Source organism: Lepisosteus oculatus, chromosome 25 (assembly GCF_040954835.1).
Source record: "Lepisosteus oculatus isolate fLepOcu1 chromosome 25, fLepOcu1.hap2, whole genome shotgun sequence".
Classification (NCBI taxonomy): domain Eukaryota; kingdom Metazoa; phylum Chordata; class Actinopteri; order Semionotiformes; family Lepisosteidae; genus Lepisosteus; species Lepisosteus oculatus.
The window spans coordinates 2,337,820-3,491,252 of NC_090720.1; the positions used below are offsets into that span (position 1 = coordinate 2,337,820).

The 1,153,433-nt window shown below is 40.8% G+C and overlaps 24 protein-coding genes and 8 long non-coding RNA genes across 86 annotated transcripts; 16 read left to right on the forward strand and 16 right to left on the reverse strand.

Moving 5' to 3' along the window:
• Nucleotides 1-239: 239 nt before the first annotated feature.
• On the forward strand, nt 240-243,126 carry casz1 (castor zinc finger 1). 15 transcript variants are annotated; one of them, XM_069184059.1, is made up of 23 exons: nt 240-339; nt 52,668-52,795; nt 71,541-71,664; nt 121,967-122,019; nt 194,694-195,281; nt 204,883-205,762; nt 207,151-207,261; nt 207,615-207,680; nt 211,464-211,554; nt 214,781-214,945; nt 217,852-218,024; nt 218,887-219,728; nt 224,678-224,810; nt 225,636-225,699; nt 226,730-226,893; nt 227,525-227,647; nt 228,085-228,408; nt 230,315-230,513; nt 231,165-231,336; nt 233,977-234,125; nt 234,420-234,648; nt 235,371-235,697; nt 237,822-243,126. In XM_069184059.1, exons 5-23 carry the CDS (start codon nt 194,738-194,740, stop codon nt 239,099-239,101), a joined length of 6,036 nt encoding a protein of 2,011 aa, XP_069040160.1. In that variant the 5' UTR covers nt 240-339; nt 52,668-52,795; nt 71,541-71,664; nt 121,967-122,019; nt 194,694-194,737; the 3' UTR covers nt 239,102-243,126. The 15 variants fall into 15 exon arrangements, with proteins under 15 accessions (XP_069040160.1, XP_069040158.1, XP_069040159.1 ...); XM_069184057.1 differs by lacking the exon at nt 240-339 and adding an exon at nt 4,099-4,624; XM_069184061.1 differs by lacking the exon at nt 240-339 and adding an exon at nt 5,011-5,096.
• Nucleotides 243,127-249,965: 6,839 nt separating this feature from the next.
• Nucleotides 249,966-254,581, forward strand: LOC107075520 (uncharacterized). Of its 5 annotated transcripts, none has more exons than XR_011183593.1 (5): nt 249,966-250,121; nt 250,998-251,432; nt 252,002-252,062; nt 252,648-252,750; nt 254,445-254,581. It is a non-coding gene; the product is annotated as an uncharacterized lncRNA (long non-coding RNA). The 5 variants fall into 5 exon arrangements; XR_011183592.1 differs by having other exon boundaries at nt 250,998-251,200; XR_011183591.1 differs by lacking the exon at nt 252,002-252,062 and having other exon boundaries at nt 249,966-250,202; nt 250,998-251,200.
• A 450-nt stretch (nt 254,582-255,031) lies between these two features.
• Nucleotides 255,032-259,230, reverse strand: LOC107075539 (uncharacterized). The gene is made up of 3 exons (XR_001477047.2): nt 258,111-259,230; nt 257,271-257,370; nt 255,032-255,121 (listed from the first exon to the last, which is right to left on the reverse strand). It is a non-coding gene; the product is annotated as an uncharacterized lncRNA (long non-coding RNA).
• Nucleotides 259,231-266,717: 7,487 nt separating this feature from the next.
• Nucleotides 266,718-351,128, reverse strand: pex14 (peroxisomal biogenesis factor 14). 2 transcript variants are annotated; one of them, XM_006642085.3, is made up of 9 exons: nt 350,667-351,128; nt 344,820-344,867; nt 315,607-315,691; nt 300,960-301,085; nt 294,067-294,152; nt 288,529-288,631; nt 282,168-282,265; nt 271,619-271,710; nt 266,718-269,214 (listed from the first exon to the last, which is right to left on the reverse strand). In XM_006642085.3, the coding sequence occupies exons 1-9, from the start codon at nt 350,700-350,702 to the stop codon at nt 268,752-268,754; spliced, it is 1,137 nt and encodes a 378-aa protein (XP_006642148.2). In that variant the 5' UTR covers nt 350,703-351,128; the 3' UTR covers nt 266,718-268,751. The 2 variants fall into 2 exon arrangements, with proteins under 2 accessions (XP_006642148.2, XP_015192695.1); XM_015337209.2 differs by having other exon boundaries at nt 271,619-271,713; nt 350,667-351,125.
• A 60-nt stretch (nt 351,129-351,188) lies between these two features.
• dffa (DNA fragmentation factor, alpha polypeptide) lies at nt 351,189-359,795 on the forward strand. The gene is made up of 6 exons (XM_015337210.2): nt 351,189-351,514; nt 353,144-353,302; nt 355,287-355,435; nt 355,650-355,866; nt 357,142-357,278; nt 358,297-359,795. The coding sequence occupies exons 1-6, from the start codon at nt 351,421-351,423 to the stop codon at nt 358,498-358,500; spliced, it is 960 nt and encodes a 319-aa protein (XP_015192696.2). The 5' UTR covers nt 351,189-351,420; the 3' UTR covers nt 358,501-359,795.
• A 5,832-nt stretch (nt 359,796-365,627) lies between these two features.
• Nucleotides 365,628-377,583, reverse strand: masp2 (MBL associated serine protease 2). Its single transcript, XM_015336880.2, has 11 exons — nt 377,488-377,583; nt 376,888-377,104; nt 375,916-376,093; nt 374,427-374,558; nt 371,967-372,163; nt 369,713-369,860; nt 369,032-369,150; nt 368,723-368,801; nt 368,192-368,317; nt 367,816-367,890; nt 365,628-366,951 (listed from the first exon to the last, which is right to left on the reverse strand). The coding sequence occupies exons 1-11, from the start codon at nt 377,493-377,495 to the stop codon at nt 366,164-366,166; spliced, it is 2,067 nt and encodes a 688-aa protein (XP_015192366.1). The 5' UTR covers nt 377,496-377,583; the 3' UTR covers nt 365,628-366,163.
• A 2,305-nt stretch (nt 377,584-379,888) lies between these two features.
• On the reverse strand, nt 379,889-383,244 carry LOC107075516 (uncharacterized). The gene is made up of 3 exons (XR_001477033.2): nt 383,046-383,244; nt 382,124-382,335; nt 379,889-380,151 (listed from the first exon to the last, which is right to left on the reverse strand). It is a non-coding gene; the product is annotated as an uncharacterized lncRNA (long non-coding RNA).
• A 16,543-nt stretch (nt 383,245-399,787) lies between these two features.
• Nucleotides 399,788-401,842, reverse strand: LOC102690104 (somatostatin-1B). Its single transcript, XM_006641984.3, has 2 exons — nt 401,728-401,842; nt 399,788-400,206 (listed from the first exon to the last, which is right to left on the reverse strand). The coding sequence occupies exons 1-2, from the start codon at nt 401,827-401,829 to the stop codon at nt 399,979-399,981; spliced, it is 330 nt and encodes a 109-aa protein (XP_006642047.1). The 5' UTR covers nt 401,830-401,842; the 3' UTR covers nt 399,788-399,978.
• Nucleotides 401,843-402,984: 1,142 nt separating this feature from the next.
• Nucleotides 402,985-416,628, reverse strand: srm (spermidine synthase). Of its 2 annotated transcripts, none has more exons than XM_015337292.2 (8): nt 416,198-416,628; nt 414,195-414,315; nt 413,197-413,289; nt 411,853-412,006; nt 411,403-411,486; nt 410,800-410,945; nt 410,205-410,327; nt 402,985-403,159 (listed from the first exon to the last, which is right to left on the reverse strand). In XM_015337292.2, exons 1-8 carry the CDS (start codon nt 416,326-416,328, stop codon nt 403,130-403,132), a joined length of 882 nt encoding a protein of 293 aa, XP_015192778.1. In that variant the 5' UTR covers nt 416,329-416,628; the 3' UTR covers nt 402,985-403,129. The 2 variants fall into 2 exon arrangements, with proteins under 2 accessions (XP_015192778.1, XP_006642046.1); XM_006641983.3 differs by lacking the exon at nt 402,985-403,159 and adding an exon at nt 408,120-409,240 and having other exon boundaries at nt 416,198-416,626.
• A 1,172-nt stretch (nt 416,629-417,800) lies between these two features.
• Nucleotides 417,801-431,341, reverse strand: exosc10 (exosome component 10). The gene is made up of 25 exons (XM_015337040.2): nt 431,019-431,341; nt 430,394-430,530; nt 429,894-430,017; nt 429,217-429,321; nt 428,770-428,935; nt 428,529-428,637; nt 427,926-428,001; nt 427,729-427,839; nt 426,969-427,112; nt 426,014-426,204; nt 425,723-425,879; nt 425,264-425,412; nt 424,744-424,794; nt 424,023-424,134; nt 423,553-423,603; nt 423,262-423,337; nt 423,085-423,182; nt 421,704-421,799; nt 421,520-421,594; nt 421,051-421,156; nt 420,250-420,323; nt 419,578-419,761; nt 418,810-418,874; nt 418,291-418,364; nt 417,801-418,203 (listed from the first exon to the last, which is right to left on the reverse strand). The coding sequence occupies exons 1-25, from the start codon at nt 431,142-431,144 to the stop codon at nt 418,173-418,175; spliced, it is 2,688 nt and encodes an 895-aa protein (XP_015192526.2). The 5' UTR covers nt 431,145-431,341; the 3' UTR covers nt 417,801-418,172.
• A 349-nt stretch (nt 431,342-431,690) lies between these two features.
• Nucleotides 431,691-529,640, reverse strand: mtor (mechanistic target of rapamycin kinase). Of its 3 annotated transcripts, none has more exons than XM_015337039.2 (59): nt 529,573-529,640; nt 527,109-527,270; nt 526,691-526,799; nt 526,297-526,529; nt 525,387-525,587; nt 525,159-525,293; nt 524,350-524,625; nt 523,869-523,977; nt 523,381-523,564; nt 522,642-522,770; nt 522,022-522,266; nt 521,462-521,677; nt 520,826-521,031; nt 520,406-520,528; nt 519,847-519,930; nt 519,541-519,651; nt 518,903-518,995; nt 515,018-515,152; nt 514,532-514,661; nt 511,033-511,283; nt 509,213-509,299; nt 506,957-507,124; nt 504,799-504,911; nt 503,836-503,998; nt 502,960-503,052; nt 501,837-501,983; nt 499,977-500,119; nt 499,075-499,237; nt 497,196-497,341; nt 463,266-463,341; nt 458,735-458,874; nt 455,760-455,860; nt 454,294-454,409; nt 450,607-450,684; nt 450,292-450,399; nt 449,765-449,890; nt 449,213-449,344; nt 447,300-447,415; nt 445,417-445,534; nt 444,757-444,954; nt 444,197-444,297; nt 443,263-443,359; nt 442,816-442,914; nt 442,235-442,357; nt 441,354-441,536; nt 440,864-440,998; nt 440,226-440,400; nt 438,759-438,894; nt 438,049-438,196; nt 437,442-437,564; nt 436,367-436,449; nt 435,576-435,648; nt 435,314-435,388; nt 434,944-435,079; nt 434,596-434,661; nt 433,667-433,747; nt 433,132-433,212; nt 432,459-432,564; nt 431,691-432,044 (listed from the first exon to the last, which is right to left on the reverse strand). In XM_015337039.2, exons 2-59 carry the CDS (start codon nt 527,226-527,228, stop codon nt 432,029-432,031), a joined length of 7,659 nt encoding a protein of 2,552 aa, XP_015192525.2. In that variant the 5' UTR covers nt 527,229-527,270; nt 529,573-529,640; the 3' UTR covers nt 431,691-432,028. The 3 variants fall into 3 exon arrangements, with proteins under 3 accessions (XP_015192525.2, XP_069040018.1, XP_006642145.2); XM_069183917.1 differs by lacking the exon at nt 529,573-529,640 and adding an exon at nt 529,212-529,305; XM_006642082.3 differs by lacking the exons at nt 519,541-519,651; nt 529,573-529,640 and adding an exon at nt 529,212-529,303.
• On the forward strand, nt 484,911-490,295 carry angptl7 (angiopoietin-like 7). The gene is made up of 5 exons (XM_006642001.3): nt 484,911-485,495; nt 487,741-487,841; nt 488,168-488,362; nt 488,725-488,923; nt 489,301-490,295. The coding sequence occupies exons 1-5, from the start codon at nt 485,120-485,122 to the stop codon at nt 489,468-489,470; spliced, it is 1,041 nt and encodes a 346-aa protein (XP_006642064.1). The 5' UTR covers nt 484,911-485,119; the 3' UTR covers nt 489,471-490,295.
• Nucleotides 529,641-529,872: 232 nt separating the features above from the next.
• Nucleotides 529,873-534,519, forward strand: ubiad1 (UbiA prenyltransferase domain containing 1). Its single transcript, XM_006642081.3, has 3 exons — nt 529,873-530,409; nt 531,831-532,442; nt 532,741-534,519. Exons 2-3 carry the CDS (start codon nt 531,887-531,889, stop codon nt 533,226-533,228), a joined length of 1,044 nt encoding a protein of 347 aa, XP_006642144.2. The 5' UTR covers nt 529,873-530,409; nt 531,831-531,886; the 3' UTR covers nt 533,229-534,519.
• Nucleotides 534,520-535,531: 1,012 nt separating this feature from the next.
• On the forward strand, nt 535,532-604,414 carry mib2 (MIB E3 ubiquitin protein ligase 2). Of its 6 annotated transcripts, XM_069183958.1 has the most exons (20): nt 535,532-535,668; nt 545,038-545,510; nt 556,164-556,473; nt 559,504-559,675; nt 577,038-577,144; nt 580,557-580,751; nt 581,434-581,576; nt 582,690-582,797; nt 585,246-585,350; nt 585,590-585,752; nt 586,656-586,789; nt 587,071-587,219; nt 587,610-587,766; nt 588,818-588,972; nt 594,572-594,698; nt 596,235-596,459; nt 598,171-598,349; nt 599,513-599,706; nt 600,287-600,352; nt 600,788-604,414. In XM_069183958.1, exons 3-20 carry the CDS (start codon nt 556,251-556,253, stop codon nt 601,027-601,029), a joined length of 2,844 nt encoding a protein of 947 aa, XP_069040059.1. In that variant the 5' UTR covers nt 535,532-535,668; nt 545,038-545,510; nt 556,164-556,250; the 3' UTR covers nt 601,030-604,414. The 6 variants fall into 6 exon arrangements, with proteins under 6 accessions (XP_069040059.1, XP_006642044.2, XP_069040057.1 ...); XM_006641981.3 differs by lacking the exon at nt 545,038-545,510; XM_069183956.1 differs by lacking the exons at nt 535,532-535,668; nt 545,038-545,510 and adding an exon at nt 535,948-536,043.
• A 3,851-nt stretch (nt 604,415-608,265) lies between these two features.
• Nucleotides 608,266-614,509, reverse strand: LOC138225105 (uncharacterized). The gene is made up of 3 exons (XR_011183683.1): nt 614,293-614,509; nt 609,771-609,931; nt 608,266-609,276 (listed from the first exon to the last, which is right to left on the reverse strand). It is a non-coding gene; the product is annotated as an uncharacterized lncRNA (long non-coding RNA).
• On the forward strand, nt 609,333-620,491 carry mmp23ba (matrix metallopeptidase 23ba). Of its 3 annotated transcripts, none has more exons than XM_006642080.3 (8): nt 609,333-609,783; nt 614,843-614,982; nt 615,417-615,556; nt 616,074-616,241; nt 616,720-616,884; nt 617,940-618,050; nt 619,145-619,271; nt 620,087-620,491. In XM_006642080.3, the coding sequence occupies exons 1-8, from the start codon at nt 609,649-609,651 to the stop codon at nt 620,259-620,261; spliced, it is 1,161 nt and encodes a 386-aa protein (XP_006642143.1). In that variant the 5' UTR covers nt 609,333-609,648; the 3' UTR covers nt 620,262-620,491. The 3 variants fall into 3 exon arrangements, with proteins under 3 accessions (XP_006642143.1, XP_015192540.1, XP_015192539.1); XM_015337054.2 differs by having other exon boundaries at nt 609,335-609,585; XM_015337053.2 differs by lacking the exon at nt 609,333-609,783 and adding an exon at nt 610,390-610,832 and having other exon boundaries at nt 614,847-614,982.
• A 2,459-nt stretch (nt 620,492-622,950) lies between these two features.
• On the reverse strand, nt 622,951-637,758 carry cdk11b (cyclin dependent kinase 11B). Of its 4 annotated transcripts, none has more exons than XM_015337250.2 (20): nt 637,687-637,758; nt 636,068-636,198; nt 635,758-635,873; nt 635,313-635,440; nt 635,049-635,199; nt 634,576-634,715; nt 633,904-634,026; nt 632,827-632,922; nt 632,126-632,233; nt 631,408-631,482; nt 630,925-631,124; nt 629,981-630,071; nt 629,481-629,602; nt 629,217-629,322; nt 628,990-629,111; nt 628,572-628,679; nt 628,087-628,203; nt 627,277-627,425; nt 625,634-625,823; nt 622,951-623,775 (listed from the first exon to the last, which is right to left on the reverse strand). In XM_015337250.2, the coding sequence occupies exons 2-20, from the start codon at nt 636,176-636,178 to the stop codon at nt 623,683-623,685; spliced, it is 2,346 nt and encodes a 781-aa protein (XP_015192736.2). In that variant the 5' UTR covers nt 636,179-636,198; nt 637,687-637,758; the 3' UTR covers nt 622,951-623,682. The 4 variants fall into 4 exon arrangements, with proteins under 4 accessions (XP_015192736.2, XP_015192735.2, XP_015192734.2 ...); XM_015337249.2 differs by having other exon boundaries at nt 632,827-632,925; XM_015337248.2 differs by having other exon boundaries at nt 635,031-635,199.
• A 3,007-nt stretch (nt 637,759-640,765) lies between these two features.
• Nucleotides 640,766-658,075, reverse strand: slc35e2b (solute carrier family 35 member E2B). 3 transcript variants are annotated; one of them, XM_069183858.1, is made up of 10 exons: nt 658,054-658,075; nt 651,713-651,820; nt 650,816-651,267; nt 650,100-650,235; nt 649,345-649,472; nt 648,312-648,432; nt 648,150-648,203; nt 647,398-647,470; nt 646,507-646,652; nt 640,766-645,222 (listed from the first exon to the last, which is right to left on the reverse strand). In XM_069183858.1, the coding sequence occupies exons 3-10, from the start codon at nt 651,093-651,095 to the stop codon at nt 644,988-644,990; spliced, it is 1,173 nt and encodes a 390-aa protein (XP_069039959.1). In that variant the 5' UTR covers nt 651,096-651,267; nt 651,713-651,820; nt 658,054-658,075; the 3' UTR covers nt 640,766-644,987. The 3 variants fall into 3 exon arrangements, with proteins under 3 accessions (XP_069039959.1, XP_015192522.2, XP_006642142.2); XM_015337036.2 differs by lacking the exon at nt 658,054-658,075 and adding an exon at nt 656,426-656,866; XM_006642079.3 differs by lacking the exon at nt 658,054-658,075 and adding an exon at nt 656,293-656,413.
• LOC107075559 (uncharacterized) lies at nt 656,965-666,811 on the forward strand. Its single transcript, XM_015337037.2, has 9 exons — nt 656,965-657,093; nt 658,698-658,791; nt 659,308-659,479; nt 661,291-661,439; nt 661,818-661,994; nt 662,506-662,622; nt 663,191-663,277; nt 664,087-664,234; nt 664,490-666,811. Exons 1-9 carry the CDS (start codon nt 657,080-657,082, stop codon nt 664,507-664,509), a joined length of 978 nt encoding a protein of 325 aa, XP_015192523.2. The 5' UTR covers nt 656,965-657,079; the 3' UTR covers nt 664,510-666,811.
• Nucleotides 666,812-668,312: 1,501 nt separating this feature from the next.
• Nucleotides 668,313-694,465, reverse strand: nadka (NAD kinase a). Of its 8 annotated transcripts, none has more exons than XM_015337031.2 (12): nt 694,345-694,465; nt 687,998-688,212; nt 684,373-684,456; nt 677,839-677,968; nt 677,557-677,665; nt 677,020-677,105; nt 676,270-676,372; nt 675,733-675,887; nt 674,293-674,392; nt 672,433-672,590; nt 672,221-672,303; nt 668,313-671,224 (listed from the first exon to the last, which is right to left on the reverse strand). In XM_015337031.2, exons 2-12 carry the CDS (start codon nt 688,183-688,185, stop codon nt 671,077-671,079), a joined length of 1,344 nt encoding a protein of 447 aa, XP_015192517.2. In that variant the 5' UTR covers nt 688,186-688,212; nt 694,345-694,465; the 3' UTR covers nt 668,313-671,076. The 8 variants fall into 8 exon arrangements, with proteins under 8 accessions (XP_015192517.2, XP_006642141.2, XP_015192518.2 ...); XM_006642078.3 differs by lacking the exon at nt 694,345-694,465 and adding an exon at nt 692,743-692,946; XM_015337032.2 differs by lacking the exon at nt 694,345-694,465 and adding an exon at nt 692,301-692,411.
• A 1,208-nt stretch (nt 694,466-695,673) lies between these two features.
• On the reverse strand, nt 695,674-745,323 carry gnb1a (guanine nucleotide binding protein (G protein), beta polypeptide 1a). Of its 6 annotated transcripts, none has more exons than XM_069184072.1 (11): nt 744,913-745,323; nt 713,530-713,638; nt 709,940-709,978; nt 708,511-708,617; nt 705,195-705,258; nt 703,550-703,712; nt 701,224-701,290; nt 700,450-700,651; nt 699,939-700,155; nt 698,441-698,556; nt 695,674-697,570 (listed from the first exon to the last, which is right to left on the reverse strand). In XM_069184072.1, exons 2-10 carry the CDS (start codon nt 713,584-713,586, stop codon nt 698,450-698,452), a joined length of 1,023 nt encoding a protein of 340 aa, XP_069040173.1. In that variant the 5' UTR covers nt 713,587-713,638; nt 744,913-745,323; the 3' UTR covers nt 695,674-697,570; nt 698,441-698,449. The 6 variants fall into 6 exon arrangements, with proteins under 6 accessions (XP_069040173.1, XP_069040172.1, XP_015192586.1 ...); XM_069184071.1 differs by having other exon boundaries at nt 744,772-745,322; XM_015337100.2 differs by lacking the exon at nt 744,913-745,323 and adding an exon at nt 744,187-744,271.
• A 7,744-nt stretch (nt 745,324-753,067) lies between these two features.
• Nucleotides 753,068-754,056, forward strand: LOC138225042 (uncharacterized). Its single transcript, XR_011183596.1, has 3 exons — nt 753,068-753,151; nt 753,650-753,795; nt 753,888-754,056. It is a non-coding gene; the product is annotated as an uncharacterized lncRNA (long non-coding RNA).
• Nucleotides 754,057-757,221: 3,165 nt separating this feature from the next.
• LOC102691846 (calglandulin) lies at nt 757,222-761,317 on the forward strand. Its single transcript, XM_015337238.2, has 5 exons — nt 757,222-757,324; nt 757,971-758,145; nt 759,050-759,194; nt 760,435-760,535; nt 760,936-761,317. The coding sequence occupies exons 1-5, from the start codon at nt 757,322-757,324 to the stop codon at nt 760,980-760,982; spliced, it is 471 nt and encodes a 156-aa protein (XP_015192724.1). The 5' UTR covers nt 757,222-757,321; the 3' UTR covers nt 760,983-761,317.
• Nucleotides 761,318-761,658: 341 nt separating this feature from the next.
• Nucleotides 761,659-765,024, reverse strand: LOC107075588 (transmembrane protein 52). Of its 2 annotated transcripts, none has more exons than XM_015337236.2 (5): nt 764,839-765,024; nt 764,593-764,636; nt 764,425-764,469; nt 763,971-764,146; nt 761,659-763,294 (listed from the first exon to the last, which is right to left on the reverse strand). In XM_015337236.2, exons 1-5 carry the CDS (start codon nt 764,872-764,874, stop codon nt 762,861-762,863), a joined length of 735 nt encoding a protein of 244 aa, XP_015192722.2. In that variant the 5' UTR covers nt 764,875-765,024; the 3' UTR covers nt 761,659-762,860. The 2 variants fall into 2 exon arrangements, with proteins under 2 accessions (XP_015192722.2, XP_015192723.2); XM_015337237.2 differs by having other exon boundaries at nt 764,883-765,021.
• Nucleotides 765,025-786,586: 21,562 nt separating this feature from the next.
• On the reverse strand, nt 786,587-840,236 carry cfap74 (cilia and flagella associated protein 74). Of its 3 annotated transcripts, none has more exons than XM_015337235.2 (39): nt 840,187-840,236; nt 839,277-839,414; nt 837,544-837,637; nt 836,645-836,794; nt 835,330-835,428; nt 834,425-834,529; nt 832,885-833,058; nt 831,711-831,821; nt 829,838-829,940; nt 829,325-829,482; nt 828,587-828,806; nt 828,058-828,252; nt 824,263-824,436; nt 823,653-823,771; nt 818,130-818,196; nt 817,041-817,130; nt 815,203-815,376; nt 814,629-814,779; nt 814,148-814,251; nt 811,785-811,907; nt 811,276-811,397; nt 807,649-807,777; nt 802,780-802,867; nt 799,283-799,456; nt 798,307-798,440; nt 797,340-797,616; nt 796,784-796,936; nt 795,425-795,582; nt 794,707-794,841; nt 794,113-794,222; nt 793,598-793,653; nt 792,900-793,019; nt 792,132-792,287; nt 791,164-791,284; nt 790,533-790,687; nt 788,263-788,389; nt 787,866-787,993; nt 787,178-787,312; nt 786,587-786,967 (listed from the first exon to the last, which is right to left on the reverse strand). In XM_015337235.2, the coding sequence occupies exons 2-39, from the start codon at nt 839,380-839,382 to the stop codon at nt 786,848-786,850; spliced, it is 5,115 nt and encodes a 1,704-aa protein (XP_015192721.2). In that variant the 5' UTR covers nt 839,383-839,414; nt 840,187-840,236; the 3' UTR covers nt 786,587-786,847. The 3 variants fall into 3 exon arrangements, with proteins under 3 accessions (XP_015192721.2, XP_015192719.2, XP_015192720.2); XM_015337233.2 differs by having other exon boundaries at nt 814,623-814,779; XM_015337234.2 differs by lacking the exon at nt 840,187-840,236 and adding an exon at nt 839,752-839,995 and having other exon boundaries at nt 814,623-814,779.
• Nucleotides 840,237-852,344: 12,108 nt separating this feature from the next.
• Nucleotides 852,345-870,523, forward strand: gabrd (gamma-aminobutyric acid type A receptor subunit delta). The gene is made up of 9 exons (XM_006641973.3): nt 852,345-852,860; nt 862,788-862,903; nt 865,266-865,333; nt 865,755-865,975; nt 866,195-866,277; nt 866,682-866,819; nt 867,177-867,332; nt 867,908-868,119; nt 869,509-870,523. The coding sequence occupies exons 1-9, from the start codon at nt 852,793-852,795 to the stop codon at nt 869,818-869,820; spliced, it is 1,374 nt and encodes a 457-aa protein (XP_006642036.2). The 5' UTR covers nt 852,345-852,792; the 3' UTR covers nt 869,821-870,523.
• Nucleotides 870,524-871,541: 1,018 nt separating this feature from the next.
• On the forward strand, nt 871,542-877,660 carry LOC102691449 (transmembrane protein 26-like). Of its 3 annotated transcripts, none has more exons than XM_015336953.2 (4): nt 871,542-871,798; nt 873,773-873,994; nt 875,016-875,130; nt 876,129-877,660. In XM_015336953.2, the coding sequence occupies exons 2-4, from the start codon at nt 873,801-873,803 to the stop codon at nt 876,753-876,755; spliced, it is 936 nt and encodes a 311-aa protein (XP_015192439.2). In that variant the 5' UTR covers nt 871,542-871,798; nt 873,773-873,800; the 3' UTR covers nt 876,756-877,660. The 3 variants fall into 3 exon arrangements, with proteins under 3 accessions (XP_015192439.2, XP_006642138.3, XP_015192440.2); XM_006642075.3 differs by having other exon boundaries at nt 871,543-871,798; nt 874,986-875,130; XM_015336954.2 differs by having other exon boundaries at nt 871,543-871,798; nt 875,052-875,130.
• A 2,100-nt stretch (nt 877,661-879,760) lies between these two features.
• Nucleotides 879,761-885,596, forward strand: LOC107075524 (transmembrane protein 26-like). The gene is made up of 4 exons (XM_015336899.2): nt 879,761-880,158; nt 881,746-881,979; nt 883,156-883,282; nt 884,607-885,596. Exons 2-4 carry the CDS (start codon nt 881,777-881,779, stop codon nt 885,150-885,152), a joined length of 876 nt encoding a protein of 291 aa, XP_015192385.1. The 5' UTR covers nt 879,761-880,158; nt 881,746-881,776; the 3' UTR covers nt 885,153-885,596.
• A 95,229-nt stretch (nt 885,597-980,825) lies between these two features.
• Nucleotides 980,826-991,127, forward strand: LOC107075542 (uncharacterized). The gene is made up of 3 exons (XR_001477050.2): nt 980,826-981,016; nt 981,219-981,319; nt 990,657-991,127. It is a non-coding gene; the product is annotated as an uncharacterized lncRNA (long non-coding RNA).
• Nucleotides 991,128-1,008,884: 17,757 nt separating this feature from the next.
• On the reverse strand, nt 1,008,885-1,014,338 carry LOC107075541 (uncharacterized). The gene is made up of 4 exons (XR_001477049.2): nt 1,014,294-1,014,338; nt 1,010,867-1,010,927; nt 1,010,258-1,010,311; nt 1,008,885-1,008,977 (listed from the first exon to the last, which is right to left on the reverse strand). It is a non-coding gene; the product is annotated as an uncharacterized lncRNA (long non-coding RNA).
• Nucleotides 1,014,339-1,014,406: 68 nt separating this feature from the next.
• LOC138225079 (uncharacterized) lies at nt 1,014,407-1,016,847 on the forward strand. The gene is made up of 2 exons (XR_011183663.1): nt 1,014,407-1,014,550; nt 1,016,143-1,016,847. It is a non-coding gene; the product is annotated as an uncharacterized lncRNA (long non-coding RNA).
• A 10,614-nt stretch (nt 1,016,848-1,027,461) lies between these two features.
• Nucleotides 1,027,462-1,075,121, forward strand: ajap1 (adherens junctions associated protein 1). Of its 4 annotated transcripts, none has more exons than XM_015337271.2 (6): nt 1,027,462-1,028,328; nt 1,053,166-1,053,917; nt 1,065,202-1,065,289; nt 1,066,285-1,066,527; nt 1,068,639-1,068,769; nt 1,072,300-1,075,121. In XM_015337271.2, the coding sequence occupies exons 1-5, from the start codon at nt 1,028,300-1,028,302 to the stop codon at nt 1,068,709-1,068,711; spliced, it is 1,185 nt and encodes a 394-aa protein (XP_015192757.1). In that variant the 5' UTR covers nt 1,027,462-1,028,299; the 3' UTR covers nt 1,068,712-1,068,769; nt 1,072,300-1,075,121. The 4 variants fall into 4 exon arrangements, with proteins under 4 accessions (XP_015192757.1, XP_015192756.1, XP_015192760.1 ...); XM_015337270.2 differs by having other exon boundaries at nt 1,072,787-1,075,121; XM_015337272.2 differs by lacking the exon at nt 1,027,462-1,028,328 and adding an exon at nt 1,029,304-1,029,417 and having other exon boundaries at nt 1,072,787-1,075,121.
• Nucleotides 1,075,122-1,153,433: the final 78,312 nt, after the last annotated feature.

Here is a 1,153,433-nt window from a genome sequence, read left to right on the forward strand (position 1 = left end):
CTTCAGATCTGTGGTATTGCTTAAAAAGCTAAGTGAAATCACCGTTCAAGATTATCTGAAGTGTTCTGACTTTCAGCGTGACATTTACGTGCCAGACATTTTTCCGATGCAACTGAATGTGTATCGCCTGCTAACTCATATCCAGCAGCACAAGTACTGTATATAGTATGCGGCCATTTCACCATCACCCAGAGGGTGTCATGTTTGTCCAGCACTCTCGTTTTTTGCATTTCTTGCATTGGCGTTGTACTGGCAAGACAAGCAGAATCCTGGTCATCCGATCCAGTCCATTTCAGGGAGGGTGGCAGAAAAGTGAGAACCAAAGATCTCTTCAAGAAGGTAGTTCCACATTTTTCCCCTTCCTACTATGATTGCACTGAGCTTTCTTTATGTGTCCTTTCACAGGGATGGGGAGACCCCCATATAAGGAAGCTAAAACTTAAACCAGACTCAACAATCAACTAATATCTTTTTATTCTCTCCTTCCGTTGACAGATTTGATGCTTTTCACGTTTCACCTGGAATTCAGGCCTCTTCTCACACCCCCCTACCCAATCACAGGCTTTCCCCTGCTTTTTGCTTGTTATCCCTCAATCTCTCCTCCGCACCTGTAGAAGGCTCCATAGCCAGCACGTTTCCTACTTTTCACTGTGGAATTAACCTCTGCTTGCTCACTTGGATCCTTCTCCTGCCTTGTGATTAGCTTTTAATGCTATATAATTAGCCGTAGCACTGACAGGGGAGCCAGAAAGTCTCAGGTTTGTTGGATCTGTCCATGGAGAGAGGTCTGATTAGTCACCAGATAACAATAAATGTACTGGATCATTGCTCAATGAAGAGATCCGTGGAATAATTCATTGATATTTTCCCCTTTTTTATAACCCTCCATTGCAGCTGTACACCCTGTGTACACATTTAAGGAGAAACAAATTAAAGAATGGGCATGCGGACTAAACTCTAGAGCAGCAGTCTGGTATTAGGACCAAGCGTATCTGCGTTGCGTGCATTGAACAGATCGATTAGCCTGATGTTGCGATGTAAAGCTTTGAAAATTGGGAAACCGTCACATCGGGGATTATTTGTCAGAAATTCCCACTGTCTTCTAAGGAAGAGGTTGGGAATCTTTCAATTGCGTGGTCTCAGTTAAGAATCAATTTTAACATGCGTTGAGCCTGATGAAACTGTTTTTTTTGTGCAAGATTTTGCCCAAGACATTTAAGAAGATGATACAATAAATTGAGAAACCTTTGTTTGCCAATAGCGGTTGCCCTTTGCGATTATTTTTCTAACCTCTCCGAGTTAAAATAAACAAATCAATAAGCTGTAATGTAAAGGGATGTTTGTAAGCACACAATTATTAAAACCCTGTGCAGAGTTTGTGAAATTAAATATTAGAACAGGTTTTCCAAATCCACACCAGAGAAGTAGAAACGCTGATCCTAGATGCAGGTGTGGATGTCTATAGAAAATCATCTTCTTTAAGTATGCAATTTAAGCTAATAAACTAATGATTGAACAGTACTACAGTTTTTTTCTTAAATATTTTTAATTGCATAATGAGTTGCTGGATAACTCGTTATTTTATGGGAACATGCACAATGCTTCAGGATGACAAGAAACTTTTGTAGTCTGTCTGGGCTCTTGATGCTGTTCACAACTGCAATGCACATGCTGTGCTTAAGAACAATGCAGGTATTCATCAGCATTAAATATGTAACATTATAACAATATCACACTGAAAATAATAGGATAGGGATTTGAACTATGAACATGTGTTTTAATATTTATAAATGGGAACATTTCAAATTGGATTTTATTCAGTATTAATAGCTTGCAATGTTAAAGGCTACCCCTTTATTAAAAGAAGTTAAAAGCTACGTTTTATAAAGCTCAGATTCTGAGCACCTTGAAGAAAGACATTTCTGATGTCAAATTAATTTTACTTTTAAAGGCTGATGTATCTTTTCATGAACTTTCTGGATTGGTGGTTGCCAAAGAAGTGAAGCACTACAATAAATAGAGCTCTACAAGCAAATAATATCTATTGATGTTTTAAATTATTATTAGTAGTACATTTATTTATAGCATAGTCCCACGTTGCATAAAACTTTGTTTGGATTTTCCATTCTGCAAAGGTGCCTCATGCAACACAATACATTTCAGTGGCTTTTTGAGCAAAAAAATCTCAATTTATTGTAAACTCAAATATCTCTAACCCAGGGATTATAGTACTACCTGCTTGGATAGTTAGCTATGCCATTGATCTCATTTGAGATTCTGTATTATGTAGAACACAGCGCATTACAAAAACTGCTAATTGGCAATAATCTGTTTGTCAATAGTTAGAGGACTGCAGAATTCAGATAAGGAAAATTTCAGGCTTAAAGTACATTATCACATCTTTTTTTATTTCTGTGGGCTAGGCTCCTGAAATTCCACTGCAAGTGTAACATACATGGATTACTGTGTGTGGCAAAATTATACATCAAGTTAAAAAAGACATGGTCATTAATTTCATTGGGCTCCTTCATATGCCATGCTGGATAATTAATAAAGCATATGCAGTTTGTTATATTCTATATAAAAATCAGCCTTAACCTACAGCAGGGAAATGGAAAGGTTCTTCACCAGTGTAAGGTACCGCATGCCCCACAATTGTAACCTTCCAGATCTTTTAAAGTTAAAATTCATGTCATTGTTTGATAAAGAAAAAAAACAGCAAAGACTGTTAATGTTCCTCCTTTCATTCTGACTATGTACCACACATGCTTAAAGAGAACAGACGTGTGGACTAGAATATTCAACATGATTCTTTCAAGCCACACCGGCTAACAGATCCTTATCCTTGGTCATACTTGCACTGCCTGTGACTTCCTGTTTCTGTTGCGTGCTGGTGATGTTCCTTCAGCTCCGGTCTGCAAGGAACTGCTTTCCACTGCTCCAGGCAGCCAGATCTGTAGGGACACAAAGTAGCATGTCCCAGCAGATCCTTATCAAATCTTTAAAGCATCATCATAATGCTAAAATGTTCCAAAAGAGTTTTTTTTCTTTTCCAAGATGACTGAAATGCTTGGCTCTGCAGAATTTGGAGCTGTAGACTTGATTGTTTGTTAATTGTCACAAATAGCTGACCTCAACATGTAACTCCTGCTAAATCTTTTATTATTATCGGTATTGTCGCAGATAAAACAAGGTCAGACCCAATGAAGACCTGCAAGACAGCATCTCACTTCTCTGTCTCTGCCATTTTTTTAACAAAGCACATCTGACACTCCTGATGTGTACAGTATCTGGGGACTGAAACATTGTAAAGGGTGTGTTTAGAAACGTGAAAATACTTTCTGAAAAATTACCTCCACTGCATGTTTCCGTTTTTTGTATGGGGAAGTGAAAATATTCGATTTCAACAATTATCCAGGCTGCCATAATTTCTTTCGCAGTTTTGCTCAACTCAACAGAACTTGTACATTGTGTGGAAAAGGGACTGAACACGGTCATCTTCCCTTTTGCTCTGATGAAATTAACAACTATCCAATGAAATAGAAGGATTTTTTAAAAATGCACTTATCACAATATATGTAAGGCTGCAGATAGTGTATCCTGGAGGAAACATTTAAAATGTTTTATTTTATTCAAACTTTCCTTATAACAGTAAAATATTCTGTATTTTTGTTTATTTGAATTGAAGCTATAAACCGGGCTTCCACTGTATGAACTTCCAGAGCTGTTACAAAATGTTTGAGGGGACATTATTCCAGGTGGAAATGGACTCTTTTTCTAGTGGTCATAAAAAGGTTTAACATTTATATTGTAAACTAGGTGGATGCTGCACATTGGTGGTGGTGGAGGGGAGCCCCCATTACTTGTAAAGCGCTTTGAGTGGAGTGTCCAGAAAAGCGCTATATAAGTGAAAGCAATTATTATTATTATTATTATTATTATTATTAAACTAGATTTTTTTAAATGAAGAACAAGTTCGTGTTCAAGAAACAAAGTTATCCTAGAATAATAAGAATATAAAATAGTTAATGTCATGCATCTTTGAAATGGGTACAGAGCTGTCTGGTCTGAAATAATAGAACGCCATTAAAATACCATTACTGTAGTTCCAAAACAGTAGTTTTTAACGTGGTCGTTCTAAATTGGATTTCTTGCAAACATCGTCAGACTTGTAAATAAGGTGGAGTTCTGTTCCGAGTAATTATCGGTTCAGGTCGGAATGTTTTCCCGATTAAACAGAAAGGGAAAGCCTGACCTCTGTTCCTTACACACACTACATAAATCTGCAGCGCCGAGAATCGCTTCCCCCAGCATTTAAAGGGAAACTTGTCACGTTTGCGATTCCTGCCGCCCCCGCCTCCGGACTCCGCTCCGGCTTTTCCAGGTCGCCGCTGCTGCTAACTGAAAAATTCAATTAAGGATTCCTCTTCCCAGTTTGGAGCGGTATCCATGGCGGGTCTTTCCGGCTGCTCGCCCCGTGTTAGAAATAGGAAAATGCAATAATAAAACAAGAAAGAAAGGGAAAAAAAATGAGGCAACTTTGATCACGCATGCTCCCTTAACGTCCATCCTAAACACACATTTTCCTTTAGTTGGAAAGTCACCGAAAGCCGCTGAAGTACAGGTAAGACTTTTTTCCTCTCACCTACTGTACAGTCCTTTTACAAATAATATCACTTCATACCTCAAACGCGGAGCAGCGTTAAACTGCCCCTCTTTTTTTTTTTTTCTCCCTCTCTCCGCCGACTTTTGGTGCAACTGAGCTCGCCTGTGCCATTTGGGGGTGCGTGTCGGTGTGACAGTGCGGGTCAGTGGGTCTCAAGGGCCGGTTCGGGGCGTGTGGACCCCCTCGCCGCGAGCGGCGCCCGGGTCCTCTCCTGGCGCAGCCGGAGCGCCAGAGCGGCTCGAGACGAACAGCCCATTGGCTCCGAGCACGAGTCCGCGGCTGCAGGTCGTGCGCTCCAAACTTGCTGGGAGGAAAAACCCGGGGACGTCGCAGGACCCTCCGAAAAGACAAGCCTGTTACATTGAACGGTGTGCGTGTGTGTGTGTAAGGGAGGGGGAGAAGACTTGCTGAAAGGAAAAAAAAAAACTAGGTGTGACTTTATTGCAACTTTTGGCTTTGTATAGTCGCCGCCGGATGATAATTCATTGGTGCCAAACAGAAAATTAAGAGAGACCCCAGCGCGGAAGGGGACTGATTTCACGCCGAGCGGCGGAATGCCGTGCAAAAATTGAAAGTTAACTACTGTTGTTGTAACTATTTTATTTATTTGTATCTGTGTCTCGGCGAATAATGGTATGTTTTCGCTTTGCGGTCCTTGGGAATGACAACAGCCCGTTTCGGCAAAGTTGTTTTATTTCTCCCCCCCGCCTGCGCGATGGGTAATTTGCATCGGCTGGTTTTAATCGAAGTGTTGGGGTTTTTTTTAAATACTTTTTTTTTTGCTGGGGGACATAACAGGTGTCGTGGTGAGGAATCTTAACTGGCGGTCGGTGGGTGGGCTGTTTTCTGTGAGCTACTTCTGCGGGAGAATTGTTGGGGCAGCACGGGCGAATTCAGATGTTTACTGCGCCAAGTTGTGCACGCCGTAAAAGTAAACGCGGAAGAGAATTTTGCTCAAGTTAATCATTTATTTGTGAGTACAGAAATTGATCTGTTTCCACCTTCAACGAAAGGTGTTCTCAACGTTCGCTTTCAACTGAGAAGAGTTTTAGCTCCGAGAAATGCCAAGTTATCCTGTCCCCAGGAGTGGTGGCGATTTTAATCTTCAATTTAACACTCACTGGCGTTTTCCCTGATTCCCCAGCCCTTCCTCTCAGCAAGTGCAAATTCGAATTCCCTGAAATCGTGCTGTTTATCCCCTGACAAGACTCGGTATCGCTTCTGTGGGATATTAATACAGGCAGCTCGCGTTGACCGTTTTTAAAATATATAGAGACCCTCCGGTACTCCGGTAAATATCTCCCAGTTCATTTAAGTGGTAAGAGAACTTAAATTGCAATTGAACCAGCTTTACTTTCAGTTTTCGAAGCGTATATCCGAAAAGTTATCTCCGTGTTAACGCCAGGCGCTCGGCGGTTGTTTATTGTTGGAAGTTAGTAATCAAATTTCCTGAGATCGTTTTCCTTTTGTTTAATTTATTAGAGTTATTTATTCTGTTGATGATAATCTGTTGCTGGTTTCTATGGAGACGTTAAACTGATCTCTTTTGAGAAATTCAAACTCCATATGCCCTAAAACGTTTAAAGGGACAATGACCTTTTCTGTCAAGATCACTTCTTTATTTTTGTAAACGTCGGAGCGTGTTAACCGAGATCTGAGCGATTTCGAGAGAGACACTTACACCCTGACATGTAGATAATTTGCTCATATCCCGTTCATAACCTTAGCTTGCCTTTAACTCCCAACCACGAATACCTATACACACTGCGACTTTTTAAAACCTTGCTCTTGTTTTCAGGCAGCACATTCTGTAACACTTAAGTCTCAATTTCACCGTTATATCTCCAAAAGTGCATTATTCACCTTTTTGTTAATTAAGCTGTCCAAGGTACCTAACTGTATACCCTACTTATATCATAAAGGAGTTAGATCCATCCCTTCTTTACAGTTAAACTGGAATATTTGCTTCTTTAGTTTTATTTTTTAATGTATGTTAAATTAGAAATGTCGTAAGACGCGCATGATGTCTTCTTTACAGTCCACTTTGAAATGGGTATTTTTTTTAATGTGTGGATGTTGAAACAGTGCTCGATAATGGTAATCAATGCCTGTTGATAGTAATTTCACACACCCTAGCCTGTATATTGTGGGATAAAATTCAGTATGCGAAGTACAGTCTTGACACAGTGCACATACATGCACACAGTGAGATGCAGGCTCGCTGTCGTTTTAATTTAACCTTTCCAGTTCGCCTATAATGTGAGAACGGTGGTAAAGGTGAGAACGGTTTGCCTAATCAGTTTTTATATTTTTTAACGGGGCCAAACGCAAATGAAATTCCGAGCCTGAACGTTGTCACTGGAAAAAACGGGTCCCTTGCAAATTCGCAATTACGACACTGCTAAAGAAAAACAAAAATATAGGAAATAAACCAGAGCAACAAAAGTTTCTCAGAACGTTAAAATATATGTGTGCATTATTACTGTTTTTCTAAAGGCGATAATATAAATGCGCTGTTTTTTTTCCAGGGCTGTTGTGTTATTGAGTCAGAGGACACAAAGATCATTGCCATTACAAAGCTTATGTTAGTTACCTTATCTGTGCCGCATGCAATTTGCTATTATTCCTAATAGAAAAAGGGCCCAGAAAGTAGCACTGTAGCTTTAAGCTCTGGAGTTTGCATATTCTCTTCGGATCTTTCGCCTTTGCTAATTATTGTGTTGTTTTCAGAGCAAATATGTCATATCCATGGCGACCAGGAAGGTTTATTGTCTTTCTGAAGCAATAGCTCACATAAGTAATTAATGACTTCTTTTTTCCCTCCTCTGGCTTTGGTTAAACAGATCATTCAAGGAGAGCCATCTCTCCCTCTCTTTTTAAAAAAACCCCGCATGTGACATTAGAACATTAGGTACAACGTAAAACAATTTTTCAAATAAGTCAAAGATAGTTTCTTTTTATAATCATGTGTATGATTTGTTTGTAGTCAGTGCCTGACAAGGTCGTTACAAAAAAAAAAACATGCAGATTTGTTTGGTTACAGCGCTGGTATTCTGATCTGTTACGAACAAGCGATGCTGTTTTAATAATAAGTTTTTAAGAGAAAACAGAAATAGCAACTTGTCACCATAGTGCAGCGAGCGTTACTCCACGGTTGACGGTTTTAAAATGCTCTTATTTATTTCAGTGGACAATGCACAGATTAAAATGGACTATATGAGTTTTCACAAAACAGGTGGTTAGTTTTTTTTACAGTTTTTGATGATTTTATCTCAAAAACAAGTAAAGAGAGATTTGTTTAATTAAAATGAATGTTTAGTGAGAAGTCATTCAGATTTCTGGTTTCATTCCATCCCTGTTTCTGACGGGTCATTTCTGTTTTCAATATGTAACTGAAGTCCTTGGTGTTAGTATTTGCACCCTGTATCTTCTTTTAGATAATTAACTGAAACGTCTTTTGTACCACTTGCTGGGGTGAATGAAAGTAAATCGATGAACTTAGAGGTGGCATTAATGGAAAGTAAGTAAAGTATAGTTTTAACAAAAAAATATAATTATTAGACTGAATACATTTGTGAACATCTTTTTTTGTTACAACCCAGAGTGCACTATTTTATGACCCTGAGCCTAGCTGAATGTTTTATCATGATAATTCTTTGAGAATTAAGGGTGTTTTGGGAGTTATTGTACCCCGATAACTTTCTGCCTGAATGCGCTCAGTGTACTGAACAGGAAGGGTGTATTTGTCCACTGTGTTGGAGGCTGGGGTTCACGGTGGAGCATTCTGAAGATGCTGGTACATGTGCTCAGTGTGTACGGTCATGCCCTTCAGCATGAACACTTGGGGCCCAGCTGTATCTGTCCGGAGATGTATTCCTGCATGAGTCTCCTGTCTCCATCACTCTTCCTAAAGTGTGGAACATTTGCTCCTCAGAGACTTGCTGGAGGTTTTCTCAAGTGTGGTGATTGAGTACAGTGGGCCATTCACAAGTTATTTTTAACTTCCTAATACTACTGCTACTACTATGTTTTCCGTTCATTTCTTTTTTAATTTACTTAAGCATTCTTAATTGCTTTGTGAAGCCACTGCAAGGGGAGAGTCGTGTTTTAGTTCTGCAGATTGTTTTCATTCATTCCGTGGAACTTGGCATGTTTTGTGCTCTATTGGAAAAAAGCAAGACTCTTTTTTTGTTTAATGGGAAGGATAATTTTTGTCATCTTGATTAGGAATGCTAATTACAATAATAGTGGTTATACCGGTATACCAGTGTACACGGGCCAGGATCTTTTCTGATACTGATGCATAGATGTATGTTAATTAAGGTGGTATTAGCAATTAGTTAATGAAGCTCCCTAAATCTGACAAAATGAATTCATGTGCTCTGTGCATTTGTGACTGTAGGGGGGTTATAGTGAGAAAATGCAAAGCAGAGGAATTATTTCAGTCGGCCTTAAACAAGTGTTGTGTTATTCCTTGGGACAAATGTAGTTAAAGCTTGAGCTACATTAGTCCCTATTTCTGCTAGGCTGGATATCATACAGAGAAGATGACCCCCCCTCCTTCCCACCAACATGGGGTGAACGTGATTGATCGTGTTAAAAGGACAAAAAGATATCAAACAAACTACAAACTTGCAAACTCGCACTGTAGGAGCAAAAGGTGTTTTAGAGCTTTTTAAATAGAAACTGGCAGTTCAATTTCTCAGACACAGCAATGCTCCTTTAGGAGCAGCAATAAATAAAGCAAATATTGTTTAAGGCTCTCTGGGTTTTCACATTAGGTACATAATTAGTATTGGATGGCAATGTGGTGCCAGGATCACCTTCAGGCTGGGTGGGTAGGCATGGCAGAAGGGGTGCCAATTTGAATAGTCCTAAAACCATTGATATAGTATTATTTGGGTAAGCAAATAAATGTAAACACAGAGTCTTGTTTAATTTTGCTTCATATATTCACAATTAAGTCACCGTTCCATTGTGAACACCGACAACACGGCTCGGAGAATGAAATGCGTTGCAGTGTGTTCATACCGGTTGTGTCTGTGTTTACACAATGGTACTTCTTTTAACAGGTCCAGCAGTAAAGGGCATAACGTTTGTAATTTAAAATAAACTGATACCCAGTACTGGCAAGGAACCAAATGGAAGAACTTCTTTCTATAAAAATCGTGATTGGTATTATAGTCTTGCCATTATTATCTGATTCTTCCTGGGACTATATTGACTCTACTGTCCTTTTTTGTTTGGTGTTTTGATTCTCAACTGTGGAGCCACCACTTCAGAGGAAGACTGAGAAACAGTTAAGTGGTTTGTATCGTTTTTATAAGCAACTTGGAAAGTGTATTGCCTTCAGTTCAGAAACTCTTAAGCTTTTGATTAGTTATTGAAGAGTGTATTGGGTAATAATATCCCTATTAATCACTGAAAATAAGCCTTGCTCAAAAACACTCGCTGGTCCTTTTTCGTGGACTACCTAATAAATTGATTTCGAAATACCCCTGAGAAGATCTCTCTCTTTTCTTCTTAGCAGGGCAGTAGGTGGTTTGCCTCAATATTCTGCGTCATTGTTGCATACCTCTGCCTAGTGCAGAGAGCTCAGAATTAGTGCTGTCTTTTTTTTCAGCACACGCTTGTCTTGACCTCAAACAAAATCCTACTGTTAGCAGATGCTGCAAAAGAGTGCAAGAATGTGACTTTTCAAAGTGATAAGTTATTTGTACCACTGACCCCTTTACCCCACCCACTTCTCATAACAGGCCAGCACGTCTGCTTTCGTGTTTTCTTTTATTAATATGACATTTTTTTTTCTTCAATGCTTGGGCAAAATCGTTTTCTCATGCTTGATCGACCATTAAAGAAATCCAGTATAATTGAGGTGCGGGGTGAATTGCTTTGCCTGTCATTTCCCTTGACATTGGCCTGTCTGGAAGGGGAAAAAAATCATAAATAAATAAATTAACAAAGAAACAACCAGCATAATAACAATAAAGGGGAAGAATTAGCGAACTGCTGCGGCGACGGCTACATAAACCCGCGGTGTCCCGGCTCTGCGCCGCGCTTTGCCTGCAGCAGTTTGCCCTGGTTGCCTTTGAAGGAGGAATCTGCACAGTGCAAAAAGAGCCGGAGAGAGAGAGGGAGCAGAAACAGGGAAAGAAAGGGACATACTGCCCCTTCCGAGCTCATTAGCATTCTTAATAAGTCTTAAGGAATGAAGGAGCATTGAGTCTAAATGCTGGGTAATCCTGACGCTGCTCAAGGTGAGAGGAGATGTGAGGACGTGCAGACTCCTTCGAGGAGACCGGGGGTCACGGGGTTAAAGCTTGGGAGTTTTAGGGACATGAGGCGCGGCCGTCATCCTGTCTGAGGGTGCGGCGACTCCCTCGGACCGGACGAGCATGGGCCAGCTGGGCAAGCTGTGGTCGTGGCTGTCGAAAGACCTTGCGTCTCGTCCTAAACCGAGACGTGCATGGGCCTGCCTTTGGCATGGACCTGCATGGGTACTATTTGTGCGACAGGCTTGAGTGCCGGCAGTTTTGTATTTTAGCGTGAAACCGTGAAGTTAACTGCAGAGGGAAGTGTACGCATTTGTAGTTGGAGCCTACGGTGGCAGAGGGTTCGTCTCTGCTACCAAAACTTAAATTGAGTTCACTCCCGTGTTCCTCATAAGTCTTTTCCTTAGGTTACTGGTAAAATAATCTGCCAGTCACCACTGGACAAGGAATTGATTCTAAAGTGCACACAAAAAGGAGTTATTTCCGTTAAAATGAGCTTATTTAGAATTAAATAATATTGAAGCACCCACATGACATCGATCAGCTTATTCCAGTGGCAGCTGGATTTTTCTCGCATATCCTTCAAAAACTCCTTCTTTTAGACACCAGCTATTAGAGGAATTTAAAACATTTTTCCCAGGTTCCTGCTGCAGCCATCAGCCAGGCTACTGATGTCCTAATCCAGCAGGTTAACATGGAGGCTGCAGAATGTCTTTTGTTCAAGTCAGAAGAGCACTGCTTCATTTTTCATGCCTGCTTGCTCAATTTGGGCTCAGTGGAAAGCATTGAGTTCTCGTCTGAGGTTAAGGGGAAATGGGCTGCAAATTTAAAATTTGGCATTTAAAATGAGGGCTCCTTAGGGACATATTGTATCTGATTGACTTTGGAACTGCCTACAGATTTGACCTGAAGTTGCTGAGGTTTCGGAGTGATTTAGAGAGAGGCACTGACGAAGCTAAAACTATGCAGTTTGGGGAAAGTATGTATCAGGAATCTCCCCTTGAAACACTGTTATTTCACCAGTTTAAATGTTAATCAGGAATTAAATGTATTATGCAGCTGTCATCTGTATGTTAATGGATGTAAATAATGTCTTATTAGTCTGGTTTAGATTTGAATAAGCAGCGAAACTAAATAAAGGTGCATATATTCACACAGTATATGCTACAGAAACCACACACACAGAGTCCTTAGCCAAGATTTTTGATACCGGATGATGAAACCGTGTTATTTTTTGTTGTTGTTTCGAAGATTTACCCCTTAAGAGAGTCCTCCCTTGTGGCCCTGGTTCATCAAAATATCAGTTGCTTTGAAAATTTACCAAGAAAAACTCATAAATATGAAGGGCAGTTGCTAAAATCTTATCCATGCCAGTAATGTGCACTTTGATTAAAGTGCCTTTCAAAATAAGGGTGTACGCAGGAGTCCACATTTTGCTGTTTTTTTGTTTAGTTTGCAAAGATTGATCAAAATAAAAAAAAGAGCCAGCGTGCTTTCCTCCCGGGATGCGGTGAAAGACTGTATCCAATGGTTATGGTGCGTCAGCCCTTCAATGCCAAGTGACTGTGGCGCGCAGCACAACACGGGTGCCCTCCCTTCGCTACACTGGGGTGGCAACTATTGCCCGATTCCACAGGGGAGCGGGAGACACAGAGAGCAATTGCCATGGTGATCCAGGTGCCCCCCCCCCCCCCAACACACACGTGGGCCGTGGTGCCTTGTGGTGCATCAAGGTGGGAAGGATTTCACAGCAGCAGGTTCTGTGAGCTTTTCTTCCTTTACCTGGGTATCCTTTGAAGTTACCGAGTTCTTCCATATGTTGTCAGGGCGCAAGCTTCTACAGGAGAGACTGTCAGGCAGAATCCTGTTGAAATCCATCACTCTATTTAACGTTTTGAGCGCTGTGCTGCTTTAGGAAGAGTTTTTTCGCCCTGAATTAAGCACAGTCAGAAATCAAGGTAAGACTTTTTGAATAAACATCGCGGATACTTGAGGGCTCTGTTAGGCACTTTCTGCTGAGTTGTAGAGGGATTTAGTGATCAGGGAGGGTGTAAAAAATACTGATTTTAATTTTTTTTTAATTGCTCCACAACGGCTGCTCAAAATTGGGAGCTGTGGATTACAGAAAAACTCCAATGGAGGAAAACCCTTCAGTTTGCTAACTTACAGTAAAACAGGGAACATTGGCTGACGTGTTATTCAGTCCTTTGAGCTGCGGAGATCAAGCCTTTGCTGATCTGAAATAAGAAACTGGCTCAAGGAGTGAAAAACACAATCCGAAAAAATCGCGATAGCCAAAATACCAAGATTGTTTTTCTCCGCTAGAGGATAGCGCAGCCTTCCTGGGAATTCGCTTCAAAGGATAAAATAAAGAGTTTACACCTCACCTGCCTTGGCAGAAGCTGTTTCCAAAAGACCTTAGGATATAGAATCAGCTTACCATGAGTTGTTTTTGCGTTGTTGTGTGACTCACATTTTGGTACAAAACAAAAAGGAGAAAAATAACAGTGAAGATGAGAAGGCTTCTGAAATAACCCAGGACCTTTACACAACTCCACTCCTTCTGTAGTACACACACTTTGATTCTTTTGTTCATCACCTCATAGGTGATGGAATAAAACAGCTTGGGCTCAAGAGCACCAAGACAGTTCTTTAAACTGCTGACCTGTGTCTGTAAATCTAAGTACGACACTGGGACTGTGGCTGAGAAATGATATAAAAATAGTATTGGGAACTTCAGTCACTGTGCTCTGCCAGCTTGATGGCGTCTTGAAAGCACTGGAATTCTGCCATGTAAATGTACAGTTGTTGGAAAAAGATAAGGGCTTAGACAAAGGTGGATATCACTTGCAAAGATTTGTGTACAGAAAGTCTGTCTGGCAGTTCTTCTGTGTTTCATAAAGCCTCTTTTCGTTTGAGCTGCGCTTAATTGGGCATCAATGAAGCAGATCAGCTGCTCCAGTCCTTTAATATTTTTGTTTTAATTCTGGTGCTTTGGGAATCGGTATTGGACTTTCTGAATTTGTGCTGTTCTCACTCATAATAAGTAGTTTGATGAACAGATCAGGTTCTCACTGCCTCCACCTGGAAAATACAATTGTAGATTCATTGATCTCTTGTTAAATATAGGAGACATTTCCTTCCACCAAAATGTAAGACCACAAGCAGCGCAGTAATTTAAAATACTGTATTAGTATAGAGCTAGGTGTGGATATCTGGTCAGTTCCAGTAGCTTGTCTTACGAGCTTGTTTTTCAAATACAACTTTCATTGACTGGTACAGAGTGCTCTTTAATTCACCATTCTGTGTTCATGTGGCATTCAGCACGCTATTGAAGTCTATGTGATTGTATTCTTAGTCTGAATGCTGCGGCTCTTAAAGTCTGGGCTCTCTCAGGGTTTATTTAAGTTCTCCCGCACTACTGCTGCACAGAGAGGATATGCATTCAGTTATCAATGCCACCAGTACTACTGCCGCTGATATTAATAATCCAAGAACACAGTCTCTGGCCAAAACAGACATCCATGAGCTCCTGGGGCAGGTGTTATTCTCAGATCTCGATGATCTGGCAAGCTGACCTTTGGGAAACATCACACTTATCACAGCCTCAGCCTAAGACAATCTTAGCACAAAGTAGGATGGGACCATGTATTTTATTACAAAATATTATAAAATCTCATGGAACACATTTCACACCCTGTTCAAGCGTCTCTTGTGGCTCCAGTACGTTTTTGGATTGGATTTGTGATGCTTTGGCCACGTAGTGTATTAATATCAATAAAACCAGCTGTTGCCAGTTTTCACGCATGAACCCATGTGCACGCTGAAGCCGATGCTTCTAGTGGCAAAAATGAGCACTTGGGTTTGCAAACGCAGAGGTACGCATCTGCCTGGAGTAAAGTCCAACAGTTTCAAGCCTGCAGCCTGTGCGGTCCGAGTGAAGGAATCGCAGTTCCTGCCCTGTACTCGAACGCCCTTGAGAGTCAGAAGGAAGAGGGGGCTGGAGTATGACAGCAGCCTGTTGAAAAAAGCCCACTGTGCATTACTTCTGCAAGTCCCAATTATAATAATGATCATCATCGTGCTCATCTGGCACCTCAATGCATGACATGTCCTTAGTCAGCAGCTCTTCCTCCAATCCTTTTACAGACGCGGGTCAGCGCACGAGTAGTCTCTGTCCAGAAGGTAGGCACTAGGTTTCAGTCTGGGCCTTGGGAAAAATCTGGACAGCCTGCGCTGATAGACACTTCTCTTCACAGCTGGGGGAGGGCTGCTGTACAGTCAGGGCTTCATGTCTACAACCTTTATAAGATAAGATAAGATCACGTTATTGGCCATATACAATTTCTTGTGTTAGGAATCTGTCTTTTCACATACCCCAGCTTGCTCTTCAGAGACACACAGACAGGGAGAGAGAAGCTTGGGGTCAGAGCGCAGGGCCAGCCATTTATACAGTTGGGGTTAACCCCAACTGGAGCAGTTGGGGTTAAGGGCCTTGCTCAGGAGCCTAACGGAGTAGGATTCCTTTGACGGCCGCAGGATACGAACCAGCAACCTTTCAGCCACAGGCGCAGATCCTGAGCCACAGAGCCACCACACTGCCCAGAATGTTTTTTTATAACATATATCCTGTGATCTGAGCAGAACACAAGTTGATTGCACAGAGACTGCTCCCGACATGCTTCACCGTGCTACACTTGTGGTTTCATAGGCGTTCCTTTCTTTCTTAATTTCTTTCCTTAGTTCTGATGTAGTTTGATTTGTGGGAGGACTTGCAGGCTGGGATAGTGCCCTGAGTCCAGCCTGTCTCAAGTCCATCTGCTGCCATGAAGTCATTGGGTCTTGCTGAAAGGCATGTCCAATTTGCAGCCTGTTTTGAGAGAGGGAAGATGGGGGGGGCTAAATGAAAGGAAATTAATTTGCAGTCAACAGGAATGGTTGGATCTAAAATCTGCAACAGGAGGTGAAGTTGGTAGCATCTATCATTAAAAGGAGAATTAATTTTTCTTACAATGACGCTTTCTGAGTTGGAAAAAGAATTGGTAACTTTTTCCTTGAGTGGATTTATTTAACAGTGTCACAACTACTTCATAAACACTACACAACATGATATAAAAACATGATTCATTGCATTTCATAACAAGAAATACTTTCAGCTGAAATCTCAGAGCAGAACTCCAGGAAGAGAGAAGTCATGTGAAAATGAGGAAGACCCCATGAAGGACTTCAGAGCTGACAAGGATGTTCTACTGATACAGCTCAGTAACAGCAGTCCTAGTATATTTTGGTTAAATTTGATTTTCTTACAGTATATGCCTGTTATCTTGGTTCTGAAAAAGTTGTGACAGGGTTATGTACCCCCATTCAAGTAAGGTGTGAGTACAAATTCTCTCTTGGCAAATTTGGCTTTGCACGGTGACTTGTTTCTGTATTTGGTGAAATTTGCTCCATACTTCCTGTTGGTCAAGTCTTGTGGCTGAAAAACTGAAGTGATCTTTGAAAACAGGCAGATTCATTCATCCTTTTCTGGACAGAAACCCCTGTTATTTGAATTTTTATTTAGAGTTTTGTGTTGTGAGGCTTTACTTGATTAAAGGAGACGGATGAATGTTCCGAAGTGTTGCAAGTTGGAAACAAATTGGGTTCAGCTACAGCACTGAAACTGTCTTCTCTGTCAATACGTGCTATAGTAACCTCGTTTTGTTCCCTCATTTTGGCTGCACTGTGCAAATTTATACAGGATTCCTCTGAAGGAGTGCTCTTGATTTGCAATTTAGAGATTTTTTTTTTTCAGAGTAAATAATTTTTCATCAGAATTGTTAGACTAGGCTGCCAGAAAGAATTTCTCGCTTTTACCTTCTCAATTAATTCAGAAATCGATTAGGAGAACGGTAACATACCTCCATAGCTCAGACACTACTGTGGTAACATGGTGACAGTGTTTTAAAGGGGAAATCCTCAGTACTTATTATTAATGGCTGTGTGGTACAACGGCCTTGTCTTGCAGAAGGTCATAGAAAATGTAATCCTATAAATTCCTTAAAGAAAAGTTAGGATTATTTAGCATGTTATGTCCTGGTAGGCTTGTGGTACTGTGCAATGTTACCATCTGTCTTGCCTTATTCTCTCTGCAGATCTGTTAGCTTCAAATCACCCGAGCTGGAGAGCTTTAAATGTAGTGGTCATTCTGGGATACATTATACAAAATGTGACAAAGACCTCCCTTTTATGTACAAATGCTAATTAAATGTTTACCCCATCCTAGCGTTGCAGTGGGAAAGACTTGTTAGCAATTTGGCAGCTTATCAAATTGCATTTTAAATGGAGCTATTTAAATATGACTGAATTCGGCTTTTCTGAATGCGCGTTGTTTTAAATGAAGCTGAAGCAAGATGCCGTTTTGCAAAGATCACACTTTAAGCAAAACAAGCAACTTTGGGATATCAGTTCAGGATTGTTTTGTGCATTCATTAAAAATATTTATTAATGTTGGAAATTTTATGTTGAAGTTGCAAATTTAATTACTTAAATTAAGAAACGGTACATCATTCACTATTTCCTTGAAAAGGAGGGGAAAACAGCGGGGTCCTTCTTTAATGTTCCAGTGGAGGTTGTCTCTCATGTTGTCCGAATAATTTCGCTAATTGGAATAAAATGTGCAGTCTAGAAAACAGAAGAGCCCCTTGATTTGCAAATGAATGTGGCATTACACAAATATTTTATTGCTCTTAATTTAAGCTCAAAGCCTGACAGAAAAGGCGATTTCTCCCAGAAAAGCTTGTCAACAACTATGTTTGTCCAAAGAATTCTGCTGTATGAAGCTGTCCTCCTGCATTTGGTATACATCGTTAAGTTCATGCGAGCCAATCAGATTGGCCATTTACTGCACATTCCAGAACATGTTAGCAGAAAAAAACAAATAACTGTCAAAACTTGTGTGCCTTTTGGGGCCTTTTTGTTAGCAGATAGGGTTTAATGTGGCATTCCTGTGGTAAAAGGGATATATAAAGTTGGTTTGATCCCAACCAGTCATCTGTTGAATCTATATCCTTCATACGACCATGCTCCTAAGACACAAACTCAACTTTAAATTTCACTTGCTCATATAACAAAATTAGTCTATGTTCAAGAAGAAGATCCTGTTTCTTAAACAGTAGCTTTTCCTCATGGGAAAGATTAGATTAGATTTTATGCTCCATTAGATTTTTAGATTTTTTTATGCTCCTACAGAAAGTTTGCCAGTGATGAGCTCAGAGTAGTCCTTTGCTGTCAGATTTTGAAGGACATTTCTAAATAGCCTAGAAATGATCTTTGGATATTTTTAGTGTTTAATGTTACTAAAAATAGCATCTTTTAAGAATTTAAAACTTTGGGTTGTGTGAACAAGCTACCTAGCCATGTGGTTGAATTTCGTAACCTTGCTTCCTTGAAGACCAGATGGGCCAAATGCCCTGCCCTCATTTGGAGCCCTTCCTGAGTTCTAGAATCTGCAAATCTGGAATCTGGAGTTCTTGACTCCTCCAAAAGAGCTGAAATAAACCAACCAATAGATATGGATGGAACCCACTAATGGCAACTTCTGTATGTATGCCCATGGGTTGCTTTGCTAATGGCTGTTATAGGACATCCTACTAAATTTCCTTCAAATGATCGAAACAAACCTTTTTATTGAGTAGATGTCCATTGTGTAATAAGACACAGAAGAAGGTTAAAATAAGAAGGTTAGTATGATTTTCAGTGCTTTTATGCCAATGGAAGCCCAGTTCATTAAGAGATATCAGGGGCTCAGGGGCATTTTGTGCTGTGTGGATTAAGCCTCTTGTTGAAACTGCCAGGCGTGCCAACCATTTGAGCAGAATTGCTCTACGTCACTAGAACGCAGGTCTGTACGATACGACAGGGCAGACATATTCCCAGTTTAGCTGCTGTTCTGCACAGAAGACGTGTTAAAACTCACAAGGAAGGCATCAGCCGTGCCTGTCTTGTGTGTGTGCTGATCGGGGTTCTCCTCAGAGGACTGGTGTAACCTGGTGGTTTCTGCACATGACGAGAGGCAGAACTCTGAGGCTCGTTTGGACTGTAATTAAAGTGTCGGTGATGCAGTGATCAGAACAAGCCCTGACTCAGCTGGGGGCCTGTCCCGTCTGCAAGTCCAGCGAGTCACGCGGGGCTGGGAGCTGTGGGCGCCAGGGACTCAGTGGGCACCAGTCAGTGGGTGTCGTACTCGACTGGAGGCAGTTCGTGAGGTTTCTGAGAACTTGCAGCTGTGTAGCAGATTGTGACTCAAGCCCTGCACTGTGTGCTTAACTGCTGTCCTCCCAGGTCTTGTTTTTGAAAGGGCAAGATTAGAAATTATTAAATAATTTATTTTCTTTTTTCCCCACAGTACCGGTGTATTTCATTATTTAACCAGGGTGGAGTATTCTTAAAATAAGTTAAGGTGTAACTGGGAGGAGAACCAAGAATTTTTAGTGCTGTGTCAACACATCGTTTGTTCACAGAAGGAAAAATACACCAAAAAAAAAGAAACATGGAACCTGGATAAATATGTTTATGTGAATATGTTTTTTTTTCTTGCACTTGTTCAATTAGATGAAGTTAAGAAACAACAGGATGAGCACCTGTTCGGGGAAGCTTAGCCTTTATCCCCGTCTTCTGTAGCTCGAGCTGAGAAGCTGGAACTCGGAACCTCTCTCTCTCACTGAGCTTCTGCTCTTCAGAAAGCGAGGGCTTGCTGTTGTTTTAAAAAGCAACTACTCATGCCAGTCTCATGTACGAAAGCACCAAGAGGAGCTGGATGAACCCACCCTCTGCACTTGGTTTCTGATGATTTGTGTGCTGGGCTTGGGCTCGGGGACTTGTCTGGAAGAAGGAACACCTCACTTTACCCCAGCAACCCCCGCCAACATGCTGTGGTCGACGCAGATTTGCTTGAATCAAGTTCTGACTCATAAATTTGCAAACTGACCTGTAGGCCTTTTGCACCATGCTGAAGTCTTAACCCTCCTTTCCTTTAAACGTTCTGCTGGGTTTCTGAGGGAGGCTTTGCAATCTCACTAAATCTAGACAACAGGGTTGTATTGTTGTAGGTATTTGTTTTTGTTTGGTGAACCAGAACACACCAGAGCTCTAGAGAGACCAGAGCACAGGTTCGTATACAACCTGAGTATTGATTAGCAAATATTGTACATATGCTAATTGTACAGTGTAAATGAAAGGATTGATTGCCTGAATGAGTGATCATGTAAAATTGATCAGGAATGGTCATAGTCTTAAACGGAGACTGTAAAGGTTAACACATCTTTTCCAGGAGGGTAGTATTCTGTGATGACCATGCCATCACTAGAAAAACAGTTATACTCTTTTCTTAAATCTAGGCATCTTGTCAAGGTGTCCTGCTTCATGAGTGATGTTCAAAAGAGTGTCTTTCTTAGCCTGTATTTATCAATACCAAGGACACCAGCTTGGCCATGACCAAAAACTGATCTTCTGAAAATTAAGCTTTAGTCCTTGATTGAAGGAAAAACAGAATAGTAACAATGTATCGTGTTTCTGGAATCTCAACTTTTAATTCTATAAAATTAAAAAACAATAAATACTACTGTAGCCATGGATTATGATATTACTGTCCATCATAGTCACAGAAATTTAATTAATGTGATATTAATTTATTTTTTAATTAATGGGAATAAAGTTTTGTTATGAACTTTTTTGGGCTTCTTAAACAATAGTTGAAAGCTGCCTTTAGGAGCATCACTCTTTATCTTTTTAATAAAAAAACGACTTGTAGAAACTTTAATTAATAAGGGAGTTAAAGCTTTACAAAGAGCAGGGAGTAGGGTCTTTATGGTCGGACGTATTTTTCCATCTGGGCTATACTCCAAAGAAACTAGTCAATTAGAGGCTTAAGCTGCTGAGACAAAAAACGTTATTAGTTCTAGCAAAAAGAATAATAGGTTTAAAAAGGTTTTGCTTGAAATGCAGGCACTGTCCCAAGTCAAGCCCCGTGTCTTCTGAATTTTTCATATTTTTTAATTGTGAAATACCAAGCAGATTATTTTTTTTCATCCCCATGAAGTAATACTGGTTCAGTGTGAGGCGTTACGGTGAGCAGTCAAGATAAGATGAAGATAAAGTCATCGAGAGGAGTAGAGATTGACTTGCTCCTATTCATAAAAAAAATGCAAAATAAATGACAAGTCTGGTCACATACTGTTTAGCTTTTTGACAATATTGACGAATAGAAAATGCTGATGAGGGCATTTAGTGTGATTAAGCAAGGTTCTTGTTTCAGATTAGTGCAAGAGACTAGCTGGGGCCTTAAAAGAACACATCACCTTTAATTTCATAAGGCGGATGGCTGAAGCCTTCTGTTTCATAGGAACAATTGATTCTGACCTAAAAAAGTCTCTCTAAAAGTTATATATTGTTGCACTCTAATGGTTAGATAGATTGTGTGTCAGTGTGTTCTTTGATATTAATGTATGGCATCATACAGAATTTTCAGCTGCTGTATTCAGCCATTTGTTTATCGAGCTGGGCAGTTATTTTTAATCTCTTTGAAACCTTCATTTAATTAATTTGAACATAACATAAGCAAGGCTACACATGACAGGAGTCTGTTCAGCCCATGGGTCTGAAATAGCCACTTCTTGAAAGAAGCCCCACTAGCAGCTTTGTTGGACTCCCACAAGCCTGTGGGTAAAAACGCATGTCCTCTTTTGAGTTTTACATTCATGCCACTTGTGTCCTGTGTCCTTGTGTCAGCATTGATCCTTAAAAACTTTGAAATACTTACGTCAGGTCCGCTTGACTAAAGATCAGTTCCTCTGCCCTGTCCGCGCAGGACATTCCTTCAAGCCTTGCAATACACCCTGCTGCTCTTCTTTGATGTGACTCCTGGTTCCTTCATCCTTCCTCCCTGGAGATGAAAAAGCTGCGAGGATGACAGTGTAGAGGCGTCTTTGTCACAGACTCTGGCCTGCGAAGAGAAGAGAGAATGCTGGCAATACTTACAGTAAAAATGATAACAAAACCCAAATACTCTAGACAAATGGGGTCACATGGAAATTGTGATTATCTATGACCTGTTGAACCAAAACCATTGAAGGTTCATTCTCAGTTTTAATTTAGTAGTTTAGTACTTTCAAACACTTGAAGGGTGTTCGAAAAGGACCCACAGCCAACATTATCAAAACTGTTTCTTTTTCAGGTGCAGTAGTATCAAAAGAGTGGGTGCCTGTAAGAACAAATATTTTTGGCATCAAATTGGCTGGAAAATGAAGATAAGAAGACGGGTTAGAGATGGGAGGAGGGATATTCGGCTCATTCCCATCATGTCATTGTTTATTGACCCTCTGCCCTGCCACTTCTTGAAGGAGCTCAGAGTTGAAACTTTAGCCATCTGGCTGAGAAACTTGTCCCAAACTCTGTGTAAAGAAATGTTTCCCAGTTCCTATTTACAAATGAATTCACTTTTCATATCTGTCCGTGCCCATTTTTCACTACTGAACCTGAAGTAGTGACTCGTGTTTACTCTTGTGTCCACTCTTTCATTCAAGTTTGAAGAGATTAAGCTCCTTTGCTTTTGCTTTTTATAATCAGCTGTGATTCAGTGCCCAGAACTGAACACGATATTTTAAACGAGGTCTTGCTCGTGCTTTGTGAAACGTGTTTTGAATTCCATGGTCTTCCCTACATATTCAGGTTGCTGTTTTTATTGGTTTGCCACATTGTCTTGATGAGGACACAGAAGAATCTACATAAACATCGTGATCCCTTTTGTGTGTGACTTTCTGCAGCCCAGAATCACCCCTGCAATATGTGTCTGGTATTCTTATTTCTGTGTGGATCGCTTTGCATTTGTTAGCACTAAACATCATTTGCTAAATCTCTGCCCAGTCCACATGGAGCCTGGGTTTGGAAGCACATATCTGATTTATCCTTATAATGTACAATAAAATGAGTAATCACTTGGTAGATGAGCTGGAATCTGATCTCTCATAGATCTGTGCAAGACGTGCATTTCACAAAACAACACAAGGTCTGTGATGACTGGCATTGGTGTACTGAGATCATTCAGGTGTGATACAGAGCATTTTATCATGCCGGATATGGGCTCTTCTGGTTGGCTTTATGTGCAGAAGTGGTCTCCACAGCTACAGATTTGGCACTGCTGTTATCATGGAGGACAGAGCAAATCCAGCACATGGATGTAATTCTGTTCCCAGATGGAAAATACTCTCTTTCCTGGGTCAGGATGTGCAAACCAGGATTGACTTCATCTCAAAATCAACTTTCTTTACTTTTGGCTGAGTCTGGGATTTGTTTGAATTCTTCCCAAAACCCAAGGCTTGGCTTGAATGCCTCTAATTTCATCCCGTTTCACTCTGCAAACTACATTTTACTTTCTTGAACATAATACGTTTACGAAGGGAAACTGGAATTCCAGACATTTTTTCCAATGAGAGACCTGTGCGCAGTGGAGAGATGACATGGTGTGTGAGAAGGTAACACGCTGGATGAATCTCTAGTGACTAGGACTTGAGAAAAAATGCCGATTTGGTCCGCAATTGCTACTTATGAAAGCAGCATCACAGGAAAAAAAAATTCAATTCGATTGAACAGACAGAAACTGGGTGTTGAGCAGAATCCTTTTATGTGTAAAGTGGGCGGTGGCAATGATTGTTGTTTAACTATTAGAATACTTGGAGGAAATGTCATTAAATTAAAAAAAACTGCTGGCAGTTATGCGTCTTTTGTCTTTTTTTGCCACACCCTGAACCTGTTGCCAGAGGCTATTCCCTTTAAAGAAATGCAAATGTCCTCAGCGCAGTGCACGGCATGGCTCTGTTTGGTACCCACAGTATCGGGTATGTTTTTTTTTTTAGAATCCTAATTTTCTTTTGAGTCTTTTTTGAGAAATTGTTATGGCGGGGCAAAGATGTGTTGCACAACCTTTTATTCTGCTGCATCATAATGGACACTTTAGTACACAGCTGTCCCAAGGAAAACTGCATTTGTTACACTGGATGTGTAGTGTTTGTAGGATAATATATGTGTAACCTTCAGGTAGGAATTGCAATACTATAACGATCTCACGGCGACTGAAGATAGATTCTGGGTCCCATTTAATAAGCTCCTCACCTTGGAAACCCAGAGGTGAAAAAGCATGTGCCCGTGCAATGAGGGGTACCAGTGTGGCGACGTTTGGCAGCAGCTAAGCATCCTCGGTGATTGTGTTAGGTCAATCCCAATTAAGGTCACCCTCCTTTTCTCCTGCCTCAGTGTGTATCTGCAAATTAATTGGCAGCGTTTATATGTTTTGTGTTGCAGGAGACCCATTAATTAATTGTTTCTGCTTTCTTTTCATCATAAAGAGGAGACTCCTCGCCAAACCATAGGCTTGCACTTAGTTATTATGGTTTAATAGCCTGCTTGCCAAACCAGATATATTTTACTGTGAATGCTGGTTCAGATCAGCGAAGATGAATTGGCTATTAATTAGAGTCATGCTGAGAGGGCACTAGGGAGATACTACTCATGGCCTGCAATCAGTGTCAGTGTTGCTCTTTTCTGTTTTTTAAGAGGAGGGCAGAGGGTGAGGCGAAAAGATTTAACGTTAAAAGTAACCTCCCTCTGTGGCTTAGAGTATAATATTTCAGACCTGTTCTTTTAAGCTTGAGCTTTCCGTTGTCTTGCGTTGTTTTTTAGCAGCAAATTGGAGCGGATATCAAAATTCATTGCGTATTAAACTGCACTGGGATGGAAGTCTTGTTATTTAATGCCTCATAGACAAAAATGCTTTGAGACTTGAAAGCTATCACAGAAATATGTGTCACGGGTTTGATCTGTGTGGAGAATTATGTCTTGGCCTTCGTTTTAGGAGAACCGCCGGAAAACCCTTCAATCATGATTAATTAAAATACCCTTTAGGAAAAGTTCCATTTTCTGCTCATCCATACTGGATAAATTTGTCAAAACAAGAAGATATATGTGCTTTTATTGCCTGACACAATCTTAGCTGCATCCATATTGGGGACGTGGTCTGTGCTATGTGACTTTGTGGAGGTGTCTCTGTCGTTACTCACACTGATCATTCAACAGTCGGTTTACAACCCCTTTTGTTAAAAAAAAAACTTGTTTTTTTTTTCGTCTGAGTTAGCAGAGTTATGGCCCATCTATGCAAATTGGGCATTTTGACAGTTTGTTATTCATGTCATTGCCTTTTTAAACACTTAAAGGATATAAATTAAACACTGACAGGCTCGGTTGAAATTGCCACTAAATATTATTAAATACTTTAACAAGTTCCTTGTAAATATGCCTTAAATGTTTGAAAGATATGCAGGGAGAGAAATGGCATTGCATCAACTTATTAGAGGCAATAAAATAGCAGTGATTTATACCCAATGTGGAACAACTAGGGTCACAGTTTTGCTTATCCTGTTTGCTTCTCTTGTCTTGATACAAACAATAAATGCTGTCGCGTTTTGTTCCACCCTTACAGTTTTATAAGTCACGCAATGCGCACTCTGGACGTCCCAGGCTTGCAGTGGCGCAGATATAACACGAGCCTCAAACGCTGTGTGCACGTTATCAAGTAAAGAAACCTTCACTCTTTCATTTCATTTAGAGAAATCGTCCCTCTCCTGTGAAACATAAAGAGCAAAACTTTGAAAAAGAAGGTGTCTGTGCCCACCAGTGGTTTTTGGTTGGGTGTGATTTGAGTGGAAGCCAATGTGGAGGTCTCCCAGCACTGCCATGAAACTTCCACCCCTCTTCCCTCAGTCCAGAAAAAGCGAAGGTTGTTTCTGTTGATCTTTGCGTAAGAAAGACTCAGAATCTTAGCCACCGACACCAATTGATGCTTTTAACACGTGCTGTCTTTTAGGTAAACTTCATAATGACACAATTATTTGAAGGCTGAAAGGAAACTTCTCTAGTGGTGTAGCTAGCAAAACGAGATGGCTGTCACCGCCAAGGGGGTGGAATAAGACGCGCGCCGCCTAAAACACCGTTTCATGTGCTTTTCGGTGGTGTGCGTTATGGTGAGGAGAATTGAGTGGGAGCTACAGTAATTGTGCTGTTAAGGGGAAATGAATGTAGGTGTTGGATGAGCACCAGGTTTGGCAGTTCCCACTCCAAACACCGACGAGTGTAATAGAAATTCTGTCATAACTGTCTTTTTTTTTTGTCAGATTTCCTCATTGCACATCATTTCATTATTTTCATTCATTTTAGGCCACGGGTGTGCAACCTTTCAACCACAATTGTGTAAGATTCAGGCTATTACAATTCACAGTGGTCAGGGCTGATCAGAAGATGTAATAATTGGGTATGTAATGAGTCTTGAGGTTGAATTAACCAAAATAGTTCCTCCCTGCTTTATTCACGCATTAGTGAGCTGATTCCCTCCAACTAGTGGGTTAGGAAATGGGCTGTCTTACACTGCGGCGGTGTTTTCACCAGTGAAAAGCGTGGGGCTGAAGGCTGAGGACGAGGCGAGGCGAGGGGGCAGTGCTTGCTGTGGTAAGAAGAGCCAGGTGGATCTGCTGGAGCGCTTCAGGCTGCTCTCTGACATCATCAGAAAAGAGGGGACCGACAAAGAGGCAGTACACAGCCAGAACCTGTATGAAAAGTAATTGAGCTGTCGTTTTGAGTTTCTCGATGCCTGCTTCCATCTTTTTGGTGTTTTGAGGCTTTCTTTTTTTATGTATGTGAAAAAAGAGAATATTGTTAAGTCTCAGCATAACTGCAATAAAATATAAAAAAAGAGGGGACCACATGCTTTCACTCAGAAGCACGAAATTCTGAGCGGCCGAGCCAGTAGAATCTCTTGCCCAAACTGGAGATAGGACATGAAATCAAGCAGCGCCAAACGGACTGGGCACAGGGTCCCTTGCTAGCTGTGTGTTGGGAGACCTAATGATTTTCCATATGTGCCCGAGAACTGTGGTTCTTCTTGATCGGCCCAAACCTTCCTGCAGGCAGTGTAGGTCTCGTGGTCTATAAATGGACAATGGCTTCAGTGCTATGATATTCTCAGTATCTGCAGGAAAGGTTTGGTGAATAGTGTGTTTCGGAGGATGGGGTGCCTAGTTATCCTCTTGCTCATGTTGGTAGTAAACCCAACTTAATTAACAAGCACCTGTTTTCTGACTGGGTGGGCGAGTGAGATGTAGCTCTATAATCTGAACCAGATATTGCAAAAATAGAGGTATTTTTCTAATGTTCCTATAAGATTTAATGTTTAAATGTATATTTTTTGTATCTTTGTAGACTCTGGGGGCATTCCCCTGTTTGGAGGACAGGTGTTTAATAGGATTGGCGTGCCGTGCTAATGTAAGCAATCAGCGCCCACTGTCATCTGTTATTTCCAGATGTTCGAAAATGTTCAATTTTCACTGTAAAGTTAAAGCTGTTGCAGTTTATTTGCTGGCCACAGAAGGCAAGTTTGTAATTTATTCCATTAAAAACAAATCAAAAGCTTTAACCAAAAGAAGAATATTGGCACTAAAAATAGCAAAAACGATGACACAATAGTGGATCTGGATGTGTGGTTTGTGGCACACTTTACAATAATTAAAGGCCACATTTTTAAAGGACCAATACTCTGCTGTACATGTTTTAAAATGGCGCCATGCGCCAGCACAGTTTTGGATAAAGTTATTAGATCACCATTTACATATCTCTGCCTGCTTTAGAATGAAAAAGAGAATCTGCAATAGTTCTGTTTGTGTAGTCTGATCCTCAGAGTTCAATTCTGTAGGAAAAGCAAACAGGTTTGAGATGAAAGAAAAGACTAAGGTTTCACATACTCACTCAGAGCACTGGAGAAAAGAACATAACTAAAGATATTGGGCTTATTTTATGCTCTTTTTGACATTTTAAATTTTGCTAATTTCTCATTCCAAATTTGAAAGCTTGAGCAATTTTTTTCAAGCAGGAATTGTCAGCGAGGCTTAAATTATTTATGTGCTTGCAGTACAAGCTCATTGTAGCCACACATCTCCTGTATCTGCCATTTGGTGCAAAAAGTACATGAAACAACAACTTTAAAAACCGGTGGATATGTAACGGCTTTAATAATTAATGAAGGCAGTTTTCACATGATTAAACTCCGCTAGGAATGAAAGGAAATCGGGACCAGCAGAAAGACTGAGGTAGCTTTTTGGAAAAGCACCCCGTCTATAGAATGAGAGGCCAAAGCAAAGTTGGAGTATTTGGTATTCGGTGTGGTTTCTGGTGAAGTGTGTGTAAACACATTAGAGTAGCATTTGAATTGCCAAAGTAGGTGAAATATTTTATTTAAAAAAAAAAAGATTTTTAGCATGCACCAGCACCAAGGAGGGTGTCTTCAGAGGTCCTGAAAAAGTTTTCCATTACATCCAAAAGCATCCACAAAACAGCAGTTTATATTTGCCGATTTGTTGGTTTGGTTCACTTACTTACAGTGTCCCTCTCAATTGTCTTGAGCATTCATGCAATCCAGCGAGGGGCAGTTTGGTTTTGGAGTGACTTAATCAGCCTGAGATCACGGGGTGTAAGTTGTCACATTTGCAGAGCAGAACAGTCCTGGAGGTGTAGGGATTTTCGGGCTTCATGTCCTCGTGGCCCAGTCTGCGGTCGTTGGAGAAGACTCTTCTCTCCTACCTGCCGGACGTGTCTGAACACATCATTCTTCCGCCCAGCTCTGGGAGGGCAGCCCTGTCAGCAGGGTCGTGGGGCTGTGTTTGAGCTGCAGGCTGTGAGCATCCCTCGTCTGGCAGGCTGTAACCTTGCCACCAGCCTCTTCCTTCTTTCTTCTAAAGACTGGGAGCAGCAGTGACTCAAGCCATACACACAACGCACCTCGGGGTGGGGAGACAGAATAGCATCCAAAAACAGGAAAAGATTTAAGTTGGACAGCAGGTACGGGCCTAAAAATCTGAGCTTGTTCCTGCCGCGGGTTCATTCCATTAGACCGTCTTGAGCACAGGAGCTGCTGAAAGGCTGAGATTGTATCTCTTTAGATTTTGAAATAGTTCCCAGTTTTTTTTTTCCAGTAATGCTAAAGGAATCTCCAATCTGGATAAGACTTATTTTGTGTTTGTCCTTAAAAATCCGTATGGTAACCAATAACACAGCAGTCTTCAGATTCTTCTCCGTGTCTTTGTGTGGAAGCTGTGATTGCCGTTGGTTTTATCCGTTCGGCCCTGTGCCAGCGTGGATGTAAGTGCTCCGTTTTGGTTCATGGTTTGTTAACATGAAGTGCTTTCCTGTCGAAAAGAACTGGTCATACTATTTTACAGCTATGTGATTCTGGAAATAAGAAATAAATTACGTTTAGTAAATGGTGTACATAATCACTAAACCTTGTTTAAAATTGCGCATTGCATTTCTTTTTCATTTTTATGTTTGATAATTAAAGATTTCAAAGTTAATTGTCTTTGCATACGAGTAGCCATTGTAGCGTCCTCATGGAGTCCTGGAAAAGACTGGGAATTTACAGTATATTTGGATAAGATGAAACCAGCTTCCTGTCTCAGCTCTCTAATTCATGCAAAGACCTTTCAGGACAGGACTGGGAACTGGACTGATGGCAGTCATTTCTGAACCGTTTACCTTAGTCAAACTCTTTGCCCCACGGCGGCGAGGACACTCCTGCCCCGGCTCCGAGCGGAATCCCGCGCGGTCTCAGAACGGCGGAGAGGCGGGCAGAAATCGGCGCCTCTTTTTCTTTCTTTCCTTCTTTTTTTATTTGCACATTGTTTGCCTGCAAACAATAATCTGTCAGGGAACCATAAAAAACATATCTATGCAGATGAAGCCAACGGTCACAATCCATCACCCAGGAAGAGCTCAGTTTATTGCCGAAGGGCGTGTGGCCCTGCTGGGGCCGGGAGAGGAGCCCCGGAGGAGCAGGGGCTTGATCTTCTTGAAAATGCCACAATAAATCGCCACGCCTGCGAATGCACACATGATGAAATGTGCTCCTAAACTGCCCTGATTTGTGAGGGCACCTTGCAGATTTTATTTTCCACTGTTAACATTTTCATTCTTGCATTATGTATGGTGCTGTGGGCCATGGAAATGCTACCAACACATTGCCTGAGGGATAGCCACACACACAAGGCATGAGCAAAGCCACAGCAGGCTCCGTGCTCCCCTCTCGCCCCCCTGCAGGACCCCAGAGGTGTGCGTTCGCTTTTATTCTCCCCTTTTTAAGGAGTTCACTTTCTGAAAATAATAACGCTGATATTAATGATCCCGGCAATACTGACAGCGAAGGGGAAAAAAGCGCGAGACTAGGTGTCGGACAGAAGAGCTTACTCATTTTCTTCTGTGCGTCGTGGTGTTGATATGCAGTAGTAAACTGGATTAAAGTGATATGTGTGCTGACCTGCAAGCCCTGTATTATTTCTGTGAACAACAACAAGAAATAGTTTTGCTGTGTGTTGCAGGATGTTGGAATGTTTTGAGTTGGGGTCTAGAGGACTTTTCTGGTGCAAAGGGTTGCTGGAGTGTATATAATCATTTGCTGCTCTGCACTCAGTGGTTATTATTTTAATTGGAAAGAACTTTCAGAATTCGTTCTGTGTTCTGTGTTTTTATGTAGCAAAGGCCCCTCTTTGACTGTATGATATTGTTTTGGTGGTTTGCTGATTTTCGGGATCTACAGCACAAATCAAAGCTCTCTGCGAGCGAGTTTGTTTTTGCTGCGAGAGAGCATAGGTGAATGAAGCTTACATGCAGCATAGCTTTATTGCAGGTATTGCTTTTCAAGGAAAGAGTGAAGATGAATTTGTTTTTGAAGCTATAGAATCTTTCAACTTGTTTGGCTTTGCCTCAGCGCATGCAGTGCAAGCTGTAGAACTGCACTCTGTATCACAGTGTGGATCACATTGTTAACTATTGTGTTGGGCTCTGGTTAAATAATAAGAATATCTTGCAGTGGGTAACAGTGCAGGTAGAATGAGTTCAGGAGACCCCAGCAGAAAGGCATTGTAACTGATGGATAAATTATGCAGATTTTTTCTCCCTCCTCAGGAATTGACTCATTGCATTAACCACACTTAATGAGTTCTGACCTGTCAAATACAGGACAACCTAATAATTAAGAACCTTGAGAAATCTCATAAGAACCCAAAACATAATAACCCAACAGAGGGAAAAAAAAGAGAGAGAGGCTCAGTTTAAGGTGGTGGGAGATGCACTTGGGTAAGTGTTCTGTGCTTGATATAAAGGAGGAAATTAGTCTGGTTTGAAAACTGGGTTTTCTAATCTTTGTCTTCTTCCATTATCTTAACCAAAGGTCTAGGCAGAAATTTAGAATAAAGACTAAAATCTCTTGGAATATTTGATATTATCCAGAAAAAATGTAACAAAGATAACAGTGTGTGAAAGTTTTTTCCTCTGTGATAGTAATAGAGGCTGTGCTACATATAGGGGATTTCCTTCATTTTGCAAACGATTTAGGTAAATGTATGCAGCAGACTGTGTGTATATACAATTCCCTGCACAATGCTGGTCTTCCTACAGCTCATCAGCGCACCACAGCTGAAACAAAGCAGAGCTTTGCCTGCAGCTGGTCATGAGTGCCTGGGAAACAAATCTGAAGCATGACAGAAGCATGTGTTTAACTGTGTTTAAAACAAAAATTAGAGGGGAGGAACTTTTATTGATCCTACCTTATCAAGGGTTTGTTTCAGGTGACTGGCTTTTAAAGTTAACGCCAGATAGCTTCGGTTTGAGAGTGAATTTTGCCGTGCTTGTGGGTGGAGGGGTAGAATGTGCTCAGATACTCACATTAGTATTTTAGATGTGCAGGAGCGTTGTTTTCCCAACACAGCCCCTTGTATGCAGATGAGTTAGTCTTGTGTGGTGTGGTTCTGTGGTTTTAAATATACAGTGCATTTGTTTGCTCAGTTGATAGAGCAGAGGACTGCAGTGGAAACGCATGGCAGTTGGGTCACTGATTCAAATCCGGCCTGAAGGGTGAGGCTGCTTATTCACCAGGAGGGCCGAGCGGTCTCAGGGTCTTTGCCAGGTGCGGGTTCGAATTTCGCTCCTGATTTTCTGAGTCTTCCCAACTTTGACTTCATCTGCACCTTTGAGAGTCCGGTACAAGCTACATAGCCGAGTTGTTGAAGCCAATAAGTTGGCTTCTTTCAAGAAATGACTGGATGAGATTCTTGAAATAATTAATTAGCTCCTTACTACAAAATGGGCTAAGTGGCCTCCTCTCGTTTGTAAGGATTCTTGTACTGCAGGTGTTATTACACAATAATCACACGTCTTGTGTCTTTATACAATAACTGCCTGTGTGTTTACAATGGCAGTAACGCAACAACAACAGTGGAAGTACATTTAACACAAACTTTTGTCTCACAAGATTATTAATGTGCAGTTACGCAACAGCCACGTATTCATGATAAGTCTAAATTATACCCACGCACTCAGATCTGTTTATCCGTCTGGAATTCTTAATGTCTTATTTGTTTAATATGTATTCATGAAAGAAAAAGTAATTAAAACCTTTGTTGTATGTGAGTGCCTTCTGTTACTGGATGCAGTAGAGAAAAGGCATGCTTTTTATCTGGGTTTTACAGTGTGTAGGTGTGGTGAAGGCTATAAAATTGATTTTGGTGATCGGTTTTCAGTGCTCTTTGCTCTGCAGAGGAATCTGAGTCCTGTCAGGTCTGTTCTCTTTACATATCAAATGCTAATGCAAAGCCATGGAAATTCAGCTTGGCAGCAAGACAGTTCTGCACGTGTCCATGATAGTACTGGAGAATCACCCTGCTTGCACGGCACTCATCCCTCTGGAATAAAGACACCGCCTGCGGTCTAAAAAGACACACTGACATAGATGAGGTTGTTCACAGAAGCTGTTATCAGATATATAAATGTTATCCATCCATCATGATATCCCATTTAAGGACGATTAAACTGCTTGTTGCTGGATCTTGGTGTCTGGGGTTTGGCGGCTGGTGAATGCAATCACACATTAATCCCTGCAGTCGGTAGGCAAAGGAAGTGGCCGCCCACTGGAAGAGATGAGATGGCATTTTATTCCGTGAACCGTGACAAAGTCCGCCACCGGCTTGTCTGGCTCACCTCTTGGCTTTTTGTTATCAGGGAGCTTTCATTTAGTTTATATCAATTATCAATCGCACAAAATGACTTTTAGAAGACAGATGTTCCCCTTTTACAACTTGACCTTTGAGTCGGTGTGTTTCTTTTTCTATAAACGCACGCATGTTGATAAGGAGAATGAGCAACATGGCAGGACCTCCACTGGAGATTCCCGTCCAGGACAGGGTGTTGTATTCAGCCCCTCAGTGAGAGCAGCCTGACTGATTTAAACAGACTGCTCATGCTTTGTGTTCTTGATACGAGCAAGCAGGCGTTTTCCTTTGAATATTGTAAACCCCGTAAGGCGCTCGGACCTTGTGCCAGGCAGAGTACATCACATGACCTTTCCTGGATGACCTGCTTAGGAAGGTGTGGCAACTGACAAGCCGACAGAGCTTCCTGTGACAGCTTTTTCATTTGAACCGGGATGCACATACGCAACACGAGAAGAGCTGCACTACACGAGCGCTGGCTTAAGCATCACAAACGCTGGAGGGAAAATTGTCCAGAAGAGTCTGAGATCAGCTTCCCACTTGAGCTTTAGTGCTGGAGTAAAGCCTGCTTCCCCTTCTTATTGTCCATTATATTGTGCATTTGTTGTTCAAAGTAATACCGCCAATATTATGCTCTTCAAAGTAAGACAGGAATCAAAAGGATTTTCTTTTGAACTGAAAGAAAAGGCATGCATTTGAAGAAAGGGCATGGTCAAATAAAGTAGTGCAATTGTTCCTACTTGAATTCCACATTTTTTCCAGTCAAGAGACACTTGTCATAAAAAAAGCTCCTAGAGTCCTTTGAATGTGGGGAAATGGGGATTTTGTCATAACCATGATCCCGTCATAGTTGTGATCTTTACGGCTCGATGATAATTAGAGACTGACGGAGTTCTTTTTGTACTAGAACAAACCCATTAGGGAAATGAGGAATGTTTTACGAGAGAGAAACAAAAACGTGTGATTTCCTCATTTCAATTGCATTAATAGCAGAAAGAAATGGTAGATCTGGTTCCAGCCCTTTGGCGCCTTGATAAACCGTTTCTGGTCAAAAAGAACAAATATTTAAGGTATCTGAGGCTGTGATGCACATCTGTCAAGCAGCCCAAGGGCAAAATCCTGCACACAGCGAGGCACCGTCATGCTGATATGGGGCTTCACTGCAGCAAAATAAAATATGGCTCAAGTTTTCATTAAGGTGCTATTGATTAGCTTTTCCCGGCTATGAATTATGGAGAACATTAAATAAAAAGGAAAATATTTTTATTACTTTTCACAGGCCATGCCAGAGTCCTCGCTTTATCTCACACCAGGCCCAAACAGGCATTTTGTTTTGTTAAATTCTTGCGGCTCCCATGAAGCAACCGAGGTTATTTTTTCGTTTAAAAAAAGCTTTGTGTATCTTTTTTTCTCCTCCGTGCGCGAGTGTGTGTCTGGTATGAATGCTAGGTGGGGCTCAGCTGGTGGTCATGTGACACTCCTCTCGTACAGAGGCTCAGTCTGCCCCGCCAGCACCTGTGTGTCCATTCACTTTCGCTAATTCCCTTTCAGTGAGACGGCGCGTGTGAATAGCCCCGAATAAAGAGCAGGTACTTCTGAATTGCCAGAAAGTCTGCAAAACTAAGAAAAGGCAGAGCTAAAACAGCATATAAAATTGGCAGCCCTTTAGGGAAATGTAATGAGTCATCGAAAGCAAATCTAGTTACTTCAGTTTGCAGATGCGTTTTTTTTTTTTGGAGAGGAGAAACAAATGCAAAATGTCTGCAAGATTTACTGTTAAGACATAGTCTTATGATAGGCCATAATCAAAATAAGCGTATTGCATTTGAAACCTGCAAAAGTTGTTTTTGAATAGAGGAGCCCAGGTGATGCACTGGAAACACTGTCCTAGCTCATAACAGAGACACAAGGAGAAGAATCCCACTTCTTGTGCTTCACTTTGACTAAGCCTTTAAATCAATTACTTGTGTTGCATTGAAACCAAACTGCACAGGTATAAACAGATTGGGGTTAATAAATTGAGATGGGGGGAGTTGATCTTGATACCCTGTGGAAACTGGCTGTGTATGGTGGGTTTATGGTGCTGTACAGGCTAGTGAGTCTTGAAAATTTCACTTTTCAAATTTCATGGAAACTCAAGATAATTTTCCAAAACTATGTTTGGTCTTTTCCAAGCCTCCATCATCACCTCTTGTACGACTTGCCCCTTTTAAACCTTTGCAGTTTTGCTTAGGACAGAGAGAGTATGTTTTTTACTCTGCAGATTAAAAACCTTTGAAAACCACCTTGCAAATACTTTTTGTAACAAGTCTGTTATGCATCCACTGTCTCCTGGGGGGATTTTTTTTTTAAATGTACTGACTAGTTTTTTTTCTGCCTGGGATTAAATATTTAAAAACTGAGGGAAAAAAAACACAACATCAAACTAACAAAACAATCACCAGCTGCTGCAAATTTGCATATTTGTTCAAGCTTGTGAAGTGCTCTTACCTTAGTTTTCAGGAAAGAAAGGGACAGGAACTTTAGCAGACCTGTTTCACAAACCTGAGTAGGTAAGAACCAAACCTTTCCTGAGAATAGAACCATACTACTATTGAAAATATCTTTCTGCATATTGATATGATTCATGTTTAGTCACTCTGTGATAGTTTAATTACCAGTATGCTTGCAGGAAAACCACAGTTAATCATTAAGAAGTTTTCTTTCAAGGCGCATAAATGAGCAGTTTTTCTTTCTCCTAGACCTTTTTGGCTTCCTTGTTGTCTCTTACATGAATGGACAGTGTCCACAGATCCCCCCTGATTTTGTTAATGGGCTCTGAGTTGTTTGCTTCACAAGTTCCACCACAAAAATGCTACATCACCTTCTACATTTCCTCAAGCAAATAAAGAGACACATTTCTTTTAGCTGCTGTTTGTCAAAGAGGTGTAGGAGTAAGTGTGCTTTAAAGTCACCCCTCAGCATTTTCATAAAAAAATTGGCACACATTTCCTCTTTACCAGACACCTGTGGAACGCCTTGACTATTCGAGATGAGAACATTTTTATTATAATAATTACAAGTTTCAAAATCTCCCATGAGGTATGCCATCGCGCTTGTTTTTGAAATAAATGTATTCGTTGAAATATTTCGTACACCTGGGGTTTCAGGTAGAGCCGGGGGTCAAGCGTCGTCTGAGCTCAAGCCTGACCTTTGACCGGGAGCAAGGTCAATTCATTTTGTAATTTGTGCCATGAGCGGTATTTGACTTTGATGGTTTATTGATCAGCTGCCGTGGATTCAGCAGCATAGGCAGATGAATCCCAGGTAAAAACCAGCTATTTCTCTTGTACACGCGTGCTGGGCGAATGTAATGGGACCCTTAAGACACGACGCCACCGGGATACTATTACACAGCCGGCGGTCCTGGTAAGTCCCGCAGGCTCCCGCCATGATTCAGCTCCGTCACGAGGAAGAGAAAACCCCACAGACACGAGAGCAGGGAGCTTCAGGGGTAGGCCGACGTGACACAGCTCGAGGAGAGATGGGTGGAAAGCAGGGAGAGTTGGGAGAGGCAGGGCCCAGGCTGGGAGGGAGCAGAACCAGCCCAACATTGGCCTCTGCATGCTTTTACTCAGACTGAGGCAAGGGAGGTAGTTCTCAAGGCTGGATTTTACCCTGTATCTCCAGATTGAACAGTGGCTTTGAATTATTTCAAAAAAGCGTTTACACCTTTTAATGTTGGTGGGTGAAATGTCAGCTTTTAGCTGCATAATTTTATTTTTTAACAAATAGAGCATCATCTTCAGACAATAGGGAAATCCCATCTGACATTAGTGGGGAAAAAAAGAACATTATAGTTTTTCTAATGGAAGAAATCCAGATTTCAAAATTAATATTCTGCCGATGAATAATACTGAACAAATTCATTGCCAACAATAGTAATGTTCCTTGCAGGACTACTTAGCTGTAGCCTTGTGTGACCCAAGGTGACCTGACCAGGCAGGATTGATGAGTCATTATCTAACATAAAACAAACTGGATTCCATTCTTTCTGAGGAGTAATTAAAACGCAGATTGGAAAAAAAAAAGTGCTCAAACTCGTTTTTCAGCAAAATGTGAGCCATACACAGAAGAGATCGCAACTGAAGTACAATAGTTTAACCAAAACATGGTAAGTCTGTCAAAACAAAAGAGCTTGGCTGGTATAACTCATGGGGACGGGACACAGGATTCGGATATTTTTCACGTAGAGTTCGTCAGCTCCATCTGTTTCTCTGACGTAGTTGGATGTCCCTCTCCTTTCCTTGGTCTAGATTTGCTGTTTCAGTAAATGTTCTGCATTGTATCCCAGAGTGGACTTTGCTTCCCTCGGTGCACGTCTTCTCCCTTGTGTGCTGGCGACGGAAGCTTACAGATTCCTTGCTGTGGTGCAAAACGGCACTTTACTGTCCAGAACCCGCAACACGGTTTAGTGCTGCAGCCTTGATCTAGACTTTTCAGGGACAGGACATTATTTAGTCTCGGTTAAAGCACAGGTCTGCATCATTGTAGTAATAATGATTTGGCAGAGGAGAAGGGCTGGCCGCGGTCTGTCTTTGCTTGCCTGTGTTTATGGCTGTTGGATTCCTTAGAAGGCACTCTTGACAGGTCTTATGTACATTTTACATAATGTAATAAAGTAAGTTTTGTTTCAGGATAAATATTTGCGAGAGAGAGAGAGAGAGAAATAGATGGGCCACATACATTACTAAAAATAATTCTTACATTTCATGAAAAATAAAAAAGCTCCCAACAAACTCGGTATGGTACCTTACATTTTCCACACCTTTATTTGAAGCTGTTTGAGATTTTCATCAATACAGTCGTTTAGACCGTCAGCCATTCCTCTCACAAGATTTCAAACGATAACGACGTTTTTTTTCGGAAAGACTCTTGGTTTACATTTTTGACTTGACTTTTTTTTTTGGACTGCTATACCTCAGAGGCCACTGCAAGCTATTTACCTCCGAGCGAAAACTGCTCAGGCAAATATGCCCATGGAGCATGCCAGGTGTTTAGCTTAGGATTCTTTTTTTCCGGAAGACAAATGGAAAAGTGCCACTGCACTCCGAGAAGTCATTAATAAAAGTTAGAACTCTTATACTGTTGAGCCCAGAACATAATTTTGCAGCAGAATCTTGTTGCACGATGAAGCATAGCTTCCAGTTTACGTCAACAGGTAATTACAGATTAGCTGGCTGAAGAGGTACAATCGCCATGAAACATCCAGAATGGGAGCAGAAGGGAATATTTGCTTTTGTCTGCCGAGTGGATTGATGGAACGAAAGGTGTTGGCTCTTGAGTTGGAAAGTTAAAATAAACTGGAAAGTTCTCTATAGACAGACCTCTGGGGGCCATCGGTAATATTGAGGTAATTTGCAGAGCTGCCTGTGTTTCAGAGAAATCATCTTGACAGCAGGATTTAAACCGCTTTAGATCCTGGCGTTTGTTCCAGATTGGTATCATGTTGCTTATCTGGGGCGAGATGTAGAGGGAAAGGCTCTTCTGGTCAGAACCACGGCTCTCGGGCTGGGAAGAGAAGTGCCTGCCATTTGGGTAACTTCTGCTGCTGCTCCTCACAGCAGCAAGGCTTAAGGTCCCAATTAGGATTCCAGGCTTGCGCCAGGACCATTTTTCTAACAGATTTGTCATGAAAGCCAAATGTTAGTGGAAGTTCAGGCTTGACAGCTGAAGCCCAGTGAAGGAAGCGAAGGATAGAGAGGGAGATTAAAAGCAGTTCCTACTTATTACAAGTGGAATTTCCTCAGACTTGATTGAAGTTTCACCATACTGCTGCCACATTCAGGCCCACAAAGGATCTCCAAAGTTCTCAAATTTGAAGCGAAGGAGGGTGGGGCGAGTGGAGAATATCAAAGTGACAGGAAAAGCATAGATTTCTTTTTGACAGCAGTAACCCAGCTGCTTGAAGAATTTCAAAGAAGTGTACTTGAGCTCTTTACTGAAAGTTTTAGAGTGAAATGACTAAACCAGCCTGCAACTACACGCGCTTAGAAAATACGCACATCCTTTACATATCAATCTTGCTCAATCCATTGTACACATTATTTAGAAAACTTATAATGTGAAAGATTATTTAGAAATGTATTTTATGTGCTGCATTATAATGTGTAGAAAAAGACTATTTGGAAAAACAACATCAAAGTGAAATACATGGGGCGCTTGATTTTAACTATATAATGAATGGAGGTCAATTATTAGAAAAACGAGTGAAACTCAATATTTGGCTTGCAGAATTCTAGTGTTATTGCAAATATTGACATAAAATATATATGGGAAAAGTAAAATGGGAAGAAAAGACATTCAAAGCTATTTACCCTTTCATTTTTTTAAATTAATGGAACCTCTTAATGTTTTGCCTCAAACATCAATCATACAAAAAAAATCCATTGTTGCATTAACCCTGAAAGAATGAACAATAATAATAAAAAAGCCATTATAGTGCTTCAGCATCCCTTCCATAAATCTCAGAAATAAACTTAGTTCGCAGAATGTGTCATTTTAGGGCCATCTGTGATGCTGGGGTTCTGTGCCACCAGGCCTTAAACAATGAAGCAGTAACTCAGAAGATATTGTTGTCCTAATTTGAGGTTGAAGCATTTTGCTGTACTCACAAATAAAATATATAAATAAATAACCCCCTGTGTGTTTGGGCCCGGCCCTACATTCTTTTAGACAGCAGAAAACAGCATTGTCTTCAATAGCCACTCAACGCGACATTGTAAATCACTTGGAAACACATAAAAACAGGCATCTCAGGAAGATTTACAGTAACACTACAGAGCCTTTTAAACAAATATTAAAATAAGGCCAAAACAGCACTGGGCGACTCGTTTAAGAGGTCTGTGTCCTTCACTGTGCAGGTAGGTACAGTGTGTTGATGGCATGAATTTCCATTCAAATTAGCACTTGATTGATGACGTGACACTCTGCTGAGTTCGGAAAGGGCGTTGTGTGTGCCGCAAAGGCAGTCGCTCCTGCCTTTGAAAAAGAAAGTGGTAGAATTAGTCATTTTTTCACTCCACAGAGTTTCATCCCAGCGATGTCCCCTGGTATAGTAAGCAGTTCTAGAGTGAGAGTGAATGGGATATCCCCACAAGGCTAGGAGCACAAACGTGTGTTTTCTATACCTAGGTAGTTACCTTAAGAGAGGTGTTCCGGGATCTTATGGATCCTAGCCAGAATGCGAAGGATGTGTGTATTGAGGATGTGGAGATAGTCCGTCCGGACTGTGGATAATACTGTGAAAAGCAGCTCTGATTTCCAGACCAGAGCTACCTGGGCTCATCGGGCCAGGCCTCATCCTGGTGACCAAGGCGTTCAGGTGACGAGAGCAAACCGGGGGTCCGATATTGGTCCACGGCAGGGTTACTCCTGGTCCCCACTTGTTCAGCTGGAGAGACTGGAGCAACTGGGGTAAAGTAATGCATCTCATTCAGTTACAATAGCAAGGTCTGAACCCACCACCCACCCGTTCTGAGGGAATTAGGAGAGGATGGGTGTTTTGGATTTCAGCTCAGTGACGATAATGTGCTGTTGCCTGTGTGGTTTTAAGCATGAACAAAACGGTGAATAACTTTTTACAACTTTTACAAAAAAAAGTTGTGATATACTGTACGTGACGGAATGTGCGGTACCTAGGAGTTCTCCGTTTATTTCCTAATTGGGATGTTTCATTTTATTTTAATGGTTACTGTGGCAATGTTTAGTAACAAGGCCTCTGTAGTGTTCAGTTTGGCACCCATAGAAATCACATACTGTCATCGCTGCTTAAAAGTAAACTCCTAATACAGGTGCCCTAACATCATCAATTGTGAAAGGAAAATAGACAGATACTTCTTCCACAGCCCTTCCAAACAAAAAGCACCAAACACAAAGACAGATCCAGTGTTTGCATCGGCAGTGATGAATTGCATTAAGCTGGCTGTTCGTCTTCGCGCATTGCATGAATGGTATGTTTTCTATTGCGTGCGCTTATTTGCTATGGACTGGACATCTAGACTAGTCTGCAAGGAAGAAGAAAGCAGTGTGTCCTGCTCACAAACTCTACAGTCACTCGTGCGCCACAGCTCTTGTGTTTGAAGCTGACTTTCTGAAAGGGAGTCTTCTCGCTCTCTTGGTGAGCTGGAGCCGATCCTACCAAGTAAGACAGCAAATAATAAAGCCTTTTATTTGGCATCTTTGGAATATAAGTACTTAACTGGGGAATGCAACAGAACAAATACTTTTTGGTAAAATACATGTATTTTAATTCCTTCAAGCAAAACTAATTAAAGATGACACCTGATTTGCATAAATAAGCATTATCATTTGCATGGAGGCACAAGGGAATGTGGTAAGAAAAGGAAAGCAATATTTTGCATTCTGCTAATTTCATTTTATTTAGGATTTAAGCTTAATAAAGATTCATTTTGGTTGTGAAGCGAAATAATCAAGGGGGAAAATTGAACTATCTCCAAAGATACAGCAGCCCCTTTTCCGAGGCCTGTTTTAGCCGGAGAAGAATCCTAATGGAGACTGACTCTGCCTGGCTTTGGTCCAAAACGAACTCCTTCTTGAAAGGTAAAATTTCAGAGCCCAATTTATTAGTATGCAGAACTGGCACCAATTGGAGAATTAATGGCGGTGACTGATAATGACTGTAATAGTGGCACAAATGGGGTGTTAAAATAGCAAACAACGGGCATAAGGCATGTAATGGGGATTTTATTAATTGCCAAATGAGCCTCTTTTGCCACTTCAAGGATTTACGGTGGCAGTGCCAGCCTGGCCTGCAGAGCCCTCTCTAATCTGAGCTCGAGGAGGTCATGTCAGGAACCTGACACGTGCTCTCGCTGAGCTGCGCGATGACTGTCGGTGCGGTGCGTTAGTGACCACTGCGACCATATCGTCACACCCGGGAGCTTCCCAGGGAGGAAAGGTATCTCACTGCCACAGGCTCAGTCAGACATTTGTTGTGCCCAGAACATTGCATTATGAACCACCTTTTATAAACACATATTCTTAATAAACTGAAACCATGATCTCCACAACAGATGCTCCGTGTCTGAGCATCTCATCTGTTTTCCGCAACACTTTAGTTTAGGAGCTGCAAAGTATCTTCACATGGACTGATCCCTTCTAATGATGGATTTTATGATGATTAATACAATTCTGATTGTTGTCATACGTATATAAATGTTTTATTAACAGATACTTCAATGTTAATAACTTCACAGAAATTGCATCCCTTAAACTACACCGCTGCCCTAATTTCTGACTTTTTCTTGAAAAAAAATTGTTTTTTGCTTCCTGCTCAGGTGCAGTTATCATACTGCTTATAATTTGTTAGTCATGTTTTTCCGTAATGGACATATTTTCATTAATGCCATGTGTTATACTGAAAAATTAGATTTTGTTACAAACTGCTTTTTTGGTCATTTTTATTCCTGTGAAAAGTAGGTGCACCTCTCTGGTGTCAACATAGCAAAGTGTTCAGATTTTGACTTCTTAGTTTTTTTCCATTTGTCTTGATAAGTTGCCTTGGGTGTGGGCTCTGTATGTTGATGTATTTTTGTTAGAAAGTGAGCATAATCCTTCTATTTGCGCAACTTCAGAATTGAGTGTAAAATGAAGAAGAAACCATATGGCAATCATGTTAATCTGGGATAAGCTTGGTTCTTGGTTTAGGTCCCAGAGAGCACAGAAAAACAATGCTGCCTCATCTTTGACTGGGAAAATCAGCTCCCAAACTATTGGAATTATGTTTTGGGAAAAAAAACAACTCTTGTTTTCTACCTCTAAAGTAGCACTAATTATCCCTGTGAAAGTTTACTGCAGTAAATTAAAATGTGTTTTAACCACATTTTTTCTGTGCTTTACCACAATTGTTCACAGTCTGTGTGATTTTTATGTGCCTTTATATCCTTTCCACACATTTACCATTGTCTAACACTTTCATGAAAATAAGTTTACTACCTTTCATGCTTTTTCTGAAATGTTTCTTCCATCACCTTGTTCAGAAAAGTCAAGATGATGAAAGTTGTCTTTTTCAAAGTTTGATTCTGTCATAATTCTGGAAATATGAAACTCAGTCTCTGTAAATCAGAAAACATTACTGAAACCCCGGAACTCACTTATTACTTAAAGGGATGTACATCTATTTCAAAGTGCAAATGTTAACCTTATCAGGTGTTCTTTTTACTTTGACTTTATAAGATTAGATTACATGCAACACATTACTGTTTCTATTCTTATTCAGAGTCCTCAAAGTTAATTTTTGTTGTGTGTGTTTGACTTGAATAAAGACAACAAATTATAGAAAAATAATCAGAAAAAAATAGACGATTTTGATAAATGTCAAAAGCAGAGATTCACCCCGGGGAGGAGAGACAAATTGATTTGTGACAAACATGGTACAACTACCATAGTAAAGCTTGATATTTTTTGTATCTCATGTGTGTGAGTATGTGACTCTGTTTGCTCATTGATAGATCATTGACAGACATAAGTTGATTAAAAAGAAACCTTTATTGCCAGCTGCTTCCCTAATGGATCCAAGACTTTAAAACTGAAAGAAACAATTAGAGTTTTACAGCTTTGTGGGCACCACTGCTTTCTATAAATCAGGTGACGGGTATAAATTTTCCAACAAAACAGTTGCCCCTCGCATGTGTAATCAACAAGTTGCTAAGTGTGCCATCTGAAGCTCGTTTGCAATGATTCCACCTTCCTAACTCCGCTTAAAACATTTTGAACACTGTCAGATTTCACACGTGCAGGGGGGTCTTTTCTTTTTAAATGTTTAAACAGACTTTTGTTGAAAATAGAAACTCCAGAATTTACTTTTGGCAGTGTATTGCAAAAAAACACTAACGGACTGTGGTACTCGCTCATTGTTCAAAAGTGTCAAATGAGCCTGTCATGTCAGAATAAAAAAGGAGCGATCTTCTGGGCCTTTTTTATCATGACAGAAGAAGAACGGAAAAAAGTTAAGGGTTTGTCCTTTAAAAAATTGTTCTGCACACACATACCGAGAGAGGAAAACCATGCAAGGAGAGCAGCTGGGTTTTATTTCATCAATAAAAGCAACAGTAGTTGGAAGCCTTTGATAATGTTAATAGATAAAAGAATCAAAGATCCTATTACATCTGGAAAGAGATGGTAGAGTTTTGATCACATTATGCATCCGATAACAACATTCAGCATGAAAATAAGCAGGTTTCAATGTGTTTTTAAATGATAAAAGATACTGCGAGAAGGATACTGTAATTGGGTATATTTAATTGTCAGACAAGATATTTAAAGAAAGTAAGTCTTCAACCCTAATTTCCCGAATTACTGTTGTCTTATTACATTTAAAGCTCTGTCTATCATTTTAAAAGCTCGTTGCTTTTCATTTTCTTAGGAGTGTTTATTACTAAAATTGTGTGTAGAAATTTATGATAACTGTTTTTTTTTACTCGTGCACAGACAATTTCTGAGTTCATTTTTACATAATTAATCTTTGCTTTGCTTTAAGTCGAAAAATACTCACCCTTAATGGAAAGGTCATTTTGTTAGCTTTGCAGGCCAAACACTATATCGTAACAAAGCTATTTGTCGGTTTGAAGTGTTTGAAATGTTCGGAAATGAATTTGGAAAGTTAAGTTAAGACGTGCCAAGCTGAAGGCTTGAATGCCATCCAAGCAATGGCAGACAAATTTGATAAACTCATATACAGTAACATTGGAAAGGCTGTCTGCTTTGTCAGAAAGGTTAAGACAAAGTCATATGGAAATTGGCACACATTTTCGATTCTTTGTATTTAGTTAAATGCACAGGATCGTGTGGCTCCCAGTTTGGGATATGTGTGTGCAAAACTCCCCCGACCTTTGCTGACTGTGTGCACTCACATTTTCCTCTTAAAATAATGTTCTTCTGGTCAGGCCCGCAGCTGCATGGAGCAGTGCAGTACTCGTTGCCCCCCATCATTGATCTGCTCAGCGTCTGTTCCGACAAAGCCGCCCCCAGCTTCAGGCCTTCTTGCGTCAGTGGTTGAGTGTGTCCACAGAGCCTCAGGCACAGGGATTCCAGCTGCTGAGTCAAACGGGGATCTGAAGTGCAACAGCTCCACAGTTCTGCTGGAAAAGCCAGTGAGTTTGAATCTACACTTTCTCCAAATGAGAACTGTCAACAGGTACAACACCGGCCAGCTTAGATCTTTTGTTGGACAAAACCATCTCCTGTTAGTTATTGTACCCACACTTACACTTTACTCTGAAACACATTTTCTTTCTTCGTTGCTGTCTTACTGTACCTTTTAAAGGCTGAAAGAGGGGTTCTAATTGTATACTGCCGTAGAAGTATAGAAACCTCTGCTTTTCAGCATGTCTTGGCAGCATTAAGCTGTGCCGTGCTGTGGTATACCAGGTGAGTTTATACCTTAACTTTTGCTTTATGTTCTCTAACAGTTCCTCCAGCAACACATTCACTGTTTAACATTTTAGATAAATCTATGAAACAGATTTTCCCACAAAAACTGTGTGTGTGGGGGGTTGGGGAGGTGATGGTCTTTACTGACTGTCTTCAAAAGCCCTGTGACAACCAATTTAGAGGAATGAGATGAACCCATAGCAGCCTAAAATTGTTTTGGAACAATTCCATGGGAAATCATGGTTATTTTCATTAAAAATATTGAAATATTGCAAAGACTTCTAAAAGATTTTCTTGATATGTCATTCTACTGCCAAGATTCCCTTTTTTCTGACAGCCCTTTTAGCTCCTTACAAACAGAATTAGTCCAATAACTAAAATAACTGAGTTAGGGATGCATTAAATACAATATATTTAACTTGAAAGGACATTTAAAACTGCCACAGCAACTTTTGAAAGAAAGCCACCAGTATTCTTTTTTGGTATATAATCTTATTTGAAAATAGAGCTCTGGATGTTTTTGGTGGAATAGATGAAAGATGTAATATTTCCACACTTCTGAGAATGAAAATACAGTATATGTTTCTGCATCTCAGGATGCAGTCAATTCTATTTTGTCCCTGTGTTTTCTGCCTTCTTAGGCCCAAACTAACATTTTATTTCTGTCGTCATATTTCTTTCTGTCCTTATAATGATCCAGAGATGACAGTTTTTTTATGGATCAGAAAAATTAGAACTAAATATAATTTTGAAAGAATTTTTTAGACCTCAAGCCAAGGGGCAGCTTCATGGCTGATAGCTGAGGCAGGCTGGGCTGGGGGTTCCTGTGAAAAGCTACAGAGCGTTTTACTTTATGCTTGGGTTTTTCATGCTGAACTGCTCTTCTACTTCGGAGTCATAAATACAGATGGAAATTTCACAGATAAAAAGGAACCCGACTACAAAGACACAACCTGTGCAAGCAGGCTGCCTTCAGATGCACCAGACACAAATTTCACTTTGTTTGATTGGTACCAACTTCAGGATCCAATTACCCTGTGATATCAAAAGTTAATTCAGGTATAGGCAGCCTGGGTGCTAACTTGAAAAGAGGAATTAGTATACGTGTTTATGAAACTTAAACTAACGTGGGGCTTTTATGATAAAAGGAAAGAAATCCTTTTTGAGAGAATCTGAGATATGACTGCACTATAGCACTGTCTCAGAGCTGCAGGCAATACAATTTTCTATCAATATTAAGAGAGTGTTCAGTGGTGTGTGATCACTGTATCAAAGCTGATCGAAACAATTGAAAGTCAGACTTACAGTGTTGCTGATTAGATGAACAGTGTAATTCTTTCTATGCTATAAGAGGTTAAAAATAGATTCTGTCAGAAGATATTTCAAATATGTGATTTTTTTCTTCTCCCTTAGAAAATCCTGCTGTATGTACCGCTCTGCATTTCATGTTACTTTTGTTACTTTTCCTTGTTGTTGAAATGAAAGCGTCTTGCCTTTTATTTTATTTTATGGGATAAATGAATCTGGAATTGGTTTTGCATTTTTCTTTGCCTTGATCTGTAATAAATGAGAAGATATTAGCAGTGCTGCATGTGATCTCGTAAACCTGATGATTCTTCTGTTTGAGGAAAAAAGCTGTACCAGAGTGGGCTCAAATTTGTAGTAACTAGTTTTAAATATGCAGGGTGTCACAGAAGGTTTAAACATCACTTATATCATAATCAGAAAAGATTGTGCCATCTAGAAGCTTGTGCTATTAGATTTTTCCTTTTGTGTCTTAGGCTTTTGTGTCACGCAGTAAAATACAGAGAGCATCAAGGCTGTTATGTCAAAGATGAAGCCTAAAGTTGTCTTTGAATGCAGCTAACAGTCTGTCCTTGCAGGTTTTATTGAATTAACAATTCATAAGGTAACAGCTAAAAGTATTTTAAAGCAAAAAAAAAGGGCCTGTTGACATGGAAACTAAAATATGCAAGGCAGACACACCCATTTTATTTAATGTGTCATTCCATTGTTTTTGTAAAATACCAAGAAACACTCAGGCTATTAAACTTTAAACGTACGGTCACTCCTGGCTTTCTTCCTTTAACCCCTGAGTACTTTTCTCAAAGGCGTGCTGACTGGACGTTACTGTGGGCCTTTAAAGGACACTATGCCATCTCCCTTTGATGTAGTTTTGAATCACCCTCAGGGGGTAAATGAACAAACAAGCATCGTATAAACTAGATGTACCGGTAAAGTAAGGGCATCTGACGAACAAATGGACTCTTTCTAGGAAGGATTCCGGAAACGAGGCCTGCCTCTGTGGTGTCAGGGGCTCACTGTCTGAGAGACAGAAAGAGGATAATGTGAAGCAGAGAACTCTCCTGCTACTTCATCGATTTTGGTTTTGCTCTGGCAAATCTTGCACAGCAAACCCCAACATCTGTCCGGCTGTCATTCCGATTAAAATAAAACCCGTAGCTCTTTTGTTGCACCACGGAGGGTAACTGTCGTTTACTGTACTGTATCTCACCAGACGCTCCGTGGCTCTGCGAGTGAATGGCTGTTCTCCAGACGACGAGCGCTGCAATCTCCTACTCCTTGCTGTGCTTACAAGCGGTATAACTCTTTCAGCTGAGCAGCACGGTCAGCCAATTTCACTCCACTTGTCAGGTCCCATCTCCGAGAATGATTGACAGCCTCCCGACTGCTTCTGAACACTAATTCTGGTACCCAGCTACTATAGCGAGTTATGAGTGGTTTATGAGTATGGCCCCTGACCCATATCTTTTAGTAGTATCTCACTGATCTCTGTCTGCACCTCTTTCTTGTCATTCACATAAAACATGTACAGCAGCCTGGCCTGCAGATGCCCAGGGAAGTTTGCACTGATGTTTCTTTTTTTGAAAAAAAAGACAGCGTCGCCTTAAAGGAGCCTACAGTATGTAAAACCCTGAGCATCATTCATGTAAACGACCAGCAGAGATGAAGTGCTTTATTCCTGGAACTGGAGGACTCTGTGCTCTTGGGAGTTTAGCAGAATTTTTTTTATTATTATTATTTCTGTTTTCAGGAGGTTGTAGGGCACAGCAGTCCAATAGGCGAGAAGGCAGCTCGTGGTTATTTATGACACGCACGCAGAATCCAATTGGAAATATGTCACTGATGGGGTGTAAAAGGACTCTGAGGGGGTTCAGACATGAAATGCCTATACTTGTTAATGAAATATGTATGAAATGAGGGCAGACAAAATTGAGACAATAGAAACACGGAGACTTACACCATACCCTTTTCCCTGTTTTTGTGGCAAGTTTTCAAATTTCCATACAGCCAGGAAGTTTTTCATCAATTAAAATCACTGCTGGGACATTGCAGAACTGAGGAACAGAGGGTTGTGATTCTGTTCTGTTCTGGAAGATACCCGTTTAGGTGGGGCTGAATGGAAAAGCAGCAACATGGATAAGTGGTTAGGGCTCTGGAAGGTCACGGGTTCGACTCCCTGGTGGGACACTGCTGATGTACCCTTGAGAGCAGTGCTTCCATCAGATTGCTCCAGTAAATCACCCTACGGTATTAAATGGGTCTCTAGGTCATTTATGTAAATGAGAATTTGTTCCGCATAAATAAAAAATAAAAAAGAGAGCAAGACTTACTGTGCTTATTGCCAAAGAATGAAAAAAAGAGGAAGTTGAGAGACGGTTTGCTTTTAGGGTAATAAAAAAATCTGGCTTTCTGGTGCTTTTGTTTATCTCTTTTAAATTACCTGTTAGATGGGTGTGTACATTTTTGAGAGTTTGTGAGATCATGCTTAAAAAATGTAATGAAAAACATTTTCATGTCATGACACATCAAAACCTGATTTTACATTATGATCTGAATTTTTATATCAAACTATGCAGTCTCCAAACACGTACATGTGCACTGTTCTGTTTTTTTTTGCTCCATCTTGCTCAAACCAGATCTCAGAAACATCATATTAGAGTGAATACTTTTTTCAAAACAAAAACAGGGAGAAATGGGAAAAAACAATATAAAAAGATGAATGCATTTGCTGTCTTCTAGTGCTAAAATGTTTTAGAAATATTTCACACAAGAACTTTAGGTAGATAACCTTTTTCATGCATTATATATATTAAGATTTATAATACACACTTTATGCTATGAGGAACATTGACTGTACTGTTCAAGCAATGACTGCAGTTGAATTTGAACCCTGGAAAGTGGATTCAAACTCAGGGTGAGATGTTGCTGTATTTGACTGCATTTGCAGACCCACAGAAGTCCTGCTGAATTGGCACCATGCCTGGCACAGAGTGAGATGCACCAAAATGTGTGACCTGAAGCCTTGTGCTCCAGCCATACCTCCTTGCTGGATGCAGTCCATAAGGATTTTGTTCCAGACAGAGGAAACCCATTGCATTTGAACCTTGGAAAAAAAGACATTTCAAATTCCACCTGATATCCTGTATTATTTGTCAAAATAAAGCTGATTAGCCAGGCTTTTTACGCAGCAGAGGAAAACACCCGAAAGCAACTCATTCAATGGAAAAATAAGTATCCCTCTCAATGCAATATTAACACATTACCTTTCCCTTCTTGAATTTAGCTGGACCTGTAGGTGTCCAACATGCAATTCAGCCTCCCCAGCCGACGTTTCCTCGACTTGGGTGTACTGAGTTTTTGGTAGATGTGATGGCTGTGGCGCTGGCCGATCACTGCCAGCTTGTACCACACTGTGGTGTATATCAAGACCGAGCCTCTGTCAAAGCTACTGTAGAAGTCGCCGTTTCTCGTTAAAAAAAAAAGCATCTGAATAGCACGAAAGAGCATGCATCTGCCCTTTTTTTTAGAAAAAGAGCCATTGTGGGACTGTAGTTGTTCAGTCTGGCATCTAAACAGCAGTCGTTTTCACTCTCAGACAGCTGTTTTCCTCATACATGTGGAATATAATTTCATTGTTATTTTGTGCTTGGGAAACAGCAGCTGTTGCACGCAAGTCGTCCAGAAGCACAAGTTTAGAACAAAGTGAAGAGAGAAAAAAAATGTCGATGATGAATAATGAAACTGCTTAATTTACTTCAAATGAAACATATTGAGCCTTTACTGTACTCATGGAGCTGTGACTCTGTTTTTGTCAGTTCATTTAAGCATTTAAGAGTGCACTTATAACTTCACATCTCCTTTTGTGGGATCCCACAACTTATCTATACTTGCTAGATGAAGTGTTTTTTTTTACCATGAAAATTACAAGACCAGGAGACCAACCCTTTTAATTAATTAAAAAAAATTATTCTTCCAAATTTTCAGTCTTGCAATTTATTGTTTATGCAACTGTGAAGGGTTCTGACTGCTTCATTTGGACCTTTCATGTCTGTCATAGGTTTCAGTTTCCCAAGCACAAGCTCACACTTGAGCTTCTGACCCATATGAACAGAAACCCTTGCACACAAACCCAAGTCCAAACAGTGGCTTTCTAGGAACAGAGCCTTCCAAGCGAGCTAAGAGAATTAAAGGGAGACTGACCGACAATGACTGGCTCTCTCTTTGAGCTGTTAGAATACACAGGGACATCAAAGGCAAGTTCTGTTGTCACAAGCAGTGTCTAAAGAGGCTTCACTCTCCGCAGACAATCTGAACACGTCTATGAAAAGACAGTTTGTTTTAGCCCTGGTGGGGAATGCAGAAGTCTACAAATGTGAACCTTTTGGAAAAGGGGGGATTCACTAAAACGTCCTCGCAGAGTTCCTCAAAACCCCCCACTTCAATCACTAGGCCTTACAAAGATTGTGTAGATTTCTATCAAAGTCTTTTATTTCCAGTGGAGTACATGGGCCCCTGGTAATGAGACTGTTTTCAACTCTGAAGCACAGTTTTCTCTTGGAAGGAGAGCATGCAGTGATATAAAACATAGTCAGAGCTCAGTGTACTTTCATCACTCTCAACGAGCAGCTGGATTTGTGACATTGATAGTTTTTTTTGCTCTCGAAACATTGGATGTAGAAGTGTTAAAAAGATGTTGAGTAAATAAGGGCAGTTCGATTTATGGGAGAACTTGCCATGTTAATGAGAAAGCTCAGGCTATCCTTCTAGACTTGAGGCAGCTTTGACTTAACAGATGTCACCTGTTTTGCTGAGAGCAGTTTTCCTTTAAGCTGCTGTCCCGAATTGACATGACAGATTTCCCCAGTAAAGCGCAAAGCATCAGCTTCATCCTGATGATGTTTTTCCTGGAATTGTTTTGTTCCAGCAGCATAAAGGCCTTAGAAATGAGTACCGGTAGATGGGACATCTAGGTTAACTCTGTGTACCTGCTGATATTCTTCAGAAATGTTCAATTGATGTCTTTCTAAAAGGTAATCAGAAATGTGGGAACCTGAGGTAAATTGAATCACAATGGCATTGATGTGTAGTGGATGGTTAACATTTGGCTTCTGGTGTCACTCAGGGGCCAAGGTTTAATATGACTGTCAATCCACTGTAACTGTCTCCTCTATAGCTCACTAACAGCGTTGTCTAAGACTCAAAGAGCTAAATTGTTGGGCTTCATGTGTAGTTTTGTCAGATCTCTGAAGACCAAGACTAGAAACTTTTTAAAGAAGTGGCTAATCAGGGTGGAGCAGGGCCTTGTCAACTTTTGAAATAAAGAGAAATCTGGACACAATCAAAATCACATTGAGTGTCTCCTTGACACCTGACCAAAAACACGACATTACTATATCATCTATGCTTTGGGTGGCAGGAGATCTCATAATGATAAGGGTGTAGCTAAAGCAAATAAGAAAAAAAGACTAAAGTTTGTAGGAACAGGCTGTTATTCAAAGCAGAAAAGGTTTGGAGACCGAACAACATTTGCTTAAAACAATAATGCCTGTGTCTATGTATTTGTTTGATTTGTCAGCTGCTTCACTGAAATAAAAAAAATGTATGTTTGCTTTGAATTTATTTTAAGAAGTCCTAACCTTGTTTTCCAGGAGTCATAAGCCTCCAGAGTGTGATTTTCTGCTGTTTCACAAAACTCCAGGAGAGGGGCAGAGTATTCTTTCAATCGGTATTTGTAATTTCAACCAGGCTTGGGCTCCTTTTTTCTGTCTTATACTCTTGCTTCCATTACAAAGCTGGTGCTACTGCTTGTTTGGGTTCTGATTGCATGGCCTCCCTGGGAGTCAGACAAGCTGACGTCTTTGTACTCTCTCATCCTGTTAGGGCCCGACAGGCCAGCTTTCACCAGAGTGTCCTCCTGCCGTTCTCATGAGAGCGAGAGTCTAGCGCGCTGGCGAAGCTGCGGTGCGAATGAGACACTGCAAGGGCGCTGAGGCTCAGTACTCCGGAAGGTAAGGGAGTCTTCTGTCTCTTGACACTTCATCTTAGTCTGATGAGGACTGATGAGGACGGGATACTCTCTTCAGAGGTCCGTCATCAGGCTAGATCAATTGATTATCATTTGAAAAAGACAAATACCACCAAGAATAGCCAAGTGATCTAGCATCCTGTCTCTTTGCCACTTCCTGATGAAGGGGCACCAGTAAGACCAGTACAGATTATAGAAAAATCCCAATCTCCAAACAGGTAACAGTATGTGTAAAAGCTCTGTATTGAATTCCCTTAATTATCTGTACTGCGCTCAAGCTTTGATGCTCCGGATACAGAACACATGGGGCACATTCACGTTTTACAGATTTTAAAAGGAATGACTCAAAATCAATCAAACAGAAGGAAAAGGAAGTGCAAGTTGTCTTTTCTATAACTCAGAATATAAAGGTATAACATACAAGTAAATTTGTAAAATGTTTTCAGCTGGTGACTCATACAGTGGGTGTCACAGTGGCACAGTGGTGAGCATTGCAGACCCGGGTTCAATTCCAGACCAGGGGTGCTGTTTGCGTGAAGTTTGTATGTTCTCCCCGTGTTTGCGTGGGTTCCCCTGGGTGCTCTGGCTTCCCCCCAGAGTCCTAAGACACATCGGTGGGTTAATTGGTTTCTAGGAAAGCTGGCCGTGGTGTGTGTGTGTCTGTGTGTGGCCTGTGATGGTCTTGTACTCATTGCTTGCTGAGATAGGGTCCGGCTCTCCTATGGCCCTGTATTGGATAAAGCAGTTGGAAAATGGATAGATGCATGCATACATTATCTTGGAAACTGCCTAGTACACATTGCAGATCGGGCTTGAAGCACTGAAGTCTGCTAAACAAGTTAAGTGCAAAGCTTGCTTTGCTTACTGGACAATTAATGCCATACCTAAAGAATGGATCAGGTTTATTGGATCGCTCCTGTATCATGTGCCCTGTGAATTCTGATAATGTTGTTTCTATTTTCACAAAGTGTAAACCATGGGGCAAAGGAGCTCTGATGCGACACCAGTTACTGAATGCAATTTCTAAATTGCACCTCTGGAACACAAAACAACTTAATTGTTTCGCACTTTATACACTAGCAGTGCACACAAGTCATGATGCCCCCAAGGCCTGCATTAATTAAACAATGAAAACTCAAGAGGAAGTGCTGTTAAGCAGGTGTCTGTAGGCCCAGGCAGAGGACATGCTTTGAAAAACCTTTGTTTCTTGAACACACAGACGCACAAACTGATTTCCCTAGAATTGTACTTTATTCATTTGGCTAAAACACTGTCCTAGGGCGAATTTGGGGTTATTTTTTCTTGCAAATCAACAATTACCTTTAATGGTACCTGGTTACTAAATTTGCTTTATTCTGAACGCAGGCCTACTGACAGCCTTCTGAATATATACATTTTTTAAACCACTGTCTTTATAACCTGGCCTCATTTGTATCAAGAACAAGCCTACTGTCAGTGATCGGATGTTGTTAATACTGTTGTGTGTACAGTAGGATGTCTAGAAAATGATACTGAAGAGACCATCCACTCAGTAACCGGTGGACTTTGTGTGACAAGCTGTCATGTTCTGACTTTCTAAAGCAGCTAATATGCTGGTCCTGTCCTGGAGGCAGGGATTGTTGGAGATTTTGATCCTTGATCCTAACTGCACACGAGGTCCACTTCATGCAGTTTGGAACCGTCTTGCTCCCCTCTTGTGGCGAAACACGAACAGCCCCTCTAGTGGATGGGGAACAATGATGTTCATGCCCCAGGGGCCGTCACTGCCAGAAGGAGTACTCCCTTTAACTCGTGTTAGCATTGAAAATCGACAGGGACAAACCCTATATTCCCCTGGATGGCCACCACAGCTGCTGCAGACAGCAGAGGCATGGGGAAGCGCCAGGCGGGTCTGTGAAAGATTCGTGAAATCCTAAAGGAGCCCTTGGCCTCTGCAGAGGTCTGCAGAGATCTATCGGGGCAGCCAGATGAATATTGGATGTGCTGGGAGGGTGTCTGCCAAGTGCTGGTTAATGGTAGCCCTCTGGCCCATTTAGGAGAATGTGCAGAAAATTGAGGTTAACAAGCGTGTCCAGTGTGGAGCAGGACTGGGAATTTCTCAGCCATCTGCAAGGGCCTCGATCCAGCTACTTTTTCTCTTATGCATTTTGTACAGGCAGACACTGCCAGGATCAGGCACCGAGCTAACAGTGTAGCTAAGACAGACCTCCTCAGTTTTTAAGTGCTTAAATATTATAATACTCTGTTTTTATTTAAATGATGTAGTTTTCACAGGCAAGAACCTGACTGCACAGTTTTTTTTTAATTAAAGCACATCCACGCAAGTGACTGATTCATCAACCAATCTGTCTGTCTGGGTATTTCTGTCTTTTAACTGCAAATATGCAAATTGGCATAACTGCGTGGTCAAGATGCTCATGTGCAACGTAATACCGCAAAACCTTCAGATTATTCTCTCCCACCCTCATTATGATGTCGCCCTAGGGAGCTAAGCATTTTTGCGTGTTATAATAAGGATAGCTGATATAATGAAGGTCATTTTAATCAGAGCTAATGTGCTTGGGAGTCAAAATGCAGTAGCCTTACATCAGGGCTAGTACTGCCATGAAGAACCCATGAGGCCCCAGCAGATATTGTTATCTTTGCTAAACTGACTCTAATACGGCCTTGTAATACGGTTTGTCTTTGCGGCAGGTTAACCTTTTCCTGGTGATATCAGGCACACAGAAACGGAGCTGACTGTTTGTGTGTTCAGCTCAGCTTAATACCAGCTCTTCCCTTGGAAACAGGAAAATGAAGTGCCTTTCTCTTTTTATATTTTGGCAAAGCACAGTAGCCTAGACAATAACTAATTCTAAGGCTTCATTTTTTTCCCTAACATTTCAAAACAGAAGAGGCATCTAGAACGCACCAGTAAGAACAGACATTAATAAAAACTTCGGAAGAAGTCAGCAGCCCTCGACACTTCTTTAAAGATGTAAGTTGAAAATTAAATTGGAGCAGGAATTGTGTAATGTTTTAAGACGCACTGCTCCAGAGATGTCCTTTAAATTTAATCTGGTTCTCCAGTCACCAAGGACATGCTAAATAAATCTCTTCTGTTATTGTTAGGCCGGTGTTTTCTCAGTGCGGAGCTGTGGGCGGTTTTTAACTGGTCCTTGTGTTGTGTTCTTATTTTTGTTTTTATTGTTAAATCATCCTATCATGATACTGCTTGTTTAGTAACTTTCCTTTACCGTTAGTAGGTGTCTTTTTCGTTGTGCTTCCTGCTTCTTCTGTTAGGTCTTTTCACTGCTCCCCTGCCGCCTTTTTAGGGATGGCCTAAAACGTGCGCTCGTTTCCGCTTCGTGGGCAGAATTTCACCCCACTGCTGCGGCCAGTGAATGAGTGAGCAGGGCTGATGACTTCATTTCCCTCTCGCCTGATTGGTTCACCAGCGGCTCTTTGACACATCTTTATTTCTGTCATCTCCTGGGTTCTCATTTTAAACACTCGTACCCCGAAGCTCCCTTTTTTTTTTGCACAAAGACGGACCAGTGTACAACTGAAGTAGATGTGAAGGTTTCCTCCACCTCTGCAAGTGTGACCTGGACAAGCCAGATGTCCCCAGATGTGCCACATGTGTTCTCATGTGAGGGTGCATTATGGGATTATTTGATTATTGCATAGGAATAAGATTTAAATTTATTATTTGTATTAATTAATTGTTTTTTTTTGTTTCATACCCCCTCAATCTCTTGGGTTGTTGGGTTCTTCCCATCTTGGGAACACCAGTACCCACACACAGAGGATGAATAGGGGCAGAAGAGCTCACCTCATCGAGTTCTTCATCTTGCAGCGCTCTGTGCCTCTCCTGTCACTACAAGCCTGTAGGCACCTGGGAGGGTGGTCTAATCCCAGCCCAATCCCTGACAGCCCCCTGGTCATAGCTGCAGAGTCCCACGATCCAGACTCACAATCCCTACACGTGGATTGCAGGGCCCCGCCTCGACGGGTCGAGTCTCACATGCCCCTCTGAGGCGAGCCCCGTCCCGCATTGGGCGAGCGTGACGGTGGGCGAGAGCAAAGAAAAGAGAAGCTACGCCGAGCATCAAAAGAAACTCTTCTTTTCATGACGGCAATCGATTCACAAAGGTCTCGTTGTGGAGAACGGCAAAATCGTTTTGTAGCAGGCGCATTGACTTTTTATTGAAAACACAGGATCGATTGACAGGGGTTCTACCGTGAGCGTCACGGGCCAGGAGCGTGAACAGCCACCACTGGAATAATGAAGTGGTGCACCAGGTGGCAGGTACTGTCTTGTGCGATATAATAATAATAATAATAATAATAATTGCTTACACTTATATAGCGCTTTTCTGGACACTCCACTCAAAGCGCTTTACAAGTAATGGGGATCCCCTCCACGACCACCAATGTTCAGCATCCACCTGGATGATGTGACGGCAGCCAAAGTGCGCCAGAACGCTCACCACACACCAGCTCTCAGTGGGGAGGAGAGCAGAGTGATGTAGCCAATATCCTACTGCTCTCGCAGAGCCTGGACAAGCACATGCTTGTCCCATGTCAGCCCAGCTCATCCCACGAATCTTTGATGGGGCTCACGGCTGGTGAGCATCCGTGGCACACTTGACAGGTGGCTTTGTCATCTGTCAAGATGCGTGAGGATGTGTGCTGTCCAGCTGGTATATTGTCACGTCCTACAGGAAGGGCAACAACTGAGGTCCCGGGACGTGATCACTGTAGGCTGTGTAGCTAGGCTGCCGTCAAACCCCGTGGAGTTCTGTAGCAACTGTGCACTCCTTCTCGGGTCATCCCACTAGGACCTCCACACTGGATTGGCCCGTTTGACACAACAAGGAGTGTGTCGTTCTGCGCGTTTGTGCCACTCTTGCTCACGTCCATCGGGTTGGCCTGTAAGGGATTTTGATCCTTGCCTCCACTGCTGGTGGGTCCACTTGGGTTGACTTCATCTAGCCTCCCACATCCCTATGTCAAGAAGTTATTGTTTTCTTGACGAGCAGAGTTTATTTGTTTGTTCCCTTCTGTGTGTGTCTTTCATGATTCTCACCAGGCTTGACGCTCGTCATGTTAAATCACCTCTGCCCAATCAGTTCTGTCACTAATTAACAGCGACAGTCACTCGAGCGAAACACGATTAGTCATGAGTGATCAATTACTCAGTATCCAATATCCACACCCTTGACTTTTCCAAAAAACAAGCGCGTGTTTATAGAGTGAGAAGTTTCTGATGCCGATCGGTATGTTAAACAACAACAGTTGCAGTGTTGGAAGTGGACCTCAGACAGAAAACGTCCTGTGTATACGAAGGGCATTGCTGGTTTGGATGAGACAGAGCACCTCGGTAGCCTTGATTATTATGAAGGTCTCAGGAAACACAGGGTCAGCAGCTCTAGAATGGAGCTGATCTCTGTTACCGAAAACTTCCTGAAGTCCTAAAATTCTTTGAGTCGTTGGCCAAATACAGTATCTGAGCCACCGTAACCGATAAATCGACTGCTTCCTAGGCAGATATTTGTATACATTCTTGAGTCTTCATAAATTATTAATTGTATTTATATTAGGTCAGTTTTTTTAAAAAAACAACAAATTATTGGCATGTAGTTCTCAGGATGCATATAAAAGCCTGGGTTAAGGTTTTATTATTATTTTTTGGCTGTATTTGAGGCGGTTTCCACTGGGGGAAACTGTACTCCATGGTCTTAGGAGACAGATGGCATTTCTTTTTTTTCCAATACATCCAGTTAAGAGGGATGCCACACTGTCTAGCCAAGATTGTTTATTTTTAAGCGCTGTATTCCAATGGTGCACATTAAACCACCAGCAATATTGAGAAAACATAGCATACTTATCCCATTAAATACTGTATCAGATACACAGCATTTTAAAAAGAATGGACAGCTTGATACTTCCTAATATTTTTAGCTCTGTTGTACTGCCCTGCTGGTCTCCACGTAGCCAGAGAGAGGCCTTAATCTAAGGTGTTAAAAATATATGCTGTGCATCTGTGTGATTTTGGTTTTGTTTTTAATATTTAATAAGGCTCAACAAGGACGGCACAGTAGCACAGTGGCTAGCATTGGTGCCTCGCAGCTCTGGGGCCCTGAATGCGGTTCTTGGGGGGGCTGTCTGCTTAGCGTTTGCACATTCTCCCCAGTGTCACGTGGGTTTCCTCCCACAGTCCAGAGACATGCTGGTGGGTCAGTTGGCTTCTGTAAGAACCGGCCCAGGTGTGAGTGTGCGCTGTCTGTGTCAGTGTCTGTGTGTGCCCTGCGATGAACTGGTGTCCCGTCAAGTGTGTATCCTGCCTTCCGCCCATTGCTTGCTGGGATAGGCTTCAGCTCCCCTGCAACCCTGAATCAGAAGAAGCGGTTAGAAAACGTAAGGATGTAAAAGACTTGACGACACTTTACAGCTATTCGACAATAGTGCTCCCTTTCTTTGCTTCTTTAAATGTAAAACCCAAAACATTGCCAAGCTACTCCCTAGAAACTATATTCTAACTGCCTTTCTTCACATTTTTATTGTTTGTTGTGACATTAGTGTAAATGGATACCGGGCATTGAGTTATACTGTAGGAGTGGATAAACTTGTTCTTCTCTGCGTTTTTTGTTGTACCTGAAAAGACAGATGCTTCTTCAGCATGCCTCACCTCCGTTGCCAAGCTCTCAGCGACACTGAAAAGCAAGGATTTTAAAAGTCACATATTGTTTCTTAAAAGACAGACCTGAAAGCTCTCACTGGCTGTCGTAAGCCTCACCAGCCTCAGCGCACCTGTACTGTAGTTACAGAAGAACAGGCAGTCCTGCCTGAAACCTGCAGGGCAGTGTGACAGCGTCCAGCTCGGTCCCGGACAGCCGTGCCCTCACAGTGAGCGGACAGCCCGGCTCCCGCACAATATCAACACGGCTAACAAACCCAGGGGGATCTGTGATCCACTTAGACAATTGCAAAACATAAAAGCTTTCCTTAAAAAAGACAGCGGAGGGGAAAAGAAGAGAGAACAGGGGCTCTTTTCATTCTTCCCCCTCTATAAAACTCTAACCTCTGGCAACGGCCTGCCCCTATCATTCAGACTCCGCGCGGCTCCTTACAGGTGCTGCGGACCCAGTGCAATGATCTGTTTTGTTTCACATCATTAGTCCCATCTGCTGTGCAGGCGCAGGCTGCCTGCTCTCCGGCGGAGCTGCGCGGTGGCCGGGGGCGATCTGGGGTGGCCCCGTCCCCACGGCTTGGGCCCGACCCCGGCCGCCGCTGCCAGCCCCAGCCTCCGCGCGCCTCTGGAGGAGCGTCTCTTCTGATCCTTCAGAGGGCTTTTCAAAAAGGCCTTTGTGCGCGGTATTTCACCCCTTGTGATCCTCTTGACAAGAGCATGGGGAAACCGCTTCTGCTCGGGCTGACTCGCCAGAGACATTCAGCAAAGACATCTGTCGCCATCAGATATTGTATATAAGGCGCTGGATATTTCTCTTGAGCAGGCTTGTTTTGCTGTTTTTCCGGTTTTTATTTAGTCCTGTTGGATTTAGTCCTGCTTGCCTTATCTTCAAGGAGAGAGCTGTTGGATGAGCGCACAGGCAGGCTGGGTGGAAACCGTTCCGCCAGTGCGAGGGGCACGAGACAGCTCCACACACATCCCTGTTTACAGACTTCCTGTGTAAAAGTTTTATTCGTGCAAGACAATGTTTTATTCACGATTTTGATGAAACGTAAGTCATGAGCAGTGCTGACTGCGGTTGGGCAATACACATTCCGACATCTGTCTTCATCAGAATTATTTATAGCCCAGAGGAGAACTGAGGAAGACAAATGTCAAAATTGGTTTTCTGAGTCTTTTTTAAGCTACTGTGAAAATCTGCATGTGTATTCATCTAAGGTGTAAAAATCTGTGTGTGTGTACTTGTTGGTAATGAATTCAGTATACCTTTTTTATGCCAAAAACCCCATAGACTTGTTTGCCTACCGAATGCAAATGATACATCCTTTTCATAACTGACCATCGTTTTGCTTAGTAAGTTGTGTTTTCTCAGTTTTCAGCTTGTCTGGTAGAGACTGACTGATGGCTGCCTTCTCCGAACGATAGTTATGTAGTTTAAGGAGCATGTCACATCTTTCATATCAAATCTGATTAATCCCTTGCTCACAGAAGGAGTCAGCCGTTCACTACCTCCTGTGATGTTTTTTTCCCCAATTCTTCTCCCAACCAGACAATTCCTCAGTTTTATGTGACCTTATGATGTCACGCAAGGAATTTATCAATTTGATGTCACACTCCTTCCTTTTTGCCCAAAAACACCGTCAGTGAGGAGGTCCGAAGCACAACCTGTGTGTGTTTTGTTTCATCAGCCTCTCCAGTGTGTTTTGTGCATCACCTCTTACACAACAGGTTTCACTTTGTCAAAGTAGGTGCTGGACCGTATTGTAAGGAAGTGTCAGAAGACACTTAACACAAACAACTTGGATTCAGAACTGGCACTACAGGGTTTAGAGGTTATATTGTTATAGTATATGACATATATATTGTATTTTGGTAGTATGTTTAGATCCTAATTTAGTGTAATTTAGTGTAACCTTTAGGGATTTAGTGCAACCTACCTAGCTGAGAGAAAGGCAGAATGACTGTAAGGTTGAGGCCGACCCAACCCCCCTTAATCTCACAAGGAATGAGCCAGGGAGCTGCTACAGGGGTCTGGATGGGCCGGTGGGAGGAGTGTGAGAGAGATGTGCAAAGGGAAGTCCAGAAGATAAGATGTATATCAATGTATGCAGGAGAGAAGAAGTGTGCGAGACCAGAATCTAACCTTCCCGCGGACCTTCTGTTAAGCACTCAGTGGTTTCCATTAGTTTGAGCATTTCCTGCCTGTATGCTTAAATAAAGAAACACTTAAATTCCAGTTATCCCTGGAATCTGAAAGATGAGAGGGGTAATTGGAACAGCCCTTGAATAAAAACTAAGTCATATTTTCCCCTTTCCTGACTTGTACTACAGAAATATTCACAACAATGACACTGTAGCTCCACATGTTGAACTGGAGCCCTCTGTGTCTGAAGGTCATCTATCGGAGCCGAAGTCAGCAGCGCCATTCTCTTTTCCAAAGACAGACAGTTTAACGTGTGAATAAGGAGAAAGGGAAAAAAGCTTGAGCGTTCGGTTATCATATTCTGGATCAGAAGACGCAGAGGAAAAACCCGCTGGCCTCCGAGGTGAGATGTGATGGGAGAATTCAGCGGCCAGGCCTTTGACACCTCTCATTGATCTCCAGGCTGAGTAATTGGCGGGGTCTCGGTTTTTGGCCTGCTGGCCCCCCGACACTGACCTGGAGTTGAACTAGCAGCTAAATCACAGAGCCGTGCTGGAACTGTGCCATAATATTCTTTATGACAAAATCAATGTTTAATACATATTTGGAATAATCATGAAATTTGTCTAAGTTGTAATTAAGTGGTCTTAAGTGGCCTAGTCCCGTTGCTGAGAGGCTCCTCCCCCTGTGGTGGTGGTGGGACAAGTTCATAAATAATGTTCCCCATCTTCATGTGCCGTGACTGTGTTCTTGTGACATGGCCCATTATTGTTACTGCCTCTTCCTTCCGGCTAGTTGGTACAGTTCTGTTTTTATTCCCACGAGAGCAGTTTTTTCCACATGGAGACCTGTTGGCATCACAATGTGTTCTCGAAGATGCTGCAGACTTGTTGTGAATTCTATAAAGTTTGTAAACCAAGAAAATCCTTTTTTCTTCCTCTCTATTACTGTACAACTTAGAACACTGGAACTCTACTTTATAAGCTGGACAATGAGGTCTAGAATGGGGACTTGGCAGTAGAAATTCATAGGGTCAATTGGAGCAGCTGTAACGTGGTAAAAACCCAAGGTGTTACCAAGAGGCATTTCTGGGAGTCAGGCTTTTCCAGTCAGTTCTCAACTTGTGTTTGACATGCGTGCAAACAAGAGGAGTCCATGATGCCCAACCAGCTCATGTGGTGGGCCTCAAGCCTCTTCTGCCTCGGAAGCACCCAAACGCAATCAAAGAATTTGTACAACAGCTGTGAAATAAACAGTAGAACAAATCTAGTGGGTCATTTAAACCTCCCTTTTGGGGGTGGTCAGTAAGGTTAGAAGAAACAGCACTGAAAATCGACCTTGGAGAGGCTGGTTCTGAGAGATCCCGCCACAAGTTCTGTCTAATAGAGTGGAGGGCGGAGGAGCAGATTGCCCAGCGTGCAGGGCAGAGTAAGTGACACTCCTGTGTTCGATCACCTGCTTCAAGTGCTCCAAAGTGCTGTATCTGTTGGACTGATTATGAAATAAAGCTGCAGAAAAGGGGAATATTTAGTTTGAATTGATTCTATGAAAACCCCAGAAGTGAATTTGCTTTCATTTTTATAATATTAATGGGGGGTGGGGGGTGTATGTGTTGTGTCAGTTTCACCTCTCCATTACTTTATCCATTAGAGTGAAACTGACTGATTTTATTTCTTGCGCCAAGACTGGCTCTATTTTCTGTGATAAAATGAAAATTCAAAAAGCTTATTAAGACTGAGTGACATCCATATCTGAAAGCCAGGAGTAAAGTAAGTCATCCATATCTGGTTTCAGTTCATTTTTGCTCAATTTCCCTTCCGTGATCAAATATTTCACTTTCCAGTACGGCCCTAATGGGAGTGTCGGGTTAGTGAAGCCCTTTTTATTCCGTTCTGCCCATTATGGAGTCTGTGCGCAGTGTTTCAAATTTCGCCCTGTCAAAAAACGAGAGCACCGTTTTTTAATCCGTGCAAAATCCCAGTTGTCGTTAACACATCACCCCCGGATCTCAGTGTGTCGTGCGGGAAATTTAATATGTAAACTTTCCTGCTGTTGTTTAATTAGTCGGTGTAATGTATACTGGTAAACCACAGAACTGGAAGACCCCACCCCACCTGTCCTAGGAGGACACAAAGGTTTGGGTGTGCAGCTCAGGGACAATGCAGAAATGTGGGGCATGAAGGAGAGTGCGTCATACTGCGTCCAGGCCTGCATGCTGCTCGTTCCTCATGAGCCTGGAAGCTTGACCTCTTGTTCAGCCGACAGAGAGCAAGAGCATCGGGGTGCAAGCCTCCCTTTAGACACCCACGATGAGTGTGAAGGCACAGTATCTCTTTGCGGCATGAGGTTTCTTTCACGGTATTGTTGGAACCAGTTTCGCACAAAGGTGCTGGACGTAAAGGTCAAGCAGTCGCATCAGTGAACGCTCCTCTTGGGGGGCTGGTGTTCTCCAAGTCTCGGGTAATGGCACAGGTATGCTAGAGTGAGGGCCTGTCTTTCATCTCTGAATCCATTGATCACATTAGACTGGAGACACTGTCCTGTTAGACATAAGCAATGGAAAATGCCACAGCTAGGGTTTGTTGATATCTCCATCGAAAAGTCCCTGACATTAGAAAAACAGTTAAGCCTTTGGAAAGGAGATGTGTAATAATACAGATTCTTCCCTAGCAAATTTGCATTGTGCCTTTTTTTTAACAAGAGGGTGATGACATCAATAACTGTAACTGCAGAATATGAATAACCTGCCATGGGCTATAACATTTTCTTACAGGTAACATTACATTTTATTCCCTTACAAAGTTCAAAGAAAGCCAAATTAGTGCTTTGCATGACACGCTTGCCTTTTTATTGAGCGCTTTAAAAAAAGTATACATTTTGAATGTGCGTGCCACAAGTGTAGAAATATTTGCACTCTGATTTTTCAAGTACTTATCGCACTTTAGCTTTAGGTGATCTGCAGCCCATATTTGTTCACCTCTCTGACACATTAAAAAAATATTTTCTAATCCTTTTGGCTAAAGTCTCAAATTGTACACTATATCTACATTCTACAATGAAAAAAAAAAAGCTTTTTATGGTAGAGTTACTCTGCAAAAATCTCAGAAAAACCCAAAAGAATCACCCATTACTGTTGGTGTCTCAGGTTCAAATGCCTTCAAACATCCTTTTAATAAAACAAGCTCAGCTGCAAACTCTAAAGGACCACTCCTGCAGGCAGCCAGATATTTTGAACCAGTCCGGCCCCCCTGAAAATAGCCCCCCTCCTGCTACAAAGCCATTTCCCTTTGGTTCCCTCTGGGGAGTCTGTATTATTCTGTGGGTTTTATTTAATCTTGTTGGGAGGGTCTTGACTTTTTTGATATGTGGCCTTTGCGAGGCCTCAAAAAGAGTATATTTATTTAAACTTTAGACACTACAGTAACACAATCCATGCAGTGTTTCATGTTAGTCTGCATCTTTAACCCCTTGTCCTCAGTAGAATTTCAGGAATTTTTAGTCCTTTTTTTTGTTTTTTAATCAAATTGTGTTTTTTTTTTTAACTGAACTGCCAGAGGAAACTGTTTTAAGTTTCCAAATAAAGGCATTCAAGATAGACAGAATTGGTTTGTTGAAACGCAGAATTGACGTGCTACAGCAGCATAATAACAAGCATTTAATTTCATGCTCTGGTGTCTGTTGAGTTAGCATCACGGCCCGGCAGAAGGCAGGTATAAATTTCAGAGGCATGTTTGCTATGTTGGAGCACAAGAAGATGTGCACAATTACCCATGTTTGATTTTTCACTTCATAACGTGTGTTATGAATTGAACTTGGGGGTAGGTAGTAAATAAGTCCATAAGTTGGATCTCAAAAAGTCTTGAAACAATAAGCATAAGCACCCCTAAATCGAAGAGTTTCATCTGTGAATTACGCAGTGGTGACAAATTCAAGTTTTGTGGTTAACACCACCTCTTCCCACAGCACTGCGATCTTTAATCTCTTTTCAGTTTTGATTATTTTTATTTTAATCTTTTTTTTCCCGCATGTGTTTCAGTGCAATACCACTGGAAAAAGTTTCCCTTCAGGGGTGGATACCATTCCTCCCGTAGAACATTAAGAACGAAAAAACCAGACTTAAAATTTGAATTGCACATTTAGCTCTGGGTGGGCCTGTGCCTGCCTGACCATCTGCCTGCTTGTCACCCTGGCTGACAAAAAGAAGAGCTAATGAATGAGGGGTGGCAGAGCCGCACAGCCCTTTTTACTGGAGTGCATTACTCTCCTCTAATGTAATGTGAGCCAGATTTGTGCACTAAAGGCAACACAGCCCTGCCTTAACTGAGTGTACATTAGCTTCACCGGTGCATTTCGGCCACGTCTTTTTGTTTTGGTCAGTGCGATGCACTTCGGCACAGGTGTAAGCTGGTCACAACAACCTTTTCCTAGCTGTAAAATGAAAGGGGACATCGCAGTCTTCATCAGAGCCTACTTCCCTTGCAATCACCCCCAAGTGAGTTTCAGTTATTGTCAATTTTGCAGTGCTGAGCACATACAGTACATTCTGACACAGCACGCTGAAAAAATGTAATCTAATCAACCGTTTACAAAATGACAACTTTTGAATAGTAACTTTCAAAGTGGATTTGTAAAAAACATCTATGCAATTGATTTTTGTTTGTGAAATGTATTGATCCTCATAGCTGCTTAGCTGCAGCTGTTTAACAGGGAGCTGTGTTCCAGTGCACCTGCTGCTGGACAGGTAAAATGAGTTATTCCCAAATTGTACATGGAAGAGGTGTCCGCTTGCTTCATGTTTTAATTGCTGAAATGACATTCCCATGAGATTGCTCCGCAAGTCTTCCAAAATATACTAGATTGTCCTTTATTTTTCTGAAACTCTTATGATAAGATTTTAAGTATGATTTTTACACAAAGTATTTTGTACATCCTTAGATGTAAGACTGATAAGTAACATCAGTATGATTTCACCCACCCGTAGTCTTTTTCTGATTGATTCCGACTCGGAAAGGGGAAATTAGTGATCTTAGATGAAAGCTAGAAAAGAGGGCCGACACATTAACTGACCTTGCTGAGAGGGGGGCACTGTTTGTCCTGTTCCATTACTACTTTTTACATCATTTCGTGGAAAGTACTTTTCTCGCCACCAGGTCAGTGCAAGAACACTTGTATCGTGGCCAAGATATTACCGAACCATTAAACCTTTGCAACAGAAATGGCCTCTCCGAGTAAAGGTTTTTTTTCTTGGTGCAGATGCATCAGAATTGCTGCCAGACTGCAGTACAGAATGGAAGTTTGAGCGGCTACTTATTGTGTTAATGATTCCTCGTCCTTTTAAAAGTCATCATCCTCATTTATAAGTGAAGTTACCGAGGAAGGAAGGCCCCCTAGAGACTGCATTCATCAGAAATCCCTCATGGTGAAGGAGAAAGATGCTTCATCAGAATGAACCCTAGACAGCTCAATGGAGGACAAAGAGGACCTTAGAGAGGCTATGTCTTTATGGGTGAACTAGAAAGTGTGCTTTTCAGTTAGGCTTGTTTCCTTAAAGTCTGTTTAACAAAAGCAACAAGTGATGCCTAAGGCCACAAGCTGGAGACGCCTGTGAGAATATGGTACACGTGTACATGGAGTAGAAAAACATTTTCAGAAATGATAATGAACATTATATCAAATATAAGTTGATATTGACTGGTTTGGTTTCTAACAGGTTGGGATCCACAGTACATTATGTGCCTACTTAGTATCAAGATCACCTTGTTTACGATGCGCTCTCGTTGAACATTTCCTGGTGTATATAATTAGACGTTATGCAAAATAAATCAGGTTTAAAGTCTGTGGCTTTTTGGGCCAAACTCTTAAAAGTCAGCAAGTCAGAAATCCAGGAAGAAACACATCTTTGCACAGCGTAATAGTTTTAAATCAGTTGTTGATAAGAATCTGGTTTAAGATTTTATTGATGTGCCAAATTAAACTTTTTTAAAGGATTCGTGGTGAACTTTTTCTCATGGGAGTGTATGAAACTTTAATCTCCTCCTGGCACGTCACTATATTATAACATTAGCATGTGGCCTGTGTGGTTAGTATTACGTTCTCCAACGAATTACAGAAAGAAATTGGCGTAACAAAAATTGGACAAACATTAGACTTTGGCAAGCCCGAATCTTGCCTGGTGCGCACAGATGAAGCAGTGATTGCAGACATTGATGGTTAGTTTGCACCCTTAAAGTGAAATGTCTATTTCTTCAGAATTCTGTCTTTTTTTAAATGCAAAACTTTAATTAAGCTTGGTGGAGAAAAGGAGACGCATTTGTGACAGAGATTGAAGCATAAAAAGAGATAGGAATTTTTAATTAAAAACTAAAGAGGGGGATTCTGCACAACATGAGGAAGCAATTTGAAATGTGAATTTACAACCTACTGTGTGTTTTCCTGTCTTTGCATCATATGCCAGTGTTTATTTACCCAGCCGCAGTGTGGCTGCCTCCTATTATATAGTTTGTTAAGTTTTGTTTCTCTGAGTCTCAGACTTTGCTGTAGATCATAGGAAACACTGAGGGGTTGCTGCTCCAGGGCTTTGAGACTCTGCCAGGATCTGGAGTTAGAGACAGAAAAGAACAAAAAAGAATGAAAGAGCACTTTTTTCCACTAGGCCCCGCAGAAAACAGATAGATGCTGATAAATTTATAAGCATCTGTGCAATAAAAACTTACTTTTCCTCTTTTCCTGGTACCAGAACTTATGGGTCCTTTGAGAATGAGCTGTTCTAATTAAAATACCTACATTGGCAAAATCATTAAAACTAGGCCTTCTGTGCACCAAGGTACCCCTGAAAGTAAATGCAAGGGAATAAATGAATAACTAGACTAAAGATTATTAAGCATCCTCACTGTTTTTTTTTCGGATTCCAAGAAGGGCTTGTTTCATGAACAGCCTGTCAGATATTTCTTACAGAAATGTCTTGCTGGTACGAAGTCAGAGGTGGACGAAATCTAACCTTGTCCTGATGTCTCCTAACAATTTCAGATCAAGTCTCAAGCACCGTAAAATGAAATGTTGCAGGAGAGGCCAGAACCGGATCTCTGACCTTTCTAAAGCAGGAGGCAGTAGCTTCTCTTTATTGTTGATGATGTCACCACATGACAGTTATTGACGTTACTGCACAGAAGGGATTTTAATTTATCCCATACTTGGTTTGTACAAGTAACAGAAAAATATATAGAGGAGACAAGACGGTTGAACAATCGAAAATAAAGGCATGACAATAAAATGGGAAGGACATGACAGTCCCCTCATTGGGAGTTTTTTTCTCTTGATTTCACTTGATTGTACTCAAGGTGCAACGTTTCTGTTTATACTGGGCTTTTAATTTCAACCACAGTGCTTAACATCAAAACAGCAATGGGCAGTATGAGTTAAAGTAGTTTAAGACAATTTGTACAAGCTGTACTGTAAACAGTAGCAAGAGCATGATCATAATGACATCCACTTAAAGCTTAGGGTCTAGGTGACTTTAAGAGTCTGGATGACATCATCTAGGCTGAGATTATATGGGGGGAAAAATTGAATTCCAGAAGGAATGAGCTGATTTGTCCAGTACATGCTGACCAGCTGTGAGATAAGGTACATCACATCATTTTTTTTGTAATTGTCATACAAGTTCATCAAATGACACTAGCAAGCAGGAATACTGTAATTGTTATGGGAATAAAATCTCGCTTGGAGCGCAGCTCTGTGATTTTTGTCCCTTTTTTCTTGTTCTGTAAGGGTATACTGTGGTTAAAACCGTTTCTCCTTGATTTGCGTTGTACTAGCTGGTATAACGCACAAAGCCTTCTTCTTGTATTTTATACCTGTGTCTATAAAAGCAGTGGCCTTCACAGTGAATAACTTAAAGCCACCTTCATTTTACTCGTGTTCAGGTCTGCTTTGGTCAGGTCAAAGAAACGAGAAAGGACAAATAACCCCGTTGCTAATGGTCGATTAAAAAAAAATCCCTTTATTAAAGTTCACATCAAGCTAACGAAGTCATTTTATCATGTTGTATACCATACAATTGCCCCCGTACACACACATTCACAACCAAATTAGTTCCTTGTTTACGTTTCTCAGACTTGTGTTAAGACATTGCAAGAGTATGGCACTGATTGGGAAATTGTAGCAAAACTAGCCTAGAAGTATCTGGAATTGTAGTGACTGCTGGGACGGAGAAGTCCGGAAGGTAACAGATTTTCTTTTTCTCTTTTAAGTAGATGTAACGGGTTTTATGAGTGCTCGGCATTTCGCTAGAACAGAAAACCATTTGCCAGCTATTTTTTTTTAAATTACATTATTTACTCTTTTCCCGGGCGCGTCAAACCCTTGAAAGGTGCCGGTCTAATTTTAGAAATGATGTTCACCGGCACTTCCAAAATGACAAAGGGGTCGTCGGAGAACACAGTGCCGCGAAGAAATGAGTAGTTTTGAAAGCAGCTGTAAAATTCAACCGAACCACTTGAGGAGAGTGACGCAGTAATAACGGTGGGTTCCCAGTTTATAAATTGTTTCTAAAAGGCTTTTATTCCACTCTAATTACATAACCCTTCCAGAACACAGTCTGTTTTGTCTAAGAGTTCTTAACTGCATCACGTCTTTAAATTAAGTAAAACAAAGTCTTAGAATCCATGTGAAAAACGTCCACCTGTTCTTTAACGCTTTCATGTGTGTTTCTGCTGTTTTCGCTTATTAGTCGGCTTTTCACATTGCACTTTTTGACACCTTATAAATGACTAGTTGACTAGGTACCGGATTGTTTTTGGTTAACAAAGGTAAAAAAGTTTCAACGGAACAAGAAAGGTGTTAAGCCAAATCTAAAATAGTGTAGCCCAATGGAATCGTTGCTAAATCGTTTGTTTTATTATTAGTAGTCAGTCGTAGCATCGAATTTAATAATAATAATAATAATACAATTGTAAGTATTTTTGTCAAACGTTAAGTCTGAATTAGTGCTTGGTGAGAATCGGGAAACCAACAACAGGTTGTTTTTTGAAAAAAAAAAAGATCAGTAATAAAATTAACACCAGTGATTGATTTTCGATTCTAAGGTCTCGCTCCGGGAGGCGTAGAGGTTTTAATTTGCGGGGATAAGAGGAAATTAAGCCAAATGCTGTTTAAAAAGTCGACAGAAAAGCTGGGACGTGTTTTTACAGTGTCCGCAGCTGTTGTCTTCAATAACCACAGCCGGTGTCGGAGCACGCGGCCTGCATCCCTATCGGGTGCAACGCGATCTCTCCGACATAAACCTGCAGCTCATAGCTGTATATTTATTCAATTATTCAGTTGCCGTAGAACTTTTTTTTTAAAAAAATCTTATTTCTTGCAGGTTTGAACCCCCCCCCAACAGAAATCACTTCTCATCCCGGGTTTATTTACGCACAGCAAAGACAAAAATAAAAGCTGTGGAAAAAAAAAAAACCTGCTGTCTTGGAAAAAAAAAAATGGTTATCCAAGGACTGATTAGATGACACGCAGAGTGTATTAAATTTTGCAGACATTTTAACAGCAATATGCAAGATAGTTAGAGTCCCCCGGGGCAGTAGGATTTTTTATATCCTTCACACAAGGTCAAAAACCCCTCTGCCTGTGTGTCTGTGTGTCAGAAGAGTAGAGGGAAAGGGCCATTGTACTGTAGTGACTTGGGAGAGAAGTACAGAAGCAAAGCTAGGGCATTTTTCGGTCTCTTGTTCTGTGGAACTATCGGTTTTAATTTCACACTCCGTCTAGCCTATATAGCAGCGCAGAGTTTTGTTGTTGTTGGTTTTTTCTCCAAACGCACGTGAAAAACGAAGAATAAAATACGGGGGTGGTGGTGCTGGGGGTGGGGGGTACAGAAAACCGTAGGTGAAATGGGTCTCTTTTCTTTAAAAAAAGGCAGGAAAAAGAATCCATCTGGCCCATGAATAATTTAGATGGCTCGAGCCGGTTCCTGTTGCTGTTCTGTTTGCGCTCCGCTCTCCCCTCTGACATCCCTCCCGAGGCGTCTCGGCGCTCTGAGGTAAGTAGGACCAGATACATCCGAGGCAGTCGGGGATAGGAGTGTGTGCACACCGAACAAGTTATTTTATTATTATTATTATTATCTTTTGCGGCTGTGGTTTTAAGCAGCGGTCTGTTTAACTGTTTCAAAGAGATGGGAGTTTTTAGGACCGGGGTGCATTTTAAAAAAAAAAAAGAGAGAAGCACTTTTCTTTATTTGTCCTAGTTTTTTTTTTTTAACGTTGTACGAAAAGTGTTGAAATCGCGGTTCGAGAACGAAACGGACCCCCGTCGCCTCCAGTTGAGGGTGCGAGTGCGCGTGGGTGGGGGGGGCGGGCGAGCTGTGCGCCTGGCGTGGGCGCGCGCGCCCCTGCTGTCACACGGGGGAGGTGCGCGCGCGCCTGGTGGTGTGCAGTCCAGCTGCCCAACTGGGCGACTGCATGCCTGTGCCCGGGCCCTGCTGGGGTCCACGACGAGATGCGTTGTCTTTTTTTGCTTCTTTTTCTTTTTTTCATCGCACGTCAGCATGTGCCAAAGACAGCCGTTGGACACACAGTTCAATTTACAAAATACATCAATATTAACCAACAGGTGATGGTCGTGGAACTACTGCACTGCTGTCTTTATTGGATTGATTCGTAAAATAATTTAAGACAGCATCTTCCGTAATCTGTTAAATACTGTTTTTCTCCGTTCAATATTTTAAATTTACAGAGCTTCAGAGTGAAGGAGCATAATGCTGGAGCTGGTAATACAATGAAAAGCTGACTTGTTCCAGTAGATTCAGACACTGGCCTGCATTACTGAGGTTATATCAGAGCTCTGCAGAGAAAGCCTCTGAGGCCTGATCTGCTGGCCTGCGCTGGTCACAGGTAGTAGCTCCTGCTCCATGCAGAGTCAGAGAGCAGCTCCTCTCTAATTGTTTTCCTGAGACTAATCCCCAAGGGTGAATGCACCACCACCAGTAGCAGGCCTAAGTGCTATTTTACAACATTTTCTTAAAACAAAATCAGTTGTGTGCAAGACGATGAAACTACTGCAGACTGGTGCATTGTGAACTGTTCTGGGTCTCAGCCTCCCCTAGTAAACTTGTCTGTGCAAGTTATAGCCTTGGTTTGGAAGGCAATAGCATTTTGTTTTAAACCATGCTAGGTTTAAAACAAAATGAGTATGTTTCCTTATTGAATGATAACATCTTTTGAATCCGTGCCTGTAAAGTTATACTCAGATTTCCAGCATATGTGGTGTTGGAAATGTCCATTCTCTCATGCATATGAAATAAAGACATTTGTGTTCAGCTATATAAAAAACAGAATTATGCATATACTGTATCACTTGCAAGTTAAACATTGTGCAAGTTAAACATATGAATATTCTTTTCAGTGATAACTAAAAATACAGAACAACAGCATACAGTATTGAGTTTGTACACTTTCAAACACTGTGAGATTCTTCAACAGGTTTAAAGCTTTCCCTGGACAAGCAACAATTAAACTACTAGTTCCTGCTTCTTATTCTGCTTCTTTTTATTTAAATATCTGGGCTGGTGAGACACCACAAGGTTTTGCAGTTGGTAAAGTTTGTAAATAGTTTTTATACTTGAGATATTGCTGATAAATGTTTTCTGTTTTCTACTGTTGTTATGATGCATTAGTTATATATTTTGAATTAAACAAGGACAAGAACATGTACAAAATAAATGTATACTTTCGCAGACTTCAACACAAGCTCTGTAAGTGTTTTAAAAAATCCATTTGATGCGGTGTTTTTATCCCAGAGTGCCTGCTGTTCTTACGTGTCTACATATTGTGATTTACAAACTTACGGTACACCTCATTCAGCCTAATTACATGTTCACGCTTGTTTGAACTAAAATTAAACTCATTTTACAGCTACAATAAAATCATCAAAATATGGGAGCAAGTTCACTCCTGTTCCACAAAGTTATGTTGTTTTTCATTTTATAAAATGAAATTATCATTAAAACAGTGCGTCTGCTGAATGTGGTGTTTCTGCATTTTTTATATGTGTAAAAACTATAATTCCGAGGTCTTTCCAGGTCTAGATATTCATGACCATGATGTCAGTAACACTGAATTGTTAAACATGCATATTACAGTACTTTCTTTCTGGGTAAGTTCAGGGTGTTGACGAAGTCCATTTAGGGCTTTCTTATAGGACATTTCCAGTTATTCACCAAATCAAGTAGCAGATTGCCAGCAGATTTTGAGGCTGTTACTACAAATGATATTGCAAGCATTTTTTCTTAATAAGTGGACTATAAACTTAAAATGAATTAATTGCCAGTTGCCCAATAGAACATCAACATGTTAGCTTCTGTGTTGGTTGTCTGTTTTAGTAAAACATATTTCTTTGCAATTAAATCAGGAAGCTGATATCATTAACTGGTTTCTATCTGAGCTTTTTTATGAGATTAAAGAAGAGTTGAATTTGCTTTTTGCTGACGTGTGTGGTAATACACTTTTACACTGTGAGTGACACGCACATAGTGAACGTGTCCTGCAGTGTGACATAGTTACGTCATCGGAGTTCAGTGGTCAGATATTTTCTTGATTCATTAAATCAATCAGTATGACATAGTAGTGTGGTTTTTAAACATTTTCCTTCTGCCGTGTTCCACCTAAAACCAGATACTGTAGGTGTTCCCGTTGTCTTCGTACAGAAGGAAATAATTGCTGGCATCAGTTTTGGCTCGTTTCAAAATTATTCGATTTGCATTGAAAATATCCTCATATTTTTAGAGTTCTTGCGTTTGCGCTGCGATTTGTTTTTATTCCGTATATACTGTACGTATGAAAATATGCTCGGTATCTTGTTCTGCTGTGGCAATGAGGAAAATATTTGTGCGTATACACACCAAAAAGAAAGCAACAAAAGCCTTTTTTTTAAAGCATTACACAGTGGAAAAACATGGAGGGAGAACCCCTTTGTGGTATTAAAATCTGATTCATTGATTTCCATCCCTCTGCTATTGTGTAAGGCAGAATCAAGGGCACACTAGAAATGGCTTAGGGAACAATGCATTCCTGCTGCAGGTGCATCAGCCCTTGCAAATACTCCCAGAACCAATTGAAAATCAATTGCCAGGTAAATTTTGGATCCATAAAGGGTCAGTGTAAATATCTGAATATCCCGCTAATGTTGGACTGAGCTGGGACCTTCCTGGACCCTGGTGCTTGTTGGCAGGGGCGCTGAAACTCATCCGTATCAGTTAAAGTAATCTGGGTCAAGTCGATGCTGTATCCCTCAGGCCTTTCCTAAACGCCCTTCAGGCACATCTGGAGCCAGATGTGAGGTCCTGAGTTTTGCAGAGCTCTTCCGTGCCTCAGAAGGAAACAAACAAAACAAAATGAATAACACAGGGATAAAACGAGCTCAGAGCAAAAGGCATCTTTTCCATCTAAGTGCAGGGGCTCTTCAGCCCTTTTCTGGTCTGGTAGAAGGGTTCACCAGTCTGAAAAAAAAAAGACACAGCAAGAAACTTGTAATATTGTAATGCTCAAGCTGATGGTTGTGATTGCTTTTTAATGTTATTTTTAAATAAGTGGGGCCACCAGATTCGGTCAAGGCATTTCCTGTTGACACACGGTAAGCAGAAGATCGAGCAAGGAAGTGGGCTGACACACTCGGAGAAATGCTTCTAGGCTTTTCCCGAGGCTAGCTCCCCATTTGTGAATCCACTGTACTATCTGCACTGGATTTACAAGACCTACACTGCTGGGGTGTCCCAGCAAAAGAAGACTAAATTAAGAAGGGAAAGCATGGAGGTTGTTCCCTCTCACTCTACCTGTCTAGTTCTTCACAAGCCATGTTTCTCGATTTAACAGCCAGAAATACAACGACCCCCCCCACACACGCTAGAAAGCCAGACCATTGCATGTCGAGTGCCCAGAATTGCAGATCGCTCTTCGTATAGGTGCTTTAACTACTGCACCTTGCTGATGGTTATAAGAGCCCTGACCGCCATGGCTTCAGCAACTTAACACCCACAAGCCTCTGCTACCCACAAGCCTCTGCTACCCACAAGCCTCTGGGTCATGAGCCCCAACTGTTACACCACACACTCTTCTCACTTCAGGAGCAACTGCTCCCCTTTCTCCTGGGCCCGGTCTGCATGCTTGTGATGGTTAATGACAAATATAAAGTCCAACATCAAATCTGTCAGCGGCGAACCCTTACTACAGCACGGCGGAACCTTGTTCCCCCGTAACGGAAACGCGGCTCTGAATGCTAAACATTCAGATCACATCACGGCGTTGAATGCTGTACACCTGCTGTGCTCTCATCACCATGCTTTTTCTTTCTGCTTTTAGGTTATGACATGATTGTTAAAGAGCAGACTTTATATTGCATTTATGTGTCAAGAGAGAGGTGGAGGTTTCTCATTCTTGTGCAGTACTGGAATGTTTGTAGCTGGTATTCCTCGTTAAACATATTTGTGGTATTCTGTTAACATTGACTAAGAGAACTTAAAAAAAGGTTTTTCCTAAAGTGATTTTCATAGAATAATTACTGCTCAATTGCGAGAAGAGCTGACCTGCATGTGGCCTTCTCTGCACTAAAGTTGCAGGGGAAAGAGGTGTTCAAAATGAGAGAGAGCCTACTTGAACGTTGCTCCTGCTGAACAATCAAAACCGATGTGGGAGTTATTTAGCAATTATGCATGTTCAGAAATAGTATTAATTGCCTTTTATGAAGTTGGCATGAGGTCATATTTGAAAACTGTTCTTTTATATTGACTGTTATGGGAAATTCTGTTTTAATGATCATTTCAGCAGTGTCACGGTTGTCTGCAGCTGACTTGCTCGCATTGGCATAATTTATTTTAAAATTGTCAGTTTTATATTGTGTTTATAACACTTGCATGTTTTGGTACCTGAACAGATTGTGGTGATATTCCCTTGTGCACTACCTGTCTCAAAAATGAAACTTGTTTACTAATTGTTTTTGAAAACATGGTAAAAGCAGAAACCTGGGTTGTCAGCAAGTGTCCTGGGGTCTAGGACTGGGAGTGTCTAGTGGCACCTCTCACTAGTGCTATGGCAGCTTACAGTGTCCCTCTAAGTCTGAAAAGCTCATTAAAAGACCAAGTGCAACCTCATGTAATCTACCCTTTGTTCCTCAGATGCCACATCAGGTTCACAGAGTTAAGGCCTGGAACTGCCTCTGAACTGGAAGAAGTGCTGCTACTGCAAGGTCTCCAGTCACATGCAAAATTCCCCAGCTGTGAAAGAACCAAGCTGGTTGGAAAAGAGACTCTGTAGGTATTCTAAAGGAACATGTTTTTAAGTGCTTTCATCGAAGCTAAAGGAAAAAAAAAAGAAATTGTGTACATACTGGTTTGAGTCCAGGGTTTGTAGAAATATGCTGTGTAGACATAGAGATAGTCAAACAAAAGCCTTAGTGTGGAGCCAGGAAGCAAACCTTTCAGGTGTTTATAGTGGGAGGTGCAGGATGGAGACAGTACCTGCATCAGTCCCAGAGTTCCTCTGTGTCCTTTACAATGTTCTTCCAGCTCTACTGTCAGAGATACCCTGCAGCACCACTGCCTTAATCTTGTGGGTGTGACTGCCTTTTTATTTGTTTATGAAACGGTCTCTTGTGTTGTAGAAGTCACAACTTTTTAAAAAGACTATTTTTCCTGTTCTTCAGTTTTAGCAGTAAAGGACTGAGTGGAGCAGTGTCTAGTGGGTAGCTGCTCTGTGTCTTTGTCCTCTGTGATGTTTCAATGCAAAAACATTAAAAAATTGTGTTTTTAAATGAATTTGTATTTCTTGAAGATTGACTTGATCTCACATGTTGCTGAAACAAGTCATGGTAAAATTCAATGGAGTTCCAGCTTGACCTTCCAGTGGACTGCTGAAGGTGGTGATGGGCAAGACTGTCGTGGTCACTTCGGTTTTCAGAACCCACTGCTCTCAAAAGAGGAAACGAGCCGAACAAAGTTACTTTTGACACTGTGCCGCCAACAGGGCACAGCCCACACCACGTCATGCAAATGCAGACACGAGTTTGTGTAGCACCATAGCTGAGCGAGAGCTGAATTATGCACAAAGTAAGAACATGGTATGTGCAGTATAAAGGCCTGAACTGCAGTGACGCTGGAGTCAGCGTGTTGAGCTCCAGCCCAGGCAGGATCCTTTTTACTCTTGGGCAAATAAAGTGAATTTTGTGTCTCCTTCTAGCAGGGAATGGCAGGGATGGGTAGAAGGAATAGCTTGGTGGCCTGAAAGGGTTGAATTTCTCTCGAAAGCGTAACGATCTGAAAGGGCCTGTATCCACTTACATCACTGAAAGCCTGTGCTTCAAAGTAAAACAAAACAAAAACACCTTTGGAAACTGAAAAAGTACAGCAGAAAAAAAACTCCCCCCCCGTGGTGCAGTGATAGCGATGGCTGAACTGCACGTTTCAATTTTGGAAAGACTTGAACGGTTCAAGTGTTATGGGCAACAAGTAAAGAGTTTTTTTAACTGCTTACGCACAGAGTTTTCCGAACAACAGGAGCAAAATCCAGAAGCCCAGAATCTGTCCATTGCATTTGTTGAGACAGCAACAGTGTTTAGTACTACTTACTGTGCAACATCTCTTAACCCCCCTCACCAGCTCACTCTGGTAATGCTGGCATGTAGACAGAGCTCTCTCTCTCGTGCACACACAGGCGCGTGTGCGTTCCTGCTCCAGACTGGTGTCTTTATCCAACCTCCAGTTGTTTCTCTGGGCCGCACGGCCAGCCACCAGACTCTTGCAGGCTGCGTGTACAAAACAGGGGACCGTTTCTGTGAGAGGCATGCTTCCTGATTTCTCCCGTGTAACCAAGAGACTCTTCCCAGAGTTGGGATGAGGGGGAGAGAGAGCGAGGAAAAAGAAAACACGACAGGCCCTCTGAGTCCCAACCTTTCTCTCTCCTGGCGCCCTGCGCTAATCAACCCCTATAATTTATGCAGAAAATATGATTTATATTTAATTTCACTACACTTGCATTGTTAATTTGAGATGTAATTAACGCGTCGCCACGGCAACTAATTTCGCAATGCCGTAAATTATCGCCGCCTTTTCATCAAAATTCAGTTACTTTGGCTCCTGTGTGCAATGTACTGATGCAATTAGGTTACCGGGGCAACCCGAAAGTGTTCAATTTCTTTTGTGTAATTGCAATGAGGCAGAAGTTTTTATATCAGAAGTCATGTTCGCTTTTTTTTGTGTTAACAAAGAGCACATCCACACGTGGGCTCTCCGGCAGAGGCGCGCGGCTCTCCGCGGTGCGTGCTGTCGCGGGGCCGGGCCGCCAGGGCCCTCCGGAGCCCCTTCCTCCCCAGCGCCGGAGCCCGGCGTGCCGGCCGCTGTCCCCAGCTTTGGCCTTTCGCTTTGGCCTTTCGCTTGAGAAGTATTTTATTGATTCAGTGGCCTGCGGAGATTCTTTTTTTGGGGGGGGGGGCGGGGCTACGACCGCGCCGACAAATCCGAGACGGACAGCTTGAGTGTGCACGCATGAGAACGGTCCCCGTGTGCAGACCGGTGTGAGGGTGCGTCTGTGAAAGCGGCCCCAGTTTCTGGGTGTGCAGTAGTGATAATGGCCTCTAAACAGCAGGCGTGGGGTGCACCAGTGAGAAGGGTCCCAGGTTTGGTGCCAGTCGGGTTGTGCATCGGTGACGGTGATCCTGATTTCATTATCAGTTTGGTGGTGTAGAAGTCTCAGTTGTGAACACTGATAACACCCCCAGTGTCATTACCAGCCTGAGTGTGCATCGGTACCCAGTTTCAGTACCAGCCCTGTTGTGCAGTGGTGTTAATGGTCCCCACGTCATTAGCGTCCTGGCTGTGCAGCAGTGACAACAGTCCCAATTTTCATCCTGCATGTACTCAGTAAGCAGTGCCCTCTGGGTCAGCAGTGCCATGCATTTCGAATTCATCTCCTTCTCTGGTGTGCAGTCGAAATATCAGGTCATTGACTGCTAAGCTGTGGTTAACTGAAAAGGTAATTAAATTTGTAAGCAGGATTTTTGAATCTTTTTAGCCTCTTCAGTAATACCAGAAGGGATTAAAAAATGTGCAGAAACACAGCTGCAGTTTGACTACACCGCCAGCAGAGGCCAAAGAAATTCCGACCTACTGGAGTTTTAATAAGAATCTTTTAATTGGCTTTCTCATGGCTGCATATGTTATACATTCAAAATGACAATTATGGAGAATACAGAACAAACAAAATCCTGTGCTTGTGTGATATACACTTTTGGAATTTCCTCAATTATGTGACTTTTGAGCAAGAATAATACACCATGGCCCCCTCTCCTGATTTTTCCCGGAATCTTTTCCACTGGTGTCTTTTCAGTCATGACCTTTTGGCCAATATCAGGACTCCTGGTCACGGCAGGAGTTCATTTTCAAACGAACGTGTGTTGTGTATCTGCGTTTGCAAGAGAAGGAGATTCCCCTGATAGGGCTCTTTTCCTCTCCTTGTTGTCCCTGCTGACACCAGACAACAGATCAACATTATTTATAAAGACAGGCTAATGTATAGAGAGTGGGAACAGTGGATCTCTGGAGAGGGCCGAGGGGCTGCTTTGCAAAAACATGCTCTTTAAAAGCAGGATTTCCAGTGCAGCTACAACATGGCACATTGCAAAAACAATGTGTTCCCAATGTCATCCTTTCATTTCAGTACAGGGCAGAGCAGTTCAGTTGCTGCAAAATGTAAATGTTTGTGTTTAAATAAAGTGGCGACAACATGATTTTTTGCACCGTGTTTTTTTTTAAACCTTTTTCAGGTTTGTTAATTATTTAAAAACGTATGTAAAGATGCTGCTTTAAATGTGATGGAGAGCCTTGTTTTCCAGGTTTTGCTTTCTGCTGTACTTGACTGTGTTTCAGTGGCGTTTGTGGGTGGACAAACCGGGTTCTTTGTCAGAACCGAAAGCCCTGATGTGAATTATATGCAGTGTGTAAAATAACACTGGCTTGAAAATTGGTCATAAATTGATACCCCAGATTTTCCCATAATGAGTTATTGGATGTGCAACCAGAACTAGGACTGTGAAAACTGTAATATATATACTATATATAAAAGTTAAAAAAATCAACTGGCAGGTAATGCCATTTTTTATTATTTGATGTTTTTATTCAAAGTGACTTATATTTGTATTTATACAACTAGGTATTTACTGGAGCAATCCTGCTCAGAAGGAGGAATTTGAACCCGCAAACTTCTACCTAGGATGCAAGAGCCTTAGACTGTTCCTCACGGCTGCCTGACAGTCATGCATCGAAACGTAAAGCTGCAGAATTGGTTTTCTTAAGAAAGGCAGCCATTCATAAAATATTCTTGTTCCAGAGATTAATTATTTCTGTTTGGTAATGTCATTGATTTTCTGATGAAAACTCCTAAGATCTCTAGAGATGGAAACAAAGAAGGAATTGTGTCATGGCTGTTCCAGTTTGCTTTGGTTGTCTCGCGATGACTTACCAAGCGTAGGGACTTCCGAGCTTTCCTGTTTTAATGTTATATTTTTTTTCCTCTTTTGTTCATTGTGTTAGTGAAACTCCTGGCCTGTTGAACACAAGGAGATGAACGGTGTGTTCAAGCTTTCTATTCCTGGATGTGCAGCCTATTTAAAATCTGCACATGGTCCAATATATCCACCTGCAGCTCTAAAACATAACATGAGGATGAGAACCACCACTTGGTTACAAGCTAATAAATCTGATGGAAGACTACCTCTAAATGAGATCATTCTAAGTTGTTTTGTTACCCTAAGAACTTTTTTAAAAACGGAAATATATGGTATTAAATAATTTACACCAGCTCTCTTGCTGAGGTTTCTGTATTTTAAACATGAGAAAATAAGATTCTGTTTTGTGATATTGTTTCGCTTGGTGGAACTTAGGGATTGAAGTTCATTTTGATTTTAATTGGTCCAAGGTTTCTCCTTAAACCCCCCAAAAAACATATTGATTTTCAAGGTCTTGCTGAAATGAGCACATTTATTTGGGCTAGAGACAGGTCTCTTGAATTTGTCTTTCAGGTTTAATGCCTTTAGCTTGACAAGTCTGCTGAAATATTCGGAGTTTAAATCAACAAATGCTTCACACGAACGTATTCCTCATCAGGAATGTATCAGTTGTATCAATGTATCAGTGTGTCAGTTAATAATTATTATGTGTTAAACAAAAAATCCTTTTTTTCCCAGTGTGGTTGGCCTCAATAGCAGCCATAGCTAGTCTGAATTTGAGATGAAAACTTAATTTACTGATAAACATGTCCGTGCTCAGATCCAGAGTGTCTGTTTCAGCAGGTACATGCCAAGGTTCACAGAGAGGTTTTTTTATTCCTCTCTAAAAGCTGAGAAAACCCACTGTAGCGAGGAGGGCAGAGAAAGTAAAACACTCCGGAGGAGTTCTTATACGCATCCTTTTCCTTCCTTAAAAAAAAAAAGTTTATTTTACTTGTTTATTTATCCAAATCTAAATTCCGCGTTTGCTTTTGTCGCGTTTATTCCCATTTTACCAGCGCAAGGGGCCCTGGAAGACGAGTTACCAAGGAACACAAAATTTTAATTAGTGTATTTTAATCATTCAGGCTTTTCGAGCTAATCCACAGACCCCTGAGAATTCCCAAGATGCTGCTCTGTGCTGCTTTACCATTTATTGTTGAGTCTATTATAATTACTGTTAGCAGGTGGGGGCTGGGAGACGTTTATTGTGTTTTTCCATCTTTATTATAATTACTGAAAAAAATTAAAGGATGCTGTTTCATTAAGTTTGGAAATGATGCCATTTTTTCCTCTCTCACATTTACTCCCTCTCTTTTTGTCTGTTAATGCCATTATGTTCTCTTTAATTTCAGAAATGTATACATCACGGTGTGCATCGTTTGACAAATGTTATGTAAAAACAATAAAGAAAAGAATAAAAGTTTGATTTTCTTTTAAAGGAAGTGCTTAAAATGTTTTGGCAGTGCGTTCTGTTTCCGCTAACTCATTCTGTAGTTAATTCTTTGAAACGTCAAGTGAAGACAAGGTTTAATTCATTAGACTTGGATCCGAAGTGCTGCACATCGTAGCCAGCAGTTAAAATACTTTTTCTCTTCATTTTTCCTATTGTCAGCAGTAAATAAAGATAAAGAGTTTATAGTAAATCTTTAAGCCTCCAGCGCTCCCTGTTCAGTTGGGAGTTTGCATCCTCAACAAATATCTTTTTTTGTGTGTCATTTTTTATAATTGCATGCTAAGTATTTGAAAGTTGTACAAATACCAGCAGTAAGAGATTAAAACTTAAAACAGAATTATTAAAATATCAAGTGTTCTCACATCATTTGTCATTGTTAAGTTTGTGAGTATCAGGGGAAGTCTGTGAAAGAACCCAAGATCTGAGGCTTTGAACATGTGAATGTAAGAAAGGTGAAAATAGAGAGGAGCCCATCTGGCTCAACTTGAATGTTGGCTGGTACTGTAGCTTATTTGAAAGTATCTAATAATTGTCTGTCCATTTTTTAAAGGGTCCCGCAGAGTCAGTTTAAGCAACATGAATTAGGCCGTGGTTCCAGTCTCCCAGAATCCACTGTTTCTTTTGTTTTCCACCTTGAATGGTCCTAAACCTAATTTCCACTCGTGTCACAAGCCCTCGTGTTGCTGGTGATCTCCAGGCTGTCTCTCCGAGGTGGCATAGTCAGTGCTTTTCAGTATTTGGAATACCTGAATCAAGCCCCCACACAGTTTTCCTCGTTCCAAGGCTGAAATGATCTCATGGGTCATGGGTGCAGTTTCAAATATGTAGTGCATCTTAAAAATTAACTTGAAGAATAGAGCGCTGGCTGTATGTTGGATTTGGACTTTGTAGCTAATGCCCAGTCTTTCACATTAAATTCATCAGCTGTGGAAAGAGATAAGATAAGTAATAAGATGGGGAAATAATCTTTCTGTGTGTACATTTTTTTCGTACTGAGAAGTCGCAGCAAAAATAATTTGCAAAGGAACAAGTAATAGGTTTATTCCATGCTGAAAAAAAGAAGAAAGAGAACACAACGTTCAATGTTTCGGCCAACGTTTCGGCCGTGGCGCCTTCTTCACCCCTGAAGAAGGCTCCACGGCCGAAACGTTGTGTTCTCTTTCTTCTTTTTTTCAGCATGGAATAAACCTTTGCAGCCTACGCATGCTGACGCAGCTACCCGCCTGAACTACGCAAAAATAATTTGTTTGGCCCCTGTCTTCTTGTTGTATATTACACAGGGTTCTGTATTTTCCCTTTATTCACAAAATAGCGAATGGGGAATATCTCGTGCTCTGTTCTCATTCTGTTTAGAATTGCCACAATGTGGTTTTAAGACAGCTTTCTTGTGGAGACTCCTCTAAGGATCTTGGAGAGAATGAGATCTCCCACATGCCCACCTTCAACACCTCACCTCAGCCAGAGACACGACCTGGCTCCAGCGAGTCATGGCTCCGTTACACACAGCACATACTCTGCCTGCTCCCTAAGAGAATGCCTCTGCTGTTTGAGCCACTCTGTATTTTTCTGAGGTGTACTGGCACCACTTTCAGGAGTGACGTTGTGTGTATCATTTGTGCAAATTCCAAAGTCGTAGTCTTTGTGAATTTCAGTGTATGCCAGGGCCTGGAAAAGGCAAACCTTAAATGATCAAATGCTAGAGATTTGGGCTCCCCCCTTTTGAAACCTACTCCTTGCTGCTGCCCTTTGAAGCTCGGCTTGTGAGGACTGACTGCCGTTTCTAGAATTCTTTCACGTCCAATGTGTATTTAGCACCAAATCATGGGGCTATTCTGGGGATCTTTTGGAAGGGAACAGGAAAAAAAAACAGTTTGTCATTAAGAGTGACTGTTTTCAAGTTTTCATGAAAAATTCCACATCCACTCATGAGATGGGTTTCATGAGAAAGCAGAAAATATATTTCGGGACAAATCCTGGGAAAAATTAATTAATAGAGCTTTGAAGACAGTGAAAGGCCAGTGTAATGCAATTATAGAGTCTTTGTGAAGTGTCACAATTTTTGGTGTTATAAAATCACACTGAACTGGTAGGAAACATACAAAATGGGAAACAAAATTCTGCAAGTCTTACGCAACCTTTGCAAGATATTTCATTTACATCTTCATTTATCAAACCCACGTATTATTTAGCATTGCCTATTCTGTGCCAAAAATACTGCCCAGACGGTTTTGATTTAATTGAGTATTGTGAGCGTGATCAGATTTGTGCCACTAATGGTTTAGGGTTTTTTTTTTCATGACTAGTTTTACCTTATGAAATTCTAACTCCAAAATAAAAAAAAAGTACCTTTCATGAAATTGCTGAACATCCGGTTTCGCACCTGTTAATGTCTAAATGTGCACACCGGTGTTGAAACACTGCTTTAGCACATGTTAAGTGGCACTTTTGTTCCACTTTTATTTTGCAATCAAGCAAGACAAAAATAGGAACATGTTCCGCAGAGACAAATAAAGGGGCCAACTATTGTTTATTCCCATCACCTCAGACAAACCTAATTATAAAGTAATGCTATAAACTTAGTTTCTCTAGAAGACTTTGGGTAAGATATATTAATTTGCAATATGTCTCCAGTGCCAGGACATTATAATTGTTACTGTATATCCTGAATTGTTCTGGGTTTTCAGAAGGACCAGATACTGCATGTGAGTAGCTTAGGTTTGGATCCTTATATTAAACAGTTAAGGTTATATGGTGTCAACCAACCAGCTAAATAGACTTTGTGCTTTCAGTAGAATAAATGTGTTAAAACATATCAGACACTTTTGAATTTATTCTTTATAGTAGTCACCATTTCACATTTAATGACAGCTTTCTGTTTCTCTAATGATACCTCTCACCTCTTGGTTGAGAATTTTTGCTGTTTAGGGTTTCTGAAGGAAAGACTGCTTACAGGTTCATGTTGCTGCAGCCTGCTGGGATGGATTCCATACTGTAAGAGTCCATTTATTTGAGAAAAAAATGACAGTGTTCCTGGAGTGAGACTTGAGAAATAGCAGGCTGCACCTTTAAATTTATGTATGCCATATAATTATGTTAAATCCTGAGTCAAAACAGGTGTATGATACTATTTTGAAATTTATTTACCTCGGCTTATTCATCAAAGAAGTCTTGAGGCAAAAGGTGAAAATGAAACAGAAAAAAAGGGCACTTTGAACTGAGAGCACTCCAGCTCAACTTCTTTTCAGTTCTTCCTGACAGACTTGAAAATTAAAAAGAGTTTTAAAGAAGCTCCATTTCTAAGGCTTACCCCTCTCGGAGTCTCCTCCTTCCTGCTGGGACCTCCACCTGTCACACCTGATCATGTGACGCTTGTAAAAAGGCAACAGGAACAGAGATTCACTAACAAGGCCTCTCTGCAGGGTTGCCATGGGGACCGACCAGCCTTGTGTTTGATGCTGGGCCTTGCCAGAAAAAGTTTCAGTGTGGGTTAAGTTTTGTTTTTGGGGATTAGGGAAAAAAAGAGGGAGCAAAAGACTGTGTAGTTAAACGTTAATCCTCATTTTGAAACCAGAAGGTAGTGTGATTGTTATGTCTGAGTTTAGGCTTTGAATAATAATAATAAAAAGTCAACCTTTCATATAGCGCTTCAAGGTTTTTCTTTTCAAACCTGATTATGGTGCACGGTAGGGACAGAATAAGGAACACAGGCGAGTGTGTTACACAATCTGGGATGAGGGTACAAAATGTTTCTGTTGGTTCAAAGAAATGGTGACCTAGAGCCACATTACAGAAGATCAGGTTACACAACTGTACTCCAGTTGGCTTTTTGTAGGTGACATAATAAAAGCAGTAGGTTTTTCTGGATCTAGAGCGCTATTAAATCATTGTTCTGACTGCTTTTTAAAAGACGTGATTCTTAAATGATACCTGTTTATAGCATTATTTGCAGTTGTTAAAAAAAGTGATTGTAGGGTATGAGGAGTTGTTACTGGAAATACGTTTCAGTCAAGCAGTGCTTTCTTCACTGGTGTAATTAAATAATCGGTAGCTGTGACTACTTGTTTTTAGTGTGTCTGCTTGGCACACTATTTGCTTTTGCTGTCGTATGTGCTCACTGAATCCTGTTGAATAACAACACATCAGTGTCAGTTTATGTATGCTACATTTGGCGGTGTTGAAGTTTTGGTGCCGAGCAAACAGAAAAGAACATGCAATTAGCATCCCCGATCAGACTTACACAGTTATACAAATGAGGAATGCCCTTCAAAGGGATGACATATGGTTTCACTGTTGTGAAAAGGCCTTTCCATTAAATATTCCATCCTATTAGTGTGTGTTCTGCAGTTGTATCAGGAATGAGGTTGTGCAAAACTAAAGCTTTATTTAAAAACTGTACAAGTCCACTATGGGATCATGGATTTCCACTTTTCTGGGCCCCCATGCACTGTATTGGGAGGGATCAGTAACACATTGGATGAGAGTATAATCTCCTGAATAGTGACTGGAAGCAGTTGCAGTGGTTCTGTTAAATGCAGAAGGCATGAGCAAGGCCAGTGGTTCTGTGTGACTTGATGCCGTACTGTAGTTATGTCTGGCCCAAGCAGCACAGCATGATCGAGTCTCAGACCCAGGTCAGCTATGAGACGAGGCCAGCTTACTGCTATGGGTTTGAACGCTTTTGAGAGCGGCAGCGACATCACTATTATACAGTAGGCTCCTTGTACACTATGAGACATAAAACTTATTGAGGAAGGGAGTTGAGGGCAGTGATCTTCAGTTCTTCTCATAGTAAGTTTTAAAGAAGTCCTTCAGTTAGGAGCAGCACACATCAAAGAGGGGCTTGCTCTTATCCTGAACATTTTTCTGTGATGAGTGTGTAACACCACTTGTAAAGTTCTTTCCCTGAAACACATTTCCTTTAGTTCTACTGCATTGCTCATGGCTTGCAGTAGAGGAAGTGTCAATGAAAGCCTACTGAACGCTGCTAACGTTAAAGTGCACAACTAGTGTGGCGCTATCGTTTTGCTAATTTTGAATTTTCTTCCCCTTTCTTAGAGATTTGAGTGCTCACTGATGTTTTAGTGACAGGTGAGTCTGTCCACCTCACTCACAACCTTGAGCAAGTAAAAATTAAAACCTGTCTGTTGGAGACTTAGCCAGCTACCATTTAGTAGTAGTGTGAACTCCGTTTCAAAGGTTAATATCAAAATCTGGAGTGAATTACCTTAAAATTACTTACAATGCTATTAAACTTTCTGAACTCTTTTTGTTGTGGTCATAAATTAATTTGAAACGGCAGCTTTTTGAGAAATCCTATAAGACGGAAAGCCAAAAAAGAAAAGAGAAGGGCTCTTTAATGCTGTCCTGGCAGGAGAACATGTGTCTTATAAAGAGGAGAGAAAGAAATTAGGCTTAACTGGAAACATATGGTATTACACTGGAGGAGAAGGCATCCTAAGAGGATCACGACAGAGCGATAGAGACAGACAGGAAAAGGCACGTGTGGCGGTTTGGGTGGAGGATGAGGATAATTTTGTTTTGAAGCGTAGATACAGCCGAATGTTGTTAAAGGGACAGTGGTGGATGAGTGAACTTGCTTTAATCAGAGCACTTAGGCTGTAGTGTCAATGGTCCCCTCCCGTATACTTATGCAAGCCTTGGTGTGCTGTAAGCCGCTGAGTTTTCAGTGCCATTTTAGTGCTTGATGTTTGCAGTTATTCTCAGTAAAGCAGGTGCCCTTTCAGTACCTGTTCCATTTTGTAATTAGTACATCTTTGATAGCTCCTCTTCTCCCTTGCTCTGGTTGTGTGTCCAGTGCAGCTCAGTTTCTTTGTGCCTTGATTCAGAGTGCTGGACTCCAGGTACGGCACTGTACTGATGTTGCCTGCGGCCAGAAGTTATTTCCTGTAGAGCAGCTTTTTTAAAGTTTTCCTTATCTGTTACTTTTCATGTGTCGTTCTTTCTGTTTCCATTCAATCTAATTTTAGTACCTTTAGGGCTGCACTGACCATTCAGCCTCTAGATCGAGGTGTGCGTGAAAGTCCCTCTGTTGGATTGTGCATGGATTGGAGTACAGATCCGTCTTGATGCAGTGACCGAGTGGCTGTCATCATTTGTATTAGTGAGGCAGGAAAAAGGAGCAAAATAACATCAAGATATTGCAACAGAGATGCTGCAGAGCTTCAGTACTCATTGAGGAGGTCATCGGCAAAGTAGGAAGTGGAAAACCCTCAACAGAGTTTTTGAATAAGCATGTCATTCTTTTTTTTAATGCACTTTTATGAACAGGGTAGTGGGCTGAAAGTTGAAACACCTGTGTAAATGAAGGACATCAAATATACAGTATTGAAAGCAGGGGCTTACACAGAGGTGTGGCTCATGTGTTAATTAAGCAGATAACATTCCAGCAGCAACACCGGACAGGCCTGGTTGCCTTTAATTATGGCCAGCATGGCTCAGTGAGTTTGAAAGCGGGGTGATTGTTGGGGCACATTTGACAGGAGCTTCAGTGACCAAGACAGATCAGCTTGCTGATGTTTCATGAGCAGTGCAGTCTAGGGTAATGGTAGCATGGAACCCGGAGGGGGAGATATCATCAGCAGAGGGCAACAGTGTGAGGAACCGTATAGTGCATTTGAAGTGCAAGGCAATACAGGTGTGCAACTTCAGATCGTTTGAATGCAGCCTGGAGATCAAGCAGTCAGTTTCGGCAAAAACAATCCACTTAAGAACTCTGCAGAGTGGGATACTATAGTCGGGTTGCAGTGCACAAGCCTCTCAACACACCTGGCAGTGGACTACCTGCCCCTCCATACAGTGAAGAAATGTGACATTGTCAGATGAATCATCTTTCAGCATGTTCGCAACAAACGGACAAGTGCACATGTGGTACCAACTTAACCAACTCTATAGCCCTGAGTGTTTGATTCCACGTTTTCCTGGCATGGTCTGTGTGCCCTCATTCCCATAGAAGGCGAAGTCAAAATGAATCACTACGTAATGGTACTGAGTCACCATCTTCACCCCATGCAGCAGAGTTTCTTTCCTGCCGAGAGGGGTGTCTTTCTAGCAGGACAGTGCCCTCCGCCACAGAACCCAATATTGTGATGAACATCACACTGATGTTACCCTTACAGTATGTCATGGCCTTCACGGTCACCAGATCTGAACCCATTTGAGAATTCAGGGCATATTCTGGAATGATGTCTGACGTTCTCCACTATCAGTCAGATGTCAGTTGATTGATTTTTTCATGGCAGAATTTTAATTTACCCCTCCTGCAGACAGCAGGCAGTGTTGCATACAGGCTGTATTGGCTGCATGTTTTCACCCAACACCTTATGAAGTGAGTTTACTTTGGTGTTTCTGTTGTCTTGCCCACTACCTCTACCCTGCAGCCCATTCGAATAGTAGCTTCATATGGTACAGTTGTATTCATGTATGACTTTTGTTTCAAAAGAGATAACAGGTACGTAAGTATCAGTAGTGATTGTCACAGCAAAGGCCACAGTGTGCCATGGGGTTAGGATCAGAGCTTGGCTTACATCTTTTGGAACAGTGTGGGAATGTGGTTATAGTGCTGTATGTACAGTAGCCTCTATGAAGGTGTGATGCTGACTGTATCAGGCTACACTAAATAAAATGTGACTGCTATTATGTCTCAACTTCTAAGTGATATGAGGCCATCTTGTGACAACAGCATGCAGAATTGTGCCTCTTGCAGCCCGGGATAGTGTATGTTTGAGGTGCAGTATTACTTGCAGCACTTGAGGTTCAGATTCGCCAGTTAAATTAGCCATAGTGGTAAGACTGCTTGTCTGTACTGTACACAGATCTGCTGCCTAAGTAACCGTGTCTGCTCGTACATTAGTGGCAACCGAGGCAAGCAGCTCCGTAGGAGTCTCTTCAGGGGTGCACACAGGACTGACAGAATACTGATCGAGCTGTGTGGAGCTTTGATGATTCTTTAATAATGCATTAGAGACCATTTCTTGCACTCTTCTACCTTTTTAAAAAACAAAACAGTTTCGGCAGTTTCCTTATTTTTCTACAGAGCAGATATTTACTAGCGGTTTTAATGAAAGCGCACTCGGCTCGTAATGAAGTGATATTGCTTTTGGAAGTCACTGGCAGGAAGGAAAATATAAATATAGAGTGTAGTCCCCTTTTTTACATGTTAATGAAAATTTTATACACATTAAGTTTAAGATATTACAGGACCCAAAAGGGAAATGCAGTCTCTTTTCGAATTATGTCTTTAGACGTGTGGCTGACACCCTTGAGAGATGGAGGTAATCACCGCACCAGAGCCTCGTAGAAGGATGTCGCGGTCTCAGTCTTCCCTTCTTCCCTCTTTGGTAAAAGGAGTTCCCTTCCTTTGCTCATTTCCAGCAACTAGGAATTTGTACTTTCTGCCTATCCCCTCCTTTATTCTTTTGGTCCTGCTGTTTGCCAAAATGTTTGTGCTCTTATGAGTAACATCCAGTCTCAATGAGATATTTATTTTATGGGTGTTCTTTATTGACATGTGGTACACATTAAATGGTAGTTTCCAAGATTTACACCACATTAAGTAATTTGTAAGTTATTCTAAAGTGTTATGTGCAGAAATTCAGAAAGCTGAAATTCGAAACGCATCACACTAAGGGAGAAGAAAGAGAGCTGAGCTTTTAGGGAAAAGACTTTAGGTGTCATTGCTCCTGAAACGAGATCCTATTTGTCTTTCAAAGAAAATTTGTTTCTCACATAACTACTGGCTAGGTTTCTCCTGTTCTTTCTTCAAGATCCTTACTGCTGAGTGTGTGCCCCTTGTAATGTAAACAGCTCGCCTGCTTTGTAGAACTGGGGGCTTTCTTTTGCCCTTTTTATTGTACAGGATTTTAGGATTTTTGCCAGGTTTTGAGAATGACATGTTTTCTTTTGGGGGCCAGCATGTTGGTGTGTTATTAAATTATAATGGAATGTTTTTATTATTCAGAATTTCAAACACTAAATCAGCAACTTGCGTTACCCACACGAATTGCAAGCAAAGTGTGGGACTTGTGTCCCGCTTTGTGACGTGGAAAACATTTGACCAGGTTTGCGAACCCAGCGCTGAGTCCAAACCTCCTGTGCTTTTAGCTGGAGGTATTAACTGAAAAGAGTTTTCTCCAAATAAGCACATACTCTATAATGAGGCTCCCTTTGAGTAATTATGCTTAAACCAAGGCCCACATTTAATCAAAAAGGTGACCTCCCAAAGGCAAATTATCAACCCAGTTCTCGATGTCATCTGGTTCCATTCTATCGGGTAGAAGGTCAAAGCGTCTGAGTTCTAGAAATCAGCCGTGAAGTACTGCAATGTGTGATTTGAGGGTTCAGTTGATCTGTTGACTTGATCCTGTACCTGTAAGTCTCATGCTTACAGAGGAGAAGGCTTTAATCAGGTTTGGAGTTCCGCACACGATAAAAATACAATGTTCATCATCTAAATTGTTCACTCCCTCCTCTCCAGTGGTGTGTGTAACAGCATGAATTTGACTGAAACTATTTTTAATCATTTTAGCCTTGATATAGAAACCTTTATTGGCTCTGTTTTTTTTTCACACTGGTAAATACTGCATCTTTAGTTTCCAAAGTATTGTTAAAAAGGCATAAAACTCTAGTCCATGAAGGTAGTACCCTGAGGAAAAAAAACTATCCCTTTTCACCAGTGTGAGCTTTATATAATATGCAAATCCAAGTTTAGTCAAATACTTTTTTAAAGAAATAATTCAATAATTGCTTTTTATGCTTTTAAGCCTTTCTCATATTTAAAAGGTAGATCTGCAGTCAGTTTTCCATGTGTAGGTGTTGAAACAATTGTTCATTTACACATCCCTAAAATAGCAGACATACCAGACTTGTAAGAAAATTAGTGAATTTAATTTCCTTGAGTAATGAAAATGTCATGCACCATTTAATAAAACTCCATGAAAAAAGTGAACAGTTCATACATTCCAGATAGCTGAACCCAGTGGATTTGGAAGTCCTGCTGTTGCCTCTTTTGATGTTTTCTTTCAGTTTTGTTTAATAATTTTTTTTGTCTGATGCAACTTCAAATTAATCGCAGAGGCCCGTTGTAAATATGAAAATGGAAGGTGTTTGGTGTCCCCATAACTCACGGTACTGCAGTTTGATGTCACTGATAGCTCTTTCCTTTCAAACTGGGAATTATTGTACGTTTATATGAGTTTGTCTCATCTTCAAGGTCAAAAATGTAATTTTTGCTCTTTCAAAGGGTTATAACCTTAAAAGGGAGCTTGACTTCTATCTGGGGTGATTAATGAGAGACTCGTGCATTTGATGTTTCAACTGTGACATTTTAAACTTTAAATATTTTATATGCATACCTAGAAAAAAAAATTAAGATATGCACTCATGTGGAATAAACGGTATTGCAGAGAAGAAAGGGGAAGGCCGAGCTGGGTATCATTTTAATAGAACAGTTAGAGTGCAATGGTTTTTCTTGGTGATTTTTATTTGAGGTTTTTATGTGTGTGCAAGCTGATTTAAAGACACACTAAATCATCGGGGATGGGGAGTAGTGGATTATGCATTTAATCAAGTTGCAGGCCTTGGAACATTAGAAGCGGAGTAGCCAGCAGATCTGAAGGGGTAGCCTTTTCCTTCCCCTCCAGAAACAAGCTGTGTTTTCACGCCATTACTTAGAAATAAAACAACAGTAATAGAAAAGTCTATCAAAGTTAAAACCTACATTCATTCATTTTCACTTTAGTGAATTATGTAGCCATCAACTAATCATTGCGTGTTAAAAAATATCTTCAGTCTTAGAATAGAGTCTTTTTTGGTTATTTCTTTGTCCCATTTAATATTTCTTTTGTTGGAAAAGTGGCTGCATTGTTAGTTCCCAAGGTCTGTTACTTAACGACTCGTCAAAACCACTGGAGAGGAAATGAATGACTTATTCCCAAGACTTCTTTTTATTTTGTAAAATGCTCAAAAAAAAGCTTAAACATCTTGTGCTAAACCCCATGCTAGGCTGTAGCTTTAAATTCCCATATCAATGTTAAATAAACAAATAAAAGAAAACTGCATTATTATTTTTTGTTTTCTGTTCATTATATATTGATACATACAACACATTTTGATGCATATTGTATGATGACTAATGCAGAGCTATGGAAGTCAGAATGTTAATGCCATTATTAATATTCCGATTCCTGTGGAAAAGCCAGTCCTGTATTTTTAATGAATGATATTTGTGTGTTATTTTTCACATGGCGCATTGTGTGAACTAGTTCCTGTTAGAACCCGGACTGCAGACACTGGGCGAGTTGGTGGCCCTTCCAGACCTGTTCACATGACCTTGTATCTTTGCCTGCTTGTGTGTGCAGCTATAAAGAACAAAAAGAGAACAGGCTTCAGGTTTTCTTCATGCCCGCTTCTAAAGCAAATGGGCTTCATGCCTGTTTTTTTCTTCTAAGACAAATGTCTGATATGCAAGTTTTGTTTGTGTAGAGGGGCCCAAGGCATCTGGCCATCCCTAACTCATGCTGTCAGAGCTTTTAAACCTTGTCTTATCGCCTTGCCCAGGCTGGGCCGCTGGAGATTAGAGCCATGTCTTGCCCTTGACGCCACCTTTGCCACCTTAAAGACATCGGGTAGGATTGACTAAGCTTTGCACCGTGACGAGAATAGGCTGTGACCTTTTTTTTTTTACTCTTCCAATGTGAAGGTAAACTTATGCGTGCCCGAATCAGTGCAAGCTATTTGCAAGCAATTCTGAGTTTCTTCAGGGAAAAAAGGAAGGTTGGACTTTGCTTCAGTGACGTGATAGAGTAAATGTTCCCTGTTGTGTCTTTCATCCGATAAGCAGCACTGTGTAGCCGTCAATCCAGTGAAGCAGCTCTGGTTTAAGGGACTGCCTTAACGGGCTTGTAGTAAGGAAAATTTAGAAAAGCATGTGGTTGTTTCCGAAGTATCCAGGTCCGGAAAGCAGTAGGTGAGTTTGCCGAGACAGACGAAGGCACAAGCACATTCTGGGCCTTGGTATCGCCAAGGGTCTGTTCCTTCTAAAACCGCTCTGTTTGACAAAGTGGGAATCCTGCAGGTCTCTTGTTTTTCACTTCAGTTTCCACCCTGTCGTGGCATTTGTCTACATAAATTCCATATAAAATTAAACTGTCTTCAAAAGCTTGATGGCTCCTGCTGTCCTGTAGGACAACAAAGCTTTTAGTTCAGTTTTTAATTTTAAATGGTGCAGCTGTTTGTCACTGACAGACAAACACAATGGCATAGACCTTTTATCTGAATAACTGTCCACGAGTTAGGGAAGTATAAAATAAATGAAAAGAACAAAAACCACTGAATGCATCAGAAAATATGGCATTATAAAGCCTGGAACAGACAATGAGATATGTTTTAGTTGTGTTTTTTTTCATCTGTTTTGGAAATAGTTTTGGCTTCATACTCAAAGCCATTACAGCCCCAGGCTTCAGTGAGTTTTATGATGAAGACATAAACAAATGCCGTAAATGCTGCACATTAATTATGAAAGTTTGGTGTATCTGTAATAAGCAATCTTAATGAAACAATAAAAAAGAAACTTGATGAAGATTTGGTTTTACTTAAAAGGCCTGAACCATGTTGTGTGTCACTATGTCTGAAATACAGAACAGTTAAATGTGAGTCGTGCCATAGCTGATACTGATGTTGTTGTTTTGTTCTCACACAATGGCCACACTGGCTTTCATCCATCAGGCACCAAACCTGTTAAAGACAAGCAAGTTTATGGCTTTCAGGAGCCGTTTTTTTTTTTGTTTTTCCCCAGCAGTTTCTTTCAAGGGTAACTCTCCAAACATGGTAACGCATGTAGTCCCTGACAAAGATGCAACTTTTCTTTGCAGAGGGTGTGATGGCGCGGTGCCAGGGCCTGCCTGGCAGGGGCTGTTCTTTCACACTCCCTCCCATCACCTGACAGGTCAGGCTGACGTGCAGAGATGCTTAACCAACCGACATGGAAGTGGAAGAGACAGGGCAGATGGTCTTGAGAAATGAGACACGCTGCCCAGGCATTGTCGAGTGCGCGGCTCTGGCGTTTTGAAGCATAGCGCTAAGTCTTTAGGCAGCAAGATACGGTTACAAGCCCCGTGGCAGGGCGGGTGTAGGGTAGCTGCCGTCCTGAGAGCTGGTACTGTACTGGAAACGCGCGCAGGTGGAGGAAAGGTGTCTCTCTTGTAGTGGCACTTAAGGTGAATGGAGATTTGCAGAATCTGCTTCTCGCAACTCTGCACTAGACCTGCTCTTCACAAGATCGCGTGTCGAAAACGTGAATGGCACTGAAACTACTCCAGCGCCGCGGCGGGAGTGCAGACATCGCACATTTCGAGTTCTCCAGAACTGAAGCACCCATGTGGCATCTTCCATAGGTTTTATCAGCGAACGCTTAGTGCTGTCTTGCCTCACTTGAAGGGGGGAAGTACCGTATCTGGGTTTTCGGTGCAAGCCTGTCATACGTTCGCCTTCTGCATGCTTTGCCCTTAGGATTGGACACACGGACGGTGCTCAGACTTTTTGCAGTAATCTTTCTGAAATTAAGTTTGTGAGAAGTGGTGGGGTCAGGGGGTATAAAAACATGTTTGCGGAGATAATTGTTTAGAGGGGCATTGAGCCTGTTTGTTGCACCTCAGATGGCTTTGCGATGTCCTGGCATGCTCCTGGCTGTGTGGCTCTCGTAAGCATGACAGACATCAGCAATTGTAGTGGTGCCTGCCTTGTTCAGTAGCTGTTTAGAAATGATGCCTGTTGCTGTGCATCGTCTCTGTCTGAGTGCCTACTGGGGCTGGGAATGGTTTGTGATGGTGCCTTCAGTCCTTCACCCTAAAAGTGCTCTGCCATTGCCTCAAGCATCTCTGAAGCCCCCTTTAATGAAGTGAGATCTGAGAAGAGCTACTGCAGAGGTTAAACTCCTGTTATCAGAACTAACCTTGTTCATTGTAGTTACATGTCATCTGCACATCCCTGAAGAAAATAGTTTAAAGGTGAAAAGGGTCCTGGGAGTTTTGGGATGCCCTGCAAAGATAATGTTTTAGTAATAAAACAGTAAATATTTGTGAAGAAGCTGAAAATAATAACTTTTGAGCATTTACACTTTCAAGAAAATTTTTATTCTTCTATCAGTTTGCTCTTGGGAGGGATTAAGGCTTGCTTTTAATTTTGACTGGCACTTCTCAGATCTTTGCGGCAAAGAGACTGATGTTGTGAGTCTGTGCCAGGAAGGGCTGGCCTTATCTGGAGCCCCTGGTTCGTGGAGGAACAAACCGCTCAACCTGGAATTCATTGGAGATCTGCTTGCAAGTGCTGCCAGCCTGTGATTGCAAGACAGGGCCGCTCACTTTTGGAGGTGAACGATTACATCACACAAGCCACATTTAACTCAGCTGACACGGGCTGTCGAGAATTGTGAGCTACGTCAATAGCGTAATCTGTAGGTTTAGGTATTGCTGCTGTATATAGGTATAGTGATGGTTACTGCATAGGGGTTAATGTGTATGATATTCATATATGGCACGATACTATATAACATAGCAGCCATAAGCGTTTTGTTAATGGCATTAGACTTCAGTGCAATTCTGCTTCTTAATGTCTGAGAAGGCTTTTTTCAGAAGCCTTGTTGAAATAAACGATTAGCCTCAAAAAAAGAAACCCATGGTATCTTAAAGTGCAGTTAAACACTACATGGCTGTCTCCTCAGCATGCCTGAGCCTATTTTGCCAGTTCCCGCTGAATCCTGAGTCCAGGAGCTGTCAGGAAGATGAAATAGAGGTCCGTGCACATTATCTGGAGCACATTTAGGAAGTCCCAGATTAGCCACTAATGAGGATTTCTTTGAAACAACACTACAATATTGTGAGCATCTTAGGCCTGAATTCAAAGCAATATCGGAAGTGTTTAGAAAGCATCCCTTTCTTTGTCAGCCCAGTCGTCAGTCAGCACCTCTTTAGCCCCTCTTATTCTGAGGCGGCTGATTGCTGTTTTTACAGCCCCTGAAGTGTTACTCCTGGGGAGGCAGTAAATCAGCGCAGCAGCCTTGTTCATCTCTGGCTATGGGATGAGGTTTTAAAAAAATAGAGCTGTATTCGAACCAAGCTAGTTCTTCCTGAACAGTCCCTCTTCCCGTAGAACCCCGGAGCCGATCTTGTGTGGATTTGTATCCCTACTTTTGGAAGTTTTCTCTTTCAGTCTGGAGACAGATACAGGGGCTACAACACTCCAGCATGAGTCAGATCATGGTTTGTAATGTGTTAGCTGGAAATGCAGATCATACACAAAGGCATTAAAGTACAGGGATGATGCAGGCCCAAAAGTATATTGCTCTGTCCATTAACCAGTTTTAATAGCTCAGCTACATTAGTGATTTTATTTTTACAGTAATAAATATATCATTGATTGACACTTTTGTCTAAGGAGAAGATATGCTGCATTAGTTTGTTAACCATTAAGGCTGAGCTAGGAGTTAGAAAAGGTTTACAGCTACAGTAAAATATATTGGAATGGAGTACAACTGGGGTGTTACTGGTATCACTAAAAGGATGATCTTAAAAGTGTGTCTGATAATTGACAGATTTTTTTCTTGACTTGTTAAACAGCTGGGCTGTGAAATGAAGCAGCTGATATTTTCTTCATCAACATCTTTGTTTTAAAAACATGTTTGTCCAGATTGGACAGTTTTTACAGAGAACAACAATTTCAAGAACAATTCAAGCAGTCATTACACACAGGGTGTGTTAGCTACCTTGCTATATTGACACATATCTGAGTAATTATCTTTAGTTTCTTTAAAACGTCTTATTTATATACTTAGCACTCGATACTACGTAAAAGTATATTTTTTTGATTGAACTGAACTCCACTGGTCATTAAAAAGAAAAAAAAAGAAATCTGGTCTTTGTTTTATAGATATCCTGGTGTACCCAGAGAAGTATGTTAGGCAACAATAAGATACATACGGTTTTGTAAAAACTGTTAATGTGCCTTTAAATTTATTTTTTGAAAGCATTGATTGCCAAAATTGCATAATTTGGGAGGGACTCAGAGCATCTTACAGTGCTTTAAAGATTTGTGCATTTTATTGTGGGGTAAAAGATCTTTTTGGCGCAAACTGCTGAACACTAAATATTCAATTAGTTTTTTCTCCACACAGAGTATTACAGTTTGAAATGGGGAAGAGGGGAGCATTTAAAGCTAAGCTCTTGCCATCTTAAAAAAAACCGAGACTGAGCTGAGACTCAGCCAAGCGCTTTGATATATACTACCCCTTTGTAAATAAATCCACAGAAAGTGCGAGGGAGAATTTTATCTGAAATTTGGTATTTAGGAGATTTGGAGTGAATGATGATATGTGACAATCAGTCACAGCAATTAGTGTTACTGTTAAGAGGGCTTTTTGTTTTCTCTCACCCATACAGAATGTCACAAATAAATCCTCGCTTGCATTTGCATATTAATTGGATCTGAGACGTCAAGCATCTTTCATTAAACAAAATGATCTGCATATTTGGAGACATAAAATAGTTTATTTCGATGTGGGAAAAGAAGTCATTGAAAATTGACCGCACATTGGATGTAAACTTTGTGTAGGTGTCGACTGCCTCCTATTAACCCTTTCTCTTTGCCGGAGGCACAAAAACAGAACTGTTGCTGGCTAGTAAAGGAGCAGAAGAAAGCTTTTCCTGTTTAAAAATAAAAGCTCTATTGTGGAGTGAGGAATGCACAGTTCGAATTGGTAACTGTCATTTGCAATTTTTTTTCAGTATACAGATGTTTAAATATTACATACTGTAATGCCGGCTGTTGGCTACAGGTTCTTCGAGGCCGGAGAAATTGATGGTCCCGAAATAGTGTTCCCACCTGACTGGGTTTTCCCATGCACTAGGAGTTGTCGGTAAAACAATAGGGAAAAATATGAAAGAACTATTTTTTTTAAATATGTTATTTTTTTCTGGCCAGAGGAAAGTACAGTAAAATTACAGCCCCAATGCACTAAAACATGTAGCAAGAACCCTCTTTCTCCAGCAGGCTGTATTTTTAATGTCGCGTAACAACTCCATCTGCTGTACTTGTATTGTACAGTATGTCTGCCGCAATTCAGGGGTAGTGATCAGGAAAAGCATCTCACCTCACAAAGGTGTGTCTCACCTACCGAGGTGAAATCACTGGCTTGAGAAGGGCGTTGAATGGAGAGCCGGCGTGCTGCGGTCCTGTCTAGTCGAGACTGTTAAAGTATGCAGTAGTAATATACAGTATGTGTGAAGCTGTTGAGCATTCTGACAAAATTTTTGCAAATCACACTTTTTCTGTGATATCCTAGTCGACACAATGCTTTCCTAAAGTAAATATTTATATGGTACTGGTTGCTCAGCATGCGAGTTTATTTCATTGTTTTTTTCCATTATCTCTGTTCAGTTACCCCCCACCCCTTCAGATCTAATATAAATAGGCAACTGAAATGAACCCACAGGAAATCTGGTTTTCTTTGGAGCTGCTGCTTGTCAGACATGGCTGTGCTTTGAGTTTTCATGCATGTTTTTGTTGCTGTTCAGATGAGAAAATTGACATTGTTTGGTTAAATGTGATTATGGCAGAAAGTGACGGTAGCAGACAGGCTGCGTGCTGCAGGGTTGGCGTGGTTAGGGGCTAGATCTGTGCATAATTACATGAGGTTGTAGGGGAATATATCTGCAGGATTATGCAAATAGAAGTGCCCCATGCAGAATTCTTTTGAACTCCTCAAAACTCACATCTGTTGGGGTTGCAAACCAGACAGGATCACTGCCTTCTGGAGTGCCTGATTCCTCTGCGTTTCAGAAAAGTGTGCAAAGGTCATATAAAGAATAAACAGATTTTTCCTGGATAGAAGGAATTCATTATTTTAAAAAAATGGTTACCTAGGAAGCACTATAGCCCTTGAGATCAGTTGCTGGCAACCAGATCCAAAATTAACTGCACTACTGGACACAAGAGGGAATCACAGTGGACAGAAGGACTCACGCTCGATATTATACAGTTGAAAATTATTATGCGCTACTAATGAAGTTATTATGAAGGAAGTTATTTTAGTTTCTGAAATGTTGACTATTTTTAAGTGTATAGAAATGTATGATATTTTACTGTAAGGAATAACCTTTGAGGGTTTAGGTGCCTTATTGCTTTGTATCTGTCTTAAATGTGAGGTTTTTTTAATTTCAGCCTAGGCTGTTCGTGACATGAGCTCGCCTCTTTCAACCAGCCCAGTATTACCTGGTGAGCTGCTGCCAATTCTATTCCAGAAGGTACAGTCCTGGGCGGAGATGTTTGCCAATTGTACCATAGCAACCAAAGTCACCGTGACCAAGACAGCGTTGAGCATACCAGATTACAGGGCAACCGCGGGAACAATTAGGCTGAGACAGCACGCCTTCCACATGACGTGAAGTATGTATTCTCCAGGCTCTTGTTTTTAAACCAGAGACCCTGAGAAAGGTTGGCGCACACAGTTGTTTTACATCTAGTTCCCTTCCTGATCTCCTCTACGCAGGCAATTCCAGTGCAGTGACCTGCAGGAGGGCACAAGACAGCACAAGTTGCTCATCTTCACCGAGCTGAATTAGTCAGGTAGACGGGTCTGTCAGTCCCCATGACCTTGGAGAGACATCAGCCCTTTGACAGCAGTGTCAGGGTTTGTTTATGCAGCTCAAGTAAATTTTATTTTTTATTTTATGCCTTAGGTAAACCAGACTATAAATAGTATAGCTCTTCTTATTTATTTGTTGTTGTTGACAAAACCTGTGTTTTTTAAATGTTCCTGCTAACTTTTAATGGGAAATGCTGGCTAATTTAGCATCTGATGTACAATCTAGTTATCGCTCCACATCAAACAACATCCAGTTCGGAACTTGTTGCAGATGTTATTTAATTCAATAGACCAGGCTAGCAACATGCGTCTTGTCTCCTTCTTAAGGATAGCTTTGCTTTTTTAAAAACACATTGAAAGCTTTAATCATCATGTTATTGTGCTGTCATATTTGTAATTATGATTGCTTATGAGTGCACACTTAGAGTAGTTTGTATAATAATACAAATGCAAAATGTAAATATGCTGCTGTCTTTTAAAACCTGACATAAATTTATTTTTATATCCTCTAATAACACACTTTTATCTTACAAAAATAAGCGCTTGTGACTGCCAAAAGTTCCACTTCTTTGATGTGTTGGCTTTGCTGTTTGGAGTACCGTCTGAAGTTATCTTGTTCTGATATTAAGAAATCTTTGTAAGCCACCAGTTCTCGAGCTGGTGTCATTTTCAATCGCAGCTGTGTTATGAGCATTCAGGGTTTATTTTATCAGTATCCAAAGCGGTAAAATGCAACTCATTTTAGCAGCTGGTTTCAAATCTGGCTGCTCTTGGGCAGCACATGTTAAATAATAGCAATAATTTCTGTTCCCTTGCAGAACGTGGCTGTGAAGCAGGGCAGCCTGTTGCTGTTCAAGAGAAAACTGTCAGTGTGTGCCTCCCTCACAAATGAAAGCCCATATGTTAAAGCTTTAGAGCAGGATTAGCGCAACAGGAGCTCTTTTCTTAGAAATTTTAAAATTCTCTCAGTGGTACATTTGGTTTTATTGTTATTTTATGTAATTTTAGTTTAGAGTGTTCAGGTTGCTTCAGAATTTGCCATCTAGATGGGAGGATCATGTAATGTTAAAGTGTAAGTTTTTGCTCTACTTCTGCATCAACTACTAACAGTCCTTGGAAATTGTTGAGTTGAGTACACTACACTAATTTATTTCAGACTCGGTCCTGCCAGTCCTATTATTTCACCAAGAGAAATTAGATAAAGTGAATAGGATTTTTGGACTTGATGAACCTTTTGAAAACTGTGAGAATTTAAAGGCTATACAATACTTTAAAATCCTGTATTTTCTTTTTAGAAAGTTAAGTATGTGCCCTTGAATGTTTTTTTTTTATTTTGTAAAAAAAACAATTTATTCAGACTGATATCGCTTTGAATTAGTTTAACCTTGTTTTTTTGTGTGTTGTTAGTGTTACATTTGTACACATAAAATTGTTTAGCACGATTTTAAAATTAAGATTCTTTTTATATCAGGTTTATGAAGGAGCTTAAAGGGTTTTAAAACTGTAACTAATAGAGCTCGCCTGCAACATTTTATTGTCATTATTATTAGTCAGCACCCCCTTTCCTAAGTATTAAGTTTAGTTTCTTTTTTTAAAACCTAACGCAACTGTTTTGACATTTTGATCCACATGCCACTTCTAAACTTGAAATAACACTACTGAATTCGTTTTGCTGCCAAATGCAGAAGTTGTCCCAGTGGAAGAATCTTAAGATTCTGCTGCTGCTCGCTCCTCTTCTGAGCTCTGTCCTCTCCATTAAGAGTGTAGAAGTTTCTCAAGTTATTTTAAGAGTTCTGTATTGAAAACACTTTTCCAAGCAGCTAAACTTAAAAAAATAATAATTTTTCCTTCTAAGTGCAGCAAAATTGAATTGAGATGACAGTCTCAACAGGGACATGGAGAGAGGGCGTGGTGGCTGTGTTGCAGAAGGAAGAACACAGGAATGTAAGAAGGGTTACAAATGAGAGAAGGACATTTGGCCCATCTGACATATTTGGTTACTTGTAAATTCTTAACACGCAGGACATCTAAACCCAAAGGCAGAGAATGAGTTTTTTACTGTCCAAAAGTTCATCGTTTGCTGTTTAAAATGCTAGGGCGAGGGGTTTTATGTAAAATAATAATTTTGGGAACCATAAAGGATGCTTCTTAAAATTGCCCGGAGTAATGCTTTTCCTTTCCTTCTTTAAAATGTTTGAGCTCATTCTAGCTTCTGACCACTTGTCAAGAGGGCGTGGGGATGATTTAAGGAGGACAGTCAGAAACATGAGCTTTCATTTCTGTTTTTTTTTTCTTGCTAGTTGTTTTTCTGGCTGTCTTCTTTTCACAGTTGCTGTTTGCTTTGCTTCCTGGCATATTTCTGTGAATATTCTGAAGGTGGTGTGAGTGATTGCATGGGCACAGCCGAGACGGGGAAAGCCAAAAAGACAAAAAAAGGGACAATTCAGGAAATCTCAGACATAAGGCAATCCGGAGTTCTTATAATTTCAGTTTCCTTTTTAAAAACAGAAAGCTAAAAGAGGTCAGGGATTGTGTTTGATTATTATTTAACTTTTCCTCTGTATTGCCCTAGATAAGAGGACAGTGGTAAAATCACATCACTTTGTTTCACAAGACAGATTGTGTGTTTTTCAGCGGAATGTGCCTTTTTAAGGAGCTTCTAGTGAGACTGCAGTGATGAATAGGAGCCAGTCTTCCTGTAGAAGAAGTCAGGATCTTTGAAGGAAAAGTTGGAAATTTTGTACAAATGAAAAGAGCATGTTAATCGTGATGACCATGGAGACCAAGATTTTCGAAGACTGGTTTTCTATACACGTGAATTGCCATATAAATGTAGTTTGGTTAGATTTAGTCACTGCAATATGGTGAAGAGTATTCTAGTGCTGACCACTTACAGATCAATCAGATCTCCTTTTCCATTTCCCATATCTCCTTTTCATACCATTTTCCGTAGCTAGAAAGTGGTATGCCTATCTGCAAAGGCTATATTACACTGGAGATATCGTGGGTCAGATACTAGACAAACAACCTGCAAAGAGCTCCTTTTAATTGTACAGGAAATATATTTGTGTCTCAAATAATCAAAGTGTTTTGCTGCACAGATATCTTCTAACAGATAAATAAACAGGGGAAGCTGTGAGTGCTTACAATGTTGGGTGAGCGTGAAAGCTGAAGTGTTGCATTGACTGCAAACAGTAGTTAGTCACTGCTTTCTTGTTTTTTACAGTACCTCTGCCTCCTGCCATTGAGGAGAATTTACTGCAGGGGCTAGGAGAGGGGAGGGTTAATGCTTGTTTTCAGTTTTATTCTACATTTTTTTAGCTTTTTTTTAATGAGTTTTGTGACCTTCTGTAAAGGAACATTCTGTATTAATCTCATTCCTCAAAAAAAAAAGACAAACAATGACTGCATTCCCGCAGAGCCCAATGTAGGAAGTCATATTGAGCCGTATCAAAATTAGATTAAAAACAACAGAAGGGCAAAGGAGGGCAACACTGAAAAGAACAAAAAAGAGGTAAAAGCAAGTTTTGGCATCAGAAGGCAAACTTTTTAAATATAGTGTGAAGGTTAGCTTTATGTCTTAATCTATTCCCCTGATTCTACTTAGTTTTTGTCTTTCTAGGATTATTTAAGGCAGACTTGAATAAGTCAAGGCTAAAAGTTTTCAAGGTTTTGAGCAGTTCTGACACCAGTGTTCAGATGGAAAAAATAAAGTGCCGTCATTTCTTCCCTTCGCGGAGAAACAGCAAAAAAAAGGAGCGTGACTTCTGAGTATGTTAACACACCTGTAAAGAACGCATTTCTGTTAACCTGCTGAGTGTTTTAAGAGGCAGGGATGATGCAATAAAAGCTGTGCTGAGCTATGATTTAAATAAATGTAATACCACCTGAGATCTTGCAGACTGCTCAGGGCTATGACTTTGATGTGTACTGAAGCTTCCTCCCCATAAAGCAAAATAGAAAGGTAGACCTACTGTACATGTTTAAAGAAAACTCCAATTACCATGCAGGTTTGGAGCTACTGTGCCATGCTTCATAGAGCGATACATCAGGCAAAATCCTGTACAGCTCACATTTCAAAATGTTGCCTGAAAGCACCTCCAGTACTATTGAGAAGGAGCCCTTGTTGTACTGTGATCTGTTTACCAGACTGATACGCTGAGCGGTACTAATGCTACCACATGCTTGCACATTTTTTAACTTCTACATCCCACTGTTTTTTTGGATCCTATAGGTTCACGCTGGTGGGTGCTGCTGACAAATCTACAGCTCTCCGGGCCAGCCTGCCCAGGCATCCACACATGCAGAGAGAGAGAGAGTGAAAGTATTATCACACACACTCGAAATAACCCAGAAAGCAGGCGGTCCCATATTAGGTAATGAATCTCTAACAGAAAGCAAGTGAACAAGAAATTTATTGACAAGCCACTGTGACTGTGGGCCTGCAGATAGAAAAAAATAACCTTAGCCCTGAACTGCTTCTCTACCCACAATACTCTTGCTAAAAAAAACAGGACCCAGTGTAGGCTCAGTTATTTATACAATACTGTGAAGCAACATTAAGGTTAAAAATATTTTAAGATTCAAGCTTAAATAATATCAGATGCAGTGAAAAAAGTCTGTTTCTGTATTGCTGTTTCAGCGTTTTTCCCCCCATTCACATTTTCAAATCACTGCAGTCTTGATTAGTTTCACTTTGAGAGAGGTGTTTTTCAGCAAAAGGCTTTCTTTGTGGGAGAGTACAGTGTTTGCTTTGCAGTACGTTCAAGAGTGGTAGGCTTTTGTTTGTAAAATATAAGATCCCAGGCCATCTTTTATCAAAAAGACATAAATGTTTATTGGAAAAGGGTTTTTCCAGTTCAGCACTAATACATTTAACATCCTCTTAGAAGAAAAACAGGTTTATCTTTCAATATATAACAGTTATTAATGGTTTAAACCATAGAAAACACCAGATGCTAATTTATGTAATGTAATAATGTAAATTAGAATCAACACACTTAAGCTTATTTCATTCATAGGTTTTCTTCTGTGACTCAAGAGTTTATTTGGTCACCAGCATAAAATTGTCTCAGAATTGTCTGCATCTTTAAAAAAAGGTCTTATCAGATCACTTGCACCCTTTTTGTGAGATAAAATTGTTCTGCAAATGGACTTCTGTTCAAAAATGCTCTTCAGGTTTCCTTATTTATTAGTTGCTTCCAAAGCACAAGATGGTTAAAATTTGGGTTTCTTTGTACATTGCAATACTGATCTGATATCTGTTGGTTACCTCCTAAGAAGTGTGCAGTCAAAACAACAAGCGGTTGCTATTTGGAAATTGGCTTTTGTGAACAGCACTGAAAGGCTAACATACAAAGCTACAGCTGATCATATTTCATAGAGTGGTGTAGATAAAGCTATATAGCATTTCATTGCAATGTCATTGAAAAAGCTAACATTACAATTTTCATCACTACAATGGAAAGTCAGCCACTGAGGCACAGCCTGATGTTAGAATTGATCACAGGATGTGTTAAGTCTTTAGACTGCTGTCATTCAATGACAATTAAGTATGTCCTGCAAGGCACAGCAGTAGACCAGGCACAGTTTATTTTTAAAGGAATTGGCAGTGTATCGTCAATAACTGCTGCGAGAATAATCAGAATGATATCCTTCACCTAATGCAACAGGCGGGAGATTGGTGCAGTACTCAGTATTTACATTCCTGTCTTCTAGAGAACAATGTGATGGTGCTTTTATACAGTACATTAACAAGCAGCAACAAAGACAGTAACTTTTGTACAGTTACTCTTCTAAGATTCTTACCGAGTTGTTTTCCTTCTGAATCAGAAAATAAAGATCATCTTATACCTTCTTTTGGCGAAAGTGCACGCTCTGCCTTTAAATGCTCAGCAGGACAGCAAGATAAGGAATTTAGTGACTTTATCAGAAATGCCACTGTTTAATTTAAAGGGGTGAGGCACTTAGGATCTGGCACCAGCCTTTCAGTCTAGTGATAAATTTGCAAGAAAGTGGAAAAGATTGCCGCCTGGCTAGATTACTCAGACACAAATATAGAACACAGTGTAACTGGACTGAGTCAGGTGCTCCTTTAACACAAGTGGCTTATTTTCTGATAGTCTAGAAAGTGCTGCTTTTATTCGTGGATTGATTGCAGCACCTGATTGACTGGAACAGTAAGTGTTCTGGGTGGTTAATCCCGCCAGGACTGAGGAAGGCTGCTACTTAGAACTACAGCATGCATGTGTTTAATAGAGCTGAGGAAAGTTACAGCTCTGGGCTCACCAAATATGTCGTTATTCTGTATGGCATAGTATTCCAGTATACAAATAAAACTAGTTTTTCTGTTTCTAAATGTATTTCCTGGTTGACAAGTTTCAGGCCTTTATTATCCTATACTATAATATACTGTATCCTTGTGTGCAGTTCTAGTATTGTTCCAGAATGCCATGAAAGATGAGGAGAAAGGGCCAGCTTTTAGAGAGGATTGATTTCCTTTTATGCTTTTTTAATCACCTGTAATATTTTGTAGCTTTTTTATTTCTTGTGCTGTATACACCCTTCCATTTGTCAGCCACTAGGTACAGTATGCTTCTACCATGCAACAAAACAAGACAGCTCCCCAGCGACTCTCTGCTTTGATTTCGCGGTTCGCTCCTGGGTGTTCAGTTGTGATAGCCCTGCATTCAAAAGAGGTTTATTTTAAATAAAAGGGGGAAGTAAAAAAAGCATCTGAGTGGGGCAGGGCAGGCCATGCCTGCTTGGATGTCTCGTCAAAGGGTGAGGTGTAGTACACGCGTTGGGGATCTCAACAGCTGTTCGCACCTGGCAGCCCCGGCCTGGCTGGGAGTGTGGGAGCGCCGCTCGGCCCAGCCCGGGCCCGGTCTCCGGTGCTGGCTGGGCTCTGTGTTTCCTCTCGCCTGAAGCTCCGCCGCGGCTCTCCCTGGAGCAGTTGGTTGTGCTGGGCCTTGGCTGCTCTCCATGGCCTGTTTGATGTGGTTTCCAGAAGGCCTGAACTGAGGTCCCGCGCCACTCTTTCTGTCAGCAGCAGACCTGCTGTCTCTTTAGCCTCCATTGACTCCTTTTAACCTCCTCTTACCTTTTATGGTATTAACCAGATGCTTGTGCTATTGTTTTTGTTATCTTTCCAAATTAGGAGTTGATGTCTTCTTTTTCCTTTTTCTGTTTTAAGTCTTTTTTTTCTCTCTGAATTGTTCTGCTTGCCCTTGTTTTATCATAAAATTAACTACTGTACACCTGACTTCGTAAAGAACAACTGCTGATTTCCGTTCCTAGATAGCCCTGAATTCCCAAGTTATCCTTTTTCAGTATTTGGAGTGTAAAAGATTTGCTGCTGCTGTTAAAAGCACTGCTTGACGAGCTTGTGAAACAGTTTCAGCCTTTGAAAAGGAAGACATTGCACTGTACAATGGAGCGGTGGCTCTGTGGCTCAGGATCTGTGTCTGTGACTGGAAGGTTGCCGGTTGAAATCCTGCGGCCGGCAGAGGAATCCTACTCCGTTGGGCCCCTGAGCAAGGCCCTTAACCCCAACTGCTCCAGGGGCGCCGTACAATGGCAGACCCTGCGCTCTGACCCCAAGCTTCTCTCCCTGTCTGTGTGTCTGTGTCTCCTTGGAGAAAAGCTGGGGTATGCGAAAAGATGAATTCCTAATGCAAGAAATTGTATAGGGCTAATAAAGAAACATTATATTATTATATATATATACATTATATGTACTGGTGACACTAGTCATTAGAAAAAGCCCTCGCTGTAGGTGAGGCTCTGAGAGAAGTTGAAGTGCAGCTACAGACTCTGTAAGGGAATCCCAACACGATTAATGAAGTTGTTAAAGTGGGCAAAACTCAGAGGCAGGAAGAAGCATCTGTATGCCAGGCATGGTGGTGAGTGTTTTATGGATATGTCCTTGTGTGCAACATCTTCATCATCACAACCAATTCTAAAGGTAACAATCTTTAAAAAGTTGACATCACATTTTTTCAAGATTTCAGGATTTGTGAGTGCCCTGTTTTTTTTTTAAAGAACTCTGTACCCGACCAGCAGGAGCTCCTGGGGTGGGGATGGGGGGGTTCCCTCCCTTGTGTCAAACAAGAGCAGCATTTTCAATTTGGCTACAAACAAGCTGTGAAAAGGGGCTCCTAGAGGCTTCTGGGGAAGGGCCTCCACTGTACTGGAAGGACTGAGCTGTGTGAGTCAGAGAACGAGAAGGAGATGTCCAACAAAACGTTGCTCCCTTATACATCAGCACTAATACTGATTAGTTAAGCCCAGGATTCAAGATTCAGGATTCAAAACCATAAGAACACAAGAAAGGTAACAAAACAAGAGAAGGTCATTCGGCCCATCAAGCCTTTTAATACAATAGAACTAGATTGTCTTATTAATCCTAAAGAGCTGTGAAGCACCCATATTCGAGACCTACTGTATGTGTCCTTTTCACTGCACAGTAAATGTGGAAATGATGGCAGTGGCGTATTCTGCAGCATCTGGGGCCTGCCAGTGTTCAGGCGAAAACATGACTAATTTGCCCTCTGGCTACCATGTTGTTTGCAGGTAGTTTTATTTGCATAACCAGCCTTAATTCAGGCTTAAACGTTGTGTTATTAGCGTCTCGGGGAGCTCTTGATGAGATAAAAACCTAAGTGGAGAGATGCACTCTTGTTGCATTATTGCTTCAGTCCTGGCTCATGGCAGTGCGCTGTTTAAGTGGCTATTACTGAGGGCTGAAGGGCCCTTGGACACGAGCTCGGGCCGGAGGGAGCCAGTGTAGTGCCTCACCTACTGCATGCGCCTGGAAGTCCAGAAAACTGCCATCGTACCGGCAATGGCGATGTAAACAAGCTGCACCAAGGAAGTTGAACCGCTCAGCATCTTTGAGTTCACCGGTGAAGTTTTCATGAAGAAGGCATGCGCATATACACATATAAGAAATGTTTTGCTTTGTGAGTTGCATTCTCAAGGTGAATTTGGAATCGCAGCCACGTTAACTACATCTGTGTAACATGAGGTGAGGTATTGAATTGTAACCACAGTGTCTTACCAAAACCTCCTCTTGTATAGTTGGTAAGATTTAGAGCCTCTTTCTTAAAGGCTAAAATAGTTCACAAGGTATAATACCAAGACTGTTATTATTGCAATCTCAAGTTACCCTAAATGGAATATTTAAAACCATGCTGGTTTAGGAGAGGGTATTATCTCTCTCTTTTTGTAGCACTTCGGCTGCCTTGAGATTTTTTTACTGTGTGATAATACCAGAGCTCTGAAAGAGACACACAGATTTCCCAGGTTAGAGGAATGATGCACAGTTATTGTCTTTTTTTTACTGTTTACTTATAGCATTCAGACTTGAAGCATTTCAACCCACAAACCCAGTTATCAGAGATTTTAGGTCACAAGGTGGAATTTTGTTCTTCTCAACCTGAAAAATCGAAGAGAAAGGAGAGGCCAGTCTTTGTCCCCTTTTCCGTGTGTTTTTATTATATCCCGTGCTGTGCGGGCTGCACTCTTGGAAAACGCTGGCAGAGCTGCAGTTTATATTTACTGGATGTGGATTTTGAAAGGGCCGTAGCCATGAGGGAATCCATAATGTCCCTACATGGGGAGATTTCCTGCATATGAAAGGCATGATACAAGTAAACCGATAGGCCAGTGAAATATTTCTCACTCCAAAAAAAATTCCAGAAGCCAGGGAAAGGGATATGCTTTGGATCGGGATCCTGCCAAGAGATTGTTTTGGAAATAAATATCCGTTAGCAAGTGTATTCTGAGTTGTAAACATGGCATTTAGCTGGGGGGAGGGTGCATTTTCAGACCAGTCTGTAAGGACAGTTGGAAAACGGACAGCATTTTCTTTTAAGAGCTTCATCAAGTTTTAATACCTCCTTTTTTTATTTTCCTGCAAACATGCAACTTTGAAGGAGGCATCAGTGCGGAACCAGACAGCTGCAGAGATACAAGTGCTGAATGCAGCCGGGGCACAGGGAGCAGGGAGCAGGGAGCAGGGCGGACACTCAGAAGCACAGCACTGGGAAGCCTGTTGAAATCCTTCGCTTGTGTCTCGTTTTCAGGAGCACGCAGACGCGCTCAGAGAGCAGGCACTGCTGTCGCGTCTCTCCCAGCCAGCTCCGGGGGTTCGGACCTCGGTCAGAGAGAGTGCCACTTTTTATTACTCTGTCACCTTCACTGACAGCCCAGGGCAAAGGCTGCACACTATTCTACAGGCATTAGGAGGAGGGATTGCAGTGTTTAATTTTGATATTACCTAGCATTTGTTGCATGTTCTTAAAATTGATAATGTCCTTGGAGGTTTTTCCAAAAGTTCTTTGAAGCTTTTTTCTGCTGACCTCTGGGCTTCAGCCATTAAATGATTTGACTTTCTGCCACGTGGTCCAAAATCTGGAGATTGTCGGGTTGGTGAGATTTGATTTAAAATCAAAGCTTACATTTTGTTGTATCCCGGATCAGTTTTGGGTATTTTTCTCCACTTTTTGGGGGGAATTTGGCACTTTATTCCCAATTGACAGAGATGGAATTCTGTAAAGACTCGGCGCAAGATCCAGATATAAGCACTGCCTTACGCCACCCTGTTCATTTTTCCTTGCTGCTGTTCTTGTTACACTAGCACAACAGCTGCCAGCCCCCTTAGCCCAGAAGCTGTCGCTTCTTAAATGTTACTGGGGTATGTCCTCATATGTCATATGGCTTTATTCCAGCTCCTTTTTGCTAATTCAGATGCTATAGGTAGAACGTGTGTGTATATATAGACTATGAAACTATGTTTAATTCTGTAACACAAACTTGTTTATGTGTAGAGCAATTTGGTCATTTACTCAGGACTTCGGTATTGTACCCCCTGTTCTCTGTCTTTCTCTGTGTACAGGCTGTGATTTCCTAGAGTATAATATTTTGCCACAATAATACCTGCAGATTATATTAATTTTTTTTTTAAAAAAGGGATTAAGTTAGCCAAGGCAAGAATTAGAGCCGATGAGACTTTTCTTTATGTTGCATTACTAATCATTCCTGAGCAAAGGGAATAGACCTTTCTTGCCTGACAAGGGGAGTAAACTTGAAAAAATAGGGGGTGACTGGAAGATCCTTGGGTAGATGTGTGTGTGTGGGGGGGTGGGTGTAGTGCACTCGTATTTAATTTGATGATTGAAGTTTTAGTTTTGGGGGAAAAAAGCCACAATATCACAATGCAGAGTTGACAAGCCTGTAGCTGTCCTTGCTCTGAGAATTGGACGCAGTTGCAGTTTAGTTCCCATTTAACCAGGCTAATACATGTCTACTCCGATTAGGATTAGTAGGTGTAGCATGGAATCAGGCAGGGGCCTAGCAGGTCTGATAATCTAATAAATCAAGATAAAAAACTCAGAGATTGGTTTACTGAGGGCCCAGATTTACAATTGGAAATCTCAGAGACAGGGATTAGTTCAGCATTTGCTGCTGTTACACTCACAGAGAGAGAGAGCGAAAAAAGGGCAGTGAAGGCTTTATATTGTAGGATAGACAGGAAGTGTAACTCGGAGTGACAAGGTCAGGATAGGGCTTGTACAAAAGGCTTTGTTACAAAGGCAGATTAAAGGGCTCTTCCACAGTTTTTACACTTTTGGAGCTTGTAGAACATGTTGGGAGTTAATCCTGTCAGTGCAGGAAGTGAAGTAGGTGACAAGGGAAGAGGGACCCGCCAGAGACATTTCTGAGGCTCAGTTTGCAGCAAATGTGGTTTGGTAGGTCTGCCTGTCCTCACTCAGTATGTTCTTGTGTGTATGCATACACAGCGATGACCTCAAACAGAATGACAGATTAGAATTGCCATCATTGTTATAGCTTCTGCTCCTTATTCAGTTTAATTCCGCTAAGAAGCAACCACGCAAATTCAAGTTATTGTGGGTCTGTGCTTCACAGCCAGACTGCAATAGAGTGGTTCTCCTGTTTTTTTTATGAAACTGCCTGAAAAGCATGAAAGGGAGAATGGCTGGCTATGCTCAGTGTGAGAGCAGTATACTGTATTACACTCTTGTGTGAAACCTGTACAGAAGGGCTCCCCTCCTGCGAGGCGGCACAGTGTCCGATTAACCAGGGAGCTGATCCGCTGGCATGGCTGCTGTTTGTAGTTTGGGGTCCTGGGGAAGAGTCATGAACATTGTTGTTCTTTGGGCGGGGTGTGTTTGCGAACCACTTGCAACTACATCTTGCTGAAGAAATATCAGCAAGCAAACGGCAGTGCTCGAGACACCTGAGCATCCCTGAACCATTCCAGTACACTTTAATTCTCTGCTAGATGGCTTGACCTACGTTTGGGATAAAGGCTGAGGTGGATCTTTGCAATCCTGGACATTTAACCCTCATTCTAATCAGAATCTTGATGATCCCCAGTTGTTCAATGCTGAAAAGATGATTTACTTGAGTTTAGAGCTCACTGTAAACTATCAGTAAATATACAGCACTCTTCCAAGGTTACAAGTGCTCTGAGAACAGAGGTTGTTGTTATCAGCTGGAAGGTTAGGAATTCTGAGAATGCGTTGATTTTCATATGTGTACATGTAACTGCATATTGACTCATTACAGTTTGAAAAGCTCTACAACTTTAGAGACATAAAAATGCTAATATATTCTAATTGCACTGGAGCACAAGCAGAAATTCAGCTTTTCAATTCCTTTTGCTACACTTTGATTTCCTTTTTTATTCATTGTTCAATGTGTGAGAATGCATCTCGCCCCTTTTTAGAGCTGTTCCACCTATGTTACAGCTTTATTTAAACTGAAAGCATTTTCTGGGACATTGTCTTATGCTTTTTGCACATATTAAAATAAACATAGTGTTAAATGTCATTGAAAAAATAACCCAGAATTCACAGATGAAGGATCTTTATTTAATTATTCATCGATATGTCCGCAAAAATAAATAACTGCTACAGTTGAACATTAATAGTTTGGTCAAAAAGTTAAGTTTGACACCTCTGTCCAGTTTTTGTTTCCAACTACTTTATATTAAGCTTGCATGGCAGAGTTCACCAGGTACTGGGTCTTGTTACACCTGTGCTGTGAGGCCTGGCCATTTAGCATAGGGGAATTATCCTCTGTCTGGAGAGTGGTGTAGAGTGGATCTGAAGCCAGATGTGCCTCTGTGTAGCCATGTTCAAAACCTAGTGGAGGTAGCACTGAGCTCATCACACTCGTGTTTTTGTTTAGCTGGTTCTTACAAAGTAGCTTAAGAGCAAGGTGTTAAGGTGGTCAGTCAGTCTTTTTTCTTGGTGCTTGTGCCCCTGAGGCACCACAGAGGTTTCCTCATACACACAGTGTGGTGACAGTATTCCAATTCATGCTTTTTAGAACTAGCTTTATTTCTAGATATATTCATAAAAGAATATGGAAGCATAGAGTGAAATATACACACAAATTTAAAAGGAACTTTAAAAATGCATAAAATGCTTATTAATATACTGTATTTAATAACTTTTTGACAAGGTGCAGGTTGAAAAAGTAGAACGGGTATCTTGAAATTACACAGTTTAGTATAATAGTAATGTAGATATTCCAGCCAATTTGCCAGAACTTTACTGGGCATTGGAGTTGGTGATGTATGGCCACAGGGCACACAGGATCACTCCTGGAAGGAGGGGCACATTTGCACATGTAGAAACCAGTTCAGAAACTGACCTGCAGAAAGGGAAACTGCTCAAAAACGTCTCAAATAAAATGAGGTGGTTGAGATGCTACCTTTTGACCTTTGAATATATGTCAGTCAAACAATAATTTAAAAAAGTAACTGGAAATTTGGAGATTTTGTAGCTTAAACCCAAGGAGCTGATCTAGCGTTCGGCTGACACAGGCTTTGAAGTGATTGTGTGACTTGATTGAGTTCTGTGACAGATCTAGTCGTTTTTAAAAGGAAGAACTGAAAATCTTATTTTTTTCATTTTCTGAAAATTGCAGTGAAGTGAGAATGTGTTACACTTATATTCACTTTATTGGCCTGCTGTTGTAAGTTAATATAACTACGAGGGCTGGTCATTGTTGGGACAATAAATAAATAAAATAAATAAAAGCCTACTAGTCTCATGATTGTTTTATTACAATAAAGAAGAGCTAGGCTATTGTATGGCCATTGTTGAACGTGTAATGGGCTATTTACCAGATCAAATGCTGAGACTTTGTACACTGATAGCTGAGCTTGTTTGGGGAGATCAAATGCAACAAACTGCCTATAACATCCCAATCAATACAGTTCAGAAAGCCAGGCTAAAAACCTAGCTTGTCCAAAGAACACATTTTTCCTCCTCAGGAAACTGTTAGCAATATCATTTGGCAATTAACGAGGAAACGAGAGAAATAGAGAAGCCAATTACTTCTCTAAGCTAGCTAAAGGCCATTTTAAACTGTGTGCCCATGACATAATAATGTTTATGGTAAATATTTTAGTCGGAGCGAGTGAGTGCTTGGTGTGAGAGGGAGAAAAAAAGGCATCAATCTGAGACTGAGAATAATTTATTAAGATCTGAGATGCGCCAATTATGTGGAAAGGACCAAAAAGAAAAAAAAATCAAACTCTCCAGGAACCGCATACATGATTGCAATCTTGATTAAATCCCCCTGGATCTAATGAGTTGATTTTCTGCTGTTAATATTGCATCTGCTGATGATGGATTCGTTAAGATAATGGAACGAAGCTAAAATATAAATGACTCCCTGTCAAGAAGCAGATTTTCGTCATTTTCCTTCTGACATTTCTACCGGAGGGATTTGAAGGGTCTTTTTGTGCAAAGAATCACCAGATCTGGAATACTAATTTTTCATGTACTATAATAACGCTCCACAGTCCTCTGCCCCCTCTGTAAATATATCCTATTTAGTTGCAGATGTGACAGAAAAACTAAATTGAACTTTTTATATCATAAAATAAAAGCTTAAACCCCAAACCTGATATTTCCCTCGAAGATAACCAGGAAACAAATTCAGGTTTCTTGATCCTGTTCCTTCTTGTGTTGTTTTTTTTGGCGTTCTCTAATTTAGAGACGGCATACAGGCACATGTTTAATTAAAACATTCTAAAACAATAAGGTACCTTTTAATTTTCTCCATGTTTACCAGGGAAATTGAAAGTTAGGGAAGCCAGGAAGCCTCTTTGTGCAGCAACACTCAACCTCCTTTCACATTCAGCTAGAATCCCAGAGAATTTGTGATTTGAAGTTAAGAAAAAACATTCATATACCCACCTCTCTGTCTGTGCATCCATCTGTCTTTCTTTGCAAATCAACTTGACGTCAGTGTTTCCCTAAACTCAGGGTTTATTTCTCTCTCAGAAAGATTTGCTTGGCTGCAGCAAGTGTACTGGTTATGAAATGGCTTGTCCGTCTGGTCAGTGAGACAAGTGAAACAGCGAGCCTGTTGCACTTGGGCCCATTTTATAAAGAGCTGGAATGGGGATTTGCTGCCTGTGCTCTTCACGACACAAAATAATTAAACATTCATTCCCAGTAGCCGTGTGCAGATTATCGGTGCTGATTGGCATATTTACCCCTGAGCCTTACCATAGAGCAACACGAGGTGAGGAACTCCAAGACTTGTTTTTTCAGATTTTAACGTGCCAGGTCTTGTCCAGATGTCTGTGGCAGAACCTGTACAAATGCCGGTGCTTTTAAAAATGTTTGAAAAACGCAGATTTCCCCCAAAAAGATGGATCGGAGGTGACGTCGTGATGATCTGATGGTCATGTCCCGAGCGAAAGAAGGGTATGGGAATCGGAGCCTTTAGGATATGTAACTCTTACAGATAAGGATAATCGTTTCTTCGCCACAGCTGTTTTGACTTAAGGGGTTGGTGCCATTGACTAGCTCCTGTTTTTAATTTTACACCGTCATGTACCAAGGTCAGCAGCTTTATTAAAGGAGCCCGATTAAGCAGAAAGGGAGAAAAAGAGGGGAAATAGCAGTGTCCCCTTTGAAAAGAAAAAAGAGAACATGTGAACTGCTGAATGTCTTCCTATCTGTAGCCGGCCTCCCCAGTCACTAGCTATTTTATAATCATCTTAATCGCTATTGTTGTCAAGTTTCATGCTCGGGCTGACCCTTCTTTTAGGAGATTATTGTGCTGCTTTTTTCTCCTGCTCTCCCCCTTTCCTTTCCCCATGGTATTACCAGGGAAACTGTCTGGTTGGGGCTTGCCCCCGGCCCTCTCTTCCCTGTGTCATTTTTTTGTCCTTTAACATGGTTTTCCTAAAAAGTTTTTTAATCAATCAAGTATGAGGCAGAAAATAGGCTTTGTCACGGCTAGGCCCCGGGTCGTGTGATGCTTGCTTAGCATGGTGACAGGTCCTCAAAAGGGATAAAAAGGAATATTTTTTCGGGAAAACCTCGGTTTCCATGGCGCCGCCACTTGTTGCACATCTCCAGCCTTTCTTAGCTCCTGCGTGGGCCCAAAATTTCAAAGAGGGGGACAACAAAAATTAGAGCAGGAGGGATGCATTTGGCTCAGAAGGCAGCTGCCCTCTAGACCCTTGCTGTCTTCTCTTACAGGCAGAGGAGAATAGGCTGCAGAATTGACAGCCAAAAAGAGGGCCTGCTAGCTTCTGTCAAAACATGCATAATCAGTGGTATTTAATAAATGTTCAATTTTTCATTGTCCCTTTCCCCATTCGAAAAGTTACTCGGAGAGGACACATAGCACTTGACTGAAAAGGCACGGTAGGAAAAGGCGTTCGTCTTAAGGACTCTGATAGTATTGCTTCAGATTCATATAATTAATGAGGGTTTTAATTGGGTGTGTGGCAAGTAAACTAGAGGGTTTGTGTTGTGTTTTCTTTGTGCACCACAATGTACTGGGCAGGTGAAATCAGTAGACTGGCTGGAGCTTCATTCTCAAAGAGGGGACTACGTTTTTGAAGTTCATTTTTTATGTAACATGGTGTTGGTCCTTGCTTGCTTTTGTGAACAGAGAGGGGTAATCTGGTGACATGCACTGTTGGTGCCACAGTGCTGTTTAGAAGCTTATTTAAAGCACATAACAAGTAAATAAAAATGCGTGTCTGGAGAATCACATAAAGGCATGTAAATGAATTTGGACGTGTTTGCTGATACAAAGAAAAGTTTAACGAATGCAAGGTTTTGCATAAGGTGTGGTCAGGGCTAACCACGTTAGTTTAACATTACTTTGTTAAAAGGGGCTTCTGCATAAAATTATATTAAGACCAGTCTGAGGTGTTTGTACATGGTCTTTTTTAGAGACAATAGGGTTTGTTTCATACCTGCCTCAGAGTGTGCGGTCTGTGAGTGTGTTTAAGACAGTGAGGTGTCTTTCTCTCGTTTTTTGAAAAACAAATCTTGATGGGGCAGGTATTTTGTGTGCCAGGGCTTCCTTAAACGATTTGCAAAAATTTCCATAGCACCACTCCGGCACACACCAGCAAACCACGCAGTGCTTTCATCATTGACTTTCGACATCCGTAATGGAAAATTTCATTTTTGTGTTTTATTGACCAAAGAGAAGTCTTAGTCAGTAAAGTTTTAATGTGTTCTGTACACCAGCACAGGTTCATGTAATACTGTATATCAGCCCCTACATCTGCATGCACTAAGTGTCAGAAAAAGCTCAAACCTTTCTGGGCTGTTTACCCCAATTGGAACGTCCTTTGATGTAAAAGTATTTTACAATTTTAAAATCTTTAATTGGGAACTTCATTTTTGAAAATGTATTTTTCAAGACTGTGATGCAAACCGATCATTCACAGTTCCTTCTTCAATATCTGTAGACCGTCAAGATGTCTAGTACATACATTTTTTCATTTGGAAGAAAACAGAAACCTGTTTTTCTGCACTCCTCTTGTCATTTTTTGCAAAGGTTAGGAGCAAGCTTGGGGGTATTCCTTGATAGTGAATTATCATGCAAGGCATGTGTTTTTTTTCCTGATGAATATATTAAAATTATTACTGTGCAAACATAGTTTCTAATTACTGACCTGCCTGCCATAGTACTGCGCTTTCTTTATGGAACTTTCACAGCCTTGTTTGTTTATCAGCACCAGTGAATGCAAAACAGTCCAGGCGATGTCATCCCCAGCCCCGAGAAGGAAGCTGGAAATGATTTTTTTTAAACAAAAATAATCAATTCTAACGTACCAGTCTGGCTGGTTTACGTTCCCTCTGTACACCTTTACGTGTTTGCGGTAATTGTTTATTTCGTGATTCCTTTTTTTAATTTGTTTCATTTGAAGACTGGTTTTATTTTCACTTTAATTTTTTAATTTTTTATCAGGAAATGTAGTAGTTGGATATTAAATTGCACTCTGACTTGTCTTTAGATGAGTGTAAATGATGATAGAACACCTGGTTCTATCGATTTATTATTATTATTATTATTATTATTATTATTATTATTATTATTATTATTATTATTATTATTAAATGTACTATGTAAGATATGTTTTTGAACTGGAGCTACCAAACAGATATGTTCAGTGTATAATGGCCGAATATTTGCCAACTCAAGATATCGTGACAATGAAGGATTCTGACTACCAGCGAAACAACTGCCTGCCAAAGGTATGCCAGGCAGAAATGTTTCAAATATGCCCTGCACTGTTCCCATAAATCTGCTTGTACACTTATTGTTTCTAAACTATTTCAAATATGGGACAATAGCAACACCTTTACACATTCCTGTGTTTTACAGGCGTTTTTATATGCTTTGGTGCTGTTTAGCAGGTTTCTCAAGTAAGAAAGCCAATATTTTATTATTTTTTTTCCATTTTATGTATTCACATGGGTGTGTAGACTTCTTGCTGTTTATTTCTCCTGCCTATGACATACACGGCTGTAATGTGCTTTCAGTCTCACCTGTTCTCGGAACACACCGTGCAAGATTGTTTAAGGGCCGATCTCGTTATTGTAGGGTTTCTTTCCTATTATTGTAGAGTTTCATTATGTGCGTGTTTACACAGGCTGAGGTATCACAGAGAAAAAGTTCCTTTTTTTTTTTATTTGGCGCGCACACGGTTTGATCAGGGGGATTGATAGGGGCTGTAATTTAAAGAGAGGATACTGCAGCCTGGAACAAAAAACAATTAAAGGAAAATGAAAGAAAAGCCCCCAAGGGTTAAAAATAGAAAATTAGCAACATGCATGCTGGAATTTACGGCTCCCACATCCAAACTTACTTTGCCCACATTGTTATGTACGATTGAATCTGTGAGTTCTTCCTCTAAGCTCCTTGTCACATTTTGACTTAATGAAGTGCAACTTAGAAGGGAATTGGGTTCATCATGCTAGTCGCACGCTGCTCCCTTGTTGTAAAAACGGGGGCGGCGTGGGACCGAAGCGCTACAGCGCGAGTCGTTATCATTCCGGTCAGTCTGTTTAACACAAAATTAAACAAAGAACTAATTAGTGCCTCATGAATTAATAACTGCACTGTTTCTGAGTAGAAGTTAGGTTGCTGAGGGGAGATATAAAATAAGTAGGAAGATCAGGTTAGAATTATTAATACTTTTTTGGTTACTTGTGCTCTCTCAAGGTTACCAAACTTTACAAACAGCTGTGCAAACTCAGCTGCTGTCACTTGGACAATTTAAAGGGGTGGGGTGGCAGTAGCTGCCTCTCTCCCCACCACCACCACCACCTCTTATTTTAAAGGAGAAGCGAGCGCTGGGGATGATGAGCTTTGAAATGTCAGAAGAGAAATCAAACCCGCCCCTCAATCAGGGGGGAAAAAACAGCCCGTGCTCGTTCCTCACCCCTTCGGAGAGAATCCGAGAATTTACGAAAAAGTAAAAGAGTCAGACCCTCTTGTGCAGCATCCAGAGGCTGAGCCGTCATCGCGCTGAAGCAGCCACAGGAAAATGTATTTCAGTAGGTAAAAGGCACACCTTTCAGGCTGAAATCTGGGTGACAGAGGGTCTTAATCATTGAGAGCCAAAATCTGCTGTGCCACTGGGTAATAGATAGAATATTATTTACCTGTATGTATTCTTCATTTTCATTTTGTGAAAGTAGTACTTGCTGTTAAACTTTGCTTGAAAAAGCATTTGATTTTTAGAAAGACGTGTGCTGAGATAGCCGTGCTCCGAGTGTTTGCTTTTGAAAGAGAAGAGCAGCTCGGTCTCTGGTGTTAAAGGCGCAGGAGTGACAGGGGTGGACAAGCAGGAGGAGGAAGGGGTTACAGCTGGATTAATTTTACTGCCCCTCTGAATAGGCGTGCAGCACCGGGACTTACAAAAAAGGCATCCAGAGCTTTAATACAAAGATCTCCAAGGTCATATTGGCTCATAAAATCCTCCCTTCAATCAGATTGTAGGATTACTGATTCTAAGTAAATTGGCATTATTCACCTTGCATCATTGCTAAGCTGGGCTGAAATATTCAGAAAACTGGTTAACCCAATGCTACACCTGCTGTCCTCGCTGAGGGGAGACGCTTGACAGAGAGGGGGTCAGCAGGTGACTTTCACCTGTCGGGTTGAGATACAGTTACCCTCTAATCCCACTGTCTTCAGTAATATATTGAGGTTAGTTTATTCCTGAGTGGGGGTCGGATTATTTGAGACAGTGGCACAAGATTTAAGTGCAGAGGCTGTCGGCAAACAAGTCTGTACATAATATGTATACTGTATGTACTGCATGCATGTTGTGCATACACAGTTCAGGAATTTGCTGACTTCTATTCTTGTTCTCTTTCCTTTTTCTTACAGGATGAAGTAATTTCCAGTAAAGGGTGATTTGCTCCCGCAAAAAAGAGACAGAGGTAGGACTAATGCACTGACTGTTTAATTAACGATTTCCATATGGAAATCGGCAACACAAAAAAGTGTCTCTCTTAATCCCTTGGCATCAGTGCACCTCAAGTTGTCAAAAAAAATATCCACTGACTTTATTAGAATTGCAAAAGTCTTGTATCCAGGCTGTTCAAGATTAAATGATATTGTAAGAGCCGGCGTACCAGAGCAGGTGACGTCGCCGCCCTTCCCTGTGATAGCGGGACTACAGCTACTGGGCTGGGGAGAGATCTCTCTTTGGCTCACCGGGCTGGGTCCCTGCTGAGCGACGCGGGAGTCCCGGGTTCGAGCCCCCGATGGTGGGGGGCCGACCTAATGATGCAAGGGCGCCCGCCTGAGCCCCCGTTGCGTTACAATATGTAACACGAAAAAAGAAATGTGCAAAGGGTTCCTGGACTTGCAGAGACTTCCAGTTATATTTGGTGGGTCTGCACTTTCGAACTATCTCATGTGTCGTATGCTAATGGTATTTCCGATATGTGAGCTTTCGCAGTTGTAAAGAAAAAAAAAAACAGGAGCTGTCATAGTGTGTTTCTCTCGATCAGTTTCTAAGGATTTCAATTAAAAGTGCTACCGTAAAGAAATATAGCACTGTCAGAATGCAGTGCTGGAGTATATATTTGTAATTAGGGCAAATGCACTGACTTCGCCTGTGGCCTCCAAGTCACTAACAATCTGGGAACAGAGAGTGATGCTGTGTGCTGTATCATGTCATAAAGAATGAAGCAGCACTGAGCTCTCTTCATGTCACCTCGGGGCAGCTGTGCCATGAAACAATGGAGACAGAGTTCATCCCAATCCTGTATCGATATCCGTTAACGTAAACTAAAATGGGTACGCACAGGACTCATCAAAATAAGTATTTTAAGGAAAATGAATGAATGTGCGATATGGAAATGCAGTATACCAGTATATGGACATATTGAGAGGCACATGCTTTTGAACTGATAAACAGGTCAGTCACTCAGGCTAAAAACGATTGACTGACAGATCGAGAAGTAGACGGACAGTTTTTTGTTTGGTTCCAAACTGGACTGAGGAGTGACCTAGGCTTTTCAAGTGTTAAGAACAAAAAATACAGCTCTTTCCCCATTGCCTTAATGATTCGCTGCTGCTAACATGGGGGAGAAAGCTGTATAGTGAGGAAGCTCAGTGAATTAAATGCTGTCATCTGAATGAAACCAGAAGACTTCCAGCCCCAGTGTGTCTTTGAACGGGGAACAGGCATGCTAGCTCAGACCCCTCTTGAATTAGAACCCAATTCTCCATTTGCTTCATCCCTAGTAGCTGGAGTGTAGTTCCTTTAATTGGGTTTTGATAGATTTAATTCAGCTAATCAGAAAGAAACTCATCTGGCTTTGCAACGGTGCCTGCATGCATTCCTCATTCCACAAGGATCCCTAAACTCGGAGAGAGAGTCTCCCAGAACTGCTTCCCTCCAAAACAGTGGGATGAGAATTAAACTGCTGAATTTGTTGTCATTGGTTCTTGCCTTCCTTAGGGAGTCTGAGTCTTTTAATTATGCTTGGAGCAAAGAATGTTGTATTGCTGTTTTAAAACAACACAATACACAGCTCCTTCTTTCCCTTTTCTGTCAGATCAGCCTAAAATTTAATGACTCGGATAATAGTATGTTTGGAGAGCAGACATGCTATAATTTTTGGGGAGTAATCACAAGATTTTGTTTCAGATCTGGACTGGAGTTCTGTCTTAGCTTAGCAGTCGTTGAAAAGTGTAGCCAAGCTTTAAAAACAAAAGACATGTTAAGGGGAATAAAATATGGGGAGGAAAAACATTCTCGTTGAGTCTGTGGTAAACCTCTACCACTGAGCAAATATGTAAATCCCAAAGATCAGAATCTGATATATATATTTCCTTGAAAAAATAAAATCTGGGCTTGCTAGGTCTGAAGTTAATGTAGACTTTATCATTTATTACTGAACCACAGCAAAGTGATCAGTCAGTCTTGTTGATAATCAAATTGACCGTGAGAACAGATCTGGTTGCGGTCTGGTTGCGCAGACCATATCTGCCCTCCTACGCTGTATTCTGGACTGTAGGGTCGACTATCAGTAACCTGCGCGTGCACAGGTTAGTGCCTGCTGAAAGTGTAAAAACAAGTGAAAAGTTTTGTTATCCGTGTTGCATTTGCAAAGTTTTAGCAAAACCAGTACAGTCCAGCTACCAGTCCAGCTGGAGACAAGACAGCGTTCAGTGCCTCCAGTACTGGAGACTATAGTTGATGTGAAAAACTAAATTTGTGTGTCTTTCATGAAAGTATTGTTCTGGCAGGTTTAAGGGAAACCTTTGTTCAAGAAAGAGAAACACTAGGGCACGTTTTTACACTGGGGTGCAGGGCTTCACAAAAGAGGGCAAAAGGAGGAGAGGACAACTGTATTTTTTGTCTCCCCAACAGGTTTGAATTATCTTTGTTGGTCTTTCCTCTCTTTTAATTTTTTTTTTTTTTGGGGTGGCCATTGTCAGTTTCTCCACTGTGTCAAAAACAAGTAAGAGCAACATGGAAACAGCCTCACTGTGTAAATATTTATGATGTAACATCTCCATGTGAATAGACTTTCTTCAGAATCCATCCATCATTCCTGCAACAAAAATGAACGCCCTCCTCCCAGTGGCTGAACTCCATAGGATCCTCATTCCCGAGCAGCGTGTCCCCCTCTTCTCCGAAGTATTTGTTTTTCCTTTGACTTTCGGCCGTCCAGCTGTGAGGGCAGCTTTTCTGTTGCCCCCCCCAGGCCTTTATTCAGAAAAACTTCAAAGCCCATTTCCACCATTGTTTCTCCGACGTGGTCGATGGCCCCGAAAATGCAAAAACAGAAAAACGCGATGTAGGTCAAATTAAAGCAGTTGCGCTTGTGTCCCAGGGATGAAAAAAGTGAAATTCTTACTGTCATGTTGTAGAGTCTTGGTAACGTGTGGCTCGAAGACGCGTTCGTTTTGTCTTTCTGCTCTCGTCCTCCTAATGGGGCCGAAGCTGAGTTCCTCTCCTTCCTGTAAGAACATCCCTACGGTAGAGGGAAAGCTCCTTCCCTTCCAGCCATTTCTTCAGTCAAGAATGCCCACCCAGTGGAACAAGTGAGGTACATACCAGTCATTTAAAACCAAGAAATCACTCTTATGGAATGTTTCCACCTTTTTACTATTTTTTAATGAATGGAAGGTTTTGAAATGCGGTGACCTGCAGTACTCCAAACTCCTTTGTCTGCAGCCTTTTTATTTCATACTGCAAGCTTGAGCAGGCTTTGGGTAACCTGAAATTCAAATAATTGTTTAATAAGTACTGCGAGCCTCATTTCAAAGAAAAAAAAATGGTGAATCTTTTTTTTCTTTAAGCGTAACATCAAAGGCAAACCGGGGATCCATAGTTCAAAAACCCAGTAGCGGTTGAGTAATCACCAATGATAAAACCAATTAGAAAGAACCGCCTTTAAATGCTGTGAGATGGTTACTCTGAAAACTAAAATTGCATTTCAGTAGTTACATATTTTCAGCAAGTGCTGTTTGGACCTGCACTGATAGCTTCTTACACTGACCTATGTCCCTTATCCCCTTTTTAACAAAAGGAACAGATAGCAAATAAGGCCTTAGCAATGAAGGGCTGCTGTCTTGTGTTAAGTACTGTTGCTGTCTGTGTTAGAATCTCTTGTATGGTTTCTCAAGTGGAAAAGGGGGTGTATTCCCTTTAATTTGATGCATCAGAACAGCATTAGTTCAGGCCGAGCCCAGCCAAGATGAGATCTCTATCAGACATGGGTGATTCCTCCTGTCTGCAGCATATTGAGGGACATTTTAGGAGTTTTTTTCTTGCGCAATTTCATGCAGAAACCGGGGTAAAAAAAAAAACAGGCGTTCCAGATATGAGTCAATATGAAAACATTTCCTCTCAGGTTTTGCAATTTTATTTTCATCAGGGATTGCTGAAAGTTAATTAGCATATTGTCTCTGTTTGCAGTCTGATCTGTGGTTTGAAAAGTTAATATGGATTAGAAGTTCAGGAGCTCGATAGAGCGATCCAACTTTATCCATTCATCTCAAATGATGAGACTTCACCTCGACGCGTCTCCCTAAAATAATAAATGCACTTGTCACTTTCACAAACAGAAAGTGTAATATTTATAATTTCACCACCCGTTCCGATTATTGATATGCAGTCTTTTGCAACAAAAGAGAAAAAAAGGAGAAATTCAGGCATTGTCTCAGAAAAGGACTGCAAACTTTTTTAAGGGAAATAAATCTGTGAGCAGACCCTATGGGGCTGAGTCATTTTTCTTCTTCGTAATGTATCTGTTTACCATCAAAGGAAAGTAATGATTGTGTGTTAGTGGCCGATATATTATTTCCAAGGTTGTTAAGTGGTGAACGGAACAATTCACCATTAAAGAACCATTTAGCGTTTTGCATTGCTTTCGTCTGGATTTTCACAGTATCTCTAAGGATGGATGGTGTGTTTCTGAGTGGCTTCTTTTTTCTTTCCTGGTCCATTCAAGCTTTCAATACCTTCCTCTCCTCTCTTCCCCTTGCTTCTTTTTTCAGCAAGCAGGACGGTTTTACTTTACTCCTTTGTCATCCTAATTGATTGCATTAACCTTTTGAGTATTGAATTTCCAGTGCATCACGCAGGGCACAATGTGGAATATTATCATAATCCTTCCAAGTAATGGACACACTGCAATCAACAATTCTTTAGGAAAAGTACATCTTTGAAAGATGGAATGTCTTATTATTTCCAATCAAAAGGCTCCTTTGGACTGCTAAGGTTTGGGATGCTTTCCAGTTTATTGAAGCCTTTTCTTTACTTCCAAAACTCAGCAGATTCAAAGCTTTTTTTTTGAAGGTAGACTGCAATTACACACAGCTTTAAGTACTTTGGGAAAAAATGTGTTTGGGGGAAGCCAGTTTCTGAGTTTGTGTTCTATGATAATAAACTTGATAAAGTACAGTATTTTCTGGTTATGAATAACATGCATTATCATCATATCCCTCTGCTGTTGTATTAGAGTTTGCAGTGTTGGGCTTGATCAGAAATGGAATTATCCGCACTCTGACATTATTTCTTTATGTTAAATTTGTCAGTTAGTTACTGGTTGTTGTTATTGAGTTTGGCACTGATTACTTAATTGGGGGGAAGTTGTAATTGTAATTAGCAAAGGACTCCAACGTTAAACCCGTCATCCTCTTACTGAATCATACCTCTTACTGCTTTAAAAATACAGTATATTGAATGTGATAATGAATTTTGTCTTAAAGTCAGGCTGCATTTAAACAGTTTTATTTTTAATGACAATTCATCCCCAATAAAGAAGTATTTGCACCATCCTGTGAATGCAGAATCTGTAGGCCGACAAAAAACAAGTAAAAAAGAAAAACAGTACCCCTGCGTTTTTGGTCAATTGCATCTGTACTTACCTGGTTTCTAGAAACTGACATTGTTCACCACTGACTGACAAACCTGCTTGGTGGTTTCAGACATCACTCACCTGAGATCTCCCACTTTAGTGTCACTGAGGAACACAATTTAATCTCCTTTACCCACTTTCCATTTGCCTTCTGTGGTTGAGTGAGGAGCAAAGTCATTTTGCTTCTCATGTAATAAGAGTGTTCACAGCAGCTTGTGAAATATTTGAAACACTCCTCTTTGTTCTGTGTCCAGACTCTTTCTGCAGGCTTTCATTACCCCTCTTGAACATATTTGGGACATGTTGATCATAAGCATGAGGGGATGTTTCGAGGTTTTTAAATATATATATTTATAAGAGGCCTGGATGTATACAAAATAAGCTGTAAGAAGTGTACCGAGAGAAATTAAAAATACAAAAAATGATATTGGTTCCAGGACTAATTTAGTGTGTTTTTAATGCTTCTTGGTGTAATACCTGCAGAATTTGAATAATCATTTAACTACAAAGGCTTTTGTTAAGATAAAAAAGCTACTGTTCTGGAAAAAGAGAACAAGAATAGAAGTAACAGTTTTGTTTCTGATCTTCATCAGTGATATAAAACAACCATCCTTTTAACAGAAACGTTCCATCTATTTGCTGTTGAACAAGAGTTGTTGACACAGTTTTAGCTGAATTTCTGAATCGTACAAAGGGGTCCCTTCCTTATATGGAACTGTCCCAGACATGGCCACCTGGCTTTTCCAACAGCCTCTTTTGTATTTCAGGATTTATTAAACAAAACACTGAAAACTGGGGGGAAAAAGAAACTGACTTTTCAGGCCTAAATAGAACAGTAAACATCAGCACAAAAGCATTAAATTAATTGATTGTTGTGCAACAGGCAGAAAGCTGTGTTATCATGTTTCCGTGGCAACAAAAAATTTATTGTCAGGTCGCTTAGATGAATTGAAGCAAAACACCCTTTAATTCATGGCAACTCTATTATATTTTTTCAGCTAGGAAAAAAATCAATTGAAAGGGGCCCTTATGTGCAGACAGACACAGTTGTTGATCAATAATTATTTTAAACAGGGTGACACAGTAACTGTTATGTGAAGCTTAGGTTGGTTATTTGAAGAGCTGTTTTGTTTAGACCTCCAAGAAAAAACTACTAAAAAAAAAAAAGAATTTGCACTTTAAGTGCTGTGGATTAATGAAAGTCTGCAACCTCCCCTTTTCCAGCAATATCTTTCTGCTGTTGGTTTTTGCTGCATGTGAGAGAAGAGGCACAGGTCAGTAGGACAGGTCAAGGTCAATGGAGAAAACTCAGAAAAGTGCTGTGCAGAGTGTGACATGCCCTCCAGGTTAGCACACCCCTTGCGCTTCCAAAGCATGTAGTTCACATAGAAAATTAAAAAAGAAAATCGAATCTAGTGTAAGGTGGAGCATTGACATTGATATCAGGGGATTGCATCAAACACCCCTGCTGCTGAACCTCAACGTGGGCAGTTCATCAGGAGGTGCAGATAAGAAGATCAGAAAGCCAGACACTGTGCTTTTCTATATAACAGAAACAGCATTAAACAATAAAAATATAAATGGGTGACGCCCTTATGAGAAAAGAAATTGAAAGCATATTACCCGAAACTGTGACGCCTCTCTATAGAAGGATGGCTCGCAGGTTAATAACAGCCAGATCACGTGTTTCCTGAGGCCTCTGATATTGATGAGGGTCTAGGCAGGCTTAGGGAACTTTCATTCATTCATGGTGAAGAGTGAAAAATAAATCGGAGGGCCCAAGTGGAAACGACATGGAAGTGCTTCTCTAACTAAGGACAAGGGGAGCTTTTCTTACACAAAGCATGGTGGGTGCATGGGACAGCTTACCCAGCCATGTTGTTGAAGCTGATGCCCTCCCTGTCTCCTTTCAGGAAACAGCTGGATGAGGTCTTGTGATCAATTAATTACTAATTACCAAACGAGATAGATGGGCTGAATGGCCTTCTCTCGTTCATGATGTTTCTTATGTTCTCATGTTTTTACGTTAGAGCAGCCCAGTTCATTAAAGAACTACATGCTGGATGACAGGCTGTTTCCACATGAATATCTCATCCTCCGATGAGCAGCACCGTGCGGGGTTTGTTACATTCAACCACGGTACAGTATGTTGATTTTGAAGGCCGCAGCCTCTCCCAGACTGCCTTTAAACTGGTCTCTGCTGGGATTCGAGTTTCTTCAGTAGATCTGGTGTGGTCAGAACTAGAAGTTTATTTGAACAGCTGACAGAGTGTATTGGATTTCCTCCCTCAGTTCTAACCAGCTGTTCCTCTGTAGTGGGCTGCAAAAACCGTCAGTGTGTAAAAACTGCAATTTTTTAAACTAATAATGGTGATAGAAAATCAAAATTCGTTAAACAGGACTGAGTGGAGGACACAGAGTAATTAAATAGCGCAGGTGCTGGCAACACCACTGGAAAATTATTTATTTTAAAGAAAGTGGCAGAGAGTGGCTGGACTGTGTCAGAGGAATCCCTTCTTGTTCTCATTATTTCTCCTGTTTCTCTCTGTCCTTTTCAAAGACAAATATAGAAAAGTCCTCTATTGATCTAATCTGGTTAATGCTGCTATTTTCAACAATTCCATTGAAAACCGCCCCCCCACACCTGCACCTCCCCCCATGTCTGTCACCTGCTCCCTGTCCTGTGGATTGGATCTGGGCAGATCTGCAGCAGAGGTACAGTAAATCCCCAGGGCTTGACATTCTACCCCCCTCTGTCCTTAGCGGAGGGCTGGGTGGGGTTTTACTCTTTGTCATGGCCATCCGATGTGTTGTGCTAAGACGTGCTCTAGGTATCTCTCTCCTCCTCAGATCCCCCTACCCTGATTCATGGGACATTTACTTTTCCAAGCCAAAAAACGGAGAGATCATGGAAATGATATGAAATAACCCAGACTGCACGAAACGCACCTGTCACCTGACGGTGGCTCAGGACCCAGAAGGTGGTGTTTCTTCTTTCTGCTTTCCAGAGTGGAATGAATCTTTTCTTGACTTTGAGTAACATGGTAGCGGTAGCAGAATTTAAAAAAATTGTCGAGGCCCAGGCTACTGCTGCTGAAATTGTTACTGATTATGATTACAAGAGCATGGACAGAAGTCCTGTTGTGTGTACGTCCAATGTATGTATTCATGTGTTTGCAGTAGGTGCCTCTAAATCTAGGTTCTTTCATCTGCTTGGAATCCATTAAACACCTTTTTAAACTTATTTTTAGAACACAAGCATCATAATTCTCCTTATTGTTACTGGGAACATGCATCATTGGTATGTTTTACTGTGTTTTGTTTATTCATGTGAAGAATAGATACAAGTACAGTACTTTTTACAATTAAGACAGTGTTTCTCATTTCTGCTTGAGAAGATCCTCCCATCTTCTCTTGATTATCATCCTCATCTCCACAATCTTTTGGTCCTGTTACGATCAATAAGAAATAGGCAGTATCAGTGCCCTTTCTGAATTACTGGTGAATTGTTCCAGCTGAGATTTGTACCTTCTCGGTGAGCAGTAAAGGCCTGTTCTCTCCTCACTGACACTAATCCACTGTGTCCCTCACTGTCTGTTCCAGTCACGTTCCATATCTAATAGTTGGTTTAGAAGGAAGTCTGTAGCCTGCGGGGAGAGAAGTATATTACCTCTTTAAAAAGCTGTATTTTTATTGGGAGAGCTGCCATGTTAACTGTGCCCTTTAAAGTATTTTTAAAGCTCCTTTTCTTTGGAATATGACACTTGATGTCAGGAATTTTCGTGGTTCTTGTTTCACAGCTTCTGCATAGAGTGTATATCCTATTAGCTAAGGAGCAGTGCTGTGATCCGCACAGTATTGTTGCTGATGTTCCTATATTACAGTGTGCCTATGCTGAATTTTTTAAGATGCCCCATGTAGTTCACCCTTTCAAAATTTAAGCTAATCTGAACAATAAGAAAATTTGCATTGTTATACTCCATCCGACAGGGAAAATTTGTTTTAATTTTTTCGAGAGGCCTTGAGCAAGCATGCCATTTGTGATTCTTGAATAATTTTCTGGCACGTATGGCAGTTTACCACAGTAAATTTGCATGGACTTTTCCGCAGTGTTCCAATGCGTTTACCATGCTGCAATTTCAAACGTGTCCCATTTCACTGTGTTTTACTACTCTTGACCTCGTTGAACCCCTGGAGGAAAAACCCGGCTCGTCGTTGTTCTCGGGGTGGAAGAGCGCCTTGTGTCTTTTTATGGGCAGAGTTTGCAATCGTGGAAGGTCAGTGAGCAAGAGCAACACTAGAGGAATACATCCGAAGTAGTGTTAAGTGTCAAGACTGTTGTGGGATTTTAAGAAAAAACGGTTCTTCACTGTAACAACAAATGAAGTGCCCTTCAAGGTGTTAAAAGGAAAGACTCGTGCATCATTTCAAAACAGGTACCAAAATTACGTAATTCTTTATTACAATATGTACAATGTTACTCCTACAGTAGGAGAAGGTGCTTCATAGTAAAAACAAGATTTTGAGCAGAAGACTAAATGTTAGAGACTATATCTGCAATAAGATGTAAGAAGCCCAGCAAATCCCTCGTTGTGGCCTGGCTCCAGCGTGAGGGGTGAGGTCACCACGTGTCTGTCCGTATGGAGCCAGCGCTGGCCCGGGCACTTCCTGTGTGCCAAGCGCCATCTGCATTTCCTTGTTAACGCGCCTTCACATCCGCTGGAGGATTAGGAGAAAATCCCCAGGTTTTTTGAACCAGTTGACAAATATCAGATTTGTCTCTAAAAATTAGCTCCATCCATATCTCCCGCCATATGACACACAAAAAAGATTATCTTTAATACCCAGCCAGCTTGTGTATGGAAAAAGCAGATTAAAGTTTCAGTTTAGCAATATTTACTCAGCCAGTTCCACCAGGCACTGCACTGCACTGCACTGCACGGCCCTCGAAAATGACTTTTTTTTATTTTGTTCGTTTTTAGCTGTTGTAAGATGTTTCATCTGAAAACAGATGAAAGCAATATTTGTCTAATTCGTCATCATGGAATCCAGTGTCTGTATCCTTTAAACAAACAGTGTGAAGAGTTAAAGAGCCTTAAGTGAACAATAGCAGCAGGTGTCCTTTCAGCCGTGCTTTGTAGCGTCAGGAGAATGCTGCGCTGTTGTTTCAGTGGTCTGTTGGCCCAGGCCAGGGGGCGGGTGGGAACTGGGCCTACTGTGTGACCTGAGCGCTGTTCCATTGTCACGGCCTCAGTGGCTCTGGGTGTTTGATGCAGCCCGTAGCGGCAGAAACACCGCCGTCCTACAAAAAAAAACAGAGCAGAAGATTTTTTTTTAAAATAAAACTTAATTACGGGTTTTTTTTTTTCACTTTGCAGCCAAAATCTGTACCTCCTGGGTCGAAGCGTGTGTGAGTCTGATGCACAATAGCACCGTCCTGCTTTAAAATATGGCACTGGTTTAAAATATGTGATTTGGCATACACAAGGGTTTCGTTTGCGTTGTTCAGATGAATTGCAATTTGCACCCCCCCCCCCCCTAATTATAACCAAATTGCAGCTTTTAGGTTATGTTTCAATGCGTCTGGGGCTTCAGCGCAGCTAAAAGAAAGGCCTGATGATTCTCTTTATCCTGGGACTCCAGTTGTGCGACTGTCAGCATTACCGAGTATTTGGGATTTGAAGTCTTGAGGACAGGCTTTCTTAAGCCCTCCGCTAAGTCAATATGTTATCCGTCTCCATTTAATTATCATGCACATAATCGGCGTCCAGCTCGCTCCCTCAGCCCTGTGGAGGAGCGAGAGTTTCTGCTCTACACCTGTGCTGCAGGTGCACTCCTTGCCTGAGTCCCTTCCACTGCGATATTTATGGGTGTCTTTGGACACCAGGGGAAACGAAGGTGTCAATTAGTCAATTAGAGCACAGTGACTTGCAGAGTACTCATCGAGAGACCCGGTGTGCTCTAACAAAGTAATTTCCCAAAGCTCAGGAGTTTCCATATTCCAGACTGACTGTAGACTGGAACGCTGAAAGAAGGCCTGTGGTTTTTAATTGTATTTTCTAGTTGATATCTTTTTTTGATAAACAATTTCCTTTCCTGGTTTTTGTTATTCTGATGCGAGGATGTGCGTTTTTTCTTTTTTTTTCCGATTTAGCTTAGGAGAATTTTATAATTTAGTAATTAAAATCTTTGATAGGCTTTAGAAATTGCAGCTAATTGAATTTAATGGGAAGATGAATTTCAATTTTATTTGATTACAGAGACCCCTGGCATAGGTATTTATGGAAAAAACTGTACAAAAATATGCTGTGTGGGCTAAGATGGCATAATAAAATTAACGGTAATCGGATTTCTCCGTCATGAATTTCGCTCTAATTTCACTATAATTTTCCATTAGATAGCTGGTTTACAAATATTTGCTCATCTGCGATGGGAAAAAGCTATCTGTCTAAAACGATTATGGAAAGAGCCTTCAGAAAGGTGCCTTTTTTCTGTTTGCCTTTTAAAATCCAGATTGCGAGGGCTCACAATTAGGCATATTGCATTATGAATGTCTGCATCCGGGGAGAAATGTTAAAAATATTATGATCAAAAGACAAGAGGACAAAAAGCTGATAGAAAAATGCTAGAAGTTTTAGGTCAGTTTGGAAAGTGGACGTCTGAAATAAAAGTGGAGTACAATGTAAAATGGCATAAATATTTGTAATGTACTATTCTAAAAGCTGTGTGTTTGAAAGAATTTATGTACTGACATATTTTTACGAGGAAAATTGCTTCACATGCTGCGCCAGTTCTGCAGAAGATAAGTGGTGCCTTTGGGAGATGAAATGAACTGAACGCTTTTGCTAACCAAAATTTTGCGACAAATCAATAGAATCTGAACCTGAATGAGGCTACTTTCAGAAATATCAAACATGGCTACGTTAAATTCCTACAGGTCTTAAGCTTGCCACCTGTGTTAGCATGCATTTACAGTAGTTGTGAATATTTACCTCTTAGGAAAAACAGGACTTTTTGCTTGTTTAAAAAAAAATGCAAATGACAAATGTCAAAGCATGCAACTGTTAATGTAACCTACAGCCTTTGGTGCGGTTTCTTAGTTCCCCAAAACTTGGAGAGCCTACGTGTTTATTTAGCATCTAATTTCCTAAAGGTTTTGCAAGTTTTGTCTCCAGGCCTGAAGAAACACGTGGAGACAACGAGAGACTTGAGCAGACAAACAAGAAAACAAACAAACGAATAAAAAGGAGCGTGCAGGAGAAGCGGACCCTGGAGAAAGGCAGGGTAGCTATTGTGAGGATGGGCCGCAGTCATTCTGCCTTGATCCTGAGTCTTTTGTAAGACCGCCCCATGTCCCCTCATCTCCTCTCCAGAAGCCCCCCCCTTCCTCTCCCCAACATGCTCTGCCCTGCTGCCAGAGACAGCAAGAGAGTTCAAACACAATCTAACTCTCTCCAAAGGTCAGATTTCTCACTCGGCAGGTCCCCCGGCCTTTCCCACAAAAGCCAGTGAATTCACATCTTTCAACTCAGCCCTCGCCTTTGTCCCTCTGGAACGGAGCACTCCGGCAGACCAGCACCCCCTGGAGTGCAAGGCAGGGGACTGCTCACCGTCTGCCCCGGCTTTCCCTTTGACTGCTGCCCCCCAGTACCCCTCCCCGAATGCCCCCTGCACCATCCCTCCCTTCGCTGCTGCAGTCGGCCTTCTTTAACTTGCAATGCCTCTCAACGAAACACCTTTCTTTTTAAAAAAATAATGCAACTCCCCCCCCTCCCCACCAAAGAACAATTGCACTTCCTCCTGCGCTCTGTACATCAGCCCTTGCTTGGATGAAGTGCACTATGTAAGTGCAGTGAGTTATTGTTGTCGTTTCTCATGTCTTTCGTCGTGAGTTACAGTAAGTGCAGTGCTGCCGAAGCAACAATTTCTGTTGCCGCGTGGAGAGAACATGAAAAAGTTTTAAAAGTGCTACATTTGTTCCGGACGTGTTAATTAGGATGTGCTACAGTCGTGTTAAACCTGCTGTCCTGTCCTCGACATTTTCCCTCATCAATCTGTAATTTCTTTGACAGTTGGGTGTTGCAGAATAAAATGATGATTGTTCCAGTTGTGTTCTAAACTTATGTGCCATGCCTCAAAGTCTTTTTTTAACAGGGAATTGGAAAGGATTTGGAAAAAGCTGCAAATTATGGACTCCTACCAGTCCATATGAGTAAAAATTATATACAAGTGCATGCACACATTCATAGGAAAGCAGTGAAACCTGTGAGAAAGGTTTATGGAAAAAGTGTGGAATCACTGTTGTAGGTTGGTTTTATGGCTTTAAAACTGTGAATTTATATAACTACACACCTACTGTATTGCATTACATAGCATCATATTCAAACCATACAGTATATAAAATACAGCCTTGCACCATAATAACATAATCAGACTATTGTGTGTTTTTTTTTGCCAGGGTTCATTAGTTCAGGTTGTATTTCATACAAATCTCTTTTTGAGTTTTTGCTTCAAGAAGCCTAATTAGTTGCAGAAATTATTGTACACAAACAATTTTTGAGCTTTTAAGGCCTTTTCAAGGCTTCCTGTTTTGCTAGTCCCTGGAGCTCCACACAACAGATGTCTCATCTCCAGCTGAGCTCCTAAAATACACATCTTATTTGCCCAACTAATACATTTGTAGTCGTAGCTCCCCTAATTGGTACTTTATACAACACTGTATTTAGGCCTGTTTGAACAGTTCTGAAAACAGTTCTAAATTACGTTAAATTAAGCGATATTTGTGCACTGCTGTACCTTGCATTTTGTAGTCTGCTTTGTTTGCAATTTAAAAATGAAAGAGGTGGATTAGAAAAGGAAATACTGGTGTAAAAGCCTCAAAAACGCTGTTGATCCACTAAATGTGTTCTTGTACAATACATTCTGTTTAGTGCTGTGCTTAAGAGGCTTTCACATAAAAAGGGACGTTCTTGTGAGGGTGTGTCAACGGAAAACAAAAATCAGTTATGGCATTTTGGCTGATTTTGCTTCAAAGGTGCTGTACTCCCCATGCTCTTTTGATGAGAAGGTTTGTCGGTGGAGTATTAAAAGTCACCGAGAGGTAATCTGGAGGTAGGGTTCGTTTGATGTCTTCAGGGCTTTATTAAGAGCAGAAAGACAACCTGATCTCAGAACAACGAGTTAACAGGGAGTCGAACTGACTACTCTTCCACTCACTGGCCTGTGTTGCCCACTTCTCAGTCCCTTTGCTACTTATTCACAGGCTCCGTTTCTGTGTCTGGACGGGTGAAATACGGACTCTGTTGTAGTAGCAGCTCTTCCGTGCTCAACCTTTCTTTACTTTTTGCATATATCAAATAGGAGGAGACGTTCATAGTGTTGTTCAAGCGTGAGTCATGATCAAAATTGCCAAATCAACCAGAAACCTGTTTTCTTTTCTGAATGTATACAGTACTTTTTTCAGTAAAGGATTAGGCTTTGTTATGCCATTAATGTAGTTCGCCAAACAGAGCATTTCCGTGTTTCGATGCAGGGAGTGTGTTATTGTTGTTTTATTACAGTAACCTAGGACTTTGAACTTTGTAAATTATATTGCTAGCAGATTACTATTAATACAAATAAAATCCCCTGAGCACTGGCTTTACTTCCACATCTCCTGTTTTGTTATGGATATTATATATGGAAGAAATATGTGCTTAGTGTGTGTCCCTTATTAATTGTTTATATGAATAGATAAATACAAAATATGTACAAGTATGTGAACCTTAGAAGCATTTTTGCATTTTGCTGTGGAAGAAACTGCCAGGCAAATAAGGCGTTTAACTTATAAAGTATTCATTGTCACCTGGTAACGGATTGCAGTTTATCATTTCACCTGAAATTACAATGGAAAGCGATACCTTATCAGAAAGAGAGAGGGAGCAACTAAGAGAGGTAGAGGAGGGAGAAAGAGAGGGAGAGGGAGATGGTGGTTGGTGTGGAGGGGTGGGGGGAGGTGTTTCTCAACTCCAGGAATGCACTTTTCTTTCTGATAATTAACTGCTGCTGGATCGGATTACGAATTTGAAGCCAGTCAGGTTTCTAATCAATATTTCCCTCTTCTTTCCCTTTAAAAAAAAAAAGTCATAAAAATGGTTTCAAAGGTAGGCACCGCCCGATCAAAGTATTTTTAAAATATAATAACAGTCTGGAGGCCTTTTCTCCTGGCTCCTTCCTTCCATAAACCTGCCTTGTAGAAAAAGATTCTTTTCTTTTTTATAGAAAGAAATGCATAAATATGTAATGAAAGGACTCTGAACATTCCCATTACTCTGGGAGATTTGGGAAGTTCTAATTTAAGATCCATATTAAAACCCACATAAATTAGATTATACTCTACCAATGAGAAAATTATGTATTTTGAAAAAAGTAAAATATTGTTCTCAGGATATGTTTGCCTTTGACTGTTTTGTGTTATTTTTTTAAAACCTTCTTCGCGTCCAGTCCTCTACAGATTGTCTATTTTTTCACACCTTTCCTTTCTCATTTAAAAAAAAAAACACACTTTGCCTTTGTGTATTTTAATACTGTTGTATTTCAAAATGTAAGTTTTCCATGTTAATCTGTGAAAAGGGCCGTGGAAGGCAGACCAGCAAAATTAAGGCTTTTCATCTTGTTTTTCTGAAACTGCAGTTTGGCAGCATAATTTGGAAACATTTTTTTTTTCTGTTACATTTTGATTCCTTCACTAGTGAACAATTTATGTAAAAAAACTCAAGGTTTCTTCCTGCTCATTCCTGAATGTGGTGAAAATGTTTTCTGTCCAATGTGTTGTACACAGTCACAGCGTTTCGAAACTTCAGATTAATTCCTTTTTGTGTGCCACACAACACAAGACAAATACAGGAGAATCAAACAGTGCAACTCCCTGTCTGCCTTTTATGTATTTTGTTATTTGTTCCAGAATTATGGCTTTTTAAAAAATGCCGTTTTCAGTGCCCCCCCACCCCCCCTCCCTTTTTTAATAGAGCGAATGATGGCTCCACCCCATGAGAGTTGAAAGGCTAGTAGACCACAGAGATAGAAAAGGCCAGCCCACTATGGGAAAAACTGCCAGGGCTTCTCCTCTGCTGTAATTTCCTATCTGCTTGTTCTGAGAACATCACCAACAGCTTAGCGTGTGTGTATGTACGAGAGAGGGAGGGAGAGAGAGCGAGAGAAAGAGAGGGACTGCAAGCGAGGGGCAGGCTCAGCTTTCTTTCACCTGCCCCCCATGAAACCACAAGAAGGAGGGGCTAAACCTGCAGCTGCCAATCATCTTCATTCATGGCAGCCGGCATTATCTCTCTGTGCAAACTATTGACAGATTACATGTCAAAGAGTTTAGTACATTAGTGAAGGAAGTTTTTGTTTTGCTTTTGTTATTTTATTTTGTTGTTTTGCCTTTTTGTTTTTACCTGCTTCTCCTCCTTTTTGCTCACTTCATCCTAACCAACAGAGTTGAGTAATATTATGAAAGTTACATGTCTGAGTGGATATAACTTCGAATTCCCTGAATATGGTAAGTGCTCTTTTTATTTTTGATGTGAGTGTGCGTCTGCGTGTGTCTGTGTATGACAGGGCTAACTTTTGTACTTGCTGATGTTTGACAAGTGAAGGTGAGTCGCTATCTTGAAGAGTAATTTTTTGAAGCTGTTCTGTAACTGTAACTTGTGAGCAGAGCCTTACTGAACCTATAGCCTGTGAGTGACGGCATGCAGGGACTAATACAATATTAAGTGCGATCAGTCTCTTTTCAAGTGCTGATGTCGCCCTGCCTGTGCTGTGAATGAAAGGCACAGAAAGGGATTCCCAAAACTAGATGAATTTTCTCCTGTTATGGCCAAGTTTATCTCATCCGTTTCAGTGAATTGATAAAGCTGACACTCACATTTTGACTGAAGAAGAGGTGAGGGAAGGAACGGGATTTTTCTTCAGTTTTTTTTTTTTAGAAAGCGTGAGACTGTAAGTGAATGTTTTGGTTACGTGAGCCATGGTTTTGGTAACTGTGCTGTAAATTAGAGCTGAAAGGTGCCTGTCTGTGTGTTGTTTGGGGGGGGGCATGGAGCTGTCATGAAAGAGCAGAGGGAGCAGCTCATGGCCTTAGGGACTGTCACCAGGGGGAACGCAGCAAACGCAAAAAGTGCCGTTAGTGCAGCCGCGCTCCGGTTCAACGGGCATTTACTCCTTTTAATTCCACCTGTTTCTCCTGTTTCATCTGTACTTTCGCAAAGTTACTACTGTCATAGTCCGGTCCTGCGATTTGTTTTAAAACACCAAAAAGACAAATTGGATTAGGAGATGTCAGGAGGCAGCCCAAATCTAGCTGAGCTTAAGGTTTTCCCCCCAGATGGACTATTTGTTGCTTGGAGTCCAAGTGGAAAGTGAACTGGCAGAAAGGGGGAGAGAGTGTGTTGTTCGGGGGCCTGCGTGCCGTGTTACCAGTTCGCCAGAGCCCTCTTAGCTGTGTGCCGCTGGGAGCTGTGGGTTTTCTGAAGTTGAAATTGCCTGGGTTATCAGCAGGTTCTTTCTGCTGCTCTGCAGTCGCCCAGCTAGTTGTGTGACTTGTCTAGAGACAGCTGGCGCGGCAGGGCTCGGGCCGATTTAAAACGGTTCGTTTTGTCTGAGGAGATGAATTCCTCCCGTGTAAGTGACTACTGTAGTACTCCAGGAAATGTCTCTGTCACCAAGGTAATAGTCTGTTTCATAACCCTGAGTATTTTTTAAAATTCTTCCATGAGTCGAATGCCACCGATAAGTGGTTTATTTTGAATTAATCTAGGCTTGGATAATAAAAAAAAATGTTTCTCTGTAAATTTTTGTATTTTCAGCTTTTTATTCCTGAAAAATGTTCATTAGTAAAGGTTAAGTGCCTCTTGTTTATGAGAGGATTTTCTGTAGTGGATTATTGACAGAACCTGCCTCTCCCTGTTCACTGGCGTTTCCTCAGTGACTGCGGAGAGCCTGTTATTTTTTTACCAAGTGTTCGTAATGCACCTAACGTTTTTGTTTTCTTTTTTCGATTGGCCTCTTCAAACTCCTGGTTATTTCTGTAGCCTTGGGAATGGTAAAAGTATTCTTCAACATAATTTCAAGTGCTAACACAACAAGCTGAAAGTGACAATTAAAAACGTCCTGGTTGGTATCGAGGAATACAGAATTTAGAATAGCTGAAGAAAGAGAAGAACACTCGTTGTCTTTTTAAGGTCAGTCAGATAAAGTTTACAGTACTTTACCAAAAAAAGAGAATTTTGTTATTTTAAGTTATTGAGTTAAAGGCCAGATGTTTATTTTTTATTGACCTTGGTTATCTTATTCTTTTTATTTAAAAAAAACGTAGTACTAATCTAAAAATGTGAAACTGGCTCTGATGTAAATACACCTTGGGCTGCGATGTTTTCTGGAGAAGTGTAGAATAACGTCTTTATATTTTAAATGGCAAATGCAACGTTCTTTACAGATCATAACAGGCAGTGATTGTTTCTTCTTCAGAGACTAGGCTGATGTAGCTGTGGCTCCTTTAATCACCTTTACTGCACTCCTGAAAAATGGAGTCAAATGAACAGGAAAAACAATCCAAAGTCTGTAGCCTTTAATAACCTTTACCACAATTTAGCAATAACCGAATCAATTTGATGTCTTAAGCAATAAAAAATGCTGTTGCCATCCTAATTCTCCTGCTCCTTAGATGACAGTAAATTTACATTTTTTAATTAAACTAGCCGGAATTTTTATGAGGGGGCTGGGTTATGCTAATAGGAATGTTGTGTACTGTAGATTAAGAGAGTTTCGAAATAAATTTAGCAGGAGCCATTAAAAAAATGTAGCCAATGTCTCTAACTCCCTTTGTGCCAATTTCTCCAGGGGAATTCTTTGGTTCCTGGACTTGTCAAGGATGACTGATTTTTGGCAATGAGGAGATTAGTATCATAATGTCAACTGATGCAAATAATTTATATGCTCATATATATTTTATACATCGTCAATTCGCTGCAGAAAACAGGACGAAGGAAATTTTTTGTACAATTGACATCACATGCCCAGACTAAAACTTAAATCCAATTATGGTGTCACAGACAATAATGATTTTGTCAAAATTATAAAAAGAAACATTAAACTTTTTTTTAAATAAATGACAACCTGAGATGGAATTGTGTCTCAATTTTACAATTTTCACCTCATAGGCAGGATCTCAGCATTGTTTTTTTACCAAAACAAAACTGATGAAAAAATAATTCCTAATAAGCGTATTCTTAAAAATAAGGTTGTAACATTCAAAATAGCATTGTTAACTATTAGAAAGATCATGTCTAGAAGCAACAGTGCTATTTAAAAATTCTATTTTTACTGAGTGTTTCCAGTTAATTAGCAAACTCATAATATTTCAAGAGTTGAATATGTCCAGGTATATATAAGTCGGTGTAGAGTAAAATTTAACCTTTAAAATTAGTGTGTGAAAACTGTGGTTTAAATGTACAGTACATCGAGCAATAGTGGGAATTAAATCACTTAAGTTTAAGTTGTGTATTGAGATGCTGGTTCATTTTGTGCACTTTTGTGGTAGGTTCTCATCTGTAATTTTTTAATTTTACTTATTTTGAAGATTTACGAGTGGGCACCGAATTGTTACATTTTAACAAAATACTACTAATTGGAAACAGATATGAGACATTCATCTACTTATTTTAAAGTGCAGTATGTGTCATTAATTTTGGTTTTTAGTGGGGATGTCATAAAGCTGTGCTTGAAAGTAAAGAAATACAGGTGCTGTGCAGTGGCTTGCAGGGTCACAGAGAGGTTCACACTCCACAACATGACGTAAGCTGCGAAAAATATTCTTGTTAATTTCCTTTAATAAGAAAAAACAGCCTTTGAAATGCCCCGTTACACCACAGCCGAAACCAAGCGTATCACAGTCAGCTCTCTGTGCCGAGGTCGGACTTCCCAGCGGCCTGTCCCGTCGGAGCGAAGCCGAAGAGAGGGCACATCCAGACAGGGGGTCCGTCCGGAGGGTGGAGGGAACTCAGACGGGCCGGGTCGCATCGTAGCCCCCCCCCCTTCCTCCCGAGCATCTGTGCGCTCGTCCAACAGTGAGATCATAATCAGAGCCTCGCAGCGCCCCGTCAGCAGCCCAGCTAACGCTCAGGAATGAGCAGCGTACTCCGCAGGGAGAAACGGGTCGCACCTTAGGGCTTGACGAGTTTTATTAGGGAAATTAACTGACTCACTTTTTTCATATGCTAAATATGTGGAATTCCTAAAGCACTGGTCGGGTGTAAACTCCGAATAATCAAACTGAATGTGCGGCCGCCCGGCAGAGCTGGCTGATGCGCACACTCCCCGAGAAGAGGGGTCATGCAGCGATGCTCAGAGGTGTGTCACAGCTCTGTACCGTGCAGTGGGCGACGGCGTGAGAGGAGTGGACAAACACAATGCCAGGGAGTTAGAGGGGAAGAAAGAAAAGGTTAAATTTAATAAACCTTGCCTCCTCTCAGCAGTGGGGGGATAATTACATTAGTGGAATTTAGCATCCATTCTAATTATCTAGATAAGAACGGAATTAAAAGTGTGACAAAAGTAATATATTACATTGTCAAATCCTCCTCTTTATTTTAAAACCATCCCCATATTAAATAAATGAATAAATAAGTAAATTGAAGTGCGTATGCTATCTGTCTACTGCTGTATGTATTTTTTTTGCAGGGGGAGGGTCAAAATAAAAAAAAAAATCTTACGTCTACGATTATAAAGAAACGAAAAAGAGGAATAAAGAAGCAATTAGCGCACTGTAAAACGTCTTGTTTGTGCGGCCCGAGCCTCCCGTGATGCCTGCCTAGAGTGAATTTGCATGCTTCAGTTATTGAGGCGCAGTTATTAGGACGTCTGAAAGGAAGATTAGGCAGCAGCAAAATGCAGCGGTTAATCCTTTTAAATGTGCCGGGGGTCTTGAGGTGCGCCACCCATTGACAGGTTAGCCTGGAAGGGAACCGGAAATGCCTTCTCGTGAGCCTCAAGTGGACGCGCCACTCCCACCTTGAGCGCCACGGGCCTGGGCAGCTCGGCTTCAACCGTGTGTCGCCGGGCCGGTCCAGGCTCAGCAGAATCGGGGCGAGCACAGGAGGAAGCCCTGCCGTGCAGTAATGGACCTGGCACTGTGAAGGATCTCTCCGGTCGGTCACGTGTGGCAGGGAAGGCGCGGAGGAGGAGTGTTGCCCTGTACGGCGCTGGGGGTAGACAACCACCGAAAAGCGTCTGAGATCAACCAGAAGCGCTTCAGTATTTCAATATAATACGCTGACCTTGAAGTTGAAAAAGTACAAGAAATGTGGTTCTTTTTCTTCTTGTGTACTACTTAGGCTTTAAAAATCTCTTGTTTTAGTCGAATAACTCCCCCCACCCATCTGCCTCCCTTTTGATAAACAGCCGAGATCCCAGAAAAAACTCAATCCACAATCTTTTAGGATCAAAATGAAATCGGTTATGTTATTTTTTTTCCCTTGCTTTTTAAACCAAAAATGAAAACCCACTCTTATTCCTGTTCTGTCACCTTCAGCGAGCCAATGTTTGCTTTAGTAAGTCACCGATCCGATATCCTGTCCTCTTTGGTAATTGACTACAAACATGGCCCGTTGTGTTCTGAGCTCCTCCACGGATTGTGTGCCTTTTTTCCCCCCTGAATGTGACATTCTATTCAGTTGGGTCACTAACAGCCAGCACCAGCAATAATTACTGTCGATACATGATAAATCTGCATCCCAGCTGTTCCACCCTGTCACTGGCAACAGATTGGGAGAGAGCAGGGGGCTTGTGAGTTTGGTGTTTGACTGAATTTTTTTTCAGCCCTGAAACTTGATAGGATTACATGGTCTTAGGCCCCACACCTGTTAAGAAGCTGTTAACAGAACAGTTGGCTGTCTCATGGTCAGGGCTTAGTGGAGCTTTTTTCCCCTTCCTTTGTGAATTTCCTCGGTGCGGCACGGTAGCTAGCAGCCTTTTGTACACGCTTAATAAAAACAAAGCCCGTCAGAACATTAACGTCCTGGCAGTAGTCTCCTCGTGGGTGACCCCCTGGATCAGGGTGTCCCAGGTTCGATCACAGCCTTTAACCACTTCCCTCTCTGTCTGCTCCATCCTTGTAAAAGTCCTCAGTTAAGGGAATTTTAAAAGGACATACATTTTTTTTAAAAAGAAGCAATTGCATTTATGTTGTTTTGCAGTTCCTGAAGGACAGGTGGTGCTGCTGCGTTGGATTGGTTTATATAAATAAAACGCTCGCAGGACAGTTGTGATTTTTGAATCCCCCACCCCCCCCCTCAGCTGTGATATTTGAGAAATGAGACAAAAGCATCTTCAGCGCTTTGGTGCATCTGTCACATGGCGTGACGTCAGCATGGTTTTATTTATAAGGTTTTGCACGTAATTCTGTTTGATGAATTTATATGAGCGAGCAGTTAACCCTCCAACATGACTTTTTTCTCGCCCAGTGTCTTGATGTGATTTGGGCTCTCTGCTGTCTCTACCCTGTGGATGAAGGAAAAGCCATGTATCATGTTAGCAAATCGTGGGCAGTCTTTCTAGTCGCAGTCTGCATTCCAGTACAGAAAACCTACACATTAACTTAACTAGTTAAGTACAGTAGTAGCAAGAGTCCTGTCAAACTCCAAAACTTACCGAGCTCAATCCTGAAAGATTACCACTTTAGCACAGTGATCCTTTCATGATTATGTGTTTTTATTTATTCATTTGACTTACAGCTTTAACCCAGGTGACCTAGAAATGGCACAACCACACACAATGGCATATAGATAGACATCTATATAATGTCTATATAGAAGGGGCTATAATCTCACAGATAATTGTAAGAAAAAGTGGAATAATGCATTAGTCTGATAGACCACAAACTAATGTATCCAGACAGAGTCCAAACTTACTGCAAATGTGTGGGACAAGGACAAGGCCAGCATGAAGTTTAAAGACTGTTTTTAGCCTAATTGGGTAAAGTTTTTTTTTTTGCATATCCTTGAAAATTAATTTATTCTGAGCTGAGTCCAGAGGTGTTGTCTGGTGTGTGTGGAAGAGTATGTGGAATTTCCACACTTTGTGCGATTGAGTTTTGTATTAGTTATGAATACAACGCTTCAAACAAAGCTCCTTTCATAAAAGTCACATTCTTTTGAATCAATGGTTATATAACCGGTTTCCAGAAGAACCATATATTTCTTTAAACTAGAACAGTCACATTGTTACCTTCTGAGAAAGACAGTAGGGAGAGAAGCACCAGGCTGTGACAAAGATAGAAGATCCTGTTCTTAGCTTCTTCAGCACTGTGATAGATACTCAGAATACTTCAATATGAATTCTGATTCCATCACAGTCTGCATCAATTAGTTACTGACTACCAAACAGGCTAGCTTCCCTCGTCTGTGACCTTTTTTATCTTCTTATGTTAATAATAACAGAAGACGCTGGAGTTCTCAAGAACTTCTGCTACTTTGCACCAGTTACAGTAGGAGGAAAGTGTCATTTCCATAAATATGATCTTTTCTTCTGAGTAAAATAACGTGTTGAAGTCTTAATTGTTTGGACGATATATTTCGAGCCCCCTCTCGCCCTGCCATTCCCTCTCCTCTCCCTTGATTCATTTCAGCCGCCTGTCCTCAGCTTGCAGGAAAATGGCGTTAATTTTTTTATTACCTGTTTGACTCTCCAGCCTTATTACTCTAGCCCCTTAATGTTCTCTGTAACCGTGGAAACCAGATGAATAAACGTCCGCAAAGAAAATGAGATGATTAAACAGGTCACCCTTGCAAAACAAATTCGCTTGGTCGAGCGCAATTTGTGTACCAAGCTCCTGTCTTAACAGTTTGCTAACAAGGGGATTGCTCACTGGGGTAACTGCAAGAAAGAAACAAAGGAATATAAAAGCAAACATTACTCTCTCATTTTTTTTATCTCTTCTTTCTTTCTGAATGTACAGAAATTGAAACAAAGAGACTAGGGTATACTTAGAATGGCTTCTGTGTGGGGTAGAAAGCACAAGCTATCTTTAAAGTGATATTATTGGTTTTATTGAAAGGCTCTTATTCCGGTAATCACTGACAAAAATATGCATTTCCTGTAAAACTTAGTAATCTACCTTCTCAGTAAAATAATGCATTTCCTCTTTACAATCATAAAATACGTATTTTATTTAGATTTCCTGTCCTGCCCTTCCCTCACAAAGGAGGAAGCCAGTGTGCCTCAGGACGGTCCTTTTAAACTCGGATTCTAGAGCAGGCTCGTAGCACTCCCCAGACCCAGCGCTGTGTACCCCAGTTCCCGTCACCCGCTCTCGTTGTCCTTCTGTAGAGGTACGGGAGTCGTATTACTACCAGCATAGTGAACTCTTCTTATTAGAAGTGTTTCCAAAGTTCAAGCAGCTCTTTTTAACCTTCTTCAGAAGCCACATTATGAGGTTAAAAAAACTGAAAAAAATCTCGCTTATCGATGTGGCAATATTTTATTACTCATTCCTGTACCACAGGACTGCTGCAGCAAGGTGTTCTTCCTCCTTCAGTACTCTCTCGCTCGAAGTCTGCTGTCAGGAGCCCCCCCACCCCCTCCCCCGCACTGAATTTTGCTTCATTTGATTAAAGTTTTTTCTTCTCAAAGATTTTTACAAACTTTTCCACCCTGCCCTGTCAGACACGCGCACACACACGTCTGGGGCCCTGGGACAGTCCGACGTGGACAGATGGGGCCTGTTTGTGCACCTGCGCCCATGTAACTGATTCGAAAAGGCTCTGGTGGGTGTTCAGAAGACCTCCCTGGATGCCCTGAGCTGTTTCAAAGGCAAGAAAGTCATGCTACTCCTCTGCAGTACCCTAGTCCACGAAGCCGCCATGACCAAAGATCATAAACAGCAGATCTCTGTAGGTATGCGCTCTGCTGTTGATGGAATCACTGTGTCAGCCGCCCATTTTCGGGTAAAACTCTTGACTTTGGTGCAGAAGAGCTGCTTTTGTGGTAGTGTACATTTCAACTCTTGTCAAAAGCTTAGCTTCTGAATATCGAATTTCGTAACCGATATGTTCTTGGGTCCTGACTACAAAAAAAAAAATCAGTACAGTCAGGTTGTACCAATGCCCATGTCTTTGCTGTAGTAAGTGACCGTAGTGCTGGAGAGTTAATAGCAAAGCACTGTAATTAACAACAGCTGCCACCTGGACTGTCTTGACCATATTAGCAAACATTGTTGGTTCAGTACATTTCCACCCAAAGGTAGTTTGAAAAACTTTGGCAGAGTTGCCTAGAGAAAAATGGAATATATCCATATCTGACAGATAAAAAACTGCAGTTGATCTTTTGTCCTTTTATTTTCAGCTACGCCTCTCCTCCCATTTATGGTTTAGTTTTATAGGTCTTTTTTATATGCCTTATCAAAAAATATTTGATGTAAATACAGCAGAACAGGCCTGAAAAGTGTTGTGAGCAAATATTACACCCATTAAGCAGGGCACCGACCTTGAGAAAGAATGCAAAGTTGTAAGGCTTTATTCACGAAAAACAAACCTTTAAAACAATATCTGGAAAAGTGAGGCTCTTTCAACAAACACGATTGGACGGCTTTTTCTTTTTTATGCTCTGATTAGCAAAATCAACAAGAGTTTTTTATGTAGACAAGGATTTTTTTCCAATTTGTAAACTTTTCCATGACGCGTCATGTTTTTTTTTTTCTTTAATTTGTTCTTTCTTTTTTGTACCCTGCTAACGATGAGGCCATTAATAATAAAAAAAAACGTATCAGACCGTCTCAAGAAAAAAATAAACCTGATTAGCTTGCTTGCGTCATACAGAAATACAATGAAGAGAAGTAAAAAATTTTAAAAATCTAGTTACGAAAGTCCAGTAGGCGTACAGATTCTGAGCTGGAAGAGGCGATCCTTCTCTCCTTTGTTTGTCAAGTGTTGTTCCATGTGTGGGATGGTGTTCAGAGCTATACGTTTGTCTGCTAAGGTGTGAGGTGTATCGGCACTGATGTGATGATGCCTTCATGGGTTTCCTTTAAGTCATCAAAGCCACTCAGAATAAACTCTGTGGCTCTCTCCACCCACCTCCTAGGAAGGCTTCAGGTAGGCTCCTTACATCTGGTTGGTTTTTCGGTGAACTCTAACTCTTCTGAGAGACTGGCTATATTTCCTCCTTTCCAAATCTTTGACACCCTAATGTTTGAGTTCCAGCCCAGGTCTGTCTTGAACGTCCATAATCAGGTGCCTGTCATTGCTGGAAGACCACTACAAAATTACTTTTTTTTTTTGCTAAGAATAGATGTACAAACCCCTTCAGAATGGAAAGGGATTTTGCTCGTGCTAAAACAGTTTGGATGTTTGCCCATTTTTTACAAACACCTTAAAAATAGAGAGTTTCCTATCGTTAAGCATAGTCTGTACTCAGAGAGGGGGGGTGTTTGTGACTAGGCTATCACAGTTCCTAAACACACACCGGTCGGTTGTGATTTTGAAGGACGAGAATCCCGGCTTCAGACTGGAAGACGGAATTCTCCAGCCCCTCTCATGGATAGACTGATACTGAGTCAAATTAGTATGCTGATTTCTAGAGAGTCTACAGGCTTTATTAAGCTGTCTCCCGAATGTATTAGCTTTATAAGAAGATGCAAAAATTATGAAGGCATTATTTTTATGATTGAATATCATTGGCGCAGCACAAAAAGCTCCTTTTATTGTGCATAGAAAAGGAAAAAAAAGTTGGCATTGAAATTTAGAATTTCAATTAGCTCCATAATCTGAAACCCCCTGCTTTAATGGAGGCATTTTCTGAGCAAGAATACGGCAGTACTTGTAAAACATTAATTAAGTGGAAATGGTTTTTAAAAGAATCAGTAAAGAGGGCTTTTATACAGCCCCCCTCCCCACCCACCTACCCAGAAAATAGGACATTTCATCTCTGTCAATTGGTTTTTAAATACATACCAATTTAAAATAACTCTACACAAAAGATTACAGTTTGCTGAAGTGAAATGTATTCACACAAATGTGGCATTTTGCTGAAGAACTGAAACATATCCCTCCCAGAATTTCACTCAATGCCCCCCTTGAAAGGTATTTTTTTCCTATGTTACAGTACATACAGTACAACCTAGTGTATTATTGATTAATAAATGTTGTGATCCTACTGATTTACGGTGTTCCATAAAAAATATGCTAAATATCTTTTATCTTTGATGCTAGGTGAACAGTAAAATAAAACATTGATTTGTCTGAGCTTCCCCAATTTCCCTTGCCTCTATCGTCAAAAACATAGACAAGCTCATTTTTTGTCACATGAAGTGCAAATCTGTAATAAGGCAGGTGGGTTTTTTCAACTTCTGAAAAATTAAACAATTGTAAGACCTGGCATTACTTGTAAAACTTTTCTACCCTTCTTTTAAGTCTTCTCAGTTACAGTACATTCATATAATGATGTGCTCAGATCAGTGGAACCCAGTGGAAAGGTTGTATTTGTTTGTTTCTCCTCAATGTTTTGTTTTCAGTTTCAATCTGGTTTGTCCTGTATTTAAAATCAACCAATGGGCATTCTCTGCTGGGAGTCTGTGGCTACACCTTGTGCTGTTTGGAGAAATGGGCATGGGATTTTGGCTACTTTCCGTTGCCATTGTGTCCAAATGATTTCAGTTGAGCTTTTGACTTTTCCAACACAATACTACAGTAGTTTTGACTGTTATTGCTCTTTTTTACCAGTGGTTACAGCTTGCCAGAGAAGTTCAGTGTTAAAAAAACAAATAGAAACTAATACACATAATGCAAACAACTCATGGACCCTGCAAAACCAACTAGAGCTTTTTTGTTCCTGCATTTTGACAAACAAGTAATCAGTGCAAGAAAGTGATTACAGCTGTTAAATAGGCCTAATTAAATATCTGATGATGCTCAGTTGCTTTTAATTGTGTTTATTCTTGAGGACAGTGGGTGCTCGTCGTACGTGAATCCTGCCCCATTGAAACCTGGAGCCATGCTGGGCTCAGAAAAGCCTCAGGGGGGTCCAGGGGTGATTTCAGAGAGCGGAGGTGACAGAAGAGTGGTATCTTGGTGCCTTTTGCTTTTTGGCACTTTTTTAATATCCCGCAGGAGTATCAGGGAGAGAGCCCAGTGAGTTGACAGCACAGGTATCTTATAGTCCATTGCATTGTTCAAGTCTCAGTCTGCTGGAGTCGTACGTGGACAGTTGGTGCCCAAGAAAGCTTAGCTTCTTTAGGGTGAACAGAACTGTTATAGCACTTTTCCATAGATATTTTATAGCAGAGTTCTTGATATACTGTTATCTGTTGGTTTGGGAACATCAGCAAATTACGATAAGCTGGGGATAATATTGAGTATAATAGCAACATCATTGGGGTAAATCGGATCAATGTAAATGCTCTCTATGAGCTAAGAGTTCTAAACTAAGCACTGAAAATCTGCACTTCTCCCATCTGGCAGGTACCTCAGTGCCCCAAGGTACAGGAGAAATAGATCTTGAAACTCATTTATCTCTTTTGAGATTTCACCTTTGAATAATGCAAAATAATTGTTTTAATTTATTATAGTTTAATGTTTCTGACATTGGACCTGTTTGTCCTGACCTCCCTGTTGGAGCTGGTTATGTTGTATTGTTGTGTTGCATTTTGCCGTAAAACACATTTCCCCCTGGTGGGATAATATTAAAGGTTAAATTGAATTCAAACCTGCAAGGGGTCAGGTGGATTCCATTTGAAGTCATTTTAAAGTAGAAATCGTGAATAATCATTATTTGGTATTTTTATCAATTGAACCTTCTTCTCATTCTTATTAATAATATCATAATCATCTCAAGAACTGCAGCTGAGAGCATCCTGAATCTTTAATGAAAATGGAAGAATGTAATTGGGAAGACAGCCTGTAATATTCCTAGTACACCAGAGGCTTTTATCAAAGTTTACTGTGGTACTCCCTGGTAAAAACATGGTAAATTATGGTCAAAAGGCATAAAGTCGAAATATAATGAAAGCCTATCATAAAAGAAAATCCAGATACAATAGTAAATTTACCGTAGGAACTTGTCACAAGAAAGGAACAAGCTTTCCTTTTCTGACTCATATCAACGCTATAAATCTCATTAGCTGCAAAGATTTAGCTGGACATAATCTGCAGACCAAAGGCACTGGATGTCCTTCAGCTCACAGTTGAGAAATAATAATAATTGACTCATTTCTGAACTGATTTGTTAGGATTTGACATTCAAGGATACAGTCTGGCAAGCGTACGTACAGTATATAAAATATCCTGAGGTTGGGAAATTTCATCCTCTCAATCTGGGCAGGACTTGATGAGTTAATATCCCAATCAAATGATTAAAAATAGCAAGGGTCGAATTTCAAGGCACGCAGTTTTCTAGCAGTGCAAAATCTTGCAGCCAATCGCTATGACATACCACCCGGCAGTAAAATACAGTATATATGTATGTTCTAGCAATATACTGAAGGAACATGTGCATTCTTGTGTGATGAAGGATGAGGAGGTGGTGGGGAAGAGTGAATGGGTGGGAAGAGGCAAGATAAGGAGGATTGTATTTAAATGATTAAAATACTAATTTTGCCTTATTAATGCCATTAGTGTTATAGTCAAGAGGGATCAGATCAGATAACGTCCAAAACAGCCATTCTGTCTCAGCCTGACAAGTGAATCTCATCCATAAGGATTCCAGCAGTGTGGTTTCACGAGTGTACTGTAGCTCTTACAACTTCGCTAAATTATGTCAACCAACATGCTTGCCACGTTGTCTGTGTTTGTATTTATAGTATATGTCCAAATAAAAAAACAACTCTTCCCTGGTATATTTACAAATGACACTGACTCACATAAAAATTCAAGGAGCTTTTGAACCTAAAGTCTTAAATGTCACTGGCTGTATAGTACAGCCATGGTCCTTTATATAGTTCAGCTGTCAGGCACTTTGCCTCTGTTCCTCTGAGGTAGGAGGAGAATACTTTTTTAATCCTGATTTGAAAACTGTCAGCGCTTGAAATATAAAACTTAAAACAACTGCCTCTGCTGGCTTTCCATTCTGTGAACTTATTTGGACGTGGAAACTGACACAGGTCGGGCAATTTTCAGTTTCGTAAGATTTCCCATTCTGAACGTTTTTTTTATTGGGTATTATTTATTAATTGAGTTCTGTTCCTTCAAAGGTCCAAGTCCAATCTCATTAATCCTTTTGTGTTCCTCTGAGAAGACAAACACTGGTGGGTATTTGAACAGAACAAAGACCCTTATTAGTGGAAAGTTCTCGCTAGGTGACATTTATTTCCTACAGTTATAGTTCAGCTTAGCCTGTGGACAAACCAGTTCAGTGTCATTTAAAAATTATTGACATGAGGGCATGAGATACACCGCCTTACCTCTAAGATTTTTTAAATTAAAACCACAAGCTTGAAAAGCTACATAAGACTATATGATTATTGTATGTAGTGAAGCAAAAACAGTTTTAAATGAAATTAAAAGATTGTTATAATTATTTGTATAATGATTTTAATTATTATTGTTCAGCCCTGTAATCCTCAGCCTGTTTCCTAGAGTCCAGTTTGGGGCCCTCTGAGAGTTTTAACTTCCCTGCCACCAGGAGTACAGAATGTGGCTCTGTTAATAATGCACAGCTGAAGGAAGCTGCTAATGGACAACAGTGTGATTAAAGATGACAACGGATGACATTTCTGTGTCGAACCCTCAATGAAAGCAATGCCAGGAACAAAGCGATAAAGTAGTGGCATTTCACATTAAGCATTTGGTGCCATCTTTAATAGCTACAGCCAGTTCTTTTTCCCCCCAAAGCCCCCACTCTCCCTCTCCCTCTCCCTCTCACTCTGATGTAATTTGCTAAAAATTAAGATGGCATTTCGGAGTCCAGTTGCTCAGTTTAACAGGTGTAGCTCCTGTCTCTTTTTCCCCCAATAACATTTTAAAAGGGACTCAGTCACAAGCTAAATGCCTTGGATTTAGGGCAAGGCTTCAAAACAGTTGTCTCTGTTCTTTAAAATAAAAACGAAGAGAGAGGGCAAACGGGCCCAGAACAGTTGTTCTGTTAGGTGAGAAATGTTCGGCCAGCTGGCTTGCCGCTCATGGAAGATTTTTTTTTCTATTTCCAAAAAAAGAAGAAATGGTCATTTGTAGCAACTGGAACTGTACGAGTTGCACATTCCCTAGCTGAAGAATGTCACACTGGATTATCTTTGTCCAAGAGCCGGTTTTAAAACACATGTCGTTTTCCCCCCTAGCTTTTAAAGAGCTACACCACCTACCCCGCCTCCCAAAAAAGGAGAAACAAATTCACTTTATCGTCTCTCGATATTGAATAATAATAGCCTTGGTTTTTCAGGAATTTTGGTGGCGTGTCTCTCACTCATTCTAGTTGGCCTAACAGGGCAGCTTTTCGGACATGTAACTCCGACCTTTCCCTGTCCTCGTCCTGTCTCTGCACCTCGCTGTGACTCTGCAGCTCCTGCCCTTCTGCCTCTCAATACTTCTTCTCCCACCTCTCTCTCTATCCATCTGTATCACGTCTATCTGTCAGGCCGCCAGTGTCTGTTCCAATTAGATTCCACTTAATACGTGTAACCTCGATTAACGTGCAATCAAGCCCATATAAATCACATCCTGTGAGTTCCCTCCACCACCACCCATGTTGGTGTGCATCGGTTTCTCACATCTTACAGGTTTGCACATTAGTAGAAAATAGCATTATTTCAAGGTATGGTCTTCTTTTTGTCTCTTCTGAGAAGTTTTTTGACAACATTGTGGAAGAAATACATCTGCTCTACCAAGCGCTTTCTTTCGGTGATTGTTTGAGGTGTGCCTCAGGAGAGCGGCCCCTCTCTTTCTGCGTCCCTCTGTCTCTCCCTCCCTTCTCCCTGTCTCTCTGTTGTGGGTTTTTCTTTCTCTGGAGAAGCCTCTGAGCGCAGTGGGAGACGGAGACAGTGATGTCTGTCATCCACCAGCCCCCTCACCCCTCCCTCTCTCACCATTCCCTCGGGGAGGGTGAACTGGCAGGTCCTCTGTGCCAGTGCAGGAGAGAGTACTGTGCTTCCAGTTCAGTGACCCCTGGCGAGCTGTGGGCAGGGATAATTTACTGAGGCTGCCTTCGCCACTGACTGGGCTGGAGCACGAGGGAGCGTGGTCTGGGAGTATGAGGGACTGAGGAAGGAGGAGGGCACTATAAAACAATGCACATGGACCGACCAGACAAGTGTGCCTGCAGAAATACTGTACAACCCGCAGATGAAATAACAAAACTTAAGAGCTCTTTGTGTTTTGTTTTGAACTTTATTCCTTGTAGACACCATTTGTTTACAAAAAAGACCTATTTCTTCAGAATTGACCTGGAAAACAGAAAAGGTTTGGAAAAATATCCATCACTGTGAAGAAAATGTTTTTGTCCAGAACGTCGGGGGGGGTCTAATCATAGAGGTGCGCACGTCACCACGTTCATCAGCACATGGGGCAGGAGGACTGGGAAAGCTGAAGTCCCAGTGAAGTATCCCAGCTGGGTTGCACATTCTCTGCTCTTCTGTCTGTTCCTTCCTGCCGAAATCCAGGTGCAGAGAGGGGAGAAGAGAATCACTCTCGGGGATAGTGAGGTCTCAGCAGCTGACTCTATCTGACGAGTTTATAAGATCCTCCAGTGCTGATCGTAGGTGTAATACCTACTTCTGCCAGTAATCTGCTCGTTGTTTTCAGTCTGGCCTGGAGCAAACATGGGACTTGAATCTCCTCTGAATTAGGGCTGAAATTAGTCAGAATAGGTGGAAACAAACACTTTCATTATCTTATTTGGCGTGTTGGCTTGTAACTTAACAACGTTGATAGCAGTACATTAAAGAAAAGCTCCTTTTGGTTACAAACATGCACTTTTTTTATTCACACAACCCATCTACACTCTTGTTACCAAGTAACATACGCAGACTGAACAAAGAAACAACTGACAGACCTAACTACACGTTTGTATTAAAGGTGCGCTGCTTAATTAAAAGGGACAGCGAAAACAAACCTGTTAGAAAAATTAACTAGTCACAGGTGTTCGGTAAGTGGAAAAATATAGGCTAAGGCATTTCAGAACAGCCGTACTTGCTCTCCAAGCTGTGGCAATTAGAGAAAGACCTGGGTCTCACTCACTTGTTATTTCCATGAGTTTCTTACTAGTTCAAAGGTGGCTTCAAACACTGGGTCGGTCTCTGTGCGGAGCTGGGCTGAGCTGTGTCAGGAGTGGGTATTTCTCAGTGCTTTACAGAAGTCATCAGCACTCACTCTGCCACTTGTGCCTTCCACCTGTGTACTTTCCACACATCTTCAGTTTCAAAAGCATACAGTATGTATATACAAATGGACAGTGTAGCTTTCCTTTGCATCTCATGCATTTCAAAGTAGTATATCAGGGTCACATACAGTATTTAGGGTATCGACAAAAGAAACGACTGTTCTTTTTAGATATCTTTGATTCAGGTGGAGAAGAAGTTCTTTTTTGGGTGCTGCTGTGTTTTGTTTTCGAGTGCTTTGGTTCATGCTGCAGCAATTAATGCTGAAGCTTAATGGTAAAGTTGAATCTGACAGGACCCCAATTCACAGTTCCAGTTCCCACCCGGTTGTTCAACGTGTGTCCTGGAAGGTGGGACGTGAACACACACTAAAATAATTTCACATTCTTTATTAATATTGTGTTAACTGAGACTGTATTTTTTATAACTGTATGATTAAAGTGCATATCCCTTGAGAACCTTTTATTTCGTTGTTTGAGGGAACACGCCCAAGGATCAGAGATAATAGTTGTATACATATATTTTAATTAGATGGGGCGATCAGAGTATTGCAACACATCCACCTTCTGGAGTTTTGAAACTCACCTTTTATCCATACATGGCAAACAAAAGCCAGGTTCAGTCCTATGGCTTTGATGGATTACTCGTCTGGAATATTCGAATGCATTCACCACAGCGCAGGCGTGTACGCCATTCCTGTTTTGTACTTTGTATAACTGGAGCCTCGATAAAAGTTGTAATCAGCTGCCCCTTACATTCTGAGAAAAGGGCTGGTTTATCTTGCGTTCTTATCTGTAGTACTGAAATGTTATACCCAGTCGTTTTTTTTACAGCACCTCGGTTATGAAGGAATGAGAGCTGGGGAGAGGAAGAATGGCATAAGATAGATATGGATTCAGTGGAGAATAAAAGGCAACAGCTTGAAGATGTTCTGCTTAAAGCACAGAACAGCTTCATCCCAAGAGTAAGCAAATCAAAGGCCAGAAAGCAGGGGCCCATCTGGTTTAACAAATCAATTAAGAAAATTATACAAAGAAAGCGCTTTATAACATGATTGAAAAAGAACAGGAGCCATTTAAAAAAAATACATTAAAGAAATAATGAATTGCAAGCATGGGTTAAAAGGAAGTTGTACAGGCCGAGGGTGAGATGGAAAGCAATATCACAGCAGAGGCACCTCAAGAATAATGTTTTTAAGAAAATCTTTTTTTCAGCGTTGTAAAAACAATGTAAAGAATAAGCAGATGATGAGGGGATATCTGGACAATGAAAGGGAAATGACTGATGTATTAAATTAATATTTCACTCAGGTGCTCATCAAGGAAGAAACTGACAACGAGCCTCACACTGAGGAAAGACAAAGGTCTTTATTAAATAATATTCACAAAGAAGAGGCAGAAGTGTTACAAGTACTTAACAAATCTCCAGACCACGATGGTATTCTTCCAGTTGTACTTTAGGGCACAGGAAACTGTATTCATAGGCAGCTAACAAAACCCTTCCAGCGTTCACTCCAGACAGAGGTAATACCCACTGACTGGAAAATTCCTAATTTAGCGCTTAGCCATAAAAAGGGTGACAAATCCGAACCATGTAATTATAGACCTACAAGTCTTACTTCTATTACTTAAGGTTATGGAAACAATGTATAGAAACAAACTAGGATCTTCTGTATGGTAATAGCAGTCTACTGGAGAGTGAGCATGGATTTGGAAAAGGTAGGTCTTGCTTATCTAACAGGTTTGAGTTATTTGAACAAACAATAGAAGTAATAGATAGGGAGTATGTGGTATATTATCTTTAGATTTTAAGAAGGTTATAGAGAAGGTTCGTCATAAAAGAGTAGTTCTCAGTTTTCGAATTAGGAATTCAGTGTGAATGCTCAAACTGTGGTGGTGTAATTAGTGGAGTACCACAAGGATCTGTAGTAAGACCACTGGTCTTCCTCATTGATATTAATAGCCTAGACTGTATTATAGTTAGCAAATGACTCGAGTTCAGAGGAGGATTAGGAAACACAACAGAAGTGGCAAAGGAAACTCAAAATTATTCAGACAAAATTCAAGACTCATCTGGACAAGTGCAGAGTTATTGTAATTTGTTTTCTGTAAAGCACTATGGGTAACTCAGACATGAAAAGATCTGCAACAACTACACCACCAATAATAATAATAATAATAATAATAATAATATGAAATTGATAGTCCTCTTGCTTCCTCTCACCTCTCTTATACTATTAAAATAATTTCGTGAAAATTTAACTGCTTAAGATTCACAGTTTTGGGTCAGTACAAATAGATAATTGTAGTTCTAACTATAAGAGAAAGGATCAGTTTTTACTTGAATTCTGACTCATAAATTGGTCATATAAAAGAGGAATTATTGTGATACTGTGAAATTTCATTTTTTCTTCCTGCATTTCCATGAGAGGTTGTGTGTTTTTCTAGATAAAAATCAAATATTTCAAAATTTCATGCTGGAAAAAATAGCCCTTGCGTGTCATCAAGTTCACCGCTGTCATTCCAAACTTTAAGCTCAGCCTGTTTTGAAACACGGCAATTCTTTGTTTTTCTTTACAAAACTGCTCCCTCTCCTTTTTGTGTTTCTAAACCAAAGAGCTGCAGTGATAACAATGCCACGCTGTCCTTTTAAAGAGAAGACAGTTTTCACTAAAAAGTTCAGATAATTTTTTTCCCAGAGAAAAATAGGGAATAACACTGATTAGTTTTAGCAGCTTCAGCCAGGCGATGGGCGAATATAATAAGTGTTTTCGCAGACGTCACCAGTGATTATCTCCTCCCCGTATTTTGGGTGAATGTAGTGGATTTAGAGCCTCGTTCTCTATTGTGCTGACATCACTCTTTAACAAGCAGAATTAAATCACGGCTAAAATCATTTGAAACTCTCCCAGAGTCTGCCCGAAACAGCTAAACAATGAGCGTCTGGGAAATTTAAAGAGAACGCTAGAATGTTTGGGGAGAGGGCGATGAGGATCGACAGAGGGGGGGTCTGTGTTTGAGTTAGTAATTATTAGAGTGTGAGACTTTATTTGGCAATTTCTAACAAGGTCATGAAAACATCAGAGGATTATTTGCAAGCTGGCCAGCGTAGAATGGGAATGCAGTTGAATGAAGTAGTCTAATATTATTTTCTTTCTTTAGGACGTCTTGCAGTGTACAGTTTAGTGACACCAGCTGATAAACTTTTTAAAGGTCTGCACAAATAAATGTGTACATACTGTACTATGTGGTGAAGCACCATGGTGGCTTGAGCAAAGTGCAAGTTAACCTGTTACCTGCAGTCTGAAGTGTCTGTCATTGCATTAAGCACCAGAGATTTTCACACTGTGGGTCTTATGCAGCTGTGTTTTCCAAGATTTTTGCATTGCATTTGGTAGCACATGCAGCACAGCATTCCTGGTTGCAGCAGAATAGCAGCATTTGTTTAACATTTTTTCTATGTTAAACAAAACTATACTTTCTTGCCTATGGTTGCCTTTGGGTGTTAAATTAATAGTTTTCAGCATTTCTAAGGAGATTTGTATGCACAGAATATGTAAAATTATATTCTCTTAGTGAAGAGAATATAATAATTTCCTTAATAAAGGAAATCTAACATGGACATTTTGTTTGATAATTACAGCTTTGTGCCACCATGGTATAAGAAAGAAGCAATCTGTTCTTAGTTATTGAAAATGGAATGAAGTTTTAAGAACATCCATCTGACTTTAACTCTGCTTGACAAGCGAACTCTTGTTAGCACTAAAACTACACTTGTGGAACTCGGTCAGCCAGCAGCTCTTGCGACTGAAAAACCTTTATACACAGTAAAAGAATCAAAAAAGATGCCTATCCCCTCTCAGATAACTCCAAGCCAGGAGTGCTTTAAAAATCCGCTTTGTTACCCAAGACAGGAATATTGAAAGCCAGTCAGCGAGCACAGCCAGTGTCGTGCTAACCAGGGCTCACTGACAGCTGTAAGAGTTGGGCTGCTGAGCTACTTTTCAGAAGCAGAGAGATGCTGTTGAGCTGGAGCAGAGACTAGGCATAACCACGGTGTCTGCACTGTTACTGCAGCCCTGACAGGCTGCCTAGCATGAAAGTGAGGAGAGTGGTTGGTTGGTGGGTGGGGGTGGGGGTTAGGGTAAGGAGAGGGGAGGGGGTTACTCGTGGATGTGAGATGGAAATTATCCTATTAAATTGAATTAAAGAGGCAGTCTTAATTTACCCCAAGAATGATGGATTTGGATAATTAAGAGTGTTAATGGGGAACGGTTAAAAAGGGCAAGTCACTGCCAATGGAGACATAAAGGGGAGACACGCCACCCCTAATAGTACCAAATTGAAGCCATCAGGACAGGCTTTTATGTTGAAATACTTGGTGGTCACTTAGGGGATTGCTTTACAACTTGTGACAATTAGCTTAAAGTACTGCAAGTTCCATCAGTAAATCAATCTTTCTGAACCTGTTCTGTGTGCCCCTGTGCACCACCTGTGCGAGGGGCTGTAAGTGTTCAGAGGTCCCGGGGTGCAAGTTAAGACGTCCGCTATGAGGATGCTGTTTCGGTGGGCAGAGGGTGAGTCGGACCCGGAGGGAGGCCCGTAGAGTGATCGCATAAATGGGTCGGTGCTTTCGTGGCTGTGATCAGAATTCGGCGCGGGCTGGCCCCCTGGGTGACACCCTCGGTGATTTTCAGTGATTGAAAGGGGCGAGACAGCGGACAGGGCCTGCGGACTGCATCGGGGTGCGCTAGATTGGTGATGATGCCCAGGCCTTGGGCCCTACCTGTGATGGAGGGGAAATCTGGACGAGTCAAGCAATTGCGTGGCCTTGAATTCTGACCAGAAGAATTTCAAATCATGAGACAGGGTTTTCAGAGACACCAAGGGCGACTGACGCTCAGCCACAGAAGCTTCATTTTATTTATCGGAGGCACAGTGTAATCTGTAATCTTCAGCTTGTCTGTGAAGAAAAAAACAGACCCAAAGTAAAAGACTAGCAACCATCATCTTAGACCATGGAAACTTCCAATAAATAATCCAAGTGTTTTTTTTTTGGCCTGCTTTTTTAAATAGAGGGCTATGGTTTTGTTAATTGGTGTACCAAAACTGAGATAAACGCATCCCAAAATAACAGCATATAAACCACATTTTTGTCTGTCCATTAAGAAAGTAAATGTGATACATGCATAAAAGGAAATAAATGCATTTGCTGTGTGCTGCCCCAGTGCTTGCAGTTTTTGAAGGACCACATCTTTTTTTTTTTGCCATGATACTTTTCTCCTTTAAAAAATTAACACCAGTGAAGGGAGAAAAAAAAAGAAGAAAAAACAAGCAATCTCATCAAGCGAGAGCCGTTTGCTTAGCAAGAGCTGACAGTCTTTGTGTATGTAAATGAAGAATTTAGACTAATGGAGTTGAACCATTTCTAATTTTGTGATGGCAAGAGGATTTTGATTGAAAGTAATTAAGCAAGCTAGCTGTAAAATTAATTAAAGCAAAAGGAGGGGGGGGATTTTTATTGGATTGGATAGCGATATAGTGGCTGTCAGACAGGGGGACGAATGGGGGTGACCTGGATTCTCTGCCCTCCCTCCTCTCGCCCGAGACTTTTATGTCACTTTAATCTCCTTAGAGCGGCTGGTGTGCATTTGTTCGAAATAATCAAGGAAATATGGTCAGAAATTGTCAGCTTTCAGATCTAATTTACCTGACAGCCTCGTGTGTGTGTGCGCGCGCGTGTGTGTGCGTGGCAGATTTTATTCCCCCTCTCTTCGGCTTTCTGGAAAATGCTTTTGACAGTGTTGAAACGGCTTGGCTCCTTGCAGGAAAAAAAAAATGAGTGGGGTTAAGATGCGCCCCTCATACGCGGACGTACATGCACACACATCTTCTGTCTCCCACACCTCTTCAGCCAGTGCGGTTCTGTCGTCATCACTGGTGTCCGGGTTCTTGAACGGCGCTGTTGCGGTGAACCTGATGCAGTGGTCTGCGATAAAGCCCTCTTAGGTGTGGCTAACAAAGAAACTTTGAGAAGTATGACATTGCAGTGTGGTATTTTTTTTTGTCCCATTGTGTCGGACAAAAAACAAACAAACTCTGAAACAAAAATGTCCCAGGCATGAAGCAGGGGAAGACAACATTAGAATTTTCCGAACTGGAGGCCCAGGATCCAGGATGGAGACTCAGATGAGAGACGTCTCAGGAGAACGTAGTGGATGCTCACCCATCTGGACCCGACTTTTCAAGCCTGTACCCAGTGTGGTGACTATGGACATTGAGTTCTAGGAGGTGTTTGGGATGAGATATGAGGTAATAACTGAGGTCTTGAGTATTTGGTCACTAAAGATCCCAGGACAATGTAAGAGAAGGGTTGTAAATCTCCACTCTTGGCTTGTACAGTCTGGCCTCCCTAAAGTTTTCCTTAGTTCATCTTTTGAAGCGATTTCTCATTTCTCCTCCTGATCCACTCTCTGTGTAGCGAGGTTACTGGTGTAGAATGGCTGATGGGTGTTACCCGGGTTGGTGCTGACCTTCGGTGGCAAAAGATGATGTTCCTTTCCTATCTGCAAAGTGCTTTGGAATCCTTCAGGATAAAAAATCTCCAGACGAATGCAAACAATTAATTATTACTCCTTGCCTAGTGCTTGATGAATCAGATTAATTTGGTGAACCATACTGCACCTCCTGTGTTTTCCTTATACCTGGGGGATCGTAACTAATGTAAGACGTTTGTTCACCATTACAGCCAGATGTCAACTAGCAAACTATTATATATGCAAGGCTCAAAAATGCATTTGATCACTGTAAATCGATTTGGCATTATGTTGCATGTGTGTTGCTGCAGGATGTGTGTATTTTTTATTTATTTCAACGTGTAAATCGTATTAAATTACTAAGTGTCCTGTTTAAATGTCTAACCGTGTGACTGAAGACGCGTCTTGGCCCTGCATTAGCTGTTAAAAGGGGCTCCTCTTTGTAAGTTTAGCCCCCCTAATAGAATTGAGAAGACAGTTCTGAAAGAACCGAGGAAGTGCCAACCATTTTTTAATCCGTGAAAGATCTGTCAGTAGCCGTCTGCTTTGAGGCTCTCAGGAATAAATCTCCATTTCCCTCATTGGAAAATGGAATCAACAGCAATACATATTTGTTCAGACCTCACAACTGTGACAGCCACCGAGAAGCAGGACAGGCAAGGGCTATTAGCTTAACGGCATGTATCCTTTTCAAGCTAGAAGATAGGAAATTGAATTAAAATTAAAGCGAAAAGCGTCCGTTGGAAAGTAATAAAATACATAAGTATTATGTCAAATCCTCATCCTCCGGGTGGAGGCTGAATTTCTAAAGTCTGTCGGCCTTTGGCACTGCGCTGATTTTATAGCCATGGGCTCCCTGGGTTTCAGTCCGGCGCTTTCAGCAAGATTTCTGGAATTCCTGTCCTTCTGCACACGCTGGCCCAAGCTCTTCCAGGACCCCCGAGGAGACATTTAATTAAAGCTGATCCCAGCCGGTCCTGTGGCGACCCAGGAACGCCTTGCTGTGGAGGTGCAACGTTGTGTAGGGGGGCGTCCGGTCAGCTGTTGGTGCGGGGATGCAGGAGGCCAGACCCCCTAACGGGATTAGGAGCTCAGGAAAGTCAGGAATAGCGCTGTCTGCGACTGTCTCCTACTGGAGTCCCGTAGACTCCTGTCCCGTTCATTAACGATTGTTGCAAAAGGTGGAGCAAAGTATCTCCCCTCCCTCCTTTAATTAAAGCAAAGGAGCCCCAGGGACCAGCCTTCACTGGGCTGCTGGAAAGAAGACATGTCTCATTTTTGGGGGGCTAAGGATTGTTTATACAGTATCCCTGCTTGTCACCCATGTGACATCAAAAAGCCAGTCAACTGCATAGTCAACTGCATAGTCAACTGCAGTGGTACAGATTGCAAATGCTGTATGGTTATTCTGCAGTATTTTATACTGTTATTTAGGATAAATGTGTGTTTTTTTTGTTTTAATAATATGACAATATCCTGCCCAGAGAATAGCTCTGGTTGCTTGTGCTGCCAGTGATGCATAGACGGTCATGGTGATAAATCATATTGTAATGTAATATGAAAGGACAAAGAAAAGCAAAGAAGTCCTTAAAATGCGATTGTACAATTTTTATAATCAGTCTGTATTTGAATTGGCACGGTAGGGGTGATGTGACAGTTTTAAACAGGTTTTTTAAAGTTGCATTTATTTTGCCCCCCAGTAGTTTCCCTCCTTGGCCCCCACCTCCTCCTCGTCCCAGTTTCCTGTCTCCAACCCCCTCACTCTCACCCCTAGCTTCGAAATGCCCCGTCTTCCCTCCCTAGGTAGACAACCCCCTGCAAAGTGCTACACTGTCAACAAAGCTTGTGCCAGAGTAGTTAATGTGAAAATCAAGCACCTCATGCACGTTCATGTGAGAGAGAGAGAAAGACACCTTTCACAGCCAGCAGAGCTTTCGATAGAAATTAGTTTCATGCGATATGTAAATTTACGCAATTGAAAAAAGGGGTCTTTAAGTGACAGGTTGATATGTGATTAAGCAACAATTAGAGAGCTGGAAGTAAGAGATGGCAGTGGGTCACGAGCAGCGTGGCAGAGCTAAAGGTAGAGCCTGTTGAGGAAATATCGACGCTGGAGGCCAGGAACAGGACCCTAAACAAATTAGCGCTTGCCAGCCGTCAATAAAGCCTGCGAATTAGCGGAGATTGAGGTGGGGCGCAGGGACTCAGAATTCCAAGGGAGGATCAGTTCTGAAGTTGCTGGGATCATCGTGGTCCAGATTCCACGGAACGGAGGTGTCTCGGGAGTGGGGGCGTCTCCAGAGGAGCAGGCCCCCAGATGGCGTGAACTCATCGGGGTTCAAGAGGTTTAGCAGCAGCCTGGAGACAGAGGCGTTTTCAGCGCAGTACAAGAGCAGTGGCACTCTGGCAGCAAAAACACTGTTTACATCTCGTCCTCCTCCAAGCTGAGACTCAGTGTGATAAGCATGATCATTAGATACGTCTGCAGCACTAAGACTATTGTGTGAAATTTCTCTAGCTCCAGAGCCTTGAATGGTTATCTGGTGGTTTGTCTGTCTTTTTGAGCGAGGGTATGTATAACCGTCTTTTAAGGACAACATCATTCACTTCATGAAATGATTACATGCCTTAAGTTAACAATAACCCTCTTCTCCCTGAAATAAATGATTGGATTGCTGCACCTTACTCCTCAGTAGTTTCGAGTTTATTGGAAGGGCTGAAATACACTATTTGAATTAAATAGCAGAAAAGGACAGACAAGACTATTGTGTAAAACATGGATGAAATGTACCACCTGTTGCAATGCAATGCGTTTGCTTTTCTATGAACAGCCACCTACCCACATTTTATATATTTTTTATATATAAAAATGCTTGGGGTGACTCCTTACCATTATAATAATCTATAAACCTCTTCTTTACTCAGTTTTTAACTGCAAGTAAACTTTTTCTTCTATTCTTTCATCTGAAGCCAGTGCAGTTGAGACCTGACCTCTTTGTGGCCCACCAGGGGTCACGGCAGAGCCTATAAAATCTTAGGTCTCAGGAAGTGGAGGGGTGCAGGACACTATTTCGCATAATGAGACAAAAAGGGCAGGAGATGACTTTGAAAACAGATGGCACAAGCTCTAATCCCCATTGATGCTGCGCTGGTCAGTTGTGAGCGATCAAGATTTCCTAGGAAGCCCTGAAAACCTGAGCTCCTTTCCCCTGGATGACCTGTTTTTTCCCAGGCCTGGCAGCTGTCCATCCTTCTTCGCTGCAGAGATGTTCCTCTCTCCTTTTCTTCTCATTTACACCGTCTTACCTCGTTTTAAAACCTCATTTTAAAAAGCAGTGCAAGTAACCCCAGTTTCCACAGTAACTCTGACTCAGTAGCTTCACCATAACTCTCTCTTCCTGATCCAGATAATTCAATAGTTGCTGCTACGTTTTTTTTCCTGGTCTTTTCTTAATTAGGTGACTACATCTTTGCATTAAGGGATCTTAAAAGAACTGTACATTCTGTCCCACTCTGTAACTACTATGCCTTTACAGTTGATGTGGACATGAGGCCAGGGTTCAGCCTAGAAGTTACGATTTTGAGAAGAGCTGTTGAAGTTATAACCATTTCCAATTCATGGCAGTGCACTGTTTTATTCTGGGGTTTTTTAAGCCGAGGTTCGTTAATGCAGAAAGACCTTAGTTCCTGCACGAGTTCTTGTGCTGGCGATCAGGGTTATTTCATTGAAGCAGTGGTTTCAGATCTGTGACATGAGACATAGGGATATTCCAAATCAGGAGTTTAATAAAAACTGAAAAAGTACGATTTGCAATATCATACAGCTAGCCTTGGAAATAACCTCAGACCGCACGTCCAGACAGGCCTTTTAATTTCTATAATTCAATGCCGTGGAAGGAACAAAACAGCAATTTTGACCTCTGTACAATTTGAATCATATACTCAAAACCTAGCTTCATGAAATTAGCAATCCTCCCGTGTTAAATAAACATCACAAATGACATTAGTATGGAGTCCAGACAACTATAGACCTAACAGAAACCATCTCTGTACTCTACTAACTAAAAATGTAAAAACTAAAGCAGAATAAGGACAACTTACAGTAACTGAAGTGTGGTAGAAAAACATTTCTTCTTTATTCTCTCTTTTTGTGTTCCTCATTTATAAGTTATTCATTCTAGAACATTTCACATAAAGTATGTGAGATATTTATAAAATTGGAATGCAAGCGTGCTGTAGTTCCTATACCCTGTCCATTTGTAGCAAATGCTAATTAAATGTTAATAACATAGAAGTAGTCACATAAAAATGACTTAAATCCTGTTGTTGTAGTGACTCAGCTGCAGTTCTTGCTGTTAAAACTCCATAACTGCAGTGAGCTTTCTAATGGAGCCTTCAGCCTCTTAAAGACTTTTTTCTCCTTAAAATGCTCCAGAATACTTCCTAAAACATATTTGCACCAAGACAGTCCCAAAAAGAATTTCGAGGTTTGTTATAGTCTTACACAAAGTGTTAATTTTCATATTCCTTTTGTTTAATTTTATAATAATTGTAATCTTTTATGCACAGTGTTTTTCATGAGACATGAATCTGAATCCATTTAACGATAAACATAATATCTGCATAAACAGATATTGGTGATTGGTGTCTTTTTTTAATTAATTAAAGTCTGAAACTATCACCCAAGATTCTCAAGATCAACCCCCAATACTCCCAATGATTTTCCACCATGACAAACCAGAAGCAGAAGCCAGCACCTCATGACCAGAGAATCGCACAGAATCACTTTCTAGAGCACCTGTTTGTGTCGGTGAACGCCAACACCATAGCCTTGGCCTCAAACAGAGGCCAAAAAACTACATGGAGAGTTCTGACTTCTTTATTGCTCTCTGATAGTTGCAAACCATATTCTTTTACTTATGTTCTCATGCTTGTTAACTGAAAATGGTCGCTAGTGAAGATTTAGACACCCCTATCAAAAGCCTTCCTACACTAACAGGTGTAGTGATTTTGTGGAAGAAGATGGATTAATACTGCCTTCTCATCTGCTCTGAGTGTGAGGGGCTCATTGTACCACTATCCTGGGGGCACTTGGAAACTGTGTGTAAATGTTTTTTTTACACACAGTTTAAAGCACCAGAACCCCCCCCCAGTTGTTGTCAATTCGAAACCTAAGTAGAAGTTCACAAATATTTCCTTTATCTGTTAGTTATCGTCAGGGGCACTGAAATATCAAGATACAGTAACAGCCCATCAGACTTATTTGGATATATAACTGCTACAATGAGTTTCAAGTCGGAACTCATCTTGGAATAGATCTGAATCAGATCGGTTCATAGTAACAACCATCAAAGGTGTGAATTATCAGCGATTGATTAAAAAAATCTTAAACCAGCTGAGTTTGATTTGCTGGATCTTTAAAGTAGTCTCACTTGATAGACCATAGTAAAACATCAGATTTTGTTACTGTGTAGGTAGGGTTTTGTGCATTTTTTTTCTAAACTTGCTGCAAAATCTTTTCGATGACACAGACACATGATATGCAGAATCTGTAGTGTGCAAGTTCAGTGATTTTTGCTAAATGCCAAAATAGTGCCGTGCAGATTCTTAGAAGAACAATCTTACAAGAAAAATACTCTCCCCAGCCTGGAGGTGTAAGTTTGTGGGAGTTTGCTGGAGATGAAAGATGTTTTGCACTGAAAAATGATCGTTCTGGGAAAAATACGTTAAACTAGAAGGAAATTTCTCAAAAAATATTTTTTAAGCAAGGTCTTGTGAATTATGAACTGTACTCGGTACTTCTTGTTCAATTAAAACCACTTTCTTAAATATTTTCATGAGTCCACACTTACAATCACCCTTAGTTCTTATTAATTTTCATCTGTATATCACTACTGAACTTCATTATAGCTTATGCCTGTCTTCACCGTTTCCCCCTGAACCAGCAGTTAAAACCTCACATCTTTAATTAGATGAAAGCTCTTTAAAAGACATTCGGGTGTAGCACCGACTTAGGTTGCTAAATCATTCTCTGGACTTAAAGCACAAGATTTTATACTGCTACACTTGCACCTTCTCGTTTTTTTTAACACGATGATGTCAGTTTCTCTGATGCTGTATACTCTATGCTTTCAAAACTTGAAAAGATGTTTTTTCTGAAGCAGCAGAGAAATATTTGTTATAGACACAGTACGAACTTGCTGTCCACACTGTTGCCCTGAGCTCTTACTTGGGTGGCATGTGTGCTCCAGGTTTATTTCAAGACTGAAATGCGATTGTTTTAATACCTTAATCCAGTTGTCCTTGGCATTCAGCATCTTGAGGAACCAGTCCAGTAAATTCACTGCCATGTCATTAAACTACCTAACTTGTCCTTTTCCAGCACATTATCTCTGTGTTGTTATGTAAGTACCTTTGAGAGAAAAAGGTATTTATATTTCCTGGACGTTTGCTACCAGCTTATGATGAGCTTTTACTTAATTAAGTCTCTAAGTCTATTAAGTGCTTTTTATGCACACATCACAAATGTCAAGTAAATATAAAAATATTTTAAAAATTAAAAAAATTGGTTTAAAGTCAGCATAACAACTATGCTATAGTACAGCTTCACCTTTCAAAATAAGCAAATATGCTTATTTATGCTTAAATAAACTCTACAGTGGTGTTTTCACGGGGGTTTTAATATAGGATTCCCTCTGAATAATATTCAGACTTGTTGTAAATGTGTGATACAGGAAATTAGCAACCCCCCATGCAGTGAAAGACTACACCAATAGTCCCAGCGTTGTTTCTCATGAGAGGAGGAGTAAACCCTAAAAGTAAAAAAGGAAGAAAAGCATTGAAAAACAAATGTAGATAACATTGAAATCGTTACTCATGTATTAGATTTCACGTATTCTGAGTGTGGGTGTGTATATCTGCAGTAAAAGTTCACACACTCATTGGAAATAGCAGGGAAGTGGCGGTACCCATTATTTTGTAAAGGGCAAAATATTTAGCCCGTGACAGTGTACATGGCACATACATCCAAAATTTATTCCTTTAATTTAAATGGAAGCTCTCCCCCCTCTTCAAAACACCCATTGAGTTTTAATTATAGTCACTGAACTGTATTCGTTTAGACTGGATTCTAATCTGTTAGGGCCTAGCTGTCAGATTCTAGCCTGGGACACCAGCAGAGTGATGGCTGCCCAGTTTGGAGATAGGCCCCTGGGGATAGTTAACCCTCACATTTCCCCTGCTTGTCCCAGATGCCACATCCCATTGTTTCATAGAAAGGTGGTGGGGAGGGGCTTGATATTAATCCTTGCTGATAGATTCCGAGATATTTCATTTCAGAACGAGCTTCTCATTAAGTGCTTGCCTTCGTCAGTGGGCTTCCGCATTAGGTTCAAGTAGAGGAAGTTATACAAGTGCATTAGGGAGCTGGCGAGAGACTATTTTCCTCAGTCTTCAGAGTTTTATATATCTAATGTACTTTCTAGGGAATTGAAAACAGGGGTCAGTGATTATACGTTTTAATAATTAACTCGTGTCCGGCCTAATTGTGCTTCTTAAGGCCTTTGACAAGGGCTTGATGGTTTATAGCTGGCCTGGGCTGGCGTAGGTATGCTGGAGGGGTGTACAAGAATTAGTGTCTAGCCTCGTGTTTGTGTGTGGAGCTCCAGCTGGGTGTGTTGTTATTCTATATTCTCTTTTTTTTTTAAAAAAAAGAGAGTAAAAAACGTGCTTAGTGTAACTCAGAAAGTGCTATGAATGCGTGACCTTTTCTCTTGTGTTGCCTGTTTGGTGTGAATTTTACCTTTTTTTGTCCTCCGCCCCCTCCACATAAGCCCCCTCGCCACATTCACAGAAAGCTGGGTGGGTGAGAGAGAAGTAAAATGCTTAAAAACCTTTCTAAACCGTTCTAGGAAACAACCTACAACTGCTCCCAACATCTCAATTTTGGAAAATCTGACCTTTTTCATCACTGGCCAATTTGCACAACTACTTAACACGACACCTTTAAAAATGAACAGCTCGTGCGGGTGCTTAACGTCGTGTGAAAGCAGGAGTCCCGTGCAGTAATCTCACTTGAGAAATCACACGAGATGCTCTTGTCGTCAGTGTTTTCTTGAACAATCATTGTGTGATTTCCTGATTTCACATGTCACGCTCTGCCTTGAGTACAGTAACACTTCGCTGAGGTGTAGTAGCTGGAGCAGCCTTTTCCTCGCCGCGCGGCTCATCTTGAGGTTGAAAGCTGCCAGCCCTTTCTCCTCTGTGCATCACAACAGTAAACAGCCAGCAGCTCAGAGGCTTGTGAGAACAACGAGATGGAAGGGATTGCACCCTGTTGCTTCTCATATGTGTGGGGATCCCCACTTCGTCACCTTCACCCCAGAGCCCAGGAACAGAGTAGCCCCCACAGTTCAGCTCGCTGAACTTGAATTACTGTTTAAACGAATCGACAGCCACTTGAGCAGGAAGCTCTCTTTTACAGCCATTTCTGTGTAAACTCATCTCAGAGTTGGGGGAACTAGTGTAATGGAACCTGGTGTTCTGTGTGGGGATGGTTAGTGTGGGACACCGACTTGTCCTTTTTTAATAGGGGTTGGCGATGAACATGCTGATGAGAAAAAAAGGGAAAAAACTTCAACTTGCCATGTTGCACATGAGGGTGAAAGACAGAGAATTGTTACAACTTCATATTACCCTTTTAGTAGTCAGTGATTCTGGCACTTACAGTACAGTACAAAAACTTTCCGTTTTAGTCTGTAATGGAAGGTAATTTAATAACTGACAAATCAGAACTCGCATTAAATTTTTTGAAAGGCGTACTTTTGTTGTTATTTGGTGTTTCACTCATCTGGTGCATTAAATGGTGACAGATTAGTTGTTTTGTTGCTGTGGAAGGAACAAATTCATTCTTTTACAACACCTGTATTCTGAGAATTGACAACAGATTATGCTGCCAGTTAGGTTCAGTGTAGGGTTACGAAAGAGTATCACAATTACTGTCATTGAACTGATGGATAAAATGGTCCCGTATTGTTAAAAAAAAACAACTTTGCCACAACAGGGCTGAGCTGTTTTCATGCAGTTGGTTGCTCGGTTCTCCTAGTAGCCTGGAAACGAGCTTTCCTGACAGACACACCCACGCACAAATAAACATAAAAACCTCATTTGTTAGCCTCTCGTTTCAGCAAAGTCGAAGCGCTGAAAATTGCTAAAGAAAAGTTATGCTTTGTCAAACGATGACATGTGTAGCAAAGATGGAGCTCTCATAGAGCATTTATTAAACCATTCAGCACATTGTCACAGTAAGAAACAGGAGGCGCTCAGAAATCAGATTACCCTTCATTGCGCTTCCCCATGTTTTGCAGTAAATAATTAGACTTACAGAGAAACAGAAATTAAGCCCCTGCAAATTAATTTTGATCTTCTCAAGCTAATTAGTTGTAGCTTTTAAGAAAGTATTGTGCAACCTTCAGTTGGTTGTGCAACTGTTGTTCATCAGAGGGACTGAAGGCCTTTTAAAAAGGTAGTCGAAGACATGCGGCTCAGTTCCTGTAGGAAAGCTGTTGCTGTTCGTGATCTCCTAAAATCACAAAAGGAGCATTTGTTTCCAGCGCTTCTCTCTAGATTAGCCCAAAAGTCTGCCGGCCGGTGGTCAGTATTCCTGGGACTGTTCTGTACCGAGTGGGCACTCAGGTCCAGGCTGTGAGGTGCCGGATCGAATAGCTTCTAAACGGGCGCCACCCCTGGTCAGTGTCCCCCTCTGCGTCCGGTAGGGAGATGGCTCGTGTGGACTCCAGGTGCAGGAGCAGAGATGGGGTCACCCGTGGCCCCGGCAGCCCCGCCAGCTGACCACAGCCATCAGGCTGGCCTCCCTGGGTCCCTCCTGGTTTCCCGCTTTCCTTCACCTTGAAATGGGGAACCTTGAAAGGGACTCTCATGAAGGGATGCAAAGTTTTTTTTTTCGCGAGAAAAAAAAAAGAAAGAAAATGCCAGTGCCTGTTAATACATGAACAGTTTCAATATGCTGATGTTTTCTTTTGCACACTGTTTCCTAAATTGCCTTTGACTGTGTGCATTGGTAATGAAACTTTATGTCCTTGCAGGAAGGACAGCTAGTCCATTCCAGTTAAGTCCGGTACCATCTCCTCTTTCTGGCTTTTGCAAGACTTTTTTTATGCCCTGCCTTATGAATAAATGAAGCCTGTAAAGCAATTTTTTTTCCATATTTGTGTAAATTGCTTTAAAAGCATTTTATCATGTCATAAAAAAGCACAATTGATCTGCAGAGCCTAACCCATTGGACAGCTGTGTGTTTTGTTAATGGCCACTTTGCTCCGGGCGGCTTATTAAAAAATTTATACATAAATGCTAAAATTGCATAAATTATTTAAATCCAAAGTAAGCATTTTCTTTTTTTTTTTTGAGGTGGGGGTGTGTGTGTGTTTGGGTGCATTTACTATAGTACTTGAAGACGTACACTGCGTCGCACAGGAGCCCAGATGCACGAACACAGAGGCGCAAAAAAAAGTATATATTTTTTGATGACTTCGTCTCAGCAACCACGGAATGTCACCCGTATCCCGGCTGATTGTACTTTCGAGTTTTATGATGTTTTTTCATTGATTTGTTTCCTCGCTGCAGCTGCCGACCTCTATTGAGGGACGAACGTAATCAGCGCTGACGCAAATTAGATGGTTATTCGTTTCGAAAATTGACAGAAAAACAATAAAAAAGATGAAATGCTCCCAAATCAATAGATATAATGAAATTCAAATAATCCGAGAGATGAGGTCTCCATGGCAACTGATAATGTGGAAAAGAAAACAATTTAATAAAGGACAGACACGCTTTGAAAACAGATTGGGGGGGGGCGTTGAGGGGGGTGAGTAAAGGAGAGAGAGGGGAGAGCAGGCAGGTTGGAGGGCCAGGGATGGGAGAGTGTGTGTGTGTGTGCGGTGGGGGGGCGGTGTCAGTGGTGTTGTAGTGGTTGGTTGGTTGGTTGGATGTTTCTCCTGTGAAGGATCTGTGTCTGTCCCAAGGACGCTGGAATAATTAGAAAAGCTTTCAGGCCAGAAAGTGCAGATTCAGGTTTTAATACACAAAATTATTTCAGGGGCAGTGAATCGGAAAACCATTTGTTGGTGACCTTCCTGACGGCCCCCCTGCCAGTGCAGGGCAAGATGGAGGTGGATGGGATGGCTCAGCAGCCTGAGTTATGGCGTATTTGTGTTTTTATAGTGGCGAAGGGAATGGAGTTGGACTGGAGAGGTGTGTGTGGCGGTGGGAGGGGGGGGGAGTCAGGGAGAGATGGGGGGTGGAGAAGAGGAGTCTGTGTGGCTAAAGGCTTGACTGCCAGCAGCTGGAACAGGAAGGAACTAGGGAACAGAAAGGAGAGAGAAGACGAGGGAGGGGTGTGTAGTTTGGGGGGGGGGAAGCCCGGCTGTATTTACAGATCAGCAGCTTGAAATCCGTTCGGACAGGCGCTGTGGGTTCTAGCGCACTGACAGGGGAGGACGGGGGCAAGGCAGGCTTGTTGTACTCTAAAAAGAATTGACCGAAATCAAAACAGGAAATCCTCTTTATTTTATTATTTTGAAAGCTGAAACAAGAGGCGCTTGCTGCAGTAAAAAGGAGGAATTTGGGGGCTCTGCTCTGTGCTGTATCCCGGTCCACAGTCATGCCTTCAGATGGGCAGGTGTCAGGTGGAGGAGAAAGACTGCATGGTTAAATGTGCATGCCACAAGCACATTTTTAGTTATTTTTATTGTTATTCAGGCATATAGCTCTTTTATCCAGTTTGGTTTATGTTGCACTAAAAAAAATCCAGAAATCCGATACAGATGCTTCTGGGTTTTATGACAGGAACTGGACACTTGGAGTATTTTACTGCCATTGATTTTGAAGGGTCTAGTAACAGCAAATACCTCCCAGAAATAGCACATTTCTCTCAAATTGTTCACAGAAATTGACTCTGTGTATTTATTCAGTTTTACAGACTTCTGCTTCATAATTGCTCTCACATTTCGCCTGCATTTGGTTAAAAAATACCTTTCACCATATGAGTGGATATCAGTGCTACTCAGGTTAAGTTTGCTTTATCTTTTTGAATTATGATGACAGTGAAGGTGACAATTAATCGGTTGGTCGTGCTTCTTCGCTTTTATAGGAATATCTTGTTCTTGTGAATCAGAAAGCATATTGCAGAAGAGTGCTCCTTATCATTCTACAAGGAATCAGTTAATTAAGCCTATACGGAAGATTTTGGTCCTAGGTAAATATTGATAGCTGTAGGAGTTTGATATTCGGATGACAGATGTCATTCCTTAAATTTAATACTTTAACAGCTTGATTATAGGCTATAAAAACTTCCCTAATAGGATGTGTTGTTCAGTTTCATAAGAGTTTGGCTTTGTCTCTTTGGCTCGGTGAGCCGGTGCTGCACGTACTGTAACACTAACCAGAAGAACAAACACACTGCCTAGGAGTTTATTGTACAAGCTAGCAACCCAATTGTAAAAAGTCTTCATTTCAGTTCCGGTTGCTGATGAATGCAGTAAAGCCTAATAAATGAGGGATTTAAATCCTTGAATCTTTGTGTCTCCTCCTTTTCCATATTCCAGGAATTGCAGCCAGCTGGAATTTCCTTATTTAGTTATCATGCAGCAGTGCAGAGTTTTAACACTTGACAGGCACCAAGTGACCTGGCAGCTGTCCTGTGGTCTTACAGACCTCAAAGAGTTAAATGGCTCTGTTCTGTCTTGCTTCAGCGTTTCTGATATCACCTCTAGTATCAGCTACTTAAATACAGAAATGTTCTTCTGAATTCCCTGTGAATATCTTAATATTTACACACCACAAAGCGTGTAATAGAGACACCTTTTCTCTGTATTTATCCTGTTTTTTCCATTTAAGGTTCTGTGTATAAAAATATTTCTGTGTTTTTCTGCAGTAGGGGATTTTTGAAAAAGTATTTTTTAAGTTCTTCAGCATTGTCCCAAGTTCTAATCTGTGTTACGGTACAGCACTCTGCATGCAAATAGACTTCACACAGTTCCTAACCAGAGCCCTGCCATTTGAAAGCTGCAGCTGAACCTGAAATTCAAGCATCCTTAAGCCACCTGAAGTTCTAGTGAGATTCAAACAGTGAAGACCTTAGAAAAGTTCCTCTTTTGTTTAGAACTGTTTTGTTGTGTTTAACGTTTTGCACACACAAAAAAAAAATCACTGAATAAGGTCAATGAGGAAAAAAAACAACGAATTTCATCCGGTTTCTTACAGTCTGCACATGTCAGAAGTGTCAGCAGCGCAATTAGTGTGGCGGGGTGTCTCCTTTCCGAGCTCACGCAGTCTGCTTTCCAGCAGGCAGCGGCGGTGCTACAAACCTAGCGAGGTTTAGGCTGTGACACTCCGTAACACAATCCTTTTCCACTGCCGCAATAACGCCTTCACGCACTCTCTGGCAGGCAGGCGTGCGGAGGTATTGTGACACTCTGGCAGGCTCAAGTTTGGTGTGACAACTTAAAGTGTGGGGTAAGTGGCCCCCTTCCTTGGGCTGTTTTTCCACACTAGCTATTGAGAGCAGAGGGTGGTGAAGGACCCCTACTGGTAAAGTAGGTAAACATGTATGGCTCTGACATCTGTGCTGAGAAAAAGAGTTAGCGGAGCACAGACAAGGGAGCCACACAGAGAGAGGGGGAAAATGCCTTGTTTCGTGGAGAGAATTGCACCACAATTGCAGGGAGAAGTGAGACAAAGCAATCTGGACTGTCTCGTTCAAGGTAAGACAGCTCTGAACGCCAGGCACAGTGGGGAATTGAGTTCATTACGTAATTAACACATTATGTAGCTGTGAGAGTTTCTTCTCTGTGCAAAGTGGAGGTGGTTCTGTGTGTGTGTGTGTCTGTGTTGGGGGGGTGGATTGGGGGTGTTAGGGTGTGATGTCATGAAGTTTTTTTCTTTCTTGGTGGGGGATTAATTTAATAACTGTACTTTACTGAAATGCCAATACCATATAATAATACCACAACCAGTAATAATAATAATCATTTTCTGCAGTTCAATTAACTTTTACTGGAGAAGCAATTAAAGAAACAATGCAATCAAAATGATTTATAGTATTATTATTATATTTTTCTTGTTTATCACCGAAAAACTAGGGGGAGGGGGGAAGGAGCCAAGTTAAACATCCTGTCATTGAATTTCATTGTTACTTTTTCTGTCTTATTAACAATGAACCAATTCAATAGGCATTCACAAGGCTGTTAGCATGAAAAGCAGAGCTAAGTCATTGTTGTGCAATTCCAAAAGATAGAAATTGTACTAGCTACTTTAAATGGTATTTAAACAGTTATAGAAATAATTACAATGGTTTTAAAGGCATTGCTGAATCAGAAGTACAGTGTATCAGTCATGTGTTGACATTTTTATACTGATTCATTTCATATTCCAGGAATTCAGGTGATACTAAGTGTGGTTCATGTCCTGAAATTAGCATATTATTCAACAGTCTTAGAGACTGTTAAACTGGGATGATTTTATCCATAGGCTTCAAAGTGGACTGAAGTCGGTTTTGGGAAGGATAATACACTTTGTGTTTCTCAAGTTTTCCCCTTTTTTAAAGTAGAAATTTGTAACTAACCCCTTATCCCCTCACACACAAACACACACTCCAAGTCTAGCTTCTCGATTTGTCCCGATTGCCACAGTCTGGGCTGTGATATCAGAAGCGCTTTTAGGAGCCTCCAGTAATCTAGTTAGAAAGTTTTCTGCTATCGGTCTATGTTGTTTGTTTTATGGCAGTTTAGGCCCTGTGCATGAAAGGTAAAGTCAGAATTGAGTTTAGCTTCTGTTTCCTTGGTGACCTGACATTGTTTCTTGAAGGGACTTCTTGGCTTGCTTGTAATGTATTAGTGCGTGTGTGTGGTGTGTATGTGTGTGTTTTTTGCTAACCAGATAGTTTTTTTCTGTTTTCACTCTGACCCAGTGCGAGATTGATGACTGAATTGTAGAGTTACATGTTAACAGTAACGGCTGATTTATAGAGATACTTAGGGTGAGTGAGGCCGCTCAGACATTGTGAGTATAGAAAGATACAGGCCTTTTAAGTTGATGCAGAAAACAGCTTTTTTCTAAAGTAATAATTCTGATTGCAGAGGCAGAAAGGGGGCCGAACTTGTAATCTAAACCAGAGGTGTGTCTGACCCTGGTGTTATATACAGCGAGTGTACATTGTGTTGGCTTTGTCTGAAGTATTGTTTATTTGCTTCAGTACGATTTCCTTTGAAGAATGAGCTTAATGGAAAATGGGACACATTGCAGTTCCTCATTGGAATCCAGTGACTTTATTTTTAAATTCTTGTTAATACTGGATGCGCAGCTCTTTAGTGCTCTTCACTGGCTGAACACTAAGGCTCACACAGTATTACAGAAAAATGCAACAAGTGTGTTTTTTGGCAGACGCTGTTTGTGCATTCTGTACAGAAACGACATGTGCCGTTGTGATGACTGCTTTCTCGATCTGGCTTGGTTCTCCCACAAACAAATGTAAAAAGAATACTCAGCTACATTCAGATACAGTTTTAAAGATTCATGTGTTCTGAATGCGATCCACTTTGTTTTTTTCCCTATGAGCTTTAGAATAAAGAATAGTGCCTCCCTAAGAGCAGAATTGCTTTCATTTTTCCTAACCACCTTTTAGACTGAGTGAAATGTTTCTCTAGTCCGCTGAGGGACGACTTTATTTCTTACTAGGGATTTAACACTCACTCAGCCCCATCATAAATACAGATTCCCTTAGCAGTGGAGCAGTCATAATTCATTTTCTAACTCTATGGCTAAACTGATATAGCAGAGGAGGGTTTATTTATTTTTCTATTTTTTGGGGGGGGTTTCTTAACTCAAACCTGGGGTAGATTCTAGGAAACAAGAAACAGACATTTTTCTGCCAACTAGACCTTGCATATTATTAGCAGTAGCATCATCGTCATCGTCATCATCGTCGTTGTCATCGTCCAGTAACAAAATGAATGTATTTGAAATGGGACATGTGTTAGCCTCCTATCTCTAATTGGTGCTGGTGTATTTAAACCAGCTCTGAGTGGATCATAAGAGCAGCCAGCTGGGTGGATCTTCAGAAACACATGCACTGCACAGATTTCCAAAGTCTTCCGTTTGGTAGAGCCACAGTTTTTAACATTTCAGACACAGTCCAGCCCTGTAGACATCACAGTATCCATAGAAAGCTTGAAATCAATGGAGACCTGTTACCTTTTGGTATAAATGCAGGCCAGGCTTTTCTGTGTATTCTATGTTTCTGTTAATTTCTCTGCTGCAAGCAATTCCACTGTTCCCAGTGCCCCCACCCCCAGCTCCCACCAAGCCTGATCAGTTGTATTCCTTGAACAAAACCCATTTGAATATCCTCACCTTTCGGATAATTTTATTTATATTTGTCAGCCAAAGATTCCATAAAGATAAAACAAGAAGACGCATTGTGTTTGCACTGTTGATGAGCATTCATGTTATTTATTTTTAAAAGAAGTCAACTGAAAAAAACTCTTTAGTCATAGCAAATTTCTGTTTTATTTTTAGTTTAGTCCAAAACATTTTGTCATTATGTGAATTTACAACCTTCCAATTTAGAATTGAATCTGTAGCAGAATCATAAAATGAGTGGAGAGAAAAAAAAAACATTTGTTTCTCTTGTTATGGATTTAAAAAGTATTTTTTTTAATATATTTTTTAATAAATTTAAAAATTATTGCAAATGGGTGCTTTTGAGTCAGTCTCTTCTCCTACCTTCTCACGAGGAATCAAAATAAAGCAGGCTGAGGAGCTGGGAGAGGGAGTGAACAATTTCTCAACTGGCTTGTGATTTTCAGAATTGTTATGCCTCATACTGTAGTTTCTCACACATTTGTAGTGCACTGTGCTCAGAAGGCAGTTCCTGTCCAGATACCACTAATATGTGCTGTGTCATTCGGAAGGCCTACTGGCAGATGATGTGCCTAGAAAGTTCAACACCCATCCAAGGGTATATATTGTCTTCCAAAGGTTCACTTTATCTTTTTGCAGGTACCGTACCTTAATTGAGAATCATGTTTTTGATACGTTTCTACTTGATACGTTTCTATAAGGCTGGTTACTGGCACCCACTCGGAAATGTTCGGCCTGTTTTTGTTGAAGATTTTGTCAGGGATCGCTAGCGCTTTACATTCAACGGCTGTGTCTCAGGTGAAATATTGGCACATACCGTACTGTATGTATCACAGCATTGAGACTTGCTGGGTTTTTGGATAAGCTCACACCCTGCAGCCTGAGACTCATTCAATAGCCAGATTAAAGCAAAATCTTTTTTTCGGTGTGTTAGTTTTGTTATTGCACTTGGTTTCGAAGAATATATCACAAACTGATCTAGAAAATGCTTTAGAACTGTGGCTCATGAAATCCTCTTTACTTTGGAGACTAAAAAGTCTTTGGACACTGGAAAATTGCACAAAACATTCTTTTTGTCTATCCCAATATTTAACAATTGTTGGATGAAATGGGAATTTCCTGCTTGTTGTTTTTGTCAGTGTAAATGACTGGGACAGCCTGACACCCAGAGTGTTCACTGCGCTTGAAATCCTGTGAAGTTTAATTTTCAGGTTTAATTTCTTTTTGTTTTGCTTGTTTAAAAGGACTGCTTCAGAAAATTAAAGTCACTGTTGGGCACCCACAGATAGCCTGATATGTGCTTGCATATTAATCTGTTTGATCTTTCTATCCGATCTTTTCCAATTTTCACACCTGGATCTCACTGGAGAGTGCAGAATGAAACCGTTCTTGAAACAAGACATTTCGGAAAATGTGCTGAAACGAAAGGTGTCGCCTTTGATGAAGGTACCAGTTATAAAACAGAACGTTATTCTGATAAATGATGCTATAAAACATAATTGTGCAGGGTTTTTTATTGCAAAACCTCAGACTGCTGAGTGGCAAAAATAACGACAGATTCTTATTCTGTTTGACGTGATGCCCTTTTCCTTAAGTGCTGATTTACATGAACCACGTTTTTAACACAACTTAACAAATACCTGTTTTAGAAGCATGCAAATCCTGCCTTGAGTGTAAGAAATTCCTACTGTAAAATGAGGTGTGACAGTGTGTACAAGACATAATTTCCACAGATACTTATAAATGCTTGTTATTACCTGTATTTTAGAAGACGGTCACCCTGGCAGAGAGATTTAGATAGAGAGATTTAGAGCAGGATGAGGCTATGAGCTCGTCACTGCCAAAGGCAATCCCAGCACACAGGATTGATGTCTGCAGAACACTGGCATCCTTACTTTTCTTTGGCATCAGCTGGGCACGGGACTAATTTGATAAAGCAGCACGGACTAGTGCCACCACAGCTGGCATGTTGTCAACTGCGTCACAGAGCCTGGCGAAAGACTGTCGCTGTACCGATCTGTGGCATTAAAGAATAACCCCACGTCTCACCCCACCACCACCACCAAAAAAAAAAAACAACAAGTGTTGTTGGTGAGGTAATTACTAGTTCTATAAAGAGCCAGTGGAGAATCATGAAGCAGCTTCTGGAAAGGAGTAGCACACAGATAATGAAGGGGTAGCACTGTTATTCTGACAGTGTTAATCTGAAAGCACCCTGGAGAAGGATGCCCATGTTATTTACTCTGCCTGAGAAGCCGTCAGCCAGCACAACAATATCGTTTACCCACGTACAGTAACTGCTACCTTTTCCTGATCGTGAGACATTCATTAAAGGTTGCTTTCAAGCCTTTGTAATGCAAGTAGCTGTGGGAACGGTTTTCATCGCCTGTGCTCGTCTCGAAGGGAACGACAGAAAGTTTTGCGTTTGCTTTTCTTCTTTTTACTTCGAGTGCTGTTCAAGCATTGCAGTGTGCAGGCACGCAGTATGAATATGCAAAGCACCATATGGCAAGAAGCACGCTGGGACTAGGTGTGTCCAAAAGGTAGAATTATGCCAATACATTATTCTTCTCTCAAATTACCATTATGATGACCAGCCATGGTTCACGATGCCCTGAATCAGCTCCTTACGTTTTGTAAAATAGCAGGTTAAGAAATTGCGGTCGCATGGAGCAGCAAAGTATAGAGCTTTCTAGCTGTGATTATATTTTTAGATTTCAGATGGTTCCCCGGTACAACTGTGATTAAAAGTGAAATTTCTGACACATTAGGATGCACACGGGAAGTAACCTTCTCCAAAGCGTTCATTATTAGATGCATGACAGACCTGAATATTTATAAAATATGCTTAAATAATTAATAACAGCAATCTGCTACAGTAATTCATCAGATTTGCACTTCAACCGAGTATCCGTTTTCACTTTAAAAAAAAGGGAGGAAGAAGAAGAATATTAATGTTTCTGAAATTTAAAATGGGCCCTCTGTATTTTTCAAGCTGAGATAAAGGGAGAATTGTATTAAAACTACATCATTCAATCAGTAACTGCTTTTTGTAATTAAAAATACCAGCTTCAGAATTGTTTGTTGCCAGCTGAAGAACCCAATATAATAATAATAATAATAATGACATGTTCTATAGTGCCTTTAAAAGTAGCTTCTCAAAGCACTTAACAGAAAAATAAAGTTAAGGAGAAGAGCACAGTTGAAATTAGCACAATTCAAAGAGGTGTTTGAAGTGCAATTGTAGCTGAATGGGGCAGACACAGAGCTGATGAAGTAAAAGCCTTCCTGAAGAAGAAGGTTTAGAGTCTAGATTTGAAAGCACTCGGTGGGAAAGTGTCCCCCTGATATCCTAGGGGTTGATTTCTGGGGCACAAGCCCTGTCCCCCATAGTATGTACACGAGCTATGTAGACGGGGTATAAACAGAAGACCAGAGTCTGATAAAATGAAAGCAGTCATGAAATAACATTTTCTCACATTTCATTGTGAAAAGGTTTAATTTCTACACAGTTATGAAAACCTATGTATTATGTCAGTCAAAGATCATTCAGTGCTGGTTCACAGGTTCTGTTTTGTGGTCATACCAATAGCCTGCACTGTAACTGAGTCAGCAAGCCTTGCTTCCTTTCAGATTTCTTTGTACAGAAGAAAAAAGATGGCACACCTTGAGGTTAATTTCAGCTTCAAGGTTTGTTGTACAAGGCAGAGCAGCTAGACTCTTTCTCAGATCTCTTTTTTCACAGTACATTTGTTTTTCAAAAAACATTATGCAAAAACGTACACTCAACTTTTGAAACAAAAATAATTCAAAAGAAGTAGAAAACAAGTCTTGTTTTTTCATTAAGTACAGCAAAAAAAATATGAAAACAGCAAGTTTTCTTAAAAAAATCACAATGAAGTAGTGGTTTGGGTTCTGGTCTGCTAATTGGGGGAGGATCTGAACTGGAGGATCACAGGTTCAAATCCTAGCTGAGACAAAGCTGCTGTACCCTTTACGCAGAATGCACTAGCAGCTGCAAACATGGGTCCCAAAACATATACAGTATGTTAAAAACAAAAAAAAAGGATAAAATTTGGATTATTGGATAAAAACGGGGAGGAAAGGTATCTTAAAGAATCATAAATAATGTAATGTTGTTTGCAGGAGATTAGCCATGCTAGAAATGATATCTTTCCTATCCTCCTGACTGCGGTTCAGAAGGCGGCGGTGCTCCAGGGCTCTCACACTCGGCTTGAATGCACTCTGTCGCCCCACACACTGCTCCACCGCATCGGTGCAGCAGAGGTTTTGCCAGGAAGGCAAAAGATGAGGCAGCGACCTAGAGCTCGCAGCCAGCCGTGAAGTCTGTCGAGGATGAGCCCCGCTGTAGTTTGGGGAATCCCCCGTGGAAATCATGTCTTCAGGCACTGGTAAACATGGGAGTCGAGCAGCAGGTCTTTCCCTGGCATAGCTGCTACACTGCAGAACACTATTGCCTTGCTTTCATTAGCACGTACACCAGTTGTGGCTGCTTAAATAGCACACCTTTTACCCCATAGAGGTGCAGACTGAAGGACAGGGGTGTCCTTGGGCAATCAAGGGAAAGCACCTTTTCACAGTGACAAAGAACCGCCGGTACTTCTGAAAGTAAAAGCTAAGGTGTATGCCTATTAAAAGGAGCAGGGGAGATTTTTCTAGACCACAGTGGAATTAAATAAAAAGTTTTTTTTTAAATCATTATACAGCATAAGCCATTACACGTGCATACAAATATACATGGACTTTTTATGTCAAATACACCGAAGAAGCTGTCGTTTATCCTGAGTTAATGGCAACATTGTGCTTATAAAATATATGATGAGTTCTGTTGGTTTAGAAAAAGTTTTACAAAGAGATGTCACATGATTTGCAGGATAGGCATTTTGTGTTTCCTAAAATCAGTTATTGCTTAAAAAATGTAGATAGCCTGTCTTTGGCAAATGAACCGGTTCCTCAGCTTAATCTAATGGACACCTGTAACTACTTCTTCTGCAAAGTGGGGGGAAAAAGCAGAGAGAACATTTTAACGGTGGTCTGGGATCAATGTTGTTAGCAAGGCATCCTGTCTGGGAACGAATGTTTTCAGTTGATGTCACCTCTTCCTCTCATTTCAAGGAGAGAGCGCAAGAATAACATTTTAAGCAAACAATAAAAAGCAGGCAGCTATTTTGAGGAAATTGCTCTAAAAACATTGACTGCACCACCAGTCCTGGCCATCAGAAAGCTGTGTATCTGAAAAACAAATTTAAAAAGTAACCTTGGAAATCAATTAAGCCTTCCCTGGAGGTAAAGGGTTCTCCCAAAGAGAGGCTGTCTCAGTTTTTTTCCATTTTTTTTTTAAGCACAGCTTTTGACATATAGCTGCCCGTCCGCCATCACCCTGCCCTGGCTAGGTTGCTCTGCGGCTCTTCAGTTTTTTTCTTTTTTTTCTCTTTTCAGCTGCAAAGTGCCTTATAGGCCGTCAGAATGTCTTAGGAGTCTTGTGAAAGAAATGCCACAGCCCATTTCTCTGTTATGAAATTCATATGCTGGAGAGAAGGACTACGTCTAAACATCTAAACAGAATGCTTTTTAGGTTTTGCATTGAGGTTATGTGAGAGGGTGGCCAGTGATTGACATCATACAGTATGACAGCGCTTCATATCAAGGTTAACCTAATGCACAAAAACCACCAGATAGAGGCCAGCAGCCCTCTCCTTTCTCTGCCTAATTCCTCTTAACTGCAGGGCTTGAGGTGGAAGTGAACTCGGTCCTGCGTCTGTGAACTTGGCATTACAGGGCCTAGTCTGCCGAACGCACCAGGTGGAGATTTCTGCACTCTTAATTGATAACTAATCGACCGGCTTCTGTTGTATTTTACCCTGGAGAATTGGTCCTAATGGCAGAGTGGCTTACTCAGCAACGCACTCAAGAACTGGTAAATTAAATATATCCAAAAGATAATGAGTTAGAGTGACAGCCAGCACTGGGGCTGCAAGCTTCCCCCATGCGCTTGTCTGCACTGTAGCCCCCTCTCCCTCGTCCTCCCTCTCCCTCTGTGAGCCTGGCCGGTCGCTAACTGGGGATCATCGTGATGAACGCCGAGCTCGACCAGTTAATCTGTGCAGTTATTAGCTTAAGGGCCCTTCAACAGCGGACTGATCCCTTCGCTGTTTTCTCCTGTGTTCTTGTGCCGTTGTCCTCCTTTTTTTTCCTGTGTGAACCGTTCCTAAAGTACGTTTCTAGCAAATGCCACCGCTAAGAAGACACACCGGGGTCGCCTGCTCTTTAATTTTGCGTCTCTTTTATTAACCTCCTTTCCCCGAGCTAATACTTGCACCCAGCTGGTGGGCTCAGGTTGTAATTCCCCTCCTTGAGCCTGACAGACGCTCATTAATGGTGACAGGGCCTGAAGAGAGCACAATACAGAGAAGATTGCACGTTGTTTTTACCCAGCTCGTCCCTTTTGCTAACACTTCATGTTTGGAAGAGGATGTGGTTTCTAAAACTTTGCCATTGCTGCTCTCTAAATACAGGGATAAAAGGCAATCCGAAGTACTGTCAAACCTTACTTAAAATGTGCATTTTCCAATAATTCAGAATTTGCACTGTCTATAAAGGAATTCATGTCAACTCACTCAATTCGGGTCAGTGATTTAACCTTAGCCTTTTTTGTTGTTTTTATCACCCTGAATATAAACACACATTAATATTTCTTTGGTTTAGTTGTTAGTGGTTTCTTAAAAAGCTAGAGCCCTTGGTTATATGAGCTTTTCTGAAAAAAAAAGTATATATTTAAGTGCATATCTGACTGGGTAACTGATAAGAGACAGTCATAAAGCTTCTGATAGTATTAGTCGCTCCGTTATGTTCTCTCTGTGAAAACCAATAAGCGTGCTTGTGATTAGACAGAAGCGTGCATTTCACTTCAGAGCTCGCCTTCTCTGGGTAATTGCACTCCAGTTAACTCGTTTCCTTTTCCTGTGGCACTTCAAAAAAGATTTAAACATAAATCTATGCATAAGCGTATGTCTTAACTGTTTCATTCTCTCCTGCTTTCATCTCTTTCTCTCCTTTTTGTTTCTCCTTGGGTATTACCGTTTGTTATTGTTGTGTCGCTGAAGAATCTCGCACTGGCTGCCAGGCTCTCCAGCTCAGCTGATAACAGCCAGAGGATATTGTTGGAAAAAGTCAGCCTGGGTTCCACAAGGTCATCCCAAAGACAGCATGCAGTGTGCAAGGTCACATTCTAGACTAAAAGCAATAAGTGCTTTATTGATAAAAATGCAAGCAAGCAGACATGTAGCTGATGTATTAATAATATAATAGATTCCTGTGTGTGTTTGTGTGCAAATGGTTTTTATAACCGTTTTTTTCTCTTGTTCTGGTAGAAGTGGAAAAAGTCCTTTTTTAATTTTTGTTTTTTTAGTAAGGAATTAAAAGTGTTGTTTTACCCAAAATGCATGCTAAGACATCAAGTAAAGCCTGTCTTCCTGAAATAGCCTCCTTCTAAAAATGGAACATTTGTTTTTTTTAATGATAACGTACTGTAATTGAGTGTACTTTGACAGCTTGCCTTCAAGGATCAATCGTGCGCTTGTTTGTGTGTGTACATTTATTTAGGGCAAAAAGATCTGTATAAATCTGATGAATGCTTTCTGTAAATAGTGTCTTAAACTAGTGTGGTTCAGGAATGAAAATTGGTATAAACGGATATACTTTTTTTTCAAACAGGGTTAGGGTTTTAGACTCATAGTTCAAAGTTAATGTAGAAGCAAATATTATTTCTTAACCATGCTTTCTCTATTACAACATCCTTTGTTTCAGTTCCCTCAGTTTGGTCATTAATAAACTGCAATGTTGGTGACACTTTCGAACTTGAGAGAGGAGACAACCAATATCTGTGTAGCTTACATCTTTTTTCCCTGGGCTTGAACTAGTCTCTCTGAGTCATGCCTAAAAGACTCTACATCATTTTCAGAGTGGACACTAATTCCGGCAACCTTGAGCTTTAGTCACGGTGTGACTTTTTTAAAACAATAAATTAATACGAACTGGTGTTGAGAGCCAGGATCTGAGTAGCTCTCTAGCCAGGAAAGTTGATGGCAGTTGGGAAATGTGTGCGTGACCCATTCTGGAGATTAAAGCTGACCGAAGAGTGAAACACAGCTGGACTTGCATTTCATGTTGTTTTTGATTTGTGGATTGAGGGACAAACGCCATAAAAAGGGTTCAAAAGGTGCCGTCAAAGCCTGCCCTGTAAACAGAGAGCTCTCCTAGCAAGAGAGAGCCATTTCTCCTGGGCCAGCGTCTCCTTTCTGTAACAAAAGCTGAACCTAGCGAGCTCTTTTTACCAATGCTAAGACATTTAAGAAGTAAAAGATGAGAGAATTGCTTCGCTGCACCACCTGATTGCCTTTCTTCACTTAGTTATTTTCCATATTCCCAGTATAAACTTTTCTATGATGTCTCCTTTTTTAATGTAGTTGGAAATGGCATTGTTTTTAATTATCAGAACCCAGAAATTATTATTATCGCTTCTGACGCGGCAATTAAAACTTCAGGTCAGACGCGCAATGAGCGGTGATCAGCAGAGAAGCCGAGAAGTTTTAATTAGACGATCAGAAGCATTAATGCACAGAAAAAAAGGTGTGCGCTGGGAAATTAACGCGAACGTCTTAATCAGGGTTACCGACTCCGAAGAGGAGTCAAGTGAACAGAGAGCAAAAAACAAATCATTTCCGCACCACTGGGACAAATCTCAATTAAATATGCATGCAGAAAATGGAAATTTTAGCATCAGCATAGAGTGTTTAAAAAATACGGCAAAATCTCACGACAGGGTCACAGACCTGCTTATTGTTATTCTCGTGTAATGAAAATGAAAAAGAGGCCAAACGCAGGGGTCAGGGTTCCTGGTAAGCGGAGTATTTGTCCATCAGTCCCTTTCTGCTCTGCTGTGTTGGGCCGAGACACTGCCCCAGAAGGAGAAGGGGGAAGGCAGTCTTCCTCCCACAGTCTGCACATCAGACCAATAAAATAACAGGAGCTCCTCGGGAAACAGGAGCACAGAGGGTTCGCTGAAGGCACACGCCAGGCAGGGGAGCCAGAGCAGAGGCAGGGACAATTAATCTAGACCCTGTTATGAGTTTATAATATTTTACTGGGCTTTTTCAGGCCCAAAAAAAACACTTTGACAGGAGGTACATTAAATAGTAAAAAAAAAAGCGCAAGAGTTGTCCAGACTTTTCCCAGATGTGTTTCATATTAATTAAGTGAAGTTATTTTTTAAGCTCCTGTGTCAGTCAAGATGCCTTGAAGCCCTGCAGAGTTTCTCCCCGTCCTGTGTTTCCAGGGCCGCAGCCCGGCTTGCGGTTTCCAGCCTAAGCTGACACGGCCTAGTCAGGATTCAGGACACGAAGCCCTGAGAACACACTCGACAGAACTTTCTTTTCTTTTACCATCTGGTGACGCTTTCTTCGGGGCCTCCCGAGCCATAGCCATAGGGCCACCCAGCGTCAGGGTTCGAGATTTCCTTGACCTTGAGAGCAGTCGCGGACCCGTTGACGCAGAAATGCTGTGCTAAACGCCATCGGGTCTCTGGCTGTTACCTGTTAGCCCTGCGGCTGGGAAGCCCCCTGAACAGCCGCCGTCCTCGCGGTGAAGGAGGGGTCATAGCCAGGACACGCCAATCCAAACACTCATTAGCGAACCACTTCACCACTCCGTGCCCTACTCCTAATATGATTAAAGTCAGCTCACGTCTGTGGAAGTAATGGACTTCCAACAGTGTCATTAGGATTTAAAAGACCACTTGATTGGGCATAGATAGCACTCAGGCACACAAACAGAAATTTAAATAGAATAACAAGATATGTAGGGCTTCAAGTAATGCTGGCCACAGTGGAAGAAACAATTGCCTGTTTGGTTGTTTACTAACTAAACTGTAACACATGTTGCTGTTTGCTTTGAGTGTGGTACTGTATGTAGCTTTCAACAAAGCAGTTTCTCTTTTTACAGTCTCTTGACACAAACCTGATACTTCTGGGTGGCAGTGCGTTCACGCAGATATTGAGCATAGAGTCTGGATGAGGACAGGACAGGACCTTTTGTAAGATTTGGTGAAAAGACACTCTAAAAACGAACCCTCTGTATTTAACTTTGAGCTTGATACTTCTCTCTTGTTTAATAAATGCTCTGACAGACGTGGAGCCTTTCTGTTCTAGATTTCTGTATTACCTGAACCCAATCAAGTGTCTGTGTATAACGGCAGATGAGATGGAGTTTTGCTGGAGTTATCTTTTTTTTTAACTAGTTTTATAACTAAAAGTCCATGTTCCTCCAGCCTCCCTGCCCTTTGAACAAAGATTGCCAATTGGTAATATTGTAAAATGTTAACTCTGCAAAGCCTTATTAATAACATGGGAGCTAAGGTTACAGAAATACTGTACCTAAAATAATCTGTCAACAGTCAAACAGCTCTGTAAAACTGCAGGGCCTCACAATGTTTTAAAAATAGTTTCTTCACTTTTCTCAATGTTTTTTGCCTTATAAGCCCATGATGAATATTTCAGCTCCAAAGGGCATCCCGTAAAATCCTATCACATTACCAAAAAATGGCACGTCTAGAAACCAAGTGTTTTAGTTAATTTCTGCTATACAACAAAGCTAATTTATTTTCTCGTTTTTCTTACAGAGATGTCGATTTCGTCACACACCAAAGCGGTCGGTGTGTGTAAGAATATCTTTGTTTTCATCGAATTGCTTTGTTGAAGTAAAAAAAAATCGGAACCTCTTATACGTTTTAAGAAAAGCCCCAGTAAAAGAAATAAAGTAGTTCAAGTTGTTTTTATTTTTTACCTTTTTTATTCCTGCATTGGAGTGTGACTCCCACCCCAGAGATTCCAAAGGTTGGCCTTCCACATGTATTCTTACTGATTTTGCACCATTGCCTATTATTGTGCACACAAACGACTGATTCAAGTGCTAGGGTGTAACCATAGCAATTTCTATTGTAAGATCTTAAGCGAACACAGTAATCCGAGCTGCAGTTCATATTAAGCTACGTAAACTGATAGCAGTGAGTGGCTTTCAACCAAAATAATCATTTAGCTTCACAATCAAGTTGAGAAGCAGCATGCTGCTTGCTTCCATTCCCTTTGACTGTACAAGGTGGGGAACGGACCAGAGAAATGTGACAGTAGCCGAGACATCTGCATCTAGTCTTTCTCTGTAGTAACGGGGCTCCTAGCTCCCTGGGCTTGCAGTAAACATCTTTCAGTTTTCCTCAGCCTTCGATCTACAGTATGAACGAGGGAATGGGTTCTGGCTAGGCTTAACTACATTTGTATATGAATGCATTTTATATATCTACTTCCATATATTCATTTTCCCATCACTTCATGACATTTTGAGCTTTTTAATGGCCTGTTAGATGCTCTGGCCAAAGGAGAAAACGTTTAAGCAGCTTTTCACGAACCTGGAATTTATAGGAGTTTAAAAACAGGAGGTTTGCAGTGGTGAGCCAGAACTGAGCGCTCACACTTGTTTGTGAAAATGCACATAAATAGGCAGTAATGGAAAGAAATAGCATCTTAGGGGTCATTTCCTACAAGGAAAGTAAGATTGCAATGCAAAGGAAGTCAGTAGTTAAAGCATGAAATACGGAGCGCAGTAAACACAGAGATGACCTTTACTGTTACGCCCAAATGACCTCAATCTTCCTTCAGAGGTGTTCTGAAAAAATACTTTAAAATTTATGTCTTCCACTTCCTAATAGTTTTTCCAGCTGATTTTTTTCCAAATTGCTGTCCTTTAGACAGTGACCTTTTAACCCTGGTAGGCGATTGTCTAACAAAAAAAAAAGTACAGTCGCGCTGTTTATATACAGCCGTCTTAAGACTGGACACGGCTCGTAAAGTCATTGTCTTGAAAGGAAGCCGTGGATGTAAATACTGTAAACTGGGAGATCGTGTGCTGGGGTCCTGTGGAGACTGTAAACTTGCAGTTAGAAGGTCTGACATAAAGGCTGGAATAAATTATGGGCCGATTGTGGGCAGGTTCCCCTCCTTCCAATGATGACTGGATACAGCACAAGTAATGTTTAGATAAACTGAACAAGAACACAAGTTCCAGTTAGAACCTTCCACTGTGTCCTCACCTCCACACTCCTCCTCTGAAATGCATGCCCATCATGCACCATGGGTTTCATTAGTGAAGAGTGACATACAAAGTGTTGATTGTTTTCCTTCTGCGTATTTTTTATATCATTCGATTTAATTTGGACCCTGACGGACATGTGTGATGGATTGATTTAACAGAAAAATGTGACACTTGTTAAGAATCTTCCAGACTCTTGAAAAAAGGAGAATTGTCAACCTTGAGCTTCCTGTTAAATAAGACAACGCATGTTTTACAGAATCTCCAGTCACATTATTTGCAGGATGACTTTGACCTAATACGTAATGCAAAAATGTAAAATATCACTTTATGAGACACGTTGGTTTTACAGTAGGAGCATTAGGAGTTCTGAAGTATTGGCTGCATATAAATAGCCCCAGTGGCCAGATTTCAACCCCAGAAAGAAATTCCAAGGGATTAATATGATATATGTAGCTCTTGAACTTGCAGGACTTGGTGTATTGTGAGTTATTTACAACACGATAAAGATCTGGACTTGGAGCAGGCTTGATTTCAACATGGAAAATCCATTCAGCTGAGCGATGTACCTTTTAGTGAAAAGATAACTGGATCAGATGCAAAATGCTAAAAAAAAGATATGTATATCTTCATAGCTGTAGAAAAAATAAACCTAACCAACTGCCCAAGAAGGCAGTTCCTATTAAGTAAGACCATCTATAGTGATGGTATTCTGCACTTAAAAGAAGAGAAGGTGAATTTCTTATCCTTGAGAGTCCAGTTCTCGGTAGTGGGGTATGTGTGTTTTGTAGGAAACATTGCGATAGAAGAAAGCACATGCTATGATCTGAGTAGCAATGTGGTTCAGTTATTTTGTAGTAAAGGACACCAGCATGGTAACAGGAAGTGAGTACTCTTAAATAATAAGTTTATTGCTATTATGAGTAATATGGTGAGTGTTACTGCTCCTGTTTCTCCTAATCTGCTGTTGTGTGTCTCATGCTCTGTTCATATCCCTGTATTTCATGATTAGGTGTGAGAATCCTTTTTCTCATGGCTTTGACTTTGGATTGGATTATCAAAAGAGCTGTGATTGGTACATTTCCACTGGATTTTAAGGAATGAACGAGGAATGCAGCTGTCAAGAGAAACCAGTATTCACATGGCCATCCTTCATGCTTTCCCTGTACAATAGACACTATTCCCTAGAACCTTAAAACATAAAAGCAATATTTGTCGTAACTCTGAATCGGCAGCACTAACAATACAGTACAGGAGCCATACAGAGCTGGCATCTGGATGAAGCCTTCTCTCTAATCCGATGCAAGGTTATGCATAGTGTATATTGTTTGTTGAACAGCACAGATGTGTCAGAAGTTTCTGGGGTTTGTTCTTTCTTGGTGTATTCAGAACATTCATTCTTGCAGACAAATGATAGCTCAGGAATGTTAGTAAATCAATGCAGAATTCTGGGATCCAGGACTGTCTTTTGCAGCTGTATGTTGATGAAGGTCTCAGCCTTACATGTTACCTGTTGAAGGAGACTCCCGTTTGTTTTTTTGTGATTAAAGCAAAAAGCTGAACTGAACTGAAGCAAAGCCATACATGCCACTCATAGCCATCTCATTTTCTGAGCGCGCCCTCATCAGACAGTTAGTTACCTGCAGGGCTGCACTGAATCAGCAGGTCTGAAAGTCTCTGTGTGGTTTGAACCCAAGACTACCATCGAGCAGTGTGATCTGTTTTCTGAAAGGGGTCTGCAGCGCTGTGTCCTGGATCTGTTTCTCTCTTTCTAAGGGGGTGGGATGACTCAGCTTCTGTTCATGACAGGCAGGCTGTTGAATAATGAAAATAAAAACTGAGAACAGACACTCTTACTGCAGACATAATATGAGATCAGCCATGAGATAAAATATTAAGACCACCTTTGGTTAAAAAAGAAAGAGGGTCTGTATACTCAAGAAGCTTTGACATCTTCATCCTTTTTCTAAATATTTATAGATTAATAACTCATGAGCTTGCGTGTGTGGCTGTGTGTGCACGTGTGGTTCTGGCTGTGGACTGTACACGCTCGATCATAAATACAAATGCATCTCTCAGCTGAAATAAAAGGCAAATGGCTTTATTTAACCTTTTTACCAGATCCCTGCGATCTGCAGGTAGCGAGAAGGAGAGAAGCTGAAAGTGAAAGCTGGCTTTGGGGTTGAGAGAGAGAGAGAGGGAGAGCTGAGTGAATTTGTTTGCTGAAGTTGAAAAGGCAGGAAGGCAGTAGCTGCATGATACAGTTTGGGCACTGTCAGCCCATCTAGAGCGCAGGAAAGGTAGAATGCCGAAGTGGTGTCACCAGCACTGGAGCTGGAAACTGAAGGGGGACTGGATGGAGCCTGACAAGCGACAGAAGTTCCATTTCAAGCTGTCAGAGTTAAAGCTGAGCAGCCACCTCATTGGCACGATTTCAGCCTCTCTCGGTAAAGAGAATATAAAATTTCACGGTGTTTTTATTCCACTGTCACGTAAAGGATTATATTCTGTCGGAATGACTGCTGGGAGCGTTGCTGGGGGTCTGATTTATATCTGAAATGTGGTTTTCTGTTTGATGCTCCTCGAATGGGTTTTGCATTGACTAGAACGGAACACTGTGAAGGTCTGCGCTGCCGCTGTAGAAGAGTGACTAACAGCTACTGCATTTCTGTCTTATCCTAGAGGGGTGTCAGTTTGGGACGCTAAACGTGTAAAACTGGTAGAGTGTGACACAGATGGTGATAAAACTGCAGAATCCGTTGGATTGTTGTCAATGAGCGTAAGGTTTCACTAATAACTGGTGACTAGAGGTGCAGTTGGTACAAAGTCTTTTTTTCATTGTGAAATAAGATTGTAACACTTTGTGGTGACATTATAACACTTTCCAGTGACACTCTGGAACAGGACAACCTCTTCAACTGAGTTAATGGAACAGGTAGATTTGCACAGATGAACCATCATTTGTCCTGTACTGGGCTGTCATTTCTTGAAATAACACTCTTCATGGTGAGATTGAAAAAAAAACAGTTATTATGTTCTTGATTTTTCAGAGAATGTGTCGCAAGAGATAATAATAGGTCCATAAAGTTACATAACTCCATTCAGTGTTTACTGGCTCTAAAACTTTTTGTTTTTGTTTGTTGATCCAGGTGTTTAAGCATTCACTGAGGGTATTGGGAAGACAGTCTAAGGAATAGTATAATTAATTTTTGATTTCCTAGTGACATGTGAATATATGTGCAAGTACATACAGTTCCAAAATCATAAATGAGTCTCTTGTATTAAAAATATCAAGGATATTCACAAATGTATATAGGGTGACAACTATCATTTGGTTAAGTCTGGCTTCTTTAAAAATAGTTAACCCATTGTAAAGAAATTGGGCACTCATTTATCCAAGCATGAGATGTGAAATTGAAATAACTAATTTTAAATATATCGTACTGCAACTGTAAATACACAGGACATAACTTATGTTTAGGTATATAGTTCTGCAACTGCAAATATGGAGCATATAATTGTGCTGATATCATTATCAGTGCATTTATTTTGCTATATTCTAATCCTCTGCATATAAAGGAACACTGTCCAGACAACACGACTTTCAATTCCAGGGTCCCGCAAACATCTGTACCGCTGGTGTGTGCTTCTGTCTTATATTAAAGCATTTACAACCAGACTGTTTTGTGTTCTTTCTTTAAAATTGAATACAGTCTTAATTATTGTTTGTTTCTTTTTCTCCCACATGGCTGCCTCCCTCAAAAGCTGAAAGAACTTTATGCACTGAAAAGACCTCAGGAAAATCCAAGATGGCCGCCAAAAGGAAAGGTGGCCTAAAACTGAACGCTATTTGTGCCAAACTGAGCCGGCAGGTGGTGTATGACTGCAGCTCCCAGCAGGCCGAGGGGGAGCTGAACCTACAGGACAACAGCGAGAGGGAGAGCTTGCACCGCGAGGAGCCCGAGAGGGCCGACGCGGACTTCCCAGAAGGCTCGAGTGCAGGCCAGAGCTTTGAGGATGACCAGAGGAGGCGAGAGGCCATCGAGAAGTGGGTGAACGGGGATTATTCGGAGGAGCCTCCCCTGGACCACGGGGAGGTGGCGGCGGTGGCGGCGGCGGCGGCGGCGCGCAAGCCCGATGCTGCTGAGGACGGCCCCCCCGAGGGGGTGTACATGGTCCAACCCAAGGGCTGCAGCGAGGAGGAGGACAACGCGGAGGAGCCCGACGCCCTGCCGGCAGCGCGGGACGGCGGTTACCACGACGACAGGGACCCGGAGGACGCCGCGCGGAAGGAGGAACGATACGGCTCTTCCGGTGAGGCCGCCATCAGGCAGGCCCCCTTCTCCACCCCGGGTACGTGCTCCTGAACCTCTCCCGTCTCGTCTTCTCATCCGCTGGGCCTGTGTGGGCCGTGGAGGATGTCTTGGCATCCCCCTGTCCAGGCCGGCAGATGTCCTGCTGCAAGTTTGGTTTTAATAGTTTCGGACGCCAAAACTAAAAACTGCAGTGTCATCACTGTTTTCCCCTCTGTTGTCTTGGGTCGGGCTTGTTAGGGATCTGTTGATCAGTGGAGTCCTCAAGCCCAAAATATGTCAGTGCCCTGGTAAAATACAGGTGTCATGAACAATAGAGTCCACTATAGGAATGGAGATATTAATTCTCCACATTCAAAAACTACCAAAACTTAAAGCGCAGAAGATGCAGAGTGATTGAAATGTTACTGTGAAATAACACCTGAAAATCTAAATGGTAGGAAACTGCTTGTATGATAAACTTAAATGCATAACTGCTGATAGTGAGTGATTTCCTCATGCACATCAAGCCCAGCAGCACATATCAGGTTTAAATGGATGCAGCACCATTTTAATTGCATTCCATGTTCATCGCTGCTCTTCAATGATGCAAAGCCTGCTTGATTGTGAAATTAAGGCAATTTCTTCTTTTTTAGCGGTTTTCCTTACAAAACATGTTCCTTGCACTTTTGCATTAATCTCTTTTCTGCTGCAATTTTGAAACATCTAAGCACGTCTAATAAAAATGAATACAGTCATACCTTCCCATTAAAAAAGTGCGGTCTGAGGCAGCAGGTTGTGCAAATCTGACCCACAGCACTGAAACACGCCCTGCAATCTATTAGCAAATGCAAAGTCATTCAATCCATTTGATGCCTGAGAAATCTATGTGCTTAGAGAGAAACTGTCAGATAATCCTCTAATTGTACATTTTCAGTTGTTTTAGAGATATGTATGTACATAGGCTTAATTGCAGAGCAATTGAAACAGAGTTGTTGGCATAAACATGTCTGAGAGAACAGACGTAACATCAGCCCTTTACAGCTCAATGTTTAACAGCAGCAAAAAACAGGTAAACTTACATCATCGATCCTTTGTTTCGAGATATTCCTGGGGATTAGATTTAAACCTCTTGCATCGTCAAAATGAGTGTTGATGGGTTTCCATTGGCACAGGCCTGGTGTGGATTTAAACTGTGTCAGTCTGGGTTCGATTTGTGGATGGAGATCTCTGAGTCCTGATGAATATCTCGGATTGCTGGTTATTCATGCAGTCTGGGTCAAAGTTGGAACAAAGGTATCTTTTTGTAGAAAGTTCCCCAGTTACCAGCGCTAACCCATTTCCCGCTGGATCAACCAAGTGGGGTCAAGCTGTTGCAGGTGCAGTGGAGACAAACGTCCGGGATGTTTATAGAGTGATGGGATTCATGGGTGTTAAAAAAGAGCATGAACGGTTTGGTCAAGAACAAGCTAGAGGGTAGCTGAAAATCAGTCATCTTGAGCGCTGCACGTGTAAAGCATCTGTGACTCAAAATGTGTAGTATTTAGTCAGTCTCTAATGCAGCTGTCAGAACTATTACCTTTGGCACCTTAATAGGTCAGCTTTCATCAGCCTTTTCAAATTGAGTTTTAATATTCAGAGGATGAAGATGTGAGTTACCAGGTAATAGAAGACTCAGGGAAGAAGATGCAAGAAGGACAGGCGGGGATCTGTTGTGTGAGTGAGGTTCCCTCTTTTAGATGAGCCCGGTGATGGTGGAGTTTTCGAATGCAGGCAAAACACGGGATATCCAGTATTTTACAACAGGTTTATAATCATGACCCCTGACTGAAGAATTTGATCTAAGACAGCAGGCTTCAAAAAAGAAATCACTTCCAACTGCAGCTCAATACTGAGATGCAACACATTTAAAGGTTTAGCTGGAATCTTCTTTCATACAATATAGACTTTTTTGCCTGCAGCTTATTTTTTGTTGTTTGTTTTCCCCTCTGTGAATGCTTTGAAATGTTTTTTTTTCACACCAGACAAGTTGCAGTAGCTGTGGCCTCTCTTATGGAAGTGGGACCATGAGTTCTCAGAAAACATAGCTTTTTTTCCGGCAAATGCAAGAGCTTTGTGGTTTTAATTAGTCATTTAGTATTTATTTCATGGTTATAAATGGAGTTTCTGTAAATATGTGTTTGTGTTGTGGAACATACCTTTGCACTGAAAATGTATTCTGTGTTTGAGCCCTCTCTGTACAAAGAGAGGTGCTTCATTGTCGAGAACCTGTCTTCTGAGTTTTCTCTGCTCTGTCTGTAAGTAGGGCATCTCTATTGCCATGTTTCTGTAGAGCTCACAATTAAAAGAGTCTGATTTTTCTCTGCCGTCTTTCAAAGCCTGATACAGCACGCACATAATTATGCATATAAACATAGTGGCTTAATTATCTCTCACAACATCAGTGACAATGTAATTAACAAACATTGCAAGATCAATGAGAGAAACTGTGACCTTCAAAACATTTAACTCCTCGCATAGAAACACAGCAAGGATTTAATATCTGCAGAACTCCAGAATATTTCTTCAGTTTTTTTTGTGTTGCACGTTGTGTGCTGTGAAACATACTGCACCATGGCAGCTACACAACAAACCTATCAAAAGGATGCATTTTGCCACTTGCTTGCTGACCAAGATTTAAATTCCAAATTGTACAAGTTATCTACACCACTATCATTTTTTTATTATATTGTCATTGAAATGACAATGCCCTGAATTTGTGTTCTAAGACATGTATCATGTTAAGGCATGTATAAAAGCAAGTGATCTTCTGATTTTTTTAAAATTTTGTTTATGGTAGGTTGATACAGGAAACGATAAATGAATAATAAATTAATTTATCTCAGAAAAAAGAACAGCCAAGACTTAAACTGTTCAGCAGACAATACTAACGGTTGGGCATTTTCTGAAAGACACATCATGAATGCTTGAGCTGGCACCCCTTTCTGAAACTGATTTATCGTGTGCAATAAATGTTGTGAGTTTGACCTACACGTATATGACCTCACTCGTCATAAGAAGTGGGCGTTAAAATATTGTTGTGAATTAACTTATTTAAGATAAGCGGCACCAACGCTGTGCTTTCCTGCAGCCAGATTAGCTTTTAAAATTTGTTTTTTTCAGAAGCCTGTGCTTGAACACAATTTTTTTTTATTTTACCTCGAAAGTTCCTCCTGAATAATCCTGTTCGTGTATCAGTGGCAGTTCCATGTCCTATTCCTTTTTGAACTCCAGTCTGATAGGTGTTACTTGTGCCTCAGTTTATGTCCATGTTTGGTCAGTAAAAAGGGAGATATAGTGCTCTTTTGTTATCGCATTGTTGAAAAAAAATGTGCCCTAATTGCTTCAAACATAGTCAAGGCCTGTGTATGTCGCGTGGTGGAATTTGCCAACATGAAGTGCAGAGATTAGGGGCACTTCTCTTTATATTCCCCAGCCACAGAGCGAGAGATAGAGGGAGAGAGAGTGACAGAGCCCAGCTTCCCAAATCATACAGTTCACTGGATCCCAGGTTCCAGAAAGACATCCACATAACATCATGACGAGGACTTACAAGGAGGCGGAAAAACAGAACCTCAGGGAAAAGACTGTTCAAACAGTTTCTACCTTGCTGTGTTACTCTGCATTCGTTGAGCCCATTCATTCTCCAGGCTTTGGCTCTGCAGACACTGGCGGAGAGTTTGAACCTCGCCTCCACAGCCCTGACCTGGATGAGACCATGTCTACTCACCACACGCGATGCGCTGTCCCTCTGTTGACGTGATTTCAAGGGCAGCGCGGGGCTCTTTCACACTCCAAAACACCATGTGAACCAAAGAAGGGGTCATACTCTGGTCTTATGAGGCTCCAAGTAAAGATCCCCTTTACCTGACCCAGTGTCAGGATTCTCCCCCTGCAAACTATACCATACCAGTTAATCACTTTTAATAAACAGTAGGTTTGTCAGTAGTGCATGATTCTAAGCACGACTTTAACTTGTTTTAATCTTTAATATTTAATATTTCTATATGAATATATACTGTAATTGTGAATGGGCTGCAGGAAAGCAATATTTGCCTGAGGGGGTAATGAGAAAAAACAAGTAATGACTGATAATTGGGAACGTGAGCAGACAGGTGGGACGTTCTTTATACCTTATCTCATTAGGAGAGAAAAGTGAAGTATTTTGCTAAATTAAAGGGCGGGCACAGACACATCTATACCCCCCTTGCTATATATTACCATGTGCTGAGTCCTTGGTATTATATGGCAGGTTTCTCTTCCAAACAGAGAACAGAAAAGCATTTCCTGAAGGGCTTGCACAGCCCCCTGTATGGTCAACATGCTACCCACATCAGCGCCACCATTGCCAGCTCTCGCATTCAGTGTGAGGAATCCCAAAGAAAGACTCGATTCAGGCTGTTGTTTGTAAAACATGTGTTGCAATAATTGGAATGAGGGTGATCGTGAGAGTTTATCTTCAATTTGTTTCCACATCTGTAATTTGAATTTGTACTTTCAAAATTGCAACAGGCAGTGATTCAGCTCCTTTGCCTGTTCTTCAGGCTACTGTCACTGATGGGTATCCATAGGAATAAGAAATAGATTTGTTGTTGTTTTTTTTCCTTAACTGAGTTAAAACAAAACAAAATTGGTAGGAGGTCAAACCCTAATCTCACCCACCTTCTCCTATACATTTACAGTGCGTACATATACATATCTCCCTTTTTGCTCACTTGCTGGTGTGTTTCCCCTTTGTGTTCCTTCCTCCACCCCATCTTCACCCCAGCAGCAGCTCCCTGGCTCATTCTTCGTTAAAGAAGGGTGTTTCAAAGGCCCCCTGGACAGGTTGTTGTTGTTCTCCTTAGACAGCCGTGTTACCCCAACACTGAACGCTATTCGAATTGCACCCCTTCTCCCACCTTTATTAAGGTTTTCCGAAATGTTTCTAAAGTATTTATGTATCTCCCTACACTATCATTCACTAAGTGTAGCTTTTTAAACTACTGAATTGAAAGTATATTTTCCAAGCCTATTGACCTACTCTTTTGTACCAGCAAGAGGTAGTTAAAGCTTCTAGCACATTAGATCTTTTAGGATGAAAGATGTGAGTGTTTGCTTCTACAGCTCCATAGATTTAGAGAATGAATTAGTATTCACTAAACTTAGAAAGGATGTAACTGTCAAATTAGTGTTGTTCAACAGACAATATTTATTTCCGCTTAATAAATCGGTGATTGAGTTTCCTTTTGTAGCTGAAAAATCCCATACCTGTTTCACTGACTGAGTGCCATCAACCTTAAACATTGGTGATGATCAATCTGTTCATGTCATGTCACAGAGATTGTCACTCTCTCTCTGTTCCCTTAGTCTGAGCTTTAAGAAGCATGGGAAAGGAGTTTTAACAAGTATGATGGGGGATTTAATGATTTGTTTTTCTGAAAATGTTAAAAAGAAAACAGGATTTCGCCTGTGCACTGACATTAGAAAAGGGTGGTATCAGATTCAAATTTAAAAGACATATACTGTATATAGTATATAGGCTAACCCCGGTGTCCTTGCCAAATTTCCCATTAGCATTTACCAGTCATGGCCTCCCAATAATCCCCATCTCTGAACTGGCTTTGTCACTCTGCTCTCTTCCCCACTGAGAGCTGGTGTGTGGGGAGTGAACTGGCGCATCATCCAGGTGGGGCTGCACATTGGTGGTGGAGGGGATCCCCATTACCTGTAAAGTGCTTTGAGTGGAGTGTCCAGAAAAGCGCTATATAAATGTAAGCAATTATTATTATTATTATTATTATTATTATTATTATTATTATAGAAAGGCCTCAATTCTGGCTTCTAAGAGCCATGATTTGGCACACTAACACAACAGTGCTACTGAAACCCTGTCAGTTTATCAGCACTTCACAGGACAAATACCCTGAGGAAACCTGAGATCAGCTGACACACTTGTTTTGTTTTATTTTTTTCTCCAAAGGTTTTCAAAATATTTTGTCAGCCATAAATTTATAACTGGTTTCTCGAGTTACCCTGTAGAGCTACTCTGAACTCTGAAATTCTGGAAAAGGTGAAAGTCGCTACCTGAGGCCTTGCACTGGCATCACACTCCCACGTTCCTCAGGGAAGTAAACGCTGACGTTGGAGCTGCACCTCAGCTTCCTCATGAAACGTTCCCCCACTCTTAGCTGTGGCAGTTCTGAGTCATAGAAGAGGTGGCTCATGTAGATGTTTCCTCACCTGCTACCTGCAGAAATATCTCGGCTGTTACAGGTATGCAGAGACTACACCCTCTGGACATGAACTAAGCCCTGTCGTTTTTGTTCTAATTGGTTATTCAGTTTTATTCTACTCAGACCCTAGAAAACAAAACCCTCACCGTGCATACTGTCTGTTGACATTACTAGAAAAAAGTGTTTGGCCTTGTAAGAGAGGACTGTTGTCAAAAGGAGGGGACAGTATCTTTGCGATGTGGTCTTATCGGCCATTTCTCAGTGATTAAGGCATTTAAATTAACAAAGAACAAGGGGTTTCGCATGCAGGATGTGGCTGCCACAAACAACTGATAACATAATCAGATCCATATTAATGTTTTTTTTAAATAAAAGTTAATTATCACAGGACCCTTGCAGTCCCTTTGTCTGAAATCTGAACGTGGGTCCAAAGTTGTTGAGTGCATCGTTACGTAAAAAAAATCACTGAAAATACTCTTTAAAAAATGCGAAGAAACCTTTTGTTTCCTCAGGAGATGAGCATGAAGGGAGCTAAGTCTGTTTGCCCTTTTCACTTCTGCTTTGAAATATTCGCTGATTAAAGACTAGACGAGTGTGTCATAACCATAAAAATTATGGTAGTGTTTTTTATTGGGTTTTTTGGGGGTTGCATTTTTTGGCTGTTATCATGTGCGTAGGTGAAAATGATGTAAACAAATTAAGCTGCAAGTTCAGAGGCAGGTATTAGTGACACTGAAAGAAGGGGGAACATCATGTGAGACCCCATCTGTCTGTCCTGTCCTCTGCCTTTTCTCTTTCTGCCCCATTCAGTCACAGAGCGGTTGGAAGAGTGTGCTGGGATCTACTCTTCTCTAAAGGGCCGCAGTGGAGACAGTTGTCGTTTCTAGTATACACATTCAAAGAGAAAACAAACTCGTAGGAGTAGCTTTCCTTTGAAATCCGAAAGGACATTACACAGTACATGCCCTGTTAGTTTGGCAAAACGTGTAATATTAACACCAGATCGGATGGCTATAACAAAACAAATAATAGTTTCAAGAAATAACAGACGCCAGTTAAAAGGCCAGTATGCACAGAATTGTGGGCTTTACATGGCTTTTAAACAATGAACTGCAATCCTACTTTGAAGAAAAAAAGAACATGACTAAAAACATCTGTGAAACAGTATCAATTATATACTTGTTGTAAATTGCTCCTCTCCCTTCCTTCCTGTACTGTAATTTAATAATCTGAGGAGCGGTACAGAAAAAAGTACCTTTTCTAGAATACTGTCTGTATACTTTTGTATTTAGGAAAACCAAATGGGCTGATGATGTTAAACAGTAGTCTTATGTGTGTTCAAATCAACATTGGACAGTGATCATTTCTGCAGGCATTTATGTAGGCCTCTGTGGAGGAGCCAGTATGCAACAGCAAGTGGTCTAACAAAACATCCTGGAAAAAAGGATGAAAAAACTATTTCCTCTCAAATACCTGATACATTTCTTTTCAATTTTTCATGCCTTTTCGATCTGACGGATCTCATTTCATATTGATGTGCCACCCGGAGAGGCAAGCGTGATGCCATGATGGAAATTCGGGGATTATTTTACAGGCCAGGAGGAGAAATGAAAAGCCGGGAGAGACAGATTTAGCAATAACACAGAAATCCGAGACCAAAGATGAAATTTTGAGTATTAATTACCTTCTCTGCAGCTAGTGTTACACCTCCCCGTCTAGGGTGCACAGCATATGAAGAAAAAAAGCCTTCAAATAAGTGGTGGAATGGTCTGGGCTGTTGCTGGGACCAGACCAACACAGTGGATGGAAGCCAAAAGTCTCTATAGCTTTTTACTGCTGCTTCACTGCACCAGTTAGCTGGGTCGAGCTTACTCACACCGCCTGCCCCAGGGCCTTACTAAAGGCAAAAACTGACAAAAGGCCAAGATTTTCAGAATTTGCCTGAATGAGAGTAAAAATAGGCTTTTTATGGCCATTCTTTCTTTTTTCACTTTCTGATACAGCGCATGCACAACTCCTGTGTGTGGCTGTGGAGAGCTGAGCCAGCCACGGCGATCTCTCCTAATGCTTTCAAACAAAACCTTTATTTCTTTTTCCCCTGACCCGGGTGAAAGTTAATGGGCCAGAATTAATCTCTACATAACGCAATTAAACTATACATTTACTCCATTTCCATATGTCCTTGGGGAGGGTGGTGAGTTTAATGGACTCTTAAAATAAGAAGCCGCATTTTAGAGCAGAAATGAGCAGGTGCTGCCCTTTGGGCTTGATAAAAATAACGAAAAAGGGGAGAGTTTGTAAGGGTGCGCAGTGAGAAAAAGAAAATAGCCCAGGTTGTACTGATGAGGTTGTCATTGGCAGATTCCAGCACAGGACCTGCTGTTGTTTTCCAAAAAGCAAAACGAATGACTTCAGAATCACATTACACTGTGCAAAATGTATGAAGGAAAACAGGCACTTAAGAACTCCCTTAAGTAAATATATTTTTTTTCCCAGAAGACCAGGGGCAAGCACCTACCGTTTATAAACTGATCCGGTTATAAACCGTCATTACCAAATAAGACGGGACAGAAATGAGTACTGCCAGAGCAACACAGCTGAATATGTCAAATATTTCATTTTGGAAATCCCTTTTCATTCTGCCCCCTGAGGCTAAAAGTATCTTGACTAAAAATAAAGTAGCGGGCGAATGGGAGACGACAGCAGCAGCTGTGGGTTTTGATCGCATCGTAGTTTTAGTCACAATTCATATTTTTCTTCAGAATAACAAGGAAGCCCCCCCCCCAAAAAAAGGATTTGTGCATTTGATTGCTGAATGCAGGCATAGGTTCAATATTGATAAGATCTCTAGCTATGTGAGTTCCAAGGGCAGTGCGTCTATGAAAACTTTGTTTAATGTACTGAGAAGCCATCGACAGGAACATTTAGTGAAATTGATTCCAGTGACATTGATGACCTCTGCTCTTTTCCTTGAGCAGTAATTACCTATTTACCTCTTTAGTTTCTAAAAAAAAGGAGTTAAATGTAAGTGATGTGCAGATGAACAACAGAGGAATATGTGCGCTGCTTCAAAACTACATTCTCCGCCATTTCACTTGACAGGTTTCTCTAGTTGCACATCTTTTAACACAGGGGCTGGTATACAGAAGCGGAGTTCAGAAACACAGACGATGAGCAGGCAAAAAATGTTTTATTAATCCATCTGGTCAGATTTTAAGAATGAGGACGGTCGTGGCACAAGTATTGTATAGTAAAACAACAAGCCGCTGTTGTTATACAGTTGGATTTAAAGAAGTTTTGCCCCCCTCGCAGCCTTTTTCTTCCATGGCTGGGAGAACGGAGATGGCGTCCATTCCTGTTGCCCTTCTCATCCTTAAACATGTCTTCTGTCTCCTGTGTGTCTTGCAGGGGAAGCCACTGCACTCCGTGACTATGCAGCCAACACCATGAACGAGTTCCTTGGCATGTTTGGTTACGACGACCAGCAGGTGAGGGATGAACTGGCCAAGAAGATAAGCTTCGACAAGCCGAAAGCTGCTACCTCAGACTCCTCCTCCCTCTCCAGCGAGGAGGTGACCCGACGGGCGCGGTTCTCCAAGTACGAGGAATACATCCGCAAGCTGAAGGCCGGGGAGAACCTGCCCTGGCCTGTGCAGGCCCCAAAGCCTGAGGACTTGAATTCCAAGCTGGCCCAGGAGAAGGGGGCCCTGCTGCAGGCCGCGGGCCGGCTCCAGAGCCCGGATGGACAGATCTTCCCGGGGTCGGCGGACCCAAAGCAAGGGGCGTTGGCTGTGGCCCCGGCCACCTCCTCCCAGATCCAGACCCTGGCTTCCCGGGCCTCCAAATACGACTTCTTCATCCAGAAGCTGAAAACGGGAGAGAGCCTGAGGCAGCAGAACGGCAACAGCTACAAGCGGCCTTCCAAGTACGACCTGGAGAACGTCAAGTTCCTGCACTTGTTCAAGCCCGGGGAGGGCAGCCCAGACATGGGGGGCGCCATCGCCTTCAAGACCGGCAAAGTGGGGAGGCCCTCCAAGTACGACATCCGCAACATCCAGAAGCTCATGCCGGTGAAGACGGAGCCTGCTCTCCTCCCCACCACGCTCCCAGCTGCGCCAGGGACCCCCGGAACGCCCGGGGCCCCCCCGGCCTCCACTGCTGCTGCTGCTGGGGCCACAGGGGTCCCCGGTGAGCAGGCCACCCATCTCGGCTTCAGCGCCTCGGACTACATGAAATCCAGCTTCTCCAAAACCGACTCCATCACAACTGGAACTGTGTCCACAGTCAAGTAAGAGAGCCGTCCTGGGCTGAGCTGGGTGGTGTGGAAAACTAGAGTCTGTGGCTGCTGATAGGAGTGGCTAACATTTTCAGATTGGATGTATTATTTCTTTCTGTTTATGTATAAATAAGCATGTTGTACTTAATTTTATAGTTTCCATTACTCAATTCCTTAAAAGTGCTTTTGAAGTGAGTCATAACTACTGCATGAGTGACAGAGCTCAGTTTGGCGGTGTTTTTTTTTTAATCCTGCTGAGAAATTGTTCAAAAAGAAAATTTCCTAAGTGTTTTCCTCATAACGCTTGTGACTGCCCAAAAGACGAAGCAGATTAAGACAGAATTATGAGAAAGATGAACAAAACCAAAACCAAAAAAGAGATCTATTTCGGCCTTCTGTTGTCATCTGCATTTTGAAAAGTAGAGTCGCAAAAACATTTTGATGCTGAGGTGAGATAACGTGCAAATTACTTACATGTCTATGAAGTAATTAGATTTAACTTGATCACTGCATAAACTGTGAAAAGACTTGGCATTTGTTTTCTAGTGACCTGTTGACAATGTGGTTTGCCACAATATTGCGCATTTATCAGATATAATAGTTCTTTAACGCAGTTAAAGACTCTGACATGCACTCTCTTAAATGTCCTCATATTCAGCACATCCCCTGCTCACTCACTATACGTTTTCTTCCAATGTAAACTGTAGTTCTATTACACTGTTAAGTAGAAATATTTTCATTTATTTATTTGTACCAGTTGCTGTTTCACAGGGGTACAGTACATATTTATAATTATTGCTTTTACCGCAGTTCAGAGAAGCTAAATCCATTCACAGTGGTGGGCATTGTGTTAAAGAGCTGTCAGGCCCTATCGCTGTGTAATAAATGGCTGAGGCCCCTGGGTGTGTACGCAATATAAATACGCAAAATAATACTGCAGCGTGTGTCCTGCACAGCCCTCAGTGTCAGCAGAGCTGTAACAATCCTCAGCTTAATTACTTCAGAACCATAACTAAATTCCTGGAGAGCGGCGACGGTCTGAAATTGCCCGGTCGAGCCGTGTGAAAGCAGAACGGGAGTTTGGAAGCAGCCCGAGTACGTTCAGTCTGCTTGGCCGTCGTGCTTTATGCGCTCGATAATTGACCTTGTCTTTCGTGAGGGGCCATCACATTTCAGCTCAGGATATTTAACTGATGCTGCGGTCAATTATCCGCCAGGTAGAGCCCGCAGAGCCAGCGGCGGCGGCTTCGCTGCAGCGGTCGTGCTCAGTGCCCAAGGGCTGTCTGTGTGTGCTTGAATTCAAGATCCGCCCTGAGGATCTTGGATACTCTCCTTGCCTTGAAAAGGGGATCTCAATTTTCTAGTCAAATTTGGTCTTATGTACCCCTGTACCATTACAGGTTTTGCAGCCCTTCACAGACAGTATCAGTGGACTGCCCAGCAAAAATCCCTTTCCAGTCAAGAACAGCAGCAGAGCAAACATCCATTTCCCATGATCCCCCTTTCATTCTGTGAGTAGAGTGTGGAGTGGTAGGGCTGCTCACCTGCAGCCACAGACACATTTGAGCCACGATCTCCTTCTGAGGGCTTTTGACCTCTTGCATACTTAATTTTGCATAAGTGCACTCTCCAAAAGAGCACTAATGATTTGTGCTGCGTTTTTCCCCTTTATTGTTGGGGAGCCATACATCAAAGTGTGCTTATGCCTCCTTGATTCATTTGTCTATGAAAACGTTACACCTCAGAAATGTATATTGATAGCCCGAAGTTTGAAATTGCTTGTAAGTAAATATTGTGTCAGTTTGTTTATATTAACGACAGGGCCGTTTCGCATTAATCCTCTCTCTTTTGTGCGCTGCATTAGGAATGGACTGCCGCCCGAGAAAACAGTCACTGAAGATGTCAACCTGTACCAGAAATATATTGCCAGGTATGCAAATTTTCTGGTTTACAAAGGGGTTCTGGAAAGTTTAAAATAACCTCTTTTTAATTGAAGACATATTTTATGCAGTGATAAAGTTGGATGTAAATCTGAGAAAGAAGTTTTGTGCATGGTCAATAAATTCTGAGTAATCAACAGTTTTATGGACTCAAGAAGATGAATTTGAAAGCTGAGCAGAGGAAGATGATCTGAATTCTGAAAACTGTGAAAGGCCCAGGTGGCCACAAGCTTAAACTCCTTTTACGTGTTCATTGTAAAAATAGAGCATTGCACCCTGATGTTCAGATAAAACAAAAAATAACATTTCTATAGATTTTTTAAATTCTTGCCACGAAGCTCTCTTTAGATCTGGTGTCATCTTTTATCAGATTGCCTGCATAAACTAAAACCTAAAAACATTACTTACCTTAAATAAGTCAGTAAGCAAACCTTAAAAGCACATGCCTCTGATGACTTTAAAAGTCCTCTTTGCTGTTTTTGTTTAAAAACATCAGGTGCTTCATTGGCTCTTTCCAGATGGTGTGATGGGAATATTAAATGACAAATTGTTGTGAGTACAGGACAGGTGATAAAAGGTCAAAGGTTAAACCATTGCAACAGCTGCAGGGAGCACAAGATCTGAACTGAATACTCTGCAAGGAGCTCTGGTTCAAAATATTCTAATTGCACAGCCAAGTGAGCGATAATGTCTTGTGCAGGACTTATCCCCAGCCTTCAGTACTATAGTCTCTATTCATTTGAAAGTGCATTAAGGTGAGTTTTTTTGTGTTTTGTTTAATTGTAGTTCTTTTCTAAGTACAGTTTCAAAAGGAAAAAATGCCTAGTCTATTAATGCTTAGATTTCCATGCTGAAACATGAAGGCCACAAATCAAAGCTTGCAAAATGATAGACACATACACTTCCGAGTGCACACGCACACACACACAAGCTTGCACAAAAAAATCCTCCTTGGACTGATTACATTTTGCAAGAAGATTTAATTAAGGAATTTTTAATGAGGCTTCTACTGGCACTGCCAAGAACTGTTTTGATATTTGCACTGCATAATGCATAAAATTTGTCTAAACATCTCTGCAGTTGATGTGCAGGGTGGCAGGAGATAAGCTGAGATACAGTTTCAATTTCCGTATTGGGTGGTGGTGGAGGGGGATGCTGGGCTGAGGGGGGAAGGAACACAGAAAAGGGCAAAAACTGCCTCAAGCATCTGGGGTCTTGCCTCTGGAAATTCACCCCTCACTTTTCAGACTTCAGACTAATGAGCCCACACTCCAAAAAAAAAACGATTCCTTGTACGCTAGGTGACAGTGCTTTATCTCCTCGTGTCGGACAATTCTGAGGTTTAATGTGCGCCCTGGTGCTATTTAGTTGCTGTTTTCCCCTCTTAAATGGTTTTGTGCACCGACCAATTCTCTGGACTTTAAACCATGTGGCTATTGTAATATGAGATGCATTGCAATCTCTGTATCGTTGCCATATTAATATTTAATCTGTGAGTGAATAGCTTTGGACAATTAGCCCCACAATGCAGTGCATTCAGGTTGTCCAGAGGCAAATGATACAGCAAAGAAATACAAGGAGAAGTGTGCAGGCTGTCCCTCTTGTTTTAGTGCACATGTGCATGTATTGTGTGTGTGGGGGGGGTAGGGGTGCTTCTTTAATTTTTTTTATCTTTTAGAAAAAGCTGGCGTAACTGTTTAATACAATATCCAGCACAGCCCCCGCACCACCCCATAGCCCCCCCCCCCCCCCCTTTAAAATGCTGTGGATTTGCTGTTCAATTAGCTTAATGAACTCGGCAAAGTGATCACTAAAAGCAGCCCTGGGATAATCCAGCCCTGCACTGAAAAAAAATCTCTTACTTAGCTATTTTTTTTTTCAGTGGGATTTTTTTAGTGCTTTAGCAGATGGCGCTTTTGGCAGCAGCAGTGCAAATGTTTATTTGTGTGTTTTTAGCTATAATTGGAGGTTTTTAACAGTCATCATCGGTAGGGTTATAATGAGGCCGTAAACACTTGGTAAACGCGCCTCTTTAACTTCTGACGATTCGCAGGAGGAAAATCGACAGTGAAAGCTGGGATATGCAAACAAAAATGAAATCAGGAGTTATGCATTAATGTTTTTTTATTAATCTCCAACCCTTTTGGATTAAAGCATCACCGCTAACCTGAAATTACATTTTGGCAAGGCTGTAAACGGTCTGATTAATTAACTCTTCTTAGAGTTAGAGTTTAATAGGAGTCTAACAAAATGTTTCCGGAATGAATTGATGTTTTCTTTGGAGAAATGCGACTGAAGAAAAAACTTGGCTGTGTGCTGTACAGCACCTCAGAGTGTGATCAGGTGTCTGAAAGTCTGTCTTGTATAGTAACTGAAAATGGGTAATAACCTTTTCATGCTGTATTGGAGCATGAGGACAGGTTTAAATGAACAGCACGGCAGCAGCTCTCACAGTTATTTTGTCACAGACCCAGAAATCCACGTCTTATTTCTGGATAAATGATCAAATGTGTTATTTTGAAAAAAATTTTTTTTCAAAGTAAATTGCAAGTTTTGCACCTGATTCTCCCTTGTTGTTGAAATTTAAATGGGGAAAAAAAGAGAAATGAAAAGAAGAAAAATGAGCATGAAGATGGTTTCTCGAGCTTGCCTACCGAAGAATTTTGCATTCAGCAGTTTTCACTGGTGCTTTGAACCCTGGCAGAGGTCCAGGAACTACAGCGGCTGGTTATTCACGGCCGATTTGGGTTATTTTCACTTTTGGACACTTTATTTTGTGCCAAGCTGCTGTGCTCAAAAGGAAACAGTTGCCACCAAAAAGCCAGCTTGAGCCCATCAGCTTCCTTGGCCCTCAGTTTGACCTCAGGCAGTACAGATTCCACATGGGTGTGGAGGGACATGCTTCCCAAGCAGACTCGGCCAGTTCGCTCCACCGCAGCCAGCTTCGTAATTGTTCAAACGATCTCGCTGATTATAATTTAAATAATTAATGAGCTTGCCACAGTAAATGACTGTAATGGTGCAGACTGGAAGGGTCCCAATTTGAGTAGCAGTCATTAAGGCATGAGGTATCCAAACCTGGTCCTACGGATCCTCCACACACTCTGGCTTATACTTGATCCCTTAGTTCGAAACAAAGCTGTGCTTAGGTCAAGTCTGTAAATGCACCTCCCTGTAGTGTTTCACTGTTTATCGTGAAGAGAAGTGCGCGGGACCGACTATATCAATGCTTTGGAGCATTCTGAACACTTGGATTGGGACCCTTCATGGTCATCTCTGTTCATAACTGAAGGAGTTCAGTTCCTTCAGCCTGTCAGTGTGGGACATGCTTTAAACCTTGGAATGTACTTGCACATTTCTGACCCACTCCAGTACAGCCATATCTTTTTTGTAATGTGGTAACCAGAATTGTCCAGAATATTCAATATCAAGGTATTACTAGTTCATTTTTAACATAAAACGTCTCGATGTGTTCTTATATGTATTAGAGCAATTAACAATCTTTCTAGGAGATTCACGTATATTGTCATTATTTCCCACTTTAGTGTCATCACCAAAGAGATCTCCTTGCAGGCCTGGTTTCCACTGCAATCTTGCTTCGGTCTGATGTTTTTCTGCTTATATTCCTCTGCAATGTTGGCAGTGGCGATTTCTGGAGCCCCGGAGACTTCGGTTGCCTGTTGTTGAACTCCCTGGTTCAGGAACAAGTGCATGCTATCCCCACACCAGTTGTGTCTCATTCCCTAATGGCAATTGCTCTGAATTGCTTTCAGGTTCTCGGGCAGTCAACACTGTGGACATGTGCACTGTGCCTACCAGTACAGAGAGCACTACCATTGTTTGGACCCAGAGTGCAACTACCAGGTAAGTGAGGCAAGTCAGCTGCACACAGTGCGTGAAAAATCTACAAACCAGATACCTGAGCCCATTAGACCAGAGTTATCTCAACATCACTCTCTTCAGGGCCGCAATCAGAAACTGGCGGTGCACCGATCACTGGGGTTGTGCTGGCTTAATTGCACCATAGCCAAATAACCAGGGTGCAAAGATAACAGTAAAGCTAGTGTTGCTGCACAAACAGTTGTCCTGTTGTGCCAAGTTACAGTACAACTGGGCTAAGACAGGGTGCCGGGTGTTGCAGGATTCTGGGCTGGCGATACAAAGTGTTCAGCTGTGCAGTGAAGGTATTCAGGGTTGTAGAAAGATCCTCTTCTGTTACATCTTCATTTCTTTGCATATACCCCACTGTGTATAAGCGAGGTGAGTACAGTACATACAGTAAGAGACACAAGAGTGTCCCTCCCTCTTTAGCATGTTTTTCAGGGCTCTACTCAAACATTTTGCCCAGTTTAAGCCAGAAACAAACCAAACTTGTTGTATGAATGTAAGTATGGCAAACCAGTCAACGTGTGTTAAAATGACTGGAAAGAGCAGAAACTTAGTTCCATTGGTCCAGTTTTCGTATCACGCAGGGGTCTGGGTTTCTACAGAGCAGAGCAGATTATTCGGTCTATTAGGATGACAGAGCAAGAGTGCTCTCGGTCAGCTGAAGTAGCTGCAATAGCTTGGTTTTGACAAGTCCGTTTAATCAGAATCATAGGTGTGCTCTAACTGTTTTGTGTTATTGAAGAGTTCTAAAAAGCCTTTTGCTCTGCTAGGAAAGCCAGAACTGAGTAAGGTAGAGTGGGAGAAATCCCTCACTTCCCCAGTCTGGAGGTCTCTCTGATCTGCACCGCACACATTTCAGTGCTGCTTGAGCTATGACTGTTGGCAAACATCCAGTTTGTTTTAAAGCCACCCAGAGGCCTGGTTGGACTCTGACAATTGCCCTTTATTTAGGGTTAATTGTAAATATGCTTGAAATATGGTTTTCTTTTTTTCCCAGTCTTCCAAGACATCTGCTTCAGAGTTCAGGCTGCCTTTAATCCCCATTCACTTTATTAATCCGGTCGTGTATAGAGAACAAAAAAAAATAGGTGTAAGAGACAGAAACACAGACAGCGTTCATTTCTCTGCACAGATGGTCAAAGGGAAGTGTCACAGGGACGGGTTACTGAACAAAAAAAAATCTAAATATCCCCAAAAAAACTGTGATTTTTTTCTTATTTAAGTTAAAAAGAAATGTTTTATTTTTAACAAATTAAGTCATCACTAGTCTAATCCTCCGCTATAATCTCAGGATGTATTTCTTATTCTTGATAACGGATTATTTTCCAAATGGGAGGCATTACAGGGAAATGGCGCCAAACTACTTTACAGTTGAGGGGAAAAAAAGAGTTTTTCTATTCGATGGCTTATTTTTTATTTTATTTTGCTGGAAAAAATGCAATATGCATGTCATCACAAAATAGAAGATGCCTTGCATGTGATATGTGGTGAAAAAACGTTGTTTTCTTAGGTGTGTGTGTTATACTCCAGTTGTGTACATAATGCTATTGAGTTGCCTTCGGTTTAAGAGAAACCTTTTCTTTATTTGAAGTGGCATGCCCCTTTTAATTTTGTTATAATAAAGAAAACTTGCAGACCTGTTTTGGATTTTGGTAATGCTATTTACTTGACACTTGAATCTGCTTTCTAACTAGGACTCAATTAGTTTTTTTAGAAAAGAGTACATAAAGTGCTGTGCTGGTCATTTATATTCTTCGGTGTCGATATACTGCTAAACTTTCAACCTCAAATCAGAAACCCTTAAAGTGATAACTCACAGAATGTTACTTGACACAGATTTGGAATATTATCCTTCTGCTAGCTTCCAATAACTCCCTTAGTCAAGTTCTTTCCTTGCAAAGTTATACTTGTGTGCCCCTCAGTGCACCAGACCAAAAATACATGTGATGGCTCTCTGTAACCTTGTAAAGACCTAGCTAAATACATGTGTTTTATTTAACATTTTTGTCTTCACTATCCCCCTTTTTATTGCTGATGTACATGGGGTTTCAGTAGCCTTCATATGCCAGTGCTTCATCGTGCACATGACTTATTTTCGTATGTTTTAGAAGAAGCAAAATAACAGGTTGTGGCCATGTCATCAAATACAAATATCCCAGCCTGGTTGGTCGCAGGCAGGTCCCTGTTAGCATTCTGCTTTATGTGCTGTCAGTGGGAACCATAGAGCAGTGGAGTGCAAAAACTAATACATTAAAATCACTATGTGTAGCTTTCTTGATGTAAAAAATATAGCACCTTTATCCAAAGGGGAATAGTTTCGAAAGATGATTGTTCTTTAAACATCTCTCTGCCACCACCCTGCTCTTTTTCTTCAGTCAGCTTGAGTGCTGAAAAGCGATGGATGAAAGTTGGACAGACACATTGATTTATACCAAAAAGCTCTTGTTTCAGTTCCTGTAACACCAGCTGAAGCCCAGTTACAGAAGAAGGGTTTTCTCCCGTATCCCCTGGAGTGAATGTTCTGCTCTTTGTACTGTGGCGTCACTGTGGTGCGTGTAAGTGTGTGGGCGTGTGTTTGGAGAGTGGAGGGTTCATTTCAGAGAGAGGGCCCTGGTCATTTCCATCACTTTAAAGCTGTAACCCAGCCAGAAACCGACACTTTTCTGCTTGGATTAAAATAGGAATAATTGCTCAAACATGAAATTCCGCTAAGAAAAAGCAAGAAAAAAAGATCACGGTCTGTTTATTTAGCTCTCTCGTTTGCCTTATCTCACCCCACCGCACTAACACAAACACATCTGCAAGAAACAGAATATATTTTCTAAAAGCCAAAAAACGTGGAAAGCATGATCTTGCATTTCAAATAGGCTGCGTTAATTGAGCGATGCCTTTAAGTAAGAGAGCTTTACATTCAGAGCACATGAAAAAGAACCGCTCGCAACATGCCTGTGTCCGAGCACGCCCCTCAGTCTCGCCCCCACCTCCCAGCCCTCACGCGCACCCCCCCGACAGAATGGATTTGGAATAAATAAACAAACAAGGCCGAGAGTGGACTGGGACCACTGTGCTGGCTCCAGTCAGCCCCGTGCGCTGCCAGTTGGCTGCTGCGTCCTGCAGGTGTTGCCAGAGCGATAATAAAAACGACCTGTTGCCGGTTTTCTCACAAAAAAACCTGTTGCTGTGTCTGTTCTGTCCCTCGCAGAGATTCACCAGTAAGCAGGACGTGATCCGGCACTACAACATGCACAAGAAGCGGGACAACTCCCTGCAGCATGGCTTCATGCGCTTCAGCCCTCTGGACGACTGTAGCGTCTATTACCACGGCTGCCACCTGAATGGGAAGAGCACCCACTACCACTGCATGCAGGTAACCCCCTTGCGCAGAGGCTGCCCAGGGCGGGCCCCCAGCACACAAGGCGGATCGGCTTTTCTTCCTCCTCCTCGCATCCCTTGCAGAGTGAGGTCAGGGGTCGTAGAGTTTCAAGATCCCTGCCACTCTGGAAACGGGGGGGTGAAGTGGGACCTTTTATTTCTTTCCCCCCCCACCATCACCGTTTCTCCAGAAAAAGACACGTTCCTTCCCTAACGCATCGAAGCAGTTCCCCTCGCGTGCCCGTCTCGTGCTATCGACGCTTTTGGGGGAGTGGGTGTTGAACCGCTCGCGCACAGGTGCTCCGTGTGTAGGGAGACAGAAACGCCCCAGTCAGGTCATTCACTAGGAACATTCGTTAATGCCAGAAGCAAGAGGCTTCACATCACTTCACCTGCGAATATCCCAGGAACGGGCAGGTAGGGGAGCAGAGTAACCCGTCTCGCCTTCTTCTGACAACAGCTGACAAGCTTTCAGTCCGACTCTGTCCAGTGGTGGTTACTTCACTGTACTGGATTATTCAGCACTGTCTATCACAGCCCCGTGTCTCCGGGACTTGATCCAACACTGTCCTTTCACTGGAGTGCTCCTGCATTGCTAATTTCCCATTCCAGTATTTTTCCACGGGATTTCTTTTCAGTAGGCAGCAAGTGAGAAAAACAGTTAAAAGTCAGATGCAGCCCTGAAGAGAGTCCGCAGTCTGCGTGTGTCTTTGAAAGGTGTGATTCATGTTTCAAAGGTTGTGATAGGTTAACTGTGGGTGTTAGCCCTTTCTGAAAACTTAGTACTGCAAGGCCGTGTGGGCATGTTCTGAATTATGAAAATAATACCAAAACAAATAGGAAAACCTTGTCTTTTATCTCTCTCGCCACTGTTGCCAGAGAAAGATACGCTGCTGTCAGAGGCAAATCAAGAATTACACTCAGGGCTTCCAGAGCAATTTAGATGCACACTGTTTAACTGCATCTATAAAAGGAAATTATGGTTCTTCCACTTTTTCCATTAAGGCTAAATTACCATTTAAGAGCAGTTTTCATTCGTTTGACAAAAGGTGTCATAAAGTAAATAAAAGAAAAATTAAAAGGATGAATGTGTGTTCCCTCTCTGTCTCTTTCTCCATAATTGGGATGGATAAAATTCAGTTAGTTGTTTATATAAACTTAACATTTTTCATGTTTTAGTACCAAGTACTGGGTTGAAGATTATTCCCGACCAGTTTTGTTTAATTCTTTACATCTGCTTATTTTCAAGGTGTCATGATGCTGAGTACTTTCTTGCAGGCAAAAAAAGCAGGGGGGTACAGATGGCTTAGATATATTCTTTTTTAAACCCCCCTAACGGCATAATTGTTATTAGACATTTCAGCTCTTGTTTTAACAGCTCTGAGAACGAGCAGATGTTGGCACTGCTTCGTGTGACTTAGTGTGAAAAAACCAGAGTGGCATTTTTTTCATTGTTTGACTCAATATGGTGAAGTTGCCCGCTTTGCTAGGGAGAAAAGTGCCAGGGATGATATACATTTGCTCTTTTTAATTCAAACATTCACTGTTTCTTTTAAACCCTGACGACTAAGTGCTGCAGAACGAAACATTTTAAAACCAGCCCAAGTGACATCTGCCCCGACTTCCTTTATGACAGAGAAGCTTAAACACTGCTGGGGACTTCAGCTCACTAATGGACATGGCTGTAACAGGGGTCAAGGCCTTCTCTACTGCCTGCCCAACTCATGCTGTATTTGTAAAGGGATATTGACTTGGGCGCAACATTTTAGCTCATTTCAGAAAAATGTACCATTAATACCATGGAAACTAGCAAGGTGTTATAACACCTCATTTATCTCCACCACTCATTTTGATTTATGTGGTATTTTTACTATAATGAAGTGCTGCTGTAAGGGAAGCTTGAAGATCAGTTGCATTACCAAGCAAGTTAGTTTGTACACTTCATAGCCTATATAGGTCACCGGAATCTTCCTTGCCCACATAAAGCTCCTCTTTTTCAGATTGAACTATTTTTATTTCACTGCTCACGCACTGGTAGTGTTTACATCAACCTACAGCGTGAGGTTCAGTAAATTAGCACAGATAATGGGGTTGTCAACGAGCAAGACATCAAAGGTCTGCTCACTCAGTAGAGTATGTTTTAAAGTTTTTTTTTCTTGCTTTAAAAAATCAAGTCTTTTGCCTTTTTTTATACAAAAGGCACTTTGCATCATCAAACAAATGGGCAAACCTAGGACAACTGAGCCTGGTCATCTGTACCTTTGCCCTGAAGAATGAGTGTGTGCTTTTGGGCTGGGAAGACTATAGGTGCTGTGGGTTACAGAGCAGCTATCACCTTCTAAAGCATCACGTTACCAGAAATACTTGACTGTGCAAAGTGACACAAGCCTAGACCACAACAGAGGAAAGGACCCTTGCAGCAATGAGTCAGAACCTCAAGCGGATACTATTTCAGTTTGCCGTGGACTCATAGATTTGATTCATTAGTTGTTTTTAAGAGGAGACATTCAAAACCTGAACCTTCAAATACAAACGCTGGACCAATGTGTATGTAATTATTGATTACGTTTATTGATCTGCCTTGCACTATCATCCTCTTTAGCTTTGCAGACGTCCTAGATATTACTGATGCTGTACAGGGTTAATGCACAAATGCATGAAGAGCAAAAATATCATAAGTCCCTTTTTTTAAACAGGAACCTGTTTTTTTTGTTTACAGTTGTAGCAGTAGCTGAGTAAAAAGGTTAAATGTGAACATCCACTGAGAAGCACAGAATACCTCAACAATAGCCAAGAAAGTCTGCTTATTTCGTTCTGACATTGTCTTGGCCAGATTTATGTGCTTGCAGTTATATTAAAGATTCTTTCATGTCTTATATTCTCCTTACTCTTCTTCTGTAGGTGGGCTGCAACAAGGTGTACACCAGCACTTCAGACGTAATGACACACGAGAACTTCCATAAAAAGAATGCACAGCTCATCAACGATGGCTTCCAAAGGTTCAGAGCCACTGAAGATTGTGGCACAGTGGACTGTCAATTCTATGGGCAGAAGACTACACACTTTCACTGCAGGTGAGCTAGCCTAATAAGCTGTAGCTTAGAGACTTTTTTTTAATGCATTCCCACATTAGGTTCACCTAGAAAAAAGCAAATGTTTTGTAATCATCTGACAATGACATCTGAGTCATCATTACACACTGAGGTTTAAAGCACAACATATAAAAATGAACCTCTCTTGAGCAACTATCTTATCATTTTCAGTTAAATGTTTAAAAATGGTGTTACCTTCATGGTGGCAATATGAGGTTTTTAAGAATTCAAGACTTTTTATCTATTAAACTTAGCAGATTTCCTTTAATAGCATTAGAGGTTAAAGGCATCTAATTATGGTTTTCATAACAAAACATTTTGTGTTCAAAACGGATGTAGCTGCAAAGGAGGTCTCTGCAAACTGGTGTTAATTAATCAGACAATAGCAGGGGCCCTAGGCGTGGTGTACTGGCTGTGTGCAAGAGCAGCAGTAGGTACCTTCCTCTGCTGTAAGGAAAGTAACAGTTTAACTGGAATGTGAAAAACATGCTTGTTTGTAAAACACCCAAGAAAACATGAGCCTGGTGATGATTCATGTAGGATAGGATTAGGATCAAATCTGATGCAAAAAGAGATCCAGATAATACATCCTCTGTGAAACATTTCATAAGCCATTAGTACCATGAGCACTTGCACTCCATTGATTGTGCATGAAAGGTGTCTTCTCTTCACCTATGAAGCAGGTATGCCACCTTTCCATCATTGTTGGTGTTTTTTTATCTAATTTGTCTTCCCTTTCCTTTTTGCCTATTTACAGTATAGAGGATAAAAGTAATAAAGGGCTTTGATTCACCTGTGAATCTCCTTTCCCTCTCCTCCTCCTTCTCCCCCCTCCCAAAATCAGGCGCCCCGGCTGCACCTTTACCTTCAAAAACAAGTGTGACATCGAGAAGCACAAGAGCTACCACATCAAGGACGACGCGTACGCCAAGGACGGCTTCAAGAAGTTCTACAAGTACGAGGAGTGCAAGTACGAGGGCTGCGTCTACAGCAAGGCCACCAATCACTTCCACTGCATCCGGGCCGGCTGCGGCTTCACCTTCACCTCCACCAGCCAGATGACGTCCCACAAGCGCAAGCACGAGAGGCGCCACATCCGCTCCTCGGGCGTCCTGGGCCTGTCCTCCTCCTTCCTGGTGCCCAAAGAGGAGCCCGACGACTCCAGCAACGACGACCTGATGGACTTCTCCGCCATCAGCAGCAAGAACTCCAGCCTGAGCGCCTCGCCCACCACGCAGCCATCCTCCTGCGGCCCCCAGCTGCTCCCCACCCCCACCACCGCCGTCGCCTCCAGCCAGACCATCAAGCCCACGGCCGCCCTCCCGCCCGGCGGCAAGGTGCCCAGCATCCTCTCCCCGGCCCTGCCCAGCGGCGTGCCCGTGGCCCTGGCCCTCTCCAGCCAGGGCCTCTCCGGCGCCAGCCCCTTCTTCCCGCTGCTCCCCCGACTTCCCCTCCAGCTCCCGGCCTCGGCCGCCGGCATCATCAGTGCTTCCAGCGCCCCCCCGGCGCCCGGCGCCGACCCCCAGAGCGGCGCGGCCCAGGGGGAGGCGGCGGCGGCGGCCACCCCTTCCTCGCTCATGGCCACCTCCATCATGGAGAAGATCTCTGCCAGCAAGGGCCTGATATCCCCGATGATGGCCAGGCTCGCAGCGGCCGCCCTCAAGCCAGCGGGCGCCGGGGACGCAGGTGGGTGAACAAGACGGGGGATCTGGGGCGCGCGCTCCGTCACGGTGTGGCCTTGCCCGTGAGCTGGTCAGATTGAGTTCCGGTAGGTAGCAAGTCTGCAGGCAAAGGAAAGGCCATGCAGCTTCAGTATAACGAGAAGAGGAGGCATTTGCTCACCTGCACTGTCAGGGTCAAAGCCATTAGGAAAGTGACTCTGTACATTTATCATTTCTATCGTGCCCTGTATGGTTTTCTAAGCATTTAGGTGTTTTGGTATCAGGTATTTTGTGCTGTAGTGCAAGGAGATTACAAAGTGTCATTGGAGCGACATCTCTCTCTTGTCCTCAGTGAACTTTGCGAGTCTGTGTGGAGTCCGGCGTGTACATTTTTTTTTGTCTTAGTAGTAGGATAAGCACTGACTCCGGTGTCTGAAATGTAAGCTAATGTAATAGAGGAAGGCCCAATTTCAAGTGATACGAACACACAATTTAAGACGACAAAAACAACTCTTCAACGCGGGACATTTTCCTCCCTCCCTGAATTGATGACTGAATTGATACCTACATCACATCAATAGATAAGTGTGCTGGCGGTAAATAACAGACCCTCTAAAATCCCCTAATAACATTGGGGAGATGCTCTTGGGGCCTGAGTTATACATGTATCCTCATCATTTTTCGTCTTATCACTGCCTGCCTTCGTTCTGAACAAATGGAAGCCGAATAAAATTACGTCCAGAAATTGAAAGTACAAAACATTTTTTTATGCAAGCTGAAATAAAAGCAGAAATCATTCAAGAAGCAATTACGCAGAGCTCTTGGGATACCTGGGAGCCAGCAAGGCAGTAGTCCAATGGTGTTCTCCTTTGCCTCGCATTTCAGATGGGAAAGACAGTCTGTGGTTCCTCCTCGTCTTCAAAATTACTCCTACAAACATTCTGCTGTCTGTCTAGTACTGATGCGCAACAAGATGATTCTTAAACTAATGGGCCCTTGTATCGTAGATGGTAATGCATCTACCTGTCCCTGTTTGCATGCCCCATTAATTTGGAAAGACCATTTTTCAAGGTGCACTGAAGTGGACTTGTTACAACCAATTAGGACCGGCGCAGTTCTCACTGTCCTCTTCACTAGAATTGACGGCGCTTCAGCAGTTTGGTCTGTAATCCTTTGCATCCTTCCAGTCAGGGAGGACGCTGGAAGGCCCTTGTTCCCACCCTCTCCAGCTCGTCCCCCATCTCCTTGGTAACCCGAGTCTACCTTGAGACTGTGGCATCAGATCCCATCGCAGCCTCTTGCCTTGCAGCACACCTTGCTGCGACATGCAGGCAGCTTCTCCCTCAAGGGACCCCGGGGCAGGTCCTTCCTGGTGCATATCTGCTCGGCGGAGTCGGGCAGGGGCAGGTCTGCAGCTTCACGAAGGCAGGGGTTACTTGCCCTTTCTGTTACAGGGGTGCGCTGTTCACTGGGGAGAGATCAAGGGGGAGAGAAAGTGAGTCCGCAGGTAGAGAGAAAGGAGGAACGCAGCTTCACATGGCTCGCCATGTGGTCGTTGTGGGTGCCCCCCTTTAATTAGGGTGCAGTAGGGGAGGAGAAGCTGCCGTGGTGCAGGTCAGAGGGCAATGGCTCAGTCCATGACTTCAGAGGGGGGAGAACATTATAAATCAGCCAGCTGCTCGGATCGCAAAATAAAGCATAACGCTACAACCAGTGTAGAGAATTGTCTTGCTGAGGATTCTGTGTCGGGTGCTGCAACATTAAACAAGTCTTCAGGCTCCCAGCTGCTCTTACTTCACAGCAGATTTCCTTCTTGAATTGAACTGACTGAGTGCCTGTGCTGTAGCAACCTGCAGAGTTGCACACTTTCCTGTTTCACATTTCTCAATTAGCAAATGTGTTAAAAACTATTTAGCCCAAGAATATAAGCTTTAGAACTTGTTCTCCACAAACTTTCTGTGGCACGAGAACATGCCTTTAGATTGTTTTGTTCAGTGTGGCCTTTACCAAGTCACACTTTATGCCATGAGTAAGAAGTTTTGTACAGTATGTTAGCCTCCTCTAGAGTGGTGTGGAATGACAGCATAAGGCTTTTTATCTCAGGTTGGTCATTTGACTCATTTTGCTAGTTAGTAGTAAGTGCACTGATGTCGAGATCTAAATGTTAAGGAATTAAGTGTTGGATTAAATCTGAGATTTGGGGAACAGTATGATTTTGAAATAACTAGACAACTTATATATTGCAGAATATGGCTTTGTTTGGTCAGTCTGTTGATATTTGTTAACATAATTTCATTTTGAAGCATTCTTCCATGTCTGTAATAGAATACATACATACATATTTGTTGCTCTACAAAAGAACTTTATCCATTATGTTTTTGTTTCATAACACCTTAGCTGGTAATATAAACGAGGCCCATTACAAAATGGGCCAAGATAAAGTTGTTTTCAAGGCCTCTTAGCAATTTTAGAAGAACCGGTTCCAAGACTGACATTATTTCACAGTAAGCTTTCAGCTGACAGAACGGCTGCTGGAAATTAGGTGTTACTGATCTGGTCAGATATACCAGCTTTGCATAATAACTGGTAAAATGCCAGGCAGGAAAACAGGCTCTCTCAACTTCAAACCCATCAGTTGTAAATGAAGAAAAACCACAAATCACATTATGTTGTTTAGATGTCAGGGAGACATGGGCTCTCCCAGGCTTTTGCTTTGCTGTGTTGGAAGTTGTTCCATTTCTTCTGGTGTCCAAGCACACTGCGAATGATACATTTTATGCAACCCACAATCCCAGTGGGAGATCTGTGCGCTGTTAGAATGCGGCTTTCACTTCGCTGCTGAATTGTGCTTCTTTTCTTCATGTATTTTATATCTGAGCTGGACAGTTTCATAAAACAGGAAGAGGAAGAGTTGAGTGGCAATACCATGGCTTTGTCTTCAACGTGTGAAAGATCTCAGACTATTTTAGGTGTTCTTCAAGCCCGTTGGAGGGAGGTGATTCAGAGTGGTTAACAGCTAGTGAATAAGTTGCAATTTTATTAAATTTGATACAGTGTTACGGTGCAATTTAATTAGATCATGCAGTTGCTGCTTATGTGCATTGGCTGTGTTTTTGCTGGAGACAGCTATGTAAGTGGGATGAAGTTACATACAGAATAGAAGATTATTGCATTAAAAAACACAGATATTCCTGTTCGGTTTCTGTTAATCTCTGTCTGTTTTACTTCGGGCGTTGTATATGTTTATTTTATTGGTCTTTCACACCAATTTGCCCAAAAGTGTTTTTCCTAGTTGTGGTTTTTTAAAAAAAAGACCCAGACATCTTAAGGGTATACTAATTAGACACGCTGTTACAAATGATCTCTCGCAAGCATTGTAACTTACCAGGAGTAATTACATGGTAGAGCATCGTTCCTGGATAACTTCCAGCAGAACATTGCTTTGAGATCAACTCAGTTATTTTGTGTGCTGTTTCTTTTTTGGTCTTTGGTAAATTTGTTAAGACAGCTGCAGTCCAGAGACATTTTTTTAATTGATTTCCTCTGGTTTTTCTCCAACAAATGCTGCCCTGCCATCGTTTCTGCACTAAGGGCAGAAGCAGTCTTCTGGTACTTCTCTGAGTTTCTGACATAGACAGTAGACAGAGGCTACCCCACCTCTGCATGTGTTCAGTGAAATAGGTAAAAAAGGGCAAACCCAGGGGCACTTTCTGTCCCAGCCCTCATCTGGGCCTGGAAGGCTCTGTGCAGCTTGGCGTGAGATGGGTCGATCTGTTTATCCAAAGGCTATAACTGTTGATCAATGACCGAGCTGGATTTGACACCCATACTGCTGTGTGCTTAGATGGGGGCTGTGGTGGATTAACCTCACCCATTGTCAAAACAGTTTAAACCTACACCAGTGACAAAACAAGACTTATTTCTTACATTGGAATAAAATAACCCACTTTTCTCTTCATATTTCATCCACTGCCTTGTAATGAAGTCCAGGCCACTCATGGGAAGTCTCTCTTTTTGCAGTCGGAGGATTGGATATGTGGGTATAAACTTCTATTTCCATCTAACCGGGCCTTTGGCCCGATAATACAGAGGGTCTTCCTTCTTCATACTGATCAACAGAGCACATCAGAAGAGAACCTGTCTGCGGTAGACCAAGCGCAGAGAAAGCTAAAGCTATTGACTCTTTGCCTGTCGAAACGCCTCACCAACCTTTTTTCAGTGTCCTCATGGCTTCTGAAACTAATCACTGCTGATTCACTAAGCACCCGATTCGAAAGGTCGTGCCAGGGACTGCTTTCCCATTCCTTCCTTTTTTAATAAAATACCACTTACTATCTACAGAAAAGCATGGCTTTCTCTCTATAGCCTGAGGATGAATTAATATTTTAGTCACTTGGGGATTGTGGAAAGAGCCGGGGCGCATATTCCTGTCAGCATTTTTCCCTTTCTCCTTTCTTTCCCTTTTTTTCACTACTGCCTCACTCCACACATCCACAAAATACCTATCCAGGAAATCCGATCGAGAGGTCACGCTATTTGAACTGATCTGATTGGCTGTCAGCTTCAATCTGACTGACATGGCAGATGTTCCTTTTGGGCATGCTCAGTCTTGGTGGCCCCTGTCCGTTGCTGGGGTAACGAGGACAGCTGACGATGGAAAGGGAGGGGGGTGACCAGTCTGAAACTGCCACTTTTCCTCAGCGTTAGCATTGCATTTAATGAATAGTTAAGAGGCAGCCTTGCAAATGAGTTATGACAAGCGCTGCTGAAAAAGGAGTCTTTTTCCCTCATTCTCCCCTTTCTCTCAATCACCGTTTAAAAGCCCGGTAGCTCTGACGGCCTGACATAATTTTACAATAATTATCACTCCAAGTATTCTTTCAGCTGGGACAGAAGTCAGGTCAGATCTCGTCACGGGGAAAATAGTGCTGACCAACAATAACTTTGTTGTTTTTCTCTTCCTGCTCTCCTCAGGGAATGGGCAGTCAGCTCCAGGAGGCCGGTTTAATCTGGTTCAAGTGAAGCAGGAGCCTGTGGATACCACCTCTGGAACATCCCAAGATTCCCTGCAGGAACATAGCTTGGACCTGAGCAAGAAAGATCACAGGTAGAAAAAACACAGCCTCATTGCAGGAAGCACTAAAACCTAATAAGCACTAACACCCCACTAAAAACCCTAAATGGCTCTTTATATAAGTATTTTCTATTAAGAAAGGGGTCTGACCCCTCATCTTGTATCCGGTCCAGTCTGTCTGTACATGCCCGTTAACTTAGGCTAATTTGCACATGGACTTGTGCTGGGAACTGGATTCCTGTTTGGTTTGTGTAGCCCATGTTGAGGGTGGGGCAGCCAAGCTCATTCACACATCCAGCATGTTTTAGAATTATTATTAAAGTCAACGTGAAAATGTTGTTAACGAGACGGTTAAAGACAGGAAATAGAATTGGCTGCCCATAAATTCTGGCATACCTGTGTTACAAACAAACTCTGCAAAGCTCATGTTATCAAATACCTGGGGATGAGGATGAGGATGAGGATGGTGTGTCAGGATTTGATATTTACTGCACGTGACAGACATCAGGCGAATATGAAGCAGGGGTTTTAATTAATTTATTCAGTATTAAATTTCTTCTGTGTATCTCCTAATCCTTCAAAATTACCCTGTTTCTTTGACTTCACTTCAAAGGGGCAGGGAGGAAGGTGTGAGGTCTATATTTTCTTTAACCCCAGGTAGAATTTCCTAGAGTTATTCCCTGAACATGAAAGTGCTGATGCGACTTTGAACCTTACCCCAAGTTCCATTTTATTCCGTAGCCTTTCTTTAAAAAAGCTGTTTTTTTCCTTCTGTTTTTACCAAGTCCGTGATGAATGTTAATATTTACTGTTCTCATGCAAATCTTGACTAAACATTGTTCATTTTCCTTGTTCCAGTAATGAATCAAATGGACACCCTGTTCCAGGAAATACATCTCTTTTATCCTCGCTTATGAATAAGGTAAGATCCATCCATCAAACTGCTTTCAACCCAAGACAAATTAGCAGGACACAGAGGGGGCTGTTTGTTTTTTAATGTTTCACCGCTAATAAGATGAGTTTGTACCATTTAAATTTTCAAGCCATTTTTCATACAGCATAATTTCTGCCCACCGCTCACAAATTAATATAATGAACTGGTAGTGGGATGCAATGCCAGACATATAGAGACGTTTATTTTTTGATGAGCTGTTTTGAACCGTGCGTGTGATTTTTTTCCCCCTGTTTATTTATGGAGTTTGCAAAATTATTTGCTTAAGAAGAAAAAGAAAAGTCAGCTTCATTTCGCCAAAAATGAAGGATGAGCAGCAGTCTCAGAACCAGGGGATATTTCAAAGCTGTATGTTTTTGTGGGAATAAAGATAGACTTGCTTTTAATCATCCACCTCTTCTAGGTGGAGAATATGTGCACTATGCATTACCCGGGACTAGCTAAGGGGGTGTTGCGTAGTTCACCATATCAGTGAATGCGTGCGGACAGAGTTGGGGGGTCAGGGTTTGGGTGAGCCCCACTGTAGCTGTGGCCATTGAGGAGCACAGTGTTCCTGCATCGGTCACTGGGGAATCCTTGACATTGTCACCCTTCTCCTCGTTTCCTAAAGGAAATCTGTATGGAATTCCATCCAGCATGTTCACAAGAGCAGAAACATGCAAATGCACTATTTACATAGGGCCATTGGTCCCATTCGGCCATTTTCTATGTACGTACAGTGTAATCTGAATGCTGCTGTGTAATAAACAATTACTGTCTACCCTTCTAATGTAAAACAACATGCTGCATCAGAGTAACATGAGCATTTAATCCTATTCCTGACCATAAGGCTACTTTGTGAATTCCCATCATCATAAAATGTTTTAAAAAATGGCATTTTAAATGTATTCAAATCCGACCTGTTTTGTTCAGTTAAACAATTTTTTTTTTAAATAGTCGGGGGGGGGGGGATCACCGGGGTAGCTGGGGGTGTAACCTCTCTGGGTGTCCCGTCCTGCAGATGTCGCAGGTGAACCCAGCGTTCATCAGCGCCCTGAGCCTGAAGACGGAACTGGAGGGCAGCCAGCCCGGAGACAGCTCGGAGCTGGCGCAGTACCTGAGCAGAGTCATGAAGGTGCCCGTGCAGGAGAAGCCCGTGGAGCTCTGGAAGACCTACCTGAGAAGGTAAACCCTCGGCTTTCGCTTTTTAGTTCATGTTGTTTCTCTGCGTTTATCTGAAACGTCGTACCCCCACACATCCAGTCGGAACGCAACTGCTCGTCCTGAGGAAACAAAACGATCGATCGATTAATTCGATCACATTGCATTCGGCACATGTGGCTCGCTTGGTTCCTAAAAGCTTATTGATCCAAGGTCCTGCCGTTTCTTGAAAGAAATCAGGCTAAGTGTGGCTGGGTAGCTCCTTCCACATTCCTGCAACCCTCAAAACAGCACTTCACCTTAGTATCCTCACGTGTCCTCTGGTTTGTTTTTCACTTGTGAAAAATATACGTACATCATTTTTGTTCTAATTATTATATGTCTCTTGTTCAAAGTATGCAAACTATATATGGTTTTTATATTGTTGTTGCGTTCTTAAAGTTTAGCTTTGACTCCACAACACATTACCTAGCAGATACGTCTTGGTATCTTTTTGAATCAGCTCATGGACGTTTACTGTAAATGCGATGACAACGTGATGTAATGTGAAGAAGCACGCTGATCGCTGTCTGGGTTTTTCAGTTTTCTGAGACGAATGAGACATAAGCTCGAGCAGTTGACAGAGTGTGTTTTTAACTCAACCTTTTCCTGTTAGGTATGACACCGAGGACTTCTGCGAGGCGCAGTGCGACTTCTTGCACAAAGTCCATTTCCACTGCCTGGTGGAGGACTGTGGGGCACTCTTCAGTACCCTGGACGGGGCGGTCAAGCATGCCAAGTGAGTCAGGACACTCCGTCCCGGGGCGCGGCCGTCAGGTTTCCATACTGACTGCGCCAGTACCGCAGAGGGAAAGGGCTGCGGAATTGCGAAAAGAGGATATTTTTTTTCCCAGGGCTGTCCTGAGCTGTCCATAAAAAGTTTTAACTCAAACTTTATGGACCAGCTAAGTGAGTGGCACCTAAGCCTATGGTGATATTGCAAGATTTCATTAAAATCAGCCTCTTACCATGACACCCAGATTAGGCAACGCTCAGAATAATAGTAAATGTTGTAAAGAACCCCTGGGGTGAAATAGATTTAATTTTCAGTTCCTCTTGTTTTTCTTTGACTGTAGTTCTCTAAACGAGTCACCGCCATGCATAGAGAGCGTGTTTTCCTTTTAGCTTGTGTGCTGGACAACTGACACAGTGCCGCGCGTGTCCCTGTGTCTCCAGCTTCCACTTCCGGGCCGCCCTGAAGGTGAAATCCGAGCCCCTCGTCGCCCAGGCGGGCGAGAGCAAGGACTCCGCCGAGGGGGCACCCCACCAGCCCCCCTCCTCCGTCTCGGCCGCCATTTCCACCGCCATGGACGTGCCCACCATCACCCCGACAAGCGGTTTTGGATCCGCCCCGTCTCTCCTGGCCTGGAAACACATGACTGGCATCTCCCAGCTGCCGCCTTCCGTGCCCAGCCTGCCAGCCACGTCCCTCCTGGCCACCACGTCCCTGGAGAATGCCAAACCACAGGTCAAGCCGGGCTTTCTTCAGTTCCAGGACAAGTAAGTGGGCCAGAGGACCAGCACAGCAACAGAACTAAGAAAGGGTACAAACAGGAGAGGACCATTCGGCTAACACAGCCTGTCCGTAGTTAGTGATTTATTGATCCAAGGATCCCATCCAGCCATTTTGTGAATGAAACCTGAGTATCAGCTTCAACAACACTCCTGTTCTCAGTCTTAAATGCACCTCCACATTTCTGCTTGTGCTCTCTGGTCCGAGTTTTTCAGGGTTCGTTCAAAAGAAGCCCATTGGGTTGATTGTGAGTACAAGTTGCAGCCCCTCGTAGTCTTCGCTGTCCAAGTGGGAAGATGTTCAGTTCGTTCAGCCTGTCAGTGAAGGTCATTCCCTGGAATGTGTCTGGTTGCTGTTCTCTGGACAAATTCCATAGAATTCATATACTGTAATTATAACATGGTGACCAAAATTGTACACAGTATTCAAAATGAAATTTAAAATACTCTAAATTGACACTCATTGTGTGCTCTATGACCGGAAGTGGTGTGAAGAGAATTTGCAAAGTTGGTTACTTCTTCCTCAGCTGCAAGTGTTCAGGATAGGTCAAAATATCCCATAGACACCTTATGCTGTGGAACCACTCTGGAGTGGAGTTTTTAAAGCTCGGCAAACAAGTCCTTCTTCACCTCTGCTTCCCTGACTTGTAATTCTCTATGCTGTTGCTTTCCAAAAACCTACAGGTATAAGTACCATAGTAAAGCCCTCTCTATGCCTGTCATTCTGCATCCTTCCTGCAGCTCTTCTCTACCTGTACAGCCACCCCTTGATTAACTCTGCAGGGGGTCCTGGCCTCCCCCTCCTCTGTGGGTGAGTGGTCAGCCCTCGGCCAGGCCAGGCAGGGTAACACCAAGCCTCGTGACTATGGCTCACTTCTCAAGAAACACTCCCAAATGCAGTTTGATGTTGAGTGTTGTTATTCCTCTTGAATCACTGCCTGACTCTTCCGATAGCAGAGTCTTTGGATGCACGTATACAGGTGAACGAGAGAGGATTTGCTGAAAGTCCGAGTTCTAGAAAGGAAAACTTCAGTCGGTCATTAGCTGGGTGTTGTCCAGCAGAGCGAATAGCACAGCCCTTGGGAGCTTAGTGGTACTAGGCTGCAGCCAGCTGTCTTGGAATTTCTGCTGAAATGAGACCACATTTTGTGCAACACGTGGTGGCAGCAGTGGGAAAAGCAGAGTCCAGTGTGGGTGGAAATGTTACACAAAGCTGCCCTTTGCACACAGGCTGTGGGGTCCTTCCCTGACAGGCCCTGGCCTCATGCTGTGTAGAGGAAGTTTGGGTTCTTTCTGAGGGCAGTGATCCTGGGTTAATAGCTCTACAAATTACCAGGCAACATTCAACATCTGCAAAGCCATCGAGACCACTGAGTGATGACCCTGCCTGTGGAATAAATGGCCCACTTTGAAGTTACTTATGGTGTAGACTCTTGCATAGCTTAGATTTCCTGAAGCAGTATTGTATGGGGCTTCATGTCTTGTTTTTTATTGAACTATTTTTTCTCTTGAGTTTACCTAGAAGAGGAGTCCCTGAGAAATGTAAATTTAAGAGATGCTGTTGTTCATAACTGCTCAGTCACAAAGTAGCAGATGACACACACTGTTGTACAATTATTATCACTGAGCTTTCATCTTCATTATTCCCAAAATTATGTATAAAGCTCTTTTCCTTATAATCTTATCATTGGACTAATTTGATTTGGGATAACTTACTAATGGTAAAAGTATCCATTTGTCATTTTGGAAATGATAAAATAAGCTTTCTTGTGGTAACCAAGTGCTTCCGTTTTCTTCTTTCTGGCCTCGTCTTTTATGCAGTCTCCTGTTTATTTTCAGAGGATCAATCCATTGAACAGATTCTTCAGTGTTTTCTATTGTTTTGGCCTTCCAGTGATCCTTGCCTAGCCACGGACTGCAAATACGCAAACAAGTTCCACTTCCACTGTCTCTTCGGAAACTGCAAGTACGTGTGCAAGACCTCGGGGAAGGCAGAGTCGCACTGCTTGGACCACATCAATCCCAACAACAACCTAGTCAACGTGAGAGACCAGTTCGCATACTACTCCCTGCAGTGTCTGTGTCCCAATCAGGTGAGAACGCCTCCGGCTCCGCAGGTGGTTAGGCTGAGTGGTTTAAGGTTTTTGTCCTTCTCGGCACAAGGACCGGCCCCTCTCCATATCCCGCAAAACCTTCTTCTTCTGTCTGAGTGCATCTTAAGGAAGAATCGCTCCCCGCCCCTCAGCACCCCTCTCAACTCCCCGTTCGGAAAACATCTGATATTCATTCATTTATGCGTTTAGACCCCTGCCCCTAGACGTACCCTCCCGAGATGAGCACATCTTGTTAGTCGTTCTCCTGTGGGACGCACAAGCAGGGAAACAGATGGCAGTTTGGAAACAGGTTACAGCGAGTGGGGAAGAAAGCTGGCTGTGTAAATTAGAGACAGTTTTAACAAAGCGTTACAAGGCTCCGGACCCTTGCGGTTGGCACCACGGTGTGTGGAGGGGGGGGGGGTGCGTCTGGAAATTTGCCTGCGGTCTTGGCTGGAAGGAGGGTAGGAGGCCAGTGTCGGGTCGGAGCGCAGGGATGTGAACGATCTTTAAGGGTCCAAGAGTACCAGCACTCTTTCGCTAGAGGAGAGGAATTTGCGGCACCTGTCGAGAACCCTGACTTTATTCACCTCTAATCATTTTGTGTTGATTTTGCTTTTTGACAATTTCTCCACCCCCACTCCCATCTAGCAATGTGAGTTCCGGATGCGGGGGCACTACCACTGCTTGCGCCCGGGCTGCTATTTCGTCACCAACATCACCACCAAGCTGCCTTGGCACGTAAAGAAACACGAGAAGGCAGAGCGCCGGGCAGCCAACGGGTTCAAGTACTTCACCAAGAGGGAAGAATGCGGCCGGCTAGGTAAGAGCCGAAGGGCAAAGGGCAAAGGGCAAAGGGCAAGAGAGGAAGGGCATTGAGGCGTCTCCTGGTGAGCTGGCATTACCTGCTGCCAGGCCCTGAAGGGTGGAGCGCCCTGGCTTGACACGGTGCTCCAACTGCATGTCACTCCCCCGGGTCTCGGGGCAGATCCACAGGGGGCCCCGGCCCGAAGTCCCCCCTCTCGCAGCCTGCTGTCCACACCGCTCTGGGACCACATGGGGACATCCTGCAGGAGCAGCTCACGCCTTGACACACAGCACACCAATTACACAAGCAGGCAATAAAAAGATCATTCTTTTGCTGGTTTGTATTTATAGATTCTGTGCTGGCTTAGCAACGCTAAGATATCAAGCGCCCCGGAGCACTGCACAGCAAATTCATAGTATTGTGAATTAGTGTTTATTTTAATTATTATTTTTCTGTTTCATGTGGCTATGAGCCTTAATTTATGTCAATTAAATAAAAATGTACAGAAAATTAATATTTCAGTTTTGCAGGGCAAATGTCATTTCATTTGCCACAAACAATCAGATGAAAATAATCTCACACTTGTGCTCGTTTTCCTTTAAAAGATATATTTATGTAGTATGTAATCAGTATGTTGTCTTTATTTTAAAGTAGGTTTAACTTGACAGGAATGAGCAATTAGACATGTTTAGTTAATTACTGTGCTTGTCTAGCTCGGTTTGTTTGTGCTTCTGCATTTTTTCAAGATTGAATCATCACGAGAAAGGAAAGTTTGTTTTTTTTTCTGTCTTTTGAAGCAGCTTTGCTGGAGGTAGAAGAAAATAATCAAATTGCTATGCAACCGCTGGCTGGTGCCCCCTTTTTTCTAGGTGCTCTGAGCATTGTGTGGTGAAATAAAAACAGAAAAGTTATCAACTCATTGAAGAAACCAAGCAGTCAGTCATAAAGAATTTATAGTTTAAGCAAGCAAGCAGCAGTATCCATGGTAACCATTGTCAACAAAACCTGAGTGCTACCTGAATCTCCCTTTACAAAGGGCCGTTACTGTTATGTAGTCAACTTTGCGTGTTTAATGTGATAGCCGGTTCACACAAAGCAATTTGATGACACATTGCATTGTACGGCACGCTGGGCACCATGGCAACAGACGAGTCCACACCTGCCCTACACGGTACTGTTTCAATTATTTCAGTGTGCTTGATTCGTAATAAAATTATAACTAGCTCGCCACAATATTTGATTAACTTACGAAAACCAGTAACTTAATTTGAATTCATATAGCAATTAGAATCTGTAAGCCTGCTGTAAAAAAAAAAGACGCAGCCATGGGTAGATTAAAAAATTTAATATAAAAATAATTTTGCATTTACTTGAGTGGAACATGTAGACTGGGGGTTTTGCCTCATTGCTTTTCTAAAGCTTTAAATTTATTGATATGAAATTGTTTAAATGCCAAGTAGAATAAAGTATGCCCCAGTAATAAAAGTCTTCCACTTCAGCTTTAAAAACTGAAATACTTTTTCAGCTATCCTGTTGTCTAATTTGGGTGACATTATAATACAGACATTCGTTTTGCTATTAAACATTTTAACTCGTCATGTTTTACAGTCGTCTTTGCAAAATTACGTCTCTTCCTTATAAACATGCTGCAGGTTATTTAGTCAAAGCTATTGAATGTAATTCCCGTTAGTGGTTAATTTTGGTTTCTCGGTAAAATTACAGAAGTAGAAGTTTTTAAAGAAAATGTTCCAGTGTATGATACTTTAAAACATGCATCAATTTTTAGACCTTCGTGTGAAGATAAATTGAATTGATTGGGATAAATAGGAATTGTAATTGAGTGGCAGAAATGAAAATTCAGAGCTGATAGTGAAGATCAGATATTCTTTACCATGGAAGTTCTGAGATTCTAGAGTCCAGTGCCTCTGCTTTTCCTCTCCTCTGTTCATCACTAGCTGGCTTTTAAACTTTCATCTGGATTTAAAGCCTTCAAGCCCATAAGCACCTCTGGCCAGCAAGAAGATGTGGAACAGTGGGCTTCTGTCATATTATTTACCTACACTGTAGGGTTTGTTTGGAAAAACATGAGCCGGAACCTCAGGGACAAAATACTGGACACATCAGAAATCCTGTTAAATCCTGGGCTCGGTACAGCAGTTTTATCAGTAGACTTTCTTTCTAAATCAGGGCCCAGGTGACTTGTGCAATCCCTAAACAGGTTTAATTTAGGTGTGCCTCTCACACCAGTATGAGAGAACACACCCGGGCAAGGACCTTAAAAACAACTAAATATTGAATGGAATGTGTGAGAAAAGTTTTATTTATATGGGTGCCAATATCCTGTATTGTAGGAGCAAGATATTGCAAACGATCAGTTGCCTGTAGGACTTACAGGTCCGTCATGTTGCTCTGCAAAAAATGTAGCCAGACCTGAAAGCAGACACGAGTGATCGGTATCTGTATTCTAATTATGGTTTAACTAGATTCCGGCTGCTGCCATCTCTCAGATTATTTTTATTTGTGGATAAGACAGTAGTTGCACATTGTCTTCATGCAGAGCTGTTGGACTGTGTAAAAGACTGTCACCTGACGTGACCTTCGAGTTTGAATAATAAAAGTTGTTTTGTTTTTTTTTTTACTTTTTTCTCTTTGCAGGTTGTAAATATAACCAGGTGAACAGCCACTTCCACTGCATTCGGGAAGGCTGCCAGTTTTCCTTCCTGCTCAAACACCAGATGACTTCCCATGCCCGCAAACACATGAGGAGAATGCTGGGCAAGAACTTCGACAGGGTCCCGTCCCAGGTACCGCGACACGCCTGGCCCTCCCGCATGAGGACCCAAGAAACACTTGCAGTACCAGCTGCACACTGCACACTTTCTGTGTGTGCAGAAAGACAGGCACCTCACATTGAATTACTGTGCACCTGCAGCACGTTTCGGACAGGCTGATTGAGCACGTGCTTGATGTCTGCTTGCAAGAGAATGGGTCAGGCCGTGTGGTCCAGTTCAGCGATAGCAATGCCTGTGCCGTGGGGCCTGAATTGTGGGTGATTGTGCTGGCCGTGTGGGAGTGTAACAGCCTCTCCGCTGCCGCAGGTGGTCTCTCACGCCCAGCGGCAGGACGATGTCCAGAACATGGCGGGCTTGCCGGGCTCCGCGGGCGGGCACTCCGGCCTGAACCCCGGACTCTCCGGCATGGTGGACGAAACCGACGACTACATGGACTACATGGGGGGCGGCAGCCCGATGGGGCTGTCCTCCGAGTCCTCGAACCCGGACCGCAGCTGCACGAGCACCCCGGTGGGCAACGAGAGCTCCCCTGCAGGTAAGAAGCCGGCCCTGCTCTTTTTCACATCATGAGAGATCGCAGTTCTTTTTTTTTTTCTCTCAGGGGGCCTTCTGTGTCCTTTCCGTGGTGAAGTTAAGGCCTGACGTCCTACTTGCAGGCAGTGGTACATTTTAGAAAACCTGCTGTACATTTGTTTCCTGTGGTTAGTTGTCAGGTGAAAGGCTGATGCTGATGAGTTATCTATCGACTCAATCTAAAAACCAGCAGGCTGAATTGTCACCATATCCAGTGTATAATATCTGTAATCTGTAATTTTCTGACAGGTATCAGACTATAGAATTATAAACTGATTTCTAAGTCCTCAAACCTACTTTCCTCCTTTTTAACCCCTTGCAACTTCATTGCAGTGATGGCGTTAAAAAACACACAATTAAATGTGTTGGGTGTGGTCATTTTGCACAGTAAAGATTAGGGCTGCAGCTACACCAGTTTCTAAGTCACTGGAAAAATGATGCTAATGATGGCTTTTATTATGGCTTGCCTTCATTTGATGGGCTCATCGTCTGTTTTTTCCTAATGACAGTTTTGTTTTTTAATGTTATCTCCATTTTCATCTTTGTTGCTTGGGCTGTTGTTTGGGTTTTTGTTTCATTTTTTTTGCTTTCTTCCTTTTCTTTTTTTTAAAATGTCTTTCCCTTCTGCCCTACCCTTGTCTGTGCCCCCCCCCCCCCCATTCCTCGGACGGTCTGTCTGTATAGGATCAGGCTCCCTGGTCTCTACACCTGCTGCCTCCACTCCCGCTGACGCTACCTCTACCCACAATGCACCTCAACCTCTGCCACCTCCGCCTCCTCAGCCACAGCTCCAACCTCAGCCTTCATCTTTCCCTCCAGCCCTCCTCCGGCCTCCTCTTCCCTCCCTCCCATACCTCCTGTCTCCATCCTGTCTCTCATATTCTCTGCTCAGCGCCACTCTCGGAGCCACTCGGAGCGTTGTCATGCCAACCAGTACGCCAGCTTACAGTCCAATCATTGCCACTCCGTCTCCGGTTAAAAGTGACGTCCCTATAGTACAGGATGCTGCAGGTACTTGTCCCAAATAAACAAACAGGTGACCTTGGGTTGTGTACAGTAAGCATAGTACGGGCTTAGTCCCCATGCAGAGACCTTGTCTGAATCCAAAACCTGTTGACTGAATTCAATAATGCCTCTCCAATGGTAGAAAATATAGTATTGTTTTTCTTGAGCCACAGATGGTACCATTTTGCCAGATGGACCAAAAGGCCTCCTCTTGTTTCTAACCTGTCTTACATGTATTTTAACATTTTTGAAAGTTCTGAGTAAAAGAAGTCATGGTGTTAAAGAAAAATCTGTAGCCCTGACTTCGCAGTGCACTGCAATGAAGTGGCTTAGACAGTCATGCTGTTTCTCCGTTGTCCAGAGACCTGCCGTGGGGATAACAGACTTTAGTAGAGGGAGTTTGTGCTAATGCTGTTAGTCTTTTCTCGTGTGTGACATAAAACCACCTCATATCACTTTCAAAGCAGCAGGAAAAATAGTCGTGGTGTGTTATATGTTAAAATATTGTGCTACACGATTGAAGCATTGTAGTTCTGTCTCTGAGTACCAGGCTCACTTAGTGTGACCCCACTGCTTCCTGACAAACACTCATTTTGAGTTCCACTGATTTTAGGAAACCAAAGTTCTGATAGAATAGCTCCCAGCTTCTGATGTCTTCGTACTGAAGGGCAGTGTTAGATTGTGAATCACTGAGGCCCCCCAAGGTGCTGTAGCTCTGCCCAGCTGTTTCCAGCTGCTGTGCCAGCACAGTGGAGAAGGGGCATCATGGCTTTGCTGCACTTGGTACAATGTGTCAAATGTTTTCTGTAAATGTAAAGATCTAATACTGGTAGACTAAAGACTCCTAACATTATTTCTTCTAATATTGGTGTAATAGTTATCATAATCAAAGTTTGTGCATTGCACTTAACAACACTGGATGATTACATGATGTTTCATTTATGTAAGTCAGTTACCAGGGAAGAAAAAACAAAAGTTTATTGGAAGAAAAATGACATTATTCTGCGTGTACTGTACGTTATTATTTTAAATTTGCCCTTAGTCTTCTAGCCTTTTCTTTTACATATGCGTAGTTTTAGACAAATGCACAAATAGATCAACAAATACTTACAGCAGTCACTGTCTTTCCTGACTGTGCAGTTGTCTAATGGGCTTTAGTTTTCTGCAATCTGCTAAGTAAAGCTGCAGAAACGTGCCCCTCATAAACAGCACACCAGGCAGCGCTGCACCATCCATTAACAGCCACTTATTTTAATCGTGTTTAAAGTTTTATCGAATCCATTGATTCCTATACAGCCCGGCAGGCCCTGGGTCACCTCATTAGCAGTGATCTGAGCTGGTCCCGGAAGAATTACCACCCCACCTCTGAAATAAGATCAGATCTTGAAGGGAGAATTAGATGATCCAGTTGTACTACATAAACTTTTATCGGTCAGGTACCAAAAAGCATAATGAACAAAGGGCCTGATCTACATTTGCAAATCTTTAAGCTGCAGAAAGCTAGTTAGGTGGTTCAGGAGGCTATTGCTGTCAGGTGGACACGATTCAGTCCAGCCTGGTTTTTAAGTGTTTTTTCTGTTGCAATTACTCCTTGAATTGCTGAGAGTTTTCTAGACCAAATATGAAATATGTTTTACACATGGACCTTACCCACACAAAACAGGCCACAAAAGGGGAAGATTTCTGATGGACAAAATACATTGTGTGTAGAGAGTGAATACCTGTGACACTGATGATACCCACTCCTCTAGCCCTTTCCCATCAGTTTCCTGTCTAAGCTGGACGTGCTGGTGTGGAGGGGAAGCGACATTCACTTCCCCTCCTGAATGGCTCTGCTGCATTCAGTAAAAGTCAGTCGGCAGTTGCTACATGTAAATGGTGCAGAAAGATTATGCAAACAGGTCACAGAAGTGAAAAATCGAAAGGTATCAGATCAGTAAATGAATTGAGTAAGTGGGGGTTTTTGCTCTTAGGGATGTGGGAAGTGGAACTGAGTTTTGAGATTCTGTTTCTGATCCACGGACCTCCTGGTGTCTGTGTCCACATACTATATAACCTCACAGCACGAAGCACGCGGAAGTGCTCAGGGTATCCGCCGCTGGTTAACGAACATGTCTCCCTCTCCTTTAGGGAACACCATTTCTATGCCCACTGCCTCGGGAGCCAAGAAGCGCTTCTGGATCATCGAGGACATGTCTCCCTTCGGCAAGCGGCGCAAGACGGCCTCCTCACGGAAGATGCTGGACGAGGGCATGATGCTGGAGGGTTTCCGGCGCTACGACCTGTACGAGGACTGCAAGGACTCGGGCTGCCAGTTCTCCCTGAAGGTGACCCACTACCACTGCACGCGGGAGAACTGCGGCTACAAGTTCTGTGGGCGCACGCACATGTACAAGCACGCCCAGCACCATGACCGCGTGGACAACCTGGTCCTGGACGACTTCAAGCGCTTCAAGTCCTCGCTGAGCTGCAACTTCCCCGACTGCCAGTTCTCAGGCAACAGCACCCACTTCCACTGCCTGCGCTGTGGCTTCCGCTGCACCGACAGCACCAAGGTCACGGCCCACCGCAAGCACCACGGCAAGCAGGACGTCATCAGCGCCGCCGGCTTCTGCCAGTTCAGCTCCAGCGCCGACTGCGAGGTGCCCGACTGCAAGTACAAGCTCAAGTGCTCCCACTTCCACTGCACCTACCCCGAGTGCAAGCACACCGTGGTGGGCATGTCCCAGATGGACTCGCACAAGCGCAAGCACGAGAAGCAGGAGAGAGGCGAGCTTCCTTCCGTCTCCCCCAGCCGGGAGGGGCTTCTCCTGGCCGGGACGGCTGTGCCCCCCTCCGCCGCCCTGCCCTCCACCTCCCCCGGCACTCAGGCCCTCCAGCTGGGCAGCAGCTCCGCGTTCGCCCCCGGCCTCGGCGCCCCCTCCGAATACGACCACCAAAGTTCTTCCATTAGCCTGGATGGTTCCCTGAATTTGGGCACCGATGCCAACAGCTCCCTCTTCTTCCTGAAAAACCCGGCTGGCATCGGCCTCAACGACTCTCTGGATCTGAGCAAAAAGATCCAGCACAGCCCCCTGGACCCAGGCAGCTCCAGCGGCCACCCCCTCGGCCTGCCGGTCCCTCAGGACGACACCACCGCCACCTCAGGGGACGCGGAGGACGACCTCTCGCCCGAGGAGGAGATGAACGCGGAGGAAGACGAGGAAGACGAGGACGAGGAGGAGGAGGAGGAGGAGGAAGAGGGGGAAGAGGACGAGGACTTGAACACAGACTCTTACGAAGACTCCGTGCCGGAGGCCGAGGGCCCGGCGGAGGAGAAGGATGTTGGGGGGAGCTTCGATACTTCCACAAACCATGCTGACGCTTCCGGACAGGCTAACGATGAGACTGTCCCGCAAGAATTACTGTGAGCAGTGAACGCGACACACGGGATGAAGATACGTCTTTAGAAAATGAACAAAAGAAATGAAAAGCGGCTCCAGATATAATACTGAGGACACCAACCATAAAAACCGATGGCCCAAAATGATTAATTGCGATGTTTACAAGATGACCAAGATTATTAATTTAATTAACGAGCGAAGCCCACTTGCACACAGGGGGGCTCCAGTGTAAACAGTTTGCTACACATCAATCCTTCTTTGCGTGCGTGCATGTTTGACTTTTATTTATTTCTGTTTTATTTTATTTTTCTAGTGTGTGAAATAAACACCATAAGGGAAAAAAAATATATATATATGTGTGTGTGGATGTTGATATAGTTGCTATACAAAGGAAATTGTTGACGAGTTCATTAAGTGAACTGCTGAACCCTTGCTACCAGTAAAAGGGAAATCACTGTATAAATATATAGAGAGAGATATATATGAGATGACGCGTTGGAATAATTTATTTAAATGAAACACAAAATGCATTATTATTGTTGTTGTTGATGTTGTTCTTGTTATTATTATAATTGAAGTGCGGGGTGCTCTGCAAAAACTGTGGCTTGTGCCCTTTTCCGTTGATCCCTTACAACGTTATTTTCTGTTTTCTGCTCTTTTTTTTAAATACTGTGTTTACTCGTTAGGACAAGGTCTCACTCCTCGACAGTAGCATCGGAGACTTAGTTCCACGAGAGTCGCACACTTCCCTCATCTTCCGCCGGGCTCAACTGTGGCTGAAAACTGTGGCAGATGGCCGTTTTCACAAGCTGAATTTAACTCCGCTCTGATACTGCTGGGGAGAGCAAGGGAGGGCCGCTCGTGCCTCGCCAGTGACTTCCCCGTGCAAGAAAAAAATCAGCCCCCCCATTGATTCGGATTTTTTTCTGACCCCTTCTGAGCCAATCAGTGTGCCCAGCAAATCTCTCTTTGCATGACCGTTCAATGATTTTCATAATCAGTATTGCCTGTTGCCACAATACCAAACTGCATGAGAGCACTCGGTCAGAGATATATTTAGATACTTGATAAGAGAATACACATGAAAACATGACATGTCTCCCTGTGGACATCACCTATAAAACCGCTCACCTGAAAGGGGGGCTTTTGTTCAAAAAGTAGGTCCTTAGGTACAAGTGAGAGTGGCGATGATGCTACTGACCAGGAGTCGAACAGGCCTAGCTTGTCTTCCTAGCCTTTTAGAGTGAACTGTGGGTTGGAATCGGGTATTACCATGGTGAGAGAGAAATACTGTCTGGACATTCAAAAGACAAAAGACACAGAGTGGCATTACGGCGGATTTCAAATGTAGCACGAAACTCTGGTGCAAAGCAATATTGGGGACAGTATTTTAGCACGCTGCCTGGACAGGTTGGGTAGGACGACTCGGTTGAATCTGGGAGGTGGATATACATATAGCAAAAGCGATGCACTTTTGCATAAGCAGAAGTATACGATATAAAATGACAGGCATTGTTAATCTACAGGATTTCCTTGTTCCACTTGTAATTCCAGATGCTTTTTTTGTTTGTGTGAGTGTGTTTTTACAAAGGAAGTCTGCATATCTAATGGGCAAAAAAAAACATTATGACACATTTATTCCTGTTCGGCATTTATTTAACTGAAAAGCTCACATACAGAAGTCACCAGGGCTGTGTTGGGGGATGTAGGCGGGGTGAGGTAATCTGTGTAAGAAATGTACAGAAAGAAAACTGTATATTTTTATTTTTTTCTAAACCATGAGAATGGTTGAACTCAAATTGTAATGGTTTTATTTAATATTTATGTGACCTTGCAATGAGAATTAGGCATTTGTTTTGCACTTTTCTAGGGTCGTTTTTTTACACCATTATAGTACAGCATATTTTAAATCTTGTTTTTAACAGGAAAAAACTGATATAAACTGTTTTGAAATCAGTAAGAAATGATTAGCCAATAGCAGTTGGTGCGACAAAGAACTGTTGTTCTGTCTCTTTATTTAAAACAAAGACTGCTTTTATCCTCTTTCAGAATTGGATGGATTTGTCAGAGAATAAGGCTCTTGAATGTCTCGGAGATGGTCAGTGGAGAAACACTAATGAGGACTGTGATTTAAATTAAATTCCTTATAAAAGAAATTAAAAAGACAAATAGTTATAAAAGAAAAATCCTGCTTTTGTAGCCGAGCCTGTCTCTTGGTTGAAAATGTATGACTGTATCTTTCAAACTCAAGAATGACTATGTATTTTATTGTGTAAAAATAAGGAGCACCAAATATGTCAATAATGAACGTGGTTCTGAAAAAACATGGTGGGTAATCATGTTTGGGTGATTACTTTAAAAAATATTAACAAAAAATGGGTTGTACAGTATTTTTTCTGTAAAGTCTATATATATAGAACAAAATGGTCTTTAAAAAGAAAAAAACTTCCCATAAAACAACAACAAAAAACAATCGAAAAGTCTGAAATAGTCCCAATATAATTTTGGTTGTGTGTGAATTTTTTGAAAATTTCCCCCTTAGACATTAGCATTAATTAGGGAGTTTTCAAACACCCTGATTAGGGCCATGTATGTATTTTAGCACTGATAACAGCTGGGTGATTCAGTTTTTAACTTGAATTTTGTATAAAAATAAGAAAAAATTAAAAATATTTTAAAAAAACTACACAAAAAAGAAGTGCAAATTAGATTTGTTAATATACGTTTTTAGTTAATTTAATACCATGTTTTTGTCATTTTTTGTGTGCTTTTAATTTAATTTTTACTTTTCTGTTTTATTTTTGTGTTTTCTTGGCCTGCCTTTCACATCACTGATTTATTTAAAGCATTTTCTCTCAGTCTGAAACTGAAAAGTAAGTACAGTAATGACTTTGGCAGATTTTTTTTAAGAAATGGATGCACTTGGATGAATTTTACGTGTGTAAAATAGTGAAAATTTGTAAAAAAGTAAAATAAAAACTATGATATAACAGTAAAAAAAAGCGCTAACTGGTGTTTCAGCCTGGGGATGTCATGTGGTGTGTGCGCATGACATCATGACAAGTGTCATCATGTCACAGATGTCATCATGACATGACAAAGGAGCAGCGAAGAAGCATGTTGTGTTTGTGCGAGAGAAATTCAGTCTCCACTCTCCTGAGAGTGCAGACCCTCTTCCAGGCTGGCTGCAAGAACTTTCGGACTGCCAGTCATTTTTGATAGCTAGTGCGTCCCTGTAGCAGCAGTCAAGGAATATTTGATGGCAGTTACCTCGACTGCATTTCCTACCACTGTGACATCCCTGACTGAAAAAGAAGAGGCTCTTGCTATTCCAGACCGCAAAGAAAATGTCAAACTGGCGGCGAGGCTTACGATGCCCATGCTGGGGAAATGAGCCTGTTCAGACTCAGGCTTTGTCCGTTTAGCTTAGTTCTCAGAAACTGACTTTAACGATATTAGAGCAGTTTTTTTTGCCTCCTCCTCCCCACCCCCCATATATTTCTTCCCAAGGACGAACAGTAGTTACATTGTGTATACTTTTGTTTTTTGCTTTCCTTCGTCTGTCCCAAGAGAGATTGAAATAAAACATCTGCTCCTTGCAGATATGGAATCAACAATATTTGTTGTCGTTTTGGTATGGACCCCCCTCCTCCTCCTTCTCCTCCTCCTCCTCCTCTTTGCGGCTTCAGATGACACAGAGCTCACTTGTGCAGAAACCCTTGTCCCGGACTTCCCTGCCCGCCCCAGAGAGACTTCAGTCCAGCGCTGGTACCGGCCAGTGAAACAAGTCCGAAGAACTGGGTATCTGTAACGGATATTCTCCGAAGGAACGTCAAACCCTACTGGTGCCAGCTGGGGGACTTCGAGTTGTTTTGTCCCAAAAGGAGCAGCATTATTTTATTTGTTCCTTTTTAGCAAGTGTCTTGACTTGGCTTGAGATGTAGTGCAGTGCCCGGCGTTCTTGTTTTCTCCTACAGCTGTTCATTTCTTTTCTCCTTTCTGTTTTTTTTTTTCCTTGTGATGTTTCTTTAAATAAAAAACGGGTAAACGCATCACCATCTGTCTGCCAGCTGGCATCCTGTATATAATCTAGAATGAAAAAATAAACATGAAAATTATATTAAACAAAAACCAGACGGAAGCGACCTCCAAATCCTACATAGGCTGCTGCTGAAACGACAGATCGTTTTACTGTTTTAATTAACCAACAAAGAGACGGGAAAAAAAGCAAAAAGAAACTGGATTAAATGTTTGTTCTCTGTAGAGTGAAATAAAAAGAAGATTACTACAATGTAGCAAAAGAGGAAAAAGAAAAAAAATTCTAGCCTTTGTAATATATATTGCACATTAGGACTAAAAGCCATCTCTAGCTCATATTGAATTTTAATGTGTAATTTTATTTTTATTTTTTCTGTGGAGAAAAAAAGGCTTGATTCACAAACACTCTGTACATGGAGGCAACTCTTGACTTTTTTATATGATTTAAAAAAAGGATGAAAAAAAAACAAAAAGGTTGCTCCGATACTTGAATCTGATCTCTCGGCACCTATGTTATTAATAACCGAATATTTTTCCACTTGAATTTAGTGCTGTTAGAAATTTAATATATGTGTTTTATTTATTGTTTTTTTTTCTGCATGACTGATGCAAGGGTTGAGATTTTCACTCAATAAAATAAAAAAACTGGAAAAAAAAGCATAGGCCAGTTGCCTCTTTTAATTTTTTTAGTCCCGTAGATTCGATTCCCTTCAGTGAACATGTGGCTCTGAAGTGTCAAGGGTGGGAGGAGGTCCATGAACTCGGACCACAAAGTCTGCACCTAACCTCTACAATAGAAGGGAACAGTCCATGCTGTCACACTGCACTGGTCAGGTCTGTGACATCAGACATGATATTGTACGTGCACTGTGCTTCCTCCAATGAGGCAGTGAGGTTTCTGCAGTTACTCTTCATTCTTGAGTCACAGGTGCCATATGTGTTGGATTTTTGTAATACACCAGAAACAGGTTCTATATGAGAACCGCCTGCACATCATGCAGCAGTGATGGCAGGAGCTGCCAGTAAAGGGAACATATGACAGGTGTGCATGTCTGGCATATGCTTGAGCTTTCTGGGCTGTGATAGTCACATGGCTCATACATAGCAGATTAGGATGCAAACAGATGAAAGACTTGTAAATAGCAGCTTTGATTATGATCACACAGCCAAACCCATGTGAGATAACAGTTGGCCTTGTCTGTTACGATGAAGGGAAAAGAAAAGCGCTTCGTGGATATCCTACAACTCAAGGGCAAAACTCCCTTCTCCTGGTACAGCTCATAACATCAGGACCTTTCCCGTTCGTCAGACATCCTTAGTTTAAAAATGACAGTAATGGAGAATATGACTGCGGACGGCTTAGGGAGAGGAGTTAGTATCATTAATGTTGGCCTGCATTCATTTCGTGCTGAGTTTCCGGAGCCGAATTCTGGGCAATGATGTTGTCCTTATCTGGATGGCTCACTTTGTCCTTGGCATCTGAAGGAAATGTTATGGATTTACTAGAAGTCCACATTTAGCAGGAAGGCACACAGGTGTGAAAAAGAGATTGACGAATTGATCGCGGAGTAAAGGTGGTTTTGCAGGTCCAGCTGTATGGGGTCCAGACACATGAACTGCAGGGCAGTCCAATCTGATTCTGCGCCCGTTTTCTTTTGGCAGCTTTTTCTAAAATAGTATGTCTGTCAGCCATGTGCAACGCAATCACCGCCCTGTATAGGTTAAATACACGTTCAGTAGAAAGCGCGCCTGTGTACCTTTCTCCTCCATGTGCTGTGTTGGCACTGGTAGCCCATGTGCAGCACCGAGGATGGGGTTAGTTCTGTGGATAGGGAGCTCATGGCTAGCTGTCACTGAATTCATGTTAAAACATCGGCCCTGCTATTCCATTTAAAGCAGGGGAGCCCCTGGAGCACCCATACCTGTGTACAGCATTTGAATTTTACTGGAAAAGCCCAGCCTTTCAGATCTTTGAGGATGTAGTTTCTTGTGTGTGGTCACAAGAAAATACAGGCTGAGAGTAGACAAGGTCATGTTGTTTCGATACTAAAGCCACAACTTGACAGGTTTTTGTTTTTAGGACTGTTTTACAATGGAAAGGCGGGAAATAAATGGAACTCATTCAGAAACTGCTGTGGGATTGGTAGCAGCTGTTCCATGAATGGGAAATTAGGGTCCCACACCCCAAAGGAACAGAGAAAGAATCTGACACACATTCAACCAATTTAACATTAACAAGCACTTATTGGAAGCAGTGCCTCATGACAGCCTCACAAAGCCTGGTTTCCCTCTGCTGCTAACTGGCCTGCATTCACAAACAACACACACACGAAGGTAAGTTTGAAATCTTCCATTTTTGAACACATAAAGCACGTTATCACACCTTCATTGGGATCTTATTGGAACAGCCGGGATTTTTAAGATTCTCTTCTAAAACAATAATGCCAAATTTGATTGCAAGTAAGGAGCCTGACTCCGCTGACAAACATTACTGCGAGATGAAAGGAGGCAGTTTAAAAGAAGACTATGACAAAGCCTGTATATGTGGGTGGTTTTAATTGTGTTCATTCTTGCAGTGGAGTCCTTCCTGTCTATTTACAAGCAGGGAAATATCAACATGGTAAAGGTCATCTCACAGGTTTTTTTTACTAGCGACAGTAGTTGTGGCTTGCAACCAAATAAGCAGCCTATAGTCCGATATCAAAAGCAAACTAAATTCTGATCAAATCCAAATATCCTGCGTTAGCACCTCTGTGTTCTACAGATGTTTGTATCGGAACAGCCTGTTTTTCGTATCGGTTTCGTATTTTTAAAAGGTATGTAAAAGAAGTGGTGAGAAAGATGAGTCACATCTGACAGTTATTTTCATTAAACAATATGAAAGGCACCCTATCCATCAACAGGTTGGCACACAATACTCACAGAGCAGAATTTGGAACTGTATATTGGGAGGCAGCAGTAGTCTTGGCTAACTTAGTTTTCTGACAGCCCTGAACTGGCAGCTACATCCTTTGAAAGCCGTACATGAATTGTCACAGAATAATCTTCCAGGCAGCCAAGCATATTGAACAAGCAGAGAGGCGATTGATATTTTCTGGTAAATCTGTTCAGGGCTCCTGCACGTCAATTACGTTGATTATTCTGCAGAGATACTATTCCCATTCATTGGCAGCATCCATGCATGCAAATAGGAGGCATGCCCAGTGTGTCACAGCTTTGAATAAACAAAAGAGGAGTTTCATCTGAAGACTCCCAGGCATTCTTAGGTGGATCATTTCTGGTTTTGTAACATTTTTTTCTTCCCTTTGTAGAGGAAAAAGATGGTAATCATGATGCTTATAAGAGCTGGGCTGAAATTCCATTAATGTATTCGCAGCCCAGCTTGGCTAACGAACCACTTTTTGGCCAAGATAAAAATTCAACAAATGAGTTTTGAAACAAAATAGCATTTTTAATGTATCTCAGTACTACAGTAACCACGAACCTAACTCCGAAATTTAAAAACAAAAAGGCTGAGGATTTGTGCATAAACGCCTCTAAATGTTTCCCAAACATCCATTTAGGCCACCAGGATTAAATGCAAATATACTGCAGGCCCAGGCTATCAGCTGAACCACTCCGGCCCTGAAGAGAGCTGTGTAAGGCAGCAGCATGGAGCTCTAAGCTCAGACACTCTGGACTAACCAGGCCAAGGCCAGGGCCCAGATCCTCAGTGCTGTAGTAGCCTCGACTGGCTAGGTTGCTACATTAATTGTTACCGTCGTTGTTCCACTGGACAGGAGCAGATAGGAGGCCGTGCTCACCAGAGCAACGGGAAACAGTCGGGGGACTCATGCGGCACTAAACCCAGCCAGACTCCCCCGGTCACGTATTGTACAGACTAGCAGCGGTTCGGCGACAGAAGCACTCTGGCAATGCAATGCCAATGCGTAGACTCCAGGAGGTGTCACGATGTTCCGTACGAGGGTGTCGCAGCCGAAAGCTAACGGTAACACAGTACTGCTGCGACGTGCGTGTGTTGTCTTGTGATTTTGTAGCATCTTAATGAGGTGATAATGTGTACAAACCCCCCATTACCACCACCCTCAAGTAACGTCTTCTAACGGCGTGCTGTGGTGAAAGTAGATTTTTGGTGGGTTTTTTTAGATAAATGAAGCCACCGAGGCAAAAACAAAATACTTTCCTTGGCTCCTGACACATTGTAAAACAGAAATAAACAGAGAGACTCCAGACAAGGGCGGGAAGGTACTGTTCTCGGGATGTAAAGGCTATCCTAACCCCCACTCCAGAGCTGAAAGTGGTGTTACAGCGTTTTGTGTTCGCTGGTACAGTAATAAACCTACAGGTACAGTACCTGTTGTGACGTTTGACTCCCAGTCAAATGTCATAAAGCAACACTGATGATCTGCCTAATCACCAGACCAGGCGTTGCAGATGAAGGTCAATTTTAAAACCGACAAATGAAATGACAGGCTGCAACTCTTAATTCCTAGTTTTATAGCTTTGAACCAATTTTTAGTCTTAAGAAAAGGCGACAGTCCAAGATTTGGAACCGATTGTGGGTAAATTGTGCAACATTATAGCGCATTGAATTGTGTACTTGAAATAAATGTGGTCACAAAGCGTACAGTCCCACTAAAAGCATCAACATTATTTATAAAGAAAACAAATTCATATGTTGCATTTCACATTTAATTTCGCAGTGTCAGACCACGTTCATTCGCGCAATTAAATCACCACGACTTGGGGGTCTAGATTGATTAGCCGAAACAATTCATTAAATTTAATTAAACGTATATATTCATTAATATTATTTCTAATTATTATTTTTTAGATTCATTGGAAACACGTAATGGTATAATTAATAAATATATTATATTGTATAGCGCACTTAACAACTGCTGACAGATATTTATAAATTGAATGTGCGTTAACGCCAGCGTTTCAAAATGTAGACAAAATGTTGTTCTTGTGTAATTACTGAGTGTAATTTACCAGACAAGAACCATCATTTTGAAAAGTTTTCCTTGATGAACGCTTTTCAGAATTGAATAGTTTAGGTAAGGCTTTTTAGAACAGATAATTACTGATTTTTTTTAAAGGGCAAATCAACTGCTTTTTTCTTCCTTTACAGTGCGAAATGAAAAGCTGAATGAACTCTCAAAGCTAATCCACTATGTGTGCTGACTACGCTGTTAGTATGTTACATAAACGTTTAGTCAGAAATAACAAACATTTCATACCATTTGTTTTAGTTTGTTAAAAGTATGTTTCATGCCATAAATTAGTCATCCCCCGTGTTTAGCAGGAGTTTGTACGAGAGCAAACAAGCAGCAAGTGGGAACACGAAAGAAATGTATAAAACTGTTAATCTCTGCTGGCCGGGAGCCAAAGAGCCATTAGTTGTCGAGTTGTTTGCTTAAAACCAAACCAGCAGTCTCTAGGGTTGAGAGAAACTGTTTTTGTTTTCAACACTTTATAACTTCATCCGAAGCTGCGATGTGCAGCTGAAGGCACTGAATCACAGAGCCCCTCTAATCCAATTCGCCAGACTCAAGATACACTGAAGTACCGGGCCCTAAAATTGGTTAATGTGACACGGGTCGGGGGAGTTGAGCGGAGCTCTAGCGACAAACCCCAGCAGACGTGTTGACTGTGAGCGGCGACGACGCGAGATTGTTTCAATTAACCAGTACAGAGATCTTTTGAAACGACCATCGTAATACCCTGTAGCTCTCAAGAACAACACCTGGCTCGTTCCTGGCTTCACAGAACCTCTGAAACCTCCTACATGGATCACAACTTTATTACAGAGTTACAGTTGAGCCAGAGCCTAAACAGATTACAGCTCCAAGGCAAAATATAGACTGGATGAGACACCATTCCATCACGAGGCAAATTTTAGAGATGTCAATCAACCTAGCGGGGAAGATAACTCTCAGGACACGGGAATATGGAAAATCATCTTTTTTATTCTCCGCAGCGATGGTAGAGGCAGCACTTTAACTCTCTCTCACAACCCCAGGCTGTGAACCCGTGAACTGTCCCTTTCCAATCCAGATTTTTCAACGACGAGGCTAAGGAAATTAAATTGGAAATATGAATGACAATATCTAGCTTAAAAAATAACATCCCAGTGTACAACATTAAAATAGTGGCTACTGCAATTTATAAACTCCACAAAATATGTCAAATAAAGTTAACACGACACTAAAAACTATTTAAACAGCCGTCTTTAACAAGACTTGAATGCAGCCGCCTCCCCCTTGAAACATTGCATCCAACAGTGAGATGTACTTTTTTTTTAAATACGAGAATATGAAAATGAAGATGACGCTGTTTTTAAACGTCTTGATCTTTGCTTCGCAGTTACAATACTTGCTTGGGCTTTCGGCTCTGCTAAAAACAGTTCAGTTCTTAAGGAAACAAAGACTGGTTTCGGCTTGGAGAAAACTTAACCCCAAAATGCGAGTTTGTCTTCATGGCCCAGTGTAGTTCAAATAAGATAAAGAGAAAGGCATGGCTATAGAGCATTGAAGGAAGCCAGGATCCGGTAACCACTGGAAATTAGAGTTCGTGCTCTACTAAATCACTTTAGCCCACAGCCCAGTCGCCGCCGGTTCGAACCCACCCGGGTCCGGCTAAGCTTTGCACCGAGGGGAGTTTTCCAGGTGCCCGTTTCCTACAGGGTCGGCATTTTTTCCGGGGGGGTTTCGTTCCTGGTCACTCCCCCTAAAAACTGGGGACATTTCGCGGGGGGTACGGGATAAGCGGGTTCTAATTAAAAAATTAAGGACTTCGTGCCACTGCAGAAAGGGAGGCGACCTTTGACGTCACTCTCGCCTTCGCCAGTTTCCCTCTCGCGCGGGTCAGGTCCAAGATGGCGGCGTTTGCAGTTTGTGAGCTTTCCTGCTTACGCGTTTTAAATGCCTTTATTTTCTTTTATTTCCCCCTCTACTGATAACAAATTCGAAGTACCTGTTGATTTTGAAGTTCCGCCGGCCTAAGGGTATGAGAACTTTCTAAATGATTTCCTTTCATTTAATTAAAAATGTTTGAGGCCTGTAGTCGGTGACGGAAATTTCTGCAGGTGTGTGATTGAATTCCCGCCGTGTGTTTACCAACTTTACGTGTTAAACAATTTAATTAAAATATGCCTAGGTTGGGTTAACCAACGTTTGTAGAATAAAGAGCGCATATCTTAGTTTATATTACAAGTGTTTAAAGTCTTAAGTTTGAACTTGTATTATTTTTTCAGTTTTCCTTGGCGAGGAATGGAGGTGTAACCTACATTCTGTAGCTGTTGATAGTTGTTGAGTACTAAGGTCTTTTACTGGCATAGTTTTGTAGGACTTTTGTGGCTGATACAGTTTCTAGAACCGTGGGTTATAGCTTTTGAAACCAATTGCTTAATTTTCTGAACTCGTTCAACGTCGTGTTTATTAAAGTTCCCACTCCCCACCGAAATAAAACACAGCAGTTTCACTTCCCAAGAAGACTTAGTGATTTGTATTTAAAGTCGGCGCTCGTTTTTAACCTGTTAAACTGTTGTTATTTTTTTCTGTTCTCTGTCAAAGATAGATCGAGGCGTAGTCTGTTTCGTTTGTTGTGTGGACGTGGTAATGTTTCATTTTCAACGAACTCTGAATTCCAGCGCCGCTTATGATGACATTTTCTAAAATTCTGTTTTATTAAACTAGATCATGCCGATTATATCGACAGCACTACAGATATACTGAGCATAAAAAGTAAAATCACATAATTAACTTTGCTGGAGTTACTTATCAGGAAAAATGACCATCTTTTGTAGCAGGTGCACTGACTTCTTATCGAACAGACCGGACATAGGTCAGTTCAATATGCTGATTAACATTCTCATCAACAGGGGGACTCCTGTGGAAGCTGCATGTAAATATTGCATGTGACCACTGCAGGAAGCATTACATGCTGCACATTTGCAATGCCAGCCGAGCCCCAGGTTGCAGACGTTGTCTTGTGGGATCCAGCCTGGACAAGCATGTGTCCGTTCGCTGGTCACTGAGCGCTACATGCCCTCATCCCTCCTGCGCTCGGTGGAGTTTAGGTCTGGTGAGTAGGGGCTTCGTGGCTTTGTGACTTTCACCATGCGAGACAGCTGGTTTCACAGGAGTGGCATGTGGACACAGGACAGCACGTTGTCCTGCTGGAATGTAGCCCCGTCGGGATGAGGCCGCAGAAAGGGCAGCGAGTGAGGAAGCCAGGAGAAGATCGGTGCAGTCAGGTGTCCATCAGACTCTGCAAGTGGATTTCAATTGCAGCTAGAACAGGGGTTAGCAACCTGGTTTGTATCACATTCCACTTTTTCCGCTGTTTAATTTGTAAACATAACTCATGCCACCTACTATTACCTGGATTCAAGGGTTCATAATTTTGCAAAAATGTATTATAAAACCTTTAACAACCAGTTTTTAATCTTTTAGATGCCTATCTACAGTACATCACCCACAATGTCTCATATACGTCACTGAAGACTTCTAGCTGAGACGTGCGTTTCTAATTTTAGCCAAAATATCACTTTTTGTTGGCCAAGCCAACATATCTTCAGCAGATTGTAAAAAGCGGTTCTTCAAAAAATAGTCTATAAATGACTTTCCTTTGTGTGCAATACAGTATAATGCTGCTGTGTAACTTACCTCAGTGTAACTTTCATGTCTTTTTGTACACATCAATAGGCTGTCTTTTTGACTCAACATATTTCTGTTATATGTCTGGCTCTGCAGTCCCGAGATATGATAATGGTGATTTGTGTTAAAATGTCTCAAAACAGTTGTCTCAAACTAAATATGCAGCTCCGGTGCACATAGCTTCTCCTTGTGACACAAAACCATGTTTTTCTTTCAATTTGTCAAGCTTTCTTTGGCTGTGACATATTTTGAAAGGATTAACTTGCAGCAACATCAACCATTCAACGGCAAGTGTTTTAGCTGTACATGTCCTTCCAAAAACTTAAAATTCCAGTTCTTTCTCCAGGTGTGCCGTATAAATGGCTGACCCTGCACTCTGACCCCAAGCTTCTCTCCCTGTCTGTGTGTCTCATGGAGAGGAAGCTGGGGTACACGAAAAGACAAATTCCTAATGCAAGAAATTGTTAATGGCCAATAAAGTGATCTTATCTAAACATTGTAAACTTTATTCTTAAATGAGTAGAACTCCGATATATTAAATACAGTTGTAAAGGGGTCTAATGTCAGACGTACTAGTGCAAGGTTATAGATGTGTTAAAGACAGCTATGATTAAATCCTATATCTTGGACTTCATTGTAGCAAACTAAATTTGTATGGACTCATGCCTGTGTATCATTGTTTCTCTTCTCACCTGACAGTTGTCACTTTGTGATGCTGCTTCATGAACATGTACATGTACAAAGTACAGTTCTTCAGTAATGCACAGCAATAGTAAATTTGAACTGTGGGGGGAAAAATAGCTTTTGAAACATTTTGTCGAAGGCTTGCAAATTAAATGGCGTTTAATTACATTTTTTGTCCTGTCCTTTAGATGAAGAGAGACAGTACTTGGTTATTTACACACGACGACTGTAAGTCTGGTTCTGCCAAGTCCTGCCTGTTGTTGAAGCGTCTCTCCAGCGAGATTCACTCTGGTAAGTGTTGTCAGGGTGATTTGTTTGCTTTAAAATGTATACAAGGTAGTGGACAAAAAACTGGAAACACCAATGTAAAGCCAGTAAGGAAGAGAGCTGGGGCAAAATGTGTGGTCTGTAAGGGCTGTATGTGACGTAGCATAGGATCTACCAGTAGTTGTAAACCTGCCGGAGGTGTGTGGCACTGTTTTTCCATGAGCAAGTCAGATCAACTCACGCTTGGTTGAAGGAGGTAGAAAATGCTATTTTGGGTGTCCAGAGATATCCCAAATGATTGTGTTCAGATCTGGTGACTGAGAAGGCCATGACATAAAGATGACATTGTAGTGATGCTCGTGAAACCATTGGGTGTCCATGTCTAATCTGTGGATGGGAACATTGCCATCCTGTAAGGCATCCCTCCCAACAGGAATGGAATGCTGAAGCATGGAGAAGGTGATCACTTATGCTGTGATTAGCATTGACCTTGCCTTTGCCATTGATAATGTGCCCCACTTCACAGAACCACCAGAAATCTTCACTGTTGGAATGGAGCACTCAGGCGTATAGAAGAATTAATTAGGCTGGAGCCATATGTGCACTCTTTTTTTCAGGAAAATGCTGAAGGATGGATTCATCTGACCTATCACATGTGTTCTGTTCTTTGCATCACTAGACTTGTAGACATCCATTGCCGGATGTGATGAAAAGTCTGGAACTTATGTTATACTGCTCTGTGGAGTTTTCAGTGGACCATTTTGGATGAAAGTGGCTGCCTTTTAAAACCAGTTAAAAACGTGACATCAGCCTTTGATGTGCAATTGCTCGTGTGTTTTGCCATGCAATTCAAATTAACACAGGGATTTTTGAGTATGAGCTTGTCCCCTTGGTTAAATGTTTTTCCCACAAGGCTTCATGCTGGCATCACCTTAAGGCATTGTTGCTTGTGAAACATCAGCAATTAGATCTGTCATAGTCACTTAAGCGCCAGTGGACGCCCCCCAACAATCACCCCGTTTTCAAACTCATGGAGGTCACCTTTTGTAGCCATGCTAGCTGTAAATATAACCAACCAGGTATGTCTGGTGGTTTTATACATGATCCTTAAAGCATGCCGGGATGTCATTTGCTTAATGCACAAGCTGCACTTATGTGGATGCCCCTGCTTACAATATTCTTGGTGTCCCTCATTTACCCAGGTGTTTCCATTGTTTTGTCAACTAGATCAATTTCTTGCTAAATTTAGAAATTTAGCTAATGCATGATTTTGTTTTAGCACTAGCACATGCCTATTACATCATAACTACATGATGTGAAGCAGAGTTTTGGTCTGCATGACTGAAATTTCAGATTGTTTGAGCTGGCAGATGTGCTTCTTTGAAGCAATTAATTGAACTGATCTCACTAATGGAAATTAAGTTTTTAAACCATGCTGGGCAGAACAGCACCAAAACTTGTATATCCCTTTATTTTCAGTGTCAGTGGTAGAGCTACAGGTGCACTCCATTCATTTGTACACATTGTGCTTTATATAAGAATGCAAGACTGATTTGTATTTGTATGGTATGGCTTCATTGTAAATGAAAATGAAAGGCCTGTTCATTTTCAGTTATGTTGGTTTACTTCAGAGAACAATTCTATTTTAAACTTGTTTGAACTGTTAAATGCTTTATCATTAAGTGAAGGAGTGTTAATTTTCTTCTTGTATTGTCTAGGACACTGATCCCTGAAGACAGCTGTCAAGTCTGGCTGCGCTGATGGGACCTGGATCCACACGTGTCCTGGGGAATGTTCCGATCCTGTTGCTCTGCGTTTCTTTTGTTCTGTATTCAATAAACTGCTGTTTGCGCTAGCTGTTGAGTGTTTGTTGTTTGCAGGTTGTGCTGCTCTTTGTGTACTGGAGGAGCCAGGGCTAGAAAAGTGCCAGGTGAGGAACTTGTCCCCCCAGCTTACTGCCATACTCTAGGCAGCCAGCAGGCTCTGCAAGCAGGGGCTTTGTTGCGTGTGCTAGATATTGCTTAGCAGCACCTCTTACTTGACCCAGATCACGATTGGAGATGGGGGAATCTTCTTTTTGCAGCAGTGGGTGCAGGCCTCACAGGTGGGGGTGTGGCTATTGGCCACAATCCACCCCCAGGTGACTGGGCCCAAGAGAGTCCCTGGGGAATATCTCCCTTCATTTTCATTAGCGCGCTTGGTTAATTAACTAAGACCGCTGACACTTAGCTGGGCTAACACTAGAGGTCAGTACTTCTTGCCTGTGGGTTCCAACACCAACCACAGAAAAAAACACAGCCATAACTTGAATTAAAAAACATTTTAATAATAAGCTCCAAAGAGGGACTCTGGCATGTTCCTCCAGGTAACCGGGTCCTTGGTTCGTTGCCACCGTCTGAAATGACACGGGGGGGGGGGGAGAAACCACAGGCTCATATTAGTGGACCAGTGTAGACGTGAAGGACACCTTTTTTCCTTTTTCTCAGCATTGAAGTGTAAAATGTCTGTTTCCTGCTCATTTTACAAAGGAGGGGAGTGGACAACGTTTAAACATGCTACTCATATTATTTTGCTTACTTGTCATGGCAACAAATGACTTTTTCAGTAGCAGAAATGTCTATACCAGGCAACTCAAAATTTAAAACAGTCCTAGTCGTTACTGGCATTTTCCACAATTAAAAACTTCAGCAAGTAAGAAGATTATAAAATGACTAATCTTGGATATACGTTTCAAAGTTAGACTACACAGTTAATATTAATTCTGACAGAATGAAATGAATTGTTCAACTCTGGGCAAGAATAAAATTAGTTTGTGGTCTTCATCTGCTAACACACATTTTTTACAGAGAGCAATGACATTTTTACTACCTGTTAAAACAAGTAACCTATTGCAGTTTCTGAAAATTAGGCAAGAAATGTGCCATCACACCCATGAGACCTTCCCCATGCAGGCTGGAAACCATCCAGTGAACCAATTCAGTAGCTCAAAGGTAGTTCTTTAAGTTTTGTGTGGTCAAAACTACTTTAAATAGTCAGGTAATTCCCAGCCTTCACAAGCCTGTGATCTGTGTGCACACTCCATATAATGATAACTTCGGACTTTCTGTGCAAAAAAAAATCATCAGTGATTTTTATATGGAGAGTCTCAATTTGTTTCAAGCATTATATGACATAAGAAACAGCAGTACTGTGGGAGTGCGATGCATCTTAATTAACCAGAAGTGGCTATGACCCCAATTTAAACCAAAATGCAACCTCACTTCAGATAAACGTTCATCATTTCAGACTGTATAGTTCCCCCCTACCAAGTCCACAAAGCAAAATACCTTCAAGCCTATCTCATCCCCCCAGCCAGTAGGAGGCTAGGGCCCTCACTGCTGACAGCCACAGGTTTTGATTGAAACCTTCCTCGATCCATGTATGCAAGATAATTTTGCATTTCTTACTTTCTTGTAGTCTTTTGACATTTGTTTAAGTCATATTTAAGCAGCATGTTATTTTTATGCCTACATTTTAAGCAAAATGTATTCAAAGTGCTGGGCCTGTGCCTCAGATACTGTACATTAAAGTCACAATGTAGATAAAGTTGCTCAATAAATTACCTTTACCTGTATGCCTGCATGCCAAAATCCAGAAAAAACAAGCAAATCGTGTGCATTGCACAACTAGTTTGAAGCAGATCTGTTTGAGACATTGCTGCATAACCCTGTAAAAATTTTAACTACTTACGTACAGAGTATTTAAATACAAACTACAGTGCTGTCAGCACTACACAGCCTGCCTGCATTGTGTCCATGCTTCCAATGTGAATGTAGTAACTGAAAAATGTTTTGTTAAAAAATCTCGGTATAAATCAGGATTACATTGACATATTAGGGCTGGGTAGCTACAGTGTAACCACCAACAACAAAAAAAAACAATATTATACTAAAATATCCCTGGGAGCCAGATTCTCTTTTCCAATATCATTTGCACAGATGAGTTAAACTGATTTTATTTTGTCTCAGACGGAGGGTGATGAGAGTGGAGATGGTCAACAGAGATATTTTAAGAAGTCTCTGCAGCAGACAGTATATGAGCAGAGAACAGATCGCAGAAAACAATAGGATATATGGCACTTTAAGGCATGGGAAATCTTGTATCAGCAGAAAGTTCCACTGATTTTAAACAAAGGGGACATCTGAATGACCTGAAGTATGAGGTGAATAAAGTATGCTTTTGTGCAGTGATCTTATTGACAACAAGAAAAATCTGAACCAGAAAGGTGAGACTACCTGAATAGCTATTGGAGGCACTGCATATGGATCAAGAAAGCATCTCCTAGATCTAGCAAACCTGAAGAGATCCAACAAGGAAATCCCACTTAACTGGTGCGAACTCTACAGTGGTCTGACAGCTGTCACACAGCCCTCTCTCTTTTGCTTTGGAATTATAAAAGATTAGCAGTTTTGTTTTTCCACAAAACAAGATAACCTTCATGAATTTCCGGCCCCTCAAGGCCACATACATTATTCCACATTGTTAGGGAATATTTCTTGTCTCACCTGTTTGAGAAGGGCTTGGGGAAACACTTCTTTTCTCTTTGTGGTGAATCTGTCCGTGGTGGCAGACTGCAGGGATGGGCCACCCAACACTTCCCACTCCCTGAGAGGCAAAAGTAAACAGGGGGGAAAATTAAGCCAATGCTTCTTGCATACTTGCTTATTCTGAAACTGAATTAATACTCAACTCATCATGCCCTCACCAGAGAAAAACTTGTTTCCTCTGAAAAATTAATAATATTACCACAAATGTAATTCAGCCATGGTTGTCATAGCAGTTCACGTGTCTATTTCTTTTTGTTTCCATTAGTGTGGTATACTTGGATGGCATTATCGTCATGAAAATTAACGTTTAACCAACAATATTCCATTCCCACTGATCACTGATCAGATGGTGGTATAGCGCATTACACTGTGTCCTGTGTCTGGGCACAAACACATCTCAGTATAGGAACTTGAAAAAACTTCTAATCAATAACGGTAACGTTAATGTCAACCTTTAATAATTTGTAACATGAATTTAAGCTAATAATTAAATATCTAAAACGTATACCTTGCAATGTTGTTGCTAACGTGTTGAAACAATAAGGATATACAACTTCCCTGAAAAAAAACGTTCTAGTTTATCCAAGGCTTAGTTAGAATTTGATTTTAAAGTAGTACAGCACGCCATTGTACTACATTACCACAGTCACAATGCTAATATTAAAAAAGCTGACAAAAGTAACAACTATACCCGTTTGTTAACGAAACGACACAATATGAGCAACACATCTAGTTCAAAAACAGCTTCACCAATTTTAATTAAATTCATGAGCATTAAAAGTGGAAACGCTGACTTACCTTGAAGACAAAAAAAACGGTCTTCTCTCCATAAAAACCGAAAACAACGCTAGTTCGGATTTACATGGGGAAAAAACGTACATGCAGCGTACTCGACAGGAACATTTCTATCCGTCAACAATAAAAGGAAAAAACATGCATATATGAAAAGTATTCGATTTACAGAAACGCAGGCCTACTCGATCCTCAGCGGTTTGGAAAAGCCGCCATCTTGTGCCCAGGTGTTGCTGATTTGGACGTCCTCTCACGCCGCCCCTCGTAACGGCGAGAACCGCAGTTCAATTATACTTTGTTTCGCACTGGCACCAAATTGTGCTACACAATTAACAGTTACGAAATACAAAAGTGTACAATTATTGTCAACTAAACGTCTCGGAAACGGCGCCATACCATTTCTATGCACACTTTAGACTTGCGCTCTCCTCCAAAACGAGTTTCGAAACGCTTCGCGTTAGGGGGGGTCTTCAAGAGGCCTTTGGTTATAGAAAGTCCCAAGCACCCACGGAAACCAGCTTACGAGAGCTGTACTACTTTGTGCAGTCATCTGTTACTATGATTTAAAGCCAGCATATACTGTACGCAAGCTTTATTTCTGATACGCTAACACTATGCCCTGTACGAAACAGTGTTGTTGAAGGATTTACAAATATATTTTCTCTACCGCCTCACGTACGTAATGCGCATGTTCGACCCGATCCTTAGTTGTATATACTGTATATATCAGCTAAAAATCATAAATGAACAGTTAATCCCTCTTTAACAGATAACATAGCCTACCGTTTTTTTTCCAGCGACAGGAAAGTTGCTGTTGCATAGAATAATGTTTTGTCGTTTCCATACATATTATTCTTTTAAATAAAATTTTGGTTAAACTAACATCCTTTATGTATGGTAATAGATTCTTGAATCGTTTGTAGCCTTACATAATGTCCGTATTTCTGATCGTTTATGGGACCACATGCTGCGAAGCGCAATTCACACGCTTCTTTGTAGAGACTGAATAAAGCAGAACCCATTACGCACGTCTACAGTGCATAAACATTATACTGTAACTCATGTCAACGAATCTATGCCTTTACTACAGTAACCAAAGACAGAGATCAAACACCACTGAAAGCAGCACAGGTGATGGCTTAAAACACGCATTTAAACTTGAGCTTCGCTAAAGCCTATAAACAAAACAACAACTACATTCTCTATAACGTTAAAAAGTGATTTATTTTCATCTCTTCAACACAGAACACTGCCAGAGGAGACTGAGTGAAGTATTCAAAATCCTCTAGCACACTGACAAAGTGGACTGGACTCGACTAGACTCTTCAGAATCAACAGTGAAACATGACCTAGAGGACACAAGTGGAAATCGGGAGGAAGTGCACAGGAGGAGTACCACTACACAAAGGATTGTGGGGGGCTGGAACAAGTCAACAAAGCTGATACACTGGCTTCTTTCAAGAAAGGGCTGGGTAGGATCCTTGGATCCATGAGGTACTAGTAACCAGGCGAGCTGGATGAGGCAAATGGCCTCCTTTCTTCTATGGTATCACACGACACAGGTGAGCCACAGACTGACAAGCAGGTCATCATCATACTCAGCAGCACCGGCAAGTTTTCTGTTGTGGTCGTGTCCACGATGTTACAGCATGAAAAATAAAAGGAGAGGGATCAGTGCAGGGGTCAAGGACTGAACTCCTGCTCAAGAGAAACCTGAACGCAGTCAGTGGAGTTTGTACTTCAGGACGTGTCTGCACCAGCGGGCCCAAGGCCTTGTGGAAGCCATGTGACCTGCTAAGCTTGTAAGCTGGTATCAGGAATGCCGCATTCAGTGTGAAATCCCCTTATTTTTTTCTTGTGAAACTTGTCAGTATCACGTTGAGCTCAGGAAACGGCTGCCAGAAGATTTATGTTCGAATTTGTTAGTCAAACAAACGTAGTTGTAAATGAATTCAAATGTAAATCCAGAGCCGAGCAGGCAGATGATATAGGTGTTAAAAACAAAACAAAACAGGAATTTTCCATAAAGGCGATATTCCAATGACACAACAGCTACCTCCGACTTTAGCGGATGTTTAGCGTCACCTTCATCGCCTTTGCATATCCTTTTACGCTCAGCTATTTACTCAGCAAACCAGGTTGTATTCAAAATTAGAACCATTCCTATTTTTCCCTTCCAATAAAATGATGATATGCGTGTTGTTCCAAAATATGGCTGATGTGTCCTATCCTAGTGGTACTATTTGTAGAAAAGCTCTCTGTTTGAAGGCAGCTGGGATCTGTAAACTATCAATGCACAAACTACAAATAGTTACTGAACTGGTAAAACTAATCTTACGGCTCAAAAGCATTATACAGATAAAAGGTATATTGTTCAATATGCTGTGTATTTGTCTTAGTTTTCTATGTACTGTAGGTTGGGAGATATCATTGCAAAAATTCCACATGCATAAAACTGATACATTGGCTCACTTTCAAAACACATCCTGTAGCTGAATATTATATGATACTTGTGTTTGCACATAGATGATACAGAAGGTGTATCTCAAACTACAGGAATGGAAAAAAATGAAAGAACAAAATCTTTGATAAGAATGTCAAGACCAATGCAGAAAGTCCTTGAAGAGAAGGAAAACTTAAACATTTTTAAAAGGGTGGTAATGCTAAATTGGTGTAAATTTTCCAACGCAATGTGTGTCCATTTTGGATGAGGACTACAGTGTTAGCTACAGTATAAGAAGCAATTGTCCACAAGGTTAGGTGGTTACCTGCACATGTAATCAAACCTGTACAACCTTAACTCAGCTTTTCTGTTTATGATTAGCAACACAGAAAATGATGTGTGTTTGTTTTTTTTATCAGCTTGTTTCATATAAAAACAAAAAGGACTTTATAAGCCCTGTTATACATTATATCAATGTCAATACATTAAACAAAATAAAGGATATCCTGCATGGCATTATGGTCATAGTGTCTTGGCCTTACTTCCTAAAGAGTCGTGTGTTTGTCATTTTGTCACTTAACTGGAGCTCATTCTTTGAAGATGCAGTGGAAAATACTTTAAAACGAAACATCTTGGGGTGAAGATGGTTTAGGGTTGACCACATCTTTCGAGATTAAAGGCTTCTAATGGCCTTGGAGACTTCCTCCTACCTGCATGTTGCTGGAAACAAATACTCAATCATGTCAGACAAGCTCACCAAGATGACAGCGAGGCCTCAAAGCAAGATACACAGTTAGCCTTTTACTGTACGTGGGAAGCAAATCTACCCACCTACCTGTTACAGCTGGCTGAACCAGGTGTTTTGATGTGCCTTCTGGAGTGTGTCAAAAATAATACAGGAGCATTTTTACTTTGCCAGCTCAGGTAGATGACGCCCTCCTGGTAGGAGATCTTGCAGCCAGCAGGAGAAATGAAGGAAACCTTCCTCTGAACATAGAGTTGTACAGTGAGCAGTGAGTTGAACAGTCCTTATATGCTTATTATGGGTCATTTATTTGCATTTATAGTTGACACTGACAGTGAAGAATGATTTTGCGCATCAAATCACAGATTGTCTGTCAGTGCAACAAGCAAAATTGGGGCGATTCCTTTTTCTAGTAGCAGATGATCTACATCAAACGCAGTCAACAGAATCAACAGAACAACAGAATCCTGTGAAGAGCCACATAATAACATGGCCTGTTCTGGTGTTGCAGCTGTGCCCTTTGTGAAAAGGAGAGTTAAAACAGGTGTGATGGGGCAGAATTCTAATCCTCCACATTATAGTTGTTGATCACACACAGTCACCCACACTTGAAAGTCTGTAATTTAATATGGAATACATCAGCAATGTGACATTTGCCGCATGGAAAAGGCAAAGCTTGGGAAGATTTTGACGATGCTATTAATAGAAAATGTGCATCATCAACTGGGGGTTTTCTGTTACAAAAGGAATTTTGACACGACTGCAGCTCCATCCAAAATGGGTGCTAAGGGCCCATCCAGCGATTCTGTGGGTGTTTTTGGGAATATAGGAATATATGGATTGTGTTTCTCCGGGGACGTGTTCGCAACAGGGTCATCCCTTGGAGGCTGGAGAGCCATCGGGGAGCACAAAAACACACACGCCCCCAGCTTCGTGCTGAACACACACACAGGCCCCCAGCTTCGCACTGAACACACACACAGGCCCCCAGCTTCGCGCTGAACACACACACAGCCCCCCAGCTTCGCGCTGAACCGGGGCACCTCCCAAAACAACAACTTTACACGTGGCAACCCGACAGCGAGGGAGAGGGGGCGTCCTCGTTCCTGACAGGGGACCCGCAGTGAAAACAAGCAGCACGGAAACAGGAGCTGCCCAGCCATGAGCTGGAACCGACACCCTGGCTTCTTCCGAGGAAGGCCATCAGGCCAAAGGCCCTTGAGTGCCCGCGACGGCACCAGGCGGCCTACGTTTTCAATGGGACTTGGCAAGACAGAAGTCGGAAGGCTGCTGCGGAGGCCCGTGTGTGACAGGGACGATATGTCAATCTCAGAACACAGAGTCGCGCTAAAGGCAAGGAAAACATTACCTGTCGCTGGAACCGTAAGAATGACTGAAATGGGTCTGCTGACCTGTTCTTTCACCGACTCAACCTTCTCCCTCCCTCTCCCTCTCCCTCTCTCTCTCTGCAGCATGCTCCAGGAGCTATCCTGATGTCCTCTCTGATGGTTTGTCTAGCTCACAAACATGGGAAAGTGGTGCACCTGTTGCTCCGGCAGGGCCTCCACAGCTTCACGCTGGCCGGGAGTGTCGGCAGAGCCGAGCTCATCGATTCCGCTCCTTGCAGACAGGGTGTGGCTGTTATTATCGAGCCATTATGCTTTTTTTCTCTCTCTCTTGCCCCCGTGGCTCCGAGTCTCACGACAGTGACGACCACATATTTGTTGAATTCAAACTTGAATGTAGGCCAGGGGCAGCTTCAAGAGAGTGCTGGAGGAAACCTGATGCTGCCTGATTGTTGCGAGTTTATGCAACAAGTGATGACAAAGTAGTTTATGGCTTTCTGTGGTCTTCCATGCCAGAAGATGAAGCCATATACAGGCAGCTCAGCTCCTCATGTTCACAGTAAAGGATGGGGGTGTGTAGGGGTGTGTGTCACCCTAGCCTTTTTGTTACTGTGGCTTGTTGACCCCCGATGAGCTACCTTTCACATTTGGGGCCCGAGTCTCTGAAGCGACGGCCTTGTAAGGTGCAAAGACTGAACCAAACTTGCCGAAATTAGCAACAAGTCTTTTCTTCCCTCAGCATGAACAAAATAAGTCCATCCACCCTTCCTCTAAGCGCTTCATCTAATTCTGGGTCACAGGGAGCTGGAGCCTGTCTCCGCAATCAACAGGCACAGGGCAGGATACAACCTGGACAGGATGCCAGTCCATCGCAGGGCACATACAGTACAGACACTTTAGACCAGGCCAATTTTCCCAGAAGCTGATTTAACGACTAGCTTGTTTTCGGACTGTGGGAGGAAACGGGAGCCCCCAGGGGATACCCACATGAGGAGAACATACAAACTCCACGCAGACGGCAATTGAGGAATTGAACCCAGAGCCCCAGCACTGTGAGACAGCAGAGCTATCCCCCACACCGCCATGCCACCCACGAAGACAGCGCATTACTTTCACTCCTGGAACTGTCTCAGCACTGTCACACTATTTTCACTTGACTGGTAAGAATTCTCAAATGATAACACTCATACTCACTCATGCTCACTCATGCTCCCTGCCCCTCTCCTGACTCACTGTTTTATCAAGGGGACTCCGGGAAAATTTCGTTTCTCCGTTCGGGTGAAGGTGGGCTTTGCCAGCATGGCATCAGCTGGAATGACCAGCCGGCAGTAGTTCATGAGAAATAACAAGAGCTCCGAATTAGATGCGCTGAGGGTGTGGATCGAGTAATTTCAGTACGGTGACATTTGCTTTAAGCAGCCTGGTCCAGGGGCAGCCCCTGGGTCACAGGGCGAGCAGGCTGGGAGCCCCCTGCAGGGTGAGGAGTTAACCAGTTAACCAAGGGGCAGCTCCACTGAACAACTTGGGGACGTGAAGATGGGGTGGAGGAGGATACTTCACTGTTTAAAAGAGGGGTTTGTTGATGGTAAATATTCCTAGTGAGTAATGACAATGGAAAGCTGGGACAAATGAGGCTTGGTTATTGTCATCCCTCCTAAATGTAAGGACTTCATTTAACAGCAACATTGACCTACTTGGCACAAAATCGCCTTCACTTTCCTTAGTATTCTAGGAAATAAAAAAAGGCTCACAGGTGTAGGGTGAATAATTCTGTGCCTCTTGTCTTTTGTAAAGTGAGGTAAAAAGGTTTTCACTTCTTTTTTTATCACAGACTCAAAGATATGATTGTAACATGTATATGTAAGATTACCCAAACTCGCCATCTTTCTCACAACTGACTCTGTTCATTCACAACAAGCAATGGAAATAAATGTTAGTGATTTCCTTTTTTTTTTACAAAACAAACTTAAAAGACCCCTTTAACATTTAAGGTTCTGCTTTTCTCCGTTTGTGGTTTTATTTCCTTTTGTTGTCAGCTACATGGGCTGCAGCAAAATAACCCGTGAAATGAGCGTAGGGGAAGATGCAGATATAAAAAACAAGATTTATTGCAGATAAAAATGACCTTGGTAACAGAAAAAAAAAGTAGGCACTTTGCTCACTTTTGACGTCTTGAGGTTTGCTAGTGGGAAATGCCAAGAAAGTAATGGAAATTCAGGCTGTTTTTTTCTCCATTTATTGCAAAAATGACAATTTTGTATTAGTATTTTCTCTGATTCAAATTTCGCTAATAAAACTAACCACCACAAAAAGTTTAAAACAGTGTAAGTAACTACTTGAATTACTATTTGTTAATATATATATAGCTAACCCTGTAAAGAGCCAAAAACAGAAACTGAGGTCATGCGCCGCAAAGGATTTGATGTAATATTGCAATGTAATATATGCTTGTCTATAACAAAGACTGAAGTACCTCAGAGTAGAGTCCATTTCTAGGCTGGAAAGAATGCATGGAGGTATGGAAATAACAGATGCTAAACTTTGACTCCAGGGTTTAGTTATGGACTGCCACAATTAAAGAACAGTGCAGTTTTCATACTGATCTTTAGTATTGCACACTGCATAGGCTGCAAAAAAAAAAAAAAATTCCCACGTGCAAAGGGTGATCCTTTTCTGGAAGGGGGAAACATACGTTTAATCTCTAAATCATTTTTTATTTGTTTCATGCAATTTTTAACGTTTTAAAACACTGAAAAGGAGTCAGTAAAATTCACCACTGTATGGCCAACACAAACTGAAAAATGTAGTAGTCTCTTGTCACATTAAATTGACTATGGACAGCCACACCTGGTGATCTGGCAGGGGACGGCTAAATACCCTATCATTGATCAGTGGAGACACTCAGCCTTCTAACCTGCTGAGTGCTCAGTTGAGGAGAACAATGCAGCTCAGGCCACATCAATACATTCTTCTATTGAGTGGTCTACGTTTAGCAGTCAGATTGATGAGCCTAAAGCTTTAAACTCCCTTGGTAACGCAAGAGACATGTGAAAAGCCAAACTATGCTTTTAGAACATTTTGGTTCTTGAATAAGAACAGTTGCTGTTTTTAATAACTACAATAGTTCCCCCTTTTCAAACAAACGGCACATAGAGGATTGCCCATCCAATAATATATCAGGTCCCTCCCAGGCCCCCTTAAAAATGTACAAAGAAATTAGAAATTGCATCAGATGGGGGCTTTCTGAATGAGAATGCACGATATATCCCACAGGGCACTAAATGATGTACAAGTGCATTTATTACAGCAGCCCCAATAAATCTCAGGTAGGACTGAACTCATGGGAAAGGTTAATGGATTACAAAGGGATGTGGTATCGAACCATCCAGAAGTTTATACACCACATCAATACATCAAATGCTATTGATCATTTCGTCCCTGACAGATAAATTAAATTCATAAACTTGATAATGCACTGGAATATTCACTCGCCCTACTTCATTTTTTAAAGGGTGTCATTTTAGGCTTATTGAGTCAAATAGTTTTTTTTTTTTCCCCAAGAACACTGACAAATTCAGTAAGCATTAATTTCAAGGAGAATAAAATGCCAGTATACCCATCCTCTGTTGGAGAAAGAGGCTAGGAAATCCGTCTTCTAAATAAACCCTCAAACTTGAGATGCTACAAACATCACAAAAGTGTACTTTCTTCCGAATTCACGATGGCAGAGTCATACAACCATTTATTTTCCTTGTGTGCTGTTTAAGCTTTAACTGATGTGGAAAACATTCTGTCGCTTCTCACTTGGACTCTCTGCCTTGAAACTTCCCCTGCCAACGGAATGATGTTTTCTGCACAAGTATGACAAGACACTACGGCAAAGTGCAGTGAAATCAGCTTGCTGTCATAAACTCTCAGCACCACGATTTCTTTTTCATGAATTTGTGTAACTCTACAGATGATATCATGAGTTTACAAACCACGTATCATGATTTTCTATAAAATAGTTGAAGAAAGTTGCAGTTGCTATTGTTACTAGTTTGCAACAGAAACAAAGTCTGTACTTCAAGCATGTGGTGTATTGTGTTAAACCAGATTTATTACAATTATATACATTTTCTTTTGATATCAGCAGTTATACATAGTCACAATTACCAGCTGACAGCTTTCAGTTAGAAATCATACTGCAAAGAGAAACGCAGAGTTGTAAAAAAGGAAAACCGTACATTTAAAATCTCCAGCAAGCATTGCATTTTTAAGCTGGTAACAAATTTGTGCTAACGTTTGAATGTCAACGAACAGCTCCTCTGCAAGGTTTATTTTTCAAGAAGCCTGTGAACGCTATCCAGGCAGGTTCATATCAGTCACTATCTCACTGTTGTGCTTTACTGTGTGACAGGTGAACTCTGGCAACAGCTGGACACATATGTCAGCCACACACTCATAGACAGGGACCTGGCTTCTGGGATTGTACATCTTATTCTGCTCTTTTTTTTTCAAGATTACTCATCACCCTTTACACAATTGTTTTTAAAAAAAGAAAGTGTCATGTCTCTAAATTACTCAGTGGGTTGACTGAGCAGAAAGGCAAGAAACAGTTTCCGGAACAAAATACAGGTTAGCACTTGTTTTAAAAAAGGAAACAAATGTTGCTGCAGCAGACTCTTCCCTCTTAATGCCTCAAAGTATTTTACCCAGCCTCCTCCAGCTTTTTCCATGAAAACGATTTGTTAATAGCAGAACAGATACTGTACTTCTCACTTGAAGGATCTTCTTGTCAGCTGGGTGAATGAGTAATTTCATTAGTGAAAAATTCATACATTACTCGGCACTCAAACTGCAGACTGTCTTCATTCTCTTTTCTCCTGCCCCCATGATTTTCATAGGTAAGTCCCAGTTTAAGGCAGAAGCCCTAATTGCTGCTTGTGAATCCATTGTACTACAGTTTAACGACAAAAACGGTGGTGCATGCTAAGATCATTCACAGTAGGCGGGCAATATAATTTGGACTGGAGGGTCTGTCATGTAATATAACAGGCTTTCAGTATTAGATTTCAGATTTTTAGCCTCCCTGACATTTCGTGTTGCATGAACTAAAGCATTTGTTATTTGTTGATCATTAGATTATTAACACACTTCATACACGAATCAGCAATGCCACCTGAAACTGAGCAAATGCACCAGCCTGAAACGTACTGATTTACTGCGCACATACAGAACAAAACAGAAGGCTAAGGAAAAAACCTCACCTTCCTCCAGGGTTTGTGGCTCTGTCCTTTGTAACCGTATATTCCTTGACTGAAACCAAGTGATTATGAAACTAATCCAAGTTTCTATTTTAGTGAATGTTAGAAATAATCGTAACGTTCAGGAGTTTCCTAAGCGCCTGATGAAGCTAGCACAATACCACACTTTTCTTCCTGCTACGTCTGTGGGGTGCCAGGTGGTTTGTCCAGCAGGGACAGGCTATGAAATAAACTTAAATTAATAAATCTCACTTACTGAGATAGCTGACTTGGTTGCACAAAAAACAGCTTTTAAATAAGCACAGAAACATTGGTCACCTAGTCTGTGACCTGGTGTTAAAGTGCATTGGACAGGGTTGTCGATATTCTACCTCTTTGGTGTCCAAAATTACTCACTGAAGCCCCCTGTTTGAAAGAAAACAAAAAGTCAAACTACAAGATTACCCTAACAATTTGGTTATGCATTAATGTAGTCTATAGTCACTATGTTCCGTGTAATGTCATTCACAACAGTTACTGGTTTTTCATGTCGGTCTGTTTTGCAGAACTCTGTGTCGAGCGTAAGCAGGGAAAAAATAAAAGGGCCAGACTCTGCGCTGTAGTGTAGTCATCCTGTGCTCTGAGAAGATCCACAAAGAAAAACCTACTGGCCCAGCCATGCAATAATGTTGCACCAATCTGCGTGACGAAAACTGAAAATCAAGCCACATATTGTACAGGACACTGCAGACCCCCGGTCCAGGACCTGCAGTCACGCATGTTTCCAGCCTGCCAAGATGCATATTATATCATACAGAGAAATCATAGAATCAGAGGTGTCGTAATGGCAGAGGACAAAAAGCGATTCGGGGAGGGGAAGCGCCGCACTCAGTCCACTTCGCTCTCGTTGCTGGCCCCCTCCGGGCGCCGCAGCTTGTCCACGTGCTCGTTGATCTGTCCGTCCCCCCCTCGCCGGTCCTCCGTCTGCACGGGGAGGGGCTCCTCTTCGTCCACGTGGCTCACGTCGTCGTCATCCTCGTCGTCCTCCTCCTCCTCCTCCTTCCTCTCCTCCTCCCCCTGCACCTCCATGCGCACCTGCCCCTTCACGTCCAGGGGCAGCTGGCCGGCCAGCGGCCCCTCGCCGGCAAGGGCCTGGCCCCCCGCCGGGGCGCCCGCGGGGCTGTGGCCCTCCTTGACGGGCGAGGAGGAGGCCGACTCGTTGCTGACGGGGGAGATGTCGCTGCTGCTGTTGTTGTGGTTGACCGAGGGGGAGCTGCTCAGCGTGGCCGGCTTCAGCGGGATCTGCCAGGACGGGATTTTGGGAGCCGAGGGAGACGCGGGGAACTGCCTCCTGGGAGAGGGAAGGGAGGAATCAAGACAGAAGGGAGTCGCTGAGGTTCGCAGGGAAAGCTCGGCACGTTTTCAGGAACCATTCTGGACCAAAACGCTTTTTTTGGTTTTGCTCACACTTTCAGAACTAAATCCTCTGCTTATAATAGGAGTCACACAGCATCAGCATGCAGTAGTGCCTAAGGACCGAGGGATAAAACTGCTGTTCCCCAAAGAGTCACCGACAATATTTTCCTTTAATAAAATCCAGCGACTTGTGGATTACTGACAAATGCTGCGCTGTGTGAGCTTTGCTGCTCACGGAACTACTCAGGATACTCTCACTTCCAGGATTCTGGTGGAGACGGGAATTTTGGTCAAAGGGAGGCAGTGTGCACATAACTGCACTGCTTTTTTAGGAAGACTCAGGTAGATCAAGCTGTCCACGCCTTTCACTGCCCATCCCTCATCCTGGTGCGTGTACAGTACCAATGTGGGAGTGCTGGTCCTAAACTCTCAAATCTTTTATTACGACGGAATCATTCAGTCCGTTCTTCTGTTTTCCATCTGCTGTGGGACCCTACTGGTCAGCCACCCCGCCCCAGGCACCCGCACAGAGCACTTCAGGCCTGCTCACAGCTCTACTGCAGTCTTTTCAGGTGCAGGCAGTGTCTTGACTTCACCAGCAGAACAGGAAGGGAAAAAAAAAGGCAGCGGTGGGAGTTTCCATCACCTCAGCATCTCTTCACAATACAAACAAGATGATGCGCACATTATTCATTATCATCATAAACGCGATCAAGAAATTTAATTTGCCGATTTCGTTTGCTCCCACATTATAAAAAATGCATACTCTCAGTTTTTCAAAAAGCACTTAGCCACGCTGGAAAGGAACAGTAAATTCATTCTAAAGACAGCACTATCCCCCCCCCGCCCGCCAACCAGCTCCCCCACCCACACTCACACCCTGGGGAGTATTGGTGGGGGGGGGGGGAGTTCTAAACAAATTTCGCCTACTTTTATCATCCTCGTGGCAGGCTGTTTGATCAGGGGCGAACCATGCTTCAAGCACACAGACTAACAAAACACATACAAAACCAGAACGCTATCTGCTCAGAGACGGCTCAGGGGCGTCCTCGCTCTCCAGCCCCGCTGGCGGCGAACGCGCATTTGTATTGCAAAGCGGCTGCTGGCGAGGGAGCCCGGGCGCCACGCGTACAGCACGCCACCGGCTCAGGTGAAGCGCTGTCACTCAGATCAAAGAGTGCCCCCGCAGGGCCCGCGTGCCCTGCCCTCTAGTGCCCTGGAGGAGAGCCAGGCAGCAGGGAGGCCCCTCCCAGAAGTGCCCCCCCCCCCCTCCCACAGTGTGCCTCGCCATCCCAAAGACTGTCCCGTGAAAAAGCGCCACAAGCTGACCGGACCGGCAGCGCTCTAAACTACCAGGAAACGAAACAAAAGCTTTACAGTCACTTTCTCCGCTGCTGTTGCTGCTCCTGTCTGTGTGTCCCTGGAACGATTTTTTTTCTGACGACCCTTTACTGCTGGGTCCAAGTTTCAGCGCCTTGTCTTCCCCTTCCTCTCGGAGAACCAGCTCATTTTAAGAAATTCACAGACAGGTCGAGGTTAATTCTGCCTTTCACAGGAATTACAGGATTGAAACAGCTTAACCTAAGGAAACATGGAGATGTATTCCCAAGTTGTCTCCAGTGTGATGTTAACCCTTGATGACTGTGCTAGAGTTTCTGGCAGCTATAAAAGTGAGCAGCGCAAAGGCTTATGATGAAGCAGGGGAAAAAAAAAAAGTGGGCCGAGAAATTAATTTTAAATAAACATGTAAAACAACCAAAACTCCTGTACCCGAGAAGCGTTGCACAGAATGCTTTAATCTTCCATGATTTTTAAGTGTAAACAATTGCTTAAAAACTTCATTTGCATGACGAACATAGGATCAAATGAATATTTATGAACGTTTAAAACTGCATACATTTCAGGAGAGCGAGAGACAATGATCTGTCGTGCGCAGGTTTCTTTCTGTCTGGATGAGAGGTGCAGAGGAGTGTTATCAGACCTGAGCCTGGGTTTAGCTGCACAGGGAAATCAGGCTCTAGGCCTGGCTAACAAGACCAATGGCAAGAGAATCTTGTGCAGAAGGAAGCTAACGAAAACCTGTTGTGCTAAACAGGTAGAACTTGCAGTTATCAAGATCGCTAGAAAAAGATTAGATCACTGCATGCTCGTTCTGAATTCTTCTTTCAATCCTATCAAGTTAATCAATGCTTGCTCTGTGTGTTTCTCACAAACGCTTATGTATCACTTGATATTTACTACATTTACTGTGATATGATTTCTGTGATTCCATGTGTGGGAGTTTCAACACCAACTTAAACCACAAAAACAAACACAACAACGCAGCTGTCTGTCAGTACCTGCTTAGGAGAAGCCCTTTCAAGGACACAATCTCGGCTTTCAGCTCGTTTATGGACTGTGACTCAAGCATTCGGTCGGCTGCAGAAGATGCCTGCTGAGAGAAAAGAAAGAAAATGTGGGGGTTATGTAAAGTTCAGTAAATTGTGTTGCAGAGCAGACGCATTTCCTTTTACACATGAAACACTGGAACATCAGAGCCAACTGCACCGACACCCAAAGTACCCCTCAAGAATGCACACATGCTCTGCTTTTCACCTGTTTGCATAAGTTAGTTACCCGTCAGTGCCTGCAGGTCGACTCAGCAAACAATCACCTCTCAGCTTCCCTGAAGGTCTATTTTTTTTAAAAAAATTGGAATGGGAATTCCCAATTTTTTCTTTTATTACATGCCCATAAAATTGCGAATCGGCACATTTTCCAGTCCCTTCCTCCCTGGTTCAGTACTGGGAGAGATAATGTTAATAATAATAATAATAATGTTTAATAATAATAATAATAATGTTTCTTTAATAGCCCTTTACAATTTCTTGCATTAGGAATTCGCCTTTTCGCATACCCCAGCTTTTCTCCATGGAGACACAGACAGGGAGAGAAGCTTGGGGTCAGAGCGCAGGGTCTGCCATTGAACAGCACCCCTAGAGCAGTTCCTTGCTCAAGGGCCCAACGGAGTAGGATTCCTCTGCCGGCCACGGGATTTGAACCGGCAACCTTCCAGTCACAGGGGCAGATCCTTAGCCCCAGAGCCAGATCCTTAGCCACAGAGCCACCGCTCCGCCCTAAAAAATGCACACAGTCTCCGCTGACAAACCCCTCCTGCAGAGCGGCTCAACATCTGACAGACTGCAGGCTCCACCGTGCCCGACGGGAGAGCCAGTGGTGCTTGGAGAAGCAGCGGATCCGTCGCTGATGTCACTGCAAGCCAGCGGGCACCCAGAGAGGTACTGGGGGCTGCCGTCTGCCAGAAGGCCAGGAGACCCCCGATCGACAGTGTGTGCTCCAGCATGCCCAGTTGGCTAGCGACTAGAACCGGGCTTACACCAGTTTACACCTGGATCACAGGGCTCAGGCTGCAGCTGTCAGCAGGCACCTGTGCTGCCCAAGCCGTTCTGGAGCCCCTGCTTTCGATTTCCTATACAGTATATGCGCTTCTTCTCTGCTGGGCACAGCATCAACCACACCAGCACATTGCTTGGGGCTGGCAACATTTCCAGTTCACATGCATTTCCCTGCAACAGGAAAGCACACACTGGGATCGTATCAAGGCAAATCCTCTAAACAAAAAGTCCTACAACGATTGGGAAAATAATCTCTTCCACACAAGACCTAAACCAGGGACTCCCAGCAGGTGTTCCAGAATCCAGTAGGTTTCCCTTTATTTCTCTTTAAGTTTCATTTTACATGCTTTTGTTAGATAAAAAAATTTCCATTTAATTTTGAGACCCCCTACCTGGAGTCCTGAAACCCTCTCCTTTAAATGCCTTTTTTGAAGAAAAAAAAATATCTCCATAGCGTCTTTGGTCCTGCTCAAATGATATATGGTGATATATGGCTATGGTGATATATATTTTATTTTTGTATATATTCATTACAGCTCAGTAAGTTTGAAACATTTGCATCACTTATTTAAACAGAAGAAATATTGCGCAGAGGGACACAATGTCTTATCAAGGTACTACTAGTGCATTGCCCAGAGCCCATGACATGAGATTGGAAGTGAAAGAATCTTGCCTTTACCTACTTAAAAGTTCGCAAGGTTTGCAAAAGTCATAAGAGTGGGACATTCCTTTCAGGTGGAAACATGACATCTCTTGTCCTTTCAAAGACAATTTTCTTGAATGCTCAAAATCTACTCATTTTATCAAGTTCTAAATATATAGATATTCATATGTGTATATAGCTATGACACGATATTACAGTTTCCTAGTACATGGAGTTCTGTAAAACAGAAAAAAACAAACACCCATTTGCCGTTCGCCTGATTGAAAGATCTTCCAAAATGGTAATGAGAATGAATCATGCAATTTTTACATAATTTTCCATATCCCCGACCGATGATTTGAAAAAAAAGGTATTTGATAAGGTGCATGGTGGATAACAATGGCAGCATTCATCAGTAATCCACAAGTCACTGGATTTTATTAAAGGAGGGTGTTATCATCGACTCTTTGGCATGAAATGAATTGCTGCAGGGAGTGTTAGCTAATTGAAGTAGCCTTAATGTATTTGAATAGCAAATGCCCCCCAAAAATATTTCTTTGTGTGTTTGAAAGTGAAAAAAAAAGCACAGTAAAACTGCAGAGCAAGAGATCTTTTCCAGCACTGCACAAGAAGCTGGCAGCCAGAATCAGACACACTGGCTGCCGAATGACCGATTCGAGAGGCTTTTCTAAGCTGGACTTTCATTGCAGGGACAGGGCTATTCAAACCTGGAGCACTTTTTGATAACATTGTAACTGCAGCTGAAGGACCAAGCAAAAGGGAAGAGAATGTGCACGAAACATATATTGTTTGTAACAAGTCACTCCAAGAGAATGAGAATTTGTAGTTGATGAATTGCAAAAAAAAGCAACTTTTTCTTTCTCCATTAGTTTTGTATGAGAAAGTCCTGGAGCTGATGGGGGTCTGACACTTAAAATCAAACACAACGCACATGTGTTTCTACAGTTCTATAGGCAGTGACAGCCTGGGGCTGCTGGTCACCACAGATGGAAATGAAAGATTTTCCACACAACGAAGGGATTTGATACTGAGGTCAAATTTGACCTTTATTCACAGCACAAAGCTCACATTAAAAAAGCAAACCCTTCCAGCAAAAAAAAACAACCTAATACTGTCTCTTAATTGTTCATTAAATGTAAAACTATAAATTTAAAGTCTCAAAAGGTCTGGATGCCAGTTTGTATTCCAAATCTTAAGAAAACGCCTACCGCTGACAATATATAATTTTTTAAAATCAGATGTTAGTTTTTTAAGTACCCCATGTTTTTGTGGAAAACAGAGGATCAACAGCATACAAACAAAAAATCCGGGGCCCTTTATATAGCTGTTGAATGGAGTACAGCTGTAACTAAGGAAGAGCAAACTGAGTGTTGGCCTTGGCAATTGAAGAGTCACATTTTTTTTTTGGTGACTTGGTAAAGTAATAAAGAGTAAGACACCCTGGGCCAATAACACAGCCCCTTCTATCACTTTTGTCCCCACACTCTTCACAGATCCACAGCAACATTGAAATAGGAATAAAAAAACTTTTTTTATAAAAGAAAAAAATGTACAGATTGTAAAATGAGTGATAATAGGAAAAAAACACGACATTGCAGTCTTAATAGCACTACAAAGACAAATTCATATTATTCATAACTACTAAATCCAAACAAATAATGGATCATAATTTATTCACTCCCCTGTAGGTAGCATTTTGCAAATCCTCCTCTGGCATAGATTACAATTGACTACAATTAAAATGACTAATTTATATTCATCCAAAGCAACATACTGTACTTTGGCACCCACTTTTACAGCTGGTAACGATACGAGAGCATTTCAGACCAGTTACCCTGCTCAGCAGTGTGTCCCCCTAGGATCTGAACCTGCAACCTCCCAGCTACAGTACCAGCCCAGAACCCTGACCAGTGCCCCACCTGGCTGCCCAGATTGCTCTAGGTCCCTCCGTTCCCATCACACGTTCCCCTTGCACCGAGGTCTGGAGGTGCAGTTGGACAGGGGAGGTACAGTAGCTGGTAGTTACAGTAGATTAGTTTATGTGCAATTAACTCATTCTTTGTCACTTTGGTCACTATGCTTTGGTCTCCCGTCATGCTGGATTATCTGTTTGAGCTTCTTGACAGAGGGGACCAAGGTGCCCTGGTACCTGCTGTAGCTCATGATTCCCCCGGTCTTGACAGGCGCTCCAGCACAAAACAAATACACATCAACCCCAAAGCCTTCTTCACATAAGCACCATTTTTAACCAAGCATGATACCTGTGACTGTGTCCAAAAAAAAAAGTATTTCATTTGACCATAAGACACTCTGACAGTGATACACGCTACTACTGAATGCCTTCTGTATGCTACCTCCATTTATACCCCAGGGAAACCTTCGTGGGATTCTTTATAAAGTTTCTTTGCACTTCCATGGAGCAGAATGTTATAGATTTGTTTTCTGGGATTCAATTATTTCAGACAAATATGACTTTATTCTGTGCAATGCTCTTACATTTACAGTGTAACATTCTCAGAATTGTTTTAAAGCAAGACACATTATCTAATCCGTAACTCAATATGTTACGTGATGCCTTTTGTTCCTGTTTCACTAAGGGTACGAAACTGCAGCCATTTCAACAGCCAGTGATTGCCTGGTTTAGATCAGAGGCCCCACAGAATTCAAAAAGCTTTAAATCTGTTAAAAAGCACAATGTAGAGATGAAGGAAATTACTGTACATGCTGAAATCTACATAACTTTCCTGAGGCCAGTCTTACCAGGTGCTGCCTGAATCGCATCCAAAGAACAACAGCCTCTTAATGAACTGACCCTAATCTCTACGCACAGTATCTCTAGTCTCCAAGGTCAAAAGGTGCTTTGTTGTCCTGCACATCTACCTACCCCTTGCTGAATCTACCGCACATGGAATGATCAAGGTAAATGTATAGGGAGTGGAACTGAAGATCAAAAGTTTGCATCCCATTCCCAGAGCTTGTAACCCTCAGCTGAGCCGATGGAAGTGCAGGGCTCTTTGAACTGTCGGTGGGCCAGTGCCCTTGCTTTACGATCCTTAATCCCCCAGCTTCCGCAACTCTGATGTGAATGAAAGGCACGCCAGGCGGAAGGTATGGATTAAGCTACATAAGAAACAGTTATTAAGGGTCCCTGATACACCAGCGGCAGCTGGTTTGAAAGTTGACACCCCTCACGGAGTGGCACGTGTGATAACTTGGGCTCCGGTCCTTTTTTTTAAACCACTTTACACGTAATTAAATCTTAACGAAATTAATTGAAGCGGGTCTGAATGGGATCAGGCTCAATTACAAACTTGGGGGTGCGCTGGGGTGTGTGGAGGAGGTCGTGGCTTAGCCACATATACTTTTATTAAAGCGCAGGGTTCTCCTGATACAGTTCTGTCTTGGACGGTACATCTGATAAGAGGTGCCCTTAACTTGCTCTGATAAGAGCGACCCCACTACATTAAGCCCAAACCAACCATGCTTATTAGAGCCTTCACCTCATTACTACCACCTTAATCCCCGGTTCCCAAAGGCACTATCATAATAAAGCTAAAATGTACCTCTCTCTAATTTTAACTTAAGAGCGGAGAAAATTAATTGCTTTGGAGGCTTAGTCTGGGTTCATACAAGAAAAAACACAGAGCAACTGACTGCTTTGAGCAGCACACCATGTTGTCAAACAGCATATTCATTTAAAAGCTTACTTTTAAGTACAAAATGAACCACAGAGTCATCGGCGGGAGCTATAAACTGCTAAAAAGGTCTGCATTATGAACTGTAAACCTGCTAACGGGGCTGTTAAAAACCACAAGGGAGGTTATAAACATTTTTTTAAAACTTTCACTTGTTTAGCTAGTTCTGCGCAGTTTTAAGAGACTAATTAGACTGCGAAACAAGTGCACTGGGTAACAGCAAAACATATGTTTGCCTCTGGCCTCCGGCTGCTCAGAGTTCAGTGGACAGGCTGTGTCAGCAGGACACAGGAGCCACACAGGAGCCACGCAGCCCCGGTGTCCCCTCTCCTCTCATACTAGTGGAACATCAGATTAAACTGCTTGCTGTAAGAAGATTACATGTCTGCAGGCTTCTCAAAAGATGCACCAAACACAAAATAGATCTAGTTAAATCACTTGTAAAGTTCGCAGAATTAGCAGCCAGTGTTTTTTTTTTTTAGTCAATGCATGAAATCTGTCAGCGTACATTAAGATTCCATGTGATGTGGTGTCCAAGCTGAAAGGATAGCCTTTCTATAAAACTTGTAACTGGTCGGCAGGGTTAATGTGAATGAGAAGGAAGCACCCTGGCTTTTGAACCATACACAAAGCAACTTGTTGTGTGCTCCCTAAACAAGACACTTTCAAAGTGGCTTAGAACTAACAGAATATTCCAGGAAGTTTCACTGTTGTTGCACACCTGGGCTCCTCCTTATCACAGTCACAGCAGGTGAGAAGGGATGTTAAAATGGAAATGTGCTCCTGAACCAGAAGCAGTGCAGAAGACGGTGACAGTGCTTCAGTGTGTGTGTAGGTCCTCGTGTGTAAGTCTGCCATTATTCTGGCATAGTGTGTTTTAGAATGGGTAGACTCCAAGAGCCAAACACTGCTTGCAGTCTCTTAGATCTGTCCAAGGACGAGATTTAAAAACAACAGCTTGAGACTCATTGTTCTGAATGTAAGGCAGGACAGACAAGGTGAGTGTGTTTTGTGTATACCATCAATCAGAGAGCAGAGGAAAAGACTGAAGACTGAAGACGTGTATGCACTACAACTGGTCTCACAGTTCCTCGCTCGCTCTGAATGGCTGCATCTGTATATTAAAAATAAGATAGCAAAAACGAGAAAATCAAAATGTGCCTTAAGGACTTAGGCAAAGAGCTAGCAACACATTTCTGCTGATCTACCTCTACGTGAGTTTATCAGAGGCATGAGAGTGTTGCAGGTAAAGCAGGTCCCTGAGTGCCAGATGAAACGTGCACCACCCCAACTCCCTCCTCTCCAACAGGCACTTTTATTCCAACAGCGCACACGGGGAGCAAATGCATGAAAATTATTAAGGAAGAGAGGAAGCCCTAATCCTGGGTTTAAAAATAGCCCCTCCTGCAAGGGTGTATTGCAAACTCAGAACTGGCTTGGCTGCTATTTTACTGCAGACACGCTGCAGACAACAACATCCAGGAAAACAAATACAGCTGGAAAATCACAAGGTACCTGTGAACACCAAATTGAAAACAAATAACCAACAGTGCAGACTAAGTTTGGAAAAATCCCCCAATCCTTCATGCACTCTCTGATATTGCCAATAGGTGAATTCTTCAGATGCCTATTTTTTCCTGCTCTAGAGTTTTATATTAAAAGATAAGACTGCCTGTAAGATATTTAAATATACTTTTTTTGTCTATTGCACTGATCATTCACAGTTCTATAAGCAGGAGTGTTCTGTTACAAATTGAGATGTTCTGTGCTGTTTGTCTACTACAGCATATGTTGTCACAATGGTTAAATTGAAATACAATAGAACAATTTATCTGTTACTGATTTCAGTGCTATTTTCTCTTCTCAAAATAGCTGACTGGTTTAGAAAATGTATAGGCTTTGCTTATTTATAAAGAAGCAAACACCTTGCTAAACAGGATGTAGCTCGAAAGACACTTAATTCAGTCTAACCACCAACTATTTGGTAACTGAAAAATAACATGCATGCGGTCCTGGCTAAAAACAGAAGCCTTCCATATATACACAAATGTGTGTATGCATATGTGCATATATAAATACAAAAATGTGTTAGTGCATGTATATATAGGATGGGTTCTGTACACTGTAATCTGTACAACCGCAGTTTCCCTGTCTGGAGAACGAGGATCCCAGAATGTCTTCAATATTGGAAAAGCACACATTACAATTTAGTGGTTGAGAAACTATAAGAAATGTTTACTTAGCAGCTGAAGAAACAGACGTTCCAATGTGTTTTGGGTTAAATGTGCATTTCCGTGTTAAGAGCTTTAATTGTCAAGACTGGTGCATTTCGTACTGCAAAGAAAAACCCTAAAGCCAGTTCAAAAACCGCTAACTGAAAATGATAAGTAGCTAAACAGCCGAACATGTGTTCTTAATCACACGCTCCGGACCTGAAAACAATTTCCCAATTTCCCTTATGGCTTGACACCACAGAGTTCCACGTCTCCAAAGAAAATTTAAGATCAACGCTACGGCTGTAAAAGTGGAGTTTATGATTTGTTTAATGGGTGTTTTGATATGAAATATACTTTTTATACAGTGCAGCCATTCCAGCAAGGCCTTCACTGCAAAGGCAGCAAAAAAAACGTTTACATTTAAGATGGGGAAAATGCTTCTCCATCTCTCCAAGTCTGTTTTTTTCATTACCCATTCAGATTATTGCACGTTCAAAGACAGATGCAGAATGCCACAACTTGCAAGGCTTCACACAGAAGGGAATGATTCAAAGCAATGGTTTCGGGTCTTCAGAATACGAGACCTAACAGAACTCTCCTTAATCAAGATCTGCTTCAAGCTCAGTCTCATTAAACAGTATCTCATCATGTCATTTTAAGAAGGGAGGCTTTCAAATGAGTGTGCAGTTTTTAAGCTAACACACAAAGTGGATGCCCACTCCCTCCCCCAAAACCTGCCTCTCTCGAAACAGATGTGAATGCATATGTCTTTTTACATTATCCATATGGTACATTCAGACTTCCATTTGCTTAACAAGCTATGGACATAAACCACTGTCTGAATCTCTATTCAAATGTTGGTTTTTAGCTATTCAGTAAATGGCTTACAACATTATGAGGAAAGAGAGAGAATACAAAAGCACATTAAACCTTACAAAAACAAGCAGAACTTGTATGAGCGCAATTAAGAATGTGACAACAAGGTCTGCACATCAAACTTCTATTCACTGTGATGCAGATGATCAATTAAGGACAAAAAGGAACACTGAGAAAATTTCATCTTTGCAGGGAGACACTGTTCATTTAGGCCACATGTCAATATTCAAATGACTAGAAAGCTGCTTTAGTGGTATTAACTAGTGGCAATATAGACCACAAACCCATTTGGGTGCCCACCTAATAAGGCTGAGCTATTTTTTAAAAAGAAACAAGTATATTGGGCCACAGAGAGAGAATGTCATTCAGAGACTAATCGATTAGTTCTTATTTGGCCGTGTACATACACAGCCACTAAAGGCGATGGGTATAGTCATAGTAGAGAAGATGGGCACAGGATGTCATTGGGGCGAAATATTTCTTTTATTATTTGCAGTATTATTAGGCAGAGCTATATTGAATATGAATCTGTTGACAACTGTGTTCAGGCTCCAAGCCACTGTACCTGTTCAAAGTGTCCAAGTGGCCAGCGTAACTAATTAACTAATCCGTGATTTGAGCTTCTGGTGTGTCTCGGATTATTGGACCACTTAACATCATTACATTCTTGATTACCAAGGTCACAATTCTGTGGCTGTTGAACACTGACAGATTGACCGAGCTACAGGACACGTCCGTGTGTGGCAACAGGACAGTACTATTCCATGGGATTATTATGGGAATTCAAGATTTGGATTTATTTGGTACCCCAAGTGTGCACGTGTATGAAAGTTAAAAATTATTTAGCTCAAGCATGAATCATGTTTTCACCATTCAGTTAATATCATATACTCGTATTTTCAAATCTGGCTTTTTGCCTGCTAAAAGGTAATAATGTGGGACCAGGAGCAAACTAAGAGGACTGGAACCTCTTTGCAACCCATTACTCAAATGCAAAGTGTCGAGACAGCGTCCAGTTTAAAATGAAAACCCTGCAGCAGTGATCTTTCAGCACTTAGAGAGGAGCGCGGCTGGGGGATATCTGAAAATCACCACTTTGGTTTCTGTGCTTGAGACTGAAAGGAGACCTTCACGTTGGTCATTTCCGTATCTGAACCTAGGCATCAGGTGGATGAGAGAGCACATGGAGACTCCCCTTCTTGGGAGGGTGGATTGGAGCAACTGGGGTACAGTACCTCACTCAAGTACAACAACAGGGCCTGTAGTCGGGACGTGAACCCACAACCCACCAGTTATGAGTCCACTATGCCTGTTGTCCTCAAAAATACCCACTATGCTTCTTCAATTTATCTGAAAAACCCAAGAACTTCTGATTCAGTGTTTAAAGCTGAAAATCTTGAGAGAATGAATAAAATCATACACATCAAGTCTTTTCCTTGAAGGAACTGGCTTCCTATATTAAGCACAATAAATGAAAGAATACAGTATATGCAAAAACATAACTGCATATGTAATGTTTTAGTCAAATGCAGGAGAACAAATATTGACCCATTCTGAAAGAAAGAAAATACTGCAGAAAACATTTGCATAGTTCAAAAAGTAAGCAGAGAAACGCTGGAATTACACTCACAAATGTTTTAAATTAACTTGTTTTTATCAGCTACATATTTGTGTTGTTTCTTGATGTAAAGTATATATTTGTGCTGCACTGGACAATACAACTAGAGTACTTAGAAAAGTAGAATTTCATAACATAAAACATCTAACAGTGATTTAAAACTCTAGTCCTGGAGGGCTGTGGGTTTTCATCCTACCTCTGCGCTTAATGACCTGACTTAAGTGAAAGACTAATTAGCTTAATTGGACAAGTTTAACTTCTCAGTGCTTGATGATGTAAAGAGACCTCAAGCGCCTGCTGGGCTGTGGACCTCGAGGGCTGGAGATGTGCACCTACGATCCAATGACAGTGAGCTGCTTGCCAGGCCTCTGTGGCAGAAGGTTAAGACGCTCAAACCGAAGGCACGCAAAGACGGTGTTGTTACCTCTGAGGCAGCGAGCTCCTGCGACAGCTCCTGTATCTTCTGCTGCTGCTGCACCAGAAGCTCTTGCACTGAGGCCAGAGTGATCTGCAACTGCGTGACTGCATCAAAACAAACAGACAGTCATCACTAAACCACGGAGCACGCCTGTGTGAGCTGCCCTCAGCGCCCCACTCCACAGCAAAGGCAGGCGCTCTTGACTCCTGCAGTCCGTGCCATTACAGGACTTCAGTCATTCCCACGGCATGAACTCCTCACAGGATCCGTGATTGCTCAGCTGGCCAAGGGGCTGAGCATCAGTTTGATAATGAGGGAAAAACTCGAACAAAAATCTCACAGAGGAATAAAAGGCAGGTTGCCTGCATGTGCTCTGTGGGGATATCCCTTAACGGGGTGCAATGTTTTTTAAAATAAAAAAAACAATAAAAAAGCTAAAACAGGATTACTTTTCCCAAAACAAACCCATTTGGGTGCCCACCTAATAAGACTGAGCTATTTTTTAAAAAGAAACAAGTATATTGGGCCACAGAGAGAGAATGTCATTCAGAGACTAATCGATTAGTTCTTATTTGGCCGTGTACATACACAGCCACTAAAGGCGATGGGTATACAGCCATAGTAGAGAAGATGGGCACAGGATGTCATTGGGGCTAAATATTTTTTTTATTATTTGCAGTATTATTAGGCAGAGCTATATTGAATATGAATCTGTTGACAACTGTGTTCAGGCTCCAAGCCACTGTACCTGTTCAAAGTGTCCAAGTGGCCAGCGTAACTAATTAACTAATCCGTGATTTGAGCTTCTGGTGTATGGTGTAACATCATTACATTCTTGATTACCAAGGTCACAATTCTGTGGCTGTTGAACACTGACAGATTAAGATTTGGATCTTGCATGTGCTCTGTGGGGATATCCCTTAACGTGGTGCAATGTTTTTTAAAATAAAAAAAAACAATAAAAAAGCTAAAACAGGATTACTTTTCCCAAAACAGACACTATACATTATGAGCCATAGTTCCTGGTGTGGACTGTGAAACCCTTAAATTGTATAGCATAGCCCAGGAGGTTTCTGCTTGCTGGCCTAACCTGCCACAGTCCAATATGCTGTTTTATTGACCTTGATAATTCAAATAACTGGTTACACTAAAGTACTGTAATGATGTTGATTGGAACGACCACAGATTTTTAGAGGACCTGCCACAGGTACAGAACCTTTCCACACACATAGTACAGGCCTCTACAATACATCAACAGCTGAAGTTTCAGAACAGTAACAACCAAATAGCTTGAGCAAGAGCATAGATACTGTATTTCCTCAAAGCATTTAAGAGCTCAGGTGGAATGAAAAATATGCAGTGGCCTTTTTGGAGTGCAGTTATGCACTACTGTCCTATGCTGAAGAAACTGGCTGGATAGATACTCCTGACTGGTTAGAACTCCCCTGTCATCCCTCTTCTTTCAAGAAAACAGCTGAACTGGATTGTAAGATAATATTTTCATCAAAGAGAAAACTGGAAGGTTGCCTGCAGCATGGTTGATACAAGCTAAGCACAAAGAAACTTCGGATAGCAAGTAAAATCAACGAGGAAACGATGCAGAAAAGGTCATACAATTCTGCAACATTGCACTGACTGAGTGAGGAAGGGGGATTAAAAAAGGTAAAGGAAGCCAGTCAGACAAGCTTAATTGGATCAATGGCCTGGGATGTAAATGCAATCCAGTTGCAAGTTATTCTGAATGTCTCCAGTTTGAGAACGCAGTAAGCCATCACTTCACACTGCCTAGATAAGCAATCCTCAGGTAGTACTGCACAGCTCAGACCTTCCTGGCTCTAGTCAGATCTTTCACCAACGCCTGTTCTTCAAAAGTGTCAAGCTGTTGCCCACTCTGTCATCTCATTCACCGAGCCGCAAGTGAAAAGAAAGCTCATTGGTTAAAGTATAACCCAATCCTACACTTTAAACAGACAATGCCAGATACCACACAACAAAAACTCCTTACCTGACCTATTTAAAGCAGACAAGCCATGATCTCTCTGTTTGACCTCTTTTTACTTCATTTACAGTTGCTTAGTCTCAGTTTCCTATCTTTAATTGAGTCAGATCGTTGAAGGACAACACAAAAGTGAATTTATATAACAAAAAATATATAAACATATACACATCATCCGTGAGAATTTATGTCTTTAATATTTAATACCTTAGTACCAATTTGTGCACAAAGAGGATTTCTTATTTCTCTTTGACACGTCAAAAGACAACTCCAAGACTCATAAATGAGCACGGTAGTGTATAAGTGACTTCTAATGCATTTACCGACACAGCCTGTACTGTAAAGTACATTTTGAAGGAGCACCCAGAAGGATCTGGTTAACTACACGTATTGCCAACTTCTCAAATTAGGTACAGAAATTACATAGAAATGATCTGAGAACTGTTTGCAATTTAACCATAGCATTCACAAGTTGACAAACGGTCTTTTTCTTTTTAAAGCTGAAACCTCCTCTAAAAGGAAACACATCATGTTAAACTGGCTTAAGTCCGAACTGACTATAACAAAACCGAGAGTGTTTTTATTTTTTTTTAAATTTTCTAAAAATCTTTAAAATGCACCAGCAATGCGAAGTTTTTGACGGCAACATATGGTGTAATTTTTATACACATTCAAAACGTCCACTATTGTACCTGCAAACACCCCCTTAAAGAGAGACATAGATTTGTGAATCAGTGAAGACTGTGTTGAATTGAGAAGTTGGTTCTGGCACTTTCTTGAAGTCCAGGAACAAAATCATTTTCAAACAGTCTAATGGAATTTTCTTTTATGCTAGACAAACAGGTTCATGTCTAATCTTGTGTCTGCCTTTATATTAAATAACTGTCTACACACTTCCATTAGCTGACTAATCAGCAACCTTAATGCATCCGAGATCCTTCAAACAACTAACAAATAAAATCCTTTTATACACAGGGAGAAACAGACAAAATTCCCCTTCCTAATCCCAATAAATATTGTGCTCCTTTCCTTGACTTTGAAGATTAAATTATTTTAAAATCGCCGAAGGTACAGGAGATAAGGGACAAATAAAAGGTAATAAAAAACAGCATTTGTGCAATAAAGTGGCATATCATTTCAAATAACATTGACTGTAGTTAGTTTCTCACCAGCTCTACTAATGTGCTTATTCCCAAACAATGCATTAAGTTTTCAAACTGATTATATTACAGAAAACCAATAAACATTTGTATAAATCATCCAAAGCAAAGTGTTAAATCAAGTCTAATTGGTTTAACATCGAGAGATACTGTACTGGTCTACTCTTCACATTTTCAAAAGCCTGTTAGTTTAAGGCTAAAAAAAGCAAAGAAAAAAAATGCAATTGCTTTTCAATAAAAAGGTCTTTTCACAGTAAAGCATATTAAAGCCTTTTTATACACAGATATCAGAGGATCATGTTTCCTAATGAGGATCGCATGCGGTATGTTTGTGATGCTGGCTTCTGAGCTTTAGCAACAGTTGGTGATGCAGCCTCATGATGTATGGAGAGTGTGTAAAGGGGGCCATCGGTCTTGCCTCAGAGGTCTCAACCTCTGAACTGACGACATGATGTTGGAAAGTGTGTAAACCGCAGTGCCCGTGGGTAACTGGGTAACTGAAACGGTTCCCACCTTTTTTATTTTGCCCCGTAAGAACCAACGTCAGCATTCACTGCGAATTCTTGACATGTACAAGAGTCAAGCCACACGATAACCAGCACCCTTGAGAAGAGTGCAGCTCTGTTTCTCCCACAATTCTGCGGTGCCCATGGCAGAGGCATGTGAGAGCCTCCCACATAACTACCAGCATCAGGGCCCTGCATGAGTCACAAGGGCAATAATGCCAACTTCGGTTTGGGCATGGTGTTTCGCAGAGGAGATCTGTTAAGTAAGGAAGTCACATTTGAGCATGGCACGGGCCCTTAGGTATGTTACCGCTACTAATTACTGTTATTAAAATTACCTTCGTCATCTGCACCGACAAAATAAATAAAAATTAGACAGCAGACTAAATAAAGGTTTTATTATACGCACGTATACAGTGCGCTCCACAAGTACTGGGATACCAGGTTTAAACTGGGATTTTCACTATGAAATCAAGTGCACTAAAAGAGTATATGTACAGTACTTGTAGTTATGGTCATTTGAAATCACTGGGTTGAACATCATGTTTTTGTCCTAAATTATCAAATGTTTACCCCCAAAATAAAACATATATAATACTGCACTTGTATCATGGTGACAAATACAAATTACTCGACTGTAAAACAAAAATAAGTTTTGATTTTGCTGTACCAATACTTTGGGAGGGCACTGTTTATGCTGTATCGTTATATCTAAATTAAAAACAGTTTATATAATTGCAGAACCTTATGTGTGGGCTCACTTACAGTGCTGGTATGAAAAGCACAAACAACATTTAGTCAATTATTTAGAGAATGTTTCAGTTTAATGTGCACTACACATGTCAGAGAGCCTTGTTCATTCTTGAAGAGCCAGCTGGTCACTCACAGCTGGGTGGACAGCCTTGTAGTAACAGTAAGTTATATTACGGCCTGTGTTTGCTGAAATGCTTACAGAACCCATTTGCTATAGTTCCAAACAGCCATGTAGGTGGATACGTCCTCCAGGTTTAGGGATTGAACACAGCAGCCACCAAAACGGGGAAAATATTAATTCTGAACATGTTACTCTGAAGCTGTATTAACTTTACAGGTAACAAATTATACTTTGTAGGATTGCAGTCATTAGCATTAGACAGACTGATAATTTAATAATTTCCATTAAATTAAATGCCCACAATATGGAGAGTAGTCAGTAGTTATGAATAAATGAAAAGATAAATAAACCTACAGATGCTTTAAGTGAGAAAAGGTACATTTTCCTACAGTGGGAACTGTGGTATGTTCATGCTACCAAGGTTTCAGTTTCAAAAAAGAAGCAAAAAGAGAAACAGCAGAACTTATCTCAAAATCTTGACTATAATGATAAACAAAGCTGGAATTATTTATGCTTGAAAAAAAAAACAAGAAAAAAAAGGGTAACATTCACTGAGGAAATGTTTTTGCATAGCCGAGTCAAAATGACAATAAAAAGAACTAATTTGTTAACCAGATCGACAGGAGCGCACAAACTTTGCACGCAATATCTCACATAATCAAATAAAAAAAAATAAAACCAGTGCCGGGCTGATGTCACGTAAAGAATGAAAAACCTGTGTTTTTTATGGTATCCTTAGCACTGTCATTTTGTGCCAAGCTGTAGTTATATCACAAAGAAAGTGGTGAAATTCATCCTTTATAGAGTGAAGGTAGCTTCCTCTGCTAATGGGATTGCTGACTTTATGTCTGCTCTGTGCCCTGAGCAGCCCTGTCCTGCAAAAAGCTGCTATTCAGTATCAACTGATTAACCCTGAGAAACAAGGACTCTAAGCAGGAGAACGTCGGCTGAGAAATACATATCACATGGCTTGACTGCAGAAGTGTTTTCCAAAATTAATCAATACTGTCATATATTTTTTTGCAGTTAAACTAAATACATTAAAGAATACATTAAAGTCAATTTCATGCCTTAAGTACTTCCAGAAACCTCTCAATATACATTTGCACATAAGCACATACATATATATTACTTTAGGAACTGGTCACTGAATTATGAAGTCCAGGAAACTACAAATCAACGTTTCTTACAGGAAACATTCTGAAGTGCTACTTTGCAGCTCAAGAGCATAGAAGGTGAAAACTCCACAGAACACAAAGTGCACAGTAGGTGTTGGAAAAAAAAAAGATTTTGTCAGGAGTTTTTCCATTCAGCAATTTTTGCTTTTTCAGATTTTTAAAATATTTTGTTCTACAAAGATTAAAACAAGCATGCCAACGCTGTCAATGAGATGCTAAGAGGTTTAGCTTCCCAGATGTCCCCAAAGATGTTTAATTGTGTCTGCGAGAGAGGTACCATCTTTCTTTGACGGGCAGGTATTAAATTTCTCACCTGTCCCAAGAAGTGACACACCTGTCACCGCTGAGTTAATCATCAGCGAGCTCCGGAGGCCCAGTGAGAGCAGCGCACTTCGGCGCAGAAATTAAAATGAACTTTCTCGCCCATAAAAAAGAAAAAAAAATCGTTGTCATTTCGCTCCCCTCATTAATATTCCGAGGTTAAGAGCTTTTCAGTGAAACGTAATTAATTGAGGCTGAGCCGACAGTAAACAAGCAATTTCAAATTAAGCCAAAATGACGGGAGCGTCATTTGTAAATGTGAGCAGATTTTCACGACAGATAAATGAAGGAAAATGTTAAGGAGGAAAACTGATGAAGATATTAATCTTCACCTGTCTGTGTCAACGTGCCACTCATCTCCGAAATGCTGGTCTCGATTCTCTGCAGATGCTTCTTGTCCTCTTTGCTGCCCATAATGAGAGGAAGGATATATTTCTGCAATTAAAAAACACGACACACCATTAGAATCCACCTAAAAAAGGGCACATTTAACATCTCTGCAGAGAGAACTAGAAACTGTTGCTGGAAACTCCTCAATGCAAAGCCCTCCAATTCACTTAATTTCATGATTTGGGATTTTGCTACAACCAGATACTTAATTATTTAATTGATCATTAGAAGGATCATTTAAAAGAGCATTTAAGAAGCTGGCTGTATCATGGCTCTAAAAAGGAGTGGACGGAAGGGTGTAAATATGTCACAACTCTACTGCAGTCATGCAACAATCTTCCTGTATTCCCAAAGCAGGCACCTTGTCATTCTACATGGAATCAGGCTTCAGGCTTCATGTGATTCCCCACATATGGTGAATCAATTGTACATGACTATGTTGTCTGTTTAGAAACCTCCAGGAAGGCTGAACAAGGTAAAATGTGCTGTTCATTGTAAGGTGTATCAGACCACCTCCAGCTGGACCTTTCTGTCAGACCTGCAAACCACCTGCAAGCGGCACGAAGCACCCACTGCAGCGGTGTGTGACTTCAAGGGAGACTGGTGCTTCCCGGCACTTTGGAATGGAATCTGTAGGGCTGGTGCCACAATAAGGGCATCAGGATATCAGTAGGAATTAACATTTTCAAAGATGACCTAGTGTAAGTAAATGTTGAAAAGCCCACACTCCAAGTTGAGGTGCCTGCTTTAAAGACTCTATAGAGTCTTCTGTTACAATGAGCTGTGCACTTTCATTATTATTTCTCTTTCTTAAAGCAAACCTTTATCATCTGGTCTCAAGAAACGACCCGCACTGAAGAAAACCAGACACGAGCAATACATATTAATACATAAAATACAGATGGAAAAATACAGCGATTGTGCAAATTTAAAAAAACTAGGAGGTAATTCTCTGTTTATCTGATAGAGACCAAACAAAATGGCAGGTGAAAACTCTAAACAAGTTAATTTGTCTTGCCAGGATTAAAACAAAATTATAACAAAATCCATGCAGCATACATACGGAATGGGTAATTTATACAGTAAGATGGCCTATTCAATTAATTGATCATAAAAAATGTGCGCTTGTCGCTGTGGGCCATGAGGATGTTTGCCCTGTGACAACACACAAGAACGACGCACTTGGCCATGTGTCCAGGTGTGTCCCGTCCTGATCCTGCAGCTCCGTTGTGTTGGCAGGTTTTCTATGTTTCCTTAAAGCATGAGCCCCTGTAGAGCTGGGAAGGACAGGCACCAAACTGCCATAACCCTGACCAGGAATAAGCAGTTGTCTGATAACGGATGAACCTTCATCTTCCCGAATCCTTCATGATCTTATGCTTTTTCAATATGTGGAAGGTAAAATTGAAAGATCTGGGTATTCCAAAATGGGATGGTAATAAAAAAAACAGCAGACAAACAGGTAAGGGATATTTTTAAGCCCACTTTTGTATATCTTAAGTATAAATGTTGCCCAAAGTAAGGGAAAAGAAAGAAATAGAAATATTCTAGATGAAGGCGTGTCCTGAGAATTGGTTTCAAAGCAGGATATTAAAGATTTCCCACCGCTGTGGAAGATATATCCAAAGGAATGGCAGAATAAGAAGAACATGGAATCAAACACAAAAGGACAAGGAATAAGATGAGCGAGGAGGAGATGCTTATCTGCAAGCCGCGTTCTTCAATGTAGGCCATGAAGACGTTCGCACTGTGACACACACGTGAACAACACATTTGGCCATAATCTACCCTGGAGGGATTGTGCTTTCAAACTGCATTTTTAAAAACAAGCTGCATTTAAAGTCATTGTCTTGTTGTTACATTCCGAGCGAAATGCTGAGCAAGAGGAGATGGCACAGATAATGCTGCAAAAGACCGGGTGATGCAATCAGTGCAAGTGGGACGACCTTCAGACCTGGGTCAGACTGCGCTTCACTCATGCAGTCATGCAGCGCATTTTCCTTCATTTCTCAAAAGAAACCTCCAAATCCAAGGTTTTAACACCATTCCCAAGCAGTATTTAAAATAAAAGGGTATTGCTCTCCTTCATTAAAAATGCATGACAATGATAAGCTTACCTGTCAACTCCTGTTTCTATACTAAGAATACAGACTTTGACTGAAAGGCAAGGAGATTACTGTAGACAGATTGTCATGCCAGAGGGCCTCCTCAATTTGGTCTTTTTTAGTGTCCTCTCATTTGCTGAGCAATAAATTTAGCGTTCCTCTTCATGAAGCAGGAACACACTTATCACAAGTAGAGCATATTAGTATTCTACTATGCATGACCTCTAGATGAAGTGACCAACAAACATTTCATCCTTTGAGGCAGAAGAAGGGCATTTAATCTAGCGCTGCAATAGACTCTCTTACTTAATTCAGCACAATTTGACTCAATCGTCTGTCTTTAGGCCAAGAACTGAACAACAAGGCTGACTTCAGGTCAGGACTGAGGTGAAATCATTAAGCGATTCTGCACACGCTCTGTCTGCGCTGCTCTGCTATCACACGCGTCAACCTTGAAGATAACAGCGTGCCGGGGAGAGCCGTGTGGAAGGGAAGAGAGCGGGGGAAAAGGAGCAAACGGGAGGCAGCCCTTTTCTCCAGGGGACGCAGCACTCGTTTCGCAGGGGTGCCGTCGCTCCCGAGACGTAACCCCTCAGAAAAGCAGCAGTTTTCCCTTCGCTTCCTTTCAGCCACCAAGCGAGACGAAGTCCTGGCTGAGGCTCTCTTGCTGACAGAAGATGAAGGACTGCAAGCTTAACGGCCCGCTACAGCGCTGGCGTCCTGTTCTGCTCGGTGTGGGGAACGGGTCCCCCAGCCGCAGGCTTCGGCTTCTCCTCCCCTGCCTCGCTCGCTGGCGGCGGGGGAGTGCACGCCGAGGCAGGGTTTTCACTCGTTAATAAACACTCTGAAGTTGAAAAAGATTAAAAGAGTGCCAGCACAGTGTAATTAATACGCTCGCTGCTGTGAGCCGTGTTTACAAGCTGTTCCATCGCATTAATAAAGTGTGCACTGTCCAGCCACATGGCAGGACCTGCTCCTCAGTATGACAGTAGCAGAGCAACCCCTTGCAGGAGAGCCTGTTCCAGGGGCAATGACCTGCTATCCTTTACTGATACAAAAGGAAAAGAAAGAAGCCTTACTGCACAGTGGCTTGAGAATATTTCTACAAAAGCATCTCATCTTTAAAACAGAATTTAGACTTTTTTTTGTGAAAAAAATAGGGTTAGGCATTCTTCTTTTTTTTATTTCTGGAGAGAATTAATACAATTTTTTTTCCCCAAAAAGGAACACAAAACACACTTCTGTCTCCCTATGAATGACGGGGCTGCGCCCCATCATCTTTGAGTCACATGCATGTTTTCAACTCCCAGACCCACTAACCAAAAAAGCAGAAAGATTTCCCTGGTTCAAACAAAAACCAAATGACTTGATCTAATCTTTTTAATAAACAATATTTTTTTTTCAAACAGTTATGAGTCATTTTGTCATGAGTCTCCCCTTTAAAAAAAAATCATCGCAGACTCATCTTTGATGTTCTTAACAGTCATTTGTGAAACTGAGCTCTCTCTATACAGGACTGGTGTTAATTTAACCTCCAGACAGTTTTCACCCTCAATTTTGCTCTGATGAAAATCATCATTTTTTTGTCACTTCACGTCTAGAGCTCTAAGCCATTTAATAGGCTCTGGACGCTGACAAAAGCAGAATGGGTTTTAACAGAAGTGGGCTACTGGTACGCTACGCAAAGCACTCACACAGCTGACTGACGCCAGCCACACACTCCTCTGACTGCCATGCGTCCACATGAAATGAAATGCTGAGCAAATTTGTAGCCTGAACCCCCAGTGAAAAGGCTAACATCCTGCCATGAGAACATATGAGTGCTGTAACCAGCAGTTACATGCTGCAGTCATCCCGGATAGCTGATGCAAACTTCTGCTCTACCTATAAAAGCACAGTAATTGTCTCCACATGGCAACAACCAGCCCAGCAGCATCAAGGGATTAATACGCTGTAATTTAAAAATAAAAAAACAAGGTTTCTGCGAGAGCGTAGGACCAGAAGCGCTCTTTATTGACATCAGAATATGATAAAAACAGTTGTGCTGACTTGCAGGGAGGAGAACGAGAAACTGGAAAGGATAAGTGTGAGCTGTGCTGGCAGATCGTTTCAGAAGCCAATGAAAAAAAAAGAGAAGAGAGAGAGAGAGATGAGCTCATGTTCTTGGGACAAATAAGGAGGCTGCCCACAGAGCCGATGAAGCGATCTATCGAATGTCTGGCCCTCTCGCCTTCTCGTCAAAAAGGTTTAGAAGTCTATAATGTAACCACAGATTCGAAAAATATAAATCCACTATTAAAAAAAAGTGCTGACAAGTACTATCGCATCTCCTAGGAAACTTTTAGAACTTCAGAAAAACAAACTGGGTCTTCCAACCACGTATAGCCCCCTCCTTGATAGTCTAATTGCCCTTCCTACACCACAGACAAATGGGGAGACATTTCCCCGCTCAGCGACACCAGTGTGTGCATTTGCCCGTTACAGCTGGGGATTTCTCACACAACGAGCACACCCCACCCTTCTCACAAAGCGCTGATTTCTTTGAAAAACGGAGAATGCGCAGCTACCACTCAATCGAGCCGAAGCTTTTTTTTTTAACTGTGCCTTTTTTGATGACCAGACGATGCGTTTCAGAAACATTAAGATGCAAAGAAAAGGAGCCTGTGAGGTTGAGTATGAATATCCGCCTATTTGCATATCTTATGCAACACCAATGTGTTCAGAACTATCAGAGCAGAACTGCACTAGATTACATTAGATCACTTTATTGGCCATATACAATTTCTTGTATTAGGAATTTGTGTTTTCGCATACCCCAACTTGCACAGAGCGCAGGGCCAGCCATTTATACGTTGCCCCTGGAGCAGTTGGGGTTAAGGGCCTTGCTCAGGGGCCCAATGGAATGGATTCCTCTGCCGACCACGGGATACGAACGGGCAACCTTTCAGCCACAGGCGCAGATCCTTAAGCACAGAGCCACCGCACAGTCCCAAACGACTAAATCTGAAGAGGATTTCAAATCTCCCCATGCAAATCTATCCCTTTATTTACCCCGGGCTGGAATGCTGCCCTTTCCCAGACATGTTACCAATGCAGTGTCTCCGGCATAGCTCTGCCTTAGTGCGTTACTGATGTGTACACCCCAGGCAAACACCAACCCAAGAGCCAGCCCTCCCGCTGCAAGGAGCGCCCAGATCCTGGACAGCCCTGGCAAGTGATGTCAGGCTGAGACGCGCATCCATCAGTGACAGGAAGCAATGTCCAGGGGGGGCCTGAAACGCCATTCCAGAAACCAACTAGTGTCTCTCTGCTCTTGCAAGTTCACTGTGGCTGCCTGCGCTGCTTTCGAGCTTTGCCATGAAAGGTGAAACGCACCTGGTAGAGCTGGTGGAAACCAAAGGCCATCCCCGCCATGATGATGGCCAGAGCACCATAGTCCCGCCACCTGGAGCTCGCAGCATCTAGAGGAAATACAAGAGCTCAGTCAGCGAGGGTGGTTTTAGACACAATGTGCCCCTTCAGCACTGGGCAGTCAGTGATCAATAACATAGGACAGTAACGATATACAGTGCAAAACCACCAGGGCTCAACAACTGATGAGCCATATTTTTTTCCCCAAAAAGTAAATAACAGAAAATGAAATCAACAACAACCACAAGGTAATACTATATATAAATATATTATTCTAACTTGGACCTATGATGTATTACTAACACAGAGAGAAGAGACTGCTGTTTTATGTTTAAGTCCCAAACAAAAGTATTTGGGGAGTCCAAAAAATAATTAAAATCAATTGTTCTACTGAAAGATACATTGGGGGTTCAATTTTATAATAACACAGCAGATTAAATAACAAGATTTTGAGATCTTAGATATTGAGATCTATGAAATAAGCTTCAAATAAAAACCAGCATGTATGAAAAACTAATTTCATGATATGACGTTGATTGCAGATAACATGTATTTCATATGTAATTAATTTGTTGTTCATTACTAACAGATGTAATTGAAAACATCACATGAATAATACATAATTATCAAGTGATGCAAAACAAATGAGAATGATTTAAAAAGCAAAATGAAGAATGAAACTGTCACAAATAAATAGCACAGCAGAAGTGACAGAGGCAGAAATAGCAGAGATGTAACTAGATAAAAAAAAGGTGAAATTATCAGAAAAATCACAGAACGCCTCCTTTTACAGGAAAAACCCTGTGTGGGGGCTATTTTGGACAAAAGACAAGGGAACAGGAACTACTGCAGCTGCCCCCATGCAAGAGGTTTTCAAAATGCAGCAGAACAATCATGTAAAGAGCTTTGCAAAATTCTTGAATTACTGCAAAATATCTGAATTGGGCCAAGAAATCCTTCCCGAAAAAGTCAGTGATACCTTAACAAGACGATTGTCTCTGTAGCAAAAAGGAAGATAGAAACACAAATAAGTAACTGGGGTTTTCCGCTGGTTTCTTGGAAGAAGCCTGATCGTTTGAAAAAAAATGTATATGGTCAGACAAATCTGAGAAAGTAGAAAAGAATTAAAAGCAATGTTCCTTTGGCCCCGTGTTGAACTGCAATGTGGAGTAGTGGTTAGGGCATTGAATTCTAGTCCCAGGTGATACACTGTTACACTCGCAAGCAAAGCAACAGGACTGTTATAGCAAACCCAGCTGTACAAATATGTTACCCAAGACAAAGAGGCTATTTTAACCCCTACAAAGCCCTAAATAACTCAATAACCATGGTAAGAGTGGCATGAGGATATTTTTTTCTTCTTCAGATCTAGGGTAACTTGGAAAATGGAGGAGAATCAGTAAGTCCTGCAAATTGAAAAGAAATGTTGCCATCACATATGGCACCCTTGTACGGAAAAGCTTGTACCCCCTAACCCGATGCCATCAGATCTCAGCAAGGTTGGGTCTGGCCATTATCGCAATGAGAGACTTCCAAGAAAAAAAAAAGGGTAGTTTCTGTAAGGGGGGGATAGTAGGTGACACTCTTCCATTCTGGACCAGAATTTCCATTCCAAACTAATGCCACAGTACAGTGACCAGGCATACTACTCTGCCAGAGGTGCCATCCTTCTGAGGAGGTCTTAAACTCAGAACCTGACTACTTGGTCATTGAAGATCTCCTGGTTCTTGGTGTCAGAGCAGAGGTATTCACCCCAGTGTCATAGCTAAATTTCAGCCCAGGCCTACACAGCCTGACCTACATCAAGTTTCCCCTTATAATGCAACTAGTGAAGCAGCTGCTCTGTGAACAACCAGCATTATTTTAAGGATGTAGCACAATTGGACCACCTCTTCCTGTCATTTAAGAAGTTAAACTGTGGAGATGGTGGTCATTTCTGTTGCCTGCTAAAATCATGAAGCACATCTTACCTCAGAGCTGTACTAATGACAGGCACAAATTTTAAAATGAGCTCTACTCTGACCAATCGCGCCACATTCTGTTCGAACACATTCATCACCAAAATATGATTCAGCAAAGCTGGCCACATCCCTTTGCTCGAAATTACCACCCGTTTACAGAAATTCCTGTTTTTACTTATCTCGACTTTCACTTTTTGTAAAAAAAAAAAATGAAAAAGGTCACCCAACTCAAAAGAAGAAATAAACAAGACAGAGACAAAAGCAGTGAAAATAGCTGCAAAAGTTGAATTTCCTGGCAGTAACAATACGCAAAGGAATTCAGTGTATGTGTATGTGTTTAAAAACTGATGAAAAAGAAAAAACAAAGGTTTAAACAAATTTAATTTTCTCAGGTATGAAATGGAACAAGGAAAAACAAACAGGCAAGGATGACCGGCCTGTAAATGATGCGGAGATTATATTTTGTCACGTCTTATGAAAAAGGAACATGCCACATCAATAATTCCACTGCCAGCACCTTCTTCCTTCACTGAAATGACATAAACTAAACGCAGTATTAGGAGTGGAAATGAGCCCCACAGCCTCAGGGAGTAATGCGACCTTCACTGTGGTTGGAACCATAACAATACTAATAAAAAAGGAAGTGACTTCTTCCTGCATAGCAAGGAAAATCAGATAAACGCTGCTCGTATTTACTTACCTGGCAACATGAATTGCAGTGCAATTGTTTTGCATACAGGTAACTGGTACAAGCTGAGCAATGTCCGGCAGGCTGCTAATTATAAACCCTGCTCTTGAAATGTACCATTAGTTACCAGAATTAGGGAAAACAAGAATGTTCAGCATGTTTTTGATCTATTAATTGGAGTCACCTGATGTTAGTGTATGACTTTATAGCTATTCTAAGGTGTTCGCCTCTAGCAGGAGGGAAACCTTGGTTTAGCTTGTAACTGTATCTGCATCGGAATTCTACACAATTGACTAAGTCCTAGACAGAGGCTGCACTGATAATTTGGTCCACTAATACAAACAAATGCTAAATCAGTAAAAGATCAATCAGAAGAGCTCTTGATCTTAACTTATGACCTGTCAGGACTTGAAAGTCCTGCCTGCAGAGAAAATCGGTCTACTGTGAATCTGGGCTTCTGGCTTGGGGGGACTGCAAAGTAATATTGTAGACATGAGATTGCAGCATCGAGGTGGACACTGGCCAGACCTCATCTCCCAGAGAGCCAGACTGGAACTGTGTGGACACTACATAAACTGAGTAGATCTTGGCCACACTCAAGGTGTGCACTCTGCAAAGTTTTCCATTGTGTGACTGAAAAAAAGGAGTTATGTTTTGAGTGTCACTATAAATACAGTAAATATAATGTCTTTTTTAACGAACTCTCGGATCACTGTCGCTGAATCGCAATTCAGTGAATCTCACTGATCATCCTTGAAAAATGTGTAAAACTGATCAATTATGTATTCAATGAGACAATTAATGCACACCTTGTAGAAAAGTATTATTCGACAACCTAATGACATCAGAATACTAAACACAGGTGCAGACAGGCCTGTGATTTCTAATCTCCACTGTCTGTAAATAGTTTTCTATCAAAGAAAGCACTCCAACAATATATTAATACTTCTTCATTTTTTAAAGCCAGACCAACAATTCTTTCCCTAAATACTTAATCCCACTTGAAAGACAAATTCTTATCCCTCACATCCTCATCATCTTCATTGAACAACGGAATGAGGTCCGCCTGTGAAGTCCTGTTTTCAGCTTCTTCACTTCCTCTTCCTGGCCTCCATACTGGTCTTCTCCTGCCTCTTGGAACTCCATTCCCAGTTTGGAATGTCCCCATTCTCACACGGCCATCCCTTCTTCCTCCTGTGCCCCCCCCCCCCCCCCGTCCCATCCCAAGATGTACATTTCCATCTCCGCCTATGCTTTTAGCTTCTGGATGAAAAATGACACGTGCCTTTGTTAATTTAACATCCCATTCCACAACTCCTAACCCAAAGTGGTTTTGTCTTTTTTGTGTGTTTGTCATTCAGCTGGAGTAGACTACACCTATAATCTTTGGAACTGCGAAAATGTTTCCAATTTTCCACTAGTCTTCCATTAGTAGAACGACAATGAATTCAGACCAGAAAAGAAATGACTTTTACTTTAATGGCACTTAGAGATCCACCCAATTCTCCACCTGCGGCACAAGCTCATTCATTGTCTTAGCTAGCTCTCGTGGGAAAAGCAAAAAATTAGGTGTCTGTTCTTAAAAAGAATAAGAAAAATGAACAGCAGCGGACTGTAGTTCCGGGTTCGATTTATAGACTATGTCCAAGCAAATATTCTACTTCATAAACTTAATTTATGTCAGTGAAAGCTCTAAATGATAAGAGCCACTGTCCATCAGAGCTGTCCCTCTGAGTTAAAAGATATGTTAGTTTTCTTACCCCAGGGACTGTTCGAGTATGGCCTCTGGGTACATCGCCAGTGAAGGATCAGCAGACTCAATCTGATGCCCCCACACTAACCCACGTGACGACTGCACTTTCTAAAATTATTTTCCTTTTTTTTTCTAATTAAGATTTGTATCCCTTGTAATCCAACAATGTGGTTTCCAAGGATTTGGCTAATGGCTTGTTTGAACTAGTCAGGCTGACTGATGCTTCTAGCAAATAATCTCATGTCAAATAAATGATATTTTATGTAATAAATTACAGCTACAACTAATTCAAATATCATTTATCAGATTTATTGTCATTCATGCAAAGTCTTGTTTCTTCAGATTAATCAAAACCAAACATTCTTTAATTTTTTTCCCTTGGTAAAGGTTCATTGCCAGTGCTTGGCAAGGAAATGAAGAGGGGGGAAAACAACCACAAAGACAGCACATAAAAAATCTCTACCCTCATGTGGAGGAATGCTCACTTGTGGAAAACAGGCAGAAATTGAACCTTTTTGCAACAGACACAGGAGATAAAGCATCCTGTGCATTACCAATAGTGAAAATTCCCCCCGATAAATTATCAGAACGCAAATCTGATTTCTGAACTTCACAGAAAGAAAAGCACATTCGATCCCTTGCACTTGCTTACACACACTGGGCTTCTTCAGAAAACCCCAGGTGGGCCAGATATGACTTCTGCACCACTGTGCTAAACTGAGCTAAATAAGGATTTAAAGAAGAAGGAAAAGAATGGGCAACTAAAACAGCTGAAAATTGAACATTTTGTAATGGAAGCAGTTTTTTGTCACATTAAAGCCACCCTTTACCACTGACTCAGCACAGTACGCTGTATAAGAAGTGAAATTAACCAAAGGAAAAAATAAATAAAGCTATGGAAAGTCTGTTGAGAGAAAACCGAATGTTCCTTTTTGTAAATTATGTCCTTTTTAAAAACATTTTAGCAGGCTTTTGCTTTTGCACGGTTGCCATTCAACCAAACCCCAGGTGTCACTGTGCAGGCGAAGGGAAGCCTGACGGGGCCTTCTGCTCTCTTATCTCTCCTGAGTTCAGCCTCTGCAAGAGAGACAATGCCTCAGCTCCTCCATCATGGAGGTCCAAAAAGGCTCCCATCTGTGGGCTCGTCACCTCCCACCCCCCCCCCCACCATCGCTTTTATTTGGTCACTTGAGCTGCGGAGCTCACATTTTCCAATCTTCTCTCAAATTTATTGGGTTCAAGAGAGGCCTAGCTGTCCTTCCACATGTTGAAAATAGAGATCAGAGTATCCATTACTCCGACAGAGATGAATGCAGTTCCCTACACGATACTCATGTAACAAGGACATCAAAATAGGTAGCCCTCTCTTTCTGAATGACCCATGTGTGAGAGATGCAACATTCTAACCTCATTATGCAGCTCGCTTATAGCCGTTTTGATATAAAACCCACTATATCCAGGATGGAACCTAACTACATTGCATCCCATCAACACCACTTTCATTACAAAACATGAAATGCTTGGGAGTCAAGGACAGTGTTATAATAAATGAGGGTGGAATATATCTAAAAATCATTGTCATACAGGTTAGGCATTACACAGACTTCATTCTGCATTGGTAAATCAGCAGGCAGCGCTCATAACCTCTGGGTAATAAAGATACAGGTTGGGAACCTGCTGGAGATCTTCCTATGAGAGGTGGTGAGAGAGTGGGATGTTGTGCAGAGTAGGTGCAGTTGGATCCATTTGTTAAATAATTACTGTAGTAACAACATCTGTGCCAACATCATGATGATTGGATTTTTTAACAGCTCATCAAAGATCTGATGCTAAAGGAAGGGTGTTCACAGAGTTATAGCATATATTTTGCATCAATGTATTATGAAACCTCTGTTACGTGATGCCTCAAGTGTACAACAAAAGATATCTATCAGCTTAGAGTAGGAAGTTGCAGTTCACTTTTTAAATCTCTGAATGATTAATTAAACTGATTCACTGTCAGTATCAGAGCTCCATCATTTGACTTATATAAAAAGCATATCAGCCAGCTTTTTTTCTCACTATACTCAGTAAAGTCAAAAGCAAGGATTTCTGCATTCAGTAAAAGCAATTTCTGCATTTAGGCTAAGCATGCGTATTGATTTACAACAGGGGTATCCGATTCCGTTCCTGGAGGGCTGGTGTGTCTGCAGGTTTTCTAGGTCTCTTTAAAGCAGCACCAACTCCATTTGTTAAGCTGGTCCAATTAAGCCAATTAAGCCAGGTGTAATGAAAACCTGCACTCCCAAGACAAGGACTGGATACCCAAGCTAGGACTGTAGAGTTGAAGCACACAGAAGAAAGTAATTTAGTGTACTGCGCAGTTAATCCAGATCAGCCTGCTGATGACCGCAGGGCTCTTGACTGTCAAACCAGGATACCGATTGTGCAAGAGCCAGGCAGCTCTGGTACTCACTGTACTGCACGGGGGCCAAGTGAGGAGGATGCAGCAGGTGCTGGGGGCTGGCAGGGGCCACAGGGAGGGGCTCTTCGGTACTGCCTGAACGCTGGAGAGCCAGGTCCACTTCCTCATCTGTCAGACCTGGGTGAGAGGATACACCCGAGATTAATAGACCCACAATACAAGCCATTTTTATCAACCACTCTTACATGCCACATTCTCGATGCAATACAGAATTTCAGGTGAATTTTCAGGTGAACACAGGCCTCCACTGTGTCCTTTCACAAGCACTTGACCTTGAGATTGTTTAATGCCAAAACTGGCCATCAAAACCAGACTGCTATGGAAATAGTGCATTACCATTTACGGAAAAAACATTTCCCAGAAAAATACCAAATAGAGAACAAGTCTAAAATCCAATGTGTTATCTCCATTTCAAATGTGTTACAGAATTTTTCAATGTCACAATAATTCAATCTTAAGAGTACTGAATAATTTTACTAACAATTAAATTGAAAAGAGCTCTATTACAGTCTGTTTTTGCAAATTGCACACCATGTTCATTTGTACTAAAAGTAACCTTACTGTTGCAAAGGTAAGATTTTGTTGCTATTGTTTTGAAATAGTCTAAAACTTTTTATAGACAAGGGAAAATCGTGCATATCAAATAGTATACACTGCATTTCAATCATACCAAGGAAATAATTAAATAAGGTATAATTGTTTCACATAACACCACAGGAAGATAAAGGAACAGGACCTTCTGAATTTCACAGCATTCAGTAATGCCAGTATCGCCTACAATACAATTCAGTTAAAAAGAAAGGAATGGTTCTTTGCAATATACTTTTTAATGATTCAGTTCAAGTGTCAGAAAATTGTGAAAGCACTGGAGGCAGTAAATGAGCTTAAAGGAAAAGGTTTTTCAAAAAAGCAAAACATGGTCTACTGGAAAGACACATTTAGTTAGCCATCTTAATGCTTTTTCAATCATCCATCACAGATGACTTTGTCTCCAGTGGGCTAAAAGCCAAAGGTATGTCAGTTGCATACCTGAATTTTGAGAAAATATATGTACCTTAATTGACATGAAGTGCTGCACTCCTCAGCAAACAAACCGAATAAAACAGTGCCCTGATATTTTCTGGCACGCTACAATAGACTTACAAATGTGACAGACCTTAACAATACTTAACAAGACACTGGTACAATACTTAACAAAAGCACTTCCTACACGGCACTGCTAGAACTAGGTGACTGACAAGAAACAGCTGTGGTTTCATTTAAATACTTTTAGTTCCCACCCGTTTACTGAATTAATTAATACCTAATACTGTACTTATGTGTACGTGTGGACTGAATATTTTAGCACTTTGGTATCCTGTGCTGTCCGATAGATATGAAAGCAGATTCACGTCTGGTTCTCGTAGTTCGTTTCTTGCTTTATTCTTCTCACCTCATCTTCCACATATTCAACCAGTATTTAAAATCAAAAACACAACATGGGCGGGGCTCCTGTCCCAGTTAGAGACTGCGTGCGTGGGAGGCAGCTACTGAACGCGCGGAGTGCATGATTCACATTTACCCTCTAGTGCCACTGTGGCATTGATGGAATTTCAACCTTCTGCTGGCTTCATAAAATGATCATTCATCCAGCTCTGCGATCTTTTGGGCACGGGTCACAAAAATGCACGAGAAACACTCAGAGCGGGCTTGGCCCAGTGCAAGCATGACGCAAGCTGGACACTTTCCTAGACGGAGGCAGAAACAAAAAATGTTGAATAATTTAAGACACGACTGGCTGTGTGGTCTTGATGCCAGTCAGCTGTGGCCAAGGCAGATGCCAGTACACATGTAGCATGGCACGATGCTGGGTGTACCAGTCAGTGTCCGGCGTCCAGTAAGCTATAACTTCTACTAGAATTCTGATCTGCAGATTTATCCAACCTCACCAGACACAACGGGGACAGACTATTGAGTGTGGAGACAAGTATTTATTTTACTGTTAGAACCCTCAATAAAAATTTCCTTTAAACGATAAAATTTGCCTTGTTGAGGAATATATAATTTCCCTTGCAACGTCCGTATTATCCGTGTACTTTTCTCAAGGGGAAACGAACCCCCAACTCTTGTGACAATCCTGGCTCTGTAGTTTACCCGGCCTGTGATTTCTAAGGAGGAGGTGGTGGGTGGAAGGACAAGGAAAAAAAAAAAACAACAACTACAAGCAAATCAAATTTAAATACAAAAAGGTGGAAAAAAAGGGAAATACGAAATTTATTACTGTATCCAAAACCTGTGGAATAACCTTTAAGACCCCTATTTCCCATCGACCTACTCCTAGATGAATTTTTTAAAAACATAAATTACATCTAATGACGACACCGTAAAAAAGAACAATAATGGAAAGCTATTCTGTATTTCATTATACTGTATTATTTCGTGCACCTGATACACACAGGCCCTGTTTATGAGTTAGTGCATTAGCAGATGCTGAACTGAAGCATTTGCTTTGACCTTGCTCTTCTCATTGGGGCATGAAATTACGGTGGTGGCACCTCAATATTACAGCTATAAATACTGTAAACTGCATATCTGGGCTACGTTTTCTATTGTCTTTCAACATAAACCTGATCGGTATTTATTTAAAGGAAAACCCATTGCCCGTCAAATAATTTATGGCTCTGTTTTTCCAGGCTTTCTATTCATAAGGCTTTTTTTTTTTTTTAAAGGCACACAACCTCTGTGTGAAAATGGCATTTCTCCCAGTTTTGGCACTTCTGAGGTTTATGGGTTAAGAAAACAAAATTGAAAAAAAAAACCCATACCAGACAACCAATTATAAAATTGCTTACTAAAATATTTTTTGGTGCTAAAAGGTGAGTGTTGTTTTATCGTTCCACACAGCCTGAAATATTAAGTTGTCCTTGACTTAAGATTACTTACATTTTGAATCTGAAATAAAAAACAATGTCAAGGGTTGTAAATAGATGGAGGTCGACGGGTTACTGGAGGCTAGTATGCAACTTTAACCCCTTTCTTGCATGGCTTCTTGTAGCTATCCAGGCAGCCCGGTCTTCTGCAATTACAGTTTTGCTTGACACCTGCCTTCTTTAAATAACCGCTGCTTTCAAAGTTGATCCATTCATGTATTAAAAAAGGGCACTTGGAGAATGTGAGTCTGTGTCCAAGTATTACTGCCGGGCTGTAACAACGAGATGGGGGACAGTAAGGGTCCAGGTGACTTAGCCAGGCCCGGTATTACAACCACGCACTGTATGCGATGCACTTCCCAAGGCCTAGTAGAGATCCACATTGTCCAAAAAGCAGCCTTGCGCTTCTCCTTCCCATCATCTAACTACCTGCGCCGGCTTGATGCCAGGAGGGGGAACCAGCTTCTCAGGCCTTAAACAGTAAAGAAAAAAGAGCACCCAGAGTCATTTCCATGCCTAACTGCTCTCCGGTCGCCAGGCCCGCAGGAACAACCGCAGGAGGCAATGGTAGATTTATTCCTACCTCTGGTGACATAGGAAGAAAAACGCCATAAAACATCTCAAAGGCCTTCTTCAGACCTTCCTTTCCAATTGAACATCTGTGATTCCGGTTTGAGATGGCAGTTCACTAAGAGAAAACAAAGGGCAACGCTGCACGGCGGACTGTTCATAAATTCCCCCCTCTGGAGTGCCACAGCGCAGCTCATAGGGCACTACAGGAGGTGTCTAATCAGTGTAAGCCCTGCCAGAGGAGGATTTATAAACGAACTAACCACAGGTATATGAAGGAACGTGACCCTCAATAATTTATTCATGACAAATATGACCAAGCTTTGCAAAGCAATTCTATTCAGATTACAGTATAGAAATCTTTACAATAAAGAAACGGTATCCAATGTGTACATATTTCTGTTATATGTTTGTTGTTCTGATTTCATCGGGGGAATGAATACATTTACTGTAGGGAGCTCTGCATCTCATACTCCTCTCTTTACTGTTTCGGCAGATGAGGTCCTTGGCTTATGTTGAAAAAACCTCACCCTGGAGTTAAACTGCATGATTTCTAACTTTCTCCTGGAGCCCAGCTGCAGTGACTAACCTACTGAGGTCATGTCAACATCTGACACAGACTGTCTCAATTACATCAAGAAAAGCCATTCAGTTTTATGGTGTATTGATCACGAAGAGTCTTACTGAGAAATTAATATACTGTACGTCCAACTAAGCAATGACATAAAGTCTTCAAATAGTCCAAAAAGTAATCTCCAAAACACTAAAAAAGTACTTTCTTGATGACCTTGTATGTGTCTGAAACTCTATTAATCTTTAATTGAGGCATCCTTCGGAAAAACAGACTTTATTAAGAGCCATAAATTTTGAAAACATCAAGCAAGGGAATGAATACAGAGCAATTTGATGTTTCATTAAGAGGACCCTACAGGATACAGTTTGATCACCAAATGAAATCACCCTTCTTTGTAAAACGAATGGATGACAAGCTATATTCATAAAAGACAATTCTGTGACTTAGAAGGTTTTGGAAACTGTACATCTTAATTTTGCTGATCATTTTCATTTAAGATTTTAAATAAAGGAGATATGAATCTGAACGAGACGTTAAAGAATTGCACTTGTTTTCAATTTCAAGCCAAAAAGGCATTTTTTAATTTTATATACATTTCGTATTGCATTTTACACATTTAAACTGCATAAGACGTCCCTTAGGAAAAAAAAAAATTAAAACGCCTCCCTCAGTACACATTAAACATAAAGGCTTGTATGTAAATAAAACTGAGAGGAGGACTTATTTTGTATAATATTTGCAACATGCAGTTAAAGTGCTCCCAATTTTCCCCTTCATCTGCACATACAAATGTGTTGCTGCTTGAGGAATGCAATTTAAATTTCCTCCTGCAAGGAGATGGCATTGTTTCATTTTATGTGAGCTTTGACATTTCTGCCTGTTAATATAGAGAGAAATCATGAAATATTTACATAAATATTACATTAAACTGTATTAAGAATTAAGACATATATTTACGCTTGCGTCTGCTGATGGAACAGGGTTGACACTTGGAGGATTCGGCTGCTGGAATGATGATCGAGCTTGTTTGTCCTGGGAGAAGATGAGGGTGGGGGATGGGGCTTTTTTCGTCTGTCCTTATTTGCTTAAAAACGCGTAGGGCCTGGATTATGCAGTGGGTAAATTCTTGGGCACTTCCTGCCCCAGGGAGCCTGGGTTCAAACCCATACAGCAGGGGTGCCCAGTCCTGACCCTAGAGGGCTGCTGTGGCTGCAGGTTGCCTGAGTCTGGGAGGCGCTGTTCAAATTGTCCAGTTAAACCAGTAACCAGCTCGTTAAAAGCAGAGCTGGAGTGGAAACCTGCACACACACTAACTCTCAGGGACTGAGCGCTGTGCTTCTTGTAGAAAAACACAAACACGGGGAAACAACTGGAAATCAGAAGGGTGTAGGGTGGCAAAAAACCTGCACTGATGTGTGACAAGGGTGGCAGGTGTCTGTTTTGTTTTTAAGATGGGAGATCCCAGGCAACATAACAACACACTTTGAAGAGCAGGATCGCAGGCCTTCAGAGTAACATAAAAGAGCACAATTGGTTTTGAAGTACTAGCTGGAAGGTCACCTCCATATCTAGCGCCGCTGTAGTGTCACTGTCGTTCTTTTGACTCCAGACCTTATGTGTGTTTCTGATTTCTTATGCGTGGCATAAGGATGTGGTAATCAGACCATTCTCTTTTGGTTGCTGTTCCACCCGGGCACTGTAAATAACTAAGGCTAATTCAATTACTTTTTGCAACCCATTGCAAAACTGACCTTGCATTAAAGGTCTTTTTATTTTTTAGTTGAAGGAGCTGGTCACTCCTGTTTCAATAACACACACAGTGGAAAAAGGCACAAAAAACAATGTAAAAGTCCCTCTATTAATCCTTTAACTCCTACATAACACAAAAAAATATCATGGGGTGGGGGGGTGAGGTAGGTTCTTGGGCAAATAAAGACTGAACGTCACTGGGAAATAGCAGCGTCAGCTTTGCAGAAAATGTACGTATTTTTCTGAGAATCTTCTCCAGAACTGCCAAAAACACACCTGACTAATATGAAAACCAGTTCAGAGCATCTATTATCGTAACTGTAAATAAAAATGTTTACCCTTTTCACTTCCTGTACACAGAATGAACTGGCTATATCCCACACACAATAAACCACTTTATTAAAATCACAGCTGAAACAAACTCCCTTCAATTTAATTAAAAAATCTGTATTTCACAACAAAACTTATCACTTTTATGACAAACTATGACTAGGCACTAGATATGGAAATTAAACATGAAAGAAAGTCAGATAACTAAAACTACCGTACACATTCAAAAGGAAACAAAAGGAAAATTTAAAACCACTCTTTCAAAATGTCAATACAAGAAAATACATAAAAATGGTATTAACATTTTTCTGGATGACTTTAATTAAACCATGAGTAATATCAACCATTAGCAACAAATGTTATGTTTAATTTTATTACCATAGCCTAGGCCTGTCCCTAACCCTAATTAATAGCTATAAGCAGTAAACAGAGAAAATTAAAGGTCATCACCATAATTATTGAGCTGTAACTCCTGGTACAGTATTTACTGCATAGTTTAATATGAAGCATGCCAATCAAAAAGAATTTAGAATTAATAACTCTGTAATGGATTAATAAAACTAACGAAGATGTGAACAACATATCAAACTGTGTGCTGCAACACAGTACAAGGCCCAGAGGAAGAAGAAAAGATTTTGCCAACTCAGCAGGATATAGAAAAAAAGGTACATTTTATGTTAAATTTAATAAACCAAAATTGCTTTGAGATTAGTCAGCAGTTTGCCTCTAAAATTACTTTTTTTAAATGCAAGAGTCACTTTCAAAGTGATACAACTGCTCAGTGACATAATTGCATTGTTCAAGGTGAAATTCTATTGGAATGGTCTTTGCTGACAGGGTTTTTTTCTTAAACATGTAAATTTACAGACAGATCATCTGAACCAAATCTTACTTAAATCTTTAAGATTGTTAAAAGCAATCACAGGAAGTGTAATTCATAGCAAAACACATCTTGTCCAAAAAACATTGTGTATGGTACAGTGCTTAATTCTGTTCTTGAAGCAATAAACTCATATTTTCAAGTCTGATTTCACCCAAAACAGAATGCTCATTCCATTCAAAATTAAACTCCACAGAAGAGAGGCCAATGTAAAAAACTGTAGCCTTTCAGCCAGTCAGGAGCATGTTTGAAAACAGTTCTTGGTGTCTTCAGTTTTAGACAAGTTTTAGATCACATGTATTTTTTTTCTCAATTTGAACAATGTTCTCCTGTTCAATTTGGGTGTTACCAGCGAGGCAAAGGCAGGCTGTTAAAAAAACAAACACTGCTCAGCTTCTAACAGCTTTTATTTTTTCGAAAAATAAAATTTAAGCAACTAAGTGCCTATTAAGTTACAGAGGCCCCCATAAAGTTGCACTTTCAGAGACTGGCATACATTAACATTGACCCACCGATGGTCACATGGTCTGATCTGACACAAGGAACTTCCAGAGGTCTCTGTGTGCCCCTAATGTTCATTCCAAGTTGAGCAATGTCAAAGAATCAGCAGAGGCATTAATCTTCCACTTTATTTATAATTAGTAATAACTGCATGCTCAAGATATTTTGGTTTTATGTCAAGTGTGTGAAATGTAAAACTAGAAGTACAGTACTTTTACTGTAATTTAACTCACATTTCACCACACCCTTGCCATACCGATCTGTATGAGCCTTTTCAGTTCTTCATGAAAAAATTGCAAAGGTTTCCTCTTTCAACAAATACATATGGATATAATTATTACTATATTGTCCTGTTTAAGCCACCATTACTTCATGAATTAACTAACTTAGGTTTAAGCCAACAGCAAGGGAAACAATATACTACACAGACTGTAACATTATTTGGAGCGGTCCTGTGTTGCTTCACTACTCAACCTTGTGTTGAGTTGTCCCTGATGCACAGTGGAATTCAGAGTGAACACAAGGGGAAAATGCACGAGCTTTGATGTGCGCTCCCTTGTCACAGCTACAGGCAAAATATAGTGGCTGCTTTTATCAATAACCTCCTGGTTACAACAAGACTTTGTAATTAAAAGGTTGGTGACCCGGAAAGCATGCCCTGATTCCAAGAATCCCATTCACGTGAAAAAAACAACAACAACATGAAATTACAGAAGTAATATTACTCGTTCCAACCTCTGAGCATATAGACTTACTGGTGATCACTGTGCCCAGTGGGGAAAAGAGGTAAAGTCCAGACCAGAGCTCCTCCTGGTTTCTACAGTGCACATGACTCCCCCCTGGAGATAATGCCAGTCCAGTAGGAAGGCTATACTGTACTTTTTGGGGGTCCCCAGGCTTGCTTGCCCTCTCCCATCTACTGCACCTGCGTGTTCTTTTCTTCTGACACCTCAAGGAACACATCAGACAAGCCCGATGAACAACCGATAAGAAAGGCTGCAAACAAGAGGACATTCTTCCCATTTAGCTCATTTGGTTGTCACTAGTTAATTAATCCCAGGATCCCGGTGTCAATACAACACAATACAACAATAGAATAATAATACAATTGCTTGCACTTATATAGCACTTTTCTGGACACTCCACTCAAAGCGCATTACAGGTAATGGGGATCCCCTCCACCACCACCAGTGTGCAGCCCCACCTGGATGATGTGACGGCAGCCAGAGTGCGCCAGAGCGCTCACCACACACCGGCTATCAGTGGGGAGGAGAGCAGAGTGATGGAGCCAGTTCAGAGAGGGGGATTATTAAGAGGCCATGATTGGTAAGGGCCAATGGGAAATTTGGCCAGGACGCCGGGGTAACACCCCTACTCTTTTCGAGAAACGCCCTGGGATTTTTAATGACCAAAGAGAGTCAGGACCTCTGTTTTACAGCTCATCTGAAGGACGGCGCCTGTTTACAGTCTAGTGTCCCCTCCACTATACTGGGGCATCAGGACCCACATGCTGGCCTCACTAACCCCTCTTCCAGCAGCAGCCTTAGTTTTTCCCAGGAGTCTCCCATCCAGGTACTGACCACACCTGCTGAGCTCCAGTGGGCTGCCAGCTGTGAGTTGCAGGGTGGTGGATGGCTGGGTAGCTTGTACTACACTCCCACAAGTGTCTGTGTATAAACATGCTTCCTGTTCACGGATTTAAACATATTTCCCTGTTCTTTCCACTTTTTTTGCAGTTAGTAGTTAAACACAATACCCTCTGGTTTGTGTCTCACTTCTAAATGCAAAAAAGGCCTCTGTCAGTGCCTTTGAGGATTCCATCTGTTTCCACATCATCTAAAAACTAAGCTAACGGATGATAAATCAGAATACAGCATGCAGTTTTTTTTGGATAAGGTGTTACATAAACAGCAATATACTAAAACTGTACAGGCTCTGGTAGTTTTTTCAGAGTCAATTCTGGTCCAATAGCGTTGCTCTAATGCAATAAACACATAGAGTAGTACTTCTATACTAGGTGTCCAATGATGCATCTGTCATATTCTAAAAGAGATAACAAATAAACGATAATTTCTGGGAAAATAAACAAAACATCCCTGTGAAATGTAGAACTATATTATTAAACTTGTAACAACACATTCTTGTTCAATTTTGTTAAGAGGTGGTTTTCTCTTGAGGTACTACTGTGATAGTAGACTCCCGTGTGAGTGAAAAAATAATACAATTGACATACTTTTGTGTGTCATCTGATACATCTAGCAGGGGAGCATGTATATTAATTAAATAATGAAAACAACAGCTTACTTCAGTGCTGGGTAAAATGTACTAAAATAGCAAGTAACAGCTGAAAATGAGAAAACACTTCATTTGCTTGGAAGTTTGAATACAGGGGGAGAAGAAGCGACACTGTCTTGGAGCAGCGCCAGATCTGAGAGTGAAATAATGAACTGAAAAGGAGCTAATGTAATGCTTGAATCTTATAACTGTGACAATTCAGTAATCTCTGGTTTTACGTTTATGCCAGTACTCTAACAAAAGACTTAAACAAATACACTAAACACATAAAAGGAGACAAATGAAAATAGATCTGGGATTAGTCTTTGGATTTGCAAAAGTAGAGTTTTCTGCCTTTATTTTTAGGCTGGCTGACAGGGTACAGACACATGACTCTTGGCTTAAGGTGCCTTTTCTACCATAAGATATAGGTATTGTCCTGGGACTGTAGTGGGCAGGACTGGGATATTGTACTTGGAAGGTATCCCTCACAGCGCTCGAGTCCCAGGTTTGATTCCCACCTGAGAGCTGCATCATCACTCTGTATGTGAGGAGTTTTCCTCACACAGCCCAAAGACTCGCAGTCCAGGTTACCTGGCCTCTGCCCCCCACGTAGATGTGTGTGCGCTCCCTGCAACCGGCCGACCACCCATTCAAAGTGCAGTTCCGAGAGGCGACAGATAGCCACCACCCCCTCCAAGGACAGGACCTTTACAGACACTGGGTGGACAGCAGATGCAGTTAGAGGTGCTTTTGTCTTTCCAAGGGCATACCGTATTTCCCCTGTCCAGGGGTGCTGCAAGGGCCACTCTCTTTGTGTGGCCAAGATGGGACCCCAACTTCTGTACTTCTGTACACCTAAAGCTTGCACCAGGACCGGAGAGGATGCTAGCCAATTCCCTACAAGCCATGACAAAACAAACACTACAGAAAGTGTTGTTTGAGGGTTGTTAACGTGCTAAGTTTAAGATACTTTATTTTTTAACACACTGCAAGCAATCTCACAGGATCTGACGGCTGTGCTGTACGGGTGTTGTGAACAGGAGCACAGCAAATTTCACAAAATGTTAACATCGAAAAAGCTAAATTCTGCTAAACTCTGTGTCCGTTATATGATTAAATATATCTATGTGAGGGAGAGGGGGTCAAATTGTTTGAGATTTAAGACAAAACACACAAGAAGAAAATCCGCCAAGTCCAATTCAGAGTCCAGAACTTCCGTTATAACTGGTCACCTCTATTGGCTTAAGCGAAAATAGACAGTACTGAATAATTTATCTGAAAATAATTAAGCAAATAATTTAAAGGATGACTTACGCGTTAAAAACTGCCCTTTGAAGTTAAAAGGTAAAGCTGTGTTTATATCAGTTTATTAGCAAGAAAAAAATGTCTTCAATTACCACAGCTGACTCAGACTTCACTGCAAAACATGTCATTTTGTCAAAGTGGTTCCTTTGCTGTTGAACTCATTTAACTGACTAGAAGATCACAATATGAAGGCGCATAAATATTTTATGTACTTGTACAAGCATTGTTATTGACACACTGAAAAAGATCTTTCTCTTTCGGGGCTTTAATTTTAAAAAACTGCAACCTTAACATCTAATTCTGTGACTAACTGGGTTTTGTTTGTGAAACGCTCGCTGGCAAAATTGTATGTTTGTCTTCAAACAGTTTTAGTGTTTGTTTGGTTGACGTGACTCTTGTAGAGCGAAGTCTTAAATTATGAATAAACCTAAATTGTGAATAATGAGAAACACTGATCTTGGAAAATTCAAAAGACATCAGAGTTATAATAGCCCAGTGATGCATAGAATAGCAGCCGGCAACAATAGATTTTGTCTCAGGTTACCTCTGGTAATCATTCTGCTTTTAGGCTCACTTTTCACTGCCTCATTGCTTCAATGATAGAGCTGAAATCCCAAAGCTTTTATGATTAATTAGTCCCCATAGTCCACAACTCTTTCAGTAAAGAATTGAAAGAAAAATATTTCATATAACTGCTATACTGTGGTAGTACAGCCTGAGTTGGAAGTCTGAAACACAAAGCACAACATTTTTCAAAAAGCCCTACCCGCGTGGGTCTTAATGTAAGCTAAACAGACACACAGCTGAAGTGTCTCTTAAGATAGGTTACATTCCTTTGTTTTAATGGAACTTAAAGAACAATATTAAAAATTCTACTTTTACCGGGACAGCAACTGTTAACTGAATAAAAGAAAAGGCTTAAAGAAGGACCTTGTTGTCATCAGGCTGTGATCTACAAGTATTTTAACCCCTTCAGCACCATGATGCGCACAGGTGCATCAAAGCAAGGTGCACAAAGAGCACCACTCATACTCATTTTCTTTTGAATTTGATAAGCAGTTTTCAAAATCTGGTGCCTAGAGAGGGAATTCATTATCATCCCAGAGTTTAATGAGTTGGGATAACATGAGTTTTCAAACTTGAAAATCCAATGCGCCCACAGTTTAAAAAGGCACAAGTGAAGAAAACAAGTGACTGGCAATGAAAAATGTTAGTGGAGCCCAGTTTTAAACTGTTTACTGGGCTAGTGGCAGCAACCAGAAAATTAAGTTGCATTGACAGGCAGTGAATAAAAACAGGAACTCACTCAGAGGTTGACGATGTTAAAGGGAAGTGTGAATCTATATTGATATTAAAAATTAATTTCATTTGCAAACAAATCCAGAAGAGAGTGCAAACAAGACAAATTTATTTTTTTTGGTCAAAACACCGTGTATGTGTAGCAACAGCATTAAATATGCAGAAACAATTCAATCTGCATGCAAGCAGATTTTACGTGTTTTGTTTCTGAAGTAAATCTTTTTACACTGCTCAATGCTGCCTTCTGCTTTAACGCCACGTGGTTATGACAGCAAGTTAAATAAATAAAAGCCTTTAAATGCTGGGAGCACACACAATTGACAATTCCATTGAAAGTGCAGGGGGATTTGTCAATATGAATTTTCTGCATCCCAACGAAGTGAACTAGCAGTTTGGTTATTCATCTGCCCCGCTCAGTCCATGGGGCTCTCTTTTGAGCTTGACCTCCACCTGACCTTAGAGGCCAGAGAAGCTTTGCCTTGACCTTTGGCCTTAACAGCAGGTGACCGCTCAGGCGGCACGATGGACACCTAACGCCAATGTCAATCCCCACCCCTTCTGTTCGACTGGGAAGCCAATAACATTAACAGGAAGGTTTCCAAAAAAACAATTAGAAGTCTGAAAAGATCTACCAAAATCTCAATGGCAATTGTGCTATTCTGCATACATGAGGTCTACTCAACATTTTAAAAACAACTTGGTTAAGTCCTATGGCTATAATACAACTTATTCCCCCAATGTGTATATCCAAAGCTTTCTACCTACTGCAAGTCATCTGTTCTGTTCTAGTACTCACAACAAAGTGATACACTACCATGGAGTCTTGTCCTATCAATTATAAACAGCTTCTTCACTGTCAAGTTCTAGTGATGAATGTGAAGTGATATTAGGCAGCCCCCTAAGTTGCCACAGGCTATCTCATCTTGGCAAGTGCAAATATTCAAGTCGCCAAATGCAACAGAAGCCCACAGGTGATCTTTTTCTGTTTCCACAATAAAAAGGAAAAATCTGCAAAGACACGTCAGCCAGAGCCTGTGCAGTTGCAGTTGCCAGCACTTCATTTCAATTAGGCAAAATAACGGCGGTGTCAAAGCACACCGACAGCCGCTCCAGCCTCGGAGGCGAAAAACAAGATACCAGCGCTGCACGGAACGGATCAGCAGATCGTGCAAGCTAACAGAAACCATACTGGTCGCTCCCACTTCCTGTGGGGGACAAAAGGCAGGGCTGCTCTAATAAACAGCTGACATCGCAGTCCACTTCTGATTTCTGACTGAAAACGCTCTCTGTCAACTACTGCTCTGAGATTAATTTTAAAATACAACTAGCTGTCTTTTTCCTTCCAAATCCACGTGTTCTCACCTCTTAAATGCTATGTCTATGCTGGGCAGAGCTTTTAAAATGTCTCTTAAACCAAACCTAAGGTGGAATTTAAGAGTCACATTTCCCAAACATACAGTAACACTATTAATTAAACTGCACAATAATAATTACTAAATTTGTTTAGTAATAAAAATAGGCCTAACACAATCTGAATATTTTAGTGATAACTTTTGCTATGCAGGCGTGGCTATGTTCATGTGTTAAAGAACACTGAAATGGACACTCCAGGACCGGATTGTTCGTTTCAGGGCTAGAAAAGGTGACAGAGAGAGTGAATAGTTGGACTAGAGCTGCATGTTAGATACTTTGTCCCAAATCATCACAGGGCTTGTGGAACAACACGATCAATTCTGAGCCAATCATCTGTCACACACGCTACTGCTTACTACTCAAGACATTACTTAAGATATTCAACAACTGTCCAAGCAGTAGATCTAGTCCTACAAACAAAATATATTTCATCTATCCTGGCCACAACATATTTCGTTGGTTACATTATTCTAAAGAACAAAGTGTTATGACTTGCTTTAATTTTTTTTAACCAAACTTGACACTTTTTTAAAAAATTTCTTCATATACACTTGAAAGGAAAATCTCAAGATTTTGTGCGCAATAAAATGTTTCAAAACATAACCCCTGGTATAGCTATTATAAGCCAGCTACCACATTTACTTCTTATCTACCAAAGGCTCGAGGATTAAGTTAAACCTTAGATTCACCAACCCTGAAGACAAAGACGTCTTTTGTTAAATGCAAAGGAAAGAAAATAGGCAAAACAAATTTAAACAAGTGCCTTTGTGTCCTCTCTTGATAGAAACAGTCAATGGGCAAATGCGTTAAAGAGTTTCTGCAGGACCCTACCTTTCTTCTTCAGGAAGGCTCTCCTTGTGGCCAGGGGGCTTTGACGTACTTTTTGGTTCTGTAAAAACTTAATGGCTGTAGCAATCTGCAAGAGAATACAACAAAACGCACAAAAGGTCAATTGAAAGACGTGCATAATTTCCTAACGCCAATCCGGAAGAACTCCAAAGCCTTAATAGTATTCAACTGGGGACAACAAAGAGTGAGACACGTCACAGGTGTGTACATGTAACTTTCTAACATGGGAAAGCCACACCACATTGTTAGTCAGTTAGCTTCCCTTTTAGTGTTTGGACAACTTGTCCCACTTGATTCCAGTCTCGAGCAGATGTGGCCAGAGAGCAGGCAGTGGCTCCAATTCGAAGCAGTTCCTTTTGGTGGACCTGCCACAACAACATGGGAAGCTGAAGAATCGACTACAAAACAACAAGGCAGGATTCACCTGTAATTTCTGCTTTTCTCTTAAACGTACCAAATGAACACAACAATTACAAAACGCCAATTTGGTTTTGGCATTCAAATTAACCTCGTTTTTCAAGGAGGAATGAGGCTGCCCATTAGCAACCTGCTTTTCAATGTTTTGAAATAAAACAAGATCTCTCAAAGTTTTTTTTAATGTAATGTTCATTAAAACACTTTCAAGGAATAAATATCAGCTAAAACCTCAAGTGAAAAATATAAAACAATGGATTACATTTTACACCTTTGAAATGGGCATGTGCAATGAAAACACAGCACTTCTTTTTTATTTCAGGAAGCTCTTATTTAGAAGATAATTTTTGTTGATGAAAGAAGAAAACAACTTTTATCAAATTCTCGTCAGGAAGAACGAGACCCACTTTTCCCATTTCCCCACTAAAGGCCACAAACGAATAAACGAGCAGTTATAGAATTAGCACATCAGTCTGTACTTAACCAAAGAGAGTCTGCAGCTTAAGTCGCTATTACCATCTTTAAAATAAATTCTTGAGCCAAAGTGAATGGAGTGAAGATCTAAATTTAATGCTAAAGTGCTCATCTGTATCTAATATCTAAAGAATACTTTGCTAAAAACTTCAGTAATTCCTTGGGTTAAAGATGTGCTATGATCAAATCATAAAACAGAACATTGTAATGACTTTAAAAGTTAATGCACTAGAAAATTAAATAGCACTAGAATACCTGTGGTTGTAAGTGCTTGGAGATCATTGATTTTTTAAAGTTTTTCTACAAGACAAACCTTAATTTCCACTTTAATGTGCTTTTGGAAGAATTAAAAAATACATTCCTTTAATGTCATTGAAAACATTAATTTTAAGTGGAAAGCATGGATGAATGCTTTTAAAGGGGGGAATGAACATGAAATAATGTCTATTTGACATCAATAAAGAGGAAAAATAGACAGTGAAAGGCGGTGCTGAAATGATTAGTTATCACACCTGTGGTCCCTTTGATTCAATTGTAAAAGTCATCTCTCTAATAGGTTAAAAGGTTTTGATTACTGTTCTTTTCTTAAAGCAACTTAAGATAAAAAGAGATTGAGCACGCTGTCGGTGGTAATTCATTTTAGAAAATGCATTGCATATAATAAAGAATGGTTTAAATCCCCAAGAATTAAATTTTCAAAATCAGCTGAAGTGCAGAAATTCAGGAGAGCGAATTTGGAGATACTAATTCTTCTTCTGTACAGGAGTAAGACAAAGGGGCAGGTGAAGGTGCATGCTGGGATTTGCGCCGCACTGACTTAGAGAAACGAGCCACACAGAACCGAAAAAAAAAAAAAGAAAAGAAACCAGAAAAGTAAGAAAAAGAGCAGGACTGAACGGGATCACCTGTCTGCTTCTGACAAACACCCCAGCACACCTCTATTTCTGTTAAAAATCCAAATAAAGCAATGCCCGGGATGAGGTAACATATACTACTACTGCTGATCAAATGTGTTTTGAAAACCAAAAGTCACAATAAAATAATTTCACATTTTAAATCTCCATATTATGGGGTATATTTTGGAAACAATCTGGTATAGAATTTGAGAAATTATTTTTATATTATCTTTTTCAGAAACATGGAGTGGGATCTTTGTATGTATTTCTGTGTTAAGCATACCTTTTATATTCAACAGGCACGACTAAGTATTTCAAGTTTTATTTATTTTGCAAAAACTATATGTGTATAATTCATAGAAAAATAAAATTATTATAAAACGACCACGACATGTACCATAATGTATCATACAGGGCTTATACCTGGGGTGTGAAAGCTCCTAGATGTCTGAGTGCTGAAGGCTTATCAAAAGCACTCGGTCAGAGCTTTCACTGTGACAAAGCTTTAAAGGAGTTTGAGTTTAGACAAGACAACTGCCATTACACAAAAATCATAGCTTCCAAAAACGGTCTTAACACAGTCTTAACACATATCTGATTATTTAAAAAAATATTTAATCAAAAGCAAAACATTATTTCAATAAATTATACAAATGCCCCCCAATTTTTTAAAAATCATGTGAAAACATCCACAAATCAAATGTGATTTTAAACCCATTAATTATATAAATATGTTTAATACAAATTAATTTACAGTATTGTCTCACAAACACTTCCACAATTTTAGAACAGCAAAAATGAGCTTCTCTGCACTGGTAAGGCCAAGAATAAAAACAGACATTATTAATAGTTAAGTAACACTGCACTCCTATTTGCAAACACTTGAATTGATTTTGCTTTGAAGCACTTCCCAATGACAGTATTTACAGTTTAAACCTGTTTTTAGGATGTGTTTATCACCAAATCAAGTTATATTGGGCACTGTTCTTGTAGCTTTCTAGCTATGACAGTGTCATCTAGTAGTTTTAGTTTTCATTCATGTATTCTCTGTAACCGTCAGATTAAAGTAATATTTTGGATTTGGAAATGCATGATCTTTATACAGCATTTGTTTACTGGACCAGAAAAATTACATGTGGACTTGAACTGTTGTTTTGGCTCAATATTAAGCATTTCTTTTTTTGTTTTTTCACTGCAAAATGTCCTTCTTTCTAGTTCTAAATATTAACAATCAGTAAATATTCTTCACCAGTTCTTTCAAAAATAATTGAAAACATAAAATCAGCTTACTGGTTTCAGTCAATAATTCATATTAAAATATTTTCCCTTTTGCATTGTCAATTTTTGTGCACACATACAGATAAACCTAGAGAATGTTCTGACACAACAAAAAATATCCTGACAGTATAAACTGCCTTTCAGTAATTTAATGTGCAACACCAATTTAATGTGCTCCAGAACTAGCCTGTTTAAGAGTCAGAAAATGAGGTTTCTTATCCATAACTCAACATTAACAGGGTAAATTTAAAAAAGAGGTATTCCTATTCATATTTAAGCAAACCAGGACACTAAAATCTAAGGGTACACTGCCTACGTACAGTAGCACACATGGATATGTATAACGATGAAACAAACCCAGCAGAAATAATTGAACAAGCACGAGTGAACAGGAAACAAATATTTGCTTTGTTATGTAAAAGTTCTGCATTAAAAACTTAAACACTGTGAAATAATAACGATTATTGAACAATGCTGTAGTTGCTAGTACATCATTTTAACTTTTCTTTAAATGCTGATTACTAAAATACAAAGTTTTACATACTGTAAATCTAAAAGAGAAGTGTTGAAGTTTTTATGTACTGCTTACATTAAAACAGATTCTAAGTGTTCAACATTTAAGCCGTGAAGCAAACCAAATACATAACACATAAATATGTTGGACACAGAAAAGAGCCAATATTCCATACAAAGTAATTTTCTTATAAAAGAACACTTGGCCAATTTTAAGCGTGTCCCCTCACCATAATGTACTTGTAAAAAAACTCTCTTGTTTGTTTAACAAACTTGTTAAGTGTGTGTGTGTGTGGACTGCTTACGAGAAACTCTCTCTCTTGGAAACACAAGCTCTGAGCATTTAACCCGGAGACAATAATCCATAATATATGTACTACAAAAATGACTCTTCTTGTTAAGCTCTATTACATGCATATTAGTAAATGTGCTAGGCATTTCCTCTGCGCATGAAAAGCAAAACTGAACAAAACGCTACAGCGTAGCAGGTGTACATTTGCGGGAAAGTGGTGTGTAATCTTCTGAAAATGCGATTTCTTTGCAGATGACGTAGGACTTTTTAGACAAGTTCGACCCAGACATCTCCAATCAATTATAACCAAATTCTGCAGATTTTAGTCTTGTCTAGGTATTGACTTATAGGTCATCATTGTTGTAGTATAGAATGCTACATGTTCAATGCTTTTAAAAGGAGCCTAGTTTCATTTTTTATGTTGCATTATTGACAGCATTTGATATTGCAGGCAAAATAACTACCTGAAATTAAAAGGTGGCACCGGCTCCAGCTGCATTTGTTAAATACCAGTAAAATATTTTTATTATTATTTTATAATGTGACTTTTAAGACTGAAGCTGCTAATGCACCAAAGTGCTGCACATCCTAACCAATAATCTTTACAAATGAGGTAAGTGAAAAAGTGTCAGGTGTACCTGCAAAAAAGCCTACAATTCAATCAGAAAAGAAATGCAAAACATTAACTGTGTGGTTGAAGAGATGACAGGATTTAAACATTACCAGTTTACAATTGACAGATTTTAAAGATGCACTTTTCTTGACTTTTTCACCTTATATCTTACAGCAGAAATGGGCAGAAATAACAAGCAAATTAAATTATGTTATGAGGCTGACAAATAACTCTAATTTCTTTAAGGAAGAAACCTCACGACATCATAGATCAGATGGCAAAAAGTGACTACTTATCTTTCAGGTGAACCAAGCCTTGCAAGGCCTTTTAGAATGTAGTGCATTTTCAGGACAGGAATAAAAAGCAAAATAGTTCATACGAGCCATTTATCACCAGCCTTATTATAAGCTACAACGTACAAAAGGTATGATTCCTTCAAAGGAATCTGTATTGTTGAACTTATTGCTGTTCTTATTGAAGTATTGAGAAGAAGATTTTTACGAGACAATGTAAAACATTTTAGCAGATACAGTTGCCTAACTATGTCACAAAATAAGACTTTTTTGCCTTACCACATTGTATAAGTGCTGAAGAAGGAATTTTATACCAGAATGAATGGTGATTTTAACATAATACAATAATAACACTGTAATTCTTTGCAGTGGCCATTCAAATTTATGAAAACCACTTTTCAACCATGGTCTCTCAAAACAGATTTTAGTATAAACAGTACGGTCAGCTTTAAATTGAGATCAGAAAATTAAGAAATAACCCATGATTTTGCACAGTAAAGTAGACCCAAACTAAGATGTCATGTGAAGCAATGCGATGCACAATAACAATAAGATACTATTTACACATCAGAACATCTCAGAAAAAATAAAACAGAGAATGAAAGTATTTAGTCAAGTGAGGTGGTACTGTACAAAATGAATTCAGGTTAACGCTGACTAATACACAAACACAAAAAAATGCATTTTCAAAATGAGTGAGAAAAAATTTGAAACAGCCTTTTTTACCTTTCCTGTAAAAAAAAGACCGTTCAGCAGAATTGTGTACATTTCATTTATAGTAACCTCTAACCACAACCGAGTTTCTTGTATGCACATTTGCACATTTTCTTTTAAAATATCAAGACTACTTATAACAGGGGGTGGGTTGGGCAACTGATAAGCCTCTTACTCAATGGATTTTTTCAGACCACATGAAAAAAGACACAAGCTGAAACAATCCTTTTCACTACAAAGAAATGTTTTTTAAAGGTTTTAGGATATCGAACTAAATAAATGACTGAGTGCAAGTTGGACCTGCTGCAGGACTGGCTGGGCTGCCAGCTGCAGGACAGGGTGGGACGCCAGGTTCAGGACTGGGTGGGACGCCAGCTTCAGGACTGGGTGGGTGGGACTGGCTGGGCTGCCAGCTGCAGGACAGGGTGGGTGAGACTGGCTGGGCTGCCAGCTGCAGGACAGGGTGGGCAGCCAGCTGCAGTACTGGTTGGGACGCCAGCTACAGGACTGGCTGGGCTGCCAGCTTCAGGACTGGGTGGGTGAGACTGGCTGGGCTGCCAGCTGCAGGACAGGGTGGGCAGCCAGCTGCAGTACTGGTTGGGACGCCAGCTTCAGGACTGGGTGGGACGCCAGCTTCAGGACAGGGTGGGTGAGACTGGCTGGGCTGCCAGCTGCAGGACAGGGTGGGCAGCCAGCTGCAGTACTGGTTGGGACGCCAGCTGCAGTACTGGTTGGGACGCCAGCTACAGGACTGGCTGGGCTGCCAGCTGCAGGACTGGGTGGGACGCCAGCCGCATGACTGGGCAGGGTCAGCTGCGGGACTGGGTTGGGACGGGCTGGCTTAGCACCTGAGCAGTCCCACGGGCAAGGCAATGGTGACAATGGCTGTGCTTTGTTTCTCTAGCCAGAATTGCAGCCAACCCTAATAATCAGTAGGTCAGCATGACTGGGGAGCAACGTACAAGGGAGGAGGTAGAAGAGTGACATTTTTACAAACACGCACTTACAGTAGTTTGATATGTAGTGTACACTTTTATTTATTTAGCTCATTTATTTCCTAAGGATTTCTGTAAAAGAAAACTAACAGCATGCTTAAGTGCAGATCTTCTTGGGCTAACTATCTCCCCAGCGGTATACATACATACAGCCTTTGAAGGACTGGGAATAAGACAAGTCTTCCAGAATCAACTGAGCTTACGACATCAGCTTGTTTTACAAGACTGTGTTATAATAATTTAATAAATACAAGCACAGAAAACCCTTGGGATTATTTACTGTTCAAATGACAACACGGGTGTTCTGTCAGGGTAGGGTATCTGAGGCAAGAGAGACTTAAAAGACATGTTTCTTGCTTTTTTTCCCCACACTTAAGAGGGAAAAGAACTGTTGTTGTTTTGTTGCCCCCTTATTCCAATGTATAAAGCAAAGCGTGTGGTCACGCCCCCAAGTTCCCAGGTGCCCTCTTTGCCAAGGTGCAGCAGAAAAGGCAGTAGAGCAAAGAGAGGAACGGCTTTCAAGTCTGGGATTCGGCCTCAGTGAGAATCAATTCATTTCTACCTGCCCTGTACACTTATGGAAAAGCACCACTGATATAATAAAAGGATCATAGACATGAAAAAATTGTGTTAGACCCGTTTCAAATTCCTGCCAAACAATGGTTTGAGGAGAAAAAAAATAGAAAAAAAATGAAGCTCTATTTTAATTAGCAGGATTCATGAGTGATTTGATAACAGGAGTAGTTGCCTGGATGCTTTCAACCTGATGGGTCTCTGATACAAAAACCCAGAAGATGGAATGGGGTTTTGATGTAATTAGGTATTTCCTTTTCCTCTAACAAGCTGATGTACTGAGCAGTGTTTTTAATCTTTTAAAAGTACATCTTTAAATACCCTTCTAATTACAACACTTCTCTTCCGCTTAAAAGGACCTTTAGCAGAAAACGGGTACCTCCTGGGAGCAGATAACAAGCAAACAGCATTACTGACCCTATATAGACAGAGTAACGTCTTCCCTGCTCACATCTTAATGTAATAAAAGGTCACTATACTGTAATATGTACACTAGTTCTGAAACAGTTCTTATTCACTAAGCACAGCCAAACCATGAACCGATTCAAATACACCCTTTGGAAACACAGATACTGTCCAGTTTTATGCTATATATATTAACCTAGTTTGTAACAAATTATGTCTTCATGAGAACTGCAACTGGCATTACAAAAATACCCTCCCTCAGGAAAATAATGTCAGATGACTTGTGCTCTAAGCAACAGTTACGTATTTTGATTAGTTCCATTAAACGGAAGCATCAACATTTTTCCTTATGATTTCCTATATAATGAAATGCAGATGTTGCGTATTGTTATTTCTCCTTTAATGTGAGATATTCTCTAGTTGCCATGTAAAAGGACAAATAAATCAAGTAATGGGTCTATATGTATAATTAATGTCTCTAAATAATTAAAGAACTTTAACCCTGTGGTAGAAACAAAAGTTTATATTTTAAATCCACCAAAGATAAAATTAAAACGCAGGCCAGAAAGAACATTTCTCTGAATGGTAGAAGTCAATGGAAAACTTCATTGATGTCTGCTTTGTAAGAGTAAAAAATAACCACCAACTAAACAACTAAAAATAACCGCCTTCATGTGTGATAGTCGTACCCCAGCGGCAGGGCTACAAAAATGACTTCAGCAGAACATAATTACGCAATTTAAGGAGGGAAAAAATAAAAAAAAGAAATATGTGCCTTTTCCAATCACTTTATTTAAAGCTTCAACTTTCCATTCAGACACTGTTCCAGTAGCCCTTAGTAAAAATATTTTTGCAGTGATTCGTCAGCATGCTTCAGTATTGACTGGGTTTCGCATTGGGGTAAATCACAACTGCTGTGCTTCACATAACCCTGTGTCAAGGTCTCAAGCTATGCTCTTGTGCAGCTGTCCATCACAGCACAATGAAGTAAGATTGGCCTTCTTTCTTTCAGCGAGCTTTGTCTTATTTCAAGAAATAGGTCCTGATCAAAGAAAACGTTCAGGATTCATAAGCTACTCCTACAAAGCCCCATACCGACAACCAAAAGCACAGTAATTATTGCTGAAATTCCACAAAGTGGAAGTTATTGGTCTACAGGTCTACAACATTGTTGTGCAAAGGAAGCTAAAATCTTTGCTACAAATGAAAAGAGAGCAACTTACATGACTGTTTTGATTTTGGTTAATAACTGTAACAGAGATCTACAATCCAAATTCTTGGTTGTTGAAGGTTTTCATACACTATTAAGGTGAAATCCATCTCTGTCTGAAAAAGATGAAGCTCACCGATATCTCACCAATGGGATAGTTGCAAAACTAGTAAAAAAAAACTTAATTCTAGGAATTTTATTGCTTTCAACTGGATAATGTCTTTGGCACTTCCCTGCCGTCTGCAATGCATTTCACAAGATTCTACATGAAACTCGTTTTAAATAACGAGTAATAAACATTTCCACGGCTCAGAAACATCAGATTGCAATCCGATCACAATGCATCTGATTGGAAGAGAACCATCTCAGCTCACTCAGTAAGTACTGATGATGTGATAAGACACCAGGACCTGTCGGTAAGGACTCAGTTACTGTCTCCTCTGACTGGCTGCAAACAGCTCCATTGTCCAACAGACTTATTCAATGTTAAATCCACTGATGAATACCTCTTTTCAAGACTGGGTCTTTACAGTGTATTAGCTGTATCTGTATTACTCTCAGGTGTGACATATGCTTGGATTGTGGTGGCAAAGTAGCTTTGTCAAACGCAGAGTTACCAGAAATGCCTCGGGGAAGTTTAGAAGTGGGCGCGATCTGAAACGCTTCAACGTTATAAGGCGTAACACTAATTTGTCTCCCCATATCACTTCCTTCATCCGAGAACTTTTCACATAAGGTCCTTCCCTCCCCCTGTGAGGAATTATACTGAACAGCTACAACAGGACATGCTGCAACTAACAGAAACAATGTCCATTTAGAAACTATGTACTTACTATTCTTAAAAAAAAACACCCATCTTAATTACAGACGTCAATGCTTTTGGACAGAACTATTAAGTCTTAAATTGTCACGTTCTTCTGAAAATGCGTCAGACAGGGTGTTTATGTTATTTACCATAATGTCTGTTACGAAAGTGTAATTAAAACATTTGAAAAATTTATTTTTATTCACCTAAGATGTTAAAAGAAACAAAATGGGCTTCATGCCATTAAAGGTCGCTAGAGGTTAAAAATTGGCAAGTGAGTTGAAGAAGCAAGAAAACAGAGGCTCCTACTACAAACCCCTTTCTTCTCACACAAATTCCACTAGTCTTGCCAGCAATTCAGTAAATGGATACTTGCTCAGGTCCTCGATTGGTCAAAATGTTTTCATGCAATAATTTAATTCCAAAACACTTTTACAAAGCCAAGAGTAATCAATTTTAATTAGTTGATTTTTTTCAATCACACAAAATTTAATGTACTCCTATCGATCTCTTTTGTTCTTTAATGCAACGCCACTTTTCCTGTAATTTGAGGATTTTTTTTTTCAGCTTAAACCCCCACCCCCCCAGCTTGTAGCCGGTGATGACATTCTGTGCCGTGCGGCTCCGCGTGTCTTTCAGCTGGGCCGGACCGTGCCCGTGCACGCCGACAGACACACACACAGGCACACATCCACACGCAGACACAAAGGCACTCTGATCATGGTGCTGAATCCCTGTCCTTCAATACAATGAGAGACTATAACCCTTCGCATCCAATTAGTTGATGGACGCAAAATGAAAGCAGCACCAATGGGAAGCACAGTACGAGGAAAAAGACTTCAGAGTGAGGCGTTGACAGAATTTTAACTGAAGTGGCTGGATAAGAACCATGCTGTCACAAGTAACTAAAACTGACAAAAATTCAGACTTCTGTACAGTGCACAGCAAACAATCTGATCATCATTAAACCAAGGCATGCATCTTGGCAGCTGTTGCACAGTGCTTAGCTGGTCAAGAAATTTGTCATTTAAAACACCAATAATCATAATACAACTTTTCTCACTGCTTTCACAGAAAAATTCAAAGATAATGTTCTTCCAAGAACACCACACCAGTTTCCACACAATTCTCTTTTTCGAGATGTCTTGCAGAGCGCTGTGAATTTCTGAAACGTGCTGCTCACAGACAGCAGATACAAGATATCAGACACTAAAAGAAGGCAAAAGGATATCTTTTAGCAAAACAAGTGGATATGGGGATGTGATTGCTCTGTACAAGACACAATCAAGAAAAGGTCTTTTTGCCTGAAACCTATGCAAAGCCTGCCAATCAAATCTGTCCAATATACAAAATATAAAGAAAACAATGTAAAATATTGTGCATCCTAAATTATAACTTTCACTATTGTGACCCATCACAACAACACAGGGCTTAATCACCAGCCTTAAACCAAAAAAGCTTCTAAACTTTTTCAAATGATACAATGCAGTGGTATGAATTTATCACCCAGCAATCCCACTACATAAGCATAAGGCGAGAATTGACTCTACTCTCAACTCCAGTCGTCTGCCCGGAACATGCGGAATAAATCTGGAGTCACAGAAGAATAACACCGCCATCTACTGGCCGGACGAGGAACGACACGGAGCAACATCAAATTGACAAGCCTTCTTGTTCCGCTGAGGGCTGTCAAGATTAATTAGGTGCTACTGCGAGACAACAGGCGTTGCATTTAAAGAGGTACTGGGATGAAAATCTAAACCACATTATTACTGAAAATGGAGCCAGCTCGTCCTGTGCAGCAGAAACGTGCAGCGGTGCATTTTTGTTTTAAAACTGCTGAGGAAAAATTGAAATTCTTAGGTCTTAAACAGGCCAGGTGAATGACGATGAAGGCTTAACAGCTTGCACGTTTAATCCCTAAAATAGCAAGCACTGCTAAAACCTTTTTTAGTTACCCTACTTCAAAGTCATTTTAAATTCTCCTTCAGAGAATTGCTGCTGGGACCTGTAGCGTACAGTTCTTTGGGCCTCACCAGGTTACGACGACAAAATTTAAACCAGACCCTGACCTCTGTTTAAGATGCTTCTTTTAATGTTTTTGAGTACAGATAGTATTGGGCTTCACAATGACACATACGAACTTCTTTGGATAAAAAGCTCAAAGATCTGTTCAAAAACGATTCTGTGACTCAAAACTACGGGTTATTGTTAAATGTACTTTTCTGCTGGTAAATTCGGCTGTCCTGGTTTAACCAGGATAACGTCTTTGTACAGCAGGCAATTTTACTGGAATGGTTGCAGTGCAGGACCTTACTCAGGGACACACCTGCTGAACCCTCCCTCCAGCTGGATTTGAGCCCACAAAGAGCCAGCCATGAGCCCAGAGTCCCTCATTACTGCTACACACTGTGCTACCGAACTAAAATGTTGATTAATACATAATAGAAAAAAATGTTGTTTTTCTTTAAATGTGGGTGTAACTGAAACAGAATGTGAAAATGCAAAACAAATAAAAAATCTACATAGTTTGCGGGATGTTCTGCCAATATTTTTCTGGTTGTACTGCATACTTACCTAATGCTTGTCTGCTTGGGTGCTACCCTGCAGTTTCCATACCACAGATAGAAATCAAGAAGGTTCTTTTTTGAGAAAGAAAAAACACAAATATCTGGTAATTCTCAACTTGGCCAGGTGCTTACACAAAGACTTCAGTTCTTACGCAACATTTTCAGAGGGCTTGTTGCTTAAACTAATTTGCTCTGTGTTTAAATGTTTTTATTACAAAATGTTTCAGGTAACCTTGCATTTTTCAAATGAATCAAATTATGATTTTCAAAGGGCTTATACAAAATAAGACCCAGACTACAGATGGGATCTCTAAAGCATAAACAATAGATTCTCATGACTCCATCACATTCCAAACTGTTGCTTGTGTTTCATTAAAAAGAGTTTTGTGGAGTTGTTTTGTCAACAGTACTACAAAGTGCACAATAAGACGAGTGAAATGATGTGAGATCTTCTTTGTACAGATTCATTCCCTGTTTCCAGTTGTCTTTATTGGCAATCGATCCACTTGTATTGTTTCTGGTCTTTTTTTTTTTCAGATTAGAAAAATGTAAAAGGTCCATAATGTTAAAGTTTACCAATTTTCAGTTTTTATCAAAATGTGTAGATCAGGTCTGTGTAAGAAACAAAGCTGAGGTTACAGAACAATAACAACCTGTGAAGCCTAAAAGGGTTTTGAAAAACGGGAAAAAAACTACCTAATCAGATCACCGGATCTATTAATTGCTAATCTTATATTATATTGGCATCTAATATTGTGTTAATCTTACTCCAAACTGAAGAGTCTCAAAGGAAGCCACTCCTTTTTAAGAAAAAAAAAAGGACAGAACAGGTCAGTATTTATGTGTTAGATGTTTCTGTCTTTTAATCCAGAGGCTTCTGTAACACCACTGGCATGTGAAGAATTTCCCCTCCAGTGTGCCTGGGGAATTCAGAGACACCTGCGGTGCCAGTACCATAAGCACAATAACCACCCTATTCAGACACAGATGCTCTGTCCCGTCTCACCTCAACCATGCACCACTGACACCAGGTAAACTCGGTGAATTTTACCAACTCCTGGTATCATTCTAATGTTGCCTACATAATTTCGGTCTAGTTTTTTTGTTTAAAACACTAGTGTTTCACCACCAGTTAACTTTCTGGTGTGTGGTTCAGTTTTCAGCTTGCAGATATAGCAAGAGCAGGGGACAGGGGTAATTACAGAGCACCCCCTGGTGGCCAACAGTGGCGTAAATTCCTTCAGTATGGTAGTGCCCCCTGTTCCGAACTGTCAATGTGCACCGATCCTATCTGCAATAAAGGGCACCGATCAACAGGGCAGTTTTCCCAGTGCTATTGGACAAACAGGCGGACTACCCTCAAAAGCACCCTGTGCTTAAACCCAGAGCTGCAGATTGGCACAGCACAGTGTGTGAGAGCAGGGAGGGCTGGCGCTGACGTGGCTGCCTGCCTGGTGACAGTCCCACCTGTTCTGACATTTGCTGGTGACCTTGACTGAGTAGCAGGATGACGAAGCCACTTTCCCTGTTCCCTGTGGAGGATAATCTGCCTGGCTTTTTCCCTGACAAACCCCTGATTTCAAGCGCACCGTGAACAGGAAATGCAACATCCCTTTCCCACATACCCACGCACACAGGCACACGTACTGCACAATGAATAGAAGCAAGCTTTGCCGGGTGTGGATAGAAACACAAGTTTGTACACAAGAATGAGACTATTTCTCTGATTACATCATCTTTATATGCAGACAATAAGACAGAATTAGCTATATATTTCCTGGTATCAGCATACTGTATATACACCATTACACATTTGGACAATAAATAAGGACTGTCTGAGCTGTTAACCAGATGTTGCATTGACGTTCAATAAATGTTGAAATGTGAATCATTCTTCATAAATCCTGAATCACATTCTATCTAAGCTCCTCCCCAAAAGGATATAAATGCGGTATTTGGCTTTAGAGCCTAATCTAACAAAAGGAGATCAGGATCCGGGCAGGATAGAATGGATCCTCCAGGAGAGACCAAGTTTGTACCGGCATCATGCAGCACTTGAGAGAACCAATGGGGATCCGATTCCCAAGTCTCCTGTATTTTGGAAAGTGAGCAAGTCGACCTGATGGACACAAAAATCCTGTCTTCACCTGGCAATGGCAATGTCAGTCTGCTGACCCATTGGACAGTCACACATCTTTCACCACTGCCGTGAACAGGCCGGTGTTAACAGTAATTTAACAGCTCCATCCTTCGGATGAGACGTAAAACCGAGGTCCTGACTCTCTGTGGTCATTAAAAATCACAGGGCATTTTTTTGAAAGGAGTTGGGGTGTTTTCCTGTAGTCCTGTCCAAATGTCCACCTGGCCTTTACCAATCATGGCCTCCTAATAATCCCCATCTATAAACTGCCTTCATCACTCTGTTCCCCTCCCCACTGAGAGCTGGTGTGTGGGGAGCGGACTGGTGCACTTTGGCTGCCATCACATCATCCAGGTAGGGCTACATATTGATGGTGTTGGAGGAGAGTCCCCATTACCTGTAAAGCACTTTGAGTGGGGTGTCCAGAAAAGTGCCATATAAGCGTAAGGATTATTATTAGTAGCAGTAATAATATTAAATCACTTAACAAATGCATTTGGTCAAAGTGACTGGCCCACCCACGCCACCTAGAGCAGCAGCCCAGTTTTCCTTGGAGGTCTTTCATCCCAGTACTGACCAGGCCCACCCCCAGCAAAGCCTCTGAGATCCAACAAGATCAGGCAGCAGCGCTGCTGTCGATGAGTCAGTGTTTCAATGCTAGCTGATGTGCTTATTATATTAAATTAATATCTGTTGATTTAAGAGTTTCAGCTTCGTGAGGGGGAGCGTGCAAGAACATAACAAACGAGTGAGATGAAGGGTAGCCTATTATTGGTTTGCATCCACAGGAAAAAAAAAACAGAAGATTAACGTTCAAAAAAACCTCTCTAAACTTGACACTGCACAGCTGGTTCAATGTGCTTAATCAGTAAATTCAGAAAAGTGCTCCCGCAATATTATACCTACACCTGCCAGCCAGAGTGTCTGCTACTTCTTTTACAAAGCTTTAAATGCCCTTCAATTTAGATTAGTACACTGCCTTTAAAAAAGAAAAAGCTGATTGGTACTGGCAGGGAGACCTTTAAATTTCACTGACATAAGAACATGGGCTTTTAGTAGCTAATTCAATCTTGTCCAGCCATTTCCTAAAAAAAACAGGGTATTGCCTTTAACAACATGGCGGGGCAGACTGCTCCAAACCCCTGCCACTCTGATTGCAGAGGTAGGGAAGGGCAGCCACGCGCTCGTAAGTTTGTGCTTTGAAGACTTTTCTTTCCCCGTTTGGAAATGTGTGTGAGGGCAATTCTGCCTAACAGGAAGAAAGGGAGGGGAAGTATTTGTGGAACGAAAAAAAAAGTGTCTCTGTCTCCTTAATGGATATAGTCTTGGCATCCACCAGTCTGTCGATTAGATGCCTAGACAAGGCCAAAGCAATAAGACTGCCCAGGTGTCACATATCTGTGCAGTCTTGCTGGTAGTTTGCGGAGTGAGTGCTTCCTGCATATACAGTAGTTCCATACTTGTTTAATGACAGGTCTCCTATGATTTTATGATTCTGGACTGCCACTCGGGCAGGAACCAACACATCCCGACATGCTAACATTTTAAATTTTTAGATGTATGTTTTTTATTGTTCAGGAACTGTACATGTGGTTTTAGCAGGAAAGCTATGTGCAGCCTCCTGCTCATACCCCAGGGTTTCCACATTGTGATGAGCCGCAGAGAGAATGGAACGGGATGGGGGGCATGTTTGCCCCAGCACTGTGAAGGTTAGGTACTGCCAACACATTTTACCCCGTGAAAAGTAACACCAAGAAGTCCTCCGCAGTGTGGTAAAGACAGTGAACACCCCCCTAACCGTGGCACAAGCACACTTGACTCCTCGGTGGATGTCGAGAAAGCTGTGCAGTCAACTGTGGTTTTTTATAGACCCAGAGGCAGAGGAAATTTTAGGCTACCATGTCTCCGCTGTAAATTCCTGTCTGGTACACATGCAAACACATAGTTATTGTGATTCAGGCTGGGTAGCAGCAGTGTTGTTTGTGCCAAACAAGACCACAGCATTTTTTAGGCTTCTAAAATGAACAGTGCACAGGTAAAGCAGACTACAGCAGCCCCTAGTGTCTAATCAGGACACGGCAACAGGTGACCCCTGAGGCTATTTCAGTCTTCTCCGGTGTAGACTGCTCAGCGCAAGAGAGGCCAGCAGGCATCCTGACTCAGCATGTCACCCTACAGATGCTTGAACCCAGCTAGGTGTTTAAATCTAATCAAATTCTTTATCTGCAGTAGACCCTCTGTTCATGTCTCATGTTTCACAGAGCAATATACAGTAATTTTAGTTCCTCTTTAATCTTTGTTTCTTTGTTACTGTGGCATAACAGTACTGAAACAGATCACAAATGATAAAGCAATGATCTCAATGTTGCACCATAGATTTCAGAACCATGCGAAAACACCAGCAGCGTTTCTCTAAAAAGGATGTCCCCTCATCAAACTGTGAGATGATTGACAATGATAAATTATTTAATTATTTAAAACCACATGTACAGTTTCCGCATGATATTTAAAAAACCCATACTATGGTAAAAAGGGGAAAAAGTAAAGTAGCTAGTTTCAATAATCAAAAAAGCAACTTTAAAATCCACTGATATATGTCCCGTGGGGCCCTGCCTAACCTTAAGAACTATAATATATTCTCGCTGTCATATTCCATTAAACCGCTATTACGGTCCTGATAGAACTATTAGTCACTACATTATTAATAACATTAATGTATTTACATTTTTAGTGTACATGCCCATTTTTAAGCAATAATTTATGAACGACGAGACTTCACATATTTTATAATGTTACCATCTACACTCTTTGTGTTTATTATTGATTGTGAAAAGAGTCAGAATTTTTATGTTTACTCTCCCTCCCCCCTTACATTAAGGGACTGAAATAAAGTGCATTTACATTTCGAAGCATAACTTCATAATTTACATCCTAACATTTATTAAGCCTGACAAATGTGCATTTGGTCTACTCATGCTTTTCCATAATGCAGAGCTTATTCAATCCATATAAATTACAATTGGGACTGCGAGTGCAAGTGCAAATTTTTTATATTTCATATACATCTATATATATTGCATCAGCATTGGAATCAATGATGGTACCACACATGCACTGCTAAAAAATGGTATGTTTCATGATGATATGTCTCCAAATTGACTTGAGATGACATACTGTAGGTTGCAGGATGCAGCACTTCACTTCAAACCAGTCTGGAAAGGCACAAACCTGCTGGACCACAAGGAAAGACCTGTACTGCCAAATCCCAAGCTAGCTGGGAGAGTGGACTCAGCAGTTTCATGACTGTGCCAAGACCAACAACCCCAGTTCCCTAAGTTCCCTGGTATAAAACACAGCCTCATGGGGGTTGAGGTGTCATTGCACTGCTGTTAACCTTTGCAGAAGCACACTCATTTCAACAACATCGTACACATCTCTCCGAGAGGTTGAGAGGTCAAGAGGTTTCACAAATGAGAGTTGTGACTGTACTGTTTTTAGGGATTTTTTCCAAATGATTCAAAAGTAAACCTAGAAACTTATGGATCCTTATTCCTGGCAAGGGTTACAGCAGCCATCATCCTGTCCCAGAAGCCCTCGACCGGACACCAGGCAAGGGACATGCACAGAGCAATGTAGAGACACCAATTAATCTAGGCAGCGTGTTTTATCCCTCTGAAGGATCAAACATTTATTTCTCTTATTTCACTAATTTGCTTTTACTGTGTAAATAATTTACTAACATCATTTGACTAACTATCCGCCTCTTATCCACATGGCTATGTAGTTATGCAGGTCATGGGAGTGGCCTGATCTCTCGGAGGATTGCATGCCATATGAAAATAAAATCTAAGAAAGCTGGACCAGTTATCAGCACTGAAAGCTCAGTTCCACCCAGTCCTGGCAGCCCCCTGCGCATGAGGTTTCAGTGCACTGAAAACCCAGCGTCTTGAAGATACTCTCCCCAGTGACGCTCACAAAACTACCCCCAGTGACAAAATACTTGTACCGGTGACACAATGACACAATACCTTCCCCAGTGACACAATGCTCTCACCAGTGACACAATAGCCTCCCCACTCTCCCAGTGACACAATGAAACTCTCCCAGATGACTCCCAAATCTTAGAAAATGGAATGAACAAAAAGACACAACACTCTGCCTCCTAAATTAAGGGACATAATATGCCACAGATATCCAATGAGGTTTTAAGAACATCACGTGGGTTAAACTCTCGGAGAAGAAAGAAAATCCCAAATCAGGAGAAGTTCCTGATCAGGACCGAGTGCTCGTCGCCACACATGGATACTGACACTGCCTTTTCTGCAAATAAATAACTTTCCTTGTCCCTTGCTAACATTCTTCAACTGATAACCATTATAAGTCAGCATGTAATGTTAAATAATTACAGAGAGAAGCGTTTTCTGTAGGGTAGTTACAAATGCACCATGGGAATCCCCAGATTTAAACAAATAACTTGCACTGCGGGGGTGCTGGCAGATGAATTAACATCTAATAACTTACCGGGAAGCAAGATAAAGAACACTCCCAATGTGTCAATTAGGGATCATTTTTCTGATTTCCAGACTTCTAAAAATAAGGCATGCTGTAAAATAATACTAGAAGGCAAAATGAAGCTTTTCAATTGTGCTGGGTGCACGCATGAACTGTTAACCCCTGTAAATTGGAGCATCAGGATTTTGTTTCTATTGAGCTGTGCACTCTTCTGTAGCCCACTTTACTCAAAGTGAAAAACAGTTCAGTACCAGAAGCTTTCTATGCAAATAAGGCACTGGCCAAAATATTAGGAGAAGGAGTTAGTAGCCCATTTAAAGCTGTCCTTAGTAGAATTAGTAAGTAAAATAAAACAATTGAGACAGTAGATAAGGAAAATTAGACCAGTTACAAAAACCTGAGCAATTACTGATAATCACTGTAACACTGTACCTCATACCCCAAGATGGCATATGGTAAAAAACGGTGCGTCTATAGCATTGTCTTGTCAGTGTCTGTCTGTATTCGCACCGTAGACCTGGAGAACGATATCTCGCTCCTCTGTAAACTTGTATATGGCTGGATTGACAAATAAACTTGAACTAACTGTAAGAACTGTTGTGATCAATAATACCTATCTAATATATATACATATGCAGGCCTGTAAGTATTGCATTGCCATTAGATCTTTTAACACAATGGACTGTTCTTTGCATCTGAAAAGCAGTCATTCAAATTCTAATTCATTAAAGTCAAGGTTCATTCCCCGGCTAAAGATGCTGACAAGTCAAAGAATCTCAGTACCTGAATTACCATAGTCATTTACTTATTAAACCTGGGATGTTTCCTGTCAATCAGAAGTGATCACGTCCTTCATTTGCATAGGAATGCAAGCATAATTGCTTCTCCTACTAATCAACACACCTTGTGTAATTTGAGTGTTGAAAGTGACATTGGCAGTCTTGTGCAGATCACAGCCTTGAATAAGAAGGTCCTTTGATTTTCCCTCGTGCGCGTGCTGATGTAACTGAAGACAAGGGCTTAAAGACTACTGGGCCGACAGCCTTGTGCCAGCTGTCTGAAAACGTTGGCACAAAAAATGGCAGGAAGGCATGGTAAAAACTGAACTGGCAAAAATGTTTATTCTGGGTCCCAACAGCTACAATGCAAACAGCCTGGTGACAATCCCACAGCGGTGGGTTTCCAAGCTCATAGAATTGCTACGCTGTAATTAAAATCAGGCTTTATATGGGCAACCTTTTAAGCAAGGCTCAGAATGATGAGCTTGAAAAATAAGAGAACTGTGCCGTCACCATCTTGCTTATGTAAACAGAACTGCGAGATGTAAAGTATTTTAAAGAATCGAGGGACAGGTGAAAGCCCAATTAATAGCACTGGGAAAGTTGGCTTTACATACAGTACATTTTGGAAAAGGATGTGGCTTCTGGTATGCTCAGCTCCTTTGTTCCATGACTGCAAAATGAAATTTTAGAATTTTTGGTATCGTGTAAGAAACAAAATGAATACGATTTGTTCTGGAGCTGAGGCCACTGTCTCCTTTTAGTCAGAAAGATTAAAACTGAAGCAGCATTTATGGCCAGCGAGGCAGTCTCCTCAGAACTAGCTATTTTTTAGCTAAAGCTAAAAAAATTCACAGATGTCAAGACTTAAGATTAAACGTTTTATTCACTGATACACTGATATTCACTGAAACAAAATAACCTATGCTTACTCAAATCGTCGTGTTCAGTGTTTAATGATCTTTTGCCACAACAGGAATCAAAAGGGAAAGAATAACACTTTGTCGACCAGAAGAGTGCAATAATGTGAACTTAGAAAGATTAGGGGAAGGGTTCAGATAAGCAAATTTCAGTGTGGAAAAACAGCGCTTACAGGAAATAATTATTTTACACCAAAAGTACCCAATACTTCATGGAAATTATCATCAACAGTACGGGCAGAGGGGGGGCAGCTATTTCTTGTTAAATTCCGCTTTCTTAGACTTCATTTTTTGTTCTATTTCTGCTTTGTTTTTGCCTTTCACTGGAGATCACTGTGGATTCTGTGACGCACTGTAAAAGTTGCCAGGCATTTAAACCAGCGAGCCTGGCGGACGGCAGGTAACACCTGCAAAACGCAGCTCACTGCCCCACGCTGGAACACCAGACACGGCTTTGACGAACGGCGAGAAAGCGCCACCAGTGCTGGCCCCAGAATCGCCAGGCTGATCTTTAAATTTCTGGTGAATCACCAGAGTGGCACAGAGAGGATGATCATGAGTCACAGAGGGAAAAACAACAACATACATTGATCGGTTTTGACTCATCTGACAGATCTAATTGGACCTCACCACGGGGCTTCAAACGTTTTATTAAAATGCTGCGTGCACCAGGACAATCCGGGTCAGGAAAATCCATCGTCGGCAGAAACAACCATAAGCAGCAGCAGCATCAACCCACTTTCCCCTACTCTGTCCTCACACATCCTCCGTGTCCGATGCCAGCTACTGCTCCCCGCTTTCCCTCCCGGTCCTCCCCGCAGCTTCGATTTCCTGGTTCTGGACCCTCTGCTTTCAGGTCTGCAGCCCTGGTTAAGTCTGTGAGAGACATTCCCCGGGATAATCTCATGGACACTGAGCTTTCCGCAGAATCACCTTTCTCCCGCAGAACCGGCTTGTACCACAGACATTTAAGCCAGAGCAGCAGCACATCAGCAACATATGGTATCGGATGTTGAGGGAAAACCTCATTTCATCCAGGAAAAGCTGATGAGCTTATTTTAAGACATAACGGTAATTCTTCTGTCCTTTTTGTTTAAGGTGTAAAAAAAACAGTTGCAGCAAGGAAAGGGCTCACACTCCCTATTCAATACTGTAACCTTAAGAAGTAAAACAAAGCAAAACCAGAGACTATTCATGTTTAAGCCCTTATTCTAAAGAGGCAAGGTTTGTCCACCAGGCCACACAGATCACAAAGGGGGAAAACTCCACTGCTCTCCATCGCTCCTCTTTTAAGGCAGACGCAACAACATGGCATTAGGACACAGCCCAGAGGACTGGATGGAAACTCTCATCACCTCAGTGCTCTGAAGCAGTATGATTCTACAGAACTATTCTAACTCACAACTGCCATCAGAAAACACCGAGGACACTTCTGGACCAAGCTGGTCATACAGAAGCCTTGACCATTAATATCACTGCTGCTTTTGACTTCAGGCATGACCTGATCTTGAAGCACACAAATTCTAATAATTTTAATAATACTACATTATTATTATTCTACACTATGACTGCACATTATATAAATCCAGAGGCATGCACTGTCACTTCCCTGATGAAGGCATTTATTTGCCTGTTCTGCCTTAACTCTGGTGTGCGTGCTAGCCCAGCAGTGTGTTTTCAGCACAAAAAATAATAGATCTTTGTGACATCTCTTTAAGGTTTTAATTGCACTCCCATTCTCACACATGGAACTTCATAGCAGAAGTATATAATTACTGTGGCCATGTGTTGAAGGTGGTGAAAATACTCAAAAGCCAGCCAGCACACTGCTGTGGTCTTGGGACAGCCACGTAAGGGAAAATAAAGGAATACACCACTATTTCTCCAATATGTCCAGTTCATTATTTCTAACAAATTGTCTACTGTTGTCTACTGAGGTGGATTATATTTATGTCACGTGTACACAAGCTCCTTGAAAAAAATGCAATTCTTTCATCCTTTTAGGATTTCTGCACATATATTACAGGATCAGCCCTCTGCTTGAATTGAGGTCCCCTGATCCAGACCTCCTACACCTGCCAGGCACCTGAATGTTTAATGGAGCCAATATCATGGCTCTAAGAGCTGGACAGCAATAAAAACCAGAGGATCAAGGGGTCCCAAGGATCAGATTTGGGAAGCTCAGCCCTTGAACATCTTCATGGTGCACATGGGCAAGCTAACAGATACTTAAGTGTTTGAGATGCCTCTCTTTTGTGCCCCTGATTTTGTTAGGATTACATTTACTTTGTCCAAATTTGCAAGTTTCACTAAATTCAACACTTCCTGTATAATAAATTTCTGTGGTAGTTTATAAAAAATGCCAAAAAAATCATATTTCAGACCCAATACAAAAAAGTGCCTGTTTATGTGCATGATGGATGCTATCCATTTGGAAATAACATGATTTTTTTTTTCACAAAACGTGTTACAAATGACATTTGGAAACAACCCAGTTCACAGTGCAGGAAAAAAAAAACTAAACATCTTTGTTTCATTTCCTTTTGTCATAGATTCAGGCCTTTTATTTGTCATCAAAAAATAAATTCAAGACAATGTGAGAATACAGAAACAGTTGTGGCTAACGGGGAATTTATATGTTGTGGCAATGTTGTTACAGGAAGAGTGTGAATGACTCACCTAAATCCCAGTATAGTGAGTCAAAAAGCCAGACCAGTACTGAAGCCAGAAGCTGTAAACTCATTTTCAAACCAAGCGTCTGCAAAACCACACAGAAGTGCTCGGAGCACGCACGATAAATCTTATGCGAAATCATAATCATAAAAGCAATTAGCTGACCCTGCACAGGTTGTCCTTGGACATGACAGTGGAAATTCATACAGAGCCCTCCAAGGGGGGACAAAAAAACTGCAGCACAGCAACAATAATAGAGCAAGCCCTTCCTGTGTCAGTAACTGCTGATTCCCACCGCCCAGGACACATTAAAACAACTAGAGTTAACAACACACAATTAACCTGCAATTATAACGACCAAGACCCTCACACAGCAAACTTAACACGCAGCCTTCGGAGGTTCTTTCACCCTGCGGAATAAAGCCGTTTTTTGAAGCCACAGGACGAGTCTCTTTGGGAGCAGTAAAGGGCGTTCATTGGGCAGCAAGGCATTGAGTCACAGCTCTTGAGTGCGACTGCAGACTGGGTGGGGTTTGCACACTCTCCCCACGTTCCTGCGCATTTTCTGCAGATGCTCCCGTTTCCTCACACCTTCCAAAGACGGGCCAGCTGGGCTAACTGGCATTTCCAAGCTGCCCATAGGAGTATATGCACACCTGGTGATAAACTGGCATCCCATTCAGGGTTTCATCCTGCCTTGTTCCTGTGTTTCCAGAACAGGCTCAGGGATGCTACGACCCCAATCAGGAATAAGTGGCTTTCTGATAAGGTGTGCTTCCTGAAGTCTTCATGTAAACTGACATGATTGGATTTTTGTTTTAATTTCAGAATGGAAAGAGGAGGCAACCATGCCCATCGCTAAATGCTGTTTTCATTTAGTGCCAAAGGAAGTGGCGATTATCACTGAAAACTTCTGCAAAATGCCACTTTGCACCGCTACCTGTATGAATCTTTGGAAGCCACATTTACTTACCATCCATAATGTACGATATGTACAGCTAGAAAAGTTCATTTATGTAGCAGAAGCTACGGAAAAGAAACTCCATCATAAAGGGAAAATGATCTAGGAGTAGAATTCATGTTCAGCTCCTTATGTTAGATTGCTTCACTTGCCCAAAACAATTTCAGAAAAGTGTAAAATATTCATGTTGCATATTAGCCTCTTCTTAACATTTACTACTTACTAATCTATTTGGCCGACACTTTTTTCACAAAGCTATTTACATTCGTACCCATTCATACAGATGGATATTTTACCAGAGCGATTCAGGTGAGGTAACTTGCTGAAGGGTACAACCGCAGTGTCCCACGAGAGCTGAACCCACAGCCTTCTAGATTTGAGGCCAGAACCATGACCGCTGCTGCCTACTGATACCCCATTCCTCTCACTGATGATAAAGGTAATCAAAGCTGTTCAGCCTCCATGTACTGCACACTTAGCTGTGACTCTGAGCTCTGTAATTACAGCAAAGTTTAACTACCTGATGCCACCTAGTGCCCATTCTCACCAATAATGATGAAATATCCTCTGTGCTTGCACTTTGGTCTGGCCATAATTCACTTTTACTGGAGGCACTTCTAATAAAGGAATTACAATTAAAATGAAAGTAATGAAAGAAAAAATTGCTATACCAAATATTCTTAAAGAAAAAAGATGTGATGCTTCCCTAGACATTGGCTAAACTGCAGCTCTGAGCCTTGCAAAACAGCTATGGCCTATATATCAACAAGCTACAGTAACTTGTGATGCACAATCAGGAATACTGGCTACTGAAATTGGTTTAAACTAATACTGCTGAAACACCTCAGGTGCAATTAACATTCATTTTGTGTGTGTCCTTGCGTGTTTCCCCAGAAAAAAGTGATTTCTGAAGCGCTGTTTGCCAGCATGCAGACTGTCCAGTCCACACAGGGAGGTCTGAGAGAGTTTTAATGTTGTGATAAACACTATTCCCTCTTTTCTTTTTTGAAAATCGACACGAAAATCAAACAGGGGAGTGACTTGAACGGCACCTTTAAGAACATCGAGAATTTCCAGTCACTCTAATTTTCCTAGAAATGCTGTCGAAGGGTTATGGGGATCCCCCAGCGGAGACTCTTGACTCCCAGAGGGTTCTTCCACCCCAGCATGTTTTGCACAAGGTTTCTTAAGCTACAGTAAGACTGAACTGAATTCTTGTTTTGACTTTTACGTGCATTTCGCGCTTTGTGGACGAGTCTACTTCTTTTCATTCTTACCTGGAATAACATTTTTATTAAAAGACAAAAAGCACGTTGCCAAGCTCCAATCCCGCAACACAAGCTCCTCGGGTCACAGAAGGCCCGGGTTTGAAGCCTCTCTCCACACCCCCTCGTCTTTCTGTCATGCTGTCACAGCTTCGCTGCCCCCACTGAATAGGAAATTCTGTTTTCAGATCTAGCATATGAGCAACAGATGTCAAGGCATGACACGGGGGGGGGGGTTGGGGTAGGAAAGCAAAGGCATGAAGAGGCAAGAGAAACAAAGAGCGCTGCAGAATTCCCGGCCGATGCCACTGGCTGTAATGTTAATGCTGGCACATCGTCAGCCAGCCCCCCAGTCCCTGCGTTCTCTCTCTCTCTCTCGCAGTGCAATGGCGACATCGGAGGGGCTCCGGAAATTTAGAGACTGCTGAGCCAAAACAGATCACTTCAAAGCTTCTTATTTAACGCTTGCTAAATTTTTCATCACAGTCGCTTAATATCCTGGGGAAGAGGTCTTTTGAAGTTGCTGTGAGACCGGGATGTTCTTCTGACAACTTTTTCTGTTTTTTTTACCCCCCGCCTCCAGCACTCTGTTCGCGGGGAAGCCGTTGATGTTTTTTTGAGCTTCGGTGCAAAAGGCTCAGCAAGCGAAGCGAACCGTGGCCCCGATACCAACGGGGGGGGCGAAACCACTGTGCACCCCCCAGCACAGAGGCAGGGGTTTAAAGCTGCAGCCCCCACACTTTGCGGGGTACACCGATGCCTCACGTCCCCGGACCAACACAAGCTGGCCTGTGAAAGCATGTCACTGGTCAGTCCTACAAGCCTACGAGGAGGAAAACGTGAAAACTGAAACCAGCTAATTGTGGGCAGCCTTTTAAGGCATTTCCTTCATCAACGTCCTTTGATTTCAAAGAGGGTCACGCTTTTAATTTTGAGTAATTAGGCATCAGGATGTCTGCCCTCCCCTAACCGCTTTTAATACAAAGAAAGTTCAATTCTTTTAAAATGGCCCAGTTATTATAACCCAGTTATTTATGAAAAGCTTTGAAATCCTAAAACAAAAAGAAAGAATATAGCAACCGCTCATAAGCAGGGCCAGCACCAGAACAGAGCAGGGCAGAATGCGGATAAGAATGAGCTGTATTTTCTTAAATTAAGAAAACTCAAAATAACTGAGTAGAGCACATACCAGCCTGCAACACCGAAACTCCTTAACTAGCTGAGTGTTCCCTCCAGTTACTGTCGAGGACTATAATGATCCAAATATGTCTATTTGTGTTAGGATTTCAAAGCTCCAGACTGAAGTGAAACAGCCCGTTATAGTTGGTGAAATTAGACAAATTTAATTAATTTAATATCACGGCTGATGTATAGCATAGCAAATATCCACAAATATTTTTATATGCTCACTCAATTTGGAATATAGTGTATTGACAGCTGTGTCATTATGTCTCTATGGCTAACAACAGTACCCCGCAAGGGGAAACGAAGAGGTTCAGACAGGCTCCTCTGATCTACCCATTTGTCACTGGACACACCGCAAGCTCCGCAGTGATGTCCAGCCGGCTCAGGCCCCACACCAATATCACCAGCTGCCCGCAAAAGCCCGGGATGTAGCATGTCTTGCTGGGAACTGTGAAAAGGCCTTGGCTAACAATCCCAACCCTATCCACAGTGACAGTTGTGGACTGCCACTTTGGGAATCCCAACCATAGCCGACTATAACTAGTGACATAACCCAGGCTCGAACCCGGTAGCGCACAGCTCAGACTGGTCTAAGAATAAGTGGCTATGCCAGCTGCACCACTGCCCAAGAGGAAACACCAATGACATACAAAGGGACAGAACTGGATTTGGTCAGCATCACGATTACATAGAGAGCTGAGAAAGTATGCATGTGTGATTTAAAAAAAAGTAGACGGGAACAGGCATAGTTCTAAGTAGCAAACAATGTCATGGTAACTGGTGATTGTTTTAACAGTTATGAGACCCCACAGATAAAAAAAAAAGACAAAGGAAGAGGGGGGAAAAAAGGCAATAGGCTAAATTAGGGCACAGAAACCGACTGGTGTTTCATCCAGCAAAACTCAGCCTGAAGTCCTGAAAGCCAGATAGGAGGCAGCTTCTGCCCAGACTTTTGCCTGCACACAGTATCCCCTGCCTGACACTGACGGAGGGCAGTAAAGGAGGCCCTGCCATGTGGTAAGGTGAGTCAAACCCTGTTAGTGCCACGCATGTCCCCAGCACCACTACTGGGTGGCAAGGAGCACACCCCAGCAACTCTGCCAAGAGCCCCATTCGCCTGACGCATCCTAAATCCTTTCAGACACAAATTTAAATAATTCACGTCATCTAAATAATGCTTTGTGACACGAATTATCCAGTACTGTAACAATCCACTTAACTGGAAAAGAGCATCTCTTTGACAGGGGAGAGGAGGGGGGAACAAACTTGTGTTTCACCCAGTTTCGAAAATGAACCTTAATGTTTAATGTCTTGTCCCTGTCCTCCAATGAAACACAAAAGGTGAGTTACAGTATATTTTCTAGACATGTAAACAGAAAAGAAACACCTTAAAAAGGAGTTCTGAGGGTGTAAGGGCCTGTGAGTTTTCATTCTGGCTTAGCTCTTCATTAACTAGTGAACTAAATATTTTCACTTTTGGGCCAATTAACTCTGAAAGGGTAGGAGATGTTGTTAAATTGGCCCGGTTAAGCCAATACCTGATTTTAGTCATTAAAAGCAGGGATCACCTTACTCTCTAAGTAATGATCTGTTGATCCACTGAAGAAAATGGAACAAAACTATACAAAAAACTGAAAACTGAAGCGAGAGAAGGCTGGAAGTACCTTGTCCCCTGCTCACCGCTGGCTCTGGGTTGTTTCCCCATCTAGGACAGCACTGTAGTTGCTTTTTTCGCCACAGCACTGTTTTGGCATGACATCACTCTAAAGCAGAGTGCGCAGCATCTAGAATAATAACCCAGCTCATCTTAATTGCCTCCATTAAAAGCTACTGCCTGCAGAGCACTTATTTCACCAGGGATATGTCCCTTTGCAGACTGCACAGCCTATAAAACAAACCACGCAAACGCAAGGTCCACAAGAGGAGACATTAGCTGCTCCTCACGCAGGGAAAGGCCAGGAGAAACTGGGATACCGTGCAGCGACCCCCTTCAATGGGTCTCAGAGGACACAGGACACAGACAGACAGCTATAAAACGGTACAAAAACACTTTCGGGTTTAATATGTTCACTCAGTCACCAAAGCAGTCCCATTTCATTTGGAAATCTTTTAAAAAAACAACGAGAGAATCAAACTGACCTAGCAAAATCCTCTACATGTGCATTCTGTATTGATTAGCAGATCTAAGAAGTTAATTTCCTCTATAAAAGACAGGTATGAGGTAAGTGAACAGTCTTAGATAACTGCTCTAAGCCACGTGAAATCCCATTCTTCACAAGTGCTAGACAGGTGTGAAGTAAAAGCCTCAATAAATGCAAAGCCAAAGGCTGATTTCAAGTGATTTGGTCAAAAGGGGGCATTATCTTCATTAGGGCTTTTGCAAAATCTCATGGCGCTGAACTCAGCCAGCCCAAATCTTATTGACACAAAATCAGCTACAAGAGATCTGGTCACCAGAAAGCAAAGAAACAGCAGCTACTTGAAGGAATAAAAAAAATAAAGCTCTCCAATTCGAACACCATGGGTGAAATTCCAGGAATGCAACAGAGATGCAGTATTATCTGCACATGTGGTATACAGTATGCAGTGGTTTGATGCTGCAAGACCAAAAAGTGTTTTTAAGTGTGTTTTCAGGAAAAATAAACAATATTCCATGGCCTTAAACAGTGTTTATTACCTGGTACGTTGTGTACAGTGCATGCAGTATTGCCTTACCAGTTGTTCTCTGGGAAGAGCATCCTCTTTGACCTGAGAAGAGCCTGTCTGGAAAACAAAAGACTTGAATTAGAGCTCCACCTACTGGACACAGGGAGTGGTCACAGAATATTACATCTCCACCTTACAATCTGTGACTTGAAATGTGTTTACCAGGCTTTCACGTAACACATCACAAACTATGTCAGAGTGAACTTCAATTTTTCTTGACTTACAATGAAAACAAAACAATCCACTGATGACTTTAGAATTAGGAACCATACTCAGTTATCCTCGCAGAACAATCTGACTCACCACAATTTAAATTCAATCTATTCTTAATACACATTACTGACAAAAATACATTTTATATCGTGGACAACACCTGTGTGTGCAGAACTGAATACTTTAAGAGAAAGAAATGCAGGTTCTCTACACCCCAAAAAACCATGACAAGAATAGTCCCACATTATACAGTTATATTTTTCTTGTGATGCTCAAAGTAATAGTGACAGCTCTACAGTTAGCAGGAACAAGTAGACACCGACTTCCGTACACATTTCTTAAATATCACTGTGCATATTTTTTCAGAACGTTTTAATTTACAGCAAGAGAATACAAGTTTGGTCTGCAAAAGTTTTGTTTTGCACACTCTTCCCCGTTTCTGGTTGTGTCCTCTGTTTGTCAATTTGGATGACTTTGTCAAAGGACCCAATTCAAGCATTCAAAGTGCAGGCTTCTGAAAGTCTGAATTACATCATCTTGTAGTGGTTTCAGTACAGGACTGAAAAGATTCAGTTCTTTAATCCTGTCGGTATAGAACACTCCTTTCAGAACAGGAAAGTACTGTATCTGCTAGTACTGGTCTTCTCTGGGCTGATTCTAGAGCAGTAACACCATGTCTTTTCTGCGAGGTGGTAATGGTACCTTCTAGGTGAGGTCTCATTAAAGAGCTGCAAGATTGTCAGGCAACTGTTTGATTTCGACTTTATTTTTATTGTGACGAAGCAAAAGGGGGCTGGAGTGATGAAGGCAGAGCAGAGCGCTGGAAATGGTGAGCGGCTCGGAGAAGCCTGAGCATTCCGCACTGGGAATACTGGGAATCGCTGGCACCTGCGGACAGACGACTTCCCTTACTGTACAGCCAAGTGAGACCGAACAGAGCGCACCTGCAGCAGGGGTTGTACACGGTAACGTCACAGGTGCACCAAAAGAAGACGTTCTGTAAAAAGCGCTAGAGAAGACCTGCAGGCTATAACAGGGAAACCGGAGCGGACGATTACCATGTCAGACTCTCAGAGCAAATGGTCTCATTTTTATTATTGACAGCCTGCGTCCAAATAATCTCTGCTGGTCAACAGTCCAACCATACGCAGGGTTAGAAAAGGTATCCAAACTAGGGAGATTAATAAGTGAGAGTTAGGATCACAAGGGAGGACAGAGGAAAAAAAAACAGGAAAACACAGGTTTCCTCGGGCAGGTCCTTCTAGTCGTGCTGCTCCAGAGAAAGCAGCAATATTACCGTTACAATATTCAAGCGCTGTTTGCCAATGTTGCTTCTCCTGCATGTAAAAGATGCCAACATAAACTCCATAAAACTGTATCTCATAAGAACTTTCTATAAGATGTTTCGCAACTTATAATGATAAAAAGTTCTCGCTACCTGTATGTAAATACTCAGCACCCTGTCTACACAAAGTGTCATTAAATAGATTTTGCTTTTTCACTTCAACAATGTTTCTAATCCAATTATGGTATCATCAGTAAACCCCTGTGAACGTACCGCTTTGTTTTTAACTAAGCTTTTTATTATGATGACTAATATTCATATGATTGCATGTGTACAATAAGGGAAGGTTTGAGACACACCAGTGTTTCTGTGCAGATCTCAAAGGCACCCTTGCAATATCTCTATTAACCGATTAAACAGAACAGCCATAGCTTTCACAGCGGGCCACCTGTCTTGCTGTTACAATTCAGTACAAGCCAGGACTTTGTAACACTTAGCCTATTACCTGCAGCATAAAACAGAGGTGATTTGTCTGATGTTTTGAAATGCAATGGGAACAAAATGCCTCCAGGGCCTCATTAAGAGCAGCAGCCTAGTAACAGTTGCCACAATGAAATGTGAAGTGTTCCAGATAAGGTCTGAGGATAGTCAATCACAGGTAAGTGAAGCTTGCTTTATTTCTCTGATTCTTTCTTTTCTCCCTGCTTTTGGCTCTCTCATTTAGCTGCCAGCGCTGCTTACCTCTGCAGAGTAGATTAGCTAGAAATGCCTCGTTATGAGTAGATTGCCTCGTTATGAGTGGCAATCATGCAAACATCACCATAAAGGCTCTTTGACACAATTAAGAATCCCACTGCATCACATGCGATCCATTTCAGGTTTACAGGACCTGCCAAGTCATGAACAAGTTGCACCTCTGAAGTGAACATGCGATAAATATAACATTGGCTCCACATGCCCATCCGTGCCAGTTTCCTCAAAATAAAGAGCATGAAAAATCCAGCAGCTGTGCCTGCAGCTTGTAAAATCTGAAATGAATCGCATGAGTGTGCAGTGGAAGTCTTATTAGCTACCCCCCTGTATTCACTTAATGTTCTTTATGGGTTTTTGAGTATGAACATTTTAAAACAGCATGTACAATTATTTGTGCAAAAGGTTTTAAAACAATAGCAGCTACCATACAGAGTAGCAAATGTATCACACTCTCCTCATTTTGTCAAGAAACAGGACAATGCAAACACCCAAGACGTTTGCCACACTGTTCCAAATGTAAAATCATGCAGACACTTTTACCATATGTTTGGTTTATCAGCTAGAAGGAAACATGGACCGTACCACTACTAGAAACACCACATTTACTCATTTAATACTGCCTGCAATGATAGAGTTCATTTAGCTCTCAGACTGTTTAATTGAGCAGGTTCCACCTCATTACTTATTCCTTCACCTGGACAGACCTTCTCAAGAAATAATCAGAGTTAATTGGAAGGTAGAGGGAATATCTCCCTCGTGTCAGATATGAACCTGAAAATCTGGTCCTGTAGCCCGCTAGTGGTAGAAACGATGATATTTGGAAAGACCATTACTGCTAGAAACATACATGATACAAAACCTCTCGAGTTAGGCAGGTGCTCCTTTTGATTCAAGCCATAATAACTGGGGGGTAATTCTCACGGGCCATGTCATAAATTAAAAGTAGGACAGAAAACGCAAAATGGAAACAAAGGGTAAAGAAAAATACAAAAGGCTGTTATGCACTGATTTCATGCTCCATTACTGAATAATTAATAACAATATCAATCATCAGAGCTACAGGTCTCAAACTGTCCAGCTACATGAGTACTGAATGCCTTCTGTCAGTAAGTGCTTTTTAACTGGCTGTTGGCCTGGATTTGAACCCTGCCCTGAAAGTGGTTGTCATGGAAACTTAAGAAGGCTCCAAGCTGGGGTTTATTGGTGCTGGCCTGAGGAACCTATATTCTAAACCTCAGGCTACAGGTGTTTATTGCTCTGTTCAGCTGATAAGCTGGGAAAAACTCACTGTATGTTTAACAAATATTTAAAAGAAGGCTCAGATACTAGCCTCAAATAAGACATATAAGAACTTGGTCTGTTCCGAGTGACTCAGAACAAATAAGTTCCTCAGCTAACAGTGAATGGCACAGTGGTTAGCATTTCTGCCTCAAAGCACTGGAGTCCCGGGCGGCTATACGTGTGGAGTTTGCATGTTCCCCCGTGTTCATGTGGGTTTCCTTCAGGTGCTCCAGTTTCCCCCCACAGTCCAGAAAACACACAGGTAAGTTAACTGGCTTCTGGGAAAACTGGTCCTGGTGTGAGTGTGTGCCCTGCAATGGGCTGGTGTCTCATCCAGGACGTACCCTGCCTTGTGCCGGTTGCTTGTCCAGATAGTCTCTGGCTCCCCTGTGACCCTGAACTGGCATTCGTGTTTAAAAAATGGACAGATGAACCAGCAAACAGTTAGAATTGCAACTGCAATGACCTGGACAAAATTGCATTGACAAAAGACATGGCTAATTAAATTAAATTGCTTTGAATTACAACTTGCAAAACAAGAACAAGACTTAGCTAACCTCATCTTGTTCGTAAGCTGCTAGTTTAAGCAACTATAATTACTCATCTTTATTAACACTGGGACAACTTGGCAAGAAAGATAACTGATTCCATTTTTCTGTTTCCTATTAGGCTGATTTAAATATGAGCTCGGACTATATGAGGTCTGGCCTACAAACCCACTAATCCATCAGTATTCATGATTCAACACTTTTTCGTTGCTGAATATTATGTTTTCAGCAAGGTTGTCTGAGACAACAATAAAAATAAGCCAATGAAAGATAGTTCTCAATTCCATTCTTAAGCAAAGATTACTACTAAATCACTTTGAACCTTAGGTTCTTAACCTTAAAGTTACAGCATGCTCTTGACAGACCTCCACATGACTTTTCAAGAGGACAAAGTTCAACATTTTCCTGAGAGTTTTGAAAGAAAAACCCCCTGAAACAAATCATTCAAATGCAACCTTTGTTCAGCTGAAGAGCTAACTTACGCCAGTACAAAATCCAGTCTTATGCTTTCTTCTGGCCTTTTTATCTATCATAACATTTGTGTCATTCTGCACTCATAAATCAACTGTAATAAACATAAAATGAAAATGAGACTGAAATCAAAAATTAAAATATTACAAACATGAAATTAAAATGTTACAAGTACTCTGCATCCCCCTGACAATAATTCAATTCCAAACAAATGAGATTTTGTGAGAAGGAATAATCAATATAAATGCCTGATCTTAAAGCAATAGTCAAATAAGGTATCAATGAATGTTAATACGCTAAAAAAAACAACTCAGAAAATCAATTTAGTTGTAGCACTTGTTACAACAGTACAGTATGCTATACAGATTTCATGGAATATCACGTTACTGCACAAACAGTAGAATTTATTATAGTAACACAGAGTAAAATTGTGAGTCTGTGACTTCAGGAATAGAGAGTAGATGGCTTTTGTTATGCTTGTAGAACACCTTAACAGAAAACCACCACAAAAATAAAAAAAAAGAATTGTAAAGTGATTTATCCGAACTCATATTAACAATATTCAGTTGCAATGACAGAACTCACACCGTAGAACAAGTTTTTGGGACATATTTCGGTTTTAACAAAATGTAACACGTCTGTTGGGAGAAAAAAAAACGCTTTGGCTTGAGAACGGGGGATCCAATACTGTAGCCGGATGACAGTTCATGTCCCGAATTGTCTGTCCCCAAAATCCATCATCCATCATCCAGAACGTCAGGCTCACGGCACAAGACTTCCAGCAATTAGCGTACCCAGCTAAATAACACTCATCATGTCATCAGGACATTCCGCCAACGTCATTAGATGCTACCGGAGAACTGAAGGTACAGGACCGTGAGCTGCCTGGGCTGCGGAGGACATGAACACGACACCAGAGCAATGTCCACGCTGGTGGGAGCACCGCCGCAATACAGTATTTTAAGCACCTTCCCCAGTGACTAACTTTGCATCTTGAAGGACTTCACGGTAGGCAAATCAAGAACAGTCGTTCCTGCACTGCCTTTTAACAGCTTTGCAAAAGTATTTAAGTCGGCGAGGAACAGTAAGGAAAAAGTCGAATAACTCGTGTTTATAGTACATGGCCTGCACCTGTCAGTCAAGAGAGGAAACAGCAGGAGATTTTCTACTTTTTTACAAGCAAAGACATAGGGCAAAGTCTCGAGTATTCCTCAGGGAGAATCTCTAATCTCCGCTAAACAAGTAAAAACGAAAGGCGCGTATGCATGCGCCGGATAACGCTTAAGAAAGCGCTAAAATCCTTACCTGTGACTGCTGGTCAGCTTGCTCTGAAGATGCCATCTTTCTAGCCTGTGCAAACCCATCTCCTACTCGACTGCACTGGCCTGCATCAGGCTGGAGTAATCGACAGTCGAGCGACAGATCCCGAGTTTTTCAGACGAGTGTCATATTTATTATAATAGTAAGAACAACCTTTATTCAGATAGGACAGTTAAGAAAAGATTCTCGTTTACACTAACGAACTAGACAAGAGGTGTACAATACTGTGGCACAGAAATCAAAGCAATGAAGGAAAAAACAGCGTGCAATTAAATAGAAATAACATAATATGGCAACGATATCGATAATAAGTGCTTTTGCCCGTTCCAGGCCAAAGCGAATCAAAAACATTTATTGAAACAAAGTTACAAAAACTAAATACATATGATTCATTGTTTCTTTTCTTGTATAAATAATAAACATCACCTTAGATCACAAATGAACCCTTAAGGAACAATTGCATGCTGGGAATTGTAGTTTAATAACGCACAACCGCCACTACAGCAACACTACAGTTCCCAAGACTACTACTCTTTATTTCCTTAATGTATACTGTACGCGTATTCTTTCAAGATGTTGAAAGTGAATTCCTCAGCATAACATAAAATGTTATGAGACGGAGCTCAATCCGGACTCCTTTTTGTCGCCCTTATTTAATAGTCTTAAGCGTTGGAAGTTTGCGCAAGTTTGCGTTTATACACGATTTTCTTCAAAATTATAAACTGGTTTTCTGGCAGCAATGTCAGATCCGAAACCTTGCAGAGTTTGTAACTACTCGCGTAAAAAGTCGTACGGAATAGCGGTCCAGTCTTTGAACCAGCTGAAGATAAAAGGTAAGGTTATGATCGTTGTTATTGTTCAATATGAGGAGGTTAGGTGAATGATTTCAATGTCCAAAATATAGAGAGCTGGGACAGAGATCTCTGTTTAATCGGCTACCCTGCAGTTCCCCTAAGAGTTCATGCTTAATTGAGATGTGGGAAAACGGACGCGGACCTTTTTAGAAAATGACAAAGTGAAGCTGTATGATTGAACTGTCACTTTGTCTTGTTGCGTGCGAGTGATTTAGAGAGACTGCCTTTGCGATTTCAGCACTCTGCACTATACTGTGAAGCAAGCTCTTCAGTTTATCGTGCAGAGACTTGCTGTTGATGAATATGACACAGAGGATTTTAATGAAGAGAGTAATTACATTTTACTGTCTGCTTTCCCTGATCCGTCTGAAGAAAAACACACGAGGTGTGGTTTGGCGTCTTATCTCCAACGCAAGACTTTCAGTTTGTCAGTTTCTACAAGAAATCTCACTAGCGGGTTCTGCAAAGCCACCTCGTTAATGTCTGGTAGTGAAGACATATTTTCCTTAATAATAGAAATCAAGATTATCATCATTCTATCGTTTAGATTCACACAATTTACAGGGGGGTCTTAAGGCTTTCTTTCTGTAGTGAAAGAAGGCAGATATAGGAAATGGTAGTCCTTGTGATTCAAATTTGCTTTTATGGTACTGTAAATAATTATTTTAAATCCTTAAATAAAACGACCTGGATTTTCTGAGTGCAGTTTTGTGTTGGGCGTGTTTCAAAGGCTAGAAATTAGCCCACCATCTAAAGAAAGCACCACTAACTGAGGTTCACCAAGTTATACAGAAGGAATCGTGTTCCTGACTGGGATCAAGGAAATGAAGATCTTGACAAAGTTGAAGAAAACCAGGCTCATGGTGCAGAGCCCAGAGAGCCTGTGTGGCCCTTCACAATTAGGCTGCTCTTCGTTAGCTACTCCAGGCCTCATAAAACCTGAAACCAACAAACCAAAACATACAACTCTTTGCAAGCGCTCTCAGGTGTGCGTTTTTTTCAAGTCTTGGAGTCATTCCAAATATGCTGGAGCAGTACAGGAGCCAAACAGCATTCCTACAGAGCAGGTTTAAGCTCACAGACTCATGACATCACCCCACTGACATCTAACCCCTTGGAGTACTGAAATGCATGCCTAAAATGAGCGCTCAGATGTCTATACAGGTATTCCAATGTCTGAGTTAAGAGTAGAAAAAAGTGTGAAAAATAGAAAAAAAAAAGTAGAAAAATGTGTCAAACAGTGGCCATCTCTTGATGCGTCAGTATTCCAGAGTTGACCAATGTAAGGGGCACAGTTTATTGAGATTATAGGGAATTCTAAGTGGGTTGTACCAATAGGAAAGTTAAAGAACAATCAGGAAGCATGTGGGATTTTATCTCGCATTGGGATTTGGGCAAGATGGCAAGAGAGAGAACGATCACAGCCTCTTTTCAGGCCACCGCCAATAAAGCAGTGTGGGAGGGAACGTTTCTACTGCTGTCTTCTTTGATGACGTCATCAGTCTGCTTTGGGAACAGATCTAAAAGTGAAATATAAGTGACAGCTCTTACTCGCTTCACACCTTAATGCTGGTATTAAAACAGCTGCCTCTGTGTTTTGTATGGTAGGATCCGAGTTGCTGGGCTTTACCTCCGAAGATCTTGTCTCAGTGGTTCTGGAGGAGGATGGGACCATAGTCGAAGACGAAGTCTATTTCCTGTGCTTGCCCTCAAACACCAAGTTCATGCTCCTGAAAGACAAAGAGAGGTGGGCCCCGATTACTAAAGGTAAGCCTGTACTTCATTGTTTGCTCTCCAAGATGCGTTTTAGTATGCGAAAGATGACTTTTGGCATACAACCTGTCTGTTTTATGAAAAGATAGAAAAATTTGATTTTTTTCTGCAGTACCTTTAGAGAACAGTGAACCCACACAACTAGAATTTACATAGAGCCTGTGTCACCTTGGTGACATTTGTTGTTTCCTCATTTGCAAGATCAGACAAGGATAAAGTTATCACCACTGGATTTGTATTTTCTGCATTGATCAGGGAAGTTAAAGCCTAAGCAATAAAAAAGAAAGAACTTAAAAAAAAACACAATTGAGACTTGTATTCTAAACCATACAAGCAAGACAAACCTTAATCCTGAACTGTGTGACATGCTTAAAATGTGGCTGAAGGGCTATGAGACAACCAAGGGAATATTTCACATCTGTCAAATCTGGAAAACTACAGATGGCAAAAGTATTCTTGTTGTGGTTAGTGTGAGTGTGTACGTGAGATTAATCTCTAGTGGCTGCAATGAAATTATACAACTTTTCCTTACACTGTTAGTGTATTTTTATTGTTCCTCTTCTACAATGCACTGCTCACGAAAAGTTGGGGTTTGTGTTTCACAAATCCAAAGTCCTGGTGTCAGCTGCTATGTGGCGGCAGCCCATCTACACAGCAGATGTAAAGAAAAGAAAAGCTGCCTCCCTGAATGAATTATAGGGCCAGTTCAGGGTGTGCAGATCGTTAAGGCACAGAGTGGAATTCAGCCAGGGCCCCAGGATTAACACCCCTAGTCTTAGAAACAGTGCCTTAGGATCTTTAATGATTTAATGAGTCAAAACCTCATCCAAAGGACAGCAGCTCCTACTGTAGAAGGAAGAAGGGGCACCACCTACCGGTCCGGCAGCAGCATTTGCAGCAGAGATTTACCCTTAGAGGTGTCCCACCCCCTTTTCTGCCCAGGCCCAGCCTTGCTCAGCTTCAGAGAGTTGACCTGATAAACCTACAAGGTGATTTTAGGGTTTCAGGGCTCTCCCCCCAGCTCAGGAGCATTTAGGGTGACCACTAATGGGGGAAAAAGATCCCACCTGGCTTTTGGAGAGCAAGGGAACATGATCATAAAACGACCTTTGAGCGTCTACACCATACAGACCCCTACTGGCTTTTTTTGGAAATGTCAAAAAAGAACTGTAGAATACATCCCATAATCACATCAAAGGAGAGTGGGAGCATGGTATCGTCTGGAGGTACGAGGTACGAATTTCAATTTACATCCAACTTTGAAAGCGTCTGAGTGACAAGTTAATCAAGAAGCAGTTCCCAAGATAAAGCACATTACCTCCCTCTGAGGCATTACAATATGGTACAAAGTGAGCTGATTCCTTCGCTCTCTGCCATGAGCACATTCCGTACAGGAAATGTGTTTCTGAACTGCTGTGACTTCAGCAGTGGTAATTGACTGAAAGCTCCTCGAGGTGGAAGGAATTGTGTTCTCTTGGTAACGGCCCTCCGTTCTGCCAGCGTGAAGAGGCCAGCCAGAGCAACGGCCCTCGAACCCCCGCCGGGCGCCATCACCTCATGAGGCTGCCCTGGGGCGAGCAGGAGCTCCTTCAGGCCGGCCCGTCTGAGGGAACCTGTCCGAACCCCACGCCCATCAACAGGCGCTGACCCAGGAGCTGCAGCAAGGAGGCGAGCAGAGACCGGAGAGGAGGGGGAGGTTGAGAAACAGCAGACCCCAGAAAAGGGGGTGCTAGTGAAGTGATTGACGGGCTTTTTCTCACTCGCCAGGGTGGTGTTAGAGCTCTGTCACTGGGGTAAGAGTTTCAGCTTCAGGGCAACAGAGGGATGTAAGAAGGGTCTCTGAACTGTGCCTGCTGGGTTGTAGACTTCTCCCCTTCAGTTCCAAGCCGCACAGAGGTCAGTGTTGCTGTCGGCAGCGGGACACAGGCCCGACCCGTGTGGACAGGGTGCTCTTACCAGCTCTCCGTCCTCCTCGCAGTTGACGGGGGCACAGCCTGGCTCGGCGTGGGGGGGGAGGCCGACGAGGTGGACCGCGCCGTCCCGGGCGCAGAGGGCTGGCAGGAGCCGGCCCGGAGGCTGCAGCAGGACCTGTCCGCCATCGTGCTGATGTCCGAGGCCGACCTCCAGGTACCGGCCGCCTGCTCTCGCGCCGCCCGCCATCCCTCAGACCCGCGCCGGCCTGCTCGCGCGGGGCCTGAATTCGGGGAGGCGGGGTGCGAGGGTCCCGATGCAGTGCGCCGCAGTAACGCGAGCCGGAGGTGCCGGGGGCCGCGTGCCGCGCAGCGGGCAGCAGCAGGGCCCCTGGCGCTGGCCGTGCACTGAGGGATGGCGCCTCTTGCAGGGCCTGGCGGACGCGCCCCGCGGGGCGCTGGCGGCCGCGCTGGGCTACGAGGAGGCCAGGACCCGGGCTCTACAGGACACCCTGCAGGGCGTGCTGGACCGCAGGCAGGAGGAGCGCCAGGCCAAGGAGCTGCTCCAGCTCTACCTGAGGGCAGCGCAGGACGAGAGCCGGGCAAGTGAGACAGCAGGGCCGCGTGGCGCCAGGATCGAGGTCCCAGGTAACAGTGCCTTTTTTTCCAGGTTTTTATTTTGAAAGAAGGGAGCGGGAGGGGGCTGGCATTCTATTAGCTGACAAAGTATGTTTGAACAAAGGAGGAGTGTAAAATATTCTGAATCCTACGGTGAAATGTTCAGATATTTAGGGCTGGTTTAGTGCTGGAACTGGCAGCTCCTTTGGAACACAAACCAGGAACAGCTGACATCCCAGAGAGGGTAGATCTCAATGGGCCCAACTGAAGTCCCATGTACGTAAAAGGTGAAGGTTAGGAGACGTTTGGCTGAAAGCGAAACCGGTCACTTCAGGCTCTGCAGCTGCTAATGCTTATGTGACACTCTGAACTGAAACGTGCTGCAACAAGTCCACTAGGTGGAGCTGGAGCCTCAGGCACCTTAAATGCTGTCGGCAATCTGCTCTTTTTTCCTAATCCAGGCCATCCGAGACAATTTAAAATACAGCCTTTCAATGGGAGATGAAGAGGTCAAAGAGCACCTTTTTATTGTGGTCCTCTGTCATGTATGAAAAAATCAAAATCTGTATTTCCACTGCCCAGCATAATTATGCTTTACAGACATGTGTCTTAGAAACACTGAGCAGCTTCAGATGCGAGCCCACTGTTAAACCTGATCTGTGCATCTGGCACCAAATCAAATATCCTCTACACTGTCCCTGCTAAGCGGCTCCTGCGCACTGCTTATTGTCCACAGAAACAGCTCCGCTTTGCTCACAAAAGCGTGTGTTTTTTCAGAAAGCCATTTGTGGTTAGAAGCGACCTCCATTACCCCCCAGGGCAGGCAGGTCACTGGTGGAAAGAAATCCTGTACGGCTCAACAAAAACTTTGATTTGGAAGCATTTCAAGACTACGTGCCAGAGTTCCCAAACATCTCCGCGTAGATACTGATACTAAGACGCCTGACATTTTAACACAGAAGCCACATTTGTTCAGAGCAGAACGACAAGTTAGAAATTCTCCTTAGTCCTGACCTGATTTGGTCTCAAGCTTTTTTTTTCTTACAATATAAAAACACAGACAAAACACTGTTTTAGAGGAGGATTCCAGACTTCGAGGCCTGTATGGAGTGTAGTATGGTAAGCACACTATTCGATTAGCCAGCAGCCAGCAGCATGTTCTAAACTGTCTAGGGCTGTTCGGCCCTGCATTGTGTCAGTGGTTTTGTCTCAAGCCGTTAAGGCAGTAAACCTCCTGCATTAGAAGATTAACACGTTGGCAGTTTGTCTAGCTGAAAAATAAATCGACGTGGGAACGTTTTGCAGGCCAGGATGTTACGGATGGAAAGGAGATGGAGGTGGACGCAGCCGGCAGAGGTGCTTCCAAATTCAGTCAGAGGACGCTTATGGTACTGAAGGGGAAGACCAGCCCTGAGACCAGACTTTCCAACCAAGAACTGCAGGTATTTCACCAGAAGCCCGGACTGGGGAAACTCGTACTTTCAAGACATGCAACACATGAAAAGGCAGAGGATGTGCCAGACTGCTGTGCAATACTGTGTGCATACAGTATATGTCCAATAACTATTACTATTGTTTCCAGTTGGGTATTTAAAAAAACACATTGTTACTCAAACCTTTACTCTTTTACTACCATTTCTGTATGACGTGCTGCTCTCTCGGTATGGGTCTGAGTGCTTATGTAGGTCTGCATAAGGTATCAAGTCCTCCAGGAAGGGTTACTATAAGGGGAGTGTCCCTCTGGAAATCAAGTGATGTCCTTTAAAACATTTTTCCTTCTGGCCACTCTGTGCCTTCAAACCAGGAAGGCCAACAGTTGTCCACATTTTATGTTTATGTTCTTTCATAGATAAAACATACACCATATCCTAAATTAAACTTACACATAGAACAATTTCATTTGGGCAATGGTTGTAAAAGCGGTGAATATTGTTAAATATAAATACCGTTAGCAGTTCAGAATATATGCATACAACTGCTTTTGAATAATGTGATGCATACAAGGAACTGTATTTTAGGAACAGATGCAAGTAAAAACACATTTCTATACTACTGTCTATGCAATTTGACTCTGATGTAGATCTACATTTCCTCCACAAGGCGGCGCCTAATTTCTCTGTGATTTTTATAACTGTATTCCATACGTCCAAACTGGGGGCAAAATGTGTTAACAGGAATAGACAGGCTTTAAAAATAAACAAACATCTATCAAGCATTAAGATGTCTAGCAAGTAGGAAATCTGAGGAATTCTATTCATGATCTGACATGAACATCTGTCTCTTTGTTAGTTTTAAGTAACAAAAACGTATTAATTACCGGTAAACTCTTCCTTTGCTACTTAAAAAAAATCTGTAAGTGTATATAAGTACTAAGCCAGTTCAGTTGGATTTTAAGATAAGATTTAGATCTCACACTTTTCAAGTCAGGCTTGACTTCAGTTTTTTGCTCGTTGTTTGCAGCTGCTGATCAACGAAGGGGCTCGGACAATGTCCGATGTCCTGGGCTGGGATATGGAGAAGGCAGAGAACGTCCTGCAGGCCTGTGAGGATGAGATGAAGAAACGTCTGGAGAAGGTGTCGGCCATGCACTCCCTCAGCTCCCTGTCCCAGAGGCCCATGGCAGAGGAGGAGAATGGAGAGACTAAGGCTAAGCGCCAGAAATAGTCCCTTATTATACCCATAATCCCCTTTGAGCAGGAGGCTCTTGACAGAAGGCCTTGTTATGGTAGTAACCTGCCCCTCAGGGCTGCTGCCACTCAGGAGACAGGCTGGTGGGGACATGTCTCATAATTTCACAAGCCTTACAGCCAACAAAGAGCTTCAGGCCCTGGGCCAGAAACATACAGGAGTGACTGTTTACTTTTTCTGTCTTTAAGAGTTTCATTTGTGAGGGATATAATGTAAACGCCTCATGAAATATGTTCCTGTAGGCCTCTGCTTTACCTCACGATTTAGACTGAGGAAGAAATATTCCCCATTTGGAACAAAAACCAGGTCCCACCTGCCCCCCACCTCTAGATATGCAGGCTTTGAAGCCCACCCTTGTAGTCTAGTACAATGACATTAGCTCCAAAACCCTCCAATGAAAATAGTTTTAGCTGGCTTCTACCTACACACGATTTCCCTTGAGGCTGATAGATGTGTTCTTATAGCCTGCTCCTCTTAGGGAAAGACTCCATGCGACACCTTACTTTAAAAGACAAATGCCAAGAAAACACTGCGTGACCGGAATGAGCCATGATCTTATAAGAAGGCTTGCCTGTTGCTTTCCTTATAGTTGATCACTTGCTGATCAATGGGTTTTAAATGTTTAAAAACCCATAGTTGTATCTTGGCATATTATTGTTAAATATATCCTCCTTTGCCATTGTAACTACCCGTGAGAGGATTGTCAGACCTTTCAGAATTGCATGTATCATAATAGGATTTCCCTGACCTGTTGCCTCCATTGCCTATCTGATTATTGGGCAACCATTTCTGTAATCTTGACATGTTCATGGGGGGAAAAAAAGAGTGTTTTTGTTTTGGGAATTGCCTTATTATGTCTAGTGCTGTGGTCGTACACAAATGCCAAATCTCACCCTGTAGCAAGTCAGATATTACCCTCATTAAAGACTCACTGCGGTTCAACCGGTACAGAGAAACACAGTGTAGGATGTTTACCAGGCTTTTACTAAGAAGAATGTTCCATTTTAAATTAGGGATGAGAGGAACAAGAAACCTGCTAAAACTGACCACGTAATACACTGTTTTTATACTGAGTCATTCTCTTTAATTTTTTCATAATGATATATTTGTGTCGGTTCTTCCACACTTAGAGGGGCTGAGTAACCAGGGTTTGTATAACAAGAACAGATTGATTTTCTTTTTTACTTGCTACAATCTGAGAATGTTTGTACCAGGATCAATGCCAAGTGGCACCACACTTGCGTGCAAAAATAAAGTAATCAAACATCAAAGCTGATCTTTTTTCCTATCATTTTTTCTACTGTGGAAACTTCACATTGATTAAAACTGAAGAATTTTCCAGCTTACTGGTTTATATCCGACAGTCACTTCCAGCACTTTTTAATATAGGCACACCATTCAGACACTTAATATTTATTATTAAGTGTATTAGTAGCTCTAACACTTAGAATTTATATTTATTTTTAAATTGATTTTATTTAATTATACAGTACAGGAAAACATTAGTGCCCCAGCTAAAATATTGTGTATGTTATATATATAAACAGTCTTGTTTTACTGCTGTGGTTATTTCTAAAGAGTCTCATTAGGCTGCTCACTACAGTCAGTCCTCATTAGTTCTAATAGCAGCTATTTTGTGAAAACAACTGAGGTCTTGTCCATTTTTCAGATATTGCGGACTCTGGTTATTTACTTCACTAGAACACTGAGTCTGGGCCTTGTAATACACGTATGATCTAATATATAAGTATTGATTATAAGATTTCATTGCCATTTTTTCACCCCTTGGCAAGAAAACCTGGTTTCCGGTACTTAAAAGTGTCAGGCGATGCTAACGATGTGACCACGCCCGTTTTGTACCGTCCCAGGAGGAGAGAAATTCTTCAACTACAAAACCTGTATCCATTCAAGGTTTTTTATGCTAAGCAAACTATGCATATTTTATGTTATATTTCATGAGTAAAAAACAGTGCGGAGAGTGTTTGGTTACTCTCCAATTCCCCCCTTTTCATCTTACCTCCAAAAACTACTGACCTTAAATTAGGCAGGTACGGTGAGGATGATCCCCCTGATGCAGGCCTTTCGACAGCAGTTCCTCCATGGACACCGACTGGCAGGAGATGAGGGCGGATTAACGGACAGGCCAGCACAGGCTGTAGCCCCTGATTGGCCCTGTGGGCCCCCATGGGTCCATGATAATGTGTGCACCAATGATTGGTTGGATGCAACGGGTCCGCACTTCAAATTTATTTCGGCGGATGCATCGGGTGATAATCTGGGGCAAGTGTACGGCAGCCAGCCTCAAAATGCGCGACAGAAAATATGATATTGGTTGCGTTTTAAAGAGCAGTGTGAGCAGGATCTACTTAAAAAGATCCCCAGATTGGCCCGATTTCAAGTTTGCTGAGCCAGACCCCCGCCCGATCCCGAGTTGCGGAGTGCTACGACAACCTACACAACGTGTAGCCGAGGGGCTACTGATCACCTCAATCCGCCACGGAGTGGATCAAATATGAAATTACTTTAAATTCCTCCCCAGCCCCCCATGGAAAAACATGACTCTGCGTTTTTGTCACTCAACCATAACGGCGGGACAAGGCAACCTCGTGTGATTTCGTTCCCAAGAGTGTGAAAGAAACTACCGTGGGTGTGTGTGTTGAATTTATCAAACAGGGGCTGCGGTGGACTTGGTACATGATTCAGTATTCTTTGTGGTAACCTGGAAAATAAGGAAGGGGGAGAACGGCGGCTTGTAGGACGAGAATAAATCAGTGTATTTGTCTCCACAACTCGCAAGGCTACTACAAAAACATATGATTCAGCGCTGCTTACACTTTGACGGCGGGCGAATTAAAGAGCAACGCATCGTGAACCTTTACAGGGTGCGTGTCAAGGCTGCAAGTGGTAGCGGCGTGGTAGAAGATCAATCCTGACGGATCGATGGAAACATGTTGAAAGACAGCCCGGTCCAGCGTCTGCCTGATCTGACGGCCCGAGGGGAAACTGAAATGAGTTAAAGTCCTTGGGAAGTTTGTTAACAAGCGTTGAGCCGTGTCGCCAATGGAGGATAACCCCACTTCAAGCAAGGTCGCAGCTTTAAGCTACGCTGAGATTTCGGTCCTTTAATTAAGGAGTGTAAACGATTGAATAATGAACTGTTACCACACTCATCAGATGTATTTATTTTTGTATTAATGCCCAGCCTCGCCCGTATCGGGTTCTCGCTATTCAAGATCAGTCGCGAAGGACGTCGCAAACTTGTCATATTTTCAAAACATTTTGGTGTCAAAGCAGTGCGTCAGGGCGAGCTGATAGTTGACCGTTTCATGCATAGAGGAATGATGCAGTTCTTGTTTTTTTTTCCTTCGCTTTCATCACAAAACAGCACGTTTGTTCAGTGAGGCACTATACTGACATCACAAATGACGTTTTCATTTAGAGGGTCCAAAAGAAATTGCCCGTTGGTAAAAAAAAATAAACTGGGTTGAAGCCAACGGGCAAAAAGGCATTTTGAGAAATATCTTTCACTGTATTGTATTATGAAGAATTTGAAAGAACTGCTGTTAATCCCAGGTTATTTATGTTCGACTCTATTAAATGGTGGGAAGATTGGCACATGTGGAAACCAACGGCGCCTATAGTGAACGACCATCCCATGTCAATTACCGTTAACCGACGAATCGAGACTTTTCAGTTCCTCATTCGGTAGCAGTGACGTCCACGGTGTTCTCCCCGGTACAGTGTTTAGATAGCGAAAATAAGAATACGTCCTAAAAATAACAACGCCCAAAGCCACCTTCTGTAACCGCCTCTTCAGAAGCACACCTAGCCAAGAAAGCGGCATGTACTGTCTCATTGCTCGCCTTAAGTCAAGGAGGCGAATTTGGGGGTGTCAGGCTGAAACGCGAGGCATTGTTCATCATCGTATCCCCAATAATGCTAGGAATCAGAAATCGCCTAACTGGTCTTAATTAAAGATTCGTTTATAACGAAGAGCTTTAACTTAAGCCCGTGGTGATGAACTGCTTAAGTATTGCCTACGGTTTTCACCTTGAATGGCATTGATACATTTATAAGCCACACTTGGTGTAGTTGCTGCAAAAATAATAGTTTCTGTTTCTACGGCTGTCGTTCATACATTATGGTTGTTTTTATTTAGTTTTTTCTATTGTGTTTTGGGCTCTTCGTCTTGTCTGCGTGTTATAACAAGGCTTACTGCTTTCACATACGTGCTGTAAGAGAATTAGGGGAAAAAAATATTTTGTCATCTGAATGTCACGCTGATGCAGTGTTCTGGATTAATAGTTACCATCTAAAATCTCGTCAGTTCTTAAACAGGGTCTCTTGCGGGTAGTATGTCACCGGGTAGTTTTTTATACTATGTATTTTCAGGTCAGAACATTTTAAAATTACTTTTGTAAACGCATGTAACAGCCTGAAAAAAAAAAGAGAAAAGGTTTCAAGTGTTTGCTTGGGTCATATCTCTAGAACATAAGAAAGGTCACATACAAGAGGAGGCCATATGACCTATCTATAGTATTTGATAGCTAGTAATTAATTGATTAGGATCTTATCCAACTGTTTTTTTTTTAAAGAAGCCCGAGTATCAGCTGTTCCACACTCCCACTACCCTCTGGGTAAAGTAGGATCTCTTTTAAATACTCTTCCATGTAGTTTCCATGTCTGCTCTCTAGTTTGTGTTTCACTGCTGACAGGGGTTTACTTTATCAGTACCATTGAAAATTTTGAATGCTTGTATCCTGTCCTTTCATAATCCCCTCTGCGCAAGAGTAAAAAGGTCCAGCATGGGACATTCCCTTCAGTCCTGAAATGTATCTGCTTTCTCCTCTCAGGACTGATTTCAGAGCAGCAATCTGTTCTACAATGTGGCAACCAAAATTGTACGCAATACACATGAGGCCCTTCTCGTGTGTAATATAAATTTAACATCCCTTGATTTCATTTCTACAATTAGCCCTAATAAAAACAGTTGGTTGTCCAAGCAGTATACAATCTTAAAAGCCATTCAAATAAACAGGCCAAGAGTAAACATTCCGTGTTTTGGGGGGGGAAGTACCACATAATTGGTGCTTATCAGCAAAAAGCTTGTGTGACAAATCACACGTGTTCTGTAAATTAAGCGCATTAATAACTATGACAGCTAAAAACAACATATAGTAGATTTGTAGCAGGACTGAATCAAACCAAGCTGGATTAACTGAATCAACAAGGGACAACATCTGCTGTTTGTTTTATTTAATTCCTCCTGGACAGCACTTAGGGGGGCTTTAAATGTATTTTTTTATTTCGATCCAGAATGTGTATGTAAATGCAGCAGGCACCAGAAGCGATATTCTCAACAGGACTGAATCCTTTGAAACAAAAAAGCCTTTCAGATTAGTGCATTTTAAGATGTATTTTTTGAGATATCCTAACCGTGACTGTTTAGTGGACAGTTTGTACTGTTTTTGCCTTCATCTACAGTACACTTAATTTGAGTGGAAATGCGTTTCTGAAGCCTTGTTGTAGAAGGCATATATATAGTATTTATATGATTACAAACATGATAATTACAAGCAGAATTAGTGCATTTAATCAAACATCTATTCATTTCTCACAGTAGGGTTAAACCTTGAGTTATATTCCCTACTTTCAGTGTCTTTTGTTCTCCTACAGTTACTGCGAATACAAAGTAAATTTACTTCCTTTTCACATTTGTATGCAATCAATATTTGCTATTAAATGAAAACCATTTCAAGCTTAAAAAACAGAACTGAATAAAATGCATATTTTAAGAGATCCCTCTTTTCCATATTTACAATGAGCAAATTTTACTCATACTTGCCTGTAGATGCCCTAAAATTATTTATTGATTAGCCAACATGTATTGGATGTATCAGAGCTGTCAGGACCTACATTGGCTTGACTTCAATTTTGCTGAATAACACCAATATCAAAAGCTGCATGATAATACTGTCTGATGTTCTGCCTAAGCTGTGTGTTGCGAAACGAACTGACAGAAAAGAGAAATCTGACATCCCTTTCTTTTCTCTTGATGAGGCGGTGATTGTTACAAATTAGTGAGAGGTTTTTACCTGGAAAAAAAAAACCTCTGGCTCTCTACTTCTGACTGCTGGTGATTTGGTGCTACAATAATTTGTTCTGTCAGTCTGCAAGTTACACATAATCAACTGGACATGACAATACAGGAAAAAAACAGACTGACCATAGCATGGCATCTAAAAGAATAAATTTTAAAAAATAAAACTCAGCAGTGCAATATACTTCTATGTGAAATGACTATTCATATTATACAAGTTGAATTTCATTTTATGTTTATGATACATAGATTTAAAAAATGTTAATCCTTTGACTTTCATTCAAAGACGTATAAATTATACTCACCAAACACAGGTTTCAAACTCTTTTTGTAGTTCTGCAGAATTTTCTGAACTCAAACCATTTCGACACCGTATTTTATTGTGACATTACTACTGTATGTACTGTGTTGCTGTCATTAATTCAGACAAGAACCACTGGAATTAGTTCTCATTTTAGTTGCTAGATAGTATTGTGATACATTTCTCAATGTAGGAATCTTAAAGGCCATGAAGAGTGACTTTAGGGAGCTCATTTCAAGCAGCAAGTCAGCCTGGTCCCTGAAATTCGTATATTTAAAAAAGGCAGCAAGGCGGCTTGTTTCTCTGTTTTGATTTAGTCTGTTTGAGAACGGTACGGTGCACTTAGAAAAGATGAGGGCACAAAAATATTTGTGTGTGACTGTATTATTTAATCACAGAGGAAAGATAATATGTGTCAAAATGGTGAAACCTTTAATGGCTGTTTTCAAAGGAAACTGCCAGGGAGCACTGAGATCAAATGCATTATGTATGAAGGCTAAATTATGGCAAATCACGGTGCTGAACCTGAAGAACAGACACGGCTGATTTTCATTTGAGATGTGAGAATAACACCTTGTGGGACGTTGGAATCGCTTGTGCAAATTTACATGCAACAGGGAAAAAAACGTTTGCAACACAAAGACAAATGACCCATTCACTCTGCGCATTTAACGACCCAAAGGAACCATCTGCAAGATTCCAGATAGTTAACTGAGCATTTATTTGCAAGGCAAAAGAATGACTTAATGCTGCACATCCTCTGAAGCCAGCGCACTTTATATGTGCCAGAGCCACAAACCTATTCATCTGATTTTCTAACAGACAGATGCATGTCTGTTTCACATTGCTGCTGGAGAAAGCTCACTGACTAAGTCTCAGTGAATGGATTTGTCCTACAGGTATCTTTGATGATCTGCTTTTAACTTAGCACCAGCTGACATTATCATATAAACTGAAGTTGTTGGTATATAATCCATGTAAGCATATTGTATTATCTCGTATTAAAATAACATAAGGTGTACAATATCACTCTTTAAATTCCAATATTATTACTCACAATTTCAAAGACAGTATTCATAGGTACAGTATAAATGTTTTTATCCTCATTGTCATTTTGAAATACAAGGAAGTTTAAGGAAATTTAGGTCACAGATGCATGCACTAGCTGCATTGTGGACATGAACTCAGCAACACTTCCTCAGTATGTGGTTTGTGTGCTGGTGAGCAGAGCGTTTGGGTCAACGGTTGCTTGAAATGACATCGTTGATCCAGGAGACGTAGTTGGTCACTTTGGTGTACACTCCGTACTGACCTGCCTTTGCACACTCGTACCCCCAGGACACAATCCCACCAATGTACCAGCTGTTCTTCCCATCATCATAAAAGGCAAAGGGCCCCCCACTGTCTCCATGACAGGTGTCCTTACCTCCCTGGGGGATCCCAGCGCAGATCATGTTCTCCGTCAGGATGAAATCATGCTTGATCTCCGCACCCAGGTCCCGATAGCCCGCCTTGCACACCTCGAAGTCCACAACCGGCAGCTCGACGTACCTCAGGTGGACCGAGCCGGGGCCGCGGCCGGATTTCCGGGACACCCCCCACCCCGACACCACCCCTATGTCGTCCTGCTTCACGAGAAATCTGTCCTCCCTTTGCGGTAAGCAGACTGGCATGACGGAGGAGCTGATGGGCACTCTGTTGCTCAGCTTGACCAGGGCGATGTCATGGTCGTAGTTCACGCCATCCTGTTTGTAACGGTCGTGGATGAAGATTTTCTCGGGAACACCCACGACGGCGTTGCTGTCCGCTCGCTCAGTTATGCCCATTTTCAGCTCCACGTTGGCCACATCCCCATGGCCCTGCAGGACGTGGGCGGCTGTGAGGACCCAGTTGTCAGAAATCAGGGAGGCGCCACCTTTAAACTCCTGGCCCACGATCACGAGGACCTGCCAAGGAAACTCATCCTTCACTGCCTGGTTCCCTCCAATTATGCGGGCGAGCTTTCCAGATGTTGGAGTTCCACAGGCTGGGGAGACAAGCAAAATCTCAAGAGCAATCCTCCTGCCACCAGACGCGCCAGGCAGGGACTTCCTTGCATTTTATCTGAGTTCTGGTGTCCCATTTCTTCTATACTAGTAGCTCTGGAGCAACATCAATCTGCCAACATCTCCTACCAGGGGAGAAGGCGATGTTACACCATGGCCTCACGGTGCAGATGCCCCTGTCTGTGGCACTGCCAAGACACATCGGCATCACAGAAGTGAGTAGTTACGATCTAATCAATGATGTTCATACAATTTGTTTCAAAGATCAATTATTCCCAGAAAACATATGTGTAAAACAGGGTTCATAGTGTGCAAAGACACACTCCAGTGTTCTTAAGAGTGGCTTTACTCCCCTGTGGCAGGTGACTGGTCTCTTGGCACAACAGGGATAGCACTACTTTAAAAGGCAGTTTAAAACCACATTCAATAAACCATGAGCTCAGACTGCAGATTGAGCTTTGGGGGCCACACATAGCCAGTTTGAGCTTAAACTGGAATCCTTCAGCTTGTCGAACAACTGGCTAGGCACAGCCCTTGACTAAGAGCGCATGAGCAACAGCTGGAACAGCTGGAGAACAGCTGCCAGTTCCCAGTTCCCTCTATGAGCTTACTATGGCTTCAACACAGCTGCTGCTGGAGTCAGTGCAGCTGCTTCTGTATGGCACTCTGGCACTTACAGGAGTCTAAGGTGGGTGTGTCATGAGGAACACATTCAAAGTTCATCATTTGCCCCACGATAGGAGACATAGCTAAACAAAAGGCAATTCCAAGTTATGTCTGACCACAGATGCCCCTTGGCAATCTCATTCAGAAAAGTAAAATGTTCTTCAAATGTTCTTACTTACTAGGCTCACATTCAGGAAGGTCACTCTTCCCCTTTGAGTCTCTCCAGTAGCCATCTGAAGCACATGTATACCTTCCTGTGGAGGGTGAGACCAGAAAAAGCAAGCTAGTAATACTAGCTGCTGTGATGTGAGTTCTCCAAGCTTGGAGCATCATTGTATTCTCTTATTCATTAAAAATTGAACTCCAGAATGCATCAAACGAAGCAAAAATGGCACAGGGTATGATTACTAATAAAGAAATTGAATGGTTTGCATTAGTATTTTATAAGTTTTATGATATAGCAGTCACCAAGCCTTTAAAAGTGTCCATTTTCAGTATGAGATCTTGAGGAAGTGGTGCAACATATAGAACTATTGTAACATTCACAGATCTTACCGTCTGCATCTCCTTTCATTTTATAGAACGGCTCTTTGCAGGTATAGCGTATGACAGACTGGAAGGTTGTTGTGGAAGCAGAAACTTGGCCATTGAGGATTTCATCAGGCTGTGCACAGTCAACAACTGAATAAAAAAAAAACATTCAATACAAGTCAGCTTTTTCAGTTCGGCTGAACTGAAGGTAAAAATTAACTCGGCTACCTGCAGCTCATCCCAAATGGTGCAATTTCCAAAAATGATAGGCAGTTAAAAAGAAAGACACCTGAAGAGCTTCATTGCAAAATATCCTTTTTTTAAAGTCATTGCACATAAAAAGACTGTTACAAGCTTTGTATGAGCTGTGGACTTTATAGTGAGAAATTACAGAAGCAGTGACGTAGAATGTGGCTCACTGTGTCCCCACTTTGACTTTTCCTGATACACTCCCAACCGGCTTTGAGCCAGCAGGCTTGAAGATCTTTTTCTCAGTCTCAACATGACACTTCAAGAAACACAGCGGGCCAGAGCCATGAGAGCACTGCCACTCACTGCTACATCTGGGCATCGGCTGATCCCACGTTCCATCCTTCCTGCAGGTTGCTCGGAAGCTGGGCAGCTCCTTAGATCCCTAAAGACAGAAAAGACAGTTTCCCCTCCCATTCACAGAGCTGAAGCCCAATGACACAGTTTTAAGTCTGAGACTGTAACCTCCTGCCTTCAAAGGGAAACAATGTGGATTGTGTAAGAATAAAAATACACTTATGTGATAACCTAAAGGTTAGTTTTTTGTGCCTTTTCCCTTGTTAACGATGTGTTCAGGCTTCCCTGCTTTGAGGACAGCGAAGGAATCGGAGCTACCTGCAGCAATTCATATCCGTTCTCGCACGTCAGAGTGAAGCTGTCCTTGAAGACGTACTGAGGCAGGAGAGGGAGGATCCTTCCGTGAGGAGGAACCACAGGGTCTGGACAGGGCGTAGCTGCATGTTCACAGAAAGACAAAACCTCACTGAGTGAAGAATGCCTCGATGCCTTGGGATTTTTTGTTGCGTTTTTCTGACGCACAAATAAAGCCTGCACTTCACTGTCCTACATTTCCCCCCAGTTCAGCTGCCTGCGTTCCCAGCTGCTTCTGGGCCCTCCCCCATGCTCTACCATGATTTTACCGTGCTTCACTCATCTTTCGCACAGCTGTCCAGCAGTCTAAGAAGCACTGAATTCAGGCTTGGTGTCAATAAACCACATACAACACTCCCACGGCAGCGGGCACAGTGTGAGGGACACTGTACTGCACCTGGCTCCTTCGTTTCAGCACAGAGAAGTGGTGAGCAGCATGGCAGGGTGTCGAGCAATTGTGTGACACAGCACTGGTATGGCAATGTCTTTATCCCTTTTAAAGACAGCTCTGGGTCTTTATGCAACCAGCTGCTGTTACTAAATAATCACTAGGAAAAGGAGTCGCAGAACCTACCTACCTACATGCCCATTACAAAGTCCGGGCGCTGCAGTATCCCCACAACTTTGGTTTATGACTGACAATACCTGTGCTGCTGTATTTGATCTTCCAGCCCTTGTTGGTTCCCGAGCCGTCTGTTCTGAAAAGAACCTCCACCTCGTTGCTCCCAGTTTCGATCTTTTTGGGCAGCGATGATCCGCAGAAGGGGCCGTACTCTTTCTTCTTGGTGCTGATCTTCAGAAGAAAAAAGGCAGGAAGAGTGTCGTCAGACAGCCCAAGCAGCCGAGCTCTGACTGGGCCTGAGCTGCCGAGCCGGCGCTTGAAATGGGAACGATTTGCCAATTGGGGAATCCTAGTCATAGTCGGTTAGTGCCATCAGCCTCGAACCCTGGATCATACAGTTCTACCTGCTCTCGAGTGAGCACCTTCACTGGCTGAGTCTCTTGGGAGACCCCGACAGCTCATCATTCTAAAGAGTTGGGGTGTACCATGGTAAAGGCAGAGTAAAGTACAGAAATGCATGGTAACAGCACAGAAAGATGTGGTGACCATGAGGCACATGATACGAACCTTGATTCAGCAAAGTAACTGCACAGTATAAGTCAGAACAAATTGTGGGGAAAAGTGCATAAATACTATTCCAATTTAGCACGGCAGGTTTCTTCAGGTTCACACTGAGCTTTGCTTTCTACACAAGGTTTATTCCCCCTAAAGAGGCAGTACATAGTACAGAAATGCTGAAAAGGGCACCACGAGGGTTAGGCTTGTTCATTTAAGACAGCTGCACTAATTGATTCATTCAAGTGTCTGCTTTTAACACTGTACAAGCAGTGGAAGCACTGGGGTTGTAATTAAAAATAAACCATTAAAAACTCAGAAATCTGACACAAAGTTCTCATTAAATAACTGACACAATGGGGATTTAAAAGAGCAATCATTTAAAAGCCTGTAATTTTTTTCAATCTCTTTAAACTGAAGACTATGAATGACCTGTTCATATAACAAGATTTTTTTTTGTTCCTTTCGCAGAGACAATAACCTTTTACATAATGTTCGGAAATGGGTTTGTACAGCAGCCACTGGCCTTACCAGCATGTCTGACACAGCAGCATGGAAATTCTGTGCTATTCTGACTGACACGTTTCATCCTTCTGTTAACGTTTTTAAATACTAATTACAGAAATTTACAATCCAAATAAGTCTGTTCTGTACTCCATTTGATAATACGTATCTTTCATGATTATAACCCTGTGCATCATTGCCCAGCACTTAAAAGAAAATTATTAGTCTTGCACTTAAATGCCATTACAGTTTTCAATTGCCTTTCCCATCTAATTCTCTCTGCCAGCCCCTGGCAGGGTATTAATATATGCTAATGCAATACACATTTCAGCTGTAAAAGAATAAAACAGTGCTTTGGTTGTATAATACCATTAGGGCCTGTTAAATGTGCCACACACTCAAATGCTGAATTTACGAACTTCTCTCTTGATTTTCTGCTTTTGTGTCCTCCCCCAAAATCCTTGTGGTGAAATTGCCTAAATATTTTTATATACACATATTTTGCGCTAGTTGAATATTTTCTTGTTAACTTGCATGACTGTGGAATGTTTTAATGTTTAACTTAATGGTCTAGAATCTGGAAGCATTTTCTCTCCCAGGTAACAGAAATGGAAAATGAATGTTTTTGCATCAATAAATGGGATGAGTGTTCAGATGGGGCTGATTTGTAAACTGAAGTTCCCAGCCAGACGGCCCCTTTAGAAATACCTGAATGGCATTCTGGAGCCAAAGTCTTACTGGGTGATCAGAAGCCAAACAAGAAAGGCCAAATGGGTTCCTTTCATTTTCTGGAGTTTTAAGCAACAGTTTGGGAGCAGGTGAACTTGCCCACTTATTCCTTGCTCTTGCAGCTCCCTGGCTCATCCTTCATTAAAGCAGGGGCAGATTATTCTTTCAGACAGGTGAATTACCCCAATACTGCCCACTATTCGAATCACACCTCTTCTCCACCTTATTTAGGGTGTGACCGTACTACTGAAGTAATTGTAATTCTATGGGTGTTCACCCAGTATCCCAAAGATTTTGCACTCTGAGCTCATACAATCTTTCCACCCTAAAGTTCCCCGTAAAGGCTGAAGAAGTAGTTTTTAATAATAATAATAATAATAATAATAATAATAATAATAACCTTCACTACCTCTGACAGTGAGATGAAGCAAAAATAAGTGATTCAGTCCAGCATCTGGACAATATTTCCCTTCAGCAGCAGCAAGGATTTTAAACGCAGCCATCAAGTTTGTACTGCTTCACACACGTTGCAAAATTCGGCAGGCTGACCTTTAAGACATCATACGGGCAGGAAACATCAGGATGGTACTCAACATCGAAAGACTCCACGAACTCCAGTATCAGACTGAAGCCCTCGTCCAGCCGGATGCTGTAGGTGCACTGGGAGAGCTTTGGATATGCTGAAGGATAGTCTGGGCTGGTCAGCTCCCCAGATCTCTCGGTGAAGACCTGGTTACTGCACTGAACTGCAAAAGACAACCAAGTCGAGATACTACTAGCATCTAAGACAAACAGTGCACCCACTGTGGACATCCATCCTCTCAATTTCTAGCTGCCTCATCTGATTTAGGGTTGCAGGGAAATCTGAGCCTATCCCAGCGAGCAACAGGCACAAAGCCAAGGATCCCCACTGGACGGGACTCCGGTCCATCACAGTAAATGACCCTGCAACTCTTTTGTCATAAGACAGAAAGGAAGAATTAGATGTCCACTTCCTTGAGCAGACCTGGTCCATGGCAGTGCAAGTACTGGATCCTAACTCTAGAGCTCCAGGGAGGGTGGCCACCTTGGACAAAAGATAGATTTTAAAGGATTTTTTAGATCCTGGCACCAGATTTCTCTGTAAGTGCATTGGAGACTACTTATAACATCAGAAGTCTCTTACTCTGTTCTGTTAAAATGTGAGCTACTGTATGCATGAAGTAATGTACAAAATACTATGTCTCGAAAAATTCATTACTGACTAGAAAGTCGAGTATTTTGAGTTTCAATAGAGGCAGAGGATGGGTGACAGAAGGATGTCAAAAAAAGGAAAAGGAAGAATAAAGTGAAGCTTCCCTCATTGTGGGACAGAAAAAATTGGTCTGTGCATTTGAAAATGCCACCCACAGGGAGGTGGCATACTAGGGGGACAGGCTGGGAACTCTTCCTCAGTGTTGGTGCTGTGTTTCACAGCACTCTGAGGCTCAGGTTATGCCACTCATGTATGTCAAATGTTTCATTTTTTCAGTGACAAACTGTAAGCAGAGACATGGCCGCAGAGAATTCACAGTGCAAAGTACTAGTGCAGTTTAATTCATACTGCCCCAGAGGTGTGACTTTGAACAGGCTACTTGACACCTTTTCAGTGATAGAAGTCTGCTCATCAGCTGAAACCTGCTGTTAGATCTGTTGAGCTGTGAAGATGATTTTTGCTTTAAGAAGACAGAGAAGAAAAGTCCCTTGTTCAATTGAACTAGCAGCACAAGGTAATTTAATTTGCCTGAATTTAGAATCATTGCAACACATCACTAGTTTCAGCTCAAACTTTCCAAGCAGAAGCTGCCTACAGTACATAACTGAATCTTTTTCACAAGTTCTTATTTAATGACAATAACTGCTTCTCACAAAATGAAGGACGGAAAATGTGTATTAAATCACAGCTGAAAATTAGTTCTGAAAAGGTTTAGTAGATTAATACAAAAAAATGCTTTTGTTCAGAAGAGTCGGAGTTCACATAATTAACATCATAACACAAACTAGAAGGCAGACTCATACGATAACTTTGGCACAGACTGTGTGTTTAATGCCCGAATGCATTTTCACCCCCCTTTTGCAAAGAACGAAGATAATAAGAAAAAATGACTCTGGTGTTAATTGTGATAAATTATCCATGCCAGTGTCCGAGAGCTATTACAGTTACAATGGGTTATCAATTAACAGTGGCTTTCTAGATGATTATTCCTCCAAGTACCTGGAGTAATTTACTTGAATTCACAGAGCATGTCAGAGATAAACAGCCTGGTAAAGAAGGCTGGGCTCTCTCTGGCTCTCCTAAGCATTAGGCAAGTTAACAAGCAGGTCAGCTGGATTATTCAGCCATACTGCAGCTCAGCTTGCTTGGCCTGTGAGCGTGATGATCCATACATCGGTTGTAACATCGCTCCCCAGTTTAATGCTCTGATCAAAGTCGTATCTGCCACAGGCTTGGCTGAGTTAACCAAGAACAAGTGGCTGTGGACCAGATCTCTGAGCTTCCCAGGTTTCCATTTCAGGAAGGAGGAAAAATGCTTAGGGATCCCAGAATGGTACTCGCGTGCAAGCAGGAGAACTGGCAATTACCAAGTCCATTCTGCTTCAGGACAAACAGAGCACCTTTAGTTCCTGGCTGTTTTTTTTTTCCTAGTAGCCAGATTCCACAAAACATCAAGCTGATAATACCTTAGAGCATGTTGCTTCTCAGTTACGTCTACGGTATGTATTGAATTCTTCAGGATTGTTTTAATGAGTACAGTATTAATTCATGCAAATCTAGGAAAGGCTTTTGTGTGCGTGTCATGGACAGAGGAGGGAAAAACCAAACAAGAGCAAAAATGTAGAAAGGATGGACTGAAATAACAAGGAAAAAAAAAGTTTGGGGTTTCAGGTACATTATCATTAATCAGAGCCCTAGATATTTTTATGATATTGTACAAATATAGTACAGGGTCATTTAAAAGCTGCCTAATGCAATTTTTTAAAAAAACTTACCGGTACAGGTTCTTTTGTTGGAATGGAGATGGTATCCCAATCTACAAGTGCAGTAATAGCCACCCACATAATTGTGGCAATTATGGTCACAGTAAGGCTCTCCATCCACTGCAAGCTTGCATTCATTAATATCTGTGGAGCAGGAACAAAGCTTAAACCATTTCACAGCACCAGCTCTTTTGTCTGCACTAGCCATCAAATTAAATCAGAGGATATGTTTTCTGCAAAGGAATGCGGTCTTGTAGGAAAGCAAGACCTAAGGCTTCAAACTTCTCAATTTACTCATTCCTAGAGCCAAACTGTCCCGTGTTTGCATTACACCAGGCCAAACACTCTACATACAGAGACCTACTGCACTGGAAGGAGAAGACAGAGTGGTTTCTCAGTGGTGGTATGAAAGAAAATGGTGTGAATGCTCAATCTGGGAGCTGCAACAGAAGCTGCACTTTTCAACAGGGGTTGGTACTTTGATTAATATTCCTTTCATCATTGCTCCATTAGTGACAGGTGTCTGACAGAGCATTAGCAACAGAGCACCCTGTCACTCACACAGCCTTGCAAGAGACATCGAATTATCCTCCCAAGCATCACACATCTGTGATGACAAAAACCTGTTAATTGGCAGAACGGTTCATCGTTTACAGTGATAAGCAGGGGACAGCTTCTTCCACAAGCTAATGGTCCTTTCCTGCATGCCGAACCTAGAGCTCACCTCGAAAGCTCAGAAGACAGGCTGTGACAGCTGATGTCACACTTACTGTTAGTGTTTCTAGCTTGTGCCAATTCAGAGATACAGGCTTCAGGCAGCAAAACAGCAGAGTCAAAAGTCCACTGTTATATCTGTTCCCAGCAAAAGCAAGGCACAGAGTGGAATTACTGGCAAATTTTGTTACTTCATTACAGCTTATGGTCATATCAATGCCTGAGAAAAAAAATCGTCTGGAACAAGAAACGTTGCTTAAAAAGGTCCATGAGTTAACAAGAGCCTGTTGCTGTTCAAAGAAGGCACAAGTGGCTCTGAACCTGCACTGTGTGGGCAGCAGGCACCTTCAAACTGTCAGCGTTGTGAGCCAAGACTTTGAAAATTGAGGCTGTTGAGAAATCAATTTTCTTTTCCACGCTCAGTGGCTGTCAAGCTACCAGCTACAATCATATTCTGTTCATGGGCCTTGTTTTCTTTTTTCAATCAACTTCAAAGTCCCATTACAAGAGAGAAAATATTCGGAGTCTTCAATTTCACTGGCCCCTGAATCTAGATGCCGTACTGTCCTCTTCCAAGAGGATACACGCACCAAAATAAACTTCATTTTTTCCCTTCATACCTCAACGATTGAAAAATCTATTATATTTTCATAAAAGCATGCAAAGCCCATGTATACTGTAGTACATCTATGAAAAGTGTACTATGTACTAGAATTCATGTGGAACAGAGAGAGTAGTACAGTGTTTACAGTACATCAATGGGAAGTACAGAGATACTTTTACTTACCTTCTGCTGCGTAAAATGCTTGAAATCCTGTGAATCTTTTCTCATTCGAATAATCGGATCTGAAAATCACTGACATTGTGTTGCCAGCTGAATAGTACACAGTAGGCCCTGGAGCATCCTCATAATCTTTCTCACCTTCTCCACAGAATCTGAAGGTCTCATTGCCTTCTGCTACAAACTACAAACATAAACGACACTCATTTTCAAATTATCTGCATTATACCACACTTACTACTCAGTAGTGTAAAAATATGACAGAACAATTCCCAGGGTTTGCAGATTTTGTTCTAGTTGTGCTACATTACATCAGTTCTGACATTGACATTATTTTTCTCTGCATTTAAAACACATCAAGGGCTGTCACATGTCAGTTAGCCTGCTTGTGAAAAGAGTTATTAATTTTGTTTAAGTGCTGATTGAATTATGGATTGGAACCAATAAGCAACAGAATACGTGAAGAAATCTGTCATTGCTTGTGCGTGTATGGTGCTTCCATCCCAACAGATCCCAGAGCACGTCACATTTAGGTGGGGACTGACTTCATGCTCAAGCGAAACAAAGTTTTTCTGTCCAAGGCTAGGGTGGAAAGTAACAAGGACGCTGCAGTTAACACCCCTACTCAAGGATCTGGGTTTTAATGTTTCTTGACAGTGCCTTCTACAGCACAGTGCCCCTGCTCACAGAAATGGGGTATTAGTTTGGAAGCTGTGATCTAGAGGAAGGAGCACCACCTAGTGGCTGATCAAAACCACTGGAAGCCGCAGCCTGGTTTACGTGGAGGTCTCCTGCTCCAGCAATGATCCATCTCAGCGAGCCGGAACTCAATTTTATTTTTGGGCTTCTAGCTGCTGTGACACAATCCTTTTCAAATCAAGCCCTGACGAGCCTGTACAGCACGAGGATTGTGTAGCCCGTGGGACCTCAATGGACGGTCTGACCAGAAACAGTGAGGGGAGGCCCTCCGGGGGATACCTGCATGTAGTCGTATTCACACAGGTAGGACGGCTCGAGGCTGAAGTGGGTGAAGTAAAGCTTGATCCTGTGGCCTTCGGGGACGGAGATATCCCAGACCTGGTAGGAGTTATCCGGGTAGGGGTTTGGGAACTGTGGGCTGGTGAAGGTCCCATACAGGCCTCTCAGGTCAACGCAGTGAGATAAATGCACAAAGCAGGCGACGATTACCAGGAAGCTGGGAGAAACGAAATGAAACGAAAAGAAATTACGGCTTGCACGATCAGAAATCCCCTCCCGATCACCGGCACGCCTGAGGCACACCATTTCATTTATTTCCTCATTTTTATATACAGTACATTGAGATCTGCAGATTGCAGGACCTACAAACTAGAAGCTCGTCAAGTGTAAATTTTCCTATCTGATCCAAGTTAAACACAGTTAAAAAACAAGATGCATAATATAATAAAAATGACATATCAAATCACACCTGCCAAATCATTCCCTTTCCTGCTCTTGCCATTAATGTTTAGGATAACTAAGGATGCTTTTCTCAGTGGTTATGATAATCGCTTGGGTGCCTCAGCTCATCAACAGCTTATAAAAATGTTTCAGACTTACCCTTTCATTATCACTGCTACAAAGCCCTAAAGCGATGTAGCTGTGTAGGTGAGGGTTTTGTTTGTGAATGTGTCCACCAGGCTACCTTTGCCCAGTGTGTACAGTGGGTTACTGAACCCTTGTCCTGTATTGATCAGCTATTAAACTCACAGAGCAACAGAGGACCTGGTAGCCTGACCTATGGGGGGTGGTAGCAAGGTTTACACTATGCTTCTTAACCTGGGGCATATTGGGAAGAGAAATACGAGCAGGATCTGTTTCAGAAGTATGGCTAGTGAGAGGTTTGAGCTCTCTAGGCTGCCTAGAGATTCCAGGAAGAAGAAGCACCTGATAACTGAAGGGAGCCTCAGTGGTTAAAGGACACTTCACTTTCTGAACGTATTTATCCCTGTTCTGAACGATGACACCTTTGTCTTTTAAGATGTGGTAGTCTTGCATTCGAGGTCTTAGTCTGAATAGAAAACGTACGTCATAGTTAAATGACTAAATTGGCGACACATATAGGTTAGCAGTAGAAATCACCAAGCCATTACAATGATTAAAACAATAAATGGGGTTACTACCATTTTAAGCGCTTGATTATTGATGTGCTAATCAATTCACTAAATACTGTAATTACACCGTAGCAACGATTGGTACAATGGTGTTAATTACCATGTTACTGCAGAGACTAAGCTAGCCCCTCGTGGTTGGAGGACTAAATTACAGACACATGTTGGGGGACAAATCAGATAGCGAAAGCCCTGTGAGAAAAGGCAGGCCTTATATCCTTCAAATGCTAGGACTTAAAGACATAAAGCAAAAAAAGTCAAATGAAAGTTTTTCTTATCAGGCAGACTGGTTAAACAGTTCACGTCTAATGTTAATGATTGACAGAAGCCACGCTTGTCTGCAAGAATAATCCCCTCATGTGTCTGTGGTTCTGTCTCAGGATCTCCTTCAACACACACCAGAGAGAGGGTGCATCTTGTCGCTCGAGAGCAGCAGATTCAGATATGATGTCTGTTCTTTCGTTTACGAAATCACAACGGAGAGTAAAGTCTGGAAAAAAAAACTGAACGTCACGCACCCCAGATACGCATTCAAACACGCTAGAGTTGTTGGAGTGGGAGAGCCGCGTCTGCATGCGTTGGCTGTCAAGACACGCGTGGGATTAACCTTTACAGCATACTACATATCCTCTTTACAATTTATGATCTCCGAAGAGCATGGGTGCCGTTTTTGCACATTGATCTTTTTGTTAGCGTGCCTATTCAGGAATGAGGCCAACGAACGCTTAAGTAAATAACCCTGAAAGGTGTGTACTCTCGCTCCCAGTTTGAGGAAGCATGTTTGGCAAGTGGAATCCTCACTGCGAGGTAATCAGGAAAGGTATTTCTGATGAATGCGACCAGATTACATTGTTGAGAAACAAAAGGCAAAGCGAGCAATAATTCTGCAGCACCACATTCAATTATTGTCCAGACCAGTATGGATTTAAAAAATGCAAAAAATAAAGGTCGATCGAAAACGATGTAAAATGACTTTATATTTAAGCAGGTTTAAGGCAAATTATTTTTCGCCTAATACCCGTCTGGTACAGCACAGGCTAATTCCAGAGCATTCACTGCGAGCTGTAATTATCATGTATATCAGCAGGACCGGCAATTTTGTTTTCAAAATGCTCACTGATTGTGTTTTCCTCAGCCGCAGTTAAAGCCGCCCTCCTCCCCTCTGATTGAAAGGGCACAGGTTATGGTCTCGTCGCCTGGAATGTATCTGACACACACATTTATTTAAAAAAAATCCATCTTCACATCCCACTGCTACTACAGTATATCAAAACTATTTTCATTTTCACGAAACCAAAACAAGACAGGAGCCCGTTAGCAAGTTATGTTAGAGAATGGTCTTTGCAACATTTTACTGCAATAAACCTGTATTTTATCCAGCGACATACTTTTAAAAACTGTTGCTTTTAACCTGTGACCTATTTCCGTTTTTGTGAGTAGTGTGTGTTTTTTTCTTCCGTCATGTGTCTGCTTTTATCAAGGGCTTATTATAAATAAAACGAGTTATGATCAGCAGACGATTCAGACAGTTTTGCCACCCAGATTTCCCTGCACTTCATGTAGACTTGTGACCTGCGTGTGCGCCCCTGTATACCGCAGCACGCCTTCATAAGTGCGCCTGCTGCACAAGCTGATTTCCAGATATCCCACGAGGAAACCTAATAATGAGACCCGATCCTCTGCACACCGAACGGAGACTTAATCGGGTAAATTCCTGAAGGGTTATACTTCTTCATTAGTGGCGCTCCACACCGGCTCAAGGCTTATTGATACACCTGGCGGTCAAGCATATTATTAACGTTGAACCAATCATCATTATACAGTACCAGTACCTGCCGTTTTTCTTTTTTTGAATTTTATCATTTCATTTTTTTTCTGACAATTTTCTCTTGCATTTTTCTTCTTCTTCTTCTCCGTACCTGCGCCTCTGTCCCGTCAGATCACTTCGGAGCTCCGAGGAAAATAAATATAAATATCGAAACAATCAGACATTTTTCTTCCTCTTCATTTTTTTTCCAGATTGAGTTTCTGAGTGCCTGAAGACAAGGTTGCCCTGTCCGACCCTGCAGCAATTTCAGCGCTGTTTTTTTCGGTCTGGGAGGAAGTCTGTATGCTACCAGAACCGTGAGACAGAATCAGACACCAAATAATAATGTCAGGACATTTGGAAAAGGACTAATGGTCACACCTTTAATAATAATAATAATAATAATAATAATAATAATACAATTGCTTACACTTATATAGCGCTTTACAGGTAATGGGGATCCCCTCCACTACCACCAGTGTGCAGCCCCACCTGGATGATGCGACGGCAGCCAAAGTGCGCCAGAATGCTCACCAGACACCAGCTCTCAGTGGGGAGGAGAGCAGAGTGATGAAGCCAATTCATAGAGGGGGATTATAAGGAGGCCATGATTGACAAGGTTCAATGCGAAATTTGGCCAGGACGCCGGGGTTACACCCCTACTCTTTTCGAGAAACGCCTTGGGATTTTTAATGACCACAGAGAGTCAGGACCTCGGTTTTACGTCTCATCCGAAGGACCTTAGAGGACATTGGATATGAGTTAAAAACAGCGCTGAATACAACTTAAGTAAATGCAATAATGGGAATTTGTACATGTACATATCATTATCATTCATGGCATACCTGCGATTGGCCCAAATATTTGCAAATCTAATTTCAAAACAGACATAAAGAATTTACATAAAGAAAAAAAACAGCATGTTCCTGTTTATTCTACTTGGCTGAGTTTAATTAAGACGAGAATAAGGATCGGTTGGATTTTAATCGCCGCAGCTCTTTTGCATTGCCATAATATCAAAGTTGCCCAGTCAATGTTTTCCCACTAAACATGACACTCCTACAGGCAGAGAATTTATCGCCTCATCGCGGGACGCTTTTATTTGGGAGCGCAAATAGGAAACGGCGCGAACCGTTAATGGTCTGCTATTGCAGAAAATGTAATTTGTCAGTTTAAATAGTGGAGCAGTGGAGCGTAATGAGGTGTCAAAGATGATATGCCCACCGTCGACTTCAATTTCAAAACTCAAATATTCCTCCTGGTTAATTCCTCCAGCTACGCCTATGTGATATAACACCGCGTGCGCACGCGTCCTAAGATTCTGCCATTCCACTGATTGACAGGCTAGGTTCCATCACACGGAGGTTCTTAGCATACATTACCAAGATCAGCATTCATCGATCTAACATTTAAAACGAATCTACTGTTTGACCTCTCCTACTGTAAACACTGGGGAAAATAACTTTAATGAGAAAGAACTCAATAAATAGTTTGAAGACTACGTTATTTTTGTTTTGGTCATCTGTTCATTCTTTTCTCTCAGCTTACAGCTGAGCTCCCAGTTTCAGTTTCTCCCAGTTTTTCCCAGTTTCTCCCAGTCTCAACTTACAACTGAGCAGCTAACACAGCGTTTCTAAACGGTTTCTGAATGGTGTTAACTGCTCGCAGTGTGAGGTAGAGTTGTCGTCTCCTGGTACAGAACTGGATAAAGCATTGCTGTTCTACAGGGGTACAAGGTGTCACATCTTGCATTATAGAACAAGGTAACAAAACCGGTGATGTGAAAAGGCCCTTTTGTGTTGTAAAAAAGCAGGCTTGTGAATACATCTCTTAGAAACTCCGAGACGGCTTTGCCGACAGATACTACTCACTTGTTAACTCTGCATGCAGATCACGTAGGAACATTCCTGCGGTGAAACGCCTGCGACACAACCTGTGCTTACTCACTCGTACATCGCAGTACGTTAGTCATGGCAGTGACTAGTGAGCAGGAAGGGCCGCCTCACGTCAGTTCAGGGGAACCCTCGCTCTCACCGGTGGCGCGACCAGCGGTTTGCGGTAACAATGGCGACCATAGAGTACTTGCACAGAGTACACCAATTTGGTGCTGAATTCAAAATGTGTACCATTTTTCTATACCGTCAATGAATTTAATTTGTTACCGAGATTTGATAACAGGTCTGAGAGATTGGGACTGCAGTTCCCCTTCAAATATGTTGTAATGATCATACAATCGTACTCGATCTCCACTGAGGCAATCGCAAAAATTACTGCTCACCCTGTGAAGTTTCATTCGCTCGTCTTCCCCTGCTTCCAGCGCTGAAGCCGATGCTCTCCTGACGTCACCATCACAGATGCAGGTCAGTGCTTTGTCAAGGAGAACACCGGCCCAATGTCTGCTGTCAAAGGAGATGCGCTCCAGCTTGATGATTGAAAGTGTAAATGCAGGGTTCTGGAATTGACTGGCCCCGGAATATCATTGTAAAGTTTCTGGAAAGCAATTAGAAAAGCACCAAAAATGCAGGCATATAAGACACAAGATCGCCCACTGTGCCCTACAGTGCAAAGACAGCAGCACGCTGCAGCAGTGCACTTAGTGTACCAGTGCAACCACCAGCCGGACTACTGTATTGATCCTGCTTGTTAAGTTATTAAGCAGCTTAATGCACTGTAATGGAGTGAAGTGGAAGGACAGTCGACTTACTAACTGACTGACGTTCTCCCTAGGGAGTCCCTACTGCAGGAGTTCAGCACCCCTGTGCTGTGAAACAGGGCGCTCATTAAAATAATTTGTCTGTTTACACACCCGTGCTGTGAATACAGAAAGCAAAGGAATTTGATGACCACCCAAATGACACCATGGGGAACATTTTACTCGGGACCATGACAGCACAGGCCAGAAGGTCTCTTACCAGAAATCCCGCAATGCATTTCTAGATCACAAATTGCCTGTTTTGTGCTGTCCATCAGAAAGTATTCTCAAGATCCCATGCACCTGTACCAAATGCCATTGCTCCATTTTGTGATATAATTTGTTTTCATAGGCCTACTAATATCATAAGCACTCTACAGATAATGCTATGGTATTGCAGTTTGTGACAAAATGAACTGTCACTCATTAACCTATTGATTCCTTTCTTATTAGCAAACTTTAGATGGCAAACATTGCGTTTTTTTGGCTGGTTTTCACAGTTACTTACCCATGTTTTCTCAGGCTGTAGGTGCACACACAAGTTAGAGAGAGAGGCAGGGTAAGGATATTGGATTAAGATGAATACCTTAAGGCAGGTATAGGGAAAAGGTAGCAATATACTGTACTCCACTTTATTTTGTATTGGTTTGCAAGTTGTTTTAGGAGGTTTATGAACAAGGAAACTATTTTCCGGCCTACATCATGACTTCCTCCTACAGAGCCTCTTATGTAACCGTGGAGATGGCAATGGGAATTTACCAATGCAAACAGAGGGGGGGGGGGGGGTGAAGTGACACATAAAATTTGTATGTATGTATTATGAAGGTTTGTATGATTCTGTGTTGTCTACTATTATTAAACGATCTAACAATCTAGAGATTGTTAATGTATATTTACTGATTATCTGTTTTATGATTCATGTTATGCCATTGATAATGGTATGGTCCAAAGGTATATATAGGTATGCTGGGGGTAGGGGGGGTGTTTAGTCAGTCTGTAATAGTGACTCAGAGAGGAGAGCTCTAGGAATAGTGAGCTAACTGGCTAAAGTGTACAGCCTAAGATTACTACTATTTTTTGTGGTTATTGTACTTTGTCTGAAAGCTATATGTTATGTTTTGTTTTTGTTTATTGTGGTTGTTGTGCTCCCAGCTGGGACACACAATTGCACAAAAATGGGCAAAGTGACTTGACATTGTGAAACTCTTTCACTCACACTTGGAGTTATAGCAACACAGGGTCATGTGGTGTAATTGTGGTGTAATCTTTCAATGAATGGAAATTTCACCTGATTTAGCTATGTTTTCAGAGATGGTCCAGCTGAACTCTATAAATGACATCAGTTCCTGGTGTCACTTCTCCAAAAGACCACACTCAATTAAACCATTAAAAACATTAATACATGTCTGTATACAGCTGTTAAGTTGCAGCATGACCAGTGGTGTATTTCAGGCCTGGTGTCATTAAAATTATTCATCATGCCTGTCTCTCAGATATATGACACATCCATGTCTACCACACTTTCAGAACAGCAGATTAGCAATTAAAAACGCTCAATAGTGCTCAGTAAGTGAAAACTAACTGATGTGACTACTGCTGATTTTACCTGGAGCTTAAGACAAAAAAAATGTGAACAACTAAACAGATTTCAACTAAATGCAGTAGGTCACATTTTCATTGACATTCCTTAAGCAGAATAAAAGTAAACAACGCAAGGTACAATACATCTCCCTGGTCAGGGCACTGATGATGTGCTCTGGAGTTAGGTCCTTCACTCAGTAAAATGCCCAGCTGTGTAAATGGGTACAAATGTCCTGTAAGTGGCTTTGGATAAATAACTTCAGTAAATTTAACAAGTGTACTAACTGTTTGATTATATGGATCTTCCCCAGTCTGTTGTAGGAAATAAAAGACAGCAGAGCACATGCAGCCAAAAGCCCATGGTGGGATCATGACTGAACACCTCAAAGTCAGAGTCCCCTCTGTCCCCTCAGGACAAAAAAAACCTTCAGGACTGTCGGCCAATTCAAATGTGTTTGGAATCAAAGAGAATTCCACAACAACTGGTATTTTGCTGTTGACATAGTGTCATAGGAAAGCCCAAAGCACCTTCATTTGGTATTTAAGTCAACAAAGGTACAACACTTCTGACATGAAACGTCTTTCTCCAGAAAAGGCTCTGGCTTCGTACGACATTGATGGTCCTCTTAAGCCCTTAACCTTTAACTTGGAAATTCCAGTTCTAAATCAGTGCTTTGGGTATATTTTTCTATCAATCAGTGTAAGACCACATTAAATATTTGTTCTTTCAAAAGAATCATTGTAATTGAATATACAACACAACACCGATTTCTCCACAATACGAATATACAGTATACTGTATAAATATTTTTTTTTCCTCATATGTGACTTAAGAGATGCAAAGTACTCTTTCTCTGGCAAATCATTAATGTGTGCCATGTACTGTAGGCCAATTTACTACGATAACCTCTGTACCACCTTGGCTTCTGTGCTCTCCTTCACTGGAGAAGGTACTGGTACTGAGGAAGCACCGGGGCTGTGCCTTCCAGTGGCCTCCTGTTGGGGTCACAGAGAAGGAGGCTGACAAAAGATCAATAGGGAGCACCTTCACAGACACTAATAATGCACCTCCCTGATCTGTCATAAGCACAGCTCAGTCAAGCACGGATTCAAGATCTCACTCGAAAAGCCAATTACTCACAAACACACACAGACGGCCCAGCACCCCAGCACCCCAGAAATCCCTCCGATGCTCGTTGTTCTCACACAGCATGGAATAATGAGGTGTTTCCGGTCAGCAGGGCAAGCGATTGCCTCATTAAAAAGCGAGCAGACAGTTTGACATCAAACTAAAAAGGTTTCAGATTGAGTGCCGCCTCCACCTCTCCAGCCTGTGGACAGGGCACAGAAGTAATGGAGAGGATCAATATAGAGATGATACAGGACAGGAAAGCCTGGCGCTCGGCAAGCTCTGTCTTTTGTTGCGGGTGCAGCCAAGCGGAAAACTATCTGAAGCTCCTGGTGTGACCTGGGAGAGCCTTTCATGTTATTGCTTGCTGTGGCTCAACCCAGAGATGTTGTTTTATCTCAGTTCTAATATAGAGAAATAAAGCGAAAATAATTGCATTCTTTCAGAAATCGCATTTCAAGATTTGTTAAGACGCAGACAAAAATCCCACTGAGCTCGCCTAGCAGTTCCCATGACAGTATGAGACACATTTCGGTGTGGAATTCAGTCACGTCAACAATACGGCGTGAGTCATGTCTTTTTTATAGCCTTTCTAGCTTGTAAGGCTTTCTCAGCATCAGGCTTTCCCCAGGTGTTGGCAGAATCAATTGATCAGCTTGTGTCTAATTTAAGGCTGCAAGGAAGTCCTTCACTTTTTGGGTTACATATACTGGGCAGAATTTCCACAATTTCAATTTGCCTTCTAGACTGTCCAAAGCTCCCTTGCTTGTTCCAGAACTATCTCTGCTTTGCAGAACAAGCACATATTTTTTGCACCACTGAGTCATATAACACGAGAGCATTATCACCTAGTACAATTTAATTTATGAGTTGTGCTCTGGGAAACTAAAAGCGCTGTGAGAAAGCTCCGAGGAGCTCATCCAGCCATTTCTTAAAGGAAGCCAAGGTATCGACTTCAATAACATGGCTGAGTAACTTGTTCCAGACTCCAACAACCCTTTGTGTAAGGAAGACAGTCTCCCGTACCTTCTAAGGAAAAATATGTTTTGAAAAAATATTTGCAATCAGTTTAAATTATTCGGGACTGCGTTGCCTGCAAGTGACAATGCATGACTTCCTTTGCATTTCTGCAAAATAGTTTCTTCTTTATTGTTCTAACAGACTGACGGTCAATAGGCAGATTTGTGACAGATCTTCAACGTGGCCCATACAGAGAGTTACCTACGCACAGTCTGTAAGCATCAATATCAACATCTAGGCTGGAAACTGTACTTTTCCCAAAATTATGAGAAATATGAGACAATATATAAGTGGGTAGCTGACTGGTTTAGAAGTTACCTAATTTATAATACTCCATATTTCTCCATGGCTTCCAGTCTCAGACAGTTTCCATATTCCTCTCTGCTCTTAGTTTTGTTTTAATCTCATTTGTGCAGCGTGTACAAGGACTAAACTACAGCCAAAGGCAATTTACTACAGAGATATCTAATTACTTATTTTCCTTTGGAAAATATAATTGACTCCCAGGTCTGTATAATTAAAATTAAAATATACCTTTGTGTATTCTTTTTAACAAGATTCAACATTAAAACGAAATGCTAAAAAAATTAAAACATTACATCAGAATGAGATGGGAAGGCAGGAAATGAGAGAAGCCAGCGCTGACCCAGCTAAGCAAATAAGATTCTCATCAGCATCCAACTTTACTGCATCTTAGCACAGGAGCCCTGTGGCAGTGCAGACATGCAGAGGGGAGGCTGTTTTCACAACATTCAAAATGCAACAGTAGCACAACGCTGCTGGACTATTCAAATGAGATTTTTTTTTTGCTTGAGATTTTTTGTAACGTTCTGACACCTTAATGACATGTATGTAAGATGTCTTCTCACAACATATACACAGCAGCAAACTTTGCTTTTTGTGATGCGGTTACAAAGTTAACTGCGAAGGTGTGTCCAAACCATTCCGGTCATGTTGTAAAAAATGTTCCAAAAACACTGTGACTGGAAAGCAGCGGAGCAGAGGTGATTTGTAACAAAGCCGGAGCTTTGTTGATTATGGAATACAGTACACAGGCTTTCATTAGATTGTGTTTTGAAGGTTAAAAAGAAAAAAAACAAAAATAAAACAGAAAAAAACTAAGCTATTATTTACAAATAGGTGTGATCACTGATTACTTATGGTGCACTTAGCCTACCTCTTATCAAAAATGGAGTGAACATCAGGCTTAATTTACCTGGGCCTTATTCTTTTGAGTGGTTTTGGAAAATTACAGTATGATGAACCACTTTCGGTTGCTTCCACTGAAATGGTCTGCAAAGGTCCAAAGATTTCTTAAAACGTGGTAGAGTGCTGACCCTGCTGCACTTTAATACAGCTGCGCCACTGCATATAAAGTCATCACTCATCATCATAAAGAGGAGAAGTAAAACTGCGACAAGATGACCGTAATCCTAAAATAGCACATTCCCCTGCTGTGGAGGAGACCAGAGGCTGTGGGGGGACAAAGCCGAGATTTTATTTGTGTTAAAATATCAAGGACTGTTCTGAGCTTGGGTCACGTCACTAGCAGACTGCGACTGGTAGTCCCCAAGTAGCAGCCTGGTGCGGATGGAGGGATCAGTTGACCCAGGTCTCAGCCACACAGAGACCTCGGCGAGTGACGCGCCTCACCTCCCAGATCAGGGCTGCACCTCCGGTAGGGCCTGTGTTGCCCCGGATGCGTCGGAACACAAGTGGCTCAACAGCATGTGGATCAGAGGAGGGAGGGCAGGCTGGTTACATTCCTTGTTCCTCCCCTGTGTGCGGTGACGGGGTTCAAAGCTGGGTTCCAAGACATGAAAAAGCACACCGTTGCCCATTCCAATTGGAGTGGGCATGACAAAAAAAAACAGGCGGATCGCAATTAAAAAAAGAGAGAATAAAGTTTACACGCCACCGCAGAATGGCTTGTCACAGCTTCTCTCTTTGCACGAGTGATTCTCTAGGGGGCTGTGAATCCCACACCCTGGAAGGCGAAAGCTTTCTTTCACACATTCCCTGAAGCAAGAAAACGAAGCTGCCGCACAACTGAAAAAAGCTCACTGATCAAACAATGCTAATGCCCTGCAGGTCCCTACGGGACATCAAACCGAGAAGCAGAAACAGCGATGCAAGCCGTTGACAGAGGAGAGGGTCTGACAGGACACAGATAGGTGCACTGGCAGAGACCCTCTCCGCCCACATGCATTTAGAACAGATAGCAGCGCCTTATGAGCTAATTATGGCAACCAAAAGCAGTGACGATGTCAGTTGATTAAAGCCCTTCAAAACCCCCAGTGTTACTGTGCAAAAGAGCCAATTAAGTTGAGAGTGGTTTCTGACCAAATATCAAAGCCTTGACCTCAGAGCAATGCCACCCCCCTCCCCTCTTAAACAAAAGCTTTTAACAAGCCCAACAGCAGCTTCCTTCCAAAGGGAGAGCGTTCTGTTGGATCCTGAACCGAATTCTTCGTGTCAGATTCTCAAAACCTGAGAATATGACCAGACCATATTCTGGCCTGAATATGATCAGAAACAAGTCTTTTGTTCTGCTGGGAGTTAATTAAAGCCAATGTAGACCCATATACCTGTGCATAACATATAGGGAAGGGAGTGTGCTATCGCACATAGTTCAGTTCCAAGGCTTTGTTCCACCTAATCCTTAATTATTGAAGTGATCTTCAGCCTCTGGGACAAATCTAAGGATCAATCCGATAGTTCTCATTGTTGGAAGCATCAGTGCATGGTAATTAACTACATTCAAAAAGGTGCTGAAAAAGCTTTCATTGGTTGAAACAACTTGGTCAAAAGAGCAACCAGACTGCAGATAAATCAGCTTTTGAACAGTTGTCCATTTTGACTGAGGCCGGTGGGTGCAACATGTTTTGCATCTGTGTTTTTTTCATGGGAAATAAAATCAAGGGCAAAATGAATGATCAATTGACAAGAAAGGTATACAATTACCCCAAATAAAATTGTTCTTTATCAACTGTATTTGAAAGAAACGTGAAGGAAACGCCACATACCTGTAGCATTGTGAGTGAACAGCATCCTGACCCAGGGTTCAAAGTGTTTCCTCAGGCTTGGATTTTTGTAAAGGCCAATCATGTCCTCTTTAATGAAGCTGAATGACTCTGCTTGCTTTGAAGGCGTGTAGGAGGGAGTTTTTGTTTTTTGTTGTTGTCGTGGCAGACAAGGTCTGACTCAGGCGCCTCTATAAAACAAAGAGACAGCAGTTCTAGCATGTATCTGACAATTAACACAAACACTGAAGCGTGAGTCAAATTAATCTGGGCATCCTTATAATGATGGGTATTTACTTGTTCTTGTTTGGGGAAAACACCTTTGTAAACCCATAATCATCACTAGATGATTTCTTTTCAAAATCGTACTACATAATATATTAAAGCGGTCACTCGTACGAATGATTTAAATTGATTTCTGTGTTTTAAAACTTTTTGCAAGCCCTCTATATTTCTGTATCATATTGGAACAACACAGCCCACTATTTTCCTGTCAACAGCAATCGAACTGCGATTTCTGTTTTGACAGTTACTATTCTGAATGTCCTGTTAGAGATCTACATGTGACAAAGAATCTTGAAGACGCTCATCGCCTTGTCTACACCCTGCGGCATTCTGTATGCTGTCATTAGCCCCAGCAAAAGTCCAAAACCAAGTCATGTATTTGGTTACCTTTCCCATCAATAAATGCCTACAGGTACGATAGAAATAGCTGTGCAGCTTAAACAAAAAAAAGATAGTTGCACTAAAATGAAAAGTAAAATCTCATATGAACATCTGATAGGTGCTGAAGGTGTATTTTTGTTCCCTGCAAAATCAGGAGACGAAAAGGTTTAAACAAAATGTCAAACCTACCTGCCAATCACCACATACAAACTGGTTTTATTCATCTGCTTGAAGCTTGGTCACCAATACCCAGCCCTACTGTATATGTAACTCATAGTTATATAATACAATACAAAATACTGTTGATTGACCAATGGCTTTATCAAGTGGCATCTGCACCATGAATGGGGTACTGACAACCACTCAGAACTATCAACAGTGCATGCACACATAATCATTCCAGAATAAAGTCACCAAAACACTTTTATTGGAACATAATTCTTTCTTTCGAGTTTCCAGGCCCATTTTGACCGAAGAGTTAAAAGACAGCCAGACCCAGGTACCTGCTTGTTGCTGAAAGGTAGGCAAGGCTGGCTGCTGGAAATGGACAGACACTTTAAAAAAGTGAATGATATTCATGTCCCAGCTGCTTCCCTGTCCCCTTTTAAAAACCAGGGCTAATGATTTCGAATTACGTTTGATAAATTGATGTTGAGCCTTCCGTGTGGAAGTTCATCCCTGCTGCGAAAAGCCCATTACTCTTTCAATTTAGGCCTTGACATCTGTTCTGGTGGAGCAGGATCTCCGCATATGGCCCTTCCTGGGCTTGGCTGGCACAGGCTGGCCACCGCGGAGTCCCAATTCACTTCCCTGACACGCCACTGACGGGGCTGTCACTGAGCGGGAATGAACAGGCAATGAGGAGAAATAGAGCCCAGGTGTGGAGGCTGTCATCGGATTTAATTCATTACCGTTTGGACAAATGAGACTTTAACCCTGATTATGAGGCCCTGAATACATCCTGTCAGAATGCTTCTGTCTGCCCCAGAGACGAGCCACAGTAAGATCTTATTTATTTGTTCTTTTTTCAAAATGTTTTGGGGGGCTTTAAAAAACTAAGAGAAATACCATACTTCGTTGAACAGCTGGGGCAATGATTCCAAAAGCTTTGGCAATCATATCTGATGTCTGAGTATTCTAATGTGTGAATTCATTTCCAACCATTCTCCATCTTCTATTGAGCCACAAAATGATCTGGATTTGAAATTCTGAGCCCTGTTATTCTGTCAGGATTTGCTTTTTTTTCTGAGTTTGAGTTCCCCCATTCTGAGTTATTTTTATTTCATTATTGCAACATTGGAGTATGTAATCTGTTATCCTTAATTCATCTTTAATTGGAGAAAATAACTTAATTTGATTAACTTTACTTTGAAAGGTTAATGTCCCCTTTTCAATTTTCTAAAGGAAATGACTGTTTTCCTTCTAATTAAATAGATGGTTCTTGTAATTAAAGAGACGGGCCTATTATCTTCGATTAATTTATAAATATTTTGACCTTTTCGTGCAGCAATGCAGCAACCTTTTCTGGGATCAGGAGATTTTAATTCCCATCAGTCTTTAGAACAGCTGTGACAAAAAAATTCAATAAGAATATGCTTAAATAAACAAAGGGAGATTTACAACCCTGGGACAGAAAACAAACTTAAGAATGAAAACATCTCAGTTTTCCCTATCCATTCCATGTCATTTTTTAATTTAAAGTTTGACTACGACGATTTAGGTTTGCAAACTGTTTTTTTATTGTACACCCACAATTTTGGAACAGCCAATAGTTTCGCAGAATCTGCTGTCCAATAATGACGCCCTCAATCCTGCCTAGAGGAGGATGCGATACTCAGACACACCTCTTTGACATGCCCACCCTCGTGGTCACTGAGCTCTGCAGCGCCTAGCAGGAGAGTCAGCCTCTGACTGGTGGAGCTCTGCAAAGACAGAGCAAGTCATAGAGCTGCTGTTTCACCAAGTACTGGGTGGCCCCCAATGAAAAAACCCTCTTTAAAGGACAACACTCTACCGATGATGTACTGTTATGTTGGGGTGTTGCAGACAAAGTTGTCAAATGACACTATCCAAGTCTCTGTCACAGAGATAAGCTTGCATTCCAGGCAATCTCCTCACTGGATGGCTGGATTTCAAGACAGAAAAGCACATTTTAAATAAATCTTCTAACATCCAGTGCACTAGATACATCTGGCAAGAGCAGCATCAAGTTGTATGCTGTAGCTGCAGAGTAAAAAAATAAAACCTGAGTTTCACACCACTGCATATCTGTGTAAAAACATAACAGACCTCTAATAGGCAATGATTCTTCTGGGAATCCTGTAAATAATTTTATCTATGCTCAGGATCTTTGCTCTTGTATCAAACCACTTGATTAAAAAAGGAGTTACCTCACAGACCATTTTCCTCAAGCAATCTGGGAAAGGGGTTTGATTTTATTTCAGTCTGTACCAGACTGACCCAATATTCAACATCTAGCGATGTTGCAATGATGTGCCCAACATTCTGAAGCTACTAAAATTCAGTTTCCCCATGTAAACACCACAACAAACAACACCTATAACATTTCAAGCTTTTACGGAACACAGAAAAAGAACAAGAGGCAGCCAAAAGGGAGGGTCAAGAGTTTCCATCATTCAGAGCACCAGTCTAAACTTAGAGATTGCGTATTCTAGGATCATCAGCGCCTTTGTCTGTCATACTTTGTGAATGGGCTCTCCTTCCCCCTGAACTGCTGGCGAAATGGCCCGGATCGCCATGGAGACAGGTGTCCCACATCGCTTCTTCATGGCCGTGACACCTCATTTTCTGAGGAATCGGGCTCGTTGTACAATGGCAGGTTGGTAATGATATGCTTTAAGACAGTTCCGAGCGGTGCTGAAAAACAATTACACCCAAATCCATCAGGCGTCATTAGTCTTCCCTTCGGAAATGCCAGCTCCACTCCGCCACCAGCCCGCAACGCGCTCCAGCATCCCGGGGTACCTGACATTTAGCTAAAACGGCCGTGACAGACGTGAGAAATTTATTACCCAGGCCTTTGCCTTCTTGAAACGTTCCTGAAAGCAGGCGACGACTCTCCCACAGTAAAAGCCGAGCACAAGCCCGCAGTCGTAGGGTCAGAGCCCTGAGGAATGACGGGTCAGCACACTGTGCAGCGGTCTGCCCTCATGTGGACAAAACACGCCTTCCGAGCCCTGAGGGAGCTGACGAATTACAGCACTGATAGGCACTCAAGGATTTCAAACCCCTCTGGAAGTTTCTAACATTTTTTTGTTTGCTTTTTCTCCAGCTCATTGACCTCCAAAAGCAGAAGGCGGTTTTTGCCCTAATGAATACTTTTTGAGACTGAACTTGCCTTGTGAACATTCGTACCTGGGAATAATGAATTACAGCATACATATGTGAAAATAATATTTTTATTATTAGAATTGTTTTTCTGGTTGACATTTCATTTTTTGCTTCTCAAAGGTCTTAACTACTCACCCATAGTGCGCTTGTGCACTACTTTCAATCTCCAGCAACCAGTTTCAAATGTCAGAACTCGGCACACGGAACAGATTTGGCGGCAGTGAAGACGCCAGCTCCAGGCAATCTGTGCCTACAATTCTAGTGGAAGGTAAAGATCTAATACACTCTAGATGTACTTGAACTTCCCAAAGTAAGATGTAACTACGCTTTAGAAAACGCCACTTTAACCCTCACACAATCAGAGCTCAAAGACAACAAATTATATTTGTATTTGCGTAGTTTATTTACCTGTTTCCTTGTAATATACTGTAAATAGACAGTTTAAGCAAATCTGGGAAAACTAGTAGATGATATATTTCTAAAGCGACCCACCACTCCTACTATTTATAATTATCATAAAATGCTTAAGGGAAAAATGTGTTGTTTTGGAGATTTACAAACAGGTTACACGATGCTATTGGGAAGAAACAAAAGTTACACCAGTAGACTACTCTAACAGCTGTGTGTGAAATCAATGGCTGTATAGTGTGTCCAGAATGTATATTTTTGATATTACAATATAATCACAATTAGGGAAAAAAAACAAGCACTGGGCACAAGGACACCAGTCCACTGAAGATAAAAATAGCAGTGAAAGGGGAAAAAAAAGAAAATTTGTAGCTATAATATATTTTCAGTTAACAAAATGTTTGGAACATTTCCTGTAACATTCTGTTAAAACTTGCCCTCTTTAAGATATACAGTATTTCCCCCCGGTAACATAATTTTCAGTGTATCTGTGAAGCAGAAGGCAGAATCATTGTGGCCTGATTTAAAGCTGTAAGTCAGAATATGTATATGAAACATCCAAAACATATTGTTTCTCACCATCAACTCAAATGAGCAAATCAGAGCTCCCCAAACACCGAACACCAGCCTCTCATTTAGGACCCTTCTTTTCCTGTGGGAACAGCTAAGGGTCTCCTTTGAGGTCTTTGATTTTAAAAAAGGAAAAAAAAATACATCAGCACAATATTTGATTTAAAAAATTAGGAGAAGTGAATCACTTTTTTTCCCTCTGCAGATCAAACGGAAGCAATCAGAATCTTTAGTTGCAGGCACTGGCTTTGATGTTCTTTCAATGCACCATGTATTACTTTGGGTTATAGTGAGCAGACAGGTTCCTCTTTTATCAATATTAAATATTGTGTTTTATTATTTTTTTGCAATAGAACAAATCCCACCAAGTAACAAGATCAGTATTCACAGAACAGTGACCCTGTATTGATAAAGAGGTTAGAAAATGGATGAATGGATGAACTCTTGTAAAATTACAGAATATAATTCATTAGCTTCAAGGCAAAAAAAAAAACGTTCAAATTCAACATCACATTTAACTTCCCAGCACACTGGTGTAAGATGAGACGGTCCAACTTCCATAATGCTGAAAGCAAACACTAGTTTATTTTTATGTCTTTCCTAAATAATGAGCTTTTCCCTTTCATCGGCCCTGACCAGACAGGTGTTCCTTAATTTGGTCTCTAGTTTCTGTCCATTAGTTGTTCCGTGTTTTTTGAAACAGGAATCGATCATTCTAGTAGAGATCCAGTGTTTGGCTTTGGACAATCAGAATGCAATTTTTGTCATAGTGGTTTTCAGATCAGCCAGAATTTAGGCAATTATGTTAGTGGCCATGTTTTCTTAAAAAATGAAAGCGTCGATGATGAGTTTCCATCATATTAAGTCAGAGCTCTGCCCTAGTCTATTTTAAAAGGTTTAACAATACCGCTAACGATTTGACGTGGTTTGAACTGGGAAAGGTACAGGTGTCAGGATCTTGAATTTAAAAATCAGAAATAGTCGAAAGTAATAAAGATGGGAGCTTTTCAGACAGTTTCGAACAGCAAAGGTTCATGACTAAAATCCATATAGTACTGTAGCTAAAAGGACGTAAATCATTTAGAGGGCTATTTAATATTTTTTTAATGAAGTCTGACAAGATGTTAAGAACTGTTCTATGTCTTACACGATGCTTGAATACAGCCAAAGCTGAAATTGTTATCCAAAATGGAAAGAACAACTACATAATTGAAGTTTTCACTTCGGATTTCAATGCATTTTAGTTTCTTCTTATTTTGTTCCTATATTCCCTACGGAGCCTGTTTCATTTTTCTGATAAATCTCCTCAGTTTTGGATATCTAAGTAAGATGTCGCTAATCCTTGTCACAAGGCAGAAAAAATGTGCTTTTTTGTCTGTGCAGAATCGACAAACCGTGCCGAGAAATGTCCCACAGATTCAGAAACACCGCAGGTTTCTGTTACGAGGACTGCGAGCAGGAGTGTGTCAGCGGTACTTGTTTTGTTCTTAACGTTCCCAAAGTGTGACAGCTGAGGAGGAAAACAGGCATCTTTGGTTAACTTCACAGCAAACGGGAGAGCATGCCAATTCTTCTTGTGTGTCGGCTTTAGAGGGGAAAAGTGAAGAAAAGAAGACATCATTAAAAATGGTTTTATGTTTGAGGTACCAGCGTTATATTTTAAATATTTGGAAAACCAGGAACACCTTCTATGTGGTGTTTTTTATATTACATGTATTGTGAAAATACACATCAACAAGAGTTTAACAGGATTGTTCTATTTAAGCGCTTTGTTAAATTAAAAAAAGTGTCATTTAAATCTCTTAAACTAAACATCTGCCAGCCGTGGATGGGCAGTGTGTCAGAAGTAGGTATAACTGCTCTACGGGTCGTCACTAGTGTTCAGTAAGATGAGCCTAAAAGCGCACAATTATAAGAGCACAAGTAAAAGCACAATTTATATACGAGGCTGTAGCACAGTCTTCCAAACAACCTTCGGCAGAAGAGAAAAAAACGAAGAAACAAAATATAAATGCAAATTCGAGTTGTTTAACTTCTAAATTAGAATTTGATTGATTGGTTAAAAGCTACTGATAAGCCGTGAGTAATAAAATACAGAACACGTATAATTTGCGTCTTCGGTGCGGCAGGATCACACAGCAGTCTCTCCAGGGAGTAGAATTATAATACTATTCAAGAAACAGAGGGTATTTTCCGTTAGGTTACTGTTGCATAATTAAGCAAGAATTTGCAAGTGGGAGCACAGGTCCAATTTTAAGAGAACATATAATTTCAGTGACAGACCAGCTCAGGATTAAGGAGACAGTGAATACGGTACATCACGATGCCCGCTGAGCCCTGCTGACACATCAGCGAGCGAGCAGTCACTTGGACCTGACAGTCCATGAAGAGGTTAATATGTTCAGAGCGCCGTCTGTTTGAGAGAACTGCAGCCCTCTAAGAGCTACAGTAGGTTGTATGACCCGCTGCAGAGACCACAAATTGCTTCTGTTGGCCTTCAGAGGCTCAAATCGAAAGGCAGGTCAGGAGCAAGTTGTTCAGTTGCGTTTATTTTACACCCCTTAACAGACCTGCTACTTGTAGCTATTGATTTCCTCGACATTAGATGTATAATGATACAAAGTCTCTCCTTTTGTTACAGAGGAGATGATGGGCTGGCTTCTTAACTCAGTCATCTCAACAACATTTTCAATCATTCTCTGTGCAATGCCAGAAGCAATCATTTTTTTTAGCAACAGCAACATGATGTTTGATAGCAAAAGTAGGATATATTTAATCTGCATTAAAATCTTGTTGATTTTTTTCAGTTTTTTATCAAGCATGCGAACGTACACACAGTTAACGTAGGACTTCAAGGCCAATATAAATGAAAAAAACCCAAAAGTATCAAAATTGAATGCAGTGCAGTAACACTGTGTGCCTCACACACATTCTGTGAAAACTCCTTTAAAGACAAAATGAAGTTCTATTCCTTTCCATTCCTTCCTCTGCGTGACACAGTGGTTGCTTGGGACAGAACATGTGTAGTTTTAATCTCCTCTATTGGAGTCCTGCTGTGAAACAGTGTTTGACTTGATTATTAGAGTGAAGCCTCAGTCTGAATGAATCATGCACATTATCACAATCAAAATAATTGAAACAGCTAAAGAAGAAGCCAATTTCAATATTTCCTCTAAAGTGACTAACTTTAATTGCACCAGCAACTTTGCATGTTTCCCACTGGCTGACCTGAAGGGATCCTTATTTTGTGAAATTAGCTGCACTTTAACAATTTAACTGCACAGCTCTGTGGAATAGTGATGTTAAATACCTGCTCTGCCCTCCTCTGTAGTAATGCAAAATTGACACATACAATGTGTATATAAACAGACAAAATATATAGAACTGGAAATACAAGCAGCGAGTTTATTGATCATACTCACGTTAAGTGACAGATTCTGAGTATTAAAAGCCCAACAGTGGAAGATCATCTGAGTTGTGCTCTTCTTAATAACATGTGAGAATATAAGACAGTTTGCAAAGAACAGGAGGACATTTTGCCCAACTGGCTTATTTGGCTAATATATGGATGGATAGTTTTGGGCTTGGTTGTCGTGCTCTGTCTGGAATCTGATTGATTATGACAGGCCAGACTGTTTCTATCCATCCACTCAGTCTTGGTACGGGTGATGACTACCCAGAGTCTATACTAGAAGCATAAGGCATAAGACGAGATTTCAGCCTGTCACCACACAGACAGTACCTAAGTCCGGGATCAAACCCAGGACACACAAAATGTTTGCCCATTGACCCTCCAGTTTCTTACCTGGATTGTAAAAGTTGCGATGTGTGATTCTCAATGGCTGCAAAAATCCTAATGTGCATCCTGCTACTGTAGATGCAGTTTCATCTCCAGCCAATAAGCAGATAAATTAAATTATATTTACTCACCTGCAGATTAACCTGTTGCTCTGTATTGCTCTGTACCAGCATTAGAGGCAGCTGTGACTGCAAACTATTTCAGTTCTGTAAAAAAAACGAAAAAACGCTTTACAGCCTCTCAGTTGTTCTTGGTAGTATACATTTTAACATTAAATAAGAAAACAACATTGTTACACTGATTAAGTTGCATTATGATGGACTCTGTGAAAAGTGGTTTTAGGAGTACTTTTAACCCAATTTTCTTTTTTATGGAACACTAAACAGCATAGGAAGAGAATAAGTATATATATATATCTCTTAGAGTTTATGAAGCAGTTCATAAAACCTATGGGCACAGTGGTGGAAAATACTTCACAAACAGTTTTCTGTAAACCTCTTAGTAAAACACAAGATTAGACCTAATGCAAATGTATCTATTTTAGCCTTCATCAGTGCTAAATGTTGATCTCCAATATTTTAATACATCGTTCTTTCTAATAATAAACCATGGGTCTTTTCCCATATTCCATGAAAATTCACTTTTTTCTGCAACGTTAGTGTAGTGCAGCAGGCAGTGGTGTCATGGAGAGCTGTTAGTCAGAGCCTTGGTGAAGCCTCATCTAATACAGCTCTGAATTCCCATCACATTTGCTTAATAACCAGAGCGCTGATGTGGCCTTCGTGACCACAAAACGTTGTCAAAAAGTTGTAATCTACATATTGACGTTTACACCATACTTCACTGCTACGATGAGCACCCAAGAACAAAACACGTGACCTGCTGTGTAATTAATCTGTGACACACCACAGTCTCCTTGTATTGCAGACATTCTGTTAACTTCTTTAAAGTGTATTTCAGCGTACAATACATCTTCTTTTTCTAGCAAATTATTTACATTTTTTAACTGTGCTTTGGTTATCAGTCTTTACTAAACCCTAGAAAACTATTTTTTAATCCCAGAAAGTTTACTTTTAATACACCAGGCATTAAGTGTAAACCAAGATTGTATTAATCTTAGCATACTTTTGATTTGTTGCACTTAAAATTCGATAAAAATTACAACTGCTACCTAATTAATCAGATACATCTGATCATTATACTTAACTTTATCATGTACAGCACACAGCTGAAATAAGAAGCAAACATCTTCTCCTCAGGATGACTTAAATTAGATTTTGGACTTGTTAATAAGGTAACTCTACAAAGTGATCTTTACAACTGAAATTCATCTTGTTCTACTATGATTGCAAGTTTAGCTTTGTTCTTAAGAAATTCCTAAAAAAGTATTTATTTTCTGAAAAGCATTCCCATATAATCTTTTAAGGTCTGCAACACAAACTTGTCTTGGGCTCCATATCAAGTGGCACATTTCTTGTGATGACCTCCTCACCCCCACCAGTTTCCATAAAGTACTGTATTTTTTGGGGTTAAACAGAACAATCTGGTTCAGAAACATGCAAGCAGTGTTTTTATTTTTGAGGAACTCCAGAACGATCAACTTTCTGTGGGATGGACAAGTGCCGGACCAGACCAGAATCACTGTAGACTCAGAAGCAGGTCAAAGACATTCCAGCCAAAAAAAAAAGACACACTTTTCACACTGAAAGACAAACATCTTAACCATGCTTTATTATTTCTGATGCAATAATAAATAGATAAATAGAATAATTAACAGACTGAGAAGAGTCCACAGAAATACCCTCTATAGACAATTGCGGATGGTATTTACAGTGTGGGTCAGTAAACAGTTCATGTCAGGGATGCCGGGCGAGAACGGGGGTGGTTGGGACTGTTAGCAGGAAGTGAAGGTTTTCCAGAAGAAGTTTTTACACGGGGCTTTGCGGTCGCGCTGCGGCAGCTGTGACAGGCGGTTATAGACGGCTCTCTCCTCCAGCCTGGACTCCAGAGGCTCCTCCAGGTCCACTGACGCCACGTCTCCCGCCAGCATTGCACTGTCGGCTCCGTCCAACAAGCCAGAAATCAGTTTGAGAATCAGCTCTTTGCGATCTTTGCTCAGCTCCTGCAGAAACAGACCAGTTCGCCTGTGAGTACGAGGTGAAAACCAGCTTCGGTTTCGTTAATATGTAACGCTAATGCATCGTAGAAAGACAAGACTATTAAAATACTTCAGTTCTAAAGCTCTAACTTGTCATTCTGGCTCTCCTGAGCAGCAGCAATCACTGACTGACGTCTAATTGTAAAGTACGCTGAACGCCAGTATTTCTCAGCATCTGTTTTAGGATTATTTAAGCAGCTTCAACTTCGCTTCAAACTGTACTGTACATAATCGCTATCAGGCAAATTAATATAAACGCGGGTAATTAGCGATGAATGGCAGAGTAAATGCACCAAGAAATGCCATTTCATATGTTGTCAAGACAAAAGATGCAAAATCATAGTCTCCATAATAACAAAAAACAAACATTTCAAGCATTTTTTCACATTTGTCACTCAGTATTGCATATAAGCATCTAATTCACTGAAATTAATAGGAAATATCCATTAGAAATATTTTGACCAAAATAAATGTTATAATTTAAATATTTTGTAATGCAGCTAGTTAATTGATTTTATCATAAAGGTGTACCGTAGATGACCATTTGATGGCAAGATAACTGTTGCTTCTTTGTTCCTGAATACCTTATTTTTTCATTTAATTTTCCCCCCAAATTGAAATAAAATATTCTACAAACAACTGCCATCACTTTTTAATGTTCAGTCATCTAACTTTTATTACCAATTAGAATAATCTTACTTTCATTTTTACAGTAATAAAATAATAATAATGATTTTATTTTTAATGTTTTCATTCTTAATTTATTTTCAAATTGAAGTTTCGGCATTCTGGCTCCATCTTAAGGAGGCTTCTTAAAAAAATAATTTAAACAAGTTACTTTATACTGCGATATTTTAATAAAATAAATAAAATGAATTTTATTACTTCATAATTAAATATATAAAGTAACATTTTAGCTATTAAAAAGTCCCAGAATATAATCTCTTTATTTTATGTTTCAGTTTTCGTTGTCAAGGTTGCTTGATCTTTTTGCTCTTAAATAAAAGGAGCTTATCAATTAATTTTGAAAACAGGTTGCAATTCATTTTTTCAATCTAGTCATTCTTGAGTCATCTAACACTTAAGCGTTTCCTGTTCCTTACAAATAGCAATATATATTATCCAGTAATTCCTTCCCCTTATCAGTAATTATTTAATGGGATTTTCCACTTTCTTACTCAGGTCACTTCCTTCTGCAAATCTGCTGCACAAATGGAACACAAATGTTCTCTTAGCCATGCATATATTTGCTCAGCTTCTCTTAGACATGCATTTACAGTATATTGGATACATTTAAAGGAATGCCCTGATGAACAGAAGAAAACATCCAAGTGAAATCTTCCAAAAAAAGGGACTTTTAGCCATTTTCAAATAGATTTAAAAGCAGCACATCCTGGTCTTGAACCAGATTCTGCTCCGAGCGCTGCCCAGTGCCCTGTCCGGATACACCAGTGCTGCCTCCTACCCCCGCAGAGACCTGCTCACCTTAGTGTGTAGTGTGGCTCTCTCCTCACCAGGCAGGACGGCGGCTGCTCTCACACTGTACACCACTAGCATTAGCGACGCCAGGCTAGCAAGGAGCTGCATGCTGAGAGGTGTGTGTAGGAGGAGGTACGAGGCTGAGCGCTGGAGACTCGAGGTGCTTCTGCGGTCTCTCGGATTCAGGGATTTCCTCTTGCTGCCGTTCAGAGGCTCCGGCTCCTTTTATACCCCTTGCCGAGGCAGTTAGTGACGCAGTTGTTGGGGCGCGGGGGTGGGGGGGACAAAATTAAGTGTGGATCAGACACAGACGACACTCGCGGAAACGATTAACCCCTCCACTACCTGACCTCACTTTGCTGGTGTGTTTAGTCATCTATCTCATTTTCGGCTCAAGACACCTGTTCCTCGCAAGGCTGAAAAGGACGACTTGTGGGATTTTCTTTTCCCACTGGCACACACTGTTACAGGTACAGGCATTAACAGAGCCACTTTCCCAGGGAGACAAGAAGAAAATCTCTGACGATTTGGAGAACGCCATTTTATTGCAAGATCACTTTCTGAAAAATCATGCACACAACACAGCCGTCTCCGTATTCCTGCTCTGAAAGACCCAGCACGCCCTGCCAGAGCCGGTCAAACAAAATGACGATTCTGCATCAGCTAGGAGAAGAAAAACAAACTGGACTATGTTTAAAGCAAAATAAAACCTTTCTCAATGCACCCGAAATTTCACAAAGTTTTTGTCCTTGTAAAGTCAAGTGAGACTTGACTGTGAGATCTGAGATGGAGCAAGAGGAAACACAAAGGTGCTCATTAGCAAGTTAATAGAGCACCCCAAGGTTTTGCGTAGTACACTATACAAAAGTTTACAGTGGATTTTTAATTTTCAATGTGGGATGAGTAATGTCATGTGTTCACTAAGAGGAGATCACCAAGCTGTCTTTCACTTTGAGTAACACCTCAGGCCAAATTTCGTGAATCCGGCCCCCTTTACATTTCCAATGTAAACATTCTTTCCAAACCTGATGTCAGAGCTCATTCCTGCACATTTTCTAAAGACACCTTTTTCATATTTGAATGCAAATATTTAAATGGGCAAAAATAAATGGCTGGCTGGGCATCATCCTGACAAGGTCACTCAAGGATAAAGTTCTACATCCAAATGATGAAAGGATCACCAGTGGATAAACACCCGAATGCATATTGCAGCCAGTCGGTTTTAAGGGATGTATTATACCTTTTTTGTCAGAACTCGGAACATTGTTCTCTGAATTGCCAACATACGCAGTGCGTTTCTCAGCAGAGGCTGCTGTTCGGCGATATGTGCTTTTTGGCACAGCTGCCCCTAGCAGGATATCGAACCGTCTGACACCTCAAGTGGCAGAGAGCAACATCTCCTCGGTTTTCAGAGACAGAAAACAGCCTTGAGGGTTTCCTAGGAAGAAAAAACACAAAAGACAAAAGGATAAAAACCCTATCTTTTACCGACTTTCAGCTGATAAAAACAACAGCCTGATATTAAGGCTGGTGCTGTGTTGTTCCTGTACTCATTATTCCTCTTATTTATCAGAGGAATTCAAGAATAATGGCACTAAAGGAGACAGTGGGCGCTGAGACAAGCAAACCAGTGAATTAGCTTAAAACTCAATTATCTGCATCAGTGGCAACGCTAGAAAAAACAAGAAATTAAATAATCATGGCTAAGTCATTGTGAAAATGAGACAAGGTAATACTTTCTATCACGATATGAGAACAAAGCACTTGTCCTGCTCCACTATGGTTTTGATAAAAACTGCAACGTGTACAATCCTCTTACTTCACTGATTTCACCACATGAGCAGGAAAGGCCTGGTGCCATTTTAAAAATGGACACTTTCATTTACTGTAACCAGAGTGTAAACACAGGAGGGACAGTGAATTTCCTTGCAGGATCTCTAACACTGACCCCACATTCTTTCTTAACCCATCCAAAGACACACCTCACAGAACCTTTGGATCGTGTGAAGCTAACTTTCTGTGTGTGAGAGGGTTGGGAGGACAACATGGAGACTCTATTCTGAACTACATTCTCCAGACAGCTGTGGGGAGTATCCTGCTGCCCTCACTCAGCTGACCACATGGAAAGCTGTGTAGAATGACTAGCTGTCCTCAGTCACCTGACCAGTGCAGTTTGGACAAGAGTTTTCGTTTCATCTGAACCTACCGTCCTCTCACATTTATCCCACTCACTTTCAAGATACCCTAGCACTTTCTGTTCTTCCAGTTCCAGTTCTTCTAGTCCTGTATTATTATGGCTGACACCCTGGCTCCTTTCAAGAAAAGTATGGATGAAATCAACTCACTGCTGGCTAGCACATTGTCTAGAAAGGCTGGATGTCCTCCTGTTGCTTCCAAACCTCTCTTATGTTCTGACGTCTCAACAACGTGAACGTTTTTTGGGGAGAGACAGCTATTAATGTTATTTTCTGTGTTATGCTCTGTAATGTGGTGTTATATACAATAAAAATATGCAATAATTGTTAAAAATAATTAAAAAAACACACCAGTTAATTCTAAAATGAGTGCCTCACTGAATTTATGTGCATTGTCACTTTTTCAGCTCAAAAATGTTTTTTGCCATTGTGTTGATGGGACATCAATCAATGCTCAGCAATGACATTTATTTTGTTAAATAAATGAAGTACTGTAAATGCGCTGTTCTTTATTACCATAGTAATACATAAAACATTAATGATGTAGCATTTTCACTTAATGCATTTTACTAACCATCCTGCCATTTGTAATTGATGAATATAACAGTTTACACTATCTTCTTCACAATACTACTTTAAACAAGATAGCCAGAGCAATTTCTTGAGGTTTCATATGAAAATCATGCTTCAGGCTTCCACGGAACTACTGCATCATATCTTGGCAAAAAAAACTTTAATCTTAAAATCCTTAATTCCTTCTTGTCTTTGGGGTAAAAAACCCACAAACATGACATCGTCATTAGGCTCAGCCACCCTGGAGAAACTGTTTTGGCAACAGAACCGCTTGTCACACTGAAGGAATATAAATGAACGATCCCAAACAAAACCCCTTTTCAGAATTTGTTTTCCTCCTATTACTTGATAAAAAAATGAAACGAACTTCAAATGGCTGCAGGATCGCTATCAAGCCCGCTCTAGTGCATGTAATGAGACGGAGGTTCACTCTCGCCCTGTGGACATCGAAATATTAATTCGGGAGCTGTGCCGTGAAAGCCCCCATTCCCTCAGAGGAGATCCGAGACAGAGGACGTTTGAAGATTTCAAGGCAATTGACCCCGATGTCAAAAATAAATTGCATTGCCAATGCCTGACTTCAAACACCGGCGCGAACATCAGCAGGCACCCTCACATGCCGCCTCGTCGGGTTTTCCCCTGTCCACGCAGTATGTGCATTTTTTTGCGAGTCAACACTCCAGCTCTGAAATCCGCAGATTAAGCTCTGCAGCGGATCGTTTTGCCTCGAGTGCTAATTTGAGTGGGATGCTCCACACAGGAGTTTGTGCAGCCCTGCTGCGCCCTGTGGCACTAAAACATCCTGGTGGTCCCTATGCATGGATTTAGGTGCCTAAAACCCAACTCTGCTTTAAAGATGTTAGAACAAAAGCTCGCAGAAAATTGAGAAAAAGTAGTTTGCAATCTGCTTGAGTCATTCATCTTAAAGCTAATAAAAAATAAGACAGCTTTAAGCAACTTTCTTTACATTCAGAGATCTTCCAAGAAGCATAAGGCACAACTCTTCTACAAAACACGTACTCTAAAATCAGGCAACTGATCTTAAACAGGAAGGAATAAACAAAACAATAAAAATAAGCTATAGGGCATCCAATTATAATGCAGTGCAATAAAAAAAAACATTTACCTATCAAGAAAACTCATTTTACTTCATGAAATCACAAAATGCAATTGTTTACTTAGCTGTAATATAAACTAAATTAAAGGAAAAGATTCTTCTGAATCATCACATAGGCGCCCTACTTAATTAAGTGGAGATGAGGAGATGATGTTCTCTATTAAGAAGTATTGTGAGTATTTCGTAGAAAGTTAGAAGAGCTCTAAAGGGGAAATTTAAGGGTGACCACCGGGGAAGCAGTGGCACTTCTGTCAGGGAAGAGTGTGAAGTGTGTGATTGGTACCAATTACCCTGAAGGCCAGCTGTGTTTTCGGCACAATACTTTCCCACCTCGGCTGTCACACATACATGACCACAGGACAGTTTCACGTGTAACTGCACCAACCGACAAACAATTCTCATTTAACTCACGGCCGAAAAGACAGAACTGTGGATCCTGTCTTAAACTATGGACTACAGTTACCGTTGTCTGCCTTTGGCAACCACACTATTTCACCGATTCCAGCTCGGACTTGCTTCAGCACCCTGAATAACCCCCTTAACATAGGAAATGTCATAGCACTGGCTTCTGGGGAAACTGGTCCTGGCGTGAGTGTTTGCCCTATAATGGACTGGCCGACTGCTTGACGAGATTGGTTCTGGCTGCCCTGCAACTGCGTATAGGATGAAACGGTTAGAAGACGGATGGATCTTGTACCACCGCCTTCAGGAAAACCGAACTATATTATGAGATAAAAAGAAAACTCAAGTAACAAGCTGTTATACCCCACTTGCAGCATTAGTGGAATGCAGGCAAACGAACTGGACCCTGGATGAAGCAGCAGCAATGCCTGCGAGAGACGTGGTGACGCGACAGTCGCTGCTGCCTCAGAACTCGGGGGTTCTGGCTTGGATTCCAGGCCGGGCCACCTGCTGTGCGGAGCCTGCATGTTCCCACTATTTTTGCATGGTTTTCTCCGAATACTCTCGTCTCCCCTCTCCCCCCCAGAGACATGCTCTGGAGGTTAAATCTCTAAATTGTCCCCGTTGTGTTTGCTCATATATACGTGTCCTGCGGGTGTCGCCCAACCTTGGGCCTGTGCTTTCTAGAGGCTCCGTTTCTTTATCCTCACCAGGAATAAGGAGCGTCCTGATCAGGGACGAATTGACTCCTCTCCTAACAGCAATGCAAACGTGAAGTGCGCCATCTGGTGTTCACTTACATTATTCCCTGGCTTTAGACCACTACACTCCAAAAACCACTTTCGTTTTGGAAGGATATTTATTTTCCTCCAAACGGCCCATTTCACTGTGCACAAAACTTCTTTGTGAGTAAATCCTTGTGACAATATATATGTGGATCTTGAAAAACCTATCTGGTGGGACATGCCAAGAAATGTTTAAGAATGTGAGCTGAAGTGTCTTGAAGGAGTTTTTTTCCCCCCATGCAAGAGCAATCCCCCTTTGGACCCATGAAGGATTTCAACAGGATACAGCTTGGGACTGGGAAATCCCCCGACCAGCAAAGTACAAACTGCTGACCTGACAGCACCAACTTATCACCCTTTTCAATTCACCCCCAAGATATTTAATAAGTGGCGGCACAGCAGTGCTGGGGTCCTGGGTTCAATTCCAGACCTGGGATGCTATCTGGAGTTTGTATGTTCCCCCTGTGCTTGTATGGATTTCCTCCAACAGTCCGAAGACATATTGGTAGGTTAATTAGCTTCTGGGAAATGGGTCCTGGTGCGAGTGTGAGTGTGTCTGTGTTCCCTGCTATGGACTGGAGTCCTGTCCAGCTTGTGCCCTGCCTTGCACCTGTTGTTTGCAGAGATCGGCTCTGGCCTCCCAGTGAAAATGGACTGATGGATATGAAATAAGTCTACAGTTAAAATTTAACACTGCAACATAGGTGGCAGGCTTGATATGTTGTAGCTCTGAATTGGACAGGGTCTCTGAGCTCAAACACTTCATATTCAGCTCATGAGGTTTATGCTCGAGCTCCATACTTTAGTTCCCTGCAGTTCCCCCCCCCCCAAACGCAACCCTACCCTAAACCTGGACACGAACGACATCACTATTACAGGGCACCTCCCAAAAAGTCCATAACCACCCTGCTCAGCTCCTTGTAAAGTCTCAGCTACCTCATACAACAGCTCTTGCATACACACAGTAAGAAAGGATACGACCAGGAGGAGACCATTGAGCCTAGGTAACGCATTTGACTGCTGATGGTAGTTGTATCGAGAATCTCATCTGCTGTTTCTTGAAAGAAGCCAGAGTATCAGCTGATGGTAGCTTTATTCCAGAGGCTCTTGTCTATGGCTCGAACCCGTGACTCACAGGGCCGGAAACTCAATCGGCTCACTCTGGGCAAGTGCCTTTGCTAGATGAGCCACTCTGGAGATCCCCCCACAACCCTCTGAACACGTTCACCCCAATAAGGAGTCAGAGGCACAGAAATTACCCCTGCAACTCTAACAGAGCAGCAGGCCACCCAGCTTGTGCAGAACAAAACGCATGAAAGTCACAGATATAATTAGCGTATTGGTTTTAATTTGAAAACAATTACAGGTTATTACAACGGAGTGAGTTGAAGAAGATGAAGAGAAGTCGGAAAGATGACAGAAGACCCCTTTCAATAACTGCAATTTAAAGGCTGTTTTAGTCCCAGTTCTGCACGAACGTTAGCTGTTAAAAGATTAACAAAAAAAACTTTAAGCACTGCCATGAAGTGAACGATCCAGGATTTGGGGAAAACAGTTCCATGCGACACTTCCACATTTCAGCCATGTTTGGGCTATTCCAAAATCAGGGGAGCATCATTAACTAACTCCTGAAAGAACACAATTCCTTTTGGACTTTACATTTTCCCCACAGAGCAAGAGAAGGGGTGAAAAGCACATACTTCATGAAGGTAAACATGATGCACCATGATGAATCCTTTTAGTTGAGTTTTCTCCTTAAACCCGTCTTGACAATGGCCCCGCTTGGACTCCAATCACCACATGTACGCTTCAGGTGAGAAAGTGATCCCAGAACTCACTGAAACAATAACTCCCTTGGCTCAGAGGTAAAGAGGTAAGAGTCATGCACACATGACACCAAGAATCAGAACCACATAGTATCCCATGATTCCATAGTCAGACAACACTGGCATTCAATGCAACATTATTGTAAATTGGCAAAACGCCACAGATTCCACGTACTGCGGTCGGAAAGCCACAACTCCAAGCCTCCTGAAAACACTATAAAGAAATAACATGAGACAATTACAAAATCAGAAAAATAAAACCAAGGTAATCCAGTACTCATTAACGCTGGCTTGAGCTCTTTGATGAAGATGCATATTACTTATCACTGAGAAAACAAAAATGATACAAAATACTAAGACTCCTGAAATGCACAGAATGTACTGTTTGGAAAGCACAGCCTTCCATGGGGGTACTGTCCTTGTTCTCTGCCCTGTACCCACCCCCTCCTCCTCCCCCAGCTGTCCTCCAATGAATACCATTCACTGGGCAGGAAAGGTCCGAGTGCCAGAGCGCAAGAGAGGTTCAAGTAGCTGTGAAGAGGTGTTTTCGTTCGGTCAGCACTGAAGGCCATGTTAGCAACAAAGCGGGTTATCCCGAAAGCCTTATGCTTCACTTAGTACCTGTAGCAGGAAACAGGACAAGAGATGATGCACATTAGGGCCTGATGGGCACAGCTGCAACACTACGGCTATGAATACCGCAAACCATGGTGCTCTGTGGGAGACGTGCCCCACAGCTGTGATGTTAAAGGAGGCGTTTTGAAAAACCGAGATGTGCAGAAACTGCAGCATTTTCAAAAAGTGCATTTGAAACAGAACCGAAAGAGGTGCCCCCTGTTCTTTCTGAAAAGGGTGGTGGGAGTGTGGCCGCGTTGTTGGAGCCGACGCCCCTGCTTCCCTGGCGAAAAAGCTGGATGAGATCCCGGGATCAATGCGCTGCTCACTACCGGAATGGGCTAGATGGGCCAAACAGCCTCCTCCCGTTCGTGACAGAGAGGGGAAGAAAAAGGTCCCCTTAAACTAGCTCTGAGGTCTGCGTTCTTCATTCCCACTGCTCTCATGTTGAGCTGTTCGGAGAAACCCAATATGTGTGCAGCTGTGGGCCTGTGAGTAATGCTTTCGCCACTTTCTTCATTATACCACACAAGGAAACACTGCAAGTCACAATAATGATGCTCACAATACACGAGAGGACTTACAAATGAGAGGAGGCAATTGAGCCCATCTATCACGTACAGTTCCAAGGAGATAAACGGTCTCAAGATAACATCCAGGCAGTTTTTGAAAGAATCCAAGTTACTGGCTTGGACATCATGGCAGGGTAGATGGTTGCATCCTCCCACAACCCACTGTGTAAAGAAAGGTGCCCTGTTCTCCTTAGACTGATGTCCTATTAACAATGCAGCATCTCATCCACCCAGAATGTGTCCTTCAAGGATCACAGTGGGAAAGCAGCAGCTGAGCTGAAAGGTCTTGTGTAGGAGAACCCCAAATGCACCCAATGGCATCAGATCTGGTGGACCTTTGCTTGACATTTAATATTTCTCTTTGTTTTTATAGAACCCTTCCCCCCCCAAATAATTACCTTCCTGGCAAATTCGGGAAGAACAAATGCCGCTCTGTGGATTTCAGGATTGTAATATTTGAGGTTCATACTGTCCACCTCTTCCCTTGAAAGTTTCCTCACTGGCTCGCGAAAGTTTGTGTCCTGCAAGCATACAAAATTGATAGACGTTCGGTAAAATGAACACAAACACGATCGGCAAGCAGTTAGTTACCACTATGTAAAACTCAATGGGCTTTTGAATGCCTCAATTCAGACAGTTTCCTATTAAAATGTGTCTATGTAGTCTATCAAAAAAAGCAAAATTCCATACAGTTAGGACAGAAAGTGAAAGATATGGTACGCATTGTCGACATCTTCCCATGCTTGTTCAAAAGGAACAGTTTTAAGAGCACATATACTTTTAACATATACGACAGGGGACCAGACATAAAAATTCATTTTAGTACCGGACGAAAACTGATGATGGAAGAAATCCAGTAAGGGGGATTGTAAAAACAGGAGTTCAAACATGGCTCTCCCACTCAGCAGCTATGTTTACCTGTTGAATTTATTAGGCTTTCTGGACAAATAAAAGGAAGCACAACGGGCAGCTGATTAGCAGCATGTAACTTACAGAGTTCTTACTGCACAGCATGAATCCGATCTGCCCGCTGGGGTAGGTGGGGATCATACAGTAAGCATAGTCCACTACAGGAAACAGGGACTTGCAGAAGGTCCTCATCTCTTTTATCAGCTCCAGGTGCAGCCACTGGCATTCTCCTGCAGAATGGACACAACAGACCAGAAATGGTCACAGGGCAAGCCAACACACAGCAAAGCTGCAGAATCACCTGAGCAGAGCTGCCCCAACCAAGCAAACCTCTTTCGACTTAGCACAAAAAAAAGAATAGTTCCTGCAAAGAGAAAGGAAGACAGGACACCAAAGTAGACAGGTCTCTTTGACAGGCACGTGATTATCTATTAAATGTGCTGGACATAAGACAAACAAAGTACATGCTCACTGAGGGTTACTGCTTTATCCAAGATTTCTGCTATTTAAAGATGGAAAGCAACAGAGAAAAAAACAGTAGCGGGAAAAGGTTAAGATTAAGTGGCTAATAATTTGTAAAACTATAAACAACAAAAAACAAAGTCAATGGCACTTAAGGACATGCATACTCATTTTGATTAATAATGGCTTTTCAGTACTGATCCAGAAACATCTTGTTAATTTCACCTTGGCAACAGAGAATCCCGCCCTCCCGCAACGCTGTCTTCATTAGCTGGTAATAAGACTCCTTGAACAAGCTTTCAGCTGGACCTGCAACAGAAATAATGATTCAGAAACTCTGCCCTGCAGAGACTGTTTGCAATAATAAGCTGTGCACAAACAGGATGAGCTAAATGCACCCCCACGCTTTTTTCTGAACAGCCCAAAATGTCATCTTGAAAACATGGATCCCTCCATGCACAGAAAAATATTTTCACTTTTTGGGAACAAAGCAGAATAAAACCCAGTGTGGTTGTCCATGTGCATACGAGCATCAGAAAATGACCACAGAAATGTTTTAAGGGAGTTCTCAGCAGCCACTGATGTACACATTTAAACCACAGACTGAAACATACTGGAAAAGTTTTCAAGTGCTAAAATGAAGATAACAGAAACCATTTGAAACATCTTTCTTACCCACAGGATCAGAGGAATCGGTGATGATAACATCGAAAGCATCTTGGTTCTGTTTCATGAACTCAAACCCATCTCCTACGTTCAGTGTGAGTTTTGGACTGAAAAAGCCCTTTGCCATGCCAGGAAGGTACTTCTTAGACACATTGATAACATCCTAAAATAAGAAAAAAAGGCAGGCAGTTAGTAACAGAAGCAAAAACAAATGGAAAAGTGGCTCAAATCTAACAGAGGATTCCGATTTTCAGTGGGGTGATTTGTCACCTGCATGCCCTTCTTTCAACAAATATTTTGAATCGAGATGCATGTCGAGATCGCTCATGCTAAAGTATTACATAGAATTAAATTAAAAGACTGAAGATAAAAATCCTGATATACAAAAAGTAGTTGCATACAAATTAATTTACATTTTAAGATGGAAGGGGAAGTGTGTTGTCTTTGAGCTACTGCACAACAGCCTACTCAGGGTTAGGCCACTTGGTTTAGTTGTGTCTCTTTGGAGGACAAACAGAAAAGGGAAGAAAATAAATATGATGGAAGCTGTGTTAGTTAAGGGGGGAGGGTACGACCTCAACAGGTTCAGGGAAGAGCCTCAAAGCAGGCCTGGAGAAAGTGGTACAAGGTTAGGTGTTCCACCAGCTAATCCCAATAATTAGCCATCTGCTAAGGTTAATTTGGGTCATGTGTGTGTGTTGCCTTTAGGACACATTCCACTTCTTTCCAATACACACACATTTCTGTAATGGAAAGGTGAAACATCCTTCAGTACTAAAAAAAAAACTGATCTCATTAAAAAGAAGCTCTGCATACACCCCTCCAAGGAATTCAGGAAATGCAAAACGCAGAAAAAAGAATCTGTGCACAGAGCCGTATCAGTAAGATTAAATTCAGCCCAAATGAGATGTCTTGGCAATAATTCACGCAGAAGTACACCCTCCGGCTATAATGCCACAGATAATGTGTCAGGACTGCAAGAAGAGCAAAAACGGATCGAACAGGATGTGGCATGTACTTCCCAGGCCTCTGAAACATGGACAGCCTGGCATCCCTCTAATCAAGCAAGGATAGCCTTGAGCTGAGCTCCTAGCAACACCTACTGGTGAGACACTGAACTGCCACCATGACTGGGGTCCTGGGGCTGTTCTACCCAGGAAATGAGTTGAAAGGTTGTTTCATGCTCCTCGCATTAACAGAACAAAGCTGCTGCCACAGCAGTCAATCTATTTGACTGTGGAGTCCCTAATGTTTCGTCCAATATCAATTTATGACGACAGTGAAAGGGAGCAAAGTAAATCCCAGCAATAAATCAGTTTTGCCGATTCATCAGAGCACAATCCTCCCGCCTACCTCATCGATCTCGCACTGCACCACGGACTCCACCAGGGGGTGCTTCACCACCTCCCGCAGGACCCCGCCGTCGCCTCCGCCGATGATCAGCACCTGGAACGAGAGCGGCACCAGAGCCGGTGGGCTCCTGTGAGAAGAGTGCACACAGAGCCATGCAGCACCAGCCCCGCCGGCGTCATTCTACACTCCCGGGTCAGGGTCAGGGTCAGGCCCCTTGCATGGGTGATGAGTCACATGAAATCGAGCTTCTCCTCCGCCCAGCACTCCCAGATTGAAGCACTGGTCAGAAATCACACTCGATGAAAGCGCCACCATGGCACCACTAACAACCATCAATAGAATAAAAAAAAATGCGCGTGTAGTAGTTCAGGTGGGGGGCTGCGTCAGCATGCGTAGGCTGCAAAGGAACAAGTAACAGGTTTATTCCCTGCTGAAAAAAAAGAAGAAAGAGAACACAACGTTTCGGCCGTGGAGCCTTCTTCAGGTGTGCTCTAATTTTCCCAAGTGAGTAGACAGGGGGATGCATTCCAGTATAGATCTGGATTGCAAACACTGCCAAAGCTGTTTCAGAATGCATCTTCTTAACTGCCTGAAATATGAGGGCGACGTTTGTCACAGACGTTTATGCCACAAAAACTCCCAGGGGGCCACCTGCTCGCCAATGTACGAGCGGCCTTCCCATAATCCACTCTGGGACAGGCAAGCGCAGGGAAGGAAAGGGCTCCAGCCCCCAGAGGAAGCCAGGAGGTAAACAGCTGCAGTTTTCACAGCTGTGCGTCTTTGCAATGGTATTTGACGCCTTGTTTCCGATGTCGTCGTACACCACTGTACCATCGCAGGCCGAGCAAGCTCAGGCTCCTATGCAGAAAGACGTGCGCCACCTGTTGTCTGATGTAAGTACAGGCACTAAAGGCACTGAAATCTTGGTGGAACACAAGCACAGACACACCTAGATGTGTTTGATTTAATCCAGGGGTAAATTTCAAAGATAACTGTACCTTTTTAGGATTGGGGTGGCAGCACAGAGGTAGATTGGCAATCATTTCCTGGTAGGAAAATTCATCCCGTTCGGTACACTGGATAACACCATCCAAAACCAGGACATTGCCATATGTTTTGCTGTAGAGAAGGAAAGAACAAAAAACAAACCCACTTGTCAGCAAATTAAACGTTTACATCAATGTGCATTTAACACCAGAACACTGTGAAATCAGGCGACAGAACTACCAAGAGCAAAAAAAAGTCCAAGTCTGCATTCATTGGGCATTAAACCAAACTGCGATGATGCTGTGAAGCCATGTTAGGGTTTATAAGGTGCGGTAGAGCCTAACCAAAAGCAGACAAAGCAAAATATATAACATTGTTTTCTCTTCTTACCAGCCTCTGCAGAATTTACTCAAAAAAGCAAAGCAAGCTTTGTCCAGGCACTGCAGGGCCTGTACTTAAGGCAATGGCCTGCCAGCCTGGAAATGGATCAATCTTCTGTGCAATTTGATCCTTCTAGGGATCCCTGCTATTGCCTTATTTGTGGTTTTTAAATTGTAAAACTTAATGTTGGATTCTGTACACAAAACTAACTGGAGAACCTTGTAAAAAAGGCTGTGCGTTTTGTTAACAGCACTGGAGCTCATTCAACAAATACAAGGTGTCTGAACCCTTAGACTTAGCACCGAAGGCACTTCTTTTCAAACGGCTGGAAAACTGCAACTGAAAAAGAACGTGTGTAAATTAACACAAGGTTTCGGGTGGGGAGCCTTCTTCAGGTGTGGTGTGCGTCATATTAAAATAAGGTGTGCTCCACAGTCGAAAAGTGTTTCTTTTCTTCTCTTTCCAGAATGGAATAAGCCTAGACTTGCTCCTTTGCAAGCTCCCTACTTGAACTACCTGTGTAGATTAACTGTTGTTTTCACAGAAAACAGATCTGTCCACTGCTCTGTATTAAAATGTTTCCTTAATACACCTGAATTCTTCAGGGAGTGCGATGTTTTTTTCCCCGGTCACTTCTTAGGGCAAACGTGCCCCTACAGACCACACTCCCTGTGGGTGGAAGGTTGCCGGTTCAAATCCGGTGGCTGGCAGAGGAATCCTACTCCACTGGGCCCCTGAGCAAGGCCCTTAAGTCCAGCTGCTGCAGGGGCGCTGTCAATGGCTGACCCTGCGCTCTGACCCCAGGCTTCTCTCCCTGTCTGTGTGTCTCATGGAGAGCAAGCTGGGGTACGGGAAAAGATATGGCTAATAAATTGATCTTATCTTATCTTTTAAATGTCTTAACCTACTGCTCTACAGCAGTCTTGCAATGAGCCAGAAACGACCAAATAAATTTCTAAATTCAGCCCTTGATTGTTTCACTGTTCAATCCCAACTGGACTTTCATCTTGATATCGATCATTCCAGGACTACCCTTGCATTGCTGAAAAATAAGTTTTTCCACAGTCCTGGTTGGGCATTGACAAATACCTACTTCAATATCCACAGTCACTCGTCATATCAAAATAAGGTTCAGGGAAGGAGCTGTGTCCAGGAATAATTTTAAAATACATTTGGGAGTTTTAATGTGAGGGAATGCATTTGCAATAACACCGTCGTCTTCTTTTGCAAAACAGTAATGCATTCTTTCAGCCAGACCTCACTCTAATAGATGAAATGTGCCCAATTCATGACGTGCAATAGGACTCGAGTCTCTCAGACGTTAATAAAGCACGTTTCTCACAAAACAGCGACATAACCACCTTTAATTTTTCATAATTATGGGACCGCTCAGCAAGGTACTGTACTAAAATAACGCAAGAACCGCAAGTTTTTATTTAGCTGGCATTCATACAAAAATACACTCCGTCCATGTAAGCGTTCAAAACGCGTGGTCTTAAACACAAACCTCCCCAGTTTCCCCAAGTCGTAAAACTGCGTAAATTAGTGCCGTCGTTATGGGTTCAGATTTATGCAGAAGCGAGTGGCGATAGTGGTCGTATGATGAAATAAAAATGCAAAAACAATTACTTACCTCTTAAAAACCATAACATCCTGAAATTTGGATTTCTGATGATACAAAACCTCTTCGACTTGAAGACTCAGCGCTTGACCCGGCCATAGCGTACATGTTTCAGTGAACCAACCGTCTTTCATACTATCCATAATGTTTATTTAGGATTGAAACACTTAAAAAAACAAATAAAAAGCTTGCTACAGATTCTCAACACAAGGAGAGACTAGAAATATCCTGCAAGCACCAAGTGAGCCTACTCTACAAATCGACCTAACTACATTAGTGAATGATGTACGTTATTCCCGACGAATCGAAAAGCGCCGAGGTTCTGCTGGAGAGCTGTAGCAGCCAGTCATACAGAAGAAGAGGTGGGGACAGCAGGAGAGCCGCCAAGATAGGTTGAAGATCAGCAGGAGCCCATGTGAAACAGCTTTTGAACGGAAGAGGTTCAATTCTGCGGGTTCCTCCGTCCTCGCGCGTGAACGGAATTGTGGGATACCATGAGTTCCGGTGCGCTGCTCTGGGTAATTACTCCTTCGTCTCCACTTCAAGCCATTCCAGTCTTTGTCAGACGACCACCCTGGTATAATCTGTCTAAATGCACTTCGGACCTAGTTTCCACTTTCCACTGAAGACGTTTACTGGGTTGGCTTTGTCAAAGCCTTTTTTGGACCTGAATACTTCAATAAGGTCGATGTTTTCAGTGCTCAAAACTAAAAAGGTTCAGCCATTTTAAGCAGCCAGTGTTGGGACTTTTTTTTTACTTTCAGCAGTTCCAGAGCAGCAATATTTTTATAAACAGGCAATCAAAACTGAACACAATATTTTAAATGAGGTTTCATCAATGACTTACACTGGTTTAAAAACCCTTTGATTTACCATTAGCTTTTTACTTGTCATATCTTTTGCTCCCACATGAGTTTAAAATGTAATGCAATTCTACCCTCATAATAAACTCTAAAACATGCTTATTCCTATTATTAGTTTCATCATAATTGCTGATTGTTGTTTAATTCAGGAACCCATCTGTAACATGTAGCAAAACTCCACATTATAAATGGTTATGTTTGTGTTGTGATTTAAATCATGGCCATAAAATTAAGGTTTGTATACAGGTATTTTGCTTTCTGTGTCTAAACAATCACACTTCTGGAACACTGAAGCCGATTGAATTAATGTTTGTATTTTCTTCTACTGCGGCTTCAAGAGTAATAAGAGAGACAAAACATTTTTTTGTAAAGCAGAAATGAGGTTGGACTTTTATTCAAGTTGTTGGTGTTGCAGTAGATCTATCCAAGCCTTGTGCAGTTGTGAAACTTACAATAAATTGATTAAAACTTGTAAATTAATATGCTCTACTAAGTGCACTTTATTTCTAAAATACCACCTTGAAACCAACTTGGAACCACAGAGAAGAGTAAATTTCAAGGTACCCACTTCCTATAACCAAGGGAAAAACTTTGAAAACAAAATGAAAAATGAAAAAAATATGTGACCTGTGAAAATTTGCAGCAAAAAATCAAAATATTACAACATTCCCATGACTTTAATTTTTGAGCACACTAAGCCTAACAGAAGAAGGGTCAATGTTCCTAACAAAGACACAATAAACCACTGGGGATCCCGTTGTCAAATTTATTTTAAAAACATCTGTGAAAACAGTGAAGTAACGGGAGTCATTCCTTACCAAAAACATGTCATGAACACCAGAACAACCAGAAGAGACCACCTCTCTTTTGAACAGTTAAGAGATATCCATAACCAGAGATGGACGCAATTGGCTGTTGGTCAACCGGTAAGTAATGGTCAGTTTAAAACCAAGTCATGTACAAATTCAAAATGTATAAATATGAAAAAGCTTACAGCTCCCCCAAGAAGCTTTTTTTACTATAACTATACGAATATCAGTATCCAAGAAACTGTCCGGAATAATCAAAGCCACAGACCAACATCCAAGGCCTGTTACTTCCAGTACAATATGGTCTTCGTTGTCTTATCTCTTAGGCCAATTGTGCCTAAATCCTCTGTGAAGAAAAAAAAATGAACACGTTATAAGAGCACAATTAGATGAAAGACTACCACAAAAAGGTTTTTTCGGAGTCCATCGTTACCTCTCCGACTTGCCCGCCAGGTAAGACATGCTTTTGTTCCCTGCAGAATTCATCCTGTGCCCTTTGGGGTTTTTCTGAAACAGGTTTCAGTGTGATACAATTATTACCCTTTGGAGACCACCTCCTCTAAAGCAGAATTACACACAGCAACAAAATGTGAATCATAGTGCCTTAAACCTAAAGACAAGAGGCACAATAAAGACTTCTTTCCCTCTGTTCCTTCTCCATGTAATTTTTTCCTAGCGTCTCTGGTGAAATGTGTTTAAAGGTTAATGCCTTCTGATTTGAAATTCCCATCCAGGATACTGTATAGTTGCGAGATTCTCTTAAAATACAATTCTCGAGAAATTGACAAATTTAAAGGTGAAAATAAATTGAAATGAATTGTGCATCTAGCTGGAACCTATCAAAGGCATTTTCAGAAACCAAAATAGAAACAGTAAACTGTAACGGCTTCTACTGACCTATAAAGCAAATGCAATTATACTGAACACAGAACACGATAAAGAAATGTTTTACCTTTCGTTTGGGCTCCTGAGCTTGCTTGTTCGGATCAAACTGTGTGCTTTCCTTGGATTTACCTCCTGAAACAACCAGAGTACATGCAAATCTCATCAGCACCTCATAAAATGTAGAGAAACAGTGGGGAAAACATAAGCTCACATTCTAAAACGCGTCTGGCACAGCTCTGGGTTAACATCGATACTGCCCACCACAAGCATTTCCTGCAAGCAAAATCAGAGTATCTATCCATACTACACAGAATTCCAAAAATCCATTAGGAACAGCCCAACGAAAAGGAGGCAAATATTAAATCTCATCCTCACAAGAGGTGTCATTGAGAGCTGCCAACTACACTAACATCAAAGGCATGATAAATACTGTTATCTTCTCCCACGTCTTGGGAGTTATAAGTGATTCTGATCACCTTGTTTTGAAGCTTGATGTTGGGATGCAGGAAGCACACACGTTTAAATGATTTATTTTACAAGTCAATTAGTAAAAACAGTATTACCGATATGTGGATACTGGTGAAAACGTTTTTGTTTCCTCCTTTACAACTTACACGTCCAATGCACAGCATTCAATACCTTCATGGATGACTGGGTCAATTACATTTTTGATGTCCATTAGAAACTAAAAACAAATCGTTCATGACAACCATGAATATGTCTGTTGACACCAATTTTTTTTAAAGGTGAGGACTAAAAAAGACAGACCGTTCCAGTATAAATTAGGATCGAACGGTTCATGTGCGACTTCAAACATACACTGAAAGAGCCATACCGGCAAAGACTTTGAAATCCGACTTGCTGTAGTCGAAGGGCTTGAAGTCGGCCGGTACAGGAGCACCCTGCTGCGCTGGCTGCTCAGTGGCTTTGGGCCGCTTCCTCTCGGGTTTGGGAATCTCCGCACCGGACTCGCTGGGATTCGGCTGACGTTTCTTCCCTTCCTGCTCAGCCGCTGCCATCTGAGGACAGGAAAAGAGGAGCTGAGCTTCCCTGTGTGCAACTGCTTTTTCATACATCAGGATTTATATATATATATATTTGAGATTTTGATTAAATTTGATGTAATACTCTAGCACGGATGGTCTCCGTAGTTCTGGACAGCGGAGAAATGTCTCAAGAGACAATTACCCTCAAATCCAAGATTACCAGCTTATTAAGACTTGCAGAAACAATTACAATGATCGCCTCAGGGTGATTTAATGTTATTGTTCCTGATGGTTTACTGGAAGTAGACCGAAGAGGTTTTAGAGGGATTCTTGGCTGCAGGAGGAAAAACATGAAAAGCTGTGCTGTTGACCACTTTTTACGATTCTTTCAAGGACAGTAAGAAGTGGTAGCAACTAAGAAGTCTCACATCTAAAAAGTCACACCTTTACACTCTTCAGTTTATCAAGCTTGCAGGCACAAAATGCTTCTGGATTTCAAGAAGATAAAAATTACCACTCACCACCGCTTGCTGACGAACAGTCACAACATTTTGAAGAGATTCTTTGTAATTTTTCTGTGCTTTCTTCCTCTCTTCTGAAAAGCAGAACAGAATTCAGAATGTGAAGTGGCCAATGAGACATAAACAGAAGGGTTTAGTCAAGGGGACGGCAAACAGTCCTACTGCATAATATTTTTTGACCTGGCTTTGCCATTTAGATCAGTTTTAATCTATACAACTTTATAGTGTGTAGTCGTGAATTGAAATGAGCATACTAGAAAATTAAATTTTAGCACTAGGTAAAGTCCCTTCAAGGCTAATATGGTCTCTTACATGAAGACGACCATCTGAAAGGAGCTCCAAGTCAATAAGACATTTGTCCTGATCCCAGATATTTTATTAAATACATATAACTAATTTCTTGCATCTATGCAGTGCTTTGCAATCAAAAAGCTCACAAAGGAAGGGACGCACGAAATTTATCACTGAAGCAGTACCCCGACTTGAGAGAGGTGGGGCAGCCCTCAATTAAATTTAACGGGGACGGCAGAGCTAAAACTCCTACATTTAATGACCAAGTCACAGCAGCAACCTGGCCGATCCTTTAAAGTCTTCCCACCTCAGTACAGATTAGGCATAGCCTGCCGAGATCGATACACAAGGCTTCAATGCTGCAGTGCACAGATTAGAAGGCCTTTTAGGCACTTCTACACAAGGGATCTATTGGCTCAGTGAGCTGTGTGTAACAGGAGAACATTAACCTCGTCATGATTAACAATACAGAGGACAGCAGGGCTTTCCTCCCTCATGCTGGGTGTGTACCTGCAGCTTTCTGGGCTGCTTCTCGGGCCTTCTTCCTTGCCTCTTCTTTTGCCTCTGCATCCTTCTTCTGCTGCTCCTGGCTTAAGAGCTTCCACCTGTTGCTGATCTAACGCACACAAACCAGGACAGAAGAAAATGTTTTATAATCCAGTACCAGAAGGGGGGAGGGGGGGGGGACATACAATATTTTGCAATGCAAAAACCGTTTTAAGAAAAATAAAACTCTGCTGGCATCATATTACTTTAGAAGCATGAGAAAATCATATAAAATATAGTTTAAGCCACAGTTTATAGCTCTGAGCACAGGTAGGCCAACACATACGTAAACTGATAAAAACGCAGACTTACACTAACATATGCAGTCATTAAAAAATGCCAATTAGTTGCCTTTCATACTTAAGATTTCTGGGGCTCTGGACAAAAATGCATCGTCACCTGACTACAGCACTACACTGCCACTTCCACATACCTCGTACACTTTTGATGAAGGGTCGTACTTGGCGTTTTCCGAGAGGTGGATGTTATTATCCTTAGAAGGCAAGTACTGGAGCAGGAAAAAGAAAGAATTGATGAAAAGAAGAAACAAATATAACTTGTATAAAAGCGACAGTTCAAGTAACTAGTTTAAAAAAAAAAACACCACAGCAAGTTACCATTCTGAAGGGATTTTCAAACGACGCCAGTATACTGTGAGCCTTCTGCTGAGCGACGGTGAGATAACCACTCTTCTCCGGGTCTGTGCCAGAGTGCTGGAAGGAAACATTTTCAACCTATTTTAGAGGATCAATGGAATTTGTATTTGAATATCTGTTTGCTTGTCTTATCAGATGCTGGTGAAAAGATAAAAGAGTAATATACCTCAAATACCCCAAAAAGTTTTGTTGAGGATACAGCACTTATGAAATAATTTTGCAATTGAAAGGTTTTTACAATCATGACCCATAATGAAAGAATGAAAAAATCTGCAACTGCTGTATATTATATATACACACATATATAAATTTAATATATTTGTTGTATATTTTATATATTACAAATACCCAGCACTAAAAGTTACTATTTAACCAGATTATGGAAGGTATCAGAGTGATTGCTGGGATCTATTCATTGTTCCTTTACCAAAAGGCATGTTAAGACAGAATAAAGCCCCTTTTAACTACTGCAGCAAGTCATTTCCTTCTATAAGGTGTTAAAGACTTGAATCTCATTTCAAAGAACAGGACACTCAAAGTGCGAGACTTCTGTTACATATCAAAGGACAAGACCAACACAAACATCGTAAAAAGACGTAATTACATATTGAATAGGACAATAGCACTCAATGTGAGAAACTCAGTTGAGCTGGCAGCCCAGTGTGTGATCTCCTGTCACAGCCTGAGGAACAGTGTCTGTCTCCCAATAATGCTCAATATGTTTACAGTATATGTAAATATTTTATGATACGTCTTTGTTGTAAATGTCTGGAATATGTCTGTAGATTTTATTTTACTTTTATTTTGTGTTAATTTTATTATTTCTATTTGCTTTGGCAACACTGATTGTACCGGTGATGCTAATAAAGCACCCTGAATTGAAATTGAATTGAACAAACTTCTTTCTAAGCCTGTACTGTATAAGAGAGATAAGATAAGATCACTTGATTGGCCATATACAGTTTCTTGTATTAGGAATTTGTCTTTTCGCATACCCCAGCTTGCTCTCCACGAGAGACTAAGGTGGGGACAGAGAAGCCTGGCGCCAGAGCGCAGGGTCAGCCATTTATACGGTGCCCCTGGAGCAGATGGGGTTAAGGGCCCAATGGAGTAGGATTCCTCTGCCGGTTGCGGGATACGAACCGGCAAACCTTCCAGCCACAGGCACAGCTCCTTAGCCACAGAACCACCGCATGTAAGAGTTGGTCAATCCTTGCAGCGCAGGGTGCCAAGTTGCTGTACTTATTGGGCTCGATTAAAACTGAAACCACGCTCCTGCTCTTCTGATGAAATATTTTCCACAACATCGCCCACGGCACACTTTTCATTTAAAGGGCCTTACTTCAAAGATGGTGATCTTGGCGGAAGCAAGCAGAGAGCTCCAATCGTCAGAAGCTCCCGTCTCCTCAGAGAACAGCGCCCCTTGCTTCACTGGAGCTCCTGTAGAAGACAAACAGGACTGAGATGGGCAGAACCGCTCATGAGCTCTGAAACCCAGCGGAGTGAGAAAGTGTCTTACCATGGGAGGTGAAATCTGGGAAGTCATCCTCAGAGACATGAGAATCGTCATGAGGGCCAAACAACACGTTCTTGGACTGTTCAGCACATGAAAGAACAAGAAACCCAAACGTCAGATGAGGACAAAAAGGAACATTAAATCATTTTGCTCCATATTAACGCAGGCTTATACAATTACATATTTTAGATGCTAAATTGGAGAATTATCCAATTATCGCATAACAATGACAGTTCAGTCTTAATTTTCACCACCCATAAATCTTACCACAATCAGAAGAAAAACTCAACAGACCTTTCTCTTGAGAGTAAATCCTTTTTTCTTTTCTGAAGTCACAGGTTCTGTCTGAAGGGGGGGGAAAACATTTTTAAACGTACATAAGCATATTAAATAAACTACGGCATGACAAAGCACAGAAAGAACAACTACCAAAAAAAAAACTTCACAGGCTACGCCGAGAATAAATTTTTCAGACGGCACGTCTTTCAAAGCATTTTAGTCATTACACGGTCTATTAAACGGTCAGGCTGGCCGACGTTTAAAAACAAGCCTTGATGATAATTGAAAGTTTTAATAGCCAAGTACATTGTTCTGTACAAAAATGAGGAAAGTGCACACCAAGACAACCGAGCGAACACACATGATGCTGACGATTTGGATTTCTCTTATCGGCACGGTAAACTATGGAAACATGAGACCACGAGGTCCCGTACGAGCTGATGTCCGACACGGGCAGTGTGCTTGTGTAGAGGGCAGGTTCTTACCTTGAGCAGGGGCGTCTCCCGGGCCTGCTGCACCAGTAGGTGCAGCTCATTCACCTGCTGGCGAACCAGAGGCGGCACCGGGTTGCAGCAGGCAATGATGCCCTGGGGTTCTCTGGGAAACAAAGCGAGGCCAGTGAACAACCCCGATGCCAACACGACGCCTGTGCTTCCATCGCAAATACTCACTTAGAACAAGATCACTAATCACACATCTGAGACAGTTCCCCCCTTGACAGGAGGGGATTCTGACTGCCTGAACAGGCTAGATTTATTCAATTCACCTACAAATCATTTTTGTTTTTATTTAAGGGCTTTCAGAATTTGTTCTGTTCACATAAAGCATGAAATGGTCTGTCTCCAGATTAATTTTACATACTTATTACGTGAGCAAAAATCAAGCTCCAGGATCTGCACTTTTGGCTTCCATGCAGTCTTCTCATGCACAGCACTGTGACTGTGGAAACGTCTCATGTAGCAGGGCAGCAAGACTTAAACTCTTTCAAAATCTGTTTAGACCCAGCTTTCGACTGAAGCCTTTAATGTGCAATCTAGCTTTATTCTTGGTTTCACAAAATCATTCTTCCCCCCTGCACCACTTTTTTTATTTTGTTGAGAGTATTAGAAGTGGGCTACTGAACTGTGCTTTATCGTTTCCTGGAATCAAATTAATAATAATATAATGGTGGAAAACGACAAACACAGAAGATCTGATCAGACTTACCTTGGCAGCTCTTCTGAAATTTTAATCAGCATGTGGTTAGGCAAGACATACCTGGGACACAGAAGATGGGACAGAAAGACAGAAATGTATTATGTGATGTGTTTGCAGGCTTGATCTGAAGGTGCTGAAACAAAACAGGTTCTAAAACTAATGAACATTCGTACGGCTGGACCAGCACCTTTTTTTCTGCGAACACGATCAAAGAACAAAACATGTGCTCAAAGGATTAAAAAAATAATATTAATTTCATCCCAGTGCATTACTGCAAAGCACATGACTAAAACAATTCAGCCGACTCCATTATGCTTTTGCACGCAGCCAGCAAGGTCACCAACAGGTTCTCAACCACCAACAGATTCATCAACCGAGACAAATCTGGTTTAAAATCCTAATAAAGAAAAAGCAGAGGATGGATGCCCTGAAGGCTTGCCATGTGGACAGGCAGTGGCCCCGGCACACGCTGATGCCAGGAGCACAGGGCGGTGCCCTTCATCGCCTGTGGAAAAAAGCGCTCCTGTACCCCGTGCTCTCGTCTTCTTGTCGGGCCAGCTTGTCCCTCCAGGCGTACAAGAGGCGCAAGGCTGCCAGCTGCTGCACATTGAACATCCGCTTCTGCTTCCTGTACAGCTCCAGGTACGACTCCTCCGTGAAGATGGGCTTGGTGTATTTCTGTAGCGGGTCAAGTAAGGCCTGTTACACGCTGCGCCGAGCTTCGCGTGGTGTGGGTCAAAGAACGCACACAAAACAAACCAAGATAAACCTGCGCACGCTTCAAGAACCGCGGATAACGCTAAACTGTCAATGTCAGAGGGACGAGAAAGCACCAAACGCAAGGCTGAAAAAATTAAGATAACTCTCAGCGAAAGGAAAAACAGAACTACTTTTTCTAAGCAAACGGGAGATGGCATTAAAATTAGCCCTGCTTCAAAGTGTAGAGTGACCTAAAATGAATCTTTCATGAATACTGTAAGCACTCTACCTTGAGTGCAACGTCCCTGCTCTTCTGCCAGACCATCTGCAAGAGGGCCGGCTGCTCGTTGCCACACTCATACAGCTCCTTGCACAGGCGGTCATACACATACAGCAGGTAATGGGTGTCTGCACGGGCGTACTGGAACATCTCTTCCGGCAGCGGTCTGGAAACACAGAACCACACTAATGGCACCCGGGCTTGCAGCACCCCGTTTTTCACTGGTCTTGCACAGAAAAAAAAACGCAGAGTGCTGCAATTTCAAAGCATGGGAAGAGAACACTGAGGACCTGGAATTACCTTATTCGCCAGTCTGCCAGCTGGTACTGTTTGTCAGAATCGACGCCACAGTACAGCTTTAACAGGTGGTCCAGGGAATGCCTGCCTAGGTTGAGCACACGCGCAGCCTGGTGAGTGTCAAACATGTTCACAACATACAGCCCAAAATCCTTCTGTAGCCACTCAATATCCGAGTCAGCGCCATGAAAAACCTTGAAGAAACAAAGCAAAGACACCACTTTAAGGACCATGTTAGAAACCAACCCTCAACACACCTACCAACCACAAAAAATACAAACAGGCTCCTTCCTTGTTGAATCCCTTAAAAAACAAATCAACCAAATTATATTATCCCTATTACGTAAATATCTTTACAAGACTTTAGCTGAGCTTTATATTGTTTTATACAACTGAAACTACAGAAGCTTAATAGCATCATGGAGAAAATATGCTCTGCATTCAAACAAGATAGTATTGTATCTAACTTTAGCACATTTTGAGTGTGATATAATTACAATTAGATATTAATACAGTAGGCACTACTGTTTATGAATGCATTACGCGTTAACAATGTTACCTTGCAATAATGCAAAAAAGGTTTGTTTAAACGATCAAAAAAAAAAACTTCCTCTGTGGGACTAATAAGCTTCCATATGAAACATTATAACCGTAGCCTGAGGTTAGAAATGAGAGGTGGCCATTCAGCTCATCATTTAATTGTTGAAAGCTCATTAGTCCCAAGACTCTCATCAAAGTTTTGACAGACATCAAGGAAGCAGCTTCAACAACATGGTTATGCAGTTTTTTCCAGAACCCCACACCCCTTCAGGGAAAAAACTGTTCCTCAAGTCAGTCCTCAAAGGACCCCCAATTAGCTTCTGCAATAAAAAACTTGCTTATGCCAAGCATTCCCATAATTCCAAGTCCTGTTGTAACTTAAACGGTAGTGCCAATGGCGGAGCATTCCTACACAGACCTTAACGATGGAGGGATCTGTGAAGGTCTCATTGAGGATGTACATCTCACTGCGCAACTCCAATGTATCAATAATGAAATCTTCGTCTCTGGTCGAGATCTGCATCAGACAGGTCAATCCCAGGAAACTCCTGTAGGAATGGTGCTGAAGGAAACAATACGTGATCAGGCGGAATGGATGGAGCAATTTCGTTTTTTAGGAAGGCTTTTAATAATATCTGCAAGGTGTACAGTGGACTCTCCCACCACATAAAAGCAACAGCCATTAGACATGAACGCTGTTTTAAATTTTAATGCTGCCAAATTATTATTACTTCACACGATGACCCCAGGTGGCATGGTGGCACCGTGGTTACCTGCCTTGCATTGCTGGGGCTCTGGGTTCATTTCCCGTTGTACTATGTGTGTGGAGATTGTATGTTCTCCCCAGGTTGACATGGGTTTTCCCTGGTGGGGGTGTGTGTGTGTCCTGCAATGGACTGCTGCCCCATCCAGGGTGCATCCTGTCCTGAGCTCGCAGTTGAAAGGTCAGGCTCCAGCTCTCCCCAAAACCCTGTACTGTGGTAAAGTGGTCTAGAAAATGAACAGATGGATGGATGGATAAGATGGCCTGAGAAAAATCAAGCTATATTAAAGGAGGGAACGTGCTGAAATAAAAATCCGCACTTCAGAATTAACTTTGAAGGGCCGTGTTCTGGGAGCTCAGGTCACATATGTCTAGGTACAAAACACAGAAAAGGGCAACTGGCTTTAAAACAAACCTCCAGATCCACCGCAAACTCAGAGCACTTGGCCAGTTTTTCATTCAGTTCAACCAGGTCCTCCAGCGAGTTGATAAATTGGCAATTTGTTTCTGCCAGCGGTTTATACATCTGGAAAACAGCAATGAGAACTGACATGTTTCTACAAAACCCTTGCATTACAATAAAAGATACATAAGGGAGTCTACAACACCTACTTGGGGTTCTGGCTTGGAAAGCAAATTCTCTGGCACAGTAAAATGGTCCAGCTCATACTGATATGGGTGAGCAAACCTGCAGATAGAAAGATAAGTCTCAGAGATCTGACTTCACATTCAAATCTTAGGGACATGCATTTCAATTATAAAAGACCTACAAATGCCTTGCTAAAAAGAATAGAAAGTCAGTGAACGAATACTATTCTGCATGTTCTTCAGAACTTCACCAGTGAAACAATAAATTGCACCCCAGTGCAAACAATTACTGCAGATACAGACTGATGAGGACTCCCATCCTTCAATCACGGCTAGTAGTGAGGTGCTACCCTCTACCATAGTGAAAGAAGGGTAATTAAACATTTACCCAGGCTTTTAGAAGAAAACATTTTGATTTCAAGAAAGTATATAAGTTGTGTGGCAGATTCCAAGCAATACAATATAAAGGTTACAAATAAGAGCATTACAATCAACTCCTCTTAGACTTAACTGGTTAGTTTTAGGCAAATGCCTTAAAGCAATACAAGACACGATAAAGTCCACTCCACGGTACACTTGTTTTATTTTACAATGGTATATATATCCAATAACCACTGGCTCTCTCACATGTCATCTAGATGCTGCTGTGTTCTCTGCTGGTGGATAAAATCTGCCAGTGCTGGAGGCACATCCAGATCTTCAGGCCTCTCCTTGCGGATTTTTTGGTCTGTAAAATCTTAAAAAGACAAACGAGTAAAAAGAATCAGACCTACAATGTCAAAGACTGATCATCATACCTGCATTGCCTCATACAAATTCCTTTTCCAGATGACATTTGCAAGGTCAAAGACGCTTGGGACCAACTTACACGTTGGAAGGGATTTCAGCGCGTTGGGTTTGACGAAGATCTTGGGGACGAAGGGTGTGTTAGAATTGTCGACCTTCTCCCGAAACTTCAGCTGAGGACGCTGAATGTTTTTTGCGTGCAGAAGGCGAAATGTCTCAGACTTGGCCGCCTTGCTGGAATCCCTGCTCTAGGAATCAAGAGACAAGGGACTTTTGCTGGATGCTATTAAACAGAGCAAGTTATGAAAAAACAAAGGTAAGCACGAGACATCCACTTTTCTAAAGCCAGACAGACTGTGAATTGGGAATTCCGAACCCTACAATGGCTTTCCAAAACGGAGATGGAAGGGGTCTACTGTGGGAAGCCAGGAGTATGGAATTTACAGATTGATAGAAGTTCCGATTTATCCAACACCTGAAGCCTGTGAATTGGCTTCGTGAGTTCATGGTTAGCCATGAGCGGTCTTACCTTGCGGTTCCAGCTAGATACGATGGTCTTTGGAGGCTGAATACCAGCTGGTAAGATGGGCTGCTGGTTCCTGTTCACTCCTGAAGCCTCATCCAGTAGTATTCCCTGCAAAAACAACAACAGATATAATTTAAAGCCAATCATGACAAGTTAGATATATCAAGGGTTTGAGAAGAATATGCATTAAAAGAATTATACATCAACTCAGAATCAGCTTTAAGCAGGGCTCCTCAAGATTTGCAATACAAGTTATAGTTTAGTAACCAAAATGCTGGTTTAACAAACCTGGTTGGTGAAGGGTGCCAATTTGTTTTTGTGTGCTTTATACTGCTCTTGAACGGCTTTTTTACCAATTCAGCCTTTATTGTCTCATTTTACAGCACACTCCCAACAAAACACAATGACGGACAAAATCTTAGCAACCAAAAAGTCAGTGCAACAGTGTTACAGCTTTTAAAACTATCTCTGCCCTTCGAGCTGCTTTGATTAATCTGATAGTTGCTTTTTATCCAAAACGATTACTGTTTTTGTAAACGGTTCTCAGTTTTAAAGTTTGGACTCTCGTTCAAAGGAGTGAGACCCATGACCTTTTGGGCAGACCAGAGCCCTAAGCCTTCTACCATTCTGGACCTGGTTTTACATTGAAAAGGCTGTCCAGGAAAAAGATTATACTGTACCACTCTCTCCAGTATGACATCATTGGAGTCAACCAGCAAGTCGAATCTCTCCTCCAGGCCAGTCACTTTGTTGCGATCTCTCATGTGAGATTTGCAGCCATGGTACTGCATCAGTTGACTCATACTGCAAATACATCCATTACATCGTCACAAGCAATCTTAAAGACACTAGAAACACTTCAGAGATTTACAATGTCTCTGTATATTTTCATGTATGAATTCATGTACACAATTATATGCATGCATGCATAAGCTGATAATGCAAATAAAACTAATAACACAGAGAGAGCTTCAGACAAACTAGTAAAAATCTGACTGATCTAAACAGCACTTCACTACTACCAGATCAGCTACTGACGTAGCTAGAAAGAACTCCTAGGACTGTACACGCATGAAGTCGCTTTTACACAGGATCTAAACGATACAGTTATTAATTTCACCAGCATCCATTCAATGCTTTTTATGTTACATACTGAATCACATTTACTATAACTGCCTACCATTGCAAAAGTCTTTCTCCCTGCGTTTCGCAGAACTCCTGGAATCCGGGAAAGCTCCGGTAGAAGTCGAATTCGTCCCCAGCCTGCGGCAGATTTGCAGAAGCTTTCGTGGCCGCTACTACAGTTCCCAAGCCGTGCTGTAAAACAGATTCAAAGAGCCACTTGTCAAGAGCAGCCAGTCAAAAACCAATTGAAACTAAACAACCGAAACACGATACAGATGCGTATGCTCGTACAATTTAAGGTTTATACTCCACAACGGCAGTGCTTCTTATCGAGCATATCACACTGTGGATTTTGCACACTTTTTTAATGGTACTTCTTAAAACGTCGGGAAAGGTAAAACCAGACATTTCCACGTTAACAGCAAAGCTCGTTGCATTTTTAGGGGGAACGCACGGAGATAAAAATCTGCACCTTGTGGTATAATACTTAAAAAACGGTAGCCATCACTCATAGAGCCTTATAAAGCGTGACTACTCTGCACCTTAATCACACCGTCTTTTTTTATTAATTACACCGTTTACAGCTGAGCTGGTAAACACGCCACTCGTGAACCCTTATTCACCCACAGGCCTTTATACGAGAATGACCGGGGGTATTCACCAATAATTCGTCCACAAACCTTCACAAATGAATCGGCATCCTTAAAGCCGGGCAAAAGTTCTGGTTTTTCGCCCTCTGCCTCTTCGTTTGTCGGAGAAATATTATTTCCCTTGCCTCTGCCACTCCTGCTCGTGGACGCTGCCATCTTGAAAATGTTAAAGTCACGCGAGACGTGGACTCCTCTTAGGGGAGGGGGAGGAACCGGGCGGCATGGCCGAAGAAAATAATAAATAATAAGACCAACAGTACCTAATCAAAGTATGATAACAATAATAATCCCTTGTATTTATATAAAACTTTCATTTCAAAGTGCTCCTCCGCCGCCACCACTCTAGAGCAGCACTCTTTTTGAGTAAAACGAGACAACGATTCGACACCAGCAGATTCGATACACAACAGACATCGCTATGAGGTTCAGAAATAGGTTTACCACATAAAGCCTACAATGCAACTTTATCAGGACAGTGGGGGTAATGTCCCTTCTCATTTATTTCGTGTTAGGTGATTTATTTAAATTACATATTGGATAAAGCTGCTTTTGCTTTCAAATCTACATTTGGCCAACCAATGCAAAAGTACAAGATTGAAGAAAAGTCAACCCAATAGTATTCATATGAAACGCATTTACTTTTTAAAGTTACAATTCAGTAATACATTTTTTTAACAAAGGAACACACAGAGTATGCAAATGTCTTTTTTTATCTACTATTTATTGCCAAAGAAAACTTACAGTACATTACAGCAGACTGATATTAATTCAAAAGTTTATGGTGAGTAAATTAAATTAAATTTAGTTTATATTTAACTCATTTTAACAGTACGCAAGTGGCATTTCACAACATTCCAAGTCCACAGCAGTAACCTCATTTGAGTTCAGTTTAGGTTTAAATTGCGTTCAGGGCTTTCAAAATGTGCCATTAACACTGCTATACGTCTCCATGTCTGGAACTGCGGAGTCTGTTTTGTGGTGATCGGCATGGCGCCAAGTGTTAGTGAACGGTGTAGAGAGAAAAAGATGTAGGAGCTCTGCTACCAAAATGGACACCTGTAGGAGGAGAAAAGGAAAAACAAGTCAGATGCCTCAGATTGCAGATTTCCTTTTGTTCAAGGGGAGATTTGATGTGTCAGCTTGCTTTTTCTGCAGAAATACAAATTCTTTCAGTACAAAAAAATCCCAATAAAACAAAACCTAACTCCTCGTCGGAATCCCAGTCTTAACCTTTTGTAGGCTTCACCTCTGTCTACAGAAGGGCAGAACTCCTAATCCCCAGACACAGTATTACACAACAATCCTTTAGTTTGCTTTGGTATATTTGGTATATTTACCACCCTGGCCGAACCCTTCTTGCCTACATCATCTATCGTTCTCCTACAGTGACAAGCTGTTGTCTGGACATATCTGAAGAACCACACCCCAATCTGTCAACTGGGGATTCATGTAGGCACCAATAGTGCTCACCATCCAATATAGCATTGGCACAGATTCTCGTGGGAGGTCGCTTGCTTGATTAGGAGCTCCACTTGAGTTGGGACGTCCAGAGTCTCATCGTGGGAGAAATCCCGACCTGAGAGGGGACAAGCAGGGAAGCATCAGAAGCCATCCTTCAGGACTCCAGGAACAGCGAGTAATTCATTTTAATCTATGTGTCATATCAAAGTGGGGATGAGGGCTAAGTACTTATTTAAAACCTTTAATATCAATTTCAATGCAACATCATTTTTTTTGTTTTTCAATGTGTGTCCACTTTATCATTAATTTTGGTCAAAGTTGTTGCTGCGAAACAGCTGTTCTAGAGTGCAAGAACAAAGCTGTACAGATGTAGACCATGGATGTCCCTCACATGAATAAACAGCTTCCAGGCTTTTATTCATGTGAGGTGGTGTCACCCTTCAGACTACATGACTGAACAAATATTTCCTAAAAATGAAAAAATCTCTGTGGATTTTCTGGGCTGTGCTTTTCTCATGTAATATTTTAAAGATAAGTTGTTTTATTCCCAGATGGGGAGTTCCTGTTTAAGAGATACACTCATATAGTACTTCACCCACATTGTTGGAAAACAAGTTTGTTCACCAATGTCTAAGCCTGATTGTTCCAAGCTTTGATGGCATTTTGACTGTGCTGTACTCACCGGTCAATTTGTCTCTGACTCTGTTGATGATTTGAATAGCTTTTTTGTTCAGGGCTTCAGGCTGCACTAGGCCATCTCCAACTGAAAGGGAGAAAACATTTTAGATTCAGTTCTCAAAAACATGTGTCCCCATTATCTTGCTGAATGTTTTGGAAAATGCATTGAAATGTTTGACAAAAGGAAGTTGGTTCAGCCAAATAAAGTAGGACATTTTCTGCATTCTATTAAGTTAAAGAATGCCAGTATTGTGTTCCTTCTCCTACCTTCTGTCACGCTGTTGACAAAAGGTCTTTCTTCATGTGCTATCAATGAACAATTCAATTTGTGGTGTTAGAAATGGAAATGTTTTTTTAAGACAGAAGACAGGCAAAGGCAAACTGAAACGTTCACTGTTGTTTTGGTTTTCTGATCCACGCATCTGTGGTAAGAATTGAAAAAGAGAAGCTTGTCTCTTCTTGGGAACAATCTTTTCTCAAGCTCTATGGTCTATGACCAGATAGCAGACACGCCGGTATTCCTGCGAGTCTGAACTCACTGAAGGAGTGAATGGATTCAGGCACTGTGGTTCCTGGCTTCTTGTGTGTCGTTTCACCAAGCTCAATTCCCTCCAGGGCTTCTGAAAATGAAAGAAAGCATAGAATATTTTTTTTTTCGGTATGAAGACGTTATTCTGACCGTTTCTGCACCCTACACCCCATTTGGATTCTCCCACTCTGGAATGCAGATCCTTCTTAGGGAAAGCTAGAAATAAGAGTTCAATCAACTGACCACCATGGCTCGTTTGACATGAAGTTTCTTCTTGTTCCAAAGATCTCATCCAACTGTTACTTGAAAGAAGTCAGGCTCCATAACCTGGCTGGGTAGCTTGCTTTACTCTTTGAGTAAAAACATTCCTCCTTGTTCTTAGTTTTTAAATGGTTTGATTGGGTCAGTGCCTTTGAAAACCTTGAACATTTCTATCAGATCCCCCCACGGTCTTTTCTGTTGCACATGAAAGAGATTCAGTTCCTTCAGACTGCCAGTGGAGGACAGTTCAGTCCCTCAAGTCCCAGAAGGTCTCTGGTTGCTCTTCTCTGGACAGATTCCAAAGCAACAATATCTATTCTATAACAATATTCTCAATGATACATTTTTACAGTTTTAACATAATATCCTTTGATTTAAATTTGACACTTTTAATTACATAGATTTGATCACCTAATGATTCATCGCCATAAACACCCATATCCAAGGAGCCCATGATATGGCCTTAAAAAAAGTTTGCTTTCCTTCAGTAGGCTTGCTACAGAGCAGAGGCACAAGCAAACCAATTTAATATTCTCCCTCTAGTCCTCAGAAGGCTGAGAGTGAGTGCAGAGCCATGTACTGATTGCCCACCATATTCACCAGGTAACATCCCAATTGAACACGTCCTGAGACCAACCTCTCTGCTACAGTGCCACCCCTCCCAGCCCTCGTGCTCACCTACGGACTGCCCCGCGGTGTAGGAGTCGGTCCTCGTCCTGGATCGCTTATTCCCTTTTGTGTTCGCTGTGGACAGAACCGAAGAGCTGTGAGCGAGTTCAAGGTGGTACTGGTGCAAGAGGTCATGCACAGGCTACTACCAGAAATGAGAAGTTCTCACACAGTTAAATTTAAGATGCAACTATGGCTAAAAGCATGTGTACTTTATGATAGGCAACACATAAAAGACACACAGAAGACTACAATTTCCTGAACGCTCCCATGATAAAGATTTAAAGAGGATGTTTTCTGTGGGTAGTCAGGCTGGCGGACCGGTTGGCCCCGGGGCCTGAGCTGCGGGTCCCTTACTGTCCATGAGCCTCCAGTTGAGCAGGGGGTCGTAGACGAAGGCCTCCAGCACGGCCATGACGCTGTCCCTGTGCTCCCGCAGCACCTCCATCACCGTGTGACACGTGATCCTGTAGTTCCCATCCAGGCCCGTCACCTGGACGGCAAACACGGAGCGGAACACCCTGAGACCCCAGAGCACGGGCTGGCCCGCATCCCTGGACTCACCAGTCCTGCTTCTAACAGCACCCTGGTTTTCTTATTGACCTCTCTGCATGGTGCCATCAACATCAGTGCACGCACAACACAGTTGTTACTGTGTAACATTCATTTATTTTGCACTATAAAGATTTTTTTAACCATTTCCCCCCCCCTAAATACACCCGCTCACCTCCATAGCATTAGTAAGCATCCTGGTCAGCCTGAAAGGAATTTTCTCCGGGAATTTCTCTCTGGTCATGGCGACCTGTCAACCACAGCAACACGTTAGCGTTAATATCTCCTTCACTCTGTTCCTTGCAGGAAAGAGCTCTTCTCTTCCCCAGCAGACACAACGCCTACACTGCCAACAGTGGGTCCTTCCCATATCATCTCTCCACCTCTTCCTATCACTTTGCGCTCTGCGGAGTAACGAAAATCATTCACAAACCCACCTCAAAACAGTCGCCAAAGTCGATGTGGAGGATCTTCCCACTCAGTCTGTCCAGCATCAGGTTGGAGGGATGCCTGGGGATTATGTTTAAGGGGATAGTAATGGCATCATGTCTTTGCTTTAATATGCCATTGCAACAGGAGTAACTCTAGCCTTGTATCTGTGCTGGTTCCACTGGGCGAAGTTCAGGCACGCGCTCGACTGAATGCAAAGCCATACTATGACTAACGAACCCAGCAGTAAGTCCAGGGCTGCATGCAGAAGTCATAAAACACGTACAGGCCGGACAAAAGAATAATGCAAAAAATTGACCATTTAATAAAAGCAATCTCATGCAAAAATACATTCAAACAAAAATAATAAACTGCAGTTTATTTAAGGAAATCTCTACAAGCAGTTTCAATAATGAGGTCTACCATCATGTAGGCTGTGTACTGACACAGACAATGATACCCCCACAGACTAAGACAAGACTACAGTGCCACATCATAGGAGCCAGGTTCAATTCCCCCAAGCCCCACCCCCAGCTCCTCTTGAGGGACAGGTGAGCCTCCACTTAAACCAGAGGTGGGCCAGGGTCTGTAACACCACACAACATGGAGGAACAGACAAGGACAGAGCTGTGGATCCCCAACAGGTAAAACAAAAACCCAGACAACCAATATATGGATTAGCTAATTAACGATTAACAACACTAATTTACAATAACCACTTTGTTCCAGAATGACAGATTCAAGGTCAGTAAATAATTAATCAGAATGTCTGAAAGTCACGTGACGAGTATACACCTACCTGTCTCCAAGTCCCAGGATGTAGCCCACCATTGACATCACGGCCAGAGAACGGGTGTAGTTAGTTCGTCTGTCAAACCACACCTGAAAAGTGAAAAGAGACAAGTTACGAAAAACAGAAACCTACCACACAGGATGGGCAAAACTTTTCCACAACAGCATCTTACCATAGTGAAGTCAAATATATTTATCGGGTGGAGGGTGTGACAGGTCGATCACTGTTTATGGTAAATAAGAACACGGTAACGGTCATAAACCGGAGGAGGCCATTCAGCCCAGCTAGGCCTTTTGGTCATTAGCAGTTAATTACTTCAAGATCTTCTGCAGCCACTTCTCGACACGGAACCAAAGTATCGGCCTTAACCATAAGGGCTGGGTTATACACTCCTGCAGCACTCTGGGTAAATAAATGTTCTATTCTTCGTTTTAAAAGCACTGCCGCATAGTTTTCACTTGTGTCTTCTGGTTCCTGTACTAATTCAGCAGCCAGGATCCTGACCAGGTCTAGTGCAAGTGATCACATGACTCCTAACCTGGAGTCCTTGCACTGGCTTCCTGTCAAATTCCATGTGGACTTTAAAATCCTCATGCTCACCTATAAGGCTCTGCATGGCTTGGCACCTCAGTACCTGTATGAACTATTATCGCCTTACTCTCCACCTCACAACCTTCGCTCTTCTAATTCTGGTCTCCTAACATTCCCCCAAGCCCGTCTACATTGTATGGGTGACAGGGCCTTCTCCTGTTATGCCCCCAAGCTCTGGAACTCTCTGCCCAAGGATATCAGAGAGTCACCTTCTCTAAACTCCTTCAAATCCAGACTTGAAACCTTCTTCTTTAGAAGAGCCTTTACTTAACAGGTTCCATTCTTCACCCCTCTGCTTTTCCTAGTAACACCATCCACGGTCTCCTCTCTATATTGTGTTTTATCTTGTGTATTCTTTTTATTTATTGTTGTTCTCATTCTGTAATGCGCTTTGAGAAGCCACCTTTAAAAGCGCTATATAAAATAGTTTATTATTATAATAATGCCCGTTCTGAAGCTGCCCTGCACAGTTGCCGGGGGAAGAGCTGACCTCAGAGCTGGGGCTCTTCAGCCAGAGCAGCTTGGACAGGTCATCTCCAGCTGTGTTGTTGACCGCGTGCTCAAACACCTCCACCTTCTCCATGAGCGTCAGGTGGTCATAGTCCGGAGCCATCTGGACAGACACAATAAGAACCAGCTCATCAACTACATTCGCCTACATTTATTGAATATAAACAGACGTCATTTTATATAGTGTCAAATGCAACATAAATAACTCTTGTTTCTAAACTGAAGGGAAAGAATTATTCCTACATAAATCAGCCTACAGTAATATGTTGGTTACGTTCCACAGCATAACCACAGATATCCCGACTGGCTTATTGCATCAAACGGCACAACATCCCGAAATCACCAAGCAATTTAATTGAGGAAGACATCCTTTCCTCAGGCTCCTTCTTCTACAGGAGCAGGCGTAATATTGGTTACTGTTGACCCTTGAGTCTGTGTGCTGACCAACCTCTCTCGGATCCACTTCTCTCTGCTCATCCGGCCATTGTTTCCCTCGCTATCCCTTTCCTCTGCCTCTCTCTCCACTTTTCACACCGTTCCCACCCCCCCCCCCATCCTCTCTCTCCCTCTCCTCCTGCCTCTCTTACTCTCAGCATGATGCGGTGCTCAATGTTGAGCAGAATCTTCTTCTTCTCCCGGTAGTCCCTGATCAGGGCGTGCAGCGTGTCGCAGTGCGGGACCCAGCCAATCAGTCCCGAGTTGGTGGACAGAGGAATCACCGCGTAGCGCTGGATACTGACGGGGGGACAGGAGAGCAACAATCAGGCCGAGACACGGGACATCCCCAGTTCTCCCATGTCCGTGCATTGGGCAGCAAAACATTTTAGTTTCATTTCACCTTTTATGCTTCACTTTTGGGAATGCGTCTGTAACAATTTAAAAAAATGACATATTATCAACTCTCTGGGTTATTCAGATGATGCACCTGTGTGCAGGGTGAGGAGGTGACTGAGATACGCAAGTATTGCGACTGCTGAATTCTGGAAACAAAACACTAAACCTTAAAACTGAATTCAGTTAAGACAAAACGAGAATCGTCAACCCGAGCTCAGTGGCTGGGTGAGCTTCAAAACCTTCCACTTCCGATTTTCTAAAACTGTATACTTTACATACTTCACATCCTGCAGGGGACAGCACTGGTTTGGAAAAAAAAATAAAATAAAAATGCTCCTTTCACCCTCGAGCATAGGCTCGAGAATGTCTTTTAAAGAGACAAAGGGGATTTGTTTTAAACCCCGTTGGCGTCCTGGGATCCCCCCTGCTCTGTGGCGGGGACGTCCCACACACAGGGTCCCACCTCAAGTTCTTGCGCAGGGACGCGGGGTCATTGGCCAGCAGGGTGTTGACCAGTCCGAAGAGCTGCATCACTCTCTCGTCCTGCCGCAGGTCCTCGTGGCCCTTCAGCAGGAACATGAACTCGTGCCCGTTGCTCCCTGGGCAGCAGAGAACAGGCCAGTGTTTATTTTCTTGGCCACTTTGAGACAAAGTGAGCCCAATTCCCAACAAGAGACCACGACTCTGGGAGTATACACAAGGCAGCGCAGCCGGAATGATGGGAAATTATATGACATATCATACTGTGCCAAGCCATAAACGAAACAGACAGACCCTTGAGCCTTCTCAATAACACAGTCCTCAGTCATCTCTGTGGCCAATAACCCATTCAAACGGCAAAAAACAAGAATAAAGAACATTTACAAACTAGAGTTTTTCTGCTGAACTTTATCATCCTTTAGCAATGACTCTATTCCCTGAGTCCTAGTTAGGGGTTAGGAGCTCAGGAAGAGGAATTCTTGTAAAGTGGGGAAAAGCGACAGCTTGGATCAAATCCTAATGGCTTTGCCGACAGACGGTGTGTCTGGTCAGCAGCAGCCCTCGTTAGGCAAGGCCTGACCAAGAGAAAGCCAGGACCCCTATTGCCCATAAGCAGTTGCTGCAAGCTGCCAACTGGATGGTAAAGTCATTTAAAAAAGTCTGGGTTTCACTCCTGGAATCACATTCAAGGGCTGAGTTACACATTACCTCACAAACTCCTGGATGGACAAGCAGTGATTTCACGTTTAGGTATTAACATCAGTTCCAAAAACATATCATCCTATACTGCACACTGAATACAACAGCCTTGTGCAAAAATCACTCTTGTAAATCCTTGTAAAAAACTACTAGGCTTCCCACAGACAAAGAAACGATTACACTTAAGTCACAAGTCCATTGTTATTAAAATCATATCTGAATTTACTGGTACGAATAAAACTTAAAATCAGGGGGTTTTCACTTTGAAACAACATCTTGCTAATCACAAAAATCACAGGGAAGGTGAAAATGTTTAACTTAAAAATCAAGCTCTAGAGCTGTGCTTCTCAATCCTTTCCGTCATACAGCACGCTTTTAACATCCTAAACTTTCCCCTGGACGATTTGAAAATCATTCGCACGAACGTGGCAAGAAATAACATTTATTTTAAACTGAAGCAAAGACTACAATTTTAATGAGAAGTACTTGGCTTCCTGTTCCTGACTAGAGTTTCAATGCAAGAATGGGACCTTGTTCCAACGAACAGAGCCGTTTAATACTGGGGTCAGTGCTGAAGACGCAGATCCTGACCCACATTCCGCTCCTGAGACAAGCAATGTGGGAACGCTGCTAATGATTAATGGCTCCTTGTGGAGGAATTCCCAGCGGTGAAGGGGCTGATAATTTATCCACTGCAGCCTGTGGATGAGAGCGCGACTCTGGGGTGGCAGACGCTGTGCTGCTGGCTCACCCATGATGGTCAGTTTCCTGGGCCTCTGCTTGGAGGTGATGACTTGGAGAGAGGGCGCGATGGACTGGATGCGTATGATCGGCTGATTGGGGTCATAGGTTCCAGGCACAGCCAGCTCCAGGTCCCGGCACATGAGCAGTTTGGGGGAGACGTACTGGAGCTCTAAGGAGGTCAACTGGGGACACAAGAGAAGAGGGAAGAATGACAGAAACGAAAACTGAGGCCTTCTTATCTCTCCCCCGAGTGACCACTTTGGCTCAGAAAGGAAGCAAAGCCAGACATCAAGTCAGCAAGGGAGACGGATGCAGTACTGGAATAGAAGCAGTGGAAACGCATACAAACTGACAGACCTGAAGAAGTCTGGATATAAATGAAAGACATTTGAATGCATTCCTGCATAAAAGTAGGATTACATATGCATATGCACAACCACATGGGCAGAATGTGTGTTAATGTACAGAATGATTTTCAAAGTTACGTGCTTCCAGGACATGATGCACTGCACTCCTCTGTTTTCTGAAACTGAATGTAAAAGCTCATAGGTTGGACAACTAGCAAGAAATAACAAAGGTATGGGCATAAACTGTGTTAAAACACCCTGAAAGGTTCCCTGCACACTGCCGGCGTCACTAGCCCACCTGAGGTAGCTGCTTGGAGATCCTCCTGAAGACATGGTAATAGAGATCCCAGGCCTGGGTCAGGTCCTTCACGTTTCCAGAGCGCATGTACTTCCTGCACCAGTCCTGGGCCTCCATCAGGTCTCGTCCGTACGCCTGCCAACACAGCGGCCGTCAGTCCAGGCTCAGCCACAGCGGCCCTTATTTAAATCTCTGCTGCTGACGAGCTTTCACTGCTGCGACATGTGCTCTAACATGTGCTCTAATCCCCCAAAAAGTGGGGGGATGCAGTAGCAAGGCCTGAGAAAGGCCTGAGCAAAGTAAGAGTAAAGGCCTGAGGTTTGAGTAAAGCTCTGACCCAGAATCCTGAACTGCAGAGTGCAGATATGTGATCGCCGCTGGGACAGAGCACCGGGGAGGTCTGCCTGTACCATTATATAAACTAGAGAGATCGAATACAGGGTGAAAAGCACACGACTGGGAGAAAGAACAGGAGGGAAAGCAGGCACACCTGGTTGAAGGAGGTCTCCTTCAGGGTCTGCGGTCCTCTCTCCATCATGGCGTGCAGGGGCTCCAGCACGGCAAACATGCCCTTGACGTTGCGCTCCCCGAAATACAGCCGGGACGCCTCCTCCAGGCCCTCGTGCCACATCTCGTGCCAGAGGATGGCCACGCGGATCAGCTCCTCGCTTACCTGGGCGCGTTGGAGGAGAGCGAGGGAGAAATAGAAGAGAGAGTCTGCTTTTGGGGACGGTGATCAGAGTGTAAAGGCACTACCTTCATCGAGGGGGATGCAACCTGCTGAGAACTGCAGTACAGACCTCGAACAACAAGGGCTAAGGTCTAAAAGCACCCTAACTCCACACCTGGTCCCGACTCCAGGTGATCCCAATTCTAGTCCTACCTCCAGTCTTAACCTCGACTCCGATTCCAGCCTTAACCCTAACAAGGCTCAAGTGTTTCAAAGGCTGCGAAGGAACAAGTAAAGGTCTATTCCATGCTGAAAAGAAAAGAGACACGTTTAGGCTATGGAGTCTTCTTCAGGAGTGACACTCCACAGCTGAAACATTGTCTTTTTTCATTTCAGCATGGCATAAACCTTTACTTGTTCCTTTGCATCTCTAGACTTATGTTTCACCCTGTGTCACCATTTTGGCTCAGAAAGGAAGCACAGGCAGACACCAAGTCAGCCCTAACCCTAACCCTTTCTCTAAATCTAACCCTAACCCCTAACCCTAACACTAACCCTAGCCTTAACTAATCTAACCCTCACTGAAGATCAAAACGAAGCTCTGAACCTAGCTGCATATCCAGCTCAGACCCTGAACTACAGCGTGACGACATCTGATCGCTGCTGTAACAAAGCAGTAACGAAGGGAGGTCTGCCTGTACCATTATGGCCTGCTGCACCAGCGTGTTGCAGTGCTCGCACATGTTCTTCAGGATCTTGTTGGCGGCGTTGTGGCGGGCCGTGGTGGTGGACTTGGAGGCCACAGTCAGAGGGTAAATCAGAGCCTGCGGAGAGGGCAGAGCACCAGCAGTGTTAGCAGAACTGAGTTCGGAGTGGGGCGGTTTTTACCAGCCTCCGTTTTTTTATTCCTGATTTTTCTGACAGCAACCATTCAAGACTCTACGGGCATAAATAAAAACAAAGACCAAATTACTGTGGATGTTGGTTTTAGGTCCATTAAAAACACAGCTTTGGAATTTCAGAAGACTTGTAGTTGTGCTATAAGCTCAGCACCAGCTCATGACAGAGACCTTGTGCCGTAAACTGGCTGTGCTCTGGATCACTTGTTTACAATAATGAGCTGGGGGCTGTGTCCATGATGTTTTGAGCCTGGTGCTGGGGTGCAGCAAGGCCAGTGGGAGCTGCAGTCACAGTTCCCGAGTTCCAGTAACCCTGATGGACAAGGCAGGGGTGCTGATGGACAGCGAGTGGCTCGATCAGAGCCGCCCGCGGCTCTCCTCACCTGCGGGTGGTACCGGCCGATGTCCGTGAGCAGCTGATGGATGAGGCGTCCCACCAGCGCGCGGGGGGTGTCAATCCGGGCGATCAGCTGTGGGATGACCTGAGACGAAGGGGGGAGGAAGCAGAATTCTTCAAGGTCAAGAAAGACACAGTGAGGACTGCATGGTGCCCAGCAGAGCCACGTGCCCTGGGCTTGGCAGGTACACCTGGAATACACTCCCAGAACCCGTTTCCCTTCACATTTCATATCCAGTGCTGCTCAGATACTCTCAAGGTGTTGCATCTCTGTTCGCAAGATGCAGGTTGCTCACCTTCCCTTTTTTATTTCAACTGATTAAAAACGTCAGTTAGGGCACTTTAGATGCAAGTAGATTCTGCAAAGTCTGAAACACAGAAGCACAAGTGAGGGCCAGTGCTCTGAGCCCCAGGGGGAGCAGGAGACGGGTACCTGCAGCCAGGTGTCAATCTGAATGGTCTTGATCCCCTCCACCAGGGCCTCGTTCACCTCAGGCCAGTGTCCATAGTCAAACCACAAGGTCAGGACCCTGTGTGGGAGGGGCAGGAGAGGTTATATCAGTAATACAATGAAAATTAAACAGAAGCTGATAAGACGGGGGTGTAACAGTAGCCTCCAGCCTGTACGGAGGTTAGTATTATCTCTGATCTGCTCTTCCCAAATCAGGATCTCTGAGATCTGCTCTCAGAATTAATTCTTTTTTAATCTTAATCTCATACTCCGGAAAAGGACTCAATGTCCTTTCACAAAAGCAGTAGGCAGCGTTTATATTAGGCTTGACTATAAGATACCTACATTGATTTTACATTTAGTAACCCATGAATTCAGGGTATTTTTCCCAAGAGCAAATTTGTAAAACTATGATCTCAAAGTGCCCGCCATTGGCACAGCCGGACACTTGACTAGGCAGTTGTTAGGTTTGGCCACTAGGTGTCGCCATCACTTCAGCGCCTCTGCGTCAGCGGGGAGACGGTCTCCTCTGTTAATCCCTGTTCAAATCACACCACACTCAACTGCAAGGGCTGTATTATTTTAACGCAATTTAATACCAAAGTTAACATTGTAAAAAAAAAAAACACACCAAAGTAATCCTTTTGGTAATTTAAACATAAACTAGTTATAATCAGAACTGAACCGATGATTTCCGGGTAATCTAAAACCTGAAATCACCCACAGCATTCTAATTAGTTTAAATATAGACAATTTATTTTAACCATCTGGCATATTCAGTTGTGTATTGAAAGGTTTAATCTGGAAGCTTTAAAAAAACAACATCCCTACTTGTACTCCCAGGCAGTTTGCTGGAGGCCCTGGTCAGGTGTAGGAAGTGGACAGGAAGTGGACAGGTCGGTTCACCTGGGCCTACCTGAGTGTGTCCTGCAGGTTGTTACCGCGAGACAGAGCGATGGAGCGGAAGAAACCCTGGACAGCAGGGACAGTGTACAGCAGCAAAGTCTTGGACAGGTCCTGGAGGGCAGACAGATACCACAAACTCTGAGTCACAGTATACCCAAGACCAAATGCCCTGCTAGCTCAGGTCGTGCCTGAGCTCTTGATCCTGTCACTTTCTAAGACACATTTCCTTGGCACCAGACAAACTGGCAGTCCAGGTAAAATAAAAAGCTATCAAAAAGAAAACAGGCTATCCTGAACAAACAGGATAAAAATGTAGACAGGATAATTACTTAAACAGCATTCAATTCGTAAAAAAACATTAAAAAATGTCCTTGATTTTTTTAGCCTGCTCTTTACGATTACACAATGCCACTGACCCTTCTGACTTTTACAGTAAAAGATCACTAAATTCCTTGTTAAACAGAAAAGACACCTTGAGATGCAAGTCAAGGACTATCATTATTCCTCAGGCTTGTTATTGAGTGTCACCTAAATCCCAAGACCCCCCCAACTCCACGCTGGGGGTCTCACCTCGTTGACCTTCTTCTGCCCGGGAGAGGGCACGGGGCTGTTCTCGGGGCTGTCCGCCTCGCTGTCGCTGTTACTGGCATCGCTGTTGGCGCTGGCGCCGCTGGCGTGGCGCAGTTTCTTCTTGTCGTCCCTCCCCTGATTCTGGTGCTTGTAGTGCAGGACGGCTTCGAAGTTCATCACGGCCCAGGCGTGCCAAGCCTAGCGGGGTCACGGGGTCACGGGGTCACGACACAAGGCGTTAAGACTGTTCGCATTTCGTGAGTGACAGTGGTCTCTTACTTCACGTGCCGAGTGTGAGAAGTTCATTTTCTACACCCTGGTGTTTCATTTTGCTTCTCCATAACTTTGTGCTAGAATGGTGTCAGCAGTGGGATTATTGAGACTCAAAAATAAATATTTGGGGGGAAATGCTGTACCACTTAGTAAATGCAATACAGAATACCCTTAATCAAAAAAACATTTCTTGGAAGGATATTCTCAGCCTCCCTGGGAAAGACTCTTTCAAGCACTTCCTTGTTCTCATTAAATGGGACACTATTCTAGGAATTACGAATCCTTCAAGGCACAGAAGACAGTGACAACCCGGTTGCCCTGGGAGAGGTGAACTTGTGCGATGTGATTGGTCAGTCGATGTACGCTGGGGGAAACCCCCTTGCTCACCTTGTACCAGCTGCGGTCATGCTCGGTCGAGTGGCTGTAGTACTGCAGGACCTTGGGGATGGTGCTTTCATTAATGCCCTGCAGGCTCAGCTGCCACTCTCCCAGCTTCAGGAAACACCTGGAGAGGCCGGAGGGGCAGGGGGGACAACAGAAGGATCAGAGCACCGATCACCAGTCCAGCAGTGTTTCTTCCACCTCACCAGACTATTTTAGGCACATTTGTTACAATAGGTGGCTTCAGGAAGCTAAGCACTACTCCTGGCACTGGAGCTCTTTCATAGCTGCACTCACCTGCAAGCAGCCAGAGTAACTTCCAGAGGCAGAGAAACTAGGGTCTTGAGCATCTGTTCACCTGCACTTGACAAATGACCTGTTACTCTGCTCTGACGCGTAACTCCTTACTCAACATACAGTATACCACATGATTAGGCCTGCCAAAATAACTATGCACTTCCAGCAGCCAACTGCTTCTTTCAAAACCCGTGGTGAAACACTGAAACTGTATCTGTTATAATCCTTTAGCCAGGAACTGAGCCATTTCATATGAGACTGCACCACTATGCTGAACTTCAAATAATCCAATAGAATTATATCACTTTCATTTTAGTTATGAAGATTTCAACAGCCAGTATTAAAAGCGAAACTGTGTTTCTCCCCAAGAGATGGAATCTTTATTCAACCTGATTTATGTTAACTGCTGCTTTATAAACCCTGCCTTGTTTCACACATACCATTATTTCGCATGACCCAAATCTGCAATTCAACTCCAGCTCATCTTTTTGTGAATCTGATCTTGAAAACAAGCAGTCTGGTTTATCTGACACCGAGAAACCTACCGTTCACCTCTTCCTAAATAAATAACCCTTCCTCCAAATTCCTTGCAAAAACAATTACACACAAACAGGTGCATGCCTGCCCCAGATGGGTGTCAGCGAGCTATTTGATTTTGAGAACTATGTCATGCTGTCTAGACGGGAAGGACAAGACAGGTATGTGACTTGTACAATACTCAGACATGTTCCCATGTGCCTGTCATGTTCAGTCTGCAACTGAACCTCCAGTCCTTCTACCTTCAGTGATCTGCTTTCCAGGCTCTAAGTCCATACCATCAGGGAGAGCCCTTCTCATGATATCACGTGCCTATGCCAACACCTTTCACTTGAACAGGAGCCAATTCATAACTAAATGCTCTTCTTGCAAGGCATGCAAAATGGTAATACCCAAGAAATGTCAGGAAAAGTTTGTTTAGCATCCCGTAAATCACATTTTCCTAGAAGACCAAAACAAACACTTCCACCCATTGTTTCGCCTTCGCAATAAACACGACGTAAGAGCAGTTCCAAATGAGACGAGCCCACCTGGCCCACCATTCCTGCTTGATCCAAGCTATTTCTGGGATCCAGTCCTAATCCAGACATTTCTTTTTATTTGAAAGAAGTCAGGTATTGGCTTCAACAACATGAGTGTGAATCTCTTGTTTTATATTCTCACAACCCTCTGGGGAAAAAAGTGCCTCCACTTCTCATTTCTAAATGCACTTCCATGTAGCTTCCACTTGTGTACTCTGGTGTTTCACCTAAAATGCTTATGGGCACTGATGCAAGACGCGCAGAGATGAGTTTTTAGAATAAAATGATGATAGCTGGCACTCAGGGCTTCAGAACTAGCCTGCAAGATATATGTGGATTTCTCGCTCCAATTTGTCTGAAGTGCAGTATTTCCTTAAAGAAAGTTCAATGAGAAGACAGGAAAAGGAAATACACAAGGTATGGCTGGACGAGCAGCTACCGGTCCCTGCTCCTGCTCAGCGTGCGCAGACGCAGACGCAGGTGTAGCTGCTGAGAGAGCTGCAGTCTGCAGCCCGAGAGCGCCGGACCCCTGACCTGGCCATGAGCTTGTGCAGCTCCTGCTTGTGCTGCTGGTCCTCTGCGGCGATGGCGTGCTGGGCCTGCTGCTGCATGCTCTGCACGAAGTGCTGCATGTGCTGGAACGCATCGATCTGGAAGCAAGTCCATGACGTGCATTAAAATCGCACCCTTACGATTTTCAACTTCAATCTTAACACCCCCAGCTTCCGCTTCAAAACAGTCACTGCTCAATTAACATGATGACGCTTTCCCAGGTAAGAGTTGACGCTCAAAGCAGCACAGTAGGTGTGGGCGTTAGAGCTGACTAAAGGGATCTGGCTAGAGAAGGAAAGGCTATTCTATTCTTCCCAAAGCCAAACTGTGAGTTTATTTACTTGTCCTGCTCACATGCAAAAGTGTTTTTATTGAAAGTGCAAATTGTCACTTGATGGCACAGCTGGAACACCTTGTGCCATCAAGTAACTTAGAATGCTAAGACAAAAAAACAGAAACATTCTTCCCACTTCATGACCTAACTCTGGAGCCATGCTTTTGTATCACTCAGCAAGGTCCACCCAGATGTATTTAAAGCAGCAGCACTGCTGGGGTGGTAATCACCAGTTGCCCCTCTGTGTTCTCTGGGCCCTTGATCAGCTTGAACCATAGCCGTGTGAAGACTTGCTGCAAAAGCACCCTTAAAAAACTTCTGTTAATTCTGCAAAATAATACATTTTCAGATAAAAATATTCATGTCTTTACCCGAATCAAGCACACAGAAGCAAAAACGGAATCGAATGTAAAAATCCCCTAATGACTGAGAGCAGGCAGACATTTCTCAGGATACTGCAGGTTGAGCAGCTGCACACTCTTCAGACAGTGAAATACAAAGCTGACCTTAGTTATAATAACACCAAACCTGCTACCCACAGAGTTAAATCCCTGAATCGCACCCTCATCCTGACCTCTAGTCCCACTATACTTTCAGCCCTGACTCAAACCTTCAGCTAACCTGAGGTACAGACCTGCTGGCTCTACGTAAGGGACTAAACATCTCATTAAGATTTTTTGCTGCTGAGCGGTTCCCCATCTGGTACTGGGGCTGTGCACTCGCGGTGATGTAATCCCCTCCAGACACAACACTTCACTAATGAGAGTGACACTGGAGCAGCTGCCCTGCCCCACCCTGCAGTGTCCCTGGTGCTTCCTCATGCACAGTCCTTAGCCCATTTACACTGCAGCCTTCTTGCTTAAGGCCCAGAGTGACTCATACCACACTTTTAAACCCTGGAGATCACCTGCTTTTCACCTGACATCTAGGATTAATGATAACAGTCGCGAAACACTATGTCTTTTTGTAAACAGTGTCCTTGCAGCCTGCAGGCCTGTGGTCACTGCATGCTGAGGTGCAAACGCCTCCGGGACTCTGAACTCATGCAGAAAACTCGCTCTAGACAAGGGGAGGGACGGGCGAGCATCCACGCTGGTCGTGGCTCAAAACGAGTTGCTAATGACAACTGGCAGAGACTGCTGGAAAAGGCAAAACCGCGAAGGCTATTATAACAGCACCATCCCTTGTTCGTCAACAATGTGATAAAGCCGATGTAGCTTAGTACTGCAAAATATTTCGAGATGGTCAAGATGTCCGTCTTTTTAATTTTTAGTCGACCTACGACAGTGGTGCCCTGCTGCACTCCTGGAGGGCCGCAGAATCTGCGGGTTCTGTCCTGCCTCTGGTCTTAATGAGCTCATCGTTCGCTTTAGCGGATCAGCCAACGCTTCTCGAAGCTCTTCAGCTGTTGATGATTTAAAGAAACCCCAAAGACCCGCTGGGCCCTGGTGCACGAGGACGGCAGCCGTGCACGAGGACGGCAGGCTGTGCACGAGGACGGCAGCCGTGCACCTGTGAGCTAAGAGAGTGCCGGTGCGCTCAGAAGCCTGGCCGGCTCTACCTTGCGCGCGCTCTTCCACATGTACTTCATGTAGGCGTAGGTGACGTGGGGGTGCACCGTGGGCAGGGGGTGGTCCAGCTGCTTAGAAGGGTCCACTCCAAGCAGAAGAACCAGGGTCTTGTGCGCCAGGGCCTAGGAGTAAGAACAGGGAGCATCAGCATGGGACAGAATCCAGCTCCACAAAGTGGATTTGTCATTGTATTAGCGTCTCCAGTGTCGGTGAAACAGGGTGTTGGTGTCTCTTACCCTCTCATTAAAACTTAACTTCCCTTTCTTTCCAAGAAACCTTGAAACATTTGTTTTCACGCTCATCCCCTCATGGCTTGAGATTGTCTTCTCTTCGCTGTACCTGCTGCCCCTCTCGGGGCGAATGAGGACCTGCGCACGAGGGGCGCCTCCTATGCGCAGCAGGCAGGGGCGAGCTAGGAGCTGCCCCTCGGGGGGCGTCCCGGTCGCCACCAGCCAGCGAGAGCGCACCCCCCCCCAGACCCTCCCCGGAGGCCCGTGGCGTTTCCTGACGCCGGCCCGGAGACGGCTGCGCCGTGCACTCACCAGGCGGCCGCTCTTGCCACAAAGGCTGGCGTATTTGAGCCAGGTCCTCATGTCCTCGTGGGGGTTGATGACCAGCGAGCGCACCATCAGGATCCTCTGCCAGTCCTCCACGATCCTCTGGCAGCCCTGAGAGGAAGGACCAGTTCAGCCCCTGCGTGTCTCTGTTCGCTCAAAGCTCCCAGGTGCCCCTGAGTATACCACTCAGAAAGAAAGCTAGACAACCCCTGAGCCAGCAACCAGGACACAAATCTTTACAAAAGTGGACAAGCACTTTTAATGGTTAAACTGGTCCCCTCTGACCTGACACTTTCTTTAGCAACAAATAAATATTGCACTTCTTTCTAGCAACTTAGATCACCAGCAAAGGAGGGATTCTTCGATTGCACATCGGGTACTAGAAGCGCCTGACGACAATACTCGGATTCGTTTTTTTCCCAAGTTTCCGAGCCCCAGTTTCGCCTTCATTCTCCAGGGACTCCTATCCTAGGACACATCTGGCGGTGTCCTGGCCAGCACTAGTGGATCACCTGCAGCCTCTCCCACCAGGTCTCCCGAATGATCTCCCTTCTCTCTGGCACCAGCTTGTACTGGATCACCTCCTCCAGCTCCGACAGCATCTGACAGGACACCATGGCCTGCGAAGAGCATCAACCGGACAATCCATTTTTTATTTTACAACGGAAAAGTGTTTATTGGCCGTACTGCATGGCCATGTATGAAATTAAACAGTTTAGAAAAAGAGAGTGGACTGTTACACATGTGTTACACTGAATACAACATAAAGGTTCTTGGAGCGGCGTGATTAATTCTGCTCGTACGCGGAGTCTGCTGCCTCTCCTTACCCCATAAGCCCGGCTATAGCTCTCTCCAGCCATGGCTGTCAGCTCAGCATCCAGCAGGTCTCTGGCTTTGTCGATGCACTGAAACCAAACCGATAGGAACGCTGGTCAAGACCCTCTCACTCCTTAAGAGTTCATCTCTTCAGGTCAGATCTCAATAACCTCACTTTTACATCATTTTCTCTTCGTGACACTGCATTTAAAAGACTCCCATATACTCTGGGTCTGAATGACTTTCATGTGAATCATCATATACTGCTTTTTCCTAAGAACAGTCTGAAGAAGGGAAAAGGCCGGAATATTGAGTGCTTCCCAAGACTAAGACTGGGATACACTCTTTGAAAAGTACCAACAAATTTAGTTCATGCAGTGGTGACAGCAACACCAAGGCAGATGAAAAGTATTCACAATGAGTAAACAAAAGACGTCAACAAATTATTGTCAATCAAACTTCCATATGTTTTTAAAGTTCCACCACCCACTCAATCACATCTTGCATTTGTTCTGATCCTTTAAGGAAACAACAATCTAGAATCCTTCAGATGTCTGAGCAAAGAGCACAACTGATAAGTTCGAACGGCATTTCATCAGAAGGAAAAAGGAAAACGGGTGACACTAGAACTGATCACATCACGTCCTGGCAGGGTTACAGGCACTGATGGGTCCCACCCCTGATAGACATCTGAGCGAGATCTCAAGCCATCCTGTCCTGCCGAGTGAGATTCATAAGCATTGATTTGCCAAAGCAGCTCCCAGAGCTTATTATCTGAAAAGCTGTTGACATGTGTGTCCACCATTTTTCAATGAAGCGTTCACAACAAGAACACGCATTACAGCATCCCACTATCAGCTGCCAAAACAGAAAACTGGTCTTGCTTGAAACCGTATTTCTACTTCTTCAATCTGCTTATGCTGCACCAGGAGACCAGCTTGATGGCCCGATCCTATAGACCTACACAAGCAGCTGGAAGTTAACAACGACGAAAAAACATTAGAATGTATTTTACACCACAGGTTTTACCTGCACTAATTATAAGCATGTAACTTGTAACATACAATGAAGCTGCAGACTGAACAAATCTCAGATCCATCAAAAAAGGGACAACTGGTTCATCCAATAAATCTAACCACATTAAAAAAAGCTTTTTTATTTGTGTTCAATTCAGACTTAAAAAATGTGTATACAGACTTACAGAACAGTGATGAGCTAGCAACCTGTTTTTATGTTCTATGATATAAATTTGGCACTGGAACACTGAGTTCCTAGTTACTTGTAAGTTATAAATTGACTGCTTGGGTTCCATTGTTGCTATCTTTACTTCACAGCTGCTATTCAATTGGGTAAAAAAACAACCCACAACCAGCTAATAAATGTGTGATCAGATCAGTTAAAAAAAGGTCAGCACAGAAGATACAAAACCCACAAGCTTGAGACTATTCACGGCCCTCTCATGATGAGAAGCCAGGCCAGTGACTGCCAACTCCAGAGCTCGAGATTTATTTCATCAGTCCCAAGTTTATGGTCAGAGCTTTTTCAAAAATGTGATGTTAGAAGGAAATAGAGAGCCCAGAGGACTGCAGACCTCACTGGCCAACACTGCACAATAACTCGAGATTTCAGTAAGAAAATACAGTATATGGTTTTAATGATGTGTGTCAGGCCAAATACACATGAGGAGGGTGCTATGGAGCCAACTTTATCAAATTAAAGTGCATCATAAACTCCATAAAAACATCCAGGGCTTGGACGAGTTTTTATTGGCTTTATTTATTCAGCTGTGAAACTTTGCGATCAGCTGTTACAAATAATCAATGTGCCAAAGGAATGCCGTACTGATTTTTTCATACAAAAAAAAAATCCCTCTGTAATTTCTGTAACACCGGACATTCATTATTAAGTGTTTAATTGCAACTCTTGCACCGGTGCAGAGACTGCTTCAACCTCCACCTGCTTTTTGGTCATCTGGAGACAGTTTTCCCAGAACTGCAGTTATTTAACCCAGGAAACAAAATTGTTCAGGCCTGAAATCCGACAGACAGCTGGTCCTTGGTGCCGGCGAGGGCATTTCTGGTGCTATATTTAGGATGATTAGACACAAGCAGTTTGACAGCCATGAATTACCCAACCTGAAAAACTGTCAAGAATTAAGATACCTGTCGGAATTGCCTGTAACATCACACTGTAAGTATGCCTAACATGAGGCACTGCAGGATAATAACCCCAGGGTGTCTGTGGAAATACAGCCCAGGGTTAAAGATACTTCTGCACACTGAAGCAAGACAACTGACTTGCCTGTGCACATCAGCCAGCTCAGAGGGTGCGTACTGATGGCACCAGTACTTGTTAATTAGTACCCACTATTAATGCAAGGTATACTGCTCATAAACTGTGTTTAAGACTCACTACGTTTTAGGGTGTTTTAAGAAGATGAAGTAGATAGAATCTAAGCTAAGAATTACAGAAACGAATCCCATTAATTAACTTTAATTACCTACTAGTGCAAATTAATGTTAGGTTAAAATGAATGTCCTGGTTTGCCTAATGAAAGATGGGGAAAACCTGTTTCAGAATACAATCCCTAAATATTATAAAACATCTATACAACTTAAAAGCCAAACCCAATGATGAATATGGAATATGAAGTCCTTCATATTTTATTTCTGACTCGATTATGAGTTATATCCTAGGATGACTGTTTCGAGTGATTAACTAGCTTGAATGTGCACCCGGATGGTTTCAATTCAGTTACTGTAGTGTAATGCAGTCTGCATTAACTGCAGAGCCTTCCTCTTCAGAATTCACTCATAGGTCTCCAACGGTAATTAAGACCAGGTGGAGTAGGAACAGATAAAGATCGAGAAAAAAAAAACATTCTCCCTACAGCATTAAGAGAAGATGAATGGAAAATAATGCAAGGGCCACTTTCAAAACCAAAACCATCTGCTATCCGCCAGTTGTGAGGTTCTGTCCTTCATCAGACTAAAGGATTTGAGGAAGAGGTGTTCTGTCAGCATGTAATGTTTTGCAAAAGCTGATTTGCAGCCCCGCTCGACAAAGTTAATAATATGGACTTTTTTTAACTCACGGGAGTGGACAACGTTTAGGAGCTTGAGGCAATGATTTCAGAAAGGAAACTGCTGTTGAGATAAATGGCAGGCCGCTTATGTTTGTGCTGTTTTTGTGTCCATCATTTGCCCTCAATTTGGAAAGCACTGTACAATTCAGCAGGACGTTTTTTTTCAGGCTCGAACTAAACCAGCTTGTGGCTTTTTCTCAAGCTTGTAGATCATGTAGACATGAGGCTGCTGGACACAGCTACTAAAACAAAGCTTTCTGTACATTCCTCATCAGGACAAAAATGGTCCTGTTACTTCTGTGTGTCTGAGTATACTAGAATTCTTCAGGAAGTACCTGGAAAACCCCTTTATGAAACATTTAAAAATATTATAAATGAGAGGGAATAAAGGCACATCTTACTTGTCTATCAGTAGACGAAACCTAAAATTGTCTTTTACAATCCACAAAAATTCCAAACAAAATCCAAATTTTAAAGATACTGAAAAGATAAAGCCATACCGGAATCTGAAAAAAAGAAGAGAGACAAGGTACACTCCTGGATCAAACTGGAAGATAAAGATAACTGGACGTGGAGGTTCCTTCTGATTGGTTAAGACTCCTGATGATAGTACCTGCTGGGCCAATGAGAAGAGGTCCTGATGCAGAGCCAGCACTGCCCTGTAGAAGGCACCATCGTGTGTGTCTCTGGGAATCATGCAGGTGTACTCCTCCATGCTGTCCCAGTGTCCTGTCCACAGCAACAGAACATACTCAACGTCAGCAGCAACAGAGCATACTCAACGTCAGCAGCAACAGAGCATACTTAACTCCTTTGCAAACTGCCCTTCACTTTCTTTTAATGGCATTGAACGAATCGCAAATTAAAAAAATAAAGAACGGCATTGAAGCATAAGCATTTAATTACTCAATCATAAGCATATGGGTTTTTGTACATTTACATTTACCTTATAGAAGTGTACCTTAAATCAGTATAATTCTCTCTGGGGTAAATATCAGTTCAATGGCTTTCCTTCACAACTGTGCAGGGAAACTATTTTCTAAAAGACCACATGACGCGATTTAAAATCTTTGTCTTGGTTCCAACATTTCAAATTATGGGTTTCTTAGATATACAGGCACGTTACCAAATTTGAATTGTATCTAACCTACACAATTTTCACATTTTTGCTTTGTTAAAGAAGATTGCGAATAATTAAAAAAAAATACTTTTAAAATAATAGGAAAACAATAAATCAGCTTTTCATCTAATTTTGGTGCACAGAGAGACTTTAAGACACAATTGCAAGGCAGTGAAGCTACCAGCTCACATTCTGTAAGGAGCTGATTGGTTAGTATAGTCATGAAATGTACAAGTGGCTAAGAAAATGTAGTTTTCTGCTTCACTGCCAGTTATGATCTGGTTACTTTTAAGCCATTAAACTTCAAACTGACCTCAACTAGATGTGAAAAAGATTTACTATTGTTATTAAATAAGAGACCATGACGCAGACATTACATACATGAAAATATTAAAGCCTTTAATTTGGAGGCCAGTAAGAAAATTTAAAAAGAAACTCTCCCAGTCTCACTTTCCTGTCTGTGGCACAAACGCTGTTCATTAAAAATAGATTAAAAATGTAGACAAAAATATGACATATCGCCGCACTGTATCAAGAATAACACTCCACAGAATACAACACTAACCAAAGTTATGTTTGATTTAATTTTTCCTTTGTACAAGGCATCTCTCTAACTGCTTAAGTTACCTTCCATGTACATCCCCTACTGTTGCTTTCGTAATTACAGTTGATCACTGTGTTTATCATGGACAGGGTGTTTTTAAGGTAAGGATCTAGTTTATATAAACTGGTGATGGTTTTCTAGTTCTTCCACTTAGATGCCAAAGCTGATTTTGTTACTGTTAATGAGCGAAGCAATACTTAGCCTGTTTCTTATAACGTTTGCCATGCTATGCAAGACCAGCATGTCCTGGCTCAGCAATGCAGGCAGAAGGGATCCACTGTGACCTTTGACCCGGGTGCTAGCCAAGCTGCGGTTCAAGGAGCACAGCAGGCCGAGGATGATGACGGTCACTCACCCAGGCCCCATGCTGCTGCGGCAGCCATGCGGGCCATCTTGGCTTGAGTGTCCTCGCTGACCAGTGTCCACTCTTCACAGCACTGCTGGTGCAGCTGACCCCTGGAACACACAGACAGCCAGTCTTTCAACCAGGGAGAGGAAACTCCACCAAACACAAATGAAGCAAAAGAGAAACCTAGAAGACACGTTCCACGTCTGGAACAAGCAGCTGGCTTCCTGAAATGCTTCAGGAAATATCTGGATGGGAAATCAGCAAGACTCACAAGATGGGCCTCCTCTCCTTTGAAACCTGTCTTACAGTATGTTCTTAGGTTAATAGCCAGAATTTTATATACCTGTATATTACAGGTGGTAATGCACATTAAAAAAAATACAGCTTTTGGCACCATGCATCAGACTCAGCCTGGAACCATGATACTACTGTACATCTGGTGATGGTGAACCAGCGGAATAAAATGCATTCTTTTCAGGGCAATCGACTGCGAGTTGAAATGTGAGCTTAGGATAATTGATCATCACAATCAGGGCACCCGTCTTCCGTGAAATTATTTTGAGAGCTGAAATTCTCCGAGGGAATCGAGCCGACAACCGCATGAGCTCGAATTTGCGGCAAACGCAACCGAGTGATTTCCCAGCTGGTGAGCTCGTATAAAAGACTGTAATAACGAGAGGCTACTGCCGAGCACAATGGACACACAGTTCACTGCCAGTGGAACAAGAACAGAAAAGGCCAGGCTAACGCAACAGATTAGTGCCATCTGTCAGTGAAAGAGATTAACGCTCGATTTTCAGAAAGTTGCAGTGTGGAGATCACCTGAGAACGGAGCACTCTGGACAGGACTACAATCCATCACAGGAGACAAGACAGGCACACACCCTGGACAGGACAGCAGTCCATCACAGGACACAAGATAGGCACACACTCTGGACAGGACTCCAATCCATCACAGGAGACAAGACAGGCACACACCCTGGACAGGACAGCAGTCCATCACAGGACACAAGATAGGCACACACTCTGGACAGGACTCCAATCCATCACAGGACACAAGACAGGCACACACCCTGGAGAGGACAGCAGTCCATCACAGGACACAAGATCGGCACACACTCTGGACAAAACTCCAATCCATCACAGGACACAAGACAGGCACACACAAGCCAGGGAGCAAGACCTGTGGGGCAGCAGTGTTGCCCACCATGCCACAGTGCTGGCTGTGTTTTTGTCAGTCGGGGGCGAATACAAAGCTCATTCAACACATGGCATGAGTGTGACATCCCTTGAGAGGTAAGAGAAACATCTAAAAGTGCCCTAGAGAACACAGGAATTGTGACAGCTGTGTAACAAAATAAAGCAAGAGGTCAGACTGTCAGATTTCAACCTTATAAAGCTCTTAAAAATCCACTCAGCATTACGTGAGCCAAAATAAAAAGGACTGTGCAGCCAAGTCTATAAGCACTGTAAAGCTATAAAAAACGCATGGTTACGTATTGCAGCACAACGATCACTTCCCAAACAGTTCTTGCAGGACAATGTTCCCCAGCTCCCAGGACCGCAAAGCCATCCGAAGCCCTGCGCTGCTCAGAGCAGAACAGCAGCTGTAAAGTCTCAGGGGTGCCTTTGGGGTTTACGGGCCAGACCTACAGTAATTCAAAAACCCCTCACGCATGGCATCACTGTACATGCTGTCCCTGTCCTGTCCCTGCTCCGCAGGCATGGCAACCACTTCTGTTTACAGGGCTTTGTTTTTTTCACTGAGCCTTTAAAAGACCGTAATGTCAGATTCCATCTGTGCAGGGCACCAATAAAGTATGAGGAACTACAAAGCAGAAAGTCTTCTGGAGAAATCCGCTCGTGGCCAGACACTACTTACACGTGCTCTGTCTATCTCCATTAGACTCCTACAAAAACATTTTTTTTTATTTACACTCACAAAAGACCAGCTGCTCTACGTATCCCTGTCTAATTTACTTTAACTAAAGATAAATAATGATTCTAATTAATGACAGTGGATATTAGGACATATTTATGAGCTGGTTATATAATTGCTTGGAAAGGTGCTATTAAATAAGAAGAAACACCCCAACAATGTCAAAGGCTGACATTTCACAGAGAGCACTGTTGTGATCAGTAACGGTTACTGTTTTGCACTTACTCTTTCCTGTAACAGGTCTTAAACACCTACAACGAAACCATCGTTTAAAGCAAAACAGAAAGCAATGTGTTTTCAATTAATGATTTTTATGGAATCGCCCTCACCAAATCTTATGTCATAACCTATCTGGGACAAGGAAGTCCGGAAAAGCTGTTCCTTTCTAAACAGGCAGTTGGAAAATAAAAACAAAGCCATTGCTTTTAGAGCATCAGGGAGGAGCTGCGCTTAAAAATACTGTAAAAAAAGCCGTCAACGTCTTGTATCACGTCAATGCCCTGATGAAACAGCCGACATGCCCAGTCCAACACCTGGCACTGGCAGGTGTCATTCACCACATGGCAACGACTAGGAACAATGTTAATGAGTGAGCTTTCAGGCAGGTGGAAACGAAGACAATTAAAAATGATTTGCAACAAAAATAAACCAAAACGCCCTTCCGCCCCCTCAAGGGTCAGATTTACTACAAAACAAAACATTTGCTTAAAGTGCTCCACATCCTCAGGACCAGGTGACTGGGGGAAAGTGGTCAGAGGACATGACGTGGGATTTCCCTGCTCTAGATTTACAGGTCTGGACCTGAACACCAGCCAGCCAATCACCTGAGAATTCCCCGGACACAGGGATACTGGAACAAGCGTTGGGAACGTTCCAATCGAGAAGCGGCAAGCCGCCCCCTCCAGCCTGTTTGGCGGTTACTGGATAACAGGATCCCAACCCGCTATGTCTTGAAAGAGCCCAGGGTAATGGCTTCAAGCTCATGGCTGGGCAGCGGCGTGCAGACTGCGCAGGCACGCGGGGCTGGCTGGGTGCTACTCACCACTCCCCCAGGGCCTCCAGGCAGCGCATCCGCCCCAGCATCAGCTCGGGGTCCTCCTTGTTCATGTCGATCTTCTTGTCGTAGGCCACCAGGGCGTCCTCCCACTCGTGCAGCTTTTCGTACCAGGTGGCCTGGATCTCCTGCAGGCGGAGACAAGGGGAGGAGTCAGCACCATGACCTCCCTCCTAAACCCGGGGTGTCAACACACGGATAACCTGAAGATTCCCCATTATGGAATTCCTGCTCTAATAACCACTGGCACAGTATGAGTTAACCGGGTATGGGGAAGGTGGAGTTGCATGGCGGTGCAGAGGTGAGTAGCATTGCTGCCTTGGGTTCAATTCTCGACCTGGAAGAACATGTAGCAACCCCTATACAGACAGTAAGAGCAGCCTGAGAAAGACAGGGACATTAAGTACAATCCTACCCCCTTCGGGCAGGTCGGCCTTCAGGTGAGTCTGAAGGTGTGAGGACTGTTGTGGCCAACAGAGGGCTCAGAAAGCCATCTCATGGATGTTAAGCCAGCCGTGCAATTCCCTTGGGATAGAGGGACTCCATATCTTTGACGGGGTCTTTCCAAGACGTTGGGTCAGTGTTCACATGTTAGATTTTCTGTTTACATTTCCATGTGGCGCCCAGGACAGTGGCCAGCACTGCTCCTAATGGAGTGCAGCAGGCAACGGTCACGTGCCCACTGGAGACGAGATTTTTAAGAGCCATGTTTTACATCACACGGAGAGATTCCACAGGCTGACATTTAGGAGGCTGTTAAACTGTGAAGCGAAGATTAAAGAAGGTTTCTACAGATTTATAGTCCTATTTCTAAAACAAGCCCCTGAAAGCAGGCCAATTAAGACCACTGAATGTCTTACAGATCCCGGCTTTCCAAAATAGTGTTACCACCCATGGACACATTAAAGGGAGGCTGCATTATGGCTTAAACAGGACCTTGATTGCTGATGGTAATACAGGACTCTAAATCCTAGCGGTGATGTAAGAGGACTTGAAAAGGCATGGGACACCCAATTATCCCTGCAGTAAACGTCCCTTTGAAGTTTACAAACATGGAAAACGATTATTTGTTAGTATATGATAAATACTGAAATAGAAAGTAGTGAGGTAAGATGAATATTGCTAAGCATAGAAAATCGCAGATGTTCAGTTTTCTACAATCTTCTCATCAGGTTGGGGCTATTTTTTATGGCCACTGAAAAAACATACAGAACGGGAGACGTACAGGGGAAACGGACTAGTTGCAGCAATAAAAATGGCTGGTTTTCTCATGGTGTATTACAAAATACCGATTACCTTCCTGCTCATGTTTTCCGTATGAGAATATATATTATTCTTTGAGGAAATATATTATTCTAATGCTGCGACTCCCTTTTACAAACGAGAACGGGGAAACTTGTGATTATTTGGATGACCTCTGGCTCTCCCTCAGGAAGCAGAAGAATAACAAAGAAATTAGCAGAGACACATTCAGACTGGGAGGTCCCAGGTCCCTTTGCACTTCATCTGGTCTTTAGTTTTAATAAATGAGCATCCAGGGGCTAATGAACAGTTTATGGACGCCCCACGTTGCCATGGAAACTAGCACCGGCCACAGGCTGTGTGGGAGAAGAGACAGGCAACGTCTCCATTCCTATCCTCAATGTGATCTGTAGAGGGAGAAAGTCTTACTAACAAGCTGATTTTCAACTGCAGGAAGTCAACAGAGCCTGCGTTTGAAACCCCGACTTATCCCAGAAACCCTTTCTCACACAGTTCCAAGGACTGGTTACATCTCCCAAGGGGAAACTGTTAGTTCCAACACTTGGAGTGATGCAGTGCCCTGTCCGAAAAAAAAACAGGGAGAGGGACAGAACAACAAACTCTGAATCGCAAGGGGTTTTCTCTGCCCACGTATGTATCAAAGTTGACTGCAGGGTGACGTGACCTTGCCCCGTGACGACCTCACAGCTGCTGAATTCCTGGCCCGCCGGGGAATCCCCAGGAGCAGGAATTCAGCTTGACGTCTGACCCCTGCCGATAGGCCTATTCCGTCCTGCTCAGCGGCGCGGCAGCCTCACTGCTTCGGCGCGGTTCCTGAGACAGAAGCGGCGGCTCACACACCACGCTGCTCGTGAAGCAAGAGCCTTTCAACCGCTTTGGCAGGACCGGGAGAGCGCACGTCATTGGCTGATGATATCAAACAGGAACAAGAATATTTTGGGGATAAATGTAAGAAGCTCCAGGCAGACAATCCTGATGCAGAGAGCTGTGGAGCTCAAAAAAGCGGGCTCAAGTGATACTCAACGCTCACTCTCAATCCCCACAAAACTCTCTCAATTATTAAGAATTTCCTTCAGAAATAGCCAAGAGTGTAGCTAACTCGTTCACACAATCCCTGCACCATGCACGAAGCATGTGTTAAATCTTTTTTTTTCTTTCCTAGTTTCCTATTACTGGAAGAAAAAGAATTTGGATTGTTTGATTATGAACTCATCCCCTGAACACAAATACCTCCAAACAGGAAAAAAAAACACAAACCCAGAACAAAACAGGAAAAAAAAAGAATCAAATTAGAAATGTTTGCAAAATCACATCAGTCACATCTTGCACCGATTACACCCCAAACAAGAAGAAATCAGGTCTAATGAATAAGCCCTGTCAGAGCCTTATGTAACACATGTGTTCCGAATAATGTGTGTTGCCAAGACTTGCCTTCTGTTTGTAAATGTTATTTCAGACCTGGTCCGAGTTTCCTCTGAAAAAGCGTGAGCCAGCTATGGGAATTTACAGTAAGAGCAGGTGACACTACACAAAAATGCATTTATCTAAAAAAAACATGACTAGCCAACAGATTTGTATTTCAACATGAATGTGTTATATAACAGGTTGCGAAAAGCTCATGGCTTTCTGAAATAGCAGTACCATGAACACTTCACACCTATCGAATGACTCAAGCAATACTCATTTTATGGGAAGTCATTCATCACTACAGAGAAGGCTTTCCCACCACAAGAAAAACTTCTTATTACCTTGCAAATGATTCTGTTTTTTTAAACTGAGGCCAACAATTCAAAACAGCCTTGTGGTTCAGGACAGCACAAACCTTCCACATGTTTTATTACCAAATATTGTAATAACAAGTAGTCCCTAGACTTCACAATTCTTATAGGAATTACAGGGAAAAACACTTAAGAACAAAAAAGGAACCAGAATCTTTCTTCCAACTTTCAGTTGGCCAATGAAACAGAACGTGTCTCATGTCTGTGCCAAAGAAGAGTTCCCGATGAAGAGGACAAAAACTGATAGGTTTCTGAAGTCAAGACAACTGCTTCTTACTTAGAAACATATTTTAAGATGCTGTCTTATTGAATCATGTGCCCCCCGTACCCTAAAACTGACAAATTGTCACCAGTTATGCTGCTATTAATTCTAGAATTTCAGAGATGTAACTGTAACCTCCAAAGCCATTGTTATAACTGCGTTTTCTTATTGTTTACTTGTCTTATATACCTTAATTTTGGTACGTCACATTATAACACTTACTTCATTAGAACACTAATTGCGCAGTATATAACAGAGTTATCTATTGTACTGTGATGCTGCATTGTTCCACTAGAGATTAATAATCTCTAGTAGGTAATGTCACCTCTATGTCACCTTAGATAAAAGAAATATCGTATCCCACTAATGACCTGCCTTTCCAAAATTGTTTAAGTCTTTGCTAATGAGCATGGAAAACATGTTAAAAAGGTAAAGAGTTAAATACAGAGTCAGAAGAGGCTTAAACAGAAAAGGCCTACACAAATGTGGCTTATCCTAAAGGAAAGATATCCATCCATCTGTTTTCTAACCACTTTATCCCACACAGGAATAACTACACTAACTTTTACCAGCTTTTGAAAATGAGGGCACACGTGATCTCGGTGAGAAATATTGCTCTCTTGCTATACATCTGTTGAAATAATTTAGATACTTTTTAAGTAACGACCACAAAGTTCATCAGACAAAGTAAGTAAGATAATTTCTCCAAGTTGGAAAGAGGCTCCAACTAAAAAGGTGCTTAATATTAAGGCTCCTCGCTGCTATGCTTTGATCACAAATAGGATTTTCCAATGAGAAAGGTACAGGATTTCATTCAGTGTCCCCTGTCTTTACGGTGTCGATGGAGAAAGCTTGCACACACAGTAATCACACAGGACAGCCATTCGGGTTTTACAGAGGGTGTTGAAGAGTGAGCACAAATTAAATCACACCTGCATACTACCTGCCAAACAGAAACCGGCTGCTCAACAGATTTTCCCTTAGGCAGACACGGGAAAAGAGAGCATCAGGCCTGTTTGGCCTGCAGATGGATGTTACCTTTGATCTGATCTGGGCCTTATTCATCAATTTTAATTTAATCAGTAAATTACTGCTTATTATAGGCATTTGCAAATTCACCTCAGCAAAAAAAAAAATCATACAGGTGGTCTTGTATGCAAAGGAAAGGTGAAAATTGATGAAAAACAAATGGAAAAAGTTCACCGTCGGCTCTTACCAGCTCTCCAAAATGCTTCATGGCATACTCCAGCACCCCGGCCGCTGCCTCTGGCTGCTGCAGTTTGTTATTGATGCTGCAAAGACACAGAGATCACCACGGTGGGTGTCAGACACAGCACAGCACCGCTGCACACACACATGAACATGAGCACCCCCCCCCCCCAAACAAGAGGAGGCTGTTGTCTGGTCCCATCTAAACCATTCGGTAATCAGCACTCAGTTGATCCCAGGATCCTCATCCTGCTGTTTGTTCGGGTATTGGCTTCAACAATACAGCTGGTTCGCTGATTTCAACTCCCGCCACTCTTTTTGTAGAGAAATGCCTCCCGTTCTCAATTTTATATGCACTTTCACGTAACAAAAACAACCAGAATTGAAATACAAAGGTACTGTCTGGAACAATCAAGACCGAGGAGTGTAAAACCAAAGAGCTCTTCAGATGGAAAGACTGCCTCAGAGGACAGAGAGAAGGCCCTAAATATGAAAATCTACCAGTTTTCTTGCGACTAAAATCTGGTCTAAACCAACTGGTCAACTCAACTCGTCAGCCAAACACAAATTCCAAAGTTGTTCGCTGATGGTGTCTAGCAAACAGAAACCCACCACCAAGTCATTAAGGGTGAAGAATTTGCAACTGGCAATTCATATATACCTGGTTAAAATGTCCTAGCACCCACAAACCTTCATGTTTTCAGGACGTTATGTTTTGTAGTGAATAGCAGACACTTCACAGAAGGGCTCATCGTTCAGTGAATGAAGTTTTTTGGCTGTGGACAATGTAGACCTCAAGCTAACGATCTCTGGGCATTTTAACAGCGCAGGTCATAGACAGTCCATTGAGCCCCAGCTAATCTGAGAGGCAGATTGTCGCCTCAAATCCAACTTCACAAAGTGAGGTCCAGCTTCAACGGGGTTTGATGTGGGATTTTACTGCTTTCAAAGTTCTCGACTCAGGTGCTGGCAGCCTCACTGCAACGTCAATGACCACGTTTCCCACGATAATGATCTGTACAATTCTGTCTGTGCCCCGTAAATGAAAAACAATGATGATTCTGAGGACATAATATTACAACCACTACACATCTCTCAGCTTCTTTCTTTAGAAGAAAATCGCCAAATTTTATGATAGAACAAAACTGTCCAACAAAATCTGAAAGGATTTATGGATTCCAAAATTCAATTTAAAATAAAAGACTAAAACGCGTGCCTCGGAGCGGAAGCCATATCATCTTCTGCAAGACAAACCGTCCATCATCTGCTTCCCCGTCAAGGATCTATGTAAAACAGAGACAGAGACGAACATCTGGAAACGCTCTCCTTGGTTTTGCAGGAGGCCGAGGGGGTCCCATCGCCAAAGTGGAGCTCCACGAGGTCGCCTGACGGCACTTCCCAGAACGAGGCAGCGGCCGGGCCGCTCCTCCGCTCCCCGCTGGGCTTGATAAACGCCACCCCCTGCCGCGCGCGCAGTGAAATATCGCCACTCCGGCCCCCAGCGTGAGACAGCGATGTCCGCTGTCAAGCACCACACCCTCTTCCATCTGCTAGCGGGCAACACACACGCGCGCACTCTCCTGGCAGGACTTAAGAAGAGAGATTCGAAGCACCGCTGCGATTTATGGGCCTTCCCGCGCTCAAGATGGATCGCTGAGGTGGGCCTTGCTTCTCGCCATTAAAGGGTTTTTTTTTCTCAAAGTTCTGGGTCACAGCCCAGCAAATCGCCTCAAACTAGGACACGTCTGGTCCTCTTGATGACTCTGACGAAATGCAGTTAATTCAGTCCAATTTCTGTCAGCCCCCACCTATCTGCCAAAGCTTTTCTCAGCAGATTTCATTCTAGACTGGATGTGTCCGTGCCCAAGAGGTGAGGATTCACTGTGGAATCACTGCAGTTTTTTACAAAAACCATAAAACTTTGGGTACATCAACCTGATTGCCATAAGCGGTACTTTCCTGCCAGGATGACTCATTTTTGCATAAGAAAACTAGATAATTCAGATGTGTTCATGCCCAAGCTCCTTTTCTTATTGTTCAAAAATCATTTTAAAAATGAAGCATCTTTATGACAACAAGCCTGGCTGTTTCAAGTCTTTAACACCACACATATGTAGTTTCATTTCCTATGCTCTTACAGAAAGCAGCTGTGACTGGAAACCAAAAACACGAAAGCTGCTGGTATAGACGACACCGGTCAATGCAATGTTACTTAAGCACCATCCGCCTCACTTGAAACAGCTCTGTTTTATTAATGCAGGTGGTAATGCTCGCATCTCTCAGATCCCAGCAGTTTCTAAACTACTCTAAAAGAAGATCATCCTACTCTACCACTGCTAAAGACAAATCCCCAACTTCAGCATTCCTCACCCTGTCTCAATGAATTACACAATAAAATCAATAAGAACTACTTATTTGCCCTTTTGTAATATTTACCGGAAAAGATGTGACTTCTGCTTGAACTATATTTGTCAAAGATCTGTCAAGGCTCTTTAGGGAAGCACTGGAAGGCAAAGAGGGAGCCCGGCTTCTAGGAATTGGTTTGGCAGCCTAGGCCAAAGTATACAGGCAAAATGCCTGTTGGAAAGATGCAGGTAAAAACAGAGTTCGCATCCTGTGACACATCCTCTTTCATCAAGCCATGATTGCATGATTGCACATCGCTCTGTTTTTTCTGGCCCATGAGCAGTTTTTAAAGTAAGCTTTAAACTTGGACTCAGGGCAGGTTCTCTGAAGGTCTGCTTGTTACTGTAGAAATAGTCACCATCACTGTGTCACCAGAACTGCAGGAAACAGTACAGATTAGCAGAGGTAAGTTGAGCTATACCATGAAGGATTGTCTTCAAACAGCTACTACATTGGTTGTACACAGAGGCCAAACTAAGGCTTTAGAGCATTAAAATATGTATTTCTATGACACTGAGAAGAGAATTTTCTAAGGGGAACCTAAAGCTGTATTAAGGCTATACAAATTAAACCAATGCAGGCAGCAGAGCTGTCTGTGACTAAGAATGTAAGAATATTTTTAATGTGGCCACCAGAAAATGTTAGGTGCCACATACTGTGCTCACCAGAGAAAATGTTGCAAGAACCACAGGTCCTGAACTAAACTTGTCCTCAACTGTCACTAACGGAGCAAAAACAGGCCCACAACTACTGAGAACGAGCTACGTAAAACCACATTCTGCTGCTGGCATTTGATGAACAGACTGAGGAATAAAACCAGAGGGGATTTTGGAAGAGGGCAATTTTCTCCTGTATGGCGCTATCGGATTATGAGTGATGGTAGTGTAATATGGGCGGAACGAAATGTGTGTATATGTATTGCCGTAGGACTACTGTTTGTTTTTATTGTGTATTTATGTTTATGATGAGTGTCGTTTTTTGTAGTTTTGTACGGTGATGACAAAGACTTTTGGTTGGACAATAAAAATATATCTTATACCTTCAACGTCAGAGTAGCTAAGCAAAGACCTGTAGAAATAGATTTCTGAAGGGCCTGGGCCTCAAGATAATTATTCCAACATCTAAACTGTCCTGGACAGGGTCATCAGCCTCAAGTCAGTACAAGAATGGCAACAAAACTCCATGCAGAAACGGGCCAAGCATCTGCTGATGGTATCACTTGGCTGAAAAGGCCCAGATGTTCATTATGAAGCTGACTTCTTCATGATAAGTGACATAATGAAGGCAAAGCAGACCTAGGGGGACCTTTCTGTCGCCTGCTCCTAACATCTGGATTCCAGCTCTCTTGTAAAACATCTCCAGATGACAGGAACCTACTGAATGTGCTGCTATACACCAACACTACAAAACCTCACTCAAAGCTGTTTCTCTGAGCCAATCATAAACGCATACCTTGCAAGGATTATCCAAATCTATTACATTAACCCTGTGTTTTTCTTGAGATTATTGTAACCATTACTTGGATTGATGGATAGATTACATGGGCACTGGTTGTGGGAATAAAGTTGGATCAAATACCCAAAAAAACTCTGTCCTTACTTTTGTTTCATTCAGATGCTTTTTAAATCACTGCACAGCAGCCTGAAACTGAAATGTTACCAGCACAACAGTGAATAACACTCTTTGGAGTTTTGATTTGATTGTGTGTATCACTTTTGTAACACCTAAGCGATTTAGCTTGTAATCTCTGGGCAATTTAAATGTGGTACAGTACTTATAAGTAACTCTGCAGTGATCTTAAATACCGTTCACTGTTTGGAACATCTGAACTGCAAGGGACAATGATTCTCTGAGATGGTACAAACCATCTGCTGGTTTCTGTGCTGAATTTCATGCTGCTGCCCTTGTGGAATCTCAGACTGGGGTGCAACATTTGAAAAAACACAAACCTTTTTAAAAAAAAGAGTTTCACTCAATATGTAGATATCACCAATTAGATATACTGGTGTTTTGAAAATATTAAACAACAAAAACAACTCTTTTCAAGGAAGTGTTTTTTATGCCAAATGAGGGTTCATGTGTAAGAGAGGACTCACTTCACCCACCCCTGAAATGCAGCCCTGACCTGTGTGACATGAGCCACGTGCCACAGTGTGCCAGTAGACTCACCGCACACATCAGCTGAAGGCCAAAACGTACAACTCCAGCATGGACTGCAGTGGAGGGGGGTTGCTTTTTTTCCCCAAAATGAAGCTCAAAACCGATCTTTGTTCTGTTCTGACTGGGCAGATAAGTGTAGAGGGGCTTTACAAGGGGCTTAATCACATTCCCCAATCCCAGAGGAGAAGATGGAATCAATGAAAAGAGGCTGTTGCACCGACTGAGACACAGCACAGGCTTGAAAAATGTCCTGAATCCAGTGGATTTATTATTCTTTTCCCCCCAGGGCTGTTCCAGTGGACCTGGCCTGTTTCTGGAGTCTCATACAAAGACAGGGAAGCAGGCCTCCACGCAGGTGCAGCGCCAGGGCCGGAGGTAACACGACCACAGAACAACCACACGCGGGACGCGGTTTCCGTCGCGCGCCGCGGAGAACTCCCCCCAGGTTTGACTAGTCAAAATCCACACGGGGAGCGCTCGCGTCCCCCATGGCCTGCCGCCGCGGAGTGACCGGGGAGGGGAGAGCGGGGGCCGTGTGCGATGGGGACGAGGGGGTGGGGGGGTGGGGGGGGTGCCTGGAGCCGAGACAGAACCGGATGTGCCGGCAGCCCTGGTGTAGGTGTGCCGTCGAAACTTCCCGATAATGACCCACCGCCACATTCCACCCCCAGCCACACCGCCGCTGTCTGGGCCGCCCAGGCCCACACCACCTGGAGGGGAACAGCTGAAGCAAAATAACAAGGTTCACCCGCAGAAGGGTGTCCTGAGGACGCAACACCTCCTATTTATGTCTAACGCTCGTCCCGCTAAATATTTCACATAACTTCAACTATCAATTTTGGACCTTTTTAATTGTTGGAGTTTTCTCAAATTGACTTTAATAACAAGCGCCGAGAGTGGTGATTTTGCTCGAGCGGGAGACTTTTAACTGCTGTTAACGACTGCCAACGTTTACACCAGGGCTGGGCCCAGACCTTCGAGGGTGTTGCGGCATTTTTAAGCTGTTTCAAGCTCACACGTGAAACACAGACTAAGAAACAGGGAACAGCGGTGGGGGAGAGAGTCGCAACAAATCATTAATACAAATGACAGGAAGGAATTTTTAACTGACAGGGGGAAAAACACAAGTTAATTTTTCCACACCCCGGGAGATCAAGGGATAGTTTATATTTTTTCATCCATTCACCGTTCAAATCATATCCATCTCTCATTTAATTAGTCTTTTACACAAGCTACAGTAGGTTCACTGTGAAACCCAAGCTGCCTTCCCCACACGGTTTCTGAGCAAAAGCAGTATTATTTTACAGCGTAAAAATGCACTTGTCCAGTTAATTGTTTCCATGAAGCAGCACTTCAGAATTATTTCTGAACCCACAGCCACCACCAGACGGGGGGAGTTAGATGTTTCATACTGAGTGGAAGACAGTGGGAGAATATCGAGTTGCATCTGAAAAGGATCGCAAGTTCCAGGCCTAGGGTAAGAGGCCACATTTAACTTGATGAAGGCCACTCATTCATGAGGCGTCTCATTTCTCTGAAGCCTGCATTCCAGAAATCAGACGACAGACACATCACTCTTCTGTTCCACGGCTTACCAAAACACAGAAGAAAATTAAAACTTACATCACAAAATTTTGTTTTATTTAATCATGACTCTGATTACGGTATTTTTCTTTCCTTCCCGAGACACCCACAGGCACAGTGAATGTAAAAATCCTGGAAAGATGAGAATAGTGCTGACTTTGTGTTCATGGTAACACATGCAATATCGAAACCAAAATACACGATAGAGAAATACAACCAAAGGAAAGGTGTTTCATTTACAGCAGACAAATGCAACCAGGACTGAAATGCCCATGGTCATTAAGTAGAAGCATGGATGAGTCTGGTCTTCAGTGAAAAGTACAAGAAAACAATAATTTTAGTTTTAATTTAATTGAGACATTTTTCATAAAATTCTAGTAAAATCTTCAAGAGCATGGAACAAATGTGGAACAAGTTGCAGAAGGAATCTATGTTGGTTGATCTTAGGTGCTGTGTTTAAGCATCATGACAACAAGTGCTATTCGACTCAAGAGTTTTGGATACCTGACTCCTGGGGGCAAATAGTAAGTGTGTGATCTCCTTGTTCCTGTATGATCATTACACTGAGTTTAAATCCCTTCAACACACATCAAGGAAATTCTAGGGCTATGTGCATTTGGTCACATCTTGGCTGCAAACCTCCTCCTAAGGCACATGTTGGAGAGCCTGACTCGCCCAGCCTACTGTCCAGCACACGATGACTCCCCCCACTCCCCCCACCCCCCCTTAGAGAGCAGGGCGGGTGATGTCATCGAAACAGTGAAACGTGCACTGTGAGACAGCTTACATAGGCAGAGTGCAAAAAAACAAAACAAAAGAAAAAAAAGATGCTGATTAAAGCAACCCTTGAACTCTTCAGTTTCTAGACCCCACTGATTATGTGATTAACCTATCTGTGGAATTCCGACTTGTCAGGGTCACGGGAAAATGAGCCAGGCGGACAGGAAAACTGAAATCTTGTGTAACTCTGAAACAGCCGCCAGCTGACCTCTTGATGGATCAAGGGCATGAAGGAAAAGGCTGTTCTTCAGGTGGAAATGAACACCTACTGACTGACACCTACTGCACTTTAATTTACTCTACCAATCAAAAACATTCAAGAACTAAAGTACATGAGATGCAACCCACCCCTAAAACACTCCAATTAGCTGTGGTTTTCTGAATCTCTAACACATGTTAAGGTGTCCAGGTATTATATGAAACAACAGCATTTTCAAACAGAGGTTCTATGATCATGAAAGTCTGTATCTGAGAACAGAGAAAAGACCAGTAATGTCCAATTCTAGGTCCTGCACAATGTCATTCCAGCTCAGCTCTTAAAGACCTAAAGCAGCTCATTGTTTGCTTAATTAAACAATTGGACCAACTGAACAGCTCCCAGCTCTTCAGGTGATGCTGCTTTAAGGAGACTTGAAGAAACAGCAGAAACACTGGCCCTTTAAACCTTAGTTAATACATAGTCAACCAAATACCAAATATTTTATAGTTGTTACAAACTTTCTCTAAGGTAAAAATGATTTGGTCCTTTTCTAAACCAAGCTGAGAATCCTGGCACATCTGCTCTGTTTCTAGAGATATGGATTGATAAATTATCCCTCCAAATATTTTCCTCGCAGAAATTGTTTCCATGGAGAGAGGGCTCCACAATTAACTCGGATCAGTAACAGGCTGTCGAAGAGGACAAGCCTCTGTTCTCTGAGGTTTTCTGGCACAGAAATGTGGGCTTGTAAGGATCAGATACCACCAGCGCATTTGGAAGGAGTTACAACAACACCGGAGATGGAGGCTGAGAGACCAGGAGAGCCACACTGAGAGACGACACCAAGCCCATCTGGAGAGAGCTGAGGTTATCTCATCGAGTGGAACAAAGCCGTCCTGTTCACACGCAAAACATCCACAAAGTGCATGTAAGAATTTGCATGTAACATGCTTTCAAGAAATGCAGGGTATAAGTGTACATACTTATATCTTATCTGTCCAATGAAATTCCACTGAAAAATGCAAGGGCGATATTGCTGCCTCACAGCACTGAGGTCCTGGATTTAATTCCTGGGGTGCTACCTTTGTTGAGTTTGTATGCTCACCTAGGTTTCCTCTGGGTACCCCAATTTCTTCCCACAGTCTGAAGACATGCTGGTGGGCTAATTGGCTCTTGGAAAATTGGCCCTGGTGTGAGAATGAATGTGTCTGTGTGTCTGCCCTGTGATGGACTAGCGTCCTGTCCAGGGCGTATCCTGCCATGAGCCTGTTGCTTGCTGGGATAGGCTCCAGCTCCCCTGTGAATCTGCATCTGTAAAGCTATGAAGCTTTTAGAAAATGGATGGATGAAAAATGTAGATATTGGGAGAAGAAATATACATACCCTCACCTGTTGCCAAACAAACTCAGCAAACACCATCACAACATTATTTTCTAGATGAACCCTGCTCAACATTTTGTCTGGTGCTAATGTGCAAGGCTGTTACATACTGGGCGTCACGAGTGTGCCAATGCCTGAAGGAAACAATGGATGTTTTCCCTGTGTTGAGGGGATGCGGAATTTAACTTTCCTCTCCGTTTATGAGAGAGGTTTGTAAATAATGAAACCCTAAAGCCCTCACCATGTGTTCCCAGCTCCACTACATGAGGTGTGTAGAAACGCTGAATCTGAACTGAATCTGTTTTTCCACGTTCCCCTCCAGGTCTGGTGAATGACATGGTTGGGGAGAGCTGAACAGTACAACAGCTTCCCAAAAGAGCCTTGATGTATCTGCCAAGGGAACAGCACAACACGAGCACCTCTGAAACCCGGCCGCTGACAGCGCACAAGCCGAGCCAGAGGAAGATGGCTCTAAAGAAGATGTGTCCATGGCCGCCATCCAGCTCTTAGGGGCTCTGTATTCTTTCCAGTTGGACATCCTGTACAATACCTTCTGGGTGATTCCGAGAAAAAGCCTCTGGACATTCTCGCAAAGCAGGAAATTACTCACGACTTCTGCATCACTGCATTCAGCAGGCTACAACACTAGAGCAGACTGCGAAGCAAATCAGGAATGTCAAGTGAAGTAATTCCTTTGCAAAAAAACATATGCATTGCACTTCCCAATTCAAGTGGGCCCAGTAGATTTAACTACCTGACTGCTACCTCCACCCGCAGTCTGAAGTTATGAGGGCAGGGTAGCAGCACACTTAACTAATTATCTATACCAGTAAGCCAGCTGTTTTGGAGAACGTAAAGGTCCTCTGTTTCAAACTCCAACCTTTCAGACTAATGAGGGTCAATTACTTTATAACCAAAGGTGAGACTCTACTACAATATGAAGCACTTTCAGAGCATTGAGAAAACAGTGCAAGAAATCTACCTCTCTGACATAAATTTATTGCAAGAACGGTCCATTAACAAAAGACAAATGGGGTCAGGTGTAACTGGTTGAAAGCAAGGCTCCCTTAAAATAATAAGAGTGAGAGTTTGAGGAGGGAAGTCAATGTTATTTTAAAAGAAAATACTTCATTCTTTCTCGTCCGAATTCTATTTAAGATGACAGAGCCGGTTTAAACTCGCCTCATCATTCATTTCGAAAACCAGCAAGCAATCTTCAGTTCGTGTTTCTTACTTCAAAGATTTATTCTACAAACTATATTTAGTTAACTGAAACTGAAACGGGTAGATCTTTAATGAAGCCATGCTTCAGAATATTCCTGTGGCCGGCAGTACACGTAGACCCCCGCTTGAAAGACATCAGAAATCAACTCTGTTTTGTTTTTGTTTTTTCGACAATGGCCAGCCTTAGCAACCCCAAAGGAGAACTGGATTTTCACTCTGATAAAGATGTTGCATTCCCCCCCGCCCCCCACCAAGTTAATGCCTTCACCATCCTAAATGAGGCAAAAGAAGTGAAAAGCAATATAAGCTTGTCTACTCCTTGCTATTGTCAAAGTCTTTCTGATATACTCGTGGCTGAATGGAAAAGAGACAATTGTTTTTTTTAAGTGATTCGGGGTCCTTTGTAATGGCTGGCGTTTCTTCGGCCGTTCCCAGCAACGAAACAGTGTCGAGATGCAGCCTCTGACTCTCTGCATTGCTGAGAGGTAATTTCGCCTGTCAGGCGCTCTTGATTCAGGACTGCTGCACGGCCTGCCCCCCTGTCCTTGGTGTAGGCTACTTGACCTTCAGGTTACACCAATATTCCACACTTTTCTGAACGCCGCTTGCTCAACAGGCCTCCTCTTGTGAGTCTATCGCACTGAAAGGGGTTCAGTTTTAAAGTTCTTTACAACAGATGGCGTGGGGGACAAAATGAACTTGGTGGTTTTAAACCTGGGTATATTAATTCAGCCTTCTCAGCTCTAAAAGACATCTCACAAGCAGCTAGGCAAGGGAAAGCTTTGTTTTAAAACCAGACGAAAACCCAATAGATTCAGTTTAGAACTTTGCTAAGTAGTTCAACAAACCGAATTCCAGATATATAGTCAGAGTGACACATACACATAAAAAAGCATCTCCACTGTGCCCAAACGAAGAGCCGAAGGGTTTCAAGGTGTCAAAGAATCCTCCCAGAATCTGTATTTAGTTCTCGACTCAAATCTCTTAACCTCAAGTAAAGAATGTGCCCCCCCAAGCAACAGTAGTGGAAGGAGTGTCTTCTGAGGCTTTCAAAGCTACTCCTGCAATCATTCAAGGAATGCAAAGTCTCCATCTGAGGGAAACCATCCCGTAATGTGATCAGCACCACTGCAGACGGAGGTAGGCTCTCTTTCTTCCAGCAGTGGCAGACTGTTACTCAAACCACTCTGTATTGCAAATGTTACACTCCAAAGGTCAGAACTCCAACACTCACCGAGCTGGTTGTGGCCAAAGCCAACAGCTGGGAGTGAAAGGGGTGGACATACTGTACACAAAGAAGCTGTAACTCTAATTAGACAAGCACGCCTGGGAGAAACACAGAGACTAGTTTCAATTTTGACCTAAAGAAACCATGTGTGCCACACTGCACAAAATACAACACTACGCCATCAGGATTTCTATTTTGTATACATTCCTACTGTATGTATACATGTACAGCACAGATTTGCTGGATTAAATAAATGTTTTCTGGAATTTATTCCCTTATGGATGAAAACATGACAAAAAAAACTAAAGGATATCTTGCTGTATTTGCAAAAATAGAATCTTTCTTTGTTGAGTCATTTGGGAAAAGAGGGTGGACGAGCCCTTGTTAGAAGGATGATTGTATTCTCTCTCGACCACAAACAATAAACCGCATGCCTCACTGTTAAAACTACGGCAATGCGGCCACTGTTGTTTTCTCGGCAAGCAGGAGGTGAAGAACTCATTCCTTTTATGTTTGCAAACATCTCTTTACGTCACAGAAGCCCTGTGTGTCCTGCCAACACACTGGCGACCTTGTCACCTCAGGAGGTCAGAAGGTCAAAGGTTCTGACCCTGAATGGATGAAGTCCACCAGCACAGCTGCTGAAATCGGGGACTGGTACATCACAGAAATGATCACATCACCCCACGGGAGCTCATTTGGGGCCATAAGCCTTGGCTCATGCACTGAAACCATAAATGCTCCATGTAAAATCTTGATTTCCAAACGTATGGCTTGCATTTACATTACAAACAGCCACAAGACATCCTACATTGGGGAACAGGGACCTGAGCTGCATATACTGTATTGTACTTCAAAGTCGATTTCTTTATAGATTCTTTCTGGCTTGGAATATAATAAAAAAGATTATATGATTTATGAGAGGGGCTAGCCCTCCTTTACTACAGATAGCTATTCTCCTCAGTCACATGGAGATCCCAGCCTCTCCTTCCTTAACCACAAACCACAGAAGGATCGGTTTGCTTTGTCTCCGTCTCTGCACATCAGCCGTCTAAACTTTTGGTGGAAGCTTGATGCAAAAGCAACATCCAAAGGTTCCTTCCTTACACTAACCATATCGCCACCGAAATTCCAGACCGGTTCTCCAAACAAAATGAAAAGAATTTTAACAATCGCCAAAAAATGCACAAAAGAACAAAATACTAAAGCAGAGTAAAAAGCATGGATCAGTTCTGGATCCGTGTGCATTTCCTCTGTATCCTCATCGTTATATAAGTATGGACTTTTTGTCCAGACCAGAGAGTTGACTGGCGTTTCTTTTATTGCTTTTGATCCCTTGGCTGGAGAATAAAAGACAAGAGAAACGCCTTGGGATTCATTCACGATAATATGCCTAGGGTCTGAAAGTTTTTGCATTGTGGTCTGTCCTGAAAAGCACTTCTCTGTTCTCCACAGGAAATTCAGAAAAGTGAGAGCACATCTGTTGGGCACATCTCCTCTCCGCACAGACCAAAGATGACTGTAACTAGCAGATTCCACGGAAAAAAACAAAATGGCTGGAACCGGATACACAGGGTACACCCCTTTCCGGCTGCTGTTTCTGGGATTGTCCACAGCCTGGGCCTGGCCTGCCTCCACTGCGGTGTAATTGACAACACCTGTATGTCAGGACTTGGCGGTTGTGACCCCCTGTCATTCTTTGGCGCACAAGAAACAAGGTCTTCTATTTAAACTTTTTAAGTCTCTATGGATGTTCGAGTGCTCAGTCCTGATCATTTAATTCAGTCTACCTGTCAGAAGCCTTTCAGCCTGTCTGTGATGATGAGGAGAAGACAGCTTTCTTTTCATACCCCCAAAAACAATCGAATACAGACAATACTTAGGCTTTGCTCTGAAGCCTTACAAGATATAGGCCTGGATTAAAAAAATTGTGTTGGCTTGCCTGCAAACCAAAAATGACAAACATGGGGCCTAGTTGTGTTTTTTTGTTTAACTGAGCCTGGGATAGACAAGCTGTGCTCATACAAGGGTTTTCAGTGTTACAGCCAATTCGGTCACCGTGGGCTCGTTTTCCAGAGCTTCTAAAACACATCCTTATGATCTTAAATTAAAATTCACGTTTACGTTGAACAATGCTTACATGACAGAAGGTTCCTCCTGCCTGCCAGGAAAAGTCAAGTTCAGACTCACATCTCGCCCCTTCACACAAATGGGATGAGTTAAAGAGTCATTAAAAACCAATTCACAAAAGTATTCACAATACCTGGTCATTTCCTCCTGGCAAATATACTCAAACAGCCTGGTTATTTTTTGCACTGCAGTAAACTCTCCCCAATTGCTGGATCTGGAACACAATTAGGTTGCTGGATCTTGCCAGCTTTTCTGCATACTTTTGCATCCTGTTTGTAAAGTGAACAGAAAGACAGACAGACTGCATCTTCTCCCTGTCCGCTGCTGGATCGCTTGTCTTTCATCAGGCCAAGAGACCACACACTGCAGGTTCCAGGTTTCAGGAGGGACTGAAAGTCTAGATGCTCCCCAGAGCCTGCCTGACATGTGGTCAGAATCTGACCAGCCCAAACAAGCTGCGCTTGCTCCAAAACAAAAGCACAAACTAGCCCACAGCAGATTCGAAGTACTGTTTCTGTGAGTTACAATATGAGCACCTTCATCAATTCGATATTGAAACGATAAACCAGAATATAAAACTGGAATGAGTGACTTGGGTCAGTTACTCAGTGCCCAGTTTTAGATGACCATTCTGTTACCCACAGCCACAGTGAAGGAATCCAAACATCTTGATTGCAATGTTTTGCCTTGTTTTGTTGTTTAAAGTTAACTTAAAGTATGCTTGTATAAAACTTAAATATTGTGATTAACGTTAAATAGTTTAACCTCCAATAAGAAAAACACTTTTTTAAGCTGAAGGCAAAAGGCTTTTCAACAACGGTGTGAAACACTGCAGGGTTTTCTACCTAAACAAGGAACAAAGACAGCAGTGCTAGGGTAAACAGCACGCCTGCCAGGTAAAACTAACACAAAAAGTCATTTTTCCTGTGCTTTTCAAGAGACTATCTACGTCAATGTACATTTTGACGCCCACAAGTCATTCATACATTTTTCAAGTAGAATTGCAATGTTAATAAAGATTACATAATCACAACCTTTCGTTAAAATCTTGGAATTCTTGGCTCTTTGTTTTTTTTTCCTAATCGAAGCCATGAGCATTTTGACTAAGGATGACAGCTTGGCTCCCCCACTGCTGAACATTCGGATTTCAAACGGCTGACCGAAGGTTTACAGAAGACATCTGGGGCGTTCACTCCACCCAGGGTTGTGTCTCAGGAGGCTGAGGGATTTGAGGCCACACAGAGCTCCAAAACAAACAGCGTCCTCTTGTTGCTCTATCCCTCGCAACAGCCTTTTGATCTTTTTCCTCACCTTGGTCCTTGCTTGGGATCAGATCAGACGCAAAAAAGATCAAGTGCCAATTTCATGGTCCTTGCACGTGGATAAAAAAACTACACGCTGCAGCTGAACTGCAGAACTGCTTTGCACACTCGATTCGAAGCTTTTCCTGTTTTACTTCCCATTAGCGTGAATCAGCTCTCAGTGCTCAGCAGGACTACAGTTATCATTCTAAAACTCAGCAGAAGGAGATAATTACAATATAAAATATAAAATCCAAATAATTTAATTATCTTCTCTTCATCAACATGCAGAACAGCTGATTGTGTCACTCTTTATTTTTCTCTTTCTAGTTATTGACAAAGAATTCAAAACATATATTAAACGCAAAAATGCCACGACTCCTTAAGGTCAAATTCCAGTGTCATTCACTTCAGTCCTGACAGGAGTGATGGCTCCACTTCATCTTCAGTGATTATGATACTACAGCAGCTCTTGATTGTTTCTGGAAAACCACCCAAGGAAGAATCCTGTCTCCATGACTGATGATGCAGCAGTACTGCTATTTGGTTACAGACACCTCCCAACTCACGTGTCTCCCTGAGGTCTAACACCTCAAACCCATGCAAGAACAAAAGTCCTTTACAGAAAGAAAGGGTTACTTGGAAGTCACTATGGTGCATCTGCTTTTTTCCCCACAAACACAACCACTAGAAACAAGTCATCAAGCTGACGGCCATCAAGAAACAGGGCTTTTCTATCAACTATTGCAATTCAATTGCCCCCCATCATTATGAGAGATTATGACTTTATTGGCCATATTTCTTGTATTAGGAATTTGTCTTTTCGCATACCCCAACTTGCTTTCCATGAGACACACAGACAGGGAGAGAAGCTTGGGGTCAGAGCGCAGGGTCAGCCAGTTATTCGGCACCCCTGGAGAAGTTGGGGTTAAGGGCCTTGCTCAGGGGCCAACTGGAGTAGGATTCCATAGCCAGCCGCGGGATACGAACCGGAAACCTTCCAGCCACAGAGCCACTGCACCGCGGTGCACATCATCTGACGATGATGAAGCTCAAAATCAAAAGAAAGGCCATTTACCCCACTTAAGGATCACAGGGCATCAGTTTCCACAATGTGGTTGGACAACATGTTCCAGGCTCCCACAATATTTGTCTAAAGAAGTGCGTTCTGCTTCAGCCTTTAATGCATGCCCTCTCAATTTCCATCCGCATCCTTCCCTGAGCTCTACTTTGATCCTCAGTTCCATTCATGAATAAGACTTCTGAAATGACTGTCAACATCTGTTATGATTTGAGAGTAGTCATAAGTCCTCTTGTTTACTTCTAGGACTGAGACTAAAGAGATTTGGCTCCTTCAGCCTGTCTGCGTAAGACATTCCTTTAAGCCCACCATTGAGACTGTATGGCAGGGAACAGCTAAACTCCAGACATAGCTCCCTTTATGGTGTAAGATATGTTTGACAGTGTGCTGCTTTAGACAGAGGCACCACTGGGAAACTACTTTAACAATGTTTTCTTACATGAGCTTGGGAGAGAGACTGACTCACACCAATGACTCAGAGGAGAAAGGATAAGATATTGCCCTCAGCTGTGTTAAGGTAGGGATCACTTTCTAAAACACAGGAAGTCAACTGCTCACACTGTGCTAGTCCATATGTTTCGTAAATCTCTTTGCTGCAAGTCCTTCATCTTCTAAGACGATGGAAATATCTGGTACTTGAAACAGAAATGGCCTAATAAGAAACGTTCCCAACAGGTAAAAGCACATTGACGAGTGTTTCTTTAGAACAGCTGAACTGTAACAATCAGGGTGTTTTCAACTAATAATATACAAGTCAAACTTTGTTTAAAAAAAAAGTGTTCCCTAGGGTACTGCGGAAGACAAGGTTGACCACACTAAAGCAAAGTATTTGAATGCATAAAATATCTGAATTATTTGCTCAAAACACAGCCGCTCATGACAAGAAATCAAAACAGAAATATTGCTGGAATATGAAAAGTTAATTTTAATCTATTCTTAAATCTACAAAGTTCTAAGAAAGGGGCAGGCTTTCTTATTTCCATCTGTTAGAACATGTCCCATTATAGGCGACAAGGTATGAAATCAGAAATGAACACATTCAGAGGACGGTTGTCAGCAGGTACTCTTATGTTCCTATGAACTTCCACCAATTTTCTAATCCTCTTTATGCAGCAGTACATAGTCAAGGAGGTCCTGTCTTCCTGTTTCACACCTGAAGAGGGCTCTGCAGTCGAGACGTGCCTCTCCCTTCTGTTTTCAGCCTGGAATTAACCTGTACTTGTCCCCGTTTCAGACACACGCGCGGCTCATGTCTTTAGTGGACGTGATCCAACCCGCTTTCCCACACCTGCACATTACATCACTGAGCCAGGACACCAGCCCCCGTACTCCAGCACTCATACCTGTGAAAAGGTTACACAGGTTCGGAAAAGAACCTCAGGCAACTTTCCACTGTTGGTCTTTAAATCACTTGCAGGGAAAGATCTGTCTCCCCCCGATTTACACTGGGCACAAGCAAAAAGTCATCTTCCATGCTTAAAAAGGTTTAAGTCGATGAAGGAGTTTTGCATCAAACAATCTAGCAACATCTGCCATTGTCCAATGATTAGAGGAGAGGAACTTGTTTGATGCGCAGAAGATTTATTACCATGTATTAGTCATGGAGATGGCTACCCACATTTCTGTTTTGAAAACCAAGCTTATTTTCTGATGACAGGTCATTTGGACCAGAAAACAGTCTTTCCTTTCAACTGCACACAGGAAGTTGCAGGATTAGAATGCAAACAATATATTTCTGGTAATGTCCATTAAAAAGCCATTAGAAATCCAAAGCAAACTTTAAACAGCTTATTAACAACACTATGGGGTTTGCAAAGAATTTAATGAAAGTACCAAATGTTCAACTTAAGACATTTAAACTAAAAGTAAAATTCAGTATTGTTCCATACTACAGCCACTAGTTATATACTAATAGCCACGTTTACACACTTGCTTAAGAGCTGTTTATTCCAATCACCCTACGACAGATATATTCTCTATAAAGCATGCCACAAACCAACAAGAATGATGTCAGCCTCCTTCCATGAGGTAACACGCTATGCTAACATTCTGGTTCAGCATACCTGGAGATGTGTGGTCCAGCGACATTGTCATCTAAGTGAAATAAACCAATGATGTCTTTGTAGCCCTGCTCTATAGATGTGTTTATCCCCATGGGTATACGAGCAGAGCTTGTGGTTTGGATACTGGCCACAAAAGAGACTTTTTCCCTTATTTCAGTGATGAACTGTTGACAAAAGACTCAGAAACAATCTAAGGTATTAAAACAATCATTGATTTGTATCGTGGAAGGATCTTGTGAACTCACGTAACATTCCTGAAAGTCACTCTATGTCCCTCATTGTGTCTTTACATAACACCTTGTTTACATAACAACAACAGCTCATGGAAAATGCAATTAAAACATCAAATTAATGACATGTGTCGCTCGGCCTAAGAAAATCTGGGCAACTGTATCAATATCCAATGAAAGCCCACGGTTTCTTTGAATGTTTTGTGATGTACTTTTGTTTTGGAGACGTAAACGGATCACTCTTGCAATTAAAGGACAGATGATTAAGTACCAGACGGTACACAACGAGCAAAAAGCGAAAACACATGGCAGTGCGATGAGGGGATGTGCTGAACACAGACCATACGCTTTGACAAAAAATCCATTGTGTAACAGGAATTTAACGCAAATCCCATGACAGGGAAAAGAAAATGTCCTTCCAGAAAAGCAAACCTGAGGAAACTGATGCACTTAAAGCCATTCCAAATGGAATATTTTTATCCTTGCATCACCGCCATTTGGATTTTTCAGAAGTAGGGAAAAAGTTTTAAAAACGCAATTCAGAGCTTCCAAGTACTATTAAACCCCACCTTTATTTTATCAGGGGTCAAGGCTGATGGGGAACAGATACTTGAAGTCCGTCCACATTCAGCCCGAACATCAACAGACCACGGTGAAAGCAAATTATATCAAATTGAACAGGGACTTCTGCCAACCAGCCAGCGCTGGCAGCTCATTTACCTCCTGGAAGACAGCCTGTGTGCTGCACCGAACCTGGTGCCATCTGTCTGAAGAGCTGAGAACAGGTTTCAAGGGACAGAGTGGTAATCCGAGGCTGGGAGCTCAAAGACTGCAATCCAGCTGCTTGTCCCCGCCAGTTTCACCTGTGTCCCCAAGATCTCCTGACCTCTGAACAAGGGTTTAATTGGTCCAATTAACCCTTTATTGGCTCAGATAAACCTTCCATACCCCATTAGGTTTTGAGCTGCAGTCAATTTGTTTAAAAAGACAAGAAAAGTAAGATGGAGTAAACAGCCAGAGCTGAATTCCCCCTGTGGTACTCCTGCCACCAACTGTTGTGGATCTTAGTAATGTAGTATTGAGACTGTGAGCTTCCAGAACTGTTCTGTCCACAACTGGACCACTCCGCTACAGGGCACAGGAAACACACTACAAAACACTAATAATCATGCCTAGTCTGTTAGAAACACATTTAACATTTGTCTTAAAAAAAAGATACAAAATTTTAAGTCTCAAGCCAAACTGATCACGCCCATTAAAGTTTTGTAGGTTTCCTATTCAAATTATTTTACTGAATTTCTTCTTATTTATATTTCACGGAGTACAACAGAAATCTTGTTTTGTATCCCATTTACCATATTTCTTGGCTGACTGCAAAGAATTTACACCTGTGAAATTTTTCTATGACATTTGAAAAGTTTGAAGTCTATAAACAAATGTCGATAATAAAGCACACCTATGTTGCAATAACATCTTCGATTGGTTCCCTAAGTAGTGCTGCCCTGTAAAGCCAATCTCTTACAAGCTATTACTAGTAACCAAAAACATTAGGAGACGGCATGTGGGTCTTTTCACCATTCCCTTACAGAGGGTTGAGGCTGATTATTTGTGGAATGGTGAGAAAATAAATCACTGTGTTTACTTGACAAATTAAAATGATGGGTTCAAAGACAAAATGGGAGCCTTTCTAACTCCTCCGGCTGGTGAAAGACATGACCTGTGACCCTAGTCTGACCTTTCACTCTGGGAAGGCTATAGACTCAAGTACAAGCTTTGGCACAAAGTGAAATACACTCCTGCCTCCTGTCCCGGAATTAAATTACCTCTGCACTGACATCCTAGGAATTCTCTACCAGGAGGGCTGGAAAGTGACTCTCTCCCATTCAAACAACAACCTGACACTGAAAATTCCTCAAGAAAAGAACACAAGAACTAATGTGGGATCTTTTTTTTCCAGTCCAGAAGTAGTAGATTTAAAAAATAATATGAAATAAGAAATGACTAAATATAAAGTAAACATAGTACTTAATTTTTTAAAGTACATAAATATTTAGAGGTTATGTTGTGTGGAGGAAAGCCTAGCGGGACTACAGCATTTTATTTACTATACACTGAATTTAATTTAATGTAATATCCCAATAACGACGATGCACTTTTGCACTATTCTGGCTCCTGTAGCACTGCACACTTTATTAAGTGCTGTGATTCCCTAAGTGAACTATGTCACTGTGGAAATCTGACGGTCCGTTAGCAAAATGCCAAGATCTGTGTTCTGTCCAATGCACGTCTTCTCCGCGTGTAAATTGACCACCTGATCGACTGTGTGTTGGGCGGGCAGCCAGCCCGGAGTTCGCCCCCGGTGGAATATAAAGACCTGAGTTGACCGCATTGAGACACGCGTGAAGGAAGAACGTCGGACGTCTGCACAGCATGCACAATGACGACGGGGTCATGTTTAATGAGGAATGACACAACAGGAAGCACATTCCTTCAGACTTGCAAGATGCTTCACGCGCTCAGCCTTTCTGTCTGAGCATTTAAAGACACCTTGGGGAACAGCCCACACAGTACTGCTTCTGTGCAAAAAAAACTGAATTAGCTGCTATGCCAAAGGCTGCATTCAGTTTCATGCCACAAGCACCAACACGATTCTGCTATATTACTATTTTTTTATCTGTCTGACACCTTGTAAAGTGACTAAGACTGGCACTAAAGTGACTATTTGTACTTCACTGAACTTTTCCGAAGTGATCCGAGTCAAGTGTCTTGCTCCAGAGTACAAGGGTAGTGCTGCACCTTGGATTTGAACCCACAACATTCCTGGCAGTCAGAGCCCTAACTAGTATTGCACACTGCTGTCCTCTGAAACCTGCTTGATTGCATCACCCAGCCAAGCCTTGGCTCATGACACTATCACTGTACCTGTGCTGAACCCACAGCTTCCTTGGGTTCTGCTTTACCCAATACAGGGGTACAGGGCGGCCATAGCCTATCATCCATCGCAGGGCGTTACACAAACACACAGACAGACACAAACACACTCACAGCAGGACTGATTTTCCCAGAAGCCAATTAACGCGAGAGGAAACTGGAGCATCCAGAGGAAATAGCACCCCAGGAAGTGAACCCAGGGCTCCAGCACTGTGAGGCACCAATGCTAAACACTGTGCCGGCATGCTCTGTGGAAAAGGGTTACACTAGTCCTCAAACGAAACTAGAATAGCATCCTTCTGCCATGTCCTCAGATACGGTGGAAAGTGGCTAATGTTTTTAAAACAGTTTAACGGGATAAAGCCCATGCTTTTCTACTAAAAAGTGCCCTGGAGTTAGGATGGCTGGCACAAAGCCAGTGAAGCAAAGTTTTCTTGTTTCTTTCATTGCAAATAGGAGGTAAGCATGTCATATATTTGGCCAGAAGAGTGGGTATTGGCAGTCGGAAACATATGGAACATAATAAGACTCAGTAAAAGAAAAAATACCTTATAAGGTTTAAATAACTTTAGCATCTCAGATTTTTACAATCAAGAAAAACCATCAAGAAGGTGTTTCAGCTGTAAAAATAGCTGGGTGCCAAATGCATGCACACACACTCTCTTTTTATTTTCAGGGGTCTTTCAGCCCACTGGAATCAAACAGGACCCCTGTGGAGAGTCTCGGGCAGAGCAGACGGAGTAGTCGTCCCCGACACACACACACACACACGGCAGCTCCTGACCCAGCCACTAGGAGACCTCTCTCCCCTCGGAGGACGGCCACCACCTGATGGGAGGCGAGGGGCTGGGTGGAGCCACACGAGCACGTGAGAGAGAGTGTGTGCGAGTGTGTGTGTGAGTGTGTGTGCGCTCAGCTGAAAGGGGAGGGCACACATGTGAAGATATTTAAGATGCTACAACAGGTCCCTTTCTGGAGAGAGACCTTGCAGAGTTTGCAAAGACAGCTGGTTTCAAGGACAGAGAGGTCCGCTGCCACTGTGCAACCAGAACCCAGCTTCTGATTTCCTTCTGCAGTGCTGAGAGGGGAACTTCCAACTTCAACCTGACCAGAGAAACTGCTTTTCGTCTGAAATCAATTTGATTGGGTTTTTGCGAAACCACGATGCCGAGCCGAGCTCTTTTCCGCTTTCTGTTCCTGGGGGGCTCGCTGGCTCTGCTGCTGGGGGGCGCGGGGGCGCAGGCTCAGCACAAGCCCCGGCGCATGGCGGCCTCGCCCGGCGGCGGGAAGCAGGCCTGCTGCGAGGACGTGCGGGCGCTGAAGGTGCAGGTGGCCAACCTGAGCAGCCTGCTGGGCGAGCTGAGCGCGCGGCACGAGGCCGAGACGGCGCGCCTGGAGGGCCGGGCGGCCGAGCTGGAGAAGGGCAAGCAGCAGCACGAGCGGCGCCTCCTGGAGGTGGAGGAGAAGTACTCGGAAGTCAACAGCCGGCTGGACATCACGCAGCTGCAGGCCGCGCAGGCCGTCACCAAGACCTCTGCAGGTAAGGGCAGGGCACCCCACAGCCACGGCCTGGGCCGCGCGCAGAAATACACACCCGCCCGCACTCGCCCCGTCCCCGTTCAAACCGAGGGGAGGGGTGCAATTCGCAAAAAGCTCGTGGTACGTTCTTCTCCACCCAACTCGTGCCCACCACACACGCACACAGTCGACCAATTCTAGACGGAGTCAGCGTGACCGTTTCACAGACTCTGCTGACAAACAGCACAGCAAAAATGTTTCCGACAGCTCTGGGCTAGTGGTTTATGTCACACAGAATAAAAAAGATGACGACTTGAGCTCTTTTCCACAAAAAATTCAAATGCGGCTTAGTCCCATTACAAGGTGCTTGTTCAAAATATACATTGAGCCAGAATATCAAGCAAAACCAAGCGTCAACAAAACGTAACATCAGAATTTTGTTCTTTTAGCGGATTTTGAACAGCTAGAGAGCTCAAATCAATCATTTATAACTGTGTAGAATGACTTGAAAACTAAACTTCTGTACCTATTTTAAAAAGTCAAAGTGCATTAAGTAGTGTAAAAAGCAGAACCTGAAAGCAAACAGGCTCATACAAATGATGTGACGTTTTTGCTTATTGCCACCAACAACATGAAAGTGAGGTGTTAAGGAGCACCAGAAGTTAAAAGCATTAAAGTACTTCAACACAACACAAGTCTCTGGGACTGGACGGCACTGCAGCAGGTACAGCAGTAGGTGTTGCTGTGAAAGACTGGCGCACACATGCTTTTCTTCATTATGATTAAGGGCTTAAAACACATATTCCACACAGCTGCCTGTTGCACAGGTGAAACCCGGCCATCCTGAGGAGTCTGAAAATAATATTATTAGTGGCAATAAATTCTGAATTGTCAGAACCCTCAGACAAAAGTCTGGACTAACTCCTCTGTTTCACCTTTTAAAAATCCCTCAGGGCACTTCCTGAGTTGGAGAATTCTTTGCCACATGTTTGTTTCAAAGAAGCGGAGCCTTAAGGCAAATCTGCTGTTTAAGGTACAAAGTAATTTCCAAAAAAATGGTACAAAGCCATAATAACTTTAAATCAAAGAGGTATTTCAGTCACATACTTGCAATGGGCACGTAATTTTTCCCATTTCTTTTAAAAGCTCCAGAGTCTTCCACACAACTCGTGTGTTAGCCGCTGAGAAGCAAAAATGCCCTTTTTGCTACTGTAACATAATGAGACAAAAAAATCATGCCTAAATGTTTCCGTCCCAGTTAACGGATATTGCACATTCCTCAAGTGTGCAACAAGTGGTAAATACTGGAATCGGACCAGACTCATCTTCCCAGATGCCCAGAATACAAATTACAGTATGCTGCCTTTTCTTGTAACTTCACAGCAGGAGTGCCAAAGCTTCCAGCCATACTAATAATCTCCTATGTCTCTCACTGAAGACCTGATTCATCAAACCAATTATCTCCCAGAGAAAAGCAGCTATTAAACTGAGCCCATGGCAGCATGGAAGAAGCCGCGTTACTGAATCTCATGTCTGACTGTACAGCAGGCTGTGGGTCTGGAATTTCTGCTGTTTCATTTTGCTGCAAATCTCTGCACATGGCACCCTGTGATGAAAACGAAGGGTCACTAACCAGGGGAGGCTATTTGATCCATTCAGCCAGTTTGGGGAGTTGGTGGTTAACTGATCCCATGACCTCATGTAGGTGATGCTTGACAGAAACATCGGCTCCAACGGCTGTGCGGCAGCTTGTTCTACCCTCCCACAACCCTTTGTGTAAAGTAGCTCCTGTCGGTTTAAAATGCACTTCCATGTCGTTTCCACTGGTGCCCTGTGTTTTGTGCTTCACTCTTCACTCTGAATTGTCTTGAGTTTAAATGGACTTCAAGAATGTAAAGGCCCCAGACGGTCCCAGCCTCAGGGAACGAGTGGACAAACACAAAGGCAACAGGGGCAGAGTGCAGACAGGCATTTCAGTTCACTGCACAGAGGTGTGGAGTGGTGCGAAACATAGGTGTTTAATCTTCGAGATCGACTTACAATATTTCCCTTAGGTGGCAGCTTTAAAGAATCTGCTGTTTTAACAGCTTTGGTGCGAGAACTTGAAACCAATTCAGCTGCACTATATATAATAAGTTCTCCACAAAGCACCATCTGCAACAAACACCCGTCTGACAAACCCCACCGTTTAACACCTTATTACTTTTCTGCTACTGAAAAACTTCACGCTGAATAATTTTCGGTAATTCTCTTCTTTTCTCCTCGAGATGCCATCTATGACTGCTCATCGCTGTACGGCAGGAATTACAAAATCTCCGGCGTGTACAAACTGCCCGCAGACGAATTCCTGGGCACCCCTGAGCTTGAGGTGAGTCACCGAGCTGAGAACCGTGGGGTCCTGGGGGGTTTCAGAAAGTTGCCCCGTATGGGCCCGCTGATTTAATACAGCGAAAAACCATGACCTGGCTGTGACAAAGACACACCAAAAGTATTAAGCAAAATTGAAGCTCCATAAATGCTTTGCCCAGGAAAAGTCACACGAAATTATTTCCTACATGTTGAAAGTGTTTGGTCCTCTGCAAAACAGCTAAAATACTGCAGTGCCTTGGTGCGCAAGTCAACAGACTGAAGAAGGATGCTTGTGCGAAGCTCATCGCATGCTCCTCGCCCTCTCACTCTCCCTGTTCTCCGCAGGTATACTGCGACATGGACACCGAAGGGGGGGGCTGGACAGTCATTCAGAGGCGCAAGGTGGGGCTGACCTCTTTCAACCGGGACTGGAAGCAGTACAAGGAAGGGTTCGGGACCATCCGTGGGGATTTCTGGCTGGGCAACGAGCACATTTTCCGTCTCACCAGACAGCCCACTGTGCTGAGGATCGAACTGGAGGTAACGGATCTGGAATGCGCTAGGGATAGGGCAGTATCCCCTACCTGATCCCAAACCTGGCCATCGGGTTCCCTAGCCTGATGTCTCACCCTGCCCTGAAATGATTAAGCTCTTGACTGGAGAGCTGAATAGATCCTTTTAGTGATTTTAAAAATCAGATTTCATCGCAGCAAAACGAATCAGAGCAACTGCATCCAGATAGCATCCTGATTCGTCTCAAGTCTCAAGAACAAGTAGATCTTAATCCCACAAAAAGACAAAAGCCTGTTTTAAAAAAAAGTTTTAGGCCACTAGGAGTGACAGACATAGTGCTCAGCTAATATATTCTAAGCTAAGCTAATATCTCGTCTTCTTTCCTGAAGGACTGGCAGGGCGAGACGCGCTACGCAGAGTACGCCCACTTCACGCTCAGCAACGAAATGAACAGCTACAAGCTCTTCGTTGCCAACTACAGCGGCAACGCGGGCCGGGACTCCCTGAGGTACCACAACAACACCAACTTCAGCACCAAGAACAAGGACAACGACAAGTGTGTGGACGACTGCGCCCAGCTGCGCAAAGGTAGCCCCCTTCACCCACCCCCCACCTCATTCCAAAAGATCTCTGGGTAAAATAATGGGCCAAAGCGCGAGAACAAGAAAGTCAATGTGAATACAAATCACAGACCCCAATTCAAAAAAGAACTGAGGAATAAACAGATTTGATTTAGAAAGTCCACATTCGCTCCACAATGGGTACTGGCAGTACTGAGGTCTAAATAAAAAGTTGTGCCTCATGCAGACACCCTCATAAGCAAATATCACCTGAATTTTTTTGCTGAATTTGTTCCCACGGTAGCCGAGTAGGAGAACATCCACATAGCCAATTAGCTTCCAGACCGGCAAAAACACATCCACAGTTACCACGGTGACCGACTCCCTGATGTTTTTGTCTCCAAGGTGGCTACTGGTACAACTGCTGCACCGACTCCAACCTGAACGGGGTGTTCTATCGCCACGGCGACCACACCAAGCACAGCGATGGCATCACCTGGTATGGCTGGCACGGCTCGAGCTACTCCCTGAAACGAGTGGAGATGAAGATCCGCCCACAGAGCTTCTCGCCTTAAAGACTTTTCAGGAAAAAAAAACGCAGGAGAGGGACCATCTAATTGTGTGGCACAAAAAAACAGCAACACGGCCGCTTATTCTGTAATGGTGATTTATTTTTAAGTTGTGGAACATCTCCCTGGAATAGAAAGTGCATTGTGTTAATAATTGTAAAATGTAGTGCAGTTGTAGTATTTATCTTTTTAAAATCTTAATTATATTTTTCAATAAGGTTGTTGGAAAGCTGAACTTGGATGTGCAGGTTTCCTGTATGGAGACTAAGGAATGGTTGTAACTTATCGGTCAGTATCTCCTTACTAAACCTGTTGAAGCGAAACTTTACTTTCAAAAATCGAATAAAGACCAAACTGTTACCTCCTTCCATTTTTCATTAGGGAGATGAGATGTGGGAGACAAAACTCACAATATTTGTGCTTTACAGTGCAATGCAGAGTACTTAAAATTATTTTTAAATGTCCGTTAGTAAGGTATGTTGTATGGCGCCTGCGTTTGGCGCATCTGGAAACAATAATGACAGACACGCATGTATGCATACTGAATGAAAGAATTAAAGGGTCTGTTTACCAGCTTGCGACAAAGTGAGATGTTATACTCTAAATAAGCAGCAGTCAAAGGGGTTCTGTACTGGAATGAACAGGAAATGTGACATTCTGAGATTTCTGTAAAGATGTGTTTATATTTTGAAAAGCTAATACACAAATGACATTGTGGTAATAATATGTTGTTGTTATTTTGTCCTAAAAAATTATATGTAATGTGTAAAATGTGTACAGCTTCATATGGCAACGTTCTATTTGAATAAAGAAAAACTTTGTATTTTTAAACATCTGGCTCCTTGCCCACGCATCTGACACTTGCCCCTTGCCCCTCTGCCCCAGACCTTTTCACATATCACACCTCAGAGGGGTGCTTGTGGCAGGGGCTGACAACGGCTCAGGATAAAAGGCGTTCTCTTCTTTTGCAGGTGTAAAATCTCCCAAAGCACATAATCGGCAGCCAGCACAAACGCCAGGGAAACAATGAGCAGACCCCTGGTGCAGCTTCAAAGTCACATGTGCCATTCTACTTGACAATGCGGCGCGTCCCTGCCTTTTGAGCGGCGCTGACCTCTCCGCGTCCCCGCGGCTCGCGCCCCCTGCGCAAAGCCTGCCTCTGAATTTAAACATGAGAATCGCGGCCCCGCTCGGTTCCCGCGGCCACCTGGCCGATTGTGATGGTAACGGCGTGCTTTCAGGAGGGGACCAGATGGCAGCAGAGCCCTCGTCGCGCGAGGGCCGCGGAGGGACAAAGGGAAAACCCGCTGTGTGGGACTCCGAAACAAACTTCCTCCAGACGGCACCACCCCTGTTTCAGCCGGGGAAGTGCAGGAATGCCCGGCGGGATCTGGGATCTGACAGAGGCTTTTGTTTTTCTTGGATTCTTGGGGAAAAAGACCCGCCGAAGAGGGGTCAGTGGCAAGATGTGGCGTTAATTAAGGAGGAATACTAAAGAGCTTGCCTACAGAGGTCCTGAAACCTGCACGAGAAATACTTTGCTTTCCGATGAACGGCTGAATTGTAACCTATTCATCAGCTCCCTAAACGCAACTGTTCAGTTTGTCCATTGGTTTCTGCCACCTGGTATATAAATTAACCTTCTGCAGCTGGCTCTATGCAAAGCCGAGCAACTTGATTCTACATGATTGTGTCTGCCAGATTTGGTTTATGGCTATTTTCTTTACCTTAAGGCTTCTCATTTGAACACTAGAAGCAGTTATTTTCTGTCTTCTCAAAGAGCATATCAGGTTATCTGCACGAAAGATGAGAGAGCGCAGGCCTAGTGTTCCTTACCCTTCAATCACGAGCAGAAACTTAGGGGAAGGCAACATACTGTAAGAGCGGAGTAATGTTAACAAAGGAGAAGAGGCCGTTCAGCACATCTAGCCTGTTCAGTTAGTTGCTAATTGAACGCAAGTTCTCATCCAGCCATTTCTGGAAAGATACCAGGGTATCTGCTTCAACAGCTTGGCTAGTAGCTTGCACCACACTCCCACCACCCTTTGGGTAAAGAAGCGCCTCTTGCTGTTAGTCTTAAAAGCACTTCCATAAAGTGCTTTAAGGTGTTTTGCCAGTATTTTCACATGACTCCCATCGTTACATTGCTTGTTTCTGCAGTGCATTTCTGGAGATGACACTGAAAAAGGCTCAACAGCCGAAGCACAGCATTTCTGCTTTCTACTTTGCGGTGTGGAATTAACCCGTTCTTGTTCCTAAAAAAGGTTCAGATCCTTCAGCCCGTCTGTGCAGGACATCCCCTTAAGCCCCTGAATGTAACTGGTGTTCACTGTGCAGGGCGACACGGTCAACAACCCCAGCCAGGACGTTTCCTGAGAAGGCTTGCTAAGATCCCCAGGACATTTCCCAGGCCAGAGTGTCCTCGCGTAACCTCCAAGAGCCCCATGGGCCACACAGAACCCCCCGCTCTCTGCGGTCAACCTGCTTCATCTTCCAGAGCCGCTAATCAAAGGGTTGTTTGAAAACTGTCAAAACTACTGCCACGCTTGGCAAACCTTACCCGATGCCTTAGCACACTGGCCAATTCTGGCAGCTCTTATAAACAAAAGTTCAACTTTCCTAAACATAACAGGTCCATTCAGAAGGAAATTGTAAAAATTGAAAGTCATGACTGAAATACCGAGTACTCTTTTGGCATTTTAAGTTTTTGGTTTATGGTGGACAACAAAAGCCTGGAGGTTTGTATCTAAATCAAACCCACAGAATTCATGTGTAGCAGAATACAAAGCACTTCTCCGTTTTTTTGTAAGTCCTGCCCATGTTTTTATAATGAGAGTTTCTAGAAATCTAGAGTTTCTCATTTTATTCTTCTCATTCAATCAAGCAGTCTAGGTTATGAAAAGGAATATTAACATGCGGATATGTGATCTGTCATATTTTTGAAGAAAATGATCTTCCTGACCAACATCACTCTCGGCTTCTTCCAGCAGCACTTTCATAAGAAAAGAGAACAAGTGAAGGGGAAGCACATCAAAACCTTCAAAGCTCCGAGCTCCCAAAGCAACCCAAGAAGACAACTGACGAAGAGTTGTTTTCAGTTTGTAATAGTAGGAAAAAAAAACAGACAAGCTACATCAAGCCATCTGTTCGCACTCCTGTGATGTGCAAAGCCTTGTTTTACTGCACACCTGGAAAACTCAAGAAGCCACTCAATTAACGGATTAAGAACTGAGTCCTCTATTACAGAATACAAGCCCTGCTCCTGTTGCAAATTAACTTCTCCACCATGGGCTCATTTTATCCTATTTAAAGAAAGCAATGGCAGCCGTCCTCGCTGTGTTTAAATGGTTGCTTTCAATGAGGGACACACAAGCCTACCCAGGACAAAAAGACCAAACCAAAATAAAAGTCAACTCCTGTTGTTGGCCCTGCAGTCCAGAACCAAGACAGCAGGTGTTGGGCATTAGTCAAGCTAATGCTGTCATGGGAGGTATTTACAGCTTGATTTTATTAAGTATAAAAATACACCAGGAGCACCGCACAGGGAACCCGGCTCCAAGGTTTATAATGGGCTCCCGGAAAACTGCATTGCTGGGGTGGCTGAAGTCACAGCTACATGTTTTATTAGGAATTTAATCATTGAGGTGGGGGCAGCACATTGGAGTTGGTGGGGGGGGAGTCCCCATGACTTGTAAAGTGCCAGTAGCGTCCAGAAAAGCGCCATATCAGTGTAATAATAATAATAATAATAATAACAACAACAATTGACTGACATCTTCATCCAAAACAGTTTACATTAGTACCCAAGCATCGGCACAGCAGCTGTGCCACACCTGGGATTTGAACTTGCAACCTCCCAGTTACAAGACCAGAGTTCCAATCACAGCTGGCCAACAAGGGTGATAAGATCTCTAGGCCCTTTAGACATATGGTTTATTCATATGTATGAGAGCTTTTAGCATGAGTAATCCTCCACCTCACCTGCCCCAACCTCCTCTGTTTAACGGTCCCTTAAATTTTCCCCCTAATTTGTGGCAGTGATGAGACACAATGGAACTCCCCATTCCCAAAGCTACCTTGCCTTGATAACAAAATCTGTATCATTTTAATTACTCTAACTGCAAAATATCATGGGCACCATTTCAATGCACAAATACATTTCAAAAAGGCTGGACTGGGGCCCAGTGGTCAGCCCTGGGGTGCTGTCTGCATGACCTTAGTTGGTTCTCCCTGAACTTGTGAGGGATTCCTCCCATAGCCCAAAGACATACCAGTACGTGAACTGGTTTCATGGAAACCTGGCCCTGGCATGTATCTGTGTGTGCCCTGTGATGGACTGGTATCCTGCTCAGAATGTACCCTGCCTTCCGCCTGTTAGTTTGCTGGGACAGGCGCTGGCTCCCTCAAAACCCTGTATGGATAAAGATGGAGGGATAAATCCATGTCAAAGCGGAAACAACTTTATTCTGCTAGTACAATGCTGCTAACATGACAACCTTGAAATCTAGATTTGACATCTTTCCCTGGTTTGGACCACTAACTCAACTGCTGTACTTAACCCAGGTAAACAACATGCTGAAACGCTAGCAGGCAACTGGCTTCCTCATTCATGCGCAGGGTGAGCGAAGGCTGTTTTCTTACTGCGTTTAGGGAAAAGCAACACTCACTGTTTAAGAGAAACCAAATGTGATTTTATTGAAAAAATATTATCTTACAGAAGCTATTACAGCATGACACCGCATTAACATTCCCTCTCACACAACATACATGAAAGGGCTAGACTACTGCTGAATTTTTAACCAGCTCGACTAGCTCCTGGGTAAAGAGCTGCTATCTCCAGCATACCAAAGTTTATTTGAAATTCCATTTCATGCGGCCTGGCTGTGTTCTGAAGGTATTTACGGTCAGCAGATGTACCCAACGCAATAACACTGAAGGTATGGATTCCGAGAGTGCTACGGATATCTGCTTCCGGGTTTAGAACAAAACAAACAAGGCATTTTAAGGGATGACAAAACAGGCTGGAGGCACAGCAAGGTTCGCTGGTAGTTCACCTCAGAAGAAAAACAGCACGTGGAAAAAACTAAATGCAACCAGGCAATGCAACTCACCAGATTAAGATCAACTTCAGAAGAATATGTAAAACCATTTTCAACTTGTTTGCTAATAAACAATCAAGCCACATGCACAACCAAGCTGACCAGCCCTACAAAACCAATCACTGGGCTCAACTCTCCTTCAGCTGGCCAAGACACCACCTGCTTCTTCATTGCTCATATCCTCTGATGCACCCAGTCCCAAGGAAGACTCAGTCAACACTGGTTTTCTCCTGTGCATCCTTCAACATCCTTCAACTCCTGTGTCTTCATTTTCTAAAATGCTTATTACCCTTTACATCTGACAACACCACAAGAGGATTAAATTCATATGCACATGTACGTTGGGTATTTTACTGAATTTTAAAAAGGATTCAAAAATGAATGACACTAGACCATATCTAGTCAAGTTACTATATTCTAGCAGCTCTTAAAAAAGCAACAGAAAGATCTCACATAGTTAATGTATTCAACATAAAAAAAACAGAAGGAAAAGATTTGTGCATTATATTGTATTCAAGAACTGCTCGTTCCCCGAGTACTTTTCAAACCAGCTGATCTCTGAAATAATCCGATAAAATCGTCAAGGTTTGTTTTGGTGACCAAACAACAAGAAAAAACAACAACAAATCCACGAAGACCACAGACACCAGATGTTTGACCAGTTTTTTTTTACGCTCTTGTGTATCTTTTGAGGTAAACTGGTGCTGTAACTGCGGTCGTCGTAATTAAAACCACACCTACCCCACAGGAGCCCTGCTACCCCCCGCCTGAAACTGCCGGGTGATCCACAGAGAATCACGAAACCTCCAGCCGGAATAATTTGAACTTTTTCAGAAATCCCAGGGAGGTGAAAACCAGATGGGCAGATTAAAACCACAGCAACTCTGGGTCTGATTAAGGATCAGAGAAATCAGAAACATACTTTGAGGGACCAAGGAGCCAGACATGAGAGCATGCTCAGGATTAACAATACACGTGTCTTTTTCTTAAATGTGAGACGTGCAGAGCTGTGAAGACACACAGGGAGGGAGAGGAGCAGAAGGAGGTGACAACAACGGGGCTACCACCGACTAACTTCTGAGGGCACACTGACATTATTTAAAGAAAATCGAAAAACTTTCCACCTGAAATTTTGATCCTGTTATAGATTTTACCTGGTTTTGTCAAGTTAGCTACCCAGTGTAGCTAAGAGAGGAAGCTGAAGAACACAGTGACTTCAATAAGTACATGATAGGTGTAAAACTACCTATTGGAGCCTCTTATAATCTGTCTGGTAAATAAAATGGAACACCATTAAACAAAAAAATAAAATTTTTCAGACAGAGAGAACTAGTCATTTCGTGAGTTCTAATTGAGGTTTCCACAGCAAACAAACAGTGTACCCAACAGCTTCAGTGTTGTTACACCTGGTGTGCAGACACTTAACAATTAGCTGCTTTATGGCTCTGGAGATTGGGGACGAATTATCCGACGGTACAATTTAGCATTTTACTTTTAATTTGGAATGCCTGCTCCCTTTTCATTACCTCTTGTCTGGGTATCGAATTGGCTTGTGGGGACCTGAGCTCATTTGTTGGATTCTGCACCTGTCCGACTCCACATTGTTGGGGGGGGTGAACACCGCTCTGCCAAGTCACGTCGCCTGGCAGAAGTGGTGCCAGCAGGTGAGGGCTGCGAGTTCTGCTTTCCTCGAAAAAAGCGAGGGCTGTGACAGCAGGCCAAGACTACTTCACACTCCGAAAGAGCACGCCAATCAGCTGCTGAACAAAACCACATGGATCTGCCCGGGCACACAGATCCCCCAGGCTACAGGGCAACAGTGGGTAGTAACAGCAGCACAGAAATCCCCCATCTACCCCTAGCCCAAAACACCCATGGAAGCCCAGGAGGCAGCACATGAAGTGCCTCATCTGCGCTGTGCTTGATTTGACACTGAAATCGGCAGGGAACCAGGGATAAAGGCCTTCATGTACGAGAACAAACACTACTGCTTAAGGCATAGCTGGGCCAATTTAAACCTTCACCTCCCATCTTAAGCTTCGGATGGTTTAAAGACATTGTGAAAATCATTCAATTAAGTGCTTTAAAAGCTAATATTGGAGAAGTATGGATCACAGGGCTTGTAACTGAAATCTAGGTAAAATACATTTGTAAGGGATTTCACAGCCAGCTCTGCGCTCATACGATAGGAGAACAGTGGGGTCAGTTATCACCATTGGAAAGATTGGCACATTTCAAAACTTCCATGAAAGCCCGTCAACACTTGTCCGTTCTGGTGAAGTATACACATCGTTGAGTTTTTTGTCTGTGATGGAGGACTACAGAGCTCAAGTGAGACATGAAAGCGATTGCATGCCCACGGCTAAGATTCCAAACCACAAGTGCCAATGACCCCCGGCTCCTCCTGACGGGCACAGGGCAGCCTCGTCCATTTTCGCAAAAAGATCCCCCAGCCTTGCTCAGACAGAAATCAGGAAGCCCTCCCTCCTCCATTCCCCTCAGCTCCTTCAGGAAAGACGTTTCCCCGGATCTACCAGCTCGGAACAACCAAACAGACCGGAACGCAGGCTGAGCTTCCTCCGAACTGCCCGCCTCTCCCGGGAGAGCGACACCTCACATCCCCGCCCCTTACCTGATGAGGGACTCCAGGATGAGGGGCGACGGGCCCTTCTGGAACTCCAGCTCCTTGTAGTGCAGGGCCTTGGCGTAGGCACGGCACTTGGCTGCCCTCTCCCCCAGGAGCACGATGCCATTGTCGTCCCTCAGCGGCAGCGGGCCCTGCACGGGACAGAGGTCAGAGGCTCGGTCGGTCTTCCCACGCTACCCTTCCTCCCCTGCTACAGCCCGCACCACTCCCTGCCCGGGCTCCTCCTGCAGTCCTGCTCCCTGGACACCAGCTGGCTCCGACTGGGTGTGAACGATACCAAGTCAGTGCGGTTACACTGACGTACGGTAGAGATACTTTTGCGTAGAGATAGGTTTGCCTGCCATCTGATAAAACATTTTAATGCAATTAAACCTTCTAGGTTCTCGGTGCAGTTTAAATCATCTTGACTTGTTAAAATTGCAACACTGACCAAATAAAGACCAGTACTAAGCAACTCGTGCTACCTGTCTTTCCTGGATAGTATATCCAGGTTCTATAATCTGTTTGGATTCTTCCATTACAAATAAATAAGTAACTGCACTTTATCCTCAACGGTTACTAAAGCCTTATTGTGCTAGAAAGTATTCATTGCATGTAACATAAAACAGTGCCAGGTAACAATGGAAAGTAAAATTGACCCACGTATGTACAGTATATGAACAGATATCATTTGTAAATGTACCTCAATGCCAGCATGAACGAATTTAATGACTGAACTAGTCATTTCCCAAATCACAAAGGAATTTGTCACTTGTTTCCCAGTTTAAGCCAGGCGGTTGATTCCATTGAACAAATAATTAAGGTGCGGATATGTGGCTTGTCGGGAAAAAAAGCACACTGAGGCTGACAAGCCATTTGGCTGAGCATTTGAGGAAAGAAATATGCATGTCAGCTGTAAGCAATTTTTTTTTCACAGAGTTAAGTTTAATAAACCACTTTTTATTTTGCGTCTTGAACAGTTTTCAAAGAGCATTTCAGTGATGTGGCATTTTCAATAAATGGTTTCTATCAGAAGGTCTTATGCATGTCTTTTGTGAGTTTTAAGACTAACCAAAATAACTCATTTGTAAAGAGTACTGAAAGAGCACTCTCATGTCTTTCCTCTTATTACCATACTCTAGAGAAACCTGACTCTAAAAATACACATTTCTTTTTTTAATTAGATGCTGCAGGGCTTATTATGAATTGCTTGCCCGCCAATAAAGAAGCCCCATAAACCACAGTGTTTACAAGTCAAGAACATGCAGGACTGGAGTGTCTGAGAAAGTGTGACAGGCGCTCGCGCTGGGAAAGATCTTGAGAAAACTGAAGATCTTTTACCTTTTGTACAATATTTGAAAGGAGTCATTAAAAGAAAAAAACACCATGACCAAATTCAAACTACAATCCATCTATTTCTGGGGAAAGGAACGCATGTGTGGGGGCTCCAGTTTCCTCCCACAGCCCAAACACATGAGGGAACACTCATTTGCTTCTGGAAACACTGGCCCCGGGGTGGGCGTGCCCCGAGATGGACCGGGCCGTCCAGGGTGTACCCCGCCTTGCGACAGGCACTGGCTCCCCCGAGACCCTGACTCGGACGAAGTGGGAAGAAAAGGATGCTTCCACTGCGACCAATTAAACAGGTGATTCGTCAATTTAAGTCACTTAGAAATAATATGAGACTAAAATTTGAGTCCTCTTCATCAATAATTCTATAATCGAAGAGATGGCTTGTTTGGTTCATCAACAGCTGATAGGGCGTGGACAGTCTGATCAGCTGGACCGGGGCTGAAGACACTGCATGTGGCGGTCACAATCCGCTGGTACTCTCTGCGGAGCCCAGACACTCTGACGGCTCTCGGGCGAGGGCCACGGCGGTCACCTTGTCGCTGTGCTCCATGAACTCGGCCAGGTTGAGGAGCGTCTGCGTGACCTCGGCGATGTCCTGCGAGGTGAGGGCCAGCTCGATGCTGCGGATCAGCTCGTCCTGCTGGTCCTCGCTCAGCTCCGACCAGCACGACAGGAAGGCTGCGTTGAACAGGTCCCTGCCGGGGAGAGACGGGCAGGGGTGAGCGCAGTGGTGCACATCTCCAGTGCCAGACGCTTCTGCACGTTCTTCTTCCAGAAGGGCATGGAGGACCTATCCAATCTCCATGGCCTTAATGACCTGTGCTGCCCATTTACAGAACTGAGCCACTTTCACACACTTTTCAAAGGTGTTGATGATTAAAACAAGATCAAAAAAATCTGAATAATCCATGATGGTTTTATACTTTAAACCATAGATAAAGACCAGCTATTGAGGGTGAGATCCAGCATACATTCATTCTAGAATCGCCCATTCAAGTTTTTTTTCTGAGCTCTGCATCTTCCAGCTGCTCGTCTTCTGACAGCGTCACAGGCAACACAGCCCTGAGCAAGAGGGTCAGCGCCACCTGGAGGAGAGGCACATCCCTCACCGACAGCATCACCCGTCTACAATCGTAAACAGATCTTCAGGAGCTTAGCTAGCTCAGTGGCAGGGTCTCACCCCCCTCAAAGAAACCTTGGATTTATACAGCATACCGTATGTCCAGCTGAAAGCCATGAACAAAAAGGAAACTGGAAATCATTACAGTAAAGCAATGGGGATCCCCTCCACCACCACCAGTGTGCAGCCCCACCTGGATGATGCGACAGCAGCCATAGTGCACCAGTACATTCACAAACACACCAGCTCTCAGTGGGGAGGAGAGCAGAGTGATGAAGCCAGTTCATAGTTGGGGATTAGGCTCAGGCGCTTACCTGGCCAGAGGGATGTAGGTCTGAGCCAGCGACCAGCAGGAGCGCAGAGCTGGGGAGGAGGACTCCTTCAGCAGGACCACACTCAGCCGCCGAAGCCACTCCAGCCAGTCATCCTTGGACACCTTCCTGGCAGCCCCCCATGCCTGAAACCACCCGCCACCCCAGATAAACAAAATCAGTCAGGGTTTTCCTCTCCTGCTGCCTTCTCTATCCTAACAGAGCGGCAGACAGGCTTAGCTGTAATATCAAGCGTGCTTGGAGCTCCTTCCAGAAGAGCATGGAGGACCTATCCTGGCCTGAGGGGACAGAGGGGGGAACTAAACTGGACCACAGCGTGGCCCAGTGACCTGAAACACCTCCGCGGTCTTTTATTTAAAGCAGGAGGAGCAAGGGACAACAATAAGTACTACGCCTGGGTTAATTCAGTCTTGAAATTAATTGGACCTCTAAAGCAACGGACACCGAATTCTTGAGGCTGGAGTAAAGTCAATGTGACCAGGGTCAGGCTGCTGCTGGGAGCGAGGAGGAGATGATCAAATCACTATCTAGGAGGTTCTAGACCCCAGCCAGCGGCAGGGAGACAAACAGCAGGATGCGTTGAACAGATTAAGAGCTATTGCGTAGAAAACTAGGCGGCATCTCTCGGAGAGCCCGCCGAGTCACCGAGAGTCACCGCCAAGGCCCCACGTTCAAAGACGAAACGCACATTGCAGGCTCCGCTCTTTCCCAGTGGGGATCGTACACTCCCCTTCACCATCCTCCTGCTCGTCGGCGACCTCCAGCAACACATGACGGGGTCTTCAATAAGACCCAGCGACCGCTAACGAGCGCTTGAGCATGTCTCTCGTCAAGTTTAATAAAACATGTTTTAAGGTTTTCAGTCATTGGCTTTTTTTAATTTATCCTTTCCTTAGTCTCAGCTGGCGGTAGAAGGCATCAAACGCAAGTGAAAATACAAACAGGCTGCGAGACTTAAAACAATTTGGATACTGCCAACTGCTCAAGTAAAATAAGGACCAGCTGTCAGGAATGTCACAGATGTCACTAAGATTGATGCTGGTACTTTATCTTACTTTTGTGTGCCTGGCCACAGCTGATGAGCTTTCACCTTCCATTAACCAGGCTTTCTGTACGAAACCAAATGCTGATGAAACTGTGACAATTTCCACAGCAGCAAACTAATGAGAATATTCTCAGGGTGCTAGTACTTCTGGAGTTTAGTTGCAGTGTATACAGCATGTTTTCTACTGTTTATCTGTTGCTTCTATAGTCGCTCTGGAATGGGTCCAATTAATTGTCAAGATGATGCTTAAAAAACCTAATGATATAGCTGCTCATAATAACCATTCTCAAGGCACTGCTTCAAAACATTCTACTTAAAATAGATTGTCTAAGCACTAAACAGCTGTGTTGATGTATACAGGCGATATCCCTGGCAACAGAAAGAAGATATATAAGCCTTTGTAAACTTCTGGGCCAATTTACATTGAAGCGGATATAAGGAACAATTAATTTTAGTGGTCTGCATTTTCACCATAGTTTTTTGGTTGGGCAACAAATTAAATTCATTTTAGTTTATTGTGTTTTAACGTAATGAACAAAATCATTTTCTGACAAGCAAACAACAACTCCTACGATATGTTCCAATTAGTTAAATTGCTATACTAATTTCCTAGTATTTAAAAGCCCCTAATCCTTTTCATCAGGCTCCAGCCAGAGCTTGCTTTTGAGTACTTATATATAACTGATACAAACAAAGCCGAAGCAAGAGTCGTCATGTAAAACAACATTCACATCACCAAACAATGTGAAATTCAAAACTGGCCAATATTTTCAACAGCAGAGTGAGGAAGCACTGACCTTCTGCAAGGCAGACGTGCTGACATGCAGTTTCCTCATAGGCCCGGTTTCCACAGGCCCGCTGACCAATGTGTCTCCCTGGTTGCCCCTCTGCTGCCGGTGCTGGAAAATTAGGGGATCTTCCTCCTCTTCTGCTAAGGTGTAGCCCTACGAGCAACACATCACACACACTTCACACCTCGTGTGCTGGCTGACGCCGCACAACATGGACAGGTCCGCGCCCTTCTGAGAGTCTGCCCTGGTGAGGTTAGGTGGCATTTTTCACGTGGTTGTGCCATGTTTATACCTCTCTTACTCTTATTTCGGCTAAGGTTTCCCACAGAGCGGGGTGCTCCTTCACCCCTTTAATTGGGATTTATATCCATGTGTCCCAACCCCTGCTCCACTGACGAGCTCTTGAAGGAATGCTGACTGATCCCTGAGATAACTGTGAGTAGCTTTCCTATTTACTCTGTGAATTAAACTGGCCAATTTGTAGTGTAAGTGGTCCTGTGAGGAAAAGGGATAGTAGTGGGAGCTGGTCCCTGGTACAAGGTTGGTTGAAATAACACTGCTTTAAATCACCTTACACCTGTGTGCACCAATCACCCAGGGAAACAAGAAATAACAGTAAAGGTCCAGATCATGGTTACAGAACCTTCTAATCATGAATAATGAAGGCTGAAAGAACCAAAGTGTTGGGTCTAGGCTAGTCCTGGTCCTGGGAACCCCCAAACCTGCTGAGCTCCTTTCTTCAGTGAACCCCAAACTGAAGTGACCAGTTGGCTGGTGAGGACCTTTGCAAGTTTTTGTTTCCACTGAAAGGCTTGCACATTGCAAGTTCCGTTCAAAAACCCGCAGCTGAAACGTAATCTCCTACACGTTTAGGAACTGAGACCAAATCAGGGAGTTCCAATTAAACCTCTTATCAGGTCTACGAAGGGTTCGATTACTTGTGTGCTCAGGTGGAAGAAAAACCAGCAGGTATGTGGGTGTCCAGAGCCAGGATTGGAGACATCTCTCTCACACAGCAGGGATGGACTCCTGTGTCTTATCCTGGAGAGGTCATCAGTGATGAAAACGAGGGTTCCCGCTACGCTACTGCCCGCTTTCCTGCAGAGCCCCGGCCAGAGAGAGCACCCACCTTGACTATACGACAGATGAGAACGTCGTACCGCTGGTGATTGATTCTGTGTTTCAACATCACTTTGTTCACCATGGGAATGAAGATTTGGTACTGATGGGGAAAAAAAAAACAGACAATGTGCATGGAAGGAAACATGGCCTTGTTTTTGGTTTTGTTGTTTTTTTTTTACGGCACACTGTGAGGCGCACTTTCAAGAAGCTTGGAAAAGCAGCTGAAAAAAAACTGTGGAAAACTGCATCGGCGCATGAATAAATCAGAGCATCCATGCGAATAAATTAGAATGGCATCTCATAGCGAAGCCCCTGCCCTGCTGCTTGACAGGAGCCAGGGACTCCCAGCCCACAGGCGGCCCAGACTGCACGTGTCTGGGCTGGAGGCTTGTTCTTTTCTCTCTGGCGAGGAAGAAAGTGATATCATTGATTTCTAATGGGCTGATTTTCTCCGCACTCATACCAGCCACATGTGGTGAAATCATGACTTGGTCGGCCTTTATCCCATTCAGTAAGAATGGCATGAGGTAGGTTTAATGAAGATGTGGGCTAGCAACACTTCTTGAAGTGCTGGTGGGTAGGCAGCCCAGAGATGACGTCTATTTTCTTTACTGTTACACTGAAGATAGGGGCTTAAAAGCAATTCCTCAAAGTTAAAGACTGTCTCCGACCTTTTGTTTAAAAAAGAAAAAACTAGCATTAAGCACTTCCACTCACAATCCAGCGAGGAAGACGGTCGTATTGTGAACTGTACCCTTACTTCGCTCCAGGGTGAAGGGGCACAGAAAATAAGCCTGGCTGGCTCCTGTCAGACCGCACGAGAGAAAAAGTGAACTGCAAGGTCTCTGGACAGCCTTGCCCGGTGGCTCTGCGACCCACATACCTTTTTGCCCAGCTGGAACACCAGGGAGGACAGGGTGTCCATGGAGGTGTTGCGTAGTTCAGGTGTTCCATCCAGTGTCCGCACAATCGGATGGATAATCCTGGAGGCGTAATCCGTGAAGTCTAGAGACTCCGTCAGCCTGTCCAGGGTCTCCAGAGCAACCCTGAGGAGGAAATAAAGACATGGCCTTGTTAAAACTTCAAAGGCCATACTCACCACTCTTAGGCCTAAATTGAATAAAAAAGATGATCCATCATCAGTTTACAAATGATTAGCTACTTCTACACCAGCCTTACCGCCTTGTAACCTGATCTCATCAGATCTTGGAGTTTAAGCAAGGCTGGAGTCAAAGTATAATCAGCTACATGTGAGAACTCTTCAATCCTTTTTTACAGAAATTTATTCTTGCGAAAAATGTCGTTTTTTAACTGGCATGATATGGAAAGGTGTGGGAGATTATTTTAATTGGTTGAAAAATATATTTTGCACGTGTTACTGCCATAGAATCTCAGGAGATAAGCAAAAAACAAAACAAAATGTGCATCAGCTTCTTCCTTGAGTTCTCCACAGGACACAACAGGGTCTTCAGCAAACACGGACAAAGGCAAAAATAGAAAGAAACATTTCAGAACAAATATAGATTTTGTCCTAGTGATGCAGCTAAGAAGGTGAAGGGTTGGGGTGGGTCTAACAATTCCCCTTAAAAATAATACAGAATATTTATAAAGTTTGCACTTTCATCCATAGTAAACTCAGAGGTTGCAACTACTTGCTTTTTGCATAAAATAAAATTTTTGCATGGGTTTGCTGGAGCAATCTGGGAAAGGCACCTAGCTCAAGCACAAAGCAGCCATGCCCCCTGCCCCTGGGATTTGAACCTGCAACCCTCTGGTCAGGAGCACAGAGCCCCTAACTCTGCAACAGTGTTGTCAAGCCCTTGACGTGCTTCAAGTGTTCACTGACTTGCGAGCCTGCAGGGGCACATCCTGGGCATCAAACAGCTTCACAATGGGGGGCAGGAGAAGGTGGAGGTAATCATCCAGGTTGGCACCAAACAGCTGAATAGCATTGAGCAACTGCAGAGAGAAAGACCCCATCAGACACAAGACAGCTGTAACACTTCTCCCCCATCTGGAAGGTATTCAAGAATGCCATCTGGGTGAGCAACTACCTGTTTTTTTTATCATGAAAAGCCATAAAAAATAAGATTTTTCCCTTCACCTGGATTGTCTGCTATGATCAAACTTCCAACTTATTTTTTTCCCACCTGAAAGAAAAGCATTTTTACCAAGTACAAAGCCACGGATTTAACCGTTCACTCCAGCTCCCCCAGCACTGTAAGCGCAAGACAAGTGGAAGCTATCTGTCGGTTCACTCGCTCGTCTCACCCTCAGATCATGTGTGACACATGGCCTCCCTTCCCCTTCTGGCCAATCTGGCTGATTCCTGCCAGAGAAGGCTCAACTAATAAATATGCTCTGTTTCTTGTCAAGAAAAAAAAAAGAAATTGTTCCTTCTTCCTACAAAAAAAAAACCCTTCAGCTGGAAGTTGACTTAAGCTTGTCCATCCGTTCTACTGCACTTCGGTATGAAATCCCACAGACTCCTTGCCACAGGTTCAAAAAGTACTTAGGTATCGTTTTCAGGCAGCAGCTGTATTTTCGTAGATATAGAATATCATATACCGGAGAAAAACATTTCATATTGCACCAGTGAATAATGTAATTCTGTTCAAATGAAAAATTCACATTTGCTTCTGGTTCCATGCCCTCTGCTTTGTACTGGGACCTGCCCACCACTCGCTCATGATTAACGAGCTGTGGGACACGCCGAATTTTCTTTTGCTCTTTGATGTGCAAAATATTTCTCTAGATATATTTTATGAGCTGCAACGGAGCCAGAAAATGAGACACCTATAAAAGCAGTTTGCATTGAATATCTTAATCGGTACCAAAAAAAGCAGTTGGGAGAAATGTTGTGTCCATCACTTTTACAACTCATTCTCTTATGATCTGCCTCCCATCTGTCTGCAACTGCCACAGGTCATTTTTTAATCTAAAATCTGTGAAATATATATATATACATTGAGTAGGGGCCTTACAACCTTGTAGCCTGATATCATCAGATTTCAGAAGCAAGGCTAAGCCTGGTCTGTATCACGGTGGAAGATCTCCCAGAAAGCTAGGATGCTGCTGCAAATGCTGTTGTAGAGCAGTAGGGGGCACTCTTCCCTCTGACTTATAATTTCCAGACCAAAGACATCATGACAAAGAAAGGGCTTGCCTTCAGATGAGACATTAAACTGTCTGGACTGTTGGTTTATCAAGCTCCTTAGAGTTTTCCTATTAACCCCAGAATCTGGTCTAATTCCCACTCTGGGCTCATTTATACTGGCCTCCCTAAAGCATCCTTCTCTCCTGCACCTGTGCTGTGTGGTGGGACTGTGGGGGAAGAATGCGGGAAGAGAATTTCAGTGGTGAATGGGTATCCCCCACCCCCAACTTGTAAGGCACTATTTACAGGCAAGTAAGTATTATTCTACCACAGAATATTCATTAATAACACCTCAGTGCTGCTCACCTTTAAATGAAGTATTTAAAAAATATTGTCTACATTATATTATGAGCCATCAGCCGGTATGACAGAGATTTTTAGCCCAAGGTAACCCTGTTCCATGGCTTTAACACAACCAAGACTTAAACGTCTCTGTGTTAAGTACTTCGCAGTGATGGCCAGTCCCTACTCGACCGCGTGCAGTAGCCCACAATCACTTTTGAAGAAGACATCCTCGACTGCATTAGTGCCATGCTTAAACCACTCCGACATCAAAAGTGAAGCTGGGACACATTACCAGAACTGGTAAGATCCATTATGATAATAGGCGATTAATAACTGCCAAAAAGCATAAGAACCAAGGTGTCATTCACTCTACAGCCAAGAGTGTATCAGTCCTTTGCTTGACATACAAGATACTCCTTTCCAGTAGCAACATATGACCCATTGCATTCAGGCCTGTGCACTTCTTTTGCAGGACCGGCTGTGTGCACCTTGCTAAGAACAGTAACTGGTGTCAATGTCCCGCTGCAGCTCTAAAGCGAACCTCCAGCAGCGCCCCCCTTACCTTGATGGTGACGCTGCGGCCCGTGCTGTTGTCATGCATGAAGACCCTCAGCATGTGAGGGATGAGCTGGGGCAGATACAGCTTGAACTCCCCTCCCAGGGCCACCACGATCTGCTCGATCAGCAGGATGATGGTGTTCTGCATGGGGTTGTTTGGGGTCCAGTACTCCTGGTGGGTTAAAATGAGCATCAAGCAATGGACAACATCGGGGGCAGGAATGTCCTGGACCGCACAGGTCTCTGCATGTTTTCACTGTACCTCTTAACAACACCTCAGTTGGCTATGGGAATTGACAATGAATTAATCATTAACTCATTACTCAGCTCCCTCTAGCTCTTCAGGTGCTGCTACAGAGAAAAGAGCTAAAAGACCTGCAGACACTCCTGTCCCCTAAGACCAGGATTGGACAGTCTTAAACTAACATAAATACGACATAAAAACGTCTCTGGACCCCAGTGATTTCAGACACATCAAGACCGCAAAATCCTTCTTGATAGGAACTGCAAGGTAGGTAAAAGAGCAGATGGCTGCTGGAAAGTTATTTTTGCACTTCTCTATATACATGATGTTGTAATATAAGAAGACTCATGCACTGGAGAAGGAGATTAGCCTCATCTTGACTGCCATTTTGTATTTTCACTCGTGTTGTTAGCAAGACATTTCTTTTCTCCTCCAGCTTTCATACACAGAGACAGCAGAATGGAGCTTACTCAAGATGGAGATTCTGCAACTGTGGCAATCTGAATTCATTGGCTGAAGCCTAAGTGTTTGATACCCAAGACAACAACATCTCTATGGCTTGTATTAGTGACTTGGCTAACCCAGGTGTTGACGTATAATCTTGAAATAAGTCAGGCAGTACAATGCTGCCTTTATGACTAAATTTGATAACGCTCATCTACAGTAAGCAGCTGTTACAATAAAGGAAGTTCTCTCCCAGATGTTTCCCAGGGGTGAAGCTTTATTGGCTATTACACGACACCCCACCACATGGGCACATGCCAAAGCAGAAGAAGGGTCTTTTCCTCCTTTTCTGTTTCTTAAGCGTTAGTAGGACAAGGCTACCCAGATGCTACTTAAAATTCAATATTGATTTCACTGCATCAGCTCTTGGGGGTATTCTGTCATTGGCTACTGCACCAGGCCTTGCATTCCAACTCTGGGACCACTCAGTCTACCGAGAAGAGCAGCCAGTGCATTCTTCTGCGATGACAGTATCGAAACGTTATTCCCTTTTCAGTCTGAACACATTCGGGAGACAGTAAACAAAACAAAGGGTCCTTTGTTTGATTCCCACTCGGGCTCAGATACTGTTACGCTTGCATTTTTTATTATAAATCACTCTGCACTGAAACAGGAACAGTCAAACTCTTTCTTTTTTTCCCAGCGAGTCGGATGTTCCTGCCAAAGCGGGTTTAAAAAGCATCAAATAAATACTTTTCCATATTACCTTCAGAAAGAACTTTTGTTCAGGGCTGCTTATAAATAGAGGCCTTACTAATTACTGAGGGAAGTTGAACACTCAATTTTGTACATGAAAGAGCTACAGCATACAGACATATATGTTTTCGGATACGTCTTCCTTAGTACCTTATTTAAACATTTATAAAAAATGTATTCAAAACAATATACGTTTATTTAGACCTCCTGGGAAAGCTAAGGTTGGTGCTGGAAGAGGTGTTAATGGGACCAGTAGGTGCTCAACCCTGTGGTCTGTGTGGGTCCTAATGCACAGTATAGCGATGGGGACAGTGTACTGTAAAAAAGGCGCTGAACCTCCAGTTTGACCTGAAACCGAGTTGCTGATTCTCTCTGGTTATTGAAAACCCCGGAGTGCTTCTCAAAAAAAGTAGAGGTATTACCCTGGCGTCCAATTCAAAATTTCCCCCTGGCCTTTTCCAATCATGGCCTCCTCGTAATCCCCATCTCTGAACTGGCTTCGTCACTCTGCTCTCCTCCCCAGCTGGTGTGTGGAGAGTGTAGTGGCACCACACTGGTGGTGGTGGAGAAGTGTCCCCAATACCCTGGAAGCACTTTGAGTGGAGCGTCCAGAAAAGTGCTATGCAAGTGTAAGACTGTACTATTATTAATAATACTAATAATACAACTACTACTAGCATACTACTAAAAATAATAATAATGATTGTATACAAGCCACAACCATTTTTGCTGAAGCCAATACCCTCTCCTTATTGTTTGGAACCTTCTTATGTTCTTGCAAAAGAGATAAATTTTCATGAATTGAATGATACTCACTCTGATGAGGGTGAAGATGTCATCCATGTAGGGCCTGATGTGTATTTTCACAAAGCACACCAGCATTCCCAGTTGCTGGAACAAAAACTAAAAAGGAACAAAAAAAGTCACAAAAACATATTACTGTTCGGGTCAATGGCATGAACACCAACACAGGCTCCTCGTGGCCACAAAGCAGGACAGACAAAATGATACCATTCCACCTGGGGGTTACCCCAAGAAAAATAAAGAGACAGGACAAACTGCAGTTCTTCATAAATATACACAATGTACCTATACAGTAAGTGCACCGACAGGAAAAAAAAAACATTATTAGACAGGCAGTAAAAAGTCAGCCAGTCTTGCAGAAATTTGCACATGTGGTTTCAATCAAAATAATACAAGTGCTATTGGCTAAATCTATATCATAAACAGCAGGTTTATTGCCGGTATGAGTTCACAACAGTAAGAGCAACCTGTGACTGTGACTGTAATAAGGGAAAATAATTTTAATGCTTACATATAGAGAGAATAAATCTTGTTTCTTAAAACGGAAACACCCCAAATACAAAGACATTAAAAATAAGCTCAGGATGAAACTGCGACCAATTGGAAGTCTGAAATGCAGAGACCAATTTTAGGGTTCATAAATCAAACACATAACATTTAGCTCAACATAATCCCAGTCAGCAGTAGATAGTATTAAATCACAGAGTTTTGAATTGCCTAATGGTTACATTCTGTGTGTGAAGTAATTGCATACATTATACAATTAATATTTACGACTGTTTCCAAAATCTCTTATACCTTAATTGAAGTTAAGAAAATTACAAGGTCTTACTAAACTTGGCAGCAGGTTATGCCAACTCCAATTAGTTATAACCTATCTGCAGAAAGACGTATTGAGTCTAATCCCTTAAGATAAAACACCAGGTGCATGTAACAAGTAGGCATGAAATATCTTTTCAAAAGTGAATGATATAAGAAGTGGGACAGATGCAAACAAGCACCCAGACCTGCAGCCCTGAGAGGACTTGAACTCTTGAAGTCCAGGACCGCCTGACAATTTACTGCAAAACTGGGACTGTAACTCAGTCTAAAACTGGAAAAATAACTACTAAGTTACTACTCTGATGTTTTTATCATACGACCTAAATTTTGAATTATAAAAAAGGTGGCACAACAACTAACTAAACCAGATACATCCAGGGCACCAGATCAGATGGAGGACTGCATGAACAGTAGACATGTAACAGAATTAACAATTAGGGTTTTGCATCAGCGAGAAAAAAAGTGGAAAGGTGCTGCCTCAAAGCTCTTGGATCCTGGGTTCAAAACCGGACTGATTCTGTGTGGAGTTTGCATGTTCCCCTTTGTCAGCCTGGGGTTTCTTCAGGTGCACTGATTTTCTCCCACTTCCCCATGACATGCAGGCTAGGCTGACAGGTGTCTAGAAACTGTTCCTCTGTGGATGTGTGAGCAGGCCCTACGCTGGTCTGACGTCTCTTCCAGAGTGTAATCTGGCCTTGCTCCCTACTCTTGCCAGTACGGCACATAGCTGCCGGGCCACACACCAGGAATAGGCAGCTGTCTGGTACCAGACGGCCAGATGGATCTATGTATACTGTTTCAGAAAACACTTCTGTGGTAACCTTAACCTTCACCATGGATCTTTCATTTTCATCTTCAAAGCACATCAGAATCTGTGCCAATGAACTTTCTCAACTCGCTGGCTGGGCGGATTTAAATGGGCGCTTTAGGAAGAGCCCATATTTTTGTTCCCATGTGGTCTGATCAGGGTGGCGGGTGAAATGTGTATTTAACCCAGTGTGAGACCCTACCTCTCTGATGTTGGCGTCACAGACGCGGATGACGTTGAGGAAGGTTGGCATGACCTGGGGCAGGAACTGCACGCACTTCAGCCCCAGAGACTTGAAGATGAAGGTGACGGCCTGCACGACCATGGTGTGGTGATTGGACAGGGACGGGTCCCGCAGAATGCGCATCAGCGTCACTATGGCAACGGCTGGGTAGAACTCGTCCAGGGGCAGGTTCCCCATGTTGACGAGCATCTCGCTGGTGCTGTAGTCGGCTGAAAGACAGAGCGCATGACTCGAGCCCATGGTCTGGCCGCTCAGGCCTGGCTTTCAAGAGTCTCACTGAGGGCTTTCATTCAATTCACTTCAAGCTTTATCATCTCCTGGGGGACATTTGTTTTAGGGCAGAAACCAACACGACAAACGTCACCAGCAAAGACTACAGTGCAATAGTGCTTTAGGAGTTATTTTTACATTGCATACTGATAGTGAGACTGCAGAGGGGGTGTAATATTTCCTGAGTCTAGTACTGTTACACCTGGGGACACAGAGCCATCTCCCAGTGTAAATACTCCCAATGTAAGGGGGTGTGTCACACACTTGATAATGCTCTTGGCCTTCTTAACCACACTCTGTTTGTAAAAGGTATTTAGGCTTCTCTAATGTGCTCCAGTGATTTGCTGCGGACCTTCACCAATTTTACCAATACCAAGCAACCGATGTCACTACCTAATGACAGCCACAAGAATTCCTACTGCCTTAGAAAGCAGTAGCCTTCCATTTCACAGCTAAGTTAATCAATTCATGCTTTTTTAATTTCTGAAAAGAAATTTGGAACAAAAGACAGCTGTTAAGAAGAAACTGAAACTGATTGCTGATATTAAACACATTTGCCTAGGGATTGTTGACTACATTTTCAAATAATAAAAAGTCAACAGAGGAATACTAGACTGCTATGAAATATATTCATTTAAAGGAATTCATGAAGTAAAAACATCAGTTCCAAACATGTGCAACTAGCTCATTAGGGAAACTTCACAGTATTAACTTAAATTACCATGGATTGCACACTGTGGACCGATTTGATTTCTAGCCTGCACCAAAGCTCTGTGTGCCAGAAACAGCCTCTTAACGGGAGGAATTACAGTGACGAGCAGAGCTCTGGCTCTGTAAAGGGGCGATCCGTTTTCGAGTGGTTTCACAACACGAGACCTCGAGCACGTGTAATGTCTCAGGCATCACATCCAGGACCACGAAGCCCTTTCTTTCAAGATATTGGGGTGTGGGTGCCGAGTCCCCCGAGGTGTGAAGAACGCCTGCAGTCTTTTGTGCTCCCTGAATAAACCTTCACAGCGTCCAGCTCCTACAGTTGGACTCCCAGCTTAACACCGGTAGAACTGCTGCCTTCTTCCCCTTTGCCCTTATACTGTACCTTTAGCAGCTGCTGATTGACCAGGCCTGTCTTTTTCAGACAGACTTCCCCTCCCTGCCCTCTACACTTTGCTCTACTACTCCCTAATTAGATTTGACATCACAAAGGCCGAAACGCCCAAGACAACAAGGCAGCCCTGGGGACTACACAGGTCACACAGCTCATCCTGCAGACACCAAGGACGGCGAGCCAGAGCACCAATGGATGCACTGGAAACTGGAAATGTTCGGGAAGAAAGCAATCTCATCTGCGAGGGCAGCCAGTCTGCACTGGTGGTCCAGTGGTAAACCGCGACCCTTTTGGCAGCGTGATGTTACACAGAATGTGCTATAATAAGCGTTTTGGTTAAAGCAGCCATATGTCGACTGTCTTCAGAACAAAAATATTACTGTAGGCTAAGCAAGGGATAAAATGACCGTGGAGACAGGTAACTGTAAAAATAAATAACGTCAAATGAGAATGTTTCGAGTCACTGACATCAGAAGCATTTTAGAATTAAGTCCTTAAGGCCATATTCAGGGCCTTAGGCAACCTAATCTGAGATATTTATTATAGATTCACTTTTCAAAATTAATGTAGACCATGTACAAGGTGTCACAGGCCCATTATTCAGAGTTTTCGGAAACGTTTACTCAATACATTACGAAAAAGCAGAGTGAAGTATAGTAAAGCACAGGAAGGTAAAGGATACAATCTGGTGGAAACAGTGACGAACAAACAGGCCAGACGGGCTGAATGACCTCCTCTTATCCAATTACTCTGGACAGACAACTATACTCATAAACACTCAAAAAACTCAATAAAGTCACGATAAAAAATGGAAACAAAAACATAGTCTGTGGCTTCAAAACCTTCCACTACCGGTTCATCCTCAGCGCCCCCCGCCCCCACTGTAGGCGAAGTGCTTTTTAATTCAGTTTCAATTGAATTTGGGATAGTTAGTCCACTGTTCTCTCTGGCCTGGGATGCCACCAGTTCCAGACCACATTCCCTCAGACTCTCAGCAACGATCAGAAGCACCAGGCAGCTTAGTGGGTAGGTAACCAGCTGTGCAGCAGGGATACACACGAGACAGGAGACCCCTGCGCATCACAGAGAATACAGTGTCCTATATTAAAACTCGCAGGAGAGCCAGCAGGTCAGGAACAACAGTCTACAAAACTGCTGAGAGCGATTGCATTACCCAGAGGCCCTGAGCTCGCTGTCCCTGTAACCAGACACCTGAACGAAGAGATTTGTTTTGGCCTCCTTGCTCCTCTTTATGGAGCGATGCTGCTAAAGCCATTATCCCTCCATCCCTCACACGCGGAAGGTGAGCAAGTGCATGGGCTGTATCTGGAGCCGCCAGGGCCTCAGGCCGTTCCGATCAGATCAAGGGGGCCGAAACACGTCCGGTTCACCCCGATTTTTACCTTCCGGCAGCCCCCACCCTTTAAGTCTTAATGACACACCCCATCCTCAATGAAAGCCGAATGTCAGATTGATTTAGTGCAGAATATTACACTCCAGCTAACCTCAACACAAAAACACACAAAAGGATCTTGCTGTAACGTGCTACAGGAATGTACATATTATATCCTGCAATCATGATTAATTACGGCTAGAAAAATAGCAATATGCACCACGGCTGTTGACAACGAAGGTGCTGTTTTAAGGCCTCCATACAGCGAGGAAAAAAGCCTAATTATAAGTTTCACTGCAAACAGGAATGGTTTATGTTTGCCAAAGCACGTTAATGGGTTTAAATCCGAAAACAAACTTTGTAACATGGACAGTTTCTTTGATTTCCACTGTTCAGGGCCGTGTGAGAAACGAGCCGACGCAGCAGGTGCCAAGTGCGTGACTTTTACAAGGTTAACTTACCTTGGAAATCCGGGTTGCATGGAGCCCCCCCAGCCTCAAGGAAAAATACTTACAGTCAGAACCTCGAGTTCACTTTGTCTCGACCTGAAACCTCAGCGGTTTGAGTGCTTCTGCATGTGTAAACAGCTCCATTATTCTACACTCCACTGGATCCGGGTCCTAACGACAGAGAAGCATCCCTAGCTGCGCACCAAGGTGATCGTTAAGCGTTTCCCCAAGAATGCATACCGGAATCCTGGCTAGACTTGGATTCGGAGAGGCTGACCGCCGAGGCGTCCCTGGACTGATCAATCATCCCGATGTTCACCTTGTGCTTGTAGGGATCCAGGGCTCCAAGGAGACCGAGGACCCGTATGGCCTGTGGAAACAGCAGAGCCAATCCGTCACGAAGGGCGAAGAAGAAGAAACTGCAGGACATTGGAAGCCAAGCCACACATCTCCCATTAGAAATCCATCAATACATCCCATTACCACATTTGCCACTAACGGTTTATTAGTCACTGGCGTAACTAGAAAAAACAGTGCAATGCCCTGGTAGAATATTTCAGGGAGGTCCTATCCGTTTCTTTAAAAAAATGTGAATGAGTCTAGAGCTGAACTAGACGTTTTCTTATTCCAATCTGGAATGTCAAACGAAAGCATGGATACCCTTACAGATAATGGCAGTAGACTGCAACAGGTTATTTTAGGACCCGAATCTACCGAGATCAGTACCTCTCTCCTGATACCCTGGTTTTGCTCGGTCTTCAGGAAGTTGAGTAGCACCTCCAGCAGCGAGGGGTATTTGCGATAGGGCTCCACCACGTATCCAGTGCTAGCCACCTGCTGCCCTAGTGTCCACAGCGCCACCTGCAGGGCAAGAGCACATACAGGTCACAGTGAAGAGCTGTGCACAGACTCAGGACCGCCCTCTGCCACCAGTCTGGGAAGGCGCCAAGACCAAAGACTGTGAGAAATACTATTCTCAAGGAATAAAACAGGAAAAATATAAAAAGGATTTTTTTTAAATGCTATGTAGTTGTGTCAGGTTCTGCAGTTAGATTATCCCTGTAATGTACTAATATGCTGAATGGTATGCTTTTGCAACTTAAGTTCAAGTTTTTCAGCACAGACATATATACCAAATTATCAATGTTCTAACAAACAAAAAAATGGCACGGGAAGGACTTGGCAAAAATGCACCGATCACGTGATTCTAATTTAAAGTAGGTGCTTCATGTTAAAGTAATAGTATAATCCTGATATAGCAATTCTCTCTACACAACAGTACTGAGTTTGTTAAAAGCCTTGCTATTTGAAATGGTCCAACTTTTTTCCAGACTCTGCAATCTGCAAAATGCAAAAACAGCATTAACAAAACCCTTTACATTGTAATCAAGTAGAAAAAGACTTACATCACTGGCAAAGTAATGCTTCATGTTATACTCAAGATGTCAAGAGTAATTTGGAAAAAAATGCTTTGTGTAGAATCAAAGAACATTTAATGCGATGAAATTAAAATAAATCACTCTAATATACAAAAAGGTAAACTGCCAGTGAAGCATGAGATTAAGGGATTACATCATCTTTGTCCTTGGAAGAAGGCAAGGGCATCAGACTCTGAAACAATCGGCGAGTTGTTAATGAAACGCAAAATGAAATTATTATTAACCCAAATCAATAAAAAAACACTCAGCACATAATTTCGTTTGGGAATCACGTACTCCAAAGAATTCACAAGATTAAAAATATATCAGCCACATGTTAAGGAGAGCAGGATGCTTCACCAGTCTCCACACTGTTATGCATTAATAATCTGCAGCTCAGGGTGATCAATAGTCTGGATTTCAGGATGATCAACATTCTGGTGCTTAGGGTGATCAATAGTGCGGAGTTTAGGATGATCAATATTCTGGAGCTCAGAGTGATCAATTGTCTGGAATTCAGGATGATCAATATTCTGGAGCTCAGAGTGATCAATAGTCTGGAGTTCAGGATGATCAATATTCTACAGCTCTAAAAGGCACCTCAGGCACCTCTAAGATATATAACACATTTTATTCATCACAATACTTTATTACACAATCAATCTGCACCTCTACCCTGGACAACACCAGCCATAGCCAGACTGGGCCTCAGTCAGCACTGCCACATTACAATACACCTGCCATAGGTGTCCACTAAACAAACACCAGCACTGCTGGCTGGGAAAACTGGAGACTAACGAGAAAATACAACTGCACCTTTTTATACAAACAGGTAACTTTTTTATCAGGAGAATAGAAAAAAACTAGGTCACTGATTTTAATGTAAAATGAATTACTAACAAAACATCACCATCATTTTAAATGTGAAATGTAAAACCCTTCAAACAGTTTCTTTCCAAATCTCTAAAATGAGAGCATCATTTGAAATAGACAGCCTTTGTCAATGTCAATGTCAATTGCAAGATAAGACCACCTGGTATATCATTCTTTTTATTTTCAATAATGTTAAAAAATGTTCAACAGGCCGAATGAACTAACTTATCATAAGTAATCTGTTTATGATCTTTGGTACCAAAGCTGGTACACCGATGGCTGCTATTGAGATAATTTGGTTACATTTTTAAGCCCAGCATATATCTAACAACAAAATTACACCAGATCAGGTCACATAAGCTAGTGCAGAATGTCAAACGATAAAACTAAATTTTATTTTCAAGAATGCCCTAGTCAGAATTTATACAAAATGAAAGAAAAAATGTAAAAAGTTATTTTTGTTTAATGTTTGCGAGAACTTCAGAAGGTAAACTGGATCAGTTTTTGCACATATTTAAGGAATTAATTTATAGCCATGCATATCTCAGAACACACACAACAGCCCTTGCTTCCACAAACTTCCACAATCCAAGGTAAATAAAACTAGGTATGAAGCCTGTCACTCCTGTAATAAAACATTTCTCTGCTGCCACACGCATAATGGGGCAAAAACGTCATTTTGCTTGGATTGTCAATTGTGGTTTGTTATTGATTCTGGATCTGATGCATGAACTTGAAAAGGTGTTAGATCTCCTCTGGCAACAAACATGTCAGCCTCTGTCTGAACTGATGCTGGCTGGCATCACACATAGAAGAAATCTGGAAATAGCAGTACTCACACCATTTAACCAACACTTTCACAGTAAACACCACACTCTGAATAATAATAAAACAATAATAATTCCTTACACTTATATAGCGCTTTTCTGGACACTCCACTCAAAGGCTCACACTGCTGGGATTCAGTGGGCTGCCAGTTGAGCTGCAGGGTGATATGGCTGCTGGCCTAAATGTCAGTTACCTCTGTTTAAATAGGTCATGTAGTGAAGTTTTCAAACAACCCCTGGGAAACTTAATCTTCATCCTAACACCCCCAAAATTGTCCTCATCTCCCCCGTTTAGCCTGACCGCATCTTGACTGACCCATTTACAGTTGCTCTCCCAAAAGCCAGGAGTCAGCTCAAGACGCCGAGAGCTAACTCACATTGAGTTTACGACCGAGGTGATTACTAAAGCAGGATAAAATAATAACATCAGTAATGGGAAAGCAATGAGAACCTGTGGAGACACAGATGAAGACATTCCTCCTCCTAGGTCACCAGTAAGTCACCTCCAGATCAGTTTCGCTCCTGTGACTTGAACTTGGCTTTGGAGACTCAAGAATTACAACATCCGAAGGGCTGTATTTTCTCCCCCTTTTTAATGACGCCTCTTATTGCTTCTGGCTGTGGGGTAATGCGGAGTCCATAAATATCGCAAGGATTTAAACTGCTTATTCCTACACTGGCTCCCACTACGAATCAGAAAGCATTAGTGAATGTTTCTCAAACTTAAACATTCTAGAGACCATGTCTGGCTGGCCTCTGCTTGTGTGTGAGGTTGCCTTGATTGTGGGGATTCTCAAGTTTCAATTTTGCCCAGATGCCTGGTGAGACCAAGCAATGAGTTACCAATGAATTCCTTGTGTTTATTTAGCTCTTTCTTCCCAAAGCACTTCACAGGTAGGACAGGATCCACCCGGAATACGCACGGGAGCTGTGGAACAGCAGCCCTGTTCCACCACAGACCAGATGAAGAAGTGAGAAACCAACTGAGTTACAGGGAAACCACTATTCTTTCAAAAAGTGCCAGTTCAACTTAAACACTTTAAGCTTCTTTTTGTTTTTTGTTTTAAATGAATTAACATTTGACATACTATCTAATATGGTGATGAATCTTAAACAGTATGCTGTCATCCTTGTGACCCATTCACAAAACCCTGAGGTTACCCCAACAGTCTGTCAAGAGTCTGCATGCCTTTCTCGGGTGTCCACTTTCAGTGCCTGAAATAACCAGGATCCTATTCTGTACCCATCTTGCCCACAGTTCCACACTGTACCTGTCTTACCCAGAATCCTGTTTTGTACCCATCTTACCCATAGTTCCACACTGCACCTCATACCCAGAATCCTGTTCTGTACCCGTCTTACCCACAGTTCCACACTGCACCTGTCTTACCCAGGACCCTACCCTGTATCTGTCTTACCCAGAGTGCTGCACTTTTCCTATCTTACCCAGAATCCTGTGTTGTATCGGTCAGACCCTGTGTCCCATCACGTACCTGTCTCTTGGCGAGGGAGGAGGAGTCCTGCAACATGTCCATGATGATGGGGAAAAGCTCGTCCATCCACTTCCTCATCTCCAGACCGCTGACCTGTAGTACAGCCCAGTGAGACCACAGACCTGGTGCAGGCGGCCACTTCAACTAACTCTTAACTGCTGGAGAACTATCACAAGGAATGAGGCTTCACTGAAATTTGCCTCTAAAATGAGCAAATAAATCCCTAAATTCTATGGTTTGGGAAAGGGTGGAGCTAACAGAAATGTAAGACTTATCCTCCAAATCATATTTATTGCTCGAAAGATTCAAAATATTCAGTACCAGCATTACAAAGATGTGCATTCCACTCCTGTGAGCAACTCTATCAAACCTCAGCCTCTTTCTCCATTGATCACCTCAAGGAAGCACCGCTGGATCGAGCAGTGTCTACGGTTTCCTTCCTGCATACCTTCTCCCAATCTGCAAAATGGAGCTGTCTATGACCGCTTTAAGAGAATAGTTTGCCCATTTCACAATAATATTGTCAAGCAATAGCGGATATATTTTAGATGTACAGTTCTAATGTATTTCTTAATAACGGGCTTTGTGCGTCTCCTCTGTTTTCAGCAAACGAGCCTTAACCTCTATGGTCTCTTCACCTTGGTATGGACTCTCCCTATGCTGGCATCCCCTGAGCTGCACCTCCTGTGTAGGGCTAGCTTTCTCCTAACCCTGCCTGCCTCCCCTCTCTCAGCCGCGCAGCAGTTCACCTGCAACAGCAAGGGGGTTAGAATGCTGCAGCACCCTCAACACGCAGGACACGCTTTGCCGATGCAGCCGTGAGCCTCGGGCACCATCGGGTGTGGCATGACACACGCACAGGACACTCCCTGAGCCCCGAGCTGCACAGCTCCCTGCATGCCCGTCTGACTGGCTGATTCGCCACTAGCTCCGCACGGCCATACCTGAGCCAGCTCTCCAATGGTGGCAAGGACGCTGATGACCACCCCCGGGTTGGGATCGGGGTCTTTCAGCTTCAGGATGAGGGCCTGCAACAACATTAAGCCGAGACGAGTCAACACCAGGGACACCTGCGTGAGTCCAGAGGATAACATGTACCAGCCCACAGACGATCCTAGACAAGGAAAAGGAACGTTTTTCTTCCCTTCTGCTTTTCCAAATTTTCAAACCAAAACTCAGATGTGTGAACGACCCTTCAATTTCCTTTTTGCATTTTCAAACTAGCCATAAAAAAATCAGAGCCCATTTGTGCTCTGTGAGTTTTTATTACATGACACAAGGCCACATATAAGGGCGACTATCCTCTTATTCTGTCCATTTAGCACCTCTTTTTAAACTTTTCAACGAAGTAGAAAAACAAATTGAATTAAGCACTCGAGCACTCAGGTGGAACGATCCTGTGGACAGAAGTAGCACCTTGTTATCCCACGCAGGTATAGAAGATAAGAAGGTCACAGTGTGTCAAGACATTCATGGCAAAAAGCCTTCCTTCAGCAGGGGTACCTTGAGGATGGGCTCCATGTAGGGGCGTATGAGTCGTGGCGCATTGGACACCAGGTGACCCAACATGCGGGCGCTCTGCTCCTTGTTTCTGCCCACCCCACTGTGCTCCAGCTCTGTCAGTATCTGTGGAAACAGATCCTCGTTAACCTTAAAGTGAGCTTCAATGAAGCAACAATCTCAAATGGAAATACAAGACTGCCATCTGGTGGTGGTCTACAAAATTCCACACATACTGCTAGCTGTGCTAGAAAAACACAGACGACTGAGCAAAATGTCAAATGATTTTCACTCTCATCACAAGACAATCCTGCACTAGAACAGAATAAAAGGTGGTGTTTGACTGTTTCCATTATTCATCCTCACCAAAGCTTAAGCTAAAAATAAAAAGCGAAAGTTCGAGGCGGCGTTTCGCCTCGGTACCTGGATGAGCATCTTGCGCAGGAAAGGCATGACGAAGGCGGGGTTCATGCTGGAGAGCCGGCCGATGGTGCAGATGGCCAGCTCCCGGATCTCGAAGACCTCGTCGTTCAGGGCCACGAAGAGGGCCTGCAGGTTCTCCGCCTGGGCCAGGTGCGCGTCGAAGCGCTCGTCCAGGGAGGCCAGCACGCAGTAGCGGATGTCGGGGTCTGGGCCGGCGGGAGCAGAAACACAAGGGGGGATTTGGGGGAAACAAGAAGGCATGTTACAGAAAAGACAGCGCAGGCGATTTGTCCTTCCAAGCAAGCCTCAAACACGCCGCTTGTACTCTGCATCATGGCCACCCAAGCACTAAACGCCTAGATGTGAAATGTATTACTAGACGGCTTGAAGACATCATGGCTGTCTGTGAGGAGTCAGCATGGTCCCTGTGTTTACTTGGATTTTTTTATTGCATTACAAATAACACCTTTAACAATGTGTTTAACAAGGTTAATTTAACAATTAACAATCTTAAACTACAATTCAGATTCTTTCCAGGTGACCGCCTGGGCTTGCCCCATCTCTCCACACCAGCCCGCCGATCATCACAGCCGGGCGGTATGGGTCTGGCCACGGCGAGGCGGCGTCGGGCCTCACCGGGGTCAGTGATCCCCACGACCAGCAGCTTGCTGAGCACGTCGGCCACCACCTGCACGGCCGTCTGGCTGACGATGTGGCCGTGGCCGCCGATCAGGTGGATGGAAGGCGTGAGCAGGCGGGAGCAGGTGCGCGCAGCCTCCATGCGGATCTCCTTGTGCTCGCTGTTCAGGAAGTGGTCGGCACAGTGCCTCACGAACTGGGTCAGCGAGTGCCCTGAAGGGGTGGGGGGGGGATTGGGGGGGCAGAGAGACAGCAGGATCACTTCGAGCAACCAGGTGAAATGGACATCAGACTGCAGGAACCGTAGGAAATCTGAAAAGTAGTCCTACGGGAATTTCAATCCACTTCAAACCTGTGTTAACGTTTTGATTAAAGTAAAAACCAAAACAGAAAAACTCTTAAGGCTCCACAAACAAAGCTATTGATAAATGAAAGGTTTTTAAAACAGAGACACTTTTATGAATGGCACACAGCTATAACAATCCTCCATGACCAATGTGAGCCTTTCTGCAGACTCCAGCTGGGTGCTGTTTCTCCCACACTCCCAGCGCTCTCACCTTCGAACTCGAAGCTGCCCAGGGTGCGCAGGGCCAGGGTGATGCTGCCCACGTCGCTGGCCTCCGGGATGTTCGTGAGGCTGGGCGACGCCAGCTGGTGCGCCAGGCCCTTGGGCATGCCGGGGTGGCGCAGAGGCTTGTGCATGAGGACCAGGGAGAGCATCTTCAGGAGCCCGTCCTGGATGTCCTTCTTCAGCTGGGGGATCTGGCGGCTCAGGTCGTACAGCACTGCAGTCAGGGCGGGGCTGCAAGACACACACGGCACTCAGGACGCCGCGGTCCACACTCAAGGACTTCCTCCGAAAGTCAAAAATGTCACCCTTCGTAATACACAACTTCTTCTTCCCCGAGAAAGAAAATTGCAAGCTTATCTTTTCCATTAGATTGCTGGTCAGCTTTACATTGGAGATCTCTCTACCCCAGGCATTTTACTTTTTTACTAAGTTGAGTTCAGATTGTTACACTCATTCAGAAAAAATAAAATATTCAATCAATCCATCTGGGCTACGCGGGCAAAGGTGGAAGCACCAGCTTCAAAAACCAGGCCCTGGGTTTCCCACTGTTGCGGATCTGCACACTCCCCAGGCCAGGGACAGCTGTGGAAGAGGAGCAGTGCTCACCTCAGGCCCACCGCCAGCATGGGCTCCAGCAGCTCCTTGATGTCCTGCTGGATGCTGGGCCCCATGGCGCGAGACAGCATGCTGATGCAGGTGAACACGGTGGCGTCCACCTGCACGGTCTTCTGTCTCCTGGGGGGAAGGGAACTCGTCTCAGCATGGCATTTCTCCTCTGACGGCCCTGTCCACCCGCCGCCCACACTTCCGCAGCTGCTGCTCTAATATTTCCTATTTCAAAAAGCCCCTGAAACCTCTCCGCGCACCTCAAATGAACAAAACCTACCGCGTATAAAATGTCTTAACTGATTGCTAATTAATGCAAGGCAAGCGGTTAATTTAATTGATTAAAAGTGTGTCTCAGGCACCAAACAGCAGCTCAGACCAGCAGGCAAAGCGCTCCTGAGGTTCCTCTTCTGCAAGATCTCCGAACCACACTGAACTGCAACGGCAACGAAACGACTTTCTCAATCAAGGGCTACTTCGCTTCGCGACAGAACAACATACACCTGTAAATGCAGATCTGAACACTTAAGATCCTCAGGATTGTACTAATGAATAAGGTGTAGACGCCTTTCTCTTGGCATTTGACATAAAGAAAGTCTGCTGGAAGCCGCAGATTCTAAATGGAACACAGCCCTATTGTCTGCACTCTGTTGCTGAAGGATGGAATGAACTTTTCTGCCCAGAGCTCTCTGACAGCCTGGCCTAGCCCTGCAGGTGCCGAAGGCCCTACGATACCTACTTGTGTGCAAAGTCCTTGGGCGGAAGGGCAGCCTTGATGATCTCCAGGATCTTGCCGAGGTGGGGCTGGATCTCAGTCCTCACAGCCACCACCAGGAGGCCCATGGCCTGGAAGGCCGCTGTTCGCTCCTTTTCCTTTTTCAGGCATCCTAGCAGGTGGCCCATGGTGTCCAGCAAATAGTGATCTGAGAATCGCCAGTGGGAACCAGCAGAGGCGAGAGGACGTCAGTGAAACACTCAAGAATACTCAAGAAGAGGCAATTGTTACAGACTGAGAAACAGCAAGGAGTTCGGAAGGAAGGAAGCGCAGTGCTTGGGAACCACAAGGCCTTGTGGCTCCACGTCGCCCTGATCTACTCAAACTGAGTAAATTACTTTATTTAACAGACAAAAAAAGCCATTGTTCCATGATCCCTGGGGGCACTGAGTATTAAAAAGGCACCTGCAGATACGGTCATGCATGCCTGTCCAGAGTGCTTCCCAACAGACCTGTGAAGGTGTGAGGCTGGAAGGCAGCCAGGCGAGGCAGCAGGTTCAGTATCGTCATCTGAATCAGAGGGTTCTTACTGGTCCGGTACTTCAGCACCCACCGGCACACCTGGGGAACAGCAAACCACCACATGATTTTATTCACAATCTCCTGGATCAATCGCATTTCCGTCACCCTACGGAACCAGCACACCGAGTGAGGGAACCGGCTGGACGTTTGTGGGTCTAGGAACACTTTTCTGAAAGGTGATATTTTGTCACATTCTATCGGAAATAAGCATAGAGTCAGAATTTGAGGTAAAGGTCCAGATTTAAAGGAACTCAAATAAAATGCTAACAGTTCTTAAAAGAAGCTTATGGAAGTTTGCACAACAGGCTTTAAAAGGAATGCACTGCAATTAAGAATTAAGGGGGCTCTCCGTCTGGAACTGGGGGTCCCACCCCGGGGTGACCGGGCTCACACGGGGCAGACGGGCATCACCTGCTCGAAATGCTCCTCCATCAGCTCCCGGCAGTAGCGGCTCTCCACCAGGGTGCTCTTGGCCGGCGCCGGGGTGGCCCCGAAACTGAGGTACCCCTGGGTGGCGCTGTAGCCCAGGAGCCCCAGCAGGGCGTTGGACTGCTGCGGCTGCACGGACTGGAAGCTGGTGAAGGGGGTGATGTGGCGCGGCTTGGTGCCGAAGCCCATCAGCTCCTTGCAGTACTTGTCGTGGACCAGCTGCTGCTGCGTGATCTCCTCCATCTCCTCTCGGAGCCGCTGAGGGGCGGAAACAGGAGAACAGAGGCCTTCACTTGCACTGCTCGATTCCACTTCAAGACCAGGTCAGCAGGGTCAGGGGTCAGAGATCGGGGGTCAGGGGGCATGGTTGCCCTGGTCTCACCTTGTTTTCATATGCCTCTTGGACCCAAGTGGCACCCGAAAGCTCATCATTTTTATTAGCAGAGTGTCCCACCCTCCGCCAGGCATTTACCAAAGACGCCGTGACATGACATTAGCTTTTAGAATCTAAAAATATTTGTGTAGCTTGCTAATGCTAGGGATTAGTTACCATCATAATGTTATTTATGGGCACGCAGGCATTCCTTTATATCATACATGAAATACATGTTGCACAGACTATCCTGGGAAGCTGAAAGCTGGCGTATTAAAATACTAAAATAATTTGCTCTGGCCAAAGACTGCACGATCTGCATGACTACATGAGGAAGATACAGACTGGAGAGGTGGCCCTGCACTAATTCCCATCAGCTCCCACTGGAGCCAGTCGACTGCGAGGCGCACGACCTCACCTCTCCCTCCATGCTGCTGATGCGGACGAGCTCATTGAGAATCAGCAGGGCGCCGTGGATCCGGTCGTCCCGGTTCATGCCTTTCTCCTTGGCCAGACTCTCGTCGAAGCCCCTCTCGGCTTCCTCGAAGGTTTGCTGCAAGAGGCAGAGCGAGGGCGGAGGTCAGCGCCCCCTCTCCTCAGCTCCCCCCCCAGCCCCCGCCCGACGCGCGGACGTGCCGATCTGCACCTTGTACCACTGGGGCTTCTGCATCTCCTTGGTCTCGCGCTGCGTGGTGAGGATGAGGGAGGCCCTCAGGGCCGACACCGCGCCCTCGCGGATGGCCTGCTTGGAGTCCCACACCGCGTAGAAGACGTTGTCGAAGAAGGGCTGCACTTGCTGGAAGAAGAAAGTGGGGGCGCTCACGGCCAGCTCCCTCAGCACCAGCACCTGCAGAGACAGGAACCCCGAGACGTCACCCAGGAAGTCGACCCAGCGGGTCGGTTCTGAACCAGCAGTGAAACACGAACCAGAGGGCTCGGGTTGGACAACGAGTGGGAGTGCAAATCCTGGTCTATTCAAGATACCAAAGGGCCTCATTTTTAACCGTTCTTTAGTTCTAAAAAAATAAGCCGAATTGTTTAAGAAATTCGGAAAGATTTCGGGGCCCTGGATTTTCCAAACTCGGGGTGGATCTCTCCCTGTGTTCGCATGGGTTTCCTCCTGGAGCTCCAGTTTCCTCCCACAGGCCAAAGACGTGCTGGACGGATAACTGGCATCTGGGAAAACTGGCCTGGTGTGACAGTGAGTGCGAGCACCTGTGTCTGTGTGTGCCCTGCGATGGACTGGTCTCCTGCCCAGGGGGTACCCTGCCTTGTGCCCATCGCTTTGCCCGGATTGGCTCTGGCTCCCCCGTGACCTTGTACTGGACGGAGCAGTTAGAAAACAGATGAGTGGGTGGACTAGAACAACACCATTAGTTTCCTGGCCAACTCTGAGCTCGCGCTGCGACCCCGGTTCTGCCCTGCTTACCGGCGAGCCAGGGCGATATTTGAAACGGACACGTTCTCAGGTCCGAGGCGGGTGGGCGCCGGCCAGCGGCAGCCCACTCCAGGCGCGAGGTGAAACGCCAAAAAAGGCCTGGCGGCAAAGCTCTTACCGCGGCGTGCCGTCGCCCCTCGTTCCTGTCCGCCCCCAGCCACTCCAGAGCCCTCTTGACCTCGAACTCCACGTACTCCGCAGTGAAGGTGTCCCCGGCCATCGACAGGTGGCCCATGGCCTTCGAGGCCATCTCCATGACCACCGGGTCACTGGAGGGCAGCAGGTTGCGGAGGTAGTTCGCAAATCGACTGATTCGCGTGGCATTTCCTCCTTCGACTCCAATCAGGCTCACTGTGTGAGGAAAACGGCACAGAAGCTCAGCACCGGCAGCCATTACGGAATAAGATGACCTGCGTTTCAGACAACACTGTTCGGTAGTGTCAGTATCGGGGTTTTCTTCATTCCTCGAGGAAACCTGGGGAACGGACACAGAAATCGCAGGACTGACTCACCAATGGCAAGGATGCCTCCTTTCTTCTCATTGACATCGGAGCTGGACACCAGCTCAAAGATATGATGGTTCAGCTCGTCATAGAAGGTGGTGGCCTCTTCTTGGCTGAGCTGGGAGAGACAGCGGCAACGAGAAAAGGGGCTGGGATTAACATTCCTGCGCTGGGCGAACCTTCAACAGTGCGCCACATCCGCCTCCACCATAGCAGCGCTGACTCGTTTGATCAATCAATTCTGTAAACCGCTAAGAAAACTGAAATCAAACCAGCAATAAATCAAATTCGACCCTCTTGGGTCCAAAGCACTTTCATTCCTCGAACAGGACTGAGACACGCACCACGCTGTGCTACACAGCACCCTGAGCCTCCCCCAGTGACGGGCAGGGGAAAGGGGCAGTGGGGACCCCACGGGTCTCCTCACCTCTCGCAGCTCGGTGGTGACGTAGTGCTGGAGGTCCTTGGCGGCTTTGGCCCGAGTCTCCTCACTGCGGCTCTTCAGGCCGCTGACGAACTGCTGCAGGACGGTGGCCGTTCCCGACATGATGGCCGCTGTCCAGCAGGGGGCGCCCACCTCCCCGTTCAACTGTATTAAAAAAAAAACAACACTCCTGGCAGCGGTTCAGGTGGGATTTTGGGGTTTTGTTTTTTGAAAAGGGGCAGAAAATGGAATTTTCTTCATCGACTGAAAACTAGAGGTATAGAACTGTCTTATTTACACTATATTGATATTTTCCCATAAGATGCTGTTTATATGCTGCTATGATTTCAAGGGAAATAACGGGAAAAATATGCACCAGAGCTATTTATGACCAATTCTCAGTTATCTCTATGTTGTCAAATGTGTAAAATGTTTGGAACTGCTCCTAGGAAAACAAAATGAGTCCCTTTGCACTGTGGTTGGATTATTTCTGGTTTTAAGAGTTGAAGATCTTCAAGAGACCGTGTCAATGCAGTGGAAAACGAAATACTTAAGATTATTTTGATTCCACATAAGAGGTCTAAGCGAGACAGACTGAAAATGACACAACAGGCATGAAGAAACTGGTACTGGCTTTTCTGCAGGTACTGGAAGCTTGGAAACCTGAAATGCTACAAAAACAATGGCAGCCTTGTTTCTCCCCAAAATATTTACAACGATTGTGGATTCCCTCACGACTCAAAAGATTGTCCCTGAGAACTGTTCTGACTGTGGTTGGCTTCTTTTAGTCAACACTATTATTCAGAACAAGAAAAAACTGATGTGATGTGCATAAATCCCAGGGAAGCTACACCTCATTTAATCACTGCCTTACAAGTATGAGAAAGCTGGGGGTCTTGTTTGATCCTGAGCTCTGTTTTGATACACACATAAAAGACACCTGAAAAGTCTCTTACTGTCACCTCAGACACGCTGGCTTTTCTTGACTGCACTGCTGCAGAAACCCTGATTCAAGCCTTCATCGCATCTCAGCTGGGTTAGTCTCCCTACCTGACTCCTAAACAAACTTCATCTGGTCCAAAACTCAGCTGCTTGACTTCTAACATGCTCAAAGGTGACCAATTCTGACACGTCTTCACTGAAGCCCCCGCTACCCAGCACTTTCAGTTCAAACTTTCACTGTTAACTTTTAAAGCCCTACGTGAAATACTCAACACCTCTCATTGCTCCCTGTGTACGGTACCAAACAGGGCTTCACACTCTGCTATAGCAGCACTTTTTACAGCTACAGGTCTTGAACTACCCTCTCAGATGCCCTGCTCAACAACTCTGGTGCTCACTCCCTGCCACTCTGACAGATGTAAACTCTTATACAGTTCCTGCTTAAAAATAGAAGAAAAGCAGATGACCATTTATAACACCTTTTGTGAGGAATTTAAGGAACCTGAGCAGAAGAGAGATACGTATCTGGGGTCCTCAAAGGGAGTCTTGGAACAACAAGTAATTGGCAGTTACAATTGGCAATCCAGTTCACTCTAGATAAAGTACATCCTTACTTTAGTCCAGTATTTACCACATCCATTACAGAAAAACTCAAGAAATAAACCTTAATAAAAGGGAAAAATATACGGTGCTTTTGACCCTCCAGGACAAAAGGCAGTGTGTAAATGCAATAAATGTCTTAACCATGCTTCCAGGTTTCCTCCCACAATCCAAAGACATAGCGGTGATTAATTGCTTTCTGGGAAACTCGGCCCTAGTGTGAGTGGGTGCCCTGCCATAGATTTTCGTCCCGTCCAGGGTGTACCCTGCCTTGTGCTTGCCGAGATGGGATTCAGCTCCCCCGCGACCCTGAACTGGACGAACCGGTTAAAAAATGGACGAATGAATTTGTATTGCTGCTGCACAGCCGGACCTCAGGCTCATAACCAAATCGCTGAAAAAAGACCCTGTTTGGTCCACTTTCTATATATACAGCAAGGGGAGAAGGTATTAAAAGCGGCATAACGTAATGATGAATCTAATTTGAATTAAAATGCCAATAAGTAAAGTAATAATTAATTTATATAGTAACATACTCTAAGATAGACGAAGTGGCTATATTACCTGAAGCGAGATTGCGACACTTTTAAAAAAATGCATCGATCGTCCTTAAAACTGTGTTACGAAAGGCTTCGGTGCACAACGTATTGCATGAATTAAAACGATATTAACGTTTTTGACAAAGTGGACGAATACAGTGTCCCTTAGCAAACCATGTCGTGCATTTTCTTAAATGATTCCTGTACTGAAGCAGCCTTCTTTGAAATACTGACATCGCATCATTAAATGCAAATAAACCAAGGCTCTGAGTATTAGGCTTAGTGCAATAAGCACAATTAACTGGCGTTTATTCAACAAAAAAACACCAAATTATTTTAATGATCCAAGCAAACGCATAATTTCAGTCAGGAAGAACAGTACTCACCAGTCTCAGATTATCACAACCTAATTTGGGAGGGCGACCCAAGACCTTGGAGAGATTTCTATTTTGACCAATGAAAATAAGAGAATTTGATGATTGACAACCACTCTACCCATTCAAAACACGCGAAAGTGATTGACTGGACCCGCTATCCAATGAAACGAAACATTGACTTGCAACAACTTCAGAAAAGGACCAATGTGAAAACGTTTGGCCTTTATTTACGAAATTGAGGATGCTGGTTTTTCATTTGTCGTGTGGGATAGTTTGGTTGGATGGCAACTGTTTAATATAAGCAAGAATCTTGTTTAAAAAAAAATAAAAAATCAAGACATCAGCGCTCATGCCATCGGAGACAATATGTAAAAGCGAAGCGGCAGCCGAAAATCCCAATGTTTAAATTGCATTTATTGCCCAACGACTGCAATAGCAACTTTTTGATCATTGGGAAAACAAAACATAGTAAAACCGAAATACATGTCGGATTTAAGATTGATTTAAGCGTGATCACAAGCGCTGAGCAATCTTTAGGGGACATATGTCCTTTTCTAGATAATTTATTTCCCCGGCATTGTTTTCAAAAGGAATAAAACCGCATCGTTGTTCTGCTAAAATAGGTGACCGAGACTAAGGGTACAGGATGGGTAGTCGGACACATTTCTCGGTTGCACAAGGGGCGGTGGAACAAGATGGCGCTGCCCAGGTGGAGGGCTTGCACGAAATATCCTCGTACTTGACACGTAGCGAAAATAAGATTAGTCCCCGTGTAACGGTTATAGAAGACGGAGAGGAAGAATGCTACTTTCAGCGCGTTAGAGAGACTAAACCCAGAAACAACAGGTACGTTGCGGGATATTTTATTTGTCGTGCCGGTGTACGCCGCATGCAGAGCGAGAACTTTAATACATGTAACGCCTAGTTTTAATTTTAGTCAAACACTTGTGCACAAATCTGTGCACAGATAACAATCTCCGTTTCATTTGTTTAGCTTTTGGAAGGTTAACCTGAAACTAAGTAGCTCAACTTTTTCCCCCCTCTCTCCAACGCACTCAGGAGTAGTTGTTTCACTTTCACACAACCTCATACAAAAGATAAGATTTTTCGTATTCAGTCAACATGTATGTCTTTGAAATACGCTTGTGTGTCCATGTCTTGTACAGTAGCTTAAATACAAATACGCCTTTGTTTTGCAAATAGTTTTCTCTGTTCGTTTGCTATTTTATTTTCTTCGGTAGGGGATATAGTAAAAGTGAACTTGATTGCATTGCTCATCCCAAAGTTAAGATTCCTGTACTGAAGCAGCCTTTTTTTAAATATTATTAAGAATAAGGATGTTGGGTGGCATTCTTTACTGACTTGCCTATACATATATTAATACTTCTCAAAGTAAGGTTTCTTAACTTCTATAGCAGAAAGTCATCAGAAACTAAAATGATTCTGAAACTTGGTTCACACCTTCCCCCTTTCTTTCAACGAAAGACTTGTTTTATTCTAAGTTTCTGTTCATTTGTAGGTTTCATTTTACACCTCTCCTCGCCTCTCTCGACCTCGCACCACTTGGTTTGCCACTCTGCCCCTCCCCTGCTCCTGCCACCTCCTCTCTCCTGGCTTGTGTTTTCCCAGGCTCTATTATCTTTGCTGCCTGCCCTGTCTTTCTTACACCTGAAGAAGGCTCCACAGCCGAAACGTTGTGTTTTCTTTCTTCTCTTTTCAGCGTGAAATAAACCTATTACTTGTCCCTATATATACATATTGAAATGGATACGCCTCTGTGCACAACAATGATCTTGGCCACCTGGGCTGAGGAAGGTCTTCTTTAGCTCAGCTGGCAAGACCCCTGTTGAGCGATGCCTTAGTCCCGGGTTCGTGCCCCTGCGGTGGAGGAATGAACTGGGGTGGGAGTGGCAAGGGCAGAAACCCGAAAACCCAAATCTGTTCCGATCTATTAAATTTGTATTCATGTGGATACAGTGGGCTAAAGTAGTTTAAATTGTTCAAGAATTTTTAAATCATATTAAAATGCATGCTTGTTCTCTAAAACTCGTTTTCTAATTGTATTTTTAGTGGTACACAACAAAATGTTTCCATTAGGAAGATTCTTTAAAGTATTACTTGCTCTTGCCAGTAATTTCTAAGTAGTGAAAATCTAAATTTGCCCAGAATTGGAGTGAAGAGGCAAGAAGTAAAGGGCAGTGTGTTTGGAGCTTGCTCATGTGATTTCTTTGCTTGTCCTTCCTCTGTCCCTGGGCTCTTTGTTTCAGGTGATCCCTACGTGTGATTATTTCCCGGCGGCGGTGTTCATCCTCGGGGTGCAGGGATGACGGAGGGGGAGAAACCCGGCTTTGCGTCAGAGACTTTTGTCCTGGCGGGACCGAACGGGCGGAGCGCAGGAGGAGGAGGGGATCCGGGGGAACATGTTTTTGTCCAGGACCACCAGGAGGAAAAACCCTGCAGCAGGACAAGTGACATGAAGCACAAATGCGCTGCTTACGTTCTGGCCCTGAGGCCGTGGAGCTTCAGTGCCTCTCTGACTCCGGTAGCTCTGGGCGGCGCCCTGGCCTACAAGTCCGAGGGCTCCCTTGACTTCGTGATCCTGCTGGTGAGCGCTGTGGCCGTCCTGGTGGTTCATGGAGCTGGAAACTTGGTGAACACTTACTATGACTTCTCCAAAGGGATTGACCACAAAAAGAGTGATGACCGGACACTGGTTGACCAGATTCTGGAGCCCCAGGATGTAGTCATGTTTGGAGCGGTTCTATACTCCCTGGGATGTTTGTGTGCAACTTGCCTGTATTTTCTGTCCACTCTGAAGCTGGAACACCTGGCTCTTATATATTTTGGAGGCCTGTCGAGCTCTTTCCTCTACACCGGAGGTGAATTACCCACAATTTGTCATGTAGCAATAGTGCATTTATGAGTTCCCTTTTGGGGGAAAAAAAACACTTTTATCCTCGTGATGTGGAATAGTGACTTGAAAAGATGTTGCTGCTTAAAAAATCTCGAGCTGTTTTTTTGGAAGTAGTTTTAAATTTGCCTTTATGGATGGTTTGGACCCTGTTATTTTATCCGTGGCTACAGGTGCGGCGCACGCTGTGCCTGCCTCGCCGTGCCACGTGTCCCCGCTGCTCCTGAGCGTTAACCCAGGTCTCAGCTCTTCCTTCTCCTCCGCAGGTATCGGGCTGAAGTACGTGGCCCTGGGCGACGTCGTGATCCTGATCACCTTCGGGCCGCTGGCCGTCATGTTCGCCCACGCCACGCAGGTGGGCTACCTCTCCGTCCTGCCCCTGCTCTACGCCATTCCGCTGGCCCTCAACACTGAAGCCATCCTGCACAGCAACAACACGCGGGACATGGACTCGGACCAGCAGGCGGGCATCGTGACGCTGGCCATTCTCCTCGGGCCCACGCTGTCTTACATGCTCTACAACCTGCTGCTCTTCATGCCCTACATCCTGTTCTCCATCCTCGCCACGCGCTGCACCATCAGCATGGCGCTGCCCCTGCTGACCCTGCCCATGGCCTTCCCCCTGGAGAAGCAGTTCAGGAGCCAGTGCTACTCCAAGATTCCCCAAAAGACTGCAAAGCTCAATCTCTTAATGGGACTCTTCTATGTCTTTGGTATTATATTGGCACCTCCAGGGAGCCTGCCAAAAGTGTAACCCCCACCCCAGCTCCATTGATTTTGATAAACGTGTTTTTTTTTATGTTGGTATTTTGTTATAGAGTTATTAAGATCAAGGGCTTTCATTTCATTAATTCAAATGAGTGCAGAGAAGGACGTGCAATTATTATAGATAGGACAAGTGTCTTGTTCTTTGCCCTTTTATCTCATTCAGGCTTGTTTGCTCTCCAAGCTGAAATGTTTTTTACTCCGTGGTGATTTTCTGCATATTGATCTTAATTGAAATATATGCAGATTACAGTGACTGATGGAATTTTTTACTCCGTTAACAAATATCTAGGTGTGCACTGCAAGTTTTAATTGTATCGGACTAGGTGCCTAACTCAGACGTCAGTGAGTAATAGGACTCTCAGTGTTAAGACTTCTATTTGTCTGCTTTGATTATTGTTTTTTAATTTGGATACAAATGTAAAATCCCACGTTCATATTTGTTGTTTCTGCTTTTCATACTTTTTATTTTGTTAACTGTAGTAATTTTAAACAACTTTAATCTAGTAAAATCTTTATTTTTATGAAACACCATCTAGATTTGATAAGAGAACAATCACTTCTGTTATCCTCTATAATTCTGCAAAGCAATCTGTCTCTGTGAAGGTTATGACAATTTTCTGTTATTTATTTACTGTACATTTGTCCAAACTATCATCAGTATACAGACCCTTTATTTTTGTTCTTATCTCATGATGACATATTGTGAAATTGTATGCCACCTGTTGTCTTTGTTATTTTCTCTCTGTGCCGTAATGTGCCTCTTGAGAACCACAGGAAATTGTTCTGTATTTATTCTAATGTGGTGCTGCAGAGAATGCATGCTGTGTTGTATTCATTGGTAGTCCCAGGGTGTAGAGTTGTCTTCTCAGTCTTGGTTTCTCTCTAAAGTTCTTTGCATTCCATAGCAGTATGAGTAATGACTGGTTAGGTCAGAGAGAAAATGCTTGTATCACCCACTTTTCACTACTGAATCCATTAAGGGCAGCTTCTCTGTCCTATGCATCAATTACTCTTTAGCTTTTTGAAAATATACTAGTTCCTCAAGAAACTATTGTATATGTTTCTATGGGGAGATATTCTATACAGTATTATTTGTAATTATTTTTTTAAAGAATTATGAAGCCAGGTACTGAAGGAATCTTTGGCTTGAAGGTTTTCCCTTCTGTCGGTTTGCTTAGTTAACAGGGACTGTATTGCTCTCTCCATATTGAAACAAGGAAGCAGAAGTGAAGTGCAACTCACCAGTTCTATTAAAAATTAAAGGAAACTTCCTCTTTTCTGTGGTGCTCCTTTTATTTACCTTGTTTCTTCCCAGTCTTCATACTTGACCTTTTATGTTTGCCTTTTGCATAAAGGATAAAAATACCTTTGGCATTTCAAATGTTTTAGATGGTCTTTCTGATATGAGGGGTGCTGGCTGCCGTCCTCTTTTAACGTCAGTTTTGGAAAAACGGGAGCCGTGGTACCTTAAGACGGCAAGGGCGTCTAGCTCCTGACTGGAAGGTCCCGGGTTCAATCCGAGGTGGGGATAAGCGATGTAGCTCTTCCTTCGAGACAACTCCCATGTCCCCTCGGCTTCCTTTCCAAATGTGTACCGGGGGTTTTATAAAACCATGATGTTTGTAAAATAAAAAAAATGAGTAGAATATCAGTATTGGAGTGTTTTTCTCACTCAGATGTCGTCCTGTTAACCCTATTTGAAATAAACCAAAATCTGATAAAAGTTCCGAATCTGAAGGTGGTCTAATAGAGTAGTCTCGCACCGCAATGAGACTAATGTGAATTTCGTTTAATGTGAATTTAGGTGTATGAAATTGTACCATAAAGAAAAGCTACATGATAATTGTCTGGGGTCGTCCAATATAGTAACGCTCACGGGCTTCGCCGACGGAAATAAACAAGCCTTTATTAAAGACCCTGAGGGGGGTTACGGCACCGCCCCCCACCTACACAGACACATGGGGGAAGAGGGCGTCTCCAGCCCTCCTCCCACTATATACAGGCGGGAAGTCCCGCCCCTCAGCCGCCGTTCCCAGCCTGCCTTGCGTGCGCACGGCTACGTTATGAATATGATATGAAAGCAGCTCAAATGTTGTGATATTGTGCTCTTTTATTTTACTGTTATTTCAATTGATAAAATACAGTAGTTCCGACTGAGTTTTCGGAGCGTAGCGTTTTGTAACACCAGATGGCGCGCTAGTTCCGTCTGTTGTATTCAGCCCGGACCGCGTCGCACTCGCCACACGCTCATGGGAAATGTAGTAAAATACCCTGTGCGACAAGGACATAATGACTACATCACCCAGAAGGCAAACTGAAACCAAGAAAAAAACTAGTAGAAAAGAAATCGAGACTATACTGTCACATTTCTGGAAATTAGGCATGGATACCAATGAAAATACATTTTAAAAGAAATCCGGAACAAGGTTAGTGTCCTGTTTTCTTCTCCCTTTTCTACGATTTGCGTGTGGTGTATTATTCTTTGCAATCACAAGGTTTGTAGTCTTCACAATCTGTTGAAATTTTGTTTTCACGGCAATACACTGGGTATTCAAATTGAATTGCAATGGGATGTCAACTGTCCTGCTTTGGTAGTGCACTATGAAAAAAAAATAATTTATTTTCCGAAATAGTTTGTTCTTCCATGACATCCAAGGGTTGTGCAGTGTGTGTGTTTTTTTTTAAAAAAAAGCTTTAGGCGCAACTTTCAGACGTTGGGCAAGACGAGGAACAAGCAGTCGTATATGCTACGCCAGTCCTTCGTCTTCCCGTTTGGTCAGTTCGTGACATCTGCAGTTCTAGTAAGATTTCGGTTGCGCGTCATTATTTCTGCTTGTGATCTTGTGGTTGCTGGGTAGGAGGCTAGCGATGTCTTGCGGTGTTGCCGGTTGCACGGAGGGTGGACTGGAGCTACTGTGGTCGTTCAGGTCCGGTATCCAGTGCTGTCACCAGTGCGTTTCGGCCGTCTGTCACTGTTATTGGCTTTGGGAACCCCCTCCGGGCTCCTAGTATTAGATGAAATATCTTCCGTGGGCCGACTCATCTGCGCCTTGGGGCAACCTTGTTGTGAAAGGTGCTATATAAAAATAAATTGAATTGAATTCTGGTTTAATGGAATCCACTGGAGAAGCCGGAATAGCCGAATTCTCGACACATTCCTTTCTCTTATCTTTAGAAAAACTATTCCTTACAAACACAGGGACACCCTGGCATGCTTGGCATGCTAGACTGGGCTCATCCCTTCAGTAAGTGTCCTGGCTCGCCCTTTTTTACAGGAAGGTCCAGCATGTGTCCCTTGTCTCCTCGGAGACCTACTGGCGACCCCCCAGTTTCCAGCTGTCATCAGCAACATGTCTATGCATATTAGCAGTAGATTTCATTGATGGGACAAGGTTGAACTGATTTCCTGGAATTCATCAGGAATCGGATAGTCCCATGTCTTGTGACAGCTGGGAGATCTGGCCCAGTGAAAGCAACGATGAGCTGATTGTGGTCGTTAAGAACCAAACTGCATGGAAAACCTGTAGACACTCTAGTTCTGCAGGAGTAGGATTGGAGATTCCTGTTGAACTCCAATCCAAATCAAGACCTGGCAGCGTTAAAATGGCTTAAACATTTGCAGTTTAACGTATATTGAGATTTTGCTGCTGGAAGATGTGTTTGACAGTGTAGAGTTAAATAAACCATACCTGAGCAGTTTACTGCTATTCACAGTGAATTCTTAATTCATTCTGAACTATTCTGCTATCCTGATATTATAATTTTAAGATGATAAATATTCTGTTAAATTATGATATTTCATTCTGAAATATCTTTTTCCTTCTTTTATTTTTAAGCTGTACTGTATATTGGCTTGTATTTCTTTTGAGATTCAATTCTTTGGGCTTGAGTCAGGTATGTTAGATTTTGCCTGACTTGACTGCCTTTTTTCCTACTTACAGACCACTGGAATTTACTTATTTGCTTAGGTTTCCAAGTGCGTGTTTTCTGTAATGTTAAAGAAAATTGAAAAGAGAAGGTTTAAACAGCGAAACACGTCAATACTGTGTTTTAAATTGAAATGGCCTGCACCGCTATTTCACATTAAGGTTATCGAGAGTAAAACAAAGCACCAAATAGACTCATTTTTTAATGAAAAAAAAATGAAATGCTGCATAGAATGACACAATAATGACTTCAAAATAAATATTTGAGGATAACATTTACACTGTGGCTGATGTTAATGCTGTACTTGTCAAATACTCTAAATTGTGTATATTCTTTGTACACTTTGGGATATATTTTTCAGTAGGGCTCTAAATGTGTTTAGGTTTGTTAATGTTTCCTACAGTATATGCGTTGTGTATTTTTATCAATTTATCAGATTCACAGTGTACGCTGAATTGTGTCCCATGGCATTTACCAGGTCATCATTCAAAAACTCAATTTCCCCGGCCCCGTAATGGAAAACCGGGGGTATGGGAGGTGAAAAGCAGGTTAGCTATGCGGCCTTTTCATTTAAAGAGGCTGCCGCAAGCACAGTCACAAGCAATCTTGTCAGTTTGCTCTGCAGGCTTTCGCACTGAGAATTTGCAAAATCATGTTTTGAAGTTTACCTGGGGTCCAGCTGAATGAAAGGCAGAAATCCCAGTAGGTTCAGCCCTGTCCGTTTATTTTCTGATGCATTTTTTTTTAGCTAGTCCATGTTTGCGCAGGATAACTGCAGCAAACGTGATTTGCTATGTACAGTATATTGATTTATTTAATTGGAGTTTCTAACAGAAAGCAAAGGGCTGAAGGACTATGTTGGGGATCATTCAGCTAAGAGAAATATGAGAAGAATCTTTTAAGTGTGTCCTCTCCTTTGGATTCATAGCCACTGCAATTGTGAGATTGTGTTGTGATTGTGCTGTCCCTCTGTGCAGATGAGAAAGAATGTGATGTCTATAAAGCCCATAATCTAAATTCTCACAGTGTCAGAAGCGAGCAGTCTAAGTCAGTCTAGCAGAAAGTGTCAGTCTGGATTTCGAGATGCGCTGATTGAGACCCCAGCGCTAGATGTGACACAGTAATAGGGAAGACTCCTGTTGTTCCAGTCCCTTCATTTTTAAACGGAATTGATTTTAGTTGTTTCTAAACACATAGTCAGTCATGTGGGGTTACATTGTAACATAAGAAAGAGGAAAAGCTTTTTAGAAAACGGCAAAGAGTATGGAGATCCATATTCTTTTCATTCATCTGGCCCATTGATAGTTGTCCAATGCTGCAGATCTCTTTGAATTTAAAAAAACAGATGGGCTCTGGATTTTTTGTATTTAATATACTGTAACTCCCTTCTAATAGTTTGGCTCACGCCTGTCCCTTATTAGATCATGATATGTCTGCCACTTTTTTTTTTTGCTTTTTAAGCACATTCTTCATCTCATAAGGGAGATGCCAGCAGATCAGCAAGCATATCCCAGAAATCAACATAATCCCCCCCCCCCTCCCACACCCTGTCCTCCTCCCAGAATTCTGCACTCACCCCCCCAGCCCAACACCCACTCTTCTCCTCTCCTTTATGACCACCAGCTTGATTTCTCTAGAAATTAATACAGAAAAGCGTTTGGCAAAACAAAACTTTATGTTTACATTGGCCAGCCACATCAGATCAATTATTTAGCAACAGCCTGAGTCGTTATTAAACCCAGATTTATGTCATACCTTACTTCATTTAATTGAATTTCAGCAGTACTTCTGCAGGAGTATGTAGCACCTTCTTTATTTTCATTAAGATTCCGTCTGGGACATTTCCTCCATGCATCACCCTTTCTGGATGTGCCAAGCGGGATAGCTGCAAGGATTTATGGACACTTCCTCATGGAAAACGTATTGATCTGAAGATAAATAAAGTTGGATCGATGAGGGGTAGATCACAGGGGTGTCTCCATGGACTGAAACACGAGCATTGATTTCTTATAGACTTCTTATCAATACACTGCAGGAGGTTGCAGGGTTAGGCATCAGATTAATTTACATGCTTACCCATTTGAAACCATACATTAGAGAATAGATCTAGAGTTCACACTTAATTCATACTTAATATTTAGCTCCATATGTATGCCCTCCTTTTAAAACCAGTTTACAGAAGGTTGGCCACATACTAGAGACTTAAGACAACTGCTAACGTTTGTGTTGGTTGTAACACTGAATAGGTTGATACATTCAATTTATGGTGCCTCTAAGTTTCTCACAGTCATTTCTGTTTTTATTGGAATACTTTTTGGAATATTTTACATACTGTTGAAGTTGTAATGTGAATCTGATAGTGTGCTGATAGTGCTTTGTCAGATGAAACACTGTAGGTGAGCTTTCATCATAGGGTTTTGAGATTTAATTGAAGAATAGTACAGGGGTTACAGATTGACGCAGTGGTTTCAAGTGTCAGGCGTTGCGGATGGCATTGATTGATCGCTGATTGAAGTTTGTGGTCAATACAATTCAGCTGACAATATTGTGAGGTCAACTGATTCGTTTTTAGCTCTCATGGGAAATGTGCAATGGGTACAGCGCTGAGGATATAACAAATGTGAAACATACCTGATTTCGAGTTTGATCTAATAAATCTGGATGCGGTGAAAGCTCGGAGACTGAACTGGTGTGAAGTGGCTTATCGATACGGGCAGCACTGTGCTGCAGTGGTCAGCAGTGCTGCCTCTGGTGCCCTGGGTTCGATTCCAGATCTGGGGCGCTAACCGCGTGAAGTTTGTACTGTCGAAGAAAACTCAGTCTTCACTCGGGTTAGGAGATTGTCAAACAGAGATCTTTAATACAGTCGGCTGAAGGGGAGCACATCACAGAGGTAGGGTTTCCCCTCGCACTCAAGACATGCTCACTGGACTGAAGTTATACTTTCCTTTTCATACATTAAAAGTAGGCAAGACTTGAACATATCAAAGGAACATACAGGGAAAAGGGGCAGTGTCAGAAGTCAAACAGACAGGACAGGGAGATGCCATTTGGCATCCTGCAGTCTGTTTCATTTCTCTCTGGTTGAATGGGTGTGAGGAATCACAGGCTTTAGTTTGCACAGAACAACAGAAAACCTTTCCTGCGCATAGTCACGGACCTTTTGACTCGGTCTTCCACACTACTTTCTCCACATCTTTGTGTGGGTTTTCTTCGGGTTCTGCACGAGTGTGTGTCTGTGTCTCCATGCCTGCCCCGAGACGCTTGGACTGGATTCAAGTCCATTAACGGGAATTGCATGAAGCTGTGAGGAAGCGGAGGGATGGATGAGTTTTATCAACATGGTTCTGATGTCCAGGATTGGTGGAATTCTGGGATTGCTCTGCCGGAACCGGAGAAAGGTTTTTAGCTGGCGTCCCGAGGTGCAGCAGGCAGGTGTGGGCTAGAACTGGCGAAAAACAAAGCGTATTCTCCTTTGACAATGGGGGCGCTCTTTCAGAAGACACGGGGCCCCTGCTGGGAATGGCAGCGAGCTGGAGAGTGGGGAAGATTAAGATGTTTGACACAGGAACAAGACCAGGTTCTTGGGCCTTTCTGTCCCGACGTTACTTAATATCCAAGGAAAGTACAGTCAATGGCAAGGAGGATATGGCTTAAGGGATCAGATTAAGAGACCGATTACCACATCCTGCAAACCGTGTAGTCAACAACATCCCAAAGAAGATTACACCTTTTACTTGAGGTTCCCCTGCCCTCAGACACATGCCCGGCTAAATTATGTAATGGCACCATTGTATCTGCCTTCTGAGCTGAAAGTATGTTTCCTGCTTGTTACCACAATCTTTTACAGTTCCATTTCACAGAGATGTCAATTGACCATTGACATCTCCCGTTTGCACAGACAAAAAGAGACGAGCATAAGGAGGTTCTTTTACAAAAGCACATCCGAAAGTGTGTTCTCTTTTCCCAATTATGTGGCAGTCACATGCAATCCAGCTGGCCAAGAACACTGGTGACAGTGTAAGAGCACTGGTATGCAATGACTATGGGAATGCTTTTCTCTTCCCCCAGACAGGTGCTCAATAGGGAACCTTCTTTTCAGAAACCTGGCTGGTGCAACATGTTTGCTTCCCTGAAACAGGGTCTTCAAATGCAATTACCGGCTGCATTCAGACCAATAGGCATGGCCTCCAAGGTACCTGAATGGGCTTTGACCACCGAAGGGTAGTTCTCTGAGGAATAAGGCCAACGAATCAGAACAAATACGTAGATAAAATGATATATTTTTTTGGTTTCTAAAACCTGTAGCAGTGATGTATTGTACTATATACTGTATTGGCACCACAAAAGTACAAAGAAGAGTTAAATGGCATGTTCAGAATGTGGAATTTTGAAAAGATTAGTATGTGCCACCTTATTTTCATCTGACTCAAAATCCTCTTTCCCATGAGCTTATTTTAATGAACGTACGTGTACCATTTCAATCGGGTTAGGGGAGTGTTGTGGAATTGCTGAAACATTGCTTTTTAAGCTTATTAAATTCTCAGAGCAGTGCTCAGCTTCCCATTTCCACTGCCTGGCATTTCCTTTTGGAACAGACATTTCTCATAACCTGAAACAGCACGGGGCCCGATTTTCAGAACTCTGGAGAAGCCCTGTGGGAAGCTGTAGTCGTCTAATACAAACGCAAGACAGCAAGAACATCTTTGGCTGACATTATGGTTTTCCTTGTTGTGCCATTGAGGTGGCTCAACAGGTCAGGCCTCCGTGAGACAGTGAAGTATCCTGCGATGTAAGGTGAGGGCTCAGAAAGCACCTTGAGGTTTTGTTTGTAACCACTGAAATCTGGTAGCATCCAGACAGTATCAAGCAATCACAGCTGGGAGACTGTCGGTGACAAAATGCCATTGGTTTAGTCAAGCAGATGGATAAGATCCTAAGGTCACTTAGCAACAAGCATCCAAATGAGTTACATGTGCTGCCTTTCGTTAGTTACCTTTCTTATGTTCAATCATGTATGATAGGCAAGTATATGAAAGGTTTTAAAACCGCTACACAATCTGATGTTTCTTTCCTGCAACTGAGCTGTCCTGCCACAATATCAAATACCAGCCCCAAATATTTCTCCAGGAGTGCACTTGAATGAGTGGAAACATCTTGCCTTGTGGAGATCCACACAGTTCCTCTTAACGAATGGCTTGAAACGCTTCTGAAACCTTCTGTCCTTTCTTGTCAAGTGCTCCTTGAGAGACCCCAGCAGATTGTGGAGGCCACTGAAAAGCATTTAATCAAAACGGGTTTCTTTCCAAGTTCCTTTTAAGAAAGACAAGCAGATGGCTCAACACGTGAGTTCACAGATGGACCGGGTTACTTTCACTACCTGATTGTCGAAATCCAGAAATTGTTCAGAACCTTTTGTTTGTTATTTCACCCTGTTTGTCTGCGTTTTAAGACATAGCCTTGCAATACGTTTTTTTTTGTTGGCAGAGCTCCAGGACTGTGACGCTTCCTGTGTCCTGTGTCCTGTGTCGCCCCGGAGGAGGCCATGTGTGCCTGCTCCTCTACTCTGGAAAGCAAAGTCCTTCCAGCACACTAAGGCCACAGTGCGCAGGGCAGCCATCTGTCACGTTTTGCCAGCATTCTCTGCTTTTTCCCCTCAAAAAAGAGCGATATGCTTTGTCTTTTGAGTTCACACACCTCCACTTAGACCTTATTCATCAGCTGCAGGTGCAATTCAAGTTTTAGGAACTGTGCATTATTTTACTTTGTAGGTTATAGAAAAGCAGCCCCTACACACATTAGCATCCTCCCCCAGCTTCCTCCTCAAGGATATTTCTATAGCAACCTCACAACTTCTGCTCTCCAGTGCAGCCCGATCAGGTGTTCTCCACCACCCTGTGGGCTTGAAGCAGAATCCTGCAGCGACCTTTTATCTGTCTGCAATGTGCCATAGGGGCACGCCTTAGCATGCGAAATGCTTTTTTGTGTAAAACAAACGACAAGAACAATACAAGCTTTGCGTCAGTAGTGGAGATCTCGCTGATTAACTCGCAGAGCGAAAGTTGTTGGCGGTCACGTCGTCTTTCCTTGGGTTGTCTGTTTTGGAAACAGCAGTGCGACCAGTTCACTCCCCTCCCGCCTTCTCAGTTATCCACACAGAGTCAGATCCCATGCAGCTGGTGCACCGGACAGCGGCCCCAGTGTTTCCCCATCCCTTCCCCTTCGGCTCCCAGTGCGTGCCTCAGCGGCTGCAGGAGCCGAGGTGGGGTGTAATCCACACGTGCCCTGGAGAACATGCCTGGAAAATCCCATGTGCACAGGCGCGTGAGCCGCCGAGATCCCACCAGAGCAGGGAGGCAAAGCACAGCGGGCTTTCACCCATCGCCAACCTGCGGCAGGGTCACAGACGGGCCTCGTGGAAGGTCAGGTTGTTTTGTCCATTAACATTGTGCTCCAAAACCCCCCAGTGGCAGTTTTTGCAGTTGGGTTTTGCATCTGTGCTTTGCAGTTCCCATTGTCACTCCCTGCAGAGCACGGCTGTGTATCAAAACAGCCTTCCTCGTGTCACAGCGGACTGCACAAGGCATGATGCAATGAGCAAGGTCTGGCAGGCTTGTTTCGTATTCTAGTGTCGTGAGAGACCAAGAATAAACAGCCATAGTTTCAGCTACAAAACAGCAGAGGATGTTCTGCAATGCTTTTTTTAACACAGACTCCCCATAAATACAACATCTTAGCACATAGGAGGCTCAGGGACAAACACTAATCTTGCAGGGCTCTCTCTAAGAGATGGAAATTCAGAGGGAGTCCTGTGTTAATCAGTGGCAATGCTATAGATGAAGGAATACCAAACACTAGATGTGGAAGAACTCCACTAAATTTGTCCATTACTTATATTTCCCTGGACAGCGAAGAATTCACACTTCTAGCAAGTCTAGAACTGAGACATAAATATATTAAATCTAATCTTTAAGTGCCGATTCGGGGTTTTCATTTGTCCCTGCTGTAGGCGAGCAGAACAGTGATTGTTCTTAGAGATCTAGACAAAGTATAAATAAAACAGGAATCATTAACCTGTCGACAACGGATCTTTAAATAAAGCAATCCTCCTGAATTGTAGCTAATTAGAGGGGGCAGCAGATATTTTTTTTTTATGTGCGCTGCAATGACGACATCTCGTAAAGTCGGCCTGGTAATTCAGAACAGAGCTGCGTGTGCTTCATTTTCGGGAAAGTCGTATCCCACGTCGGATCTGTCGTCCCCGGTGTTGTCTGTTAGGGCACTAAGATCCTCACTCCCTGCAAATGCGGAGCAGGTTCGTCTTTCGGGAGTTACTGCTCTGCGTGCGTTTCAGCTTTAAGGAAGGAAAAGGCAGAAATACAGTGCAGACACACACCCCCGGCGCTCCTGCTTCAGGTCTCTCGGCTTCATGGGCTGCCGCTGCTCCCGTGAATGACAGATGGGAAGACGTCCGTGTGTGTGTTTTAATGAGGTGCAGGGTGTGTGTGTGTGCGCTCACGGAGGGGTGTAGCCTGTAGTGACAGCTGAGCGCTGTATTAATATTACGGTTCCTGATTGTGGATGGGGAAAAGCAGGTCGCATCCGACTCGCTTTCTCTCTCTCCCCCCGTCTTTCGGCGCTCTGCAGAGTCTAGATCTGTCGGCTCATTCCTGGGGCTTGGGAAGGTTTCCTTTCTGTCGCGGTCTCCCCCAGCTCCTCTCTGCCTGTGTCTGCGTGACGTGAGGCAGTCCAGAATTGAATTAGGGGACGAGCAGGTGCCTGTGCCGTTTAGCCCCCTTACTTTCCTCCACGCTCACACACACACACACCAACAACCCTCTCTCTCTCTCTCTCCCCCTCCGCCACAGCTTCTTTAGTTTGCATGACGGATTCTCCAGGGCCGTCTGCTCCCCGGATAGGGAGAGAGTGTGCTGCTGCAGTGTGTGCGGCTGGGGTTTGCCAGAGCCAGAAATAGCAAGCAGCAAGCCGAGAAACCGACTCTCGCCTCCCCCCCGGGCGGTACCGAATCAGTCTCCCGACGGCGGAAGAAGGACAATGGATTAAAACACCGGTACCTCTTCTTCGGGTTTTTTTTTGTATAGGAGGGGGGGTGGGTTTTGGAGTTTCCTTCCACGCTGATAGGATCCCACAGCACAGGGGGAGCCGCTTCGCCTCCCTCGCTGTCCAGTCCGATTTTTGCGGTGGTCTTGGAGAACCCGAGGTGGTCGCGCTCGGAGAAATACATCCTCTCCGCTTTATTTCCACGGGCTCCCGTGTCGCCGCACAGTAGCAGAAGGGGCCTCCGGAGGACTGCCTTCTCTCTGCTCTCGGATTCCAACAGGTAAAACCTCCCATTTTTTCTCTGCAATACCGAATGAATCGCTACTGTATCCTTGTGTGGTTTGGTGGTTTAGTTCGGAGGGCTGGGAGTCGTAATCATAGCAATTCAACTAGCATACACCGTGGGTGCCAGAGTGCATGAGGTAGGTTTAGTGTTAAACAGAGCAAATACTAATAATAATATTTAGAGATGTAAAATTAAAGATGTCTGTCTGACTTAACAGTAGCAATGAGTGGCACTGTTTTGGGATGCTAGAAGGATGCATGTCTAGGATGTTGAGGACAGATCTCTGTATTCAACTTCCTGTCTTGTTGTTTTTGATACATGGATAAGGTGTATTGAGCTACATGGCAGATGTGCAAGGACATAACCAGGCCTTGATGTGCTGTATACATATGCAGTGAATAATATGGTGTGAACAGAGCATTAATGTAAATGCAGTCAAAGGTGTATTTCCTTTCCTAATTGAATTCCAAAAACACGCAAAATGACAATACAACCTAATAAACTATGGCAGCAATCAAGTATTTTATCTCCAAGCCAAGCGGAATCTGTGAATAACTAATTAGACTTCATGCTGGGCAAGTGTAGTAAAACGAAGCTCCGATATCAAGCTGTTGTCACGCTGCACAAAGAAGGCATGAGGTGCACAGAGGTAGAGCGCATGTTTGGTGTGCTCAAAAGAGTAAAACTGTCCCAATAAAAAGGTGTAACTAGTATCCTCCCCACCTTTGGAAGACCAAGCGCATCCTGCATGAATTGTTCAGGAGCTCAGCAAGAACCCTAGGACACTGTCCAGTGACCTGCAGCATGACTGGGTAGACACTAGCATGAGAGAAACATGCAGTGATGATGAGGCACATACAGTTTGGAGCTTGATATCCCTGTGCCCATGTGGGTTTTCTCCTGGTGTTTCACTTTCCTCCCACAGACCACAGGCATCAGTCCGGGCTGGACATCAGCCCAAGTCCAGGTTTTGCAGGGCAGGTGTGAGTGAATGTGTGTGCATGCCCTGTGATGGACTTGCATCCAATTCAAGGAGTTCAGTCTCTCCTTGAACCCTGTGCCAAAAAGAATAGACTCCTGCTCTGCATTGTTCATAATGTTAAGCATATGAAGAACAGTTACAAGTGAGAGAAGACCCATCTAGCCTGATTTGTGGTGAATAGCTTATTTGTCCAAAGATCAGCTGTTTCCTAAACAACATCCGGGTATTAGGTTCAACAACATGTCTGCGCAGCTTGTTCCATAAGCCCACAATATTATGCTAAAGAACAGCCCCAGTGAAAATCAGTGGATATTGAATACTTGTATTAGGATCACTCATACTCTGATCTGGACTGATTCCAGAGCAGCAATATCTTTTTATAACGTACAATTTTGAATAAAATCATGTATTTTTTGTATATATATATATCATTTTGTGTTCCCTTTTTGTTGCTTCCTCACAGTGGTGAATGCTTAAAGATGTTGTTTTGCTTCAGCTGTTTGCGGACTGGAGATTTTTTTTTCTGGGATGCCTGAAAGAAGAAACGTACAATATATCGGGGCAGCTTACCGAGACGCAGCTGGCTGAATCGATTCCTAAAGGTCTCGGATCTAAGAAACGTAGCGTCATGTTTCAGCGTGTCAGTGACGTGAGGCGTGCAAGACCAGTGAGCTGCAGGAATTACAGCTTTGAAACGGGCAAAAGAATCAAAGTTCTGTTTGGCCCTTTCGGTCCGACAGCGACAGCCATTGAAGGAATACTGTTAGATGTGAAGGATGCTGACTACTAAATTGCTTGAATGAAATATTCAGAATAGTTTCAGAAAACCAATGCTGCTATCTTATCCTGATTTGAGTGGAGTAGACCCTGAAGAAAGGTCTACTAAATCCAAACCCAAGGTGCACAAACATCTGACATTATTTGGCATTATTTGCCATTATTTGGGACTATACACTCTGTTCTATTAAAAAAAATCATTTTTCATATGCATTGCTCCACTGTTGAATATTTAACAGGAGAGTGAGCACAGCTTCGGTTACACCGCTTCTCCCCGGTGTTGTGTAGTTTCTGCAGGAGGACTCACTTCTGCGAGTTACATAGCTGCCTGTCACCGTGCCAGTACAGCTGAGCTTTTAAACTGAAAAATGTCATTGCAAGTGTAAGCTAGCTGTTTGTTCATTTTGCTTTAGAAACCTTGTTCAGGGGCAGATTTTTGTGGTAGAATCGCCTTTTTTTCCAAAAAATGTTTCCACAAAAATCAGTTTTCGTGGTTTACATGGATGCCTCACTGTATCCAAGATTAATGCTCCAGCATTTGTACAAACCAAGAGAAGCGATGCCATACTAAGCCACCTGTGGACAGTAATGACATTCGACATTAATTGATCTTTAATTTGTGAAAAAACTCACAAACTCAAAAAACTGTACTGTGTACAGGTTTGTCATGAAAATGAAGTTTCTTTCAGTAGGACACACAGTGCACATGTTCCCCTTCTCAGATAAGTAGTTGCATAAGTAGTTGTTAAATGAAACTGCTGCCGTCAGAAATTCCCATATTTCCGTCAAGCTGAGGACAACCATTTACGGGTTAGATCAGTAGCAAGGAGTCAAGACTGGAATTCGTAGTTCAAGGTTTTATTTAAACCTTTCTCAAGATTATCTTTAGGAAGCCTAAAAGATTCCCGAATTACAGTTTGATAATCTTGTGGTTGGATTGATCAGCAGATGACCATTTAGAGCACCCAGTTTCTGGTACAAAATGAGAAAAGGGCGATCGATATGATATTCTTTCATGGTAGGAGGTCTTTTGAGGTTTCTGAAGAAATCCTAAAGTAAAAGAGCTGTTTGGCGGCTTTATTTGAATTTTTGAAATTGTTTAACACTGGAGGCAGACCTCTGCTTGATTTTAAGGTCTTACCAGAGTCATATCAGGAGAGCGGTCAACACACAATGGCTAGTGTCCATCAAACCCTTACCACCACATTCAGTTTATTTTCCTCGTGAGAAAAGAACACAAGAAATGCTGGGAGGTGACGCAGATCCAAAAGGCTTCCGACTAAATTTAATTGGTTACTTTTAAGAGCATTTTAATTTTATTTTGTAACATGGAGATTTAGTATTTTCTGTGAAAAAAACAGGTTCTTTGTTGTCCCCATGCTCAAGTGGAACTCTTTAGTGTGGGGATGGCTCAGAAAATCTTTTTTATATGAGTAGAAGTGTACAAGAAAAGTCAGAACAGAATTGTATCCTGAGGGCATGCTTTTTTTAAAAGGCTGGAAGGTTACATCACTAAGATGAAATCACTTTAGCCCTGCCAAATCTCCCTAAATAACTTCCCATTCTTGTAATGTGAATGGGCCTACCAGCATTAAGGGTTTTCTGCTGCTGTGTTGGATCACAGCTTACATGTCTATTCAGGGAAGAATCCAGGCAGTGATGAGCACTGGGCACTAAAATAGAGCACCTGCCCCCTTGAAAGCAGCAGCTGCCTCCTCAATGGAGGAGCGCTATTGTTTCCAGCTAATGGGATAAGGAAGGCAACTGCACCCAAAACAAATATTCATGGGAAGCAGCTTAACAAAAAGAGCAGTTGCAAGTGGGCTACAAAATAAGGATGCTTTCACAGTGCGTGGTCTTAAAATCTTGAAGTGCTGAAGTTTAGGTTCAGTATTGATTTTCTAAAAAGCTCCACTGCCTGACGTGGTGTTTCTGAGAGCAACTGTGTAGACGTCGGCCAGATAAGATTGCGTCTCAGGATAGCGGTGAGCAAAAGCACGTCTCTCATCTTTACTACCAACTGTTGGCCTTGGGGTCTGCCTTATGCACGTTACTGCATTAGAACATGAAAGACCATTCAGCGCATCTGTCTTCTTTGCTAATTTATAACTTGTTGATCCAAGGAGCACTTCCAGGCTTTTCTTCAAGGAAACCAGGATATTGGCTTGTTCCACATTCCCACCACCTTTTGAGTTCGGAAGTGCCTGCTGTTCTCAGTTTTAAAGGAGGTTCATGTTTCTCTGTTGCCGTCATGTGTTTCACTGGCAGTTGCAGTGCTGGGACCTGGAAATGTGTTGCTTTTAATGATGTCAGGGCAGCTTTACAGTCCAGAACGCGGACATTATAGGCAGAGGAACTGGTCGTATGTGTGTATGCTATTGCAAAAAAAAAAAAGGTGTAAGAACAAACCTTTAACTCGAACTCATGACATTATCTTAATAGAATTACTACTGTGTATACTCGGCCATCTTTGCAGATGTCATTTTTGTTGTGAACTCTTCTTCAAAGGAAGAGAACTGAGTGTCTAGCTCAGCCCATTTTGTTGAAGTCTTTTTCTCTTTTTTTAATTGGTCTCTGGCTGCATTAAACTCACCTCCTCAGCGAGGCCTCCAAGTGGAAGCTGAGCTACAAATGCTCTGTCAGTGCATTGGTAGTATTTTTTTTTGGTGTTGGTTTCAGATTTGCGATGGTACTTTTCTCTAGGTGCCTTTTATCCTCTTTAGGAAAGAGAAACCACGATCTCCCATGTCCTGTCTTTAAGCAGCTCTGCTGAGTTGGTCACCTATAACTTAAAAATGTTCCCCACTCCCCCACTTCCTTTCTTTTTTCCCCTGAGTGCTTCCAGTCTTCCTGTTGCTTCCCCGGGCCTGGCAGTGCGGGTGTGAGCCCACGGCAGGCAGCTGTCGTGTTGGGTTCACAGACCGAGACGCTGTTCTTGCCCAGTGCAGCTGTGTGGCACAAGCGCCCATCTGTTCCAGAGCAGAGAGCTGCTCATTGGGCAGGGAGGGCCTGGACAAGGCTGAGAGCACATGAGCACCGTCGCACAAAGCAGTGGAGGCCTCGGCAGATTTATGATGGGAAATATCTTGTGTACAATAAAAAAAATATATATATATTTTTAAATTCCAGTCTTATTTTTAAACGTCGAATTTAGAGGAAGTCGTTTAACTATGACGGGTCCCAGCATAGGGCAGAGCAGTTCAAGTGCTGGAAGGATTCTTACTCTGTATATAATGGACATGACACAGGAAATTCTTTACAAGTGTTTGTAATTCATGGGACTGGAGGGTTGGAAGCCTAGCTATCCTTAATTGGACACCAACAAGTACAGTAGCGCTGTCCTGTACTCAAATTCAAACAGCTAGAATGTGTTTCTGAGCGAAGGAAAAGGGGCAGGAACAAGGAGTATTGCTGTTTTTTGTCACGATAAGCAGCTGTACTGTATATGTGTTCCAAGGAACTGCTGAAGAATTGCTCCGTTCTCTGCCCTGAGAGTTCAGTAAAACAGCCCGCCTGCTTTCAGGCTGATAGCCACAGAGCGTTCTGCAAGGGCTGGACAGCTCCGAGGGGTCCCACACCCTTGCGGTGGGTTGAGTGCACATGGGCCGTTCACAGGGAGTGCATGTGAGTCCTCACTGAGTGCCAGAGTTCTACAGCTGCCACCTCACTCTCCTGGAGTATCTGGTAAACACCTCTTTCCCTGACAAGTACAGCGCGAATGTGTTTTGTCACCTTGTGCCATGTCGGAGATTAGGAGGTGAGTCCTCTAGATTAATGTTGAAAAATAAATCTGTAGTCAGATTGCCTTTCTGTTGCAACTCCATAACGCCCAGGCAGCCTGAGAACAGTACATATTACTACACCCTGGTGGTAACTAAAACTACCCAACAGACCCGCTGTGACGAGTTTCCTCTTCTCTCTCATTTGATACCCACCTTGTGTTTTTACCTTGGGCTGTTTTTTGCCTACCAGCTTTGAAATAATCTGCATTTTAACCACTGTGGTCTGCTGGGGACGTGAGATCGGAGACATGTGGGGAGTTAGGCCATGCTGAGAGGAGGGGGGAGAGTTTCACAAAGACAATGAGTGAGGCTGTATCTGTGTAGCCTTGACACTGGACTGTGACCACTGCAGTCACCTGGCTCTCTCTGCCCTGCTGCGGCCTTGGCTGTCCTTGTGAACTCCCTCTCCTTCGTGAGGCAACAGATGTACCCGACAGGTCAGTCACACTAGTCAAACAGCTAGGTTATGACAGAGTGACGCACAACTGGTATAATGCCCGAGAGGGGCACTCAGTGTGTCTCACTGTAGGCACTGGGGTTAAGTATCAGCTGTTACAGCTCTTCGGCCACAGCAGGACAGCAGGACATCTCGCCAGAATCCGCCAAGACATTCTCAGTGTGTTTAAATACACAGTGCAAACACAGTCGTAGGCTTTGGGCAGGGAACGCTGTCATTTGAGAAGGTTCCCGGATGGGAGTTTGATTCTGTGCTCCTCTCTCTCGGAGCTGGCCGGAGCAGTAGCAGCAGTGGCGGTGGTCAGGCAGGGGCGGGGGGTTGGTCAGCGTCCAGTCCTGCGTCCAGTTTTAAACTCCATGAAGAGCTGCAGCCAGCAGCCACTGCGACTTGGACACACCCGCCGGGCCAGGCACGGGTGTGCTTCTGTGCCAGAGTATCTGGGTGCAGAAAAAAGCCCCAAGCAAGCGAAAGCAAAGATCGGCGCCCTGAAGGGGTTACCATCCTCTCCTCTCTCTGTGCTCGGTGAGGCCTCCGCAAAGGCGGCGTGTCCCAGTTCGAGCCAGACCTGTGGAAGCAGCAGGTGGTCAGTGGTCGGCACTGCAGTCCAGAAGCCCTTGGGCCCTGGCTTCAATTCCTGAGGTGCTATCTGCGTGGGGTTTGTATGTTCTCCCCTTGATTCCCCTGGGTGCTCTGGTTTCCTCCCGTTGTCCAAAGGCACACTGGTAAGTGAACTGGCCCTGGTGTGTGTGCTCTGTGATGGACTGGAGTCCCGTCCAGGCTGCCACTGTGGCCCAGAAGTGGATAAGTGATGATTGAAAGTGATGTGATGATGATGTGATTTTAGGTATGTTACTACAAAATGAACTACAGCTTAAGCATCTGTCAAAGCAATGCTCGGTTCATACGTACTCTAACCATTGCCTAACCTCCTCGCTCCTGAATATCTGTGGATGCTTTATTAACAGCTGTTCAACCTTGGTTTATAGGAAATCATTGATTAAACAGAATATCTATTAAAACCTTTGCTGTATTTGTTCAGCTTAATATGAAGCGTGACGGTATTATCAGATTTACAGTTTTTTCCCTCTATATATAGAAACACTCCTGTAACTAAAACAACTGCTTCAGAATTCACAATGCGGTTGACCTAAAATTTAAAAAAACAATGTTACTGTTCCAGTAATGAATCCAAGGCCCCAGGGAGACCTCTTAAAAACATGTAGGCAATAGGATAGTGTTAACATTGGCTCAGCTTTGTATTACACTGCTTAATAGTGCAGGATCCTAACAGTTTAACTTTTCACTTGTCTTGCATGACTTGTTTCATCCATGTGCTTCTTTAATGCTTTTTTTTTTCCACAAGGAAAATTTCTTTGCACGTTCATTACGGCTTATCTGAAGTGTGTGGGAATCTCCCGAGTGTCATGCTTCAGCTTGAAGTCGCAAGCAAAAGTTGATTCCATATCCCAACGCAAAGCTGTAGTGTTTCCATACAGACTGGAGGAGGTTTTTACTGTGGCCGGTGAGCGAAGACAATTCTTTGCCTTCTCGAAAGTTAGTTTGTGTAGTTATTTTTGAGCAGTACTTCTGCTCTGGTGGCTTCTTTAAAATATTAATTTCACAAAGTCAGACCTTAAGAAATGGCTTTTAATCATGATTTTCAAATCTGAACATTTTCCTGTATGGATGGGAAAGCAGTACACGAAAGCTGAAAACTCGGACCCAGATTCTAACCTGCTCTGCCTCCTCCACTTCACTCCACTCCTCGTCTTAAAGGATCCTCTCTTTTGTCGCCTTTGCTGTGCTAAAGCCAGGGGGTTTTGGAGACCTTTTGCTTCCCATGTGTAATTTAAGATAGAAGTCCTTTTCCTCCTGTCTTACCTGACGCCACTATCCTTCCTTTTAATTAACAGTCTTGTACTGCAAAAGCAGGCCTGATCACAAAAGACCTGGTTTCGATTGGCAAGGAAAAGTCTCCTGCAGACACCCAGCTTGTGCTTTATTCGAATTGCAACAGAGCCCTGGGGCCATTTTAGTCAGGATGCAAGAAGACAGAGCTGGCAGTGATGGCAGATCGTCCAGAAAAGGGGAACTCAAGTCCTCTGACCTTTTTTTAAGGCCGTGGTCAGTTAAAGCAGAGATAATGAGATTTGCTGTACACTTGAAATACTCTGGTCATCATTGGTAAACAAGGGTAACCACATGACAGTGTTCGTTCGTACATTTTTTAATTGTACATCTACCAAGTGGCAATATTGTTAACATGATTTTACGTCGCTGACCACATTGCAGTATTAGTTTGTACGTGTTTGAATGCATGGCACTTTTAAGGTGGAAGTCATAGTCCACTGGTGAATTAACACGTAATTAACATGAAAGCCATTAACACTAAATGATATGTTAACAGCACATGTAAAAATGCAGATGATCTACACAGCATTAATTAGCAAAGTCAGTAATTACCACATACAAGTGGCAATTAACAGTCAGTGCACAAAGCCTTGTAAACAGTTTTGTAAATAATAATTTGCAACCCCCAAGAGCTCAAGCATTTCCAGTGTTCATTAGCCCTTTTTATGACACGATAGGCATTGGTACAGCTCTGCTTGTCTATGTTGCTGCACAGTTTGAGCAGAGGAATTTTTAAGGGGAAGCTGTGATGCCGATGGCACTGAGCTGCATGACGTAAATGAAGTTGCACCTCCCATGCGATTTCACATTCGGACAGCAGGAGCTTCCCATTCCCTGGGATGTTGGATCGTAGGAACATTTACTCAGCCCTCTGGGTGTTACACTTTATTTCACCTAGCTCCAATAAAACTTCTGCAGAACGTAATGGCAACCTCACCCACCCAGTGTAATGTCAAGCAGCTGCCTTGAGCAGGGAGCAATATCTCTGCATGGTCACCGTACAGACTGGCAGGTTCTTCGCTGATTTGCTGGAACATCTTAAAGACCACTGGCTAGGATGAAGGCATCCTTCATTAGCAAGTACATACAATTAAGAAATTAGTGTTTTAGTGTACAGCTGCACCCAAAACATCAGCTATGTGTTTCAGTGCACGTTTGAACAGAATGTCAGAACATTAGGGCACATAAGCAAGGTGGACATTCAGCTCACCTGGTTCATTTGGTTGCTAGTAGCTTGATTGATCTGCAGTTCTCATCCAGCCATTTCTTGAGAGAAGCCAGGGTACCGCCTTCAACAACATAGCTGGATAACTCAGACTCCCACAGCACAACATGAAAAATGACTTCTGATCTCTATAATTGTACTTCCCCATAGTTTCTACTTGTGTTCTCTGAAAATATTGTATAAATTGTTTCAAATGTAAAGGGCCTATTTACAAGGTGCTTATTAATCTAATTGGCTTTTTCAAACAGGTTGCATCATAAGAGCTGCGCATTGGATCAGTAAAATGTTAGTATGCAGTCATCTAGAGCAGAAATGGTGGTTATGCTGAAGTGATAAAGCATGCTTAACAAATACTCTAATACTGCCATTCATGGAAAGATCTTCCCATGGTCTTGTTTGTGTTGCATGTTTGATGTCCCAAGTTTCATTTCCACATGGTGCACAGTGTTGACAGTGGAATGGCTTGAATAGGACAGCTGTTAAGTCACCAAGCCACATGAAGAGGCAGTATCTACAGAGTCTTGGGCAGGTTGTGTCACTGCCTGAGTGTTCATGGCTTCTATTTCTTAGACACGAGAAAACAGTAAGGAAGCCAAGGCGCTTCAAAGTGAGTTTCACACTCCCAGAATTGATTCCGCACATGTGGCTGTGTGTGTCATTGCGTAGTCATGGCGTAAGCACACATCCACGGCCTCCTTCCTGTCTGCCCCAGAGAGGCAGAGAGACTGGCAGAGCATATGGAGGGAGACGCAGCCCTGCGTTACATCAGCACAACTGTCGCACAGATGTGGAGTTCTGCTGATTTCGAGTCTCTTGATGTAACTTTTCAGGAGTCTGATCTGAGATTCTCAAAAAGAAGCCTCACAGCTGGGAGGGTACTCTTCCTTTTCTTGTCTTTATAGCACGGCTGCTGGTCAGTTCTGTCAGGAGGTTTGGGTCGTGTCATTCGCTTTATTTAAACATAGGAGGTCAGAAGTGCAGTAAGAGAGAGAACTTTTAGCTCTTATCAGTGTGAAAGGACTGAGCATCACTATGAATCACAGTGTTTCAAAATGGTTCTGTAGCAATAATTCCTGAAAGAGATGAGGTTTAACCTGATTTTTAACATGCTCTGAGACTGGGGGAATTTTCCATGTGAGCGGTTTTATTCTATAGAAAGTTTTAAAGCGTGCTGAAGTTGAAGCACTCTACGTAGGCTGGCTTCCAGCTAACTTGGCTTAAATGTCTGAGTGATGTTAAACCACGCCCCCCTGTACTCCTGCTGCATTTGAGAGGTTATTTGTTTGTGCTCTGCAAGGGGCAAGTCTCTGATTTCTCTCTTGATGTACATGTTGTGAAAAGACTGTCGGCCAGGGCAAAACCTCCCCCAGCAGGACAGCAGCCTTGAGTCCAGCTCCTGTAAGGGTGCTGCACAGGTCCGGCCTGCTGGCTTGTACTTCACCTGTCTGGACAGGTAGGTGTGGGGAGACAGGTGTTACCGGCCCCAGCTGACGGGCGTTTGTTCTTTCTGCAGCCTCCGCTGAGCCGCCGCCAGACCCCTCGCTCTCTCCCTCCCCTCCCCGGCCCCGGCGTTGAAGAGGGCGCCGCCCTGCCTGCCGGGATGGAGGTCGGCATACGCGTGGTCCGCGGCGTGGATTGGAAGTGGGGCAGCCAGGACGACGGGGAGGGCCATGTGGGCACTGTGGTGGAGATCGGGCGCCAGGGCAGCACCACCACGCCCGACAAAACCGTGGTGGTGCAGTGGGACAACGGGACCCGCACTAACTACCGCACAGGCTACCAAGGGGCCTATGACCTGCTCCTGTATGACAACGCCCAGATCGGTGAGTGCAGGGTCTCATTGAAGCGTGTTTTTGTCTCCTGTGCAAGCCCTGCACTAGAGCCATTCTGGGTAGCTCAGGTGAAGGAGGTAGGGTCCCCATCTCTCTGAACCCTGGGACAGAGCCATGCCCAGGAGCCCAGCCATCCTCACCTGCCTGCCTCCGCATTCCTCGCTGCACTACACCTGGACAAGACCGTGAAATCGTGGTGCGCAATGCAAAGGGAACTTTTGTCAGTGGCCCTGTCTTGTCCATTCCAGTGGAAGTCTTTGCTCAAGCTCATCCTTAATTCCTTATGCCATCTGTATCGCCGGCTTTAATTCAGCAATACACAGTCAACGAAGTACTTAGTTAATTTAGGACGGGATCAAACTTCTGCAATGATGTGGACTGGGCGAGCCAAAGCTCTCTGCCCCTGTTTTAGAGTGTGGGAAAATTTGATGCACGTAATTAAAGAGGCTGTGTATATTTACCGCAGTGGTCAATGTGTTCTGGAGGGTCTTGTGCATTCCTCTGGAAGGTGTTTTTTTTATCTTTATGTTTTTATTAAAGATAAGCTGTATTTTTTTTGCTTCTTTCAATATTTAGCAGAAATAATTTCAGATTCCAGTTTGGATAGCAGAGTGAAACGTTGACGAGGTTTGACCAGCTTAAATTTCTCAATTCCCAAGAAAGACGGATTGCGGTCTTTCGTCTAAACCAGCGAAGTGAGCTCTTCAGATCCCCGCGGGGGCTGTCGCTGTCCAAGGTCGAGCAAGGCCGTGCCCGTGCATGAAACTTGGCGACTCTGAAGAACTTTTGCGTCGCGGACGGAGAGTCCTCTCGTTAACACATCTTTAATTTGAAAGAGTAGCAGCACACGGCCTCCATCTGCGTGCCTTCAAGCAAAAGGACAGGATGCTTTTGCGAAATGCAGGAGAAAAATGCGTTTCCGATCTTGGTCATGTGTTTCATCGTTTTTTTGTTATTTTAATCTTATCCATTTCCTAGCCTGACTGAATCCCACAGACAGGTGGGCCGCAGGGAGCGTGACGCAGGGCAGGGCGTAACGGAACAAGATTGCGTAGGATTTATCACTGCTTCAGACGCGTTAAACAATCGGCGCATCCGTCACTCTGGATGAGCCACCAGGACAGCAGGCAGAGCTGATTAAAAATGAAGCGACAGGCAGCAGCAGCCTTCTGCCGGGGCTGAGGGAGGGGTGACACTGCACCTGGGGAGAGAGTGTGACTGGAGCTCATACTCATCCTGCAGTGTCTCCCAGGATCGCTGTAGCTGGGGTTTTCTGGAGGGTACTGGGCATTTTGTGGCCAAGCTCCACTTTGATTTTGATTTTTGATTTAAGCTTCATGTAGAGTAAGCAATCAAAACCACGCGCTCTTTCAGCCTGCCAGTTAACAATGCAGCCCCTGCTGGGTGCCGTGTCAGTGTAATACACTCCTTGAATCCCCGGAATGTATCTGGATGCTCTTCTCTGGACTGATTCCAGACTTGCAGTATCTTTGCTATTAAAAAATTGTGATCCGAATTGTACACAATTCTAAATGAGGCCTGATGAATGCATTGTGCATCTTTGACCAAGCCTCCCCGGATTGAATTGTATCTGCATGCATCTGTACAGGCTGCATCCTTCATTTAGATGGCACAGTAGCACTGCAACTGGCATCCTAGGGTCCCTGGACAAAAATGTTGGATCCAATAATTGTCCTCTCTTGGTGTTCTGGGAGATGTTAATTGAAGAGTAACTTGGGAACATATTCCTAAATATGTATTAAAAATAAACTGCAAATAAAAATGAAAAAATCTTGCTTGTTCTCTTATTCTTCGGCAGCCAGGGGCCTCACCCTCTAAGCAAACTAGATCAACAATACAGCTACAGCAGTTAATAATATCTGTAACTCGGTCTTTCAGCAAGTACGGCTGGAGTTCTTCCTGTCTTCCACACCTTTCTGGGGGCAAGCCATGCTCCTCTACTATTCTTTTTCGTATGTCAAGTCTATTTTAATAACGAGGGCCTGATGTTATTTTCAGGCACCGCGAGGAAACGAAGCCCAAGATTTATATAAATTTTCCCCTATTAGGACAGCATTTTTCTGGCTCAGAAGAAGTGGCTCTAATATTTAATCGAGCGTGTGAGTGAGCGAGAGAGAGGCAGAGGGTTTGGAGGAGGGGCGGTTTGGTCTCGAAGGCTGTCGGGCTTCAGTACTTAGTAATTGCACTGTGGCAGAGAGGAGGGGGGGTTCCTAGGGTGGGCGCCCTGTGAAGCCCTGGAGGAAATAAACAGTGCAGCCCTTGCTTAGTGCCGTGATCTGCCTCAGCTATTGACTTCAGCATCTTTCCTCTCCTTGTGATCGTGGGGGTAATAGTTGATCGCTTTAGGAAGATCTCGCCCTCAGTGATCAATTCAGTACCAACATTGCTGAATTGATCAATAATAGATTGTGCTTGTTAATTACACACTACTACTTCACACTGCAGAGTCCCCTCCTTGTCTGTGCCCACTGGGTTACTGCACTTCACTGAAGTATCCTGATATTAGATTAATTTGATTATTATCATAATTACAATGGTATTTCATACTTTTTTTTTATTAAAGACTTAAAGACCCAAAAAGCATTCATTGCTGTGAATAATTGCATGTTTCTTGCCTGTAATCTCCTTATCTCTCTAGGTGTGCAATGATTTCCCCTCTTAATGGGTTTCTAATGAGCTGATTAAGGTTAAGGTGGAGTAGTTGTAGCTTTAATTTTTTTTCTTTAATTATATACCAGAACAGCAGTTTTGACCTTTGGTACTTGACAACCCACCAGTATATATCAAATAAAATTACGAATCTCTCTGCTTCCTCTTTGAGTTCTGCTACCTAAAGAGATAAGGTCCTTCACTCACAATAGAAACCTTAGCAGAGTATGCGAGTTCTTGAGTGCAGTTCTACATGTTTCTTGGTCCCAGATGTGTTCGCAGGTTGTGTGTTGTGTGACGAATTGCCGATAAGTTTGGCTACACTCCTCTCCCTGCTCTCCTGCCTTCCAGGGGTTCGCCACTCCAACATCATCTGCGACAGCTGCAAGAAGCACGGCATCATGGGAATGCGCTGGAAGTGCAAGGTGTGCTTCGACTACGACCTGTGCACGCAGTGCTACATGAACAACAAGCACGACCTGAGCCACGCCTTCGAGCGCTACGAAACTGCGCACTCCCAGCCGTAAGTAACCGGGCCCCGAGCTGCTCGCTCTCCGCCAGCGCCGATTCTGCTAAGCTGCCGGTGTTCCTCCTTTGCCACTGATTTGCCTGTCTTCCTCATCAAGCTTCTCCCACAAGCCTTTCACAGGGCGGCAAATCAGGACCCCGCTCTCTTGCATAACATCTCTCTTTTGCTGCCGTGTTATGTGACGGCAAAGATTTCCGCACCTGAAAAAAGAGCTGCGACATTTTATGTCCGTTCCACATTCTAAGGCCCGCTGCACAGACTTGTTTGTGGGCCTGCCAGTTCGTGCACATTGCCAGGATTCCCATTTTCTGTTGAAATCGTAAGAGCTGAACCTCTAACAGGGCGCGTAAAGACAGAAACCCGTCTGTGTAATTCAGAAGAGGTCTTAACATTGGGGTGGGAAGTCCCATGTCTATATAGACCTTCTCCATGATAACTGTGTGCACACAGTACAACTGTGCATGCGCTTGTAGGTCTCCATGCAGACGCCATGCCTTTGCTTTGCATCTGAACTGTGCTTCTGTGCATTTTAATCTTTAATGAAATGCTGCAGTAGGCAAAGATTGGCCACTTGCCCATTCATGACTGTGCTTAGCAGGAGTTATCAGAGTCGGTGCTGCATGGAGGTGCACGTGCAGAAGTGTTTTTCACAAATAGAGTTTCTGTGGAGCTGCCCTGTTGCCAAAAAACAATTAAAAGAAGACTATTTTCCATGTTTAATTTTTTTTTTGCCAAATGTGGCAAAGCTGTTCATGTCGTAAAAATACTGTAGCTGCTAATAATCTGCTGTTGCTGGGAACAGAGCCACCTCCTGACAGTCAGCTTTTGTAAAGGGCGGCTTCATACCCGGTGACAACGGGCGCTGAACCTTTAGTAATCTGTGAGTTGTTTTCGGTGAGGGCATAAAAATAATAGCTAGCAGCACTTGGTTGGCACACATTGTCAGAGGAATCGGCTTTATCGGCAGAAATTTGTAGACTTTCCAGCGAAGCTCGTGTCGGTGTAAGCTTCTCTGAAACCCCCAGTTTTCACGTCTCAGCAGAAATAGTGGTGCCTCTTCCATCTGAAGAGGGTTAGGGAGGTCTTGCCTTGCCCTGTGTGCAGATTGGTCACGTCAGCTGAAACTGCGTCTTTAGCAGCATAACGAGTTGCCTTTTGAAATCGGATTACTTAGATCCAGTGCACACTGGTGGAGATTTGCTCGGCCCTGCTGCCTGCCTGCCTGCCTCACGTTGTCTCTCTCTCAAGAGGTGGAGTGGAGCAGATGTCAGGCACCTGTCCTCCTCGATCTGGAAGGCAGGCCGTTTTGAATGGAGTTTTCTTTAAAAAAGGCTATTCCACTGCTCTGACAAGCTCGTGGTCCGCCATTGACGGTGGATGGGGAGGTTTGTTTTCTTTTGAGGTTTTTTTTTCTCCTGGTTGTGTTCGAAAATGACCCTCCCAGTGCTGTGGGCCTCGTTCATGTGGCGGCTCTGGGGAAGATAAGCTTTTTCGGCGGTCCGTTGGGGCAGTGACGGCAAGATTAATTTCTCGCGCTTTTTCTGAAGGCTGCGTTGCAATGTAGGTTGGTCCCCCATTATAAATAATTCATATCCCAATTACCCACAAATAGGCAGCTCCATGCAACTCAGAAGCATTGTCTTCTCAGCACAGCGCAGTCCCTCCTTCCTTGTTATAAACCCCTTTGTCAGTCTCAGCAGAGAGGTCTCTCAAAGAACAGAGAACAGCCGTTTAAGTTGCAAGTTTAATTGTACAGTATGACCTGATTGCTTTTTGTGTTAGTTTTTAAGCGATTGTTCGTGATCCTCGGACCTGTCTGCTCTCCATTTGTTCTCCAGACGCTGCTTTGCTCATTCTAATTCTGCTCTTGCATTTGTATTTCGAATCCTTGGTTGTGTTGCCCCACAGGCAGGCACCATGTTGACTTGTGCCTGAATTCAGCCCTGCTTGCCTTTTCCCCCCCAACATCTGCAACATGCTCAAACCTAATCCTTTCACATGGCTTTCGTCATCCCAAGGTCAACACGATAAAAAAAACAAACAAAGACCACATCCCCTTACAGACAGAACTGCTGCATACCATGATGATCAGTGTCTTAGCAAAATCAGCAATGTTATAATGCTGTTTAAAAATGGGAACTGGCTTAATATCATCCTCTATGTTTCTAATAATGCCACATGTAATGTAGGTCAGTCTCAGTAGTGTGTCATTTAAAATGTGATTATGCTATTCTAAAGATTATTTTATTTATCCAGAAAACTGTAATTGTTTTTATACAGCGGGATTTGAGCGAAATTCCTCTCGATACCCCAGCAGAATGGCAAAGCGGTCCAAACACACTGACAGAATAACCATTTCAGAGTATTTTCACTTCTTGCTTTCCTTCGGTTTGTAGATATTCTACCAGATTTCAGCTCAGGATGAGTGTCACCCAGTTGTGTTAACAGTTCAGTTTTTTACCCCCGGTTAACCTCTTTAAGTTTAAGCTTGCTGGGGGGAGTCTACCCCAGTTTGAGAGCTGTACTCTGGGAGAAAAATGACATGTGCAAAAAGGCCTTACATGTGCCTAGTACTGGAACAGGCCAAGACAAGAGGCCTGAAGTGCATGATGCCTCAGACTGGCCTATTGGGACACAGCAGTTCACCAGTCTTTCTGAACTGATCATACCGGTGCTGAGCAAAGAGCGTTGCTGCTATGACCCATGAATTTCACAAAGCGATAACAGGAATACATTTACAACGAACAGAACATAATTATTGGAAATTTACATACATTTACTTTAAAAACTATTATTTGTGAGGCTCTCTGTCTTTTCCTTAGGCCATGACAGGCGATCATAGACTGAGCTACAGCTCTACTAAATTCTGCCACAATAGGATTGGAAGCTGTTCTGATTCTGACAGGCGTGGGAATTCAGGGATTAAATTAGCTATTTTAAGGAAGAATGTTTGTCTCATCCTGGAGTGTTTCCTGTAATTCAGCTGAAAGTAGATCTCTGTTATCATTTGTGGATATTTTTAATGCATTAAAGAAAATGAAACTGAGATGTTTTTAAAATAGCAGCCAACACTCAAGATTCATGGCCTTAAAAAAAAAAAAATCATCACACCTTAGCTGCATATTTGGATGTCCCCGCCAGGTACTCTATCTGTTTCTGCAATCTTGCTTAGAAGGCAAGGTTCCACAGGCTGAGAAATTACAATGACTTCTTGGGAGGGAGCAGGGTAAATTCATAACAGAAAAACAACAGCAAACAGACACAGTGACCTTTTCCAAGCTAACTCTGAGCACATTTCCCTGGTCAGGGAGCACATTTCCTGGAATTTGGTGGGGAAAATAATCCCAAATCCAGGGCATTCTGCTGAGGATACAGAACACTCTGGGGCCTTATAAGTGGTTTTTATCCTCTTGGAGTGAGAAAGGAAAACCAGTTTTACTTTTGTAGAAACTAATGGCCTGTCTGGGATTTCAAATCAAACTGAAGTGGGAAGATCATGGCAGTAGTACTAATAGCTTCATATAAGAATACATCCAAGTGGAACATTAAATATTATCATAATTCAAGTAATCGCAACAGTCAGGCTTTGTTTTAAGAATTGAATTGCCTTCTCTCTTTATTTCACGCACAGTAGTTTTATTACACGGGTTGCCAGTGTGATTATTTGTCTTAAAGCAAGGAGGTGCCTTGGTCCTCTTCCCTCGGCAAGCTTTAACAAAAGTTAACTTCTGTAACTCAATGAAAAGTCATGTTCCCTTGAAGGAGCGGTGCATTGTATTTCTGAAATTAGATGGAATAAAAGCTGTGAGACAGAGTGATAAGTTGGTATCATAATGCAGCCAGAGGCAATGTGATAATATACAAAACTGCCAGAATAGGAGTTGTTTTAGCAGCCCTGGTTTGTGCATCACATTGGTACGTACATGCCTTTGTTATCATCTGTGAAGTATTTCCCTGCCAGCTACTTCCTAAAAATCTTTTTAAAAAAATTTAACGAACAGCTTTGGTACACATGACATTCAAAACTAGGCCATTGTAATGTAGTAGAAAGAAAAATGTAAGATGTGTCATTAATCTGCTGCAGATCACGGATCACAGCCTGTTAACACTATTGGCTGCAGAGTGGATGGGTGCTATGGTTACTGAGGATTGTGAGGGATGAATTCTGCAGGATGTACTCTGTCCTCTGCACCCAAATTGAATTCCGTATTCTGTGCTGGCTAACAGATAAGAAGGCATGGTATCCTGCTACAGATTCCTAGATTAAGCATGTTTTGGATTTATTATTTAGACTGATTTGCTTCTGTCAATGCATTCACTGCAGAGACAGCAGTAAGGTAGGTTAGCTGCTGTGTTGGCTGTTTATGCAGTCCTGGACTGTGTGCCTCGCTGCACAGCACAATGACATCAATAAAGATTCATGTTAATATGCAGATGCATTATAAATGTGGCGACATGCCTATCAGTTTCTGACTGAGAAAGATGCTGATCTCTTGTATTTTATGCCCTTTTAACAGTCTTCTGTACCTTCTGCACTTTATAAAGCTAACAATGGATTCATGAAAAGATACACCACGATGTACAGTAGATGTCTTTGGTACTGTAGTTGTTTCCCACACTCTAGTTATCTGTGGTAATCCCAATGTCCTCCATTCAGCTGAACCTGTTTAGCTAAGGGTGACGGAGCACAAGCAGTTAATACATTTTTTTAAATGTGACTGAAATCAATCAGGTTTGAATGAGTGTTATGTAAATGCAAACAGGTATTGGACATTCAAAGAATAAAGCTGAATATTCTGCTTATCCTGTTTATTTCTTCACTCTGTTTCATGTGGACATAAGTCAAGTCCTAGAGAGCTACTGTATGTGGTGAATGGCAGAATTCCGTTGCTGTCTGAATGGAGTGAGCAATGAAAGTAACATGAAAAATGGACTAAGATATACAGGCGCAGAACCGAAGCAGGAGCAAAACCACAACACTGGCTTTTAATGAAATGGCACAGATGCGTGAGAGAGCGGCCCGATGTGTGCACTTTGGGACACATGGAGAAATGAGGTGAAGCAAAAACAAAGCTAATGGCCTCTTCTTGTTTCTCGAAGGCCTTGTTCTCTGGTAGCATTGATTAAAATTTATGTTAGCCAGCGGAGAAAGAGGCAAATCAATACCAATGAGCTCCTTCAGTGAGATGTGACGCCGGGGCTTTGATGCCTGGAGATATTAATGGATACTCTTGTTTTAAGACCACATCTGCAGAATACTGAAAGAGGGTGGGGATACAAGCGATCTCATGTTCTCCAGCCTCACCTTCCCTGCTGTAGGAAGTAGGCAGTGAACTAATAGCATGTGACTGCCCTGTCGGTGCGCTGCTGCTGTCAGTGGTATTGCCAGAAGAGACTGGCCGGCGATGCTGGCAGCCTGCGGGGCTTGTTCTGATTTCTCTCATCGTTGTGGAGCAGAGCTTTGTTACGTAAATAACAGTAACAAGAAAAGGGTTCAGGTTGGCTGGGCAAATTAAAATTCAAGAAGCTTCACTTTTTGTGCAGACACAGAAATCTAAAAGGGAGAGGGGAATGGAGATAGAGTATGTGAGCATGATACAGTGTTTACTTCACTGGAAAAAGAAGCACCTGATTACCGCTGAGCTGAGTAAACCGGTCGGTTATTCACTAACTCTTGCTTTCGCTCATTCTGATGTTTATGCATTTCTATGTATGTGAGCAGCTGAGAGAAGGGCAGAGGGATTGATTCAAAACGACAGAGCCGAGACAGAAGGAGAGGGAGCGTTCTCACAGTGCTCAGTGCGGCTAGGCTGGAGCTGGCTGCCCTGTGAGGACACAGTTGGCCACCAGGAAGTCAGCTGCTGCAGCATTTTCTCTGCAGTTCCAGAGAGCGCCCAGGGGAGGCGGGGAGGTGAGGAGGGGGGAAGGGACCTGTCAGCTGCACGCTAGCCCTTATCCTCAGGATCTCTGAGCAGGTGTCAAGGAAAATCCAAATAATCGCAAGCCCTTAGTCACTGCCAAGCACACTCACTCCAGACACCTGCGACCTTAACTTTGAATCGGAGTAGCTGAAAAGCCTTTTCTTTTAACTCTGGGCCACACATGCAGAGTCATGTGCTGTACAGAGAAATGGGTACAGGCAAATGCTCTGTATTCTCTTCAGGGATGTCCCAGGGCACACAGCACTTCACAGTGGGACGGAGGGTGTGAAGTGTCACTTGTGATAATCACTTAATCATTTCAGCACATCCTTAGAGTGTTGACTCACCCTGACAGGAAAATCTTTCAATACGGTAGAGAGGAAAAAAGAAACCACAATAAATTACATCAGAAGCAGACATTTCTAAATTGTGCATGAGGCAAAAAAACCTTTCTGCCTACTTGTAATTAAGGGGTGAGTTAATTCTGCTTGCAAAAACCTACAGTTGCTAATTTTTATATTTAGAATTGCAGTATGAGAGTCATTTTGTATGATTTTGAAGAACACATGCTATAATAGTCCACTGTAATTATGTAATGCGTCACATGAAAAACGGATCCACTGCCAAATCAACATGTTTTCGTTTTTTTAAGCATGGATTTTACCTCTTCTTGTTCCTTATCATTATTATTAGCTGCCCTCCTTTATGAAGTCCAAATACAATGTGAACCCAGCGTATCACCAGTGTTAATGTCTGGCAAAGCCTCTGTGGTACAGTATATATAGCTGAGCCCATATTATCAGCACCATAATTTCTAAAAGCTTAACCATGAAGCAATGAAGCAGAGGATAAGGAGAAAGAGTTACCGAATGAATCACAGTTTATTTTCTAAAATGCAAAGATCTGCAATCTTATTTTTGAGCTGACCTGCTCTTACACAAGGGTGTCATCCAACCTTGGCATGTACAAATACAGACACACATACCTCCCAACTCAAAGGTCTTAGAGGAGCTCTTCAACACAGGTTGACTTCATCCTCTGCCATTGTGTAATGTTCTTGTTTGCACTAGTTGTTCCCTAGCTAAATGCTGAGCACAGTGAAAAGAACAAAACAGCTATATCTCCAAGAAATCCAGCTGATGTAAAAGAAAATGCAAAAAACAAACCGGACCCAGTGATTAATTTCTGAGTTTTCACCATCCGAAAGCAGAACATATGCTTTCCTCTTTATCTGTTTTAATTGTGATTCTATGTTTTGTTCTTCTGCATTGTGTGGTGTCGATAAGAGACAGTGCAGGAGTGGACATACGACTTGGCATGTTAGTGTCAGTTCAAGGCAGAGCATTCAGTGGAGAAAACGATGGCATTTGTTTTTACTGTCGGCACTGTTTCGTTTTAATAATAATAATAATAATAACATCACTTTATTAACCCTTTAAAATTTTCTTGCATTAGGAATTATCTTTTCGCAGACCCCAGCTTGCTCTCCATGAGACACACAGACAGGGAGAGAAGCTTGGGGTCAGAGCGCAGGGTCTGCCATCGTACGGCGCCCCTGGAGCAGTTGGGGTGAAGGGCCTTGCTCAGGGGCCCAACAGAGTAGGATTCCTCTGCCGGCTGCGGGATTTGAACCGGCAACCTTCCAGCCACAGGCGCAGATCCTGAGACACAGAGCCACCACACCGCCCCCACTCTGGGGGGAGATGCTGTTTTTCATGATGGGTGTTTTCCCCACTTCGTGTAATCTTCCATTAAATTGTTCACCCTCCATTGGGTTTTTCAGGCATTCTCCCATGCGGAAGTTATCATCTGTGTCGCCGTGGAGAAATCCCCCAGGGTGCAGCGCTCAAACTGCAGCAGTTAAAAAAGCTCTCGAGTCCAGCCGGGCACAGACCGGCTCCTGCATCTCTGTCCCTGAGGGTCCGCTGTCTAGAGATGCTCTCGTATGAGAAGCAGACCCCTGTTTTTGTGAGAATTTCCAGATGCTCTTATTCTTCTTTCATACTAACGATTGCCATGAAGTCTTCTGAACCAGTCTTCTGCCTGCGCTGTAAGGGGGCTGACGGCTTAATTCTAGAGACGTGACAATTTGTCTGCGCGTGGATCAGTCTGCACAGCAGGAGTATTTTACACAAACCTCTCCCAGCTGGTGTTCATAGTGCAATGCGATAGCATTCAATTCATACCAATAATATTTTGCTTCATTTTTTCAGACATTTGCTCTAAGGAATTGATTCAGAGTGGGTTAAGTGTTTCGAACTGTCTCTCTTCTGTGAGCTATTGCAGCTGGGAAACTTGCTTTCAGCACCGCATACTTAACATAGCAGGAAGCCCGTTTAGTTGCTCTCCCTGTTCTTTGGAGCTATTCTCTTTTTTGGAGGTACTGTAGGGTCAAACTGAAAATGATTACTCAACAGAACTTTTTTCTTTAACTTCGGCAGAAATGTGGGTGCATTTAAAAAAACATAGATAATAAAACATCTCTCGGAACCAGAAAAACTGGTTTTTAAGAAGAAGTATTAACATACTGTAGGCAGCAGGTAGAATGATTTTTCATCATGGAAGCCGGTTCTCTTGCTTCTTTCAAGGAATAGCCAGAGGAAACCCAGGGAACAAATAGCTACTGTAGTCAACAGCTATACCGCCATGCAGCACACAACTGGTAACTCAGTGAAGCTAAGCAGGTGTGAGCCTATGTCCTTGTCTTGGAAGGAGAGGTGCCCTTAAGCTACTCTAGGTTATACATGGTTTCTGCCTCTCCCTCCAGATTGAGCAGCCCCCTGCATGCCTTGGTCCCAAAACTGCCTGTGATGATCAGGGAGCGCAGTGGTGGGTGACCCTTATTAATGCAGAGAGACAACTGCATTCACAAATCAAACTGTGAGTTGTGGGAGCCAAAATGGTGTGATTAGAGCAGAAGATGCAATACCCCCCCCCCCCAAACCAGGCGCTGTGCGCTACGCCCTGCCCACTTACGGAAGAAACAAGATCTGTATAATCTTATTTTTGATTTTTTGATTTCTCATTTGGAACTGGACTTTTTAGTTGCTGTCATTTCCACATGGGCTTGACTGGGCCTGACAGTGTACCAGTGTACTGAAGCTGCTTCTTCAGGGCCCGTCATGTACAGTACTTGGCCTAGAGGTCCAGGTCATAACAGTTGCATGTCTGGGTGCCAGACAGTATTCCAGTCACATGAATGTTGCAGAGCTATAGATAATTCTGTGTCAAATTCCCAGTGCTGAGCATTCAATTACAAAGCATCATATGAAAGTCATGCAGTCATTCCTGACCTCTGTTTTGCCCACTGGGTAATTGGGCAGATTTGAATATAAATGATCCAGAACCAAATTTGGTTTACATCACAAAAGACCCAACAGCGTTTTAACTGTTGCTCGGGTCTTCGTGTTTCTCACTTGTTCCACAGATTAAGCTTGTAGATGTGGCTTGATTCACCGTTTTAAAGAGCCCAGCTTATTTTACTGTCCATTCACCTCACCGGGATTTTGAACAACATATCTTATTTCAACTTGAGGCTGTACAAGAGATATTTAGTTCAACAAATTAAAGTTACCGGTCAGAATTTTATTATTATTGTTAAATATTGCTAGCTGTCATGTTGTCTGAGGTTGAGAATGTGGATAGTGCAGTATAAGGGCAGGGGCGTAGTGGCCCATGAGTTCACCAGGAAGCACAAGCACCAGTGTCCTCAGCTGTCCAGGCAGCTGTGCCCCAGTTACTGAAGCCACATCAGACGCCCTGTGTAGTCCGCACGTAACCTGCTCTCCCCTCAGCTAGTGAGCCATGTGCTCCTCAAACCCTCTAGGGACTCGGAGTTTCTTTTGCCCTGCAGCTTTTCTGAGAATAGTGCGCTTCGCTTTTTGTGGTTTAGTTTTAATCCAGCATGCAGAGAATTTCAACCTCCCATCGCTTGTCTTAAATAAGAGATTAAATTGTGCGTGGAAAATATCAAATGAATCCTATTTTGTTTTTGTGTTTCAGGCGAAATACTTTTTCCTTTCGCCAGCACCTAAAGAGCATCAGCGTTAGAGGTTGACATTAGAGCTTGTTAAATTTTTTTCATGGCATACAGTATGTGCTTGACTCACTCAAAACCCTTCCTTTTCTCTTTGAGTTTTTGTTAAAAGAAAATAAGTGAATTTTATTCACCTTCATTTAAGGGAAAGATGGTTTAAGTTCCCTTTTAATTAAATTTGCCAGTCCCTTTGTAGGTTTAAAGATGAATTTTTCTTGTAAAATGGGACTAAGATGCTCCTAGGTCGTCTGTCTTTTTGCCTGGCAGTTCAATTAAACGTAGGTTCTCATTATTCCCATTAGGGTCTGAATCACTCACAGCGCTTTACAAGGCCTGTAAAGAAAGGGCTCTTCAAAAAAACATTTTTGTAGTCCAGCAACCAAGCAGAGTTCTTCCTGCGTTTTAAGAATTTAATCTAGTTTCTAATTTAAGTTTTAATTTAGTTTGTTCTCCTTCCATTTTTTCCATTTCTTAATGTTTTCAGAGAGGCAAACTTGCTTTTGTGGTACTTGGAGGCATCCGAGCCCCCTGGATTAAAAATGAGGAAAGAAAAAAAACGCCATTTATATGTTTTAAACCGTTGTAAATATAGAGCCCCCAGTTTATAAAGCGGTAAAAAAAAATGTCATTGTCATTTAAAGAAATTAAGAATCAGAATATCTGTTATAGACCCAGAAGGTCTGGAATCAAGAGTTGTGCGTTTTTCACGTCTACAAACCCTGCAGCCGCGGCTCGGGGCCGGATGAGGGCCTTTGTCCCACCCACCTCTGAGGCACTCGTCTTTCAGCCCGGCCCCGCAGCCCCCCTTGTGAGAGGAGGAGGGGTGCCCAGGTGCAGCCCCGCAGGCCTGCAGTCTTCCGGGAAGCCAGAGGAGGCGCTGTGCTCCCGAGACCCCTGGCTTTCCCTCAGCTGCACTCTGCACTGCTGTGCTCCTCCGCCTGGGGAATCCATGTTTTTGACAGTTTTGTGGGGGGTTTTTACATACAAAGACAATCGCCAAAGCATTTCTGCCTCAGGATTTTCGCATCAGATCGTGTTGTGCGTCACTGCCGATTCTCCTGGGTTTGGGTTTGCTGGAAGGGGACCCAAAATCTTCCTCTGCATTTGCAGAGGCTGCCTCGCTGTCGGCCTTACAGTGCCATTCACTTGCGGTGTGAAAATTCAAAAGATTAAAACAATTGATCGCCATGTGGTTACTTTGCTCCGTGGCAGTGATGAATGCCTTTGGCTAAACAGACACAGCCACTGTCTGGGCTGCTGAAAAAGCTGGCTTTCATTATTCAGAGTGTAGGAAAGGTTCTTCCTGCTTCTAGTTCCCCGCAAAGGACAGTTGAGCTGTCCTGGTTCCACGCTCCCACAGCTCCCAGCATCCTACCTGCGAGTCCATGCTCTCTTGTTTCTCTGTGTTGCCTGTCATAAATGTGTCCATTCAAAGACGCTGCTGGCTGCTCTTTTCATGTCTGGCGTACGGCGTAGGTTTGTTACGCTCTCAAGAGAGACAGCCTGCCAGAGCAAGGAGAGAAGAGCTCATTCTCTGTGCTGTTAATCTGAAGCAACAGGTGGCTGTGGGAACCGAAAACCAGTGCTCCCTGTTGGCTGCCTGCCAATAAGGGGGAGCCGTAGAGCCGGTTTCTGGGGGGGTATTTGCATGTAGACAGTGTTGTGTGAGGCAGCTCACCGTGCTACGTTGTGTGTGCCATTCCCAGAGAAGGAAAGGAGAGGTGCTAAACCGAGAGATCTGTGCTGCGAGGGGACATACAGTTGCAGACAGACTTGTAAAGTCTATTACGTCTTGCTTCATCTGTCTTTCTTTTTGGTGCCAGATAGGTCTGTAATCTCTTCCTGTTGGAACAAGGGGGAAGGGGGAGGTCGGTGTTCGGTGTTGTCTGGTTGCACAGAGAGCAAAGCAAAATACGGATGACATGTCATGGAGAACGCCCTGAGGTAAAAATGACAGTGACTGCACGGCACATTTTTTTAAAGAACTCATATCATAGTTGGGCCGCCTCAGAAATGGACTGTAATTGCCCGTGTGTCAGAACCAGGTTCTTGTGATTGAAAACCATTCATGTTTCCAAGACGAAGGGATGGCATCGATCTTTGCTGTGCATCTCCTGTGCTGCTCCCAGTAGAGCTAATTAGCCACCCTGACTTTGATAAAGTCCAGGCCCCGCGTCCACAGCCCCACTCAATCAGTCTCCCTACAGCAGGGCCCAGTGTTCTCATTATCCTTGCCTGATTGGCAGCCAGAATGCACACCCAGCATGTGCATCTCGGTACACTTCACATAAAGCTGTTCTGGGCTTTTTATATTGCATTTGTATTTGAAGGGAGAAGGTTTCTAGTGACGCTGTGTTAATATGGACATAAACGGATGCTCACTGGATAAAATATTAGGGACCCTCAATCAGATGAATGCACTGTGTCAATGACGAAGAATGACTGATTTGGCTGGGAAAGCAATAGACTTCTATCTCCTTCCCTGGCCCCTCCAGTTTAAAAACTGGTGGAACATGCTGTTTCAGTCGACTCTGATTCAATTATAAATCGTTTCACAGTATTTTTGAGGTGTGTGAAGTGTGTGAAGTTGGTGGAAATTCTGTGTACCACCAACGTCATGCCTGCACAGCATTACCCTCACAGCCCCAGCTGAAGGTGATCCTACCAGAACAATGGGATTGGCCCGGGCCTCATGTATTTCAAAGCCTTTTAGAATACATGCCTCTTCCTGCTCATGCCATCCTTGCTAATAGAGCAAGACATGTTACTGGATGGGGATTCTCTGTTTTTATCCACTATGGGCAGCTAATTAAATGGCCGTCATTGGCCTAAGCATGCTGTGGTAGTGAGTGATTGTCTTCAGCCTGAACCCTAGTTCTTCGGTACTGTGGAGAGTGTTCTGGACAGTGTTATCCCCTGTTGAACGCAGACTGCCTTCCATCTGGCCGCCTGAGAGCCGCAGACACTAACCCTGCCGAGAGCTTCCTGGCACCGCCTGGACCAGCCTCCCCTCCCTGCACAGTGACATCGCCAGCGGAGCTCTTGTTTTCTTGTGGGCCATTGGTGCTGGGCCTGAGGGAGAGGGTGGAGGCAGGAAGGGCAGTTATTGGTCAAACAGGACTCCTGTTCCCACCCACACCGTCTTGTTTACTGTGTAAATTCAGGAGTGGTGTCACCTTCTTTAAAGGCTGTTCTTTCTTGCCTTTTTTTTTAGATGACATTGAAATGTAATCACTGCAGATGTGATATCATTTACCCCTTTTTGCCTGCAAATAAAGCAGAAACATCATCTTTGACTTTCTTATAATGTGACTTTTTTAACAAAGTAATCAACAACTGGAAGAGCACTGATTTGTGTCACGAAGGTCCAGAACATTCGCAAACAGCCAAAAGACATAAAACAGCAAACAGGTGGACAATTTCACGTTTATCAGTGATGTACTGTAAATGATTATATGCATGAATTCTGTCAAACGAAAATCACACAACAGGTAGCCATTGGGTTGAATTTAGATACCAGTTGATATTGCGCTTAGGTTTCATGTGCAGTTTATAGCAAAATGTCTTGCTTTGACTTTTTTCATGCTGACTTATCTCAGATTCTTTGTCTAAGACAATTAAATGCATTAATTTGTGAATTACTTCATCAAGAGACACAGCATGACGGAGCAAGGAGGGAAAAGATCATCCTCTGGGCTTTTAATTTGAAACCGCAGAATCAGCTATCTGGCTATGGGAACACCAGTGCCATCAGCTGCCAACAGGGGGCGTCATAGAGCAGTTTTCTTGGGGGTACGTATTTGCATGCAGACAGTGTTGCATGGGGCAGCTCACTCCGCTGCATTGTGTGTGCCATTCCCCGGCAAGAAAAAATAGTGTTGCTAAAACGAGATGTCTGTGCTGTTGAAATAGCACGCCCTGGAATAGAGTCTTGCCTGTGTTAGAGGATAAAGTCTCATTGAGTCCCGCTACATCTGTCTCTCTTTTTTGTATCAGAAATCTCTGTAACCTTGGACTGATTATGCAAGGGGGTGGGGAGGTCAGGTTGATCTCTTGATCCCTCAGATTACACTACACTGTTACGCTGTTAGTTCAGACAGTGCTGCTCCTGTGCGTGTTTTACAGATACTGGTATCCCCGGAACAATATGTTCTGGGAAGTACTCTTCTGTGAGCACTGTACGAGAGTGTGGTCATGTCTGGGAGTCTTGAGTGGTTCAGGGTGGTTGTCTTTAGCCAGCTGTGACTGGGAGTGTCAGAGACGGTACACACGTGTCCTACAGCAGCTGAGGCTTGGTGGGCTTGCTGTCTCCAAGGATTTTGCAGGGCTCACGCACTTGTGCTCTCATACAAACACTGTTATGGGGATCTATTCGCAAATTGAATGATGCCTACCAATTTATATTTCCCTGATTGAAATTTCTGAAATGAGCTAAATGAACATAGTGCATAGAAGCCCTTTCATTGTCCTCGAATGTTGCACAAGAAATATTTCACAGAAATCTTTTAAAATGTTTTTTTTAATGCTTGGCTCAGATTGAAAATGGTCTTTTCGTGACTTCTTTTGGGTATAGAGAATTTGGAAAAACTGCAGGGCACAAAGGATAAATTCTAAAAAAAGATTCTCATTTTCTTTCTTTGTACTGTTTTTACTTGGTTTGATTAGACAGATGTTTTCTGTGGCAGACTCATACTCTCATTACTCAGCGCAGAGGTTTCCAACTAAATAGCACAGAGATTTCAGGTACTTTAAGGCATGTACTGAACAACTAGAAAAAACAGAGCAGGTCCTGGTCTGTTATTCTGAAAGGAGACAACTGCATGGTGAGCATTAGTCCTAAATTTGCTTACCTGGATTAGTATTATGCAATTCAAGATTAGAGATAACTGCAGTTAGTGAGAAAACACATACTGTAAATGAACAAGTAATAGGTTTATTCTTTGCTGTAAAGAGAAAAGAAAACACAACGTTTCAGCTGTGGAGCCTTCTTCAGCTGTGGTCATTCACGTTATTATTCAAGTTGGAGTTTTTAGATTTTAGTCAGTTTAAATGGGCAGCCTGGGCAAATATTGCTCAACATTTCCATTTTAGTTGCAAACCCAGCTACCTCCATCCTGCGGTGAAAATGTATTCCCAGAGTCCCAGAGACCTGAGAGTGGCTTCAGATTATGGAGTTGTCACAGTCTCTGAAGGTCATTCTTGCACAGTGCACCATAAATTCACACACCATGAAGGAGTGCCTCTGGGGAATGCTGATCAGACCAAAACCACACACACAGAAAAAGAGAACTCGTGTCCCTTTTCTACGCCAATACGTGACAAATGTTCCTAAAACGCTGCATGATCAAATTCAATAACAGAAAAAAGGACAAAGTGAAGCTTTTCTTTCTGTTCATTTAAATCTGATTGTGGTTATTTGTGAGGTAAAACCTGTTTCCTTTTCATGACACGGCGGCCGCCCCCTTGGCCTTCAAAGCCTTTAAAAAAGTTTGCTTCTGAAGCAGCAGGGTTTGCATGTGAGCCTCCCAGGTTAACAAGTTTGTGACCTTGTGTGCAAAAAAAGCACATCTGCACAGGTGCAGATAACCAGAAACAGCTAATGTAGACCATTTTTTTCTTCCTAAAAGTGTTAGTGTTCTGGGGAAAATGAAATGCACTCTCAGAACACTAAAATGAAAATCATCAGCTACCTATTTTTTTCTTAGTAGTTTTCTCATCCAAAACCCTTACCAGATTTGACCCTGCAGTTCATGAATTCAAAATTTCACAATGGAGTTTGTTTGCTTAACGTGTCCCCGTGAATTCATATGAGAAAGGAGAATGGAACTGCACCAGGAGACCCCTGCTGACACAACTGCAGTCCCCGAGCTAGACAAGTGGGCTGCAGTGCTTCAGAGAAAGAAATCTCTTCACAAGAAAGAGCTTAGAGCTATAAGCCCTGGGGACATCTGTTGTGTCTGGCTGTTGACGCAGGTCCAGTGCTGGCCAGGACAGGCCAAGGGGATGTAGGAGGTGAGACTGGGGGTGGATGGCCAGGCCTGGCTTGATTCTGCAGGCTTCAGCTAAGGCAGTCTGGTGGCGGGGGATCAGATCGGACACGCACACATCCCTGTCAGCGTGTCCTAGACAGGCAGCCTGTGCTTAGGATTTAAACTCAGTGCAGTGAAGAGTGTCGGCGTTTTTTCAGAAGAAGCAGATTTGGGCAAAGAGGGACACCAGTTCCCAACTTTCTTTTCAGATGTATATCTCGGCCCATTCCCATACCGCCCAAAAGTAAAAAAAAAAAACTTAATCCTGCTAGCAAGAGAAGAAGAGAACCATTTCATCATTGGACAAAACTTAGCAAGCAACAGGAAACCTGGTCTCGGAAAGTCCTGCAGTAAAATGCGAGCTGGGCGCTGAGCTTTTTCAGAAAGTATGGGAATAGGGAGCTCTTTTGCACAGAGCTCAGACCAGATTTTCACCATCAGGTAGGTCTTCCCCGGAAGCCTTCAGTTCTCTCTCTGCGGTCTGTAGGTGCACTCTAGATCCCATTTTAAGGATGATTGAATTGCTGACAGGAAGGACAGAATATAATAGACTGCTGTGTTCAAATGTGTTATTAGTTTAAATGCTCAGTTTTGCTCAGGCCAGTCAAAGCTTGCTCTGGAACCTCATGCTACAGCCATTTCAATAGCGGGCACAACTCTTTAATTCTGAAAAGCAACCAAGTGCATGTAAACCATTTTTCTGGAAAAGCGATTCCACAGGACAGTGATATGACTGAGCTTTTGTGGAATACTCTTTTTTTCGTACCCCCCTGGCCTTCCAATTGATTTTGTAGAGCTGCTATGGTTCAGAGCACCCCATTGTGTTCCAGGATCGCTTTGATAAGACTGCCGTCTCAGAGCTGCACAGTCGGGAGAGTCCTGTGGTTTTTATGCTTTATCCTGTTGGTACTGTAGTACCAGCTGGACCAGCTTTGACTGCCTCCATGTCTGCTGTACAGACTCCCGCAGGGTACCGCCAAGACTAGCTGATTGCTGTGCTTGAGGCAGTAGCGAAAAAGACATTCACACTGTGAGATACTTTTACTTCGCTGGGCCTTCCTTTGCTATTGCAACCATCGGTTTAGAAGTCGCACATTACTCCTGCGCTGCTGCATAAAGAAACAAGTTTCCCTACACCACGCAGTGCGAAACGAGGGAGTGAAATGAAGCCGTTTGTCCTCCGTTTGATGACAAAGAGATGGCTTGGGCCATTTATCGCACACGAAGAAGCAGGAAGCTCAGTGCTGACAAGAAGTGCCATTTGCTCTTCTGCAGCTCCGAGCAGAGCGGGATCTGTACAGAAATGTTTCTTCCGTGTCCAGCGTGCCGGCGATGTTCTGATTTCCTAACCGGTGCCCTATTTTTCGCAGAGTCGCCCTGACGCCGCGGCAGAACCTCTCCCGGATAATTTTGAAGGGGATCTTCCAGGGGGTGAGAGTGGTGCGAGGACCGGACTGGGACTGGGGCAACCAGGACGGTGAGTCAGCAGGGAAGGGCCGAGTGTCTGTTCTGTCCTGTGGGGGCAAAACGTGAGCTGTGGGCGCAGAGAGGTGAACATTATTGCTCTTCTTATTGCTTTCAAGGTAAACATGTGCTGCAGGTGGTTTTTGAACCTCTTTTTGAGCCACCCCCAATCCTTCATTGTACCCTAATTGCTTTTCTGGAAGGAAAATGCAGCTGCCTGAGTGCCGGGCAGCTTTTTGAATCTGCTTCACAAAATGAGTTTGTTTCGAGGCATGAATCATTGTCTCTGCGTTAAAGTTGCTAATTGTTCTTTGAAGTGGGTCTTTTAGTCTGGCAAACAGATGTTTCCAGAAAGAAGGATTTTCAGAAAAGTAAAGCTTTGAGCGTTTATTTACTGTAAAACACACTGTTTTCCTTGGCATGACAGAACATATCTGTATTTTGCATCAAAAACAAGCACTGAGGGAGTGCAGGAGTTCGATTTTAACAGCAAACTGGTGATAACTCCTTAATCTAATTCCTTCTCTTTATGCCATCGAAACATCATTTTTTCCACTTCGGCACCCTACAGCCCAGATGAGTGAAAAACACTGCACAGGCAGCTCTTGGTTTGCCGACCAGATGCGTTCCTGAAAAACGCTGTGCAAACCAAAAACGCAGACATTGAGAAGTAATTTCTCATTGAAATTACGTGAAGAGCTGATAAATCGGTGGTGAGCAGAATGAATATAATTGTACACTGGTGGTACTGTATCTGTACGGAAAATTAAATACAGATAAATAACGCTACAGCTGTGTTGTGGTTGTAAAACAAACTTTTTGCCGTAAATTCAGATGTAAGGGAGCACAAATTGTGTTTATTGTACACGTACAATCTGGTATGAGGAGCACTGAAGGTGGTGAATTAACAATGTGACAGTGGTATAGGAGCCCATCTTCAGTCCCTCTTATTCCTGATTATGTCCTGCCTCCTTTACCCAGAGAGAGGACCTGAAATTCAAACTGTTTTGGGGTAATGTTAACTGTCGCTTGGTGTTTTTTCTGTTGATGTGTGATGTGACCTTTTTCCCCCAACACTGGTGCCATATCTTTCCTCAAGCCTATGCAAGTGAATAAGACGTACTTTGATACCAGCCCAGTAAATGTGAACTAGAAAACGTCAGGGATTAAAAAAAATACAATTTGGGGTGGGTTAACATCTGTAAGAGGTGTTGCACTGTTTGGGTATTTTGGTGTGTGTGGGCGGTGCTTGTGAGGAGTTGTTGAGGACTGGGTTAAAGGTAAAAGCAGGAACCACAAAATCATTTGTGCTACGACCAAAATTCCCTGGGTGAAAGAACGAGTCGAAATGTCTGCTCGCTGGTTTTGGAATGAACCATTAAGCCTGTCATCTGTGTTTTTGTACTTAATGAGTAAGTCTCAAGAAGCAGAACTGCAAATTGTGTTTTTTCCTCATTACCAGTCCGTGAAATATAAGAACCATCGAAAACAAGCGGAACCTTTAGGTCTCTGTTCCTCTATAAGAGCGCAGACAGGCCTGCAGAGAAATAGGCAGGAGGCATTTCATTCGCAGTTGTTTTGCTGGAATATCTGAGTTAATTTCTGAAGAAATTCTTCCCTATTTCTGTTATGTAATAGAAATGTAAATTTTGTAGTCACACTTGAGAAGGACACTGCAAAAAGCACAAGTCTCACAACTTCTTAGGTTTTGAACTTGGAAATTAGGTTCTGGTTTTTAGTTCCACTGCTTAGGCACAAACGAAAACTTGACTCTGTCTTATGAATTTGTTTTAAGTTACCAGATACAGACAGCTTTGTAAGGGGCCTGGTCTCTCTCTTTAGCTTGTAGTCAGAGATTAAATGTTTGGAGAAGATGGGAGCTCTGGTCTTCATCATGTTGTTTAAAAAAAACCGTCAGGTGTTACACAGAATCACATTGAGTGACTCAGAATTTCTGACTTGCTGGTGAGACTTCTTTCAAAAGCTTTTGATACATTGTGGAAAATCTGAGAGATTGAGCTTGGGTTTTGGAAAGTGACTGTCAGGGATTGTCAGTATCTCCAGCCACATAGGTCGGGAAATACATGCGTAGGGTTGCAGTGCGAGATGATGTTTTCCCAGTCATCCCATGACAGATCTCCAGGTCAGCAGGTTTTAACAAACCATTCTGAGAATATCTGTGCAGAGAAAGTCTTTAATACCTATCTCAATCTTTTCACTTTCATAAAAAGTCTAAAGCAGGTACAGCAGAAAGACTGAAGTCTTTTATTGTGTCATGAGAACTCTATTGAGTTTTGAAATTGCACTCAAAAAGGATATTAGATATATATTATAAGTTAACTTTAAACAATAATATTAAGCAGAATATCACAATCAAGTATATATTGTCTTTAAATGTTTGTCAAACACCTTGATTTTTCTTTGGTTTTGATGTGTATTTATCAATGAAATGTGTTTTGAATGACATCCATCTTCCCAGTCAACCTTTCAAATTTGTCCGAGCTGTGCATATGCTGTATTTACATGATTTTTTTAGACATGTTGTGACACTTGCATCAGCCCACAGAGTTATTTCCCTCTGCTGTCCACCTCCCAGTGTTACAGTAAGAAGCAATGCTGTCAGTGCTCCTGAGGCGCTTCTACAATTTGCAGAGTTGCTGCAGTACATAAGCAGCCTTCAAAGCAGTGAGTGGGTAGGGAGCCATGAGCCTTACTCAACAGCAAACTGCACAGTGATATCCCACGCTTCCACTCACTGCTCTAGCAGAAGCCGAAGAATATTATCAGCAGCCTTGCTAACTCCAAAGGACCTGTTGTGATCTCTGGGATCTGACCACAGAAAATTAATTTCTCAGTCAGTAATGCCTGTTTCCCCTAAGAAGCTGTATTTTAATTTGGGAGAACCATTCACTTCACCCAGAGCCTGCATACTGGCCACCAGTTCTGTTGGAGGGTGTTTGACAACTTTTGAATAATTTACAGAAGGGATTTTGCAGAGTGAATTCTGGAGAGCTGGATGACATGTTTGCTGCTGTGTGCTCGCTATTAAAATCTTTAAAGGAGTTGTGTTCCCATTGCATCCTCTAATGATTCAGAACTAAATTGTTGACTGTAATACTTTTCTCTCTTCACTTTCCATTATGCTCTGGTGAGGCTTTTAATAACCCAAGCTTCTGTCTTAACATCTTGTTTTGCAGAATTGTGGAGATACCGGAGGATAAAACAACCGCTGCTTGTTTGTGTCCTTTGATGCAGTGCGTATGTGTGAAAACAGACTTGGTCTCTTGTTTTTTTTGTCTTTTTGCACAACAACCACAGCCTCTTTCGTAATGGCTCTCGGCAAAGAGAGATTGCACACTTTCTGTTCTGAGGTCTCTTCCTTCAGGGCGGATGCATAATCATCTTCCTCCTGTCTGTGTGGCCAGGGGGAGAAGGGAAAATTGGGAAGGTGGTGGATATCCGTGGATGGGACACTGAGTCGGGGCGCAGCGTGGCCAGTGTGACGTGGTCCAATGGCACCACGAACGTCTACCGAATGGGTCACAAGGGCAAGGTGGACCTCAAGTACGTCTCTGACGTTGCAGGGGGCTATTACTACAAAGATCACCTCCCCAAGTTAGGTAGGTAGGAATGCTGTTTAAGGGATACTTGTCTGTTCCTTCACTCTTTTTCAGCTTCTTCTTTATCATTACCATCATCACCATTGTCTTATCCTTGCCATGAGGTGCAGATCCACAAACATCCCGCTCCCCCTTCTTCTGACTGTATACCCAGGGCAAAGAAGCACGGGAATATAATCTCACTCAGGACATACAGCTCATCCCAACAGCGAATCAAAGCAACACAGTCAAGTTCGGTCTTAACTTTGTGACTCTGGCATTGTTTGCGTCAAATGACGTGCTTGAATTTGTGAACAAGTGAAATTTGAAAACATTTAAGTAAATGCATTTGTCAAGTAAAACGCTTTTATAAAAAAGACCGTAAAATTAAATCAACCCCCTAAAATTTCACATGGCGTTTAACGTGCTATGAAAGCTTAGCCATAAGTTACTGTAACGCAGTGTTTTATTATTTTTACAGTGCAGTCACACTGCTTTATTTGTGTGTGTGTGTGCTGAGACGTTTATGGCATGCTGAGGCAGCAGAGCAATTACGCGTGCACCTTGATCGCTGGACTTGAGCTCAGCGTCCAGGACTCGTCTCCGGGACGGCGGTCCAGCCCGGTCAGAGGCCCGGGGGAGACCGGCTGGAACGAGCTCCTGACACTTCTCCTCCTTTCCGCCATACTGGCTGTTCGCGCAGGGGAGCACGCGGAGCTCCAGAGGCAGGAGAGCGCCGACGGACACGCCTTCCAGCAGGGGGACAAGGTGAAGTGCCTGCTGGAGGTCGACATCCTGCGGCAGATGCAGGAGGGTCACGGAGGCTGGAACCCCAAGATGGCGGAGGTACGGCTTCCGCTAGCTCTCCGTCTCTCGGCGCCTTCTGTGCCTGCTCAGGTGGTTTCCAGCAGCTGCGTGTATGAAACTCCTCCACTGCACCGTGTTTCTCTTGCAAAGTGTAGGATAGCACCTGTGCTCACCTACACTAGAGCTGCCATTGCATCAGTATTCAGTAACAGTCTTTGTTCAAATTCAGGCACCACAGTGGTATGCAGCTGCTTTTTCCAAACGGTTTCAGAATTTGTTACACCGATATTTCATTAAGACACGTATTTATGTATTTTTTGGTATGGGGATGTTTCATTTAAAAGCCTTGTGAATTCTGGTGTCAGAGGTAAGAGACTATGCTTTTTGTTTTACTGTGTCCACATCTGGACATGTGGGCGATAAGACATCCCTAGAACGTAATCTCTAGAAAAACCTGTTCTGCTGTGGAAGAGCACTGAGCATGAGTCAGGGATTTGAACCTGTCTGGGGTCTTTGGTTTCAGTGCAGAGAAGGTGGTTTGCCCCTTGAAGAAAATTGAGTTATTTTTGCTTTCTAAATGCAGTGGATGCTTTTGTGTCTATTTTTCTTATTCCACCAAAACATGCATCAAGACAGCTTTACAGTTTGTGAGTGTATCACTCAGGTCAGGGCTGATGAGCACACTGCCTTTACTGTATGTCATACAGCATACTACTGTAATCATCCTTTTAATTAGTAAATTGATTAATTGCAAGAGCAGGATTGCAATGAAGGTGCGGGTTGCACTAAATGCAAACAAATGAAGTGTGTATGTTGAATGCTGCTTTACCATAGACTGGGTTAGAAAGCACAGAGCCTACTCAGGAGTTCAGCTTTCAGTTCCCAGAACTGGGTGACACACACACATACACACACGGCTGACGATCCAAATAAAGGTGCATGCAAATACACTGCTACATAAACCTGTGTATTTATGAAAAGGTCTCAAAGCATGCTTTTTGCATCATTCTGGCTGACAATAGCCAGGCTGGATGCATAAAAGTAGACATCCGTACAGTGAAATTGGTATCTGTTATTCCAGATCTGCACACCTGACGCTCAAAGCTTGCTGTGAATCAATGACTAAACGGCCTCTCCTGTTCTATGTTACAGTACATTAGCCGAATAGGAACTGTGCACAGGATCACTGACCGGGGGGATGTCAGAGTCCAGTACAGCAATAACATCCGCTGGACTTTTCACCCAGGGGCGCTCACCAAGGTAGGGAGATAAGCAGGAAAGAGAAGCTTCAGTTCAGGGGAGGTTAAGCTCCCAAGTTCTAAGCAGTCCTTGCCCATGGAGATGTAGCATTTGTGAAGTTCCAGCATTCCTGGAACTTGGTGACACGAACTGGGAAAGTGCATCAATCATGCATTAGGATGCCAGAGGCGAATTTCACCCTAAGTGACTACTTTATTTTGCTTTTAATTTCTCTTGTATTCATGCGATTGAGTCGAAGTAGTGGCTGAATTTTGATTTGTTGGTCTTGTTTGCTTATGGGGTTGTGTTTTGCTTGCTTTGGAGAGTTACAAAATCTTTACCATCGAGGTGGTCGATGTTGTATAAGTGTTTTTTTTTTCCAGTGTCATGGATGTCCCTAGGAGATGCAAAGAAAAGACTCTGTAGTGCCGAGAATGTGCTTCGTTTTTTAAAATTTGAGGTTAATGTGTACCTCCGTCCCTAACGGGGAATTCGTTTAAAGGATGAAAAAGGGTAAAGATGTCTGGTCCTCCCGGGCGCGTTTAACGTGGTAAAGTGATGCTGCCTTAATTGTTCTCGTATAGTTAAGCGTTTTAAAAAAGTACCCAGAAGCACAGCAACAAAGCAGCACCCAGACGCACTTATAAAGGCAGCTACTTCAAATGAAGTGGTGCCATTAACTGTAATTAGGAGCAGGAGGCCCGTGGTGACGAGGTGGAAATGAGAGGGGCTTTGGCAGCAAGGCCCCTGGCGACGGTGGGCTGAGAGGGAGGGTCTGTCTGCGGGGCCCCCGACCCTGACAGGCCCCTGGGGGGTGCGCGTGGTTCCCCAGAGCCAACCAAGGGAGGATGGCGTCCCCCGCTCTGATTTCACATGGTGTTTCCTCAAGGCTGCCCTCAAAAATGACCTCTACGCAAATCTGCACCTACACCCCGACCCAGTCTCAACACAACCTGTACGCTGTGAGATTCACAAAGCTGATATTTACTGTATGGTAGGGTTGCCATTCGGAAACTGCTTGTAACCAAGGCCAGTGCACGGCATTGCCTAACCTAGGTTCATGAGCACAACACCTAGATTTCTTAGCAGTGGGGAAAAAAAGTAATACGGTCTGGCCTTTTACTCTTTTTCTACTGTACATCTGGACAGGTTTATGTTTGGACAAAGCCAAAGTAAGCCAGGAGTCACTGGGTCTGATTATTGCCCTGCGTGGTAGAATTACAGCCAATAATTCAGCCAGCGAGGTGCACCCCTATGACACAAACATTGTTTCCACAAGATGTTCCCGTATTCCAAGGCAGTAACACCCCCACATACTCTTCTCAACACTTCTTCTGGTTTCGTGAACACGAGAACAAAGTCAAACATGGCCTCCCCCAGTCACCAGATCTAAACGCCATTGAACCTTTATGGAAAGGTTTGGAACGATGAGTGTGGAGTAGATTTCCATCTCCTTCGTCTCTCCGGGAACTAGAGGCTTTCCTTCTTGAGGAATGGTCCAGTATCCCAATGGAAACAGTTTAAAACTTGTATAACAGTATTCCAAGAATGATTGAGGCTGTTCAGCAACCCAACTCCCTATTAGTTAATAAATATTCATATATTGCTTGGTGTTTCCATTATTTTGTCCATCTCCTTCATATACATGGATGATACATAGGTAGGACATCCACAGAAGAAAATTATGCTTTATAGAAGCAGATGTTGGTTACAGCTGGAAGAATTCTTGCCCAAATTACACATTTCAAAATAACAGGCTGTCTGGTGGTTAAACTTGACTTAAAGAGTCCGACTTCTTTAAAAGAGAGTAACATGAAACTTTTAAAGTAGCCTTTCCTGCTTACAATACATATATAAAATATATAAAAAATTTAATTCTCCATCAAGTCAGCCAAGAAAGAGATATTAATAGCAAGACTGTTTGGAGCCTAAAAGACTAATCCGCCTATGCTGGTATTGCACAGAAGCCAGACAGACATTTTAAAGAACTTTTATTTGAGGAATGTGCAAAAAATTCAACATCAGTGGAACTAATAGTGTCTTTTTCCGTGTTGTTGTCATTTGCAGTTTTCCACTTAATCATGTCAATAATATTACCACATAAACAGGTTATGGGTTAGTGCTGTGTATTCCACTACCACAGTGTTATTTATTTTCATTCTCTGCAGTGATCTGAGAATTAAAAGGACCTCCTGTTTAAAAAGGCCTGTTTGTGTGTGTGTGGGTGTGGTGCGTGTCTGTGTTTGTGGCAGTCTGCCCTGTGATGTCAGGCGTCCCCTCCAGGGTGTAGCCTGCCTTGCTCCCGTTGCTTGCTAGGCTCCGTCTCCTCCCCACCCTGAATTGGAAGAGGCCATTAGAAGATGGATGGATGGGTTGGGGTGGGAACCCATGGCTTGCGGTGGCAAACTGGACTGTTCTCTGCCTCCTTTTGTACGTAAAGGCTGTGCTAAAACCTCTGCTTCTGCCCAGGTGCACACTTTCGGGGTGGGAGACCTGGTGCGCGTGCTGGACGACATGGACAACGTCAAGCGGCTCCAGGCTGGCCACGGCGAGTGGACGGACAGCATGGCGCCTGTGAGTGGACCCCGTGCTTCCGAGGACACAAATCCCCAGTGACAGATCGTTACCCGTCCTCCTCGAACCCAAGACCTTCTGAGTTAATTCTCCAGCTTCCTTAGTTTTTCATTCTGACTATCCCAGCTTTATGAGAGTTGTAGGTGTTGATTTGAGGAATGAGGTGGGAGCTGGTTTTAAAGCGGATTTGCTTGTTGCGTTGCGCCGCCAGGTGTTGACTTCCTGTGCCTCCTTCGCAGGCGCTGGGGCAGATGGGCAAAGTGCTGAAGGTGTACGCGGACGGTGACTTGAGGGTGGCTTTTGGAGGGCAGACCTGGACCTTCAACCCTGCGTGCCTCACCTCCCAGCCCGCGGAGGTGGACGCCAACCTCATGACCACCGAGAACCCCAACGAATCCGGAAGTAAGGACGTGGGGACGGCTCTCGGGCAGACAGCCTCCAGGCGTTGCTGTCTCTCCTTGTCCAGCCGGCCTCCTGCATGCGCCTCCTGCCTTCCCGTTTCTCCTCTCTCTCTCTCGTCACGCTTTTCCATTCAGGATGACACCATCCTTGGAAATGCGCTCGCGGAAGGATGGCTCTGAGCTTCTAGCCTGCACTGGGTTTCTAAAAAAAGCCTTTTCCGTCTCTGCGTTCAAAAGTTTTATAACGTTCTGCCGCATGTTGGAAATGCATTGTAAAACGGGGTAAATAGGAACACAACTCTTTTGAATTTTTTGTTTTTCCTGCATGAAGTCAAGATCTTTCCTGCAACTGTTGTCATTTGTCATGTAACCACAGTCCTCCGTGCTGCACCATGTCACTGCCTTCATGTTTTCAAAAGAGCTGGCTGTGTTTTTAGGTTGTATCGCAGAAACGTGTGCTTCCAAGTGTGTGTGTTGACCATAAACCTATGCATTTTGGGGCTGGTATTCAATTCACTATTGCTGTTCATTCTATGTGTTGCCTGAGTGAAATTCTCTAACTTCATGCTGCTTTTGCCTTCTCTGTACACACAGCGTTCGTTGCCGGGGGGACTTATGGCGTGCCAGCAAGGGGAATTGTGATTAATTCCTCTATTGTGCTTTTTGGGTGTGGCACAGACATTGCAAATGCTCTGCTTTTGTGTTAAACTGTACCTAATCATGGAGTAGATAGAAAGAAGGTTTGCAAAAGAATGCTGTCAATTTCTCTGCTGTATTTTTTTTTAGCCTCCGGAGCTTCTTCAATTAATACCTTTTAGCGCTGTGCCTACCCTCAGAGCCCCTGCGAAGGGTCTCTCACTGTCCTGTGCTCGGTCTCCCGCCCACTCCCCCACCCCCACTGCAGGCACCGTCATCTCTGTGCTGGAGAAGCTGCTGTCCCAGTCCACCGAGCTGGACCACCCCGGGCGGCTGGTCATCGAGGCGGCGCATGGCAGCGCCAGCAAAGTCCGAGACCTGGTGCAGAAGTACCCAGACAAAGTGAGCGCCGCCTTTTTTTTTTTTTCGCCTTTTGGTCACGGGGCTTGGTTTGCATGATAAGTGTAGGGACTCTTATCATGTACATCTTTCAGGATAATAATGTATTCTCCAACATGTTTTTTTCTTATGATGTCTTAATCTTATGTGATCTGCTGGATTCAAAACACTGAGGACTACAGTTGGATCTAGTCCCCAGATCTAGGACCTCATCGCAATGCAAGGCACACCAGAGACTGGAGCTGTGCATAACCCTGTCCTGTGCGTTTCTGTGTCCTGCACAGGTGGACATCAAGAATCAGGGCAAGACGGCTCTGCAGGTGGCTGCCCATCAGGGGCACGTGGAGGTGGTGAAAGTCCTGCTTCAGGCCAACAGCAGCATTGAGGTCAAGGACGAGGATGGGGACACAGCACTGCACTACACAGCCTTTGGGTGAGGCTGGCGTTCGGACAGGGCTGTGTGTAGAGTCTGTGGCTGGTGTTTCACATGCTACACATACCTTTTAATTTATGGGCAATCCACTTAGCAATCCATTGTCTTTTTAATTATTGATAGTGCCTTCAGCCAAACCGATCAACCAGGACTAGCGGTCTTATCAATTATAGTGTTGCATGTGACAGGTGTCGAAATTGTCAGGTGTGGTCTCTATTCTTGTCTCTTTTCTCAGCATGTGAGCAGAGATAGTTCTCTCTCCCCCTTCCCTGCTGCAGTACCTGTTGAAACCAGGCAGGCTATTTCTGCAGTGTTTTTTCATAAACCGCTCTCCCCCTCCTGTGTTTTATCAGATTTGTTTTTTGTTGTGACTGCCTCCCCCTTTCTCAGGAACCAAGCAGAGACTGCGCGGCTACTGCTGAGCAAAGGTGCCAGCGTGAACCTGCTGAACAACTCCATGTGCACAGCCCTGCACATCGCGGTCAACAAGGGCTTCACGGAGGTGGTGAGGGTGCTGTCGGAGCACAATGCGGATGTCAACCTGCAGGTGAGGGCTTCCCATTGAGCACTGAGCCCGAGCGGGCAACCTGCCTCCACTGCCAAGTGAAAACACCCTGTGTGATTTTCAGCTAACAGCACCCTTGCCCAGAAGAGTCTAAAGCTTTCTAATTGAGGGATTTCTATCCTCCTGTTTTTCACCGCTTTGGAACATTCTACATTTTTTCCTTCTCTTCCTTCAGTTATGTAACTGGACTGGGCTTTCCTGTGTAACTGGACTTCTGTATGTGCCCGTGGTTGTGTCTTTTCACCAGTCCTCGGATGAGATTTCCGACAATATTCTTTTCAACAGGACAGAGATGTGCTATATGTGTGTGTATAATCACAACAGTGGTATTGCAAATAATCATTGTTAGTAGTGATTAAAGAAACATCCCTGGCCAATGGATAACTTTTCTAAATTGGAATATAGTGGAGACATAAAGACTGCCAATTGTTTTTTAAAGAAAGGTTCATTGATGCAAATAAACTCTTGACAATGGGGTGCACAACATATCCCTTTTCATTCTTGGGCTGTAATGACCTTATTTTTGTCACTAGTTTTAATGGAAAAGCTGGGACAAAGATCCAGTTACGCAACCATCTGTAATCTCTACCCCCTTTCTGCCTGACTAATAATAAAATGCTTTGGTTTCTGTTCCGGTTTTTAAATGCACTTCAGGGAACCTTGCAAGGCCATTAGGAATAGTCAAAACAATGTATAAGAAGAAAGAAATGGGAAATAAACAGTTGAATTAATAGTGCTGTGTGCTTTGTCAACAAGAATTGAAACCGAATTGTGTAAACTGAACATTGGAGGTTGCCCAGAAACAGAAGGCAACTTCTAACCCTTTTCCACAGTGCCTCTGCTCTGACTCTTACTTTCCCGTACTGTAGGTGAAAGCGGAGTTGCTGGTTGTTTGTTTTCATTTTAAAAATTAACAGTGGCATTCTCTGCGATGATAACGGTCTTCCTTGTGCTGTAACGTTTAATCTGGGGATCCTTGTCAAGGAGTGACAAATGGTCAAGATCCGCTCTGCTCTTCTGCCCCGGCACGCAGGACTCGTACGGGGACACCCCCCTGCACGACGCCATCGCCAAGGACTTCAGGAACATCATCGAGATCCTGACGGAGGTGCCCACCATCGACTTCACCCAGCAGAACACCCGCGGCTTCAACCTGCTGCACCACGCGGCTCTGAAGGGCAACAAGCTGTAAGTACCTGCAGCTGGCCTGTGATCGCCGGGGTCGGCACGTCTCCTGTGTCCAGGGGGGGCAGAGTGCCACAGGCCTGGTCAGCACGTGCCAACTGGACACCCGCCACTCCCAGTGCAGGGCATCAGGTCCGACGCTCGGTTGTTTTTCTTAAGAAACACCGATGATCACGAACTTCTTTTGAAGTTATAGATGGTAAGAATCAACAGGAAATGACCGTGAAGAATGTCTCCATTACAATTAAGATCGCTACAAGTAAGGCTGTTGCAGTTTTTGTCCCCGTCTCCCCGGCTGTAATTGTAGTCCGACTCGCTGACGACTCGCTTCTTCTGCAAAGTGTGTTTGAAAGCATGCTCAGCCGCTAATGGGGCTGAAGCAGCTATTTCTGGTTAAAGACATGCACACCCAAATACATAATCGTATTTACGGTAGCAGTGATCTAAGTGCGAGATTATTTACATTGTAGTAGGCATTGCTGTGGTAATGGCCCATTCACTTACTAACAGCGATAACTTTAATCTCCATTATCATATTTTCAGGCAGAGTAAATGTAAGGTTCTTTAATTCACTGAAATCAGGCTTCTCCCAGCTGAGCACCTTCTCAGAATGATGCTGAGAAAACAGCTAGGGTATGTTATGGAGAAGCACAATAACTGTAGTATATGACTGATAGTGAGGTGCCTTCTGATGATCCTCAAAGGCATAGATCAAGTCAGTTCATTGGACCTCTTCAGAATCAACAGGAAAGCACAAGCCAGTGGGCACAGATGGATATGTAAGGGTAGGTGCTTTTAAAACTGATAACTAGAGTCACTCAGTGGGTTGTGTTGATGCTGGAACAAACTACCCAGCCTTTTTTGTAGAAGCCCAAACATACCCTGTCTTTGCAAGAAACAGCTGGACAAAATTATTGGATCAAGGAGCTTTTACCAAAAGCACTAGTTGGACTGAATTTACCCCCTTTTCTTTGTAATAACAAGAGATGTGTTGTGTCAGTTCTATAAAAACAAGCTGTTGATTAAACTCTTTGGTGACCCGGAGGCCTTAAGACCTATCTATGTGTCACCAATTTCTTCTGTACATTAAAATATTCCACCTGTAAACCATTACGTTTTTGTTAGTTCTGTAATAAGCCTCAGACTTGTCACTGAATTGTAAATGAGAAGCACATTTGTGCTTTCAGGGGAATGAGCAGAAAGCTGTGGGAAGCGGTGTAAAGCTACTGTTTTTAATTTAAACCAATAACACCCCGAGCCTGTGGGTGTCTGATAATAATTTTGATTCTCAGACACAATTAGGCAGTGACTGCTGAGGAGATCAGTGGAAGTTCCTGCTTAACCCCATCAGAGTCACTGATCAAGTCATTACCTAAAATATAGGCTTCTAAAAACTTAAGAAGACTTTTGCGCTATGACTGTCGACTGCATGTTGTTGATTACATTTTAGGATGATAAAATGAATTGTTGGTCTCTTTCCTTTTTGAAGTTTAGCAAAGGTCTGAGCAGAGTCAAGTTACAGCCCATGTCTACTTCCCAGAAGTTTTACCCTAAATGTAAAAATCTGCTTCTGAAGGGTTTTTAATGTCAATCACAGTATCTGCCACAAAAAGGCAAGGGTCTGAGACAGGGGAAGAGATTGGCACAGAGGGTCAGTTGAATGAGCCAGGAGCCCCATCTGTTTAACAAGAGGCTTTAAATCTGCGTTTTCGCTGCAGTTGCTTTCATCCTTGTGCCCGGAAGAATGCATTTGATTGTGCATGCAGTTCTTACCCAAATTCACAGTGTCCCCGAGTACATGTCTTATGTTCTGCATTTAAGCAGCGAATAGGCATCATAGCTGACAGTAACTGAAAAGATGTTATTTTTTAATATTTACTTGTTCCACACTTTCAACTTTTTGGTTTCTAACATTTTTGTTCCATTCTGAAATTTTTCTCTTCGCAAATAATCCTCTTTTATTTCTGATTCCTTTGGCATGCTTCTCTTAACCTATCAGTCATGGGCCTTTCTGTTTCCCGTGTTTCCCGTCTAGGAAGTGCGAAAGACCCAAGTACTCTGAATTGCCAGTACTGGTCAGTAGAATCCAAAAAAATAGTAGTAAAAGTTATAGGATTAGGATGGGAGATAGGATTAGGGGTAGCTTTGAAGCAAGATTTAGAACTCAGGTTAGAATTAAGAATAGGGTGAGACAGATAAATAAATCACTGTTCTGATACATCCAATTAAACTGTCAGTGCACTGTTACTGGCCAGGCTTGATCAAATCCATTCAGGTTTTTCAAAGTCAATGCTGAGCTGAACAAGCGTGCTTCCTTTCTGAACTGGAAGGATCTCACAGTGCAGTCTGGCTTTCCTGCGAGCCGCACTGCTGGATTTATAACCGGGATTTCCCGCAATGTGAAATGGAAGTGAGAAGGCGAGTTATTTCCCAGGTGACCGGGAGAGAGACCTGAATCCGTGTCGGTTTGTCACGGATCATGTCCAACAGAGCTCATGCGGGTTAGAGGCGTTCAGCTGGCAAGGTGAATGTGAAAGGCTTCATCACCCCCTGCCTTTATGCCGTTAACCCTTTAAATTGTCACAACGTAGTGCACTGCAAGTTGAACAGTATGGGATCCCCAGTAGGTTAAATGTTGAGTAGAGTTGAATTTGCACATTCATTCAGTGCTGCTTACAGCTTGTGCAAAACCTCCCTATTTAAAAACAAGAAACAGTGCTTTACCAGGTCCTGCAGTTTTATGGCAGTGTTGCAAACACAACAGGTCTTTATACAGCTGAAACAAACACCTGTATCGCTATTGGTACTTGCTGTTGCCGTCAGGCTGGAGTGATGTGAAGCCATGTATTGTGAAGGTGAGATTGTTGCTTTTTTTTAAATATCAGTGTTAAATAGATGCAAATCATTTACCTGCAGTGATCCATTTTTAAACGTATAAAATGCACAGAGGGGAGTGTCTCATTACTGTTAATTTATTTGCCATATTTGAACAAAGCACATTACATTTACATTTGTACCCATTTATACATCTGGGTGTTTTCCTGGAGCAATTCAGGTGAAGTACCGTGCTCAGGGGAACGACAGCAGTGGGATCTGACCTCACAGCCTTCTACTTTCAAATCCAGAGCCCTAACCACTGCTGCAGTGTTTTGATTCAATGGGTCACTTGATTTTAGTAATTATGAATATAATAGTCTATATCACCCCCTCTCCACGCATCTTTACTTATTGAATACTGGACTCGAGGCTCTAAAGTTGTCAACACCTGGTGGGGTTTGGAATAGGAACCTTTTAGATTTATTCAACTGCCCCTTAAATGCATAAGTACATTTGTCTTCGTTTTTGTTTCTTCGTTTGCTCAAGATAGACGATCTTATATGATGAAACAGGCTTTGAAACTCTGAGCTGGCCAAAGGTTGTTTTTTGTCGAGATAAAAACAGTGCAAAGGACCTGCCCCCAAGGACGCAATGTGTTTTTTAAAAAGCATAGCACAGTGTGTGCTATGGGTCTGCTTGTTGACAAGCTCAGGGAGTTACATAGTGGTGGGCAACAAAAAATAGGAAAAGGTGAGATATTGAATTCTTCCCCGCATTTCAAAACAGAGAGGAGAAAACATAGGAGTATCTGGATTGGCCTGCTTGAGCTGTTTGTTATTTGTCTCTTTCCTGTTAGCTACAGTATACAATCCTTGACCCCAAGAGCTGCATGCTAAGACTGTCGTGAATCCATTTTCTCAGAGAAACCTACTGGATGTGCTGCAGAAGTATCCCTTGAGCCCGGCGCAGGGCTGGTGTCTCACTCAAAGCCGAAACCCAGTAAACAACCCTGCTACAAAAGAGACCTTTTCCCACTTCTCGTCGGCTGGCTAAATTTAATTTCACAGCACATTAAGCTCACAGTGTGCAAGTCGGCCTTGTTTTATGGTCATCTTGGTTAAAATATTAATGAGGGAATGCTGCGAACAGAAAATGAATTAGGCTAGATTATTATAAAAGCCTCTTGTAATTGTTCACACCTGTTGCAGAGTTCACTTTCTCCAGCTTCTTAACCCAGCTAATCTCCGTAAAAGGACATTGAGTGCTGCAGCAGGTCAAGAGGAAAGAGACCACAAAGGTGGTGCAGATTGATGTGGATTATAACCAGTGGAGAATGGTAAAGCTTTTTCTTTCATGATCCTGGGAGGTTCTGTCTTTTATATTTAGGCAGATTGACGTGTGTAAGATCCTTTAATACCATTTCAACACTGTGTCTAGGTCAACTCATGATTCAGCTGTTTGGCAGTGAACAGTCTTTAATCACACTGAGCCCGCCTAATAAAATTTGTTCCCATACGATGTGTGTGTTGCTTTTTTTAGTTTTATTTAATTTCCTCCACCGGACGTCATTTTTAATTCTGCTGATGGCTGTATGCTGGAAGAGGCCTAGTGAAAATTAAAAGGAAAGCCTAAATTAAATTAAACCTTTGCCCCCACTTCACAGTCAAAAATAACAAGCCCAGCACTTCAGAGAGACCAGGGGGTCCTTGTTTCTGCCTGTACAAGCCTGCCGTGATGTACAGTACTGGATTTAAATTGTGATTGGGTCCAAGGACATTCTAATGTTATGGTGCTCAGCCCTTCTGTCTCACCATCCCAGGTTTCTGGGGTCAGGTTAAGCCTTGATCTTTAGTGTGTAGATCTTTTTTGTGTAGGTTTTTCCCCATTACATCCCACCTCTCTGAAACAAGGTTGCAATGGCTAGTCTGAACTTGCTGCTTTTTTCTCCTGTCTGCAGTAAACCAGTGCCCTGTCCTGATGTCAGTCCTGTAATGCTTGTAGTCTACCCTTCTAGGATAGACTCCCACTTTTCTCAGGTCCTCACTAAGACCAGCAATCTGTGATAAAACCCGAACTGGAATTTAAACTGCCTTCCACTGGCCAGCTGTCTCACGTTCTTCCCAGTGCTGGATTTCTAAATTTCTAAATTTTTTGGGCCTACAATGGAGGGAAACCCTAGTGACTAGGGAAAAACGAACTGAAACCAACGTGCTTGCGATCAAATGCAAATAGGTGCTCCAAAACAATAATCCTACACTCTCTAGCAGCTGTTTAAGAAACTCGAGCGCTCGACTCCCTCCATCAATCATGTGGGTCAGCATTAGAATAGTGCGATACCTGCGCCTCCCCTGAGCTATGCTGAGGTGGCACCGTGGCTAAGGATCTGCGCCTGTGGCTGGAAGGTTGCCGGTTCAAATCCCGCGGCCGGCAAATCCTACTCCGTTGGGCCCTTAACCCCAACTGCTCCAGGGGCGCTGTACAATGGCTGACCCTGCACTCTGACCCCCAGCTTCTCTCCCTGTCTGTGTGTCTCATGGAGAGCAAGCCGGAGTCTGCGAAAAGACAAATTCCTAATGCGGGGAATTGTACAGGGCTGATAAAGTGATCTTATCTTATTTTAATAGTTTAAAGTGCATCATATCAATCGACGTAATTCAGTTGGCGTTTAACCCCTCTTTTTGCACATTTCGGAGTGAAAGGGCCAGGCCCAAGGACACCGAGGTCCGGCCCTGGTTCTTCCCCGCTCTGTCTGACTGTGCCGTGTCTGTGCCCGTGTCCTGCGCAGGGCGACGGAGAAGATCCTGGCCCGCGCCCGACAGTTAGTGGACGTGAAGAAGGACGATGGCTTCTCTGCGCTCCACCTCGCTGCCCTCAACAACCACAGGGACGTGGCGGAGATCCTGCTCAAGGAGGTGAGTGCAGAAATGTCGCCCTCTCGCCATCGGCACAGCAGCAGCGCGCAATTCAGACGAAGCCGTTTGAAATTTCGATAGAGGGATGAGGAAAACACACCGACGTGTTCGAAACTGCTCAAATCCCACAAACCTAAAATACAGCACACTAACAATATGGATTCCTGCTGTCTTCACTTTCCCTACTAGGGTTCAATGGGTTGCCGTGGAAACAAAAAGGAATACATGATGTAACCTCATTTCAAGTTATGATGATCAGTGAAATCTTAAAACATCTGTCCTGAGATTGTGTTTTACTCAAGAGACGCAAAACAGGACCCAATAACTCTTATAAAACTCTTACTGCTTCTCAGAAGCCAGCAGGAACCAAACACAGAGGGAGGATTTTGGAAAGGAGCTTTGTGTAGGTGGGAGCACAGCCACAGAGGGCTTGAGGCTGAGCTAAGGGCCCGTGCAGCTCCTTGTACTCTTGTGTTTTTTTCTATCCTGTGAGAAAATCGTCAGCAAAACAGGGCTCCTGTCTGCGAAATAGCTAAACCAGCATTATCAATAACAGCACAGTTAAAGGCCAGAAAGTTTGCACCTGTTTGGAATTAACAGATTTGCTTTTTTCAGTTTTGGAAGAGTCCCCCCTCCTTCTTGTGACATAACAGTTTCCACTGTGCTGCCTCTGATCTCTGAGCCCCGGATTGCGCAACAGTGGAAACTCCAGCTTGAGAGAGAGCATGTGACTGTGCCATCAGATAGGCTGGGACCTTACAAAGGCAGAATTGTTCCAATACCCGTCTGTTGGACATTTTGCGATCTCTAAAACCCTAGATACGTTCATCATCGTTATTTTTAAAGATTGTACGTCAGTGCTGTGTGATACAGTACTAACATATTGCCTAGTGAACTTGAGGTCCGTTTGTTTGAAACTCTTAGGATCAGCAGGCGGAGTTTGTTTCCTGGGCTCTGTCCTTCTTGATTATCTTTATTCAGTGATCTTTTATTACTTCACTGGAGTCGCATAACGTCAAAACTTCTGAACATCCAGAACAAAAAGTGAACTCATTGTTACCTCAGAAAACATTCTGTCATGTCAGGGGGTGCCACTTGAATCATTCTGTCCCTGAGCAAGTTTAAAATGACCTTTTTGTCTGGCACCTACCTTTCTGAAGCAGTAAATCACTAGATGGCAGAATGAAGAATAAAACTTAAATAATTAGCATTATGACATCATCAGGCAAATGGCTTCCACTGACCTGGGATCCCCAGAGCTTTATTTTCCCCACTGGGAGGTTTTTTTCCCTCTGTTACTGTACAGAGCACATGGTCTACACTGTATTGCTAACGGATACATAATTCTGTAAAGCTCTCTGTGGCAAAGCAAAAAAAACGGGCTGATTTGATTGACTGAAATGACTTCACAAGCCTAGAAACTGGCACGTTTGCCTTGAGAGTTTGTAGCCGGGGGGCTGCGCCGTGTGCACCTCTGCGGCGGGGGTGCCCGTTCTGCGGGAGGCGGGGTGATTCCTCTCCCGCCGCCCCCTGCAGGGCCGCTGCGACGTCAATATCCGGAACAACAGGAACCAGACGCCGCTGCAGCTGGCGGTGACGCAGGGCCACGCCGAGATGGTGCAGCTGCTGGTGACGGAGGGGGCGGACGTCAACGCGGAGGACGAGGACGGGGACACGGCCATGCACATCGCCCTCAGCCGGCAGCAGCTCGCCGCCACCGTGGCCGCCTCTGAGGGCGAGGGCTCCTCTCTCTACGCCAGGGTAGGTACCTGGGCACCGGCCCCCGCGGCTCTCTGCAGCCGCCCTCGAGATGCCAGTCGGAGACACTTAAGTGACTGTCTTTCAAGATCACTGCAGCCATGAGCTTCCAGGGCCCTGATGTAAGGGCCAGCAGTCTTGCCAGGACGCACTTGCCTGGCTTGAAAATGACCCTGTAGCATTGAAATAAGATCAGCCCAACGCAGAGGATCACAGATTAGCTGCACGGGGATGGAAATTGCATTCTTTTATCGCCAGCATCTGTGAGCTGGAGGAGATGCATGTTTGCACGGTGACCTCTAGAAGTGCTTGTTGTTGAAATAAGTCAGCGTCTGCACCCCTCACTATAGAGCGGATTTCATTCTGAACGATACCGTTCCACTGTATCGATTCCAGACGTACAGAGAGCAGACTGGAGGTACAAAATAAACAGGAGAATTGAGGAAGCCATTTCAGAAAAGGTCTCAAGAGTTTATGCTGATGCGTTCTTTTCATGTGGGAAAGCAATAAAACCGTTAACAAAATGTTAAGATATATAGCTAAGGAATAACATTTAATTTAAAAATGTCATGTTAAAAGGTTTCTGGTTTTTGGATGAGGTCCTCGTATCAGTTTATTAGTAGTACTTAAACAAGACAGACAGGTTAAGTAGCCTCCTCTCATTTGTACGATTTAGGTATGTTTTATGTTCTTATCCCAAATCACACACCATTTTGCACCAGAAGGAAGGGTTGTGCACTATTAAGGGTGTGAGATGCAACCGTTGAGCTGTTGGGCTCATGTGCCCAGGACAGATCTGTGAGTCATCCATCGCCTTTTTGATTAGAGGCACACAGGTACTGTACTTGTGCTAAGCTGTGTGAAATCCCATTAAAGTAAAGTACCTCTTTTTGACAGGAACTTTAAGAAATTGGATTGCGCTATGGTTGCCAGAGCTTACTGAGCACACACTGCTGTTGGCGTGATTAATGTATATTTGGCTGAATCGCTTGTTCTCCGATTCCCTTACTCATGGTACTGTGTATTCCTGCAAGAATGCCATGATGTAAGGTTATTATAGATTACTGGCATGGCAGTGTTGAATCCTATTCCAGTATCTTATTATAGCTCATGAAGTTCTTCCTCTGCCGGTCATTAAAATAGATGAAATGTAGATCTCATCTGAGATAATATAAACTTAGAGTGTTTTTGTCGTTCAGTATATTTTTTGTCTCCTTGTTTTGGTTATAGTATGTGTGTAATGATACAGTGTATACAAACAGAAATCCTGAGTACCTCCAGTCTCTAAACAATATTTTCTCCTGCATCAGAGGTACCTGATTGTACCAGCGCAACAGAGATAGCTAGACTATCTTGCGGTCTGACTTGAGCTACTGTGGATAGTAAAGACTGCCGTGAGAGTATTTAACTCTGGGAGCATCTTAGCGTAGTGGGTGATCCTTGGGACTCGAGACTGACTCATGGTTGTGGGTTGGATTCCCAGCTAGAGGCACTGCTGCTGCTCCTTCAGCAAGGTTCTTATTCCAGTGAAGTCAGCCCCCCCAGCTGTTGAGGTGGGGAGTAGCATTGCTGGGGGGGGGGGGGGTAGTCCCATGCTCCCTAGTCTGAGCTCTACAGAAAGCAGGATGAGCTCTGGTCCAGTGAGCCCCCGCCCTGTCTCCAGAAGGCTTCGTTGTTTTGCCTACTCGAATCCTGCATGTGTTTCGGTCTTCAGCTGCACGGCTCCGGTTTACTGGGGAACTTGGAACTGAACGTGGGGGCTGCCATGGCCTGCTTCTTGGCACAGGAGGGCGCGGACATCAACTACGCCAACCACAAGGGCAAGCACCCCCTGGACCTGGTGACCGACGGCATGGTCGTCCAGCTCATTAAGAACTTCTCCGAGAAACACAGGTACCCACTCCGCCCCCCCTCCCCCCTTCCACACTGAGGAATGGGAGCTCGTTCCCGCTGCTCCAGCAGCTCAAGGCGTGTCTTTGAGCCTGCTGCCCGCTGCCAGCGCAGTCCCAGCAGTCCCACCAGGAAGAAGCGGGATGACTCTGGCCAACAGAGACCTGTCTTTAGCCACTGCACTTGAAACTTGCAGCTGGCTGGGGGTTCCAAGGTTTTGGGACTTCGATCAGATTAAAACAGATTTGATTTAATCTGATCCCTAATCTGGGAGCAGTTGTGCACATTATGGATTTTGTCTCTGCGAATCTCTGCTGGGAACTGTATGAACATTAATGTCTTACGTGATGCTCCAAAAGGACTCTTACAATTGTTCATTTTGAGTATTAAACCATTAATGTTTTGTGTCTCAGTTTTTGCCGTTCCCTCTACTGTGGTGCCATTTAGAGCGTTCTGCATTATTGGGGACTTAATTTTGCATAACATAACATCACTTGACTTTGGCGGGTTCCGTTTCCCAGATGAAAACGCTAAAACCCTGCTAATTACGAAACGGGGCAGGAGGTGCTTTTCACTCACTGCTGCTGACGGTTGTTTCTCAAGCACAGTTAACAGGTCACAGTGCTTGTCTGATGAGGTGCCCAATTGGTATTCCTTTCAACTGAGAAATGGTGTTCAGTTTTCACAACCATTGTATTTTAAATAATTCGGTAAAAACTGATAAATCCTGTTTTCTGATGGCATTGAATACATTTTGCTTTAATGGGATCTACTGAAGGTGGCATGCGGGAGGTATGTCATTGTAAAATAACCAAAAACATAGAACAACAGCTGTTTTTTTAATAGAGTCTGTTGAAAATGTTTAATTTCCTGTTTGACATTTACTTTTAGATCTTAGATAAAATTTTAACGTTTATTTTTCCCTGATTATTTGAATTCTCTTGATGTAGTGTTAAAATTCAGGGTGTTCTTACATGTTTTTTTATAATGGAGGCAGTTGTGGCCATCGTTAGTCCTTCCTTAAGTGTGTGAAAAGGGATCATCAGTGCTCCCATGTGGCCAATCTCCCCGAGAGAAAGAGGGTGACAGGCAGGGCAGTGATCATGATCAGAGGAGCTGGGTGCCTCAGTGATGTGCCTCTCTCTTTGGCACAACGCCCCCCGCAGGGATCAGCAGCTCCAGAGCCACAGCTGTGGGACTGGCGTGGGCAGCAGCAGCCTGCGGCGCGTCCACACCACGCCCAACACCATGACCAACCTGGCCATGCCCAGCGCCGCTGGGCCCAGCGAGTGCCTCATCTGCTCCGAGCTGGCTCTGCTCGTCCTCTTCTGCCCCTGCCAGCACAGCGTCGCCTGCGAAGGTGAGGCTGCCCCCCGTTCTCGTTCATTTCACCTTTCTCCTTCATTTGCATTCCTTTTTGCAGACCTCTCTCCCATCCTGATGCAATTCTGGCGAGTCCTGCTTTTTTTTTCCTGCAGACTTTCTCACGAGAGCATTGAAACCAACTAGCCTCCCTTTTGCCTTTAACTCCTTGAACAGGAGTCTTTGGCCTAAATCTAGTCTGTGAGAGTGGACTTTACCTACTTTAAGCTTAGTCCTGAATGCACTGCTGCCTCCCAAAGAATTGTGGGACCTTGATCTCATGGAATGAGCATGCAGGGCCAGGTGCAGATGATCACTCTGAAGGCTGATGATTGCAAGCTCTGAAGAGAAACTGGGCCCGTTCTGGGGAGAGAACAGGAGCAATCATACCTGACAGGGCTCCGGGGGTTTAAATATTTATCCTGGAGTTTTATCATTGAAACAAAATCAAAGACAATCGTTGTTTTGCTCTCGCTTTTTGTCTGCTGAGGTGCCATGTGACCCACATGCTTCAGCGTCAGGTGGGTCCGAAGAGCTGTAGTTAACTCTTCTGTTTTTGATTCTTCTCCCCAATGCAGAATGTGCTCATCGGATGAAAAAATGCATCAAATGCCAGGTTACAATCACAAAGAAAATCCGGCAAGGTAAAATCTGTATTTTTTACCTGTATGACCAGCCCAATCCTTCCCAGAAATAGCTTTCCTTTTCCACCAGCCAGTAAAATTACAAGAACGGACAGGACAGGCCCTGCCCTTTCCTTAACAATTACTAGACAAGCATCCAAAACGCAGTCGCTCAAAAAATACTTTAATTCATTCTAAGTTTGTATATGTGCACAGAGTTGCAAAACTGTACTTAATTGCAAATGATCAAAACTGATTGGCATTCCTAAATACGTGTCACACATCCTTCTAAGTGCATTTTATATATGCATTTATATAAATGATAAGTATATGTTCTCTGAGTTTAGTCTGCTGTTATCAGACAGGACAGTTCATTTAAAGATGTTTACATATGCATGTGGAATCGGGCATCTGCACGTCTCTGATCTGCCGTTCACATGCCTGTGTCCCGTCCAGACAACACAGAGGTGGAGTGCAGCCCCAGCTCGGAGAACTCGGATCAGCACAACCTGCTGGAGCAGCTGCAGTTCCGCTTCCGGCAGATGGAGGAGCGGATCACCTGCCCCATCTGCATCGACAACCAGATCAAGCTGGTGTTCCAGTGCGGCCACGCCTCGTGCGTCGAGTGCAGCGCCGCGCTCAAGACCTGCCCCATCTGCCGGCAGGCCATCCGCGAGAGGATCCAGCTGTTCGTGTGACCCCCCTGGTGCCGACCCGTCTGAACGGAAGCCCGTGGCTCCGGGGGCGCTGGCGCACCCCTGCTCCTCTGGAGGCGAACCCCGAGGCCGGACACGCCGCGGCGGATGCGAGGAGACCGCCAGGGGCTGGCCATGACTTTTTTCCACGGCTGCCAGACAGGTGGATTATTATTTTTCCATCTGGGCCTTTTCCATGTGCGCTTTTTCCGACGTGCAGCGAACCCTCCCAGCTCCCAGCCCGGTTCTGAAAACGGAGGGTGAAGGGGTGATTATGATTCAGTCCTCTTGCCCGTCTCCTGCCCCCCCCCTCCCCGAGCTGCCTCTCCCCTGACCTTTTTTTATCAGTGTCAGGATGACATGACATTTTGTGTTGTTTTTTTTTCTTCAAGTTTTCAGATGAATCAAACATATGCTTTGCTGCTTCAATAGTGTAGCCTTTTGCACTGGGCTGTAGCAGCACTTGCAAAGCAGTAGATGAATGTTAACAGAGTATAGGAATTATTTACCTTTTCCCATTGGTATGTAAAAGAGCTATATATAAATATATATATGTATATTGTAAGATACTGAGTATGTATTATTTGTGATTAGCCTAGCTGTAACAAGTGCTGTTTATTTATCTACTGAAATCCTCTGCCCCTTATTTATCTACAAGAAATTATTTTTGCCATCACTCAGTGAAAACTCTTGAACACCCAAAAAACATCTGATTCCAAACCAACTTACTCAGGGTCCTAACTCAAACCTACATCTTGTAAGTTGTCACGCATCTCAAAAAGGCCTTGCAGTAGCGATAAAACGCGGATCGTTTTCAACTTGGATTTCCAGATTGGTGAAAAACAAAAGATTTTTTTTGTGTAAAGGATCATGCTTCCAGAGCTGACAGATGTCCTCTGTTTTTCTTGTGTTCGGGAAAACAGGCATTGCGGACAGTGTTTGGACTGAACATCAGGAGGTGTATTGGATTCTGTGTGCTTGCTTGTAATCAGAGGTGATCAGTTTAGAAGAAAATGTTAAAGCCACAGGAAGATAAGAGGCTTCTGTGTAATGTAGACTTTATTCCCTTTTAAAACGTAAAGATATCTCTCACTTGAATGAGACCAAGGGTCTTTCATGTAACCTGTAAAATCACCTGACCAAACCTCGAGATATCCCACCTAATCTCATGAACAGAAAGACATACTGATCTTTTTTTTTACCACAGCAGCTCATTGGCAGCGCGGTATACTGTTTAGGTACTAAATAGCCCACAGCAGTGATTTAACAGTTGCTTGCAAAGGGAAACAGGAATGATACCTGTGTGCTGACAAAAAAAAAGAGGTTCTGAGCATGCAGGTGTTGCCAGGCAGTGCGAGCCAAAGGGCTTGTTGTCCTAAGTAAGGCCAGAGATGGTTGGGATACTGTGTGACAGATGAGCACTGATCAGTTGTCTGTTCTGGGAAGTCAGTACCGGTTTTGCAAGCAAGCAGTTTTCTCATCCATATTTCTCCTCAACGCTGTTCTGGATAAAACTTGTCCATGGACGTTCGCAAGATCCTCCACTTTGATGGGATGGGAAAATAAATCCTGCACAAGCATCTAAAATTTGAAAAATAAAATTTAGAAATGCACCAAAATACATTAACTTGTTACAGTAAATCCTAGTTTTTTAAGGATATCTACACAGACAGAAAAAGTCATGTTTGGACACATTTCTAACTGTTTTTGTAAATATAAAATTTCAAGGGTGAAAGGTGAATCCATAAGTAAGAGTTGAGGCCCAGCTTAAAAAAAGACACACTAGTGTAGGCCTTTATCTTGACCAGCTTAGTTCAATATCAGGTTTGCGTAATATTACATTAACAAATAGGACCCCTAAATATGCTCTCTCTTGTTATGTTCTAAAGGGCTTCTGCATTTAACAAAAACAGAAGGAAAAAGGTGGCTCGCTTTTGATTTTCACCCATGGCTTAATGTGGCTAGAGCTCTGGAAGTCCTTTCTTTCAGAACTCGGCCATGGTTGGGTGAAACTCTGAATGTGAGAAAGTAAAAACGTTTTACACTGCCTTGCAATGAAGTTTCAAAGACGCAAATAAATGAAGGTTTACTCGGAGAAATCATACTACACCTGTGCCAAATGAGCAGGGAGCAGATTGGCGCCCCCTGCTGACAGAAACAGGAATGTACACGAAGCAACAGTCGAGTTTGTTTTAGGGCTCAGGTCCTTAAAGCACTGCAGCCTCCAACTCTTGGCTTGTATTGGAATTTCTTTTTTAAAACAATCTTGTAATCCTGACTGATACTGTAGGTTGAGCACTGCGAGTTTCCATTTGCTCAGTGTGGAAGATGAGAAATGGTATCCCAGACAAAGCATCAGTATTTGGTTTTGACGAGATGCGATTATTGCATTTCATGCAGGCATCGAGTATACTACAGTAGGAAGGAGAAGGGGCCCTTGTCTCGAAGGTGTTGTACTGAACCTAAATTCCTCAAGAAACCTGCTTAATAAAGCAATTCAGAGCTCAGGGATTAAAAGGAACATAAAGTAGAAAATGCAACCCTGACATCATAAATGTTTTACACTTAAACGTAAAAGTTACATTTATTTGCAAATGCACTTTGTGAAGTTGCAGTTGGAGTTGCATTTCGGATAAGATACAGCTCATTGTATCTTTAGTATTTATGCAGTGTCTTTGCTTGCTTTTATTTGCTTTTTAACCCAAATCTAGGCCCAAGAAATGGGGAGAGGAGCCCTGAGGTTCTGAAAACCGCCTGCAAGGATAAACCATTAAGGTGAACAGTTTACAGTTGAGCTCATTTCTGGGTTCTCTGTCTGAGGAACATGTGAATTGCTGTGCCACAGCTAAGTTTGAACAACACTGGGTCTGTAAACTTACGAAGTCAGGAATCACAGTATTGCAGATATTGTTTCTTAAAAAAGGCTTAAAAATAACTGATTGTATCGTAGCGATTTTATTTTAGAGTTTTTGAATTAGCATCTTACTGTTTTTTGTTTCCTCTGGAGCCAAACATTTTTGAAATAGCACTAACTGACAAAAAAAAATAGGTTTTAATTTTGAAAAAAAAAGTTTTGAAGGTTTTGGTTTCTCTTTTCTGTGTTTGAAACCCATAGAGTTTCAAACTATCTGATGTTCCTAGTTTGAAATGCAGTGGTTATCTTGTTACGCGTATAGCATACAAATCCATAGGTTTGTGTGCTAGATGAAGAAAGGAAAGTTTGATCCGAATATGAGAATTGTCTTGAGAAAAATGTGTAAAATAAAGGTAATGTTACTGTCTATACAGCACTTCATGTTATGCTGTTGGCCTTACTGTTCATTCCTGTTTTTTTTCTGTTGTATTCTGTAAAAAACTATTTTGCAATAAATATTGAAATGTTTTGTAAGTATTGTCTATTTCTTGTGACTCTTCAGTGCTGGAGATATTGTGTAGTGGAGCCAGAATCACAGTGTTATTGTCTGCAGGTACAGTATGTGAAGGTAGATTTCATTAAATGCTAAGAAAAAGATCAGGAAGATTCAGTCGAGTCTTGCTTGGCTGCTTGTAGATTTTGTAACCTAGTGTACCTCATTAAGCCTTTCTTGAAGGACTACAAAGCATCAACTTCAACCAAAAAGTTGGGCATCTTTTTCCCCAAATACACAGAAACCCACAGACCACTCTTTGTTTAAAGCAGTGCTTCTTAGTTGTAATAATTTATTGGCTGTTCAAATCAATTGGTTTTTTTTGGGTGCAAGTTGCTGAGCCACTGCTAATTCTGAACTATGAACTACTACGGATGTTGAGACTTGGTGGATGGTTATTGGGTGCTCACATCATTGTTTGTGAGGGTCTTGCAAAAATGAATAGTGTCACAGTAGCTTAGAAATCTTCCTTTTCCACCTTTGATTGGGTTGTTATACCTTTTTAAAGTTCACCTGTACACTTTCCCCTTTACAACACCAAACATCAGGGTGGGCCGATAGTAAGTGGGGTTGTTAGGGCAATCACCGTACAGTGACGCACAACTTCACCAGACGGAAAAACTGGTACGGTCCCAGTTAAGTTTCCTCTCAGTGTGTCCTCACTTTCTGTTTCTCTTCGAGACGTGCAGTTGTAGCTGTCAGGGGTGCAGAGTCCTCTGGTGTTGTCAAAATGCCTCCACCACACTCAAACATGACAGAAACATCATCACAATAATGTGCAGTAAGCAACAGTACTCCATTCAGTATGTTTTATTGCTTAATTACCTCAAGTGTCATGTTATTGACTTAATTACTGGAAAGAACTCCAATTTATGAAGACGACATACCAGGGCATGCTATTGTTAGAAGAAAACAACATCCATGAAGCAGGGAGACGATGACATTATTCCCATTGTGCCTGCGTACACTGCAAGCGTAAATTGACTTACAGAGGGTTTTGCATATTACTCAGAGCTGTTGCAGACTGACGTTGTGGAGAGCTATAATAAATCCAGAGTGTTTTCTTCCTCCGCTGGAGGCGGTGATAGACATTTGGCTTCGCAGGGTACAGCACAGCCTTTGCAAATTCATGTTTTATCAAAACTATAACAAGAATCTGAAAAAAGAGGCTGATGTTCGCGTCAGAATTTTCTGAACAGTGATATGTCATTCATTTCTGTCGGAAGTGAGGTAAATAACTTAACTATTGAGCTACCGATAGATTGCCTCTCCTTTCAAAAGGAAATAAAAAATAAGACTCTTACCACAAAATGAGGATTATGAGCTGGGATCATGACATTGTTTTGACAACGCCCTTAACCTGACAATTTTCAGAACAGATGCTTTTTTTAGGCGATGGCCATGCCAATCAAGGAGGAGTTGGCATTTCATTCCACAGTTTAGTTGACGAGAAACAAGACGAGCATGTTACGAAGTGGAAACTCTTTGACGTTTCACACGATCTTAGCTGCCTGTTGTGAAGGCAGGAGTGATTTCACACCCTGCTGTGTGAGGCTGTGAGGCCCAGTGGAGCTGGAAGATCCAGCTTAATGAAGAAAAATTCAGAAATTCAGACACAGCCTTCTGTCCTTGCTTTTCCTTTTTTTAATGGGTCAATTATTTCGCCTGGGCGAAGAGGCAACAGGAGCTGCCCGCAGGCTCCTGCACAGGACGTGCAAATGCAATAACACACTGATGAGGACATCATGACATGGCGATGATGGGAGTGTGAAGGGGGATTGTTGCTCTGCTTTTTCTGAACAAGGATTGAACAGTGTAGCTGTTTGGCTCAGAGGGCGGAGTTTGTGTGACCCAGGTTTAATCCTTTAAATGTCACTCGTGGGCACTGATTTAGAGAAACAGCAGAAGGCTTTGCCCGACACTTCCATGCGCGAACGTTATTGAGAAAATAAGTCAAGAGCCTGGTGACTGTAGCTTGTTTAATTGGTTGACACTTTCATCCAAAGCAACTTACTTTTTACAGCTGTGTAAACCTTAATTATAAATATTTTTTTTCTATTTACAAACTTTAATTTCAATTTCAAGTGTAAGCAATTCAGTATGCAGCAGATGAGCTTTGATTCCATGTTTGAAAAGATTGATAAAAGCAATTAATTAAAATGATCTGTAAATAAGAAATCAATGATAACTCCACAGGCTAGTAACACTGACCAGTTTGGAATAACCATCGGTCCTATCAGCATCTTTTTTTTTAATTATTAAAGCAAAGACAGTGAAGATGTCAATACTCTACATTTTAATAAATAACACCGAAGCGTTTTAAGATTAAGAAATAGATAATATAGATAGAGAAACCTAACTGTATTATAAAGTAAGGTTCAGCAACCACAGAACTGCACATTCATGCATTCTGCCATATTGTGCGGCCATCTAGTGGTCATGTCTGTGTATTACAACGAGACAAGCACATGAAATGCTTACGGAACATTAACGCGAAAAGGGCTCCACAGCCGAAACGTTGGGTTTTTCTTCTCTTTTCAGCAGGAATAAACCTTTACTTGTTCCTTTGCATCCTACGCCTGCTGACGCAGCTGGTTATTTGAACCCCTTCGTATTTAGTTTATATTATAATATATATATATTATGTTAAGTAACATGTCTACGTTTTATTATTATTATTAATTTAATATTACAAAGATCCACACAGCTCAAAACCCAACGTTAATTATTCTCCAGAGTGACAAAGTAATCTAAAATTAATTTTAACGTATAGTGTTTATTTATGCATTCAGGCCTTAACTGTAAACAAAAAGTATTGATCGTTTTTTTTTCTTTTAAAGAGTTGAATGAACATAGTTGATGACAGTGTTGATGTTTTTTTAGTTATTTTAAAATCTCACTCCGAAACACAAACATGATTTAACTCAAGTAGCTCAAAAAAATTCAGAATGATAAGTTTTTTCCCCTCTCGTTTAGCTTGTAAAAACAGAAATCACTGATATGAATGCAGCCCATTTGACTCAATACTGACAGGATTCCAATACTATTAGGCTTCCAGCCTAGTTAATTAATAGCAGGAACACACTGTTTCATAACATTACTGTTATTATTCAGTAAAAAAGCCAAATGTGTCACTTACTAATATCTATAAATTTGAGAGTTTCACCCCAGGATCACCCGGCTGGAATGGATGAGTCTTTATTCGTAATGGAGCTGGAAAATTTTCTTCTCCTGAATCCCACGGCGAATGTTTCTTATTTACTTACTAAAAAAACCTTACTCGTCCAAGAGCCTGTACGATAACGTAGACGACGTCGTCAGTCGATATGTTTTATCTCCCAGGCCACTAGAACTAACACCACCCCAGAATTAAGTGTGCTGAAGGATTATCGAGTGCTTAGTCAAAATTTGGCTTAACCTGCTTACCTGAGGGCTGACCTCCTGGCCACAGAACGAGGAGAGTGGGGGTGACCAAGGGGCCAGCTGCAGAGGTGGGATGCAAAAAGATGTACTGTATGCGAGGGAGAGAAGTACATTGTCGTGTTTCGGTGAAGGAAATTGCGTCAGGGGTGATTGCTAATTACTCACAGCTGGGTCTGATTGAACTTGTTCGTTGTCATCCTTACCAAACAACCTCCATTAAGACGGGACGTCCATCGTAAAACGGAGGACGGCAGGGGCGACTTTACACAAAGAGTAGTGGGTGTCTTGTTGTTGTTGTTGTTGTTGTTGTTGTTGTTGAATACCCGGATTCTCGGAACAATCAGCTTCTAGAGACCAAGCGAACTCTCCTCGCTTCTAATCGTCCTTACTTTCATGAATCGGTTAATAATGGATCAGAAATTAATTGTAGTTCTTAGAATGAAATAACATGAGCATAAGAGCTTCCTATGACGCCACGAATTTGTAATACAACAAGCCATTCCATAGTCTTAGTCATAGAGCTACAGAATGAAATGCAAAAATAAAGAAAAGGTTTGACCACGAAATCTTTTTTGGGTGGGTGTGTGGGGGGTGGAGTAAATAGGTGAAAATGTCTTAGGAGGTTTTTCGCCTCCGTCCGCCCATTTCACTACCTACTAGATTCACTTGCTCGTGGAAGAAAGGTTTTGTGCTCAGCCTGGACGCTGAGCGCTAATCTAGCCATCACTGCATTTCCTCCTCCGTACTCGGTACAGGCACGCTGGACTAATTACATGCACAATACCAGAAAAGCGATTAAAAATCTGCAGAAAATGTAACTAATCGAACTCCCAAACTTAATTTGCTATTCAACTGAGCCAGTAAGAGTGCGGCATGGCATTGTCTCTGCCGCCTCCGTACTGGACAAATGGAGTAATTGTATTTCAGAGCTAATTTCTGCTGTGGAGCTCTGAGGACGGATAGAAAAAATCGCTCAGCTGAGACTGGAGACCCACAGCCGCTGTGTTGCCGTGGCAACTGTTTTTGCTGGCTGCTCTTCTCCTGCTACCCGCACACTATTTACTTAAAAATGTCACCTGATGGCCCTGCTAATTTCTCTGCATGAAAAGAGCATATGGTTTGTCTTTCATAATATATATGCAGTTCCCAAAGAAAGTCCCTTTTATTTTCCATCTGAACCTTACATTTTACTCAAATCAAGGAGTGTGCCAGTAGTACAATTCTTAACGATTTAATTTCGACATGTAATTGTTTAAAGCTTTGTCTATCTTAAAGGAACCAACAGTGGGATGCAAAATGTATTTTAACCTATGGTATGTGTGAGTATATATACTGTATTTTACAAAGCTTAACCGATATTCCCCATGTTCCACTCCGGTGGTCGTCATCATCCTGAAAGCCGGAGGTTTCAATCTGAAATCTGAAGAAGAAGAAAAAAGTTTCAAAAACTGAGCTGAGACGAGGAAGGGCCCAGCTGGTTTCCGTTTGAGTGCATTTTGACAAGCTCTGACCTCAATTTACAGTAATGTGATACCACTGGGCTGACTGCGAGGTAGCCAGGCGGCAGCAGCAGCAGTCAATGCAGAGAACGGCAGGCTGCAGAATTATCGAGGAGTCGCGGGATATTTAGGCAGTGAAGCTGTGCTTTTCGGACCGTCCCAGACCAGCACGGTTTGAATGCAATAAAAGCACCTGTCAAGTTGCCAAAGAAAATGCTGAGAGAGTCATGGTAAATGCTGGATAAACTGCTTTCTTTAAAGGAAAAGCTTGTGGAGGTAGTAGCACTGCCACGATGGAGTGTGGTCTGTTCAAACACAGTCTGAAAGGCGACCGCAGTGTTCTGCACTTCGTGGTGCCGTTGTTGAGTGTCGCGGTCATGTTTGCAGTGATGCAGGAAACCACAGCTTTGCCTACCTGGAGGAATGAGGTAGGGTGTGTCCCTTGCACGTTTCCGTACTTCTCTCATCTTGCTCCAAAGTTGCCACGCTTGAGCGGAGACCGAGTTCAAAGCCTTGTAAGTTACCTTGCTGACAAAGCAGTCTTTTCTCTACTGCAAGGCGATGAGAACTGGGAGACTTAAAATAAAACAGAAAATGGTCAACGTCTTTGCTCCAAAGAGCGAGAGATGGTTTAGTCACTATGCAGTAAATTGTCACCCGATAGTTTGGCAGTGTCTTTGAGGAAGACCCCGAGAGCGGTGTCTTGTGGTATTTTGTAGCCTGGGGTGTCTCAAATTCGCCATTTATCCCTGCGGCAGCCGATTCTGTGTAAAGGTTGTGTCATCTAATTTTCGCAATTGCGCAAGTTACCGTACTAACACTCGCTTGGAAATTTAGGACGGTGTGTCTTTTCGGGATCAAGTTAATTCCCCTTCAACCTCGAGGCTGCTTCTCCTTAGCAAGCAGTAGGAAGGATCAGATCTACTGTATGTACAGCACTTCCCCTGTAAAGGAGATGGAGTGATACAAGGCACACACGTGTGTAACCCGACTGCACTTCTAAATACCACATAGCCTGAGCATGTATTAAGTCAGCTGATGGCTCGGGAGCTCTTATTTCGGCTTCAAGAGTAAAATACTGGGTTAGATTAGGGACACCCATCTGAGCAGAATCGTTTTTCAGCCATCCATGTGATAGAAGCACAACGTATTTGAAGTCTTACAAGCCTGCGCCGAATACAAAACGTTCCTTCAATTGGACCCACAAAGACAGAAACAGTTTTTACTATCTCTCAGCTCGGGAAATGTCATAGCCTACGGAAAAACTTGAATACGCTCTCAGTTACGGCGCTTTGGCAAATTTCCATTGCAGGCTTCTTTTCTTAATCCTTTGGTCGGGAAAGCTGACTTCTGAGCAGTTTTTTGAATCCGGAGATTCACATCAGAGCGCTTTGAGAAGTGTCTTGCGCAAACGTGAACAATAACAGATGAAGTCTAAGAAACCCATAGCCTTTCAAACACATGCATCCACGCTGTAGTAGGTGAACCTCATATTGTTTTATTTTGAACATTTTATTTACAAAATATTGTTTTGCCTGCCTTGTTATGTTGATAACATGTTTGTATATTTTGTAAAATATACAATTATATATAATATTGTAAAATATACAAAAAACAAGCGCTTGGGAATTAAAAAAACTAAGGGGGCTGTTTTGTTGTTAATGCTAGTGCTACCTTCTGTAGCAGAGTATGCAGGTGTACTGGAGTTTTTTTTAAAAGTAGCAGTTTTTTTAAAAAAAAAAGGTTTATTTGTTTCAGGACAATAGCGAATGATGTATGAGGAAATCCATAGCTTATTCAACATCCCAAGACAGGATTGGATTTAAAACTGTGGCTGTAATTATTCGAAATGGGAAGATTGTGCTGTGGCACGGGTAGAGCTTAGCGGAGCTAGCTTCACTCCCACCTCTTCTCAAGAACAGAAGGTCTTGAACCTGTAAATGAAAACAGAGGAAGAGGCTCCTTCACAAGTACACCACGGTGATTTAGCAGAGTATCACACATCGTGTGCAAACACTGTGGCTTGGGAGCTCCAATCTGAAGCCACAGTTGCCTGGCTCTGTGTGGTCTAGGCTGCGTCTCGAGCCGCGGATTAAAATCATTCACAGGGTTAAAACACAATCGAACAATAGCTCTCGATAAAAAAAAAAAAGCCTGTGACTGGGAGTGCACTGGCTGGGAACTAAACCATACGGCGGTGGCGGATCCCAGAAGGAGAACAGGAAATACAGTTTCGGCTAGCAGCCTCTGCTCAGCTCATCTTGGAATTCAAACACCTTTTCCATCTCAGCCCCTTTTCCCAGGGAAGCACTGGAGAGAGCTCCACCAGGCCGCGGGGCGGGATTGCAAAACGGAGCACAGCACGGACGAGGCCCTGGTGCAGAGCCCCCAGCGTGTCCTGAGCCTGTATTTGTACAGAACGTGTGTAGTATTGAAGGGGAGAGCTGCGGTCGCCTGTTGCTCTGTTCCCCGATCTCTGCTATCAGCCTAACAGTATTGGAGGACTCCTGACTTCCCTAAAGGTCCTTCTCTGCTAGCCAGAGAATGTGTCTGGGCCTCAGTTCTTGGCATTGCTCTTAAGTATTCTTGGAGAACAAATCTGGAAGCATTACAGGAATGCAAATTATATACACGGATTTCTTTTTCTTACAGTACTGGAGATATTTTAACCGTCTGAAATCAGGCCTTATAATCATCAGCTGTACTAGGAACGGGTATTGTCTTAATACAATGGAAGGGGCTTTTTAAAACAGGTTTTAAACATCTAAATCACTAGCTGTTAAGGATCATTTTCTACAGCTTAGCAAATAAAGTCATTGAGAGCTGTGATGGTAGAAAAGGGAACAAAAAACTGATACCTGTCAAGTTTGTTTCTAATCTAAAAGAAAACAAGTGACAGATTCCATTAGTTCTAGTAGGTTGACAAGAAAAATCCATAAAAGAAGGAGACTCATTGCATATTGATATTCAAATGAAGCTTCACTGGTGTCAGAGAGAGAAGCTATTGTGTTTCAGTCCACACAGAGGAGAGAGCTCTGAACTACAAAGCCGGGCAGTTTTGTTTTCAGTATGGGTTAATAGGGGATAGATTTGAAGGATGTATGGTTTGTTTAATACATTTTTAATAATTTTTATTCATTTGTTTATTAATTTCAAGTCCGGCTATAGACATAGCTCTCTCTGGCTCTTGCAGATCTTGAGGTTTCTGAAAAAACTGTTTCTGCCATTATTAATTCACCACTTTCTCTTATAAAATCAAGATATTCTAACAAAGCTTTTCAGTGAGTGTGGTTTTGCATGATGTTGTAAGTAGAAAGGTACAGTATTTAGACCATTCCTATAGTGTCCCTTTTTATGAAATTTAAAAATGATTTTGAGATTTAAATACACATTTTCTCAAACTTAATATTTTAATAAAAAACCTGATTACCGTCTGAAGACTTACCCTTTATACACTTTTCTCTTTCAACAATAGCCATGGAGGAAAGAGAACAGCCTGATCAAGTTAAACTATGACTGTGAGGATCTGGAAAACTTCCAGAGGACTGAGGACTACCAGTGGTAGAGAAAGGAACAGGAAATACGGGAGAGGGTGTCCCAGGAAAATCTCTTTTCCTGCATTGATAAAGTTTGCTTTTATTTTCACCACTGCCAAATTCCACCCCTCCTCACACAAAACACCCTCCTCTGCTCCCAAAATAAAAATAAGCTTCTCTCAGATGCAATATTTATGCAGTTTCGGGTGCTGTGAATGCTTTGTGTGGGACCTGGTTTGTGAACCTTGATGATAATGTGAAGTAAAGTCAAAAAGTAGAAATGAATACACCCCCAGACACTTCCTGGAAGAGAGGCCTTCTTAGCTTTCAAACAGGGGCACCTTTGGGGGGGATCTAGTGCTACATGACTGAAAAGTAATAAAAAAATGGTCACAGATAGATGCTACTCTGCGTTGGAACTGTTGAGTTTGACTCCCGAGCTTTGCTTTTATTTTTGAAGCAATGCCCTTGGAGTCGTCTGTTCTGAAGGAAAAAACAAGGTGTTGTAAGGCTTCGGACGATTAAGCAAGAGGACAAGGGGAGGTGAAAAGAGACAAGATACAGCCAAGAAAATGAAAACTGGAGATGACTGGGATGCCTGCAAGGCTGATGTATCTAAAGCATGACCTGCAGCTTTTGAAACAGCCCAGAGCTGCTGATTCGTTTCTATGGCAATAATATGTGAGGTTGAGGAGGGCTCAAATCTAGTTTCGAAAGGAGAGTGAAAGTCCTGAGCCGACACAAGCACTGGTTTCGCAGAACCAGTCTCGAAGGTAAACCTTGCTAGCACCATCACTGACCCTATGGGCTGACAATTTCTCTTCCCTTCAAGCGCAGAGTTAACCCTTTATGTTAGTCTGTGAGCTCCCATTGTCAGTATGTCTCTTTTTATTTTTATTGCAAAACTGAGAAAAAATGTTCACCCTTCCTTCCCCTCCTCCACCCACCTAACAGCTATTTCAGAAGGAATTATACTCAGAGATGAAGCAAGAATAAGAATGTTTGGGGTTTTTTTTTAAAGACAAAATGTACAACATGGTCCCTGGCAAAAACAAACAAAAAAAAAAAGAAACAGCGCCAAAAAAATTCTTTGTGGTCTTTCAATGCCCGTTTTAATCTTCCAAAAAAATAGCTAAACAAAATAGTACAAGCAAATCTGTCACCCCAAATCATCCCTAGCTCAGATGAAAGAAAGTGTTTACTCTGTACTCTAGCCTGCCTTTTAACACACTGAAAACCAAGTTTTGTTTCGGCGCATAAGCTTTGCTTTTGAGTTCTTCTTCGATTTAGCAAGTTTACAGGCTTTATGTGCGTCGGTTTCGAGTCTAGCAGGCTGTAAGAGATCCTGCATGACAGCCGAGCATGGGGGAAAACGTGTCACATTGCCACCTTATTCATTACCTTCCTGTACGGTGATGTAGAGGAGCAGTGGTAATCTCCTCACCCGGCCGATTCCGTTCCTTAACCGTTTCCCTTTTTACCGGCATCCCGACACGGAAAGCGACCGAGGCTGCTACTCTGCCGAGAGCTCCACCTGCACCTCGGTAACCTAAAGCCAGCTGGATCTACGAGTCTCTCCCCCCTCCTAAGCCGTTCACTCCTAAACTAAACTCCCTGAACTAAGAGCGTGAGACGCCGTTGCTCAGTGCCACCCCGGCCAGAGAGGATCGACCTGGACTGCTATCTGCCTAAACCTTGCGTAGGGGCAGTTGACGTCGAGGCCGGCAGGTCCAGCTGTCCAATGACCTCCTGCCTGTGCGATATTCACGCATTCCTGCGTGTATCTGGAGTGTCTCACCAGCGCCCGCTGCTGGGTTAACCCCTTAACTGGCACTAAAGATCCAGTTGCTCTCTTATACTGTAGTAAGATAAGATCACATTATTGGCCATATACAATTTCTTGTATATCTAGGAATTTCTGTTTGGTTCACCTTGGTTTTTTTTGTCCAAGGAAGAAGCTCAACCCTCCAGTATCTTAGTAATTGGAATTGGAAAGGAAGCCCATTCACGATTGCTCCGTCTCTCCCGGAACAAACGCTACACACTCACTCCAGAGAAGCTGAAATGGGACAAATTCAAGCTCACTTACAAGTAAGAAGCGCACGACCTGTTTCTCTGTGCGTCCTGCTGGGTTTTCCAAAAGCACTCACTAACGTTGTGATTGATAAACTGGGGGTATAAACGTTATTAATCGGAAATGTTCTCCAGAAATGCAACTCCCTAAATGGTTAATTATCTCAAGGAATTTATGTTTTATCAGACATCTTTTATGCTGAGAATCATATGAGAAACATTTAATATCTGGTTTACAAAGGGCTGTAGTTTATAAATTCTAAGCAGCAGTCTCTTAAATTCAACAGCAGAGGCATAACAACTATGGAATAGTTTTGAAATCATTATCAGGAAACCTGTCGAGGTCCTTTTCTTTACAAAACCGCCAGAGATAACAGTTTTTTGTTTTTGAATGATAGAGGACCTGCAGAGAAAACTGTAAGTGTGCATCTTCCTGTATCCTCTCTGGGCAGGTTGCTGTCTTTCCCCAGAAACCTGATAAATGCCAGCGACACCCACAAGGCGATGGCCAAGGCCTTCAGCATGTGGGGCGACGTCTCGCCCTTCAGCTTCAGAGAGGTGCCCGCTGACCAGGAGGCTGACATTAAGATAGGTGGGGTGTGTGGGAGTGTGCCGTGAGCCGCCCGACGCTGTCACACCACTGCGCTACTGAAGCCTTCCAGCCGTGTGATGGCGTAGCACCTAAAGCACAAACCCTTCTCAAGTGGCAAACCGAGCACTGTCCTTGCAGCTTTTACAAGTCGCTTAAAACTGTCAAAAATGAGAATATTCTGCCACATTTAGTGTCAATTTCAGCATCCACAGCTTGTTTTGTTTTAAAATCTTAGAATGAACAGTTGTATTTTATGCCCACCCATTCGGAGTTTCAGGCTGTCTCACTGCTAAAGCAGAGGACAGTCCTGCCTGGCCAGTGCTTTGTGGAAACTGGACCCCAGTCAGCCAGTTCAAGCCCATCCTGCACCCTGAATGTCCACGTATGCAGGTTTAGACAGCCCCTTGAGTGTTACTCGGTTTTATGTCAGAACGAGACTGAGGCGACTGAGGGCCGTGCATTTATTTCCTCCAGAGTTTTATCAGCGACGCGTCTTTTTCCTCCCACAATCCCGCAGGATTTTACCCCATCAACCACACGGACTGCCTGCGGTCCTACCTGCACCACTGCTTCGACGGCATAACAGGGGAGCTGGCCCACGCCTTCTTCCCCCCCACGGGGGAGATCCACTTCGACGACCACGAGTACTGGGTCCTGGGGAACATGCGCTTCAGCTGGAAGAAAAGTACCTGTCACTGCCAGCAGCCTGCAGGGAGCAGGAGAAATAACCGGGCCGCTGTACTGCGCCTAATGGGCACTGTTCGGGGGGGGTGACATGCTACACTACCTTCAAGTAAACCTTAACGGAAACATCATAAAATAATTGGTATTTTTGTTGGGTAAATAGAAGGGAGTCAGTGAAGAGTCCAGGTTCATCCAAAGCTGGGAGGTGATTAAAGCTGAACCGTGAGGAGATGAAAGTGTAGATGGACACAACGGCAATGTGCATCACTCTTCGTTCCACTAATACATTCTGCTGTCTAGTCTGTAAAGCGTTGCATGCATCTGTTCTCAGTAGAACTGCAGCAGTTTCTTATTCTGCCGCAGGGCACTCAGCTGTGCTTTTAGCATTTTTTATACCTGGGGCAGGTGGGGGCGGGGCAGGGGGGCGGGTTTAACCCGGGGCTGCTCAAAGCGTGATTGGCCTGCGTTTCCGCCGGCAGGGGTGTGGCTGACGGACCTGGTGCACGTAGCGGCCCACGAGATCGGCCACGCCCTGGGCCTGATGCACTCCCTCAACCCCAAGGCCATCATGCACCTCAACGCCACGCTCACGGGGAAGAAGTTCATCACTCAAGATGACGTCTGGGGCCTCCACCGGCTGTACGGTGAGTTCCAGCACAGGCAGGAAGGAGCAGGTGAATCTCGCGTTGCTCCATTGTCAGCTTGAACACTGCTTTACCAGTCACAGCACAGAGGTACCCGTTCTTTCTGTGTTTTACTGGGGGGAAGGGTGTCCCTATGTTAAGTATGACAAGGAGCGTGCTCTTTTTGAAGAATGTGTATATGGTATTTGACTCAGGAAAGAAAAGGCTCCTCCAGTTACTTGCAAGTATCCTGTCCTGGCTCACATCCAGTCGAGAGCACTCCCTGGGGTGGAGTTCCCTTCCAAATCGAATCCGCTGGCTTCAGAGCAGGCTGAAGTAAGAGTGTGGGCTCTCATAGGACCAGCTTCGCGGTGACTGGGACATTCCAGTCCGTTAAAGGGAAGACGTTAAAAAGACCTACGTCCACACCTGTGAGGCTACAGGGAGAAGCAGTGCTACAATTGATGGAATGGACGTGAATCTGATAACCATTTCATGTCTGTCTGATGTTTATTAAAGTGACACATGAACAAGCAGCATCGTAAATATCCTGTGGTAATGGAACAAGCTAAGGTTTATTCCATGCTGAAAAGAGAAGAAAACAAACACAATGTTTCAGCTGTGGAACCTTCTTCGGATGAGACACCATGTTTTTTGTAGCTCATTAGGTAGTTCCCTAATCTCAAGTGTTGGGTCAAAATTAAGATATTTGTAGGTCAAATGGAATATTTAAAATGTTAAAACGAATCACATAAATGTCAGAGATCATTGTTTCTTCCAGCTCTGAACAGCCACACTAAGTATTGCAAATAATGTTTAGAAGTACTGTACACAACAAGCTCTTAATATTCTGTTATGTACTAATATTCCTGCATTATAACAATCTGACTTTTGTTAATAAACATAAAACAAATGATTAACCAAGATACAGTAAATTACTACAGCTTACTGACACTGTTCATTACCTATTAATACTGTATATTGCAGTTTGAGAATAGCACCAGTAAACACGAATCTGACGGTTTTTCTGTTTTAAATAACAAAACTGTTTTTGTTCTCTTTTTGGACTCAATCAGGTTGTTTGGACAGGTTATTCATCTGCCCGTCCTGGGCTCGGAAGGGATACTGCGACAGCAAGAGAAAACTGATGCAGAGACAGTGTCCGTCCAGCTGTGATTTCTGCTATGGTACGGGCAGCAGTGTCTGTTATAGTGCAAACAGAATATCTGGTTCCTGTGGTTGCACTGCAGTGAGAGAGTCCTGCTGCTCCCCTTTCACACTCCTCTGGCAGATGCTGTATCAATGCCTCCAAGTTAGGCCTTTTCTATCGGGGAAAGTAAGATGGAGCAGAATACCTCTCCTGAGAGTTTCCCTCTGGAGACAAATTTTATTTTTACCTAATTGTTGTGGGTACAGTAGGTGCCATTTTGTTTTCATCAGGGGCAAAACAAATGGGAAAATCTGAATCAAGAAAAAACAGAGTCTGTAATCTGTTTGTCATTGTTGATTAGGAGAGTCCATGTTGCTCTGGAAAATTCCAGTGACTACAAACAATTGGAATTTGAGGCTGTGGCTTGTGGGCTCTAGTTATTTCAGCACAGAGGGGTCAGCTCTAGATTTGCTTTGGCTTCAGAAAAAAATACTATACTTTTGAATAAAATAAAATTATAGTGCAGTGCTCACTGAATTCTGATTAACTATTGACAGTGGCAGGCGGAAAATATCCAGCACTGAAATCCAGATGAACTACGGCTTTTAAATTGTTATATAACCTGCATCAGGTCAGTCATTGTTTTTTATAAATTCCTAAAAATAATAATACAGATAAAAACACATGAATCCAAACTTGGTGTGCCAAGTTCAAACCTTTTCTAAATGTGAATCCTTCCTCACATGTCTTGTGTGCAAATGTGAAGGAAGACAAAGATTGAAACAGTAAATGATCCGTCTGCAAAAATAGATTTTGAAAGGTTTCAGTTTAGGGTTCATTATGAGTTTATTCATCAGTTAAGCCTCTAGCAAGGAGCAGAGCGTTTTTTTTTTCCTGAGGGATTTTAAAAGCTGCTAAAGTTGGCAATACTAGATCTAAAAGAGATCTGCGAGAGCCAAGAACGTTTTTCATATTTGAAATATCATTTGGAGAAGAAAACATTTACTCCTCTATAAAAGAAGGTTGCCTACAGGTCAGCCAAAGAGCAAAGCAGAGGGGGTGTGGGTACCTTCCTGCTTACCTGGCTAGTGTTCTTTACGAAACGCTCATTTTATTTCACTCCTTTCCCAGAATTCCCCTTTCCCACGCTGGCTCCTACTCCAGTTCCTCCCAGGACTAAGAACAAGCTGGTCCCAGAGGGCAGGAAGCTCACCTTCCGCTGTGGGAAGAAAGTTGCTGCAAAGAAAGGCAAAGTCTAGTAAGTCAATCTTTTTTATTAACTGAAGGGTCTCACTGCGGGGAGGCTGAAGTGGTTCTCTAAATAATCCTGCTCTCTCTCACGTCATTCTGTGTTAGTAAAATCCCCTCATGAATTCTGAGGATAATACACTGTTTAAAATGTGCTACTACTTATCATTTGAATTCCATCTTTTGTGTTTTTTTTTCTTATCTGGGCACAATAAAATACACTCAGAAGACAAAATTCCAAAAAATTCCAAAAAATAATTTGCATTTATGTAGCACTTTCATCCCAAAGCCCTGTATGTACACCAGGGGAGTCCCTTCACCCCCTTCTGAAGTGCAGCAGCCCCTGTGCTCCAGCAGCCCCAGAACTCAGCAGATCAGGTAGAGAAGCAATTGCTTTGCCTGCTGAAGTAAGGGGGGATCTTGAGATGGGTTAGATAGTTCAATCCAAGAATGGCGGTTTACAGCCCTAGTCTTACTAACACAGTGCTATGGGGTCTTTAAATAACAACAACAACCTCTTACAGTACAGTAGCCACAGTAGGCATTCTGGGGCACTGATTTCCTGTCGAGAGCAGAGTTCACCCCAGGTGGTCTGCAACAGCATCTGCAGCGTCAGTCTTGTATCCTTTAGAACCCAGTACTCACCAGACCCAGCCCCTAGCTCACTTTCTGAGACCTGGCTGGAAGTTGGCAGTGCTGCCATCACAAATGCCATAGGCACTACTTGGAAATCAACCACACTTTCCTTTCTGTACAATTGAATTATTTTTTCCCTGAGCAAGATGAAGGTGAGGCAAAGATACTATTCCTGGCTTTCCTCCACAGCTGGTACAAGGATGGGGAGCTCCTGGAATATTCCTACCCTGGGTACATCTCCCTCAAAGATGACCACATCAGCATCGTTGCCAATGCCATAAATGAGGGCACCTACACTTGCATTGTACGGAAGAACAACAAGGTCCTTACCAGCTTCTCCTGGCGGGTCCGGGTTCGATTCTAACTGGACTGCTGTCACCCTATGCCATACCTCCAACACACTGGGCAAGATGAGCTAACAAAACCCGCCCCTCCTCCCCCACACAGAGCCTTCTTTTCCCAGTACTTGTCAACGCAGAATATTTGTTATGTGGTTTGGTTTGGTGTTCAGCATTTTCTGACTTGTCCATTTAATGAGAAACAAAGGCTGAAAACAAATGGATTTAAAAAAAAACATTCTGAACTCTGACCAAATATCTTAAAAGGTTTAATTCTGGAACCACAATGCCAAAGTGTTTACTTCTGTGATTTATGTCTAAGTCAGGCCGTGTGGGAGTGATGTTAGAGCTGGATGAACTATTCATTCTTCAGTTCTGGAAGAGAAGGACAGGAAGGGATCTTATTGTGAATCAGCATTCCAACGAAGCCAAGTGTTTCAGGCCACTTACTGTTAATTTTGTGTTCACATATGCAGAGGAAAAGCCACTCACTTCTCCATGTAGATCCACACCATTTTTCAGGGAAAGTGATGTTTTAAGCATGTCTCCCATCAAAAAAAAAAATCACTAAGCTCATGTCCAAGTAGAAATAAACTAAGCTGAAAAATGAGCAACAACTTAAAAGAATATTTCTGTAAAATATCTTTGCAAAACAGCCCTTTAAAAAAACCTGAAAGAAGGCAAGAAAACATATCCAGACTCTCACTGTCAAGTCTTCCAAAAGCAACAAAATCAGGAAAAGTATTCAAATAAGTTGGTTGCTTTTATTTGTTTCAGGGTGCTGTTAAGATCCAGCACTATCAGCGTTAGTGTGAGGGGCTTGATGGGATCACCTAAGAAATGCCAAACTCATGATGCACAAACCAAGACGTTTATAGAGCATGATGCAAACGTTCAGTGCTGACGGGCGCCGCAGTGCATTTAATCATTTGTAAAAATGTCCGAGCATTGCACAAACCCCAGTGAACAGAAACAACAGCACTACTATTTTTCAAATGTACCATTAAGAATTATGCAAAATCCTCTGACATCACCTGTTAACAGGGCTAAATGAATAAGGTTTTGTAATTGAATTTAATTCAGTAATGGTGTCTTACACTCAGAGACTACTACATTTTACACATATGAAACAAATATATTTCTATTGTGAACAACCTGTCATTGATAGAAGGGTTAGAACTCCAGATATATTGTCACCCCAACACACAAGAAGCTTGTGGATCATGGATATTGTTTTCAATACAAGTAAAGTTTTATTCCATGCTGACAAGAGAAGAGTCAACATTTCGGGCTGTGGAGCCTTCTTCAGGTGTGGGGGAGAGAGGAAAACCAGCAGTTGATAAAGCAGGAGAGAGCAAAAGCCGGGAGTGGAGAGGAGGTGGGAGTTGGAGAGAGGCAGAGTGGACAGGTGGTGTGAAGTCAAGAGAGGTGTGAAGTCAAAACCTGCAGATGAACAGAGAGGATTAGAAGGAAACAAGAGAAGGGGGAACATGTGATCCTAGTTTCAGGATAATTTTGGTTTTGGCTGTCTTTCTGCAATAGGAGTCGCGCTACCCCCTCTGTGAGAACCCAGACGGACAGATCAGTATTATCATGGCCATTAGAGGTGAAACATACAAACAGGGAGGTCCCAGTGATGGGCTAATAAAGAATTGACCCTCTTAGCAACATTCATCCTGGCAGTGGACTTTAATGAAGGTCTTTGCTGGTAAATGGCAGATAGATCCATCTGTTGAGAAGTCTTTTTGGTTCAAGCTAGTTTTTCATTTGCTACTCTGTTCTGCATTAGGAGGTGACTGTTTCACAGCAACAGTTGACTCACCAGAGGCTACACTGTGAGATATTTCCCACTTTTAATTAAAATTGCTGTGTCTGCATAGCCTGCCATTAAAAGATTCTGATTTATATGCTCTTGGTCAGAAGAGTGGAAAGTGTAAGTATCAAAGGAGCTCTCTATCAAACTGCTAACCACTGTCAAAAAAGCCCCTCTCTCCTTGGAGATATTCATCAGTTTTTCCCTACCCATCATATCCAAATCAAGAGTATTCATTACCACATTATTTGTCCAGTCACGACCAAACGTTGTTCATACCTTTTTAATTAATGAGTAGAATTGTGTCTTTAAACTGATACAATTTATGAATTACCAAGAGCTAAAGATCCTTCTCGATTAGAAAGAATATCATCTTTTTCCATCAGCTGCAATGATCTTTTAGCAGTTGTCATCTGTGATGAAAAGATGTAAATCAGAGGGCCCAGTGCAATTGCTACAAACTGATGAATCGGGAGGTTTACTGGCTTTAAGTTGCTAGTAATTTTTTGCTGCAAATAGCAGTTTTGACTCCAGGGATACATGGATCTACCAAGGTCAGGTTTTAAAATGGTCAAGTGTATCTAAGGGGAATTTAAAGCAAAGCCGTACACAGGAAAAGGATGCAAACTGCCAAATTAAAAACTCCAGAACAATAAAGATTTCAAATCAATGTGTCCAAGCTGCAAAGAAATAACGGCACCTCGTCGACTTTTTAAGCCTCTTGCAAAGCAAAGTATGACACCAGTGAAAATCATTGCAATGACCTTAAGTGACATGATGTGGCTATTTGCACAATAAAAACCGAACACGCTGTGTAGCGATCTACACAGTAAGTGCCTAATGAAGCCAATCTTGCATTGTCACCTTCACATCCGATCAAGAGAAAAAAGGTGAAGTAACATGTTTCTAAAATTCTTTTAATAGTTTCAGTTAAAAAAAAAAGTTCCATACATCAGTCTCTGGGAGCTGAGACAGTCACCCAGTTTGACAGTCTATTACATGTCACAGTACGAGCCTGGAGAGTGACATATGAAAGCAACAACCTCCCTTACTGAGCATTTTGCCCAGTGCCAGAAAAATGAACACGGTAGCAGAACGCTTCTGGAAGGCTGGAATAAAACTTCAAGGAGCAGCCCCAAGCAGGTTACGGTCCACTAAGCTTTTTTTCTCCTTCGATACAACGCCATCCGAGCTTGATCTTCGGAGATTGGAGAGGGAAAAAAAAAATGACTTGTGAAAAAATATATTTTTTCCATCAGCGTCATCTACTGCGTGGGACAACAACTCGGTTAAAAAAAAATAAAACAAATGAGTTCCCTCCTATACGTTATCACCACGAATGCTTCTGCAAGTTGTCTCTGGTCCGCACTTTCCTCCTTTCCTTGCCCAGAAATCCAGTTCGCCACAGAGGGGCGTTTCCTGAAACAGCAGCGCTCTCCTGGACCGCGTCGTCTGTCAGCTGCCACAGTACGGCGATACAGTACAGGGTTCTCGCCCGCACAGCTCCAGCTCTGTCCTCAGCTGTCTCTCGCAAACAAGAGTCCCAGCCGCGTGCTGCAGCGAGAGCCCACATGAACCCCAGGGTCCCTGACTTCTCCGGGGCCTGCAGGTTGGCCCTGGGGCCAAATGGGGGGTCAGAACTTGAGGCTGAAGCCAGGCCCGGCAGCAGAGGCTCCCTGGTTGGTGGTGGTCAGGTGGAAACCCGTGTCTTTCAAGTCGTCATCGCCCTGGCGCAGCGCGAAACAGACAAACAGAACAAAAAAAACTGATGTAAATGAAGAGGTAAAAATACGTTCGCGTAGCAAAAAAATATATGTCTCTGGGGATCTTTTTTCAAGCATCACCTTTAAAATATATTTTCGACACATGCCAATTTAAAACAAACAGATATTAGCTCTGCTCTTCACCTGAAGTATTTTAGTTTCTCAGAATTACCTGGAGATCTTAAGTTGTAGGTTGAACAATCTGAAACATACAGTCACAATCGCACTGAGACCATGTATTAATCTGTGCCCAGGGAAAAGATGTATTTAAGATGTACTTATTTGTATTTAGGTGGATTTAAAATCAGCAGTGTCCAGCTCCATTGCCAGTGTACCAATCACAAAACTAACTGACACACACAGCATACAGTACAGTGTACTTAGATTGGCAGAGAGTATAGATGAGTGGTTAATGCTCAAACTGGGATGATGTAATTAGTGGCGTACCACAGGAGTCCGTACCAGAACCATTACTGTTCCTAATTTACTAGCAATACGAGAACTTAAATCACTCGATATAAACAAGTCAAAATCTGCAGAAGATTCCAAAATAGGAGGATTTGCAAACACTGTAGAAATAATAAACGCAAAGAAAGACTGAGATAAAAGTCTAATGTAGTCAAGTGCAGGGTGCTGCATGCAGGTAGCAAAGGAAAAATTAAAATAGCAAACGGGAAGCTAGGCTACTGAAGAGTTAGGTGTTTATGTGGACACACTGTTTATTCTTCTAGACCATTGGTTCTTAATACAGGTCTGGAGTACCCCCGTCACTGCTAGTATTTGTTCAAAATGAGCTCTTAATCACCAGTGTTATAACTGGTGTTGGGTAACAGGTCTGCTTTTTAACCCTAGTTAAAAAGTGCATTATTTCCAACTTTAACACAGCTTTATTCACTCTCCCCTCAACTTGCTAGTTAAGAATTTGCTCACTTGTTGCTGACTAAACAGCTTTTAATAGATGATCAAGTGACGATGACCAGACACAGCACTGTATTGTACACCTCATACTTCAGTGTTTTGCCTTCTGCAATAGTTCAATTGGTTATATTCAAGCTTGTTTACCTGAATAAGAGCAGTCCCACAATTTGCTCATTAGCACAGCGTTTTTCATACCAATTGTAAATGTCATTCAGCTTTTTAAGAATTTACATTTAAACTTAAAAAAGTCCTCAAAAGGTAAAGTCGAAATACATTAGTCTGTGATGAAGAACTCAGCTGGTGCAAAAACCAGGAAAGAGAGGGACACACTCCAAGTGAAGGACTTAATGTGGAGGAAAAAAAATGCTAAGAATCTCTGGATATGTACTTAAAAGTGTAGAGTTCAAATCAAGTTATGTTAAAATTGTACAATACTTTAAATGAGTTCTTACTAGTGTAAAATGCACACTTTTGGTTACCAAGATATAATAAAGATTGTTGCCCTGGAATCGGTTCACAGAAAAGCAACCAGATGCATACTGGGGATTTAATGAATGCTGGCAGGCTGAAAGAAAACTGCGATTCTTTTTGATCTTGAACAGAGAACACCATGATGGGATGGGATTCGACTGTTCCAAACCCTCAAAGGCAGCGACGCAGCCAAGCCCTCGGCCTTCTTTAGACTCAACAGTGAAACGCGAGCCAGGGGACGCAAGGGGAAACTATGTGGTACTGCGCTGAAAACAGCTACCCAGCCATGCTGTCGAGGCCTATACTCCTCTAGCTTTCAAGACACGATGAGCAAATACCTACTGAAAGGACTAGATGCGCCGAACGACCTTCCCATTGAAACCTGTCCTACTGACACAGGAGGGTGGGCGCCGTGCTGTCCCCACCTACTCACCAGCTGGCTGTAGCCCAGCCCCCCCTCTGGGGGCCGGGGGCTGGTGCCCCTCTTCACCCTCTGCTGCTCGCTCTTCGCGGGCCACGTGGGGAACATGGAGGGCTCGATGGGCAGGGGCGTCTCCCGGAAATATTCGTGCTTCAGCGCCTCCTCGGCCGTGATCCTCTTGCTCGGACAGTAGGTGAGGAACCTGGGGGAGTCGGAAAGAAACCGCGGTGAAAAGTGGAGCTGAGGCTCGCTCAGCATCCTACATGTGCGAACGCAGCCCGGTGGAGGCGCCACTTCCCCCCGGAAATCGACTCGGCAAGACCCCCGCAGCTCCGGATGCGACGTTCAAATATGGAACTGGGTTTCTCAAGACGGAAAACGGGATCTGCATGAGAAACCAGACCGAGCCACGTGCGCGCGCTGTTTTGAGAACGTGTAGGTCTGCCTTTACTCTCCCAGTTCCACAGACATTTCAACAAAAGCTCAATAAAGCTGCCAAACCACACGCCGCTCCTCCAACCACAACAAGCAACCCTGCTACAGATCCCGAGACAGGCCTCCCCTTCTGACGCATTCCAGAGGCTCGACTGAAATCCCCACAACAAGCAGCGTCCCACCAGACCTTCTATTTACCCACAGCTAAGATTTATTCCCTTCAACAGGGAAGAGCATGAGAACGGCAGGGCTCCACGTCGTTCCCAGCTCCTCGGAGGCTGAATCCATGAATAACGAGGTTTGATTCCTCTCTTTACAACACGGGAAGCACACCAGAGTGTGATATTCATAGCTCTGACGCTATAACCCCCAGTCAGGCCAACTCCACAGTGAGAGACCTCAGCCCTATGGCAAGATCTCAGGAGCTCACTGGAACTAAAGAAAAGGTTTTCCAGTGGGGTCACAACTGGGTACGGGACAGGTGGATGGAATTTTCATATTTTCCTTGCAAACAAAACTACATCACACTAAGGTGCAAAAAACTTCATGGCTTGGAATTATATGATAAATAAACCTGCTTTAGACTTAACATTGCACCATTAACTTTGTGTAGCCAGAATTTGTGTTTTGTGTGAAAAGGGTAAAATGTGTTGAAACACTGTAGGAATGCTGCCTTTGATAGAAAAACCAACTCCAAAAAACATCATCGTTCTTCCACAATATTGACATGCAGCCAGACTCTGCCAGAAGCACAGATTCAGAGTTCATAGACTTTCAAGACTACAAGCAGTTAACAAGCAATGTTTAAGTATTACACAAATTCCAATCATTTACTTTATTTCTTTTCAAATCAAGTTTTTTTATATTCAACTTGAGCATTTGTTACGAGTATCTTTGCCTTGTTCAAGAAATGTAACCCACTACTCTAAAGATCCCCTAACTTGTTTTCCAAAGAATTTCCCTGAACCCATCTGTCATATTTATCTTATAAGTTGTAGCCATTATCCCTTTGGCAGTGTCACTTTAACACAAAATATATTTCATAATAATCCAGTTGTCATGTGAAAAATGAGGAGTGTAGAGAAATCTGATAATGTATGTTCATAATGCCAAATAACCCGCCTGTGAAATGGCATTCATTATCAATATCAAGACTACAAAAAGGGAGCTTGATGATTCATTTCTCTGATCAGACAGAAAAACGCAACGGGGATACTTACTTGTTCATGAGGTCGAAGCCCTGGTCGGACAGCAGAGCCCCGAACCTCTTGCGTAGATTGTTGTAGGGATATTCGGTAAATGACATTTTCTTTACTGCTGGTAGCTCGTTGTACCCTGGCCAGATCTTTTCACTTGGTGTACCCAGATCCTAAAGACAGGAAAATATATCTCTCCAATTACAAAATACACATACAAATTGAGCGCAAGTTATAAGCAACGGGCCTCATTGAAACTTGCAACTACTCTGGACATGCATGCACAGCAGCACTTACAGAAACACACAAGCTGTCAGCACTCAGAAAGCAGACAGCCTGTAAGAGATAATTTAATCATGATCAATTGGGGGGGTAATTTGACCCACAAAAAAAATAATTTATGAAATAAAGCTCGGCAGCCTTTACCTTTAACTGAACGTGGTTATGTGACTAATCCCAAGCTTTAGAAACACACTGCCTCTAAGCCTAACTATGCAGGACCAGAGGAGATGGCCTCTGTGCTAAAAGGAATGTCTCACCAAACACTGACCTCTGGTGGAAGTCCATCTTCCTGCATCCAATTACCTTATAATTCTGCAATTGCTTCTACAGGGATACCACTGTCAGACCTCCTAGTTATAAACTCTGTACTTACAGATGTCAAAGGTCTTGCTCACTTCGATGGGTGACCTCAGCTAAAGCGCAATGTTAAATGTAAAACCAGAATAGCCAACAGGTCTATTTCTGTTGTCAGAAAATTGGCTCAAGAATTCAAAGTGTTAGATGTATAAACCCGGGCATTACAAGCAAGGGGCTCTCCATTTAGCTCTTTACCTTAAAAACCTTGTTGATCTGGTCAATTTCAGATTTTCCAGGGAAAAGTGGCTTCTGGGTCAGCAGCTCACCGAATATACAGCCCACTGACCACATGTCAATCGTCGTGGAATATTCCTGTGGAGAAATGAGCAAAGAAAAAATGGCACAATAAGCTTTCCGTTTGAACGGAAGATCACGGAATTTGAGAAGATCACAAAAATCTGAAACAGCAATTCAAATTACATGTTAAAATTGAATTTTCCTGCCTTTGAAACAACTTGCTACAGTAAGCACTGAAAATAAATCCTGGATGCTTATCTCCCGGAGAAATAAACTGAAAATATAATGGAGTATGAGGGCCACATGAAAGTACTGGTGCCAACTGTTTTGATCTGAAAAAGGACGACTCAACCTGCAGAGTCGCACAGATTAAGTGCCCCTCCGGTGCTCGAACAGAAAGAGGTGTCCGTGTGTGAAGGAGGAGGACGGCTGTCAACACACACCTTGGCTCCCAGCAGCAGCTCTGGCGCTCGGTACCACAGGGTCACCACCACGGGGGTGTAGGGCTTGAGGGGCGAGCCGTACTCGCGTGCCAGCCCGAAATCCCCCACCTGCACGCAACAAGCACAGAGGTGAGTCATTCGCGTTCAACACACGCACTCCCACGCAGACTTGTGCCCCAGCAGGAAAGCCTGAAAAACTGGAACTAGGAAACAAAACCATGCTCAGTCTCATATTTTGTGTTAAAGACGCATTCTGTGTTCTTCTTCAATAAGCACTTGGTTTTCTTTGATCCTTTTCCTTGAAAAGGCAAATTTCTAATACAAGAAATTGTATATGGGCAATAAAGTGATCTTATCGTATCTTAAGTGTTGCTACAGTGCAGGGCCAACCTATCAGGAGCAAAGAGGAGTGTGGTACCTTCAGGATTCCTTTGTGGCTTAGCAACAGGTTGGAGGTCTTGAGGTCACGGTGCAGGATCCAGTTGTCATGGAGATGCCGGACCCCTCGCAGGAGCTGAATCATCAAGGTTTTCACTTCACCTGTGGGGAGGACACATTACAGTGTCGTCACACTCACGAAACACGGGATTCCACTCTAGAAAGCTGCTCAGAAAGAAAGGACATGTTCCAAATATTTCAGGCTACCTGGTAAGAAAGGCTGCTTCATGGTCTCCATCAGGCTCTTCAGGTCATGCTCTACATAATTCATGACGATGTAAATCTTATCCATGTTACTTCCGACCACAATCTCCTGTTAGGGGGAGAAAGTAACATGTATTTACTTCCTGTCCGCTCCATTGCCAAGAGGTTTTGTAAAAGCTGGGCTCATTTTCTCTTTCTGCTAAGCAAAATGTGAAAAAAGTCAACCGGCAATGCAAGTAGACTTCATCCGAGAACTGTGCTACTCACTCTGACGGTGACAATATTGGGGTGCTGAGCCTTGAGGATCGTGTTGATCTCTCGGAGAGAGGTGATGGGAAACCCTTCCTTTTCCTTCTCCATTTTCAGCCTCTTCAGAGCCACGATCTCATCTGAGGAAAAAAAATGAAATAAAGATACAAATCACATCCTCCGAGAAACTTCACCAAGCTACAACTAAGTCCCGCAGGGAGATGCTTAACTTCATTATGACATTCGAGTAGGGAGCTGCGTCAGCATGTGCAGACAGCAAAGGAACAGGTTAAGGGTCGTTCCATGCTGAAAGGTAAAGAAACCAAAAGAAACATAATATTTTGGCTGTGGAGGCTTCTTCAGGTGCTGCACTGCCGAAGAGATGTTTTTTTTTCTTTACCTTTCACCAAGAGTCTTTACCTTCATTATGACGTACTGTTCTCCTGTGGAATGCTGTACAATAGCATCATGTCTGCTGAACGTGCAGTATGAGCTCAGAAAATGGGAATGTGAAATACCTGTCTTTTTATCCTTGGCTCTGTACACCACTCCATAGGTCCCCTCTTCAATTCTGTTTAAACACTGGAATTCTTCTACACTGCGGCACCCCTTCAAATCAAGAGAGATTTCCCTTTCATGATATAAAATTCACAGCAAGGTTCATAAAAAAAAAAGAATGAACGTGGCAAATCTGCACATAATCAAGAAAATTTGAGGTGAAAGGGAAAGGGTACAAGTTCCTGGGTACTGGGCTTCTCATTACACTTAATGACCGTTATGCTTTTAGAACTAAGAAGACTAAAAAGGGTTACAAACGACAGGTGGCCACTCAACCTATTTAGCTGTTTTAATAGTGCATTGATCCAAGGATCATTGATCTATCATGAAGGAAGCCAGATCTTCTTCCCGAGTGCCACAACCCCTCCAAAATTAAACTAGGACCTTTCAAGAGTGAGAACTTCCCATATTGCACTTCAGATGGTTTCAGATGTACCATGATTGATAGTGTAATAGAAATGGCTAAGTTAATTCATTGTAGTTACAGTTGTAGTTAATTCAATACAGAGAAGTGAATTTAAAATTGAAAACTAGAGGCACATTTTACCCCCCCAAAAAAGTTGTGTGAGTCTGGAATGCATTACCCAGATTTTTGATGCCTGTATCCTGATTTTGTTTCCAGGTTAAATGAACTCCTCCAATCAGTTACTACCAGCAACCACAAAAGTTGAGTGAGTTAAAATTAGCTGTAGTGAGTTAATGCGCTGGAACAATATAACCTCCCCTTGCTACTGACAGAGAGCACTGTGTTGCCGTGCCAAGAAGAGCCTGTGTGGAGGAAAGAGCAGGATGTGACCGATGACGTGACAGATGACAGCGAGCCACCCCTTGCTGGAACCGCTCAGCGGGACCATCGCTCCCCTCCCTCCCCCCGACACGACAGCGCCACCTCCCGAGCCCTGACCTGGAGCGCAGGCAGGTACTTGGGCAGCTCCTTCTTCAGCTCCACGGGGGACATGGGCGGGGAGTCGGGGATGTAGTTCTCCTCCGGGGTGGAGGAGTGGGAATGGGAGTGCGGGCTGGGCTCCGCCTCCTCCTCCACCTCCTCCTCCTCCTCCTCCTCCACGCTCTCCTCCGTGTCGTGGTCGAATCGCGACTCCGGCACTGCGCAGCGCGGGGAAGAGAAGCAACAGAGTGAATGTGAACCCCGCCAGGACCTCCAAGGCGGAAAATTGATAATGACATTTATCAGAAAATTTTCCAGAAATACCATCTTAATCCAAGGCATCATTGTCTTTTTAACTTTCTTACAAATTTTAGGATTATTAGATGACAAAGAGACACGGACTCAGAACAGCACTGCTCACTGCTGCACACTTAAAACAGCACAGTCCCCCGACCGAAGACTTGCCCTGAGCTTGAAACTGCAGCGATTGTTCTTCAATACCTGCAGGGACATGGTTTCCATTCTCTCTCTCCTCCTCATACTCCTCCTCCGACTGCTCTTCTTCGCTCACCTCATCTGAAAGGAGAGGGGGGGAAGTGCCTCAGCAGCAGAAAAAACACGCAGATCTGACTTCTTATTAAATATCGAGACACTTGACAAAAAGCGGTTTAGGTTTTCCAGGGCTCTGTCCGGTTATGTTGATTTCCGCGACATCCCTTCATATGTAATTTAAGATGATTCTCTTTCCTGGTTAAAAACACCACAGCTCGGATCATTCCAAAACAAGCTCCTCTTTACTCAAATCTGGGTGTTTTGTTTCATCAGACTCTTAAGACGACACTGATCACTCCACCCCGATTTTAATTTGCATCCGAGTCCTACAGTTTCTCAAATTAATGTAGAGCGCATGTTTTATGGTTGAGGATTTCTTTTAGTCAGACATACGGACAAATATGCATGGAGATGTATGCAAAATCATAAGAAAGGTTACAAACGAGAGGAGGGCATAGTGCATAATAATTATAAGAAGTTTTAAATTATTACAGTTAATAAGTCATCCTGAACAATGCTTTTCATGAGACTGGAAACGACTGGAGACTGTGACTGATGATCACTGTTTGAAGGTAAGAAGTTAGAAAATTTACTGAAATTAAGTCCTAACTACATCTTAATTCCACACCAGAGTGTTTCAAATTTGATTTGGAAAAACGTTCTTAACCTGCACTCTGCTCAGATCCCTCTGTGTTAGTCCCCGACTCTTCCTCCTCCACTTCAGTCTCACTGCTCGTCTCTTCTTCCTCTTCTTCCTCAGACCCTGTCCCAGAACCTGCAGCAAATTGTACAAAAAATCAAACTTACAAATAGGGGATTTTTTTCCCTGTCCAAAGCAGAACTATGCTATTATGTTTTTAAAAGTATGTGTAAAGATTTCAAATTCAAATTCAGCATGAGTCAGAGCAGATAATGGATTTTTCTTCTTCAACTTCAATCTTCCTGCCACACCAGATGAGTGTTTTCTCCACTAGTATATGACCTTGTAGGGTGAAAAAATGTCGGCATGTTTATTTTAGTTTCACCAATGACTAACAATTAAGAGTTAAACACTAGAAAACATGCAAGATTTGCTTGGGAGGGAGAATTTGTTTTAGAGTTATTTGAAAACAATGTTGTAGCCAAAGTTTCTGGAGAGAAAAGCCAATGGCAGGGCAAGACGACAACAGCTGGGAACTCTTATCGAGTTCTCAAGACCTACAATCAAATTTTGCTGCTTTGTTTTTTTTTTTTTGAAGCTATCTTAAAAGGCACTAAAGTTACCTTTTAGGGGGGATTAGGACTTGAAAATTGGGAATTCATTCATAATCCCACAGATGGTAGATGTCAACCATTCCCTCCCCAGCCAAGCACATACACACGTCCTACCTGAGGAGGACTCTGCTGTGCTGGTCTTCCTCTCACTGTCACTGACGTCCTGCAGGTCAGACAGCAGGTCCCTGTTCTCCTGCCGCTGCTCTCTCACTGCTGGGAACAACACACAGCTCTAAAGCAGAGGATCGCATGCAGCAGATCAAAACACAGCCTTTGCTTTTAGCCAGAGAGGAACTTCTTTGGCCAACGTTAGAAGGCAAGTATTTACAGATAATCCCTGACTTGCGTAAAATCAAAATCCGTAAAAAAAAAAAGTGGCATCAGTTTTGCTCCGTGTTGTCTCATACCTTTTCCATGAGTGCTGGTAGGAATAATTTCTACTGGGTGCTCACACTGTTGCTCTTTTAGTCATGGCTAAAAAGTGTTTTAGTGATGTGAAATACACAGGGGCTGTGAAAAAAACTGTACATTTCTCTGCAAAAGTACAGTTTTATTACTAAAGTAGTGTGAAGTACCATTTGTGAGTATACTTTAATCCTACTACTGCAATAATGCAATACTGTAAAGATGATAATGAAAATACTGTATAAGAGTGCATTCCAACATTCCTAAATTTTGGTTTACACAAGGTTGTGCAGACCATCACCTTGACCTAAGTTTAGAGTGTACTCTAGAGTGGTTTTATTTACATCCCAACAATCAGACTGGAGCAGAATTCTGTTCAAGGAACTGCCACTGACTCTTCATGTCACAGTAGGTATGTTAAGGGCTTAAAGCAATGCAGCACTGCAGGTTTTCTAGATCTTTTTCAAAATTCAACATGTTAAGGCCTGAGGGGGTGGCTTAAATGGGTCCACTTTGGGCTTCACAGAACACAGGTCTTAAGCTGCAGATCCAATCAAAGCTGATCACACGCGTTAGGTGACCTTGAATCGAATGCACAGTGAACGTGGTAAAATGATGGGCCCTGTATTAAGAGATCAGCACTTTCAGGATGTCTCCTGAGCAGTCTCCCAATACAGAGACATGGGGACCCTGCCAGACCGTCCTCAAGAGCCGGGCTCTTAAGACACCTCAAGGAGAGAAACGGCACACCGGAAAGCAGGCAGAGCATCAGAGGGGGTGTCTCACCGATCCTGCGGGTCTCGGCCTGCTCCAGTCTGTCCCGCTGGGGCCGGGCGGGGCTGCGGCTGCGGTGGCTCTGTTTCGGCTTCTCTCCGTACTCCTCCTTCACCCCGCGGTGATGGGACGCAACTGCCCGAGCAAAAAGAGGTACGATCAGGGCCACCACCCGCAGGTTAAGGGGTTAAAACAGCTCGAGAGGAAATACGGATCAGACCAGCAGCAAATGTTTCTTTTTTTTTTGTGCTGCTGCCTTGTGATTGTGACTGTTTTCATTATATAAGACCCTCTTTTTAAAGATTATATTCACGTCGCGCCGTTTAACCTTCACAAATCAGGGGCAAATGCGGTGCAAGCTGATCACACATCGTGCCTACAGAAAGTCTACACTCGTTTTCAAAGTCACACGGGTAAACACTGCCCAATCTAGGTGTGCCAAACTGGAGCAGACCTATCTGAACAGACTGATGGCTGGAATTCAAGTGAAACATCTTTTTGCCGAGAAAGTACTCCTCGGTACACTGACCCAACCCATTCTTCTTGTTTCTTTTTTGTTCGTAGTTACTTTCCAGAATGTCAGAGCATGTGTTTCTCACCCGGGGGATGTGTGTGACAATGTGTAAATAACTGTGCCGTGATTTCAGGCGGTGGGGCCGCGCCGTGTCGGCTCGCCGAGCTCACCTTCTCTCCGGACCTCGCGTTCCTTGCGCCGCTCCTCCGCCCTCCTCTCCCGTTCCTTCTGCTCCCTCTGTTCCTTCTGCTGCTGCTCCCTCATCTTCCTCTCCCTCTCCCGCTGGCGCTCCAGCTGCTCCAGCCTGTCCCTGCACATTGGGGGGGGGGGGTTTACCCGTCAGGACCTGTCCACTCCCACCGGCCCCGACCCTCCCCGTGCCTGACGCGCTGCTTTTTGCTTTTCAAAAGCCAGGAGACGAGATAAGAGCACCCCCCCCACTGCACGGCGGTGCGAGCCACTCCAGGTCTTACGAGCCGTGGATCCCCTAAGACCTGCAACGTATCGGACTGTAGGCCAACGAGAAGGTCATTTCCATTCCATTAGGATAAGCTCAGTGGTCCTTTTTGCATTGTTTTTTTTTAATAAAAATACCCCCCCCCCAAAAAAAGAAAAGCATCATTACTCAAAGTAAGAGGCGCACCTCTCCCGCCGGGAGTGAGCCCTGGCCATCTCCCTGCGCTTCTGCCTCTCCCACTCCCGCCGAGCCTTGTCCTGCTCCTCCCTCTGCTGCCTCTTCCGCCGCTCGTTCTCCCTCTCCTTCTCCTTCTCCTTCACCCTCATGTGTTTGCCGGCTGCCAAGACAACCAGAGGGGGGGGGGGTTCAGGAGGCAGGCCCGAGAGGCCCGCGCAGCTGGGAAACCGCGGGCCTAGTCGGGTGCGATCGAGTCGTCACTGGCTAGCTCACCTCCGTCGGCTGAATGGCTGCGATGCCGTCTCTTGTCCTTCCTCTTCTCCTCCTTCCTGTGGTGAGATTTCTCCTTCCTGGCTACTTGCTGTGGTGGTTTGATGGCCAGGGATTCATCTTCCTCCCCTCTTGAAATTGACAGAAAGCATGGGAAAAAAAAATACCAGTATAAATTGTGTAAACTGTCAAAACATCAGAAACTATTCTTCATATTTAACTGAGAATTTATCCCAGGCTACTTGCAGGGAACTGTAAAACACAAAGTAGAAAATAAGGAATGAAAGGGACCTTTTTAAGCGATTACGAAGATCAATGTGATCATTCTTATCGTCCCGCAAAGCACGAAGAAAAAGAACCATAAGAGGCAAGACTGACACAGCGCAGATTTAGGCAGGAGGCAGCCCCTGCAAACACCATTCCCGGAAGCCGGATACGGAGAACGCACCTGTCTTCAGTGGAGTCTTCCCGCCTGTATGGGGAGTTCCGGATCGTTATTTCCATTCTGTGATCCCGCAGCTCACCTTCCTCCAAAGAGTCCCGCTTGGAATCACGTTCATCCGCCTGGGAAGACAGAACACCGCAAGCAACAGTTAAAGAAAAACGTCCACAACGACCTGACTTAATTTGCTAAGTTGTAAATACTTCAACCTGAAAAGCCCAGGAGAGGGCACTGCAGTGTCAGCCCGCTCAAACACAGCGGTGAGGAGCTGGCTGCTGCAGACACTGCCTCTGCAAACCAACGAAAGAAATCTCACGTTCTTCTGCCGCTTGCCGTCTGACTTCTCTTCCTGCTCTTTCCTGCGTTTCTTTTCTTGAAGGATTTCGTCCAGCGTCTTTACTTTCCAGGTGTCCTTTTCGTCCCCCATCAGCTCCAGCACACTGTTACCTGCAGGACCAGGAAGTCAAAGAGGAGCTGTGTGCGCACTCTGCTACACGAGACACAGAACCTGAACCGTAAACACGCCGGCGTTTCTACATGAAATTCAGCAGCGGTCTGTTGCACAAATTAGTCCCGGGTTGCAAATGAAATGCAAAACCGCAACAACTATAAAAAAGGAGTTGCAGTGTTTTCTAACATTCATCATTTGACTTTAACAAAAAGGGAACATGACTGGATACTGCACAGACATATGACAAGGACTTTATGCATTGGTACAAATAACACTGTTTGGAAAAGAAGTAGATTAAACTTCTTTAATCAAAACATATTTTACATCTTTTTTCTCAATGTTTTCCATCAGACATATTCAGCTATATTTGGGAAGACCTAGGAGTCTATTAGCTGTTAGCCGTCTAGTAGGGTTTAAAATCCATCACCTTGCTTACAGGAGATTCATCTTCCTACACGTCTGTGTGAAATATATTATACTTTAATAGCATTGCTTAAAATAACTGTCAGCTCAGGCGTGAGCTTCTGTTTGAACTAGGGATTCTTCTTGTAAGCGATTTCTTAAAAAGAGGCTCCCCACTCTCATACATGAATAGTGGCGAGTACATTTTCATTTCGCACCAACAGCTAAGAGCCAATGCTAAGTATCGTCATTATTCCCAGAAAAAACAATTATATCCAACTAAATATCAAAGAATCCAACATCTGAATAAGGTCTTAATAGGCGAAACCACGTCTCCATGTTTCAGCAATACAGCAGATCGCTAATTTGTACCTGATCCATAAGCATTAACATTTCTATAATAAAGGAGGAAAAACGGGTTCAAAACTGATTCACGTGGGTAATAACAGATTTAAATTCTAACTTTCCACACTTAATGGGAATGTCTATACTGTCATGCTGTCTGACCTGTTAAACAGGTGGTTTTATAACCACCAACTTATTTTTCCGTTACTACACTAATAAAACGTAAAAACACGCCGCCTAACTCTTAATAAATATCCGTACAATTTTAATAATGCCATTTCAATGCATACAACGTGTACGATAACGATCGTGCTAGAAAACAACCGCTTGCTACTAGTGTCAACAATACTGCGAACTATATTGCTATGACGTCGTATGGATGGAAACGAAAGGCCATGTTGCTGTCTTTTAAGATACCACACTCTCCTCTCACTAAATATCAATGAGAAGACACGTTAATATTCCTCAAATGTTAATCACAATCATACCGTGTTACTAGTTCCTACATACTCCTTTTTTAGCAATTATTCGAAATATCTACAAGCGGTCGTGCGCAAAAACTACTACAGTAGCTTCCATCCCAACACTTTACTAAGGGGCCGCAAGTTACTTTGTTTAGTTCAATTTGCTAGACCATTCAAATCCTGAATCGGTCGTCGCCTTTTGCAATAGATCATTTCACTATAATTAAACAACAAATCTCCGCTGTTCTTACATACAAAAAAACATCTACAAACCTGTCTTATGCTCCACGCACCTGGAACGTACAACCTCTTGCCGGAAAGTAAAAAAAAAACCACTTCCTCCAAACGGACGCTCCGATATGACGCTACTTCCTGTTCTTCTCAGCCGGTACAGGCATGAACACATTATATGTACCATAATACAGCACTAGTTGCTTATATTTTTCCAAACTTTTTATTTGAAATACAAAAGAAAATACAATACAAACAAGGGTACATATAACATATCAATAACAACGTCAGGGGTAAATATTACAATACAAATACATATTGGGAATAAAATGTAAACCGTAAATAAAGATAAGGTTCCCACAGCTTTAATGTTTAATGTTATGACGCCTTTACATCTATTTTAAAATGTTCAAACATAGGACTCTTCCCAGACCATTTCACTTATGTATATACGTGCCAGTATAATAAGTCAATTACAAACGATTTTTGTATTGTTTCCAATGGGATTGAAGTTTACCATAATGTGTAGTTCTTTTAAAATAAAATTAATATTATCCCCTTGTAAACTAGTTGCCTATCCTGACAATGTATATTAAGTAGGGCTGCCATCTTACTATGGTCAAAGCAGATGCTGATGAAGAAACCAGGAATGAGTTAGGATCAGTAATTATTTTTACATTTCTTTAAAGTGAAGCAATACATTTAGAAGGATAAATCCATTCTCATCAAGGAAGTTGATGTGTTCAAAGCTTACACTAAGCTACCTGTAGATTCTATATTTCTTAAAATGATGTTGGAATAATTATTTTATTTGTAAGCATTTCCTCTGGATCAATGATTTTGACTGACCATTTGGATAAAAAGATGGAGTAGCTCCATGTATCGATTTTCATGTAAGAATCACACCTAGGATCACACTTTTCCCCTTCTCTCAACAACAGACTCATTTTCTTCTAAATTCTCTCTATTCATTGTAGGTTTCATTTCACACCTCTCACCTATCCTGACTTCACACTACCTGATTGGCCACTCTGTCTGTCCCCTGCTCCAATCTCTCGCTCCTCCTCTCTCCCAGCTTTTGTTCTCCTATGCTACATTACCTTTGCTTACTGCCATGTCTTTCTCACACCTGAAGAAGGCTCCACTGCCGAAACATCGTGTTTTCTTTCTTCTCTTTTCAGCAGGAATAAACCTATTACTTGTTCCTTTGCAGCCTACACATGTTGACGCAGCTACCCACCTACAGGTAAGAAATCTGCATTAGGCAAAACATGAGAAGTTAACCAATGGGAGGACATTCAGCCCATCTTGTCACTCAGTTGTGAGACGATTGAATCGAGAATTTAAGTTTCAGAGAAGCCACGGAATCAGCTTCAACAACATGGCTGGTTACCTGAAATAATCCTCACAAGACGAAGACCGAGATAGACACAAATTATTTTTTATTTAACACACAAACTGTACAGCACTTCTGAACAGTGGGATAAGAAAAATAAAGAATTTACATTGATTTCAAATACACTTTACAAATCAAGACAGCTTGGAGGTAGGGAAATACTAAATGAACTGAAAAGTAAAAAAGTTCAAAACAACTGAATTGCATAAAAAAGTAATATCCACAACTTCTGTTTAAATTCAGTAGGTTTGGTCAACATCCCACAAAAAGTATATTATAGCCTTGGAAAGATTTTAAAGAGGAACAACAGGAAGGATTCCTGGTCTCTGGGTATTGTCATATGTACAAACAGGTTAAATTCCTGCAGTCTAGAATAAAGGAGATTTAGTTCCTTCATATAAAATAGGATTAATACTGTTCGACTATTTCACAATCAGTAGTGAAAGAGGGAAACAGGGTCACAATTGTAATTGTAAATAATTTAGGATGAAGAATAAAAAAGCACAAAGCACTTCTCTACAGAGAGTCCTGGGCATCTGCAGAATGCTTCCCCGTCAGGAGACTGAAGACTTATCTCTGGGCCTTTTTAAGATACGTCTGAAGTGAATCTTAAACTTCATAGTCTTCTGCAGTTCCATAAAAAGATTGATGGGTTGAATGGATTCATTGTTTGCAAACTTTATGTTCTTTATAGTGTTTTAATTTTAAGACCTTTAATGTAATATCAATACTTTCAGGTTACATTTAGATATTTTTCTTTTTCTCTGTACATACTCTTCCTCTTTCACTTCTTTTTCCTAAAAATTCTTAGTCTCAATTCAAGCCAGAGACAGTGAAATGGATCATAGGCACTACACATGACGAAGCATGGTCGAATTCTGAAGTTATCAGATCGATAACTGAGTAAAGACAGATTCTTTTTAGATGGCCCAAATTCAAGATTATGGTATTGGATGTATAAAACATAGAAATGCAATAATAACAAAATTGAGATTTGCATTGCTGCTTATAATCAGAAGTAAACAGAATAATACCAAAGCTATAATACTGAATATATGAAACCAGAACAATCTATTAAAATTAAAAAGTGATGAAAATATGTAGATCATTGGAATATACAGTATGCAAATTTAATCAAGTCTTCAAAAACACGGACAGATTTGACAATTCAATGCATACTTGTCTTTTCTATAAGTCCTAGAATACAAGTAAAAGAAAAAGGAAGCACTTCATAATGATGGACATGTGGAGAAGATGATTTGACTCACTGACACTGACAGTATTTGTATCTGATGATACAGCATTCCTGGAAAGGTACTGTACACATTTAGCTCTCAAATAATAGCGAAATGTACTACTCAAATTCTTTTATTGCCCCTTTTGAGTTAATGGAAATGGAAGACACTACTGTATATACTGGGAAGTCCTCTAAAGCATAGGAAGAAAGTTATAAGGAAATTACTTATTAAAGATGTTCCAACATGTTACCAGTGGACTGGCATTATGATCAGATCTACAGCATGTGAAAGTGAATGGTGGTTAAACTGGATTAATGTTACACCCTCATTGAGATCTTCAGCATAGTGGTAATTATATGGATATGGTTTTAACCATCAATGTAACGTTGTTACGTACTGGTTTGCTGAGCACACCATAGCAAAATATAGTAAACACATTTAGAATCATTCTCTATTGGATTGTGTTAAGCAATACACAAACATACAGTTCTCATTAAGACAGTATTTAATTACAATTAGACAATTTCCTTTATACACTCACAATATAACGCAAACAGAGTACATCAAAGATTCTAAGGATGGTCCTCTTATTTAGGCACAGCCACCAGAGTCTCTGGGGGAACAAGTCACTGAGTAATCACTTATAATCGTAGGCAGCAGATTATGATCATCACCATTCTAACAGGACAAACAGGACTCTAAAATAAGCAAAGGCAGCACAGTAAGGTTCTTGTCCATTCAAGATATTACAGACCGATATTGTAGGTAGTACTTGGGACAGTTAACGCATGCATAAAACACAACAGTCATCCTAGAAGGTGCAACATTATTACAGATCAACCCCTGCTGCTCTTTTATTACTCTAGTTAGAAATTAATTACACCAAACAAATTCAGTACTGCTCTGTGAAATGTATTGCAAGGTATTTGTCTCAAAATTATTTCACTGAGAGCCAAAGGCCATTGACTACGTTTGTGAAAATATTCAGGCTGCGGTTAAAAACACTGCGAATATCAGAGTGGTCTCGGGCAAATCATTTTCCATATCTGTTAAATCTTAGGGATGCCCCAAGTCAAAATGGGCATCATATCTGACAGACTGATCTGTCTTTAGAAAATAGAAAGAAGGAGAATTACAATACTACAAGTGCTGATGCAAGGAAGACAAAGCAAACACTGAACATATTCGGCACCCTGAAATCAAACACTAGTAACATCCACAGGATTTAACAAGTAGTCTTACTGTCCATCTTACATGCCATTAACAGTTTTTTTAAATAACTATGTAAAAAATACTTCTTACATTTTGCACCACACGCTAGCTTACAATGGTCAAAGCTTTGGTGCAGATTTCATTTCTTAACAACACTGCATTTGTAAATGAAAGCTAATCCTTAATTGTGTACGCATTTGTACATTCTCGCCAAAAAACAGTGACTGCAGCTGATCTGGCATCCCAGATAAAATTCTCGAACATGACTCGCACCTCGAGTTAACAAGTTTACAAAAACGGATCAGGATGCCAAGGAGGTAAGGGAAGTCTGGGAACTCCAGCAGCACGGCGCATTGTCAAGTTAACGGTAACCCTTCTGCTGACATCTTTAAACGTGTTGAAGCGCAGTACGTTACATTCTTGAAAATACAAATCTGAAAAAGAGGGGTCATACGCAAAGCTACTTTCACTTCACCCAGGACAAAACGTCTGCAAGTGTGAAAGTGCCAGCCAGCGCTGGAGGAAGGCTGGCATGGGATTGGAGGTGGGCCAAAAACAGAGGCAAAACACTGCTCTTGTCAATATCTGGGAAAACAATTCAGTGCGGAGTTGTTGACGTGGCAGCTGTATTTAGGCTATGGAATAAAATAAAATTAACAAACCAGGACTTGGTTCAAGTCTATTAATACACAGTCACTTGCCAGAATCAGTTCCCCAGAATGCAAGATGTAATGTGAGCAATGAGGGCTATGACAAATGTATAACATCTGGATTTCCGTAGGTAGGAAAAAGTGGTTCAACTCCATTTCATGGAAGTTCCTCTTCAAACAAAAGGATGCTCTATGACCTCTTCTGTTGTAAAAGACACACCACTCTCACAGTTCATATGAACACCCTTCGACCTCCTTTTTTTATGTCCAGTTTGTCACAAAAGATGCTGCTCATCACCTCCAGAGCTCTTGGAATGTCTACCCCTCTGCTGACAGTCAGTAGCTTAACGATGAAGAATACCCACACAGATTCCTTCCTGTTTCCTGTTTGGCTTAGACACTCAGGTGTGGACATGAAACAGTGAGACAGTAAGCAATGGCATCAGGTCTCACCTGGAAGAGGCAACCTTAGGTCAAAGCCTCTCCAAACCCATACAGCCTCCTCCCCTAATGGCCACATTTCTCAACCTTACAGATTCACACAGGCTTGATATCAACACTTCAGATGTGGTATACAATTTACTGGACATTTCTTTTTTTTCATTTTAAAACCTATCCTCTCCAAAAAAATCTTTAGATTTCCCTAGTTTTAAATTTAGCCACTTTCAGTGAACTGTGTACAAGGGTGCAATGAGATGATTCTTTAAAGCAACCCAGCCATGCTTCATGGCCATGAGAAAAAAAAATAGTTTTAAAAGAAATTATTGAAAGAGCACTATTTAAATAGTTTAAGTGGTTCAGAGGCTATGGAAAAATCACATACCCTGTATGACAATCAAAACACAAAATTAATAACCTTTTGCCATTACAGATTGCACAAAGGACCCTGAATGGGGTTTCTAGAAAGACAGAAACCATCACTTCCATTTCAAAGAGGAACCAAAACCGGGTTCTTGATCTCTGTGGCTGGTATTCCCAGTATTGAAGTCAGTGGGAGACTGTAGGACAAAAGTCCCGCAGAGATCAAATTTCCTGAAACATATTCCGTCAATATTTAAAACGAGTTAAATCCTGGAAAACCATAGCTGGGTTCACAACTAAAATAAAGAAAAGTTAAAGTAAACTCTTCTGCTAGTTGATGTTAAAGTGGATCTCAGTCGCGTGATCAACATTTTCGTGCTACAAATCTGTTTGCATTAACCATGAACCGATATCTGCACAGATTTTCTGCTCCCAAGTCATTGTATAAGTCCCTTCCATAAAAAAACAAGGCTCCTTAGCATTCCAAACACTGACAAGCAAAGATTAACCTAATTTTAATCAAAATACTGCTATTGTTTATTCATTATTCATTGTGAAGTACCGAAATGAGCAACAGAATACCGTTCCCATTTTACTTACAACTACTTCTGTCACATCTCTTTCTCAGCATCCTCCTCTTGCTTGCAACAAAAGACCCTGTACACTTATTTACACAAGGTCTTTTCTCTGCTACACTATTAAGCTTGTGGAAAACAAATTAAGGCTCCGTTTTTATGGAGATGTACAGTACACCTCATAACCTTATATAGAACATTAGTGGATTACACAATATTCTACCCAGTATTACATTATGAACAGTTTCTATTCCTAGTGTTTAGCACTATGGTAACCTACAAGTAAAAAAAAATAGCCAGACTACACATGAACACACACCTGTCAGTATAAAAAAATACAACTTTTAAAAAGCGCTCTGCAGAACTACCAATCCGTTGTGAGCTTTGTCTCTAAAAAAGGAAACCCTCTATTAAAGATACTCGTTAAAAAACAAATTTGAATCATGTGAATACATTTTTAAAAGGCATATTCATGTGGGGGTTTTCAGCTGAGAACATCATCCATGTTTCCCAGTATATCTGAAATGTGGTGCTCGCTCTAAGACTTTCAAACAGAAAATTAATAAGATTTAATATGTTACTTTAACAAGAAATTATTTTTTTTTTTTACCATGTGGTCAGTTCTATATAGTGATCTGTTTTCTTTAAATCATAACACTTTTCCTCTTGTATTTCAAATATTTAAATCTCCAACTTTAAACAGTGTCTGAGAGACAGGCAGACGATTGATTCATGTGGAGAAACACTCCCATATTAAGGTATGAAAAGGTAGGCAATTTCTTTCCATAGACGTTCAGCAGTGGTTTAAGGCCCCATGCTGCTGAGCATCTGTTTTGCTGGCCTGTACCGTTAATATGCGGGTTTGGAGTCCCTTTGCAACAGAGTGAAATTAGGCGAAATGACCAAAAGATGCCACCATCTGCACATGCTGAATTCCCAAGGGAATCTCAGGGCTGTTTTTTCCACAACCGCTCTCCCATGTTCTGAGAACACATGTGCAGGCAAGATAGCCGAGGCTATCGCGTGGGTGCAGTGGGGTGGTCACCACCCACACAGGCACAGAAGGAGAGATAATGGAACCATGTGGCTTTGGAAGTCCATCAACTTTCAGTCACTACTTTCCCCTGAGCTGCACACAATGAGGAATTCCACATCTAAAAGGTGATGCAGAAGAACAAGCAACAAAGAACTGGCCACAGTGAGGCAGCTCATTCTTTTAAAGTGGAATGTGGCCATTTTATTGGTCTTTCCCAGTAGCAGCACTTAAAATGCTCGATTAGAAGGGCTTCAGGCATAAAATAAAGTCAGTAAAGGAGCACTAAGGTTCTCCTCATGAATGATTTAAAGGTGAAAAGAGGAGAAAGTGCAAATCATGGAGTCACAAGCTTTCACTGGCCTTGGACCTTGGCCTTTGGACTCCCACTGCACAGGCCTCTGTCAGTTATCACCTCATCGTCGTCAGTGTGGGCTGCTACTCCTGCATGGGCCTGACATCGCTCTCCTGCAGCGGGGGCTTCTCATTCTGTGGGTGAGCCGCATGGGCCAATGCCTGCAAGCTGTGCCTCTGCGCCTGCTTGGCCTTGTTGTACAGCATGACCCCGATGATGACCAGCACTGTCCCCACTCCTGACAGGACTGTGATGTTATTACTGAAGATGATGACACTCAGCCAGATGGACAGGGCGTGCTTCACTGTGCTGGCCACACTGGAAACAGAAAAGAGAAAATAAAAAAAAGACAGAGAGAGGGGTATTAGATCGATCAACTTCATCCAGTAAAAGATAACATTCCACATTTCACTATCAACCCTTCCTGCTGTACAGCATTCCTGATTTTGTTAGGGTGGCTGGAAATCCTCAGGAATGTGCTTGCAGTATGACATAAGGTTTGATAAGACAGATTCAAGCTGTTATCATGTGCCAGGGGTCTCCAAATCTGTTCCTGGAGTGCTCCAATCCATTTAGTCTTATCAGTCACCTAATTCTAAAGTTTGGGAACACTTATAAATGATTACTCAAATAAGCAAACAATTTGTCCAATTGATAGAAATGTGGTCTTTGAGGACTCAAGTATATCACATATATTGGGAGCAAGCTATCAACAACAGCTCCCATCTCTGGTCCTAGATCAGTGCTAGCTCCACAAAAAAAGGAGCAAAGTTAGACTTATATAGAAATCCCCAGCCCTGACTTCAACACAGCCCAGGAGTCTGAATATGCCGTGGTGAGACTAAATCTAGTCTGTCCCCTTTTGTGTGCCAAAAACTTGTGCAGTATGTTCTATCAATATGTGGTAGAGCTGCCTGTAACAGAGGGGAACTACAGCACAAATTCAGCTGTTTCTGCAAGCTGATTTTCACATTAGAATGCAGGGCACTAACAGAGTCCTGAGTCATTTGCTTAACTGTTTCTCAGAAACCATAGCTGCAAACCTGACTACTTCTGGTCTCTATTGACCTTTCAGCATAACTAAACCCTCACAGTTTGTTTTCGTTTCTCCTTCTGCACACCAAAGAGGTTATTCATTTAAGGCATTTAAGGTTATTCTCGGATGCAGCAGATCCTAATTACCAAATGTGTGAGTTAATGTACCGCAGCTCAAACGCCTTTGTGACAGGGTGTCAGCTATTGCTCGTCCGGGAGACCACAGCTGCCACAAGCTGTAATACAACAGCAGCTGTGATTGTGCCTATATAGCCATGACTGTTCTCTTCAGTAGAGGTGTGGCTGCTGTGCAGGAGAGAAGCCACCCTCCAGGGATCTGCAGGAGATCCAATCTAAAAGCCTTCAGAGCAGCTGAGATGCTGGTGGCTGCAACTCAAGTAGAAGACTAAGGGAAGACCGATGAGCCACAGGGCAGCCTTACAGACCAGCTGGGATGCTGTTTTGCGGTTGTCATTTCACCAGCCTGTCACAAGCTTCTTAACAAGCTAATTTCTGCAGGGGACAAACACACAGCCAAGCAAGTCTTGTCAGTCTGCAGGCCCTCACCTGAAGGTTACTGGGGAAATCCTGCCCATCAGTGCATAAGCTGTGATGCTCTGCAGGTGAAAGAGAACCCCGTCAAACAGAAGCAGGAGGATGATGTCCTGACTGAAGTTGAAGCTTCGCCCACTCTTTCCGATCACTGGAACATCCTGCATGTTCAAACAAAGTGAAATCCATCAATCGCAACAGGCCCCCGAACGCCCAGTAGACCCAGCACTTCGGCACAGCAGCAATCCAATGAGATTTCGTTGATGATTCATAAACTGGCAAGAGATGCATCCTATGCAAACTGCAGGAGAAGTGGTAATGAAATAAATGGAACACAGAAACAAATAAGAACTGAGGATAACCCACAGAGTTTGTCCTAGGGAAAGCAGTTCAGGCTGCGCATTTAAAATATTAGCCATTTGCAAATTTGCTTGCTTTTCAAATAAACAATGTGAATAATGTTTAAATTTCTGATAATGGCAGCTTGGCCCTTAAACACAAAAGAGACCAGCCGTTTCGCTGGAACAAAGTAAAAGCTATTAACTCGATCTCGAATCGGGTAGGAGTCCCATTTCTAAGTATCATTGAAAATGAAGACTGATTTATTTTGCAAACCTGCTGTTCTGCAAACACGAGCCATGACACTCATTTTAACAAACTTTTTAAAAGGGGGGTCTTTTTTCACACAACCTCAGTGAAGGCAACAGGAAAATATGCACGGCAGTTTTGTTATCTTCTTCTTTAGCATAGTGCAATACAGTTAAGAAGAAACAGTATGGCTGACAGACTGAGTCAGACGAGAGAGCTTGTCACACAGGAGAATGGCTTAAGTCATGGATGAGAAAATGGAAGTGTTTTGCTTGAATTACTACATTTAATGCAGATCAGGTTTCGGACATAACTCACCATGAGGAAGATCCAGGCAGGTATTAGCATTATGACTGCTGCAGCACTGGTATAAAACTGAAGCTCTGGTGGGCTGAAGACAAAGCAGAAGAGCACTTGACGTTTCTCGCTCTGAACAAGCTATTTCCACACGTTTTGCCAGATCAGGCGCAGATTAACTCCATTTGAGGGCAGCAGGATACTCAGTTTCTCGCCTGAACTGTGATCAAAATTTCTCAATCTCACTGCCTACAATATTTGGGTAAAGTGTTAGAGCACCTGTCTTTACACGCCTTGACCAGTTTCTAACTCTGAGGAAAGAACCTCTGAGGCCCAACACTGTTCAAATGTTGTGAGTTTTACTTTCTGAAGTATTTAACTAAAAAAACAGGGAGACCTTTTTCAAGGTTTACTCTAAGGAGTCTGGGACACATTTAGGTTTTTTTTATTAATATTTGAGGAGCAAAACAGGAATGCTAATTTCAATAGAACAGGATGGAAACAAGACAAAAGAAAAACAAAATTTCACACAGCGTTTCACAGTACATGACAATATTACACAGTGTGAATTAATATTTAACAGATTCCAGTGCATCAACATTCATATTAAATTGTTGGAAAGCAACAAAAACATATTTGTTCAAAGACATTAATATATTTTTCAAAATAACACTAACTAAAATACATATTTGCATCACCAGAAATCCTCATTTCTCAATAAACCAAAGGTAAAAGTATATCTGGTTCACAAATAATAAAAGTTACAGACCAACCTGAACTTGTACTTGTCTCCACTTAAAAGCTTTTTCGAAAAGACGTTCTGCAAACTACAAAAGGAAAGAAGAAAATTAGAAAGAAGAGTTACCCAGAGATTATGCATTCCGATCAACTAGAAAATGAACACACTGAATATCTGCCTGATAGGAGTGCTTTACCAGTCCATGATGTTGGTGGACAGCGCTGCAGAGAAGCCAAGCATGTTGAAGCTGATCTCAGTGGCCGTGCAGAGCGCTAGTCCCGCCATGACAGGAAACAGAGACAGATTCACCCACAAGCCTACAAACAGCACAGGCACCATCAGAACAACCAAGGGGGCGCACAGACACATGGGAAGTGTAAAACATTTGCTGCCATGTCAAGTATGCTCCTGTTTTTGCCCTAATAAAAAAAATAACAACACAATGAAGTTGCTAATTATGATGGAATCCATTTAGGACAAACATTTAAGAATCCCAACAGGATGTTTAAAGCAGGTTTTAAATTTGCAGTGTGATATTTTTAGATCTGAACTATAAAAATGATGAACTAGTTCAATTAAGACTTCAGATTAATATTTAGTTGTATTAATTAAGGTTTAATAGATATACTATTATCAATTTACTATTAAGTGAAGTTCTATGAAATATTTTACATAATTCAAAAATTGCCACCAATAAAGTGCAATAAGTGAGCGCAAAATGAAAATATTTCACAGGCACAGCAATGTTGACAGGCCAGACCATTTTGGTCATGTTAAGCAACGTCTCAACATGCTCATTAGCTCACATCCAAGTTAACGTGCTCATACAGGATGGGATCCTGAATGTTCTAGGTCAAGTACATACTGTATAGCAAATGATCACATAATTAATGCGGCATTACAATTTCTTTATCTCTATTTGCTGAAAGTAACCTGGAATCATTTGATGAGAAGACAGCACAGAAACATTACATGTTAAATTTTGTTACATAGTTTGTGTTATAATACACAGATTAAAAATATTATTTGTATTGTTAGTACGTTCCAAGAACTGAAGCTGGAACCTTCGAGAAACTGGCTGTTAAACCTTAAACACACAGCTGCACAAGTGTCAGGAAAATGTGCACTGAGAGGTGTTAAGCAGTTATCCACTCTCCAACATGTACAGCATATGTCAAAAGTGGTCCAGTGAACCAGTATTTATACAGAAATGAACAGCACATGGTTACCTGTATATTCGCCCAGAATTAACCTGGACATAATGACAGTGAAGAGTGGAGCTGAGCTCTTCACTGTCTCGGCAAAAGAAACTGCAATGTTCTTCAGACTCACCAGCCCCAGCACCACTGTGGCAAACCTGGGAGACCAGGAAACGCAAACACAAGGGATATGAACAAATAGAGCCACACCTCAGGACAGAAGTTTCTCATGAGCTCGATGGCTACAGACTGCACCCCATGAGCTGGCACATCTGAAGCATGGTCACTCTCTAACAGGTAGTATTACGAAATTCAATCAAAGGTTGTGACAATATCTGAACATGCAGAGACAGAAAAAGTGCTTTTTATTCAGCAAATTAAAAAATTATGAGAGGCCACGTCAAATATCATGTTTGTAGAATTCGTCTCTAAATATACTGTACTTATGAGTTATGTTAAGAAAATGCTTTTTTAATAACCTGCCTGACACAGAGCCTGTCAGCTTGTCTCTGTCCTCAGATAACATAGAAGACTAGACAGCTGAGCAGAGGTCATAGTAGCATAATGACCTCTGAGAAGTCAACCTGGGTCTCTTTTTAACTGCTTCTTATACAAAACAGCTTCCACCTGTAGAGAGGAACTGAGCTGTGAGACTCCACAGTTTCCCCATCTACAGCAACACCAACCAGTTGCCACAAATCGGGCAACATACCGAGAACAGGAGTTCTGAGAATAGGAGTGCAAGAGTCTGCTTTATAAACATCCTATTAAGGAAAAGCAGTGACCTCATTAATCCAACAAACAGCATGATCATGATGAAGTTGGGAGGGTACTCCGTCCGTGTCTTGTGATGGTACAGGCAGCAGGGGACATATGTCTTCACACAGCCAATCACAGTGGTGGACAGCATCTGAACAGCACCTGTGAGAGACAAAACCCCCAAACTACTGATCAGAGTCACGAAGACTTACATTTTCCAATGAGTAAAACATATTCCTATTTATAGTCCAGCTACATCAAAACAATATGACAATAATCTTTTGTATCTCATCTTAATGACAGCAAAGTAAAAACTGCAAACACCTGTTATTTGGGAGTCACTTAAGAGCGCTGGCCTAAATCAGATTCCTGCTTTCACTGTTTGAATATCAAGATCTTACAAGGAAAATCATTATAAATTACTACAATTACTACAGTGATCTCTTGCAGGTCCCTCTGCTTTCCGGTGTCTTTCTTTCTCTCTTCATTTGCATTTGTTGCATTGAGTTAGTAGTTTTAGCATCATAACTTCACAACTGTAAGTATTCAAAGGCTGATTTGAAAGGTAACGTAAAAAGTCCAGCAGTTTCTGGCCCTAAAGCTCTACACTGAAATCTGCATTTGCATTTGCAATGTAGAGCAAAGGGGAATCAGTATTTTCACTGCCCTTTCACACCTCCAACGTATCTGACTGAATAAAAAACGACTGCTGTGGCGATCAGCAGACCTAAAAGCAGCTTACCCAGCATGCCCGGCTCTCCCTCCAGTAGGGAAAGGATGTACTTGTTGAGGAAGAGTGTGCAGAAGCTAAAGAAATACCACAGAGCGAGGAACGCGAGAGCCCTGGAGTTCCAGACCCCCGAATCGGCCTCGATGACGGTGGTCTCGGTGAAGGTGATCTTCAGCACGCCCTCCCCCGGGCAGCTCTCGCTGCGCGCCAGCACCACACGCTCCGGCCGGCTGCGGAACAGCGGGAGGAAGCGCCACGGCGACGGCTTCCTGGCCTGGCTGTCAGTCGCCATGGCTACGCCTCAGGCTCGCCTCAACAGCCCCTCAGCATCCAGAAAGCAAACGGCGAAGGGGATTCAGGATGGGAGAGTGTTGTGAAAGCCCATCCTGCTTGTCCAGGCAAAACTCCAAAGTGGCTCCACTTGCTTCACTATCATTACCCCAGCATTTCACTTTCGACGTCGTCTAGACACAGAAAACAAAATCAGCCAAATGGGTTAATTGTCTTAAAGAAAAACGCAGGAAATCAGAAGCAATGCCTCATTAAATTCAGATCATTACTAATTTCCACTGTATTACTTTCCATGGGCTCAAAAGGTTGAATCAACACTATAATGCTGATGCAACAACAGAAAAGGTTTAAAGGCTCAAATTCTCACAGCATGAAGGATCAAATTCTCAGTTTCCGCTGTAATACATAATCAAACATACAAAGAAAACTTTCAAAAACCAAACAAGCTAGATGGGCAAGACGGTTTCCTCATTGTAAACATGAACATGTTATATGCCAAAAAAATCACATCTTAGTTTAAAAAAATGATTTAAATAATTTTAGGAATTGTACAACAACATCTGGTGAATGAATGCAGTATACAGTATTTACAGAGCCTTGCAAAATGATCAAACCCACCTTTACGGCAATCAGCTAATCACAGGGCTCATCCATTTAACACACAGCTGGCGGTCCGGTTTTCTGCTTTACTGAGATGTCAGCTGCAGACACAAGATGAGTACACCCCTGCAAGCATACAGCAATGAGGTTAAAAATCTACCTGACTGTAATACCCCAGAGGAGCGTTAACTTTCACACTGGGGTTTAAAGGACTGGCTAATGCACTTCAGTTCAGAAGAATGAAAAACTAAAGAGTCCATACCCTGTGGTGTGTTCTATTTAAGCAGGAGACGAACAGGGAGAAAAGAATTCAAACAGGCTCAGCAGACCTCAACAGGAGTTTTCATGAACTAGAAATTGTGAGTCGAGATAAATATTTCAAGGTTAGGACTGTGGCTCCGTCCTCATATCCTACTGACAAGACAAAAGTTGCCGTACTTCGGGGATATAGTGACACTAGGACTTTATACCTTTAGAATAAATTAGGCTAGCACTGCCACTCTGGAGATCTGGAGGGAAGCTGGACTAGAATAAATGAAAGACTGGTGTTGGTCTAACTCTTGTGGGGTCTGGAGGGTGAATCTTTTTCTTCTTGCAACGTTTCTTGTTTAATTTGTTACTCTTCTGACGTTCTTAGTTGAAACCAAAAACATGATCTAAGAAAATGTAAACATTATAAGCAGAAAATACCGAAAACAGAATGACCTTAATTTAATAAGTAAGCGATATTCTCTATTACCAAGAGGTACACAAGTCATAAATACTCTTGCTAGCAGACGTTGAAACGCACCTGCACATGGCAAGTCACAGTCCAATACTATATAGAGCAGCTACTTCATTCTTCTGACCTCTGTCTTGGCAAACTGCAAGGCCATATTCCAGTATCAGAGTGATAAATAATATAATATAAGATAAATAAGAGATCATAGTTCGCGAGAGAAAAAAGTGTTGTCTTTGCTTCCAATAAATGAACTCCAGAATACTTTATAATGCAAGATTGTATCAAAGGAATGGTAATGCATTCTCTAGGATTTTAGGTAAGGAAAAAGTGGCGGCAGTTTCCCTTGCAGATATCCTGAGAACTGGGTGTGTTAACCGTCATTTCTCAAGAAGCCATAACCATGCAGATTTGTTGATATTGCTGAGCAAATGTTTTCCTTTATAATCTTTTCAAATATATTTTTTATTATGGTTAACATTGTTTATGGTGTAAAAAAACAAACGGAAAAATAGCTGTCTTGTCTCAATCAGTTGTTTCAGACAGCCTGTCTACATTACCTACTTATTGTTTAATCTCAGTACACTGTGCTGAGAACATCTGAAATGAAATTTTTGTGACAGCTGTTTTTTTTTTTTAAACGGGCCTATTTTTAACATTTTTCTATCCGTTTTTTAATTCTTACTTTGGTGTATAAGGAACATGAAATGCCCTCTTTTGGGGAGCCATTTGCTCAGTAGATTTCAGAATACATAAAAATTAAGGTTTTAAAGCTTTTTCTTCCATTGCTTACGTAAAGCAAAAGTTCAGAAAGGACATGACTAAAGCATGAGGGTATGAATATGAATGAGCTCTTCATCTAGTCACAACTCTATGGGAGACAGCACTGTCTCATGAATTTGTATATGGACTGTGCAAAAAGACACAGTTAGAAGCTTTGGACAGATCTTTTACCCTTGCACATGAATATATCCATTATCACTTGTCAAGTAAGCTTTGTCATGCTGACAAGTTATAATCAGGGCAAAACAGCAGTCTTAAGCAGCTAGCTCTGAACTGACACATCTGAGAACTCATAAGGCAGTTGTGTCCCCTGTAGGGTTGTGATTGCAGGAAGAACAGAAGGTAATCCTCTAATGAGCTCAAATGTAGGAAAAGCATTTCCACACTTAAACTGATTTTACCATTTGGTAACTTACAAGATGGTTTTCAAAACAGCTCCAGAGAGAGAAATGTGTTCCATATTTGCTTATAGATCACAAGCACATACAGTATACTGATAAAGGACAACTGAAATTAATCTTTTATTTTAGACAATATCAGAATGTTGGCTGGATTTTTTCTGTGGCGAACAAGGAAACTATTTTGTACTGTATATAATGTTTACAAGTCTTATTCCACCTCCTTGGCAGTGACAGTCTTGTGTAGTTTTGCTAGCTACACAACTAGAGACGTTTCTTTTCAGCCTTCAAATAATTCTGTCATTATGAAGTTTACGTAAAAAGACAGCACGTTAAGGGTGTAATTTGTGTAATTTTATATATGGTCTTTATTATTAAATGTGATTCAACTGATCAACACTTAAAGGAGTTTGTTTACAGTAATAATCATTTGCATTGCACTTCCACGACTAATTAACAACAGCTCAGTCAACACGGCACTGAAGTGAAAAGAAATCAAGTCTGCTGAGCTTTCTTCCTGAAACACAGAGAGACAGCCATCTGCTTGTAATGTCGGACATCTGGGATACATTCCATATTACAGTTCTTGTGTTTGCCTTCTTTTCTTACTCTATTTAAACACAGTCAACGTGGCAGAGAAGAAGCAGCCAATGCAAAAACCACAAATCAAATTACTTTTTCTTCTCCCCATGACAGCCACAAAATTTGGAAACATGAAAGTACGCATGACCACAAACAAAAAAAAAAAAGTGAACAAAAAATAATTTCAAGAGCAAAGCCTAAACTGATTGTGCTTTTTTTTGTCTTGCTCATTAGTGACTTGATTTTTTTCCCCCAACTTGAAGAAGGAAAGAAAGTTAAACTCACTTTCACAAACTGCATGAAAAGTGCACACAGACTAGACCTGAAGATTTAGCGCTTTGAAGAATTGTGTTCATTGTGACAGGAATTCTAAAAATACAAGAGTTGTGCCTGACTAACGAATAATAAAATGCTCTGGATTTTTATTTTCATCCCAAATTTGTATGACAAAACCTCAATCGGTTTACCTACCCTTAGGAACAGCAGCATGATTTGTTATATAATATCACACGATGCTTCTACCAAATCATTCCAGTGACAACAGAATTAAAGCAGGTCAAAACAGCATTATTCTTTCTCCATCTTTTCCTCGAATTGTAAACTGAACCTGTTTGAAAACAGGTAATATATTTAATTTCAGATTGTGTAGGAATCATTCCAGGCACTAACGGACTAGGGTTAAACCCTATTTAACAAGATGACAGAATCAAACCTCATGTGTTAAGCATATCAAACAGCTACTTTTAAATTAAAATCCACAGTTAATACAATTACGATAGGGCCAAACAGTTACATGTTACATGTAAGTAAAGTTGGTTGTCAATCATCTTCTGAGCCACTTTATTGTAACATTGTGCAGCACATCAACATCAGGCTAGTCAGATATCACTCACTAAATGACACATGAGGGCTGTGTCAACCACAGTGGTGGACTGAGCCAGTCTTGTTCATACCCTGCAAGATGACTGATATGAAGCTTAACAGTCACCAGAGGTCAAAAGCTACCAGAGAACAACATGGCTCAGAATGAGGTACCGTGATTGATTTTGATATCGAAATGGTGGCACTGAGATGTCATAATGCAGCTGCAAATTTAAAAAATGTATTCCTAAACTCTCTTAGTCACACTCGGTATCTATCACCATGGGTAAATGCAATTATAATAAGTATTAAAGTAAAACAGTGCCGCTCCGTGAACAATTAGGGAGCCTCTTGACCAAGTTGCCTTATTCTGAAATTCCAAGCTTGCTTTGTTAAAACCTCAAGCCAAGGGTTGAAACCTAAAATTAACCGGGTATCATTCACACACATCTGTAGTCACAATTTCATAACTTGTATTCCTACATTACGAAGGACTGGCCTTACACTGATCAAAAGGCTGAGCAAACCTTCCTCATTTTAACATTCATAGTGATAAATCTGTGCTTATAGAAATCAACATCCCACTATTTGACGAGTCTTTGTTGTCCTCTAGTGATAAATAATTAATGGAAACCTGTCATTATATAATTATTAAAAGACATTTCTTCCTTAGCATTTCTGACACAGAATCTTCACATATAGCATTGTATTTTAATCTGTTTAAGATTTGTGTAATTCAGGACTTACTATCAAAGTTACAGTATATACGACAGTAAAATACTGTAGCTTATTTTGTGTTCCTGGCTTTAAGTAGAGATGATTCTCACTAAAAATTATTTAAATTCCGAAGCAAGTCTGATAGGTAAAAATGAATTCGATCTCAGCGACGATTACTCAACAAAAGAAACACAAGATTCATTTGTATCACATAACTGGTATTCGTGCGTTGTTTTTATAATTTATAGGTCTTGCACACTCTCCACAACATATTCAAATGGTCTCAACACCGTTGCTGTACTTCAGTACTTCACGAGTAACGAACTTGCTCAAACACGGTCAAAATGGATCACACGTTGAATTTTTCAACTAGGTAGTTTTTTTAAAAAAACATATCCCTCGGGTCTTCCTATACCGTCAACGACTGCTTGTCGGTGACATCTGATCTGATGCTTTGTGTGTGGAAGCCCTTTGTGTTTCTAACCTTCTTATGGCGTTTGCGAAGTTTAAACAACGTTGTGCACATATTGTTTTCTTACCTCGCACCTCCGAGCTACAGTAACGAGCCAGTCAGTCTACTTTCTCCAGACTAATACTTCGGTCTTTTCCATCGTACGGAAAACAAGGGTTACGCGGAGTTTGAAGAAAAAAGCTGGGCATCCAGATGCTTACCCGGAGTTTCAAAACAAACCCTTGTAGAGAGCGTCACACCCAATAGGGTGCGGTGCCACTGAAACGTTTTCCGATTTACTGCACAGCTGAAACATCGTTTGACTTTGAATTTTCATACACCTTTGTGTGTATTCATCTTGTTTCATGGATTTTGTTTCCGCTATCCTGTAAATATTAATTGAAAATCTGAGTATAATAAGCCCAGTTTCCGTTAGCCTCTAAACGTACAATTGCAGCGCAGATATTGTAAACCTGCATGTAAAATTAATTATTTGTATTACTGGCAGAGAAGCATATAGAGCAGGCTTTGAGATAGCGTTAAACCTAACTGTAGTTTTCAAGAGCAACTCCGTAATACCACGGGTTGTAACATTAAAAAACAAGAACTCAGACACACCAGACGAAATCCCATATCATTTGTGATTTACCGAGATGTTTATTTTTTTTAATTTTTTTTTTTACCAATCCCAGAAAAAAAAAGCTGTAGGATAATTTGGTTTCCCGAGTCTGGAAGTGACGTTTCGTTCCGGAAGTGTTGGTCAAAGACGAATTTCTCATACTTTAAATTTTACAGGCGGCGTAGTAATGCGCTGCTGTGTGTGTCTGTGCTTAAAAGTGGTTACCATGGTTTGCCTGTTCAATTAAAAATTGAGAATGGACGAAATAAGGTAAGGGGTGTTTGCGTAGCTATTGTTATCGTATTCTACCTTTCCAACAACCGGACAGATACCACTTCGGAACCGAACTTTTTAGTCCGCTCACAACGCCTTTTCCTTCCTGTACTTTCAACCGAAAATGAAACTAGGTAGCTGTTTTTTTTCCGTTTATCGTCTCAGCTGGTTGCAATAAAACTATCAGGCGTATGTACCGTGTATCATTTTAAAAGACGTGCGGTCCAATTATGAAAAAGACCGTGATGAAAACGGTAGCATTTTTATATGTAACGGTGTCCCGTCAGCAACGTTGTCTTCTCTGGTACGGGGCAAAAACGAATGCAATAAATAAGAGGTTTGCAATATATATTTTTGCAAATAGAGAAAAGATCATCCTTGGTCACACAATGGATATGGCGCAACTGACCGTCAGGCTTAGTTTACCATTAACATGAACACAATTCTGCTTGATGTTGTCGTCACCTGGACTGGCCCAGCTTCTTAGGAAAAATACTAGTCAACCTTTCGTTTTTATTTGGTTTTAAGCGATAGATCTTTGAAATAAGTATCTTTCCCCCTGACCGTGTGTTTGCCGAGCCCCAAGACGCGTTGACCTGCTTGGTGCACTTCCTGCACTTTTTGCGTTGTGCTCTAGGCTGTACTTAGACCATTGTAAATCATCATTTACTCACACCTCCTTAATTCAGGCCTCTTTTTAAATTATTGAGAAACGTGTGATGATCAGGACATGAATTCAACATTCTTCTAATTTAATGAAGAGAAGCTTATCTTCCCGAACTCGATGTTACTGAAATTCACTTTTCAATTCTGCCCCCAAGTACAGCAAAGGGTAACAGAGTATCTGAGTTCTCCGGCTGCCGAAAACAGGGAATTCTCTCCTATCCTAAAGCTACAGTATTCCCCAGTATCCAGTCATCAAGGACAGCAATCAAACAGGTTTGCAGGTCTCTATACCTCAGGAATGATCAAGCCACATCCTAGAGAGTCAGGAACAGCAGCTTTTGTGGGTCGTTCTTAAATGAACAGTTTGGATCAACTTAGTTTTGACTGCTTATTGAATGAGGTAATTAAGAGATCATTTGAAAGGCATATCCCCACACTCAGTAACTCTCAAGGACAGCACCTGGTCATTCCTGACTCCACTGAAGCGATTTATGTTCTGAATTAAGCAAAACTCATATGTGTTCCTAAATTTTACAGGTTGATGACTTAAGGGCAATCTGTAACACTTGCCAGAGTGTGACTATCCACTGCTCAAATCATGAGCTGCTTCAGACCTGTGCAGCATAATTCAATTAGGTCTAATTCAGCCTTAATTACATAATGTACCCCTTTTTCTGAGGTCTGGTGCCGAAATGTGCTGGAATTTCACCCTCAAGGATCACATTTGGGGAGCTCTGCCTAATACTGTTAAATGAGTTTTTGTTGGGGTCCTGGAAAGACCCAGTTCTTAACAATTGCATTGGTACCTTCCATTACTGGCTCATGATAATCTTAAGCCTGACTAATTGACCAATAATTGGCCACGTTAAGTGATCAAGAGTTTGTCAATGACCCGATGTAGTCATTGGGAATTCTAAATGTTATTTGTGTTACAGTCCTCTGTTGAACCCACGTAACGAGAGTACTGATCTCCCTTCGCCCAACCTGAGACCAAGACATCAAGAACTCATTCCAACACCATGTGGACCAGTGAGTAGCATTAGGATATAACTGCCCTGCTCTCTTTCTGTGAAAGCAACCTGAATTAGCTTATATTTCCATGTTCAGGACCTTGTAATCAGTTCATGTTGTGACAAGCAAGTAATTCAAAGTACTGTATTTGGCATATCTTCTCGCCAAAAGTATTTTCTGTTGTCACCTGGAATGACCACGTAGCTACTGTACATGATAGAATACGAATATTTTCTGGGAAAATTTCTGAATGAGAAATTTAAGTGTATGTAATAGTTTTATTTTTTGTGCCAAAAGACCTAGTGCAGCACAACAGATAATTGATTTTGCAGATGTATATGTTTCTTTTTAAAGGGTATTCTTTCTGAAGATATGCTTAATTACACCTGCACAGTAAAACACTGTAGGTTTCGAAGCAGTTCACTGTAGTTTTCAGACCAACTAGCCGACTGCAGACGTGTGGATTAGTCTGATTTGTACCATTATTAGTTGGAGACTAATATATTTCTGATGCTTGTCTTTGCTGCACTTTAGATAAAGCCCTGGTCAGAGCTGTCATGCCACGTAAAACTGTACTACTGTGTGACCATTACTTCACTGCTGGCTCTGTTTGCTCTCACCATTGTGAACATCTACAGACAAAGTCAGGACAAGTATCCCTATGAAGAGGATTTAACTGTATCCCTCATACAGCTTGTGGGAATCTGTAAGTATAGGTTATACTGGAATTCTGATCATGGTAGTGTTGGGATTCTTTAAAACATCACCATCTCATGGGCTCTGAGAAGTTCTGAATTAGAGATGAATTGATTTTTGTTGTTAAAAACAGAACAGAATCATCAAGAGTGAAGTCCTGCAGAGGATATAGGAGAGTAAGGAATAGCAAATTGAAAGCTGAACAGTACCAAATGTGACAGTAGTGTCCTTTCCATATTCAAGTCCCAATGAGAAAATCCACTTTAACAGTGCAGTGCTCTTGTTTCAGCACGTGGTGTTTGGTTCTTACCTCATTTATGGTAAGCGATGAAGAAGCCTGAAATTTCACAACACGAATGGCTGTTGTGAAAAGGTTCAGGATCTTAAATGAGGTGGAAGAGCCCAGCATTACGCAAAAGTTTTAGTTCTCTGTAATTTTGGGAGATTAAATTGCATTGTTGATGGATCTGTGGGACAGATTACAGTTTCTGCAGTTTGTTATTAAAGGACATTTTCTAAAATTACACAGCATGGCAGTAAATATTTTTTTTTAAATAACAAATGCCTTGACAATGATCTCACACCAGTGGAGCTATGTGCTTAATTACTGACACCTGTGCTGAAGAAAGCTAAAAAAAGCAGGAATAAATGCAGGAAAATTGAAATTCATCACTTGAGTCATGTGATGGTGTCGTTTGTGCAGTTGCTTGTGTCACAAGACATCAGAGCAGAAGCAGAAGCAAGACTTCTTTCTTCTTCTGACCCGCTCATTTCATAACTATCAGCCTGTGTGGGGTGATGATCAGGGCAGCTGTTTTATCCTCAGCTTACTTTTGGTTTTGAGTGTGGAAAATGAATTACGGAATGTGTTGTGAAACCTGCCCTCCATTTTCAAGCACAGAATTCTTTGGCGTGTTGACATATTTCATCGTGTTCCAGACATCCGCATAGAACAAGCAAATTCCATTCGTGTTTTTGTGTATTTTGCTTATTCATCCCTAGTTTGAGCTTTTGTTAAAGAATACTTCCATTTTAAAAACTCTTTTGAGGATACTAACCTCATCTTTATATCCATACTTTTTCTGTGTCCCCAAATAATACATGTCTAACACATGAAGACCTCAAAATGATGTAGACAGTGAATCAGATTACCATCAGAAAATTGAAAACCTCTGTCTTGACAAAATCTTATTTTCTAGATGTTTTCCTCCTCTGTGTGTAAAGCACTTTTAATTATCAGTCTTTCCTCAGAGACCTGGGTGAGGAAGACTTGAGCTACTCAAAGTAATGACAATTTTGTATTCTCAGAATTGTAATTCACAATTCAGAAGCACCAAGAAGTACAAACTAAGTAGGCCACTTAAATATAAATCTCGACAGTCACTCTGCACGCCAATTACCATTTCCTGTCAGCAAGAGGGGCTTACATGACGAATAAGGGTTTCAGAGCAGGTACGGGGAGGGGGGGGGTCATGTGAGTCTTTATTTCCTGGGTTTCATATTCCCCCCCGGATTCCTGGAGAACGTGTGCTTGTGAGTGGGAGTCAGCTGTATCCCAAAGGTTGCCCAGTCGTTAGCTAGTCCCATTGTCTTGTTTTGCAATCGTTTGAAGGTAATTAGCTTCAAAAAGAGCTACACATGCCATAGCTCCTTGTGCATGCGCGCTCAAAACTCCTGCCCGCTCTTCAAGTTCAACTGACAGCAGTGCCATGGGGTCTTTCAGTTGTCTGTTCTGTAAAACCCCAGCTCAAGTCATACTTGTTAGCAGTGTCTCTGAACTGTGTGCATTTGTGCCCTGAGTCTTTTGTCTTTTGGCGGCAGTGTTCTGCTGTTACTACATCACCCGGGGCATCCTGCAGGAGAACCGTCAGGAGCTGATCGTGTTCGTGCTCAGCGTGCTGGCACTCATGATGAGATCGGTGGTCAACTTCGCTGTCCTCCCCGTGCAGGAGAGGAAGAGCCTCATTCTGGTGAGTACCCTGTGCAGTGTGTGTCAATGAAGTCCCCAGACAAGGACATCCGTCGCCCACTTCAGGCAGGGTGGAAGAGACCCTGCTGTTTCATTTTATCTCCCCAACTTGGGGATTTTTCAGGCTCAGATTTCCATGTGTTCTTGACCTCCTCCTAAGGAAATATTCCGAAAGTTTATAAATGAGTGCTCGGTGCTCAAATATGTTCTACAGGCAAGCAGAGGTTTATCCTGTACTGCAAACAAAATCACTATCAATGAATATAGAATTAAGTACAAGTAATACTAAATATTTCAGATAACTGTGCAAATACACTGTGACAGCCTAAAGCGATGCTCTTGTGCGATTGCAGCCTGTGTTACTGTTTGTTACCTGCAGGCGCGGTTTGTGTGTATCCTGTGTCTGGGCTTCTTCCATGTGGTGTGCGCCACTCTGCTCATCAGGACACCCAACATGATGGCCTTCCGTGTGGGTGGGGCTCTGGAGAGCCTGCAGGAGCAGTACTTCCTGCTCAATCTCTGCTTCTCGATGGTGACCTTTGACCTCCAGGCCCAGGTAGGGTACTTTCAGCTAGGGATCGTATTTAGTTTAAGACATTAACAGACTCGTTCCCACTGTCATACCTACCCTGGGGTAGTCTGTCAGCCAAAAAGATAATCAACATCCGTAACACAGCTTGCAGATGCAGGTCAGCATTTTACAAATGATGCTGCACGACACTGAACAGCAGATATTTTAGCCTTAGTGTCGTACTTGAGAAGTGTGTAGGCAAAGCCGGTTCTAATTCATTACTTTACCTGTCTCTGGCTTCAGATTTCTTTTACACTCTGATGAGTGTGTTTTTCTTAATTCTTCACAGTGCTCCTGGGTTTAATTATTTATAACTGGCAGGCAGCAGCTCTTTGCTGTTGTGCTTTTCCTAATTGGATTTAGTTTACGATTTCTCCTTTGGGGAGCCCCAGTAAATGCGAGCTTCTGCTTTCGGTAGCGTACAGGACGTCACTGTTGATGTCTGACTGTGTGTCCGCAGCCCCGCCTGCTCACGCCATGTTTGTGTCCCTCCCAGCTCTGCCTCTGTATCCTGATTCTGACATCCGGCTTCTCCACGTCGTACTCTCACAGCATCATCCTGGGCTTCGGCGTCTTCTGGGCTTGCTTGACCGCAGCCACTGGAATCATAGCAGTAAGTCCAGTTAGACCTGGAGCAGACACTCGGACGGTGACGGAGGGAGCTGGAATCTCTCCGTGGAGATTTCGCTGTGTTGCAGCAATGAAAGACGCTGTCAGCCTAATCTACACATTGTGCGATAGGAAGAGCTGTACTGTACTCCTCATGAACTGTGTTTATTTAATTCACTGAAATACCACTCACAAGTTCATCAATTAAAAAATAAATAAATCTAATTCTTTATGTTTATTCAAACAGATAAGTGAGTTGATAATTTCTCATGCGCAACGCTGGCCTGGAGAGTAACTGTTTCTTGGAGTAATGAGAGTGAGGTCTCTCTGGAGGGTTTAACAGCAGTGTCCCATCTGGGAATGGAACCCACAATCCCCTAGGAGCCTGGGGTCCTACCGCGGCCCCATTCCAGCTATCCTGATGTTCATTTTATTCAAACTAGACCATCCTATATTGCAGATAAACTATTTTTTCTTTTTGTTTTTGTCGGACCGCTTAACCACAGTTTGTCTCAATTTAGCCTCCATTTACTGAACATAATGAAGCAATTTGTTTTCACTTCCTCTTTCAGGTCTTAAAAGAGAGGAAGGCACTTGTGTGGGTCTTTGCCCTGCAGAACTTGCCCGAGCTGGCTTACCTCATTTATGTGCTTTATATGGTAAGTTTTCCTTTCAAAACCAACAGCTTTGAGCAGTTTTGTTTAATAATCGAGACTTATATTAAAAAAAAACAACTAATGCTGATGTGGAAGTTCACACGAACAAGGAATTTGTATAAAAATTGAACGGAAGTTGTATGCGGTTCCTCTTTCTCATAGTATTCTAATTTAAAAGCATGTATATTGATTGCCTCTTGGCCTTTAGTCACGGTGCTGTGATTATTAAATCAAGTGTGGATTCAAGCCTGATGAAAGTAGTTTTCCCATGGTAGACAAAAAACCTCACTAGACAGCTGCTCCCACATTACAGGTCAATACTCTTGTTTATTATTCTTTCTTAATACTAATAAACCCATTATGTTCGGAAAAGGGTGTCCAGTCCTGGTCCTGGAGGACTGGTGTGTCTGTGGGTTTTCATTAAGTTCCAACTTAATGAGCTAAACCAGCTGGTTACTGGATTAACTGGACCAGTTTAACAGCTTCTCCCAGCTCCTCACGTACAGCTGCAGACACACCAGGACTGGACAGCCCCGGTGCTGGAGCGTTCTGGGTAAGGTAGCGGTCTCGGTGTGACAGTCCCGTTGTCCCAGCCTGGGATTCGAACCCACAATCGCAAGCCCAACTCCACACTGCTGCCCCTGTTGGCTCTACAGGAGTCTGGGACCGGCCTGTGGCTGAAGGCTCATCTGAACCAGTTAAGCACGTGAGCAGCTCAGTGAAATGCTTGACAGCGGAGACGATGGCGAGACCAGCAGTGGCGGCCTCTGCGTTCAGAGACTCACCGGGTCACTCTGCCCCCCTGTCTGCAGGTCATAGCGGAGTGGGGCAGCGGGCACTCCTTCGCCCTGGAAGCAGCCGCTATCACTGGCTCGTGGATATCGGTCCTGATTAAGGCTGTCCTGTTCTGGTCCCTGATCCGACTGTATCGGAGCTTCGGGCAAGGACTGCGAGAGAGGAGTGAGTGACCTTCTGGGGGCTTGTTCACTTAGCTGAAACAACATGAAATGAATACGACAGCCGTCATCAGCATGAGAATAGTGGTTATGTCCACTGGTATGCCTTTAAGACGTCATTAAATGACGTTTGTAACTGATAGAAGGAAGGAGCTACAACCTTTAAATGTGCACCCTGTGATTTCTTTCCCCCACATGTGCAGAGTTAAAGATCACAAAGAAAGATTCAACCACATCTTTTTTTTTCTTCCCTTCCCAGTGTTTGCCTCCCCTCAGTAACACTAAGGAATTCACTGCCGGAAGCTGCAGGAAACATGTGGATCCAAACTCTGACCACAAGGGGGCGCATAAATGCACAGTCGCTTTTATGACGATGAGCACCACTACACACAAACGGGACTGGATAAAAGTGGTGATTTGTTGATTTAAATTGCATATGCCCTAAAACTTTGTAAAGAAATTATTTTTTATATTGGCCTACCTGTACAGGTTTGTTAGGTGCAGCCCTGTCTGAGTAATTCTGCTGTGTGACTGTGAAACCAGTAGGAGAAATGTGTACAGAATACTGGGAGGGGGTGTGGGGAGTTCATGAATTAAGACTTTTTGTGGACATATGGAATGTTTTTAGATAGATTTTATGTAAGAGTTCTGTTCCTGCTGGTCCAGACTGCTTCAGAAACTTGGATTGAATCTCTTATTCTACCCGTTTTGTGAACAGCTCTGTGAAATCAGGAAGCTAACATCACCCTTTGGCCAAAAAGTACTCCCACAAAAGTGCCTCAAATTGTGAACGCTTGGTTTATTTTCTTTTAATTTATGTATGCTGTTGCACCTTATTGTCTTTTATACCTGCACTTGTGCGGTGTGCCTGTCTCTCTACTGTGATAACCGATCGATTTGCGTATGCCTCTCGCTGCCATTTTAGCAAGCACAAAAACATGAACTAGTTTTGTATGAAATTTTCCATAAACATGTCAGGTTGCACAGCGTGTAGACTTACTTGTTTACACATTGCGTCCACCTGGTTGAAGTGTGGTTCTGCACCGGAAACACAAGGGAGTGACTTCTGTCCCTCTCTGGTTCCCCCCCTGTTCAAGCTCAGACGTCTCCGGTGCATCATTCCTGCGTGCAACACTGACATCTTTTGTTTCTTGCAAAGCCAAGAACTACAGAGAGAACAGGAGATGGAGCAAGCTGCTGCTGGGGTCTTAATCGAGGCAGAGTCGCCTTCGAAGGCGTACGATATCACTGAGTGTTCGGTACCAAATTGAGCACTGTTACCTTTTGCAGCATGTCGAGAGGGTTCTCCTGAGGGTGCCTGCCATGTGTGTTGCTGTCATATATAGTTACCTGTAAAAGAAATGATTCACACTGGTCAAAGGAATAGCACAGGCATTTTCCAGGTAGCCCACCATCACTTCAGCTGTGCTAAAATCAAGTGTGCTGAGTGAGTCTTGTGGTACAGTATTTCTACCATTCCATTCTCCTTTTGCTGTGGTTTTCTTGTCAGAGTATTCATTTTTATGTTTCTAATTATATTTGCTACTTGCACATCTGGATCAGAGGAAGGGACAACTGGTCACATTTTATGGCTGTAGGTCTACAAACCGTGGAAACCAAAGACTACCGAGGATATAGTGATGTACTTTGGATAGTGAACGTTAGTGCAGTATTCTATGGTATAGTCTTTTAATTTTAATATTGTTTGTTTTAATCTGCCGCAATCTCCATATTTAAAGCATCTCAATTTGTATACATTTTAATTTTTAGTCATTTAAAGTTGGAATGCACTAAAACTGTCCTGTACCTGTCATTCCTTCGGCAGTTGGATACCAGTCACGCTTTGCCCTTCTTCCCTCTCCAAAAAGACTAACATCGCATTTATTGTAAAATCTTTCTTATTTTCTTCATTAGATGAAAAGGAGCAGTAGGGCACAAACAAGAGAACCTTTGTGTAGAGGAGGGAACACCACACTGGCCTCCTCTCTTCCTGTCACTCATTGGCATTTATCAGAGGTCAGAGATCTCCCCCAGGCTGTGCCTGCACCAGCACTTCCTTGTTGTATACATTGTCATGTTAGAATACGGAGCAGGGCTTCTTTCTCTCCTGGCACTTTATCACTCAACACAATTGAAGGTTTCAGCTGTAGATGTGCACGCCTGTGTCTCAGATTCCCATTAGGATAAATATCTAAATATCAGAAAGTCCTGTTGGCTTGGGATTTAAAATCTTATTTGGCACAGCAGTGGAGGAAGGAGCTAGTCTTGAACATTGGGGGCTTGTTCAAGTGCTGTCTGCAACCTGTTAGGCAGTAGAGCGTAGCATCAGTCCTTTCACGTCTTCATGATCACTTCCTGTTATTTTTCTGTAACCCTGGTAGGTTTTTTTCTTAACTTGGTCAAGATTTTAAATAAAACTTTTAAAAATTAAATACTGTTGCTTTTCCGACAGAAATGTCCGACAAAAGCATGACTGTTGTGCACACTTAAGACTTAACAGCGGTGAAGCTCCTAATACTCTGAAGATGTTTAAAGAAAATGTAATGCAAAATAAAGTTAATCTTTTTTTATTTACTTTTAACAGGTAATGCCTTTATCATTGATCTCTGTTTTTTGTAAATTCACAAATTATAGTTCTCATTCCACAGATTGTGGCTGAGCTGCAATTCATAATGTGTTCTTTGTCAGTGTGAAACACTTCAAAGAAGGAGAATCCTGTAAACTGATATGCATCTACATGTGAAAGAACTAACATGGGAAAAAAACACTGTTCAGACAAGATAAGACTGAAATCCCTCAGTCAATAATAACCTTGTGCACTTCCTGATAAAGTTGTGTAATACAGTATCTATAACACGTAACATAATAGGCTTTATAAAATATTAAAAACACTAAACATGCTACCTTTTTTGCTCTCTTAACTTGGGGTGTGGAGACTGGGTGGAATTATTTTAACAAAGAGTTGGGGGAGTATGGAACAAGCTATTCAGACATGTTGTTGTGTATCCTTGGCGGCTTCCCAGGATGAATTACTACCACTAATTACATTACATGCAAGAAGACTCTTCTCTGAGGAACATAGTTTAAAATAATGAAAATATATTAAATTCATTAATTTGTGTTGACAAACTAATGAAAAAAGTTAAGCATGTTAATATCACAAAAATGCTTTTAGGGTTGAGGTTAACTACAGTAAACATACTGTAATCCAGTGGTTCATGCTGCTAACGGCAAAGTTAAAGGCAGGTTTAACATATCTGCTGGTCTTCATTAAAGCAGAGCTCTTTATGGAACTGAGTCTTTGATTGAGATAAATTGATTGGAAATATCGCACTCTTAAACTGCTTATAAGACAACAGTTCCATGCAGTCTCAAACATTTAAGAAGTGGGGCAAAAAAACAGTGAAAAGTTCAAATGGATATTATGTCAATTAAGGGCTAAATTATGTAACAGAGCTCAGATGGAACAAAAACGGGTATGAGGAACCCCAGGTTTAAGACAGTGTAACTTGAGTACTCTCATTGTTGTTTCGTGCATCATTCGCAATTGCCTTTCCAAAAATAATAATGGAAGGACATTCGAGTCTGAAAACTCTAATCTAATTTCACAGAATAAAGTGGGGGTGTTTGAAATCTGCCAAGTGACGTTCTGTCAGAATCTTCCGTCAGAAGACAGAGACACGGAAGGGCAGCCACACCCCAATCTTCAATTTCTGAAGACTAATGTAGAGAACTTCCAATTCATGTTTTTGTCACGTTGACAGACTCCAAAACAAAGATTGCATAGCAAGACAAACATTTTAAGTGAGAAAACAATGTAAGAAAAGTACATCTAAATTTCACTGACAATTGATGCAACCAGGCTGCGGTATAATATCACTAGTACTACACATACCAAGGTTATTTAGGGGTTAGTTTTGAAGAGGCGTTTTGAAGTTTTAAAATACTGTACTTGCTACTGTCTTCTGTGAGCCTGGCATGAATGAATACTTGCCCATTGTGCAATTTACTAACACATAGCAAAAACCTTAGTTTTCACCCCTCCAGAAATTGACATTTTAAAGAAAAACAAGAAATACAAATTCTGCTCATTCTTTTAATAAAATGCTCTGAAAGAAATTAGATTCTATTTTCAGTACTAATATCTACTAGGATATGACAATTAGAAAAGTCAAATGAATTTAAGAGGCTCCATTCTGTGACAAGATCCTAAAACTCCCCCAACACACACAAAAGAAATCCGGTTGACTCTCTTGGCTCATTTTTGGGGGACAAATTTCTCGGACAAGTGTCCTAAATATTCAAACCACAACACACCGGAGTACAAACACTGAATCAGACTCCATGAGTAATACACAGTTCTGCTCTGCAGTGTCCAGTGTCTTCTATTAAAAAACAGGCAGTCAATTCGTAGTGGAAGTATGAAAGAACAAGATTCACATGACAACAGGTGTAAAGAGGTACATTTTTCATCTCTTTTAAAGAGGTCTGTCAGTTTTGGGGCAGTTTTGTTTTTTACATTTCAGGGTGTTATCTGAGAAGCCCAGCAGCCCTAGTATTTATCCTGGAAGTCTGAAGAAAAACAAGCACTGCAGCAAGATGTGTTGTGTTGTCCAGAAACAGGCTGGAAGAAAAATGCCGCCTTCACCGTCTTCACTGAAGTTAAAATTTCAGCTTGAGATTGAGAAAAGAGTACAGAAGTCTTAAATACAGTGTTAAAAAATCCAAGACCTGAGGATAAATGATCAAATGATCTTGACAATTCATTCCATTTCTTCTGACACTATTACTGGCTTTCAAGTGCCAGGCTGAAGTTGGTTATCCCATTTGGAATAACTTACCCATGATATTGAGAAGAAAACTAGACTGGAGACAATCAAGACTCCTCCGCTACCCATTTATGGCAGTTTTAACTCCTCTCTTTTTTTCCTCACACCTCAGAAAGTTAACGGACACATGGATCAGGCACCTCTTAACAACAAAAATAATACCAAAATTTGAGAGTAAAGACAAAATGCGAAAAGCAAAGTAACCTGTGGAGGAGGGAACTGAAAACTGGGCAACTTCAACTAAATTAACTAAAGCGCATCTGGATTTTTTAATATAAAAGAATGTTTCACAGAAAAAAGAGTTCAATTTGTTACAAAAAATACAATTTACAGTTGTAGCACTTACAATTACATCCTCTTTAACCGAGACTACTTCAGATAAACCAAAAAAGAATGACTTTTCAGATTCGGCAGGTCAGAAGACATCTGCTGTGGTTGTGACAGACTGCTGTGCTGGTGTAACTCATACTTTCTCCAGCTCCAGTTAGTCGCCATTTGTGAGAAAATATGGCTGCAAGAGATCTTTCATTTTATTATTTTAGATAAAAAATGAAAGATATGGTACTCAACTATTTTCTATAAGATCTACCAATCATTAATGATACAATATATACAAATTGTAAAATATTTTATGGTCAACAGCATCTGCATACAGTTACTTAAATAACTTGCACCCCACTCTGTTTAAAATATATGCACTACAACACTACACTGCACTACAATTAAGTTTATCTAAGAAACATTAATTGTATTCATTTAAATAAATATATTAGTAAAGTAAGGTAATATTAAGCAGGTCTGTATGGTCCTTAAATGATATCTGCATTGTCCAATGACGAATTGAACAAAAGACTACGCAAACCTATGAGGACAGTATTGTTTAGCTATGGTTATGGCAAGACAGGTCTGCAGCAGGTGTTTCTAAATCACAAAAAGCATTCTATTGCAACATTAATAAACCTTAAGATATGAAACTCTCCCATCACAAATAGTCATTCTAAAATGCTTTCTTTGCCTTACTATGTCAGAGATATGTGTATTATGAGCTACAAGTATACAAACAAAATGTGAAGAATACTTTTATTACAAGAATACTACCACTTAGGCTGTATGCCCTTAAAGTGCATACATCTTCTACAGAACTGAAATAATCATGTACCAGAAAGTTTAATGGTACATACAAGATTTTACTACTGTAAAAGGCTAACAAAGTCCAACCTCAGGCCTCAGGGTTCTCCCAAAGTGTGAAACAGACCTCTAGTCATTTAGAATTGTACAGTAAACCTTGTTTAAGAAATACAGAGTGGCGGATAAACATTTTGATTTCTGCAGTAAGATGTGGAAAGATTTAAACCGCTGCCTCATCGCGTTTCTAACTTTCAGGTTTGCCTTGTGTGTGACTGGGTTGTTTCGCCAGATATTGTCATTTGGTTTGACATATCAAATGTCTTAAAATTAAACGACCTGCTGCAAAAATCTATGCATCATGTGCTAACTTGATACATGGCTTTTTTAAAATACTTTCACCTTGGACCAAGGGTCCTGTTTACAAGGAATTTCTTTAAAAATAACTAATTAGGCGAAGTTTTTTTCAGAATGTGCAAAATAACACCATATAAACAGATACAAATGTGATGGTGACATTTTCAGATGGAAGTACAGTATATTAAAAATATTTTTAAGGCACTATATTTTATTTTATTGCCGGAAGTCTCTCTCATTCTAAAGCTTTTCTTAAATATGTAGTATTCCGTTCTCAGACAACAAATACAGTAAAAATTAAGCAGTCTTTAAGATGTGTCACCCTCAAACAATTCTTTTAGAAACAAATGCAGTAATTATTCCTTCATCTGTACTTTAAAAGTACTTCAAGATTATGTGACCATGTATTTATAGTCCGTGCACAAGCAGCAAAAGTGATCCGAAAGGATCTTAAAAAAAAACCAAGATCCTTTCTACTGTGACTTTCTGCTGGTTCTGGTACAAGACAGTCCTCCTTGTTTAACAAGTGCTCGCTTCAAAACTCCTCCTCCTCTGAAATTAAATGGTTCTGTTTCTTCCTGACATTCCAGTGTAAACATTGTGCAAGGCTCTCAAACCAGTCATTCACAGGATCCCTGAAGCAGATGGAAGGAACTGGGAAACAGGAGGTAGTGATGGTGATACTAAACCGCAAAAGACAGGAAAAAAAATGGATTTAATAGGTATGCAAATAAAATACAAGCCAGTCAAACATTACAGTTTGTGACCCGTACCATCAAGTTGTTACACAGGTTATTTTCTTTTAAAAGGTGTGTTTTTGTCACCTAAAGAAGGGAGAAGCATGCCTCCAGACTGCTTTGCTACTGTACTAACAAGTGGAATTGTTCAAATAGAAAATCCATTTTTCCAATGCCCATTTTTCCAAACCCAGTTTTGGAGAGTGACGTGCATGAGACCCACATATCTCTTGTTCTGGTCTGCTGCTGAACCCCAGAGGACTGAGAAACCCTTCTTCTGGTTTAAAATAAGCCAGATATTGCTTTGCTTGGCACTGCCTGGCATCTCTGCTCACATTCCCAGTTTTGCAGTGTCACTGAAGACGGGACACAGTTTCCCCAGGATCTCCAGGGATGACACCGTGTCACCTTTTGTCTGTTCCATTGATAGTTTGGATCAAGTCATCACTGATCCAAAAGTGTCTTTTACCACAAAATACACCTCAGAACTGAACTGCTTTCCCCAAATGTGCCTCTATAGATTCATTTTTTAAAACTTTGACTCATAATGTGGTGATCTGAAGCCCAAGAAGGTTCCTCGATAACCCTAGCGATTCAGCACGTAACCATCGACAGTGTTCAAGCAACTCCTAGTCTCAGTCTCCTTCAGGTTTTTCGGTTTCAGCCAGTTCAGGTTCAACTTGTGGCCCTTTAAATATGCTTTGTTAAAGTGCTTCGAGACGGTAAGTAAATTCTATGCATTAGCTCCTTCAATTGTCTGAGATCAAATCTGAGCAATGCGGTGGAGTGCAGGGGAAGCAGCTTGGGCAGTTCTGCTTTAAGGGAAGCTGTGAAGTCCCTCATGTCAGCAGTGCTACTCAAGCCAATGTCCCTTCACAGGCACTCTTTCGGAAGCAAAAACAAGTTTTGAAGCCATCTTGACGGGAAAGGCCGGGGACCCACCTGTCTCCGTGGCAGATTTCCTGACGCTTCCTCCCGTCAAAGGAAACCCAGGCGGTGTTTCGAGCCTCCGGGGAGAGCATGATCTGAGCACCGAAAAACAGAAAAACCGCTCAAATCTTGGCAGCTCGCGGAGAATCGACACCTCGTGCATCAGCGGCCGGTGGAGACGGCCACCGTTTCCACGGGCACGGGACCGGCTGGTAGCCTCGTACCTTGAGCTCCACTCCCGCCGGAACCACGATGGGCCGGAAGGAAAGGGAGTGAGGGCAGATGGGCGTGATCATGATGGCCGGCACGTTGGGGTGGATCATGGAGGCTCCTGCCGCCACGGCGTAGGCCGTGCTTCCGGTGGGGGTGGAGACGATCACGCCTGGCGGGGGAGAGGACAGCGCAGGGCTGAAACAATCAAACGCACCGCCGCAGGACGGATTTCCAAACCGCGTGGGACGGACGGCACGCCCCATCACACTTCTGGTCGCACGCGAGGTCAGGCTAGCAGATACGAAGCCGTCCGTGTCTGCAGCTCTGTTGCGGGGTTCGTTTCACAGCCTTGTTATCTCAGCATCAAGGTTTCTCCTTTTCAAAGGTCAGGTTTACTTAAAGACTTAATCAGATACCCTTTCCTTTCAGGGCATTTTCCACCAAGGGTATTGATCACCCTCTTTTTTTACCATACACACAGATTCTAAGTAAAGAAAACCGTGGTCTAATAGAAAGATTATCTTAACAGGAACTTGTTACATTATAACCAAATGAAACTTGAGAACACCATGTAGCATGCAGATAGCCAAACAACAGCCAGGAAGTCACACTCTAAAATTACAGAAGTGGTTAACCCACACAGAATTGTGTAATGCTATCAATACTGGGAAACGCTGGGAGGAGCTGGTGGGGTGAGTTACACTGCTGCACGTATTCGATGGATTGTCTGTCCTGTATCATACACCTGCCATGCTGTACTTTTCCCAACACAATGAGAACTGTACTGCATATCAACAGCCCTGCCAGTGATCAGAGTTCAAGATGACTATTCAGATCTTTCTACTTGATAACAACAGGCTTTTATATAAAGTGCAAATTCACTGCAGGGTTCGTTTTTTATTCCTGTCTCTTTGTCTCTGTAGGTAGTAACCTACCTATGTGTACACTAGACATACATGAAATAAAAGCACATTTAATCAGTTATTAAGACATTTAATCAAGGAGGCAATCAGAAGACACCTTGTCAAAATGTTACACTACAAAGCTTACTCTGGATTGCAGAGCACTCCTTTTCTGCATGTTCTGTAACAATGTTTATTCTGCTTAAAAGTGAAAAACATAACTACGACTCTTTTTATAAACACACCCTAAAATTCTAATAGTCTCTTATGTCTAACTGCATTCCAGTGATACTGTGCCAGTGGGCATGTCTTTGTTTTAACAAGCAAATTAATCTGTGACACCAGGTAATTCATACTCTGGTACTGGATGTAGGACAGTTTAAGGTTGGTACTTCTTAAAAAATGTGATTTCAAACTGCATTGAATAAAACTGATAACAATACAGAACAAGAAATTTAAACATTCCAGAGTTGCAAAATAATTTTACTAATACCATTCAAATAGACATTCTCTTGATTAGGGATTGTGTATCAATTCATAAATCCCTTAATGCATTGTCTTGGCTTTTCTAAAAACCACTGTTTGCTTTTTAAGGAAATGATTTTATTACATTTACAGTAAAACTCCAGGAACTAAAAATAGGTAAATCATTATGCTCCAATTTGCTTTTTGGGAATGGTTGACATATTTTTATTAAGGAACACTGTAAATCTGGTTTCTTTTCCATTTCTTTAATTTTGCTAGAGGTCACAACCTGCACTGAAAGCTGGTAGTGTTAAACAAGAGCTCAGTACCTCGGAACCAAGCCTGTTCAGAGATTCTGAGCAAAAGAAGCAGTCAGGAATGATCTTGATGAGACAGGAGGTTTCAAATGAGGCGAGCAGGACAACAACAAGGACTCAGAGAGGCCCTCATGCAGACCGCAGGGGAAAATAAGTCTGTGCTTTGGAAACGCGGAGGACAACCCACCATCTCCCTGCACTGTGGTGATGAGGTGTCCGTCCAGGAACAGGTCAACGTTGGAGAGGTAGGAGGAGGGTCCTCGGTCCACCACCACTTCATTCAGTACCTGGGCGGGACAAGGCCAGACAGGAGGTGTTGAGACAACACTTAGCCTGGGGGAACCGTGTGAGGCGGCAGGGAATTCAGTCACCGACTGGCAGGTTCTCCAACTTCAGGCTACACAAGGCTTACCCACTACACACAAACTCCTTGTCAATCCACACTTTTTTTCAACACATCTTAACAACTCGGAGCAAAAGAAAAAAAGCACAACAGGAACCAACTCAGGTTTATGGAAGCTAAGTCCCAAACAATATATTATCTTACATGCTGTAAGGATACTGTAAAAAAAAAGTGTTACAGTGTTAAATGTGTGATTTAGTACAGCTCGGATTTTAGTTTAAAACAGAACAAAAAAAACAACAGGTGGCTCATGGAACAGGTTTTGAAGAGAAGAAAAGGCATGTGGCCATGCAACAAAACACAAGCTTTCACAATCACAGAGGTTTCTTAGCTATGTTGTTATTCCCTGCCTTAACAAATGAAATCTCTCTCTGTGTGTCATGTCCCAGCTGGGAGGGAAACAGGCCCAGCGCAGCACTGCTCACACAAGACACATCCCCCAGATCATGCAGCGCTGAGGCCAGGACACGACACTGATCTCCTTACTCACAGTGACACTGCACTTTGCAGCGCCAGAATCATGTTAGCAGTGAGGCCAGTGAGGACAATAGCGATTAATAAGGATGCCAGCACACCCAAGTAGAAATGTACATCCAGGAGTGGAATTACTGTATGTTTGCTCTAGTAATCGCTGTAGTATAAAAGCAAGCATTAAAAAAAACAAAGCACGCCTTTAAAACAGAATCGTTGATGATTGTTATCCTTAAAGCAAATTCTGATTTGATCTTTTATTTAGAAATTCAACACTTATTCATAAATGTGGCTTATGTACTTTCTTTGTGCTTCCGTCTTTCTTGTCCCGTCATCGGCTGTCTAAGGTCCTTGGACACTGTGATCAACAGTGAAATTACACCATGCTCTTCTGTCAACTGAATCTGCGCTCACTATTGACTCTGAAATGGGGAAAATGCACTATAGGAATGCAAATCAAACAGCTGGCTTTCATCACACTGCTGTATGCTTCAAAACATAAGTCACTTTTTTAATTTCTGAAGATTTCTTGTATCTGTATACCCGACAAAATCGGGAATCAGCTCTCAAACACACTGACCTGAGCCTTCCTATTGAGAATGTTAATTTGCCTCCAGCCAGAACGGTAAACATATATATTTCTGTTCGTTCCCCCACACGTCTAAGTCACCTTTTTGCTTGACGTCTGCCTCTTTCTGAAGGTGTGAACTGTTTTTCTGTGCCGCAGAGGAAGTGCTTTGGGCTGCGACTGACCTGATATTGCACGGCTCTCCTGGTGGCCTCCACGTCTCCATTGGTCAGGATGAGGCCTTTCGTGTCCACCCCAGCCTGAACCGAGGTCCTCTTCTCCCCATGCTCCTTGACAACCCAGACCTTCAGCCTGCTGCGCAGAACAATAGCAGCATTGCCTAAGCAGACAAAACACGGCTTTAGAATCTGCCGACCTGCACCCCTTTTGGTGAAACTACTGGAACATGCAATTGCTTGCTGCAATGTGCAGTTCCTGGGAAACAATCATGGTGTTCAGCAATCAAGCCCCAGTAACTATACTTCGTTATTTTAAGTTAAATGAATTGTAAATAGAAAAGCCATTAAAATGCGACCAAGCATGAGTCCAAACCATTCATGTTTCACTAGGATGATCGGACGTGCTCAGATTGTGAAGAAGAAGACCGATCTTCTACATCTACATTCTAAACATGAAGAAGGGAACTGAATTTGGTATCACTGCCGTTAGAACGTTCCGAAATCCCACTTTTTTAAGCCTTAAGGTTTCTTCCACCACCTCACCTTCAATGATCTGCGTGACCTGAGATTGGTAAGAATCGAAGTTGAAGGGCGTCAGGAAGCCCAGGGAACCCAGGTGGAAGGCCATCACGGGGGGGACGCTCTCCTGCAACACAAGCACACAGACACCGGCATCAGTGCAGCTGCTAGGATCACACGCCTGGAGCCCACAGAGACGCTCCGCACATGAAACTGTGCACTGGTCTTCCTCCACAAGGATCATGCTTATTAGGAGTACTGCCAACACAATAAAAGGAGCTCCATTCCAAAGCAAAAAGACAACCTCTGTGGCAATCAGTGCATGGCTGTCTTAAGGAGCAAGAACCAGGCTTCCAAAGCCTTCTCTAGCCAAAGGAGTTCCCCCATCCCAGTCTGGAGCCTGGAGCCAAGGGACAGTGCAGTTCAATCCCTGAGCCCCTGGCCTGACATCACAACCTGACCTGAAGACGTCCTGTTGGAAGAATGGGATCAGACTGGCTCCAGACAATTCAAAACGTCAAACGCCCCTGTCCTGTTTCTGAATACCCATGCTGTGCAGATGAGTGGTGCTAATATTCGAGTCATGCATTATGGGTTACCCAGTAACTATGGAATCATTAATGGGAGTAAAAGGAAGGCTGATTCCTTCTGTTAATGATACTTCGTCCAAAAGGTTACCAAAATTATACACCAAATAACTTGGAAAGTACATCGGCAGACAGATCTGTAGTGACACAAAACAATCCAAACAAATGTAAATGAGGAAATATTTACCTGGAACAACGAGGAAGCATACAGCAAGGTCCCATCTCCTCCCAGACAAATGATAAAATCCACCCGATCCGAAATATCATCGTAGTCTGAAACAGGTGAAGAATTTTCTAAGCCAAACTCGCAACATTGAAACCCAGCTGGTTATCACAACACATCACTTAACAAGTGCAAGTGTGTTTAGCGAGGTGGATGTGGATTTGCTGTAATAGATAAATTAAAAAAAGGTTTAGTGGAGACAGTTTCTGAGATGGTGGAGAACAGCATGGTTATCCTATTGGGTTTTGAAATTTCTTGATAGCTCTATAGATTTCCATGCAACACTTATAGAAGTTGTTTATGACCTCAATGATGGAAGTGAAAAATACAGTATTCTTAATTTGAATGTTTCCTTGTTTGAATCTAGATGCTTATCTCTGTCCTATGTCTGTAACTACATTCTGAACTCCCCCTGAGGGGAAATTATAAGGCGCGTCTTGGCCAGGTCGCCAGGCTGCATACACAGCGGGGATATTTCTTCATTCTTCGTATCTTGCCCACCTTCTCTGAAAGTGCAGAACTTCTTTTTCACCGCAACAAAACTGTCATCGCCTGCAATGGCCGGGTCTTCTAGTACCTTCCTCTCCACGTAAACAATCATGCCTTTCACCTAAAGGAGACCAGGGGAATCATGCAGCTGAGGCAGCAACAAAGAGCAAAGTCACCAATTGAGATGATGACTTCACAGTTGAGGTTTCATTCAGTTTATAAAAAAGACTGTACGCAATGTCAGGCCAGTTAATGCCATCTCTTAGGAAAGAGGAAAAGGGACTCTTTTCTTACCTCTGTCAGAAATATGCAGAGCTCCTTGAAAGGCTGCAGCAAACTGGCATCTCGAATCTTCTTAATGACAAGGACACTTTTAGGAGGCTTGTTCCACGTTAACCGCTGGCTTGCTGGGTCCTGAATGTGCCTGAAATCAAAGCACACAAAACCAATGAAGAACATTCTGTTCAAATAATACAGATTCAGAAAATAAATTAGTGGCGGTTTCTGATGTAGATCAGACAAGAAGCACCGCTATGTCCTACTACAGGAACTGAAGCACGCTTTCCAAACCAGCGAGACTGAAACGGTACGGTCTACTGCACTTCAGGACAGTTGTGCGTACGTACAATAAGTGCATGAACCACTCCAATTAAAAAAAACGGCAGTCCGGAGTGTTGAAGCTTCTCACAGCAACTATCCCGACACTCCAGAAGAGTGTCTCAGCCCTGCACCGATCAGCCTGCCGGGGAGGGAATTTGCACAGATCAGGCTGCTGAGCTGGCACTGCTTACGAGATCTGAAATTAAGAGTCTGCATTACCAAGGCAGGTTTTAGCAACGGCCAAAAAAAAAAGAGGACAGGGAACTCTAGGAAATCTGAATCGCATAACACTCACTCCCTTTATTCAAATCACGCCTTACGTGATCGATGCACAGCCATCAAAAACTTAATTTTTGCATTTGCAAATATTTTATCGTCTTCAATAAAATGAGACGATAACGATCTGCAACACAGAATGGAAAAAAGGAAACTATAACTACTGTATTTACAAATGACATCACTGAAATTATTCTGCGACTTCAGACTTAGGTAGAATACACCACAGTCATCTACAGTTAAGCATTTATCGTGTGAAGATATAGAATATGCCACCTGCTCTGGGCGTTTCATACTGTGCCTCAGTTAACTATGACATCTTTGTAGCCTGCTTGAATGGAAAGGGTTTCTTAGCATGGTGAATTTACCTACGATCAGCATTGTACTTTCAGACAGAGATGCCACAACACAGCATTCCCATTTCACAAAAGTAGTACTCTGTCATATGAGCTAAACCTTTGTAATTTTTTATGGTGCACATTCTGATTTTCTAATTTGCAATGCCAAGGAGTGACATTAGATTTATAGACACATTACATTAAACCAAGACCTTCCAAGTTAGACATGATAAGAATCTGCCGTGGTTTACAGTATGAAAAAAGTCAGGATTATATAAGGATAATATTTTTGTCTCCCTTTAATCTTGGCATTCTGAAGCATCAAATTAAGAGTTTATTACTGAGGTTTGTAACAGATCAGGAGGAATGTCTTACATAGACAGTACTATTTGTCCCAGACTTAATAATTAACAAGGTTAATAATGGGGTTTATTGTATGTGAAAGATGGTCACAAAAATAAGATATCATACCAATATAGGTTTACAAAAAACTCTTTGTCCGCGAGTTATAAAGCAAAATGCATCAAACTGAAGCATAGAGATTCAAAATTATACGCTATTAAAATGTGACCACTTTTTGAATACAAACCAGAAAAAGTCATTTTGGGGGATTTCTTTCCACCTTCACTCTCAAGCACTCAAATGCTGTAATTCATATAAATTTAACTCCCTCACAACATGGCAAAGACCCTTTCTTTTAGTGAAATTTATTACAAATCATTTATTTAGCTTTGTTTTCAATCTCCAGCACATAAACGGGTGTACGTGAGCCTATGGAGACCGTTCTTACATTTCAGCAAATGTTAGTTTGAATTTCACTGTTGAGTACGCCTTGGAGAGTTCCCAGATGATGCTAGTCTTCAATACGTTCTCAACATGCATGCCGATTTCTAATCCATTTGCAATGCACTGCTTAGTGCTGATCGGACACAGTAGTAGAAATCATCTGTATTTAATCCTGAATATTAAAAGGCACAGATAAGATTAAGACAATCATCTGCATACAATCAAAACTGATAATAGTACCTGTGAAGTCTGTCCAAAAGTCTGTCTAAATCAATAAGTGACATTCCTGTTGCTATGACTTTCAAACTCACTTGTAAAGCCAGAGGCATTAAAAGACAAAACCTAGTCAATTTGGAAGACTACAGTCTGTAGCATTGGGTCTTCTTCTAATCTGCCTGTGCAGTTGCAGCTTCAAGTTTCACATACTTCCTCTGAAGCAGAAAGTTATGAAAACAAGGTTGCTTCCTTTTTCCGATAACCCCCTAGAGAAAAAGGTAAATCTGATGTACAATACATTAAAACAACATATCTCAATGTGACTGACTGCAGAATCTAGCGAAGTACCTTAGGCATGCTTTAACCTACTGTACGTGACTACCTACACTTCCTATTTTTCAATCTTGACATGCATGGATTACTGCAGCTAATTTCAGATCTTCCAGCGGTAATCAGTCTGACATGCAAAGCACTTTAACTGTTAATGTACACTTTTCATACTTCTGTTGAAACTGCTCTGACAAAGTATTCCACTCTAGGAGCTGAAAGACAAAATTAAACAGCATCATTTTCTTGATCTGCCTAAAGGAAAAGAAATACGCACACAGCTCCTTACTTCCAGCCTGCTACGTCTGTGCAAGTGCCCCCCAAATTGCTTCACGTATCTGCTCATTTTTGCGAATGTCTTAGGAGCTGCCCAGAGCTACCGCGGTTAACAGACCACAATGTCAAGTAGAACTGTAAAGACTGATATGATTGTGGACCATCAGGCATGGAAGAGCTGCCTACACCCATACAGTACAGAAACAAATCTGGAGCAATTCTATCTTAGTTGTTGTTTTTTTTACTCAGAAAACATGCACCATACTGTTTCTGCACAGTGAAAGTGCCACCTGTGGTTCACTCCAGTGGGCACGTGAAAACCCCAGCTCACCATTTCTGCACCGTGTTGCCATTTTTGGCTCCTGCAACATCCAGCTGGACAAACTCTGTGATCTTCATGGTCTTCTGCATGTGAGGAGCGTCTTCCAGCAGAAAGCAAGACCGCAGAGGCACTTTTCTCGAACTTCAGCACCCACGTCATTAATTTTTCTGCTGGCAAAAAGCCTTACGATTACCTCGCTGGTTTGCTCTCAACCTCACGCCCCGAAGGAAATGTCAAAGACGACGGCAGCCCTCTTCACTCACTGAGTTACCGAAGTATTTGCTTCCCATATTACCAATTTTTGTCACTTTGCAAAAGAGACAAAAATATATCTTAAGCTGTTCCTTTATTTCCTTGGAAAAATGACATAAAACAAAAAACCTTCATTGCTCCCAAAAGAAGAAAATTTACATCTATAGTCCCTAAATATATAATTTTGGAAAACTCTCATGTCACTGCTGCTCCAGACTACTTTGTGGCTAGCTGTTGTGACCTGCTCCCTGCCTTTCTCTGATCTCTGTTTTGACCCGGCAGATCTCTCTCTAAATCCCTACAGCTCATTCTGTCACGAACCAGCTCTCAAGTCTGAAGTCAAACTTCCACCCATGATTATATCACAGCTCCGCCTGGCTATTCACCCTACTGGCTGCTTGCCTGATTACGTCAGAGCTTCAAGGAAGTGAAAATGGATTTTCCCAGCCCTTCACTTTGTGAACAAAAGAAATTCACCCCCAGTTTTTTCATAAGTGGGGGGGTAACATAATTACAGGCTACCGGGTGTGGAGTTAGGATACATGATGGCTTGTGACGGGCTTTTTGGATATCAGCTGATTATTAGAGATAAGAGCACACATCTTTTATTGTTGCCTAAAAGAGGTAAGAAAGCAAGCCCTTCTGCTTACTCACCTATATTGCAGCAATTCAAACACAAATTAGGAAAGGAAGGGCCTTTCCCACAAGCCTGCTAATTCTGCTTTTGCTTCCTTAGAGCTTTGAAACATCACGGTGAAGAAACCTCTGCTGTTGTTTTTTCCGTCTTTCACCACTGCTTTTTTTCTGCATGGCTCTGAACATCCAAGCATTAGTTTCTTAAAATACAGAAGTTTTCTTTCTGAAGAGTTCAATCATGTTATTTCCAGGAATATTTTCAGTCACCCTTTGACAAGACCTTGACAATAATAAACAAATCAAATCTTCCACTCCTATCCAAAGAAAAGTGAATATTTAAATAAGTTTATAAAGGCTGTGCTCTTTTGCATTTCAAAAGCAGAGGCAGGCGGGTTAAACAGTGTCTTTGACAGATTCCATAAAACCAAGCTTGCTGACAACACGGCTATCTTTCTGTTTTTACACCCTGGTTTTCAGGAATGATATCTCAGAGGTTTCTGAGGGTGGGGTTGCAATCAAAAGGACATAATAAAAAATGGACTTCTCATCCCGGCAGAGTTTCATAACTGTTCAATGACAGAAAACAAGTACCATCATTTGAAAAGGCATTTGGTGGAACCCATAAATCACAGAGATCAAGAAAGTCTGGCCTGTTGTAGATGTTGAGCCATAAGATAGATAAAGCAAAAACACAGCTGGTGAAATAGCAGCAAGCCCAAAGACGAAGTGTAAGACGGGTTTTCTGGGTAGTTCATAAGTCAGTTAACTTCAATTAATTATACTGAAACATGAATTATACTGAAGTCCCATAAAACAACGAAAGTCTTTATTTATTTTTATTGGTAAATAAATATATACATTAGTTGAATATTCTTTCTAACCAAAGATAACAATTTATCTGATAAGGCTACCCCGAATCCTCTGTGCCTATAGATATAGATGATTGCATGATTCTCAAATTTTCTTTGTGATAAAAGACTCTGGACCACAGACGACAAGCAGACGTCCCATTCTGTCGGCCAGAAGTTCCATCATTAAATTAGGCTCCACATATCTTCAGCACGACCTATCGGCAACACACGCACCCCTGACAGTGATCTTCAGCTTCAATAAATGGAAAAGGTCATTTGTTCAAGCGCACATCCAATAAAATTATTATTTAAGAACACACCTTGTCAGAAATTCAACCGAAACACACACACCAGGGGTAACAGTTATTTATTTTTGTTTTGTAGCTGTCTGATGTTTCCAGTGATTATCCAAGCTAAAAGTGACACGCACCTCTGAATGAAGGGAAATGATCACAATTAGCAAGAAGAAGTCGCAGAGCTAGAGTTTTTTCCCCGCACACAAACATACAAGCTCGTGTGAACCTCCACCCCTCCAGCAAGCCCTGTCTTACACTGCATGTTGCCCTGGTCTCCTGTCTTAGCATTGACCTCTCCCAGCGTGGTTACTAACACAACCTGTTTTCAGCCCTTCACACGGGCTTGTGTCTGTGACACATGGGTATGACAAGCAAAGGAGTGAAATGTGAGCCGAGCACTGAAGAGCAATCTGTTATCATCATGTTTCTATAATGGTTTCAGCAAATGAAAAGTTGACAGCTCTTGAGAAAGAAAGCTCTGCGTTTCTTTTGTACTCAACTAGATTTGGCCAAAACAAACTGACACTTAAGCTTGCTAAATTTTCATTCGACAGGTATTAAACTGTGGTTTCCAGATTAAGTCCTGTTTTAGGTCGAAACACCAACTCTAGCCAGTCATAAATTCCAAACGCTGGGCATTGTTTTTGGAATTCTATTTCATAAAAGGAAAAATTCCCTGACAAAACAGCAAAGCATCTTCACGAGGTGGGCTTATGCAGCTTTATTCCAGGCCTTCGTCTTCCACTGTAGGAGTGCATACGAATTTGAAAGCTATGCAAGATGAAATACTCTCATTAGTGTTTTAAGGTTAAAAACGGCAACGTGACAGAGTGCAGCAAGAACTGCTCAGGAGCCATGTAGCACTACTGCTAATGTCTTATGTCTTAGCTTAATGTCTAAGCAGATTTTCTCTGGCCTCAGGTTAGAAGAGCCGTGCGAGATGAAGATGGAAAAACATGCCTCAAACAGGATCCAATACAAAACATGAAAAAGATTGTTTTTTTTTTAAAAAAAGGTACAAACGTCTGACTTTTGGACTTGTAAACGGCAGCAGCACCATAAAATCAGTTCACGTAAAGTAAATGCTTCCAACTATAGTGGACTAGGCAAGCTTGGTTTTTAACTAGAATGACCTTTTTAACTTTTTTTTTTAAAGTTTAAAAAGGCTGCGACTGAAGCTTCCACTGACAGCCTTGAAAAACACCTCACAAACCTCGTCTGAGTAATTCTGAAAGCCCTCTCAGCTATGCAAGACACTATGCATTCATGTGTAACTTTTCTTTCCTTTTAAATTTAGAACGGGCAATTTTGTTTCTGCGATGTCCGCCCATTTTGGAACCGCCAGCTGTGCGTTTTTCAGATGCCCACGCTCCATGCCCCTCACCCACAGTGCCTCACACAGGGGAGAATGAGGAAGCACATACAGACTCCTCCAAACCGCCCATCTACAAGCCTTTCGACCTTTAACACACCGACCGGAGACACGCCCCTCACCAGTTCAGCGCTCAAGAGCTCCTGGGTGACTGATCCCACCCAATCCTTTACAGTTCTGCAGTACGGTATAAAAAAAAGCAAATGCACTTGTCTGGGAAGGACAGAGACCAGCTAAAACTGCTAAAAGGAAACTGCATTGGTGGAAACTGCTTACTCACATCACCGTTTTAGGGTTTTGCAGCATGCAGGCTTTTGGTCCAAATTTGGTCACCGGACTTGGTCCATGCAGAGATCGTGTCCTCCTGTGAACAAAAAAAGAGAAACAATAATCTCTTGACAAATGAAGCACCTCATGCAAATGCAGAAGCTCATGCCTTGTTGCACATGATGCACCTCGAGAAGGACTCACAAGATTCTACTCCTAATTCCACAGATTCCGCTCCACACAAATCCACTGCGATGTTTCGTTACATGTAAAACACTGCTTTCTTAAACCACTAACGGGAGCCAAGGTCAATTTTACAAACAGGCTGGCCTCCCCAGGCAAGCAGAATCCGCGCATTGAAAACTGCTACTCTGTGGTTCAGAATGCAGGCTGTGCAGAATACATGCACAGGGCAGTGGAGTCTCGCTGTTCTCTTACACGTCTGTGGCTTTGCTTCTAACACGCGTGCAAGAGTCAAAGAACAACTGGCAAGCCCACTCAATCCTACTGCAGCTTTTAGAATGAACAATCTCCAAATGTTGCTTCAACAAAACCCCCCTTAGTATTTAGCATGGGGGTGATTTCCTTTCAATCTGCACTTAAGGCCTGATGGCACAGTCTGCATCTCCGCTGACTGCTGCACAACCTCAGCCCGGTTGAAATGAACACTGCCTCATGCAGGCAGCGGACAGTGCAGTTATCGGGGGACAGTGAGCTTTATCTCCAGCTGTTTGCGAAATAAAAGCTCTGAGATTGCACCCACTGTGCGAAGCCGCAGAGGACAGACCATAACAGTGTGGTTACAGGTTAATTCACAGATGTGGGGGAAAAGAAAAAGGAAAATCAAAGCCTTCATAACCTTCATCACCGGAAGCACAAACTCCTCCTCTGTGCAATCTTTCTTATATCGTTTTGTGGTCCAAAAATCAAACAAAGAGAACACTTTTGCGATAGTCTATCATGGTACAGGAATTCTGCAGCACTTTTGAAAGTGATGTCATACATACACTTTTTCAAACGCTGCAACTCAGAGGCACATTTCCAACCACACATACCCTGGCATGTTTTAAGAGTATTTGGAGTTGTTGGGCTAGAGCTCTCTGGGTCTTTGTTTTGTTTCAACAGCTCCTTTAATGCAGACTGTAATTATAACTCCATCCAAGAAGGACTACATTAAGGTAATTAAATCATAGGTTTTTAATGCTACCTCATATCGTGGCTTTAAAGGCAATCAATTCAAAGCACTTCTCCTGTAAGAGGATTACCATCGTTTTCTGACCACAGAGGGCCTGTCTGGTGCACAGCGCACTTTCAGAGTGCAGATGGCAGTGAAGAGCCAGGTGCAGACCGACAACAAACAACTATCCGCCTCCGGCTTCATTTACAAAACAGCATAGCAAGTGTCGGAAATATGGTAATGAAGTGCGCTTGAAAGGCTCTTTTCTCTGTCGGTTTTACAACACACCCATTTGAATTCAAAACGGTCTGTATTTAGCAAAGCCCCTGAAATGTCACCTTTCATTTAAGGGCAAATTAAAATCTCTCCAAAGTAAGATCCCTCCTGATTTAAACAGCAGAAATTCCATATTCTACACCTTGCTGCAAATCTACAAGCAGTATTTGTTACTTCCAGGGATACCAACTCCTCACTAAAGCTAGCTCTCTATGTACCTATACTGGATCCCTCAAGTGGCTCTTTTATTGGGGTCATGTGATCAGGCTTTGCAAATCCTATTAGCAGCCTGGCTCTAACAGTTCACCATCTGTTCCAGACTTGTTTTCAGATTAACAGTTTCGAACAACAATAATACAAGGTAATAAGGCTACTGGGAATTACGACTTGCAACCAAAAAGGTCTGCAACCATTTTCCTTTCTAAATCTTCCCAGCTCACGTCATGTCCATGATTTACACAGAAAGCACAGAAATAGGATAAAAAAAGAGCGACACTGGATTGCCCCTGCTGGAAGGGAAAATGCTCTCTTCTCAAAGGTGTTAAGATTACAATGCAGTACCCTTACACCCTACTTCGGACACACAGACACCAGACAACGCTAGCAATACTAGAAAATAGCAATACGTGGAGAAATTCACTGATTTATTCAGTGTATTATCACTGTGTTAATGCATATAATAAATTTCAGTTTATTTGTCATATGCACAAATGCAATGAAATGCTTATTTACCGACATGCTCCGATATAAAGGCTGCAGTTCAGCCTTACTAAAGATATCTGGTTTCAGGTTTGAGACTGCAAGGTGGCACTATAGCTGTGCTACCAGCAGGACATAGTATAGTTAGTCTTGCTCCCTAAGTACCACAGTAAAATGCTCACATTGATTTTTTTAAGCCAAACCTATTCATTACTTTCACATTCTGAGCAAAGCGTGGGTAACCTAGGGATTTCACATAACTGTGGATATGCAACATTTACATTTTTGCTGTATGAAAAATAATTTTCATGCTAAAATGACTACTACTGCCTTCAAACACATTACATTTACTAACCTTAACACAACCCTAGAGGTTTTAACAGGTAAAGAATTTTTCACATCGTTGAGCCCCCCGAGGCACTGATTAGTCAGGCTTAAGTTCATCCGCAACTGCGTGCAGTCAGTGTGGCAATGCTGTACCTGCCTGCGAGTTCCCAGCAGTCCAGGAGACGAGTTAGCCCAGTTACTGCAGCCATGCGCTCTGTAGCTGTCCCCACCGGAAAAGAATGTTCCTACGCTGCCGCCAGACCCCCTCAAATGGTAAAAACTCTCATCCTGGCTTTTCCTTTCAACATCTCTCCAGTGTATGTGGTGGTGAAATCACTGAAATACCAGTAAGCGTGACTGCAATAGGTTATCCACATTCACTGTGGTTTTTCAGTTCCTTAAACATAAGACAGGGAAATAGGCCTTTCAGAAAGTGTGAGAGCATTCACCCCTGCTAGTTCATCACAAGATGGTCTTTGAACAGGCTTAAAACTGACATCTTTGTGTGCTGCCTTACTGGGCCTGTCGTAAGTGGCATGGGGTTTGCGCGGCTGCCTCATAGGCTCAGGGTTCAATTCCATCCTGTCTCACTGAGCTGGCATGTTCTCTCCAGGTTAAGGTTTGCATTGAGTGTCTCCACACACCCAGAGACAGAGACATGCAGGTGAGCCCCCTTCAGAGGCGGGGGGTGGCCTGGTATCATCGGTACTGGATACGTGGCTAAAACAGAACCAAAGGACCATGATAGGCCTCCTTTCCCTTGTAGCCTTTCTTATGATAAGATGAATAAATCGGGGGTATCTGGCAATGTGAGGGCGTGCCACATGTCTTGTTCGTGTGAACACACAGGAACTGCAACACGTTGTGAAGTCGGTGTCAGCTCACGCTACACGGCCTCTCGGCGGGGGTCTTCGCCGATAAACCTCTCGGCGGTTGGCACGCTGGGCTTCCCCCCTGCACTCCCAGTCGCAGTCCACCACCTCTGAGAGGAGCGTTACTGGGAGCTGCTTCTCGCAGGAAACAGCAGGATTGCCACACCGCACGACTCTTACATAACCGGCGCACACAATGAGGAGCTCACAGACCGAGCTGGCACAAGGAGGGAGCAGGGCCTGCTGGGGAGGGAGCACCCGCAGGGCGCAGGGGGCGGCGGCCTCACCTGAAGTCCGAGGAGCTGCCCAGAGCTGGCGAGGCGGACAGGCTGCGTGATTTGGGCCTCCCCCGGATGGGGTTCCCGCGGCCGGGCTGCTCCCCGCCATCGCAGGCCGTGCAGCAGTAGCCCGCCGGCTCCAGGCCAGGCCCCGCGCCTCTCCGCGACGCCGCCGCCGCTTCCTTGTCAGTGTCCATTTCCTCACACGGCTCTCAGCGCACAACCTTCCGGGAGAAACAGGACAGAAGCCGCGGATCAAGACTGCGGACACCACCCCCCACATGCACACTGGAGTGGGGGTGGCCATGCTCTTGTGCAACATGTCGGCCAAGCCTAGTCCCCGAGGAGGCACCCAGATGAACTCACTGACCTCTGAGGGAGGGGCAAGCGAAGGCTCTTTTATGCCTCATGGATCTCATGCTGGAACTAAACGTATTCGAGAAAACTGATCTATCAGATTCACAGCAGATTGGAAGTGGCTTTGTGGGAGCTCTCAGGAGGGGAAACGGCATCTTAACGTTTAGAACTGCTGCCTCGCAGCAACAAGATCCAGATTTGGGCGCCTGTCTTGGTGCCTGACTGCATGGAGTTCGCATGTTCCCCCTGAGACTCCACCGGTATTCTTAGGGAATTTTGGATTCCTTCCACGTCCCAGGACAGGTTTATTTGGCTACTCTAAATGTTCACGAGCGAGAGAGCTGGGGATCCCACCTCTTTACTGAGCGCTCTTCATGGTGCTCTTTTTCAAAGGACATGAGCAGAGGAACCTAGCTGCACTGGTGGAGACCAGCTGAGCCCCTGCCCTCCCACTGAGGACACCAGGAGTTACTCTTGAGCTGAACTGACATACACTGATGTGCCCCGATTCCCAGCAAGAGGAGTCTGGGTTTAGAAATCATTTCTACTCTTTACAAGGCAGTAAGTAGTTAGAGCTCTTGACTTCCAATTAATTTTCCAGCTGCCTTCCTCCCTTCCAATAGTGTCACCAAGTCTCCAGTGGATCCTAACTTAGAGAAAAGCATTCACTGTCACTCTGAATTGAGAATGATTGTTTATTATCATTTATAAACATTATAACTGTCATTACTGTGATTACACAATTATGTACATACATCTACAACCTGTCAAAAAGAGTACTTGTCTAGATGTGTTGCATAACCACCGACAATAACTATACCACCTACAAAACACATTCAGTTAGGCTGAAACTGGAAAACAACAGGACTGAAATGCGAGGTAGATGGGTCCCAGGGTAGTTTGTCAGCGTCATTTGGAAACCGTGCTTCAGAGGACCCGAGAAAGAAAAATAGCAGTCGAGATGTTCAGTACTGAGAGGCTCACCTGGTTTCGGAGTTCAAAACGGTTCAAAATGAACATAGAAAACAAAGAAGCCCTACAGCACTGCAGGGGAGGGTTTCACAGAGCTTTCCCACAAGGCAGGGTTGGGAAGCATGTGTCAAGACATTTATCATGTCATTCGTTTTAAGCTTCATTCCACACCAACACAACCTGAAATGTGACATTTTGCTGGCCGTCCTCTGCCTGAAAAACCCACCTGGGGCGTTTCAGAAATGCAATTTATTTCTTTGCCAGGTCACAGCTCAAAGGGACAGTTTACAAAGTACTGTACCTGTCACATTGATCTGAAAACATGAGTTTGAACTCTCCTTCCAACCCCAAGAAATTAAAAACTGCTGGAAAAACTCCACTCTGTTTAGGACTACGTGATATTTTCTTCACCAAATATGACCGTAAGCCATGCTCAAACACATGACAACTGTCGTGTCAAAAATCCTCCAGCAAGCCAAAATCTGTAGAGAGCAATGTGGTCCTGCAACTGGGCCGAAAGTCCTGGCCACTATCTAGCTCATAAACCTCACATTCCTTGTAGAAGCTTCACTCCAATGGCAAATTCTTAAAAGATTTTATCTATAGATACACTTTCCACCATTCTCACACTGGTATGTATTTTGTGACAGCAAAGTTTGCTTTTCTTACATCTCACAGGGTTCAAATGCCCGAAGACTTGCCAGAAGAATTTGTAGTACTCTCGATAACAGTAGTCACTACAAAAATAATTAAATATAATTACAAATAATTAAATGAAAAAGAAAATATTTTTTAAAAAACTGGCTTAACAGTCCAAAAACTGCCATTGTCCTTCTTCGCATTATAATGTGACTCACGAAATTCATTTTCTCACAAACACAAAGGAGACCTACTCTACACTGCAGGCAGAAGTCTTTGTCTCCTTGGTATTATATCAAACATGATCAAGGAAAAACATCTCTGTATGAATGTAGGATGGAAAAGATAGTCACAAAAGACAACAATTGAAACTGACCTGTATAGTTTTATTATAAAGGAACAAGTAATAGGTTTATTCCATGCTGAAAAAAAGAAGAAAGAGAACACAACGTTTCGGCCGTGGAGCCTTCTTCAGGTTGCTCACACCTGAAGAAGGCTCCACGGCCGAAACGTTGTGTTCTCTTTCTTCTTTTTTTCAGCATGGAATAAACCTATTACTTGTTCCTTTGCAGCCTACGCATGCTGACGCAGCTACCCACCTGAACTACTAGTTTTATTATAATTTGAATTGATTTTCATCTCACCAAGAAAGCAGGCTGTAATTTAAAATGCAGCCTTTTTGAATGTTCATAGATGCTTTAAACCTTTAGATTTTTTTCTTGGTCAGAAAACACAACTGTAAGAAGCATACGGACTTGGACTTGAGCTGCCCTCTGTGTCATACTGTGGGCTGAACGAGTTCAGTGTTTACATTCTTATTTTGATTGAGAATGGAATGCTTTCTATTGTTACAAAATTAGCACAAATAAGTGAAAGATCTGAACTTGAGGTTTAGTACAGCAGCTCAGGTCAGGTCTCCTCTCCCTGCTATAATACCTCACTGCCCATGAGACAAACAAAACCTCTCGCAAATTCATCCAGATTATTTAAGAATAAAAAAACTGACCTTTATAGGGGTGACTGATATGATTTAAAGACTTTTTAGTGACATACACTGTAGACCTAGGTATTTAGATCTGTATATGGCAGTTTTAGATATATAGTTCAGGTGGGTATGTATTTTTATATGTATACACAGCATATTTTAGGATGAGAGCCACACCCAAGATGTAACAACATTCCTTGTGAACAAAGTTACATTTTTTGGTTCATTAATTCCAGTGTAGTGTTTTAACTCCAGTGTTTATTTGTGATAATACACACTGGCAATTAATACAGATAATGGTCTAGGCACTGCAATGATCCTTTCCATTATTGTTTTAATCTTCTTTAGCAGTCCTGAGGCAGCTAGGATCATTATACAGCTTTCTCTTTGCACGTTTAGGAAATTAATAACACAGACACAACGGCATGTAAAACATAAAACTGTCCCCACCTTTCAAGGCTATTCCTGTGCAGCAGACACAAAGCATGTGCACTTGGCTCAGGGTAACAGTGAAATGAGCTTTGAACTTGAAGTCAGATGGGCAGAAATGTCAGAAGCTAAAAATTAAACACATTTTTGCATTTCTCATGAAACCCATGACCAGCGCTGAAAAATCACAAATGCCAATTACTGCTCGTTCACGGAGAAGAAAAAAATTCCTCAACTCAAACCACCTAGACATTACAGTCCACTACACTGTACAAACACTGGCTCATCACTGCTGCCCCTGAGGGGCTGTACATTTTTCAGACTAACTATGACACAGCACAATTCTCCAAAGATAAAAGTCTGCCCAGTCCAAGGACAGCGTTGAACTGGGCTTCTCATTTCTACAGTTCCTACAGTTCAGTGGGGAATTCAGAATAAACTCAAAGCTAAGAATACTTGAGTTGTCATTGCTATCCTTATCCATAAGCTTCCTTCCTTTTAAATGAGCATTAAGGAGCTCATGCCACACAGAGCTTCAAAAACCCACTCAGCTTAATGGAGCAGACTGCTCCTATCAAGGGGAAGACGACTGCCAAAGTGATTTGCTGCCTTGAATTAAAAAAACAATTAACACAGGGCGCCGAACTCCGAACTGTAAGGCTGTAAATTAAATCCAAGGTGAGACACTGCGACTGCTCCAGGAAAATAACCAGCTATCCAAATTTGTGCAAATGTAAGTAGTTTGGATAAAGCTTCAGACAAATTAGTAAGTAGTCAAAACGAGTCAATCCGACTTTGAACGACACACGACAAAGGAAAATTAAGATGTCAGCATCTTTATAAAATATTCAAAAACATTTTGCACATTTATCAGAAGGACTTACAATATATTAAGGCCCAGAACATCCACAAATGAAACTAAAACCTTACCTTTATATTGAATAAACATAAAACCCATCCAAAGCGATAACACTACTGCAACGACGAAAGAGATTTCTCTCGTTTCGGAGACTGCAAACATCCAGTCCTATAAGGTACACGTCAAGGCTACCTTGTAAAAGTACTGGACTTAACTCCTCACCTCACACACAGGAGCAGGTAAATCATTGAGCCCTTGTATAGAAATCAGACTTTGCGTTGCGAAACTTTCTTAACATTTTTTTAATGCGTTTCGAAGATATGGTAAGCTATTGTCACAGTAACTCCAAACCCCCGTTTAACAGTTTGCTCTCGGTTTCTCTACAATTCATAGGACAATCTGAACAGCCATCAGCCTTAATATTGTACTGTGCCATTGTCGGAATTAACACTAGAAGCATCGAAGATAAAATGGATATCTACACTGTAGACCGATCTTGTAAGTTGGCGTTACCTGTTTTTTTTTGTGCTACAGTGTTGTTCGAGCACTGCAATAGCTCTGGATCAAAGCCTCTCCATCGGCAACACAGTATATCGCTCCTACTTTCAAACTGTCTCCATTGTAATTATATCATCCGCCTTTTCCCTTCGCACGGAACTGGCGAGACTCTGAAGGCAGCCGGTGACAACAACGCATGCTCCGGGCCGACGCGATTCCGAGACGCCTTTACGCAATCCGGGGCCCCGGAGCTTCGCGCTCTAGGCCGCCTGCCGATTCCGCGGGCGCCGTTCGCGTTGCGTACGCAACCAGCGTCCCGTCCCGACCCAGACTCCAGCATCCCGCCGACCGCCGCGCTCCGCCGTACGCAGAATACCGACACTCACACGCACAGCCCAAGAATGAGGCGCGTTCCGGGACGAGCCCCAGTCAGGAAAGGCAAAGCCTATGTTACACTGCCATCTGGTGGAGAGACTGAGGAAACTGCAAGTAAGAAGTAGGAGCTCCGAAATACTCCGACTTCTTTTGCCTGTTGCGCTTGTATACATCAAGGAACATAAAACGGTATCTGTTCATGCATTGCACACATTAAATATCATGATTAAGAATTCATAACCGTTTTCAAACAAAAGGCTTCAACCCCAACGCTGCTGTTGCACAATAAGGCTAATTCATGAAATGTCTACAAAAATTAAACGAGTTGGCAATGGCAATAGGAAACGGCACAGAGCGCGATATTTGGATGGGGCGTTTTTCACTTTCCGGCCAGATGAGCATTGGAAACACAGCTGGTGTTCCAATGGGGACGACGCTTTTTTTTTTCAAAGGAAATTCACACAAAAATACATTATAAAAATAAAACCTGGCGCACTGTATGTGTTGTTTTAATAATTATATCTACAAACACGCAGGACTTGCATCCATTTCAGCACTCAATGGCATAGTGGTTTTCAAACGTTTTCATCTCGAGGGTCCGTGGGCGACGTTTTCCTATTTTCTCATGCAGAACTGGTCTTTAGAAACTTGAGAGACCATCGGTCCGTATTAGCAGTTACTTACGTCTGCGCCTTATCATTGGGAACACAAGGTGGCGTTCAACCGCCTTTCTAAACGGGAAGATGGTTTGTAATCACCTGTGCCTGCTGTCTCCTTCAGTACATCCGCACACCAGGGGTCTCCGCGTTCCTTGTTCAGAATATTTTTACAGCATCATTAAAAAACAAAATGCATTAGACGAACTTCCTACTAATCGAAGATGTTATATCCGTTCGCTCTTGGAAGTTGTTAATTCTTAAATTTGGGTAAGTAATGCGGTGCGTTTTGCATTCTCCCCTAGTTTACATACGCTTCTGTTTGGTCAGTGAAAAAATGAACCCAGAACGCGGTAATAAAAGATATTTTGCACGCACATACAAATCTGAATATTCAGAACAAGAGGCGGTCAGGCCTCACTACTACTGCTTCCCAGAATTGAGAACGATATAGGGAAGTTTTGTTTTTTCCAGATAGGTTTGGTGCCAGCGGGCGCACAGCAGCAACGCCTGGCGAATCTGCTGATCACCCGATCACCAAGATCGATATCCTGAGGCGCACGCTCAGCAAATTACACGAACTCACCCCGCCGGCCGCCAGCGCAGCACCCCTTCCACTCATCGCCCGGGAAAAAGGCAGCCATCTCGGAGCTAGGCCAGCTCACGAAAGCGCCACTTTCAAAATCATAGGTGGAAAACGCAACCCCATCAGAGAAGGAAGTCACCCAAATCACTGGGTGAAACCACCACCCCCTCCCATCCCCGCATCCAGCAGCGAACTTGGCAAATTCTGGTTTTGATCTCGACCCGACTCCGTCAACTCAATGATCACTCGCTGTTATCGAATATTATGCAAGTCGTTCTTCTTCTCTTTTTTTTTTTTAAATAGAAAAGGCGCACGCATTTGCACTTCAGTCTTTGAAAGCGGTCCCGGCTGTGCTGCTGGATTGCGAGGGAGCGGGACAGGAGAAAGGCGTGTTGAGTCATGATGGGGATGATGTGGACCGATGGCGGTACCGGGCAGTGGCTGGCAGCCCTCAGATCCGTAACCGAGATTCTCCATTGTCTATCCATCCGATGACAAAGTCACAATCTGGAGAAAACAAGTGACCAAGCGTGACAAGGCTTTCAATAAAGCCGTTATTTTCCCCCCTCTCCTGTAAAGAACGAGACGTTACATATTATTCGCTTGTGCCAACTGCAGCGGCTCGGATTTGCACGGTTTGTGCCGCTTTCAAAGGATGTATTGTAAGCGTCGAAAATGTTCATGCAACACGTTCACCGGTACGCCAATATTTACCGCTATTAAAAGTGAAAATGAACAAACTAAAATTCGACACGTTTACTCAACCCGAGTGGACAGAAAAATGCGAGTAGAGACCTTCTACAATATATGTACAATGTTACTTTCCTGCGATATTGAATATTATAATGTAATTCACATGCTTAAGAATGGACCTGCAATGTAACTTTTTAGCCTCGCCTTCTTATTCAGAACGTTAAAAACAATGTTAAATGCAACAGTGGTTACAATCTATTTCAGCCTATATGCTTGCTCATAGCTGATCCTGGAGTCTTCAGCTGCCCGATAGACCTGTCAGTTTTACCTACCTCAGTTACAGATTTGATTCTACATTTCAAGCACAATCACATAGCACAGCATCTTTAGTCACAGATCAACACAAGCACACATGCAATCCCTCTGCACCGGTGTTTTTTTTTTTCTTATAGTAGTGTACGAAGACTGGGATTGGAAAATTAACTTAAAAGAGTCGGGGTCTTGCAGTTCTTTCGCCCATCCAAATGAACTGGAAAATCAGGAGGCGCTGAACACTAATGAGTCTGGAGGCGATTGTAAGCGTCGCAAACAAAAAGCAGACTAAAGCTAGGAATGAAACTCCCAACACCAACAGAATCATCTCAAACTGCTTTTTATTACATCTTAAATAACAGTACATTTTAATATAGGATCTATCTTGCATCCAGCTTTCTGTAGTACACTGACTGACTTTAAAATTAAATACAAAAGGTGAAAAGGTAACAGTGGGGTGCAGAGAGCTCTACAGTTATTTTATGGAAAGAGAAAAAGAGAGGGATTTTATTTTTATTATTTTTTATTTTTTTGCCAAGTCCAGGCCTAACGCACAATTACAGCACATTTTTTGTACAGAATGTCGCAGAGAAAAACAGAATGGAAAAATGCCACTACTGCTAAAGAAAAAGCGCTTCTGTATACAGTAAGAAGGGAATAACAGAAAATTCTGCCATCCAAATGCTGCAAGTTTCTTTTTTTCCTTTTTTTAAATTTTTTATTAAAGAAAGCCAGAAAAAAACCTGTTCATTACAAAATGATTCTAGCATTTTTCAGTACTGGAAAGAGTTTACTACAGAAGGAATTGGAAACTTTCTTCCCCCCTCCCCCCATGTGTTCATGTGATCTGTTGGAAAACAGAATGGACATTCACTTCCTTCCTTTCAGAATCATTCCTAAAACTGCAATTTCAGAACAGGCTCAAGTGTGGTTTTATATTTCGTAATTAATGTCTTAAGATGGTGCTTCTCTTTCAGGTGCATAGCTTTCCATATTAATTTAATGATGTATGCACAGAGTAGCAAAACAATATGAATACAGCGGCAGTGATTACAGTTTTAACAGGTTATTTTCTTAAAGAAAAACATCAAAGGATTTAGTTCCATATGCACTTTTTAAGCAATTCTACAGCATGCGATTCTAAGAGTTAACCCACCCATGGCAGACAACCAAAAGAATTTTTTTTTATTTTTAACTTAGAAAGTTCAATATCATTATTTTCAAACATTGATTTATACAACATTTCATTCACAGAGTATTAACTGCATTTCCAAGCACGGAACGGGCACCTCTGTTTAAACAGGACACTCCGGAGCAAACCGGGGTAAAAATTCAGTCCCCCCCAGCCCTCCTCTATCCCTCCCACCCCCACCCAAAACAATTTCAACAAAAGAAAAAAAAACAAATTGAGGGGTTAATCTTCATTTAATTATTCTACATTACCCAACGACAAAAAAAAGGTGAAGAAAAAATTGTTAAAATTTGCAATTTGTTTTAAAAACGAGCATTCATTATCATAAACAGCATGTGCTTGGTTAGTTTACGTTTTGAACATTATTCTATATACGCAAAGTTTCTTTTTGTGCAAACAAAGATCTGTGACACAAGACAGAAAAAAGGAGAAAAAATAAAATTAAAAAAAAATCCGGGACTAAATATACAGAATTGACATCCCCGAAAGCTGGTCTTGGACTCCCTGGTGAAGCGTTTTGTTTTTCATAGTGATAAGCGGACTAAAAAAAATGACAAGTGATTCTCCTTACTTTCATTTTAAACTCAGCTACAAACATGATTCTAAAATCTTAAAGACTGAGATAAAAGAAAGCTTTCAATTCTCTTTTTAAACATAAACCAACAAGTTCACTGATCTAAAACTCGGAAAAAAACTAGCAAAAGTTAGATAATTTTTTATGACTACGCTCAAACATCTGTTTTCAAGATACATTTTTGTATGGGATGATAGTGTTTTTTTCTCTCTCAAGACAGTAACATAAAATGGTCCCAAAAGGAATGCACAATTTTTATAATACCACAGGAAATCTTTTTTTTGTTGGGTGATAAACCATTGTGCTCTTCTTTTTAATGAGAGAAGGAAAGGTAACATTTCGCCCTTCATAGTTTTGGGGGTGTTTGAGTCAGTGTGAGTGGATTGGATATGCAATGAAATTTAATATTTTGATGTCGGAATGGTCTTCCAGTCACTTTGGAGTCCGAATGCCATCTGCAAATGAAAAAAAAGAAAAGTTGAGAATGCAATGGAAATACTTCTTTAATAAGCTTCATCCATTTGATACTGTGCTTGACAAGATCAAACCAATGAACTCCTTCAGAGTCCACAAAACGTACAGAAGACAGAAATTTTCAGGGAGAGCATATTTAAAACTTAGTACACACTTTTACGCAGGGGGGGTTGTGGGCGTCTTAAACAGGTCACGTTATTGCTCCCCACCCAAGAAAGGACAGAATGAGATCCTCATATTAGCTACTAACAACGAAGCAAGATAGTTTGGCTAAATGACCTTTTCTCAGTTGTAGCCACTCATTCATTTTTAGCACATTTTATTTTCCAACTGCAGTTGCTAGATGGTTTGAGGGACCTCTAGGTTGCACTCTGACCCCAAGCTTCTCTCTCCCTGTCTGTATCTCTCATGGAGAGCAAGCTGGGGTATGTGACAAGAAATTTTATATAGCCGATAAAGTGATGTTAACTTATTTCCTGTACTGCACTGGTGTCAGATTTAAAAACTGGCCTTTCATCTTTTGCTACGTATTGTTAGAAAACACGAGGTGGGAACAAGTTTTTTTAGATTGAAAATGATTTGAAAGGACATACCATTGTTTCCAAGTGTCTGTATAAGCAGTAGTTTATAAGCACTGACTAAAATCACACTACATCCATGAAGTTTCTCTTTGGCAGAATGACCAGAAATGACTTTGTGAAGCTCCCTGATTAAGTATGAATAAATTATGATGACAAGCAATCAACAAGCAGAAAAACAACTTTCAAAGCTCAAGCATATTATCGTGCCTCTGGTTTTAATGACCTGCAGTTGGATTATAGGTATGTGCAGGGACAAAAAATCAGAATTACCTTCAGGCTTTAGTTCCAGATCTTGAGGAAGCTGTCCCAGGACCCTGTTGCCACTGCCATGCCATCATCAGTCACACCCAAGCAGCTAACTCGGTTATCATGACCTGCGAGCACACCTGAAAAACAGCACCACAACGCACAGCGTTACATCAGCAGCTCCCAGACAGGAATTGGGGAGCCTCGGAGACGGTCCAGGAGGATCCCCAGAGAGCCGTTTCGAAATTTTTCCGATGTGTCAATGTGTTGTGTTCCGGTCTACCAGGAATGCTCCGATGCAAAGTTTATGGGAGCGTTTGCTATGCCACAGCTTAACGAGTTCCTCAATGACATCAGGACTTGCAACGTCCAGAAAGGGATCTCCCTTCCCAAACAGTGTTGGAACCCCTGCAGCAAACACAATGCACCCTCCCTTTCTCAGCTCCCTTTTAAAAAAAAAGGTCATAAAACACAATCTGAGTTTTGACTGCTAGTGCGATACTGAATACTGACATTTCTCATATGGACTTACTGATTAGCAGTTTATTAGATGCAGAAATTCTCTTCCTCTACTACAGCAGGCTCTCCATGCAGAATTCATAAAGCAGCACTAAGTACATCTTGATAACCAACCACATAAAGTGATTAAAGGGGATATTTTACAATAAGTACATGACCAAGACCAATTTGCAGCAAGCATTTGTAAAATGTCTTGAGCAGTAGTTTCTGGGCATATGTCAATTTCACTTCTCTCTTGCATCTACCTAAGATCACAAATGCACACGCGGTCAATATCGCTTTTAAAAATTTATGGTGCCGTAGGAAGCTTTTCTGCTGCGGCAGCTGGTGAAATGGCTGGAAATGGTTCCAGGGTGAATTTTAAGTCCTGTCTGTGACTGTTAAGGATGACGGCAGAGAGGTCTATTTGTTTAATGCAGCTCCATCAAATCCACACTGCTTTATTCCCAAGCACTGACCTGAACACAACTCCCAACACACCAAAGAAGGAATGCCTTTAACTAAACACTTAGGAGGGGAAAGCACAACCGATAGGACCTGCAGAGTCAATACTGCGAGCACATCCTGGAAATTGATCACTCTTCCTGACCACCCAAGCAGTTAGAAAATATGCTAAGAATGATTTAATCAAAACTGTGTAAAACAATTTCAAGGCAACTTACACAGTTATTCAAAACATCATGCTCACATCTGATTTAAAGTGCTAAATAAAAAATAATCTGAACAACTGAGGTAAGAGCACACCCAAGTCCCACCTTTACACCCATTTGAAGTGCTCCTTTTTTACTTAGGGCTCAACTTGAGGTCAACTCAAGGCTAGACCACAGCTAGATCCAAGAATAACAGGCGTAGCACCACAAGCTCTTAAGCCCACTAAAGGTACTGTGTAAACTCCAAAAGCTAAAGATTTTAAGCTTTTAAAAAATAAACAGGGTTTTCCAAGATCTCAGTGAAGAAAGTTCTGTTGACGCATTGTATTGTAGATGAAGCATCTAGTACTCACCAGCACGGTCAGCTTTGAGGGTGTCCCAAACATTGCAGTTGAAGTCATCATATCCAGCCAGCAGCAGGCGGCCACTCTTGGAGAAAGCTACAGAGGTGATTCCACAGATGATGTTGTCATGAGAGTAAACCATCAGTTCCTGATCAGCACGCAGGTCAAAGAGTCGGCAGGTGGCATCATCAGAGCCCGTCGCAAATGCGTTGCCATTAGGAAAGAACTGTGAAAGACAGAGAGACGGACATGATGGGACTCGGCCTCAGCGAAGACTGCCCAAAACAGAACAAGGAAACATTGTCAAAACCACAGAGAGCAAGATTACGAGTTTAACCTAGATATGATATAATCTCCCACTGCACTGTTTGCATAATTTCGGTTTTATAAGATTCTCCCTCTGATCATTTCCATTTCCAGTCACAACTCCCCAAACACTTTAGGAAACCTTCAGTGTTCTACACACCTGGATGGGTTTTAGGCTACCTTACCAACACCAGAAAAACGTCCCAGAACTTACACAGATGGCATTGATGTCCGACTCGTGCCCAGTGAAAGTTTGTCGGCACATTCCTTCTCTGATATCCCAGAGTTTGGCTGAGGCATCACAAGCACCAGAGACAAATAACCTGGCATCAGGTGCCAGAGAGAGGCTCATTACATCTCCAGTGTGGCCAGCGAATGTAGTTGTCTGCTGGCCAGTTTCAATATCCCACAGAGCGCTATAAAGAGAGCAGGAAGTGAATGCATTTAAATGCTAAGGTTACACTTTAGGACCTACTTCCTTAAAAAACAAATCACACTGAACGACAAACAAGTTACTAAGAAACCAAAGATTATTATGGTAACTTGCTGTTACATAGTTACAGACCTAGTCTTGGCACTTTATACCTTAAACTAATTCACTGCAGCAGCCTGTCCATTTAAGACTCCACCTTTACACTGACGAGTATAGCTTACCAAGCAATACTGTTCCTAAATTATACATACAGTACATGCATAAGATTCACTAAGGAGCAACTATCCAAGGTGCAGGTACAGTGCTTATGTAAGCAACTACATAAAATCTGGATTCACATAATTTTGTTAATCCACCCAGCTGTTTTACAATAATACAGCATAAACATACAGAACAGTACTGTATGTAGCTTGCACTACAGTACCAGCTGCTGAAGTGTGTTATACAAATAATTTCAGGCTCCACCGCTGTTTGAAAAATAGACTAGGAGGTTTCCACCCTAGTGTGCATAGGGGAATTTCACTGATTTGTTTCCAGGCAGTTCCCTTCACTCACCAGGTGGTGTCTCCAGAGCTGGTTACAATCTGGTTGTCATCCAGGAAGCGACAGCAAGACAAGTAACCTGGGAATAACAATGAACCGAAGGACTGTTAGCTGTAGGTTCTCCATAACTAGATACATTTGTACTAACGGGCTTTCACAACATAAAAAATGCTTAGTGGATCTAAAAAAATATTTTGCAGGAACATGGGTGCACGCACAAAAAGTGCTGACATTTATTTTCAAGTCCAAGCTGGAAATCAAACAAAATAAATGCAAACACCACCCTTCAAAAGTGCACAAAGCTTTTATAAAGAAAAAAAAAGTCTGCATGTATATAGTCCAATTTAAATATCTATACACGATGCAGAAAGCTGTAAAGTGGCGTTAAATCATTACAATGCCAGAAGGGCAAAAGCTGACACTTCCATTTAAAAAAAATCCTTACAAAGATGCTTTAGTAAAGATATGTTCATTTTGTTTCAGAGGCAAGGAATGTCTCTGTGTCAAAAGAGGGAAAGAGCAGTCCTGGGTCCCAGGAGCAAGGGTCACTTGGACTGTTCAACAAGGCAAATTAGCAGAAAGGTTCTGGAACCTTCCTCTTCAATTTAGTTCTGGTGCACAGTTGCAAGAAGTTCTAGGGATCTTATTAACACTAATTCAGTATCCACAATAAAAAATATTCCCACAAAAAACAGGTAAGGGATGGGTAAAGACTTCTTAGCAATACGTGGCCAAAATGCGTTTCAATAATAGCTTTGAACAGTCTTAAAATTATAAACAGCACGCCCTTTCATTGGGTCAAGGTGGAATACACATTAAAATACCACATTCTACCACCTGGTTCAAGGAAATTGTTTTAAATTTAAAATTCCAAGAGAGAAAGTCTCATTCTTCATAATTAGTTCAAATGGGTAAGATACTTGCAACTTAATCTGGGTAATTCACAGTTTAAAAGGTCTGTAATTTGCTCTACAAGCACGCACTGAGGGCACAGAAGGAAGCAATGAACAGTATAGTATTCAGCAGCTCCACAGCAAAGTTACACTTTTGCTAAACTTGTGCCATAACATCAACAGCCCTATCATGACAAAGCCGTTTTCATGCCAAACATTAAATTTCACAGATCTATATAAAGCCATGTTTTCATTTTTAGAGAGCTTGAGAGTGTGCAATCATTGTTTTCGAGTTTGCTTGTACATTATGACAACTTCTTTCCACAATCTTAAAATTGTGCACCCAAAGCTTGTGCTTACACCTCAAAATACAAAAGGATACAGACTTTGGGTCCTCACTTAAACATCCCAATTCATGTAACTCTTTAAATGCTCATTGGTTAAAAGCTTTCAACTATTTTTGTGCTCTTCAGTGTTCTCTCCCTAACTAGAAAAATGACAATACAGATCTGATTGTATACAGTGCATGACATTGTCAACTTTGAAGTTGTAAGGGTGCCACTATTTACTTGCCTTGGGCTTCAACTGTAGGAAGAAAAGTTTACATTTGAATGTCAGGCTCAAACTTAAAAAATCTTAAATACATCTAAGATGAGTGTTCCAGTTTCCATGGGATACTGAGTTTGGTTCTTTGTAGCACCTCTGTAGTAATGAAGTAATGGAACTTTCCGGCTTATGAAAATCACAACTTGTAGGCTTAGTCAGATAGAACTGTCAACTGTTCCTTGTGTACAGAGACCGATGATTAAAAAGAGCCCCTATAACCCACTGGGCCTTAGCTCTGCAGCACAAGGGTTAGAATGTAACTGACAATCAGATAACAGGAATGCTGGAAATCAGTCACAGGAGAGCCGAATTCGTAGTCTTAGCCGAGAGCCCAAACACAGTGGCCATAAAATTCCCAATTGTCAGGAGTTGAATAATAAGCTCCTAAGTGCCCTGTAGATCAGATTCCCTTAAGGCCAAGCACAGTTCTTGTCTCGAGATACAGTACTTAGCAGTTAAGACTGTGCTACAAATTGAGGTCCATGGATCCAGCGAGGTGATCAGATATTACAGTTCTTCACTCATATTCAAGCATAAAGATAGTTTTCATCAACAGGTAAAAACAGCTTTACAAGAGATATACAATTAATTTAACACACAGCTCTTACAGTTTTCTCCACTGCAGTACGCAAGGACAACCTGCACCTAAACTGCTGTACTGACCCTTTCAAGTGGTAAGGAAATGAGAAACTGAATATAAAACTCCACAATGGGCTGACAAAGGGACCTGACTAGCCTCATGGTACACAATTAAAACATTCTGACAACAACCAGCAGCTGCTAGACAATTCTACCAACAAATTAAAAATGGAGGAAGTGGGAGAGGGAGGTTTCCTTACCTGTGTGTCCAGCTAACTCACGGCTCACACGAACATTTCCCTCACGTGTTTTCAGGTTGTAAATTGAACAAATGTTATCCAGTCCTCCACAAGCTACATAGTTTCCAGAGGGAGCATACGCACAGGTCATCACCCAGGAAGAGCGCAGGGGGATGGCGTGGACCTGAAGGGCAGAGGGGGAGATTCAAGCAGCCGTTATGAGGGGGTCTGTGTAAACACACGGTATGCTCTTAAAAGTCAGCTAAGCTATTCAAGCAACCATCTTTAAAAAAACAGCATTATGTCAGAAATTTCACACACATAAGGGACAATTTGTGACGTGCTCCGTGGACACCAACAGCACAGGTCACTAATCACTGGTATCCACCAGAGAGTACGCAGCATTTTCCTCGTCAAGATAACCATAAGGGGCAGCATACATTGCAACCAACAGGAAACAGTTCCCAAAGCTCATTTCCCCATAACCCTCTCAAGGGGTTTAGCCAGACTCCACCCACTTTGCGAACTATTTCATCCAATTCAGGATTGTGGGGGACGCTGGAGCCGATCCCAGCAGGCAACAGGCCCAGGGCAGGAGGCCAGTATATCAGGGCACACGCTCACAGCAGGGCCAGTTTTCACAGAAGTCAAGTATCTCTTTGGACTGTGGGAGGAAGCTGGAGCCCTAGGAGGGCAGTCTAAGAAGAGGTGTGTGGTCTAGGAGGAAACCCACACAAACAGAGAGAGAACATACAAACCCCACGATGACTGCACCCCAGGTCCGGAACTGAACCCCGGGCCCCAGGGCTGTGAGGCAGCAATGCTAAACACTGCGCCACTGTGCTGCCCTCCACCTGACTCAACCAAAGTGGCAGGTCCCCACCAAGGATAAAATGCACAGACCATGTGACGTGTGGTCACCACCTGCACCCACCCAGGCGCCATTTCACACTCGTCCTGCTTCACCCTCTTCCACACACTCAACAGCCTCTGCACATCAAGTTGCGAATGACCCATGCTGCAGTCATTTTTTAATCGCTGAACAGTAAAGTGTAATGTACAATACAGTATTTTAAAATTCATTAGAGTAATCCTCGCTCCTATGTTCAATTTAGTGTGTTTAACCTTGTGCTATACTTGATGTTCAATTACTTTAATCATAGGGTCGTAAAATTCCTTTTAATTGAGAAAAATACTTCTACTTACCAACACCATGAACCTTGGTTTATGCAAGTACTAAGAAAGGGTTACTTCCGACTTGCGTAAAATTTGAGTTACATAAGAGCTTGTGGAACGGACCCCTTACATCAGTCAGGGAATGGGTGTATACCCATTGCCCCATGGTGCAGTTTTCACAACAGCTTGATCCACGTGATGAATATTAAATTAAAGTACTCCACAGCTTTCCATACTTGACAATGTGCTTCCTTCTCCTAGTACAGTTCACTGACCACAGCAGTAAATAAGTATTATTGGTGCTATAAGACTAAAAATAGCCAATTTCAAGGCTAAGAGATTTGTTTAGCAAAGACAATTTGATATGCATAAACAAATTCAACTGTTAATATTTTTTGTGCAAACATTACATAAACAGACTTCCAGAGAAAAATACCTTGAATGAAAAGCGCTTCATTCTAAAAAGCCCGACAATACGTGTTGGTCTTACCTTGTTTGTGGTATAGCTGTCCCAAATGATGAGTTTACCATCCTGGGAGGCACTCACTAACAGCCTACACAAAAATAAATAATGGAAATAATGTTTTGTGGCTCTGCGAGATGAGAACAGACAATGCATATTTAATTCTTATTAAAATAAATACAATAGAGTCACAATTATCTGACATTCCGTTTTATCCGACATAGCCCATCACCATAGTGTACAGTACAGTATATATTGTATATACAACGTTTTGCCCAATCCAATGCTGCTCTGTCTGTCCATGTGTCACGTGCTTCGCTTGCTGATGTCGAGCTCGTATTGATTATTTTTCCTATTGTATTTTCGAAGCGGCACTAGTAACTAACTTACGTTGAGCAGCAAGAGGAGGCAACTGCTGCTGATGTCACGTTAATAAGACGCTGGCGAGACCTAGTGCACTTCTCTTCCTTGCAGCAAGTTTTTTTAAAATAACAATAGTTCTATCCCCTTTTTTGTATTATAGTAGATTAATAAACCAAATTTCATACTTAAAACTGCGCTTGCATTAATCTATGATTTGTCTACTCAGTTTCCACATTATCCGACAATTTCAATTATCCGACATACTGTCGGCCCCATTGAGGCCAGATAATCGCGACTCTACTGTAAATGCCCTTTTATGCACTAAAATTATATTTCACAATCAACTACATTTTTGAAACCACTATTGAATCAAAGCATTGGTATAATATACTTGTGAAACTGTCACACCTTTGAAGAGAAAAGACCCTCATACTCATTAGTGATAGCAACACATAGGGCTTTCCAATTCCAAAAAAGTAAAACATACATGGCTTAATTACCATTATTAGAACCATCATGCACTCAATGTCTAATGATTACTCTTCAGACAGAAACCATTTTTTATGTATTATAACCATACAGTTTAAGAGTTCCAATAATGACAATACTTTGAGAAAATGACTTAAGTGCATCACTTGTGCACAGCATCAGAGCAGCTGAGGTAACAGCTCCTGACCATTCTACCTGCATGCACACCACAGAGGTAGTACAGGAATGCACTATACTTGTCACATCAGCTGCTGTTTTGAATAACCCCCCTATTTTGAATACAGGCAAATCTTCCCTAGTGGGGAAAAACCCTTCCTTGGATAAGCAGGGTGATACAGCCTTTTTATTAGAAGAACTGCAGTAAAGGCTGAAATACAGACACTGGTGCGGTCACCAAAATTTGTTTCTCTGCCTCTTCATGTACCTAAATGTCCACATGACTAACAGCTCCCAGGGAAATAAAGGGAAGCATCACTATTCCCTTTTGCAGGGATATAACAGACAAAAGTTACCAACTTTGTATCAAAATGTTAATGTAATGTTCATTTTCACACACAATTATGGAAAAGGTAAGAGTAATACCTAGACATTGGCAAATGTAAGCCATACGCCGTTTTTGTTTTCAGAATTCAGTTCAACAAACCCTTCCCCTCAATCATCCAATGAACAAGCACAAGCAAAACAACTCAAGAGTTGGATTTGCTTCAGAAATTCTACTAGGACAAAATCAGGGAGGCACAAAGCAACAACTGAATATCAGAAGTGAAGTTACAGCAGGGATGCTTAGAGTGGATCGGCATCTTAAATCTTAAAACAAAGTGGTAAAAAGCCACCAAGAGAATTTAGTCATCTGAAAGATTCCTTTCTCTCTTAATCTCACCAGTGAAACAATGTGTATATTTCCACAAAATAAGACCCTCCACCCCTTATTCTCAGTAAGATGCTTAACAGGGGATTGTCCAGTATTACCTTGCTTACCAAACACACTTGGTATTAAAGCAACAATGGAATTAGCTACCTCACTTCCATTGGATTAACTGTACTCATTTTAATTGCATTTACTAATTAAAACTGCACTGTGATTCTAGTTGCAATTTCTAAACACCCGTCTCAAGACTTTTGTTTAGATCATTTCTCAATCATAGCAGTTCTCGGGTTTTCACTGGAGCACAAACTCATGCCTTAATTATTTTATAATGGTATCTATAAAATGTTAAATACAAATATCCTGTTGTACAAGATGGCGATGACCTGTCAGAACCAACAACCCACACATTAACAACTTAAAATGTACCGAGTCTCAGGTACACTAATGAATTTCAACCATGTCAGAGGAAAGCAATATCATTCAGAACTTGAATAGCAATATTTAACAGAATAATAACAGAATAGCACTGACATTATTATTGCACATGAATACCAAAGCTATAGAAATTCTAAGAGTTTAGTAAAGCTAATCTAACTCTTGGCATCTTAAGACAGAATAAAGAAATTCAGCATTCAGCACAGTGTGCCTTTCCACCAGCAAGACTCCCAGACCATACCAATTTAAATAAGACATTTTTGGGACCCACTCTATATGGAACAGTTTTGACTCATCTGAAATTTAAAAAACATTTCATGTTCTTTGTGGGCAAGAAACTGAAATTTGACCAGCTGTGACAATTACCTTTTGCCTTTGCCCAACGTTATTTATAATCCTGATAAAAGCCTGTATATGCAACTTTGTATTGTATGAATGTATCATTAAACAAAAAATGTGGATTTAAAGACTCTTACATGAATTGGGACCTTCCATTACAGGATCATTTACAATTACCAATTGATAATGCTAAAACCCAATACATTGAGACTCAGTGACTTCTTGAAAGTTAACTGAATTAGCCAACACCCTGGATTCTGCCATTTGTGATCCTGTGGTCCAAATGGTACTGGTGGGGCAAATCTTGCTTGGAGAGGCTAGTCTGCTAATCTTGGCTCACCAACTGCAGCCTTCTCAATTGTTCTGCTAGCATCTCTACAGCAGACGTGTCTCAGACTCGTTGTGCACTTCTTTAGGTTATTAGAGCAGAAAAAAAATCTAAACCCCATTAAGTACACCACCAAATCTGGGTTACAAAAAGTTCACCATCCTATCCTACAAAAGACTTGATTTCCCCAAACAGGTATGCAGACACTAGTTCAGCAATGCCATGGACAGGGTTGCGATTCTCAATGATTGTAGCAGTGAACCATGCAATGGGCTCCTGGGGGCTCACAGCAATGTCAATGTAGGGCATCGCCCTTCCTTCAATTAGCACAACCACCAGAAACCACTGTAAAACCTCATGTTTAATTAAACGAGTGGACAATTTGGAGATGCCTGTTAGTCCTTCCTCATTTTACACAGGTACAGGAGTCGTGTGCTGAGAACAGAGGCAACTGGAAACAGCAAAATGGGTAGTAGCTATGTTAAAAAACTGACAATCTGAATGTACAATTAAAAACTTACCTAGAATCAGTGCCCCAGTGCATGGCATAAATTTTAGCCAGATGACCCCTCAGTGTTCGTCTAGTGCGCATTTGAATTCGGCCAACAGGATCAATGTTAGCTGTAATCTATAAGAAAAAAAGAACATTTCACTGCCACTCAAGCACAATCTAAAGTTTCCAAAGGGAATTTTTTTTTGCGTTTGCAAAAAAGATTCAACCATCTTGTATGTTGTTATCCAGATCCAGATTTTAACAAACAAACTGGGCTAATAATGTTGTGAAGACAATACTGAAGTTCTAGCTGTAAAAATAGACTGAAGTGAACCGATATGGAGCGTTAATTTCAAATTGAAAACAGAAAGCATTGTAATCGTACCCTTCACAATTACATAAAGTAACATAAAAATGGTATCAAACACCCGATCCTCACCATTCACAACAGACCAGGAAACACAACTGGCATGTGAAAAGACCATAATGCTCACCCATGAGAACACAGCACAGGTGAAAGGTCAATGATCATTTTGACTGACCCGTAACAGATGGGGGGTTCTAAATATTCCTAGACACATCCTAAGTTCCTCTGTAAGCACTTTCAGAATCAAATTTTAACTTCATATTTTTTAAGAAAAGGAATCCAGATATCACTTGCAACTGGTTATTTTACCAAATGCACCAACATGATAATCCCATAAGGGTAGTTACAAAAAAGGTTCCTTGATTACTGAACTTTCAGAATTAACTATTCTAATATGATCGTTGTTAGTACTTGGTTGTAAATTCACATTAAATAAAATAAATCTAATAACTACTAGTGATTTGTGTTTGAATAATTTTCTGTAATTTTAGTTGTAACTTAAAAAATGACACTATACGTTTACATCAAGTAACAGCTGCAAAACAGACATTTAACCTCGCACCGATGACCACATCATGAACGAACCACTAAAGAGAGGTATATAATGTAGCCTGTCTGAAAAGCCTTCCTGACAGCACAGTGTGTGAGATCTACCACTCCACGTTCTGTGCACTAAAGATGTGCAATATCTGCTGAACTCCATCAGATGACAAGACACATAGTACATTTTTAGTAACTTGCCACGTTGCCATTTGCAGTTTACAATTTTCATGTAATTCACAGATCATACCCTTCCCTTATAAAAAAAAACTTTTACAGGTGTCAAATTCATCTATCACAACTTGATAAGTGCACAGCCACATATATGCAATCACTTTTTACCTCAGCTGTAATAAGAATGAACATAACAAGAATGCAAGATGGTAACCTGCAACAGGATTCATTGCCCAGACCTGACCTTACTTAATCCTCCCTTCCAGACATATCTGCTCAAAGACTCTAACAGCCAACAGCAGGCTCTAGGTTACATTTCTAACACTGACTTAAAAGGGGGATAATCTTGGTGGGATATAGACAGAAGTCTCCTTACCTGCGACAAAGTGGCATCTGCGCAAGCTTTCCTGGCATCCTGCAAGGAAAAGAAGAGCACTGTGTCAATTCCGAGTTAAAAAAAACACTTACAAATTCACAGCCAGGTCATAGCAGATGTCGGGTTCATTGGTAGGTATGGGTTAGTAACAATGCTCCCTACTCAAAATGAAAACTAAGCACAAAAATCTAAAACCTAACTACCAATTCTACATGATTGAAGTTAAGTTGGATATATTGGACATTAATGATCATCATGGCAAAGCACAGATAGATCTTAGTACTGCACATTGTAGATGGAAAGATTACTCATCAGGATTTGTTTACCAATTTTTAAAGCACATCTTGATTTCGGCTTCCTTTGGCTTTCATTCTTAAAACATCTACCATATAAAAAAGAAACTAATATAAACCTCTGTCTTTGTTTGGCTAACACAGGGCAGGTCTCATCCTGCTTGGCTTTTTTCCAGCTGCAAATACACAGCAGGACCTGCATAAAATCTCCACTCCACTTTATTTTGTTTAGATTAACTTTCCAATTCTAACGTTTTTGAATAAATCTGCTCACGGAAATCTGAACAGAAGAAAAATCGTGAACTTTCGTTCACTCCCATTAATCTGGTGAAGTTTGGGTTCCACTGGCACAGAATAATGTTGGAGGAAATCAGAAATGAAATACACTCCTTGACTTTTCTGCAGTCAAGAGCTAAGGTTTTGCAAAGCATACAAGGAAATGACGTCCTGCCGTGACTAACACCGTTATTTTTTATCAATGTTATTTTTTATAGGTCAAAATTTTCTGCAACTGGCTTGATGAGCATCTATCACCAGAATGGGCATTGCACTTCTGTGCTTTGGGATCCCAACAGAGTATTAATAAGAGTATCTGGTGTGGTGTCAATGGGGGAGGCTTTTTTGTTAAACATACAGACAGATGTTCTAAATAAGTAAAATGTTAAAGCCATAAATTTAGTAGTCAAGCAACAAGTGGTAAAAAAACAGTTTAGGCAAAGACAAATTTGTGTATCCAACCTGGACATTTCGTAAACAATGGAAATCATAAATCTGAGCACCCCACCCAGCCCGCAGTAAAAAGAAACCTTGGAAACTGTTTGACATTAAGCCGTTTCAATTTGTGCTTGTGCCCGTCGGGCTGTAACGCAATACAAACACCACGTATACAATTTCCCCAAAGCCAGAATACATTTAATTGAAATGACCATGAAAAGCAAGTTAAAATCTCAAAAAAGTGAACCGATGAGACAAGAAAAAAGGAATACAGTATTGTTAAAATGATTATCTTTATGTTCTTAACATGAAAGAAGAAATCAAGCCCAGTCAGTCCGATACACTTATAGGGCAAATGTTAAATAGGGTTAACTAAGAAAAGAGGGTCGGGTGTTATTTTAAAACAAATCGCAGGTCAGGGACCATGTAATACTAACTACACAAAAGCAGGTACAATTAACTGACAACCTTTTTCCAAAACAAACAAGTCATCTTCTAATCCTGTCCTATGTGACATTATTCAACCCCCCGTGTATTACACAAAGCCTTGCCAGACATGACAACTAGCACATGGGCATGGGAGGGGCGACTCCCAATCCGACACTCAAGTAGCGAGGAAGGATGCACTAGTGACCTTTCCTAGAACTAGGTTCTCTTGAGGTCAAACCTCCCTTTTGAGTTTTTGTTTCAATATTTCATCATGGAGAAATACATGATCACTCTTACCAAATGGCTAATACACATACAGTCTTTATATAGCCTGTGATTTGTTTAATGCCAATGTCACTCATGGACAACTAGAACATTACTTACAATTTACCTCTAAAATAAAGAACTACAACCTATTTTTAAATAGGTTTTAAAAATTTGTAAAAGATTTTTTGATAAAGAACTTTCGAGAAGCTCGGGAACCTTTTTTTCTGCTTTGAATCTGCTCCAAAACTGTTAAGATAGCTGAAGTATCTAACGCTTATAGCTGAGGTATTATAACAGAGATAACCGAAGTGACATTTGCCAGAAACAGAAGAGAACCTTGAGTTTAAAAAAAGGCAGATTGTGTAGATCTGTTTGCATTTCTGTACATGCATTAGAAGTATTTTACCTGAGAAGGATTGGGCTTTAAAAAAATGTCCTTTGCATATCCACATGGCAATTTGAAACAAAACAACAAAATTGACCACTGGCGATTGCCAGAAAGAGACAATCTGGGAGTGCTGGAGACAATCTAGGCTGTGCTGACCCAGCTGCACAACAGGATGAATAGTAGCACTTGGGTGACACACAGGCAGCTGGGCAGTCTTTGCTAACCTACTGTACAAAATCCAATGCGGGGAACTGGTAAATAACATTTTAAAACAACGCTTCTGATGGATTTCATCACAGGACCGAAAGGTTTCAAAAGCCTGCACAATCTGACTGAAGTGTGAAGTAAAACTAACATGTAAAATCAACCAAAAGTGTTTGTGATAAGTCCTGCTAAAAGAAACCTAAATGCATGTTGGTGCCCCATACTGATGGAGATTCATCGGACACTGCCGATGCCGTAACTCAATTCATCAGCAGCTCATCATGAATGAGCGCACTTTCCTTTACACGTTCTTTCTGTTAACAAAACCTTCACCAATAGTACGAAACATGTTATTCTTTGTGTTGAGGTGTGGAGTGGAGAAGCAGATAAATGCCCCGTTAGTGCAAGCACGTTAATATGAGCATACCCAATAATTCTGAAAGACTGGCAACTGTTCCAAGACTCAAGAGAAAAAAACTAAGTAAAAAAATAAAAAAATCAGCTTGAGTCCTACAAAAGGAAAGAAACTTTAATGTTACTTACAATACTTCAAAATAAAGCCGTTTTCCATACCCTTCACCACCCACCACTATGTAATTCCTTCATGTTTTACTTGCTCAACTGTTTAAAAGTGACTTGTAACAACTGTATAAATAGCTTTCATGAATAAATGTAACTTTATTGAGACATTTCTCCACCCGTTTTACATTCTTTCTTATAGGGAATTCAATTAAAATTTGAATTTGAGGAAGACATCCCCATGTAAATCAAGAACTATCTGTACTTTACTGATGATTAAGAATAAGAAACGTTCCCATCATAACCAAATATTGTTTAGCTTCCAATGCTCTCCTATATTTTAGGAACAAAGGGAACAATCAGACCTTATTCTGAAAGGAGAAAGCTAGTGGTATGGTCAGCACCCAGCTGTCACTGCTACACCACTGGGTAAAAGTCTCACTTAGGTCATAGAGAAAGCAGCTGGTTTATACAGGCAAGAGAAATGCTCTGCCACTGCACAGAATCCTTTACAAACACCTACAGAAGGGAGCCCTGAACTGCCCAGCCCTTAAGAGGCTTTCATAGAAGAGACGCCCAGCTACAAGCTTGGACTGTAGCTGCTTGTGCAAATCCAGGCCCACTACAAGAAGCTCAGGGTCTGCACAGTGACATGGCCACAGACACAATAACCGGACATCAAGATGATGGAAGAAAAAGAACTGATGCAGCGGCACACCCAGGAGCACAAGGCCTCGGAGTATTTGTACAGAGAAACGGGGCTGCGCTGGACGTACTCTGATCTGGTTCTTGAGCTGCTCAGCCTCCTGGCGTAGCTGGTCGAGTTCGCTCATTTTCCTCTCCTAAACGGTGCACTTCACTCCTGCCGCCGGGACACTCACAGATCTGGAAGGGAGAGAAGACGGCTTCATGCATTAGTCAGCAAAGGCACATTCCCAATAAACTTCAGCGCCATTACTGCGCAACAACAAAACGCACAATCTCATCCTTTAACTAAATATATACCCCAATAACTTGTGAAGCAGAAGTATTACTAATTGAGTACTGTTCTATGCTAAGCATTAGTGGTAAATGTTAGCTGCAATAGGCTAGTTAAGCTATTTTTGATCAAATTTAGCCTCCCGCTGCCTGATAAAAGCAGTACAAAATGCAAGGTGACAACTGTTCTAATGTTAACGGTGGCTAAAATTCAATCAAATCAACTTGGAACAAAATTGGTGCCATCAGAAAGTCAAAATCCTTTTCAGCACAGGTCTATCTGTTCCATCACTGTAATAACACAAATACACCTTCTCAGCATCGTGCATTTTAATAGTTCACTAGGGGTTCAATAAAAGGAAACATTTTCCGCCAAAACAATTCTTTGTAGTGGTCAAAGTAATCTGTCTTTCTGCATTACAATTACTCTATAGGGCTCAATCTCATTTTAGTCTACAATGAACACTGCGAATCAAAGCAGCAATTTCTGAAAACCAGATTCAATTAAGCATCACTTATTTGAATAGACAGTTAAGTGTGCAGTAGAGAAAGTGCAGTGTCAGTTTTGTTTCTGCGCAAAAAGGAATTGCTCCATTTCTGGCCCAAACAAACAAATATTTCAGATCCCCGAGACAGCGGGAGGTGACAGAAACTTGCTCAAACAAAATGAATTACTTTCATTTCATAAATCATCCATGTCGGCTTGATACTACAACCATCCAGCTGCAACTAGACATCAAGGTTATCCAATAAAGTTCCCACTTCAGAAATTGGCAAATATAAACCAGGAGTGAACTAGAAAAGACACAATCTTCTTTTTCATAATTGATATAACATATATGAAGCAAACGGATTTTCACAAATATCTAACAACACTCAGTCCTTGTGTGTATCCCTTTAGGAAACCCAAGATGTGAGCTGGTGTATCTGTGCTACAGTTACCTAGCAACCAACTACAGTTGCTGTTCTTGTGCTAATCAACATTTCTTTCCCTTAATCTTGATCTTTATCACAGTAGTAAACACACCAAAATGCCCTGTTGCATTGCAAACCATAGCTGGTAAACTACTAGTTCACAGGTAACTAAATGACTGTAAAAACAAATGGTATGTAATGTAATTCCATTCAAGTAAAACTATATCCCAAAACTAAACGGGCAGTTCAGTAACAGTCCTAAAAACAGTTAAATTCTCAATAAACCGCAGATGGAACGATGTAGGCTAAAAAAAAAGTGCAGTACCTTTCCCCCCAGGTGCTATGAGAAGGCTTGCTGTTGGCCAGAAGGGCTGCAGGTTGCAGAAAAGCTCACCTGAACTGGAGGTTCTGGTGTTTTGCTCACTACCAAGCCAGCCCCTCACCTGCAGCCTCTTGGGCCAATGTCACCCATAATCCCGGGACAGAGTTGAATCAGCTCCTCGAGCCAAATCCGGTTAAGACAAAACCTGCTGATGATCCCGAAGCATCGGCTATCCTTCTGACCCTAATCCTCTGGTCCACTCTCTCTTAACCCCATCACTTTCACTCACCCTAAAAAAAATCCTGTCATGAGCAGGTCGTCAAAAACATTTAAATGGAAAGAAACGCCCTGTATCTTTATGCCAAGTTATTATAATCTTCACAAGTCTACACAAGTACAACAGCACTGCCATGCTGTCCTTCCAACTGTAAGGGCTAATTCAGATCCCAGTGCTCTGTTGTGTGCATGCCCACAGTTCTTAAATGCTTAATATGCAAGTTTAACCCAACTTTCACACCTCTTGAAATAATTTAGTTGACCATGTAGAAGGCCAAATGTAGAAAGCAGCATTCATATTTTTAGACTGCCCTTCTGGTAACCACTTAAAGGGATTCCACAACAAGTAAGGCAGTCTTGACATATGCAGTTCTAATGCCAGAAGACCCTAAAAATATAATAACTTGAAAAACAGAAAACTAACCAATGAAGTTGTTTACTTCTGTTTCACAGAACACGCAGGTCTGATCATTTATCATGATACGAAACATCACTTTGCACCATCTTCTATTAGCCCAGATCTTTGTACAAACAATCACCCTCCCCTTCAGGCACCACCCTGTATAAACAGTGAAGCTGACTTGTATCACACTCCACTTTATCTTGCAATGTTCGGAAAGAAACTTTTTTAGAAAAGACGTTATGGTCTGTAGGAGTCTGGAACAAGCTTCCCAGCCAAGGCTAAAGCCAATACCCTGACTTCTTTCAAGCAAGGGTCAGGTGAGATTTTCTGATCAATTTGCTAATAACTATCAAACAGGCGAGATGAGCCATGTGGCCTCCTCTCATTTGCAACTTCTTATAAAACTAATATAAAATGGAGACAAATTACCCAGAGGCAGTGACAACCCATGCCTCTGCCAGCCTGTCACACTACCACTTTCATCTGAATCACAAAGAGAACAAATAGGCTGTTCTCATAACAGTGGCTGCTACTATAAACAGATTTGATGCTTGAGCCAAAATTCAATATCCTTGCCTTGACAAACTTTTAGTCCACAAAGAATAAGACTATGCATAAGCAACAGAGAACACCAGTCCCGAAATTTCAAAGATAAAGGCTTTCTTCCAATATCTAGTATACTTTGTTGACTTGTAAAAGCAGGAGAATAGCTACTGAAGCATGCACACTACTCATTAAATTGTCTGCTGAAGATATACCTATACAGTTTGAATTTCTCCTAAAATTAACGACCAGCCCAGTACCAGTCTTTGAAATCCGTTCTTCATTACAAGTAAATTTAAATCCTTTGTCCACATTCCAGAAATGTCCTAGGACGTTCGTAACACTTTCCCTTTCAGAAAGCTGACAAGATGCCCGTCAATAATTGCTATACTATTGTTTTAGGTTCTGCACAGATGATAGTCATCATGAAATTGCATAAAGCACAATGCTTAAAAGGAGCTCATCCTTAGCTGTAGTTTGCACAGAGCCCTTACCTTACTTTCAATTCGTTCCTGTGCCTTCCTTGACTGAAAACCTTAACAAGTTCACTAGCACAACACCTAACCACCTTTTTCGCTGAACTCTGCCAACTGATTGGCCAACACCGGTAACTGGGTCTATCTAGGCAGTGATCCCAAATCCCATAATCTTGTCGACAGAAATATGTCATAGTAATGTAGTTAATTCGCCTTCTCCCTCTCTGCATGCTTACTCCTAACTGAAGGGTGCCGTGCTGTCAGGATCACTTAGCGTTCTCCTTGCAACCTGGATGACCTGGACACTGCCTTAAGCACAACTCCGGTCTCGTGTACAGAGGCAATTAAAACAAAGCCACCCAGAATTTAAGCGGTGGGGGCAAGCGGTGGGCATCCATTAACAGGTCCAGAAAAACCAACAAACAGTATCCTTAAAAAAAAAAAAACAATGTTAAACTACAGAAGAGAATTTTAGGAGACTGAAAATGTCCCTGTTCAAGATTATTAGATTTGTTTTCCTTCTGCACGCTCACCCACAGCACCAAACCACATTCATAGCAATTCAGACTACTTATGTACAACCTACTTGATAGTCAGTCTATTTTTAGATAGGCAGCTCATGGCACACAGGCAATAGAAGGGAAGCAGACTTCAGATTTTCCAGTAACTCCCTATCATATCTGCCATCTTAGGTACAATACTATGAGAAAGGATGAGGAAGTGAAATTCAATTCTACTGAAACCATCAATGGAGACCACACCAGATCATTTTTAGTTTTTTTTTTTGTTTTCTGGCTTCTGGCACTGACAGCAACGGATTTCTTCCATTCCAGAAAAAGACTAGTTTTGAGGGACCCTCCCTTGCTAGATAAAGGAACTGCCAATTCATCTCCTGACCACATCCCCCCTCTCAAACAACAAACATACGAAATATAGGGTGGCTAGAAAGTATTGAAATAACCTTTAAAAAAATATCTGCAGCTGTAAATCCATTTCACCTGAAAATCACAGGGTGTCAATTGGCTCCTAGTGTCACTGAATGTCAGTAGTTTCTACTAGACAATTTCCTGCCTGGAAGTTTAATAAGTGTTTTATTGTATGCATTAATAACTATGCTCAACCATAACATAAAATGCAATTAAATCCAAAATTCTGTACCACTTCCTGTTTGAAGTTTTCCCAATATCCACTCACATGCCCATGATGCCAGTACATACCACTATTTTCAAGTAAAATGGTTGCTGTTACACAGACATTCCCTGAGCAGTGAGTGTACAACTATACAACCACACCCTGCGCAATATTATTTGTACTTTCAAGCACTGCACTTCCTGGGCACATTACGATATAACAGTTACACAAAAACGTAAAACATCCAGTTCAAACACAAGCTTAGGAAAACATTTCAATAAATGATTGAAAAAGATGCTTTCAAGCTAGCCTTTCTGACAAACTGGAATGGAGATCCAGCAGAAAAGTGTAACAGATAAATTCTTCCTCTCAACTTTAGTCAGGTTGAGCAATGTCTAGGACTTCAGCACTACTACATCTCAAGGGTATATCAGTTCAGTATTATAAAGGCAAAAAAGTGCATTATAAACAGAACATAACATTTTACTGCCAGTTCAATATTTGGCAATCAGTTGTCTATATCCTACCATTTGTCTTCAGCTTTTGGAAAGGGCTGAGTAGTTTTATTTCACTATCAATGCTGTTTAAGTAAAATATCCAAAATTACATTTTTTGGAAAAATGTTAAAAGGTTGCTTGAGATTAATGCAACTCCTCATCTAACTGAAAGCTGTCTAAAGCATGCTCACCGATAGTGAACTGCCTTTACTGGAAGTTACAAATGAGGAACACATTGTTTTGCATACTGACATTGCAAAGAAGAATGGAACATGAAACATTCAAAGGAGAAATCACTTCTGGTGAAAACGGTTAATACATTTCCTCCAGCTATTTCTACATTTACTGGAAAACAGAACCCCATCTCCCCCCAGAACCATCCCCTTCTAAATGGTAGAAACTGCATTTTCTAAACTACTTAGAATTAACCTGAGTAACTCATTCATAAGGTTCTCCCTTATGACAACTTTACAGGGAATCAATTTGATCAAAATGTTTAAAATATCAAAAGGCACGCCTGTAAATTCAGTTTTTAATCAAAGTGCATGCTCCAAAAAACAAAATCAAACCAAGAGGCTTTGCAAAGTAGCAATCTGTTGTGTAGCCTACATCCATTAATACACCAATCAGATTGAGAAATTAGCAAAATATGCAAAGCATGCCAATGGCCTGCAGAACCACGAACATCCTGGAACCCATTCCCATGATTTTCCCGAATAGTTTAATATTAGAAACCTGCACAAATATTTTTCAGGAGGGACCAGCACCCAGGGAGGTAAGCATTGCAGTGCTCTGAGCTGGGAATACAGACACTCTCATCACACAATAAAGAAGTGCAAGGTGTACCTCAACACAGCAATAGGACATTGAGATATTAACAAGAACCAAAGAAGATTGGAGATCTGGCTGGGTCACAGGACAGAGAGAGATTACACTAATGAGACTGAACTAGTAAAGGACATTCAGGAGGAGAGCTGCTAATTAACTCCCACTGAAGAAGGGAAAAGGGTTTGGTAACCTTTGAAGGAATTACTCTGCAAAAACTGTGTAACAAACTGAATCTAAGCCACGTCTCCCTGAGTTACCTCAATATTGACTGCCACTAACTCAGTCCCTACAGTTATAATGGTTACAGTTATACCAGCACAACTATTTCTCCGATCATCACCAGAATTAACTGGGAAGGGGATTCCTTGCCTTCCATGTCAATAGAAAGAAGGAACATTCAAAAGAGAAATGTACTTTGCAAAACGGGATTTCTAAATCTTAATCTACAACATTTTTCGAGTCCTATACCAATACCACACTACCGTTTCTGTTTAGGCTGGGCCTTCCAGATTGTTTAAACACCCCATATGAGAAGTACAGCACTTTCGCTATCCTACAGATTAAACATCCCTAATTTCTGTCAACGTGCATGAAAGGACACTGTTTATTGCTAGAAAAAAACTAAAATAAAACTGCATCTGCTACAAAAAAGGTGGGTGGGTGGCTAACTGGGGGAGACAGTGACCAATGTTTGAAATGCTGCTTTCTCCCATACTGAGACATTTATAAATCATGAAGCCCCGATTCTGGAGAGAACTTAATAATTAAAGGCCCCCTTCCTCACTTCCAGCTGCCCGTCATACGCAGTGGATTGCTGCTGTATTTTAACTCATTCGTGTCCATGAAGCTCACCTCCGTCGCCAAAGCACTCTTTAGTCTGAGGTCGCAGCCCAGAACATTATTCGGTTATAACTTGCAATGACATTCAGAACATTTCTTGAGACCTAATTCACTTTCCCATAAATCAAGGCTACAATGAATATTTATGTTAAATTCTGAAGCATGGAAAAACTCCCTTTTGATCACACTGACAAAGAAATGGATCACCCAAGTCAAAGAGGAAAAGCAGAATTTTTCTTCAATTTTATTATCATGCTGTGATAATGAAATCAGGCGTTTTAAATGTTCAGGTAGGTCTGCTAAGAATTTCAGATAAACACCCGAAATAAATGTTAATCAGTATTAACACAATTTAATGTAAAAATAGTTTCAATAAAAGTGATAAAACTAATAAGTTGCAAAATTCTTCATTTAAAATATGGGAATATACAAAAAATGACTTAAATTACTGAACAAGATCACCTCTGATTGGCTACTGTGCACAGCTAATGCAGATAGCTTGTATTTTCACATTTGCGAAAACAGCTATGTGTCACAGCAGAACGTGGAGACATTATGACCAAAAGCACCTAAAAACTAAAGATGCTTATGATGACAGCTACAGACAGAATGAGAAACATACTTCAGGTCTGTTCCTTTAGTCTAATTAGGCTTCATCACAGAGTGTTTTTTTTCTGTTCTGTTTTCACCAAACCAAAAAGTGCTATTCAGAAGGCAGTAGTTTCTCAATATTTTTAAAACACTGTCCCCCACATCTCAGGAGCCCTTGCACTGTTCCCTTGAAACTGGACATGCAGAATGAAGGAAATCCTTCAGAATATTCAAAATGATGGTGTCGGATAACTTTTTCTGAGGTGTGATCCACTTTACCCATTAATGCCTATACTGAGACAAAGATCTGAGAGCAGAGATACAAAAGCATGCTTAACACAAGATGTGGGTGCCTTAAAAGAAAAGAATGCTTAAATACACTTCCCCTAAGATGTATATCCAACTGTCTCTCCCACTGTCACTTCCAGAAATAAAGAGCTCCAGGTTTAATGTTTTCAATGGCAACTCCTACATAAACATTTCTATCTAATGCAATGTAGCACCTAGAAGAGATTTGTTTTGAAGCCAGCTGCACTCCTTTCACACAGTGCCGTGTTTCTATTCCTATCCCTCCCTCTATATATACGTACCAAGCCACAAGTACTACAAACAGGAAACTGTGGCATAAGACCTGGGTGGGGCCTGCTGCAGCACTTCACATGTAAGTACAGGCAGTACAGGCACCTTACAGTAAATACAATCTGCTCCTATTCTCCCTGCTGCAATGGCCTGGCCTTCGGTTTCAACATTCCACATAAACATGAGGACATTCTACACAGTCACCATCGGCCCAGTCCGCTTCAGTTAAGCGTTCAGCTTAATTGCTCCCCCTTTCCCCTCTCAAAGTACTCCCTGTGTTTATCTCATACCATGACAAGGTCACAGGGACACACCCAGAACAAAGAAAAACATGTCATATCCACCGATTTCAAGACCAGCGTCTACCATCCACAGCGTTTTAAGCAGAATCGTTTTTTTTTTTTTTAAATGAGCATCATGTGTTCGCAGTTTTGTCATGATCTATGCTCATGCATGCTTTTTAGATAGGCTCATGGGCGTTTTAATGTAGATGAAGCAGATGGTAAAATGTTGACACTTCCAGTAACAAAATTAAACAGCACATGAGAGACTTGCCATAAAAGTAAGAAGACATCTTGACAGAGCCAGTTAACTGCAGCCAGGATTACAGGTGTCCATTCTATTTAATGCTCTCTCAGTAAAAGCCTTCTCAGTTCTACTGGATAACTCGCATCGCTCTGGACATAAGCCTACATTTGCATAATAATGCTGAGGCTGGTGCCACCAGTTTGTATTGTGGGCGCACTGTGAAAATACAGTAAAGCAAAGAAGCAATGGTCTACTGTGCTACAGTGTAAGAGGTCTTTCTTGGGACTAAATGTACCAATCCTCCATCACCCCATTCTGCTGGGCTGACGCCTGGCAAGAACTCATTTTAGATCAATAAATGAGAAAGTATTCAGGGTGAACAACCCCACTCTGACAGGATTACATCAGCATTTGGATCATGACCAAAAACTCTGAACTTTATCATGAGCAAATCAAGTAAAGCTTAAAAAAAAATTTAATTTGGCTTTCCTAAAATGTACCTTAACATGAAAAGCTAGGCCTAGCTTCAGCTCCTAACCTTACAATACCTCCTCTCCTGCCTCCATTCAATAACAGGAGAAAATCAAGGCATTTGTGATTACTAGAGCATGCAGGACCTAGTGATTTGTGAGTAAATCTCTAAACTGCCAACCTGACGAAGACCCACCCATCCACATCACATAGGACTGGCCAGCATCTCAGAATCTGTTGGCACATCAAGACGGCTGTTCACAACGATTCCCCAGGGAGGCCCTCGAGCTTCTGCCTATTCACCTGAGCCACTGCCACAGCCTCAGTGGTTAAAGAGCCTCCTTCCCACTGCACTAAATGGCGACCGCTCCTGTTGTGCGCAGAGAGCAACTCATTTCAACGCTTCCCTACAGCTCTGCTGCTGAGAGACCCACCAGGGACCTTCTTTTAACAAAAACACTCAGCACAGCACCCAAGGGGGGAGGAAGGGAATCACAAATTGCAATTAAATCGGTGTACAAACACCTGCTTAACTCCACAACTCTGCTCGCACAAGACAAACACGACTTTAACATGAATGGTGCATCTCCTACTAGCACACACACCCATATTGTATGTTTAAAATGCCATATTTTAAATGTTCAGGGTTTGGCTTGGTACTGGAAATAACAAATGTGTTTTTAACAAGGTCTCGGAGAAAGCCGACTTGTATAGTGTCTTCAGCAATGTTAGAAACACACATGAGGAAAATAAATGCAGCAGAGTTTCACCGTTTGCCTTTGAAAACCTGTGCCACAGCCCAGTTAGTACGGCCCCAGCCCTCCACCGCCTTTCACTCCCTACTGATCCACACACTACAGGACAGACACCACACATAGGCAAAATTAACAGAAAAAAGCCAAGGGACACTTTCTTTTCTTTTGCTTCTACATGCCCTGAATTCTTTGATGCATTACTTGTATTATTCAGTCATGAGTAATTTCTCAGTGAAAACATATATGGGTCAGTCAGCTGCTCACCCAGTGCAACCAGCAGTATCCTAGCCATCATCACTTCCAGCCCACCTCAGCAGCAGGTAAGGTGAGATGACATGATGAAAGGCCATCTGTAAAGCTTTTCACCTTCATCCACCCCATAAAAAATGTAAAGGCAGACAGATTTTAGAGTCTACTTAAAACAATCTAAAAACCTTTATATTTCAACTTCTACTTTTTTGTTCAACCTCCTCTCAATGCTACATATGTATGTTATATATCGTTAACAGACAAAAAAAGATTATGGTAAAAAAGTCACTTAATAGGATGTCCACCATAATAAGGTTGGCCCGCCAGTACAGCCTGTTTACACCACTGCATAGAGTCTATGAGCATCTGGGGATGCAGCACCATTCTTCCAAAAGAAAGTCAATCAACTCATGACTCACGATGCAGGTGGAAAATGCTGTCTAGAGCATTGTTCCAGATTATCCCACAAAAGCTCAGCTGGGTTCAACATCTGGTGACTGAGAAGGCCATGACATGGGCAACAGACTGATGTTAACCCTATCAAACAAACTACAAAGGCTCAGTCTTCCTGTAAGATATCTCTCTCAGTAGGAAAGAGAAGCTGCATCATAGTGAAAGTGATCACCCTGTAACACTAAGTAACCATTAGCATTGAGCCTGCCTTCCAAGGAAATGTGTGCAACCAACATGCACTGCCAGGTGAGATGAACAGTTTGTGCACTGCAACCCATCTGCGTAGTTGTCTGCGGACTGTTTCTGATGAATCTGGTTGCTTGTGCCCCAGGTTGAAATTTGCAGTCAGTTGATCTGCAACTGCCTGCCTGTTTTGCCTTATAATTCAAATTAATGTACAGCTACGACCATCCTGGAACTGAGCCTCCACCCACTGGTGCCCTTTGTCGAAAGACGTCTTTCCCACAGAGCTCCCTGCTGACATCGCCTTAGAAACCTTTGTTCATAAAACATCAAGTTGAGCCATCTTGGTACAATGAAATTCCTGTCAAACACTCCCCAACCACTACCTCTTTCACTGTCACTGAGGTCTTAGCTTTTAGCCATGTTAGCCATAATCATACAATAACCAGGCGGGTCTAAAATTTTCTACATGGCCCTTACTGTGCTGTGCGGAAGCCCTTGCGTTCAATATACTCTGTGCCTCTCATTTACCCAGGTATTTCCAATTCACTACTGTAGCTCCACCAAGAAAAAAACAATTAAAAATCTGTTTAATCATATGAACACATGATCCAATATAACTATATGTGGTGAACAAAGATTTATGAACCACCTGGCTGGAAAAGCCGTATACATTATATTTTATAACTATGGTTACTTCATCTTCAAGCTTACTAATTTTTCATCAGCAGTGCTGCAGTTCTCCACAGTAAGCCCACCTGAGGAATACTGCTTACATCAGACAAATGTGCATATGTTCCCAAATTACAAAACAATACCCGTTACCAGTTATGATACATTTGCTTTATTGATTACTGACAATGAATTCAAGTTTAGAATTCATACAAGCTTGTCCCTGTTGCCAACATTTGCAAAGCCAATAAAATCATTAAGAGGGGTCCAACCACTTCCAAAGCACAAGCCCTGTCACCCAATCACACTGGCATACTTAGCCAACATGAGGCAAAAAAAAAAAGATTAAACCCTTCCTTTGAATAATGAATATGTAACTGTGCATTTTTGGAATAAAGCCAATGACTGATAAAGGAGGACACATCAAGAGACGCTACAGTGTTCTTGCAAATACGATTTTCGTTTTCCATAAAGAAAACACAGGAGCACTCACCTCTAATAATGATTCTGCATTCAAGAAATCTGTGAGGCTCCTTTTAGTGCTGCAAGCCCCTCTCCAAACCAGTGTCCCACTTCCTCTTTGTATCTCTCCAATTTTCAGGCTGAATAGAAAACAGCATTTCACAGGCAGCTGTATCCCCTGGGGGGGGGGGGGCTCAGACAAGGGAGAATGAATCAGCCACACCTAAGGTTTGCTAATGCACTCATGACATTTCTGCTCCTTTTTTAAAACAAATTCCCCTAAAAATCATCACATGAATAAAAGCAAGGGAGTATTGATTTTCAGTTGGGGACAGAGTCCAGATTATTTCAGCATATCATAAAACCCAACTCGTCAAGAAAGCAAGTGGCATGTCATGGCTAACCTTGCAGAACCACATTCCCTTCCTCACAAATAATACAAAAGCAAATGTGACATTGTATTGAAATCACACATTTTCTTTTTAGTGATTCATATACACACACCCTACAAGTGAATTCCCTTGTGTTTTGAAAAGGGTAGCGTGCATGCTTCAGCCAAGTGCTCTGTCCAGAAAACAATATATCTAATATTTATCAGCACTCAAGAGACCCACACCCTCCCCCTCTCTCCCTTCAAAGGGGCTTACCTACATGAGCACACAAAAAGACAAGCCTGCTGCACTTGAAGGATCACTTGTCTGTAGGGCTCCAGTAGAAAGTATCGCGTTGGCTACAAAGCTGCTTTATGAAAACCATAATAATTTAACACATGCGAAGTAAAGGCTGTCAGGTGTTATCTTTCCACATTTCAAGATGTTGGAATAAACAAATGTTCTAATACTTAACAGAACAGTAATGCAGCATTTTGCAATATAGAATAAAATATCCAAAACAGTCATGATACGAAATGTTTTGAACGACAGAGGTGGCAACTAGCCCAGCTGACAAGCTCACTAGCATTATGGTATTAATGGGTTTTGCTCATGTAAAAAGTTAACTGTAGAGATGGGCTCTTTAATTTAACAAGTTCTAATCTAAATGCCCAGAATGGCTTCCCCTCTTTGGCAAACTTTGTGGATGTTCACACTGGCAAAGTACAGATACAGTTTTATAGTCCAGACAAGAAAGGATGCAATAGAAAAAGGAAATGATGCTCATTTCATCCAGACTACTTTTTTCCACCCAAAACTAAATACCAGCTGAATGTTTTTACCTGCAGACACCCCTGGGAACCTGGATAACATTTTACAATCATCAAAGGTACCTGATACATTTCGGCAATGGAGCAAATCAGCACTAATGATCTCTGTTTTGCTCAGATTTTTTCTTAGAATATGCAGATGACTTGTAGCTTTTATACTGTTTTACCATTAGAAAACAACAGGTTTCAAAAATACAAATCATTTTGGGCCATATTCTAAAGGCTTTGCTTAACATTAAAAGTGCAGCTAACTTATCCAGACGATTTGAGGGATATCAGGTGATGCACTGCTGGAAATTATACATTTGCATCTAAATAAATGGCATAGTGGTGCTGTAGTTAGCATTGCTGCCCTGCCGCGCTGGGGACCTGGGTTCAATTCCTGACCTGGGGTTCTACCTGCGTGGAGGTGGTATGTTCTCCCCACGTATGCATGGGTTTCCGCCAGGTGCTCTGGTTTCCTCCCACAGTCTAAAGCCTTACTGGTAGGCTTAACAGGCTGCTTGGAAAGTTGGTCCTGGTGCGAGTCTGTGTATGTTTGTGTCCGTGTGCCCTGTGATGGACTCCCCCGCGACCCTGAACTGGGTGAAGCAGTTGGAAAACGGATGGATGTTTACATGACGCATGAAGCGCCAGCGTGCAGTAGCGGGTTAAGCTCTAGACCTTTAACTGGAAGTTTGTAGGTTCAAATCTTAATGTACCCTTGAGCAAGGTACTTTAATCATCCAGTAAAACACCCAGCTATACAAATGGGTACTAATGCCACTGCTTAGGATAAAAGCCTCAAACAAATGAACAACTCAAGGGTAAACAAAAATTTGTCATTGCGTTATTCTGCATTTGATAAAACTAGTAATTGGCAAGTATAAAAGAAGGAAACCCTTTACTTAACCTATATGTTAAGACTATTACACTGCAGCACTGCAACATAACAGCAATGTGCTTTTAAGTCGAGGTGCTCAGGAACCGCAAATATTAAAAAATACCATGGGTTTAGCCAATATAAAAATATTAGGGTTTAGCTTAAGTAAACAGGCCTGCACAAAGCCTTTATTACTGTCCATATGCGAAATGCTTAAGTGCCTTGAATAAGTGATGCATGTAAAACAATCACTGAAACACTAGAACCCGCAGAGGTCACAATGAGGCTTATATGAGGAGCACTGACGATGAGAAGTTGCTGGAAGCCATTTATTAAAAGCCCTAGATTCTGGGTTCTAGCACAGAACAGCTTTGAAAACCGGATAAAACATCCAGTCACACTCCAAGCTGTGGTCATCCAGTGACAGAGTTACTTATCCGCCCCACAACCCTTTTATAAAAGCATCTGTTGTTTATCATTCAATGCGGACATGCTCTCAATACAATTCAAAAGTTATACCTTTAACAAGCAGGGGGTAAAGACTGACATAACTTCCTATTATGCCTATGGTTCTTCCTTAACGCCTGTCTATAACAGGAACTGTTTTATGACTGAATGGAATCTACTGTACTACAATAATCACCACAAGCACAGCAATAACAAAGCTGTTTTAGCAGGTGAGGCAAGCTTCCTCTTGAAGCTAACCCAGAAAATAGCAGACCAGGAGTACCTCCTGTATCAGAAGAGTTAAGAGCTCCACTACAACATGTAGGCCCTTATAATCAGGAAAATACTGCACCACGGATTAGCCAGACATATCCACTTAACACTGCAGGTGAAGGGTTACTCTTACTGTTTGTAAAGACTGAGCCTCAGGCAGGCTGTCGTTCTGATTATGAGCAGTAACCTGAAGCGATTTGTTCTCTAGTTCGCTCCTCCAACCTCCACCACATCCATACTCCAGCAATTCCTAACAAGCCACCTAAAGAACTCTGTTGATACATTAGCATGGCTCTGAGGGAATGGCTAGATAATGGAGTTTTGGCAGCTGTGGACTGACTCTCTACTTCCTGCTGGGGAGGAGGAGTGTGTGTGTGTGCTGGGGCTGGGGTTAGCAGCTGGATGACAATAGCTTTTTCCTGATCCCAAAGGAAAAACTGCATTAACAAAAGCAGCTCCTGTGTCTGAGGCAGATGGAAAGAAAAAAAAAAGAGTGGAAAAAATATAACAGTGCAGCAGTAGGCAAAACCAACTCCAAACCTTCTCAATGCTCAAGTGCCTACATTTCTCAAACGATCTGACAGGGAAAGCAAGGCTTAGCAATTAGCACACATGCAGCTGCTGGTTAAAATGCATTAGACGGAGAAGAGAGGAAAAAGCTAATTATACTGTCTCTTCACACAAAAGAACAAAAGAATGTATGCATGTCTATTGTGCTATATTGGATGCTGAAACATGGTACTGCACAAATTTGGGTAAAGTTGGTCATCTCCAAGACTTTTGTGCAACAGAACAGTCTGTTCTGTTGAAACTGAATGAAACTATTTTAAAAAATCTACAATACTGTCAGCAAATGAAAAGAGTAGCCAATAAATACGAATTTCAAAGAGAAATACAAAAGGCTTTATATCTGTAAAGCCATATTATAAAAATGCAAAAGATTTATGAACAATAGCACGTCTAACATATAAAATATTTCTTTACCTAATTTTAATATTCCATTGTCCACTGAAAAGGTAACAGCTCTTCATTAATAGCTGTAAACTCTTCCCTGAACCTTTATTTCAGATTTAAGAATACAATGCAATGTGATGACCAGTTTCACAACATGGAATATATAGCCACACTTAAGCAGTATAAACAATTTCTGACACTAGCCACAAACAACGAATTACCGACATTCCCAAGTTATATCATTGCATACAACTCAGCAGTTTTCCAGTATTCTCCTGTAAGGCTTGTATTTGAAGTAGCAGATGAGCTGTAACAGATTTTATCTGCCTGGGTTTCTGCTGACTGAACCCCCCAGGTCTATGAAGCTGAGCAGTAATGTTGTATAGGGTGCGGTCACACAGGCAGCTGAGCCCTGCATTCAACAGCCCCCAACAGGCAAATGCAGGAGCAGCAAGCACAAGCCACATGCTCCAACAAAAAGCACATCGTCCACCAGCATCCTTAAATTCTGATGGCTTTTCTTCCTTTAAATAATTCACGCGCACGATAACCCAGAACGCGTATTAAGGTGGCACCAAGTACACTGCAAGAATGACTTTCACCAATGTTGAAAAACAACAAACTCACTTAAAAACAGCCACAAAGAAGACATGCACAAAAATGTACATATGAATCATTCAACCCCTTTGTGTTAAAAAAAATCTAAACAGGAACCAAGACTGTAAATGAAGACAGAATATGATACCTCTCAATATGGAGGCAAGCCATTTGTGAGCATATGAAAAGAGATCTATAGCACCATTAATTCTTAAACTATATGTAGGCCATCCTAACATCAACAATGTGTGAAGTTAAGAGATGAAAACTGCTGCACCTGCATGAACCTCCAGCTGCAATCCATTTAAAGAAGAGCAAAATTCCTAACTGGAAGAAATCACCAAATACTGGAACACAACCACAGTCTACACACTTGCCAAAAATAAAATGGAATAAAATAAAATCAATCCAAAGGGCAATAAGAATAAGTGACTTGGAAAATACAATGTTTCTTCTCAGGAAGATTCCAGAAATCGAAGATAATTTGCCCTCGGCTTGTGTTATCACTGCCTTTCCAGGAATTAGGCCTGCAGGAAAGCTTTGTGATCCCATCCGCTGGCAGAAGGTTGTAATGTACAACAGGGATAACGCAACAAGCTGGTAAAATCCCAGGTCTTTCAACAAAATTGAACACAATCTGGATCAAGAAACAAAGCTCTTTTTGTGGTTCAATTAGGTGTATATTTTACTAAACCTCCGCTGGGTGGCATATGGAGAGGGATCAGAAGATTTATTGTCCACAGGGCAGCTGTGGTTACAAACAAGGCAGATAAAAACGCAGGTTTGATTTATTTTTCCTCTTATTAAATTTAACCATTATCTACACACCTGAAATAATTACAATGCATGTTCAGGCTTATATAGAAGAATTCTCTAGACCACTTTCACCACAACATTTCTAACAATAGCAAAAGGCCAACGTATAAAATCCCCAAAACTGAAAAGGCTTGGGGAAACATCCAAAACACCAAACATCAAAACACAAAAGATGCTCTATAAGTTCATAATGGAGATTTTTTTTAATGTATTTACAAAAGCCCATCATTTTCCTGGATGAACTGTGTGTAGCTTTAACATGCCCATTCAACCAAACAGCTTCTGCCCTGTTTAAGACCGCTGTCAACAAAGTGGCAATATCAGAAAAAAAGGGCCAGTGGGCACACTTCATGAAACAAGCATTTGGCCTAACAGTTTCTGTGGTTACACTTAAGCATGGGCCACGATTAGTAAGGTAAGCAGCATTTATTTCACTAGATATCTGTGCTGACATCACATCAAGATTGTTTTAGGTCCTTTTCTACAACAGGAAAAAGCCTTAACCTTTCCTGTTAAAAAAAAATCAATGGCTTTAAATGTCACTGGCACTGGCTGGAAGACAGCCATATCAACACAATCTACATCCAACCCCTGAACTCCAGTATTAACCCACTGAAGGCCAGAATTAACTATAGGGCTCTGCACTGGAGAGAATTCTTCCGCTAGAGAGATGAAGGAAAGCAGAATCTTTCCTTTCAAGACAATGTTCAACTCCTAAAAGTCCATCATGTGGTTCACAGTGAGCACACTTTTGGCAATCTGAACATTTCATTGGATTAAATCAGATATAGTAAAATAAGGCAGTTTAATAAAGCCCACATTTCACAAGATTTCTACTCAAGCACATAAAATCTCATTTTGCCATGAGTTTTTTTTCTTCCAAATACTATCAGTATGTCAAATGGGGTGCTCTTTTAGTCAAATTAAGGACACCACTGAAAAGCTGTATCTCAACTATTAATCATATCAGTTATTAACAAAGGCACTGACAAATCCCGTACTAGAGTTAAGCAATATTGTAAACTAAACTGTAAAGTACAATTAATATGCATATTGGCACAACATATTGACAATCTCTAGTACAAAGATTCGGAAGATCAGCATAATTGTATCCAAATATTCTTATGTATTTTTTTTAAAAGGGACGTTTGTGATATGCACCGAAACACTGCAAAGATTCAAGGTATGAATTCAGTATTCTGAAGCAAGCATGCATTGTTTCTTGACTGAGCACTTCCTAAATAGCCAGAAATGCGTAAAAACGCTCCTTTTTTAATCTTGACAAGCAACTGTTATTAGTATCCAACGAACCTAGATGAAATTCAGTTAAGACTGAAAATTCAAAATTTTGGAAACAAAACTCAAAAATTAACTGTATACTTAAATGAGAGCGTGAAATCAGTTTCCATTTAAAACATGGCGTTCTCAGCTACTCCTGTTTAAGCTTAAGTTACATTTGCAAACCAAAGGCCTTGCAGTGTTTATGGCTCATACAAAAAAAGCTTACTTATGTAACATTCAATGGAAAAGGTAAATTAACAGTGTACAAGACTACAAAAGGCATTTGTTAAAATTTCAATCTAATGGGAACTATTTCTAGATATGTTGAAACGCTGCGCCAAAAATTCTTAAAATCCCAAGAAACATGATCAGTTCTTTGCAGAAAGAAAGATTTCTTCTAAGTACAAAAAAAAAAACCCTTCCACTGGTGACTGAAGCCTGATAACTCCATAGGGACAAAGTATTTCTGTATTGCCACCATCGACAACAGTATTCTATTTTTAAATCTCAACTTTTCTGCCAAAAATATAGTGCCTATGGTGCATGCTGTAGGTGGTAAAGAAAGACTGCTGGGTGTAAATATGCTCTTCTGCAATAGGAAGGCACATCTGCCGGGGCTGGCATGTTCTTAACATGAGAGCTGGAAAAACGGGGAGGTGCTACTGGAATTGAGGAAAACCTTCCTTAGTGTGTAAAAAGTCAATCATATGTTAGCCTTTGCAATTAAATGCCACAACACATTACACAGAATGGGCACCAGTGTGCTGTGCTACATCTCGAGTGTTTTCATACAGGATCTGAAGCCAAAACGGACATGACCTTGATTTAGTGTTCAATGGAAATGACAGCCACCTGTCCGCAAGGATAAGATGAGGCCAATCCTAATTAGAAAAGTAAAAGCGGCGACGCTGTGCAAGGCCAGATTTAAGTAATCGGAAGACAGATCCAAAGAGAGCTGTTCTTACAACATACATTAAAGATGTGTGCATTGTAGTCCCTCCCTTAGAAAATGCATATTACTTTAACCTGCACATCATAGGGCAGCATTAACAAGATTTCAAAATCCATTAAAAAGGAGGGAAGCACACTCCCTTTTATGTCAAGGCAGCAATCTTAATTTAATTCAGCAGGTCACAGCTTGAGGGTAAGATATGATTGGGAGATTTAAAACATTTTCAAAAGCCTCAGGACGGAGGTAATGCCGAGGGGTAATAGGAAGACTATACAGAATCTATTTATAAACAAGATACCATATTCCCTTGCATTTCTGTAAGTCCCGGTGTCAGAACACAGATTGGAACGAGGGCGGAACTTGCTTTATGTACAAAAAAAATTCTTAAAGTAATTCTACACATTAAAATGACAAAATATGTGCAAGTCAGCCCCATGTAAAGAAATGGATGAAAAAAATGCTCATCATGTCTGAAGCCCTGCACACACACAGCATTAATACATAGTTCTGACATGACTGTACATACACACTACCATTTGTCAGGAAAGCTCAACCAGTCCACCAATGTTTCCGATGGCTCTCTCTGCATCTCGCCAATTGCCACAAACAGGAGGAGCTGTTTTCTATTGAATTTAATTGTGTTGATAAAAACAGGTTTACCTGAGGAGCCTGAACTTGTTCTTTGATTTTGCAATTTAATTGCAATTTCTCTGATTCATTCTCCAGGATTAATCCTTCAAAATAGTGTTTGGGAGCAAAAAGGAAAACCTGAAGCAAAGGTGGCCAGCAGGGAATAACCCATAACCTTAACGGCCAATAGCAGCTCAAAAAAATTAACTGGAACAAGACATTTTGGACTGAAACTATATAAAAGACAGCTAATCTGAGGGATCCGTGCTTGATAAAACTCCACAATATTTGTGCATGACAAATTTAGGGGCAGACAGATGACATTTTTAAGTTTGCAGAAATAAAAATGGAGAAACAAACCCACTGAGAAGCTTTTGAAATGCACACAAAGGAATGAGGACTGCCTTGTGTAACTGCATTCTCAGACTTGCCATGGGACATTCCATACCTTCCTGTGCAAATCGAGCAGAGGCTCCAGCACACTTTGAAAGTCAACCGTTTACACTTCCAAAACACTTTTTCAGTGAGATCCCCAATGACAGACAGAACGAACAGAGACCCGTGGTTTGGCAGATGTCACCCCAGGCAATGTGAAACTGGTAGAAGAGGCCAAGGACCTGCCACCATAGCGCAAATGGACGCAGGCATGTGCCTGAGAAAACATACTGACGCCCACCTCTTGAATGACCCCCACCCCTGGACCTTGAGGTCAACTATCTGAAAAGCTGACCCCTACAGTTAAATGTAAAGCAGTTTGAGCTTTGATTCATTTTAACATCCCAATTGGACCATTTCTTACGTCTGCTGACAGCTTCAGAGAGGCTGCAAAAACATATCGGACTACAGCTATCAATGACAGGAAGTGGGGATCTCAGCTCTAAACACCATTATTGCAGGGATGACAGCAGAGGCAAGACTAATTCAGTAAATGGTCAACCATTCTGAACACAATCACTGCCATACACAGATATAAGAAGCCATAGCAAGGTGCTAAACTTGTAATGAACAGAAACATGCAAGAGAGTTAAGTTTGCAACCAAAACACAGCCAGGTTTATACTACAGCACACTGAATCATCAGCACAGTTGGGTTTTGCTTGTCATTTTTCTAAGACTATGCTAAATAAACCTGTCAATAAACCTAAACAGACCCATTTCAACTCACTGCTACAATCTCACCCTTCTGCCGTGTTCTCATCTTAGCCACCTGTGCCTTCTACCTACTCACTGCTTACAAAAAAAGGCTACGCTGGAGTGGCACACCAGTGTTTAAGGGCTGGAAAGTACACAAGTGCAAGAAAGAGCCACCCTCCAAATCTGAGAAATTAAAAGCATTTTCTTTGCCTTTTTGTTTTAAGTGAGGAGGCTTTTTCCTGTTCTTCGGGAGTCATCGGAGTCCACATTCACAAAGCAATGGTTTTAGCTGCTCATCGGGCTAAAGGCTAAAAAAAACATAACAGCCTTGCAACTATATGCTGCGAATCTGTTGCAAATCTGCAGCAACACTTCATGGAGTTATAGGCTGTTTAACTTTAAAGTGAATCACATTTTAAAACTTAAACAAAAATCCCACTCCGTTCCCATTAAAAAAAAAGTTAAAATGGAAGTATCGGTGAAAACTAATCATTCCAATTCCATGTCCTCTGGTTTCTTCCTACCCATATAAAAAACAAAAGTTCAGGTTTGGACATTTTCCCCTTGACAGTCAACTCCTGAATCCAAATGTAAATGGAGAGTAAAACCTTTATTCAAAGTAGGAGCTTTGGAGCTTCGCATGCAAAACAATGTTCAGTTGACACTACACAGCACAGAAAGCTAGTGTACCATTCTAGAAATTACTGTTTCAATGCCATTTGCTTTGCGTATTCAAAGCAGAAGTCCTTAATATACCTGTGTGTGTATGTGTAGAGAAGCAGTGGATTTTCATTCAGGTGGTGAACAGGTAGCATACATTAGCTTGCAATATTGTACAACTCACATTTGAAAGCGCTTCCACAAATAAATCTGGGAATACACAAAAGTACAAAAAGACTGATCAGGAGCAACCACAACAAAAATAGTCAGTAATTTGGTGAGAGCACTTTGGGTTTATTAGGCTCCCTTTACTCCCCTTAACACAGAAAATTCAATCACCACAAGATAATCTAGTCACCATCTAAAGACAAAATATAATGTATAAGCACACAAAGAAACCTGATAACTATGAAAAGGCTTTGGAAGTTCTCTTTTCAGTAAAAGCATCATCCCTGTATTCGAACCTTATGGTTTCACAACGTAAAATATTTTCAGTAGATTTTGCCGACATCCTACCCTTGTGGGCAAAAGGACACTCATCCTTTTTAACCACAGTGATTGACTTGCAAACAACAAAGTTATTAATCTCAGTCAGCTGCAACAGCAGTATACACCCCAGACAAACAACTGGGCTGCCCCATCTATCAGCAGCACAAAATACACGTGCTGGTGTCCTCAAGAGTGAATGGACAGAGATCCATATGTTCTGAAAAGGGCATTGAGGAAGGTCACATGGCTTGAACGCAGACATTCTGTGGTCTAGACCTACTTGTCTGTGACCTAGTATACCACAACATTCAGGTCACAAGATAAAACACTAGCTTCACAGCCGAGTCCACCCCAAATGTTTTCTGTGATCATTAACATCATTTCTCCATGTACTGTATATTATTTAGTGAATTTCAGTTTCTCAAATTCAAGCATCTCCACTTCTGGCTACAGCTCTCTCTGTTTTACATCCATCTTGACAAGCTGTTCAGCTTGAAAGCCTTACAACTAGATAAGGGGCTCCCAGATCCAGACCTTAGCGGCCAAGACTCAGCAGGTTTTGTTATGTTGCTTTAAATTGCCACCAGCTCAAGGCTGTGGAGATGGGATAAACAGGTTGGGTTAAACCATAATTGGATCAATGTAACTCTTCTCTCAGGTGAGCTGTTTATAACCTAGGGGGACATAAGAAAGGTTATAAATGAGAGTAGGCCATTGTTAAAAGAAATCACTCCCGCATTCTGGACCCGATTTGTGAACCCCTGATCTAAATATTGCAGGGACCTGCCACAAACCAATTTACTGTGCTAACCAGGGGTCTGAAAAAAGCCATTATGGTTCCAGACCCATAAAGACTTTATGATAGGTACCTATCAAATCAAGGTCACTACAAAATTCATTCATAAATTCCACGCAGATACTATTTTAGGAAATGCTAATTATTCAGCTTAGAAAAGCACAAATCATCTCAATGTGGCTTTTAAACTAAAGTCTACAACAAATGTTCTCAAATGCTCCAAAGAGGCTGGTTGATCAGTATTGCAGACACTGTAATAACACTTTTTAGTACAAAAGTGGCCACTAATATTGCCAGGCACTGTCAGGAATTAAAGAGCCACTTAGTGCACTGGTTCATAACCTAAGAAACCTTGGCTGCACTTAGGAATCCATAATTAACCTGTCCCCATTTCACCAACGCCATGAGAGTTAGTCAAAACAAGGTTACATTTTTGTCTTAAATGGACAATTAAAACTTAAACCCTTTAATTACCTGGACCTTCAAATCATTCAAGCAGGAGACCAAGCAGTGAAAATTTACAAGCGAACAAGAGCTGACAATCTCTGGAGCCCCAAATCTTGCAAAGCATTGAACCATGAAGCTAACCATCGCTAAGTGAGCATCAGCTTTGTTCTGATCCATAAGGACTACAATTTTAAAAACCAGATACGTTCAATGGAATGGAGTGTGTACTATAAAGCAGATCACTCTTACCAAAACCCGACCCAGAGACAATACTGCCACACCTATATAGACAGATCCTTCCTTTTATTTCTGTTTAAATTTGTTTCTTGTCACACACTAACATCACAAGCGCATCTGTTAATTGGCCTTCCTTGGACCATAAGTAACATCTAATATTAGTTTAATCTTAAGCCCACAAAGAAGGAAAAATTAGCTGCCTGTGCAAATGAAAATATTTACTGGTCCATCTTGACTAATATTTATACCAGCCTGACATCACGTTTAATTGCTGTCTGTGTGCAAAATCGCTGAGCTCAAGCAAGAACCCAGCCCTAAAGTGTTCACAAGGGAATCTGCACAAAGAAAATAATTAAAACACACCTTGAAACGTGAAATGAATCACGAGCTTTACCATACAGCGTTTTTGGCAAATTACTCTATTTAGCGGAGTTGTCCAGTGTAAAGTTCTGGGTAACTGGTAGTGGGTTTGCCACATCCATATTAACAGATAACTAGTACATCTGCTGTGTCTTGGAAAGGTACTCTGTTCCTGAACAAAATTCTACAAAATAAAAAAAACAGCGAGATACCAAAACCAAAAAGAAGTGCAAAAGCTCTGTTCTTAGGTGTGGGCAATATGTCTCATAATATTAACCTATATTTCCACATGAATGCAGTACACTATAAAAATGATCCTCAGCATGGAAATTTAAGCAAAACATGAACATCTTTGGCACTTATATAGATTATTTTGAATTTTCTTTAGTTTCTGAAACCATAGCAGATTTCAACAACTTAGACAATTTTGCCCTAATATTGTAAAGTGTTGAAGTCCGCACCCCAAAGTCTCTCTCCATCACTCCTTTTCCCTTATTCCATTCATCTTATTGCTCCGGCTCCTGTGCCTTTGCTAATAGATCTCTTCTTTCATTCATCTTTAGAAATCTTTTTTTATGTCATGACTGGATGGGAAGATTATGAAGCAAGAATAAAGCCGGTGAAATGCCGCAACACAACTAAGCAGCAGCTGCACAGTAGAGCACCGCCACTCAGCAGTCTTGGAACTACTGGGAATGAACAAGAGGGGATATTCAATATTACTCAATATGTCCGCACGTATCTGGTGATTTCACAGGTTACAATAGCAGGTTTCTAAAGAGTTCTGGCTATTAAACAGCAGGGTAACATATACTGCATTAACCAGGTGATAAAAATAACTATATAAATTCAGTGAGCCAAAATAGTGCAGATACCTATCCAAAGCACAGTATCAATTACCATCTGATCAGCAAGACAATTCAGAAGGTTTAGCAGAAAGTTCTTACCAGAACAAAGACTGGAATATCTAAAGTAAAAGCGAAATTGTACTAAAGAGAAGATATAAAAAAGCCTACACTGAAAACCACTGCTATAAAGGAGATTACATGAATATATTATGGTATTTCCCCTTCCAAATCATGAAAACATCAAGACAATTTCCAGAATGATGTACAATAGTGCTTAACCCTACCCAATACCAATTATGAATGCCACAACGGACCAAATCAACAGCTTACAACTGACCATGCTTAACTTTAAAATCTTAAACTTTTCTTGATTCCTTATTATAAAGGACTCAAAACCTGCAGAAACGCCAAGCTAATTCCAAAAGGCCAGTGAATATTCCAGGATACACTATACAGAGGACCAACATATTCCCAATCGCCATACCTTAGAGAATCAGGATATTCGACACAAATAACTGAAAATACTGAGCAGAGTAAAATAGCCCCATTCATACCTAATCCGCATTAGCAAGAGGTTTATATAACCACCTTCATTTAGTCACAGCCACTTCCTGACTTCCAGAACTTTAACGGATGGACACCACACAGCTGAGATACATTTCATGCACAATTATAAACCTCACATCCTTTATCTTCCAATAAAGAGGCACCATTAGAAGCAGCAGCTTCAGCACACTTGACCACAGGAACAATGGAATGTACTTCTCAATTTAAAAAAAATACAGCAGACAATGCTTCTGAATTATTTACCGATAACAGTCATTAAAATCATGCCATATATCAGATTACTGCCCAAAGGGGAGAGTCACATTAGGTGACAAGGATTCGAGAACTATTTAAGTGGACTTCAAGAGACTGACCAAGGCTTTGACAGAAATATCATAATTCAACCCTCTTAAAAGCATGCTCCTTCATGGGCTGACAGAAGAATCATGGTTCTCTGCTTGACAACATACCTCTCATCGTTTTCTTCTTTCTTTCAAAAGCCAGCTGCAAAGCATCCTTTTACAAATGCATGAATCACCACCGCATCCTCCCATTACAGGTAGCCATGTGAATCAGAGCTTTACAGGGTCAACCCATGTTCCGTCAGCCTGACTCGCCAGGAAGACAGGACTCAGCGCCAATACTCCAAAATCACAGAAATGCCCATTCGTGTTCACCACTGAACTCTTCATTTACCTCCCAGACCCCACATACGAATCTAGTTAAAAACCACAAGTCCTGTACAAGGACGCTACACAAACAAGATCACAAATAAAGTCAGGTATCTCCCTCCTATTCAAAACTGTAATGCTTTCAGAATGGTTTTGTAAAAGATATAGCAATGGTGACAACTTAGAAAGCAAAGGACCTCAATCTCCACAGCCAGACATAAAACAAATTAGGGCTTTAGTATGATGGCATTACGCAGAATCCCACATGGCTAGAGCAGGATCATGGGAAAGAAGAAAACTAGCCCTATCTCTGACCAAGCCTGTAATCCGAAAAGCTGAAATCTACATACAGTAAGAATTAATCCCATGCATACTCTCTCAGAAAACAGAAAAAAACAGGAGAATGCCAGGGTCCAGAAAAGTTAAATTTGCTTTACACAAAAATTGATGTACACAATGTACATAACACAGGAAAGGAAACTGTGCACTGTATCACTCAACTACGATTTGATTCCACCTGTCACATGCAGATCTTCCAGTTACTTCCTCTGATAACAGATTTGAATTCCTGGAAAGTATTTTTTAAAAATCACCCTTCATATCTTAAAGAAAAGATAAGTGGTCCAGAGTGGCACAAGGTATAATTTCAAAAAAACGAAAAGACATTGCAGTTTTTAACAGATCCACATAGTTAATACAAAAAAAAACATGAATGTCTTTATAATCAAGACTGTCAAGCTTAAACTGTAACATACTGCACAGGCCTAGCATGTCATTAAACACCACGTATTGTGACTCTTAGTAAACTATAGACAAATGGCAGGTAAAGAAAGATTTGACTATCAGAAAGGACAGATGCAGGACACTCAAACTAGTAGCCATTCTCAGGTAGGTGCCACAGTAGGTGGCAATATGCTGTTTTTACTTTTGAGTACACTGATGCTCCACAACACTTACAAACTGTGGTAACAAAAGTGAGAAAAATGGTCAGTTTTCTGTAAATCAATGCACCTGGGACCTTAAAACAGAGAAAAGAGCTTCCTCTAGCAACCCAATGCATGGCTGATTTCTAAGAAATCTTGCTACTGTGCCCTTTTATAAACTAACAGGAATAGTATGTTCTCCTTGCAGCCTGGACTATGTAACAGTGGAGTTTAATTCTCCTTTTAAAGAGTGTCGTGTTACAGCCTGCAAATCGATTAGCAACACGGACGTGAGCAGAGAGCACTTCATCATCGCCATTTTGGAGTTCTGGCTTTGGAAAACTATACATATGGTTGTGGCGACGTAACAATACAGATGGGATCATCAACGATGGCCACCCTGGTCCCCACAGCTCCATCAGCGACAACTCAACTACACTAAACACAGCGGACACCCTTCTGAAGTCTGTCACAGCCGCTGGTCCATATTTTTAGCGGAGAATCAGTACCCCCTTCAAAAACAAAGAGTCAACAGGACAGACTGTCCCTCAAGACCGCCTGACCTCATCTCAGTCCCTGGTATCCGAGATATTCCCAGGAGATGCACTGCATCCAAACAAGCACCACCTGAAACTATCCAACAGATGGTCCACCGCCCTGAGCGAAGAGTGACAGAACCCAACCTGAATTCACCTGTGTGACAGGGAGAGTGGCACAAGCTTCCCAGCAATGTTCCTGAAGGGGATAACTGGGCTTTGTTCAAGTAAGGGCTGGATGAGACTGTTGGTAACGAATCGATCCAATAAACTGGTGAAATTTACCAAATGGCTTATTGTGACCTTAGGGTCTGATGAAGGCACATTGTAGACTCAGCACAAAGATGTGTGCTCATGGTGGGTGGGGGAAACCTGTTACCCTAAATCCGCAGCTCCCAAAGTCCGGACCAGTAGGCCTGGTGTGTGCTGCTCTTCCTTTAAAGCAGCAGCACATAAAGAACAGGGAAAAGCTGTTAAACTGGCCTAGTTAAACTGATTCGGGTCATTAAGAGCCCAGCTGGCCTGAAAACCTAGAGGAACCCAATCTTGGGTCCATGAGTGCTGGAGTATTTCTGCCCCAAACATCACATGGCGTGTCAAGTAAACGTGTAGCCTTTTTTTTTAATGTCTAAAGCATACAGATCTGCCACAATAATGTGAAACGGGCATTTGCAAGGTCAGAACTAGCTTTTGAGGAATTACACAAATGTATAAAAAAACTGATACTAAGAGGACTCAAAACAGAATCAAATGGTATGAGCGGCAAAGAACTCTAACTCTGGTCTGTACACACACAGGACAGGAGACACAGACAGGTACTGACCCAACCACAGAAGGGCCTGGTCTGTACACACACAGGACAGGAGAAAAGCTGTCTTTCTCCAAGAACAGTGTCCCACAGCAAAAAGATTCTGCGAGGTGGTGTGCACCGACACCTGAGAGAAATAATGTTCTATTCTGATTTATGCTGAAAACCAAATTCAGATTTCCCAATTTGACACCTGCATTAAAGAATGAGAATGCACAGTGACCTACGATTACCAATTAAAAGAAGAAAATGTAATCGTGGTGCAGTATTCCAATCATTCTGCCTTTTCTCCATTTCCTAGAACTTTTAACCTTTATTCATTTAATTAGAATAAAAACAATGCAGTCCCTTGCCAAGCTTGGTCTAATTTTACCCAGTGAATGGCATGACTGAGACAGCTGACAAAAGGGATGTTAGCTGTCAAATCTGAAGCACATTAAAATGAAACTTACTGCTTTGTACCATTGGAGTTAAAGTCCCACAGCAGCAGAAACCAGAACAGCTACTGATGACTATTAGTGCAGGGACTGGAATGCACTGTAATAAAGCATTTAGAAAGTTTGCAGGCAGGATTAGAGGCCTCCTCAATTGGAAAATACTTGTTACATTGTTGCAGTTAACGGTGCAAAACCGTTAAATTCACTAAAAGTGTATAACTACGCGGGAAAAGGCAAAGGGCAGTTCAGAACATTTTTAAAGCCCCAACAGATTTTCTGAGCAGGACGTGCCTGTGAGCCATTTTATTTTTTCTTTCCAAAATCTCATTACCAAAAGCTTCCCTCAGTACAACAGGGGGTCAGAAATCGCTACACACACAAATACATAGAAATAAGTGATCATGTTTAGGGGATTTTCCTCAAAAACAAAAAAGGCAGATATACAATAAAACAAGGTTCAAATCACAACCGGGGTGGTTCTGTATTTTGTTTTAAGAAAAGGGGACCGCTGGTGTCATCCGCCTACCCACCCGCACTACGGAGCCGTCAACGCCGATTTTTTTTTTTCAATGTCGAAAAGGGGAATGAAATAACACTTTTCGCCTTGAACGAAGAGGAGGGGAAAGGGCCAATCGCCGAAACGCGCGGTTTGCAGGCGGAGGGAGGCCGTGTCGGTCTGTCGAGGGAAGCAGCGGAGGGCAGGATGAAGCGCTCGCAGAAGAGAGAGAGAGGAAAAGCGCTTACGAGCCGCCATCTTGTCCGAGGGCCCGGACGAGAGGAGCCCATTCATTCAAGAAGGGGGGAGAGGGCGAAACGAAGACGCCTTCGCCGTCGCCACAGCTCTCTCCCTCTCCCCTGTCGGGGGGTGGGAAGGAGAAAAAAAAGAAAGCCCGAAGCAAAACCCAAAAAAAGAAAAGATCGGAAAATAAAAACGCGGAAAACTGGCCAAACGACGCGGCGATGGTCGGCGGTGAAAAAAAAAAGGGTAACCGCGGAGGGAGGAGAGAGAGAGAGGAAAGAGGGGGGTGGGTGTAGGCGAGACCCAGCGATTTGCGGATTATCGTTTCCATTTGGGTTTGAAATCACTTAACATCCTGCTTTTTTTTTTTTTGTTTTTTTTTGGCGTGTGTGTGAGCCCAGCCCTGGGCGCGCTGGCCGCCACCAAATCTGACGAAAAGTCAAACCGCAACGGGGCTCCGGAGGCCAGCGAGCCCGCCGCCCTGCTCTCGAAACGATAGCTGTCTCTCCCTCTCTCTCTGGCTCGTAAGAATTCCCCCTCCCAGTTCAACTGCTAATTTTTTTTTCTTCACGCCAACTGCGAGGATGCAGCCCAGCTTCCTCATTTTAAATAACTCGTATTTCCTATTTTCAGCGTTTCACCCGAAGGACTCCCGTGGACAAGGGCAGCACACCCCACGATTTCGCCAGCCCCACGAAAAGGCCCCCCCGAGATAAAGAGATTGACACAATCCAATTACGTGATTACCGGCTAATTAAAATCGGTAGCAACCGAAACTTATCAAAGCGAAGAGACCCAGACAAAAAAATAAAACGACAGCCGAGAGACAGGAGCGCTGCCCTATGTGAATTAACGATGGCACACTTGAGAGCCCCCCACCCCAACACTGTATCTGGACAGTTAAATGGTACAAATCGTAAAAAAAATCGCCCCCCCCCACACAAAAAGGGGCAAAAAAACCCCGAGGTGATCCGCATTATTTTCCCCCAAAACCAGACTTTATATATTACATCAACAGCCAACGCGTCCACAGTAAAACGCAGAAATAGGACTTCTCTGCAGGGGGTGGGTAGGTAGGTTTTATCCCAACAATAAAAAAAAAAACAAGCCCGTTTGCACTTCATCTCGGATTTCCGAACCACAAAAACCCGGGAGTCGGCTACTGCCCCCTGAATCTCTCATTTCGCAGCCAACGAAACCATCCATCACCCCCCCGGTGTTTAAAAAACGGCCCCCTTGTCCACAATTCACATTTCGGGGGGCGGTTTTCCACCCGGTCCCGGCACCCGGGGTGAGCTACCAGACCCGACCGAGGTGGGCTGGGCTGGGCTGGGCTGGGCTGGTGGTGGGGGGGTGAAAACTTAATCGACCCCCCCCTTCTTTCTCAAGAAAAAGCCCAGCAATGATTTAGTTTCTTAAGAGCACACACCCAGACAGCAGTCACTGTGGACCCGGGGGGGGAGGAGAGAGAGAGAGAAACACAAACTTGGCTTATTCCTTAGGTCATTTTCGCTCGGGTTTTTTTTCCACCCCGACTAGGATTTTTTTTTTTAAATACACACATACACACAGCCAGATTATCGGTGTGCCTCTATAAGCACTGGCGAACACTGTAGCAACACAATAAAAAAAAATTACCAGCGGCGAGATCACGGACGAGCCTACAGCCGCCGCCAGTGGAAATCGCCTGAACCATTTCCTTCCTAATGCTCCACCGAGCTGCTTTTCTTCTTAAAAACAACCCCGCCGTCCGCACCTCCGAGCAGACGCTGCCTCTACCCCCCAACCCCCCCAACGTAGCACAATCCTCACGTATCGCAATCTTAAGACACCCCGGAGAAGGGAGAGAGAGAGAGAGGGTAAAAATAAAAACGCATTGAGGACGCGATCGCACACGGCTCGGGCTGAAGCCCACGTCCTGCTACCGCAGAAGGCAACGTCTTACCGACACGGGGGGTGGAGAAAAATAGAAAAGAAATGCGGCTCAGGAAACTAGAACTAGCTCAAATGTGTTGTGAAAGCTTGTCTCGTTTCTTTCTTTCCTTCTTCCTCTCCTCCCCCCCAGTCTTCTTCCACCGATGCTACCCCATATACCTACACCCACCCCCCGGGAGATCCGCCGAGCCTGCCAACCCCAGATTAACCCCTTCCGACAGCTTGGGGGGGGGATCAGGCATCCCTCAATTTTCTTTCGCCAAACCCCCCCCCCTCCAAGACCCATACCTTGCTTCAGTCGGGGGTGTCCGTTGTTTGTATCGCATTGACTGGGAACGGCGTACAATTTCGGGCTGCCCTCCTCTTCTCTCTCTCTCTCTTTCTCTCTATCTCGCCTCTCCGACACAGCCGACGGGCAGAGACCCTCACCGAGGAGCCGCAATCCCCGAGCCCAGCTTCTCGACCAAACACACCGGCCGCTCCGGCGACACGGACGGGGGGGGGGGCAGGGTTCACCGCTGCAAAGGCAAATATATTGCGATAAGGTTAAGTGTCCGGCGAAGGGCCCTCGTAGTTTTTCAGCGACCGGATTTCTTTGGTAGTTCCCTTCTTCGTTTCTCCTTTAAAACCCCCTTTTCTGGTCTTTCTTTCTCTGTTTCTCTCTCCTCGCTCTCGCTCTCTCTGCCTGCGTCTCTCTCTCTCTCTCTTCCACTGGCTCGCTCTTGGCCACTCTCTTCTTTTTTTTTTTTTTTTCCTCCTTTCTCGGTTCTCTCCGGCTCCTCAATCGCTTCCTCCGGCCATCAAACAGCAGAGATGGGCGCGGTAACCCTGCACTGAGCTCTGGGAAACCCCACGCTTGCGGCAGGCAGCGTCACCACGCACGGTAGCGGGAGCGTTCGACGCACACACACACACAAAAAAAAAGCCGCATAAATCGCAGATCTGCTGTTCGGGCTGTAACTATGAGAAATGGCTCTGTGCATGTGGGGGAAATAGCCAGTCTGCCTGGAGACTTTAATATTATATGTCTATAAACACTTCCTGAACCGCAGTAAAAGCACTTTTGCTCCGCATATACGCATGCATGTATAGTGATATTAATATATACTAAAATCCCTATTACCGTGTAATTGGTGAAATACGACGTCAAAATCCAATCACAATCAAATTCTTCTACAGAAACTGAAAACTTACTTCTACTGCACCGGTATTATAAGCCAACGAACTTGAGCCAAGGACCTTATGCACTTACATTACATTTTACACTAAGGTCACTAAGTGCACAGAAGCTGTATGAGGGTGAGTTCAGACTGGGGCTGAAGCGTTGGACAGGCTAATGCTAAAACTGCTGCATGTCCTAAGACATGATGGTAGGGGTAATTGGGCTTTGGGAAAAATGGCCCCGGTGTGACTGTGAGCATGTCTGTGTGTCTGCCCTGCGATGGACAGCAATGTCAGCAAACCAATTTAGAAATGAACAATAACACTAACTTTGAAAGTTTTCTAAACTTTAAAATAACGTCTCCCTTTGAACTAAGCTCCCCTTCTGGTTACAGCTAGCTGCATCTAACCATTATTCAGTTTTGTGCTCGTTCGAAATTTTATCATGCTGGTTCTGCCTGAGCAACCCTACGTTGTTCCTATGTACATTGAGACGATTAGTTATTTTCTGTTTCCCACTCGCAACGTTTCCTTCCTAAATAAATGTGCAGCTCCTGGGAAGATTTGTCAAAGTCTGAAGAAAGGAAGTGCAACTGCAAATCAAATCAGTCTTGCGGTGCATGATGGGATTAAACCGCTTCAGCCTAGCACGGACGGACAGTGCACTCTTCATGGCTCCGAGCTACAGTATGTCCTGAATTTTACAAAGTATGTGCCCGTGACACAAGTATCATGACAAGTAACCATCCAAACATCCATTTTCCAACCTTTCCATCCAATTCAGGGGTGCAGGGGAGCCAGACCCTATTCCGGCAGACACCAGGCTGTCACAGGACAGACAACTAACCGAAGAACATCATTGGTTTTGGCTGAATCTGAATGTCCACTCTGCATCTTCCACCTGTGCACACCAGCCCCGGTTGTGGGATGAGGGATGAGGGATATTTGAAACTGGAGAGGTTTAGATGGTTCAGGAGTCACAGAAACTGAACGAAAACGGCACACAGACGGGTTGAAATAAATACATCGAATGTAGAGGAGAGGTGGACAAACACTCAGCATGTGGGGAAGAAGTGTAATAAATTACAAAAAGCCCATTTCTACCCTGGACATAGCCCAGAGAAGAGCAATGGCGTATTTTCATTCTTTAATGCCGTCTTCTACTCTGACAGACTAAATGAGAAGAAACAGAGAAATCTACAGGGGGGACCTGATTCAACAGCTCAATGTCCTCAAAGGCACTGGAAAAAGCCGTCCCGCAGATTTGTTCAGGATCAGCAATGAAACACAGACCAGAAGGCACAAGAGGAGACTACAGGGAGGTGCATAGGAAACTGTGGCCATGAGGTGGGAGCCTGGAACACACAGCTCAGCTATGGTCTCAAAGCCGATATCACGGTTTCTGCATGGGATCATCTAGCTACTAACAACCCAGTGGACTAGCTGAGCTCTTGTTTGTAACCTTTCATATTGTCTTGTGGACCTGAGGAGGAAGGAAGTTGCCACTGTCTCTTTGACCTTTCTCAGAGTTTAAAACCACATGATCATTGCGCTGGGAAAGGGAGCCTAAGAAATGTATTTTTTGTAGGACACAAAACACATTGTCTACCTGATAAGCATTGTTGTTTGTCGTTGTTACTCAAAGGTATTGAGAGTGTAATTTCCCCTTATCAAATATACTTATCAGCTATAGTTTTCAAATTTTAATTATCACATTTTTTCAAAGCAGTGGGTGAAATTATTTAGATTAAATAAATGTACAGATTCTCATCCGCAGAATTTCTATCTTCATTTAAATATTACAGTATTGTTAAGAAATACATAGAAAAAAGGTGAATATCTAGAGAAGCATTTGGATATGCAAAGACACACATTTGGAAAGACACAAATCCTGGTTGAGACACCAACAGAAAGAGACCTCAGTGAGAATCCAACTCAAAGAAAAGTACGAGATGTCTAACAACACATTGTTTATTATGGAGACTGGAACACGCACAGAGCACATAGTTAAGCAAGTGCAGTGGGTTTGGAGCTTGGGGACTCACACTGAAGGGAAGAATAAAAAACAGTGCTAGCAGAGTGGCTCATTATCATGACAAACCAGCGTGATGTGTTACGCGATGGGGATGGCGTCGCCCCGCAGTGGCACTGTTACTTAGAGACCTACAAGACAACAAGCTCTGTTCCATTACCCACTGGAGGGACAGAGCCCTCCCGTTATCCCCACGTGGAATGCAGGATCCAGCGGCGCCTTTCCGAGATCCTTCCGTGTCCGACCCAGTTCACCTCTAGGAAAAGGCTGAGCCCATCTCCGGCTCCATGTGCAACTTGACAACAACGCCTGAAGATCCAAATTGAAATCTGGCAAGTTTCCACTTCTGAATTCTTTCATTGTGTGCAGACAGAGCATAGAACCAGAAAGGTTTTCATTTCCCTGTCGCTAAATAACATATTTTAGTTTTCCACAGATAAAATGATTGATTTTCCATCCATCCATTTTCAAATGTCTTTATCCAACTCAGGGTCATATCCCAGCAAGCAATGGGCAAAAGGTAGAAACACCATGGCCCGGACTCCTGTCCATCGCAGGGCACATAGACACAAACACGTACACTCGCACCAGGGACAATTTACCCACCAGTATGATTTTGGAGGAAACTGGAGCCCCCAGAGGAAACCCTCACAAACAAACATGGGGGGAACATACAACCAGATAGCAACCCCTGTCTGGAATTCAATCCAGGGCCCCAGTGTGGTGAAGCATCAAACTGCGCCATCCTGATCGATTTCATCTAAAGACGTCTCCATATCTACCATCGGCCATGATGGTGCTGATACCCTAAACACAGCCGATCGTGTGCAGTACATCCACAGAGATATGGTTACACTTCCTACAATAAAGCCTTTAGAGGCTGAGCATCCATAACAGAAATGCTTATGACGTGCTAAGACTGGAAATATTCCCGGGTTATCACTGCAAGCTCACTCAAAGCAGTCCATGTGCTTCAGCAAAGCCATGACTTTCGGACACATCCCCTCACCCCAGTGGTGACAACATGAGGTTGCATTCTTATATTTGTTTCATTCATGAGAAAGGACTTCAAAAGATGAAAAGTTATCCTGGCACATCAGGTCCAGGGAGGTTGATGATCGGACAGTTTTCTGCGAAATGGTCTGCTCCAAGCGCATATGGTCATGCTCAATCTATGCATTACTCATGGAAAAAAAAAAGTTTTATTTTAGGATACGTCCACACTCAGCATAAGCTGACCCATGTTTTTTTTTTTAAATCATAACCAATGGGAGGTTTTCCCTTTGCCACACTAACCCAAATAAATACCATTACATAATTCCGTGCTCACATGGTCTCCAAAGCACTCGATTTGGTTCAGATTCAAACAGATCTCACAACCTTGCGGCATTGCTGTGTTCTGATACACAGTGGTGAGCAGAAGTGGAGACGCTCAGCTGGAAGTGTTGCCTCATCACTTTGTTTCCCCCATTTTAACATCTGAACCACTCATCTGCATGTCGCCGCTTCCCTGTTTTTACCCTGCCCTAAACTGCCCTGTCTCCTCAACCATTTAAGCCCAAAAGCTGTTTTTTTCTTTATATCCTCCTGCTGTGGAAGTTTACCGTGATACTGCAACATTCTCTTGCCAGCTTCTCCTCCTGGCTCAACGCTGCTGATGTCATGCATGGCTCTGATGATGACACTCTTCACACTTTACGCAATGCTCTCCCCTAGGCTCTCCCTGCTTTACTGGCTTCTCCCCAATGACTACGGTGCCCTCGGCTTCCACCATTTTGCAGTTTGTGCACTTTTGTAAGTGTTGCAGACTTCAGAGCCCCCACTGACAGGAAAGCCATGACCAATAGCAATTGCAAAGCATCACCGGACTCCAAGCAGGCTTTGCTGTGATTTGAGCCTGAATTTGCAACATTCAAGGTTTTGTGCAAAGGTAACGTCATACGAAAGCCCAGAGCTCCAGTGATGAGACTCACAGTGCTGCTCAGAGAACTGTTTTCATACTGTTCAGACCCATGTCGTGACTGATAAGGTAATGGAGGAATGCGATGTCCTCACGTGACGAGGATGAGCACACTATAAGAGATGTATTTACTCTCCGGTTGTCCACAAGAACAAAAGAGATGAAGTTGTCGGTGTGCAAGATAACCATTTGTTCTTTCTTTTTCCACCTGCCTTTGTTCACACTAAACATAGATGCAAAACTATATATTGAAATTCCAGGACTTCGATAATCAGTGCTACAAACTTTGTGACTACCTGAAAAAGAAAAAAAAAAACAAGTCCAGGATTATTTTATCCATTTCTAGGAAATGTGTTTTTGGGAAATGAAAAAAGAATGATTCAATGTTCAAGTTCTTACAGTATAATGCTTATTCTGTTGAATCACCACTGTGGCTATAACATCACATCTGAAACCTCAACTTGTCTGATGGTTCTCATAAAAACTCAGAGGGGACAAAGTGTTGACTGAAGCGAGTATTAACTTTACTGTTCCTAAGAGACCAGCAGCTCACCAGTGCAAAGGCTGGTTGTTCTCTGTTTATTGTTGTTCTAATTAGCTCACAAACTAATTGTTCTAAAGAGCATCACAAACACGCCCTGACCTGTTTACAAACTGGTGTCTCCTTAGGATTTAAAAAGACCTTGCTTTACTGCTGCCGGTTACTCACAGCCTCCAAAAATCATTTAGGTCATTTAGCACCATTTTGTTTTTCATAAAATAGAATACGAAAAAAAAACATCGAACTAGAGCCAAAAACAAATAAAAAAGTGGGCAGAAAATACTACATGAGGAAATGCAACTTAAAAATATGGGATTCTCATCACCTGTTAAAGTATTTGAGTATTTCTAGCTGACGTGGCTTATAATTAATGTTTATTTTTCGAATTTTTGAAAGAACCTTCAGGCAAAGCTTAAAGCTGTGATTCCACTTACAGAGCTTGGTATGAATTCATTTAAATCTCTTTAGCAATTTTACATAGATGTCAGTCATTCAACAAATGCCATAAGGACCTGATGACATAAAAACCATAACAAAACTACATTACAAGCACATGAAATACACACAAAGCTGTTCAATTTGACCATGTGAGGTATAAGAAAACACCGAGGTCGCAGTTGCTCAATGCAAATGCCCTTTCTGAGGAAGAGAGAAGTAGAGGTGAGAGTGTTTAGTTACCTGCCATGACATGTATTTAATGCTAACCTTAAGCAAATGATTCTCACTCTCCACCTGCTCTCTGCGCTTCTATGCAAATACTTTTTAATGATCAGCATTTGCAACCAGAGGACAGTGCAAAACAAAATCGCTTCACTGAAATGAAAATGGGACAAACGCGAAAACATCGCCCTGTTACTCCCATCTTCAAAGAGGAACCAAAGATTTTACTTTGGTGAATCGTTGCCGAAAATGAAGAGTAACAAAAAGGACAGTGATAGAAAAGTTAACAAAAGTTAAATCATAACAACAGTCGCGGAAAGAATAATGGTACAAAATGATACGAAATTGAAGATTCACTGGGAGAGAGGCTCCTCAATGAATCCCATTCAGGAACAATGTTTATTTCTTGAAATCAAGCGTTGCATAAAGAATTATTTCATTTTGAGATGTTTTTCCAAAAGATACAGATAAAGTTCACGTGCCACACAACTTAAAAATTGCTTCCTTCCTGATTTTGTTCAGGGCGGAACCTTCAGGTAAATTGCAGAGTTGGTAGAATATACTGTAAAACTGGAAAAGCCCTGGTGCCTGTGATAAACGCACAGTGATACCACACAAAACCACAGACAGGTGTTGTAAATCACGTTTCAAAATCGGAGAGCTGAAAACGAGAAGATGTAAATTTGGAAAAATCTCAAACCTAGATTACGATAACTTTGAAACTCGCAGTAGGAACAAAGATAAAAACAACAGGAGCATACGATGGATATGATAGAGAATATTCGTTTTCGTGTCTATGTAGATCTGTAGTAACTTTATTCAGTTTTAATCAGTTGTGCTGTAACAGACTGTAATCATTAGTTTTTATATTTTAATAATGATTAAAATTGTAATCACACTGTTACATTTTTTGGATTGCTTAAGAAATAGTGAGATTATGCCGACATATTGAATTATTAATAGCCAGATAGGATCACGTGTTTGGGTATACGAATAAATGCAGATGTTGTCATGTATTATTAAGTGCTAATCAATATTTAATTTCTTCTAGATTCAGGCTTGTCTAGCAGGTCTCTGGGAAAAGGTTTTCAATGCATATGAGGTAAAACTACAGTATATACACTACAGCATGAAAAACGATCTTTATTGCTTTCTGCAATTAAATCATAGCTCTCTATGTATTACTCGTCCTGCAGTGTCTATCCGTAGTGACGGTATTTCAATGATTAAAATCCAAACAGGCCTTTTTATTTGAAACACGCGGGAAAAAACACAAAGTATGCGCATTATTATGCAGAAATTGCCTAGCTTCATTAAGATTATTTCTTTATGACCTTAAATTGGAATGCATACTGCAGAACACACGTACATGCAAGTTTGTGGGAAATGTATACACAGTATACAGTAACTCACAGTCATACACAAAAGCCTGTACCAAACGAAGAAAGCGCTTTCAAGACACGGTTACCCTAGATACCCCCTGTCTTGATGCATCTTTCAGAAAAGCCACACCACAGATCCCACTGGGAATCGTTAGAATGGTTGTCTGCCTTTTATCTCCTGTAGGTAGCTCACTGCAGCGTAAGGGGGCAATTTGGAAATGCATGAGCTCAGTGTATTCCCGGCTAGATGGCCTCAGTGCAACATCAGCAATTTGCCGTCTCCGAATGAAGCCGAAGAAGTCACTCTTTAATTTCATTACCATTAGCCCAGGAAGTGCGCGGAACAAAAGCCATTTAAATCTGAACTTCAGAACGTTGTATACAATTGAATCGGCAACTGTGATACTTCTCGTCTGTTGTGTGATTCACTAGCATGCTCTTGCCCTGAACAGTTTTGCACATACGGGAATACTGGCACCTTTGATACACGTATTATAACCCCCCCCAAAAAATAATAACAGAATCGCATCTGTAAGAAAAAGCGGATGCATTGTGTTCTACAGAATAGTTTCCGTGATTCTCTTGGACACCGTACAGGTCGCGTCCATTCCAAGTTGGAGGGGGAATTTTGCGGAGCGAGGAAGTGGTGTTTCCGCCCAGTGGTGACGGAGGGCATAGCTCTTACCCGGCCACCGGTCCTGTCAGTTTCTGGCGGTGTAAATGCAGGATGCGGGGTGGGGGGGGTGTGTACGTCCGCAGAAGCCCGGAAGTTCTTGGCTCGGACGCCGCGTGTGGCCGTGCGTGCGTGGTGTTTCTCCACACTTTCAAAGCCTTCCTCTGTCGAAATCGGCATTGAGACCGGGAGCAGCGAAAACGTGACGAATAGCGATGCTCTGCCCGCTCCCCTCTCCGAAATCTTCTTTTTCATTGAGGTGGCATGAACAGTTCTCCTCATAACACTTGCTCTATGACCAGCTGTTAGTAAGATTTCATCAAATGGGTTTCTTTTTCATTTATTTATATATATGCACATTATACAATGGAAAATCTTACCAGAGTATAGGCATTGAAACCGACTCCAACTTTCCTTTGTCTTCAAAATCTTTTAGTAACAGTATTTTGTCAACATACAGTATATGCAAAGTATATCTTTTTGCTTGTGGATATATATATCATACATATATCACTTTGTTTTTTTTTTACGGTTGTATTATAAAAGGTATGCAATTATTGCAAGAAATATACACAATAAAAGCAATAGATGATTAAGCGAAACATTTATGCTTAACACCTGATATTCTTATCCATATAATTCTGGTCATAGAGGAAGAATGTGAGTGGAGAAAACTCACCAAAATGAAAAAAAAAAGCATTAGAAATATTTAACCCAGTATGTGACATACAAATGTAAATGTCTTTTTTTTATTCAGCCGGGCTGGTGACCAGACATTGCTGTTCACACTGTAAGAAAGGCCACCGTAAATAAGGATTGTGGAAACCGAGAGTAGCCGCTTGTTTCTGAGAGCCTGGCTCTCTTCGTGCAAGCTGTGCCGGTGAAGTCAATAGCATATTGCATGTGGGTGTTCAGGCTTGGAATTAAATTAAAATCCAGAACAGTCATGGAAACGTTCACCTTCACCATCCCCTGTCTTAATTTTTTCTCTTTAGCGCGTCGGATGATGTCGTTATCGCTATCAGTGCGGAGCACGGCCATTGGTCTTTCTGAGCTGTACTGGTCATCGGCAGACCTCAGAGTTCCTCCTCTCTTCAGCTGAGTGGAAATGGGACTATTTACTAGTAATGAGAGAGGCTTAATGGAGCAACTAGATAGTCTTGCAGAGTAAATATTAATTCAAAGAAACGGGACACAAATATTGTACTTTTGAACTTCAGAAAGGGTGCATTAAAGCTATTTTTTCTCTGTTTATTGCACCAATGCACCCCAATAGGAGATGAACATCTGTCTGTGGTTGCTTGTCTTGAATTCTTTGTAGATGGCAGTTTCCATTTATCCATCCATATAAACACTTCTGTCCCTTATTCAGTCTGCCGTTCCCACACATAAAAGGAAAATAAAGATACAAGCCAAGTGAGCAAGCATATAGACTCTGTAGCACCGGAAGCCAAGAAAGAGCCTGAAATAAAACAATTGAAATGAATGTTAGAACAGCAGAGGATCAAGATGAAATCCCAGTTAGAACAGGGAATGTATTCGTAATCACAGGGATGATAGGTCAAAGCCCTTGCCATTGTCTCAGTACACCTCATTCCAGGAGGGTAGCCCACCTATCTGACAGATCTGCTAGTAACTGGGCTTTTAGGAAAATGATAATACAAAGATGATATAATATGATTTCAGGAAAAGACTGACATTAGATTAAGCCAAATCTTATAATTACCTTGCTTTTTATAGCTTGGCTTGGATGTAATATAATAATCTGATTTGGTGTAATCTGTTTCAATCTCTTTTAAATGCTGACAGCATGTTTCCCTGAGTGTGCAAAGCTTCCCAGAGCTCATTCAAGTGCTTCTTCACTGACATCTGCTGTTGATACGGTGCCCCTTGCGTTCTGTTATAATACCACAGAGGAGATTATTCCTGCAACGTCAATTGCAGCTTAATGCTGAGCAACATAGCACAAAATAATACAGAAGTCAGACTTTACAGACATTGCAGGCTTCATTAAACCGAATAGGTTTTAGTTAATTGAATCTGCAAACGATTGGAGTAAGTACTATTAAGAGCTCTGAAGATCTGTACCTTGTTATTATCAATAAGGTTCATGAGGATCTGATTGTACTGTGTCAAAACTCATTGAATGACCTGACAATGATCAGTTTCTCCTGGCAAAACATCTGAAAGAAATATTCAGAGAAACAACCCCATTGTTACACTGGCAAATATTGTAATGCAGTATGGTGACTCTTTTTCAATTACATCTATTTTTCTTGTATTTATCTTTCTTGGAACAATCTCAGGATAGTGAGTATATGCTTTAACATGGCGTGATTTTATGTAGCTTGAGATAAAAGAGGTCATATCAATCAGTAAGTCAGGGCTCTGATATTCACTCCTGTTCCTGGAGGGGGCGCCATACCTTCCATTTTTCATTCCACACTGGACTCCCATTGACTTGACTTGAATCATTTGTTCACCTAATCACTGCATCCTGCAAGTGTTTCCAGCTCTTTACTCATTGACAGTCAGAAGTCACCTCTGAAGCCTGGTCTGGTCTGGGGCCCTCCAGGACCAGGAATTAATACCACTGATTTAAAGACATTGTTTCTCAGTTCTGGTCACAAAGTACACCACTGCCTCCTGGTTTTTATTTCAGCTCAGCTGCTTAGTTAAATTATTGGTCCAGTTAAGGATTCAATTCCTTCATTTTACCCATTTTATGTACTCAGATCTTTGTTTTGGAAAACAAATCTCTTTTATGTGTATTAATTCCAGGAGATGTTGCAATGGAATTCTGCTCCGGCCTGTCTTGGAATTGTTGCTCTCTCTGGTCACTTACACACCCATCTGGAATAAGAGTGGCTCTGAAACATGGCATCTTGAACAGGTTTCCTGGGAATTTCAGTCTCACCGTGCTATTATTTTGGATTTGAAGCGGTAGTCAAAGTGTTGTCAAAGTAATAAAACAAAAAGCTGTATCAGTGTTCTGTTTCTCTGTTCTAAATGCATATGGAATACCTGAATTAATAAAAACTATGGAAAGGTCTATGTGTTCCATACTGCATATACTCCTCAGTGTGTTTGTAAGGTCTGTAATAACCATCTGTTCTAATTCTTTAATCATTTCAAAGGATTACCCTTTTCTCTCGTTCAGCTTTCTCTCCTTTCCCGATCTGTGCTGCGTGCGCTGGGTTCTTCACCGCGGTTAGGAGGTAAATGACAAAATGACAAGCAGCCACCATGTGTTTTGGGGTCAGATTATCAAGAAGTTGATCCACCGCCCTCCCGCCTCTCTCCTTCAAGGCAATTCCCAGAGCGACGGTCTAAATAAACACGGCGCTCCAGCCTGCCCCCTTATTTGGCGAGATGGCCTGGAGCAGTGCTCTTGGGAGAGGGCCGCACCTGTTGGAAAAATATGGTGAGCTAATAACAGTTAGCAGCTCTCTTCGGGGCACGAGGAGCCCCGAGCCACGCGTTTCTGGAGCAATTTGCAGGACACAGCAGGAGGGCGGTGTTAGGGGCCATTAACTCCAGCCTCGGGCCCAGACCAAATCGAAATATTGCCCCTGTCACCAGTCGCAATGTACAGACCTGTAGTTTGACTGCTTTCCTTTTGAGCAGAAAAATAAATGTCCTTTGCAAACATAAAGCCATCCTCAAGTACTGGGTTTGTAACCTGTGCCTGGTGTATCTGGTTCCCCTCTCCAGGAGCACGTGGACATAAGCCATCAAGTACGTTGTCACAGTACTGACTGAATATGTTGCTTGCAATGCTGTGTTACCTTGAGTATTTAAAGGCGATGGCTTAACATGTAGACTTGGTATCACATGTATATGTGCTACTTGTCATGTATGTTATACATGTATGTTGAAATCCAGGGGAAAGTGTGGAATCGGCACCAAGTAACTGGGAAGAAGGACAGGTGGCTTTGTGGTCATCAAAGAATTGACTTTAAGCCTTTTATTCTATTTTATATGCTTATATAGGATAAAAATATTCCAAAAACAACATCTGTCATTCACATTAAGTTGGGAATTAAAAACGGTGCGGAAGCCAGTATCAGGTGCATGAAAAGAACCCTGTGGGACAGACAGTTGTAGAATAAATAGTTACTCTGAAGTAACTGTCAAAGATTGTGCATCGCGGCTTGAAATTTCTGCGCTGACTTGTTGCCTCGTCAAGACTGAGGTTTCGATAACTGATATCCCCAAACAGACCGCTGCAGATATTCCAGAAATAGGAGTCCAGTGCTCTGTCCCCCCGAAAACCATAAAAGGTCTATGAGAAATCAGAGGTCCGTGGGGATTCTGCGGTGTGGCTCCTTGAATAATGTTCAGCCTAGGACATACATTCTGACTTGAGGCAGGACTCGGTCAGTCTCGGACCTTTCAGTGCTCGTCGTCAGTCTCAGCATCTGACAAAATGGTGAGTACTATTTCTGTGCACACTTTTCCATGGAAAAAAAATCTTCCACCGGCGAAACCTGGAAAAGTGGGAAGAAATATACGGTACATTGCGCCATTTGATAAATTCTGACAGGTGATGGATGCTCAGGTAATAAAAGGAAAACTGAGCTAAAATAGCAGCAGCAGCAGCACGGGAGATGAGTAAGTGACTGAATAAAGTCCCAGACTAACCAGTCACACTGTGAGATGCATGTCAGAACGGCTCTGCGGTGATTCATGGTGTTAATCTCAAAACTCTGGTGGGAAATGATTTGTGTCTTTCGGAGAAGAGAGTTTGAAAGCGCAACCTTAATGTCTTTCATTATTCTGAAGCATATGAAATTGTAATAAGAAGAATTATTATCATGTATTGTTGTGTTTTCATCATTTCTTCAAACATGGTGGATATTAGGCACATGACCCTGTTTCTGTAGTCCTTGTACAGTGGTATTTTGTTATAAGATATTACTGCACTGGAATAATACCTTGTCTAGGACAACATGCTGCATTGGAGCACTTGTGGTCTGGATTTATTGCAGAACACGCACATTCTAAAGTGTTGTGCAGCCCTATCAGCAGGCTGACAGAATAATTCTCTCTGGCCCTTGATTCCGGCACTGCCGCAGGTCGAAGCCCTGACTCCCGAGCAGATCACGGAGTACAAAGGCGTGTTTGAGATGTTTGACGAGGAGGGGAACGGCGACGTCAAGACATCGGAGCTGGAGAGACTCATGAGCCTCATGGGCATCAACCTCACCAAGAGAGAGCTGGTGCAGATGGCCAAGGATGTAGACAAGGATGGTAAGACTGCCCAGCTGTCTCCCGGTCAGCTGCCCTGTACTGTGCCCTGACACTACAGGGCTCATGCACTCTAAACGCACAAGTCCCGCTGAATTAGTAGAAAGTGGACGGATTCGTATGAAGTCTTTTGGACTTTAAGGGACGATCATTGTCTTTTCTGGTCCAACAGCTGGGGATGATATGATCCATGAACAGAAGACTCCAGGGACATCATTTAAGCACTTGTTGACATTTATTACAGAGTAAAGATTTACAGATTTGTAGCCCTGAGCTGCAGAACCACTCAGCACTTAATCGTTTGCATCACTTCTTTGAATATTAGAACGAGTTTTTGCAACGTGCAATTTCTTGAACCAGCGCGCCATCTGGTGGTTAAGCCCGTCTTCTCGTGTACATGTTCCTGAGCAGAAATTGCCTTTTCAATTTTAAAATTTTAAATTTGATGATTAAGAACTATTTCTACCACTCTAGAAAAAAAAAATATCTTAAAGCTTCTACTAAGGTCCAGTATAAAGAACGTATCTTACTTCTGACGACAGCATCGAGAAATTAGGACGATAAAGCGAATAAAACCTCTTACATTCACAAGACGCTACACAAATATTGATTTGTACGTTTTGTAACAGGGATGCACAACTCCAGTCCTGGTGGCCAGCAGAACTCCAGATGGCCTTACTGCTTCTGGGAGTTTAAAGAAAGCTAAACAACAAGGGGAAAGCGTTGTATTGACTAAATAAATCCAATAATCAGATCGAATATATAATTCAGAGCCTCCAGAAACGCACGGCTCTGGGCTCCCCGCGCTGGCAGGACTGGAGTTGAACACCTCGGCTTTGTGCTCAGTGAAGACTGCAGCAGCCCGCTGCGTCCTAAATGCCGACTCACCCCCTCTTTCAAATCGCAGGCAAGGGCCTCTTCAACTGCGACAGTTTCCTGGGACTGATGGCACTGTACCACGAGAGGGCTAAGAACCAGGACGCGGAACTGCGAGCGGCCTTCAAAGTGTTCGATAAAGATGCCAAAGGCTATATCGACTGGGACACCCTGAAGTACGTTGATGTTTTTTTCCTGTGTCAGTGCTCTTACAACAACACAGCGTGCATTCGCCCGCATTCCTAAAAGACATTTTACTATCAGAAAGCTAGTGGTCGCCCGGAGCGCAGCTCCGGTGTGTAGGATGCAAAGCGCGTCTGCATACAATTCAGAGCAGCGCTGTCCGCTCCTGTTCCTGACGGTTTTCTAGGTTTCTTCAATGCATCAGCACCTGTGGAGCTAGGCGAACCTGTTACATTGGTCCAGTTAAGTCAATAATGAGCGGATTGAGGTTGTTTAGAGGTTAACTGAAATGAAAACCTACAGCAGCCATTAGCAGCAATTAACTTAGTTCTCATGTCTCAGGAAGGTGGGGGAAACTGGAGCCCCCGCCCTTGCAAACACGTGGGGAACACACGAACACCTGAGACATAGATACCCAGAACCCACGTTTTGTGAGGCAGCAGCGTTAACCAACTAAACAACCCTTCTGCCCTCTTAAACGAGTGCAATTGTAAATGCCGCATGATTCACGCCAGGACAAGATCATTTATTCATGTGTTGCAGCTAGTAGGGTTGTTAAAAAAGCTTCAATTAAGGCTAAACTGTTGAGGATTTAGAGGACGTGCTAAGCAGTGTCCCAAGACGAGCAGGATTAGGGATTTCTGTTCTATTGAGTTCTCAGTGTCTTCTGGAAAAAAGCCTAACATAACACAGACTACTGTGTTTAAACAGCACCTTTTGCACACATTTTAAGACTGGAAATTTAATGCTCATTAAAACATGATTGAACTGTAAAAACACAATATAAAGTAAGCACTAGTGTGTAGAGAATGTTCCTTGCGATGGTTTTTTTTGTGTTATGCTGACATCAAGTGGTGAGCTATATATTATATGGTCTGAGCACAAAATTGCCATGGCACATTGTAGCAAATATCATGGAAAAATTCACCAGTCCCAGTCCTGAGTGACTCTGCGAATTTGCGTTCCAGATAACCTTTTAGTTGACTTAATTGAACCCTAAAATGAATAAATTATTGGTTTACTTAGATTGCCAATGTCCAGTTTTTTTTTTTGCACTCGATCTAGAGGAGATCTAGCTAGACAGTGTGGTTGAGCTGGAACGAAAAAACTGCAAACATGACCGGTGACTTGGGTCAGGGGGATGGGAACAGTTCAAGCAAAGAGAATAAGAATCCCTCGTGTTCTCGACAAGCTGCGATTCAACAGCGAGCTTGGTCCTCCAACGCCTTTCAGATACGTGCTGATGAACGCAGGCGAGCCCCTGAACGAGGAGGAGGCCGAGCAGATGATGAAAGAAGCAGATAAGGACGGGGATGGAACGATTGACTACGAAGGTAAAACTGTCTGAATGTTTTAGTCCACCTTTGTCGTGCTGTACATTTACTCAGGGCTGTGGCAATGTGTACCAGCCCATCCTGCGAAAAGCCACAAAGCAAAGCATGAAGTACTAGCACTAAATGACACCGCACAATATTTTGTATAAGCAGAAAACACAACTTAAGTGGTTTACTGATAAGCGATAGATTTGCGTTTTGGAATCTGAAATCGATATTAAAAATAGAAAGGCCGACTGCTGAGAAAGCAACACATGTCACACCACAGCACTTAAGGCCACTTGAAAAGACAACACCCAAGACTTGTGTTCGGGACTGTTAATTGAGCGTCTACCACACGAAGACGGTGACCTCTATGCAGAGCGAGAAGGTAACCAGGTTAACTTCTTAATATCTCCAGAATTCGTGGCCATGATGACGGGTGACTCTTTTAAGATGACATCATGAGAGAAAATTCCAGTGAGCCGCTGCAAAGGTGATGGACATCCTGCGTACAAATTCTGAATATGCTGCTTCAAGCAGGTTCATATTTTACCATTATTGGCTTTATTTAATAAAAGTCAGTCTTGGCCAAGTCATTTATCCAATGTACCAACTAGATTGAAATGTGCTTGTGACCCCAGGAAGCCATTGTACCTCACTGCTTCTCCAGCACTGCACAGAACAAGGTCAGAAGATTCTGCATTGTAATTGTACATCACAAAATATTGCAAAAGTTTTGGTTTTATTTTTATGAGCACAATAGACCATGTGTGGAACAGTAATAAACCAGTGTTCTTAAAGCATTTGTTTCCTGGCTTCTTTCAGTAAAAGGCAACGGTGTCTGAGGGCTGTGTGAAAAGCAGCTTTGGGATAAATCATACAGTTCAGCACAGGCTGAGAGGTGGCACAAACTTCTGTTATTTCAATAACATAGAAAAAATGAACTATAGCATAATTGCAATTCCACTTTTCACATCCGAGGAATCTTAGTAGTTCGACATCTGTGATTATGTAAGCTCTGCACTTCATAAGTCAGCATCTGTGGTTTAAAAGAGTGATTTTCTTGCCCTTTTAAAATCTGTATGAAGGCGCAAACTTTTGCGAGCAGCATGTACAAGATTATTCACAAGATCCATTCCCACCTGTTTGTAGTCATTTTATTATGTATAACACTTTGTCCAAGAAAGATTCTGAGACGGTCTGAAAACATTTATAATTAAAACCATTGTAAACTATAAAATTAAAAAAAGCAGCACGAACGGGACTATTACAATCATATCAAAAACTGACAATACCTTTTGTATGTTTTTAATACAAAAAAGTATATAATTGTTAACAGAGGCACTAGAAATAACTCACTTTTGGCCAAAGCATGGAGACCGATTAAATACACTGCCATCCAAGTCATTAGAACATAAAATACAGGGTTTGATTTACCTGTGCCCATGAAATGCAATTTCCTCCACACTTGTGAAATTTGTATAAATCTGTCAGACTAAAGATTTCCATCAACTGGAACTGATCATTATCTATAAAAATGAATCTAAAGCTCAAATACCGGTTTTCATCTTTGTGGTGCAACACTCACATTCAAAACAAAAAAACTGGTTTCTTTGCTCTGAAATCGAGCTTTTTGCTTCACCTGTATAAAAGGTAATTATTGGATATTTTCCATTACTTTGTAATGACTATGTCTGCAGCAACATGCTGTCAAATGCAAATCTTGGTCAAAGCAAGTGGGAGTCCTTGTAACAGTCTGAATTCTGCTGACTCGGCTCCATCTGTGCTGTTTGTTGGTGCCTGTCTCCATGGCGTCAGCGTGCAGGGATATGGGAGGTTACTGGGCCTCTATCCCCTTGGGTGCCAAGGACAGCTGGAGACCACACCCTTGCAAAACACTGCATTTAACACAAAAAGGAGTTTGTGCCATAGGTCATCTCTGCATACTGTAGCAAGGTCCCTATAACCCAACCCCCCCCAGAGTGGCAATTCTTTTCATGACCTGTCCCAGGCTTGGAGGGCAGAGGAATTCCCATCTGTCATTCGTGGAGCAATGCCTGTTCATACATGGTGCTCTCGGGTAAAACCAGGGTCTCTTCAGCTTTTCTCTTTTTTTTTTTACTGAAGCCAAGCAAATGTCTCTTCATCCAAGTTCCAAACAACTGTCAAAAGCAACACCTTCGTACATCAAGCATGAAGTAGCACCGAACACGAAGGAGAGTTGTGAAAAAGCCTTTGTTGCAATTCAGCCCTGTTTAATCCCATCTTTAAGGTGGCGTCACCCAACGAATTCAGCGACCTCGGAGCAGCCTTTCGAAGCGATGGTGGCACAAAAAGAAGTCCTCACGAGCTTCGCTCGGTTTCCCTGGAGTTCCCCGGCTCCTCCTGGTGACAGCCAGCCGAGTCCCGCTCGCCCAGGTCCACGTCGCTGAAGTCCTCCTCGGCCCGCTCCGCGATGGGGTCGTAGCGCTCGTACTGGGGAGGCTCCTCCTCGGCCGCGCCGCCCGCAGGCGGCTGCCCCAGGTTCCTCCGGTTCATGTCCCGCTCGGAGAGGGGGCGCTCCGCGGGGGACCCCTCGCCCGCCGGGCCCCCCTGCTTCCTGTTCCCGTGGGGGGCCGCGTACAGGTCGAAAGGCATCTTCAAGGCCTCTTCGTAGGCCGGGGGCGCGATCTCCAGGGCGTAGAGGTTGTAAGGAGGAGGGGAGCTGCTGGTGCCAGCCTCCGGCCGGAAGGGCAGGGGCAGGAGGCTGCCCGGGCGGTGGGGTATCACGCTGTAGGCTGTGGGCAGAAGATCAGAGACCAGTTAACAGTTAACTCAAGGAGGGCTCCTTCCGGTTTCTTCCATCCCTGTACAGTCTGCTACCAATACTTAGGACTTCCTCCACTGTCCTCATGGCATCAAAGCTCTGCCTTTCCTAGTTCTGATGCAGCCCTTATACAAGGAGTCAATATTGATAGGCAGTTGAACCATAACCGATAACTATGCTTGTATTCATATACCAAAATTGAGAAACAGCTCGACATTGGCTAGAAGCTATTAGGGATCTTTTGAATCACCTTTAGAGTAACAACGATACCACCTTTAAAAAGCCCAACATCGTCATTCATGTCACTAGAGACGCAAAATTGAGGTATGAAGGCAAATAAGATAATTTACCTTATAAACAGTTTAAGAACCAAATGCATCGCATAAAAGTATTCTGTTCTTCCGGCTGCAAAAAAACTATATTCTTCTACTAGTGTCTGTTAGAAGTGTTAGGCAATGATGGCTCTAGCTGTGCAAATTCTGTGGGTTTTTTAAGGCTACAATCCTGCAGATATTGTAAATTAAACCCATCTAATTAATTAACAACGTAGCATAAACGTAGGCAATAAAGGCATTGTGTTATGCCTCTTGTAGAAACACCGTATGGTGCTCAAATACATAAACGTTAAACAAAAAAAACAAACTTACACGATACGGTGCTTATGCTTTGTGTGGTGTTCTCGTTCTCCACGGAGACGACAGTGACTTCAAAGGGGTGTCCGGCGAAGGTGGGCGAGGGGGGCTTCCTCGTCCTGCAGCAGCAGCGCACGCAGCTGGCGATGACCCCGCACACGAGCATCGCCGACACCACCATGAGAATCAGCCTGCGAGCGCCGAGAGAGCGGGGGTGAGCGGCCAGCCCTGAAGACCCGGCCCTTCTAAGCGTGAGCCGACATGCAGGTGAGACGGCTCTTCAGCTGCTTTATTTCAAATCTGGCAGGAGCTTTTTCCCCAAACAGCTTAATCCACCGATATAGCTGAGCCTTCAATCCCAAATTCCCTTTCTTCTTAACTTCTATGACCGAGCTGAAGTACTCTGTCCGTTATCGTGAACATTAAAACTATCCAGAAGTAATGAAGTAATGAACACGGGCCAACTCACCAGACATACCAGAGCCGCGACCAGTCCACACCGCTATTCGGACACCTTCAATTTGAGAAAAAAAAAAAAAGCATTTAGTTAGGTCTATAACAACTGATATCTTTAAATTGAAGCCGTGACTTCATAAGCAAGAGAAATAGAAATAAAAGCCACGACAGGTATACTTACTCACTGGGACCGTCGCAACGCCGACCAGCCGTCGTTTGCGACACCTAGGAACACGGAGAAAATCGTAAAAACGCGTCCGAAGAGACCATGCCCGTATCGATGAAAACGAATAATTGAAATAACCGTAATCGTGCAACATGGGCACAGCTGCATCATATATGAACTCAAAGGACTAGCAGCAGCAGTAATCACACACAAACAAATGGACTGTTACACCATGTACAAAGGATTTCTTCATATGCTTACCAAGAGCCAGAAAGTTGTAAAAGCCAGGTAGTTCATTGCTGTACCTTTTTTAGGCTAATATCCACTGAGCTTTGGCGCTGGATTTTCAAACCTGCTTTTTTTGTGCACCCAAACTAGCCGATTCTCTGCTCTCCTCCTGGCGTTTTATAGGCCGGCTGTCCACTCCCCGTGACCGACGCCCACTGCGGGCAGGACTGCTGATACTGACGCTGGCTGCGGGAACGGTGAGTCGGAAAGGGCGGAGGTGTGACAGACCTGTTTTTATTTACATTTTCCTCTCGGGATCCGATTACCGCGAATTATGGGCGCCTTTCTCCTCGGGGCTAAAACGGGGTTAAATGTCAGATGAATCTGGGTTTGCGACCGACCGAAGGCAAAATGCGCGTCTTGGTTGTTTCGACTTTGAAACTAACTGCAACGCTTCGGGGTCAGAGCGAGCGAGCGCAGTAATATAAAATGCACAGTAACTGTGAACAGTAAACGGCTAATAACATAGCCTGCGATGTCATTCATTCATTTAGTTGATGCCTTTATTCAAAAAGACTTGCAACAACAGAACATGAGATGTTTTCGCAGCTAATCAAATATCCGAACAACAAAACAGAAGTTGCGACGCTTCTCGTCCCCCTGTGCCATGACAACCTCTGCGATTTCAGTATCATGGTCAGTCATGAATGATCAAGTAATCAAAGTGACGCCAAGAACCTTTAATCAGTATCCAAAATCCAGATACTTGACTTCTTCCAGTGTTTTTGATGCGCGGTGTATCTCGTAGTTCTAGCTCAGCTGTTTTTTCTGGCTCTTTCTCACTGTGGGAAAGCACAGATACGGTATATCTCTGTATTTAGATATCTAAGCTCTCCCCTCACTCACCATGTTACTAAATAACCCAGTTTTCAGCTACATGGTGTACACTTCTGGTAACTCTACTCTTACACAGCGATGCTGTGATTTCAGATTCTAAAATAGCGACATTGATATTTCCAGACATGTACTTGTAAAACAAAACTACATGTCTTTATGAAGAACTGCAAAACGTACTGTTCTACAATATATATATACAGTACAAGTATCCAGCAGTTTACAATCTTCTTTTCCTTGTGAAGGTCACTGCTTGTATCCACACAATTACTGCTATTACTGTATGTACAGGTCTGTAATTTAAAAAGTAAACAGGCAATTCAATATACTGTAGGCAGCTTAATATTACGATTCACACGAAACGGTAATATGTGTAACGCAATTATGTAATTTTGTCGTTTTGACTTCAGCACTGAAATTAAGAAGTCACACAGCACGCATCCTTACACATTATCGCGTAGTCTGTGCTGCACCACGGTAAATATTGATATTCGGGACCGAAGATAATGAGGAGTATGGACTACATCTTGTGACAGGTATGACATGGAGTGTAGGTGTAGTTCTTTTTAATGCCTAGCGCTACCGTGCAACAGATATACCCAGCTTGTGTACTTTATTGATTTACCTGCAAATCACTTTATCGAATGTTCTTTTTTCCTGTTTCGTTACCTGTGTCACATGGCTGTATAAGCCTTTAGGCGAGGTCGTGACTGTGGGCCTAAATCAGCCTCTTTCTTGGCTGACACGGATAAAGAAATGACAATTTCGGAATTCTTCCGGAAATTGTAACATCAGTATCGGTTTGCGCGATCGTCATAGGGTTTAATCAAGCTGTTTACTAGTTCACTAACACTCAACGTTAGCTCACAAGATTTGAACATACCTTTACGGTTCTGTATTACACGAGAAAGCCGAGACAACTGCAGAAATTAGCTGTAGTTTATTTTACTAAAATCATGCCTGCCATCAGGTGGGTTTTTGAGACCTGCGTCTTGCAATGAATGTGTGTTGCATTTATTCCAACAGTAAAAAGTAAATATTTTAAACTTTCTTGACCTAATTAATAGGTCAAAGTGGTTATTTGGTAACAGAATACTGGGGTTAACATCTCTGCTCTGTGTTTGTGACTGACTAGTTAGGACCTCAGTTGAAGGTCTAATCCAAAGGACGGATCCTGCAGCGTGTTCCCGGTAAACTATACTGGAAGAATAGTCTTGGAAATTCCGGTCCACCAACACCACCTTCAACACAAACCTGGTTTTCCTTAGAAGTCTCTTAGCCCGGCACTGGCCCGGGCTAACCTTGCTTAGGTCCTGAGATCTAACGACATCAGCCTACATGCTTGTGAGTCTGCAAGAAGAGAGGGGTATTGCCTGCTGACAGTGCGCAGGAAACTCTTCATAATGATCAGGTGAGCTTCGAGCTGACCGAACGAGCTCCTGGTCAATGTTGCTGGTTCGTTTCAAAATATAATAAATTCTTAAAGTCAAGACTAAATTAGTAGATTAAAAAAAGAACAAATGGTAACACAATAAATAGTAAATACGAATCTACAATACAAATATGTATATATAATTGGTCACTTTTCTCTTTGTTATCTCTGTTATAAAGCCTACTTAATTTACACATTCATTCACTACAGTTGAAGGGCACTTTTAAAATCTTGGAGTGTCCGGGTGAACACATGGCCGTTTGACACACTACAAGTGCAGTAACAGGAGTGGAAAAAGCCGAACAGCTACAGGAGCCCAGTGGAGAGCCGCCTTAAGAAAAGGCAGCAGGTATTTCACATTAAAATGTTTCTGAGTTAAAAAACTTCCACGGCGACTGGCTCTCGACTGTAGGAGTTAGAAGTGGCAGCGAGTTAGCTAACACGTAGTTAACACACAGACGGGAATTGGGGTCAGGGACTTAATGTCACAGTGGCGATTGAATAATTTGTGTGGCAAACGTGTAGGGTTAGAAGTCTATGGACTGTGTTATGTAGCCACCCACTGAAAAGGAGAATTCTGTTCTCGGTATTTTATGTGAATGGAAGGAAAATGACTTTTGACTGGGGAAAAAAAAAACGACAAGTGAAAACGATTGGGAAAATGCTAGGGTTTAGAAGTCAAAATAAATCACACATTCAAGTTGTGTAAGATTATCTCTAGAGGTCTTTTAAGGAGCCGCTGGATGAAAATCGCTGATCAATAATAACAACAGAACGACCAAAATCGGGTCGGTTAGACAACTTTCTCACGTTCCTGCTTGATTTAACACAAATATTGACATGGCAGCAGATTAGATGTGATCCACAGTGTATCCTTTAACCTACACGTAGGCTCCACGATACTTGGCAGAGCTGTTTTCAAGGTGATGTAGGATCATTTGTCCGAAGGGGTAAACGAAATGTGTGTAAGTGTTATTCAAAAATGTCTAAGCTACAAGTACGCTATTTTCTTCGGAAATCTCGTAGTCATTTGAGGGACAAAATGAGTTTCAGCCTTGAAGTATTTTCCGCATTTCTGCTCTGTGACACATTTGAGTTAAAGATAACGTTTTTACCTGTTAGGAAACAGAAACAAGGGAGTCAGAAATGACTTCATAGCTATTAATAATTCAACCACTGCTCCTGCGAACAGACAGGATTCGTCAGGTAAAAAATATCACTGAAGTGCAAAACAGGAGGAACAGCAATGACGTAGAAGCGTTTTTTTCCTTAACGAAAAAGCGAAATTCTAATGAGCACTTAACGCTTAATATCCACCGCTGCGCTTAGAGAAATTCCTCTGGAGTAGTTACATTCCAATTAGTCAGTAGTACAGGTTTAATCATTAAACCGAGAGATTCCCTGGCATGAAGCTGTATGAGCTGAGCAAAGTCATGACCTTATTCCGATCTTAGGACAGCTAAGGAATGTTGTGTCTTTAATTATTAATGGGTAATAACGTAATAATAATGAAAAAAGACGCACCCTCTTTTGGCCTATCTATGATGTAGTATTTTCCCCCTATGTGTGAGCCCAGCACAGCAGGCTGGGGCTTCTACCAGTTTCTGTAGTGGACAGGGAGTGTAAGAATCCTCAGTGTATGGGACAGAAGTCCTTCTCCCCAGAAAGGTTGGCTGGTCATGCAGATGGGGGCATTAACGTGGGGCAGGGTACCTTTGTCAAGGGGGGCCCCTGAACCCACACCCTTCCTGCTGGGGGGTTACTACTTTTCACCCCCATCCCCATGTACTGTATACGACATGGAGGGATTGTCATTATTCAGTAATAATAGTCAGAGACATTGGGTATCTGCTGGTAATGGGTGTAGTGCTTGGAAACGTTCTAGCCCCTTCTTTGACTGTATCATTCAATGTCAGATTAAAACTTTCTGCATGTATTTTGGTCTTAAATAGGAGTATTTTTAGCACCATTTACTGACCCATTTTAATTTGGAAACAGTAATGTGACCTGGTCCACGGTCTGTTTGTCTTACTCAGAGTGAGGTGGAACTAGCTTGATGCCAGCTGTATGTTATGTGTACACGTTAGACAAACACAGGCAGTCAGGGGGAAAGGCTGCCAATCTCTTCTTCAAATGACCTGAAATCTGCCCTGTGGAGAAGAAGCCATGATGGTCACCGCTCTGGAAGGCCAAGGGAGACAGCTTTTAAATTGACGCTGGCTCTGTAGCAGCCTTGTTTTGTTCAGATGCTGCCTTTTATTGAGTGCCTGAGAATAAAAGAGTGCATGTGTGAGACATTGTGTCCTATAATCTTATCAGAGTTACCCTAAGCCATACCCTTCCCAGAAACTCCAGCTCAGGTGTTTGTATTCTTGCACTGTGCTTTCAGTTGAGCTCGTGCTGGAAAATCTATGCTGCGTGTAGTGCAGCACAGGTCGATAGTGCATGTTCACGTTCTGTAGCTGCTGAGTAAACAGGTCATTTGCCTCTTGGACGTCATCATCCACGGTGAGATCAATGATCTTCCTCAGGTCAGTCTGTGTCTTATGAAACACCTAACATTTCCCTTGTACCAGAAGAACAGCCTGATAAAAGTATGAATTGCACACTGACCGAACCCCAATCAAGACTTCACAAGAGTTCGAAATCTTCAGAATGCACCCCAGCCCATTTATCTTGAACTGGTTAGTTTCTTTCATTTTAGTTGTGTCTGGGACTTTGTCACTCTTCTGAGTTAACTGCAGCTTCTTAACTATTTTTGTTCCACTTTTTCTAACACCAAATGAGTTCTCCTTAGGAAATTGTACAATTAACACCAGGGACTGGGTGATAACTAAGTGCATTTAACCCCTCTATCCCCGGAAACCCTCCGAATTCTGTACTTAAACCTGTCCCCTGTACTTAATCATGCGTGATCTCAAAGAACAAGCTGCCATATCTCGGCCTGAGTGGCTACACATCAGTTTTGATTTATTTGTCCAAAACAAGGAGTGTGCTTTGACAGGTGTCCCCACCTGTGTGTTTTATATACTTCATCCAAAGGGTGGACCCACTAGACCAACCAAATCAGATGTTAAACTTTCAACGACGCTGCTATTCTTAAATGCCCTAGTCACACAGAGAGTTTTATGGTGTTACAGTTGTGGCATTTACTGTTTATTTTATGGGCCTGCAACAACCATTGGAATGTAGAGCTGGATATCTTTTGTATCCACGGGTCTGCTTGGCTCCTTTTTTCTTTTTTAACATTTCTTATGTTCTTTCTTTATTACACAAAGGGTGGTGGGAGAGTGGAACAAGATCGTCAGCCACGTTGTTAAAGCTGACACCTTCTCTTCTGTGGAGAAACAGCTGGATGAGATCCTGGGATCAATCAGCTACTAACTACCAGACAGGCTAGATGGGTTGAGTGAGCTCCTCCTGTTTATAACCTTTCTTCTGTTCCCAAGTACCTCTGGGGTATAAAGTGTTACTTGCCTCACAGCCCTAAGAAGAAGCTTTCAGAAGTCGAGGGTTTGACTGAAACAAAATATCCAAGGTTCAGCAGACAGGCCCAGCACTAGACAGACCTCTATTCCACAACATTAACTGGATATTTCTTACAGCGGCTTGGTAAAAGGCTATAAACACTTCCAGCATGTTGACTTTTCACCCCCCCACCCCTATCACTCTAGTGTGTAAACACATGGGTCTACATTTTCCACTGTGGGTAAACCTCCGGCTCTACAGTACAGGAACTGAATTGGCCGTTTGCCCACAGTGGAAAATTGGACCCAATAACTTTTACTTAATAGCATGCAGGCACAATAAACATACAAGCAGGGAACCCTAACCATCAATAGATTTTCAATGGGGAACCGTACAGCCGGTAACGTGGTTTTGTCTCATTGCAAAGCGTTGTGCTTCCTACTTCAGACACCTGCAGTGCTCTGTGCCTGTTTAGCAAGCTGTTCTGGAACGCTGGGAGGGCATGGGTTTGTGTTCTCAGCCATGAAGAGTCATGCAAAGCCCTCCTGCAATTTAAAGAGCTGTGCATCAGGGGAGGAGAAGGAAGAGCCCAGTCCCACTCCCAGCGAAGTATGCAAATGGCAATCTGGCCCATCAGATGTGTTTTTCTGTCCTCTAAATGTCAACACCTTGGCTATTACAATAAGGGGCACATTCGTATACAACTTCAGTGGTGAGGCCACAGAAGGGATTGTGAACAGCAAGACACAATATGTTCACTCCCACAGCACCTGTGCTTTCCCACCTGAGCTAAAGAACGTGGCACCTTGACAGGGGCAGCTATGCTCCCTGCTGGAGCCAGTGTCGGTGGCTGGGCACTCCGGGAGCTGGTAGAACACTTCTCAGTTACTGTCTCTGGCCCCGTGTCTACCTCTTCCCTGGAACGTTCTCAGACAGCAGGGCTGAATCGGGCAGGCATGGGTCACTGGACATGAGACATGAGACACTTGCTCTCAACGATCGTTCTCACAGGAAGCCATTCACTCATCCTTTGCTGTTTCTTCACTTCACTGATATGATAGGATCATGGTTGCTTTTCCATCTTCTTCTGTTTTTACAATAAAATGGCATCAGAATCCTTGGCAACAAGGCAGTAGAGGCAACTCAAGATTTTGGTCTATCATTTAGCCTATATTATTTTCACCCTGTATTATTTTTACATGGGTGGACACAAAAAACAAAAGCAATAAGCGACTGGTCTCTGTGCTCAATTTTGAAGCTGATAGAAAATAATTTTAAAAATAATTTTTTCTTGTTAAATCTGGAAAACAAAATTATACACAAAGAATTTGCTCATTTTCAGCAAAATTATAGAACTTTTTTGTCCCTCCTCTTGAGTTAAAAGCTAACTTCTCTTCATTCACTATGTCAATCAGGTGTACCCATTAATGTTTTCAAGTGAAGATCCTACTGTAGGTTTTATTACCAAGCACTGTGAAGTCACATTTCCTAGGAGATCTAACACAACATTGTCCATAAGATTGGCCTTAACCCTCCACTTCTCTGGAGTTATGTTACATTAATGAGTGTGTTAGAACCTTTTTTTTCAAGCAGACCAGAAGGCAAAGTAAAAACAAAATCACAGAATGAAACATTTAATTACAGCTACTAAATATTACTGGTACCAAATAAATAAAGGCTCCCTGTCAACATTCCACGCCTTTGTTTTCACAGCTACTCAAATTATTTACAATGGTTTCAGTAGGAAAAGCTGGAGTTATCGCTAACTGTGGTAAGTAAAAAAAAACAGGCTCTGTTATACCTTCATAATCTGATCAGTCCCAGGACTTCTGTGGTACAACCACATTGCAATATGATAAGCAGAAAAATGCTTTATTATTTTATTCCAGCTCCTAACATTAGGAACCTGCTGACTAAATGCACACAATGTTGCAATTGATTCACACCACAGGATGTCAGAAGATCAGAAATTTGTATTCCCAGTGAAAGATTATGTTGATGTTGATGAGTTGGCACTGGCGGCCTCAGAATGTGTTTTTGATGGGATTAGGGTTTATTAAACAAGGCTACTCGTACTGTAGGTACATCAGGACTGGCTAGGTCATTCCATACTCCCGCCACCCTTTGTGTAAAGAAGTGGCTCCTGTTTTTATTTTTTACACACTTCCACCAGTGTTTATTTGTGTCCTCTGGCCCATGCCTCAAAGTTGATGATGAATAAGTCCGTAGGCTTGACTTTGTCAGTGCCATTAAGGAAGTCTTTGGCTCTTTTGCAGTTGAAAATCACTCATCATTAACATAAAATTCTTATTAACTATTACTTTGCAGAATTATGCTAAACCCTTGTCCCTAATTGACAATATAACAACACAGATGCTGGTTATGTTATACTACTGCAAGGGACGCATGTTGAGTAGCCTTGGCATACAGTATATCAATTTACATTTAATTCCGACTGCAGAACGATTGTTATTAATTTTAAATTCTTCCAAAACGGGACAACTAGGTTTAAAACAATAAAATATTCCAGCACACCCCCCTCACCAATTTCCAGGCCAGGGCAACATCAGCTGTACGTACACCCCTGCACATTTCTGAGAAAGGTCCACTATAATAAAGTCTGACAGGGATATTCAAAGTGCCATTCAAGACTCATCCCTTGTTCCGGGGATCTCCATACAAACTATAACAAGGTAAGACAGAATCCACACATGCCACAGGAGAGAATGCAAAGCTGGAGTTCTGCATGGCTAATATTAATAGCCACACTTGTGAAGTAAATTCCAGATCTTGCACACGTGATAATGTCAGGATATGACTGATAGGAAAAGAAAGAAATGGCATTAACAGGAACAACAAAAGGAAGTGTGAAATCTGAGAAGCAATGGCTTCTCACATTGCAGTCCAGTCATTCTGCACAGATCCAGCACTTAAAACACACAGCTGTAGATCTGCAGAACAGCAGAAACAGAAATCTTTTGAACCTTAGAATCTCTAAGACAGGCAGAAAGTAAAACTGTTTCCTTTTAAATAGCATAAATAAAAATAGCAGTCGAGGGAGAAAAATAAAATAAAATAGCCAGCTTTTAAGGTTTCTGGAAACCAGTAATCACTTTATTTGATTTCAGGTGGTCTAAACAACCAAGCAGTCAGGAAAGGTTGAATCCAATAACCACAGTAAACACAATTATCCTGATCAATAACGCACATCAAGTGTCATTTAAAGACATGAAAGACTGCCTCAGGTAAGCGACTGATGAGCCCATGAGAAAGCTTGCCTTTCTGGCCTTCTCTTGCCTCCTGGCACTGGTGATTATATCTAGTGTCCGTAAAAATAGCAGAAACATTAACACACCTGATTATTTGCAGCCTGGACTATTTTTCCCACTAAAGAGAGAAACGTATTCTGTTCAATAGAACGAGCTCAAATCCCAAAGTTTTTTTAAACAATTACAGGTTTAAAATATTAAAACTCAACATTTCATATATATATATATTCACAAACAATATACTGTTACAGCTAGGTGGGGGGCAGTAACACCTAGCTAGTCAACATTTGCAGTTCTCTTCAAAGCTTCAGAACAAGAAAGCAACTGAAGTGTTTACTTAGTTGTACTGGACCTGAGCATATTGATCAAAGAATGGCTGGTTTACCTTGGTACATTAAATTATCTTGGTAAATAATTCTGGGGCATTAAAAGTCGAGAGAAGGAACAGCAAGGCACAAAGAGAGGAGAAGAGACAATGCCAAGTGAGAGGTCCTCGCTCCCATCAGCCTTTGAGACAAGATGCGACAGCTTGTCATATTGCTGTTTTTAGGAAACTGATTTCCTGTATAGAGAATCACCAGGTCGAAAACGGTCTCTCCTGGTGAGTGGGTGCATTTTTAGAATAGGGAGATTCCTATATATTTTGTAGCATCTGGATCTATATATTGAGAGATTTAACTTAGTCTGTATTCTGTTTTGTGCAGAAAGTAGCTTTATTTCTCTTTTTGGTCGGTTAGGCGTTATATACTGTATGATTTAAATACTTGTTAGCACTCTGGGGATCTTTCTTGTTGGTCTGTATGCAGGCCTCCAAAATACCTTGTTTATAAACCAAATAACATGTAAGTTTATGTTTATGTTGTGTTGTTTAGTGTGTCACTATTATTAATGACTAATTGTTTAATCCAGTTTACCTGATGTTTCACTCTGCACCAAAGCTGTGCCAGAGAAAAAAAGACCCAGGTATCTGTAATTATACCAACTTCTAGGGTATATTAATGGCAAAATATATAAATAATGATTATTTAGTTTAATTACTGATCAACCGCTTAGTCTATTTCTGGCAATTTTCTATTTTCAAAAATCCAAACCTGTAACAGTACAATACATATACTGCAGTGATATTAAAAAATTGTTGTGCAAAATGCACTTTTTGCCAAACACGAAGTACAATGTAATCTTTGATGCAGCCATGTCTGTATTCCAAAGCTTGTTTTTCTGCTCTGGTCAGCCGATAACTAGAAAATTATTGGTCAAAATGTTTACTTTTTACTTGTGGATATTTTTTGTTCATTTCAAACCACAATCAGCTAACAGGCTTCATGGCATTAAAACTAAAATAATTCTCTTTTTATTAAATCCGATTGTATCTAAAATAAACCTTTATCTGATGGAATAATGTGTCTATTATTTAGTTTAATTATCAGGGTAAGCCTCTTGAAGTGCTTTAATTGGTGTGTACCTCTCCTAAAACACTTGGTTTGTAGCTCGATGTGATTGATTTTAGTGCAGCTTCTGATATTTAAACTCAGACATCACAATAGACATCACTATTCCTCTATACATTAAACAGTGCTTAACTCTGTCACCTGTTATATCAACAGTACATCCACAGCTGTTACCCAAGTTTTGTAAATGCTTGGTTGAGATATGTTTTCCAGAACTCTCAGTAAAGAGTAACACAATTATTTTTTAAATTGTAAAAACCGATTTAGAGTCCCAAAAATAGCCACAATGCATTTGGAGGCACAACCACGAAAAACATTCCGGTAAGGGGTCATTGTTTCCTAATGCCTTCCTATTCCTGCTAAATTTCAGCAGCGATATTGATCTGGTGATGTGCGACTTCACAGTCAATGTGAGAAAAGGCAAAGCAGAGCTTCCACTTGCTCTGAAACAGCAATAACCCAACTGGGGAGAAAACTGTACAATGACACTCCAAAAATAGAGTTCTGACAAGCGAGGAATAGCTTAAAGTTTTGAAATAACATGAAAATGTTATTTACAGTGCATAGTTACTCATTTTCATATTATTACACACACTGTACCTTCAAGAATAAAAAGGGAAAGTTTCGCCTCTAAGTTTCTGTAAATAATAGGCCTCATCATACATTTACACAAACCACTGGGCAGTGCCTTGAGAATAGACCACCTGACAAGGGTTTATTTATCCAGGAAGTGCTTTAGAAATGGAGACCAGCCCTGACAGGATCTCCTCCACCCATGGAGCCAAACATCAAACACTCATGCATACAAGAACTCAAGGTCATGGTGATACATCTTTGCTTTGGTTCAGCATCAGATAGGCTGGTTTGCATAGTAGTGATAGCAGAACACTGATACACTGTATAGCATGCAAATGCATTCACTCAGATTCAAACCACAACCACGTGTCCAGTTCAGAGTTGCAGGGGAACCTGAGCCTGTCCTGGCAAGCAGAGGTGCAAAGCAGGGTACACCCTGGACGAGACGCCAGTCCATCGCAGGGCAGACATACTGTAGACGCACTTGGTGACTTACAGTTTATTTTTATTTTATTAAAAGCTTGAAGACATTTTGAAGCCACCGGATATTTATCTTTTTATACAAATCAACCATTCGTACGGGAACTGGAGAAGTGAGGACCATAGACTGTGAAGCCACCCACCGTTTTCTGTCCTGTGAGTACAAAGTATCTACAGAGGATGTCAAGACAAATGGAGGATTGAGTCTGATACCAGTGAAGCAGTGAACCACTTACAGATCAGAGAATGCAAGTTGAAACTACAAGGAAGCACATTAGTAGAAAACTTTTACATGAAGGTCTGTGAGAGTCTGGAGCAAGATACCCAGCCATGCTGTCAGAACTCATAACCTTCCTTCCTTCAGAAAACAGCGTTACAAGATCCTTTGAACACTTAGCTACTAGCCAACACACAAGCTTGCAGGGCTGGGTGGCCATCTCTTGCTCGTAACCTTTCTTGTGTTTCACTGATAACACTGTAAACCCACATGTGCTGGGTAAGTTACAGGGTTGCCGCTGCGCAGCAGGTGAAGGACATCCTGGCTGACCGAGACCAACTCCAGTCATGTTCGGCTTCGGCTGTTTGAGCTCTGAGCAGTCAATCCCCGTGCCAGTTAGCTAACGCCACAGTCGAGCTGACCCGGTGATGTCTGCACTGTATGGCTCAACGCGGACTTTGAGCAAGCACCTTAACTGGCTGAAAGGTTCAGCAGCCCCCCTCTTCCCTTTGTGACCGGATACTGATCAGATTATGATACATATGTAGTCAATAAATGTTAAAGCCTAATCTAATCACGCACACTACAGTACATTTCTGGGATTTTGCTTCTGTTCCAGCAATGCTTTATAGCCTTGGTTTCTGATGACTATAAACTAAGAGGCATCACCAAACAAAATATACGTTTCTCCCCAACACTGCGTTTGGAAATTCTTTGGTATCCACATATATTTCCACACAATTTACAACAGAAGCTCCAAAAGGCATTCACTGATGCAGAAATGGCATTGCCATTTTTGTAAAAACTGGGTATTTTTGCTGCTAACATCATGCTTTTCCAGTCACTTCAGTATCAGTTTTAAATAATGGAAACAGTGGGCTTCTACGCAAAATAGGAACCTAAACATCTGATCTTAATTGGTTTTACGACTTCATCTTGAGCAAACAGTGGCACGCTTAGAGTCATTGGTTATGTGCTTAAGTTGAATGTGCACAATACCTGCTCTCAGCTCAGTCAGCATACACAGCTTCAGAATCCTCATTGTTCATTTCATTTTGTTATTATTTGCTTCCTAGATCAACGCACAATTGTAACAGCGACAGAACACTTTGTAATTGAGACAACCGATTAGTGAAGCACAACAACCTGCCCTGGCAGGGGCACGCCAATGCAGAACAGAACAAAACACAATGTAGTTATTCAGGACCATTACTGATAAAATCAAAGCAACAGCTGTGTTTTACAAGGTAGGACAAAGCTGCAAGCTAGTGTACAGTATACGCTTTGGTGACCTTGCTGTTTTTATTACCTCTTTCTCAGTTCCACTTTTACAACCATTTCAAAAAGGTGCAAAAATGCTTTTCTCCTTTTTTACTTTTTTAATTTTCGTTGTCATTATAGACTGATAATCTGAAAGTATTCTTCAAGTCCACTAGCAGAAGAGGACACAAGATGAGTATAAGCTAACTTGTAAAGATGCATGCAAGCTACTTATAAAACACTAAACCATGCATAACTGCCACGTTACTTATATGTAATGACACAAATGCTTTCCATAAGGGATAACCATGGTTCTGCTGTGAGAACCAGCATCTTTATAGCCCTTACCAAACAAAAGAGTTGCTCATAACATTGTCCTCTCACCTAAAACTGATATTAGGCACTTTAAGGTTTCCCCTCTTTTCCTCACCCTCTTGCATGGAAACACAGGACAAAAAATACCCCTTGACACACCGACCTCTGCTGTTCACCCTATCATGAGGGATTCTCATTTTAAAGACACAAAAACCACAAAATACTAAAGTGTTCAGTCATACTGCTACAACACCAGTGGCTGATTTTCCATAGTCCATAGGTTTCCATAAGTTAATAAACAGTAGTCCTGTGTAAGGATTAGATACTGTCACCTGAGCTGTCTGTACTGCAAAGGGTGGAAAACATCCATCTAACACCACTGGAATATATGTGTAGATCCTGGAGATATAAAATGAAGGTATTTCCCTCTGTCTCAAGAGTTTTTGTGCTGGATCAGATATCGTGATCCCTAGACACACTGCCATTCACATAGGGCTTCTGCTCACTTGCGGCCAGACTGCATCCTGTGGGAAAGAGGGTTTCCAAGGTGAGAGCCTGAGCCAAACATTAAAGGTGTGTTTTAGATTCAGAAGGTCATGGAGTTGACTCAGGTTGATATACAGTCGAGAAAAACCCCAAAGCACAATTCTGGGTTAAATGAAAATAATCAGAACAAAGACAAGAACAAATTCAGAAGACAAGACTAAAATTTAAATTATATTATATATATGGTATTTTAGGAAAAATATTCAATGGTGATTTAAAAAAAAGACTAGAATTTCATATACAATTAATTTGATATTTTTTAAAATATATTCATTTAAAACACTATTGAGATGTTTTTAGCTTACTGCTACATAAGAGGAACTGTTGTTATTAACAGTTTTAATGGCTGAGGTATGGAAAAGGGGAAGATGACTTTGAAGAGAGCTGGATAGTACTCTTCTACAATTTTCAGATTAAAAATGTACCACACTTCCTTCCTACCCCCTAAGTGTCATTTCCTAATTTTTCCCGCTGGTGTCATTTTGGCTGTAAAGGTTGTGTCAGGACACAGGGGGACAAGCAAGTACAATCAGAGGAAGCTAGTTCAAACCTGCAAACCTGCTCATGACTGAGCTCATAACGAGGCACAGAAACGTCTCCAATTCCCAATACCTCCCAGCACTCTTAAAAGCCATCACGTTCTAGATAGGAATCCCACAACATTCTGGAAAACAAAAAATAAAATCTCTGAAAGCATTTGATTTATCCTTACAAAACCATTAGCTGGGTCCTTTGCAAGTAGTTTAAAATATCTTATTCCCAACAACCAGCTAGCTCACTAATTACACTTGTGGCTACGGTAATTTACTACAGTACTTGTTCGGGAACCACTAACTGCTGACTTCATGTGCTCGTTAAGGTGTAAGTGCAAGAAATGGAAATCTTTCTAGGCCGTCTGAGAGCCTGGGAGGCAGACCCAGATCTCCCAGTGGAAAAACACAAAGTTCTGAAAAAAGGTCAGTGGCTGACAAATATTAGACTAACTGAGTCTTCGAAAGCACGTTTAACTCAGACACTAAGCTGTCTACTGAGGTAATGTGCTTTGGAAAGCAGAGGAATATGCAAGCTCTGGTTTCACTGGTGAGATTTTTAAAGGGCAGCGATTTGCATCTTTTTATTGGAAAAATATTTTAGCTATGAAAACTGTTCCAACAAGAAAATAAAACTTTAAATTGTTCATAAACATCTTTGCTGGAGGGAGAAGGGGTAATTTAAATTAGGAACCAGTCATGCACCAAAAGTACCAGTTTTTTAACAAAGTTTAGATAAAGTAGGTTTAACTTCCAGCTTTAAACAGGTTAATTCGTGTAAATGTGACAATGGTGATACACCTCCCCAAACAAAGGATGCACCCTCCTATCAGCACAAGCCTTTCAATTCTTTATTTTTAATGTGCGCACAGCTTTTTGAGACATGAGGATTTATAGTCAGGTATTACTTTATCAAATGTAATCAGTGATGTCACACTGGAAGCCCAGTTTTACAGAACACTCAGGGAGCTACTATTCGTACTTGATTCTTGGAACAGCTGTTTTACATATGAGCAGACAAGCATAAAGCTCTTGGACTTTGGGATTTTCATCTCAGTCTTCTACTTAAAACAGGTGTATTCTTGGCCAGCTACTCTCTGTATCTGGTAGGGACGAGTCATCACATTGTCAAAAGCAGACTATCCCTAGTCATGAATGTGCCCTCGAATCAAGTCTTGGGTTCTCAGCCTGTCTGCTTCGCATAGGAAATCACCCTGAAGAGTATGAATAATCATGCAGTCTATGGACATTTCTTCTGCAATTGCTGAGAGTGAATGAGATGCTTAATGAGCTCTTTGCACATGGAAAGATAAACTCATGAAAGTGCATAACTAAGCGGAATTCTTCCCTGCCAAAAATGCAAAGGTGTCAATGGGTACGTCTCACCCCAGTTCAGTTATTCATTTAGGTTTTACATTTTTCTTTGCAATGTGATCTCTTAGAGTGCAGGAACAAGAAAGGGCTGTTGAACAAGTTTTGATAAGAGTTGAAAAAAACAACAAAGAGAAGCACTTGATCCCAGCATGCTTGCACTTAGTCACATAAAAGCATGCATGCAGAAACAAACAAAAAAAAAAAACGTTTACTAATTTTCTTACGATTTCTTGGGAAACTAGGCAAAAAAAATAAACTCAGTGATGCTCCAGACAATGGCAATGACAATGACAAAGGAAAGTATTTTTAGCTAATTCTCACACCACGCCCCAGATCTTCTAAAGGACTGCAGCTCACCTCTCTTGCTATAGTAGGTCAGATGACTCCCCCACTTTTGTGTTTTTAAGAAGTCTCTTTGCCCTTACAGAACTGGTGCTGTGGTCAAGCCTTTCTTTATGCTTTTCCTATGTGGTGCGGTGTGTTTTCTCTAAATGTGATTATATTAATACTCATCTAAATTTTTTTCAACTATATTCACACTTAATATCCACTGAACTTCATAAAATGAAAACACTTTCAATACAATAAATCTGATTTTTTTACAACCTTATTTGAATGGCCAACATAACTGTTTAACCAACCGCAGAGTCTATATTGACATGAAAGTTATTTACAAATTCCTGAGGTTGCAACCTGAAGGCTTTTTTTTCTCAATGTCTGGTTTATATTCTGTGACCAGACTTTACCCAAGTAATAATAACTAAGATCGCTGTTTAACTGCTGAATTATTGCGCTCATGAGGAAGTCACACATTTGGAACGATTCCACAAAAGCTTAGCTACAGTACTAATTATGTTTGTATCGGCAAGGTAAAATCTGTTCAAGCTCTGACATCAATATTGATGGTAAATGACTACGGTGGCTTTTTTTTTAAGGAGTTGGCAGTTTAAAGACTCCCTGCTGCAAACACAAACACTGTACAAGCATGAGGGTATGAGTAATACTCATGTGAGATTTTTAAATAAATACATATTCATGTTTCTATTAATTAACTATTAATTATGACAGGGCAATGGAGTAGTAAATAAAATAATTTCATTTATCTCAATCTTCTGTGTTTTGTCTTTGTAAAAAAAATACAAATTAAATATGGTGATAATCTGTAGGGTAAAGCTTAACTTCACTTTTAGAATTATTATCAAATCTATGGCTGAATTTCCACATGGAGAATAGCATGACAGACTGGGGAAAAAAAAACAAGATAATATATAAGATATAAATAAGATAGATTTATACACTGATCCTATTAACAAATGCAGTGGAAAGCTGAGTTCTTTCATGCAAGCATAAAGTCCAGATATGGCTTTTGACAAACTCTGACATTTGCCCCATCACATGCCTTGAAAAGACTTACTTATACAAGAACAGATAGGGAAAGAAGAGATGAAAGAAATCTTACACAGGAACACCAAGTTAATGAGCTTTGTAAAGTCCTTGGGAAAATTCAGAAAACCTGTGATGTTGTAATTAACAATAACCATTGAGTTGGGGTTAATACCGTAAGATATGAAAAGGTCATCTAGCAATGACAGGCACTTTCCTAGGGATTTTATAAGTTTGAAGACGAAACAGGAGCTGAGGAACCCCCAAGTATTCAGCTGCAGAGCCCAACTATCTCCCAGTTGGGACTTGTTCCACTCAGAAACAGCAGGTCTTGCCTTAATGTCTGGTTTTCTTAATGCAAGGCCATTTCCTCTTTAAACAGTAGATGACCCTTTTGTGCAAGTTTCTCAAACTCTTCAAATAACACAAATCCTGGGCAGTGGATGTCATGGTTTAAAGAATGCTACATTTTAGAAGCTTACAGGTTTTAGGAATTGACCTTTTCTCATGGTGGAAAAAGCAATATTGATCCATGAATGAGACACAGAACCAAATCCTACTAAAACCTTTCTAATTCAGGCCACGTAAGGGGAGTGTAAAAAATACAGTAGCTTTTAACATCAAGAGATATACCAAAGGATGTTTAGTTTTTGTTGTTTTTAAATTGGTTGGGTTTTTGTTTAACTGCACTCCAGGTATGAGAAAGAGACAAACGGTACCTGTCTTGACAGTAGATAATAAGACTAAGGGACAGGCAAGAAAAAAAAAGCTTTCTTTGGAAAAGTGTCAGTTTCACCACAATGACATTGTAGAAAACGTCCTGAAACATCTTTCACGACTTTCTTTGTAATTAATGCTTACAGCAGATATTGCATTAGTTAATAACATTTATATTTGTGGGTAGGCAGCTCAGAGGGTTTTCTGTTTAAATCGGGAATAGCCTCAGCCATACATGAAAAGCCCAGCTTAAGTTGAATCAACTGCTGATTTAAAGGGAACCCCAAAACCCAAAACGCCTCTAAGAACCAGGATTTAGGATCCTAGTTATTAAATGTTTGGAAAGTCAAAACATTTATTTTTTCCTAAAAAGAACAGAACGTGGCCAGAGCCTGAAATCTATACATTCACCATGTTATACACATTTGCCAAGTCCTAAGCTGAAGGCTTGCTGTTTTTTTTGTAATGTAATGATTGATCAAAGGCACCTATATATACAGCCCCAGAGCAGATACAAAGGAGTTCATATTTGACTAAACTGATTGAACAGTGAATTTATGTATTTATGAAAAGTACTGTTTTATTTCTATCTCATTATATGTTACTTAAGCAAGTGTTTGTTTATCCGTAACACATTACATATCTAGAAAGACAGTCCAGATAAAATTGCTGTTATGAGTCCCGACCACAAAAGCGCCAATTATGCTAGCCTTGATCAGTTATATAATTAACCATAATATTAAGATGATTCTTACTGCCCCCTGAGGTTCGTTATAATGGGTTGCCAGAGAATATCTATGGTGCCAGAACGCTAAATTATCCTAGTGTTATCAGATGGTTAAGCAAATAAACATTTTAGCATTTATAATGGACACCTTGATCACATGTGCGCACACTTCAGATACTGCATGAAAGATTTATATACATATTTGAGACATGAGTCCCAGGGCAGACTTTGTTTGCAAAAAAAAAAAAGCATAGCATTCCTGATACTGCATCAGCCATGGATCCTAAGGCAAGAATAGTTCATGTAATTTTCCTACCTTATCTTAAGAGGCAATAATGTGCAGGTAGAAGTGACTTAGTGACATTGAGGCCAAGACTATCCACTCTCCTTTTCCCTAGTGTACAGGGAGAGGTGAACTTAAGGTGAGTTGAAATAGCTGTTCTGCTTGCAAAAGTACTCTATTTACACCTGTTCACAGGCCTAGATACATAGATAAAAGGTGTTGTCAGAATATCCAGGACAGGGATGCATAGACTTGCATTGAGAGACCATGTCTAAGCACTGAGAACCATTCAGAGCGTTCCAGCCTTAGACTAAAGCAGCTTGAATCCCAAAGACCTGCAACAAAACAGTACGAGTAATCGCTGATCTGGGTTTCATATTACGGAAAATTTTATAAATCCTCCTTCATTCAGTTTTTATCAGACTTTCCTTGTAAATGGGGCTTTTTAAATGCTTTCCGGTTTTTACCAGTGACCTGCTGAAGGATGACACATCCTACTGCCTTAATTGTACACACATTTTTCCAAAACAAAGTGAAAAGGATACTAGAGATGTGTAAACATTATGGGTGAATGGAAATCCTTCGTGTGACTGGTTTGCGTAGAGCAATAGGCTCTGCACTTGAAAACATGTTGCAGGCAACAATAAGGCAAATGTGCAGCACCTTTGCCTGAACAACCTGAATGTGATCTTCTCCCCAATTATTCCAAGACATCTGACATCTACTGTATACACAAATGACCCAAAGCAGTTGAACAGGAAATCCTTGGTCTGCTCTAACCATTTGTTATTTTGAACTAAGGGCCAGAGGACATTTTACATGGATCATTCAAGCTTATGTGATTCTGCATAGCTTCCACCTGAGAGCTTCACTGCTATTGTCACTCATCATACAAGCCAGTACAGCAGCAGTTCTGGAGGCTAGCTTTTCACATTCAGCAGGTCGTCCTGCTGTTAGTTCAAAATAACGTTAATACGTCCTCTTTTAAAGAAGAAAATAAGCTCACAAGAAAGGTGTCTGTGATAGCCCTAAACATATAAAAACCTAAGAATATTTATCCAGCAACAGATCTAAGCAATTTTTAGTCAAAGACAGTGGATTTCCTATCCCTCCAGGTTGAGAAACACTGTTCTAATACAGGTTTTTCCACTGTGTGAAAGATGCAGGACTTCTCCTAAGAGCAATGAACTACTGTTTTTGTTTCAGATACTGCGTGTGCCAAACCAACCAAAGAACAGCTGTCAATATTTATTCTTCAAACTGCACTTTTCACTTAGAAGTTGAGTCCCCGCCGGGGTTCCCAATACAACTAATGAAAGTATACCTGCAGGTGAATGAGACAGGAGGACAGGTTTTCTGACAGCCAGCTACACACAGGTAATAAGATGGCCATGTGAATTTTAATTTTACTCAAGCCATGTTGCTTGAGCCCAATGAAACATGGTCTTCGACCTTGTTGAGTTTTACCTTCTTTAGCCCTGGAAGACCCTCTCTCCAGCTGACATCACCAATATGGTCACGCATGTCACATGTCTATGTGGAGAGTGTAAAGCTTCTATGCACAGAGAACATGCACATAAGAGAATACAAACAGAAATTCCTACTGTATCAAGTCGCGCTGTGTTTGAGCGAACACTTTAAAGTACAAGAAGAACACCCTAAAATTTAGCTGCTGATAGATGTTAAGTCAGTGTAATAAAGCTGGACTATAAATCTCATGTCTGATCACTTAAAAATGTTACTGCGCCTGCCCAGACGGTTTTTAAACATCATTGGGAGAGAAGCAAATACTGTATCTTTAGAAGTGAATAATATCTCTACTGATAAATCCTATAACATTTTGAATGAAAGATCAAATATATACTTAACCTGCAGGCATAAAATTAAAGCGCCCAACCCAAATATTTACGGATCATCGTGGCTGAGGACGCAAGAGACACGCAAAACTGAGATTGGAGTTAGATTGTTTCCAGCCATGTTCCCAAGCCTACTCATGTAGCCCAAGATAATGTTTCCATTTTCACGTGAAAGGCAGGTTTCAATCTGGAAGTGGGTGTGGACGTTCTAAGTCATTCTCAGCGCAAGTGAAATGTACTCTGTCTCACCTCTGTGTAAAGAGGTTTTGACGCTTCCCGTGTTAAAGAACACACTCTTCCATTACACAACGAAACAAAGACCTCTGCTGTCAGAATACTTCTTATCCCTGGTAAGCCTGGAGCCCATCCCAGAAGCACAGCACACAAGGTGGGACTTCACCTATTTCACCAGAGGGCACATGCACACAGGAAAAATGTAGAGACACCAGTGAACACACAAGCAAACCAGAGCACCCAAAGAAAACCCACAAAAGCAAGGAGAGGACATGCAGATTCCACATTGTCCAGTATCAAACCCAGAACCGCAGGGACGTGAGGCAGCAGTGCTGACCACCCTATCAACGCACAAAAACATTATTTCTTTGCTCCGTTCATTATCTCTTTATCTGCCAATCAATATGGATATGTGGATGCTTCCCACAAGGAAGGGATGGCTTATTCATTCCCATCTGATCATGGGTTGTGGGAGAAGTCTTAACAGGATAATTTGCACTGTAAACACAAGCTATTAGCTGTATCTAAGGCACTAAAATGCAAGGCCAAAAACAGTCATTTCTATTTAATGAGGAAACAAGAGGTTATTGCTGCAGGAGCAATGATGTACAAGAATGGTTACTGCAATCTGATGTCTGAATGTATTCTGGTGTTAACCTGGACTCTTAACCTTATTGAGTACCTTAACTGAATGCGTTTTAAAGAAGGAACGTTTCAAGTGTATGAATATGAATGAAGAAAAACACAGAGCATTTCTTTGCTTTTTAAAATATGGGGTAAAATAAGCACTTTTATTAAGAAAGTATGATGCTTTTTAACACGTTTTATGCACATTGGTGAACCTGAAAGAAGTGATGTCCCAATTCATACTTCTGAAATGTTTCTCCAGTTATTCATTTTTATGAATCCCATCTAGAAAATGCATTTTTCTTTTTTGCACGTACTTAGATATGCAGATTATCTCTCTATAGGCATTATTATTATATCTTTGCAAATGGGAAGCAAATTGAATGCTACTGTACAAACACTGCTCTTATCTTTCAGAGCCTGACTCAGGTGCTCTCACTACAAGGGCCAAAAGGGTGACATTGTAGATCTCGGTTACATCTCCTTTCACAGTCAGTGGCACTGAGACACAGAGTGGCTGAGTCAGCTGCAAGAGAAAAATGAAGCAAAGAAAGTCTTATCAATGTGAATCGTTAAAAACAATTCACAACAATACAAACACCAGAATTACAATAAAAACATGGATTCTTCAGGTCTGAAAGTTATCAAAACATTTTTAATTTCATATTTTCAATAACAACTTTTGTTTTTCAGACCACAATCTGAATTTCAGCTATACAGTAGTTTGTACACTCACATTCTGACCACTGTGAGGCGCCCATGTTACAGTTATGGTTTTCTTCTGTCCTGGCTCCACTGTTCCCTTTACTGGATCCACGCTGAAGCCCTTCTGCTGGAGGACTGGAAGATTATCCAAAGCAAATTCCACATTCTGTTGAGGCAGAGTGATTGGACAGTGAACAATAAGCTCCTTATGAGACAAACCCACACTTCCAATCTCATACCCAGAGTAATAATCCACTAAAATGTTTACACAGCAGCAGGAAAAAAAAGTATTGCCAATGAATCAGCTCTTTGCTTAAGCGCACAGAATACACACAAAAAAGAAAACTCTCAGGTTGCTGTTTACCTACAGATAATAATTATAATCCTCAAATACACATGGTTTCTGATTAAAAACATCCATACCTCAGCATTAAAGAGGGAATAATTAATTTAGCAGTGATGCAATCCCAAATAATGATTTATGACGGTTTTGTATTTAAACCATATTAATCCAAGAAGAATTGCATCCAATTTGACTGTTAGCATCTACAAATTATCCAAAAATATAAATATCTTTCAAACAAAACAGCCAAAGGAATCCTATCTCGTTGCTGTGCATTTCCATCTAGTTTTAAACACTTTTGCAAGGAGCTGACAATGAAACATTTAAGATTATGGCTGCTGTGACTGTGATCAAGCTGGAAAATTTGAGAAGCTACCTTCTTCACCATGGGTTGGGTGCTCCGAATACATCCCACTTCCAGCTCACGGACTGCTGGGGGCACTGTGCTCTCACTGTAGACACTCTTCAGGGTCAGGAGTACAGGCAGGGGCGGTCTCTCAAGCTCTGCAAGTGGAGAGTAGAACCCACACACCATGTAGTCTTGTAGTCTGAATTTGTCTTGTCCAATAAAAGTAACAGAAATTAACACCCATTAAACCAAAAATAACTGAGGCCGTAATGGTGTGATAAAATCTAATGAACAGATCGAAAATGGGTGTATAAAAAGCAAAGGTAATTAACCGAACTGTTTGAGAAAAACTGCACTGCTCATGACCCTTTTACTCTATACTGAAGAACGTTATTGTCTTTTAATACACCCCTATGAGACTAACCTGTGCTTTCTTCATCTGGGGGAAGAAAAGCCAGGGATTCTACAGGGACATCCAGGGGGTCTCCTCCACTTACATACATAGTGTGCCTCCTTGCTGCTCCCTTCAGCTGCACCTCCTGCACTGTTTGCTGAAAAAGAAGAAACCGTCCAAAAAAATAGAAAAAAAAAAACACAGACCATCCACCTTTTCTTCCATCAGAAAGCAGAGCTAGCTAAGACAGGCTGGGGAGTTTTGTATGCGCTGCCATTTTGTGATGTGGGGTATGTCTCTGGATTACTTAGGGTAGAGTTAAAGTTAATGCATGACTTTGTCACCTTGAGGCCTCATTGTGTGTTACTATCCAAAACTGGACACTTTAAAGCTGCAAACTTTAAAAAGAACACCTGGAGCCGTGCACTGGTAAGTTTGAATTGGTAACCCTTCTTTTATAAATAGTTCAATTATAACGACCACAGATTTATGCTAGGTATACTTTTAGTCGTGACAAGTTGATATTATGAGTTTTCCTCCTGAAAAATGACCATTTCACTGTTCATGCAGGATGATTTTGAATGATGAAAGTTGGTGCACCTTATGTAATCAAACGGAACTTTTAAAATAGCTTGTGTGTGGTAGCAAATTATACTGTCAGCACAGCAAAAGTCAGGGTAAACTATAAACTATGAAAGATGGCACACAGCCTTCTTTTGCTGTGTGTGGAGTTTTCCCAAGTGTGTCAAACTCTTGGGACTTTTGCACACTATTGTGGAATAACAGATGCACTGCTGACACTATTAAGTTTCCAATAAGGAGGTTTGATTTGTGAAGTCCCTGCTTTCCGGCATCTCATGACCGTTAAAACAAAAGCAATAAGATTTTGTATCAATTTAAATCGACACTTATATGGATTCATTAAATAATGTTCTTCTGAACTTCTAAACACCAAATATTAAAACACATTTTCCTGTTAATTTGCGGTGTGTATTCTCAAAATAAGTTATTATCTAAAAAGTACAGACTACTAGTTAATACGTTAACTATGTCTGCATGATCGTAGCATTGAGAGTCCAGGCAATGGCAGAATAACTGCTCTGCTGATAGAATTAACGTGGATTCAAAATATTTTGTTGATTTGTTGACCCCAAGTGTAAGACTAAGAGTAGATAAATGCCACCCGATGATGGGCAGACAAGAGATATGACCTTGTGGTGAACCTGCTATTTTAAGAGATACCTGAAACACTTACAACATGTGAAGCCGTGACATGGGTGATTCAATTCCCACACACAGTTGTTTTTAATCTTAAGACCTGTGTTGACCTTGTTTACTCAGAAGCCCAAGAGAGTTATGCAAGGGACGATGAGGGTGAGAGTGACAATACATCCAGCTACTGGCCACTGACAGTGGGATCAGGAAAATATTTTTATTTGTCTACATGAAAGTTAGCCTTTGCTGACAGAATCAAGATCAACCCATAAAAAACAATAAAGTAGTTTAGATTTTTAGCTGTGAACTTCAAGATACAGGCTAGAATAGATTAGATCAGGGTCTCTGGATTACATGCCCATGGATCTTTTTAATTGTAAACCCTGACTGCCTTTTTAAAACGTACACTGCTTTCACTCTAACAGTTCCTGAAGAAACCTGGTTATACTATCCTCAAGGCACCTAGATAATGAACAATTATATTCAATTCATAAACTTTCCTTCATACCTTGTTATCACTTAGTATACTCACACTAATATGTATTACTGTCAGCACAGTGACATTATTCTCACCTGTGTAAGCACATCATTTTGACACTAGGATTAGTTTCTGTTCCAAATTAAGTGAAAAAAAGCCATCATAATGAAAATGAAATAATAAAATACAGAAGAACTGTGACACCAACACACAAAGTTCAAGCATTTAGTTTCTAACACCATTATCCTTTTAAAACATGAAGAAATAGAGTAACTTCTGAATGTTATGTCACAAAATAAGAACTGTCAACTCTAAAAAAGGAAACCTCATGAAAAGACACATTAAATTATTTTATCCTTATTCATTCCAACTTTTTTCTGCACTAATATAAAAGAGTGCTTAACATTTGCTCATTCCATTCTCTCCTACTTGAGAACTATCTTTTTCATTATTACTAGCTTTTTAATTGTTTTAAATTATTTAAGCGACTAATACTCATCTGCAATGAATTATTAAAGATCTGGTAGAAATAACATCATACACTGAAATTTAGGAAGGTGGGGTATGAATAACAGGGGAATGAAAGACACAGCATAAACACTGTTACCTTGTTCATGAGCTCCACCTTCAGCCTGTCTGAGTAATAGAGGCTCTCGTGGTCAGGTTGGAAAGTCACAGTGATATCTTGGCTCTTCCCTGGGGAAATAGCGCCTTCTATGGGCGACACGCTGAACACGCTGAGGCCACTGTAGTTCTGAGTACCTAATAATTTGGGAGGGAAATGGCATTAACTCAGCTTCCACATTTATCATTGCCTTAATGCAGCATCAGGAATTACACTGTTTTCTGGCATACAGTATGTTTGAAATAAGAGATATTCTAATTCATGGATATTAAAAAAATCCTGTTTAAATTTTGGTACCTAACCCTACATTAGGGTGTGAATTTAAAAATTCCGTTCTGTACATCTCAATTTTCTTCACTTTATCGTTTTAAGTAGATTTATCATTAACAATGCTGATCAGTACCCACAGTGAGCTGAAAGAAGTCACATTAAGGATTCGCATCTCATATAATGATTTATTTTTCAATAATAAAGTAAATTACTTTGAAACAAATTATTTCTAAATTCAAGAATTATGTTGAAAGTTGTATAGAAAAATGATAAAACCATTTTGCTACCTAGCTAGCCAAATGGATAGACAGATGCCACTGCTGACTGAACCAGGAAATCTTACCCACAGGAGCCTGGGACTGCAAGCCTGATGCGAGGAATGGTGGGAGACCTTCATGAGTGAAATTTGACAAGCTCTCCAGCTTAAGACTGTAGTGCACCAGGAGGGAAGAGGTGTTGTGCAGCTAAATAAAACAAAAGTTACAGTGTGATTTAAATGGGTCAAACTATATTTAGACAGATAGCCTACAATTTGACCTGATATAAACATGCAGAATCCTAAAAGGCACTAACAAAGTCATCCCAGCATAAGTCTTAAGAATAAGCAGTGAAACATGAATGAGAGGGTTCAAGTGGAAACTACAGGGAAGCGCATTTCAAACCGAGCAAAGGAGGCACGTCTTCACTCAGAGCATTCTGGGAGTACAGAACAAACACCCCAGTCATGTTGTTGTAGTTGATACCCTGGTTTCAAGAAACATATGAATCTTTGGATCAATTAACTACTACCAATCGGCCTAGATGGGCTTACGTTCTCTTCTCATTTGTAACTGTTCTTATGTACTTATCTACGATTTGATTTTATTTCAGATGTCTTCTGTTCTGTCTCGGACAGGACAATGGAAAGGACTGTTTGGCTCAGCTAATGATGACTGGAAATGAACTGCTGCCCTCCCTTACTTGAATTTCACAAGCTCCAAAGAATCCATTCTGCCACTAACAGATGACATTGCTGGTTCTGAATTAAAATTGTTTTGTTAATAAATATCAATACACAGATTTGTGAAGGAAACACTGGCAAAAACCTAAGATGAAAAACAGAGCAATGATACACGGCTAAAATACAATGGGGACAAACACAACAGTTATATACAATAGCATTGTTATTAAAAAAACAAGGAAGTATTAATTCAATGGTTCATCTGTCTGTACTTCACATTCTGCTCATTTTGAAAACAATGCCTTTTTCTGTTACTATGACAATAAACTGAAAGTAAAACAATAAACTGTCATTTAAATGACTGTTGATACCTTAAACATCTGGGTAGCACTCTCCTTCTCTAACACATATCCAAAGCTGATGAGTCCTCCTTCAACGGAGCAGTTGATAGTGGGTTGTAATCCGATACCGCAGAGGTTTAGACGAAGGGTCATCTTCTTAGTTTGGATCTGCAGGGTCTCATAGTACTGAAAAAGTAACACTTATGAAGGGTCTTAAAATGTAGGAAGCACCGCAGTCTGACATTTGAAGAATTTATTGTGATTAATTTAATAATGAATACCATACATCAATAAATGTGGGCAATAATTTCCATTAATTCTAATTGGAATTGCAGCTTCGGCTTGTCAAAAAAACCTTTTTTAAATACTGAAAAACATCTGAAGCTCCCATGAAATGAAAATCATGAAACAAAGTGATTTGAAATTTTAGAAGGCTTTACCCACTCAGTTCTTTGAGTGCTTTGGTTCTGTATTATAAGACCAATCCACTGCAGAGATAAAGCGGCTGTTACTAACTCCTGTCAAATCTACTGCTCAGTTCTCCTCTTTTCTCTATGTTCCTGCCCTCCCAGCTCAGAAGAGCTTTACAACATAAAGCCTTGCATTTAGCTTCTTCCTCAGTGTCTCAGCCTCCTGTGTATAAGAATGATACTGGATTTTTTAAACATAGCAGCAACTAGATATTCGGAGAGCAGTAACTGTGTGTAAAACTTTATGGCCTTGCTTTCACTGCGCACCTTAAATGAAAAACAAAGTGCTTGGTTTCCTTTACAATGCATAATGCAGAGCATAACATACCTTTTTGCCTTGAGCAGGACTGAAAGAGATGAGGAGGGTATGCATGGCTCCAGGTTCGAGATGCCTAAGTGCGTTCAAAAGCAGAAAGGGCCCATTGGGATCAAGAAGTGATGAACTCAACTGATAAAACAACTGGTTAAGGACAATAACTCTATTAATAATTCTTTATATTATATTAATCTATTGCTATTACAGCATGAAATATTACCAATCACGATTAATAGCTGCCTTCAATAACATAACAATGCCCTTTCGGCTACTTTGTTGAGCAAACACTGTAGAAGGGAAGAAGCATAAAGCCAGACTTGACATTATCTGGTTCAACACAACCTAATGGTGAGCCTACGCTGCAAGAACATGGATATGGCCCTCAGAAAGAAGTCCATTACCTGATAAATTCAGCTTATCAGTTATACCATATGACAACAAGGTTTCATCAGTAGCTACAGTCAGTGCTTGACAGTGCTCAGTCCCATTTAAAATCTGTGCTACCCTCCTTATTTAAAAAAAGTTTGTGAAGACACAATTGCCATCATCATTCCCAATCTGCTTTATCTTATCACAAGCCAAGTGCCAGTTAAAAAATCCAGGAGTGTGACTCGCGTGACTTCTGCAGCCCTGAAGCCCTTTCCATGCACAGGACAAAGAGACCTCCTTCTCCAGGCACAGCTCTCCTGTGAGCTGACAACAAAGGATACATCCAGAGAGTCTTGAGAAATGTTCTGTATTGTAACCCTGCGTACTACTTTCTGGCCTTTAGAGAAAAAAAAAAGATAGAACAACAAATGAATGAATCAGATCCAGATACAGGGCACAGGAGAAATACTGAACCACCCCTTAAATTTCTGATGTGTGTAAACTGTGGCCATTTGAAGTTTTTCTACGCTATAGATGTGGAAAGCCTTGTTTTCAGCTTAAGAGTTAATTGACATTCAGTCAGTTTTCCGATCACCCTCAGAACTGTTTTAATAGATACTTAGATCTAGAACTAGTAAGATTTATCCCGACTAAATTGGTTTAAACATTTAAAACTGAATAGTCCACTGTTTTGTTATTGCAGTATTTGTCCTCTTAAATTACATCTTAACACATTTTTGATAGGCGTGACAAAACTAAAGACGGAATTAGGGGAAACTGTGTACAGTACCTGTATATAATACTCTAATTTCTGTTTAAAACAATGGCATCATCAAAAATATCCGTATGTTCTGACCTGTTGCCACCTCATTGAAGTTCACAGACGTCCTGCCATTGTCCGACACAACCACTAGAGGCGGCCTCACTATGGGGCAGTGCAGTTCCAGGTACAGAGTGTTGTGAGGACTATTGGGCAGAGTGACAGGTCAGAGAGCTCTAACAGTACACAGTAACCTCTGGCACATTTAACACAGGAACAAGGAACAAGCAAAGGTTTATTCCATTTTGAAAACATAACATTTCGGCTGTGGAGGCTTCTTCGAGCCTTCACAGCCAAAGAAGTCTCCACCGCCAAAACATGTTTCTTTTCTTCTCTTTTCAGCTTGGAATAAACCTTTACTTGTTCCTCTGCAGCCTACGCATGCTGACGCAGCTGCCAACTTGAACTACACAATTAGAATAATACTATCATGTGCTTTAAGGATAATAGAAGGCTGAACTAGCATAAGAGGAATGGCACTGATAAACCCTTTAAAAACAGATATTTGGACATTTATAGGAAATGATCATTTTCCATTCAAATATCTGCTCTCATTTGACTGCTGAAGGAAAAAAGACTGGGAGATTCTTCGGGGTTCTGAGAAACAAGATATTGGAGAGACAGCTCTACCTGTATTGCAGATGTTCTGGGTTTTTGCCGTTTGTAGTTTCGCCACTAGCTACAAAGCAGGGGACGGTGTAGCTCTTAAAACAGTCTGCGAAAGAACGGAGCAGGGAAGCCTTAGCAGCAGCAAAGGTCTCTGACCTAAAACAAAGAAAATCTTATCACAGATCAACATACCAGTACCTAAAAACCTGAATCTCAGAAGTGAAAAGTAACTTTATTATGTATTCTAATTATGTGTGTAGGTATTTATATCTGTACATAGCAGCCCAATCAGAATATCTTACATTAAACATGGCCACTTCCTAAATACTTGATTAACAGTCTACTTCCAAAATATACTATACATATTTCTTGCTCTAATTAAGAACGTGGTACTCTTAATCAAGCTTAATTTAGCCTGCAAAGACAGATGAGGAAGGGTTTTATAATTATATTGCGCCTTATATTTTAGGCCTAGAATGTACAGATCTCACCCAATCTGTTCCAAATCTGGGAAAGTAAGCAACATTGTAGTCAGACGCACTACTTCTCTGTTGACAAGGCAATTGCTGATGCACAGCATTACTGCTGATGACAAGGAGCACTGTCATCAGCAATTACGCACAGCAGAAAGCTAATGACAAAACAAAGTATAAATCTGTTATCACATTATTTCTTCAGAGGACAAGAGATAATTATGGAAGAATACCATGACTACCAGCCAGGCGCACGGCATACTTACTCTGGATGGATATCTCTTGGGTTGGGGGGCTCAAAGGGGCTGCAGATTTTGGGGGACACTGACACTTTGCTGCACTTCTCTTTCACTGCTGTTTTGGCAGAAGCTGGGTTTGGCTGCTTCTTCCCCCTTTTCAGTTCTGACTGAGCTTCTTTTTTACTCTGAACAAGGTTTTAAGAAAATAAGATAACGTAATTAAGCTTTTTTAGGCATAACTTATCCCCAGCAGATGTCCGACGTTTTAAAATCTCCAGACTCCACATCTTGCAACATGCTGTTATGATATCCCTTGAACTCTACATCCTTTTAGGTCTGATTGCCAATATCACAGGAGCTAATCCCAATGGAAAATTAATATAGATCATTTAATGCCTAATACCATTATGCATGGAATATATTTTCAAAGTTTTCTGCAGTAATTCTAGAAATGTACAATACTTTTAATGTAAGATCACACAAATTATAAACAATTATAAAAAACTTCACCGAAACTGGAACTGTGGAAAACACAGGTCTTGACTGAAATCAGTAGGGGGTACAAGATGTTTATTAAAATCTAGTTAAAGGGTAACTTCAGTCCCTATTTCTCAGACCGGTTATTAACGAAAAAAAAAACACGGTATTACAAAATTCCCGATTAAGCACAAAATTGTGAACTGTGTGAAAGCATGGTATAGTCGTTATGATGTTGCACAGCCCTGGTCTCGCCACGGGCGAGAGAGAGAATTTGCGAGAATTGCGACGTGAGGCGGCCCTTCCTGCTCACTAGTCACTGCCATGACTAACGTACTGCAGTGTATGAGTGCGTAAGCACAGGTTGTGCAGCAGACTTTTCAACATGATCTGCATGCAGAGTTAACAAGTGAGTAGTATCTGTCGGCAAAGCCGTCTCGGAGTTCAGAGCAATATCTCTATTGGATTAAAAGAGCTATATTCACAGCCCTGCTTATTTACAATATACAGTAACAGGGTCACTTTAAGTCACCGGACGTTTTGTTGCCTTGGTCTGAACCGCAGATAATAACAGCAATGCCGGGTTGTGCGTACCTGGAAATGTAATCTATTTTGTGATCTGAATTGGAGGTTTGTCCACATTACTGCGTACATTTTACTTTCATGGTGGTTTGAAATGCGCTCATCAACGCAAATTTTTTCTAACCCTGAAATACAAAAAGAGCCTTGCAGTTCCCCCTTTAAGAACCCTAAGGCTAGGGCTCTTGTGCTTTCACACACCTCATCAGTCACACATTTAATCTAGCCTGTCTCTGTGTTGTCTTGTACCTCCAGTCATCTGGACCCGATTTGTAGATGGAACAGACAGTAAAATGCCCTGCATACAGAGAATTCAAAGCCTACTATTACCTCCAGCTCTGCTCTTTTGGCACTGGCTGCCTCCTTTTCCGTTTCTAGTTCCTGCACCCGTAATTCCTCTGCGCGACACAGTAAGCGGACAGCCTCCTCCCTGATGGCCTCATCGGAGATACTGGGCCTGAAGGACACCTGGACTAAACATCTCTGCAGGCACAAACACACACACATGGCCAGAATCAGGTATGGGAAATCAGTGCAATCCGGTTATATTTGCAACATGTCGGACTATCTTCTAGGGAACAAGTAAAGGTTTATTCCATGGTGAAAAGAGAAGAAAAGAAACACAACATTTCGACTGTGGAGCCTTTTTCGGGTGTCAATCACAGCAGCTACCTACTTGTAGTATGTTCTGTTCCTTTTCAGGTAGTAATGTGGCCATTGTAGCTGAGATGTTTTTCCAGTGCACCTTACCGTTTGAGCAGAGCTTTCTCTAAATGAGATCAGACACAGGCGGTCGATTTTTCCTGACTTTGCTTTTAAAACAGGTTGCATCATGCTTTGCGTGATGAGCCTTGGCTGTCACTGTTTAGGAAGTGATGTACTCTACCTTTCCTGGCATCACTGTTCCTACTTCTGGGGTGATGGTGATGTCCGAGTTATCTGGATTGATGAACTCAAACGACGTTGGTCCCACAGGTGCAATCTCCCCTCTGCCTATTCTTGGCACAGGGTGTGTGAACTCATTGCTGCTGGTGTGAGAATTCACCACATACAGAGTGGCAGTGGACATGTCATTCACTGCTGTAGCACCAAATTGCACTAGAGAGTGCGACAGCTCCAGAGGAGGGTGCACACCCACTGCTCTGCAGGACAGTTTGAAGTCTCTAAATGTAAAACAAAAAGGGGGCAACTGTTAAAAGACATACTGTATGGGATGTTGCTAACATTTTCACTGCCAAAAAAATGTAGATGCAGGCCAAGTTTATGTAATTTTTTCTAACTTTTCTGATATATTGTACTTCTAAACCATGAAGAATGTACAGAAAAATCATGGCAAAAATTAGAGAAGTGAGGTATTGAGGTGTAAAACATTATTCTTTTCCCCCAAAAAAGCAGTGCACACTTTTCAGCAGCTGTACAGGTTATTAAAATGAACATATATGAGTAAAGGTATTCCACCAATACCTTTACCTTCAAGTATCTCATCAACATATTTGAATGCAAACAGGAGGTAATCACTAATTGCCCACACTAATTAGGCATTGAATCAATAAAGAAAAATTGAACTATAAAAATTATTTCTAGTCACTCACTGACTTTGGCTGGGATTACCCAAATAACAAACATTACTGGTACAGCAGCACTAGAGTAGGGTTAGGGTTAATTAGGAGGAGAACATCCACCTCATTCTCACCCATGTAGTACAGGAGACACCGTCAGACAGAGTTTAACAAGAGGATCTAGGTAATTCCATATTGGATACATCATATAAAACAGGAGTGCCAAATTTCAATTAAAGTATGCTTGTGATCACAGAACTGCTATTGCTCTTGAATGTGGTAGCCTGCCGTTACCTGTTGATTCCTGATTTGCAGGTGAGTTCAAAACTGTATTCCCTTGCCTTTGTGGGACTGAAAATGATATCAATCTCCAAGGTCTCCAAAGGAAGGAGAGTGCCAAAGCCATCATTGGGCTGAACATCAATAAACTGAAGAAAAAAATATTATGGCAGATAGACCATTAAAGGGGATTTTTTTGTTGCTTAAAACTGGGGATGACATAAAAACAAACTAAGAAGGATCATGTTTCAGATGCTACTATATTACTTAAAACTTTCTTGTGCTCAAGTTCCTTCTTTTTCATTGAGAAGTTTTCCTGAAGCTCAAGTCCACGTGCATAATTATTGTTGGATTTTTCTAAGATGCAGCACAGACGGAGAAACTGTAGAGACTGAGACAGTGTTTAAACCAACTAGTATTAAGAGAGATATTTGACAACTGGGCATTGCCAGTCTATCTTTTCTGGAGATCAGAAACATTATTATTGCGTTCCAAATATACATTTTCTCAAAATGTGTCCCTCAACACAACATGAACGGTAACAGAGGAGTCTGTTCATGCTATCTTGGGGTATAAAAGCATGAAGAAAGTCCCTATGCTTTAAGAACCGAGGAATGAAAGAACATAGTGTCACTTTGCTAGCTGTCTGGATGGTGTCCTGTAATAAAATTAAACTGAACTGCACTGCAACTTCTTGCATCCCTACATAACCTCTGCTCATGAAAAAAAGTCTATGTAGCTGTAATACCATTATAGTTCACCTAGATGGGGCTCTGAATCTAGCAAATTCAAAAGGCTCTACCTACACATTAACATGTGTTTCATGATAATGCAAGTAATCATTTAAAAATCTGGGTACATTCAACAAACAGCACATTGATAATTACAGTTCGCAATAATTAGACCCAGCTTCTTATGAAAAAACTCAGCAATCCAGGAACAGTGCTAGTTTAGGTTATAAAACTGTCTCTGTGCAGATATGGTCTCTTACCTTTGGGATTCCGACAAACCCAAAATCCTGAGGGAGAAGGGAATGGTTGGTGAGGAGGACACTAGTCCGGACTGACTCATAGATGGAACAGTGGCCAAAATCTAACTCTTTCCTTCCAAACTCCAAGTCGGATGTTGTGACAACAGCGTGGACTGTGAATGGTACAGGACGGGCCTGAAACACAAAAGTATTTGTATTCATAAAGCCTCTCATCTTTTGGGACAGGCTAAACTTTATTGGAAACAAACCAGAATAAATTACTTTTGTGTTCAAAAAATGATTTCAGACTCTTAACAATACATTCAGTTAAAAATTCAGTTAAATATCAATTCAGATTTTGGCATCACGTAAAAGTTTCTGTTTAAGGAAAGTACCCATCAAAGCTGGCAAAACAGACAAACCGTTTTGTCTGCAGAATCTTTTCATTTCAGAAATGACATGAATGTGCTTTGCAGTGAAACAAAAACAGCAAAAAAGAAAAAAACAACCTTGCTGTGTAGCAGCGTGAATGTGACTCACAGTGAGAGGAACTGTGATCCAGCAGTTAAAAGGCAGTCTTTCAGAGACCAAATCCACCAACCGTATGGCACTCTGTCAGACATGACAGGCCTGCTTATGAGCTCAACACCAGAGGCAATTCAAATTCTAAAATATCCTAATTGCTTTCAGGAAGCTGAACAGTCACATTTGTCAGTCAACTACTGTACTTTTAGCAATGTTACCCAAGACACATGTTTTTCACTGGTATCAGGAGCCACATGACTCAGAAAAGTCTAGAATATAAAACATCTTGTATTTACTGACTAAATTAAATCCCTGGACCAAGAAATTCCATAAACAAGCAAATAAAAAACACATAATCTTGTCAAAGTAGTTTTTATACCATGTTTTCTGGTCCTAAAACTGCTATTGAGATTCAAGATCTTATGGAGCAAAAGAAACCTCACACATTTAGTGGTTGAAATATCAACAGACTCCTAAAAAACTCAAGAAATAGATTAATAGATCTCCAATAATGTCACATCTCTGAGCTCCCTAATAAGGTGTCTCTGCTGGGAATTGGCTGGAGTCATCTAGGCTAGGATTGCTGATCTCTTCCACACAGTGTGTAAGCTCACTAATTCTCAGCCACTGCTGTAAATGACTCAAATCTGGTATAATTACTTCTGAGGAGCCCTGCAAATAATTCAACCTTGTTTACTCATCATTTTCAAATTCAGAGCTCCAATGCTGATGCACGGTTGCACCTGAAATGTACACCAGGGTGAATGCCAGGCTGTGGAGCTCAAGGACAGGTTTGAACTCTGCAGGTGTCTCCTGGCCTTATGAAATCTTGGGTCATGAGGCAATGAGGTCATCCAAACGCCAGCTTCTCACACTGTTGAGATGGGCAGGGTGGCATTTCTAGCCAAAGGAACTCTCTAATCCTGACAGCAGGACTCACAAGGGTGGTGTAAAATTCAACCAGCTTTTAAAACAAAGAAACTAGTCATATATGAAAAGGTAAACCTTATAGATTCCGTTACATAAATATAATTGATAGGGATTAAAAATGTGAATATTGTGATCCACAGGAGGGTGCTATTTCCCACAAACTGTCAGGGTTGGAGGTCAGGCACGGAATTGTATTTAACACTAGTTTCAAATCAAAATAGAAAGTTAAAGTTGTAATAAAGGCAGAGAAAATGATGTATACTCCAAAGCGTTCTTTGCCTGTAACTTCATAGTTTTTTTTTACATTTTATTTAAATGCTTTTTGAGACATACTTCATAATTTGCAATTGTGAAACAGTTGAATTTCAATTTTATAATAAAACATGATCCAAAGGAACAGTGTTTAAGAAAGCATGTCAATTCAACTAGATCCACGTGTAGCTTTCAAATTGTGAGTTTTGCCCAGAAAACAAAATGTTAAAGGTAAGAAGAGGGTAAATGTTTAATGTCAAAATCTTCCGTTTCGAATATTTCACTATAAGCACACATAGAAGGGACTGGATACTTCAGAACCAAGTGGGAGAATTTGCTGCATATAAAAAGAGAAACAGCATTAATAATAGATAGTATTTGGCATTATACAAAGATTTAAAGGAAGTCTCCAGAGTAATCACTGTGCTCAATAAATCTGCAGTTTCTGATAAGTAAGCAAACTACATTCGATCCTTATTACGGAGTCTCTGTTATGTTGTATTGCTGAATTACATTTTTGGCACATGGGGCACTTTAAAGTGCAAACTGAAGGCATACACCCTCCCACACGTTGAAGAGGAGCAATATATTGAAAACCTTCAAACAGATGAAAGGGGCCATGCACCAGAACTCCGTATGGCAGCAATGAGAAGACAGATCTTTAACTCTTTAACGTTTTTACCAGATACTGTAGGTGACCAGTATTTATGGATTAATTAATTGTTCATATTAAAATGAGAAAATGTTATTCCCCTGTTCTTTTTTAGCAATGGAATATTACCTGTCTGTAGTAAAACACTTACAGTACGTTTTCTTAAGAACATATGAATGGTAAAAAACAAGGACATTCTTCCTGTCTAGCCCATTTGAGAGTTGTGAATTGATCCAAGGATCTCATCCAGCTGCTTCTTGAAAGATATCAGGGGGTCTGCATTAACAACATGGCAGGGTAGCTTGTTCTGTATTCCCACAACCCTTTGGATACAGAGGTGTGTCCTGTCCTCATTTCAAAATGCACTTCCACACAGTTTCCACCTGTGTCCTCATTCTTGTGTGCTCATTCTGAAGAATTTTGGTAGGTTGGGCTTGTCAGTGCCTTTGAAGATTTTGAATACTTGTAACAGAACCCTTCATAGTCTTCTCTATTCAAGACTAAGAAGGTTCAGTTCCTTCAGCCAATCAGTGTAGGACATTCCCTTAAGCCCTAAAATGTGTCTAGCTGCTCTCTGACAGATTCCAGAGCAGCAGTATATTTTCTTTAGAGTGGTGACCAAAACTGTACACAATAATTCCAATGTAGTGCATCTTTCAGGCTGAGGTAGAACAGAATATTATGTGCACATGGAAAGCACTGTCTGTGGATGACAAACAGTTTTATGTGGAATGGTCATTATCAATCATTGTATTTCTGGACAAACTTGCCATTATAACCACTGAAACCCAGAAAAGTTCAAAATACAAGAAAGTTTAAAATAAAAAGCAAAGCAGAAAAAAGGCATCCTAAAAGGTTAAACAATATAAAAACAACCTTCATTACCATGTGCACCTCATTAGCGCTAACAAAATAACTGCCCTCTTGGGATGGTGTTTTAATTTGGCCCACATGCATTAAGTTTATTAGTCTTTTGCAAGTAATTGTTAAAGATTTCAATAGGAGTTGAGCAAATGAAAATCAGCCAGTGTAATGAATGAAGAAAAGGCTTCACCTGAGTGGAAAATGAGCATTTAATAATGAGCAGTTTGATGCCTTTTTAATATCTCCCTGTTCCAGATAATGGTAAACTGCTAATGAGGATGAGAGTGCTACCAACCTGATCTGCCACCTGTATCATCAAAGGGACTTCTAGCACACCTGTCTCTTTATCAAAACATGCCCCTGCATCATCTGGCAAGGAATGTCTAGAGGAAACAAAGAAAGAAAACGGCATTGTTATAACACAATATGCTGGTGTTCTGCTTAAAATGGCACAGAGATCCCTCGAACAAAATCCTTAATTAAATGCTTGAAGCATATGCACACATACAGTTTTTGCCCAGGAATTCAATTACATCCTTATAGTATATACTCACTAAACCTTATATAATTCTAAAAATTAGAACTAAAATACAATTCTAAAACGTACCCTTCTGAAGAGAAAAACAAATATCTAAGGCTGTACAACAGGCAGAAAGATGTGTCTGATACATTACAAGTAGTGCTTGCTTTCCACCTCTATTACAATGTATGCACCTTTTGATGTCTTTTTAATTATTTTTTTCTGGCACTTGTTTTCTCTTCTCGGTTGGTTTAATTAAACTATGCTCTTTGGTGGATTGTAAGGCTTTTGATAATTCAATAAAAACGATAACTCTAACACAAGACAACAGTGCAGTCAGGGTACCACAGCCAGAATGGCTTCAGGGAGAACTATATGCATTACAGTCTCAGCCAGTGGAGCTGAACAACTAAATGGAATCTAATGAGTGGATGGAAAGCTGAGCAGCAACGCTACATACAAGTGACTAAAAACCCAGTTAGGGGTTAGTGTTTGAGAGGACTGCAATCAAGCACTCCATTTCAGTGTTCTGACTGCTCAAAAGAACTTCTTGCGTTAGTTACAGTGTGGATGATTGGTCAGGCTTATTAAATCATGGCCACAAATGAACTGCAGTTTCAGCCACAGGAGAGACCTGCACTCTGTCTGTGCTGTAGCCATGGTGATGTCAGTAAAATGCATGATCAGAGCAGGGCAGGAGCCTCACAACAATCCATCAGATTATATCATTTGATTAAGTGCTACAGAAATGGGTCCATAAATCTCTGGTGTTTGTCCCACTGAGAAATGACATCTTTCAGTGCATACCACGACTTAAATGAAGCAAACAAAAAATGAAACCTACAAAAAACAATGAATCAATTAAAAAGCAAAACTAGGACATTATTTTTGGCAGAAATAGTGTTTCCCATTCATTACTTACACAAATCCTACAAGAGTTACTGACACTCGAAAAACTTTAATGCACAGAAAAAGTTGTTTTTAACTCAAGGATTAAGAGACACGGATTTGCACTGGTAGGTTTTTGCTTTCTGGAGCTGTGTGTAAGGATGTGGTTGTTAGCATTTCTTGCATCACCTACTCATTTGTAGCTAGCAATTCCAAAGAACACCATTTTTAGTAACAAACACCCTTCTTTTATTTATTTTTTGGTGGTGGACCAAATTTACATCTGGCTCTTTGGAAGACGAACTTCAGGGAGTGTCCACCTCGATTCTCCAGTTTTACGCCTGCTATATTACTTTGTAGCTCTGACAGACCTGAGACCATATTTAGAGTTCATGGATTTTTTCTACTGGCAGGACTTTTTCGGCATCACACAAAATACCTTCTAGCTGCATTTAAGAAGCAAAAAAATCAAAATATAAAACGTGTTACATATATCAGCAGGACAATAATTTTCCCGGTGTCATATTTTTGCGAATAAATGTTAAAATGTTGAAATGCAGCACTTTTGCTGATCAGAGGATGAACATGACAATTGAACTGAAGCACTGTGAAGCCAAACTCCTTTGAAGCCACTGGCAATTGTTTGGTGAAAATCCTATTGCATGAAAACTTAGTTGTGAATGTCAATGGCCTTATGTGATTTTAATTATGTTTCCAGACGTCGGGGATTCTAAATAACACTAAAGCACTTTAAAACCCGATTATACTTAAAAGATCTCTGGAAGCCTGTTGCTACCATTGCTTTGAGTTTATCCCGCAGTTCTTTAAAATCCAAATAATTCAGCTGTTGGAAAAGGTTTGTAAGGTGTCTTCTAAAAGGAGAACAAGAACAGCTTAGTTAGCAACACACATGAAGAAAATCATGAACTAACTCCCAGTGTGTCTGGTGGAAAGCAGGATTCATCTTTTGTTTATTGTCATATACTGAGACAGTTGCTGAGGCCTGACACTAATTTTAATTTATTAACAGAATCCCTTGTTCTTTGCTAATGGAATCTCTGCTGGAGCTGGACACTTGAATTAGCTTGGCTGTGGAAAGTGGAAAATCCTTGTAGGACAGCAGAAATCCCATCTGTCTGGTCAATGTTTGGATGGCTGGTTTTAGATTTGGCTCAATTTCCTTTTCAACTGTGGTCTACATCTACTTTTTAACTCCTTACCATCTAAATGTTTATTTGATATATCTGTACAACGTCACTATTGATTTGCACTGAAAATCACTTAAAAATCATATTCTTTAATTAATATGATTAATATGTTCTTTGATTTGCATTATTCTAATAGGGCCCTCGGCCTTCTTAAAAGCACTAAGAAAAATTCATAGATTGCAGGAAAAGAACTTCAATAGGAATAGAAAACAGAGTCACAGGGACCTAAATTCCTGAATTAATTAACTCAAGAAGAACTTATCTGATTTGCTGCAAGACAAGAGTATACGTATGCATTTATATATATTATGAGATTGTTACCTGTATTTTGCAATACAAATACATCATTTTATCATTTTCCTTGATATGTTTGAGTAACAAAATACACAGCTGTACAATTTACAATATTTTCAGTCTCATCTGTAACAACTGAACACTTGTTTTATTTTATTTTTTACACCACCTATACTGTAGATCAGGCCCAACACAATTCATAGAAAACATCCCCAAATATATACATAGCTTTTTGGATATAAATCCCCACCATGCCATACTGTACATAAGGCATTTAGATTTTTTTTATCACATTTATCTCATATGTAAAGGCTTTGGTTTCAATGAAAACAGTGATCATCAAAGGGGTTATAGAAAGGATTAAGACAGAAAAACACATTTCCAGCATGTGTAAAAAAATCTTCTTTTGAAACTTGCTTTAAACAAAATAGTCATCTTAACACACTTTAATTTCACACTGGTTCAGTTTTGCTTACTTGTGCTGCTTATTACAATTCCCAGAAGTAGAATCCCAATCTGAAAGCTAATCAACAGCACGCTCTTTGCTGACATTAATAGAGACATGGATGCATTTTCTTAATTATTTTCTATTCAGGTTAACCCAATTCTATGAGCTCAGGCAAAAAAAATCAGATGATAGCAAACAATTGCTTTAGATAAAATATGTTAAAAAGCACATCTTCAGCAAAAACAAACTAGATATTAAATGATGATGTTCCTTTTTTACTTAGAGCTATTCTAGCCTTTTACAGCAGACTTTTTTGGCATTATAATAATAGTGGGATTCTCAATTCATTCACTGAGGAAGAGTATGAACCCATGAAGATTTCAGGATTCCATAATGAAACTAATAAACCTTAAACAATTAAGATAAATGAATCAAAGCTAGATTCTGCAGTCTTGAGACTTACGTTAATCTTGGCACAGTATTTTCTGCCCCTTTTAGAGCTACAGTTCAGTGTATAGTGGAACGATACACTATATTACAATGAAAAGCATATTGTATTTCCTTTTCAAAAGAATACATTTACTGTTTTTGCATGCCAATGCAAGGATTTGGGAAATCCATAAATGAAGGGCTCAAAACAACTCTTACAGATAAAAAAGATGGTCTTTAATAATATTAATAATAATAATAATAATAATAATAATAATAATAATGTTGGAGGACAGCTATGACCGCACCAAATGGAGATGGCCGTGCCGACATGCAGACCCTGCTGATGCGGGATTAACGCTAGGATGAAGAAGACTTCAGATTTGTCGAATGTATTTATATTTAATACTTATCATGTATTTATACATTTTTTATTGAATCGTAAAATATGATGAACTTTGGTATATACAGGCACGTACAGTATGTACAGGTGGATGCACAACATGTGTTCAACATGTGTAAATCATGCATGAAAGTTGACATAAATAAAACAGCTTCCATGCTGAAATTGGAGGAAGAGGAAGCAGTGCTGTAATTCCTGCCTAATCCACATCCCACAACCCACCGCTCCACGAAAGCTGATTACTGCCGTCCGACATTCTGCTCATGCCTGCATGCCCAGTATTAACACAATGAGGTACAGAAAAGAGACATCTTTGTCATATGAAGTCACTGCACCGGAACCTAGACCTTATTCATATGCCTTGGTGCTACACAGAAAAGAACTTGCCACCCCATTCTGTTCAATACTGTCCCGTAACCTAAACATAACTCTTCCCTCCTCTACCTGTTCCTAATTTAAATATGTCACTCAAAGGTCTTAAAAGGCTTGATGGCACTGAGTCTGTTAAATGTTCGGGATTTTGTGAAGCTGTAAAGGTTTTTTTTTTTATTTAGGAGAGAAAAATGTGAACCTCATAAATTATCATCTTGAATTTTATGTTATATGTGTTATTATTAATTAATCTTAGTGCTTAGGTTGTCCTTCCCCAAAACCATACTTAACATTATGTACTTTACTCACATTTTACAGTACTGTCTAGATTTCAAATCAGGGGTATAAAAAAAAGCCGCATTTGTAGATGCCTTAACAACAGATGAAAGCTTGTTGTTTCCATTTTCCTTACTAGAAAAAGGAAAAAAATCATGTAAAAAGCTGTGTCAATAATAAGCGACCAAACAACCAATATGAAGGAAGTTTCATAGTTAGAACAGTGCCTCCAGATTTCGAAACATTTGAAAGGGGTTAATAGCAGCGAAGCTGAAATATTAGGATGTGTTTTTAAAATCTGGTCTTCTCTGCAAGATGCCAGTTACCTGGGCAGGAATTTGAGCTGCACATTGAAGGTTGATTGAGCTTGGATGTACCCGGTCTTAGGAAGTATCTCTAAGTGGTTCCGAAGTTCCTTGCAAACCACAAAAGTGAGACGAAGAGCCGTGCTGGACCTGAAACACATTAGAGAATGCTAGTGTGAAGGTGACCACTGAAAGACTTACTGTGTAAAGTGGTTGGTGCACATACATCTGATTCACTGTGGCTTTAGTATTCAGGGTCCCAGTGCTGAGACCACGATGAGACAAGTGAATAAAACATTTTATTTAACCACATTTTCAATAAGATATTTCAATTTTTCCTAATTTAAATCCAATGGTTGGAAGTGAAAAAAAATGACAGATATTTTTAAAGAGGAAAGAAACTGCCAACAAATAAATAAAAGAACAGCTGATCATAAATCACCTCTAACTTTTATTTTTTTAAACAGTCATCATCATCATAATATTAATGTTACCTTTCAAATAAACCACTTATGATCATTAATCATTTGTAGAAAGAGCTGTACAACTGTCATGATCAAAGTATGTTACGGTTTGAGTTGCAGTCACTCTGTGATATTGAGAGCACTGTGTCCTTTGCTGAATTGCTGGGTAATTTGAAAACTGAGTCCCAATTTTTTTTGTTCTCCTAGAATGTAAGTGACCCAATTTTAATAGACTCCCACAGATGGTTCTCCCTGTGGCAAGGACATACAAGGAGCTGGTGATATAAATGGATCCTTACCAATTGGGATTCTTCATGCAAAGTCCAACTACACACGTACAATACTTGCAAAGGACTTCACACAGTGCAGGTGCCACTCCAGGAACAGGACAGAGGACTGTTGCAATTTGATTCATTTATGTGTTTTGCTGTTAAAATGGACTCATCGATTGGCTTTCAAGCTGTTTTAACCTCTGATGTCAGGAGTGTACCCAGAGGCCGATGCCTTCTGCAAAGTGACACTTGTGGCAATTATGTTTAAAAGCGTGAGGGACGAGGACAATGAAGGTGGAAGGGAACCAGGCAGTAAAGGAAAAAAGAGCGTACCATGCATTGTGTGTGGCACATTTCCCTGAGTTTTTCATTATTCCAATGTAGTATGACCACACTCGGAGCTACACCAAACAGACAAACCAATGGCACTTAACCACAAACCTCACCTCAACCGCAACACACCTGAGCGTGGCTGAGGTTATTTCCGTTTAACCTACAGTATGTATAGGGCCGCAGGCAAACATTAAGAAAATACACATGATAAAAAAACTAAATGAGTGGGCTAACTGTAACAATATGGACTGTGCCCAGTCTATTTTAGTTTCCATTGGTATAGTTTATTGTGTGTTTAAAAGAATCGGAAATGCACACATGAAAGGATACTCCAATTGTTTCATGCTTACTTGCGTTGTACTGTATGAAACAGCTATGTAGTTTACTATTACAATCTAGTTTGCCTTAACCCCTTTGTTTTATACCAGCTGCCAAGTATACCCTCAACCCCTGACTGTGCTAATGTCCACCCCTGGTTAAAAGCTCCAAGGCTGCCAGGGTACACTGGTGTCACTTTCCATTCCTACTGTGGTTCTAAAAGCTGTCAGTCCAGATGGCAGACTGAGCTGCTTTCTCAGCAGCACATTCCCCCAAGCAGCCCTGGCCATGGTTTGAAATGAAACCCAGAGAGCCGGTGTGGATAATTACTCAGCACCCTCTCTACAGTCATTCATAACTGGGGAGTAGGGCGATTAATTTGGAAAATCAAAAATAGTGCCAACCTGTTTAGGAGGGGTGGGGCGGGGAGTTGGGAAGGCTGGAGAGAAGGAGGATATTTTTAAAATTCTATATTAAGAGTTGAGCATCTGAGCCTCTCAGGAGCCATTTCAAAAACATTGAAATAGGATTAAAAAGGATAGCCAGGTGTTAGAGATACTTATTCTTCTCTGTTCTTCACTGTTCAGCCAACATTAGGTCAGGCACAGTCTGTTTTAATGATAATCAAATCAAATATTTATGGGATGAGTTTTTAAGATTGTGCTTTAATAGACATCTGCTAACTGATTTGAACATTTTCAGAAGAATTATATCATCTGATACTTTTGTTACATCACCTCTGTATGTGCATATTAAATTTAAGTAGTTGCAATAACCTCTTCCGTTCTGGAAAAGAATATGTTAATCTCTCCACATGTTTTTTTCTTAGATTGAATAATGCAGTATTTTGCATCAAAACATTCAGGTTTAATTTGCGTAAAACCCTAGAAGGGGCATGTGGGCCTGGTGAACATGAATTTTTGGAAGATTCCAATGCCTGCTGTGTTGCATCTGTTTTGTCAGACATACAGACGTGGGCTGGACTGCTCACAGTGTATGAGTGGGAACGCCTACCTCAAAAAATGCAAGAATCCTTTCCTTTCAGGTAGCTTTTCAATCTCATATTTAAAATCAAGAATCTTTTTTTCCAGAAACAAGACACGTAAATTATTGGAATTGAACTACATGAAACTAAAATGTTTAGTTATTAGGAGCGTATGATCCTTATGATAAAAGCGATCAATTTATTCAGTGCAGATGTCAGTGTTTTGAATGAAACCTGTCTATACATAACGTGCTAGGGTGACAGCATGAAACATGCACCTCTTTCTTATTAAACCATGTGTGCTCAGAATGATTTGCGTGTGTGAGAGCATATGGTACACAGATGTATGAAGCCTTTCAGTGTCCACTGTTGTTGTCCATTGCAACAGGTTGTCCATCCCAAGGTCTCAACTTTCATTGTGCCACTAAGTAAAGCTTTTACAGCAGGCTTCATAGGAACATTATATATTTATTAACAGGCTGCATATAGATAAGTCTGCAGCAAAATGGACTTGGTATCAACACACAGGAACACAGGACAAAGGAGAAGTGTCTGGGGAAAAATTAAAACTTTTTAAAACCAACTTCAAGTTAATTTGCAGCTGCTCTTGTCATCTGATTTGTGGGATAGATGAACAGTACCCTATTGTCCTTCATGCTTTCAGGCACTATTACTTCCTACAAATGTGTAATTGAGCTCCAGATGGTACCTGCTCTTTGATGCACTATTCCAGGTTCCCCTGACAATAAGGGGGGCACAGGATAACAAAAAAATAAAGTCATCCAATTGTTTTTATAGGTTATGACAAGTACTTAACTGAACAAGTAATGCGACATTTTAAAGGAACAATTTTTTAATAGCTCCTATAAGAAATTCTCATTTAAATTCATTTAATATTTATGGAGCCTTACAAAAAAAAATCCAAACATGCAAACAGCTATGGTAAAGGTTTGGCATGAAAAGAAATACATTATATGGGTGGGAGTAGGTTTTTTTTTAAAACAATATAGTATATACAAGAAAAAAAATGAATTAGAAAAAAATACAGTTTCAAAAACTACACTGATGTCTATTTTGACATCTTTCATTTTGTTATATTACAATGAAGATTAAGCATCTACAAAAATGACGACAGGAAGACATTCAATATTTATACATTATAGGAAACTCGGCATATAAAACATCTGATTTGTTTAGACGGCTTCACATAAAGTCTGTGAAGACAAATATTTTTTGCTTTCAAGAAGAGAGGAACATCCAAGGCTAATAGACTTACCTACTATGCACAACAATGCTGTCTTGATAAAGGCGGTCATACATGCAGATCTTTAAGTCAACATTTGGCTGTGCAACCCAGACAGGTAAATCTATGGCAACCCCGCGTACTGTAATGGGAATCTGAAATTTAGGGAAAAAATGAGTTAGTTGTAAGTTGACTTTACAATGTAACTGTACTAAAAAATGCAATTTGAAACTTTTTGGAAAAAGAGTAACTGTAAATATACTGTATAGACGTAGCACACCAATGTGCGCTGATCCATTTTGAGCACTGTAGAATATTTTCATAGATAAACATTTCGAGTCCTTAATTTAAAAAGAACAAAAATAAAAACTTCAGGACTCAGATCCAGAATGTGATAAAGAGTACAAGGAAGGCAGAATAAGAAACAAGCCAGGAAAATAAACCATACATAATGATGTAAAACTTGTTAGTTTACCAAAAGACTGTTAACATTCATGTCTATGAAGGGCCACAGCAAATACAATCACCACATGTCCACTTACAGGTTGTGCGCTGGGGTCAGAGAACCTGATATCAAAGGCCATCTGAACGTCTCCTGGAATTGTGGGAGTGAAAATGATCTGCAGTTTGATACAGGATAATGGACCAATTTCACCTTCCTGGACCTGGAAGATGGACAAAACATCACATAAGAAAATTACAGGGAAAGCTTCCATTCCTTGGGTTTTTGTGATTTTAAGGAATAAATTCGACCTCTACAATGTTTTGATTTAAAATTCATTTCAGAATGTGTAGACTCTGCTGACACAAAAGATTGTGTCTAAAAACATTTAGATGCTCATTTGATGCAGGTAAGTGCATGGTAGTAGCTAAAGGTGCAGTGGTAGTGAAATACTGTTTTTGGTCAGTATTTGGTGAGAAAAAAACAACCGAATTAGCCTGTGAAAGTAGCATAAAAATGCACAAGATGTTATCACAACAAAATAATCAACATATAAACGGACTCGATAAAGCCATGAGCTCATACAAAAGGAAATATACAGCATATGCACAATGATCATAGTGGCAGAGTGGTTAGCATGCAGAGCAGGGGCCTCAGGTTCAATTCTGGACCTGCCTTGGGCCCATTGCTTAGTGGGTTAGGCTCCGGCTCTATGGATGTGGACTGATTATGGCCTCAAAATGCATTAAAACAAGACGTTGGGCTTCAGGCCATTAGAGCCCTCTTGAATTACACAAATGAAGCAACTTCATACTGGCATACAGTAAATACTCTGGAGAGGTGTGTCTGATGCGAGACAAATTGCACTTCCAGCTCAGGAAAAGAGACAACATAGAAAGGAGAGATCCAAACACCCTGAAAAAGCATTAGGTTTATTAATGTGTTTCAGAAAGCAATGAAGGTCACAATTACAGAGATTGTCTCCCATAGGAAGAGCTCAGTGTCATAAAGCTTCACATCAGGAGACTCCATTAGGAAAAAGTTACACACCCAGAATGGAGATGAAGCATGTAAACACCATCATGTAATGCATTAAGTGATTAATTGAGTGGCATCTGCTGGCAGATGGATACTGTATCTAGAGTCTAAAGCGAAGTGCAAGACTGAAGACTTTGCAAACTACATTTCCAAACTGCACTGCACTAACATTTCAAAAAACCTGTCCAAAAGAATTTAGAACTAGCGTCACATGGGGTTTCTATTCATGCAGTGAGTTACGCAAGAAATCCAGGTCCCGGATCTGTAATGCAAACCCTGTGCATGAAAAATTCAAAATAAACCATGAGAGTTTTAAGGAATTTTGACAACCTAAGTAAGATGGATCTTTCCTTAACTTGACAGCAAAGTCCCAGTTCAATTTTATAAACACTTGGGAAGAAAATAAAAGTAAATTATATATAATGTGACATCATGATGTAGAAATATTTTTGATGAATTGTATGTAATACATCAGCTGACAAACAAAATTATCTGATAACATGTCATAATCAGCCTACTTAATCTTCTGCCACTCTCAGTGATAAATCATCTTCATTATTCAATTCCAAACGTATAATTATGAAGATGGTTATTTTAAGCAAGATGATGTTTGCTCAGAGACATTAGGATTTTTTTAATTGACAACTGTATATAATCCAAATAATCCCTTCAAAGAATCCTAGGCATCAGCTTCCATTTAATCTTCTTGAAGTGGAATTCTGGAAAGAGCTGTCACAATCTACCCTTCCAGATGATTCAAAATTATTAGAATGTTACCAAACTTCAGCATCACACTATCCAATGGAGTTCCCACATTAGATTTTAATAATGAATGATTTAGTGCCCAGCTGTATTTTTAGCCTGAAATTCTGATCCAAGTTTTTTTCCATATAACAATATGTAATGGTTTGTAATCTAATCACACTTGTAAATAAATATCCAGGAAAGTGTTAAATATATTCTGTATTAATTCCTAACTTATAAAGAGTGGCTTAAACATTTTGATGCAGTTGATAAGTTGTAACTCTGAGTGGCACATTTTATTTTGTGCTTCAGTAATGCTGTGAGTGTCTGGAAATGTTGAATGATCCTGTTCTCAGTCTGCAGACAGTGTGAAGTTTAAAATGATCGCCCCACAGAAAACCCCAACTTGCTCTTTATGTTTCCAGCTCATAGATCTTCAACCTGAAAATCCCTCGCTTTCCAATCCTGCTTCATCTCTCATTCAAATTTAATGTGTTTGTTCATATAAAATTGAGTATGTATACTTCTACATTTTTCTGACCAATTTCTTTTCAATTCTGAAAACTGTATGAATCCATCTATGCACAGGTGAAATTGTTGTAGTGACCAGACTTCTTATTTTCTAGAGGTAATCTGTGCAGTGTACATTCAAAGACATACTGTATGCAATACAGTTCCTACCTCTCCAGGTTTAATCTCACTGGACTCCACAACACCCCATTTGCCAGACCCAAGCAGCTCTGCTCCACCGTGCTCTGCAGAAGGAACTTCTTGGTCTTTCAGCTCTGTTTAAGGAATAAGAAATAAAAGGAGAAATAAATAATTTAGAACATATTTGACTTAGGAACATCCATCCAACCATCCATTAACTGCTTTATCTTTATACAGGGTCACGGAGACTAACTTGGCATGACTACATTCTGGATGGGACGCCAGTCCATCGGAGGGAAATTCAGAGATGTCAAATAACCTGTGCTGCATGTTTTTGGACTGAGAGAGGATCCCAGAGCACATGGAGAAAACCCAATCAGAACGAGAAAATTTGCACAGACAAGAGTGCAAGACAATAGTGTGAAACCCCTTCCTTTCCATGAAGCCTAAGAAACATATTCCTCAGATCTGAAAAAACACAACTAGCTGGTTTTGTTCAAATTGCCTTTACCAGACGTTTCTTTCTCTGTGTAAGGAGACACTGTCCCATTGGAAGGTTTCTGATTCTCTTCTGCGCTGTCACAGTCTTCCCCAGAGACCTGTTGCAGAGATGTTTCTTGTCCTTCTGAGATGACCTCTGCACAGGTGACCTCCTGGGAAACCTGACGGATTGTAAGAAATATGAAAATACAGTACTGCCTTCAGACCAGGTATGGATCTGGGGGTATGATATGTACCTTTCAATTAGCGACATTCTTAAGGTTTGACATCTAATTCAAATAATGTAATTGAAGTAATTAGGATATAAGATATAATGTTGAACTTGAGATCCAGACTTAATCATTTCTGCTTCGAACAGTCAACAGATTAGGCTACACCCCCCATTTTAATTTTAATTAAAATCCGGCGGATCAGCCAAAAACCCAGTGTATTCTACATCTGCTTATATGCAACAAAACTATGTATTTTATGGTCTGTTGTCCAGTTCAGACAGAAAGCGGATCAGTTCTGAGACTTTCCAACGGGAATCCTGATGTTGGGCTGTGCTGTCGGACACACACTCGATATGATGCACAGCTTCTCACCTCTGGCTCCATGGAGAAAGGCTCTGATACAAGCTGGACTGGACCAGAGTCTGACGATGGAACAAGAATGAAATGTGTTCCCAGGGTCCCACGGTTGGTCAGGGTGATTACTCGTGAAATTGTCTCACCCACCACATGGGTACCGAAATCAATGAGGCTGTTATCAACAGCCAGCTGTGAGAAGTAGAAGACAGATAATGAGAAATCTCTCACTGGGCTAAAAAAAATACATATACTGATTCAACAGCCTGCTGAGGGACACATCACTTATCGTAAAGGGATCCCTCCCGAGTATTCAGATGAAGGTACTTGTTGTTCGCTCAAAAGACTAATAAAGAGATACCTTTTACTAGCATAGATTCTTGCAATTTTGTATTGTTTCTTATTCAGAAGGGAATATTATCATTATATTGCCAGTGCATAATGACTGTTTGAAAAAATCACTTGAGAAGAGCATTACTCAAGACAAAATGCTTTTCTGCATCACATAATTGCCTTAAAATCTTTAAAAGTACCAAACTGTTTTAAGAGGAGTGTAGTGATAGAAATGGTTGTGCTAACTGTCAATAGTGCAAACAGCTGTAAAAATATACGACCATCCCCCATAACCTAATGCTAAAATAAGCTTTAAATCTTTAACTTGAACTTAAACATAACCAAGAATCCTTTGATCCAATATTAATGTGATAGCAGGGCAGGAGCTAAACTGTCAGGAGGTAATCTCAACCTTTCACCCCTTTACCACCCAATTACCCCCACTATCTATAGGTCTAGCATATATAAAGTAATTAACAAGTCACCGATAACATGAAAGGGACCGCTTAGTGAGAAAAATGAAGTGTAACTGGGTTATTTATTCCTCCAGCGACTTGTGACAGTGCCGTGAGATAATAATTAATCTTCATCTTCAAATGAGCTAGACGTGCAGACTTGACTTATATTGTAACAAAAGGTTTCAGTCAGGGTGTGGTGAGAAAACAGGTGGCCACGTCACCAATTAACCACATTTACCATGTGTTAGATTTCTATCAAGTTTAAAATACATTTTCAAGAACCGCAAACAAAAATCTTTATGAATTGCTTTGTACAGGTAGGAAGTGGGTAAACATATAGTGTTTGCAGATACATACTACCTAGTTTTCTAGATTGGGGCACATTACAAATTACCCTTTGGTATGTAAAAGAATTTCCTTGAATTTTCTATGAGGACCACTGCCGTGGTAGAATTCTGGCCATCACAGAGGACGGTCACCACCCCGGGCATGAGCTCTTCACCCCACTGCCCTCAGGCAAGAGATATAAGAGCATACGGTCACTAACCACTAGATTCTTCAATAGCTTCTATCCACAAGCAGTGAGACTGGCGAACACATTTAGCCATCCCCCTCGGACCACACCTACACCATCACCATCTACCTCATTGTAATTTATTTATTGTACGTCTCCAGTCATTGTTTACACGTCTGTATTGTGTACATTCAAACTGTCTGCATGTTTACTTGCACATTGTCTATTGTTTGTTTGTACATTGTCTTGATGCACTGTTTGCACTTTGTTTTGTTTTTTACACTTGTTTTACAAACGAGAGACTTTCTGTAAGTAAGAATTCCATTGTACCAGTACCGGTTACATATGGCAATAAAGTTCAAGTTCAAGATTCAAAACATTTTTGAGAAATAAAATGTCTTTAAATAAAACAAAGAAATAATATTAGTAAAAGATGCAGTATTAATTAAGTAGAAGTAGAACTACTAAACCTATGTAGTACCTTTATTGAAATGTGACCACTTCAGCACAGCTGTCTAAAAACATGCCAGTGGTATTTTCATCAAACTCACCTCACACTTCTTGATGGTACATTTAAGAGAGACTGAAAATGGCCCTGTCTGAGACAGAAACTGTACTTCTCCATCCAAATCTTTATTTATCTGAAAGGAAAAGGGAAAAAATCCACTTCCATTAGGATTACAGGTTTTATTAAATGCACTGAGACATTTCAGAGGATAACTGGAAGTAATTCTAGCCAAGCAAACATTTTTGTTTTAAGCATTAATTCACTTATTACATTCTCAAAATTAAACTTAAGTCTTAATAACCTAAGTCTATTAGCAAAGAGATCAGCGAATGGGGAATGACTGGAGTGCAAACACTGACACAAAACCTAATGATGCAATAAAAGATTGAGCTGATTAAAATAAAGCCTCCAGGCTCTCTGTCTACACGTTTACTTACAAAAAAGACAGCTGTTTCACAGCACACAACACAGAAAGTCAAGGGTTAATCATCACTGGCATACAAATAGACTAATAAATGACACGTGGAACAACAAGAAAAAAAATAAACTGGATTTCAGATGAATAAAACCATTACCCTAATGTTCTTTCTTGAATTATTCGTTAGTCTTGTTGAAAATATGACAGGTGCCAGGAGAGGTTAATCTACTAAAGCACATCTCAGCAAACAATTTCAGAAATACCTGAACCACCTCAACTCCAGTGAAGCATTGAGTTCATGCTTTTGTATTCAATTTTTGTATTGTGGTAATAGAATAAATCAAAAAAGAACTTTGCTTGAAGTGCTGGATTTCGTTTTACCCATTGCTGAAAGACAAGTGATCTGTAACACAGCTACAGCAAGCAGGGTCTTTGCTCTCCATGCATGAAACTCTAGCTTCCAAATGATGAGAACTATTCTGTCTTGAGAAGGTGGATCATAATATCCCTTTTCAAGGAAAAATGTTTTGAATGCTCATTCCTCAGGATTAAGTTCAGTTTGCATATTAGCCAAGGCAATGGAAAGTGTTACTCTTCAAAGAAGCCAAGAACAGGTCTCTCTTGTCGGGCAGTGTAAGAGGAATGGGTCAGTGCAGAATAAACACACACATGTCATCGAAATGCAACTCAATCACTAGTGGTTTGTCATCTTACCATTGGTTTAAAGGTGACCAGCATGTCACAGGACATCCCAGCAGACATAGCCCCTGGGGGTTCAAAGCTGGAATAGCACAGAAAAAGAAATTTACAGTAGTTTCTTTAAAAAGAAACAGTAGGTGGATACATGAGTTAAGACAAGGAGAAGAACATCCTTGATGATCTGATTTTTAGAGTAGGCAGGATCTCGCACTTAGCTGCTGAACTGTGGTGGTCTATTATATAGTGCAAAAGTGGGTATTATGAAATAGATGATGTAAAAATTATTTAAAAAATATCTGTAAAAACAACTTGGTATAGGTTTTCACTGGTTCAGTTTTTGTTTTAGCAATATTTTGAAATGTGATTACCTTGTATATGTGTTTATTTGTGCAGAATTCAATTTACTCAGAATTATTTTACTTTCTTTGAAAGAAACATTAAATCACATAACCAAATAACCAAAGAGCAGAATATGCATTTCAAGAACAGGTACTGTATATCTTGACCTTTAACTGTCTGAGGCATGAATGTGCCATTCCTCTCCACTTCTTAATCCAAATAACAAAAGATAAGTTACAATATAAAAGATGAGAATGACCCAGAGTTAGAGTTTAAGAAAACATTTTACGGTCAGATTGTATAGAACAATTCAAACTAAAATCAATTAGTGTGCCACATATTCTGGAAATACAGATGATGTAGGAGCTGCTGCCCCTGGCTAAATGAAGTTCTCCCGGAAAGAAATACAATAAAAATAAATGAAGCACTGTGTGGGCACAAAAGTCAACATATTAGTGTTGTTTCAGAAACAAATTCATTTTTCTAAACATTTTCTTCAGGCAAAAACAGTCCTTGGTAACGAACATGCAAAGCCACAGTAAACTGAAGATGTGACATGATAAAAAGTTGCATGCCTTGAGCAATTTAAAATCACATGGGGAAGAAGAAGATAATAGAAGATTTACAGTTGTAATAAGAGCAAAAACAAAGACTGTTGGTCCAAAAACTAATTTGACTGTGATTGTACTATATAGGGTTAATAACTTCCCATGCATGTAGAAATATTTATGTATTGCAAAATTAGGACATTTAAGATTACAGTGACTCTTACCACCTTCTGTGGCTCCTCAAATCTGTTCATAAACACAATATTACAGCAACCAGAAGCAATCATTTTATTGCCAATGTTTGAGTGGCTGAAGACGTGGTGAAACAATTCCAAGGTGTCAACATCTCATGATAAGTATTATCTTGAGTATTTGCACTTAAATTAGCTGCTTTTCATAAATGACATACTTTCACATTATCCCTATTCAATTCAATATTTTGTTCAACCTAGTGTTTAGCACATGGACAGGAAAAACACATAAACACATACGGTTCTCACCTGATGCACTGGATGTACTGTATGTAAAGGACACAAGACATTTTTGTTTTCTCTACAGGGTGTCACAGTGATGGGGTGTTTGGTACTACTGGCTCAGACTTCTTGGGACCTGGGTTGGATCACAGACTTGAATGCCTTCTGCATTGAGTTTGCATAGCCTCCGTATACCTGCATGGCAGTATGAGTGCCCTGGTCTCCCTTGGTCTGAATTGTATGTGTGCCCTGGGATGGATGCACATACACATCGAAGGCATAGCAACCCATCAATGCTTACCTGCAATAGCCATTTTTCTAATAATACACAAACACTTTTTATATAAAAGAAAAAGCAAAGTACAGATCAAAATCTAAACTAAATACTAAAAAAAGGAAAGTGGGTTCAAAGTCTGAAGAATGTGCATTGTCAACACACTCCAAAATGCATTACTGGCTTTCAAGGACATTGGTGGGAATATGTTTTATAATCCCTCCAGTATCTTTTGACCTACTTCTGTGAGCGTAATTTTTTTTTGGTTTTATCCCTCATAAAATAAAAAAGCTCTCAAAAGTAAGACATGAAAAAAAAGGAGAGGGGTGGAGAAAAAACAAATCCCTTTGACAATAAAGTGATGAGAACTTCTTAATTTTGTCACTAAGAAAAATGAATATCAATCAGTAGTAAAGGACTACAATTTAGATTACCTCCACAGATGTACGCCTTTGTAATTTTCTGTCTGATTGCTCAAGCTGACAACACTCTCAAGTGGTAATGATTTGAAAGCTTTTTTTTCCGCAACTGAATCTTAATATTAAAGTAATGTATTGGCTGGAAGTAAAATAATTATCAATACATCAAGTATACCTTTACATCAGGTCTTTTTTTTTATATTGGAAATGTGTGTTAGGAGACTTTCACTGCTTTTTTTCCCCAACATTATTCCGTGACTTTCTTTAACCCCGAAGAGATCCATTCTGAATGTGAAACGTAGTAGCTACAAGACCCTGCTTATAAAAGATCTAGAAATAAGTAAATGTTAATTCCATGATGAAAAATAGAAAGGACAAACTCGGTGTGTTACACCTGAAGAAGGCACCACAGCCAAAAATTTTATATTTCTATCTTGTATTTTTCATCATGAATTAAGCTTTACATGTTCCATTGTAGCCAATACACACTGACGCAGCTCCCCACTCGAACATTTAAAAGATCTTCAGCCCTACAGTTTTCAAGTTCTGGGAAAAAAAATCACTCTATTCAGAATGGTACACTTTTCATCTGTGTAAAAAATGGCAAAAGTTTAGAAGAGCCTCCATAGGTGCTGTGCCAAGGCAGCAGTGTGGTAAAAACACATAACAGCCATGCATAAAATCAGTTTTTGTACTTGTATTGGCCCATATCAGCAGGAAATGCATTATGTCACTTCACTGGAGTATGCCAGTAACACAGGAGTCACAGGCCTGGCACAGAAAACAGCACTGAGATAAAGAGGTGCCAGCCTCCAGCTTCCCTGCATCTCAAGTCAAAGTGCAGAAACTGCTACTCCTTTTGGAAAATAACTGTTCTAAGATCGAAAAAGAGAGAGGGCACCCGTACTGTTGACATATCCCGCCTACATGTAAATAAAGAAAACACTGAGTTCCAGAAACTGTTTTCGCCTTTAAATGTCCAGTTTCAAATTTGGCTTCAATCCCAAAAAAAGACTTAAGCTTCCATCACCAAAGCACTGTCCAATTAAGCTTAACTCCAAAGTCATTTATCAAAAAAAAATGTCTTTACAACACTGACTGCAGACACTATGCTAGATAAGGGTTTTACATTCCATGTAGTCTAAATGGGCTTGCCGTTGTGGAAATTACTTTAAAGTCTATTGCCTATTTATGCAGACCTTCACTGTAAGGGCTGAGTTTATTGAGTGGCTCTCTAAAAAGCTATACTTATCCTGTTTCCTAATATTCACAAAGCTGTTTTTTTATTTTACTGATTGCACTTAAATACTCTCTACCAGAAAGAGCAGCTTTATGAAAACCAAACAGGGAACAAGTTTTATTTTCTGAGTACAGTGTTTACATAAGTTGCTGAATAGCATATGTGTATTTTTCGGTAAGTGGATTTTCCTGGCAAATTCTGCTTTCAATAGAAGAACTCATATTCCTTAAATCCAAAAATAATGAAAGATTTAAAGAAAAGCATTTTTATAATTTCCTAAATTATATTTACAAGACACATTTTCACACTATATAGAAAACTGTTAAACGACCAGAACAAAACGGTTATGTTTAATCTACTTTCACCATCCTTGTCATATCCTAACAGTCAAAATAAATGAGGTTTTCGTACTTTAAATGAATTATATTTGAAAATCCAGGCAATTCTGTGAAGAGTTTTTTTCAGAATGCTAAGCATAATACAAAACAGTTCAGCATGCCTTTATCAAGTTATGTTTACGTTTTGCTAAAATGATAATTCAATGCAACTCAGCAAAACCTTTAATGAGAAAAGATAATAAATCGGTACCAAGTGAAAATGTTGTTTTCTGTGCTTGCAATAAATCTTTTCCAAAACAGAAGTTGTGTATTTCCCCTTCTGCACATCTGAATAACAAGGTTAGTGTAGACCATTTATTAATGATCGTCTATCGAATTATATTGTCAAATTTAGAAAATCATTATTAATAGTATTCAGCTAACAGTTCTCCATTTTGCTAACTGCATCATTTCACCAGTGCATTTAATTGTGGTTAATTGAAAAAGCCATTAACTTTGTTTTCACGGAAATTCTCCTTTATTTTCTTCCTGGAAGAAATAAAATCCTATCAGTACAAGCTCCTTGGAGAGAAAGAACCAATCCAAAAACAGTGGATTAATCTTTATGGGGTGTGGCATTACACAGGGGCGTGTTCAGTGTGGAGGCGGAGCCCTGATTAAGGGTGACGCGTTGCCGTTGTAATCACACCTAATTAATGACGAGCCGCAGATGTGGGGCCCTTTAAAACACACCGAGCACCTCCTGGAGGGATGAGCAAACCCCCGCAAGGGGAGGGTCATTCCAGCGGCAGTCCCAGAGGGGGATTGTGACCGAGCGTAGGGCCGTTGTTTTTCTTTCTGACCCTTTTTGCAAGAGTTGAGTTTTTATTTTTGAGTTTTGGCCTTGCGCCCCCTGCTCTAGACTGGACCCCGTTAAATAAGGTCAGTCCAGTCCGGTTACCGATGTGCTAAGCGGGTTCTTTGTCCCAGGCTGGGCCGTTAGACAGGGTATTTAGGGTGGGGTGTCAACTTTTACGGGTGCTCACCGCAGCTCCGCCAACTCCCGTGTTGTTACGGGGGGATTGCTCATATTGTTGTGATATTTAAAGACCACGGGGGAGAAATTTACCTCGATTTCACAACAAACAAAATGTCTGTTACACCTTTTACTGTCTGTACATATATACACATTTCTAAATAAAGTGAGTATCTAAAAAAAAAAACATTGCATGCAGTATGAAAATCCATTTCTTAATACCTTATATATAAAATAAAACACAACCACTTGAAAGTGCTATATACTGAAAGAGTTCTGCCTTGTGCTGTTTTTATCCTTCATTAAGCACTGCACTGTTCCTGGTTGGAAACAGAACATTTATGCAATCAGTAGATCCAGGGTTTAATTAAATCAATGGTTAATCTAGAAAAAGCTTTTAAGAAATAAACATGTTTGATAATACTGACCATATGGGGGATAATCGCTCCTTACCTTTCTTGGGGTTTTTGTGGCTTTGAATGTCTTTAATGAGGGAATATTTATTACATAAAAATGTTCATTCTTGTTTCATGAAGCAATACACTGCTGTGCAGAAGTCCTAGACTTATTCTTTTCATTTAAGAGTTTTTCCCATCTTTACATAGAATTAAAAAAAATATATATTTTTGCAAATATCAAGGTTATGAAAGATGAAGGATACATATTGGAAGAGCACATCACAGCCGATGACAATTTAATTTATCTGAAACTGAAACCCCCAAGATAACTCAAAGAGAATGGAGAGCCAAATATTGAAGACTCAAAAATTTCAGAAACAAAATGGGTGAAGACAGAAGACACAGAGAAAGTCCAATTAAGACAGGATATCCAGATTTTTCTCAGAGTAGAATTTCAACACGAAACAATTTCCAAATAAAGCACCAATACTCACTGCACAGAGATGAAATCTTTCAGGTGCTCACTAACTCCCAAAAGCTTGCAGAAATTGATTGAGTAGGAGACATTAGTCAGAGTTACCCTCTTCTTATAGGTCTTTCCGACATCAAAATCCTAAAGCAGGTGTAAAAGGCACAGAGTGAAGCCCTTTCTTAAAATACTTTTATACTTTAATGACTTAATTATAGATACTGACTTTAAAGGACAGTCTCAACAGGATGTCCAATTGTTCAATTAATGTAACATTCATATTCATATAACACAAAAACGTGGCATTTTTGTTGTGTACTCTATGGATTTAACACCTTTGACAACTTAAAGATTACAATTGCAAGAGATGGCCTTCAAGTAGGTTAAGTGGAATACACGTATGTGGTTGAAAGCTATATACTCTAAAACCTTTTAAATTAAAATTAATTTAGTCTAAAAGCATATAATCAACAACATGATAGATCTATATGAGTGAAAAGCTTTTTTTCTAGAAATCAGTATGGTTTCAGTACTATTTTCCTTTCCATTACATATCGGAGACACAAACAGATAATTTTATTGCTGCAGTCTTTAGATGGGAGATGGAGTGCACACAAGATTGGACCCAATGGTACCTTGAAGTGAATGACTTCTGGTTTGCTGTAGAAAGGGCATCCTTTAAATTCCCTACCAACCACAACTTGCTTTCGCACTATTCCACTCCTCTGCTTCTCCAGAGTCCGAGCTAAAATCTCTTGGTCCATTTTGCTTAAATTGACAGGCTTGGATTTTGCATCATCCTTAGGTATCTAGTAAAACAGACAGAAATTTGGCAACATACATTGCAAACACTTAATCTTGAGAAGTTTTCATAGTTCAGAAGTTCTTATTTTTGTTTTATTTTCAGTAAGAAAGAATGTTATTTAGCAAGTATTTAGAAGGTGTGATCAGTCAAGATGTCAAACTACACTGGAGAAAGAAAAAAAAGCAAACAGGAAAATGAAGAACATTATACTTGGCACCTGGATTCTGTTGGAAATGTTGTAAAATATCTACAAAAGTAAGTCAAACAATGACCTGGTTATTTGTGAGTGTGCACATCGTGGATTACATAACTGACCACTGGGGATCACTGCTTGAGCTAGGAGAGCACAAATGAGTCTTGGTCAAATTCAGGACATGTGATGATGTTAGTTCCTATTAAGATTTAAGCAAACCAAATCCTGAGGATTTCCACATTAGTAACTTTGATAACATGAACGGACTCATTTCAATGTGCCTTGTCAGTAAATGGTGCAAATATGCAATTAGAAATCTAGATTAACAAACCCATTTTTCATAATGAAGAAATATTCACTGCAATGTCACAGCATGCAGGAGCTAAGGCCGTTGGGGATTGTGTGAATGCAGTCTTTGCATAATAGTTTTTCAGGTCTTTCAGGTGTTTCAGGTCATGAGAAGGATTATTAATCTATATATCAAAAGTTTACACAGAGATGCAAATCCAGTATCATATAGAAACTGTTTACTTTAATCTAGGTTTGACAAAGCAAACATCCTTGTGTTGAGTTTTCACAATTTTAAGTAAGTTCAACTCATTGAATCTACACTTTCTGATGGAGTTTTGTGTCTGTTTTTGTGATTTTTGAGTTAATCACATTCAAATTTAGAAAGAGGTATGATATCCCATGAGAAATTAAATTTAATAAATAAATGTATGTTTAAAAGAAACATGAAAAGAACACTTAATATCATAAGTTTAAATTTCCCAAGGCATGTTTTTAATAATTAAAGATAATCTAAATGGGCTTCTTCTATAAAGCTAATTTCACTTTTTAATCCTGGATGGGTAAAGACACCAAATTCTTTCCAAGGCTGTTTCACCAGATGTTTGTCTATGAAATCTGTTGTGAATATGCTGTCAGGACCAGTGCTTCAGAAAAGGAAATTACTGCATTTTTACATTCACTGTGGAAAATGAATAATGGCAGGCAGCAGTTCTTAACCTTCAGGAAAAATTTAAAATACTTTCAAGAAAATGAACAGGCCCTGTAGCCCACTGCAAATGGATTCTTTGGGGGCTGACCAGAGGAAAGTACTGAATAACTGCTCAAAGAAAATACATCCAACTTTAAAACATCAGCACACAGTCAAGATTTCTTGTTTTGACAGGTTTAATAACTTGCATTATATGAACAGGCTTTTGACACTTACATAGATCCCCCAAACATAAAAACATATTTTATTGAAACTACGATGCATTGTGCTTTGATTTAACATGTGCCTTATTCATGTTTTGAATCAGCATCAGCTAATCCAAAAGCCCAGTGACTGATGTCTGCTCCCTACTGGGTAGAAGCAAGAAACCATGACTAAATAAATGCCATACATCCATGTCTTTGTTCTGTAATTTGCTTAGTGTCTCTATGTTATGATTTAATCCAATCTTTAAGGCTAAAATCATGAAATACTCAAGTGAAACACATTCAGTTTAAAAAGACAATCAGAATTTCATACAGTTTAAAAATGTGAATGTCAAACTGAATTATATTTATATAAAGGAAGCCCAACTAGTGCTATTCATAACACTATAAACTGAAATGTATAATTTCCCAATGTGTCTTTACATGCTTGATTCCACTTGAAGCTGATATCTCCAAGAGAAATGCATTTTTTATGTTCTGAATTCTAAAGGAATACTATTTCTATCCAGAGAAAATAATAGCAGATGTCAAAAAAAGCACAGGAAGTTTCATTAATGTCAAGCTAGATAGAGGGAGTATTACTTCTTAATCTGGCTGTTAGCATTTTTGTATGTTATGTTAATATGGCAAATACTGAATACATTTTATCCATTTGGAATCACCTCTCAAAACACCCTCTGCTTTGTGAAGGAGACAACAATTATAAAATAGCAGTGAAAGTTCGGATACGTCATACAAAAAGAATGACATCATAACCAAATCTAAAAAATAATTTAACAGAACACAAACAAACACTTTAAAGCTGTGATCTTAATATTGATAGTATGGATGGCAATTCATTATTTAGAGTGTTCTATAAACTATTAAACAAAGAACCTTACGTTTTCTCAGAACATCACAACATGGCACACAATGCGATAGCTACCAGGGGGTTAATGAGCTTTTTTACATCTAATGGTGTTAAAAAACAACTAATTTAATTTCAAAGCCAATTAGGTCGAAGTATGAGCTATGGAATCTGCAACTTTTTAATAAAACAGAAGATGATATTATAACGGTACTTTTTACAAGAAATAAATGAGGGCTGATAAACAGCTATTAAAAGTATAATCTATTATAACATCAGTGAAGCTCCATTCTGTTGCCTCCAGCAGTCCTGAAACAAATTATACACACAATGTATCCAGTTATTTAAAAGACTATAAATGTCACAAGTATTAACATCCCCAACCATGAATAAAGCCATTAACTAAATTTTGTCTTTCATGGAGGCTACATTACAATGAGGAGTCAGAATTATTATATTAGAAAGAATGTTTTTCGTGTGACATACAATATAGGTCTAGTCATTTTTAAAATCATCTTCATCTGCTATTTGATTAAGTAAGTAATCCCATTCAGTTTTCAAAACCAAAAAATTAATTTAAAAAGTCATAGCTTAATAAGTAAGGAACCCAAAGTTTCCCAGCTTTTTACATGATTCAGCTTAATCCCCTGTTAACACAAGATGAGCAACCATAATGGGCTATTATGACATGATTTTCTGAACCAAATGTTAAAACTATATTTTCCACTTGGCTTCCTCACTCACAGAACTAGCAGGGCTGAATGTCATGTTATGTTGAGAACGTCAGAAGTACAAGCAAATAAGAAGTGATGCCTGTCATCACAAATTTTGGAGCAGGGGCGATTTAGCTACATAGATGCCTTAAAATGACTGAGCTCAGAGAACCAATGCACTGTTTTCAATAAACTCCTCATAAGCACTGTTATAACTCCATGTCTCTCTCACTTAGTATTTCAATTACTGTTCTGAAGACAGATGATGTCCCCGCTGCATCTCTGTTTATAAGCATGGATGTAGGCCAGAATTCTGGTGCTCCCCTTTCAATCAATAATGTTTCAACAAACTATCAGAACGCTCCCACTATAAACTCATAGAAGTTTCTCAGCACAAGGATTTTCTTAGAGCAAACAAACAGAAATGAAACAGAATAGGAAACAGAATGCTGGGGCAATGACACAAATATACATACATAAAACTACACTGATATCAGGAATGTTGTAGAGCATCTTTTTGAATTAACTTTGAATGGATGCCTTGATTCTTTGGTCTATTACCCTGAGCCTGTGTGCTCCTGTACCTTCACAAATAATTCTAGAAAAAAAGGTCATGTTTCTAGCATGATCTAGCCACAGAGACTGAAATATACATGCAGCCTGTACCTTGTATTCTATATGCTTCTGCTCCCATAGGCCTGTAAATTCAGGTACAGCAAGACTTTCTTCTGTTGTCCTCTCTTCCTCACTGTCATCTCTTTCAGGGGAACCCTGAGAGTCAGGCTGTGTTTCGGGGAGCGCAGCTCCATCTTCAGCAACCGGATTCTCATCCTCTGACAATGGGGAAGGAATGCGCCACTCCTGGGAACAGAATAGAAAAGGGGAAAAACACATATCAAGGTTATGTTTATTCTAAAACGACCAAATTAATGGGGGCCTGAATTAGATAAAACCTTTGGCCCAGCTCAAATTACAAATCATCTCCTGAACAAGTTGGTCTTTGAATGGCGAACGTCTTGTTCATCAATTATACACAAAACCTCAGAAATGTTTGGTGGAATGTCACTGATGGGACAGTTCTTTATCAAATATGTTTCTGAAATGCAGATATATTAGGAAAAATGCTTTCAAGACAGCATTTTCTTACATGAAATCAGTGTACATTACATTTCATCAAGTAGGTTTTCCTACTTACTGGAGAATAGCTTTCTTCATCTGCTTCTCCATAAGTTAAATCTAAGTACTCCAATAGTTTCTCACGAGTCTTCGTAGAATAGGTAGCCTTATCCAGGCTCTTCCGATATGTGGGAAAATGTTGAGCTTGGTATTTCTTGCGTTTTTCCAGTAAGGCTTCTTCTTGTAGGATCTTAGAGATTATTTGTATTTTCCTGGATTTTTGTTGCTCCTCAAATGCTCTTAAAGAGAAAATATTAAGATAGGAGTACAGAAAGAAAGGAACATGGTTTTATAAGGAAAGGATTTTACCCCAAAGACATAGATTATACAGATACTGAAATGTCTCAGAGGGCTCCCATTCATTTCCATTGACACAGCAATGATAAGGTACAGGTATCAAGGCTTCAGAGGCAAATCTTTCAGTTGTTAGTATGAACATTTAGCTTGTTTAAGTTTTAATTACAAACGGTACGATTATAAAACTTCTGTGTGAATAGGTTGAGGGGTGACGTGCTATTCAAACAGGTCCAGGAAGTTATTTTTTTTTCATTGATGACTTCATAGGCCATTGATCTTTCAACCAGTTTCCTCACAGACAAGCACATGACAGAGACACCTATGGACGTGATTCGACTTCAAAACTGACAACGATTAGATTTGTCTTTACACATCAAAACAATAGATAAAAGCTAGACAATGAAAAACAACCTCAAAGAATGTTATCTGGGTGGCATGGCTCCGAGCTCAGAAAGCCTACCGTTTTTTCCTCTCTAATTCCCGCAGTTGTTTCTGCTGGTGCATGTACTTAGTGACGTCTCCCCCTTCGGCCCTCACAGACTCCCTCACCAGTCTCTCCTTTTCCTTTTGCCTTGCAATCCTGGCCTTATCACGCGCCTGCAGAGCGTGGAGGTTTTCCTGAAGCCCAAGCACACCCCGATATGATTGTACAAAGTCAGACATGAGTTCTTCAACAACGCCTCTGCTTTAAAATTACATCCACCATACAGAAGCAGAATTTACATTTTGCTGATGTTTATGCACGTACAGCAATGTGGAACAGCAAGGATTTGCTAATCACTAAACTCAGGGATTAATAACAGCTATGCTTTGGATAAAATAGAAATGCCTATGGTCCACACCAAAATGGCTCACTACCTTTCAAACGAAAACACATTCTTGTGAATAGAACGTTTCTACAATACAGAGGCCAAGATTTATTTTATTTGAAAGGGAAGTTATTACTCCTGCAATGGGTTTCAAGCCGTCTCACCCTGGTGGCTGCAATATTTGTCTTCAGTGACAGCACTGCCTGTACTCGTCTCTCCATTTGCTCTCGACTCTGCATCTCTTCTTCTGCTTCTTTCTGACGAATTCTAGAAGAGTTTTAACAGAGCACCCCATCAGAGGGACAAGTTATTGATTAATTTCGTACCAGGACACAGCTCAGAATGCAAAGGAATACAAGCTTTACAAAATCAAAAACTTGTACAATATTTCAATCATCCCACTTTTAGAATTCTAAAAAACATGAGTCCTTAACAGGAATTTCCAAAATTAAAACTTTGTTATCCCCTAAGGGAAGGTTTTATGGCAGAGTCCAACACAAAAATATAGCATAACAACCACCACCAACAATGAGGTCAAGACAAACAATATAAGACAAATAAATATAGAATGTTTATTTTTTTTATTACATACGATTACAAATTAAAATTAAACAACATTTTCCTAAAGAGATTTTACTACATTACCCTCACCATAATGAACAAAATTTGTTCTTTTCACGAAATTTGCAAAAATTGGAGACAATGCCTGGCTGGCTTGAGGGAAAAAAAACAGACATTCAATACCTTCCACAGAACAAGTCCATTAAAAACAGGTAGAAGCAGTGGCACAAGGAATTTAATCCCCTCACTATATACCATGCCAGGCATACCTGCTTGAGGAATGGATTGGGATTGGTCTGAAAATATTATAATATTTCAGGAATACATACTACTTACTGATCAGGTTAATTTTGCATCTCTAATAAGTCAAACAAAATTGTCAGCAGGAGTTCCTGATATTTTCGTAGCTGTTAAAACTCACTAATCCAACTAATATTCTTGTAAATTCCTTAAAACACAACATCACACCAATCTTTCTCCACACCAACATCACTGGTGGTTTCCTCTCCAAGTTTCCACATAAAACCAATACAGCTCACTTTCTGACCTCTTAATTTAGTTTATTATTGGTGATATTGGTCCACTTTATCAATTCCTATCAGCTTTCCAGGTGAAAGTCCCCCAAGACACAGTAGCTCTTCAGTCTAGAGCTTAATACCCCCGTTCTAAGTTAACTAAGAGATCAAACAATTTTTCCCAAATGTCCCAAGAGGATACAGAACTGGTATGTGAAACCAGTAGACTTGACAGAAGACTAGTGTTCCGACTCAAATATTTGCCAATACTATTCTATGGGGTAAATTTGAAAACTATAGTGCCATGCATTATTGAATAAAAAAAACTACTAATGTAAAATTCATTGTTTGACATAATTTCCAGTGTTGTTTGCAGCTTTAGAAAGTAAACAGCTCAAATTTGCAAGCAAGACTTTTTTCCTATCTTTCATATTGACAGCTGAGTTAATGCCCTGAAGTGAATGCATATTTTAATTTCTTCAGCATTGCTTTGCTGCATTGACTGCTAAATCAATCATGTTGTGTTTTTCTTCAGTTTTCAATAAAGCTGAAAAAAATTTAAAAAGATATCTCTCTCAGATTTCACAAATCATTAGATTCCTTTTTTAAATATTAACTGAATTATATGTTTTCTAACACAGATAATCCTATTATGGTTCTCTGATCCGACAGTTATTCAATAAAAACATCTTGGAAAAGGTGATTTACTAATGCAATCTAAATTCAAATTTCAAAATTAAATTAAAAATAAGATATTGGAAGATACTGAATGAGTATGAAATACCATAAATTATAATATATTTTACTCACAGATCTTAGTAGACTATGCAGAAGTAAGCACCTTTATTTATTCTGAACCATCAAGCTTCTTTTTTCGGTATCAGAAAGCTATACTGTATAAATCATCTTACTTTTACCAGGTGTTAAGCTCTCATTGCTGGGTGATAAATGAAGTCATTACCTGTTCATTGTCTCCTTCAGATACAAAACAGCTTTCTTGTGGTTCTGCTTTGCTTCCACCACTGCCTTGCGATGTTGAGCCTCTCGTTCCTTAAGGGAATTCATCTGTCTTCTAGTAAAAAACAAAGGAAGAGATAAAATGATCTTTAGATGCTGAGAGCTTATATTAGAGAATAAACCAATTTTCAATTAAAATATGTACTTTTTTATTCTTAATCTAGGACTTTATTTAAGGAAGTGATGAAAAGAAAGACCACATATAAGAAGAGGCCATAAGATCCATCATCCTGCATTGATTCTGTTTCGTCATAGACCGCCATTGAAACACCCTTGACAAGGCCCATATAAAAGGGACAATTCAGACCATCCAAATGGTCACACCTAATTGAAATGCAAACAGGACTGGATAGAAAAGCATAGTAATTATCAAAACCTGTGCTTTGCTGCAGGAAAAGAAATACGTACTACACAGGAATGTATGGTAAAAAAATTAAAGAGCTCAGTTAACCAATTTGTTTTTATTCTCTACATGTAGTCCCATAAAACGATTATTACAAGAAAGGCTTCTGCTGTTAAGTGATTTCACTCCAGCATGCAATACATTTATCCATATTGTGCAGCGTGCCCCATACTGATCTGTTAAACCAATCTCATCCAGGATTTAATTTTTTTAGGTATTATGGCATGTATTTCATTACATATACAAGGCAATTCTGCAGGAGTTTTTAATTGCTTCCCATTTTCCGATACTGAAAAGTGACAAATTGGCAGTAGTGAGTTGAAGAATGGAAAGCAAATTTTGCCGTAATTTGAGCAGTTAAACTTCCAGTGATGCCAGATGCCCAACGTGGAACAATGAGTCACATCATATAAAAAAGTAGTCAGGCTATGAAAACGTTTTTCTAGCATTTCAAAAATATGTTTTCAAACACAATAATTAAAGAGGAAATCCTATTTACATAAGGAGAAAAAAACTCAAAATATTACACAGGGATCAGATTTTCACTGTGTGAATAGAAAGAAAAGTGTCTCAACATTGCTTTGAGCAATCATTGTTGATGTCAGACATCACAACACATCAGATGTGTTGGGGTGTAGTAAATATTTGATTAACAGCCCCTAAAGTTCAATCACCAAAAAGTAACTGCACAGATTCCCCAACAAACTCAAATCACTTTTTCTCAAGCCGGTGCCTCAGCTCGGCTGCCCTGGCAGCTGTCTCTTCCTGCCGTAGCCTGCGGGCAGCTTGCTGCTCCTGCTGAGCCTCCAGAGCCTGCTCTTCCCTCTGAAGCTCCTGGCGCAGGTGAGAGAACCGCCCCAGCTCCACCTCCACCTGACACAGCTCCAGCCTGCCGGACCACAACAACAATATCCTTCAGCAGCTGCAGGCAAGAACACCCCGAGACAGAGAGCACAGTACAGAGCCGAGCGACCAATTCAGACTTTGAATACTGCTGTGTCTACTTCTACTACTATTATTTCTAAATTAATGGAGCGTGCATCTACTTCTACCAATAACAATCATAAAATAATGGTGTCTAATCTTAATATTGTTGCTGTTCACATTTTAAATATAATTAAAGATATGCAACCATTTTAAAACATAAAGTTTTAAAATATTGTCATAACTTTAAAGTCTGAAGTTATAAAAAGCTGGGTGGTGCTGTATTAATACCCATCAACTAAGAAAAACAAAGCCTGTTTCTAAATTTTGAAAGCTGATAAGCTCCTTAATTTACCACTGATGCTGGCTTTCTTTAAAGTATCACGTATTTTGCATTTTGATATTTGCCTCACAATTTAAAAATAAAACAAATAATTCTATATTTAAATTATTGTATGCCGTGTGTCTTTCAAGTAGAAGAGTTGCAAATTAAATCCTCACTCCAGCATATGCTCCACGTTAATCAGCAGACTGCATAGAAAATTATGCTGAGACGTCTTGATGGCAGATAAGGAGACAGGCAGGCAGTTAGGAATATGATGAGCACCCATGCATGGTATCTCTGACTCTCACATTGACAGACAGTTCCCAGGAATTTAGAAAAAATGCAATGAAAGCAATAGGGCTTGAAATCTTTGCTGGAAATGATGTCTGAAACCTCATCAAATATGAGCATTTAGAAAATTTTGGGGTAATTGAACAGAAACAGCTGCATGTTAGACTACAAGAAGCTCTCTTTTTCCAAAATATATAAGCAATTGTACTTTAAATTAATTAAAATACACATCAAATGTAAATAAGCTAACTTTGGCTATAAAAAAATACTTCCTCTTTACACTCAATATTCACTTCAAGTTTGTTAATTTCTTGAGATAGTTGGTCCTGAATAATATAATACAGTTGCAGCTGCACAAACATTTGTGTTGTGAGGGATGATTGCCTAGTGAAATCTGTTCTTATGATCATTAAAATGTATATCACGATCTTAAAGTTTCCCACTTCAGTAGCTTCCTCTGTTAAGCACAATATCAAAGTGATGGTCTCAAAATCCAAAACGTATTCCCTAGAAACAGAAGAGATTTCTTGCAGAATATGTGCAGAATGGGTGGAAAAAAGAACAAAAACAGAGTTACAATTATACAAGAAATGGATCTGGTGGTTATGGGTATTGCAATACTCTCTCAGACTAAGGGTCAGAAACACAAAGCCAGATTTCCAGCCCCTGGTTGGAGCCAAGAGAAAAATCAAGATTCTCGTCCCCTTTGACTTACTCATTTTGTGTCAATGCCATTTCTATCTGTGACTCAAGGTCCTCTTCCCCCTGGAGCTCTGAGCAAAGTCGTTTGTGCAGGGCCCGCAGGCGGAACAACGCTGCACTGTTGAGAAACAGGACAAAAATAACAGCATAAAAGTAAAAAAAGATGAATATTTAAACTCTGTAAAATGGGGAACAATTAGAATACCTTGAGGCAGAAAAACTACTTTTGCATTCAGCTTGTGTACAGAGCGTAATTCAATTTCACTTTATAACATATCACTTGCCATTGGGAGCTGACAGCCTGTTAAGTGTATAAGAAAGCTCTCAAAGTGCCACTTGCTATGCTTACTACAAAAGACCTTCTTCAAGGAAACTGTGTCATAGTAGCTCTCTTTGGAAGTGGGTTAGAAGTAAGGTTTGCAGGTGCATTATGGGCAGCCGCCTGCAAAAAAGGCAATGAAAGGGGTGAATGGATAACAAAATCCAGTTAACCTGTCTTGTAGCCCATTGCACACCTCCTTAATAGCTTTGCAGCCCATGAAGAGAATACATTATCAGAAGGTACATAGCAGAGAAATGAGAGAAATAAAGATTTTTTGCATTCCCGTATAAACATTACTGACATTTTTAAAAACATTAAATTAATTTCATTCTTAATTGCCTAATAACATCCTGGAAGGTTCTCATTTCCTCAAGAATGAGCTTGACCATTATCATCACACACCATTTAATCATATAAAGCTTTTTGAAAGTATAATGACTGGTCTTAAGTATGAAGCTCTTGTTGAAAGCCATCTATTTTCCAGTCTACAGTGTTTTTATAACAACAGTTCTAGAGTAGCAGCTCCTCTGTGTGTGAGACGTATAACCTAGGAATACACAAGTTTGGTGGTCGAGCATTTCCAGGTGTCTACCCACGTGTTCTCAGACTCTTTCAGCTCCTCAATATCTCTTTCCACCACGTCTCGTTGTTTCCCCAGCTCTGCGATACGTAGCCGGCACGCCTTCAGTTCCTCCCTTACAACAAAGACAGTCACAGTCGGTCTGTGGGTCTCAGAGCCAAGGCAGGAACACAAGACAGCATGTCCTGAGCAGGCTTAGACAGCAGTCTTTAACTCTGTATGGGGTCCAGTTCTGTCTTGGATTATCTCGCTCTGGAGGGACAGCAGGTACAGCAACAACGCGAAGCTATTTTTGTCCTAAAAAATGGTGCATTTCAAATGACATAAATTAGGTCTCAATACAAATGAATAAGCTCAATTTTGCAGAAGAACAGACAAAAACAAAGTAAAAAAGCAGTTACATCTCAGGTATTATTAAATAATTACTTTTAATTTGATAATTCTATATTTGTTTACCACTGTAACGTTCCATGCAGGGGTAAGCAGTTAAACTGACCTGATAAAACCCCCAAACACAAGACTGAAACATTAATTTCAGAAACAGGGGGGCTACCCATCCAGTCAAGGGAATCCTGCTGAATCCGCGGTCAGGGAATAAGTTCTGTCTGGGAATGCATTACTGTCGTCACCATACAGTTCCTATGCACTATACTGTAGATGCCAGTTTTAACATTTTCTTGTCATTCCAGCTGCTGCATGGTAGTAAGAGAGACACGCTTGCTAGAACACTTCATAGCCCCGGGTTGGAGCAGACGAAGGTGCACTGGCATGGGGAGAGCACCAGCTCCCTACACACAGCTTTTCTAATCACTGCTATAGATCAGCTCCAGGCCTCCTAATGTGAATTATCTTTGCCATCAAATGAGCTGCATCACTGCAATCTGCCACTGGGGTGAAAAAAAAAAAAACAGATAAAGGAAAGAAAAATGATGATCTCCCTGCCACCTCTGAGACCAGCGAGGAAGTTAAATTTGACAGACACACTGCCTGTTTCCAATTACCCCAGGAAATTTCTGCAGTGCGTAATTTCTTTAGTTAATAACTACAGTGCATTACACTACATCGCTAAAGTGAAAACCTAGCGTAGTCATGATCATAGAAACACAGCTCCACAGACTTGGAAGCGTATTATTTTGTAAGTGTGTCCTATCTGGGCTGATAATAAAGGTAGAAATATAGCATGATAATTTCTTTGGTAAAGTAAAAAGGGCTTTAACAGATGAACCAGTTGATGTGGAAATTAACCTTCTGTTCTGAGCTGGTCCGGAAAGGGAGTAGATGCTGCCAGGGTTCTGTTCTTGATGTAAGTCTAATTTCTAATAGAAACAAACCTGGCTTTTAGGACATCGTGCTCCTTCTGTTTGTAGAAGGAGTCCAGCTGGTCCAGGTTTCTTCGCAGCTTGAATATCCTCACTCTCTCAGCATAGCTCTTCTTTTTACTGCGGTCCTGGTCTTCAGTCAGAACAGCCTCTTCCTCTTCCCTTTCAGACAGAAGACACGGAATTAGCAGTAACTACTAGAGCTTTATTATTATTTTTTACAGACACTAAAGTGGAATATGGTGTTCATGAAGGTCAAATAATGTTTCTGTAATTAATTAAAAGGAAAGAGTAAGCTCATTTTAGCTTCTGTTACATGTTATTTTAAATTGTATATTTATGTTTTGGGCAATGGTTAAAAAAAGTGTATTAGGTTATAGTGTAAGACATAACTTACAGTATACACTCAAAAAATAATACTTTTAAAGGTTACTGCTCAAAACATTGTTTGGATTACATCTCAGCTTCATTCATCAATACTTTAAGCCACATACATTTATACAGTATAAGACTAAAACAAGTGATATTTTAAGTACAGATGCTTATCTATGGACTTATACACCAAATACCACAAGTTATTCATTAGATATTTAAAATACTAAAAAAATACTTAAAATAAAAGAAAGAAAAATAATGATCTCTCTGTCTCCCTCTGAGACCAACAATAAAGTTAATTATATAGGCATGCTTACTGTTTTCCATCACCTCTTGAACTTCCTGCCTTGCTTAATTAATTTAATAAGTTACAGTGCATTACACTATACTTTCTTTATCTTTGTTAAATTAACTAGACCTGTATTTCTCCACTTATAACAAGAATTTGAACAGGTTTACAAATGTGGCAGATTTTGTGCACATTCTTTATCCCAATTTGACATTCCAAAAATCCCATGCATCCACATCACACTAACCAGCTAGAGGAGGAGCTGAAACCTCCAAATTCATCTGCAGATGTAGGAAACAATGTGTCTTCATCTCGGAACCCTTCCTTGTCAGCCTCCTCATCTTGAAACAAAAAAAAAATCATTTAATTAGCCAATGTAAAAAAAAAAAAAACTCCTTTATTGAGATGCAGCAATTGCGGTTTTTCCCTGAAGCACTTATTGTAAACACACTGCTACAAAAATCAGGACACAGTCAGAGAACCAGTTATAAAAGCTAAAGTATGATTTTTTTTTTAAAGAAAGACCTAGATAAACAACAAGATTTATGAAACATCAGAGAGTATGTTGTCCACAAAAAGTCATTAGGTTGCTTACTGTAAGTGTACTACTTTCTAACAGGCAACCAGAATTTTGGTAGCAAGTATATATAGTAACTACTGTACAGTATCTATTTCCAAGGAATGTCTAATTGAAGGAAAATACTCTTTAAAATAATAAACAGAACACCGCAGCTGCAAATTCCATGATAGGTTCCATCACTGCTATTTTATTTTACATTTAAATAATTTGTTGAATTGTGGAAATTTTATGAGGTCTTTCTACAATTTATGATTGCATTACTGATTAACCTTGGGCAAATGTATTACATTATAAACAAAGCCGACACCTGGCTGGGGTTTGAGATTTATTAATAAGCATGACAATTTCAACTTCTTATTGTATTATTTTCTTCACTGCATCATCCTTTTCCTCAACATGCTACATACAGCCTTAGTATTTTTGCCATAGCTCCCAGACGTCACAGTGATTGCCCAAATTAATGTTACTGCTCTCAACAGCACAATCTAATAGTAAAAAAAAAACAAAACATCTTGCGGACTGCTCAAGCGCTAAAAGACAATTTAGGAAGGAAAGAGAACTCTGGGAATGGGCTCTGCCAGACTGCAAAGGAAACAATTATCATTTGTTTCAAGAAGCAATGAAACACATGAGAAAAAAACTGAGACATTGTGTAGATGCAAGAGCACAAAGATATCTTGAACATTGTTAGAAAGTATTCAGCAGTTAATTGGCTTATAAGCAGCTTTGAATAATTAGCATATTCCCCATTAATTCAGTGGCTTAAACTTTCATAATCCTCTAAAACTTGCAGCATTAAAAAATTCGCTTTTTTTCTGTGCCTCTTTCATGGGTGACAGTATTTCTAATAGACTTTTGAAACGCAGGTTTCAAATTCCTTGAAAGATAAAAGTTGTAGTAGTACATTTTCCAAAAATGACACAATAAGAATCTATTTTCCTTCCAAAAAATTGTATTTTTCACTCATTCGTCTGTTTCCTTTTGTAATGACTGATATAATTACATCCAATTATTTTCATATTAGGCCCTACCACCTAAATAATTGATTCTAATAAGTACTGTATAGGATAAGCGATGATGCCACATATTCATTTTTAAAAACTTTGTAGCCAAAACTATTATGAATGTCTCTGTTCTAGAATGATTACATTTTTTAGAAAGCACAAACTCCACACGTACCCCCCCCCCCCAAAAAATAACTTGAATTTATTTTTTCAGTTTCACAGTGATATCTTGAAAATGAATTTCTGATCAAATTTTCACTACACACACCTTATATATACCATCCATATTATTCATTAAACGTTGCAAGGTAGTAAAGGGAAAGAAGGGTTATCTTTCTAGACTAGTGCCCACAGATCACTGAGCAGCAGGAGACGAAGACGGCAGCTCTAGTTAACCTGCAGATTGGTCATCGTCAGTCCATCCGCTCTGCAGTGGCGTGTGTCCGGCAGAAACCGCTGACATCTCTCCTCCCGAACCCGGCCGGGTTTCAGTCGCGTCCATTCTGATCCAGTACAGCCCGGCCTAGCCTGCACCTGAAAAACAAAAACAACAAAAGCAAATTTGCACCGAGGCAAATTCAAATTTTCCAAAGCCACATTCACCCTGCCTATACAATTACGTACTTTCCAAGTTTTCCAAAACTTTCACCATGCCCATACAATAATGCGTTTATCCGTCTGTGGTTTTATATAATACTGTGTTATACAGCTAAACTAAGAAATGTTTATAAGCACAAAATTCTGCACAGGTTTTACCATGTTTTGACTCTACTTTACCACACTACGCAGCTGCCCCCCGGAATCGCAATTTTAAAATGCGGCCTCAGACTGGGTTTTAATTTGATGGTTTCTCACCGACCACCGATTTTACCTGTTCATTTACACCTTGCACACGCTTTTAAATGTCATTGCGTCATTCCAACAAATCACAGGCGTTGTAGTTCACTGCGCGATGAATGACATGCACTAGTTTCAAGGGGTCGTCTCCATGATTCTTTAGTTTGCATTTAATGCATACCAAACACGCACTAATCTGTCACGGTACACTTCATAGAAAAGGCCAGAAGCACTAAAACAGCTATAAATAAATGCTGCGGTAATAATGAAGCCACGACCTTTTTTGAAAACACTACCCAAATAAAAAATAATTCTGGTTCCAATAAACATTACAAACTAGCCTTCGGGGCATCTGTAAAGTTCAGCACAACTACTAATACAACAAGCATATATTCTCTTTATTAATCTGATTAAACTTTAAGACAAAAATTGAAATAATTATACTTTACATAGAACCTTCCAACATTACCTCCGCATTAACTCAGGGTCCAAATTGTTTATTCCCGTCTCCAAGGCGACAGGACCGGACCATTAGTTTGTAGGGGGATAAACCATTAAATAAGTCTTAAAACAAGAAACAATTATTTGATTTAGGAAACAATACAATATACAAATTCGCTAAATATAGTTTCAGTTTATGTATTACAGCTAAGGGCTTTCCTAAGAACCATACGTTCACCGAAATAGCAAACAGATTTGTTTATGACACCAATTAAATGGAATGGTAAAACCTGTCTTTCTTCCGTGTTTCTATCTTGCATGTTAACCAATAAATCTGAAGGAGCTGATATTTCTTTAGAAATGTATTGTAATATATATATATTTCCTCATGTTAATTAGTTAGTCTTGTTAGTCTGAAAACTGCATAGAAGAATTTTGATAAGACTGAATTCGCATACAAACTGTGTACGTCACCACCGTTTTTTTTTCTGCCACAAGGTCAGTTTTGTAAAAATAATTTGTGCATTTGGGAATTGAAGCCTGAAGATGGTAGTATCTTTACTAACGTCTCCGTCATGCAGCACAGGCCCATGCTGACCCCCTGCGGACAGGTCTGTCAGCCTCCACCTGCCTGTATAAACTGGGAGGCTGACCTCTTCCATGTACTGTATGTGTTAGAGAGGCTTCAATACCAATATTTAGCTGACGTTAACAATAGGAATAGGAACTTGAATGCTAAGGGAGAAATGATTCCTTGTTTCTCTTTTATGGCATGATCATTACGTTGCAGACTCCCATTCTGGAGGCACTTAAAAGTGCTCATCTGTCCTTGAGGGAGGGGGTTTCTGTATTTCACAGAAACTAAATCTGAAATATACCGTGCGATTATAATTACTTTGTTGTAGCTTGTAAGATATGTTCAGAAATGGCAAGGAACCACTGTATGTGAATGCTAAAGAAATTTAGGACAATATGAATTTGGCCTCCTAAGAGCCTAATCATCCAAATGATCTCCCCTTGTAGTGCCTGACCCCTTGTAGACCATATGATATGAACAAGTAAAGGTTTATTCCACGCCGAAAAGAGAAGAAAGGAAACACAGCGTTTCAGGCTGTGGAGCCTTCTTCGGGTGTGAACTTGAACTTCACATGATATGAAGCCACGTTGTCCCTTGTTGCGATAGACAGCCCACTCGTAGGCTCTCACAGCACCAGGAGTTTTTAGTTCAGGCGGGGCGCTGCGTCAGCATGCGTAGGCTGCAAAGGAACAAGTAATAGGTTTATTCCATGCTGAAAAAAAGAAGAAAGAGAACACAACGTTTCGGTCGTGGAGCCTTCTTCAGGTGTGTCCTGAAGGAGTTTTTAGGGTTGGGGAAAAAGGCGTTGGCACTGCTTTGGCAGCTTCCACCTCCCCTCCCCTGACCTCTGGATCCTGTCCTATCTAGACAGCATTCGTATGGGGCTCTACCTGCTTGTATCTATGGCGCAGCTGCAGGGACAGATGGAGTCTTGGAGGGCTGCTGCTGACATGGTCAATCTCGTATTGTATGCTACTTCTGTCAGCCCTGCTGGCAAGCTGGTTTTTAGCAGCTCTTATGCAGACACCCTAGCACCCTAGTGGATTTAACATGGAGGTGTGTGTGTGTGTGTGTGTGTGTGTGTGTGTGTGTGTGTGCGTGCGTGCGTGCGTGTGTGTGTGAGCTTTGGGGATGGGGGAAATGTTGTGCTCTGTTTTTTTGTGTGTGGAAAACTTAAAATGAATACAAAATGATTGTAAATGACAACATATGTACAATGCATTAGGGAGCAGTATGGTGCTGTGGTAGGAGCTGCGTTCAAATCCCAGGTGACTGCTGTTGCCCCCAAAAGCATCCCACTTCACTCAGATTGCTCTGGTACATACTGTGTTGCTTAAATGGGTCTCCAGGTCATCACTGCAAATGAGAATTTGTTACCATAGGTAATATAGTGTTCAATTTGGCTATCACTTTACAGGAAACATTTTGCTACTCTAGAAGCAGTACAATGGACAACAACTGGACTACTTCCTAGTTTGAAAGGGATGATACACTCTGACAGATTAAGGAATCTTTCTAGATTGGAAGAGAGGAGATAACATTTGAGTCGTGATTCAAGGATTATAAATCCTGAAAGGATCGTACTTCACGATCAGCAGCAACACAAGTGGAAATGATCATTATAGCCCTTTAGGACAGAAGACAGGAAGCATAGTTTTACACTGAGGATTGTGGGAGTCTGGGGTCCTTTCAGAAATAAAAAGACAAAATGTTTTGATTGGTAAGATAGTAGTAAACAAACAAGTCAAGCGGGCCACATGTTTTTTTCTCTTTGTAATCCTTCTTATTCTTCTGTGTTCCAACTCTTTAGAAAGACACAAGGCTTTCCTTAATAAGGATAAATCTTCTAATAGGCCCAATATGGGACTTATGCGAAAGCACTACAAGTCCCACTGCTCAAAACTCTTTTACATTCAGCTTTCATTTTGTTTATTTCACTGTAGCTGCAGGGGTGAGGGGTTTGGATGGGAGTGCCTATGTCGGGTTAACTGAGGTAATTCAACAGCAACAGCTGAGGTCACACCTCTTAGTGTAGCAAGCAGATAATAACAACTAAAGACCTTTCATTTCTGAATTAAGCTGAGAATGGTTTAATGTGCCTTTAAGACTTTAAGCTTCCTGGCTTAATTTATGCCAGGGAAAAAGTGGGCCATGCTCACAGCCAATGACAGTGCTGCCCTGTCAAGAAGAGCTCTAGGAAGTGAGGAGGTGGAAGAAGTGAAAAAAAGAACTTGCTTAGAGCCTCAGTACGATGCTGCTGGTTAGAATCTCAGGGAATTACCTGCAATATGTAGGACATTACTGGCAGAAACTCCCATTTGATGGCCTTGCTTAACCAGAACACACATAAAAGAGAAACAGGAATTTTGCACATAAATGTGTTTTTCCTACAAATCCATTACGTGATTGTTTTTACATATTTTTGCTCATGTGCTTTCTATTACATACAATACTTCCTATTACCTCCTTGAAAAATCTGTTATATCTTAACTGATTTTTTATCCTTTTCAGCCTTCTGCAAGAAAACCAGTGACTGCAAATGCATCTTTCTTAGGCAACAGTTTATTAACCCTGGCAGTGGGTCTAGATTAACAAGAGTATCCAACAATTCCTTGAGTGGTTGTGACATCATGTTTGTGCTGCTGTGTTAATTGATACATGCATAAAACACCTTGCTAAGGTACAAAATCCAGAAGAAAACTTTGATATAGGACCTGCAAAATGACTTACCATTGCCTTAGCGCTTAGGCCTTAGTGACTTAATACAAAATGCAGCCCACCATGCGTGAGTATGAAAGACTTACTCGAAATGCAATAGCATCATTGACAGGGCACTAAGAAACAAAGGATTTGATACCTTATTGCGCTTAAGGCTTTTATGTATTATCAAATCAGCATGGATTATTTTAAGCCTTCCTGCTTGCCCATATGGACTCCAGTTACTACTTCAACCAGATTTCTTGTTTTGATATTATATAACAGGCAAAGTTGTAGGTTTTAATACCACCAGTAACATATGATATTTAGAAATGCAAATCACCCAATATCGATATTTTCCAGATAGGATATTACTTTATTCTCAATCCATCTGTTTTCTAAACCATTTTTTCCTGTACAGGGTCTCAGGGGAGCTGGAGCACAACCCAGCAAGCAATGGGCGCAAGGCAGGAGACACTCAGGACAAGACGCCAGTCAGGATATTGCTTTACTGTTTTATTTATTTGACTTCAGGACTGTACTGTACTATAGGGTACTGTAAACTCAACCTTTTACAAAACAGAATTGCAAAGGAGCTCAAGAAGTTGTTCTATAGCAGATGCTAGTGGGACCAAGAGAAATGATTCCTTGTTTCTTTATTCTGGCATGATCATTACTTTGCAGACTCGCATTCTGGAGGCACTTAAAAGTGCTCATCTGTCCTTGAGGGAGGGGGTTTCTGGATTTCACACAAACTAAATCTGAAATATACCGTGCGATTATACTTACTTTGTTGTCCCTTGTAAGATATGTTCAGACATGGCAAGGAACCACTGTATGTGTTAAGATGACAACACGAATCCCATCAGGCTATGAAATGCCTAGCTCCGCTGCACTGGAGTGTCAGGGCATATCATTTTAAACCTGCACTAAAAAAAAAACATTAAGAATGAGTGTCGATTCAAAACGTTGCTATGCAAGTAAATTCCTGATCAGTGAAGAATGTCAAGAAAAGTTGTATGGAATTCTTCTGGCAGAGTTGGCTGTAGAATAATTAGAATCTAAATCAGTTTTGTATCGAGTTTTGTTTTAACTTTCCAAAGATTCTAATCTTTTCCCTCCTTTTTTCTCTGAACTGTTTGAGGTGCGTAAAGGGATTTTATTTCTGGGCTTTAAGACCAGACTGTGACTGCTGTATTCTGTAGGCTACAATTCCCAGTTAGCCAGAAGTTGAAAAATAGTTATTGAATCCACAGTGGCAGGGGAATAAGGAGGAGGAAACATATGAACGTTTCTGTAAAAATGTTAAAAAATGCTCACTTATTGTTAATTTTTTAATTGTTAGGTGGAACACCCCAGATATTTGATTAAATCTTTAAAGTCTTTAGTCTGTCAGAATTAGGTCTTCTGAAATCAGTTTCAATGGACAAAGAGTTATTTATGTTTTAGTACAGACCATGGTCTTACAAACTTTATTTCACAACGACTCCACCCTTTAAAAAAGCGCTTCCTAATCTCACCCCTAATTAATAACTTTTTATTTTTGTTTGTGTCCTGTTCTCTTGCTTTACCATTCGGTTGACATTGTCAGTATATTTCAGGAGTTTGAATACTTGTATCAAGTCCCCTTGCATCCTCTGCAGCTAAAGATGAAAGAGATTCAGTTTCTGTAACCTACAGTGCCTCACTCTCTTACAGTGACGTCCTATTTTTGTTTATGACAAATAAGGGAAATTCATTTTTTTTAAAGAATATTTTAAGTGAAAACCAGGATGCTCAAACTGAAAGAAATTAATTGTCAGTAAAAACTGCAAAGTAAAATCAAACACAGTTATTCTGGTTGCTTGTCTTTGCTCACTTTATAATGCCTCTTTCAAGTTTCAAACTCTGCCTTCTTTCAAGAAACGGCTCAGTGTGATTGAGTATTTAGCTGATAGCTACTGAGGTAGAAGGGCCTACTCTTGTTTGTGACCTTTCTTATGTTCGCAGACATTAGGAATTCTAAGTCTCGTTAATCAAAATTCAGTGAACATTGTCTAAACAATGTGATTCCAAATGTCAATTCAGTCGTTTGGTTAGATCCTACAAAAGGAGAGAGAGGGACAAATGCATTAGAGGTTATTTGGTGTAATTCGCCTAGCTGAGAGAATGGCAGCCTGACTGTAAGGTTGAGGCTGACCAACCCCCCTTACTGTCACAAGGAATGAGCCAGGGAGCTGCTGCAGAGGTGTAGATGGGGTGGAGGGAGAACAGCGAGAGAGACGTTTTGTATAAAGTAAGTATGGGCCAATATTCTTAGTATTACTGTAAAGGGAACTCACCCTTGGAGGAGGGCTGGACAGGCTGCAGTGCCAGTTCAATCACAGCAATGACAAACCAGGGAAGTCAAAGACTACCTGAACCTGGAAAAACAAATCATTTTAACAAAACTGAAAAAGAGCCTTTTCTTTTCCTGGCCTTTTCTTTTTCTTTTCCAAACTGACGTGTTTCAGTGTTTTCAATTTCCAGAGGGACTATTTTCAGTCAATGCACATGGCAGGAGAGCACCAGTGAAGTTTTTAAAGCCTCCCGTTGCTTACCATTGTTGCTTTAAATTACTTTGCATGCACAAAAAGATACATTAGATGAAAACGCCTTTCTGTAATTGAATGCATATGACCTTTTACAAAAACTTCAATGTTTTCTTGACTTTGCTGGAGGGAATTTAAACCTTCTTAAGGTATCGTTTTTTAAAATCACTTTGTTCCTTTGGCACTATACTGATTAACTCCCACATACTTTTCTTATGCTTTCTGTGGCGTAAAACACAGTTTACAAAAATGACAGAGTAAAGATACAGTCTAGTATTAGGCACAAGATCCAATATATAGTAAGTCTTGTGTAAGTTTCACATATTATTATGATTATATTTAGTTGATTTTTAATGCCTGCTAAATAGTAGACTGAAGCAGCTGATGAGATGATGAGATGGATAAGAATGACAGGGTGTGCCTTCTTCTTTTTTAAAATGTCAGGATTGGCTTTTATTTGGTTTTTAGACCCCTCAGATTGGAAACACACCGGCAGCTGACTTGTACCAGTGGAATAGTGGTTTGGGGTGCTGGGTTCCAGAAAGCTAAAGTGTGGCTTCATATTCTGGGGGGAACATTGTGGCTGTGCACTGGAGTGAGGTCCTTTACTTAAAATTGCTTCAGCAAATGCCCATTTGAATAAAATGGTACTCTCCAAGTTATTGACGTAAATGGCTTATTTGGTTATTATAGGAGGTATCTAGGATCTTGTCATTAGCAGGCTGTGTTCCCCTTCTGTGTTCATATTACATAATGACGTGCAGTAAATCAGATTTGGAACACCACAATTTATGTGGCCTAACCTGAATTTGTGTGTGTGTGTCGGGGGGTTGGGGGTGGGGGAATTGTGCGTGTGATGGAAAAACCTTCCTGCTTCCTGGCATTTTGCTATTATTAGCAAGGTAACTAGATTGTATACACACTTTTGTGGTGTGCCACGGTATAAGGAAGTGTTAAAACGAGCACTTAACACATCAGTACCACAATGCTGAATAATCTATATAAGCAGGGAAATGCAGAACAGATGAATTGGATTGTTAGGTCAGGTAAATGAGGCTGAAATTAATCAATTTCCTTTTGTTAAACACACATACTTTCACCCTTAGGCCAATATAGTTAAAACTTAATGATCTAAAACTAACTTCTCTTAATGTCGATCAAGCATGCTTATGCAAAATCCATTGGGCTAAAATGTTCCAGAATGATAAATACACTACATACTCAAAATTACTTAGAAAACAAACAAAACATGGCTCAGATTTAATTTTGTTCACATAGCCCTCACATGGCTCCTTCTCAAATCCACCCAGCCCTGACACGACCTGAACATAAGGCTGTTGCTACTATTGTGTAAGATTTTAAAATCAGAAAGTTAATGAAAGAAATTCAAAAAGATTTAGAGCAAATACAAAACGTGGTAAATGCCTGGCAGATGACATTTAATACAGACAAGTACACAGTGTTACATGCAGATATCAGAAACATAAACTAGAAATATACTGTAGGATGGTAAACACTGAGCCCGGAGAAGCTACATCCAAAAAAGAAAGCTGTTTATGTTATGTTACATCATTTACAGCTTAGACAATGGCAAGATGCTAGCATATCTATTTAAAAATGTATAAGTTAAATCAAGTAAGGTTACATAATAATGGTACACTGTACTAATAAGACCTTGTTTAGAATATAGTGTCTAATATTGGTCAAAAATATACTGCTGCTCCCGAACCAGTCCAGAGAAGAGTGACCAGATACATTCCCAGGCTAGAAGGAATACCCCATACTGACAGGATGAAGGAACTGAACCTGTTTAGTCTTGAACATAGATGACTACGAGGGGGCATGATTCAAGTGTTCAATTTATTTTCCCTAACCAACCAGTATTTCTGCCAAAGGAATACAGTTAACACAAAGGTTTCCTAATGTAAAGCTGTGCTCCAGGGATGAATACGCTTACATACAGTACTCCAAAGTTCCAGAATTTGTCATTCACTTGATTACACATTCTGGCTCTCCCTGAGTAGGAAGCTTGCCTCGAGATGTATTTTGTTGAATTTGCCTTTTTCTTTTTGTTAATATCTCCGAGTGCCGGTAGTCTTGAAAGAGGATTTTAGTTGTCAGTAAAGGGCAAAAATAGCAGGGACATCTTTTTCTGCTGTGCAAGGTGCTGGGGAACCATGATTTTAGGCTGAAATGTAAATTCTAAATATCTTAATGAAACACAATGAGGAGATGAGACTAAAACATATTTTATTAATTTAGAGCCCCAGACATCAAAGCTCACAGAACTAATATATCACAAAACTAAAGGTCCAACCATTTGAAGTCTCATTTCAATATTTTTACTGTATTTCCTAAGGCAACAGTTCCTCTGCTGACTCATTATTTAGTTTTAAACACTGTGTTTTAGTCTCCCTTTGCTGTTGTTTAAAGCCTACAATTTCCTTTGTTAGGTTTTAGATTTCATGCTACCACACTGTCTAGAAAGAACACCTTTCTGAGAACTGAAATAATTAAGACAAGGGAAAGAAAAGGTTTGGCAGCTTAGATGATGTCACCCAGGAGAATACGCATTGTGTCAGCTTAGTCCTTCATAACAGTGTGGTCTTTAAAGTACCGTTAAAAGTTCAAAGCTTCTCCAGTTCCAAAATGAAGGCATGTCCTACAATGCATGAAAAAATACAAGACAGACTATTTCTTGATAAAGATCTGCTTAGGTCCATCACAATATTCTCTTCTGGGCTTTTGGTGAAGGAAGGAGTCTGCTGGTGAATAAAATCTGGGCTGTGTTTAAGCTTCTTTTCAATTATTTTATCTCTATCGTTGTAGTGAACGTTGCACACAGCTTTCCATACTACACATAAGCATATAAAGAGCAGTTTAAAGAAAGCATCTCTGGAATCTTATTGATTTGCCCAAGGACTTATGAAGTATCCATCCGTATCCTTGCGTTGACTTTCTAACGCCTACATTTGCTTCTTTCCTGGTTCTTTTGTTTTTGAAATGATTGCAGATGAGAGGAACTAAGAGAAATGCATCACTTCATTAAAGCAAGAGCCGTAAAAACAGAATTGCATCACTTTACGCCACTACTACCAACGCAAAAACCCCACCCACTTCGACCACCAACCACAAAAACCACCAGTATATTTCATTCCATCTTCTTATTGACACTTTGCCACTTATTGGCAAAGTGTCAATAAGAATTGCCTTGGATTCTAAGCAAAGCTCACCTGTCCTGCTGTTTTACAGTGGGCCAAACATGAGTTTACTTCTAACTAGTGAAATCTGACTTAAAACAATGCAAAGAAACACAGACCCAATTACTCATGAAATGAACAAGCAGAAGACACCTATAAAAATTGAGTAGCTCCGAAGGGGACAGATTTTTTAAGCAGTGCCAAACGAAGCTTCTTTAACTGTCTTAAGCTGTATAAAAACATATTTGACAGCTGTAGCATGGAGAAGTGGAGCTCCATTACCACATGATCCATTAAATCCTGAACCATCTCATTAATCGCCAGCAGCTGTAGTAAAAACAAGGCAGGAGGTCTTCCTTCGGATAGGGAAGCTTTGAGCGTCTAACAGAACAGCTACTGAGGCTTGAAAACAGCACTTGTCATAAGGTAAGCTTTTAACGTGTCAAGGTTTGCAGTAACAGCTTTGTTATTGTATTTATTTAGTGTTTCTCTTAGTTTGACCTGCCTTTTGTAGACTGGCAAACAGGAAACTGCTGTCTTATGAAAAGCTGTGGTCTTCATGTCCATGTGCTGTTCTGACATCTAAAACGTACGTCCTCTACATCTATTGATGCCATGGCAATAGACTTGTGTTCCTTTTTTCAACACCCTTAAAATAAAAAAAACGACAACTAACTGTTCTGTGTTGCAAAGGATATCGTAATGTTTTTTTTGCCAATCACACAAATCTCACTGAAGCTCAGAATTTAGCTTTATTTTGATCAAGTGTTATATTTCTTAAGATCTGCCATTCTGCTAGCTCATTTTAGCAGAGCTATCCCATCACCGAGATTCAGTATTCTAAAGGCGGGGATACTAGGGGCACTTTTGGGAATTACTTTAATACCTTCTGCAGAGTCCACACATTATAAACTATAGCTTAAAAGATATATACAGGGAAGCCAATATTAAAAGCTTTTGACTCTTGCTTAAGTCATTTCTTTTATCCTCTTAGAAAAAATGATGAGATCTCTGCAATATTTGCCATCCTCTTCTTTCAGCAGCTCCTTTTTTCTTCCTTTGAGTCTCACATAAGAAAAGTCTTCTTGGAGTGTGCCATCAAAGTTTTATTGCCGTAAATGTTAAACTTCTGATTGGCATTTTCAGGCTTTATCCCGCCCGGCTGCCGTAGATAAGAGCCGATTTCCAGCCAGAGTGGAAACTTCAGATGAATGCTTGCTCTTCTGGAAGGAGAGAGGGGGATGAAGGCGAAGTCGGGGTCCTCAGACAGCGTTCTCTGTGGAGTGAAGCGCTGTCTTAATACCTTGTCTGGAGACTGCAGATAGGTTTGTTCCTCTGTGGCGAGTGACAGTGTCTCAAGGAGGTCCACAAAGCTTCTACAATGGATGCAAAAATCACTTAAAAACACCAGGAATATGAAAGCATTCTGTTGCATTACTGCAGCTTAATGGACCAACTCTGTGCAAAAATGTACCGTTTCCTATTTATAGAATATGCAGTAGCATGTATCTTTACTATAAAGGCAACATTTTTAAATAAGATCCCACAGAACATATATTCTTTTTTTAGTCAATTGTATTGCCATACTTTGAATAATGATATCAAATGTACCATTAAAAGCAATCTTCCCTTCCTGCTCTCTGTAAACCCTGTATGCAATCATTCATTCTCCCAATGTTATTACTACAGTAGTTTGGAAACATGATTATACAGTATGTAAGCATTAGATTCGCAATGTCTTCTCAGCACATATTGCTTCAAGAACTAGTTATGTCAGGCACTGGAACATGAAAATATGAAATGCAAAAATATTTAAACAGCACTGGAAACTCTGGTAAGCTAGTCTTTTACTTCAGTTTTTTTTTTAGGATTATAATGTATTATGCAGATTTACTCAGAACAGCAAAGCTGCTAACTAAAAAGAAGACACATACAGTATTGCTGAATTTCTTATTAATTCTGTCACCCTAATTTCAGGGTCAAATATTTTATAATTCATGGGGCAAGTGAAACTTACTTACATTCAACATTCATATCCACGTTTCCTTAGTGTAAGTGAATATAACTGTGGGAAAAAGGAGTTAAGATAAAAAAACACAGGAATGTTTTTTTTTTTGTCAAACTATAACTTTTAAACCATAACTGTGTGAAGACAATAATGTATGAATTGCAATTCATTAAAGAGTATGGTTTGCCCTGGAGGAGACATTCTGTGTTAGTAATACTGATACTATGTGAAAACACAAATTGATCCAAGCTTATCCCTCGTTATATGACAGATCTGGAAAATACAAATGATGAAGCAATGAAGTGGATAGGAGGATTATTTTGTTCAACATGTTTGCAAACAAACTCATAAGTGAACTGTGTATGGGCCATCCTTTAACCTACAGTAGATTCAGATAAGGATTTATAAGAAGAAAAACAAATTACACAAGAACATCCCACAGTGATATCACTTATCTACAAAGAGGAGTGTTCCAGTCACTCTAACATGAATGATAGAGAGTTTGCTACAAACTCCCTGTCCTCAGTAAATTGATCAGAAGTGATTCCCTCCTCCCTGGATCCACACAATCAGTTATGAATTTTGAACCCTTTACATTTGAAACTACAGAGGGATTTCTTCTGAAGCAATTTTATGCATGACTCAGTAACTTTCAACACTTTCTCTTGTTTTTAGTTGTATGTTTCTTAAGGGGAAGACTATTAAAATCATTTTTATAACTCAGGAATAAATACTTTGTGGATTCACTGCTTTACCCTTCTTACACACATGGTGGTCTTGTGCTATAAAACTGGATGGGATGAAAGTCTCCGTTAGCTACTCATGTAGCTTCTAATTTATGCAAGATAATAGATAGGATGGGAAAAAAAATACCATCTCCTTCACCTTCCTGCTACATTTCTCCTTTCTTCAGTTTTCAGATGGCTAATATAAAATTTCTTAAATTTTAGGTGACTATCCTGGAATATCTTTAAAGGGAGATACCAATTTGCTGGTTATTCCTAAATCTATACATAAGATAATGCCAATAACAAGCCTTTTAAGAGCTGGGGAATATTTGACCTTTCTAAAGTGGTATGTTTTAATATTTATTTAGGGGACAGAGTTTTCCCCGCGCGTATAAAATCATAACTTTTTGTGATACTTCAGCAGAGCACTCATTTCGAGACCCGTTATTCATTAGCCCCCAGATTAAACAGAGACATTGCCGTAATAACTGTACATAGACTCATGAGCACACACACACACACAACACACGTAAGCATGACCATGCACGTCTTTAAAATGTTCGTGGGCTGGCTGCCTATGGCAGAGAAAAAGCGGGCAGCGGGCGGGGGGTTAAGCGGTTCTGCGGTCCAGTCGGTGCGCGCCGGCTCGCGAAGAGAGCGCACCAGTTTTGCGCCCTCTGCTACACGGACCGCCGCAGCCGCTCGGAAAATGGGAAACCAGGAGCGGCGACCACTTCCAACTGTTCGTTTCCAGCGGGATGGGGCTGTAGAGACGCCGTTACTGTGAGCTGCCTGAATTTAAAGAAAAAAAAAAAACAACAACCAGAACTGGAGAACTTTATCAGCCTGCAGAAATGGAGTATCTCACTTTGATTTTGTCAGCTGCGCTTTTTCTGTCCGTCCAGCGGAACAAGTTTACCAGGTACGGTTGGTGCAGTATTCTGTACGTGTGTGCGCGCCCGCAAAGTCTAAAACTACTTAAACAAAAGAAGATGCCTCGTGATTGAGAGTATAATACATTGTTTTGTACCTTATAACTTGACACGACACATAGTATCTTTTAGACTCCTTTCTAGTATGTTTCAATGCTTGTTTATTCCATGCCTGGTAACTCCTGCAATTAGTTTCCCAGTGTACTACACATGTAAAGTGTATTTGACGCGTTATTAATGATAACCATTATTGGAGTACAACGGTGTCCTTGTCCTTAACTCTGCCGCTTCACAGCTCTGGTGACCTGGGTTCGAATCCGGGCAGTGGCTCCTTCTGGGTGGAGTTTGCATGTTCACCCGTCGCACTAGAGACATGCTGGCTGGTTTATTTGGGCTCTCTGAACTGTCCCCGTGTGTGTGTGTGTTGATGTTGCCTGCCACAGACTGGCAGTCCAGTCCAGGGCAAATCCTTTCTCCTTGTCTCTATCTGCCGGGGATTCGGCTCGCTGAAACGCTCTATAGCATGAGGGAGCCGTGGCTATATAACATGATTGAGGTCAACTATCACTGCAGCGTTTCCTGTTTCAGCACTTGAAAACTGAGAATTAAAAAAAAAATACCAGCACTGCCACTGGAATGTCTGTAGTGCTCGGTTCAGCATTTTGTCCCCTCGGTTTAAGCCGAGTTACTTCAAATCTTTAAACGTGATTTGGGGATTAGAGAAAGGCTCTAGCGCCAGTACACGGCACTATACAAATGGAAATAAAAAAATAAGCTACATTACATTCAGGAACCCATCTGCTGTAAGAGAGTTCCCCCCAGAAAATCGTACAACCCATACCCTGATTAAAAAGTCTAATCAAGACTTACCAACCGATTAATATCCACGGGCCACAAGTATTATGAGCAAGTTCAACATTGGAACATACTGTATACCGTGCGGGAACCAGTGCTGTTGCAGTATACTCAGAAAAAGAAATATTTATATATATTCTTGTGTAGCTTTCTTTTTTCACACCTCGAATGCTCTCCAAAGTTGTCGGGAGTGGAATGCTGATACGGAGTTTATCTGTATTACCGTTCTGCTCTACAGTATATACAGTAAGAAGAGTAGAATGCAAATTATATAGAAGACTGACGATTAAACAACGTGTACAGTGCTGCTTCTGAGAGAAAAAAAACATTGACATTTTTGTTAGTGCTTTTTCTGTGGTCGGCAACGGAAGACACGATTTACGGAGACTTAAGAGTAAGTCATTTGCACGAACAAATTGGGCTTGTTTTCTACTTATCCATCTGAAAACCGTTTAAACCACCTGGAATTGATTAGATCGTTCATGAGATTTCGGAAATGTAACTGCAAAGTCTGCTGGTAGTCATTTGACGTTTGTGAAAATGATGACTTGCCGAAATGTGAACACTCTCTTGTCTCTCTATATCACATATTCATATTGTATATATTGCCTGAAAATAACATCACACTTCAAATCCTAAAATAAATCTCTGAGTACAGTCAGAGCGACGTGATGTTACAACAGTTTTGTAAAGGATTAAGTTGTGAGGAGTTATGTCAGTGGAGAGCGCAGCTACAGAGCTTCGCTTAAATTTGGAAGATGGTCACAGTCTAAAGATTCACCACTGTCCGTTAGAAAAAAAAAACTTCAGTGTTTATTTTTAAAGGCATTGTTCGCAAGGGTGTTGCGAAGGAGAAACGAAGAGAGCTGTGTTAAAAATAGAAGAAAAACAAGGTTTGCGCCTGGTTTGTGCTTAAATCTTTCTTCAGAGACAATTTAACAGAATTTAAGAATATCATATCTAATATTATATTTTATATTTATGTCTAATATAATAATAACACTAGCAAACCTCTTAATAAATACACCGTGGTTTAGTAATTTGTAATATTTATGTCAGATTGTTAACTATAGAAAAATGAACGATTTGACAAGGGAACGTGGGAATTATGTTTTGTAACGTCTCTGCAAACGTAAAAGATATTTTTAAGAGTAATATATCTGAAGCAGAACTATTTCATTGTAACGGATAAATAGAAAGAAAACCCATCAATTCAGGGAACCTTAATCATTAAAACATGTATGATGAGACGATCTCTTCCCCGTGAGCTGGGTCTGCAGTGGTGCTGTCTGAGAAGAATAAAACCTCCCTGAGTCTTAAAAGCTGAAAATCAGACTTCTGAACCAAGAAAATGAGGGACGCTTGATGAAATATTTGAATACAAGAAAAAAACACCTTAAAATGTAATTGGAAAATGAAAAGTGTTTTACCACACCTAATTTAAAACTGCGTTTATTGATCTACAGTACACGTTGTGGACTGTGTGGCTAACCTGAAAAGCACCTACTGTGGAAATGACTTGTTAAACTCTGTACATGCAGCAGTCCCTTCTCTAGCTGCTCCGAAGCAGGAAGTTTCGTTAGCTTTTCCCTCTTTACTTCAGCTCATGCGAGGGTGGTGCAGTGAGAGGTGTCCTTTCCCACTGACATTTCCTGTATCACAATGGCCATCATCACCTCTTTTCCATGTCCCCATTTATTCCATCCATCAATACATTTTCTAATGTTCGCACATTTTCTTCCCATTCAGTGTCGCAGGAAAGCCGGAGCCTATCCCAGCAAGCAACAAGCACAATGCTGGGTTCACCCTGGACAGGACACCTGTCCATCACAGGGCACACACAGAGACACAAACACACACTCACGCCTAGGAAGAAGAAGAAGAAATCAATCAAGTTGCCTGTACAGTACGTCTTTGGTCTGTGGGAACTTGAACCCAGACCTGAAATTCACCACCACATTGCCCTCCCTATTTCTTATTCGTTTCAGTGTTATCCAAAGACTTACATTTGTACCAGTTTATACAACCGGGCATATTACTGGTGCAGTCTTAATGATATACTGTACCTTGCTCTGGTGCATTGGCTCAAGGGCAAAACAGCAGTGCCCCACGGGGAATTTGAACCCTTGACCTTCTAATTACCAGTCTAGTGCACTTACACACACGTCACACTGTTGCCATGTGTTGTGAACTCTCTAGACAAAGTAGTAGTTCCAGCATGCGTCAGCATGTGTAGGCTGCAAAGGAACAGGTAACGGGTTTATTCCTGCTGAACAGAAAAGAAAGGAAACGCAACGTTTCAGCTGTTGAGCCTTCTTCAGTGTGTCAATAATTCAATATGATAAGTAATGGAGGTAATTGGGCATTTTGATTTTCCTATTGCCCTGCATGTAGATTTGCATTTATTCATATGGCAGATGAATAAAGTTTTTTGTCTGGCCAATATGCAAAGGGTGGAGATAGTTTGCACTGTATGTTGTGTCTCTTTTTGAAGATGCAGCAGGTCATTCTTCAACTTTTTCTGAAGCAGGAACAGGTTTATTTAGGTTGTTGATAGGTTAATCGTCAAGCACAGGCAGTCTCTCTGTTTCAGTGTGTCATTAAACTTAAAATACCCTGATATAAAATATCAGCAAAAGAAAACCAACTTACCAGAAATCAAGAAAATGAATTTCCACTTTATGTCACCTTTCAGCCTTTTGTTTTCTCCAGGGGCTTCCTGAAGAATGACTGTACTTAAAACACACTCAAGAGGAAAACTAACTAGAGACTTCACTTCACTTAGTTTTCTATAAATGGCTCTGGGTTCTAATAATTGCACCACTTTTATTATAAAAGATAAGAAACATCTTATCTTTAGTGTATGTAGTTTAGTGACAGTTGTGATGTTGGGCTTAGTGAATGCCTCAAATCTTGATCCATTCTCAAAATAAATATAGTGTGTATATAAATATATAGAATAATATTCAGTTCAAACCTCACAGAAGGGGTGAGTTTGTACATTATGGTCTTAGTTCTTGAACTGTTTAGATCTTTTCACTGAAATCCTCTTGCAGTTCATTCCCTTCTTTAATATCTCGATGTTCATTTCCTGGCACACAACAGATTCAACTTCTTGGAAAGTTTCCAGGGTCAGAGAGATTAGTGCTAAAATTGATTTTTAAGAAGCTGCACATGACATGCTTCAACATGCAGTATATAGGCAGGGTTACAACAGGCACATGTACTTTATTGCAAAATGTTTTACATATATTAAAGGATTATAAAGAATGCTATGGATTGCTACTGTATATAGCAAAAATGTTTGGAGTTCTTCAAAAAACATCCATCATCTATGGTAATGAACCAAACTAAACAGATCCCTAGACCTGTGTTTCAAATGTGCAGAAATTTTGCATTTTCTACCCACATGATTAATAGAATGTTTTTCTGTTGAAATAAAGCTATAAAAACATTTTAATTATATATATAAAACTAAACCTTCTATTTGACAAATATGGGAGGATTCTTGCACTAGTACTAAATACGTATAGTTCAAAGTGGTTTCTGTAATAACTATGCACAATATTTTCAGAATGTTAAAAATTAAATACAGTAGGTTTTGATCAGACCATTTCTCTAGAGGCTTTACATTTCTATTTTCATCTTTAGAATAATAGGCAAACAGGCAAAAAAGAGCAAAAAGACTCTAGTGAAGTTATAGCTCTTGTTCTGCTTAGAACTGTAGTGTGTCAGCTGTTCGACATGATTAAAAAATGTATCCTACTCTCTGAATATGTAATGTGTTATAACATCCAAGATGTGCTTTATTTTTCATGTATAATATAAACATAGAATTGCATAGGTATGGTATGAACATATAGTTTCATGTTTTTAATTAAAAATACACCATAAACCATGTGCCAAATAAATACTCAATAAATCATGCCATTACATTTTAAAACTTTTCAAACCCACATTAAACATTTATCTGCATCTATGAATATTTAATAAACATCCCACGGACTGCCAATAGCAGACTTTTTATATGTTAATTAAAAGCTTTGAAACAGCATCATTAATATGTTTGCCAAGCCAAGCTTACATATCTTTTAATCAAGGTGTAGTGACCCTTAAAAATGTAGGGATAAAGACAGGGTTATTATATAAAAGGTGACAAGGAGGTTTGCTTTGCAGTTGCCTAATTTAGATTTTTCTAGTAAATAATCTGAGTAGAAGTAGCAATACAATATGACCTACTTAGTCTTAGATCAGGCTAATATGACGATATAGGACAACTACAGGGTTTTCGTATTGGCACTGTAGCTTTTCTATGTAGCTAATGAAATATTAAGAAGACCATAGACGGCATATATTTGATATGATCGTTGAAGTATTAAATTCACAATTTCTTTTGGCTGCTTGAGTACTGATCTCATTTTGGATCCCTCTCCTTTTTGTATTTTTTCAGTGTTATTTGCAGACTAATTTCAGTGAAAGTGTTCCTTTCAGTGGGACCTGATGCCAAGGGTTATTTAGGTATCCAAAAGCTACTTGCGTCAGACTTGTCATTATGTCATACATTGACACACTACAAAAAAGCGCCACTTTGTGTAAGGCTAAGGCAGTAAAACACAACTCAGACATAAGTTCTATAAATATAAGATCGTGTTCTGTAACAATCGGAATGGCAGTGTAAGGAATTAAAGTTGTTTAGTGGGTTAAGTTATCCTATGCCAAGCTATTTCCAAAATTAGCAACTCATTTCCATGGCACTCAGGAGAATGTGTCTCTTAGGAAGCTTATACACAGATTTTTATGGGCATAGAGAAAGGCTTATTTAAATTGCTATTAGAAACTGTCACTGCTGTCCAACAACTGCTTCAGCAGGGAGCGAAATTGCCTATTTTGAAAATAAACATCACCCCATTCAGCTTTAAATGCATCTATGCTTTAATATAAGAGAAGGATTCCCAATGCATTTCCAGTAAAATTCCACTTGCATTATTTAGAAAAATATTTTTAAAAATAAGACTGTTTTTACTGTCTTCTTCCACTCATTGCCGTACTGTAATAATTCAATCATTCTTTATGTCTGGAGGGACAAACAGAAAACAAATTGACACACTCAAGAGAAATGAACAAGCTCAACATTCACACCTGTCATGTTGTTAGCTTCTGTCTCCTTCCCACTGACTTCTTGTGGAAAGCCATGCTAATTCTGAATTCACACCAGGGTACCAGGCAGCAGTACTAAGTACTGGACTTAAAGACATGAGAATTGTATACATTATACATAAGTGAAGAGTGCCACTTGCTTGTCCAGATGGAATAACAACGATCTGGTTATCCTTCCATCCCGGTCTTGATCAGATCTAATGATTAGCTTCTCAGATGTGATGATGTCAGATTACAAAGTTGCAAATGCTGCTCCCTAGGTTGCCAGATCTACCTGAATTGATCCTTGTATTACATCTCTTCTTTTTGATTCTTACAAGTAACATGATGTCCTTGAGGCATTGAATATAAGATGGTGGAACTAAAAAAATCCAGTTAATAAATTTAGACAATTAGATAAGACAATGAGGAGCAACCCAGTGCATGTAGCAGAGATGTTGCTGTGATGACTCATTTCACATGTCATATCTGAACCAACAACAACAACAACAACAACTACTACTACTACTACTACTACTACTACTACTACTACTAATAATAATATTTATAGAACACCTTTCATCCCAAAGGACCCCAAAGTGCCATTGAAATGACCCAGGCTTTACAGCATACTGTAGTAAACACTTAAGATTGTGCTCATGAGCAGAGCAAAATTATAAAATTGCACAGATTAGAAGAGATTCAGTATTGCAGTCCTGGTCCTAAATAACTAAAATGGGTAGGTGTACAGTATGTGATTTATAATGTTGTCAATCTGACAGCAGATGGTGTGTTTTCACTACTGAATGTGTGCTGAAATCAATTCAGAAGCATCAATATCTTGGGACTATGACTCATGAAAACTGTCCTCTAACTCTCCCTCTCTCCTTTTTGTTTTCCAATAACAAAAGCACAGTGACTGTGTTTGAATTCCCTTGGGATGTGTCATGGTCCATTCAACATGCATCTCAACCCACTGCACAGAACTGTGTGAAATACCTGAAATTGCTTCTAAGGCTCTTCAGTTGATAAGGAGAACCTTTATTTTAAATATTGCAGAGAAGTACTTGCCTTTTGTTTTTCAAGAGCAAGAACTCATGCAGGCTTCTTTGTTAACTGTAACATCTTAAAAATTGAAGTTTAATTACAATTTTGGCTCCAAATCCATATGTGGAAACAAGTAGGAGCAATTTGATCATTCTGAGTTGGAATTGGAAATCAGCACTTTGATATAATTGCTTTTAAAGGTTGTACAGTATATATAATAAAATATTTAGTTATGTTTGTGTAATTTAAAGAAATAAACAGTATGCTTAATAGTTCAGAATGTTTTATAGGTGTCAAGAGAATATACCTGTTTTCAGACCTCAGTTACGTGATTCCTTCAGGGCAGAGCTGAGAAAATTGTTTTGACTTACGTTTGACCACAGAAATGTATTTGAAAACAATTGGTTAGTTAAAATGGCATGCTTTGTCAAAGGATTGCCCTGGGAGTATTCAGGGCTACCAGAATCTGAACTTAACTAAATGAAAGCATGCCTCTAATTTTAAATAAGCAGTAAAAATGCTAAATGTTTTCCTTGGAAGCATGTGGGCACATTGGTTTGCCTGTTTTAAGTTTAATGAAACTTGCCAAATAACACTTATGGCTGCAGGCAGGCCTAGTTAATGGAATGCAGTTGCTTGCGCTGGATTTGTGTTTTCTTGTTTGTTTTTAACCAAGGGGCTATGTTGAAAAAAAGAATCAAGCACTGCACTGAGCGTGCAGCCTCCTTTCTCCTCCCTCAGACAAGCAAGCAGAAAGGCTGCAGAAGCCTCACAGTAAAAGACCTCAGGACATGAGCTCAGCAGATCCCACAATCACGTGTTTGTTCCTGCTAGTTTGTAAAGACCGTGGGGCAATATAAGGTCTTCTGAAAGCTCTGTGATTTTATTTTGATTCATTTTCAGAACTGTTTGGTATATAATACATTATCCATAGGGATGTGTATGTATTGCACAGTGCAAGGCACAGTGTGCCGATTACAAGTCAGTCATCGATGACTTGTAATCATGGTCTCCTAATGCATAGTCTCCTTGTCCGATTTTTTCTGAGAGTTTCCATGAAAATTCCACTTATTCAGAGTTCTGCAGAGCCCAGTGCACTTGGGCAGATTATCTCGATTAATGTCTCCTTGAACCAGATATGGATTAAGCTGATCGAATGAATCATAATCAGGCTAGTTATGTGCAGTGAGCCACAGACGAAAAGCAGCCACCGGAAAGGAAAGCTTTTGTTTTTTTTACGCTTTTTCCTTTAGCTCTCGATTTGAACTGGTAAAGAACTGCTTAGACAGGAATGGCCCCGGCCAACTCCCCTTGTAAAAAACAGAACAGAAGCTTTTTCCTGTATTTTCCATTTCAAGAGTAAGTGAAAGTCAACTGGCAATAACCTCCAGTAAGCAGAGGGAGCAGGATGGTCACATGCCCTCTAGGCCAACATCATCATACTCCTCTGTCTCTGTGCACAGGGCCTCAGCAAGTCTCACAAGAGCATAGCCAGAACCTCGTGCTTTTTGTATTCTTCAGTACACCTTCCTCTACTCTACCATTGCCATTGCTTGACAACAATTACTTCAAACTCATATTTCCAACAGATTGATGAACAATTCCAATGGAACTGATCCTCTTTATGTACAGTACAATAGCACAGTAGTATTTTTTTCATTTATGTTTGAAATAATAATAATAATAATAATAATAATAATAATAATAATAATAATAATAATAATAATAATAATAATAATTGCTTACACTTATATAGAGCTTTTTCTGGACACTCCACTCAAAGCGCTTTACAGGTAAAGGGGACTCCCGAGATATTTTGTGTCACAACAGTTGGTACAGTACATGTGGGAGGTGGCCAACAGCAGGAGTACATGCTCTCCAAATACTGTCTTGGAGTTGTATACTTATGGACCATGATAACTACTAGTGAGTCTTGCACACCTTAGGTGCTTTTATTAGTCAAGCTTTATTTAAATAACTCTAAAAGTATATTCTTATAATTTTATTCTATATTCCCTCCCTTCACCCTGAAAAATGTTCTGACTTATACTCTGGGATCTTTATATCATCTTTTGTCCTCGTCTAATGTTGAACTAACCTTGCAGCCGATGCGTGAACAACTGCTTGCAGTGTCACTGGGGGAGGGGGGGAGGTTGCCCTCTTGTGGATAAACTAAATTGTGCTTTCGATTTCCTCTCTCTCTTAACCTCCAATTATTTTGCTTTTACAAATGCAGACACCTTACTGGCAGTTCTGCATCGTTCATTTTGTGAATGCACTGAACCATATCAACTACCATGTGCCAGGACAAATGAGCGTTGAGTAACTTTAGGAGAGATGTCATTAACCACAGGGACAAGCATAGTTTAATCCCACACTAAAAGGTAGAAAAAAAAGCTGTGAGCAGATTTGTGGAGGAATGAAGGAAGGAACAGGAATGTTAGGAGATATATCTATGTATATTAACAAATACTGGTTAAACAGTATATTTTTCTTTAATGAAGGAGCAAATTAACCTTTTTCAGCTACAAAACCCCATAAATGAAAATACTTTGCATTTCTGAAAATAAGTGTTAGAGCTTAGAGTTTTAAGGTTTAAATTTATCTGCAGAATTTGTTGCAAATGCTCTCCTATCAGCTGATCCTCTATATACAGTACTTCTCCCTAGGTCACCTCTTTAACCTTTCATGTTTTGAAAGCCACCAATCTTACTAGATAGAGTGCAAGCAGGTTTTTTTTGTTAGTGTGGTGAATAGGTTTGAAAAAAGCTACAACATATATGTACATCATACTGTACGTGTCTTGTACCTGGAAATTTAAAAGAAAGAATGTATCTTTATTGTGTCATATCACAGGCTTTATATCTTTGTTTCTTTAGGGCGATGATGAGTGATATTGGAGACTATGTAGGTACAGACATTGAAATATCCTGGTTACCTAATCTGGATGATTTAATGAAGGGGTATGCACGTAATTTTCGTCCTGGGATAGGAGGTGAGTATGAGATCTATTGCTCGTAATCATTGGATCACATTTCATCATCTTACATTTCCAGTCATTCTTAGCATAACTGCTGAAGTAAGGACTTTTTATAGAAATTATGACTGAAATGTTGCATTGCTTGTTTTCGTTTAAGATAATTAAATGTTCTGATCTGAATATTCAACAGCTGTTTTTTTCATTTTCTGTGCAAAACAGGGACTCATTGCAACAAGCAGTATTAATTCCTAAAATAAAAAAAGTTATTTCTCATCAAGTTAAGGCATGTGAAATACTGTACGTGTGCGGAATAGTGAAGCAAAGTTTCAACCATTAACAGATGTTTTTGCTCATTAATTGCACAATTACAGATACAATGTCTACTCTTGTGTCTACAAAATCGCCTAAAGGCCTTGACATTAGTGTAGTAATAACAGTTCAACTGTTTTAGTAGCAAACCTTGCTAAGAATGGCTGCCAAATGTAAATCATCCAATGGCCACAGCTGTAGATCACTCAATCTCACAGCTTAACTCAGGTCAGATGAGCTGCAAATATCTGACTGAATGGACCACAAATACAGTATATAGTATATTTCAGTGAAGATTGCAATACAGGTGGGCACACTATTATAGAATGTTTTTTCCACAATTCACCAGCTGTTGCCTGTCTTGGGGTCTAGCCCTCATAATCCTTTGAAAATCTGAAAGTTTTAAAAGTGATTTAGCCTTAAAATGATTCAGCCTTGATATTAAAGAAGTATGAAATATCGAAACAGTCAATGGAAAGAATTGTGAATCCATTCTATTGTGAGACCCCAAAACACTATTTATGACATTAACCTCGACCTAAACCAATAAAGGCCTCTATTGTAAAAAGCATAGAGTATTGACCACATATATGTCTGTCTGACACAGAATGAAAGTGTGAACTACAAATAAGTTTTCTGAGTTTGTGGTTTTCTACTAGACGAGGTGGGGCTTTTTGTGGAGGGGTGATTTTATGTAGTTTGACAGATTTTTATGTAGTTTGAATTCACTAAAGGTCAGGTTTGGTTGTCAACAGAGATAATCAGACTGAGGAAATAAGGTTTCTCATTTGTACTTTTTTTTAAGTAAATGTAAAAAAAACAGGTATCTGCTTAAGTTTTGCTTGGTCTTTCTGCTTTTATCTCTGATAAATGTATATTAATATAGATCTATCAATAAATTGTTAAATACGTTCTTAAAACGATTTATAAATGTAAACGTACTGCTGGAGGCAAAATGTGCTTGCTACTCCAGAAAGAGGAGAGAATGATGTACTGGTGAATCCAATGTGTTTAAAAAAATATTAACTTAGGGTAGTAGACAACATTATGTAGCTGGTGACTGAGCACTTTCAATGGTAGGTACTAAATCTGAACATGTGAAAAAGGCTTTCTTTGTAGCTCTTATGAATTACGCTGGATTTAGCCACAAATTTGAAACAAAGAATTATTCTGCTTTAAAACCTTCTTAATATGTCAGCTCAAAGTCATGACACTTTCATCAAATTTTCAGCAAGAATATTATATCCTTGGCAATGCTTCTTAGTAAATAAATTATGCCTTGACGGGACGCTCCTTATAAAGTGACTGCTCAAGTCAGGGTTTTACAGGAACTGAAGAACATCCGTTCAGCCAAGTGTTAACCACAAAGCTCGTGTACAAACACGTTCCAATGCAGATTTCATGCTGAAAAGGGTAATATTGTTATCCCCCTCTCTTACAAATAGGCTATTTTGAAAAAAATATTTTAATGTATACCTACACTTTAATGCTAGAGTATCTTAAGAAAATCAAGAGAGTCTGCTGCAGCCTTTAGATGAAGAAATAAGAGTGTCTACTTTGAGCAGAAGTGCAGTATGACATTAACTTTGTTATTGCACAATGAGGCATGGGATAGTTTAGCCATGAATATAGGTTTAGGAGATGGCCATGAGAAAAAATGATGACATTAGAAATCACCACATATTTTTGTAGCTTTGGGCACTTGTGTCTTTAACAGTCTGCATCTGCTGGTGTGTAATTGAACAGCAGTGATTTCCAAGGCTAACTGACCAAACAGTGAACCACCAGGAATCTGGAAATTAATGTCTGTGGTCCAAAAAAGGATGTTGTTCTGTATATCTTAGATCTCACATAAAAAAGGGTTTGTCTTTGTTGTTAACAAAACCTACGTAATGTGAGTAAATATAATAAAAAACATAATGATTAGACTGCTGTTTAGATGGTCAAGAATCTGACAAGAACAGCTATAAAATGTTGGCTTTGCTCATATTGCTCTCCCATATGGGGAAGAATGGCCTTTTTTGCTTCGGTGCTTTGTTTTGTTTCTTTGTAAATTGTTTTTCAACAGGTCCTCCAGTGAACGTAGCCATGGCTATAGAAGTAGCCAGTATCGATCACATCTCAGAAGCAAACATGGTAATGTTTCTTTTTTAGAGTACTGTTGCTCTAGAGGGTGCTGAAGTTCCACAGGTAGCAGCGGATGAGATTAAACTAAGACATGGAACCATTGTCGGAAGTAGAAAAATAATGCACCTTTGTTGATCGTACATCTACAGTTCAGTAGTCAATACAGAAACCCTCTGCCAGCCCTACAGAGGCACAATGGCTATCCAAGAACAGGAAACAATAGCAATACAATTACTGTTATCGTCAAGTATAAGTATATTAATCAAGTATAAAGTTCCTTCTAGTATGATGGAAGAGTATGCAAAAACAGAGTTTCTATTTTTCTGACCTAATGACAGTGTCTGTCTTTCTTTTGAAGGATTGCATGATGACAGTGTCTATGTTCCTCTTGAAGGAGTACACGATGACAGTGTCTGTCTTTCTTTTGAAGGAGTACACAATGACAGTGTTTCTGCGTCAGAGCTGGAGGGATGACCGTCTCTCATACAACCACACCAACAAGACGCTTGGCCTGGACAGCCGATTCGTCGACAAGCTGTGGCTCCCTGACACATTCATCGTCAACGCCAAATCCGCCTGGTTTCACGACGTCACGGTGGAGAACAAGCTGATCCGCCTGCAGCCTGACGGAGTTATCCTGTACAGCATTCGGTACGGTTGGCAAACATGGGGTTTTAATCAGTCGTCACCATTAATGGTAATTTCAGCTGGATACTCAAATGAAACAAAATATTTAGATAAGGGCCAAATTCGTATTGCAATACTAACATTAACATTTTAAATGCCTCTTGATTTTCACATACTGCACATTCTAATTGTCTGTTCAAGGTCAAGCAACTTTGGTATTATTTAAAAATGCCTCTTTTTCAGAATTACCTCAACAGTGGCATGTGACATGGATCTTACCAAATATCCCATGGATGAACAGGAATGCATGCTGGAGCTGGAGAGCTGTGAGTTTCAATCTTTCATGACTGTCTGCTCCCTGTCTGAATCTCTGGACAATATGCCGAGCGCAAAACATCACCAGACAAAAAAAAAATGAAACACTCATTTCTACCTTGCTTCTTGTGAGAGTTGGCAATTTGAAGTAGAGCTGCTCTCTTTGTGATCTTATCTTCAAGCATGAAAACAAAATTAGAAACATAGGATTTGGATTGTAAATGTGTAGAACAGTACGGAAGTGGTATTGTTCTTTTCTGCATAGTGCTCCCTGTGCTCCAGAGTGAATTTAACCAAGCCAGTATCAAGTTCTATGGGTGTGAGATGTTCGGATCAAATTAATTCAAATTAAACATGCATCTTTTTTCATATTTCTAATAAAGGACTGCTTTCATAAACCTTTTTCTTATTCCAGATGGTTACTCTTCTGAGGACATTGTGTATCACTGGTCCGAGAGTCAAGCTCATATACATGGGCTGGATAAACTGGAACTGTCCCAGTTCACCATTACCGACTACAGATTTGACACAGAGATGATGAACTTTAAATCAGGTACAGTATGCACAGGAGACTGCTTGTGGAATGACAGGGGAATGGAGTCCTTCTCTACTCCTTTAAGGCAAGGGAATAATTACTCATCGTTAATGTTGGAGCTTGGTAAGAGAAGGCTTGAATCCTAATGTCTTTTTTTCAAAGTTATAATATGGCAATCAAGCCATGATACCCAATGGTGCCATGCCAGCATGGTAGACTGTGGATGTCATGCAGGGAGGCCAATTCACATGTTGGAAAATCTCACGTGTTCCAGCTAAGAGTCAATGACACTCAATGCACTGCACCTGATAAAACACGAGTGTGTCATAAGTGTTACACACATGCCTTTCACTCGGTCTCTTGTCAATGCCTCAGCTGGTCGCTTTCCCCGGCTGAGCCTATGTTTCCAGTTACGGCGGAATCGGGGAGTGTACATCATCCAGTCCTATGTGCCTTCCATACTGTTGGTTGCCATGTCCTGGGTTTCCTTCTGGATCAGCCAATCAGCAGTGCCTGCAAGGGTGTCATTAGGTGGGTGAGAGTGGAGTTTTGCAATGATTTCGATTCATGATTTTTGAATTCATGACTTTTCCATAATTATATATGAGCAAACCTTGGAAAGTATACCGATGACAAATTAAAGTAGAACATGAACAATGAAGAGGATGCTCCACAAATCAATTTCATATGCAAATGTAATATTTATATTTATAACTTAATATTAGAGACTCTGGGAGATTATTTGTACACATACTGTATACTGCAGGACTTACTGTAAAGAAGAATGAAGGAAAAGGATGGAGAATAATGAAACACAATAAAAGAAGTGAGTGGACTGGTTGAAAATGGTATTGTGCAGTTTCTAAAAGACATTTATACAGAACATATAAAGAGATTCCTACAAAGGTTTGTTACAAAAAACACCAAAATTAAAATTTCTCAGCTTTACTGCTGAAATATTGTACATATGTTCTAAAATATTGTTAGAAAACAGAAAAAATATTTGTATTTAAGAAGTAGTCCTTTCCATAACTGGGACCTAAAGCCGTGTCCTCTATTGTAAAATACTTTCATATTCACCATTCTGCTGCTTGTGTTTTCTGCAGGGATCACGACAGTCCTCACCATGACCACTCTGATGGTCAGCGCACGCTCCTCTCTCCCCAGAGCATCTGCCATCAAAGCCCTGGACGTCTACTTCTGGATCTGCTACGTCTTCGTGTTCGCGGCCCTGGTGGAGTATGCCTTCGCCCACTACAACGCCGACTACATGAGGAAGCAGAGGGACAAAATCAGAGCCAACAAAATGGCAACAGAGGTGAGGACGGGCCGAGTCTGGGACAACACTGAGATGAAGGGGCAGTCCAGGGCAGTGGTTAGGGCGAATTATTTTACTAGAATCGCTCCAGTTCACCCAACTTTATATGTGGGCTCCTGCTGTGGTGGGGGTATCTCTGATATGAGCCCCCAGGGAGAAATCATGAACCCTCGGTTCCCTTTACAAAAAGTGTTGTGCCACAGAATGACAAAACAGCCAATGGACTTGCTTGTTCTATCTGAGAAATATTAATAACCAATGTTAGTGTTTGGAAATCACAAGTCTTCTGGTGTAAACGTCCGCTTTGAGGAGATTCATTCACGGATGACACGAGAAGAATAGCAGAAGAATAATCACTAGAGTGACTTTGAAGAAAAGTATTGCAGTCTGTTGTCTGTGCAATTTCCTGTTCGGAATTGTCAGCTTCTATGACAGGACTGCAGATACAGGAAAAAAAAAATTCCATACAGCCTCCTGCTGTCTCTACATTAGATTATACCAGAAAAAAATAGCATCGTTGAACCACAGAGAAATCCCCTGAGGTCATACTTAATTTGTAAAAATAACCGTTTCCATTAATTCTTCTCCGTGTAATGTATAGATTTTTATTTCTAGTTGCAAGGTTAGAAAATTACCTTAAATGTTGTAGTAATCAATCATCTGTGGCATGTTCTTGTGAAAATGAGAATATTTACTGTATTTACTGAAACACACAAAACTATATACAGTATGCTGGCTACATATATACTGTATATGCCCCCACTCTGCGGTCTGTGTGGGTCCTAGCGCCCTGGTATAGTGGCGGGGACACTATACTGTAGTGTGCGCTGTCTTTCGGATGAGACGTTAAGCCAAGGTCCTGCCCCAGTGGTTATTAAAGATCCCTTGGCATTTCTTGATAAGAGTATGGAGTTATCCCTGTGTCTGGGCCAAATTTTCCCTCTCTGCCTTTACCGCGACCTCTAAATTGTCCCCCTGTATGATCGGCTTGCACTGGCCCTGGGATAGACTGGCGCCCTGTCCAGGGTGTACCCTGCCTTGCGCTCGTTGCTTGCCGGGTAGGCTTCGGCATCCCGCGACACCGTATCGTATAAAGCGGTTTGGCAAATGACATGACATATCTGTGTATACAGATATGACAGGAAACATATTGCTCTGAAAGGAAAGATGGAGAAAAGGGAAATGCACAGATTTATTTATAGTAAAAAACGAATGTTTAATTCAGTAATAAATAGTGACTAGCAATAATTTTGTAGGTGCCTTGTCTTTTCAGTCTGACTCGTATGATGGTGGTGATGAATACAGGAGGATACAGGATATTCTGAACCTTATGATTTAACAAGTACAAGACTGAGGGTGTAAAATGGCCTTTCTTCTTCCCCTTCCCAGTCCATTGTGAAGAAAGGCAAGCAAGCCATGGTCCTCTTCTCCCTGTCGGTAACGGGGATGAACCAGGGCTTGCTCGTTTCCAACCGGCAGAAGCGTGCGCAGAGGGCTCCTGGCGTTCCCTGCGGCGCGGACGAGGCAGAGAATGGCAAGACGAAGGGTAAGAAGCAGGAGGGGAGCGAAGAGAAAAAGAGCAGCCTGAAGTCGGTGTTCAAACCCATCGATGCGGACACCATCGATATCTACGCCAGGGCGGTCTTCCCAGCAGCCTTTGCGGCGGTCAATGTCATCTACTGGGTGGCTTACACCATGTGAGCAGGAGCGCCACATGGACAATGTGCATGGCGTACCTTGACAATGGCGGCCAGTAGCTCTTGAACGCTGTGATTCACAAGGGATTTGTCCCCTCAAGTTCCAAAGACGAGTTCAAGATAAGATAGGAACCCCAGCACTAAAAACGATGGATTATTCCTTGTGGAACAGAAATCCCCCCCACCCCACACACACACAGGTCAGTCCTGTGTCATCCTGTGTCACAAGGGGAACTGGAAGGAAAGAGTTCTTGGACAGTAGCCACGTCTGCCATATTGCACTCTACAGTACATTCTGGTCAGCTCTGTGTCTGTTGTTCAATACTTCAGTTCACATCCTCAAGGCCTTCATTCGGTTGCTTTTGTATCTGTGTCCGCGCTTGTTTACCCTGAGCAAATTAAATAACCCCTCAACAGGGAGACATGAGGAGACGGCCACCCTTCTATTTGCATAGGCAAAAAGTAGTACTGGTACAATCGAAACAGCAACTGCAAGATCAAGAGAACAGCGCAATGCCAGTCATACTGTATAACACATGATATGTCATCCTGCATGCTAATACTCTGTCTTTAACTTTTACCTCCAATGCACTCACACTGTCTTTTGGTTAGTTTTTATTACACTAAGTTTATTACATGGGATATCTTACCACATCCTGTCAATCTCTCTGTTTGCAGAACATTAAAAGCAATTGTTTGATCACCTATATTTGTCCCCTTTGTCACATCATTTCTGCATTGACTTAAAGGTTGATCTTTTCTTTGAGGATGCCTTTGCTACAGTATACTAAAACAAATGTTGCTATAATAAAATGGAGATGATTAGAAATTATTAAGACTCTTGTTTCAAATGCAGGTTGAGCCCTATTGCTCAGTCATCCCTGAACTGAATCTTTTCTATTTCATAATATAGCTTAATACTTGAACAAGAAATGAATTGCATTACTCCTATGAGATATTATTTTGATAACTCACATAACCCAATAATATGGTGTGAAACCAAGTGTTATGATGGATACAGCATAACTGATATTATAAGAATTCTATGACTCGTGTCTAGTTGAAAACAATGTTTGTCATTTTTCTGATGTTATTCATACAAAAATTAAATAAAAGCCTACATTTCTGTTAATTTCATATTATCTGTGTTGTGTAAATGATAGCATCAAACTTGAAGTCAAAAACAGATTTGTAGATTAGCAATTAATTAAATTATTAATATGCTTCCAGGTTGCAGTCAGTGTAGATTAATTTGTTATACTGAATGAAAGCTAAAGTTATATGCTGTTCATGGGCCTGAACATAACATAACTAATTTATTTTTTAGTTAATACATGTCCCTGAAATCAAATCTTATTCTTCTTATCTGAGGTGCATGTAAAAACATTTACAGGCACCTCAGATGTCTTTAATGTTTTATCTTGTGCACATTGCTGGGACTGGGCATGTCTTGGGTGGGTTAAGGAACAACACTGATATTTTTTAAAAAGGTCCCTCTGTTTTCTGCTCTTCGTCATCTGAGATAACTTTGTTTTCCGCTGTTTGAAAGACAGAACGAAGGCTGGTATATGAGATGACCATTTCAAAGCAGGAACCTTTATCTACAACCATTCATTCCCAGTGACAGAGACTTCACATGACTTCCTTCAGACAGAGGAGGTCCAGATTTGAGGAGTTTATCATGTCCATCCCTGACCATATCTTTTCAACTTTGCATTAACCTTTATAACAGTGTATACACCCTTCCATGCAGTTAAAGTTTGTCCACCCCCCCCCTTAACAGTAATCTTTAAAAGCTGCGAGCTCGGCAACCACATTGAAAGAATGGGGGTTGGCATGCTGTCTTTGTTACAATGATGAACTAAAGCTGGACGAAACAGTTTCTGCAGGCGAAACTGAACAGATCTATCACTGTGGGAAGAACCTAATTAGGAAACAAGGAGCTGCAACTTGTAGTTGTGAAGGGAACATCCAAGCATTTGGTAAGTGAATTTACAATCTGTGGGGCACTGCTTTTACAGTATGTGAGAGTAAAGGGTCTTTATTTTTATAAGGCTAGAAAATAGTGTCATGCGTTTCAAATGATGAAGTTCTTTTGCAAATCCTATTACACATGCAACCACAACAAAGCATTATAATAAGGTATCAAGATTAAAAAAATGAGATTTCTTTAAAGCACAAGTCTCCTTCAATTAAACCCTGAAGCAATGTAGAAAAAAAGCTTGATTTCAGCATATTAAATATTTGTTTCAAGAACAAAACATATAAAAACTAAAGGAATGGGGTGTATAGAATATCTAGAGTTCACTTTTAAGTTAATAAAGATACATTCAATCTGACAATTATAGGGTAAAGGAATTGTTGTTGACACCCAATTATGGCTATGTTCTTACAAACTGCAAACAGTGTTGCATTTCTATGCTTTGAAAATTGTATATCAGAATATTGGATTTGAATATTCACTACAGCGTAAATGTTCTTGAAAAGCAGTTTTTGGCTGTTTTGTTCATGGTAGTGGGATCAGACTTTAAACTACAATGAAATAAAAAGTTGATAACACACACAGATCCATCTTATCCCATCATCCATTGTGTTGGATCATAATTAACAAGTTCTCTTCCCCAAACTAAGAAATCACATTCGTGTTCTTGTTTCTTTACACTTCCTAAATTATGTAATTTTTATCTAAAGCATTGTTTTCTTTCCAGATAGAAATGAAACCGTTATTTGGTCAAACAGCTTAAAGTTTTAGGCAAGTGAACAAATGCCTGTGTTGACCGGTTGGCCATATCCTAGACGTTTTCCATTATTCTGTTCTTTTAGAGTTCTTTGAATTGTTTACTATTCTATTACACTCTGTGTTTTTCCTTCTTCATTTTGAAACCTATCTTGACTTTTTATGGAGTTGTAAAACAGAAGTTCAGGAGCAGATGAAATTGTAAATCTTGCACTTTCCCTCTCTTCTGTATAAATATTTTTGCTGCTAAACCCCTTCCAGTCCCCCTCCCTCCACCCCATCTTCACTCTTGCTGCAGCACCCTGATTCATTCTTCGCAAGAGAAGGGGGTTTTGTCACCTTATGGCCAGGATGGACATTACTTAAGGGAGTATTTAATTCAGTGAGTTAATGTCCAACACTGAAACATTAAATATATTTCAATAGACGTGTCATTTTGTTTGCATCAATTACAATTAATTACATTAGCCAAACTACTGAAAACCATTTTGTTTTCCATTACCAGTTCATTCTGATATGTCTGATGTAATTGATGAGGCTCACCTTGTCTCATTCAGTTAATGCGGTTTGATTGTTAAATGTGATTGATCATCTAATTGATCAGCTACTATGACACTTCATATTAGATGGTTATAGAATGTTCTCCTTGGGTTGTTGTGATCGTGGTTTTGAAAGTACTGATCAATGTGAATTAAAGAATGTTAAATACAAGATTGGTGTCCTCTCCCCCAAACCTCTCTTAATACATGTTTTGTGTTTTCTGTGTCTTAAATTCTTGATTTCAAATTTTCAAAGTCATTAAAACATCGTGCCAGCATCCTAGTAGTAAAAATTACAAGTAAAGCTTAACAAACAATATTTGCTGGCCAAACTAAAATTCAGCCTTGATTCATTAGGTGAAGCAATTCCTCACTTCTCCATTGCTGTGTTGTGGGGTTGCCTATTCATAATAGTTGCTATAAATCGCCTCGGTGGGGCTGTACTTCAGTGGTGGATGTTGTGGGTCCCCACCTGTACAAAAAGTGCTCTGAGATCCTTTAGGGTGCTACATACAGTAACTGCAATCAATTGTTAATATTAAATGGGTCATAAGAGTACAGAATCTCCGCCACTGAGTATGGGTTGTTTAGGCCTGAGCTATGAAAGTCCAGACGTCTGTAGCGATGACTGAAGTGCTATGAGATACTATGGATATAATGAAAAACACGTTACTCTACAGGAGACGTGGCCTTGGGACCTCGGCAGAGATGTGCAAGTTCCTGAACGTCCTGCTGGCCACACTGAGCCGCTTGCTGTTCGCTGTGCATGGCGTTCTGACAGTGTGGCGCGTGGTCACGGTCAAAGGGGATCCTGTCTACTGGCTCCTGCTGTTGGGCGTCGCTCTCCTGGGTGTAGAGATGGGGGTCACATTGAAGTTCACAAGGAGCGGGGAGTGGAAATGGTAAAGGCTTCCGTGTGGATCTGCACTGACACTTACTGCAAGCCTTCGTCTCACGAGGGAGGAGACTAGAGCGAAGAAGGCGGAGGGCACATTTTGAGCTGTAACAATCTGAAGTGACATGAAAGCATTTCCAATAAGTAACAGGAAAAACAGCTCTGCAGCAAGATCTTGGGGTTAACAGTACAGGACGTAGTTCAGAAGATGTTTCAGTGGTGAATTTAATACCAAAAACTGTAAACACATACAGAAACCTTTTCATCATAATCAGATGTGTAGTAATGGTTTTCTTAATCCCAAACTACTTTTATAAAAAATAAAAACACAAAAAGCAAAAAATGACCTATCATTAACACTTCAGGTTAGTATCAGTGAGCTACCTCAGTGATTGTAGCAAGCTGCTGATTATATTGTTATTTTTATTAATGCTTTTTGTGCACATGCACAATTCCTTTGTGGAATATTGTATATCAGTTAAAGGAAATGCATCATTACCATGCTCAAGCCTTTTCCCCGCTAGCATGACAAGATAAGCTGCTTACCAGCTACAAGCGACAGCACCATTATAGTCTGTAGTAACTGTTTAAACACTTCAACATGTTTTGGCTGTCAGAGGTTTGCTGCCTTTAGGACAACCAAAAGCTATTTTGGACAGACTCTCCAAGAATATCCATATGCATGAAGCACTGCGTTAACACACAGCCTGCAAAAGAGTTACCCCACAATAAGCCTCTGATAAGTGGATACCATGTGATATTAGAGCAGGTCTGTATTCCTTTACATTGATGAATAATTCTCCATCAAGTTCACTCCTACACAGCTGAGTAGAAGGAGCACAATCACCTCGGGCCTCTTCCATCGCTTTGGCATTCCTTTTTAAAGAATTCAATTCTTTTAAGAGGGATTTGCATACTGAATGAGAACACTTATTTTTTTAAAATCTAGAACATGCTGCATTCAATGGAGCTAAGAACTGACCTGTGTCTGTCTTTAGGTTCTCACCAATGGTGTTTTTGTACCTAAGCACTGCCATTCCTTCCATATGGTATCTTGAACTCAGCCTGATGCAGTCCAGGATGTCAGTCAACACCTCTCTTGGGAGTGATCCATACCTGCCTGCCAGCATACCAATACCACTGGTGGGTATGAGAAGCATACATGTAGGCCACGTGCCATCTTTTATACAGTCCTCTTTAACAAAATTCTCCTTACCTCAATCATGCCAACAAGTAATATAAGCTACATTAGTTGTATATAATAATGTCATGTAGAATATACAAATTACCTGGGTGATATAAAATATAAAGGTAAAGTGGCTGTTACAGAATATACTATAGAAATAAAGTAAGACTTTCCCCTTCTAATCTGGATATCTGGTTCCTTTTATTTTGATCTTCCTTGCATAACTGACTTGCAATCTGCCCCTCCTCATCCCACTAATTCCTACACACTTTTTGGATGTGATGAATAGCCCTGACCTTTTCAAAGCCTGTTCATTCAAATGCTCAGATCTTAGCGTATTAAAGCACATATCCTGTAACCATCTTTATAACAACCTGTTAAATGACCAATCTAGCTTATCATGTTTGACATCCATGTATAATTTGCAGTTCGAAGCTAATATCCCTGCTGGAAAGTACTGATGTGTGCACTGTGTGTGCAGGCTCATTACAGGTCATAAGTGAAAGGGAGACATGTAATGTGATGGGCTATTAAATGCTTTTCCTCATTGGCATTCATGGCAGTATCAATGCCATGCTCAAAACGCATGAACCATCCGGTCTCTGAGTCAATAATTATCTGATAATTAACTACTGTTTAATAAATGTTCCAATTCATTAGAACAGAATGGAATAGAGAGACAATAATTTACAATCTAAGATCAGGGTAATTTATTGTGAACTATTTATAGAAAAAAAAAGAATTAATTGAAAGTCATCCCCTTAAACAGATAACCACTGGCCATACTGAGAATGCAATTAACAGGTACCAGATGAGAGTGAAACAATATAACAGACAATGAAAGTTAAGTTTTTTGCATTTCCTGTATTTAAAAAAAATAAACCTGGAAAAGGATCCAGCCCAGCTTTGAAATGAGGGGTGTTTTTCAATGTGTCCCATGTTTTGAATGACACAGGAGCTGTCACAGCTAGAGCCACAGAATTGGGTGCTGGGGCTGGAGCAGACCATGCTGATCGTGTTGGTTCTTGGCCGCTGGCTCATGCCGAAGGGAGACTTGTCCCGGGATCAGCTCTCCCAGCTCCTCATGGTCTACGTAGGGCTGGGAGCTGACATCCTGGACATATTTGAAATCTTCAAGGAGAAAGAGGTAGAGAACAACCTCAGCATTCTTGTCACAGGGCTCAGTCTCTTCACCTGGGCCCTCATGCAGTTTCCCTTGGTCCTAACCCAAACCAGCCCTTCCCAGTGTCATCTTGAAGACCCAGACTCCAGGCCAGATGAGGCGGTGGGCAGTTGCTGTTCCAGTGAGGTCTGGAGTTTGCTGGTCACAGTAGGGATGCAGGACGGCCCCTTTCTCATCTACCGGCTATACCTGATCGTCCAGGAGGGCGTGCTCAACCAGTCCATGATCTTCTTCACCTGCAAGAACATCCTCATCGTCCTCATAGAAATCTACCGCATCATTGTAGTCCAGTGCAGTAAGATCTCTGTGGGCGTCTCAGTTTTTCACTCCACATCTTCAAGCAGGGAGGCACGTCATGACCCGGAGGCAGAGAACTGGGATTCAGAGCATCAAAAATAGAACACAGGTGTAACCCTGGTGTCCTGGCCAAATTTCTCATTGGCCGTTGCCAATCATGGCCTCCTAATAATCCACCTCTAAGAATTGGCTTCATTACTCTGCTCTCCTCCCCATTAATAGCTGATGTGTGGTGAGCGTCCTGGTGCACCATGGCTGCCGTCGCATCATCCAGGCGGGGGCTACATATTGGTGGTGGCGGAGGGGAGTCCCCGTTACCTGTAAAGCGCTTTGATTGGACTGTCCAGAAAAGCACTATATAAGAGTAAGCAATTATTATTATTATTATATAGGTTGGGATTTTCAGACATGACCGCTGGAGAGTGGGAGATGGGTGTTCACTGTACAATTGCAAAGAAAAACTGAATGCAACATTTGAATTCTTATTGTTAATTGTTAATATGCTCATTGAGAATGCAATCTGTTCTGGTTATGGCTTTTTACGTTAACCTGGCATTATCTTAGTCTGATACTGTGTTGTGCAAGTACATGTTGTAATATATTGCTAGCACGCTGAGACACAGTCACCAAGGGTTATTCTCTAACTGAGCAAGTAAGAGCAAAGCTTCTTGTTAGAAATCGGGGGCTCTTGAGTGGGACATCAAGCCCAGTCCATTCACAGAGTGGAGCAGATATGAGCTGAAGTCAGTAACCATTCTCATAGGGATGAGACCCTGTGAGATCACTCAGAATAGCCAGCCACACTAACCTGCATGGGACTGTGGAGGACACTGGAGCGCTTAACAAAACCTGAGGAAACCAGTCACCTGCCAGACAGACAGGTGATGAAAGCCAGGACTGGACCCAGAATGGAAGACTTTTTTGGGCTGAAATGTGTTCTTTTTTGTATTTTCTATTTGTATTTTTTACATACCTGTATGTACAATAAATGCTTGTTTTTATCTGTTCCCTTGAAACCCCCTGAACTTCATAGGGGATTTGGTCAGTTGGATTAGAACACTTTTATCTCACACCTTTTGCACTGGGGCACTGTTCTCTTCTACTGAGTTCGGTATTACCCCTGAATGGATCTCCGTGAACAAAAAGGGCAGTCATTTAACAAATCACTTTGGTGCTCTTTTTATATTTACACAGTCACCATGGTCACCATGTTACAACAATGATACTTCTGCCCTAGAGGGTATTTAAAGGTGAGCCACTAGATTAATTCTTGGTTCAAACAGTGTACACAGACAGACTGTAGGAGACTTCAGCTATTCAAAACAGACATATCACTGGTCTTGGGGCACACATGAAAACTGGAAGGTGACACATGTAGGACCAAGAACAGAAGAATAAGCGCTTCTTTCACAGGGGTGTGGGTTTCTCTAACAAGCTGAACAGCCATGTTATTGAAATTGATTCCATTGGATCTTTCAAGAAATGATTGGATGAGATCCTCAGATCACTCAGCTGCTAGAGACCAAGCGAACAAGATGGGTCTCCGCTCATGTGAAACCTTTCTTGTCTTCTCGTGTAAAATACAGATTTGAAACAAGCCCAGTAGCAGGGTTGACACATCACAGCGGTGCTGGAGTACTTGTAAAGGAAAACAAATTGGTAATCTTCCATCACGGAAGCAAAAGAAAACAATAGTGTGGATGATTAACTATCATATTTCTCCTTTTTCTTGCACTATCACATTTCTCCTTTTTTTTTCTTTTACTAATTTTGAAACCAGATCATACAAAAATGCTGTATAATCTCAAATGACAGAGATTATGCTCAGCATGATAGGCAGGGGGGCGTGTAAAGAACAAGCTATTAGTTATTAGTTATTAGCGCGACTAAGCTGTGATATTACTCCGGAAGTGAGCTTCCTGTCTTTTAAACAGTTGCAACGCTTACTGCATTCATGCTGCACTTTTGGTTTACCATTCTTCATGCATGACATATTCCGATGGTACTGACTGTCTGGTTTCGCAGCCCTAGTTCTGGTGTCACCACAGCCAATAGCAACAGAGATTACCTTACATCATCACAACACACCAGTTAAGTCATACACAGCCAGAGAGTTGCTGGAAAATTGGATAGATGTTATTCTACTGACTACAGTTGCCAACTGTAACTTACGCCAGTCAGTTGTCTTATCAATCTTATACAGGCTGGCAGATCTGTATCTGTAGTAATGTACCCTGACACAGCTTCCCCATTAAGTACATCAACTTTTTGCTGATAAGAAAGAATATGCTTTCAAATTCACACTTACTAAATTAGAACAATGAAATACTGATTTCACAACGACATTTGTCAGTCTGAAGTAAAGAACTGGGCACAGTGGAATTGGATTCTTCAGGTCATGAGTTCACAAATAAGACATTTAAAGATGTGAAAGACGTGGTAAAGATAAAAACAACATGCTAATGTTCAAGAGAATGAGCATAATCTCAAAGAACATAATGGCAGTGAAGGTTTGTGGGGCTCATAGAGAAAGACAAGGCTCAGAGAGAGACAGGTCTGGGGAGGTAGGAGGGAGAGACAGGCTTGTGATCAGGAGACGGGTCTGTGAGTGAGACACTTCATGGTGTGCTGGGGAGATATGGGCTGAAGAAGTGGGCCACTATCTCGTTGCCAAGCAACAACATTTGGAATGCTCTGGGCAGAAGCAGAGCTCCTGGAGGAGTGAGGGTGGCCTTGAAGAGGAAGCCTTTTGTTTTTCTGCAGTTGAACCTCCCTGAATTGCTTTTACACGAACTCCAACTGTTTGCATGCAACTGCGCAGAATAATGTATTTGTATCTCAATTCTTCCCATCCGAACTAAATAACTCTGCACACACCCCTGCGAGGATCTCCTTATAAAGCCCTATAATAATTCTTAATTTTGTTGAGAACACTTTTTACATGACATACTGTATAGTGGGACTATGGGCTCCCAGTGCCACAATAAAGCTGACCAGCTTCACTCTGCTGTCCTTGGCTTCTCCACAAACAGTGAGAGCCCAACCTTTTCATAAAAAGGCACAATTTGTAAATTCACTTCCTCAGAATGGCATTGAACAAAAGATTCTGCTTACACGCACCCAGGCAGCGGAAGGATGTTAAGGGCAGAATAAAAGACTAAATGAAATGAAAGACTTACCAGTGCCTATTCATTTCTTCCACTCAGAAAAAAAAATAAATAATTGAAAGAAAAATGAAGTGTAAACCACGCCTTGCAACCACAAAGGAAAAGGGGAAATAAACATGCAAGCTGCTGTTGGAGCTCTTTGAAGCGAGCTGGGTGGAGAGGAACACAGATTTGTGGGTGGACAAGAAGGCCTGCACTTGTCTTGACAAGCACTTGCCCACTGATGTCTGTCGGTGTTGAGGTGCACAGAAGAATCGCTCTTGACTGTGGGGTTGTAAAAGTGCCTATCCTGCCAGCGGTCTGCAGAACAGAGATACTACTCCACAGGACAACACCTTGTAAGTCGATCTTTGTAGATCACTATTATTTAAACCGTGGACTCATTGATATGCCATCTTTATTATTTGTATTCCTATAGTTATCTTTGAATAGGGCAAAAAGACATGTCGCTGTGCTTTTGCTCTTTCATGAAATGGTGTAAAAAATGGGCTAGAAAGTTCTGAACACAACAGAGAAGGGCCGAGAGTCATGATCCAAGTCACCGAATTCCAGTTTGCTTTCTTTCTCCTTGCAGCACTGTGCTTTCTGCAAATCAAACATAATGAAAGCTTAAAAGCAGAACTGAATGACCTGGATGTTCAAGTATATTCAAATTATACTTCTAGCACGGCGTATCCTAACAGATTAAGTTTTCATCAATTATAAGTAATGCTACAAAAGGCTGCAGTTTAGACACCATAATGAGTAGCTGGAATGAATGATAACAAATACATGTATACAAAACAAATACTTTGGACAGTCATATACTTCTAGTCATTTTATTCTAATCAGTTATACTGAAATTGCCATGAATGATTACTGGTATTAGTTTAACTTTTGACTCTTAGATTATCCATGTTAATTACTTTATTATTACTCATATACATGTAACTACACATCAGTATTAGAATCATTTTGAATCATCCCCGCTCGTACCTCTGCTTGAAACTATGTGAGAAACCATATATTCGTGTATACTGACACTGCAGTGCCAACTTCAAAAAGTTTCACTTTTGTTTTCCTAGAAGAAGGAGTGTGTCGTAATCATAATATGTGTTTGAGGAAGAGCTCCCTTTTATTGGGTAGCGTGGCCAGGGGATTTCCACACGAACCGTAACCTTAGCTTTCCGTAACCGTCTCTATAACCTGGCAATAACCTCTCTCAGTCGCTGGTAAAAACTTACAGGACTGTGATATTCAAACGCTGGACTTGTAGGCCTCTGTATTAAGAAATGCTTGGAGTCAGTTCTCTTTACTTTGATAATCCTAAAACATGTCTACAAATTATTATATACATTTCATTATGTGCAGATATGAATTTCCATTTCAATATATAAAAAGATGAGATGCAGATGTTTAACATAACAAATCTATTACAGAACTACTGTATATTTTTTACCTTTTATATGATTTTAACATACTGTACCATTGCTGTGGTTTCATATCGCTGAAATGTACTTTTGCTGAGGATCTTCGTAAATATATAACGTCAATTGTTATACATAGCAGCATACTGAGGCACGCTTTGTGCCACCATTAACATTTCACCTACTCCTTTCAATTTGGAAGCTTTGCTTCATAATTGTGACATTGGCGGTGTTCTGTAAACAGAGAACATAGACTTGTAAACTAACAGATAAGAAAGTTTAGCTTCAGGCACTGGCTGCGGGGCAGGCCCTGAATGACTCAAGGGAATAAGAATGTGATGTCACTATTTTGTGTGCATCCAACCCCAGTGCAGGTTTGGGTCAGAAGTAAAAGGTCACATCACAAGCGTGTGCTTGGATCCTACATGCCCATCTGCTGCCTGTGACCTGGGTGTGGGTATGAGGCACTTGAACTAAATATACTATGCTGTAGAAAATAACAAAGTTCTTACTGTTTAGAAAACAGGACCTATCTTCTGGAACATCTGAAATGATGTGTGGACAGACCATCTGGACAACCTTTCTGGACATCCTGAGTCGCACTTTATTTGCTGTCCATGGGGGGATGCTGGTGTGGTGCGTGGTCTCAGTGAAAAGAGACCCTTTTTATTGGGTACTGCTGCTCGGCGTTTTATTCCTGGTGGTAGAAATGATAGTGACTTGGAAGTTTACAACCCACGGATGGTGGAAATGGTAATGATTTTAAATGTCTGCTTCTTTTTTATTCCTTACTCTCTTGCTCTTTCCAAAGAATAAGTTTGCACTTCATTTGTTGCATTTCCAAATCCTCTGGAAAACTTTGTACAAACCACATATGTAGCTTTTTAAACATCCATACCGTTTCCATTTGTACATGAATTTTGTGTGCTTGATACATTTTAAATAAAAACAGAACACTAGAGAAACACCTTATATTAAAGGTGATGTAGCTACTTTGATGATTGTCCCATGTTTTTACCCTTAAAGTGCAATTTCTGTACATGAGTTTTTAAAGCAAGGCATTGACACACATTCATTTTTGTCATTGTGACAGTGTAAGCTGTCTACACGAAACAAGAAAGAGAACACACAAACGTTATTGAGGAGCTGTCCACAAATATTTGGTAAAAGTGGCGAAATCAATTGGAGGCACACTCTCTGCTCCAAAATTAAATGATTGTCATAAGCTTTCATCAGGACATACACCATACAAAATGCTCTGATTTAACAGAAATTCGGGAGGATGTAAATTCTAAATCTCACACCTCCGCTCTTCTAAGTAACTGGCTGTTCACAACACTGCACACATCGATTCTATCACCCCTCCCTCTTTTCCAGCTTCACGCTTGCAGCAACTCCCTGGTTCACTAGCTTATCCTCATCTGGGCGAGCTAATGCCCCATTGTTAAGCATGCTATCACTTTACAGTATATTAGTTGGCTCGTTTCATCATTATTAGAATTTGCACCAAAAACTTAAATTACTTTGGAGTAGAGCATACATAGCCTACCAGTAACAAGCAAGAGAACCTTTATAAAGAAAGCATGATTACTGTTTGACGATGAGACTTCTCTTCAGTGACATGGCACAGAGTAAGATTGTTTTGAAGGTCTTCTCCTGGAATTTGCATACTGTATGTACTGTAATCAGTAAAGTGCTGCAATAACATTCAGCATGAGCAGAGATTATGGTCTGAGGCCAAGATTTCGTTCAATCTTTTCAACTCTTGCATGATTTCTTCTTATAAAGTCAGGGCACTCCTTTAATAATGTTCTGATCCTAAAACGTGGATTTGCACAAACAAATTTATGAGGCAAAGATCATAAATTAAAGTAGACTTACTCTAGAACATCTTTTGTATGGTACTGATGTGTCTGAATCTGTCTCTAGGTTCTCTCCAATGGTGTTCTTATACCTGTGTACTGTCATTCCTTCAATTTGGATACTGGAGCTGCAGACGCTGCAGTCATACTCATCATCCAACACAACAACAGAGATGTATGGCAAAGAAAAACATGTAGGTATCAAAAGTCATGTCATATGTCATATTTTATACTGTCCTGTCAGAGAAAGGGTCCTTTACAATTACATTTGGAACGTATGTAGAACTTGTGATGATTAATTAATTAGTCATTGGTTCATGTCTAGAGGTACTGTTTATCAGGCCATGGTATAGTCCCCCCTTTCTTCCCTAGATTGAGATCTCTCTGTCACGATCGCTACTCCTCCTCTTAAGGGCGCTCAAGCCCTTCCTTCTTCTGCCCCATTACCTGCACCTGTTTCTTATTTCCGTTCCACCTTAAAAGCCAGACAAGACGTCAGTCCTCATTGAATTCCGCTTCGTGAGAGCCCGGGGTCCTGCTGCGTCTGGCTCCGTTATGGTTTTAACCTTTTGTTCCTGATTCCCCGCCCCGCCGTTCTCAACACGGTTTATGGTTTTATTCCCTGGATGGATCCCCTGGCCTTGGACTTTACCTTCTGTCTTGGATTACCCGTTTGGATTTTCTTATGGATTGTTCGCCCCGGATTCACTCTCCCTGTCTCCATACCCTCTCCTGCATGACTTTTTCCTAGTGTTTCCTCACTCCCTTCCAGATCGTGGAGCAATACAGTACGCTGACCATTTCCCAGCAGGCCCCTTTGTAATGGGAGCTGGTCCAGGCTCCCGCGAAGTTTTAGTTCAGGACCCTATGCAGATGGTATAATCCAGAAGTAAGTGAAGAAGGACATCAGGGGAGGAGACGAAGAGGATCAGAACGGGTTGACAGACAGGGGGGTGTGACTACAGTGATCTGGTGCTCTGGGGGCGTGGCGATGGCAAACAAGTTCAGGCAGTCCAAAAGGGGGAATCCGAGGCGCAGTCCAAAGTCCAAAACCAGGGGGTTCCAACCAAGAAGAAACAAAACAGTTAAAATCCGGAACAAGGGCAAGGAAAAAAAGTAGGATAACGAGGCCAGGTGCTCCGAGCCCCGGACTCAGATGGTCAGGTTGCCATGATAAAGTTTATGTCGTCGGGTCTCTCCTGGACCCGCTGGTAGGTGTCCATCTCCCAGTGTTGAGACCTAAAATACGAAATTGTCAGAGCACCCTTTAAGAGGAGGGATGCCGATTGTGACACCCTTATGGCAATACATTAATACACAGTGAATCACAGTTTTGCCATTTACAGCAGCCACGGTAGTTAATACTCAAGGTATAACACCTCATATCGTCTGACAAACTTAAAAAACAAGGAAAGGTACTGTCTGATTTTCTGTTCTCTGAAAGCTGAAATGTATTGTTTTCTGAGATGTGAGATGAGGGATGGTTTTAATTGTGACCAATGTGCTTGAATAAAACAGGAGCAGATTCTGCACCTGCGACAGACCTTACCATTCGTTCTGGTTCTGGGACGCTGGATCATGCCGAAAGGTGAAATGTCCCGGGATGACCTGTCTAATATCCTCACAAATTTCCTGAGTCTGGGGGCTGACATTCTGGAATTATCTGAGGTCTTCAAGGACAAGGAAGTGCGGTCCCACTACAAGCTACTTGTAATCGGGCTTAGCCTCTTTAGCCTGGCCCTCATGCAGTTCCCCCTAGTCATAACAAAAATCCAACTTCCAGTAACCCATCCAGCCCCAAAACATTTGCTTAAGAGAGTCCGAGACCACTCGGTGGAAGAGGGCTGCAACAAGATCTTAGGTTTGCTGATCAATGTGGTCATGCAGGATGCGCCTTTCCTCGTCTATCGACTTTACCTGATAACTAAGCTGGGGGTATACGACGACACAATAATCTACTTCACCTGCAAGAACATAGTAATGATCCTCATTGATGTCTACACTATCCTCGTGATTGTTTGTGGGAAAGGAGTGCTGCGACAGAATAGAAGCACACCAGTCTGAGAAAGAAAGCATCACACAGCAATCCCAAGGTTTGAACATCCATAATCTCGGATTGGGAACGTCAACCCCTCCCTTGGACTACCAGAAGCATTCTGGAGCTGCTACTGTACCTCAGCCAAGCCCTTAAAGAGGACGTCATTAATGGTCAACAGCTTCTTTCTATTTTCTTTTTCTTAGTTACAGAAATGATAATGCTTATAGGACAGTGGACTTTTTTATTTCATGTGTAAAATGCACAGCACTCCATCTGTCTTTTTAAAGGTACACTGTTATTTATCTCTTTCAATTAGCTCAGGAACAGTAAGGGTGTCCTATACGTTTTTTTATATATATTATTCGACTATTCAGGCAAAGGATATACTATATCTCAAAACTCAAAATGTTATAGACCTCTTCATGTCCTTCAGGTCTTAACAGAAAACGTATATAAATGATTTATTTCAAGATGTTGTGTGTTTTCTCTGTCTGTAAGTCCCTTGGTCAGTGGTGGTTTGTGGTCAGTTTACAGTACCTTTATTACTGGAACTTCATCATTAGGTGAAATGCTTCTCTGGCATCACTGACAATACATTAGCAACAACAGGAAATTACACTCATGTTTTGTCAGTAACCACACAGATTTCTCTAAGAGGAAAAAATACTTTCCTGTATAGACATTAGTAATGGGGTGGCAGTGTGTTGTCACCTATCATTTTCAAAGGGAGTTGTTTGGGCAATAACGATGTTACAAATTAGTCTGGCTCATTCAAGACACTCAAACTTGGGTTCCACTTGTAATACGTTTGGGGATATACTGTAAATTGGCAAAAATTTAGAGGCTAATGTTGGAGCAAAACCAGTACATTGTCTCCTGATATAAACATGTTTATTGTATAGCCATTGCTGTTGCTTCTGAGTCCAGCGGAGATTGATCTGAGTAACCCTCCTGAGTATGCTTAGTCGTCTTTGCAGGTCCCGGTTATGCTCTACAATAGTGGGCTGATTTTGTATGCAGGCCTCTTCAATAAGGGATGTATAGAAAATCAGATTCTCAGACTATCCAGACACACAAGGAGACTCCATTCCAATAATCGACAGTCGTGCAACAGTCATCTCTCTCCTGACCTCTGCTCCTGCAGTGCAGAGAGGGAGGAGTGTTCAGGTGGCTCTGTGACTGTGTTTGCATCATCATCCAGATGGTCTTTGGTTTCCCTGTTGAACTGCATCCTCAAGCATGGATTCACTGATTCGTGAAATTAACACCAACCAGTCTCTCCCAAACACCACCAACAAAGGCTGACAAGAGACTGAAGGGACTTGTACATCTGTACACATAGTTTTCCATTATTCTTCAGTGGCACCCGGCGGTGGAGGAACTTGACTGGAACAGCTCTCGGCTCTCCAGCCTCAACGCTTCCCCGAAAACAAGCAGCTCTGTGCCCACCATGGCATCTGCATTCTTCTTTCAGGTCTTCTGATGTCAGCACGTCTTCCAGAAACTCTGAGCAGCTGCAGTGGTGTCACCACAACGGTCCTGCCCCTCTTCTCTCTCTCTATCTCTAGCCTCTACCACTTTGTTCTCCTTTCCCTCCCCTTCGCTTTCCTTTATCCAACCCACCCCCTCCAGGACCCCAGCCTGTGTTGTTTCTTCTCTCCCCTCTCCCCAGTCCTTCCTACGCAGTGCAGCTCAAGCTTAGGCAGCTGCAGCTGCAGCGTTCCCTTGCCCATGTACTGTTCCTTTCTGCTGGCGTATTACTGGTCCATATCGACCTTTGACTCTTTCGCCTCTCCAAGCCCCCAGATGCATATTTAACTGATATTTCTTCTCTTTTGGAGGAGTCAGTTTGAAATCCGTTCTTATTGTCCAGCTAAATTCAGCAAGAGGCAACACTCTCCTGCATCCTCTGTTCCTCACCAATCCAATCCAATCCAATCCAATCCAATCCAATCCAATCCAAGTTAGCTGGTCCTGCTACTGCTGCTGGTCTCTAGTACTGCCACCTGTTTGCTGACTCATGTTTTGTCATCCACAGCATACAGGTCTTCTCAGGCACTGCACTCAAACCCACTGGCTGAATCAAGCCCAGGGCTACATCATACAGTATATATGCTTTCGTTTGATACACACACGTTCTGCTCAGTTCCAGCGAAACTGCAGCTGAACTTATTTGCTCTTAGCTCTTCAAAATCTGTCTGTGTTTTGGGAATTCGTCTGGGGGGATGTGATGGTACTGGTATCTGCTCAGTGCCCTCATTTCCTCAGCCAGGCAAGTTAAAGTCAAGGAACTAATCAGAATCATTATCAGAATTTGACCAAACAACTGAACATCCACTCACTAAGCTAATGTTTTTGTGTATTGTAGCACTTTTAATGACACAATTGAAAGCCTCTATTCTGTTTGGTCTGCATTAAATGCGTCCTGGTATTAATTTATGCAAATGTTAAAGCAGAACGATGCATATTTTTTAAAGGTAATTAATGCATTTTTTCATTTTGTTTTGACAACAGCAATTTACTTAATGGTCAGATAAGACCATTTAATCAGCCCATTTAAACAGTTATTGTAAGAGATACTCCAGCATACTCCAAAATGCTCTGCACCCCAGACAGGGGTGGCCCACTAACAGAATTGTTAAAGCTTTAAAAAATAATTTTCACACAGTCCCACATGGTGGCACTGTTAACTTGTTGAAAAGGAATGACTTTGATTGTATTAAAAAGAAAAAGGGTCAGTGATTTAAAAATGTATAAATTGTTATGAATGCAACTGCTAATGGCAGACTTGCTTTCATCTGTTAGCTGGGAAGAGGCTTTCAGGGGTAAAATTAAAGGTTTCGCTTACAACGACATGCAGCAGTATTTTAAAAATTACAAGACGTTACTACATGTAGACAGCACCAGGAGCTCCTGAAAGAAAAAAAAAACCCTCACAAAATTAATGATTCCATACATGAATAATTCAAATTTAAAATTAAAATATTAAATTAGAATATGAATGATATCTGCCAGCTAAATAAATGACCTTTGTTTTTCTATACAGACAATATTAATATTGATTTATGTTTTGCTAATGTATTAGGCATTCTAACTTGTGTCTCCACAGTCGACATAAGCAAGAATGAGTCAGGAATTCTGACATTTAGAAATGAAATAAGCATAAAACTTGAACCTCCCAAGCACAAAACCAACAGAACATCATCAATACCGCTGATATGCTTTGTGTTCATACCAGTCAGAAAAAAAGCATCAAAATGCAACCATTTGTGCCAACATTGACTATGTTTGTGAAGTGAGGGGAGGGAGAAGGGCAGGGATTAATCAATACAGAATTGCCAATAAAAAAGCTCTGATCTATAAGAAGAAAGTTACTGTATAAGAGATTTACAGGATCTGTCAGCACTTGCGTGTATGTTGTGATAAACCTGGTGTAAACAACTCCTCAGTTCCCTGCTCTGTCTCCTACTCCAGTCAGCATGGAGTCATTTCCAGGCTGAGCTTTCTCTGCAGAGAGCCTCTGCAGATCAAACTTCCTTAAGTATCTCTGTGTGCACACTTCCAGCAATGCATGCAGAGAGCTAATGTTTGCAAGTTACTTGGAAAGCAAATTTATCGTGGATCGTTTTCTCATTTTTTTGAGCTGTGTGGAGGAATCGTCATTGTTGATTGTGTGGAGTGCCTGCTGCCCCCGAGCTTGGCAATAACCATTTCCAGCTTTTTAAAGGGATTCTGGGACCGAACCATGGAAATGGGATCTAGAAATTGGTCTCAACGTGGAAATTTCTCCACAGACTCCCACACCCAGTGACGCAAAGAAGAGCGCAGATCTTTTTTTTCCAGTTTCGCACTGGATTCAATATTACTGTGAAATCTAAGCCCAAGGGTACACTCCCTCTGCTACAGTGCCACAAATATAGATCCCTGATTTTGCAGTCATGAATAAAGATGAAATCATTCCAGTCAAAAAAAGAATTGATAGGTCTTATACATTACTTCCTGTAAAAAAGTCACATCATTCAGGGCCAGAACCACGATTTCTGAAGAGATGATTGAAGAGATGAAGACCTAAAGCATCAGGGATTTATAGCAAGGTAAAAAAAGCTGTAGTCAAGGATCAAACCTGCTGTTGAAGATCTCACTCAAGGCTTAACTGTGCTTTCCTATGCCTATGCCATACACTGTGATAAATGTTTTCTGTTGAATTATTACAGAAATCCATGGTATTCCTGTGGGCCAGTAGAGAAAAGCACGCTGCAGACATGTTAAAGAAATAGAAAACCAGAATCAAACTAAAATGAAAATGTTATTAAGTGTGTAATGTATGCAAACCTGGTAAACATGGTAAAAGTTCTAAATGCTGTACCTATGGCACATTTATCAAGATGAGCCTTAACAAGGTGGACTACTACAGGAACCACCCTTAGTAACAAAACTAGGTCATCCAGGTTAAATCGACCCTTGATGTACAGAGAGGGGCTACAATTGTGAGGAGAAGGAGAGGGATAAGGGGAAAGAACTTACAGGACATTTTCGCAACAAATGGGTTTAGCCTTTTTATTATTAGTCAAGCCGAGGCTGTGGGTGAAGTAATCAAATCATCACCCCTACATATAACCACAAAGCTCCAATAAATATTTGCACTTGGAGTGGAAATCGTTACTAGAAACGTGTGGAACTCTGTTAAAATAATATGAACTCTTCTGTGAATCTCACTACCTTGTAATGTGCAGGCAATGGTATGCTTAAGTAGTAGGCAAGCTTCTCTCCTGATCTCTGTTATCAAGCTGGCAAAGAAAATGACTATAATTATCCCACCCACAAGAAATCATCTATCAGAATGGACTTCAGCCTCGTGGACCATGGTTCAACATTTAATGCATCACTGGGGAGTAATCTCAATACTAATACAGCTTGTCGATTGTGCTGGACCTCGGCAATTGTGCACAAGCGATCTCAGTCTTCGGAATTGTTGTTGTGTCATAATTGATGGGTTGGAGTGATGGAGTGATGATCATGGATCACACCCTGTCTGACAAGATCTCTAGCATACAAACCGAAACAGCGGCGCAGAACCCGTCTTTTTCTGAATAGTGTTTAAAGGAGATGGGCTGGGACAGGGCGGGGAAGAAGAGCTGTTTTTTTTTTCGTTTGTTTTTCGCTGGAGCTGCAGGGGAACAGAGAAGTGCAATTCTGAAGCTGAAGTGACTAGAATCCAAAATGAAACAGGCCTGGCTTCATACACAGCCTGGCAGAGGGAACCTGCAGTCCATATTCATTTTTACAGACATCGACAAACTATTACTGGGGTTGTGACCACCGCGGTTCCGCGTGGGCTCGTGCCCTCACCGATCCACCCCGCCGGTTCGTCCCGCAACACCTGGGCGCGATCCCGGGTCTCTGGCTTAAAGCAGCAGGGAACCAGCCGAGTGAGCTAAAGGAGACCTCCCCCAGCCCAGGTGGCTGAGGTCCCTGCTACGCGCAGGGAGGGCGATGACGTCACCGTGCCCCAACTAGCTCTGCTACTGTGTACAGATAAAAACAAAGTCCCCACTGAATGGAGAGATGAGCTGCTTCTGAACTAAACCAACACGATACCAAACCCCCCCCTCTCCCTGCCAATTTAAAGATGAATATTATCTTAAATTTGGATGGTTAAACTAGGAAAGCAAAAGGAGTGAAAGGTTCTCTGAAGTTTTTTTTCCTTTCCTTCAAATCCTGATGATTTAAAAATGAAATGACTCTCAATGGCCTCTTTTACAACAAGGGCAGACAAGAAAAGGTTAATGATATAATTTGGAGTGCTATAAATATTCAGTGAGAAGGCAGACTTTGTATTGGAGGCAGCAAACATGACAACATTAGCAGAGTCATGATTTATTATAGAGAATATGTCAGCGTGGGGAAGATTTATATAAAGCACTCTCACCTACATTTGAGATGTTTTTAATAAGGTTAGCAGAATAGAGAACATACTATTTTATAAATACAGAACAAGTCTTTACTTCACATAGAAATCAAAACTTGATGCACCTGCCAGTTGTAAATTTCAGATCTTTTTTTTTCCCAAAGTGTAAATACAGAAAGCATTTCATAATCACCACATGACATGTGCATCTGTTTTTCTCAAATAGTGGAGGGAAACTTTGGATTTAATTTTAGTTGATCTTGGACTTTTATGGCAGTCAAAACACGTGGAAACAGAACTCTAAAAATATATCTACTACTGGGAAAAATAAAGCCCTTATTGTTTTAAAAGTCATCAGATGAACTTTTTTGTTTTGTATTCGAACCAATGCTCAGTACAAGAAGCATATTGATTTTATTTAAAAGAAAAAGCCAAAGGAAGCACAATTAAAACACTATCACAATTTTGGGGGAATTTCGGGTTTCTGGATTTGTGAAGAAAGGTATTTTCTCAATTTAATTGCAACTAAGAAACATTTTAACCCCTCCAGCAAACGGAACCGGAAGCGCAGGACCATAAATACTAGTTGCGTGAATAAGCACGCTACTGCGTGAGTTAATACTATAGTCAAATATTGCAGGCGCTGCTATCTCGAAATGTGCAAGACACTAACGCAACCTTTTAATTATTCTGAAGAGGACTAATAATACTACATAGCAAAAACTGTAATGACACCCAAACTAGGACGTAAAAAGGGTTATACCATGATACGTGAGATTTACTATCAGCAAAGAAATAAAAATCAAGATAAAACACGCACACGGCCACGCTGTTGTTGGGAATGTTGCTTTAGAAGCCTGCATCTAGCCGAGGTCTATAATTATCTCAACGCTTCATTAAAGACCGCACACTATCGCAGTGACTTGATTGCTGGAGATTTGTTAAAGATGGTGACCTCTGCCTGAACATGTTTTCCTGCTGTGTTTTTCAGTAGCATGTGTTAAATACTTGACACGCTCCATATTGTCGAAAACACCAGTAACACACCAAGTCGCGGTCATGTCCATCCCATCTTCTGTTGGAATGGAGTTTCCATTACTCTAATTTTGTGGAAACAAACTGTCGAATTAAAATGTACAAACGGCCTCACGATCGGATTTTTTTCTTTAAATCTTACAAAATCATGTTTTTTTGGTTGCATTTTTTCTAATCTATTTTTATTTCACGGGTATAACAATGTATGGGCCAATTTCTACGATAAAACAGGTGATACTGTCTTCCCGAATGAGGTGTTTCCCAAAGAATAAAAAGGCTATCACTGGGATTATAAACTCTTTGGCACAGTTCTGCACAGTGATGGGCTTGCTGCTAGTACTTAACGCTCAGGTGAATCGGAGAGGAGATACTGAACGTCTTTCATAAACGCAGGCCTCGCAAAACCTTTTTCAGCATTTTCATTGTTTTGCCTTCCGTCTGGGGCAACATGTTCAAGAACAAAACCAACAGAAAACAAGTCGTGTATTGTAGTCCTGTTTGCGAAGGTTTTTTTTTCACTTATGGTAGTATTATTTCTAAAAATTATCTCGATGAACACTTGATAGGTAATCTGTTCTCATAACGCAGCTGATCAAACAATGCTCATTTCCGAATTTTACCTTTTTAAATTCTGATTGAATAGCCCGGCGAGTTAAAACTATGAAATAAAGGATGAACGTTTCTCCAGATGAACACTAGAGGACAGTGTTTCACTTTTCGAGGAATATATTTTTGCTGGAAAACTAAAAAACAATTCTAATAAACCTCATAGGTGGGTGACGGGTCTGTCCCCGACTGAATTAGTGAAGAGAGAGTAATTAATGCTCATTAGGTGCACAACCCAGTGCATTAGAGTGAAACGTGTGCTTTGGGGTTTTAATTTTGTACATGATTGCAGCAGTAAAGTTTAAACTACATGGCCAATCTCAGCAGTTAAAAATTCATTTTACTCTTAAAAGTGAAAATAAATGAAAGAATGTCCTGAGAGCTGTGTGTCTTGAAAAGGATGATGCACGTTTTGTTGATCAAATGTTTGTTTATTCGTTTCAGAAGATACATGTACTGTATAAGATGGAGTTTGGGGGACAACATTAAGATCAGGATAGCACGCATGCCTGTCGGAGAAGGCTGATTTTTCAACTTCTTCCTTAGATTAGCTGCACGGTTTAACAAGATTTTGTGGGCAGGTAGGAGGGTAAGCTTGTCAGCTGATCCTGGAGTTAAAGCATCTCGTGCCCCAGATAGAAGCTATGAAATAACTACAAGCCACGCCATGCCTCAAAACCTCAGTCAGGCTTCGTGGTTGTGAACACACAATCCATATATGGAGTTACACAAACATACAGTATATTTATACCTTCATCACACAGTGTCTGCTAGGAAGAAAAGAGGCCCATCAGCTAATAAACAAGCTCCTGGCAGTGTAGCAAGAAACTCCAATGCATACACAGTGAGCAATGTTTTAGCAGGAGGGATTGCACTGCCTCTGTATTACAACTGTCTTAACAATTATATTGAGTATTAATCTAATTGTTAGCAGTGGAACATTGTTGATTTCATTCTCTTTAATATCACATGCAATTCCTTTCCTTTTGTTGGGTTTGTGAGACCTGTATTGCTGCTCAGCTTATTAAGGAATACATTATTCCCATGAAAAGCCTGAAGATAATAGTTAATGTTGAATTGCAGTCCTGCAGTCTAGGGGTTTTAAGCCATTTCATACTGTTCTGTATATCTTTCACACAGCTAATCTTGTATGTGATACTAATCAATGCTTAATATCCATAAGTGTTTTCAAGTAATGCCCGCACTTGGGAAATCAAACTGTTGGTTTATGAGTTAGTCTGAGCATTTTCTTGCGCCTGGTAAAAAAAAATATAGGAATGAGAAAGGCTCTCCACAGATTAATTAATGATGAAATACAACGAATGTGGGCTGAACATGTCTTGTTTTTATTTACCAGTCTCTCCATATTCAGCTGCGGGCTCATAAACAAAGCTTCTGATGCTACAGCTTATGTTTGCTTTTTAATCACATGCATTTTTCAAAAATCCAAAATATGATTTTCTTTGTCTTTCAGGGCTTCGCTAAAAGCTCCTGTTTTAGATTCATGTCAATAGTGCTTGCTATGGTTGTAAATTTACTTAGAATTTTAATGATACAGCCTTCCTTCTGTCCATCAGGGGCTATGCATTGCAAATAGCTTTATCCACTGTTTGCAGTTCAAGATTTGCACAATGTGTGCAGCCAAACCGACCTTTTCCATTTCCTCAGTATGGGAACCATTAATATCATAAGCCCTATCGAGGGAAAATGCAAACAAACTCTGTTTTTTTCTCTGACATTTTGCTCAAGCGCTTTCATCTTTACATTTCACCTGTCAAGCAACACATGACTTCTTTATTAGAAAAACAACCAGGATTTAGAGGAAATCTTTCTGGTTTTGAGTTTTCTATCTACTATAATAATAATAATAATAATTAATAATTGCTTACACTTATATAGCGCTTTTTCTGGACACTCCACTCAAAGCGCTTTACAGGTAATGGGGACTCCCCTCCACCACCACCAATGTGCAGCATCCACCTGGATGATGCGACGGCAGCCATAGTGGGCCAGAACGCTCACCACACATCAGCTATCAGTGGGGAGGAGAGCAGAGTAATGTAGCCAATTCATAGAGGGGGATTATTAGGAGGCCATGATGGGGTAAAGGCCAGATGTCTATAAGATGTCTTGAATTCTGAATTACCTCTAATTATGGTTTCACACAGAATCACATTCAAAACTAGGGCCATAATGCTCCATAGTAACACATGTATAGCTTCATAAATGCAAGATCATTTATAAAAAACACTAATGGAAATATGTAACTCTCTTTCCTTCAATGCCAGAAAAGGAATTCTTGCATCACTTTAGTTTCACCTTTGTTAACAATGCATGCTCAGAATGTAGAGTACTGCCTGGAGCTTCTATTCATTCAATAGTGCAAGATGGTTTTTACATAGATTCCTTTAATGATATCCTTTGGCACCAACACACTGGGCTGTGGGACTGCAGCCCGGATTCAGGGATGAGTTTGTCAAAAACGCAGTGAGTTGGTTAACGTATGGCAGGGTATTCACAGGGATTACCCTGGGGCACAATGCAGATAAATAGAGTTAAAAGCAACTGGATGTTACCTACAGTAAGTGCACAAGCCAGGTCACAAATGAGAGGAGACTGTTACACCGTGTTTGTTCGACTGCTGATCCCAGTATCTCACTCAGGGGCTCCTGGAAGGATACCAGACTGTCTGATTAAACAGCATGGCTGGGCACTGTGTTCCAGATCTGCTGGCTGTAAAGAGTGCCTCTTATTTTCTATCTGAAGTGATTCTTGTAAAACCACCTTCTCTTGCGGATTTAACTTGTAAAGTCACACATTTCTACTTGTGTCTGTGTCTGTGAGTAACTGTGTCTGAGTCTGCCTCCTCCCTAACTTCAGCACACAACCTGCATTAGCAAAACTCCACTTGACAATTTCAATTAAACATCTAAAACAAGCTGTTGTTCCTTATTAGAGAAACACTATGCTGTATGATGAACCTTGTCTTTCCAGAGAGAAACACATTTTACTTCAGCTTGTGACCTGACTGAGTCTCCGAGATCAAATACATATTATTGCTCCAATTCATATTATTTGCCATGTAAGTAGAAAATACAGACATACTGCATACTGTACGGTTATAGTAAAATGCTTGAAGAATATTTTGTTCAAGCAAGTACAAGAACACCTTGGAAAATTAAATATTTTCAATAGAAACCATTAATGAGCTTGCATCCTTAAATTAAGTAAAAAGTGAACTTATTTGCTTTAGGAATTGATTTTAAACATTTTATTTAAACATCAAATGGAAAGACTCTTAATATGCCTCTAGCCTCAAATGAACAAAAATCATGATGTTTCCCAAATGTATTCACTTTCAGAATGAGCTGGAAAAATGAGCCTCAGAAATATTAACTGCATTGACAGTATTTATATTGGATAAGGATAAATACAGAAGACGTTAAAGCTGAAACCACTAGAGAAGTTGAAACATAAAACACCTTGCACGAGTGGACGAGTGGAAATGGTATATACTGTATATAAAACATAGAAACTGGGTGTGCTAAATGTCTTGCAAAGAAAATTAAAAATATACAGTAATGTTTAATATGGAGAAGAGAAAAGCATAAATAGAATAGTGACGTGCAAAAACAATTATCCATCAGAAGAAAAAAAATCTATTGCCTCATTCAGATGTACTAATATAGCCTCCCATTTTATATCAGGTGAAGAAATTAAATGATAAAATTTAACACCATCAGTATCGGCTCAACTTCAATATACTAAGCACATACAATAAACATTTTTTACACTTACAGTACATTCATTCCATTAATTCTTCTACAGTCCCTAAGGAGTATTTAGCTTTATAGTATTCAGTAACATTGTCTACCATCACAACCCTTCTAACCTGTTGGTCTTTGATTTGTGCTCATTTCAGCACCTGCCTAACATCATTTCCAATAGAACTTACTGTGCAGCATTTATTAGCAGTAAGGGGTTGATGTGAAAGTATTTGCCTTCTGCAAATAAATGGTTGGCTTCATTCAGCAGGCTGAAGTTATCCCTTCTTATAACTTCAATGGGCCGTTGAGATTGTAGGTGCTTGTAAAGAATTTGTTGCTTTGTTGAAATAGACATACATAACATGCAAAGCAACAGAGTTAAATCTGCATTCCAGTACAAATACAAGAAATTAAATTCTGACATACAAATAGCCTTAAGCATTACAGCTTCAGAATCCATTACAGATAAAAAACAATAAAGCCAGCTACCGAAGCTGCATTCTCTGAGGATGGGAAAAAGCCTTAATGACCTGTTTATCATCCGTTTTCCTACACAACAGACTCTTGGAGGCAGGTGTTGGGCATGTCTTTGGAAAAACACGTCAATATATTCTCCACTTCTGCACCCTGTAATGGATTACGAGGGGAGGGCTGTGAGACTCCTTGAGAAAACCCATACAGACACAAAGACAAGGACAAAGGGCAAGAGAGATGGCATCAACCACTGATCTGCTTGATAGGTAAACTGGAGTGGGAGTGGTTATAGGGAGACCGGCATAGTGCTATGGATGTTAGTCATTACTAACATCCATTCATAGCTACAGTCACTGTAGCTACAGTCACTGGGCTGTAGTCATTCAGGCGTGTTGGCTTAGTTTCGTTGGGCAGTAGGAAACTTTTTAAGCATGTTGGTGTGACAGTTAGGGACAGTGAGAGGTTGAACATGTCTGTGAATGCAGGAGTTAATGTGAAGAAAGCTTTGAGGATTCAAGGTGAAGCACCACCCGGGTCAGCAGCTTTGTGGATTTTGCACATCATGTTCGTTGAGTTGAAGCACAAACCCTCGAAATGGACATTGTCACGCCCTCTACAGCTAGAAGGCACTCCTACTCTGTCCTGTTCCTAGTTTCCCTGTGCTTTGCTTGTCCTTCCGGTGTGTCTTTGTGTGGGGCTATATATTTCCAGGTCACCCTTTCCTCCTTGCTCAGCATTGAGGGTTCGGATGTCTTGAGACCCGCCTAGCACCAGGTTGTCTCCTCCGTGGCTTGAGGTTATAGGTTTCTACACGACATCATCTGACCTCCTTAGCCTGGGCTAACCCCTGTTTTGCTGCTACTCATAGGGTCTTTTTTGCTCTCCTGGCCATTCCATGGTTTGCCTTTCCGACATCTGCGACACAGAATGTTGAGCCATACTTTGACCCCGCGAGCGGCGCCTTTTGTTTTCCCGCATCGTTTTGGGCCTTTTTTTTTTCAGTTCTCCTATTTTAATCATGGGATGCCACTCCCGACATCAGTGCCTGTGAGCGGGTTATTCAGCGGTATGTCTTCCCGACATCCGCATACGAATACCTGGCTTTCCCCGGATTGTTGCTCCCGGCATCCGTGAGAGCATGTTGAGCTTTTTTTCTGTTCTCCTATTCTTGTTGTGGGATGCCACCTCCGACTTCTTTGCCTGTGAGTGGGTCATTCAGTGGTATGGCTTCCCGACATCCGTGTATGAATACCTTGCTCTCCACGGGAAGTCGGGAATGTTGAACTTATTTGTTTGCCCTGTGTGCAGTGTTTTTCTATTTTTTTCCTGGGTTTTTTGTTGTTAATTTTTTTTTCTCTTGGTGTTTGGTTTCCTCACTTCCTGGTTTCTGTGTTCCCTTGTCTTTCTGACCCCTGTTTCCCTGGACTCTTTGTTCCTATCTGTTGTGAGTCTTTCTTGTGTGGTTTGTTGCCCTGGTTGCCCAGGTTTATTTTTGTTGTTGTGCTTTTGTATGTGTTTTTTGTCTCGCTCCCCAGAGCCCGCCTGACCCCCATTCCTCTTCTCAATAAAGGTTTTTACCATGGAGAAGGAGGTAACTCTCTACTGTGGACTCCCACAGGTTTCCTTTCAGTTAAATGAGGTTTTCCTCCACCCAGTGCTATGCAGCTTGTTTGTTTTTTGGGCGTCAGGAGCCGCCCTTGAAGTTTACCCGACATCGTCTGACCTGCTGAAATCAATGGATTTGAAGCATTTGATTAATTCTGGTCTTGTGCTTTAGCTTTGGATAGCTTGGGGAGGAGTTGTAGTACTGCACAGTTTAATTCTATTCTTACTGTAGATCAAAGAATAAACATCCCATTACAAAAATAATAAATAGTTTTCACCTACAGTGTTACTCACTGTTAAATAATTGTCATTCATTATGGAGAGCTGCCATGCTAAAAGGATTAATCTCTTTTTATTCTCAGCGTAATTGGTGAGCATTTTCTGGTGGGCAGTATTGTCGTGTTTTTAGTATGGAGAAATAAGATGCATTCTTTAGGGTCATAATGTCCCATCCTGGGGAAAAATGCTTTAGGGAATGATAGCATTAATCATCTAGGATATCAATTCAGAATAACAGGCCCATTTTTTTACTTGAATCCCCATCTTCACAGGTAATATTTTCCTCATTCTCATTGAGACAACTTCCTGATTTATATGGTTTCGTCCACAAATTCCGTTTTCCAATTCCACAGCCGACACCTTTTGAGAAAGTTGCTTTATACTTTCTTATTTCGTCTTCATTTTGAGTCGTAAAAGTTGCAATTCAGCCATTTGAAAGAGAATTCGGTTCTCTCATTTCCCTGTCTGGCGTTTGAAAATGGTTTGTGTTGTAACCACACTTCATTTTGTTATTGTGAGCAGCCTGTGAAAAATTTCCATTTCTTACACTCCGGGCCCTGGTGTCTCCTTCTCTTTAAAGCAAAAAAGGGTTATCGCTTCTCCACAGTTTCAATCCTGTCAAAGATGAAGCTGCCAAACGCTTTTCTCTTTCTCACTCTGTCAGCTCTGCAAGCCGAGACAGAGACAGCACTATCTTCCACAGTCTGAGTATCTCAAGCAGGTGAATACAGCGGGGAAAGATAGCCGTATTTCTTTACGCTTACAGTATATAAAAAATCTTATCCTGAGATTCAGGAGGTCCTAAACGGTGGAAATTTGGAACCATTTTTTAAGTTTATAGAGAACGTTTAGATTAAATGCTTACACATTATTGTTTAAGTATGCTCTATATTTTACTTAGATGGATGTGTTTAGTAATTGTTTAAGAAGAATCATCTCTTACTCACCTTTTCTTGTTTTCAAGTGCCAGTTCCCAATGCATTACTGCAACATATTGTCAGTGTAGATGTAGTGCATATTTATAATGCAATATTGTGCATGTTTATTGTTGACACAGTTTGTTCTGTCAGCCAGTGTTTGTGATTCTACATGCATTAAACTAGTAACAGTGTTCATTATTCTACATTTGTTATGGGAGTGAAACTCTTAGAATTTAATCTCTTAGAATTTTCACCCCTCATTAGTGTGTAGAACAACAGTGATTTCAGTAGCTATGTCACCTGAGCTCTCACATTCCTAACCCCGGCTCTGCCCTCCCATGAAGCCATTGTTTTAGCTGAACAATGGGGAGGTACACTTACAAGGTAGAGTTACAAGGCTAGATTACAGTTTTTGTGCCCCTACCAGAAAACACGCACCTGCAAACATTGTGTAAAAATATGTGCCACTGCCAACCATGTAGATTGTTAAAAGTCATAAAACAACATGATGCTACAATACTTCAGTTATGCATTCTGTTAATTACAGTATGCATGCTGATTATTTCCAGTATTGATTATGATAAAGCCTGTAGAGGATACAGTTATTGAGCTTTCCGAAGTAATACATATTTTTGCCTGTTCTATGCTGTCATTTAAAATTATTCCATAAAGCATCTCAACAACAAAATCCTCCTTGTTATTCTGGATGAAAACTCAGAAAGTTCAAAGATGTCTTACTGGCTGACTGGTTAAAAGAACCTTAACAAAATATGAAATTCTCTGCAGTAACAAACAAAGTCTCATAAAAGGCATACTATCAAACTGTAAGTCTTTAAAATCCGGATTTGGAAATGTTAGACTTAGTTGTTCACAGGGGCAATAAGAAGGCTCCTGTGAAAAACAGAATAGGTTTTATTAGTTTTAGGCAAGTCCAGCCGTAGTTGTGCTTTCTTAGGAGAAATAGAGGGTGGGCCAAAAGAAATACATTACATTTCTACTTGCGTTTCAAGAATGTAAGGTGCTGTATAGCACTGTGTTTGTTTCAATATGTACTGTAACAATGAAAAGTTTAAAGGCCCTGTTCTGATCCAGAATGTGGATTTTCCCAGTCTCCTGCCATTTTCCAGACTCCTTTGTGAGCTCACATAGTTTGTTTCTGGTTTTCTTTCACTCTACTGTGATGCTCCACAACCTCTCCCAGCTCTGCAACGGAAAAGTTTCATACTGGTGTTTAATTATTAATATCCTTATTCTAAAGAATATGATAGAAAACTGCAAATGACAATGAATGGGACAGAGCAAACCAATTAATACTTTTAAAAATTACTTTAAATTTTTCAATACTTTCAGAGCAGCCCCACCACTAGAACACTCCAGCCCGTGGGTCTGACATGGGAGTTAGTGATGTGAAATGGAAGTTAGAAACATTTTTTTTAAATATTGATGTTTCTCAGCCCAATGGTGCGTTAAAAACATTTTTTTTCTGTGAATTTTTGAAAGAGTTGCCTTTTGCGTTATATTTTAATGTAGGATGTTCCTAAAGTAGTGTTCCCCAGAGCACATCAGATAAAACTGTCACACCTATTTGACAGGAAGGTTTCAGCTACAGTTTTACCTTAAAGGTGCTTCATGAATTATATACAGAGACAAAAGAGTGAGGTTCTTAATTGGGCTGCAATAATTGAGTTTCAACCAGAAGATTTCTCTTTTCTTTGCATTCAATTAATTGAACAAATAGAACATTTTACAAGCGTTGACATTTCTGACCCTCTGTCTCTTTTTAGGGTGACATTTGTTTTGTTTAGAACATGACAAACACAAAACAAGTAAAATATTTCACCATATAGTCTGTAATATCTCCCTCCAAACCTCCACCCTCTTGTTGTTTAACAGCTGGTTTGGAAATAACAAAGAATATTTTTTAAATTTTAATAAATGTATCATTTATACTGTCTTTAGTTCCAATTAGAAAATAATTCTTGTGTAAATGCATTTTGGTGTCATTCAATTAGAAATACTAAGAACTGCTGTAAATAAAATCTACCGAGTAAAATCAGACATTCTGTCACACTAGGATTATAAACATATCTCTGACATCTTAAAATTATTCAGTAACTTTTAAGAAAAGCAAGGACATAATATTTATAAACTAAAATGAAATAAACTCTTCCTTCAGTTAGAAAATCTAAAGCTCAAATATGAGACAAAGTTCACTAGAGGATTGTAAAAGCCACAAATAAACTACTTATGCTAAATCTAAAAAGATCTATTTAAATTTCAGTTCTCAGAGATAATAACTTTCTCACTGGCATTATAATAGTGGAGGCCATGGTTTATTTAAAGTATTCTGCTTTTTATTCATTATAGAAATGCACTAGAATGCTTGAAAAACAAACAGAACAGTCAATATTGCTCTCCAAATGCAATCTAATATAATTTGGTACTACACGCCATTTGAGGTCACAGCTGCTTAATCCTATCAATGTTTTTGAAACCCATTCTGACAGAAAGTATATTTCACACAGCACATCACCATTAAACCCTTGACAGTGTTTAGAAACCGTACTCTTGCAGGTCACTAACAAGAGTTCAGAGACATTGCCAAAAGTGCCTGTAGTTTCATAGGAGATGAATGGAATAACAACAATTAAAGGCGGGAATTAAAAAGTAAGAGTTTCCTGTAAAAGGTAAGAGTTTCAGTCGGATATTCAGCTACACAATCCCAGTAGAATTTAGCAATGACAGCATTTCAGGCCTGGGTCTGGCAGAATGAAAACTGCGATGAGTTGGAATGAATGGAATTTGCGAAAGGAAAATCAGCAGAAACTCAAGAAGGCAGTTGTGACAGGGTGTTATTCCTGCTAATGAGGAAAATAACACCCTGTCACAACTGCGTCTGGGACGAGAGGCACAAGAAGGACGCTTTCCCCAAAGACGAGACCAGGTGCAATGTGAAACAAAGAATTGACAGAAGGCTGTGAATGGACTATCCATATGAAATTGAATAATTACTGGTGCAGGTTTCTTGGGACATCACATTGCATTTTGACGATAGGGGACTGGCAAATCACACATCTCTTTCAGTGGATTTGACACTGATGGCTTAAGCCCATCTAAGTCAACTGGGAGATTTGACAGCCTCTGACCAAATTACTCAGCAGAATTATAGTTATTATTAGTAATGTTACCCAGTGACACATACAGTACACCATACAGTACATTGCTTCTGTCCCAGATCAGTTTTACTCTGAAGGTGCTGGTTTTGGATGAGTAGTATTAAATTATGGATTGTTGGGGTGCCACTAGCTAGGTGAAGTGGGATCTGTTGAGAAGATGTAATTTTTAAGTTTTCAATGTACAGTATGTATAACTATGTTCAAGAACAAAATTATAAAGCATCTTACTGTATTATGTTTTTGAGAAATTATACAAATGATTAGAAACTAAGGCCTCCTGTAAGAAGTTTTGTTGATGTAAACAGCAATGGTAAGCTTTTCTTTAATGGTTAAAAATGGATCCCCGGATTAGTTTGGGGTTGATTTCTGGTAGTATTTTGGCAGGAATAACAGATGTTATCAGGTCTTCCTCTAAAGATGTGTTGCACAATATCAGCAGGAAATATCACACCCTTCCTTATTTTAAAAAAATCTACAGTATGTAACAAAATCTCCTGAATGTACACATTAAGCATCGTGTTTTGCTCTGTGATTGGTCTTTCAAAGCAGCTCTGGTTTGTGAAGCTTCCAGCTCTAATGGTATTATAACTATTAGGTTTTTGTCCTTCGGTGGATTTTCCCTGAAAAGGAATTCTCATGGTGGTGCACAGATTTTCCATGAGAAAGTAATGCTGAGAGTTGGGGGAAAGATACTGATACAGTGCACAATGGCATAAAGCAATGTTTCTTTAATTTCAGTTTTAAAAAAACAAAGCTTTGAAAAAGTGAATCACAATTAGAAACACCAACCTTCACCATCCTTCTACTGTATCACCAGAAGGCTGATTATTCCTGCTACAGGTGGCCAGAACCTGGATCAGATCACTGAAGCACAGAGCACAAGGCGAGACTAAAGGATGCTAGTTTGTCACAAGGTATCAAAATGTATCATCTTCCACTTAATTGAGGAGAAAAAAAACAGATGTGCGTGATTATAAAGAGATATATTTTGCTTATGAATTTGGAAAAATCCGGAGTGTACAATTCCAAATGACGGATTCTCAGAGCAGATGCCAATGCTGTTCGAAGAGAAACACTGCCCAAGAACTGTGTGATGTACATTTGTATAACCCACACATTGCTCTGTCTATCATATTGCTCTGTTTTAGCCCAGTGAACCTAAAAAGACCTCGAGGTTTGACCAGAACCAATCCAATCAAAGTCATTTAATCCCTAGGACATATTTAGTTCTCAACATGCAGGAATTTGACAGTGCTTGATTGATGTTCGTTCCGGCTGATCAAAGAGACGCCCCATCTCCTAAGCTTTCCGACTGGGGCTTGTTCCTCATCAAAGGTTCTGAAGTTGGAGCTTTTGAAGACAGGGCTCACTTCATTCAGGTCCTTGGAGGTTTAAAGTCTTCACTTCTCATCTAACAGTTGAAGTAAACTCCAGCCGTGCTTTTTGCACAGAGCTGCTCTGGAGGTTTTCTTTGAACATGTTCTTTTGGTCTTCACTGTCTTCCCAATCGGAATTCTCCCTTCTTTTTGTCTTCCACAACTTGAACTTTACCACTGCGTTCACAGAGACCGGATTTAAACAGTGCCGATTAACCTCTGCATTTCTGGGTGCACAAAAATATTGTTCAGATTCCTTTGTCTCTCATGCAGTTACTTTTGTAACACCTTCCCCCCAAAAATGCTCTTTAATAACATTATAGAAATCAAGAAAGAAAGATGATTAGAAAAACAGGGAATCAAGTTGTTCAGAATTGCAATAAGGATGATATAAGGTTTTATTATAATTTGCAGAGGAGTTTGGAGTTTTTCTTTGCCAAGCTTTTAAGTGCAAATTCTCAGAGACTGTAATTGATGAATTAACCTGTGTGATTAAACACATCGACTCATTAGCAGAAGACATGCACTTGCCTGTCTTGAGTTTGTTAGCATTGGTTCCCTGACGTATGCTCGACCTTGTAAAGAGATTCTTCTTGAATCTGCTGGGTGGTCCCTTCTGCACTTGGAGTGAGCTCTTCGTCCGAGTCCTCTCCTACACGAGGATTACAAGAGGATTCCCAGAAGCCTGAAATGCCAGGGAGCAAGTTTGATCTTCAGTCTTGGTCTTGTTTATTCTTTAGACCATGAAATCAGGAACACACCTTTAGCAAATCTTTTTTTTCTTCTTTTAAATCATCTGCTTCCAGATATATAAGGAAAAGAAAAGCAGATCAAAACAATATCTAAGACAGGTTTCTTTTGAGTTTCTTTCCCTTCTTTTCATTTGGGCATAGTTAGATCATTAGGCTTCGTAGCTGGAGTAGCTGTCCCTGTGTGCGAGAAGAAAGACGTGATAACAAACTTTAACAAGTATTCGAAGATGTAGGACTTTTCCTTTGTGTAACCATCTCACACACAATGGCTTTGTCAGCTATCACATTGCATTATATTTACTAGTTAATAAAGCTAAGCTTACTCCATAGCTGCATGTTCATAGATATGTGTATACACATACGCATATATTGTACATACACACATTCTGTGCATTTTTACTACTCCTGCTGCTGACTCTACCAATAAAACACAGAGACAGAAGATTAGAAAAATAATCCTGGGAGCAATTATATTTACAGTAGGTCGTGGTGCATTCATCTTTTCAAGACTTTGAAAACAAAATAAGACAAGTCATATAACATTTGCACAGCATGCATTTTTGCAAAACAATTAAAAAACTTTTACTTCAAAGCATAGCGAATGTACCGTATACTGTATACCTGTAGGAATGTATGTACATGTATTCTAAATTACTTGAAGCACAACTGTGTTTGTTACTTTTCTGCTAAATAATATTTTGGAGCCTTCTGAAAACCACATTTATAGCTACACAAACAATAAAAGCTCAGCACCTGCTTAATAATAATAATATTTCTGGCTGCCTTACAAATTAAACACTATGCAAAGGTATGCAATTACATTGAAATATGTTTAGCCAGGCTCAGTATCTGTACAACTCTTTCACACTTCTGCTTTTTTCTTTATATTTTAGACATAGAACTTTAGAAATACTGCATGTCTCCAGCACTTTAGTTACTTACATGAAGTAACTATGTAAGAGATAATGTCGGTTTCCTCTGTTTCGTTTATTAATTAAACCTCACACGTTCGAACAAAGTCCTTCCAAGTCACAACAGGACTTGCTAATTGCATGGTTTCATCTGTAGTCAGTAGCTGCAAAACTTCATAGTATGATGCCTGGCACTTTAAAGTATTATTTTGGAATGCATGATCTGTTAGTCACGGTGGACTACAACCACACAGTGACAGCCTGACACCTCAGCTCCCTAAGTGAATGTCTGGAATCTGAATGTGCCATCACTTTTTCTCTCCTTCACTCTCTTCCCCCAGGGCGTTTTCATTCTTCACTTTTATTGTGTCATTTAAGCATCAATTTAATACCTCTGTTGGATGGTGGCAGCATCCAAAAAAATGAAAGCATATTGCTCTAAGCTCTTGTAAGAGCCTGGTGACAAAACAGATTTAAGACGCTGTTTTTTTATGCAGTGGTGTTTGTGGAGGGGGGGTATCTAACAGAGATCCACATGACTGCTGAAGATGGGGGAGCTAATAGGTTTCAACTACTAATGAAAAAATGAGCATATTCTTTGAAGACAGCTTTAATACTTTGACTTCTTTGCAAATGTTTAAAGACATAAAGTGCTTAGCAGCGGAATCCCTTGAAGCAACATAGAGAAGGTGATTTTGTTTACTAAGACTTTTAGCACAATTGCTACATTAATTTTATTATGCCACATGACAAAATGACTCGCAGGTATTTTAAAATTGCAAGCACTTAAAAAGTTGTTCCCTGTTTTTTTTAAATAGGCTACAAAGTGGATACAAGGATAATGGAAATGGCCCAATAAAACAGTCACAGAACTTCATTTAAGCAGGTTAAACTTGACCATGTTGCTACAGCTAAAAAGAAACCAATGTATATCTGGTGGCTAGTCTTTGTACAGTCTTGTAGGCTCCACCTCTAAACTTATGCAATAATATTTACATCCTATGCAACAATGCTTTAATAAGTACAATTTGTCACAGAAGTAAAATGTAGGAATATTCTACACTGGTTTTTCTCCGTGGCCCTATGAAGGACTTGTGTCCTGTCCAGGGGGAACGGTCATGTACTCTGAGTCATGCCTTGCAACTTCTGAATCTGGAAGAGGGTCACGAATGGTGCCACCTTCATCAGGATAAGTGGTTAATTAATGATGTGTGGATATGTGTTACAGTTTAGCACCTAAAAACACAATTCTCAAAGTGACTTTTCACAGAACAGCTGGCCTGTTCATCTTCGGGTCATAAGTAGTCAAGTTATGTTTTTGCACGGTCATTAGTTTTCGATCTGAGAGTTGTGAAGAAGACTCTGTGAATCTATTAGTTTTAGAAGTGTTGTCTCTTCTGTAGAGCTGTAGAGCTTCCGAGTATTTGCTGTGATAAGGTTTAAAAAATGTTCTTCTACCAGTAGCCCTGTGCACAATGCAATTTAGCTTTCTCAAACATGACCTCCTCTCTCATTCAGCCTTTTAAAAGCATGTAAATGTATGCATGGGGAATAGCCTAGCTCATAGGAAACTAGTGCAAGTCCATGTTAATCTCTGTGTATCCCCTAGAGATAATAATACTGTAAAGAGCATGGCCCCTATTAACAGAGTACATAAAACAGTGTGTGAAGGAGAGAAAAACTCTTGGAGACATCACTTTGGTTGTTTCAGTAAAAACTGGAAAAAAAAATCTGTAGACATAAAATATTCCTAGCAAGGATTACAGGGGTTGCTGTCTGTATTAAAAAGAAAGATAGGATAACAGTTTCCAAAATGCCAGAACTTTAAGATGTGACTGAAACATTTACCCTTACTACATTGCACTTTGGGCTTTAGTCTAAACTGTGTCTGTCAAATAAAAAGAATAAAAGAAGATTTAGGATTTAGGTTTCTTAGCTTTCTTTTAGAGTAACCCTCAACTGATTTTTACAAGGACTTTTACAAAGTCTCAGGCAGCTTTACTATATAAACTACTGATTTACCCTTTGGTAGTATTCTTAGTCGAGAGTGCATTGTGATGAACGTTTTGGATTTTTATTCAAAGGCTTTGTAATTCAGTAATATCTCAGCTGTATATACAGTAGTCATGATGCTAATTTAATAATTTAATATAATGGTCATTGTTATGAATAAACATTCAAAATGCCAAGAAAAGATCAATATTGATGGCATTTGAAGTGGTTACAAATAGAAGAAAGCTTTATCAAAAAGATTTCAATTTGGGAAAAAAAAAACAATTTTATGGAGACTGAAAAAGTAAAACCATTTAGTTTTTTCTTACTAATGTGGCCTAAGAAGTTGGATTAGTTGAAACAAAGGAAAAAAAATGTAGTCTTGTCTACTGAAAAAGATATTTCCATCTCCTTCTTTGTCTCTCTCTCACTCAGCTTCACTTATGTCACTCAATGAAACTGTTCAGGTCTAAAACACCTCTCTAGTCCTGTTAAGAGCACATTCTGTACCTGATTGTTCTGCAAATGTGGCTCTGCTGCTCTCAGCTATGTCAAGAAACAAATCACCTTGACAAGCAATGACAGCAAAACAGTGCAACTCTGCTTCTAGGTGTGCAAGCATCCAGAAATTCAGTTTCAGATGTGAGAATTCCTGGCTAAGGAGATATTGTAAACCACTTTCACCATTCTCCTTTCCACAAAAAATATATGCAGTACACATCTGTACAGTTCTAAAACACTTCACAGCAGTGAAAACATTAGCTTTCAATATTATTTTTTTAATACTACGGAGTGTTATGAATGACACAAATATATTGGTTCGATTACTGTCATGCCTTTTGTGTAGAATCTAGCATGCTCTCCCTGTGTATGTATCATTTTTTTCCGTGTGCTTTGGTTTCTACATGCCTTAGACATGCCCGTTAGTTTAATTGGTGTCTGGTTGTGTGTATAGTACAGGCAAGTCGTGTCCATGGTGCAGTTTTGCCTTATACCCCACTTGTCTATGATAGGTTCTAGTTTGCGTACCAAGAATGACCAGTTTTCTGACAGTAAATAGACTAAGGGAGTTGCAAGGTATTCTGTTTGCCAGATCAGTTCAGAAGCAATGGAATAATACAATTACATGCTCTGCTCAAGTGCTAAAACTACAGCTTATATTTTGAATAGTTATTGAAGTTTAACCAGGCTTGTATCAGAAGATGACTGCTATCAGCAATCAGCCATTTTTTTCTGTCTGTAGAAAATACTGTATGTATCAGAGGTAAACTATGAAAAACTGACACATTGTTATGTTTGTTTCTTCTGAAGAGGCATTTTCTTATCTGGCTACCTAGTCATAAACAAATTAATATATGTTATTAAAGTGTGTTTTCACACTTACAGAAAAATCAATACTGTTCTGAAATCTTATTGTCAATGACCCACAGCAACCACAAAGCAAGATGAAGTTGTCTTCATTTCTTACTCCATGGGTATAAGCTCTGACAGAAACGTTGAGATTCAAAGGCTTAGTACACAAGAACCACTTCCTGAAGGTTTTTAAACTCCAACAAAATGGCAGTGGACAAAGAAAGAAATGGTATTCTAATTATTGGTAACATGAATGTCTCAACATGTTTCAGCTTTACTCGGGGCAAATTGGGATGGCTGTTGTACATTAGTTTGTTTTTCTCTTGTGGGGTTTTATTACCATCCATCCATCTGTCCGTCAGCCTAAATGCATTGCCCAGTACTCAAATCCCAAAGGCAAACGCTAGTGGAGAACATGGTCCCTTTGAACTGCTCGCACCCGCATGCTAGCCTAAGGCACGGATGGCGTTCGTAGCTCTTTATCACCCACTGTGAATAACAACACAAGGTCAGGCAGCGGAGCTGGAGAGTGACAGCTGGCAGGAGCCTGGGGTTAACAGGAGTGGAGTGACTTTTATAGCTCAGAGGGAATGGCTAAATCTGCACTGTTCCTGTTTTGTCTGTTGCTTATTTGATGTTATTTACACTTTGTTTCCAGTTGGGTCCCTCTCTGCACAGCAGCATCAGTGTGGCACCCCGACTGCGTTTCCATTCCCCGCTCGCTGCTTTTATTATCACTGAAGTATAGATCCATAGACACCCTGGATCATCACACCCTGCACGGAAAAAAGGAAACAAGAAAAATCGAATGAAAGGCATGTTTTTTGTTGGATGAACAAGAATGGCGCAGGCCTTTACTCCCTGCTGTGCATTGTTCCAGGAATATCTGAATCTCTGCAGTATTTGTCACTAATTGATTGGCTGGACGAACTGTTTGTTGAACAGGCTGGATGGTGCTGCCTCCTGGTTCTGACCTTAACTCAGGGGCCAGAAAGCCTCTTATTCCTAGATCGGGTTTTAGCAACTCAGAACCTGTTCCTGAAGCACAGGGTGCAAGGCAGGGCCACATCCTGGATGGGTTACTAGTCCATTACGAAGCAAAAACACACCAGATACACCACGATGAGGCAGAAACATAAAAAATGTAATTAGTTCCCATTCTATGACAGAGGCGGTATAATCTTCTTTTCAACACTGAGTATCTGTTCTATACCAGAATCCTTCCATGCCTGAAATCAGAGTGGAACCATTATTACAGCCTGCAGGTTGCATTGAAGGAGTAATTTTATTTATTCAGCTTGACACACCGAAACTGAGGTGGCCTGGCATTGATGAAATGGTCAAAAGGTTTGTGAAAAAACAGAAGACTGACCCATTACTTGATTACCATTTGGTGAATTGTTAGACATAATTTTTCTTATGACTTGAAATTACACCTTACCACTGTCAATGTTTTTGTTAAAGTCAGTTAGCTTGTAAGTATGATGCAGCGTATACAGTATATAATACATTTTAATATGCTTTGTTCTGCACAAAAGCAGAATGTTAGGGAATCAAACTTTAATTTCAGAGTTCTGTCCAAGTCATTGCAGCACCAGCATGAAATCATTTAGTGTGGCTAAAGTCTTGAGCAATTTCGTGCTTTTAAGGTTTCCTTGCATTGTATAGTTGTAAAAAGGTGTCTTTAAAAGTAAAAAAAAGTCATACTCTTTGAGGAGACAATTCAATATTAATTCAAAGTTTACATGGTTGAACGATCCTTTGTCTAATATTGTCGGGAAGATTGTTTCTTTCCTCTTTAAAGTGCATCTCCATTACAGTGTAAAATTCTAAATTAAAGATGAAAGACATTTTTATTCTGACCCAATCAAGTTTCCCTGACGACTTTTTTATTGAAATATTTACTATGACGAACATGTTAAGATGAACCATTGTGTTTAAAAGCATGTCCTAAGGGAACTACTTGGTACTACTAATGTCACATTAATAAGACATGCTGAAAAAAGATGTGAACATCAATATCAGGAAGAAACAATTATGTTTTAGTAAATCCCACTCAAACGTGTTAACCCTTTGTGAATGGGTTATTTCCTGTGTAAAATGCACTGTGAGGAAGTACAGTACTGTTAATTCTTTTGTGCACAAATCATGAGGAAGGAATAACAATCTCTTGCTGTATTCTTCAGTTTCTAAAATGGATTAGTAACAAAACATCCATTATGTACCTTTGTTTGAAGTAAATAAAACTATATGGTTTTAACATTTTTCATTTCCAAATATTTATGTGCAGGGATTTCTATACTGATTTGATTAGGAATAAACAGTATAAATTTTTCTTTTTGCTGTGCATTCCATAACTTGATTGATATAACTTCTTTCAAATGTTTTCAAAACCTTATCAAACATTTCTGTCCAGTATGCATGTTCTGTATTTGCAGTACAAACCTGCTATACATAATATAATGCATGTATAGGCAGCAGTGTGGAGTAAATGTGTCAGGTATATTCTGTTAAAGCCAGAACATAAGAGTGTTGCTGTAGAGACTAGAAGTGGGTCAGAGACAATGCGTAATCCCACATCACAACAGCAAAATGACATATCATTTTAATTAAAATACAGTCCAAACCACAAGCCCAATTTTCAATGTCTGGTTTGTAAATATTAATATTCAGACATTCTGCATTCACAGATCTCCACACAAATCTGATCTAGAAATTATTTACAAAATATGCAAAATATGATTTTAAAGTGCTGGCTAGGTCTCAGTGAAATATAGATACTATACAGTATGTGTATTTGTAACAATCTAATACCGTACAATATGTGGCGAGTGCAAAATTTGAAAGGCTGAAGGGTGAAAAAAAAACTCAGGTCAATTTACCTATTCTGTTGCACTTTATAATGTTTTATTTCATGTAGGTTCCCTTTATGTACAACTTATAAAAGGAAACGTTTCAACACCCGCAATAAAGATCAGTGCTAATTGGGCCTGTCGCTCACAATGACCAAGCGCCTGCTAGCTTGTACAATTGATTGTGGTGCTTAAGAACACAACCTGTTGACATGCAAAATGTGCTGCTGCAGATCAATCATAATCAATTTAAACTTGACCAGGCACATTCATCGTGTATAATTAAGATACTTAATGATCTGGAGACAGCATGGATGCTCAGTAACTCCAATGTGGTACTTTTCTGTCTATCTCCTTGATCAGCCTTTCTAATTTACGCGCTGTTTAGTGCACGCTCTTTTTTTGTAAGATTCTTCAATCTGGATCATTTTCTAAACAGAAACCAGGCTCATTAGATAAAGCGGCTAATTAAAAGACTGATACTGGAACACTCAAGGGAATCTCAAGATGGAAAGATTTCCCTGACTCAGAATAACCTAATTAATTTTTGGTCAGTCTTAAAATATGACGTTGCCATCTTAAAACTAATTCATTCCTCTTGCTTTTAGAGGCTTTGTGTTTTAGTGAAAAACAATACAGCATTAGTAAAAAATCTTACTTGATACATTATGTTTAACCAAATACTTTTTTCTTGATGTTTCAGTAAATAATTAACTGTATATATTGGTTAGAATAAGCATGATGCAATTCAAGAAAAGGACTATGAAGGATTTCAAGCACAGGTCAAAGGGGATGTTAGAAGAGTCAAGAGAAAGATGGAAATTAATATTTGAACGCAGGGTAAAATAAATAATTAAAGCTTCTTTTATTACTACAACAAAGAAGACATAAAAATAAAGTAAAATTCTACATTTAGTACAATAAAAGGAAGTTTCTAAACAATGAAAGGGAAATGGCTGGGGTGCTCAATAAGTATTTCAATTAGGTGTTCTTCAGTGAAGAAGTCAACAATATGTTTCAGGCATGGAAGTATATTTGAATCTGTCCAAAGGAAATTAGACTTTGCAGTCTAATACAAAGACGATTACAAGGGAATATTCTAAAGGCACCCAAACAAAAAATTGCAGAACCTTTTATAAATTAAATAGTCATGGAATCGTCAAATTCCACACGGCACAAAAAGCATATACAAACTGTGATGTTGCCAAGCCATGTGACCACTGTAAACTTTCATAAGGGATTATACTGACACATTTTTAATTTTGTCACTTCTGTGCATGTGCTTACTTCCCAAATCGATTTTCTCCAGTTGCAGTCTTCTTTAGCCATGGGACCTGACAGTGGGAGACTGCATATTAACATTAATTTTTAAAACATGTTATTTTTCTCTGCAGCTTCCTGCTAAAAGAGGTTTTGGTGACTACTGTATATTACAAAACATTTTATTAGAAGTAATTAATAATTTAAAATGCATTTGGCTTTCCTTGATGGTATAGTATTCTTCCTAATTGCCTGCAGAGTTTGTGTTTTTTGAGCAATTAGGAATAAATTTTTTAGAGCATAGGTAATTAGCTCATTTAAATGTGTTAAGGTTGATAATTCAGGCTAAATTCATTTAAGAATTACATTGCAAGTGGAATGGAAGGTAATGGTGTCCCTTTTAAACAGCTGATTTATGCCTACAACATACTTTCAGGTGGTATTCATAGTTTTTAACATGATTGGCAGTGTTAAACGTTTTTAAAGTGCTGTGGAAGATTGAGATCCTTAAAAATCAATAACCACTTTGATGCTGATGTGATATCTTATTAAAAACAATATTAAATAACCTTCCTTCTAAACAAACGACAACAATGTGGAACTGAAGTCAACATTAGTGCTTCTTTCTGCATCTGCAAATTTCACAGGGCAGCCAAAACAAGTGATATAACTTCTTATAAAAATGTGAAACAACTTAATTACATAACAGATTTTGGTATTAAAAACCACTGTGTTTACCTGCAAATAAGCAGCTTCTTACTTAATGTAAGGCACAGTCTTAATAATAAATTTAACTGAAGTTCCAAATTTTCAAATCATTAAACCATTACAAATTCTCATTTCTCATTACCTCTAATTCCCTGGGATAGTTTGCGTCAGTATCAACCATTTGATTGAAGTCACATGTTACTGGATTTACAGTGACTAACAATGAATGAAATCTTGTAAATGATGAAAGAAATTTCTTTTTTTCTTTTTGCTGTGTACGTTTGCATTTAAAGGTATAAAGTGAGTTGAAGAGGCAGTTGAGTGTGATATAGAGAATCTGGAAGAAATATATTCCCCTTTTGGATTTTGTTCTAACTTTTAATTTAATAATGCTTCTGTGTCCTAAATATATCATGAAGAAAGATAACATTTTGTCCCAATTATGAAATTTGAAACAACACCAAAATGGGTGTTTGGCATAGGTGGGAGAGAAATCGTATTCTATTCCATTTCAACAATGGTGACATTTACAGTATGCAATTGTCTTCAGGCGTATGGAAAAACCTTTGTGACTTTTATTTTTCTCATCCCAGACCCAAATCAACAAAATGAAAAAATAATTACAGTACACATACTCTCTTTAAAAGTACTCTTACAGTCATGGCATCTTTTATTTAGAAGCAAAATAGCTTAAAAAAAAACAAAAAAGCTTAAAGAAACAATAGCTTAAAGAAACCTGAAACAAGCATTTTATGTGTTCAAGTTTGATAAAAATGTTTCTTTTCTCATGTGGAATTGTCTGTTCCTGTAGCTTGGTATGATCTAGGGACTTTCAAGCAGCAGTCTAGGTATATCTCTCAAGTTGTATAGCTAAAATGTTTGGTAATCCACAAGATATCAACCACATTGATGATACATTAATCACAATGAAAGTGTGTAAGTGCTTTAAAGACTGCCCTTTGATTTAGGACTAAGAATGCAAATGCACAAAGCTAGAAAATTCTACTTTTTCTATGTTTTCTTCAAAGAAGGATCTTCTAAGTGCTTTAGGTAACACTGTCAGGTCTAACACGTGGCCTTCCCCATTGTCTTTTCCACCCACTGTCTGCTTCCCCTTTTTTTATTATATTCTAGAATCCAGATGGAAGAAAAAATGACAATGCATTCATGTGACATAACGCAGTTCCTGTTTCTTTTGCATTTTGTCGACGTTTTAACCTCTCCCAATGCAGAACTTGTCATTTAACTTTGACGCCACTTTGTTCTGGACACTAACACTGTAAAATCATCCATGGTTTCCTATCTGTGAATGAATCATCAGGTTCACCTAACAGCAATTGCACAATGGGTGTCAAGCAATACACATTTATGTGGAAGGCCAAGGATAATAATCATCCTATTTGATCTTTAATGTTTGTTGGTAAATGTCCATTACTATTGGGCAATCAGGACCACAGCCCAGATCAGACCTGCAAGGACTGGAATATGAAACTGCAGGCATCTGCCTTCACTGGTGGGAAACCCTACAGTACATATGTTCCTGTCTTCATAAAGAAAATCCCCAAATGGGACATCTAAAGTGGCTTGAGTTTTAAAGGTGCTTATACAAATGTAGACTGAGCTCTATGATCATGGGTTCAAGCCTGGAACAGGGAACTAGCTGACTGTGACTGGAATTCTATGAGCAATGGTGCACAACTGACCCATTTCCACTGTGGGCAGACAGGGCTCTCAGTGACATGGTGACCCCATGTGGCCTCCTGGACACCTGCAGTCCTCTCCAATTGCTACTAAACCTCCGATATGGGGTTGTGTTGTGTGGTAAGCCAGAGAAGTCTTTCTATACTTCCTCAGTCTCCCCTGTGTGCAGTTGTGGGATTCGTAGCTGCAAGACAAAATGTTAAAACACATTTTCAAATTGGATGCATGCGACAAAAATAATGAGTGACTATAAATCGCTAGCTAAATTTATATAAACGAAATGAGTATCCACACACAGTATCTTCCAAATGCCTGGGCCTCTAGTAGATGTGCATAATGAATTGCGTCCGCTTAATTTTGATAGTTTAATGTTTTCATAGATGTATAATGGAGACATTTTGTGTTGGAAGGGGACAGGAGAGCTACTTGGAAGTGCAATGAAATCTTCTACCATTGTTAGAGAAATAACATTAAATAATTTGTGCTGATCAATCAGTGATTTTACTGAAACTTCTAGACCTTGAAAGGAAGCAAAATTCCTTGCCTGAATAAAATTAGCTTCAGACTCGATAAAGAATGTGAATGAAACAAATCCCTCCTTCCTCTTGAATGTTTAGTCCGGGATACCAAGATTTGTTACAATCAAAGTAACAAATATATCACCTTATTGCTAGCAAAGGTTTGTTAATTTTATAAACAAACTGTTCAGACAGAGGCTACGAGGTTCTCTGTTTCACTCATTAGTTTACTTCCTGGTGATAACTCGACTTGTCAATGTTCTAGAATTCTATAATTAAATCTGCAAACCAAAGCGCTTGAAAATAAATGGAACTGCCAGCGATACTGACCACGAATGACACTCAGTTTAAAGAAAAGACAAAAAAACAGGCACTGCCCACATGTGAGAGGTCATCGGAGAAGGTGAGAATTATTCTGCTCATGCACAGCACAGAGATCAGGAGGTGAGATATGAAAATGGCCAGGATTCTCCCGGCATTTCATGGAAAAGGACAATGGCATTACATTAGCACTGTACAAAAGCTTTAAGAAGAGGCTGAAAAAGATGGCATTTGGGAGATTGTTAATAAAACTTGACTGACCTCAGGTCATTGTTGGCACAGAACAGAAAAGCTGTTTGATCATGATGAAGAGGATGCTTTAATGTGCAGAAGAAAGTTTTGTTCGACTGACACTATTCCTGCTTAATTGCATCGCTGAGTTAAAAGAAATCAAACTGAAAATAAAAAAAATACTGTATATATAACAGGTTTTCAGAAAGATCTTTAAAAGGTATTCTACCAAGAATCTGATTTGCAAAGGCAAACCTTAAAAAATAATACTGCAGGATAAATTTTGCCTTCCAAAAGAAGAAAAGGAGAAGTACAGTAGAAGCAAAAGTTATTGTTGAGTGCTACTGTAGATTGAAAGAGCTTTATTTCTGCACCACAGTTTCCAGACACAGTCCACTTATGTTTCCTTGAATTGAGAGGTATTATGTATTCAGCCCATAAAATCTTTCTCTTTCATCATGGTAATGCTGACATGATGTTGGTCAGTTTAATTTCCTTTCAGTAAAAAAAGGCAGGTGAGAGTGAAAAAAATCACATTTTTTTCTTGCTCAGACATGAATGTGATCAATATTGTAACTAGAGCAAAGTGAAAACAAGACGTAAACTGATGGATTAGAGGGTAATTCTACCACATACAAACAGAATTGACAGATGAGGACCATGAAAACAAACAAGGAAAATAAACCTCAGATTAAGCTTGATGGTATCTATAATGTATCAACCAGCCATCAGACTGTTTTACAGAAAAACATAATTGATTTTATCTTTCCTGACAACTTTTCAACCATTAATAATAGTGTCTGGTCATAGTTTTATTTTGAAGGTTTGAGGTTAATAATTTATAGAAAAAAAAGTTCTGATTTCAGACTCCCAGTTCTTGTGAAAAAGAGAATCAAGGAACAAAGGTGACATGGGCACAATATAGGAAAAATACTTTTATAATGCATTCTAGTGTATGGTGTTGTCTTGATTGACTTGAGGGAGAAGATGGATTGACTTTCTTGATCCATTTTGTCAATGTGCAGACTGGGCTCTTTGTGAAAACACCACCACCACAGAAGACACACCAATGACCAGAGAAGCAGGATGAATGCTCTCCTTCTGTACCCCCAGCAGGGGGTAAATGGGTTCTTTCCACGGAGCCTGAGGCAGGACCAAAAACTGATCTGTGAAGTCTTGACCAAAATACTAGAAATACTGGACACACTAGAACCAGCACCTGCAGTGCTGCCCTGATTACTTCTCTTCTGCGACACAGATAAATTCTCTTGTTAAATTTAACATCTAATGTTAGTCACAAGAAAAGTGTGACAATATTAATGATTAAAAATTCAGAGAGCACGCTTCAGTCATCACCTAGTTTCATGTTATTGCCACTTATAAAACCCTTCAATCCCCCCTTTCCTCAGACCCGCTGGGACCATTTATTTCCCCAGCGCAGTGTTCAGGGCACAGGACTGTTCAGTCTTTTATAGACCTTCTTTCATGCACTTACATTTGTTATTATAATTTAATTTCCTGTTCCTTTTTTACAGTTATTGCTTCTATTATAACACTATTCTTTTTTAAAAAGGATTTTTTTTATCACACTATACATATTCACATTTGGAGAAATCCTTTCTGTCAGGAATTTATTTTTTTATACACAGAAGAAATGTAAAAAGAAAGCTGTCACATAGAAAAATCCCTACAAAGATAGACAGGAGGAGAGTTTGGTACAGAATACTTTGAACTTTGTTGACTAAGGATCTTGCAGTATAGTTTTCTGGGTAAAAAATACATAGAAAATAAAAAAAAATGACTAAAAAAGGGTTATAAAATATATTGGAAGAGCAAGCAAATTACTCAATGAACAGGAGATGATCACGAACAGCTGTTCATGAGACTGTATCAGACTTTGATCTTTTTCTGGTTTGTATCTATTATTTCTCCATCCATCTACAACACGTAATACTGAATGTTATAGGAACAAATAACAGAAACGTACAGTAAATGCCGAGTTGATGGTCTTCATTGAGGTTAGCTCCACACTATAGGTGCAAGGCCTATTATTTCACTTACAATTAAGTGTTATTCAAAATTTCTAGTGCTCTTTATTGGCCTTGATCAAGCAACCTGGTGCCTCTGACTTTTCCAAACAGATGGCGTCTTGGAAAAATATTTAGGTCCTGTAACCAGGCTGAGAGAGTGAGTCAGTAAAGTACAGAATTCTGTCCAAGATATTCTCTCTCAAACAGAGGAAAAGTGTTCTTAGTGTTTATTTCTCTTTTCAGATCTCTGCTAAGCTCCTGAAACAAGCCCACTATCTTCAGAAACACGGTGCATCACAGAGTTCATTGTTTAGCAATTGGTATTTTGAAAAGAAGTCTTATGAAAATAGTCTTGTGAAAAGAATTACACAAGACTCTGTATTCTGTTATGTTGAGGGAAACCTGGGCCATAAGCACCTTGCTTTCATTTCTGGCTTAGCATGATACATGAAGACACTGCTGTGGACTTGGCACGTATGGAGAATGCTAACCCACACAAGATCAATGACATAGATTTAGAAAAGCATCTATCGGCCTCCAAGGATAATGTTCTTCCAGCCATGTCTAGGAAGAGCTTCATCATAAAAGCCCAAAAAGGACTGTTGAGCTTGAATACACTCAACAACATGAATGTCGTGACTCATTAAACCCCCTGCCTGTCATGGTAAAAGCACCAAATAGAAATAACAGTCCTATTAACCAGCTTCAGAAAATCCTTCTGCTCCTATTGTTTTACATTTCTTTGAATCCCAGTGAGAGTGAACTACAGTGGGATTTTGTCACCTCCTGTCTGTATTTTAACAGATGCCCAGAAACACTTTTTCATCCTCAAATGTAAAAGGATTTATTTGGACGAAATTTTGAAAACCTTTGGTAACAAGTCAATACAGGTAAAGTGGGCTGTAAGTGTACGTATCTTCATTTTCAGATGTTATCCCTGATGTATTAGGTCTGAACTGGTCACACCTCTTCAATATCTATCAATATTTTAAGGTGCCAACAAAACCAAACTTATTTGAGAAAAACATTATGCAGTTTCATTTCTTGCCACAGATCAGTTTATCTGTCCAAAATACTAAGTTATACACAATTATCTTATCACACACAAAACCATTTGTCAGTCCATATCTAGACATCATTACAAATACACCATTCTATTAACATTTTATTTCCTCTACAAAAGGCAATCATCTGCTTTTCTTCCAGGCCTATCTTTTGGAAATGAGGTTATCACGCAGCATTTTAACCAAACAAATTGCTGGAGACATTTTGACTTTCATAATGTCTCCAACAATATCAAAACATACATCTTGTTTGTGTGAACAAATATATTAACAGACCACATACCTAGAATGCCTTTACTTCTCAGCAGTTTCCACATAATTGAAAAATATACATTTGCTTAATCAAAGTGCAAAATACAGTTCCACCCCCTCCCCTGCAGAGCATTGACATTTGGAGTTGTGCCTTGAACAAAAAAGATATTCCGTAACATATTAGCATGTTGTAAATTTAATGGATAATACAGTGTCAGGCTGTAGAGTCTCAGGAGAACACGAATTATAAGGTAATCATTCACCCTGATCTGAATTAATAAGAATTCCTTAAACAGCAGGGCATGACATAAAAGTATCACTTTAAAATATAGCTGTGTCCAATGAGATTTAGTAATTGTTTTAATGAGCACATTGTAATTGCAAGATATCACTTGGAAGCCAAATCAAAGCCCATGAATGTTTGGATATTCGTGTAGAAATAGACATTTATTGTCCTCATAAAAAATATTGTAACTCACTCACATCTTTTCTTTTCTTAAAGGCTCTCAGTATAGTGTCAAAGTTCCTATTAAAATGTAGTGCAGATCTGAATAAATTTCAATTGCTTGGGGTACAAATATATATGAGAATGTTCAGGAAAGCATATAATTAAATTGTTTAGCTTTTCAAATATTCTATAAGGTGGGAAAAGCATACATTAAGGAAAGCAATAACCTGAAGGGTTCAAAAATAATATTGAAAACTGCATGTAATATTGTTTCCATTTTCTTAATGACGGAAAGTTTAAAATTTATGAAATAAGAATGGTAAAGTGAAAACGTAATTCTTTGCTTGTGTTTGAAGACCTCAAACATCAGTTTTATGACTTCCCTTTGATTGAACTGTTACAAGGAGAAAAAGGGGAAAGCTTAATTATTTTAAACATTTGGACTGCAGTAGCACACTGCATTCTTTGATTAGGGGGCTGCTGTAGAAATTAAAAAAAAAAAACATTTTGCTTCTTACTTTGCTTTACCTTAACCTTAATCTCAATAACACGAGATTCCACAAGAAAATTACTGGAACTTCATTGTCTCAGGGAACTTTAAGCAGTGATCTTGGACATCTTCGAATGATATGACGAACATTTGCATCAATGAGGCATTTCAGAAATGTGCAATAACAGATTCTGTAACTGTCCTATCTGATTCTCTGTCATGCTTGCCCTTGTCGACAGGTGGTGGGGTAAGCTAGCATTGATGCAGCAGCTGGTTACATCACCTTCCAACCTATCTCTGCGTGATGGTTTCCACAGATACCAATTGACAGGAGACCTGGACCACCTGAAGACTATGATCATGCCTGGTTCATATGGCTCAGAATAAAATACTCAGATCTGACAGAACTTGGAGCTCTGTCATAGAGTTTTGTCTCTGAACTAGCTTTGCTGGATTCCAGACCTCTGCTCATTTATGTCTCTTGCCGGATCTCCCCTGTGCTTGTTACACTTCTCTGCCTACTGTGCTGGAGCCTTTGTTGTTTTTCTATGACTTTCTCTTGGATTCATCCCCTATGCTTTGCTGCTGTCTTCCTGCGCTAGACCTTTGCTTTGCTGGACCCCGACTACTCACTAGAAACTACTCACCATGCTTTAGCTTTAAGATTCATCGGCTTTGACCCCCGCCTGCTTGACCACAATATCGGAAAATCTCACATGCAGTTCCCTGTGTGCATACTGTCTGCGCAGTTCCCTGTGTGCGTACTGTGTCCAACTGTGTCCTGTGTCTAACAGCTAGTTTAATATGGAACTGTCCATTCTTCTCTGTCTGCTATGCTGAGTGCCATTCAGGTACTGTGATCAAAACTACTGAATAGAAGGATAAATCCTTGATTTTGAATACAGCATACTGTATATGCATGACTTATATTTTATGTAATTTATTCCCATCTCTTCATTTACTAAAAAAGTTCTCTTTTCTCTTGCCTCTTTGATATAAACTTTCTTTGGGAAGTATCCTGTCTTTGTGGTAACAAGAGGAAGCCTGCTAGACCTCAATAAAAAGAAATTAAATCTTATTCACACCAGACGTGTTTGGACACAAGCACATGTCTAAGGACCAGTATGTGCGACAAAACTCCTTTAGAATCTTTTGAGAGGAATTGAATACAATCCCTCCAAGTGGAAGTGTATTTAGTCATTGTAAGGATCTATATCTGGCATGAGTCTTTCAGCCTTCAGGAATGTAATATTTTTCAAAGGATTGTGGTAGTTCTCAACAATTCTCATATTTTAAAATTAAAAGCTCCAAATTATCTTTATTTTTAGCAGTTTTGCAGCAAGATGAGAGTTTTGTAATCAAATTTGGAACCCAGGTTTAATAACAGTCATCACAAATACTGCATTGTCTTTGCACGCCCTGTGAGTCTATGAAACTAAGTAAGCACCTCCACACAATAAGAAATGTATTTTCTTGTGTCTTTTCTATAATTTGACATTTCATATCCCCTCTTTTAAAACACCAAAGAATAATTACATTTTGACAGGAGAGAAAGATTAAGTGTGCACCATGACGTCTAAGGGCATAACAAAGGCAACAGAAAATACAAATAAAATGAAATTGCGCTTTTAAGTACTATTATTGAACTTAATGCATGAAAGAATATTGTGTCGGCTCACATTGATTTCGAACACAATAAATGGCAACAATACAGGAAACAAAATCAAATCAACATTCCTTCTGTGATGTACATTAAATTCAGACAACTCCATCTCCTTCTCTCTCATTTAACTGCTTTTGTTTTGCAGTCAATATTAGAATGACTATTTCACTGCATTGACTTTTCCTGCGGTCATAACCAAGAAAACAGTAAAAACAAATAGATAGAAGCAAGCCTGATGGAGCCCTGCTGCTTTGTGACAGTAAATTAAAGGTGGAGTCTTTGCCATTTCACAGCAGAAACTCCAAGTTCTCTGGAGAAAGAGTGATGGGGTGATCATTCCACATGATTAGTATTGCCTAGATTGCCATAAAAATTAATGCCCAGCTAGGAAAGGACAGTGAGCAGCTCTGTGCTGAGCTAGTGTGCCCTGCAGATTACTGTCCAAGTGAGTCTGTAGGTCCTACAGATTAAAACCCATGGATTTCCAGACTTGTGTTCGACACTGTAACGGCAGAGTCATGCAGCCCTTTTGCTTTTGTTTCAGCTTCCACCTAACGCGGACGCACCGTCCCCCTGCGATTTTTCATTCCTGTCCTCGGCCATTCATTCATCAAGGAAGATGTAGCAAGGACAAAGAGCGACATCTTCGAGTCATTTTGAGCCTGCCTTTGACTGAATAAATTTGGTTTATTGCTAGGTTCTGTTCTGTCGGTAATAAATATAATACATTGGCTAGCATTAAAACAGGTGCTGTCTTTTTTTAAGCGCCTTTTCACAGCCCGAATATAACCTCATCACAAGCGGGGATTGACGTCATTTCCTAGCTTTCTGAGCACGCCTGTTGGGAAAACCGTGTGAAATACTGCCAACCAGCCAAGTGTCAAGGTGCCTAGCACCCCTGCTGTGTACAGTATGTCACCTCAAGGTCTTGCAGACAAACTAAGGTGTGACCATTGCAAGCCTTCTCACACTCAGAGTGCAGATGAGCTCTAATTTCTGCACAGGATGCAAAACTAATTTGCATTCAGTACAGGGTTTCAGGCCTAGCTGTTTTTTTTTTCCTTCCACAAACTTTATGTTCAAGCTGTCGGTCCTTACTAAATCAGTGCAGAAAAGGAAAGGGATTTACAGCATCGCAAAGCCTAATCAATAGCGGCACCAGATGTTTAGATCTGCTTTGCGTTTTGAAAATCTTTTATACAAACCGTTTATTCAACCCACTGTCATACATCTTGTAGTTAATGCAGTGGAGTTTGTCATCTAGTTTATCTAATACTGTACATGGGTTTTTTTTTGTGTGTGTGAACATTTTAAAATTGTATTCATCATCAACAGCCTCAAACTAGAAAGCAGTGAATAAGAGAGCCAAATGCTTAGAGATGAAAATATATTTGACACCCCGTGTGCTCATTAAGAGACAATGCACTAATACTCAGTTTCATTTCCTGTTTTAGTTTTCATCCAATTTAATTAGAATCCCAGGTGCTTTCCCAGAAGAGTTCAGGGTGGATTTGTTTCTCTGGAATGAAAGCTGAGACACATGCGATCTTTCCACCTGGGGTGTATAGGAGGCACTGTATTCTAAACCCACATAGTTCACATTGATTTCTGTCACTTCACAGCTTAAAAGGACCTGACAGCTTGGTTTCAAAAGAGAATATAAAATTATGGACATAAAAACTTCTTTTTCTTCATCCATCGTTGGAAAAGTGTACCCTAGCCAAATACAGCATAATCAGCAAGCAGGAGAGAGAATCCAGTTATTTTATCGTGATGTAGCACGACCTTCACAACTGGCAAGTCGCTGAATTGAAAGGCATTTTTATCATCTTCAATAGATTTTTAAGAGCTTACTTGTTTTTTGGTGAATTTCCACGCTCATGCACAGTGCAATATATCATGTTGTTGGGAAGCTCCCTTGATTGTATCACTCAGAAAGCATCTCTGCTTGCAATAGTTTTTATTATTTTCAAGCCTGCTACAGTAGTATGTTGTGCTCAGTTCTCAAATAATCTAAATCTTTTTTCTCATTTTCTTAAACAGTCATTTTGATTTACCTGAACTATGCAGAAAGCCTGCAGGCATTGTAATTTCCTGGAAACAGATTGTGAGCCTTTCATAAATAATATGGGATATTTGTTTAACAGTTCAATAGCTTTCTAGCCGAATGTCATCTTTCTATGGTGATAATCCCACTTCGAAAAGCCCGTGGGGTGCAAGACAATGCATACTGTATGAACAGAACATGGATGGCTTACAAAGATCTTCATCTTTAACACTTAAAAAGTCTGTCAAGTGGTGATATTCTTAAGTAAGAACAGTTAAGGAAGAAACAAATGTTAGGTATTCAGTGCAAAGCAATGAAACAACTTTTGAAGACGCCTTTATGAGCAGGATGTAAAATCTTTAATGTGATCACAGAGATGATCTCAACCTTGGGGGGAAAATACCCCATTTTACATCTGGAAGTAGAGGCATCCATTTCTGATTTTGCTTATTATTTCGCTGTAGGCTGCTAAGCAGATAGAATTTATCTGGTATCTGCTGCCATTTGTTTAATTTATTCCTTGCTTAGTTTTCATCTTCCTACTCATTGGCTCTACCTCCAACCCCAGGCAGAGCGATAAAAGTGCTCAGTTATCTGGATCAAGACTGGCATACTGGCATCTCGCTCACATGGTCTTTCTGAGAAGGACAAAGTGCCTTTTTGCGTAAAAGCCTTGGGTGAGTTCTCCCTAAGATTAACAACCTCCATTCTCCTCATTCTATTAATGAAACATCATTCTAAAAAAGTGCCCATTTTGTCGATGAAGCATGAAGGAAATCCATTCAAGGCAATATTCCTTGAGATAAAATTTTTAGCTGTTCACTTTAATAGACTGCAGCAAAAGAAGTTGTAAGATTTCACGATTTTCACATTTGCCAGCTAAACTTAGACATTAACTTTATCTTTTGTGTGCCATTTAGGTCCAGGATGAATAACACCGTTGCGTTTCTAAGACTTCTCCATGTACTTCAGTTTAATTTCTTTGATTGCAGAATAAATGCAAAAATTGTAGTGTTCAGAAAAGTGCTGCAGTATACAGGTATAAGTGTAACTCAAACAATAATTACAGTGTTTACATAGTACTTGCCCTCTTTAAATATCCCTTTACAACAGTTTTCATATTTTAAAGTTCAGTGTGTCATTTCTGCTTTTGTCCAATTGTGTTGAATTTTTCATGGAAATTAAAAGGTATACAAGAGGTATGAAGACTATAGGTGATGCATGAAAGAAATTACTGGATTCAGACATTTGGGATATCTTTGCTCACTTCACATTTTAAAGTATTAATTTTTGAAAAGATTCTTATTTCAGAAAAATCTCAACAGGCTGTGCATGACATTTTCTGCACCTTATAATTCTAACCTTTAAAGTCGTCCCAACGAGACACACATGTACCTTAACAGTCAGAACTTGTTCCCTACCCCTCTGAAATTGGAAAAGAAAAATAAATGAGGAATGTTCTGGATTGTCAGAATACAAAATTCTTCCGGCTTGTTTTGAGAGGCTCCAGCAGGGTGAATATTTCTTTAAGTCTTAGTGTTTCACATCTACGAAATACAGTATGTGTAATTGCAGACAGCTTGCTGTGTGTCAAAAAGCAAATCCAGAAAGGTTTTTAACTGGCATTACACTCCACATACTGTGTACAGTATATATAGAAAACTTTATCTCACCTCCTCCAAGGTTAAACTGCTTGGCTTGCTATGTTATGGCTCTGGTTTGACTGGTCTGTTTTCTTAATTCCTCAGATTTCTGACTTGACTTTTTGATACTAAAACAAAATGACTATTTCTGGCATTTTGTATAAGTATAGTAAATAATTATCTATGTTGGATTAAACACTTCAAAACTGTTAAAGTTTTAAAGGGTCAAAGGTTGCACGTCATTTCACAGTGGAGTTTGAATTTTCAGACTGAGCTGGGACTATTGGAAAATTGATTGATGAATTGATTGATTCATGGTATAACTGAAATAGGAGTCAATTTTTGTGTGTTTTTCTTGTCATCTTGTTACTGTATTTGAATAATTAAGTGGTGTTAATATTGCTAAAGAGAGGGCTTTTTTTTGCTAAAGCTTTAATATAACTGCAAAGTTTTGCACACTTTGCAAAATGATTTTGCCTACTTTAGTTTTATTTTTTGTCGAGGGGAGGGATGCACGGTAGTATGTTTGTCTCTTGTGAGTAAAAGCAGTCTTTTTCGTAAGACACGTGAAACCGTGTGGCCATTATATGCATAATTATTTTTACAGCACATAACAGGAAGTCCCTCAGGTTGTTGGGACTGCTCAGATTTGTGTAAAAGAAACAAATTGTTGGAGGCGGTGAGAATTAAGACTTACCCTAGCTGCCTTTTAGCACTAGGACCCCGGGTTCAAATCTAGACCTGGGGTGCTATCTATGTAAATGTGTATGTTCTCCCTGTGTTCATGTGGGTTTCCCCCACAGGCCAAAGACTGGCTGTTAGGTTAATTGGCTTCTGGGAAATTTGGCCCTGGGTGTGAGTGTGTACATGTCTGTGTCTGTGTGTGCCCTCTGGTGGACTGGCATCCCATCCAGGGTGGCTCCTGCCTTGCGGCCGTTGCTTGTCAGGATAGGCTCCAGCTCCCCCAGCACCCTGAATGAGAAGAAGTGGTTCGATAATATACGAATGGGTAGATAAAACAAGCTATGGTCATGAAACAGCAAGATTTTTACCAAATTCATTTCTTTTAAGAAGCCCAAATCTCATCCGGTTTCTATGGTTGATGAATAATGCAAAAATAATGTTAAAAAAGACATTGTTGTGGCTTTCTGAAACAGTAGCACATTGCATTTTGATATTGGGATACTGTAAGAAAATTATTAAACTGAGCTGCAAAAAAGGAGACGGTCTATACAGCCTTAATATTCAGCAGCTTGGAACATATCAACCCATCTATTTAGAGCCAAAATAGGAAATTATTTTATCATTCTTTATGGGAAAAGGGAAGCAGGAGACAGAATGAGTGACAGAGACGTAGTTTTTGATAATGGCAAATGATTGAACGCATTTGCATTTAAAATTATGTTAATGCTGCAGTTGTAGTGAACAATTTAATAAACCTGCCCCCCCTGAGACTTCCCTCCTAGAAGGAAGTCATAACTTTCAAGTCAAAAGAAACTAACTGTCTGGCAGGCAATTAATAAAGGAGCTTAATAATATAAACTGCCACATTAATTTATTACATAGTGATAAATACAGTAGTGAGAATAATGCAATTAAGAAAGGATAGGTATTAATGGGCATTTCTAAAATATAATCATAAGCTAATTTTAGTAATCAAGTAATTTAAAACTGTCTTAGCTTGTACAGGCACTATTTCACAGATTTTCTGGAAGGTCAAAAATAGAACAGGTCCAGTTCGGTCAGCTGTTGAGTGGATGCATTATGAAGAACCTCTCAAGTTTGTTGAAAACTAGTTCAGTTTTCATATTACTTATATCTTACCCATGAATATTGTAATGTATTACTAAAATGTATTATAAAGTGCATAACACATGTATGTGTCAGGGATGTCGGAAAGGCAAGCCGTGGAATGGCAGGAGAGCAAAAAAGACCCTATTCGTAGCGGCAAAATGGAGGTTAGCCCGGGCTCAGGAGGTCAGACGATGTCGGGTAGAAACCTGTGCCCTCAGGCAGCGGAGGAGACGACCAGGTGCTGGGCGGGTCTCAAAGCATCTGAACCCTCAAATCTGAACGAGGGGGAAAGAGTGACCCGGAAAAATATAGCCCCAAAGACATACTGGAAGGACAAGCAAAGCACAGGGAAACTATAAACAGGACAGAGTAGGAGCGCCCTCTAGCTGTAGAGGGTGTGACAGTACCCTCCCTTCACGGATGGCTCCTGACACCCAAAAAAAACAAATGAGCTGCACAGCACTGGGGGGGAGGAAAAACCTAATTTAACTGAAAGGAAACCTCTGGGAGTCCACGGCTGAGAGCTACCCCGTTTTCAGGGTAAAAACCTTTATTGGGTAGAGGAAGGGGGGGGCAAGTGGGGCTCTGAGGAGTGAGACAATAAAACACGTACAAAAGAACACACAACAAAAGTAAACCTTGCAGGGCTTCCCTGCCTTAATTATGGTAGATCCACTGGCTAGTGATGAAAACTCAGTATTGCCCATTTTCACTCTGAAATCTTGCTTACAAACTAGATACATACTGTACCTGCATGCTTTAACAGATTCTGTGGTGTTTGGTTGTTAGACAGTATGCATCATTTTATTAAAGAATACACTTGATATTACTAGTCTCTCTCCCTTATCGTTAAGTCACTTTAGGTTAACGTGATGTGCTGCATGTGGATTGATTTATTAAATGGCACTGGGGCAATTCTTAATCGAGTTCTGTTTTCCCCCCGAGCGGGGTCTGAGTTTTAACACTGAATAAACAATGAGAAAATCATTTATCATTCTTTAATAATACATTAGCAAGACATTACCAATGGTCCTGTTTAGTGATGACGTACAAGTGCAATTTGTATTCATTATAGCTAATGATCATTTGAGAATAATAAGCTATGCACAAGCTCATTACTTTTGGAATCAGAGATGCAAAAATAGCAGGCCTCGTTTTCCTTCAGTGCATAATTTATATACTCAGCATATATTATACAGGTGACTTTCAACTATCCACAGATTTGTGTATGGTGCCTTCTACATTTCTGGAACTTCTGCTATTAAATCAGGCACAAAGTTATTATTCCTAAACAGTATTACTGTGAGAACCGCAAGGATTGTGTTTTATAAAGTGAAAGTGTCATGGATTTGAGTAAAGAGTTCCTTGTTTTTATATAATGCTTTCCGTCTCAGAGAATACCAAGGTGCTTCACAAATACAGTCGGATGGGACCAACATCATCCACTACTGAAGGGCACCATCCTTCTGCGTGATGTTTGGCATCAATTATGGGCTCTAACATTTTCCCTTGAACAGTGCCATCCATGAACCTCAACACCCAGAACTTTACATTGGCTCCCCTTAACTTGCTTGCCACTATTTCAGACTAAAACAAGCTGAACTGACAATGAACCAGCACAGGTGGGAATGAAACTGTATCACATTCCCACAATGAGTGTTTGTTTTCCTTCTGTAGAGATCTGACAGGTTACATTTCTGGCAACACACATGAAGGAAGGATGTTCTGAAATCCTGAAGTACAGTAGGTACTGGGTTAATACTGATTAGACATCCAATTTGACTTTTCCTTAAAAGAAAATTTACAGATATGCTGCAAATAGAAAAAGAAAATCACCTGGCCTGTGATTAAGACCTTAGTTGGAGCAAGAACTAGAAGACAAAGTCTTCTCCGGACCAGGGCTGGGAACCTCTGTCCTAGAGAACAGTGTCACTAGTCACCCCTAATCCTGGGCATTAGTTGGAAATTCTAGGCTGGCGGGAAGACTGCTTTTGCCAGTCGATCAACACTGCTTACAGAAGACCTGGAGTTCTCTAGAGGACCCCCTTCCTAATTTTGATGAGGCCCAGCCTTGAACAGCTTCTGAGATACTACAAGATAGTAAGGATCGATCCATCTTTAGACAAGGGCATTCTAACTGAGTCTCTGAAGGCCACTGTCCAGCAAGGTTTTTATAGAGGACAAAAAGACATCAGAAACCAAAATTATCCTGAAACTAGGATCATGGCCTCCCTCTTCTGTCAATGACAGATTTGTTTCCTTCTAATTCTCTCTTTTTCTTCCTTTTGACTTCACACCTCTCTTCACCTCTCTTGACTTCACACCACCTGAGTGTCGACTCTGCTTTTCTCCTGCTCCCGCCTCCTCTCCACTCCCGGCTTTTGCTCTCTCCTGCTTTATCAACTGCCGGTTGTCCTCTCTCCCCCACACCTGAAGAAGGTTCAGCAGCCAAAACGTTGTGTCTCTTTTCTTTTCAGCAGGAAATAAACCTTTACTTGTTCCTTTGCTGCCTATGCATGCTGATGCAGCTCCCTACTTGAGGTTTTTGTAGATATCCTTAAGATTAACAAGCAGACTAAATAGGGCCAATTCAACAAGTCATGAACTCTTCTAGGTAATTACTAAGGACACAAGATCATTAGGTAACTACGATAAACAATGATGCAGCTGTCTTGAAAGCCCATAATTAAAGACTAGACCTACTGTACAAGGAATGATCTGCTGTAATACTGCAGGATAACTTTGGTAAATCCTCTTGACATACAGTAACAACACAGGTAGCATCAGGCTTTTTTTAAACAACCTTAGCTTTGTGACAATAAATTTAAACAGTCTGTGCATGATTTACAATTAGTGTTGCTGTTTGATAAACACCAAAATGAGCTATTCTCTGAGATGGAAAAATTGAATATGTTTAATGCCTTTTCAACAACATGCTCCCATTATGAAGTGTTATTGTTTTATAGTAGCAAGATGCTGCCTGTATGAGAGGCAGATCCTTGTTACCTTGGAAATGCTGTTCTGCTCTGAAGCTTCACTGCACAGGCTTGCCAAAGACTCTTCTGGCAAGGCTGTTAGCAGAGGCTAAAAAGATTTTACAGAAATTGTATCCTAGTGAAGTATTGAATAAATAAATCATCTGCTTTTGCTGGTGCTAACCTGTTTCCACATACCTTGCAATTCTTAGCAGAGGTATTTCTTAAATTTGCAAAAGCTACAGTATAAAAGACAGGGTGTGCACTACACGAATAAGTACAAACCTTAAAATTCTGGTGGAAAATTATACGCCACTATATGCCACTACTTTCATTCAGTTTAATAGCACTGGGACAAAGAAATTGCCTTCTTCATTTACTATTTTGCAATGAACTCCCAAAACTAAATGTTCCTTTTAACCTTGTGAACTGCAATGCAAGCCATCAAAATTAATGACACGTAAACTGTGTATCACTGCCCTCTTCACTTTTTCATAGATTTTTCACTTCCTTTTGCAAAGATATAGAGGAATCCGGCATAACATTCCATCATCCTAATAGAAACTGATGAAGGATTCTATCAAGCCTCTTTGCCTTTATCCCACAATACATACAGCCATCAGGGTGCCAAGTAATCTCCTTGCCAAAGCTGTGCTTTTTAGTTTTCAAAGTTGTCAGTCAGCATGACATCCTGAGCTGATGAGCATAAATAATGGCTCTTTTGTTTGTCAGTTTAGTACAATAATTTCCAACCTGGCACGTTCTCATCAGCTGAAATCAGAGCTGAACTGATTGATCAGGTATTTATTTACGAGTCAGAAAGGTTTGCCTTGTCTGCCTGTCACCTACAGTATTTACTATTTTTCTCTTTTTTTCCAGTTATTTAACACATTGAACTATGAGTTAATAACATTCACATCTCCATGTTGCATTTTAACTGCTGCAGAGAGCCAGCTAAAAATGAATTAAATAAAACAACAGTACAAAACAGCGATAGGATTCTCTGCCTCTCAGCCTGCAGAATAATGAAAAGATGATTTGTCTTTTAAATTACAGTGTGGTATTGTCTCCTTACTTTGTGTAAAATCATTTTAGCTTTTGTGAAATACATCAATAATTCTATGTAATCTGCTACTGTATGTGTTTATAGACCTGGAATAAATCAATTACTGTAGTATTGTACATTTTTCAGTGCAATTTATAAAGTTGACCTGAAGTATAACTTCTGTGTTATGGGAATATTTTAATAATCTAATTGAAATGGTATGCCTGTTTTGTGTTGTGTGTATGACTGAAAGATAATATTGGCTGATGCATTTAAAATGAAATTGAAAATAATAACCCAGAGTATTTGGTGCATTGACTTTAACACGAAGCAAGATAAATCTCTCATCTGCTTTCCTGTATATATGATACAAACAGTACAGTATTCCCAATCCGGAAGCAATTGCGATTTCTCAGGCACACTCCGTGCCCCGAACCACACGTCGTCTCCCTCCAAAAACAGGAAACTCTGTTGCTATGCACCCTGTGCAAGAATTTGAGTTCCTGGACATTATACTACTGTACCAGGCTCACGCTATAATGCCAAGAGCCCTGTTACATTTAGATAAACATCAACGAAAAAGACCATACAGAATGTTCTATGTGTTTCTATACAATATTCAAAGGAACTGTTAAAGTCAACCAAGTGAACTCCTTCAATATTAACAGTTGAACACAAACCAGAGGTCACAAGTGCAAATCACACGGAAGCCCATTTAAATCTGAGCACAGGAGGCATTTCTTCATTCAAAATATGGAAGCGTCTTGCAATTGGCCTGATCTTGATCGCGAGAGCAGTAATAATAACAATAAATCTAATACATTTACCAAGATGGAATCTTCGCTACATTACTCTTCATGGCGTAATAATCTGTGGCACTGTGTGCTTTTACAAATGGCGTTTGAAAATAACCAAATTTGTAACAATTCATGGACGCGGGATTCACATATAATCTTTGTGTTTTAACAGCCAATTGCACTAAGTGTCCCGATCCACTGAAAGCAAACTTGTAAAGTTACCTCATAAAAATGACGTCTACAAAAGCAATGATGTGCTCTGAATGTATTAGCTAGTGTATAAATTTAGCAGCTTCAGACAAACCCAAAGATACGTGGCTTTGGGAGGTAATTAGGGACGGATAAGTTGCCACGATTGAGAGAACAGCAATCTGGCTGTAAGGTCAAGTCCAACCCTATGTAACCAGTGTAATACAGATGATGTACTGTAGCAGGGGACAGTAGAATGCCAGCACACTTGTATTTAGATATAATCAGGTTAGTGGAAGGGTGTGTCTCCTGTCCTGAACTTCCATTCAGGACTTCAACAGATGAATATACAGTACTGTATTCAGATGCATTGCTTCAACTCATCTGTAACTATTCCAGTGTTGCATTTTCATGGATCTCATCCTGTTGGTATCCTTCTTTGGGTAGTTCGATATCGACTCGTTGTTGACGGATTTATGAGAATTCTTCATGCTGTGTGGAGAAAAAAAAATGTTAATTCTAATGGAAAGTATAGGACTGTAAATCAACAAGCTTGTCTTCCTGTCAACTCAGCACAGGATGGCACCATAGTGTGTTTCCAGGGAAGAGATGAAATATTAGACATTTCAAGTTGTTTGCAATTCTTTGTTAAGCAGTAAAGAGTTTGTTTTTCTTGTACATTTTTTGTTAATTCAAATTGCTGGTATGTGACTTTGATTCATAACCTGACATTTCTTATTGTTTGCAGCTCAGCATGAGCCTGGAAGCAAAAAAAAAAAGCCTAAAATTAAAGGGATGGAACTAGTTCTTTATTGATGGTCTAAAGTGCTGCTTGAAATGGTACGCAGCTGGGTAGCCTTTTAGAATTTCTCTTTATCTGCCTTACCCTTAAACAAGTGCCAGTATTATACCTCTTCACCACCCATTCATCACTATCTAGGGAAGCAACTCAAAAGGAATGCAAAATGTTAGGATTTCTAATTAAAAAAGTAGAATTTCAATCAGGGGATATTATGTTAAATAAATCTACATTAATTACATGTCATTGTTCAGAATGTACAGCGCTCCAGTAAGAAATCAGGATCCAAATCTTGACTGAAGTACCTTCTGTGGGGAGTCTGGCTCTTTTGTATGATTACTGTTTCCTAGACATGTGCAGGCAGGCTGGTTAGCTACGTGAGGAGCCCCATTCCATGAAGAGCTGTACTAGGGCTCTTTTTTCTCCATTCTGCCCTGTCTTCAGTAGCTCTGCCACGATGCCATGCTCCAGTGTGAAAAAAAGATCCAGTGAAGCACACAGAGTACTATTTAGGGGTTTGGACTGCAAACTGGAAGACTGCAGGTTGGGGTCCCTTGTGAAAGACACTGCTATTGTACACCAGAGTCTTACCCCAACAGCCTTCAGTCCAGTTGATTGGGCACCAGGGGTGGTAGGGGTAACCCTGAGAAGGAGAAGCCCTCTTAACGCTCCAGGAAGTGGGATGAGCACTGGCCTGATGAGCCTCTAGACATGGTATTCCAACCATATAGAAGCAGTAATCGAGTAACAGAGCAAGACCTGAAATAGCATAAAAACAAGATTGTAGCTCCCGTTCAGGACAGTTGTGAGGTTTGTTACCATCATTCCCTGAAAACACACGAGGAGTTGCTTTAAAAAAAAAGCCATTAGGATTTCCTTAAATACAGTAAATTGAAATGACAAAATACTAATTATGTATGGTCTGCACACTATTTTAAGATAATTTTAGTACAAGTGAAAATGTGTTTAAAGGCAACTATTGCATTTTTTTAAATAATAAAAATAACTAAGGATAGTTTTTCTTTTCCACCTCGGAGAGCTTTGCCCCACATTGGTGAAGAATGGAAACACCTGCAGTCCCACAACACAGCAGTTCCGGTGGAGCAGTGAGAAAGTGTCTCACCAGTTCAATGAGGGGGGAGCTTGGGGCAGGCCAGATATATTTATATACTAAATGCATGTGATCTTAAGTATTGTGGACATAAGCAAATAACAGTTCTAGAATCCTACATTTTTTTAATTAGGCTTTTATTTGATATGCAGTCAGTTTTTACTTGAATTTGTCTGAAATGCCTCACAGGCTTGAGGATTTGTTTATTGAATATGGTTTTTATTTAGGATTACACTGTACTCAGGTCAGTTTTGGACTTCATAAAACGTGCATTTATTTGCACCAACTAAAAGTTAAATATCAGTAAGAAAACAAGCATTTCAAAAGCAAAGAGCAAAAGGAGTTTCTGTTCATGACCTTTTTGATGGAATGTTAACATACCATTATTTAAAATACCATTCAAAATTTACACAAGTGATCCATAAAAATTAGTATAACAATCGCTTGTTCATTCTGAGGCATTTCATGAAACAAAAAACCCTTGAGGCAAGAAAGGGAAAAATGCCTCTTTCTGTGTCAGTCCCAAAAGAGAAAATCATATTTAAGACATGCTTATGAGTTTGAAGATGAATGGAGGATTCTGAACACCCAGGATTGATTCTCAGATGTGCATTAATCCCGTCGAGGTGTCTGATTCATTCGAAATGCATCAATCCATGCCCATTTTTTAACATTTTATTTTTGAATCTACAACATTCTTGTTGCCAAGCCTTGATGAGATTGTTTTTTTTTACAGTTAGAGACACTGAAAGTAAGACGACAAGAAGCTGGGACCCAGCAAAGCGATCTGCATTAGGTGGTCCAGAGAGGAACAAGAAAATGAATGTGCACTAAAATCCATAATAAACACTGTACATGTGTAGGTGCGCATAAATTAGGTTTCTGTTCTGTTATTTAAATCCTTTAGTGGGTGGTGTGGTGGTTTGCATTAGTATCTCACAGCTCAGGGGTTCTGGGTTCAATTCCAGCTTGTGGTGCATTCTGTGTGCATTCTGTTCTGCATCCCTGTGTTCATGTGGCTTTGTTTTTCTCCCAGAGACTTTCAGTTAAAGTATTATTTTCTTAGCTTTGTTTAGTGCCTTGGGGCAAGGTAAAAGGCGCTATATAAAAATACATTGAATTGAATTTTCTATCCTATGTTGTGCCTCCAGTGTTCACTCTTCTGTCCCTGTTAACTGACCCTCATGTAGATGACTTGATATGCTGTTTCCCACCGAGACAGAAGAAGTATTTTAAAACTATTTATTTAGTTATAGTTCAAAGACATCTTGATTTTAATATTTGGGACATTAAATTGTGAATTCAATCTGCTAACGAGATACGTGCTAAGAAAAGAGGTGAAGACAAAAACAGGAATTTTCATTGTTCATTAAAATTCAGTACTAAATCTCACTTGCCAGTGATACATGGAAGAGGTATTCACATTGTTCACTTGTTCCAGCATACAGAAAAAGATTTCCTCAGTTATAGAAAGCTGAAACCTTTTATTAAAAATGTTTTAGCACTAAGGCACTGTTCTCTTGAGATTGAAGGGCGAGCTTTCAATAATTCAAGCAGACAATAATCTTCAGTGGATTTCAGGCACTTTTTGCAATGGGATTCCAATATCCCTGACTATCCTATCTTATGTTGTGGTAATACATGGACTCCCCCAAAAGAACTGATTATAGGTATTAGACCATGCAACACAGACAAATCCAATAATCTTCAATTTATTTGAAATTTCTTGGGGTAAACACTTCCAAAGTCCATTAATTCAGGAGTTATCCTTGACACTTTTCTTATAGCCGAGATGGTGTTAGCTGAGGCAGTCACCAGCAAAAGATTTAAACTTTGCATGGTTGTTTTTAATTCTGCTCGTGCTCTTAAAGGCATACTGTATCACAGAGCAGCGATTGAAACACAGTTTAAAAAGCCACAGTGCTCAAGAAGTCGGCTTTTCCTTGATGCAGAGTCTTACGGGCTAATATCAACATTAGATACCTGAATTTCAGTTTTTTTTCAATTTTAACACAGAAACTTGTGACCCAGAAGCAGAAGCCATTCCTTCACGTACAGTAATAATGTAAGAAATAGCTTGAACAGTACCCTTTACTGATTAAGGATAGGCCAGCACGGTCCAAGGCGTTGTCCAGCCTTGTGCTCAAGGTTCTATCAAGGGAAGGACCAGCTATATCCCTCCAGAATCTGAAGCTGTTTCTTCGGGTGGTTGATAAAGCCTTAATCTTTGTTTAAAGACTATTCTACCTGGCGTAGGGAAGTGTGTACAATAAAATCAAAATGCCTTGGAATGCAATTTCAGTTTTAGTAAGAATCCATGATCAGCATTTCAAAATGTTTGTACTTTCAAACCCATTTCATTCATGTTACTTAGTGGCATGACAGTATCGAGCAAATGACTGCTTGAGAAACAAGAAAACACTGTGGGTAAATTTTGAAACACTATTTAATACAAAACTTTCTCTCATGATATTTCACCCCGCTATTAAAAATAACATCTCTAGTTGGTATTTCTGGACTGGGAGGTATCTACAGTAGGTCTATTTTACAGTAAATCCAATGTGGTTGTAAAGTGAGATATACTATAAAAGCTCATGACATCAATTGCAAAACTGACGAGGAAAAGGCTTAAATTTGACTTGCCAGAATGATATGGCCAGGAAAGTGTAACTCTAGCTCCAGAGACAATAGCTGCATGGCACTGTACAGCTATGTACTGTTCAAAAGCCAGCTTGGTGAAACCTGACGAATAAGGTTTGACTACAAGTTTGGATAAAGATTAAACTTTCTGTACATAAATAAAAAGATTTCATGTCATCTGTATTCTGCTTTCACCTCCACCTCTTTATGCTTGTCAAATAATCAGAAATATTCTGTACTTGTTGCATTGTTGTTGCAGAGAACTGACTAGATATTGTATTTGGCCTCTGCCAGGGGTGAAAGCATTTAGTGACATTTTAATAAAAGGTTTAAATAAATAAATACAATATAAATATTAATTATTATTTTTTATTATTTTTTATTATTTTTTATTATTATTTTATGTTATTTTTTTACTTTACCAAGGTGTTTAAAAAACAAGGCAAATATGGTGTGATTTAAGATTTCTTTTCCCATGATGTACCAAATGTAGTTGCACTACTGTCGCACTTTCTGTTTGCATTGTAATTTTAATTGTTTCATGACCAAGGGGCACATCACTCAGTAAACATCTGCTGAACAATGTGCTGTGCACTTCAACAATGCTAATAATTATCTGGCATGCAGAGTAGGGTTCACTGTGTTTGCCGAACAGGGAAACTTGTTAAGATAATAAAATGAGTAAAACGACAAATCAATGCTTGTGAATATAATTTGTTTTCACCAACGAGATACTTGATAAATTGTAAAAATAGAATAACTGGCATAGAGTATAAACAGAGAACCACTAACTTGGCTACTACTAGCTGTGGAATGGACATTACTACACCATGGAAGACAACTCTCACATACTGTATAAATAAAAGTGTCAGTTACATTAGGTGTTCAAGAGGAATCACCCATTAATTCAAGAATTTGATGCATTTGAAGATGTTTATTGACTATTTGATTATAGTGACATTAACCTGCTTGGCTGAGGTCCTGACAGGACAAGGATGCTGGGACCACTGTACAGAGTGAAGAGTTATCCAACGGGTGGAAGAGGGGTGCGCGAGAGACAAAAGAGGCATTTGCATATGATATCTAGAGCTTTAGATAAATAGAATAGCTGGGATGTCCTCATTCCATCCAAACTTCAGTTTAGAACATTCTTTTAATAGCTTTCTTACAATGCATTTACAACCCATAAAATGAAACCCATGAATAAAGGAAACATTTTGAAGCATTTTGACTGAACCATTACCTGTAGGAAATTTCTATAGAAAATCTTTTCTGGATCTAAGAACAATATGTTTTTGATTGAAGAAGTAGATTGTGCTTTTCTGCCAACCATCAATGGTTTGCTGCAAATTTGACTCTTCTTTCTTTCTTTTTGTGTGTGTGTGTGTGTGCACGCTGTGCAGGATGAATTTCAGAGAGAGACTCATGTGAGAGAACCAACTGGAAAAGACAGTGCAAAGTGAAAAACCTAACCAGAAGGTCACTGGTTCAAATTCTTGTAAGGAACAATGCTTCTGTACTCTTGAAGGCAAAAAAAAACAGCCACATAAATACAGTAGGTACCTAAATGTGTATTAAAATAAGTATTTGTGATCTCTGTATTTGACATTGGATGTACAAGTGTCAGACAAATTAACTATGTAAGCCATAGGCTAACACACAGATGCAATTTACAAAGAACAGCAGAAGGTCTGGGCTCGATGGAGCATCGTCTTTAGTTTTATTTAGCAAGTGATTAAGTAATTACTGGCGATTACAGCACCACAGTGAGAAGACTTACATTAATGCCTAGTCCTTCTTTTTTAGACACGTACAGTACACTAAAGTTGTCATTTAAAGTAACATCCTGCTGCACCTTAAATTAGCTTGGATTTGATGTCAGCTGCAAATGAAATCATTGATCAATGCCAAGCCTGAGCTCAGCATAAAGAGAGACAGCCTGGATTCTAGAGGGCGTGAAGTACATTTATGTGTGGTAACACATAGAAAAAAGTCTCAAGCAAATTTAAAATAAATTCTGTTTGGTGTTTTGTATCATACAAAATGATGTAATACAAAATAGCATACAATATATGCCTATGATAATAAAATATCTTATAGATTATGATCACTTTATTGGCTGTACACAATTTCTTGTATTAGGAATTTGTCTTTTCGCAGACCCCAACTTGCTCTCCATGTGACACACAGACAGGGAGAGAAGCTTGGGGTCAGAGCGCAGGGTCACCCATTTACTGTATACAGCGCCCATGGAGCAGTTGGGGTTAAGGGCCTTGCTCAGGGGCCCACTGGAGTAGGACAACTCTGTCAGCTGCAGGATATGAACCAGAAACCTTCCAGCCACAGGCACAGATCCTTAGCCACAGAGCTACCGCACCACTCTTTTATAAGCATAAGCCACATGTTTATTGCATTTCAGATTGTGCTAGGAATTTTTGAGGTGCTATGAATTGACCATGCTCAGCACATGACCTGCATTGATAGTGCCATCGTCTTTTTGAATCTTCTGCTAGAACTGTACTGGACGTCTTTGTAAAAGGTACATTGTCAGTCATACAGCCTTTTAAGAAGTACAGGGATGTTGCTATTTCACATTGGCTTATCCATCCATTTTCTAACCACTTTGTCCAATTCACCGTCATAGAAAAAGACAGAGGTTATCCCAATAAGCAACAGGCGCAAGGCAGATACTAGGCAGGCTTAATCCGCAAGCTGGTTTATGCCCTTGAATACTGTTCCTTAAGGATCTGATTACTCATTCAGTCTCTGGTCACTGTACGAAATTATAGGCCAAACACTTGGACGTTTGCTGTGTTTTTTCCTCATTGTGAAATGATCTCCACAGCCTCAAGTTATTTATGACTACTGAACAAACTCTACCCATAGAAATTGGGTTTTCAGTTGAGTTCACTGCTGAAATTAAAGCATTTTTCTTTACCTTTAAAGGATTACTATAGTGAGCTCATAGTGTGATTTCCACGGGCACCAAATGTATTCTCCATAAAAGCCCCACATCTGTTGAAACAACGAACTTGAAGAACTCAGGGATGGACAGTATGATAGAAAATCTCAGCCCATTATGGTGTTTGTATCTGACTGGAAAGGGTGTACAAGTATGTGCAATTACTGTATATACAGTATGTGTGAAAAGGCTGCATTTATTGTATTTGCACTCTGTATTTATGTGCAGTTGGTTGGGTAACTCGTCTCTAATCAGTGCCTAAAGCACTGTGTTGTTCCACATGGTTACATTATTGAATTCTTCTACCATGAAATAAAACAGTGAAGATCAAATAGAATCCATATAACAATTTTGCTATACCCCCAATGGCATTTGTGCCCCTTTTGCCTGCTAGAAAATTATTGGTTCTATAGGAAATATAAGCATAAGGCAAACATATTCATGACGGATCCCGTACATAATATCTGCTTTATTATTAACGCAGACAGGGGTAATTCTTGGTTTTAAAGGGAAAATTTTGTTCCAGAAAGAAATAATGTGAGAGACCTATTGTACAGTAAAATTGATTGTAGTGTAAAACAAGAGAATATTTCAACCTAAGCAGTTGGATTCAGTGTTTCAACATCATTTTTCAATTCTGCCATTTGTACAGTATGCACTAATTGTATAGCCCAGCTGAAAAACAAACTTGTTGGTCAGGCATATTGTTTGAATAAATCAAACCAATGATATCTGGAGACTTTAATTAAATACCACCTTTAGCAGACCTAATATAACCATCCACAAATGACAAAACCAGTATTTGTTTTTTTTTGCTTGTCGGTGCACCTTGACATAAAAACAAGGCCATTAGGCTTGTTTGTTTGGATAGTCGTAGATTATTAATACAAGGATTTCATTCAGTCATTTCATGAAGGAAGCAAAAGTATGTACTTCAATAATATGGCTAGGCAGACTGTTCCAGACCCCCAAAGCCCTTTGAGTTAAGAAGTGCCATTGAAATATTTTGCCTGTGCTTTGACCTGTTTATGAAGTGGATAAATCCGTAAATAAGCAGAGGCAGTTTCCTCGGTCTTAGTTTTGTTTGTACTTTTTTGCAGTTTCTGCTCTGCCATGATTTTTGAGCTACCAGTTGAACTCTACCACCTCTTATTACAACCAATGCAAATACTGTATGATATAAAAAAACGCAACAGATAGAACATCTTACAGTGCAATGTCCTGGAGCTAAACCAATCAGTGTTTGATTTTTGTAACCTGGGAAAAGCCACGTCTCCTGTTGAATGTGCTGTATGCAAAGTGTCAGTGTTTTCCTGCCTCTCCAAAGCAATGTTTTTTAAAAATAGGTCATTGAAAAGGTAAACTGACCATTTCTCTCTGTGTGGGAGTCTGTGGGTGGTTTGTTTCCAGTTCTGCATTTGTTTGGAAAGCTACAGTAGTTAACAGAGAAATATTAGAGCTCTGTGATTCTCTTTTAAGATTTGTTTTTTTTTAAAAGGAAAGCTATTGATCTAGACTGAAAACCAGTGAGTTTATGAAAAACCAGCTGCTATGTAAGAGCAGCCAACTTGAACCCCCCCAAAAAGCAATGCTGTAATATAAAATGAAAACCTGAATGCGGGACTTCACAAAGGTAGCATGCCCATTTCATCATGCATTTCGTTTTACAATTGCCAGTTTATCTCTTCACACATAGACATCAATATTGGTTTAGTCTCAATTCAATGATAAAGCAGTGCCCATGTGTAATATTCTAAGGATGCTAAATAATGTTTGCATTTGATTGAAGTATACATTTCATATAGTACAGCAACTCCTCTGAGGCAAATAACCTGATGACGTGTTAACGGCTCTCTGTGGCCACTCCTACATTGATGAAGGTTTCAGGAGAGATGTGTTCTTGCAAACCCCTTAGGGCACAAAAGGGAAAATAAACAAAATCTCAGAGACCTGAGTTTCTAATAAACACAGCCCTTCTTTTCATTCTTATGGGGAGGCTATTATCCTTCGTTTGTCTCTGAGTCTACAGCATCATTTCAATTTAGCTGTGCTGGGAAAGAGGGAAAATAAAACTAAAATACAATCAGAGGGCCATGGATGTGCTGTTTAATGTCAAGATGACAGATGTCTCAATTATCAATACATGGCCATTTTCTCCAACAAATAGAGAAGATGAAATTTTCATGAGATTGTTCTCTTCGTGTTTTGTGATTTTTTTTTACTGATGGTGCTCTTTCATTAAAATAAGAGCTCATATTTCTCTACTGACTTAATAACTGCCCAATCATTTCTCTGGCACATAGCAAAGCAGTTTACTTCATCAAACATGAAGTTTATGCAAAGTGTTTATGCTTGTCTTCGGAATAAGGTATCAAAGGCAGTTCTGAGTTGCTTTGCCTAGTGAAATTACTTTTGCAATCATTTGTATGCCCCTGCTTGTTACATACAAAATGGATTTTATGCAGTAGACCTCTGTCATGTATTAATGACTAGTACAGAGTTAATGATATAAGATGCATCATTCCGTAATAAAAAAGTCTACCTGCCTTTGCTCGTTAGAGATTTTTAATGCATATTTTCCTTTCTAATAAAAAACAACAGCTTTTGAATAAACATTTCATATGCGGAGTGAAAATTACTTATTAAAAATAAGTGTTCAGGCATGCAATCCAATCTGTGTCAATGTACCAAAAGGGTGATCGCAGTGCAAGCAAATCGAGCTTTTACATAAGCATGATTATTGAAGTGCTCCTTGTCGCTACCTGCTTTGAAATATTCTTCCATTTAAGCAAGAAGTTTTTACCACTCAATAGGACAACGTGAAGTCGTAGAATTGGACAGCATGTCCCATTCACAAACTCAAGATTAATGTATATAAAGAGGTGCCACCCTGGGAAGTACGATATGCTTTTATGACATTATAATGCATATCTTTAAAACCTGAAACTTTTTCAAATTCACTGGGAAATGGTAATATTGTTGAACTACCATTAACATACCATATATAAACAGACATATTTCTCATGTTTCTGCTTCTGTAAGTATACAAGGTAAAATGTACAAAGTACATAGGAGTTAAGCTACTACAGAATATTCAGTTTAGAAGTGGTGTGATTCCTAACTGACAAGTTCATTTCGTTTGGGTTTTTTTACAGCCTAAAATGCACAATGACGTGGAAATTTAGCTTGTATAATACTTAAAATATACTATATACTGTATATAAAACATAGAAAAAATTATCTTAAATTAAAAAGGAACCTGACAATTTGCAAAAACAAGAATTTCAGACAAGTATTGACAAGGAAGAAAGTTGAGCCGATATGCTATAACCCAATACAGAATGGAGGCCTCTGGACTGGAACACTTAATCGTTCCTCTTGGTAATATTTGTGTCATTTGATGCCTTCAGGTGTTGTTCAGTGAGGATTCTTGAATTTTCACTCCTCTGTGTTTTTGTCAGCATGCATTTTAATTGCATATAGAGCTTTGCTTAATGGTATCAAGCTCTGAAAGAGAGCGGAACAAAGAGGGGAAGACAGGCTCCTCAAGCCTGGGAGCAATTCAGTCATTGATATTTTAACACTCTACATGCTCCGCAATAATGCTCTGTTACCATAATGGACGTTGCAGAGGTCTGAGGTTTGACAGACAGCAAGCCATCTATTCCCAGACTTACTGTACGTCTGCTAACATTGAACAAATTCTATTCATAGGATTGGTTGCAAAAGAGAGCCATTTGGTCAATCTACTCTACTCTTTGAAGGATCCCAATCAGGACTATTACTGTGATGCAGGCTCAAACCTGTGACATCTGAATCCTTAAGCTCAACCTGTACTCAGAGAGCCTTTAACATTTGAGCTACCTGTGAGGCCCGGGGATTTTAAATTACCTCCATGGCCTCTTAAACTTTTAAAGAGCTATGGAGCTATTTAACAGAACTTTGGGAGGAAGGCCTACTTCGTCTCTCCATGTCTACTTATTGTGTCTCCTGAACTCATCTTCATCCTTTCTGCAGCTCCCTGACTCATTCCTTGACTGAGGTTCTATAAGCCTCAACCTTACAGCTAGGTTTGTGTTCCCTTAGCTTGGCAAGTTGCACCAAACAAAGTTATGCCAGTTTCCTCCAATAGATATGCAGGTAGCCTAATCAGCTATCATTGGCTAATTGGATATCCATGAGTACTTGGATTAGGAAGCCCTGTACATAAAACTCACTGTTGGGTGTAGCTCTGCTGCAATGCCAACTCCAGAAATGTTTGGATGCAGTTCAAATGAAAATGAAGACAATATACAGTATACAGGAAATCGAGTCATTTTAATTTTCACCCTGAATTGAATACATTATTTTGAACTCAGCTCTCTAAATGAATTCTGGTCAGAATAACACTTATTGCATTCATTATCAAAGGTCATGAGGTTTACCTTTATTCTCTGGCATAAAGTGATCAATGGTTCAAAGCAGCAAAAAATCTGATTAATCTGAATTCAGGCAAATAGCTTGACGACATCTGCAGATGGCTTCTGTAACATTTTCTACAGCAAAATCCCAAACTCCCATTCACGTTCACTGCTGATCTGACTTCCCTCAATGTTAATAAACTTCGTCCAGTGCATAAGGGCTACCATGTTCCAATCAAGCTTGGCCTTCAGTTGGCCAAGATGACAGAGCTGCCATTTTTAATGCAACTTTTCCCAACTGTTGCTAAGTGCTTGGCTGACGTTCAGGTATTAAGTAGGACTTGCTTTCTCGAAGCATGGCACATGATTTAAAAAAAACAATTTGATCAGTTGCCGTGTTCTGGGGTATTTTATGAAAAGAATAAATCCCACCATTTTTACAATCTTTTGTTTCCTTGTTTGTAAACTCCTGAGGCAGAGCTGGCAAGTGACAATTCCCTCAAACAGACTGTCACTTGAAACTCTTTAACACTGATTCACTCCTCTGGAGTTGGCTCCTTTACTAATTAGCATGATCATAAACATCTTCATCTGGTAACAAAAGAATTGCAACATATTTATTAGGCATCCAGGGGAAAGCAAGTGGCATTTCTGTCAATTCCTAAGTCTATTCCTGTTTGTCATATTCATTTTCTGTTGCCCTTTTGTAAGCACATTATCTTGGTAGTAAGCCTGACCTTACCTCAAGTGGCAAAAACATTTTCAATAAATTTTCAATAAATATTCCACTCTTGAGTGAGAGTAGAAATATGCTGTTGTTTTCATCCATCATTACTGAACATTTTGACTGGTAATTATCCATTAGTCAAGATGTAAAATTAGGCTGCCTCCTAGTTTTTAAATATGTATGTACTTTGAGAAAAATAAAGTTAATAATCAACTCGCATTTACATTGTGGCGAGGTAATTTAACCTTCAACCATCACAGTAGCTGAAGAGGGAAGTAAAGAGAATTATTTGTCTTCCTTTGAGAAATGGTTCTATTATCCTAGATTCTGAAGTCCTAATGGCAAAATATATATATTTGCATTGCTTCTAATCAACTGAAAAAGACCTATATAAAATGTATAAGCCACTGTGGAGGGTATGAAACAGGGCTAACACTAAATGGTTCATCCTCAAGATTTTATTTTAGCTAAATTAAAAAGAAACATCTTAACAATACATTAATCTTAACAATATATTATGTGCAATATCTTATTTAATTCAAATACACACATATAGAGAGCCTGTCTATTATGATTAGAAGTTGAACCTCAACTTTCGTGTCTTAAATATTTAATTTCTTTCAAATTCATTTTAGTTATGTGTACTGTATATACTGTATGCCTTTTGTAATGCTGTTCACTTGAAAGACAAATACAATTGCTGTGTGAAGGAATGACATGACACACAGCAGACACATTTATATTCAGTGTTCCGCAACAATACTGATTGTGTTACTAGGCAACATAAAATAGGAATATTCATAAATGTAGTCATAAAAAGAAAACAGCAGAATAATGGTGAATATTTTAGAGCATTTCAGCAGGCAACTGTTATACTGGTGTGAATCTCTCTTTTTATTGATATTGTACCACTTCAGAAAAATAAGTTGATTGGAAAGAAATGTCAGATGCCTCTTGCTAAGACTTACACATTTACAGTCCCCTTTGCATATCTGCTGTCCTTTGATTTTAGGCAAGCTATTGATTTGTGCAGCAAGCGGGAACAGCTGGATGAGATTTGTGGGTCAATTATCTGCTAACTGCCAAACAAACCTTGATGGGTCAAATATCCTCCTCTCATTTGTAACCTTTCTTATCTGTTGTTTTCCTTGTATAGTTTTGGAACACAATGTGTTAATGGACTGGATAAGACGTTTTTCAACAGCTTCTGCCAGAGCTGCAATGTGTGTATTTATTACAGACTTTTACTTCAATATCTATTGAGACCATGCAGAGCAATTTCTGTACAGTTTCAGATCTACTGGCAGGTGAGCCTTTATTGTGGGTTCTGTAGATCCCATTTATAAGGTTGTGCTTTGTTCTCCCGTGCAAGTGCTTTTGTCAGAGCCGGATAGTGAAATGTACTGGGTAATAGCTGATAATGTGTCATGCAATTTCTCCCAGAAGTGGTGTGGATTCCAAGAACTGGTAGCTCTAGCACAGGGAAGGCAGCATTTTTAGATTGAGAAGGTTGGAAAAACAGCTCAGGTCAATCTTCAGCCTATCTTCAAAGAATTGCACTTCTGAATGTGTGCCATGAATAATCTTTTTTCACTAAGGTACTTTCCATCCAGAATAACAGAAATCATAAATATATTTTTTGTCAGCATTTATAGAATTTGCAAAGATGTTTCTGCACCAGAGATAATATACAAGGCAGTCAGAAGGTAAATTGAATTCCTTGAAAAAATAGCTTCATGTCAAAGTGAGGAAACTTAAACTAGTGAGTTACCTATGTAAACCAGGTTTCCGGTACACATACACTTACAGAAGCTGTATTTGTGCATATTGACCAAGCACTTGGGGTCGTGATTGATATGTTACAGAGAAAAAAGTATGTTGAAGGTATGGTATGTTGATTATTTACTCAATAAAATGCCAAGCATCCAGAATTGAATAATTGAAGGTTGAATCAGTAATCTGAATGTGCAAGAACATTTCTATCCTCCTTATTGTGTTGCTATTGCATGGAGTTGGCAAAACAATGACACTTATGTATTGATAAATATTAGCTTAATACACCTCAAATATTGCATCACTTTTCACTCAGCTCCCAGCTGCTGCATTCTATCTGCATTAAATGAAAATGTCTGTAAAAAAAAATGTTAAGCACTTCAGTAATGTTTGTGAGGAATATAAATATGAGACCTTTCGTACTGGAGTATGTACCCAGCAATTTGCATAATCACAGCCTTGGTTCATTAGCTGGTTATGTATTCAATAAGACTGTGTGCGTGTATACTGTATGAGCTAACCACAGGCATGCAGGAAAAGTACTTCATCTTCTGCTCTTTTTTCTGGCTGCCATTTGTATGTGCTTTGGAATTGCAAGTCCCAAAATCTCCTGTCGAGCTCGTGAGACAAAAATAAATTGCACTGCTTGAAAACATAAATACTGTAAATGCAGCCATTTATTCAGCTAAGTAATAATAATAATAATAATAATAATAATAATAATAATAATAATAATAATAATAATAATAACTAAAGGAGAATAATGTAAAAACAGTGTAACATATTATATGAGTTAAAGAGAAAAGGAAACATAATATCAATTTTCCATAATCTGTTTTCTTCTGGTGTAACATTTGTATTCAATCACTTTTTCTTTATGAAAATCATTTGCATGGCAATATCCTGTAGCTATAGATTGGTGAAAAAGGCTGCCATTTCAAATATTTATAGTAAAGAGAAAACGATGCTACTTAGAAAGCTACCTTGCCAAGAAGCTACTGTAGCTTTTTGACTGCAGTGCACTCGGAGGAAATCTTGTACACTTTTCGACCTCCCAGAGTCTACATGTTGTCGCTTGTAGTGACTGAATGAGACAGACAGAGGGTTTTCGGCAGAAGAAATTCTGCCAGTACTAACCATGGGTGGCTCTCCTCTTCCCTGAAGTGATAAGGATGGAGGAAGGAGGCAGCAAGAAACATGAATTCAGGAAATGTCTCAGCTGTGCTTAAAGAAACTTCAGGAGACTCCAAAGCTCTTGTTTTACATGTTTAAATATCCCAGTTCTTTTCCTCTTTGTGACTTCCCTTTGAAAAGGTTTCACTGCATCCGTGACAAAACATTCCTGGTGTGAGTCTTGTAATTTGTCTGCCCTGAGGTCCATTCAATGTTAGTTAACTATAAACCCAAGACCCCAGAACTGCTAACAATCATGGCCATTCCTAAAATACTGAATTACTTTTAGATTGCATCCACAACTAAAGTTCCAAATGCAGCCCTTCTCTGTAATTCACGCCAGGTCTGTTTTAATCTAATTCTTTATGATCTTGGTTTGAACAGCTCTACTTTATGAGGAACAGTGGGTTATTTTAAAGTCAATTTATTTTTATTCGCTCATTTACTGCAATGAGATTCCCTCTAGATTGATACATTCACTTGTGTTATGCCATGATGAACACAGAGGAAAGGCACAAAATGCAACTAATAATATAAACCATCATAAAACACATCAGCAATCATGATCTAAAGTATAAAACATGCTCGGACAGGTTTTCTCTACATCAAGTTTCAATGCAAGAACAAGACTTGCGACTAGAACAGCTGTCTCTCTAGTGTTGTGTGAGAACATTATTTTTAATTTACTGGAACGTAGGTATAATTTTTTACAGGTACACACGTATGAAAAGATGAACTTCTTGCGATTTTGAATCCTACACACTGTTCCAGATTTGGTCATGTAGCGCATGTGGCTGTGGCTGAAAATGTCTCCGAACTGCGGCACTGCTGTAGCACATTGCATTTTTAGATTTAATATACAGCACACAACTGTGCATCACTCAAGCTCTGTGGGAGAAGAAAGCTGTTTTTTTCTTTCTTTTTTTTTAGTTGGCTTAGTTTTCCGCCTTGCTTTCAAGCAAACCCTTTGCCGGTTTTGCACCCTCAATCCTGGAACGCATGGTTGGTGTGTTGTGATCATGCATGATGACGTCATGACAATCAGGTCTGGGGAGCCCAAGAACTCAGTTGTTACTAACTCATTCATGCCCAGTGGGCCTGAAGCATTAATGTGATGCCAAGGGGATTTCATGCAATAGCAGACAAATACCCTTGACTGCAACTGGGCCAAAGGACTCCAAGTCCTGCAAGTGTAGTTTGGATGTGCCAGTTGGTTAATAAGTTGAATTTAATGACAAAGTGAACTTTTCAGGATGAACAGTTTAACTCCTTAAGTTCTTAACTACAGAACAACTTCATGCGCGCTTAAGAAGGTATTTCAGAAAGAAACAAGATACAATCAAGGATGTTTATATGGAAGTTTAAATGGAATAGGCAAAAATAAAATAATACAAATCATTATTGAACATGAATGACTGAATGTTGTAAATAAATGTTAAAGCAAAGATAAGCAAATTGATGTTTACCGGAATGATAAAACATACTGTAGGACACAGTAAACATGATTGAGATTTACTGCCAAGCTTCATGACAGTGATATTGTACTCTATATCAAACAACTAGGAAATAAAAAATAATAATCAACAAAGCAAACAATTTTTGGTGCCCACTTAAATAGCCATTAGTTGTAATATCTTCCTTAACCTGCACATACTGTACATAGAAAAGAAATACTCAGATTCTGTAAAAAGATTAAGAAAAAACTATGTAAGGAAAATTGCAACAAGTAGCTTTTTAAGAGGTGGGGATAATTAAAGTCATTGCAGTGCCTTTCTCTGCCCAATTGATTTTAATAGCAAGCATAAAACTGCCAGATTATATTAATTGGAAATTGGACTGTCACAGGCTTGAGAAACTGGTGGGAAAGAAGGGCAAGGGTTTCAAAATGGCAGCTCAAATCAGCTAGCAACAGCTTTACATTTGTGTTTTAAAGGTGTCAGTTCTCTTTGTGTCACTTAATCAAAACATAAACACTATAAAACAACCAGCACTAACGGTTTCCATTTTTTTGGCGGTGGCATCCATAAAAGATTTCTGTACTCTTTTAGAAAAAAAATGATTTTTAATATCAAATGGTATTTGGTAAATCTGTACAAGAAGTTTTTTTCTCTAAGCAAGAGTTGTAACCTTTAGAGAAATCATTGTGCATTTCACTAATTATTTACCAGTGTAAGATATTTAATAGTACCTAGATTACATTGAATAGATTGAGCTCAAGTGCTTTCCCAATGGTTGAGGAAATTGCTCACCAAGTTATTATTATATGATAACCTACTGTATAACATTCCAAAGCATTGAAACAGCAGGTTACTGGAGAAAGCACTTTACATATTCAATACTCCGGACAAACCCTAAATAATAAGGTGGAAAAGAGGTGTGATTTGTCTGTGGGGCTACTGTACATTGGGATAACTGTCTTGTCTGGGGATAACTACAACCTGCCCGTTAGGAGGAACCCCATCAGAGTCCCTACTTTAACAAAGGACGGGCCCAGAGCTGCAGCTGAGGTGAAGATGGGATGGAGGAAGAAGAACAGTAAAGACGCAAATGAGCGAGGTTTTTACAGTATATGATTGTGCATACTGTATGTACCGCAGACTGAAGCGGGTGAGATTGGGGAATGATCCCCTTCTGAAAATGAATCTGAAGCTCCATCTTAGAAATATGAGAATTTCAACAGAACTGCATTATGCAAGCTTACTGTACGTCTGCAGAACGCCTGCACAAACCTGAGCAAGATTCTCAATCAGTGGGCTGATGACAGAAATATCTGTCAGGAGTCTTCAAATGTACTAAAAGTAGAAAATAGGTACGTAGATACAGTATAATAAATGTAGAAAAAAATTAAGAAGAATGTCAATTTAAGAATTTAAATGAAAAAAAGACTTAAGTGGACTGTTTTATTTGTATGCAGTTCATACTGTATGTGAACTTTTTAGAAGTGCTTGTTATTTGGAATGAATACACAAATGCGTTTGGGAAAACTGAGATAGAGGACAATGTTTAACATACCCTAGATTAACATATTTAAGTTATGCAGAAAAAGGCTATAAGATTTACTGAGCTTTAGTGATATTCACAACCATGTTATTTTTCCAATTCCGTTTACACTGCAGTGTTCCTGCAGCACTGAATTCATCTTAACTTGATACTTAACAGGCTGTGCTGGAAGCAAAACAAAATTGTTTTGAGGCCGTAGCCCTCGGTGACCCCGTACAAATCCCAACCAGCTCTCGTAAGGGAAGGGAAATGTATGCAACTCATTCTTGTTAATTAGAATTCGTATGTAAGCAGAATGGACCCAGAATGTTAGAGGTACGGTAGCTTATTGCCATTCCACTGTGCTGCCCCAATGCATGATGTATGAAATGATAATCTGAACATTCTCTGAAACGCTGGTTCTAATGCCTGCAACTATATGGTTGCCAGACGTACGGTTTTACGTTAATTCACATTGTATCTCCGTTAGTGGAAATAGCATAGCTGCCATACTTTATGTCGCAAACAATTCCACGACCCAGCAAAGGAGTAATTTTACATCTACACTGCCACAGAGAGCTGTAGCAGTCTCCCCCTTTCCCGAGTCAGGGAGGAAGCGGGCAGAACTACAGGTGGCAAGCTCACTGGGGTTTACTGCCTTTGATCTTTAACAGGTGAGTGGTAATTCCTGGGAGAGAGAGTGTGGGCTTTGCTAACACACGCAGTGGGAAAGGATAGTAAAATGTCTTCCTCCCCCCATTTAAGTCGGTGAGAGGGGGGGAAGATAGAGCTTACGTACTATAGGAGAGAGAGGGAATGGTCAAGGAAATACTGTAGCTCTAGCAGTTCCAGCACCAGGGGGGAGAATGCTATAGTACTTTATAATAACTACAATACTTATTTGCACCATATTATAATAACCTCATAATACCGATGGCAGCATGACATGTGTTCCCCTCACTTCCCTATAGGAATGAACATTACACAGGGCAATTTGTGCTATAATGCATTTGATTAGAAAGTTTTCAGAAAAAATACTTAATTTTAACGAAACACCTCAAGAAATAAAGTGTAATCTTCTGCCTGAATGTTACCCCTAGTCTGGGTATGTGACAAAAATTGAATAATTGGAATTCTCCACAGCAGTCCCAGGCTGGATTGCATTATATACAGTACCTGAAAGACACCTCAGGGTTATATGAAATGATTGAGTAGAACACATAGGAGGAAAGAGCTCCTGGGGTTTATTGTGTCCTTTGCAGAGCAGCATTCCGTTTGAAATATGAAGTGCTTATTTTCATTCAAAACATTCACTCTGCCTCATAACGAGCACTGACAATGCAAATATACAACAGGACAACGAGAAAGAAGGACGTACAGTACCATAGCTTCTTTCTTGATAACAAAGAGGTTGTGCCTTAATCGTCAGGTTATCCAAAAACACTGTTGTTTCTACTCATTCCAAAATTCAAGATTTTGAGAAAGATTGCTAACTGGCACAAGTGGAACTCGAAACATATACCGTACATCATATTTGTTCCTGTGTAGTTTAGGAAAGTAAAAAAAAACTAAAATCTGAAAGAACTGAGAATGATAGAAATCTGGTTTGATGCAATATTCATCACAGGTTTTGGTGGTACACAGTTCAATTTTTTCAATGAGCCCTACCGCTGCTGGATGTCTTAGAAAAAGTTTCCCCTTTGGTCACAATGCAGCCCGTAATAAGAAGATAAAGCATATCAGCCACTTAAAAGAAGCTCATATTTTCAAATCTTTTTAGGGCTTTTAATTATTGACCCATACAGTATCACAGCTATATTCTATGATTCATTTTTTAAATGAAAAAAGTTAAAGAAATTTGAGAACTGAAGGATGGAGAGAAATGCAGGTTTTGACAGTTTTGTTTTCCTCACCACAGCAGGAAGCAATTGCAAAACTGAACACAGGATAGCGTGTAGCTTGGCAAATGAGGCCAATTACTCCTTTCATTGTGTAATTCAGCGTGCTCAAAATTCCTCATGCTGACAGCCACTGAGACAGCGGTAACACCTTCCTATGAATAAAACCTCCCAATGTGAGAAGGGTTTGTACTGAAAGTCACTTGAGGTGGAAAAATGACTAAAATATGACTCAGACAAATAACTGTGGAAAAAGGCAGCATGGTGGCACATTGGTTAGAATGCCCAGATTCAATTCTGAATTCAATCTGGGCAGAGTTTGTATGTTCTCCCCGGGTTTGCATGGTTTTAACTCTAGGTGCTCCTGTTATGTCTCACAATCCAAAGACATGCTGGTACTGTAGGTTAATTGGCTTCTGGGAATATTGGCCCTAGCGTGAGTGTGTTTGTGTCTGTGTCTGCCCTGCAATGGACTGGCGTCCTGGCCAGGGCGTAGCCTGCCTTGTGCCTATTGCTTGCCGATTCAGGCTCTGGCTCTCCCACGAGCCAGCATTGGATAAAGCTCTTAGAAAATGGATGGGATTGAGGGCAAAGGGAGATGCAGTAGAAGCACTGCACTAGAAGGAATCGTTATATGGGCATTTTCACTAATAATTTCAAAGACGTTGTGAAATACAGAATAACTGGCTGGCTGTTACACTGTTGCACAAACTTTGTTTAAGCGGGGGGATAGCTCTGGGATTTTCAAGACACATACTGTAAGTTGTAAAGTGATGCGTTTCTAAAGATTAAATCTCCTAATGCCCATACTTCAGTCACGCAACCATGACTCTTCAGTCTGCTGTGCTTCATGACTCCAAGCTCATGTGGTCTTTGTTTTGTCAGGCGTTAATGATCAATATAAAACCAGAACAAATCTGGCTTTATTTAAATAACAATCATTGGAACTTAAGTATTGGAGCAGTATAAGAAATGACATGCTCAATATAACTGAAAGAATGCATAATATCATGTCCCTGGTATGCAGTAGGTCCACAACATAATTGGTAATTTTAAAAAAAAATCCAAAACATCAACAATGTACAGCAACTGTTTCAAAAACATCCGTGGTATCAATGCACATCATAATCACCATTTCTTGAAAAAGTTATTTTTGTCTTTTAAAGATGTCTAGGAATATGATATCTGAAAGTGAATATTCCGAACTACTTCCATATGGTTCTTTCCTCATAAGAGGGTTTTTGTCTGCTTTCACCTTACAGCCAGTTCTGTCATTTCTGTCATTATAGCCAGGCGCATCAACGCAAACCACTAAAATAAGAAGCACACTTTCCCTTCGTTCGTTGTCTCTTAGTTTTGCGTCAATTAGAATTTGACCGAAGTACTGAAAAAGTTAAATGCATTAAACTGTAGTCCCCCCATTTTCTTTTCTTAGTAATGAAATGCAGTAGAAAATAAATGTTAGCAATTTAACTCATTTCTTGGAAATCCGTCACTAAAACAACCGAATCACTGCTTAACCTTGTCACGCTATGGCATTTGCCAATTGATTTAGTATGCAGTGGTATTTATGAAAATAAAAAAGGTTATGTTCCCAATTAAAATGACTAGAAACAGGTTCTACACTTGAGAAGCCAGAGAAAAAGAAGTGCATTTGATGTTTTGCACTCCTACAGGAGTAGGTCACGTTGAGGATGAGATATTGAACTAAACATGCACTTGGAATAACTAGAATGCATTTACATAAATCATCCCGTTAACGCCAAGCAATTTCAATTCAACAGGACTGTGAGGGAAACTATTCAGGCTTCTTTGGAAGAGCTCTTGGTGTCATCTTCTGCTTACTGTTAGTAACATGTTCAGTCCCTTTCCACAGAACTAAGAACGACTTTTCTTTTATAACACAATGGAAACCAAGCCCTTTGGAAGCCCGTTTTAGCCAGGGAGTAAAAAACAAACCGCGCTATGGTATCTCACAATTGCGAGTTTATATCTCAGAATTGCGACTTTATATCTCACATTTGCAACTTTGAAATGGCCCACATTTCATTGTCTGTCCTTTTGTTATTGTAATGGATTCGGGTTCTAGGGCTTGTACCCTCGCCGCTCCCACCCTACTTAGTCCCTCACTGCATGGGCTCGAACCCAGGTCTTGCCAGCTGAACTAAAGAAGACATTGATGCCATAGCAGTTTTTTTTTACTACCTGGCGGAAACGAATTCCATACCAAGCTGAGTTGAGAGGAGTTGTTGGAAAATCAAGGGAAGAGCATCGAGTCACGATCGTCATCCCTCCTTTAGAGGGATCCCTCCTTTTATATTTGAGTTTGATTCCGTATACCTTTCCCGAAGCTCTGCGCTCAGCACTGGGAGATGGACGCCAGAAGCCCGCCTACCAGTGGATCCAAGAGAGACCTGACGGCATAGGCTACATCACGGCGTCCTGACCATCTGAGTCCGGGGCTCGGAGTGCCTGGCTCCATTATGAGTTTATCTTCTGTGTTCCTGGTTTCCTGCTCCCTGTGTTTGTCTTTGGGTTTGGATCTCCCGGTATTGGATTTTGGACTGCGCCCTGTTTTTACCCGGTTGGACTCCCCTTGGACTCGTTCGCCTTCGCCACGCCCCCCAGAGCACCGCATCACTGCCGTCACTGCCCTCCTGTCTGTCATCCCGTCCTGTTCCAGCTGTGTTTTCCCTGTTGTCCTTCTCCAGTCACTTCCAGATTATACTGTCCTCATAGGGTCCTAAACAACGCACTTGACGGGAGCCAGGACCGGCTCCCGCGACACATTGGTCCTCATCCTCATGAAATCCAGATAAATACCGTATCGTAACTCACGAATCTCTTCACTGTCTGAAGAGCATCTAATGCTTTATGGGTTGTTTTTATTTTATTTATTTTTTATTTAAAAATTATTATATTTCACTATTTTCTTGTTCATAATCGTGCTCTCATTTAACATCCAGTCTTTTTCTAACTGTGCCGAAAGCAGTGGACATAAAATGGGGTTCATCCTGGATTGTACACCAGAGCTCATAGAACATATTCTAACAATCTAGTTTCCAATGGTGACTCTTGCAAATGCTTATTCTGCTTAGCATTGTAATTTACCTTGTTTTCAGCTTAGCAAAAACTTCCTCGGCTATTTTCAGACTGAAGAGCTCTATATAAGAATGGATTTAGGTTGTATTGTAATTAAAAAAAAAACATAAAGAATGCTAGAACAAGACGTGACTGCCTTTTTTAGGCACTTTTCACACTTATTATCTCAGCAATCATATCCTGAATCTGTTTAATACAACACATTAATTGAGGTAATGCTTTTTCTGCTGCGCAATGTGATGTAGAGTATAAAAAAAAACATTGAAAGGCAGTCAGGTGGGAAACAAAATAGAAACAAAATATAACATGCTGCATTCCCAGTAAATGACAGGGAAATTTATTAAAATATCTGTAACAGCAGAGTCTGGAACAGAAAAGGGAGAATTCAATCTAAGTTGATCTGCCACAAGAAATATAGTGAGAGTGGAAAGAATGGTGCTTGGGATCTGGGCCTCTATTTCTTGTATATGGCTAGATGTACAGTACTTACTGTATTCTGTTTTGTGGAACGTTATTAAGGAATAGAAAAATGTCCGCAATAAAAGAACCTTATTGTGCTACAATGGCAACAGCCTGGTTCAATTCGATGTTCTCAGATTTAATACCCACCCTAGTGTGACCTTAGAGTTACAGCCTGTGTGATTTGAAATAGCTGTGCTTCTGGAAGCTGCCACGGCACCACGATGTCTTGTAACCCAAATGTTGTTGCACTGATAGTCCGAGACTGGGGATGAAAGAGATTTTCACACTAGGGCATGTCGTCTGAAGCAATAAAGCCAGAGGTGGGCTATTATCAAAAGCCCGGGAACGACAGAGATTAAGGTGGTAGGTGTTAGAGTTCCCTGGATGCCTGCCATCCCTGTGATCGCAATGAAATAATTTATCTTTGTGATGCAAAAAAAGGAACAGAATCAATACTAAGAGAATGGAGAACAGCAACAAGCCTGAAGAATAACTACTGCACAAAGATATGACACATGATATGGAGTGAATATAAATGAATTGCAGTAAACAGCGCTTTCCAGGGCGCACAAGGTTATGGACGCCAAATCTAATGGCAGGAACATGAAGCTGAGCTGAGCTTCAATTGTGAGGGAAATAAAGTACAATTATTTATTAAAAGGGATGAAATTACAAATCAAGGAAAAAGAATTTTTGCTTTAGTACCACCAGAACAATAATTACTAGATAAGTGTACACTCAGCATTAAGGGCAACAACAGATTGTTATAACTTGATTGTCCCCTCAAACAAAAAACAATTGTTTACCCTGTAGCTCAGCCCCAGTGACAAAGGACTCATTCACCCTTTGAGTGATGTTTTCTCTTTTTCCTCTACAAAACTGTCAGTTGGAAACAATCACCTTTACTTAGGTGAGGAATGTCTTGCTTTTGGATGAAAAATGGTGAGATGAATGCAATATCTCTCTGTAATGTGCTAGACAAAATATTTACAAATAGGTAGGGGGTGAGAAAAGAGATCAGGAAGAGAGACCCAAATTCAAGGCAAGGATAGTAAACGTCTACTGTTGCAATTAGATTATGCACCTAACAGTCAGTGAAAAGATTACCATTAAACCACACATATTGTGTAACAACAGAGAACCAGCAAATGTTATCATTTCTGACATTTTTGAAAATGTGCAAGCCATGAACAGTTTACAAGTACATTATGTCTACTCTATTCCCTGATATAGCAAATCAGTGTTCATAGACTTGAACATCCCTTTATTCTTTTGCCAAACCCATCACCACATAAATCATGTTTTTCAATATTGCACAATGGAAACATAATTGTCAGACATTTCCCTGGCATCTTGACAGATGTCATGGTTCCTGAAGGGTTCATAAAACCTAATTAAATTTCAGAAGTTGCTTGGTTTGTGGGCACAGTACGTGCGGCTGTGCTATTGAAATATCTAATTGCTCCCTGTTTCCTGTTACTATGGCAGGCACCATTTATTTTCACTTTCTTTTTATGCGTAATTACTAGTCTGTTACACAGTAATTACCCATTTGGCTACTGTAATCTTTGTTAGCTCCTGCTGTACAATACACTTAAGTTCGAGTTGGGGGTGGTAGTATAAATGATTTTCTTTAAAGGTTTTTACCTTTCTGAAATCATGACTAATTGATGTGTCCCTGTAAGATGCATATGTTCATTTTATGGACTTTATGGATTTGTTGTGACATTTAAATAGAAGCCACAACTAATTTGTATGCTTATACTGAGCATCTAAAGAAATAACTCACTTATAACTGCAACAAATTAACAGGAAAACTGTAGTTAATTGTAGCTGCATGGAGAGCTATGAAAGTAAAAGACTATCAGTGCGTGGTCAGTGCTGCAAGCATTACAAGCGTACATCTGCTTTGCACCATGTTGCAGATGCCATCTTATGGCATTTCATCACAATCCTCTCCTAAAAACAAACAACTGGACAGACATCTGCCTGTTCACTGATCAACTGATATGGCCTAAGACACGACATATTGTCCCAGCCCATCCCACAAATGCTCAATGGAGCTTAAGTGTGGGCATCTATTTCTTAACTGCCATATTCATATCATGCAATATAGATGCCATTACAAGAGCAGCATAGGATATCAGTTGTCCTACTGGAATGATACATTAGGATGAGTCTGCGGGCAGCAGATGAAGAACATTATAGCGTCATGCAGTCCAGTTGCTATCTAACACTCCAAGTTGAATTCTGTGGCAACTAGACAATCCAGCCCAGACCACCACAATAGGAGCCCCCCATTGATTGGGCTGTTGAACCCACTTTTAACACTTTTTGGATTGTTTTGCAAATCTTATCCACACTCTCTGACGTCCAGCAGGGTGGTCTATGTTATTGGCTTGGCAAGCATAGTTTACCAGGGTTTTCTGTGTTTGTACATTAAATTAATATTCAAAATCTATAGATCTTTTTCTTAAAAAGCCTAAATAAAGTGCTAGGTTTTTGGTGCTCAGCACAGTTTGTATAAAGTGAGCCATACTAAAACAACTTATTGAAACTGCTGTTTATTTGTTAGCTGCTGTGAAACCTTGAACAGGTGTTTTAAGACTCACTGCAATAGCATAGATATTTTTTCTTTTACCTCTCAATTTAGAAGTTACCACAGGCTTCACAGTATACAGAGAGGTGAGAAAACCAAGGCAGTCTGCATTGTTATCTTCAAGCACATTGCTTTTTTTAACAATAGTAAGATATTGCTTCTACATTGTGACTTGGAAAAATGCTTGAAATGGCTGGTTTCTATGAAGATGGATAATACTTCTCCAGTTACTGGATAACTAAGTTATGGAAATGGTACAGCTGAATTAAAGAAGACTTAGATCTGAAAGGGAAGGTCATTCTTATTCTAACTTGCTAGAATGCTGGAAACAAGTGACAAGAACATGATATAATACAGATGCATACATATACAGTAACATGGTTTATATAGGTTTCCATACAACTTTTAATAATGTATCCATTAGAATGTTGATTCTGTAATTAACAACAATAGAAATCCAAGGTAATTTATGCACATTGATCAAGTGCTGATTAATGAACAGATACTACTACTAATACTAATTACAACATATTATAAATGATGTTATAAATGGATGTACAAATTATTAGTTAGAATTGTGGTTCAGGCTACGATTAAGATTAGAGTGTTAAAAAACAATGAAAGTACAATTGAGTGTAATCATTTTCATGTTACTATTAATATTCAACAAGTACTGTACATTTCAATTATAAATTGGGATAGGGTTAACTAGGAATGACAATTTTTATCTTTAAGATTTAAAGTTTTCTCCAAATCAATTCTTTTCTGTTCTCTGAGCTCATAGTACTAGAATTGTTTCATCTTATTTGTACTGATTTTCTTGACATTTTAAAATGGCTTATGGATAATTAATAAACTCATAAAAGAGAAGAGGCACAGTCTACGTATAGTACAATGATTTTGAACATCCAAATGCATGGAGTCTTAACTTTTTGCGTGGGTTTCCTTCAGATGCTATGGTTTCCAAAATTATAGTAGGTTAGTTGGCTTCTGGGAATATTGACCCTGGTGTAAGTGTATGTTTGTGTTTGTTTATGTCTGAGTGTGCTCTGTGATGGACTGGCATCCTGTCCAGTGTGTATCCTGTTGCTTGCTGGGGTAGACTCTGCCCCATGAGCCTGTATTGAATAAAGCAATTACAAATTGGATGAATATACTGTATTGTCCTGTCCCTTGGTATCATAGCCATGGGAGAAGTGCAAAAGTAGTCTTGGGGAGTCCAGGTGCAGTGTGCTTGCTGTGGCTGTGATTGCTTTTGTGTCTCTTTTAATGAACCTTTTAATTGCAGTTAAATTGAGTTTACTAAACTAGTATAGTGTCAGGTTTCTAGCATCTCATTCTGCAGAACTCACATCAGCTCTTTGCAGTTGTTGTGTCATACAAATGACAGAGTCCAGGTGTCTGAGTAGCAGAAGCCCTTTATTACAAATGCATATGGGAGCCAAGCTCTCTTTCAAGCCAGACTCGAAAATAAGTAACTTAAGATGGTCTTTTATTCCATGGAACAAACGAGCTAAAGTGACACTCCCCAAAATAGTTAGTAATACAGAAATATGTCTATATAGATATACATCACATAAAGTTCATGCAAAGATTAGTGAAACAAACTGCGCACCTCCCATATACTGTAACTGTGTCTCAATGAGCGTAAATTACCTAGTGATACATGACGAACTGCTCAAATGTACAAATAAGCATAATTTCCCTGTATAAATGTCTGAGAAAAAAGTTTATAATAAACATGCAGAATAAACATCTTATATCTTAGATCATATATCTTGGCCTATTGACAGAGACAAGTTCCGTTTTATGTTCTGGGCATAAAGCCAACATTAGACCACACAAAGCTTGTACATATTTTGTTCCTTCACAGTGTTAAAATGGGCCAACGTGCATTCAGATGTCAAATGTCACATTTAGAACATATTGCCACATACTGTATATATTAAATAAACATTCTAACACCTTAAACTCATCAAAAAATAATTGAGATCCAATAAAATGCAGTGGGCTAAATTTAATAACAGAAGCCTAACTTTGTTAAAATAAATTATTTTTCACTATTTGCATTTTCTACCCTAATTCAGCACCATGAATTGGAAGACCACCATGTGAAAAGGGTATCAGAGTAAGAAATAATTCAGTTTTCCAATCAATCCTAAATACATTGATGGGCACTGGGGAATGGTTCCTCCTCTCCTGAAAGCATTTTATTTGTGTTTTATTCTGTCAGTCCTTTTATGGTCAAATTTAATGCCTTAAAGATTTTCTGATGTATATAGTAATTTATACAGTACATCTTTTCTATATATCTCATTGATACTGTTAGTTCTATGATTAAAAAGTTTGCTGACATTCTTGGCTCTTGTGAAACGAAGCATAAAGATTTTTGGAAATGATCAATTAATAACCGCCTGAGGAGAAAGCTGAAGCTATGATGTAGAAATGGACAAGAAACTGCAAACCTTTTGCATGAACCAAACAAATGTTTCATGCTGATGAAACAAGGAGCACTTTCTTCTCTCCTATGAAGCAAGATGATACACAAGCTACTGGGTCTTAAGGTTTTCACTGCCATTTGAACTCTGAACAAATTGAACCAATTACTGGCTTAAGTGGACCAATTAAACAATCATTAATGGTCTTCAGCTGTTGGTCATTTTAAGGAGACCTACAATTCTGCTGGACTGTGGATCTCAAGGACTTAGTAAGTGTCCCCATGTCGCAAAAGGGAATGACAAAAGACCCAGAAAAAGGGTAAATAGAGAAACTATGAAACAAAAAATGTTGTGCACGTTTTCCTGTAACCTGTTTGGACACCCCACCTGAGCACATACCCCAGTCCCCCCACCTTAAAAATACCTTCTTGTTGATCATTCAAAGTTTGCTAGGAAAGATCCCCTCTTAGATTCTAGAAAAATAATGGTAAACACCACACTTTGTTAGCTCATACTGTATAAACATAGCCCCCAGACCTCACTCCCCCTTTATCCTTCTGGGACACTAACACCATACTGCACAAAAGACTGCACATTTACAATAGTCCACTGTCTAAAATCCAATGGGAATACATTTGGATTTGTTCCACAGACATAATTTCCTTCTAACTTTCCAGCTTTTTTGTGTTCTGGGTTTGACAGTTCAAGCCAATTTGTGCAATTGGCTTGACTCAATAACAACAGTGGACAGTCAGTGGCGTGTTCCTGCCTCATTAAAATTCTGCAAGAGCATCTGTTATTTCCAATTAAAATACAAGCTCCATATGGAAATTTACACCATAATACAGTTCTCTACTAAAATCATTTTCACATTTAAGTGCTGTGTGGATTGTTCTTCGCTTTAGCTGTTGAATAAGATTAATTTCAGGGGCAACAGTATGGAGTGACAGTTAGGGTTTTGGACATCAGATGGGAGGGTGTCATCTCACATCTCAGGTGGGACTTTGCAGTTGTACCCTTGAGCAAGATTCTTCATTCATAATTCTCTGGGAAAATGCCCTGCTGTATAAATTGGTATGCCCCTGATTATCAATGTAAATGAGAATTTATTCTCAGTTGTCTGATCTGGTCAAATCAAAGTTTATAAATTAAAAAATGCATGTGTTCTAACACCACCATATCTGAGAACAATTTAAATGAGAACGAGCAGGCAATAACCCATTATGAGGAAACACATTTCTAATTTCTTTTTTTTACAAGACATTTTTATTGCGCACTGATTTTGAAGTTTTTCTGGTGTTTTGTGAGAGCACACCAATATTCTGACCCTGAAGCATTCCACAAATTATACCTTTACACCTTCTGCGCTAAATTAACCTGAGGAACACTGAAGCTACCACATTCCAAAATCCTCTATACCTCTTGCACCAGTTATTTTGCAGTCACTAGTTTATTTCCAGGTTACCTGGGCAGTAAATCCTCCAGTAGCTGTCACTCTCCTAGGCTTAACCTAGGCAGAATTTCCATATTTTAATTCGCACACGGCACTGCACTCTGCTAGCTCAGCTGACAGAACTTCTTGTACCTGTTTTAATTAAGTGTCTGCCTTTGAACAAGAGAAAACAGGGCTATGTCTCAGAAGATGGGACTTCCTCTCAGAAGATAGCATCTTGTCCCTGTGGAATAGGTCAGTGGTGTGCAGGTCTGGGAGACCATGACAGGATGAAATATTCCCTGCATTACTACTGGCTCTCAGTGCCTTCAGATGACTGCTTTATAAGGTCATTTTTAAAAACGTATTTGTCAGTTGGCAATACTCTGAAGCAACTCGACCACTCTTGCTGGTCTCGTTAGCAAACCAGACAGCCTTTTGGCCTTTTTTTACTGTTTTTCCTCAAATTTCACTAAGCTGCGGGACATTTTGTAGCTCTAGTATAAAAGACAAGGCAACCAAAATGGCCTTCTGCACTTTCTGTGATGTCTATAACTGCGTGTCGTTGTAGAGATATAAGATCTTTGCAGCCTTAATTAGGCATTGATGGGTAAATATACAAACATTAAACTAGTATAGGGTGGTTAGAGAACCCAGGGACAGATATGCAACATTATAAAAAAAAAATTCTGTTAATTTGTCCGAAACCATTAACTTTGTTATAGGAGATTTTGTACTAAGAACAGTTTGTATTTAATACTCAGCCACAGAGTCATGGTAAGAACTTGATCATTTCCAGCATTGATGAATATGATGCTATTAAAATAAAAATTGTAATTTATTGTGTTTCCTGGGGATTCATTTAAAAAATGAAAGCGGTTTGCATATTGATTTAAGTCAGCTGCTCTCTGTTACATTGATCAACACTCCACGACAATTACAGCTGGTGTGGTCTTGTCTTTCGACTCAATGAAGAAAGTTGTGCTCACTTGTTCAAAGGGTAATGCTTCCAGCTTTGCTTTTATAACTTGGACTCTCTCCTCACCTTTAACCTCTTTGCACTAGCCCTGTGTCTTACACTAAACCATGTTCCAAAGCCTGGGCATAAATCTGATCATAGTGACCCTGAATCCTAAATCTAAAATTATCCTAATCCTATTCTAGGGCACAGCTTCTTAGCCATGTGATAACCCTAACCTGGCCCACCCCTACACTAACCTTAGCTAAATCTTAGTCCAAGTCCAGTCTCCACTCCTACCCTCATAATAACCCCCAGCCATGGCCTCCTGATGGGGTTCCTCAAGGTAAAGGAGGAGAAGCCAGCTTTCTTTTCAGAGTTAGAAAAGTATATAAAATATTACTATGAAAAGCAATTTTGAAAAACTCCAAACCTTACTAGTTACTGGTGAGTAATGTGTTCTTTGCATTGTGTTGCATTAGAGGTTTGGCTGTCAATTGTAATAAACTAGTTGACCTTTAAGATTGATGCTGTCAGGAAAGATCAAGTACATAATATAAAGCAAGTGAAACCAAATTCAAATGGTGGTTTTTCACTGACACTTTTCCCAATTATATAACTGATCTGTGCGGCAGACATTCCCTGGTCTGCAAGACATTTGGAGATATTTGGTTATTCAGGAAGCCCAATAAGTGGTCAGTTGGGATGCTGATGTGAACCACACCCTCGGGCTTTTACCTGTGTCTAGAAGTCCTGAATATGACATGAGTAGCGTCATCCCTCATCTTAATGAACACTTTTCAGTGCTTTTTCCTATGGACATTTTATAAATTGCCATACAGGCGATCTGTTTTGGGATTACTACAGAACACTTCTGTCCTCTTACTTTGCAAACCTTTCCAGATAGTAGTTACACAGCTCGTAAAAATGGGGACAGTGTTGTTTTTCTAAGGGTATACCTATTTTCAAGATGTTTGAATGAACAAAAAAAAAAAAGACATTTTCAAAACTTCTGAGTTTAAACCTAATGCTTTGCTCTATGAAAACCAGCTTTTTCCTTGAAAAAGTTCTTCCTTCCTGTCTAGCTATTTATCTCTTGTAAGGAACAGGTTTCTGAGTTATGGTGTTTTTGGGAATTTTGGGATATAAGAATATTAAATAAGCTCTTACTGTTTCACAACACTAGGCAGCAGATCAGTCTTAAAACTTTCTATTTAGGCAGATCGTTTAAGTGCTCTTAAAATTTAAATTGTCATTTTATTTTTATATTTCCATTTAATGATAGACATTCTAACACTTTAAAATTCAACATAATAAAAGATTCAGGGGATTTGGGTCTCTTTCTTCCCAGGAAGTTGATTCCCCATACAAACAATTTAAGGGTGGCAGTGGTTACTATGTACTATGTATTGCTACTGCACAGTGCTGAGGCCCTGGGTACAATTCAGGACCTGTGGTTTTATCTGGGTGGAGTTTGTAATTAGTAATTGATGATTCAATATAAAGAATATTGTAACTTGGATTACCCAGCATCAATATACAAAATACTTTCAAAAGCTAAATAAATTCCTATAGGGCAGTTGTGAAAGGAAATTAAAGGGTCATTGTGCATAGTGCCATGTAGGATTTTAATTGCAGAAGTAAATCTTTCAGTACACACTAAATTGCATTGCTTTTGGTTGTGTGCTTTGCCTTCAAATGCTCCTTATAGGATGAGCTCACCATCCCGAATGGCTTACAGGGGATTGTACATCCATTAGGATTGTACTGCATATTTTATATCACAAACAGAATGACATATTTTATATAGATTTTTAAAGAAACAATCACGTAAACCAACCAAGTGGAATGTCTGCGAGATCTCTTTCCCTCTAGCCTGCCTTGGGGCAAGATTATTCTGCATATCAGGGAGATCAGAGGCTAGAAAACTTTGGGCAGACCACCTCAGAAAAGAGTTGTGATTACAGTAGCCTGCCACTAGAGGCCACTGCATGACATCTTATCTTTGTAAATAGTTTCACAGTGGGTGAGAATAACCTAATTGTTTAGACTTAGTTTAGAATGACAAATTCCCATGTGGAGTAATTTAAGATTTTGATCAGTATTTTAAGGGGTTAAGTGATGGTTGGGATTTTTTTTTGTCCCAAAAACTGGAGATTTGAAACGTCAGACAATAATGTGTCCTGTCTTGGCCATTGGGAGTTTTGTTTTGCATGCACATTCTTGGGACCATCAGGGTTCATGGTAGGGTCTGCAACAGACCCACATACTGTAAAAACAGAGACATTAACCAAAGTATGTCTGCAAACAAGGTGGAGGAGGGATGCAGAAAGGTGAATGAGACCAAGAGAGAGATCTAGTACGGTATTCATAGATTTTTTATGAAGTGATGGAGCATTATGAGTTAGAGTAGCAAAGGTGAATGAGACCTTCATTTCTGCCATCCCTGCCTAACATTGTTAAATCTCCATTTATTAACAATGAATTATCTATGAATAAATCATTTATGAGAACAATTTAAATTTAATAACATAATGCCTATGTGATTACTCATTAGCTGGGATTACTTCCCCACCAAGGGATTAACACTCTAAGTGTTCTGCTTATTGCAAGTTATAAATGATTTATAAATTGAATTTTCAATCTCTACACAACACTACCCAACATGATAAAATAAAATGCATAAAAATAGTATAGCAAATTTTCACATAAATGTACCAGGACTGAGCTGTATCTCCTGAAAGTACAGTACTTGTCATCTCTCAAGTCCTTAATGGTGTCTTTCATCATTTTTACCTCTGTCTCTACCTGGAGTTCTGCTCTTAGATTTCAGCTTTTTTTTTCAAAGTATGTCTTGTAATGAACTGTTACAAATTATTGCAGACCTGTAATATCATTTGCACACATGTTAAGACAGTTTTTTATTTTTAGTATGACTTATTTTTATCTTAAGAATGACATTACCAATCTTACCAATTAATAGCATTATTCAGAAAGACTGGATGCAATCAGTGTAGAGGGAATCAACTAAAAGTCTGTATTACAGTATATCTTGTTGACTATGTATTTCTTTACTTATATTTTGCTAACTCTGTCTCTGGATGTCTCGTCTCAAAAGATAACATAGCCACATGGTGTCTTTACGCATAGTTGGCATAGTTTTCAGGGAAATGACCGAGTGACCTCTCCTGGAGCAAGTGATCTATTCAACAGAAGGGGCGGCTTGTCACGCAAGCCTCCAGTAAAGAAAATATATGTAGCTTTATAGAATGACCATATATAGCCACAATGCAAGCAGAGAGTCATTTTGGAGTGTATCTTGTATCGTTTGTTTCACTGTATAAAAGAGCACTGTAAGCGTTGTCTTTTGAGTCTTGTGTACAAGAGCAAGACTCCCATATGCATATGTAATAAAGACGACTTTCAACACTCAAACTCTTGGCTGATGCCCTTTGTTTGGCACATCAGTGTCAATTTCAATTGAATGTCTGTGTGATAGAAGATGTCACTTAACTTGTTTTTACTTGGTAAGGTGCACTTCACAGTCAGTGTCTATAGCAAAGTTCTGGCCCCAAGAGATCAGGCGTATGCTGTTAGATAAAGCAGAGACGGTGATCTAGTCAAACTCTTCAATATGACAACTACGATTCGTCTGAACTGGAACTTTCCAGTTTTGTGATTGTCATCTGAACCATTTCCATGGTTTTCCAAACTAAGGGTATTCAACAAAAATATTGTCTGTAAAAGGGAATGCAGCACAGGTTTCAGCTTTCGATGTCTCTAAGTGTATTAGTGAATAACCCTTACATTAAAAAAGAATCAATAAAAGGGAAGGTACAAGCAGTGTATTAAAAACTGTTTAATGAAGACTGTGATTATAAAAGAAGACAAACTCTTTCCTTCCACATGTACCATGGATTTGTGCATTTTTGGCAAAAATGGAATTGATCTACAAATCAAAATGTGATAATATTAAGGATATATTCCAGCACTTTTATTACACTATTATTGTTCCTTATTATCTCATTTATAAGGAAAAGCTTTCTGGGTTTTGAAAAATTTCTAGGAAAGCAGGAAAAAGTGAAATTGTCACTGCTTGGGTTGATTGTTCTTAACAGAAAGCCCAGACTTCTTTTTTAAAAAGACTGAAACCCGACCGTATCTCCATCTGTCACAAGTGAACCCCTTTGGCTATGCAGTCACAATCACCAAGACTGCTAATGTGCGCAATGACTTGTCTAACACAAAATCCATTGTGTTATGGAGCTCTTGCCTCTTTCAAGTAGTCATTTGTACACCATGTCTGTTTTGGGGATGTTGTTCAAATATTACCTAATGCATTAGAATCTGAATTTTTTCCAAGCATGTGCAACTCAGTTTCATGTTAGTTGATTTTTCATTTTCAACACTTGCACACCACCAAGAAATCAATTAATGAAAAACTTGAGATAATATAACATTCTTGCCAAGCAAGGTTAAGAGAGTTCAGCTGCACCCCCTTTGAGGGGGTGGAGGAGATGCAATTTTTGTTATATACAGTTCTACAGTTGATGCTCACTCAGCTGAGGTTATGGGGCTTACAATGTGAAAACTGTCACATGGCTCTACCTGTGCACGATAGTTAAAGGTGTGCATGGTCCTCATTCCTAATACATTTAATTTGACGATGGGCCCAACAACACATGAATGGGTTTGTTAGACTCTGTAGCCATGTTCAAATAAAATAACTGCACTCAAATGGCTAATGGCTTGACAGTTTCAGACTTTTTGAAAGGATTAAAGAGATCACGCAGCTGATAATGCTGTCTAAATGACCTAATAAAAATCGGTCATTTAGACCACATTATAAGTTCTATTAAGCTGCTCTGGGGTTTCTGTGCATTCGTACAAGAATGTAAACAAAAAAGGTTGACAGTGTTAAATTCAATTAGCCACTGTACCAGCCCCACCATTTGTTTTAATATAGCTTGAAATGTGACCTGTATTGTGAGTAATTCAAAGTTTTACCACTGAAGCTTTCAAATCAAGCTTACGCTGGAAGGATGTTGTGCTCTAGGCAACGTATGGCTTGTTCCTGTAACATTTGATGCTATTGGATTGGGGAAATTGCACTGATTGCATTAGAATTCCATTGAAGCAACACAATTTAGCCTAGAAAACCTTGTGGGAACTGGCAATAGGATCAGCACATAAGAAATGATGCTACTTCTGAAGGTTAATCTATCCCAAAGCTGAATATCACCTTCATCTATCAGCACGTTTGTCAAAGCTTTGGAAACTTCCCAGAACTGCTGAGCTCTTTTATCCCTGCTTGTATTCAGTCTGAACAAAATATTGTAGGTAAAACCAATGCTTTGGACCCAAGAATCAAATCTCAATTTCAACAAATAGCTGGATATAAAGTGAAGAAAAAACCTTGTGGATATAAAGTGAAGAAAATAGCGTTTTTCCAGGCTATTGCTTCACTGTAGACTTTTGAAGTAAGGTAATAAGATAAGAGAGATAAGAGAAGGTCATTATAAGAATCGAAACTATGAAAGAATTACATGAAGTACTACTCTGTTCCCTTTAAATATACAGAATCACCATTTGTCTATATTGGAAGTATTGCAGATGCTAAGTAAGTTGCCATTATTTTTCACAGGAGTAATTTAATTTCACCGTCGTGATTTGCCAGAGGTCCGTCTAAATGGACTTTTTATTGAGTGTTAAAAGCTGTGGGTGATAAACAGTTCACACTGAGTGTTCTTTCAGTATGAACAGACGATTTGAGAAATAGGAAGGAAGGCTCGTTGAGGAATATCCACTGCTTTGAGCTGGGGGACAGATGAAGCTAGACTTGACAAATTGGCAGATAAGCTCTTTCTTGTACAGCTAGAGTGGGACCCTATAGCATAACGAAAGCAGAAAGGAAGCTGCGAGTCTTTTTCAACAGCTTCAGCATTTATTGGAGAAAGTTAAGTTGAGCATTGTAGAGAACTCAGTCCTGATTGCTTTGTAGATAGTCAGATGTTTGCTCTTTTTCCAATGTAAAATCAAACTGTCAGTTAAAAGAATGTTTGGATGACTTGATAAACACTGAACCATCTTTGGTCATCCAACATTTCAGTCAGGTCTGAAAGCAATACATAACTGTATAGGAACAGTAAACATCATTCAGCTGGATAACTTCAGAAATAACAGGTTTATATCCAACACTCTCATGAACTTGCAGCAGAGAAACCTAAAACAATTTATTGCTTTCTGGCCAATAACTGAGACTGAAGCACGATTTTACGTAATACTCATCATTTCAATAGTTGCAGAGTTTTCTGCATTAGTGTATTAAAGCTCATATCAGATGAAACATATAAATTAATACATAAGGCACAGGAAGGGATGAAATGCGCATATGGGGGTAATGTATTCTTGGTTTTCTCATGTACCTGTATGTGCAGGGCCAATAAGAAAGAGAAAATAGGTTTGCTCAATAAAATCAAGAGCTGTAGTTAATTGGAATTCGTATGTACTTGATAAAATATTCCTCCACCTCAGATTATTGCAAAACCCTTTCATCCAGTTATACAAAATGAGTTCAGCCCTTATACAGTAGTGCTACTTCAAAGCCTACAGTTATTAACAAACCTGTTGTGGTTGTGTTGAATATTTATAATCGTGCAGGCCATGTGCTTTTTTTATTAAGTGCTAATTAAAGTATTAGTAAGGGAGAAAACAGGATTTATGTAACTTAGGTCAAGGACTGTGTGCTGGAGGTTGCACACTGATGATGAAGGAAAGCTGATTTCTTCTTTGATAGCAATCAAATCCAAAGAAAACTATTGAAGACGTATTGCACATGCACAAGTACATTGGGATTTAACCATTGCTGCTTCCAAAATCAACGAAGGTACATGCATGATTCATGCTATTCATGCTGATCTAGTACAAAGTATGAAGAATTAAGTTGGAACTGGTGGGTGGCAGTGGGATTTGTGAATGGTATGGAAAAGTGGAATGTGTGTCCTTCTTGAAGTGTTGCTCTGATTGGGTATAAAGAAAGACTTTACAGTTTCACCAATCGGTAAAATGGCAAAAACAGTAAATTCTGTTAATCGATCCCTGACAAAGCTTTGCAAGACAGCTCTTCAGCTGGAGTGTAGTAGTGTAGTCTCTCCGCTCTTTTCATTGCTTGCCAATTCTGTTGTAGAATTCAGTTCAGCTCAGGTCTTTAATTCTTGAAGAGAGCACTCAGCACACCTGTTGCGTAGCAGGTCTGTATTTAAGCTAAGGAATGTTTGACAGCTGAACTTTTGTAACATTTGCAGTGTCCAAAGATAGCCATTCTGAATATGCTTTTCCCTAACACAACATTTCTCGTAATGCAGCAGGCTGTTCATATCTCAGATATTATAGGATGTACAATAGAAATAGCCATTGCTTTTACAGTTGATCTCTGATAGTGTCTCTGCTCAGGTTTCTCGAAGGTCTTTTGGAATACATTTTTGAAAACTACATGGAACTGTGACTTCTTGTGTCCACACACTCTTTAACTAGAACACACAACTCAGATTCAATTTTTTGCATGTGAAGGTTTTTCATGAATACTATTACAATAAAACATTCCATGTTTATTCATGTCTAGTCACAGAAAATGTTCTTTTTTAACCAAACTTAATATACCATGAAGTAGAGTGTTAATCTTTCACTGTGAATCTTGACATTGACAGTTGAGCAACCCGGGGAAAAAATCTGATTAAAAATATCTGAAATGATAAAACACATCTTGTTGTGTCTTCTGGAAAGCAAAATGTATGTGAGTTAACTGAAAATGTGCTTTTCAATAGATTTGCTTTTTTAGATTTTGCTTGTCTATAATATTTGAATGTTGTATTCTCGTCTCTACCCTTGCAGGTGTACAGACATGCTTGCATATGGTGAAAAATAAAATAATGAACTGCATGGGAAGAATCAATGCATTTAGTTATTTTGCATTCTACAGCATGCTTGTTGAGGAGACAACTTACTGAAAATCATTCTTAATTTGCTGTCAGAAACAGCACATGCAGATTAGTGCTCATACAATAAACAAATGGCCCAGCATAAGCCTTTCCTAGAGTATAATGCTCATGCTATCTACAAAGCTAACTGTTCTTTGCAATCAAAAGACATAAACCTGTTACTAAACAGGAAATGTGTTTCTGCTTTCACCCACAACATAGTTCCATGCCTCTTACTGATTTATTCCATTGGATACCTTGTTTCTTTTTCCTTCAGTTCCTCACTCTCATCTCATCATCCCTTTGCAATTATCTCTTTGCACCACACCGCAATGTGATTAATGCTTTTCATTCACTGTCTGTCCGTTCCCGCCACCGATAATAGGAAATAAAACTCTGAAACTGACGCGCAAATTGTGTCCCTAAAGAGTACTAAAACAGAAAACAGGAGCTGTGAAGGACAATCAGGCAGAGAAATTTAGCCTTTAGAAAAAAAAACTAAGTAGGTGGCACAGTGGAACTGTTCAGCACTGTGCTCCTTCCCTGGAGAAATTCTACAAAGCTTAGTCTGCCGTTATTGCTGTTTCTGATGGCTGTCCTGAAATTAAAGAAGCTAAGAAAAACATGAAGACATATTTCTGCAAATGGCCTTTTTCCCCCTTCTTCTTTGAGCAGTAGCTGTTATTAAAGGCAATAATGTTTCTTTTTGTTATGCCTAGGTCCCCTAAAACACATCCTAAAAGCTTTTTTTTTTGGAGGGTGGGTAGCTGCGTCAGCATGCGTAGGCTGCAAAGGAACAAGTAATAGGTTTATTCCATGCTGAAAAAAAGAAGAAAGAGAACACAACACCTGAACACACCTGAAGAAGGCTCCACGGCCGAAACGTTGTGTTCTCTTTCTTCTTTTTTTCAGCATGGAATAAACCTATTACTTGTTTTTTTTTTGGATGTGATTAAGATAAAATAGACTGTAGTAGCGATAAGAACACTTAAGTTGTTATTACACAAGGAATTGGATATTTTGGATTTGTTATGAAAAAGTAAATAAATAATGCCACAATGAAATGTGTAGTGGATATCTGGATTGCTTCTCTTTTCTTGCTTAATCTCAGAGGTTAAGCAAGGCTGGGAGAGATCAGTTCTGGAATGAGAGATCTTAAAGGAAAATAAAATTGCTGCTGACCAGTAGGTGACCTTTGGTGCAGAGCATTCCAAACCAGTGCCCTAGTATACTGACTGAGGACACCATACGGTAGGAGGTCCTATCCTGTGGATGAAACAATAAAAATCAAGATCCTGACTACTTAGTCATTAGTGATCCCTGTAAAAGTAGGGATGTGAGTCCCTGTTGTCCTTGGTGAAATTCTGTTCTGGTCTTGAACAATCTGGCTTTCCTAAAGTTTCCCCTTAACTATGTACATGTGAGGAACATCTCACTTCTCCACCTGATGTACGGTAGTACTGTATATAGGCTGTTGGCACACAATCAGTAATTCTACATTTGAACCGGGTGGAGACTGCACTTCAGGGATGGATGAAGTGGGTCTCTCACTGTATGTAAACTGAACCTTCAAGATCTGTCAGGACAAAAAGTACCGTATATAAATTTGATATTTAAATGCAAATAATTAATTACTGTCATTTTATTCATACTTTCAGTTCTTCTGCAGTACTGTAAATCAGTGTACGTTTTCCATACTGCTTTTTGTCTTTGTAGATACAGCTTTGAGCATTTTTGTAGCTTGTGAAACTGTCACACCCTCTGCAGCCAGGGGGCGCTCCTTCTCTGTCCTGTCCCTAGTTTCCGGTCTGCTGTCCTTCCTGTCCCTCTCTTCCTTGGGCTATATATTTCCGGGTCTTGCACTCTGTCCTCGCTGAGCATTGATGTTCGGATGTCCTGAGACCCCGCCTAGCACCAGGGCGCCCCACGTCCGCTCCCTGAGGGCATAGGTTTCTATACGGCATTCCTGAACTGTTTGCACTAATGAGCCCGGGCCTTTTTCCCGTCTCGCCGCTACGCATATGGGTGTTTTTCTGCTCTCCTGCTCCCCACGGTTAGTCCCTTTGGATGTCCGTGACACATACAGTATTAACCTACTTAAAGTTTAATTTTCCAATTAAGTGCATTGCATTATAATCTCTTTTCCTCAATTACCACTAAACACTGGGAACAAAATCTTTGAGTAAATTGGCCTTCAGCTACAGAAAAAGTAAAGACTTGCGGTCTTTTTATTTGCTGCTTTTAATTTTTTTATTTACCTTAATGTTCACTTTTAAAGGCCCCAAACAATGCAGATGTAATTTACTGGTCTCATCTGATCTTTGGCCACAGTGTAAACTTAACAATTCTTAGGCCACAGTTATCTTTATTTACATGTAACTGAAAAACGTACTGTTCTTCAGACCTTTATCTAAGATGAAAATCAATTTAGGGGAGTCAATGAATCTCTCTATCTCTGTAATTAGCTGAGCTAAGAAGGAAAAATTGAAAGAAGCCATTCGCAGCACATAAGCAGAACTGCCCTTGAAAATATTCATGTCTAAGAGTTCAGAACTAAAATGATCCTGTAATGTTGAATTAATTGCTGATGTTGCATGAAAAGCAACCCCACTGTCTTAATGTGGGCTGGCAGTTCAGATAAATAATGGTATGAGAGAAATGGTTTAAATTGTTTTTTTTCAATCTTTGGGTTTTGACGGAAGGTCAGACATAGACTTACTGCCGACACAAGCTGAAGATGCAAAGAGTCTGAAGTTGCATGAAAATGAGTTAAATCCTGCATTTGATGGAAGTGGATTATGCTGACAGCTGTTTTAAGAACCTATTGTGATGCTTGAAGCTGACTTTTAAATTATTAGAAATCCTTTCATGTTTTATAGTTTTAAACTGACAAAATTAACATCTTGACCAGAAAATAAATAGTACTGTAAATGTGTGTATTAAAATTGTCTTGCATGATTACGCATTTTGAAAACAATGCATGATTGTGTTGGGGGGACATTTGGATGTCAAAGAAAAATATTTCAGGAAATTAAAAGAACGTACTTCACTATGTTGATAGCCTTTTCGATTGTCCAGTATTTTATTGAAAATCAAAGGTACCTGATCCTTCCCTTGATCAATGGACTGAAATGAATATACAAGGTTTGAAACTCCATATCTTCTTTATGGATAGACATCTAGTACTTGAAAGCATAAAGAGAATTGAACATACCTAATTCTTATCACAGATGAAAAGGTATGTGCATTCCATTTTTAAGTCTGTTCTTGCTCATTTACATTGCATCTGATAGCATGTTTTCAAAATACTGCTCCCGCAACACTGAAGGTTATATGATTAAAAAAACATTTGATTTAGAACATTTTCCTTTAGTTTTCTGGAAGAGAAAGCTGAATAATTACTTTTGTTTAAGTCAGCCTTGTATAAATTTTTACTATAATTTATACATGCATAACATTTCAAGTAGTTGTCAACAATGTTAAGTCATAACCCCAGAATAACCCAGAATAACTTCTTTGAAACTTTTATTTATATACCAACATATCAATTACTGGCATCTAGACTATTATTCTCACAAAGATCAATACTTCCTAATTTGTCCATTCATAGATTGTAAAACTGGTAAATTTAGTTTTCACCAAAAATTGCACTTCACCAGGAATAAAAACACCAAAGATTAAAGCGTCATGAATGGATTTTGGAGCGAAATCCTGTCTTTAACCCACTTGGCTGAGGGCTGACCTATGGGCCAGAGAACAAGGAGGCCAGGACCCTCATGCAGGGGCAGCTGCTGAGGTGGAGGTGGGATGCAAGAAACATGCAAGAGAGAGAGAAAGGGATTTACAGCGTTTGGAAGAGGAATGGATTGTCAGGAGCGATTGCTAATTACTGATGGCTCAGTCTGATTGAACTTGGTTGTTGTCATCCCTCCCGAATGACCGTGAGTTAACGGTCAGATTATATCATTAACCAATATCCTTGCACTTCTCCACTTACAGTACATGATCACTCAGAAAATTAAATGATTTTGAGCATTATTTCTTCTTACCCAGCAACAAGTTTCCTTGGTCAGTACTTTTCATAACTGCTGCCAGACAAGGAATATGCATCATTCCTTGTTCTTGTTGTTATAACTCATGGATCCAAAAAGACCCTTCTGTTAAATATAACTTTCTGGGGGAATTCAGTTCTTTGAATTGTTATTTCACAAATGCTTAGATTCACGTGCATTCCAGATAGATCACCACTGAGGGCTTGATTTGGCAAGGCAAAACTGTCTGGGCTCATTTTTAATTTACACTCGCTTTCAATATAAGTTTGAAATATCAAAATAGGAACAGAAAACTAAACATGAGTATAACAGAAACTGATTCAAATAGATGCTGAATAATTGATATCACAATTACTGGAGCCTGGAGATCTGCCTTAATTTACACACTTTAAATTGGATGTAACTAAAGCAATGCACACATGCTGCTTGCTCTGGTCAGCAGTGCCCTGTATATTAAAGAGTACCACGTTCGAAAGCTAGTATATGGCTTTCTGTCTAGATTCCATCGAATGAATTCTTTGAGTAATAAACCTCTTGTCCTGGATGATTGTATCCATTTTCCAGCTGAATGATTGTGATAGAGTAAAAGTCAGTTATCACGATGATGTTGTAATTGGATTTTAAAAGTGTAGGATGGCTATTCAGTCAAAGCGTCAGGGCCATGTCAATTTTTTCTCCATACAAGTTTCCCAACTGATAACACCAGATGTGTTCTCATAGTTACAAGAAACATAAGCCATTATGGTGTAAAATGTTTAAATCTGTTGTTCAGCTTGAACTCGCCTATTAAATGCATCTTATTTTGACCTTTTTGCTTTCAACAAAGCTCCAGTATATTCTAAATGATTCATAGTCCACAATAAAAACATTTTCATATGATATCAAATGAGACAAAATGGGATGTGAAAGAAATGCTTCATTCCCTTATTTAGCTTTCTCTTTAGTTTTTTTTATTCTTTAGTGTTTCATTACTTTACAGAATTCACTGCTGCTTGCAAGTCACAAGCTGCAAATAACTGTTTCAGGTTTCATCCCCCATTGATGTAAGAGACCCCTTGATGTAGTTTATACATGAATCACAGGCTCTTTAACATGGTTATACTAATGCTGATACCTTATGTAGAAATTTGATTATTTACAATGTGAATAAAAGTGATCAAATAATTTACAGTCTTTCCCATTTAAAGGATTGTAAACCTAAACATTGCTTCATTAAAAAAAAGGGTGACGCTACATTGCCTAAGCTTATCTGAAATAATGTACAGTAACTTGTATTGGCTAAAATGTCAGGGTACATACAGTATATAAAAGCTTAAATATGGGTAACAGAAGCTTCTTTAAGGTCAAAATATTCTGTGACTTAAGTTACTGGCAAAATATACCCAACAAAGAGTAATCTTAAACACTAAATTGCTTAGTGTTTTTTTGCCTGATTTTGCATGACAAGTTGTCAGGTGGTGCTGTGGTAACAGCTGTAAGGCAATTCCACATCTAAAAAGAAATTCCAAGTAGAACAATCAGCATAAAAAAGACTAGAGCACTGACTCACTGCACATGTAATTGCCACAGGGAATAAGAGAAGTGCAGAAATAATTCACATTTAATTAATAAATTATTACATTAATATGTCTCTCTCACCTTTCTTCTCTAGAGGCTGCTCTGTCTAGTTCTGTACCCAATTCTTTTTTTTTCTTGCAACTATGCAACACTCAAACTGTATTTTATTATCAAAAATTAAAAAGACTCATCCATACAATCAAAGACAAAAACAGATCTTGGGATTTCATCTAATCAATTTTTTCATCTCATTATTCAGGCTCACTACACAAGCACACTGATGCAGGAAGGGAAGGGTTCTTTTAAATTCCGAGCACAGACTAACATTTCAATGAAACAACAGCTCCAGGCACAGAGAGACCATTCTCTTTGGGTCTAACAGGAAGGATGCAAAAATGCACATATCCTCTGTAAATGTAGAGCTTATTATTGTGTGAAAGTAGTTTTTGCATCCAGAGTCTGACACCTTCTCAGAAATAAAAAGCAGGAATTTGATTCAACCAAGAGAGTGTCAGAATACTTGAATCAGAGACTCCAACAGTTGTAAGGGCTTACCTAAAGCATACATTGGGTTTGAAGTAGATAAGGATACCCTTCTTTGTGCTGTACATCATATAGCACATGGTGTAATGCCAGCTGTACTGCAGACACTGTAGGATATGCAGAAAGTCCTACGCTCACGGAAGATAGCTCACCCTCACTGCCATCATGCTGGTGTGAACAGAGACAAAACTGAGTTGATTAACAACTACTGTACAGTAGCTGTTCTAAAAGAGGGCCATGTTAAAAGGTGCAATTATTTATATGGAATTCATATCAGAAAACTGCGTATTCCTGGTAAGGGTTTAGACAACAGAGATGCCTGTTACCAGTTACCTATCTAGAATGTCTTTGGGGGAGACTGAAGGAGCACCTGCAGAAAAATCACACAGTTGCAGGCAGAATGTGCTGATTCCACTCCAACCTGGAACTGGACAAAGGACCCAAGAGCTGTGAGGCAGCCATGCCACACAAGACCCCATATATGGATTACATCTAAAGTAATATCGGTCTCATGTACGGATATACACACATCATTCCAAACCAAAATACCTTTCGCTTGTTGTTATCAATATTGTATCATGTTGGCGTAGCACAAAGTGTTCAACTTTAATCCAAAACTATCTGAAGTTTTCAAAGCCGGAATAATGGCATAGTCTGAGTTAAAAAAAAAAAGAAATTAGAAAAATGAGATGAATGAATAAGCCCTGGGCAAAACTGAACTGTGAAAGAAAAATCAAAAGATTATAAAGACAGATTTTCAATAACAATAGAGTCCCTTGGTTCCGTGATTTACTTTAATCTTTTACTTGTGCCAAGAGGGCAGGTCTGTAGATTTTCTTTGAACCATAGATACAGAATATTTTGATGCTACGATATGATGGGGGCACAGCTAGTTGTGATATAGAAATAGATTAAAACATTTTCTGATCATCTGGTACGAAATTGCATTTATCAATGCTTTATAAATGAAATACAGTATATTTCTCAAGTATAGTGACAGAAATGTGATGATAACCCACCTAAGCTGTAGATGAACTGTATAACAAAATATTTTAATGAATCAGACCCTTAACCCCAACTCTAAAGATAGGGTTATCTAATGTTTTACCTAAAGAAATATACAATTTTCCCTTTTCCATCACTTTCCTTAAAAAGAAGAAAAAAATAAAAATCTAGAATTTAGTATTTAACAGAATTTTAAAAAGATACTGCTCTCATCTTGTGATGCTTTAGCACCACTTTGTTTTTTTGTTGAAATGTCATTAAGAAACAGAAAATGCAAACGTTTTATTTTTAATCAGGAAACTGTGACCTAGGTTACTTCTTAATTGTTTGCTACTAGAAAACGTTGTTTAAAAGTTCATGGAGGCTGCGTTTTCATTTCCCCAGCATTGCAGATCTGTTCTATGGTACTATCTGGGGAGTAAAAGTCTGAAACCTGCTTCGTACAGTAAATTGCTAGTAAAAAATATTTTCTTGGTATTGATCCGTGAAGTGTCAATACATCAAAAATCAGATTTAGTTCTTTTGATAACTGATCACCATAAACCTTGAGTGGGAAAAAAACCTTTTTGTATTTCATTTTTGTCTTTGCCCATACAAAAATATTTTGTTTTAACCTCCAGCTGCAAAGTTCTGTCATTATCGCGAAAATGTAATTCAGAACGCCTCAAACCACTAATTAACACGGAAGCATTTAAGCGGCTGATTTGATACATTAACACCTGGTACCTCAGTGGTGCCAGCTTTCCCCCATCTATTGTGGCTTTGGCTGATAGACGCGTTTCAGGATACAATATATATATATAAATCTAACATCCTAGATGTCTTTGATTATCCTTGAACATTTAAAAATAGATGCGGCTTTCGGATGCCGTTAAACCTGTTGCGAACAGATGCTTTTTATTGCTATGTAAAAAAAACTCATAGCATTTCACTTTTAAAAAAAGACTGTTATTCCCCTTAACAGGTTTAATTAGCATATGTGTGGCAAGGCTTTTATAGCGAACCTGCCACCATGATATCGCCGCCTTGGATTCTGAAGTGTCTCCAGGTCCTGACAGACTGCGCACCCAAGGCTGAAAGAGAATGGAGACGCCTGCCACTCTCGCCCAGCGCAACCATACAGTAAGAGCACTGCAGTATTTGTGTGCTTAGGCCTGCAGGCGAAAAAGAGTAACAAGTGCACAACCGTCTTTTAACAGCTTTTAGATACGACAAGCATAGATGCTTCAGTCTTGGAAATTAATTAAGCGAAACGGGTTTTATGAAACTCGCCTTTGCATAATTGTTGTTCACAAGGACTCGAGCCTCATCCTCACTCTTGCAGGCACCAGTGCCCACAGAGTCACCTAGCAATGGTCTTCGGAGGAGCTGCTCACCCCTCAGAATAAGAGCTTGATGGGAGATGATGCTTGAGGGTAGAGCCAAGTAAGAAGTTTGTAATTAGAATGATTTCATACTGACTTCTATACCACAAGAATAACACTGCCTGATCTATGAAAGAAGTGTAGATCTTTTACATGATGGAGCAATGCAGGAACGGGGTTGGATTTATAATAATAATATTTCCTTGCACTGTTCTGGACACTCCACTCAAAGCGCTTTTACAGGTAAGGGGGACTCCCCTCAACCACCACCAGTGAGCAGCCCCAACTGGATGATGCAACAGCCACCATAGTGCACTAGTACGCTCACCACACACCAGCTAACAGTGGGGAGGAGAACGGAGTGATGGAGCAAATTCATAGTTGGGGATTAGTAGGAGGCCATGATTGGTAACAATCAATGGGAAATTTGGCCAGGAAACTGAGGTAACATGCCTAGTCTTTGAAAAAAGCCCTAGGGTGTTTAATGACCACAAAGAGTCAGGAGTGCCTTTTTACAGCATAGTGTCCCCGTTACCCTACTGGGGCATTAGGACCCACACAGACTGCAGGTTGAGCACCCCTAGTGCCCTCTAATAGCTCTTCCAGCAGCAGCCTTAGTTTTTCCCAGGATATGTCCCATCTAGGAACTGACCAGGCTCACACCTGCTGAGCTTCAGTGGGGTGCCAGTTATGAGCTGTAGGGTAAGATGGCTGCTGGCGATCAAGCACTGGAGAATTTTGGGCTTTTACTTTTGGGTCTTGTGCCTCTGCAGTCCAAACATAACTGATTATGACTTTGCAGCCATTACTTTAAAGTCTTACTGAGATAATTAAAAAAATATGTGAGGGCCTCTTTAATTTGACACTTTTTTTTTTTCCCACTGCAAAACGGCTCTCAAAGATCTTTTGTTGGCAGTGCGGATCTGGAAGAGGCACTCAACAAAACAAAGATGGATTCAGATTATTCCTTATACCACAGCTTCAGTTTTGTTAGTGCCTTGCCTTATCTCCAACTATGTAATCTGTGGTACCAAATTCCCCATTTATTTCCAGCATTGCTTCCTGTGATATTGTTTTGCCCCCTGGGCAGAGCATTATATAGCTACATACCTTCATGCATTGGGCAAATTAAATTCTGGACACAGAGGTTAAATAAGGTAAAAAAGTGTAACACTGAACTAAGTAACAAGGCTGCAGGTTTACTGAAGTTCTAGTTCCTCAGCGTTTCAATGAACTTGTTTTCCTGACACTTTTCCTGATTCTATCACCACCTTATTTAGGATCTGTTTGATCCAGTGTAGGGCCACAGAGTTCACAATGCCTCACCATAACAGAGGCATTCAAACGGACTGTGGTAAATACAGTATATCACTCTAAACTGTTACAAGGGTAAGAAGAAAAACTAATTTAAGAGTCTGTAATTTCTGAAATAGAGACAAGAGATTAGACCAGGCCGTATGTACTGTATGAAACAGGTTTATTGTTTCATCAGCATTTGGGTTTCTTATCAGTGTCACGACTATAGTCCCCCCTCCTTAAGGGTGCTCCAGCCCTTTCACTAAAGACTTCATTCTCTGCACCTGTTTCCCATTCCCTGCCCACCTTAAAAGCCAGGCGCTGACGCTCTTCCGGGCTCTGCATCTGATTTCCATATCGTGCGAGTCCGGGACCTGGAAGCGCCTGGTCCCGTTAAGGTTTTAACCCCTGTTCCTTGTCCCTGTCCGCCGGTTCCGACCCGGCCTTCGTGGTTTTAATTCCGAGTTCTGATGGATCTCCTGGTTTTGGACTTACCTTCGTGTTTTGGATACTCTATGGATTATTCTTTGGGATTGTTCGCCTCGGCCACACCTCCCCGTGCACCAGCGCACCTTGGACACGCCCCCCTGTCTTCAGCCCCGTTTTCCTGCATGACGTTTCCCCAGTGTTCCCCCACTTCGTCGGATTGTGTCGTCCGCATAGGGTCCGGAAAGAACTGTTCGTTACAATCAGAAGCCATATCACAGGGATCTGTTCTTAGAGCTCAATGCACAAGCCACATGAGTTAAAATGATTGTGGGAGAAGGCAGGTTCTTAAAAACTAAAATGAGAAAAACGGGCTCTGTTATGGGCATAAAACGTTTGTCCAAGAATTCAGAGAAGCTGAAGACATAGTGCTGGAGGTTTCAGAGCAAATTAAAAAAAGCACGTCTGTTTAGAAAGATTCGAAAGTGGATGCAGATAAGGGGATTAGTTGTTATTGCCGCTGTGTTTCTATACAGTCCTTCTACTCTTTTTAATAAAACTTGCTGCACTTGATGTCTGTGTCAGTTACAGCTCGATCGAACTCCTTAGAAACCTTAAGAATAGGCCTTTGGGTAATTTAATATGTAGAGGTTTAAGTGTGATCTCAGTTTTTAACTTTTCAGAAGCTTTTATCTTGGTACTCCGCATTTTAATAGTGTTGAATTCAATCCCACAAAACACACTCTCCAAAAATACAGCATATACACCATACACCATACATATGGTTTCAAATCTAAATTTGTAATTATGCCATTACCTTGTGTCCTTCAGAAGATACCACATTTTACAGTGCAGCAATCAATGATATTCACACATATTTATTCTGCCAGAATGAAGTATTTTAAAATACATTAAAAAAAATAAACAGTCTTTGTCCGGCTCCCTGACCTTTCACAGAATCAATGTCTTAGAAATATAGAATAACACACACCAAAATACAAAGTATGTAGAGGGAACAGGTTGAGGCAAGAAGGCAGATAATACTTGACTTGTCCAATGGTGACAATTTGATGAATTTTTTTCATAACATTGACAATGGCTGAAAGATCATTCCTCACAAGGCAATTTCCTGCTGTCTTTCCTTGAAACGCAGGTAATAGGGGCGGCTGGTGAGGAGAAGGGATTACCAATCTGAAACTAGCAGAATGGGAAGAGCAGACAGCACCCATCCCTTTGACTTAAAACTGTCAGCCAACTAACAGTGGATTGCCAGATATGATTATTGCTTTGCCCCATGCAATTGTGCCCGAACATGAGCACATAATCCTCACACGCCATGCTAGCACTCTGAAAATGAACAGTCTAGCAGGAATGAAAGATGCGCACACACACTAAAAAAGGATTATGAAGGATTTTAAAGACTTTCTTTAATAGCAGGCCCATCCCAGGTTCATGCCTGATTTTGTCTCCAGGTCTGCAATCTGCTTCTAATATGTTTTATTTTTATACTTTTATTATTTTATCGTAATGTAAGCTCCCTGCCTTTCTCTAATCACTCTATTAACGAAGCAATCTGTGAAAGGAAACTGTATTGCAAATGAAAGTGATGTAAAAAGAATTAATGGAAATGTTTTAGTGAAGAGAATTAGACATTTCATTGTTTTTTTTTAAATCATGCACTTTAACAGAAAACACAAGTGCGTTCCATTGCACTGCTTTAATTTCCTAATTGATAGAATTACAGCTCTGGTTTCCTGCATTTGAATCATCATCAGTGTTGTACAAGTGCAGATCCACCAGCCCATCAGAACTTTTCTCCAAAAGCTTATTTTTTGACAGATTTCAGCACCCTTACCTACATAGCTGTAACAAGGCTAAGCAATCTATTTCAAGTAGTGGTGATTTTGAGTTTTAAAATGCCTTTGTAGTAGCAATCATCACACGACTGATGTTTAACAGTTTTCCATTTACAGTACATCATTGCATTCTGTTAACTGAACATGATTCAGTCTTATTTATCTTCTTTGCAATTACACAAACTTAACAACTCCTCTCAGACACTGTGCAATGAGAAGGAAAAGATTGAGTTCCTTCAATTTGGTCTTACAACTCAACCCTTAATGTCTGTAATGAATATTGGTGTTCTTCTTTGAAACCTTTTTTTACACTTCTGTATCATTTTGAGAAATGTGTAGAGTAGAAGTGTATAGTACACTAGCTCACCAAAAGTAGTGTCACAATTATTTTGTTCTTAAAGTGGTGAGTAAGAGTCACTTAAAGAACTGAAAGTATTACAAAAAGACTGCCACACAGATTGGTTCTGAAACATTTAGGTGTCTTAGAATTTGTAAAAGGCTTGAAAAAACTCAATACCTACAGTGTATAAAATGAAGCCATTTTGTTTAGGGTAAAAAGTAACTTAGAAATACCCTGACAACAGCATTAGCAGAGGCAGAATTTGAGATTATTTTAATTTTATGCTATCTATAGATATCCAAATGATAAACTTTATTTTTTATTAACTTAATTCTTTTGTTATAAAAAAACTGAGCATGAACACCTGGTGAATTTATAAAGAGAAAGCTCCTTCACCTTTATTTGCTGACTGACTACAAGATATGTTCTGCCTGGCAGTGCTTTTGAGCTAAATTGTCCTTCTAGGAATCAATCGCTCCCTTTCATTCAAAGACCCCTTCACTAAAGCAAACTAGAATTCAACAATTTACCTTTACATATGCTACTGTTATACTACAACAGAAAGAAAACTGCAATAATAATTCTTTTAAAATGTAAAAGGCACATATTATTTTAGAGACAAGCTTAATAACCATCCTGCCTGAAAGACGTTTGAAAGCTGAAATCATGAGATAGAAGACAGCTGTGTACTTTAAAGATATTAGCCTTGTTGCCAGCCAGTAACTTGTACTTTTATTCTGCTGAGAAAGATTGGCAGTTTGCCCTCCAGGCAGTGTGAGAAACACATCTGCTTCTTACAATGCAGGTAGTATTTTGTTTCCCCAATAATAACACCTGAATTATTTTATTTTTTTAAATAGAACAGATGGCCATCTACCCATCCATTATCAGAAAGCTGCTTATTCCTGGGAAGGGTCATGGTAGCCCAGAGCCAATGGATGCAAAGCGTGACATAATGTTGGACAGGATGTCAGTCCATCACAGCGTACATGCGCAGGGACAGTTCAGAAATGTCAATTAACCTACTATAGCCAGCACTCTCTGGGAGGTAGGAGGATGCATAGAAGCACCCAACCTAGAATCTAACCCAGGATTTAAGAGCTGCGAGGGGGCTGTACTAAATGCCTTGCCACTATGTCCCCTAACAAGCTTTAAATTATTTAGCTGCCCACTTTCATCTGCTTTAGTTTGTGTGGCAATACTGTAAATCACTCAGAACTGAACTCATTGTGTGGAAGATGTTGAATAAGCGTTAGTTTGTAGCCGCAGTGAAGAGGCATCCAAAGGCAACACATAGGGTCTCCTCTGGTTTTCAGCCATTCTGCCCTAAATTGAAACAGACATTTCAGAGGCAGAAGGGTACTCATGATAAAGTGGTACTAGTGTTTCTACACAAAACGCAGGGAAAGAACCATTTTGCCTATGTGGTAGAAGGATAGTATTTTCATTAACTTTGCGTAGAGGAAAAGAACACAAGAGCTTTGATTCTGTGGATGATATTTTCTTTGTACCAGTGTCTGTGAGATTCATACTGATGCTGAGCAAGCGGCATAAGGGAGTGTTTTTTCATAACAGAATAATTTGCATGTAGATTTATGGCAGCGAGTAATCAGCAGATAATCCATGGTGGATAATAAAAGAGATGACAGGGGGGGAAATGAGAATGAAAGGCATGGGATGATTTGGAGGAATCTAAACAAAACCTAGAAACAGCCATGTGGCAATAGTAGGGGAAGAAATGCGCATACAGTTTAGTCATTTTGTGCTTGAGAAAAACATCGCAAATCTCAAAATGGAAAATCCTGGCCCTCTCAGATAGTGGATTAACAATTTTACAAGTCAATTGCAAAGGCACAGTTGATGCTGGAGTCAAGTTACAGTACATCTTTTACAATAAGGGTTGTGGGCTAACAGCAGAGTGTAGGTTTGGGGGTTCATTTTGGCTCCCATATTGCAGGGAACACATTGCTTCTTTCACATAAAACCCAAACAACTATCCATTCATTATCAGAAAGCTGCTTATTCCTAGTTCACTAGTTCGGTTAGATCCTAATGAATGCAATAGAGACAAGACTTGTATTAAGTGTTTAGTGTGACTAGCCTAGCTGAGGGAAAGTCAGTAACACAGAACTAATCCATGGACAGGCTGCACAACCCCTCCCCCCCAGTTGTGAGGAGTGAGCAAGGGAATTTGTTGTAAGGATTTATAAGGGGAGATAACACAAAGGGAAGACCTACAGTATGAGTAGGTGAGTGGAAGTGTGCAAGATGTGAATCCAACCTTCCACCTAAACATCTGTTGTAAACATTCAATGCTGCAGCAACCCAGAGTTTATCCCAGATGCACAGGGCATCAAATGGGATTATATATGGGTTAGAAGCACCATCTCTGTGAGACCGCCACTCTACTAAAACTAAGAGGAGACAAAAAGGAGATTCGGATCGATATGTCTGGCTCTCTGAACTTGGACATTAACCTTATAGAGTGTATGTGGGAACACTTTGATCTCTGGTTACTGCACCCTTCTCCCAGCTCTGTCACCACCCTTAAGGAAATGGCTATCATGATAAAAACACTATTTTTGCAATCGCTCTGCTGTTTTCTGATCTGCTTAATATAATACATACGGTTCTCAAAGGAAGTAATACTAATCGCTTTGCCTCAACATTTATCTGTAACATAAACATTTACTTACATGTTTAATATTTGCTTTGTGTGTGCCCATGTTAAAATGATTTTAAAAATTGAACAGCCTCGGAGAAGTGGAACGAATTTGGTCTTTGCAGTGCTTTGTAATCAAAGCATCTTGCAGAAACTAGTGTATAGCACTTACAGGAGGTTCTTTTTGTGTTTATCAGATAGTACTGTAGTTGCCTTTGTCTCACAGCCCTGAAAATACTTTTAAGACAGATAGAGCCCTAGTCAGCTAAGCATAATTATACTATAGGCTGTTTTGGTTCAATAATGAAACTAAACTTAATGTAAATTAAATGGCAATAAACTGTGACCACCCCAACTCACCTCTCTGGAGCTTTTTGAAGATTTACAGCCACGAAGGCCTGTGGGCTAAAGGGCATAACCCACCCAATAAACACATTAATATGGATGGTGGGCCATTTCCTGCAGCCTAGACCAAGTCCTTAAATCATCAGCCTGGAATAAAATGATCCCAAAGGGGAAACGGAGCATCTCAATAACTTATGGCAGGAGAAAAAAAACATTATGCTATCAAAGGAGATGGTAGACTTAGGAAGCCAAATAGTTGATGGGAAAGGAGGAGATAATGGGCCACATAATAAATTGATGTTGTTTTTCCATGATTTGACAAACGTGGATTTAATATGCTCAGAACACAAGATCTCTTAGTATGCTTTGAAGTCTGTGCTATTTTTAATGTTGCCAAGGTGACTTAAATTTGATTCACTTCAAGTTAAGAAGCTTTAGAGGATAGTTTTTGTTTGTGAGCCATTTTGCTTTTATTTAGTATTAAGAAAATATCTGAAATGTAATAGCTAGCAACTAGATGGCACTGTACTGTAAAAAACAGACTTTTCTATATCTTAAGAAGGGCTTTTTTACAGTACTACTATTTCCCAAGACCGTGCAATATTTAATGTAAATTATTAAAATACATTTTATCAGGTAGGAATGTTATATAAACACTGCTAAACATTATTCCTGATATTTCTAAAAATTACATTTATTTTGGTATGTAACTAGGACAGAAAACAATAAGAAGTTGAAGTAATTTTCACAGATTTGTGACACTAACATACTGGATTAGTAGACATCTACAATTTCAACAACTTAAAAAAAAAGGTCTGTGAGTGCACATAAAACATAAAGAAAGTAACCTACTGTACATCCATGGTTCACAACTTTATCCTATAAAGTAGGTTGGTGCCTAAACCCACAACTGATCCCAGGACCCAAGAGCTGTGATAACAATGCTGACCTCCACCTAACTGGGCCACACAGTATGAAACCTGAAGATACAAGTGCTCTTACAAATATCAGTGCAGCTTGTGCAGATGTTATATTTCATCACTTTAAAACAAAGTTATTTGCTTTCTAGTGATTTAGCTTATTGGCTTAAAATGTACTGTAAATATAAGGAACAGTAAAGGCTATATAGTGGTTCTAATCATTCATAAATTCAATTTTTACTACTGCATGGATATTCATTGTATTCGTGGGATTCCAAAACAGATTAAGAGATTGTGCTTCTGTTTTCGCAATGTCAATTGTGGGTGTCGGGTACAGTGCACTGGCTAGCTCAGATGGTGGTGGGGAATAGTGGTTAAGGGCTATGGGCTCTGCACTCTTGATCAGAGATTGAGTCGAAGCCCTAGCTGGTGATGCTGCTGTAGCTTTGACCCTTGTATTTATCCAGATTGGTCCAGTTAACAATTTACAGCATCATAATACATAACATAAATGTAGATTAAAATATTATAACAACTTTAAAGCACTGTGGGCAAAAACACAAAAGCCTACTAAATGAATAATCTAAAAAGATTTCAAACAAGATTTTTATTTTTTGGTCAGACTGCTTCAGTATATTAAAGGGGAATACCAATTGTCTGTAATTTCTAGCTTTAGACACTGCATAGTTCATTATTTTCCATTAAAAGTTGCCCTTTTTCCTTAATCTGATAGCATTCAAAATGCTTTAGAAGGCACAATGAAGACTGGAGTGAGGATTTAAACTAAATGAAAAACAAATTAAATTAGACATTACATTACTAGTCCCAGAAGAGTGAGATTTTGCCTAGTTGAGGGTGGACTTTTGATCATTCCAGGTCTCCTGAGGCATTTTTTATTGTTCAGTTATTACAGTTATAATTAAAATCTCTCCCCAATATTCAGGGCTCTCAGGGCTGATGTTTTGCATAATGTTAAGGTTGTCACCATATAGCAGTGACATTAAGCATGGTGTTATCTTGCATTTGATAATTAAAATTTAGCGTCAGTACTATTTGAACATCTTGCTTGTATTGCACGGCTCATGTTTTGATACCTACCCCATCTTGTTGGTGTCGTTGTGCTTGCACTTATCTGACACCCGGTCTAACAAGCACCTGTTTGCTATGCAAGGGTAGAGCAGATGAAGTCAAGATGCCCTTCTGTGTCGGAATGCATATGAGCTCCTCCAGCTGAGGCTTTCAGAAAATGTAAATGTAAACGGCAGCTCTGTTAATTAATTAGCATCAAGCATTGCTTAATGTAATCATACACAATCCGTTCGGAGGTCATGGGACCTCAGCGCTCCCCAGCATCAGATACCTTCAGATACAGTACCTCTAGTGTTTGCATTGAGCATTGCATGAACCAAAAATGATTAATTGCTCTGCTTTTTAATACCTTATACTATAGTAAGAAAAAACAAAACAGGAAACAGTTATTATTCGTCACTGTAAATTTGCCCATCATCTTACAACATACTTGCAACAACATGTTTTTATTCTTGATCTTGCAGACATCACCAAGAGCTTCTCTCAAGGAATGATCCCCATGTCCCTGTAGCTTGGGAGTAGCCTGGACATCTCAGCTAATTGCTCCACTGCAAAAGAAGCTCTGATGCTTGTCTGGCCTGTGCTCACATTCAGTAGGTGTTGCATGCATGGACGAATACAGTACGTCTCTAGTTCCTCTTTACCAGTCTCTTCCCAAGAATATCCCAATTTGGTCCACTCTACTTTTGCTATGCATTCCATATTGAGCTTTCAGAAGAGCACACTTTCTCAGAATTCCAGCTGGGGCTCAATAAGAAGCATGATTGTTTTAGCAGACTCATTGTGGAGTTACTACTGTACAGTGCATATAATTTCCTTTAGCAAGCAGGTTGGGTACAAACAGCATCATTTTATGGTCTCATAGGCTTTGTGTAGATACTGTTAGTGCTCTGACTGCTTTGAAAAGTTCCTGAGCTCATTTTTCCCTCAGAGAATCCCCCTCCCTCAGAGAATCCCCACCTCCCCCACTTTGAGGTGAGACCACTGGCTGTTGCAAAGAGGGTCTCAGTGGTAGGGTTTGTCACGGAAACTGAATTAGTTTGGATTTATAGTGCTACCTTGTGATGGCTCAGCTACAGGGGTGGCTTAAATCATTTTGGTACATTGCAATAAAAAATGTCAGGCAGCAGATTTAAGGCACTCTCACTATGAACTTTTCTCTCCAAAAGCCTGAAGGCTGACATTTAAAAAGAATGAGCCCCTCCAAGGAAAGGCCATGATCACCGTTATCTTGTATCTTTAGCAATACAACTCATTTGCTCGGTGCAGGCGGCTTGGAGTATCATCGTGCTTTGATAAGACCGATCTTTTACCTTATGAAAGTATTAAAAGGCTGTTTTCATGTATTTACATGACACTGCATTAGAGTGCAACTTTTTTTTCTGCAGATGTGGTTCCATCTGCATTCTGAACTGCTTAGAATGTATCTTGACACATCCTGAATCCTGAAAGGTGGTAAAATCTTTATATAATATTCCATCTAATGTTTACAGTCTTTTCTTGGTCAAGCAAGAACAGTTTCCCTTACTTTGTTGTCTTTAATTGCTTGCTAATGAACAAAAGGCATTGCACAAGAAAACTCTTTGTAATAGTCAAGAGGCCACAGCAAAGTCAGGGCTCATTATAACTTGTTAGGCAACAGAGGGGAAATCATATTAAGACAGACTAATAATACCAAGAAGGACATAATGGCTAATTGCCTTTCAGCATTCCTGGATTCTTAATATAAGAATTACACGATGTAAGGAAGCTGTGCAAAGTTCCTAATCGTTATGACTTAGCACCATGAAAAGCAGATCATGTGTGTCTAATTTGATTTTTTGAACCAGATCTCATGGTACCTGAAAAAATGTATTTGTTATTATTGTGCTGTTGCTGTGGCAGGGGGCATCCAAGCCTAGTGGAGGTACTATATTTATGTCTGTTTCCTAATAGACTATTCAAGTATTCTGATATTACACAGGTTTTATTGGCACAAGCATATAAAATCTGTGCAATTGGAAAGTACGCTTCTGTGAAATATCAGCTGAAATTGCCTGCATGCAAAAGAACCCTGTCAGACAGCACCAAAGTTAAAAAAAAAACAATTAAAATAAGTATGAAAAATGAGAAAAATGGGAACTTCGATCTAAATTGTGAAAAATGTCCTCCCTTAGGGTGCAAGAGCTAGCAAGCACAAAGATCTCAAGCAGAGCAAAGCACAAGAGTTTTTTTTTTGTAAATGTTTTTTTTTCTGGAAGCAAAGATGAAGAAGGATGTGATGGGAAGAGGGGGCAGACAAACACTCTCTTTCTCATATTGAGCAAATTCGCCTGCAGGGATTGATTAAGTTGATGTGTTGAAGTTCCCAGAAGCCTCCAACAGTATCTACAGAGATTTTCTGTTTGTATATTGGATATTTTATTTTTAATTTGTACATGTCGTTCGGTACCAAAAATGTTGTTTTTGAATTTTCTATTGCTAAGTTAAGAAGACTCTTGCCATACAGAAAATCTGCGGTACAGTATGTTGCTGTCATGTGTTCTACTGATATCCTTCCTTCGGTTTTACAGTCAGATGAAGTAATCGCTCCCACCTCCCAGAATGTTCACATACACATCTAAATTTAAAACCCATTTCAAAATCAATTATTTTTAAATGTTGTGTTTTAAATTGTGGTTTCTCTCAAGTAGAACACATGACTTCTTTTTAATTTCTTGGTCGGTATTACCTTCTGATCTTGGAATCTTCTTTCCAACCGTTGATGACTCTTCTTCAATAAAAAAAGGGATGATGGAGTTAAAACACTTCCAACTAAAACCAGAAGGGGTCAGATTTCCCTTTCCTTCAACCGTGATTTACACATCTGTGTACTCAATGATCACCGTTTTGTAAAGATTGTACTTTTTCTTTGAGTATCTCATGGTGCAAAAACACATTTTTTAAATTTCGGGACATGGACAAGCCAATGACATTAAATAGAAAGTACCGTAACAGGTAGTATAACCTGTCTTTGTTTTCTTTTTTATTGCTTGACCTTTTGTACAGTAGCCCCTTGTTAATTAATGAGTTTACAGTCTGAGCACAGCTGAAATTAAATACCTTTCAAGGAGGACAGATCATTAAGATCTACCCTCCAAGGACTGGGGTGTTACTGAAAACATACCAGTAGTAATGGTTTGATTCTGAAGTTCTAGAAGAGGCACTTCCATAGGAGGGAGTCCTTGTGTGACTTATTATGCCTTTAAATATAAAGCCATGTAACACAGTGGAACTCCTTGGGTAGGCTGTGCTGCTTTCTTGAAACAGCTGTGATGATTGAAGGGCTGCATGTGTAAATACACCATCTCTTACAACACCCCTGTATCCTCAGACAGAGTTTCTAGTGTTTCAAGTTAAAAACCTCCAGCAAGTGCTGAACTAGCAGACTTCAGCGTGGTGCCTTTCTTGTCTCTTCCAGACGGCTCTTCTGATGGCACACTTTATTCACCCAGCAAATTCTTTAAATAGGAATGTTCTTGCTTCTTCAAGGCAAAGGAGAAGGAGGTAACAGTTGATTCAAAGTAACATTTTGCACTAATATTCAGACAGTACCCTGCAGGGATAAAAGAAAATAAAACTCTACAGTATTTTCTCTGTATAATGATTTTTGCAGCATAATCATAACATAACTTTAATAATTAGAACAATCAGATTGCATAATGGGAGAGTGTAGCTCAGGATAAAAGTATTTTGATGTAGGGAGAATGAAAATTTGTCATGCTCTCTGAACCTAGCAGAACAACTGCTTAGATGGAAAAAGACCAAAAATAGTTTTTATCTTCTCAGTCACAGGGGTTTCTGAAACCATTGTCATAGTGTAGAATCTGCATTTCAAACGTGGTAATAAATGCGGCTCTAATAACTGTCTATACTGTAGCTGTTACCTTCATGCTGGAAGGTTTTCCATCAGACATCACATGGCAAAAAACAGGTGTAGGAAAGTTTCATATTGATTAATTAGCTTTTCTATTGGACAAATAAGTCCAGAAGTTCTTCAGACATTCAGTTCCAAGAGTTCTCTACCACCAATAAGTATTCTCTCCAATCGCAAGGAGAGTTAAAGCCAATCTTGAAGGACATTTTCATCCTACATATTAATGAATAACATTCTATTGGTACGCAGACACTTGCTTTAATAATTAGCTGAATGCCTTTTAAATGACTTTTTTTTCCCCTAAGCTTTAGGATTTGCCAATTTACTGTACCAAGAGCTGCTGCATATATACTGTACTGTATGTTGCATTTTATATGTTGTTATAAAACAAGCCTACTCAATGTGCCCAACTTTGGGAGCTCGTGAGGAATCCCAGACACAATAACCTAGCACTCAAGAAGACAAGAGAGGTTACAGACAAAAGGCCATTTGAGTCATCTTCTAGACCATCTGGCAGTAATTAATTGATACGAAGACCTCTTTCAGCCATTTCTTGAAAGAAGCCAGGACATTAGCTTCAACAATAGACTCTCACAACCTCTTGTGTAACACAGCCTGGATTTGAACTAGCGACACTTAGTCTGTGGTGCTCAACATATGTTCCATTCAAGCTCCTTCAATGGCAGTTTTTAAAATTCTTGTAGCATTGCATCGCTCGATTTAATTTAAAACTCCAAACTCAGTCCTTGAGCTGCAGCTTTTACCAAATGAAAGCCATCATGTATTGGTTTGGAATTTAGAATTCAAAGGGAAAGTGTAATCAGTGTACATGTTGACATATTTGTCAGGTTGTGCTAAAATCATCAAATAATCTGGAGAGTGCTGATAGATTCCTATATCAAATAACCGCTTTGTTAAAAAAAAGACTTTGTGCATCAATCTGAAATATTAAAGTTTTTGTTTATTAAAATGCCCTTATATTCAAAAACCAAACTCAGTCACTTGTCTTAATTAGTTGGGGTTGCAGTGTTTTTAATTCTTGTTTTTCCTAAATAATACATACCTGTACAGTATACTCCAAATTTGACCAAGGGTTCAGAACATCAGCAGGAGGTGTCTGTTACAGCTTCCCACTTAGTGATGCTTTTTATTTTCCCTGAACAGTCTATACCACAGAATCTGCTGACAGCCTTTTCAGAAGCCTGGAAAATAAACATTGCCATAAGTCTAAACCCATTTTCATAACCAATACAAAAGGAAAATTACAGAGATTGTTTCTTCTTAAGTGAAGTAAATTGAAGGCCCACAAAAGAAAAGAGAGAAGAACACAATGTAAACATCCCTCCTCCACAAGTAGAATGGAAACTGAAACATTTCTGTTTAAAAATAGCTGGCTAACATGCTATTTTGACATTATGCAAACCAATTACCAATGCAACTGAGAATTAATTAAAAATCTGTCTAGAATTCTATACTATTCTTTCAGGATCTATGTTAATTATAAAACTAATACTCAGTTGATACTTACAGTATGTGTAATACAATTTCCATTGCTTTAACTTAAAACCAAAACAAGCCACATTAAAATGTAAATGTAGTATAACTTGTTTTTATCAAATAGCTTCAGTTTTGTTCTGTCCAATTAACAGATTTGTTTAGTATGCAGTCTTCTGTATGCTGTGTGGTAGAAAAAAGAACTCTCTTGATTTTCTTCTTAATATCTTAGAAACAATTCCAAGACTAATGACAAAGGCACAGACGGATGCTGTGAAAAGTTTTCACATTCTCTGTATTAAGAAGATATTTCATTATTTCAATGTAATTGCATACTGTAGCATGCACACAAAAACGTTTATGCAGCTATTTCACTAAATCCTTAAAAATAGTTTCTTAGAGACAGTATTAAAGGCTAGACATTTTAAAGATTGTAGTTAATCAGGCCCACAGGAAACCAGTCTGCAACTTTAAATTAGCAAGAGAAGATGCTGAAGGAAATTCATCTACACCACGATCCACCCTTATTCTCAGTCCACAATGGAGAGAATCAAAATCAAGTAAGACCTCAGGCGTCGGGTCTTTCACTCTGCCAGGCTTTGCAATGTTTTTATTTCTCTTCTGCCTGGGCTGTCTCTCCCTTTGGTCACAGAGCCAAGAAGCAATCTGCTGTCCATTATACAGAGGTCGAGTGTGTCGGAAAGGCTAATCCTAAACCCTCGAGAAATGCTGCACTGTGTTGTACAATGGGCTTTTCTCTAAAAGGTATGAAAGCAAAGTAAAAAAAAAAAAGTTTTTGTAGTGGCACATTTTCCAGATTTCCACAATGCAGAAAATATCAAATGTTTGATCTTCACTGTCAGTTGGAGGTACTATATCCTGTGGCCAAAATACCTGTTTTATTTTACAGAGCAACCTTCTGTCATGTATAGGTAATACGATGTAACGCATTCAGCTTGATTTATTGGGCACTGACAATTCCCACAAAGGTTAGCCTCTTTTAGTTACTGAATGGACTCTAGCTGTTTAGAGGTCTGTGTTTCATTGTAAGGCACATGTGCTTTTTATTCCTATTCAGCTACGGCAGAGGGGGGAAGATAAATATCAAAGTAAGCCATTTTTACATCAATGGGCTTTGTGATTTACCAGTTCTGAGGCTTTAGCTCCTCTGACGCTTGAATTAACAATGAAATGCATTTTTCTGCTCTGTACTTTGGTTTGTTAGTCTTCTTAACCCTGAGCATGCAAAACAGCCTTTTTTTTAGTTTCATGTCTTAATATTTATTTTATGAGGATATAGTGCTCCAAAATCAGAGGTAGAGGGAGAATTCAAAAGCATACTTAAAATAAAATGATATAGGTGTGTCCCTGAGCCTTTTGAGTTGCACAAGAATCCCCTGTACACTACCAATGTCTGTTTTCATTTCTTTGATTTTATACAAGTCAGCAGCTGAAGCCATAAGGGAATGCCAAGAAGCATATGCATTGTCGGCATGCTGTTTTAAACTTCATTATATTTATTCATTGTATCAGTCACATTTCTGAAATGCCTTCATTCCTTTTCATTAGCATTTGCAGGAATTTGTGCTTCTTCAGGGTTTCTGAAATAGATCCGTCCCTAAAATGTTTCAACCAATACATTGAGCTGTCATTTTTCTTTTGCCCAAAATCTATAGGACATCTGCAGCCTGCAATTCATTACCTCGTTAATTACTTCTGGAAGTAAAGCAAACTGTCCGTTTTCCCTGAATGCAGTGCTTGGGGACTTGTGATTTTTACTGTGCTGTTTATTAATAACCCATAGAATACAAGAGTAGTACAAATGTTATAGACACAGTATTTAATTCTATCATGAAGCAGAGATGAAAGATGAAAGATGTTTTTGCATAAATTCAATCACGGTATTGTTCTTATTAAGCAATGAGATCTGTGCACGGCAGATGAATTAAACAATAAGTGTAGAGTAATATACTTTGCATAGTTTTCAGCTTTATTGGACGAGAAATGACAAGCAGGCCTTAGGCAGCAGCTTAAATCTATTTAATATTTTTTAATCTATTTTCTAGCCTTGGCTCCTGTCTGCACTTTAACTTACAAGTGTTTTAGAAAGTGGTCCATTGTAGGGGATGACCATGATTCTGATGGAGTATACAACAGTAAAAGAGAGAGGAGGGAGGTTGGTACAAGCTAAGATAAAGGAATGAAAAAAGATTAATTTATGTAAGAGTTTGTCTAATCATTTCTGGAATCATGGGTCTCTGTCCAAAATCTTGCCATTGCAAAAAATAGCCTTATGCCTCCACTAAAAGTTTTTTACTAGGTAATTTCTCAAAGCTCAGTTAATGATCATTCATGAGGATTAACAGCACTCAAAAAGAATTAAATGTCTGGGGATCCTTGTTGAGTATGTAGATATTATGAGATTTGGTTTAACCCAATTGGCAGAAGCCAGTCCCCTGGCCACAGGACGAGGAGGCTGGGCCCCTCATACAGGGTGAGGGGTGACGAAGGGGCAGCTGCACAGGTGCAGGAGGAGTGAAGCAGGGATGCATGAGATGAAATGTGAAAAGAGAGAAAATAGAGTATGAAATGTCTTGCTTTGAGAAATGACATTGGAAATGATTGTGAATGATTTGGAATCACCATGTACTGTCCCATGGTGATCAATCTTGCCATCACTCTGGAATATTAGAACTTCCATGTGTTCAATGCAATGGCAATGTACTGTAACACATCACTGTGATCCTGTAATCAACCTGGACTTGGATTGCAGATCCAGAAACAGTTCGGCAGGGAAGACTGAGCAGGCTGGTGTTAATATGCAGAAGAAAAGGATTTCATCACCAATGATGCTGATTTACGATTATCCACAAATCCTCTTTGCATATTGACTGGCAAAGTGTGTGCAAGTGACACGACACATAAAAGAACTTTAGGTTTAAAAATCAACCGATCAATTTGTTCAATTGTAACATTTATGGGCAAGAATTGTGTGCCTTCAAATGTGATTTTGAAATGTTGGGTTTTGAAAAAGATTTTCCTTTCAAAATGGATCATATTCCCAAGTGAAAGTGCTATAAATACTTTCCCCTCTAGCTTTGCACTTTAATACTGATCAGTCACTTCCAGCCTCTGAAAGGTTCACATTCATTTTGATGAAACATGTAATATTGCTCTGTAGTAATGCAGTTCATCATTTAGTGTGCAATACATTAGCCTTTAGCCACTGTCTAACATTTAAATGGGTTCAGGAAGTACTTAGGAAAAGCATTCATACTACAAACATATCCATTTCCTACCTTAACTGACCAGAGAAGACAGATGTGTTAAATATAGTACTTCTCATCTCCTCATTCAGAAATCTCTTCTTTCTTTCAACATTTTTCTATTGAGCCATTTTCTAACCTCTTCTTCCAATTCAGGAGTCTTAACCTATAGTAACAAGTCTCATACTGCTCTGGAAGACTGAGGATGAGTAGGCATGGATCCTTCTGTCCATCAGAACCATTAATCTCCACAGACTGGGGAACAGGCACATTCCTCACAAATGCTACTGTAAACCTAAATCTTTAAAACATTAATAAATAAAAGACAAAATGAGCCAGAGGGTTCCTCTTGTTTGTTAGCTTTCTTCGTCACCCAATGTCAGAAAATGCCCCTCGCACTATTGCAATATTTATCTAACCGCAGCCAATAATTTCTTATTGAGGAACACTTGCCCTGATAATGAAAACATTTAAATAATATGATAAATAACAGACTTTGTCAACAACTAATAATACAGTATACGTAATGTATATTACGCTAAGAGAGTTGCATGAAACGATTGTTTTATCAAATAAACATATTGCAAAGTAAGATCTTGTGACCTTGTCAAACGAAAAAGCACTAGCTCTAATATTTTTAAATCTTTTAATTACGATATCATTTTCATTATAAAGAAACAAGACTTTGTTGAAAGCAAAAACAACCAATCAATAACATGTACTGTATATTATTCGAATAGAGTTGCATAAAATAAGTTTGTTTCACAAAGTTAAAGCTCCTTTGCCTATATAGTGCTTGCAAAGGAAGTACACATGCCCTCAAAGAGCAATTCAAGACTTTCTATTGGGCTTATGTGTGCTCCAATGCCCATTTCCTGAGCAATTAATGAACTATGTAAGTAAACAGTTCTTAAAACATTCTTCTTTAGATTCTTCACAAGCGCAACACTGCGTGGTTTTGTAACAACCTCTGTCCAAAGTTATACTCAGCAAGTACACCATGTCAGATTTCTTTTTATTAGGACACAGACCTGTTGTATAACGTCTGAGGCATGCAAGAAAGACATGTAAATAAATAATAGTTACATTTGTATTCTGACTTTTCCAATGGAGAATGGGTTAGACTTCATTAACAAGCCTAATCCATCTTAGTTTCCAGTTCCCTGCTTATTTTGAAACTGCCACCATGACACACTGGCATGCTTTGCTGGATAAAAATACAATTCTGGAGTGGTTCCAGAAAATTATGCTATGCCCTGGATATTCTTTTCTATTGACTGAACAAATTAGGTAGAACACTGTTCAATCATTCTTGCTTTATTTGTCTTTAAAAGCACACACCTACATAAGCTAAGAAGAACAGAAACTTCATTATGACTATTAGAGGAATTTAAAAAATACTACTATTGTAGGAAAAATAAATAATTTTTCATAAAAAACAATGCATGACCCTTCAACAGTAAAACATGCAGACATTGCATCTTTAATACTATTAATTAGAGGTGTCATGCTTCATTCCTTAAGGTCTTCAAGCTCATCTGTTTTCCATTCCACCTGACCTATCACTAGGTTTATTTTAACACATTTTATTAATTGGACAGGTTGATTTATATAGATTTGTCAAAGTCTTAAACAGCTGATATTTTTAAAGATCATTTTTAAAACCCCTTTAATTTAAACACTGAATGTGTGACACCTGACATCTCAGAATTCAGATTTGCAATATTAATTGTTTTATGCACTGTTGTGTGCCTTTATGATAGAACACCCAACCTTTTCTAATGCAAACTCTACATTTCTGATGTTAAACTGCATGCTGAGATATTATCTGAAAGACTCTTTTAATTCTAGAGGCATAATTGGTAGAAGCTGAAGGAACTGTAATTTTAAATAACTAGTTAGCTGAATTTCACACCGTAGTTCTGGCGATGTTCCAGAACACAAATTCAGGCTATAAAGCTCATTAAAATTCTAATGAATTCTATGTGAATACATTTTTTGCTTTTTTGCTTTTTAGTTGAGCAAGAAGGCTGGTTACCAATATCAAGGCAGATCCTCAAATTCATGTTTTTAGGGTGTTTTTTTAACTTTTGTAGCTTACTTTTGTGTAACTGTGTTGTAATGTTGTAAAGAACTGCTGTATTTGTAGTTTACAACTGTAATGCAAGTTTAAGCATCTATTTTGAAGGGTCAGGGTAATACAGTAGCTGTCCTGACAAAGATGGAACTACACAAAGCAAATTGTTTTATTTAATGGACAGACGAAACAAAAATGAAAGTCTTGATGAACAAAAAAGGTGACACATTGTGTGCGTTTAAGAGCAATGTATTAAATTATGTATTCATGTATCAAAACAAAAGGAAAGAGTGCCTTCTTTGTCCATACTTTGACACTATGAAGCCTGAGAAAAAGGCTAAAGATAACAGAGACTGAAAATAACATACTGTATGTACTGTAGCATGGAAAAGATGAATGGAATTACAATTCAAAATCCTGTAAAGATAAAAGGGTATTTTTTATAAATATGTAGATGTGGAAATCCAGGCCTAACCTGGTCAGTCTATAAAACGTTTTATTAAATTTCCTAAAATATGTTTTACGGTGAGCCAGCATCACCAAGGGAGATTCCTAAAGACAAATCTCTAGCAAGTGGGTTCCTTAAATCTATTCGTTGTAGTTTTGGTAGAAGGTTTTTACATCCATGTAGAGTAAACTCTCCATCTTGAACTGAAGTTCTTATCACCATGATCCTAAAAAATTAGCAATTCCTTTGAGCTGTTGCCTAATAATTCTCATTTAATACTGACTGTAAACCCTAGCTAAAATTATTGCCGTTCAGTGTCATGAAAACATTTGGGATGCTTATGCGAAACAAACATTACAAAATGTAACATGACATAAATAACAATCCCCTCTTTTATAAAAGGGTTAATAAACCTTTAGGCAAAATTGTATTACAAGTAATGTGTCTTCAATTAAAGTAGCACCTTCTTGTAGGTTGAGAAAACATATACAAGATTATGTCATTTTTAATTAGTGTTTGCAATGTTTTGCTTGTATTTATAGCCAAAGCAAAATGTTAAAACGAATTCACTATGCTTTCTTGTCTCTGTCTCAGGTCATCATACAATGTATTTACGTTGTCTGACGAACACATTTGACAAGCACAAAGTTATTCTGGTCTATTAGGATGTTCTTCCTTTTTTTTCCACGAACTCTACACTCAATAAATATCACCAGCATGGTTAGAATTGCACACGACGTAATAACTAGGACTGCTGCCTTGCAATTCCTGGATCCTGTGCTCGTTTGCTGCCTGGGGAGCTTTCTGTGTGGAGTTTGCATGTTGTTCCCATGGCCATGTGTGTTTGTACCAGGCCTCTTTAAATTGTGCCCCATGTGTTTGTGTGTGTATGCTGCCTGTCCCTCTATTGCACTGTGTGGTTATTGAAACTGTGCAGAAGGATGGCTGAATAATGGATGCTCTAAAACCATATTTGTTTTTGACTCCATTGAGTTCCCAGTACAGTTTCAGAATCTGTTCTTATCTAATTTTTTTCTGTGTTGAGCAATATGCTGGGCTATGGGAATTCTCGATTGCAGGGCAAACACATTGAAATCTAATAACTCTCTGGGTAAATGAGTGCCATGCATCACATTTTTTTATATATTTATATTTTTCTGTAACTCTTTAGGGTTGGCTCCTACCACAGTGCTCAACTTCATATTCAGTAGGCGAGCAAACAAGTATTATACTGTTGCAGTAGCGCTTTCTATCTACAATCATAAATTGGCATGACTGATATTTCAGTGGATTCTGCAGCCTACAGCAAATCATTTTCTGAAGTACACTCCTCCACTTTTTCCCAAAGGGATTTTCTGTGGGATTTAGCCAAAGTCTTGGTGGAAGCAGTAATCCCACAGGAGCACACAAGTGAAGTGGGGAGTGGTGATTATAAGCAAAATGACTGCAGTTAATCTGCTGCTTAAACTCCAGCTGTTATGAAGTAACTGATGTAGTCCTTCTAGCTTTCTGTTTTAAGCTTTTATATTTAAACAAGAGGTGAAAAACAACCACAATGAAAATCTTTCACACAGAGGGTATTTAAGCCAACAAGAGTCGAATTGATTAACTAGCAGCAGGTGAAATAAGTGAGCCTGCATCTCTGCAGAGTGGTTTAAGAAATCTGTGCAGCAGTGCATATAAAGAGTGCCTCAGTGCTGTCCAAAACTCATCTTGTTAGCCTTACATGTATTTGATTTGGATTTGTAGTGGTACAAAAACAGACTGTGTATAGGGAGAAAAGAAGCCAATGTTGGATTTGGTGGTGGAACACCTCTTTCTTAGGTGAAATATTTTGAACTGTGAAACAGCCTCAGGTGGAACAGCCTGAACTGAGTGAATATTTTCATTTTCATGTAAGGGAAGAGAGTAATGTCATTTTATCTGTGGCATGTGAATGGCTGTATTTCTTCATAGACACACTGTACCATCACCATGTTAATCACGTCTGACATACTCCTGTTCACAAGCAACATTATTAGGAGCAAATAAACTCCATGAGTCATTTTAGATTAGTGCCTATAACACCTAATTGCATTTTTGAACCTCATAATGACACCATTCTTAGTATAGGGTCACAGTAAGGTCCCCTAGCAGTTCATAATATCAATAAATGTTAATCTGATTCCTGTTGCTGCAAAAAGGAAATTGGATGACACTGGTCAAGCACTTAACATCTGCAGGATTGCAGGACTGACGGCTACACAATTGTGGAGGAATTTTTTTTTTTTGCTCCCTGATGAATTGTTGTAATAAGCCTAAGGAATTGCATTTATGAGGCTAATATACTGTACGGTATAACTTTCATCTGACCTGCAGAACCTTTTTTCTTCTTCCCAGATTGTACAATTCCTAGCTTTTGGGGACACAATGGTATTTTTACATTTCAGGATTAGGAAGAATCAGAGTTGATGAGTTCCTTTCAAACCACCATGAAAAAGCAAAGTATGCGGTAGCTTGTAAAACTTCCAATTTGCATCGCTAAATAAACGCAGATTTCTAGCTAGGTGTAGCACCATATTGCCCTTATTGTCTGCAATTCAGAACGAGGCAACAAAACTGCCAGTGATGTGAAGCGGCTCGATAACATTGTAAACAAGCAGGGTTGCGAACACACTTCTTTTAATCCAATTGAAATTTTGTTCTTAGTCAAACCATACAGTATTAAATGCATCTTAACTTAAGTTTTGAATATAATGATGACAAAAAGGATTGCTTAAATCGTGGGGATAGATTTCTATGAAGCACTGATATCCTCTCACTGTGTTTTTTCATCGGTTGCTTTCTATTGGCAAAAATGGTACTGTAGGTGTGAAACCTGGTTTGAGCACAAGTTTTGGTGCAGTATGTTACACAGAAATATTTTTCATATTACGACCTGTCAGGCTTTATCATCATGTAAACTCTAAAGCAAAGAAAATATCAATATTACTTATCCCTAATAAGTAATATTTGAAAAACAATCTTTTTCTGTTGCAATAATGCACATGCTTCAGAACGAGTGAATTTTGCTACTTTTTGAAGCCGACATACAAGATGATCAGTTTTAGATACTTGAACTAGACTGCAGATTTGAATGAGTGCAATTGAATTGAATTCAACATATCAACTTTGAGGCAGTTTTGCAAACAAATACTACTTAATAGTTTTCTTATACTGTAGGTAACTCAGAATATAAAACATCTATAAATTAAAACACACCTTGATGGCTAATTCTACCAATTTGAAAGAAAAAAATAGAAGGATGATGACAGAGATGTGACACAGTTGTTTTTGATTACTTAGGAGATATAGTTCACTCACTATATGGCTTACTTTTATTAAACTATTACAGCAGTCAAACATGTCTGCACTGATCATACTGTATGCAGACGAGACTATTCAGCAATTAAATGGAGTCATAATATTGCATTGTTCTCATTCCTGCAGTGTACTATCTTACACCCATCCGTGTTTTTGTAAAGAGTTTATTTTGTGATTGCATCACGATTTACAGCATATAAATATTCTGCATGTTAGTAATGTTTCTGTTTTCCTTGTGGGCCTTCGTGACCTGCTACATCAGCATGAAACCCACTGTCATGACTGAGAGTCAGGTACTCTGTCTTTCTATTGGAAGAAAAAACAAACGAAAGACAAACCGGTGTTCAAAGGCCTTTCCTCATTTTCTTTTTCAGTTTTGTAAGTAAAAATGATGTTTTTGGCACCAATCGCTGACTACTACTGAGACTCATAAGGAGGAAAAGCAGATTTGTTCTGGCTCTTGTGGCTGCATTTACATTGCTAATTCGCTTGAAATTATATCACTACATTTCTCAAAATGATAACCAAGTTTACAAAGTATAAAGTTAACTGTTCTTTCTTCCTTAACACACAAGAATTATTCTTAGATTATGTGCTTTATTTGACATTATTAGCAAGAACCTGAAATGTATTGTGCAACCAGATCTCTGCAGTTCAAATGTTTAACAAACGTCTAGGAATAAATGACCTGAATTGTGGATTAAGCCATCAGCACTCGTCCTGCGCTTGGTAATGGGTGGAGTGAAAGCAGCATGCAAGTTTGGGCCAGCAGGAGATCGATTCCTGCTGTTGTGTTTCAGGTGAATCGCAGTCCTCCAAATTAGTCTCTGGCTCCGGTTCACCAGTTTCCACGCTGTCTGTTCCCGGAGCTAAAAATGAAATATTTGTGTGGTTATGTGTGAAGCGCCGAGGAACCTTTCTGCTGTGGCCTTCATTAGCTACACCTCTGGGTGTTCTGACTTGCAGTGCATCTCAAACAAGGACAAACAAAATATCACAGTCACTCATGAGGCAGTAATAATACACAATGCAGATGATAGAAAGGTTGGTAAGACGTTGGTCTTGATCTTTTGCAATATTATGAAATGCCCACAAAGGGTAATTAACCTTTAACTAAACATTGTCTCAGTAAAAAGCATTGAGTCGTATAAAGTAAAGGGCTCAAATTTTCCTGTCATGTACTGTACTTTCTGCCTGATCTTTAAAAAATAAAGCGAACAATCCACAATTATTCTCTTGGGTTGTCTTGAGAACTATATGCTCTTATAACTTATAGGACAACCCCTTTGCTTCATTTTCATTTTCTGTTTCTTGTCTAATTGAAAACAAATCAGACCAATGTTCCAAAACTCTTACCTTTATTTTATTTTGGTAAAACTAACATTTGTCAAAACACAATAGTCCCTTTCAACTACATTAAAGAAAAAGGCAATTTTTTATGCTTTTAAAAGTGTTCTTTATTATTAAAGTTTTGTTATTCTAAAACATTTTGAACAAAGTTCAGCGTTGGGAAATGTAAAATTAAAACAAAGTTTGAATAATTGTATATAGTTCCCATGATAACCAATTTTTGCTAATAATGCATTATTACAGTATGAAAGTTGTCATTTTTATTGTCTGATTTATGACAATATTTTCATGTATCTTTTTTTAACATTTAATGCCTCTCCATAAATTTCCCTAAGTAAAACTTAAGACATAAGTCATTTACCCAGTACATGGCTATGAATTGCTATTAAACCGTATTTCAGAAATTAGTCTTTTCAAAAAGCAATTAATACACACTGACTTATCCAAAACAGGCAGGCGACAAAGATAAAATGGTTTAGGGCAAATTAAAAATGTCAATTAAAATGTATGACTCTTTCACGGGACTTTCATTCTTTCTTAATTAAGTCTTTTGCATCCCATTTTTCATTAAAAAGTGTGTTTTGAACTTCACTTTTTTTAAAATAAAGTGGGGCTTGAGAAATGGTAGATATCATAAAGGCTTGATAATGAAAAAACAAGTTTCATAGCCTGAAGTATTTGCTTTTTCATATAATTCTGCACAGCTCACATTTCTAGTAAGATCCCTATGCAGTACTTGAAAAAAACAGACTCTAGCCAATTACAGTTCTCATTTATTACTGTTAAAATCTAATGTATACATTAATAATGTATTGCTCTCTGATAAAAGAAACATTGGGAGAAAATCTTGACGATTGCTATTTTTTAATTCAAGAATCAAAACAAAGTTTTGTCTACACAATGAAGTCTTTGCAATAAAAAAACAATTTTGTCTAGTACCATTACTTAATAAAATAATACTAATGCCTGTATAGACTTACAGTATATATAGATTATACAGAAGTATATACATTTACTTAAGATTCAATGTTAAGAAATGTTGAGTACAGTACTGTCTGTACAGGTGCTTCACAGAGCTTGCTCTCCCATTCTCATATTCAGGCAGAAAACATTGGATTACTGCTTTTTTTGTAAATATCTCCCTGAGGTTACAAAAGAAGACTGCTTCCCTAACCATTACACCATGTCTCTGTGGAGCTGTTCCCAACTTTATTATTACTGTCTTGATCCAAGGTGACTCACACTAAAAACAATTGTGCAAAGGTCACTTGAAAAAAGCGCTATGGTAAAAAAAGTTACAGATGCATTTTATAAGGAGGTGAAAGGGTACAACATAAAAACACCTGCACTGGAAATGTGTGCTAAAACTGAAGAATCAGATCACAAGTGCTCGAGATCAGATTTTCCTTCAGGGGTGTCAGGAAGTTGTACTGTTGTGGGAACAAGTCATATTGCCCTGCAACTCACAACTGGCAACCCACTGAAGCCACTTGGTGTGAGCCAGGCCAGTGATGCGTGGGTTGGCTTTTTTTTCACCCACACCCGCCCGCGGATGCGAGAAACGAACCTGCACTCGCCTGACCCGCTCTGAAATCTTTTTGTTTGACTCTTGTCCGCCCGGCCCGCGGGTGTGAGTCAACCCGACCATCACTACTGGCCAGTACCAGTAAGGTTGCTGCTGGACGTGGTGTTAGTGGGACCAGTAGGGGGCGCTCACCCTACTGTCTGTCCTACAGGAGGGGCGTACTATACTTTAAAAAGGCTCCATCCTTCAGATGAGACTTAAAACTGAGACCCTGACTCTCTTTTGTCATTAAAAATTCCAGGGCATTTCTTGAAAAGAAATATTACCCTAGTGTTGTGGCCAGATTTTGCCCAGGCCTCCTAATAATCCCCATCTCTAAATTGACTTCATCACTCTGTTCTCCTCCCCACTGCCATAACATCATCCAGGTGGGGCTGCACATTGGTGTTGGTGGAGGGGAGTCACCATTACCTGTAAAGTGCTTTGAGTGGAGTGTCCAGAAAAGTGCTGTACAAGTGTATGGAATTATTATTGTTAAGTCTATATAGTACTATATTGTATGAACGGTTATTACCTCCAATCCCCATATACAATATATGGTACAGGGTTGGATTGGATAACCTCCAGTAGGTTGGCCAGCTCTAGTTGAACATGATCTAGAAGGACTGTGGGAGAGATGATGTCCATGTGATGTTTCTCCTGGAAGCAGTCAGAAATAATGCAGTGCCCAAATTATTTACTCTTCAGTAGATCCAGTAGAAGCTGCACACATCCCATTCTCTCAGGAATAAAGACAAAAATAATCACCAGCATAATTGTGCAGAATGCACCTCAGTCACCATTTCAAAGGAAAAGTTCTCCAAATGTGGATCACAATGAGGGAAAAAAAGAGGACCAGACGAGAGACCCGAATGTGAGAGGATTTGCAGCAAAAGGATTAACAGTAGACAAACATTTGCAGAGATCCCTGAAATCCCCTTAAGTATAGGAACAGCATGCACATAAGCCAAATGCTAAACATTACTTGCTCCCTATTGATCATACAAATCATATAACCTTATCACTTTCAGGAATTCTTAAATGTAGTTAAAATGTTTTATTTTATTTATTTTAAATTTTGCTTTAAATACTTTGCTTTGGAGTGGTGCCAGCCCTTCAAATTACTTTTTTATGAGAGATAGCATAACACGCTAAACCAAACAGACCGGGAGATGGGATGCTTGTTTTATAATAAAAGGCTTTTATTTGGACTGTATTTTCCGTTTATAGTGGAACATTATGGATCCCCTCGGGCCGATACAGCCGTCTTCCTGAGACGATGTTGTAAAATCTCCCACTGGTTCCCACATCGTCGCTCAGGTACAATGATTTCCCGCTACAGGCCCAGGCTGAAATTAAATGGAAAGCTTTACAATGGGAGGAGGCAGTGTAAATGGATTTCTACTGTTGCTGTAGTAGAAAGGGCAATTCAGTGCACGTTGTACAAAGCGTTTATTATACCAGTCGGCCCAAAGAAACAAACACTAAGCTGTTTGCCGATGATGCTATTATTTTTTTAAAAGTCTGCAAATTTTAAAGGCTCGGTTAGCCATATATTCTCACACAGGGCGTGTTATGAGACACAAAGGACCTGTACATTCACGGAGTTCCTTATTGCACATTCTCAAGACTCCCCCGGTCAGATTTTCCCTATACGTCCTACAGTATCTAGCATTATGCTTCTTAAAGCCAGTTCATTTCTATTGCTCTCCTCACTATATCACTCATTACTAACTAGTTTAATTTTCAGACTTTATCATGCCACTCTGGCATGTCATTTGTATGTCATGTATATTTTCAGAGTAAATGCATGTTATTTATTTTGAATAAATATTTTAAAAAACAAGTTTCTAGCAAAAAATGATAATGACTACTGCTGTGCAGAGGGTGCCTGCAGTGTTTGCATACTGTCCATCCTGGTCTTTGCAGTATAAACCATTAATCTGGATGAGGAAGAGAAAGCCATTGCCAATATTTCTTGTTTTCTTCTCCTCCTAAATTAGAAAGCCACAGTGGATAACATGAGTCAATAAGCTTGGATGGTGAGCAGTGAGCCATCTGATAATAAGAAAACTATCAGTGATTAGAGGCATCTGAAAAATGAGCCTAGCACATCGCTGCATTATCTCAACTTTAAAAACGCGGCACATTTCTCCTCCAATCCTTCCCAAGTGCGTATTCATTTAAATATATCAGTATTTAGCTCCTGTCTTCTGCTTGTTATCTTTCTGGGAGCTGCTATTTCGTGCAGCAAATGGCAAAACCAGAGGCTTGCACTTCAATGCTAGGAATCTTACAAACAATCAATACTATATTGACATTTTGGTGCAGTGCTTAACAGTTATTATTATTATTATTATTATTATTTCTTCTACAGGTCTGAATTAAACTGTTTCACATTTTCCATTTTTTTTCCAATCGTCTGATCTCTGGTCTAACCTGTAAAGTTACACTAACAGATTCTTAGATATTTTTAAGCTGAAATGTGCCTTGGGTAGAGTGCCAAAAGTTAATTTGAACGATGGTGGCATTGACGAATGGAACCTTTAATTCCTTGGACTGAAAGCAAGAGTGCCGAGAATCCAGTGTTTTCAGGGATGCTGTGTGATATTACAGATGAGGCACTTACAACACAATCTGCTACGAATCTCTCTGATGAGGAGTCTGACACTTTGTGTTGATTCTATAAAAGGAACGACAGTGCAGTTAGGTTTTGTTGAGGCAGACTGCAATCTGGAAATATACAATCTCTTCTGTGTGCAAAAGATCTCAAAATACTCACCAAGTAATAGCCAGATACATGCCAAATATTTCAGCTAGCTGATTCTTCCTAGAACAATTTGTCAGCCTAGTTCCTTCAAATGTGTAAAATTCTGACTGGAAGTGCATGCAGCAAAAACAGATACATACATACATCTTTTTAAAAGTAAAATGATGCCTTTTTGCTGAACTACTCTATTTGGATTCAGGATCAAAGTGCTTTCCAGTGCAGTATTTCTATTCAGTGAGCATTTCTCCCTTATTAAAACAATTTTATTGAACCTGTAATATCTCAGTTTTTAACATTTCAGTTTTCTCAATTCCAGGAAGAGGTTTTAAAGTCAAATGATAGTGAAATTTAAAGTAGTCAGTGTCCTGTAGATGTAGGTGTCGATACAGTCCTAATACTGTATTAGGATGGTTAACAGTCCTAGTCCTGTACAGTGTTATGTTAATCTCAAATTCCTCCTTGCCTCACCTTTGAAAAATATCCCAGTTTGGATTTGGTGGCAGGGTCCTGTAATCAGATCTCCTTTTGTCTATAAACGAAATAAATAACGCATTGTTACTGTGAGAAAAATGACAATGCGTCATTCATTTTGTTTTATGACAAACACTGTTAAGTAGAAAAAGGGCAATTGTCTCAGATAAACAGACACATGATAAACTGTATCCATTAAAGAAGAAGACAGTGTTTGATCCTCTCTGTCTTAAAGCCTTAACTTAACCATGTCTGATTTAATAATTGTCTGTTGCTCTTTTAATTCGGTTACTAATCACATCTACATTTCAAACTGTTTCCATGCCATCTGTTTAAACTTAGAGCAGCATATGGTTTCCAGTGGTCTCTAAATAATGCTAAGCTGAGCAATTGTGTTCCATCTTACTGCCTGTACTAGAGTTTGCTTTGGCGTCTGCCAGCTTTCCCTATCAATTTTCTGAAACAGGATTCATGAAAAATTTGTGAGGCAGGCTCACCCAAGAGTCTACAGGGGAAGAAAAATAAAACATGAATATTGGGCACAAAATAAGTCATTTAGCTTCAAGTGAATTATCAAAAAGGCCTGGAATTTCACTCGTTCTGAGCCACAATACTTTTGTAGGACAGGCTACAATATATAGACTTGTGGGACTGAATGGCAGGTAGATTTGGTTGTTATAACTCAGTCGTAAATTCAGCAGGGCTGTATTTCTATCCATGGAGCTGATGACGGCTCTCTCAAGGCACCTAATGTGGTAGGACATAGTGTGGATCCATCAAGCATGGCTTCAAGTGCCTGTTACAGACACTGCTATTGTACGTTTGAGAAAGGCCCAGTACTCCGGGGCTCTAATCCACCCAGCTGTATCAGGGAGTGCCTGCAGTGCTCGTGTAATTTTTGATGGATGGGTGTCCCATCCAGGGGTGGGATTAACACTCTATTTGCTTAACACTACAGAAGCCTCCACAAGCTCTGCTTTCCTGAACCTTGATGGTTGAAAATCTCCCTTTGCCAAGGTAGAATTGAGAGTCGTACAACAGTGCTCCTTCCAGATTTAAACATGATCGCTGTAAACGGAGTGCCCTATTCCCCCATACTCTTCCCGCATGTCAATCACAGAAGATTTTGCAAGCCTTCTGGACTGCTCCTCATCGGTAAGGAAAATCAGGTTGTTGCTGAAGGTCGTGTTGGGAGTCTTCCCTCTGGACCAGAATTTCCAATTCCATGCCTCTAGATAGTGAACAGGGACACTGCACTGTAGGATGTGCCACACATTATTTTAGATGAGCTGATATATCTACAGGGATGTCACTGTGAGTGGAGACCTGAAGGCACACTTTGGATTGGAAATCGATTGGGTGTATAATAAAGAAACAATTGACAGCTCTATCCCACACTGCACCTGGTTTTATCCCACCCCATTCCTCAAGTCAGCTGTGTCATAGATTCGGCTGACTGCTTGCCCAGCAAATCTGTTGCCCAAAACCATGAAAAGGCTTAAAGAACATTACATATTCCCCAAATGCTGTCCTAGACTTTTCCTTCACGGTTTAATGGCGTTTAAAAATACAGTAAGTGTTTGCCTTATTAAAGAGCTCTTTCTGAAACCTGTGCTTTCAAATGTTTTTCTTTTGAACTCCCGCCTCCTGCGTTTCAAATTTCTCACTTACGGTTTCTGTGTTAATTTATTTTGGCCTTAATTTAAAGACCTGCTGCTGAGAACATCTCATTGCTTTGTGGGACGCTGGCTCTTCAGTGCAGCATGTCAGTGGGAGAGGACATTAATTTGCAAAACAAAAAGCGTCCTTGTTATTACAAGACGAGGGAAAGAGTAAGCCTGGCTGTACCTTTTGTTAGATGCATTATTAAATACACATTCAAGTACAGTATGTGATAATGTCTATTAAAAATAAATGGATAAAATAACAGTGGAAACACAGTATAAAGATGTTAAAAGTCAAACAGACTGTGAACATAAACAAACAGGCTCTCATATTTTTTTATGTTACTTGCAAGGTGTGAAAGCACAATAATAACGGAAAGATCCAGGGCACATTTGTCAATGCAAACTGACATACTGTACTTTCTGTTAGTATGATGATTAGGATTATTTTGCATGTTTGATGCATGAATACTGTGTTTTCTTGGGTAATGTTTGTATCACAGTTTGTCTCATTATTGTGTCTTTGCTTAGGGTGGTAATTCTGCATTTTCACTTCAGGCTGCAATGGAAGGGACAGCTTTAAAAGTAACCCTGTGTATATGAAGGACATCAGTTAGTTGCATTTTTCCAATTCAATGTTATCTGTTTGATGCTTTGCACACAAAATCCCCCCTTTTGCACATATACTTGAACTGCAGTTGCTAAACTGTTATACAGTACGTTTGTTAACAGAAATGGTAAAGGCCTGAGGCCACAAGGGAAATTGTCCACGGACGTCATACAGTACGTGTTAACATCCTAATACCTTTTGCAAGCTTGATGACGCATTACCATGATCAATTATGCAAACGAACAAAATAAAACGTCATTAGTAGAAATATTATAATAAGTTTATTTAATTATTTTACTGTAAAAGATCTAGTCACCAAAACTTTTTTCCATGTCATGATAGACACAACGCATCACCTGACACAATGCCAAAGAAGTGGATCTGATTCCTTGCCAGACAAATTTAAATTCAATTAAATGCATCACTTAGTTTAAACTTTTAAGTGTAATTGAATTCCTATTAATACTATTTCAAACAAAGACTAATTAAACTTCTGAGTATTTAATATACAAAAGGCTGAGTGAATATTGATTTTGTTTGCAGTGAGGTCTTCTACAGTACATCCTGGTATTGACTACCCTGGGTCAAAGGGTCATGAGAAAGGTTTGCATATATTGATTAAAGGATTTATGAAAGGAAGTCTATGCTATTGTTACACTAAAATCTGCTGTCAGGGGTGTAATCACAGGAGCGACAAAAAATCATTTTAAAATCCCCCCCAACCCCCCCAACATACAAGCCTCACATTCACTACTCCCTGTCTTATAAGCACTATTCTTTTCTCCAGCAATATAGCATGAAAACAGACCCTGTTTTTTAGTTAAAAAAAGATTTTTGTAAAAAAAACTAAAACTTCCATTGTGGATCATCCCCACCAATTTTAGGCATAGATGTCCACAGACAGAAAGTGTAAATGACAGTATATATTGATTAGCCTGGCTAACCTTTTCAAAATTAATTAAATTAATCCTAGTAATTCCTTCTTAGATTTTCGAGTAACTAGATCTTCCATAGGTGTTCGGTTTCATGCGATCAAAACCCAATAAACTCTACAGTATTTAAATCCATCTTAAATATTTAAGATGACAGCGAAGGCTATATAAAACGACTCGAATCGACAAAGTTTGCTCTTTTGTACACAGTTGCATACCGTCTCACCACTTGGAACAGTCTGTATCTTCTAGCGCCCTCTGGTGGATAAACTTTTTTACAATAATTTTGCAATTGTTTAAACCGAAGGTGTTAAAATTCCGTTAGATTTTTTTCTCGAAGAGGTTTGACTTTTGTTATGGTGTTGGCTTGTATGCAAGTCGTCTATTGTGCCACATTTTTTAATGTTATTTTTAGTGTTCATATTATTATTTACAGGCTGATCAACTGGATAAACAGAGCCTAACTGTGCATACTGTAAGTAGTGCCCTTATTTGAGCTCCTTAGATACAGTATGGAATATTTTTAAAAAATCTTTTAAATGAATAATGGCGCTATTTTTCAAACGGAGCAGTCTCTCCATTATTAATATAAATTAAGCTTCAATATTAAAACTATGATGTACTGACGAAACTGACAAATTGGTTTATACTCTCTTCCCTTTCGTCTTCATTTTCATTGTCTGAGATTAATAAATACAATTTGGAAATGTACCAAACAATTCTGTACAGCAGATGGCCTTGTTGTTGACTTGATGTATTATTGGAACCTCCTTCCTAATTTAACAATATTTTTTTTTACAGTTTATTTCTTTAATGGAAAAAAGCTTACAGTTAGAATAATGTTTTTTTTTAAATTAAGTTTTGAAAACCAAACATGCATCCATCCATTTACTACCCACTAGACCCAATACAGGTCCCAGCAAGCAACAGGCATGCAGCGGGTACACCTGGACAGGATGCCAGTCTGCCAAAGGCCACAAAGAGACATAAAGTAAACACACACACTCACACCAGGGCCAGTTTTAACAGGATCCAATTATTCCTGCCATTATGCCTTTGGACTGTAGTAAGAAACACACACAAAAACAGGGTGGCATACATACTCCACACAGATAGTACTCCAGGTCCAGAATTGAAACCAGGGCTCCAGCCCTACAAGGCTGCAAGCCTACCCACTGTGCCCCTAAGCCACCTGAAAGCAATTTGATTTTAAAAACTAAACATACTTGAATAAATAGAAATGGCCAGAGCAATCATGTATATTCAGAAATAAATGTTTAGATCTTAATAAGTAATTATTGCAATTTATAAAGTTTCAGAAATCTTTACCTTTGCAAGAAGACTTAAATCACCACGTAAGCTTTTATAAATAAGAAAAGAATGAAAGATCAAACCCTTAAGTAAATTATTACCACAAACAGAACAATGAATGTGCATAAAGGCAAATGCATCTTTCATTACAGGTCTATTTGTTAGAATACTGCTTTTACAGTAATTGCCATTAGCTTTAAATGTATCAAAGTATTTGTCAGACTACTTCATGAAGTACATGTTAAAATGATGAAAATGTGAAGTCATACTTTGACACACTGAAGGGGACTGTTAGAGAAAAGCAGAAGTTTGAAAATCTGGGGTGCTGAAGCTTTGCTAAGCTCAAAAAGTTAAAATAGTGTGGAATGGAAATCGATCAACACAGATTGTTGTGCCTAGATCAACAAAGTAAAGAGATTTGAATTTCCCCTGACAGGACAGAAAAAGACCAAGTAAGGAGTTTGAAAAATGTGTAGCAATTCATTCCTCTTAAAGTGTGGCACTGTAAAGCATTATTCTCCTGTTGCCTTTATAGAAAGAAAACATTCAGTGCTTCTGCAAAACATAAATATGTATCATAGTAAGGGGCTCTCAAGTAGAAGTACAGTAGGTATTTTTTTGACGAGATCAAAACTTGCCCAAATCTGTGGCAATAGCTGTCATGATCATAACCCCTCCTCTTCAGGGCGCTCCGGCTCTTTCATATTGTAGTTGATAATGTGCACCTGCCCCCTGTTCTACCCCTCCTTTTTTAAGCCTGGCGCTCTCACTATTCCGGTCTCAGCACTGGGAGATGGACACCCGGAAGCTCGCCTACCAGCGGGTCCAGCAGAGACCTGACGACACAGGCTTCATCACGGCGTCCTGACCGTCTGAGTCCAGGGCTCGGAGCGCCTGGCCTTGTCAATCTGTTTTTATTCCCTGTCCCTGTACCGGATACCGTTCCGGTTTTTAACCATGTTTTGTCTCGTCTTTAATGGATCACCCGGTTTTGGACTTCGGACTTCGCCCTGGACTCCTCCCTGGACTCTTTGGACTCGTTTGCCTTGGCCACCCCCCGCACCAGATCACCGTCGTCACTCCCCCCTGTCTGTCAACCCATCCCGATCCTCGTCGTCTCCTCACTGTCGTCCTTCTCCACTTACTTCCAGGTTATACCATATGCATAGGGTCCTGAACTACGCTTCATGAAGTAGTGTGATTGATTCACTTTATCCTTTGGTGCTCAGCATTAATACTAAGTTCACTGAGTGGAGTCAAAGAAACTCGAATATACAGTACAAAGTGCTGAAAAAAACATGGATTTTTTTTGTTACTGGTGCTGCCACTACTTTGGTATTTTTTTAATCAATTTGGTAAATAACTGTTTAGAACATGATTCTATACAGTAGAACAAGTTGGTATATTTCAAATGGCCTTTCAGAAAGAAGCCCTGAATTAAAATTACTGTTGAAATAATAAGCCAGTGACCTTTGGGCATTCAACTCAACCCTACAGCACATTCTTAAGGAAGTTCAAGTCTTGATTGAGAGTGTATGCTTACTTATTACTTTCTAAGTCTCTTCTATGCCTTTCTGGATTTATAGCCTGACCTCTTGCTTGCAATATTTTATGTGCCAGTTGTTCATTAGCTCAGTAGTTGTTCTCAAGGTGATCCAGAAGTTCCTTCAGAAAAAATACTATCAGCTTGGCTGTAACTGCCCTAGCATTAATTTAATTAGTTTTCAGGTCTTCACACAGGGATTGATAAAGTTAGGCATCTAATGGAGGCTGCCCTTTCTAAGTAATGTTGGAAAAGCTAACCTCAAAGTAGCTACAGTTCTAAATCCACTTGGAACTTCTTTTTCCCTCTTTTGCCTTGTATTACAGTAATTTAAATGCACATCACAGACATTATTCTGCATTATAATAATAATTCCTTACACTTACTGTATATAGCACTTTTCTGAACACTCCATTCAGCAGTTCACAGGTAATGGGGATCCTCACCACCACCACCCATGTGCAGCCCCACCTGGATGATATGGCGGCAGCCATAATGCACATGTACTCTCCCCACACACCAGCTCTCAGTGGGGAGGAGAGCAGAGTGATTAAGCCAGTTCAGAGATGAGGATTATCAGGAGGCCATGATTGGTAAAGGCCAGAACAAAATTTGACCAGGACACCGGGGTAAACCCTTACTCTTTTCAAGAAATGCCTTGGGATTTTTAATTTTTAATGACCACAGAAAGTCATGACCTAAGGTTTATGTCTCATTCAAAGGACAACGCCTTTTTACAGTATAGTGTCCCTGTCACTATACTGGGGCTTTAGAACCCACATAGACCGCAAGGTGAGTGTCCTCTATTGGTCCCACTAACACCTCTTCCAGCAGCAACCTTAGCTTTCCCAGGAGGTCTCTCATCCAGTTACTGACCAGGCTCACACCTGCTGAGCTTCAGTGGGTTGCCAGTTGTGAGTAGCCGAGTGATATAGTGCTGTCTGAGCTACTTGCTTTAAACATTTTTAAATAAGAGCATCTAAGCACAAGCTCTACCTTTTAAAAATTGCTTTCTTAATGTACAAACTCAAAACTGTTTGCTATCCATAATGCACACCTACAGTATAAGTGTGACACCAGTAGCTACACACTATCTGAGAGTGCGTGAAAGTTTCAATAGTAGTTTTTGAATGAAAGTCTCATATAGTCCATCAGATGAGTACAGTAGCTGTAATAAAAGTGCAATATTTGGACTTCGATTTCATCAGGGAAAAGGCCACCAGACTGAGGTACTGTACAGTATGTGATCCCTAAGTAAACCTTATCCCTTAGTGCAAAGGACAACAGAAATCTTTTGACCTAGTTTTCAGCCCCAAGTCAAGAAAGAATATCCATGTCAAGTCCACTACTTTATTGCTAAAGTACTACTGTCAGTTCTCCAATTTCCACTTCAAGAAAAGAGGAGGGAGAAAAACATGATTTGTTACATCTTGAAATTGTCACCAGCTGATTATACAGTACCAATTTGTACAGGTGGTCACAGAATATTTTTGGATGGAAGCCTCTCTCTTGGACATTTTGGTTTTCTGTAGATCTGGGAAGTGCCCTGCTGTGTTATGCTTCACCTGTGAGGACCCCTGACCCAGTCTGAGCTTAATCGCATTCGCTACACTCCTCACACGTGGCAGGTCTCTGCCCTCCCCTGCAGTTCGCAGTTCACCTTGGTCATGCAATTTTTGCCGTTGTGTCCATAAGAAATGCAAACTTAACATATGAAACACTGTAAATGCAAACGCTGTGAAGCCAAACTGAAGAAGAGCAGGGTCAAGACTTTTTTTTTTCAGGCACCCTGCCTGCATCACATAAAGAAGGTACTGTAGGCAGGTTATACTATCTGAGCCACAGTCAATGGCTCTGGTTTCTAGGAGTGGAAAGATTAGAGAGCACATAACCCCGCTTCCCTGCTTGGTACACCAGTCACAGCTTCAGAACACTTTGCCACAGCTGCTTCTTCTTGTACTAGAGGAGGGCTTGTCTTGTAGCTAAGGAAGCTACATTAAGAGGACTGATTTTTTAGATTGGCAGTGCTGCATTATGGAGATGTTTTGGATCATCCAGTTATGCTACTATAACATAATACTATAGGTCCTGACCTGCACTTTGGTATAGTCTATGTGTGCTTTTTCTTTCACACTAGATTTCCCTTTTAAGATCTTTTGGACCAGGTGGCAGGTGAGATTTCACATTCTGTGTACCACTTCTACTGCAGAAAACCAAGCACTATCGACTTGATTAGCACATCATCCGTTTCCTATTATGTATACCCTTCGTCACGTCCATTTCCAGTCGGGAGCACAGGCCTAGTGAAACTCAATTTATCTATCTGATGTGGTTCACAGACTACACTAGAGATATTAGAGTTTTTCTTTCACCTAGCAGTCAAATCTTACCCTCGGATCCGTTCTTTTGAAGCTCTTTGGGGAATCTGAGGAGTTCTCTGTGCTCAAAGAAACCATATTGAACCTGCCTTCGATAAAACTAAAGGGTCTGTGCTCACATCTCTGTATCAGTGTCATTACATTATTCTGACTTCAGAGGTTAGGGACAATTAGGAAATTTTTCTACTTTTCCTTTATCTTTCCTCATCAATTATATACTGTAAATCATATTTGATTAATCCGATATCTATTTCAATTGAAAATGGTGTTCCTTGGACCTTATAAATATTAACTACAGTATCTTTGCCGTCAAGACAATTCATGTTTACTGTACATTGCATGCTTGCCTTGCTTCAGTGTACCATATTTTCGCTCTGTCATACTTTTTCATATTGTTTTTCTGTGCACCACTAAAGCTACAAAATCCCCAAAGATGTGCTTGGACTTTGAACTACTTCGGAGATACAGATTACTGAGCAGCTGCGAGCAAAGCATGAATGAATATGAGAGAGGTGAGGGGAGAAGTCAGGGAGTGTTACCGTGTTAGCGGTGTGGCATATTTTCCATGCATTAGGTACAGTACATTGACAGTAATGGCCTTGTCTATTGGAGCTGCTCTGCACCGCCCCTGAAGCTGACTTGATAAAACGATTGCAAATGAAAGAAATGAAATATAAAATGGAAAAGTCAGTGGGCTTTACAGGTGGCACTTGAGGCCACAATCCCCCCGTAGTGAAAGCAGACTGTACCAGACAAGGAAACAGCAGCAGGGATTGGAATAGGAGGTCATATTTATAGAGAGCCTGAGCTCATTTATTTGACAGATGGGTGGAAAGACATTAGCTCAAAAGATACAACTTGCTCACTGCACAGGTAAGTTCAGTCATCTTCTCCTTAAATAAAATTACCACTGCAACTGCAATTAGTTTTTGGGATTGCACTGGTACCGCAATTAGTACCAATACAATGTCAGCAAACCAAATTTTGGGGGTACTGTATCTACAACTAATTGAAAATTCATTTTCCTGGTTAAAAAAGTGTTCATACACTGTATCTCCCTATAAGTCCATACTGTGCTCATTATAGAGTATACAGTAGATATATCAGTATACGTTTTGTGACAGAGGGTGGAGAAGATTAGGGTAGGAATAATCAAGGATTGCAAATATCACAGGATAAACAGATAAAATATATCTATATCTCTTTTTAATCGTGAATCTGAAATATATGAAATAGACTATGAACTGTGATTCTGCTAACGGTTCACAATGAAAATTATGGAAGTGTTATTTAAAGAGGTCAAACTTCTTCGTATGTACTGTACTGTATGTAGCTAATTTGTCAGTCTAACTATAAATTAGCTGTCATGGAAGTGCCGGATTCAGTGTCTTTGAAGGTGACTTGTAGGCATTAAATGGCTAATACACATTTTTTTAAATGCCTTGAGACACTTAAATACTATAGGATGCAAAGAAATCATATACTGCTGCTTCATCTAATTAAAATAACATGTAGTTTCTTAATATATACTCTACATGCTGTGAGGATGTTAAAGTGATTTGATTATTGAAATTAATCAGTTTCTCTTTTTTTCCCTTTTGGTGGATTTATTTCCTCTCTGTTTCAAAGAGAGAAATGCTAATGACACTGCGCTGCAGTTTGCTGTGAGTCAGACCATCCCCCACGTGGCAAAAACTTCACTCTGTCTCGTGTTTGGGAGTGCGTCATGACAAGTTCAAAGACTCCCCATCTACGTCTCTCTGAATCCCTGCAAGAGTTCTTAAATAATGTAAGAATTTCAATTAAATGTTTCAGACAAGATGTTAGGTGTGTACACGTGTGTGGGAGTGCTTGCTCTAATATCTTCACTAAGGAAGAGTATAATAATGTAACTGATAATGATACTGGGGCCTAAAGTTACTGTATTATTTGATTTTTAATCACCCAGAATCGCTAGAATCCCTTTGTTGATTAACTCAGTTCACTGCTACAGGCCTTCCTTATAGTACAGAAGAAATGAGGACTGTTTTTCTCCATCTCAATCACAGCCAGCTCCACAATGGACTTCGGTGCTGAAGGGACACGCAGTGAAGGATTACTTCTCTTATCAGTGACAACCCAAGCGCAGGGGAGACAAATCCCACAAGTCCAGGCTGCACCAGAAGAAGTAAGAGAAGGACAGTAAGGACTGCCTGTGTGGAAGAGTTACTGTACAGTATATGAAGAGTCTCAGGGAGTGAGACTGAGGTTAGAGTTGTTTGTGTTGAGGCCCCTAAACGCCTCAGCTGCCTGTTTGGGCAGATTGGGACTGAAGAGGTCTAGTCCGCAGCTCCAAAAAGAGCTAATTTTGCTTTGTTTGGTGTTTTTTGTTTTCCTGCACCCTGTAAATAAAAGAGCACTTACTTTTCACCTTACAGTATACCTGCTTTACCTTGACCTGCCTATCAAAGTTCCTATTTTATGACACCCTGTACCAGTGTGTGTAACACACGGTACACTTGGCTGATTCAAGAGACCCAGATCCCAGTGACTGTAGGAAAATAGCATACAGCCAGTGTAAGAGCCCTGATCTTGACCATTGATATAGTCCAGACTTGGTCCTCTTACTACAAGGCTCAACATACACTCTGAGCAAACATCTTTACAGATTGAACCCCTTGGGAGTGCCCTAATTATGTTTTCTAATGGCGAAAAGGAGTATTATTTTACAAATACTCAAGTATTTATTGAGCAACCTGCTTTCTTTTTTACTCTCTTTCAGTTAGTTACCTCATTCTCCAGGCAAGAGAAGAGTCTGTGGTTGCTATCATTTTTGTTTTCTAGATCACTCTGGGAGCAATGGGACTTCTTGATTATTCAGGAAATGTTCTGTTCTGTCTGACTGCAGCACATTCCTGGTTCAGTCCAAGTCAGAAAACCCCAGGAACTGGGCTTACAGATATGCTGCCGGAAGGATGGCCCACACATTATGAATCTATCATAATCTGGTGATTGACTGGGTCAGAGTTCTGCAACCCAGTCAGAGGTCAGGATATGGAAAGGGATATCATCACATAAAATAACTGAAATAACTGTGTCAGATAACTGAAAACCATTTGTGTGATCAAAAATATTCTAACTGAGACAGCTTGCACTGTTACAGATTTTTAGAATAATTTTGATAACCCCTCTGCACTCCTGTGAGAATGCATGTATATGCATGTATACTTCATTGTATATGAAGTATAGCTTAAATAAAGCCAGTGCTTTCTTTGCTGTACACAGTATATATCTGTGGCTTCATCAGGGGTTCTCTATGTCCTCAGTTCAATTCCAAACAGTAGCACCTGTCTCTGTGGGCTTTGCATGTTCTCCTCATGTTCAGGGGAGTTTTCTGAGATCTCTTAATTGTCCCTGTTTGTGTGTATGCATTTGTGCACTTCGCAATGAACTGGACTCTGCATCCACATAAGCAGATTGCTGGTAACTGACAGATTAATTTGTGCTCATTTTATGTTCAGTTTTGAAGCATAGAATTTCTCAGCTCTCGATTTGCTGCTGTCAGAGTGTTGTGTGACAAAAGCAGTGATAAGAAACCCCACCTACTGGTGCCAAAACAGTAATAATTCTTTTAGAAGATGATCTCGTGTAAGACATTTGTGCTAACCAGCTGCCACCATCTAGCATGTCCAAAACCAAGCAGATATTCACTTGCATATGAACAGAAAGCAGAGTTTTGAAATGGTCAGACCTGTTTTCATCTCTGTTTGCAAGTGCCCCGATGTTACAAGCTCTTTCATGCATGACATAGGCCCCTGTATGTGTGAATTATTATCTAGATCATTTTGACAGCCATGTTTAATTCATTCTTGTTTGGCAGGTGTGCATCCTCTCCCAAATAAAACCTTAGTTTGTGCGGGTTGCAATTCCATCTGTAGGCCATCTGTTATTTTTACATTTTCCTCATATTTTCTTATATAGAATTTTTTCTTGTGCATTATCTGAAATGGTTTTTGGGGGGGTGCAGAGAGGGTAACACATATAGAAGATACTCCGTTCAAACGGTTCCCTCGATCTGGTCCCTTCAGGGCATGATTAACAGTGTGATCTGTTCTAACATATAGGCAGTGAATAACTCATCTTATTACCATTGCCTGTAACAATATGACAATGATGAATCATTTCAATGGATATTTGGTATATCGCTTTTGTTAGGGAGTGCAAATCATAACCTAAACTTAAGAAAGGCATCCGTGGAGGGTATGTAGTAAGCAATATGATACTGTATAGAGTGTTAATGCCACCAGAGCTGGGTGGCTATAAACTACAGAGGAAAGCTGAGTATTCTGTTGAAAATACAGTGGGTGTTGGATTTCTTTCCTTCTTGCTAGAATATGTTCATATGTTGCTGGACAACAAGCATGAGTAAAAGGATGCTTAAGCGCATGCCTTTTTTTCTTTTCTCATCATTATCTAATTGCATTTTCTCTCTCCATACTACACTACAGTATGTAATGAACGTCTGATAAGCTTGTTTTGGATACAGCTGTTCTGTTTTTGTTATGCACTACAGTAGGTGCTTTTCCTTACTCTTTTTGGCAGGGAAAGCAAAATACATTGCTCCTCTATCAGCTACCCAAGTGGACATCAATTAAGAATTAAGAAGACCATTAGTCTTGATTTAGACCTCCTTTACACAGTGAACACCTCTTTAAATGGCTTTTTATGAGTCATATTACTGTAGTCAATCGTATGATCATAATGAATTAAAAGAGTTATAAGCTATAGAGCATGTACAATAGTACCAAAAAATCTGCAAACCTGCCAAGAAAACTACTATAAAGATGCAAAGGGTTAAAAAGATATGGATTTTGCTCTCAAACACACCACAGAGTTAATTTTAGTTTATTTCTGCTAAGGGCATCTGATTTTCAACAGGCTACCTTGTAAATTAATCTTTCACTTTCATTCCGGGAATGCCTCTGAATTTTCTTGAGGACAAAGTGCTCTATATTGCACATAATGCAATATTACTAGGGATAAACCTATGACTTTGGGCTTAAGAGACTACTATTGCAAGTCCTAGTGGAGCAGAAAACGAGTTCCTAGACCACTGAATAAAAGCACCGCTGGATATTCATCAATTCTCCTCCTCCATGTCTGTTGCTTGATTTTTTTAATCTGCCACAAATCAACGATGATTAGAATGCGATTAGCGGGCATTGAGCGGATTCTGTATTAATTCAGAAGGAGGGTGTTGAGTTAAAAATGAAAGGACGAACACTTTATTTCTCAGAGGCATCCAGATCCCTGCTGCTGTACATTATGGATAGAAATAGACGCTGCCCTCATTCTTACTTAAAGCATGGAGCAAAAGGTCATGGAACAGCAATTGTTCTGCAAGACAATTCCAAACAACGAAAGTACAATACCTCTCATGGCTCAAGTATGTGGCTTAATGAAAAGAAAGCCTTAAGTGCAGCCTTGGGAACTAGGAGAAATCTACAAGTTTAACTTCATCACCAGGCGGTCCCCCAGCAGTATCCTCAGCAACATCGTAGAGAGGAAATCAGAGGTGACTCAACAAAAATATTGACATGGCTGAACTGAAGGAACCTTGGAGAAACTAGTGTTATAATGCAAATGAAAGGAAACTCACTGGAAGGAGAGCTTACAGTACATACTGTGCTTTCGACCATGTCAAACCCAAGTTACAACAGCTGTTTAATTTATAAAGGCTTTGTAGAAAGGAGAATATAGCCTGGCATTCATTATTTTCTTAAATTTAAGCCACTCATTACACAATACAAATATTTAATATCTAGTGCTACACAGCAATCTACATTACTCTTGTTCTTACCTCCCTTGCCTACCTCCCGAGTCATTTGGTCACACGATAGCAACCACTTTTTTTAGAAGAAAGACCTTCAGGGTAAAGAATTACATGCCAGACTGTAACATGAGACGCATTTAGGAACTTAATTGAAATTTTACACTGAAGAGCAAGTTTTTAACCCTGTTATTACTAAAGCTCTATAAATGGCCCTTGTTATAAAAAAAAAGAACTGTAGACTGCAAATTTTAATTTATGAAAAGTCATACATTCTTTATATCCTGTCTATTAGAAATTAGAGCCCAGGAGTTTATATTATTATATAAGGTGCTACTTATTAATCTCCTGAATTACATGTATTTGATTCCCTCTGGCTACCTGGAAGAATACTAACTCTTACTCTAGGGTTGTGCGAGTCTGGATTAAGCTCACCAGGCAAGTTGTTGAAGCTGATACCTTGGCGTCTTTAAAGAAGTGTCTGGATGAGATCCTGGGATCAATTAGCTACTATAAAACAAATGAGCTGGACAGGCTCAATGGTCCCCTCACATTTGTAAACATTTTTATGTTCCATGTGTAAGATTAGAATTCATATTCAATACAACTATCCCTACTGACACAACGGAAATGTAAGGCCATGAGCAGCCATCTGGCTAGGAGATTCCAGTGGGTGCTTGGAAAAATTATTTTTGTTATGCTCCGAGAGAGATCTCTGGTTGTGTAGCCTCTACTGCCTTAATGAGAGGATTTTGAGGAATATTTTAATTTATGAAAAAAAAAAACATTTGGGAGCCGTAGAGTGCTCACTGTTGTCTGAATATGGGGAGGGCAAGCTCCCAGTTTAATTATGCTGACAAGCATACTGTATGTTGCCTTACTAATTGAAGAAAAAGAGGAAGGGAGGACTAAAAATGAGGAGATCTTTAGTCTGCCCTTGTGAGCAGTCAGACAATGGGAATGCGTGACTTAGTGATGAACAGAAAAGAAATACCTTTACAGAGTCTTACAAATCCCCCAACAGAGCTGAGATTTATTTGTTTTAATTGAAGACAATCTCAGTTCCCTTGCCTCTAACGGGAACTGGTACAGTGATTTTTTTCCCCTTGTTCAATATCTCGAAGAAGAAGGCCGACCATTATTCTGTTCTCTGGGGAACAATTTCAGAGACAAATACAAAGCATTTGTCTTGTTTTGGAAACGCCAATCTGCTGGACTTTGTCTGTTTTCCTGGTGGCAAGACAACAGTGTGGACAGAAAGACATACTGAAGTATTTAATACTCCCAACGGGTCAGCAATTCAACCTCTTACATAAACTGGGGATATGGCAATTTTAATACTTTTGCCTCATTGTAGGGGTATATTTATTTTCAGGTTTTGGTCCTTTTATAAGAGACATTTTTTTTAATGATATGATCGGTATTGTGGTACAGTGGTGAGCATTGCTGCCTTGGAGCACTGGAGCTCTGCGTTCAATCTCAGAGCTGGGATGTTATCTGAGTGGCTTTTGTATGTTCTCCTTGTGTTCTTGTGTTCCTCCCACAGTCAAAAGACAGGCTGGGTTTTGGCTGGAATCAAACTTGTGTGATAGTGCCGACTTCTAACACTAAGCTACCAAAATACTGTACATGCTGGGAGGTTAACTGGCTTCAGGGAAAAACTCTGACTTGAATGGAGTGGTTAGAAAAAGAATGGATGACGATATACAGTACATTTAAGATTTTCTAATCTAAACGGTGTTGCACATTATCTATCGAAGATGTTGGCACGACCGTGGCATCACGCTATACTGTACCATTCTCCAGAGAAAGACTACTTTATTTGCAATTGAAATTCCATACAGAAAGTACTCATGTGATTTTTACTGGTCTTCTTTTTGTGTCTGTCATATCTTTCAGGATTTTGTTTTCTCTGTCTAAACCACTGATTGTGTTTTTTTACAAACCGGTTTCTGAATTAAATTACTTGCACCGCTACATTTATCTTTCGCTCTTGATGAAGCTGATACCCTGAGGAGTAGGGGAGAGAATACAGTACATCGTTTCTATCTAGAAAAAAAAAAATTGCCGAAGTGACTTCGTTATGAAGCAATCCAACAAGAAGTGGGTTTAACGTAAGATGTAAGACTGTTTTGTTTTTTTAAAATGTCTCTTCTGGCTGTTCGGTTTCCAAATGACTTCCAAACTAAGTGTGTTACTGGGCTTAACCTTCTGTGTTAATGTCTGTGCCTTTCCGTTTGCATATCTGTCTTTGTGTGGGGTGGGGGTGTCTTATTATATTACATATTTGACTTTAAAATGACGTCACGTAAGTGTCGGGCTAGGCTGGACTATCAGGTTGTTAGTCGGAGAGAAGCAGAGGCTGCGGTGCGGTATGATAACATTTCACTGTCTCTCCAAATGATAAGTGCTACATTTTTTTTCATTCTCCCTCCGCGTGAGGAATCTCGCCTCCCTAATCTCATTCCCCCCGTCAACCAGTCGCAGAGTTGCGTTTCCTTATATTTTTTCTGATTTGTTTTTATAATCCAACTGCATGCGAAGTGCATCACACTGGCATCCGTGCTGAAACTGAGGATGTATTCTTAATTTTTCTGTTGTATTTTCCTTTTTTTAAAAAAAAATATCTGATGTCTTGGTCCTGTATTAAAACATTAGCCTGAAACAAATGCGTGATCACTTCCAGAGCTGAAACACACCAGGAATGACGGCGGTTCGTCTTGTGTTTTGCACTCCTTTATCTCTTTCGTGGCTTTTTGGGGGAGACTTCGCGCAGGAGTATATATTGTGCTTTTGAATAAATCGAAAGTTTGATTGATGTGAGAGATTGGGCAGAAGGAAAGGCTTTGAAAAAACTTAGAAGACCACCTGCCCCGGACAGATACCACTGCCTTCTTCAGCTGCGTTCTTTAGAAATCCATCTGAAAGACAAGAAAACAATTGAGCAACTTACGGTTCATGATTTTTCTCCTTTTTGTTATTCCTGGAGATAAACCTTCCTTTTAGGAGTTGTTAAACGCTTCCGACCCTGTGGCAAACCTTCAGAATGATTGCGTTATTAATATCTGGAATAAGGTCCCTCGCTTAATTGTTCAATGTGCATCTGCCGGCATCTGGGGAAAGATTTGTTTATATAAATGGGTGGATACTTGAAGAAGTGATTCGGGATTTATTGTAGAGAAAATGTGGATAAAAAGATTTATTGCGCACAGGTAAGAAATGTTGAATTCACGTTTCTGGTTTAGTACCCGACAGCTACGGGAAGTTATTTAATGTCTCGTTTGCCAGCTGTACGAGACAAACGCGTTTACCTGAAGTGGTGTGCATGTTGCTAGAGCAATGAAATTTGCAAACCTTTAAGGAGAATTCACATTCCGTCGTTCATTTTCCCCCTTTTCAAGCTTGAACTAGTTTGTCGTTTATTCTTATGTGACGTTTTAGACGTCGGTGGTGACAATAAATGTAAGCGTTCCAGTATTCAATGCCTTTTTTTTGTGCAAACATTTTGTTACTCGAATGACTTCGTTTTAATTGGGAAAACAATTAATATTTGCAGCCGTTTTGGAACTTCAAGAAAACAGCCGTAGAAAATGCTTTGTGCACTAGGGGTCGCTGAATTTACACCATAAGAACGAGATGATAATCGCACTTACGTCTGACTGAAAAGGCTTGTACTGATGCAAAGGCGCACGACAGTATTAAAATATATGTTCAAACAGTTATTTTTTATAAAATCGTGAAATGGTATTTTGGCCAAGGAAAATAATTTTAATCACCCACACAGAGGTTTTCCTTATGATTCATCTTAAAAGAATTGTTAAATCAAAGCACGGGGATAATACAAGTAATTGGAAGGTAAATTAAAAGCGTCCCTGTGATAATATTCCTTCAGCTCAGCCGACAAAAAAACAGGTTAATTTAAACTTTGCAGCCTTTTTGTTTGCTTTAACGCTATAAGGTGTCTAAAGGGTGATGGAAGTTATTTATCTCAACGAGGAAAATGGGAATCAAAACGCAATTTCTACTGTACATGTGAATATTACTTAGTGCGCACCGACAGGCGCCTACAGTAGGTTTGCAATTTCAAACGCTGTAATATGTAATAAGTACCAATATGATATAGAATAATATCAGCCTCGGCGCTGGATTAACTGAAAACTGCCATTTTGCGGGCTCTTTTCATAACCCTGATATTTCACATTGTCGGTTCAAAGGCGTCGAGTTGTGAAGAAAGAAGTTTTGAAAACCCCCTTTAAAATCACATCACAATCTCCCCTGGCTGCAGTTCCGTTTAAAAGAATGTAAGTAGATAATTATAACGCGGAGGAAGCGATTGCTTTCGGGACGGAGATTAAGCATTCACATAATTCTTAACAGTTTGTACAAATACGGGAGATGTTTCGAGCAAGATTTTGTCTTCAGCTCTGGATAAATGCATTGCCAAGGTTACGCAACGTAATTGTGGTAGCCAGATAAGGTATATTCTAATATCGTGAAAATAATATGTGAATGGTATCGTTGAATGACCTCAACCCCCAAACCTCAATACTCCATGAAAAACTTGGAATGACGACTACCTGTGAACTATATATGCAGAGATGTCTTTTGAAGCCCGTACTAAATAAAATGTTATCTTTTATGAATCGGCTTCCTAGAGCTAGAATCACAAAACCGTATTGTAATTTTACACTTTAGGTTTTTGTAAATATTTAATTTAGAGGTCGTGTGGTTCGTCGTTTCCACTGGTTTCAGTGTTCAGTTTCGTGACTCAACACAGCCTAATAGAGAAATCTCGCTCGCTTTGAGAAGACAGTTGTAAAAGCTCACTCTTAGGTGCTTAATGCCGTTCTTTTTCACTGAGATGCAGAACTAAAGTACAACCTGTTTTTTTTTTTACTATTATTCAAGTGCACTTAAAGTATGAATTGGCAGTAGTTGTAAGTCACTATAAATCAGCCAGCGGCTGTGGTTCATTTCACAGCTGTTAAATTTCCTTCACATGAGATGCTAGGCGAGTTCTAGTCTAACATGTGGGTGCTGTTCATTCTGAAGCCTTTTTTTCTCCGTGGAAGTTATCTGGGAACTACTGTGCATCCGCCTGACTTGGTCAGATTCAAACGTGTCAGGAAAACACTTTGCCCAGATACAAAATGACTCTCCCAAGTCGGGCCTTCCTTTTTCAACATGTACAGTACTTGCTTCCAAGGGCTGCTAATTAGTTGTTCTTCTTTAGAAGTCCGTGTTGCAAATCCTGGAACATCTTACAATAATACAGTCAGTAATAATAAACGTCAGCATGGTCATCCAGTATTTTTGTAAAATGCATTTGCCATTTCTTCTGTGTTTATAATATTTAGGTGTAATCAGCAGTCTGAAGGAGAGTTTATTACTACCATCTGTGTGCCTAATGGTTTTGGTGGATAAGATTCTGGACTTCTCGACACAATGTTTTTATCATTAAGTGTTACTTTATCTGCATTAAATGTAGATTGTAAAAATAACATAAATTTCAAGAAAGAAAGTTTATTTTTGTTTTTTTTTTCCACCAAGGAACACTTATGACCAGAATCCGTAGTTTAAAACGTTCAGCCTTTGTTGTGGGCCGAAATGTTTAAACCTCACCCTGAGGTTATTTTAATAGAATTTTAAACACAGATTATGCAAACAAACAATTCAGCACTTTTGTTCCACAGTTTTCCTACAACGGGAGCATTTGCTTTCTTTTTATTACTTATTTGATTTCAACTCGGCAGTTTTAATTGATACTGTATATGCTGTGCAGTCAGGAATCGCCCATCACTTTGGCTTAGAGCGCTGATCCTGTACCCACACGGCTGACCCATCAGTGGAGCTCCACAGTTTTTCACGCTCCGCGAGCCGCGCAGAGCTGTTGTGGACTTGCAGCGCCTGTTGGACAAGTGCACAACCAGAGCAGCTGCCGCTCTCGCAGCCGGCAAGCCTGCAGGGGGCGCTGTTTCTGGGGGCGCTGAAAGATCCCTGGCCAGCTCATGTCTACCCAAACCCCGAGCGCGGTCAGACCCGTAATATACAGTACATCACCCCAGTTCACGTTGAGCTCAACAATCCAGACAGGTGGAACAGTTCACAAGCTCAATTATTTGCTTTATTATGCTGAAATATAGGTGAATAGATGCCCACGGAGTCAGTGCTGACCACTAGTGGTAAGATAAGAAAGTACTTATTATATATTCACAAGCGTTAAATCGCATCGTCATACTGTAGTTAAGTACAACAACTAAACTCCTATATCATTTGTTTACATTAGTAATACTGTTCACTGTGTAACTGTTGTATTTCAACATGGGGCCACAGCCACATTTTATTTTTTTAAAGCTATACATGTTCAAACAATGAAAAGCTGAGTTACAAAAATATAGTTATTAATATTTTTAAATATGGATATTCATTTAAACACAACCTGCTGTTTAAATAGAGCCCACCCTTTTACCTGGAGAATGCATAATTTTCTTGGCACTTATGTTAATTTGACTGGCTAGCTAAACTTGTTTTTAGCTGTGTTAAGGTTTCAATGAGCTGCATAGCAAAGGCTTTAAATAGAATTTTACCATTTCTGTATGGAGATCTGTATGCCATGTGTTTCTATTAGTTTTACTCCTGTAATATATTGCTACTACCTGCATATATGAAGACTTATTTACTATTAGGGGTTTTGGATGAGATTTAAGGATGATTATAATGAAAGACTGCACAATGATACATTGGTTCTCTTGTTGTTTACAGTGGTGAATATGTTCGTATACCTGTGTTTAATGTGAGTGTTCTTGATTAGATTGATGTAGAACCTTAGAGGTATTGATTTCTATCCGCTTTGGTAACAATTCCTTGAGTACACTGACTGTCTAAGACTGGAGCCATGTATACAGTAAATGTTTTGAAATATATAATGAAATGCCTTGTGACACTTGTCCTTACAGACAAACCATAAAATGAGGTAATGCATCACAAGCAAACTGTAGCTTTGCAAGTTCATTTTGTAGTAAGTCTACCGAATGACAGGGGATTTAAGGTCATTAATTACCTGGTTGTTCAATTTTTTCTCTCTTGAAATCAAACCCAAGAGCTAAGTCTTGCAATGGTCCAGATCCTGACCCAATTCCATACTGTATTACATAACGACATTCTTGCTTGAGTTTCAGGGCTTGCGTAAAAAAAATGTGATCATTTTCTGCTTTTATGCAGCCTGCATCAGTCCCATACTCCACATGTAAATGAACTTTTTGTTGTGAACAGATGAGATGTGCACTATGAGAATGATTCTAACCCGCGTTTGGCCCTTGTATTTCCTAGCTTAGCTGAAACAGAATGGCCAGGCTTAATTTCCCTTCTTCACTGTGAACAGTGACAGAAAGAGCAATCATACACTGTAAAATGGAAGTCATGTGAGAAATCTTTTTTGCGTCCCTTAAATCCATCATGCTTTAAAAATAGGCAAGATAGCAGTTTGCATAATTTATTTCAAGAGAGACAATTGATAGTGTGACACACTTTTCTCATTGTACACTCCGCTGTTGAGCTATTTGTTTATACGATGTCTGCTTCACATTATGCATTATACTGTACATTGTGTGATTATTATTTTCCAATGAAATGTCAGTGAATATTCATTGTGTCTTTTGTAATCTCTCAGAGGTTATTATATGAGCCTAGACCATCAAAAGAGACTGCTATGTTTTTATGATATGATAAAATCATTTCTTTTATAGAAAATGTTGGATATATACTAAGTCTAGAAAATAGTATACAGTGTATGCTTTTGCAATGCAAAGTACCTTTTTACAACAGTACCTTATCAAATTTCAAATATACCTTTTTAGATATTAAGTATTTTTTATTATTAGCACTATTTTGACATCTGAAATGGAATGATCACCGTTTTTTTCTAAAAAAACAAATAAACTGTATCTTCATATATAAAAATACAATTCAACATTTTTTTTTTGTTCTGTACTTACCTAAGCACGAGTTGCACTATTTTTATTGGAACCTCATTTAGAAAAAAAATGTTCTACTGTAAGATGGAAGGGGAATTTTTTAATGTTTAGTGATAAAAGTTACAGCTCTAAAAAAGAGAAAAATATTTTAAATTAACAGTAGTTAGTATTGCATGCATAGGATAATGCATACTCTAGAAAACAGGAGTTTATTTCTCAAAGCTTGAAGTGAATGCATGTAAAATGCTTGCACAAGATTGAAGTGCTCTGCTTTGGTTTGGTGAGAGTCATTACTGTAACTAACCTTAGCCTGCACACACAGTACATTAACACTGAATGTGGTCACAGAGCCCATCCTGGCGCTGGTACTTTGGGATTAACATTGTGGACCATTAAGAAATCAAGAGGACTGTACAGTCTCGGGTAGAGTGGAGAACCCCGTTGTTGTGCTTACATAACACACCATTGTAACCTGCTGATGTTCAGTGCTACAATGAGTAAAACTGAGTAGCAGCCGTGGAAAAAAGATGATGATGTACAGTACAGTGCGGTCTGAAACTGGAGCACATGAAAAATTCAATACAGGCTGGAGGTCATGGATTTGTACCTGTTGTGGTATTTTAAAACATCTACTGTATGAAATAATCTGCTGCTCAAAATACTCCTTACATCCTGTAGTTTTCTGTATTCTTATCTGCTCATCTGACTTTACAAATGAATATACGTTCAACACTGCTCTTAAGATATTACTATTGTAGGAGTTGTTTTAAACCTTGTAGAACTGCTTTGAAGTGGTAATTCTGTTACTCTTTATTATGGAGATATGGTATCAATTCATCACTAGGAATTGATTTTTTATTCTTCATTTGAAATTTATTTTGGCAGAAGGCTATTATACTTCATCTTTTTTCCTTTTTCTTTGAAAAATAGCCAATCGATTTGTTCTGTTATTGCGGAGCTGCGGTATAAAATCAGATGGCACTCATTTCATTTGCAGCCGTAAAAAGTTTATCTCCTGTGCAATCGATAAGCCTCAGCATGAAAAATTAATCAAGCACTTTTGTTCACAAGCAAAATTCAAAAAGAAACAACCTGCTGTAAATAGAAACAAAGGAGGCTTAACAACAGACATCTTTCACAGCTGTAAAAAATAATGAAAATCCCTATTTTATATGTATTTTTAATTCTGCTTTATAATTATTATCAGCCTTATAATAGTTGTTCTTGGAGTTTCTGACATGTGCAGCTCTAAAGTTTGTTTTCAGGGCTTTATGAAGAACTGTCTCTTTTTGTAAACCTGTACTAAAGAGAGCAGCTTTTTTGTACTAGTCAGTTTTTCTTGCAGCTTTAAAGCTATTGTGCATTGGGATTAATCTGCAGGTTTTTAATCTGCCCCTAGAAGCTATTATGGTTTCAGACTTTTTTTTTAACTTTCATTTGCGGCTGAAGTTTGATGCAAATCTGATTCAATATTGTTTCATTCATCCCTGTCAAGCATCCGTTTCAGGGCCATGTGATTAGATTTAAATTGGAACCCTTGGTTGTAGACTGGGATGTCAGCATTGCCTGTGAACAGCCTTCCAGATACTGCGCTATGGTGAGGCTCTATTATTCTGGTAGATGTACTTCCCAAATGAACTCTATCAAAGCAGTCAGTGTTGCATTGTACTGTATGTCACATTCCATATTTATGGATGTCAGTTTGTCTGAGTGCATTATATAAAAAGTACTATCTGAAGCAAAATGGCATATCTGTCCTGGCAAATATTAAATAACTGCATTTGTCTGGTCTGCTTTTAAATATTAAGATGTGCATTTTTTTGGTGGAGCAGAGGTTAACTTGAATTTATTAATGATTTTATCTTTTTTGCATTTAGAAAGATACTGTATGACTCACCAACCAGGTTTGTTTTTATGGTAGGATTTGGGGCTTAAATATAGTTTTAAAGATAAGCTGTAAATAACTGAAGATGTTGCCTGTGTGCAGGTTTAGACTTCACTAGCAGACATAAAGTGGTGGAGCACTGTCAAACGTCAATAACCACAGAGTACCTCATGTTTTTCACAGAAACTATAATATGTCCTGATTCTTGATAGTTCACTTTTAGTGCCTGCTACACCTGCCTCTGTTCTTTGTGCATCTTAATTTGCCAGTTTAATTGGAACAAGATACAGTGGCAGCAGTTTCAGTAACAATCTGTTATCTGTTATCAGCTAAATACGTCCCCTGGTAAAGTATCATACCATATACCAAATAAACAATTAGAAATGTTTTCAATATGGAGCACCTTATATACAGTATACTTCTTTAAGAACCTAACCTGCGATAATAGTAACTGTTCTAAATATAGAAGATTTTTTTTGTGCTACTTGATTTTTTCAATAAGACAATAACAAGGTATTACAATTTCATGAGCAACGTCTAGTTCTTAGGTTTGGAATTGACGTGAAACACTTAACATTTGCTTGAAGCCCTGCATGATAAAAAGAATGCCTCAAGTTTCCTTTTGGGCTGGAATCTGAGTAAATTAATCTAGCTAAAGAAAATTTACCCCACCATTGTGTGAAGAGCTGGGCTCCACTGTCGCAAACAGTTAAAGAGTTAGAGAGCACAGCAAACAACCTTCCTGTCATTTCTTCAAGAGCCGTGCTTCATTTTAAATTGAACACATGGGCACACACTGGAGGGCCTGGAGGTTTTAAGGTTTTCTGTCTACCTGAGCTGTTAATTACCTGATTGAACTCGTTATTTACTTTATCAGACAACTTGAAGGCTCTACTTCTTGTTGAGAAGCTGCAGATTTAAAGAGATCTAGGAAACATACTGGACATTAGCTCCTGAGGACAAACTGCTGCATGACCAAAGGCAGGAGCAAAAACCTAACAAGATCGGTTTTTGTACTGTCTGCATTATTTGTTTCAAACCACGTTTTCTTTTCCATGGTTTAATTGTTTAAACATTGTGACGAAGAGATGTCCACACAAGCCTAAGTCCTCTCTCCTCTATTTTATTATCATTAATAATAATGGCATTTGGATTATATTACAGTGCTGCTTTTACAGTAAATGTTTTTTTTTATGTTTAGACATACAGTTTGAATAATGAAGTTATTAAACTTTAATAAAGTTACAGATAATTTATTTAAATATACTCATAAGATGATTGTTTCTCAATATATTATGTTATATTGAGAAGCTATTGGAAAATGTTGCTGCATTTTGTATGATCTTCATGCAGTTCTTTACTTCTGCTTTCTAGCATCTTTATTAACCACATACATATGCTGTACATGTTGCTGATAATGTGGAAATCCAGATAGCATGTTAGGTGTGAGATGTACCGTATGGATAGATTGGGGGAACAAATCAATATTTGTAATTTGTTTCAGGTGGAAACTGGAAACAGAATGTTTCCTCACAGGATTTTGTGTAAGATGGAAAATGAATCTGTGTTATTGTAGAAGAGTGACTGACAGCATGTTTTCTGAAAATGTGAGCAGAAATTCTTCCACCTTTAATTCTCTGGTGAACATTACAGGACTTAAAGCTGCATATTTCTGCTTAATCCACATTGCTGTTCCTCCGATGTCTTCCAGAAGAAGTGAATGATTTTATTTTTTTCTGCAACTGTTGTGATTTAATTATCTAAATTAGACAAATGCTCATGCTTATAATCCTCTCGCATTCAAAACGAGCTCGAATAATTTTATAGAAAGGTGGGGTTAGGAGAACGCACTCCTGCAATTTGTAATCGCACTGAGGTGCTAAAATAATACATTTGTTTCTGTTGAAGTGAATGGCAGACTGTTGTTAAATAGCTGCTTTTCTGTTAAAATGGGATTTAGTAACTACAATATACATAATGCACTGTCAGGTTCGTGAAGTGTTTCAGATTCTTAAATGGCCCTGAAATGGTCTGCTCTGCAAATTGCATGTCCTGGTATTTTATTAAATGAGACAGCCTAAGGGTTCAGTACAACATGATAATACCATTATTATTATCAGAAGCATGCTTATTTGATTACATATTGTTTTTCCTGCATATATTAGTTTAAAGTATTTCTGTGTGATTCATAATCCTCACAGTGTTTCATGGAAGGAAATTTAAACTCTACGTTTGAGCATTTTTAATGAAAATGTTAAAAGATACTTTCAGTCTGTGTGGCATGGTGTCATAGTCATTAGCATTGCTGCCTTGCAGCACTGGGGCCCTGGGGTGCTACCTGTGTGGTTTGTATGTTCTCCCTGTGTTTGTGAGCGTTTCCTCTGGATGTACTGGTTTCTTCCTCCAGTCTAAAAACATACTGGTAGGTTATTTGGCTTCTGGGAAACCTGGCCCTTGCCGAGGTGTGAGTCTGTGTGTCTGCCCTGTGATGGATTGGTGTCCTGTGTACCCCATCTTGTGCCCGTTGATAGGGGGTTGGAAAATGTGTGGATGGATAAACACACCGTCTGCAACCAAACCTTTATCTCCAACCCCCTTTCTTGTCTCAGCACCTACTTGTGTTGATGTATACTGTAAATACAGTTCACTGAAGAAAACAAGGACAGTTTTGAACAGACACATTCTTTTTCCCTGCTGTGTGCACCCAACAGAAAATGACAAAATGCTACAGTAACATTGCAGATTGATCCAAACTATTACCCTGTCATCTCTGAAGACCCTTTCCTAAGGGACCTTTGTCCAGAGAATTTTCTTCCATTAGTCAGCAATGTCTTATAAGTTGTTAGCTTTTGTGTTTATTTTATACCTTTTTATGATGTTTGGTTTATAATAATCCACCCATCCCTTTTCTAACCACTTCTTTCAATTCAGGGAGGGTGGGACCTAACCCAGAAAGCAATGGGCACAGGGCAGGCTACACTCTGGATGAGATGCCAGCCCATTGCAGTAAACAATAAGACAGGCGTCTGTTAGGTGAATTTATTTTCTATCTGAAGTTCTAGAACCATTTTAGTTTTGTTCTTGGCTGCAAGTGTTTCTCCAGCCAAAGATAGGCCTCAATCATAAAACACAGGGAACAGACTTTTTAAAAATTATCTGGCACTTGCTGAAATGTATGATTAGATCCTTTATTATACAGAATTCCTTTAACACTGAATTCATACTACCTTCCATTGTGATTTAAAGGGCAAGAAGAAGAATTGTGGTAGGCATTTTTAATCCCCTTCATCATTGCTCGTGTGTTTAATGTCTTATGACAAGGGGGATGTGAAGTCCTACTTTTGAAATCTTGCATCATTTATTCTTCTGTAGTGTGCTCACTGGCATGCATTTCCACATTCTTCTATCGGCTCAGGCTTCAGAAATGCATCTTAGCTGACCTTTTCTTGAAAACTGGGGATTATTCTGGGTCAGTTTTCCTTAAAGGGCTATGATGTTTTGAATCAAACTGAGAAGGGATTTGGAAAAGAGTTCCCATGGACTAATTCTTCAATTCCCTTATCTTTCTCATGGGAAGGGGCTGCTTGTGATGCCCAGATTATACTCATTCTTAATTCCTCCAAGCCTGCTGTATGTTTAAACTATGCTACTAAAATGTATGTGTTTAGGATATTGTATATACAGGATGTGTTTGTGGAAAAGTATGTTACAGTTTTTTATTAAAACAACTGGAATCATTCAACTTTGAGTGGCATTTCACTGTCTGAATTCTAATTTCGGAAACATCCATGAAAGCAGCATTTTAACTTCAAAGGCTCAGAATCTTGCTTTCATTAGAACTATGCTAATCTGCTATTGTAGTGTTTGATGAACCAGCCATTTGCGTTGGTGGTAAAGCTGCCAGCAGCAAAGAGGACTACCTGCACAACAGCTGAGATCAGAGGGAGCTGTTTTTAGCCCCCTCTGATCAGAGGACTGCCCTGGAGGGCCTGAGATCCTTGCATGGTATTTTAGCTGGCTCCCTGCAGAGACCTAAATGTCTCTCAAATCTGTATCCTATTTGCTGCATATCAGAAACATGTTGTAGACATGTTTATAAAGCTTTGAACCTGCAACCTTGCAGGTGTTGCTGTGAACAATCTAAATTATAGGGGTTTAATTTATCTTTTTTAAAGACGGCAGGCAGTGTTTTTATGAGACATTAACCTTATAGGAATATTGGAAATCATTGCTGAAGATTACATTTTGGTAACTGTGTTTAAGTCACACTCTAATGTTAAATATCTTCAGTTTAAACATAATTCACCCAGCCTTCTGCAATTGCAATAATGAACGATCACCGCTAAACCCAACTTGTTCCTCTGAACAGCATTTCATGCATGGCACGCATTTTGCTGACTTAAGGTTCAGCTCTATTGAAATTGATTTTGTTAACAAGCTGCCCATAAGCTGTTTTTTTTAAACATACAGACTTACGCAAACAAAATATTAAAATGTATGAGACTTGTTAACTCATCCAGATTATAAATTGAATTCCATTGCCAGTTTTGTAAGATGGATTTTGAAGGTCAAAAAACCTCTCCAAGATAACCTACAAGATGAGTGTTGTCAGGGATCATGGCTCTGCCAGATCTCTCCACAGTTCTAGAGTTTGTTCAGTCAGTGGGTTGACGTACAGGTAAATATAAGCAAACTGGAATTCCATTCATGATCCCTATTGTAAGCAGTTGACCACTTGTGGGATAAATTTGCACAGCTCTGCAGCATCTTGCTAATGTGCATCAGGTTTGTAGCATTTGATGGAATTCAAGATGTGTGAGCAAGAAAATGGAAGTATTTCTATTTAGGATGTTGGGGAAAAGAAAGTCTCAGCCCCTTGCTTGCATTATGGGAATATGTTTTTTTTTAAAAAAGTATTTTTGACGTTTTGCATTGCAACAAATCTGTGTTCTTAAAAAGGCTTTATTTTTAAGGTGCTGGCACAATTATACAGCTCATAGTCAGAACTTGAAATGTTAGAAAGAATCAGCATTGAGGAGAGCATTTCAAACAATAAAAGTAAAATGTACGCGTAAACTTCCAATTTACATCACAAAATAGACGAGGACAGCATCGTGTTCAGAACCAGACTACAAACCTTCCGGTGACATATTGTGGCCTTATTACACTGTAAAGAAGAGGACTTCTTTACAATTTTAATGTAATATTGCTTTCGATTTCGAGATAGTTTTCTCGACAAATACTACTTGTTAACTCTGCATGCAGATCACGTTGGAACGTTTCTAAGGCGAAATGTCTGCTGCACAGCCTGTACGAATTACGCATAATATCGTAATTCGTGGGAACTTGAACGCGAGTTTGCAACATGTCAATTGATAGTACTTTCACAAAATTCTCAATTTTGTGTTTAATTCGAAATCTGTAACGTCAAAGAATTGCTTTTGTTACCGAGATTTAATAACTAGTCTAAGAAACCGGGACTTCCAGGTCTTACATTAACCCGCGTTCAATATATTGAACCTTTTAAGGTTTTAGTAGCAAGTTAATCTTCATGACCCGTTCATAGCGGACTATAATCTTCTAATGTTATAATCTTATTTTACTATTAATTCTTAAGCAATTAATCATTTTATTCTTCATCTTCTGCATTATACCTTCTCTGCTTTGTATCTTCCCCGTTAAGTTAAATCACTTTTCTTGTGGCACTGTTATAATACGGTTACCCACGAAATCATGAAACTTTGTTGGAGAAGCCATGTTTATTTATGTACATTGCCTTGCGTTAAAAAAAAGTGAGCTAATCATCCAGATAATTTCACCCTAGGCAGGCTAGATTTTGTTGATTTTGAAGTATTTAACACACAATTACAGAGTGGCCATTTACAGGCTACAGTACATATTGCAGACCAAAAAACATCGAATTGAAATAGTGGGCTAAGAAAAAGAGGGTTATTAAGGCAACGGCTGATAGAACATTTTTTTGATGACAGGGAATACAGGGCAGTGAGACAGTGATCACAGGAGTGATGTGTAGGCTGTTTAAATATGTAAAATGCTGCAGCATGAAGGCAGTGATCAAAGACTGGTTTATTTCCCATGGTGAAGTGGTCTTGAAAGCCAGATACTCTTTGGAAAAGCTTTCACTGCTTTGCATTACAGTCGAAAACAATGTATAATTGATTTCATTCTTGTCTTTATATGCCTTTTTATGATCTCCTACATCTTTATGTGTCTTTCAACACCTTTACGCTCTCTTAGATCTAACTGAAGGTTATATAATAAACACCTAAAGCCCTACAGTGAATAAAATCCAAAAAGCTTCTGATTGATAAGGGTGGATCCGCATGTTTAACAGTGTATTGTGTGTAGACATTTGGGGAAGGGGGGGTGAACAGCAGAATTATGTAAAAGGGAACTGTTTAAAGATGCCACACTTTGTACCATCACAGATGAGACACAATTCTGCCTTTGTAGTGCTGATGACAGTTATTAGCCATTGACTAGATAGTCATCAGGTTTCAGTTTTTCATTATGCAAATGTAATTACAAACTGTCATAATTAAAATAATAATAATAATAATAATAATAATTATTATTATTATTATTAAAACCCTACTATACAGCTTAATGAGTAATAACTGCACTTGTTTTTTATATTTTTAATATTTTTTTGATTGTGACAATATAATGAAATATACTCGATAACTGCGATAACATTCTGTCCTATTATCAGTTCAATACACTTCTTCAAAAGATACCATTGTGTTTAGCTGTCAGTTTTATATTGTGGTTTGGTTAATACATATACTGTACATGTGGAGAAAGTGTCCCTTTCATCAGCATTGCTGTGCTTCAGTGCCTAGCAAAAATACAAAGAAACAATGTGCATCCCTAATTTGCTTTATTTAGCACTTTGTGTTGTATGCAGTGAAACTGGGAGTTATAGGGGTATTGTAACGGTGTCTAGGCAACAGAAAGAATACTGAATACTGATCAGATAACTAAATATAAGAATACAGTTTCTGGTGAAGATGAATCCTTTCTTACTACAGTAGGTGCTGTTTCACACTCATGCCTTTTTCCCGTCTCACCGCTACGCATATGGGTCTTTTTCTGCTCTCCTGCTCCCCACGGTTAGTCCCTTTGGACGTCCGTGACATCGAGCCTGGGCTGTCTCTCTAGCTGACTGGGATTCCCCAGGTTGTGGCACAGAATTGGTAGACCTCTGCCAGCGTAGGATGGGGAGAAGGCAGGGGCTCCTGTGACCCGCTGGGCTCCTGGAGCCCGGCAGTGAGACAGGCACCACTTGTCCAATCTGCGAGGCAAGATTGTTAAGGCTGGAGGACATGGAAAATAAGCAGCTCTAACAGGTGTGCATCGTAGCTCCTTCTCCACCTGCAGGTAGAGGAATTGATATTGAAAAGCTGAGTCTTAAACAAGTGAGGATCCCAAACTGGGACATGCTTCTTGGATTATTTCTAGTGTCTTAATTCTAGTGAATTTTAATGTTTTAAAAATAGGCTGTTGTCCCCTTGAGTAAGGAATTTCACTAAGAACTGCTGCAGTAAATTATCTGCTATATAAACGCATCTCTAGGTTGTCATTGTAAATATGAATTTCTTCTCAATTGACCTATCTGGTTAAAGGATAAATTGTGGCATTTTTTTTTAAACAGAAATTAGAAAAAAGCTAATACTGTCTTCTGGTGTAATTGAAGAATTTGTTTGATGTTCACACATCTGAAACTTTGTTTGAAGTACTTCAGTTACTTAGGAGTCAGAGTAGGTCAAATCACAGTTGAATAGTAATCCAAAATTATCGACCCAAGGCTCCACTGTGATTTCTGCCTAAGAAGAGAAGCTAAAAGCTGTATCCCTGAATGAATTTGTATTTCTGAAATCAATTAAAATTGATCTACCTCTTAGACACACTTTACATTATATGTTTTGCTAATGTGAGGTGTATTATTACACTTTAAACACAGGCTGGTGCAGATCTGAGTTGAAATCAATGCTATCGTATACGAGACATGCTGTCTGGGAGCCAAACATTGGAAAAGCCATTTAAAAAATGACAATTGTCTTGTTCCTTTTTCGAGTGTATAATTATTATAATCTTAAGTCTGATCTATATTGCTAATGATGACCATTACAAAGGCTCTAATCTTCAACTACAGCTGAACCTACTTGACGCTGTCCTAATTTCAGTTTATGGATTAGAACCTGATTTTGAAGTTGTGGTTTCTGCCAGGAATGGCCTCTCTTTCTCTCTAGTTACTGCTTCTCCAATTAATGCTTGCTGCCTAATTGCCTTTTCTTTCCTGATTTTACATTGAAAAGGATGAGCTACAAAGCCCCATTTATTTAATATGATGGAAAAAAAAGACACACAGTACAATTTTGCCAGGGAGAAGTGTACTGTAGGCAATGCCGCGTAGTTCTGTAATGTTGCCATAGAATTACATGATTCTCTTTGTGGAAAATAACCATAGAAATGTGACTAAAATTGTAATGAAGTTATTACATTCTTAAAGCTATAATTAAGGAGCAAATGAGATGCTAGATTGCTTACCCTAATTTGTGGGTTACTCAGCATGTACTATTTTTTAATCCATTTGTTATATCTGGCTATTTAATTGTGTCATTGATCGGAACTCGGCACCAGCAGTAAATGTGTAGTTAAATGAAATTAAAGTCCTTATATTGAGAAGTAGTTGTCAAGAATATAATGAGATTAAAGAGTCCCTTTTTATATTTCAGTTTTTCCATTTTTTGGGGGAGGGATGGGGGCAGTAAAGGATTTTTCTGGTTAGGATTATTCTACTAAAGGATTCTGTGGGTTAAAGTTCAGAATTGATCACAAGTTTCCTTACAGCACAACAATACACTAACTTTATTCATTAGTAGTTCACGAAATTAGCATTAATGTAAAATTCAAATGTCCCAGTATTGTCCCAATAAATTAATCTTAAAAATATTTAAAAATCGCTTTAATGAGATCTATGAATAAGACACTATGATTAAGGCATTTGTTTCTTAAGACTATGAGAGAATGGTTACAAACTACAGTATAGATTGCCTTTGGCATTAGATAACTTATTGGTCCACGAATCTAATCTATTCCTAAAGAGGAAACAACATTATACTGTAGCTCGTTCCATAGACCCACAGTCTTTTAGTGAATGTAAAAAAAAGTGAGAAGTTCTCAGATTTTAATGCACTTCCACATAGTTTCCAGCTGTGTTTTATGGTTTACTGTTTCACTGTTCATTCTGATGTAGATGTGTATATCTGCATCCACCAGCTTAACTTTTTCTATGCCTTTAAGGGTTTTAAAAGCGTGTTTTGGGTCCCCTCTTAATTTTTCATAATCAAGAATAAAAAGGTTCAGTTCCTTTATCCTGTCAGTGTAAAACGTTCCCTTAAGCCAAAATGTATTTGGCTGCTCTTATGATTCCAGAGCAGCAATATCTCTTCTCTAATGTGGTGACAAAACTAGACCTTACTGGTGTGTTATACTATTACAACAATGCTTGATTTAAATTCAACTCATTTGACTATGTCTCCTACCATTTTGTTTGCCTTTTTTATTGCTTCTCTACATTGTTTTGAAGATGTTAATCATCTGTCAACACGAACACCTGAATCTGCTCATTAATAGCCTCTTCAAGCTATTTCTCATTTTGTTTTTCCAATTTCTTTTTACTGCCTGCATGCAAAGCTTACCACTTGGCTGCATTAAACATCATCTAATAGTTGTTTGACAAGAATTATATCAATGTCTTTTTAAATTTCATTTGCTCTTCTGTTTGCTAATCCTTCTATGGTAGTATTATCTGCAAACCCGACTAGTTTTCATTTCTTTACTGACATCTAGTTTATTGATATAAATTAGGAAGAGTGGTGTTTCCAGTTCAGATTCCTGTGATACCACATTACAGTCAGCATCCCAATTTGAGCATTTGCCCTGAACTGTACTCTCCATTTTCTATTTTTATTAAGCAATTCTCAAACCAAATTCACACATTTCTTTGAAGGATTAGTGCCTCTAATGTCAGAACTAATCTTTAAGATATCTGTATGAATACAATCTACTCAAGAAACATTTGATGCTCAGGCCCTTCAATGAACAAAGAAAAAAGAATGATATACTTAAACTCAGATTCATAAACTAAGTTTAAATCAGAATTGAAGTTCACAAACACATGCACTTTATGATACTTAAACAAAATGCAGTCATTGATGTGAAATATTATATATGAATAGGACTTCTAATAATAGATACTAATGATGATGTATCTGTATAAATAAAGATTAATTTTATTCTGCTCTAACATTTAGAACAAAATATACATCTTAAGATGTATCAGTTAGTTGTAGACCGTTAGGTATCAGAAATATGCAATTAGTTTTCATTTTGTTAACTGATAAAAAAACAAAATGATTACAAATTATTTTACAATATAATGATTTAATCTTGGTTTTTAATGACAAACCAAAATAAGCACACAGAAACACACATAATTCTTTAGGAATTCTGAAATAGTATTATATAAAGGGACAACAATCAAAACCCAACCTGCTTTATGATTACAATCGATATAAGCTATCAAGACTTTGGGGAATGTTATAGACAATCATTTTTTCAACAGCTTGCATTTTTCCAGAAGCTTGAGACATTTATTGTAATAATAACAATTACAATAAACAATTTCATTATTCACTTAAAATAACCCTGAGAGTAATACATGAAGTAGTATATCAGTAAAAGTATTATTAAATCATGAGTGTTTGATGAACTGGCTTTCTAGGTGAGTTTGCCTTGAATATTCTTGAATGATGACATTATATTGACTTATGACTCAAACTTTTTTCACAATTGATTCATTTACAGATGAAACATTCTTTAATTGATTGTTTGAGCTCTACATGGCCACTAATTAAATATTTGAAATTAAATTATTTGAATTATTTCTACTTCTGCATAAGCAATAACTCCAGCAATAACCCCAAAGTTAGTTTAGCCTTGCTGCTGCTTCCAAGTTGAGCTTCTTTGACACAAATATATGTTTGCTGTAAGAGATCTTTAAATCACATTTTTTTTCCCTCATGTGTGAAGTGGGAAAATGACTCCTACTCGTATACACATGAGAAACATTTGAACAATGGATTCTTACACTGAAAGTACAGTAACATTGCTTGGATGGGAAAAAGATATCAGCCGCTCTGAACTATTTATCATGAAAACTCAGTAAGGACATGGATTTCAGAGAAAAGTTAATGATCTGTTCTGCACTGTTGGTAGCTACTGCTTCACTCTTGAACTGAATGTGAGTGGAGCTATATACTGTTTTATTAAGGACTGATCATGCTACTGTATAAATGGGCGACATTATCAAACATTCTGGTCTTTCAGTTCTTGAATTGTTTCCAGTGTGGGGCAGTTGAAGTTTCAGAGGCTTGTTATCTCCATATGAATTAAAAAAAAAACAATATCACATAAATGATATTCTTATCGGTATGTTTTTCAGCCTTTCATGTAGTGTGAAGAAAGCCTCTTATAGTTAGGATAAAGTTTGAAATATAGACATTAATTCACAGCTCAATAGAAAATCTAATAAATATGTCTTGGACTCGACTCATTTTAATTTTAAATGTCGTGAATGGTGCTTAACCCAAGAATTCATTGTGATGCCTACCAGCCCATTTTGCAATGAGATTCATGTGGTGTAGCAGGAACAATCAAGTATTCAGGCCGCTTGCCATCTAGGAATTCAGGAATATAAAACAGTGCTACCTGCTGTAGACAAGATTACAGTTTTACACCAAAATCACTGCTCCGGGTGTCTTATTGCTGTTGCTAAAGAAATGACCCTGTTTGAAGCCAAAGATTATTGGAATAAAAGTGGCAGAGCTCTCTGAATTGCATTGACATTGGGTATTGATCTCTTCCATGTGGAGGACTGAGTTATCTGGGCGGTCTGTAGCGTGGCTGTGTGGGCGATGGAAATGAGCCTGGCAGTGTCTTACTGTGACAATGATAGGCATAAAAAGGCTCGTGAAGGTCTCTGTTATTTGTGTTCTCTTTAATCCTCTCTAAAATATTGCTGATATGGTAGAAGTAATAACACTCACAGTTATGGAGTTTTTAAAGTGTTGCATTCAAGACTGTCCCTTTTCATTTCTACAGTACATACTATAATGTCTTCTGTCAATGTTCATTAAATAAATTGATGTTTGTATTCAGAAATTGTACTGGGATGCTTTTTTTCAGGCAAAAGAGATGCTGAAGGTATCTCTTCAGGTATTCAGTTCTGAAGGAATGCAAACTGTGGCCCCAGGCAATTCTGAAGAGGTTTCATTTATCTGTAATTAATGTTCCCAGATATATTGGAAAAATTTATTTTCAAAATCAAATTCTTGTTTTATTTTTTTGTTTGATCCTTATAATTATAATTAGTATAATTGATTTATACATAATTAGATAAAAAAAAACTAAAAACAGGAACAAAGATGAAAATATGAATTTAATTTCAAGGGTTAAAGTGACTGATATTTTATAAGGAATTGTATATATAATGACATAAGGATTTATTTCACCGCCCATGTACACCAACAGTGTTTGGGGTACTTTACAGGGTGAAAAGAAAGAAAGATATCTAAATAACAATTGACAGAAATAAAAAACAAAGAGAAAAAGTAGCAAACTAATTCCTGACTAATTAGATGAGTTATTAACCTATATTTCAAAGGATTAAACAGAACACCCAGTAAAATTATATGAGGGTGTACTTTGTGGCTACTGCTTCCAAGTTGAAGGTAATTTAATAAGAGATGTAACTTTCCTGGCCTATCACCTCCATTTTTGGCCTATTTTGGCCAAGATAGAGATGTAAAGCTGAATGTCATCAGCTAAATTAAAAATACACCCATCTCCTTATTTATTAACAAAATTCATTCCTAGAAAACTATTCAAAATGTGAAAATTTGTAGACAAGCACATACAGTAATTCCCATGAATGTACAAATACATGTACAGTACATTCTTAATATAAAGCATCACTCAGTATTACTTATTTTTACCCCGACAATTGTCAAAGTAAGAAAACCTTTGCTTGTTTATGATGGTTACCCTATTTACCCTAGAAGAGAGATGAAAATAAACAGAGCAGGTGAATTAAGAACACAGCTGGACTCGGGAACAATGCTGTGGGAGGCAGGAGTGGGCGGTCATGCTATGCGGATGGTGTCTTTCATTCAGCTGTGAAGGATGTGTCTTCGTTGTAGTGAAAATCTCTTTGTCACCGAGGAAAGAAGTTGTATGAAAATGCATGCAATTCAAAAAACATACAGTAGATCCTTGAGATCAAATCTGCTAGTGATTAGCATAGAATAGCACTTTCGCAGTGTTTGATCCACACTAGTCAATTTAAAAAGACAATTATCCCTTTAGGAAGTTTTGTCTCAAAAGACATGGGCTTCTTTTGATATCTGTTTAGTCTTTTAATTGTACTGTCCTGAAACGGTGTGAAATGTTGTACTGTATCAGATACCCCACTAAGGGTGATGGGGACTCAGGGTGTGAGCAGGACTGGGCCCTTCCAGGTGAGGTCACTCACTGGCAAGCCAGCGACTGGGGCTCGATTCCCAGCAGGATTAAGCTTTTCCCCAAGATTATTCCAGGACCTTCTGCATGATTGCTGCTTGTTTGCCACCTAGCAGGTCCCACTGCTTTTTAGTCCCCGTCTCTCCTCCGTTACATGGGAGGCATGAGTGTGCAATAGTGTTGTGACTGGAAGATGAATCACCCAGTGATGAATGTACAACACTTGTATTGACCTCCACTTTGTTCTTCTGCAGTTGGTGACAAACAGTAGGGACCCAAAGGAGTTAAACAGGTACAAAACAAAACCTTCCTGCCTATTGTTAATGTCAGATTGATAACTTTACAAGCCTGGTCTTCATTGTATTGCTATTGGGATTATGGCAGGTCTTGCAGTGCTGCTTTCCAGTAGTGAGAGTGTGCACTATGCATGTCCAATGGACAGTACTGAACTAGGGGGAACTATGAAACTTATCTGGCTGTCATAAATAACTGATAATAAGTCACAATTCCAGGTTTCAAGATCCAATTTGAAATATTTTATAAATGAAGCATATTTCTAAAGTATTAATAAGATAACATACAGTACTAGTACTGAACTGTGATAATAACCTACCTTTAATGTACATTAAGTGAATGTAGGCATAAAAACTCTACTTCAGACCAGAACATAGGTGATATTCTATCCCTAATCCTAGGGTTAGGTGCTTGTATGCTTGTAACATTTTTTACAACAGTTTATGACACCATTAATAATGTTAATAAATCATTGGAAATTAAGTCACCATAGTGCATGCAAACAGCTGTCCTGGAAATTTTAAAGAATGAATATCTGGTCCCTCAGGAATGAGGTGCACAGTGTAGTTAATGGATCTGAATCTGTCTGATTTGGTTCAGGTTTCAGAATCCTCACAAATAATAAAAGTCATTCTAAGCAGTCATTTTCAAAGTTGGATTTAGATAGACAAGACGAGAAAGTGAATTCAGGGCAGACAATTCAATACAAATTCTAAAAGAAATCAGATGGCACCTTGACTCGGATTTTGGCGATCTCATCTGTTACTCAGATTTTGAACAGTTTTGTTTGCTTTACTTGAACCGCCTTCAGATCACAGCTAAGTTTCTTACACAAGCATCTTACAAACCGTAAATCAACAGATTTTTCCAGGACAAATTCAGAGGATGCCAAAATGCAACAGCAGTGTGGGGGCAGGTAGTCGACTTCACGCACTCTGATACTCATGGCTGTCTCTTTCTTGGGATGCAGAAACGAATCTCGCTAATCCAAGAACCCTTTTGACCTTCAGAAGTGCCCCTAAAGGAAAATGAATGTCTGGGAACCTCAGTAGTTTAAGAATCTAATTTCATATCACTGTAGTAATAAAGGTTAAGAACAGAGCTACCGTGTGGACAACAATGGAATACTCCCTGGACAGTCTAAAGCATCTCTGCTGTCTCAGTTTAGCAAGAAGCACATGTGACATGCAAATGCTTTAGGTAATCATGCTTACATTGATGTTACTTAATATCTCAAATCACATTTTGACTGTGATTTGATTTAGATTATAGACCAGTACAGACTTAACTTCATCAGAAGATCTAGTATCTTATGTAGAAAATTCCTTTGGCTCAATGTTGTAATCAAGTAAAAGTTGCTGCAGTTCCCCTATAATATTGTTTGTTAATTTAGCTATTAATCATTTAATCTGATGAAACGTCATTTCATCTGATTTGTCTCTGGTTTAAGATAGAAGTTTAAGAAGTTTAAGACTATAATTTTCAACCTACAGTATAATTGAATACCATGTTGGGGGATTGGCCAGTCCTGATTCTGGGCACAGAGAGCACCACATATAGGCCTCTCATACTGTAAGTCAATACTGTATACAGATGAGAAGTAATTTAGAGACGCTTTGGAACAAAAATGGACGCCATGCTTGTTTTCACAGCCGGAACTGTCCATGCCTACAGTATGTTAATGAACCAATTGCTTACTAAAATGGAAAAACAGACTTTCAACTGTTAAAAGTCTTTATGAATTTATAATTGAAGATGACCTGTAAACAGTGATGGATTCTGGCTTTTCAGTTTAATGCTTACTGTATAGGATCATGGATTCTGGTAAGAATCCGGTATGGATTTTGTATGCTGGATGCATTGTTTTCTTTGTATGTAGTGTATTTAATGTCATCTGTATGCATTGTTGATCAGACGTTTAGACTAGCCCTTGAGCTTGAATTGTTCAAGGACAATGAAGATTACAAGATTTCCTCTAATAAAGATGTTTCTCCCAGTATAATCCCATGAATTGATCGATATTTCTGCTTCACTAAGGGTTTACCAGACAGAAGCAGTTTAGAGATCAATTCTGCAGTTATTGTTCCCTATTTTCAATAATGAAGTAGGAAAGAACCTAGAGGTCTGTTTCATTGGCTGAATAGTGCTTTAAAAGCAATGATTCCTGATTGTTTGAGAGAGACACTGGCTAAATATCAATTCACTACAGTTATGAAAACATTTAATTTTGCAGTTGTGTGCCATTAACGTCTAGACATGCAATAATTGTGTAACATGTAAGGTAAATGCATCTTACCAATATGTTTATTCAACCTTCCTTATGTTTACTTTTTAGATAAATATGTTTTGTCAGCCATTCTTATTGTAAGGTTTTATTTAATACCAGGATCTAAAACTAATTGTAATACATTTTCTCATTCACAAGGACCATTGGAAAGATGATATAAAGTACTGTAGCATTAGGCTTTCTTTCTAAATTCTTTTTCTAAATGAAAATAAATGACAAACCTTTTGGGGGCTAAAAAATAGATTAAATGAACTTAACAAAACCAATAATGGTGATATGGTACCCAGGGAAGCATTATTTTGTGTTAAGATGTATTACTGTCCTAAGCCTAGATTTTACTGAGTAGAGATTGCACAGATGCTTACACAAATGTTCTGTGTTGTTATGGGGTATTCCTGGGTGCTTTAAAGACACACTGGCTGTCTCTGTACTGGCTGTGTGTGCCCTGCATGAGTTGGTATAGGGTATAGTCATACCTTGCACCATGTGATTCTAGGATAGACTCCTGGTGCACACCATAGTGGCCAGGAATAAGCAACTTCCTGTAAATGTATCAGTGAAAATCACAAAGGAAAAAGAAAGATAATTCTAAGATTTTAGTTTAAAGTTAATGCATCTTTTTAATTTTGTTGTGTAATGCCCTGATTTAGAATGGGTTTCCTATTTTGTTTATTCAGTCTCCATATCTAACTGTGTAAACCTACCCTATTCTGACAGTTCAGACCAATGACTTTTAAATAATCCAGCCAGCAGACCAATGTACATTGCGATGGAGCTCATGTCTGCTTTCTTGTGTCTCAAGGGATATTATAGGCCATGCTGCAAGCTGGAATACACAAGAGTTTTAATCTAGGACATCAAAATAGCTTTTGAAGTATAAATGAATTGGAGCTAGAGTTAATTGTCAGGATCAAGGACACAACAATGGTTTGCATGACATCTGGAAAAAAAAAGCAGGTGAAAAGCTGTGTTGTGAATCTGTGCAATATATGATCTGTTCAAAATGTTACCTTCATGCTTTCGATTGCCTGTAAAAATCATTAATAAGAACTGTAATTGGATGCAGTACATTAGCTTAGGGTGCAGTAATTACAAAGTACAGTGTTTGTAAATAGAGTATTTCACCTATGTTAAAGTATATCAGCAATGAAACCAGTTTAGAACAATATTGTTATAGTGCATTTAATATTAAGTGTGAAAAACAACTTGTTGCTTTCTTGAACATACTCCTAGTGCATTGAAACTAGACAATATACATAGTTTAAAAGTGTATGTAAGAATCTGTTACTATTTTTAAGTGGATATAATGTCGTTAGTATTTGCTTCCATATCATAATTGAGGAAAGAAATGGTGCAGCTTTTTAGGTCATTGAGTACAATAATTGTGCTCCCTGCAGTTGAAATATTAATAATAATGATAATAATTAAAGGATCTAAAAATAACGTCTTACTTGGAGAAAATCTGAGTGAAGCCAAATTACATAAAATATTTTCCCTGTTGGCTGATGCATTTTGCATTTCCCATAGATAAGCTGGGGTAACGAGAAAGCATCACTATAGACATACAGCAGAAATTATAAATCAATTGTCATGATGATTGAGAGCATTAACTTTTGCTAACATCCTCCCACCTTAGGCTATGCAAGAATGGAAGTGACTGTATTAGTCTACTATATACCAATAACCTACAATAACCTACTCAACCTTTTTAACTTTTTAACTTCAAATTAAAAATACTAAGACAATTAATTTTAAAAAACCACTTCCTCTATGTTTTGGGGATGCATTTTAAACTAATAGAAATAAAACAAGCACAGAAAGACAAATATCAGTCCAGCCTGCCGTCAGCATGAACTGTTTTCAATGTCCAATTCAGACTGCACAGGAGAAGAAGAAAAAGACAAACCAGCAACACAGCAAGAAGGATATGAAAGATTGAAACTGACCTGTACATGTTTAAGCAAGGTGGCTAACCTGCAATTTTCCTTGTTTCTGTTTTTTTCAGTTCAATGTCTCCTATACGACCCGGAGGCTCAACTGGACGGCACGCATGGATTCTTCTTGCCATGATCCATCTTACCATGGATTTCTCTTCCTGTAGCCCTGTCACGCAAGGTGCGGGATTCAAACTCATATCAAAGCCCTTGCCTCGACACAGACTGGGCCACAGCCCCCTGTGGGATGCGCAGAACAGGCTGCACTGGAAGATCCCAAGCCTGTGGTGGCAGAGGGCTTCTCGTCCTGGGATGCACCTGGGAAAAGTGGGCAAGGGCCTGCTGTTAAGAAGTCACAAACACAGGGGACCAATGCATAAAGGCATGCTTTGTAAAGAGTGCCAGTCTACATATTCTTCCACTGAGCTGTTGGACTCTGTGGGCTCTCCTGTGGAGCGAACCTCGGATAAAGTGACCTTTTTGAAAAGGCCGAGGAGGCAAGTGAAATGGGGGGATTATGAGCATTATCCGGAAGGGAGGACCACGACGGTGCCTGGATTTATCGATTGGGGACCGACGGGGGGAGATGACACAAGCACGGGGGAGAATGGCGACAAGCCGGTTCCAAACTCCACAGTGGCTCGCAAACCCCCGACAGCCACCGCTGCAACGATCATCACCACCACCGTGACCACAAAGAGTCCCAGAAATACGCCAAAAAGCCCTCCGGTGGTGACCACGACGAGGAAACTGACCACAACACAGTCCAGTGTTAGTTTTGGAGAGACCATCAAACCTCCTAAGCCATTTGGAGACACAGCAGGTACCTCCGATTTTAACTTCTCTTACATGAGGCGGTTGCACTGTAGAGGTAAAAAAAGCATATTTATTTAAAAGCTGTGAATCTTCCCGTAAGTAACTATACTGTACATGTGATTGTAGCTGACTCAAGTTTAGTCTGTAGATGGTAATTTTATTTTAAAGTTATCATTTCTTATACTGTTGGATTTGCTCCCATAAAATGAACTGACTCAATTTCCCTTTCTGTACTTGGACTGTTTTTTCGGCACAGAGCTAGCACAAAAAAAGCTCTTGCACATGACAATCCCTCAGGAATATGACTATGATAAGGTGCAGTCAGAGCTTTATTAATTAGTAATTACTGCATCCTTAAAATAGAATGGTATCAAATAAGAAAGAAATATAACATCATGCTATCTAAAAGTGCCATTTTTACCCATTTCCAACATAATTGAAGTCAATGAAGACTTTATATCAGTTTGCCAATATGCATCAATTCAGATTTGTCTGTGAATCTATTTTTAAAATATTCATTCTTTTTTTTTCTGCTTGCACCATTTCATTAAGTCAACAAGAAAACTGAAAACAAGAGTTGTTCCTTCTCTTGGCTGCAAACCAGAGCTGTCACTGCTATTTTAATTTTACAGCTTGTGCCTAGAAAACTCATTATTTATTAAAATAAGCTTTAGAGAATGAAAACTCATCTCACATTGGCTTACGAAAGGTTTTTTCCTGGAGTCTAGAGTGGTGGTCTGAGCCATCACTGATAGATGGAGTAGATGCAGTAGAACTGGCACTGGCTTTTAGCACCATATAAAAAACTTGAGATGCTCTAAGTAAAGGAATTAGAACAGATTGTTGACACACATCTTAAATACGTTTTCCCAAAGTATTTCTCAAATCTATTTAAGTGTTCCAATTACATTTCCAATTGGATTAAAAAAGCATAACACAAGTTAACAATGATTTTTCTGCTTTCTGCTGACAATGTGTTGGTGTAGTCTGTCTGCATTTTCATGTTTTTCATCAGTGCCTATTCTCTCTCTTCCCATAGAACACCTTGTCAAGATGTTCACTTTCTTTCTACTTCTTTCTGATATTGATACTTTCATTCCTTTCAAAGGTTTTCTGCTTTAGAATAAAATATTTTTTCCATCGTTGCTCTGATTTCATTATGCCAGCTGAAATATTTGTGTGATGGCCAGTATGCTTTTAATGGTGCAGTATCCCAGGGTGTATTTAACTTTGTTTACATTAATGGCTAGATTTATGCCCATTGATGGTGAAGCAAGGCTAGGATATGCACTTCCTGACTGCGGTAACTAATCTTAGTTTATTAGTTCCAGTGAAGTACTATACAGTATACTATACTCTTTATGTATACTATACAGTATATGCAAGTTTAAATTGTGACAAATAATTGGAATGGGCAACTCCATCATATGCTGTAGTTGTCACCAAATGTTTTTTAAAGTATTTCAGTAGTTGTAACAACAATTAAGACTCAAACACTTGGCACCTTTTTCATGTGAGATTAAATGGCCCGTGATGGATGAGTATTCGATCCAGGGGGTATCCTGCCTTGCGCCATTGCTTACTGGGATAGGGTCTGGCTCCACCAGCCCCCTATTTTGGATATAATGGCTAAAAAATTAATGGATTAAATGGCTTTAGTGACATACATGAGTGGCATGATTGTTAGCCATTACAACAGACACAGGGAATTAAAGGAGTAGGATTCCCTTGTGACCCATAACCACCAGATCATATGTTTGCTCAGTGTAGAGAGATCTGTGTCTTGTACAATGATCTGAATTCAAGCAATAATGTCTAAAACATTCAGGCTTTAAAGTATGTTTGGTGAAATGACAGCAAGGAGAATAGATGTTTTCTAATACTGACCTTACCAAAGGGTGTGTTAACTCTCCGTATTTTTTTAAATAAAAAGAGACACGTGCCTGAAGTACAGAATATACCAAGATATTCGTGTACAAAAAGTGCCTTTGGAACTCTGAGCAAATATTATATCCCTTCAAAATCACAGCAAATAGCACTTACTAATGTGTTCAGCGCACTAACATTATGAGTCCTGTTTGTGTAGTGCAGCACTTGACTGACTCTGTCAACACGAGTTATTGTCAACCTGATTTTTCAGCACTTCTGTTTGATTAAATGTGCAGTGTCTCTATAGAGTTCTTCACATTCATATCCCTGTGCACAAACCCACTCACTGATGTTCATGCTATAATTCTCTGTGCGTTTACTGCTGAAGCAGTACTTGCAGTGTTCTTAAAACAATGGGCTTGGCTGTAGTTGAAAATACAAAAAGTATCCCTAACTTGCAGTTTGAGTTCAGGATAATATTGTGCACATTGTGTATAATTCACTTTAAGCAAAATATATCCCTCAGGAAAACTTAATCAGATATACCCTAAATCACGTTAAGAAAAAATCTTGAACAATTTGAATACAAAACTAGTAATACATGTCAATAATTAGAAACAGAACACAAACTCAACTGACAGTCCATTACAGTTAGAAGCAACTGGTGTAAGGGATAACTTAATAATTATTATTAATAATAATTCTTATGGGGAAATGGCTTTTAACATACACTATTGCCTACTACTGTACACTTTTATTGTATACCCATTATATACTGTAGGTCACTGTAATTGACGTCTTCTTAAGTTAATTTTCTCCAAATGTCTTGTTAATTGTAATAACTAATCCTTTACAGAGGTCACTTCAAACCTGCAATGGATTACTTTTTTCAAAGTAACTTTCTCCCAACACTGTTCTTAACCCTGCTCCTGCCTAAATGTATTTTCTTGTCTTTGAAAACTCACATTAAGCTTTCTAATGCAGGTACATGCTGCTTTTTTTTAACAGGAGCAGGTCAGACCCTAACCTCAAACCCTTCCGCTCACTAGTGTGCACTGTATGTATCAGCTACTGCACCTGTGCTTTGTCACTTCACGCCCATCACTGCCCCTGCTGCAGCTCCCTGGATCATTGTAACAGGAGGGTTTCTGATAGCCTTGTCCTCACAGTGAGGCTGTCATTTCCACAGGCAGCCAGATGAAGTCAATAAATCAATCTCATTTCAATTATCTCTTTATTCCATCTTAATTAGGGTTTGACTGAATTACTCAGATTCTTTTATGACTAATGCTCCAGTTATATTAGGTAAGCTATCCATTATGTATATTCCCAGTGCCTCTTATTTTATAGATAATATTTCTGACATTGCGACATTTAAAATGCGGTTTGTATGAAATGTAATTTTTGTATACTGTTCTCAGTAACATCTTCAAAAACTGTTACAGGTGCTGATGAATGGTAAAAAAAGGAAAACAAGACATTCATTTAAAAAAAACCAATTAATATTCTAATTAGTGAATATGGAATATACAAGTATCGTCAAGTAAAATAAATTAAGTAAACTCAATTTCCTTATAGTGAACAGAAGAAGATTTACAGTATAGTTGTTAAGCATGGATTTTTCTTGCCATAGTTTTTCACACCTATGAAAAATATCCAATCGTATTCCACAATGTTGTGTTTTATCACTTTTGTGGTATATAGCATTGCCCCAATTTATAAGATGGACATTTTCTCAGCACATGGAGCACCATGTACTGTACAATCAACTACAAGTTGTTTGATGTTTCTTTTACCAATAAGCCTAAATACAAAATTCTTCACAGACCTCTAGAGGCATTCCAGAAATTTCGCTTGTGTGCTAACAGTGTTATAAAATTATAATTAGTACAACATATAGAGACGGATACTGATGATAATAAAAGAAAACAAATAAAATTAATGAATATTCTTTGGAATGCAAACCAGACAGTTATGTATGCTAGTTACTGTATGTAAAGGTGGCTTGTTATATTCAAAATGAAACTTAATCTCTTTATTAAAATAATGTATGTTCTTCCACAGTAATTAGTGCAATATACTGTATTAAATGGTGGAATTGCACTCATAGGAAACCCACAATTATTCCATTACTTTTTTTAATCCATTTATAGCTTATTCGGGACACACTTATTGGAAGCATCTCTAAGGCAAAATGATCATATACTGTATTTCAGAAGGAATGTGGGCTGGTTGCTGCTCTGTTAACTTGCTAAATGAAGCAATCGAGGCAATGTGTGTTTCTTGTGTTAGATTGTATTGATGGAAAGTATACTGGGATAACACCTGTATTTCTGTAAACTGTAAATTGATACGATTGGCTGTTCTGTATATCAGCCACATTCCCGTCTAGAACTCACTACAGGAACAAAATGCTCCTAATCAACTTCTCTTTGTAATTCACACTGTCGGGGCTATGCACAATCTCTGGTCTTCACATGACACAGAATTCAGGAGGTGCCGTCTGTATTGCTGAAAGGGATATCTAGGAATCCTTTGGAAAATGACTTGAAAGAATCAATTCTAGCAACCATGTGAACAAGACAGGCCAAATGACCTCTTTCTATTTCTTATGTTCTTAAAAGGCTTCTGTGACTTTGGTTGGAAAGATTAATAAAGATTAATGCTTTGCTTACATTATGGAGATAGTTTAGATTAAATGTTATGTCCCAGCCACTTCCAGATTGTTTCTAATCAACACATTATTATTTAAAAGAAGACACAGATGGGCCTGGCATATTTAGAGATCTTATCTCTCTTATCTCTTACATACAGTGAATATTAGTTACTTGTTTTTAATTAACGACTTGTTATAGTTGTGCTGTGGTAAGATAACAAATGAGCAAGAAACCTCTCTAAAATGTTTAATGATAAATAGATTCTGCTTTTTAATAAGCAATTTCTAATTAGCTAATATGCCAAGTTAAATTTGAAAATCAAAAATAAAATGTGTTTAAAACCTGGCTGCAGGAAAGTGGGTTAAAACAATTTTCAGCCCAGTTTCCATGAAATACAGCATGTCTAACATAAGCCTTTTACAGCTAATCACATGAAATTTCTTATGATCAAAAGAAAGGCAGTAACAAATACCAAACTGCCACCAAACTATTCATCTAAAGACTGTTTTTGTTGGGAATACTAATACTTTTACCAGTCAGCTGTTGTCAAGGCACCATCATTGCCTTTTATATTTTAAAACTAATATACTGACATTCAAGTTTTCATCACACCTCTTTAAAGAGGTTATTGGGCCTTTTCCACTAAGGTGCTGGTTGCCATAGTAACAGGCAAGCTTAATGTTGGCTTTTTCTGTCCATTAGCAAACCGGGACAAAAAGGTAATAACCTTGACTTTCAAGAGCAATCCTGAAATCTGTGGCCTAGAAAGTGTGGAATTAAAATACTGTAGTCAATCCCAATTACAGATTTATTTTCTTCCAGCAGTGCTGTCAGTAATCACCATGTAAAATGTCTCAATTGAGTCATGGTGTTTAAAGTTTGCAGGTTTCATAATGCATCATGAAAATGGCTTTGATCACTTTCAATTTTGTGAATATTGGGGGAAAAAAGTGGATTTCTTTTGCTGTGTCCTTAAATATCTGAAGTACTTACTGTAGTCTGTTCTTATATGACATTATTGTAGCTTTCTAAATATGCATCTTGTCAACCAAACTTCACATGATGTGAAGAAGTTTTGGCATTACGACTTGAATACAAGGAACCTGTTGTCTTGTACTTATTCTGAAAATTAGCCATCCAGTGTGATTGAGTTGTAAAGTCTTTCCTCTGACTCAAGGTGCTGACAAAGCAGTTAGACTAATAGGTTGGGATCTTTCAGGGCTCATTTCTCACAGTAAATGTTTCAGAGGGTATCAGCTCAGTGGACATTTGGGGAGATCAACATTTTGATGCTGGCAATTCTAAAACATCAGTGGTGCAGTAGGTAGGGTTTCCCAGCAAAGTTATATGTGCAGAAACTCAATGCACCACAGTGCTGGGACAGACTTATTGTAGACTCTTAAAACATTACAAAAACACCAATTTTATAACATTTGCAATCCTTAGGGGCATAAAAGGAAAAGGTATTAGTCAGTTTCACATATCAAATTCCATATCTCTGGATATTCAGCACAGATATAAAGTTGATATAAAGTTTAGCACTTTAGATTATCTGCTTGTTAATGTGGATTTTTCAAGGTTGGGGAAATACAGTTTTGATTTTGATTTTGTAATAGCATTCATTTGTGTTTGCAGTTGATTATGTTTTGATTGTACTTGATTGTTGATTTAGTTCTTGAATAACAGAGAGACATAAATGGCATAGACTGTCTTGAGGACATTTATTGTATTTTCACAAAGATCCGGACAACTATCTTTTCATAAACTATAAATGCAGTTTTCAAAATGTTACAGTTCTTGAAATGTAGAAGTATTGAAATGTGTTTATGTGAGGTATTTGAAAAGGATAGTTACTGAACGCAATGTACTGTACAGTATGTGTTTTAAATTTAAATGCCCTTCCTATTTAAATTTAAAGGCAGATATTTAGTTTTGGCACATAAGGAAATAGGTAGCCACATTATATTGTGCCAGTTGTGAGGGCTACATATTGATTGGCAAGAACCAGAGAGAGATATTTTATAATCTAATATATTATATACCCAAAACCTACCTACCAAACTATGAGTTCTGTACAAAATCACTGTTACAACATTATTTTATTAACAGTCTTCAGTTCTATGTTTATTTTTTTCTCTACTGGGTGATACAGTACTGTATAACATCCAGCAGCTTCAGGCTCTATATATTAATACCTAGTGTTGATTTTAAAAATATGGTTTTCATAATGTTCTAATGTATAAGGAAATTGAACTTTAGCACCATTCTGTTTATCCTAAAAAACCCCTAAGGATTCCACATATATTTCAGTGCTTCGCATATTAGACTAAAATAGTTTTAAGCTAACCCTTCCCTATCATAAGAAGCACACAATTTGTTCACATATTTTCCAGGAAATAGGGAGCCACCATGTATCATGACAATTGCTTGTTTTTTAAAAAAGCAAACTGCTTGTACAGTACAATGATTTCGAGTAGTCTTGCTGAAGCTGTGATTGAAGACAAGATAATCTGTATTTACAGGCTTTTAAAGTTAACAGAAATGAACACTTTTTGAGTTTCTTTAGGACTTTATAGAATTGTAAGACATGAACTTCTAGTCTTATTGTGATTACTGTATATGAATTGGCCAAAAGGGTAAGAAAAACTGCTTTGTGCTTTTTGGAAATGTTTCCCGTTCTGCCTGAGAATAACATGGAAGAAAACTTTTGGATTGGTTTCCCATTTGAAACAATGAGAATTATGAGAAGTTAGCAGAGGGTGAAATGTGAGCAGAATGATACTCAGGTTTCCTCACTTATTCTGAAGAGTTGTGGTTGGGTTAGTTGGTGCCTCATTATTTCTGTATATGGTGTGTGAGCACCATACATTGGATTGGTGTTCCATCCAGTGTGCACTATAGGGTTGCAGCAACCCTTATCAGGAGTATGTAGCTTTCTGATAATGAATAGGTGTTGGTTTAGTGCTTGCAATTTAATATATGATGGTGTAGTTTGGTTTTCTGATGTTTGCTCTGCCACTGAGTTTGCATTGTTTTTTATTCAGTTTCCTCTACATGGTAACTACTGAAGAAACATTATTTTGACAGTCAGACAAAGCACAAGGTGAAGGGCAAAATCTTTCCTTGTTGAAATTTCTCTTGATGTTAATCTGTTACCCTTTAATTTCAACTTCTGCCTTGATGTCAGAAATGTACAGTGAAAAGAAAATGTAAATCACTGCCAGATAAGAGCTAATTTGCCTTCTGAGCATTAGGATCCTAAATGACAGGGCAGGAAAAGTTTCAGAATTAGGTCAGGCTGTCATTAATCCAAAGTTGACAGGTCTGCATTTCTGGTCCTGCTAAATTAGCATTGCATTCTAGTGTGTATCTGCTGTGAAAGAGACAGCAGCAGTCTGCAATTAAGTGCTGGGGCATGTCAATTAAAGATGTTGGACTGAGAACTCTTTAGCTTTCAAGCTAATTTAGGTTCTTTCTTTACAATGAACACATACAGTATGTACTTTCCAGTGCTTTGTCTGTGTTAAAATGAGTGGTCAATGATTTGCGAAGTGCCTACATTTGAATAACACAGCTGGTGGGTTTTTTTTTCAGTACTTTGTCACCAGAAATCATTATACTACACCCTAGCAAAAACATTACTAATAGTTTCCCTTCAAAACAGCCTCATATTTATATTTTTGCTTTCCCTTGGTTTTGCTTTTTCAGTCTAATACTCAAGTTGTAGTCCCTGTTGCCTAAAAGAATTACCCCAGAAAGGTGGCAGGAGAGGCTGTCATTTGGATGAGATGTTAAACTCATTATGGAACATTATGGATCTCAGGGTGCTGCTTGGTCATTCCTGAAGTTCCTTCTTCATTTGAAGGGGCAAGCAAGTTCTCATTTTTCCTGCTAATGTGTTCTGTAGGGGGGATCCTGTCACATACAGTAGGAGGAAGCTGCCACGCTTCACCAAGGTGGTTGCTGTTAATCACAGAGGGTCGATGTGCTCTTTCTTCCTATATTGGAAGTGCTGTGGAAAGATAAATGCTATAAAATGCCTACAAGTAGTACTACTAGCATTAGTTTAATAGCATTTTAACACTGTTCCAAGAGATTTCTGATCTTCTTACACAGTTAGAGTTCAGGACCTTGGATAGTTCCAAGGTTTAAAAACAATAACTGCTTTCCTGTCTTTTAGGGAGCTATTCCTGCCTTACAAGGTGCATTAAGATTTCCATCTCTGTGCATCAGGGACTGTCAGAACCTTCTAATCCCCTGGCTTACATGGTTGGGTTAGAGAACCTGAAATGAAAATGCAAAGGGAATCTCCCTGAATGTGACTGTTTTAGGCATGTGGGGGGATCTTGCACTGTGTTTTAATTCAGTAGGCTTGTAAGTCACTGTGATTTTAGACTTGTGTATTTAATAAACTAATTAGCACAGATGTTTAGAATTCATTGGTTATGGAAAAAACAAGCCCAGGTGATATGTAAGATAGAGTATGTGTCTGCTAAATGACATTATGTTTCTCAGTGGTGGTGTCTTCTACAAGCCTGTCATGCAATTAATGATTGCAGGGCGAGACCAGAAAAGATAAAGCTAGCAGCTATATCACTATGCAGCTCACAACCGGCAACCCACTGGAGCTCAGCAGGTGTGAGCCTGGCTGGTACCTGGATGGGGGAAAGCTAAGGTTTCTGCTGGAAGAGGTGTTAGTGGGATCAGTAGGGTGCGCTCACCCTGCAGTCTGTGTGGGTCCTCATCCCCCAATATAGTGATGGGGACACTATACTGTAAAAAAGGTGCTGTCCTTTGGATGTGACGTAAAACCAAGGTCCAGACTCTCCATGGTCTTGAAAAATCCCAGGACATTTCTCAAAAAGAGTAGGGGTGTTACTCTGGTGTCCTGGCCAGATGTCCCCCAAGACTTTTCTAAGTCTGCCTAATGGCCTAACATCTATGAAGTGGCTTCAACACACTATTCTCCTGCCCACTGATAACTGATATGTGGTGAGCATTCTGGCGCACTATGGAGGGGAGTTCCCATTACTTGAGAAACACTTTGAGTGGAGTGTCCAAAAAAGTGCTATATAATTGTTAGTAATTATTTTTATAAAAAACAAAAATTGTTTGACATTGTCCTATAAAAACATGATAATGAAATATTTTCAAGTAACCAAAGCATGCTGTTAAAAATAGTGGTAGGTCATTTCCCAAAAAAGTAATTGTTAATTCATATATGTTATTAAAATTTAATTAGGTTTTAACTATGAACTAGACAAAAAAAAACTCTTAAATATATTTTATTTTACAAAAAAATTAAAATTGAGGGCCAGAAATAGCCAAAAATAAATACTACCAATAACTATAAATGAGGGGATTCAATTTGAGGTCAGAAAACAAAATACAACATTAAATCAGTTCAGTGAGATACTTTATAGTGAGTGCTATGACCCCAGGTGTCTAGTGATAAAGGGGTGTAACATTTAGGATGGGTTTGGATGCAGGTGGGCTTTCCTGTGAGGGACTTAGGAAGCATGATCACAAAAGTTAGGTGCAAAAGCGACAAGCAAAAACAAAGTGTAAGCTAACAAAACAAGCGAAAGGCCAAGCAATAAGAGTTCTAAGTTGAGCCGGAGCTCATCAGAGTCGAACCTTCTTCAGGTATTTAAACTTGAGGTCTGGTTGCCGATTGGCCAGGAGTCAATGATCAATGGGAGTGATGGACCAATGGGAGGAAGGGGGTACCTGAATACAGGAAATTAGGGGAAAAAAGCAAAACATAGGGACACGCACGGGGACGTAACAGCGAGTCTCTAAACAAACAACGAAAATGTTAACTTAAGATAGAATCTGCTACTGCTCTTTTGGATTTAAAATTATATTTCTGCAATGTACAGGATTGATCAAAGTGCCTAATTTTGTATATGTCGATGCAATGCATTCGAATATTTATTATGCCTAATTAACATTTTGTCTTCATTATAAATATGCACTGCAGCAACCAGGCATTATTTTTTATTTATTTTTTACATTGAAGTTAATTTTTAAATTGGTTATACAGGTAATTGGCAGTAATTGGCAGGGAGTCACCCTTAAATCTCAGTTTGATCTGTAACAAAGTAGTCAATACTGATAGAGGGCTACTACATTGCAATTGCAGTCAGGTCTCTGTAACACACACAGTAATGGGACTGGTTTGAAGGTGGTCATTTGCTTTTGAAGAGCAATTTATCCATGTAAGTGAGTGACAGAAAAACAGACCTCATCTGAGCCCTCCTTTTATATTTTCTTTAAGAAAAGATGTTCTCTGTTCTACAGTTTCACTTTTCATGTTTTCTCCGGATGAATTGTGACCTATAACCAGTTGTGTCTTCAATGCAAACTTTTCTATTAATATTAGGATACCTAGTCGCATCTTTCTGTAATAGGTTATGTACACAATCCAATAATCTTCTAACTGATTATATTTAACTTAGCGCACTGTTAATTTTTTGTACATCTGTGGAATCTTTTGAATATGAAGCTAGTCAATTGGTATGCTTGTTTTTTTTCGTTCGTCCCAAAACATTCACCATTTTACATGTAAATGGCTGAGAACGTCACATGTGTTTTACTTTATTACTGTTCACACCTCTTTTCCTTGCGTTTTTTCTAGCTTTCTTTGCATTCAGTTTCAGCAGTGGGTGTTAAAACAGGCTATTCAAATGGCTTTGAAGATGCATTAAACACGCCCTTTCAAAGCTGGATTACTTCCTGTTCTTTCTTGTGCTTTATTTTCAGGTCTGGCAGTTCACCAGATAATCACAATCACTGTGTCTCTTATCATGGTCATCGCTGCCTTGATAACAACACTCGTCCTTAAGAACTGGTAGGAGGGAGTCCCTACATCCATGTTTCTACCTTGTTGAATTTGATTTAGAAATTTTGGATCTTTAATTTAGACCTCTTTAATAACGATGTCCCTCACCACACTCAGCACACGCTTTCCTTCTCCCTTTGAAACAAACTGGAGTGCCCACGTCTAACTTGACCTTTGCGTTTTTCAGTCATGCAGCTCCAAACAGAAACGTTATCCTCTGATTTATACCATGTAGTGTTCTTTTCAATTGGTGAGCCAAGCTATCGATCGGGATGACCGAGCTCAATCTGAAATGTGTCCCAGTTGCAGTGGGGCAATATGGTCAATCCTCTGCTGGATTTATCACTTAGTTCATGACTTTGGAAGAGCAGACACTGATTCTCTCTTCTGACACTTTACAAGTGGAATCCCCTGTCCTGAGAAAAGGCTTTAGTATAAAAAAACTATAGAGTTTGAAAACATAACTGTCTCAACAAACAACGACTAGGGAATAATGAATCCCATTCTGCTTTATAGTTTTTCTCATACATGGCATGTACATTTTATTTTTTTTTCTTAGAGCTACGAAGCGCAAGCCTATGTCTCTGAGCTCAATTCAGTAGGAACAACCTTTTTAAAATAAATCTGTAAAGGTAAATCACAAGGCCTGTTATTTTCATTCAGTATCGAGGGTTTCGATCCAAAATTCACAAATTCCCCGAAATAACGCAGGCTGCCTTCTCAAGTTAAAATTGTAAATTTGTTTGCATTTCTATTGATGTTTCAGAAACATAATTTTTGTGGCATTTTTTGTGGTGTGTATGTAGTAGAATTGCAGCCTTGTGTTTTTCTTAGTTACCAGACTGCCTCAGACTGTACAGTAATTTGTTCTCTGCTTTTACCCCGAAGTGAGTAAGTGCTTTTGCTGCTTGTGACATTTTCCCCATTGACTTAACAAGACCTCAGTGTGTGGCACAAGGTATGATTTTATTTTTGCTTTGTCTTTTTGGTACCTGTATTTGTAGCTGTGCACAGAGTGGAAATGGGCGCCATAACAGCCACCAGAGGAAGATCAACCAACAGGAGGAGAGCTGTCAGAACTTGACTGATTTTACTCACGCTCGGATTCCCAGCAGTGTAGACATATTCACTGCCTACAACGATAGTTTACAGTGCTCCCACGAATGTGTGCGGACTGCAGTGCCAGTGTATACAGATGAAATGATACAGCAGACCCCGGTTTACAAGACAGCATATAATGGAAATAGGTAAGCATGCATTCAGAAATGGTCACTAAATCGCAATTAAGAAGACCCAGATAAAAACATGGAAATATCTGTTTTTTTTTACTTGAACCATTTAAACAGTAATTCAGGAGACTGCTAAAAAATCTCTTTAATGTAGACTATGTATCTCATATTTATGTTTTAGGATTTATTAATTATAAATGTGTAGAACAATTATCGTGCTATTTGCTCCCACTTGAGTGACACATGTGTCAACAAGAATTGTTGCTCAAGTGCTTTATTTGCTGGGTTTAGATAGAGAAAAGACAATCGGACATGATCTTCTCTGCTTAAACATTCGTTAACATTTCTTGTGTGCATTATTGGTGCAGAGATTTCAAGGATAATCCCATAACAGATTTAACTGAGAGTCAGTCTGTCAATCAAGCGTGGTTTCCTCTCTCCCAAAAGGCCCAAAAGGAATTAAGACATAATATCTGTAGTCTACTAATGATCCATAGGAATCACAAGCTAGTAAATGTTCTATTTGTAATATTAAATTTAGATTGACTTCCTCTTGCAGAACTTTTTCTAAACTCGCAGTCTACAGCTGATATGACATGTTTTATAAAGAGGGAAAGGCTGCTGTAGGGAAATAAGGCCATTCTTGCATCACAATTCACTTGCACTGGTTTTTATTGTTCATTCATTGTTCATTCAACAGCTGCATTTACATGTTTCTTTTCATTTTTATTTCATTTCATCTTTGTCACTGGGCTCTAGCTAGAGTATATAACACTGCTGTATAAAGTTGAACGGTTTGTTGAACCTGCTGTTGTGTCTCCACACCACATTGAGTCATGTTGGTCCTTAGTTCCCTGTGTGTTCAGTGTTCTTGTGTGCAAACACGTCAGCATCCGTTGGTAAGAGGTTTTACCTGGCAGAGAAAGTAATGCTTTGTTGAAACAACTTCCAAATAAAAAGATTCGTGCCCCGTCTTTCATTCCAGTGTTCCATTTTTGTCCTCTTTTCCACAATCATGCTTTGTATCCAGACATTTCAAGGGGTTTTTACATTGCCCAACACATTCATACAAAATCATTAGCAGAAAGTGTTGCATTTGTTGAGATTTTAAAAGGATCGCGATAAATGATTGCAAGGTGTCAGTCGAAGGCTTGCTTTCGTGCTTGCAGGGAAGAGCTCAAGCCAGAGCATCAAGCACTGTGCAGGTCCAGCTTTGTGTATAGAGAACTTATGGATGAATCTTAAAAAGATCAAGCAAAAAACACTGTCTTGATTTTTCAGGGTGGTATAAATTTAAATGTAAATTGGCATTTCCTGCATAGATTAATTTACCTAATAAGTGAAGTATTTATTACACTCTTTTGAGCATTAGGTTAATAACCTAGAATTGGTAATAGTACATAGCAATTAAGACCATATAATATTTGCTGCTAATAATAATTAAAGGCACATTCAGAGCTCATTCGGAAACAGCTACTGTTAAGAATAGTAATGATAATAATAATTGAAAAATTCAAAAGACAAAAAATGCTAGACATTGACTAAAACCTGTTACCATACCAACTCCTCATACTGCATCTCATTAAGGCAGAAAGCATAGAGGTGCAGATGTGCTAACACTTCTATTATTAGGTGATTACTAAGGTTAAGTCACAGGGGAGCTTAGACTTTTATGTTTTTATGTTTCATTGTGTTCACATTACAGTCTCATGAATTTATTAATGGAAAAGCAGTTCCGACGAATTGGGACTATCAGTTAGGCAACCTATCCAGGATCCTGTTAATTCTCTTGATGTTAGTTAAACTAAATTTTGTTAATACATTACATGTAGCAAGACCTACAGGTAAATGTGAATACAGTACAATATACAAATGGTAGTTTCATTTTTATTTGTATTAAACAGTTGTAGAGGTTTCATAATGACTTCATTACTGCTACGTGAGGTTTACTTTTATTTCTGAAATTATATTTATATTAATTTTTCAAGTCAACAAAGCATTATTTTTAAGGGGAATCCACAGCAACACAGTTATTTTTCCCACAGAGGATAGAGAGATTTTTTGTGGCAGGCCTGTGTGTTGTTTGTCATGAACCAGTACACACAAGCCCATTTTTCTGCTCGCTGCAGACCTTCGCCCACCGAACGGCAGCTAATTCCAGTGGCCTTTGTCTCTGAGAAATGGTTTGAAATCTCCTGCTGACTGGCCGAAGTCGCTTTACTTCCTGTGGGCGGAACAGACTTCGTGTTTCTGTTTCCTGGTACGTACCTCAATATGTTCCTCGAGCTTTTCTCAAGCCAAAACCCAAGCCAATCACCCATGCGCCAGCCTTCAGTTTGTCGCCACGCGTAAAGCTACAGTACCTCTCTAAATGACACAGTGAGTCTCCCTTGTTTGCTCTGCAGGTATTTGTTGTTTCGTCTACCTAAATATTTACTGTCGGTGTTTCCTGCTATGCTAATTTACATCACTGTAGTATGCAATCTTAAATACAGTTTTAAGTGTTTTTTTCATGCATGTAGCAATTTACAGTAAGACTTATAGAGCTTTGGGTGCTTTCTTAATTTCAAGTGGAATGTAATTGTAGGAAAATTAAGATGTTAGATTAGATTATTAAATCCAAGATGTAATGCTTACACTATAGGAATCTTGTTTCTCCAGAGGCAAAGGTAGGTACATTTTCATTATTTTTCCCATATTGCTGTTTTTCCAACCATTCCTCATTGCAAGCATTATGAGGTGTTTTTCCACCTTTGCATGGGTCTGCTGTGCAAATCCTTATAGGATCAGTCTACCCAGCCAATCCGTGTGTCTTTTTTCCCCTCAACTCCCCCCCTACTCCACAAAAATAAAACAAAAATCAAAATGGGTTTTGTGAAAAAAAAAATCTCTGCACCAATTGTACTCAAATCGAGTAAAGGGAGGATAATTTGTAAAAATGGAGTGTGTGTTATATTCAGCCCTATTACACAAACATTTTACAGCATTTTGAATAATGCCAGTTTAGTACTGTAAGTGCTGACTGGCACTTATCATATGAAGAATTAATTAAGACTTTTTTTTCTTTCCAAGCCTGAATTAATGTCTCTCACGTATGGATTTGTATTTATGTGTTTGTAAGTGTGTACTGTACATTATATACACGCCATATGCATGCTACTTTTAGGGTACTGTATATAGAGCTACTGTATATTTGTGTGATGAAAGGGAGTTCCTTAGTGCTTTGAAGAAGAATGTTTCTTTTTTTCTTTTTCTTTAAAACTTGCTAGGACAGAATTTCAACATTTTTTCTAGTTGGAGCTGGGTTGTGGTCACAATCTGTAACAGCTTTGAAGACAAGGGGGTGAAAAGTAACATACACTTACAGTATGTAAGCATACATACACCAATTTGCATGTGTGCTAAGGGAGTACAGAAGATTTGGGAGAAACTCAAAACTCAAAGCCCTGCCGTCACCTTGCAGTAAACCCATTGGCTCATCCCATAGTGACGTTCCTACAGCCTCTTCCTCAAAGCCAGGTCTTCTCTCAAACCAAAGCGCTGCATGTCATTAAAATCTCATTTAATAGGCTTTTAAATACATAATAATTTGGATGCTGTCTGTATCTCCTGAAATATGGCATATACTGTATGCCATATATATATACAGTAAGTAGTTATATACAGTATAAGCTATATAAGTAGCTACAGTATACAGTATATTGCAACCTTATGTACTGTATATGTGCAATTTTAAGCAGTTTGTGTATACACTTTGTACAGTTTATGTATACACTGTATAGCTCATTATGGCTCATCATGCTCATGTAGGGACATAACAAAAATGATACAATACCATTATGGGTGTTCGTATATTAAACATTAAAGCATCAGGTTATGGCTACAGGGGAAAGCAGAACTTTTTCTTGAGAATAGTGTTTGTATTGTATTTTCCAAGGACACCCAGTTTTCATTTTTGGATTAATTTTCAGTAGCACCTCATCAAATTAAAATGCCACAGTAATGTATTATGAAATGGAAAGTGAAGGCAGAAATTGAAATAAGAAATAACTATAAATAAACATTTACAGCACATTTGAAAGATTCAGCTTTTAGTCATTTCCTTGAAATGACGTACAATACTGTATAGGAACTAAGGCCCCTTAGAAGCAGGTACTGGACTCCTATTCTTTCTAAACTTAATAAAATGAGACCTTTATGTTTTCTGTTACGGTTCAGCACACTGAATTGGATTCATTTAAAAGTCTAAATACAGTCGGGAAGAAAAAAATGAAGGCACCGAAATGGTGTAAACCCTATGGGGGAAGAATTTTCCAAGGGAATCAAGTCTTTGTTATTGACCCAGATTTTAATGAGAACAGAGTGCCTGCAGGTCCTGCAGAGAAAGGAGGGAGTACAGAAATATGCTGGCTGTTCTCATTATAATTCAAGTAAAGAGAGGGATAGTCAAATCCTAATAGTTTACAAAAAATATTGGAAGATTATCTTTTCACCTTCCTGTTGTTTAAAGGTGCTAGTTTTTTATTTGCTTAACTGATCACGCCTAAAGTCCATCCTTGGAGAGGTTTAAAATGAGCAAATGTGTTTCAGAAAGGGTCAGAAAGGCAGGGAGAAGAGATGACCAAATCACTGTGAAAATTAGCCTTTTTTTTAGGTTGGTTAAAAAATTACCTTCAGTTATTTTTTGTCTCAGAGTTCTTTGTTTTTTTGTATAATGTATATAATTTTCCAAAACACTCTTTAATTTCATTATGGCTGCATTTAAATTCAAGATACTCTTTTATTTTTCCCGCAAAATGAAAGGTGTGTTGTAGAGCTTTATATAGGAATTTCCTTTCTAGCCTGAATTGAAGACCAAATAAAGTAGGTTGCATTTCAAAGCTCTGTTTGAAGTAAGTCAGGGAAGAAAAGCAAGAAAACAACTATGAAGAACCGAAGAGTTTTGTGTGCGTCTCGTTTCTTGCCTGGAAAGTAACTGAACAAGGGACAAGGGAGACTTTGAAAAAGTGTAATTAAAAATGAGAAATTCTGTGTGTGCTCTGCAAAAGTATTTGCTGCAGCTAAGAAAAATGTGCTTTGTTAAGAATGCCAGACTGAAGTATTCACCGATCTGATTCTTCTGTTATACATGACCATGAAGAGATAAGAGCGTTTTATTTCTGAGCCTATCTTTTGTGCTTGGAAAATAAGATTTTTCCTTATTTACTTTACTGTAAAAAATGCTACAGTAAAAAAAACAAATCATTATATATTCCTTATATACTCATCCATCCGTTTTCAATAACTCCTCAGTCCAAAACAAGGGTCATAGACAGCCAGGCCCAATCAGTCAGACAGTAAGCACAAGGCAGGATTGTGGGTGACTCCTCATGATGAAATATGCCTGCTTTAACAAAAATGAGGAAGGTTAACAAAAATAAATGGGGTGATTTAATTGGAGATTTATTTGTTTCAAATTAATACACAATTAAGAGTCACAAAATTTATAAACATTAGGATTTAACCACCTATAAACCATATCACTTGTTCATATATTGTTAAAAAGTGTCAATGTTGTGACATTGCTGAGACAATGTTTGCTTTGTTCATTTGTGTACTTGTCTATATGTTACTTGGCTTTGGTTAACTACTTTTTTCATTTTCTTAGACCTTTTGAACCCAGAGATGAAATACAAAGGCGTAGAGCTGCATGAGACCATATGATAACATTCCCAAGAGCATGAACAATGTTCTTATTGCTGAGTGTGCTGGTGCATCATTATGCCTATAATATAGTTACTCTCTCTTCAGATGCAATTATCGTCTTACAGAAGAGTGTAAATCATAGACCTATCAGGTGTTAGTTCAGTGATCCATAAAGGCTTAGCTGGAACAAAGGCTACAAACCACAGTAAGTTGGTTCGGTTTCTCTCAGCAGATTTTGGGAACATTAAACCTGGAAGCTGGGATAAAAAATGGTCATGCATACATGGTTGTTTGTATGGTCTGGTGCCCATGTTAACACTCAAGAGGGAATGAATTTTCATTGCTTTTGAATTGGAATTACTCTGTGCCCTTCTGAGGATTACAGGTTATGAAATTTGATGCATGCCGAGGCATTCAATAGTCTTGCCTGGCTTTGCATCCTTACGATAATGTGGTGCATTTCTGAAATCAACTGTTCATAGAAGCAGCTCGTCTGTGCTGCCTCTTCAGGTTTGTTATTCATTGTTATAGCTTAGAATACTCTTGCATGTGCTTCATGTGCTTATTTAATTGTTTGTGTTTCTCTTCACAGGATTCCCTTGGTAAACCTCTAAACAAAGCAAAACAAGCAAATACATAAGCAACAGGTTTTGTACAACTGTGGGACTCATCTGGACTTTCATGAACAAATTTATTTTTCTAAAAATAAAAGTAAACAGATGCCAGTTCTTATTATTATGAAGAAAACTGTGGCATTTCATATATATAGAACTATATAGATGGAAATGAAACTAAGCATGCGGAGTTCTGTAAGGTGAGACATCAAAACGTGGAGTATCCCAAAGGCCACTGAAACACTGAACTGTGATACTGAACAATGTGCCAATAATGCCATTATGTGCCACAAACTGTACAGAAGGGACCTAACCTAGGATTCCATTGATGGTTAAAAATATGATCAGCAAACCATTTCTGACTCTATTCCTCCATCATTCATTACCCCTTTTTTAACACAAAGCGAAGAAAAGAAAAAAAAACTTTTTGAATACATTTTAATGTTGTTCAGGAGTTGTCGCAACTTTCAAACATTTGTATGAAGCACTATACAATATGAAAAAAGTTGAATAGCTTTCTATAGTGTTGGTGGTACAGTGCATAATTTTAAGGCATTTCCATAAGATCCTTGGTTTCCCGTTTGAATTTGATCTGGACTGTCTATTTTTATACTAAGAGTGAGAGAAATATGAAGAGACAAACTAGAAATCGCATTGGCAACACAAGCAGTAGAGCCCTCTTGTTAATTAATATCAATATATTTTAATTACCCCTTTAATTACCCCCTGGTGTCCAGTGTGAGAAACAGACTCTCCTGGCCACAAGCCCAAGATGATCCTCATCATTAATGGATATTATCTTTTGCATCGCTTTTGTGCATTAATGCAAACTTGTTTTTTTCCTTTTATTGTAAAATTTCTTTAAGCCACAATTAGCTTTTTAATGCATACCATATGTTAGTGGCAGTATCTCTCATGGGATGTCTTGGAGAAACATTTAAATCTGATGTGGACAAAATGATGTACCCAAAGTTTAATGCAAATGAGATTGATATCCTCCTCTTTGAATTCTGCTTTCACTGGAATGAGAGGAAAAACCGAGCAAGCTCTTCATGTATACCCTAGAGAGGTATCTTTGGAGTAAGTAAAGAAGAAGGAGTCAGACAACATTGGGGGAAGTGATTAAGCCATTTACTGTTTGGTCCATGCTCTGGCTAATATTTAAGTGCAGTACGCTTAAATGTGACTGAACTGTAGTATATAAAAAGTCTAATTTAAAAATCTGAAAAAAAGAAATGAATGAATGTTGTTTACCAGAACAGATAATAAAATGTGAAAAGAGGAATCTCATCATTGATTTTACTCAGAAAGATATTTATAGAACTTGCAGTGAACACTGTTATGTTTACTAGGAAGTCTGTAACAGACATTTTATTGCAGCATTCTTACTGTCATAAGGTTTAAGTTGACCAGGTCTATTTACTGTGCTTAGTTGTGCCATTTCACTGTTCTTAAAACACACTGGCTGGGTAATACTACAGTCTTTTTCTGTTACCTACTCTGAATGCTTTTACACTCCTGTAAGAGATAACTGCCTCTTTAACCTAAGATGTGAGTCCAAGCTTGTGTCGCTGCTGCCTGATTTAACATTTTTATTGAAAGTAAGCATTTTTAAAAGTCCGAAGGATATAAATTGATGTAAATTACAAGTGTAAATGTTTTTTTCTATATCCCTACTTCTATTTGTGTACCTCTGTGTTGTAGTTTTTAATTGGGGGCTTTTTTTGGAAGGGTTGGGGGTTGTGTCTTTCAATCTTCACAATGGATTACAAAAGGTATTCTTCCATTACATTATCATTGTTGTGCCAAATTCCTTCATTGTAAATTCAAGCAGTATTTCTATAGCATTTTCAGTGAAAACATTTAACACTATTTTTTTAAGAAAGCTACATTTTAAGTACACTTATGTCTGATTGCAGAGGAAATATATTTTAACCTGAAAAGGACCAAATTTGAAGGCAAGAGAACTATTTTCAAGAGAGTTATCTTAACGCACAATTACTGAACAAATGAACACTTTCGTCAATTTCCCTACGGGATCAATAAAGTCTTATCTATCTACCTTTGCATGGGCTATTACACAATGTTTTCAATCTGTATAACGTACTGTACAGGAGATGGATGCCTTATATTTTTCAAAATCAACAGGCTAATATTATATAAAATAGTCCTGCAAGGGAGTCGTTCAACAGATTTTCAATGTATCTGAGGTTTTGAGGTTGAGGGCAGTTTGGAGATCCACTAGAAACTATGAAACAAAATGCACAGAATTATGGAAATGTGTAGACTGATCTCGTGCCCAAATTTCACTTCAGTTTTGTGAAGTGTTTCAACTGAAACTTGCTGCTTTATTAATTATATTCACACAGTAATACAGTAATTGTGTTGATCATTGCGGAGTAAAAATATTTAAAATAGTAAATTAGAGATCTGTGCAGATCAATATAGAAAGCTGTTTTGGGGGATTCTTATCTTGTGCTTCAAATGTACAGTAGAACAAATAAACACATATGTCTTCTAAGGAATATAAGTTGGTTCACTGCTCCTAAAAATGTTTGACACTACCATTACATCTCACAGATACATTCTGGGATTACATACTGTATTTCCAACAAATGCTTTTCTGTGTTTTGTACTATTTATACATTTCTTTCTCCAGCAAATATGCCCTTAATCTTGGTAACAGTCAGGATATACAGTATAAGGTGTTTGCTCTGCACATTGTATGGGACACTGTATTGAGATTGTATTTATGGCATTGTAAGGTACAGCTGTCAACTGTCTGATTAAGAAATTAGATCTATTTTGTCTAAACACATGGAGAAAGCAAAATATTCAGTGATGCGATTCATTAATTCTCTGAGAGATATGCACAAAGCCAATCATTTAGAGCCTCTGACAGGAGAAAAGCCACACCTGGCTTCTGTTACATATTTTATTTTTTCGATGTGCGAATCTGGCATTGATTTAAAACCATTTCATAAAATCATCTGCTCTTAAAAGTACCAGAAATTGCAATGAGTGAGTATGGGTCTCTGTACAATAAATGCCATACAGCCTTGTTCAATAAATGTTCAACAATATTCTCCGATGAAAATAGTGAAGAAAAAAAACTTGACAGACATCCCAGATGAGAGGATAGTTCACATTTGAAAAATGTCATCTCAATGGAGACTGTTTTTGTTGACTAATTCTAAAGCAAGGCTTGTTGCAGAAGATTGTCTGATTTTCTTCTCTTGTGTGTGGTATATTACAATACAGTTTTCATGTCTCAGAACTGCTGTACAGAATTTTCAGAGTTCAGTGATCGCCTTTGCGGTTGACATTGATACAGTATGTGCAAGAAGCAAAGGGCTGTTGAGCATAAAATGCTAAGAGGCAAAAATTGAAAAGCAAACAAAGTAAGGTTAGGTGAATACCAGTAGCAGATGTTTCTGTTCTATATCTGGGGTAACCCCAAGAGAATGTTGCCCTTGTATTAAAAACCAATGGTAATTTAATATATATAAAAAAGTAGAATAACTAATAAAATAGAGGGACATTTTGTAATTCTTCAAATATAATAATTATGGTTCTTCCAAACCCTTTAAACCGTTGTCTTATATTAATGAATAAGGTACAGTATGTGCTATGGCAGAAGCACAGCAAAAAGTATTTAATTTAAAAATATACAATGTATGTACACAGTACATGTTCAGCACAGTCTTTCTTGTAATATGTACACTGCTGTGTAAAATTCATTCTGTGCAAAAACACCTTGCATTGTTATGCTTTTATACACTCTGTTTTTTTGTGCAGCCACCATTTGAACACTGACATGTTAGTCATTTTGTTTAAAGTAATTTTGTCATCCTGATCGACAATCAGTGAATTTGATTTGATAAGTAAACGAGGAAGTATAGCCACGTCAACGATTATTGGGCCACAGTTTATCTTGAGTTGTTCTGATCATGTACTGTATTTGAAGACTGACCGAAGAACATTAAGGATTGCTAAATGAGACATTTGGTTTCTTCTCACCTAGTTGTGTTAATAACACTACGATAAAGTTGTTATACTGTACTGTAATAGTGTAAAAGACTAGTGGAGGTTGTGTGTAAATTGTTGATGACCTTAACACGTTGTAATCAATTGCATCTGAGATGTCTATGACTTTTGCACAGCAGGGTATATTGTCATGAGACTGTACAGGTTGAGGTTTATTGCAAGTACTGCATGATATACAGGTACATTAATAAAGGAAATGAAGGAGCACCCTTTTAGTCTCACATTTGGGGCAGGTTAATTAAGTGCTCAGTTGTCTGAGAACAAGTATCAGAAGACAGTATTCAGTTCAAACTAAGGATTGTTGTGGTGTATGAAAAGCATCCAGTACACCAGGACAAAATCAGCAATGACTAAGCAACTCTTTCAAGTGTGAAAAATCAGCACCTCTTTTTTTTTACCATATTTTTTCTAAAACATGCCATCAATGTAACTAGGATACAACAGGGACTTTACTTTATAGTCTTGCTTACCAGATTCACTTTCACAGATATTGTGAAACTGTACACCATGCCAAGGGATAATGCATTACAAATGAAACTGGTAAGTTGCAGTAATTTTTCTCAGTTTGGAAGACTATTTTAGAATGTTTTCCTTCTGGTTTTTTTTTTTAAATGTTTTTAAAAACCTCACGTTGTCTACAAAAGCTGACCTTACTGTAACTTATTCTGAAATTGAAATATAGTCTGGTACTTTGTTTCACACTTATATGGAAATAAGATGCAGGCAGCAATATTTTTGTGTTTAATGTACACATACTGTATAGTGTGGTAAAACAATACAAACTCTATTACTGTATGTTCTTCATGAGTTATTTGGTGATAAGATTTGATTTAACTTGCTGTCACCATTTTAAGCACTTTTTAACTTATATTTTATCATGTTGACATTTTTTCATTAAAAAGAGGTTTCGGGTACAAGAAGCACTTTATGAATGTGATATTAACTGTTTAGCTAGAGTTTCCTGCTCATGAAGCTGTTTAAGCCATGTATTAGATCTTTTCAGGGATTTGGACAAGACATTTTATTTGTCAAGGAAGACACAAATAGAATATATAATTTTAAACTGAACTGAAACACATTTTGGCACAGTACCACAGGCCTTTTTGTCATATTAGCTACTACCTAACTATGGTTCCCATGGGAATTCTTAACTTGCTGAAAGAATGAACGTTCCTACTGATGGTATTATGATTTTCCCACAGGGAAATACTAGAGATACTGAAATATAAACCCCAATTTGTTGAACTACATTATGTGAAGAAATAGGTCAGCTTTTCTTCTTGAGGTGATGCATTTTATTTAGCCAACACTGCAATCCATGATGCTACAGGAAACTTGATTAAATTTCTGTTGTTACCATAAAATAAAAATGTTTGTACGTAGTGGAATCTTTATCTTTTTATATTTGTGTTTAATATATCAAGGAGTACCTCTGTTCCTTTTGTATACAAGTATAAAATATGAAATTATATACATATTATATATATGTATATATACACACAAATACATACAATATACATATACAGACATGCATTTATCAATCATATGCAGATGCAGTTACTGTGTCAGTTAAATGTTGTATAATTCTTTTTGATTATTTTTTTTAATTCCTGTCTTATGGATCACAGTTCTATATTCTTTTTTAAATATTAGTAAGATGTTAAATTTCTAGGTGATCTTGATTTGTTTACTCTTGTATTTCTGAGCTCTGTATTTGAAAGCACTGTAAATGCGGTTCTCATCTGATTCCTCCTGTGTACACTTAGTACTATGATGTTGCTATTAAAACTATAAAATCACATGGTTTGTCTTTCTATTAAAAATCAGTGACTAATTTGTAAAACAATAAAGTATTTCCTTGATTTCCTTGAGAAATATCGGATAAATTGTTTTGAGTTAAATGCTGTATTGATTAGATCTCTTTTTAGCATTAAAAAGTACATATTTCAATTAAATTATTAATTTGCATTTACAAAAAACAAAAATAAGTGCTGTAATCCTGCAGACAATCTAAAGCATAACACATATGATTTATCTTGATTTCCATTTTCACATTTCCATTAATACAATATTAAACATTTTCCAAAGACTGATGTTCAAACAGTGATCTCTTGACAACCTGCTCAGAAGATACCTTTGTCCACAAAAGCCCTAAAAACATGCAAAGTCAGTGAGTGGCAATGCATAACCTCAAATAAGTCATCTCAACCTTATCTTTAGATCCTGGGAGTTTCACATTTAAAATGTGGAAATGCACACTTCTTTCTGCAGTGGAGTTTTTCTTATCTGTAATTGTATTTCTAATAGGCTAGAAAAGGCAATGCAGAAAAAAAGAGCAAGGAGAATTAATTTCCCTGATGCTTGCTTGTTTAGTCTTTTTGAGTGTTCACCTTCACCGTGAACAGTGCATTAGTGTGATACCATGCTGATGGTATTTATTGTACGAGACTTTACCAGGACACCAAAGGTTAATGCTGCTGTGACACTTCTTGTCATTGTGGAGCTATACAGTGAGGCAGACACTTTTAACTGCTTACCTGACAGATCAGTTGCCGTTGCCAGAGCGTGAATTTAGTTCTACTTTCTTTCAGTAAAGATATGCTTTTGGAAGCACCTTTACTCGTCCTGTAGATTTGAAACCCTGTTTGTCTCTTAAATATGAACACACACTGGAATGACTGCAGGCCAGTAGTGAACTATAAAACAGCACAAAGTGGTATTTTTCAGAACTGTTGTGTCAGTGTGTCAGTTCAGCAAACACTTCCTGTTGGACTGTGCATAAAATAGATGAAATACAACTGATTATTCCAAATGGATGTAATGCATGTTTCTGATTAGAATGATGGCTCTTTGCAAAGCACAATTCAGACCTGAAAAATGTGGCTGCTAGAAATGTGCCTTCTATTCCATGATTTTCTTTCCCATTCTAAAACATTGGTTGCCATTACACCATTAAACAAATGAAACTAATTTTAAATGGAGTTAAACAATTGTATTTTATTACTCCCAAACTCTCTTATAACATCTGAAAATAAAAGCATTATTAAAAAAAGATAAACAATCTCAGATCTTTGACCATACTTAAGAGTATCTCTTTATTCTAATTACAAAACAACAATTAGGTCATCTTCATAGACTCCAGTGCAGAATGTGGCAGTGCCAGAATAACTTTAAAAGCAGATACAAAACAAATCCATGTACAGTACAGTTGCCCTCTGGTATATCTCATCAGTTATCCTGATTGCAATCTGACTGTTCAGATCTCCATTGCTACTATTTTGCATTTCTTAAGAGTTTATAAGAACAGTATTGAACTGCATAGAACATTATTCTATCAATAATGATACTAAATAGGCACAAATCAAATATGTTCTTGCTTCTCCAATATCTACGTCAAAGGATATTTAACCATACAGAAAACCGGTTTCAGTGTCCAGTATTTCATTGGTGAAAGAATGATATAGAAGTGAACATACTGTACAGTACATATTGGTTGTCCTCTTCATGTGGTTCTTACTTGTTCATTAACAATTCTAATTCAGCATGTTATCCTTAGAGCTAGAGTCCAGGCCAGCAAGCACGGGATAAGATGGAATATTCACTCACAGATGTAGACGGGAGACAATCACTAAACTGTCCCTGAGTGCTCATGTGCATGTGTTTCCTTGGTAGGATAGGCTTTGTATTTTACCATTCTGATAATGCATACGGATACATGGATTTAGATCCACTTGCTACTCAGAAGATGCTCATGGCATTAAATCTACCCTGTGGTATTGTTAGCGGTAGTCGTAGAAGACTCATCTTATTCAGAGTCATGTGACGCAAGAATCCCAAGAGTGCCATTTTTTGCAAGGATGGGATTTGACTGCAAAGATCCAACACATTTGGAACTGTATCCAGAGCACATCTGAATTGCTTTTGCAAGTGATTATAATCCATGGTAAGTAGCAGGATCTCTCTGGTTATGATTTTATGACTGATTATCAGTCTATCATCATCTAATCCTCTTTCTAAGACTTTTAGGTCCAAGATTTTTTTTTGCTGTTTCACCATCTAGTCATCTTCAGAGGGCTGTTTAGTGAGCCCTGTAATTGGGATTAATAGGGATTCTAGGTAAAGGAAGAAAATCTGTATAGCAGATGGGGATTAGTTAATAGTCCCCAGAATGACTTTAGTGGCTCATTTCGGCTGAATTCTTGCTTCAACATAAAGACTCTACTAACAACACTAAAATTAGGTTTTACAGTAAAGAAGTGCACAGCACTACAAGATACCCTTAACAGCACGGTAAAAAAATATTTCCCTGTGCATGAAATATAACTGTGCCAATTATAAAAATATAAAAGTGCGCACTCTTAAGGATAGAAAATTACTGGATATTTCTATTTAAGTAACTTCTTGCAGATGTTCGTTTTGAAGGCAGAGGACTCCCTGTGAGGGACGACGAATTAATTTGGTCTATTATGTTTCGCGAAATTGGCCTTCATGACATTAAGAGAGTACATTCTGCGTATCAAAAGAAACCTATTTATGTATTGTTATTTTGAATGTTTTTGGAATATTTGTGATTAACTCATCAACTTTTTTAAAATGTTGATTGACTTTTACACTCGCGTGACTTTGACGCTGCATAACCATTAGTGAGAGAGTTGATTGGGCACAGGTGTAGAAGTATTTTAACCGTTTAACAAATCAAAGAAAGAAAAACAGACAGGAACAAAAGTATTTCCCGACGGTAAAACAAGGAGGTACTGTAATAGGAGAGACATACTGTAGGTAGGAAGCTGCTATTTTTATGTGTGTGAATAATGTTAATAAAGAGCATACTGTAGGTTAGGGGTAGTTTGTATTGTGTAATTCACCAAACAACAGTCAAGAATAACTTACCTCTACCTGTTCACAAATCGTTTCAAAGTATTTTGCTTTGTAAACAATAGGCGTTAATAGCGATTCCATGTGCTGCAATTACTGTGCAACTGCTGTTTGCTGTTTGCTGAAATGTGTCCGTGTTGTTTTCAGTTCAGTATGTGATGGACGAGGACCTGCAGCTTCGATTAATTGTATGAATATGCGTACGGTAGTTTCCAGAACATTTAATATCTTTCGATTGCGAGTCAGTCCCTTGGAATGTTATCTATATTACCCACAGTTGTATTAGAAAAATCCGCAAAAAAACTACAAAGTTACAGAAAACCGGAAACGCAACACTCCTATTAAAGAGGAATACCATATACAAGTTCCTTTCAAACGGAGCTATACTGTTGCTTGACACATTTCTGGTAAATTAAATGGGGGCGTTTTCAGACGCTGATTCCATTAAGAAAGATAATTGCAAGGGCTGTGGTTAAATAACAATTTTTTCACATGTATTAGTGTCAGAAAGGGGTTACGTTTGCACCTTCTACAGAGAAGTCTAGAGCTTGCTGAAGCTTAAGTTGAATCATAATAACAGGCTTAATAGAAACAAATGTATCCATAATAACAATATAGCATTGTATTTAATGTGTTCTGATCAAGGTTGCTATGTGTAGTGCATTGTTCTAGAATCTAATGTGTAGTGTTGGTCAAAGACACCATCTCTGAAACACAAATTGTTTGTTCATAATTCATAGATGGAAAGATTGGCCTGATTTCCACACTTCCTTTTAGGAATCTAGTGCTGGTGAGCGCAGTCTGCAAGAGATACTATCTTGTAAGAAGTCAGAATCTGTGTTTTAATGTCTTAATGTCATTTCTTGATTGATCAGCACGTCAAAAAAACATTCCAAAAGTGGTCCAAATTTTTTTTAGCTAAACAGAATATGTCACTTTTCCTGAATTTCAAATCCTCCCAAAAGCACAGCAAAACCATCAATAATTGTCTATGCATAGTAGAAATTTTAATCCTAACCCTAGGTTGGGCCATCCTAGACCCCCTATCTAAACCTAGGCCTACAACGTACAGAGTTGAAGCTGGGCTCTAATGCCTCCAAACCTGATCAGAATCTTTTCAAACACCAACTATGAGGTATTGCAACTGTATGAGATGTGAATGTGATTCAGTTTTCAACACGTTTGTTTTTTGTTGTAACATGGAGCTGAATTTGTATTTGAAATACATGTGTTTTGGCTATGCTGTGGGTAGGATTATAATTACCTCTAAAGCTTGTCTCAAGATATCCTAATGTTGGCTTCAAAATGCAAAAAAACAAGAGAGTTCAGCCTGTGGAAGGTTTTTTTTTTTCAAACACTGAAATTGTATTCATTTTTTACTGACCAGTGGGTTAACAAAAGTGGTCTGAAAAGTGGTCCTAGACCCCCCCCCCTTCAATCTAGGCCTTAAAAAACTGAGTTGAAGCTGGGCTCTAATGACTCCAAAATCAATCAGAATGTTTTCAACTGCTCTACATCTGTGATGTTGTGAGGTTTATTTTGGGTTCTGCTTCTGAACAACAGGAGATGTGATGGGATCCGACAGCTTTGAATCTTTCACCACTTTTCACAGAGCACATTTCAGGTGAAGCCTGAGGACATCTGTTGCATCAGAGAGCAGTGCTCCAGATAAGTTGTAGTTTTTAAATACTATGCTGTAGGAGAAGATTAATGCATTCCTGCTAATATTCAGTGTTTGCTGCAGCACAGAAACAAAATCCTAAGAGGAGATTCTGATCAAAGCAAAAACTGAAGTCTCCCAAGCATATGTACAATCAGTGGTACTTTAATGAATGTTCAGGGACTTAACAGAAGAGCACTCATATGAAGAACCAGGGAGGCCTGTGGGGTGATTTGATTAAGATGATTCACAACAAGGCAAGTCATCACCTACACCCCCAAGCTAAGTGCATCCCAATTCACAATGCAAGTACTGTTTGCAAAAATCCTGCCACTAAACTTTAGAATCTGAGTAAGTTAATTGTTCTCTACATTTGTCTCAAAAGTCATTTGACACAATCTAGACTGCATTATCTTTGGTCTCCCCCCAAATTAAATATTGCCAGAGTTCCCATTTTGTTAGTACAGTAGTAGCCAAACGTCATGTATTTTGAATGTAAATTCAGCTGCATGTTACAAAAAAAGAAATGAGGTGAAATCTCAATCACATTCACATCACACACATTTTACAAAACCTTATAGTTGGTATTTGAAAAGATTCTTATCGATTCTGAAATCATCACAGCCCAGCTTCAACTCAGTTTATTAAGGCCTAGCTTTAGATAGGGGGTCTAGGACCACTTTTTAGACCACTTTTGTTGACCCGCCAGCCAGTCAAAAATGGCCACAATTTCAGTGTTTGAAAAAACACCCTCCACAGGCTGAACTCTCTTATTTTTTGCATTATAAAGCCAACATTATGTTATCTTGAGCCAAGCTTTAGTGGTAATTATAATCCTACCCACAGCATAGCCAAAACACATGTACTGTACAGTATGTCAAATACATAGGGTTAGGGTTAAGATTTTTGCAATGCATAGACAATTTCTGATGCCTTTGCAGTGCTTTTGGGAGGGTTTGAAATGCAGGAAAAGTGATTTACTACATGCTGTTTAGCTGAAAATAAAATTCTGACCACTTTTGGAATGTTTTATGACCCACTGGTTGGTCAAAAAATGGACAAAAAAACAATGTTTGAAAAAACACTTTCCACTTGCTGAACTCTCTTATTTTAATGCATTTTAAAGCCAATATTATGATATCTTGAGTCAAACTTCAGTTGTAATTGTAATCCCAGCCACAACATACAGTATACAGTAGTAGCTAAAAGACGTGTATTTCGAATATAAATTCAGCTGCACTTTACAACAAAAAAGGAATGTGGTGAAATCTAAATTACAGTACATTTCTTTGTATCCATTACAGGTGGTTTAAGTCCGCCAGATGATGGACTGGTGGTGCAGTGTTATAATTTTTGTGTCTCTGCCGCTGATGTAATGCAGGCCAATAAATTAATTTTGTTCAGTGCAGCCAATTCTTTTCTTTAACACCAGGGGTATTTATTACATTAAAATTCAGATAAGAATAAGAACTGCTATGCTATAAAATCAAGCTAAAGTGATTTTAATCTGATGTACAGTAAATCCCAGAACTGAAAAAGTCACATCACTTGTGAACTCCTTGCACTTTGTTTTTTTATCACTTCACTTTTTTAATAGATTCCAAATGCTGTACAAGAGATATTGGCAGTAGCTTTGGGAGTAAACCTGACCTTTTAGGTGGATGATGGCAATTATTATTTTTTTTAATTCTTTAAATGCTGCACCATATTTGGAAGACCTGACCAGCAGGGTGTAGATATTCTTGCTAATGAGAAATCTGCTACATTCCATGATTGTATTTGGGTTGTCTGCAACCTTCAGGGATCTCAGACATGAATTCAAACTGTGAGGAAGTTGTAAATATATGCACATTTCTAATTAAACTCCTTAACACATAATACTGAGTCATTTTCAAGATGGGCTCAATATCACCCTATATCTGGGTTTATAATAAGCCTCTTTCAGGCTTTGATGATTCCGCATGAGCAGTACAGATTTTGCTGATGCCATGGCCCAAGGGAAGAATGCCAGGCTACATTAAAATGTATTTGAGATGATCAGCTTCTCCTAGTATGACAGCTCTTGAATTCTTTAGTTCACATACATTAAGCAGTATCATGCTCAGCTGTACAAATGTCCAGATCAGTGAAGTGGACAGAAGATGCCAACAGCTGCCAGCCTGGTATTTTAGTGCAGTGATAGAACACACTCGCAAACAAACAGTAGCCATCAATGAAAATGACTGTCAGGCTGGACACATGAGTCAGAGGCAATTAGCTGATGACTGCTGAGATAGAAGATTACACTTGGAGACTGTCCTGAGATCCAGAGTATGTTATTCTGTACTGAGTATCTGCAGCAGGCAAATGCTACAAAGATATACGGGATTTACTTTCCATGGATTGAGTGGTGTTGGCTGTGAAATCTTGAACAAATTTCCCAATCTATTCTTTTTGGTGGGGACATAAAGGTTGTACACATTTCAGGTGGGCAAATACAGTTTTTACACATCTCAAGCACTCGGTAGTCTATTTTTTCATAGAGATAGCATCAAAATGTGTCTTTTTACTTAATACAATGAAGTTTATCAAAAATTGATTCTGAGCTCTGAACTTTGAGAGTTCAGAAACTTTAAAATTTCCTTTTTTACCGTCTTGTGATGTCTGCTTATTAACAAAACTAATATCTCAGGTTCCAGTTTAACATTGCAGATCTTTGAAACTTAATACATTATTTCCTTAATTGCAAATTTAATATATTTTACATGTTTCGTTTTTGCTCATTTGTGTTAGCTGCAGCATTTCAAACGTGAAGGCTAAACTAAGGCAATAGTTTAATCTGCTTCCAGTGGTGTATCATTATTTCGGCTATGCTTTTGCAAGATGGAGATGGATGTACTGTGTGTATTTATTGCATTGTATCTTGAATTAACTGTACAGTTATTCACTCAACATTTCCATTCTAAAGTTTAATTTAGTGTCGCTCAGCATCTGGCTCAGCTTTTATTTGTATTGTGTTGTGCCCTTCCAAGACTTTACCTGAAGGTACTATACAAATGTAATGTAGTATTGTGATAGTGTCACTTCAGTGTGAAATGCCCAAGACACAAACAGACACTGGCAAAATTGAAAGGCAGCTGGTTACCAGAGAAATAGGTTTTTAATGGGTTCAGTAACCCTATATAACTTGATTTAGACAACAGAGGCATGGGCATCTTTCCTGACAAAGCAATATCTTCATCTTTGTCTAAAGGATGAAACAATACATTGGAGCATAATGCAACTCTAAAGCTATGTATCACTTTTTATGTCCCAGTTTTTCAGGTGCCTGCTTTATTTGAAGAGCCTATACACAGCTTAGAGATACCCTTGTGATAGGAGATGTACATTCTGCATGCAAGGTAAGTTATCTGTGTTTGGTGTCAAAGATCATTTACTGTTTCTAAGCACTTTGTTTCATCACCCAGACACAGCATTTCACAAAGATTTAATTCAAATGGGATTGTGTAAGATTTGAAAGCAAAGATGTGTAAGATTTTGCAACACAAAGAGAAGACCCTTAAAAAGTAAATGAAAGCCTTCAAATAATAAATAGCTGCAAAAATAGCAGTGTGCTTACCTGCTTGAAGGAAAAAAGGACAATTTCCTGTCAAAATACTCAGCAAATAGACATCTTTCTCTTACACAGCTTTATAAATGTACAGTGTGTTTCAGTCTTAGAGTGGGCCTTTTCTTCCCCAGTGAGATAATATTGACTTATAATCAAGCAAAAGGAAATATTCACAGGTTGAATTACGTACTGTACTGTGTTTAATTTATGGAGGTTCAGGAGCAAGACAACCAAAACAGATAACACCTTCCCAGCATTCATTGCTGCTCATTCCTTTTCTTTGTGGAGACTTCTTGGCTTGGTCCACAGTGGTTGTGGGATGGAGGGAGTGTCCATATGGCTTTGCTGTTTTTCTCTCAGCCAGGTGGGTTAAGCCAAACCATTTACTGTATGTGCTTTGATTTCACTTTAATTGGTATCATTCAAAAACCTAAATTAAGGTAATGGCTTCTAAACTAAAGCTTAAAGTTTCATTCATATAAGCACATATGCAGTGATTATATACAGTAGCTGTATTTATATACTTATACAGTATACATACATACACATCTTTGAAATGACTTCCAAAGACTGGCTTTCTCTATAAAGAAGAACTAAAATCAGTTTTTCCTCCACGTTAAAACCCTGGAATTGCCAAGTGGAAATAAATGGGAACATTTCATTTTATATGGAACATTGTGCAGTATATTCAGGCGTATTAATTTGCAGATACAGAAACAGCACCTTGAACAGAGGCCTCTTAAAGGGATTAAAGCGCTTAATGTTTTTGGAAGGAACATCACCATCTGCAGTGCTGATGGGATTTATGTTATAGAAACAATACAAGGAACTTAATACGATCTACACTATGTGCACGTACTGTATAAACTGAATTGTGTATACTAGATAAACAATTACCCAAATTGCCCAGTTTTTGTCATACAGCATAGTTCTAATCCTTTTAGGAATTTTTTAAGGATTGTTTAAATGCCATTTAAAATGTCTGACAAAAGAAAGAAAGATGAAATGTAGAACGTGGCCGAGTAGGGGTTTAATGTATAGTCAGCCCAGTTTTTGCAGTACATTTTAGGACAGGGCTTCAGTGATTTGATTAAAACTTGGCAACCTGAAATCAAGTGTGACAATCTGCTGACTACCATGAAAGCAAGTTGGCAATGTCTTCCATTAATAATGAGTTGAAGTCCGTATTAAATTGGTGGTATGAATCTGGATAGGTTTTTAACCATTTATCTTTTTGGTGGATGGATAGTGGGAATATAATGGAAAGACAGTTATACTGTGCCAGTTTTATTTTATTGGTTTATAAATCTCATATGTACTACATATATTTTGTATAGATTATACAGTACAGTATGTACCAAGTTGTCAGTTTCATGTCACCAAATCATTTCATATAAAACTTGAATAAAGGTTAAATTTACATCACACATTGTCAGAACTATACAGTATATGTCCAGAATGGTGTATAATGATGTTTTTTATGCTTTTTGTTTAAATTCTGGATATTGCTAGAATGAATTTAATCTCTGAGGGGCAGCTGACCCTAGTTTTTGAAAGTAAGATAAAATGTAAGATATTCCTTTGCAGTAATGAGAATGTGGCTTGATTATGCAGAAGTTGGCTGTTTCAAGAAACTCCATGACCCTGGAAAGTAAATCATCAGCAAAGACTTCATATTACATTAACATATTATTATTAGCCACCTGCATCTTATTGTCATTTCATGTTACTGTACCTCCAGGATTGTTTTTTTTATACAGGACTAAATAACTTGAATGCATGTTTTTTTAAAACAGAATACATTTGCTGTTTTCTTTTGCTTTTGTTGATGGCGGTGACTGAAATTTAAATTAATATCCTTTAATAACAAGACTTGTGTGTCACAGATTTTGAGATTTTAATATAATTTGGGCTTCCTGCCACTTTGACCTTTTGACTGCATGTCAAGTAATTTCATCTGCAGGCATAAAAAATAAGTCTTATTGGAGAAAGCATTCCCGTTTCTCTTCTTTTATGATAATACTGCAGATGCGGTCAGCCATTTGGGACAAATGTGAGTCCAGGTTTTGATAGTTCTCATGTAGTGGCCATGCAGCAGTGTAGCATACAGGAATATTCATTGGCCCAGTCTGCCATTCATAGCCTGAACTGTGTGCTTTGGTGGTCACTGAATGCTCATCTCTTATGGTGGTCACAGTGAGAAAATTATCCAAGTCATATTTTCTTTTTTCCATAAAGAGATATTTCAATTTGGAGATCCTTTTTGTTCCATAAAGGAATCTTTGTGAAGTAGGTGCTGCATCTCACACTGCCCAGACAGACTCACAGCATCACAGCTCTGTGGTAGCCATGCTAGGAGCGAGTATGTGTGTGCTAGTCATGAACTGTCCATGAATGATTACCCCCGTCAACCCTCTTCCTGGCACTCCAGATTCTGCTCCAGGAGTGGGCTGTGATCCTTATACAGGGGTTTCTCTTGTTGTCAACACAAAACCTATTGCATTTTGTTGGAGCTATAAAATATGTCAAGAATTCTTTCAAACCTGTGAATTTAATTGCATTAAGTCTCTCTATGTTGTAAATATTGTCAGAACTGGATCATTTTAGGAACATTTATTATTAACCTTTGAACTTGTGGTTCTAAGTAGTGTGTGACCAGCTCTGTAAAAAATGCATGCATGTGGATCTGTTAAATATCTCCAGCTTAAGCCTTGGCTCTCTCTTTTTTTAAATCTCCAAAGGCTTTTTCATGAAACACAAGGGAAGGGGATGGCAGAGTTGCATAAACTCAAAGGTGAAAGATTAATTACTTTCAAAAACCACAGTAAAAGAAAAGGAGAGCAGGCTTTAAAACATGATTTGAAATGGATTATGTTGTCATGTGCTCTCTACTGGGAGCAGTGCAAATGCTATACAAAGAGCAGTGAAAACAATAAAATTTGAGCCATGGGAAACAAATCAATTTTGGTGGAGTTTTGCTGTAAGCTGCTCGATAATGGCAGATGAAATATTGCAGTGATTTTATTTACAAAAAATACAACAGTTCTGAATTAATGTTAAAATGGACCATGATGTTTATTCGTTTAGTTTCATGCTGGAGAGAAGTGCATTGTGTTTGGGCCAAACTGGAGGTATAGGAAATTGATATTTATGCATCCTTTCCTTTGTGTAATTTTCAGTACACTTCAATGCTCTACTGGTTAGGGATACTGTACATCCAAACTGAAGATTAGGATCTGGTGTCTTTTTAATTACAGTTTTCCTACAGGGGAGAAAGCATTAATCACAACCATGTCAAAAACATGGCATCAGAAATGATTCATTAATGATCAAGGTGACTATAACAAAGTTATTGGTGTTCTGCTCAGCCTATACTGCATCCATAATTTAGATTCCTGAAAAAAGAAATGATTTCCCATCCTGTGATAGAAGCATAGCTAATATTTCAGGGTTGAAGTTCTGAGATTTGAGGAATGTGTGGGATGTCAGTATTGAGTTATTGTCAGATTTGTGGTTTTGTGTGTGATATTTAGAGTGTTATTATCTTGCAGAGCTGGAACACATGTAATTCCAGAGTGATGCAGGGTGGTATTAAAATAAACATTTTTACTAGGGCTGTGTACAAAAAATAGGTAGATGAGGTTGGGAGGGAGGAGGAGATATACAGTACCATTGTACATATCAGTGACATTTTAAAATAATACAGTCTTGTGCATTTTACTGACAGACCTATTTTGAGGTATAGCACACACACACAAAAAAAATTTCTAGTTTCTGTGTTTGCTTTGAATGATGTATCACCTAGGATGAAGGACAGAAAAAACAAGTGAATTTGAAGCAGGCATTTCCTTACTCAATACATTTTTTGCCATTTTAGAAAGCACAGTCATGTATCACAGTTGTTTCCCCAATAGGTTTTTAATTAAATTGATGAGCTGAACCTGTACACCAGCACAATATCTTAAAAGGTGTTCACTTCATTGGTCTGTTTGTATAGGGTGTTTTAGATAGACCTAACTAAAATTAAATGTTCTTCTCAAATTTGTTTCACCTACTGATGGTTTAATTTCCTCTTGTGATCTCATCTTTTAAAAATGGTAGACCAATCTTTATGGATATCTTTAACAACCCCTTCCTTCACTTCTCATATTTCACCGAAAATGTCAAAATTCATTCTGAATTTAGAAGCTGAAAATTGCCTTCTTCGAAAGACGACCATGTGTGCCGAAGATGTCCATCTATCACTTTATGATTGTATACATTTTTAGCTGGCTTTCAGTTTGAATATATAGACTCCGTATTAATAAATTATTTGTGAAATGAGGCCTGATAAACTAGACTACTGGAGTAGCAGAAGCTCCACTGATGTTCCCATTAGTGGCAGCTACAGTAGATCAAAGCCTTGGCAGATACCGCCATAGTGAGTGCTATCATTGTACAGAACAGTATAATAAGGAAATGAAACTGATGAATACTTTACCTTAACAGATACTATTAGAAATCCTCTGAGCAGGTCCCAGATCTGTCTTTGGGGTATATTTTTATCAAGCATCCTTTTGTGTTTTCCTCCATTCAAGACAGAATTCAATCTTATTTTATTGAATAAGAGATGAATGTGTGACACAGTGGCCTCAATGCAATCTACTGCATGTTATTTAGAATTGTTACAGTAAGAGCACAGTGCAGAAAGCTTCCTCTATTAGTTTAAGCATGATGATAAAATGAATGAAGTTGCTCCTGAATATAAAAGAAAAATAGCCTATGTGGATTAAGGTTCTAATGTCAATAAAGGTATCTGATTCTATTTACAGTTTTGTTAAGAACAACTACAATAATATCCTCAGAGACAAACACGTGCAAAACACGTTTCACTTTTTCATGCTTCTGCTTCTTAAGTTTTACAAAGTACCCCTTTTAAAACATTAGTAGCTGGTTAGAAAGAAAGCTTTAGTCTTTAAGTTGGGGGAGGTATTTATCTCAAGTCAACATAATTGATTAACAGGTGATGAATACAGTATATTGCATTGCTTCTGCCAAGTTTAAATCCTTTTAAATAAGGATTTAGTCTTGCATGAAGAAAGTAGGTGGAGCTACAGTAAATAAGGTGACACTATCCTTCCCTCCTCCATTGATCATTAATCATATAACACGTGTCATGTGACCATTGACACACATCTAAGAGTTCTGCAAAAAATATATTTGTTCTAAAATGGCATTGGCAAGATGATTACATATGGTAATTATAAAACTTCCACATGCAATCAAAGATAATTGTGAACTATAACCATCTAATTAAAGCACTTTGTAGCCTGTATTCATCCATCCTTTTTGTAAAGAAATGAGTATACAGTAAACAGATACTTAATTCTTGAGTTATTAGGAACTGCATAAATATTTTGATGCCCTTATTTTACCAAGGTGCTGAAATCAATAGCAGGGTGCCTAAGTCAGCAGTGAAACTGCTTTTTGTGAACTGGAATGATCTGGTAATCTGTTGTGAAAAAGCATTTAATCTCTGTTTGTCTGTCTCTATTTCACAAAGGTTGTTGACTTCTGCTCTTCACTTTATTTTACAGATTATCTGGGTATATCTTTTCCCCATATTTCTTCCTTATATTACAATATATTACTTTTGTTGATCTATACTACCAAATTAACAAGGTTTTAAAAAGCTACAAAGCTTGTAGCCAACATTTTTGCTAGTCTTGAATGCACAGTAGACATGTAGTTAACCCAGTACTGAATCTGAGGAAGTGCCAGTTGGTCCAATGACCAACGGTGTGGAACCGCTGACTACCATGAAAGCAAATGAGGAATTTCTTCCATTAATAATGAGTGGAAGTCTGCATTAAATTGGTTGTACAGTATGAATCTGAATGGGTCTTAACAGTTTCTCTACTCAGCCGATGAATATTGGGAATATAATGGAAAGAAAATTATACTGTATCAATTTTATTTTATTGTTTTATAAATCTCATATGTACTGTACCAACAATTGACACATATTTTGTATAGATTATACTGTACAGTATGTACCAGGTTGCCAGTTTCATGTCACCAAATCATTTTGTACAAAACTTGAATAAAGGTTAAATTTACATCACATTTTGTCAGAACTATACAATATGTGTCCAGAATAGTGTATAAGGTGTATGATGTTTTCATGGTTTTTAAATTAAATTCTGGATTTTGCTAGAATGAATTTAATCTCTGAGATTGTTTATTAGCTGACTCTTATTTTTGAAAGTAAAATCAAATGAAGATATTCCTTTGCTGTAATGAGAATGTGCAAATAAGAAATTGGTACCAATTTTATTTGATTGTTTTATAAATCTCCTATGTACTGTACCATATCTGTTTTCACCTTTTCATTTGATTTTCAAAATCAAATTTGACAGGTTGACTAGGTAAATTGTATAATAAGCAAAGGAAATGGATTAAATTGCTCAATTAGTCCCCAAATTGAACATTGCAACCTTCTGGATGAGCAGTTAAGGGTGACTGGGTAATTTTCCTCTGGGTCGTGGTCAATAAGAAGTTGGTACAGTATTGCAAGTTTTTTGATTTTACACATTTGTAAACCACTTCACAGGATGGCATTATTCGAAAAAGGTGATCTCTTTTCAATGGTAAGAGGCAGACTGAATTGCAAATATAATTAGCATAGTGCTTGTGAACAAATCCTTTTTTCCCCCCTTGTATTGAAAAACTGTATAGTAGTTAGTGGCAAACATTCAATATATAGACAAGGCTTACTGTTTTAGAGTTAATGAACTGGCCCTTTATTCTCCTGGGCTGCCTTTGGAAACTGTCCCAGAGTCTTGTGACTGGAATTGATTCCAATAAGAGAGCACAACAAATTGCATTCAGGAGTTCATGCAGTTTTAATCCACTTAATTTACCTAGGTACTCGCAGGTGTGCTCACAGGCTTCTTTAGTAGTTCTGTGCAGCACCTGGGGCTTAAACCATCAAGAAAATCAATGTTAGTGGACCTAAATGCCTTTACATGACAAAGGCCTTGAGAATGGGTGTTTAATGTTTAGAGCAGCACACAGGAACACTGTAATTATGAGCCTGGGATTGGCAGGGCCTGATGCATTCAGTGACACAGCTGGCAGAAATCGGGCAGTCCCACTGATTTTGGGGAATGCTCACTGTACAGTAGTATGCCAGGACAAGACTGTGCTTACCACAATGAGGAATCTACTGTATACAGCTTGTAAAAATGTCTGTTTACAGCACCCTTTGTTTCACCAACAAGATGCTCTGTGCAGATGTCTGTAATGTTTGATGCTGAGACTCGCTTTGCCTCAAGGGCCATGTACAGTATAGAACATTATCTTGGGATGTTTAAAAACAGGAGGAACTTGGGCCTCTAATGCAATGTGCTACTTCTATAATGTCTGTTGTTTTATTTTGTTCTATTGGAAATAATTTTAGTCAAGCCTTCTAACTGTTGTCATTGTGTAACAAAAGATGATTTCAGGTAAATTATTTACATTATTTTATTACAAAAGAGCTATTTATTAGATTAGACATGTGTAGATTAAGGGTTATTTTACCTCTGTTTTATTTTCAAATAAACCTTTGCAACACAGTGAAATAAATTAGAGAAATGTAAACAGCATCTTGCTTAATATGATCCTGTAATTAGTGCCTGTTTTTCTTTAATAAATTTCAGATTGTAGTGATTAAAAAGTTTTATTTCCCTTGCATCTGTCTAATTAGATGATCTTTGATAATGTTGCATTTGCCTAAGGGCTGTGCAAGGCTTCCAAGAGCTGTAAAACAAGGAGGATTAAAACTGTTTTACTGTGTTAAACTTTTTAAGGAGAAGCTTAAATTAGAATGCAACTTATTTGTGTTTAATGGTTCTTAGATGCAAACTCTAGGACCTTACGGGAAGCATAAAAAAGTGAATATCCTTTACAATGATGTTTGTGAGGTTTTGTTATCAGCAATAGAACACAATTTGTCTGTTACTAAAGGTTTATGTGACATTCATTCAAATGTAAAATATTGGTTGTCCACACTTGAAATAAAACACCCCCAGACAACTTGATGAATGAGCCTGTTGTGGTATATCTTGTATTTGCTGGGTCTAAGTTATAAGCCTTTCTTTAAACTATTATTCACATTGTTCACATGAGCTGAATAAACTGAATAAAAGAAAATTGAAGTTATATTCTTTTCTGAGTCACACAAAATGTATAATTTCCATAGTCTGAAACTGGTAATTTGATGGAAAAAAGCCATTTAAACTCTGCTCACTCTTTTAGAGAGGCAAAGAGGTTATTGGCTCCTTAGTAGATATCTACATGAAATAAAAACAGAACTTTGCCTTCCTCACTACTTGAATTTGTTTTTGGAACTGTTAGATGGGTCTAATAACGTTAATTTCTGGTCATGTGGCCAAGACAACATTGCTGTATTTTATTAACACATTTTGTGAATGTAACTGAGGATTGGGCGTTTCACTGAAGCTTTTGTTTAGTGGTGTTTTGCCCTAGAAAATTTGAGCTTCCTGCTTTCTGCCCCATGATGCTGGGATGCACTTCAGATTTGTCATGACCCTCACCAGAACTCAGTGGATTTCTGATAATGCATGGATGTTCAAGCTGCATGTTCACTAGTTACTGCAGCAGGTGCTTTTGAGAGGCAAACCGCTCTGCAATCCAAGACTGCTGGCACAGTTCCGACCACTGTTCTCACCTTTTCAGAGAGTAAGTGCAAAGCATACGGCTCACCGGGAAGTGCAGATGGCTTATTTACAGAGCAGTTCACTCCCGGTGTTTTTGAGAAGGAAGCAAGTACACTCACAAGTAAGCTGTTTCAAATAAAGAGGACATTGTTTTCAAAGTGTTTTTTGTTGCAACCAGGGAACACAATGCATCTCTACAATGTTATCATTCATTGTTAAACACACACTCATAGATTTTCACAGTTTTAAAAGAATTAAGGGATTAAGACCCCGTTATCATAACATGGAGGGATACATGAATTCTCTTAGGAGACACTCCCTGTGTTGATAATGCACTAAATTATTCATGTGCTCTTGGGTTGATGGAAAATCTTTCCTTATTTGCATGTTGTTTAGAAGGCAGAACATGATAATATTGTATCTTTTCCATGTTCTCTTCAGTCTTATTTCCAATTGCTTGTGGGAGGCAATTTAAAGGGACTTGAAATTCCTGAGGTTAATGTACTGTACATGATCGTTTGTGTTGCTGTACAGGGGGCATGGTATTTACTATCTTGTTTCTATGTACTGTACTGTATATACAGTGTTTGGATTGATGTCTTGTCCATGGTGTATCCTGCTTTGTGCCCATTTCTTGCTGGGAGGATCCAGCTGCCACACAACCCTGTATTGCCCTGTATTGGATAAAGTAGAAGATGCATGAATATGTATATGTACTGGCATATCAAAGAATTCTAGAACACCTTTAACAGAGAATTGGAATGTTTTCAGTGTTGCTCTAACCGGTAACATACCTCAGTATAGATTGAGTCAGTGGTCATCACACAAAATGTGACATCTGTCTGCTGCCAAAGGCCATGTGCAGTATCAGTTATTCGTCTTTTGTTTACCCAGTGTTACGCCACGCCCCCGGAGGACTCGTCATTTCACCTCGCAATCCAGTACCGTTCCCAATTAGCCCATTTGCCCCAGCCTATTTAAATCTGCTTCACACTCTCCCCCCGTGCTCAGTATTAGTATTAGTATTACTGCTTGGTTTTTGGTTTCTTGACCCTGGTTTGTTCTCCGACTACATCTTCTGGTTTTGGTACTTTGGTTATTGTTCTGGTTTCGACTCGGCCAGATCAAATAATAATATATTGTTTGAGCTTTCAAACAATGACTGGGAATAAAAATACCTTTGAACTGTTTGTTCAGGCCCTACCATGATCTGTTCATTAAATTCAATGAAACTTTAAGGTCTAAATTGTAGGGCTACATTAAAAGATTAAATCACAGTATAGGTCCATTACGTGTGCATCCAGGAGTAATGCCGTTTAGCTCATGCTATGGAAGGCTGCGTGTACCCACCTGGAGTCCATTGGTGTGATCTTGAGTGGCAAGTGCTAAATTTGTAACTCTTTATACAGTGTAAGAGCACTAGCTCACATTAATAAACATACTGTCAAGGTGCAATTGTGTTACATGTATGCACTAATTATACATTATTTAAGACACCTACAGTATTTTTAAGCCCTAACATTCTTTGTACAGTATCTTTTCCCTTTTGCCTTTCTTCATTCCTGTATATCACACAGCCCTGTCTTTAGAAGATGACTATGCTTAAAGCTCATTTCTAATCTTTTTTTTTAAAGAAACACATTTTTTTGTAATGTGTCATTTTTGTAATATTTTTGTAAATCTTTGGTTTTAAGATATGTAAGTTACAAGCAACAAGCTTCAGATTTCCATTAAGTACAGTATTTCTTTTAGAGAACAATTGGACAATAACTTGGTAAATTAATTTTCTGTGTGTTGCCTAGGACGTAAAAGCATCAAGAGAAAAGACAGCAACCTTCTTCCGAAATATCTCCAGTTTTGATATGAGGGAGTGCAACAGTTTAACAGTAACCTCACATCAGGTAGCCATGTCCAACTGTTCAAGAAAAGGTCTCTATTGATTGTAGCAGGTCAGAGAGGTGTCAGTGTAAAGTAACTTAATTAGGGGGCTCTCATGAACGTAGGGCACAGTCTTATCTTCTGCAATGGGAAAATCCAGTAAATATGCAGAATAATGCAGAAATGGAAGTATTATATTTTTGTGCACTGCTCCTTTTGACTCATCTTTTTCATTCTCTGAGGGGCTTACACAGCATGGAAAGGGCCTCTAGGCATTTAGAAATAGTGTGATTAATGTTTCATCTAGAACTTTGCATTTTCAAACTGACATAATCTGATACAATTTTGAATGCGTTTCAAAATGCATACACTTTATGTTCCGTTGCCTGTAAAAAATGACATTGTGGAAGGCTAGTTTTGCAAAGCTTTTATTATTTGACCTATTTTAATGTAGTCGAAAAATATTATCTGACCCGCTTTCTAAAGTCTGGTCTGTCAGTTTCATGCTTGCAGCCGTATGGAGTTGAGAATAAGGGCTGTGGACTCTGGACTGGCAACAGGAAGGTTGTGAGTTCAAACCCCAGGGAATACTGTGCTTGGATTGCTCTAGTAAAGTTCCCAGCTGTTAAAGTGGGTACAAATGTAAATTTTTTGGATAAATGCATCAGCCAAATAATATATAAATCTCATGAATGATGATGAATGAAAGAACTGAAACAATGTTATGATATGATAGCAGTGCTATCCAGAAATGTTCCAGGTGAGTCAACAGAAAACCGCCACCTCTGGCACTGAAAGGAGCCATAGTTGGCTCGCTGGGCTGGCTATGATTTGCCATGACCTTGGAGGAATACTGGCAGGTAGATACAGTATTAGAAGAATCAAACTTGAGTCAAAGAATTAATGTGTGAGAACACGCAGTATATTCAAGACGACCGTTTTTAAGGTTATTGCAATTGTCTCATAATTCCTGTTGTTTCATGACCAGTGCCTCTTTGATGCCTAATGTTTAAGGAGCTTGCACCTTGGCTCGGTATTTTATCTACAAGATGTCTCTACAGTACATGTCCTCATATCTTGAATTTGACTAGAAAGTGAAATATTCTGTTTAAACCCACAGCTCTTCCTGTGGTGCCAACTAGGAACTTTGTGCCAAGCTTGTGGGAATATGCATGATAACTAATATTATGCATTTTAAATATTTGAGCAAATGGAAGACTATTTTGGATGAAAATCAAAGTTTTATTTTTTTAACAATCGTCTCATTTAAGAATCTTGATGTGAAACAAATTCAAGGATCACTAAATGTCTTACTGCTTACCAGTTCTCTTGTGAAAGTTTCTTCATGAACTAGATTTATAGTTTTACTTTTTTTTTGCTCCTTTAGAAAGGCTGTCAGCATAGGTCTAGGAGGAGAGTGATCAATCAATGCAGTTTAAAAATTGAGAACTGATTAATTGATTACTGTGTTTAATGGTATTTTCTTATTTTTCATGGCTGGAGCAGACATATAGTATTTTGATCCTTGGACGTATTGATGACACATCGACATACTAATTTCCTAACAGTATATCATTTAGATGAATGTGCTGGGTTGGTAGTTTGCAATTTGTGGGTATTCCAAATTCCTGGTCTTGCTCCAGCAAACAAGTGGTCAATTGTCCCGTTTTGTTTAGAGTTTTGAAAACTGTTTGGCAGATGGTTTACAGAGATAATCCAACAGATGCTCTGTTAAAAAGGAGAATTGTGTTCACCACTTTGTAAATTGTTTGCTCTTCTTTGTGCATTTGGCTTCAGAAAAAGCAAAAAGCTCTCTGTCTGAGGACAGAATACATCATCGTGATGTGAATATGGGTAGAAAACAGATTAGGCAATAGGGCAAACTCAGATTAAAGGGAGCTAAGAAAATGTTAGCTATGGTATACTATTGTACTGTAAGTGATTGATAAAGTGCAGTAAAGCAAACTACAGTTATGGTAAAATCACTGTGAAGCATACTGAGATGTTGTAAAGATACAAACTGGGAGAGCATGTCACAGCGAATGCAGAGTTTAAATATGACAACTGGGCAGTTTTCCTATGATCTATCCATCTGTCCATTTTCTAATCGCTTTATCCAATACAGGATCACAGAGTAGCTGGAGTCTATCCTAGCAAGCAATGGGTGCATGGCAGGATATACCTTGGATTGGACACCAGTCCATAGCTGGTCTTTATATCACACAAAAATATCTTGCAAAATTAGTAAAGATGTGAATTGTATGATAATGCTTTTTCAGCTTAACTCGCCTGATTGAGAAGGCTATTTGACATGAGGACAAGGTAATCAGAAAATCCCGCTTTTTACAAGGAATGAGTCAGGGAGCAGCTGCAAGGCTGATGATAGGGTACAATCATGATACTTCTGGCACGTGAGCAAAGGTTGACGAGGTTAAGGTTAAGTTACCTCCCCAACTTTTTTCTAAACTGTGTAAGGGAGGCAAAAACATTATCTGTTATTTAAAAACAATTTTGGGTTTTCATTGATTCCTGTGCACTTTTACGGAATTTTCCAATTACTGTATGTCCCTGTTTCACTGCAAGAAGAAGGCCTGCATAAGCCTCAGCCGTCAAGCTGTTTTTTTCTTTAAAATATTCTGAAGACCTTAATCAGTTCTCCCTTTGGCTGTCACCCACAAAGGTCACACAGCTTTAATTCTTTTCAAAGTACCATCATCATTTTTTACCCTTCACCTCTGGGATAAGTCTGGTTCCTCTTTCTTGATTTGCCCTAAATAAAATATCCTACCATAGACTCAGTGAGGAGATTGTCATTGTTCCAAAATTACATTGATTATTTCTTGGTATAAACCTCACCATTACTCTTAGTCGCTTCTCTGGAATACCTTGATTACTGTAATTGCTTTCCAGGAAGGTTAAGTAGAAATTGTTGTTTTGTTCTTATTTTTTACACATGGGGGATAGATCTTGACTCTGACTTGCAGGCCATCTCTTGATCTTTCCTTAAAATGTTTTTTTTTCGTGATTATGTATTATTTATACTGTGATGGAAAATGTTAAAATATGCAGCAGAATACTAATGGACATTTTCAGTCTTGCCCCCTGAATTTATTAAATCCTTACATGAGAGCTTAATCAATAGATAATGGGCTTAAATGGATGAAGTGCAGACTGAAGAGCCGCCAATCAATTATTAATTTATAGTTGGTTACATATTTAAGTTTTCCCAAAGCACTTTTCTCGGTTAAATAGTTGTTGGGTTTAACAGTGTGGTGATTAAAAAGAGGAGTGCAGACCTAGGTTGATCAGTTTATTAAATTATTATGGATCTTATTATAGTATGTCATTTTTTTAACGTTCTTTTTTCTTTGGAATCGGGGAGAAAGAAATTAAAATGAGCTCATTGTAAAATGGTCAGCCCACATTTAATGGAGCCTGTAAATTTCATTTGAGAGATGAGAAAATCATTTGAGTTTGAGCCCCATTACTGCCATGAACAGAACTGTTTTTGGTTTGTGTTTGGCTTTAGTATGATTGCCTGAATAAAAGCTTGATATGGACACTACACTACTAAAAAAAGTGTGGGCTGCTATAACCCTTGTAGTGCTGCTGTGGACACTGAATATATAACACTAGCTACTGTATATACTGTACAAAGGAAACCTTGAGGAATGTTTCTGTCCTTTTAAATATTAAAGGATTATTATTGAAATCACCTTGCTGCACATTGATTTTTATTTCTTCTTTTTTTAAAACAGGGTTTTTATTGATTTGAAGTCCAGTTAAATTTACCATAACTCTATGTCAGAACAGCATTGCTAAATTGATCTTGAGCTCTGACAGGTTTCAGTAGTTCCTGTAAAGACTTACAGACTGGAATAAGATTCTTCTATTAATTGATTTAACTGCACTCGATCGTTAAGATCCTGTAAAAAAGTTTTAATGGGAAACTTTTTAGAGAATCTTAATTCATACATGTTAAATTTCCAAATGTCCCAGATTTTTTTACCACGTCTGAAAGATCCTATGTATTGCTTTTCATCATACAAGTGATAAATCTAAGTCTGTGTTCTAAGATTAAATAAATGTAATGCACTGTATGTTTTTAACGGTCTGTTGGGACTGCACTTTGAAAGCCGTTAGAAGGATTTGATTTTAGATAAGAATTACATGTATTTTAGTAGACTTTTTTTTAGTATACTATAGCCAATTTTAATTTTTCCAGGAACTTGTATGCTTTTAAAGTATATATGTATATTTCAGAAATACAATCTGTGGTATACTATAAGTTCTTACTGTCAAAAATCCTCTAACAGTACTGTCAAGACTTACAGTATGGTAGTGTTAATAATACACATTCACCTAGCTGTTAGAAGTGATTCTCTAAAATTAATAATGATTGTAATTGTTTTGTTGATTTTATATGTTATTTTCTTAATCTTTTTCTGTACATCTTGAAATTTAAACTCAAATATCAGAATGTTACTGGAAGTGACTGTATCTCTGTTCCATTCTGAATGAGCTGTTGCCCCCTCAGCACATTGTAGTGGTGGTATTTTAGTTTGTGGCAAGATGAGTTTCCAAGTTGATATGACAAACAACTTTTGGAATGCCTTTGTAAGGGCATAGCCAGCCTAAGGGATATCTGCTTTGCATTACATTATTTAAGATGCAAAGCTGAGCCGCTGTAGAAATTGTACAATATCACCGAACATCCAGTTTCCCGATGAGCTTAAAGCACAAATGCATTGTCAGTGAAACTGAGCAGTGCTCTGTGTCTGTTGCAGTTTAAGTAATGGGATTTGTGTCATTGCATCATAAATGCCCTTTTCACAAATAATAATATCTGAATATGTGGCTGTTTTCCATCCTGTGAGTGTTGAGTGTTATTTAAAGGAAGTAAACATTAAGGGAAAATAAAAAACAGCTACTTTAATGGGGCATTTCAAATAAAAATGCAGCATTCACAATAATGATAAGTATGCCGAAAGTTCTCTCATGCTGTTTAACTACCGCTGTTCTGCAGGATAAGTATGATTAAACATTTACAGACATGTCCCTCAATATGGGTGCCATTGGTAATGGAGATGTCCACAGCTCTTCCTAATCACTTTGCAATGAAGCCTCTAGCTGGGATTACATTGCCTAGGGAAGCAGAAAAATGGGAGCACATAAAAAATAAATTAAAATGTTAATTTTATAAGGCATGAAAGATGTGTTTTGACCCCTCTGGAAATAAGAAAAAAACCCTTTGAAAACCACATTCGGAGTTACCATTATTTAAGAAGTACAGTAGTTATGGTCTTTAACATTTCTCCAGTTCAAAAACCAGGAGATTCACAATGTTCTGTCCATGCTTTGAACTCCATATTTCAGTCTTTTTAAAAAATCCCAAGGGACTTTGTTAATTTCTGCAATAGCATGTTTCCTGCCTACACAGAGAATTATTCCAGTCTTGACAATTCCCCCTTGGCCGCCAAGCAGGCAGATACCCAATTAGCACACACTGACTTTCTGCTGTTTATTAGCAAATGTATAACACTAATATGATGATACAGGCTTATCTGGGATGAATATTAAAAATGTCTTGACAAATATCTAAATCTATAAGATATTACATGGCTTTCAATAATAACCACTTTCTGCACTGAGTGTTTGCATAGTTAATATATTGGAATAAAATACTAAAAAGAAAAAAGAACTAGTAAGCATTAAAATACCAGATGAATAAAACAAGTGCAAAAAAGCTACACAGTGGGAAAAGGAGCTTGGTCTTCAAAGTGTAGTAAACAAAAAAAAAAACAAATACTGAATAAATGGAGCAAAAAGCAAACTGCTTTATATGTGTTGTTAAGAAAAGGTCTCTTTCCTTTGAAATTGCCTTCATAGGCAAGACGCTTTATTTTAGTCACACTGTACACTTTGTTTTAGCTCAGCTACTGCTGGGGATTGTTGTTTTCTTTAGCGGTAAAAAGAATGACCAAGGCAGTTCCCTCCTCAATCAGTCCACCTCAAGAGCAATTTAACTCTCTTTGAAGGTTTAATTGAACAGATTCAAATGTGCTAGCTTTCCTAATGTAGACAGGGATGGAGTTCCTGTAGATGGAACTACTGTAGGGCCCTTGTTTTGCATAGCTTGTTTTCAGAACCTGCATTTCAATTGTTACACTTCAGGTGTCCCTGTAGCCCCTCTGCTTAATCGAATTTCAGTGATAAATCAACACGGGTGCTGCGACTAATATGAAAAAGAAATTATGATGAACATTTGTGGCCCTTCGATAATCTGGAGCATTTCAAGAGAAATGTAAGAGTGGACATATCAACTGCATCACAAAACTGTTCCAGTTGCTCGGGACTGGATTGCCTTTTAACTCAGTATGGTACTGTTTTTCTGTCTGTGGTATTAAATTGCTATTCACAGAAAAACATTTCATTGAGCAAGCGCATACAGTACACATCAGGTAAAGCTGATTCTGTATGTCCTGTAATTTATCTTTGAACCACACTCAAATGGCAGCAACAGGCTGACATTTACAGTACACTGCAAAAACACAGAAAGTGAAAGGCAGAAACTAACAATGGGGAGACAAAGTGCCCCAGTAAAAATAGCAGGTTTAAATAAAGTTTGGAAAGCTGATATTCTGTTAAGCATATCTTAACAAAGGCATTTGTCTCCGCTTGATTTCCCTCTGAAAAAATCAATAAACCCAACCTGTGTGCAATTCTCCAATATGTAACAAATGGGAGGGCAAACACAGCAGGATAAGTGAGAAGGGCATACTGTATGTACCCTCTAATGCTCATTTGCACAAGACAACTATCCCAGAAGTGATCATAATATCTCACAGTGTATTTTATGTGTAGTTACTGGTGAGTCTACAAATGATCAGGATGTTTTGCATGTATTTTATAGTGTGGCCGGATTTGTCTCTGATACTGCTAGTTACATGATCTAGACTTGCAATTGCATTCTTTAAGGTTTATTCCCTTTTCCAAAATGCAGGGGCCTACACTTATTGAGGAAAGGACATTCCAATTTACAACTGGGTCATTTTAGTCTTACCAGAGGATTTTGTAAGCATTAGATTTTAGAAATGTGAAGCACCGTACTTGAAGTGTGAATAATTCAGCCAGCCGTATACAGTATCTGATATTTGAAGGAAATGCGATGCAGTAATATTTACATTCATTTCAGTTTTGTTTTTTTATCTGATCTGTGAAAAAAGACATGGAACACACTGTAGGAAACAGCTTTGGATTTCAGATGCTGGTGTACTAAATGAAAACCGTTGAAGTAATAGTCTTGCAAATTCCCTTATAAAATAAGCACACTTTTGAGTTATTTTTTGGTCATCTGCTGTAGCTTGCAATGAAGAGTTAAGGGTGGATTTACTGTATAACACTTTATACTGTACATCATCAAATAGTGCTGATGAAATCAGTAGCACAATGAAGATTAATGAGGTTCACGCAATGGATTAAATATAATTAACAGAGCCAATATACTAAGAGAAGCACATGTGTGATTTTATATTACTCATAGTACGTGGGATGGAAACTAATGAATCCAAGGTGCAATAGAAATAAAACTGAAATAAAATAAAATTAAAGAAAAACAAGTTCTCTGGTGATCATAATGCTACTGGTTAATATGTGGAGTCATATTAGAGCCACCTGTTCCGGTTGAGCTCAGAATAACATTTTATTTTTAATACAGATCTTCAGTTGGTTTTGCAGTGTGTTCCCATAGCTGTCTTACTCTACATAACTGCTTGTTAATGTAATTTATGCTGCAAAAGGCAGAGAGAAGGGCCTGGAAGGCTCATGAAGATAAAGTGAAGGTGGAGTGGAGAGATCAGGAAACGGCAGTACAGCTTCTTTAATGAGCAGTGTCCTAGATGAAGTTTTAGTTTATTCATCTCTAATGCCTTGGGCCACCTTCAAGGGAAAATCGTTATTTGAAAATCTTTCAAGCCGGAATGACCTGTGCGCTGTTGAGCACATTTTAAAAGGGTCAAATGTGTCTGTGAACCTAGAGGTTATGGTGCATTCACATCAAAGTGTGACTTAAACTGTAAATACATTTCTCACTCCCCTCTCTGCCTTGCACAATAACAAAGCTGAAGTTCCCATTCTGCTGCTGAACTTGAACTTTAACTTTATTGGAATACTGTATGTAACCGGTACATGTACTGGTATCATGGAATTCTTACTCACAGAAAGTCTCTCGATTGTTAAAAAAAAGTGTAAAACACAAAGTACAGACAGTGCATCAAGACATTATACAAACAAACAGTAGACAATGTACAAGTAAACACTGCAGACTGTAAACAATGACTGCAGATGTGCAATAAATCAAATTCGAATGAGGTAGATGGTTTAGGTGTGGTCTGAGGGGCATGGCCAAATGTGTTCGCCAATTGCACTGCTTGTGGGTAGAAGCTATTGAAGAATCTGGTGGTAAGTGTCTGTATGCTCCTGTATCTCTTGCCTGAGGGCAGTGGGGTGAAGAGCGCATGCCCGGGGTGGTACTGTCCTCTGTGATGGCCAGAATTATACCACAGCAGCGGTCCCCATAGAGCTGTTTAATCTCGGTGCGACCGCAGCCGATGATCTTCTGGGCCACATTCACCATTCTCTGCATTTCCTCTCTCTCTCGAGAAGAGGTTTTGCCGTACCACACAGTGATCCCGTTGGTGAGGACACTCTCGATGGTGCAGCGGTAGAAGTTCACCAACACAGGTATTAGCATCCCCCATTGCTTGAGGCACCTCAGGAAATAGAGGCGCTGCTGAGCCTTCTTCAAGATGATGTTCACAGTCCAGGTTAGGTCATTAGAATTCCCAAAAAGTTAAAGCTTATGTAGGTTTCCACTTCCGTTCCATCAATACTGAGTGGGCTATGAGTGTGTGGCCTGTGTCTCCAAAAGTCCACTATTCGTTTTTTTGTTTTACTCACATTTAAGTCCAGGTTATTGCTATACTGCCATTCCCAACTCATGTATTTCTTTTCAGCCAGTGGTTTGTATGCTGAAACAGACGTTCAAATCAAATCAAACATTGTCTCACCTTGAAAACCTAAACCCAAAATGTTTGCATTTGGGTTATGGCTGAAACAGTGATAGCAGCAATTTATGTAGACAAAGATGAAATCTTCTTAGACTGTGCTCCTTTAAAGATCTTTCAACACTGGCACTATGAATTCCAGTCTATAATTACAAGACTGGCAGCCTCCATAGTTTTTTGTACCTTCAGATTTTTAGGTCTGTCTTTGATACTTCAAGTTTTAAATACTAGAATTACACTGGGTAGATCAATGACAAACAATAAAACCAAGAAATTTCCCCATAGTATACAATGGCAGTGGTTGATTGCTCTGTAAAATTGCAGAAATGTTAAGAAATATTTTACAAAGTAACTCAGCTTTGGAAGGTATTGAATTTCGACTTGTTTTAGATTGTGAGACATCTAATTTTTACTACTGTAACTCGAGACATTGAGGCTAGTGATCTTGTTAAGTTGTCAAATTCTGTTGATAAGGCGATACAGTACTTACTGTAAGTGATGGGTGAAGAAGTGTATGTCTTTATGGGTCAGCTTATCAACTTTTAGGTAGTTAAAGAGTGAAAAAATATCATCAATATGAACGCACTGAAATTCTTCAGCATCCAATTTATTCATTAGAGATGTAATGAGGTCCTCTGAAGAGTTCAGTGCTACTGAATCAGAAAACTGACAGATTGAATAATGTACTTTTGTCTTGTAATAAGATGTTTTAATTAAAAAAAGTCTATAGTATTATGTTGAATATGCATGAAAAATCATTATATTTCCCTTGTGACCCATAAGGAGGCTTCTCTTGGATTTGTCAGTGGAGATGAGTAAACTCTCCAGCACTAACAGCTGTTCCCTTCTACCTTTTGATGTTTCATCTTTGCTTTGCCCAGAAAGGTTTATTTAATATGGAACAAGCATATGCATAAAAGTACCTAAAACTCTCAGAAGCTTAGAAAAATGTGGTCAGGAACTGGAACAGTACATTGCATATTGCAATTATACAATGCACTAGTAAGACCTCTTTTAGAATATTACAATATAGATAAGTTCGGCTACCTCATTACAAAAGGAGACTAATGCTTTGCAATCAGTTCAGAGAAGAGTCTCCAGATATGTTTTTGGGTTTAAAGGAATGTTTTACACTGATTGGCTAAAATTGTAAAAAAAACATTCGCAGCTGAATGGTTTGCACTGAAAATATTGTGAGGGCACCTAATTCAAGTATTCAAAATCCCAAAGGCATTCACAAATTCAATCCAGTACACCTTTCCAGAATTAACAGTGAAACATGAACCAGAGGACACAAGTGGGAACTATGTGGAGGTGAATTTAAAACCGAAAACAGTGCAGTATGTACTTCTTTATACAAAGTATTGTGGAAGTCTGGACAAAGCTACCATGTTTTTGATGCCAATGCCCTGGATTCTTTGAAGTAATAAATGGATGAGGTCTTTGGATCAATTACCTGCTTATTATCAAATGGGCTTGATAATGTAGGCTAAATGGATTCCTTATCTTTATAACCCAAGTTCATATTCATTGAAATACCTTTTAAATTCTTCATTTTTCAGATTTTATATTTTTACCCTCAATGATATGGTAATTCCTTGTCAGCCCTCTTTTAAAAACCTCTATAAGACAACAATCAAATCAATCATCAAGGCACTGCTATTTCATCAAGCCTGTTCATATGTGAAAGTAACTCATTCATTAGGGGTATGGCGGCAGAAAGAAATGAATAATTTTCTTAATTTTATGAGTTTTTGTAATTGTCCTCTAGTTTTAAGTGCAAAATCACTTTTTAGTATTCTGTGGTTTAACCAACATTTAATTTGCACTCTACATTATATAGAGAACTATATTTATGATGCGCTCATGTACAGTATAATGTAGAAATTCATGATGGTACTTAAATGGTTATGTACTGTACAGTATGTGTGCACACACCCTGAAATTGTAATGGAGACATTTATTACAATCTCTGTTTAAAATGCACTTAGCTTTGATTTTATCAAAAGTTTAATTAATGTTTCCATCTGAAAGTTATGTTGTTAATTATGCATTTGAATCCCAATTACCAAACTTTCCTCCTACAAAATAGATTTTAAACTGGATACATTTTTATCAGATAGAATCCAATTAAAACACACCATAAGAGGAATATAGAATGCTCATTTTTTAAGCGAAATGACAACATGCTGTTGAAAACTTTACGCAAATCGTATCTTTTAAAAAAACAGTGGCAATTCTAAACTACTCATAAGAAAAAAGTGGTCAAAAATGTGCATGAGCTATAAAAGTTGTACTAAATTAGTTACTGAAAACTAATACACAATTGCATAGGCAAAGCTTCACTAGTATAAGTAATGATATGGGGAAAAAAGGCTGATGTACAATGTGTGACCTTATGAGAGCCCTCATATTGGTGCATATTATCTAACATAACAGCAGACCAGGCTTTTATATGCAGTGGTTGGCAGACATAAAAACAGCCAAGAGGAAGCACAGTTCAGTTTGCTGCAATTGATGAAATCGCTCCCTCCATCTTCTATGGCTCCTATGGAGTGTGTGCACTGACAGCTGTGAACATCAGGGGTTCTGACCCTAGCCCTAGAGAGCCTCTCTCCAGCATGTATTCAGTTGGGATCGCCTGTAAATTATTGATCAATTAAGGGAATTCTCATCCTTGAGGAATACAGTTTATCACGTTTAAATTGCTCCAATTTTAGCGATTGATGATTTTCCATGGTTGACCACGAGTCCTCTGATCTATCTGGCAATCACTTCTGTTGCCATATAGAGTTGTAGTGTTAATCATTGTGGGAGGTAGACTGACCCTTTATTAGGAGTGTTCTCTAATTTTTCTTAGAGTGAGAAATATACATATGCACATGTGCAAATGGTTTTAATTGCCACTTCCTTTATGTGGAAGTGCTCTTGGGGAAAGGCAGTCTTTGCCTACATAATCTTTCATAAGCTGATCATCCAAATGTTGTAGCTGATAGCACTCTAATAATTAAATAGAACTCACCTGGGAAGGAATAATAACAATTGAATACATTTTTAATTATTAGATAGAGGATTTAGATGCAGTACCAAACAGATGTTGGGCTTATTTAGTTATCAAAGCCAAAAAGATTTGATTTTCTTTATTATTATTGGATGATCACTGCTTGTGCCATATTGCATTGTAATATTGTTACTTACAATGAGGGTGTTTTGCCAGACAGTGGGAAGGTTTCCAGTCAATACATGAAAAACAAAACCATAATTGCCTTGGGTTAAAATTGTGTACCCTGCAAATCTGTGAATTCAATTAAATCTCTCCTTATCCTTCCCTGTCTTCAGTGAGAAAATGTTTAATTATTTAAGCTTCTCAGAAGTACAACTCATGCAACTGTTTTTAGTAAGAGTAACTCACAGACCAGAAACATTTTCAATAACTGTAAACAGTTTCAAGAAACTATAAAGGCAATCAAACAGATTCATATATTATAATTGATTTATACAGATCTCACAAACTTCAATCAGAACCAAATAAAATGGTTCCAAATGAGCTAAATAAAAATCACATTAAAATGTTATGTAAAAGTTATTAATGCTCAATTGATTATTTATTATTCGGTCACCAATTTACATGATTGTGTACAATATTCTAAAAGTTTGATGATGTTTGTAGAAAAAGTGCTTCTACCACTGTTTTGCAGCATCCTGGAGATGACATACAGTACTGTACCAACCATTACTTCTAAACTTTGACGCAAACTGTTTTTGTCAATGATGGAATGATTTCACTGTCACTGGCACCTGTATCTGGGGTATGGAGTTTTAAAAAAATATTAAAAAAAATTGGTATGATTTTTATGAAGTTTCATTAATGAGGAAACTGAGATTTATTTCAGCCACTGCTTATTAGTGTTATGCCAGTTTATATTGCTTTTTCACAGCTCTTAATGTAGGTCCTGGGTTCGACTCCGGACCCCGGTGCCTTCTGCGTGGAGTTGGCATTTCTATTTGAATTGTCCATGTATGACCACATGTGTATCCTGTCTCTGTCCTGTCCAGGGTGTCGTCCTGTCCTGGGTCTTCGGCTTCTGAGACAAGCTTGAGGTTGCCATGGCTCTTACCAGGAATAAGGGATTTGAGATAATGGATGAATGGATGGATGGTTATGAGGTTTTCATTTCCTTCTATCTGGAAGCCAAAATGAAGACCTCAATAAACTTTAACCAGGCATTGTGCCATAGGGAAACTTTAGCCCAGCTTTGTTTATTAGAATCAGTATTTGTGCTGAGTTAGAAAAGATGAAGATTGTAACAGATTGAATACATTTTGCAATTGATTTTTTTTGTTATAGATGAGATCATATATCTTGACACACTTTCCAGTCCTCTCGTCCATCATTATTATTTTTAATTTCTTTTATCAGTAGCCATTTCTGTGAACACAGCCAAACTGTGAAGCTGTTTTCTGCAAAGTTGTGTTCTAAGAACTTCTAAGGTTGACTCTTTTCTGAATGGTACAGGTCAACTGCTGACAACACTTCCACTGGTCTTAAGTCTTGTAGGCTGACAATGTTAATCTTCTCTTGTTTAAATAATCTCTTATAATAAAATGCCCTTCTCAGTAAGGTGCCCTTCAAAAATTACGTACCTGTCACCAAATATTTAAAAGTACAATGTAATTTTGTCTCACATTCCAAAGGCGAATGGGAATTTATTTATTGCTTTCATTTTGAAAACCATACACAGGCAGCAGGGACTATGATAAATTCCAGCACACTGGAAACATTTGCACTATGGTCTTAGGTAGCCGAGTTCCATTACAAGAAGTATTTAATTCAAGAGGCTCTGACATGACAGCTTAATATCTATTTAAAATTGTGCTCATGTCTCATAGGATTATCTTTTCTTTATATATTGACTATTTGAATGCATTATTTCATACCAGGGGGAAGTTAAGACTATGAGAACACATGGCAAAAGAACAAGAATGAAAAGAAGAAAATTAATTTAAAAAAATACTTAGAAACAACAATGCAGCTTTTCATTTTGCTTGATAGGGGTGGTTTCATTTCCATTTATAACCCCTTCTCACTTAATTAGACCAATGTAACTCTAGCCCGCAAGTTATGAGTTTAATGATTGAATAGACCTGTAAAGATGCTGAGATTTTGGCCCATGGATTATGAATACAGTGCCCTCATTGGGTTAATGTAGAAGACAAAAATCCTAATATATTTAGGAAGATCAATCTTGGAACATGCATTATTCCATAAAAGGATAAACATATTGGTGTTAATTAGTCATAATCAGTTTTGTGTATTGGAATTGAGAGTTTTTTTTTCCTTTTAATCCTAATAATCCCCATCTATGAATTGGCTTCATTACTCTGCTCTCCTCCCCACTGTGTGGTGAGCGTTCTGGCGCACTATGGCTGCCGTCGCATCATCCAGGTGGGGCTGCACATTGGTGGTGGTGGAGGGGAGTCCCCATTACCTGTAAAGCGCTTTGAGTGGAGTGTCCAGCGGTATATAAGTGTAAGCAATTATAATTATTATTATTATTATTATTAAATCTGAAATTACATTAGCTTTATATATTATTGCTGAAAGTGGGGACAGATGGTGAAAAATTATATTTTCTTTACTTTAAATAAAGAATAATTTAAATTTGTCTCGTTCAACATCTCCCATGAAATGGTCTTCAACTTCACATGTAGAAGATCTTATTAGGTAATATAAATGTGTCTAAAGTGGAAATGAAAAAAAACCCTCAGGGCATATCCTATGAAAACATTTGTCTATGTCAAAGGCAGCCTTTTTGCCTAGGGTCCTTTTGTCTTGAAATGTATTTTGGAAATTATGATGACTGGTATGTGTTGATTTCTAATTGAAATTATATCTGATTAAATATATAACCATGAGCTGGCTGTACCAGGGCACTTGATGCATATTAGTCTCAGCTTTTAAAAGTAAATGTATTCTCCACAGGATTCTAGCCTGGCTATCAGTGTCCTTTTATCTGCATACGTCTGATAGCTGCAGAGAAACTAATTAAAGTCTTTAATAAATTATGTTAATGTTATATTAATAGTAAATAGTAAACATATTCAGTCCATATTTTGAAGGAGCCTTCTTTCATTTGAAGACTTGTTGTCTTTTCAGTGATCAACTTGAAGATTGTTACATTGACAGAAATACAATTTTTAATAATAAAAAATGTAGGAATTTGCAATGCAAAAAACAAACTCTTCACCAAGTGCTCAGAATTGTCACAAATGTCACTCAAATACAGCTACCGTACTTCCTTAGTTAGTTCTTGCTACCTTGTCTCAAATACACCAGAACAATACCAGTATTTTAGCAGGTTCTGGTTTAAGCAATTTACTGTATACAATTTAAGCAATTATCTCATAATTTCTGATGGTGCAACACCAAGCTGTTTATTTCTGCTTATTTTAGATATCAGATCTGATTAAGACAAATGCAGTTTGCCGCTCCTGTAAGAGAAATGGCAGGGTTAAGGCTGCAAGAAGAGCATCTTCTCAAAATGCGGGATGAGCAAAGGCCACTTCCATCACCCTAAATACTAATTTTCCTGTGGATTTGCAGCCCCATCCTAATAATCTCAGCTTCAATCCATCACATGGGCTGCTTGTGCTAGAACCAATCAGACCAGACAAACCTGGGAAGCGGACATCTTTCTATAAATCATCTGCAATCTCCCGGCCCATCCTTCCCATCTGTCCTCACCAAGGAACTAATTACCCCAACACTCTCCATTCTGCATGTTATTCTTCTTATCTCTGATTCATGGAATGTGCTGAAAGTCAATGACGTCTCAGGCTATCTAAATGTGCTATCAATCTTCTTAGGGATCAGTGCTAGCTAATGTGTCACACTGTCCTATCCACACGGTTTATTTGACCAGTACCTGCTTATGTAGTATGAAGGAGAAACTTTGACCTTTTTAACAGTAACACAAACTTATTTAGAATAATTTTGTAACTTTTGAACCTTTCTTTTTTTGCTAGATTTACTTTTGTTGTTCTTGAATGCACGTTTTATAGGTATTTTGATCTTCGTAACTTCTCATCCTGTGAAATGACATTGATTATAGTTGAGTGCTTTGCCACTTCTGACCAACTTTAGCAACCATCCTCCAGATTCAAAGCCTGCAATGCCGTTAAGTGCTTTATTTTTTTTCTTTTACACAGGCGTACCTATAGGGCTCCAACTTAACAAAATAAAGCATGAAAAAAACTCTTTTCAGGGCACTAATTCATTGGTTTCTTTTACTAAAGGCTATGCAGTCACTCCACTTCCAGCTCTTTTCAGTGACTAACAAAGTCTTTACCAAGTGTTTTCTTTAGGTTTGTTGGCTCTCTTAAAAAAATAAATAAATTACTTGTTATTACCACCTGGTTTGACATCCCCAGTTTTGTGTTTCACAGCTGTGAATCCTGTGACCACACACTGGAGAATGAGGAAATTAATCCTCTGACCTCCCCACTGTAAGGAACAGTTCCTTTCGGACCCTATGCGGACAACACAATCCGAAGAAGTGGGGAAACACTAGGAAAACGTCTTGCAGGAACACGGGGCTGAAAACAGGGGGGCGTGTCCAAAGTGCGCTGGTGCACGGGGGAAGTTGTGGCCGAGGCAAACAATCCAAAAGTAATCCATAGAGGGAATCCAAAAACACAAGAATAAGTCCATAGCCAGGTGATCCATCCAAACAAGGAATTAAAACCATGAACCGGGTTGGAACCGGCGGACAGGGAACGGGAACAGAGATTAAAACCTTAACGGGACCAGGCGCTTCCAGGTCCCGGACTCGCACGGTGCGGAAACCAGATGCAGAGCCAGGAAGAGCGTCAGCACCTGGCTTTTAAGGTGGGCTGGGAAAACGGATCAGGTGCACAGAATAAGTTAAAAGTGAAAGGGCTGGAGCACCCTTAAGGAGGGGGGACTAATCGTGACACCCACCTTCAAGCCACACTTCTCATAGTTGGCTAGTGATTTGATCCAGGCTCAATTTGATCAGAGCAATTGTATTTAGATTATTAGTGTATACAGTATATAACATTCACCTGTATAAACCTTGCTAATTATTTAATTAGCTGTTGTACCTTTTATTCATTTAAGTACATTCCTTCTTTGTAGTGCATTGGGTTTGTCTGTTCTTTTAAATACAAAGGTAATTTTTTTAGCAGTATTACAGAATTAGACATTAGACATGCAAAACAGAGGAGCTCACATGCTTTAACACAGGCAGCCCTCCAGGTGCTTGTGACCTTTCAGTGATGTCAGGATCAGATGAACTGCTCCTTCAAAAGTTGCTAATTTTACTGTGTGGGATGTGAGAAGTTTTACAGAAGGGCATATCAGGAAGTCACATGTCTTCATTCTCCTTGTTGTAGAAGAATTGTGATGTTAACAATTAGTGGCTTGAATTTGGACAGGGAATGTATAAAATAGAAAATGATGGAGTATTTGCATGTTTTATAAAAAAAGAAGTTCTTGGAATTACTAAAAGGTTCCATTACTTGCTGAGTTTAAATGTTTTACTCTTACAAGGTTTGCATTTTTTTTAACGAGAGTAACTAAAATGCTTAAAGTCACATAATTTGTGAAAAGCAGATGCTAAAACTATATGGAATTGTGGTACCCAGAATTGCATCTGATTGAAGCAGGCCTCCTCTGCTATAGCCAAAGGCTAAACACACATGGTGCTAAGTGGGTATCTTTTCATTAGCAATTCCTTCTCTTACAGAGCAATAGAACCGGAAGAGCGCTAGGGGTCGAATGGTCTCTTCTGATTTGTGGCTTTTCTGATGTTTTCTTCCACTCTGTTCTCCTGTGCTGAATTTAATGACTGTAACACAAGGACCTCACTCTCTCAGAGCTCCTGATGTTTCTTCAACTCTTCAAAGTACAGTGCATAAAGATGGGGATTTTAAAAAGTATTTTCAGGAAATAGTAGTATGGAGTTTGAAATCAAACAACAGAGAGCTTTTTTACCCATTTTGTGCCTAAAATGTAATTATTGTGTGGCAATCTTAACTTTTACAGAAATTATCACCAGGAAAAAAAAAGATTTTGTGGAAAGAAGAAAATAGCAGTTTAATCCAAGCTCCATTAGCAATGTTAAAGAGTCCATTAGAAATTTTAAACCATGTTATGTTATGAGATGGGCTTTGGGCCCAGTGTCATAGATTGTGGATAAATTCACCAGTGTGGTAGAAAACATATGGTTTGCTATTCTACCTACTGAATACTTTTTAAATGCAGCAGAATTTCCCCCCCAAAGATTGATTAGTAGGAGGTATAAGAAGAGTGGCAGGTAATATGGTTGTTTGGTCAAACAATTTTTAACAAAACTGAAAAAAGAGTGCCTTCAAGAGGTATAAATAAAAGTACAGAATTAAAAGTTTGTTTGCATTTTTAAAATCTGTTTTCACTCACTTTCACTCACTCAAGAGCCTCTGTTCAGCTCTAAATTATGCTTAATTATCTCCCAGAGGAATGTTCCCATTCTAAGACACACAATTATGCACAGTTTCATTCTGTGCACTTCTCGCAAGCTCTTAATCAGTTTATTGTTCATATTGTAGTTTATTGACACTTTAATTTCCAATGTGTGGTCTGTTTTAAAAGGAAGGGAATGACTATTGCCTCAAAAAAGAATTTAGATGCTGGGGATAATCAATTTCCTTTAAGCACTTACAACATTTGGTACAAAATGCCCATTCTTATTGTATACATAATTTAGACAATCGCCATACTTCTGAAAATGATTTGGAGCATACAGAATTTAGCAGCATTTTGTGTTGTAGTTATGTAGTTTACTGTTGCTTTTCATTACAGCCTTTTATAAATCACTCTGATTCAATCTTAAACCACAGTAATTGCCATATAGAATGAAAAAGCAATTATATATATTTATGATATGCAGTAGAAAAGACACTGTTTTGACTGAGCTTGCTTCTTTATCCTCAAGAATTCTCCAACACACAAAATAAATTTGGGAGTTTATTAGTCTATAGATATTTTCTAGGCTGTAAATTGTTTCCATTGATTAAAATGCAAGCACAGTTTTTATTCCATATGGTAAGCTTTTATTCATTCACCTGTCCTGAGTTCATTTTAATTGCAGTAAAATGGTTAGTATTTAAATCCCTGCAGGCCAATTTTGGAGTATAATAATTGAAAATATTAAGATATGCAAAATCTGGATGTGCAGGTGGTTCTTCAAATAGTAACAACAATTTAAAGTTTTTCAAGCTTTTAGCCAGAAAAAAATCAATCCCATTCCAAATCCTGCCCACATTCTTCCTAGTAACTGTTTATGGCTGGAGATTTATTTTACACTTATTTGCCTTTATAATTTGGGGTTTTTATTACATTATCTGAATGGTTGAGACATAAGGCAGTATACAAATTTTATTCTGTAGGACAACCAATCAAAGGTTTACTGTCTTGCACTACAGTACAACAGTATGCTAGCTCTATTTCTATTACTTTATGTCACAGACAAGGAGCTGATTGTGTCACATTTTATTGGCTTCTAAAATATTTTAATATGCAGGTAAAATCAGAGGAAAGTAACAAGCTGTCTTGTAGGGTTTCTTTAGCTCACAAAACAACAGAATGTGCACATTCTAAATTAAGTTGTATAAATAAAGGATTTATACAGTAGCTATTATCGTAATTATCAATTTAGGTTCAATAGAATCTCAGTAGTGATGAGTCTAGGGCTAGTTTTAGGCTACATTAGGGTCAAGGTTGGTATCATCAACTGAATATTGGTTGATATACTACTGAATGTTCTTATTAACATTCTACATAAACTCAGTTTATGTAATATTGATTATCAATAGAATTTCTCTTCACCCCTTTTTATATAGGTTAATCTGAAAACATTTCCAATTCTGTTGATGACCTCATACTGTACCTACTGTAGAGACATGATTTTGCCACAGTTTTGAGCACAGTTGGATACAGAAACTATGAATTTCTTTATTTACCATGAAATCTAGAACTTGCAGGACTTTGAGAAGACAGTGCAGGACTATGAAAAGCTGTAAGTGGCTTTTATTTGAGAAGTGTTTAGCTACTGTATGTTTCCCAAAGTACGGTCATGTACTTGGTTGGGCACCACTGGGGGTGAATGAGCATCAGTTAGGAAAGGTTTCCTCTTTGTTTGACAACAGGACCTCCCGGACCTGCGAGATGGCTGCCAGCCTGAAGTGATGTCAGGGAGAAACAGGCTGGCCCTTCTATCACTGTTCACTGCTCACCTCTCACTTTGATATAGGTAGAAATGGAAAATTAAATGTTGATTCAGAATTTTATTTGAAACAAAAGAGGCATTTTGAGTACCAGGAGAGGAGAGTCGAAGTTTTGGTGCTTGACAGAAAACGCTAGAATAATTATATACATACAGTATTAACTGCTGCCCTTGGAGCAGCTAAACACATTTGTCTTTGCTACTAATAGAGGAAATCTGGTGTTCATTTTCAATTATGGTTTACTTCTGTTTGTTTCAGTCATCCTTAGGTTGGATACTCTGTGAAAATCGTCTTAACTCTGCAACTGCCATGGTACTGTATTTGCATATTTAAATACCCTTCCTAGATTTATACAGTCTAGAATTCTATCAAGTTAATGGAAACTCATTTAAAAAGTACGGGTACAAGTGGGAGTGTACCAGAGACACAGCTTTATACCCTGTAACAGGCCTGAACCAGCGTCACTGGGGTGTGTTTTCACTGTCTCTTTCGTGCTTTGAGCATGCACAGTAGCATGCCTTGGAGACCCTTGGCTGGTTTTATCTGACTCTGGTCTTGGCCTAGTTGAAGTGCACTGTGCTCTGTGCTGTCTCTTTTGTGACCTTATTTGGTATATCAATGCATTATTTAAAGTAGCTGCCAAAAAATGCTGACAGAACAATTTAAAAGATTTAGATATGTTAGGTAAAGGACACTTTATATTAAGGGGACCTGGATATGTGAGTGCTAAAAGGAGATGGTGTCCGTTTTGGAAGCATTAGTTTGGAAAAATAGTAAAAAAGCAATCCAGGACTTATAAATGTACGAGGGAAAGGTGTGACTCTTTTCTGGATTGCAATCTTTGAACAAAAGGAAAGACAGCTGCATGTTGTGATAGCATCGATTGAGAAATAAGGATTAATATAAAAGCCAGTCTTGGTATTTTGTGATAAGATCTTTGCACGTGTGCAATGGTGCAATGTAAACATGTATTTATAAGTGTATGGAACGTGCATAATTGGTTAATACCACCACCACACATGCAGGCACCTGCTTTTATTACATTTTAAAGTAACATTTATGGCATGTAAAATGTATTTTATGCAAATATTGCTCACACTGGTGAAGTCTGAGAAGATAATATGAAAATTAAGGTCTTGCAAGAACTGAGATACCGCCTTCCGGGTGATTCAAATTGTGTTGCTCTGACAATTGTTACATAAATCACCAGAAACATTATCATGTCAGTGGTGCTTGTTTTAGTGTTTGAACAGCTGGGCTGGGTTGGAAAGAAGGTCAGATAATTGTGGTTTTGTTGAATTAAGCCAAATGATATCTAATGTACATGCTCTTGAATGTTTCATCAAGGCCGTGACAGTGCAAACTGCATTTTATGTGATTAAAATTCTCCTTCAGGAATAAAAAAAAGAATATTAAGTTACAATTTTATATTAGTAACACTTATTCTGAAGAAAAAGAAATAGGGAAAATCTTTGTAGTTTTTTAGAGAATTTTATCATATTGCGATTAGTGGTGTTTGAAATAGTGTGTTATGAAATATTTCTGAAAAATGGATGATGTTTGTAAAATAACTTGGTTTCTTCATAGTAGTGTACAAAGGTAAGAGCGGAAATAGACATGCAATTGGAATTATCAAAACTTTTGCCTTTATCTTTGGTTTTTTTATCAGGTAGAATTTTCACCCACATTGTCCTCAGAAGTTTCCTCATCACCTTGAGGTTTTCATTCTTTAGATTCAGTGTTGACAGAATGCTGGGATAACAGTGTGTAATTTACAAGCTCAACACGTTCCATATCCCATTGCTTTTTCTATGGGACCTCAGATCATTACTGACTGCACAGAACAGATTATGCTAAAAACGAAAAATTAAGCTCTGTCAGCTCTCTCCTGAATGCGTGCAATGTGTACATATTTATGGTGCTTTTGTGTAAATTATTTGACAACATGAAAAAGAGGTAATGGGGTTCATGTTGTGGCCATGTGGTTAGCATGTTTACATATACAACTTACAAACATTGTAAAGAAATCATAAATAAAGAAAAAACAAGCTGGAAGATCCATTATTATGCTGTATTTATACACAGCCCCAGGTGCTGGGACACTACAAGTCAATAACCATTTTCCATCATGGTGATGAGTCGATTCATGCCAATTTATCCTAGAAGAGAAGTGATAATGCAAAAGTATTAGACAAAAGAAATTTTGAGAATGAGTGCAGCTTTAGTTATTCATGTGTGAGAAGTGCTGTAGAAAGTGCTTTGGGGTATATCCTTCTCCTATCATTCCATATGGACCCTGATCTGTAATGTTAAGATGTTTTAACTAGGGCCAGCCAGTCTGAATTGAGGGGATTTGCCTCAGGGTTTTGGAGAAAAAACAGCATTTCTTTTGAGTTGAGGCATAGTACAATTCTTTGTGCAGTATGGACCTTTAAATTGATCGTGCTTACTAGCCCTGTGGGGAATATGCCCAAACAACATGGCCCTGAAGATGTGTGTGAATGTTCTGTAAAGCTGTTTCAGGTATCGTGACATCGGAACTCGATTCAAGAATAAAATATCACCATATTTTAAAATTATTTTCAGAGGAGCAGTACAGTATGCGGCAAATACATTTTATTAAAGAGCAACCAAATCACCAAACACAGAAGAAACCCAGTTCTGTGATGATCTAGGTATGCGTTTTGAAAATGCAACAGAGGGTTGGGTTCCTTCCTCTGTTAAATCTGTCATTGTTCTGTTTCAAGTCTTTATTTTTTCATCAGATGAATCAGTGTTTCACTAAACTCCATTCCATTAATAATTTATGCTTTAAAACTAGAGCAGCTACCTGTACTAGTGCTTGCCTCGGTGTTCTCAGTGACCTGCCTCTGAATAAATCTCTCGGAGATTTTGGAGCAGTAAATATTAAACAACTACTGTTTACTGCTTCATGTTAAATTCCTTTTTCTACAACCATGCGAAATGTCTACACCCTTTTCGGCTTGTTCATATAGTGGCTCTATTATATACTGTAACTTCCAGTTCATTGCCTTTTTATTTACTAGAATTTAGTTGAACAGTTTATCAGTTTTATTACTTTTCTGTATATACTCACAATTGACAATGATTTTAAGCAATGTTTTTAACCAATTTTTCATAACAAAAACACAATAAAACAATACAGTGTCCCACTCTGAATTTCATATACAAAGTCAAATGGCATTGATAGACCAAAATTTGTAATACGAATTTGACAGTAGCAGGACACCATCATCCCTTCCCTGGCAACATGAAACCAAGCAGTCAGGAATTCCGCATCATTAATGTTAGGATAGGATGGAGAAAATGTGAAGGCCCTCAAAGTAGTCACATTTTTTTCTAGCTGCACCTCAAGCAAACAGATCGATTTCTGCTGCTGCAGGAGGCCAAGTCTGGAGTTGTTATTTAGTTAGGTAGAAGGCAAATCCTTGCTTGGAATAGTGGACAAAGGAGATGAATACTGTTTACAAAGCTTAGCCACATCTGGACTCTCATGAAACATGTAAGAGGGTGCCTGTATTGTAAGTAAGTGTAGGAAGATACTTCATGTGATATTGTCTACAAGGAGTCATACCACGATTAGGATTTTTGGAAGATGAATTTATAATGTCTCAAATATTGTTCCAGGAAGTTTTGTCATCTGTAACATTCAAGTTCCTAGTCCAAATAGTAGCAGCTGCTAATGGTTTGTTGGAAGCCTGTGGCTGAAAATGCCATTAGAGGACAGGTGTGTAGACGACCTTGCCCACTTTGTGACAACATACAGTAGGCACACTCTGTGGAATTGAGATATTAATATTAATAAAAAAAGAAAGAAAAGCCTGGTATTCAAGTTTGAAAGCCCTCGAATGAGCTTCCTTTTCTAATTTTACCTAATTATTTAGAATGAATGATTCTGGAACATGTCCAGTTTGATAATCTAATTTCACTGCTTGAATATTCAGTACCTTTTGCTGTTCCTTTAGATCAGCTCACCAAGTTCAGTTTAACCGTCAGTTGACCAACAGTTGACATCTGAGCGTTTGTCTGTGCCTGTTCCAGCAATCAATGAGCTCACCACCACCATCTCCATTTTAAAAAAGCACCTACTGCACCATTAACTGCATGAGCTAAGTCAGGAGGAAAAAGCAGGTAAGGAAGTTAGTCTCTTGTCAAGTCTCTAGCATCTCAAAAGCCTCACCAACACACTGACACAAAAAATGGGGGCCATTAAAATAACACAGTGGAAGGGAGCAAAATGCTTGTCTTTCTGCTTGTCACATGATTACTCCATTTATAAGCAATCTTGCTATGAGGTTAATTGTGTCAGTTTACAAATTTAATTTTTGGTGCATTTTCCTTTAACTAAACAGCGAGAAAAGCCTAAATTACACCCAAGGGTACACCGCTTTAATAGATAAAAAATGTATTTAAATCCTCAGCTAAAATTCACAGTGATTAAACTATAAAAAGCAACCATAGGAGAATTTGGCCCTGAAACAGACTGTACAATTACTCTCGACAATTGAAGTTATTTTGCATGGTGTAAGTAAGTGTATCTGACACAACGGTTTTATTATACCTAATGGAAAATGTAACTGGGGGACAGGAGGTCAACAATGGTGATCAAAGGCCACAGAGCCCTGCACAACTCATCTAGTTGAAATTTACATCTTAATTAAATGTATCCGTTCACTTTGGCCAAGTATTAAATGTCAGATTAAATTAAACTGCAAGATAATGTGTTTCAAAATTGGATTTTTTTTTCTTACAAAACTTTGTGCTCAACATTTGCAAAGAAATAATTGTGTTTGCCACTCATACAGTACTTGGGATTGTTTTAGTTTTGACAGTCTCAGACTATATCGTCAATACCTGAAGACTATATTGGCAAGAAACAGGCAGAAGAGTGATACTGTACATAAACTTAACAATAAAATATTTTATTTATAATATTTTTTACAGGAAATGCTGTATCTTTAGCATTTTTCAGTAGGTTTAAGTGTTACTGGAAATTACTGAGGCTTTGGATTCTTGGAAATTTGTATCTAATTAAATTGCATTTCTTAATTCCAACATCAATTGTTTCTTAGCAACACTCCCATTTTGCATCTTAAAACGGGATTTAACCATGTTGTTATCTTCAAACACAGTAAAAACATTGACAAAATAAGCCCATGTAATGAATGAAGATTGTTCATTCTCTAGTTACTGTAGCATGACATTCTAATGGATGACAGCTTCTTCTACTATACAGGCACAGAAAGAAGTACATTTTGTATTTTTGTTTTTCAAAGTAAAGAATAAGAATAGTATGAGAGCAAGTAACATCATCATGGTATATCACCCTCCCAAGCTTGTATAAAGTCTAAGCTTGTAATTTATGGCTGGCAAAACTATGAATAGAATGTAAAAAATAGAAACATTTTGTCCTGATTTAGCACTGGAAAAATGACTACCAGGGAATTAAAAAAGCAATCGTGTCTGGCCCTGGCAGACAGAATCTCACATGCTAAGTAAATTGTATCTGTGGTCTTGGGACCACAGCAGCATGTTTGTTTAATGTCACAAAACGTCTGTGTTGCACAATCTGTCATGACCCATGTGACCACACTTGTATTGTACCAGTGGTGCTATAGTACTCTGCAACACTACCCTAAGCCGTAATGTGGAAACCTGCTCTGATAGACAGACAGATATGCAGCCTTTTTTATACTATAATTAACACTATAATTACACTTTTCTGTTCTGTTATGTGTGCTATTTAAACTGTAGGTTTGCCCCATTATCATTTAGGCCCCATTCTTTTCTATTTATTTATTACTGTCACAGCAATTTCAGTTTGTAATTGCTACTTAATATTATTGCCCACCTTTAATTGGGTGAGCTTGTAAAACAATATAATCAACAGATTTTCTAATAGTTCTATGGCTTCAGTTACTTTTTTGAAGTATAACTTTGCAGTTGTCAGTCAAAGCTGCATCTCTGACTTTGTGCTTTGTCTATTAGAAATACCTGGGGAGCTTCTATTTTAAGTCAGAAAGAGGTTATCATAACCCTATTTGTCATCACAATTCTGCAAAGCTTCTGTTCTATATTGGTTCAACTAGAGTCAGAAAATCTTCCTGTGCTGCAAGCTTTAGTTAATGAGCTGCTTTGCACAATACTGTACTTATCATATGCTTTGGACCCCTTAGAGACTCCTCAGCTGATTTCCTTAAGGATAGATCCAAATATTCAGAAAGCTGCAGGCTTTTTAAAGAGTAAATTCTCCATTCAGTAGTTTTGGACAATTATTTGCCGTCTTTAGGGATAGTATGCCACTGTAAAGACTGTTGAAGATACTTTTAAATGTATTCAATCAATCTAGTGCTGCCATTTAAAAACCCCCAGTGAAGATTGAACACATTAAACAGAGCTTAATCTCTTAATGTATTGCCTTTTCTGAGCCTTTTTCCTTATTATCACAATTCTTGAATACAACTTTAAAATAAAAAAGCTTTCTATGTCTGAAAGGTATTTGTCTTTCAGTACTTTGAAGGTGGATCTGCGTCAGTGACATTCAGAATAACATTGTAAGATCTTCCTTGACTCTATCCATTATTGCCTGAGCTTACCTGCTGCAAATAGCACTTCACTTCTTCACTGGACTGCTAGAGGGCTACAAAACCTAAATGGTATAATGGTTTTCTCAATCACACTTGAATGACTTTTAACTCACCCAGTTAATGTGCCAAAACTGCTCCTGGGTTGTAGCAGTTACAACAATTTTAAAGGAATATGACACGCATTTTGATTTCTGATTCTGCTGCAAAAAATAGATGTTTCTGGGCTGGCATTTAACAGAGGGATGTTATATGCTTATGGCACGGATGTTAACCCCTAAATACAGAAACTGCTTTTAGACTTTGTAGCCAACACCACAAAGTAATTTTAAGGGTGCAAGGACCCTTTTCCCATGCAACAAGTTCTTAATACAGTTAAGAATACAGTTCTTAATAAACTTAATCTCCCAGGATGACCAGTGCACCCACAGACCAGGCAAGACAAGTTATCCTACATCATTTTCCTTTTTATTGGCTAGCAATTACAACATTAAACACTATTTACCAGGTGCACAGAACACACAATACAAAAAGTATCTCCAAGAGACACACACTCACAGAAATAGATGAACTCTCTTGTCCCCCAGATACCGAAATACCCAGTGTTCCAAAGGAGCTGTCCAGTATCACTGTTTTCCAAAAACTGGTTCTGGTTGGAGACTTACTAAGGCTCCTTCCACCACAGCAAAGAAGCTATGTGTAGTCTTTTGGTGGTCTTGGACATCCTCATCAGTCCTGGCCGTCCCAGACACAACAATGAAACCCTCCTCTAGTCAGGGCTCAGGACTCCATGGAGGGCAGTGGGAGATTGGAAATCCCTCCTTCTATGAATTTCCTTATGATGTCTTGGGTGTGGGCAGATCTAATGGCTAATTAATGAACTGGCTGTATGCAGATGGCCAGGTGTAATGATGCATTGTCCGTTTTTACCTCAGAGGAAATATTGTATCATTGGGAAGAAAAGGTTGCAAAAGTGCTTGATCTTGTCAGTAGAGCTTGCAGAATTCTTGCCATGTTCAGTAAGATGTGGAATATTCGATATGGAAAGGGAATATTAGAAATGAGAAAGAGAATTAATTGTTGCTACAGTATAGTGTAGCTTTTGCCATTTTCAGTTGTGCCTTCTCCATCTGGGTTCTGTAACACTGCCTGAGGCGGAGCTACCGAGGGGAGCAGTTTCTCCATGAGAAGTGAGTTTCTCTGAGTGACCACAGCTGTAGGAAATATGCGATTCAATGAGCTACTGTTACGGGTGGTGTTGCAAAAACTGCTTACCTCCTTGGAGAGAGCAAGCCAGGGTGTCTGTCTGAGCTAGGCTCAGAACTGAGGAGAAGCAAGAGCGTGTCTCTTGAGTAGTGCAGTGGGTAATTCACCCAGCACGTGCGGGCCAAAGCAGAAGACCTGGCCGAGCCAAAGCGAGTCTGGTGCTTCCATGTGCGTGATTATGTGTCTGCAGGGGCACTGCAGTGAGACTGTCCAGGCCAGAACTGAGAGAAAGAACAGGTCTGCATGGGTCTGTGTATGGTGGCGGCTCTTGGGATGCTGTATACATCCAGTAGTTTACACATTCCTATGGAAAACTGCAACATGTTTTTTTTTTAGTTGACATTATAGATACAGATGTCTTGTTAGTATCCTGCATGTTGTGGTAGACAAAATTGTACAGTATATCATAAAACACACAAAAAATGATAATTCAATATATATATAAACAGTTAGCAGGTCCTTAATTTTGCTTGTGAGTTAAGTATTTAACAAAATATGTGCTGTACAAAAAATCACAAATTAACTTGGTGCTAAATTAGGGCTATTTTGAATTGCCATCTTTGTTCCAATGAATCAAGCAGTAAAGAGTTTTGCTTCGATTCTGCCTGCAGGATCCTTTCAATGTGAAAAAGATAATGCACCTTAACAAAATCTGTTATTGACCGAGGTACTTAGCATTTAAACACATCTTCAGAAATTATGCATGAAGAATATTAGGTTTTCTGCTGGGAAGGTTTTGCCTCTTGATTTTCATTGGATATTGTTTGAAATTTCTGGCTTTGGTTATATATGGCCAAAATGTATTTTTCTCATGTTCATTAGAATATTGAATATAATATAAAAATAAAATAGCGTATTTGAGTAAAATATCAGTATAGTGACGCTTTGAAGATGTCTGCCATTTATGCAAACGGCAGAGTTTATTAACTAGCAAAATTAAATTGTTGAGTTCCAAAAAGAAGAAACATTGACCACCGACGGCTTTAAGAATTAGGAATACAAACCTACAATTCTTATTTTTATATTCAACACAGATAGACAATGAAATGCTTAATGAAATGATTAATATAATTCTCTTGCTTTAATGAGTGTAAAACAATTTGCCCTTGCAGTTGTAAGGTAGAATAGAATGGAACAATTTGCATTATGACCTTATTACAGTTAATAGAAATAACACAACAGACCCAACAGATGGTGTGATTCAACTGCATTCTGTTTATTGCTCTGTATTCATGTCTGTTTGTTTCGGTGCAGCAGCTGCTTTCTGAGTTAAAGTTAAATGTTCAGATTGCTGCTGGCCTAAAATTACTGGCTCCTCTAATTGTCTTCAGTGTAGTTTGAAGGAAATTTGTGTATTTTAAAAACAATATGAAATTATTTTAAAAACCGTAAATCCAATCTTCATAATGCACACTGAATTTTCAAATTATAATAATAACATAGAAGTGCTGCTGTTTGTTGGGATTAAGATCATTTTGATGTAATATGAAAAGACACTGGTATTTGTTTTCTTCCTAACGCGATAATGTATTTTAAAAACAGTGATTACCCCTATAGTATCAACATTTAAACCATGAATTAAGTTATTGCAATAAAATGATCAAAACGAACTTAATTCAGTAAGAAAATGTGCACAAAAAGATAATGATACTCACACAGATCTTTTCTCAGCTTGAATAACATGCATTTAGTACACTTAAAAAGATGCAATTCTAGAGATAATCACTAGTCATTTCAGCCCAGCAGTTAAAGGATTAAAATCAGCAACACAGAGAAAATGTAGTGTTCACCACAATGTGATCTTCTGAAGTTACATTGGGCTGATGTTTCATTGTATTGTTTGGTTATACCCATTCTTTTGCAGCAGTTCTCTGTTGTTTTGAAGCCACCGACACAGATGCTTACTTGACTAATTTTTTGTTTTCCATACCGCACTCTGTAGAAATCTGATTTCACGGAGAGCAAGGAACGGAACTCCAGCCCCTACACCCTTTTCATGTACGGTACTTGTGATTTTATCAGTCAAAGACAGCATATAATTGGTGTTGTTTCTGATCCATGAGCTGCTAACAACAGTTAAATGAGCTGAAATGATTCCACCCCAAAGCTTTTGACAATTTTGACCCCGCATCAACGAACACTAATTTAGCAGACAGCTCCCAGTACTCGCACTGTATAAAAACGCATACTGTATGCATACTCTCTTACACCATCAGTGTGAAGTTAGGTTTTCTCTTCAGGATATGCTTGATAACTTGAGTTATGAACCCTCAGTCTTCCTGTGGGTAGTTGGTAATCGGACATAGACAATAAAATGTATTTGCATTCAAGAACAGAATTGTTTCTCATTTAGGCCTTCTTAACATGTCAGTTCTTTTTATTTAATAAAATACCATATGAAAACCTAGTAAGCTAGTATTGCCTCAACAAGTAATTAAAAATACATATAACCTCGGGAAGCGTACAAGACTGTATACTCTGTGGTACATTTTTGTGTGAACAGTGCATACTGGTAGGAGGGGATTTGCTTAGAGATACACTTGTACTATTTTAATTCTTATTTATGAAAAATAACTAAAATTACTGTATATATCACTGATCATATCAGTATATGATATGATCATATAAAATATTGTTGTAATAAAACATCCTTTTATATTTATCATATAAACCTGTTAATTTGTATTAATTATATTGCCTTCTGTTTCAAAAATATTATACAATAGTGTAATTATAGTGAACGCAAAACAGCATGCTGTATTTTGGAAGTCTTAATGTAGCATTTATTAATAGATTAGTTTAGGAAGAGCAGTACAACACTACAGTATGTAATTGTAGGTATTGTCTGTATTGAGATTAAACCCACTGGAATTATTCATTTCCAGTACATCAAACAACTCTACTTAAGGCAAAGAAACTGGCAGTGCATCAGGAGACTGAGTGTAGTTTATCTTTGTATGCTTGCCGGAGGTGGACTTTACTCACATGCAGTTAGCATTTGCAAGTGTGTTGGATTGGGAAATGTGTGGTACATCATTTTTTCTTGTAGCGCTATGATAATACATTGCATACTGTATGTAAGGCTGTTTTCTTTGCTCAAGTATGAATACGCAATGAAAAAGGCATTTTCAGCAATGCACTTTGTGACATTTTATATACATGCAGCAAGCATGAATGCAGCTGAAGAGTAGGTCACTTGAGATCATACTGATATAAATTTCTACGTTGTGGAAATAGGTTTTAGGATAAGATGCATGTTCATATTCAACTGTCTGGTTCATCAGCTGAACAGCCTTCCACTTACTAGGAGCAATTACTGCAGCTGGAACTATTGAGAATTATTAAAACTATTGAGAGTTGGCTGGTCATGGGCAGACAGGAGTCCAAACTTCACCTGCATAAAACACAGGTAAATGCAGATTTATTAATCCTCTCTAAAGAATGAATTGGCTTATTTCTGACTATTTTAGCATGAATGTTATTTCTCTGACATATTATTTCTCAAAGTCCTTCCAGCAAACATTAGTAAATGTGTGCTGACAGCAGAGGTTACCTTGAAAGGGCCTACAGACCTGGGGGCTGTATATCTTCATTTAACCGTGTGTCTGCAGATGCCAGCTGCAAAAACAGGAGAGTTATTTTCTGCCTCTGGCCCACAGGGAATGCAGAAGCTAATGATCTTGGCAATGTTGATGGGTATCCTGCTCCGAGGATTGCATGTGTTTGGAGTCTAGCAAAGACCCAGTTTGTTTTGGGCTTGAGTGTTATAGATACAGAGAGGAAACAGGACCCCTGCAGAAGCAGCTTTGGATTCTAGAGTGTTACCCCTTGTTTACAGGTAAAACACTGCATACAGTACATCTTTGCACATCTCATTTCCACATCTTCTTTATATATTTGCAGTGTCTGGAACACATGATTGTTGTACATGATGATCATCATGTGGTGGCACAATGGCGCCGTGGTTATCTGGAGAGATAATGTCCTGATTCAGGCCTGGACAGATAATATCATTGCATTTCTGCTGGGGGTCAGCCAGTATGACAGGGCTCAGTACCCTGAGCAAGTCAAAGAAGGGACATCACCCCCTCTGTAATCCAGACAGCGTAAAAAAAAAAAAGATGTAGGCCTTTGGTGAGGTGGCATTTTCCACTGTACGGGGATTGGTGCTGTGCATTCTTGGAGCCTGCAAGTGACCGGGATCGAATCACGACAGTAGAGAGCTGTGCTTTTCACACGTGGTAGTATTCTGGGGAGGAGTCGTATGCTTGTAGCCTACTTAATGCTACAGAAACTGGGTTCTGCCCCAGACAGATGAGTCCCTTGGCTCCAGTATTGACTTTTCTACATCAACACAAAACTTAATGGATAAAGTCCTTGGACTTGCCACACTCTTGTGTACCCCCAAAGCTTAAAAGGCCCAGTTTAACATCTTTTCAGGTGTTGGTGCTTTAAAGAGACCTAGAAACCCTGCACACACAATCCATTCAAGACCGAGATTGAGACCTCCTGCTGTACAGCTCTTAGTAATTCCCAACATCTACTGCAGAATTCAATTTTCTGAGATACAGCTCTGTTTGTTAGCGGTTCTCTTAAGCAGAAACTGACCAGATTTAAACTAATGGTTTTATTTGCTCTTTGTATCTTTGGATGCTTGATTTCCTTTTGGCTCATCCTCAGGTTGTAAAGTTTAATATGATTATCGAAATCAATTACTGTATGTTAACTACTGGTGCTCTCACTCAGTATCTCACTCTCAACGGTGCATACTCTCTCCACTGCTCTCTCTGTTCACAAATGACTGCTCCTAACCACGGCTCTGTAAAGATGTTACAATTTACTGAGGTTACTAATGCTATGGGATTGAAGAATACTACCAAGAATCTTGAGTACTGGGCTGAAGTTGATACTGTGGTATTTAGTAAGCAGCTTAAAGCTTGAAAAAATAAATTCCCATTCACAATAGATGGATTGAAGACCCACAAAGTATTATTGGTAAAAAAAAATCAGACTAGAGATGGTTGCATTCATGCAAGCTTCTTGGCATTATCATCTCTAATAGTTCAAGGTTTTTCTAATGATCAACTCTAATATTTTTAAGTAGAATGTCAATGTTACTTCAATCATCTTTTTTCTCAAGTCTGTTGCTCTGTGGCAGGATTTTATGAGTGTATGACAGGAGCTGTTATTGAGTAGTATGCTTACAGTTCTATACTAACACATTCTTTGGTAATACATCACAAATTGATTGATATTGCCTAGAGGAAACTAAGTCGGCATCTAAAGTCATGCACACTGATTTACCATGCTGGTAATTGGTATGATGTACAGTAAGCGGTCTTTGAGCAAGGCTGAGTCCATTGTCGTTGAATAGTCCACCGGCCCATCATCTGTTTCAGCTTTTACCTTTAATCTTTTTATGGTATTAGCCATTAAATATAATACATTTTATATCCTTGTGCTCTTTGAATTTTGTCACCTTAATGTTTGTATAATTCTTTAAATGTTTGAAATATGTTGTGTGATGTAAAATGTGTATGAACTGGGATTGTGTGCAATATTGAAGCGGATTCCTGATCTACCTTAGTTGTCACTAGGCAACTAGGGAAACTATTATTTATACACAGTGTTTAGAGCTTATAATACAAATTTGGGTGAAAGAAAATGACCCACTCTTGAGGGTATACATATAGAACATCATAATTTGTTTTCCAGCATTCTTTGCTAAAATTCCGATCCACCAATCCGAACTCCACCACCACCTCCATCAGCATTGGGCATTTTGACTGCCCAATCCACATTTGTCAGGCTGTTACGTCACACTCTAAGACAGTCAAATATGCTCTTAAGTCATCGATTAATTTAAAGCAAATGCATCACTTTTTGGAAATTATATCTCTCTCTTGAGTGCTCAAATACAGTTTTTAGTTTTATAGTTTTAGAGATCGTCCTCTGTGTCTACTGTAGCTGAAGAACAGGCATGAAGTAATACAAGAACGGTGTCTTTATCTGCTTCAACACCTTTCAAAACAAAAGGTTTTAAACTTGAACAATAGAATTACAAGTTGTAACAAAATTGTTTATTGTACTGAGTCAGCAATATACAGTATCTTTAACTTTATATTATTTGCTGTAGGATCATAAATTGTTTATAAATAAGTGAATAAATATTCCTTTACTGTTACAGTTTAATCTCTTTATTGTTATGCATTAATATTTTCTTGTATTTGTAAATATTAATAATGAATGTCCTTTTCTTATTTTTTTCATATATACAGTGCTGTACTTGTGTGAATATTCTGTTCTTGGAGCTGCACAAATAGACATTAGTCTTTGAGGTTCAGGCAGCTTTCTTCAGTGTCATATTTTTTAATGCGTAAGACTGCTAACTGACAACTGTTAATACAAAGTATAAAAGCACAACAAATATGTTAAACTATACAATAGAAGTATGGATATTTAACAGTTGAAGAGAGAGAACCATGTGCAAAACTTTGTTATGGAAAATCACAGTCCAAGGCTCCTGGATTACAATTGTTAAAACTTTAATTAGCACAGCACGTATCTTACTCCTCTAATTAGGGAGCTGTCATCATATCTGAGAAGGCACAAACATTTCCATCAAATGTAATGGTGAGGAGGGAGGCGGTGCTTGGAGTTTGTTGTGTGTGCTTTTGACAATTGATGGATGTGCCGTTGTGTAAAGTCTTTTATCTTTATCTGTCCATTTTCAGTGGACCCAACAGCTCTCAGGTGCCAATGAGTTGAAACTTTCCACTTAAAAAGGGAGGTTGGTATCCAGTAGTAAATGCCCAAAAAAGATAAATGCTTTTTGTGTGTAGTCTTCCAGTAGAACTTGTTTTTAAATGCATGCATAATGTGTGCTACACACAATCAATTGGTGCTAATATTGGTAGACCTGTATGATAACAACTGGGCTTGGCTTCCCTAATGCTAATTTAAATGGTATTGAATAGCAATCTGCCATTTTTTATGTTTTCATATAAACTTCACTTTTTTACCCCCCTTTCAGTCATGTACTCATCTACTTATTGAAGAATAAATGAATACATCAGACTTCAGAATAGTAATAGTAGATGGACCAGACAAACAACAGTTTATTGTTTTCTTGTTTCTTCATTAAGTCTTATATTTGCATTTCAATTACTTACAGTGATTGGAAAGATTCCAGGTGTTGCAAATGAGCCAGGAGCAGTCTGTGGTCTGTAGACCACATCAAAATATAGAATTGGATAATGGTGGCACTCCAGAAAAGGCTTTATCAGTGCTTTTTACTTAATGGAAGCTGGTTTAGCATTAGCGGGTGTATGTGATAATATTGATGTTATTATGCTTTAACTGATTGCTGTTTCTCTTGTTTGGACATCTGTGTCATTCCATACCAAACTTTAGGCTGATCTCAATAGTGCATTAAGACAATCCATGGTATCCATTCATATCTCAAATTACATATGAATTATAGGTTAAACAAAGAATTTCCAGAAAGATAATGTAGACCTTCTTTTACTTTAATAATTGCCTTATTCTGCCTCTGTAGATTTGTGCTGAGACAGTTACACTCTTGTCTCATTAAAGGTTTTAAGACTTGTGGAGCTCTTGGTGCTGTGTAGTGTCGGCTCTGCCTTATGTTGATAATTGGAGCTTGCCCTCTCTGAAACAGTTGATTAGTCATTACAATTCCTAAAACCTTCATAAGACAAATGAATGTTTGAATTCATTTTTTTTTCTTATACACGGATGGAAAAATTTACAGATTTGTAAACCAACCTTTAACTAGTTGTGGTATAACATTGTGGGTTAAAATCCAGATTAAAAAAAACAGTTTATTAAAGCAAAAGCATTTGCTTTCTGCAAAGATTTTCTGGGAAGCATAATACTTGAAAGGGAAAAATAAAATGATTTGCTTCTGAGCAGCATGGTGGTGCAGTAGTTAGTGGTTTGTATTGCTGCCTCATAGCACTGGGGCCAGGGATTTAATTTCAGGCCTGGGGCACTATCTGTGTGGAGTTTGTATGTTCTCCCTGTGCTCGTGTGGGTGTTTGTCTGTGTGTGCCCTGCAATGGACTGGTGTAGGGGGTTTATCCTGCCTTGTGTCTGTAGCTTGCTGGGATAGGCTCTGCAACCCTGTGTTGGGTACAATTATTAGCAAATAATTTTTCCTCCTGCATTCCACCATGGTTGTGCAAATTGCTTCACTACTAAAAATAACATTGTCCTTTGTTCTGTTATTCTTACGTTTACCAAACAAATCTGGTGGTAAAAGTGTGTGCACATCCTTTGAGATTTAATTCCATGCACTTTATGCATTCTACTAATCTTGATGTGCCTGTTGAAAGACCTGATTTAGCAATAGGAAAGTGGTTTTTGTAATCGCAGAGCTCATATTATGTACAGTATGACAGATGCCATGTCGGACCCTTTTCTCTGCATCTCCGTTGTGATTGTTCATTCTCTATTTAATGCTTTTCCCCCCCTCCAGCACACAACAATGTGTTGGCGCAGGTGTGCAGGAAACGACATGGGGATTGCTTGCTCGGTGAAGGCAGGGCCTAATGATTTTCCATCCATGCCCCTTAGCATCCATCACGAGAATCTACAGTCAGCACTGACATGCTCCCATTTCTGTTCGCTGAAGCTCAGAAAGGATTTAGCTGGTATCATTTGCACTAGCAGGTGCTCATCACTGCAAGAACAAACAAGTATTTTTTTAAAATATGCCTTTTGTTTGTATTACCCTTCTTTGGTAAAACAGTCTATCAGCATGCCTCTTAAGACACTGTGCTGAAAGTAAACATTATTACAGAGAGCAAATGCTTTGCCCTTCATTTGCTCTTTAATAATTGTGTGCACTTGGTGCCACATTCACTAGCAAGGTAGTGTGTATTGAACTAAATAGTTTTAGAAGCTGAAAAGCAATGAATGACCTTGCAGAAAGAATTCGAGCACAGCATGCAGTTTACAGTTAAGTGTATGAAATCTCTTCAGTATTTATTTATGTAACCAAATTGTCATGCAGCATGATCTTGATAAATAACTAAAATAATGTGAAACCTCCATAAATATGTATGAGAAAGCCAAGCATGTGAAGGTTTGCAATTTTAATTTTAATTACACAGTTAATTTTAAAAAATCAGACAACTGCATGACACAAAAAAGAGTGAGAAGATTGATAAAATTAGTTTGCTCAGCGTGTGTGCAGTGTAGAAAAGAAATGGATCATTTGAGTTACTCTTCCAGAAATTTTTTTAAAGCAATCTACAAAATGCCAAGCAAGAAAGGCTGTGATTTTAAGGAACCCCTGTGCCTTTTAGCACTTTAATGATGTTTTGTGCTTGAAGTCGTTTAAGCATGTTAGTAGGCTACCCTGTCCTTGCGTCTCGGATGAGGTCATCAGTTCACGTCTGGTTGCGCTGCAATTAAAAATAACTCAGAGCAATTCACTGGTAAACCTCGTTCAGAAACCTAACCTTTGGTTGGTATTCATCATGGATTAAAAGACTAAAAACAAAAAGTGAAGGATCATTTAGCGGGACATCTATAGGCTTTTAAAATGCTGTCAGTTTTCCTGTAAAATGGATCCTGTAACTGAGTGGCATTCCTCTTATGTGTGCACCTGCTTTATTGAATCTTCTTATTTAGTGCTGAAGCTATTGAGATAAGCCCCAAGACAGGTACTGTATTTTGCCTGGGGAAGTAAGTGGTTTTTCAATGTGGAAAACACCTTTGCCAATGCCAGTGACTGAAATCTTGTGCTCAGATTGCAACCATTTGGTTCAGACCCCTCAAAAGATCCTTTGTATTTCTGTGTTACCTTACTTTAAAAAAATGACTGAAGGAATATTAATAAAAAATATCACTTTTATTTTATCATAAATCCAGTTAGGAAGTTGGCAGAATAATGGATTGAGCTCTAATGCTGGGTTTCACTCTCTCACGTTTGCTTTTTGTTTATTTTTATACTTTTGTCAATGTTCTGTATCAGCATTGTATTAATTTTAAATTACTATTAAAGCCTGTAGATTTGCAACTCTCGCTGAACGGCACTAAATGTTACTATAGAACAGTTATTTAAATCACATGAGTTGAAACAACATGACACCGAAGATTTCTCTTATTGGGTAACAGAGCAGTAGCTGAGTCCCAGCCGTCTGTGATGGCTTCTGCTGCGGGTGAGCGACTAAGAGACGAGAGAGAGAAAGACCTGCTGCAGCTTCATTCAATCACTTCTTTCTATAAAAAGATTCAGAACACAGGTCTAGGAGCCTAATCAGCTAGTCATGAAGTTAGATGAGTTTAAGGGTTGTGGTTAGACCAGAGAGAAGGTTATTAATTCTCCACAGGTTAAAAGGGAGAAGTGGGTTGGCTCTCCTGTCGATTTTAAAAATTGGTAAAGGGATAACAGATTGATAGATCAATTGAGAATATAAGAATACATAAAGCACTTTATAGATTAAAGAATAAAACAACAACAAAAATCAAATTCAAATATTGAATTGAAGAGCACTAAATCAATTATTTGCAAAGGTAAAAAAGAGATTAAGACAAGACTAGAAAAAATAATACTGAACTGGTCTAATATCCTTTTTTTCAGAACTAAAATGGGAAAATAACAAAATACCTGTCAATAGCTAATGTATTAAATTAATATTTAACTCATATTTACAAAGGAAGAAATCAAAAACAATAAAATACCACATTCTATATGGAATGGAATTAGCAGTGCTAGGGGTAATAGGAGTATTTAAATAAATCTTCAGGGCCTGAAGGGACTCTATCAGTCATACTAAAGGAAATGAGGAATGTTGATATAGACGATTAACAAAACGTTTCCAACAGTCACTCAAGACAGAGGTAATACCCAGCGACTGGAAAATTGCTATCATAACACACTCATCCACAGCAAAGCTGAACCTAGAAATTTTAGACTATTACTTTTGTTACATATAAGGTTATGGAGACAAATTCAGTGCTAAACTGGAGCATTATCTTTATGCCAGTAGGATTCTAGAATATCCAATGTGGATTTAGAAAAGATTAGTTGTGTTTAACTTCTACAATGTTGTAAACATGCAAGTGGGGTAATTGGACAAAAAGTGCATATGATATGGTATATTTAGAAGTAAGGTTTTATCTAAAAGATTAATTTTTACAGCACAGATAAGGGGTGAATGCTCATAATAGGTATGTAATTAATGGAGTACCATAAGGGTCAGTAACAACTTACATTGTCTCTCTGTTTGCAGAGTACAGTAAACTCTTTTCAGTGTGGTTTTGCCCAATATGGATTTGATTTGAATAAAATCAGTGGAAACAAATGTCTGTTGAATGTGAAAAAAATAATAATTCCTGGTCTGCCAAAATCCATGGTAAAACACTCATGAATGTTTATGTTTCTGTCGTACAATTTTATAATTTACTTACTCATCAGCTCTTAACAGGTGATCAATTGATGATGAACAGGCACAGGTGGGAATGACACTGTATCAGACAACTCCCACACCGAGGGTGTTTTTCCTTCTGCTATAGCCCAAATGACTACAATTCATTTATCACACCTAAATATGGACACTCCTGAAACTCTAATTAGTACCGTATTCATATCAATTACAAATCTCAGTCAGCTTTTTAAGAGCTGAAAGCAATATTTTAAAATATTGCCTCAAGTAGGAAATTGAAATAAATTAGGCTGTGATTAAGAACTGGGCTGGAGAAAAACCCGGAATAGAGAGGTGTGCTCCAGGGACAGAATTAAGAACCAATGATTTAATGTGAAGTGGCAGGCTTTAGAGAGGCTTCCACTAATGACTTCTCACTGCATTAATTCAATGCGGTGATTATACTAAGATTTTCTAAACAAAATCTTAGTTTTTTAACAGAAACACCTCATCAAATTTCCCCCATCTCACACAGCAGTTTTACGAAAGGTAACTTTAGAGAAGGCTGAGCTCAGCACACCAGTTTACCCAAATACTGTAAGGCTGCCATAGACCTTGTAGGCTTTATTAAGCCTTGGATCTCTACTCGTTCTGCTGATGTGCTTTCTGAGTGCAGTGTCAGCCAGAGGAGAAAAAAGATATAAGGAATGAGTAATGGGTGACACTAAGCAGGGTTTAGGAACAAAAGGCTTTCACTGCTTTTTGTGCGGTCGTTCGCTATAAGTAACAAAGATACTTCAATGACCAGATTTGCCTAGGGCAGTGATAGATTTCAGTCCTGAATACTCAGACGGGGACACTAAAGACCTAATTGACCACATCAACAGTTATTAAGTTGCTTTTTTGCCATGGTTTGCCATGTTAAGTGCATGCTGAACTTAAATTAAAAGCTATTGATCTTATTTCTCTATATTTTGAAAATATTTTTTTTCTGTTTGCACAGTGATTCTAATGTGCTCCTGCTGCATTCTAAGAAAAATCAATTCACAAGTTCTCTAAATATTACTACATTAAGCTCATTCCTTTGCTATTTGAAGTGATTTAAAGTGGAACATGACTTTTTAAAAAATATAGTTCATATAATGTTGAAAAGGTGACAATATAGTTATATATATATATTTAGGTGGGTAGCTGCGTCAGCATGCGTAGGCTGCAAAGGAACAAGTAATAGGTTTATTCCATGCTGAAAAAAAGAAGAAAGAGAACACAACGTTTCGGCCGTGGAGCCTTCTTCAGGTGTCAAACACTACTAAATATATATATATATTTATGCAAAGGAACAAGTAATAGGTTTATTCCATGCTGAAAAAAAGAAGAAAGAGAACACAACGTTTCGGCCGTGGAGCCTTCTTCGGGTGTCTAACACTACTCTTCAAATACTACATTATTCTTGCAAATGTGAAAACAATATTCACAGCTACATTTTAGGATTATCTAGCACAGCTTTCACAAAAAGTAAAAGGACCGTACAATATATTTATCAGTAATTTAGTATGAAAGACTGTTTGTTATGTATTATTATTAACAACATACATAATTAAGTAAAAGAGTACCTTATTGCTACTAGGAATTGACCAATCCGAACAAACAGCAATATACATACTATATACACACAGATACAATACACATAGCAGTAATATAACGTGACAAAAAAAAAACAAAGTAATAATCAGTATAAATACAGAAATAGATCATCTGCAGTGAATGGAATAGTGAGATCTGTGAGTGAGCTTGTCCAAAGTTCATTCACTGACTCTGTGCCGAAGACTCTGTTAGACGGATCTAGACGGATGTGTTCTACATAGCTAAGATCAGTTTCCACTGGAATACAGTATGTACTGTATGCAGTCTCAGGACTTGCGGACCCGCTGCAAGCGAGACTTGGATGTGGAGAGATATAGGCAATCTACTCATCAGTGTTTTGTGGCTTCTATGAGGAATATTAATTGATATTTAGTGGTGTCGACAAAAGTCAAACTCCTTCAACTGTTTTAACTGTTGAGCTCCTATCTCCATGCCTGAACAGTTGCACTGGTCGTAACTTGATTGGTGGTGACATCATCAGGTGTAGTGGAGATCTCCATGCGGTACGTTTCTCATTGAAGGATCACTGTGGCCCCGTCAGTACTTTTATGACAGGTGTCCTCCACCTGGAGTCAAGTCCAGAGGAGTTTCCCCCATTGAGCCGAAGACAGAGGGGCGGCAATTTTGACAGGATGGACCCAAATTTATGTTGGCCTAGACTGGGGGTATTAGAGAGTTGATTCTCAACAGCATTCTAAAGATGATGAGTTGGCACCTCAAGGGTATGAGTTAGGATGATGAGTTAGCACCTCAAGGGCATTTTAGCTCGAGGCAACAAAGAAAGATGGGATGATGATGACTGTTATCTGAATACTTAAATTTAAGCATCGTTCTTTAAACTTGTACTTAGTGATGGCCTGCTGCTGTAACCAGATAAGGGTCTTTTTACCTTTATGTTTCCTGAATGATTGAAATGACAGTGTCTTGTACCCTAAGATGTCATGTGAGAGATAAGCACTGTACTGAAGTTTACTCTTCTATTCCAATTAATTGGTTAACCCTAGTCCTCAAGCTCTACAGGTCCAGTTTACTGTCATAATTAGTTTGTAAACAGCACATAACTAACTTCTAGATTAATTGATATTTATCCCCATAGTAATGTAGATATAATGGCCATTCCAGTCATTTGTAAGGTAAACTGTGTTGCCAAAGGAATTTTAGCTATAAATATTACTTATAATTTAAAGGCCAAATGTGGTTGTTAAAATCCCAATTATATGCCAAGTATTCAAAGCCATAGTGACAAACCCCTATCCAAAAATCATAATACAGCCATAGCCTCTCATTATTAAAGATGCACACTGCCATTTCTTTTAATGAATCTGTAATTAAAATATACTGAAACCTAATTGCAATGATCAATCACACCTTCCACTGAAACCAAGCCAGCCCACCTGACGGTAACTTCATAAATTGACCTTTATCTTGGCTGTGATTAAGTTTATAGCTGTTTCACTCTGCCAAGTTTTCTCATCACCAGTTTAAATTTCTTGCCACATGATTTAAATAAAAAAGAAAGCTAAATAAAATGTGTTTGTTGTACTGATATTGTGTTGGATATTCAAAATAACAACATTTTTGCTAGTGTACGTACCTATTCTGTATTTCCTTTTGGTTGTCTGGTCTAGCCTGAAATAGATTACAGTACTTTAAACTGTTTGGTATATAATTTACTTATTTTTCCTAAAAGTAAACTGTTTATGTAGATCTAAATAAATACATGGTTAAAAAATGTATGTTCATTCTTTTTTTGTGAAATAGATTCAGAATGCAATATAAAAACAATATGGTGTTTCCAGTGCTAAATACATATTGTACCCTCTTAATCCACCTCTCTCCTTAATAGCTGTTGTTGTTGTCCTTCTTCATCTGCAGCCTTAATGTTGTTAATATCGAATAGTGTGTTCTGTAGAAGAGAAGTGACTCCCCGTATATAAAGTACTGTAGATATTTACTGTAAATATATGATAGATGCAGGGGGGACAGCAAGTAATCATTTGATTTGTACTCATGCTTGGTAATTCCATTTTGATTTTATTTTGCTGTTTTCAAAGAGATATTTTCAAATATTCTATCACAAGGACAATTACAGTGAGGGATTGCATGCTGAAAGTGGTCAGAACTGCATAACAAATCTTTGAGGTGGTGATTTCAGTATAAGCTGCTTGATGTAAAAGCTACTGTTCAGATCTTTACCTTTCTTTCTGTTTTGCATCATTATTAGGAAAAACTTACTTTCTAACAATCTAGCTCCTTTTAATTTGTCTCATTGTATTCCCTGCTTTCTGCGTTTGAATGGTGCAGTGATTCTTTCCCAGATGGAGCTTTTTTATTTTAAGATGATTAAATCTAAGTATGTGGTTTATGCATTCATTTATTTTGTGCTGCCTAACTGATCTTCATCGTTCAATGCATTATGCTGTTGTAGGAGAGGAATGACATCTACAAGAGACATTCTTTGACATGTCTGAACAAGTCACATGTCAACATTTGTTGAATCATTATAGTCATTTTAAAAAAAACAATAGGCTGAAATACAGTATAGTACATGTATGGTCAATAAATTGATGCAGATATTCCAGATCAAATTATAATGACACAATGGAGAAGCATTGTCTTTAGGGCACAAGATTGTCTCTGCTTCTGATCTCTGATATCACAGAGACATGAATATCCATGAGCCATGATCTGCTGAAATTTAATATTCAATATGAAATCTTGAAGCCCATCATGCTGGAAAAACCAAAAGCCCAGAGCTGAGCAACAGTTGGAGATTTTTGCTCTTTTGTCTCCTGTCAGGGTTAACGCCCCTGTTCCTCTTTATTAAACAAAATTGTAAAATATTCCTTCTAGATATACAGTTCCATCTTAAAGCCTATTTCCTTCCAAAAGCCTTTACACTTTTAAAGTAGATCTGCATTATAAAAACGTTTATACTATATATAGACTGGAATAAAAGTTACAAAGTTTTGTAATGTTCAGAAAAGAAAAATAGTACTTTTATGTTCATTAGAATGTATTTTAAAAGATATTTTTGCAACAAAAAAAGAATATTTAATCTTCAAAAGTTATAAGTGATGAGCAGTTTCAAGTTTGAAAGCTGTGCATTATTACAAAGGCAGCTGTTGGCATTGAAATTAGGCAGCTGGCATTTCTGGAGCACAAACAGAGGCAGGTTTCTGATATATTTGGAGATGCAGTTAATAATTTGTCCCTTTACACTGCAGTCATGCTGGAGAAGGAAAGGGCAGGAGAAATCCCAAAGAAGAAGAAGGTCGCAAATAAAATAGGAACCACATGTTTTCAGAAAGAAAGATTTACAACCCTTATGTTTCATTTGCATGGTGTTTGTGCTGTTATTCTGCCATGCTTACAACCTATGTAAATTAAAAAATAATTCTTTTTACGTTTAATAAGTTGGTGGAAATTTCTATTAAGGTCTAATTTTACACATATTGCACTTTATTTATGCATATTGCATAGGTCACTGTAAATAATGACTCCTTAAAATACTTTTTCACCAGCTTAGTTCATTTTAGAAAGTGATCCCTTAAACACATAACTTGTAGCTGTAACAGGTTGCTTTTAGAATGTGATTTTTCCCAACAATGGGTATCACTTTTAAATTGTTATTCCCTGTTTGTATTGGTTTTACCAATCTTTTTTCTGGTTCCCGATATTTTTCACCATGACTTCTTGGCATTTTAATTTTATTTTCAGTTTTACTTTTTATTTTATTGTACTCTTATATGCAGGCAGTGTAAGCTTTTAGTTGGATAGGTTTCCTTAGGATGGGCTGCCTTGCACAATAACCAAAATGCATGGTCAGATTTTACTCAGTACCTGTTTTGAGCAAATACTGATCTAAAGGTGATCATTTTAACATAAACATGATTGCTTTGTTCATTCTTCTTGATTGGCCTTATCCTATGAATCGAGCCATTTGCTTTTCTTCTGATATATCCTCCATTTAGTTGCTCATATTTTTTCTCATTTACTCTTCATCCTTTATTGCCAGGCCAATTAAAACCTAATTCCATGCACTACCACTGGAGGCAAAAATGAACTTACTTGCACAGGTGTACTGGCAATGTGTCTGAATGCTGAAACTCTAAAAAGAGGAAGATTACATTTTAAGATTAAAAAATGTGCAGTGAGCCTTAATACATTACAGCCTCTTGAATTCAGTATCATTTCCTAGCCTGGACAATAAGCTTTTCCATTTCAGTATCACTTCAGTCTCTTCCTTAATAAGATGACTAAAAAACATTATAATCTTTCATTTGTTTACATGACAGAGACATGTTGGTGACTGATTTTAGCATGGATGTATCCTGGAGAAAAAAGACATTAGAAAGTAATGTTCTTATTTGTAAAGGAAGACTGTAGTTTCTCTTATGCACTTTCAAGCTATAATTAATGCCATGAACCTGCATACTTAATCACAGTCAGGCATTAATCAAGTGGGACTAAAATATTGCCTCAAAATGTAATTTATTTCAAAGTCAAAACCATATTGATTGTGATTAACTGAGAGGAAGCAAGTTTGGGGGATCTTTTTGTTTAGGCAGGGTGTTTACAACATGAAATTCATAAACCTAAATAACCGAGTGAAATGAACAAAGCACAAGAACAAAACAAAATAATTTGTACTTTAAAGCACTAACTCCTTGGTTGACGTTGGACAGCTAAGCCATCTACCAGTATGTAAAAGCTTCAGGAGATAAAAAAACTTAATAAAATAATTTTCCTTCGACGGGGCAAAAAAACCTGAACAGATTCTTCTCCGACAGTAGGTCAGGCTTCCAAAAACTAGAATTGCAATCCGTCCTTCAATACTTCATGTTATTCAGTCTTCCCATTTTCTTTGGAAGACTACATAGTCTCCTCTTAACCCTATCAGGTAACCTTTTCTACCTTGGTAATGCTGCAACACAGGTACGCTACATGAATCCAGGGCTCATATGTTGTGACACTTAAGAATTGTGGATCTTGTAGTTTCCAGACTGCTCTAAAAAAGAAGAAAGAGAACACAACGTTTCGGCCGTGGAGCCTTCTTCAGGTTTGCTCACACCTGAAGAAGGCTCCACGGCCGAAACGTTGTGTTCTCTTTCTTCTTTTTTTCAGCATGGAATAAACCTATAACTTGTTCCTTTGCAGCCTACGCATGCTGACGCAGCTACCCACCTGAATTCTTTATATAGTTTCTTAAGCAACACGCACCTGCCCTCTACAGTGCCCATTATTATGCAAGGTATTACCAGCATGTAAAACATGCACTTGGCTTTGGTGGTTTTGGAATATCAGACCTGTATAGTATTGTCTTTACTTAGTGCAGCCAGCTTAGTTTAGATATCGCTAAATGAAACATAAATACATTTAAATACATAAATTCCAGAATGTAAGCTTTTTGGCAGTAGAAATGCCAGTGAGCCCATCATTTTGCCTGGCACTTTTTTTCAGGCTGGAGCCAGAATGCAGCCTGCTGAAAGAAGCTAGAAACTACAGTACTGTCAAACCTGCTAGGCATTCAATAGAGACAACAAAGAACAGTGAAAATATCAGCATAATCTAAAACTTCTACATGGCAATATATCCCAAAGCTTCTTTAAACAGCATTAAGATGAAAGCTCTGTTCATTGAATATACTCACTCACTGTCATATGCATATAAACGTGAGTTTATTTTAGGTGTTTATTAATAAGCAAAATTTATTTTAGTAGAAAAGTTTAAAGTATGAGCATGCAGAAGTATATGCTCATTAACCAGATCAATCTGATACCTAAAGTGTTTATTGTATTTTACTGTGATCTACAGTATACTGTATATATATATTCTCAAATGCATTTACAATATGTTTAGTGGCATGTTTTTGTCACAATGTCTCCATATCATAGTCAGTGAAATCTATTTTTTAGCATTTCTTAATCTTGTACGGTAAGTACATAAACACACTGATTTACATTCATTGTGATCATTTCCAATAAATCCCAAATTAAACCATCGCAGTTGAAAAGGTAGAGGGAATAGCTGCTGGCCTGCTGTCAGGACATCGTGGCATGAACAGAGAGAGTGGGCTGGAAGAATTACATCCCTACAGCCTAGAACAAAAACAGACATGGGGACTGGGCTGAAATTTATAAAACCCTAAATGGCATAGATAAGGTCGGTCCTAGATATCATTTTCATTCTTTACAGACAGTAGGGCTGCAGGGCTCAAATGGAAATTGAGTGAATGTACCCAGCTTTAGAAAAAAAGGAAATAGTGGGAGGAAGAATAAACAGTACAGGCTGGGCACTGAGCAAACAGTGGAGACATTAGGCTTATAAAAAAACAATCAGCCACTGCCTTGTGTGCTGTCTGGCAAGCCACGGTCCTTGATTGGCACGATGGCCAATTTTAGTCCAATTCTGGTGTATTAAATTAAGATAGAATTAATAATGTATGAAATAAGAACGGGGGATGAACATACAGTATATACTGTAAACACAATTTGATTATTAATTGATTTTGTTCCAATTAATTACTGTTGCATAAAAAAAGTGGTCTTCTTTGTTCTTCGATCTCAGTCTAAATATAATGTGGAGTTGAGCTTTTAGGTAGTTCAACTTTTTTCTATAGAGGATTTGCTAAGGTGACACTAGAAGATTCTGAATATCCTGAGGTTGTTAAATGACCTTTCCAATGACCATTCACAAGTTTTATCACCAATTTCGGGAATACAATAAGTAATATGAATTAAGTTTAAGTAATCTGGTTAGCTAATTTAGGCATTATTAACATTTTCACTGATTTTTTTGGTCTCTATTACTACATCCCTTGTTAAAAATTAAGGCTATCCAAGTGACTCCTTCAAATGACTTTTAATAAAATGCTTCACCATAGCTTTGCACTGACACATTGAGAACTGAATGGTCTCATTTCCAGAAATAGACATTAGCTTGTCAGACTTTGCATAATATAGCACTGTCTGTAATGGTCTCAGGTAATTTAGCTCAGAATAAAGAATGTAACAGTCCAGACAGTGCTGATCCATCTCATATAATTTCATTTTTTGCAGAGAAAATACTAACACTTTCAGTTATATTTACAGACAAAAGGAGGCTCTTTGCATTTGTAAAACTTCAAGATGTACAGTAGAAGCACCTTCACATCTAATAAAGATAAAGTAATATAAAATTTGTATGGATGGAAATGTGATGATGTCTCTAAAAATTAAGTTTGGACATTAAAAATCAGCATTACAGTAGGTAAGCTGGATGGACTAATTTGTTTGTTTTTGCTGAATTCCCATGGTGTTTTAGCAGGACAAGTGTTGTATTCTAGTAGTATTCTGTAGCTATGATGGGAAACCCAGGGATCCAGAGGGTTAAGAGAATCCCTTAGTCAGAATATGAATCCAATCAGTTTTATTCACTGCCTTTGCTGATCCAGTGTTTTTGCATTAATCACCCACCTCAGCAACATTTCAGCATCCGCTGCTAATGGGAATGTAGTGAGAGCCTGTAGGTTCAAAACTAGAGGGAAAAAATGAAATTGTCAGCATTTATATGAGACAAAGAATAATACAATTTTACACACCGAGGCAGAAGAATAGTCTCAAGGAAACATGGAAAGATGACCTTTCAGACTCTTCCTAATGCAGAAACAAGGCAAGGTTTGTGTTTGTGGTATAAATGCTGTTGTCTTGAATGAAATGGGTCATTACAGACTCTTAGCAAAACAAAATGTTGAGTTCTGCAGGATGTCTGAAAAGTATACTGTATAGAGAAAAAGAAGCTGAAATATATTTAAATTTTTTAAAGTTTTTTTTTATTTAAAGGCTACAGTACATACTGTATCTGTGGTGATAAGGTAATTTTTTTGAGAGGGGGTGGTGCTGAGTAGTGGTTAGGACTCCAAGCTGCAGGGTTGTGGGTTCAAATCTCATGTTGCACACATTGAAGGTGTTCCCTTGAGTTAGGTGATACTTTAGCTCCAACTGCTCTAATCCATCCAGTTGTCAAAACAGGTGCCAACCTTGTCCAGGAGTGACCCTGTGGCAGGCTAGCATTCCATCCAGCTGGGGTAATGCATAGTTGCATTCCGTTTAGCACTGAGGAAACTAGAGTAAGCTTTGACTTGCCTATGGCCAGGTATGGACTTTGACGGACGACAAAGGTATGTAGAGAACTCTGGAGGTTGTTACTTTTTGTGTTTATAAATGATGAGCCATGCTCTGCTGTTTTCTGCCTCTTCTTACCCCAAGTAAAACAAAAAGCACCATCATTCTAAAAGTTCCAACATTCAGTTGAATGACCTTGTTTCCCGGTTTTGTTAGTATTGTAACATCACAGGAAACTATCAAAGGCATTTTATTGTACTGTATGTCTGGGGAAAAAAATCTTGCACTTCCTCTGAAGTCTTACCGATAGCCTGATTGTGTTTGTGTTGCAGTAATGTGTAATTGCCTGCTGGAAATGTTTGCAGAAGCTGCAGGGGGTATTTCATGTATTTTGTTACAGCAAGTATTTCAGAATGGGGCAAATGCCATGTCCTGTTTAGGTAATCGTTGTTAGTAAGAGAAATGATAATGACATGGGGTTTTTTGTTCTCAATAGGTATTGCTATGTCTTCACGTAATAAATTGCTAAGTTATGAAATTACATTGTGTCTCTTCTCTCAAACCCAGCGTGAAAAATGTTTCTTTTATTATTCATCAGAGCATTGTCTTGAGGCTCACTGTATCCGATTCAGGTTTAGGCCTTTCACACAATAACGTGACAGAAGAGGAGGAGAATCGTGTGTCGATAGTTTCTTGTCCAACATACTGTAAGAGGAAAGGAAGTTAGTGATTGATCAAAGTTCAATGGGGAGTATAGTTTAATTGTATTCAAGGCTCAAACATTACAATCTGGAAGAATGTAACTTGTGATTCAAATAAATTTTGTATATTCATTAGATTTTTTCAAATTTACAGTATTTCCCCCTTTTCTTCTGTGACACATTTCTATGATATCCATGGTAACTTAATATATATATATATTTTTGATTTAGTGAACCGACTGATATTGCATGCAAATGAAGAGATTATTTGTAGGTTCACGTCTGGTTCCGCTCAAGATTGAAATACTGCAATTAAAACACAGTTCCATAAACTCCTAGAGCTTAAAGAGCTTTACAGTATATTCCTGCTGACTTGAAATAGATATTTACTGATGCCAAGTGAAATACAGCTTTATGATTTCACAACATTAAAGCATTGGTGTTCGCCTTTTTACATTTAGCAATGGCCTTTAGCAATGGACAGCCAGTATTAATTTTCTCTCAATAGTTTGTTTGTCCTTTACATTAAATGCAGCACATTGCATAAATACTGTGCATCGAACGTTCTGTGTTAAGAATAGAAACAGTATGTATGTTTAGGAAATTACACATTATACAGTATTGGGATGAAGCATTTACTGTAAAAGTCCATGTCTGATATAAAGAAGGACATGGCCATTAAAAAGAATGTTTATATTGTAAAGAGAGCTTTCTGTTGCAATGATAATTTAGTACTGTAGTTGTCTGCTTGCATTCCTAAAACATTTTTTTCTTTTTGCCCTGCACCCTTGTTGTGTAGCTAATAATCAAATGATAATTTGTTCATCAAAACACTGTGCTACCCCCACCTGTATAAATGTACATATTATATCTCTAAAAATACTAATTATTTTTTTTAATGTGAGTATTTATTCCCAGATATGGATGTTACTACAGTATGTAGGTCTTGAGATTAATAGAGTTTAGGGGATCTTGAGAATCTCATGAGACTCCAACAATGTTCTGTCTGCGTGGTATTTTTAAACTGTGAGTGTGAGAGTCTGCTTGGCCCTGCCTTTTAAGTCATACATACAGTATAACACTGCTCTTCTCCTTCAGCAGGAGGAATGAGCAGTTTGTGCGTCACAACTGTCCTTATTGTGGAGGTGATTTTCAAGTGTGTTTCAACTGTGTAGATCAGTGGAATGTGGACGTTCACAGAACAGATATCAGCAGGGCTCTCGGGGTTTCCTGCCACAGCTTTGTTGAGACCCCATTTCAGGAGGCTCAGATTGAGGCTCAGCAAGGACCCTCAATCTGAGCGTGAAGTAAAATTAGAAATATAATGATTATAAAAAAGCACTGCTAATTGTCAGATATTAAAACCAAAAATGCACATCAGCAAATTATCAAAAATACATTTCCTACCATTATAATATTTCATTCAATTTCTTATTTTTAAAGTGTGTGATTTTATTTAATGCTTTTCTGTCCTATCACCTACTGTAGCATATTAATTTGTAGACTGTGAGGTAACCAAATGATACCCGAACTTTAGTCTTAAGATCTACCGAGCACTGGCATCAGTGTGCGTCTGGCGGGTTAAAAATAACAACAGAATAAATAAAATAAAAGATAAGATACCATGGGAAATTATAGGCTGGGATGTGGGAAGCAAACATTTCCAGGGCAGAAAGGTCATTCAGGCATCAGCTATAACACTATCAGATCTTCCCAGAGGCTGGTTATTGATGCAGATTGACAACATTGATGATGTGCAGCCTCTTGTCATTTGGGAGGTATTAAAAAACATCAGGTTAAAAGTAAAGTGTTATCTACCTGGATATGCCAGCCTAGAAGGCACTGTGACATGGTGAAATGTCTAACTTTGCCCTCTTGTCCATGAATTATTTAGAGTCTAAGTAGGAAGCTTTGAATTGTCATGTCAGAGACTTTCTGCTTCAGTTCTGCTGCTGGTTGCAGAAATTTGACTTAAAGCCAAATTTAGTCATGTCCTGGGGGGGTGAGGGAGAAAATGTATTTTGCCCCCACTCCTCATTAATACTTGTGAACAGATTTGTAAAGCACAAGGGAGATGCATTTTAACCTAGTAGAGGGACTGGAGCTGAATTTTGTAACGTCACCAGAGGCTGGGGGCTGCAGTGTAACGCAGGGTCAGGGATGAATTCCTGTCTTGGACTTCAACTTCATGGATAGAGGAAGGCGCGATGGTTCCAAGTGCTGGAAAACGACAGCTTCCGTCTGGAAGGGGGTTGAAACATTCCATGTCAAGTGCCTCCACAGAATGAGGAGTGGTTTCTGGTCTAACACCGTCCTGGATGAAAAACATTGAAGCCCAGCTGGAGTGGAGACTGTGGGAGTAAAGACAGGGCCCACAGGAGGGACAGAGACAATGATCATGATGGAGAAGCAGCAGCTGGATGTACAGTAGGATGAAACAGGACCCATGGGTGGCTGCAGATTGACTGCGATGGTGCTCCTTCGAGGACTGACCCAGTGCGACAGGATGGAATGAATGAAAACAAGATGATGTCTGTAGATGCCCAGCAACTGATGCTGCAAATTTAACTAAATTCTGGGAAAGAGGCTGACATGCTTGCAGTATAGACAGTCAGTAAATCAATTATTTATGACAAGAGACTGCAGCAAAAGGGAAAGAGTGATTCACTTGGGTGTTACAGAGTCACTTGAAAACTTTTTGTGCTTTTAGGATCCAATTCCCAGCATGCAGTTTTATACTAAGTAGGCCCAATTTTTTTGTTTGCACTAAAAAAGTAAACCGATAAATTTAATATTAATAAGGCATGGAACCGAAATAGTCATGAGGAATCTGTGACTCATTTGTAGAACAATTTCTAAAAACATGAATTGCTTTATGCAGACAGTGGAGAGTGATGGACCTCTGTGATACATACTGTATGCTAATATCCAATTCTACATGTGCCCTTATATGGTTCACGTGCCAAACATCTTATGGATGAATGATTCCACAGTGTGACAAGTCTGCTGGCATTTACTCATTCTCTGCAAAATTACCTGTTCTCTTGAGAGAAGCAATGGTTAGTAATATTGCTAACTTATGCTTTTGGGAATCTTGGATGAGGTCATTTTAGTCACTTTTTCTGGTTTATTCTGTGCAGTTACGAGGTTTATTTCTAAAAAGCTAAATGTTGCCCATACACTTTTATGATAATCCATATTTGCTTCTCTTTATGATAATGTGTATTTGCTTCTCTCTTAAAGAACGTTTAAATCATGATGTTTTTGTTGACACCTACAGTATGTGTTAGCGTGCTTGCATATTAACATGTTATGGGGACACTTCAGCAAAAGCATTTTCTAGTTGGTACTTGTGAGCTACTTAAATGTTTCTCTATTTGAGCCTTGTTGGTCTGCAGGGGATGAAATTCAATGGATAGGTCTCCAGCATCAAGTGGCATTCCACTGCAGCCACTTGAAGCAGTTGACATTAAATAACAACAGATGTTACTGTATATTCCCTATGGTCAGAACTACTTTAGGTACGGTATTGCCTATTAGAAGGTACCACAGTGGTTCTTATTGGTGGGAATAATCAAACACCAGCCATATGATGCTGTCATACAGTAAGTAAGAGAGATCCTTCAATGCTCTAGAATGCTAAAAAAGCAAACAAGTACCATTTGAAATAGAGAAAAAATACCAGCTCTTTAATGAATGGCACTTACAGTATAGTACATGTCCTAAAGGGCCATGTTCTTATTGAAGACAATTGTGCATGTTGCATAGTTCTCTCTGATTTTTTAGGTCTGCTCAAGTAATGCTTTGAGAACATCCACTACCAGTAAAATGAAAATTGACAATTTATATTAAATGTCTTGAGGACCTGTTCCCATCATTAAGACAAAAATGTTTTTTACATAGCCTTAAAATTAGGTTATTACTGCCACATATCACCTCACAAAAGAGCTCTGTTTGCAGCTTCCTAGATTGATATAAAGATGGCAGAGGCTGCTTTGATATATATTTACAATACATGTACTGTATATATTGATATATGTATGTATTTAAAATTTTGCCTTGATATTTATTTACCATTAATATGACATACATGGCCATTCAGATGTAAAGAGCCCAATTTATTGCCAAATGATAAGACTGGGGATCTTGCATCAGCTTGACTCAAGCTGTGTTTTATCTAAATAAACTAGAAATAGGAAGAGAGTGCAATGCCATAATTGGTTGCCTGCTGATAGATAGCATGAAAAAAGATTGTATTGTGACTCAGAACCTTCCCTCTAGCTCTTGCACATTTTGATAAAGAACCGTACAGAGATGCCAAATATTAAAATATGCTCAGAATATGATAGGTCAAAATACTTAAAATGTGTTAATCAAGTGTGTTATTGAGCTTGCCATCCATTTTGAGGGGTTTTTGGAATGAAATACAAAATTAAATCAATGCACAAATTATTGAACTGCACAAACCTTTCAGATATTTATTCAGTAATGTCATATACTGTACCACCTCTTATCATGACAGTCCTGCCTTAAGGGAGCTTTAAGCAAATTATTTTAAGTTTGTGTCAAAATGACATTTTATTATGCATGGTTGGTACAGTATTTGACCTTTACTAAAAATGTAGACATAATTCAGGAATTAACAGCCTTTTTAAAAGTCACTCATTTTTTTTACTTAAATTCACAAATGAACTGATGAAAGTTTTGGTTAGGGTTTATTTATAATATCTTCCTTTTACAGACATGCCCAAAACTTTTTGCTTGTTGGCTGTTTATACTATTGATCAATCAATTAAATAGAATCATTTTCAGCATTGAATCATCCATCTGACTGCACGGGAGAAACATACATCTTAAAGAATGGTGAGAGTTACATCCATCCAGAGACGTGCATTGTATTTTCTGCTTATGAAAATGGTCACTTCACTAATATGAAATTTTCGAAAGGACTATAAGAACATAAGAAAGGCTAGAAACACCAGGAAGCCATTTTACCCATCAAGATGGCTTGACTGCTATCACTCCAAGGATCTGGTCCAGCCATTTTATAATTGATCCCAGGGAATCCCAAAAGATCTTGGATCCTAATGAAGCAGAAAATATACTGAAATTTAATAACTACTGTATATGAAGATGGCTAACTACCAGAGCATGCTATGCTGTTGTGTATTAATAATCAGGATATTTTTGTCCTTTGATATGACCCATAGTTGAAATTGGCACTACTTGGTCAAGTAGGAATTAAAGTTAAGTAAAAACACTACAGTAAATACTGTTAGTGTTTTCATGACAAATGGCAACAGAAAAACTCAGACTGGAGTCATGTTTACATTTCAAAGGTGTACTTTCGCTGTAACAGTGATATTTAGAGGCAACAAATTATTCTCCTGGTACCAAAATAGCTATCAATATCTCCAAAACTATACTGTAGTGCAGTCCAATTGTATTGTCTTTCTTTTATGAAAAGAAACAAATGATAGTCCACCAAAGCTCTCAATGTCTTTTTCCACTTTTTGTTTCTGCATAAGAACACCTTCATATTTAAAAGCAAAACTGTGTAAGACAAAGACAACAATGTAATTAAAGTAGGCAGCATTGCTGGTTGAATGAACAGGATTTGATAGAGTAGAAGTTTATCATGGAATGCTTTTAAAGCAATGCTGTCTAGTTAGGAATGTAAACAGCTGATGAAAAATGAGCTGTAAATTGTTGCACATGGTACTTTGGCGTCACTGAAGCTCTTTTCATCTTGACTCATTAAAATTCTAAGAAACTAGAAATGATTTAAGTTGGACTGTTTGACTTT

Excerpts from the sequence above, each read along its gene's own strand:
- LOC107075524 (XM_015336899.2), top strand. The coding sequence starts at position 881,777 with ATGATGTGTGGACAGACCATCTGGACAACCTTTCTGGACATCCTGAGT. Across the intron at positions 881,980-883,155 it reads ACCCACGGATGGTGGAAATG|GTTCTCTCCAATGGTGTTCT; the intron begins GTAATGATTTTA and ends ATCTGTCTCTAG. Across the intron at positions 883,283-884,606 it reads TGTATGGCAAAGAAAAACAT|GAGCAGATTCTGCACCTGCG; the intron begins GTAGGTATCAAA and ends TGAATAAAACAG.
- cfap74 (XM_015337233.2), bottom strand. The coding sequence starts at position 839,382 with ATGGACGCGACTGAAACCCGGCCGGGTTCGGGAGGAGAGATGTCAGCG. Across the intron at positions 815,377-817,040 it reads GTACCATCAAGAAGTGTGAG|CTGGCTGTTGATAACAGCCT; the intron begins GTGAGTTTGATG and ends TACTTCTCACAG. Across the intron at positions 814,780-815,202 it reads CTTTCTCCATGGAGCCAGAG|GTTTCCCAGGAGGTCACCTG; the intron begins GTGAGAAGCTGT and ends ACAATCCGTCAG.
- LOC102691449 (XM_006642075.3), top strand. The coding sequence starts at position 873,801 with ATGTGCAAGTTCCTGAACGTCCTGCTGGCCACACTGAGCCGCTTGCTG. Across the intron at positions 873,995-874,985 it reads AGGAGCGGGGAGTGGAAATG|GTTCTCACCAATGGTGTTTT; the intron begins GTAAAGGCTTCC and ends GTCTGTCTTTAG. Across the intron at positions 875,131-876,128 it reads CCAGCATACCAATACCACTG|GAGCTGTCACAGCTAGAGCC; the intron begins GTGGGTATGAGA and ends TGAATGACACAG.
- casz1 (XM_015337173.2), top strand. The coding sequence starts at position 175,960 with ATGGCTCTGACATCTGTGCTGAGAAAAAGAGTTAGCGGAGCACAGACA. Across the intron at positions 225,700-226,729 it reads TATCCTCGCTTATGAATAAG|ATGTCGCAGGTGAACCCAGC; the intron begins GTAAGATCCATC and ends CCCGTCCTGCAG. Across the intron at positions 230,514-231,164 it reads AGTGTCTGTGTCCCAATCAG|CAATGTGAGTTCCGGATGCG; the intron begins GTGAGAACGCCT and ends ACTCCCATCTAG.
- LOC102690104 (XM_006641984.3), bottom strand. The coding sequence starts at position 401,829 with ATGCAGCTCCTTGCTAGCCTGGCGTCGCTAATGCTAGTGGTGTACAGT. Across the intron at positions 400,207-401,727 it reads GAGCCACACTACACACTAAG|GAGCTGAGCAAAGATCGCAA; the intron begins GTGAGCAGGTCT and ends CTGTTTCTGCAG.
- ubiad1 (XM_006642081.3), top strand. The coding sequence starts at position 531,887 with ATGACGGAGGGGGAGAAACCCGGCTTTGCGTCAGAGACTTTTGTCCTG. Across the intron at positions 532,443-532,740 it reads CTCTTTCCTCTACACCGGAG|GTATCGGGCTGAAGTACGTG; the intron begins GTGAATTACCCA and ends TCTCCTCCGCAG.
- LOC107075559 (XM_015337037.2), top strand. Across the intron at positions 663,278-664,086 it reads TCATTTATGTGCTTTATATG|GTCATAGCGGAGTGGGGCAG; the intron begins GTAAGTTTTCCT and ends CCCTGTCTGCAG. Across the intron at positions 664,235-664,489 it reads GCAAGGACTGCGAGAGAGGA|TGTTTGCCTCCCCTCAGTAA; the intron begins GTGAGTGACCTT and ends TTCCCTTCCCAG.
- angptl7 (XM_006642001.3), top strand. The coding sequence starts at position 485,120 with ATGCCGAGCCGAGCTCTTTTCCGCTTTCTGTTCCTGGGGGGCTCGCTG. Across the intron at positions 487,842-488,167 it reads TGGGCACCCCTGAGCTTGAG|GTATACTGCGACATGGACAC; the intron begins GTGAGTCACCGA and ends TGTTCTCCGCAG. Across the intron at positions 488,363-488,724 it reads TGCTGAGGATCGAACTGGAG|GACTGGCAGGGCGAGACGCG; the intron begins GTAACGGATCTG and ends TCTTTCCTGAAG.
- LOC107075588 (XM_015337236.2), bottom strand. The coding sequence starts at position 764,874 with ATGAACTACCTGGCTTTTACAACTTTCTGGCTCTTG. Across the intron at positions 764,470-764,592 it reads CGTTGCGACGGTCCCAGTGA|GTGTCCGAATAGCGGTGTGG; the intron begins GTAAGTATACCT and ends CTCAAATTGAAG. Across the intron at positions 763,295-763,970 it reads AAGCATAAGCACCGTATCGT|CCTACAGCGTGATACCCCAC; the intron begins GTAAGTTTGTTT and ends TTCTGCCCACAG.
- masp2 (XM_015336880.2), bottom strand. Across the intron at positions 369,151-369,712 it reads GATCAAATACAGCAGCACAG|CTACGCCCTGTCCAGACCCT; the intron begins GTATTGTCAGTC and ends GTGAACATGCAG. Across the intron at positions 368,318-368,722 it reads GCCGATGCCCAGATGTAGCA|TTGTTGACTGTGCACAGCCT; the intron begins GTGAGTGGCAGT and ends TTTTTTATTCAG.
- ajap1 (XM_015337271.2), top strand. The coding sequence starts at position 1,028,300 with ATGTGGATAAAAAGATTTATTGCGCACAG. Across the intron at positions 1,028,329-1,053,165 it reads AAAAGATTTATTGCGCACAG|TTCAATGTCTCCTATACGAC; the intron begins GTAAGAAATGTT and ends TGTTTTTTTCAG. Across the intron at positions 1,065,290-1,066,284 it reads ACACTCGTCCTTAAGAACTG|CTGTGCACAGAGTGGAAATG; the intron begins GTAGGAGGGAGT and ends CTGTATTTGTAG.
- gabrd (XM_006641973.3), top strand. The coding sequence starts at position 852,793 with ATGGAGTATCTCACTTTGATTTTGTCAGCTGCGCTTTTTCTGTCCGTC. Across the intron at positions 852,861-862,787 it reads CAGCGGAACAAGTTTACCAG|GGCGATGATGAGTGATATTG; the intron begins GTACGGTTGGTG and ends TTGTTTCTTTAG. Across the intron at positions 866,820-867,176 it reads GATGATGAACTTTAAATCAG|CTGGTCGCTTTCCCCGGCTG; the intron begins GTACAGTATGCA and ends TCAATGCCTCAG.
- cdk11b (XM_015337247.2), bottom strand. The coding sequence starts at position 636,178 with ATGGGGGACGAAAAGGACACCTGGAAAGTAAAGACGCTGGACGAAATC. Across the intron at positions 635,441-635,757 it reads GAAGACTCCACTGAAGACAG|AGGGGAGGAAGATGAATCCC; the intron begins GTGCGTTCTCCG and ends GTCAATTTCAAG. Across the intron at positions 629,603-629,980 it reads AGCCAAGGATAAAAAGACAG|ATGAGATCGTGGCTCTGAAG; the intron begins GTATTTCACATT and ends TTTTTTCCTCAG.
- LOC102691846 (XM_015337238.2), top strand. Across the intron at positions 758,146-759,049 it reads CAAGGATGTAGACAAGGATG|GCAAGGGCCTCTTCAACTGC; the intron begins GTAAGACTGCCC and ends TTCAAATCGCAG. Across the intron at positions 759,195-760,434 it reads ATCGACTGGGACACCCTGAA|ATACGTGCTGATGAACGCAG; the intron begins GTACGTTGATGT and ends AACGCCTTTCAG.
- nadka (XM_015337031.2), bottom strand. The coding sequence starts at position 688,185 with ATGGACACTGACAAGGAAGCGGCGGCGGCGTCGCGGAGAGGCGCGGGG. Across the intron at positions 677,106-677,556 it reads GTTCTGCACTTTCAGAGAAG|ACTACGATGATATTTCGGAT; the intron begins GTGGGCAAGATA and ends CACCTGTTTCAG. Across the intron at positions 676,373-677,019 it reads ATGCTTCCTCGTTGTTCCAG|GAGAGCGTCCCCCCCGTGAT; the intron begins GTAAATATTTCC and ends CTTGTGTTGCAG.
- mtor (XM_069183917.1), bottom strand. The coding sequence starts at position 529,247 with ATGCATTTTTTTAAAAGTGTCGCAATCTCGCTTCAG. Across the intron at positions 433,213-433,666 it reads TGAATCCATTCACTCCTTCA|TTGGAGATGGCCTAGTGCAG; the intron begins GTGAGTTCAGAC and ends TCTCCCTTTCAG. Across the intron at positions 432,565-433,131 it reads AGTCAGAGACAAATTGACCG|GTCGGGATTTCTCCCACGAT; the intron begins GTGAGTACAGCA and ends GTCCCCTCTCAG.
- mib2 (XM_069183956.1), top strand. The coding sequence starts at position 535,987 with ATGCTACGCCAGTCCTTCGTCTTCCCGTTTGGTCAGTTCGTGACATCT. Across the intron at positions 536,044-556,163 it reads TCGTGACATCTGCAGTTCTA|CCTCCGCTGAGCCGCCGCCA; the intron begins GTAAGATTTCGG and ends TTCTTTCTGCAG. Across the intron at positions 585,753-586,655 it reads GAACCCCAACGAATCCGGAA|GCACCGTCATCTCTGTGCTG; the intron begins GTAAGGACGTGG and ends CCCCCACTGCAG.
- mmp23ba (XM_006642080.3), top strand. The coding sequence starts at position 609,649 with ATGGAGTGTGGTCTGTTCAAACACAGTCTGAAAGGCGACCGCAGTGTT. Across the intron at positions 614,983-615,416 it reads AAATTCAAGCTCACTTACAA|GTTGCTGTCTTTCCCCAGAA; the intron begins GTAAGAAGCGCA and ends CTCTCTGGGCAG. Across the intron at positions 619,272-620,086 it reads GCAAAGAAAGGCAAAGTCTA|CTGGTACAAGGATGGGGAGC; the intron begins GTAAGTCAATCT and ends TTTCCTCCACAG.
- pex14 (XM_015337209.2), bottom strand. The coding sequence starts at position 350,702 with ATGGCATCTTCAGAGCAAGCTGACCAGCAGTCACAG. Across the intron at positions 288,632-294,066 it reads GTTTCCACCAGCTCTACCAG|AAATATATCCTTCCTCTCAT; the intron begins GTGCGTTTCACC and ends TTTTAATTGCAG. Across the intron at positions 271,714-282,167 it reads AGGAGCTCGCTGCCTCAGAG|CAGGCATCTTCTGCAGCCGA; the intron begins GTAACAACACCG and ends CTTTTCTCTCAG.
- dffa (XM_015337210.2), top strand. The coding sequence starts at position 351,421 with ATGTCAGATCCGAAACCTTGCAGAGTTTGTAACTACTCGCGTAAAAAG. Across the intron at positions 351,515-353,143 it reads GAACCAGCTGAAGATAAAAG|GATCCGAGTTGCTGGGCTTT; the intron begins GTAAGGTTATGA and ends TTTGTATGGTAG. Across the intron at positions 357,279-358,296 it reads TTTCCAACCAAGAACTGCAG|CTGCTGATCAACGAAGGGGC; the intron begins GTATTTCACCAG and ends CGTTGTTTGCAG.
- gnb1a (XM_069184072.1), bottom strand. The coding sequence starts at position 713,586 with ATGAGCGAACTCGACCAGCTACGCCAGGAGGCTGAGCAGCTCAAGAAC. Across the intron at positions 703,713-705,194 it reads ACAGCTATACCACAAACAAG|GTCCACGCCATCCCCCTGCG; the intron begins GTAAGACCAACA and ends TCTGCCCTTCAG. Across the intron at positions 698,557-699,938 it reads CCTCAAAGCTGACCGTGCTG|GTGTGCTCGCAGGTCATGAT; the intron begins GTGAGTACTAGA and ends GCTGTTTTTCAG.
- slc35e2b (XM_069183858.1), bottom strand. The coding sequence starts at position 651,095 with ATGGCGACTGACAGCCAGGCCAGGAAGCCGTCGCCGTGGCGCTTCCTC. Across the intron at positions 650,236-650,815 it reads GGGAGAGCCGGGCATGCTGG|GTGCTGTTCAGATGCTGTCC; the intron begins GTAAGCTGCTTT and ends TGTCTCTCACAG. Across the intron at positions 648,204-648,311 it reads TCCACCAACATCATGGACTG|TTTGCAGAACGTCTTTTCGA; the intron begins GTAAAGCACTCC and ends TTCCTTTTGTAG.
- exosc10 (XM_015337040.2), bottom strand. The coding sequence starts at position 431,144 with ATGGCAGCGTCCACGAGCAGGAGTGGCAGAGGCAAGGGAAATAATATT. Across the intron at positions 420,324-421,050 it reads AGCAGCCCAGAAAGCTGCAG|AAGAGAGGAAGAAAGCACAG; the intron begins GTACACACCCAG and ends TCTGCTTTTCAG. Across the intron at positions 418,204-418,290 it reads CTGGCGGGCAAGTCGGAGAG|AGGATTTAGGCACAATTGGC; the intron begins GTAACGATGGAC and ends TTTTCTTCACAG.
- srm (XM_015337292.2), bottom strand. The coding sequence starts at position 416,328 with ATGGATAGTATGAAAGACGGTTGGTTCACTGAAACATGTACGCTATGG. Across the intron at positions 410,946-411,402 it reads CGGGATTCTCTGTTGCCAAG|GAGAATGCCAGTGGCTGCAC; the intron begins GTGAAATTAACA and ends TCCATTCTGCAG. Across the intron at positions 410,328-410,799 it reads TGCTGTGCAGTAAGAACTCT|GACACAAACTTTCGCGAGCC; the intron begins GTAAGTTACATG and ends GTATGCTTGCAG.